Genomic DNA, 870,371 nt, shown 5'->3' on the forward strand with positions numbered 1-870,371 from the left:
AGCCTACAGGCACCTGAAGTCCAAGGTGCAACAAAGAATCCACGATCTGAAGGACAGCACTGGCACAATGGTTAGTAGTGCTGACACAGCACCAGTGACCTGGGTTCAATTCTGGTTTCGGGTCACTGTGTGGCATTTGCACATTCTTCCCATGTTTGCGTGGGTTTCCTCCCACAGTCCAAAGATGTGCGGTTCAGTTGATTAGCCATTAACAATTAAATTGACCCTAATGTCAGGGGAATTAGCAAGGTTAATGAAGGTTACGGGAATAGGACCTGCGTGGGATTGTGGCCGGTACAGACTTGATGGGTCAAATGGCCTCCTTCCATACAGTAGGGATTTTTTGATTCAATGAACAGATAGATGGTGGGTGGAAAAAGCATAGAAGAATCAGTAACTTGCCAACAACCACAATGTGTACAACTTTTTAAGTGCAATTAAAACCATCTACGGTCCAAGTATGCAAGGATTCACCCCACTAAGAGCCAGAAACGGAGAGGTGCTCATTAAAGACAGAGGCAGTCAATGTCTGTCGACGGTCTTTTGCTTTGATTTGATTTATTATTGTCGCATGTATTAACATACAGTGAAAAGTATTGTTTCTTGCACACTATTATACAGTCAAAACATACTGTTCATAGAGAAGGAAACAAGAGAATGCAGAAGATAGTGTTACAGTCATAGCTAGGGTGCAGAGAAAGAGCAACTTAATGCAAGGAATGTCCATTCAGAAGTCTGAAAGCAGCAGGAGAGAAGCTGTTCTTGAGTCGGTTGATATGTGACCTCAGACTTTTTGTTTCTTTTTCCCGATGGAAGAAGGTGGAAGAGAGAATGTCTGGGGTGCGTGGGGTCCTTAATTATTCTGGCTGCTTTGCCGATACAGCGGGAAGTGTAGACGGAGTAAATGGATGGGAGGCTGGTTTGCATGATGGAATGGGCTACATTCAGGATCTTTTGTAATTCCTTGTGATCTTGGGCAGAGCAGGAGCCATACCAAGCTGTGATACAACCAAAAAGAGTGCTTTCTATAATGCATCTGTAAAAGTTGGTGAGAGTCGAAGTGGACATGCCAATTTTTTTAGTTTTCTGAGAAAGTAGGGCTTTCTTAACTTTAGTGTTGGCCTGGGGGGACCAGGACAGGTTGTTGGTGATCTGGGCACCTAAAAACTTGAAGCTTTCAACCCTTTCTACTTTGTCCTCATTGATGTAGACAGGGGTATGTTCTCCTTTTATGCTTCCTGAAGTCGATGACAATCTCTTCTGTATTGATGACATTGAGGGAGAGATTATTGTTGCTGCACCAATTTACCAGGACCACCTCAATGAAGATGCAGTCTTTGCAAGTGCCCTGGAGACCATCCCCCAACCACCATCTCAGCACAACCCCTTAAGGTCATAAAAGCCATTTGTCAACTGAAAAACAAAGCCTCTGGTACAAATGGAATCTACGCTGAAGTATTAAAATGCGGCGGAAAGTCCGCAGCTTCACCTGGAAGAAAGAGCATGCCAGGAAATCACAGAGATGCATTAATTGTGACTATCTTCAAGAAAAGAGAGAGATCCGACAGCGGAAATTACAGAGGGATTTCCCTACTCTCCACCACGCAAAGGTCACCACGAGTATCCTCCTCCCACTGGCTGAAGAGCTGCTCCGAGTCTCAATATGGCTGCTGCCCATCAGAAGACACAATTGACATGATCTTCTGCATGCTACAAATCCAGGAAAAATGCAGGGAGCAGCATCAACAATCTCTGTATGCGGCTTTCTCCAATCTTGCAAAGGCCTTTGACTCTGTCAGTCATGAGGGATTGTGGAACATCTTCCTCGAATTTGGCTGCACGGAGAAATTTGTCACCAACAAAACAACCACAGATATAACACGTGCAAACTGGGATCAGACAGGGCTATGTAATCGCACTAATGCTGTCCCCCATCTTTCTCGCAGCAACACGCCACCCTATCATCATGAAGTCCCTCGCTGGAGTGGAGCTAATCTACTGGACAAGTGGGAACTGTTCACCCTCCGACGCCTCCAGGCCAGAACCAAGACCACTCCAACTTCTGTCATTGAGCTGCAGTATGTCGACGATGCCTGTGTGTACACACACACAGACTGAGCTACAAACATTGTTGATGCAAGGCATATGAGTGAATGGGACTTTGACTGAACAACTGGAAAACAAAAGGTTCTCTACCAGGTTGCTTCTGCCACACAGAACTGCCCCCTCTTCCCCCACCCCAACCATCAAGATCCATGGTGAGCCTCTAGACAATGTGGATCATTTTCTATACTTCGGGAACCTCCTCTTGGTGTGAGCAGACATCAACAATTGAAATCCAGCGTCAACCCCAGTGTGCCAGAGCATTCTTTAGAAGCCTGACGAACAGAGTTTTCAAACCTCAAATCCAGCACTGAACTCATGTCTGTTGAGCGACAATGGCCCCTGCCCTCCTGTATGCAGGAGGAACATGAACATAAATCCCTGAAGAGGTATCACCAGTATTGCCTCCACAAAATCCCGCAAATCCACTGACAGGATAGATGTGCCAATGGATGCATCCTCTTCTAGGCCAATATCTCCAACGTCAAGGCACTGGTAGCGCTCAAATAGTTCCAATGGGTGGGCCACATGGTCTGCATGCCCAACATGACTCCCAAAACACGTACTCTTCTCCGAGCTCTACAAACAATCATGAGGACAGCAGAGGAAAAGCTATAAAAAATCTCTGAAAACCTCCCTAAAATAAATGCAGCAACTCCATTGACATGTGGGGATCATTTGCCTTTGAACACAGTGGAGAAGAAGCAACAATGAAAGCGCCATTCACCTTGAGAGTCCATGAAGGTCAAGAGTAAACAGCACAGAGTGTCCCAAACACCACCTACTAAACCTGTGGCAGAACCTGCGGCTTCGTAATTGGACTATCCAACCAATGCAAAACCCACGTCCCTGGAGTGAAAGCAAGTCATCCTCGATCTTGAGGGACAACCAACAAAGAAGATCAACTGGAAAAATCGAGAAGGACAAGGCAGGATCGTCTGCTAGAGTTGTAGTCATATTTGTAACTTGTGTTTCAGTATTCTAGCAGGGTGGAATTCTGACTGTGTAAAGCCAGATATTTTATTTTACTGCACAGTTCTCAAATCAAATCAACAGCTCCACTGAGCACAGTGAAGCAGATTTCTATGTTAATGAGCATGCAAAGAAGCTTACTAATAGATTTTGTCTGGCTGCCAAACATTTTCTCGTGCTTTCGTGAAATGGTGAAAATGGAGGGTATTTGCAATAAACAAATGTTTCTATCAAACACAGACCTATTTTTGAAATATCATTCTGTTCTGATGATTGATGCATTGTGCACCTGTTGACTGTTACGATTAATGCAATTCCACTGTATTGTTGACTTCTCTATTCCCATCAGCCTCTTCACATGTTTTTCCTATTATTTTGTTGGACACTGTCCATTATAAGGTGGTAACATCATAGGTAACAAACATTCTGTACTGAGAGTTCATGCTGTTCTTGAGTTTTCTGCTTCACAAGTCACATGTCAGTAATATGGTCGGAGTTTCGGGGAGCTATAAATCAATTTTATATTCTGATCTAAGTTGCTTTAACGTTTCAAATTTATTCCTCCTCAAGTTGAGAATTAACACAACCTTTTTTTTTCTTCGCAGGGTTATCCAGTATTGCCTTACTTAATACTGGTCTTAAAACAATTTCTTCTTCAGAGGGATTTGAATGAAGTCTTTACTGGAGGAATTAGTTCTTACAGCCTCATTTTGATGGCTATTAGTTTCCTACAGGTAAAAGCAACATAAGGTTGTTTGTTAAACTTTTTTTCTCGTAACGATAACAAGTAATAACCATATTTTGTAAAGATTAATATCTTCAGATTAAACCCTGATTCTTTTGAATATTTCAGTTGCATCCGAGGATTGACCCTAGAAGGTCTAGTGTAAATCTTGGAGTTCTACTGGTAGAATTTTTTGAACTATATGGGAGACATTTTAATTACTTGAAAACTGGTATCAGGATAAGAAGTGGAGGTGCATATGTTGCCAAAGATGAAATCATGAAAAACATGACCAATGGATATAGACCATCTATGTTATGCATTGAAGATCCTCTGGTTCCAGGTAATTCTTCAAACTGATTTAAAATGAATACATTTTTTGTATACTTTGCAATATTCTGGTTTCTTCTTCTCCCTGCTGCATTTTCTAACCTAAGGATATACATTGGATCAGTGCTGGTTTATGCACTATTATGCTGCTTGCAATGCATTTTTAATAATTAAAAAGAACCAAATTTCCTGTTTTCAGAAAACATATCACATCTAAGACCAGGAGAAAACTAGGGTGGTGCTTTCAAGGGGAGAGTAGATATGTTAATTTGTAAGGAGACAATGTTTCTGCAGTATTTTTCCCTCCTTCAGAATGAATCATTTCTTATAACCTTATTTTGGTCTAGAAAATAAAGTATCTATTGTATTCTTGGGAAACCCAAAAGCCACTCCAGACCAATAAATTATTTTCAAAATGTAGTAATTTGTTGCTTTGGAAATAAATGTGATAGCTGATTGCGCATCGCAAGATTCCCACAGCCAAGTCATAAAGGATTAGTAAATTGGTTTTGGTGATGGTGATTAAAGGATAAATGCTCTCTGAAAAATATCATTGAATCTTTTATGCAAAGGTTGTTATCTATATTGTACAAATGTTTTTAAGTAACAGCCACAAATGCTTGTCCTCCTTTTTTGACCAAACATTTTTCATCTAATAGCGATTGTTATTTTACTGGACAATAATAGATTGACTGCCTCTGGCAGGTAATCCAGCATTACATAATATGGGTTTAATCTTATTTGGAAGAAATCTTGTCTTAATTCAAAGTCTCCCTTTAGTCCATTTCCTCTTTCTGACCAATTATGGTATGGAACTACACTCCAATTTGCAATACTCAAGAGAAATTGATTGATGTTCAAATACATATGTGACTACATATGCTACTGCAACCTCTCCCAAGGAAATTAGCCTGATGATTGCTCAAAATTGATCCTTGGGTCGCAATACCACAAAACGAGAAAGCTGTGTTTGTTACTTGATCTGATGCATTTTGTTGATTTTGATTTTATTTTTATTAATATTACGTATTAGCATGCAGTGAAAAGTATTGTTTCTTGCGCGCCATACAAGGGATATATATAGAGAAGGAAAGGAGAGCATGCAGATCATAGTGTTACAGTCATAGCTAGGGTGTTGAGAAAAATCAATTTACATGAGGTAGGTCCATTCAAAAGTCTAATGGCAGCAGGGAAGAAGCTGTTCTTGAGTTGGTTGGTACGTGTCCTCAGACTTTTGTATCTTTTCACTGACTGAAGAAAGTGGAAGAGAGCATGTCCGAGGTGTGTGGGGTGCTTGATTATGCCACAGCAACGGGAAGTGTCAACAGAGTCAATGGATGGGAGGCTGATTTGCGTGATGGACTGGGCTTTGTTCACAGCCCTTTTTGATCTGATTTATTATTGTCACATGTATTAGCATACAGTGAAAAGTATAGTTTTTCTTGCGTGCTAGACAAAGCATACTGTTCATAGAGAAGGAAATGCGAGAGTGCAGCATGTAGTGTTACAGTCATAGCTAGGGTGTAGAGAAAGATTAACTTAATGTAAGGTAGGCCTATTCAAAAGTCTGATGGCAGCAGGGAAGAAGTTGTTCTTAAGTGGATTGGTACATGACCTCAGACTTTTGTATCTTTTTCTCGATGGAAGAAGGTGGAAGAGAGAATGTCTCTTTGTAGTTTCTTGCAGTTTAGGACAGAGCTGGAGCTATACCAAGCTATGATATAACCAGAAAGAATGCCTTCTATGGTGTATCTGTAAAATTTGCTGAGAGTCGTAGCCGACATGCCAAATTTCCTTAGCTTGCTGAGAAATTAGAGGCGTGGGTGGGCTTTCTTAATATAGTGTCAGCACGTAGGGACCAGGACAGGCAGTTGGTGCTCTGGACACTAGTAACCTGAAGGTCTCGACCATTTCCACTTCGTCTCGTTGATATGGACAGGGTCATGTCCTCCTCCATGTTTCCTGAAGTCAATGACTATCTCCTTCATTTTGTTGTCACGAAGGGAGACATTGCTGTCGTCACGTCAGTTCACTCGATTCTCTCTCTTTCTAGTACTCTGTCTCACTGTTTGAGATCCAACCTACTGCGGTGGTGTCACCAGCAAACTTAAAAATCGAGTTGGAGAAGAATTTGGCGCCACAGTTATAGGTGTATAGGAAGAGACTGAGGACACGGCCTTGTGGGACACTGGTATAGAGGATGATCACGGAGGAGGTGTTGCTGCCTATCCTTGCTGATTGCAGTCTGTGGGTTAGGAAACTTGGAATCCAGTCAGAGGGAGGAGCCGAGCCCCAGGCCACGGAGTTTGGAGATGTGTTTTCTAGGAATAATGGTATTGAAGGTGGAGCTGCATCCAATAAATAGGAATCTGACATTGTTATCTAGGTGTTCCAGCGTTGAGTGAAGGGCCATGGAGATTGCGTCTCCGTTAATCTGAAAGTATTTTACTTGGATTTTCTTAGGCAGTCTCCAGTGTTGTCTTTTAAGGTTCACAGTTCACCATCGTAGCTCAGAAGAACGAATAAGGCCATTTGCATATCTTAGCATCCCAGTCTGCCCAGCTTTTGATCAATTTCAGATTGGAATGTTAAAATATGCATATGCCCTGATTTGCCTCTTCCTATAAATATTCCAGAATTTTCTGTTCACCCCACCTGAGAAATAAATCAGGACATGATGCCCAAAAATTGATATGTTTTACATCTGAATAAATGGATGCAACTTACGCCAATTTAAATCCAGTTACATTTTGTTGATCTTGCTGGACGACTTTTGATGCAGATTACAAGGAAGATTACAAGAAAGATCATACCCTTTTTGGTAAAGGTAACTAAGTTACAGTTTTTAGAAATACTGATGGGAATTTTCTTAATGTTCAATTATCACTCAATCCTCCTGATGGTTTTGTCAGTAAATATTTTTAGTATATGCTTTAGCTGTCTTTCACCCTGTCTGGGATAATTTGTAATGAAATTGAGTCCTTTGACCGTTGTATGCATAGGAAGTATACAGTTGTGATTTGATGAATTTATTCATGTTGTATTTGACAAAATAAATTTCAGTTTGTTGATCAAATGCCAATATTTGCGAAATTTAAGAACTTATCAACATCATTCAGAATTGTAAAAGTTATTTTGTGCTTGTTTATGCTGTCACAGGTTTTTGTGTTCAAAATTTTTGTATTTATTGATGATTAGGTTAGTAAAGTGTTTTGCATGATATTGTCTCCTGATAGGAAATGATGTGGGGAGGAGTTCATATGGAGCCATGCAAGTCAAACAAGTCTTTGACTATGCATACATTGTCCTTAGCCATGCTGTGTCACCACTGGCAAGATCTTATCCAAACCGAGATTCTGAGAGGTATGATATTTCAGCATTCAATTGACTAACGAAGTATTTCTCACTGACTGTAATTTAAATGTAATTAATTTTGTTTCAGCACTCTTGGGCGAATAATCAAAGTGACCCAAGAGGTAATAGACTACAGAGAGTGGATCAGAAAGAAGTGGGGTGCAGGAAAAATCCTCGGCTCGCCTGAATGTGGTGAGTAAATCTCAGTAAACCAAAGTGTAAGTTACTTCTCTGACTGGATAACTGGCAAAGCATATCTTTCTTCTCATTTTGCATGAACTTTGCCTACAGTAGGCTGTCTGTCTACACTGATATAATTTTGTTATTGCTTATCATTTAATACTGATGCAGATTTTTAAAGAAGTTAAACAAGTACAGCTTCATTCATTAAACTTGTGTTTTGTAAGAATTATTCACCTTTTGTGGCTGGCTTTTAATTTCTGTTATTACGAGAACTGAAAACCAGCAAACTTTGGCGTGTCTCTCCTGACTCTGTTAGGAAACCGTAAAATGCTATTCCTTTTCTAAATTAGTAATTTCAACTAGATAACCCAATTAATTAATAGAAACAAAATAATTATTCCATTAATATAACAAATTAACAAACCCAATAAATAGATATGGGCAGGTGGTGTGTCATACTGCAGTATATTGGAGTTTATCATTATATGGAGATCATTATAATCTTGGATGATCATATCTGTGATATCTAGAGCTTGAGGAATTTTGACTCAGTTGTTGGACTGGTCGAGATGCAGACTGGGTGAGATGCCAGCAAGGAGAAGAAGTTTAGAGGATCTTGAGTTGGTTGATGATCAGGGACAGGAGCACAGCAGTCAGGAGGGTGACACTGGTTAGCACTGCTACCTCGTAGTTCCAGGGACTCGGGTTCATTTCTGGCCTTGGATGATTGTGTGGAGTTTGCAGGTTCTCCCTGTGTTTGCGTGGGTTTCCTTTGGGTGCTCCAGTTTCCTCCTACGATCAACGATGTGTAGTTTAGGTGGATTGGCCACAGTAAATGTGAGCGTTTACAGGGTTAGGGCCGGGGTGAGATGCTCTTTCAGAGATTCAGTGCAGACCTGATGGGCCAAATGACCACCTTCTGCACTGTAAGGATTCTATAATTTGGAGGGGTGACTGAGTTAGGCAGGTGTGGGGATCTAGGATGTAGTCTCATGACTACGATTAATTGTTGAGTTACTTGCTACCTGTGTGGATCAAAACAAGGATTATAGAGTGGGTGGACAAACTGACCTTTGAAACATGGTACATGTTTCAAGTGAACAGGAATGTGATAGTGGTGGGGATCAATAAAGTTAGGGGAATAGATGCTGAACTCTGCAATTATGATCAGGTGTTCTGAAGGCTGTGTTGCTTGCATGATGGGAGGACTAAATGCATTCTGCAGCTGAAGAAGATCTTGAGGGGGAGAATCCAGTTGTTATGGTCCAGGTGAGAACCAATGATGTGTAGAACTTGGAGTGATATTGTCTTGAGATTTTGAAGAGATATAGAGTCCAAATTAAAACACGGAACGTTAAAGATAATTATATCTTGATTGTTAGCTCAGCCACTAACCAATTGGCATAGGAATAAACAGATTAGAAGATTAAGTGTGTCGCTGAAGGAGTGGGCCATTAAATAGTTTCACAGGCTATTCTGGATTCAATATGGTGCAATGAGAATGTGCTATTGCTTCTCGGCCTTTTGGCTAAGATCAAGCCCAAGATTGGGTGCAAAGCCTTATCTTGTCAGTTTGCATCTAGTTTGTCTCTCTTCTGGAACCACAAATTGGATTAAATTTGAATTTTTTTTTGAAGCAAGCAAGGAATGAATTTGGCTTTGTAACTTTAACAGTGGAGTAATAAATATAACTTTAAAAATAAATAACCAATCAGTTAAGGGGCTCATCAAGAAATGTGATTACAATGCAAAACAAATTTTCTTGAAATTGAAAATTATTTACTTAATTCTAAAATTGGGTCTCAAGTCTAAATGAACCAATCCACCTAGCTGAGAGGTGAGTTAACTGTGGTAGATTTGCAGACAACATTAATGAATATGAGGGCAGATGAGCAAAAGCTAGCATTTAAAGAATGAATACATCACTTGCAGTAAATATACATCCATTTAAGGCAAAGAGAACCCAAAGCAAGAGTGGCTGAACTGTGGCTAACAAGAGTTAAATGTTGTATTGAATTAAAGAAAGAGACTTATCGTGCTGCTTGGGAATTGAGGATTTTTAGTATTTGGCAAAAGAAAAGCAAGAAATTAAGAGAAAAATAGCTAAAGTAAACCAACAAAAGGAATGGAAGCAGATTGCAAACATTTCTATAGGTATCTAAACCTGAAGAGAGGAGTTCAAGTAAACTTCACCTCATTAGAGGCAGACAATAGGTGAAATAAGGAAATGGCAGAGACATTAAGTAAATACTGACTAGAATTCTCCTATCCCGCCTGCCGCTAGAATTCTAGCAGGCGGGTTGCAGAGAATGTGAAATGCCATTGACAATCAGGCAGGAATTTCCAGCTTTTAGACCAGCGCAGCCAGAGAATTGTCCTCCCGCTTGAAGACACAAAAAAATCTCAAATAATGGATAGTTAAGGATCTTGCAAGAATAAGGAACTTAGAGAAATTAATGCATATTTTTATTTTAAAATTATTGGAGAAATTAACGGATGGGGCGTTGAGCCCGTACATGCTCTGCAAGATCATAGGTGGAGCTCAAGATCCAACAAAATCCAGAAATTGCATATCTCACTAACAAGGTCGTGATTTCCAATTTGATCTTGAAATATAGCAATATATTAGTGATGTTTGAGGATTGGCAATGCACAAAAGGAGCAAGAGTAAATAGGAAATTTTCAGGTTGACAGGTTTTAACAAGCAAGATATTACATGGTTCAGTATCTGTGTGCCTTGGTTCTCAGGCTGGAGGGAGTTACAGATACTGATGAATGGTCCATGGTGGTTACTGAATCAAGAATGAGTTTTGACCAAGGAGGCATTTATAAACAAGGGATGACAATTTCCAAATTGAAGCATTACTGAACCTGGACTCAGTGTTGGTCAGCTAGCATAGGAATGATGAGTAAACAGGATCTGGTGCAAGTTAGAAAATAGGCAGAAGAGTTTTGGATGATCTCAAGCCTTCAGAGGATGAGAAAAGGGTGGCTGACTGCGAGGCCATTAGTATGGTTGTTCTACACATTGCAAAGAGACAGATGTGAAGGTCTCTGCAGGAGTTCAACTGAGCAGGAGTGAAGGTTATAGTATGGAAATGAAAATAGGCAGTCTTTCTGATGGAGAGGATATCCGATTTCACCTGGGGTGAAATAGGATTCTGGTTGCACTTAGCCCTGTTTGGGCGTTGCTTTTTTGGGCGGCAGGGTAGCACAGTGGTTAGCACTGCTGCTTCACAGCTCCAGAGAACTGGGTTCGATTCCTGGCTCGGGTCACTGTCTGTGTGGCGTTTGCACTTTCTCCTTGTGTCTGCATGGGTTTCCTCCGGGTGCTCCGGTTTCCTCCCACAGTCCAAAGGTGTGCGGGTTAGGTTGATTGGCCATGCTAAAATTGCCCCTTAGTGTCCTGAGATGCGTAGGCTAGAGGGATTGGTGGGCAAATATGTAGGGATATGGGGGTAGGGCCTGGGTGAGACTGTGGTCGGTGCAGACTCGATGGGCCAAATGTCCTCTTTCTGCACTGTAGGGTTTCTACGATCTTTCTACAATCTAGCCATGCTCAAGAGAAGGATATAGTTTAGCAAAAATCGGGAATAATGGTTTTGGCCTTCCTAGTGATTAATTGAAAGAAATTTCTATTCATCCATTCAGTAAAGAGGATAAACAATGGCGGTGAGGCAGAGTTGGGTGTTAGCCGCATACATTTGGAATTTAACATTGTGTTTTCGGATAATTGTGCTGAGACAGGGCCGATGATAGATTCTTGGTGGGGATTCCAGGATAATGTAGCAGAAAACAAATTATTGCAGCTGATCCTGTGGCTGCAACCTGCATAGATAGAAAAAAACAAGGCATGCAAATTTCCACCAGCTGTAGTTCATACTCCTTGTACTACAGCCCTGTACTCTGTTCTATTTCAACTTCTAATGGTAAAATACTGATGGTTCAGAATTTTTAGTGGATTACTCTCGTACTTTTTCCCATGACTAACCATTTAGTTAAACAGTTAAGTCCCCAAACGCTTCCCGCTCACCTCAAACACCAAAAAGGCAAATTATTGACCTGGTTAAGAAATCAGTGAGTTATAGGTGAAAATGGGACCTCAATTATTCATCACTGACTTAGATAATACAATAGAGAGCTGTATTACCAATTTTGGAGACCATTATAAGTGGTGAAGATGGAAATGTAAAATTATAAACAGTAATGAAGGGAATGTACAAAACTCTGACAAATGTAGGCAAATATGAGGTCACTCACTGTGGACCTAAAAAGTATAGAACAGGGTGTGTATAGTGTAGAATAGAATAGAGTAGGGCATATATGGGGTGTCAGGGAGGGGTATTATCTTTGGTGGGGGAACATGTCACGTCCTTTCAGGTAGTTTGTCCATCCTTTGTCCCCACCTGGCACTCGGCTCTCACCTGTGGCTCCCCATAGCTGTTTGCATGTGACAGCGGCCACACCGCAGGCAACTGCCTCAACAAGCTGGCCAAACCAGGTGAGGGTAGCTGACGGGTTTCAACCCTCGGTGAGATAGGGAGATGTCCATCCCAGCATTTGAAGACAGTCCGGCGGATTGAGCAGACGAGACCAATGGAAGGTCCAATGGTCAAGAATGCGGTCTCTGCAAGTGTCATGGAATGCAATGAGCAGGACAAAACACAGAAGGCATCCTGGTCATCTCCTGTGCCTAGTCCCACCTCCAGCCGTCTTGACTCTTGTCTTGCCACTGGATCTAGATGGGTATTGGGAAGAGAGAGAGACAGGCTGATGCTGCGCAAGTCTCCCTCACTTTAATCCAAATCAAGTGCTAGTTTTGACGCCACCATCGTCATTGTCATCATCAGTTTCCTATTCAATCCTCGAAATTCTGTGGCGATGGGCGAGCGATGAAGCAGCAGGTGTGGATACACTGGGAGCTGTAGTCACAGACCTGCACGCAGGCGCCTCAGGCCTAATGGTCATTTTCTGCAGTGGAACTCGGCGTCTACCTATGCAACTGAGCAGTTCTCTTCAGGAACGCACTGCTCACCTCTGTAGAATGAGGAAGGGGCTAGAAAAGGTGTCCTAAACATTGCCTGCTTCACTGCACCGTGGCCAGTTTACTGCGGCTGTGGGGATCCCATCTTGTGGTTGAACAAACAAAATAAAACACAAGGTGACACCACTCACCATTGGCACTTGGAACATGCGCGTGCTTTTGGACAACCCTACAGCAGACAGACCAGAGAGAACAGTCTTAGTTGCCAGAAAGCTTGTAAGATACAGCATTGACATTGCAGCTCTGAGCGAAACTCATCTTGCCAATGGAGGTCAGTTGACTGAAACTGGAGGTGGGTACACTTGTTTCTGGAGCAATTGCGGCAGCGACGAGCATTGTGATGCTGGAATTGGATTCGCCGTCAGGAGTCACCTTGTTCGGAATCTTGATAGTCTACCCAAGGGTGTGAACGACTGGCTTATGACATTACAGCTTCCGCTACAGAACAGAAGTCAAGCCACCCTGATCAGCGCCTATGCCCCCACAATGAACAACCCAGACAGGATGAAAGACAAGTTCTACGAAGAACTAGACACCCTACTATTAGTAGTGAGCAGTACCAACAATCTGATCTTGCTTGGCGGTTTCAGTGCAAGAGTAGGGTGTGCTTCTGCAATCTGGCAAGCAGTCATTGGGAGGCATGGAAGGGGCAAGTGTAACAGTAACAGGCTACGCTTAATGAAGACCTGTGCAGCACACAACATCCTAATCACCAACACAACCTTTTGTCTGCCTACCTGTAACAAGACCTCCCTGGATGCACCCACGCTCAAAGCAGTGGCACCTTATCAACTACATCATTGTCAGGAGAAAAGACAGGCAGGATGTCAGAGTAACCAAGACCATGTGTGGTGCTGACTGCTAAACAGATCATAAGCTCATTGTCTCCAAAATGAGGCTCTGCATCGGAACCAAGTGACGACCACAAGGAAGCAAGGTTATGAAAAGAATCAATGCGGCCAAGCTAAAGAACCCCAGCATAGCTTCAGCACTGGCTGAAGACTTAGAAATCAAGCTTGCTGACCTGCACCTTGCAGGCAGTGCTGGGAACGCTTCAGGAATGCTATTCATACATCTGCGCTGAAGATGCTCGAGCCCCCCACCCGTAAGTAGCATGATTGGTTCGATGAGAATGATTGAGAATTAGGCTCTACTTGTTGAAAAGCACAGTCTTCATCGGGCCTGTCAAAATGACCCATCTTAAGCTGCCAAGAAAAATGCTTGTACCAGTGCTCGCAGGACAGTCCAGAATAAACTGCGTAAAATGTAGGATGCCTGACTGAGCGCCAAGGCAGATGAAATACAGGGATACGCTAACAAACGACTTGAAACGGTTCTATGAAGCCCTCAACACTCTCTACGGACCTCAATCTCTCGGGAGCTCCCCCCCTCCCCCGAGTACAGATGGTACAACTCTCATTACAGAGAAGGCTCAGATCCTGCAGAGATGGGCTGAACGTTTTGAAGCCATCCTCAACTGACCGTCATCTATTAACGATGAGGCAATAGACAGGATTCCCCAGGTTGATGTCAACAGCGCCATGGATGACCCACCGGTAGTAGCCGAAGTCACGAAAGCTGTCAGCCAACTATCCAGTGGCAAAGCCCCAGGGGCAGATGCCATCCCCGCAGAGATCTATAAAGCTGCTGGTCCTGCACTTATTGAGAAGCTCATCGAGTTGTTCCAGTCCTTTTGGAAGCAAGGATCCATTCCTCAGGAACTTAAAGATGCTTCCATCGTACACCTCTACAAGAGGAAGGGCAATCGGCAAGTATGCGACAACCACCGAGGAATCTCGCTGCTCTCTATCGCAGGAAAAACCCTTGCAAGAGTCCTGCTAAATCGTCTGTTCATTCATCTGGAGCTGGGCCTGCTTCCAGAGTTACAGTGTGGCTTCCGCAAAGGTCGTGGCACTACTGACTTGACTTTTGCTGCGCGTAACTTCAGGAGAAGTGTCAGGAGCAGAATCGCGAGCTCTACACAACCTTTGATGACCTCGCGAAAGTCTTTGACACTGGCAGCCGACAGGGCCTGTGGAGGATCTGCTGCCCTCCCAAATTCATTCAGATGATAAGTCAGTTCTGTGATGGCCTGATGGCCAGAGTACTGGATGGCAGAGAATCCCCTGAGGCATTCCCAGTCACCAGTGGCATCAAACAGGGCTGTGTGCTCGCACCCACACTGTTCAGCATGATGTTTACTGCCATGCTGAATGATGCCTTCCAGGACAGTTTTGCTGGAATCAGCCTCAGGTACAGAGTGGATGGGAAGCTCTTCAACCTGAGGAGACTTCAAGCAATTACCAAAGTGAAAGAGACTGTTCTGAGAGATTTCCTGTTTGCTGATGACTGTGCCCTGTATGCTGACTCAGAGCCTGTGATGCAAATCAGTATGGACAAATTTTCCATGGCTTGTGACAGCTTTGGACTCAACATCAACATTAAAAAGACAGAAGTCATGCACCAGCCTGCTCCTCATGCACCGTACACAGAACCCATAATCAAAGGGCAGAAATTACAGGCAGTGGACCAGTTCACTTGGCAGCACCCTCTTCCAAGCAGTGACTGTTGATACAGAAGTTAACTGCAGAATAGCAAAGGCAAGTTCTGCTTTCGGTAGACTGCGCTTTTGAGGAATCAGCCCAACAACAAAACAGAAGGTCTACAGCGCCACGGTACTCACTACCCTCCTGTATGCCTGTGAAACGTGGACTGTATATCGAAGGCATGCAAGACAGCTCAATCATTTCCACATGACTTGTCTTCACAGAATATTACGCATACAATGGCAAGACAAAGTACCAGACACTGGAGTTCTCTCTAGAGCAAGTCTACCATCAGTCCATACACTGCTGATGAGAGTGCAGACCCGCTGAGCAAGTCATGTCATCTGAATGTCAGACAAGCGCATGCCCAAGCAGCTTCCTTTTTGGGGAACTCTCCGCTGGAAGACGCTTGCATGGAGGGTAGAAGAAATGTTTCAGAGACACACTCAAGGCCTCCCTGAAGTCACTTGACATTGACACGACCACCTAGGGAACGCTGGCACAAAACCACCCTACCTAGCGCTGCCTCATCCACAAAGGCTGTCAAGCTCACGAAACAAGGTGTATTGCTGAAACGCAACTTAAGCATGAGCTGCGCAAGTCCAGAGCCACCGGCGAAAAACTGCAGCATGCTACGGTGCAGAGGGACCTCGGGGTCCTTGTGCATGAGTCGCAAAAACCCAGCCTGCAGGTGCAGCAGGTGGTCAGGAAGGCAAATGGGATGTTGGCCTTCATAGCGAGGGGGATTGAATATAAAAGTAGGGAGGTCTTGCTGCAGCTGGAGTACTGTGTGCAGTTTTGGGTGCTGCACCTACGCAAGGATATTTTGGCCTTGGAGAGGGGTTTACTAGGCTGATACCAGAGTTGAGGGGGTTGAACAATGAGGAGAGGCTGAATAAACTAGGCTTGTACTCGTTAGAGTTTAGAAGAATGAGGGGAGATCTCATTGAGACATATAAGATGATGAATGGGATGGATAGGATAGAGGTGGAGAGGTTCTTCCCGCTCAGAAAGGACAGTAGGACTAGAGGGCACAGCCTCAAGATAAAGGGGGGGCAGTTTAGAACGGAGTTGAGGAGGAACTTCTTCACTCAAAGGGTGGTGAATCTCTGGAATTCTCTGCCCGTTGAAGTGGTGGAGGCTGCCTCGCTAAATATATTTAAGACGCGGGTTGATAGGTTTTTGATAGGCAAGGGGATTAAGGGTTATGGGGAGAGGGTGGGAATGTGGAACTGAGCCACAACAGGTCAGCCATGATCTTATTGAATGGCGGGGCAGGCTCGAGGGGCTTGATGGCCTACTCCTCCTATTTCTTATGTTCTTAGTGCAACAACCACAGTGTCTACACAAGTCTGTCCAATATGTGCCAGGACATTCCGTGCCTGAATTGTCCCAATCAGTCATCTTCGGACACGCTGCAACCAGCCTCAAAATGACGAATGGTGTCGAGGTCCTCGTCGATGACGATGGATGAACAACATAGAACAGAGTATTTTCTTAAAAACAAGACCGGAATCAGTTGATCTCCAGAGAGACCTGGAGCTCCATGTACCCAAATCACTAAAATGGCATTAACAGCTGCAGAAAACGATCAAAAAGACTAAAACAATTTAGTCTTCGTATCGAGAAGACTGAAATACAGGTGGATCGAAGTAATGATGCACTTCGATGAACAACACCAGGGAAAAATGAAAGGAAGGAGTAGAAGTCAGAAATTGTGCTCGGGTTCAACAAGTAGATGGAAAGTCATTCAATCACTGGATCAAAATGAGAAAGGTGTGGGCAAATCATTAGAGGATAAGAATAAGTGAGGGTGTCTGGCCCGAGTGAATGTTCTTTATGAAAATGCGTGCATTAGGAAGAAGAAATAGAATGATTACCAGTGCAGATTTAGCTTGGAAAATATGATTACTTGTTATTAAAACATTGTTGCAAGAATGAGGAATAAATATTGCAGGTCATAAGATCTGCAGGTAAAGTAGGGAAAATGTGGAGGGAGAATAAATGGAGTGTATTAATCTTAGTGAGTAAGATTGAAAACAGTGCAATGACAAGTATTTATAGGTTTCATTGAAGCTTATTTCAATGTGATGAGGCAGAGACTGTTGACAGTAAACTGGCTAAGCTTGCTGAATAAGTAAAAAGGCAGCTCAGTGGGAACGATTAAGGAAGTAAGAGACAACGTAAAACAAAGAAAAAAGCATATTAAAATAGCACAGACCCTGGAAAATGGGAAAGATACAGCTAAACTTAATCTCCCTCTTTTCTCATTTTCCCTGTCATTCCTATGGACAATGAAGCCTATTATATTGAGTTCCCTGTCTTGACAATTTTGTAGCCATATCCCAGAAATACTTGCATTTGAATTTGTGCCTGCAAATCATTCAGTTTGCTTTTTCAGCTCTGCCAAGTCTGTTTATTTGGGCCAAATGTCCTACATATTAGATTTTAATAATGAGCCAAATTTGGTAACCAATCTGACAGTGTGTACACACTGAACAAACAGATCGTAATATGATTGAGTTGAACATAATTATTGAAAGCGAGGAATGTGAAACAGTTCCTCCCGAGATTCCCAACATCACAGATGCCAGTCTTCAGCCAATTTGATTCACTCTACATGATATCAAGAAATAGCTGAAGATACTAGATACTGCAAAGGCAATGAGCCCTGACAAAATTCCAGCAGTAATACTCAAGACTTGTGCTCCTGAATTTCCTACATCCCTAGCTAAGCTGCTCCTGTACAACTGCAACACTGACACCTACCTGGCAATGTGGAAAATTTCCGCATCACAGTGTGGAAAATCGCCCAGGTATGTCCTGTTCATACAAATCCAAACTCAGCCAATGACCACCCCATTAGTCTACTCTCAATCTTCAGATGGAACAGGTCATCAACAGAACTGTCAAGTGAAACATGCTTAGCAATAACCTCACTGCTTAGTTTGGGTTTCGCCAGCATCACTCATTACAAAAGAGCTAAATTCCAAAGGTGAGGTGATGGTCAAATTTGCCTTGATGTCAAGGACAGTCAACTAGTTTTGCTTGGCCACGTTGATGCCACACTTAAAGTCACTGGGAACCGGGTGAAATTCTCTGCTGTTTGGAGTCATACTTTTCACAAAGAATGATGGATGTGATAGTGAGAGATCAATCATCTCAGCTCCAGGACAGCAGTGCAGGAGTTGCATGGGTTGGTGTCCTAGGCCCAAACACTTTTCAGCTGCTTAATCAGTGACCTTCCTTCCATCTTGTTTAAAGGGTGGGATATTCAATGTGGATGTTCAGCACCATTTGCGACGACTCAGACACTGAAGCAGACTGTGTCCAAAAGCAGCAATACCTGGACAATATCCAGACTTGAGCTAATAAATCGCAACTAACATTTGCGCCATCCATGAGCCAGTCAATGACCATCCCCAACAAGAAGGGATCTAACCATTGTCCTTTGACATTCAGTGCTTTTCACATCACTGAATCCCACTCTAACATTATCCTGGTAATTACCATCGACCAAAAATTGAACTAAGCTAGCCAGGTAAATTTTGTGGCTACAAGAATAGATCAGAGGCTAGGAATCCTGTGGTGAGTAACTTGCTTCCTGACTTTCCAAAGCCTTGCTACCAACTATAAGGTACAAGTAAGGAGTCTGATGGAATACTGTCCACTTAGGTTGAAAAAGTGCAGCTCCAATCATACATGAAACAGTTCACCACCACCTTCTCAAGAGCAGTTAGTGATGGGCAATAAATGCTGGCAACATCTAAATCTTGTAAAATGAATTTTAAAAAAGGGTTTGGGCATGACTGACTAGTGAAACAGAATCTTTCTATGATAAACGAGAAAAGTGTGGTAACCAGTAAAACAACAGTATTTTAATGGGAGGTGCTCAAAAAGCATTTAATGCAATATCAGACCTCGTTTATACCCTGAAGGGACAAGAGATGGCTTAATTTCAGTGAGATTTCCTCATGGTCAGTGAAGAATCTCCTTTTTGCTGCAAGGTCTGGCCCATTAGTTTGGAATGATTAGCCATCTTTCAACAAAAATTTGATTCAAACAAAAACATCTGTTGTGAACATTCTTTTAAATTGTTGCTATTTGGATACATTTCCACATGGTCAACTATTTTTTTTCTTCAAATCAGATAATGGTGTTAAGATTGAATCAGTGGAGCAAACTACCAGTAACATTATTAGAGAACAGCAGCAAAATAGAGATTCAGAATCTCCCTACAGCCAAGCATCGCCAATGTCTCTCTCCAGCCTACAGCAGCTCTCCTCTGCCTCCTCTTCATCAGCTTCATCACTGTCTGGAAGTGATATAGTAAGTACTACCTTCCGCCTAAACTATATTAATAGGGTTTGCAATTAATATTGTACTCAATGTTGCTGCTAAAATACAGCTTAGTATTCACAATGTATCAATTGCTTAGAATAATGGTTCTCTAATGCTCATCTTTGATTCATGATTTAAATCTGATCATGTTGAAACAAATTTGTATAAAAATACTAATATATTGAAATAATTGGTTACAATAGCACTGTGAAAGTGTTTTTAATGGTGCTTTTGACAGGATTCTGATTCTACACCATGCACAACTTCAAACCTTCACCACTTTGGCATCCCAGCATTAGCTCCTTTGATGGCAACTTTAGCACCTACACTACCCATCCCAAGTGGGAAACCACAGACAAATATAAGTGCATTGATAGTGACTTCAAATACTCAGGTGAGAAAGCTGTTGTCCTTTCAAAATAAGCAGGTCTTGCTGTCAAATTTGCAGCCATCTAAACCAGGGGTGGCCAATCTTTGGAGCATGAGCTAGCAAAATAAAACAAAAGTTTTCAATCCCTTGTACATTATAGCTTGGGTTCTGGGAGAACAAGGCTTAAGTGAGTATCCATATCCATCAACTCTAGGCTGCTTCATAATTTAAAACAGTTGTGTGCCACATCCTACACAACTTCACTCCATTTCATGTGGCCATTCCTCTCTCCACTATTCTAAGGGGGTCTCTTGACAGCCGTACTTTGCATTCATACATTTTGCTATTTATTTATTCTACAAAAGGTCTCTTGTTTTTTTTCTCCACAAAAGTTCAATAAAACAGACCAATTGACATATTCAAATTTCTGTAATGTATACTGTTATCCTATCAAGTAGTGTTCTGAGCTTGAAACCTCCATTATGCATTATAAAATGTACAAAACTACTCACAGAAACAGTCCTCTAAGGAAGCATCCAATTTTTTCATTGTAAAAGATTTTGGCCCCTTGATATCCATAATTATAAAGTAGCAGTGTTTCACTGATGCTCTACTTTATGCACTTCTTGACAAGCCTCCCAGACTCCTGTCTGGTGCACCATCAGTGACATTTCTTACTCCTTGTTGAACATCACTCTGTAATGAGCGTTAACTGTTGGGGGTACGCAACTAAGAAGCAGCAGCTAATGAAGGTATTGATTCAACTAATAGTGGAGGGAGTGAAATAGTTGTGCTATAGGTAGTTGACAAGAAAAGAGTAGAAAAATTTACAGTAAAATCAAAATTAAACTTCATGCTATTCATAATGTGTTAATTGGCCACCCCTACCTAAACTATATATTGCTGGGTGCTATAAAGTGGCAATGTATAAGAGAACAAGACATTCCTAACTTACAGAATTCTCAGTAATCCAAAGGTTCATCTGGTGGAATTTGTTTTAACTTTAGACATTTCATGTCTGTGGCAAACCAAGTATTGATTTCAGGAATTTTAATCATAAATTACATACAAGCCAAGAGATGATTTGAGCTACATTCAAAATGTTTAATATAAATTGATGCAATTTGAAACTGCTTAAAACAAATTTCATGAGGTGGCAGCTACCAGGTTGCATTCATGCTATGTCTTAGCTAGGGATTACAGATAAACCTTACTCCAATTTGTAAAACCTCAACTAATTCTTCATTTCAATATCTGATGACTAAGCCATTTATGATGATAAACAACTTTTATTTTTTTTGCAATGTGTGCAAAATTGGGAAGGCAGCATTGAGAGCCAACTACATGGTGTAGAACTGGATTTTCAAGCAGGCCAACTGGAATAGGAGTGGCAGGCTGTCTTCCCTAAAGGACTTGAATCAACATATTGATGACGATCTGAAGTTGGAATACTCCCTTCCTCCCAAAACCTGAGGATGCTGAGGCCAATTATAGCACTTCAATCATATTTCTGCCTGAGAACAGTAAATTCAGCACAAAATAGTGATTGAACATGCCTTTCATTGTTTGTGATTGCAAGGCCAAGGCATTTATTTGCTGACCCATCAGGGGAGCTAAGTGGAGCTATATGAAGTACCTAATGCATGAATGGAATAAACCATTTGACTCATCAAATCCACTCCTTTCACAGTCATGTAATTTTCTTTTGAAAAGTCACAATTATTATTCATCGAGACATCATTCTAATAGTTGTGGAAAAATGTAGTCCAAAGTTAATGTCTCTCAATTGTGTAATTCCATACTTTAAATTGTTATTAATCAAAACTTCTTTCAAATTAATTTTGAGAAGCTTAACTACAGTGAGATTTCAGAATTAGCTGCCTGTTCCCACATCTTCCCTCCAATGTATTTCTGCAACCTTCTGTGACTGTTACCAATTAAAGTCTTTACTTGAATAGTAACTTCTGATCTGTTCTTTTCTGCTGCAGTATTTGCTTTCTTGGATGCAGCTACTTACTTATCCTGTGCATGACTAACTTGAGACTAATGGAACCTGTTCTGTTCCCTTGTTTGATTTTAAAGTGTTTGGAGAATTGATGTGCTTTTATATACTGTTTAAAATGAAGCTGATGAGCAATTAATTTTTATGATGCTTCATTTAACATTTAATATTTTTTGTCCCTTCACTTAAAACTAGGATTTTGAAAGGTATAGGACAGTAAAACAGTTCAAAGATGCTGGTACATACATACTTTGCAATTAAAGCTTCTCTGTACTTTTTGCTCTGTATAAGATTAATCCTTAAAAAGCTAGTTATAGTTAGTTTGTTAATTTTGTATATTTTGCTACCTTCCAAAACAGGCTAGGATTGGTGTCTCACCAGCCAGTATTGGTGTTTCCACACACCCTGCACTTCCTTCCAGGCAGGTTTGTATTAAAGGAGCACCACTGAATCCTGTCACTGCTGTATACCCTATTCCCCCAACTGCATCCCCTAGCCTTCTGCCAAGTCTATATATGCATCACAAGGTAGGAACTAGTGAAGTAAAAACCAAAATTTCAGCTTTGCAGTACCAGTGCTGAACTGAGCGCTTAACTTTTGGAATGCATGATTCTCAAATATTCTAAATTTAGATTGTGACAGTCAGAATTATTTCGACATGGGACACAAGTGTTTTGCAACATAATCGGGGAATATTTTTCTTTCTAACTAAATGGGTGACTTTCACTGAGCCGTAGGGCATTTGGCAATAGTTAGTACTTGTATTTGCTACAAAACAGGTTTCAGATGTGCTGATATATTTGAGAAGCAATGAATGAAGGCCCGATGCTTTCTCCACAGAGTAAATATTAGCTTCTTAACTCGGCTCTCCATACAAGAAAACCCTGGATGTTAACATGCATTCAACACAAACCCAAGATCAGGCTCCTTTTCCTTTAAAACTAGAGAATAGTGTACAAGGCAGGGAAAATAAAAGAAAATACTGAAGCACTTTGTTTTTCCTAAGGCCAGAAGTCCAAGTTTATCATATTTGTGGGCTGCATATGTGCACACCATTCTGCCTTGAGCTGCATAAAATTTATGTCCATTTGTCTATTAATCTCCATGTGCGCCAAATTGGCAAAACTAGCATATTTTGTGATTGAATTTAGGATTTGCCCACAAGTTAGGCAATAGCTTAAAAAAGGAGTGCTTTTCATGGAAAACAACCAGAAAATCCAAACTAGGCATATTAAATCAGGAATAGGCATGAACCACCTGGAGCATCAGGGCTCAGAGTGAAATTCAATTCTGGCAGCAATTTAGACACCCTTGGCCTGCAATCATTAAAATGCTGTTGAATTATTCTGACATAATCGCTGTTTGGACTTTTAAGAGGATTAAAGCTGACTTACTTCACTTGCTGCTCAATCATAAACACCATTTCTCTAAAATTTAAGATATCAGATTTTAGTTAGAAACTCTTAATGCACTTGTCTGAAATTCTCTGATTTGATGTTTATATCTTTTATACAATAGGGAAGAGGAATTTGAGTTATGTATGCTACATATTTGTGTGCTGTTATCCCACAATGTAATCTTGAGACCAGTTTACCAAAAATATACATATTGCAAATGCTCAGATTTGATTCCTAGTCTGCATTATTTAATTTTGGATGACATGACAATTCATTGAAAGTCAGTGCACTTGCGCAAAGAAGAGAAAGATATCTTCCAGGGTTCCCATTCCTGATTACCAGACTCCTGCTGGAGAGTGTACATACATGTTTGGACATCAGATGAGCATATAATCAGACTCAGATATTTCCTTGGATTAATTAATGTCACGATCATGTTATAAACTTGTGCACAATTGGGCAATAATTTTAAAGAAAAACAGTGCTGTGGAAGGTCATTAAAATATCCAATAGCAAGTTTGTTAAATGTAACAATACATCTTTAGGATTGAAATTTGTTTTGAGGGGGCGACTTACAATAATGGAAACAGTGTTGGTAACATTTTAACCATCACTTGAAGTAAATAGTTCTACCTTTAGAAAGGATGGTCTTTCTTTTGTTCTTTCTAACTCTGATATGTAACAACCACATCCACATATATAACAATCACAATAGCAGCATTCTATTCACACATTCAGCAGATTAGTGTACTATCTATTACACCAGAGAGAAACTTATTTAGATTTATTCATTTCCATTTGCTGGCTATCACTTGAGACAGGTGGAGGGGGTATCTTACCTAAGGTTTTGAATACTACCTTATTTTTGGTTATAATCATTTATAGTAGCTTTTTGATATCAAAAGTTATGTTTCAGTGAGCCTCCTACAGGTACTAATTCCTTCAATGAGCACAGAACTGGATTTCACCAATGGCATGTAGAGCCAAGTACAACCAAATTGAATTTACTCTACCTTTTTATTAATGCAAAGCATTCTGGGCACACAAACAATTCTCCAGTATCAGTCATTTGGGTAGGTGAGCAGCACAGCTAAGAGGGGCTGTCCTTTGTGAACATCTTCCCGCAGGGGTCACACAATGGCAATGAGTGGAAAAGTGGTTGATTCTCACTCTCTCTTTTCCAGCACCTTCCTCCACCTTCTACCACCACCTTCCTCCCATCCACCCACAAATAAAAACATTCCATTGCTAAGGGTGCAGCAACCCTCTTTGGTGCAGACTGTAAATCAAACCTGAGCACTTTTTACAATGTAATTTCTGATTAAATGTCAGTGCTATTGTTTCAGCTTTATTTTCTTGGTTTTAAGTAGGATGTTGGACAAAGTTCTTGTTTACTGATTTTTGTCTTTTACAACTGTTTTTAACAGCAGCACAGTGGCCCAAAATATTCAGTGAAGGGACTCCATAATCAAGGCTCCAGCCACAATTCAATGGGCGGCATGAAGCAGCAGGTCATTCACAGAGGGCATAACCAGTATACTCGCAACACAAAAAGGAGAAAACAGACACGGGACCCAATAACTGTTAGTTTAAGTCGATAAGATGTGTGAAATCGTTAGATATCATCTCCAGTCTTCATATAAAAACAGAATGACCTTGACATTAGACTGGAAATAAAGACCAGCATTTAACTGCAGTTAGTGGGTATTGGTTAATATCTACAACTGGCTGCTTGCATGTGTCCGATGTGATGGTTGGACTCCCATCTTACAGAACGTATCATCGTGTGCTAAGTATTTGTGAAGCCTTATTGGATATGGAGGTTTTGCTTTCCTTAGTTCTCAAGTCACTGCTGGAACGGCTCTGATGATAAATCTGCAAGAGCTTGAGCTTTCACCACAACACTCTGCAGATGATGGGCACTTTCTGCAATTCTTTACAAGCAGAGGCAAATTTAGGAATACTTCAATCCAAGGGTCATTCTCGTGGCTGACCTAGATGGACATTTTCATGGCAATTGTTTTTGCCGCTTCTTAGTCATTGTTTCATACATATATCAGAACTTTTTACTCTGTACATATTATATCATTTGTGCAATAACTGTTTTTCAGAAGTTTTTATTTAATTTTCATATGATGTTATTATCACATGTTTAAGTTATATTTAAGTGGAGGAGGGAAACATTTTGAAGTTTACAAATCCTTTCCCAGGTTGCATTATCTAAGTTTATAGAGGATTCTTAGTTTGGCAGGTTTGATATTTAAGCTGAGTGTGCTAACACCCAAAGGGATTTTGTTGAGTAGTTCTGGCTCCTTGATTCACTGTATAATACTCAGTACTAACCAGAAGTTTTAAGGGAATTTAGCGCAACTGGAACCATCTTTTCTTCTGCTTTAGTCATTATTTGTGTTTGGGCTGCGTTTTCTCAGGGTCTGTTTATAGTCACCTTGAATCTTTCACTTCTGATTTGAATAAGAGCCAGAAACGCAAGCCTTGCAACACTGAGGCGTACTCAAACAAAAGAAATTTTGTGTGAACTAGGAGAACTTTGTTCAGTGTGATAGTTCATGCTAGTCATAAAATGTAACCTGTTAATGTTGGGGTCGAGATGGCATTTATGAATGATGTTCCCAGCTAACAGAATGTGGTGGAAGGAATTATGTTGATTCTATTAAGGAATCTGTATACCAGTATGCGTATGTTCTATTAGGAGCAAAAAAGAAAAAGTACTTCATCTGCTGTATGCATTTGTAGAAAGTGTTTTGATGCGGTATTGCAATGGACAACAAAGATTTTAAATCATCTTTGTTGCTGACATTTAATGGAAATTACTGATGCATACAGTTGGACTATGCAAGATTTTTTCATGACAACCACTGTTTTTTGTTACCTTTTTGGAAGAGAGAAAAATTACAGCCTGCCTAGCCCTATGTTTTAACGAATGTACCACAGTTGTCCTAGGGGATTTGTCATGCCTTCTGTATTGCCTGAATTAGGTTAAAATTTAAACGTGACAATGTCTCATGAAGTTCTGACCCAACTAAACAGTAAAGTGGATGATGTCCACTCGTGGAGGTGGTTTTGTTTTGAGATAATGTTGCCATGACATTCAGGAATTTGTAGGAAAACACTTGGAAAATGCTCAAGTTGTTTTGACTTTTTTCAGCAACAGTATACAAGGATATTTCATCTGTAAAATGTTACTACTTTATCAACATGTAATATTGAGAGCTCACTGTTATGATTTTCTGTTGCATGCTATCGACTTGTTTAGCTAGTGTGCTTTATATTCTAGAGCATTCCAGTAAAGTCCACACTTTGTCTTTATACATACTGTAATTTCATGAAAATAATGGGGATCTGCAAAATTATCGCACATGAGGGTCAAATTTGTAAGGACTTGTAGATATAACATTTAAATTAACAAAATAACCCATGAAAATTATATAGTGGAAACATCCTAACGTTCTAAAATAGATTTTAAACTCTCCATAATTGGCATAACAACAAACTGAAGGGTTATGAATTCAGTGCTAATACACATGCTTGTATTCTAAACCTAATGCTGCACCAAGGAATATTTATTTAATCATTAAAAGCTGAACAATAAATTTCTGTTCATTTTGGCTCTGCATAACAGTTGCTGTAAAGCTACAGCAAAAGTTCCATGGCTTAAATTTCCAGTCCAAGAAAGGAACTTTGGGCAACCTTTTGGGTATTATGTTGTCTACTTTAAATATATCTTATCTTTCGACGCATTGCCAAATAAATTTCTCCAAGGAACTCGCCTACAATTTGAATGTCGCTTAGGCCTGCTGATGCTTTGAAACCGTGTATTTCTTTGAAGCAGGTCATGGAGCATTTGGACATAACTGTATCTGGGGAGCTAAGATTTCCAATTGCCTTCAGAATTGTGGATTACAATCCCTATTCTTCAGATACTAGTTATCAATGTAAATGTGACTTAATTTGAACAGAAGGTGAATAGATCTTTGCAAAAATATCCACCCTGAAATAAAGGCAGCCATACAATTAGGGCGATGTATCTTGCACGAAAGCATAACATTGCATTGTTATAAATGGAGCACCATGGGCACTGTTTCCATAAATGCTTTCACCCAAATGCCTACATACCCTTGAACTTTCATTACATCCATAGAAGCGTGTCATGCAGTCTTTAGTTTTACATCATCATCAATGGAGAATATATTCACCATATTACTGCTAGAATTGGTTTAAAATGCTGCAAAATGGACTAGTTGCAATCCTCCTCAGTTGAAAAATCTGTTAAATATTGCCAAATTTGTACTCTTTGGCAACACTACTTTTGCTGAGTTTGCGGCACCTTCTATTTCAAAGAGGCATTTTAACACTAAGTCGCAGATTTTGATTTTATTTTTAAACTTTTTGTTTCTTCTAAGAAGTTTTACTAATATTTTTCTTCATAAAATCTAAGGCTTTTTTCTACAATGGTTATGGTGAGCTAAGCTGTGAGGGCCTATCTTATGTTGGCGATAAGCTTTTGTAATTAAAATCTACCAATAGCAAAGAAAGTGGGGAAGAATTATTTTTATGAAATTACTATACAAGGTTAAGTCATACTGGCAATCCCAGCAAACACTACAGCTCAAACCAAAGCTTAATCGATAAAGGTGAATTTATGCTGAAATGGTTTTCTATTGATGCATAACATCTAGCTATGTAAGCTTCAAAGGCAGAAACACATTACTTTGTAGCGATTTGGTTTATGCAATTAATATCTGAAAGTGTATTTTGTGGTGCTGGGTAACCATCTGTATCATGTTCAAGTTCTGTCATGGTGAACAATGAATTGGCCTGACTACCACTGTGGGGTTGTACGTTCATACGTACAAAAAGAATCGTGTTTAGGACTCTACTGGGGCAAGTAAAAATTCAACATTTTTTATGTATAGTTTTCTATTCTTTGATTATTTTTAATAAACTTACTGAAACAATTGTATTTGATTATATGTAAATGTGCATTGTACAACAGGTGTGAGCTTTTACTACTATTCTGAAGTATTTCTTACTCGGAACTGCTACAAAACTGCAACTGCACAAAAATTCAGTTTTTTTTATCATTCTGCCTTCACCATTGTCTTCCATGCTTTCTTATTGTCTTACTGAACTCCATATTGTCCAAAATTTTTCTGGCTACATCCTACACCGTTAAGTACAACATTTACTGCTCTATTTTCCATTTGCTCTCAGTGGCCAAAATGTCAGATTCAAATTCCATATCTTCTTTTACAATGATCTCTTATCTAACCTTCCTTTTTGTAGCCTTTAATGGTCACAGCTTTTCTACCTTTCTGGCCTGCTGTGAATCTATTCTTTGCTCCACTATTCAGATTATTTGTTATTTCTGTACGTTCTTGCCCTCTCCCCACTTTCAAATGCCTACCTATTGTTGTTTGCTTTTGATCACTTTTTTGTTTTTTAAGCACCTGAGCTGCTTATAACATTCAATACTATTTTAATGGTGGCTGATTCCATATTTTTGCACTTTCTTTCTCAACCATGGTCAGGTTGATATACAAGTGACCAACATGATGCATGCTGTGATACCTTCAATAACACTGACTGTTCTTGTTCAACAACTTGCCTGACAGAAGACCTATTAATCCTGGGGTGAGAATGGAGTGAACGTCAACCTTTGAGGTCATTAGCTTTAATTTTAAATTCATAGCTACTAACACTATGGCCAGAACTTTCAGGCCAATCACGCCAACGGGATCTTCAGTCCTGCCAAAAGCACATCCCTGCTGCAGATTTGCTGGTGGTGAAGAGTGCATTCGATGGAAAGCCCTGTTGACAATGGTGGGGCCAGTAGATGCTACCGCTGGCCAATGGCAGGCAGCTGCCATGGAACACATGGTGGGGATGTGTGGGAATCCCACTCTACTTACAAATGGTGAAGTTATCCCAGATTTATTGCTGATTCATAGGTTTCTAGACTTTCATCTCCTTCCATCTTCTATTGCAGCACAGTAGTACAATGGTTACTACTGCTTCCTCACAGCACCAGGGACCCAGGTTCGATTCCCAGCTTGAGTCACTGTACAGGGTCTGCACATTCTCCCCATGTCAGCACACGATTCTTCCATGTGCTCTGGTTTCCTCCCACAGTCTGAAAAACGCGCTAGTTTAGCCATGCGAAATTCTCCCTCCATGTACCCAAACAAATGTCAAAGTATGGCAACTAGGGAATTTTCACAGTAACTTCATTGCAATGTTAATATAAACCTACTTGTGAACTAATACACTTTAAACTATCAAGTTTTTTAGAATGGAAGAATAATAACTGCTAGACTGGATTGAATCCCCCAAATTTCAGAAATTTCACCTTACTAGTTGATAACGGACTGCTCTGTGACTTGCCTTGATGCAGTTCTTGCTACTTCTAACTTGGGGCAAGTTTCTCTCTGGGGAAATGCAGGTAGATTTCGCTTTCTCTGGTTGACTTGCTGTTGCAGTGAATTTAACATTTGAACAAGGTGCAGGAGTAGGCCACTTGGCCCCTCAAACCTGCTCTGCCATACAATATCATGGCTGATCCTGATTGTAACCACTATCCAACATTCCTGCCTATGCCCTTGTTAATCAAGAACCTATAAAGCTCTGCTTTAACATTCTGCTTCCACTGCCTTCTGAAGAGAGTTTCTGAGACTCCCAACTTTCTGAAAGAAAATAATTTTGTATATTTCTGTCTTAAATAAGCAACCCCGTATTTCTAAACAGTGACCACTAGTGCTAGATTCTCCAACAAGAGGAAAATTCTGTTCCAAATTTTCTGCATCGATATCCTTCAGGATCTTAAAGGTTTTGTTCAAGTTGCCTCTTGTTCTAAACTCTTGTGGACACATAGCCAACCTTTCCTCATAAGACAACCTGCCCATAAATCTATTCCAAACTGCTTTCAACATGTTTACGTCTTTCCATGAATCAGTAGACCAGTACTGTAAACAATACTCTAGATGTGGTATCACCAATACATAAGAACATAAGAAATAGGAGCAGGAGTAAGCCATCCAGCCTTTCGAGCCTGCCCCGCCATTCAATAAGATCATGGCTGATCTGTCACTGCTCAGTTCCACTTTCCCGCTTTCTCCCAATAACCCTTAATCCCCTCTCTTATCAAAAACCCATCAACCCGTGTCTTAAAATATTTAGCGAGGCAGCCTCCACCACTTCAATGGGCAGAGAATTCCAGAGATTCACCACCCTCTGAGTGAAGAAGTTCCTCCTCAACTCTGTTCTAAACCGCCCCCCCTTTTATCTTGAGGCTGTGCCCCCTAGTCCTACTGTCTTTTTTGAGCAGGAAGAGTCTCTCCACCTCTATCCTATCCATCCCATTCATCATCTTATAAGTCTCAATGAGATCTCCCCTCATTCTTCTAAACTCTAACGGGTACAAGCCCAGTTTATTCAGCCTCTCCTCATAGCTCAACCCCGGTATCAGCCTAGTAAACCTCCTCTGCACTCCCTCCAAGGCCAAAATATCTTTGCGCAGGTGCGGCGCCCAAAACTGCACACAGTACTCCAGCTGCAGCCTCACCAATGCCCTATACAGCTGCAGCAAGACCTCCCTACTTTTATATTCAATCCCCCTCGCTAGCCAATCTTCAATCCATACTAATATATTGCCCCCTACAGAATGAATTTTTTTTCGCAATAACCTCTGATGTGGCACCTTATCAGACTCCTTCAAGAGATCCAAGTTCAGCACATCCACCAGTTTTGCTTTATGCACACGTCATATGTGACTCCTTCAAAGAACATTAAGATTGACAAGTCCCTAGGCTAGCTTGGGTCTATCCCAGAATACTGAGGGTCAAGGGAAGTTATTACAGAGGCCTCGGCCAAAATCTTTGCATCCTCTTTAGCCACAGGTGAGGTACCAGAGGATTGGAGAGCAGCTAACATTGTTCCTTTGTTTAAGAGGAGCAGAAGAGACAATCCAGCAAATTACAGGCCTGTAAGCCTTGCATTAGTAGTGGGAAATTACTGGAGAAGATTCTTAGGGACAGGATGTACGCACGTCTGGAAGAGAATAGGCTTATTAGTGATAGGTAGCATGGCTTTGTGAAAGGAAGTGTCTCAAAATTTTTTGAGGAAGTGACACACAATTGGGCAGGGCAGTGGATGTTGTATACATGGACTTTAATAAAGCCTTCAAAAAGGTTTCTCATGGCAGGTTGATACAGAAGATGAAGTCATGTGGGATCCAAGGTGAGCAGGTAAAATGGATACAAAGCTGACTTGGGCATTGAAAGCAGAGTAACAGTGGAAAGGGTATTTTTCTAACTGGAAGTCTGGCAAGTGGTATTCCACAAGGATCAATGCTGGGGCCACTGTTTGTAATCTATATAAATGATTTGGAGAAAAATGTAGGTGGTCTAATTAGTAAATTTGCAGATGATACAAAAATTGGGGGAGTAGCAGATAGGAGGATTGTCAGAGGATACAGCAGGATATAAATTGGTTGGAGACTTGGGCCAAAAGATGGCAGATGGAATTTAACCTGGACAAATGTGGGATGATGCAATTTAGAAGGCCTATTGCAGAAGGAAATATACAGTAAATGGTAGATCCCTTAGAAACATTGGCATATAGAGGGATCTAGGCATGCAGATCCACAGTTCCCTGAATGTGGCAACTCAAGTGGACAAGATGTCAAGAAGGTGTATGGAATGCTGGCCTTCATCAGTTGGGGCATTGAGTAAAGGAATTGGAAAACCATGTTGCAGCTGTCTAAGACTTTGGTTAGACTGCATTTGGAGTACTGTGTACAATTCTGGTTGCCACACTACTGGAAGGATGTTGATGCATTGGAGAGGGTGTAGAAGAGATTTAGCAGGATGTTGCCTGGTTTGGAGGATATGGGCTATGAAGATAGGTTGAACAAATATGGATTCTTTTCATTGGAGCGTCGAAGGATGAAGTGGAACCTGATAGAGGTTTACAAGATTATGATAGGCTTAAATAGGGTGAATAATCAATGTCTTTTTCCCAGGTTTGAAGGATCAATTACTCAGGGGTATGGGTTGAAAGTGAGAGGGGGGAAAGTTTAAAACATGTAAGGGGCAAGTCTTTCTCACAGGATAGCGAATGCCTGGAATGCACTGCAGAGGAGATGATGGAACCAGATTTGTAATGATATTGGAGAGGCATCTGGATGGATACATGAATAGGCAGGGAATAGAGGATATGGACCACATAGAGGCAAGAAAATATTAGAGAGGCGTCTGTGTCGACACAGATTTGGTGGGCTGAAGGGCCTGTTCCTGTGCAGTACTGTTCTTTGTTCCAATAAATTGGTTAAACGATTTTCCTTTCACAAAACCATATTGACACTTTGCCTTGAATTTTTTTGAATGCCCTGATATAATGATTTCTGTGACAGATGTTAGGTTAAGTAAATACCTATTTCTGTCTCCCTTTGTGAATAAAGGAGTTACATTTGCTGTCTTCCAATATAATAGAAACTTCCCCAGTCAAGGGAATTTTGGAAAATTAAAACCAATGCATCAACTATTCCATTAGCTATTCCAGGACTTTGGGGTGAAGTCCATCTGTTCCTGGGGATTGTCAGACCACAGACACAATTTGTTCAGTACCACTTCCCTGATGATTGTAATTCCTGAGTTACCTGAATCCATTTCCAGATTTACAGCTATTTCTGGCATGTTACTTGTACCCTCCTATAGTGAAAACCAATGCAAAATACCTGTTTAGTTCACCTGCCATAGCCCTGCTTTCCATTAACAATTCCTCAGGTACACTTTAACCCTTCTTATTTAAATATCAATAGAAACTCTGACTATTGTCTTTATATTACTGACTAGCTCGCTCTTGTACTTGTTTTTCCTTCCTCAACAGACCTTTTTGGCATTCTTTGATCTTCTATTCTTTCCGATCTTCTAACTTGCTACTCATCTTTGTGCAAGTATATGCTTTCTCTTTAATTCTTCCTATAGCTTTTTTTAATAAACTATAGATGAAAGGTTCTTCCCTTGGAATTTTTCTTTCTCATTGGAATGTGTCAATTATTTGTAATGTGAAATATCCCTTTAAATATCTGCCGCTGAACCTCTATTGATCTATCCCTTCAGCACATTTTGCAGTTTACTTGTGATAGCTCCACTTTCATGCCTTCATAATTGCCCTTTATTTAAGTTTCAAAATGCTAGTTTCAGATTCACTCTTCCACAAACAATGTAAAATTCAGCCGTATTATGGTTGCTACTACCTCGGGGTGCCTTCATTGTGGTTATCAATTCTATCTCATTGCACGATGCCAGGTCTAGTATAGCCTACCCTCTGGTCGTCTCCAGAACATTCTATTCTAAGAAAATATCCTGAAAATATTCTATGAAATTCTTATCTATGCTACCTTTGCAATATGTAGATTAGTATCCTCCTCATTGTACCTTTCTGACAAGCTCCCATTATTTCTTTTTATAACTCTTGTCCTACTGTGTAGTTGCAATTTTGGGACCTATACACCACTCGAGTGAAGTCTTCACTGCTAAAATTGTCAATACTGGAACTATTCACCTGGAGATTCATAATTTACTTTTCCATTCCTAATTGTAGAAACTGCCACAAATCATTTCTGAATTTTGAAAGAAGGCATCATATTACAATGCATTGCTTTCTATGGATTGCTTTTAGGTTTAGTGACTTTTGTAGGAAAATGTGATAGCTGTTTGCAGACAATGAAGTGAGTGGACGTTTGGACTCTTAAGCTGTTACTGAAATAAAAACAAATACTGGAAACACTCAACAGGTCAGGCATCATCTGTGTAAAGCAAAACTGAGTTCACTACTTGAGTTGTTGATTTATTAAAGGTGGTTCCAGATGAAACAATATGGTAATTTGAAGGATCAAGAGCATCAGTTAAATGATGAGTGAGTCAATAGTTGTGCATGAATAGTGGGAATGAATGGGTTGGGAAGTTTCATTGAAAGGATAGCATTAGAATTCCTATAGTGCAGAAACAGGCCAGTTGACCCTTCTGCCTGCACCAACAACAATCCCACTCAGGCTCTATCCCTGTAACCTCTCACATTTATCCTGTTAGCCCCCCGACACAGAGGGACAATTTTTGAGCAATCAATCTAACCTGCACATTTTTGGACTGTGGGAGGAAAATGGAGCACCCTCATGAAAAACGGGGAAAATGCCTGTGGTGGAGTTTGCGTAGTGACCTGAGACTGGAATTGAACTCTGATCCCTGGCACTGAGAGGCAGCAGTGCTAACCACTTTGCCATCACGCTGCCTAGTAGAGGTCATAGTAAATTTTAAGAGCAATTTCCTAAACTAAACGGTAATCACAGCAGGACATAAGCATAATCAAATATTTCAGAATAAGATAGTACAATAAGCAAATAATTGCTAGTATGAGTTTGCAGTGCAGTGTGATATGGAAAGCTGCTGTATAAAATTAAATTACTGGAAGTGATGTGATGGCTCTGATTTCACAGAACAGTTTCAAAGAAACTGAACAAAGTTTGGGGCAGAGTTCTGTGTCTGGCACAGGGTAAACAGTTTCTAAAAAGCATGAGTATTCGCGCTCGTATGTTGAGGATGCAAGGTGGACATGAAGGGTGGTAGGATAAATATTTTGGAAGAAAACTTAAAATTAATGCAGAATGTTCCATGATAGAAAATAATACAAATGCTAATCGAACTGTTGTAGTAGCAGTGGGGCGGGGGGTGGGGGCGCAGTTGGTGTGGTGCAGTTGTGGACAAATCCCATGAGTTACCAGAACAAATGCGCAGAATCTTTGAACTTCAACAAGTTCAAGGCACTAGACTATTGGAAGGTAAAAAACAGGCTGCATTTTATGGAACACAAGGAATCGGATGGTGTATACACCTTGTCTAAGGAAAGCTGAGTAGTCAGTGCTAAATTCAATTCGAAGTTTAGCATAGTGAGTTAACATTTGGAAGCAAGTGAAAACTATTGACCATGCATCATTTAGCTTGAGGACATATTGTGTGCCAAATATAGTAGAAAAGTCAAGTGACAGCACACTTTGTGACATGATAGCAATTGGAGGATACAAGGCTATATAATCAGTACATCAGCTGGAAGAAAAGCTCGTTCCTTGGTGGGAAGTTGCTATAATCGACAGCAGGTCCCCTCTGCCCACTATCAACCAGCTGGAAGTGAATATGCAAGGTAGCTTATTCAAAGAACAAATCATAGTCTGAATTAACTAAGTGACAACAGAATGCATACTGACGAGACCTCCAACAAGTATGAAAGTGCAAGAGGTGAATTAGGAACCATCTAAAGAAGCACATGGATAAAGTTACAAAATTGTGTTTTTTGCATAGAGCTGTGCCTGCCAGGATTATACAATGCATTGCTTGGAATACAGCCTCAGATATTTCATCTGTTTAAAATTAATGGTTAGAAAATTATGGACAGCATCCACTGAAACAAAACATTACCAGAGGGCAAAATTGGAGCACAGTTTTGTAAAGTAACTTGGCATCCTCCAAAGTGTTTTCACTAAAGACTTTCCCTTTTTATTCAAGGCAATCATTCAAAGATGTTGGACAATATATTGAATGTTGTGTTAGTGACACCAAGTAGTCACCTTTGTTGAGTGTAATGTAAGTGAAGAGAGTAAAGAAGGAAAAAAACAAAGCCAAGTTCACTATGCTTCAAATTAGGAAAACATGTATTGATACTTGCGTAATTTAGAACTTTTTTAATTTTAAGAATGTCCGACAAAATTACATATTAGGCTAAAGAAGGGGCTAGAGGGAAGTTTGTCTGAAGATGTGAATCTTGAGAAGAATGCAGAGAGGCTTCAGAGGGAATTCAAGAGCAATTGCTAATATGTGCGGATAAGAGAAGTGAGGGGAGGAGATGAACATGGCTCTGAGGGTATGCTAGGATTGGAGAAAATTATAGCATTGGGGTGAGATGAGCTGATTAAAGCATTTGAAAAAAAAATGAGCATTTTAAATTATATATGTTAAATGGATCAGGAGCCATCCAGCAAGGAATGAGGGGACAGTGGGACCTGGTAGGTACTGTTTGAATGAGCAGAAGTGGGAAGGATTGAAATTATCTGGAAGTAACGGGCATGATTAAGGTTTCAGCAGCAGATGGCTGAAGCAGGTGATGTATGAGCTGCAAGCAGACTGTCTTTAGAACAGAGAAAGTTGGAGTGGGTCAGATCCTCAGCACAGAATTAAATAGGGTATCAAAGCTTCGAACAATATTGTTAAATCTGAGAGCACCAGAATACAGAGCTGGGATTGATGGTGAGGATATGAACTTTGTGGCAGTGAATTAAGATGATGCTTTTGGTAGTCATGCTACTCAAAAAAAATTGTAGCTCTTCCAAGACTGATGTTGGCAACCTGAGCCAGATAGAACGATTTGAATAAATAGTGTAGCAGAAAGCTGACCTCTTGTTTCTGGGTAGTGCCACCAAGTAGATGTGCATACAATGGTTTTCATATTGTTTCTTAGGTAAGGAGACCAAAACAGCACATTATACTCTAGATATGGTGTCACCAAGGCTATGAACAGCTGCAGTAAGGCATCCTTACTCCTGTACTCAAGTTCTCTTGCAATGAAGGCCAACATTCCATTTGCCTTCTTAACTGCTTGCTGTACCTGCATGTTTTCTGTGACTGTTAAATGTCCTAATATAAGTCTTTTTGTGCTTCAGCTTTTCCCAATCTCACCATTTACATAATACTCTGCCAATCTGTTTCTGCATCTAAAGTGGATAACTTCATGTTTATCCATGCTATACTGTACCTGCCATGTATTTGCCCACTCACACGACTCTTCTAAATCACCTTGAAGCTTCTTAACATCGTCCTCACCACTCATGTTCCCCCAAATTTTGTGTCATCAGCAAACTTGCAAATGTTACTTTCAATTCCCTCATCCAAATTGTGAAATATATTGTGAATAGCTGGAGCTCAAGCACTGATCCCTGTGGAACTCTGCTGATCGCTGCCTGCCACTTCAAAAAAGTGGCATTTATTCCTGTCTGTTCTCAATCCACGCCAATATATTAACCCTAATCCCATACTCTTTGATTTTGCACACTAACCTCTTATGCTATCATGTGGGTTTTAACATATGGGAAATATATCAATTTATAAATTACACCCAGCACAGATTTGTTAAAATAAAGGCATATTGTGCATGTCTTAGTTGATGGGGAGAGTTGAAGATGGTATGTATGAACTTCAAAAAGAAGTTTGGTAGACCATAGTTGCCCCTCAACTCAACTGACCACACCCTCCTGGCAGGTGGAGGGGGAGCATGAAATTGTTGGATAAGTACAGCTCCAACAATACGCAAGAAGTTCGATGCCATCCAGGACAAAGCAGCTTGCTTGATTGGCACCCCATCCAAAAATATTCACTCCCTCTACAACCAACAAACAGTGTCAGCAGTGTGTACCATCGACAAGATGTACTACAGGAACTCACCAAGGCTCCTCGGTCAGCACCTTCCAAACCCATGACTGCCACAATCTAGAAATACAAGATCAGCAGACATATGAGAATGCCATCACCTGGAAGTTCATCTCCAAATTGCTCACCATCTGACTTGCAATAATTGCCTTCCTAATTAACTTTTTGTTAACTTCTTGTGATTCACATGTAAGAAGCCCCAAGTCCTCTCTGTACCACAGCATTCTGAAGTCTTTCCATTTAAATGGTACTTTTAAAAAATTTTTCCCACAACATATCTCCATCTGCCAAATTTTTGTACACTCAATCTATCTGTATCCTTTTACTGACTCTGTATTCTCCTCACAACTTGTTTTCCTATCTAATCTTGCATCATTCAGAAAATTTGGCTGCAAAAGTCGGCCCCTTCATCCAAGTCATTAATAGTGATCATCAGTAATTGAAGCACCAACACTGATTCCTGTGGCATTCTACTAGTTATATTTTGCCAACCTGAAAATTACCTAATTATCCTAACTCTTTAGTTAGTCTGTCCTTTATCCATGCTAATGTATCACCCAACACCACTTCCAGCTCCCCAGCCCAATAGTATATATTCTTGAGTAGTAACCACTCATATGGCACTTTCTATCAGATGCCTCTTAGAAATCCAAATATACTGCATCTACTGGTTTCCCTTTATCCACCCTGTTTGTTATATCCTCAAAGGACCCTAAACATTTGTCAAACACTACTTCCCTTTCACAAAACCTTGTTGATTCTGACTGTAGTATAATTTCTTAAATCTCCTGCTATTACCTGGATTCTCACACTTTCCAACGAATGACATTAGATTTGCTGGTTTGTCTTTCCTGCTTTCTGTCTCCCTTCTTTCTTGAATAGAAGTGTTACATTTACAGTTTTCCAATCTGCTAGAACCTTTTCAGAATTTAGGCAATTTCAGAAGATGCATATGTTGGGGGCAATTCTCCCATTGCGACCTGCAACTTTTCTGGCAATTTGGGCTGGAAGATTCGTGTCGTCGGCCTTTTTCCAGGATTGGTGCATGCGCATCTCCCAGAAGATCAGTCAGAATCCAGACCACATTGGAAACCGGTAGGAAGACAGGTAAGCAATTTGAATCTTTTTTTTAATGTATTTTAAGTAGGTTTAGCATTTCATCATCAGGAACTTGCCGGTCTCGATTGAATCTCCCACCCAGCCAGAAGTACTTAATTCTGGCGGGATTTAGAATAGCTCACCATGTTCGAGGAACTAGCGAGAGACCCTGCCAGAATGAAGGGGGAGCAATTGGGGTTGGGCGGTGGGAGATAGTGCCCATGGGCACGGGCACACTGGCAGTGCCAGCCTCTGCCCCTGGCAGTGCCCAAGGGGCAGAGTACTCATGCCCAGGGGCACCTTAGCACTGCTCATCAGGCATTGGACAGTGCCAAGGGAGCGGGGTCTAGGGGCAATCAGTGAGGGTGCTGCCACTCTGCATGTGGATCGGTCTGGGCTGGAGGAAGGCCAGCAATTAGGGTGGACTGGGGGGTGTGGTCTGCCGGGGGGGCTGCCCCTTGGGAAGGGAGGATCAGCAGATCAGCGGGGGTGACGGGGAGATGTCACCACTGCTGGGGGTCAGGGCTGGCCTGAGAATTGTCGTGGTGGCCCATTGGGGGAGGGGGGAGGTGGTTGGTGGAGCTGGAGGGCAGCACTGTGGGAGTCCCAGGCTGGCCAGCAAACAGGGAGACTGACAGACTGGGTCACTGTGCATGTGCAGAGTTCCAGAACTGTCAGACTCTGGTGCAAATAGGCCCTGCCTCCCCTCTCCCGCCCCGCACCGGGTTTTAATGATATGCACAATTATGACCTCTGTATCGCACAGAGTGGGGAGATTCGAGTGTAAAGTTGAACCGAGAAAACAGTCGTGATCTAGAACAGTCTTCTCACCAATTCAGCACTTTTAGGAGAATTATCACCTCCTCACCTCCCCCCATAATCTCTGTACGCACTTCTTTTGGGACCCTAGGATATAAACCATCAATGCCAGGGACCTGGGTTCTACTCCCGGCTTGGATCACTATCTGTGTGGAGTCTGCAGATTTTCCCTGTGTCTGCTTCTGTTTCCGCTTCTGTTTCCTTCCACAGTCCAAAAGACATGTTGGTTACATGCATTGGCCATGCTAAACTCTCTCTTGGTGTACCCGAACAGACATCAGATTTGATTTGGTTCATTATTGTCACATGTATTAACATACAGTGAAAAGTATTGTTTCTTGCGTGCTCTACAGACAAAATGTACCATTCATAGAGAAGATAACAAGGGAATGCAGAATATAGTGTTACAATCATAGCTAGGGTGTAGAAAAATATCAACTTAATGCAAGGAGTGTGATAACTAGGGGATTTTCACAGTAGCTTAATTGCAGTGTTAATATAAGCCTATCTGTGACACAAATAAATAAACTTAAGTACTGGGGACTTGTCAGCCTTTTGTCCCATTAGATTTCTTAGTTCTTTACCTCCACTAATAGCGATGGTTTAAGTTCGTCGTTCCCTTTTGTCTCTTGATTTTCAACTATTCATGGAATATTCTTCATGGGCAGCATTTTCCTCTCCCTCCAAGGTGTATTTCATGGTGGTACTCATGAGATCTCATGGCCTATCATCAGTGGGATTTCCCATTGAATGTGCCCTTTACTGCCAGGAAACCTATGGCAGGGTTGTGCCGTTGGCAGGATCGTAAGATCCTGCTGGCAGCAGGATTTCAGCACATCTTCTACTGTGAAGACAGACACAAAATGTTTATTCAGAGCTTCTTTGATTTGATTTATTATTATCACATGTATTAGTATTGTTTCTCGCAAACTATACAAAGTATATCATACATAGAGAAGGAAAAGAGAGGGTGCAGAATCTAGTGTAAGAGATTGACTTAAAGAATTGTTCAGAGTTTGAAAGAGTTAGAATAGAATTTTAAAAGCATAGAACAAGAATTAGAGACTGGGCACAGCTTGCAAGAAGTCACCACACTCTGGCACCGTCTTGGATTAAATAGCTTCTACTATTTCCTAATTTCTCACTATTAATTCCCCAGCCTCACTTTTGCTCACTTAAGCAACAATTTTCCCTTTACATATCCTGTAGAAACTTTTCTTGTCTATTTTTATATTTCTTGCGAATTTTCTCTTGTATTCCAAACTCTCCCTCCATTTTTTAGTCATCCTTCATCCTTTGTTAGTTTCAGAAAATCTTCCAAACCTCTGGCCTATCAGTAATCTTTGCAATATTTTACAACATAGCTTTCAATTTGATGCTGCCCTTAGCTTCAGTAGTTTCTTAGATGCCGGGATGGTGCATTGTTCTGGTAGAATCTTTCTTCTTTAATCTTTGCTGAGAGTTATGAAGTATCTCCTTAAATGTCTGCCACTGCATTTCTATAATGTATTTAACCTATATCCCCAGACCGTTTTAGCCGACTCTCACTTTGTACCCTTGTAATTGTATTTTTTAGGTTTTCACAAAAAATGGTGCAGCAAGCAGGAAGAATGGCAGGCAAGCCACCAGTCCCAAAAATGTTCCACCACTACGAGGTCAATTTGGATCTCTTGGGCATCTGAAAGGTAAAAGTTATTTTCTGCCTGTCTCCACAGTACATCCTTACCCTTGTAAGAGGTGCATGCTTATGCAATTTGAAGCTTAGAAGTCAGAGTCATAGAGGTTTACAGCATGGGAACGAGCTCTTTGGCCCAACTTGTCTATGCCGCCCTTTTTTTTAACCCCCTAAGCTAATGGGAAGGAACTGTGTGATGAGAGGGAATTATATAGTTGGAAGAAGGATTATGTACTTACCTGGCAGGGGTCAAACCATGATCAGGCAGGGGATGAGATTAGCCCGTTGCATTTGAGGTGTGCTGATGCTTGCGATCCTGATTTGCCTCAAGTGTTAGGCTACAGTAAAGGATCAGGGTAGCCAATGAGGTTAAACCAAGGCTTTACCTGATGCAATCTTTCAAAGTCACCTCAGCCTTTTGGCTAAAATGAAGTGTTAGATCGAGCCCAAGATGGGATGCAATGTCTTGCCTTATCAAATTCGATCTTGTTTGTCTCTCATGAGGATCATGATTGGACTTAATTGAATTGGCTTTTTTGATTAGAATTAAAGTACTGAAAGGTACCAAAAAATCCTTGATAGTTTCATCCCCTCTGCTGGGTACAGAATTCGTGACCTAATAATGGCTAGTGCTGTTTTCTCCATGAGGATTAGAACATGCAGTGACATCTATTCATATCCAATTAGCTCCTGTTGCATCCAGGTCTTCAACAATTGTCCATCAATGTTCTTATGTTCTTATCAAGAGAAAAGAAACTGTGTCAGTCAGTGTCATGCATTCTGTTTGGGTGATGCAGCTGTTACAATTAAACTGGCACTGTGTGTAAGCTGTGAACATAAGAAATAGGAGCAGGAGGAGGCCATTCAGCCATTGAGTCTGCTACGTCATTCAATAAGATCACAGCTAATTGGATTGTGGCTTCAAACCCACTTTACTGCCTGCAACCCCATAGCCCTGGACTTCCTTGGAGATCCAAAATCTGTCTAACACAGCTTTGAATATTTTCAATGACCCAGCCTCCACTGGTCTCTGAGGAAGAGAATTTCAAACATTAGCAACTCTCTGGGAAAATAAACATCTGCTCATTTCCATTTCAAATTGGAGAACCTTTATTCTAAAACTATGTCCTCTATTTCCAGATTCTCTCTCAGTGGGAAACCAGAGTTGTTAATTGGGATTGAATATATTCCTGGAGGTTTCATCACATGACCTGTCCCCCCACATTCCAGCCATTAGTCGCCAACATATTCATCTTTGTGTTGTCTTGCTATGTCAATTGGAAAATAAAAAGACTCATTAGCCAACTGGCAGCTAAAAAAATTATTTTCAATATTTTTATATCTGGTGAAGGGAAATTTTAAAATAAAGGACAAAGAAACTATTTTTTTTAATATCCATGTGGTTTTTTTCCCTTGGGTTGCATGGAGCTGTGGCCTGGAGATTGACCTTCAATTCCTCTCAGCATCCACCCCCACAGAATCTGAGATGTTTCAATAAGACCACTTCTCATTCTTTTAAAGTCCAGTCGGTATAGGCCCAACCTGCTTGACCTTTCCTCATAAGACAATCCCTTCATTGCAGGCATCAACCTAGCGAACATTTTCTGAATTGCCTCTAATACACAAATAAGCAGAGACCAAAACATCACAGTAGCCTATCTGTGGTTTCAGCAATGCCCTGTAACGATGTAACAAGGTCTCTCTACTTTATAGACCACCCACATTGTAATAAAGGCCAAATTTCTATTTGGCTTCATAATAATTTGCACACTAATTTCTTGGGCTATAACTTGTTGGAGTGGCAATCAGAGCTGGATTGCTACTCCATGCCCACTTACCTGCGTCAAATTTCTTCCAAGCCTGTCTCACCTGAACTTCTGACTCAGGTCCCAGTATTCAAGCAGTGTAGCAGTCCAGAAGATTCAGACTGAAGGAGGACATGCCACTTTTTCTACAACACTAGGTGCCGTAACCGGATAAGCTTAAAGATCCAGTGGAATTGAAAGACCAAGCGAAGGTAAGCCCCAAAGGTAAGTGGATAAGATTTGAAGATGGGAATGTTTTAGGTCTGGGAGGAGTGCGTGAAGAATCAAACATGGTTGGGGGGGTGGTATGGATCTAAGGTGGGGGGTGAGTCAGACCTTGTGAGTTGATAGGGAACAGGATCTGTTGGGTCAAGAGGTGTCCTATAGAGTCATGAGGTGTTGGGTTAGGGGGCGTGTTGGACCTGCAAAATGGGCAGGCATCTCAGGTTGCGGGGGGAAAGGGGATGGTGTATTGAAGGGTTGTCAGAACTGCTGGGTGGGAGTTTGGTTTGGGTTTTGGGTCAGGCCAGCAGCATGGCAGGTCCAGTTGGCTAGAGGGGTAGGGCTCAAGTTGGAAATCAGGGTTGGGGGGTGGTGGGGATCAAGGCCTGGGCTTTTGGGTGTGGAGGTTTGCTTTGGGTGTAAGGAACCTAGAGGAGTTTACGGGTTGTAGGAAGGAACTTAAAAAGGAAATTAGGAGAGCCAGAAGGGGTCATGAGAAGGCCTTAGTGGGTAAGATTAAGGAGAACCCTAAGGCATTCTACAAATATGTGAAGAGTAAAAGGATGAGATGTGAAGGAATAGGACCTATAAATTGTGAAGGTGGGAAAGTTTGTACGGAACCGGTAGAAATGGCAGAGGTGCTTAATGAATACTTTACCTCAACATTCACAGTGGAAAATGATCTGGGTGGTTGTACTGCAGGTTTGTGGCGGACTGGAAAGATTGAGTATGTGGATGTTAAGAAAGAGATGTGTTGGAAATTTTGAATAGCATCAAGATAGATAAGTCGCCGGGACTGAATGGGATATACCCCAGGTTAGTGTGGGAGGCGAGGGAAGAGATTGCAGAGCCTCTGGCGATGATCTTTGCATTGTCGATGGAGACGGGAGAGGCTCCGGAGGATTGGAGGATTGCGGATGTGGTTCCTATAATCAAAAAAGGAAATAGAGATAATCCAGGAAATTAGCATCCGGTGAGTCTAACCTCAGTGGTTGGTAAGTTGATGGAGAGGATCCTGAGGGACAGGATTTATAAACATTTAGAGAAGTTTAGTATGCTGAAAAGTAGTCAGCGCAGCTTAGACAAGGGCAGGTCGTGCCTTACGAGCCTAGTTGAGTACTTTGAAAATGTGACTAAAAACATTAGGAAGAGCCGTAGATGTGGTTTATGTGGACTTCAGCAAGGCATTCAATGAGGTCCCCCATGCAAGACTCCTTGAGAAGGTGAGAGGGCATGGGATCCATGGGGCTGTTGTCTTGTGGATCCAGAACTGGCTTGCCCGCAGAAGGCAGAGAGTGGTTGTGGATGGGTCTTTTTCTGCATGGAGGTCGGTCACCGGTGGAGTGCCCCAGGGATCTGTTCTGGGACCCTTGCTGTTTGTCATTTTCATAAATGACCTAGATGAGGAAGTGGAGGGATGGGTTGGTAAGTTTCCTGATGACACAAAGGCTGGTGGTGTTGTGGATAGTCTGGAGGGATGTCAGAAGTTGCAGTGTGACATAGATAGGATGCAAGACTGGGCGTGAAGTGTCAGATGGACTTCAACCCGGATAAATGTGTAGTGGTCTATTTTGGCAGGTCCAACGGGATGAAGGAGTATAATATCAAGGGTAAGACTCTTAGCAGTGTAGACGATCAGAAGGACCCTGGGGTCTGAGTCCATAGGACTTTTAAATCGGCCTCGCAGGTAGAGGATGTGGTCAAGAAGGCGTATGGTGTACTGGCCTTCATCAATCGAGGGATTGAGTTTAGGACTCGGGAGATGATGCTGCAGCTTTACAAGACCCTAGTCAGACCCCACGGAGTACTCTGCGCAGTTCTGGTCGCCTCATTACAGGAAAGATGTGGAAGCTATTGAAAGGGTGCAGAGGAGATTTACAAGGATGTTGCCTGGATTGGGTGGCATGCCTTATGAGGATAGTTTGAGGGAACTCAGTGTTTTCTCCCTGGAGAGACAAAAGATGAGAGGTGACCTGATAGAGGTTTATAAGATGTTGAGAGGTATAGATCGGGTGGATTCTCAGAGGTTATTTCCCAGGGCTAAAATGGTTGCTACGAGAGAATATAGGTTTAAGGTGCTGGGGAGTAGGCACAGAGGAGATGTCAGAGGTAAGTTTTTCCTCAGAGGGTGGTAGGTGAGTGGAATCGGCCGCCGTCGGTTGTGGTGGAGGCGAATTCGTTAGGGTCTTTTAAGAGACTTCTGGATGAGTACATGGGATTTAATAGGATTGAGGGTTATAGGTAGGCCTAGTAGATAGGGATATCATCAGTGCAACTTGTGGGCTGAAGGGCCTGTTTGTGCTGTAATTTTTCTATGTTTCTGATTCTGTGAATCTGATTGGGTCTGGAGGTGAAAGACAAGCCTGCAGAGAAGAAGAGGGTGACTTGTCAATTGCAGGTGGGGGGAGGAATCCCATGGGAATCGAGAAGTTGGGGTAGAAAATGCCATGTGGGGGGTAGTTTGTTGAAACGTTGGGGAGTCCTGTGGCGAGGGCTGGGTCTTTACAATAGTTAATCAGAAATTAGAATTTTAATTGATCTAATATTTCCTGTTAACTATTGGTATAACACAGCTAAGATCATCTGAAGTTTGCAATTTCAATTGCATTTTTAGTTAGTTCACAGTGCAAGCAAATTGCCCAGAAGAAGTTTGCACTTCTGGGCGATAACCATGATTGTTTATGAAGTTCCAAAAGGAATTTCCCAGTGCATATTTGGGGAAACCTCCCATCCAATTCCAGAACTGTGGAGCTTGGCAGTTATGACCCCTTGTGATACATATGAGGATACCCAAATCCCTCTCTCTAACAGCATTCTGCAGTTCCTTATTTTACAGTGCTATTTAAATAATATTCTCCCTTTCTGTTCTTCATACCAAATTAGATAACCTCAAAATTTCTCACATTATACTCCATCTGCCAATTTTTTTGCCTACTCACTGATTCTGTTTTTGTGAGATGTGGGTGAGAGACTTGCGACAGTGCTGAAGGCGTGAGGATGAGAAGGATATAAATGAGGACTGGCTGTCAAAGATTGTTGGCGGCTGAGTACAGCAAGTTCCTGTTTTATGTTCTACTGTTTTAACCCTTTCTACTTTAACATCATGGATATAATGGGGCTGATATACACATTGAGCATTGGGATGTCTATTTTAGCATTATTTCATTATAGGGCCAAAGTAGCATCATGTGACCCAATTGCCGTCATTTTGAAATGGCCTTTTCAGCTCTCAATTCTCCCCCTCACCACCTCTACCAATTCCTAACCTGACCACTCATCACTGCTGTCTGCTTTTCTCCTCCTTGCTTGCTGCTTCCCCCTAACCCTCCCACTCTCATTTTCTCTTGCTTCCTTGTGTTTCTTCCGTCTCATCGCCTGTCTTGTGAGCATTTGCTCATAGTAAAGGTTCAGGAGAGGAGCAGAGCAAATGAAAGGGAAGTGAGTGGGATGGTTGGCGGGTGAGTGAGTTGGTGAATGGGAGAAAGAGATGGAGAGTCAGGCAATTGGAGAACAATAGGTAAGAAGAAAAAATTAAGTATATTTCTTTCATTTTTTATTCCATTTATTCCAACGCCATTCCATTTACAAATATAGGAGTTTAGGAATGAACAGTATTTCAACTTACAGGATTTGATGCTTTTACTGATGAGAAAGGTTGTACAACTTAACTCCAGATGGGCAAATCTGATTTCTTATTGCTTCATTTAAAGTTGCACTTTTCAGGACCATAAATACAATGTTAAGCAAGGATTACCATAATGTGGGTTTGGTGATTTGAGCATTGTTGAAGCTTTTAGTACTGATGGTAGGAATTTGCAGATGTGTTTACTGAACCCCTTTGTTCTTTATACTTCTTGTGGCAGTATATTTAGATTTTGAATCCTGGCATTAATCTCCACAGCTACCTGTTCCCATATCTTTTGACTGTGCATCTTCCACCTGTGGATACAGAAAATCACTCCTCCTTTCCACTCCCTCCATCAAGACCTCCAGTGCAGCATCCACAAACCTTGGAGCCCAGTTTTTTCCAGGTTGTGCCATCCCTCACCCTTTTCCAGATCTGATTTTCCTCTACCATGACTCTCCCAGCAGCTACATAAATTCAGGTCTTTGGCATCTTTAATTCTGACTAGTCACTGATCATTCCAGGTTTGAGACATTTGATATTAACTGTAGTAGGTTTATTAAGTAGAAACACATAGTATAACAAAATGTTACTGAGTAAGGTAATAATCACAAACTATTGTTACGAACACTGTCTTCAGAGTCTCAGGTTGAGTGGAATGCTGTCTCATGCTTTTTTTTGTTTCTGCTGTGTTTTTATTGATCATGGTCTATCTCCGCTTGACTGTGTGTTGACAAGACTCTTCTTCTGTTGTCCTTTTTGAGTCTAGTCTTGTGTTATTTTGGGTAACTGATTCGCTTACCCTTGAATGAATTGAATCCTCATCTCAGCCAACTTGATTAATTTACTGTTATATTTTATTGACCCGATTAGTTTGCCATTATTTCATTGTTGTACTGTATTGTAAACTTACATGTTCCTCATACATGACATTTTTGTTTATTAATCAGGACACTATTTGGCTAACATAGTTAACATAAAATAATTCTCTATCTTTGCTACTGTCTCATTATAGAGTTGAGCAGATCAAAATGCTAATCCAAGTTTCCAATCAGCCAAAGGTCAAGGTATTTCCTGAACTAAGCTTGTATAACATTTCTTTCTACTATCTTCTAAATTGGAATCTTACATTGACTAAACTATTTTTAAGAAATGCTTTGCTTCTCATCATTTTTTTGAATTCATACTTCTATACTAACACACAGTTGCTCCAGTCATAATACACCATCACCTCTGGAGGTGCAGCTAGTTTTTGCAATGAATGTGACCTTTAAGTGATGCTCGCCACTCATGATATTGACCCCTTGTTGATCCACTTAATGAATAGCATGGTCAGCATTGGCTGGATACAAAGATCATTAAACTAAGCAGACAACATGATATTGTCTCTCTCTGCCTACATCGCAATTTGCAGAAACCCAAATTATCGCACATTGTACTTTCTGCACCCAGTTTTGGTGCTATTTGAATTAGCTATGTTATACAACATATAACAACAATGCCAGTGATGGTTTTTGAGAGTGCATTTACTACTGAACGTTCTATCCTTAGTTTGCTGTTTGATATTGGTACCAGTGGAGGGAGCTGCAGTAATGCGTAATGTATCTCAGTAAACCTTTGTGAGCCAAACTAATGTAAATTGAATGATGAATGTGATAACCTCAAAGTGGAATCTATTAAAAAGGATACTGGTATGAATTGTTTCTCTGTGCAGTTTTTGTTGAGCAATTGAAGGCAATCATTGATTTAAAAATTTTAAATTGTGTATTGGAACTTGAGATTTTGTTTCTGTTTGCTTCTTCCAATGTCTTCCAAACAGTCAGCTTCCAGAGGTCACAATCATCAGTGACTATCCCTGAGTTGTGTGTTAATAGACACTTTCTCCATTGCTTGTTTGCAGAAGGCCCTGTAGTGGTGGTATGGGTGTCCAGGAGGTCATGAGCCACTGTCCAGTTCATTTTACCTCAGGTTTACAGCCATCATCCATTGATGAATGTGGCGGAACAATTGGGTCTATGCTGATGAAATTAGCATGTTGGTGACTTGCCCTGTCAAGCGATACCAAGGATACACATGAGACAGCAAAGATGGAAACATTTAAGTCTTTTGCCCTGCCTAGCATATACTGGTCTCGTCACTGTTGTGTGCCCAGGATGCAAGCTTGGTGGATACAAGCTCGGTAGACTTATGCTTTGGTATTCTCAGTCAGGTTGCTGTTGTTCCTCATTCTCTTACTCAGCTTGGCCATAACAGCTGAAACCTTTGTGATTCCTACATTGATTTTAGCATCAAGTGATAGATTTCTGTTTATTGTAGAGCTTAGGTAGATGAAGCTATCAACAATCTCCGGCATGACAAGGTCAGTGGTGATGGATGGTGCTATGGCAACATCCTGGACTAGTATTCAGTGTTTTGTAAAGTATATATAGCCACTCTACACGATATATTGTGTGCTTGCTAAGGAGTATTTACAAATCTTGTTTTTTTGCTCTTGAACTTTGCATAATCCAATCAATCTGTGGATTTATTTGTTGATTGGAACAGGTAGAATCCATCTTTCCCAGCATTGAAATGCTATGATCATGCTGCCAGAATTATGCCCAGGGCCACTGATTTGCGGTAATTAAGTCAAGTTCCATCTTTGTTACATATCTTTTACCCTTCTTTTTGAAATGGGATTCTACAATTCTCACTTCTTAACACCACTCTTTCATGTCAAAATCTGTTATCACATGTAATTTTCTGGAATTGTTACCAGTGTTTTCAGAATTATATAATGTAATTTCAAACATTTTTTGTGAAAATCACTTTTATTATGACAGATGTAGTGGAAGTGTTGTGACTGTAATCAATATTCTGTATCCTGTATTGAAGGATAATTAATATAATTACATATTCAAGACAAAGATGCATAAAGAAATTATAGACTGGCTATTCTAACATTGGCAATGGGGAAATGCTTTTGAACATTTTATAGGATTCCATTGATATTCAAAATATTTGCTGAATACATTTAGAAGGAAATAATGAACTTTTTGTGAGTTTATAAACTGTGGTTATAGTCATACATCTCTGCCCTTGCATGTTAGTGTCAGCCAGAGATGTATGACTAGTATAACTACAATATATAGTAATGATTGTGGACAAAGACCATCATTGTGCAAAATAGTTTCTAAAATCCACACTGGTATTAAATCATAATCTGATTTTCAAGATACCAAATTTCAACAGAAGACAGTTATTTCACCTTCAATTGGTAAAATTAAAAATGTTATTTCTAAAAACTACATAAAATCTATCAGTAGTAGTCATTTTCTGTATTGCTCACTCACTTCAAATGGAACATGGCATTCCTAGCGGGACGGATGTTAGTGAATCCTACACTCAGCTGTTGGAGATGGAGGTTGTGTTTGTCACAATTTTACATATGCTGCTCTTCCCAGTGAATACAACAGCAAAGTTGAAATTGCAATGAGATCAAATGGACAGACAATAGTCTGTTACCACCCATCAGTGGACATCCTGTCTGAACACATCAAACCAATTCTCCTGTGGAGAACAAAGAAGAGACTCATGTCTAGATACTAAAGGTCAGGTTGGTTAAAGAAGTGCCATGTGATAAATAGGCCCCTACAATTAACTAACACAGTAAAATGTTCTATACGATAAAGCACTGCTGGTATCCAGTTGGGCATTACTGCAAGCAGAAGATTAATCCCCCAAAAGACACTTACAGCTCTGGAATTGCCTCTGCTGCTGATGCATCTACTGCACAGGAACAGCTCTGTAACCCGCTCAATTATATGTTATACTTCCATGTTTGAACTGTTTAAGAAGCAGCCCTGTACACAAAAGTGAAGTTCCTTACAAACCGTGGAATATTACAAGCCTATTTAGTCGTTCATTGTTGTCAGTTCATTGTGTTAACATGAGAAATTCAAACTTAAGTGCAAGATACCATTTGTGCCAAGCTAACTGTGGAAAGGCACTAATTAGTCCAATTTATGACAACAATGCAGAGGCTATCTCTTCTTACCTATGAATGCTGTGTGTGCATTCATAATGAGGTGCACCGTTACTTTGTTTACCAAAATGTGGCCCAATTTCTCATTAAAAGGATAATAGCTGAGGGGTAATACTCACTCAGAACTCCAATGATATGTTAGCCTCAATTATGTGTTCAGGTCCTTATTGAGGTTACCGTTGTGGCACAGCTTCTTATCCTATAAATTTATCATTTATCCAGCTATTTGATTAAACTATCTCTAGAATTACTTTTAGATGACTTTTTAACCACATAGTGCATCCAATTAAATGTTTAATGTATAAAATTTATATATTTTAATTTTTCAGTTGTTTTGAAGTCACGAAACAGTTTAACATTCTATTAAAGACTTTACAACTTCTACAGATGACCTCAGGTGTCTTAGATTTGGAAAGTGAGCTGTCACAGCAGAGGTAGTCCAATATATAAAATGATTGGTAAATAACAGTATGATATTCCAGCTACAAGTTGTGATTACAAATCCAATGTTATCAACACTGACACTAAGGGTTGACCATACATCCACGGTTATCAATATGACACTACTAAAGTAGAGTTAGATCATCAGCCGAGTCTGAAACCTTTGCAGGTCAGTTGAACAGGTAAGAGTGAGCAAAATCTGGAAGTAGATATTAATTAGTGAATTTGGTTATTCTACAGAGCGTAGCCTATAGATTCTTCAAAAGGATGAGTTCTTTGGAGCCACTTTGCACTTAACACTTTTTGCTTAACTTATCTGTTGGATTTTTTTAGTCCGTTAGCTTATCTTGAATTTGAAGCATTTTTTGTAACACCCAATAAGGAGCAAAAGGCTGCTATCATGCACTTTATTAGTACAGGTGTGGCCGAACAGATGATGGAAAAACTAGGTACATAAGTATTTTCGTTTGGGTGTGACAAGTGTTCTTAGAGTTCCGTAATATTATCTGCAATGCATACATATGCATTTGGAGGTGAATGGTGCCGAACGTCACATTGGTGAAGTTATCAGCATGCGTTCAGTGCACAGCCACGGATCAATCATAATGTCAATCATACACAATGCCATTAAATGGAGCTCAGGGCTCCAGCTAATATCCTTGCCCTCAAATGGTCCACATGTGTTCAGCAAGAGGCAGGATTGCCTCCACCAGTGCTATTGAAAAGGATCATAGGAAATAGGTGCGGGAGTAGACCATTCAGGCTCTCACGCCTGTCCTGCCATTCAACAAGATCATAGCTGATCTTTTGCCATTATCCCACACTACCCGAGTTTCCCGCAATATCTTTAATATCTGGAAATCTATTGATCTCTGTCCTGAACATACTCAATTGCCGAGGCTCCACAAGTCTCTGGGGTAGAGAGTTCAAAGATTCACTTAGTGAAAACATTCCTCCTCATCTCAGTCCTACCTTCAATTCTGAGACTGTGTCCCCTGGTTCTAGACATGTCCCCAACCAGGGAAAACATCCTTTCTGCATCTATCTGATTGAAACTTCTAAGAATTTTGTCTGTTTCAATGAGATGAGTTACTCAATAAGATGATTGACATCAAGTTACTTATAGACTAGTTCCTGGTTAATTTATTCTGACTGTTGTTATGATTCTGAAAATATTGATGATTTCTACTGCTGTTTAGACTTGAAAAAGTCTGCAGTGAGTGGTGTGGCTGAAGGACATGTTACCAACTTCAAGGCTTCTGCATAAACCAGTTGATTCAGACATAGAGGCACAAGTAGGTATTCTTGTTGGGACACAGCACAAAGTGGTAAATGAACAGAGGTCACACAGAACAGGACAGGACAAGCTGCTAAAAGAGGGATGGGGGGGTCGGGGGGGGCTCTCCGTAGGAGACTGCATCCATCCAGGTGTTTAAGAACCAATGATCCTACCTGTTGGAAGACAGATTCCTGGATTGCTTTGATATAATACAAGCCCTTCTGCATGCTGTATTCCACACATATGATGGCAACAGCTGAACTTCCACTGCAGCATCGAAGTGTAGTGTGGCTACTGCTTGCATTGTAATAGAATCTGCAACATTGACCACTTAATATTAGCATCACGGTTGAATCTGCACATATGCAAACTGAGTTGAACATCACTTGCACACAGGATAGGATGGGTTCAAGCACTGTGCAAAATCCTAATCCCCTTGATATTGAGTGCAGGCATTCTGGCAGGCTTCCTAATGTACCAAGTATTTTATTATATATATCTATTAGTGTTCTTCTGTAAGCCGGTCCATTAATGTCCTCATGTGTGTCCTTTATAGCAGAACTCATGTGCGATCTTGCCATCCGTTGAACTGGCACCTGTGCTATCCTTGTCCCCTACCTTTAGTTGCATGCTTTCTCATCCTGCAGGTGAAAAATACAGTGAGCCTGTGAGTTTTATGCAATCTGTTAGAGTGCTGTAGCTGTCATGATTGAATAACAGGCAGCATGTACAAGTTCTGAGTTGTTGATGTGAGGCTTGCCGCAGTGCTAAATGTGTTAGGATGCAATGAAGCATATGAATGTTCGACATGAGTCCTGACAGAGATTTTTAATAGTTAAGTGATGGGGTGTAATGACTTCAACATTATATCATGCTCATAATTCAGCTGATAGGACATGGCATTTGAAGATGCCTTCACTGATCCTGTGTAAGGTCATTGAAATTCTTGCTGCACTCTATCTTTGTCCTCATTATTTGGCTCTTGACATTAGCTTCCAAGATCATTTGTTTTCATTGCCTTCTGAGCGTGTACCGGCAGGACCTCCACACAAAGATACAGATGAATTTTGCACCTTCCCACCTTCTTTACCAAGGCCTCGAGTATAGCATTCAAAAATCTTGGAGCCCACTGTTCCCAATGTTGTGCCATAGCTGATTGTTTCCCAAGTCGGATTTACATCCTACACGACTGCCAATACCTGTTCCAGAGTTAATGTACCTACTCCTTGGGCGGTCTAAGTTAGCTTTAAGCAGCGCAGGCTGGCTTGAAGTGGTGCAATCACTCATGATATTGCCCTCTTGCTGATATGTTCAGTAAATCAACAATGCTGGCTTAAATTGAAACAAATTAAGTTAGCAGCTAGCATGAATTTGAAATGCTATCTGTATTGCAACAAACAAGCATGGGTTAATTGGGAATCCTGAATTCTTGTTTTTGTCAGCTATCTAATTTACATCTTAACATCTTGCAGAACCTAATGATGAATAATACAAATTAAGCAAGATTTGTAAAAATAATTAAATTGAAAGAGTTGCTACTGTTATTTCAGAAGTATAATGCTGCAGATGATGGAAATCTGAAGTAAAAACAGAAATTGGGAATACTCAGCAGAGCCTGCAACATTTCAGGTTAAGGACCCATCTTCAGAAATGAAGGAAATAGAAATGTGTTGGTTTTCAACAAGTGAAGGGTGTGGGGGGAGGAAGAACAAAAGGGAAGGTCTATGATAAGTTGGAGAGTGGGAGAGGTTAACTGAAAAAAAATTTCATGATACAAATGACAAATTAATTGCAAATTGTTGTAGAAAAGTGACAAAATATTTGTTCACAGTGGATTGAATGGTAAGATAATGAGGAACTGTGTCCAAATGCAAAAATTTGAAGAACAAGATTGAAACCAACGTGTGCTAAATTAAAATAAAAACAAGGGAGACAGCGTTCATAGTCTGAAATTATTGAATTGAATGTCGAGGCCAGAAAATTGCAAAGTGCACAATCGAAAGATGAAGCACTGTTCCTCAAGCTTGCTTTGAACTACAGTAACTTGCTATTCTTCACGTTGTATTTTGTAATAGTTAGACCTATTTAAATTATTTCTGGATAAGCCATGTGATATATTGCCAAAATGCACGAAGACTATTGCAGAAAATGCCAGCTTATACCGGTGGTTCCCTCTAACTCAACAAACGTGTGGTGCCACGGTCAGCAATTTTTATAAACTGAGCTTAACTCATCGAAGTTGCCTCCATGGAGATGAATCACACTTCACCGAAATCTCTGTCCTTTCCCTGGATAATAACATTGTGTTTGGAGTAAGACTGTAAATAGAAAATTAAAAGGCCATATTCAGGGAATACATTCAGGGGAATTGTTACTTTATATATTTATAGTCAACATCAGCATCAATACTACGCCCAAAATTTGCCTTTAATGTGCGGAATTGATTACTGGCTATTGTCACTTTCACATTAGTACTATACAGGGAAAAAATCCACTGCACATTGATGATAATGAAATGGAGAACTTGTATATTTGTTTGTTATGCAGCACAAAGACATAAGGTGTAGGGGGTGATTTTGAGCCCGCACTTCTCCTCCGTAGGATTGGTGGTGGGGGCTATGAACTGTCGAAACCTGGAAATTGCAAATCTCATTGGTGAGATCACAATCTCCGATTTTCACTACCCCTTGCTGGTGACATCATCACGTTCATGTGTAGAAAGGCTGAAAACCTGATTTACATTCATTTAAATAAATTTGAATGTCATTAAACACCCACCTTGTCGCTTGATACCCCCATGTCTTATTCTCAAACCTTGCCAACGTCACATCACTTTGGTGAGGTTTACAATAGGTGTCAAGGGGATCCACCCCCAGGAGAGCAAAGACAAGTACTTCCCCCAGGGGAGGACATGGCCAGGCATGCCAGTGATGATGGTTCTGGGAGGGTGGGGAGCGAGAGACACTGGTGTTGATGAGTGGGAGGAGCGATGATGCTGTTGATTGGTGGGTGGGGGGGAGCGGGGGGTGGTGGTTATATACGGGAGCCCTGAGACCTCTGTTGTGGGGTGGGAGAAATATTAGAGCAAAGAACAAAGAACAAAAACAGCCTGGGAAACAGGCCCTTCGGCCCAACGAGCCCGTGCCACCATCTCAACACCACCAGTCCCCCTCTCCACCCACGACCCTTGTTTAATGTTTTATGGCATCCAGATTGAGGGAAACTGATTTAGGGACAATTTATTACTGCCAATCAACCTATCAGCACATCTTTGGGGTGTGGGAGGAAACCGGAGCACCTGGAGAAAACTCACGCAAGCACGGGGAGAATGCACAAACTCCCACAGACACTGGCCCAAATCCATGTGTCTGCACAGCAATCAGTGATAGTCACTGAGCTGTCGTCTTGCCCAGTATCTGGTCCAGTTTAGGCACACACTAACGACATGAAGCACTAGGCCAATCTTGAACAACCAAGAGCAGCCCAAGTATGACCCATCGCGTGTATGCCCCTCGTTGGACACAAGGAGGACTGATTGGGGCTCCCTTTAAAAATAGCACCCCGATTTCAGAGCAGCCAATTTTTACCAGTTATTAAGGTCCCACCTCTCAAAACGACAGCATAAATCATGTCCGCTTGTTTTTTTTTGACAAAGTGTTGTAAAATCTGACAAGAAACCTGTCTGTGTCTGGAAACACACCAGATTTCAGTCAGATCCTGGTGCTTTGCCATTTTCTAGTAAGATTCCACCCTTTATTTATAATAAAAAATGCCGGAAATACTCAGCAGATCTGGCAGCATCTGTGCACAGAGAACAATTCAGATGGATGACTGTCTGAGATTTCCAGCAGTGTCTTGCTTTAAAATAAGATTTTATTTTTGTCTTTATTTTTGGTCAGCACAAACGCAAATTCACAGGTAGATTACCAAAAAAATTAATTTAGAGATCTTTACAGCATGTATTGTATAAAATTTGTAAATTAGAGCTCATTTTAAAATTGTTCAGAAAGGAAATTAAATAATGCGGACGATCTCTGTCTCTTCCTGGAATGATTATTTATAGAATTACTCAGAAAACAAACTGAACTGAAAGAGTTCAGCCAGTGTATAAACATGCCAAGCAATGGACTGTGATTTGAAGATGCAATCAATCTTCATACTATTCCATTTAAATCATTATAATTTATGATGCTTCTCCCAACCAATCAGATACGTACATTTATGTTAAAGAGAAGAAGTGTATATATTTTTTAAAGCAACAGTAGGATTTATTTGGACATGAATGAATGTTTATTAATGAAAAGATAATTGGTACTGAAGTTATTACTGACTATTGGTGACAAATGTGTATCTTTCTAATGATCTTTTATTTTTGAATTATGTCTCAAATATGCGATCAACTATTCTATAATGGCCTGTCCATCTGTCTATGTGAAACAATCTGTACTATTGGCAGACACAATACATCACAAATATGGGTGAATTTCAGAGAAATGTTATATCAAATACAAATGAGAAGTTAAATTTTATGTTACATTTGATTAACTTCAAAATGCAATATTTTATACATATATTCTAGTTGTAAAACCATAAGAAATAGGAATAGGGAAGGGTGATTTGTTTCTTCCGAACTCTGCATTTCAATGAGATCATGGCTCATCTGACTGTGGTTTAACTCCACTTCCCTGTCTATTTCCCATAACCCTTGACTCCTTTGTCAATGAAAATCTATTTCCTCAGCCTTGAATATATTCAACGATCCAACCTGCACTGCTTACTGGGGGAGAGAATTCCAAAAATAAACAACCCTCTGAGAGAAGAAATTCCTCCACATCTCCAACTAACGGGATACCCTTTATTTTAAAACTTTTATAGATTAAAAGAAAATATACTTTTGGCATCTACTCTGTCAAGCCCCATATAATCTCATATGGTTTCATTAAGATCACTTCTTAACCTTTCCTCATAGACAAACCCCTTACCCTGGGAATAAATCTCATGAACCTTCAATAAATTGCTTCCAATGTAAATATGTCTCCTTAAGTAAGATAATGGAATCTGCACACTGAACTCTAGGTGTGGTCTCACCGATGCTCTGTACAACTGTAGCAAAGGTGTCTCTACTTTTATACTCCATCTTCCTTGAAATGAAGGCCAACATTCAGTTTGTTTTTTTCATTATTTGCTGTGTCTGCACATTGACTTTTTGTGATTCATATGAACATCCAAATCTCTTGGTGATGGAGCATTCTGCCATCTGTCTCCATTTAAATAATATTCTTTTTATCTACTTTTCCTGCCAAAATGGGCAGTCTTACATTTTCCCACATTAAACTTCATTGCCAAGTTTTTGCCCACTGACTTAACCGACCTATATCCACTTGCAGACTGTTTATATCTTATTAATGACTTACTTTTCTACCTATCTCCATACTGTCAGCAAATTTGGCTACTTGCACTTGGTTCCTTCATCCAAGTCATTAATATATGTCCTTCTAGTTTTGGGTCTATATTAAAAAATACTTGGTATCTTTAAATCAGCAGTCCCCAAATAGTTGAACATGATTGACAGGTCAATCCTGGAGTCTCAAAAAGTCTATTGTCATTGGTTTCCAAACTGCTGCTGAAAATGCACGGGAGTCAGGCTTCTCGTGAAACTGAGCGAATCAACTCTTAGGCTGCTGAACCATTGCGAAAAATGCACTGGATTCGGGCTTGTAATGACCAGTGAATCAACTCAATGTCTGCCGAATCGCAGGTGTCAACAGGTGGACTAAGCTGGGTGAAGACAAAAAGACTAGCAAGAAGCCAGGGAGCTCCAAGATGGCAAAAAGCTACACTTCCACCAGGAATGGGAAATTGAATTTGCTGACAGTACAAAGATAGGTAGAAGATTAAGTCGCTGGGCAAAAATTTGACAATGGAGTTTAATGTGGGAAAATGTAACATTGCCTATTTTGGTAGGAAAAGTAGAAAAACAGAATATTATTTAAATGGAGACAGATGGTAGAATGTTCCGCCACCAAAATATTTGGATGCTCACACGAATCACAAAAAGTCAATGAATGTCAAAGGCAAGACCATTTGTTTATTTGTCAATAGAGTAAAAGAGGAAATTTGGAATGGTGTCACCAGACAATATATGCAAAATTTCAAGAAAATTTAATGTTAAACAGCACCATTCAGACAAAGGAAGTTAAAGGAAATGTTGCAAGATCAATAGTCACTTATAAAAAAAACCTGCAGATAAAAGAAGGCTAGCAAAAAGATATCTTTTCACATAAGAAACTGTTCACTGATCGCCACGTTATCAAGGAGGCTATGATAGTTGCTGCCAACACCATGTTCAAAGGCTTTAAAAACAAAAGATGAAACCATGAGAGCCATCAAGAGCACGATGCTTAGTGGCTTAGTAGCCAGAAGTGTGGAATTGTTGTCTGAGGATGTGTCTCAGTAAATACACCAAGACGTACCGGACTGTGAATGTTTGTCACAGCAATTTGATGAGTCAGTATACATGACCGATACGGTCCAGCTGATCATTTTTGCTTGCATGACATTCAAAAATGCAACAGCAAAAGAATGCTTACTCACTCTTTTGCCATTCAAAGAGAGGACAAAAGGTGAGGATGGCAACAAAAATTTAAAAGGTATGTGACTGAAAAAAACATTCTGATGAAGAAACTGACTTCAATCACAACTGATATTGTATCGTCAATGTTGCATGCCAATGCAGGCTTTGTTGCACTTTGCAGAAATGATCCTGAATTTTCCTCCTTTGTCAATTACCATAGCTTATCTATCAAGAAGGGCTTATGAGTCAAGGTTATTGACTTTTCTCATGTAATGACAGTTGTTGTCAAGACCATCAACTCAATTAGTGCCAGAGCTTGTACAAATCATTACTTGATGCCATCTATGGTGAGCTAATGCTTCAGATCCTGCAGATGTGAGGTGGTTAAATCGAGAAAAAGTCCTCCAGAGACTTTTTGGATCTATTCCCTGAAATTGGCACCTTTCATAAATCAAGAGATGAGGTGTACAGCAAGCTCTCAGATAATACATGGTTGCTAAACTTGGTGTTTCTTACAACATGAGTGCAAAATGGAATGAGTGATCTGTGAACTGCAAGGAAGGGGCAATGACTTGTCACACATAATCAGTGCAGTGAACGTGTTCAAGTTGAAACTGAGCCTCTGGCCTTCCCAGTTAAAGAACAAAATTACTGAGCAAATCCAAAATTTGGAGAAAATCCAACAAGTCAAAACAGAAAGAGTACCATGCAAAAAAATTCTGTGACCACCTGAACAAATTGGAAAAGGAATTTAATTGATGATTTCAGGAGTTAGACAAGATAGAACAAATCATTACATTTGTCTCAAATCATTTTTTTCAAGTTAACATTGGAGATCTGACAACAAACTTCCAGCAGTTGTTTGCAGAAAACAGTGAATTTGACATGGAAATAATCACCATGTAAAATAACTTGGACCTGAAAGCTAGGTCACAGGACAAATACTTTTAGGGACTTGTGAACAGAGAGAAGTATCCTCTTCTGACATCGTGTGCACTCAAGGTGAAGGCCTACTCTGGTTCCACATACCTCTGAGAGGTGGCTTTTACCAAATGAAAATTACCAAGTCCAGTATCGCACTGGTCTCACAGATGCCGATCTGATGGACCGGATGAGACTGGCCATTTCAAACTATGACCAAGACTCCACAGCATTCACAAATAGCATGCAAGCACGTGTCACACTAAGAATAGGTTAGTACTAAACTTGCTCACATTTTGGGGGTTTTAGTAAAGTCAATGTTTTAAGAGTAGATCTCGTGCTCCATTTTGAAGCTAAAGGTGATCTGTGCCTAAAAAAAGTTGGAGTTCACTGCTTTAAAGTAATCATGTTAGCAAAGTTATTTTCCTAGTGTTAAGCTTTCATTTTACTCACAGATGAACATATGAATTAGAAGCAGGAGTATGCCATTTGGCCCCTTGAACCTGCTCTGCTATTTTATAAGGTAATTGAGGGCTGTACTTTCCTGTGTACCTCTTATGCCCTTTGGCTCCTTTGTCAGTTAGGAATCTCTTATCCGGCCTTAAAAATGTCCAATGTACCTGCCTGTACTGCTCTCTGAGAAAGAGAATTCCACTGACTATTAGCTCTCTGAGAAAGAAAAGATTCTCCTCAACTCTGTCATGAATGGGAGACTCCTTATTTTTAAATTGTGTTCCCTAGTTCTGACCTCTTCCACAATGCGAAACATCCTTTCAGTAGCCATTCTGTCACATTCTCTCAGGGTCTTTCATATTTCAATAAAATCACCAATCTTTCTCCTGAAATCCAGTGGATTCAGGCTCTGCCTATCCAACCTTTCCTCATAAGACAAAGCTTTAATTTCCAGGAATCAGTCATAAGATCCTACTCTGAACTGTCTGCAATGCAATTATATACATCTTTTCTTAAATAAAAAGACCAATATTATACATGGCAGTCCAGATGTGGTCTAATCAAGTCTGTGTACAACTGTAGCAAACTGCCCTACTTTTATATTACATTCCCCTGGCAACAAATGACACTCCGCATGCCTTCCTAATCACTTGCCGTACCTGCATAATAGCCTTTGTGATTCATGCACTAGGACATCCAGAACCCTTTGTACTGCGGAGTTCTGCAATTTCTTTACATTTAAATAATGTACTGCTCTTTGAATAGGTTTACATTTAGAACATAGAACATTACGGCGCAGAACAGGCCCTTCAGCCCACGATGTTGCGCCGACCAGTTAAAAAAACAATGACCCTCTAACCTAAACCAATCCCTTTTCATCCATTTTTATATTACACTCCATCTGCCAAATTTTTGCCCACTCAATTAATCTATCTATATCCCTTTACAGATGTTTCGGGGGGAATTTTCCTGTCCCACCCGCCTCTGGAATTGTAGTGTGCAGGGGGTGGACCATGCAAAAGTCCGTCGACTTTGGGCGGGATTTTCCATTTTTGGGGCGAGTGCGGCTGGAAAATCCCACCCCTCATGTCCTCTTCACAGCTTACTCTCTTACCTTTCTTTGAGTCACCAACAAAGTTAGCAAACATATTTTTGGTCCTTTCATTCAAGTCATTGATATAAATGGTAAATAATTGAAATCCCAGTATCGATCCCTGTGACGCTCCATATGCCAACCCAGAAATGACCCATTTATCCCTACTTTCTGTTTCGTGTTAGCTAATTAATTCTCTATCCATGCCAATATGTTGTGCCCTACAGCATGAGCTCTTATTTTACACAGTAACCTTTGATGTGGCACCTTATCAAATGTCTTCCTAAAATCCAAATATACCACATCTGTAGGTTCCCCTTTATCCACTTTGCATCTGACTGCCTCGAAGAACTCTAATAAATTAATCAAACATGATTTCCCTTTCAAAAAGCATGTTGATTTTATAGATGAACCTATGAATTAGGAGCAGGAGTAGGCCCCTCAAGCCTGCTCCATCTATGATTAATCTGCTTGCAACTTCAAGCTCACATTTCTGCTGACCAATAACCTTTCACTTCCTTGTTATTCAAGAATCTATCTAGCTCTGCCTTAAGAAAATGCAAAGATTGTGCTTCCACTGCCTTTTGAGGAAAAGAGTTCCAGAGACTAGCGACTCTCTGAGAGAGAAAAGAAGCTTCTCATCTTTGTCTAAATCAGTGACCCTTATTTTTAAAAACTGACCCCTTGTCCTCAATTCTCTGACAAGAGAAAACATCCTTTCCACATCCTCCCTGTCAATACTTCTCAGTTTTGTCTGATTGCACTGTTTTCCAAATGCCTTGTGTAAAACAAAAAGATAGTTTTATTTTAATGTCTTTGGGGTCTACTGTGGTGTTCAATGAAGTAGGCTTGTGGGGCTGTGTGGTTGTGCCTGTGTAAAACTAAGTCAACTAAACTGAAAAAAGCTTGTCTGAAGGGTTGAGGACATCAAAGAAATCTTGCTCTGAAAGGCAGGAAATTTATGTAAATATGGCCAAGTTGAATTGTCTACAAATAAATGAGCCATGGGTAGAGATTTGTTTTAGGAGATAAAGAAGGGTTTTTGTGTTCATTCGTTAAATTTCAAAAGCCATGTGCAATTTGGAGAAGGTCATAAATAGGCAAGGTTAATAAATTTTATTTGACCAACTGGTAGTCTGATCCTGGGCTTAGCAAAATGCATAATTTTTGGAACTGCATCAACATATCTTGGGTTGATTCTGGAATACAAATACATATGCTGGAAGCTGCTTATCAATGATGAGTGCTGGACAATATCAATTTGCTTCATTAAATTGGAACTTGTGTTACAACTCAGACTGTTTCATGTTGACTTTTGATTTCAGATTTCAATTTGGACTAATAAATGGAACCCAAAATTAGTGGTATCCTTAATTAAAAGAGAAAGAAGCTGACTTATGCATGCCACCTCCTTGCCTAATCTCAACCCATGAACCAATAGTTTTGCCAAACAGTATGCATTATTCCTATGCATGTCAAAGTACATCAATCATGTTTACAGTGTTATCAATCATCTTTACAGCAGCATATTCATCAGTTTTACTGATCTGTGACGCTGCACTGGGGATTACCAGCATGATTTTTGGCAAGTAACATTGGCATTATGGCAGTTTTCTATTGAGACTAGAAATGCAATCTTACTCAAAATCCTGACACAAATTATCCAGGCTTTGATAAGACATATGAGAAATATTCTACACCTTGATATAATCATTGGTCTGTTTGGTACATCTTTTGGATTAGTTCAAACCTTTTGCATCTCACCAACTGAGTACTGTGACTGTCAATGGTATCATGAGTGAGAATGCCTTATTATTCAGATTTCTCACAGTGAAGCTTCAAACCTGAACCTTTAACCATACTGAAATATGTATATCTCTTGTAAATCACGTGTATATATTAAACTTGGGTATCATACATTTTCTGTTCAAATTTTGTGCTCATTCAATGACAAATCAAGAAATGTATGAATCAAACAGAAAAAAGGACATATGAAAACAAATTGAGCATGAGCATTCAGCAAGACTTCTTACTAATTTACTTCTGATGTCTTTCAATAGCAGTGCCTGTCAAAACTATAATCCATTGTTGACTGAGAATTTGTGGCATTGTTTCTAAATTGGAAGACTTTCCATAAATTTGACATCCTCTGTATGAAGTGGTACTTTAGCTACGCATTTATATGTTGCCCTGCAGTTTAAATCCACATTCTCGTGTCTTGGAGTTTGTGAGAATATTCAGACAATATTCTGTTTCTGTCCCCACAGTAATGTATAGAAATTACACACCAGAAAGTATCCAAGGCACTACAATGAATGAGGAACTTAATGTCAGCAGAGCAAATTTATTGAAGAAATTTAAGGACGAAAATCCATCAAATTCCCAGAGCCTACATCCTAGGGTTCTAAAAGAAGGATCTGCAGAGGTAGGGGATGCGCTGGTCATACTTTTCCAAAATTCCTTAGATTCTAGTCTCAGCAGGTTGCCAGTTAGGAAATGTAACACCGCTATTCAAGAAAGAGGGAGAGAGGAAACAGGATGCTGCAGCCAACTTAGTCTGACATCAGCCAAATGGTAAGATATATTATTGAGGCATTTTAACAATGCACTTAGAAAATAATAATATAATCAGGCAAAGCAAATATGGTTTTACGAAAGGGGAATTGTGTTGAACAAATTTATTAGAAACATTTTGGGATGTAACTAATAGGATGATAAAAAGGAGGCGGTGGATACTTGCAAAAGGCAACAATAAGGTGTCACAAAAGGTTAATACTTGAGACAAAGGCTTATGGAGTTGAGGATAATATATGGATAGAGGATTGGTTGGAGGTCTGTTTTCTCAGTTGATAAGACAACTAATATTAATGCCTACTGTATAGGATTTGATTTCCTTTAAAGTTGGTGAGATTTTCATGGTGAATTTCACTATCTTGATTGAAAAGCAGAATGGCTGTGTCAATTGCTTTGGGGGTGATTCTTCCAGCCTGCACTGCTCGAGCAGTCTCCACAAGTCTCCCAGCCAAAGACTTCCAGTGTAATCAGCTCCACGCTGGAAATTGGTATGCAGTTGAGTAGCATATGGAAATCTTCTCTTCTATTTCATTAGTGCATGGGACTGAAGTGTCTGGGCCCACCAGCTTCTCCCTCCCCCACCAGGTGTAGTTCACTACAATGGGGCTTACTACTGCTCCCCACTAATGGGAATCTGCGGCTGACCCCACTGGAAGAAATAGAGGCTATTGAGGTCCACCCAGGAAATCAGGGGTTGGAAGGGTGCCAGAGAGGGTGGGGCCTACTAGGGGCACAATCATTAGGGGGTGGGGGTACCCACTGCCTCTCTGCTAGCAGAAGCACAAGCAGATTGAGGGAAGAAGGGAGATCGGGGTTGGGCTGCTGGGTGGTGGGTATTGCCGGGGAGGGGGGGAGTTGAGACTGCTGGGGTTGGAGGGTGCTGTCGGGAGGCGGAAGGGGGCAACGGGAGATCGGAGCTGGTGTCGGGGAGATTGGGACCAGGAGATGGCATTGAGGCTTCCTGGAGAGTTCTGGGAGGCCAGTGATTGGATGATGAGGGATTGATAGGCCAATGATAGGGGATTGCAGAGCTGGTCAGTGATTGGGCAGCTGGCAATGTGGGGTTACTGCGCTTTTTCTGTCGGCCTTCTGGGCAGGAATAGGCCCTGCCCCTTATTTCTAGAGTGATTCCTACTAAGACACTCTGTGGTGCACCCAGTGTCGGAGATTCATTCTGGAAATCATGCTGAAAAAATCAGTGGGACTTACTCCCATGTTCCCAAATCCCAGCCTATGACTTTTTTGGAGAGGGAAAATTTATCCCTGAGTGATTTGCAATCACCCAATCATAACTAACCAATCAGAATTGCTGTGGTACAGAAGGAGGCCATTGGGCCCATTGTGTCTACACTGGCTCTCCAAATGAGGATCTTGACTTAGTGCCATTCCCCTGCTTTTTCAAAGTACCCCTGTACATTCATCTAATGTCTTGAATGCTCCAATTTAACCTACCTCCACTTCCAGGCAGTACATTCCAAGACTAGGTTAATTTCATGAACCAAAGAGTTAGAGTTAGCAGAGACTAAAAATGGATATAATTAAGATACAGCAGCTGGGATTGGAGAAGCAAAAATAATGCAGATAGCAATTCAGTTGAGTTAGCTGGAATCCAGTTACAAATGAAGCAGCTTGAGATGAAAAAAAGGAAAAAGCTTGAGAAAGAAAAAAAGGTGAGCAAAAAAATGGAAATACAAAAGCTTAAGCATGAACCACAGAGAGAGATTAGCAAGGGAGGAAAGGGAAGGAGTTTCAAAGAGAAAAAGAAATCAGACAGCATGAACTGGCTAGAGAAAAGGTCAGGTTATCGGCGAAAGAGAATAGTTCCCTGAGGAATTGAGTCCCATGATACAAGACCATAAAGCATATGAGCAGAAGTAGGCCATTTGGTTCATCGAGACTGCTCTGCCATTCAATGAGATCATGACTGATCTGATAATCCTCAACTCCACTTTCCAGGCTTATCCCCGTAACCCTTGTCTATCTCAGCCTTGAACATAATTGACTCAGCCTCTATAGCCCTCTGCAGTAAAGAATTCCACAGATTCACAATCCTTTCAGAGAATAAATTCCTCCTTCATTTTTATCTCAAATAGGTGACCCCTTACTCTGAGATTATGCCCTCTTGTCCGAAACTCTCCCATAAGAGAAAACAACCACTCAGCATCTACCCTGTCAAACCATTGGAAAATCCTATATGTCTCAATAAAGTTGCCTCTCATTCTTCTAAACTCCAAATAGTACAGGCCCAACATACTCAACCTTTAGCAAGACTTCCCTATTTTTATACTCTAGCCTTTGAAATAAAGGCCAACATTCCATCTTCCTTCCCTATTGCCTGCTGAACTTGCATAATAGTTTTTTGTGATTTATGCACAAGGACCCCAAATCTGTAGCAAAGAGTTTTTAACCACTGACTAAATTCACTGAAGATGGAGTTGAGACTTATTTTATCTCATTTGTAAAGGTGACTACAAAGTTGAAGTGACCAAAGTACTCTCATTTTGTAAAGTGTTTTGTCGGGAAGGCTATGGATGTAGATTTTAGCCTTTTAGAACAGTCCTCATATTACGAGGTAGTTACAAACACGATAATTGATACCTATGAGCCTGTCTTTAAAGCATATCAGTTGAAATTTCAAGCTTTAAAGAAAAGACAGAATGAAATATTTGCAGAATTTGCTAGGGCAAAAGAAATGTTGTGAAAAGAAATGTTGTGGGACTGGTGGTTTTGATCAATTAATGTAGAAAAAAATTTTGAGAATGTAAGAAAATAACACTGGAAGAATTTTGAAACGGTATATCAATTGTTATAAGATCACTGCTGGAAGACTGTAAGATTTATAAGATATGGGAAACAGTTGTTCTGGCAGCAGGTACCCTAAATCACACAGGCAGCTGGGGGTGGGGGGCAGGGATGCAGGGGGTAGTAGATTTCCATTTGTAAACGCACAGGGAAGCTGCAGGAATAGGAAAGATCTAGCTTTTTGGGAATGGTAGTTGTTCCAGTCAAGAAAAAAATGCTAGTGTAGAGAGTAAAAGTGACATAAAATTACCAGAATGCTTTTATTACCATAAAATAGGCAGCTCAAAGCCTGTTGTTGGAAGCTGAATGGTAAACTGGTGGTAGAAATAGAAATGCTTCGGGAGCCTTTAGAAAACGTTGTACCAGAAAATGAAATGGGTGTTAAAATCATAGTAATAGTACAAATGAAAGCTGTTCTCTCAGAACCTGCTGGAAAAGGGGATTATGGCTTAGAATATTCAAAGGAAGTCCTTCTTGACTACTGCTAAGGTGAGTCAGGTGCTGGAGATTTCAGAGGTTTGTCTCAAAGGGAAAAGTGTTCTCTTACTCCTCTAACAAAACAAGTAAACAAATTAATATTTTGAAAGAGACACTGAGACAGATCAGTCAATGGTGGGTGGCTGGTAAGTTTTGTTTTCCAGATGATTTCCGTTTAAAGTTTATTTATTAGTGTCACAAGTAGGCTTAGGTTAATACTGCATTGAAGTTACTGTGAAAATTCCCTAGTCATCACACTCCAGTTCTTGTTCGGGTACACTGAGGGCAAATTTAGCATGGCCAATGCATCTAATCAGACATCTTTCGGACTGTGGGAGGAAACCAGACCACCCGATAGGAAATCCACGCAGACATGGGGGGAATGTGCAGACTCCACATAGACAGTCACCCAAGCCGGGAATCAAAACTGTGAGGCAGCAGCGCTAACCACTGTGCCACCATGCCGCCTATGGTTTGATGAAGGAAAGAGGGATAAAAGGGATATTAAAAGGGATATTAATGAGATTTATGAATCTGTTCCTTTGTATAAAGTCAGTTTATGAAGTGAAATAGTAAAAGGAAATGTTACTATGGCAATTATTCCAATTTATCTATGAAGTGTTAGATTGATATTTGATTATGATTTGGCCAGCATGGGGGTAACATGGTGATTATTGTATTGTAGCAGTTGCTTGACTTATGCTGATCTTGCCATTCTCCCAAAAATTACTGTGGTCAAACATGGGAGGCTTCCTTCTGATAATGAGCAATTGAAGGAAAATCTGATCAGTGCAGAACACCAATTTTCACATATAAAAGATGAGTTTACTGATGGAAAATGGTGAGCATACTTGAGAGCTGGTCACAGGAAGTGGAACATTTGAATCACGACTTGAAATGTATAAATGATTAACGTGTAGCAAGCAAATTCAACAAGAATAGATATTCAAGTAAAACTTGAAGAATTTCTCTAATAGTCTCTATAGTAAAAGAGTAAAATACTAAAAGTCTCTAATAAGTATCATGAAAAATTCTTTAAACTGAAAAATAAACTGTTGATGAATCAAACAGTTCATTGAATGCAGAAGTAAAAACCAAAGTTAATGAATTGTTGGAACTTCATTTTGAAAAGAGCGAAGAGGTTCTTGAACTCTGATACAATCTGGAGGGCGAAAAGCAGATGTGATTTTGAAAGCATACATGGAAAAATTTAAAAAACAGTTTGAGGATCTAATGAGTAAATTGGGAAAGTCTAAGGAACAGGCCTTCTAACCATGGAAGAAAGATTCAGAAATAAACTGAATGAATTTGATTTGATTTATTATTGGCACATGTATTTACAGTGAAAAGTAATGTTTCTTGCATGCTATATACCCATGTGAAGTTGTGAAGCTTGTTTAAAGGTTCTGCAAATGTGTCTGAAACAAAGACAACTGAACTGACCAGACAGTTGCTGAGCTGAATGAAAAGATTAACAAGCTTGAAAAATAATTGAAAAATAATCGAGTAAACCAATTTTTGGCTGAAATTGTAAAATAATTGAAAATTAAGGTTCTATTTTTGAAACAAGAAGAATATGAACATGTGAAAACTGGTTCTTAAAATTTCCCTTGTGTGCTTTCAAAGTTTGCATGCCTCATACTTACCCTGAATATTAGAGTATAAGATAGATAATGTAAATTGTTTTTCAGACTTTATACATTTTTTTGTTTGTACAAAGCCTGTCTAATCTTCTGGTGACTTTAATGTGGTAGCAAGTACCTTGAATCTCAAACTACATCTACTTTAAACAAAATGTCATTGGTCCCTAACCAAATTTTGCAAAAGCTGAGCATCTGGTCAAGATTCATAACAAGGTGTCAAAAATATTGCACTGATTGTGTCTACCACAGAAGCACTTGAGGTATCTTTCAATTCTCTGATTGAAAACTTGAAAAGTAATCAGTGACCAGGATAAAGTCGGTGCGGTGGTTAATGAATAAGTCTGTTGTAATTTTAGACCAAGGGTATGAAGGAATCCCATGAGAGTTTTTTTTGTGTTGATGTGGTTGGTGACTGTGGCATGCTTTACACATCCTCACTGCCTTCTTGATATTTTTGTTGGTCCCTGGCCAATAGTTTCCCCTGCTAGGCACTTTGTTAACTAACTCATTCAACTTTAAGTAAAGTTTCTCCTGTTTGTAAACATTGAATTTTTTAAGAAGATCGATTTTCGAATTGCATGCTCCCTGAGGTATCACTTTTGAAGCATCCTAATGCTTAGGATCTGTCCATGTATATCTGCTGCTGGTCATGGATGAACTCAATATGATTATTTTGATCTCTTCTGCCGCACTTTGTATATTGGTGATGGCACGTATGGTCACAATGTTGAGTTTAGTACATATTGGTATCCCTGCTATTGTTGGTTTGCTTGTGTCCACCTAGTAAAATACTTGTAGTTGTCTTGTTGACTTGCTATAACTTCCTTTCAACATTAATGAATGACCCAGTACAGTTAGTTGGCTATGGTAGGTTGTGTCATTGACTTCCAACGATCCAGATACATATCCTTCAGGATCATGATTGGCATGATGTTCACGCTTGCCTCTGTGTCAACTTAAGTTGTAAAAATATGTTTTCCACTTTTCGGGCATATGATGCTTTAGTAACAAAAGCTTCTAATTGTTTGACTACATTCACACATTGGGCAAAAGTTTTCTGCCTCTCTTGTCCCAAAACTGGAAAATTCCCCCTCTGATTTCAATGATGGGTGGGATGGTAAAGTTCAGCTCATAGTGTCACATTCAGAGTGCGGAAGGCTTGTTCAACTTCCAGCTGAAGATTTTTCTACCTGAATGATCCAACTGCTGCTAACTTCATGTGCTTAAGCAGATTTCTGGTTCATTCCCTGTTGTTACTGCTAGGATGTTGCACATACTATTTGTTTGGCTGTACCTTATTGTAACCTCTGGTCACACTCTGGAACCAGATTTCCTACATAGATGAGTTCAATGTCCTTTTACATTACATACCTTGCAAATATATTTGAATGCGGAACGTATGGTTATTGAGGATTAACCATCTCAATAACCATAAATCTGATTATTCCACAAACCAAGTACTCACTTATTAATAATAAGGAAAATATTATTTATTCATTTACCTCACTGTCTCATGGTGATCTCTTACAAACTTTCATGAGGAATGTTAACCCTGCCCAACTTGCAGCAATCTAACTCTGTCACAATGTGTGAGATCTTCTAGTTTTTAAATATATTTCAGTTCCTGGAAGTATTTTCTGAAGAAAAATTTGTTCACAGACAGTAGTCCTGAAACTATGCACCTACCAGCCACGAGGCTGCCCCCTCCTCCACCAGGCTCTTCTGAATTTTCAATCCTGCAGCAAAGACTGACCCACTTTGTGGTGGGTGCAATAAACTATGCTTCCTACATTGCTTTCTTGCTTTCAGCATCCTGGCTAACATGCCAATAAGGTACACCTAAAGACATTGTTATCCAGCCACAATGAGTTCATATTGTCTGTCATCTTTTAACAGTGGGTCAATATTGTGACCATTCTTTTTCTCCAGAATTTCATTTTGTAAGGCTTTGAAGCTAAAACCAGCTCCATTATCTTTTCAGACAGTTCAACTTCTGAAAAATTGTAGTCCTCATCCTTATCACTGCACCTGCTGATGAACAGATCAATTGATTCTTGTGGCTGCTATCTGTAGGATGTTAGCTCCAAATGATGGATCCTGAAGTTCACTTTTACACAAAGCTGATCCTTGAACATGTCCCACAGCTTAACAGGGTTCTTGTGGTCCTCTTAAGAAGATCCAGAGCTTTGACTCTATGCAACCCCTCATTTTCAATGGCTATATTATTTTTCCTGCTTGTTTATCCTGTTCATTGAACTATACATAGATCTGTATAGTTCATTTGATAAGCTTAAACTCAGGATATCTGTGGCTTTCCAATTCATGCTGGGGAATTCAGTGGTCATCATCTTGACGTTCCCTGCCTTTTACATGTGTTCCCAGCGATTAGGGGATTTATAACAGCTCTGTGCTGTGGAGAAACTTACCAATGTAGCTGCTGTGTTTTGTTTTATTCTCTTTTCTGTGGCGTAAGTCTAGGCTTTCATCCCATTTTCGCATGTTTTTTTGCATGGGAATGGCACTGAAGATTAACCATCTCAATAACCACCAATCTGACTATTCCACAAACCAAGTACTCACTGTTCTGTAAAGCATGATTTGTCGAAGGGCGCTGCTTCCTGAGGATTCAATATACATACAGCCTCTGTATTCTACAAAAATTGTCTGTGGCTCATCCTGCCATCATATTGTTGTGTTTTTCTGCATGCTTTACACAAACTCACCAATCTTACATTAGATCTGGTAAACTATATGTAGGCTCGTTTATTTGAATTTACAGTACAGGTTAGCTTAACAGACTTTATGGATTCGATAATCATTATTCAGAGGGACAGCATATTTGGAATTCCTACACACACTCTGCTGGTTACATGCTGCTCAATATTCTGGCTACTTGGCTATTTGCCTATCCCTTAAAGTGACCACATAAAAATGATGAGGCACCTTCTTTAACTGATGCACTTCATGTGGTGTAAGCATCCTTGCAGTGCTATTATGAAGGGAATTCAAGGTTTTTTGACCCAGCTATGGTGAAGGACCAATAATATAGTTCCAAGTTAAAATGTGCCTTGGAGGGGAACTTGCAAGTCGTGTCCCCATGTATCTGATGTCCCTGTTCTTCTAGCTAGTTAAGGTTACAGGTTTGGAAAGTGTTGTTGAAGGAGCCTTGACAAGTTGCTACGGAGGACAGATTGCTGGACTCTGAGAACATGCTTGGCCCTTTGAGCACTGACTTCAGTCTGAGTTCCAAAGATGTGTGGGTTAGGTTGATTGACCATGCTGAATTGCCCTTAGTGTCAGGGTAAATTAGCAGGGTAAATAGGTGGGGTTACAGAGATAGGGCCTGAATGGGATTCTTGTTGGTAATCTTGATGGTCTGTTCTGCACTGTAGGGATTCTATGATTATCTTACAACACTGAGGTGTTAGTGGGCTTCTGCCTGCATTGCAATGGAAGCCATGATATTAGCCACCAGGTGCTGTTTCATGGATGTATCACAAGTCCATAATTACCATCAGGGAGTTGCCCACCATGTCCACACTGTGAAACGTGGGCTCCACATTCTACATAAAGCCCTGTATCATATTGGAGCTAGGTTCCTCACCATTTTAAAGTGACAACAGGCTCAGTGCCTAGCCTGCCAATGCAGCTCTATGCGCATGCCTGCCAATGCAGCTCTATGCACATGCCTGCCAATGCAGCTCTATGCCTCAGTCACAGATAATGCAGAGCACCATCTACTACAAGGGGCCCAGGAACTGCTGGTGTCTTGTCCTCCACTAATTATCTGCTGTTACCAGCAATATCTTCCATCATACCCTTTGAGAGGGAAGAATGAGCGTGCTGCAATTTGTGTGGGTGATGTGCCTGCCATAGCTGAAAAGCTATGTTGGAACAGCGAGAAGTAAATGTGAGGTTTGCAGTATTGATAAATGTGTGACTGCAGTCCCTGAATGTTAGGCATTAATTCCTAATTACTAGTGGGTGAAGGATGGGTTGCTGTGCATTGAGCAACATGAGAAGGTTCTGATGTGGACAGGAGATAACCCTTGAAGATGCATTTACCGATTTTGACTACCTATATGAGGCCACTGAGTCTTTTCTGGCACTAAAACTGGATCCTTGGGTCCTGAATCTGGCCCTCCCTGACCCCTTGATCCCATGTCTGTGTGTACCGTCGGCGTTTCTTGGCCTTGTGGAAACATTGCATTGCTTCTCCTTTGGACTTTCTTCACTAAGGCTCCAAGTACCGCAAGGAGCAAAAATTTTCAGGCTCTCTCCCTTGTCTGTCAATTTGCTGTTCTCTTACTCCATGAAAAGCTTTCCAGATACTATGGCAGTGGAATTGTAGAATCCCTACAGTTCAGAAGGAGGCCATTTGGTCGATTGAGCATGCACCGACAATCCCACCAAGCTCTGTCCCCTAACCCCAATTACTTACCCTGCTAATTCTTGACACTAAGGGGCAATTTTAGCATGGCCAATCCACCAAATCTGCATATATTTGGAGTGTGGGAGGAAACTGAAGCACCCGGAAGAAACCCAGGCAGACACAGGGAGAAGGTGCAAATTCCACACAGACTTTCACTCCAATGGAATTGAATCTATGTCCCTAATGTTGTGAGCAGCAGTGCTAAACACTGCCACCATGTCACCCAGATGAGATCTCCCAATTGCAAACATGGTTGTGGCCCCTCTCAGATCTTGTTGCTTATGCAGAGTGCAGCTCCCCATTAAAGAGTTCAAACGAGTTGTGTATCACACTAAACATGCATGCACTTGGGGCCATTGCAGGATATGCAGCCAATCAGCAGGGCATTTTTGCATTGGGCTGCACACTGGAATCATGCTGATTAGCAGGCAGCATGAAGTTTTGTGTTTCCTGCCTCAGCAGGTGTGGTGTAATCATGCATTTCAACCCTCAGGCTCAACCTCGGGCTCAATCCAACCTTTTCCCCATAATGTTTACTGATGCAGCGATAATTAGAAAAGGGGGAAATAATTACCCACTTAAATTTTATATATTCCTTGCCTTTCACTTTCTGACTGTTTTAGGTTTGGTCTTTGATAGCAAAGGTAAATAATTGTGCCCCTGTAATGCATGAAGAGTTTTATTTATAGAAGTGTGATATGTGAGAACAGATTGAATTATCTATCTTTAGTGAGGAAGGAAATTATTATTTATTCATTTACCTCACTGTCTCATGGTGATCTCTTACAAACTTTAATGAGAAATGTTAACCCCTCCCAATTTGCAGCAATCTAATTCTGTCACAATCCGTGAGATCTTCTAGTTTTAAATATATTTCAGTTTCTGGAAGTATTTTCTGAAGAAAAATATGTTCACAGATAGTACTTTGAAGCTATGCACCTACCAGCCACCAGGCTGCCCCCTCCTCCTCTATGCTGTTCTGAATTTTCAATCCTGCAGCAAAGACCGATTAAAAATATATTTGCAATACTTTACTTCCAAAGTCAGAATGACCCTAATATCAAACAATCTTCCACTAAGACTTGCTGGATAGGTTTCTTATTGGTGTTGCTCTGCAGTATTATTTTTATAGATAGTCATTATTCTATTTTATTCTCATTGCTAATATAAGTCATAAGAACATATTTGCCAGTTGATTCTGAAATTTATTGCGTTGGTGGAGGAAGTAAGCAACCAGTCAGAAACTCAGCAATGCCAAGGCACTCTTTGTCATCAGGAATTGAGACAGTTACAGTTATGGGGATCAGGGAGGTGGTCAATAGATTGTTCATACCTTTTAGGGAGTATTGGCAATTGTGATCATCTGTGGGGGTGGCTGGGAGATTACAAGGAATACTTCAAATTGAGACTTAAAGGGGGATGTCACCAATTGTGGCAGGGGGTAGGGAGAGTCCATGACTAGCAGAAGGGAGACTGAACATTTGCTTGAGAAGCCGTGTGCACACAGCTTCTTCTGGTCCTCATAGTGCTATGAAAAGCACTTAGCTTCTATGTTTAGCAGCTCCTCCTTTATTTAAACTGGTTTTTCTGAATCCTGGGAAACCTAGCGTGAAACAGTAACATTTAAATAAGGCTCTCAATTGCATTTTTGCAGCCTAATTTTAATACACTTCTTCAAGATGGGTCGCTCATATGGCACACTTTCCAGTCAAACAGATGCACAAGTGTTCAGTTTGAGGATGTGCTTTCTGTTTTTCAGGGTTTAAACTCCCCCTCCCAACCTCACACTGCCTGCTGTGGAGGGGGGGGGGGGGAGCTGGTGAAAGGAGGATGGTGAATATTGAGGCCAGTATATTGAGTGTCCAGCACTTCAGTGAATTCTATAAAATAACTATGTATATTTCAACTTGGTGAAAAGTCTGACAACACCAGGTTTTAGTCCAACCCCCAAATCAAGTTGGACTAAAACTTGGTGTTGTCAGACTTTTCACTGTGTTTACGCCAGTCCAACGCCGGCATACCCACATCCTGACTATTTCAACTTGACCAGAGTATGACAATATATATTGTGACTGGATAATGACATGTGCTCTTCTAATGGTGTCCCTTCTACATTTATGTTTGTTGCTAGAACATGATTTTAAAATATTAATTGTTGTAATGTTTATCAGGTGAACTAACTTATTTTGAACTGCTGCATTCATTTCTTGGTGCCACTTGAAAATCTTCTTGCCTGATATCCAGTTAGGGTGTATGTTGCAGAAGAGGATTACAATTTTTACTGCTGTATTGTTCCTGCAATCGAATTTTTTGCTTCCCCACAGTGTATAATAATTTTCTTGATACAGTGCAGGGCATGTGTAGCCGATACTTTTATCAGCCTGTCACAATCAAACGCAGGGTGATGTGTGTTACTTTTTAACTTTTCTGCACAAAGCTGCTACATGCTGTCATGTTTTTTTAACTCTGTTTTACCTTTCAAGAATTCACTGGTGGTACTGCTGAAACCAATCAAATAGCCAGGAATTACTGTATCCTGTTTCCTTGATTGTCTTTCAGATTTGTGTTCCTGTCATAGCTGTGCATTAAAATGCCTGATACCAGCTTGAGACGAACATTAGAATCCAATAAGTTGTTAGAATTTATTTTCTCTCAGTGTGTTTGAGATTACATTAATCAAAATGGTCCTATGCATTTGCATGTAATGTTTGATGGATCCATCAGCAGTCTGAGTGCATATGACTTGCACAGTGACTTCACTGTAAGCTTCTTCCAAATCAGCAGCACCAGTTTATGCATAGGCTTCACAAAGAAAGTCTGAGACCTGAGTTCTACCACACCACAAGTGTAAGCTGGAAGGGGATGGCTGTAAAATGGGAATGCGCTGCAATTTCCTGGAACATTGTTACTTGAGTTCCGAATTTTACTAGCAGTGGGGGTGGGATTTCTCACATGAAGCCAACGTGACACAATCTGAGTCATTTAAAGGTCAATTAACGGAAATATTATGGTGCGGTTTGAATTTTTATCAGTACAGTAGTGTATGAGGATCACTTGACTTTGGAGCCCAACTTGGTGAAGTGAGGTGGAAGTATAATGGGTGGCTCTCCAAAGAAGCTATTGGAAGAGCCAGTGTACAGTGGCAACAAGGTTGCACAGAGGGAAACGCCAGACATTGGCAGAAGGGAGGAAAACATGCGAGCACTGAAGGGACAGGGGCTGGGGCCACATAGAGGCAGTGACACTTGTCTTGAGGAAAAGATTCAGGAACAGGTTTGATGGGTGGACTGAGGGGGTTGCCTTGGTACAAGATTGAGTATTCATTGAGGAAGAGAGTCAGCAGAGGGAGGCAAGTCCAGAACTGATTGGGAGCACATCACCAAACTCACAACCATCAAGGAGACCATCCTCAGGATGGGCATGGCAAAGAAAGACACAGGAGCATGTCAAAAGCTATGAACATGCACCAGAGCCTATACCAGGAGCCAGTGTACCTGAAGCTGAACTTTCTCCCTCTGAGATGAAGACTGTGGCACTCTAAAGAGACCATTATTGATCTTTGGGCCATGCTACAGGATCAGCTGAGACCCATGGGGTTTGATGGGCACTCAAAGCCAGTGGCCCTGAAGATAACTGTGGCTCTCAACTTCTATGTTTCTGACTCTTTCCAGCTGTCCACTGGGAACATGTGTGGTATTTTCCAATCTGCAGCCCATGTTGCATCAAGGGGATGACCAATGCCCTGTTCAAGAGGGCTGGTGATTATCTGTGTTTACCACACCAATCCTGGCGGCCATACAGACAGCTTCATTGGTTTTGGGATCATTACTAGATTTCCCCTTGGTGAAGGATGTCATTAGGTGCACACAAATGGCTTCCATGAGCCAGCTGACAGCTTTTATCAAAAGGGAGTGCTCCCGTTCCAGCAATGTCAAATAGTCTGCCATGATTGAAAGTAGATCCTTTGGATGCAGGGTTCTGAGGGAGCAGCCAAGTTGCATCAGGTTCTACAGCTTTTCCAACGTCCCCTTCACACTGTCTCCAGCACATCCTGGGCACCTTCAGGGATGAACATTTGAGCTAAAGGCATAGCCACTCACACTTGTGAGCAACCCAGGCCTGAGTGCAAAAAAGGATCTACAACACCTGTCAGAGGTCAACTCAAGTGACCATTGAGCAGGCCACTGGCTTTCTGCAGATGTTATTGAATTGCCTTGATCAGAGCCATTCAGTATGCCCTAGCAAGGGTCTTGTGGGTCATGGTGGTCTGCACTGCAGAAGGGAGGACGCTTTGAATAAAGAGGAAGGACATTGCTGATTATGATGCCTCCTCTTATAATGAGGATGTGGAGGACCCTGCTGACCTCTCCAACAACAGTCAAGGTGCAAGGGAGGCTTGGAACATCCTATTCCAGAGTTGTTTCCTGTGTGCCATGTGCTTTTTCAACATTAAAATAAAGCTTTACATTTAATCAGCTCTGGTTTTGCCTCCTTCATTTGGAACTCCATTGCTGCTTGCCTAGGAGCACAACATTTAGCAGTAAGGCAGGAGCTGAACAGATGCACCTTAATTCATTGCTTCAAGCCTACTGAGTGAAGAAAGGTGTGGATGTGATCTCACAAGGAATAAAGAATTAAAATGAAAGGTAGGACGACTGAGTGAAAGACTGAGGCATAGACCAGAAAGAAAACTTAACATCTCCATTTAAATCACCCTTAAACCCCAAGTGCTGATACGTGCTTTTCTTAACTTTCTTATGAATGCTTCTAGGAGATACTCCACTTACACTTACAGCTCAGGTGGCTGCAGGATGTTAATGTGATGCCCCATAGCCTGAGATGACCTTGTTGACTGCTTTTTGGCTGTCTGAGAATTGGAGGGTCTGGGTATAGGGGCCTGATGTGATGGTGCACCATGGAGATGGAGGAGGTGGATCCCTCCTCCACCTCAGAGGTGACTGACCTAGCCCTGGTGTCTCAACCTCAAACTGCTTAAGAGTATAAATGTATGAGTCAAAGGCATCCCATTTTCTCATCCCAGCCATGCTTGCAGTGGGGTTCCGTGGTCCAACATTGATCACATGGGTGCTATGCCTTCTGCATGCCAGTTTGAACCTTGTGGGCCCACAGTGGTTGATGTATTCTCCTGGGTTAACACTCCTGCAAGGCTGCCCTGCCAACTTCAAGTCGGTGAGGATTTGGAGGCACAGCACCCCTCCAACCGGTCTTACCCTTTTTTTATTATTCTGTGCTGTCCTTTCCTCCAAGCGCAAAAAGGTTCTTAGTTTCCCCAAGGAATCAAGCACAACACCTACGCTGGTGGGAACCTAGGGGCCAATGATAGCATCACATGTATGTCACTTGCATATTGCTTCTCTCCAGAGAACTTGTTGAGGGGGGCTAACAAACAGGTATCTCTCACTGAAAGGCGATTGCATCTGACAGAACATACTCCTGTCTTACCTTGTTTTCACGACTGGACGATCACTGCCTTGGTGCCACACTAACTCTGGTGTTACTATATGTAAGACCCAAAGGGAAATGTATGGAGTATTCAACTCCAGCAGACCAAAGAAGGTCATTTATAAACTTTTGACACCAGGGTGACCCTATGGCTGCTGACTTCCTCTGCAATCTCTGCTCAAGCTTTCTTGGTCAGATGGGGCCTCCTCCCACTGCCATCACTGGGGAAGAGAACCTCCTACCTTGCCTTTGTAGCCTGAAGAGAACCTGCAGGGAGGCATTGCTGAACTGTGGAATTACCTGGGGTCTTCCTTCTCATATTGATGGTGTTGCTTCCAGTGGGCTCCTTGACTGTTCTGAATTTTAAGTTAGAGGAGCAGCAACAGCAACCGCAGGATGTCTGAAAGGCAACAGTAACATTACAGCCCGAGGCAACAGTAAAAGGAAAGAATTATTTGTTCAGGCAACAATGAATACAGCACTGGTAGCTCTTTAATAATGGTGCCAGTATCTGTCACGGCATCAGCTGATGCTAACCTTTCTGCCTACTTTGCCAGCACCTCGAGTTCCTGGATTTCATGGCTCCCATGCCTTGCACACGGCTCCTGTGTCACGCAATCTCTGCCTGGTCAGTTGCTATGAGATCATGTGTAGCCGGTCTCTTGTCAAACTAGTGGAAACAACAATGCTCTCTGTGATCTGCACCATCAAGATAAAATTTAGTCCAGAGTTTCTGCTGCCTCAGATTTCCCCTTTCCCACCTGGGAAACCAAGCCAAAAATTCATGATTTAGTTCAGTGCCAGTGCCTTGTTATTTCAATCAGACTGTCAGCTGCCCAATTTGGGCAGACAGCTGGTGGGTAAGATATAAAAGGAGCCCTGGGGTTAAACCATCTTTGGGCCTTGATAAATTTGATCGGGTACTGTGGTGGATGGATGGTTTAATGAATACCTTAGAGCTCAACCTACTCAAATTCTGCTTCTGGTTCAAATTCTAGCCTGATATTTTCTCCAAATCTTCAATTCACTGCACTAATAATCAAAATTAAAATCTCAGCCATTAGTGGGATAAGGTAAGCATAACAAGCTATGCCAACCCATAAATAATCTAAAACCAGCCTATCAAGCTATACAAATTCTTGCTGAGAGACAGTCAATGATTGTAACAGAAATTATTGCATTAGATTCAGTATAGACTCATAGTCTCATTGGCTATTCTGTCACACCATGTGCAACTTGATGCTATCATGCAATTGCAAAATAACCTCATTAGTTAGTTGGTTAGTGCCAAACCTGATTAACAGTAACATAAGGTTTAACATATCTTTGTATGATTTTTATTGTTAGAATATTATATGATGATATGATAAAATGTGGGGGGGGGAATTCTCCCAAAAAGTTGTAAGTGTCGAATTTGCATAAAAACTGGAGTAAATCACACTCTTTTTTCAGCGGGCATTTGAAACTAAATCTCCCACACTTTGTGTACTACATACTGCCTCAGTGTGTATCACGCCAAAAATCAGGGTGAGGGGCCTATTCCCACTGGAGAGGCCGGCAACATAATGCTGAGTAGGCCATGGTGTATGTGTCAATCTGTCAGCAGCGGGATCGGCGCATGCTCACTGCCCCGTACTGCAGGCCTCCTAATTGCTGGCCAACTCAATCATTCGCCAGCCCCGCGACCCCACATCACAGGCTGTGCGACCTCCCTCATAGCTCGATCATTGGCCCTCCGAACATTCCCGGGGCAGTTCTGAGCCCCTCTCCCCCCATTCCCCGCAGTGCCATCCCCTGGCAGCCCTGACCTCCCCAGCAGGTTGACCCCCAATCTGATCACTGGCCTCCCTCCGTCTGTCCTTCAGCCCAAATGCAGAGTGGCAGCAGGAGCCCCCTCACCTCCACTGATCGCCCCAACCCCATTAAGACCTGCCCCCTTGGTGGGCAGAGTCAGTGTGCCCCCCTGGGCATTTGTACTTTGCCCTTGGGCTGTGCCAGGGGACACAGGCTGGCACTTTCAAGGTGGCAATGCCCAGGAGGCATTCTCTGTGACTGACCCTCTGGGGACACTTGATTGTCCCCTTCTTCACTCCAGCGGGGTCGGGCTGCTAACTTCCTGGAAGTGGAGAGCTATACGAAACTCTGCTGGAGTGAACCACTCCTGGCAAGGGGATATGCTCTCCAGAGATTTCAGTCCTGGGCCTGCTAATGATATTTAAATTGTACTTAAATTCGAATTTGAATAGATTATGCAGATCCATGCTGATTTCTGCTGCAGAGTTGACGGTGCTGGAAATCTGGCACTGGGTCCAGCAGGGAACCCTCGAAACGGCCTCCGCTCGAATCTCCTGACCTGCTGCACTATAAAAGCAACACGGCGGGATTGAGGAATCATCCCCATGGTTTCAAATGGTGCTAATAATGTTCCAAAATTTTGTAATAGCAGCATTCAAAATGATCAATCTTATTTCAATTAAATCAATGTAGAAAATAAAATGATAAACATCAAAGCTCTGATTTAGTATAAAGTAAGAGAAAAGTATTCTGGATTTCCTAATATTTTGTGATTTCAATTGTTGTGAGAAGCCCATTGTGTTCTCCTGGCACACTTCTTTATTCAAGGCAGACCAGAGCTAGATAAATGCTGGAAAGTGCACCAGGAGCTAGAAACTAAATGAAAGAATAGGACTTTTACAAGTTGTGACCGAGGTCTGGAACAAATGATCCAGCTACTTCTCATTCTCCCTTACGTGTCAGAGTGCCTCCAACTTGTATTCCAATTCAGTGACTTGCAGGGAAAGAGATTCTTAGCAAAGATGTCTGCTTGGGATCGACTCACTGTCCACAAACTTCCATGTACAGCAGTTCAGGCACACAACCTGCTCTGCCAAATCTTAGATTAGGTAATTTATATGTACTTTGTAGTTTACGGTCAGCTCTTTTTTCTGTTTCAATTTCTGTTTCTACACTATATATGTTAAACAATTACTCCTTCAAACTTACATATACACAAGTACCAGAAGCAAAAATACAGTATCTTCTTCACCTCTACACTGTATTCTGACTCTCACCAAATTCTCAACTTTTACACTCTGTTTAATATCTTTTCAGTTTACTACCACTATATACAACCACACTCTGTTTCAGCAGATACTAATTGTTAAGCATCATTTTCTCTCCTTGTGACCTCTGGGTGCCTATTTCTTAAGCTATTTTGGCTCCATGCTTTGTAATTCCCATTCTAAAGATACCTAGCTTTTTTTAAAGGCACTCCTTAAAACTTTGATCAAGCTTTTAGTCATTCCCAGGAAATCTGGCAGCTAACAGGAGGTGCAGACTCCAACACAGAAGTACTTTTCCAGCACTACTAGTGGATCAGAAAGAGTAACTGCTCCCTCCATTCTGCCAAATAAATATTTTAACAATGATTGGACCCCTACCACATATGACCCAATTCCAAGGCCCACAATCTCCTTGCACCTCCACCACCCCTCATGCTCCAGGGGCCCGCTGTGATTGCCTCCTATCAATATATCTTCCATGACAGCCAATCTCTTGGGACTCCCCCTTTTCTGTCCTTTTGGACCCCTAATCTCTCTCACCTCCATCCCCACTTCTTCTCTCATTGGTCTCTGCTCCTTGAAAAAGGCCTGGGTCTGCAGACCTCACTGGCTAACGACCAGTCAGCCGACCTCTCAATCTGGCTTTCCTGTGGCTGGGAAATGGAGGCCAAAAATGTTAATTGGGTGCAGCTGGTAAATTCAGCAGGACCTGAAGTAAATATTCTTCCACGTTTCCCCTCTCCAAAACTACACAAACCTTTTCCTTCCCCCCCATTAAATTTGGGGTGATGATATCTGTTGGTCTAACTAAATATTTATATACTTACAATCTTGTGCATCTGTGTTTCGGGAGAGAGTAAATAAAATCTTCATTGCAACAGTTTTCACTCTTACCAGGGTGGCACTGAAGCACGGTAACTTCTTACCAGCTGTGCCCAGCATATCCTCTAATTCTATTTTTACTTTTGTTCTATGCTTTCAAAACTCTTCATTAGATTCAAGCAATTTGTTGCATTTCCATGTGATTCCTGTAATCATAGTGTTTATAAACAAAAAAATGAAATGTTTTCCAAAACACTTTTCCATTAAGCTTGTATCTATTTCTTTAAGAGTTAGCTTCCAGATCGGTACCAAGATAGCTAATACCAACTTTGTCGTTTCCCTAGCACAACTGAACTTCAGTGGTGAAGGGACTGTAGTAAACAGTGGTGAACAATTAATGTTACAAGTGATTATTTAAGCTCCACTATATATACATTGGTGAAGGAACATAAGAATTGTTCGACTTTCACGGAAGAATCATAGACTCCCTACGGGGCAGGAGGAGGCCATTCGGCCCATCGTTTGATAGCTGCGGTTAGAATAAAATCATCCTGACCTGATTCCTACCTCGCTCCAGGAAGAGCAAAAGTCCGGGACGTTTTTTTTGCGGGGGGGGGGGGGGGGGGGAGGTGGCAGATTCCCAAGCACCCACATGCGGGGGTGCAGCCCTGCCGCCGGCTGACTCGCGCTCTCCCATCTCCCGCTCTTTTTAGCCTCGTGCAGACCCGGAGGGTTCTCCCCCCTTTCGCGCGGCCGCCTCATTCCTGAGAGCAAAACAAGAGCAAATAATCTGGCTCGCCAGCTCTGACTGAGCGTTTCCATTTACCGTGGAGGAGGTTAGTGATTTCTTTTTTGCGGGAGGTGGAGCGGGGGGTGGGGGGTTACTTGGCAGCGGCCGACACCCCCATAAACAACTTGGTTATAAAAAAAGGAGCCTCTTTCTGTGAGTGGGACACGCCGCTCTTGAAAGGAGTGAAGACTGTGCATTAACTGCGGATTTTATCCAGCCACAGTTGCTCGCTGGATGAACAACAGGGAGCGAGGGCTTCCTCATCCTTATTGCAAAGTGTTCTGGGGGGTGGATCGCGTTTCACCAGCGAGAGGAGAGAGCCCCCCACCCCCACCTTTCCCAAGGCAACCGGGGAGACAACTGGCTCAGTTTTAAGATTCGTAAGTAATGTTCTTCGAAAACGGGCAACAGTGGGTTTAGTGCAAACTGTCTCGGTTTGTGTAAAGTTCAAGTGAATTGAAAATCACTGCTTTCAGGCTGTTCTATTTCCAGGACGAGCCATAGTTACAGAGGAACTGGATGGCACTCTTTTATTTTCAAAAAAAAGGTCAAATAGTTTGTTCATCTGTCGCATATAGCTGACCGCCCCCCCCAACTTAAATAAAAATCAGGTAAACATTTGGATTTATTTATGATGTGAAGAGTTACGTTTGGTGCAACGTTTATACGCGATGCAAGTGAGGGAAGCGGCCGCTGGCCGGTTTGGCTTCTGCTTGTTGATGTGGGCAGCTCGGCTTCTTGAGTCTGTAGGTTAAGCAGGAATGATCTATCCGCTCCCACCCCCCTCCACCCCCCACCCAAACGCTGGTTGATCGCTGTCTGGAGTGCTGAATGACATCGGCTTCGCTCTAGTTAGTGTGTGATCGACAGTTTCAAAATTCAGCCCATGCACACAAGGATCATGATTCCACGACAGTTCAATCTGTGCTCTAAAAGCACAATGGAACAACTGAATTTAAGATGCATTTAAGTCAGTTCAGGCAAGTTAAATCTCGGAAAGCCTCGATGGGGGAAAAAAAGGTAAGCGGGACCTTATCAATTTTGTGAGGACACTTTATCCTCAAACTAAATGCACCGAAATCTAAAGCTGATAGTTTAGTCGGTCGGCGGAAATCTTAATTTGAAAGCGTCTTTATCGAGTGAATAGATCTCGTGAGCTTGGGCAGTATCAGCTTTAATCTAGTCGCATCAAAGCATTGCACATTTGAGTTGATCGCTACATCGGCGAAACGAAAGATTACCTACAAAATCTTTATGTGGAAAGAGCTTTGCGCACTTTATCAAAACAAAGACGGCTACTTTGTGATTCAGATGGGTTTATTGTGCTGCGCGCGTTCACCATTAAACAGGAGTGAAATGCCACTCAGTTCCACAGTGAAAATGATGGGCTAGAAGTTAATCAGCCACAGCGACACAATTGAGCCTAATGACGTCGCTAGTCTCAACAAAATGTTTATAGATTATAGAAAATTATTACTACTGAGACAAACTAGTCTAACAGACTGTTAATTATTCTTCACCGTGATACTTTGAACTGCTTAGGACATCTTTAGATCAGAAATATGAACAGGAGTGGAGCCTGCTCCACCATTCAATAAAATGATAGTTGATTTACTATAGTTTCACTTTATCCCGTAATCCTTTGATATCGAAGTTGTGCATGCCACATTGTTTATTGGAAAAACTAAATGGAAATGCGTTAAGTGCCCTTAAATTGCCTCACCACAATGGTGGCAAATTGTGTGTGTGGCTTTTATACCGTCGAAGTACGTCATACATTTTCAAAGTACCAAAGTATCTTACCCATGAGTGTGATTTTAAGCATTCCACGTCCCCCTTCATTTGTCCTCATTGTATTTTATCTAAAATACAGCTACATTATTTTTCCTTGCAAGGATTATTGTTATTGTTGGATGTTTGTTCAGTTTGTATTACTAAATTAGATACGTAGTATTCACTATTGTGGAGGGATGATCATTTGTCCATATTTCACTAACATGTAATACCTTTGCAATGCCACATTTTAATTGAGCATTTTAAGCACTAAAATTGGCACTTTTTTTCCTGTAATATTGATGTACTGTTGTGAAATGAACCACAGTTTGCAGAACATAACTTTAAAATGTTGTGTAAAATTTATAATGACCAAAGTTTTGGCTAGAGTTGTGTGGTATGAGCACGATTCACTATGTAATGAGATTTTGGAGCATCCTATTCCCCAAACTGAGCCAACTCAAAAAAACTCCCCAACCTTTAGAAATATTTTTAGATTTAACTTTTCATTGAAAAAACTTTTCAAAGTTGAGACTGATGAATGTCATTACTCATTCACTACAATTTCCTTTCTAGGCAAAATGTCTTTATTTTAAGTGTCACCCAGAAGAACTTTATATTCCGATTCATTTCTATTTTGTTTTATCCGTCTTTCATTCGCTCTCATTTAAACTAGTCATTGCTATATGTCTGTGTCTAAAGGGTATTACCCTTTTTTGTCATTGGATGGAGCGTGGAGTTATTCAAGCCAATGAGCTGATCGATAGTGGTTGTGCGGTATGATGTAGTTAGTTAATTTCCCTAACATTGAAAACCATGCATACACAGTTGGACACCTGTTCTTGAGGATACAGTTTAGATTTACCGGGTAATATCAGGATTTAGGTGATAAATGCTAGCATAGTTGATGTTAGTATCCCATAAACAAATAAAATTGAAAAATTGTACTTACAAGGAGCGACACAAAATACTGTGAATATTTCAACTGAAGCACTGAAAAGTAAAAGGCGATTTAGTAAATACTGTTAATATTTCTAAAGGTTTTTAAGAGTGAATAAGAAAAGCCAATTTTCTCTAGTTAGGAAGTTGGTGACAAGGAGTCATCAATTTGAAATACTCACTGATTGAAATGTAAGGTGGCACAGTAGCACACTGGTTAGCACTGCTGCTTCACAGTGCCAGGGACCCGAGTTTGATTCCTGGCTTGGGCCTCTATCTGTGTGGAATTTGCACATTCTCCCCATGTCTGCATGGGTTTTCTCCTGGTGTTCTGGTTTCCCCTACATTCTGAAAAACATGCTAGTTAAGTTCATTGATCTGAACAGGTGACAACTAGGGGAATTTCACAGTAACTTCATTGCAATGTTAATGTAAGTCTTACTTGTGACTAACTTCTTTAAGGTTATGGCAAGCCTCTTTATGTGGAGGGTTTCTGAAGTTTGAAATCTTTTCCTCTGGAAATGGTTAAGGAAAATATCACTGCATATTTTATAGAAAAAAATAGATCATATCTTCAGCGCATCAGACATTTATCCATTAATGTTTTCTGCAACCATTCCTGCTCACAAAGCATTTCACCACCTGAGGAATTATTTAAATGGAAGGCCCCTTATTTTTCTGTTTTGTGAATATTTCTATTTATTGCATTCCCCCTGTATCTTTGAAAATAAAAAAACCAACTTTTATGCATTAGAACAGTTCTTGATCTAATTATCTGTGGATTTGTCTTCAGCAATAGCCAATACTCACATTACATCTTTTTTTATAAATGATTATTGACAATTTGAGATATTGAAATCTTCTGTCTGGGGGTTTTTAAATATCATTTTTATTAAGTCTTTAAAGGAACCTTTAGCAATTATAACCAAGTTTGTGCAAACTACACATTGGATTACAAGTACCTGATTTGTTTTGAATGATGGAAATATCAAACACAATACCAGAGTAATATCCACAAAAATTTGATATTTATATATGCATTAAGCAATATAAAAGAAGAAAGAGTTAAATACAGACACTTGAGTATAATGATTAATAGTAAATCCATTTTGAATAAGAGAGATCTTGCTGAACAGTGGATAGCAGCCTCTGAGCCCAAAGCTTTTGGTTTTAGTCCCACTTCAGGACTTGATGACCATGAAAGATTTGTCCATAACTTGGTCATACAGGTTGATTATTAGCCTATAAATCCTTTCAATATGCCTGATGGCAGATGGTAAGAGTTGGAGAGTTTCCTGGTCAGCCATATTGCAAAAGGCAGTAGCAAATTCCAGCACTACTTTGCCAACCATAATGATAGACCAATCCAATCCAAACCATGGTTGCCAATGTTCTTTTGGGTGACCTGAAAGAGGAGCACGATCTTGAATAAGACCTTAAATGATCCTTTTCAAAATAACTTTATGCTTGTTCCTTTTTAGCTTTAAAACACACATAAGAACATAAGAAATAGGAGCAGGAGTAGGCCAAATAGCCCCTCGAGCCTGCCCTGCCATTCAATAAGATCATAGCTGATCTGTCGTGTCTCAGTTCCACATTCTCGCCCTCTCCCCATAACCCTTAATCCCCTTGCCTATCAAAAACCTATCAACCCGCGTCTTAAAAATATTTAGCGAGGCAGCCTCCACCACTTCAATGGGCAGAGAATTCCAGAGATTCACCACCCTTTGAGTGAAGAAATTCCTCCTCAACTCCGTTCTAAACCGCCCCCCCTTTATCTTGAGACTGTGCCCTCTAGTCCTACTGTCCTTTGAGTGGGAAGAGCCTCTCCACCTCTATCCTATCCATCCCATTCATCATCTTATACGTCTCAATGAGATCTCCCCTCATTCTTCTAAACTCTAACGAGTACAAGCCTAGTTTATTCAGCCTCTCCTCATAGCTCAACCCCCTCAACTCCAGTATCAGCCTAGTAAACCTCCTCTGCACTCCTTCCAAGGCCAAAGTATCCTTGCGTAAGTGTGGCAACCAAAACTGCACACAGTACTCCAGCTGCGTGCAGTTTTGGTCGCCGCACTATGCAATTAATACTCATATTTACAATATTTCAATATATTAAGTACTAGCTTATGCTACAAAGATCCTTTAACTGACTTTCCAGATTCAAGCAGTACTGATGATTTCTAGGTATTATTCCACCCAGTTTTAAGTTTCCCTTTTTTTTGAAGTGAACTGCTGCAAAAATCTTAAAGGCATTGTAAAAGTCACAGTCATTGAATTCTGTAGTTCAGGGCTTCACACATCATGTAATAATACAGTTAAATACAGTCAGTGCAAATAGTATATCGAGGTATGAAGATACCACTTACAAATGTAAAATAAATCTGTCTGCTGTAAAGAGAGACATCAGATCATGTTGATACATGATGGTTGCCCAGTTACCTTCATTAGCATATCAAACCAAACAAACCTTGTAGTAAACCTAAGATCCCAAGAAAGACGCCTTGTTCTCAAGTCTGTCAGCTATCTCAAAATGAAACAAAGGACAGAATCCATTTTATTCAGGATGCAAACAAATTTTACAAGACATGAAAGTAGCATTAAAATGTTGCTTTTATGACTGAATTATTTAATGAACAAAGTGTTATCTTTTATCCATGCTATTTAGAGGAGGGAATGCCAAGTTGAAAGAAATACATATATTTTGCTCCTTCAGATTGAGACAATTTACACGCACTTCCTCCAACCTACTGCACTGTATTACATTGAACATACAATATTCCATTTCTCAGCTAATGAAAGCTGTCACTTTTTTCCAATGCTGTTGTTATTTTGAGGAAGTAAAGCTGTGCCACCCCTTATTTTCTTCTCTATCTTTTCTAAACATACTGTATACTGTGATGCTTAATTCCCAGTTCTGATCATATATCGCAGTAATCCCTGCCACTCTGGGACCTCACTGTGTGTTACCTCCTGTTCTCTTGTTTTAATATGGATGCTGTTTGCATTGCTGTACAGACAGTTTCACTCATTTTTAATAGAATTTCCTCACTTTATTCTTAACACTTTTGCTGGGGATGATTTTGAGGCCAGACTCATCGTCAGTGGGAATGGTGGTGGGGGCTCAAAATCCAGAGAGTGTGATTTGTGCTGGCGAGATTCTGAGTTCAGGTCTTACTGGTGGAGTCATCTGAGACATGCTGCAGGACCACAAAGTTTATTTCAATACATTAGCATGTTGTTAACGAGCACTGTCTCTGGATATTGCGCCAAATTTTCACTGAATGACTCATCCCATAATCACTATTTTGGGGAGAGGGTTTGAGAGGGGTCTCTTGCAGACCTTCTCTACCCTTCATATTGGAGCACCCCTTGCTCTAAAGGGGCTGTAAAGGCTAGTATGCAAGCAGCACTTCCTGTGCCTTCCATCCTGGGTCCCTGCAAAATCACAGTTGAGGGAGTGTCCTTTCTTATTGGAGGCTAGTAACAGGATGGGAGGAACATAGTGCTGCCAATTCTCACACTCCACAGGGATGAGATGTGAGGTGAGTGCGGTGGTAACCCCAAGCTTAGTGGCATGAACAGACAGTGTGGAGGCTCTATTGTTGAACAAAGTGAAATTTAATAACTTGAATGGTCACCTTAATGCCATTGTGCCTATATTCACCTGTACCCACTAAGTAGATACGGTTTCTTAATCTCCCTCACCCTCCCCCTATGTCTAGGTCTAACCCTAGGATACACAGCCGAGGTTGAGGTGGACTGTTGTGGAAGTTAAAATGTTCAGCTTGAAATTTCATAGTTTGGAAGTTAAATTGTGCGAAAGTTAAAGTGTTCAAATTAAGATTTCATGCTTTCTTGTAAATAGTGGAAAATATTTATCAACTTACAGATCTGTAGATTCCCATCAGTGCCTGTACCATGCGATTGAAACCTTGCACCGTGGAGTTCATGTGCTGAGACATGGTGTGGACATCTTCTGTCATGGAGTGCATATCCTGCACCAGGGTCCCCACTGTGAACCCCACCCTTGCAGTGTTGGTTTCATTACACAGCAGTGATGGCACCATCTCCTCAGAGATAAGATGATGGGACTCCTCCAGTTGGTCTTGCACTCCAAGGAAAGCTGCTGCCATCCCTCCTTGAGTTTCATAACTCTGCCTTTGCAGTTTCAGCATTTACTCACATGAGACTTGAGGAATAACAGCATTAGTGCTGAGGACTTTCATGTTTCTTTGTTGCCCCTACTTCAGCCTGCCTACTAATTGGACCCACCGCAGTGCTAGTATCTGTGCTGCTGCCATGAGTGAGTGACAGTTATGATTCATCTTCCTTGGTGGGGTTGGAGAAGCCTCCCTCTGTACTGCTGGAGTCCAGTGGTTCTAGGGGGCACGAGGATGATCTGGCCTGTTCTGGTCGTTGACCTGCAAAAGAAGACACATGGCATAAGTGCACTGAAGAAGATATAGACAGAACATTGTTTATTCACTTGAGACTTAAGGAATGACAACATTTATGCTGAGGATTCTCAGGTTTATTTGCTGCCCCCACTTCACCAGTAGTACGGGCGTCGCCTTCCATCTCCCTGGCCAGGTCTAGTATCCACTCCTCGAAGCATGTGAGGGTGTGCAATTTGGTCATCACTCTGGCAGGTTGTGCCAGCTGGCACTTGTTGTGTTCCAGTTTGTCCTCCATTAAATGGATAAGGAGAGTGAAGGTGGGAGTGTTGACATTTAACATGGTGATGAGGTGTGGCAGGCATGGGGCTTGGGTGGGAGCTGGAGTGTGAGGAGCATAGCAGCTACTGGGGGGATATGGTGATTGGAGGAGAGGGTAGGGATTTGGTGCCTGGCAGATGCCAAGGTGGCAGAGTGAGAAAAGGGGTTGGGTGTGTGAGGGGATTCCATGGGAGACTGGATGGGGGTTGTTCACTTACCCTGGCTGAACGAAGAAGATCATGCATTTTCTTCTCGCACTGCTTCCCTGTCCTCTTCTGCAGTGAACTCGCACTCACTAAGGCTGCCATTGCATCCCAGGCAGGTATAGGATTTCCAGTCTCTGCATCATTCTGCCAAGCAGTCTGATTAGTGCTCCCTCTGTGAAGCATTGTGCTGGCTTGTGGTATGTCATTCCCTGCAGTAGTTGTGGTATAAATGCTGGAGGGTTTTGGGGAGCCATTTATATGTAGCTGCCCATTGCCTGCAGCTGTTAAGTTATTACACTGCTGACAAATCAGAGGGAAAGCGTCGCCGGTGTGGCATGAAACTCATGGGAATAGAAATTAATACTAATGAGGTCCTATATGCCTGTACCATAACTTTATTCCCTGGCCATTTACATCCTCCTTTAGTTTTGTGTGCCCTGGGATTGTCTTTTCCATTTGTTTATATTCAGACTTGTTTTATTTTTTGCAAGTTCTCCTTGCCCACCTTACCCTCAGTAGTTGCAAGTCTTTGCCAGCTCCCTGTTTATCCTTTCCATTAGGCTACTGACCTCATTCAGTATTTAGGTGCAGCATGTCCTATTGGTCCACCTGCTTCCCGTCTCAGCACTGATGTCAGTGTCCGATGAAAAGGGATCTTCTTCCAACTCCTCTTTTTAGCCATGTGTTAATTTGTCCAATCTATGTTTCCCTCTACCAATTTGCCTGTGGCTTGGGCAATAATCTAGGGATTGTTACTCTTGAGATCTTGCCTTCTAATTTAGCGTATAACCTCTGCTGTTCCCTCAGCAGGATATCCTTCCTGAGATACAGGGAAGCTTAGGTTGTTGCATGCTTGGTTGGCTCCTTGATGCAATCCTTTCGTCTTCATCTATTCTGTGTTTGTGGAGAGATATATGGTGAGACATATAAGATGATGAATGGGATGGATAGGATAGAGGTGGAGAGGCTCTTCCCGCTCAGAAAGGACAGTAGGACTAGAGGGCACAGTCTCAAGATAAAGGGGGGGCAGTTTAGAATGGAGTTGAGGTGGAACTTCTTCACTCAAAGGGTGGTGAATCTCTGGAATTCTCTGCCCATTGAAGTGGTGGAGGCTGCCTCGCTAAATATATTTAAGACGCGGGTTGATAGGTTTTTGATAGGCAAGGGGATTAAGGGTTATGGGGAGAGGGCGGGAATGTGGAACTGAGACACGACAGATCAGCTATGATCTTATTGAATGGCGGGGCAGGCTTGAAGGGCTAGATGGCCTACTCCTGCTCCTATTTCTTATGTTCTTATGTTCTTATGATAGGATCACGGTAGCAGCAATTATCAGCCTGATAGTGGTCGGTATCCAGCGAAGAGTGATTAAAAGACATTGAGTTCATATTTTATGATTGCAGTGAAATCTTACAAATGGTGTGTGGCTGACTGCTATGTCAGTACTCTGCATTTCAGCTGAGGCATCTGCACAACAGGAGGAAGCCATTGTTTAAAGATACTGATATCCAGTTAGCATTCTAAAATGGGGAAACAGCAGAGCTAATTCACTGCTTAGCAAGAGACCTGACATTCAGGAATCTTTGGTCTGAAATGTCTGACCGGATGAGTGTTGGTGGTATAAATTGAGGGTGTCTTGGGCAAAGCACAATGTATCAAATCAACTTGACTGAAGTGGTGGCACAGTGGTTAGTACTGCTGCCTTACAGAGCCAGGGACCTGGGTTCGATTCCTGGCATGGGTCACTGTCTGTGTGGACAGTCTCTTGTGTCTGCATGGGTTTCCTGCAGGTGCTCCAGTTTCCTCCTACCGTCCAAAGATGTGTGGTTAGGTGGATTAGCCATGCTGAATTGCCTCTTGGTGTCAGGGGGACTAGCTGGGGTAAATACATGGGATATAGGGATAGGGCCTGGGTGGGGTTGTGGTTGGTGCAGACTCGGGTGCCGAATGGCTTCCTTCTGCACTGTAGGATTCTATGAACAGAACACACCTTGAGGGCGCATTCAGGCATAGGGCCCATTTATTCTCTAGACAGGCTGACCCTTGTGGCCTCCTGATCCCAAAAGTGTTAGTGAGGATTACAGACGGGGGTTCATGGGTTGTATTGTAATTGGGCTGGTACCATCCAACAAATGAGTTCAAGAAGCAGCCTGCCCCCTCCCAATCTTTTCTCCCTGCTCCTCTGCCGAAAGTCACTTTGAAAGACGTATTGGTCCCATTACTTCTGATTAGCCATTACACTGTTTCAGACTCATTAAAAGGAACAGGTCTCAATGGAATACTGCCCTTTGAATGTGTGGGTTTTTGCACTTATACCTAACAGCTGGATACATTGGCTCTCTTGGCATAGCGTAGGCCATGTACACGAAGGTGTTCACCTGTAATTCTTTGGTCACTTATTTTGGTTCCTCAGGTGCAGGAGACTGGCAGGCTGGGAATAGATAAATGCTTAACATACAAAAAGACAACATAATACTGAATTCATATGTGTTAAAATGTGGTTACATATGCAAGACATAAAGAGATAAATGTCCTTAGGTGGAGCCACTGGGGGATTTTCTCACATGGGATGCGTGTATCCAGACCTCCTTCCCCTGGACCTTCACAGCAGCTTGAGTAGTCAGTGGCACTTGTTATCTTCTTCAGGTGGATCCAGACTCCCGACGCCTGCTGAGAAACAGAAGTAATAACATTTGTCAGGTTTTTACAATATTCTAACAACGTGTTGCTCATCAAGTGGCAATCAGCATTTTACAAATTGAAGGTTCAGGGCAACTATATTGGTCTTCTGGTTATTTCTTCAAATGGACTGAGACCCATGGTCCTATTTGGGTTTGCTCTGATATCACACAGGACTATTGGTGGGGCCTGGGACCATGGTGTCCCTTTTTGGTAGCATTTAGCAAATTGATCTTTCAGAGTTTGGTTCATTCTCTTTGCTTGTCTAGATGATTGTGAGTGATAATGACATTGTAAATTCTAGGTGATGTTTAACAGTCTACAGATCTCCTTACAGACAGCATCTGTGAGATGATCGGTATAAGTCCTGTATGTGCTGTTCTTCCGTGTTGGAGGCTAACGGGATATCATTCACATTTTGGATAACTGTGGAGGCCAATGTAGATAGTTCTCACAAGTGGCTTTGTAAGGCCATGTGAAATTCTGTGGGGCTATTGTGAAACCCCTGTGGTAGCTGGGTCCAGTATACTCTTGCTGCTGGACTGTAAAGGCAAACTATGATTGGACCTCAAGCATTGGTGGCAAAGTCCATTAGCCATGTCAGTGACTAAGAAGTGGATTTACTGGGATAAAGTTAGAGATACTAGCAAAAGCTAGTCCTGACACAGACTCGGTCCAAATTTACACTGCCACATATAGCTTTTGGGAGCATTATAACTTTCCGGTTATCTGTATTATGAAATTACTTGGTATAAGCAGTGTCTCTAACTTTCATAAACAATTTGTGGCTGTGGACATGAAGGCTTTTGTTTATGAAAACTTTGTTTTGTTCATGAAAATGTCATTTCTACTGACATAGTTTTTTCAAAGAATGCAGTCAATTTCTAAGCTAATCCTGGCATCCCAGCTGGGTTTTAAAATGTTGCCATTTAGTTTTAAAGCTTAGCATAGTTAGTTACATAGCATAAATATCTTAAAATGAAGTCTTTTGCATAAACTAAAGCAAACCATACACAGGCTCAACTGTCTCCCCCAAGATAGAGGAGACCACATGTTTGAGCATTGTCATCCAATCTCTGCTGTCTTCTACTATATAGTAAGAAGTCTGACAACACCAGGTTTAAGTCCAACCGATTTATTTGATGGTAAACTCGCTAGCTTTCGGAGCGCTGCTCCTTAGTCAGATGAGTGAGGAGTTCTGATCACAAACAGGGCATGTAAAGGCACGTACTCAATTTACAGAATAATGATTGGAATGCGAGTCATTACAGCTAATCAAGTCTTAAAGGTACAGACAATGTGAGTGGAGATAGCATTAAGCATAGGTTAAAGAGATGTGTATTGTCTCCAAACAGGACTGTAAGTGAGATGTTGCAAGCTCAGGCAAGTCATGGGAGTTACAAATAGTGTGACGCAAACAAATAGTGTGACATTGAGGCCGTCCTCATGTGTGCAGAACTTGGCTATCAGTCTCTGCTCAGCGACTCAGCAGCTGTAAAGATTCGCATTCTAATCAGTACTCCGCAAACTGAGTGTGTGCCTTTATATGCCCTGTTTGTGATCAGAACACCCCACCCACCCGACGAAGGAGCAGCGCTCCAAAATTTAGTGGCGTTTGCTACCAAAGAAACCTGCTGGACTTCAACCTGGTGTTGTAAACCACTTCTTACAGAGTTTTCAGGCAGGATAAAGAGGATAAAAAGGTGAGGATGTATTATTTATTATTGGTTAAAGGATGCACTACAGCTGTGAAGAAGGACGATGCATCAAATGATGCTTCAAATGAGGCCATATGGATTGTGCTCAAAAATAAAAAAAGGCAGCTGTGCTCAGAGTGTACTATGGACCCCCAAATAGTGGAATGGAGTTAGAAGAGGAAATATGTAAGCCAATTTCAGAATGCGTAATAGTATTTGGAGACTTCAACTACCCCGACATTACCCTGACAACTACCCTTCTACTATATCATAGACCTTCCTTTTGTCCTTGTTCCACCCCCGCTTTTGTTTAAAAGTTATTATGTCTCTAATCTGTCCAGTCCTGATGACAGGTCATCAAACTGAAACACGAACTATGTTTCTTTCTCCAAAGATGCTGCCTGACCGATTGGGTTATTTATTCTTTCATGGAAGTGGTTCTCACAGGCAAGGGTAGCATTTGTTGCCATCTCTAAACAATAAAAATGGCAGATTTCCTTTCTGAAAGGTCATTTGTGAACCAGTTGGGTTTTGACAACAATCGGCGATAGTAATGGGGACCATGCAACTATGACTAGCTTTTCATTCCAGATTTAATTAATTGAATTAAAATTCCACTAGTTACCATGTATCTGGGTATCCCCAGACCATTAACCTGAACCTCTGGATTACTAATTTAATAATATTACCAAAATGCCAATATTGCCCCTATTTCCAACATTTCCTGTTTTTGCTCCTGTGTGGGGATGTCTGGTAGCTTGAGGTCACAAACAGATCAGCCATGATCTCCTCGAATAGCCTATTCCTGCTCCTAATTCTTATGTTCACAAATTACAATGAAGGTAGAATTTGACTTTATTGTTCACCATGTCAAATTTTCAGAACTCCAGAGTGAGCTTCATTAATTCATGTTCAGCAAGGGATGGTTCATTGTGTTTACAAGTGTACAAAATAAGGAATAAAATTTCCAGCTTGTCATGTTGAATGGAAATGGATGGGAAGTTAACTTTTATATAATTAAAATCACATACGTAAGTGTGAGTGCAATATTCCCTGAGTTTTCTTGCTAAGAATGAGCCATGCAAAGGCATTTGGCATTTAAAAGGGAACCGCCGTTTGAATTTTAGCGTGCATAAAAGTGGAATTTATCCTTTGATATGAGAGGTAAAGTTTTCAATTCTCATTTACTTGGCTTTCTCTTTCATGATTCCTGTTCAGTTAAATTCCGGAGATGGGTATCCAGTTTTGTTTATTTGGAGGAGTGAGAAGAAGATGAGAGAAAGGTGTGAGTCAGGTTCATTTATTTCAGAGGTGAGGCAGTGCTTGCCTAGGTAGTTGTGCTTTCAAATCCAGGCACACCTGCTTCAGCACATTTACATTTTAGGCTTTGTTTTACAAGGAGGCAGTGAAAAAAAGGCAACTTTGTCAATTTCACAAGAAACTGGCAGCAGAATCAAAGCACTAGATTCATATTTTCCTTGCAAGGTAACTTAAAAGTACATGGTCTTATGGGGCTCCTGCAAAGAGTGCAGTATTCTTCCTGAGCTACAAGAGCTTTATCCAATGAATGGCTAGTGACCATGAAAATGGATTTTACAAATGAATGCTTGCTTCCTGGGTAGCAGTTATGACCCCTTTGTTTTATGGCAGTCCTCTGTGTTGATTTTACTACACAGGAAACAGAAATAATACCTCTTGGGTTCCCTAGGTTTCTTACTTTAACTCCTATTTCTGAAAATATTGAGATAGACAAAGCTGGCAACTGATAGAAGATATAATGATGCTGTTGCAGACAGAGATTATTGACTGTTGTCACAGTTTGAACTGCTGGGACTATGGAAATGTTATGCAAAAAGAGCCAGCAGGTCAAAGATAAATAATACAGAACATGAAAATAAAACAGGCATTCTCGCCCAGCGATTTTCTTAGATTTTGTGTGGGGGTTGTGCATCCAATGACAGATCTTGGGAGCCTCTGTTTTATCTTATGAAAGACAGACCAGCTACCCAAAAAAGCTGGTATTATTGCAGAGAAGGATTTTATGAAATAACATGTTTGTTATCAACAGTGCAAGCGTATGGAAACCTGATTTAGGGCATCCATTAGATTTGGGAAAAATCAGGAAACCTAGGTTTTACAATTTTGCGTAATTGATTTTTGGGAAACGAAAATATAGCAGAATCTTTCAACAGCAGATTAATGGTTGAGAGGTTCTAATAGAGATTGAATTATATGCAATCTATGATAGGGATAGGATAGATCTGTTATTACGATTTGACATTGATAGAGCAGCAGTGTAAGTGCTTGCTAACTTAAATCATCCACTGCATTTTAATTCGGAACTATGAGTAACTAGAAATATATATTTAAATGCTCCCATCATAATTTGCCTCGAGGGTTCAACTTTTGGTATGGTTTTGGGGAATTTGTCCTACAGTGGATATGTCTAAATGAATAAAATAACTTTCATTTGATCAACATGCAAAAATGTTGTAAATGATAAAATATTATTACATCACAAATAACAGGCATTCAAGATGAATTATTCAGAGATGATTGGCAAAAATGGATAGATTCTGTATACTTTTCCATGAATTAATTATTGAAACCATAACAGAAGCCTTAAATTAAATGGAAATATTATATGCAAGGTACATGCAGTACTTCTTTTGAAAAGGTGTCATTACTGTTATTTGCCATAATTTAGTAGAACAATTCATTTTTTGTTTAATAAAGTTGCTTGAATTGGCAATCGAAACCACGTTTTCATTTGAAGGCTTTCCTTACTAATGGCAAAGAGTAATGTACTAATGGTAGAGTAATACCTACCAGCAATACTGGGAATTTACCACAATTATAATACTGGCTGCAAGGTTGCATCCTTTGGGGATTTAGATTGGACTGCATGTTTTGGGTGAGAAAGTGCCAACAAACAAAGGTTCACCGACAACTAAGGTGCTTTTCTGGAATTTATCATTGTTTTGCAACGTACATTTATAAATCTCTCCTTGGGTATTTGAACATTTTATTTTAATTCACTCATGGGATGTGGGCATCACTGACTAGGTCAGTTTTATTGCATGTTTCTAGTTACCCTTGAGAAGGTAGTGGAGAGCCACCTGCTTGAACTGTTGCAGTCAATGTGGTGTGTAGGTGTCTACATGCTGTTTGGGTGGGAGTTTCAGGATTTTGACCCAGCCACAGTAAAGGAGTGGTGCTATATTTCCAACAGGAAGGTGAGTGGTTGGAGGGGAACTTCCAGGTGGTGGTGTCCTCAAGTGCCTGTTGCACTTGCCCTTCTAGATGGTAGCAGTTGTAGGTTTCAGTTTGATGACCTGGTATTGCAAATTTTTGCTGGCTAGCTGGAAGCAAGTCTTTTTTCCTTCTGGGATGAAAATTCTGCTGTTGGTAGTTTGCTATCTAACTAGAGTGTCTTTGTTTCTTAAAGTGGTTTGCTGGGAAAAGCTAGTGGCAGCAGTGGCATTATCTCTACCTTGAGATCTGCTGGAAGTTACAAGACTGGAAAATCAGAGTTTCAATTCTCCAACCAGAGGGCTAAGTTCAGAATCTTGTGAGCATTTTTATTTTCTATGCTAAACCTGTAGCAGGGATATGTTTAAAGGAGGTATGTTTGGTTGGAACATTTCATATAGTTGTTAAGGGTTATACAATACCATGGTTTTTTTTCTCTTTGTAATTGATAAAGGTTATTGCTATATGTTAATTGTATTCTTAAATATTTTTTATTTGATAAAAGCTTCCTACTGTGTCATTTGAATCATACCTGAAGTGAAACATTGCATGCTTACCCTAGCCAAATTCATATTGTAAAAATTATTATCGAGGTGGGCTTCATAAAATACTTCGGAGTTTCTGACCAGGATTATGACACAAGCAGAATGCCATAATCAGATTTACAGTACAAAAGAGGATAGGGTGAAGACTTTTCACTGGTTGATGGGGTTTTCTCCAATGTCTAACAAATAAATGGAAATTATGGGGATCAGAGCTCTTTGTATTTATTTCATTGCCATTATGAATAACAAAGTGGTTAATACTCAGTAGATATTGGAGTAGAGAAATATTATTGTATATCAATAATCATTATCTGGGCTGCAGCAGTCCTCAGTATTCTTATAACTTGAAGGTGTTAGGACACCAACAATAGGTCTTCAGGCATGACAGTGTAATAATTCTATTGCCTAAGTCCATTAGCCAGTGAAGGAATCCCCTTCAATTCTACGTCAGAGAACTGGTTGACAACTTTTAGATGTAGATTTAAGTTCTTAAATGTCTAAAACTTTACGTTGCCTGTACTCTCAACTCAGTGTATTAATGATTACACAAAAGGAATCAACTATTACCTATCAAGATGCAGTCACCTATTGAGTGCAAGGCTTGACCTTTTTGTGCTAAAGTCATAAAAGATTGAATTAGATATTGAGATTTCTGACTTTATAAGTACAGCTGTGAAGACATAATTAATATTTTAAGATTAAATATTCAGGAATACACAAAGTCCTTGGTAGCTTTCATTACCTGCCACAAATTTAAATTACTATGGGCTCAAGCAGAGTTTAAATATATTGCAACAATATAGCATTTGCTGGCATTTAATTAACACAGAAGCAAAGTTGTACTCAAATCGTCAATAGTAAGTCAGAAAGGCTATTTTAAAATTGACTTCTTTGTTTGGCAGACCAATTAGAAACTTTGAATAATTAGTATATTCAAATAAGTATAAAACTATTTAGTGTATTTCTGATAAGCTACCAGCTTTGACATTATTGGGTCTTACTGAAAAAATAATGGTGTTTTAATGATGCTGTTATAAATGTGTAAATTGGCCAGCAGGTTGGGCAATTAAGACATACACTGAGTTGTGAATTCCAGAACTTGCTGGTTGAGTTACACTGGTTGGAATCTCAAGCCCACGCTCTCCATGCACGAGATTATCGGCAGGGCTCACGATCTGACGAAACCCGGAAATTGTGAATTTCATTGGCAAGAGTGCAGTCTCTAATTTTTGCTACCCTCATTGGTGATGTAATTATGGGCATGAACCTGATTTCCATTCATTTAAATAAATTTAAATGTAATTAAAGATCCCCTCCCCAGATATTCCTCCCTCACAGGATTTTCATTCCTCGCAGATATGATGTTACATTGGCGAGGTTCACCAGACGTGATTCTGTTGTGGGGATCCTCTGGGGTGCAAAAGTCAGTACAGTTGCCAGGGAGAGGAACATGGCCCTATTAGTGGCCATGCATTTGTACTGGGGAGGAGGGATCAGACACAGAGCGATGGGGGTGCTGGCAATGATTGGGAATGAGGGGGTGAAGGAGATGGGGTGATGACAGTTGCGGGGGGGTACAAGTGGGGATGTAAGGGGGGTGTTGTGGGAAGGGGAAAGACCACAGATACCTCTGTAGTGGAGTATGGGGAGTTTAATGAGATTACTATTTGTTTTTGTGATCGGGGTGCTCTTTTTAAAAGTGTAACTGGTTCCTGGATCTGAGTCTCTGCCTTGCCAGAGTGACAGTGCAAATCATGGCCACTCTTTTTTTGGCAGTTAAAGGGACAAACTCTGGAGAGAAAATTGGCCAGTGGGGCTGGAGACCTCCATGCCAGTTTTGTCACCAGAACTGACAGTCTTCCGAATCCTGGTAAGATTTTGCCCACCGCTTCTGTGTTTGCTTCATACTAGTACTGCACCTTAGATTCCCATTATTTTTAAGTACTTATTGGTACTGCACATTAATTATCCACTAAACTAGTCTCAAAATTAAGTCTAGCAATGAATAGCTCAAGTATCAATGGAACAACATGCTAATTATTACTGAGTGCCAGTCAATATCTCTGGGCTGAAAAGGAACAGTTTAAATTATGGAGACTCATTCCTTTAGATTGTGCATTGTTGTCTGATTTAAAATAAAAATTCAATTTTTGTTCCTATTTTTCTGTTTCTTTCTTCTCTTTCTTTGAGTCTTTTCTTTTATTTTCTGTAGTGACTTTGACTCTAATTCACCCTGTTTCCTTCAACATTGTTCCTGTGTTTCTTCCTCAAATCTTAAATCCTAACGATTAAGGAGATATACTATAGGCACCACCATTCATTTGGGTTCTGGATGTCCCTTTGCCCTCGCCTATTGTTATCAGCCCACACTTAGTGAGTTACAGCACAATCTTATTTGAGCTGAAGGGTGCAGAGAGCAATTTATCTCCACTTCAAGTTTTGGCCCATTATTTCTTGATTTCATATATCTTAATTTCCTTCATACTGGACATGATGTAGTTGGACAGATCATCATCCTCTGGAACACTTGTTTTCGTCTCTGGATATGGAATGCTAATGCATTTTGTTATGATTCGATTAGGGACTATTAACGTTTAAAGAGAAAACTGAATGCCTCGTTTTAACCAACAGAACCCACATCATAAGATTTAGCTTGTCTAAAACTTGATTGTATATAAAAAAATTAAACAAAGCAAATGTTATTAACACTATAGCTTATAATTACATACAATGCACTCAGTTCTTAATTCCCCCATAACTTCCCTTTTAAGGCACATCAAACTTACTTGTTATTTGTTTCTGTAGGAACCACCTATAAATATTCAACAGTGTTTTGCAGTAATACACTGATGCTCACTGTGGATTATCCCACTAGTTTCAAACTAAGAAATCTTCCACCTTCTGTTCCCTCACAAAATTCAAACTGAGGTTAAGGCCTTCCTATATTTTATATGATGAACAATGTAATACCTGTCATTTACTCTGGCTAATTTGTCTTACTGAACTACAAACTGCTCAAGATTCAAAAAGCAATTAAAATCTCTCAGAAAATGCCCAAATAAATTGAAACCAGAGAATCTTCCTAGGATGCACCTGCCCCCGTGATAAGGTAATTTATTTTGGCTGTGGTCAAACAAACCTTTCGGTTGCTTATTTCTCATTTACAATTTCTTCTTTTATCTGATGATATAAATGGATTTTACAACTTTTCAGGATTTACTGAATGCTTTTAAACTAATTTAGTTCTTAACTCCCAAAACAAGAGCATTTTTCTGGAATGCCTTTATTCTTGCAAGCTTTGCAGACTCTACGGTCGAGATTTTCCGTTATCCCCGCCCTGGCAATATGTTTTGTGGCGGCAGAGGCAGATTGCCATTGGCAGATAAAGGGATCATGTCAATGAGTTTTTTTTGTAACTCGCACCATCTGCCGCCAGGGGTCACCCTTGGCAGGACTGGAAGATCCTGCTGACGATTTTTGGCCTAGATCTACAGCTCTTGAGCTAAGTAAACTCACCTGCTGATTTATATTCTTCTGTACTGACTTTATTAAACAAACCTTTTGAACTGCCATTTCTTGAGGTGTTTCGGCAGGCTTTAAAGTCTAGAATTTTAATTACCTTATCTTTCTCATTGTTAACCTTTTAAGGCAACACAACCCTTAATTTTTAATTGTAATAGACTCCAAGCTAACTTTGTGTTTCTCCCAATTTCTACAGTTAACCTTTAATTCCTAAATCTAAAAGTTATATTCTTAAAAAAAATGAAACACGAGCTAGATATTTCCAACACTATTCCTAACCACATAAATCAATCACTTAGTTGAAGGATTAGAGTTGTATATTCAGGTTTGCAGATGAGACTGTTAGGAGGCACAGTGCATTGAGCAGGAAGCTATAAAGGGATATTGCCAGATTAAACAAATGGATAAAACAAGCAGATGGAGTTTACTGTGTTGAAGCGTGAGATCGTCACTTTGGATCAAACAAAAGACAAATCAGACTATCTTCTTGATTGTGAAAGGCTAGAAACTGTGAAGGAGCTAGTAGTCTTGGATGTTCAGGTACACAAATCACTAAAAGTTAGCGTACAGATGCAAAGTGTAATTAAAAGGCTAATGGATTACTGGTGTTTATTTCTGGCTGGAATACAAATAGGAGAAAGTTATAGTTCATTTTGTACAGTGCCTTGTTCAATTCCCATCTGGAGTACTATGTTTAGTTTTAGGCACTGTGTTTCAGGAAGGATTGATTAATACTGGAAAAGGTAGAATGCAGATTCACCAGACCAGTATCAAGGTTCAAAAGGGCTGGATTTTTGAGGACAGGTTACGTAAATTTGATATGTAATCCTTTGGGATCAGAAGATTGTGGAACAACCTATTAGAAGTCTTCATAATATTGAAAAATGATTTTAGTGGGGTTAATGCAGAATAAACTATTTCCTCTGGAGGAAAATCATGAACCAACGTATCACAATCTTTACATTTTGACTGAATCATTCAGAAGTAAAACTGAGCAGCACTTTTTCACACAGGGCAGTAGAAGTCTAGAGTTGTCTCTCTTAGCCAAATGGCTATACTATCATATAGAATGCAATTTTGGCTTCAGAAGACATTCCTTTTATAGGGATGAGGTATTATTCATTGGTATAATCCATAGGAAATTAGCCTAACTTTCATGGACCTGCTTGCTTTGAGGTTTAAATTGGGTACTCTTAGAAGAGTAATGTTTCAACTGAAAAAGATATATAACTTGCCGACTGAATGCCTTGAAGCAGTAGCCTCAGATATGAAGCCCCCGGTTGCAGAGAAAATATGGCTTTCTTGACTCTTTAATCTGCTGTGTCAGCGTTCGATTTTCCTCCCTTGACAGTCTATAAAGAGGTGTTTATAAAAAGTGGCTCCACTGCAACATGTCCAGAATTGAGGCTCTTGTCTCCCAGAAATAACTCCCTTGGGCAAGGCATGTTGTTTGTGTGCCTGACACCAGACCCCTGAAACAACTGCTCTGCTCAAAACTCGGCCATGGCAAAGACTCCCAGGACAAACAGTTGTTCAAAACATCCCAGAAGAGGTCAAAAATCTGAGTCAATTTGCAGACTCCCTGGCTTGTGATGACCAAAATGGAGAAGGTTCATTTGGGAAGTTACTGAACACATCGAGACCAAAATGGAGAAGGTTCATTTGGGAAGATACCGAACACATTGAGAGACTTTGTTCAGAGCACGTAAAGGTGAAATCGAGGCGTCCAAAAGAGTGCACAAACTTGCCAACAAGTCGTTGACACAATCCTCCATGCACCACCTGCCTCACATGTAACAGAGCCTTCAGATTGCATGTTGGATTTATTTGCCATCTCATTACCCACTAAACTAGGGAAGCAAGTCATCCACTAACCGCCTAAGAAAGAAGAATTATAACTAAATAATGAAGGTTCACTGAGGATAATTGCATGCGTTATTGGTGGACTACCATTAGTGGATTTAAAAGCAATTTCACTGCACTTCTATTGGTAAATCCACCAAGAAGGAAAATCTGGTCCTTGTCAAACGCCAACGTGGCTGTCAAATGTCAACCTTCTTGTATGCTTAGAAGGTAAGATGCTCTTTTTTACTTATTTGGTTACCAGTATTGTCATGTTGATTCACATTTACTTGTGCTTTTGTTTATTACCCCCAGTATATTATCGCTGCTTCTACCCTGCAGGATATTACAGTCCCATAAAAGTAAATAGCATCTTAAACGACCTGCTGCATCCGCCGTGGGGAGATGTGGCAGGGCCGTAAAATCCTGGCCATGAGGAATTTGTCAGGAATAAATTACAAATGGACGATGAAGTTCATTGGAAAGATGATCTTGTTATCATCATACTAATGGTAATGCGAGCAGATTGTGCTCTTTCTTGTGATAAACTGCTAGACATTTCTTATTTCTTCAGAGAACACGGCCCATTCATCGGTAGCCTTGGCAGTTGGAAATTTTTGCTTTACGTACTAATGAGATCTGTGTTCTCTTACTCTGAGCATCATGCAAACTTGCACAGCATTCTAGTTCAAACTTTTCTGATCACAGAATTCTGCAATGTCTTCCAAACAGACTATTTTTTAAAGTCCACTTTCACTGTAATCTTCCTAACAGCAGAGAGCTTAATTCAGTCAGAAGACAAGGCAGTGACTTGCTGTTCTTTAGAAACTTCCACTGGTTATAAAAGTGGATACAGATGCTATAGGAAAGATAGGACAGAAGTTAGGAGAGGAGAGGGAGTTTTATTTTTGATTAGAGAAAATATCACAGCAGTACTGAAAGGGGATATATCTGAGGGTTTGGCTGCTGAGTCTATATGGTTAGAACTGAGAAATAAGAAGGGAGAAATCACTTTGATACGATTGTACTATAGGCCCCCAAATAGGTAACGGGAAATTGAGGAGCAAATATGTAAGGAGATTACGGATAGCTCCAAGAAAAATGGAGTGGTAATACTAGGAGATTTTAACTTGCCCAGCATTGATTGGGACAACCATAATATTAGACGGTTGGATGGAGAGAAATTTGTTGGTATGTGTTCAGGAGGAATTTCTCAGTCAGTATGTGGATGGCCTGACTAGAGAAGGGGTAAAACTTGACCTCCTCTTGGAAAATAAGGCAGGGTAAATGATAGAAGTGTTAGTGAGGGATCACTTTGGGACCAGTGATCATAATTCTATTAGCTTTAAGATTGCTATGAAGAGTGATAGGTCTGGCACAAAAGTTAAAATTCTAATTTGGGGCAAGGCCAATTTTTATGATATCAAGCAGGAACCGTCAGAAGTTAATTGGTGAGTCTGTGGGAAGGCAAAGGGACATCTGGTAATTAGGGGACTTTCAAAAGTGTGTTAACCAAGGTCACGGTAAGCACATTCCCTTATAATGAAGGGCAAAGCTGTAGAAGTAGGGGACCATGGATGACTCAGGATATTGAGGCCCTGGTCAAGAAGAAGAAGGAGGCATATACATAGCCAGCTAGGATCAAATGAATCCCTTGAAGAGTATAGGGGTTGTAGGAGTAGAATTAAGAGAGAAATCAAGAAGGCAAAAAGGGGACACAAGATTGGTTTGGCAGATAAGGCAAAGGAGAATCATTCTACAAATATATAAAGGCCAAAAGAGTAACTAGGAAGAAAATAAGGCCTCTTAAGGATCAATAAGATCATCTATGTGCAGATCCACAAGAGATGGGTGAGATCCTAAATGAATATTTCTCATTAGTCTTTACTGTTGAGAAAAGCATGGATGTTAGGGAACTTGGGGAAATAAATAGTGATGTCTTAAGGAGCAGGAGGTGCTGGAAGTCTTAAAGTGCATCAAGATAGATAAATCCCTGGGACCTGATAAAGTGTATCCCAAGACATTGTGGGAGGCTACGGAGGAAATTGCAGGTCTCCTAGCAGAGATATTTGAATCATCGATAGTCACAGGTGAGGTGCCTGAAAATTAGAGAGTGGCAAATGTGGTGCCTTTGTTTAAAAAGGGCTGCAGGGAAAAGCCTGGGAACAACTGATCGGTGAGCCTAACATCCGTGGTGGGTAAGTTGTTGGAAGGTATTTTGAGAGACAGGATCTACAGGCATTTAGAGACACAAGAACTGATTAGAGACAGTCAGCATGCTTTTGTGAGTGGAAAATCATGTTTCACACATTAATTAAATTTTTTGAAGGGGCAACCAAAAAGGTAGATGAGGGCAGTTCAGTTGATGTTGTCTACATGGACTTTAGCAAGACCTTTGATAAGGTATCACGTGGTAGTTGCCACATCAAGTTCAACCTCACAAGGTCCAGGGTGCGGTAGCTAAATGGATACGCAACTGACTTGATGACAGAAGACAGATGGTGGTTGTGGAGGGTTGTTTTTCAAACTGGAGAACTGTGACCAGCGATGTGTCTCAGGGATCAGTACTGGGTCCACTGTTATTTGTCATTTATATTAATGATTTGGATGAGAATATAGGAGACATGGTTAGTAAGTTTGCAGATTACACCAAGATTGGTGGCATAGTGGACAGTGAAGAAAGTTATCTCCAATTGCAACAGTATCTTGATCAGTTGGGTCAGTGGGCTGATGAATGGTAGAAGGAGTATAATTTAGATAAATGTGAGGTGATGCATTTTGTTAGATTGAACAAGGGCAGGACTTACTCAGTTAATGGTAGGGCGTTGGGGAGAGTTACAGAACAAAGAGATCTAGGTTACAGGCCCATAGCTCCTTGAAAGTGGAGTCACAGGTGGACAGAGTGGTGAAGAAGGCATTCAGCATGCTTGGTTTCATTGGCTAGAACAATGAGTACAGGAGTTGGGATGTCTTGTTGAAGTTGCACAAGACATTGGTAAGGCCACATTTGGAATACTATGCACAGTTCTGGTCATCCTATTATAAAAAGGATATTATTAAGCTAAAAAGAGTGCAGAAGAGATTTACTAGGATGCTACCAGGACTTGATGGTTTGAGTTGTAAGGAGAGGCTGGATAGACTGGGATTTTTTCCACTGGAGCGTAGAAGGCTGAGGGGTGATCTTATAGAAATCTATAGAATAATGAGGGGCATAGATCAGCTAGATAGTCAATATCTTTTCCTAAAGGTAAGGGAGTCTAAAACTAGACGGCATAGGTTTAAGGTGAGAGGGAAGAGATACAAAAGAGCCCAGAGGGACAATTTTTTAACACACAGAGTTGTGACCGTCTGGAACAAGCTGCCAGAGGTAGTAATAGAGGCGGGTACAATTTTGTGTTTTAAAAAGCATTTTAGACAGTTACATGGGTAAATGGGTATAGAGGGATATAGGTCAAATGCAGGCAATTGGGATTAGCTTAGGGGTTTGAAAAAAAGGGTGGCATGGACAAGTTGGGCTGAATTGGGCAGTATCCATGCTGTAAACCTTTATGACTCTAAGTGGATAAAATTTTCTTGCAGGTAGATGTGGCCACTGAGGAACAATAAAATTGTATGCAATAAGTCAAATTTGATTGTTCCAATTATAATTCCCAATATGTTAGGACTTCCAACTTATACTTGGTCATAGTTGATGGGCATCGTCTTCCTGCAAATTATCTACTCAAAACTTAATTAATTTTTTGAGAGGGTAATTAAATTGATAGTCAGTTCATGTGAGCTTCAGATGACATGTTATTAGAATTCACACAAAACACAAGCTAAAATTAAAGCTTCTGGAATTGAAAAACAATTATTGATCTGTTTAGTAGGCTGGTTAGCTGGTAGAAGGCTACTGGATATATTGGAAGTAATTGATCTATTATGTCCCATAAGGATTTGCGCTGGGACCCCAGCTATTCAGAGCATCTATGAATGACTGATAATACAGAGCCTATACACAGATTGCATGTTGCAAGTGGGGATGAGAGCATAAAACGACAAAGAAACTTTGGTCAAGTGAGTGAGCAGGAAAAACTGGTAGACGAATGTCAGTGCAGGTAAATGTAAAATCATCTGTTTTGGATTTTAAATATTCATTACAATTCTAGCCATTAAATATGGGTTAAATGATGAGCCAGGCTGCTCAGTTCCAGACCTAATGAGAGCTTTGGTCCAAATTTGGACAAAAGAGCTGAATTCTAAAGGTGAGGTTAGAGTGATAAGCTTTGACATCAAGGCAGCATTTGATTGAACATTTGAATAGATCTCCAAACTCCTCTTCACATTAAATAGTATTATAATCATCAGAGCCCCCAACATAAAAATCCTGTGGTGGGGGAGAAGGTGGTGATTAACTGGAAACTGAAAATGCCAAATAAATACAAGAGCAGGTGAGGGATTGTATAATCTGTGGTGAATGATCCATCTTCTGACCCACCAAAGCTTTTCACTACCTACATGGTACAAGTCAGAAGCGTGATGAAATACTCTCCACTTGACTGGATGAGTGGAATTCAAACAACATTCAATAAAATCAATCTGTTTGATTGAATTTTTAAGGTGTTGCATAAAATGCCACTTAATCCACAATCTGAACAACATAACTACAGTACATGCCATCGACAAGATGCACTGCAGCAACTCACCAAGGCTTCCTTGACAGCATCCGTCAAACCTGTGATATCTGTCATCTAGAAGGACATATGTAGCACGTGCTTAGGATCACCATCCCCTCCAAGGAGGCAGCACAATGGTTAGCACTGCAGCTTCACAGCCCCAGGACCTGGGTTCAATTCCCAGCTTGAGTTACTGCCAATGCAGAGTCTGCATATTCTCCCTCTGTCTGTGTGGTTTCCTCCAGGGCTCTGGTTTCCTCACACAGTCCAAAAGATGTGCAGATTAAGTGCATTGGCCATGCTAAATTCTCCCTCAGTGTACCCAAACAGGCGTGAAGTATGGCAACTAGAGGATTTTCACAGTAACTTCATTGCACTATTAGTGTAAGCTTACTTGTGACACTAATACATAAATTTAAAAGCATTAAAGTTCCTTTCAAATTCATACACCTTCAGACTTGGAAATATATCACCTCTTTTAATCTATTTTCATGGATGCTGCCTAACCTGATGTATATTTACAACATTTTCTATTGAACTTCCGATTTCTAGCATTCATAACATTTTGCCTTTCCCATTATGGAACCTTTTTTTGCAGAAGTTTTATCCAGAAGAGTACTTCCTCAATTGCAGTCTAACTTTGATGTAGCTGAATTTGTTCTTTGTGGCTTGCTCATTTCCTTATCTCCTGACTCTCTTCATAGCTGAAATAGAACTTAATTCATCCTGAAATCAGCTGAATTCAGTGCTCCTCACGATAAGGGGGCACAGAGTTGTTTCTATAATGGGTTTTGGTACAACAGAACCTGAATTTGTAGCAACTTTTGATGCCAGTTTGGATGCATCATTACATAAATTGTAAACCGAAAGGATGCTATATTTTGGGTAATCTGTGCATACTTTTTACACCCTTCCCAATTATTTTCAGTGTTCTGTGCTCATGCAGCATTTGCCTCAGAGTGCTGAGTAATTTTTAAAATTGTGTGAAGTAATCTTTTTGAATCCCTTTGGGTGTACAAGTGAAATGGAAGTTGCAGACCATCTGTCCATGTTAATTGGATTTTTGAGATTGGATTTCCTTATAAACAAGGGAATCAAAGTAATAGATTAAGAATTGAGACCAGAAAGTAAGAGGTAAATTGAAAGAGAGGAACTTGCATTTTTGTAGTGCTTTTGACAACTATCAGATGTCTCAAAAGATTTAAAGTCAGTGAAGTACTTTTGAAGTGTAGCGATTGTTGTTATGTAGGAAAAAATGGAGATGGAGTGGAGGCAGAGGAGAGAGTTCATGCTCTGAAGTTGTTTAAGTCAGTGTTCAGTTTGGAAGGCTGTAAAGTGCCTAATTGAAAGATGAGATGTGTTTCTTTAGTTTGGACTTTAATGAAATATTCCCAAAAGTAGTGTTTCAGAAGTGCCTAACATGCATCATGGATGGTCAAACTTTTGTGTTGAGGGTTGCATGCTTGTATCAAAATCAACTTTGCAAGTCCTCATTCAAAAGAGTAGCATTGCTTGCAGAAATCTTTGTACACACAATCCCAGGCCTCCATTCACAAAAATGCCAGATCTTGGATTAGATTGTACACCATTATCACTTCCAGGATCAAGTACGAATGTAGATCCTAAGGATTGCAGAAACTAAGTTAAAAATGTGTGACCGGACAGGGGGAGCTTGATTGGGAGTTCCAAGATTTGCTTTGCTGGCAATTTCTTTATAAAGCCATACTGCTTCAATGCCATGACAAATAAGTGAACAATTTTAGTTTTGTTTTGTAAAGCAGGCATTTTAGTATCCACTTTACATTTTAGATGTTCTAAGTGTTTTTTAAACAAAAAGTAGGCCATTCCTAAAATGGATGGGATACAATCCTAAACAGTGTTTCAGCTTGCCAGAAGCAAATCAGTTCTTCACTGACTTCAACAGAAATTTTGTTCATTGTAATTTGTTTCATGTTTTACTTCCTCAAGTAATTGTTTCAACCCAAGTCAGTCTCTACTAAGTCCAAAGTAAGTACAGAATGTTTCTTTGCTTAATGTTGTAGTAGCATTCTTGAAATATGCAATTTTAAAGAAAACAAAATCAAACAAATCAGACTTTCCTATTACAACCAATGTAAAAGCTTTAGTTAGCTACACTGTGAGAAAAAAAGTATAATGTACTCTGTAAATTTAAATACTTCAAATTGCTAAATTATTGCATTATAACTGGAATAGCTTTTAAAATAAATTTAAAAACAGAAAAGAAAAATGATAATTCTTTCAACTTTTTAGCCACTATCCCCCCTACTCACAGCCTCTTCTGCTTCTAGCCTCCTCTTCCCTGCTCCCTATCCCTGTGGCTCGCCACTGATTGTACTCCCTGAACTTCCTACTGGTTGCGTTTTCTACTTGCTGATGCTCCCGCTAGCTGATCTTCATTGTGAGCAAGGGCTCCGAAGGTGAGCGGCAAGAGATAGGGAGCAACCTACACAGTGAGAACAGTTACAAGTTGCAGGGTCATGGAAGCAAGCCGCAAAATGGAATTGCGGCGGGTAGGAGGGTCTGTAGTGGTGAGGGTAAGTCTTTGGGAGGGTCGGTAGTGACTGGGAGGGTTGGAGAGCAGGAGACGCCACTCCAAGATGATGCTGATCAGGTCACATGACACACCCAGTTCAAAATTACATAAATGCAAATCCATAACAATAATTGGAAAATTGGCCCCATCTGAAACATGATAAATCAAAATGATTTGAAATGAGGAACCGTGAAGCATGGACTTGTTGTAGTATTTAAGAGGGCTTTAGTGGTTTCACGTTTGTTTTGTGTTCTTAGACCATCCTTTATAACTATAAAATGGAAACTTCACCAGCTGCCAAGGACTGCTTGTGATCATTTTGTTGTCATTGACAATGAATGGAAGTAAACCTTCCTTTGCTCAGCAAATATTTGCTGTTGTATCTGTCCCTATATAACATCTATTGACAACCAGTGTTGTTTGAATTGGAATTTTGAAATGTAGTAAGTAGTGTAAGTTCTATTGGCAGCACAAGCTTCAAAAATGAGTCATGGATTGAGTTGTTTGATTCGTCATTCAACCATAGGATACAGTATGAGGTGTAGCAGAAAAGTGTTTAGCTTTAATGGTAAGGGGAAGGAGTCCGACACACTGAGTGTATGGTTGTGGAATTTGCATACACGTCAAATGTTGATAAAACTAACTTCAGAAGAAAGGACATTTGGATGCAGTGTGAAACAGCCTGCTGAGTTGGTGCCAGCTGCTCCCTGTTCAATACTTGCTTCAACTGTCATTAAAAATTACGAAAACAATCCCTTTTATTGCATACATATATCTTCCATCCTCACTTGAGCCAACTGTTAGGGTTCATTGTAGAACAGCTCAGGAGATAACAAGAAGACTAACGCTTTATAACCTACAGCAAGGAGCTTTATTACGTAAAATGAAATATTTTAGCCATCTCTTTGACATGGACTGTGTTACTTGTCAGTGTTAATCTTATCCACAGTTCCGTGTTTGAATTTCAAGGCGCTGAAATAACCTTAATCAAAGTTACAATGATATTTTCCTGTGACTATGGCTGGAATTTTCTGGATGTTCCCGCAGCGGGATCTTTTGGTTCTGCTGATGGTGAGGATTCCAAGCAGTGGGGTACCAAACAATGGGAATCTCTGTTGACAGTGGCAGGACCAGAAGATCCTGGTGCCAGCCAATGGTGGGGCACCTCTGCTGCTGTGAGACATGCCATAAGGATGCAAAATATCCTGCCCAGTGATAGGACGCAGATATTATCTGCCCTCTTTGACCTATTTGCAGTTTCTGACATGGTTGACCGCAGTATTCTTCTCCACTGCTTCCTTTTCGTTTCCAACTTAGTGGAATTGCCCTTTCTGGTTTGCTGCCGTCCCTCATGTCCCTGCACCACTGTCGCCGCCACCACCGCCGCTGCACCCCCCACCCCCCATACCAGCTATGTGCTGCCCTGTGAAATATCATTCACAGTCATGGAACTAGCTGCCTTATATACTGAGGATACTTAGTTTTAACTCTCCATCACCTCTCAATTTCTCTGCTGTCTGTGTTGTGAGGTTAGTTGTCTGATTTCCAGTTGTGGATGAGCTGTTTTAGATAACTTCTCATTTGGTATCCATAATCTAATTCAAGCAGAATAAAATCGGTGAGCTTATTGGGTGAGTCTCTGATAGAGAACAGAAGAAAACCTAATCTTATATCTCGGTCATGAGGTAATCGTAGTAGTATGTGTTTTATTTAGCGTTTGGTGGTACTATTCTTGTGCTCCTTGCAACTGTGGGTGATATGCTCAAGATTTCAGCTGGGTCATGTCCAGGTTATCCATGACCTCCTGCAATATTTTGGACATTAAATTTGAACTCTTATCCAACTGAATCTCTGTGAGCAGCCCATACATGGTTAAGAATGAGTGTAGTTCTTCCATCACTGTTTTGGCATATATGGTTTTCAAAGGAACCAAGTCTCTGGGAAGTGGGTGGCCATGTCCATGATGATAAGGATATACTGGTAGCCTTGTTTTGTTTTGGGTAGAAGTCCACACAGCCCGCTAACACCTTGCTGAATTGTTCCTGTGAATGTCAACACAGGAATTTTGGGTGCAGGTTTTATTGCAGGTTGAGGTTTCCCTAAAACCTGGCAGGTAAGGCAGTTTCTGCAAACCTTGCAACATCCTTATGGAGTTGTAGCCAGTAAAATTATTGGCTGATGCGAGCTTGGATTTTTCAGATAACAACATACTTGGGCATTGGAATTTCCTATGCTGGCCATAATGTGGGATTTTTCCCTTTTTGTTTTGAACAGTGGGTCAGTTTGCTGAGCCACAGCCAAGGACAATCTATTTACTATCTCCTTAGAGTTTTCTACACTCCCAAAAATGGGTTCAGATAACCAGACAGCCATCTGTCAGCAGTGTCACTTCAGCCTCCACCTGTCCAGCTATAGACTGGGTTGCTCCCCAGCCAGGGAAAATGCCAAGCACATTTTTTTTGCCACTGTTCTGTCTCAATGACGTTGCACAGTTCCCCTGAGATCACTGAAGATGCTATCACCTTTGATCCCACCAGGTTATTGCTGAGGAGCAAGTCAACTGCATCCGCAGGCAAATGAGGGATGAACCAGTCCTGAAACAAGGTTTCACTGAAGGTGTACCTGGTATGAGGGGATGGGCATATACCCTTCTTCAATACTCTTTACCAATACCTTGGTGTTTACTACAATCTGGTGGAAAGGACATGCTTTGTTCCAGCGGTAGAATTGAACTACTGTAGCCCTCAATATCACAATAGGCTTAGTCACCTCACCCTGGTGAAATGTGGCCATTTTGCCTTTTGATCCTCGCAAGGATTTATTTAACTTCATCTGCACTCAGTAGTATGTCAAAGAGAGCTTGCTGCTGCAGTCAGAGCCATTGCTTAGTTTGCTATGCTACTTGACTGAGTCCCATTCTCTATGGGGTGTACAGGCCCCAGTAAATCGCATGGGTTTTTCCCATACCTCCAGCAGTCAGCATTGTGGTACCCTACCTTTCAGCAATTACACGCTTCTTGGTCTTGCTTTTCTTCTTAACAGTATCCCTTCTGGCCTCAGGAGGGCCCTTACATTTACAGCTGTCTCTTCTCTCCCATGGGTCATCACCTCCTCACCACTCTCAGGTGGGATTTTACAACCTCTTCACGCCGTTTGTGGTGGGAAAAAGTTGTAAAATTGGATGTAAAGCGATTAGCCCAAACTGCGCTGGTTTTCACGCCTGTCGCGATTTTATGACACCCAGATTTATGGCGTGGTTAGCCTCTCTCTGGAAATGGGCAAGAGGCTGATTAATTTATTTAAATTTTATGTATACGTTCATTTCAATGTGTTTAGCGAGGCCAGTGGTCAGTCATCCAGGCTTGCTTATCTTTATGGCCTTGCTTGGAAAGGTTCTCTCGGCGAGGTAAACACCTGCTCCCCATGAATAGGGAACAGTTGCGTTGGTCTCGCTGAAACTGGAGGCTATTGAGGCCAAGTGTAAGGCTGGGGTGCCCCTTGGGCAATGTCAGACTGGCAGTGCCACCCCAGGACCTGGGCAATGCCCACTAGGCAGTGACAGTGGGTGGGCCAAAGTGGGGCAGGGCAAATGGGGGAAAGTGGGCCCACTGCCACACTGCATGTGATCGGCGGGGAGGGAGGGGAGTAGGCCACAATCGGACTGGGCGGAGGCTGCATCTCAGGTTGCAATTGCTGAGGATTGAGGGGGAATGCTAGTTGAGGCTGCTTGTAGTAGCAGGGGCCTGACAGCTCTCTCTCTGTTTGTCAGACCCCTGCTACTGTTAATGCACATGTGCAGCATCAGAGATCTGCACATGGGCCATAGCTCCCTCTACAGAATGTCTGATGGGTTGAGCCCCACCTTTCTGGTTAGAAACTGACTATCCCAACTTTTCAGAGACAGAGTGCGTAAGATTGGGTGTGAAAACCTGCACAAAAAGAAGGATCTGGAACTCTTCCATTTTTAGACTAGCTGAACACTTAGAAAAATGTGGTAAAATTCCACCCTCTGTCTTTCTTCATTGGTGACTAGGGAAAGGTTTCCTTTGGAATCAGTTTATAATTACTAGCCATAGTTGTTGCCTCCTGGCTCTTGTTACTCTCTGTTCCTCCATGTGCATCCTTACTGGCAAAATTATGCAGTTTTAAAGTCCTCATGGAGAATTATTTCATGAAGGTTTTTGTAGGTGACTTCCGTTAGATCCATTGGTCTAAAGCAAGCTTCTTAAGCTGTTCAAATTCCCAGTACGTTTGGTCAAGCCCTTTCTGAGTGCCTCTTGCACTAACTGGTAGGCACTTAAAATAGCCTTTTTATTGCCTCATAACTTGTGGCACTTTCTTTAGTCAAGAGGAAGTAAAGCTTGTGAGCTTTTCTTGAAAGCTTACTTTGCAACAGCAGTTATCAATGTTGAACCCGCCACTTTATCTCTTTCAGTTAGCACAGCAGTTCAAGAAGTTAATCAAACTTGAGGATTAAATCCTTAATCCGGAGTGGCATGGCACAGTGGTTAGCACTGCTGCAACACAGTGCCAGAGAGCCAGGTTCGATTCCGGCCTTGGGTGACTGTGTGGAATTTGCGCATTATCCTCATGTCTGTGTGGGTTTCCTCTGGGTGCTTCAGTTTCCTTCCACAGTTCAAAGATGTGCCAGTTGGGTGGATTGGCCATGCTAAATTGACCCTTAGTGTTCCAAGATGTGTATGTTAGGGGCATTAGTGGAACAAATGCGTGAATTATAGAAACATAGAAACATTAATGATAGGAGCAAGAGGATGCCATTCAACCCTTTGAGCCTGCTCTGCCATTCATCATGATCATGGCTGATCATCCAATTCAATACCTAATCCAGCTTTCTCCCCATAACCTTTGATCCCATTCACCCCAAGTTTTATATCTAGCCGGTTCTTGAATACATTCAATGTTTTGGCAACAACTACTTCCCGTGGTAATGAATTCCACTGGCTCACTCTTTGGGTGAACAAATCATCTTTGTTCTAAATGGTCTACCCTGTATCCTCAGACTGTGACCTCTGGTTCTGGACACCCCCATCATTAGACACATCCTTCCTGCATCAACCCTGTCTAGTCCTGTTAAAATTTTATAAGTCTGTATGAGATCCCTCCTTTTTCGTTTGAACTCCAGTGAAAACAGTTCAAACCTAGTTAATCCCTCCTCATACATCAGTCCTGCCATCCCTAGAATCAGCCTGGATTTAAGGCAAGGGTTGGTAGGCCTGGGTAAGATGCTCTGTCGGAGAGATGGTGCAGACCTGATGGACTGAATGGTCTCTTTCTGCACTGCAGGGATTCTATGAAATGGGCAAGCTTGTTGCCTCAGTCCTAAAGTCTGAGCTAGGGGGTGTTTTCAGGGGACACAATGGAATTCTGCTTCTCAGAATTTTTATTTAAACTCCCTTTTCCAAAATTCTGTCTTTTCTCTCCACTCCCTTTTCTGTTTCTCTGTTTCTTTTTCCCTGTGCTTAAATTTCAGTTCCAATTTCTGCTGTTCCAATCTTAATTTCTCTGCCGTTAAATTTATCTGTTTGTGTCTTCAATTTCTACCTCCAGACATTTGGTCACTTCTAAGATCTTTGATTTTCTGTCTTTTGGGTGAAATTTTGGTCCTAAGTGCCTGGTCTTCGGTGGACAGAACTTTCAAATCCTTCTCTTCTCGAAAAGTGCTGGCATCAAATGTGGACCTTTTTGCACTTTGGTATTAAAGACACAAGAAAACATTTTGCAGTCTTTAAATTGTTTTCAAAGGAACAGTTTACTTTTATTTTCCCCACTCTAATTCTTTCGTTAGGTTATGGGTACCAATCTCAGAAATTAGCACCAGTCTCAGAAATTAGCCCTCAATTTTTCTACGACCAGGTGAGGAGAAGGGGGCTGGCTCCTCTTCTGTTCAACCCCCTTTGTCTTTCTTCATTGGTGACTCGGAAAAGGTTTCCTTTGGAATCAGCTTATAATTACTAGCCCACGTTGTTGCCTCCTGGCTCTTGTTACTCTCTGTTCCTCCATGCGCATCCTTACTGGAAAAGTTACATAGTTGTTTGCATCAAAGATTTAAAAATGCTTTGCCAGTAAATGCCTTTTCCAATCCAAATGTACTTATTTGTTAATAAGAAGCCAATGACAGCAGATTTTCCCGAGTCAAGAAAAGGGTAAGTTTATTTGTTACTAAACCCGAGAGAAAATAATAAAGACATCATGGCGCACACAGATATCAGAAATAAAAAACCTAGAGGCCAAGTTTCCCATTCCATCTGCCTCAGGAATTATAGTGAGCGAGGGGCGGACCATGGAAAGGTCCGTTGACCTTGGGCAGGAATTTTTGGTTTTGGGGTAAGCGCAGCCAGTTAACCCTGCCTCTAGAGTCCAATAAACACCTAAAACAATGAATATAAGAACATAAGAAATAGGAGCAGGAGTAGGCCATCTAGCCCTTCGAACCTGCCTCACCATTCAATAAGATCATGGCTGATCTGAAGTGGATCGGTTCCACTTTCCCGCTTTCTCCCCATAACTCTTAATTTCCTTGTCTATCAAAAACCTATTTACCCATGGCTTAAATATATTTAGCGAGGTAGCCTCCACCACTTCAACGGGCAGAGAATTCCAGAGATTCACCACTCTTTGAGTGAAGAAATTCCTTCTCAACTCTGATCTAAACTGCACCCCCCCTCCCCTTATCTTGAGGCTGTGTCCTCTAGTCCTGCTATCCTTTCTAAGCGGGAAGAATCTTTCTACCTATTCCCTATCCACCTCCTTTGTTATCTTATACGTCTCTATAAGATCCCCCCTCATCCTTCTAAACTCTGAGTACAGACCCAGTCTATTTAGTCTCTCTTCATAGTCCAACCCTCTCATCTCCGGTATCAGCCTAGTGAACCTCCTCTGCACTCCCTCCAAGGCCAATATATCCTTCCGCAAATGCGGCGACCAAAACTGCACACAGTACTCCAGCTACGGCCTCACCAGTACCCTGTACAGTTGCAGCAAGACCTCCCTACTTTTATATTCTATCCCCTTTGCTATAAAGGCCAGCATTCCATTCGCCTTCTTGATCACCTGCTGCACCTGCAGACTGGGTTTTTGTGACTCATGCACAAGGACCCCCAGGTCCCTCTGCACTGTCGCATGCTGCAGTTTTTCGCCTTTTAAATAATAATTATTAATAATAATAAGAAGAATATGTCTTTTGTTTGTCTTGAGGTAGGGATTTTTGAATGTTAGTAGTTTTCCTGTGGAATCCTGGAGTTTACTGGGTTCAGGTCTGGACTTTCTTGAAGACTCACTTTCAGCTTTCGAGAGAGAGGGAGAGATCATCACTGCTCTCTTCCAGCAGTATATTTAGATTACCATATTTCTTATTTCTCCTCCTCCTGATGCCACTTGGCAGAACCAGTTTTTAAATTTCCATAAGATCATAAGAGGCAGGAGTAGGTCATTTGGCACCTCAGGCCTGTTTCAATAAAATAGTGGCTACTCTGATTTTGGCTTTAGGGCCACTTGTCAGCTAGCTGCCCGAAGTCCTTAACTCCTTTGTAGATCAAAAATCTATCTTATTCACCCTTGTATATATTAAATGACCCAGGCTCCACTTTTGTCTAGAGAATTCCAAAGATGAATAACCCTCTGAGAGAAGAAATTCCTCCCTATTATTTTAAATGTGAGAACGCTTACATTTAAACTGCACCGCTGTGTTACGAGGGGAAACATCCTTTCAGAACCTACCCTTCCAAGCCCCAGAGAATTTGCTTCTGTTTCAAGAAGATCATCTTTTATTCTTCCAAACTCTAATGGCTCAACTTGCTCAACTTTTCTTCAACCCAAGACAACCACTTCATCCCAGGAATCATCCTAGTGAACCTTCTCTTAAATGCATGCAATGCAAGTGAGAGGCATCTTGATGGTCACTGCCACTGAATGCCTACCTGGCCTTCTGGGAAGATCTTGTTCCCAGAAGGCTGAAGATGGCCTTTCCTGAAAACCTGAGCCTTCTATGGCACTGATGCTCCCAGGGGTCAAGCGTGTTGATGACTTGCCTGTAGTGCCTTTGTTACAGGTTGCGCCTTCTCAAGGGCAATGAGAGATGAGCAATAAATGTTCACCTCGCCAGCAATGCCTAAGTCCCATAATGAGTTAAGAAAAAGCTGGATCTCAACATTCATCTCTTCTGCTAGGTGGAGCAATATGTAACTGAAGAGAAGGCTGCTTGTGTTACCCTTTCTTGTGCTATTTGTGTTGCTGCTCCTCTTAGTCTTCATCAGAGGTGCAAGGTAAAACCGTACAATCTACTGTGGTGCCATGGCGAAGGCTGGCAGCAGGAAGTGCAGATCAAGGTGGAAGACATATAAAGTGAGTTCCGAGACATTGGTAATCAGCTATCAAGCACTGGAAGTGCTATGTAAGAAGGAGTGCTGTGAGGACAGCTACTCAAATACCTGGTGATGACTGCAGCTCTCCAGTTTTCACTGATCAAAGCCTTCCCTGGCAGTCTTTTTCACTGAAGAAGTGGTTCTCACAGTAGACACAACTTGGGGACACTGGCAAGCTGCTCTCAGCTCACTAATAGGTCTACTGGCTGTTAAAGCTAGAACACAGATTAAAAGAGACATTTAATTAACTACTTATATATACAACTCCAAAGGGGCTACCCATCCATCTGCAAACCTGGCAATGTGAAACCTGGAAGTGGCTGGTATGAAGTAGGTATCCTGACCCAGTGTCACTTATGTGGGATTTAACTTGCTGCATGCACCCAAACCTGCCTCCTTTGCATGTGTCCAAGTATAAAGAACAAGAGTGCCAAAACCTGACAGAATTCCTGCCATCAGAATAATAAAATAACATTCCAAGCTGAGAGAAATATAAAAAGCCAACAATGGCATATTCCCTTACACTTTGGAAAAAAGATTAAACTTGGGGCCACTTGTTTGTAGTGGTTTATTCATCTATTTATTGGAATGACCTGTGTGTATTACAAAATGTCAATCTATTCAGCTACACACAGAAGTGATGACACCGTGTTGTCTTTGGGAGATTAAGGTTTCAGTAATTGCAGGATGTGTGAAAGTGATGATTTTTACACATGTTGTAAATGTTCTTAGATATACAAAGTACAAATTCATGAACATGTATTTGATCAGACATCACAAAGCACTTTAGGTATTGGTAGAACCAATGAATGACAACATTAAATAACATAATCATCCCCAAAACATAATCTCAGCTGGTCCATTTTTATTTATTCCATCATTGTCAGAGAATCACCTTCAGTTGCTTCTCCTCTTGTTCCTGGACCATTGTCTCTGGAGTTTCCCAAGAACCTATCCTAAAGTCCTCAATTATGTGCTGCCCGCCACATTTTCTGAAAGCACACAAACTTCCAAATGTACCTCGCTATCATCTCTCTTGACCACTCCATTGTCAGTAATTTGTCACACAGCTTGCTCAACATTCATTACAGGATAAATAGAAATTTCTTGCAACTAATTATTAGGAAACAGCTGATTACATTGATCTCCCTCGTCAAGGGCTGAGTCTGACTCTTTGGAACTTTGATGTAGTTTGATCCTGAAATGAGTTTCCAACCACATATCTGCTCCAGGACTAAGATATCCTGTGACCACCCTCTATAACATCGGCTGATTCCACCCCTGCCTCAGATCATCTGCAGATCTCGTCCACGGACTGGATTTTTAAATGGGTTAGGATCAGAAGTGTGTGGATGTGCTATTTGGCGTTGAAATCCATGTTGGTTTGTTGCCATGTTCCTGACTCTGAACCATTTTTAATAAGACCAGCTTGAGGATAAATTGCTGATGCTCACTGGCGTGCAGTATTAGCCAGTTAAGGACAATTATTATAAATTACGGGGCTTATTAAGATTTTGTTTCCACACTGACAGGAATTTCCGCTCCTGATCTAAAGGCACCTGGTGTGGAGTGGGGTGGGGAAGGTGGAGCATTTCCTCAGTAACCTGCTCCTGGGCTTGGCTAAACTTGCCATAAACAGGTCCAGGCAGCAGATGATCAAGGGGGTCGTCCGGCTTGAATGTCTGCCCCTCTATCACAGTTACATTCTCTGGAGAGGGAGCATGCAGTATCTGAGGGACTGGGATGTATTATCGATCCCTTTAATCACATTTTAGTTTGATGTTTTAAGTTTCCTTTCTGTTTTGTTCTTTTTGTTTCAAGCAGTTCCCTTCTTTTTGGGGGCTGCCCCTTTTAATTTGTCCCTCAGTTTATTTGATTTAGTTTATTAGTTTGGTCAAAAGAATTGACAGAAGTTCTCATTCAGCAGTGTGGGCAATGCATATTGATGTGGACAATGTCCTGGCTTATGTGGTGGGCTAGAGGTGGGAGACAGATGAAGACACAAAAGGTCAAGTGGACTCTCTGCAGTTGCCTCAGACCCATAACAGCTGCTGGGCTACAGCTGTGGCCTCTGGCTGCACCTTGGAGGGTTACCTTCCAGGACCATGGCCAAGCAGCTATGGCTTTTTAAAATGTGAAACAATTTATCTTAACTTTTCCCTCCCCATCTCCATGTTGCCTGGTGGGGCAGGCAATCATTGAGTGTTGGACCTCCGATTGGCCCTCCAGCATTGGAAGCCTAAAATCCATCCCTGGTTGGATGTTGACCCCACTCATAAGAACATAAGAACATAAGAAATAGGAGCAGGAGTAGGCCATCTGGCCCTTCGAGCCTGCCCCGCCATTCAATAAGATCATGGCTGATCTGTCGTGGCTCAGTTCCACTTTCCCGCCCTCTCCCCATAACCCTTAATCCCCTCTCTTATCAAAAACCCATCAACCCGCTTCTTAAAAATATTTAGCGAGGCAGCCTCCACCACTTCAACGGGCAGAGAATTCCAGAGATTCACCACCCTTTGAGTGAAGAAGTTCCTCCTCAACTCCGTTCTGAACTGCCCCCCCTTTATCTTGAGGCTGTGCCCCCTAGTCCTACTGTCTTTTTTGAGCGGGAAGAGTCTTTCCACCTCTATCCTATCCATCCCATTCATCATCTTATACGTCTCAATGAGATCTCCCCTCATTCTTCTAAACTCTAACGAGTACAAGCCTAGTTTATTCAGCCTCTCCTCATAGCTCAACCCCCTCAACTCCGGTATCAGCCTAGTAAACCTCCTCTGCACTCCCTCCAAGGCCAAAATATCCTTGCGCAGGTGCGGCGCCCAAAACTACACACAGTACTCCAGCTGCGGCCTCACCAATGCCCTATACAGCTGCAGCAAGACCTCCCTACTTTTATATTCAATCCCCCTCGCTATGAAGGCCAGCATCCCATTCGCCTTCCTGACCACCTGCTGGCCACTCCATGGCCTTCAATTGATCAGAGCCATGAATTTGTTTGGAGTGGGGATTGCGAAGGCACATAAAAGGGGCCAGGACCCAGAACTAGCACTTGTATCTAATTGTAGATTCCTGATTGAATATTCAGCTCCAGTGCTTTGTTGTTTCTAAACTTCATAGTTCTATGACTCTCTTGGCAGGCTTCTCATCTTCCACCCTGCATATGCTTGAACTCATCCAAATTTCTATTGCTCCTTTCCAGTCTGACACCAAATCCTGTTTTACTTCTGGACTTGCTAACCTGGATTGGCTCTAGTGCAGGAACACTTCAATTTTAACCCTTGTTTTTGGATTATTTCATGACCTCACCCTTCCATATCTCTGTAATTCTTTCTAATTATATAACTCTCAGATATCTGTGCTTCTCTAATTCCGGCCTCTTAAGAATGTCTGATTTTATTTGCTCCACCATTTATGGTTATGACTCCAGCTGCTTGTGCCCTAAGCTCTGGAATTCCTCCTTAAAACTGTTCACCTATATATTTCACTTGTCTTTTTTAAGACATTGTTTAAACCTGCCTCTTAAACTATAGTTTTGGTCATCTGTCCAAATATCTCCAGATATGGCTCTGCGTTAAATTTTGATTTATAATACAACTGTAAAGCATCTTGGCACATTTTATTACATTAAAAGCACCATAAATACAACAAAAATAAAGTAATTTGCATTTAAGCTTGTGGCAATCTTAAAGTCTGGCCATGATTGCATTACAATAATTGAATCTGAAGATAACAAAAGACCTGGATAAGGGTTTCTGCAGCAGAATAGCCAAAGAGGGGTGCACATGAGCAATATTTCAGCGTGGAAATAGGCAGTCTTAATACGTGACAAGTATGTAGTTGGCTACCTTTAGATAAGAATTGAACCAGGTGAGTTGAGACCCATCCAGCTTGGATGATGGTGGAGAAATTTTGGAGGAGAATAGTGTGAACCACAATGTCAAACGTTGCAGACAAGTTGAGAAGGATAAGGAGGAACAATTTGCCTTTGTCTCACACATAAGATGTCACTTGTGACTTTGGTAAGTGCCATTTTGGTACTGTGATAGGGATGGAAGCCCAACTGATATAATTCACACAGACGGGTACAAATTTGAAATATGACAATGTTTAAGAACTTTTGGAGAGGAAAGGGAGGCTGAAGATGGAACAATAGTTTGCAAGAACTACTGAATGCATTTATAAGAAAAATAGAGAAAATTTTCACTCTTTGCTTATTACTAAATATGTATATTGGAGACTTTGTGGCACAGTGGTAATATCCCTACTGCTGGACCAGAAGCTCTGGGTTAAAGTCCAATGGTTCAAGTCCAACAGTTCAAGTTCAACACCATGACATGTTAGCCATGGTAGGCGTGTTCAACATGGTTTAATAAACTGATAATCATCTTGTGAATAATTTCCCAAAGGGTAAACGACAGTGTGAGTGTGAAGATATGCTTAAAAAAAATCTGTGACAAGTGAGTTGAGATGCCCAATTTAAATAGACAAGTCATATTACTTTGATATCCATCCATTTGTAAATTAATAAGCCAGTTGATTTTTTTTCAGGGAAATAAAACAAAAAAATCATTTTAAGGTAGCTGTTATTTTTCTGTCAGGATAAATTAAATATAACCAGTCCAATATAAAACTGAGGGGACAAGATATTGTCTTATACCCCAGCATTTTGACTCTGCCAAAGTTGGTGGAAAGTAAGATGGAATGATGTGGAAATGGTGACTGACAGTTTCCACTGGGCTGAAACGAAATTATCCCCAATTGTTTGAATGTTCAAATGTGTTTTTCCATATACCAATAATCTGAAACATTCAAGTAGCAGGCGAAATAAATTGTGTGCAAGCTGTGTCCAACAACATTTTTCTTAATCAGAATACTGACAGAGGATTGATAATGGTGCTGCATTCTTCATCCTTTATTTCATATTATGACCTGTACTTAAGCATAATCAAAAATCATTGAATTTTCTTACTTTTATAGTATACTCATTATGTCAAACCGATTCAGCTCATGTTTAAAATGAAGGTATCCTGAACCTATCACTATGCAATATCTCTGCAGTTGTGTTCTGTGTAGTAATTTATCTGGCCAAATTATGGTTTCCTTTATTTGTCCTTTGGTTGCTTTAGAAAACAGATTCAAAACTAAAATACAGCGCTGTAGTGAAATGCCTGTCCAGATACCATGCTAAGTTGCTAAGTTTAGAATGGTGCAATGACCCTGAAGGAGTGAATGATGAAACATGGGGCAAAATCTTACAAAAATGGCAGGGTTGGTTCCAACATGAGAAACGGAGTGTTACCCGCCGATGACGCTGGCATGTTTACAGGCCAAATCTCATGCCTCATTAGTAATAATTTTTTCCAGTAGCGAGTTCCATTTGATTCATCCACCCTGCAATGACTTAACTGCTGCATATAAATGGCTCCACAGATTTTGTTCCACAATGACTGCAAGGGATGCCATGTAAGAAGGAAGTGCCTTGCTTTTCAGAGGGGACCTCACCAGAATGCTGAATGGAGTGGAGCCTCCCACAGCTTAATTACCATCATACTTCTTAATCTGTTTATTGAGTTAATCTCAACCAGTTTTCCCTTCGTATCTGTGTAATTAGCTTATAAATAGATTCTAGTTTTGGACTCCAGTATGTTGCTTTCAATTGTATTATCATTTTCTTTCCTCTGAGGATCGTTTGCTGCAAGATTACCAATTAACCCAGCCTCGTTACACAATACTAGACCTAAAATAGCTTTGTCCTTGGGTGGTTACACAACATGTTATTCTCAGAAGCAGCTGCAAAAACATGCTGCAATACATTTTTCAGATTCCTTGTTGATTTGTCCAGTCTATATCAAGATTAAAGTTCTTCATGATTATTACACTATGTCTATTACAACCCTCAATTATTCCTTGCTTAATATTGCTGTTAAGCAGTATAAATACTGTTAGAGGTATATGAACTACTTCCACCAGTGTTTTTTGACTCTTTGTTATTCCTAAACACTACCCATTCTTTTTCTATTTCCCAATCTTCTGAGACAAGGTCCTTTCTACTGTCCTAAGGGCATCCTAAATTATCAATGTTACTCTGCCTCCTTTTCCATTCCACCTGTCTTTTTGAAATTTTGGGTGCCCTGAGATATCTTTTTCCCAATGTTGGTCGCTGTTAACCATGGACTGAATTTTATCAGCTTAGTGGTGAGCCCGACGCATGGAGAAAAGTGGGTCCTGAGACCATACTTATGGCAGTGGGACCTACTTGGTACTTGTACCACAGATAGCTTCCTGAATGGTCAGCTGTGAGCCCATCATCCAAATAATTATGATAGGTGGGCTGTCTATTTCCATGCTTCTGAATCAAATTACATACCGAGTGTCAGTGTCACCGATTGCTGAAGAATGCAGAAGACATTGGGATCATGGTCAAGCTTTTAAAAATGACGGGGCTGTGGTTTGAGGGGTAAGCCCCTACGAGGAGGTCGTGGTCATGGTCATGACTCCCCCTCTCCTGTGACTGGTGGACACCACAGGGACTGGGGTTTAATTTAATTAGCTAAGTTTCCTTTGGAAGTTCTCTCTTTTTTACAGTGACCCTTTAGTGGGCTGAAAGCTGGTTAATTTGTTAATTGGTTTATTTTTATTTAGTTCAAAAAGAGCACATGAAGATAGTCAGGCTGATGGAGGATAGCGAGGTACTGTTGTGCCTTCAAGTGGTGACTTTCCATCTTCAGTACCTGCAGAGTTACCTTTATGTGGAGCCCCATACCCAACAGTGTGAACCGGCAACATATTTCTTCTGATGTGCTCCATTATGACCTGCAGTTCTTGGGGGTGATTTACTGGGCCTGTTAGGCCCAGGCAGAGATCCTGCTGGGATCTAAAGGGGCTGCAACTTTCATCCACTTCTCTGCCATCCAACACATCTCCGACTCTGGTTGCTCCAGCAGCCTTGGCTGTCTCTTCTGCCGCCTATGGAACCCATACCTAGTGGGTATGTGGATTCCTGAGAAGTGGCTTGCAGATGGTAGCTGTTACTCCTGGTAGGAGACAGTACCAGCATGAGGAAACCATGTTTCAGACTTTGATCAGTTTCCAGTAAAGGGCATGCAACTTCTGCAAAGAAGCACTGAGACTTCTCAGGTTTATAAACAAGGGGTGCGATTTTCCCATTTTTAAATTTTTATGTGTTGTCCCCGCCAGCAAAGGCTGTGTGGCTACTGCTGGTTGGATCGATGCGATCCAGATCTCAGTCCATTCACACTTAGAACATATTTTTGGAGCTTGTGGTGATTCCCACCAGGACCTAAAGATGGCAGCAAGGCCAGCTCCTTAGAGATCGGGGCATTCTTTTTAAAGTAAAGTGACAGGTCTCCCTTCCTCTCATAATTCTCACTCTGAAGATACATTATTGTCTTCAGAGCATATTATTGCTGCAAGTTGGGTCATTATCAAGCTTTCTCAATTGCTTCTAAAAGAACCTGGGTAGGTTTCTGACTGTTTGAACTGCCATCTACCATATTATCTCAGACCTCATGTAATGATGTTGAAAATAGTGCCCAACATGCACTGTGAAGTGGTGAATATTCCCAATCTGGGAGCATTTTATTCAGCCTAATGAGGGGATAACTTCTAAGCTAACTCAGAGGACTGTGAGGAGTTGGTGGATTATGGACCAAGGCTGCAAAATCACAATCAAGCAGCCACAAATAGGTTAGTTGGATAGCCACAAATAAATCCAATAAGGAATTCAATGTGATGAGAATATGGTCTTCACTACTGAATGGATGGATTCAGGCAATAGCATAGAAGCATTTAAGGTGGAACTAGGTAAGTAGAAAGGTTGTATGAAATAAGGCGGACAGACACTGGGCAGACCACAAAATTCTATGCCTACAATTTCCAGGCCTGTTCGCCATGAGCACAAATCCCATTATGGCTGCTAACTCTCATGAGATGTCCATAATGGCATCTGCAGCAGTGAAATCTCAGGTTGAGGTCTTTCTTGTGCCCTGTTGGTGGCATAGTGAGATTCACACCCAGATTATACACCTGTGCTTTCTAGAAAACACTTCAGAGTAAAAAAACCCATAATGAATGAAATATGTTCAAAAAGGACACCTGCTCAAAAGGGGAACCATTTCAGAGTTAATAGACTGTGGACATGCTTGTGTTATAAACAGAACTAATCCTTCCTTTGAAATAGACTGGCATTGTCATTCAAAAGGCATGTAAATGTTAATGGAGCATTAAATTGAATGTTAGCAAAGGATTTCAAAGATTTTCAAGGCAATATAGAGAAGAGATTCCAGTTCAAACCAATAGCTGATTGAAACTGACATGCTGAAAGAGTTCAAAGATTTTTAAAGCAATGGAGACCAGACCAGCCATGTGACCCCCCCCTCAAAGGACCCACCCCCACCTCCCCTCCCCCCCCACCCATTGGCTGCTTTGCTAATGGGCACCCTGGAGCTCAGTGTAGAGAGGGTACTCACCCTCTTGCTCCTCCTTGCAGTCCATGGCACCTGGTCTCCCACAAGACTGCCAGCTGGGGACAAGTGCGAGAATACCGGGAAATGCTTAATTCAAGTTTAATCTCGCTAATGAGGTTAAATTGAATGCAGATCAGTTCTGATCAGGTTTTTGCCCTTTCTGTGTGAGAACCTGATCATGTCAGTTGGAATGAACCAGGAGCTTCACAATCTGTTTAATTCCTCACACTAATCGAATGTGGGACTGCTCCCAAATTCACCAGCCCAACAGGATCTGTGCCTGGGGCTAATGGGGCTGGTGAATCACTCTTAAAAGCTGCAGGTCATAACTGAGGTACAGCAGAAGAGAAGTGTTGCTACTTCACACTGTTGGGAAGGGGGCTCCATGTAAAGGTAGCACTGCAGGACCTGAAGGTGGAAAATCACCACTTGGATGTAAAGGCACAACAGTACCTGACTACCCTCCCTCAGCCTGACCATCTTCATATGTTCTTTTTGAGCTAAATAAAAGTAAACCAACTAACAAATTAACAGGGGTGATATCCCATTAAAGGGGCACTATTAAAAAAGAAAGGAACGTTCAAAGGAAACTTAGCAAATTAAATTAAAACAGTGTTTCTGGGACGCAGGCACATTGGTTGGCACAGTGGTTAGCACAGCTGCCTCACAGTGCCAGGGACCCAGGTTCGATTCCTGGCTTGGGTCACTGTCTGTGTGGAGTTTGCATGTTCTCCATGTGTCTGCGTGGGTTTCCTCCAGGTGCTCTGGCTTCCTCCCACAGTCTGAAAGACATGCTGATTAGGTACAATTGACCTGAACAGGTGCCAGAGTATGGCAACTAGGGGATTTTCACAGTAACTTCATTGCAGTGTTAATGTAAGCCTTATTTGTGACTAACAAATGAACTAAACTTTTTGGTGCTGAATTCCAATTCCTATGGTGCCACTAGTCACAGAAGGCCTGAAACATGTTAGTGGACATTACTTGCTCTCTCTCTATGAGCATGCAGGAAGTGAAGTCAGTCAGGTCTATTTTCATTGAATTTAGCTTCTACCAGATGTTATGGTGGGATTTCAACCCATGACATTATCATTATGCAATTATCTTTCCCTGCTTCTCTGTTTACTCTTTTGAGTATGAACTTAAAACAAGTGAGTAAATTAATGCATTCATAAATCAAAATAATAGCTTCTTAAGAGAGCATTGTAACAGAAACAAACTCCAAAGGAAACTTATCAAGCTGAATCAAAATGCCATTCTGTGCATTGAGAAATTACTGCTGACACTGTGGTGCCCACTGATCACGGAAAGCATTAAGGTAATGACCATTGCATGTTCCCTCACCAAGGACACCAGCCATGAACACAGCCACAGAAGAGAGGGTGACCCCCTTGACTTCCTGCTGCCTGGATCTGGCCCACTTGGTTAGGCCCAGGAGCAAACTGACAAGGAAGTCCTCTCTCTCTGCCTCTCCTTTGTACCCAAAGATAGGTAGCCAAAGATCAAGAGCATGGGGTCAAAGTGCAACTTTTTCCTAAAGCCAGGAGGCTGCAGTCTTGTTCACCCTGTGTAAGCACAGGACACAGACTCGTCTAGATCACAGAAAATACAGATGACCTAGGAGTCCATGAATCACTTTAGTGTATGGTTGTACAGGGCTGTTGCATGCAGCACTTTCCATGCCAGATCCTCAATGGAAAAAGGGAGGACTTTCATACAGGGAGCTGTCTACTGGGGACCTTTCCCAACATTGGACTGTAGGATGGAACCCCACAGTGAGTCTGGAAAGTTGGCAAGGGTGATATTATGAAAGGTGGGCAGCAACAATTTATGCAGGAAAACTATCCATCCTGAATGAAAAGAATGGAGGGAATTTCCACAAGATGGCTTGAATTGTGGGGCCGAGAATCCAGAAGGAGCTTTTGAGGCTTGGGGCCAAGTGAAACTTCACCTGACTGGGGATAAGTGCAGATGAGAGTCCACCTGACATCACAGGTGCAGTTAGGGTTAGGTTTAGGGTCTGACAAGAATTCCTAACAGGAGAGAGTTCCAGTGTGATGCAACCAAGAGGCTATTAGGTTTATAAACAGGAGCTACAGATCATAATTGAGGCTGTGCACCCAGTGGAGGTAATGCATCACCAGTGCACACCATCGGCGAGGGGCCTTGACATGAAGGTATTGCTGCAATGTCTGAAGGTGGAGTTGCCATATGGGTGCGAAGACACAATGGTGGCTGACTATCGTGCTTAAGCCTGACTCTTTTTATACCCTTTCGCTTAACAAAAACCAGGTAGGCAAACTGATGTGCCAGTCCTTTAAAGGTATACTGTAGCAAAGTTAAAAAATCATAGAACCCTACAGTGCAGACAGAGGCCCTGCGGCCCATTGAGTCTGCACCGAACACAATCCCACCCAGGCCCTACCCCCATATCCCTACATATTATACCTGCTAATCCCTCTAACCTACACATTCCTGGACACTAAGAGGCAATTTCTTAGCATGGCCAATCAACCTAACCCGCACATCTTTGGACTGTGGGAGGAAACCGGAGTACCCGGAGGAAACCCATGCAGACACAAGGAGAATGTGCAAACTCCACACAGACAGTGACCCAAGCCAGGAATTGAACCCAGGATCCTGGAGCTGTGAAGCAGCAATGCTAACCACTATGCTACCACCCAGTCATAAAATCATAAAAGGAAGCTTTTAAATTGAATTAAAATGTCTCTTTTGGTGCCAATGATGCACTCCAACCCTTGTAGTGCCCACCAATAACAGTAGGCTCAGAGGCACTGCATGCTCCTTCAAACACACTCAACTGTGAGTAAAGCTGCAGAAGAGATGCAGGCAGCTGGGCTGGACAACCGCATCAAATGCTCACTGCCGTTACCTGTTAATAGCCTGCTTGGCTATACTTACAAGCACACTTCCAAGAAGTCCTCCTCTTTGCTGCTCCCCATCCCCTGCACCAGCTGCCTCAGGAACATCAGCTGAAGTGCATCCAAAACTTAAACAACAACTCCTGTAGAAAACTAAAAAAGAACTGCAGTTTAATCATTAAGGAAGAGGGCCACACAGGTCTATTTTTGCTAACTTTAAATTCCATTTGATATTATGATGGCCTATTTTTGATAAACTTAAAGCCCATTATGGTGGGATTTAAACCGATGTCCTCACAGCATTAGCCCAGTGACAATGTCACTCCACTACTATCTCTTCAGAGATCAGGCTGCCTTTTTTAAAGGAAAGTTATAGGTCTCCTTTTCTCTCATAATTCTCACTCTGAAGACATATTATTGTCTTCAGAGTGTATTATTGCCATGAGTTGGGTCATTAACAAGCTTTCTCAATTGCTATTTGAAGAACTTGGGTCAGTTTCTGACTTTTTGAACCGTCATCTATTGTATTTCCTCAGACCTAATGTAGTGATGTTGAAAGCAGTGCCCAACTGTGAAGTGGTGAATATTCCCAATCTGGGAGCATTTTATTCAGCCTAATGAGGGGATAACTTCTAAGCTAACTCAGAGGACTGTGAGGAGTTGGTGGATTATGGACCAAGGCCACAAAATCACAATCAAGCAGTCACAAATAGTTTGGTTGGATAGCCACAAATAAATCCAATAAGGAATTCAATGTGATGAGAATATGGCCTTTGCTTTGTGCACAGACTGAAGGTGCTCAGCAATCAGGACTCTGACCTTCCCATTGCTTGTCATTTTAACACATGATCCTGCTTCCATGCCCAAATGTCTGTTCTTGGCCTGCTGCAATGTTGCAGTGAAACTCAATGCAAACTGGAGGAACAGCATCTCACCTTCCAGCTAAGCACTTTACAGCCTTCCGGTCTCAACATCGAATTCAACAACTTCAGATGATTAGCTCCACCGCACCTCAACCCCTTTGTTTTTATTTTTATTTTACTTTTAACTGTTCTGTATCTTTTATTTCTTCATTGCCTTTCTTTATTTTTCTTTTTCACCCCGTTCTTCCTCCTATTTTATCCTTCCTTTCCTTACCTTTTCTCCCCCTTTGTTACCCCTTTTCTCCTTTTTTCTCAATTTTACCTCTCCCACCCATTTCCATCTGTCACAGTTTACCCTCTGATTTCAGCTTCTCTGCCAGTCACACCTCCTATTCTCACTATAGACTGCCATTAGCAGCCTTTCTCCTTGTTTCTGTGGCTATGACTCATCTTTCATTCCCTCACCCTACGGTATAAACATCTCCCATTTTCTATACCTTTTAGGTTTAATATAGGGTCATTTGGACTTGAAACATCAGCTGTTTTCTCTCTTTATAGATGTGGCCAGACCTGCTGAGATTTTCCAGCATTTTCTCTTTTGGCCATGGGGAGTGAATCTTTTGCTTTTGTTTAATTGAAAAAGGCACAATAGATGAACATGTTCCTTTTGTCTGCAAAGGATATAGTCGTGTGTGTGTGTGTGTGTGTGTGTGTGTGTGTGTGTGTGTGTGTGTGTGTGTGTGTGTGTGTGTGTGTGTGTGTGTGTGTGTATAAAGGTATATAGAGAGCATACATAAATGAGCTACTCTCTGAGCCTGATTGACAATCTTAAATTGATTTTGTGTGTCATTTTTAGCAGTGTCAGTATTGTTTAGCAGGTGTTTCCAATCATGGAATCATATCCAATGTTAGACACCATATTTTGAGTTTCGCAAGCACGAGCTAGTTGGGTACTGTCAGTACTTTGCTGTTGTGAACAGCCTGTTAAAGCTACAGATGCTCTCTCCATATTTTAGTCAGATTTATGTGAATATTTTTAAACTACTAGCTGAGGCAGAAAGCAGAAGGCTATTTCCAAGATCTATTGAGTCTATCACACGACAGATTGTGGTAATGGTCTTGTAGTGTCACAGCAAGCTTACAGATAAATGCTAATAAGCTGCCTTGTAAGACAACAATTGTTAAACTCTGCTAAGTGTGAACAAATATACCTTTTGACCATCTTGCATAACAGAATAAAAATCTTCCTCACCCCCTTCCAGATTCAGGACAGCTGAAATAGCAGTCTCCATCAAGACTGTTCTGGCAACACTTGTGGCTGGAATGTGCCACTTCATTGTATGAAGCAGCACAGTAGCACCTCCCGAGCTAATGATTCTAATTCTATACCTATACCTTGCTTCTGTCACTTCATAGACTTGCTATCACCTTTATTTAGAAAATAACAGTTAAGGATTGTTGCCACTTTTGACACTGTTGTGTCATAAATTTTATGCCAGGATCAATGCCGATCTAAATAAAACCAGAAAATGCTGGAAACTCTCAGCTGTTCTGCAGCATCTGTGGAGAAGTTTTAGACCAATCATCACTTGATTACCAAGTCACACAGATCTGAAATGTTAATTCTGTTTTTCTCTGTTGATCTGTTGAGTTTCCAGCATTTTATGTTTTCATTTCAGATTTCCAACATCTGCAGATTTTGCTTTTGGCCAATTAAGAGCTGTTTAGCTTGAGTTATCCTTACTTCCCAGTACGAGATCAGTTACTACCAATGCACACAACACCCAAGAGTAAATGTGATCATGTGCCTCTTATTAACCCCTTTGTTTATTATTCAGTGATGTCTCCTAATTATGTTATTGTTTGCAAACCCTCTCCCCTAACTTCAAACATGGTAATGACGCTTGGCTGAAAGTGGTGTGTGTATTGGAAACAATTAAGGAAAATACAGTGGCAGCAATTGAAAAAGACAACTGCAGAACTTGAACCATAAATTTTGAAAGTGAAGAAAAGAAATAGTATTCTCCAAGACAGAAGTGCAACCTGCAAAATTTGGAAGAGCTGAAGAACCGCTCAGAAGAATCTTGACATCTCTAGTAGCAACAAAAACTAATTTACAGCCCTCAACAAAGACCATTGCTTCAGGATGACTGAATAACATTTATTACATTCTTTTACATTGGATTTCAGGCATTCATTAGGATTCTGTAATTCTGTTTGTTTTTCTATGAAAAGTAGAATCAAATTACTTTATAGATATGAGTATAATTAGTTACAATGGGAGTGCAGGAAGCTGCAGGAACTTGTCATCACTTAAGCCAAATTATACTTAATATTTCACTGTTGGATGATAGAGGAAAAAAGTCAAAGTGCAATGTAGCAATGTGTCCTTTGAATTTTTTTAAAGACGTAATTGAATTTTTAACAGTTCAAAATTTATTTCAAGGAGCAGCCCACAGGAAATTTTAACTTTTGACATTTGTTTCAACATTTTGAACGACATGCATTGTAACGCAGCTTTTCAGGAAACTGAAAATTAAACTGGTCACCTTGGGTAACAGTCACCATTGTTCTTTATTCTCATTAATTCATCAGGTGACTGAAGTTTAGTGCACTTCCTGCATCTTTTCTGGTGTTGTGATCTTTCTTACAAAGATTGAAATATGAACCTCCTCTGTCAAAGTACTAAGTTGAAAGGTCTTGGCTTCCCAGGCTACAAGCATTTGCACGAACAAAGAGCACCGATGACTAGTCCTGCAACACTGCAGCCCACAAATAAAAGAAAGATATTTGTAAACACCTTTTGATGCTATTGGATATCTCTAAGTGCTTTTCACACGGTGAATCACTTATTAATTATAGTAACAGTTTGTGTTATAGGAAATGTAGGAGTCAGTGTTGCATACAGTAAACTCCCATAGCCAGCCGTGTGATAATGTTATTTTTTTGATGGTGCTTGAAAAGTAGATATTGATCAGGACATTGGGGATAACTCCCCTGATATCTACAATCCGCTTTTTATACGTGGGACCCTTAAATCATGACAGCAGTATAAGCTAATGAACAGAATTAAAAATGACATAGTCTATTGGACTTCTGTGGTCATACAATGCAGTAACACATAGCAAGTAGTTTATTATATGTACTGTGCACCAAAAGAATAAAATATAATTGATTGAATCTGTGTGTACTCTAAGGCCTTCAAGTTAAAGCCTGAACCGGACCTATGTTAATTTGAGTTCGTTTATTTGGTTGGTGCCTTAAAAGAGCTACCAAATAAGGTTAAGACTCTAAAGATCAGCTGTGTTCTATTGATGGTAAAGGAATCATTCCAAAGATATGGGATGCAATTTTATCACCTCATTGTGCCCGTTCAGCAGTGTGATGAACTAGGAAAATAGTGTCCCGATGCTAAAAATCAAAATCATGCAAGTGCAAAACAACTTGATAACCTCCCAACCACTTCTTAATTAGCATGCATTTGACTAGATTTCAATATCATTAGCAAATTCTGCATGCAGTTGTCCTCCACACGAATGCTTCCCACCTCTCCAGCATGACAGTGCCAGCATGAATCACTACTGTTCTATAAAGTGTGGTTCAGGTACAGCAGTTGTGAAGGAGAGCGAGAAAGTGAGTACCATTGAGCACCAAGCTCCAGGTATAGGGGTGGGGTGGTTGTCAGGTGCTGCCACAATGTGGGATGGGGTAGGGGGCTAGCTTGGGTGCAGGGAATTGGGCTCATGCTGGTTTGAAGGTCCTCAGGTCAGCAATTGCCAGTGGCTTTGGGCCTATACTGCACACATTCCCTCTGTAGCTGGTTGACCTCTGAAGAGTTGCGTATGAGGTTGAGTCCCAACTCCACTAACGTCACTCTGGTTGCCCTTCCAACTGTCTGCTGGGCAGGCTCTCAGGCTTCTGCTAACATTCCATTAAAGGCTGCTGGGATGGATTGTGGAGGACAACGACTATTCACTAGGGTTATGGGTGATAATGCCAGTGTGGAGGACAAAGACTGAGGCAGAGACCTATTATAAAGAGGCCCTCATAGCCATCCAGTCTGTTGTTGAGTGGTGCATCTGGCTCTTGAAGATGTGGTTCCACGGTCCAGACCGCTCTGGCGGTGCTCTGAAATACAGCCCCCTGAGAATCTCCGGCATCATCGTGGTCTGCTGTGCACTCCACAACCTGGCGCAGCAGCTGGGAGACATCCTGGAGGACGAGGAAGGGATGTAGGAGGATGGGGAATAAGCAGCAGTAAGAGTCCAGCAGGGCAGGTTGGTGAGGGAGAGCAAGGTTCAGCAAGGTTCACCAGTTTGGTTGTTCGAGTTCTAGATTTTCTCACTGTGTGATAAAAATGCTTCTTGATTACACTCCCAAGTAACGTAACTGTAAATTTAAGACTATATCCTTATGTTCAGCATTTTGTCACCAGAATAAATAGATATTTTGTGGCACAGTGACACAGTGGTTAGCACTGCTGCTTCAGAGTGCCAGGGACCTAGGTTCAAATCTGGCCTCGGGTGACTGTGTGGAGTTTGCATATTCTCCCGCTGTCTACATGGGTTTCCTCTGAGTCTCTGATTTCCTCCCGCAGTCCAAGGATGTCAGGTTAGGTTGATTGGCCATGACAAATTGCCCTTTTGTGTTAGATGGAATTGTGGTTGGTGCAGGCTCGATGGGCCAAATAGCCTCCTTCACTGCAGGGATGCTACTTAATCCTTTTGCCAGTTTAAACACTTTAATTAGATTCCCCTCCACTCTCCTAAACTGGAGCAGATAAAAGCCTAAATGCATTCTTAAATCTGCAACTTGAAGTGCTGTGAATGATAATGTCTAAAATATCATGGGGACATTTACCTCAAATTTTGCTCCAAGTCACATATTGACTTGGGCATGTACTGTACTTTGTCATTTTAAGATTACCTCATTGATGCTTTTTCTTCATAACTTGTTGTTTATTGACCTATGCATGTATGAAAGATTCCCAATTTGTTCAAATTACGAAGAAACATTTTGGACCTGAGGAGGAGACACTTCACAATATATGTATTTTCACACTCCCAAATTTATTTTTGCGGGCTGTGTTAAATCCTTTGAAGAACTTAGTGAGGAGCTCTATTTTAGAAAACTGCCCTTCGCCGAAGAGGCTTACTGCATCCATAGTAATTTGCTTTTATTTAGGAAACCTGAGCTAGCCACTGGATGAGAACTGAGGCCACGATCATTTGCTTGGAAATCCCAAAATGTTGTTCTGAAAGAGATCATCCATTTTCAGACTAAGGATTAATTTCAAACTGCCATCAAGGATGAGCGATATTAACTAGGGCGATGTCTAGGTATGTTTTTAAGTAACTGGTACACTTTTTAGAAGGTGATGAATCCATCCAGTTTAGGAATGAGAACAGAACAGCATGGCCAAGCAAGACTATTTGGTCATATTATGGGTACCCTAAAATGCATGATGCAGTTGATGTCATCCACAGTTCTCTGGATGCCAACTAGCTTAAATGTCCTAATAGAAAGACGCACCACTTGCTGCGTGTCCAGGTCATGTATGATGACATGCTTCTACACAATCCATCGTCAGATTTGCTGGAAAGCTATCATAATGTATGAAACACCAGAAATACTGTTTTCATTGGCCAAGTCAAGTAAATGAATGGCTGGCTTGTGGGTAGCTAGACATGCCCTTGTTGCCATGGGCAATGACCTGATTCAATGGGAGATATTTGGTCACAAAAGCCTTGCAAGACAGTCATTGCATGTATGATAGCTAGTTATAAAGGTTGCTGTTTAGTCTGCCATCACCAGAGCAACCAGCCCTAGTCCTTGACCATTGCTGAGGAGCAGGATGGGGGGATGCTGTTATAGATTTCAATGCTTCTGCCATACTGCAACTCCATTGATATCTGCAATGCAAAAATACTTTACTGATAATCAATAGACTCCAGAGTTCTAACTTGAAATTGCTATACATGCTCAGTGGCCGACCATGGGAACCTTTGAAGAATTGTTATTTTTCTTGGCCATTCTTTTCAAACAAGTGCTCTCGAAATTTTGAATTGACAATTCTGACACCATGAGCAGTTTCCTGCTTCATTTCTGCTGGCAAGGTGACACATTCTCATCCAACCCCACTCCTTAACTGTTTTATAATCTGTGAGGCTGTCTTGCTTAGATTCCTCCAGGTGATAGTATCTGAACTGCTTCTGAAGGAGTGAGAAAGCAAGTGATTCAGGATGTGATTTGTGGAGGTTGGGTAGCAATACAAAATAAGTAAAGCTTTAACATCTGATGACAGAACAAATACTGATGTAGCAGGGTCTGACATTAATTGCTAAGTTGTTTTTCCTCACAGAATAACAGAACAACTGTATATTTTGTGTAGCAGTTTCACAACTGATGGAGTACTTTCCTAATGTAATGCAGTCATTGCTATAATGTAGGCAAAATGTTTGTGCAAAGCAAGATTCGACAACTAGCAATTGTAAATGAAAACATTGTCTGTTTTACTGATACTGATTGAGGGATAAATGTTAGCCAGTACAATGGGGGAGTTCCTCTGCTCTCCAAGTGTGCTGTGGGATTTTTTACGTTAGACAGGGATTTTATTTCATTAAATGATGACACTTTTGATTAAATGATGACACCTTTGACAGTGCAGAACAGCTCAGTAGTGCTTGCCTAGATTATATGTTCGAGTCTTAATGGAGGTCAAACTCATAACCTTCTGACTTAGAAGTCAGAATTGTCTCTGAGTCAGATTCACTACCCTTTAAGAGAATAAATTCCTCCTCATCTCTGTTTTAAATGGGTGATTCTTTGCGCTGGGATTATGTCCTTTGGTCCTAGACACTCTCACAGTGTCTACCCTGTCAAGTGTCCTGAGAATCCTACATGTATCAATAAGGTTGCCTCTCATTCTTTTAAACTCCAATGTGTACAGGCCTAATTTACTCAACCTCTCCTTATAACAAATGACTCCGTAACCGGAATCAACCTAGTGAAGCTTCTCTGGACTGCCTCCAATGCCAGTATATTTTTTTTAGATAAGGGGACCAAAACTGTTCACAGTATTCTAGGTGTGGTCTTACTAATGTCTTGTATAGTTTTAGCAAGTCTTCTATACTTTTATAGTCCATTTCTTTTGAAATGAAGGCCAACATTGCATTTGCCTTCCCTATTCCCGACTGAACTCACATGTTAGCTTTTTGTGACTTACGCACAAGGACCCCCAAATCCCTCTGTGCTGCAGCTTTCTGCAGGCTTTCTCCATTTAAATTCTGCTTCTTTATTCTGACTACCAATGTGCGTAACTTCACATTTTCTTCATTATATTCCGTCTGCCAAGTTTTGCCCACTCACTTAATCTCCCTGTATCCCTCTGCACACTCTTTGTGACATTATCACTACTCGCCTTCCCACCTAATTTTGTGTCATTGCAAATTTGGAAATAGTATATTCACTTCCCTCATCCAAGTCAATATATACTGTAGATGATTGTGGGTCCAGCACTGATCCCTGTGGCACTGCATTAGTTGCTCGAGAAAACTTAATGCTGGACAGGTGGCCAATGTGCGTGAACATGTATGCACCACCACCCATCTTAACCCCATGGTTCTGCACCCGTGGCTGATTCTACTCATCAAGACTTGCTTTTAAAAGAAAATACACATGCGGCCAAAAGATGATACATAGACAGATACATCTACAGCAGAAATATTTAAAGAAAATTAAGGGGATAAAAAAAAACTGGATTTCCCCCAATATAGTCTCTCCCCCTCTATTCCAGTTCTCTCCATTTTAAACTTCAATCACAAAATAATTGACATAAAATTCATATAATTATGATAAAAGAGGAAGAAAGCCACTGGAAAGGTTCTACCAATTGTTGTTTGATTAGTGTTGTTCTCACAGTAGACTGTAAACTTGAAAGCTTGAAAGGAGGAGTGGGGAAGAAGGCATTTGGCATGCTTGGTTTCATCGGTCAGAACATTGAGTACAGGAGTTGGGACGTCTTGTTGAAGTTGTATAAGACATTGGTAAGGCTACATTGGAATATTATATGCAATTCTGGTCACCCTATTATAGAAAGGATATTATTAAATAGAAAGAGTGCAGAAAGGATTTACTAGGATGCTACCGGGACTTGATAGATTGCGTTATAAGGAGAGGCTGAATAGACTGGGACTTCTTTCTCTGGAGTGTAGGAGGTTGAGGGGTGACCTTTTAGAGGTTTATAAAATAATAAGGGGCATAGACAAGGTAGATAGTCAATGTCTTTTCCCAATGTAGGGGAGTCTAAAACTAGAGTGCATAAGTTTAAGGTGAGAGGGGAGAGATATAAAAGTGTCCAGAGGGACAATTTTTTTCACACAGAGGGTGGTGATTGTCTAGAACAAGCTGCCAGAGGTAGTAGTAGAGCCAGATACAATTTTATCTTTTAAAAATCATTTAGATAGTTACATGGGTACGATGAGTATAGAGGGATATGGGCCAAATGCAGGCAATTAGGATTAGTTAGGGGTGTTAAAAAAAAAGTGAGGCATGGACAATTTGGGCCGAAGGGCCTGTTTCTATGTTGTAAACTCTATGACTCTATGTGCTGAATCTGGGTGCAGTTCAGATCTGACTTGGAAACCTGTTCTCAGGCGCCCCCATACGCACTTTGCTTGAAAAAAAATTGCAAGTCTGAATCACGCTGTGGGCGGAGCTTATCGCACCTGAAATGATCGGAGCTCTGAGCTATGCATATGCAGTGAGAAAAAAAATTGAAAAATGCACCTCTGTCACATCACTCCCAGGCTGCAAAAAGCAGATAAAGTGGCCCAGGAATGAAAAGCGTGTGGGATGGCCCCCACAGACATTGCCCCACCCCCACAGCATAACTGTCCCCTTTATCCACCTACCCCCCAGCTACCCAGATCGATTGTGACCCCCGGCCCTCCTTCCCCCGACCGATTGTCTGCAGAGTGACAGCAGTTCCTATCCCTCTACCAGAGAATGATCGGGCCTCCCTTCTCCTTCTTCCCTCCCCCTCTCCCCCACTAACCAGAGAACAATCTGGCCTCCCTCTATACCAGCCCCCCCCCCAATCTGAGTCCGAGAGCTGTTGGAAGCTCTGAACTTACCTCTTCAAAAGTTGGAGCCCCTGAAACAGACCTTTGCTGAGCATGTCTGTTTCACGCCAAATCTGGAAGTGCAAACGCAATGGTAAAGGAGGAAGTGCTGGTAAAGTTGGGCAGCCTATTAATTCAATTTAAATGCATGCAAATACATTTAAATCGCTGTTGCTCCCATTTCGAGCGTGAATTGGATCGTGACCATTTTCGGGCCTTGGTAAAGTGGGCAGATGTGCGGGCGCGGATCGCATTAATGGCCTCATGCCTCACTTTACCAAGTTTTTGGGCCCGAAAATGGGCATGAAGCAATGGTAAAATCAGGCCCTTAGTCTCTTTCTAATCTCTGTTTCTCCATCTCTCTCCCTCCCCACCCCCTCTCTCACAGATCCAGAGCCACTTTACTTGTCTCCATCCCCATCAGATCTGTCCAGGGCAGTGCCGAGATCCTAATGGTTGTCGTAACTGGAAGAGGGTTTGGGAGGGGACTATTATTCAGAAATTATTTTTAAAAATAGCTACCACAATTCATCCTCCCAGTGGCCTTCTTCTTGAAACAGACCCTTCCCTCCTTAATACAAAACTCATAACTCTAAAAGACACTTTAAAAATAAATAAGTCCTAAGGAAGGACAAAAATGTCAAATATCCATTGATTCATCTGAGGTTCTGCTCTGAAGAGAATTGTTTCTGTCTCTTCTCACTCTTCAAATCTGATTAAAAAAAAAATGTAATTCCATCTCGCCTATGCAGTGCCCTGGCTCCAGTGCCCTCCAGTAATCAGAAATTTCCTCCCCACTGTCCTTTGTGCTCCTCCAACCATATGGTGGATCTTTCCATTTTGGAGACTAAAATGCGGCGGTGGGCAGGAAAATCATTGTGTGTCCCACTGTGTGGCAGGACAGACTCTCACATCTGATCGTCAGATTGAAAGTTCATTAGAAATTGCATTGGATCACTGCTCACTGAATCACTTGGTGAGTTGGGCACTGATTTGACCTCCTGCCTTGCCTCATGGGATTGAAGTTCCTGGTACCATATCAAAGCAGTGCTCAAACACACATTCACCTTGTGCAGCTCAGTTGTGTGACATACCCAATCAAATGTCCATCAGAGGAATTAAGCCTTGTGTACCATGATGCGCTGGTGATTTCTCCCCAGATCATCCGTGAACTCTGAGATGTCCTCTTCCAGAGAGATGGTGTCAGGAGGGCAATCAACCTGATGTTGCTGGCCTGGGAGGATGTCACTGGGGGGGTCTGTGCCCATGGCACTTAAAGATGATATGTCTTGTAGTGCAGAAAGACAATGAATTATCTCATCTGCTCTGCCAAGGTATATTTACCTTCTGCTTGCTCTAGACTCTCACTCTCACACCAGGCATCCTAAGGGTTACCATACACAGGAACCTCAAACACGTTATGCAGAAGGGCCATCTGCACTGAATGTCTCACAGAAGCTCTAACATCACCAGTATCTCCTGCATCATCCTTCACAAACTGCATTACCTGCCGTTACGGGGCAGGGCACAGTAATACAGCAGCTATGCATGCTCCCCAACTTATCTTCCATCTGTTCTTATCACATCCCATTTGTCTTCATGCAGACAAAACTAGCCCACAACAAGAGCGAGAGATCCCAGACAGGTGAAGGAACTCCCAAGATCCAGCAGCTGCCTCTCTTGGAGGAGAAGACAGCTGACTCGGCAGGGGAGAAAAGGGATTGCTTTTGCAGTGAAGGTGAAATCTGCCTCCCTCATCAAAGTAGTATGGATGAACCCTTCGTTAATTGAATACATCATGACCGTCACAGTGAGTTAAATGTAATGTTAGCTTCTCCCTACTTAGGAATTGATTCTATCTTCACTCCCTAACAGCTACCAGCAGGAGAAGGCCAAGACAGTCCAGCCAGTCCCTCAACCCCAACCCCCAGTCCAGCTCGGATCTTGATGTATCAGACCTACTTGATGTTGAGCCCATGCTGCATTCATCTGCAGCCTCCATTCAAATTTTATCAGATTTGAAGAGAGTGAGAAGAGATGGAAACAATTCTCTTCAGAGCAGAACCTCAGATGAATCAATGGATATTTGACACTTTTGTTAGGACTTATTTATTTTTAAAGTATCTTTTAAAGTTATGAGTTTTATATTCAGGAGGGAGGGGTCTGTTTCAAGAAGAAGGCCACAGGGAGGATGAATTGCAGTAGCTATTTTAAAAAATAATTTCTGAATAATAGTCAAACGCTCTCCCAGTTACAACAACCAATGTAGAGGCGTACTACTAGATCTAGATAAGGCTTGGGTTCACTATCTGGACAACACCTCATAGACATGCAAGAATATGGGACAATTGGATAATTGGATTAGCGCACCTTTAGTAGTAGTTATTGTCTGTGCAGACTTGATGGGCCAAAGTACATTTTCTGTGCTGTATGACTTTATAGATTCTTCGAATCCCTACAGTGCAGAAGGAGGCCATTTTCCATCAAGCCTGCACTGACAATGATCCCACCCTGGCTCTATCCCTGTAACCCCATGTATTGACCCTGCTAATGCCCCTGACACTAATGGACAATTTATCATGACTAATCCATGTAACTCGCACGTCTTTGGAGTGTGGGAGGAAACTGGAGCACCCGGAGGGAACTCACGCAGACATGGGAAGAATGTACAAACTCCATACAGACAGTAACCCAAGCTGAGGTCTGCTGGAGAACAGGCCGTGTTACATCTGAGTCAGTTGATGAGCCTTTGCAATTGGCCATTGGCCACTGCACATATGCCTGAGATGCAGAGACAGGAAGGGGGGCATCAAATAGAATTGTCTGCCTGGCAAAAAGGATGGAGGAGTCTGTTCACATTCTCTGTCATGCTAATGCTTCACATGCCAGCCACCTTGGTGTCTCCTTGGGAAAGATGGTGGCTGCCTTGGAGAATGCAATCCAGTGGTTTCTACCAGATTTGTACTTGGCATTGTTCCAGGCATAGGTAAGATCTAATATTAACTAGATGAGAGAGCAACACGACATCTCGACCTCCCTCCCAGTGTCCCTTCTTGAAAAGAGTCAGAAGCTCTATGGCACCCAAAAAGTGGAGGAGCATTTGTTTGACTCCTCTGGCCTATCCACCCAGGAAACTCCAAGGTTGTCCACTTGTTCCCAATAACCTCTGTCTGTGACCCCATCAATTCCAGCTGCTGAGGCCAAGGAGGATATACCTGCCCCACAGCAGGAGAGGTAAAGCAGGTTAGATTGCTCCAGAGCTTAGGCCTCCAAAACCATCTCAGGAAACAGTGCTTAGCAGTCAGTGGGCTGCCTCCACCTGTATTGAGGATGTCTGGGCTGCACTCAGGTGTAGCAGCAGAAATGTAAAGCTAAGAAATTAAGGTTGGATACTGGTGCCAAAGGGTCCGTTTACTGTGTATATAGTGCAGGTTTGTAAATGCAATTTGATTTAATGACCCAATGTCTTAGAATGCGAATGACTCTTGCATATGATTCTGTGTGCTATTCTGTTTCAAGGATGACCTAAGCTCCCACTCCTCAATTGATTATCTTTATGTTCCTTAGATTCATGTTATGTTTAGCAAAATCTAGTTAGTCACTCACTCCTTGTGACATCTAAGGGAGATGTGTTGAGCCAGAGCCTGAGACTCCACGTAGATACAGAAGTGCTCTTTGAAGTCTTGCAGCACATGATTGAATTATGTATGCTCCTGTGTCTTAGAGGGTGACATCTGATGTTTTGGCATCAGCACTAAACTGTGTTCATTTTGAGTGTGAAAGCACTTTTATGTTCACTGTAAGCAAGTCCAAGTCTAGTTGGTCACTGAAAGTGCCCCAAGCTGGTGGCAAAGACTGTACAATGTGCATTGACTCATGTGCATTGCACATGCAGCATTGGATGCTCACCATTCCAATGCTGATCCCTTCATTATCCTTGAGGGTTACTGGCCCCAGGCAGACTGATGAGATTGCTTCAGCTGTCAATATTTGGAAGGGACTTCCTGATCACTTCTATGCCTCTGAGGGGCAGGAGAAATATGCACTTGTCACCTTGTATGGACCTTACTGTTGCTGGAAAATGGTGGCAATCAGCAGGTCATGGGCATGTCTTCCACATCATGACATTGTGATAGCATCCTTATGTGGAACATATCCAATCTGACCCTCTTGGTTTCAGCCCTTCCAAGTTCCCCTTGTCCAACCTCCTCCATGCCTCCCTTTGGCAAATTATCTCCTCTTTGAAGAGCCAGGTTGTGCAGTGCAAGACACTCTCTGTGGAGAGTACTTCTGAGCCACACTTGAATGGTTCAAACATGGAACTGCATTTTGAGGATGCAAATGGTTTGCTTGATTATGGACTTTGTCACAGAATGCAGGCTCAATATGGAATTTATTTCTAAGAAGTTCTTTGTTCTGTCGGATGCTTTTTGAAAATCCATATATAGGAAATCTACAACTGTCCCTTTGTTTATATATTGGGTAATATTCTTGAAAAATCTAATTAGATTAGTCAATAAGATTTAGTTCTAACAAATCCATATTGATTCTCCATGATTAACTCATTAACTGGAGAGCCTAAAATTAAAATAATCATTTGTTCTATCAGATTTCCAGGTTTATATCTTTTAGCAGTCCTCTTAATTAGTTTCACCAGATTGTACTGTTGCCTATTTTCCTCTTATTTACCTGATGTTTGCTCTTATGAACTGTAATTACATTGCAGAATGCTAGCAAATGATCACTTAATGAATTTGTTGGAAATTGCTCTTGGTGTTATTTTAGTTGAGACATTTTTTTAACCCATTCAAGCTCACACAGTCGACAGAGTTAAAATTGGGCCCATTAATTCAATTATTTTGAATAGATTATTATCTTTACGGAAAGTGAGAGATAATAGACAGCAAATTAGGTGCATGTATACTATAATGTCTGGCCAATTTTTCATCACAGAGTAGAAGAAATACTGAATCAAAGAATCAGTTTAATTATGTTGAAGATTTATTAAGTTGTTTCATCAGTGCCAGCAAGTGTAGGAAGCCCTTGAGTAACAGTGAGGTGCAAAAGACAAGGCATTTGCAACCATTTTCAGCCAGAAGTGCCATGTTGATGAATCAGCTCAGCCTCCTCCTGAAGTCCCCGGCATTATAGATGACAATTTTCAGCCGGTTTGATTTACCTGTGTTGATGCCCTATAGTGCAGCCCATTGAGCCTGCCCCAACCACAATCCCACACTGGCCTTTACCCTTTAACCCACGCACTTACCCTGCTAATCTCCCTGACACTAAGGGGCAATTTAGCATGGCCAGTCAACCTAACCTGCACATCTTTGGAGTGTGGGAGGAAACCAGAATACCCAAGTAAACCCACGCAAACACAGGGAGAACATGCAGACTCTGCGTAAACAGTCACCTGAGGGCCAAAATTGAACTCAGATCCCTGGCACTGTGCCACCGTGCTGCCCAAAGGTAATTAGGGATGAACAATTTGCTTCTCTAGCACGCATCCCTTAAAAAAGAACTGGAGTGTGCATCCAGTGGGCAAAGGAGATACTCCCTCCTGGTCTGACACCAGCCTGTGTACCTAAAGCTGGTGTGCTACCTTTCTGGCATGGATCTCCTCCAGCCACTGAAAAAAAACACTTGAGATGACACTTAAATGCCATAATAGGCCAAAGAGCAGTCAAACCATGCAACACCTTTCTGCCATCTGTAAGATGGGAGAGAGATTGAAGATGGGCCAATAGGTAGTGGATGGGCCACATGCTGTATTGTATGAGCGAAATCACCAGTGGGGACCATAAAATTTTGCCCATGCTCTTTTTAAATCTAATCTGCGTGTTTCAGAATTTCCTTTTTCTTTTACCTTTTCTGAGCAGTTTGTACTCTTTTGTTACATGAGACAAATTCATGAGCGTTAGTAACCTTAACGGGATTTGCGCCCTTGGTGATCAGGCCCGGAAAATTACAATAAAGGCCATAGAATTGTATGCATTGGATAGAAATCACCCATTATGCCGGTGTTTCTGTCCACCTTATTTCCTTTAACTTTATAATGTACATATCCAGTTCCACCTTAAGGACCCAATTCTCCCATCCTGATGTGCACGTTTTATGGCATGTCAGGTGGGGAGATGTGCATGCTGGCCATTTCTCACGCGTACCCTACATATGCATGCCTCCTACAGCCGGAGAGAAGGCGCAGTTGGGACCACACTGGAAACCACAGGAAGACAGGTAAATGATTTAAATCTACTTTTTATGTATTTTAAATGTCATAATCAGGCCCAGGACTGAATTCTCCAAGTCCGATAGCATTTTTCACCCCGCCAAGAGTATTTCGCTCCGGCGGTGTTTAGAGTAGCTCCCCACTTGTGGGGAACTAGTGGGAGGCCTGCCAGAGTGAAGGGGCGTCAATCGGGGCCCTCAGGGGCTGGGCGGCAGGGGTGGTGCCCCCTAGGCATTTTGAGAAATTGGGCACTAAATTTTTCCATGCTATTACCTCAATCATCCTATGTGGTAACGAAGACCATATTCTCATCACACAGAATTCCCTATTGGATTTATTTGTAACTATCCAACCAACTTGTTTGTGGCTGCTCAGTTGTGATTTTATGGCATTTGGACATAATCCACCTATTCCTCACAGTCCTCTGGGTTAGCTGGAATTTAGTCCCTCATTGGACTGAATAAAATGCTCCCAGATTGGGAGTATCCGCTTCTTTGTGGAGGATAATATGGGGCGTGATGACATTGGGCGTTGTTTCCGACATCATTACGCTGGTTTGAGGTAATATGGTAGGTAGGACGTCAAGAAGTCAGAAACCTAGCCATGTTATTCAAAAAGCAATTGAGAAAGTAATTAAGCTTGCTAATGACCAACTCACAGCAATAACATGGTCTGAAGCCAATGAAGCTGCATTCAGGCACAGCCCTCTTAACAATTGAAGCAATTGCACTATACAAATACATATATATCAAAAGCCCTTGTGTAGTGTATATTTCTTGGAAAATAGATTTTTGGTCAGTAAGGGCATCAAAGCACGTGTAGAAGAGGTGCCTAAAAGATGACAATGAAATATAGATCAGCCATATTGTAACTGATTGGAAGAACAGGCTTGAGGGTCTTTTGGCCTACTCTTTGCAATGTTTTTCAGCAATTCCTACTGAAATTTTAACATTTATTTTAATGCATGAATTATTTTGAATCTGAACTTCAGGAAGAACTGTGAGCAAAAACCACAAATGAAGTGATGTACTTGTTGACATTGATCTAAAGATGCAGTGTACTGGTTCAAATGGGTAAACTTGACCTTCAATTTCGTTCAGTGTTGTGAAGCCTGAAAATGGAATTTCATACCTAACCAGAAGCATAAACCACGATATGTTCTATGCATTTTTTCTGACTAAGTTAATGTACTGATTCTAATGAAAATTGATTTTAATCTATCTGCATTTCGCAGGAATGTGTGTGCTTGTTTTTTTTCTTTTGAATGCATTCCTAAAACTTAATCCATTGTTAAAGAGGTGTTCATATTGATGCGTAAAGTTTTAACCACATCCTCTTTCACTTTTCTGTTTGGAAGAAGGAGTACATCAACTGTAATGTTTCTGTTCACTCTACAGCTTAATACTGTGCTTCACTCAGTAAATGGTCCTCCTGGTTATGTTAAAAACCCTTGTTCTCTGTTGTAGGAAGCACTGGCAACGCTGCATTTATTGCCCATCTCGTGTATTCCTGAAAAGGTGGCGATTAGCCCTATACTAACTCACTGCAGTTCTAGAGGTGATGTTAATTCAAACTATGAGATATTGCCAAGATAGCAACCTGTTAATATTTACATTAATCACCCTGGGGTGCCTTTCAAAATGTTCATCAGGAGTTTGTAAATTTTTCAGTATGTTACATAACCTCCTTTGAGAAATATATTTGTGCCTGGCTGCGGAAGAGGAGGGTTTCCAACAGTCTGTTGCTGATTAGTATTAATGAGCACTTCATGATCACATTATTACACATTGATTCTGCTGATGGAATTTCGTTTACCAATATGATTTGGTCAATCACATTTATTATAATTTACTCATCAACTTGCATTAAGCAATGATGCCATCTGGAGGTACGTTGACATGATTCATTGGGGTATTATGCCAAGTTTTTGCAGTAATACATGAATACTCTTTATTATCATATCACAGAATTAATTCTCATTTTATGCAAACTATATCAAATGATAGATAAGTAATTAATACAACTGGGAGAATCCTTGCAGAAATTTATCCATAAGAGCCAAGAAAAATAACAACTTATAATTTCTCACTCTATCTTTTTTATTCTGAATGTTACCTTGAGAATTTTGAGCTTGGTGCTTATGTATTACTATTTTTATCAGTGGCTGCATCCAGTTATGTTTATTTTGGCTTGTACATTTGATAGAAGAATCAGTATCACATTAATGTCTTCACTAGAGCAAGGAATAGCCTGAATTAGCTCTATAAGGTGAAAGAAAGGACTTGTGCCCAAAATGGGCGGCGAGCCAGCTGCAAGATTGCTTTGTACCCAATTTGACATTTGGCTTCAGCTGTTTTTAATCAGTGAACTAGGAGTGCCAACAGGCATCCAGCAGCAGCCTACAGTATCTATGACAGGCACAGCCTTCAGGTAGGTCCTGTAAACTGGGGGAAGTAAATGCTGAAAAGGGAGAACCCAGGCCAACAGTAGCCCACAGTTGTTTAGTGAAGTCAGGAGAAACACTTCAATTCCTTCGATTGCACACACTATGAAACTGTTAGGTTAGTTGGTATTTTTAAAATATATTCCAGTGCTTCCTTTCAGGGACTACAGCAATTTCTCACAACATCTTAATTGGGTTCTTGAAATATGTGACTTTAAGTCAAACAGTGTTAAGCAAATCTGATTTTCCCCATAGGAGTTAATGTATAAACTGGGATTAGCTTCTTTCTTATCAGGAAAAAAAAGATATATAATAAATATAAATGTAAGTAGCATTCTCCAGTGATGGTTGTGGAGCTTTCGTTTGCTCAGCTGCCTGATTCCTGGGTGACTGAGCTCCTTGGCTGTTATTGACTCTCCTGTGGGGAGGGGGTGCAACAACAACATAGCTGGTTTGTAGGGTTCCTTTACAGGCATGGATTTCAAGGTTGGTGGGGTAGCTGCTGTGTGGAATAGATGTTGTTATTGCATTGGCAGAAGGATTCCTGTTCAACCATTTGTTGTACTTTTGTTGGGGATGTTTGCAGGTTTTATTCTGTCAGACTGTTACCAGGGATGGCTAATTGGAAGAGGCTGAGGCTCCTGGATTCTAGGGCATAGAGCAGTCTAGCAGCAGTGACTTCGAATCGGAACATTGGTTCTCCTCTGGATAAACAGCAGGTGAAAGAACTCCGTAAGCTGTGGAGGGCAGTAGTGGTGTCTGCTATCTGCACCTTGGTCCAGCTGGTTGGGAGACGTTTGAATTTATCAGGTCAGACAAGTGAAAGCTGGGAACTGAGGATGCCATTTGCAGGCATATTGTGAACTTATAATCAAGATAAAGGGACTCTCTGGCAAATACCATTATGGTGAATGTCAAGACATTAAAACCACAAATATGTCCTATTTTATCAGCGATGCAACATTAAGTGAAGGATTACTGTACTGGTTAAATAATAACTGTAATAAATATATGACTGCTGTGGCAATAGAGTAGATCAGAAGCTGAGAACTCAGTGGGGAGTAACTCACCTCCTTCCTCTTCAAAATCTGTCCACCACCTACAAGGCACAAGTCAGAATTGTGATGGAACATTTTCCACTTGCCTGGATGAGTGCAGCTCCAATAGCATTCAACAAGTTTCACTCTATCCATGACAAATCAGCCCCCTTGATCAACATCCATCCACCACCATTCATTCTGTGGCAGCAGTATGTATCGTCTACAAGATGCTCTGCAGCAAATCACCAGGGTTCCTTTGATAACACGTTCCAAAAGCACAACCTCTCACATCCAGAAGAACAAAGATAGCTGAAGCTTGGGAGCACCACTGATACTTTCCCCTCCAAGTTCCTCTCCTGATATGGCACTGTATGAGTGTTCCTTCAATGACGCTGGATCAAAATTCTGGAACCTTCTCCCTAATAGCACCATGAGTGGACCAATACCAAATGAACTGTAGTAGTTCAAGAAAGTGGCCCACTGTCGTCTTCCCAAGAGCAATTAGAATTGGCAGTAATTATGGGCCTTATTTATTCATGGGATGTGTCACTAATAAAAAAATGTTTGATCCAAAAGATCTAGTTGGGCAAGCTCCATGTAGTTACTGTGTAATTCACAATGGGATATGGCAGCCAATATGTAAACTGGATTTGAATAGCCAAATAAACATTACATGATTCAGGGGCCATCTCTATATGAAGGTTGATAAAGATTCAGTTTTATTCAGGACAGTCCTAGGGTAAATCATGGATTTGATATTGGTTAATTTTAAGTGACAAAACTGGGCAAGTGATTGAGGTATCAGTGGGGATGCATTTTGCAGACAATGATCATAACTCCATTAGATTCAAGATTGTTATGGAAAAGGACAAGGATGAGCCTGAAAACAAAGTTCTAAACTGGGGGAAGGCTGATTTTAATAAGATCAGATATGAATAGCTCAGAGTGGACACTCTTAGGTAAATCTGTGACAGAACAGTCAAATGTATTCAAGAAGGAAAAGGGAAGAGTACAAGACTAACATGTTCCAATAAAGAAATAGGATGGGATTAATAAATCCTGTGATCCCTGGATATTGAGATATGCTGCATTGGATAAAAGAAAAAGGGAAGCCAATGAGAGACATTGAGGGATCAAAACAGCAGAAGCCCTGAAGGAGTAAAGAATATGCAAGAGGAAATTAAAAAGGAAATTAGGAAAGCAGAAAGGGGACATGAAAGGATACTGGTTGGTTAAAAAAAGGGAAAATCCTAAGTTGTTTCACAAGTACATTAAGGGTGAAAGGATAACTAGGGAAAGGGTAGGTCCCATTAAGGACTACAGTTGTAATTTGTGTTTGGAGTTGGAGGACCTAGGTAAGGTTCTAAATGAATACTTTGTGTTGGTATTCGTTTGTGTGAGAGATAATGAGGGTATAAAAATTGAGAAGAACTGTGATACAATTAAAGAAATTAACATAGAATGAGAGAATGTTCTGAGTGGTCTGACAAGCTTAAAAGCAAATACATCGCCAGGGCTGGGTGAAATGTATCCTAGGTTATTGAGTGAGGCAATGGAGGAAATAGCAGGAATGCTGGCAATAATTTTCAATTCCGCTCTGGCCACATGAAAGGTGCTGGAGGACTGGAAGTCAGCCAATGTGGTACAATTATTCAAAAGAGAAGGAAGGGATAAACCAGGAAACTACAGACTAATCAATCTAACCTCAATGGTGGGGAAACAATTGGAAGCAATTCTGAGAAACAGAATTAATCTGCATTTGGAGAGGAAGGGATTAATCATTGGATCAGCTAGAAAAATGGGCTGAAAATGGCAGATGGAGTTTAATGCAGCCAAGTGTGAGGTATTGCACTTTGGAAGGACAAACCAAGGTAGAACATACAAAGTAAATGGCAGGACACTGTAGAGTGTAGTAGAACAGAGAGATTTGGGAATACAGATGCATAATTCCCTAAAAGTGGTGTCACAGGTAGATAGGGTCGTAAAGAGTGCTTTTGGAACATTGGCCTTTATAAATCAAAGTATTGAATATAAGAGAAGGTTTATAAGGATGTTGCAGGGACTTGAGAAACTGAGTTACAGAGAAAGGTTGAATAGTTTAGGACTTTATTCCCTGGAGCATAGAAGAATGAAGGGAGATTTAATAGAGGTGTATAAAATTATGATGGGTATAGATAGAGTGAATGCAAGCAGTCTTTTTCCACTGAGGCTAGTGGAGAAATAAACTAGAGGACATGGGTTAAGAGTGAAGGGGGAAAAGTTTAAAGGGAATATTGGGGGGGGGGGTGGTTCTTCACACAGAGAGTGGTAGGAGTGTGGAATGAGCTGCCAGATGAAGTGGTAAATGCGGGCTCACTTTTAACATTTAAGGAAAACTTGGACATGTACATGATGAGAGGGGTGTGGAGGAATATGGTCCAAGTGCAGGTCAGTGGGACTAGACAGAAAAATGGTTTGGCACAGCCAAGAAGGGCCAGAAGGCCTGTTTCTGTGCTGTAATGTTCTATGGTTCTAAAAGGAATTCGGTGTGTAGATGAGGACAATGTATTTGACGTAGTCAACTTGACTTCAACAAGGCTTTTGATAAGGTCTCATGTGGGAGATTGATAGTGAAAGTAAAAGCCCATGGGATCCAAGGAAATTTGGCAATTCTTTCCAGAATTGGCTATGTGGCAGGAAGCAGAGGGTGATGGTAAAAGTGTGTTTTTTTTGTTTGGAAGACTGTGTCCACTGGGGTCCTGCAGAGAGCAGTGTTTGGAGCCTTGCTGTTTGTTGTCCATGTACAATTTAGGGGGCAATTCTCACCCTATGCTGTGCTGCTTTAGCAGATGAAGCCATACAGCAGGCTTCTTGCTGGGTGCCACGGCCACCACATACCGCTGGCTGTCAGATTTCTGGTGTCAGTCAACTCTGCTCAGAAATAGGCATGGAGCTGAATAAAGTAATGTAGATTGACAGGTCAGGTGGGCTGGTCAGTAGTAAATAGAATTCAATCTTGATGTGTTGCTATAGGCACCCAAATAATAACTTTGAGGTGGGGTGGGCTATAAACAAACAAATAACAGGTGTAAAAACGGAACAGCAATAATCATGGGGGATTTTAACCTCCATATTGATTGGTCAGCTCAATTCGGACGTGGTGGACTTGAGGAAGAGTTCTTAGAATGCTGTTGAGATAGGTTCTGTAACATACTGTTCAAGGAAACTATGAGGGAACGAGCTATCTTGGATCTGGTTCTGTGTAATGAGACAGGTAAAATTAATGATCTTCTTGTGAGGGATCCTCTTGGAATGAGCGATCACAATATGGTTGAATTTCTAGTACAGATGGAGGGTGAGAAAGTAGGGTCCCAAACCAGTGTCCTCTGCTTGAACAAAGGGGAGTACGATAGGATGAGGGCGGAGTTGGCTAATGTAGACTGGGAACACAGACTAGTTGGTGGGAAGTTGAGGAACAGTGGAGGATTTTTAAGGAGATTTTTCTCAGTACTCAGCAAAAATATATTCCAGTGAAAAAGAAGGAATGTAAGAAAAGGGATAATGAACCATGAATAACTAAGGAAAGAAAGGAGCGTATCAAATTAAAAACCAATGCACACAGTTGGCCAAAATTAGTGGGGAACTAGAAGATTGGGAAAGCTTTAAAAACAAAAAAGAACTACTAAGAAAGCAATAAAGAAAGGAAAGATAGCTTATGAAAGTAAACCAGCACAAAATATAAAAACTGATAGTAAAAGTTTTTACAAATATATAAAACAGAAAAGGGTGGCTAAAGTAAATGTTGGACCCTTAGAAGATAAGAAGGGGGATTTAATAATGGGAAATGATGAAATGGCTGAGGCCTTAAACAAGTTTTTTGTTTTGGTCTTCACAGTGGAGGACACAAATAGCATACCGATGATTGACCGTCATGGGACTGTAGGGGGTGAGGACCTTAAAATGATCATTATTACTAAAGAGGTAGTGCTGGATAGGCCAATGGGACTAAAGATAGACAAGTCCCCGGGTCCAGATGGAATGCATCCCAGGGTATTAAAAGAAACGGCAGAAATAATAGCAGATGCATTAGTTGTAATTTATCGAAATTTGCTGGACTCTGGGGAGGTGCCAGCTGATTGGAAAACAGCTAGTCTAATGCCACTGTTTTAAAAAGGAGGTAGACAAAAGGCAGGTAACTACAGGCCGGTTAGATTAACATCTGTAGTTGGGAAAATGCTGGAAACTATCATTAAGGAAGAAATAGCAGGACACCTGGAAAAGAATGGTTCAATCAAGCAGACACAGCATGGATTCATGAAAGGAAAGTCATGTTTGACGAAATTATTGCAATTTTATGAAGATATAACGAGTGCGGTTGACAGAGGAGAACTGGTGGATGTGTTGTATTTAGATTTCCAGAAGGCATTTGATAAGGTGCCTCGCAAAAGTTTGCTCCATAAGATGAAGGTACACGGAGTTGGGGGTAAAGTGTTAGCATGAATTGAGGATTGGCTATCTATCAGAAAGCAGAATGTTGGATAAATGGGTGCTTTTCCGGCTGGCAATTGGTGACAAGTGGCGTGCCACAGGGATCGGTACAGGAGCCTCAACTGTTTACCATATACGTAGACGATCTGGAAGAGGGGACCGAGTGTAGGATAACAAAGTTTGCGGATGACACAAAGATGAGTGGGAAAGCAAATTGCGCGGAGGACACAGAAAGTCTACAGAGAGATTTGGATAGGCTAAGTGAGTGGGCAAGGATCTGGCAGATGGAGTATAATGTTGTTAAGTGTGGAGTTATCTACTTTGGAAGGAATAATAGTAAAATGGACTATTATTTAAATGGTGAAAAGTTACAACATGCTACTGTGCAGAGGGACCTGGGAGTCCTTGTGCATGAATCACAAAAACTCAGTTTGCAGGTGCAGCAGGTGATCAAGAAGGCAAATGGAATGTTGGCCTTTATCGCGAGAGGGGTGGAATATAAAAGCAGGGAGGTCTTGCTGCAATTGTACAAGGTACTGGTGAGGCTGTACCTGGAGTACTGTGTACAACTTTGGTCCCTTTATTTAAGAAAGGATATATTACTTTGGAGGAGGTGCAGAGAAGGTTCACCAGTTTGATTCCAGAGATGAGGGGGTTAGCTTATGAGGAGAGATTGAATAGACTGGGCGTGTACTCATTGGAGTTTAGAAGGTTGAGGGGAGATCTTATAGAGACATATAAGATAATGAAAGGGCTAGACAGGGTAGAAGCAGTGAGGTTATTTCCACTTAGAATGGAAACAAGAACTAGGGGGCATAGCCTCAAAATATGGGGGAGCCAATTTAGAACAGAGTTGAGGAGGAATTTCTTCTCCCAGAAGGTAGTGAATCTTTGGAATTCTCTGCCCATTGAAGCAGTGGAGGCTACCTCGTTAAATGTGTTTAAGTCACAGATGGATAGATTTTTGACCAATAAGGGAATTAAGGGTTATGGGGAGCAGGCGGGTAAGTGGAATTGAACCACTGTCAGATCAGCCATGATCTGATTGAATGGCGGAGCAGGTTCGGGAGGCTTGTTGGCCTGCTCCTGCTCCTATTTCTTATGTTCTTATGTGTGTGAGTTGATGCACTTGGAGTAGGACAAACAATGAAGGGGAATACATGATGAATGGCAGACCCTTGGGAAGTACTAAGGATCAGAGGGACCTTGGTGTGACTGTACACTGGTCCCTTAAGGTAGCGGAACAGGTGGATAAAGTGGTTAAGAAGGCATTTTGTATACATGCCTTTATTAGTCAAGGCATAGAATTTAAAAGCAAGGGGGGTTATGCTGGAACTAAATAAAGCATTGGTTAGGCCACAGCTAGAGTATTGGCTGCAATTTTAGAATGCAGCTTATAGGAGGGATATGATAGAATTAAATAATATAGAGGAAATTTACCAGGATGTTGCCTGGACCAGAGAGTTTTAGTTATGAAGAGAGATTGGATAGACTGGGGTTCTTTTCCTTGGAAAAGAGAAGACTGAGGGATTTGTGTGATTGATATGTATAATATTATGAAGACCACGGACAGACGGGAAAGAACTTTTCCTCCTTTGTGGAGGCATCAATGGCTAAGAGACATAGATTTGAAGTAAGGGGAAGGATGTCTGGAAGGGATGTGAGGAAAATGTTTTCACTCAAAGCATGATGAGTATCTAGAACTCACTGCCTGAAAGGGTGGTGGAGACAGAGACCTTCATAACATTTAAGAAGTATTTAGGAATGCACTTGCGATGGCAAGGCATACAAGGGCCAAGTGCTGGAAAATGGGATCAGAATAGTTAGGTGGTTTGTCTTTGACTGGCGCAGATGTGATGGGCTAATGGGCCTTTTTCTGAGCTGTATATCTTCATGACTTTGTGACAGTTTTACGTCCAGATTCTGTCCCAGTGTCTTTTACTGGAATTTGCAAAAGGATGTCTGAGGTATTTTACCATGTATAACTGACTGGCAACTCAAATTTTCAGAAAAGAAATCAGGTACTAAACAGTCTTAGAAAGCCAGAAACTTTTGAAGTCTGAAGTGGGTTTGGCAGTTCTATATGGTTCTAACTTTAATGCAAATATGTTGAAAATGAGGAATGGGATTTGTGGAGGGAAGGTTTTCGGGAGAGCTGGGTTAGTGAAAAGTTGAACAATACAAAAGTGAACCAGAAATTAAGAAATTTAACCTCCAGTGTAAAGTGGTTAAGCTTATAATGAAATTAATAATTCAGCAGTTTAATTTTTCTTCCAAGAAATTAACCATAAAAGTAATTTGTTTCCAGTATTATCCCAAGTGTGAAAAAGCATTCTCTAATAATGTTCATTTTACTCTAGGGTTACTACCCTAATTGCTATATTCTGTGTGGAGACAATGCAAGATCTTCTAAAACTGCAAAATTCAAAATTAGGTGGTTCATCTCGTATGCTGAAGAATTCTACTGTTAGTTTCAAATTTGAGTGTTTAATTATGTTAACGTTTCCTGTATGGCAATTTGCTGCTCAGTTATTCTAGAGAGGAGTGTTTCTAATTATAACATTATTTACTCTTGTCAAATAACGTGACTTGCTTAATCTTTGTCTTAAATACCAACAGTCACGTATTGCAAATTATTCTATTTCCTAAATTTAGAAGGTTAAGGAGGCTGGAATGACATAAGAAGGTGGTGATGCATAGTAAATGCAAAGGCGTAGAAATAATGTGATAGAAATTGGTCCAAACTGTGCCTGTCTTTTCAGCTTATAATAGGGACAGCATTAAGCAATTTCTGAGGTCTGCGCTGTCAGCATAGGCTGTTCTGTTTTACCATTAGTCAACTTACATATGCACATGTGAACAGACCATAACTTCCAATCTCCTCAGTGTCGGATTTGGGGGTATCCTACAGATGTGGTGGGAATTCCTCTCAGAACTTTACAGATAAGAGTTTGCATAGCAATTTCCCAGAAGTGCTAACGTCCTCTGAACAATTGTCCTATGGTGGGGACCATTCAAAAAAGCAATTTAAATCGGTAACTTCAGATGGTTCCACCAGGGTTACAGTAGTCGCTTCAAAAAAGTTAGAATTAAAGCCTCTTCTAAATTCTGGATAGTTATTACAGACACCCAGACTGACTATCACACCCTCCACAGTTTTCCTTACCATCTTAACATCCTGTCCTCCCTCACCCCCTAGGATTCCTTCAAGCCGTGGCTCCTCCAGCACCACCACACCATTGACTCACAGACTTGACCCAACTCCCTGTCCCCCCCAACCTATCCCCATCCCCAATTTCCTCCCGTCCATGGCATCTAATCTCCCCGACACCCTGATTTTCAACTTTTCCTGACACCCTCACCAGTTCCCCACAACCTCCCCTCACCTCCCTGACCTTCGACCCCGAACTCCTCCCGCGTGTCACTTTGTCTGATACCTCCACCACTCCCCCACAAACTCCTCCCAAGTTTGACATCTGGCTCCTCCCACCTAATGTTACTTCATCCCCCAACCTTCAACCTCACAACCCCTCACCGTCTGACATTCAACCTCCCACCAACCCCCCAACGTCCAACTTCACCCTCACCACTGACCTCCATTCCTCCCAACCACCCAAGTCCTACCCACTCACCATAGAGCAGTGATGGGCAATTTAAGCTAATGAGTGGGTCACATGAGTGGCCTTCCTTCATTTCAATGGGCTGCAAGATTGGAATCAGGCTTGATCATTAACCATGACTCCATGCATTTAAGACTAAATGCATTTAATATATGCTGAATATTTCATAATGAGTTATAGAAAATGCTTAATCACTTACATATTAATAGAACCATCATTAATTTCAAATGGTAAAAACAAAATAATTATCTACACATTGGATGCAGGGAATGTATGGCTTTCACGTTGAACAATCAACATGCATCTCATTTCAATTGCTCTTGTTTTATATGCATATCACTTCAATCATACTGGTGGGAAAAAAGCTACATGGATGTAAATCAGTGGAATGTGGCAACTTTGCAAATGGAAAACAGTCAACAAAATGTGGAACCCACTCAGAACCCAGGAGGGTCACATGCGGCCCCGAGCCACAGATTGCCCACCACTGCCTTAGAGATACCTGTTCCCCGACCTGTCAATTTCAATGAGCCCTTTAAACTTACATGCCTTATGGCAGCTAGAGCAGTTTGAAAAAAGGGACAAGGAGTCCTTGAATCTGCTGGAGTTGGACTGTGCTGGAATCTGTAAAGATTGTTTCAGTGCAGGTCCCAAGCAGCTCTGACAATCTGAAGTTTTAGTGCAGCTTTCAAGGTCAGGTAACTGCACATCGAATTCTTCTAATTTGTGAACAGTCACTTTCTGATGCTGGTCGGAAGTTATGGCCCATGAATTAGGAGTGGAGTAGGCCACTTGACTCCTTGGGCCATTCAATACAATCATGGCTGACCTGACTGTAACTTTAACTCTATATTTCTGCTTGCTCCTGATAACCTTTCAATCCTTTACTAATCAAATAGCTATCTAGCTCTGTCTTAAAAATATTCAAAGACTCTGCTTCTACTGCTTTTTACGGAAAAAAGTTCATTGACCGTGACCCTCTGAGAGAAAAAGTTTCATATAATCTCTGTCTTAAATGAGTGACCCCTTATTTTTAAACAGGGACCCCCCCCCTCAGTTCTAGATTCTCCCACAAGAGGAGACATTCTCTCCACATCCACCCTGTCAATGCCCCTCAGGATCTTAAAGTTTTCAATAGGTTTCATTTTGGCTTTCTTGCCCTATGACAATCAGATCACGTGGGCTTGTCTTCTGGCAGATTTAGTATGAGGACTATCCTCCAACCAGAGCATTCTATTTCACCTTAAACTGAAGGAGACATTTCAAAATATAATTGCCTTATAAAGTTCAATGTTTGTAACAAGATTCTGATGGGATTTGACAGGGCAAACACTGAGAGGTTATTTTCCCAAGGCTGTGGAATGTAAAATGTGGGGGCAGTCTCAGCATCAGGTTTGACCATTTAGAATTGAGCTGAAGAGAAATTTCTTCACTCAGAGCATTGTGAATCTTCATAATTGTCTATTTTGAGAGTTTTTGATGCCTTAATATTTATACTCATTTTATAGATGATCTGGAGGAGGGAACCGAGTGTAGGGTGTCGAAATTTGCTGATGACACCAAGATTGGGGGAACGGCAAATTGTGCGGAGGGTGTGCAGAGTCTGCAGAAGGATCTAGATAGGCTGGGCGAATGGGCCAGGAAATGGCAAATGGAATTTAATGTTGGCAAGTGTGAGGTGGTCCACTTTGGTAGGAAGAATGGTAGGAAGGACTATTACTTACGGGGCGAAAAACTGCAGCAGGCGACGGTGCAGAGGGACCTCGGGGTCCTTGTGCATGAGTCGCAAAAACCCAGCTTGCAGGTGCAGCAGGTGGTCAGGAAGGCGAATGGGATGCTGGCCTTCATAGCGAGGGGGATTGAATATAAAAGTAGGGAGGTCTTGCTGCAGCTGTATAGGGCATTGGTGAGGCCGCAGCTGGAGTACTGTGTGCAGTTTTGGGCGCCGCACCTGCGCAAAGATATTTTGGCCTTGGAGGGAGTGCAGAGGAGGTTTACTAGGCTGATACCGGAGTTGAGGGGGTTGAGCTATGAGGAGAGGCTGAATAAACTAGGCTTGTACTCGTTAGAGTTTAGAAGAATGAGGGGAGATCTCATTGAGACGTATAAGATGATGAATGGGATGGATAGGATAGAGGTGGAGAGACTCTTCCCGCTCAAAAAAGACAGTAGGACTAGGGGGCACAGCCTCAAGATAAAGGGAGGGCGGTTTAGAACGGAGTTGAGGAGGAACTTCTTCACTCAAAGGGTGGTGAATCTCTGGAATTCTCTGCCCGTTGAAGTGGTGGAGGCTACCTCGCTAAATATTTTTAAGACGCAGGTTGATGGGTTTTTGATAAGAGAGGGGATTAAGGGTTATGGGGAGAGGGCGGGAAGGTGGAACTGAGCCGCGACAGATCAGCCATGATCTTATTGAATGGCAGGGCAGGCTCGAAGGGCTAGATGGCCTACTCCTGCTCCTATTTCTTATGTTCTTATGTTCAGATAGATAAATATTTGATCTCTCAGGGAATCAAATGTTAAGGAGAGCGAGCAGAAACATGGAGTTGAAGCAGAAAATCAACCATGATTGTATTGAATGGTGGAGAAAGCTTGAGGAGTTGTATGGTCTATTCTCCCTGTTTCTTATGTTTCTGTGGTAAGTTGATGACACCTCAGAGGTACAGTGAGAAGCAAATTGTAATCACTGTGGGAGACTCTGCTGTAGATGTGGCAAAAAGTGTAGAAATGCAGTTTCTACAGGAGGGACTAGACAGGTTTCTGCTACTACCAAATATAAATCGTTAATGGTGTATTCACTTCTTGGTAACTGAGGAATGGATAACATCAAACAACTTGCTATGACTGCTAAATATTATGAAGTGGTTATGTTTTAAACTCTGTTTAGTTCAAGGTAAAATAGAGACATGAAGAGGAGTCATAGAGGTTTACAGCATAGAACAGGCTCTTCGGTCCAACTTGCCCATGCTGCCTTTTTTTTAAAAACCCCTAGGCTAAGCTAATCCCAATTGCCCGCATTTGGCCCATTTCCCTCTATACCTGTCGTACCCATATAACTATCTAAATGCTTTCTTAAAAGATAAAATTGTACCCACCTCTACTACTACCTCTGGCAGCTTTTTCCAGACACTCACCACTTTCTGGGTGAAAAAATTGCCCCTCTGGACACTTCTGTCTCTCTCCCCTCTCACCTTAAACCTATGCCCTCGAGTTTCAGACTCCCTTATCTTTGGGAAAAGATATTAACTATCTGCCTTATCTATGCCCTTCATTATTTTATAGACCTCTATAAGGTCACCCCTCAGCCTTCTACGCTCCAGAGAAAAAAGTCCCAGTCAAGGATTATTGATCTGCTATTCACACTGCTGATGGTAAGCCTGTGTGGCCTGGTTACCATGGGGACAGGTGGCCCAGTTCAAGTGATATTGAAATCCATGTGCCAGGTCTAACACCTGAAAACAATGGACAGAGCAACTGGCTTTAATATGGACAGACTTACAGACTATCAGGTAGTCTTTAGACACAGAGGGAGAGAGAGATGAACTGATAGCAAAGCAGCAGGTGCGCTAGAGAGCAAGGGTAAAGGCTAGCTACCAGCAGAATGCAGATGGGATCATGTTTTCTGGTTGAAGAGATGGAACCTGTGGAAATTTAAGCACATTAGAAGATTCATCCTGGCATGGCCGGATAAGGAATCACCAGAATGGGCCTTGCTGCTGGAAGTCAATTTAGGGATTCTCAGAAGACTGAGGGAAGCAACTTTTGATGGACTTTAGATGTAACAACTCAAAAAAATGTGAAGTGAGTCCATTGGAAGCTAGAGATAACTTTGGAATAGAACAAAGAACAACCCAGCACGGGAAACAGGCCCTTTGGCCCAATGAGCCCGCGCCGCCGCATCACCCTACACCTATTCTACCCTGCGTGTCTACAAATGGAACCCCTAACTTAGCCAGATTCAGGGGAGAATAGTGTCAATTTGGTAAACCAATCAGCCTAAGAGCACATCTTTGGGGTGTGGGAGGAAACCGGAGCGCCCGGAGGAAACCCATGCAACCACAGGGAGAATGCACAAACTCCCACAGACACAGGCCCAAATCCATGTATCTGCACAGCCAGCAGCGCTAGTCACCGAGCTGTTGCGGCGCCCATCTACCGGTCCAGAATCAAGCACACACACCGACACGAAGTACTAGGCCACTCCCGGAACCTCCAAGAGCAGCCCACGCACGACCCACCGTGTGCATGCCCCTCGTTTGACAACGAGGTGGACCTCCACCTGCGGAATAAAAAGACAAAAAACGTTAACTTACATGTCTGCACTTCCGGTGTCTCCCGAGGATCTGACCTTGTTTCCTGCAAATGTTTCCTGCAAAGCCTGTAATTCTATGCAGGACGTGGTACAACATATAATTATGGCATGGGATTTCCAGACTTGATAAGACACTCAGAAGGGATATCCTTTCTGTAGTTTTCACTATTAATTGCCTACTAAGGAATGTTTAGTTGATGTTGGTTTTAGTTCATTTGTTATAGTAGAAGCCTTAATCTTGAAATAAGAACATAAGAAATAGGAGCAGGAGTAGGCCATCCAGCCCTTCGAGCCTGCCCCGCCATTCAATAAGATCATGGCTGATCTGTCGTGGCTCAGTTCCACATTCCCGCCCTCTCCCCATAACCCTTAATCCCCTCGCTTATCAAAAACCCATCAACCCGCGTCTAAAATTATTTAGCGAGGCAGCCTCCACCACTTCAACGGGCAGAGAATTCCAGAGATTCACCACCCTTTGAGTGAAGAAGTTCCTCCTCAACTCCGTTCTAAACCGCCCCCCCTTTATCTTGAGGCTGTGCCCCCTAGTCCTACTGTCCTTTCTGAGCAGGAAGAGTCTCTCCACCTCTATCCTATCCATCCCATTCATCATCTTATATGTCTCAATGAGATCTCCCCTCATTCTTCTAAGCTCTAACGAGTACAAGCCTAGTTTATTCAGCCTCTCCTCATAGCTCAACCCCCTCAACTCTGGCATCAGCCTAGTAAACCTCCTCTGCACTCCCTCCAAGGCCAAAATATCCTTGCGTAAGTGCGGCGACCAAAACTGCACACAGTACTCCAGCTGCGGCCTCACCAATGCCCTATACAGCTGCAGCAAGACCTCCCTACTTTTATATTCAATCCCCCTCGCTATGAAGGCCAGCATCCCATTCGCCTTCCTGACCACCTGCTGCGCCTGTAGGCTGGGTTTTTGCGACACATGCACAAGGACCCCGAGGACCCTCTGCACCGTCGCCTGCTGCAGTTTTTCGCCACGTAAGTAATAGTCCTTCCTACCATTCTTCCTACCAAAGTGGACCACCTTGCACTTGCCAACATTAAATTCCATTTGCCAGTTTCTGGCCCATTCGCCCAGCCTGTCTAGACCCTTCTGCAGACTCTCCACACCCTCCGCGCAATTTGCCGTTCCACCAATCTTGGTGTCATCAGCAAATTTCGACACCCTGCACTCGGTTCCCTCCTCCAGATCATCTATATACATGGTAAATAGCTGAGGCCCCAGCACCGACCCCTGGGGCACTCCACTAGTCACCAACCGCCAATCCGATTAGCACCCATTAACCCCCACTCTCTGCCTCCTATTTGACAACCAATCCTCTATCCACGCTAACACCCTACCCCCAACTCCATGCCCCCTTACCTTCTGCAATAACCTCTTGTGAGGTACCTTGTCAAACGCCTTCTGAAAATCAAGAAAGACCACATCCACCGGCTCTCCTGTATCCACCGCCCTAGACACATCCTCATAGAACTCCAATAAATTTGTCAGACACGACTTCCCCTTAATCTTGTCATATGTTTCCTTTAAGCCAGATCTCTTTTTAAAAGTTATCAGTCTCTACCAGTATCATAAGGTGCAGGAGTCATTATCCTTCTTGGAAACAATGACGTAAGGAGAAGATTGAGATTTTTACAAACTGTAAAAGTTGAAGGAATAGAATCTCAAAGGTGATCATTCTGACATTCTCAGTGCCATTTGCTTGTCAGTGTTGCAGGTGAATATTTGGTCTGAGTAGTTGTATAAGGTGGAGGGCTTCAGATACCTGGGCCATTGGGACCAATTCTGTGGGAAAAGGAATGCATACAAGTTCGATTGTTGATACTTTATGGGGAGGCGCTCACATAATGGTATTGCCACTGGGCTAGTAGTCCAGAGACCCAGGGTAATGTTTGGCATGTGGTGAAATTTGAATTGAATAAAAATCTGGAATTAAAAGTCTAGTGATGAATATGAAACAGTTGTCGTAAAAACCCATCTGATTCACTAATCTTGTTTTGGAAGGAAAAACTGCCACTCTTACCTTGTCTGGCCTACATGTGATTCCAGACTCATAGCAATGTTGTTGACTCTCTCAAGTATCATCTGAAAATGGCTTCGTAAGCAACTCAGTTTAGGGCAATTAGAGATGGGGAATAAATTCTGGCCCAGTCAGCGATGCTCATATCCCCTGAATGAATAAAATCAAATTTGAATTGGCCTGGGAGCAGTTCCCTTGTGGGGAGATTAACTAGTCTATGTGGAAGAGTTTGAAATAATTTGGAATATGAAGGGGCACTGGGGGACAGCAACGGAGATAAACAGTGGTGGAGAACCCTGAATTTGTGTGAGGCCCAACAGTGCTAAGTGCCCACTAGGCACTTAACTGGCTACCGTCAATGCAACCACAAGACATCCAGGATCAGCAAGGTCCCCGGGTCAAAGGTGAGTGAGGATGGAATAGGGGTTGTAATGAGGGGCCATGAGAGAGGGGGACAGTGGGTCTGAAGCATCAGCTCTGGCTTCCTCTTACCCGATACTGGATAACTCGATCTGAGTACTTCTGAAAGAGGAACTCCTGAGAAGATTGTGCAACAGCTTAAAAATAAGTGATCTCCTATTTAAAGCAGAGTTGAGAAGAAATTTTTTTCTCTCTAAAGGTTGTGAGTCTTTATAACGCTGTTCCTTGGAGGCTAGTGGAGGCACGTTTATTGAATATACTAAAGGCTGAGGCCAGTAAATTCTTGACTAACAAGGGAGTCAAAGATTATCTGGGGTAGGCATAATGTGGAGTTATGGCCACAGTCAGATCAATCATGGTCTTATTGAATGGTAGAACAGGCAAGAGGGACAGAATAGGCTACTCCTGCTCTTAATCCATAAGTTTCTATGTAATCAATTCTAACAGTACAGATGGGATATTCTGTCTTGCACACCCCAAGACAGGGAATTCCCTTCTGAGCTCAATGGACCTTTAAATGGTCCTCCAAATTTTCTGCCTAATTCGTGGAGTGGGTGAGATGGGAAATTTTCAGCCTCGGTGTTTTGTTTTGGATTTTGCAAACACGGGCTGGTTGTGTACGTTCTGCTCTCAGCCCAAAAAGAGGTTCTTCCTGCAACTGTGAAATGCTGTATATAAATTTCAGTGCTGGTGTGATGACAGGCACGTAGGCCATACACCCCAACATTAGTTTATTAAATCAAGTAGAACATTCCTTCAGTTGTTGGTAATTGGCAGAGTACATTTTGTACTCAATATTCCTGTATTTAATTTCTTATTACTAATTTTACCTACTTGAGATCCCCCAGGAACATTTAGTAGAGCAGCTTTATTTTTGTTGTGTTAGCATAAATGCTGAGAAGTATTAGTGCTGACAGAACTGCTGAGTAGTTCAGAGCTCTTGTCAATGCAACCTAAATGGCTTTGGGCTATGTATTATGAGGAAAGAATTCTGTAGATGAAAAGAAAAGTCAGAAAAGCACGATGTTGAACAGCAAAGACAAGCATAGTTGTGAAAAATATTGGGGGAATGTTCACCTCACCATTTGAGTTGGTAAGCTAGTAGAGAAGATTGCCTGCCTACTTATGGAACCATTGGATTTTCATTTTGTTTTAAAATTTAAAAATTCTACCTGGTTTTTCTAACCCTTTGCTTCTCAGTCAAACTGCAGGCATCTAGTGATAGAGTGCAAAAATAAAAATAAGTTTCAATCATTTTTTTAGCTGCAGAAGTTATGAACAAAGATTTGTATACTCTTTTCTGTCTGGTACTCCCCATTGTCCTCCAGTTTATGAGCAGCTGCTGTGTTCCATGCAAACAGATGTAGCTTGCACTGAGTGCAATACTTTCATCTACATTGCCGCTGGCTGATGGAGCAGCCACATGTAATTAAGGCCAATTTTTGGATGCTCTAAGCATTGTTGCATAATAGTATGAAAATTTGATGAAAGATTTCATGGTACTTAAACAGTGGATAAGTGAATTTCTACAGTGTAAATACTTAATCATTCTAGTACAGATTTTGTGAAGGAAAGTTTGAGAAAATATAGCCCTTAGTCATTTGAATACTGTTTTACACAAATCCTGTAATACATTCATCTTTTAATTTATGCTAGTTTTTTATGTACTGTGATTGAAGGTACTACCTTGAAATTAAAAAAAAAAGTGAGGTACTGAACAGTTGAAGAAATACTGAAGTTTTAGAACCAGTTCCTCCCAATAGTTAATAAACTAGGGGGTTTTCACAGTAACTTCATTGCAGTGTGAATGTAAGCCTCCTTGTGACTAATAAATAAAACTTTAACTTATTGGTTGACTCTTATTGTCAATAGACCAGGAATGGGAGTTAAACCTAAAGCATCCATCTTTGTGTTAAAGCTGTCAAAATGAGCCTTACCATTAAGAATCTCATTTCACAGCAGATATTTTACTGAGTGAAAATTGCTGATACTTAGAAAATAGGCACAGTGATGTCTTTTTGTGCTATAGAACAATTTTATATTTGTTCAATTCATACATGATTTTTGAGCACGTACTTTAGTGGAAAGGCACAAGGGGTTGAATGGACTATTCCTTCTGATATTGTTATGAGACTTGTGAATTCAGATAAAGTAGTATAGTTTTCTGAAAATGCTCCAAATGCTCAATATGTTCGAAACTTTGTTAGTTGGTTTGATGCGCAAACTGACTAAAGCCAGTTCAATTAATTAATATATTTAATTTTGCTAGTAAGTTAGACAATGGGATTTATAGTGACATGTAGTAGGGAGAGTAACTGCACTGTTCATCCAATGTCGTTTTCCTGAAGTCTGAATCATTGATGGTTGGCTTATTTAACATTTGATTAGCAAATTGTGAGAGCAATTCCAGGCAACTTTACAATCAGGAAATCTGCTGGGTTTGCTGAAAGGAGGTTTTGTTTGAAAATAGGGACAGGTAATTGTATAGGTAATCATGCAGGTTATGAAGATCTGTGGAGTTCTTGCCTCCCCCAAAAATTCTTTAAAGTTCCAGAAGCAAGCTGGTTTTGGAGCGGCCTGCAGTGGTCTGCTTAAGGACAGCTGGTACTTCCCAATACCAGTGGCTGGAGAGTGTAATATTCCACATTCCATGCATTGATAGGATCCAGTTTGACAAATTAGAATTAGACTCTCACCTGAAACAGGAGGACCCCAAGAAAATGACAGTGGGTGGAAATTTGACCACATTGCAGTTGAAAAGATCAGGTGACTTTTGGTAGCCATTTTCAAGGTTTCTTGTATCCTTTTGAAAGGAAGATTAGATTTTTGACAAAATCTACAATATCACAATTACACATTTGTGATACTTGCCATTTATGACAAACTTGGATGTTGTTCAGGGCTTGCACTATTTCATTACAAAATGAATGCAGCAGATTGAATCATTAGCAAATTTCCCACTTTTGATCTCATGATGGAGATATTGAAACAGCTGAAGATTGTTGGGCCTGGGGTGCTGCGCTGCGATGGTATTTTAAGATTTGGTGATTGCCTTCAAACAGGCTTAACAATCTTCCTTCGTGCTCAGTATGACTTCAGTTAGCTCCCCCTGATCCCCAGTGACTTTAGTTTTGTTAGGCCTTCTTTTTGCTTTGGATGCTGATTTGATGTCAAGGACAGGTTCTTTACCACTGCCTCTGGAATTCAGCTTGTGTCCATGCTGAGCCAAGAACAAAATGGGCTCTGAAGTTGAGGGGTACTGGCAGATTCGGGCTGAGCATTAATAACCGTTACTGGGGAATAAGTGCCTCTTTTGATTCCACTATTTACGACATTTTTCAATCATTTTGCTGGTGATTGGGGTGGGTTTATTGGGCAATAATGGTGTGTTGGATTTTTCAATTGAATTGTGTTATGCCTGATAGATACAAAATCTGTAACTATTTGGGAACAGTTTATTTTGGGATATGGCTATTCTAGAGCACAAGTCTTCAAACCATCGCTGGAGTGATATGGGGACCTGTGGCCCCTGTGTGATCAATACACAGTTGTTTCTTGATGTCATGTAATTTTAATCAAATCGACTAAAAACAGGTGTCTGTGATGGTGGGATCTCAAGAGGAGGCTGCAAGGACCATCATTTAATACATCTGGCTGGAGATGGTTGCAGATGCTATAGTTTTACCTGTTGCATTCACATGTGTTTATATTTATGCAGCAGGCTTCTGATTCCCAAAGAGGAGCAAACCCAAGCCAACTGAAAAATCTCAGTGGCACTAGTACACATCCAGGTGGCTGAACATTTAAAGGGGCATATGATCTAAAGTGGGCAGCAGCAACCTTGACAGAGACATAGACCTACAAGGGTGAAACATATGATTCGAGGGGAGACAATTTTCCATAATTCTCTGTAATGTTTTTGGTCTGCCCTCGGACCCCCTATATCCTTATGCTCTTGAGGAGCCTATGGATGATCCTTGTTCTAACCTTCATTATTGACGTGTCTAATAAACTAAGTAGGAGGGAAGAAAGTCATCCCAAGCTACAGATGCAGGCTCAAGTTATGTTGCAGAAGGTGCATCTGCAAATCCCTACCTAAAATATTTTAGACACAAAAAACTGTTTTCCACAGTTCTCTGAATAGTAATACTGTGAATTTTCATGAATCTCCTAGTTTAATACAAAAGTTGAGACCAAAGAATTGAACTTTTCATTATTATTTCTGAATAAGAAGCAATAAAGAAGCCCCTTTCGCTGTAACTTCATTGCAATTAATGCCTCTTCCAAATCAGATTGTAAGCCTACTTGTGACACTAATAAATAAATTTTAAATTTGAGAATAAAAGCATATCAATGTCAACCATGGCTCAATTGGTGGAACTTTTGCTTTCAAGTAGCAATGTTCTGGGTTCAAATTCAACACCAAGGCTGGGTACAAAAATCAAGGTCAGACGAGAGGCCCCATCTCCCTGATCGGCTGAATAAAGAACCTATGCATTATTTTGAAGACCAATGAGCTGTCCTGGTACTTTGGCCAATGTTTGTCTTCCAAACAACATCAAAGAAACAGATTGTCTGATCATTATCACATTGTTGTTTGTGGGAATTTGCTTTATGCAATTTGCTTGGAATGTTTCCTAAATTACACCTGTGACAGCACTCCAGAAACATTCCATTGACTGTCAAGCACTTGGATAGATTCAATGGTTGTGTTAGAACCAGTTGAGAAGGGGTAAACTAGCACTTAGCGTGGATAGGGGATTGGCTGTCAAATAGGAAGCAGAGAGTGGGTGTCATGGGTGCTATTTGGATTGGCGGTTGGTGACTAGTGGAGTGCCCCAGGGATCGGTGCTGGGGCCTCAGCTATTTACCATTTATATAGATGATCTGGAGGAGGGAGCCGAGTGTAAGGTGTCGAAATTTGCCGATGACACTAAGATAAGTGGAACAGCAAATTGTGCGGAGGGTGTGGAAAGTCTGCAGAGGGATCTAGATAGGCTGAGCGAGTGGGTGAGGACCTGGCAGATGGAATACAATGTTGGCAAGTGTGAGGTTATCCACTTTGGTAGGAATAATAGTAGGAAGGACTACTGCTTACAGGGCGAAAAGCTACAGCATGCTATGGTGCAGAGGGACCTGGGGGTCCTTGTGCATGAGTCGCAAAAACCCAGCCTACAGGTGCAGCAGGTGTTCAGGAAGGCAAATGGGATGCTGGCCTTCATAGCGAGGAGGATTGAATATAAAAGTAGGGAGGTCTTGCTGCAACAGGGTACTGGTGAGGCCGCAGCTGGAGTACTGTGTGCAGTTTTGGTCACTGCACTTGCGCAAGGATATTTTGGCCTTGGAGGGAGTGCAGAGGAGGTTCACTAGGCTGATACTGGAGTTGAGGGGGTTGAGCTATGAGGAGAGGCTGAATAGACTGGGCTTGTACTCGTTAGAGTTTAGAAGGATGAGGGGGGATCTCATTGAGACGTATAAGATGATGAAAGGAATGGATAGGGAAGAGGTGGAGAGATTCTTCCTGCTCAGAAAGGACAGCAGGACTAGAGGGCACAGCCTCAAGATAAGTGGGGGGGGGCAGTTTAGAACGGAGTTGAGGAGGAACTTCTTCACTCAAAGGGTGGTGAATCTCTGGAATTCTCTGCCTGTTGAAGTGGTGGAGGCTACCTCGCTAAATGTATTTAAGACACGGGTAGATAGGTTTTTGGTAGGCAAGGGGATTAAGGGTTATGGGGAGAAAGCAGGAAAGTGGAACTGAGCCACTTCAGATCAGCCATGATCTTATTGAATGGCGGGGCAGGCTCAAAGGGCTAGCTGGCCTACTCCTGCTCCTATTTCTTATGTTCTTATGTTTCTGTTTAACCTTGTTGGTGGTCACAACAAAATGGTAAAGTCTCCTTTTCAAGAGGAAATGCCTTTTCCAAATCAGATTGTATTTAACTACTTGAGTTGTGTGTAATAAGGAGCTAATCAAACAAGATTTTCTTGCGTCAAGGAAAGAGCAAATTTACTGGCCACTAAACCCAAGGAAAACAATAAAAGCGTTCAGCCCTCTTGATATCATTTAGGCTCACATACATATACACACACACATTCACGGACTTGTATCAGAAAAGAAAGGTAAAAGAATATACAATTAAGTGTTCTTTGATTGTCCTTTGGGCAAATAAGAGAGACTAGTATTATCGCTAGACTATTAATCCAGAAACTCGGCTAATGCTCTGGGGACTGGGTTTGAATCCCACCATGGCAGATGGTGGAATTTGAATTCAGTAAAAAATATTTGGAATTAAGAATCTACTGATGACCATGAAACAATTGCCAATTGTTGGAAAAACCCATCCAGTTCACTAATGTCCTTTAGGAAAGGAAATCTGCTGTCCTTACCTGGTCTGGCCTACATGGGACTCCAAAGCCACAGCAATGTGGTTGACTCTTAACTTCCCTCCAAGGGCAGCTAGGGATAGGCAATAAATGCTGGGCAGCCAACGATGCCCATGTCCCAAGAATGAATTAAAAAAATGCTTTAAGTGCTGCAGCCTTTAGGGTTAGCTTGTTTTTTTGGATGTAGTTAGATGTAAAAGGTGTTGCAATTATTGTGAGGTCTCTGTTAACTGGTAGGTTAGCCTATTGCCTCTACTGAAGCTTATCTTCATGCCCCCTTTGTCACTTGCAGTTTCTGTTCAGTGGCTGAAAGCCTTGCCTTGAAATATTTCACTCATTGTGTATTTCCAAGAGCTTTTTAGTACGTCCGTCTGTGTTAGCCATTGGGTGGAATTTTTTCATCCTGTCTGCCTCTGGAATTGTAGTGACCGGGACCGAAGATTTGTCAGACCACTTAAAGGTTGTTGACCTTGGGTGGGAATTTCTGATCCTGAGGCATTTACGGCCAGAAAATACCTCCCGTTGTTTCAAAGCCCAGTGCTTTACATTTTTAATGTCACCTCCTTAGTTCTAAGTTTCAACCTAGTGTTAACAGGCATAGTAGAGTAACATTTGTTCCTGTCTCTTAAGCCTAGAGGGACCTATATGCTAACATTTTATTGTCTACATTGATTTTTACCTAATGTTTGAATTTACAGTTTTTTAGGTTTGTATTTCAAGTTTTAATTTAAAATGACAGTTCACAGTCAAACTTTCCTTCTGTCTCTTACAATGATGAAACTGCAAAATGATTGGTAGCAGCGAAAAATCAGAATACCAGTTTTTCTGTGGTTATGCAACCATTTCAAAGTATTAAACCTCTGAGTTCAGATTTAGTTCAGTGTATACCTGCCATTTTATATTATTTTTCACTTGTTACAGTTCAGTGTACAATGTCAACACTAAGCAGCCACACCTGTCCCTTGAGAGATACCTTTGCTCTGTCCTTTCGCATTTGTTAAGACTAGATATAGATGTTGCATTCAAGAGGAAGAACAGAGTCAAATATTGACAATTTTCTTGCAAGGTCGATTTATGGAACCTTTGGAATTTATGAGAAAAATTTTAAGGCCCCTTGGCGAATTAAAAGTGTGAAGTAGGACCTGAAAGCATTACTAGGTATTACTTAACACCCTATTCCCATGAATGATTAAGTTGCTGCTATGTTGCTAAACATTGTCACTCAGATATAACTGGGAGCTACAATCAGATATCATTGACCAGAAATTGAACTGGACTGGCCATATAAATACTGTGGTTTCTAGATCGGGTCAAAGGCTATGCACCCTTCAGCAAGTAACTCACCAGACTCCCCAGGCCAGTCCATTATCTATAAGGCAGAAATCAGTTGTGTGCTGGAATACTTTCCACCTGCCTGGATAAGTGCAGCTCCAACAACACTCAAGAAGCTTGACATCATCCAGCACTAAGCAGCCCTCTTGATTGTTGCCTTTACATAACCATTCAATTCCTCCACCACTGACGAACAATGGTAGTCTTCTGTACCATCTATAAGAGGCACTACAGGAACTCACCAAAGCTCTTTAGGAAGTGCCTTCCAAACCTACATCCATTGCCATCGGGAAGGATAAGAATAACAGATACCTGGGAACATCAACACCTGGAGGTTCTCCTCCAAGTCATTCACTGTCCAGACATAGGAGTATATTGCTGTTCCTTCACTGTTGGCGGAACTTCCTCCCAGCAGCACTGTGGGTGTTTACCTACACCAGAAGGATTGCAATGGTTCAAGAGTGCAGCTCATCACCACCTTTTCAGGGACAGCTAGGGATGGGCAGTAAATGCTGATCTAACCAATGATGCCCACATCCCATAAATGAATAAAAAAATCTCCCTCCAGTGCTACCCTGAGACATTCCTTAAAATACCCTCTCTCTTCCTTTAGCCTCTTGGTGACTTATTTATGATGTATATCTACACCTGTTTTTATAATCCATTGCCCTCCTGTAATTTGGAAATATTTCTTTCTAATAAAACTCTTGTCCATATCCATGTCTAGCTCTTTGACCTTTTCATTACCTCTCAGCTTTCTAATTTATCCATCAACCAAGTTCTTTGTATGTATGAATTGAGAGTGACAATATTTTTGACAAACAGGAGAATGGAATGGGTATAAGAACATAAGAACGTAAGAAATAGGAGCAGGAGTACGCCATCTGGCCCTTTGAGCCTGCCCCGCCATTCAATAAGATCATGGCTGATCTGTCGTGGCTCAGTTCCACATTCCCGCCCTCTCCCCATAACCCTTAATCCCCTCTCTTATCAAAAACCCATCAACCCGCGTCTTAAAAATATTTAGCGAGGCAGCCTCCACCACTTCAACGGGCAGAGAATTCCAGAGATTCACCACCCTTTGAGTGAAGAAATTCTTCCTCATCTCCGTTCTAAACCGCCCCCCCTTTATCTTGAGGCTGTGCCCCCTAGTCCTACTGTCCTTTCTGAGCGGGAAGAGTCTCTCCACCTCTATCCTATCCATCCCATTCATCATCTTATATGTCTCAATGAGATCTCCCCTCATTCTTCTAAACTCTAACGAGTACAAGCCTAGTTTATTCAGCCTCTCCTCATAGCTCAACACCCTCAACTCTGGCATCAGCCTAGTAAACCTCCTCTGCACTCCCTCCAAGGCCAAAATATCCTTGCGTAAGTGCGGCGACCAAAACTGCACGCAGTACTCCAGCTGTGGCCTCACCAATGCCCTATATAGCCGCAGCAAGACCTCCCTACTTTTATATTCAATCCCCCTCGCTATGAAGGCCAGCATCCCATTCGCCTTCCTGACCACCTGCTGCACCTGCAAGCTGGGTTTTTGCGACTCATGCACAAGGACCCCGAGGTCCCTCTGCACCGTCGCCTGCTGCAGTTTTTCTCCACGTAAGTAATAATCCTTCCTACCATTATTCCTACCAAAGTGGACCACCTTGCACTTGCCAACATTAAATTCCATTTGCCAGTTCCTGGCCCATTTGCCCAGCCTATCTAGATCCTTCTGTAGACTCTCCACACCCTCAGCGCAATTTGCCGTTCCCCCAATCTTGGTGTCATCAGCAAATTTCGACACCCTACACTCGGTTCCCTCCTCCAGATCATCTATATAAATGGTAAAAAGCTGAGGCCCCAGCACTGACCCCTGGGGCACTCCACTAGTTACCAACCGCCAATCCGAATAGCACCCATTGACCCCCACTCTCTGCCTCCTATTTGACAACCAGTCCTCTATCCATGCTAACACCCTACCCCCAACTCCATGCCCCCTTACCTTCTGCAATAACCTCTTGTGAGGTACCTTGTCAAACGCCTTCTGAAAATCTAGAAAGACCACATCCACCGGCTATCCTGTATCCACCGCCCTAGACACATCCTCATAGAACTCTAATAAATTTGTCAGACACGAGTTCCCCTTAACAAAACCGTGCTGCGTCTGCTCTATCAAGCAATTCCCCTCAAGATGCCTCGCTATTTCCTCCTTGATGACGGATTCTAACATTTTACCTACAACAGACGTTAAACTAACTGGCCTATAATTCCCCGCCTTTTGCCTGGCACCCTTCTTAAACAATGGCGTAACATTAGCCGCTTTCCAGTCTTCCGGCACTTCCCCGGAATCCAGCGACGTTTGGAAAATAACCACCAAGGCATCCACTATCACCTCCGCCATTTCTTACAGAACCCTCGGATGCATTCCATCCGGTCCTGGGGACTTGTCCACAATCAGCCCCTCCAGTCTGTCGAGCACCGCCTCTCTCGTAACAGTAATGTCATTGAGACCCTCCAGTCCTACCACCTTTCCATCTCTAACACCCGGCAAATTATTCACATCCTCCTCCGTGAAGACCGAAACAAAAAAGTTATTCAAGACCTCAGCCATTTCCCCATCCCCTACCACTAAGTCCCCCTTCTCATCCTCTAAGGGTCCAACGTTCACCCTAGCCAGCCTCTTCCTTTTTATATACTTATAAAAACTCTTGCTATCCTTTTTTATATTAAGCGCTAGCCCAGCTTCATAGTTTCTCCTACCCTTCTTTATCAATTTCTTTGTCAATCTTTGTTGACATTTAAATCTCTCCCAATCCTCTTCTCGCCCACTACTCTTAGCTACTCTAAACGCCTCCGCTTTTAATTTAACACTTTCCTTCACCTCCTTCGTTATCCACAGCTTATTACCTCTCCTCCTACGGTCCTTTTTGACCATTGGAATAAATTTCTGCTGAGCACCAAGAAAGATCTCCTTAAAGATCCTCCACTGCTCCTCAGCAGACCTACCTTCCAACACGCTCCCCCAGTCCACATTCGCCAATTCCTCTCTCATCCTACCGTACTCCCCTCTGCTCAAACAAAGGACGTGTGTCCGGGAACCCACTTTGTCCTCTTCCACCTGCATCAGAAACTCCACCATACAATGATCATTCTCCCCAAGAGGATCCTTCACCGCAAGGTCCCTTATTCTACCCACCTCATTACATAACACCAGATCCAAGATAGCTCGCTCCCTCGTCAGCTCCAACACACACTGTTCAAGGAAACTATCCCGGCAGCATTCCAAGAACTCCTCTTCGAGCCCACCGCGTCCAACATGGGTCGACCAATCAATATGCAGATTGAAATCCCCCATAATTACGGCTGTCCCATTCCTGCATGTCGCACTTATTTGCGCGTTAACAGCCCGCCCCACCTCCAGATCATTATTCGGGGGCCTATAGACGACACCCACCAGCGTCTTCCTCCCTTTGCTGTTCCTAATCTCTACCCACAACGATTCCACTTTCTGCTCTTTGGCTCCAATATCATCCCTTGCTACCACCCTGATGCTATCCTTAATCAGCAGAGCTACGCCCCCCCCTTTTTCCTCCTGCTTATCCTTCCTAAACGCTTGATACCCCTGGACATTCAGCTCCCAGTCCCTGTCACCTTGCAGCCACATCTCTGTAATGGCCACCAGATCATATCCATTTGTGCTGATCTGCGCCACCAGCTCATCCACTTTATTCCGAATGCTTTGTGCATTCGGATAAAGTGCCTTCATCCCAGCCTTCACCTGGACCCTATTTCCCGGAACGCCACCAACCATACTCACACCCCCCACTCCCTTTATTATTGGGACATCCTCGGCCTCTACCCTTACCTTAACTTTAGGCCTCGTAATGTCACCTACCCTCACACCCTCCCCCCTCCAATTAGTTTAAAGCCCTGTCTCCAGTCCTCTTTACATGATTCGCCAGGACTCTGGTCCCAGCACGGTTCAGACCCACCCCATCCCGCCCGAACAGGTCCTGCCTACCCCAATACTGATGCCAGTGCCCCATAAATTCAAACCCATTCCTCCCACACCAATCCCTGAGCCACCCATTCACTTCCTTAATCCTGTCAACCCTACGCCCGTCTGCACTCGGTTCAGGCAGTAGCCCAGAGATAACTACCTTGTCGGTTCTACTTTTTAATTCCATTCCCAGCTTTTCATACTCCCTCCCCAGATCCTCAGTTCGCATTTTGCCTATGTCGCTGGCACCCACATGTACCACAACGACCGGATTGCACTTTGTAGTAAGAACTAACCTTGTAGAACTGTTTAAATCATTTAAAAGCATTTTTGTGGGCTTTTTGTATTTACCGCTTTAAGAATTCTGAGGGAGTGGTTCGAAGGGAGTTGAGGGGGAGCAGGCTTTAATTATCAAGTGGTCACACAGTGAAGCCTTCCATTGTTTGCTGGAGCAGATGAGTGAAGGAGCAGAGAGACAGATAAGAAACTACCTGTTAAAAACCTGTTTAAATAAGTTTAAAGCACTTTGTAGTAAGAACTAACCTTGTAGAACTGTTTAAATCATTTAAAAGCATTTTTGTGGGCTTTTTGTATTTACCGCTTTAAGAATTCTGAGGGAGTGGTTTGAAGGGAGTTGAGGGGGAGCAGGCTTTAATTATCAAGTGGTCACACAGTGAAGCCTTCCATTGTTTGCTGGAGCAGATGAGTGAAGGAGCAGAGAGACAGATAAGAAACTACCTGTTAAAAACCTGTTTAAATAAGTTTAAAGCACTTTGTAGTAAGAACTAACCTTGTAGAACTGTTTAAATCATTTAAAAGCATTTTTGTGGGCTTTTTGTATTTATCGCTTTAAGAATTCTGAGGGAGTGGTTCGAAGGGAGTTGAGGGGGAGCAGGCTTTAAATCAGCGCCAGGTTTAAAAGGAGGCCTTTCTAGTTTGTATATTTTGGTGGCACACCAGTTAGCTAGCATCAGCTGAGCAGCTGCGGATACTGTGGAGTATTGCTAAAAACTGATGACAAAAGAAACTTTTCATCCTGGGACAGATTCACAGGAATATCACTAGTAAAAGAAACAACAGTGTATGCTGCATGCGAAGAGAGTGCTGATTGGTTGGCATTGTCAAAGAAAATGCACCAGGGAGCAATTGACTGATATTCCTGTGAATCTGTCCCAAGACGAAAAGCTTTTTTCAGCAATTCCGCTCAAATAATTCATTGGCTACAGCAGGTGGCACGAAATGGCAGCGACTTACTGCATCTGCCATGGCATCCCCAGAACCCACGAGAAATTCCTTTTCCCACCTGCCCCCAGGCCCTGCATGGGGGGTCAGTGCTCCCTTGCCTACCACCCATATATGGCCTAGGTGCATGTGGAGCTCAGGTAGTAGTCAGACTAGTTTGCACCAGGGCATCATCACACTGATGCATAGCAAGTCGTCTGGTGCAGACGTGCATGATGTTCAATTGATGGTCACAACCAACTGTACATTTATTGAATAGAAGCCTTTTCTATTCATGAAATTTCCTGGAGTCTTCACTGGGGCCTCGAAGATGTCGTGTTTGCTGTTTCTCGGCTCCTGCCCATTTGGCATCCCTACAATGACCACAAATCCTGCAACCCGGGCTTCCTGCTGGGCCTGATCCGGGACAAATTTAATATCCTGGGCATCTGTGACCTCCTTCACACACTTGTGGACAGATGATTGTGAAATGCCATAAAGGTTTCCACTGGAGATCTTGAAGGACCCAGTGGCATAAAGGTTTGAAGTGGCTATTAATTTGACAGCCACCGGGAGCAGGTAGGATTCCCTCCGTATTCATGAACACACTCCCAGAACCCATGCAGTAATGGCCACAGACAGTACTGCGTCACAAGTCCTGAGGCTGCAGCACTGTCACATCAGACAGTTTCCAGCCCATCCCCCTTCAGCAACAGTGCTTGCAGCTGCCAGCACTAGGACCCAGAGTCAGCGTTAAGACCCGAGGTCAGTGCTCTGACCAGGTCTGTGCTGAGAGACCGAAGTTGGACATCATGAACAACAGCAACCCGTCATCGCCCCACACACTCACAGGCCCCACCACCTCCCCTGACCCGAACCGCAACATGGATGCCATGAAGCAACCCCCTGCACATCACGGGGCAGTTTGAAAGCAGAGACTTATCTCCTCACTCATCCTCACTACTCAAGCACATGAATGTGGCTTTAATACATGAGGTGTTTCCCTGACTGATCTGACTGCAGTGAACGAGGTGTTAAGGCAGGTGAGCTGAGATAGTTGGAAGTGAAGCTCACTAATGACATAGTGATCAATGCAAAAAAAAAGCAAATTCACCTACTTTCGGTATGGTCCTGATGGCATTGATTTTTTTTCTTGGAAAATGGGAATGGTTGTGAAAACAGGCGCCATTCCCGCTAGTTGCATCATGCCCAATTTTATGACTTTTTCCTGCTGCAAAATTGGCGCGCTCAAGTTGTAAAATACTGCCCTAATATATTAATTGTTGTGCTGCCTGCTAAGAGTAGCATGTAGCCCAGTCCTAGGTTTGCTGCTGAGTGACTGCATGTCTCAACAGGGGTGGTACATTTGTGTGAGGTTAGCAACACTTAAATCTTGCCTGCATTATTTAAAGATAACCTGCATCTCGAAGAGAGAAGCTACATTCTGGTTTCAGCAAATACTGGAAATAGCTGGGGAAATGTATCTGCGGCCTAAGAAAATGGAAAATGGTGTAAAACTGCTGAGAGTATGCTCCAGTCATCTCCAACACAGCACTGGAGGCCTTGGTGCAGGAGGTGGTCAGCAGAGGAGATGATCTCTTCCCAAAGGGAGCCAGGAAGCCCCTCAAACAGCCAAAGAAGGCAAAGGGAACATATACCTTTACTGTCAATGCATGCAGTATACCCCCGAGGACCTGAATGCAATGCAAAAGTAATTTTAATGTTCTTACGTGAATGACCAAGAGCAGTGAGTTCATCATCTAATGTTATATTCTTGCAAAGGAATCACAAGCTTTGTTTAGTGCTCAATTCATTACCAATCCCCTTCACTCACCTATCAAAATTCTTCATCAAGCATGACTCATACATAATTTTCACAGCCTCTCTTCACCTTCACACACTTAATACTGCTGCAAGCCTTAGACCCACACCTCTCAGCCTCAGATCCATATCTTTCAGCTTGCACAGGCTGCCAGCTATTTAAGTCTACCAAGCACGTCATCCAAATACATTACTATGCTGCCACAATTTCTTCTCTGTGTACAAGGTAGCACATGATTGCAGACAGCAACATTTTTAATTATGCAGGAGGTGGGTATGACTGCTGGAAGCAGGAATATGATGGTAATAAAATACCATTACTTGACTTCACACACTGGCAGCCACCAGCTCTGCTGGCACTGAATGAACTTTAGAACGAAGCTTAGAAGTGGGATCTGTACATGGGTGGGGGGTGGGGTCATGGGGCACAAGTGACCTGCAGCCAGGGCAATGGCAAAGTATAGCAATAGCACCAACCTGCAGGAGGACAAGATTGTGCATTAATGCTGCTTCAGAAGACTTAGATGAGAACTTTGATGGAATGACATAGAGAAAATGGCTGATTGGCATCCACACCAAAATGCTTGATGTATTGGCAGGCCTGCCAGAAAGCCTGCTGTTATTACGAAGGAGCATTGAAGAGTCTGGGACCAACTTGGCACAGGGAAATGGACAGACCTTGGAGCCTATCCTTCACAGTGTGGAAGTGGTGGCCAACCCTAGGAGAACACTTTTAGGGTCAACCATGATGCATGTGTGATGACTGACATCATAGCTTCCATTGTAACACAAGCAGAAGGGACTGAAAATCTTAAGTACTGCAATCGGAGCAATATGTGCTCCGATTGATTACGAAGATTGCTGACACATCTCCCTGAGGGAGTGGCAGAGGCTCCATGAAGTATGAATCTGCTGACCTCATCCAGGATGACAGCATTTGCCCTTCTACCACTAATGCTCCAGTCATGTCCTTGCTGATGTCTATCAAGTAGCCCAGATTTCTACAGTTAATGGCAAGATGGTGCAGTCCAAAGAAAGGCCATATAGGACCAGGTTTGCTTGAGGGTACCCTATGAGGATGTTTGGTAACTGTATTCAATTGTATGCAGATGGTGGACATTAACTATGAATTCACTTTGCCCCTGTAAATAGATAAAAAAATTAAACCACATGTAACTGAACTATGGGGGTTGGGTATGGTGTACTTTTGTAATGTCTAACTAAATAAATGCTAGTAAAAGCAGGTAAAGGTAGGTAGGCTCTGGTTCACCAACTGGCTTTCTGGATTACAACAAGGACATCTACTGTCTCCCCCACTGAAAGTAAGCTGCCCTCCATCAGTCAATGATGCAGCTGTTGGGGTAGCACTGAATAGAAATACTCGCTCCTACTCAGGCAAAGACACCACAATATAAGCACTAAGGAATCTACAAAGGTAATTGCATAACTTTTGTTTGAATATTGATTGGTTTGTTGGAATAATTTGGTTTGGAATGTGGCGGTTTTTATTCCAGCTTTGAGGCCAAGAGAATATTATGATGATCAACTAGGGCTGATTGTTGTTTAATGGAGACTTGCGGTTGTGTTCAGAGGAACCATAGTCCAATGAGAATATCATGGACAGCCTGGCTGAAAAGAGGATGCGTTGCTTGTGCCTTTCTTCTTCGTCTTCTCTTTGTTGCTCCACTGTATACCTGTTGGAAAAAGCTGCTTACTTGTGATAGCTGGTCAATTGGAATCTACGGCAGACCACAATGAATTGTGACACAAAACTACAATAACTGCAGGGCTCCTCCAGAGCTGTTTGGGCAGTAGAGGGCCTGAATTGCCTGCTTAATGATGTTATGTGCAACATGGCTTTCATTATATGCTAGGCTATGCTCTGGAGTCATGTGCCAGGTGGTCAAGGCAGCAAACATCTTCTGGTTCGATATGGTGACTTAAGGACAAAAAAGGCAGCAGATTGGCAGAGATTACATGCATTACGACTGCTTCCAGAAGGCCAAGTATTCACATAGGTGACGTTCTGAGCATGGTCACACTGCACATTCAGGGAATGGAACCCCATGCAATTACCATACAATCCAGAATTTAGATGCAGTGCCTATAACACCAGTTGATGGCACCCTGCACCACGAGGAAGCCTGCAATCCTGGAAAAGCCATGTGTATGCTCCAGTTGCTCCTCTAGTCTGAAAGAATATACTATGCTCCTCTCTTTTGGTGCAAAGAATTTCAGTCTCCTCTCTTGTGCAGCAGTGGACAGCAAACTGGAAGATATTGTAGAAATAGTGTCCTCTAGATTGAAGGAGCCCAACATGAAGAAATTTGTGGCTGCAGTTCCCTTCACATTCACTGGCAGCGGGGTCCATCCCTGGCACAGCAAATCGGTTTGCAATTTGCAGAAGATTTTTGTGAGCCAGGATGACATTGACATTCCTATTCCACCGCCCGCAATTTTGTTAACCCTTTGTGGTATTTTGTCAAATACTTTCTTAAAGCCGATGCTGAAACATCCACCACATTTCCCTCTCAACCATCTCTCTTACTACATCAAAGAGCTGGCTGTTGGGCTACAATTTCTGGTTCCATGACTGGGTGAGACAAGAAATTCCCACCCAAAGTCAATGGCCCTTCGGCTGCTCTGTCAAATTTTCCATCCTGCCCACACCGTGGGCATGACCGGAACAGCCCAGCCTGTGATTTGCACCCTTTCTGACTTAGGATAAGTTCAGGTCTGGTTTTGATACTTAAGGAACTCTGAAAAATATTGTGTAGAGCCTCACCTAGCGTTTTTGTCTGATTCTTTATAGATTCTGGATGTATAGTACCTCAACAATTGCAGTGTAGTTTATTCTCCTGTGAAGAGAAAAATGTATTATTCATCTTGAAATATGTGTAAACAAATAAACACATTAAGTTTACAATATATCAGGAAGCATTTGATAGTGAAAATGGAGCTCTTAATTAGAATTGTGTTTCTGTCTTTCTTTTCAACTCAACAAATGCTATGGCTTCTTTAGAGATTTGAGATTAGTCTATAATTTTCAGATGTGAAGGGTGATATTTCAGAGATCAAACAACTGAATCTGTTTGTGCCTTCACACATAATTTTCAAATCACTGTATAATTTGTTTTAGAGACTTTTGAATAGCAATACATTGTTGATACAGCGATACCTTTACTGAACTTTGTAGTAAATGTTAAGGAGCCAATTACTAATTCAACATTGCAAGCTGAGTAGATTTGTTCTTTTTACATGTTTCAGAACTGAGTGAATCTGTGTATGAGTTCCACATTAACATTGATAGGAATAGTCCAGTATTATGTTTGAGGTCAGATAGTGGGACTAATAGACCATGTGGACAGTGGTAGTAAACAAGCTGGAACAATTTATTGACGCATCTTAATCCTCGCACAGTCAGCACAAGCTTGGCTAGGCAATCTCCACCCAGGGTGAAGCTCAAGTTCCAGATCACCTGACCCATTCTCTTAAAGGGGCATGCTCCAAAATACATAAGCAGTTGTCTTGCAATAGTTTTTCAATAGGTTTATTATTTGCCGTTTTACCTGTGAAAAAATTGCATATGTACAGAAGTTTATTTTGTTGAAACCTGTCTTTGCATGTGGATAGATTAATAGCACCTACTGTATAGGACACAGATTTAGGCTGAAGCCAGTTTTTATTTTTACTTTCAGAATCTATTTTCAGCATGAAACACCTGTGTATCAGGAAACGTTCTCTTAATTCAATTCCCAACAATGTACTTTAACTTAACTGGAATAAAATATGATTTTTAAATTTTCTATGTCAGCATCTTTGTTCTTCTTGAACAAAGCCGTGGAGTTGAACATGACTTACTTCCAAACTAAAAATTATTTCTCAGGTGACCGAAAAGTCCAATGTGCAACGATCCGTCTCTGTCACAGGAGGGACAAACTGTCCTTGGAGGAGTTGATGGGTAGGCTGCCTGGCTTGCCATGCACTCTTTTCGCTGTCCACACTTTGCTTTAGCTTGCTCACGCTGATGAAATTTGAAGTGTTTAGCTCCTCTTCAGATGCTTTTCTTCCATTTTGGGCCAGGGATTCCCAGGCATCAGTGGGGTTGTTGCACTTTTTCAAAGAGACTTTGTTTCCTGTGCCCTTGGGCTTGCTGTGTCTAAACTCAGAGTTTGTTTTGGGAGTGTCAGGCATGCGGACGATGATATTGAATGTCATTACAAATATAGTATCAATTTAGTATCAGTTATGGACCGTTTTGTATAGGGAGCATCTCATCACGAAGAACTAAATTGAGGCTGACTGAAGGCATTTCATATAGGACAGTGAGAGCCCGGAGAGGGGATGATCAATCCATATGCCATTACTAGATGGCTATACATTTCCCTGCAATGAAAGCATAGTGTCCTAAATTGCACCCTATGCCTCACTGCCTCCAGGCATGTCTTAATTGCTTAGTCAAGTCATTTATCACTTATTAAATCTGTCACTAAAGAGACTTTACATGAATGCTGACATCTTAAATGCAGAGTCTACATTTTGACATTGTTTAAATTTTAACTGCCTTGAATTTAGCCTTCCGTTTTCAACAATACTTATTGCATTTCTCAACTATACCCTTCTAGAAATATAAGAGCAGGAGTAGGCCATTCAGCCCATTGAGCCTACTCCGCCATTCAATATGAACATGGCTGATTGTACACTTCAATTCCTTTTTCCCACACTACCTCCATATTCCTTTATGACAGTGTTACCTAGAAATCTATCAATCCTTGTTTTAAAAACACTCACTCACTGAACTTCCACAGTTCTTTGGGTAGTGAATTCCAAAGATTCACAATTCTCTGTGCAAATAAATTCTCCTTGACTCGGTCCTAAGCGGCTTTCACTTATTTTGAAGTTGTGGCCCCTGGTTCTGGACTCCTCAACCAGAGGAATATCTTACCCGCATTTATCTTGTATATCACTTCAAGCATTTTGTAGTTTTTAATGCTATCTCCTGTCAAATTCTAGAGAATGCAGGCCCAATTCTCTTCATAGGACAGTCTCACCCTCCCTGGAACAAGTCTGGTGAGCCTTCTTTGGGGTTCCTCTATGGGGCAATTATGTCCTTCCTAAAGTGAGGAAGGACACCAAAACTGAAGCAAGTCATGTGTCCTATACAGTAGGCGCTATTAATCTATCCACTCCAGGTGAAATCTTGTTGCGATAAAGGCTAACATTCCATTAGCCTTCCTAATAGTTTGCTGCACCTGCATGTTAGCTTTCAGTGACTTATTGACGAGGATATCCAGGTCTCTTTGTACCTCTGTACTTGCTAATATCTCACCATCTGAGAAATTCTCTGCACATCTGTAAGTGAATAGCCTCATATTTTTCAATATTATATTCCATCCACCATGCCTTTTCACTAAATCTGTCCAAACTCTTTTGAAGCCGCTTTGAATCTTCCTCACAACATACATTCTCAACTAGCTTTGTGTTGTGTGCAAACCTGGAAGTATTATGCTTGTTCCCACATTGAAATAATTAATATATAATGTGATCAGTAATGTAAGCACCTATTATGTATGCATCTTTTGACTTATTATGCCTACAGAACCATGAGGTAGGCTTGGTAGCTTGAATACAGGGAGCTCTTTATTGCAAGTATGCACTGTTCCACAGCCAGATCTAAGACTGCACAACTGGGCCCCATATCGGGAGGAGCTAATTTCCCCAGGGCCAACTGTGCCACATCTGGGGTCTATTGTCACAGACAACTTGTTCGGGAATACCAAACTGGGCAAATATTTCATTGAATAACTTCGAGGTGGGGCGGGCTAAATTAACAAATAACAGATGTGTGTAAAAACGGAACTGCAATAATCATGGGAGATTTTATCCTCCATATTGATTGGACAACTCAAGTCGGACGTGGTGGACTTGAGGAAGAGTTCTTAGAATACTGTCGAGATAGGTTCTGTAACATACTGTTTAACGAAACTATGAGGGAGTGAGCTATCTTGGATCTGGTCCTGTGTAATGAGACAGGTAAAATTAATGATCACCTTGTGAGAGATCCTCTTGGAATGAGTGATCACAATATGGTTGAATTTCTAATACAGATGGAGGGTGAGAAAGTAGGGTCCCAAACCAGTGTCCTCTGCTTGAACAAAGGGGAGTACGATAGGATGAGGGTGGAGTCGGCTAATGTAGACTGGGAACACAGACTAGTTGGTGGGACAGTTAAGGAACAGTGGAGGATTTTTAAGGAGATTTTTCTCAGTACTCAGCAAAAATATATTCCAGTGAAAAAGAAGGAATGTAAGAAAAGGGATAACCAGCCATGGATAACTAAGGAAATAAAGGAGCGTATCAAATTAAAAACCAATGCACATAGTGTCCAAAATTAGTGGGGAGCTAGAAGATTGTGAAAGCTTTAAAAAAAAACAAAGAATACTAAGACAGAAATAAAGGAAAGATAGATTATGAAAGTAAACTAGCACAAAATATAAAAACTGATGGTAAAAGTTTTTACAAATATATGAAACAGAAAAGAGTGGCTAAAGTAAATGTTGGACCCTTAGAAGATGAGAAGGGGGATTTAATAATGGGAAATGATGAAATGGCTGAGGCCTTAAACAAGTTTTTTGTGTTGGTCTTCACAATGGAGGACACAAATAGCATACCGATAATTGACAGTCATGGGACTGTAGGGGGTGAGGACCTTAAAATGATCATTATTACTAAAGAGGTAGTGCTGGGTTAGCTAATGGAACTAAAGGTAGACAAGTCCCTGGGTTTGCATGGAATGCATCCCAGGGCACTAAAAGAAACGGCAGAAGTAATAGCAGGTGCATTAGTGGCAATTTATTAAAATTCAGTGGACTCTGGGGAGGTGCCAACTGATTGGAAAACAGCTAATGTAACGCCACTGTTTAAAAAGGGAGGTAGGCAAAAGGCAGGTAACTACAGGCCGGTTAGCTTAACATCCGTAGTTGGGAAAATGCTGGAATCTATCATTAAGGAAGAAATAGCAGAACATCTGGAAAAGAATTGTTCAATCAAGCAGACGCAGCATGGATTCATGAAGGGAAAGTCATGTTTGATGAATTTACTGGAATTTTATGAAGATATAATGAGTGCGGTTGACAAAGGGGAACTGGTGGATATGGTGTATTTAGATTTCCAGAAGGCATTTGATAAGGTGCCTCACAAAAGATTGCTGCATAAGATAAAGATACACGGAGTTGGGGGTAAAGTGTTAGCGTAGATTGAGGATTGGCTATTTAACAGAAAGCAGAGACTTGGAATAAATGGGTGCCTTTCCGCTTGGCAATTGGTGACTTGTGGCGTGCCGCAGGGATCGGTGCTGGGGCCTCAACTGTTTATCATATACATAGACGATCTGGAGGAGGGGACCGAGTGTAGGGTAGCAAAGTTTGCGGATGACACAAAGATGAGTGGGAAAGCAAATTGTGTGGAGGATACAAAGTCTACAGAGAGATTGGGATAGGCTAAGTGAGTGGGCAGAGATCTGGCAGATGGAGTATAATGTTGTTAAGTGTGAGGTTATCTACTTTGGAAGGAATAATAGTAAAATGGACTATTATTTAAATGGTGAAAAATTACAACATGCTACTGTGCAGAGGAACCTGGGGGTCCTTGTGCATGAACCACAAAAACTCAGTCTGCAGGTGCAGCAGGTGATCAAGAAGGCAAATGGAATGTTGGCCTTTATCTCGAAAGGGATTGAGTATAAAAGCAGGGAGATCTTGCTGCAATTGTACAAGGTACTGATGAGGCTGCACCTAGAGTACTGTGTACAATTTTGGCCCCCTTATTTAAGAAAGGATGTATTAGCTTCGGAGGGGGGTGCAGTGAAGGTTCACCAGGTTGATTCTGGAAATGAGAGAGTTAGCTTATGACGAGAGACTGAGTAGACTGGGCGTGTACTCATTGTAGTCTAGAAGGTTGAGGGGAGATCTTATAGAGACACATAAGATGATGAAGGGACTAGACAGGGTAGAAGCAGTGAGGTTATTTCCACTTAGAATGGAAACAAGAACTAGGGGGCATAGCCTCAAAATATAGGGGAGTCAATTTAGAACAGAGCTGAGGAGGAACTTCTTCTCCCAGAAGGTAGTGAATCTTTGGAATCCTCTGCCCATTGAAGCAGTAGAGGCTGCCTCGTTAAATGTGTTTAAGTCACATTTAGATAGATTTTTGACCAATAAGGGAATTAAGGGTTATGGGGAGCAGGCGGGTAAGTGGAATTGAACCACTATCAGATCAGCCATGATCTTATTGAATGGCGGAGCAGGCTTGAGAGGCTAGATGGCCTACTCCTCTCCTATTTCTTATGTTCTTATGTTCTTATCTTGTCTCGTGTTGACACCACTGATGTTGATTTCATAGCCACAATCTCTGACCATTTGGAAATGGGCATCCACTATCACAGGAGCATCTGCCCTTCCACTACACCAGGAGAGTCCATATGAATTCACTGCCATGGCAACTGGGGCCATTCGCACGGATGAAGAGGCAGCGAGGGCGGCCTTTTGGACCAAGGCGTAGAATGATCCTCCCAGGAGTAGTGCAAATGAAAGAAATAGGAAGAAGCTATTTTGTGGCAGTTTCCTCAGGTCCACCTGTTCCAGCACCTTTCCTCTTAATGATGGGGCAATGACAACTCTCATTCCCCATACTAAACATCTATCCAATACGGACAACTCCTATTTACGGGACATATATGGCTAAAATTCCAGGTGGTTCCTACGACTCGACTTCCCTCTCAGGACTAGGACCACTACCTGGCTCATAATCAGATCGTTCCAAGTAGCAGTCTGCACCTAGTAAATGGTTACCAGAACTTTATCTTCATGTGTGAAGTACATTATCTTCAGATTCCAGCTGAGATTATCTTTATCCTCATGCAAAGGCAGCCTTGAAAGAGCATCCACATTGCTGTGTTTCTCGAACTGGTGGTACCAGATTTTGTACAAGTAGGCTGACAACATCAACACCCACCTTTGGGTGCCATGGATGGTATTTCCATGTAAAGTCCTAAGATGGATATCAAAGGCCTGTGGCCTGTCAGAAATGCCTGCTGTATAGGAAGTGATATAACTTCTTGACGCCAAAGATGATGTCCAAGTCCTCTTTTTCCATAATTTTCCTCAGCCTTTGTCAGTGATCTAGAAGCAAATGCAATAGACCTTTCCTCCCCGTTTGCAGTAATATGGAATAGTTCAGCTCAACTCCATAGGGCGAGGCACGCATCGAAACTTGGGCAGTAACTTTGGATTGAAGTGAACTAACAAAGTCTGCTTTACTGCCAGGTAGGTCTTTTCACATTCTTTGGTTACTTCCATGGCTGGCCTTTTCCCAGAAACTGATGCGTCAGTTACAACACCCTCACCAGATCCGTAACAAACTTGTTGTCATGATGGGTGGCACAGTGATTAGCACTACTGCCTCACAGCATTAGGGACCTGGGTTTGATTCCCAGCTTGGGTCATTGTCTGTGCGGAGTCTGCACGTTCTCCCCATGTCTGCATGGGTTTCCTCTGGATGCTCTAGTTTCCTCTCTGTCTGAAAGACATGCTGGTTAGATGAATTGGCTATGCTAAATTCTTCTTCAGTTTACCCGAACAGGCACCAGAATGTGACGATTTGGGGATTTTCACAGTAACTTCATTGCAGTGTTAATGTAAGCTTATTTGTAATGCTAATAAATAAACTTTTAAACAAAAACGATCTCAATTTGGGACAAATTTTCTGGTCTTGGGGCTTTCATGATGGCCTCCATCTACAACGATGCCTTATGTAACCCATTACCATCAACTATATGGCCCAGATACTCAATTGAGCTGTAAAGAACTTGCATTTCTCTCTCTTGACTTGTAGGTCATGCGCCTGCAAACTCTTCTAGAGGTCCTCCACATCCTTTAAATGCTCCTCCACTGTTGAGCCCCTGACCAAAATGTCATCCAGGTAACACTGGACTTTTGTCAACCCACTCAAGGTTTGGTCCCTGGCCCTCTGGAACAGAGCTGCTTACAGCGGAACAGGCCCATGTGTGTGATTATTGTTAGCAGCGGCTGTGAATCCTTCATGACTCCCAACTGCAAATAGGCCTGCAATAGGACCATTTTGAAGAATTTCGCTCCCCCTGTCAGGCCACAGAAAAGGGTCTTGTGATGAGAGGAAGCCGGCATTGGTCCGCACACAGAGCTGGTTTTACTGTCACTTTAAAATCCCTACAAATTCTCACCAATCCATCTGATCTCAAAACTGGAATACTTGAGGTGGCCCATTCACTGGTGGCCCTGGTTCCAAAGTGCCCAGATCCACCAGTTATTCCAATTCAGCCTCGACCTTAAGCCTAATGGTGTATGGTACTGGATGTGCCTTTAAATGTCTTTGACAAGCATCTGGCTTCAGCAGTAATTTAACTCTGACACCCTTCATCTCTCCAAGGATTCCTTGAAAGACATCTTTAAATTTTTCTAAAATGTCTTGTAAAGATGTATTCCAGTCTACCAGCCTATTAATCAATCCCCAGTTCAATTTCAACTTCTGTATTCAGGAGTGTCTGAATAATGCAGCATAGTGCATTACAGTGATAATTCTGCACATCGGTCTGTCAGCTATACTTTCACCACTACATAACTCTTGAGGGGTACCAGTTGCTCTGTATATGTTCGCAACGTGATCTTGGCAGCCTTTAATGGCAGGGCTTTTAACTTCTCCCTGTATACTGATGTGGGTGTCAAGGGCACTGTCACCCCATATCAACTTCCATTTTCACGGTTTTCCCTTCCAGTTTAGGGAGAACCCAGAAATGATCAGTTTCACCCTGTACCGACAGAATGTTCAGCCTGGACTCTCTGCTTCCCCTGCAGACCCAGCTGACTCCCTATCCGCTCCATGGCTGGTAACATGGACCTTTTGTTTTGCCCTTCTAAAAGCTCCCTTTTGTTTTCCTCTGTTTGTGCTTAGTTGTACCCAGTAATTCCAGGCAATGTGACCAACTCATTTGTATTGGCGTCATGGGGCCTTTCGTGTCCAGCAATTTGACTCCTTGTGGCTTGTCCTGCCATATTGGTGGCATTCCACTTGTAGCACCAAACTCTGCAGGGTTTCTGCCAACTTGTGCACCTGGGCATTGACACCCAATTGTGTTGCTTTGCTGGCAGATAAGAACATAAGAACATAAGAACATAAGAAATAGGAGCAGGAGTAGGCCATCTGGCCCTTCGAGCCTGCCCCGCCATTCAATAAGATCATGGCTGATCTGTCGTGGCTCAGTTCCACTTTCCCGCCCTCTCCCCATAACCCTTAATCCCCTCTCTTATCAAAAACCCATCAACCCGCTTCTTAAAAATATTTAGCGAGGCAGCCTCCACCACTTCAACGGGCAGAGAATTCCAGAGATTCACCACCCTTTGAGTGAAGAAGTTCCTCCTCAACTCCGTTCTGAACCGCCCCCCCTTTATCTTGAGGCTGTGCCCCCTAGTCCTACTGTCTTTTTTGAGCGGGAAGAGTCTTTCCACCTCTATCCTATCCATCCCATTCATCATCTTATACGTCTCAATGAGATCTCCCCTCATTCTTCTAAACTCTAACGAGTACAAGCCTAGTTTATTCAGCCTCTCCTCATAGCTCAACCCCCTCAACTCCGGTATCAGCCTAGTAAACCTCCTCTGCACTCCCTCCAAGGCCAAAATATCCTTGCGCAGGTGCGGCGCCCAAAACTGCACACAGTACTCCAGCTGCGGCCTCACCAATGCCCTATACAGCTGCAGCAAGACCTCCCTACTTTTATATTCAATCCCCCTCGCTATGAAGGCCAGCATCCCATTCGCCTTCCTGACCACCTGCTGCACCTGCAGGCTGGGTTTTTGCGACTCATGCACAAGGACCCCGAGGTCCCTCTGCACCGTCGCCTGCTGCAGTTTTTCGCCACGTAAGTAATAGTCCTTCCTACCATTCTTCCTACCAAAGTGGACCACCTCCATGGAAGTTACAGTCTCAGACTTAAACTTAAATTATTTTCAGCCAATAATTTCCACAGGATGGCTTCATGCCTGAGGCCACAAACCAGCCAATCCCATAAGCATCCTGGTGTACATTTCCAAATGCACAGCGCTCTGCCAGTCTCCTCAGAGTTGTCAGGAACTGAGCAATGAACTCCCCTCTGAGTTGGTCTGCTTATAAAACCTACATGCTCTGCCATTATCAATGGCTTGGGAGCAAAGTGATCTTTTAATACATCGCACAATACTTGGTATGCCTTCTCAGCTGGTTCTTTAGGTTGTACCAAGCATCTTAAAACAGTGAAGGTCTTGCTGTCCATTGTATTTAAGAAAATTGGTACAACCAAGCCATTGCCCACATTATTGGTCATCAGATAAGCACTGAAGTGCTCCGTATAAGGTATCCAACTCTCTGCCTTTTCGCACTGAATCTGGCCGCCACTTTGTTTGGCCACTGGCGGAAACCTTTCCTGCCAAATAAATCTAAGCCTGAAACATCCGTTGCCATCGCCACCAGCAACCCAAGTGCTTTTGGTGCTCGCTTCCCCCAGTGGCTGCTCCCTTGATAACCGTGGTTAGCACTCCTCCTATGCCATTGACTGCAGCTTGAGTCACCCCTGTGACTCCTTCTCGCAACTTTTCTGGCTGGTTCCCAGGCAAGTACTACCTTCCCCTGAATGAACTGTTTAAGTAAAGCAATGGTGATTGGAACACTCCTACCTGTTCTTTGTGGGGTTGCCACACTTCAGGTCCTTCCCAACACCATCCAATGAAGCCTGGAGTGATGCTCGACCTCCCCTTTGCCAGAATGGAATGTCAGCTGAGTGCGAAGGCCATGAAGCAGCCTCATTGCCAGTTGTTACGTATGCACCTATCAACTTACAGTGCTCGAAGAACCATAAGGTAGCTCTTTATTGAAGTCGAGTACTGTTCCACAGTCAAATCTAAGACAGTACAACCAAGTCCCATGCTGGGAGGAGCTAATCCCCCAAGGGTTACCTGACCCACACTCTTAAAGGGTCAGTATGCACCCCAAACCCCAACATGCAATACATACTGTCAAAAAGGTATTAATCACACATATTCTGAAAGATCATCGTCTGAATTGAATGGATCTTTTTGAAAGAAAGAAATTATTTCAAGCATCAAAGTGGATGTCTTAAATCAATGAGATGTTAATCCAGAAACAACAAGGCAGGATGCAGCTCATTAATTTAAAAACATCGCCATATTTGGTAAATAAACCACAATTGTGAGGAGTCACATGATCCATTGGCAATGTTTGTCTCTTTGAATCTTTAATTTAGAAATGCTGTTTGCAGAAAAAGAGAGAAACAGAAAAGGCAGTAACGTTAGTGCTTAATAAATATCTGAAGACTGTAACATTCTAAGATGTCCAAGCTTGTTCCACTTTGGGTCCACCAAAACAGTAAACTACTTCCCTGGTAATAAGGTCACGAGCAACTGACTTCGAGACCTATAAAAGTCCATAGTTTTGAGAAATTCTGGCTAACAACTTTGGCATTTGACTTCAGATGTTGAACTGAGCTAAACTATACTTTAGGTCTGGAAAGTACTTCCAAAACAAGGTAACCACATGAATTATGAACTGTCCCTTTCTTTCATAACTTGTAAAAATGTACTTTGTATGTATGATTGTGTGAATGGGTTTTGCAGCGTTCAATGAGTTCATAAATAAACAAGTATTTTTGTTTAAATCCACAAAAATCCTGCTAGTTAATGAAATCATTCCATAGACTCGGGTTGCAAAACCACGCACCCATCTTCCTGTCAGACATCTACTGATTTGGACAGTTGGGAAGGGCCTAGGCAATTCCTTAGTCTCTCACACCCTATCTGCAATAGCTCCCCCACCCCCAGTATGGTCTCTATCTTTGCTCCCTCAAGCTCAAAGGGGACAGATTTGAACATATGTGCATGACTTTCACCATGAGATTTGGCTGGACTATGTGATGTGCCATTATGTCTCAGTCCTATCTGATAAATCAACCAGAACTCCAGTGTCATCCTGGAAAATAAAAATAATCCTGCCTTCTTTCTCGCATTGACAGCCTTCCTCCCTTGCATCCTTACCCGAAGTAATGGGGTGAGTTGCAAAATGGCGGCGCGGGTTCGTTGGGCCGAAGGGTCTGTTTCCCGTGCTGTGTTGTTCTTTGTTCTTTGACTCATTTTACCCAATTTGCACTCAGAGTTAGTCAAGATCTATCCAATTTTGATTTCTAGATTCATGGCTCTTGAGAAGTCTTGGAGTACCATTACTGCAGACACATAATCATAAATTGTGGTGCTGTGATTGCTGGTAAATTCACAAACATTCATGACCTCTACCATTGCTGCTACATAATATGAAATGAAACAGACAATAACATGCTGTACAACTGTTAAACAAGGAGTTATCTTCGTTTTACACGCACCTCTAGGTTGCCAGTCCCATACATTAACCTTCATACCATATCCTTTAGAAGATTGACACCATGTTGGCAAAGCACAAGATTAATATCATCAAGATGAGGAATAAATTGAATACCTGCTATGTATTGCAGATTATATTTAGATACCCTAATATGCCACAAATATTATTTATTGATATTCCCAGAAGTTTGCAGGTTTAAGCACATTCCTTAATGTTACAATTTAGTCCACTCCTCAGTTGATGCAGATGTTGTTCTTCAGATGAGATACTAAACCAAGATCCTACCTACGTGTTCAGGCATCAGTGAAACATCTCATAACATTACATGAAGAAGAATAGTGACCGAACCAACATCCCTCTATGTTAATCCAAATCAGCTGAAACATTCATGTGTCTCAGGGCTACTATTAGATTTACCAACTTTGGTTGGATGTATTCCTGGAGGTTTGATCATGTGATTTTTGATTACATGAAAGCAGCTTTTTATTGAGTGTGGCATTAGGAAGCCCTAACAGAATTGAAGTCGGTGGGAATCAGGAAGAAACCTCTGTATTAATTGAAGTTACTAAGCGTTCCTCAGGATAGTGTCCAATGCCTAAACATTTTAAGCCGCTTTGTCAATGTCCTTTCCTCCTTCATAAAGTCATAGGTGGGGATTTTTGTTGGTGATTGCAAGTTGTTCAGTTCCACTTCTATTAGATAGTGAAGCAGTCCATCCCCACATGCAGCACGAACTGGATAACATTTAGGCTTGGGCTAGTAAGTGGTAAGTGAAATTTGCTATTTACAAGAGCCAGGCAATATCCATCACCCCATGACATTCAGTGGCATTACCATCGCTGAATTCCCACTACCAATATCCAGGATGCTACCATTAACCAAAAACTGAATTGGACTAGCCAAATAAATGTTCTGACTGCAAGAGCAAGTCACAGGCTGGGAATTCTGAGGTATGTAACTCACATTCTGATTCCCCAAGGCCTGTCCACTATCTACAAGGTATGAAGGAGAAGTGCAATGGGATACGCTTCACATTGCAGCTCCAACAATATTCAGGACACTCAACATAATGTAAGATAAAGCAGCCTGTTTAATTGACTCCCCATCTATCACCTTAAACATTCACAACCTCTTCCACTGGCGCACACTGGTTGCAATGTATATCACCTACATGATTCTCTGGAGTAACTCGGCAAACCACTTTCCAAACGCATGGCCCTTACCACTTGGGAAAGCAAAAGCACCTGATACATTGGAACACCACCACTACCTCCAAATCATTCACTATCCTAACTTGGAACCATATCACCATTGTTTCAGTGCTCCTGGGTCAAAATCCTGGAAATTCTTCTCTAATTGCACTGTGGTCTACCTCTACCAGATTGACTGCAGCAATTCAAGAAGGCAGCTCACCATTGCCTTCACATGGGCAATTAGGGATGGGTAATAAATGTTAGCTTTTCCAGCCTAGCTGGTATCCCAGGAATTAATATATATAAAAATATAAATTCTCTCACAGGTTCCTTATGCACTTAGGAATAAATGCACTGAAAGTGACAGTTGATATTTGGAAAAATAATCCTGTTGGAATAGGTAGGTTACCGAGCAGAATATGCTGAAATGTTACACCTAAAACATGATAAATCTTCCTGCCTATAGTATCATATACAGGAGCCAAACTGATCAGCAACTTGCCCCACGCCCATTATAATTCTCTGACTCCCATCAATGGTGAGCTTGCTTGCAAGAACTTTATTTTCCCATTTCTTCCCAGGTTTCTCACAGTAGTAACCACACGAGATTCATCTCCTGGGCATGGCATCTGCTCAAGAAAAGTGCTGCTGCACTGGCCTAGAAAACACCATCACTAGATCAGTAATTCATTATAAGCAAAGTGCCTTGAGACCTTTGAGAAATGTTATGTTGCATTATACAAATCCAAGTCTTTTTTTAACCTTACTAGCTTGGATTAGGCAATTTATCAAGAACATCAGGAGCAGTAGGAAAGTGGAGGAAAGGAAATTGAAACTGAATTGATTATTGCCATATGCTGTGCTGAACAAATAAAGTTTTTATTCATCTTGGAAGACAGCATATATTTCTCGGTAAGCTATTTCCATCTGTATGTCCTGAGAGACAAGAACATCAATATTTTAAAATATCTGACTGTCTCTCAGAATTTCTATTCTCTTAACTTTTTGATCATTATTTTTGATTGTTATTAATCCTAACATTACTGTTGGTAGCCATGCCTTCAGTTGCTTAGGCCCTAAGCTCTAGGTTACTCTCCTTATATTTTTCTGACCCTCTATCTTGCTTTCTTCCTTTAAAACATTCCTCTTTGCTGAAGCTTTTGGTCATTTCATCTTATATCTCTTCACTCTTCTGTGAAGCACATTGGGACACTATTATTTGAAAGGTGCTATATACAGACTCATAGAGGTTTACAGCATGGAACAAGCCCTTCCGTCCAACTTGTCCATGCTGCCTTTTTTTGTTTAAGACCCCTAAGCTAATCCCAATTGCCCATATCCCTCTATACCCATCGTACCCATGTAACTATCTAAATGCTTTTTAAAAGATAAAATTGTACCTGCCTCTACTACTACCTCTGGCAGCTTGTTCTAGACACTCACCACCCTCTGTGTGAAAAAAATGCCCCTCTGGACACTTTTGTATCTCTCCTCTCTCACCTTAAACCTATGCCCTTTAGTTTTAAACTCCCCTACCTTTGGAAAAAGATATTGACTATCCATCTTGTCTATGCCCCTCATTATTTTATAGACCTCTATAAGGTCACTCTTCAGCCTACTACGCTCCAGAGAAAAAAGTCCCAAGTCTATTCAGCCTCTCCTTCTAACTCAACCCATGAAGTCTTGGTAGCATCTTAATAAATCTTTTCTGCCCTCTTTCTAGTTTAATAATATTCTTTCTATAAGAGGGTGACCAGAATTGCACACACTATTCCAAGGGCCTGATTTTACCAACAATTTACACCCATTTTCAGGCGCAAAATCATGGTAAAGTTCAGATGTTTAGGCCTTTATCGGGATCTGCATCCGAGTCCGCGCAGGTCACCACTTTACCGAGACCCGCGAATTGCATGCATTTAAATTGAATTAATGAACTGCCCGCCCAACTCTATCAGCATTTCCCCCTTTACCACCGCGTTTATCAATCTGGAACCGCGCTTTTAGGGACCTGCTGAACAAAAGTCTGAGTCAGGTGCTCCAGCCTCTGAAGAGCGCATTCAGTGATTCCAACGGCTCTCTGACTCAGATCAGTGGTGGGCGTGGGGGCAGGTCAGGTCATTCTCTGGTTGGAGGAAGGAGGAGGGGAGTGAGGTAAGATCATTGTCTGGTTGGGATGGGGAGGAGGAGGAGGCGGGTCAGATGTATCTCTGGTGGGGGGAGGGCTGATCATTGCCTGGTGGTGGGGGGAAGGGCTGATCATTGCCTGGTGGTGGGGGGGGAGGGCTGATTGTTGTCTGGTGATTGGGGGGGGAGGCAGGTCAGATGTTCTTCTGGAGGGAAGGGGGAGTGAGGCAAGTTTGTTGTTGGGGGGAAACGAGGCAAGTTCATTGTGGGGGGGGGGGAGTGAGGCCAGATCATTGTCTTTGGTGGGGGTTGGGGGGTGGGGGGGATGGTGGGAGGAGGGAGGTTGGTCATTGGTCCTTATCCATCTCCCCCCCGTACCCACACACATTACTGCCCCTCCTTATCCACCCCCTGACTATCCAGACCGATTGCCACCCCTGCCCCCTTCCCCCACTACTGATCGCTTGCAGAATGGCAGCGGGCCCCCCTGCCCCTGCCCCGAGATTCATCTGCACCCCCTCCCCCCACCAAGGGATACACCCTTGCGCTCCTGCTTTTCGCTCCCTGGCCGCTTTCTCTGCTATCTGAAGCTCGGGAGTGATCTGACACGGGTGCACTTTTTCCAATTTTTTTCTAACTGCGCATGCGCAGTTCAGAGCTCCAATTGTTCCAGCAGTGCTAAGCTCCTCCCATAGCGAAAATCGGACTGGAGATGGCTGAGAGCATATGGGGGCACCGGAAAGCGGATTTCTAAGTTGGATCTGTATTACGCCCAGAATTGACACTTAGAATGAAAATGATAAAATCGGGCCCCAAGTGTGGCCTTACCAATGTGTTGTAGAACTTCAACAAGACATCCCAACTCTTTTATTCAATATTCTGACCAATGAAACCAAGCATGCCAAATGCCGCCTTCACCACTCTGTCCACCTGTGACTCCACTTTCAAAGAGCTATGAACACGTACCCCTAGATTTCCCCTAGTTGAGGCAGAGAGTGGGGGTCAACAGGTGCTATTCGGATTGGCAGATGGTGACTAGTGGAGTGCCCCAGGGGTCGGTGCTGGGGCCTCAGCTTTTTACCATTTATATAGATGATCTGGAGGAGGGAACCGAGTGTAGGGTGTCGAAATTTGCTGATGACACCAAGATTGGGGGAACGGCAAATTGTGCTGAGGGTGTGGAGAGTCTGCAGAAGAATCTAGATAGGCTGGGCGAATGGGCCAGGAAATGGCAAATGGAATTTAATGTTGGCAAGTGTGAGGTGGTCCACTTTGGTAGGAAGAATGGTAGGAAGGACTATTACTTACGGGGCGAAAAACTGCAGCAGGCGACGGTGCAGAGGGACCTCGGGGTCCTTGTGCATGAGTCGCAAAAACCCAGCTTGCAGGTGCAGCAGGTGGTCAGGAAGGCGAATGGGATGCTGGCCTTCATAGCGAGGGGGATTGAATATAAAAGTAGGGAGGTCTTGCTGCAGCTGTATAGGGCATTGGTGAGGCCGCAGCTGGAGTACTGTGTGCAGTTTTGGGCGCCGCACCTGCGCAAAGATATTTTGGCCTTGGAGGGAGTGCAGAGGAGGTTTACTAGGCTGACACCGGAGTTGAGGGGGTTGAGCTATGAGGAGAGGCTGAATAAACTAGGCTTGTACTCGTTAGAGTTTAGAAGAATGAGGGGAGATCTCATTGAGACGTATAAGATGATGAATGGGATGGATAGGATAGAGGTGGAGAGACTCTTCCTGCTCAGAAAGGACAGTAGGACTAGGGGGCATAGCCTCAAGATAAAGGGGGGGCGGTTTAGAACGGAGTTGAGGAGGAACTTCTTCACTCAAAGGGTGGTGAATCTCTGGAATTCTCTGCCCGTTGAAGTGGTGGAGGCTGCCTCGCTAAATATTTTTAAGACGCGGGTTGATGGGTTTTTGATAAGAGAGGGGATTAAGGGTATGGGGAGAGGGCGGGAAAGTGGAACTGAGCCGCGACAGATCAGCCATGATCTTATTGAATGGCGGGGCAGACTCGAAGGGCTAGATGGCCTACTCCTGCTCCTATTTCTTATGTTCTTATGTTCTTATTTCTTTGTTCTGTAACTCTCCCCAATGCCCTACCATTAACTGAGTAAGTCCTGCCTTGGTTCAGTCTACCAAAATGCATCACCTCGCATTTGTCTAAATTAAACTCCATCTGCCATTCATCAACCCACTCGCCCAATTGATCAAGATCCATTACAATTGGAGGTAACTTTCTTCACTGTCCCCTATGGCACCAATTTTGGTGTCATATGCAAACTTACTAACCATGCGCCCTATATTCTCATCCCAATCATTAATATAAATGACAAATAACAGCGGGCCCAGCACTGATCCCTGAGGCATACCGCTGGTCACAGGCCTCCAGTTTGGAAAACAACTCTCTACAACCACCCTTTGGCTTCTGTCAAGACACCAATTTTATATCCATTTAGATACCTCACCCTGGACCCTGTGTGATTTAACTTTATGCAACAACCTACCATGTGGTATCTTGTCAAAGGCTTTGCTGAAGTCCATGTAGACAGCATCAACTGCAACTTGACTGTCTCTAATCAGTCCTTGTGTCTCTAAATGCCTGTAGATTCTGTCTCTCAAAATACCTTCCAACAACTTACCCACCGCAGATGTTAGGCTCACCGGCCTGTAGTTCCCAGGCTTTCCCCTGCAGCCCTTTTTAAACAATGGCACAACATTTGCCATTCTCCAATCTTCAGGCACCTCACCCGTGACTATCAATGATTCAGGAGACCTGCAATTTCCTCCCTAGCCTCCCACAACATCCTGGGATATACTTCATCAGGTCCCAGGGATTTATTTATCTTGATGGGCTTTAAGATTTCCAGCACCTCCTTCTCTGTAATATGTCCACTCTTCAAGACATCACTATTTATTTCCCCAGTTCCCTAACATCCATTTCAGATCTCACCAATCTCTTGTGGAAACGGACATAGAAGACCTTGTTGATCCTTAAGAGGCCCTACTCTCTCCCTTGTTACTCTTTTGCCCTTTATGTATTTGTAGAAGCTCTTTGGATTCTCCTTTGCCTTATCTGCCAAAATAATTTTGTGTCCCCTTTTTGCTTGCCTTATTTCTCTCTTAACTCTACTCCTACACCCCCTATACTCTTCAAGTGATCCACTTGATCCCAGCTGCCTGACTTCTGCCAGCCTACCTTCCTGACTTCTGCCAGCCTTGCCCTTCACTGTAAATGTATGTCATATGTAGATGCGTGTGTGTGTGTGTGTGTGTGTGTGTGTATATAGTTGTTGATGTATTGGCCTGGAGTTTTGTCCTAGAACTCGGTAGGGAGAGTTGGAAAAATTCCTGGCTTGCCCCAGTGCCTTGGGAGAAAGTGCTCATCGAGGTAGAATCTTCATTGATAGAGGCTGGGTACAAGCTGGAGATTGCGCCAGCCAATCCAGGAAGAAGTGTGGAGCCAGCCTCGTGTGACAAGCCAGGCTGAAAGGCCCACATTTGTGCCATGGGACTTTATTCCAGTGAAGAAATCATAGGCCCTCCAGTCATCGCATTCCCTTAACCCTCCAAACACTCCCCATGTGCCATCCATGCTACCCATCACCCCTACCCACCCCCTTCAGGCCCCTCATACTCCCTATGTGAAGCTGTGCCCTTCCAGACACCTTCCATATCCCTTGTCTGTTCTGTGCCAAGCTCTGCCCTTCCACCCACCCATGTGCCCTCATGACCCTTTATGCCAAGTTTCAGCCTGTTGAACAACTATGACTTTCTGGAACCAATGTGTATAACCACAGTGTATAATGGGATGTGATTTAAAACATGCTTTAAACATGGCACCCTTTGATTACTTTCTATTATCTTTTTAAGAAATGCCTGGACAAGCTAATAAATGTGCCAATCGCCCAGGTACTTTGAAGTTTTATAAACCACAAACCAAAAACACTTGAAACCACTTGACTTGTGGCAACAAGTAGTGTGAACTTAACTGCAGAGATCATTATGTACGTTTGTCTGAGAGCCCAGACAACTATTAGAATAAAAGAACATCTGTGCCCGGAGGAAATATTATTTGATTGATCGTTCAGGCTCCTGATCTCTGCCTTTAATTTGGCAGTGCCACAGCTCAGTTCCATGGGGGTGGGGGGGGGGGAGGTGGGGGGAGGTGGTGGGGGGGTGGATGTTGGTGTTGGTAGGGTTATCTGGAGATTGGGGCATCCTTTAAAAAGGATTTTTCAGGAGCTGGCCTTGCTGATGTCTTTAGGTCCTATTCAACTCTTTCCAGATGGGAATCAGCCTGAGTTCCAAAAAGAATGTTTAAATGTGGGTGGTTTGTGATCTGGATCGTGCGGGCTTAATTGGTCGGAATCGCATTGGTTCTCCCACTGGAAATAAAATTTTGAATTTTTTTATGAGAATTGAATATGTCTGTTACTCCTAAGCGGCTTGGATATGGTTTTTGTATGTTATTTACTTTCTCTGTTTCTCCTTTGCTGATTCACACATTGGAGCAGACCATCCAATTTGTTATGCGAATAATTTGAATAAAGTCAGTATAATTAATTCAGAGATGAGATTGAGACCTTCGATATTGAATCTGCACCCATTTAATACTGCATCCAGTTTCAAAATCTGTTTTTCCTCTTAGTGGTCTAGGAACTTTGCCAGTGGATGTATGTAAATAAAGTGGTAGTTACATAATTTGTGCAATTTCCTGGCATTCAGAATGGCATATAACAATTAATCTATGTGTCCATTTTAATGCAATTTATAAAGTTAATTAAAAAGCACGAACAAGGGTTACTGGTTGAATTTTGACTTTCTGAACATTTTTACTTCCTTATTTTTTCCTTTTCTATTTTATGGCCAGTAGCCCTTATGCCAGTTTTTATGGCATTGCCATTTATTTTGCAATTCCCATAATTATAACATATTGGGTTTTATCATGTAAATCCCTCAATTTTGAGAAAGATGACGATCAATAGAGGAAGTGCTCTGCAGAGAAAGTGCCCTCAGATCTATACATGTCAGTCAAAGCATAAACGCTTTGGTTTTTCAAAGACTAATTTGGATTTACAATGGAGGCAGAATTCTTCAAATATAACCTGCAGTCAAACTTCCTCAGAAGCATGTCACTGTCAGAAGCTGTAGAAATCACAAGTGCCCTTAACTTATATGGATAATTCCAGGGTACCACTGGGGACATCAGCCACAGCACAACCGTCCAAAGAGAGAATATTAACCTGTGCCCACTGAGCTTTGACAGCATGTGTAATGGTTCATGATTCTGTCAGATTCCCTCAGACCATAGAATGTGGCAGAGGTAGACCACTGTTTAACCAACAGATTATGCTTTCGCAGAAAATATCCTGATTGACCTATATCCTCTGCCATGGAAAATTCTGCTACACTAATAACATTATGAAGACATGTCAATGTGCCATCGATAAGAATAGTAGTATTGTAGACAAATTAAAATGAGCTTTTGATAAAAATTGTATCCCATGCAGTCAACTAAATTTATAGTTAATAAATGGACATTAGCAGAATGTTCAACTTTGTAATGAGCATCATTAAGACACATAGTAAAAAGTTGTGTTCAGAAACCATTGTGAAACGTAAATGATTTACAATATATTTAGCATTCTAGTCACACAGATTTACAGATTTAGCAAAATCAATAATGGGGTAATGAGATTAGGTGAGCTCTATATTAACTTGTTTTGAAGTGAAATCTGAACTTGAAGGCGACAGAGTACTGGAAATGTGGAAGAGCAGGCTTTTGTCATCATTCCTTGTACCATGTAATTGCTTTTGACTGTCACTTCATTTCCCTGTGCACCGTTGGGGACTAGGCTGCAGTAGTTGTTCTATTTTCAGCACTGTTCCTGCTATGCAATTTTGATGGAGCATATTCTGACTGATGGTGTTATTTAAAAGCTACGATTGTTTCCAGTACGATGAGATATGAAGTAATGGTTCTTGCATCTGGTGCAAATTGATTATGCTGCTTTAGCTGAAAGCTGGCATCAGAACAAATCCCAGAGCTCTTCTTAATAAGACAGGGTTTTACAGGCAGTAACAGTGTTAATGTCTCTTAAACTTTAACTTGTTTGGATTTGTATGGCTATTTTAAACTGGCATTGACTCATTGAGGGATTTTATTAGTTATGGGGGTTTATTTGGTCTCTTGCAGTCTGTTTCTTGCAGCAGGAATGAGGTACCATTCGCAGTCAGTGCGAACAGAAGATCCCACTGGTGTGAACATCCAGAAGATTCTGGCCCATCACTGCTGATTTTTTACACAACAACTTTAAAAATTTCTGACCATTAAAATCATTGCCTAATAAAAGAAGCATCAGATAGTTTTAAATATTAGCTTGGAACTTTAATGCAAAGTAACGTATTTCTGAATGCTTTCCCAGAGAAAGACTATCTTAATTCTCCATCTCACTCATGTTCTGACCTGATGCAATAGAGCCCAACACAAGCCCCGGGAACAGCACCTAATCTTTTAATTAGATACTTGCCAGCTTTCTGGGCTGCATGCCAGGCAAGAATGGAAAGGTCAGTACAATACATGAACCTAAATCCTTTTGTGCACATTGGCTCACCATCTTACTCTGCCTTATTAAGCTTATTCCAACATGTCACTCCTCACCATTCAGATGATATGTTATTGACCTGAAACGCTAACTGTGTTTCCCTCCTCAGATATTGCCTCACCTGCTGAGTTGTTCCAGCATCTTTTGTTCTTATTTCAGATTTTTCTTCTATATCACTCCTCCCAACCACTGAGCTTGCAAGTGCACACATCTTTCTCATTCTATGCACTTCCCCACGTCCCATTCAATTCATCCACCACTGCTGCTCATCCTTCTCTGTATGCAATTTCTTGTCTCTTTCTGATCTTCACCAAATGCTTTTCATCCATCAGGTGAAAATATTTTCTTACACTAGATTACACTACATAGATTTGTACTTTGCCTGGTTGTAAGAGAGAGAGAGAGAGAGCACAGAAGGCCAGATCTCTTGGCTCACAACTGCAGAGAAGCAGGCATTGGAGTTTGGTGACATTTTGGTATCCGGCAACACAATAAAATTTCAGTGATCCACATGTCATATGGCATTCAGTTATGTTGAACTGAATTTAACAGCATTTGAAGTATGATCATCTTCATAATGAGAAGTTGTAATATTCTTACTTTACTAGCACAAATTCATATCCATTATCTCTGACAGGGTCTTCTTGTATGCAGCTACAGCCATTAGAGGTCATGGATAACAATTCTGTGTTGCTGAACCTGAGACCACTGACATACCATGTAATAACTCAGACACTTGTACTTCAGTGGGATCAGTTAGTCGGGTATTTATCTGGTGATTCACACTTCACAAGTGAGCAATAGTGAATCATGGCGGACAGCAGTGAATGTCAGAAGCATAGCCCTCCAGTTGCTGCCTAGCTGGACACAGATGCTGTAGCCCAAAGGTTGTTGATGAAGTGGATAATCATTGCTCAACAGTGGAGAATATGTGATGTGTAATGTACTGACAGACCTTCCAAACATGCTACCTATGATTTCAGAGAGAATGGAAGCATTTGCCTCAAGCAAAGTGTGGTTGATGTCATAGGACATTGCAGTGACGTGCTTTTTATGAATAGTGACCACATCTCTGGAACATAAAACTCTACAATTAACTGAGTCAATATATGGCCTGTCCATAGCTGTACAAACTCTGGATAGCAATACTTCAGACATCTTAATTAAGACAGCAGATACCTTGGCCTTGCAGTGCCACACAGATCTCCACCATGTGCTTTCCCATAGAGTTGTAGCAATGAAATATGTCTGTGTTATGAGAAAGATGATGATGAAGTAGGGATGCCACACAAAGCAGTTTAACTTCTCACTATGCATGTCCCTCAGTCAATACTTGTTTTGATTCATTCATGGGATGCACTGGCTAGGCCAACATTCATTGCCCATCCCAGTTGCCCTTGAGAAGGTGTGATGAGCTGTCTTCTTGGACCACTGCAGTCCATATGGTGTAGGTACATCTGTGGTGATGTTGGGAAAGGAATTCCAGGATTTTAATCCGGCAACAGTGTAGGGAACAGCGATAGATTTTCAAGTCAGAATGGTGAGTGGCTTGGGGGAGAACTTCCAGGTGGTGCTGTTCCCATATAGCTTCTTGTTTTTATCCTTCTAGGTGATAGTCTTTGCAGGTTTGGAAGATGTTGTCCGAGGGGCCTTCGTAAGTTCCTGCAGTGTATCTTATAGATTATCCACTTCGTCCTCATCTTGTAAATGCTGCCATTGTGCATCAATGGTGGAGAGAATGGTTGTGGAAGGGAGCTAATCAAGCTGACTGCTTTGGCCTGGTCGGTTCCAAATAATGTTGGATCAACATCCATCTCAGCAAGGGGAGAGTATTCCATCACACTCATGAATTGAGCCTTGTAGATTGTAGACAGGCTTTGGGGAATTAGGAAGTGAGTTAGTTGCCGCAAGATACCTGGCCTCTGACTTGCTTTTGTAGCCACAGTATTTATATGGCTTATCCATTTGAGTTTCTGGTCAATGGTAACCTGCAGGGTGTCGATAGTGTAGGATTCAGTGATGGGATTATCATTTAATGTCAAGATGGTTAGATTCTCTCTTGTTGGAGATGTTCATTGTTTATTACTTGACAACCTAAGCATGGATATTGTCCTGCATTTGGACATGGACTGTTTTAATATCTGAGGAGTTGCAAATGCTGCTGAACATTGTGCAGTCATCAGTGAACATTCCCACTTCTGACTTTATGGTGGGAGGAAGGTCATTTATGAAGCAACTGAAGATGGTTGGACCTAGGACAGTCCCCTGAAGAACTGCAGTGGTATCTTGGAAGTGAGATGATTAACCTCCAACTGTTGCAATAATCTTCCTTTGTGCTAGGCATGATTCCAATCAGCAAAGAGTTCCCCCTGGATTCCTATTGACTTCAGTATTGCTGGAGCTCCTTGATGTCATACTTGATCAAATGCAGCCTTGACATCAAGTACTTGGCATGTTGCTTTTTGTCCTCATGACAAGTATGGGCGCAGGTGGGATAGTCTTTGGCAGAGCCCTCCTTGGCTCCAAAAGCCAGAGGATATCGATCAAGAATGTTGTAGCAGGTAGGTTGGGGATCTTATGCTTCCTGCTTCTAGCTCTGATGAAACCACACGAATTGAACTACGTAGGAATGGAAGTGAAGAAAGTGTAAGGTTTTGTAGTTGCACACCGTTATATATGGATGTATCAGTTGTGTAAAGTTTCTGTTTTTCAGTAAAAACTCATGATCTTAATTCTTTTGCACTGCTTTCACGACTTATCCTTTGCTGAATGTCAAATAACAAGTTAACTTTTAGCTTGTTTGATGATTGTGAATGCATGAGTTGAGAAGGAGTAATGGAGGAAGTGCAAGAGGTTGTTGTTTGTTAGCCAGAGAGCTTTATTTCCGTGGCTATTGTGGGATGAATGGGTAACGATGGGTAGCCATTGTATGCAGGACCGCCACTGGTTCACTGATTCAACCCAAGTGGAATCCTTATATAAGGGAATCCTTATACCTTGTCTGAGTTTTTATGAGATTCTCCTCCTCTTCCTCTGAGAATCATCCGAAGTGGATCTGCACTTTGCACCTTGTTTCTCATGCAGGTTCAAACCATTCTGATGTACGATGTTATGCAGAGCCCAGCATACATGGCCATTCTAGCGATTCTGCGTGGGGCACCATAGAATCATAGAACCCTACAGTGCAGAAAGTGGCCCTTCGGCCCATCGAGTCTGCATCGAACACAATCCCACCCAGGCCCTACCCCCATATCCCTACATATTATGCCCACTAATCACTCTAACCTCCACTACCCTGGACACTAAGGGGCAATTTCTTAGCATGGCCAATCAACCTAACCCGCACATCTTTGGACTGTGGGAGGAAGCCGGAGTACCCGGAAGAAACCCATGCAGACACGAGGAGAATGTGCAGTCTCCACACAGACAGTGACCCGAGCCGGGAATCGAACCCAGGACCCTGGAGCTGTGAAGCAGCAGTGCTAACCACTGTGCTACCACGCCGCCAGCATATTGAAGGGCATTTCCAGACTAAGTTTGATTTATGGGATTCAGGTCATTTACAATAAGTCCCCAATTCTAAATCTAATTATGTTCTACAAGACTTCATCATCCAGTAAAAACGAACACTTTAAATGTGAATTCAAAAGATTTATTAACCATTAAAAGATAGAAAGGTAGCATTTAAGAAAGATAAAAATCAAAGTGTCAATTCACAGTAAATAACAAAAGTTAACAGGAAGAAGGGAAAGGTTAACTTCAACAATTTAACATTACAACCCCTCAGTTGATCAGGCCAAGACGTGAAGTGATAATCCCAAAACATGAATGACGTAAACAAACATAGCTTCTCGAGACCTTTATTTTATACCTAAAGATGTTGTAAACCTACCTCAGTTAGGTTTTTGGAAATAGCCAATTTACCTATAATTTGTCAATAATTAAATAAGCATTAACCTCATTAGTTTTAGCTAATTATGCATGTTGTCTTAACCTTAGGACAATGGCTTCTTTTGAGCTATAGCTCTTATCTTGAGTTAGGCAAAGTGTTGACCAATTATTGGTTAACTGAACTGTCCCTTGATTTATAATTGAGACAGCCTGAAAGAAGCCTATTCATTCAGTCAGTCAAGGTTAAAAATGTCATGAGTACTCCAGTTTATTTTCTCAGGTGCCTCGGAAGACTATCTTACAATTTTTATGATTTATGACTGGCGTACTTAAAGACGAGTGTTAATTATTTGTTAACACAAAATATAAAATCATACTAACTTTGTGTTACTGCATTATAACCGTACTAATACATCTATTGATTAATTGTTTATTTTTTAATTGTCTCACAATTAAAGCTCTTTATTTAACTGATCTGGGTGGTTAATAATTCAGTAATTGGTTTAGTTTTTGAAATGGCTTCTTATCTCAGTGTAAGCACAAAATGGCGCATTAATCTTTCATTACAATTAATATAACTTAGATTAACCTGAATAATAGTTGGGTTGCACTAACACTATTGATTTTGAAACTACAACACTAGGGGGGCTTCATTAGACAGCCAGCGGAAATCCTGATGCCCTGCTGAATGGGGCATTGCTCAAATATTCAAATTCACGATGGGCGTGATGGCTATTGGGATTCACCTGATCCACCCCACCTGTCCCTGTCCATAGTGGGCAGCAATCCAATACTTATGCAATACAATGTAATACAATTAGCGGATTTGATGATTCAGTCACCAGCTTCCTGCCATGCACTTGGCCCCCAGTGGGAACTGTACTGGGCAGGCTTTGGTGCTGGTAATTACCAGTGTGGTCATGGTGGGACCTGAAGCATCCAGGGATGGATCACCAACCACAGATGAGGGCATACTCCACCCACCATTCAAATAAACAGGTCTCCCCTCCATTCTCCCCCACACCACGCAGTAAACAAACATAGCTGACAGAAGCCTAAACATAAATCCATTAAGCTGTCAATGAAAGCCTCTTTTAAAGCACCGCACTTTGAAATTGACAGATATCAAAGGTTTCCAGTGGAATAGAGCGGGTTTCAAAGGTCTAGCTTGCTAATAAGGCCCAGTGACTTCAAATCAAAGCTGTGTGAATGCATGAGAGCTGAGTGCACAGTTGTGCAGAATGGACTCCTCATCTCCTGTCTATCAGAGGACTTCAAATGGGTCTGCTCATACCTGTAGCTTCTGACAAAGAGAAAGGGAAATCTGTGCTGCAGAATGGTGTGCTGCAGAATGGAGTGTTGCAGTGATAGTAAAGGATTTCAGATGACCAGGGGACATGGAGTTTAAAATGACCGGGCTACTGCAAAGTTTTCACTGCTGACAGGCAGGAATGAAGACGTTGATCACAGGCTGCCAGAATTCACCATGCCTAGGGCGATCTTCAGGTCTGCCAGGACTAGAAGCGACAGTGCAGCCAAGAGAACGCCATCCGGAGAGAAGGTGGTGAGGTCAAACCCAGCTCAAGCTCACCCAACCGCAGGACACTTGAGGGACCTTTCCTCTACAGCCTGGGTGGGGTGCCAGTGCCAGGTTGCCAGAGGCAGTGCACCATTGGCATTGCCAAGGCACACTGAAGTTGAGCCTGAGTGGGGAGGAGGATGAGTGAGGGTCAGAGGGGTCTGGCTGGGTTCTTGTCGGATGAAGGGGGCTGAGTGGGGTGGGGGAGAGGGATGACCTATAATTTGAGGGGCTGTGGGAGGATGTTCATTCTAGTGAGGTGGTGGTGGTGCTCTTCTGGTTAACAATTTTTGGGGCAGTGCGGCCTGTCCCCAAGCAGGGAGATTGGGGCGCCCCGACCTTGATTCAGCATGGTTGGCTGGCAAGTTCCACAAGATGAGCTCATTTGCATCCTTCAGTTGGATGAATCCCACCTGACAGATGCTGCCAGTGCGAGTGGGAAACATTTCTGGTGTCCCTCTGGCATGGGCACTTTGACTCAAAGCAGGCGAATTGTGGTCTAGATACTTCAATTTCATCTGCATCTTGCTAATGGCTTGTTCGATTATGTATCTTATAGTCATGTGTCATTTATTGTAATACTGTTGGGCTAAATTGGTTGGCTTTCTGATAGATGTCATTAAGCTTAAAGTGAGTATCCATTCTCACATATTGTCTGGTTGCAAGATGTCCAGGTTCCTGGACTGCAGCAGGATGAAAGCTTTGTTACAGCTCCTTAGGAATGTAGCACACATCAACACAGCTATCTTGGGAGCCAGTGCTGGTAACGAGTGCTCCTGAATGATCTGGATTGCCACAGTGTGCAGTCTATCATACCTCACACCTTTGGAAAGCCAGCCAGAGATTAAAGCCTGTGTGCCTACTTATTCTGATTGGTGTCATTACATTTGTAATTTGTGGACCGTCGACTGGGAGATCCTGGACATGCCTTTGGCTGAGTTCAGGAAGAGTCTGAAGGCAAAAAATGTTGAGATGGTGACTCTCACAGCCATTGATAGTATGTTGTCAACACCTTCTAATAGGCTGCAGGTGTTTGCCACTACCTGAGATGCTTCCTCATGACAGCTGTTCAGACATATCAAGGAAACTCAGTTTCTGCTTATATACTCTGTGTGGTGGGTATTTCCCTCTTTTTTTCAGCTATTGCTGTCTCTAGAACAGCCTGTTGCTACTACAACTACTGGTCATATTCCTTGTTTGAAGTTTAGTCTAAGACAACTAGCGTTTGACCCAGCTTGATATGATTCAGGAAATGCCAAGTGTGTAAAAAGTAAACTCTCAACAAAAACGCTGTGAGCAAATCTTTTCCCACTAGCAGATTAGAAAGCAGCTGAGTGTAATGGATATTGCTGTATTTGAGTTTGATTCAGGCTCACAATGTTCCCACTTTGTTTTCATTGGCAATTTCAGGAAGCCTGAGAAGCTGTGGATGTGCTGATAAATTGGAAAATAGCATGAAATAACTCTTTAATTGAGTGGTTAGCACTTTTCAATAGGCAGACCAATTTTCCAATGGAGACAGCACTGCAGCCTTATGTGTTGGAGTAGGTCATGGTCAAGTTATGGAAGTTGGAGGGTTGTAATTGCTTCCAGCCAGGCTGACTTTTTCCTTATTATTATTCCCTCCCTGTACCCAAATCCGCGCACTGGTCCAGTTAAAATCTAACCCCCACTCATAGCAATCAGTTTCAGTTCTTAGTTTAGTTCTTCCATAATTATGCACAACATTATTAAACACCACATTCACAATAAAGATTGTTGAGGGTTGGGTTTCTCTGGTCTCCCTGCCGCATGTCTCCCATGGTGGAAAGCAGTGCACTGTTTGTAGGCTGTGAGATCTCTGGTCCTGTCATTGTCAATGGAATTTCGCATTGACTGCATCCAGTGCCACCAGGAAGCCCATGGCCGGGGTGTGCCATTGGCAAGACAAGAAGATCCTGCCAGTGTGAACAGTGGAGAATTCCAGCTTACATATTCAACCTACATGGTTTGGAAGTTGAATTAGTTACTTTTAACCCAGATGTCAGTTTTTTGGTATTTTAAAAGAGCCAGTAGCATTTTTAATCATGTTGTAGTCTGTCTATCTGAAGCAATCAGATCATTTAGTGGTGGGAATAAAAGCAGAGTTAAAATTTAAATCATTGGGAAACTGATTTGGTGAGGAAGGAAGAAGTTTTTGCCCCTAACTAGATCAGGCGAGATAAAGTTGCCCACCATTGTCTTTGACAAACAGATGGCAAAGTAGAGCACATCACAGAAAATATTTTCTAGCACCTTTATATTGATTAAAGACTCGTAAAAAAAACTGTTTTGTCAAGACCCATGGATTCTTTTCACTCAGTGCAACACAAATCCTACCTACACATTGAGAGAGATTTTGAGCCCGCGCTCTCCATCTGTGGGAATGGCGGTGTGACTCAAAATATGGAGGGTGCGATTTGCCGCATTCTGGTCTTTACCAGCCCCTCACCAGTGGAATGATGTGAAACGTGTTTCAGGACTGCAGAATGCTCATTTTAATAAATTAGTACGTTATTAGTGAGCATGCTAACTATTTGGTGCCGAAGTGATGTCACATTGATTTGGTTTAAAATGTGTGCTGGTGATCTAAAATATGTCTTCCTGCACAATATTGTTAAAAGCTGATCATTTGTGATAGATTTGTATATTATGAGTTAAAAAAGAATAGTGGATGAACATTTTCAGGTTAGTAACATTTCCTTAGTTTAGCAAAATTACAGGGGTGGGATTATCCAGCCTTTCTCGCCAGTGGGATCCCCCCTTCCCCCCAACACACAAACACGCACACACGAAACCTCATGTGTGCTGGATTGCCTGGTAGCGGGTAACTGAGCCATGCAAAAGGTCATAGACATTGGCAGGATTGGAAGATCCTGCTACCGGCCGGTGGCGGGCCACCCCCACCGCTGGAAAACATGCCACGAGGGGGTTGGAAAATCCCACCCTATGTGTAGAATTAAAATTAATGTATCCAAAAAAAAGCACTACAAGAAAAAAAGGCAATAACTTCAATGAGCAACAGCAAACTTGAGTTTTAGGTTAATGAACCGTAGCAAAGCTTTTAACTCACAATTAATCACATAAATACAAAGGACACTGCATGATTTATTTTGTTGATGCGCACTTCCCCGACTACATAACATTCCCATTTGTCATATCCACAAATCAGTGAACTATAATGTAAAAATAAATAAAGAAACTTCAAAGGTCAATTCTGACCAACAGAGAAGTACAACACATTTTATGGCAGTAGAATTTTTGGAGATGCAGACAGTAATAAATAAAATTCAACAATAAATCCATATGCAAAATGTGAAGTTATGGTTCATTTGCACCCAATCCATATACATTGTATTAAAAATCTCTACGCTGCAATCCCTGAAATTTCCTGCATTATTTTTGTTGGAAGTGAAGATGGTGTCTGTTTTGCTAGACTTTTGCTGGTGTCATGATGGGAAATGGTAAAGCTTTTCCAGGATTTCTGGGCCATTGAACATAATAAGAACATAAGAACGAGGAGCAGGAGTAGGCCATTGAGCTTGGTCCGCCATTCAGTAAGATCGTGGCTGATCTTTCTGTGGACTCAGCACCACTTACCCGCCTGCTCACTCTTAATTCCTTTACTGTTCAAAAATTTATCCTTGCCTTAAAAACATTTAATGAGGTAGCCTCAATTGCTTCACTGGGCAGGGAATTCCACAGATTCACAACCCTTTGTGTGAAGAAGTTCCTCCTCAACTCAGTCCTAAATCTGCTCCCCCTTACTTTGAGGCTATGCCCTCTAGTTCTAGTTTCACATGCCAGTGGAAACAACTTCCTTGCTTCTATCTTATCTATTCCCTTCATAATCTTATATGTTTCTATAAGATCTCCCCTCATTCTTCTGAATTCCAATCAGTATACCCCAGTCTATTCAGTCCCTTCTCTTAAGCCAACCCTTTCAACTCTGGAATCAACCTAGTGAATCTCCTCTGCACCCCCTCCAGTGCCAGTGCCAGTATATCTTTTCTCAAGTAAGGAGACCAAAACTATACAGTACTCCAGGTATAGCCTCACCAGCACCTTATACAGCTGCAACATAATCTCGTCATTTTTAAACTCCATCCCTCTAGCAATGAAGGACAAAATTCCATTTGCCTTCTTAATTACCTGCTGCACCTGCTAACAACTCCTTGAGATTCCTGCACAAGGACATCCAGATCCGTCTGCACAGCAGCAGCATGCTATAATTTTTTACCATTTGAATAATAGTCCATTTTGCTGTTATTCCTACCAAAATGGATGACCTCACATTTACCAACATTATACCCCATCTGCCAGACCCTCTTCCATTCACTTAGATTATCTATATCCCTTTGCAGACTTTCAGCATCCTCTGTGCACTTTGCTCTTCCACCCATCTTAGTGTCATCTGTGAATTTTGACACACTAAACTTGGTCCCCAACTCCAAATCATCTATGTAAATCATAAACAATTGTGTTTGTGCACTTCCTGTTAACTTAATCCTTTGCTTAGATTTATCATAGGAACGGCAGATATTCATGTTTGAATTGCATCCTCAATTGTGGAGATGATACATTGTGGCCACCACTGACCTTTTGTGCTGACACCCACTATTCTCCCTCTCCCTTCCTGCTCCACCATTGGCAGTTGTGCCTTCAGCCATTTAAGCCTATGCTCTGGAATTATCTTGCTTGTTCCTTTTCAGGTCTTCGTTACAAACTGTCTCTTTGACCTATAAGAGCACCTGACCAACATGAAGTCTGGACTGACAAGTCCCATGTAAGATTTGTGTCAAGTGTCTGTTTATAAGAGAAAACCTAACTGTTACCTTCTGAACTTTAGGTGCACCATAACCACAACATCCAATGGGCTATAAATTGGCAAAGTAAACTGGGTTGAATTGGGCACCATGCTTGGAATGCTGGCTCATTGAAAATTGGGATATTGGCCTCATTAATGTAAAATCAGTGAGCTGCGAATGCCATTTGGCATCTCCAAGCAGCCTGCCAGTCAAGAGACTGTGATATGGGCCAGTTTGCAGGAAAGCACTGGGGGCTGTTCCATCTGGTTCCACATTATTGTAATTACTGTCATAATTTCAAATGTATTGAAACATTGAGGATGTTGCTGCTATATCTATCAAAGCTTACTTTTTCATATAGGACATTTATTCAATTTTGGCTCTTCAACTTCTGTGCTCCATGCTGATACATGATGATATTTCATACTGCAGGATGAATGATGGTGATACGGCTACAAGTTTATCAAGAGATAATTTGCAATTCTATACAGCATGTGACTTGCACTTCATAGTAATATTGTCCAAATGGTATTATTGTCTGCCCTGCAGAGTTGATTGTCAGTAATGTGAAATACTGTGACTAAGATTGAAGGTTGTCAAAATGATAATATGTAGCCTAGATAGCAACTGACATCAAGGTTTGCATCACCTGTTGTGCCAACTTTGCATGAGAGGCATCCAATACAGGAGGGAAAAGATGCTAGAGTGAGTGAGTGAATACCAAGCTATGTTGTATGGAATTGAATGGCTAGGAAACAGCTCTAAAGAGGAGTTAGTTGATTTTCACCCTGGGCTTTCAATGAGGACACCAGCGTGGGTTCAGTAGTTCCACTTGCAGAGTTTGGTTTTGGAATTAATTACATTCAGTGAAAGAGATAAATGATCCTAATTTAAAAGAGGACTTTTGAAATTAAACATTTTATCAGTTGTTGTAAAAATTAATAAAATATTTGGTTAAATTCTCAAACATCACCCCATTCACCACCTTAGGCATTCACTCGCTCCACCACCAAAGCACAATAGTGTACCATCGATAAGATGGGGGCAACTTACCAAGGCACCTTCGACAGTGCCTTCCAAACCTGCAACCTTTACCACCTACAAGAACAAAGGCAGCAGATGCAATGGGAGCACCACCACCTGCAAGCTCCCCTTCAAGACATCCTGATTTGGAACTATATCATAATTTATTCACTGTCCTGAAACAAAATCCTGGAACTCCCTTCCTCATAGCACTGTTGATGTAGTTATAACACATAGACTGTAATGGCTGAAGAAGCCAGCTCATCATCACCTTCTCAAGGGCAGCTGGGAATAATTCTTTTTTATTAATTTGTGGGACATGGGCATTGCAGGCTGGCAGCATTTATTGCCCATCCCTAGTTGCCCTTGAGAAGGTGGTGGTGAGCTGCCTTCTTGAAACACTCCATCCACGTGCTGTGAGTTGACTCTTAAGGAGTGAATTCCAGAATTTTGACCCAGTGATTGCGAAGGCTATTTCCAAGACAGGATGGTGAGTGGCTTGGAACTACAAATACTAGCCCAGCCAGCTACACCAACATCCTGTGAATGAATACATTTTAAAAATAGCACAAGTTCCTCCTTAAAAGTGCGTGCCATATGCCAGATAATTATCACCATCTTGTTCAGATAATATTTTCCAGACAGTAAACATATCATCTGTTGGCAACTGATAATTAAATCTATTTTAAGGTTTTGCTTGTTTCCTTATCACAATCATGTCAGCACTAGGGTAGATCAGGGTTAAAATTAGAAATCAGATTTTTGTCCTCATCTGCAAAGCAGGTATTGTCAGGCAGCTCAACTAACAAATCATTTCATCTGTTATCTAAAATCCTGTTGACCACAGTTTGAAATTTAGTAATCACTCCTAATCAGTCAGTTTAAAAGACGCTATTTACAACCAGAACTTCAAAACTTTGAATTGTTTCTGCATTTAGGCCATTATCCTGTGTAGCTGTAACTCAATGGTAGCACTCGAAACATAGAGTCATGTAGGTTAACTCCCACCCTGATAGTGAGTGCAATACTAAGTGCTGCACTCTCACAGGTGCTTGCTTTTTAGGTAAACTAATGCCTTGTCTGTCCTTTCATATGAACATAAAAGGTCCAGTTGTAGCATTTTAAGAGAAACTGTTCTCTACAGTGGCCTGGCCACTATTTATCCCTCAACCAACAATGTTAAAACAGATTAGTCAGTCATTGGTAAATTGCTGGTTGTGGGACTTTGCTCTTTATAAATTGGCTGTTATTTTTCCTACATTAGAACCATAGCTACACTTCAAAAGTACTTAATTGACTCATTAAAGGTGCTATATAAATGTAGGTTATTTTCCTTTAATTAGGCATATATTTCACAAGTTAATGCATGTAGCACAGAACACTTGATGACAAATTAGATAGTTCAGAGAGAGGTCTTAAACCATAATTTTCATTAATTGATACGTAAGGCTGTCAATTGGGCACCCCAACTTGCCTATCTGCTATATTGTCAGCACTAATTTTTACATTCTGATTTGCCTCAGTTTTCTGCTAGCTTATCATCACAACTCTGTTGGGTGACGAGCATAATATTCCAGAAAATAGCAGAGATCTGGTTGCATTGGGTCTGTGCCATTTCTGGCATATTTGAGGATGCCTTGTAAGAGATGGAACCTATGCTGCTCACCTCTTAAAAAAGAAAATATCAGAGGAGTAATTGTGGTGAACTCTTATTCCTTCTATTCAGATGCATTTGGAACCCATACTAATACTGGCAGCTAGTACTCTCGTTGAGATGAGCTGTACCATTCACCAGATGATTGTGTGGGGGATCCTACCAATGTGTGAAAGGACTTGACTGGAATCTGAGGGACTGTTAGACTGGACTATTCCAACTCCTTCCTCCCCAAATGGTGGGGATGCTTTATTGTTTATCCGGTTGTACAGTGTAGAAGGGCATTAGTGATGTGCCCACCGTGACACCAGTGTTTGCCATCTCAGAGCAGCATTAAGTTGATTACACCAGGTTTGTACCCAGTGGATATTTGTGGCACATAACTGTATTTTAGTTTTAGCATCAATTCCATACTAATTATTGATGTAAACTTGGCAAAATTAACAATAGTTAAAAAAAAACAAGATTATTTAAACTGAGCACTTGTGGCGATTTCAATATGTGGTGTTTATATGTTTCAGGCTAGGACTGAGGAAGAAATATTGGGCTATATGGTGTTGATTCTATCAATCGTGATTGGAAGAAAATGAAAACTCGGGGAGTGAGACATATTTATGAAGTCTCCCCTTTGGTGGATTACTGGAAAATCCTTCTTCTACCAAATAATAACAGTGAGGGATGGAGCAACTAGCTGAGTTTCCTAGCTTTCTGCCACTGTGATACCAATACCAGGTACTAGCAAGGAGAGGCAATACCTGCTAGAGTATGGCAGGAATTTATCTGTTGAGTGTCTTGAAGGAGAAGAACCAGGAAGTTTCTACATATGGGTCCTCCACCCCTCTCTGGCAATGAACCCAGAGGGAAAAACGGGACTTTTATTTGACCTTACTCTACACTGAGATACTGAGTGGAATCTTACCAGAAAATGAGCAAGTGTCAGGATCTGACTGAAAACGACATGTTTCTCTCAAGAGAAACATGCCAGCTTTCTCTCCAGATCATAGTGATCAGCAAGTTTGCGGATGACACCAAGATGGCGGGATTGGCGGATACTGAGGTGCAATGTCAGGTGATACAGCAGGATATAGATAGGTTGGTACATTGGGCAGATAGGTGGCAGATGGAATTTAATCCTGACAAATGCGAGGTGTTGCATTTTGGAAGGAATAATGCAGAGAGGAGCTACGTGACAAAAGGTAGACCGATTAGGAGTATAGAAATACAGAGGGACCTGGGAGTGCAGGTTCACAAGTCTGTGAAGGCTGCGGCACAAGTGGAGAAGGTTGTGAGGAAAGCTTATGGAATGCTAGCCTTTATAGGAAGGGGTATAGAGTATAGGAGCTGCCGTCTAATGCTTCAGTTGTACAGAACGTTGGTTAGACCGCATTTGGAGTACTGCGTCCAGTTCTGGTCACCTTACTACCGGAAGGACGTGGAGACTCCGGAGAGGGTGCAGAGGAGGTTTACCAGGATGTTGCCTGGCATGGAAGGACTGAGTTACAAGGAAAGGTTGGAGAAACTGGGACTTTTCTCCTTGGAAAGACGGAGATTAAGGGGAGACATGATAGAGGTATCTAAGATACTGAAGGGAATAGATAGAGTCAATAGTGAGAGGCTGCTCCCTAGATTGGGTACAATTACGAGAGGTCATGATCTAAGGGTGAGGGGGGAGAAGTATAATTTGGATGTGAGAGGAAGGTTCTTCACGCAGAGGGTCGTGGGGGTATGGAACGCACTACCGAGTAGGGTGGTGGAGGCAGGCACGTTGGACTTGTTTAAGGTTTACTTAGATAGACACATGAGCGAAACAAGGATGGAGGGTTATAGTAGGGGGTATTAAATAGGGTCAGAGCCTCGGGAGACACCAGAAATGCAGACTTATATGTTAACGTTTTTGTCTTTTTATTCTGCAGGTGGCGGTCCACCTTGTTGTCAAACGAGGGGCATGCACACGGTGGGTTGTGCGTGGGCTGCTCTTGGAGGTTCCGGGAGTGGCCTAGTACTTCGTGTCGGTGTGTGTGCTTGATCCTGGACCGGTAGATGGGCGCCGCAACAGCTCAGTGACTAGCACTGCTAGCTGTGCAGATACATGGATTTGGGCCTGTGTCTGTGGGAGTTTGTGCATTCTCCCTGTGGTTGCGTGGGTTTCTTCCGGGCGCTCCGGTTTCCTCCCACACCCCAAAGATGTGCTCTTAGGCTGATTCGTATACCAAATTGACACTATTCTCCCCTGAATCTGGCTAAGTTAGGGGTTCCACTCGCATACACGCAGGGCAGGGTAGGTGTAGGAGGATGTGGCGGCGTGGGCTCGTTGGGCCGAAGGGCCTGTTTCCCGTGCTGGGTTGTTCTTTGTTCTTTGTATATGGCACTTCATCACAAAAAGCTAAGTGTGTTCACGCCGTCATTTTGAGGATTGAGGCCAAAACACCCTAGTACAGCTGATTGTACTGAGATTGGGGCACAATTTTTAAAGAGCGCCCCTATCAGAGGGAAGAATAACCCTCCCACTGCACCACAGCGGTCTGAGGGGATCTCCCCTCCCCTGGCAATCAACACCAGCAGTCTCTAAGCTCTCCCCCCTGCACCCGATCAATGGCGACATTACCCCTCCTCCTTCCCCACTGCCAACAGTCACTGTTGATATTGGACCCCTTCCTCCCCCAACAGCCATTGCTGGCATCCCCACCACAACCACGCCATGAGCTCCCACTAGAGTCCACCTTGGCACTGCCCCTTGGCACTCCCATTTTTGCACTGTGCCAACCTGTGCCAGGGGCAGTGCCAGGACACTGTCTGGCTATGTCTCGCTCTCTTGGGGGTTGTACTCACCTTTTACGCCCCCAGGGTTATTGCAAGACAGGTTCACACCTGGACAAACCTGTTGCAAGTCGGCGAGGTTTGAAAACACGGTGAGGGGGTGATCATGTGGTGAAGGAATTTTTAATTACATTCAAATATATTTCAATATATTATAGTGGGCGTGAACCTGATTATGTTGCTGGCGAGGGAAAGCAAAAATTGGAAATCACAAACACGCTGGTGAGATTCATGATTTCCTGGTTTTACCGGACTGTGGGCCCCCATTGCCATTCTCGTGGATGGAGAGTGTGGGCTCAAGATCGTGCCCGCTCTTTCCTCCCTAATAGTGACATCGGTTCTGAGCAAAAAACATTACTGAGGCAAAAAACATAATTTATTCATAGTTAAATAAATTATTTATTTTGCATCATAATAAATTAAACTGCTTCATATTAAAAACTAAAACAAAAATGTCAGCCTTGACATTGTCAAAAATGACAGTATTAGTCTGAACTAAAATTTCATGATTTTTGTGGTGTGTGTGAGTGTGTGTATGTGTGTGTGTGTGTGTGTATGGATCTGTGTGTGAATGGGTGTGTGTGCCTGTGTGTGTGTGTCCTCACATTGAATCCGTGCATTACCAGTGGATACGAATGGGATCTTGACAATTTTTTCAGTTAACTTGATTGGCCAGGTCCCGCCTTAATTTATGGACATCTGGAACATTATAAATATGACACAGGAACAATAAAGGCATATCTTGTTTATCTCATTATTCTTGGTCATGTAAAGGACCTGACCACATCATTTTTAGCACTTTGCTGTCTGGTGAAATAAAATTAAGAGTTGGAGCATTCAAAAGAAAATTGGATTATTATCTGAAAAGGATGAATGCGCAAGGCCATGGGGAGAAGGTGGGGAAGTGGCACAAGATAAATTGTTCTTACAGAGTGTTGGTGCAAACAGAAGGGGCTGAACAGGCTCCTTTCTGTACTGTAATAATTTTGTGATTCTATGACAAGGATATTGTAAGAAATTTAAGAGAAATCCTACAAGATATTTTGCTGTGGTTTATTTCATGAGGTGATTGTATTATTTAAAAAAAATGAACAACTGCACTTTAAAATAATTCAAGGACTATAATCAACGTCATTGTGTATTTACTCTTCCTAGAAAAAAAAATTCATTTGAATTTAATAAGAAAGTAAAATTTAGGTAACTAAAATGAACTCTTTGTTGCGTTAATCATTGACAGTACTCTACCTTTTCCTTCTTTGCAAGCTTTCAGATGATCTCACACTTATTTGTTAGATTGTTATTCAGTACAAGCACAAGGCCATTCACAAAATAAATTCCTGTTTGAAAGTGGTCCCTATGGAGATTTATCTGATGCAAAGAGTCTTGAAAGCTTGATCCTGAAGAGTTATGAAAGATCTATGGAGTTTTATTTTTCGTAGGTTTAGACTGGTGAACAAACCAGTGTGTTTTATGTCTGTGATTCCAGTGTCACATTTTGACACTAAAAAGAATATTCTAGAATAGCACACAATGGTGACTTTTGGAGAATGTTAGAAATTTAAGCATCAGGGGTGAGGTGTGCCTCAATCTTTGCTGTGCTCCCCCCTCCGGGATCTGAAGGCTTCAAACCTCCCCCACACCCCCATCCCTCATTCTGTGATTACCTCTCTTGTGGGCATCCCCTACTCTTTGATCCTGGGACTTATCTCAGGATAAGTCCCAGGGCCACCCGAAACCTAGGATTGTGCCTGACTGGGTTGGAGTGCTGTCAGCCCATCAGCTACACTCCAAGGAGGGACTTCCTTCCAAGAGCTCACGGAAATCCTGCCGACAGCCAATCACTTCTGAGCACTTGTCCTCCTGAAAATTCAGGCCCAGAAGGAGATTTATTGGGTGCAGTTTTACCTGGCAGATAGAGTTGGAATAAATGTTGGGCAGTTTGGGAAAATTGTAGAAATAGAAATAGAGATGGTAACCCAATGTCTTTTTTCTTCCATTTTGTTTTTCCCAGGGACAGATTGACAGGATTGGCAAACCATGCGAGTGAATTAAGACAATTAAGCTTATTAAGGCTATTTAAAAGTAAATTGAGAGCCAGATTATGGGTATAATGATCCTTTCTCATTGTGCATGAGTTTCGTGCCTATGTGACAGAATAAGGAAGGTGAGTGTAAGGAAGGGAAGCCAATATATCAAACTGCCATCATAGGAGAAAATGCAGGTCTGGCGGCATCTGTAAGGAGAGAAAAGAGCTGATGTTTTGAGTTCAGATGACTCTTTGTGAAAGCAATTCTAGCATCCGCAGTAATTTGCTTTTATTAAGCTGCCATCATTGCACAGTGAAAATGGCCAGTAATTGTGCAGCATTCGGGCTAATGGAAGCTACTACTTGAGGCAAGTAATTTTAATGGTTTGTAGTCGGAAGAACTTGCGGTCAATGACCTTTAAGATGGTGCCCTTAAATAGGGAAATGTATTGCATATAATCCAAGATAGGGTGGTCTATTCCAGGGGGAATTTGAGGTGTTCTCAGTTTAGAATCCATTCCACCAGTGGCATCCAACACCTCAGGACCAGCAGCTGTAGCATCAAGCACAGTAAAATGGTATCTGGATTTAGAAGAGTTAATGGCCAAAGGGCTGCATCCAGAAGAAGGTAGTTTCCCTTGGCAAAGGAACTATAGGCCAAGAGTCAGCTTTTTCAGCCTATCAGGGTAGCAGTGCCTCTGAAGACTGCAGCTGTCATGTCAGGTGGTTGCAGACCTGTATGATCCGATGGAGGATGAAGAAACACTATTTAAAACAATAGCATCATAGAATACACAGAGTAGGAGGACGCCATTTGGGCCATCGAGTCTGCATCGAGCACAATCCCAATGAGGCCCTATCCCCATAACCCCATGCATTTATCCTAGCTAGTCCCCCTGATACTTAGGGGCTATTTAGCATGGCCAGTGCACCTAATCTACACATCTTTGGACTGTGGGAGGAAACTGGAGCACCCGGAAGAAACCCACACAGACATGAGAAGAACGTGCAAAGTCCACACACAGTGTTCCAAGCCAGGAATTGAACCTGGGTCCCTAGCACAATGAGGCAGCAGTGCTAACCACTGTGCCACCCATCACTTCAGGCTTGTCACGGATCTAGTAAGGGTGTTGTAACTGATGCATTGGTTTCTGGAAAAAAGGCAGCCATGGAAGTGAACCAAAGAACGTTTGCAAAAAGAGAGCTTGAAAGGATATATGTGCTGGAGCCAGCCACAGAGGCAAGAGAGCGATGATCCCCATCTCAGAGTTCCATGCCGCACTTAGAACATCACTGAAGTGTTTATTGCATTGGATCCACATCGACTCCATCACAATTTGGCTGCTCGTCTCCTGCGTTGCTCCCAGCCAAGCCTGTTTAGTGAGGCTGGCTGGCTTCATCCTGCCATTCTCTGGAAAGATGAGGGCAGAATTCTTTTGCTTTTTTTTTTCAAAATGTTGGTTCAGGCAGTAAATGTAGAGAGTAGCCCAGCAGCTGCCTTGCCGGGCTTTCATCAAATCATAGAATCCCAACAGTGTGGAAGGAGGTCATTAGGCCCATTGAACCTGCATTGACAACAATTCCATCCAGGTCCTATCCCCATAATCCTACATTTATACCCCACTAATCCCCCTGACAGTAAGGGGCAGTTTACCATGGCCAATCCACCTAACCTGCACTTCTTTGGACTATGGGAAGACACTGGAACACTCGGAGGAAATTCAGAGCAGACACGGGGAGAACGTACAAACTTCACACAGCCACCCAAGGTGGAATTAAACTCTGGTCCCCTGGGGCTGTACATATCTGAGCTGCCCTGACTGTTCTGTTCACCAGTTTCCTGTTAGTCAAAATATGTTGTAAACGTGGGAGAATTCCCTATGTGGGGAGAATGGTAAAGTGAGGGGGATCACTAAGTTTTAAATGTATTTAAATAGGAATCCCATCATTGTATGGTGGGCGAAAGCCATTTTTCATTTTAAGAGTCCCCTTAATGCTCTACCAATGTCGCCCTTTCCCCTGCTGAAAATAAGGGTGGAAAATCCTCCCCAATGTACCTCATGCTCTCACAGCTTCTAGCATCACCGTAAATTGTGGAGCCGCCTTTTCCCCTTCCGGCATCCATTTTCCTCCTCCCTTTGCTCTGCAGCCTTGCTGTTCAAAATGCATAGTTCCATTAATGTGATTGCTGCTGTAATATCCCTTTTAATATAGTGCCCTGAATTAGTATTGTAATTGCTCATCCCGCAGGATTGGGTTGTTGCTTGGTACATATGGTCCTGATGTTCCCTCATATTCTAAGTCAATAAGATTCCTAAATTCACATCAGAGCTGCCCATTCCGTTCTGACTCGCCTGCCATTTCCACTTAGTCTGCAATAGATTTGAGCTACAAACGTTTATCTATTTTTCTAAAAGTGCCATGATTGTCTTGGCTTTAAAAATCATGGAAAATAAATTCCAACATGACTAGACAGGGTAGATGCAGGATGTTTCTGATGGTGGGGGATGGTATAAACCTTAGGACTGAGATGAGGAGATTTTTCTTCACGAGTGTGGTAAGGTTCTATCACAGAAAGTACTTGAGGCCAAAACATTGTATCTTTTCAGGAAGGAGTGAGATATAGCTCTTGGGGCGAAAGGGATCAAAGGATATGGGGAGGAAATGAGAACGGGCTGTTGAGTTGAATGATCATAATGAACGATGGAACAGGCAAAAAGACCAAATGGCCTCCTCCTACTCCTATTTTCTATGTTCCTGTGATTCCACATTCCACAGATTCTTCGTATGGAAAAAATGTTACACTATTAGTATAAACTTAAAACTACTCTTACTGACATTGGAGATAACCTTTCCCTATTCACTACCTCAAAACCCTTTAAATATTTTGAGTACTTCTTAAGATTTGTTCTTTAAATTGCTCTATAATTCTAGCTTTCCAACTGGTATCATCCTAAATCTATGTATAGATTTTCAGTTGCTTCAACAGCCTTTTATAATACATGTTGCAAATTGCGTTTAGTACTCTGCTTCATAATCAGGGTTATCTTAACTGTAAAATTACTTCATTATACTTCAAAATGATTTCAGCTAAAACTGATTGGCTTTTGAGAAGTACAATTGTTCACGCTGGTTTTCTGAATAGAATTACCATTACATGGGCCAGAATTTTCTGGCTTTTAACATAACAGTTTTCCTTGGAGGTGGCGAGGACATATTTACTGCTGGTCTGTATATTACCAGCAGTGAATGGCAAATCAAATAGTGGACACTTCTGCAAAACTGGAAATTGTGAGCTTTTTAAGATGATTCACATCCAATTGAAGGTTATTTTTTGGGAGCCTTAAAACTTTACGGCCAGAATTCCCCCCAAAAACTGTGTGTTGAATTCACTTGAAAACTGGAGTAATTCATGCTGACTTTTTCAGTGGGAATTCAGAGAAGAATCTCCCACACTCTGTGTGCTGCAGAGGTCACCAGCATAAATATCATTAAAAACTAGGGGGTGGGACCTATTCTCACTGGAGAGGCTAAAATCAGTGCCCTGAGTGGGCCACTGCGCGTGCGCTGATCTGTCAGTGCTGAGATTGGTACATGTGCAGTATCCCCTCCTGATTGCTGGCCAGCTCAATTGCTGGTCAGCCCCTGCATCACCAGCCCTCCACCCCACCACGGCCCCATGACTGGTCGCCTTGACCATTCCCTGACTCAGCACACCCCCCCGCCGCCTCCCCCAATCAGCAGCCCTGTCCCCTGCCCAATAGTTACCCCCGCTCCCCCTTCCCACAGTCTGTTCCCCCCCCTCCCCACCTCTGATCACTGGCCTCCCTCCTTACCCCCACTGATCCATTAACAGAATGATACTGGGAACCCTCACCCCACTGATTGCCCCATCAGTCTTGGCCCCATAAGCCCTGTCCCGTTGGCACTGCTCCATGTCCAATGAGCTGTGCTAGGATGCCCTTGGGGCACTTCTAAATGTCTCAGCAAAGTTCTCCTGGGTCATGGTGGTCTGGTCCCCTGTGCTCTGCACAATCTCATGTTGTAGAGGAGGGTAGGCCCTAGCTAATTGGGAGCTGAATAGTGGAGAAGAGGAGGATGATGAAGAAGCTGATAATCAGCTGCAGCATCCTGAAATACTTGAGGGTTCACATGGACAGCATCATGACATTGGCATTCGGGGAGGCTCTGGGTATGGTCATGCATGGGTGATTCATATGATTCCTAACACATCATCCTTCCTGCCAAACAAAGTTCCACCATCACCGTCCATGTTGCTATGTGCCTACTTTACAAGTCGAGACTGCCTTATCCAGTGCAACCCCAGTCCTTCTGGTGGCCCTAGTCCCTCCTAAACAGCCCTTGGGGGGAATCATGGTACTGCTGCACTTCCAGAGGACATTAAAGAATATGTGGAAATGTTGAGGTAACAAACAGCGTGCAGTGAGAGTGCAGTTTTGAAAGTTTAGTACCACAACATGAAACACTTCACTCTTCAAAATTCTCTTCTGAATTTAAGCACATAAGCTTAGCAGCTTAAATTTTCATTATGTTCTGGAGTGATTATATACTGTATTGTTGTACCAGAGACTTGTAATCTTGGGCCTGAAGACCAGGAGGGATGCAAAATGGATTGCTATCACCAGTTTTATTACTCTTGCTTACTATGTCTGAGAATGAACTCCCTTTTTGCTCAAAGAGATTTCTTAACAAAAGTTTCAAACAAATCTCTACTTCATTCTAGATTCACTCACCTTGCATCATCCTAGTTAAAATCTAGCAGAAGATGCCACACAGAGGAATAAAATTTCTCTGGGGTAACGATTTTTGATTATCCACTGTCACCTTGGCAAAAAATAATCAATTGGAATCCCAGATAAACAGTGAAATGTATTTTATTATAAAGGCTCTTGATAGAAACCCAATTGTATGACTTAAATGCTTCTCTCAGGATACTACTTGTTTTCACACTTTTTTTTGCTGTTGGAGTTTCTTATTTATTAATTTTTTTTTCTTATTAATCTAAACTCACAGGGTGGAATTTCTCATCTTTTTGTAGAGTATGGCAGCAGTTGGGGAAAGGGCTTTGAAGCTGCCTGCATCAGCAATGGCCTCGTCTGCTGTATTGCGAACAATATAGAAAACAAAATGCGAGGGTGGGTCTGCAAATGATTGAGCCCTCTTCACCAGCAACTTAGGTTTTAAAATATCAGGGTGCCCAATACAAATGGTCAAAAATGGAAAATGCCCCCAAACACCCCACCTCAAATAACCCCCCACCCTGAATACCACAATCCTTGAAATATCACCCCCAATGGAACCCCCCCGTGCCGTCCCACGCAACATGTCCTTGCCAAGCACGATGCATGGCGTTTCCTTGTTCCGATGACGATCTAACAGACGGAAGGATTATCAGGCTTTGAGGCCTGATGTACATTTAAATGTACTTGAAGAGGATCCTGACCTTCAAGGTCAGGATTGCTGTTATGTAATTGACGGGGCGGGGGGGTGGGAAGGAAAAGAATCCACTACTTGAATTAAGGCTACACTAACTTTTGTGCATGTATCATTCTTCTCTGAAAAATTCAGATCAACAATTCAATTTACATTTTTCCAAAGCTGCTGCAGAAGTCTGATTGACAAATCATGAGAATAGTGTCATTAATGTAAAAGGGACAAATGATATTTATTGTAAGTTATGGGTTGGTAAGAAGTCAGAGTGGTAAAGTTGTATTGAATTGTTTTGTAAAGGTCATTATTTCTTTGTAGCCACTTTCCTAACATCAGTCAATTACACAGTAATTAATTATCCAAAGACAATCAGCATTGGGCTCCAACTTTATTACACTACAGATGCTACTTGTTACATGCATGGGTGGCATGGTGGTTAGCACTGCTGTCTCACAGTGCTAGGGACCCAGGTTCGATTCCCAGCTTGGGTCACTGTCTGTGTGGAGTTGCACATTCTCCCTGTGTCTGCATGGGTTTCCTCTTGGTGCTCCGGTTTCCTCCCACAGCCCAAAGTTGGGCAGGTTAGGTGGATTTGCCATACTAAAATGCTCTTTAATGTCAGAAGAAATAGCTAGGGTAAATGCATGGGGCTATGGGGATAGGGCCTGGGTGGGATTGTGGTTGGTGCAGGTTCAATGAGCTGAATGGCCTCCTTCTGCACTAAAGGATTCTATGACTCTTTACAGGTGTAATGAAAGAAAAACAAAACCTACGTTTATACAGCATCTTTCACATTGTCTGAAATTGCTTTACAGCCTATTAAATACTTTAGTGTTGTAGTTGCTCATATAATGTAAACAATGGTATCAAATGGCAGAGCTGGCTTGAGGGCTAAATGCCTTATTCCTGCTCCTAATAATTAAGTTCATATGCCATTCTGGATGGGTGAAATGAGCTGGGCTAGATGGCCTTTATCATCCATAATTATCTTGTGAACAGAGAGTGGAATCATGGCTGGAGATCTATTTATTTTGTTGCTAATGGATGTTTATTGTGGGCAGGCTCTGTGGAATGAAATTGCCAGGATAGGAGTGCATAATGGGCTTATAGAGAATCAGTCAACTCTACACAGACTATCACCTAAAACCGGAATTGAACCCAAGTACCTGACGCTCTGAGGTAGCAGTGCTAACCCCTGTGCCACTATGCTACTCCTGTTTGAATCAAGGCTATGATGAGATCAGGATCTGAAGGACCCTGACAGAACCCAAATTGTGTACCTGTGAGCAGGTTACTGCTGAGTAAGTGCCACTCAATAGTGCTATTGATGACTCCTTCCAACAATTTACTGATGATTGAGAATAGACTGCTAGAACAGTAATTGGCTGGGTTGGATTTATTCTGTTACTTGTGTACAGGACATACTTGGACAATTTTTCAAATTGTTGGATAGTTCCCAGTATTGTAGCTGTACTGGAATTGTTTGGCTAGGAGTGCAACAAGTTCTGTAGCACAAGTCTTCGGTATTATTGCTGGAATATTGTCAGGGACCATAATCTTTGTGGTATCCATGCCTTCAGTCATTGCCTGACATCATGTGGAGTGAATCAAATTGGCTGAAAACTGATATTTTTGATGCTGAGGACCTCTGGAGAAGGCCAAGATGCATCATCCACTTGGCACTTCTGGCTGAAGATTGTTGCAAATGCCTTAGTAGGGAGGTCTTGCTGCAGCTGTATAGGGCATTGGTGAGGCCGCAGCTGGAGTACTGTGTGCAGTTTTGGGCACCGCACCTGCGCAAGGATATTTTGGCCCTGGAGGGAGTGCAGAGGAGGTTTACTAGGCTGATACCGGAGTTGAGGGGATTGAGCTATGAGGAGAGGCTGAATAAACTAGGCTTGTACTCGTTAGAGTTTAGAAGAATGAGGGGAGATCTCATTGAGACGTATAAGATGATGAATGGGATGGATAGGATAGAGGTGGAGAGACTCTTCCCGCTCAAAAAAGACAGTAGGACTAGGGGGCACAGCCTCAAGATAAAGGGGAGGCGGTTTAGAACGGAGTTGAGGAGGAACTTCTTCACTCAAAGGGTGGTGAATCTCTGGAATTCTCTGCCCGTTGAAGTGGTGGAGGCTGCCTCGCTAAATATTTTTAAGAAGCAGGTTGATGGGTTCTTGATAAGAGAGGGGATTAAGGGTTATGGGGAGAGGGCGGGAAAGTGGAACTGAGCCACGACAGATCAGCCATGATCGTACTGAATGGCGGGGCAGGCTCGAAGGGCTAGATGGCCTACTCCTGCTCCTATTTCTTATGTTCTTATGTTCTTATGTTCTTATCTTTTGCACTGATGTGCTGGGCTCATCCATCAATGAGGTTGACGATATTTGTGGAGCCTTCTCAGTGAGTTGCTTAATTGTCCACCCACACTCATGGCTGGATGTGGTAGGACTTAGATTTGATGTGTTGGTTCTGGAATTGCTTAGCTCCATCAATTACTTGTTATTTGTACTTATGCAGGCAAGTAGTCCTGTGTTATTGCTTCACCAGGTTGACACTTCATTTTAAGTATGCCTGGTTTTGCTTTTGGCATGCACTTCTTGCACATTCTTCATTGAACCAGGATTGATCCCCTGACTTGGTGATAATGTTAGAATGAGGGATATGCTGGGCAGCAAGGTTATGGGATTGTGGTTGAGCATGATTCCGCTGCTGCTGATGGCCCATAGCGCTGCATGTATATCCAATTTTGAGCTGCTAGATATGTTCAAAGTCTATCCCATTTAGCCACGGTGGTAGTGCCGCACAGAACCATGGAGGGTATCTTCAGTGTGTTTTTACAGGACTTTGCGGTGGTTACTCCTACGATACTGACATGGACAGATGCATCTATGACAGGCAGTTTGGTGAGGATGGGGTCAAATATGTTTTTCACTCTTGGTTCCCTTACCATCTGCTGCAGCCCCAGTTGAACAATTATGTCCTTTAGGACTTGGCCAGGTGGGTCTGTGATACTCCTACACACTCTTTGTGATAAATGTCATAGAAACATAGATCCCTACACTGCACAAGGAAGCCATTTGGCCCATCAAGCCTGCACTGACAACAATCCCACCCAAACCCTATTCCCATAATCCCACATATTTACCCTGCTTGTCCCCCTGACACTAAGGGGCAATTTACCATGACCAATCAACCTAAACTGCACATCTTTGGAATATGGAAAGAAAGCTGAGCACGAGAGAAACTTACACAGATACTGGGAGAACATGCAAACTCCACACAGATAGTTACCTGAGGCAGCAGTGCTAACCACATTGAAGAATTGCACATGATTCTCAATGGTCTCTTCCAAAGATTTTAATCTTTTCCTTTTGTCTACTTATCTATTATCTCACTCTATCCTGGTGCTTTTATAAGTTATTTGAGGAATTAAATATTGTGATAAAGTGCCTAGTAGATACTGAAAATATATTGCAGTGAGAAGTGGCAATCAGACTTGCTGAAACAAAGATACAGTTGTGAACCATTCAGACTTTTTCTTTAGCTTCTGAAAGATTTTGTCGCACAGAGACACCTGAGGGCGCTAATCTTCTCACTCACAGTGCAGACCTATGTTCATGTTGTTCAGTGGCCTGAGGCAGCCGTTGGAATTGGCATTGACATCTGTTGAATGTTATAAATAATTATTGGGATATTTTCCTGTTGATTTAATAGCATTAAATAATTGTCACAGTGGGATTGCACACAAACTAACACAGCATTATGTCATTGCTGCTCTTAACGTTAGTAGTCCCTGCTGCATGTATATTGGATGGTATTTGTAACCAGATGCCAACAAGGGGCATTATCATTTCTTAGGACCATTCTGTGATTATTTGGTTTTTGATTAGTGAATCTTGAAAGGGTTGAGGGGAAGGGTTAAGTGGAGGGCATGTCTGAGGAATAAAAGACCTGGAAAGAGGAGAAGCTCCAGAACTCGTGATTTCTTTCCCTAGTCCTGCTGAGAGGAGCTGCTGTCTATAGCCTCAATACCCTGAAAGAAGACCCCACGTGTGGAAGTCAGTCGCTTTCTCCTCCTTCTGAATACACTTTAATCTCCTTGATAACCTCAGGTGAATGAGGATCAGGTGGAGATTCCAGGCACCCCATGTCATTCTGCTGCCTTAAGCTCAGGGACAAGGTTATGGCATGCAGATCAATGTGCATTGCCAGCACCTACTGACTGAACTGCATGGCTTGGCCCTCAAGGAGACTTGCCACTCTCTTGAGGGAGGAGGCCACTTGTGCAGATGAGAGGAGATAGGAAAGAGGACTGCCTGCATTGCCTGACAACCTGGAGGAAAATGAGGGTAAGGCCTGGGTGGGATTGTGGTCAGTGCAGACTTGATGGGCTGAAGGGCCTCCTTCTGCACTGTAGGGTTCTATGATTCTGTGATTCTATGAAAATATGCGTAGAGTTGTCACCAAGTTATCATCATCTTTCTGTCATGCTGGCAAGTGCCTCTTCCTCAGGCTCTCACTGTGCTTGACTCACTGACCTCTTGGTTGTCTCCCAATAGCATGTTTGCACTGCTGGGTGGAAGTCTTGAAGGGGAAGGCCTGAAGCAGCTGTGGATGCTGGTGGACAGGCAGATCTAAAACAGCTCTGGAGCAGGTCTGAAGCAGGCTCAGGTTCTGGCAGCCCTTCAAAGGTAGCACCAGCACATCCCCAATTATGTCAACTGAAAATGCTACTACTGCCTGATAAATGATTGGTCTGCCAGTCTGTTAATCAACTAAGTTGGGTGAGATTCTGTGAGAATGAGAATCAGGGTGGAAGCACCAGCTCCATTGACTTCCAGTTCTGTTTCCCCTCTTCATTGACTCACAGAAAATTCTGACCATGATATCTCATCAGAATCAAATATAAACTACTTTTTGTAAGAGTGGGGACTGGTGTAGTAGTATTGTCACAGGACTAGTAATCCAGATACCTCAGGCAGGTGGTGAAATTTGAATTCAATAGAAATCTGGAATTAAAACTCTAATGGTGATCATTGTTGATTGTGGTAAAATCCTAAATGTGACCCTTGGGAGGAAACTGGAGCACTTGGAAGAAACCCATGCATACACAGGGAGGAGCTCCACACAGACAGTCACCCAAAGTCAGAATTGAGCCCGGGTTCCTGGCATTGTGACACAGCTGTGCTAACCACTGTGTCACCATGCTGCCCTTAATATTGAATGTAGAGTGAGGCTTCCTCTGCTCCACTACTCCCCAGCGACTTTGACAAATCCAGAAGAGCACTCCTGTTAAAAGGGCTAATTTTTGGTACTGGAAAAGTCAATTTGGAAGAAGGGGGTTGGGGTGGGGAGGGGTGGGGGGCAGAGTCAGCTTCCATGGTCCTGAAACAATTCCTACTTTCTGTTCTCTTTATCAACCTGGTGTTTCTCCTCTAACCTTAGCCATGCCCATCCTTTTAAGCTTTGGATATGCTCCTCACTTTTTCTTATTGTTGCATGTGCTGTTTCTGCAGTCCCCTGAAACTATTGCCTTGGCAACTGTCCCTGTTTCTGTTTCAAGTTTTTCAGCTACAGGTAGCTCAGATATATCCTAGTTCCGCTCTTCGTAAAATATTCTCAGCTTCATGTACCTTCATCAAGTACTCGAAATTCCTAGTTCTCCTACAGATAAAGTATCTTTATCCAAAATCTTTGTGTCTATCCTTGAAACCCTCAAGACAATTTTGGTTTTCCGGTGCTACATTTAACCTAAACCAAGGAAAGCTTTAGCCTAAAGTGAATAAAATGACTACAAAGTAAGATGTATTACTGAATAATACATTTTGACATCTTCACTGCAAAAACCACAGGGCGAATAATACAGACTTCTTGTGCCAAAGGTTGATGCAGTTTAAAAAAAAAGCAGGTTTTGCGTTTGGTTTCCATACCCCCGGATTTACGGCAAGGCCAGCATTTTTTACCCACCCTTAATTGTCTTTGAACTGAGTGACTTGGTAGGCCATTTCAGGGGGCAGTTGAGAGTCAACCACATTGCTGTGAGTCTGGAGTCACAAGCAGGCCAGACAAGGTAAGGCAGGTTTCCGTCTCTATAGGACATTAGTGATAAAGGATACTCGACTTGTACTTAACAAGTTCAAAGTTGTGAAAGGCTTTGATTGGATAAATAAGGGGCAATTGGCAGTAGGATTGATATTAAACAATACTGACATCGGCCAGACTTCTCTATCCTTGCTTGTGGTTGGGATTCTCCAGTCCGGCTGCAATGAATAGAGTTTTAGCTGAGTGCCAAATTTTCTGTTCCTCCTGGCACTGGTGGTGGGATAACGAGATTGGAGAATCCTAGCCTCAATATCATCTTCAGACTTCCTGTAGCAAGACCATGGAAGCTGCATCCTGACGTGAGCTTTCTGATTGATTCCAGTCATTACTCACCCTCATAGAGAAACAGTTTAAAAGAGAATCAACAGTTATTTAAGAGCTGACATCAAGCTTTTAGCAAAGTGCTGCTAAGGTCCATTATAAAAATAAGTTCTAAAGTTAAGCAAATTGTGATGAACTTAATTAACTTGGCAATCTTTTGAAGAGCAGATAGGTTGCTCCTTGACCCTGGTGCATTCCCAGCCATCATGCCTTGCCTATGGACAGCACTGTTCAATCATAATAAACTGACCTTGTATTAAAAATTACCAGCTCAAGGGATCCAATGCAGCAACTGCAGATGTATGGTTCCATTTGGCACGGTGCCAGGTCTGTATTACCAGCCTTCTAAGGAATTGTTATGAAAACCAAAATTGTTTCTGCTCTGAGCAGTTGAATTATATTTCTGTATATTTTCTGTGAGTTTTACCTACGAGTAATGTTCTGTTACTATGATTTCATCCTGACAATTGTATTGCCCTTTGTGGTGTAAGCAACATCATCGGGAATTTGTCAGAAAAGGCCAATGATCTTCATCTTTTAATCAAATAGATTTTGACAGAAATCCTCAAATGAAATTACATTTTACATACTTTCATGTACTCTGTATACCCTGTTTGACCACTGGGAAACATAAATAATTGCACAGGTTAGATTAGAAGGCTTGAGTTGCCAACCAGATTTAATTATGTATATTTTTCTTCCATCACAGAGAAAAACACTGGCCTCTGTTTTACACAGGTTAGACTTGCTACTTGGTGAGCAGATATTCATTAATAAGTAATGTTTTCTTTGTAATTTTGCCTTAGTACTTGAATGCAAATTAAAAGTTCTCCAGCAGAAGAGTTTGAATTGGCTAATGGATATGTCCACATAATATATGTGTTTTTGCTTACAAATATATTTGTGTATGATACTCATTAGGCCAGGTTAGGATCATGCTGTTGCATTGAAAACCTATATTAAAAAAGTTGCAATTGGCTACCAGTAAAAATGAAATTGTCTAAGCAATCTCTTTTTAGTTTGGCTGGAAATTGTGGCAGGGGATTCTTTTATACGCCAGATGTGTTGCATACAAGTAAATAGAGTAATTGTGAAACACCCCGACATGGAGTATCAGGCAGACTAGCTAGAAACATTGTGACGAATGTGAAGCTGATTGTCACCAAGAAATGAAGTACGGTGGCACAGTGCTTAGCGCTGCTGCCTCACAATGCCGGGTTCAATTCCCGGCTTGGGTCATTGACTGTGTGGAGTTTGCATGTTCTCCCGTGTCTGCGTGAGTTTCCTCCAGGTACTCCAGTTTCCTCCCACAATCCGAAAGACGGGCTGGTTAGGTGTATTGGCCATGCTGAATCCTCCCTCAGTGTAGCACAACAGGTGCTGGAGCGAAGTGGCTAGGGGATTTTCACAGTAACTTCATTGCAGTGTTAATGTAAGCCTATTTATGACACCAATAAGTAACCTTTAATTGGAAATATGAAATTTGAATTGTTTCCTCCATGAAACAGTGGTGCATGGGGACTATCGATTCTATTTACGCATACCATAAAATGTATTAAGGCTTCTTAAACCAGAACATCCAATAAAAACTATTTTATCCTTTGAAATCTGCATTACGAAATCCATTGGCTTTAAAGTTGTAAAATTAAGAATAGTCATAAAATTTAAGTAAACACTCTCGTGGTATTGAAATAAGTTGTTACTATGCAGCATCACTGTTTGTGTTGTCAGCTTTTACTTTTTAAGTAGAGATAGTTGTTCTTTTCACTGACCGAAAATCATGTTTGAAGCATGTAAAATATCTCAAGGACAGTTCACAGAAGCACAGAAAATAATCCTTTATTCTTGCACAGATGGATCATCTTTAATGCACATTGTTTTTTCCGACGGAAATATGGATGCAATTTCCTGAACAGCTCAGCAACCTGGGTGAAATTTGCATGTTAAATATTGATAAATATGAGCTTGTGAGATTTGATAGAATAGAATCAAAACCAAAGAGTACTTAGATTCAAAGCCTTACTTTGGCCCAAGATTTCCTTGAAATATACAGTGTCTTAGGGTACTGGACCGGAACCCCAAGTTATATTAGAAAGCCAGACTAGACCCCAACAATTTTTCTTCCCTGGCCTAAATGTAAGGAAAGGGTATTTTTCTCCAAGAGTGATTCCACTGACAAGTGTGGATCTTTTATAGAAAAACAAACTTTATTTAACTACACTGGTTAATTATACTACCAACTGAAGCAGCTTAACCATTAACAAATTGAACAATATTTAAAAATGAAAAAAAAACCTTTACTTTCAAGCTAATGACTGTCCCAGATCCAAATAAGTCACATTTACGCATAGAACAAACTCACTTTTAAATAAATAGTTAGCACACCCAGGCATACTTGCTTTAAAATTTGTTAACAGTCTAGGAACTTTCCGACTGAGATAAAACTCCAGAAACTTACAAAATCCTTCTAAGTTCAAATAGGCTTTAGCTGCAACTAACTGCTTTCTGCAAAAGTTTTTTTTTCTCTCTGCTACAAGCCCTACTCTGCACCTTAACTACATCACTACATGAATCTGTCAATCACTCTCGTCGGAAATCCCAGAGGAACTTAAATAAACAGTAGTCCATTAGCTCTATATAAAATGAATCTGAGCTGCATTCCCACCAGACATATTGATTGCCTGCAGAATAAAGCTGAATTTTTAAACATTCCCCTCAAACATTAAAAAAAACAATGTCAATTACACTAGTATCATCACAACTAGACAATAACATAATGATGTTTCCAGGACATTAAATTGATGAACAATTTTCACAGATGACTTATGCTGATTTTGATCATTTATGCTAGTTTCCTCAATCTTTTTAGGATAATTTAGTAAAACTACTCCTGAAAACCTTGCCAATCATTGCAACTCTGTTTCATGCAAAAATCCAAGGACTCAAGTTTCCTGCATTCAATCAGTTTTGCATTGGCTGTAATTTTACAGCAGCTGCAGAATGTAAAGTCATATTTCTGAGACTAAAGCAAAATAATGCCAAAGCTACTGGAAAACTGAAATAACAGCAGAAAATTCTAAAAATACTTAGCAGATCAGGACATATCTGTGGAGAGATAACATTGTCAGATCAATGACTTCTCATCAAAATGACTGTATAGGATCTCAGATCAACAACCTGAAACATTGGCCTAGTTTTCATCCTTGAACTGGGTAGTAGGTGGCAGGAAAACTTCTGACTTTGTGTGTCCGGTTCAGGAAAAAGATAGCTCTGGAGACCTGATCCCATAAGGGAGTCATTCAGTGTTGCCAAAGATCCACCACACCGAGCTATATAGACACCTGCATCTGCAGCAGGTCATGGCACTTTGCAGCAAGTAAAATGAGCATGATATATGTGGGGCTGATCTCAGAACTCTGCAGATGGTTCATGTTCTGCCAATATGCTATTTTAAGTGTTACAAATTCAAGTATGTGCCTTGCCCATAACAATGACATCAATACACTGGGGGCGATTTTGAGTCCACGTGCTCCGTCTGTGGGAGTGGTGAGCATGCTCAAAATCTGGTGAGCGCGATTCATGCTGTCGAGTTTCTGAGTTCTGATTTTACTGGCTCTCATTAGTCGAGGGGCATGAAATATGCTGCAGGACCACAGAAAGCTTATTTTAGCATTTTTAAAATGTCACTAGCAAACATTCTCTCTGGCATCCTCTTCCCCTTCCTCACTCTCACTGGATATTCAATGGATACAAAATTTCATTTACAACATGTTCACCTAAATGCTAACCTGTTGTGGGGGACTCCCTGGGGTCGTAAAGGTGAGTACAGCCCCCAGGGGAGAGGGACGTGGCTAGGCAGTGGCCTGGCATTGCTGCCTAACGCTGCCCCTTGGCACAGGTTGCTGTGCCAGGCAACCTAGCAACGCCAATCTGAGCCGAGGGTCGGGCCTCAGTAGGAGCCTTGTGGTGGAGGGGGGAGGAATTCACTCAGATGTGATGGCTGGGAGTGGACAGAGGAATAGGGAATGCCAATGGGGGATGGGGGGGGGTTGAAAGGTGGAGGTGGGTGCTGGCTCAGATTGTGGCTGGGGTGGGAAGGGCTGGAGAAGAAGGTAGGGAGGGGCCGATGGTCTGGGTGGGAGGAAAAGGATTTGATGATCAGAGGGGGTGGGGTAGTGAAGTGCCGACTCTAATCGGGGGTGCTGGGGTTTTGAGACTTCTGTGATAGGCTGCTGGGAAGGGTTAGAACATAGAACATTACAGCGCAGAACAGGCCCTTCGGCCCACGATGTTGCACTGACCAGTTAAAAAGCAATGACCCTCTAACCTAAACCAAACCCTTTCCATCCATAAACCTATCCACGGATCTCTTAAACGCCCCCAAACTAGGCGCATTTACAACTGCAGCAGGCAGGGCATTCCAATCCCTCACCACCCTCTGGGTAAAGAACCTACCCCTGACATCCGTCCTATAACTACCACCCCTTAATTTAAAGGTATGCCCCCTTGTGCTAGCTTTCTCCATCCGAGGAAAAAGGCTATCACTGTCCGCCCTATCTAAACCTCTAATCATATATGTTTCAATAAGGTCCCCTCTTAGCCGCCTTCTTTCTAACGAAAACAACCTCAAATCCCTCAGTCTCTCCTCATAGGACCTCCCCTCCATACCAGGCAACATCCTGGTAAACCTCCTCTGCACCCTCTCCAAAGCCTCCACATCCTTCCTATAATGTGGGGACCAGAACTGCACACAATACTCCAAGTGCGGACGCACCAGAGTCTTGTACAGTTGCATCAGGTGCTGATCAGGCACCCTTTACAGAGTCGCTCCTGATCTTTGTGCATTGGGGTTTTACTGGCGTGTTAAGGCCCTGCCTCCTTGTATGATACAGTAAAAAGTCTGACAACACCAGGTTTTAGTCCAACCTATTTATTTGATAATATACTCACAAGCTTTCGGGGTTAGTCCCTTCGTCAGGTGAATGGAGAGTTCTGGCCTCAGACAGAGCATATAAAGCACAGACAGTTTAGAGATCACTGATTAGAATGCGAATCCTTACACCTAACCTGCTGTTCAAGACCTGAAGTGGCTGATAACGTGAGTGGAAGGAGCACTGATCACAGTTTAAAGAGATGTGTATTGTCTCCAGACAGTACAGTAAGTGAGGTTTTGCAAACCCAGGCAAGTCACGGGGGTTACAGATAGTGCGACATGAACCCAAGATCCCTGTTGAGACCGTCCTCATGTGTGCGGAACTTGGCTATCAGTCTCTGTTCAGCGACTCTGCGCTGTCATGTGTCGTTAAGGCCGCCTTGGAGAATGCTTACCCGAAGGTCAGAGGCTGAATGCCCGTGATCACTGAAGTGTTCGCCAACAGGAAGGGAACAGTCTTGCCTGGTGACTGTCGAGCGATGTTCATTCATCCGTTGTCGTAGCGTCTGCATGGTCTCCCCAATGTACCATGCTTCGGGACATCCTTTCTTGCAACGTATCAGGTAGACAATGTTGGCCGAGTTGCAAGAGTATTTACCATGTACCTGGTGGATGGTATTCTCACGTGTGATGATGGTATCCATGTCGATAGATCGGCAGTTCCGATGCGCCACAGCGAAAAACCGCACTGATCTCCTCAGAAGGCAAACACAGGACACAGTGGACAGAGTACCCTTCGTCGTCCAGTACTTCCCCGGAGCGGAGAAGCTACGACATCTTCTCCGGAGTCTTCAACATATCATTGATGAAGACGAACATCTCGCCAGGGCTATCCCCACACCCCCACTTCTTGCTTTCAGACAACCACACAACCTCAAACAGACCATTGTTCGCAGCAAACTACCCAGTCTTCAGGAGAACAGTGACCACAATACCACACAACCCTGCCACAGCAACCTCTGCAAGACATGCCGGATCATCGACATGGATACCATCATCACACGTGAGAATACCATCCACCAGGTACATGGTACATACTCTTGCAACTCGGCCAACATTGTCTACCTGATACGTTGCAAGAAAGGATGTCCCGAAGCATGGTACATTGGGGAGACCATGCAGACGCTACGACAACGGATGAATGAACATCGCTCGACAGTCACCAGGCAAGACTGTTCCCTTCCTGTTGGCGAACACTTCAGTGGTCACGGGCATTCAGCCTCTGACCTTCGGGTAAGCATTCTCCAAGGCGGCCTTCACGACACACGACAGCGCAGAGTCGCTGAACAGAGACTGATAGCCAAGTTCCGCACACATGAGGACGGTCTCAACAGGGATCTTGGGTTCATGTCGCACTATCTGTAACCCCCGTGACTTGCCTGGGTTTGCAAAACCTCACTTACTGTACTGTCTGGAGACAATACACATCTCTTTAACCTGTGATCAGTGCTCCTTCCACTCACATTATCAGCCACTTCAGGTCTTGAACAGCAGGTTAGGTGTAAGGATTCGCATTCTAATCAGTAATCTCTAAACTGTCTGTGCTTTATATGCTCTGTCTGAGGCCAGAACTCTCCATTCACCTGACGAAGGGACTAACCCCGAAAGCTTGTGAGTATATTATCAAATAAATAGGTTGGACTAAAACCTGGTGTTGTCACACTTTTTACTGTGTTTACGCCCGTCCAACGCCGGCATACCCACATCCTTGTATGATGACATGAAACACATTCCCTTGAATTTTTTTGACCAGAGTGCTGTACGGTCCGGAGAGAAAATGAGGCAGCTTCTCCCAGAGAAAGATGCTGGTTTTCTCACTGGAAACAACACAGCCATTTCTCAATAAGATTTTGCCCACTGTCTTTACTGACATTTGTGCCTCCAAGGAGTAATCTAGCAGGGTGCTATAAGCTCCAGAAAATACAGAGCCATTTAAGGTGCTGACACACAAACACACCCAAAAGGGGTTGCCAACACTCCAGGATTACCCTGGATTCTCCAGTAATGGGCAGTACATTGGCTCTACACTTAACTTTCAAGTGGACTCCCCCAACAAAATTAGTCGATTCACAAATCAGGATTGAAGTTTCAGCAGGAAATTGTACATGGGCATTGAGATGCATCACTCAACAGCAAGAATCCTTACTCATCCATGTGCTTTATTTGTTGCTGGTAGAATGTGTCAGAGAAGCCCTGTAATAACTTCAAAAGCTTAATGGCTCAGTTATAAAGGGTTTATTATCAACGATAAATAAGAATCTAACAACTGAATTCACATCTACTCGCTGCTCCTTCTTGCCTCCAACTGACCCAGGATGCAGGCCCTTGCACTTAATTGACTCAGCTTCCCACGCTGTCTCTCCATAGGTTTTGGCATGACCACGAGGCCCTCAGGGATTACCCCCTTAAAGGGGTCATACTGCAACAAGCCTCGTGGATGTACCTCATAGATTAAGTGCACCCATGTTCTGTGACCAGGACCTGGAAACCTCGGTGCAAAGATTGAAGGCTGAATAGAAATACTGTATCTAGCAGATAAAAGGAAACCTCTTGCCAATACTAAGCATAATGTCTGCTGCAGTTCCCATCAGATGAACAACAAAAATCTTGGATACGACGCTACAAGTGGTTTCATGACCTGCTGCACTTAGGCAAACTGAGTTGTTTGACTGAAATATGCTTTTCCATCCAGCTGGGGTGATTTTGATTTGATTTGATTTGTTATTGTCACATAAATTAGTATACAATGAAAAGTAATGTTTCTAGCGCGCCATACAAAGAATACCGTTCATAGAGAAGGAAATAAGAGAGTGCAGAATGTAGTGTTACAGTCAAAGCTAGGGTGTAGAGAAAGATCAGCTTAATGCCACATGAATGAGACACCAGATGTGAGACAATTCCTGTCTATTACTCCATCATCAAGAATGACCAAATGGACATGACACTCTTGTATGTCCTGGCATTAACCATGTGGCAATTTGACACACTCTCAAATAGAGAAGGCCTGTACCTCATTGTAGAAGTCAATGCTCTTAAATTTGTCTTTACTGATTGCTCGCAGGTGAAGAAAACACATAATGTAAAGGGAATGGTTTGAATAGCAGGTGGTAGTGTGAAGCTGAGAGAATTCATTCAGTGGAGGAGAGGGCCATGCAAATTTCACATGTGGCTTCCCAGACCAGTGTTAGAGATGGTGAATTGTCTATTACAGGTGCCAAAGGCATTGTCACAAGCATCTCTGAGCATAGCTTTATTTGTGGGATTGATGGTTATTCACTACGGAAGACATGGACTTGGGAAGAATGGGCAACTATTGCATGGTAGGACACAAAGGAAGGTTATTGGGCCAATGGTTCTGTACATATGGTTTCAGATATTGTCATGCAATTGCTTGTGCCCTCACACTGAGCAAGGATTAAGCTAATTATATCCTGTTGTATCTCCCACACATTCCAAGTTGTTGTTAATTGAGCAATAACATCTGTCTACCCCAATGTGACGTAAGTTCAATTGAAGTAAGTCATCACTGACTATATTTAAAATAACTATGTGCATTTACATAGTTCTGTACAGAAGAACTATAAAAATAATACAACACTGCATTATTATTGCACTAGTGTGCAATCTTAGGGCTCAATTTTACCATTTTCATTCTAAGTGCTGAATCTGGGCGAAATGCACATCCGACTTAGAAATCTGCTTTCCAGCACTCCCATATGCACTCAGCCATCTCCAGTCCCATTTGCGCTGTGGGTGGGGCTTAGCACACCCGAAACGATCAGAGCTCTGAACTGCACATGCACGGTTGGAAAAAACTTTGAAAAAGTGCATGCGTGTTAGATTGTTCCCGAGCTGCAGAAAGCTGGAGAAAGCAGCCCAGGAGCGAAAAGCGGGAGCGATGGACCCCACACACATCACTATCCCCCTTATCTGCCTGCTCCACTACCCACACACATCACTGTCCCCATTATCAACCCCTCCCACTACAAAGACCAATCACCACCCTTGCCCCCCTCCCATGATCGCCTGCAGAGTGGCAGTGGACACTCTGCTCCCCCACGCCTCCACCAGAGATCCATCTGCACCCCCACCAGAGATCAATCTGCCACCCCCACACCTCTTCCCCCCCCCCCCAACCAGAGGTCCATATGCCTCCTTCCCCCACCAGTGAGTGATCAGGCCTCCCCACCACCCCCAACCAGACAACGATCTTGCCTTACTTACACCCCTCCTCCACACAACGACCTGGCTTCATTCCCCATGCCCCGCACTCTTTCCAGACAATGATTTGGTTTCACTCACCAGCCACCCCTCCAGACTACAATCTGGCTGTACTCATTTCCCCTGTCTCCCCCAAAGAATGGCCTGGCTTCATTCACACCCACCACCACCACCACACCACACCACCACCACCACACCTCCCCCACCTCCCCCCCCCAAACCCCCAAAACATCTGACCCATCTCTTCCTCTTCCCCAGCCAGACAACGATCTGGCCGCACTCTCCTACCCACCACCACATCCCACCCCTCCCACAACCAGAGAGTGATCTGACCCGCCTCCCTCCTTCCCCCCACCACTGATCTGAGTCAGAGAGCCATTGGAAGCATTGAACGTGCCTCTTCAGCAGTTGGGACACCCAATTGAGACTTTTATTTGGCAGGTCCATTATGGTGGTAAAGGGGGAAATGCTGATAAAGTTGGGTGGGCAGTTCATTAATTCAATTTAAATGCATGCAAATGCATTTAAATCGCCATTGCACCCGTTTTGGGCGTGAAGTGATCGCCGCCATTCCTGGGTTTCGGTAAAGTGGCAATCTGCGCGGACGCAGACGCGGATTGCGTTAATGGCCTCACAACCAACTTTACCATGTTTTTGCGCCCGAAAACATGCGCGACGCAATGGTAAAGTCAGGCCCTTAGATTACATGTCCAAGCCCCAGTAAGGGAGCCAAATCCTAAAATGTTCTGACCCAAAGCTGAAAGTGCTATTAACTAAATGCAATTAAGCTGATGCATGTAATACTGATCTAAGTCACGTACTGAAATCCACTGATATTTTCCACAGTAATGCCAGTAGGAAACCATGGCAACACTGTTATCATTGCTTTAGAGTCTGATCTGGCTAAGTGCCATTTGTTTGTGTTCAAGTACGTGTGCATAATGGTTTTTTCCTTTTGACAAGCTCTTTTTTTTAATTAATAGAATGGAAGAAACAGAAGTCATTTACATTTTCAAAATTAATTGGTAAATGCAAAGTTAAAATAAAGCAAGGCAACTCTTGATGCTAGTCCATATTTTTGTATTGTTAATGTATTTTAATATTGGTGCACTAAAAATCTTAGCACAGTTGTTACAGACATGAGAGCAAGGCGGATTGAATTATTGTTACTGTTCCATTCTCCTGTCTGTGACAGCGGTGGTTTAATTTCCAGTTTAACTTGTTTCCCATAGTGTCCTTTCTGTTGTTGAAATGGGCCAAGGTCTGTTTCCCAAACCCCGATTTATGAGGTTCAGTTCTTAACAATAATCCCACAGTAAGTTCTTTAAGTGAAGGATTTATTAACACATTCAAAACCCAAGGGATGGATCGTGACACATATTCACACACTCAAGCATGCAAGGTAGAAAGACAGAGGAAAATAGGGAAAGAGGTTACTTTAAAAAAAAAATCAAAATGTTATTTGCGTTAATTCACATGAATAAGGTCCAGTGAGTCAATGTCTAATGAATGTTTGTTCAGGTAGCTTTGTCTAGCGAAATTCCTGGTCATTTTCCTGGGAACTTGGCTGATCCGAGTTAAGATGAAGCAAAGTATTTATGTATTCTAGGAGTTAGTTCACTCTATAGATAAAATACAGGAACCTTTTTGGAGATCTGACATTGGAAGAGATGGATGTGAGAGGAAGACTGTTAGCCTGGAGTTCTGTTTTCTCTGAGGAGGTTAAACCGCCTATGAAGACAGACTTCAAAGCTTTATATTCAAAGCAATTCAAACGGCTCAAGTTTCAGTCATGTGCCAGGGTGGTTTTGGGTTGAACCATTCAGCTAATGATGTTTGTTCAGGACACTTGTTAAAACCCGTTGTATTATGAAACCATTAACGCAACTTTGGTGATGTGGTGTCATATATAGCCTTTTTCCAAAGCTGGCTGAGGCAGATGTCTCATCTCCTAATCACTTTGGCTCACTTGGCTAGATTGGTCATACAATGCTAAGAGATTATGTTTCAGGAGGATGATGAATTAACCTTTGTCCATTGGAATGGCTCAGAATTTTCCAGAACCACCAGCATGTGACCAGCTTTGGCCACTTCATCAGTCCAGCAATTTGTCAATTTATAAAAATCAGAATATAAATAATATGGAAGAGAAAGAAAATTCTTTTAGATTCTCTTCTTTTCTACCTTCTCAGCACACATAACACAGTAGGATACTATGGATGCAATATCCATTGATGTAAATGCCATTACAGATTTGATGGGTGCATTCCACTAAGATTAGATTCAGCTTTTACATTAGGGAGATAGCAGGAGACATATGTTACCTTTGAGCATCCTTGGATCTCCCTTCATCAGCTTAGAACCCATCAGACCATGCTTTCTCGGGTAAGTGCTCTCTTACTATGTGATTTGAATCAACATGAATTCCTGCCAACAGGGCAGAGGATATTCTGGTGGAGGGAGGAAATGTCCTTGTCTACTGCTGATTTAAATAATATTACTCATGTATATATATATATATATGTATATATACAGATCCAGTTCTTGATGACCTTCAGCAAGATTGGCGACTGCAAATTCCTACTATAATTTCTCACCTTCGGGAAAACAAATTTTTTCCTCTCGTCACATTCTCCAACTCTGCCTATCCATTAACCAATCCTCTATCCATGTTAATATATCACCACCAACTCCATAAGCCCCTCGTTTATCCATTAACTTTTTATGTGGCACTTTATTAAGTGCCTTTTGGAAATCCAAGTATTGGATCCCTTTTACCTTCCCAATTTGTTACATCCTCAAAAAACTGTACTAAGTTTGGCAAATTGGGGCCGCAATTCTCCCATCCCAACCGGCAACTTTTCTGGCAGGTCGGCATGGGAGATATGTGTTGCTGGCCTTGTTCCGGGATTTGTGCAAGCACCGGGAATGCATGTACATCTCTCAGAGCTGGAGAACAGTTGTAGGCCAGACCGAGCTGGAAACCAGCAAGAAGGCAGATAAGTAATTTGAATCTTTTTAAAATATATTTTAAATATGTTTTCAATGTGATTATCAGGAACTTACTAATCCCGATTGAATCTTCCACCCCGCCTGGAGTACTTCATTCCGGCGGGGTTTAGAGTAGCTCCCCATGTTTGGGGAATGAGTGGGAGAACCTGCTGGAATGAATGGGAGCAATCAGGGTCTGCTGGGGATTGGATGGAGGAGGGATGGTGCCTCTTGGGCACTGCCCAAGAGACAAAATGTCCATGCCTGGGGAACCTTGGCACTGCCGATTGGGCATCGGGCAGTGCCGGGGGATGGGGCCTATTGTGGCCGGGGCCTAGGGGTGATTGGTGGGAGTGCCATGGTGAACAGTCTAGGATGGAGAGAGAGTAGTGATTGAGGTGTGCTGGGGGTAGTGGTCTGATGGGGGTGAGGGGGCCTTTTCATGGGGGGACCAAATCCTGGGGAGAGGGGGGATCAGTGGGGCGGGGGGGGGGGGGGGCGGGGGAGGTCTGCCACTGTGAGCAGTGTGGGGGATTGCCACAGTTGGGAGGTTGGGCTGAACACCGGGGCACTCTGGGGCGGGGTCGGGGCTGGCCTGAGAATTGTGGTGGGGCCATGCTCAGGCTACGGGGGGAGGCTGGAGGGGCAGCACTGGTCCCGGGCTGGCCAGCAAACGGGGAGATTGACAGATCGGAACCACTGCGCATATGTAGAGTTCTAGAATGGTCAGACAACGGTATGAATAGCCCCGCCCCCTGGGTTTTTAATGAGATTCATGATTGTGACCTCTGCAGTGCGTGGAGTGGGGAGATTCAGGTCTGAAGCTGCACTGAAAAAACGGTTGTGATCTGGAACCATTTTCCTGCCAATTCAGCATTTCTGGGAGAATCACGGCTAGGATTTCCCTTTAAAAGGTTCTAATAATGCTACACTTTTCTAAGTGCAATAAGTCTTTAATAATAGATTAAGATTTTCCCACCAACTGATGCTAGGTACCTAGCCTGTAGTTCATCGCTTCCTCTCTCCCTTCTTTAATGAAAAGTGGTGTAACATTTGCGAACTGCCAATGTAGTGGTGCCATTGTTATGATATGGCACGTGGTAATTGCTGGGCTGACCAAAGGAAATTTGGTCAAGCTATCACAACAATTTACAATTTGTATTTTTATTATGAGAAGATATGTATATTGAAGACAGAAATAAAGATTCTGATACCAATTTTGGAGATTTAACTGTTAAAACATTCATTAACAAAAGAAAAGAGAACTTAAGGTTACATTTACACAGTTAAATTAGTCTTACAAACATTTTCCAAAGATTTCTGCTTAGTTATAGTCACAAATAAACACGCTTTTCCATGCAACAGTTCCTATAAATTCTTAATCTGTAAATATCCAGTAATATTACCACAAAACAGGGAACAACTGCCAAGTGGTTGTGACTGTTAGTGACTCCTGGGATGGGATATCCACAGTAAACCACGGAGAATTTCCAGCTGAAAGGTGGCAGAGTGGAGGCTGTAACATTAGTGTGATTTGGTCTTGATGTCTGAAGTCCCTCGGGGATCTTTCAGCAGGTGGAGAGAATGCTCGCCACTCAATGCCAACTCAGCGGCATCCCTAACCTGAGGACCCCAGCCTAATACGTTCTCCCCCAAGCCCCTGCGCCCATGGGACCTTCCTGCACCATCACAGCAACTGTCCCACTTTCTTGCATTCTGGACGCTGGTGCACAGTGGTACTCACCTCCTCACTTGCCCCTGCAACTGTTGCACCTCATTTTAATTCACTCTGGTGTGACGTCATGTTGGGCAGGTGGGTGCATTCTGGGTGAGTGGTTGGTCGCATGCCGATTTGGCTAATGAGATTGAAATGCAGTCAGTCTAATGCAAATCAGCCTTGCATCGTTTCTGGGCGAGAATAGGCATGAAATGGTTTGTACCAATAAAAAGGGACCCAGAATTGCAAACTGGTGCTGAGCGCAAAACAGATTTTGGGTTCACACGCTATTCTTCCAGCAACGGCCCTAATAATGGTGCGCCAAAGTCAGAGAGTCGTCCCCATTGTAAATTTTTAAATCTGATACTATCCTTAACTTACCGAGTGAGCCAAAGATGAGTCCTTCTTGCTGATATTTTGTTTTTCAGTGGAATGTATTTTAGTTGAACATTTTGAATTGTCTTTTTAAATGTTTCCCACTGTTTATTCACCTCCATAACCTTTAGTCTATTCACCCAGTTAACTATAGCCAGTTCTCTTATGCCTACATAATTGGCTTTGTTTAGGTTTAAGATTTTTGTTTGCAATTAGGATTTGTCACTATCAAACTTAATATAGAATTAAATGGTACTATCATCACTATTTCTCAGTGGATCTTCATTATACAATACAAGATCTAAGATTGCTTTTTCCCTGGTCAGTTCCACTACGTTTTGCTCCAAGAAACTTACATGAGAGATGTTCAACAAACTAATCTTTTAGATAATTCTTATCAATTTAATTGTGCCAGTCGATCTGAAGATAAATATTCCTCAATTATTACACTTCCTTTGGTATAAAGCTCTAGTAATGTTTTTTAATGCTCTGCCCAACTGTATAATTGCTGTTAGGGGGCCTATACATAACTCCATACTATTTTCTGACTCTTGTTATTCCTAAATTTAACATATAATGATTCCACTTCATGATCTTCAGAATCCAGATCCTTTCTTACTAATGTCCTTGTGTCATCCTTTATTATAAGGCCTACCCCACCTCCTTTGCTATTCTATTTGACTTTATAAAATATTGTGTGCTCTGGAATATTTATTTTCCAGTCTTGATCACCTTGTAACTATGGTATTGGTGATTAGATCTAAATCTGCCTCCTGGAATAAAATGTCCTGGGAATTTTCTCCCTCCTTGATGCATCTCAGTGTCACAGCTCTGCCTCCAGCTCAGTTACTCTGATCCAAAGCTCATCAAGCTGCAGACATGGTTGCTCTCGATCATATGGTGTCCAGGTGTGCTCATTATCCTGTAGCTGCAACACATCGCCTGCCTGCCACCTTTATGATGCATTAGTTAACTTAATATATTTCCTTAATTAATTTAGAATTAATAAACACTACTATTCCCTACTATATCCCTATTACAGTGGGTAAACTGTAATGCTACCAATAAAACCTTACAAATATTAATAAATGCATACTTTTGAAAGATTAAAGGAGCAAAATACTCAACAGCCAGTCATCTATTTCCCTGTGACCTCACACTTTGATTATTACTTGTTCTGGTTCTTGCTATTTTCAGACTCCTCTCACTCCTGACTTTGCTGCTCTTGCATTCTTTCACTGTTAATGGTCTCACTCCTGTCACACTCTCACTGTTTATGGCCTCGCTCCTCTCGCTCTGCCTCTCTGTTAATGCCCTCACTCCTCACTTTTTCTCTCTATTAATGGCTTCACTCCTCTCACACTCCCTCACTGTTGATGGTCTTGCTCCTCCTGTACTTTCTCACTATTAATGGTTCCACTTGATCCCACTTGCTTGAGTGGCTTACTGGTCATTTCAAAGTTAAGAGTTGACCACATTGCTATGGGTCTGGGTTCACTGATATGCCAGACCAGACAAGGATGGCAGATTTCCTTTCCTAGAGGACATTAGTGAACCAAATTGATTTTTACAACTATCAATGATAGTTGCTATAACCATCATTCTGAGGCAGCTATATATCCCAAATATATTAATTGGATTTAAATTCCACCAGCTGCTGTGGTAGGATTTGAACCCATGTCCCCAGAGCAACTGGGCCTCTGAATTATTGGTCCGTAACTATTATTATTATCCGTTACAACCCGCTTTCTTCATCTAAAACAATTTGAGTTTTTTAAAGAAACAACCATGAGGGGAGATGACGGGGAAGCAGTGACGTTTGGCATTTCAGAGGCATTTGATAAACTGTTGCACAAGATTACGGTTCATAGTTTTGGGACTATATATTAGTGTTTATTGAGAATTGTTTAATGCCTGAAAAGCTTTGGTATTGTGGCCTCAGCTATTTACTATCTATGTTAATGATTTAGACAAAGGGTCCAAATTTAATATATCTAAAAGTAGAATACTATAAATGCTGAAAATCTAAAATTAAAAAAAGCTTGAACAAACTTAGTAGATCAAGCAATATCTGTGAAGCGAGAAACAGTTAATGTTTCAAGTTGATGATTTTTGGATGTAAATTCTGATGACAATCATTGACCTGAAACGTGGCAAAATTCTAGTTGCCAAGCCAAGTCAAATGTGGGAATTAATATCCCAAAAAGTGGTGTTATATTAGGAACCCAACAAAATCCTGCTCACTTCTGTGTTTAATTTGGGCGTTTAATTTGTATGCGAGCAGGGAACCCCAGGGGGTGGGTTGTCTAAGTAATTAATCTGTTCAAAGAGACAATTATGTCAGGATTTAACTCAAATATTCTGGTTTAACAGCCTGTGGTCAGGTTTTCTGAGCTACCTGAAACTTGCCAGGGTCAAGTGACAATAGCACAGTGGGGAGTTCTTCTCTCGTGAAACCAACAGGCTGGGAAGCCATGAATAACTGCAGCCCTTATGCTCACAAAACTTATTTTGAAAGGGTGCACTTACTGCTTTCCAACTTCATGGAAGTCAGTTAATCTCTGTTGGACATCAACCACCTTGATCTGATTTCCCTGGTGTCAGCCTTCACAGCAACATGGGAGCAGCTCTGCATTGAACCTCTGATGAACACCATCAGCAGCAGGAACAGCACCAATAGTGGGACCTGCATAGGTCTATGCTGTTCTACAGAATAGAGAGGACAGAAACAGAAATCCAGTACCAGTAAGTCAAAACCCCGAAATACAGAGTCTGTAGGCAGAGGATCAAGTCTCTTGACATTTGTGAGCACCAGTGCCACATGAGACTCAGTTTCCCAAGGGAAGTCAATGCCGCCATCCCTTCCTTCATGTATATCATCCTGCCTGTTCACACTGATTAGCAAGGTAACCTGGAAGTGGCATGCTAATGCCATTGCTGAGTTAAAGAGTCATAACGAAGCACACTTCGGCTAGAAACAGGTTCCTGACATGCCACCAGTCTTCTCATTGCACATTTGTCTGTTCAGTTGCAAATCCATTCATTAACTTTTTATTTATGAATACATTTAAAGAATGTGGGTGCCACTGGCTAGGCCAGCATTAATTGCCATCCCTACTTGCCCTTCAGAAGGTGGTATTGAGCTGCCTTCTTGAGAAGATGATAGTGAGCTGCCTCCTTGAAGTGCTGCAGTCCCTGAGGTATAGGTATATCCACAATATTGTTTGGGAGAGAATTTCAGGAATTTGACCCAGAGACAGTGAAGAAACAGCGATATATTTCCAAGTCATAATGATGGGTGACTTGATGCGCAACCTCCAGATGGTGGTGCTCTCAGCTATCTGCTGCTCTTGTCCTTCTAGATGGTAGTGTTCATGGGTTTGGAAGGTGCTACCTAAGAAACCTTGGTGAGTTCTTGCAATGAATCATGTAGATGCAGTTGCCACTCTTCGACAGTGGTGAAGGGATTGAATCTTTATGGAAAAAAATAGCAGATAAGTAGGCTGCTTTGTCCTGGATGGTATTGAACATCTTGAGAGTGCGCTTATCTAGGCAAGTGGTGAGTATTCCACCACACTCCAGACTTGTGCTTTGTAAATGGTGGACAAGGGGAGTTAGGAGGTGAGTTACTCGCCAAGGATTCCAAGCCATTGACCTGCTCTGGTAGCCACAGTATTTATATGGCAAGTCCAGTTCAATTTCTGGTGAATGGTAATCCCCAGGAGGTTGACAGTGGAGGATTCAACATTTGTAATGCCATTGAATGTCAAGGGGTGATAGATCCACTCTTGTTAGAGATGGTCATTACCTGGCACCTGTGTGGTAACAATTTTACTTGCCACTTGTCAACCCTAGTCTGTGACTAAATCTTACTGCATTTAGACATGGGTTGCTTCAATATCTGATGAATTGTGAATATTATTAAACATTATGTAGTCATCAGCAAACATCCCCACTTCTGATCTTACAATGGAAGGAAATTAACTGATGAAGCAAGTTGGGCCTGAGGAACTCCTGCAGTGATGCTCTGGAGCTGAGATGATTTATCTCCACTTGCCCTTGTGCCAGATATGGACTCTAACCAGCAGAAGGTTCCCCCCTGATTCTTCCAGTTTTGCTAGAGTTCCTTGATACCATACTCGATCAATCAAGTCAAGTTAGTTCCTCTGGCATTCAACTCTTTTGTCTATGTTTGAACCAAGGCTGTAATGAGATCAGGAGCTGGGTGATCCTGACAGAACCCAAACTGTGTGCCCATGAACAGGTTAGTGCTGATTAAGTGCCACTTGATAGAATTATTGATGACCCCTTCCATCATTTTACTGATGATCGAGAGTGGACTAATGGGGTAATTGGCTGGGTTGGATTTGTCCTGTTTCTTATGTACAGGACATACCCGAGCAATTTTCCTCATTGCTGGGTAAATGCCAGTGTTTTAGTTGTATTGGAACAGCTACAGCTGGGCTGCGGGCAAGTTCTGGAGCAAAGATTTTCAGTACAATTACTGGAATATTATCAGGACCCATAACCTTTTTAGTATCCAGTGGTCTTAGCCATTTCTTGACTTCATGTGGAGTGATTTATAGAAACTTAGAAGATAGGAGCAGGAGGAGGCAATTTAACCCTTCGAGCCTGCTCCACCATTCATCACGATCATGAATGATCATCCAACTCAATAGCTTAATCCTCCTTTCTTCCCATAACCTTTGATCCCGTTCAACCCAAGTGCAACATGTAGCCATGTCTTCAATGTTTTGGCATCAACTTCTTCCTGTGATAATGAATTCAACAGGCTCGCCGCTCTTTGGATGAAGAAATGTCTCCTCATCTCCATCGTAAATGGTCTACCCTGAATCCTCAGACTGTGACCTCTGGTTCTGGACTCCCCCACCATCACGAACATCCTCCCTGCATCTACCCTGTCAAATTCACTGAAGACTGACATTTGGAGACCTCCAGAGGAGGCAAAGATGGATCATCCACTTGGCGCTTTTGAACTGTGGGGTAGTCACTCCCACCGATACTTTCATGAACAGATGCATCTGCGGCATGCAGGTTGGTGAGAATGAGGAGAAGTGTGTTTTTCCTTCTTGTTGATTCCCTCACCACCTGCTGCAGTTGCAGTCTAGCAGCCAAGCCCTTTGGGATCTGGCCAGCTCAGTCCATTGTGGTGCAACAAAGCCACTTGTAGTGATGACATTAAAGTCTTCCACTTAGAATACATTCTGTGTTCTTGACACCCTCAGTACTTCATGGGAAGGTATGTGTTAATCAGCAGGAGGCTTCCTTGCCCATGTTTGATCTGGCATAATGAGACTTCATAGGGTCCAGAGTAGATATTTAGGGCGCCCTCCTGTATACCACTGTGCTGCTTCCAATGCTGCATCTGTCCTGCCAGTGACACAGGATATACCCAGGAATAGTGATGGTGATGTCTGGGACGTTATCTGTAACACCACATTTCTGTGCATCCGTGGTCCCATTTAGGCCAAACAGCATAAGGATGGTAGGTTTCCTTCTCTAAAGGACATTAATGAATCAGTTGGGTTTTTATGACAATCAACAATGGTTTCCTGGAGATGATTAGACTTTTAATTCCACGTGTTTTATTGATTTTATCTTTTCATCGATGCTACCTGACCTGCTGAGCATTTAAAATATGAAACATTTTTATTTCAGATTCTCAGTCTCGAGTATTTTGCTTTTGAATTTTTACACTTGGTCCTCTTATCGGCTGAGGATTTCCATCATTTTCCGTAATATATTCAATTTTACTGATTGTGCAAAGCCACATGGGAAGGGAAGCTGCGAAGTGGTGATAAGGAGCTTATGGTTAGGTTATTCAAAAAGATCGTTGGGGGGGTGGGGGGGGTGCGCAGTCTATGAAATTATTCACTTTGGTCAAAATGAACCAAAAAGTGAATATTTTTTAAAAGGCGGGAAACTTGTAACTTTCGAGGGATATGTCATTGTATTAGATTCAAAAGAGGTTAACATGCAGATACAACAAACAGTTAGGCAAGCAAATGGTATATTGGCTTTTATTGCATTGAAAATTCAAGCATAATGGTGAGCAGGTCTTCTGTAATTGTGTAACATCTTGATGAGACTACCCCTGGAGTACCCTTTACAAATTTGAGTCAGGATTTTCCATTCAGGAATCTAAGTTTGGTGGGAGGATGCAAAAGTGCTAGTGTTTTCTGCTGTGAGGGCTTGAGAGCTGACTATACACAATCTTGTACTGTTTAGCTCATTAAATATGTATCGACGCGGAGATTGCTGAATTTCATGGCGGGGGCAGACAGGAGGTTGGCATTTCTACTGTTAACTCATGAGGCCTGTGATCTGGGCACCATATTTGAAAAGCACACGAATAGCCATTCACTCATTGCAAGCCAGGAGGTCCAGATTCTACCAGGACTAGGATATTGTAGACCATACAATGTGCATCCACACGGTTTAGCAAAACCACCCTGCAGGCTGTCCTCTAGGCCTTCCAGAAATGGCGGGTATGGTGGTACAGTGGAAAGCACTGCTGCCTCTCAGCGCAGGGACCTGGGATCGATTCCTGGCTTGGATCACTGTCTGTGTGGAGTTTTCACGTTCTCCCTGTGTCTGAGTAGGTTTTCTTCGGGTGCTCCAGTTTCCTCCCACAGTCCGAAAGATGTGCTGGTCAGGTGAATTGGCCGTGCTAAACTCTCCCTCAGTGTGCTCAAATAGGCGACTAGGGGATTTTCACAGTAACTTCATTGCAGTGCGAGTGTAAGCCTACTTGTGACTAATGAATAAACTTTAGGAAAGTCAGTAGGTGCTGTGTCTCAGGGAGGGAAGCTGAAGATCCTCCAGTCTGACCATGGGTACCTAAGTGGAGTTTGCAGGGGAGGTTAGTGCTTGTGGCCCACCAAAGAACTGCCCAGCAATTCAGTAAGTGGATGAACAGTCTGTTGTGCTCTACCATCTACTCAATGCAAAGTGACACTCATAAGAATGTTAGGCAGTGTAAATGTGTGTGTGCACAGGGTATTGGACATGAGTTTGGATTGCAGGTCTCAGTAGATGGGACGTATGCACTGAATGTATGCCAGCCACTCCATGGTCTCAATCTTCTGGCAATTGCAAGACATTCTGATTGATTACCAACTACTGAGGAGAGCTCAGAAGCTGGCAGGCATGCATGGTCCGAAACTGCTTATGCATCCATTGAAAGGATACTCAATCCTTCAGTTTGTCTGCGGTACAAAATTGCCCACAATAAGAGGGAATGGGCCAAGGTGGCATTCTGGACCTTCAATTCATTCATCCCTTTTGAGGAGTAGACTGCAGAACTATCTGGAAAGGAGCAGGGCTGCGCCTGTGCTCAAGCTAAGATAGGACTTCCCCATGAGGCCAGGAAAGTTGTCTCCAGTATTTATTTGCCCCTTATTCTTCTAATTAAGGACCCATCAGCATCTCCTAAATTTTTCTTTTCTCCATTTCAATTACCAGCAAGGAAAGGGGCAGGCCTACAATGGAGATGAGCCACAACTCCATCTCCAACTGCATTTCTGAGGATGACTCAGAAGCTTTTGAGGATACACGGCATGGCGTGCACCTGCACCTTCCATCAGCAGAAAGGCCTTCACCTCAGTGGGTTCCATTCACCTGAGAAGAGGTTAACCTCGAAAGATTGAGAGTTTACTATCAAATAAGTCGGTTGGACTTAAACCTGGTGTTGTCAGACTTTTTACTGTGTTTACCCCAGTCCAACACTGGCATATCCACATCATCACCATCATTCTAGATATGGGTGCAGTGGATAAACAAGATGGTAAGAAGTCTGACAACACCAGGTTTAAGTCTAATCGATTTATTTGATAGTAAACTCACAAGCTTTCGGGGTTTGTCCCTTCGTCAGGTGAATGGAGAGTTCTGGCCTCAAACAGAGCATATAACAGCACAGTCAGTTTACAGATTTCTGATTAGAATGCGAGTCTTTACAACTAACCTACTATTCAAGTCTTAAAGATGCCGACAATGTGTTAGTTATAAAGCTTGTGAGTTTACTATCAAATAAATCAGTTGGCCTTAAACCTGGTGTTGTCAGGCTTCTTACTGTGTTTACCCCAGTCCAACGCCGGCATCTCCACATCATAAACAAGATGGGACAGGATACCTCAACCTCCTTCCAAGTGGCGCTTTCTCTTGAAGGAGTCAAGGAAGTGCCTTTTGGCACCCGCAGGGAGGTGGGGTGCCTACAGGCAGCTTGGAAGCTTCATCGTAGGGCACATAAGGGTTAAGGGTGCGTTACCACTCCCCCTCCCCTCGCCAGTGATCCCATTCTCTCCAGCAGTTTGGTCCGAGGAGGTAGACTTGTACCTGAACAGCAGACCCTTAGCAAACTGGAGATGATGGAGCCACTAGCAGAGGACACAAGTCAAAAGTCATCACAGTCAATAGAAGGTGGCGGTCACCAGGCTGCATCCACCTCAGTTGTCGATGTTAGGGCTGCACCTAGATGTAGTAATAGAAAAAGAAATATAAATTAATTTTAAAGGCACACAGCAACTTCCTGCTAGTTGCTTCACTGGTCAGAGGCATTTAAAGGTATGGAACTTGATTCCGCATCAGTGTCTGATAATTATTTCCTATAGATTCAGCTCTCTCACATTACCAATATCTAGATGTGATGATGAGAAACTTGCAAATGATGGCTCTGAAAGTACTTGGCACAGTGGAAATGCCCTGAGCAGGCCATGCTGTCTAACAAAATAATGTACATCTTTAGTCACATTTAAAGCAGTATGTTTGGGAGCAAGTGAGTGCTTGAATACCATCACCAGCCATACCCGCATAGATTATTCAATATGCGACAAACACCCTGAATATAAGGACAGGTTAAAGAAAAATGTCATTTCTTTGTCAAGGGCTTACTTTTTTTCTGTGATGTAGGATGAGCATGAAAGCCACCCAGACAGCATTGTTGGTGATAATTCCCCCTTCCTCTCATTCTATTTATCTCTAATTTCAATTAACATCAAGAAGTTGAACATTTTTGATGAAACTGGTGATTTTTCCAAGAGAAGAATGCACTGAATTAAGTTGTTTAAATAATGGGGAAAATAATTAATTTGCTGCAGCAAAAGATAAACCGGCAGATCCGAAGAAGGTGGCACAAACTAATGATGAATTTATGAGGAGCATTCCAAGACAAAGGCAGCTACACTTGTGTGATAACAGTGCATTTAATGCAGATGTGTATATATATTGTTTGTTTATGTTTAAAGGGAATGTTTAAAAAATTCAGCTTTATGCTACTGGGAATCGATATATTCAGAAGGAATACAGCTTAGATGCTGGAAGAGCAGAATAATTACTCATTATAGCCATGCAGTGTTTACTAAAATAAAGCTAATAGATTTCTGTTTACAAAAAAAAGGAAAGTGGGCTTAGGTAAACAGAGTCACATGATGATGTAATTAATTGGAGGAAATGGTCTGTGGCAAAGAAAGAGCCTTTCAGCTCTGGCTCAGGTTTATTTGAAGACAAGGTTCTATAAGCTACGCTGAAACTAATTTTCTCTCTCTGAGTGTTTCTAGGACTGTCTACACTCATTATAGCAAGTATATTCATGAATGCCTCAATTTAAAGTGGCGTTGTAAACCTGTAAGAGGAATGTTGCTTATTGGGAACTGAAATAGTGATAAATTAGAAAATGGTGCTGTTCAACTGTTAATAGCTAAGCTGTTTCATTTGTTAGAATTATATTTAAACTGCGTTATTAAATAAAATTTGTTTTACTATAAAAGATCCCTAATCAGTCAGTGGAATTATTCCTGAACTGATGCATCCTATCCTCACATTTATGCCAAAATAGGAAATTGTTGGGATCTAGTCTGGCTTCGTAATGTAAGTTGATTTTCTGGTCTAGCAACCTAACACTTGGAAAATTAACTGTTGGAGTTTATGTGACGTGAGGGGGAGATGCAATTACGTTGTTCTAAACTCTCATTTTATTAAGTGGAAATATTGTTTAGAGAATTGTGTAAGCGGTTTTTTCAGAATGAATTCATCGCTATGAACTGCAGTTCGTTTCTTGTGGAGCACCTTGGGATGTTTTTGAATGTTAATGTACTATATAAACAAAACTGCAAGCAATACTCTGCTGTAATTTCATCATATCCAATGGTTCAACTTAAGGTTGTTGGAAAATTAGATACAAGTAATGCTGCAATATGTAAATAAATTAATCAAAATGAAGCACCTGCAGTGTAACTTACAAGGAAATTGCGAGAGTGTAAGAAATAGAAGAGGAATGCCCAACAAATGTACTCGAACATTCAATAAAATAAAAACTGAATATTTGCAATAACAATACTTTTCCACCTTATCTCCATACCCCTGAATTTACTTAGGGAGCCACAAAGATTGACAGACATGACGAGCCAGTAAGATCGCGGGATAAACGAGAAACCGGTTTCACGCCCGGTTTCTCATCTCTGGCAAAGATACCGGTACTGAATTCCTAGTGTAATCAGGCAATTTTAATATTTTAAATCTTAATTTTTATATTTAAATTATCTGGGCTTGCTTTGACATGCCAGGATCTTGATAAACAATGTCAGGAAGTCCTTTTGCGTACTTGCTCATTAAAAGAGCACCTTGCTGGAATTAAATTCCACTCCAAATTAAGGCCCCTACCTGAGAAATTTTAGAACATTCGCATTTAAAAGTTTATTTATTAGCCATAAATAAAGCTTACATTAATACTGCAATGAAGTTACTTCGGTATTCCCCTAGTTGCCACACTCTGGCGGGTCAATGTACCTAACCAGCACGTCTTTCAGACTGTGGGAGGAAACCGGAGCACCAGGAGGAAACCTGTGCAGACATGGGGAGAATGTGTAAACTATAGTTACCCAAGCCGGGAATCGAACCTGGGTCCCTAGCGCTGTGAGGCGGCAGTGCTAACCACCGTGCCACCATGGCATCCATAGGATTGTATATAAGTGGCTTGCACCTCGCAAGCTTGACTTCCTCCATGAGATGCTGCTGCAGTCTTCCTTATGGACTGCTTATGAAGTTTAACTTTTTTATTCAGGTCGGGTGCCAGTAGACCAACCACATGAAGGCTGGACATGGGAGGCAGGCTAAAGGCGAAAGGGATGGAGGATGTCCAGGGAAGGAAGAGAGATTGTCCGGGGCAGGGAGGAAGGGAGGCTGTCCAGGCAATGAATACAGGCTGTTCAGCATAGAAAGAGATACAAAATATAATGTAAGGATGCTGGGACATGGGATGGATGGAAGGGCACTTGTGTGGTGATCAGAATTGCAAATATTACAGCGCTGGCAGCAGACTCGCTCAAGGATTTCACAGTTTCCATTCTCCTGTCTCCTGGAAACGATGACATAGGATTCTGTGCATATATGGCCAAGTGTACGTGCACAAAGATTGGTGGCCATCTTGTGTTGGCAGAAGATATAGTGATTATGATATGGGATCAAGAAGCTTAACAGAATTCTACTTAAATTTATTGGGAGGTTAAATTACCATCAGGCGAGTTTCATGGTGCCAACTAGAAATTGTTGTATTCCCACTTCTTTAGCTATTTGTTTTACATGAAGAATTAACCCAGTAAGGGCACTAACAAATGACATCTGAATGCTCAGTCTTTAATATTTAGACATTGCTGAAAGAATTTTAATTCTCAAAACAAAAAAATATTTGACCTGCCTAAAGTTGTCAAAACCATAGGCAGAAATCTCCCATTCCCCATGGTGGGCTTGGGGAAAGAATATGGTGGGAGGACCAGAAATCATTTTCACATCAGTGTGAATTTACAGCAGGACCTTACTGTGGTGCCTACCATGGCGGGTCAGGAAACCTATCAGAGGATGGCTTGAATCTTTTTTTTGCATCCCATTAATGAATGCAGATGAAGGCTCAACCTCCTAACGTTCCCACCCCCCCCCCCATGCCTGATTCTCCACGATGCGGGCAAGCACGTTTGTACAACATGGCATGATGATGTCAGGATTTATCTGAACAGTGCCTGGCGGTGCCTCCAGAGTTTGGGGTCGATGCCGCCCTCAACTCCAGTCCCTGGAACACCAGTAGTCAGTTAGGGATGCATCTGCTGGTGGACCTACCAAATCATATGTCCTGGAGGGGGAGAGGGGGTTGGAGTTGGGGGGGTGGAGGGGGTTTGATGGGGGGGGGATGTTGTGGGAGCATCTTCCAGCCTCAGAATGTCCTGGTAACCCATCTTCATTCTCAGGAGGTCTGACTTCCAGTCTCAGAGTTTTACCTTCATTTTCAGGAGATTGACCTTTTTTCAATGGTGGGTCAGTGAAGTTGGGTGCCTTTTCAACATGGCAGAGGACATGATGGTGGACTACATGCCATTCAGTTCTACACCACCATTGAATATGGTGTGAAACCCTCGGGTGCATAATTAATAAGGTCAGGGCTGGAAGATTTGAGATGTTTGCCTCCTGGTTGCTACAGTGGGAAACACTCCACGTTTCCACTTTCACCATAGAACTTCATCTAAAAATGAGAGAATTCTGCTCCATATTTTTGCAACAGAATATCTTTAGTATTATAGTGCATTTGCCTTACATTAGAAACATAGTAAGCTACAGTTTAAGTTTTGTGATTTGTAAAATTGCTGAAAAAGTCATTCTGTTCTAAAGTAAGAAGGATGTGCATTCAGGTAATTTATTAAATTGAACAAATATAGCTTAAAGTGAAATGAAAATTATATTTTTCTCTTGTAACATGACTGAACCACGTTATCATTTTTAATGATATTTAATGTAGTAACCTTTTGTATCTTGAAGCATCTAATTACAGGTTGATTACTTAAACTTTAAATAGGGGAAAGCTATGAACTTGAACCAATTAAGATCACAGATGATCCTCCAATACCAGTATCTCATGTTTCCTCTATGCCATGAGTGGTATTTTGTGGTCCCACGCTGGCAGGTTTGGAAGCAGGAGCTCAGAAATGCAAGGTGCATTCTGTCCCTGAAGTATCTCCCAAATTCCAGGGGTGGGGACTACAATAGAGCATTGAGCAGTCCACGATTAATGATCACTTAAGTGCCCCATCCTGCTGCTATTTTTCGCACAGCAAGGTAAGGCATGTGTCAAACAGTTTTAATGACTCAGACTTAAGTCAGGTAAGGTGAGGACCTTCTTTATTGATCCCCGTCTGCCCATTGGAGGTAACTCCTCCTCTTCCCAGCCCCTATAACCCGGCACCTCAAAATCCTCACCCTCCCTTCACCACTGCCACCCAACCCAACCTTGCTGAGGCCTGTCCCTCAAACTTGCCTTCAGTCCAACCTTCATTAGCTCTTCTCCAGGGATTTGCACTCAAACATGGAGCTGCCGGTATTACAGAGCTGCTGGCCAGCAGTTCTCTAAGGCAGGACTTCCTTCCCAGATGGGAATGCAAGTCTTGCCTTTATTCAATTAACATCCATCCGAATGTTAAATGGTTGTGGGGCAGCTGGTATTGGTGGGTTGAAAAGTCCTGCTTTATATTTTTTTTTCTGTAATATAATGGTGCTTTTTGTACATTTGTACAAATCCAGAAAAATCATAGAAACAAAGTATGTGGAAGCAAATTTAGTACAAGTTAATGCTATACATCATATTAAAATTGCTGGCTGGGTCACCTAATTATGTTTTACAATTGTTATGTTGAGAGATGGTGCTGTAGGTAATTTCAATAGAGTCATGTTTGCTGCATAGACAATTCCTGTTGAAGTATCTATGAAACTACCAATGTGTTCTGTATAAATCACTGCTATCTCTAACCAGAGACCATGGCGTAGAATTTGCAGTTGCAATCATGGCAAGGCTGTCAACATTTGCTGTTATTACTGTGCAAAACAGAGAGCAACTTTCCCATATACCTGTTTGAACAGGGAAGTCCGGAGATTGCTATTGGGGTTAGGATCCCACAAGATGTGCTGGCGCAGTCTTTGCAGTTGCAATCAATGAAGTAATCAGTGATATGTTGTGGTGTTCAACTATTTATGCATTGTTTTCACTGTGAAAACTTGAAAATGTTAACTTCATTTGACTAAGGTGAAATGGAGTTTTTAGTTTACTAAATCAGAGTTATTGCTGAACAACTTCTTTGGCCCTGAAAAACTAACTTTAGAAGCCTGGAGTGTTATCCCTTACATGTTAATTAAAAAAAAGTTTAAACCACGTATTCCAATCTTTATTTTTCTTTTAGTAAAGGGATTAAAAGTCGAATGATAATCATTGCCTTTCCTTAGTTTGTTGTCTGTGAGAATCCCTTTATTGGATTGGCTGCTCAACATGCTTGATAATTTCACTGTCTCTGGATGGCAGAGTTCCCCTGTATGTTCCCCATAATGAAATTTGCATTGCAGTAGGAGAAATGATGCCGTTGAGCTGATTAAATCATTGTGGATAACTTTCTTTAAGCCAGTGGCAAGAGATCTCTGTATTGTTGACTGCAAAATTGGTGCTGATGAATATTAATCAACATAATGGAAGGAATTCTCCCCAAAAAAATTCCAGGGCCAGAATTTTACTGCCTCATCTGCCCCGGAATTGGGGCAGGCAAGGCTTGCAGTACAGAAATTTCCGTTGGCCTCAGGCGTGATTTTACTATCCCGCTCAAGCGAGGTCTTAAAATCCTGCCCTAAGTGTTGAATTCGCGTAAAAACAGGAGTAAGTCTGCCGGTTTTTTCAGTGGGCATTTCAAAATGAATCTCCCATACTCTGTGCACTGCAGAGTGCCTCAGCTTGAATCACGCTGAAATTCAGTGAGCAGGGCCTACTCCCACTGGAGAAGCCAGCAGCAAAGCGCTGGGCGGGCCACTGTGCATGTGCCAATCTCGAGACTCCCGGCCCTCTGCACTATACAAGCAGCAGAAACCCTCCTCCCCCGCCCCCACCACCACTATATTTCTTTGACAAATCTCTTATGAGATTATTTTTCTTTTAGTCCACTGTACATGCATATTCTGAGAAATGAATGTAAAAATGTTTGCCTTAGCTCAGTAATGTCTCATCATGGCCTCTAAGTTGGACATTATGGGTGGATTTTTCTTGTCCCACCCACCATGGGAATCATAATGGACGTAGGTCATTGATCCCAGGCAAGATTTTCCACTCTTGGGGTGAGTACAGCCGGAAAACCCTGCCTTACATATTCAAGCCTTACACCTGGATTTTTGCAAAAGGATCTAAATTTACACTTCAGTGCAGTACAAAGGGCCTATTGTACTGTCAGAGATGCCATCTGTTGAATGAGACATTGTTTAAAAGCTTATTTATTAGTGACATAAGTAGGCTTACATTAACACTGCAACGAAGTTACCGTGAAAATCCCCTAATCACCACACTCTGGCGATTGTTTGGATACACTGACAGGGAATTTAGCATGGCCAATGCACCAACACAACTTTTAGACTGTGGGAAGAAATCTTTGCACCTGGAGAAAACCTATGCAGACATGGGGGACCACATAGACTCCGCAACATATAGCCTCCGCACCCAAGCCGGGAATCAAACCTAGGTCCCTGACACTGTGAGGCAGCAGTGCTAACCACCATGCCGCCCTATTTGAACTGAGACCTTATTTCTCAGATGGACATAATGATTCCATGATATTATTTCAAAGAGAAAGGGGGGAGTTCTCCCCAGTGTTCTTGTTCCTTATCAAATATGTGTCCCTTAGTTCACAAAACTAAACAAATTAGAAAGTAATTATCAATATTGCTGTTTATGGGAATTTGCTGTGTGTAACTTTGTTGCCTCATTCCTTTTGTTACAACAATGGCCAGAGGGCCTGTTTCCATGCTGTAAACTTCTATGACCAACTTTCAAAGTGCTTCAGTGGCTTTCAAGTACTTTGGGTTGCCCTGAAGTTATGAAACATGCTATAGAAATATTTTGATTTTTATACACACCTCTGTGAGATGAATAGATTTTTGATCTTTTGTGCAACAAGAAAAAGGAACAAAGAAAATTACAGCACAGGAACAGGCTCTTCAGCCCTCCAGCCTGCACAAGCCATGCTGCCCACCTATAGTAAAGCCCCCTACTCTGCTGGGGACCATATCCCCTATTCCCATCTTATTCATGTATTTGTCAAGATGCCTCTTAGAAGTCACTATCATTTGTGTTTCCACTATCTCTCCCGACAGCGAAATCCAGGCACCCACCACCTTCTGTGCAAAAAAACTTGCCTTGTACATCTCCTTTAAACCTTGCCCCTCGCACTTTGAACCTATGCCCCCAAGTAAATGACTCTTCCACCCTGGGAAAAAGCTTCTGACTATCCACTCTATCCATGCCCCTCATAATCATGTAGACTTCCATCAGGTTGCCCCTCAAACTCCATTGTTCCAGTGAGAACAAACCAAGTTTCTCCAACCTCTCCTCATAGCTAATGCCCTCCATACCAGACAGCATCCTCATAAATCTTTTCTGTACCCTCTCCAAAGTCTCCACAAACCTTCTAGTAGTGTGACAACCAAAATTGAACACTGTATTCCAAGTGCAGCCGAATTGAGGTTCTATAAAGCTGCAACATGACTTGCCAATTTTTAAACTCAATGCCACGGCTGATGAAGGCAAGCGTGCCGTATGCCATCTTGGCTACCTTCTGGTTGTGGATGGGTCTTTTTCTGCATGGAGGTCAGTCACCAGTGGAGTGCCCCAGGGATCTGTTCTAGGACCCTTGCAGTTTGTCATTTTCATAAATGACCTAGATGAGGAAGCGGAGGGATGGGTTAGTAAGTTCGCTGATGACACGAAGGTCGGTGGTGTTGTGGATGGTCTGGAAGGATGGCAAAAGTTGCAGCAGGACATAAATAGGATGCAGGACTGGGCGGAGAAGTGACAGATGGACTTCAACGCGGATAAATGTGTAGTCGTCCATTTTGGCAGGACCAATGGGATGAACGAGTACACTATCAAGGGCAGGAGTCTTAGTAGTGTTGAAGAGCAGAAGGATCTTGGGGTCCAGGTCCACAGGACTCTAAATCGGCCTCGCAGGTGGAGGATGTGGTCAAGAAGGCGTATGGTGTACTGGCCTTCATTAATCGAGGGATTGAGTTTAGGAATCGGGAGGTAATGCTGCAACTTTTTAAGACCCCTGTCAGGCCTCACTTGGAGTACTGTGCGCAGTTCTGGTCGCCTCACTATAGGAAGGACGTAGAAGCTATTGAAAGGGTACAGAGGAGATTTACAAGGATGTTGCCTGGACTGGGAGGCATGCCTTATGAAGTTAGGTTGAGGGAGCTGGGACTCTTTTCCCTGGAGAGATGAAGGTTGAGAGGCGACCTGACAGAAGTTTATAAAATGTTGAGAGGAATAGATAGGGTGGATTCTCAGAGGCTATTTCCCCGGGTTGAGATGGCCGCTACGAGAGGACACAGATTTAAGGTGCGGGGAGGCAAGTACAGAAGTGATGTTAGGGGTAAGTTTTTCACTCAGAGGGTGGTGAGTGAATGGAATTGGCTGCCGTCAGTGGTAGGGTGGAGGCGAACTCGCTGGGGTCTTTTAAAAGACTTCTGGATGAGTATATGGGATTTAATGGGATTGGGGGTTATAGATAGGTCTATGGATTGGTAGGTGTTGTTGTGATCGGCGCAACTCGTGGGCCGAAGGGCCTGTTTGTGCTGTAGTGTTCTATGTTCACCTGTGTTGCCACTTTCAGTGACCTGTGTACCTGCACACCCGGATCTCTCTGCCTATCAATACTCTTAAGGATACTGCCATTTACTGTATATTTCCTATCTGTATTAGACCTTCCAAAATGCATTACCTCACATTTATCTGGATTAAACTCCATCTGCTATTTCTCCACCCAAGTCTCCAACTGATCTATATCCTGCTGTATCCTTTGATGGTCCTCATCGTTATCTGCAAATCCACCAACCTTTGTGTCATCCACAAACTTAACAATCAAACCAGTTACATTTTCCTCCAAATCATTTATATATATTACAAACAGCAAAGGTCCCAGCATTGGTCTCTAAGAAACGCCACTTATCACAGCCCTTCATTCAGAAATGCATCCTTCCACTGCTACCCTCCACTGCTATAGAAAGAAAGTTGTATTTTTTGTTTTGCCTTTAATTACCTTAGCAATTCATTCAGAAATGCATCCTTCCACTGCTACCCTCCACTGCTATAGAAAGAAAGTTGTATTTTTTGTTTTGCCTTTAATTACCTTAGCAATTCATAGGAATAAACTGTTTGCTTTTGTAAAAGCTTGAATTAATAAGGAGCTTCTGGTAGGAAGATCAATAGAAGGAGAAGCTGGTCTACAGAAATCTTCTACCTTCCCAACAGAATTTATACCGAACAATGTGCTTGCAGTTCACTAAGGGGCTATGCTTCTCTAAGAAGAGCTGTTTTCTCCTACAAGATCTGCAACCAACTGCCACAGCCAACATTGTGTTGCCTTTGCAGTTAATGGCACTAAAAGCATCAATGTTTTTTGCCACTTTTTCCTTCCAGGTAGCCAGAGGGTAATTGTTAACATCACACCATCTGCACTTCATAATTCTATAAACATATGATTGCTTCCATGTTCCCTAGAGCAAACAATTCAATCATTTTCCCCATGACAACTGGAAACAGTAGAATATCATTCCATGGCTTACACAGATTACAGGCTCACTCTAAAACATCATCGATGGACCTATGTCATTTTGTTGTTGCTTTACACAACTACTCTGCCTTCATGAATGTTGAGGACTTTCATTTACTTACTGTGTGATCATCAGCAGCAGATCTTGTCCATCTGCACCTGATCTTTTGGCTGCCTTGATGTCTTTACATTGATTCAATCTCTCAACATTCCATTATTTGATCCTGCAGCGCTTATGAAACTGTTTGAGGATAAGAGTTATTCCTCTGCATACTTCACCTGAAACTCTGCCTGGATGCCCGTGCTTAGCAGCCAAATTATTCCAAACTTAGATTCATGGGCCACCAGAGCCCCCATCATTGGAAAGCTCCAGCATGATTTTGATTCCTGGACTGGTCTGGTGGATTCCTTGACTACAGCCCACAATAAATGCCTTTTATGATAATGGTTTACTGTGTGGTGTAAACTTTGCTCTGCAATAGGGACAGCACAGGGAGTCATATTGGATGTGGACTGTCAGCTTGTTGAGGGAGATGAAGCGTGATGGTGATGAAGTGGTTGGACTCCCAACAGTTTCTTGCAATGGTAGCAATAAGAGCGTTTCAGCTGGATGTTCTCAATGTCCCTGCATTAACAATTATATCCAACCTCTGACTTGCTGTCTTTTCACTTTCAAATAATCTGCATCTGTCCAATGACCAATGTTGAAACTCACTCATTAATATGCAAAGTCATCGGCTGCTATGGAAACACTGCTGACAAACATTTGAAAAACATTATTGTTTCCTGGTTTCCACAAATGTGTACACAATCATTACCATCCAAATGTGAACCCAAGGAAACCTACTCTAATATAGAGGTGCTCCCTCTTTGTGACATGGAAGCCAAAAGGCTGCTGTGACTCAGCCAAAGGTTCCTGAGATGCATGTTGTCAGTGGCTTCTCGGAGCCCAGGCCTGAGAGATTCTGTTGCGGATAGCTAATACACGGCAGCTGTCTGGGCTGTCCGACTCAGCTCGCTTTCTGGCAGTAGGGCACTTGTTGAATTGGTGAGGGTGCAGTCACATGATCATCCTGATCAAGACGTGCATGATCCATTATCATTGCATGACTATCTCTGCTATTGGATTGCAACTTAGCACTCTCACTGACCTGTGGATTGTAGGACCCAGCAGAGGTTTCTATCGTTTTGATCTCCCAGTTTGTCTAAGGTGGAAGACATGGACATCTGCATGATTCCAATATAGTCACCTTGATTCTTCCTTCAACAGAGGCTCTCAAAAGGTTCTAACTTCCAATTAAGTTAACACAAACTTCACTGCACAATGCACCACAGTCCAGCACAAATTGGTCATGAATCCCTTCACATTCCTCTTGTTGAAAAAGGAGACATGTTATCAAAGCTATTTGTCTTGCACCTATCAGGACAGCTTGCAAGATTTTACTAACAGTAAAGGGAACAACAATTTATATTGCCTGAGAAGAGAGTTGGCAAGTGGACTCTGATTAGTTAAGACATTTCCATGGAGAATGAACCAGCGAATGACTGTCACAGAATCACAGGATTGTTACGGAGGCTATTTGGCCCATTATGCCTCTGCCAACTCTCCAAATAAACATCATGACTTAGTGCCATGCCCCTACCCCAAGCTTTTGTTTATGTCCCTGTCCCCCAAGCTTTTGTTTAATTGAAAAGGAGTTTGGACATGCTGCTTCTGTCTGCAAAAGAAACACATAGGGCCCTGTTCTTTGGGGGTTGTAACAATCTAGTCATACAGCAAAAACATATGACCAGGACAAATATCCAGTTTACTAGATAAGGAAGTAAGACAGTTAGCGTGCACAAAAAGCTATGCTTTTCTTCTGCACACTTACTTGCTTCTTTTCAAACACCCTTTTGCGCAATCCAAGGGTTTTAGATCAAAGGCAGCATGGGTCTACTCTCAGAAACTTCCCCTGTCACCATCCACCACTTCTTCTGCAGTGGTTTTTTCAGAACTTTTCTTTTATGTCATTTTTTTAAGACTGTGAATTCATTACTGATAAAACTTAATATCTTATAATGGTTTTCCTTAATATAAGATAACCAGTGTTATACTATGTTCTTGATTTGAACCACAGGCAAAAGTTTACAGTGCCTTGCGAATGGGTTTGCGAATGGTGTGGCCAGTAAAATGATATGAGTGCTTTTCTTGGCCCATCCCCCCCCTTTCATGCCCTGCTGTCATGTTATGAGCACTGGGTTGGGGGGTGGGGAGTGGATTGGGGGTTGGGTGGATTGCCCACCTTTGTGCCAATTGAGGCCTTAGGTGGCCAATTAATGGCTACTTCAGGGCCATTTGCCATCTTTGTTGCTATTTCATGAGTGGTGGGCTGAGGCTGGCAACAAGGACAGGTAGCTAGGTGGATTGAAAACTGGCTGGGCAATAGGAAACAGAGAGTAGTTGTCGAGGGGACCTTTTCTGGCTGGAGGCCAGTCACCAGTGGTGTGCCGCAGGGCTCAGTACTGGGACCTCTCCTCTTTGTAGTATATATAAACGACTTGGAAGAGGGCGTACGTGGTGTGATCAGCAAGTTTGCGGATGACACCAAGGTGGCAGGATTGGCAGATACCGAGGAGGACTGTCAGGTGACACAGCAGGATATAGACATGTTGGTATATTGGGCAGATAGATGGCAGATGGAATTTAATCCTGACAAATGCGAGGTGATGCATTTTGGAAGGAATAATGCAGGGAGGAGTTACGTGATAAAAGGTAGACCGATTAAGAGTATAGAGATACAGAGGGACCTGGGAGTGCAGGTGCACAAGTCTCTGAAGGTGTCGACACAAGTAGAGAAGGTTGTGAAGAAAGCTTATGGAATGCTAGCCTTTATAGGAAGGGGCATAGAGTATAAGAGCTGCCGTCTAATGCTTCAGTTGTACAGAACATTGGTTAGACCGCATTTGGAGTACTGTGTCCAGTTCTGGTCACCTTACTACCGGAAAGACGTGGAGACCCTGGAGAGGGTGCAGAGGAGGTTTACCAGGATGTTGCCTGGCATGGAAGGACTGAGTTACGAGGAAAGGTTGGAGAAACTGGGGCTCTTCTCCTTAGAAAGACGGAGATTAAGGGGGGATATGATAGAGGTATATAAAATACTGAAGGGAATAGATAGAGTCAACAGTGGTAGGCTTTTCTCTAGATTGGGGACAATTACGAGAGGTCACGATCTAAGGGTGAGGGGGGAGAAGTATAATTTGGATATGAGAGGAAGGTTTTTCACGCAGAGGGTCGTGGGGGTATGGAACGCGCTACTGAGTAGGGTGGTGGAGGCAGGCACGTTGGACTTGTTTAAGGTTTACTTAGATAGACACGTGAGCAAAATAAGGATGGAGGGTTATAGTAGAGGGTATTAAATAGGGTCAGAGCCTTGGGACGACACTGGAAATGTAGAATTACATGTTAACGTTTTGTCTTTTTATTCCACAGGTGTCAGTCCACCTTGTTGTCAAACGAGGGGCATGCACACGATGGGTTGTGCGTGGACTGCTCTTGGAGGTTCCGGGAGTGGCCTAGTACTTCGTGTCGTTGTGTGTGCTTAATCCTGGACCAGCAGACGGGCGCCATAACAGCTCAGTGACTATCACTGCTAGCTGTGCAGATACATGGATTTGGGCCTGTGTCTGTGGGAGTTTGTGCATTCTCCCTGTGGTTGCGTGAGTTTCCTCCGGGCGCTCCGGTTTCCTCCCACACCCCAAAGATGTGCTCTTAGGCTGATTGGTTTACCAAATTGACACTATTCTCCCCTGAATCTGGCTACATTAGGTGTTCCACTCACATACACACAGGGCAGGGCAGGTGTAGGAAGATGCGGCGGCGTGGGCTCGTTGGGCTGAAGGGCCTGTTTCCCATGCTGGGTTGTTCTTTGTTTCTTTGTTTAACAAGTTGAAAGGGGCACCACTACTTAGGCATCAGGCTGGAAAGGGGGAAGTTCCTTCCTTATGGACTCCCTGTTTTGATCGGAGGCCCACCAAACCCTCCAAGCTCCAGATATTCCAAATATCCCTCCCAACCTGCCCTCCCCACCTGATCTCCCTCACCACACTCATTCATTGGAACCTGCTAGTCCACGTCCCCAGTGTTAATTCCTGCATCCCCTCCCACCCCTTTCCCCCAACCTATCCACTTAGCTTGCATCAGATTCCAGTGATGAATGTTGTTGGGACCTGCTGAAGTCCCAGAAGTGACCACTCACCCCATTCATCCGATTGGCCAGCATTTCTTGGAAATTGGACTTCCACAAATGGGGTTGCAAGTGTCACCTCAAGGTAATTAGTAATTGAATGAACGTTAAATTGCTGTGGCCACAGGACTGGGTAAGAGCGGAAGATCCACATCTGCCATGGCACCTGCTTTCTGGGCATTAAATTATCTTTCACCACATGGGAGTCCCTTATAGCCCATTTTTTCAGCAAACTAAAGACTGCTCCCATTTAATTTGCCCTTTCAAAACTCCATCATGACATACTTCAGATTCACTTTCAACAACTACATTGTTCCTGTTCCTTCACTGTCCCTTATTTATGCTTAGAGCATTTCTAATTCCTTATCAAACTACTGAATTATTGGATGATGTGCCTGTCCCCTGTTCTATTTTCACACATACATTCTAGCAAGCAGCTTCATTGAATGAAAATCCAAGCGAAATTTTAAAGTATGGTTAATTCTTTATGCATTTGTTCAGTAACACTCCCTGTACCCCCACCCTGTGCCTTGTTTTTTTGTGATGTTTTGGTCCTGCCACTGTCAGTGAGATTTCCCATCAACTCCACCCACTGCACCGGGGAAATCTGCAGCAGGGGTGCATCTTTGGTGGAGCGGGAAGATCCCGCCATTATTTGACCATGCCTCCTTTAACTAGTTTTGTCTCCAGTGAAATAAAATGTAAGCAATTCCCACTAATACATAATTCACAGAGCTAATCTAATTTTCTACCTATTCCAAGTGCTAACATAATCATCATTTATCTGTATCACAATTTGCTGCAAACCTCTGAATTTTACAGCCCACATAATTCAGAAATCTAAGGTAGGCTTAGCAACATACAAAAGGCATTTGTATTTAAGGTCAGGGCAAATAAAATTAGCATTTCTGGGACTAGGACATTTTGCTTGCCTTGTGGTGACCCCTTTCTTGAGCTGCCTTTCAAATCATAGAATGAGAAAGAGGCCATTTGGACCATCGAGTCTGCACTGACAACAGTCCCACCCAGGTCCCATCCCCACACATTTCCCTGACACTAAGAGGCAATTTAGCATGACCAATCAATTTGTAAAGATTTCTCTCACTGACTACTCATAGACTGTTGATTTTTGGAAGGTAACAGCATCTCCGGGGAGTGTTATCTGCCTCCATCTATGTGGCAAGACTTGTGTCAACTGTAAGATCTATTTAAAGGTCAAAGTGTCAAGAATATATTATTGTTACTGGAAAGACAGAGCTGAGGGGAGACCTGACCAAGGTCTACAAAATTATGAGAGGCATAAACAGGGTGGATAGTCAGGGGTTTTTTCCCAGGGTGGAAGTGTCAATTTCAAGAGGGCAAATGTTCAAGGTGAGGGGAGAAAGTTTAAGGGAGATGTATGGAGGAACTGTTTCACGCTGCGAGTGGTGGGGGCCTGGAATGCGCTGCTTGAGAAGGTGCCCACTTGAGAAGTGGGCACATTAGCAATATTTCAGAGGCACCTGGATGGGTATATCATTAGGGAGGGAATAGAAGGAAATGGACCGAATCATGTTATTGGATGTTATCTAGGGACCTGGCCTAAAACGAGGAAACATGGGCTGAGATTCCTTTATATGAATGTGTAGATTTTAATTCAGTTTACAAAATCTGGTATTAGCCCTGGTATTAAATATCCAACTGATCTACTTATGTTGTTTAGAAACCAAAGCTCGTCATTCTTCTGACTGGGGTATGGCATCAGACTGCGGTCAATGTGATTGACTTAAAAATTTCCCTCTGAAATGATCGAGCAAGTCCATCGTCACCAACCCCATCCCTCCTCCATTCCATAAATGGATAATAAATGCTGTCTTTGCCAGTGCTGCTCATATCTCTTAAAGTACCTACCAAAATATGTAATCCAGCATCATGTGAAGTGCTCATTCTGATTGTAGGAGAAGCAAAGTTTAAAGTTTATTTATTAATGCCACAAGTAGGCTTATATTAACACTGCAAAGAGAATTCTCTAGTCGCCACACTTTGGCACCAGTTCGGATACACTGAGGGAGAATTTTAGCATGGCTGTGCATCTAACCAGCATGTCTTTCGGACTATGGCAGGAAACCAGAACACTCAGAGAAAACCCACGCAGACAGAGGGAGAATGTGCAGACTCCGCACAGTGACCCCATGTCGGGAATCAAACCCGGGTCCCTGGCGCAGTGAGGTAGCAATGCTACCAACTGTGTCATTTGCAAAGACATCAAAGGTTCAAGTTTAAATTTAGGCAATATGGTAAAGGCAAGATTGGGCATATGCAGAAAGTAGGAGAGACATGAAAGTGAACCTTACATTGAAATTGCTGATGAGTTCATTACATTTTTATCTGTACCACAGTCAGATCTTTGTTATGTCAACTCTGTTGCAAATGAACAATTTGTGATTCTCCATTGGAGAGGGAGTGGACCTCCTGGCTGCTGACTAGATCTAAGCCTGTTCCGATCATGATGTCCTAACTAAACCACAAAAACGCTTTCTGCCATTACTCGGTCCCTATCCCTCTATTCCCTTCCTATTGATGTACCCATCCAGATGCCTCTTAAATATTGCTAATGCACCTGCTTCCACCACCTTCTTAAGAAGTGCATTTCAGGCCCCCACAACTCGGTGCTTGAAACATTTCCTCCATACATCTCCCTTAAACTTTTCCCCTCTCACCTTGAACATTTGTCCCTTTGTAATTGACACTTCCACCCTGGGAAAAAGCCCCTGACTATCCACCCTGTCTATGCCTCTCATAATTTTGTAGGCCTTGGTCAGGTCTCCCCTCAGCTCTGTCTTTCCAGTGAAAATAATCCTACTTTATTCAACCTCTTCTCATAAGTCAACACCCTCGAGACCAGACAACATTCTGGTGAACCTTCTTTGCACTCTCTCAAAGCTTCCATGTCCTTCTGGTAGTGTGGCGATCAGAACTTCACACAACCTGACCAAGGTTTTATCTAGCTGCAATATGATTTCCCAACTCTGGTACAGTGCTCTGGCCAATGAAGGCAAGCATGCCATATGCTTCTTAATCACCTTGGCCACCTGTGTTGCCATTTTTAGGGAACTGTGGACTTGCATGCTCAGATCTCTTTCTGTTAATGTTCTTGAGGGTGTAACATAATGTCTAAACTCCTGTACTCGGTGCTCTGACTGATTGAAAGCAAGTGTGCCAAATGCTTTCTTCACGATCCCGTCTATCTGTGACGTCACTTTCAAGGAGCTATGTACCTGTGGCCCTAGGTCTCTCCGTTCGAGGAAACTTCCCAAGGCCCTATCATTAACTGTGTAAGACCTGCTCCGGTTTGTCTTCCAAAATGCAACACCTCGCCTTTATGTGAATCCATCTGCTATTCCTCAGCCTACTGGCCCAGTTGATCAAAGTTCCATTGTACCTTGAGATAACTTTCTTCACTCCTGCTAGCCACCTTGAGGATGAAAATCCAGCACCATGCATCAGTTTTTAAAACTATATATATTACAGCATTGTAACCTTATCCTGCCACTTCCACAGAAATATTCACCCTTGGACATCTCTATTCTTCAGCAACACAGAATGTATTATCGCAGCTAGATCAGGTGACATTTGTACTTTGAGTGCTACTAAGCATTTATGGGCTTCCTCTTTATTTTTTATTCTATCCAATATCTGTGCTATCACCTTCTTTACTATGACATTGTTAGCATTTTTTTTAATGAAGACAGTTGCAAAGTACTTTAATGATCCTGTTGCTAACTTATAAAGAAGAAATTTGAACAACAATCATCCAGCTAAATTCACTACAAGATATATTGTTTTAAACAAAAACAAACTTTCTTGTTCAAAAATATATAAAAAAGAATTAAATGAAATAAGCATTGTTGTTTAACACTACACCTTGGATATAAACTTGACTCTAATTTTTACTGAACGCTGCTCAGCCAGAGTTCCCTTACCTTACAAAATCTTTAGTGTTCATTTGCTTGTCCTGTGACCAATTCATAAGATATACCAAATGTCTCCAGGAATTCACTCTGATATCTCTTTAACATTCCAGCTAATCTCCAAGGTGCAAGATTTCAAGAAAAGTCCTTCCATGAGCTTTAGTATAAATGACCCCCAAATTTAATTTCCTCATTTGCCTCATAGTGCCTTACTTGACTTAAAGAAGAGTTCTTCAAAACAGATTTCAGCATTTTTAACCTTTCTCTCCATGAAAGACTCCATAACTTGACTTATTCCAAACAGCCGTTTACTCCTGGACCCATACTGATTCAAAAACTTTCCTGACCAGGAAATGAGGTCATTTTATTCCTGACACATTTCAGGACCATGCCAACTGACCAGTAGAGTTCCCAGTCAAGCCTGCCTGAACGTAGGTTAACTTTGACATTAGCTCAGTGCACAGTTTAAAAAACATGAAACATTTGAATCATTAAGATGTGGTGGCTGGTTCATTTAATGAGCTTCCACTGCCTGAGGCCATCTAGCCAGATGCTATGTCTGATTTCTGATATATATCCTAAGGCATGGGGGTTATCCAGGGAAATCAGATCTCTAATGCAAGCCTTAAAACATTTTGAAAATAACTTGCATCTAAACCTTTAAATTGGGTCAAAAGTATCCTATCACTTGACGCTTGGCCTGTTGGATGGCATCCTAAAATTTCATCTTAAATTATTATAATTTCATAATATAAGTGGACCATTCCACCGTGTAATTTAGATAATCCGTCTTCACAGCTGTGCCATACAATAAGCCATGAGAAGTAAACACATTTACAAATGTGTGTAACTATAATCCTCACAAAAATTAAGTCATTTAATATCTATTATGAAACGCTTCAGAAAGGGAAAACAAAGTAATCATGAATTTGTTTGACATGACCTGCCTCTGCAGAAATTCATCAGCATTCTATTCCCTTCAGTAGGCACAGATGGTATTTTTTGAATTGATGCCCTGCCGCAGGAAATAACTTGAACAGTTTTAGACAGAGGCAGGCAGATTCTGCCTTCAACTCTGTCACAAAAAATAAGTATCACTCCATTCGTACACTGTTCCTCTTTCAACTTTAGTGGATCAAACTTATTCCTCAGTAAGTTGCTCCAACAAAAACCAGAAAGGAGTAAAAAGATTTAAAAGGGCTTCACTAGCTCTGATACAGTGGCCGTAAATGTCCTCTCAATTGTCAAAATTGTGGTGAGGTGGGCCTTTATGTCTGATATTTTAGTGTGGTGGAGAGGGAGTTTATCAGAATATATTTTCTCTGCTTGCACCAGATAGATGCCAGATGGAGTGGCTGGCTGCCTGCCAGGTGGGGGAAGCTGGCTTTATAGGGCAACAATCAGGGACTACAGGGGTCGGTTCCTGGCAGTTAGCAAGATGGGATTAGTGGGAAGCTTATACTGTGGCAGTGAGGAAATATTGAGATAACACTGGGAATAGATATCTGTGGTGGGGTTGGCTGATTGTGGGGATCGGGTAATGGCAGTGGGGTCAGAGGATGGGTTAGAATATCTGTTTCAGGGACAAGAAGAAAGCCCTACTACTCCTGGCCCACAAACCATGCTAGAAAAGTAATTAGCTGCTGGAACTGACAGTTTTCCCTTTCATCTGTATGCCAGAGGTGTTAATTCCAAATCACTGACAAAATCTGAGCTATAATGACTATTTAATGTTATAATTAATGGCCCATTTCTGCAGAGCAGGTTACTTGGCCAACCCTCAAAACACCGTGATTAGACTGGAGATAGCTTTATTCACAGTGGGCCTATTTTACCACTTTCATTCTATGTGCTGGACGGATTTGAAACTGGGAGTGTTTCAAATCTGACTTTTAGACCTGTTCTCAGGTGCCCCCTTATGCACTCTGCCTCAAAAAATATCAGTGATTCCAAATCGTGCTGCAGAAGCTTGTGGGTGGCGCTTAATGTGCCAGAAACCCTGCAGCTCTGATTGGCTCCTCCAACTGCGCGTGTGCAGACAGAAAATGATAGAATGCTGCTTCTCTGCCACATATCTCCCGGGCCAGATAATGCCTCCCCCTAGCATCCATAGACATTGCCCCACCACCCACAACATTACTGGCCTCCTTATCCCCCCAATGCCCCACCACCCAGACCAATCGCAGGCCCCTCCCTCCCTCCCCCCACCAATTCAGGCAGAGTGGCAGCAGACTCCACCCCCCCCACCCCCACCGATCACAGGCAGAGTGGCAGCAGACCCCTCTCCAACTGATCTCAAGCAGAGAGCCATCGGACGTTCGGCACTTACTTGCTCGCTATCTGGAGCGCCCAAGTTGGACTTTAATGGAGCATGTCTGTTTTGTGCTGATGCTGGATGGGCAAGCAGGTGCCAAAGAGGGAAGTGTGGGTAAAGTTGGGCATGCAGCCCATTGAGTCAGTTTAAATGCAAGCAAACACATTTAAATGGTCGTCATGCTCATTTCGGGCATGGTCCTAATCAGGGTCATTTTCAGACCTTGGTAAAGAGGCAGGCACGGATTGCACTACTCACCTCATGCTTGACTTTACCAAGTTTTCATGCTTGAAGACAGGCGCAATGCAGTGGTAAAATCGAGCCCAGTGTGTTGGGGTCATGTTTCCTAACTTTACGTACCAACAGTCAACCAATCAGTGCGTGAATATACTCACCAATGGAGCATTCACAGATGACTAGTGTAGAAAATTCTGAGATCTCGGATGATGGCAGTGTGCTCCCAGGATTCCTTAAGTGGATTGGATATGACCCAGCAAGTTCCCTCAAACAATAATGATATAAATTTAAAGATAACCTGTTCTGTTGATTTTGGCAATGGATGAACCTTGGACAGTGTACCAAGAAAACATCCTTCCTGTTCTCAGAAATATTGTCAGTGGAATCTCTTACAGCAACGTGGTCAGACAGACAATGATGAAATGCTCCACATCTGAAACAGTAACATCTGTTTTCTCTGTAGATCCCTAACCTGCTGAGCGCTTAGTATTTTTTGCTTTTGTTTCAGGCAGACAGGGCTTAATTTAACAGCCCATCTGAATGGCAACATCTCCAGAATTGCCATGCTCTCTCTGCTGAAATGTGTCTTGAGCCCATGATCTTTTAAATTAGAAACAATGGTATACTTCTTAGCCAAGCTGCCACTTTCATTCATCTTTGCTGGTTTTCCAGGAAACATGCTGGCGAGCATCAGAACTTCAGTTTTATAAATAGCTGAATTTTAGAATCTTTCATGCCAGGTCTAAGTAAAATTAAATTGTTATCCCTGCCAGTTGCACAGTATATCAAAAAATTTTCATCAAAAATTCTGAAGGCTTGTTCCACTGCCCAAAGAGTGGTGGATTGATGTCTGCCTACCCGTTTTGTCTTAACCAATGGGGAGACTCTAGTGGTAATTTAATTGGGCTAGTAACTACAAGCTCAAACTCCCTGTGGAATCAGATTCCAATCCCACCATACTAGATGGTTTAAATTAATTACCGTTTTTAATTTTAAAAATATTTGGAAGCGAACGCTGTTCTCAATCGTTGTGCCATGAAACTATTATTGATTGTTTTAAAAACCCATCCAGTGCACTAATATCATTTAGGAAAGGAAATCTGCTGTTGTTATCTCATCTGGCCCACATGCAACTTCACATTCACAGCAATGTTCTTGACTCTTATTGCCCTCAGAAATGGCCGAGAAAGCCACTCAGTTGTACCGAACTTCTACAGAAAAGTCAAAAAATAATAAATTTGGACCCTCCAGCTTTTATTGATTTAGGCATTGGAATTATAATGGCACACCTTGCCCTGTCATCCTCCCCAGTAACATCTGGAGGATTAGTCTAATAGACTAATCAAGCCTGATATGGTCAAACTCATCAGATCCTACCCTACAGCCAATGTTCCAGACACTATGATCATTATCCCTAGGCATATTCTGTCTCACCAGAAAAAAAATCCAGCAGAGGCGGCATCATAGCGACACATAGTCGAGAGGGAGATGGCCTGGGAGTCCTCAACATTGACTCTGGACCTCAAGAAGTCTTATGGCAATAGGAAAATTCTACTGATTACCCAGTACTTTCCTCCCTCAGCTGATGGGCAGCATGGTGGCACAGTGGTTAGCCCTGATGCCTCACAGCACCAGGGACTGGGGTTCAATTCCAGCCTCAGGTCAGTCTCTGTGTGAAGTTTGCACATTCTTCCCATGTCTGCATAGGTTTTCTCTGGGTGCTCTGGTTTCTCCAACAGTCCAAAGATGTGCGGATTAGGTTGATTGGCCATGCTAAATTAAACTTGGTGTCGGGGATTAGCAGGGTAAATATGAGGGGTTACTGGGATAGGGCCTGGTTGGGATTGTGGTCAGTGCAGACTTGATGGGCTGAATGGCCTCTTTCTACACTGTAGGGATTCTATGAATCATTACTCATCCACTTGAAAGAATCACTGAGAGTAGCAAGGGACCAGAATGAACTCTTGATAGGGGACTTCAATGCTCATCACCAAGAATGGCTCCGTAGCACCACTACTGATGGAGCCATCTAAGTCCTGCTTGCAGACTGAAGAGAGGTGTTTTGCAAAGCATTCACCGACTCTGCATTTGACCTCCTCATAACAGAGGAGACTACATCGTGTGCAGCAAATATAGTACGTCAAGTTGAAAGAAGCGCAAATAAATCATTGCCAGCTTTGGATGGTGAAAAGGCTGCAGGAAAAGTGGCAGGTGTTGCATGTTCTGTGCCAGCATGGAAAAGGAATGGATTTTGGGAATGACTGCGAAGTGAACCAGAGTGTCAAGAAAGGAATAGCACCTTGGAAATGCAGTGAAAGGAAGGCAGATGCATTTAGTGGTGCAATTGTGTTAGAGGTGGTATAAATGGCAGACATTTAATATGTACGCTCATGGGATAGAAGATGATGACAAGGGGAATTCTACCATGGTTCTGGTTGGGAGGGGAAGAGGTGAGAACTGAAGTGTGTGAAATAGAACTGCACAGCCAAGGGCATCTCTTTTACTTTTATGTACTATATTCATTGCACACAAAGTGGTCTCCGCAGCAAAGAGGAATCCTTGAATGAGGAAAAAGAAAGACATAAGAAATGGAAGGTTCTATTTGAACAGAGATTTGATACAGATGGAGGAACTGGGAAAGTGGAATGGAGTATTTACAGGACATGGGGGGTGAGAAATTGTGTTCAAGATAACTGTGGGAGTCTGTGGGCTTATAATAGATATTTGTTGATAGCCTGTCCTCAGAAAAGGAGGCACAAAAGTAAGGTAATAGAGAGTTGGAGATGGTTTGATTTTTTTCTTATCAGAGATAGCCATTGCCTATCATTGACCATTAGTTGCTTGGTGTGTGCAGATAGGGACTATTTCATTATCTGAGAAGTATTAAGTGGAACTGAACACTGAGGAATCATCATCAAATATCCCCATTTCTGTCCTAATAGTGAAGGGATGGATATTGATAAAACAGCTTAATCAAGACACTGCCTGAAGAACTTCTGTAAAATGTTCTGGGGTTGAGGTAATTGGCTTCCAGCCAACCACAACCATCTTCCTTTGTGCTTATATGATTTCAGCCAGTGGAGAGTTTTCCCCTGATTCCCATTATCCACAGTTAGGGCTCCTTGATGCCGCACGCAGTGAACTGCTCCCTTTGGGCAGTATCTCTTACCTGAGTTCAGTGTTTCTGTCAGTCCGTGTTTGGACCAAGGTTGTAATAAGATAAGGTCTGGAACTGAGTGCTCTTGCAGAACCCAAGCCTTTTAGGAAATCTAATCATCCTATTCTGAAATATCTATAAGAATGGGATCTAGGATTCTCTGCTGGACAGTGAAATTGATGTGGTGAATTAGATGCTTGCCTACTGTTTCTGTTGTGGAATACAATAAAATGATATGATAAAATGAAATACATGGATAAAATTTCACCTGTATAATCAATCTCCTGTGGCCTCGGGGATTTCTGGTAGCTGTTCATTATTATGAAGTGCTTAGAAAGGCTAATCATGGCACAAATCAATTCCAACCTCCTGGACTACTTGGATCCACTACAATTTGCCTACTGCCGCAACAGGTCCACAGCAGATGCCATCTCTGGCCCTGTACTCAATTCTGGACATCTACATCAGATTCCTATTGATTGACGACAGCTCAGCCTTCAACACCATTATTCCCACGAAATTCATCTCCAAACTCCATGCCCTGGTCCTCAGCACCCCCCTCTGTGACTGGATCTTGAATTCCTAACTTACAGTCTACAATCAGTAAGGTTAGGCAACAACACCTCCTCCACGATCATCCTCAACACCAGCACCCCATAAGGCTGTGTTCTCAGCCCCCTACTATACTCCTCATACACCTAAAACTGAGTCAAATTCCCCTCCAATTCGATTTTCAAGTTTGCTGACAACACCACTGTAAAGGGTCAGATCTCAAACGATGATGAGACAGAGTACAGGAATGCGATGGAGAGTCTGATGAACTAGTGTGGCAACAATAATCTCTCCCTCAATGTCAGCAAAATGAAGGAGATTGTCATCGACTTCAGGAAGCGTAAAGGAGAACATGCCCCGTCTACACCAACAGGGATGAGGTAGAAAGGATGAAGAGCTTCAAGTTTTTGGGTGTCCAGATCACCAAAAACCTGCCCTGGTCCTCCCATGCCAATACTATAGTTAAGAAAGCCCACCAATGCCTCAATTTCTTAGAAGACTAAGGAAATTTGGCATGTCCACTGTGACTCTCTCCAACATTTACAGATGAACCATAGAAAGCATTCTTTCTGGTTGTATCACAGCTTGGTATGGCTCCTGCTCTGCCCAAGATCGCAAGGAACTATGAAAGGTTGTGAGTGTAGCCCAATCCATTATGCAAACTAGCCTCCCATCCATTGACTCTGTCTATATTTCCCGCTGCCTTGGCAAAGCAGCCATCATAATTAAGGACCCGCACACCCCAGACATTCACTTCCACCTTCTTCCGTTGGGAGAAAGATACAAAAGTCTGAGGTCACGTACAATCAACTCAAGAACTGCTTCTTCCCTGCTGCTGTCAGACTATTGAATGGACTTACTTGCATTAAGTTGATCATTTTCTACACACTAGCTATAACTGTTAACACTACGTTCTGCACTCTCTCGTTTCTTTCTGTATGAATGATATGTTTTGTCTGAGTAATGCGCAAGAAATAGTACTTTTCACTGTATGTCAATACATGTGACAATAATAAATCAAATCAAAATCAAATATTTAAAAAGCAGTCTCGGAAAATAAGAGCATTTTTGGTAGACCTAGAAAAAATACTCCTTAAGCTTCATAGAAACCTCCAGTACAGTGTTCAATATCCTCAATCCTTGAAATTGTGTCCCTAATTTCCTAATACGGTTCTATCACCCACCGCAGCCTCGGAGCAAAATGGGAGACACTCAACTCCATTGGGGTCTGACCTCAGGTTGCCATGAATAGGTGAACAGAGTAACCATTCTGCCATTCACTCCATTGTCTGTTAGCAATGAGAAAGAAATGTTAGGGAATTGGGCCATTCTGATTCTCATGCCACTGGTTTGTAACAAAGGATGATACCCCTGAAAACAGTAAATATGATTTATTCTTGAAATATATTCTTTGTATATTTTTCTGTACAGGGATAATTAAAATAATTATACTTTCTAGCCAGCAACAAAATACAGATAATGACCAGGGATAATTAGAGATATGGGGCGAGATTTTCTGGCTGCGCATGCCTCGAAACTGGAAAATCCCACCTGAGGTCAACAGACCTTTCCATGTTCTGTCCCTTACCTGCTACGATTCCCAAAGCAGATGTAACAGGAAAATTTGCCCCATTTTGTTTCGTTAAAAAAACTTTTTTTAAGAATTCAAATCTAGATGAAGAAGGAAATTATATGAACTTTTCTTTCTCACTTCCTTTGTCTCACAGCTCCCATTAATTAGTATGTTTATACTTTCTAACTGTGGGTAAGATGCTTGATGATAATTGAATAATTAGACTTCTGTTTCCTATAGATAATTAATACAGTCTTAGTTGTCTCTCTTGTTTGCTGACAAACACACACATTGGGCCCGATTTTACCAAAAATTCACACCCATTTTTGGGTGCGAAATTGCGGTAAATTCGGGTGTTGGGCCTGTAATGAGATCTGCATCTGAATCTGAGCAGATCACGCCTTTACTGACACCCAATTTGGGCGTGGATCCGGTTCGCGCCCCAGTCGGGTGGCGCGATGATTTAAATGATTAGCATGCATTTAAATTGATTTAATGAACAGTGCGCCCAACTCTACTGCCAAATCCCATTTTACTGTCTTTGGATCTGTTGCGGATTCGCGCTGTTATCATCCTGCAGAATAAAAATCCGAAGCCGATTCTTATTCTGCAGGGGAATCTCTGAAGCCCATCCTCCTTGAACACCCTTCGCAGATCACCGCCCACCCCCCCCCCCCCCCCCCCCCCCCCCCAAACCACCCCAGCAAACCCCCCCTCCCACATCAGACCACCCTGGGAGGCAGGCCGCCTCAGCAGAACACACCCCCAACCTACCTCGATTGCTGCTCTCCCTCCACCATCCTTGTGTCCTGCAGTCGTTGGACAGCCTGCAGCACCTTCCTGGCCTTCCACTGGCATCTGATGGAGGAGGCGGGGTGGGCTCAGATGGATCTCTGGTTGGGGGGGGCGGACGTTGGTGGAGGCCAGGAAGGTGCTGGAGACTGTCCAATGACTGCAGGTCAGAAGGATGGTGGAGGGAGAGCAGCGATGGGGGTAGGTTGCCTGCCTCCCGGGGTGGCCGATCACGGTTCACACACACACACACACACACACACGCACAGCTCTCTCTGTTTTGTCCTTCGCGCCTGGGCGCATTGTTTCAGATTTATTTTGAACTGCGCGTGCATAGTTCAGAGCTCTGATCATTCTGGCAGTGCTAAGTCCCGCCCACAGCACGGACCAGATCGGAGCTGGCAAAAAGCGTATGGGTGCACTGGAACGAGGATTCCGGGCTTGGATCCGTTTTACGTCCATATCCGGCCCTTAGGGTCCGATTGGTAAAATCAGGCCCAATGTTTAAACTGCAGCAATATAAATTTTACCAATATAAAGCCTTTTGAAATGATTAAAATTACTTATAAATTTATCTTTCGTAACTTTAAGTACACTCATTGAAATCATTGGTATATAGAATTTGAGAGCTGGGATGAGTAGAATTGGTTAGAGGCAATAACAAGCATTGTATTTGACTCTCTTGAATGCTACTGATGAACATTGGGATGCTGTGTATGCTTCTTAGTCTGACTAGAGTCTATCTATATCCAACAGAATCTCAACTCCTCGGCAAAATATTTGAGCTTAGACTTCTTCGAAAATAAAGCTTCAATAAAAATTATAATGAGACCATTAAAAGGCAAAAGATAGATCGATTGATAATTATACTATGTTTATTTGAAGTGTCAGGCTCAGACCGAAAACTGACAAGTAACCCTAATTCTATCTAGATCTTGAGCTTCTCTGAATAAAAACAATTGGAGTGGGATTTACACCGTTACTCTGGCAGAGCCTGATAAAACTGGTCATCTTTAAATGACATCCCAATCAGCATTGAATGAAACTTTCTCCCAACTTGGCAGTGTCACCCTGAGTCCAGGGACAGTGCCCTGTCCCTCTCCCCTTGGAGCTATACTTATCTTTGCACTGCAGGGGGGGGGATTCCATTGACTGATTCTTGTCTTTCAAAACCAGTTGTAAACCTTGCTGTGATGTGACATTACTTCAGTGAAGTTTGAATATTCAGTGAGGGGGAATGAGGGGGCTGGGCAATCATACTTAAATGTATGCAAAACCATTAAAATGAGGTCCTCTCATTTTGTGGGCATGAACCTCATGATGTCACCAGTATGAGGTGAGGAAAATTGGGAAACTTGAGCCGCGATTCTCCCAAAAACGCTGCATTGGCAGGAAAACTGTTCCAGATCCTGACTGTTTTCTCAGTTCAGCTTCTCACCTGAATCTCTGCACTTGTGCACTGCAGAGGAATATTAAACACTTGGGGGGGCAGGGCCTTTTCACATCAAACAGCATGAAATCAGCAGGATGAGTGGGAACTAGTGCTTGTGCACAGCGTTGGGAGATCACTGAAAAGACCCCCCAGCATCCAGATCACTGCCCTCAGACCCCCACAGATGTCTCTGACCTCATCACTGGCTCCCACAAACTCCCCACACAGACATCACTGGCCTCATCGCTGGCCCCTAAATGACCCTCCCTAAAGACATCACTGGCTTCATCACTGCAAACCCCCTCCCTCCCCCGTCTCCCTACCACACACAGACCTGGCTGCCCACTCACCTCATGTCCTCATGGATCCGGATAATGCAGGTACTCAATCCCTCCATCCCTTGAACATACTGTCCTCACTGCTGCCCCGCAGAGAACTAGCGTTGTGCTGACATGCACAACCCCAGCTTGTGATCATTCTCTCTCTTGAATGGGGAGTATTGCCCCCCCCCCCCCACCCCCCCCGCCCGCCCGCCCGCCTGGCCACAGCAACCTATTGAATGGCAGCCAGTCAGCTCTCTGAGGGATAATGACACTGGACTGAATGCAGCCTTTGAAATCTCTCTCAAGTATTTGTTGCCCTTGACTGGCCACACTCAATGCATCTGCATCTCCTAATAAGCCAGAGCTGCATATAAGCTGCAGGAATGGACACACAGCGAGTCACGCCACAAAGATGGCTGTGCAGAAACCTGCTCCAATATTTTCAGAGGCAGACTAGGAGCATCGTGGAGGAGAGGTGTGATTCTCTGTTCTTTGGCCAGGGCCCTAACCCAAGGGGTGCATCTGCCATGGCATTGTGGGAGGAGGTGGCAGAAGTGGTGAATGCCAGAAGCCTGACATCGCACTCTGGCAGACAGTGTTGCAAAAAAAGTACGACCTTCTGCGAGCGGCAAGGGTAAGTGAGCATCCCACTTGGAACCGCGCACCTGCTTGGCACGGATCTCTAACCCTGCTTAGACACCTGAAGGCCATGCAACAAGTGACCCTTTCCTCAGGAACAGAATCGAACCCCTTTCTGTTATCCCTCAACGAGCTCCCTTCAGCGGTGACTGCTTTCCCCAAAATTATCAGCACAATGCCCGAGACACAGGCACACATTGCGTACCATGCACTGCAATGTTCTCAGGAAAAGAAAATCCACAACACATGAGAAACAACACAGACTGGTGGCGGTGTGCCTGACCTGCAGCAGCTGAGTAGCATGGAGGAGCGTGCCATAGAGTTGGCAGGTGATGGGCCATCCTGAATGGTCACCAACAGCCAGGTCTGTGTACAGCATGCGAATGAGCAGAAGCGCACCCTCAACCTTGGTCCTCCTCTAAATAAGTGCGATGCTGCATGGAATGTTTTGTCTCCCTCCCCTTAATGTGTGTTCTTTTTAACAGCCCTGGACCCAGAGGAATTTTGCCCCACTGCTCTGTAGCAAACAGGTTGACACCTCGGAGGGAGGCATTGAGGAATTCTCCAAGGGCAGCACCACTAAAGCGTCACTGGCATGTACTACACAACCCACCAACACAGAGACGAACTGATCCCAAGCCAACTGCTGGGCTTCTGGGTTTCTTCCACCCAAGGCTGGTGGAGATGCATCAGGAAACCTTGGGAGTTGTCGAAGGGCTCTCGGCAACCAGGCTGCAATTGCGAGGCTATTTAGGGGAGTCAAACAGAGCAGGAGGTCGTGCTGACACAGTGTGAGACCCAGGCCAATGTTGGTTGCACCCCCTCACTAAACAGCACCAGCTAGTTGAAGCGGGCTGCAATCAAAGCGTCCCTCTTTGCCCTTCCCTGCCAGATACCTGCCATCGCCGACCATCGTCTTTCCTCCAGTTCTTCATATGGTAGGACGTCCACCTTGCCCCCTTGCTGCTCCTCCTACTCTTCTTGCTCCAGCTGGCCTCCCCAGTGCTGGGCGATGTTGTGAAGAGTACAGCAAATGAAAATGATGCTTGAAGCACGCACAGGATCACACTGGAGGACCCCTCGCAGAGCAGTCCAAGCAGCAGAACTGCATCTTCAGCAGGGCAATGCACTGTTCAATAACAGACCAGGTATCTGCATGGGCCTTATTGTAGCTGGTCTCCACCTCAGTCATGGGCCTCCGCACAGGTGTCATCAGCCATGACCTTAGCTGGTAACCCTAATCATCCAGTAGCCATCCTGGGAGCCTGGGCTGTTCTTCAAAGAGCCCGGAAATGTCTGACTGCCGGAGTACAAAGCTGTCATAGACACTCCCTGGGTGGCGTGCATCGACCTGCATGATATTCATTTGATGGTCGCAGATAATTTGGATGTTCAGGGAGTGTTGAACCCCTTCAAAAATTGCTGTGGCCTGCATGGGGGGCCTGCAAGGCGATGTGTGTCCCACACCCACTGCACATTCAGAATCCTGGCGATGGATGTGAAGCCTAGAGCCTGGGCCACCTGCTGTGCACAGCCCACATCAGAATTAATGAACTGCCCTATCCGGGCATACAGGGCATCTGTGACCTGTCGCACACATCTGTGCACGGAGGCCTGGGAGATCCCAACTAGGTCACCCCTGGGAGCCTGAATGATCTGGAGGCATGGAAATTCAGACCAGCCATCACCTTCACATCCACAGGGAGCGGGTGGCCACCCCTCCCCTGAAGTGCCAGGTCTGAGAGCACTTCGCAAATGTGTTGCACCATGGTCTTGGACAGGCGCAGCCAGCAATGGCACATATTCTCTGAGAGGGCCAAGAAGGAATTTTGGAGCCTGTATCTCTTTGGCCTTGGCACCCACTCTTCTGTGCAGCCTCTCAGGAGGCTGCTCACCCACCTCCTGGCCCTCAGCGTCATAAGAACATAATAAGAACATAAGAACATAAGAAATAGGAGCAGGAGTAGGCCATCTAGCCCTTCGAGCCTGCCCCGCCATTCAATAAGATCATGGCTGATCTGTCGTGGCTCAGTTCCACATTCCCACCCTCTCCCCATAACCTTTAATCCCCTCTCTTATCAAAAACCCATCAACCCGCGTCTTAAAAATATTTAGCGAGGTAGCCTCCACCACTTCAACGGGCAGAGAATTCCAGAGATTCACCACCCTTTGAATGAAAAAGTTCTTCCTCAACTCCGTTCTAAACCGCCCCCCCTTTATCTTGAGGCTATGCCCCCTAGTCCTACTATCCTTTCTGAGCGGGAAGAGTCTCTCCACCTCTATCCTATCCATCCCATTCATCATCTTATACATCTCAATGAGATCTCCCCTCATTCTTCTAAACTCTAACGAGTACAAGCCTAGTTTATTCAGCCTCTCCTCATAGCTCAACCCCCTCAACTCCGGCATCAGCCTAGTAAACCTCCTCTGCACTCCCTCCAAGGCCAAAATATCCTTGCGTAAGTACGGCGCCCAAAACTGCACACAGTACTCCAGCTGCGGCCTCGCCAATGCCCTATACAGCCGCAGCAAGACCTCCCTACTTTTTTATTCAATCCCCCTTGCTATGAAGGCCAGCATCCCATTTGCCTTCCTGACCACCTGCTGCACCTGCAAGCTGGGTTTTTGCGACTCATGCACAAGGACCCCGAGGTCCCTCTGCACCGTCGCCTGCTGCAGTTTTTCGCCAAGTAAGTAATAATCCTTCCTACCATTCTTCCTACCAAAGTGGACCACCTCGCACTTGCCAACATTAAATTCCATTTGCCAGTTCCTGGCCCATTCACCCAGCCTATCTAGATCCTTCTGCAGACTCTCCACACCCTCCGCGCAATTTGCCGTTCCACCAATCTTGGTGTCATCAGCAAATTTCGACACCATACACTTGGTTCCCTCCTCCAGATCATCTATATAAATGGTAAATAGCTGAGGCCCCAGCACCGACCCCTGGTGCACTCCACTAGTCACCAACCGCCAATCTGAATAGCACCCATTGACCCCCACTCTCTGCCTCCTATTTGACATGATGTGGGTATGCCGGCGTTGGACTGGTGTAAACACAGTAAAAAGTCTGACAACACCAGGTTTTAGTCCAACCTATTTATTTGATAATATACTCACAAGCTTTCGCGGGGACTGCCTCTTCGTCAGGTGAATGGAGAGTTCTGGCCTCAGACAGAGCATATAAAGCACAGACAGTTTAGAGATTACTGATTAGAATGCGAATCCTTACACCTAACCTGCTGTTCAAGACCTGAAGTGGCTGATAATGTGAGTGGAAGGAGCACTGATCACAGTTTAAAGAGATGTGTATTGTCTCCAGACAGTACAGTAAGTGAGGTTTTGCAAACCCAGGCAAGTCACGGGGGTTACAGATAGTGCGACATGAACCCAAGATCCCTGTTGAGACCGTCCTCATGTGTGCGGAACTTGGCTATCAGTCTCTGTTCAGCGACTCTGCGCTGTCGTGTGTCGTGAAGGCCGCCTTGGAGAATGCTTACCCGAAGGTCAGAGGCTGAATGCCCGTGACCACTGAAGTGTTCGCCAACAGGAAGGGAACAGTCTTGCCTGGTGACTGTCGAGCGATGTTCATTCATCCGTTGTCGTAGCGTCTGCATGGTCTCCCCAATGTACCATGCTTTGGGACATCCTTTCTTGCAACGTATCAGGTAGACAATGTTGGCCGAGTTGCAAGAGTATTTACCATGTACCTGGTGGATGGTATTCTCACGTGTGATGATGGTATCCGTGTCGATGATCCGGCATGTCTTGCAGAGGTTGCTATTTGACAACCTATTTGACAACCAATCCTCTATCCACGCTAACACCCTACCCCCAACTCCATGTCCCCTGACCTGAGAGACCACCGCAGGAGCAGCCACCTCCTTCCTGAGGGTCAGGTGGTGGCTGCTCCTGCAGTGGTCTCTCCATGCCTGCCACGTCCTGAGCCGCCTCCTCCTCCTCCTCCACCCCTGCTGCCACCAACGTGGCCAGCTGCAGATCGAGCAAACCGAGATCCATCTGCACAGTGAGGTTTGGAAAGAGCATAAAATGATGGATTATTATCATTGGCTGCATAAACCCAGCACCATTCCAAGTCCCCACTTGGGCCAGAACCCTCACTTGTGGGAGCTGGCAATCCCACACAATCCATGATGCCATGTGTGGCCCGATTAGGGTTGCGTGAGATTCCCATCATGACAAATGATGGCACAGATTATGTAGATCAGTGTGCAGACGTGGGCAATGTGCATCCTTGAGCCGTTGCTATGTGTACAACTGCAGCATCTGTTACAGGCATGTGTTGCTGGTCCCTTCACATGGCCAGAGACAGATTGCACATTTCTCAAGCAAGAAACTATAGAAATGACCCCTAAAATACTGCAAATCAGCACCAGATATGTGCCCAGTGACAGCAGATTCCATGCAGTCCATGTCTGAACCTCTGCAATCCTGCCTGGAGCAGCAGCTGCTTCATCTGGTTAGGCCTCAGTCAGCACATGGTACACTCCTCCCTCACCCCGGAATAGCAGCACCTAGACGAGTCCCTGACCACATCCCATGGCAAGACACTGCCACTGCAAAGTGCTGTGGAGGGGGAGGGTGAGCGAGAACCCTCAAAGCTGCTTCCCACAGTGCGCTATGGCACTGCCCAGGAGTGGGGGAGGGGTGGGGGGGGTGCGGAATGTGGGAGCCCTCAAGGCTGCCTCCCACAGTGCTCTATCATGCTGTTCAGGAGGGGGGGGAGGGGAGGGAGGAAGCGGGAGCCCTCAAAGTTGCCTCCCACAGTGTGCTACAGCACTGCCCAGGAAGTTGGGGGAACAAGACTCCTCAAGGCTACTTCCCACACCGTTACAGCAGTGTCTGGGGAGGGGGGATAGGGGGGAATGGGGTGAGCAGGACTCCCTGACAGAACCTCACCCAGAGAGCTGTGAGGAAATAGAAGCCTCCCCAGTGATAGAATGTAACTGGTGACAACTTTGTAACGTGCCCAATGGAAACAAGATGTAAGGGCCAACTGACCCAGTAAACCATGGAACCAATTACAGAGTGATGTAATAGTCAGCTGATTAACTAATTCACCACAATTAAGGAACTATGTAGAATTGTCAGGAGCTTGAAGTGGCCCAGGGCGAGGCCCCAGATTTGAAGTAATGATGTTTCTTTAATAAACCTTTCTTACATTTATAAGTTGGTGTAAGTTTTGTTGTATTTTCATTAGCTGCATTTTGAAGCGTTTCTTCTGAAGAAAAATTGGTAGCAGAGGAAAACCCATGGTAATTTGGTTTTGTTTTTGAAGAACTACTACAACCGTGGCAGAAGGTAGAAGTAAACTGGTGGGATTGGAATTTCCTCCTGTCTTTTCAGATGCCGAACCATAATGGCAATGGAAGGCAGAAGTGGAAATGTGGATTCTTGTCACCACAGCACTGAGAGAAAGCAAGGTATGGCCTTAGCTTTGTTGCTTACAATTAGGAGCAAGACAAGAAGCAAAGTTTTTTTCCGATTAGACAGCAAATGCCCTAAATAGAGAAGGGTTATAGCTCCTGCTCCAATACTTAAATAAGTTTTACCAGAAAGATGAGTAGTTGGACAATTAAGAAGGATGAGTGATGTTTGACAGGATTAGGAGATAAGAGTATATCATGGATTTTGATAGACCCGTAACAGGCTAATGAAATTTAATTTGGAGATTCCAGGTGCAGTATTGTTGTTGGACTGTGCATGTCTGTTGCATATGGATACTCTTTTAATAATGACTGGAATACAATTAAGAAGCCCCTCTTTGATCAAATGGCAGCATCATTAAAAAGGTTTTTCGGGAAATAGTCTGTCCCTGCCACCTTGTTCAATGCAGGCCGGAATGTCATAGCACCCAGAACAGAGGAGTGAATAGTGACTCAACCGTGTGTCAGACTAAATGGCACACGAAGGCCTTTAAACAGAGACAGTTACATTAATAACAGACCTCGTGTTGAAAACAGTTGAAAATGGGGAAAGAAGACGCACATGGAATACTGATAAAAGACATTTAAATTGAAGGAATGTGAGAGGGATTGTGAATCGCTATTTCCAATGCGATTCCCCATACCACTACATTGTAAACTGTCCGAAAAGAAGAAATTTGAAACCACATGTGACACAGAATATGTGGAAACCGACAGCGACGAGGATAAGGACCAGGAAGGTATTGTTTTGGAGGCAGAAAAATTGAGTCCCATTCTGAGCGTCCTGATAGACGCTTTCAACTGTGCTGTTTTAGAAAGTAAAGTTTTAGAAAGAAAGTAACAGAACCTGCTTTAGATTTGGAGATGATAGCACCCTATCATCTCCAAAGGGTGATACTTCTAAGATTGTGGGAATCTGTTTATTTACAAGGACAGATGTAGCTTCCAGTGATATACCTTTGTTGTTAAGCAGGTATGTGATGAAGATAGCTCAGATGACCATTGATTTGAAACAGGATAAAGCTGTGGTATTTGGGAAGACTGTGGACCTATATTTTACAAGATCTGGCCGTTATTGTCTTCCTTTAAGCAAACCGCAATTATCAGACAAAGGATTCATGAGGCATTAAGGTCACTGACGGACAACAGCATGATGGACAAAAAGAAGATTATTCTGAAACTCCATAAGCAATTTGGACATCCAGCATCACAGAGACTGACAGCACTGCTGCAGGTGTGCTGGACAAAGGCTATAATGATTTCATACAACAAATATCAGCCCAGTGTGAAATTTGCATAAAATATAGAAGGACACCCCAATGTCCAGTTGTGTGCCTACCATTAGCACGAGATTTCAATCATGGATCTAAAGATATGGGACAAGGACAAAGCCATCTATCTATTGCACTTTGTGGACATGGTTTAGCATATCCACAGTGATTTGCAGCAAAGATAAAAAGACCATTATAGATAAAATTATGACCTACTGGATTGGAACAGGATTGGGGCCACTGTTTAAACTTTTGACGGACAATGGGGGTGAATTCACAAATGATGAAGTTCAAGATACGTGCAAAAATTTAAATATTGCACACTGTAGCAGAGAGCCCATTCAGCAATGGCCTCTGTGAAAGGAATCACGCTATTATAGGTGACATGGTGCATAAAATTTTGGCAGATCAACCGGGCTGTAAATGGCAGGTTGCATTAGCATGGGCATTGTTACAAATCATGGGGGGCTATAGTCCATACCATTTGGTATATGGGAGGAATCCAAAGTTGCTGTCAGTATTAACAAATGCTCCCCTGGTGCAAGAAGGGACAAGCATTAGCTCCATGTTTCCTGCACACTTAAACACTATACATGCAGGGAGAAAGGCCTTCATTAAGGCTGAGGTTTCGGAACGGATGAGAAGGGCCCTAAGGCCTTGCTTAAGACCATTGGGGGTATACTTTGAGAAAGGGGATAGGGTCTACTATAAAAGCGAGGGCAAAAAAGAGTGGAAAGGGCCTGGGAAAGTGATAGGAATAGATGGCAAGGTAGTTATAGTACAACACGGTAACCACACAGTGCGGGCTCACTCTTCGAGAGGAGTGGCACTTGGGTATGAATTTGGAGCATCTAAGCAAGATGCAGAAGTGTATGAGGCACCTTGTATCTCACTTGCTCATACCCTGAGTTATTATAAGGACCAGTTAAAAATATATGAGAGGGAACCTGATGATCAACAAAGTACCAGAGAAGCAGGGGATGAAGTTGCTACTTCAAATGTTCAGCTATCCAATGTAGGCACAGTGGTATCATACATTCCCAAAGGGTCAAGGGAGTGGAGGAAGGCCATTATAATCGGGAAAGCAGGAAAGGCCTCAAAAAAAGTACAAACAGTGGTTCAACATCTAAGAGCGAGGGCAAGAAGCCAAGGCTATAGATTGGGAAAATGGGTGGACAGATGGAAACAAAAAAAGCAAGACCTAAGTCCTGAGGATGAGACAGTAAGCATTCATGAACCCAGGAAAAAGTCACGAATCTGTGACCAAGGGTGTATCAACAGAGGACAACAGTCTGAGAGTAGCAATCTTGACAGAAACAAATATGGCAGAAAAGGCCAGAGCTTAACAAGGAAGGCTAGGAAGCAAACCAATGATTGGAATAGGAGCAGAAGCCCCCATGATAAGGAAGTATTGATAGTTGCAAACAAAATGGAGCTCACAGAAGTAAGAGAGGCCAAACAAAGGAAGCTGGACAGTTGGAAGGAGTTTGGGGTGTACATCAAGGTACCAGATGAAGGGCAGCTTGCTTTGCCCCATGGGTTTGCACAGAGAAAGTTTTGCAAGATGGAACATATCAGGCTAAAGCCAGGTTACTAGCCTGTGGGTATGAGGAACATTTGGATGGGAGAGACATTGGGGTTGATTCACCCACAGCAGGGAAAGTAACACTGAAATTTTTCTTTTGCTGTTCGAGCATCTCAAAATTGGATGTACAAATCATAAGATATCAAAGCAGCATTTCTGCAGGGTGAAACATTTCAAAGAAAAGTTTTTTTTGAGGCCACCCAAAGAAGCAGCTAACACATGGGGCTATTTGCGGAAATTAAATAAATGTGTCACTGGGATATTTGCAGAAATTAAATAAATGTGTATATGGGTTAAGTGATGCATCAATGGTTTGGTATTTCTCAATATGATCTGTATTACTGAAGACTGACTGTGTCTGGTTAAAAGCAGTTCCAGCAATGTTTTACTGGAAGGCTAAAGGAAAATTAGCTGGAATTTTTATAATGCATGTGGATGATTTCTTATGAGGTGGCACAAAAGAATTTGAAGAAAGGATAACTGAGAAGCTGAAAACAGAATTTAAAGTAGGGAGTCAAGTAGCTGGTGCTTTTTGATATTTTGGTCTTGATATCCGTCAAGGTACATCTGGTGTAACGATGTGTCAACAGGGATATCTAAACAGTATTGATCTCATTCCCATCACCTGAGAGAGGTCAATGGAAAAAGAGGAACGGGCCAACGGAAAAGAAACAGAGTTCTGAGGAGTATGATAGGACAGCTGGATTGGCTATGCACACAGACAAGACCAGATGGGAGCTATAATGTCCTAGAGCTCAGTAATATGTTGAAGTGCGCCACAGTCAGAGAGATCTTGCAGGCTAATAAAACATTAAAAAAGTTAAAATTAGAGGAGTGTGTGATTAAATTCCCAGCACTAAGAGAAGCAGAAGATATGAAATTGATTGTGTTTACTGATGCTTCACATGCCAATCTACCAGATGGTCATTCAAGTGGTGCCGGATTCATAATACATAGTAAGGAAGGAAAATGTTGCCCCTGGGCCTGGGAAGCAAAGAAAATAAAAAAGGTAGTCAAAAGCACATTGGCGGCTGAAACCTTGTCATTAGTGGATGCATTGGGTATAGGGATATATTTGTCTGACACATTAACAGAAATATTTTTTATGGGCACGTTGGGTAAGAAAGTACCAATTGAGTGTTATATGGACAATCGGTCTTTATGGGGCAATGTTCACAATAAGTGTCGTGGAAAAAAGATTAATAATTGATTTGGCTAGCATTAAGCAAATGCAGGAAAACAAGGAAGTTTCCAAACTTAACTGAGTTGGTGCTAATCTACAGGTTTCCAACTGTTATACAAAAAGATACTGGAAGGTTATTAAGAATAGTGGAGGATGATTGTTTAAAATTATTTTGAAAACAATTTTTTTTAAAAACCAAAGGGAATTTGAATGTAACCGGTGACAATTTTGTATTGGGTGTAATGTGACCGATGGGAACAAGATGTAAGGATCAGCTGACCCATTAAACCATGGAACCAGTTACAGAGTGATGTAATAGTCAGCTCACCAACTGATTCAGTATAAGTAAGGAACTATGTAGAATTGTGGGGAGCTTGGCAAGGCCCCAAGTTTGGAGTAACGATGTTTCTTGATTAAACCCTTTCTTTGATTTAGAAGTTGGAGTAAGTTTTGTTATATTTTCATTAGCTATATTTTGAAGAGTTGTTTTCGAAGAAACACCTGATCCCCACCCCTGCACCCATTCCCCCCACTCCAGATATCACTGCTGCATGGGACAACACCTGAATACTGCAGGAGGAAGTCCACCAGGCACCTCCAGGACCTGCCTGCAACATCCTCTGTGCTCCGCTAGCCTCACTTACCTCCTCGCACCAGTTCAAGGCTGCCACGCCAGGTTGAGACTTTTAAATAACTAGTCTGATTTGTGCCAAATTTATTACATCACACCAAAGAGGTAGGAGACACAGACGTGGGCAGAGATTGCCGTGTGGATCCTGATAATAGAATGTAAAGGTATGTATCAGCAGCTCGCTGTTTTCAGTGGGCTCCCAGCAGCATTTTTCTCCAGCTGGGAGATGCACGCAGGTTATAAAAGCTGGCAGGGAACCAACGAAATGGCCGACACGTGCATCTCCCAGCCTGACACGCCAGAAAAGTTGAGGGTCGTGATGGGAGAATTACAGCCTTGATTTCTCTGGAGAGAATCGCGTTTCCAAATTCTCACCAAGTTTTCCACTCATGTCGGCAATCACGTAGACCACTAACGTGGGTTCAAAGTTGCCCACCATATCTTTCTGAAACATAATTTTTTTGTTTAAAAACATAGGTTGGAAATAACCTCACAATTTTTCGGTCAATGCAGAATCTACTGTTTGGGAGAAGGGTGCTGGCTTTGTAAAATGGAATGTTGGCAAAATTAGGGTTTTGTTTTTATTCATTCATGGGACATGGGCATTGCTAGTTGGTCAGCACTTATTGCCCATGAGTGAATATTTGGCTGAATGCAAAAATCTTCACCCATGCTTGCAGCAGCGGTGAGGTGTAAATGGCCTGAAAATTCCTGCTGAAGTGTATTTGTTAAGATTATTGGGAGATAGAGCTCTACAATTGAGAATGACAAAGCAAAGATAGCAGTGAGTAGGACAAAATAAACTATAGAAAGTTTGAAGTTGGAGTGACAAATCTAATAAATTGGCATCTGAAATATTTCCTAAAAAAGTCTGAATCCTTGATTTTGCATACTTGTAAACAGACCACTTGATTTCCAGAGACAAGCAATTAATTCCCACTAAGAGAAGTAGGAAAACACTGGGCTGAATTTTCCTGGAAATTGGCAAAGGCCGACAGTGAGCGGGAAGTGTGGTGTTCAAGTCGCTGACAACAATGGCCTTCTCTGCCATATAGTCCCAGACTTAGAACAAAACCAGTGGGTGGTTCCTATGACCTAACGTTGGCAGGGCGATCTCTGATTGCAGATGATACCAAGATTGGTGGCATAGTAGACAGTGAAGAAAGTTATCTCTGATTGCAATGCAATCTTGATCAATTAGACCACTGGGCTGATGAATGGCAGAGGGAGTTCAATTTAGATAATTGCGAGGTGATATATTTTGGTAGATTGAACGAGGGCAGGGCTTATTCCGTTAATGATAGGACATTAGGGAAAGTTATAGAACAAAGAGATCTTAGGGTACATATTCAAAGCAACTTGAAAGTGGAGTCACAGGTGGACAGAGTGGTGAAGAAGGCATTCAGCATGCTTGGTTTTATCGGTCAGAACATTGAATACAGGAGTTGGGACGTCTTGTTGAAGTTATACAAGATATTGGTAAGGCCACACTTGGAATACTGTATACAGTTCTGGTTACTCTGTTAAAGAAAGGATATTATTAAACTAGAAAGGGTGCAGAAAAGATTTACTAGGATGCTACCCGGACTTGATGGTTTGAGTTATAAGGAGAGGCTGGATAGACTAGAACATTTTTCTCTGGAGCATAGAAGGCTGAGGGGTGATCTTATAGAGGTATCTAAAATAATGAGGGGCACAGATCAGCTTGATAGTCAATATTTTTTTCCCAAAAGTAGGGGAGTCTAAAACTAGAGAGCATAGGTTTAAGGGGAGAAATACAAAAGTGTCCAGAGGGGCAATTTTTTCACACAGAAGGTGGTGAGTGTCTGGAACAAGCTGCCAGAGGTAGTAGTAGAGGCGGGTACAATTTTGTTTTTTTATAAAGTATTTCGACAATTATATGGATAAAATGGGTCTTGAGGGATATAGGCCAAATGCGGGCAATTAGGATTAGCTTAGGGGTTGCGAAAAAAAGGGCGGCATGGACGAATTGGGCTGCAGGTCCTGTTTCCATGTTGTAAACCTCTATGACTCTATGATTGTGCCCATCCCAACTTAGTTTGTAAACAATTCAGACACCCTTTAACAGAAAATAAAAAATATATGCTCCCCTTCCCCCGACCCCCATAGAGCACATCACCCCACCCCACCCGTGATCCTGATGTACTCACATGAAGATGGTGATGTACTCACTTGCATGCCTTTGGCAGGTTCTGCTTGTCAGATACACTTCATGGTGGAGTTATAGTGAGTGATTCACTCTGAACGTCAGCGTGAATGGACAATCTAATGGGGTGGGGGACTATCCTGATAATGATATTTAATACATTCAAAATGGGGATCCCAACTTTCATTGTTGCAATTCCCATGACGTAATTGACAGGGTGAGGGAAATTGGAATAGGAAATCCTGCCTGCGAAAAGCACATTTTGGGTCACTGTAGTATGTTAGCTTGACATGATTTTGTTTTTTCTGATGTTTTGCTGCTTGCTGTGTAGCAATAAAATTTCTGTAGTTTGCCATGTTAACTGAGATAGTGCTATGTATTCGACAGTGTTAATATGTATTTATGTACTAACCCCATAAATGGTGAACCACTGGTTGCCCATTTAAACATAAACATATTTCTGTGCTTTCTATTATATACGACAGATAAGAATATCTTAGAAATGTTTGATGATATTTACTCCAGTATCTCTAAACTTCTGCAAAGCTCTTAACAGTTGTAATACGAAGGTGCATTCTATATAAAGAGAATGTATCATAATTACTGTTATTTATTCAGATCCGTAGCAACTATGTTTTGTGATCTTATTCAGTTACACATAATAGAACATATAATTGTTATTGTGAAACCAGAACTTCAAATAGACATCAAAGTCATGCTTTGTTGCACACCATCCATTGACTTCCTATAATCATACTATAATGATTTAGCATATTCTATTTGTTCAACCATCACAAACAAACATTGACTAAATAGTCATCTTAGGTTTTCATGTATTTCAACTCATGAAAAGCTAAAGTAGACATTTAGCAACGCGGCATGTCACCAATAAATCCAAAAAAATTAAAGAACGAGGTTTTAGAACTAAATATTTCCAATTAAAAGAAAAAGTTTTCTGGGACAATGCACTCCAAGTCCTGGACCTCTACCTCAGTGCTGTAAAATCCCCAATGTTATGCAAATCAAGAAATGCTGGCCATTGCTATTAAAGTATTTGACCATATCCAAGTGTGGCTAAACTCCACCCAAGTACTGCTAAATACCAGGGCCCAGAAATTTAAGGGCTGGAAGGTACAAAGTACTGTCCCTGTACCTTAATGGTAAGGTATACAGCAGCCACCACCACACTACAACCTTGCCCCCTGAGATATTAGGCCTGAGCCCCAATATAATGGTGATGAAGTGGTGAGGAGTTAATGCATAATTGAGGGAGTTTGACAGTCGATACAGAGAATGGAAGTGAACAGTTCCTATATTGTGGAGTCAAGAGGAACACTGACTCCATATTCAGGTATGTTACTTACTTTTCTCGATTAAGTTTAGCAATCAAACTCTCGGCTTGGTTTCCCATCTACAGTCAGCGCTATACCAATTAATGAAGTCACAGTTTTGCTTCAAGAGACAACAAGATGCTGATTTGAATGGTATGCCATACCATTGATAGGAGGTGTTGTAGGCAAAATGCAGTGCAGGGAGAGCTGCACTGGTCATTTAAAAATGCGTAGTGTTGACACTGGGTGTTCAAAATGATAAGTATTTCCAATTAGAAGAATTTCCAAGATTTAACCTTCACTTGTATGGTATAAAATTAGAAAATCCAAAAATTGGTTTTTGAAAAAGTTTGCACTTTCGACCAGCAAGTTGAATGCATACCATAGTTGAAATGTATAACTTCAGCATTTGCTGCCATTGTTGTAATCTTCAGTAATTGACTTTAAAAATTGCTTTGGGAAAAATTGCTGTGGGAACCTTTGCAGCTTATATGATGATGGTAACGTCATTCTTAGACATTCTAACTCTTGACTTTACAAAATGGCCATCACCATAACAACGGAACTATGAGTAGAGTGATTATTCTACTCCATGAAAATGTTCCTTTGACATTTTTCCCGTTGAACGTATTTTTGTCACTTTGATTGCTCAACATCAAAGAGAATTTTAAGGAAAAAGAAAATACACATTACTACCAAGTGCCCTCAGGTAATGTGTTCCAAAAAATTCACCTCATTTCCCCTCTAGTTCTTTTCCCACTTATTTTAAATCCATGAGACCTGAAATTGGGTAGCCCCATTTTCTAGATGCAGGGGATTTGATTTGTACACCTGCCTGAATAATTGTGGCATCAGCTGGTGCATTTTAAGCACTGTTCTCTGCTTTGAATGCTGCCAGCAAGCTATGCACACAGTGGGAGACCATAGCAGTGTTGTTTGCAAGCCATTTGGGGCAAACAGCTTGCTCTTCCTAAAGGCAGGTTGAATTCAAAGGGATGCTGCCCTAAAAGCTGACTGAAATCTAATCACAAATTGATCATCAAAGCAGACCAGAGACACCTGTATTGATGGATGCAGCATTGGAAGCATTACTGCAGGTGGGCAGGAAGAAAATGCTATGGCCCCACAGTGGGGGAAGACCGGGAGACACTCAAAGACCATCCCCAGGAGGGGGCGGGAGAAGATGGTCTGGAGGTTAATAGCCAGATCCAAGGACATTGCAGAGTTCCACAAGATATCCAGTTACCTCATGTGAGTGGTCAATATCAATGAATTCTTCCTAACATCTCCTACACCCCACAATACCTTTCTCCTACGAAGCTCATTATATCACACCCCCATCACTCAGTCACAATGTGGTAGTCAACACACAAATGTAACATCCAGATTAATTTGACACATCGTCACGTACACCTCTTACTGCTTTCATATGCCTCCAGATATTCAGTTATGCCAGGTGTATCACCCAAACTCAGGGATACACAAAACTGTCATTCTGTCCCTTTTCTTTGCAATTCAAGGTGGCACACAATCGAAGGGACCAGAGCAGAGTCATGGGATAAAGGACAAGGATAAGAACTGGCTGCAAGGTGCATGGAAAAACCTGGCTCCAACCTGGCAGAGGGATAACAAAACTTCCTTATTCTACATCAGCTGCTCCCTGTCCTGCTGCGGACCAAAGTCACAGCCACTGCTACTCCAATATTCATTGCACCGTTGTATGAGAATGCAGCAACAACCATTGGCAAATGTAGGAATTAAGCAAAAACACCTCCAAGAAACTCTCCAAGGTATTTTAGACATGTTGTAAAAGAAGCTCAAAAAACTAACTTGCCTGCAGTGTACTTGAACCTTTGAATAATATAACGCAGCTTCATGTATTTTTCAAGAATTGGAAGCAGAGCTACACAACAGTTTCACGCCAATTGTTACCAATCCATCTGCCACTGTTCTCTTTATTTATGCTACCAAAACCTTCTAAGTGAGAAGTAACACTCGTGCCACACAATTACCACCAATGGCCATCTCCAACAAGAGAGAATCTAACTATCTCTTCTTGACATTCAATGGCATTACTGCTGCTGAAATGACAGCCTTCAAAATTCTGCTGGGTTACCACGAATAGAAACTTAATGGGACTTGCCATATAAATACAATGCTACAAAAGCAGGTCAGAGTTTGAGAATTAAATTTTGCCCACTATTTACAAAGCACAAGTCAAGCATGGTTGAAGACTCTCCACTTGTCTGGACGAGCGCAGCTCCAACAATATGCAATGCTTGACACCATCTCGGACAAAGCAGCCCACTTAATCTGCGCCCCATCTTCCACTTTATGTATTTAATCCCTCAATTATACGTACACTGCGGTAGAATGGTATGTAATTTACGTGATAGACTATAAAAACTCACCAGACTTGCTTTAATAGCTCATGCTAAATGCTCCACCACCTAGAAAGACAAGAGCCACTTAGACATGGGAATACCAAAACCTGCATCTTTTCATCTTTCCAAGTCTGGATGTGGCCCCCCGTTCTTGGCACTAACTGCATCCATGTTGCCTAGTAACAGCAAACGCTACCATAATGTCAAAGTAGGCATTCCCACTGACTCACTGCCAAATTGAATAGACATGCGTTCCTGCATCTAGAGGATTATCTATTTTTGTGTCTGGGCAGTGAATGCATCTATTCATTAATGTTGCAAAATACGTACCCTTATAGGAATTCCCAATAACACTACTGCTGACTAGCTGGTTCCCAGATCTTTGGCTTTAAACTATTGACTTTTGCTACCATGCCTTTTGGTAACTTTGACTAAAGTGAACAGTACATTTAAAATACATTTAAAGTATCAGCATACATGTTTTAAAATCATATATACTTGTTCTCTAAAAGCCTGCATTCTGCCTATGTATCCTATTAGCTGGTTAGGAATCTCCTTCTTCACAGTCCTGTTACAAATTGATAGCAAGCTAGCTTCCCTGACAGCCTCTGACTCGGTGCCTTTATTTGCCCACATAGCCAGATGATCTGAACTGCTGTGGCTGATGCTGAGACACAGCAGTCTGGTACATGGCTCTCAAGGTCTCAGAGCTTCTCAGTGTCACCTATCAAATCCGTCTCAGCTGCACTCAGTAGGTGATCAGCAGCATTCTAGCCCAGAGGCTCTGCTTTATAGGGACATGAAACTGGGTCAGTGATCACAGAAGCTAGACACTACAATGAAGACACTACTCTCAATTTGAAGAGACAGAAACTATTGTAAAACACAAAATGGGTACAGTGTTGGTTAATGGCTTTAATTTGCTTGTCCTTGCTGCTGCTCTGCATGCTTAATGTCATGTGGATAGAAAGCCGTTCAGGTTGTGGTCTTGGTGGACCTTCAGTAAGTGGGTGGAAGGTGTAGATAAAATGGTGTGATTATTTTTATGGGTAAAAGCAGGATTTGCTTGTGCGAGTCTCTACTGGGATGAGTTGCTTGCCCAATGAGGAGAGATTGAGTAAACCAGGCTTTATTCACCAGAGTTTAAGAAAATAAATGATTTAATTAAATATATGACATTCTTAAAAGGCATGACAGATGCTAAGAAAATGTTTCCCCTGGCTGGAGAAGCTAGAACATGAGGTTGCAATTTCAGATTAAGGATCAGCCGTATAAATCAGATGAGGAGAAATTTCTTCACTCAAAGAGTTGTGAAGCATAGGAATCCTTCACCCTTGGAATAGTTAATGCTCAGTCAATATGTGTATTCAAGACAGAGTTTGATATATTTTTAGGTATTAAGGGAATGAAGGCACGTGGAGATAGTGCCGAAAGGTAGAGTTGAAGTTGAAGATAAGGCATGACAGAGCAGGCGCAATGGGCTTAAATGACCTACACCTGTTTCTATTTCTGCTGTAAATAATAATTTGTTGCGTTGCAACTCTTACAACTGGTACCAACACTCAGCCTTGCTCTTCTTTACCATCATCTTACTAATTATCACCTGACTGAGACAAGTTTAAAGAATGCCAAGAAAACACAGGCTGGAGGAAATAACAAGAAACTACGAAAGATTGTGAAAGTAGCCCAATCCATCACGCAAACCAACTTCCCATCCATTGACTCTGTCTGCACTTCCTGTTGCCTTGGCAAAGCAGCCAGCATAATTAAGGACCCCACGCATCCCAGACATTGTCTCTTGTACCTTCTTCCTTCAGGAAATAGACACAAAAGTCTGAGGTCATGTACCAACTGACTCAAGAACAGCTTCTTCCCTGCTGCTGTCAGACTTTTGAATGGACCTATCTTGCAATAAGCTGATCTTTCTCTATGTCCGAGCTATGACTGTAACACTACATTCTGCACTCTCTTGTTCCCTTCTCTTTGAATGGTATGCTTTGTCTGTATGGCACACAAGAAGCAATAATAAATCAAATCAAATCAAAATCAAACTACAATCACTACATAGGATTGTCGAATAGCCATAGGTCGATGAGGGGGCGGTTGAAGCCTATACAACCCAAAGCACAAGGATGTCCACTGGAGATGCACAGAACATTAAGTAGCATTTGGATGCAGTTATGATGAACATGGTGGTTGACATGGGTGTGTCAGTCAGTGTGATTCCTGAGTTGTTATACCTTCTAAAGTTAATTCAATATCAGTATGCATAGGGTTATGAAATTATGAAGGAAAGAAATCCACATAATTAGAAATGTTGATTCAGTCATGTACAAGGAGCAATGTGCAAAATTAAGCAAGTGTGACAAGGCATTCTAAATGTATATAAATTAATTGATAGATGGCACAATGCTTGTTTACTACACTAGGTTAAACTAGCATGTGATGGCTCTCCATACAAAGTAGTTGCTGTGATCTCTCGTGCGTGTGATAATGGTGGGGAGAGGCCAGCTGTATTTGCCTCATGCACCCTTAGTGCCAAGGAGAGGAATTATCCTCAGATTGATAATGAAGCAAAGGCTGCTATTCTAAGGGCTTGTTCACCACAGACACAATGGCCATTAAATCTCACAGAAGGGCCATAATGGGATTTGTGGCAGCAAGATCTCAGTTTGACATCTCCCTGTGCCCTGCCAGCCATGAACCTGAATGAATTAAAATATCACATCACTGTAGTTTTTGGCTCCATTAAATGCCTTCCCCCCCCGCCCCCCCCAACCAGCATGATATGCCAGCAGGAATCCTGCTGGGTTTTCATTGATGCTGAGGGTGAGAAGATGAGTATAACCCCTTACATGGCAGGGTAATGTCTTAGCACTGCCCCCTGACAATGCCAATCAGGTTTGCACTGCCAGGTTGACACTGTCATGTTGGCAGGCCTGTGGTTAGCCCCACAGGGGGTGTTCCCCTTATGCATGGAGTAGGGGGAACAATGGTTGATTGAGGGGAGAGGGTGGCAGGGGTTAGAGACTGTGAATTGGGGGTGGGCATGGAGACTGTGAAGCGGTGGGTGTCCCAATGCCGGTTGAAGAGAGAGGTCAGGTCACCCTAGCACGTGGTCAGAAACCACTATCCATACTTTGCAACCGTGGAAATGGCCAGCTGTAGTGTGGTAGTGGCTGTGCACGTATCTCACAGAGTCTGCAGAACAACAGGTAACTATTTGAAACTCCGGCTTGGGTCAATGTCTGTGGGAGTTCGCACATTCTCCCTGTGCTTGCGTGGGTTTTCTCCGGGCGCTCCGGCTTCCTCCCGCATCCCAAAAACGTGCTTTTTAGGCTGATTGGTGTCAATAAATTGTCCCTGAATTGGATCTCCCTTAATCTGGCGCACATATAATTCCCTAAATTTGCACCCCCTTTATTGTGGAGTTCCACTAGAGGTAGACAAAAATGTCAACGATTGGTGAAAGACTTGAATAAGGCACTCACTGAGTGTTAGAATGGGCGGTGTGGGCTTGTAGGGCTGAAGGGCCTGTTTCCTGTGCTGTGCTGTTCTTTGTTCTTTGTAAAACTAGTTGAGAGATTTCTAATGAGTTGCACAACAACTAACAAAACTCTAGCTATTTTGTGTAGTTTGTTTGTTGCTAATGGGTTCAGAGGAAATTGTGTCTGACAATGCACCTCAGTTTTGCTCAGAAGAGTTTTCAAATTTCATGAGAATGAATGGGGTAAAACATCCTAGCATTCTGGCATATCATCCAGGTTCAAATGGAACAGCAAAGTGCACAGTGCAAATTGTTTAGCATGCTGTTAAGAAAATGCCAGATCGAAATTGGAAGAAATGTCAGTTGTCACTGAATCACAAACTGGCAAATATATTGTTTATTTATTGTAACACATCTCATACTACTGCTGACAAAATGCCAGCTGAATTGTTTCTCAGAATACTGCCAAGAACAAGACTGTCAGCGTAGAAGCCACTTTTGGCACAGCCTGTAGAAGAACAACTCAGACAGAAGGAGAGTCGTGATACGGGCAGAGTGAGAGAAATAAAACTGAAGCTGAACCAGAAGGTAAACCTATGGGCTTGAGCAGTTCTGTCCATTTGCCTTTTTATCACCTGCTGAGAAATATGTTCTCCAGCCCCTGTGAAAACTTTTCAGAGCATCTCTTGGAATTTCAACACATTGGGCAGTTTACTCTTCCTGTGTCAAACATCTCTAATAACTCCTGTCTTTGCTCTAAGGAGAATAATTCCACTTCCAATTCACCAGTTACCAGAAAGGGAACATTTTTAAAAATACATTAGTTCATGGGACATGAGCAAGGCTGGCAAGACCTGCATTTTTTGCCCATTTCTCATTGTTCTGTATGGTATGAGTGCAGTTTGCCAGGGACTTGCATGATTTTGACCTAGATACAATGGCAAACCAATGCATTTCCATGTTAAGATGATGTGTGACTTAAGAGGGGAATATGCAGTTGGTGGTGTTGTCATGAATCTGTTGTCTTCTTCTAGATAGTAGACATCGATATTTGGAAGGTGCTGGCGAAGAGTTACTGATGTGCATACTATTGGTTGTACACATTGTAACCATCAAGGTGGCTCCCAGAATGTTGATCATGTGGGATTTAGTAATAGTGAAACTGTTAAATATTAAGGGTGGGTGGTCAGATTCTCTCTTTTTGGAAGTAGTTATTGCTTGGCATCTGTGTGACACAAAAGTTACTTGTCATTTGATAGCTGAAAGCATGGAGACATGGACTTCTCGTTTATTTCAGCATTTGTGAATGGAACAGAACATCTCAACTTTAGAACTTATCTCAACTTCAGGTCATTGATGAAGCAGCTGAAAATAATTGAGCCCAGAATATTGCCCTGAGGAACTCTTACAGAAATCTATAATACACCATCTGAGACCTAAGCACTGTTTTATAGAAGTTAAGTTTCGCACTCTTGCTTTTCTATTCTATTCCATTGTTAAGCCAATTATTTCATTTTCTTAACAACCTTTTCAACTGTTCTGTCACTTTCAACGATTTGTGAACATAGACCTCAACATGGGGGCAATTTTCCCAAAAAATTTCAAAGGCTGGAATTTTACTGCCTTACCTGCTGTCGCACCAGTTTCGGGTGTGGGCCCTATCGCTCCATTTCCGAGCCTTGGTAAGGGGGAACCAGCATGGAGGTAGGCACGGATCGCGCTACTCACCTCACACTCGACTTTACGAAGTTTTCGCTCCCTAAAACGGGCACAACTTGATGATAAAATCGGGCTCGAAGTGTTTAACTTTGCAGCCCATTTCTTGCTTGAGTTGAGTTTCATGAAGTTATGGCACTCTATGCAATACAGAGGCCATTAGGCAATTCATGCCACCGGGGGGATGGGGGGCGGTGGAGCCTAAGCCCGCCAGAGAGGCTGGCAGCAGAGTGCTCAAGGGGTCATTGGGTACACTGGGAGTTTGGTTGACTACTCCCTCCGGACATCATCAGCCTCCCGATCTCCATTGCCTACCACTTGACATCTACAGCCCCGGGCAAGACCAATTAGGTAAAAAAAAAGGGTCTGGGAAAATTGTGACCTGCCAGGAGGGAATCTGATTTTTAGCCTCCCACTACTCGACCAGCGAAGTGGGGTGGGAAATCGCACCCCATATCTTTAATTCTACATCCCTTTTAAAATTTTATCATTAATTTTATATTGTTTGCCTTCATCTTCCCTACAGAATGCATCACTTTTTTTAATTAATGGGATATGGGAGTCACTGGCTGGACCAGTATTTATTCCCCACCTCTGGTGCATGAGAATCTTGTGGCATGAGGTTCCTATTTGTTTAAGATGGTGTGCAACATTTGACTTTGTGCAGTTGAGTGTGAGGTTAGTGGTTTTCCTTGTTGAGCTCTGCGGCCCAAGGTTGGGGAGCAAGAGAATGGCAACTTTCATGGGGGTTGGAAACCATCAAGGACGAGTCAGGGGCATTTTGGGGTATGGGTGGTGTTGGGTGGGTGTTGGCGACATCAGTCAAGGTAAAAATGTCAGGGGCCTAAATGGTGGGGTCAGTACTGTCCATATGAACTTTCATCTAAAGATGTTGGCTGGCAGAGTCCTTACAGGATTTTGAATTCATCTACACCATTCTAGTTACCCCCATTGAGAGTGATTTTGGACAATGATACTTACAATGCAGAGAAGGGAGGACTGGTTGAATCTGCAAGTTCAGTGGTGAGTACAACATTGAACCTATACATGAATATTCAATAAAAAGTGAACACAAAACACAACATTGTTTCTTCCACGATAAAGAAATGTCCCTAACTCTCCATAACTATTAATGTGTGCCAACCCTGAATAGTGCCAGTACGTTTAGCTTTCTGACTAAGCTAGTTTTATCAAATAACAATGACGTACACATGAAGAAAGTGAAATCAATGTAATGTGAAATACTTACAAGTGAAATTTAAATTAAAAAAATACTCATGCCACCTTTGTGCTCTCAATAAGTATCATGTTAATGGTTGTAGTCGTGATGCAGAACCTCACTGCTTGTCCAGGAGGATCTTTTGTAGTTCATCTGTATCTGATGCACTGTCCCACTTAAAAATTTCTCCTGTTGCCTAATTATGTGCGTCTCCTGTCGATGCCAGCAGCACTTTAAATTTTATTTGAAAAGTGCAAGAACGTGGTAGTGGCATCTGCGCCCAGTTAGAAACTGCAAGCCACAGTTAAAATTCTGTCCAATAAGCCTGCTCATTTCACCAGCCTGATTGGCTGACAGCTCTTGCAGTCGCAGGAGTGCCAGGAGAAAGTAGCTGGCAATGATGGGACAGCAAGGAGTTTCCTGAAGACCAAAGACAGACATTGGACTGAGGTTAATGTTTGATTTTTGGGTGGGGTTAGTCAAGGATGTGTTGAAGGATTTGAGAGGAAAGCTGGAGTGTATGATCATCTGTATATGACTATGCCAAGCATTGCTCTTGTAGACTGCAGGACCTCTTTCCCAGTTTTGACACAAGTCCTAGATATCTATGAGGAAGACAATAGAAGCACAATTTGAAGCATCAGTAACTTACTGGTGCGCTCTAAGAATGGAACACAAATCTCATTTGAAAGTACCAGTTCAGGTTGATTGTGTCACTGGCAAAATAAGCTTAGTGAGAAAGTCATTTATTAAACAAATTGCAACTTTGTGTTATTTTTATGTACAGATTGATGTGATGCAACCTGTTTACCTCATCAATGCATCTTGTAATGGGGCAAAGAACACAAGTAAATAAGCAATCACAGGTTATTCAGTATGAATTTCTTAAGGATATCCAGAATGCTAACCTCTTTTACTGTAAATACTGATGTAAAGTAATGATTCAGCATGTCCATCATTTTCTAATTTCATTGACAATATCAGTCTTCATGTATTAAAGGGCTCACATTGATGCTGACCAGCCCCTTTTTCTTAATATAAATGTATTTTCTTTATGTTGATTTTAATATCCCTTGCGAGTTTCCTTTCATACCATTTTTTTGTAGCTCCTTTTAACTGTTTTATCACCAGCAGCTATTCATTGCATCTTGCCTGTTTGCCAGAAATTATGTTTTTTTACCTAAATGCATACATTTTTCTTTAGTGTTGTGTTGCCTCTTACCTCTTTATGTGCCATGATTTTGTTGTTGGCAAGTAGAGCTCTTGTCCCTTATGGGTACAACTGGTTCTGCAGTACATTTTTTTTTAAACACTACCCATTGGTGTTCTGTCATTTGACCATCTTTTTAATCACGTTAATTTCTGCATTTCTACACCAAGACATGGTGCTGGAGTTGGAAAGTTAAGAAATTTTGATGTCACTTTTCGGTCATGGGTGTGCTATCAGTGTATTGAAACTGTGCTTTTGTGAATACATTTGCTGGTTCTGTGAATGCCTTTGTCAGCTGAAAGTATTGTGATTTTATATATTGGAGTCCCCTTATGTTGAAGTTTAGCCATCTTCCCAATTAATAGTAGTATCCCACTGAGATTAACAGTCATGAGATGGCAACCTCACTTGATTATGGAGTGGGATTTTAAGACTTCACTCATCTCGAAACCATAAAATCCCACCCAAGCTCAACAGACTTTTCCATAGTCAACTCCCCGCCCACTCCGATTCCCATTCTGGTCATAATCTCTGCACCTTTGTGTGATGTCAGGGAGATGGGTTTAAATTTTTATTTGATGTCAACATTGCTAACCTTCCTTCCTCAGGGAACATCACTAAGTGAGGGCAGCTATTCAGCATTGATATTGTCGCAGTATTTGTGTTTCCTCAGTGATAATGACAGAAGACAAAATATGCATGGGAGGAGAACTTTTGGCCTGTCCTTGTCTCAGTGGCAGCAGTGTTTACATCATTATATGGCAGAGAAAACGTTAGATTTTCATTTGTATCAGCCTCATTCCTGAGTGGATCCTTATTTCCTAGAGTGAGCACATTTACAGAGCATGCAAATGTGAATGCCGGAATCTTTCTCGATACGAGTGGAAATGAAATGAAAGGGAATGGCACTGGGGATGAGGAGTGATGTGGCCATATGACCACTTTACTGTTCCTGGTACTTGTCAGCAACTAAAGTGTCATGGGCACGTATCTCATATCTTGCATCCTCCATGCTGTCATTGTATTCATACTGTTAGCGCGAGTGGGCTAAATGACCACTACGGACTCAGGGTGAAGTTCAATAATGGCACAGCTTTATTTTCTTTACGTCGACAGAGAAGCACAGTCAGGACATACAATCGGACTGTCCCGAAAGTGCTCTGCCCGTCCCTCACAGCAGGCTATAGTTATACCTGAACTTTGGTGCAGTATGCGATTCAAATGCTAATACTTTATTTACAGTATTCGACCTTAGCCATCCTGTCTGGATGTTTCCAAGTGAGGAAATTGTTTTAGGTGTGTGAAAATTGTTTTGTCTGATTGGTTATTTAATAGTCTAGAATCACCGGGGTTTGAACCATAGGTGTATCATTGATCTCAAAAGAGATTTTGAGGGGCCAGGAATGTTTCCTTAACTACGCTAATTTTAGGTGTCTCCATGGGTTGTTTGACTGTTTTAAAAGTGCTGATTTTGATGGGGTGGAGATTTAGTTCCTGTAGGTGCCATCCTGTCCAGCTCCCCTTATGTGCTAGCCCTCATTTGCATTCTAAAAGCATGCTCTTGCCTATTGATCGATGTCTGTTACTTTGTGATTTTTAGTGGAGAGGCTCTGAGTGTAATTTTAGTCTGCTTCCATTTTGTGTGCCCAATTTCATAAAATTTGTTGTCCGATAACAATACTGATCCTCAACAGCAACCTGAGGTTCCTGGGCTTCTGGATCACCATGCTCTGAGCTCACCCCCTCCATTTCACCCTGTGGCAACTGATCACCAATTTGTATTGTCAGGTTGTGAGGGCTGCAATACACTGCGGGAAACCCTTTTGGGAGTGTTTTGTAATGAGTGACCTGTGCAGTCCAAGCATCTGAAGCATTCCTTCAGAAACCTGATGCTTTGCTTTATAAGGGAGTGTGCGGAGCCGTGAACAGCATTGTACCTCTCCTTGGAACAACCCATAGGGTGACGCACTGGTGGCATTAGCCAATGTTCAGGCTGATCAGGCTGATTCTCAAGCAGCCATCCCTGAAGACGTACAGGCATTTTGAAAATCTTATCCACCTGGAAGTAGAAATCATGGCAACTCCCAGAGTATCGAGCACAAATACACATTATGTGCTTCTGATGATCACACACCAGTTACAATGATAACCTTTGTGGTTTATTATCATTAGAAGTTGCTGCCATGTAGCCCATGGGTGCAGTTTATTGTATCTTGCCTGAGAAAGAAAAATGGCAGCGAAGCCTATGAAACCCGCAGCTTGGCTATCTTCATCTAGAGCAAACTTCTCATAGTAATGTGCCTTTCTGTAAAAGGAATCTTTGATTTCCTTTATGTATCTATGTGTTGGGAACTAAGAGATGCTTCATAGGTTCCCTGTTGATACTTGGAAAGAACCAGCGACAGAGAAATTGAGGTCACTTTTAAAGCCAGCTGGCAGGGGAGAACCCCTAACTCCACTTTGTGTCAGGCCTTCATAAAAAATGGGCGAATTTCATGTACCAGAGCTCAAGACAACTGCAAACATGCTCAGCATTGTTTCTCACTCATTTGTAAATAGGAAACTCTTCCACAGTATACCCTTGTCTGGTGATTTGTCTCTGTTGTCAGGATCTCTCTTCCTGATTCTCCTGTTCTTGCTCAAGCTCTCCTTGACCATGTCCCTCAGGTGGGGCTGCCTGCTAGAGCTATGCTTAGCATCACCTCACCTTCCTTCACCTTTTAAATGCATGAAGACCCTGACCAAGGGAACATTGAGTCCTGGATCTATTTGTGCTTTTGCCTTCTCCCTGGAAGGAAACATTCAAGACGTTGATAGTTAAAGGGTCAAGAAAGTAAAGCTCAGAATCTGAAATGCATATTGTAAGGATCTGTAGTTTTCCCTGCCCTACTTACATGGTGCCTAATGCAGTCCTATCTTTAGACACTGACACACTTATTGAGATGACCAAGGTGTGACATCTGGAGCCCTGCATGTGCTAATAAGGTGTAAATGAGATGAGTGTCCTAAAGTAGCTCTGTGCTCCGGTGTCTGATGTGGCATAGTGATAACATAGTTGCTTGTGGCCAATGAATTGATGCCCTTTAGCCAATTTGTTGATGGAAGGCCTTATATGATGCAGTTGTACTTCCTTCACTATTGCCTGCATTTATAAGTTCTATATTCCTATGTTACTCTTGAGAGGCAATAACTGTGATGTGAAGCCACTGAGTTCTGAGTACTCCTTAACAGCACTCATGAAAGCATTGACTTTCAGTGTCTTTCTTCCCAAGAAGGTCTTTCTCCTTTCTCACGAAACAGACTCCTGCTCACTCTAGCGGCATCAACTAGTTGGAGAGTGGAGAGTGTCTCCTGAAAGGGTCCCTTAGCCCAGCAATGGGCTCCTCTGACACAGCCCCAGACGCCACCAGATTTGCTGGTACTTTTGATGTGAGACAATGCACTTACTATTTCAGTAAGATCGTAGTACTCCACAATCAGGTTGAAACGCAATTTGACTTCCCTGTCTTGTTATCCATGTGCCTGAACTCCCTCCCATTGTTCTCCAACCTCCCCCAATAATATTGGATCTCATAGCTGTTGTGGTGGACATTGACCCTCCCTGCAGATGGGAGTACACTGTGGTCCCAGTGATTTCTCCACTTGTTTGCTACCTACACTCCTGGATTGTCTCCTAACTCTGACTTCTTACTATGAAATCTGCATAACCCCTGGATTATCTGTACTCTGTGACTTCTTTCCACATTCCAACAGAAGTGTCTCTACTCTGTAACTCCTGACTGCAATTCCAGATCAAGGGCTTTCACAGAGTTCCCCATTGCCATGATGACTGAGGACCACAGTGTACCCTCACAAACTATCCCCCTCCACCTTCTGAGTCTCCGTGTGATCCACCCCTCGTGTCACACTAACAACTGCTCCCCTCCCCCCATTCCATATTCTGCATGCGCCCCCTTCTAGTCAGATATATATATTTTTTGACTGTCTTTGTCATTATTTCATTATACCATTGCTGGACTGCAGCTTCCCACCTCTTGGTATTTTCTCTGACTTCCATTTCACCCCATCCTCTTCCATCTCCTTGCCTTCCATTGTGTTCAGTTTCCGCATTCGTCACAGCATGTTCTTCCTTCCCGATTCCTCACAACCGTGTTCACCATTCCCTTTCACAATCCTTACACGGAGTTTCCTTCGCTCCCCCCCTCCCTATTGTCTTTGTCGTCCCCTCCCTCACCTCAAACTCCTCCCTCAGTCAGAATACTTGTTTCTGAAAGCATGAGTACGGCAGCACAATGGTGTCCTTGTGGACAGTGGTGCCAGCCATCATAAAAAAAACCTGCTCCCCTAACCTGGGCTGCCATACTGCTCAGTGTCTGAATGTGGAGGCCTGCAGTGGTGTGTCCTTCTGGACATTTTGGCGAAGAGCAGGATTAGGCCAACCTCCAACCCCAGCTGTTTGGTATACAATCCAACAGTACAGGTGTAGCGCTATGGCAGATAGGTTGTGTATGTTGTACTCACCATAAAGTCACAAGCAATCTGAGGTCCAATGAGTGCATGTCACTCCCTTTCGTAAACGTTTCAAGCCTACGTAATTTTCAGCTAGTTTGTCACAACTTTGGAAGGCAGAACAGAACTCCAGAGAACAGCTGTTTTAATGAGCATTTGCGAAATGTTAATGACAGCAAACGGCGTTTGCACCACTATTTGGTGAGATAACCGATTGGTCATTAACCCACCATTCGGAGAATTGCGAACTGTTTTTATACTGGTGGGTTTCCAGCATTTAATCTGCCACAAAGCTCCTGCCTGCTTTGAAACCCACCATGGGCAGATTGGGAGAATTCTTCCCAGAATTACTGTTTCAAGTCGAAGACTTTCATCAGAACTTTAATTAAAACTGCAATCTTGCTTGGTTGTATAATTGATCTAATGTATAAGTTAACTGAACAATCTGTAGATCATTATTTTGCCTGCCAATGCCAGGAAATAATTTGCAGTACTTCAGACTGATGGAACAATGATTATAATAAATAATTTCATTCAGGCTTACATAATACTGTCAATCCTGTATATGCAGAGCACCATCTCGTGTATTAAATATTCATTGAATTCAAGTGTTCACTCACTATAATGTTGTCTATTTTGAATGAAAAGTGAGCAATGACTTATGACCTTCTTGTGCTTCTGTAATGGCAGAAGAAAATGTAATGAAAGATATCATGAACTCATCCAATCTGATAAATATGCAAAATATTCCTAATATTATTTATTGTTCAAGAAAACCTAGCAAAAAGTAGGTGCCAAGAGCTCCACATGAAAAAACGTGGATGTCCAACTTAACATATCTAATTTCATTGACAAAATAAACAGTTGCAGTTAACTTTGGTAAATGTTTCTCCATTAAGATGATACATCAAAATCATTATTATCTTGATGCCATCCCAACCTACTGCAAATTCACTATTTCCTCACTTTTGGCCATCCATCAATCATGATACTTCTGGTACTATCAACATACATCAACAAAAGCTTGTATCTATACATAACATAGTGAAACCTTCGAAGGTGCTTGGCATTAGCCACATGAGGAGATAGTAGAGCAGGTAACTAATTATTTGATTTGAGGTTTTAAGGAGTGTCTGAAAGAAGGAAATAAAGGTAGAGAAGTAGAGAGGTTTGAGAAAGAAATTCCAGAATTTCGGGGTTTTGACGCCTGAAGGAATGGTGGAGTTACTAAAATAAGCTCAAGAGGTCAGAATTGGACAAACACAAATATCTTAGAGCGTTGTAGGACTGGGGGAGATTACTGAGATAGAGAGGCACAAGACTTAGCAAATTTATTACCCTGTTGTTCCCCCATCTCTACTTCCTCAAGCCAGAAAGATAGAACCAAAAACTTAATCTGATGTATATCTGATCTGTTCATCAATCCCAGATCTGGCTTGACCACATAAAATTTACCATTCATTTCTTCATACTGAGCTCAGCAGGCAGACTCCTAGCTTTCCATAAAGTGAATCAGCTCCATTTGGGTCACCACTTTCCTTGTAGTGTTGAAGTAGAGAGGCATGTTCCTCTTTAAGGCAAGGGAGTGTACACTGTACGATATCCCTGTGGGATGGATTAGCTGGATGTTTTGTAGGTGACTTTGCAGAAGATGCTGTATGCCTGGTCTAAGGGGATATAGCAGGGTAGTATCATTACCATACTTTGTTCCCATGCCTTATGGTAGTTTTCCCAGTTGGATTTGCGTAGATTCCACCGCTTCCTTTTGAGCTGGTGATCTTAGGCAGATGAAGGCCAATGTGAGTCAGAGTTGGTTTGCTGTGTGGGAAGCTATGCAAGATGTGGCATGAAGTTGGAGTGGGTGGTCATGTGTTGAGCTGACCCAGCAAAGATTAGGTGAGTAGCCATATTTTCATCTTTCCAAGTGAAAAGTTCTCAGCTGTTTGGGTAATGGATAAGATTGAGGTCATTCTGTATGGCCCAAGTTACAAATTTTGTGCCACCAGTATCAACCTCATTGTAGCCCCAATCTATGTGACGGCTGTTGAACTCTCTAATATGGACACTGGATGTGATGGGGCAGGGGGAAACATGTTTGTCCGAGCTGGTGTCGGGGACTTGTAGACATTTGCTAAATTCAAGGCTCCAATCTTGATTATATCAATGTGTGCAATGGAAGAGAGGTTGGTTATATCTGTCATGGTAAATTGAACAAATGTGGCCCATCCATGCTTTGGATGTGCAGCATGGCAAAGCCATGCATCAGGTCAAAGCCATACATATACAAATACTTATATCTCCCAGCTTCATCAGATGGGATGTGGGTTTCTTAGATGTAGATCACGTTAATTGTGTGTTGCTGGGCAAGAGTGCTGATTAGTTGCTGCTTGGCAGTAGTTAGCCCCTCAAAATTGAGTTGCAGGATGTGGAGTGTAGACCTGATGACAGGGGTTTAAGCAGTTCATATAGCTGGTGTTCTTAGCTGTGTGATATTGGGATTATTGAAGCCTGAACTTTTTGAATTTGGTTTTCTGACAGATAATTGGCTTCCCTAGGTTTTACCAGGTAAGGACAAGTGGTGGACATGAACAAGGGTTGATAGCTATCCATGTGTCTTGGTAATGGTGCTCCCCATGTATTTGCTAACTTGTCTTTCTAGATGATAGTGGTTGTAGTTTTGGAAAGTTTTGTCTGCCCTGTTGATGTTCCCTCCCATCACTTCATTGATGATCAAAGTTAAACTGATGGGGTAATAATTGGCTGGGTTAGATTTGACCTGCTTTTTGTATACAGGACATACCTGGTCAATTTTCCACATTGCCAAGAAGATGTCAGTAGCTGTAGTGGAACAGCTTCGCTTAGGGGCATGGCAGATTCTGGAGCAAAAGTCTTCAGTACTATTACCAGGGCAAAATCTTTGCAGTAAACTTCAGCCATTCCTTGATGTCACGTGGCGTGAATAGAATCGGCTAAAGACTGAAATCTATGATGCTGGAAACCTCTGGAGGAAGCTGAGATGGATCACTATGTTGTCAAATTCTCCTCCAATTCGATTTTCAAGTTTGCTGACAACACCACTGTAGTGGGTCGGATCTCAAACAATGACGGTCCAGAATGCAGGAATGAAATAGCGAATCTGGTGAACTGGTGTGGTGACAATTAGCTCTCCCTCAATGTCAACAAAATGAAGAAGATTGCCATCGACTTCAGGAAGTGTGGAGGAGAACATGTCCCATGCAGCCAACATAATTAAGGACCCCACACACCCCGGACATTCTCCCTTCCACCTTCTTCTATCAGGAAAAAGATACAAAAGTCTGAGGTCACGTACCAACTGACTCAAGAACAGCTTCTTCCCAGCTTCCATCAGACTTCTGAATAGACCTACCTTGCATTAAGTTGATCTTTCTTTACACCCTAGCTACGACTGTAACACTATATTCTGCACTCTCTCGTTTCCTTCTTTTTGAATGTATGGTGCAAGAAACAGTACTTTTCAATGTATGCTAATACATGTGGCAATAATAAATCAAATCATTCACTTGGCACTTCGGGCTGAAGATGCTTCAACCTTTTCTTTTGCACTGATATTGTGGGTTCCCTCATCATTGAGGAGTTATTTGTGGAGCCTCCTTATCTAGTGAGTTTTTTAATTGTCTATCACCATTTATGACAGAATGTGACAGGAATGTAGAGCTTAGATCTGATCCGTTGGTTGTGGGTTCAAACCTCTGCTCTTTTCCTGATCATTTTGGTGAGGGTATTTGTGTGCATACAAACTGCGTCCATCAGAATAAGAAGTTTGAGACATCAATCAGTGTGTAACATTGTATTGATGTCAGTGCTGCCATTTTAGAGCTGACCTCTTCAACTAACATCCTCTCTTGACATCACATAGCTGAACATGCAATCAGCAGCCGGAAGAACCTGCACCCACACTACTTGATGAGATCATTAACTACTTGATGATTAGTTGGTGATTTAGCTCTGTTTATCGCTTGCTACTTATGCTGTTTGGCATGCAAATAGTCCTATGTTGTATCTTCACAAGGTTAACGTCTCATTTTTAGGTATGCTTGGTGTTACCCCTGTACTCTTCATTGAAATCGTCTGGTGGGTCCCAGAAAGTAAAAGTGCAGGTGGCCTCAAGAAGATGAGAGATCAAATCAGCAAAAGGCTTGGGAACATTAATGATGATGCGAACAACAGTGGGGAGCAGGAATGTCCATGTGAGTAATGATATGGTCAAGTGTAACTCGTAATAGTAATAGGAGGAATGAGAATTAGGAGGCGGTCATTGTAGAGGAGGAAGGGAGGAATATGATGAGTGACAGGTGAGGTTGGAACGTGTTGGTTGCACCCACAAAGATGAGGAGCACCATCTTTGCCTTTATTGAGTAATGACACATTTAAAAAGTGAGCTTGAAAAAAAATGGGTCTGAAGGCATGTAGGACAAGTTCACGATCACTGCCTTGGCCGATTGAAGAAGCACCCTGTTAATTATTTTTTCACACCAAGGGTGAGCTAATTGCTGCTTTTGACAGTCAAATGCCCATTGAGGGGGTATGACCTCTTTACAAATGTTGTGCGTTCATGCGAAAATCCATTTATTTTGGGGGCTGCATTTGAGTTAGTGTGATTGACGCTCCTTATTGAGGCATGTAAAATGGGAAGGAGGATCAAACATTCAAAGGCCTTGGCTGCTGAAGAGAAGCTACATGAGTAGTAAATTTTAATTAATTTAATATTATTGGTTTACAGAGTAGAACACTAACAGCTATGACTTTAGATGCCATGTCTAGACTCAGGGCAGGCCAAAGGCTTCACACTGGCTTCCTGGCTTGGAGATGGAGGGAGAGCATCCAAGGAAAGGTGCAAATATATATGTCTCATATCAATTTAGTAACAGATGCAAGGAGGAGTGGAGAATCTGGGCTGCAGGCATCATTCGTGTCAAAACTATCATCTGCCTTGATTGGCACAGCTCAGGAAAGGCCTACACCCTGAGAAACAAGAGCCAGCAGGCCTCCAGCAAACATCAGATGAAAATGAGGAAGGACAAAATTCACAAAAATATTTTGCCTGACCAAGGGCTACAGAAAACGCAGTTTATACATGGAAAGACAATGCTGCAGATGCCTTTACTTGTCTGGGGGAGTGGTAATTCATATTTGACACATTCTCCATGAGGATCCACATTGCATGGTCTGGGAGGGCATTCTCTGTAAGAAGTCACACAATCGCACCGGCCTCCTCAGAAGACAAACATGGGAAACAGTGAACAGAGTACCCTTTGTCGTCCAGTACTTCCCCAGAGCAGAGAAGCTACGACATATTCTCTGGAGTCTTCAACATGTCATTGATGAAGACGAATATCTCGCCAAGGCCATCCCCACACCCCCACTTTTTGCCTTCAAACAACCGTACAACCTCAAACAGACCATTGTCTGCAGCAAATTACCCAGCCTTCAGGAGAACAGTGACCACGACACCACACAACCCTGCCACAGCAACCTCTGCAAGACATGCCGGACCATCGACACGGATGCCATCATCTCACGTGAGAACACCATCCACCAGGTACATGGTACATACTCTTGCAACTCGGCCAACGTTGTCTACCTGATACACTGCAGGAAAGGATGTCCCGAGGCATATATTGGGGAGACCATGCAGACACTATGACAATGGATGAATGAACACTACTCGACAATCACCAGGCAAGACTGTTCTCTTCCTGTTGGAGAACACTTCAGCGGTCACAGGCATTCAGCCTCTGATCTTCAGGTAAGCGTTCTCCAAGGCGGTCTTCACGACGCACGACAGCGCAGAATTGCTGAGCAGAAACTGATAGTCAAGTTTGGCACACATGAGGATAGCCTCAGCCAGGATCTTGGGTTCATATAACACTATTTGTAACCCCCATGACTTGCCTGGACTTGCAACATCTCACTTACTGTCCTGTCTGGAGACAATACACATCTCTTTAACCTTTGCTTAATGCTATTTCCATTCACATTGTCTGCACCTTTAAGACTTAATTCGCTGTAAAAACTTGCATTTTAATCAGTATTCTGTAAGCTGAGTGCGTGTCTTTACATCCCCTGTTTGTAATCAGAACTCTCCACTCACCTGATGAAGGGTCGGAGGCCCAAAAGCTAATGGCATTTGCTACCAAATAAATCTGTTGGACTTTAACCTGGTGTTGTGAGACGCCTTACTGTGTTTACCCCAGTCCAACACCAGCATCTCTACATCAGCGCATTCACTGCCAGTTGCTCTTAAGTTGCTCCTCACTGCGCCATGACCAACTGAGTATTTGAAGCATCTTTGTTTTTATTTCAGATTTCCAGCATTCAAAGTATTTTTCTTTTCTATTAAATGTATCCTGTCCTGCAATGTTATCGTTCAATCCGGCTGAAGGTCAGTGATCTTTTGCTGTTGCTGCCAAATCTCTAGTGACGGGTCCTACCACAATGGAGCCAAAAAGTCCCAGCCTAAGTCTCACTTACTCATCATCCTTAATCTGGCTGACCTACACTCATTCCTTCTCCCCATGATGTTAAATTGAAAATCTTTCCCTTCTGTGCGTTCTTGCATGATTTGATCACATTAATGCCGGAGTTCTCTGACCTCATACATGTCTTGGATTCTCTGGTCATGCTGTTGTGAATGGACATTTGGCTGAGCGCCAAATTCTCCATTCTTGCTGGCGGTGGGACGTATACTATTGGAGAATTCCAGCCTGTACCTCCATAACCTACTTCCTTCTTGAATCTTCTCTTGAGTCCTCCATTCCTCTGATTGTGGTCTTTCATGCATCTCTTTCTCTCTCCCAGATTTCAGTGAGAACATCTTTACTAAAGTCTAACAGATTGTTCCTTGTTGAGGTTCAGCTAGGGGAATTACACCCTGCACACATTGAACAGATAGTCCTCCTGATGAAAGCTCTTCTGAATCTCTTTTTCCCTCTCCCAACAGATTATCCTCTTTTGCCTGTCTTCATTCTCTCAGTCATGCTGTTGTCCATGGGGGCAAACTTCTGCACCCATGTCTGGAAAGAGCTGGTTTGAGCACAGTCATTGGAGGCGTGATAGGTTTGTGCTATACCACTGCCAGACTTTAGCAATTTTAGACAATTCTGGCAAGTATTAAATGCTTTTATAGTCACAGCAAACGCCAATAAATATCAACCACCAACTAACCTGGAAGTTGATGATTCCTCCAAATAGCATGGGTGCCAGTCCTTCTTGTGCTGATTGCATGTTCAGGCATTTGATGTTAAGAGAGGATGGTAGTTAAAGTGGTCAGCTCAAAAACAGTACTGACATTAATACAATGTTGCACGCTGACTGACATCTCAACCTTCTTATTCTGATGGATTCAGTCTGTACGCACATTTATGCTGTCACCAAAATAGTCAGGAAAAGAGCAGTGGTGTGAACTCACGGCATGGATTACACTTTGAAGGCATACAGGCAGTTATCACATTAAAACACTGGTGCTAAAGAGCAAAGTTTTGTGATTCCAAAAGACAAAATGCTGGAAAATCTCAGCAGATCCAGCAGCACTTGTAAGGAGAGAAAAGAGCTGACGTTTCAAGTCCAGATGACCCTTTGTCAAAGCTAAAATGCTTAGAAAGTGGGAGATAGTTATGCTGTAGGGTGGGGGAATGAAAGATAAGTCATTGCCACAGAAACCAGGGGAAAGGGCTCTAATGGCAGTCCATATAGAGAATAAAGGGTGTGAATTGCCAAACGGCAGAGAAGCTGAAATCAGAGGCAAGCTGTGACAAATGAAAATGTGAAGGGAGGGGAGGGGAATGGGGGGGAGAGAGATAAAATTTAGAAAAAGGGGGAGAAGGGAAGCAAAAGGGGAAAAAGGTAAAGAAAGGGGATAAAGTGGGGGAAAGAGTGAGGGGGAAGAAAAATGAAGACAATAAAAACAGTAAAATATTAAATAAGATGAAAATTAAAGGGTCGAGATGGGGTGAATCTGAAGTTGTTGAACTTGATGTTGAGACAGGAAGGCTGTAAAAGTGCCTAGCCGAAAGATGAGATGCTGTTCCTCCAGTTTGCGTTAACATTCACTCGAACATTACAGCAGGCCAAAGGCAGACGTGTGGATATGGGAGCAGGACTGTGCATTAAAATGGCAAGCATTGGGAATGTCAGGGTCCTGATTGTGCACAGACCAAAGCTGCTCAGCAGAGCGATTACCTAGTGTATGTTTGGTCTCTCATATGTAGAGGAGTCCACATTGGGAGTAGCAAATGCAATAGACTAAATTGAAAGAGGTGCAAGTGAAATGCTGCTTGACCCTGGAATGAGTGTTTTGGACCTTGGATAGTGAGCATAGAAGAGGTGAAGGGGCAGGTGTTACACCTTCTGTCATGAGTGATGGGAGAAGTGTTGGGTATAGTGGAGGAGTGGACCAGGTTATCCCAGAGGGAACAGTCTCTGTGCAATGCTGACAGAGGGAGTGAAGGGAAATTGTGTTTTGCGGTGGCATCACGCTGGAGGTGGTGAAAACGGCAGAGGGTTATGTTTTGCATGTGGAGGCTAGTGCGGTGAAATCTGAGTTCAAGCGGGGTTCTGGGAGGGAGGGGAGGGGATAAAGATTGTGGCGTGGGACATGAAGCCCCTGTCAACAATTGTAGGTGGGAATCCACAGTTGAGGAAAAAGGAGCACATATTAGAAGCACCACTTTGGAAAGTGGCATTATCGGAACAAATGGACAGAGGCGAAGAAGCTGAGAAAAGGGGATGGAGTCCACACAAGATGTAGGGTGTGAAGAGCTGTATTCCAGATAGCTGTGGGAGTCAGTGGGCTTGTAATGGATATTGGTAGATAATCTATTGCCGGAAATGAAGACGAAAGGTCAAGGAAGGGAAGACAAGTGTCTGAGATAAACCAGGTGAAGGCGATGGAGGGGTGGAAACTGAAAGCGAAGTTAATGAATTTTCCAAGGTCTGGACAGAACATGAAGCGGCACCAAAATAGTCATCGATGTACTGGTAAAGGAGTTATGGGAAGGGACCCATGTAGGCCTGAAGCAAGGAATGTTCCACATACCCCATAAAAGAAACAAGCATAGCATTTCCCATGCAGCTACCCATCGCTACTCCTTTGATTTGGAGAAAGTGGGATGAGTTAAAGGAGATGTTGTTGGGTGATAGAATGAGTTCAGCCAGGTGGAGGAGAGTGGTGGTAGATGCACATTGTTCAGGCCTCTTTTCAAGAAAGAAGTGAAGAGCTCTCAAGCTATCCTGATGTGAGATGGGGGTGTAGAGAGATTGCACATCCATGGTGAGTAGGAGGCAGTTAATATGTCAATATGATGCAGGACATCAGAGGAATCTCGGATGTAGGTGGGGACAGAATGGACCAGAGGAGTGAGGATGGAGTCAAGATAAGAGGAAATTAGTTCAATGGGGCCCGAGCATGCTGACACAATGGGCCAATCAGGACAGTCCTTTTCGTCTATTAAAAAAAGATACAAAAGTCTGAGCTCAAGAACTGCTTCTTCCCTGCTGCCATCACTTTTGAATGGACTGACCTCGTACTAAGTTGATTTTTCTCTACACCCTAGCTACGACTATAACACCTCATTCTGCACTCTCTCCTTTCCTTCTCTATGAACAGTATGCCTTGTCTGCATAGCATTAAAGAAACAATATTTTTCACTGTATACTAATACATGCGACTATAATAAATCAAGTCAAAAACGCAATTGCTGCTGCCATTACTATAGTACGCTTACGATGATCACTGCTTTATTAGCCACAGATGAGTGATGGGGGAGAGGGGAGTGATCCAGTAAAGATCATAGTGGAACAGGAAGGGGAGTTAGGGGGACAATCCCTCCTCTCTTCTGGATGCTAACAGGCAGTATTGGATGAGCTTGCTTGTCCTGCTTCCCACATGGCCAGCTCACTACTGGGTTAATCGCAGTGAGGATGGAGTAAGGACCTTACATGGGCAATAATTGGCCATTTCAGGATCTCAGTTGGCAGCAGATCGAGAAGGTGGAGAGGTCCCATCCTTCATCCTTTCACCTGTTGGAAGGTTCCCACCCTTCTCCCCCTAACTCCCCATCACCACCAAATCTGCGCCTAGGAAGGGCAAATAATTCCAGTCAGTGCCTAGAGCAATCCGAGAGAAAATTCATTGTAGTGTTAAAATAAATTGTGTTTCTTTCCTTGGGTTGATGATCAAAGTCACAGATTTAAGACAATTGGTAAAAGAACCAGAAATGATGTAAGAGAATGCCTTTTTATGCAATAAGTGGTCAGGATTTAGAGTGCACTGTCTGATAGAATGTGGGTATAAATCCATTAGTGGTTTTTGAAAGGGAATTAGCAGGAAAAAATGGTAGCAATGTGGGGGAAGAGCAGAGGCATGTAACTAACTGGATTGCTCTTTGAAAAAGCTGGTTCAGACTTGCTGCACTGAATATCCTTCATCTTCACTGTAATATTTTATGATTCTATGGTGATGAAATTGAACTTCTAAGCACAGTTATTTGGTGCTATGATTGCTGTCGTACCCCAAAAATGGCATGTGTGTGTATGCACTTGATGGTATTTTGCTGAGCGTGTTATTATGTGCAAGGTGCGTGGACAGGTATTTTGCAGAATACGCAACTCATGATATCAGTCATTGTGTCACACTGGCTTGATGCCATTGCTGTCTTTATATTGGTGAATATTCCAGCTAATGCCCTTTCCGATACAGAAGAATCTGAATGGCAGCAAGACAGAGCCCCAGCAGTACTAAACATAAAAAAAAGGTGCAGGAGTAGGCCATTCAGCCCTTCGATATGATCATGGTTGATCATGTACTTTCAATCTCCTACTCCCGCTTTCTCTCCATTCTCCTTGACCCCTTTAGCCACAAGGGCCACATCCAGCTCCCTCTTGAACAGATCTAACAAACTGTTTCCAACAGCTTTCTGTGATAGAGAATTCCACATATTCACAACTCTGAGTGAAGAAGTTCGTCCTCATCTCAGTCCTGAATAGTTTATCCCTTATTCTTTGACTGCGACCCTAGGAACATTCTTCCCGCATCTAGCCTGTCTTACCCCATCAAAATTTTGTATGTTTCTATGAGATCCCCTCTCATTCTTTTAAATTCTAGTGAGTACAAGCCCAGTTGATCCAGTCACCCTTCATATGTCAGCCCTGCTATTCCAGGAATCAGTCTGGTGAACCTCCGCTAGATTCCCCCAGTAGCAAGAATGTCCTTCCTCAGACTAGGAGACCAAACTACACACAATACTCAAAGTGTGGCCTCATCAAGGCCCTGTATAACTGCAACAAGACATCCTTACTCCTACAATCAAATTCCCTTGCAATGAAGGCCAACGTCCCATTATCTTTGATTTGATTTATTATTATCACATATATTAACATATAGTGAAAAGTATTGTTTCCTGTATGCTATACAGACAAAACATACTGTTCATAGAGAAGGAAATGAGAGTGCCGAATGTAATGTTACAGTCATAGGGAGTAAAGAAAGATCAACTTAATGCAAGATAAGGCCATTCAAAAGTCTGACAGCAGTAAAGAAGCTGTTCTTGAATCAATTGGTACGTGACCTCAGACTTTTGTATCTTTTTCCTGACGAAAGAAGGTGGAAGATAGAATGTCTGGGGTGTGTGCGGTCCTTAATTATGCTGGCTGCTTTGCCAGGGCAGCGGAGTCAATGGTTGGGAGGCTGGTTTGCGTGATGGATTGGGCAACATTCATGACCTTTTGTAGTTCCTTGCAGTTTTGGGCAGAGCAGGAGCTGTACCAAGCTGTGCTACAACCAGAAAGAATGCTTTCTATGGTGCATCTGTAAAGGTTGATGAGAGTTGTAGCTGACATGCCAAATTTCCTTAGTCTTCTGAGAAATTGAGGCATTAATGTGCTTTCTTAACCATAGTGTTGGCATGGGGGGACCAGGACAGGTTATTGATGATCTGGGCACCTGAAGACTTGAAGTTCTCAACCCTTTGTACTTTGTCCCTGTTGATGTAGATAGGAGCATGTTCTCCTTTACGCTTCCTGAGGTCGATGACAGCCTCCTTCATTTTGTTGACATTGAGGCTGAGATCATTGTTTTTGCACCAGTTCACCAGATTCTCTATCTCAGTCCTGCATTCTGTCTCATCATTGTTTGAGATCCGACCCACTATGGTGGTGTGGTCAGCAAACTTGTAAATTGATTTGGAGGGGAATTTGGCCACACAGTCACAGTCATATACAGTCATACTATATAGAAGGAGCAAAGTAGGGGGCTGAGATTTCAGCCTTGTGGGATACCAGTGTTGACGATGGTTGTGAAGAAGGTGTTGTTGCCTTTCCTCGCTGATTGTGGTCCCTGAGTTAGGAAGTTCAGGATCCAGTCACAGAGGGAGGTGCCAAGGCCCAGTCCATGGAGTTTGGAGATGAGTTTCTTGGGAATAATAGTGTTGAAGGCTGAGCTGTAATCAACAAATAGGAGTCTGATATAGGTGTGCTTGTTATCTAGGTGTTCCGGGTTGAGTGCAGGACCCGGAGATGGCGTCTGCTCTGGACGTGTTGTGGTGGATCCAAGTAGTCCGGGAGGCTGGAATTGATTCATACCATGACTCACCTTTTCGAAGCACTTCACAATGATGGATGTCAGAGCCACTAGCCGATTATCATTAAGTCACGCTACTTGGTTTTTCTTAATTACTGGAATGATGGTCTTCTTCTTGAAGCAAATAGGGACTTCAGATTGTTGTAAAGAGAGGTTGAAGATGTCTGTGAATACCCTCGCCAGCTGATCCGCACAGGATCTGAGGGCTCATCCGGGCATCCCACCTGGGAGCTTTCTGTGGGTTGACCTTCAAGAAACTGCTCTGACATCTGCAATGGTGATCTCAGATACAGATTCATCCAGGGCTTCCAGGGAGGGCATACTGATATCTTGCTGAAAATGGACGTGGAATGCATTGAGCTCATCAGGGAGGGGTGCATTGGAGTAGGTGATTTTACATACCTTCATCCTGTAGCCTGTTGTGTCTTGCAGACCTTGCCATAGTTGGCGGGGGTTGGTGTGGCTAGCCTGGGACTCTAGCTTGGCCTGGTACTGTCTTTTGGCATCTTTGATGGATCTTCTTAGATCGTATCTGGCTTTCTTGTATAGGTCAGTATCGCCTGACTTGAACGTTTCAGACCTGGACTTCAGCAAGCAGTGGATATTCCTGTTCACCCATGGTTTTTGGTTGGGGAACACATGGATTTGCTTCTTTGACACACAATATTCTACACGCTTTTCCTCACCAACCTGTTGAACCTGTATGCCAGCGACTGTTGTACTTGCCCTCTCCTAAACTGCCACCATTCAGATAATAATCTTCCTTCCTGTTTTTGCCACCAAAATGTATAACTTCACATTTATGCGCATTATGTTGCATTTGCTAAGTATTTGCCCACTCAGCTAGTCTGTCCAAGTCACCACATCGTCCAGGCTAATATCCTTCCCTACTATGACATTCATCTCCTCTTAAACGAGCAATGCTACCCCACCTACTTTCCTTTCTGTCTATCTTTCCTGAATATTGAATACTTCTGGATGTTGAGTTTCCATCTCTGGCCACCCTAGAACCAGATCTCTGTGATCCCAATTACATCATATCCATTAATGACTGGCTGCGCAGTTAATTCATCCACCTTATTACAAATGCCCCTTACATTGAGACATAGCCTTCAGGCTTGTTATTGTGGCATATATTGCCCTCTTAGAATTATAATGTAATGTGGCCCATTTTGATTTGTGTCTTTGGTGTCTCCTCTTTCCACTTATTGCCTTTTGTTTCTGCCCCCACTTTACTTCCCTCTGACTTCTTGCATAGGTTCCCATCCCCTGGCTGTATTAGTTTAAACACTCCCCAACAGCACTAACAAACACTCCCTGTAGGACACTGGTTCCAGTCCTGACTAGGTGCAGACTGTCCAATTTGTACTGGTCCCACCTCTCCCAGAACTGGTTCCGGTGTCCTAGGAATTTGAATCTCTCCCTCTTGCACCACCCCTCAAGCCACGTATTCATCTTAACTATCCTGACATTCCTACTCTGACTAGCATGTGGCAGTGGTAGCAATCCTGAGATTGCTATTTTTGAGGTTGTACTTTTTAGTTTAACTCCCAACTGTCTAAATTTATTTTGTAGGACCTCATCCCTTTTTTAAATCTAAATCGTTGGTGCCTGTATGTTATTCACCCTCTCCCGCCAGACCATTGTTAGACATCCTTGACCTTTGTACCAGGGAGGCAACATACCATCCTGGAATATCGTTTGCATCTGCAGAAATGCCTGTCTATCCCCCTTACAATTGAGTCCCCTATCACCATATCTCTGCCACTCTTTTTCCTGCCCTCTTGTGCAGCAGAGCCAGCCATGGTGCCGTGAACCTGGCTGCTGCTACCTTCCCTTGGTGAGCTACCTCCTCCAACAGTATCCAAAATGATACATCTATTTGGAGGGAGATGACTGCAAGGAACCCCTGCACTGCCTTCCTACTCCTCCTCTGTCTGGTGGTCACCCATACCCTATCTCCCTCAGTAATTGCTATCTGCGGCGTGACCACCTTACTGAACGTGCTTTTCGCTACTTCCTCAGCGTCGCAGATGCTCCGAAGCGAATCCATCTACAGCTCCACAGCTGTGAAGTAGTCTAACAGGAACTGCAGCTGGGCACACTTACTGCACGTGAGGGAGCCAGGGACACTAGAAGTGTCCCTGAATTCCCACATTGCACAAGAGGAGCATGAGATGGGTCTGGAATCTCCTGCCATGACTTAACCATTAAGTTAACAACAACAACTAATACGTCAACAAAAAAAATGAATAAAGAAAAGAAAGGCTACTTACCAGTCACCAGCCAATCACTTACCTGTTGTGATGGCACAGTTTGATTTCTTTCTACTTGTCACTTGTCCTCGAGTCTCCCTCGCAGATTCACCTCTCCCAAAGGTGAGCAGCTTTTTCGCCTCAGTACTGAATTCCCACTCAGCTCCAAATTGCTGATACCCTCACGCTGGCTGAATGTCACTCTGGCTGCAGTCTCTCTCTCCCACTGGTGTGCGTAAGCTCATTAAAGACATCATCATCTACTTTTAGCTTGCTGCTGATTGATTTATACTGACCTTTAGTGCAATTCTGGAAGTGTCTAATGATTTCCAGAGTTGTTTAAATTTGCTGACGTGTCAAGAGAGCAGTGCGCCTAGTATTGTAAAATTTTGTCTTGTCTTCAAAAACAGATAGGAACAGAGAATGCTGGAAATACTCAGCAGGTCAGGCAGTATCTGTCAATTGAGAAATGGAGTTGTAAGTCAATGTTTATTGACATGAGTGAAGTCCCACCATCAACACTAAAAGCCGCACGACAGGTGGCAGCCAATGAAGACTGTTGCCAGGACTACCCGTACAAATTAAGGATGTCTGCCTGCCTCTCAGAGCTGCAGGATCAAAGAGCTGATTTAACAGCGCTACCATTAGAGTTGGCTGTTGTTGAGGCCTCCAGGTTGGGGAGCCCTCAAAGGGCAAGCGGGAATTTCCTTAATGCACTTTGCCCTCAGACAGGCCCTGACAGTTGGAGAATTGAACACTCCAGTAGCAGCATCCAAGCTGCAGGGGCAGTTGTTACCTTTGGGCGGGAAGGGTGCTGTGTGAGCCATAGGATAGTCAGAAAGGGAGGACTTCAGCCCTGGGAAGTGACTGGGAGGCTGCTATGTTTTATCTGATGGTCTCCCATCACTATGGGGGTCCATCCTGACATCAGTAACATGCTGACAGCAACAGTAATTGGCCATTAATTAGACACTTCATTATTATTAATTGGCAGTCTGGCCTGTGTCAGCTGGCAGCTTCACTGCTGTCATTCTGACTTTTGGGACTACCCTGTGGTGACAGAAAGGCATGATGTGGGTATGCCGGCGTTGGACTGGCGTAAACACAGTAAAAAGTCTGACAACACCAGGTTTTAGTCCAACCTATTTATTTGATAATATTCTCACAAGCTTTCGAGGGGTTACCCTCTTCGTCAGGTGAATGGAGAGTTCTGGCCTCAGACAGAGCATATAAAGCACAGACAGTTTAGAGATTACTGATTAAAATGCGAATCCTTACACCTAACCTGCTGTTCAAGACCTGAAGTGGCTGACAATGTGAGTGGTAGGAGCACTGATCACAGTTTAAAGAGATGTGTATTGTCTCCAGACAGTACAGTAAGTGAGGTTTTGCAAACCCAGGCAAGTCACGGGGGTTACAGATAGTGCGACATGTCGCACATCTCTTTAAACTGTGATCAGTGCTCCTACCACTCACATTGTCAGCCACTTCAGGTCTTGAACAGCAGGTTAGGTGTAAGGATTCGCATTTTAATCAGTAATCTCTAAACTGTCTGTGCTTTATATGCTCTGTCTGAGGCCAGAACTCTCCATTCACCTGACGAAGAGGGTAACCCCTCGAAAGCTTGTGAGAATATTATCAAATAAATAGGTTGGACTAAAACCTGGTGTTGTCAGACTTTTTACTGTGACAGAAAGGCCACAGGCTTCCTTTCCATTATTTCATGAGGTCTTCTCTTTCCCAGACCATCTTCGAAGGGCTGGTAAAATTCAGCCCTACTTTTCAAGTTGATGACGTTTTTGTCAGAACTGCAACAGTAATAGATTTTAACCAAGTATAGAGGCAGCGAAAAGGGAAGAGAAGTTGAAGAGCAAAAGGGAAGGTCTGCAATACAGTGGAAAGTAGGAAAGATTAAATGACAAAAGGATGATGGTGCAAAGCAGAAAGAGATCATAATGGGGCGATTATAGAAACAAAAGATGGGTCCTAAGATAGTATAAATAAAAGAAACGGAATAATCACCAATAGTTGTCATCCAAAAACAAAATGCGGCAGAGATCACAATCTGAAATTTTTCAGCTCAATATTGAATTAAAAGGGCTTTAAAGCAAGTTGTCCAACCTCTGGTCAGTGGGCCAGATGAGGTCAGCAAGTCATTTGGATCTGGCAAACTATGTTGTTTGGAGTCAGCCATTGACTTGTTTTTGGGGTGACTTTTGAAAAATGCTGTGGGCCTGATTATCCAGTACAGTTTGGTTTCTCCATGCTTTGCCTGTTGGTAGGCTTACCAGTTGGCCTATCAGCAGCCAATGCAGGGGAGACCCAGCTTGTGATTGGGCAAGCAACACATTGTACGTTGCCTGTTAAGTTTTAATTTTCAATTTTACTGTGGGGAGCAATAAGCAGTAGGTAAGTAGGTAAGAGGAGGTTTACTAGGCTGATACCGGAGTTGAGGGGGTTGAGCTATGAGGAGAGGCTGAATAAACTAGGCTTGTACTCGTTAGAGTTTAGAAGAATGAGGGGAGATCTCATTGAGACGTATAAGATGATGAATGGGATGGATAGGATAGAGGTGGAGAGACTCTTCCCGCTCAAAAAAGACAGTAGGACTAGGGGGCACAGCCTCAAGATAAAGGGGGGGCGGTTTAGAACGGAGTTGAGGAGGAACTTCTTCACTCAAAGGGTGGTGAATCTCTGGAATTCTCTGCCCGTTGAAGTGGTGGAGGCTGCCTCGCTAAATATTTTTAAGAAGCGGGTTGATGGGTTTTTGATAAGAGAGGGGATTAAGGGTTATGGGGAGAGGGCGGGAAAGTGGAACTGAGCCACGACAGATCAGCCATGATCTTATTGAATGGCGGGGCAGGCTCGAAGGGCCAGATGGCCTGCTCCTGCTCCTATTTCTTATGTTCTTATGTTCTTATGTAAGTATCTGCAGTGGGACCAGAGGTAGAAATGATCTAATCTAACTGGGCTGGACCTTGGGAGGCCTCAGGCTGCCTCTACTTTAATTTACTGCAAGATCGCTGGAGGAGGTGGAGTCAGACATCAGGAAGGCAAAAAAGGGAAAATGGCAGCTTGCTTTGAGAGGGAGAAATGTTGGTGGACTCCGCATGGGCTAAGTTGTGATGGACTGAGAGCGGGTGGGGGGGAAGGGGTGGTAGAAATGGCTGGAGGACATGGTGAGTATGTGGCAGTGAATGTGTGTGTGATAGTGAGAGTGAGCAAATGTGTGTGTGTGTGTGTGTGTGTGTGAGAGAGAGACAGAGATTGAGTGATTCCTACTCCCAGACTCAGGATGCTCCCTCCCTCTCACCACCCCACATCGATATATACGCATGCACCCATTCATAGTGGGTGACACACACTTAATCCAGGCACTATATGAAGGTTGTGAGATATTAATGAGAGACTTACTGCAATACTGTTAGAGGTCATGGGCTGGAATGTTACAATCATTCACCTAGTGGGATTTTCCCTCCTGCTGCAGTGAACGGATATTTGACTGGACGCCAAATTCTCTGACCTTGCTGCAATGGGAACATAGCATGAATGACCAGTAAGATCACACCATGGTTTTGATTGATGGATGATGTAGATGAGATGTGTTGAACAGTGTGTGAGACTTATGGAACTTGTGATCCAGTTAGTAAGTTGTGGCATTTAAAGACATGTTCACTGATCTTGGCCATTTATTTGCAGTCATTGAACTTCTTGTGACCCCTGTATCCATGTCTTCTGCTCGCAGGTTCGCTCTAGATAGAAACATTGCTCCTTCTCTCCATCTCCTGCACCAAGGCCTTCAGAGTGGAATCAGAAATATTTTTGATCACGCTCTTTGCCATTTTACGCTGTTTAGGTGCCTTTCCGATGTCAGTCCTTTCAGATTGATTTCCAGCACCAGCTTTTGTTGGAATGCATCTCTCTTTTAAGAGGTTTAAACTGGCTTTAACTAGTGCTAGCATCTCTGAATTTTGTAACCCAGCTCAGATGTACAGCTGCTCACTGCACAGTTAGTAGCTAAACAAGCACTATCATTTAAATTATCAGTTAGCAGAGACTTTGTGTGCTGCCTGTGTCGTATACAATCGGCATGTGTTAATTGTGCATCTTTATGTTCATACCCATTTTTCAGGGATTGTTAAATTTCACAGCCTGTGTTTACATTGGTGTTTCACTTGTAGCATTGGCATGTGTGACATCTTCTGATTGTTTACATTCTCACAATGGTAAGGACCCAAGTTTAATTTCGCACTGCATCCTACACCAGTTACATCTGCAATGCATGCACTAGCTCAGATACATCCATTTTCCAGCTACATCAGCAACTATGAAGCATTTAAGATGGTATTCTATTCGTTAGATGCTCCCAAACTTTATGAAATCTCAGATTACTGTAAAAACAACAATCTTAGACCAATGAAATGTGTTTTGTAGGCAAGTCTAGTGAGTAGTTAATACCCTGGGCTCCATTGGAGTCCTTGATCGGAACTTGTTACAGGTTACAACTCACCTTATTGCACTTGTACTTGATATTTTTGATTCATGTTCTGAGTTTCAGTGCAAGTGTATATGTCCCATTATTTCTGGACTGTTCAGTTTGTGGAATCATATGAGAATGATGCCCAGGACGTATTTAACTGTCCTTTACAAGCGTTATTCTAATTGCAGAGGTTTATGATGGCAAGTACATGAATAAGAAGGAACAGATCAATGTTAATGGGAGCAATTTTCTGGTGCAACAGGCTAGAAGAATCTTGCGAGGGATTTGTGCATGCATTCCCACTGTGGTAGTATCTCCCAGCGCTAGATATCCGGTGGCATCTACTTAACGCCATAATTTAAATATAATTTTACATCTGATTTAAATACAATTAGCAGGCCCAAACTGAAGGTTCTGAACCCACTAGCATTTCCCACCCTGCCATAGTATTTCACTCCAGAGGGGTTTACAGTAGCTCCCCACTCTCAGGGAACCAGCGGCCTGAGTGAAGGGGGGTGCAATTGGGGATCCCAGAGATTTGGGAGGTGGGGGTGCCCCCTGGGCACAGGCACTTTGCTCCTTGGGCAGCATTGGGGGCATAGGTTGGCACTATCATGGTGCCAATGCCCCAGGGGGCACCCCCACTGCCAAGGGGCAGCTTGACAATTCCTGTTGGGCATGTGTCAGTGTCAAGGGGGTGATCGGTGAGGTGGTGGGGGAGGGCCCTGCTGACACTCTGCAGTCAGGATCGCTGGGAGAGAGAGGGAGTGAGGCCAATGATCGGGATGGGCTGTGGGTGGTGGGGAAGAAGGGTTGGGGTTAGCTGGCTAGGGGAGTAGGCACCACGAGGAGAAGAGTTAACTGTTGGGAGAGGGCTGGAGATCAGGCTGGGTGACGGGGGAGGGGGCAGGGTTCGGGGTTTGGCCTGGGAATATTTGGGGTGCCAGCGTTTGGCCCGTGGGCAATGGATGGTTGGCAATGTGAGAGTCGTGAGGCTGGCCTGCAACCAGGAGGCTGTCAGTGCAGGGCCACCGTTCCAATCTCAGCACTGATAGATTGGCGCATGTGCAACGGCCTGCTTAGCATGCTGATTTCAGTCTCTTCAGCGGGATGAGGTCCCACTCCCTTGTTCTTAATGATATCCAGACTGGTGACCTCTGCAGTGCTCAGATTCTGGAGGTTCTTCTCTGAAGAACTCTGAAAAAACCAGCATGAGTTACTCCAGTTTTCATGTGAGTTTGACACTTAGAATTTTTTTGGGAGAATTTCAGCCAACTTTTCTGAGTAAATTAGAAATTCTCAGAATTAAAGTTGTGTTTTTGGAACCCACGGATTTGGGGCCCAAATTCAATAACACAGAAAAATCTTAACAGGAAATTTGGGTTAAAATCTAAACAGTTTAACAGATTAAGATAAATTAATTTACTATAGCCTACTGCTTGATTAAAATATCATATGTTAAATTTGCATTTAGAGGTGTAATGACAGGAAAATTAAGTCCAGCAGAAAGATTGTCATCAATGTTTTAACTTTATAGTGTAAGATGTGACTGCATTGATGAAAAATTATCCCAGCATTACATGCTACTTATACTGCACCACACAGGTTTGTTCATGCATTCTCCTGATCCAAATGTAATAATACAGCCAGCCAGCTGTGCTGATGCCATCTTGGGCATGAGGGAAAATGCAAGCAGCTGTAAATTCAATATTTGCTACAACATTATCATTAACCTTTTCGGGTGACTTTGTGAATAAGTTTCTGGCAACAGAAGCAATTGTTAGGCTGATTACTTAATGTCATGATTAATTAAATTGTCATTCCGCTGAGATTATAAACATAATAAAGATTCTTGCAAGGCATTTAACCATAGGTAGCCAGTTTTTTATTAATGAACTGCTAGAGATGATTACATACGAATCAGGTCACAAAAATTGCTTGCCATTTAAATAGCGTGTAACATAAGTCAGCTGAAATTAGTTAAGGCATATTTAAGCAGAAGCTTGTGTAAATTGTACAATAGAGTTAGCAAACAAGTAAATGCCTTATTGACAAGAGGAAAGTAGCAACACATATTTAACCTTGTCTGATGGTTACCAATATAATTTGATAACACGAGCATAAGGGAAGAACAATAAATTCCTCATGCTAAGTAAAAACGATTTAGTAAGGACTAACGTTAATTTGAATAATTCTAGCGAAATTTGTATGAAAGCCAAGAGCATGAATGGTGGCACCACCCCTTATGTGTTAGGAATAATACCTGTTGAGTTTTGATGTTAAATGACTACGTACAACCTGTACTGATGGGAGAATTATTAAAAGATATCAGAGTTGGTAACAACATAGAAATTACAACATAGAAACATGAGCAAACACATATGGTCTGAATTTTTAAGATGGAGGGGATTCTGATAGGCCCACTGCCATTTTACACTCTAATTAGCATTGATTAGCAACAGGCAGGACTTCTGTCCTCATTTGAATGGGCATCCTGCCTTGGAGAACTGTCAGGCATAGCTCTGCAGTGGCTGAAAGAAGCACTTCAGCAATGTGCCTGTGATTAAGTGTTGGGATATAAAGGCCAAGTAACTGAGAGGGGTACAAGAGAGCGGAAGGTAGAGGTTCCTGGTGTATCGTGAACTGGGCACTCAGCAGATAGGATGGGGGAATGGGGGACGAAGGCGGCGAGGGGTCCAGAGGTGTTCAGTCCTTGAGGAGAGGGTGTCTTTTGTCAGAAGTGGGCTTCTGATGGAGGCAACCGTCACCCCAGTTCTCCATCCAAGATTTTGGTTTAAAATTTTTGTATTTCCCACCAATGCACACCAGACCGAAAATTGAGGCTAAGTGGGAATAGGCCTTTAAGTGCCTTTAAATGACATGACAACAGGCTTTTGCCCATGAAGCACCTCCTCAAAAACCACCAGTAGGTGGGGAAACATTTGTTAGTATTTATCTTCCACGTGATGAATACTCCTAATCCATGTACCTATAATCCCATAATCCAAAAAGACAAAAGAACCAGATGGAAGATGAGATTTTTGTAATGCAGTGAAATGTTATGATCTGAAATGCACTATCTTTAAGTATTCTTTGTCCCATATCTCTTACATCTATGTTTCTTCTCATATCCCTTACATCTATGTTTCTTCATTCTACACCCTTCAACCCATTGGGAGCAGTCTGGATGTTCTATGTCCCTTCTCTTTATAATTTTAAAACTTCTATCACACCACCCCATAAGATCCACTGCTCTAATGAAAGCAGCCCCAATTTTTCAAATGTGTCTTTGTATTTATACTTCTTTAAATCAGGCAGTATTGAAGCGAATCTGCATTGTACTTTCACAATTGCTTCAATGCTGAAAACTACATATGATACTCCAATTATGATCACACCAAGGTTTTATATATATTTACATCTTGCATTTTATATTCTATATCATATATTTATCATCATAAACTCCAACAGCATTATTATGGCCTCATTCAATTGTTTCTAATGTTTAAAGTTTATTTATTAGTCTTATAAATAGCCTTACGTTAACACTGCAATGAAGTCACTGTGAAAATCCCCAAGTCGCCACATTCTGGCACATGTTCAGGTGCACTGATGGAGAATTTAGCATGGCCAGTGGACCAAATGAGCACATCTTTTGGACTGTGGGAGGAAACTGGAGCACTTGGAGGAAACCTTCGCAGACGTAGGGAGAACATGCGGATTCCGCACAGACAGTGACCCAAGCTAAAAATCAAACCCGATACTATGAGGAAGCAATGCTAACCACTGTGCCACCACATTGAGGCACTATTTTAGTATCTTGTGAATCTGAGTTGCCATATCCGTCTTTTATAAATCATTCTTGTGATGTAAACATTACTGGCAAAGCCAGCATTTTCTGGTTATCCTGAGAAGACATTTGAATTATTGAACCACAGCAATTCTTGTTATTATTTCCAGCAATTTTATTTAATCCGGTGGCTTTCTAGGGCAGTTAAGCGCTAACAACATTGGTGTAGGCCTGGAATCATAACTAGGCCAGACCAAGTAAGGATGGCTGATTTCCTTTCACAAATCCATTTTTATGGCAATCCAACAGCTAGGTAACAAAGAGAATAATCATGGGTAATGCAGAAGATGTAGTTTATCTGGTGTTCCAAAAGCCCTTTGATAAGGTGGCTAATGAATAAGGTCAGAGCAGGGTGTGGAGTCAGGGGATAAGTTTCAAAATGGAGAGTTAGCTGGCTGCAAGACTGAAAACAAGGAGTACAGGTGGAGAGTAGCTATTCACAGTGGCAGAAGAAGCAGCTTCCCACAAGGATCAGTGCTGGAATCACTGTTGCTTATATTAATGATTTAGACTTTGGAATCAAAAACACAATTTCTATGTTTGTGAATGACACCAAATTTAGGGGGGGGGGGAGGGCGGGGTGGTAGTGGGGTGGGGTGTAAGTAATTAATACTGAGGAGAACTACAACAAATTACAAGAAGACATGAATAAATATGAAGAATCAGCATATAATTGGCAAATGAACTTCAACATAGGTAAGTGCAAGGTATTCTATTTTGATAAGAAAAATAAAGAGATCACATTTAACTTGGAAAATAAGAATCTAAACCAGGTAGAGGAGCAAATGGACCTCAGTGTGCAATATACTAATAACTAATATTAGCGATGCAGCCTAATAGGTCTATAAAATATGCAAATTAAGCACCAAAGTTTATTCAGCCCTCCCCCACATGACCACTGTTCCTTGTTCAGTTTTGCTCCCACAGAGCACTGACCACGGTTCGCCTATTGACATAGTTTTGGGCGCCGCACCTGCGCAAGGATATTTTGGCCCTGGAGGGAGTGCAGAGGAGGTTTACTAGGCTGATACCGGAGTTGAGGGGGTTGAGCTATGAGGAGAGGCTGAATAAACTAGGCTTGTACTCGTTAGAGTTTAGAAGAATGAGGGGAGATCTCATTGAGACGTATAAGATGATGAATGGGATGGATAGGATAGAGGTGGAAAGACTCTTCCCGCTCAAAAAAGACAGTAGGACTAGGGGGCACAGCCTCAAGATAAAGGGGGGGCGGTTCAGAACGGAGTTGAGGAGGAACTTCTTCACTCAAAGGGTGGTGAATCTCTGGAATTCTCTGCCCGTTGAAGTGGTGGAGGCTGCCTCGCTAAATATTTTTAAGAAGCGGGTTGATGGGTTTTTGATAAGAGAGGGGATTAAGGGTTATGGGGAGAGGGCGGGAAAGTGGAACTGAGCCACGACAGATCAGCCATGATCTTATTGAATGGCGGGGCAGGCTCGAAGGGCCAGATGGCCTACTCCTGCTCCTATTTCTTATGTTCTTATGTTCTTATATCCTGTTATCCTACTTTTACCACTATTAACAGTCTTCAGTCCCTAATGGCACCATTAATAGTCCCTTTGTCTCACATCTGTGACATTCTTTGTTAACCCCTCCTTCACACTGACCTATCACTGACCTTCCATTCTGGCCTACCCTACACTCCAAGTATATAATTCATCACATTTCTATCCCTTTTCAATTCTGTAAAAGGGTCATATGGACTCAAAATTTTGTGTTTTTCTCTCTCCACAGATGTTGTCAGAGTTTATCCAGCATTTTCTGTTTTTATTTCTGTAAATTAGTGTTTGTATCACCTAGCACTTTGCCTTTGTAATTCCATCTGGTGAGTGCCTCTTTTATCTGATGTAATGTTCCCCCCAGTTGTTAATGGGAGAAGTTGGTCAGATGACTAGTAGATGGATATAATTGAATCACTTGTGGGTTGATGTGCTTGCCTTTTGTCTGGATCAGGATGGATTATTTAAGTGTAGTATGTTTCTGCCGTGTCCCTGGTCCTGGCCATTCCCTCACCTATGATTTATACGGAGAAAGACTTCAGAGATATAGTGACAATGTTAAATGTCCTATGTCAGGATAATATCCAGTCAATTCCCCAGCATGTAGATCCAGATAGGGCAAGTGAACAGAGGGAAGAATTGTTTTGCAGTTTCCAGTTTCAAAATGGGCAAAACATCCCATTTCACAGGCCAATGTACAGTCCTGCAGGGATGCCTAAAATATATCCAAAGTGATATTAATTCTCATGATATTCAGGCGTCCCCAAGCAGCCACCTTTGGAAGGTGTAAAGCTTTCTATATTTGTTTTTGAGACGTTTGATGCCTGCTTGAAGACTCTGCTCTGAAATGGATTAAAAATTTAGTGACTTTGCACTGCAGAAGCTCCAACTAGTTTTTGGGCTCCCCAGTGGAATTCCCTAGCTAGCATTCCTGAAAGGAACCTTAGAAGTAGACGAAGAAAAGGCAAGTAACATTTTTGTCACTCGCTTTAATTTGATGCAAGATTGGGCTGCTGTCACTATCTGATCTTGCTTTCAGTCTGACAGGTGAGCTGGAGCAGGATAACTGATTGGTGCCTGCAACTTGCCAGTTTCAGCTCACCTTCTCTGGGGCAATTGAATTGTGACCATTAATTTGTGCCTGCACAATTCCTTTCCCACGCTTTTGCGCAATTATTTCTCTATAAAGGAAACATTCCTGTCCCCTGCCATCAACCATGGATGTGCTGTTTCTTTCATGCTTAGCTAGTGAACTATTGCAATTTTTACATTTCAGTTAGCTCTCCTGTAAGGCTCTGTAAATCTCTTATGGTGTTGAATATTAAATGAATAATATTCCCTCTTGGTGAGCTGAATTTTACTAGCTCATAAACATTGAGGGGAGATTGTGAAGTCATGTACCCATCTCCATGTCATCTTATTAGCAGCGGGGAAGGTGGTGGATAGCCATCCCGTCTAAAGGTCAGTTGAGCCACTGCTACTGCTCTTGCTACTGCTGCTGATATTGCATCAGTGAAAAAGGATGAAAGAACATAAGAATATAAGAACTAGGAGCAGGAGTAGGCCATCTGGCCCCTTGAGCCTGCTCCGCCATTCAATAAGATCAAGGCTGATCTTTTTGTGGACTCAGCTCCACTTACCCGCCCGCTCACCATAACCCTTAATTCCTTTACTGCTCAAAAATTTATCTATCCTTGTCTTAAAAACATTCAATGAGATAGCCTCAACTGCTTCACTGGGCAGGGAACTCCATATATTCACAACCCTTTGTGTGAAGAAGTTCCTCCTCAACTTAGTCTTAAATCTGCTTCTCCTTATTTTGAGGCTATGCCCCTAGTTCTAGTTTTACCCGCCAGTGGAAACGACTTCCCTGCTTCTACCTTATCTATTTCCATCATAATTTTATATGTTTCTATAAGATCTCCCTTCATTCTACTGAATTCCAACGAGCATAGCCCCAGTCTACTCAGTCTTGTTCGTAAGCCAACCCTCTCAACTCCGGAATCAACCTAGTGAATCTCCTCTTCACCCCTCCATTGCCAGTAAGGAGACCAAAACAATACACAGTACTCCAGGTATGGCCTCACCAGCACCTTATACAGCTGCAACATAACCTCGCTGTTTTTAGACTCCATCCCTTTAGCAATGAAGGACAAACTTCCATTTGCCTTCTTAATTATCTGCTGCACCTGCAAACCAACTCCTTGAGATTCCTGCACAGGACACTCAGGTCCCTCTGCACAGCAGCATGCTGCAATTTTTTACATTTAAATAATAGTCCATTTTGCTGTTCTTCCTACCAAAATAGATGACCTCACATTTACCAACATTGTACTCCATCTGCCAGACCCTCGCCCACTCAGTTAGACTATCTATACCCCTCTACAGACTTTCAGTATCCTCTGCACACTTTGCTCTGCCACCCTAAGGACTTCTTGCCAATTGTGGAGACTGCTGGGAAAACCCTATTGGCCACCCATGAAAGGGGATTTCTGTTTTGGTGCTCTTCAGCCCACAAAGGAATACTCTGGCATCAGTGGCTGTTCCTCCGTGGCAACACCTACTCTTACCAAACACACTGCCCCTATCACCAGGGCCTAGTACAATGGCCTTGGTATCCCCAAAATCACATTTATGGTCGTGGATGTTGTTATAGTTTGAGGAGAGATGTATTTATCTAAGTACACCCTTTTCCCACCTCTCAACTGACTGCAACAAGATATGTTTTGAAAAGGAAGTGTTTTAATCCCTTGACTAATTTGACTTTCAATAACAGACACGAGATGGGCTTTCTTATAGGTTTACATTAAAAGAAACATTTACTTTCCTCAGCACCCAAAGTGTAATCACAGCAATATCCTATTTTCATTCACACAAGTGTTATGTGATTGTAATCTTCTTTGCAGTTACTTATTTTAGTACAATAAACCAAAGGACAGGAGTTGACTCAAATTCATTGAAACAAAACATTTTTCTTCATTAACACTTTAAGTACCAATACTCATACAAACACATAACAGAAGCAAAACCTTAACTCAGTTAACCTTAACTCTCTGACTCTAACGTTAACCCTAAACTTCAAGTAAAAATGAATACTACTCAGTTTTGAGCAAACTGGCTAGATCTGCTCTCTGATGTAGATGATTCTTTGTCTTCTCTGAAGATGTTCTTTAGGGCACCCTTGCAATGGTGGGTCTCAAGCTGCTGCTACAGCCAAATACACAAATACATCTCTTTATCCTAAACTTCTCACAATCTTCCAGAATGTTCTCTGTGACTCATCATCTGAAACAGATCAGATTACAGCCAATGGAGTTACTTGTAAACAACTCCCAAATGTTTATACCAAATTACATAGCCTCACTATATATGGTAACAATGGCTCCAGTGTGTCTAGCGCAGTCCCAACAACTATCCTTATTTGGTCAACACAGGAAGTGTCAGATCACAGTTCACATGGCAGTTCATGACTTTTTGTAGCCCTCTAACTTGCATTTGATTATAACTTGACCACAGTTCCCAGCACGTTTGATTCTTGTTGTTACTGTTGTCCTCACTGCTAATATTGTGGCCACCTGGCCACACAAGAACCATCCACAAAAAAGTGTGATCACAACTAAAAAGAAGTAGCATGCACTAATATCTTTTGAAAAGTCTGAGAACTCACTATTACTTTAGTTTTTCAAGAAGGTGTTTGGAAACATTGCAGGTCTAAGGGTTCCCTTTTAGTCACAGAAGAAAAAATGGAGGTTGGAAGTTTCTGGTTATGAACTTAGTGGTTAACTAGCTTTTCCAGTTGAAGTTGTGGTCAAGTCCCAGTAGTGAAAAATATAATCTTGCAGGTAAAATTAATTTAGCTTTATTTCTTTGTCTAAGGTGAGATTTCTAGACAGAGTTCTTTTTCTGCATTAGATTCCTTCCTTCTGTGGTCTTTGTTCCAAGCTGGTTGCTTAGGGCTATTCTTATGAATTAATAGGTATTTTTCATCACATGCAAGTTTCTGTCTTGTGGCCACAACATTGATGTTCCCATTGTCCACTCAAATGTTGACCATGTGCATTTTTTGTAATAAAAATGGATTCCTTCATGCAATCTTTGTGGGATTCCAATTTGCAGTCATCTAAGTCTCTGTGATGATTATACTTGAGGTCTATTAGAATGTAGACAATAACTCCATTGTAATCCATTGCATTTTGATTTCTCTTCAATGGAATTTCCCCCAAAAGATTATTTACATTTTAATGACTCCACAGGGATATGCCTAGATATCAGTTAGTTCCTGTTTGTGCAGAAAACACAAAAAAAGGTCACTTAATCCATTGGATTCCGTCTTATCAAGGTAAATTGTCCATAATCAATATTGCGTTTTAAAAGTAAATGATGCCCATCTTATTCTTAAGCCCATGTCACAGGCAGATGAACTTAACGGGGTACACATCCATCGATGCACCCTTTTCCAGGTGCAGCCGCAGAAATGGCTAACATTCCCAATGATGCTGCTGAGCTGCTGGCCTTCTGATTGACCAGCAGCTCTTGGGAACAAGGCCATCCTTAATAGTGATGGTTAGCCAATGATCATGCCGACAAGATACAGCCCTGAGTCCCCTTTGGCTCCTGAAGCAGATTGCCCCCATACATCAGGACTGTTGGTCATCACTACTAAATTCTGGCTGTATTGAGTACTGTGAGTTGTGAATAAAGCTCATGGTCTGAAAAGCTTTTTAGATTTGACATTGAATTTTGCAATTTCAGAACGTAAAATCCTTCCCCCTATTTTGTTTCCCTTTCTTTGCATGTTTTGATATACCTAACATTTTCGCTTTCACACAGTGGCCCCCCTGCTATAGACACATCTTTTGTTTCTTTGCTCCCTTTCTTGCTCCATCTCTACCTCTTTTGGTTCTGTAGACTAATTTCTGTCATTCAACCTCTCCTGTCTTCCACCCTAATATGTGTAAATAGAATCCTTGTGATTGGTGAAGTCAAAAGAAAGACACAGAGCCTTGACATGAGTTTATTGACTTTATTCCTTGCCTATACTGAGTGTCCCAGCTATTCCCTTTCTATTTTTGTTCCAATACCAATCACCTTTTTCCCTTAACAATGTAATTGTCATTAACAAACAATACCAATGTAATTGAAAATACATTGACAGATTCCTCTCTTTTAAAATTCATTTCTTTGAAGTAGGCACAAACAATCTTTCAAATGAATCAAAAAGAAATAAAATTATACATTTATTCATCTTCTCTATTATATTATAGTACAACCAACCATCAATAGATCCCATATTCCCCCTTCTCTAAACAATACTTTTTTTCTTTACTATATAAATAATTACAAAGCAATCAGAAAATATTAATCTTCCATATTTTCATTATAACACAAGGCATCTTTTTAAAGGTACATCCAGTAATTTCTAGGAGCAACCACCTCTTTTCATAAAACAATCTGACAATTGTTGACTTGCATCTATTCATTTTAGTTTGCAAATCTCTCTTGTTTCCAGCATTTTGTTTATGAGAGCAAGATCAGTCTTCAATCTTTTTTCCATGCCACCCTTTGTCGAATGAACATTGTCCCAAAGAGAATGGTTATCCACATAGCATTCTAGGGCCAAACTTTTTCTCAGATTTCCCCTAGTTGTGGGAGTCTCCTCAGTATATTAGATAATTGTACCACCATATTTATTACTTCTAACACCAGTGTTTCAGCAGCTACAGTGTTTTTAAATACTCATTGTATTTGCTTTCTAGGCAGATGGACAACATTTATTATTCTTTCCCACCAAGATTATGATAAATCCTGCTGTGCTAGAATACCCATCTGGTTGATTACCGTGCAAAGCATCCCTAGAAATGACTAACATTATAACTTTTGGATCACCCAAGGTTGGAAACTTGAGTGCACAGCTCTCTGAATTAAATTTCTTTTTAGTTTTATTTGCTCTCCAAACTTCCTTAACTTCAGTATGTTTCATCATAGTATTCAGTTCCAGTGAACCGTATTGGAAATGAGGTCTGGTCTGATGGCACAACCAGTTTAACTGTCCAATCGAACTTCTTAATTGGCCCACTTCTGGATGCAAGATCCTCTTTCTGTGAGCATCTGATCTGATTTATTGGGATGTTATTAGTAAGATTTTTGATTCAGACTCACTCCTGATTTGCTTCGTTTGATATCTATCCCTATGTATTTAAAGGCCCCTGAAATCTGAATTGCAATCTTAAATTCTTTCTTTATTTTATCTATCACTCATTGCTTAAATTATGCAGAACCTGTCCACAGAAACCATCAATATGCATAATGAAGATGCCTGTTAGTTTCTCCTCGGATACCAGTAGAACATTGCCTAGTCTGCCTTTAGCTGAATACACTTGTTAACACCAGAACAGCCTAAGTGAGAAATACCATACCGTCACGGCATCATTCAACCCATAAATACACATCTATAATTTTCAGTTTCTCTTCTATACCACCAGGTGCTTTGAACGGTTTCAAACGCACTTCAATTTAAAATTTCTTACTCTGCAAAAATGCAGCTTTTATATCAATCAATTTACATTACCAGGAATTTGTTACTAAAAGAGCTAAAATAAAACTTCAAGCTCATTTTTCCTATTCTAGGGAAATCCATTCTGACAGCTTGTTCAGCAAGTTTTTGTTCAAAATGACGAGCCACTTACGCATGTTGTCAGAAAGTACCTTTACTGTGCATATTCACCTGTGCAGTAAGGTTGACTATTCCATGTCTGGTGTTTCAGTGAATACACCACTTTCTTTCCAACTTTTTTTTTGCTGGCACCCTTTATCAACTTATCTTCTAATTTGTTAGCAGCCACTAACACTTCTCAGTCATAAAGGCTCTTATTTCTAATTCCTAGCCTGTTCTAGGGCCCTTGTTCTTGACAAACTATGATCTATATTTGTCCTCCTCTTGCTTTCTGGTCTACTGCTACATAGTTTCTCCCTCTTATGATCGAAGTCCTTCACACAAATCTTTGCTAATACCATGATCACATCCCAGTTCACTTTCAGAACTCACACTGTGTTTCTTTGCCTTCCATATCTGTACCTCATTTTGCCAATCCATGGATCTTAACTTCTAACCCTCATCTTGCACATTCAGCCAATGTTTGTATTTGCCAGTGCCTTCACCTGCTCTCCCTATAATGGAGGGTAGCATCCCTCCTTTCACTGGTCCCTACTGACATATATGCTACGCTGGTGCCAATTTGGGAAATTATGTTTGGGGTAAATAGCTTTATACTGCACCTCAGGATCACTGCTCATATTCAGTTATATCTTTATCTGTCATAATCTGTGTCTCTGTAATCATTCAGCACAGGTGTATGTGAAGTGCATGGTGCATTTTCTGTTTCTGTTAGTAATTTTACAACATGGCAATCAAACTGTGAGAGTGCATTCCTTGAGGCCAGTTGGCACAGATACTGAACAGGGAATAGAAAGTGAAGGGACACCATGCACTTCGCAATGGAGGAAGTAAGGAGAGGCTGCTAACCCTGGAGATGTCCTGAAATGAAGTCCTCGGGGAAGTTGATATGCGCCTCACCTCCATTTGGGTGTTCAGTGGCACCATCCTGGCCCCCTGCAGGGAACAGGTTCCTGGAAGGAGGCCCAGGTGTTTGCCTTGTCCCCCTTTCACTTAATCAGTGTTATACTGAGATAGTGATTGAAGTAATGGAATGCAGGTCAGAGTGCATACAGAAGGAATGCTCGACCTGGCTCTCCATGGCAGTCAACATCCTCTATATGGTGAAGCCAAGCACTCAAATGCTGGGACATGTCATGACTCATGGAATGCATGGACTTTTCTATACCCCACTCAAATCTGCACATAAGTCCTGGCATCTCTGCCATATTTTCCCCTAGTAAAAAGTCTGACAACACCAGGTTTAAGTCCAACCGATTTATTTGATAGTAAACTCACAAGCTTTCGAGGTTAAGCTCTTCTTCAGGTGAATGGAGAGTTCTGGCCTCAGACAGAGCATATGAAGCACAGACAGTTTACAAATTACTGATCTACTGATTACTAATCTGTAAACTGTCTGTGCTTTATATGCTCTGTCTGTGGCCAGAACTCTCCATTCACCTGAAGAAATGCTTAACCTCGAAAGCTTGTGAGTTTACTATCAAATAAATCGGTTGGACTTAAACCTGGTGTTGTCAGACTTTTTACTGTGTTTACCCCAGTCCAACGCTGGCATATCCACATCATATTTTCCCCTAGCCTCTGCTACATATCCAACAGATTTCTTGTGGCCATGACAAAAGGCTCATCATCAGCAGGGGCTCAGCAGAGGCCTGGGCCTTAGCATTCCTCTGCTTGTCAGGAGACTCAGATGTCACACATTCCGTCCACACCTGGGATGTGTCTGCAATATGCTTACCAGATTGTGCTGCCAAATCTATTTGTGAACCTTCTGTACACCGATTGGGTGTATATGAGCTGGTATAGGTAGAAGACGAGGCAGATGAGATTGCTTCCTCTGGGGGATTGGCTGCTTTGGCCCGAGAATTTGAGGCTTCAGTCCTGATCCTTCTAATAGCAGAGACAAAAAGAATCATGTTAGGAATCATTGCAGTTGGAGTGCATAACATTTCATTGCATTAATCTTGCCTACTCAGTTGCCATCGCCAGAATGGTTGCCTCAACCTCCTTATGCCTGACTGGTCAAGTCTCCCCATCAGCCATTGATCATGCTCCCTCTTCTCCAGTGATCACCATCACCTCTTCCTCATCTGCTGTGAGGAACTGAAGGTCGGACACACCTCCTCCTGTGCATCTCCTTTTTTGCATGTTGTATGCCTACTTGTCCTATGTGACAAAATGCATCAATGACAAGAGACATGTCAAGTGCTACCTACCCCCTTAACTGCATGCATTCCCATCACGCGTATGAACCCTGGCATTCAAACATTGCAACCAAGCTCACACAAAAGTCAAACTTCCATGTGGCACTAAGGCTGATCATGTATTCAATTTTCTGAAGTAGCAGTCCAATGGTAAAAATACATTATTGTGGCATGATGGGAGACTCCTTTTGAAGATGTCTCGCTTGCACTCACCCTTATGGATCACAGCAGGTCACTTAGCTGCTTCCTGCATCAGACCTATGTTTGCCTGGTCACCCCATGGTGGCTCAGCTACTCTGTCACCTCCTCCATCTTCAGAGAAGAGCAGCTCCCATTTTTGCTGACGGCCTGGAGGAGACCGTGAATTTGTGGAGATGTTCAACTTCAGCAATCACACATATCTCCAAAGAAAATGGCAACTCTAAAACACATGAGCATCCTGACAGTGATGCACATCCTCCTGTATGAGCAGGAGCCTCTTTAAAAGGTTCCATATAGATGTTAGCTGATGGTGGGTTTGACCAATAAAAAGCTTCCTGTACTACTAAATTGCATGTGATTTGCATGCAGGCAGCTGGCACTTTGAGTTTTTAAACTATAATCTTGTGGGCAAATTTGCCCATGTGGTGTTGGGGGAGGCGGGGGGGATCACAGAGCCTGAGTACATCAGGGAAGCCAACTTAGAGTGCTCGGGCATCGCTGCGCAAGGTGCCTCGATGTACCAGTAAATGCCAGTTCAAAGGTGCAGAATGTAGGAATGTGACCCTAAAGATGTGGGGGCTGAAACGATATGGAAAGTGATATTTTAGAATTGTAAAAATAAGAATATAAAGTAATAAAAATGGATGAATGAAATGAAAAGATGAAATGAAATGAATTAAAATGAATGTACACAGACTGGAGGTGGAGGAGAATGTTCATGCCCTGAAATTGACGAACTCAGTGTTCAGTCCGGGAGGTTCTGAAGGGAAGATGTATTGACTTGTGGCAGCGTGCTGGCGTTGCAGATGCAAATCGGAAGATGCGGTGCTATCCCTACAGTTTATGTTGGGCTTCACTGGAACATTGCAACAGGCCAAGGATGGACACGTTGACAGGAAAGCAGGATGGTGTGTTGAAATGGCAAGCGACAAGAAAGATCTGGGATCAAATGTGTTCTGCAAAGTGGTCACCCAGTCTACATTTGGTCTCTCTGATGTAGACTCCGATGTAGGAGCAACAAATGCAATAGACCAGATTAAAGAAAGCGCGTGCTTCTTCACCTGAAAAGAGTATTTGAGCCCTGTGATGATGAGAAGAGAGGAAGTGAAGGGGCAGGTGTTGCACCCTTTATGATTGCACAGCAAGGTGCTGTGGTGTTGGGTGTGATGGAGAAGTGGACCAGGGTGGCCCAGAGGAAACGGTTCCTGTGGAATATTGTCGGGGGGAGGGGGTGAGGGGAAGATGTGTTGAGTAGTAGCATCATGCTGGTGTTGATGGAAATGGCAGAGGATGATCCTTTGAATATGGAGGCTGATGGGGTGAAAAGTGAGGACAAGAGGAACCCTATCCCAATTCTGGGAGGTGGTGAGAGCAGTGGCATGAGAGATGAGTGGGACACAGTTGAGAATCTGGCAACTACAGTGTGTAGAAAACTACCCTATTAGGGCCATCTGCCACATTCCTACATGCTGAACCTTTGTTCTGCCATTTACGCATTCTGATCTCTTAATGGACGCTTTTAATACAATTTCTAGCCTTCACCATTTTTTTTTGGTCTTTGTTTTTTTGGTCTATGCGATTCATATCAGTTGCAGATTCCTTTTGTTTTTTTTGGTCCATGCGATCCATTTCAGTTGCAGATTCCCTCTACCCAACCCCCTTTCCTTACAATATAACTCTTGTCCTATTTTCCTTGTCTTCAGCTCTAATAAATGTTCATCCTGACTTGAAATGTTGGCTCTGTCCTCCCTTCACAGATGTTGTCAGACTTGCTGAGATTTTCCAGCATTTTCTGTTCATGTCCAACATTTCCTAGTTCGCTATGCATCTCTGCATCAGAGATGTGACAAAGGCTCTTTATTCAAGAAAAGGGAACTTAATTGACTTTGCCTATACAAAAGAAAAGCAGAAGGAGCAATGTGATGTCACTGTAATACTGATAATCTGCTCCAATCTTGACCCCAGTAGCTCCAAGAGATGAGGCCGAGGCGATGACCCCAGACCAGTGCAGGAGACCTCAATTAGGCTATGGACCTGAAGACCCCACACCTGCATGGTAATCCAAGGCAACAGGGAATGCTAGTGAGCAGGTTACCTCCACCTCAGCTGCTGTTGTTGATAGTGTATCTTTACGCCAATACTTTTTTTAAACCCTTTGGAAAAAAATGGACGAAAGTGGTGGAAAGATTTTCAGCCCTTTGAACTGTGTTGAATGCTTCTTCCGAGTCGAACAAGTTTTGGCATTGGACTCGAATCTGGAATTTATGGTCCAGTGGAAGGGGCACTACCACTGCACCAGAAAGTCTCCTTACCTCAGCTGGTAATGTCAGAGTAGCTGTTAGGCATGATGATAGGAAAGTAAACTTAAAAGATTGTGAGTACAAAGAGGTCCCATGTAGTGTGTACTTGTAAATATGTGTATGATGTAATTCATTCTTTGAAATTGTTCATTACTGTTGAGATTTGTTTTGGCCCGTTATGATATCAAATAGTCATAGCACACCCCATGTTTCTGACAGTGTGATGGCTAGAGAGGAGATAAGGAAATGGCAATCCTGAAAGACATGTCATCACAGGACTTTCATATGATTTGTTACTTGTGCAATAATCACTCTGTGGAACAAGGCTTTAAATTCAGGCACAGCTGGATCCTAATCTAAGCACTTGTCTAGAGGATATTGGACCATTTAACTCTCAACAGTTGTAAGTAAGATAGGTGCAAAGTACTTGAATGACGGTGCTTTGGGCGTAGCAGGCTTTAACATGGAGACACACGTTCGTCTATGATATCCTTGGTATTAGTATTCAATATCAACTGTGTGTAACAAAACTCCGCTCCCCATACAACTGGAGGTGGTAGAGGAAGAAGGTTTAGAGGTATTTCAGCAAGGGACGATAACAGGGCTGGCTCTAGACTCAGCAAAGGTGATGGAGGATAAGCGATGGAACAATGGTCATGCAGATGCATCATCATTATTATACAAATCTTGTGAAGATCAGGTTACCCCTCGCATTCCCTGCACAGCTGTCCATAGTCATGGGAATCATGAAAGGCTCATTTGGAATCATGAGCTCCTCCTCATTCTCCAAGAAACTCTCCACATCTAAGGAGGGCTGATTTTCCTTGCTGTCTTCCCCTAGTAGCATCTATCTGCATTGCAGCATCAGGTTGTGTAGTGCATTAGATTGCCTCTTTTCAATTAACCTACAACAACAATCTGCATTTATATTAAACCTTTAATGTAATAAAATATCCCAAGGTGATACCTAGAAGTATTACAAAAAAATCCACGCTATTTAGATTTTCACTTGCGCTGCCTATCCTCCAGGGCTATAGACCAAGCATTGGAAAATGGAATTAATATAATCAGATCTTTGTTAACTGCACACGATGGAGTGAATGACCTCCTTCTGTGCTGTAAACATTTATAAGGATTAATTACTGCTGATGACTGAAAGGTTGGTCAGCGAAGTGGATTTTAATCAGTGTCTTAAAAAAGGAAAGTAAGAGAGAGAGATGGGGAGGTATGGGGAGAGAACTTCAGAGCTTATGGCCCAGATGGCTGAAGGCACAAACACCACTGGGGAAGGATTAAAATTGGGGTACACAAGAGGTCAAGTAGTGGAGCACAGGTATCTCAGAGAGTTGTGGGGCTGGAGGAGATTAGTGACAGGGAGTGATGAGATCATGAAGGGATTTGAAATTAAATTGTGAATTTGAAAATTGAGGCATTGCATAACTGGGAGCCAGTGGGATTTGGTGTGATTAGATTAGTACAGTAATGTGGTGAAAGCTCATTTGGATTCAAATGTGGTACCAAGGTGACAAACTATTTGGTTCAACCTCAGTCTGTTGCCAGGTAGGGGGTACTCACAGCTGTGAGTGACCTTTAAATTGTCATGATTTTTTCCAAGGATGGGCATTGTATGATGGACAAATCTTTTGAGGCCTGATTTCCTTTGCAAAAATGCAGTGTTGTAAAAGCCCTGCAGATTTAATACATTCCCACTATGCTCAATTTCACTACGACCACCCAACCCTTCCTCCCATATCACCTCACACAAATTTCTCCTCTCTTTGCTCTTACAAATCTTCACCCCTTCCCCGCAGCATTCTCACAAATCATTCCACCCCTGTTTTCACAGTTCTACCACCCAATCTGTTCTCACCCTGTGATCACAGCAATTTTGAAGGTTCAAAATGGAGTCATAGTGGGAAAAAGTTTGGAAAGCATTGAATTAAAGGGAAAAGCTGTCAAATTTGACATATTACCAGTACCTGGTGGCTTATATCCTAACACATTTTAAGTGGTAGCTGCAGACATAGTGGAAGCATTGGATTTGAAGTCCCAGAAATCTCAAGATTCTCAAACAGTCACCTTAGGGCTTTGTAAATGCAAGAGGAAGAGAGAAATCTGGGAACTCTCAATCATTTAGCCATAACTCTGTCACAGGGAAATGCCACTGGAATCTACGAATAAGGGTGTAACAGGACAACTGAAAAATCAGAATGGCTGGATTCTGCAGTAGTAATGCTGATTTAGGCAGTGTTCACCAGTCTTAAAATCAGCTGCAATTTCTGGAGTCCACACAAGCAGATGCTGGGTATCCAGAAGTTGCTTTCACTAATTCTACACTTCTTCATAGAATATGAAGTTGAAATTTACAATTGACTAGAAATCACTGAATTGATGTGAACGATCCCTTTTATACTATCAGTCTCACTAAAACAACCCTGAAGAAAACCACACCTTGGGCAGGATTTTGTTCTTTTTCCCATCCTTCCACAGAGTGATCTTTGTGGCAGGGGCGGTCAGCCATTTTCCAGCAGCAGGGTCTTCTCATCCCGCTGCTGGAAAATGGCTAGTTGTTCACAGTTGTCTCACTAGTTGTTCACAGTTAGTTCAGTTGAGAGCTAAGAGCTGGAAATGACTTCCTGAGATTTATGAGTTTCTCTGCACACTGCCACTTAAAAATGCTTCTTACAGCCTTGTTTCTACATTTCAAAAATCAAAAAAATGGCACCAAGTTAATTTTTAGTAAGTCATTATTCCAAAGAAGCAAGGAAATTGAGGTCTTTTAATGTTCTTCCTTATCTTCTTCCCTTAGAACCACAGGTATTTTTGCACCTTTTAGAAGACTCTCTGGCCAGCCCTAAATTTTAATGACTCTTTGAAACCAGCTCTAGAGACAAGAGTCTGACAAGTTTTCAACAAACACAGGAAGGTGCCAGGTTGTCTGAAAATACTCCCATTTCAAAAAAGGCTCTTAAACTCAATTCAGGTTTGTAAACAGAATTGTATGTCACTAACAGTTGTCCTGAAAATCTGTAATATCATAATTACACATTCATGTCACTTGTTAAATGAACTATAGCTGGGTTTATAGTGGTGTACTAAGTTCATCATAACTGCTGACAAATCCTTCTAGCACTGAAATAATTTTATATTTGTAGAATGCCACATTATTCCTTTGCAATGAAAATCCATATTTTTAAAAAAAGTTTATTTGTAATATTTCAGCTGCTACTTCAATTCCATCTAGAAAAGGGAAGTGTGCACCACAGAGATCACTCAATCCTGTGAGCAACTTTCTTCAAGGTCAGAGGTAAATGCAATCGCTTCATTGTTGTATGTGAAATCCGGGTCAAGAGGCAGAATGAACATGGTTGTATGGAACAGAAGTTGTAGGCAGAATTTTCCCATCCTGCCTTCTGCAGGAATTGTAGCAGATGGGACAGAAAATTTGTTGGACCATTTTAAGGTCTGTTGACCTCATGTGGGAATCTCCAATCTTGGGGCGTGCACGGCTAGAAAATCTTGCTCGGTGCCTGTCAACTCTATTAAGCTTTCCTAAGAATGTAACTAACGGTGTAAGTACGGGAAACCAATGAGTGTAGGGTATTTGGAATTTCAGAAGGCATTTGATTAGAGATGTCACAAGGAGTTGCTACACAATCTTAGGATTGAGACAATCATATTAGCATGCATTGAGGATTGGTTATCAGATAGAAAACACAAAGGAGGAATAAACAGGTCATACCTGGGTGTGAAATGCTGAAAGGATCATATATTGTTTCTTTTTATTTTGGTGTTGCTTATTTTATATGAAAAGCTTGCTGGTCCTGAGAAAAGGTTGTCTTAAGATGTGATGGTATCTTTGACAATCATACATGCATATCATGATCAAACTTCACCCTGGCTTAGTTTTTATTGTAAAAAGTCTGACAACACCAGGTTTTAGTCCAACCTATTTATTTGATAATATACTCACAAGCTTTCGGGGTTAGCCTCTTCGTCAGGTGAATGGAGAGTTCTGGCCTCAGACAGAGCATATAAAGCACAGACAGTTTAGAGATTACTGATTAGAATGCGAATCCTTACACCTAACCTGCTGTTCAAGACCTGAAGTGGCTGATAATGTGAGTGGAAGGAGCACTGATCACAGTTTAAAGAGATGTGTATTGTCTCCAGACAGTACAGTAAGTGAGGTTTTGCAAACCCAGGCAAGTCACGGGGTTACAGATAGTGCGACATGAACCCAAGATCCCTGTTGAGACCGTCCTCATGTGTGCGGAACTTGGCTATCAGTCTCCGTTCAGCGACTCTGCGCTGTCGTGTGTCGTGTAATATACTCGCAAGCTTTCGGGTTAGCCCCTTCGTCAGGTGAATGGAGAGTTCTGGCCTCAGACAGAGCATATAAAGCACAGACAGTTTAGAGATTACTGATTAGAATGCGAATCCTTACACCTAACCTGCTGTTCAAGACCTGAAGTGGCTGATAATGTGAGTGGAAGGAGCACTCATCACAGTTTAAAGAGATGTGTATTGTCTCCAGACAGTACAGTAAGTGAGGTTTTGCAAACCCAGGCAAGTCACGGGGGTTACAGATAGTGCGACACACTATCTATCAAATAAATAGGTTGGACTAAAACCTGGTGTTGTCAGACTTTTTACTGTGTTTACGCCAGTCCAACGCCGGCATACCCACATCATTAGTTTTTATTGACATCACTGCTGAAGATTCAGTTTCACAAGAGTACTTGCACCAAATGGGTCATTTCCAGTGATTCATTCATCTGAATATTCATACTAAACTGCCTCTAGCAACATTTCACTGAACTTGGTTCAAAGGAGTTTTCTGATGAAATGTTATCGAGCTCTTCTAATAGCTTTGATGGACCAGAGGATGAAGGTTTAGTTTTACTATTCACTCTAAAATGTTTGACTCCCATGGGTGTATAGCAGATTGTTCCATTGTGAGTTCCGGAAAATAAATTTGTTGCATAGATCAGAAAGAAGCAATGTCAGCTGCACTTTGATCATGACAAGGTCAGTTTTTTTTTGAATTAAAGAATGTAAGAGCTCAAACATATCATCCTCCCCACCCAAGATAAGAACTTTCCAGACTTGCAGCTTCGTTTTGAAGGTACCATTTTTTTGAGGCCAGCTAAGAAAATGGAGTTCTCCCACCTTTCCTATTTTTATTCAGCTTGTTAGGGTTTTTTAATTTGCTCGTGGGATGTGAGCAACTCTGTAAAGGTCAGCATTTGTTGGCTATCCTAATTTCCCTTGAAGAGATAGTGGTAATCTGCTTTCTCGAACTGATGAAGTCCATATTGTGTAGGTACATCCAAGCACCGTTAGGAAGGTAGTTCCAAACATTTGACCCAATGAAAGTGAAGGAATGATGCTATAATTCCAGTTCAAGAATATATATGACTTGAAAGGGAATTTGTAGGTGGTGCTGTTCTTCTAGATGACAGAGGTCATGGATTTGGAAGGTGCTGTTGAATGAGTTGATACAGTAAATCTTGGAAATGTTACACACTACTGTGTTGGTGGTGAGAGCGAATGTATAATGTGATGGGTAGTGCACTGCTAATCCAGTGCACTACCTTATTGGATAGCACTGGGTTTCTTCAAGGTACACATCAAATAGGATCAGAATGTGGAATAATGTTAAAAAGACAAAGTTAAGAGCACTCTATCTGAATGCACTCAATATTCACAATAACATTGTTGGAGCTGCACACAACCAGGCAAGTGGATAGTATTCCATCACATTTCCGACTTGTACCTTGGAGATAGTGGACAGGCTTTGGGGAATCAAGAGGTTAGTTACCCGATGCAGAATTCCCAGCTTAAATGCTGATTGTAGCACAGTATTTATATGGCTGGTCCAGTTGCGATTCTAGTCAGTGGCTGAGAGTGACAAATTCAGCAATGGTAATATTCTTGAACTTAGTGGAAGATGGTTAGATTCTCTGATGGTGGAGATGGCTGTTGTCTGACACTTGTGTGTTGTAAATGTTACTTGTCACTTAGCCCAAGCTTTAATGATGTTTAGGTTTTGTTGCATGAGAGCGCAAACTGCTTCTTTAAGTGAGGAGTGAGGGGGTTCGACTATGAAGAGAGACTAAATACACTGGGTCTGTACTCGTTGGAGTTTAGAAGGATGAGGGGGGATCTTATAGAGACGTATAAGATAATGAAAGGGATGGATAGGGTAGAGGTAGAGAGATTCTTCCCGCTCAGAAAGGACAGCAGGACTAGAGGGCACAGCCTCAAGATAAGGGGGGGTGGTTAGTTTAGAAGAGTTGAGGAGGAACTTCTTCACTCAAAGGGTGGTGAATCTCTGGAATTCTCCGCCCGTTGAAGTGGTGGAGGCTACCTCGCTAAATATATTTAAGACACGGGTAGATAGGTTTTTGACAGACAAGGGAATTAAGGGCTATGGGGAGAAAGTGGGAAAGTGGAACTGAGCCACTTCAGATCAGCCATGATCTTATTGAATGGCGGGGCAGGCTCAAAGGGCTAGCTGGCCTACTCCTGCTCCTATTTCTTATGTTCTTATGAGTGGCAGATAGAACTGAACGTTGTTCAGCCATCTGTGCACATGCTTATTTCTAACCTTATGAGGGTGGGAAAGCCGTTGATGAAAAAGTGGAAGATAGTTGGGCTTAGACCATTTTCTTGATAAATTTCTGCAGCCATGGCATGAAGCTGAGATGGCTGGCATTTAGCAACTACGAACGTCTTCCTTTGTGCTGAGTATGAGTTGCACAGTTCCAATCACAAATTCACTAAATAAATATGTCTGCAAAGTAAACTGGTTTAACCAGACAAATGTTGGGCAAGATTCTCTGGCCTCCCAGCCACTTGTTTCCCACCAGCGGGAGGTGGCACGTTGTTTGCCAATGGCAGGATTTTCTGATCCCACAGCTGTCGATGGGAATTCCCATTGATGTCACCCTATGCTGGCAGGAAACCTGCTGGAGGGCTGCGCTGCCAGCAGGACTGGAGAATCAACCAGCGTGAACAACTGGAGAATTATGGCCATTTAGCACAATGGCAATTTCACTTTCTTCATCAGTGACCGTACTAACTAGATTGGTGGGTGTGGTCTCCCTCCAGCCCCCCCACCCCCCACCTCCCATGGCCTGATTGTGGTCCCCACAACTATGTCTGAGCCAGCCCCGATCTCCCTCCAACCATCCTGGAGCACCCCAATATCCAGCACCTCCCTCCCAGCCGTGGTGAATCTCCACCACAGCAAATCCACCTTGACCTTCCCCCCCGCTCCCCCCCTCCCCCCAACCTTCAGGAGACAGACCACTCCTCAAGAGGCAGAACCCCATAGCCCATTCCAATGGCTGGGCTTCCTCCAGTCCTGACCTGAGTGGCAGTGGGAACCTCCCCCAACTTCGCTGCTCGGCCCCTAGGCCCTGCCCACCATTGGTCTAGGCCCTGTCAACAATATGCCCCCTGGGTTCCACCCACTAGAACTTTCCCTCTTGATCGCAACCCCTGGGCTCCGCCCCTTGTCCCTCCAAAGGCCACGCCCCTTGGCTCCACCTCCAGCACTGCCCAATGCCCAATCGGCAGTGCCATGGTGCCCCTTGGTATGGGCACTTTGCCCCTTGGGCTGTGTCAACGGACACAGGCCAGCACTGCCAGGGTGCCCATGCTCAGGGGGCACCAGCCCCCACCGCCTGACACCCTGGGGACCCTGATTACCCCCACCACCACCCCCCCCCCCTTCATTTTGGTGAGGTTTCCTGTAGTTTCCGCAAGTGGGGAGCTTCTGTAAACGCCGTGGAGTGAAATACTCCTGGCATGGTGGGAGATGCTATCGGGCCTGGAAAATTCCATGTCGGTCCCGATAATGAGATTTAAGATACGTTAAAAAAAGTTTTAAATCACTTCCCACGGGTTTCCAGTGCAGTCCCAAATGTGCCTGTTCTCCAGCTGTGGAAGACATGCATGCGTTAGGAACATATGCGCGAATCCCACAAAATGGCCAACATGCAATTCTCCCAATCTGATGCATCAAAAGACATGTGCTTCGGTATGGGAGAATGGCCCATGTGGTTTCCATAACTCTGTTCGCTTTCTGTTCATGTGTCTATCAAGCTACATCTTGAAGGTTGCTAATGTGGCTGCTTCCACCCCCTCCACTGACAGCACATTCCAGGCACCCACTAACCTCTTCGTGAAAATCTTCCCTGCACATCTCCCTTTAACTTACCCCTTTCACCTTTAACTTGTGCCCTCTAGTAGTTGACTTTTTCACCCTGGGAAAATGCCTCTGGCTAGCCATCCTATCTATGCATTTTTTAATTTTGTAGACCTTTATCAGGTTGCACTGCCACCTCCATCTTTCCAGTGAAAACAATCCGAGTTTATCCAACCTCTCTTCATATCTTAAACAGTCCAGACCAGGCATCATCCTGGTAAACCATCTTTGTGCATCCACCTCCTTCTGGTAGTGTGGCAACCAAAACTGCATGCAATATTGTAAAATGCAGCTCAACTAAAGTTTCATACAGCTATTAAGTAACTTGCTAACTTTTATACTCGATACCCCAGCCGATGAAAGCGAGCTTGCTGTATGCCTTCTTGACCACCTTATCCACCCGTGTTGCCACTTCTAAGGATCTATGGACCTGTATGTCCAGATCCCTCTATATGTCAGTGCTCCCAAGGATTCTGTCATTTACTGATAATTCACACCTGAATTTGATCTTTCAAAATGCATCACCTTGCATTTGTCTGGATTAAACCCATCTGCCATTTCTCTGTCAAAATCTGCAATTTATCTATATCTTACTGTACCATTTGACAATCTTCATCACTGTCTGAAACTCTGCCAATTTTTGTGTCATCCACAGATTTACTGATCAGACCACTTAAATTTTCCTCTAGATGATTTATGTACATTCCAAACAACAGAGGTCCCAGCATTGATCCCTTTGGAACACCACTAGTTATTGATCACAATTCTGAAAAGCATCCTTCCACCGCTACTCTCTGTCTTCAATGATCAGATCAGTTCTGTGTCCATCTAGCTAGCACACCCTGGGTCCTATGAGACTTCACCTTTTGTACCAGCCTGCCATGTCAAAAACCTTACTGAAGTCCATGTAGACAAATCTACTGCCTTTCCCTCATCAATCGTTCTTATCACCTCCTCAAAAAACTCAGTCAGTTGACTGACCTCATTGCTGTAAATTCTTTAATGAAACAGACAGCTATCTCTTTTCTCCTTATAATTCCTTCACAAAAGCAGGCATTATCTTAAAGATTACAAGGCTCAGACAGTGCTCCTCATTATCCATCAGAGATACTGTGATAATGCCTTCAACTATTTTATTAATTCAGAGTGAAGGCACTGAAGGAGAGACTCGCACTGGATCCTAATTATTATGGTCTTGCTGCAGCTTCAGAGATTGGCAAGTCTCTTTTTTGATCCCCATTCTACCCCAATTAAAAGTCAAGTGGCATGTGTACCATCACCATTCACAATCTCCTTCCCATCTCAAACACCAGTTCAATCAGGAAGAAACACATTTTCAGCCAGAAGTGGCTGGAAACTGGCACAGGGTGGGCTCTTCATGAAGGGACATTAAGATTTGGAAGGAAGGTTCTTGCTACCTTGGCTCAAGCAACATTGGACTAATGTGCATATTTCCCTGCCATCAACTCAGGCTTGAATTACCCAGGAAAGAAGCTATCACTCCTGCTTTTTAACAATTAAAAAGAGAGAAGTATGTCAATATGGAAACAAACAGGAGTAGCTAAAAAAAAGTTAGAGATTTTTCCATCTCACAAAGAGTGTCCAACTGTAAGAATCTAAATTTATACACATGCAGTATTTTTATTGCTGAAACAAGTCCACTTGTCTCACTATGCAAAGGAGATGGCTGGGGCTGGATTAATTACCTGAAGCCGGAAGGGTGGCGGCCCTTTTACTCACTGTAACTGCAAAGACCACGCCTTGAGATTTTTTGAGTACAGAGTGCCATAATATCTGAAAAGAAACTCGGCTGTGCAGTTGAAGAGTGGCATCCCAATTTTCCTGCTTCGGCACAAAGTGGAAAATGCTGTCCAATGTTTCAGGTTCACAATCTTTCATCACAACTGAAGCAAGCTAGAAATGTAATACATTTTTAACCAGTGGTATGGGGGAGGGGCAGAAAGAACAAAAGAGAATATCAGTATAGGGTTGGGGGGATGGGGTGTGGTGGAGGAGAGATTAAATGACAGTAGTTTTCATGGTTCAAAGCCAAAAACAGTGGTAATTATAATATAAGAGTCTGACACATAGAGGGTTATTATGGGACTGAGTATAGTACTACCCACGCAATAATGTCAAAGAATAAATGACATGCACCTAATGGTCAGTGTGGTGTTGGGCAGAGCCACACACAGATCCAATTATGGAGACAGCTCCTAGCTTGTTTGTACTCTTGATTATAACTTTGTTAATAGTTCTCATAGTTAGTAAAGTCAGGTAAGTGGGAGTTCTGTTCACAAACAGGGCACATAAAGACACAAACTCAATTTACAAAATAATGGTTGGAATGTGAGTCTTTACAGGTAATCAAGTCTTAAAGGTACAGACAATATAAGTGGAGAGAGCATTAAGCACAGGTTAAAGAGATGTATATTACCTGACAAAGGAGCAGCGCTCAGAAAGCTAGTGGCTTTTGCTACCAAACAAATCTTTTGGACTTTAACCTGGTGTTGTGAGACTTCTTACTGTGTTTACCCCAGTCCAACATCAGCATCTTCACATCTTGAAAGTTGAAGACACGGTTTAGCATTCTTTACTGCAGCAGAAGACACCATTACATCTCTTTTGGAAGTCCAGCTTCAAATCCCCGAGTGCAGAGCCAGCAGAGTGAGCTAAATCTTTTAAATCCCCAGGCTACAGCAAGTCCTGAGAAATCTATCAATAATTCAGTCAAATGTGCAATTCAAAAGAACCCATCGCCAAATCCCTTTCCTGAGCTGACATGGCATCTGAGCATGCTCAAGAAAAAGTATTTGAATACTCTTAGAGAATTACAACTTTCTAAACCTAGCTAAAGGTAAACAAAAGCGAGGATTCAACAAATTAATGACTTTAAACTTAGATACTAAGCAAGAAAACTCTAGGCAACTGTTCCAGGCATCCTTTTTGAGAAAAATGTATCTGCAAGCTGAGTGTAATCACCAGTGTAGTGAAGCCTGTCAAAACCAGCAAATGTGGAAACTCCCTTTGTCTCCTAATGAATGGTGATGCCATCTTGAAATTTAAAAAGTTTTGTAAAGCTCTAATATCGAAATATTTAATCATGGATCAGAATTCCATAATTCAAAATCAATCCAAGGCCCATAGTTCTGTTTTACTTAGTAGGCCCAATTATAGATGGCATTATAGTAAGACAGGGAATTAATACATAGAAACATAGAAAAAAGGAGCATGTTTAAGACGTACAACCCTTTGAGCCTGCTCTGCCATTTAATATGATCATGGCTCATCCTCTATTTGAATACCATAGTCCCATGCTCTTCCCATTGCCATTGACATCTTTGGAGTCTAGAAATCTGTAGATTTCCTTCTTAAATATATTCCATAACATGGCCTTTACAGCTTTTGTGGTAGAGGGCTCCACCGGTTCACCACATGCTGAGTGAAGAAATTTCTCCATATCTCAGTCCTAAATGGTACACCCTGTATCCGGACAATGTGAATTCTTATGCTAGAACCCTCAACCAGAGAAAACAACATCGAGTCTATCGAACCCTTTCAGAATTTTATACATTACAATGAGATCGCCTCTCATTCTTTTAAATTCCAGTGAATACAGGCCCAGTTGACAGAATCTCTCCTCATGCAACAATTCCAGGAATCAGTCTTAACTTCACTCCCTATGCATGGCAAGAATATCCTTTTTCAGATAAGGAGGCCAAAACTGCACAGAATACTCCAGGCGTGGTCTCACCACAGCCCTGTGCAGCTGCAGTAAGATATCCTTGCTCCTGCACTCAGGTCATCTTGCAATGAAGGCCAACATATCATATACATTTCTAACTGCTTGCGAAACCTACATGCATGCTTTTATTGACTGGTGTACCAGGACAATCAGGTCCCTTTGAATGTCAACATTTGTTTATTACCATTTAAATAATACCCTGTCATTCTGCTTCTCCATCGAAAGTGGATAACTTCCCATTTATCTGCATTATACTGCATCTGCCATATTTGCCCACTCAGTCAACTTGTCTAAATCACCTTGAATCCTCTTAACATCCTTCTCACCATTCCCACCAAATTTCATGTTGTCAGAAAACTTAGTACATCTGATTCACTCATCCAAATCATTGATGTATATTGTGAATAACTGGGGCCCAAACATTGATCCCTGTGGGATCAAAAACAATACATTTATTCCTAATTTCTGTTTCCTACCCACTAACCAATTCGCTATTTTTGCTAATAGATTACCTTTAATTCCATGCACTTTAATTTTGCACAATAACCTCTTCTGTCTTATCAAATGCTTTCTTAAAGTCCAAATACATCCACTAAATCATACTTATCCATTTCACTAATTACATCTTCAACAACTCCAGTAAGTTTGTCAAACATGACTTCCTTTTCACAAATCCATGTTGATTTTGTATAATCCTGTTGATATTTTCTAAGTGTCATGTTATTGTATTTTTATAGACTCAAGTGTTTTCCCTATTATTGATGTTAGGCTAACTGGTCTGTAATTCCTGATTACTCCCTCCTTTTTTAAATACTGGGGTTACATTTGCCACCCTCCAATCTATCAGGACTGTTCCAGAATCTACAGAATTTTAGAAGATGATAACCAATGCATCCACTATTGCCATGACCATCTCTTTTAGTACACAAAATTCAAAGAAGAACTAATAACATTTAACTTTTATTTTAATCTAAGAAGTAATAAAATGCTGAAAAGAGCTAAATTCATTAAGAGAGTCCAAAAGCCAGGAAACCCTCTTGATGCATTCAACAATGAATGATCTGTATAGGATGGCAGAAGGTTGCACGTATGAGATTTAAAATCTGAATTCATGAGAGGTAGAATAGTGGTACCAGTAGTGGATGATGAATTCTCTAGCCTCCTGCAGCAAAGGAAGATCTAGCCACAGAAAAGGTAATGAAGATGGACAGTCACCTCCATGAGGCCAACCACAGTTCCGCGAGTTAAACAAAAAGACACAGGTAATTCGAGCCAACGAAAGCAACGCCCAAACCAACGAGAAGGACAACCATGCCAACGCTGTGGAGCAAAGTGCCCCCACAGATAAGATCCATGTCCAATTTCAGACCAATGCTTTCAGTGCAATAGGATTGGACACTGTGGCAACAGTGAAGGACAATATTTCTGAAATGCACAAAAGGCCTAAAGATTATTCACAAAGTTGGGAATGCAAACTTGAAAGACACACAATCATACTTCTTGGGTGAGATCAAGGATCTTGGTTATTCATTTTGGAATGCGGATGTTTTGGCCATTTAACAGCAGCTTGCATAATAGTCCTGTTAGGCAAAGAACTGTGGCTAAAAAATCTTACGGCTAGAACAAGACGCATCACTCTACTGGCCCAATGCATCTGACGTAAGTGTGATTCTAGAACTATTGACATATGGCAGCAAATAAAATCTTTGAGCTGTTGTACATCAACCAGCTTTAATCTCTGTGAAGTAGAGATGCCTGCGTAGCCCCAGAACCCCTCAAAAAGGAAGAAGAAAATAACCACTGCCATTAATCATGTAGAGCTGCAAGTTCTGAGTATCCTGACTGGGATTTCATCTGAGCTGTCTTCTGCCTTTGGGGAGCAAGTTGTCCATTGTTGTTACAACTGCTGATAAACCTAACATTGTCACACTACCAATCACTCAGGAAATATCTATAATATCTCCAGAAGAGGATGAAAAACTAGATGTCCCTGTGTTGTGGAGCTCGCGATCAGCAGTGGACCCCGCGCGATTGTGGTCAGCGGTGGGGGGATGGCGAGAAGAGCTTGCAAGGCTGCTTGCAGCAGCAGCGGCCTGACAGCTGTCTGTCTGTCAGATCCCTGCTGCTGAAATTACGCATGTACTAAATCCGAGCTCCCTCTTCAGGCTGGCTGGCGAGTTAAGCCCAGCCCACTGCCTGCAGCTTCTAGAAATAGCTTACACCATTCTTTCAATCTCTAAGTATGTAAGATTGGGCATAAGATTTGGATCACCATCACCCAAAAACCAGGTGAAGTACTCTCCCAATTTCATGCTAGCTGGACACATAGGGAGCAACTCTCCCATCCTGCCATGCTATTTTCTTAGTGCGGCAGGCTGGGAGAGTCGCGTATTGGCCGATCCACAGGATTCACGCATGCATTCCCGATGCGCGCACATCTCCCAGCACCGGATATCCTGCGCAGTCAGGACCATGCTGAAAATCGGTAGGAACAGCAGGTAAGTCATTTAAACCTACTTTTAATCTACTTTAAATGTGATTATCAAGCCCGGGACTGAAGTCTCCAAGCCCGCTCGCATCTCCCACCCCGTCAGTACAATTTCACTCCAGCAGGGTTCAGAATAGCTCACTACTTTCGGGGAAGTAGCGGGAAGACCCTGCTAGAATGAAGGTGGGATAATCAGGACCCTGAGGGCGCCAGACAACAGGGGGCGTTGGACCAGTCTGTGCATCTTGGCACTGTCAAAGGGGCAATATGTCCATGTTCAGGGGGCACCTTGGCGCTGCCCACTGAGCACTGCCAAGGCATGAGACCTAGGGGCGGGGCCTGCTGGGTGGGGACCAGGAGGCAATTGGTGGAGGTGGAGACTCCCGCTGTCACTCTGCATTGGGATCACTGGGGCTGGAGAGGGGCCAGTGATTGGGGCAGGCTGGCGAATGGGTTGGCCTGCCAGGAGGGTGGGTGAGGGAGTGGGGGAGGTGTCTGCATTCTATGGGGAGGTGAGAGGGGGCAGTTGGGAGGATGAAAGTTCAGGGCCCCCCGAGCTGTTAATGATATTCACGATTGTGAACTCTGCGTTGCACAGGGTGTGGGAGATTCTAGCATGAACTCCCACTGGAAAACAATTGTGATATACACCAGTTTTCCCCCAAATTCAGCACTAGAACTTTTTGGGGAAAATCATCCCCATAGAATCATTCTCATACAATTCCGTCCCAAATGTATCTGTACAAGCGTATTTTGCTGTAAAATCAAGGCTGGGATTGAAGAAGCAGCTCAAGTAAGAATCTGGACAATTCTGTCATCCACCTCAATTGGTGAAAGGAAAGCAATGTGGTACCAAAAAGGAAGTTTTATTACAGAGAAAACAAACGTGAGTAGGAAAAGTTGTCGCACAGGAATAGGAGTAGTATTCCAATTTAATTGTGAAATGTTCCTTTTCAGTCAAGATGAAATAGTTGTATGGTTTGGGGAGGAATAATTTTTGTGCTGTTGTGACCTTTAGCTCAGAGAAAATCAGTGTGCAGAACCACCTGACACTAATTTGCATGTCATTAGTTTTACTGTGCCATCTTCAGGGACAGTTAGGTGTAGACATCAGAAAAGTCAGAGAAGAGGTTTGAGTGCAGGTGTTCTCCCAGCACAGATATGGGAAAAAGTAACCGCCATGTTTTCTCTATGCGGCATCAGTTTTTCTGGTTGTATCTGGGATCAGCCCTCCTTTGGTTCTGGATAGTGGAAGGTGTGGGGGATGCAAAATTGTTTTACATGAGTAGTGAGAAATGGGACTCGGTGAACCAGAAGACTGTTTCACACAGCATCTACTTTCCTTTTCCATTGACTTTACATTGATGCAAAATAGGCTGATGACTTGCTATGAGCTCATTTCACAGAACTGCCAGAGTCCAGTCTTACCTGCACCAGTTAAGGAAAAAAATCTGTGATCCTCAAATTAGATTACAAAATGAATTCTCTCCTGTTCCGCTGTGCTTTCCCTTCACCACTTCCTTGCAATTGAATTACATTCCAGGATTGTCCGGATTCTTGTTTGGGCTGCTTCTGCAATCCCACTCTTGATTTTGTAGCACAAATACATTCATACATATGAATATGAAGTTGAGAAATATGTATACTACAGTTTTTTACTGACATGAATAAATTTAAAAACTTGTCATTATTTATCAAAAGTTAAAATAAATATCCTGACTATAAATACTAAATTTCAGATCCTATTTTTGACAAAACACTTCCATTGTGCCTGCTTCTTTATGGTTGCTGCAGCGTTCAGGACCCTAGAAATATTCATGTTTCCTTTCTGCCTGTGTCCAAATAGTGCACTTCTATGTGCACCCAAGATGTACCTGGATCTTTCAGTAAGTCATGGTGCTGAGATTTTGTTCTCAGTGAAGCATTCTGGCGCAAGGTTTTCAAAAATGGTTTCTGGGCAGAACTTTCATGCAGCCAACTATAGAGCTGTACCAGAGAAACCAACTTGAGAGAAACATAGTCCTGATTTCAGTCAACAAAGGGTTACAATTTATCTTCATATACTTGGGATATCAGTGTTGCCCAGCAAAAAAACAGTGACCTACCAGGGCTGTGCCTTCTTTTTCTCTTTAATTTTTTTCAGGGAAATTCTGATCAGTATTAGAACCAAACAGCAAGCCAGTCCAGTGATAGGACCCTAGTGTAGGGTCCGCCTTAATTTAATCATTCCATGACCAACCAGGGCACCTAAAGAGATCATGCACCATGGTTTGCCATTGGATCTTATAGTGGGATTGTAAAAGTCCCAATGGCAGGATAATGGTTCCTGCAGAAAGTGACTGATCTTGTTAAAAACCTACCTTTCCACCTCTTAGCCCACTAAATGATTTTATGGCAGCTTAGTGGCAGTGATCAAAAGCCGAGAGGTCTGCATCCTGTTTGTTCCTTAATTTTCAGGTATAAGTCCTAGCCATTAGAGTGAGTTTCAACCATGCAAACAGCCTGGGGTATGAAAGTTATCTGCTTCTTGCCTCTTAATCATTGTGCAGTGATCCAGCTGTGTGGATTCTGAAAAGAAAAAAATGCACATTTCATTTAGTAGTGAACATTTGCTGTTTGAATTGAAGAATGGCTACTACAGGTAAGAGACCGATACAGCAACTGACACCTCGAGTATTCTACACCTAACTGAGTCACTGCCATCAGAAAAAGAGGGGTAAATGGAGAAATGCAAGGGGGGAAAATGCAAGGGCATCAATAATGCAATATTGGATGCAAAAGTAAAGCAAATTCTCTAAATCAGTACTTTCAGACTATTTAATACAGTTGGGTTTTCTAGATTTTTTCATCTTTTCATCAAACACAAACTGTAACTATAAGTTCCATATTCCAGGCTGGTGGCATTGTAAAAAATGAATACAACATAACTGCCTTTAGATCAAACAATCTTGTGAATTTCCATGAATCACAGACATGAGAACAAACATAATCAAACCATAAAATAATCTATTTGACCAATTTAAAACAAACCACTTAAACTGCCCTGTAATAAATGTAATTAAGTGAAATTTGACAGATTACTCATCTCAAATGGTGCAGCTGGTGTATTTGTCTTTTCAACCCCCAATTCGCATATCCTGTAAATGTGCAAAGTTGTATTCCCCCAGTAGCAGAGGATTGACTATTTGAAAGCACAACAAGCTGTGTTGTTGATGGATGAGTTGCTATTTACTCAGCTTCTTATAGCAGCTGTGGAAATGACACACAATCCCCTGTTATAAGTAATATTTCTCTGGTGCAGATGTCATATTGTTCCTTTGTTATACACATGCAACCTGCATGAAATAAGTTTTTTTGTGATGTATTATGTATATCCGTGTTGCTTCAGATTATGCTGATAAATCCTGAAAATACTAGAGGGAAAACACATAACTGCTATTCATTTTATAGGATTACATTTTAATTATTCTACCAGCTTGGAAAAGAATCTCTCCAAGGTCTATTAGGTTCATGATCTAATTTAGTTTTTCCTTGCATGTAGCTACATGTGATGCAGTAATGAGTTAACTAATTGTAAATATCTTTTTTTTTCCTAGGTTGTACTTTCTGGAAGACAAATGAGGGATTAATCATAAAAGAAAATAGGAATTAAATGTTTTTCATGAAGCCTTCAATCCATTGAAAATCACTTGCTATTGGTGTTTGACATTAATTATTAGAGGGGAAATAGTTCTTTAGGATGATGCGCTTCAATTGAGATGAGTGCACCCTCTGCTCTGCACACCGGTCTAGCTTGCAGTCTGCTTTTATTTCATCACAGCTCAACATGTTGCTTCAGCGATACAGTTTAAGTGTGCTCCCTCGGCTGCACCTTGCTGACTGTGTGCCAGTTAATTGAGAGTTGAAAATCATAATTGCGCATTTCTATGTGGCAAGACACAATGAGGAGAAGAAGATATTTGCTTAATAGAACTGATGATGCCCCCGTCAAACAAAAGTCAACCGACTGGCTGTATGAGTCTTATTACTGCATGAGCCAGCAGCATCCTTTGATTGTTTTCTTGCTTCTGATTGTGATGGGAGCCTGTTTGTCACTACTGGCTGTCTTCTTTGCTTCAGGGCTGGTAAGATCCTTTCTGCTTCAACACTATCTGAAATTATTTGTAAAATAGGTCAACTTCTATTATTTTGAGATTTTATTTGAAAAACTATGATTGTGTTCATATGTTATATTTTTCGTTTTGTGCTTTGTCTATTTTAATGACTTGCACATTTTTTCAGGGTTATGGTTTTTTTATAACTGGCAATGAGAATCGTTGCATACAATTATTTGGCAGTGAAAATGTACTGTCAAATTGTAGAGTTATTTACCTGATCTAAAGCCAGTCAGAATGCACATAGAGAAGTGCCTGTGCACTTCTGTACGTGCAGCATCCTAACATATAATGTGTTCCAAAGTTCTTACAACTTTTGTATCGTGTAGAAAGGGAAAAAACAAAATGCTAACAGTTGAAGAATAACACAAATAGAAATTCCATGTTTTTATATGTATTATTAATCTGATTGAAAGCATTACTGTGCACCTTTGGAGTGTCAGTGCTTGCGTAAAAAAGACCGCTAAGTCCATGTCCTTAAATCCAGTTGACAATTGCCGTCTCACACTGACATCCAAAGACTGTTTAGAGTTCTGTTAATTACAGAAATATTCTAATGGGAAAATTTTAAAAATTTGAATGCTTGAAAATAGTATCAAAATGTTGAAGAGCAAAGAAAGAGTTAACTTCAGAACACAATGAATTATTGTTTTCAAAGGACATGTGGAATAAACAAGTTTATTGCAACCAAACTTTTGTGAATAAAAGATCTTCATCATATTGTCTGTTCTAAAACATCAACTACAACAATAATTTCTGCAGAAAGATGGCTTATTCCTTTTTGAATCTTAATCCAACAGTTGGGCAGGATTGTGTTTATTCGGAATGATGCTAGAAACAATTGTTCCCTCATGTGTAATGACCTAATATTTCTCACGACTAGCAACAGTGTGGATTTGCGTTAATCGCTAGTGGAGGGGGCAGGGATGTAATAATGCATGAAACTTTCCTGTAGCAAGTAGCACTGACACTATACTGCTGGAAACCCATCTTTGCGAAATAGACAGTCACTTTGCACAGTTCATAGTTAGAAAAGCTTAGTTATGCTTTATCGTTGCATTAAACTGAAAGATGAAATGGTCAGAGGGAAAATGTATTCCTGTTGCAGCAGACCTTAGAAATGATAATTTTCACCAAAATGGAATATCCACAAAACTTGTAAATTAAGATTCAAAATCTCCAGATTTATGCATGCCTTCTTCAGCAGCATATTGATTTGATACATGTTACAGTGATCCATCATGGAAGACCATAGCCAGAAAAGCAAGGGGAATTGTCTTTTAAATGACCATTCATATATATACTTGACCACCCATCCCTTTTATTTTTGTTGCCACTGATTTAAAAAAATATTCATCATAGTCACATTCACACCAGGACATCTTAGAGCTCTTCACAATTAACTCATTTTAGAAGTACAGTTTCTGTTATTATCAGTGCAATGTGTTTTGTAATCTGAAATGTACTCAGGATCTCTCCTTTTAAACATACATGAAGCAACTTTCAAAGTACCATACATCAAGAAGTTGTTTTGCAAAGGAACCAAACAAAGGCTATTGAGTCAAAAGTAACACAATACATGTTCAAGGCTCTGAAGAGCCAGAATTGCATAACCAACTGAGACTACACTAGATCAAAACTGAGAAATACAATAATAATTAAAGATTAATGAATTGTGCATGCTACTGGAGCCACAGGGCCTGTTCTGAGCTCTCTGACATCTTTGTTTTACCAAGATTCCAACACTTCATTCATGTTCACAATGGCAAAATTGTTTATGCTGAGCTTCAAGATCAAAAGTAATTTCCACCCAATCTGTGATATTGAACTCCTTTCAAGGTACTGGTATAGTGGAATGGTAGTACATTGGCCTAGTTCTAAAACCTCAAACTCATATAATTTCCTTTAATTCAGTGCATGTTATAAAGTTTGATCATTGTGCACAACAGTATATTTGACCTCTTCTGCTGGTAAACAATGTAAGTAAATATATATGCAGTCAGGTTATATTGACCGTACTGTAGCTCACTCCAATATTTACTACAACCCCTGTGCATACAGAGTCTCATACATGGTGTAATGTAAATGCTGTTGTGAAGTCAAAGTTCAGTTTTCACAGCCTCCCAGTACATAACATTATCCAATGTGAAGATACAAAAATAAACAAAATCAAAAATATGAAATGCTAAAAAGCAAAAAGGTACAGTGAAAATAAAAGACAGAGCATCTTGAGGGGAATTACTTGATAGAGCAGATGCAGCACGGTTTCATTAAGGGGAAGTTGTGTCTGACAAATTTACTGGAGTTCTATGAGGATGTGTCTAGGGCGGTGGATAGAGGAGAGCAGGTGGATGTGGTCTTTCTTGATTTTCAGAAGGCGTTTGACAAGGTACCTCACAAGAGGTTATTGCAGAAGGTCAGGGGACATGGAGTTGGGGGTAGGGTGTTAGCGTGGATAGAGGACTGGTTGTCAAATAGGAGGCAGAGAGTGGGGGTCAATGGGTACTATTCGGATTGGCGGTTGGTGACTAGTGGAGTGCCCCAGGGGTCGGTGCTGGGGCCTCAGCTATTTACCATTTATATAGATGATCTGGAGGAGGGAACCGAGTGTATGGTTTCGAAATTTGCTGATGACACCAAGATTGGTGGAACGGCAAATTGCGCAGAGGGTGTGGAGAGTCTGCAGAAGGATCTAGATAGGCTGGGCGAATGGGCCAGGAACTGGCAAATGGAATTTAATGTTGGCAAGTGTGAGGTGGTCCACTTTGGTAGGAATAATGGTAGGAAGGATTATTACTTACGTGGAGAAAAACTGCAGCAGGCGACTGCAGAGGGACCTCGGGGTCCTTGTGCATGAGTCGCAAAAACCCAGCTTGCAGGTACAGCAGGTGGTCAGGAAGGCAAATGGGATGCTGGCCTTCATAGCGAGGGGGATTGAATATAAAAGTAGGGAAGTCTTGCTGCAGCTGTATAGGGCATTGGTGAGACCGCAGCTGGAGTACTGTGTGCAGTTTTGGTCGCCGTACTTACGCAAGGATATTTTGGCCTTGGAGGGAGTGCAGAGGAGGTTTACTAGGCTGATGCTGGAGTTGAGGGAGTTGAGCTATGAGGAGAGGCTGAATAAACTAGGCTTGTACTCGTTAGAGTTTAGAAGAATGAGGGGAGATCTCATTGAGACGTATAAGATGATGAATGGGATGGATAGGATAGAGGTGGAGAGGCTCTTCCCGCTCAGAAAGGACAGTAGGACTAGGGGGCACAGCCTCAAGATAAAGGGAGGGCGGTTTAGAACGGAGTTGAGGAGGAACTTCTTCACTCAAAGGGTGGTGAATCTCTGGAAATCTCTGCCCGTTGAGGTGGTGGAGGCTGCCTCGCTAAATATTTTTAAGACGCGGGTTGATGGGTTTTTGATAAGAGAGGGGATTAAGGGTTATGGGGAGAGGGCGGGAATGTGGAACTGAGCCACGACAGATCAGCCATAATCTTATTGAATGGCGGGGCAGGCTCGAAGGGCCAGATGGCCTACTCCTGCTCCTATTTCTTATGTTCTTATGTTCTTATGAAATGAAAACAAGAGATCAAATGCATTAATGAGAATAAATGCAAAGGACATTAAGAACCAAAATATGACAAAGAAACAGATATAAAACCCCAAATCTTCCCATATCTGGATTGTTGGAGATTGGATGTAAGTTGGGAGATGTGTCACAACCCTGTAGTAATCCTGGCACACATTCACAGAAATTGCCCAGGAAGAATAAACTTTCAGTTGGCTGGTTTCTGCTGCCTGGAACAATGAGCTCAGAGTCTGGGCCAGAAATGTGGAACTTACCTGCACACTTACCCTGGTTATGTTCCATTGTTGAAAACTGGTTTAACTCAGGCATGGTGGCACAGTAGTTAGCACTGCTGCCTCACAGCACTACAGATCCAGATTCAGTTCTTGGCTTGGGTGACTGACTGTGTGGCGTTTGCTCGTTCTTCTCATGTCTGCATGGGTTTCCTGTGGATGCTCTGGTTTTCTTCCACAGTTAAAGATGTGTAAGTTTGGTTGATTGGCCATGATAAATTGCCCCTTAGTATCAGGGGATTAACAGGGTAAATATGTGAGGTTAGAGGATAGGGCGTGGACAAGCTGAATTGACCCTGAATTATTTATTTAAATATAGTGGGCAAGCTTCAGTTTCAGTGCCTGCCCCACTCCGTGTTATGGGGGTGAGCTGGGGGGTATGGACGGGAAGGTGATGGAATAGGTCCCCAACCTATTCTATGTGCCCTTCCCATAGGAAACATACCCGCCATGGGGGAGGCACGTAGAATTCAGTCTATCCATCACCCATTCATCCATACACGTACCCACACATTTACTGATGACCTGAGAACTTTGTTAAAAACTTACCTGAATATGGCAGCTACTGTCTGAAAATGAGATGTGTCCTCTCTTCATTTATCTTTTGTGCTTAATGGTTGTCCTTGTGGATGTCTGTGCTGACCCATTAATACTTCAGTTGGAATTGAAAGTCCTGGCTGAAAGATCACACAAGGGTCACGGCATAAAATCTTTAGCGGGCAGCATTAATAAGCCAGCATCCATCTGGCTGGCAGATCTGGACCAAAGAATTTGGTAAGGAGAATTAAACCACACAAACATGAAACAGAATTAAAGAATAGTACAAAGGAATGTTAAGAGAATTCCAATTTCCTTTCTGAGCTATGTATAAGAAAATCATAAATGCATTTTGTAGCACAATGCAATTTTCCCCCAAAGAAATTAAACAGACAGACACAGACATTTAACTTGAGCTCAAGAAAATGGATTGTGAAAATTTATTGAGCCTGATTTCAAACTGTAGAGGCAGAATTCTCCCAAAATATTCCTAGGTTTCATAACCTAGTTTGAATAAAGGAGCAATTCGTGCCAGCCTAATTTGTGCACCGCAGTCCACCGGCACTTAGAGCACCGAAAGAGCCACCATGTGAATCATGCTGTATTCGAGTCTCCAGGTGTGTGACTCCCCAAAGTGGTCACAGCTGTGTGCATTAACAAGAGGGAGCTGCATTTAAACATTCCCCTTGCAGTCACAACCAGGAACAGGGCACTGCACAGACTAACCTGACAGTTCATTGAGGGAGAGCTCAGACTGCTGCTGGATGCTTTGGAAGAGAGGTGGGCCATCTTGTACCCCGGGAGGGAAGATGGCCCAGGAGAAGGACTCCATTGTGACCTGGGAAGCAGTGGATATGGCAGTTGTGCCCATGGACTGATACACAGAAACAGCAGCCAATGCCAGAAGAAATGAACAACCTCATTCAGGCTGCAAGGGTGAGTATCCACCCATCTTGTCCTGGCATCAATCCCACTAGCAACACTTGGAATATCCACCTCCACCCACTCCCAGATACCCCATGGCCATCCAGCACCCTGTGCCCCCCTCCACAAATCCCTCTGGCATGCCTGTTACAACCCCTGCCAGTTGAGGCAAGGTGCGGAGCCGCCCCATCTAATCTACACCCCCCCCCCCACCATTTCCAACAATCATCAAGTCCTCAATCGTCCCCTTATATCTCTATTGGGAAAGATGAAACAAAGCTGCAGAGAGCAGGAGAAGACGTGGTAGAATTCCCAAGTTGCATCACCGGACTCCCTTTGAAGGAATAAGCGATGGATTACACAGGGGAACCACCTGAGAGGGGCGTGAGCAACTGTGATGTTGGCGTGCACCACAGATGATCCAAAAAACCTTCATCGATTTGGATCTTTCAGAAGTATGGGCGGAGTTGCCCAGATACTCATCCCTCCCTTGCACTTGCCCATGTGCCTTCTCTTGCAGGAGCATCACCAGATGAAACAGGGTCCTTAGGAGTTGGTGCCCCCACCCCCCCCCAGCCACCCTGTGCCCTTGTAGGCCCACCCCCGTATGATCCCCACAAGCATCTCAGAGGAAAGCACTGAGGAAACAACCCTGACCAGGTGTCAAAGGCATTTCCTGCACCATCCGCTAGCACAGGGACACACTCCTCAGTGAGTGGAATTAGCAGATAGGCTCCAGAGTCAATTTCTGGTGAGCTCCACAGAACTACAGATGCAGATCAGGTGGAGATGGAAACATCCAAGGGATTGGACAGGCAGAAGTCTGTTGGACCCAATGACACAGCTAGCACCCAGCCAGATACCAGGTTACCAGAAAAGGTTCTCACAGAACTGCTGGAGATGCAGAAGCAAAGAAGGTGACTACAGGAGACAGTGTCTCAGACATTCCAGCAGCTGCAAGGCTGTTTGCAGGAGTCCAACAGCCTTCAGGTGAAGGAGATGGTGGCAGCATTGTGCGGTACCCAGGGCAATATTGCACAGCTCGCAACCACTGTAGAAAGCCGGGGGCAGGAAAGATAGCCATGGGTGGCAAGGTCCAAGGCATGGCTGATTCGCTGAGGCCTCAAGAAGTTGACCAGTTTCAAAGGGCAGTTGCCGAGGGGCTTCAGAGCTTGGCCCAGACTCAGAGGGTTATCGCTGAGGGCTCGCACAACATGGTGCAGACGATGTTGGACCTCCTGGACTGGCAGCGCCAGGTGACACAGAGATTTCTGGAGCTTACTCTAGCTGCCTTGTCATCTCATGGAATATCCCAGAGGCCCATGAGCACCCCAGGGATGGAGAAAGTCCTGGAGCCCATGTTCACCAGGAGATGGCAGCCTTCCCCAGGACTTCTGAATCCCCCCGTTCTGACACCGGTGCATCTCTCAGGCAGCAAGCTCAACTGGGTGGCTGAATCCTGAAAGTTGACCAGGGCCCTCCATGTCCCAGCCCTCCATGGAGTACCCTCAAGGGCGTCAAAGGCCACAGGGTGTGGAACACAACTGATCACCTCCACCTCTGATGTGCATCCTGGGGAATCACTTAGACGTAGTGGCAGGCCCTGTAAAATGAAAAAAGTTGCAATGTCGCCAAGAGGGCACAGACACTGTAGTGGATAATTACAACTGTGGATAATAACAATCAGAGATTATTGCACTCCACAGTTGCAACTGCTTTGTCTGTGATCCATCTCCCATGGAGAGGATAGTACTCCCACTTGCACCTGTAGAGGCATGGAGCATCATGCACTGTGGGAGAGCGCATTCGACCTATCAAATCTGAACCGAAAATGACTACCATTGAAGTCACGTGAATACCATCTCCCAGAATCTATGCCTTATCCGTGGGAGCTGTGGTTCTCCCAGGGCTCAGCCGAGTGTGTAGGAATGTTCATAAGGTTAAGGGCCTCTTATACCGTCCCAGGCAGCACATATCACAGAGATTTCCCAACTGAGAAGTGGCAGGATAGAGGGTGCAACATTAGTGGCATTTGACCTCGACCTCTAGAACGTCTTTGGGAGTCTTTCAGCAGGCAGGGAAAATGCTCACTACATGATCTCAACCCACCCCAGCGGCAGTACCCAGCCCAGCCCGAGCCCCCCCCCCCCGCAAAACTCCAGTGGCCATGGGGGCTGCCCTGCCCCATCCCACACCATGGCAGTGGCTGACCCACCCTCTTGTGAAGGTTGGTGTACAATGTTCTCACCTCCTCACTCTCCTTTACAACTGTTGTGCCTGAACCACACCTTATAGCAGCAGTAGTGATTCGCACTGGTGTGGCATCATGCCAGAGAGATGGGTACATTCCAGGGGGTTATGGGTCGCATGATAATTTCACTAATGAGATTGAAATGCAGACAATCTCATGCTAATCAGCTTCGTGTCATTTGTGGGTGAGAATGGGTGTAAAAGAGCCCTGGAGAATTGTAAACTGCATCCCCCTCCCCTCACTGGTGAGAATCGCATTCTACCATAAGATTGCAACCCACAGCTTGCAAAAAACAAACAGTGAGTGCCATTCACTTCTGTTTTCTTGTTCATTTGGCACTTCGAAATTTTTTGTTAAATTGCGCACTGTATTTTTAAGCTTTTCAGCTGCTTCTCAGCTGTATTTTTCCTCTGCACTAAACTCTTCAACCCATGCATTTTATTTATCTGATGAGGTCAACTGACATCTCATGGTTTACTTCAATATTGTCCCCCTCATTTTGTGGCCCATGGTGCTTTTTAGCAGATGTGATGAATTTTCTTTGGGGTCTACGCTCCAACAACTTGGAGTTTATATATCTGTCAAAGCCTTTTAATATCTCACCAAATGCTGTTGAGTATTGATCTATGTATTAGCAAATGAACTAAGAATTAATAAAAACTTTCCAACTTGTACTTCTTCTGGTTCTTTATTTAATCATGTAAGTCTTTTGTAAACTAAAATTAGTCTTCTCCAATAGTTTTTATCCTTTGGCCTGGTTTAGCCAATTCCTTTTCCAAAATTTAACTGGCTCTTTTAATTTTCTGTCCATGGCTTTTTTTTTATAGCTTTAAATGTCATTGCCCCTTTAAGGCTACCACTGAAGTGACCTTTTCTTTACCCATGCTATCTGCAGTTGTTGGTTTCTTCTCTTTGAGTTTCCTATGCTTACACACTCTTGATGGGCTCTTTGGTGATTAGCCACTTCTCTCATTTTTAATTTTTAAAATTTCAAAATACTAATATTTCCTTTTTGGCAATTCATATTTTCTTTGGTCCCTGGAGGTTCTTTTTATTTTGAGCGTGTTAAACTTTGGGAGATGTGGTGGGTGCAGGCTTTATAAAATATTATGAGCTGCAGCATTTTCACTTCTGTATAAAAAAGCAGGGACCTGACTGAAAAGGCTTCTCTTTCTCTTAAACTCTGTGCTGTCTTTTTCTTTTTTTAGCTGTTCTCTGCATGTTTCGCTCTTTAACTCTGCAGTTTTTCTGCATTCTGCCTTTTTTTTATCCAGTTTCTTTAGCTTCCAGCTGTCTTCCTGTTTCTTTTATCTGCTGAGCACCTGAGAATGCCACCTATTTTGTAATGTAAGTATAACTACTTCAAAATTTTCTCACCGTCTTGTAAATTGACCAGGCTCTTGGATTATGCATCATTCAGTGCCTTGCAACCTTTGTATTTTTGCTCACTATTTTATGATCTGACCAGATTTCTTGACTTAGGGTCTTGCAATTTGTTTTATATTTTTTCCTTACTCACCTTTATTACCTGACCAGGTTCTTTTATTCTGCAGCACTCTTGCAATGGACTTCCACTCACTTGGGTAGTTTTCTCAACTTCTAAGTCTGTAACAAAGCTTCTTCAACTTTTCTTCAATTTTTCTTCTTAGACACACGTCTCTCAAGACTGGCTTCAGCTGCTTGTAGTCTTTCATACCTTGGAATTCATTTCTAGGTTTGCAATTTAAAATGCTGATCACTATGTTGTATTACGGTGCCACTGCTGATCACAATGTTGCATTATAGTGTTGGCCATGGACCGTTCCTGCAGTCCTTTTTCAGCTGCTCAGTGCTGGCAGCATAATACAACACTGTATTGTCAGCAAACTTAGTTCAATATGTTACACTCATTCTGCTCATCTAAATTATTCTTTTGGTTCCCTGAAGTTTGAAATAGTCACACTTTTACAGTAAAAGTGTTGGAGCTTCAACAATGTATTTCTTGCAGCCTTCCAAGCGGTTGGTAGACTGATAAATTATTGCTTGGCACCTGACTGCAGTATAGCATTAAATGTGGTACCCTGGATGTAAATTCTCACAATGATTAGTTCCTGGCTCCTTATGAATAATATGACGATACAACATTAAATCATTAATGTAAATTGCAAATAGCTGAAAACCAAATACTAGTCTTGTGGTACTATTCACCATTTATATAGATGATCTGGAGGAGGGAACCGAGCGTATGGTGTCGAAATTTGCTGATGACACCAAGATTGGTGGAACGGCAAATTGTGCGGAGGGTGTGGAGAGTCTGCAGAAGGATCTAGATAGGCTGGGCGAATGGGCCAGGAAATGGCAAATGGAATTTAATGTTGGCAAATGTGAGGTTGTCCACTTTGGTAGAAATAATGGTAGGAAGGACTATTACTTACGTGGCGAAAAACTGCAGCATGCGACGGTGCAGAGGGACCTCGGGGTCCTTGTGCATGAATCGCAAAAACCCAGCCTGCAGGTGCAGCAGGTGGTCAGGAAGGCTAATGGGATGCTGGCCTTCATAGCGAGGGGGATTGAATATAAATGTAGGGAGGTCTTGCTGCAGCTGTATAGGGCACTGGTGAGGCCGCAGCTGGAGTACTGTGTGCAGTTTTGGTCGCCGCACTTACGCAAGGATATTTTGGCCTTGGAGGGAGTGCAGAGGAGGTTTACTAGGCTGATTCTGGAGTTGAGGGGGTTGAACTATGAGGAGAGGCTGAATAAACTAGGCTTGTACTCGTTAGAGTTTAGAAGAATGAGGGGAGATCTCGTTGAGACGTATAAGATGATGAATGGGATGGATAGGATAGAGGTGGAGAGGCTCTTCCTGCTCAGAAAGGACAGTAGGACTAGTGGGCACAGCCTCAGGATAAAGGGGGTGCGGTTTAGAACGGAGTTGAGGAGGAACTTCTTCACTCAAAGGGTGGTGAATCTCTGGAATTCTCTGCCCGTTGAAGTGGTGGAGGCTACCTCGCTCAATATTTTTAAGACGAGGGTTGATAGGTTTTTGATAGGCAAGGGGATTAAGGGTTATGGGGAGAGGGCGGGAATGTGGAACTGAGCCACGACAGATCAGCCATGATCTTATTGAATGGCGGGGCAGGCTCGAGGGGCTAGATGGCCTATTCCTGCTCCTATTTCTTATGTTCTTATGTACTACACTAGTTTTAGCTTGCCAACCCCAAAATGTCTTATTGATTTCCAAATCTCTGTTTCACTTTCAGTAGTCATGATGTGGGTATGCCGACGTTGGACTGGCGTAAACACAGTAAAAAGTCTGACAACACCAGGTTTTAGTCCAACCTATTTATTTGATAATATACTCACTAGCTTTCGGGGTTACCCCCTTCGTCAGGTGAATGGAGAGTTCTCTCCATTCACCTGACGAAGGGGGTAACCCCGAAAGCTAGTGAGTATATTATCAAATAAATAGGTTGGACTAAAACCTGGTGTTGTCAGACTTTTTACTCACTTTCAGTAACCAATTTTCAATCCATGCCTCAAGCTACTTCAAATCCCATAAATCCAAGTTTTGCTTAATAACAGCCTGTTGGCACCTTTTCAAATGCTTTTAGTATATCCAAACTTACTAAATCCACTGGTTCCTCTTATCCATCTTGGTAATTACATTCTCAAACAATTCTAATGGATTAGTCAAATGTGATTTTCCTTTAATAAATTTTTGTTGACTCTATAGTCTGCACTCTTACCATATTCCTAATAGTAGATTTAATCATTTTCCTATGAGTAATGTAGGGACAAGCCTATTATTCCCTGTTGTTTCTCATTCTCCTTTAGATGCTGATGGAGGTAGGAGGGGATGCAGGTGAATGCCTAAAAGTATGGTTCCAGTTAGTGTGCTGGGTTATTGTTGCTGTTTCTGGTTCCAGTAAAATTACTGACAATGCGGGAATGTGGACCCTGGAAACCTGGCCAAATCAAGAATGAGGCCAATTATCTTAGTAACAAGCTGAAAGTCAACTCAATAAGGATCAGTTTGGGATTACAGGGAGGGACACGCACAGGTTGCACACTGGGTCATGTTCAGGCCAGATACATGACGGTGACAATAGATTGGGGAATCAATCGTGAACATACCATGAACATAGGCTGGCCCCTCAAAGGGATCACGACAGAAAGGGACATTCATCCATTAGCATACAGGGGCATTGAATGTGTAGATGCTGCAGGAAAATTGGTCTGAATATGTTCGAGTAATGCATGAAATTGTGATTCTTGGAATTGCAGGAGTTACAAGAGGAGTCCCAGACATTGCTGGGAGCCCTGCTGAGTGCAAGAAAGGCATCAGTTGGCAATAGGACTTTGATTCTCCAGATATAGAGTCTAGTGGCACTGAGGATCTATATCTTCAACAACAGAAGCTGGAGGAGAAGGGTGAGGGCCAGGAAGACAGCGGGGCCATATCTTTAATGTAGGATCTACTGCTAAAGACCTAGCTTCTTGGACATGTCAAGGAACCTGTACTACAGGAAGTTGTGCCTCCCGAGGCAGATGGTCGTAGAGATTTGTTCCCTCACACCACTGCTTGCCAGTAGCCATCAAAGTCACTGTGACTTTCTTTGCTTCTGCCTACTCCTGAGGATTAAGAGTGGATTTTGGTGGTATCTCGCAAACAACTGCATACTACTACATCTAACAGATTGCTTATGATGTACTTGCAAGAGCTGTGCAGTACATAGAGTTTCAGACAGATAAAGTCTCGCAGGCATTAAGGGCTGTGGGTTATGCCTCCATTTCTGGATTCCCCAGGTGTAGGTCATTATTGACAGCACAGAAAGCTCATCCAGTGACCTTCAAGAGAAACTTCCCACTCCTTTGCGTACTTAATTTCCTGGCATCTGCCAAGGTTTCTTCCTCCTTTAGTCCAGGGTACTGCAACTTTTCACTCTACTACCTCCTCCTCCCTCCCCCAGCCATCTCAGCAAACTCAATGGATGGATTCTAGGGAATGAGGCATATTGTTTGAAAAGATGCCACTTGTCCCTTTTCATGACCCCAAGATGGTGTCACAGAGGTGCTACAACTGAAATCATCTATTCATATGGATCACCATAGAGCAGGCTTTCTGGCTGCTGATGTTGTGTTTCTGCTTCCCAGATGGGTCAAGTGACAACCTGCAATACATAAACTTCTGGAAGTGTCTTGCTCATTGTGATGATTTGCTGACTCTCCATAAATGGTCCTCCAGTAGGGAGTGGATCTTGAAGAGGTGAAACGCAAGATCAATCAAGCTTTTTGAAGGGGGAGGAGGATAATGAGGATGAGAGAAAGCTGCAGAACAGAGAGGTGCAGCTTTATAGGAGATTGGCTGGGCCTGCGACAGGACTGAGAGCTTCATCAGATTACCACCAATGTCAATATTCATCTAATCTCAGAACATTTTAGCTGAACCCTTCTAATCAGGCTGATAACGTGCTTTGGAACTCACTCCAAGTTTTTTGCAATTTCACTTTAATTGAAGACAAAGCCTTGAATGGATTCACTCTTAACACTAATGAAGAAAGCAGACATGTCCAGAGGCTTCACTGTCCTCTGACAAAGATCTCTTCTTCCTTTCACTACCTCTTCCCTCTTTTTGAGCCTTTCCATTAAGGATGGAAGACCAGGGGCAAAATCTTATGAAAAAGTGATAGTGTGTAGTTTCTTGCAACAAAACAGGTGTGTTTCTCTCCAGAATCTATCGCTTAAAATATAAAAAAATCAAGTGGGCATGATTCATGCCGTCATAAAGATGGGTGCAGCTTAATCAAGTGGGCAAAACCAGGCTGCTCAGAGATCAGGGTGCCATCTTTTAAGGGCTGATCAAACCTTTGGTCAACTTTGCCCATCCACCACTGAGGTCTCAGGGGCTACCTTCTGCACCCTTGATCAGAGTGAGCTTTCACTCCCTTCAGTGATCATCAGCCCTTTCTCTCTCCTCCCACAGTCACACCATCCAAGCCGGCATCTTCCCCTCAGCATCCTCTCCTCATTGGGCTATTCCCAACCCATACCACAGCAGCATTAACCCTCCCTCCCCTCCCTGACATGGGGCTGCCACTGAGGTATGCCCCATGGCACAGGTTGGTACTGCCAGGGAGGTATGGTGTCAACTTGGCAGTGCCAACCTATGTAAAGGGGCAATGCCAAGGGGCATTGCCAGGGCACTACTTGGCCTTGTCCTTCTCCCCTGGTTGCTATACTGACCTTTGCACACCCAGAGAGACTCCCACAACAGAACTCCACTGATTTGATGTCACGTCAGCATAGTGTCAATATCTGGGAGGGCGGGGGACATGGTAAAGATGCAATAACGGGTAGGTTAATAAGATTAAAATGAGTGCCTATGCATGCAAAGCTGGTTCACCCGCTCAGTGACACAATGGTTAGCATTGCTACCTCACAGCCCCAGTGTTTGATTCCCGGCTTGGGTCACTGTCTGTTTGGAGTCTGCACGTTCTCCCTATAACTGCATGGGTTTCCTCCCACAGTCCAAAAGACATGCTGGGCCACCTAATGTACGTGTATCCAACAGGTGCCAGAGTATGGTAACAAGGGATTTTCACAATAACTTCATTGCAGTGTTAATGTAAACCTACTTGTGATGAATAAATAAACCTTTAACTTACACGGCAAGGAGCATGGAAGATCTGAATTCAGTCCCCACTGGCATTTGCATGGACAGAAAATGTTGGCTCAAGGTTTCTCTCAAATTGTTTGAAGTCAAATGTCCATATTTGCATTCTGTTCAAAAGTGCACATTTACATGGGTGACAAATCCCAATGACCCACTCAATGCTTTTCCAATGTGGTAACTCTGTTGTTGGTCACTTCTACATTGTGCTCCCTGAGAATCTCAAGTGAGGTGAAGTCAGCATGTTTATATGTCAGCTGAGATGCAAATATTGGCTCTCCAATTGGTTGTTACATTGTCTGTGCTGGTGGAAGATGCAGAGTGCACTTACCTGATGCACAGGTGTTTACTTTGATGTCTCTATTCTCTGCAATTGTCCTGATGCCACTACAGGACCTTGTCATGTGAACATACGAATTAGGAGCAGAAGTAAACCATTTGGCCTCTTGAGTCTGCTCTGCCATTCAATAAGATTATGGCTGTTGTTTCGAGTTCCACAGTCCCAGTTATACTTTAATTCCCTGGCCTAACAAATCTATCTCCACCTTAAAAATATTCAGCGATCCTGCTTCCACAAGCTTCTGATGCAGAGAGCCCCAAAGTCGCACAACATTCAGAGAAAAGAAAGCTCTTAATTTCTGTCCGACAAGGGCGATCCCTAATTTTAAATTAGTACTCCCCTGCCCCCCGAGTTCTGGACACAACCACAAGAGGGAACATCATTTTCACATACACCATGAACAGGCCATTCAGGATCTTATATGTTTCAATCAAGTCACCCCTCACTTTCCTAAACTCCAGTGGAAACAGTTCCAGTCTGTCCAACCTATCCTCATAAGACAGCTCACTCATTCCAGCTTTCAATCTAGTAAACCTTCTCTGAAATACCACCAATGCATAAATAACGACATCAGAACTGCACACAGTGTTCAAGATATGGTCTTACCAATACTCCATATAAATGAAGCATAACATCCTTGCTTTTATTTTCAGTTCCTCCTATAATAAAGGACAGCATTCTATTAGCCGTCTTGATTATGAACTGTACCTCCATTCTAACCTTTTGTGACTCATGGACCAGAACACCTAGATCCCTCTGTATCTCAAATTCTGCTGTGTTCTCCATTTAAATAGTGCTGTTTTATAATGCTTTTTGCCCAAGTGAAGAAGTTCACATTTTCCTGCACTGAACTCCATCTGCCAGATTTTTGCCTACTCTCTCAACCTATCTATATCTGTCTGCAAATTTAACGTGTCTTCATGACAAAATATTATCCTGTCTTTGTGTCGTCTGCAAATTTAGCTTCATGCCTTCACTCCCCTCATCTAAGTTGTTGATAATAATTGTAGATGGTTGAGACCCTGGAACTGATCCCTGCAGGAGTTCACTCTTCACATCCAGCCAATCAGACAAAGAACCATTAGTACAAACTCTCTGTTTTCTGCCATCCAGCCAATCTTTTATCCATGCTAATATTAGAACATTACAGCGCAATACTTCCACCCCTGATGTTGCGCCAACCTGTGAAACCAATCTGAAGCCCATCTGAACTACACTATTCCAATATCATCCATATGTTTATCCAAAACATATTATACCAACCCACAATATGACTTTTATTTTCCTCAATAACTTTTGATTTTATCAAATGCCCCTGGAAACCCAAGTGCAAGGTGTCTACAGGGTCCTCTTTATCCACAGTACATGCTATTACTTCAAAGAACTCTAATGAATTGGATAAATATGATTTCCCTTTCACAAAACCATGCTGTCCTTTCCCAGTTACCTTGAGTTTTTTCTAAGTGTCCAGCCTTAATGCCAATTTTAACGCCTTCCCCATGACAGATGTCAAACTTACTGGCCTCTGGTTTCTTGATTTCTTGCGCCCTCCTTGAATACAGGAGTTATATTTGTTGCTTTCCAGTGTGATGGAACTGTTTCAAATTCTTGGGAATTTTGGAAATTAACACCAATTCATCTACTAGGTCATTAGCTAACCTTTGGGATGAAATCCATTTGGACCTGCGGCGCCATCAGTCTGCTCATTACTGCTTCCCTTGTGATTGTGATTTTACCAGGTTCCTCTGAACCTTCACCTCCTGTTTCACAGCTATTACTGGAAGGTTTTTTTGTATCCTCTATTGTGAAGACAGTTGCAAAATATTTGCTCATTTCATCTGCCTTTGTCTTATCTTCTATTAACTCCCTATTCTCATTTGCTAGAGGACCAACACTCTCTTTACTTGCCCTTTTTCTTTTTAAATATCTATAGCAAATATTACGTTTTTACATTCCTGGTCAACTTGCTCTCATTCTCTAATTTATTTCTCCTCATTAAGTCATTCAGTGTCATTATTTATATTCTGACCAATCATCTAACCTGCCACTCATCATTGCACTGTTAGATAATTTTTCCTCAAGTTTGATACTTTCCTTAACTTCTTTAGATAATCATGAATGATGGGTCCTCGCTTTAGAATTTCTCTTTATATAAGGAATATATTTATTCTGAGTATCCTGAAATATTCCCTTAAATGTCCACCATTACTTCACTATTGATCTATCCCCTAGCCTACTTTGCCAATTCACTTCATCTAGCTCAGCTTTCATGGCCACATAGTTGCTTTTTTTTAAGTTACTAGTCATAGGATTCTATGAAGTTCTCATCCAGGCTACTACTGCAATCTGATTTTACCAGTTTATATTAAAGCTACCCACAATTATTGTCATTGCTTTATCACAGGCACTCACTATTTCTTCTTGTATACTTTGTCTACATCATCATTACTGTTCGGTGGCCTTTAGACCATTTCCACTAGTGACTTCTTTTTCCTACCATCCCTCATCTCCACCCAAATTGATTTTACTTCCTGATCTCCAGAACTGGAGTAATATTTAACTATTGCACAATTGCCATCATTGATTAGCAGTGCAACCATCTTTACCTATCCCCCAATTATTTTTGAATATCATATGACCCTCAATATTCAGGACCCAATATTTGTGGAATAGGAGGAGTGGGCACTCTGGCAAGTTCCATGACTTCCTGTTTCAAGACAGTCATTATGCAGCAAAGCATTTTTCCTCCAGTCAGAGCCTCCCTTGCATTGTGTTCCCTTTTCTCCTGCACAGATAAGAGAGCGAAAGATAAGACTTTCTCTGACCAATGCCAAAGTATCTTTCATTTAAGATGCATATTAGTGCTGGCCAGTCCTCAACAGCAATATGGCTCTGAGTCTTTCTGAAGGATCTATGATTGCCCTGGCACTCACTACTCCCATGTTCAAGAGGAGCGTGCACCCTCAGGCTCTGCAATTGGAGCATGAGCTGGAGGTTGAATAGACAGGGGCTAGCATTGTCATCAAGGTCTAGCATTGCGTTCACCATGCCAGGGAGAATAAGGTCACAGAACCTTGTCCGACACTGCACCCAATTCCTCCTGACGACACTGCTGCTGCTAATGGTCTCAGCAACTGTAGCTGTGACAGCTTTGTTTGGCTGTGTGACTACCACCTTCCACCTCTGGAAAGATGATCTCCATCACCGTCTCTATGGCTACCATGTCAGCATTGGAGAAGCAAAGTTCAGCCCTTCTCTGGGTGCCAGCCCTCAGTCTCTATTCCTATCACACTGATCCACCCATTTTCTGCAGAAAATGTCAGTCACTGAAATAGTTCCAATGATATGTTCAAATGGGACCCCCACTTTTCCTGTCTTGCCCCCATTACCCACACCCACGGTTAATGGGCTATCCTACCTGCATCCAGCCTGTTAGCAACCTGACTTTGTGACAACTGTGGGTTGAGTGTGGGAACTTGGAAATGTTTTGGATGTTGGTTTCCCAAGCCCAGGAGGAAAATCCTACCCTTGGTATCTTAAGAAAAATAGGTAAAGCATTGGTACCAGAGATTTCTAAACATCTGTGCAAAGATACAAACAAAATAAATATACTTGCCATTATGTTGTAACTGCTGACAACCCCAGCACACATAAATGCAGAAGTGTAGGTGTTTAAGTCACAAGGGAAGCTTTTCCTAATGTTTTCTCTTTGAAAAGAAGAGGCCCGCAGCATTCAGCTTTCAGAATGTGTTTTATTGCCCTTTTGTCTGTCCTTGTCAATGAAGGGAGCACAGGTAAGTATCGTTTGATAGGGTTAGTAAAGAGCACATTATAAAGGTTGTTGACTGAACCCTGACTTGTCTTCAAGGTAATAAATTTACAATATTGCCGGGAAATTGAGGAGTGGCTGAAACCTCAGTGAGCCAACATTTTGTAATTGAAAATGTTTATTAGCAAAATTATGTGGAAGAAATTCAGTATATAAGAGTTCTCTTAGAAATAGCCAAAAATGCCCCACCCCTCCCCCCACTTCTGGGCCTCAGTCCTATTTCTAGCCATTTAATTAGTTATTCTGGATTGCAGCATTATAAATGTAAATTTTAATTGTACTGGGATTAAGTCAATAACATCTGCTTCACGACATTGCGATAAGCATGACGAAAGTAAATGCAGTAAATGCTGGAAACACTCAATGTATCTGCAAAGCGAAAACTTTTAAACCAATTAACTTTCATTAGAACCGAAGACCAATTTTTATATTGCACCAATTTGTAATGCTTCACTATAAATAAGCGTAATTAATTGAATATGCAGACTTAATTAGATTGTATTAATTGAGTCGACTATTTGAAATGTTGAATGATGGATCAGTATTGCAAACCTCTGAAACTGACCAAAAAACAGCTTGATCAGATGTTTTTGACATATTATTATATGAATAAATAAGCCTGGAGATGTTGTAGCAATGTGCTTAGCCAGCTTTTCATTTCTTTCTCCCCCAGGATATTGAAGATCATGTGGCTTTCCTAATAACTGTTCCAACAGCCTTGGCTATATTCCTCACAATTTTTGTTCTGGTCTGCGTGGAGTCTGTTTTCAGAAAGCTACTGCACGTGTTCTCTCTTGTAGTTTGGGCATGTCTGGTTGCTATGGGTTACCTCTTCATGTGCTTTGGTGGAATCATTTCTCCTTGGGATCAGGTAAGAACTCTACACAGAAACAAAATGCAAGTGTCAGTTAGCAAACCATGCTTAAGTGAAATATTTAATCATTCTTTCTTTAGAAATATTGGGGGCGATTCTCCCAAAAGTGCTGAATTGGAGGGAAAAATGTTCTAGATCACAACTGTTTTTTCAGTACAGCTTCAGACCTGAATCACTCCACTTTGTGCACTGCAGAGGTCACAATCATGAATTTCATTAAAAACCCCGGGGGGCGGGGCCTATTTGCGCTAAAGCCTGACAGCTCTGGAATTCTGTGCAGTGGTCTCAATCTGTCAGACTCTCTGTTTGCTGGTCTGTTCGATCACTGGCCAGCCTGGGACGCCTGCTGTGCTGCCCTTCCAGGCCCCCTCCATGATCTAATTGCGGCCCCCATAACAATTCATGGGCCAGCCCTGATCCACCCCCATGCTCGAGTGCCCCGATGCCCAGTCCACCCACCCAGCAGCAGCGCTTCCCCCACCTCCCTCACCCCGGCAGGCCCTCCCCTGCTCCGCTGATCCTCCCTGCCCCGGAATCAGACCCTCCCACCAGGAGACAGGCCCCCCGGCAGAACAAACTCCCCAGTCCGCCTGATTGCTTCCTCCCTCCAGCCCAGACCAATCCCAATGCAGAATGGCAGCAGGACCCCCATCACCACTGATCACCCCGAGGCTCTGTCCACCATAACCGCGCACCCCCCCCGGCACTGCCCAGTGTCTGATGAGCAGTGCCAAGGGGCACAGGCTGGCACTGTCAGGTTGTCCATGCCCAGGGGGCACCACCCCCCTGCCGCCTGACCACCCCACCAGAAAAGTGACGGGTCCCAGTGGGAGAAATAGGCCCATTAGCTTTAACTGCATGTACTAAACTGAGTAAGCTATGACTGAACATAAAATATTTGAGTAATTTGATTGATTTATTGAATGATGCCTGCTGGTTCCTGATCAGATTGGAAAGAAGCGTTGTGAAATTTGAACTGTTGGTTTGTAAGGCTGCTGGCCTTCAATTATGATCTTTGCTTCCTATCTTTTGCCCATGATTGCTGGCTGTTCCTGTTTGTATTTTTACCCATTCAGAAGTGTAGGTGCAGCTCAGATGGTGGCATACTCTTAGCCATCTGCCAAAGCAATCGCAAACCAACCGCAAGTAAACATAAGAACAAACTGTGATAGTTTTTCTTCTTCCCGTCAATGAGATGTTTTCTTCCCATCTCTATTCTGTAGTGTGAATGAGATTGGAATGCAGCAAAATAAGGATTTGAACCACTCCCATGATAAAATGCATTTGTGCTGAAAAAACTGCACCACTGCACAAAACCTTTTGTTTTATGAAAGATGTGGATGGATCTATATCATTCTAACCACCAAGACTATCAGTCCTAGCTAAAACTATCCAATTGTTGTTGGGAGAACATTCCATCACAGACAGTTTATGTAATGCCATGAAGGTCAATGAAAAAGCTTTAAGACGTTGCATTAGAGGTGATTTACCAGTCAGCAATTGAGGCTTGTATTTTGCTACCAATGCGATAACTCAAATTGGTCAGTTTTTTTTCTGGGGCCCAGTTGGACCCAATCTTCAGTCTAGAAGGCATGGACAGGATAGCGCCAAGCCCACTGATCCCAGAAATAGATAGTAGGTGGCCATTGGGGTGGGCAAGTATTGAGGCAGGCTACTTAGAAGGCCTATTTCTGTTCCCTGAGCTTAGTTCCAGTTGTTTTAGAAGTTGTTAGGCCTTCTAGTCCTCGCCACTCACAGCTCCTAAACTCCAATATACCCCTTCAAAGCTCCTCCATCCTTGCCAACCGATTCTCCCACCACCCTAATGCCCCCATTCCCTTCATGGAGCTTCCATGTCATCTCACGGCACTCACCCACTCTCCATGATCCCTCATACTCTGTTTGAGCCCTCCATGCTACCTGATAGCCCCCATCCACTACCATGTCCCTCACACTCCCATGCCATTAATGTAGCTACTCACCCAGTATCCAACATGGGCAACTTCAGGATTAATATTAAGATGAAAAAATAACATAAGAACATAAGAAATAGGAGCAGGAGTAGGCCATCTAGCCCTTCGAGCCTGCCCCGCCATTCAATAAGATCATGGCTGATCTGTCGTGGCTCAGTTCCACTTTCCCACCCTCTCCCCATAACCCTTAATCCCCTCTCTTATCAAGAACCCATCAACCACACACAGTACTCCAGCTGCAGCCTCACCAATGCCTTATACAGCTGCAGCAAGACCTCCCTACTTTTATATTCAATCCCCCTCGCTATGAAGGCCAGCATCCCATTCGCCTTCCTGACCACCTGCTGCACCTGCAAGCTGGGTTTTTGCGACTCATGCACAAGGACCCCGAGGTCCCTCTGCACCGTCGCCTGCTGCAGTTTTTCACCACGTAAGTAATAGTCCTTCCTACCATTCTTCCTACCAAAGTGGACCACCTCACACTTGCCAACATTAAATTCCATTTGCCAGTTCCTGGCCCATTCGCCCAGCCTATCTAGATCCTTCTGCAGACTCTCCACACCCTCCGCACAATTTGCCTTTCCCCCAATCTTGGTGTCATCAGCAAATTTCGACACCCTACACTCGGTTCCCTCCTCCAGATCATCTATATAAATGGTAAATAGCTGAGGCCCCAGCACCGACCGCTGGGGCACCCCACTAGTCACCAACCGCCAATCCGAATAGCACCCATTGACCCCCACTCTCTGTCTCCTATTTGACAACCAATCCTCTATCCACGCTAACACCCTACCCCCAACTCCATGTCCCCTGACCTTCTGCAATAACCTCTTGTGAGGTACCTTGTCAAACGCCTTCTGAAAATCAAGAAACACCACATCCACCGGCTCTCCTCTATCCACTGCCCTAGACACATCCTCATAGAACGCCAGTAAATTTGTCAGACACGACTTCCCTTTAATGAAACCGTGTTGCGTCTGCCCTATCAAGCAATTCCCTTCAAGATGCCTCGCAATTTCCTCCTTAATGACGGATTCTAACATTTTACCTACCACAGACGTTAAACTAACCGGCCTATAATTCCCCGCCTTTTGCCTGGCACCCTTCTTAAACAACGGCGTAACATTAGCTGTTTTCCAATCTTCCGGCACTTCCCCGGAATCCAGCGACATCTGGAAAATAACCACCAAGGCATCCACTATCACCTCCGCCATTTCTTTCAGAACCCTCGGATGCATTCCATCCGGTCCTGGGGACTTGTCCACAATCAGCCCCTCCAGTCTGTCGAGCACCACCTCTCTAGTAACAGTAATGTCATTAAGACCCTCCAGTCCTACCACCTTTCCATCGCTAACACCCGGCAAATTATTCACGTCCTCCTCCGTGAAGACAGAAACAAAAAAGTTATTCAAGACCTTAGCCATATCCCCATCCCCTACCACTAGGTCCCCTTTCTCATCCTCTAAAGGACCAACGTTCACCCTAGCCAGCCTCTTCCTTTTTATATATTTATAAAAACTCTTGCTATCCTTTTTTATATTAAGTGCTAGCCCAGCTTCATAGTTTCTCCTACCCTCCTTTATCAACTTCTTTGTCAATCTTTGTTGACATTTAAACCTTTCCCAATCCTCTTCTCGCCCACTACTCTTAGCTACTCTAAATTCCTCCGCTTTTAATTTAACACTTTCCTTCACCTCCTTCGTTATCCACGGCTTATTACCTCTACATTCACAGATTTCTCACTCCCACACACTTGAAAAACTACAAAAAGATTTCCATTCATGAAACCCAATTAACACTTTTAATTACCTTAAGTGGTTAATCCTGTTTAAAAAAAATACATTGTGTCGCCACATCAAAGACAGCTGCTCCTATTATAGCCTCTTTAAACCGCCAAACTGTGAACTCAGAATCCCCATTGAGATAATTCTAGCTTTTGAAACTCAGGAAGACATTCATAATAACATAATAAAAATCATTGGGAAATAACAGCAAAGAATTCTATTGAAACTACACAAACATGAAGTAATATTTCTTTCCTAACTTACAGTAGATGGCCTATCAATCAAAGCAGACCAACAGACAGATTTTTTAAACTCTTATTGGCAGTTTTATGTTGTTTTCACGTTTAAAGAGTAGGGATTTAGAAAATCATAGAATCCCTCCCGTACAGAAAGAGGCCATTCGGCACATAGAGTCTGCACCGACCATAATCCCACCCAGGCCCTATCCCCATGTCCCTAACATATTTACCCACCAATCCCTCTAACCTATGCATCTCAGGACACTAAAGGCAATTTTAGTATAGCCAATCAACCTAACTTGCACATCTTTGGACTGTGGGAGGAAACCAGAGCACCCGGACGAAACCCATGCAGACACAAGGAGAATGTGCAAACTCCACTCAGACAGTGACTCAAGCCAGGAATTGAGCCCAGGTCCTTGGAGCTATGAAGCAGCAGTGCTAACCACTGTGCTACTGTACCTCCCATTGTGCTACCGTGCCGCCCATAAAAATCTTCAGATCATTACACTTAAACTGACCTTATCTGCCTTTCAAGGTTATTTACATTTACATATGATTCCCACACTGCAGGTTATGGCCCTTGGAACAACCAAAATGGAGTCTGTTTAAACTTAGTAATTGAGTTTGCTGGGTTAATGTTTCCCACCTATGTGAATCTAACTCCACCCTCTTCCATTTGCCAGCCAAAATTGGATCTGTTGCTAACAGGGCTGGGCTTTGTCATTTGTGCCCCGGCCACATTTTTAAATGTCAGCAATGTTGGGAACACTGCAAAAGTGCAGCCCTTGGTTTCAGTTGTAATCTGTTGTCAAAACATTTGAATTTTAGAAGCTGTCACCTCAAAGTACATATTAAAACTGCTTTAATAATTGATTATTAATGATTTATTAAATAGTAGAAAGCGGAGATCTATAATTGATTTGATATTTAATGTAAAATCATCGCAAGTCAATCGTACACATCAGCTGGAGAGTTTAATCCTCATCAATGGTTGGCATTGTAATACTAATCACTTATGTGGCTGAGAGAGATTTCATCTTCAATTAGTTGAATGTGTTGGTTTGCATGTGGGGGGAGGATCTCAGTGCTTGGGGGCACATGGGGAAATATGCAAATTGCGTAAATGGAATTTAGCATGAGACCTTTCATAGATCATGGAAAATAATATTAATTTACATTCTGCATCACAAAGGGCTGTAAGGATATGATCTAGGCTAATAATTCCGTGCAGTAGTGAAGGATCATATTTTGGACTGAATGTCATGTGCTTGTTCCAGGTAGGTGTAAAATGTCATATGACAGTATTTGAAGAAAAGCAGTCAGTTCATCTGGTGTCCTGTTTAACAGATTATCTAGCCATATATCTAATTTGTTGTTTGTGGTATGTTGTTGTGTGAAAATTGGATACGAGACAATAATGGCTACAGCTGAAAAGTGACTTGAGCTGTAAAACACATTGAAATAGCATGTGGGTACGAAAGACATCATATTAGTGCAGACTTGTTTTTTAAAACTTGTGCTGAATGGTCTTTCATGTGCAATTACTTTGAAGTAAATTCTGCAATGTATATGTGTACCTAAGTTGAAGAGAGTACAAAGTTGTTTATTAGGACAGTTTTTCTTCTGTTTTTCTGAGCAAATGTTATCTTTTAATTAAAGAATTAATTCAAGAGGACTTGTGAGGCAGCTCAAGTGACATTGCCCACAATGTGGCATGATATAACAGCCCCTCTAGACACTTAAAAAACCGGGTCAAGTATTGGCTACTGAGCCCAACCAAGAAAATAAATAATCACTTCTCGGCCTTTTAGCTAGGATCAAATGTCGTTTTTGATTCTGTACTTGATAGAAGTCAATGAGGTTACACTGAGGCTTCATTTGAAGCAATTTTTTAAAGCCGCATCTAGGCCTCTTGGTTAAGATGCAAATGAGATCAAGCACTGGAGGAGGTACAATACCTGCTTGCAACAGCTTGGATCATGTGGATCGAATCCAACACAGAAAGAGGGCAGTCTGTCTTGTCAGCTTGGACCTGTAATGTCTCTCTGATCGGGATGTTGATTGGATATAACTAAAAAAATTAACCTGAATATGGAGTCAGGAGGATCAGCCGTGCTGCACTACCCCAGACCCTTGATGTATCACTCACCCTCAGCCCATTGAGCTCTCACCTACCAGTTCACAGTCTCCCAACTCTACATTTGTCAGATTCCAGCTCCCAACCACACATAGCTGCATGCTTCCTGGGCCTTTGATACCTGATTCCTGTCTTGACTCAGCTCACTTATCCCCACTGTTTGCTCTTACTTCCTGAATTCTTTTAAATTTAATCTCTACAGTTCTCCACCCTATCAGAGACCTTGTTTTTCTTTCCCCCTCCTCACTTCACAGCCTTAAAAGCTGTAACATTTCTATATATCTTCAGTTCCAGTGAAAGATTATCAACCAGAAATATTGGCCGTGATTCCCCCATCGCGACCTGCAACTCTTCTGGTGGGTCGAGGTGGGAGATGCGCGTCGCCGGCCTTGTACCGGGATTTGTGCATGCGCGGGGAATGCATGCACATCTCCCAGAGCCGGCGAACAGTTGCCAGTCAGACCACACTGGAAACTGCTAGGAAGGCAGGTAAGTAATTTGAATCTTTTTAAAAGGTATTTTAAATATATTTAGGAGGTCATTATCAGGAATTTTCAGGTTCTGATCGAATGATGGTTGGGGGGTCCTGCTACCACTCTGCATGGCAATCGGTCTGGGATGGAGGGAGGGCAGTGATACGGCGGGCTGGGGGGTGGTCTGCGGAGGGGCCTGCCTCCCAGGGTGAGGGAGTGGGGAGATCGCCACTGCTGGGGGGATGGGCTGTGCATTGGGGTGCTCTGCGACGGTGGGGTGATGGTCAGGACTGGCCCGGGATTTGTTGTGGGAGCCGTGATTGGGCTGTGGGGGTGGGGGCTGGAAGGGCAGCACTGCGGTGGTTCCAGGCTGGCCAGCAAGTGGATTGGCACAGAGTTCCAGGAACTGTCAACTCCAGCACGAATAGGCCCTGCCCGCCTGGGTTAATAATGATATTCACGACTGGGACTCTGCAATGCACAGAATGTGGAGATTCAGGTGAGAAGCTGAACTGACAAAATAGTTGGGGTTTAGAACAGATTTCCTGCCAATTCAGCACTTTTGGCCATTAACTCTATTTCTCTCCACATATGATGCCTGAACTGCTGAACTTTTCCAACTTTTTTGTACTCTCTCTGACTTGACCACCCATGTTTGTGCAACTTTGATTTTCCCTGTTTGTATCCTTAACACTTGGTAGTAATTTCCCATTCCACATTATGTTGATTATTGATGTAGTAGAGGTGAGTACCTTCAATCACTTTGATATCCAACTGATTAAAGAATTTGCATTCAGACACAATAGACAACAAAACAGACTGAAACTGTCTTTTTGGATTGACTGATCAACATAATGTGGAATGGGAATGGGAAATTACTACCAAGTGTTAAGGATACAAACAGGGAAAATCAAAGTTGCACAAACATGGGTGGTCAAGTCAGAGAGAGCACAAAAAAGTTGGAAAAGTTCAGCAGTTCAGGCAACATATGTGGAGAGAAATAGAGTTAATGGCCAAAAGTGCTGAATTGGCAGGAAAACTGTTCTAAACCCCAACTATTTTGTCAGTTCAGCTTCTCACCTGAATCTCCACATTCTGTGCATTGCAGAGTCCCAGTCATGAATATCATTATTCGTGCTGGAGTTGACAGTTCCTGGAACTCTGTGCCATTCCACTTGCTGGCCAGCCAGGAACCACCGCAGTGCTGCCCTTCCAGCCCCCACCCCCACAGCCCAATCACAGCTCCCACAACAAATCCCGGGCCAGTCCTGCCCAAGATGTGTGTGTGTGTGTGTGTGTGTGTGTGTGGGGGGGGGGGGGGGGGGGGGGCGGTGTGGGGGGGGGAAGGAGGGTCCGCTGCCATTCTGCCTAAGATCAGTGGGGGGAAGGGTATGGGGGGGACTCTGCCACTCTGCCTGTGATCAGTGAAGGGGAAAGGGGATCCGCTTCCGCTGCCACTCTGCGTGAGATAAGTGTGGGGGGGGGAGGGGTCTTCTGCCGCTGTGCCGGTGATCAGTTTGGGGGGGGGAGGGGATTGGCTGCCACTCTGTTTGAAATCATTGGGGGGGAATGGAGGGTCCACTAACAGTCTACGTGAGATCAGTGGGGAGGAGAGGGGGGGTCCACTGTTGCTCTGCCTATGATCAATTGGGGGGTGGGGGAAGGGGTGTCCACTGCCACTCTGCCTGGGATCAGTTGTGGGGGGCGGGGGGGGGGAACAGGGAGTCCTTGGCCACTCTGCCTGAAAACAATTGCGGGGAAGGGGGGGATCAGTTGTCACTCTGCCTGAGATCATTGGAGGGGAATGGGGTCTGCTGCCACTCTGCGTGAGATCAATAGAGGGGAAGGGGGAGAAGGGCCCACTGTGCCTGAGATTGATGGGGGGGAAGGGGGAGAAGGGCCCACAAATGGTCTAGGTGGTGGTGGGGGGCTGAGGGGATAAGGGCATTCATAATGTTGTAGGGGTGGGACAATGCCTGAGGGGGCCAGGGGTATGCATTATCCAGCCGAGGAGCGATGTGGCAGTTTTTCTGCACATGCGCAGTTGGAGGTGCTGATCGGAGCTGCAGGGTTTTGGGCGCTTTAAGCCCCTCCCACAGGCTTGTGCAGCACAATTCAGAATCGCTGATATTTTTGCAGGCGAAGTGCATATGGGGATGTATGAGAATGATCTACAAGTCAGAATAGAAACACTCCCAGTTTCAAGTCTACCCAGCAGTTAGAATTAAATGGTATAATAGGGCCCATAGAGTTGGAAACAGTAGGGGCATTGAAACTCATATGTTGTAACATGGACAAATACAACTAAATGACATTGTTCATGGGCAGCAGTAAGATTTAGATGCTGATCTTTTTCAAAACTGACAGAACCTCTTTGGATCAGGGCTCTCCAGTGAGTTCCATTCCCCAATGAACGTTCCAGCTCATTAAGTTCAATGCCGCACCACTTCAGATTTCCCTTAAGCATGCCTTTGTATTTCTTATATGGCTAATATTAATTTATTTTGCTAGACACTAGCTCTCCATACAGCAATAGTTTCAGAATATGATGGCCCTTCAATATAATTACATGCCTATCCAGCACAGTTGGGCTCTCAGATGCATTGTCCTAATACTGTTGTCTCAGCTCAGTCTAAGATTTTGAGGTTTGTGATCTGGTCTTGCCATAAGATGGACTAATCGGATAACTGTAGTGGGTTTCCAAACTGCTTTCAATCGTAACTCACTCAGATCAATATGTAAAATTACTAATATAATTTGACAAAGTAAACATAAAAATACAATGATAGTAATTTTCAACTTTGGTGGAGATCATGAAAAAGCAGGAGTATGTAAACTGATAAATTTAGATCACTCCTCTGATCACTCACCCATTGATCTCAAGGAAAAATAAAACTAGCCATGTGTAAAATGGGCTACGATTTGCTACAGTTGTTTTGCTCTACTAGTAAAGACAACTTTCACCCTCATTATGTTTAGCTAATTGAAGTCAATGAAAAGATTATCAAATGGGTTAAAAATGCACCGTCAATTCAATATTACTCATTTGCACAGTTGCTGTAAACCAATTTCACCCCGTCAGTGCACTTTCTTATTTTCTTATTTCATGTGCTATTGCAGCCTTGGTAAACCTTTCTGCAATCTTACAAAAAGTTGGATTTACCAAGTGTCATCTGTTTGTTCCTTAGCTTCCAGAAAAAAGTGGTCTGTTCTGAATGACATGACCAAATTTTCAAAAATTTCCTGTTGTAATTTGTGCTTATTGGAGCTAGTATAAAATTAATTTATAGGGAAAATCATTGAATAGGTAAAGCTAATTAATTTGTGAATAATGGCACTCCATTTTCATATGAAAGCACTATCCCTTATATGCAGTACCCATGAGACAGATACCAGTAACTCATGCAAAGGACATGTCAAGAACCCTGTAAGTCTTGGCTACTCCTGCTAGCTGCAACAAAACTAAGTTGAAATATCTAAGGAGCTCTGGTGTGTCATGTCATTATAAGGTAAATCATGTTCCTAAAACAATATTAATATCACCACACATCCTGTCTATGCCTGATTAAATACTTAAATATATTAATCTCCTTGTAAGGAAAGGCTTATTAGATAATCCCTTTCAATATGCCTGTGCAATGTAACCTGTTTCTTATCACTATATTCACCAAAGAGCTGTTTCCTCTCTGTCTTACACTTTTCTAGCACGTCTGTCTATTTTGTTAAACTAACTCCATTCATACTGCTTATCCCTTGCATTCTACTCACAACTTAGTAATACTTTGTAACCTCTTGCAAAGTGACTGATCTCATACTGCTTCAGTTTATTCTTTAATATATTTCTATATCAGAACATAATGTATAAGAACTCACTAATGTATAATTCAAGCCCCCCAATCGAACTTGACCTTCATCTTAAATTCAGACGTTGCACTCCCTTATTCGATTTGATTTGATTTATTATTGTATTGGAATACAGTGAAAAGTATTGTTTCTTGAATAACATTTTTGTTTCGGTCTTCATGGAGGAGGACGTGAATAATTTGCCGGGTGTTAGCGATGGAAAGATGGTAGGAGTGGAGGGCCTGAATGACATTATTGTTACTAGAGAGGCGGTGCTCGACAGACTGGAGGGACTGATTGTGGACAAGTCCCCAGGACCGGATGGAATGCATCCAAGGGTTCTGAAAGAAATGGCGGAGGTGATAGTGGATGCCTTGGTGATTATTTTCCAAACGTCGCTGGATTCCGGGGAAGTGCCGGAAGATTGGAAAACGGCTAATGTTACGCCGTTGTTTAAGAAGGGTGGCAGGCAAAAGGCAGGGAATTATAGGCCGGTTAGTTTAACGTCTGTTGTAGGTAAAATGTTAGAATCTGTGATCAAGGAGAAAATAGCGAGGCATCTTGAGGAGAATTGTTTGATAGAGCAGACGCAGCACGGTTTCGTTAAGGGGAAGTCGTGTCTGACGAATTTATTGGAGTTCTATGAGGATGTGTCTACGGCGGTGGATAGAGGAGAGCCGGTGGATGTGGTGTTTCTTGATTTTCAGAAGGCGTTTGACAAGGTGCCTTGCAAGAGGTTATTACAGAAGGTCAGGGGGCATGGAGTTGGGGGTAGGGTGTTAGCGTGGATAGAGGATTGGCTGTCAAATAGGAGGCAGAGAGTGGGGGTCAATGGGTGCTATTCGGATTGGCGGTTGGTGACAAGTGGAGTGCCCCAGGGGTCGGTGCTGGGGCCTCAGCTATTTACCATTTATATAGATGATCTGCAGGAGGGAACTGAGTGTATGGTGACGAAATTTGCTGATGACACCGAGATTGGTGGAACGGCAAATTGTGCGGAGGGTGTGGAGAGTCTTCAGAAGGATCTAGATAGGCTGGGCGAATGGGCCAGGAACTGGCAAATGAAATTTAATGTTGGCAAATGTGAGGTTGTCCACTTTGGTAGGAAGAATGGTAGGAAGGACTATTACTTACATGGCGAAAAACTGCAGCATGCGACGGTGCAAAGGGACCTCGGGGTCCTTGTGCATGAGTCGCAATAACCCAGCCTACAGGTGCAGCAGGTGGTCAGGAAGGCAAATGGGATGCTGGCCTTCATAGCGAGGGGGATTGAATATAAAAGTAGGGAGGTCTTGCTGCAGCTGTGTAGGGCACTGATGAGGCCACAGCTGGAGTACTGTGTGCAGTTTTGGTCGCCGCACTTACGCAAGGATATTTTGGCCTTGGAGGGAGTGCAGAGGAGGTTTACTGGGCTGATTCTGGAGTTGAGGGGGTTGAACTATGAGGAGAGGCTGAATAAACTAGGCTTGTACTCTTAAAGTTTAGAAGAATGAGGGGAGATCTCATTGAGACGTATAAGATGATGAATGGGATGGATAGGATAGAGGTGGAGAGGCTCTTCCCGCTCAGAAAGGACAGTAGGACTAGAGGGCACAGCCTCAAGATAAAGGGGGGGCAGTTTAGAACGGAGTTGAGGAGGAACTTCTTCACTCAAAGGGTGGTGAATCTCTGGAATTCTCTGACCGTTGAAGTGGTGGAGGCTGCCTCGCTAAATATTTTTAAGACGCGGGTTGATGGGTTTTTGATAAGAGAGGGGATTAAGGGTTATGGGGAGAGGGCGGGAATGTGGAACTGAGACACGACAGATCAGCCATGATCTTATTGAATGGCGGGGCAGGCTCGAGGGGCTAGATGGCCTACTCCTGCTCCTATTTCTTATTTCTTATGTTCTTATGTTCTTGCATGTTATAGAGACAAAACACACTGTTCATAGAGTATATTGTGGATAAGGAAAGGAGAGGTTGCAGGATATAGTGTTACAGTCATAGCTAGGATGTAGAGAAAAATCAATTTAATATATGGTAGTTCCATTCAGAAGTCTGATGACAGTAGGGAAGAAGCTGTTCTTGAGTCAGTTGGTATGTGATTTCAGACTTTCGTATCTTCTTTTCAATGGAAGTAGGTGGAAGAGAATATTTCCAGGATGCATGGGGTTCTTGATTATGCTGGCTGCTTTTCTGTGGTTTTCGGAAGTGTAGATAGAGTCAAAGGATGGGAGACTGGTTTGCATGATGGACTGGACTACATTGACAATCCTTTTGTAGTTTTTTGTAATCTTAGTCAAAGAAGGAGCCATACCAAGCTGAGATACATCTGGAAAAGATGCTTTCCAGATGTAGCTGTAAAACTGGGTGCGAGCCATAATGAACATGCCAAATTTCCTTAGCCTCCTGAGAAAGTAGAGGCATTAGTGGGCTTGCATAGAATCATAAAATCCCACAGTGCAGAAGGATGCTATTTGGCCCATCGAGTCTGCACCAACCACAATCCCACCCAAGCCTTACCCCCATAACCTCATGCATTTACCTAGCTAGCCCCCCTGACACTAAGAGGCAATGTAGCATGGCCAATCCTCATAATCTGCACATCTTTGGACTGTGGCAGGAAACTGGAACATCCGGAGGAAACCCATGCAGACATAGGGAGAATGTGCAAACTCCACACAGAGAGTGACCCAAGCCGGGAAGTGAACCCGGGTCCCTGACGCTGTGAGGCAGCAGTGTTAATCACTGTGCCACCATGCGGCCCTAATACTATTACCCTAAATGAAAATCATACTCCTAGGCCAACGAACCTTCTACAAGATCAATGAACCTACTACTTAACTATATAATTAATTTTCTTAACTATAGCTTCAGCATGGAGGGACCAGGATAGGCTGCTGCTGATCTGGACACGTAGAAACATGAAGCTCTCGACCATTTCCACTTCATCACCATTGATGTAGATAGGGACATGTCCTCCTACACTTCCTGAAGTCGATTTTTATCTCCTTTGGTTTACTATTTATAAGAGCAAACTGCCACAATATTGATGGCTGACTTGCATAGTCTCTTAGCTGCTTAGAAATAATGCAGCAGCAAATAGAAATAAAGTAAACTATCTATTGAAAATCCAGTAAGAGTCTTAAATAATTTATTTATATTTGTTTCCAGTAGGATGAATACCCTATCACAAGTTTGCTTTCTAATTATGAATGTTCAGCCCCTGTACTATTTTGTGTTGTGTATTTGTTCATGGGATGTGAGCACTGCTGGCAGGGCCAGAATTTATTACACACCTCTAAATGCCCTTGAGAAGATGGAAGTGAGCAAACTCTTTGACATGCTGCCCTTTGTGTGGTATAGTTATTCCCACAGTGTTGTTAGCCAGTTAGGGGGTTACAGAATTTTGACTCAGCAATGTTGAAGCAATGGGCGAGATTTTCTGGTTGTCCTCACTGCAAAAATCCTAATGGATGGGACAGAAAAGTTGGCAGACAATTTAAATACCCTGCTCACCACCCCAGGGCCCAAACGTTCCTTTCAGGTGAAGCAGTACTTCACATTCACCTCCTTTAATCTGGTCTATTGCATTCACTCCTTCTGATGCTGTCTTCTCTATATCGGAGAGACCAAATGTAGACTTGATCACTTTTGTGACAATACTGTGCTTTTAAGAAATATATTTTCATCATGTTTCTATTTTATCAGTCTGTTGTAACCAGTGCCATTGGGTCTATATCCTGCAGATCTTTATTGTTGCTGCAGCAGCATAATTGTTCATAATTGCTTGAATATTTGTTTCAATCTGGACTAATGTGGTTCTGCTGTTTTAGTGATTTCCTTTGGGATATTGCAGAGTAGTACTTGATTAGGTTGATTGGCAGTAATATCAGGTGACTGGGTGGAGCTAGGATTATACAGAGAACTCTAGCTTAGGTGCTGCTTGGAGTTGTTAGAGAGCAATGCCTCTCTTCTTTCTAAAGTTGAAGAATGGAATCTTTTTCTCTGAGGTTCTGCTGCACAGGAGTCAGAAGACAGGTGTCTGTCTGGATCTCTGTCCAGAGGTGTTAAAAGGCTGGAAATTTAGCATTCAAATGTGCATGTCTGCTTTTTGGTGCTAACTGGTTCTGAAGAAGGGATTTATGTCTATGGGAATACTGCTAAATTGGAACAATAGAGATGGATAGCAATTAAAAATTATACTTTGTCACATTTAAGTATTTTAATTGGTAAAAATTATGCTCATTCTTTTTGTCATATTCCAACTGTCTTCTTAAATAAAGTTTGTTCCGATAAAAGCTTCCCAGTGAGTCAATTGAATCACATTTGGAGTGAACCACCATATGTTCACCTTAATGCCAAAGTCAAAAGTAAAATTTGAGGTCTAGTCTAACTTCATGATATATCTTGAAGTTTCTGGTTTGGTCCCTAACACTTTGCAGAACACCTTTGGTCTGCCTGCAAGCAGGACACTGACCTTCCTGTTGCTGCCATTTCAGCACACCTTCCTGCTCTCTTGCCTGCACGTTTGTCCTTGGCCTGTTGCAATGTTCCAGTAAAATCCAACGCAAACTGGAGAAATAGCATCTCATTTTCCATTTAGGCCCTTTACCGTCTTCCGGACTGAACACTGAATTTAACAACTTCAAGCATGAACTCTCTCCTCCTCCTCCACCTCCACTTCACTTACATTTATTTAATTTTATTTAATTTATTTTTAATCTTATTAATCCATTACTTTATATGCTAGTATATATTTTAAATTTTAATTTCTGCCATCATTCCATTTGCCCACTTTTAAATCTCACTTTCCATCTTGTTACCCCCCACCCCCCGCCACCTCCCCACAATTTCACTAGGGTAATCTGCCACATTTCTCAGGTTGTTCTTTGATACTGTTCATCCTTGTTCTGCTATTTACATATTCTGATCCCTTAATGGATACTGTAGGCATCATTCTCAGCCTTTATAACCACCATTTACATTTTGTTTGTCCATTTGTCTGAGATCTTGGTCAATTACATAACCACCTTCTACCCCCAACTTACAGTATAAATCTCATCCCTTTTTTGTCTTTAGCTCTGACAAAGGATCATCCAGACTCAAACCATTATCTCTGTTCTCTCTCCACAGATGCTGTCAGACCTGCTGAGATTTTCCAACACTTTGTTTTGGATTTAAAAGTCTGTTGACCTTGGAAGGGGATTTCTGATTTTGGGGCATGCATGACCAGAAAATCCTGCCCTTTGTTTACAAGTCAAGACATATGTTTGCATGCCCCTGCTGCCCTTGTCCTTTTGGCAGTTGAGGTCAAGAGTTTGGAAGGTGCATTTGATCCATGGCATTTTCTGGATAGCCTACACTTAAGTGTGCTGATTTGTCTTGGACGGTTTTCAGGTTCTTGAGTGATATTGGGGCAGGATGTATCCAGGCGTGATGAATAATCATATAGTAGAACCACCTTGGGGAGTCAGGAGGTGAGTCACTCATTGCAGAATCACCAACCACTGACCTTCTTTTGTCATCACAGCATGTATGTGGCTAATATAGTTAGGTTTATGGTCAATAGTGACTCCAGAATGTTGATGGCAGGAGATTCAGTGATGGTAATAAAGTTGAATGTCAAGAATATGTGTTCAGGATCCCATTTGTTGGAGATCATTATTTGTATTCACAAATATTGCTATAATGAGAAGCCCAAGCCTGAATGTTGCCTAGATCTTGTTATATGCAGGCATCTGATTTTTGTGAATTGTGTAATCACCATCAAACATAACCACCTCTAACCTTATAATGGAAGGAAATTCATTGATGAAGCAGCTAAAGATGATGGGCCTAAGAGAAATTACTGTTGCGATTTCCTGGGGCTGAGTTGATTGGCCTCCAACAACCACACCATTTTCCTTTGGCAAGTTTCCAGCCTGTAGAGAGTTTCACCAAATTCTTTTTGCCTTTGGGCTCCTTGATGCCCACTCAGTCAATGCTACCTGTTGTCAAGGGCTGTCACATACGCTTCACCATTGGGATTTAGCTCTTTTATCTGTGCTTGGATCAAAGCTGCATTGAGGTCTGGAATCGAATGGCCCTATTGTAACCTAAACTGAGTATCATTAAGCAGATTATTGGTGAGAAAGTACCATTCGTAGCACTGTCGTTGGTCACCTTCCATCACTTTGCTGATAAATGAGAGTGAAGTGAAGGGCTGGTAATTGGCTTGATTAGATGTGTCATGCTTTTTATGGGCAGGATATATTTAAACAATTTTCTACTTGTTGGGTAGAAGCAACTGTTGTAGCTGTATTCAAACAGCTTGGCTAAAGGTGTGGCTAGTTCAGGAACACAATTTGTCAGCATTATAAGCAGGTTGTTGTTCTGTAATGGAAATATATGAATAAATAGGTAGAATTCACGTGTATTTAGCGTATTATACTTCAGAATTGAGAAAGTATATACATATTCAAGTATAACCATTTTTATCCAGAAGTCTTAAAGCCTATACACAGCTTTGGCTTCAGCAGGTGTTAAACAGACTTCATCTGTTCCATGCCGGAAATAACACCAGGACCTTTCAAGCTCTGTTCACTCTAAGGAAAGATAAGAAAAAGCTCTAAAATCATTTTTAAAAGGAACTTTAAATAGTTTTATGATGGTATTGTCTCTCCTTATTTTTCAAAAGACATTCTTAGGATCTTATCTCAGCAAATTAGAAAGACAAACTTTAAAGATCTATTCTTCTATAAAAGATTTAAAATCATTTTTAAAGTAATAGAAACAGTTGGAGGTAAACAGGAAAGACATTATTATGGAGCATTATCTCTGACCCACAGTTTGAATTATAAAACCACTTAATAACACATAATAAGGATACATATTAGGAGAAGAATTAATCAAAAAGGTAATATCCATTGCTGCTAAAGAACAAAGTGATCTGCTTTAGAAGGGTACAACTATTCAAATTTCCTTTTAGAACATCAGAAATATTATAGAAAGTATTGAAAAATCCTTCAATGTTTGTCTGGTTGTTGTGGGCTGCACATCATAAAATAGACAGCTTTTGTATCTATCTAAAAAGCCTAACAATTGATTTACTTGGGAATGCAGTTAAGACATTACTTTGAATGTTGATGGGTATTGTTAAATCATTGTTAGCTACAACATTGTGTTTTAAAAGTTTTGTTGGATTCTGTATTAGAACTAAGACTGTTTTTATCTTTTATTATCATTAACCTTGCTAAGTACTTATCCACTTTAAAGTGCATTGCATGTTAAATAGTTCCGTAATAAACTTATAAATAAGTTGCTGTAAAGTATAACATTTATTGTAGTCTTCTGCATTCAGTATAAGTTCACACCTTGTATGTATTTTCTGAAAGTGGAAAGATACAAATTTTGAAGAGAGATCCTCAACCCTTAGAATATCCAAGTACTTATAACTTAGCCAACAAATTATTTAAAAGGTTATCTGGCAAAAGATAACTATTTCTTTCATTGGGGAAGACGCGGTTCATTTGCTCAGACTCAAATTAAGTGTGTGAACTAGTTGCCTCAAACTCAGTTGAAGGTGATTGTTGTGGGAGTGCTCCCAATCCAAGTTGGTCTATATTTGGGGTTAGAGTTATAATCCACTTCCGTTCAGACCTGTAATTTTTGCTGTATCCAGGGCATGCAACAGTTTCTTGATATGAATCTGCTGAAAACTGGCGTCTGTGAAGGTGAAGACCCCAGGAAGATCAACCACTTAACACCAATATTTCTTTTAAAAGCCAGTGTGTTATACAGGCTGCTGAATGCCTATGCAGATAAATAAAACATTCCTCAACAACTCTGCAAATCCAATCTTCCATCATCATTAAGGATGGGGTTGCTCAGAGAGCCTCATTCTCCCATTTATTGTTTAATTGCTCATTATGATTCATGACTGGACATGGCAGAACTGCAGAGTTCCAATTTGATTTTTTATAAGTGTTTAGCACTGTCTATATCATACTGTTTTCACTGTTTAGATGCAGGTAGTCCTTTGTTGTAGCTTCATCAGGTTTGCACCCCATTTTTAGGTATGCCTGGTGCTGCGCCTAGTAGGGTGTTTAGCACTACTCATTGAAGCAAGATTGATCCCTTGTCTTGATGGTAATGGCGGAGTGAGGTGTATGGCGGAACGTGTGGTTGGTTACAGAATATAGTTGAATATAATTTTGCTGCTGTTGATGACTCAAAATGCATTATAGGTGCTCAGTTTTGGACTGTTAGGTCCATTCTGGATCTATTCCATTTAGCATGATACTAATGCCACAATGCCATGATGGATGTCCTCAGTGTGAAGGCAAGACTTTGATTCCACAAGACCTGTGCAGTATTCACTCTTACTGACCATGAATAGATGCATCTGTGACAGGTAGATTGTCTTGATGCTCTCACTACCTGTCGCAGATTCAGTCTGGCACTATGCACTTCAGAAATCACTTAATTTGGCCAGTAGTGGTGCTACTGAGGCACTGTTAGTGATGGGCATTGAAGACCCCACAGAGTATACTCTAAGTGTTTCTAAGTACTTTAAGCTTCTTTAAAAATGTGTTCAACATTGAGGATTACTGATTCATAAGAACATAAGAACATAAGAAATAGGAGCAGGAGTAGGCCATCTAGCCCTTCGAGCCTGCCCCGCCATTCAATAAGATCATGGCTGATCTGTCGCTGCTCAGTTCCACTTTCCTGCCCTCTCCCCATAACCCTTAATCCCCTCTCTTTTCAAAAACCCATCAACCCGCGTCTTAAAAATATTTAGCGAGGCAGCTTCCACCACTTCAACGGGCAGAGAATTCCAGAGATTCACCACCCTTTGAGTGAAGAAGTTCCTCCTCAACTCCGTTCTAAACCGCCCTCCCTTTATCTTGAGGCTGTGCCCCCTAGTCCTACTGTCTTTTTTGAGCGGGAAGAGTCTCTCCACCTCTATCCTATCCATCCCATTCATCATCTTATACGTCTCAATGAGATCTCCCCTCATTCTTCTAAACTCTAACGAGTACAAGCCCAGTTTATTCAGCCTCTCCTCATAGCTCAACCCCCTCAACTCCGGTATCAGCCTAGTAAACCTCCTCTGCACTCCCTCCAAGGCCAAAATATCTTTGCGCAGGTGCGGCGCCCAAAACTGCACACAGTACTCCAGCTGCGGCCTCACCAATGCCCTATACAGCTGCAGCAAGACCTCCCTACTTTTATATTCAATCCCCCTCGCTATGAAGACCAGCATCCCATTCGCCTTCCTGACCACCTGCTGCACCTGCAAGCTGGGTTTTTGCGACTCATGCACAAGGACCCCGAGGTCCCTCTGCACCGTCGCCTGCTGCAGTTTTTCTCCACGTAAGTAATAGTCCTTCCTACCATTCTTCCTACCAAAGTGGACCACCTCACACTTGCCAACATTAAATTCCATTTGCCATTTCCTGGCCCATTCGCCCAGCCTATCTAGATCCTTCTGCAGACTCTCCACACCCTCCGCACAATTTGCCGTTCCCCCAATCTTGGTGTCATCAGCAAATTTCGACACTCTACACTCGGTTCCCTCCTCCAGATTCATCAGCTGAGGAAGGACAGTTGGGGGTGGTAATCAACAGATTTTCTTGCCCATGTTTGACTTAATGCCATGAGGTTTCATGGAGTCTTGAGTCAATATTAAGGACTCCTTGGATCACTACTACTCAGGGCTGATGATCAAGTCTGGGAAACATCTTTTCCTGGTCCAGGTAATATATTTAAACTACCTTCACAAAGGTTTCCTGTAGTGCCTTGGCTCTAAAACTTGCTTCTGAAGGGGGTAATAGTTATTTCAAACTCGAGTCAGCTATCTAGATATCTCGAATTATTTCCTCCCAAAGAGCTTAGCATTTCTATAGCCCTGAATCACCCAGTTATTTATGTAAATGATTCCTGCTTGGGGAATTTATCACTTGCATTGCAGTCTTCAAAGTAATTGTTTCTACTGCTAGCGCAGTTCACATCTGATTATCTTTAGATGCTGTCACGCCTTGGAAAGGTCCTCATCATTTTTAGAGGCATGCTTGCCCCTGGAAATGCTGGCTGTTATTGTTGTTAGGCAGATTTCTACTTTTCAGGTCCTTTTTAATTCTTACCATTGCTACAGGGCAAATCCTTAACATGCGGTTTTATTTTTAGTCTGCAAAATACTGCAGATACTGGAAATTTGAAATAAGAACAGATTACTTGTGGAAAGTAAACGTTTTAAATCTGATGACCTTTCACTGGCATTTCATCGCTGAATCCCCCACTATCAACATCCTGGGGGTTACCTTTAACCAGAAACTGAATTAGACTAACCACATAAATACTCTGGCTACAAGAGCAGGTCAAAGGCTAGTAATCCTGCAGTAACTCACCCCTGACTCCCAAAGCTTGTTCATCGTTCACAAGGCACAAGTCAGGAGTGTGATGGAATCCTCTCAACTTGCCTGGCCTAGCCAGCAATGCCTTCATCCCATGAATAATAGTTTGGAAAAGTGACAAATGTAATAGAGTTTAAGCAAGTAAACAAGGGGAATGTTTAAAAAAAAGAATAACAGGGAAGGTTTAATTTAGGGTGGAAGACAGGATACATTGAAAAATAAAAAAGCTGGTGGTGCAAGTCCAAAGGGAATTGTAAAGAAATAAGTAAGAAATAAAATATGTGTCAAGAGGAGGTGCAAATGGCAGAGTGATGCCATTCAAAAACAAAAACCCACAAATAAAAAGGAAACAAAATAAGATGCAGAGATTGATTTGAAATTGTTGAACTCAGTGTTGAGTACAGAGGGCTGTAAGGTGCTGAATTGAAAGAATCATAGAAATCCTACAATGCAGAAAGAGGCCATTTGGCCTATTGAGCCTGCACTGACAACATTCCCACCCAAGCCCTGTCTCCACAACCCCACGTATTTACCCTACTAATCACAAAGGGGCAATTTATCTTAACTAATCAACCTAACCTGCACATCTTTGGAATATGGGAGGAAACCAGAACATCCAGAGGAAACCCATGCAGACTCAGGGAGAACATGCAGATTCCACACAGACAGTCACCCAAGGTCGGAATTGAACCTAGGTTCCTGGTGTTGTGAGGCAGCAGTGCTAACCTCTGTGTCATCATGCCACCTATTCCTTGATATTTTGTTGAATAATTGATTACTTGCAGGAGACCAAAGACAGAGGGGTCAGCATGATTATTAAGTTACAGAAAATGCTGGAAAATCTCAGCAGGTCTGATAGCATCTGTGGAGGGAGAATAGAGCCAACATTTCGAGCCTGGATGACCCTGCATCAGAGCTGTTTATCCTTTTGGGGGTGGGAAAAGTTTTTCCCCATCTATCCTGTCTAGCCCCCTCATGATTTTGAATGCCTCTATCAAATCTCCTCTCAGCCTTCTCCTCTCCAAGCAGAACAGTCCCAACTTCTCCTATTTATCCTCAAAACCGTAGTTTCTTATCCGTGGAACTATTCTTGTAAACCTCTTCTACACTCTGTCCAATATATTCATATCCTTTCTTAAGTGTGGCACCCAGAACTGTACACAATATTCCAGCAGAGGTCTAATGTGTGTCCTGTATAAGTTGTTCTTGCTCATCCACTCTATGTTCCTATTTATAAAGCCCAGGATACTATATGCTTTATCAACTGCTCTCTCCACCTGTCCTGCCAACTTCAATGATCTATGCACATATACAACTGGTTCCCCCTCTTTCTCACCAATATTTAATATTGCCTGTCCATTTTCTCCCTAGCAAAATGCATCACCTCATACCTCTCTATATTGAACTTTATCTGCCACTTATCTGCCCACTCAACCAACTTGTCTATGTACTTTTGAAGTTCTTCACAGTCCACAATACTTGCAAGTTTTACATCATCCACAAACTTTGAAATTGTCCCCTGCACACCAAGATCAAGATCATTTATATCAAAAAATGCAAAGGTCCCAATACCAACCTCCGGGAAACACCACCACAAATCATCTTCTAGCTCTGGGTATTGCTAGCCAGGCCAGCATTTATTGTCCAACTCTAGTTGCCCTCGAGAAGTTGGTGGCAAGTTGCCTTCTTGAACCACTGCAGTCATTGAGGTGTAGGTACACACGTAGTGCTGTTATGGAAGGACTTCCCTGGGATTTTCACCCAGTGACAATGAAGAAACAGCAATATATTTTCAAGTCAAGATGGTGAGTGACTTGGAGGGGAACCTCCAGGTAGTGGTGTTCCCAGGTATCTGCTGTCTTTGTCCTAAAAGGTAATGGTCATGACTTTGGAAGGTGCTCCCAAGAAGCTTTGGTGATTTCTTGTTGTGCATATTGTAGATGGGAAACACTGTTCCTATTATTTGTCAGTGGTGGAGGGAGTAAATGTTTATGAAGATGTAGCAGTCTAGTGGGCTGCTTTGTCCTGGATGATACTGAGTTTCTTGAGGGTTGTTGGAGATGCACTTGTCGAGGCAAGTTGAGTATTCTATCATACTCCTGATTTGTGTCTTGTAGATGGTGGATAGACTCTGAGGAGTCGGAAAGTGAGTTACCTGCTGCAGGATTCCTAGCTTCTGACCTGCTCTTGTTTTCAGGGCCTATTTGGAATATTTATATTTACAGTAAAGTAAACATCTACACTCCAAAAATGTGCGGGTTAGGTTGCTTGGCCATGCTAAATTGCCCCTTAGTGTCTGGGGGATTAGCAAGGTAAATGTGTGGGCTGCGGGGAAAGGGCCTGGGTGGAATTGTTGTCAGCGCAGGCTTGATAGACCAAATGGCCTCCTTCTGCACTATATGGATTCTATATTCTAACAGTATCTGGTGCCTTCAGCTATTCTTTGACATCATTTGGAGTAAACTGAATTGGATGAAAATTGACATCAGTGATGTTTGGCACCTCCAATGGACGCCGCTCAGCACTTTTGGCTGAAGATTGTTGTGAATGTGCTCTCCTTAATCAATACTTCCACCCATCTTCCTTTCCCTTTTTGTATTTTTTCTAAACATGTTGTGCCTGGGAATATTTAACATCCTTCCTTGAACCAGGTCTCTATTCTCGGCACAACATGATATTTTCACTAAGTAACCTGCACCGGTCGCTCCCCAATCTTATTTACTATATTCCATGCATTCACAACCTACGTAATATCCCTGATGTAGAAATACTCCCTTACTCCAACTATATTAACTTACTGTTGTGTATACCAGTGTTGTCTATATCTCCCAGTATCTTGTGCATCCAGGTATCCCTCTCAAATATTTCCTTTGATATAAGAACATAAGAAATAGGAGCAGGAGTAGGCCATCTGGCCCTTCGAGCCTGCCCCACCATTCAATAAGATCATGGCTGATCTGTCGTGGCTCAGTTCCACATTCCCGCCCTCTCCCCATAACCCCTTAATCCCCCTGCCTATCAAAAACCTATCAACCCGCGTCTTAAAAATATTGAGCGAGGCAGCCTCCACCACTTCAACGGGCAGAGAATTCCAGAGATTCACCACCCTTTCAGTGAAGAAGTTCCTCCTCAACTCCGTTTTAAACCGCACCCCCCTTTATCCTGAGGCTGTTCCCACATGCCTGTCAAGGGCTTAGTTTTAAGCCCTACCATCAGCACTGGCAAAATATGCCACTGAGAACTCAGTCCCTGTTGTGTCCAGGTGCAAGCCTTCTGGATTGTACAGGTGCCATTTCCCCCAGAGCCTGTCCTAGTATCCCAAGAATCGAAAGCCCTCCGTCCTGCACCATTTTTCCAGCCACACATTCATCTGCCTTATCTTTCTAATTCTGTATTGACTTTACCTGCACGTCTTTCAGTTTTGTATACTGGGGTTTCCCAAACTGTTCGAGCCATGGAACTGTGGGTGACCTTTCAAGAGCATCAGGGACCCCCAAATATTTTTTATCATGTCCAAGATTCTTTTTGACTGTGAAATAGATGCGAGCACAGAAACGGAATATGCACAATTCTTTTCTAGCTATACGTATAAAACTACATGGCATATTCATAACCCCCCATCAACCTTCCCATCGCCCCCTCACATCAGCCCCTCAAATGATTCCTCTCCCTTGGCTCCCTCACATCAGCCTCTCCGTTGGGCAAATTTTTAGTGCACAATTTCTCTTTAAATTTTCCTTGTCCTCAACTGGCAGCTCCAACCTCCCCTCCATCCACTGCCTCCACCAGTCCTCTCCTTTCCAATCATTTTGTTCTTCACTGCAAAGGGTGCTGTCCCAGTCACTCTGGATCCTGCCTCCCACTTTTATGTTTGGCACTCAGCAACAGAAAAAAAACAAAAGATCACATTGGCAAATCTGAGCTGGATGCCACATGAACTGGCTACTGACGAAGCCAGTGCTCAAAGAGGCCAGTCGTTCATTGGATGATTTGATTTTTGTTGGGTTTTTTTTTCCCCCAATCTGTGGCCATTGTTTTCCTCTCTTTTTTTCAAATCTTTGCTGCACTGTTCCTTTTTAACTGACTCTTGCTCTCATTTCATTTTATGCGTTTTTTTTATTTTTAGAGGAAGTACTTTTTGCTGATTTTCTTTCATGTGGCTCCCCAAGCTTCCGCAGAATCTCTGGAGGCCTCTCGTGGAACCTCCTGGAATTCCACGGAGCCCAGTTTGGAAACTTGTGTAGTATACTATATTCGTTGATCACAATGTATTCTCCTCTCCACTGGGGAGATTGGGTGATCATTTTGTTCAGTTTGTAGACATGACTTTGACTGTCTGGCTGCATGCCATTTTAACTCAGCACATTGCTGTCATGCTCAATTTTCTGTCCACAGCCTGCTGCAATATTCCAGCAGTGCCCACTGTAACCGTGAGGTAGAACACGTCGGGACTAATTCTCCCATCCAACTGCACTGCTGTTTTAGTGCAGCAGGCTGGGCAACTCTGGCTGGGGCCGTACTGCAGGCTTCTTGCAGGCGCAGCAGCCTCCTTGGGTCTCCCAGTGCCGGATTTCTGGCACCATTAGTTCTGTGCCGATTTCTGGTGCGGAGCTGAGTAAATTATTCAAATGTGCATCTTCATGTCCTTTAAGTATCATTAGTGGGCCAGGGACTGAATTCTGCCCCCATTAGGCCCCACCCCGTGGCACTGCCATAGTGGCAAAAGTGTCAATGCCCAGAGGGCATTTGGCACTGCCCATTTGGCATCAGGCAGTGCCAAGGGGTGGGGCCTAATGGGAGCAGGGCCTCTGGGGAAATCAGTACAGGTGGTGGGGGGGGGGGGGCTACTGCCATTCTGTGATTAGGATCATTGAGGGAGGGAGGCCAGCAATCAGGGCTGGCCATCGAGGTGATGGGGAGTGGGTTGAGGCTGCAGTGGTGGATTGACACTGCGGGAAGCGGTGTTCAGAATTGTGCGGGAGCAGTGGAACTGCTGGTGGGAGGGGCAGAAGATTGGGGGGGGGTGGGACATTGGGCTCGGGCATGTTCGAGGGGCCAGTGATCAGGCTGCAGATGGCTGAGAGGACAGGCAATGCAGGGCTGGCCAGTATTCGGGTGACCGACAGATAGGGGCCACTATGCATGCGTCAATCACGGTACTGTCAGATCAACACATGTGCAGTGGCCCACTCAGTGCTATGCTGCTGGCCTCTTCACTGGGAATAGGCTCCACTGTCAGCATTTTAACATGATTCATGCTGAGGAGAGTTGCATTTTTGATTAGGGAGAACATCATGGCAGTACTGAGAGGAGATATTTCTGCGGGTTTACCCACTGAGTGTATATGGGTAGAACTGAGAAATAATAAGAGGGAGATCACTTTGATAGAATTGTACTACAGGCCCCCAGATAGTCAGTGGGAAATTGAGGAGCCAATATGTAAGGAGATTACAGATAGCTGCAAGAAAAATAGGATGGTAAAATAGGGGACTTTAACTTTCCCAACATTGACTGGGACAACCATAATATTAGGGGCTTGGATGGAGAGAAATTTGTCGAGTTATTCAGGAAGAATTTCTCAGTCAGTATGTGGTTGGCCTGACTAGAGAGGGGACAAAACTTGACGTCCTCTTGGGAAATAAGGAAGGACTGGTGACAGAAATGTTAGTGAGGGATCACTTTGGGACCAGTGACCATAATTCAGTTAGTTTTAAGATAGCAATGGAGGATGATAAGTCTGGCCCAGATGTTGAAATTGTAAATTGGGCTAAGGCCAATTTTGATGGTATTAGATAGGGATTTTCAAAAGTTGTTTGGGGGAGTCTGTTGGCAGGCAAAGGGACGTCTGGTAAGCGGGAGGTTTCAAAAGTGTGGCAACCAGGGTCCAGGGTAAACACATTTCCTCACAGATTGAAGGGCAAGGTTGGTAGAAATAGGGGAAGCTGGATGACTCAAGATATTGAGACCCAGGTGAAGAAGAAGAAGGAGGTATATGATATGCATAGGCAGCTGGGATCAAGTGATCCCTTGAAGAGTATAGAGGGGTTAGAGTAGAGTTAAGAAAGAAATCAGGAAGGCAAAAATGGGACATGAGATTATTGTGGCAGATATAGCAAAGGAGAATCCAAAGATCTTCTACAAATTCAAAAAGGGTGAAAGAGTAACAAGGGAGAGAAAAGGGGCCTCTGAAGGATCAAGGTCTTCTCTGTGCAGAGCCACAAGAGATGAATGAGATCCTAAATGAATATTTCTCATTGGTATTTACTGTTGAGAAAGACATGAATATTTGGGAAATAAATGGTGATGTCTTGAGGAGAGTACACATTATTGAGAAGGAGGTGCTGAAATTCTTAAAGTGCATCAAGATAGATAAATCCCTAGGACCTGATGAAGTGTATCCCAGAACGTTGTGGGAGGCTATGGTCTTGTGGATACTGCTGGGTCCTAGAACATTCAGCACTCTTCCAACTGAAGGATGTGCACAAAACCCTTACAAATTGCACTGTTTGCAGCCTCTGAACTTTTCAGAAGCTGTGATTCTGGGGAGCATGTGGGTGGGGGAATGCCAGGTTCCCACATGCCAGAGGCCTCGGACGTTCCCTCCTTCATATGATGTACATCATCGGATATATCGTACTCACCAGAGAGTAACCCGGAAGCCTCACCACTAACTGGACCCACCAACATGTCAATATCTGGGATGGTGAGCGATGAGGTGGAAGCTGATGCCAAAACAGTGCCACCCTTGGTGGTTCCTTCACCCATATCCTCCGACTTGTCCAAACTGAGTGGGGCAGGATGGGTGGGAGCCGCAGTGAGGGCCACAATGCCAGAAGGCCTTGGGGCGTCTGGGTCTATTCCTGGAACATGAGACACAAGGTTAAGTGCAGGGGAGGGAGAGGAATCCGGGATGCAAAAAAACTTGATTCACATTTTTCCATTGAACACAGGACAAAGCACAAAGAAGATTAGATCACAGGAACAGGGCTTTCGACCTTCCAAGCCTGCAGTGACCAGGCTGCCCATGTGATTTGTAACCCCCTACCCTTCTGGGGACCATATGCCTCTATTCCTGTCCCATTCATGTAGCTGTAAAGATGCCCCTTAAAGAAAACTCTGCTTCACAATCTCCCCTGGCAATGAGTTCCAGGCACCCACCACTCTATGGAAATAAACATGTCTCGTACATCTCCTTTAAACCTTATCTCTTGCACTCAAAATCCATGCCCCCTAAAGGTTGTCTCAAATTAAGTGGAGGATTGACAGGTGCTCACATCTTGACAGCAGCCCGGCCATGCTGTCGTTGACAGCCCACATCTCTTTTTCCTTGGACAGCTCCAGCGCCCACTCTTGAAAGGGGTTGAGATCCTGGCAGTCTGGCTGACCACCTCCTGTCTTTGCCCTCTCTCAGGTGTTATGGTCAGTCTTCTGTGGGAACAGAAGGAGCCATGACAGAAATGATGGTGTGACTCCTGCAGAGTATCAGATGATGGCCCTTTAAGGACAAGCGGAGTGCTACACTTTGCGGGGGGGTGGGGGTGAGTAGGAAGGAGGTGCTTAGTGGTCACATGCTGGAAGCATGCAGGGTGCTGGGGGTGGGAGGATCTGGGAGCGATTTGGGGGATGATGATAAATGGGGTTAAGCACCCACTCTTGCTGCCCAGATGAGGTCATTGACCATCTTGCGGCACAGCTTTCCCATTCTGGGGGCAAGTGCCATGGCATTGACAGAAGTGGCAACTACCTCCCAGGCTGCATTGCCGTCAGCCACCCTGGGTCTGCATCCTGCTGGTGGGAAGAAGGTGTCTTTCCTCGCCTCTGTCACATCCAGCAGCCTTCAGTAAATCTGGGGGCTGGTCGCATGCTCACTTTTTTCCTGCAGTGCCTGCCTATCTATCCATCTTGGAGTTTTTCTGGAGCTGCCTCTCATTAAGGCAGATTAGCTGCAGGCAGTTTGGCAGAGCATTCCAGCATGTTCCATGCAGCTTGCTTTTTAGCGTTGAGGGAAAGGCAAATGAGCACTTGCAGGTGCACTGATGGGAGGGGTGGTGGATCAGTGCCTCTATGATTGGGGACGGGGAGAGAGAGGGAGGTGTCACACACCCACCGGAGTCAGGAGGAGTTGGGGGCCTTGTGCAGGAGGATCCATAGAGGGGGGATCACGCTGCCTGAGATCGGTGCAAGGGAAGGGGGTCTACTGCCACTCTGTCTGAGATCCGTTGGGGGGGGGAGGGGACCGAGATCAGTCTGGGTGGTGGGGGCAATGTCGGTGAGGGCCAAGGGGAGTCATTATCCGGCCCAGGAGGGATGTGGCAGGGGAGAAGCATTCTATCTTTCTTTTGCACATGCGCAGTTGAAAGCTCCGATCTGAGCTGCAGGATTTCTGGCGCATTAAGCCCCGCCCACAGGTTCCTGCAGTGCATATGGGCTTAAAAGTCAAATCTGAAACAGTCCCACTTTCAAGTCCGCCCAGCACTCAGAATCAAAATGCAAAAATAGAGCCCTATGACTCTATAACGCTTCCTTTGCCATTTGTTCCATGACATATTTAACCTACTTCTAACCTTTCGTTTTGTTTGTCTGATGTTTTTCAACAGCACAAAACCCACCATCAAATGTAAATAACTATGGATTCTGGAAACCTGAAATAAAAACAGAAGTCAACTCCTCTTCAGTTTTGAAAAAGAGTCAGATAGGATTTGAAACATTAAGTTGCTTTCTCTTGTCACACATGCTGCCAGACCTGCTGAGTTTTCCCAACGCTTTGTTTTTATCAAATGTACTTCCTTCATTGCTAAACTGTGGCTCTATTCCCCATACTGCTGTAGCCACGCAGACTACTCTTCTTCAGTCTTCAAAATCCACTCTCAGCAGACCCACACACTTATATCCCTTATTAGCCACTCAGTCTATTCCCATTGCCTTTTTTAATGATGACACCATGTTGGCTCAATTTAACAGGGGGCACAAGGGAGATTGGAACATCAATAGTAATAAGGGATTTGATAGTTAGGGGAACAGACAGGCAATTCTATAGCCACATACTTGAATCCAAGATGGTTTATTGCCTCTCTGATGCTAGTGTCAAGGATGTCACAAAGCACCTCATTCCCACCAGTGAGGGTGAACATTTAGTGGTTGTGATTTACATCAGTACCAATAGCATATATAGGAAGACGAATATAATCATGCAGTCAGTCAGAGTTTATGAAGCTAAGAAGGAAACAAGTAAGTAGGATCTCAAAGGCAATAATCTCCAGATGCTTGGAGCTTCCTGTTTAAGCAAGCATAAAAATAGGAGGTTAGAATAGATGAATGCGTGGCTCAAGAATTGGTGCAAGAGGAGGCCCTCAGATTCCTGGGACATTGGGAGCAGTTATGGGGTAAGTGGGGCCTGTACAAGCAGCACGGATTGCATCTGAATAGGGTGAGAATTAAATGCCTTGCGGGTCATTTGCAAATGGCTATTGAGGAGAATTAAGACTAACCTGGCAGGACCCAGGAGGTAATATTGGCGATGAACACGAAAGTGCACATACAATTGTGGGAGAGTGAAATTACTAGAGTAAGAAACAGTAGAAAATACCAAGTTATTAGTTGGGATCATGTTGTATACAAGAGTGATCTGCTCACTTTAACAGCAAAGATAAATGAGTGAAGACGTTGTCACACAATGGGATACTTAACTAGTTAGTGGAGCTTTATTATGCAGCTGACGCTTGCCTACAATTCAGGGTGGGAGAGAGGGAAAATCTCCCTAATGCCCCTGATGATGGCACCAGGTAATTATGTGATACACCACATAGAGATATACTGGTTTATAATACATAACGTGCAGAGGAGGTTTACTAGGCTGATACCGGAGTTGAGGGGGTTGAGCTATGAGGAGAGGCTGAATAAACTAGGCTTGTACTCGTTAGAGTTTATAAGAATGAGGGGAGATCTCATTGAGACGTATAAGATGATGAATGGGATGGATAGGATAGAGATGGAGAGACTCTTCCCGCTCAGAAAGGACAGTAGGACTAGGGGGCACAGCCTCAAGATAAAGGGGGAGCGGTTTAGAGCGGAGTTGAGGAGGAACTTCTTCATTCAAAGGGTGGTGAATCTCTGGAATTCTCTGCCCGTTGAAGTGGTGGAGGCTGCCTCGCTAAATATTTTTAGACGCGGGTTGATGGGTTTTTGATAAGCGAGGGGATTAAAGGTTATGCGGAGAGGGCGGGAATGTGGAACTGAGCCACGACAGATCAGCCATGATCTTATTGAATGGCGGGGCAGGCTCGCAGGGCTAGATGGCCTACTCCTGCTCCTATTTCTTATGTTCTTATGTCCCTCCACCTTTACTCTAGTAGTAAGGCAACTAACATTAACTTTAATTCCTGCTCACTATGAACAATAATTATTTTATCAATTATCTAGCTCAACTGGTGTAGAATCTGCATTCAACTCAATCGTGATCATAATGTTTGGAAACCTTGGGTATCAGATATTGGTCTTGCTGATACCAGCTTTGCAAATTCACTTTATGAAGTGAGGATTTGATCTCTGTGATTTCTCCAAACCATCTCTTGTTATCATTTTGTACCATACCTTTTGCAAGTATTGAGGCTGGTGCCACTTTTACTAAAACGCTTTCTCCTTGATCTAAACTTCTGGGTTTAGATGTCTGTTTTCAGTAAGTAACTTGGTTTTGGTGTTGTTGCTGTACTATGGTCGAAGTATCAGATGGTAAGAGCAAATCAGATTTGGTTTCAACTTCCTCTTTAAAACTGCCAATATTACCAGTGAGTTTTGGGTTATCGTATGGGCTGTGTTTCTGTAGGATATGAGAAACTCTTTTGGCTAATAGTCCGTCATCCTTTGATGCTTTAAGGCATTCTTCAATAACTGTACCAACCTCTCCGACAATCCATTTATGAAAGGATGATAAGGTGTGCTGTATGCCATGGCTTCAAAGGTAGTCTGCGAATTACCTTGTCATAAACTGAGTCCTCTTATCATTAACTAATTGCTCCAGATTTTCAAACCTCGCAAATACTGTGGCTGGCTGCACTGATCACAGTAAGATTGCACGCAGAACGAAAAATTGGGATTGCATGCAATTTCTCGCCCAATGCAGAATTACCAGCACTGTTTTGCCAGCAGGATCAGCTTCACGCCAAAAAAGGACGTGAAGCCAATTTAAGTGAGTCCCGCATGGTATCATGCGGCCTTATTTGCCCTTACCTAAGCGCTGGTTGGTACTCACAGCTGGTTTCCACCAACAGACATGATGGTCTTGCTGGGGGGATCGGAGGCCATTAAAGGCCCTTGGTAGTCGGGGGCATGGCCGGACAGTACCCATAACACCCTGGCACTGTCCACTGGGCACCAGAACTGCACCAGAGCAGTGTTATGAGGGTAGGGCCTGAGTGAGAGTGGAGTCTGAATGGGGGTGGGGCTATGATGGGGAGGCAAGGGGAGAGTTCTGCAGTCAAGAGAGGGAACTCTGCAGAGCAGATGGGGGGGGGAAGTGGAGGCAAGAGTTCTGCAGATGGGTGGTGATCGGCAAGGGTGAGAATGCAAGAGAGGAGGGGTGATTGGAAGTGTAAGGGCAGGGTGATTGACAAAGGAGGGGAGAAGACCAGCAAAGGATGGGGTGGCATTCAAGGCCATGACAGAGGTCATTATGGAGGACTCATCAGGAGAGTCCTGATGTCCCAGTTATGGCGACCTGTGTTGCCATGGGGGAGTGTTACACAGCCGTTGATGATGGGGAGTGCGATATTCTTGGGGGCGGGGGGGGTATGGGGGATCTCCCAGTTCACTGGGGGGTCATGGCGCTGGCACAATTGCACCCCAAGTAGTCTGAGCCAGTTTTATCGGAAAGCTTACCTCTGCCCACCTATTCATTCCTTCCAGTCAAGGTTAACAAGTCATGTTTTTTTTCTGTCTGCGAAGGGCAGTAGCATTTTAAGAATCTGTACCACTCAAGTGTTAAGGTGTTTATAATTATAAAAATTATAAACTTTTGTATTCCAAGTTACATTTCCAGTCTTTCTAACATATGTATTAATGAGTTACTTATACTTCAATTGTCTCACAATTAAGGCTGTCTACTGAACTTATCTGGCTGGTTTCCAATAATGCTGGTTTAGTTTTTATTCAAATGGCTTCTATCGACTTTAGCACAAAATGCTTAAGAGCATATTAATTCAAACTACAAAATGACAGTCACACTAAACCAAATGATTTTGAAACTACTGGTGTTCTCCTACATGATGTTCGCCCTGAGCTATCAGATGAAATAGAACCAGACAGCAAGACTTTGCAGAATTGTGACGACAGAGGCAGTTGGCCTTCTAGTTGCTCAAGGTCTGGCAGGCCAGACTTCTCCTCAGATGCAAGAGCCCCCTCAATCTCCACAGCATTGTCAGATGCTGGTGTCACTATCACAGGGGTTGAGGAGCCACTGTTCATGCTAGGAGCACCTCGAAAGGAGGACCCAGTTGTTGCAGACAACCATTGCTCCACCCTTACTGGGCACAACTATCCCTCTCTGCTCAGTTGAGGAGGTCAAAGACCTGGTAATGTCTCCAGGTGTCTCATCCCCTCTACCATTGCTCCAGAAAGCTGAAGGTGGTGGTAGCATGCAGGTCCGCATGGATCACTGACAGTGGTTTGTTGGATATGGCTCTCCTGGGTAACCCCAATGTCTTGGTGGATGAAACAATGCAGGCACAGGTCACGTTTATGGCAGCACTCATTGCCCCTGCTTACCTTAGAAAGGTAATTATTGCGATAGAGGGAGTGCAACACAGGTTCTTCAACTTGTTCCTGGAATGGTAGGACTATCTGACCAAGAAAAATTGAGAAACTGGACCTGTAAACTCCAGAGTTTCGAAAACTGAGAGGCAATCTCATTGAAAGCTACAAAAAACTTAAAGGAATAGGCAGGTTTGATGCAGCTAGGGTATTTCTCTTGGTTAGGAAGTCTATAACCAGTGAACACAATTTCAAACTAAAGGGAACCCATTTGTACTGTGATGAAGGGATTTTCTTTAATTGAGAGGGTTGTGAATCTTTGGAATACTTTGCCCTCGAGGGTTATGGAAATTCAGTCATTGAGTATATTTAAAGCACAGATTGACAGATTCCTAAATACCAATGACATAAATGGATAAGGGGATAGTATGAGAAAAAGGCATTGAAGTTGACCATCAGCCATGATTGTGTTGAATGGTGGAGCAAATTTGATGGGCTGAATGGACTACACTTGCTGCTATGTTTCTATGTTCCTATTTCCACACATGGGTGAGCACAGCCTCTGGAAGCTTCCCCAGATATTCCAAAGCCTAACTCTGCAGCTCCAACTTCTGCCACCTTATTGATGACTCCAGAGCCATGTCATCAGCTTGAGGTTAAGCATTTCCTGGATTTCCCATAGTCTTTGAGGGTGAACGACCTTGACTGTTAATCTCCATCAACTGCTCAATTAGATCTGTGCTGTGCTCGTCAGGACGAGATCCCTGATCAATCACTCAACAACATGACAATGTCTGTGCCATAGGGATGATGTGAAAGTGCACCCTCTGAGCTCTCCTCTTCCTCCTTAGAAGTTGGGGTGCCGACTGTCAGGTTTGGTTTCTAGCCACTCTTGTCCATGGTCCTGCAAACAATATCAGAGGGGAACTTGCAGGTGGCAATGTTCCTAGGTGTCTGCTGCCCTTGTCCTCCTAGACACTAGAGGTTGTAGTTTGGAAAGTGATGTTGATGAGGTTTAATGAGTTGCTACAGGAAATCATGTATATGGTACACACTGCTGCCACTGTGCATCAGTGCTAGAGGAAATGACTACTTATATTGGTGGATGAAACGCCAATCAAACAGGCTCTTTGTCTGATGGTGTTGAATTTATTCAGTGTTGGAGCTTCAATCATTCAGGCAAATGGAGAGTATTCCATTACACTCCTGATCTGTGTCTTGTAGATCGTGGACAGGCTTTGGGAAATTAGGACGTGAGTTACTCACTGCAGAATTCACAGCAGCTGACCTGTCCTTGTATTCATAGTAGTTATCTGGCTGTTCCATTTCAGTTTCTGCTCAATGGTAACCCCAGCAAGTTAATAGTGAGGAGATTCAGTGACGGAATTGCCTTTGAATGTTAAGGGGAGACGATTAGATTCCCTTTTGTTGAAAATGGTCATTAGTTAGCACTTGTGTGGCGCAAGCATTACTTGCTACTTCAGCCCAAGCCTGAACATTATCTTGCTGCGTATGAGTACGGGCTGCATCAGTATATGATTTGCAAGGAATACTAAACATTGTGCAATCATTGATGTCATGATGAAGGGAAGTTATCAATGAAGCAGCTAAAAATGGTTGGGCCAAGGACACTACCCCGAGGAACTCATGTAGTGATGTCCTGGGGCTGAGATGGTTGACCTGCAACAACTACAATCATCTTCTTGTGTGCTGAACACAACTACATAGGAAATAGGAGCAGGAGTAGGCCATCTAGCCCTTCGAGCCTGCCCTGCCATTCAATAAGATCATGGCTGATCTGTCGCTGCTCAGTTCCACTTTCCCGCTTTCTCCCCATAACCCTTAATCCCCTCTCTTATCAAAAACCCATCAACCCGCGTCTTAAAAATATTTAGCGAGGCAGCCTCCACCACTTCAACGGGCAGAGAATTCCAGAGATTCACCACCCTTTGAGTGAAGAAGTTCCTCCTCAACTCCGTTCTAAACCGCCCCCCTTTTATCTTGAGGCTGTGCCCCCTAGTCCTACTGTCTTTTTTGAGCGGGAAGAGTCTCTCCACCTCTATCCTGTCCATCCCATTCATCATCTTATACGTCTCAATGAGATCTCCCCTCATTCTTCTAAACTCTAACGAGTACAAGCCCAGTTTATTCAGCCTCTCTTCATAGCTCAACCCCCTCAACTCCGGTATCAGCCTAGTAAACCTCCTCTGCACTCCCTCCAAGGCCAAAATATCTTTGCGCAGGTGCGGCGCCCAAAACTGCACACAGTACTCCAGCTGCGGCCTCACCAATGCCCTATACAGCTGCAGCAAGACCTCCCTACTTTTATATTCAATCCCCCTCGCTATGAAGGCCAGCATCCCATTTGCCTTCCTGACCACCTGCTGCACCTGCAAGCTGGGTTTTTGCGACTCATGCACAAGGACCCCGAGGTCCCTCTGCACCGTCGCCTGCTGCAGTTTTTCGCCCCGTAAGTAATAGTCCTTCCTACCATTCTTCCTACCAAAGTGGACCACCTCACACTTGCCAACATTAAATTCCATTTGCCATTTCCTGGCCCATTCGCCCAGCCTATCTAGATCCTTCTGCAGACTCTCCACACCCTCCGCACAATTCAAACCAATGGAGAAAGATCTCCCTCTGATTCCCATTGATTTCAGTTTTGCTAGCATTCATTGTTGCCACACTTGATTAGAAGCTGCCTTGATGTCAAGGCCAGTCACTCTCATCTCACATCACATGGATTAATGTTTTGAAGAAGCACTCTTTCACAACCATTATCAAGCCAGTAATCTAATAAAGAGAATGCTCATGGAGACCATCTGAATTATTTCCCCAGAGATTAGATTACAATTAATTTTATAATTTCAACAAATGTCCTTGTGTCTGGAAGTGAGTCAGGTGTCTGGAAAGGCAGTTGGTATCCCTTGGGAATCTGTATGTTGCAGTCTTGTGCTGACAAAAATATATTTCTTAGCACTGATAACAGTGGGTAAAAAAAGTGTTACCAGATGCTGAATTTTTTTAACAGGTTTTTGAGATGATGTATTTTTAGTCCTTTACAATTTTCAGTGATAAGTTCACAGTTCAGAGTGGTGCAATATGACAGTCACAAAGAACTTTGTTGCAGTTACATGGTTAATGAGAAATAAAATCTGCAGTTAATTACAGATAATTTATTGCCCTGTATCTTTTATAAGAAGTTGTATAGTTAAAGCAAATTTGAACATTATTAAAATTAATAGGGAAAACCTCTGCATTCAGTGCAGAACTGCTCTGATAACAGACAATTTTCATTTTAGCTAATACGTAACAGGGAATTAATTTACAAAGTAATTGATTGGCAGGAAGAAACAACACACCTGAGTCTCAGAATCATCTTTTCCATTTCACCCATTCCCCTTTGTCGGCAGCAATATATTTGCTTGCTTTAGATTTGGTGAAAGCTTATGTTTGGAGAGCACTCAGTACTCTCAGCCACACTGCTGTTTGAAGTGACATCTCCTGTTTTCTTGTTGCTTATGTTTTAGTCACACTTACAAAACTGCAGGAGGATCTCATAATGATTAATAATGCATGCAACTGAACACAGCATGTGAAAAATAGTCTTTGATGGTAAAAATCATTAAAGCATAGAGAACGAGACCTCAGATATGTCTTCTTTAGTTGTTAGTAATTCCTATCTCACTCATAAATATACAACATGAAAAAAAATGGTAATGACAAGAGAGGTAATGTAATGTTCTTCAAATGATCCTATCCTTTCTCAAGAGATTAAATGGCTCAGTGGCTACAAGCATTACATGGCGTGATGCTGCATCATGCAGATAAAGTCTGTTGATCCAATTTAACTGATCTTGATGAAACTGCTATAATTGACTTCAGTCTCCCTGGATTAAAGAAGGAAAGATTGACCAAGGTTGCTGGCCTTGATTGCTATTCAGCAATCTTTGTCATGAGTGCATGTAGTTTGAGGACTGGGTCAGGTAAGTAAACAGCTTGTCAATGCTTATTATTCAGTCGTACATGAAGTATGGCCTTAAGCAAAGTACTCAAGGACTCCAGCGTGAAGATAAGGTTAAGAGGAGAAAGCTGGAGGAGAAAATATATTTTAAAATAATTTAACATCTGATACATTCCCTTATAACTATTCACATTGAGGATAATGTAAGAACATTTTTTATGTCTGCACACACAGAGCTGGATAGCAAGGAGACAGTGCGCACTTGTGTCAGGTCTTCGCAGACCTGGCACCTCTGAGACAGGAGGACACTGCTCCTGTGACAGTGAAGGTCATGGCAGCCCTCAACTTCTACGCCATCGGGTCCTCCCAAGCCTCCAGCAGAGTCATCTACAGCGTCTTGCGTTCCTCCATTCACAAGTCCGTCCACGAGGTGATGATGCCCTGTTCGCCTAGGCAGGCAATTAACATTCACTTTGATGTGGGCCAGGCCCAACAGGAAACCCAGGCTGCAGGCCATTGCTGGGATGACCCATGTGGCTGTGGTTCACCAAAAAATCAATGCTAATCACTCCTGTTTTCTTGTTCGTTTGGCACTTGAAATTTGTTTTGTAAAATTGTGCCCTTTCATTATAAGGCACAAGTCAGAAATGTGGTGGAATATCTTTCATTTGCCTGGACAACAGCAACTCCAACAACACTCAAAAAAACTCAACAGCATCCAGGACAAAGAGGCCCACTTAATTGGCGCCCCATCCACCACCTTAGACATTCATTCCCTACACCATTAACAGACAGTGGCTATAGTATTTATCATCTACTTGGTGTACTGCAACAACTCACCACAGCCCCTTTGACAACATCTTCCAAATCTTTGACCTTGACCATCTTTTGCAGTGCTGGCTGCCTAACACAATCACACATATAGGATTGGCAAACTATAGATTGTTTCAATTCATGCATTATATATATTTATAGATTATTGGATGGTTCAACAGCTAGCTTTACCCTAGGGATTCAGCAGCCAACAGTGCTCACAGCAACATCTGAAACCACTCAAATACACCACTAACTGGTTGTTGGTCAAATGCTACTTACGTCCTGGTGCCTTTATGATTTGCTTATTCATCTAAAGTGATATTGCAACAAGGGCAACACATACCTCAGAATGCATAAACCTGCAAATTCCCCTCCAAGCCACACACTGGCCAGGATTCTCCTGGCCCGCTGCGCTGCTCAAATTATCACACATTACCAGTCGTGAGTCTCCAAGCTTTTTTTAGCGCAATCAGCTCCACACTGAAAATCATCTAGTTTCTCCACCACCAACCAGGAATGGTTCCCTCCAGTGCGGTTTACGACTGCTCCCCACTTATAGAAATCAGGCATCCTGACCCTGTTGGTGGGCGCAGTAAGAAGTCTGACAACACCAGGTTCAAGTCCAACTGATTTCTAACAGAAGTCCAACAGGCTTCTTACTGTGTTGACCCCAGTCCAACGCCGGCATCTCCACATCATGACTATTATCGACCCCGTTGGTGGGAACAGAGGACATTGAGGCTCCCCCGGGAGGTCAGAAGCAAAAGGGGTTGCTCCTTGGGCAGTGCCAGACTGGCAGTGCCAATTTGGTCCTGTGGTACTGTCGAAGAGGCAAGCTGGCACCACCCATTGGGCACCTTGGCACTGCCCACCAAGCAAAATCTCAAAATGCCTGTGGTAAGCAAAATTCTGCACTGGTAACTCTGACTAACTGAAATTGTCTATGTTTGAAATATGACCATGCAGACCAATTAGAGCAAAACTTAACTGCGCAAGAGCTGGAAAATAAGGACCATTGGGCAAATCACCACTTGACATTGAGATCACTCTGCGAAAGGACATACAAGACGTACGGACATGGCTAAACCTGTGTCAAAGTTAAAAGTACTGTTGACTGATGAGAAGGTGAAGTTAATACAGCAAATGGAAAACTGTGGCACAAATCAGAAAGTGGATGTGGGCAAAGGATTGGGAAATCCATCATCACGTCTGTCCACCATTATGTTTATGGTCTGACAGAACTACAATACACGGCTACACTCTTATGCCTTCTGGTTTCAAATGAGGTTCCTCCCCGACCCAAGACATATGCCCTTGCACCTGATTGGCTTGGCTTCCTGTGCTGCCTCTCCATAGGGTCTGTCCCAATCATACGGCTCTCAGGGATTGCCCCTTAAGGGGGTCACACTACCATAGCAGGCATGCCACAACAACAATGTCGGTTTTCAGTTATTAACCTGGCAGCTGCACTGTACCACTGAATTTGACCTTTCAGTGTTGCCCTATGAACCTTGTGGCCAGCTGCCGATTGGATGTTGTTGCTTCAGCTTGGAAGCTGCTCCTTCCAGCGTCATGCTTTTGACAGGCACTGTTGTCTTGTTTGCCTCTACAACACGATTGACTAATTTAAGTGAATGCAAGTGATTAAAGATTGTGTTCCAAGAGGCATTGAGAGATAAAATATGGCAATATCAGACTAATGAAGTGTAAGAAGCAGTTTTAGCATTGTGTGGTAGATAATTGCTGTTATTTCATAGTTAGTTTATGGTTAGTTTCCATTTAATTGGAATGCATTGAGAAAGTTTAGCTATATAACTGTTACTCTGGAGAGTAATGAATTCACTGATGCCCTAGGAAAAGTAGGATAAGACCAAATAAACCTTTTCTTGACTGTAAGATATTTTGAAAGATGAAATGAAATGTGACCTTTTCTGTTTGCTATATGAGTAATTTCCTGTGCAGCATGTCAAAAGTAGTTCTTAAAGCAATTTTACTTAAATACTTATAATCAAATTAACCTTCTCAGCATGCAGTTGTTGTGAACTTGGGAACCTTCCATTCCCTTCTCCTACAAAAAAGAAACGTTACCTCATATATGTTACAAACAAAATAAATGCCACAATGCTTATGTTTCAACCTGAACATCTAACTGGCAGCAGGAGAAATCATAAATTTTAGCTCTCAAAGGAGCTAACCATCTGAGGAAGGAACAGTGAATACTTGTCAAATGTGTTTTGAGAAAAGTAATATCAAAATAAATAATCCTTTGTTACAACAATAAGCATTGATGGATGACTACCTTTACTCCTAGCAACAAAATAATTTATAAATGTATGATAGATAAACTGAAACAATTGAACACCTTCATATTCCTCAAAAGTTATGAATGTTAAAAGTTGGTATATTTCCATATATTTTTAAATCAACAAACTACTATCCTACAAATTGCAATCGAATCAAGATCACTCGTAGATAGATGATAAAATAATATGGACAACTTTCAAACTAAAATTTATCAGAGTGCAAAATGACAGGCTAGAACGTGCATTATTATTTTTAAAACTTATTTAGAATATTTGTTATATGTTTAAAATAGTGAGTGGTTTCCAAATTCAAACAACACTGCACCTATAGATGACAACAATAGAAGATTAGCTGGACTTTCTGATCCTTTTCTGGTCAGTGTTGGAGGAAGGAAGGGAGTGAAACATTGCATATGGCATGGTGTCCTGATTTCATCACGCCAGGTCCAGATTTTACTAGTGGTGGATGGCAAGTCAAAGGGGAATGGTGCGAGCTTTCAAAGAAAAGGTAACTACAAGGTAGTTAAGTTGATTAAAAGAAGAATTGAAAAGTATTTTACGGGCCCATTTCAATTTTGCAGACAGTGCACAGGAATCTCAGAACTTCAATGCCCTAACAGGTATATCTGAGTGGCAACAAGGCAGGTCAGGTCATTGCTGCATTTGGCAGACATTGCGTGAGACAATTTCAATAGAAGGTTGGTGCATCACACTTAGATTTGCATTATGGAGAGGAAGTTCAGGTGCCAGTGCTTTGGGGTGTGAGATACTCACCATGAGTGACCCAGAAACCCCTATCTACTTAATGAACCCACCGAGATCAGAGTATCTATGTTGGTACCAGGTGAGGGTGACAGCTTTGGCATCTCTTCCATAGTTGAAGAAGTCTCCCTTCAATCTGCTCATGTCCAGTGGATCTAGAGGACAGGTGGCTGGTCCTGACTGTTGGGCTGGCCAGCCTGCAAGAAAAGGGAAATGTCATCACTGCATTGCAGGGGTGAATGCTCACACCTCAAAGTGCATTATAGGTGATATGGAGGGAACATTGACTACTCACTTGAGACTTGGGGAATGACAGCGTGCCTTGAGGATTCTCACATTTTTCTGCCGCTCTCAGTTTTCATTTGCAGCGTAGGCACGGTCTTTCTCCTCCCTGACCAACTTGGATGCTCGCACCTCAAAATGCATGAGAGTTTTGAGTTGATGAGGTGTGGAGATGAGGCTTAGTGTTTGAGAAGTATAGCGACTACTGGGGAAGGAACATGATGATTGTGGGAGGGGGCAAGGCGGGCCTTATGCTTGGTGTTGGAAACAGCTGGGGGGCTAGGTGGCTGGGTTAGAGGTGAAGTTGGAGGTGTGAGGGGTGTGTGACCGGGTCCGGAGGGAGATGGGGTGGTTCACTTACCCTGGCTGAGTGAAGAAGGTCATTCATCTTCTTCTGACACTGCTATATGGTCTTCTTCTGGAGTGAGCTTGCACTGACCAGACTGCCACTACATCTCAGGTGGAGCTGATGACCTTGCTGGGAGGCCTTCTCCACTTCCCCAACATGATTTGCAGTGAAAAATCGCAGCCCAGGAGCAGTGAGTAACATATTATCCTGAATAGATGATTGATTAATTGACAGAAGCAGAAAATATGCATAAATGAGTCATTTTTAGGTTGGCAAGATGTGATGGGGCCTCAACTATTTGCAATTTATATCAATGATTTAAATGAAGGGATCAAGTAAGTAGTTGCTAAATTTCCTGATGATACTAGATTGTTGGAAAATAAGTTGTGAAGAGGACATAAAGAATCTGCAAAGGAATATAGATAGGTTAGTGAGTAGCCAAAAAGTTGGTAGGTGTAGTATAACATGGGAAAATGTAAACTTGTTCAATTTGACAAGATGAATAGAAAAACTGAATATTATTTAAAAGGAGAGAGATTGCAGTTCTGAGGCACGGAAGGATCTGGTGCCCTCATACATGAATCATGAAAAATTAGTATAAAGGCACTGGAAGTGATGACAAAAACAGAAAATGCTGGAAAATCTCAGCAAGTCTGACAGCATCTCTGGAGAGAGAATAGAGCCGACATTTCGAGTCTGGATGACCCTTCGTTAAAGCTGTGGCAGTAGGCTTTCTGGAATGCCTGCCTCATTGTGTATGCTGATCAGCCTTTTTCTGTTCACTGCCCCTTCAAAATCCTCATCTGAGTCCTGTGTAACAGAGCCCAGAGAAGAGTTGGCACTTCTGCTCACCAGTTCAGATTGAGGGTGTGGTTGGGGAGGGGGGGATGCATATATGCCAATGATCGTTAAGGGAGAGAGAAGGGGCTGATGATTGGGGGGGTGGGAGTAGTGAAGTGCTGACTCTGGGCAGCGGGGATTTACCAGTATGTTGAGGTGCCACTGCACTCCACCACCAATGACAGTGTGAAACAAACCCCCTTCATTTATTTTGGCAGATGTCTTAAGGTCTGGAGAGAAAACCAACCAGTTTCTCTGGAGAGGAACACAACAGTTTTCACACTGGAAACAACACGACCATTTTTTGATAAGATTTCTCCCCATGTGTTGTTGGAACACTCAACATGCTGTCAGGAAGGGAGTTACAGGCTTTTGATGTAGCGGCAGGGAAGGAATCGTGATATAGCTTCAAGTCAGGATCATGTGTGACTTGGAGGGGAACTTGCAGGTGGTGGTGTTCCCATGTGCCCTGATGCCCTTGTTGTTCTAGGTGGTTTGGGTTTGTCAGGTGCTGTCGAAAGAGCCTTGGTGAACTGCTGCAAAGCATCTGGTCGATAGATGGGGTGAATGTTTAATTGATGGATGGATGGCAATCAACTGGGCTATTTTGGCCTGGATACTGCCAGGCTTCCTGAGTGCTATTGGAGCTGCACTCCTCCAGGCAAACAAAGGATAATACATTGCACTCTTGGCTTGTGCCTTGTAGATAGTAGACAGGTTCTGGGGAGTCAAGAGGTGAGTTGCTCTCACAGCATTCCCAGTCTTTGACCTGCCCTTGCCACTACAGCATTTATATGGCTGGTCTAGTTTCATTTCTAATCAGTGGTAATCATCAGGATGTTGATAGTGGGGGATTCAGTGATGGTAATGCCATCAAATATCAAAGGGAGATGGTCATTGCCTGGCATTTGTGTGGTGTAGGTGTTATTTGCCATTTATCAGCTGAAGCCTGAATATTGTCCAAGCATTTGGACATCAGGATCTGAAGAGTCATGGGTGATGCAGTCGTCAGTGAACATCCCCACTTCTGACTTATGATGGAGGGAGGGTCATTGATAAAACAGCAGAAGATGGGTTTGGCCTAGAACACTACCTTGAGGAACTCCTGCACCAATGTCCCAGGGCTGAAATGATTGATCTCCTACAACCATAATCTCCAACAAGTGGAGAATGCATTCCCCCTGTTTCCCATTGACTCCAGTTTTACATAAGAACATAAGAAAAAGGAGCAGGAGTAGGCCATCTAGCCCTTCGAGCCTGCCCCGCCATTCAATAAGATCATGGCTGATCAGTCGTGGCTCAGTTCCACATTCCCGCCCTCTCCCCATAACCCTTAATCCCCTCTCTTATCAAAAACCCATCAACCTGCGTCTCAAAAATATTTAGCGAGGTAGCCTCCACCACTTCAACGGGCAGAGAATTCCAGAGATTCACCACCCTTTGAGTGAAGAAGTTCTTCCTCAACTCTGTTCTAAACCGCCCCCCCTTCATCTTGAGGCTGTGCCCCCTAGTCCTACTGTCCTTTCTGAGCGGGAAGAGTCTCTCCACCTCTATCCTATCCATCCCATTCATCATCTTATATGTCTCAATGAGATCTCCCCTCATTCTTATAAACTCTAACGAGTACAAGCCTAATTTATTCAGCCTCTCCTCATAGCTCAACCCCCTTAACTCCAGCATCAGCCTAGTAAACCTCCTCTGCACTCCCTCCAAGGCCAAAATATCCTTATGCAAGTACGGTGCCCAAAACTGCACACAGTACTCCAGCTGCGGCCTCACCAATGCCCTATGCAGCCGCAGCAAGACCTCCCTACTTTTATATTCAATCCCCCTCACTATGAAGGCCAGCATCCCATTCGCCTTCCTGACCACCTGCTGCACCTGCAAGCTGGGTTTTTGCGACTCATGCACAAGGACCCCGAGGTCCCTCTGCACCGTCGCCTGCTGCAGTTTTTCGCCAAGTAAGTAATAATCCTTCCTACCATTATTCCTACCAAAGTGGACCACCTCGCACTTGCCAACATTAAATTCCATTTGCCAGTTCCTGGCCCATTCACCCAGCCTATCTAGATCCTTCTGCAGACTCTCCACACCCTCCGCGCAATTTGCCGTTCCACCAATCTTGGTGTCATCAGCAAATTTCAACACCATACACTCGGTTCCCTCCTCCAGATCATCTATATAAATGGTAAATAGCTGAGGCCCCAGCACCGACCCCTGGGGCACTCCACTAGTCACCAACCGCCAATCCCCCACTCTCTGCCTCCTATTTGACAACCAATCCTCTATCCACACTAACACCCTACCCCCAACTCCATGTCCCCTAACCTTCTGCAATAACCTCTTGTGAGGTACCTTGTGAAACGCCTTCTGAAAATCAAGAAAGACCACATCCACCGGCTCTCCTCTATCCACTGCCCTAGACACATCCTCATAGAACTCCAGTAAATTTGTCAGACACGACTTCCCCTTAACGAAACCGTGCTGCGTCTGCTCTAGCTAGGCTCCTTCATGCTAATCTTGGTTAACTGCTGTCTTGATGTTATGCATAGTCACTTTCACATCACTTCTTGAGTTCAATTTTTTTATCCACGTTTGGACGAAGGCTGTAATGAAGTAAGGAGCTGAGTTGCTCTGATGGCAAACTGACCTTCAGTAAGCAGGTAATTACTGAGTACTTCATAGCCACTTCATAGCACTGTTGATGACACTTTCCATCACTTTGCTGATGAGCAAGAGTGGACTGATGGGACAGTAATTGGCTGGTTTGGATTGATCCTGGTTTTGTGGACACCATCAATAGCTTTTAAATCAGAAGGAACTGTGAAGAGAGGGGAAAATGTGATATGGGAAAATGGATGAGTTAAAAACATACCTTCATCCTCTATGGTTTCAGCCCCTCCACTTGGAGACAACCATCTCCTCTGTGAGAGTGAAGACATACAATACCGCTTATCATTGCTGGTTAAGTGTTACTGCCTCTGGTAGACCTTGTCCTCCACAAAAGAGGAAAATGTGTCAGTGAGAACAGTGCAATGCATTTGAATCATGAGTTGGTTGAATAGTTAGCATTATCTGTAAGCTGTGAGATGTGGGTGTGCAGTTTTGAACAATGCTAAGTATGTGAAGGTAAAGCAAGGTTGAATGTTGCTTATGACTTCTGTTTGGTAGAGAATGTGAAAGGGGTGTAGTGAATGGAGTATTGTGTAAGTAAAGTGGTTCATTTTGAAGGAAATGGCACTTGATGATGCATTCACTGACCCATGACCATTCACATGAGCTCATTAAACATTTCCCTCATTGCAGACAGGCTTTCAGCTATTTGTTCCAATTGCCTTCTCAGTGACTGGAGAGCCTTGGGGCGGCCTGTGGATACAGATCCTCTGTCCTCTTGCACCAAAGCCTCCTATGCAGAATCAGAGAATCTTGGAGCATACATTATGTGCATTTTTGCTCTTCTTTTCAGACATGCTTTCCCAGCTATTACAGCAGCTGCAGCCAGAGTGCATCTTCCAATTTGGAGGTACAGGCTGGTGCTGAGGAGTACAGGCTAGATTTAGGTGGTGCTATTTTCAAACAAACTTGCCACCCCTCTCAGCTGCATTGGGCACTAAGTTGCAAACTAGATTCTTTTAATTTGGCAAGAATCAGGAAGTTTGCATGCTGCCTGCATCGCAATAAACAGACATGGGCTAATTGCACATATAAATCCCTGCAACTGCCATCAGACCTTATCTGCTATTCTAACACTAAATGATGGAAAATCTCAGAGAGAGGATAGAGTTAAAGTTTTCAGCTGGATGACCCTTTTTAGATCTGGCTCTGACAAAGGGCCATCTAGACTCAAAACATTATCTCTATTCCCTTTTCACAGATACTGTCAGACCTGCTGAGATTTTCCACCATTCTGTTTTTATTTCAGTTTCCAACATTCACAGTAATTTGCTTTTCTCTTATTTGATACTCCCCTCCCGCACTAAACTGCTGAATTCACCACTAATTCAATAGTCGGACAATATTTACTATACCACATAATGTTGAAAGCATTGTTTTGTCATTTAGTTGCACTCTGGTATTTATGTACATCTTGCATTATGTACATATTTCCTCGTTACATAAACATGCACACCTTGTATCTAGCATTGAGGAGGCCTCGGGTCTAATGAACTTCTGAGACTCGAGCACTAACACTATTGGACAGTTCTAATCCAAACCAAATAACAGTTTTACTGAATGATATCTTTAAGCTCTGAGGTGGAGATCATTAGTGTTTCTTCTTCAATTTTACACACCTGTATAAAATCAATATTTTTTTCATTCCAGGTGTCCTTCTTCTTATTCATTATCTTTGTGGTCTACACCATGCTGCCGTTTCGTATGCGAGATGCTGTAGTTGCTAGTGTGCTGACATCATCCTCCCATACCATAGTGCTCAGCGTCTGCCTATCAGCCACACCTATCATAAAGGAGCATTTAGTTTGGCAGGTAAGCATTCAGTAATAGTTCACAGCTATTAGATGTGAAATCTAATTGCATTCACAAACGAATTTCAAAATACAAACAGTAATGAAACTTGGTGGCAAATGCTGAAAATGCTAATTGTGTTGTTTAAATTTTTTTTTCAGTTGCAAATGCTGCTGGGAAAATCTGTGTAAAACCAGTGCATGTTTTAAATGGAAACAATTGTTTGTTTTTGTCAAACCATTTTTGAATATGGCTTCAGTTTTCTGATAGATGGAATTTATTTATTATAAACAAAGAAATTCAGATTTTTGTGGGCTTTGACTATTGGCTGTACAAGATTTGATGAAAAACAGTTCATAAATGATCATTCCTGTTTTGTGATAAAAATATTTTTCTTCCACGATTAAGGTTGGTTACAAAGTAAGAATGAATGATGAACAATGATAATTTCGCATCAGGTATTGCTTCAGATATATCTAAACTTGTAAAATAGGACACAAATCAACTGTAACTTAATATGGCTTATTGACCTAGCCTTCATTACATTTCCTAATAACTCACAAGGGACACTATCAAAATGATGCTAATACTAGTAAAACGATTGGCCGACTGTTGCAGATGTAGTGTCAAAATTCTATTTTTGCTATTTTAAGCATCTTTCCAACATTGTAAGAGCTCTTTAGTTGTTTCTGAGATTATCCTGGTGTAATAGATAGTATCCCAATGTGTGAAACAGCCAAATGTTTTTTTTGTAATTCTATATCTGAGCCTCTGGCATTTCTGGTGATGCAGATAAATTAATAATGACTGTCTCTAAGCAGTTTACATCTGAATAACTTGGTTAATTTGAGCTGTAAATTTGATAAAATGAGAACATTGTTACCAATCCCTGGAAGTACCAGATTGTCAATTGAAATTCATTTAGTTTGGTTAACGTACACTATATGAATGTCTTGTGTCTGACTGTAACATGCACAAGTTGCAGCTACTGAATAGATTTCTATCATTTTAAAAGATACCTGAATAACTGGCTGTTACAACCCTCAGTATGGAAATTTCTTTACTCTACTGGGGTTTTTGTAATGATATTCAAGACTTAAGCTGAAGCCAGTTCAGCTTTTGTTCTTACTGACTTGCAAATGTTGGTTTAACGTCAGATTATTCTCAAACCCCTTCTTAACATATCTGTACCTTTTCCATCTTTTAACTTGGGCATTTTATAACTTTGGGCCCGTACTTTCACGGAGTCTTGGAGATTTTGCACCTTAGCCAAAATGGATCTGAGACCCTGAATCAGGAAGTCCTGCCTCCCCATTTTTTTGAAGATTCTATTTTCAGTCGTGGGGCGGAGAGGGGGAGTGGAGTCGATGTGATTCACAAGTTATGGAAACCAAACCCAGCAGAGCCATTTTAACTCAGTGCTGAGTTCAAACCGACTCATTTTCTTAGGAACAAGTTTTGTTTCCCCATGGTGTGCGCTTGATTATTTTTAAGAGTACATGTGAAAGATGAAGAAAGTCTGTGGAACTGTCAAGTGGTCAAGCTATATAAATTCAAAGTTCTTTAAGTTTAAAAAATGCAAACTGTTCTGTCTCTGAGTTGAAAGAAAATTGGTGCTTGTGATTTCAATAGGTGTTTGTTGACGTAAGTCTGAAGACTACAGTTGTAGCATTCTTACTACCTGGCTGCTTCTGCCATCTATCATTACCACTGTCTGGAGCCTGTAAGTTCCCAGTTTGATTGACAGCTCCAAGAAGTTAATAAAGGATTGGTTGCCGCTATAAATACAAATGTTGCTTTATAAGGGATTAAATACTTAAAGGGATTTAACTGTTATAAATGGGGTTTTATCAATATAGTGTACTTTTTATATAATTAGTCTTTATTAGATAATAAAATTGTATTTCATCTTAGCATGGCTCCTGAGGTCTGTCCATGGTGATTACTGGGTGAGCTGGCACAGCAGCTGTAAGGACAAAGAATGGTGGTTCGGAGTTCATGGGTTGGCATGAGTTGTCACTAAGTTGGCATAGAGGTTACAAGGGGCCATGGGGGATAGAAAAGGGACATAGGTTGGCAGGGTGATATGTGGAGGCATGGAGCTGTTAGAGGAGTATAGATTGGCATGGGGAAAATTGGGGCATGATTTGGTATGGATAAGATATGGGGAGTCAGTTGGGGTTAAGAGTGAATGAAGGGTGAGGGCTAGAGGCCTAACTACTTTTATTGCAACTGAGATGAAGCCCCGAGCACTGAACTGCATCTTTTAAACAGCCCACCTTGATATTCAGCAGCCCTGTGGCATGCCCCCCCCCAACTCAGAACTAAGGTTCAGACGTTTAGAGCCGTTTCCCCTAAGGCTGGTACAGTGAGTCGGTAATTTTCCCGATTTTATGCACTCACTAGGGAATGAAAATCCAGACCTTGCACTGCCTTCTGCAGCATCTATCTTTTCCTCCTAATTAAAATTAAATCTTAAGTGAGCAGAATGTGTGAGGACTACTGAATTAAAGTGATTATGTTGACTATATTTTCAGTGTGTCACAAGATTTAAATACCTGAAATGTTTCAAACTGTTCTGCTTCAGGCTGATGTCCAACACTAAGCATATGTTAAGTAATGTAATAAAAGAAAGCTGCTGGAAGGAATACGTATTTTTGTCTTCAAGGTTTGGTGACTGTTATGTCTGGGTTGCAAAGTGGCAAGCAGTTGTTAGAGCAGCTATGTACCTCCAGTTGGTAAAAGTATCATCTTGTTGTGTTTGATGTCTACATTGCGGTCAGGAGCATGCTGTTAATTCACTAATATTTAATGATGGGCTTCACTGTTCACTATCGCCACACTAGAGTTTTTGGTGTCATGTACCTAGTGAGAAGAAGGGGTCAGGTAAGTTTGTGTTCACCTAAAACTTTGCTACTCGTATCCTATCTCACTCCAAGCCCTGTTCACTCATCATCTCTGGGCTCAGTGAACTACATTGACTACTAGCTGGGCCATACGCTAATCTTAAAATTCCTTTCCTTAACTTCAAATCCCTCAACCCTTAGTTTTGGCATTTTGCTGATGATTGCATAATATTCACAGCATTCGCACCTCTTTGGACACTTCTGAAGAAGAATGATAATGGACCCAAAACATTAACTCAGTCTCCCCACGCAAAATGCCAGATCTGCTGATTTTTGCAAACACTCATCTTTGACAGCCAATGATGGAAATCAGTCTCGCTCTCTATTTTGGTGAATACTTAGTTCTTGCATTCTCTGTCCCCATGTTTCACTGTTTTATTTTCACTTGCTCTTATTTTGTTACTGTTCTCTTTCTCTCTGTCCTCCCAGAAAGAAAACTCATTTTTGTTACCAATAATTTCCAGGTACATTGAAAAACATAAGCCCTTTAACTTGGGTTGAATGATGTATGGCACCAGCAAAGTGTCTATTCAGCACACACGTTCTCATCAAAGTAAGTTCCTGGTCAGTTTAAACCCTGGAGCTCATATAAAAACATTAGACCCAACTTCCACTATTTTCTGACACAAAGGAAGAGGTCAATCATTTCACCTGTAAGACATCATTGCAAGAGTTCCTCAGGGTGGCGGTCTGAGGCCCAACCATCTTCAGCTGCTTCATCAATGACTTCTGTTCATCATAACGTCAGAATTGGGATGTTCGCTGATGACTGCATAAAGTTCAGTATCATTCATGACTCCTCAGATACTGAAGAAGTCCGTGTCCAAATGCAGCAAAACCTGGACTATTCCAGGCTTGGGCTGACAAGTGGCAAGTAATATTCATGCCACACAAGTGCCAAGTAATGACCATCTCCAACAAAAGCGGATGTAACCATTGCCGCTTAACATTCAATGGCATAACTATCGCTGAAGCCTTCACTATCAACATCCTGGAGTTACCATTGACCGGAAACTGAACTGGCCTAGCCATATAAATACTGTGGCTATCAGAGCAGGTTCAAAGGCCAGGAATCCTGTTGCGAGTCACTCACCTCCTGATTCTCCAAAGCCTGCCCACTATCTGCAAGGCACAAGTCAGGAGTATAATGGAATACTCTCCATTTGCCTGGATGGGTACATCTCCAACAACATTCAAGAAGCTTGATACCATCCAGAACAAAGCAGCCCATTTGATTACTATCACTTCCAAAAATATGCAATCCCTCCACTACTGACAAAAAGTGGTAGCCGTTTGAATCATCTACAAGATGCAATGCAGAAACTCACCAGGGTTCTTTAAGCAGCACCTTCTAAACCCACAACGACTACCATCCAGAAGGATCAGAACAGCAGATATCTGGGAACACCACCACCTGGAGATTCCCCTCCAAGTCACTTACCTTCCTGATAAGGAAATATGTTACCGTTCCTTCACTGTCACTGGGTCAAAATCCTGGAACTCCCTCCTTAACAGTATTGTGGATGTACTTGCACATCAGGGACTGCAATGGTTCAAAAGGCTGCTCACCACCACGTTCTCAAGAACAACTATGGTTGAGCAATAAATATGAGTCTAGCCAGCAACACCCACATGCCATAATTCTTCTTAGGCTCAAAAAAAGTTCTCCCCAAAAAATTCTAAGTGCTGAATTGGCAGGGAAAATGGTGTAAATCATGATTTTCTTTTTACAGTGGAGTTCTGACTTGAATCTCCCACACTCTGTGAAATGCAGAGGTCACAATCATGAATTTCATTGAAAGCTTGGGGGCGGGGCTTATTCACACTGGAGTCTGTCAGTTCTGGAACCCTGCACATGCACAGTGGCCCTGAACTGTCAGACTGCGCTTTGCTGGCCAGCTTGAACACCAGCCAGCCCGGGACCCCCCTACAGTGCTGTTCGTCACAACACCACCACGGCTTGATCGTGGCCTGCACAAGCATTCCCAGGCCTGCCCTAATACCCCAGCCCATCCCAGAGCACTGCAATCTCCAGATCCCCCCCCCACAGCCTGCCCCGATCGCTGGGTCCTATCCTTCCACCTATCCTATCTGCAGAGTGGCAGTAGGAACCCTCACCCCCACCCCCAACAATCACCCACAATTGATCCCGCTCCCTTGCACTGCCCCCTAGGCTCCACCCACTTGGCACTGTCCTCTAGGCCCCTTTCTGCTGGTCCCGCCCCTTAGGACCCACCCCATTGGCACTGACCGATGCCCGTTGGGCAGTGCAAAGGTGTCCCCTGGGCATGGGCACTTTGTACCTTGGGCAGTGCCAGAGGAACAGGCTGTCACTGCCAAGGTCCCCATGCTCAGGAGGCACTGGCCCCCACTGCCCCACCCCTGGGATGCCCCGATTGCCCCCACTTCTCTCCAGAAGAGTCTCCTGCTAGTCCTCTCTGCAAGTGGAGAGCTACTCTAAACCCCTGGCAAGATGAAAGATGCTATCGAGCCTGGAGAATTCAGTCCTGGGCCCAATAATTACAGCTAAATAGATTTACATCACTTACCTTGTCTTCCTGTGATACTCAGAAGCTAAATATGTCTGTCCAGTCTGTGAATGCCTTCCCCTTACCAACAAGCTGGGCACTGTCCTCAATGCAGTTTGCTGACTGCTTGGAATCTAGTAAAGTGGATGCTCTGTATCTGCTTGTTGATATTGCTCTGTCCATCAGAAGGAGGCAAATCGTATCAGTCGAATAAGGCCATTAGACCTTGGGGTAGAAGTAGGCCATTCAGCCTTTCAAGTCTACTCCACCATTCAATGAGATCAAGACAGATGATACGATAATCCTAAACTCCATTTTCCCATCTTATCCCCATAACTCTTGATTCCCTTACTGATTAAAAATCGATCCATTCCAACCTTAGGCAGAATGAGCAAAGTAGGACAAGTGAGTCTTATCATCCTATCTTCAAGAGAGAGCCAGCAACAAAGATATTCAAGTTGAAGGGCAGCCTCTGGATTGTAACCCTCATGGCTCCACCTTGCTGATTGGTCAACACATCTAAAGAATTGTCTAATGACCCAGAGGAATCTCTGAAATCAGGACCCTGTGAAATGTGACCCACTTGGTGCAAAGAGTTCATCAAATTCAGTTTGATTCATTCTGGCTATGGCATCATTATAAGGATCTCACTTGGAATCAGATTTAATGCTATTGCTTTCAGGATCATTTCTCAGAACAAATTATCTTCCTATCTACCCATTGAATCACATATTCTTGATGTTCTTTTTGAATGATCTGATCACTTTTGATGCACTAATAACAATGCACGAACAGGACAGCATGCATATCTTTAGAAACATACTACTCTTTATTAAGGTTTCTTTTCCATGAACCATTCACCTATTTGGTTCAAACATGATCCTTGAATGGCTTGTTGAGGCACAAATCCAAAAGTTGAACTGCAAATGTTAGACTACCTGGTATAACTGCAATATAGATATTATTTCTTCACAGGCACCTCTTGGTAATAAGTTAATTAGCTACCTTCTTTGCAAAGACTACTGAGATGCCTTTTCAATATATTATCAATCTGAAACATCAACTCCTCTTTACCAATCCAAATAGTCATGCATATGCAGAAAAATTCCAGCAGAGAACTAGGTATTTGGAATGGTTTTATGTTTAAAAATTACCATAGGCTTTAATTTTGTTCTGCTGGCCACGAAGACTAATACCATCTTATCATTGATCTTGTCACCTCATGTCCTGTCAATTTCATTAGAACTGTTTTTGAATCTTCCCACCCCATAGTTTGACTACTGGGCATATTGAATTTCATGGTGTTTCATCCAAGTTGCCAATTCAACTTAATGGTTACTCATGTTTTTGCAGCTGACTGATAATGAATTGGTGGAAACTGGTCATTTTAGCATCATGGTCTCTGGGTAGTCTCAGTGATTTTTGTGTTCTGTCGTAACACTGGACTGTTGTGATCTTTAAAGTGGGCCACACCAACTAGCTGTTGGTCTGAAATCTTTGCCAGACTCAGGGATGGATCTGACCTAGTTAAGTGTGTTTTTAGGCATTGCATTTCTGGTTATAACCATTCCGACAATTCTCCAGGTCCATTCTGTACCTGCTTCAGTGGACGTGTCTTAAAGTCCCATACGCCTACTTCATAAACAGCCCATAATCACCTGTTTGATTCCATGCAGTAATTTACATTACAGACTAAGTAAACATGCATTTCTGGCATGAAAAATTGAGGCCAACTAGCATTTCGTAGTTGAAAAGGGAGGAATTGACTTACATGCTGAGTGTATGCAAAAGCATGACATATGTCATTCAGAAAATGAGTGTATCTTGTACACCTGGTTGACTTACAAAATAATAACATCAATGCTAAAATAATTTTTGCAAGATAATAGAAAGCCATTCATTCCACTTAGAACATTCCATTGCTGCATGTCAATATTGTTTAATTTTTATTTTTCAAATATATATCAGTTTGTCTTTTAGTAAAGCTATTACAGATTTGCTTGATAGGGCACACTGTGGCAAAACAACTCCATGTTCAAAAGTATTTCTCCCTTTGTTTTTGTGGTACTTCCTCCAGCTCTTCCTTGCCATAGATATTCAATTTTTGCCCCAGGATGTCTGCTTGTGATCAGTTCCATGAGAGCAGAAGAGAGGAATTATGAGAGACAACTGCAAAGAAACACCTTAGGGATGCACTCAAAGCATGCCACTGCACTGTGAAGATGAATTAATTTCCAAGGTCACCTATTCTAATTCATGGAGCTGCAATTTTTGTGATCTCTTTGTTCAGTAGTTTTCAATGTACTCATCAGTGCAGATCACTGAAAAACAATATCATCTATTACCTGACTTTCCATTTTAGTTAAAATTATGCTCAATTGCTCAGCCATCTTCTTCGCCATTCCTACCCCATGCTTTTCATTGGTTGTTTTCCTTTACGGTTTTTATGCTGTTTACACGGGGCAGGATTCTATGCACCCCCGCTAGGCAGTTTTCAAGTGGAAGGGCTCAAAAAATAGGTTGGGTGGCCAGCCAACCACCTTTCCACCCGTCCCTGAGATGGCACCCATACATCCTAGATGGACAGATGCCAAAATCTGCAGCTTGCTGCCATATGCAAATAAAAAATTAAAGATCAATTAGGCTTGTGTGCTAGCCTATTGACTGGAATAATATGCTGCCCATGCCAAAATATGCTGGCAAGGTCAAGTGGGCAGACCATTTTTAATGCCAAGCTGAAGAGGGAGGGAAGGAAGTGCCAGAGTGCCAGAGTGCCAAATCATCCATTCATGAAGTGTCCTGCACTCAGTGGGGACAGCTTCATAACCTGTCACAAAAGCATTTCCATCTGCGCCACCTGCCCTTCAGAATCTGGTCCCCTGGCCTCTTGCAGCCCAACCTGTGTTGTTGAATCCCTCCCCATCCTAAAACCTCAACATTTTCATCCTCCTTCCTGTAGTTCCATCAATGCCCACTACTGTGCTTTGGCACTGCTAGAGCTGCCAGCCAACTGAGGAGCGCAAGTCCCATGCTCAACCAAGTTAGCCTGCCCCTCAGCATGTTACGCTGCAAGGCGGACTTATTCCAGTCATGTTGCCTTCCAGCTGACATTTATTCCTGTGAGGACAGAGGGGAGCAGTTCACTGCCTGTAAAATACAGCCCGTGATCTATTACTCTCATTTCTTTTGTTTGGTTTTTTGTTGTTTAAAGCATTTGATTTTAATTATTTTTAGTAATACCTTATCTTTAGTTTTACTTCACACATTGTCACATTGATATTTTAAATTTCTCCGCAAAAATTACCATATACTCTTGACCCCATCTGTGCTTCATTTTATTAGCACTTCTACATGTGTGCTGGCAGTGTTACTCTCTATTTTAATGTTTTTGGAATGTAACCTATCATGTAACTGTTATTGATGCTGTCTCCATTCAACCGTATTCTAATCTTAGATTGATACCCATTTAACTCAGATAGTCACAAGCTGTGATTTAATGCTGAAAAGTTATTTTACATAGATCTTTTATAAACTTTTATTTTCTTCCTTGCAATCTTTTCTGAGCATAGAAATTTGATAGTCTTTATTTTCTATTCTTTTCAGGTAGGTGCCAGCCCTTCTGATAACAACTCAGTGAACTCAATACAGATTTCTGTGGCTTATTTGTATTCTTCATGACTGACAATAATTACCTGCTATGCATTTAACCAGAGATATGGAGTGAAGCGTAAGGTCATTATAAAGGTGGAAGAGAACACTAGGATTCACGGTGACCTTCTATGCTTGTTCGAAGATAGGCTGATTTCTTCCTTCAAGTCTGTAGTTTGAAAGTCAGTTTCAACTGACCTTACAGCATATGCATCAAAATTAGTTTGATACAGCAATCTGAAATACAATTGCTTTTTGGAGTGACTGGATTAAAGGCAGCCACAAACCAAAACTTAACAAAAACTAAAAATGCAGGGTTTAAATTCTCAGATGGTTAAGTTTTGCAGAAGATTATCATAGAAATGTGTCACAGAGTGTGATGCACTTTTATGCGTTTTTTAAATACACTAGCAGATTCCAATTTGTAATAATTCCACAGGACAAAAATCCCATCACCAAAGTTCCTTTATTTACAAGATCCCACCATACCACACAGAGTGCTTATAATGTGCTATCTGCATCAGGAGTGCAGAGGGACTGACACTCCTGTTTATGTACATGACATGAGGCTCCCTAACGGGGCCATCAATTAGCTCTCAATCAGGGACATCTTTTAATGTCCAACCAAATAAACAAGCTCTCAATCAGGGACACCTTTTTATGCCCAACCAAATAAACAAAATCAAATTAACTTAGGGACAACCACCCAAAGCTCTCAAATTCATACTCCAGTTGGCCAACCTCAATTGCCTGATTAAAGTCATCACACAATTCAACATAATACTGCAGACTATGGAATAACATACTCGGACAACTTTTTTGAATTGTTCCTCCCTGCCTCTCCAACTCCTTTGAATCTCTTTTTTTAGATTCTATTTCAATCTTTTTTGATTTCTTTGTCCACTTCTTTATCTTTCTCTTTCTTCATGACATTTCAGGTCGGAGGTAGTGAGTGCATAATCGAATAAGAACATAAGAACATAAGAAATAGGAGCGGGAGTAGGCCATCTGGCCCCTCGAGCCTGCCCCGCCATTCAATAAGATCATGGCTGATCTGTTGTGGCTCAGTTCCACATTCCCGCCCTCTCCCCATAACCCTTAATCCCCTCTCTTATCAAAAACCCATCAACCCTCATCTTAAAAATATTTAGCAAAGTAGCCTCCACCACTTCAACGGGCAGAGAATTCCAGAGATTCACCACCCTTTGAGTGAAGAAGTTCCTCCTCAACTCCGTTCTAAACCGCCCCCCCCCCCGCCCCTTTATCTTGAGGCTGTGCCCCCTAGTCCTACTGTCCTTTCTGAGCAGGAAGAGTCTCTCCACCTCTATCCTATCCATCCCATTCATCATCTTATACGTCTCAATGAGATCTCCCCTCATTCTTCTGAACTCTAACGAGTACAAGCCTAGTTTATTCAGCCTCTCCTCATAGCTCAACCCCCTCAACTCCGGCATCAGCCTAGTAAACCTCCTCTGCACTCCCTCCAAGGCCAAAATATCCTTGCGTAAGTACGGTGCCCAAAACTGCACACAGTACTCCAGCTGTGGCCTCACCAGTGCCCTATATAGCCGCAGCAAGACCTCCCTACTTTTATATTCAATCCCCCTCGCTATGAAGGCGAGCATCCCATTCGCCTTCCTGACCACCTGCTGCACCTGCAAGCTGGGTTTTTGCGACTCATGCACAAGGACCCCGAGGTCCCTCTGCACCGTCGCCTGCTGCAGTTTTTCTCCACGTAAGTAATAATCCTTCCTACCATTATTCCTACCAAAGTGGACCACCTCACACTTGCCAACATTAAATTCCATTTGCCATTTCCTGGCCCATTCGCCCAGCCTATCTAGATCCTTCTGCAGACTCTCCGCACCCTCCGCGCAATTTGCCGTTCCACCAATCTTGGTGTCATCAGCAAATTTCGACACCATACACTCGGTTCCCTCCTCCAGATCATCTATATAAGTGGTAAATAGCTGAGGCCCCAGCACCGACCCCTGAGGCACTCCACTAGTCACCAACCGCCAATCCGAATAGCACCCATTGACCCCCACTCTCTGTCTCCTATTTGACAACCAGTCCTCTATCCACGCTAACACCCTACCCCCAACTCCATGTCCCCTGACCTTCTGCAATAACCTCTTGTGAGGTACCTTGTCAAACGACTTCTGAAAATCAAGAAAGACCACATGCACCGGCTCTCCTGTATCCACCGCCCTAGACACATCCTCATAGAACTCCAGTAAATTTGTCAGACATGAATTCCCCTTAACAAAACCGTGCTGCATCTGCTCTATCAAGCAATTCCCCTCAAGATGCCGCGCTATTTCCTCCTTGATGACGGATTCTAACATTTTACCTACAACAGACGTTAAACTAACCGGCCTATAATTCCCCGCCTTTTGCCTGGCACCCTTCTTAAACAACGGCGTAACATTAGCCGCTTTCCAATCTTCCGGCACTTCCCCGGAATCCAGCGACGTCTGGAAAATAACCACCAAGGCATCCACTATCACCTCCGCCATTTCTTTCAGAACCCTCGGATGCATTCCATCCGGTCCTGGGGACTTGTCCACAATCAGCCCCTCCAGTCTGTCGAGCACCGCCTCTCTAGTAACAGTAATGTCATTGAGACCCTCCAGTCCTACCACCTTTCCATCTCTAACACCCGGCAAATTATTCATGTCCTCCTCCGTGAAGACCGAAACAAAAAAGTTATTCAAGACCTCAGCCATTTCCCCATCCCCTACCACTAAGTCCCCCTTCTCATCCTCTAAGGGTCCAACGTTCACCCTAGCCAGCCTCTTCCTTTTTATATACTTTTAAAAACTCTTGCTATCCTTTTTTATATTAAGCGCTAGCCCAGCTTCATAGTTTCTCCTACCCTTCTTTATCAATTTCTTTGTCAATCTTTGTTGACATTTAAACCTCTTCCAATCCTCTTCTTGCCCACTACTCGTAGCTACTCTAAACACATCCGCTTTTAATTTAACACTTTCCTTCACCTCCTTCGTTATCCACGGCTTATTACCTCTCCTGCTACGGTCCTTTTTGACCATCGGAATAAATTTCTGCTGAGCACCAAGAAAGATCTCCTTAAAAATCCTCCACTGCTCCTCAGCAGACCTACCTTCCAACGCGCTCCCCCAGTCCACATTCGCCAATTCCTCTCTCATCCTACCGTACTCCCCTCTGTTCAAACAAAGGACACGTGTCCAGGAACCCACTTTGTCCTCCTCCATCTGCACCAGAAACTCCACCATACAATGATCACTCTCCCCAAGAGGATCCTTCACCGCAAGGTCCCTGATTCTACCCGCCTCATTACATAACACCAGATCCAAGATAGCTCGCTCCCTCATTGGCTCCAACACACACTGTTCAAGGAAACTATCCTGGCAGCATTCCAAGAACTCCTCCTCGAGCCCACCGTGTCCAACATGGGTCAACCAATCAATATGCAGATTGAAATCCCCCATAATTACGGCTGTCCCATTCCTGCACGCCGCACTTATTTGCGCGTTAACAGCCCGCCCCACGTCCAGATCATTATTCGGGGGCCTATAGACGACACCCACCAGCGTCCTCCTCCCTTTGCTGTTCCTAATCTCTACCCACAACGATTCCACTTTATGCTCTTTGGCTCCAATATCATCCCTTGCTACCACCCTGATGCTGTCCTTAATCAGCAGAGCTACGCGCCCCCCCCCCCCCCCTTTTTCCTCCCGCCTATCCTTCCTAAACACTTGATACCCCTGGACATTCAGCTCCCAGTCCCTGTCACCTTGCAGCCACGTCTCTGTAATGGCCACCAGATCATATCCATTTGTGCCGATCTGTGCCACCAGCTCATCCACTTTATTCCGAATGCTTCGTGCATTCAGATAAAGTGCCTTCATCCCAGTCTTCACCTGGACCCTTTTTGCCAGAACGCCACCAACCATACTCACGCCCCCTACTCCCTTTATTATTGGGACATCCTCGGCCTCTACCCTTACCTGTACCCTCTCCTTAACTTTAGGCCTCTTAATGTCACCTACCCTCGCACCCTCCCCCCCCCAATTAGTTTAAAGCCCTGTCTACAGGCCTCTTTACACGATTCGCCAGGACTCTAGTCCCAGCACGGTTCAGACCCACCCCATCCCGCCCGAACAGGTCCCACCTACCCCAATACTGATGCCAATGCCCCATAAATTCAAACCCATTCCTCCACCAATCCCTGAGCCACCCATTCACTTCCTTAATCCTGTCAACCCTACGCCCGTCTGCACACGGTTCAGGCAGTAGCCCAGAGATAACCACCTTGTCGGTTCTACTTTTTAATTCCATTCCCAGCTTTTCATACTCCCTCCCCAGATCCTCAGTTCACATTTTGCCTACGTCGCTGGCACCCACATGTACCACAACGACCGGATTCTCACCCTCCCATTCCAGGTTCCTCTGCAGCCCAGATGCGACATCCTGGACCCGAGCACCAGGCAGACAACACACCCCTCTGTGGACTTTGTCATTGTGACAAAGGACAGTGTCAATACCCTTCACCCCACTATCCCCAACTACTACTACGTTCCTTTTCACCTTCTCTTTGCCTATGTCCTGCTGCATCAGTGTACCGTGTGCAGTTTGCTCACCGACCTCACCTCCCTCGTCCTCGTCCAGACTGGAAGCAAGAACCTCAAACCTGTTATGCAGATTGAGAGGCTGAGGCCTCCTCTCCCCACCCCCCTTCCTCCTCTCCCCACCCCCCTTCCTCCTCTCCCCACCCCCCTTCCTCCTCTCCCCACCCCCCTTCCTCCTCTCCCCACCCCCCTTCCTCCTCTCCCCACCCCCCTTCCTCCTCTCCCCACCCCCCTTCCTCCTCTCCCCACCCCCCTTCCTCCTCTCCCCACCCCCCTTCCTCCTCTCCCCACCCCCCTTCCTCCTCTCCCCACCCCCCTTCCTCCTCTCCCCACCCCCCTTCCTCCTCTCAGCAGCCCCGTCTTGTTCCTGACCCTTAGAGTTAGCCAGTCCAGGGGGGGTGGATGTCACCTGCACCCCATTGACAATGGCACCCTCTCTCCCCCTGATGAGCCTCAGTGTCTGTAGCTCAGAGGCCAGCTCGTCTACCTTGAGCTGGAGCTCCTCCAGCAACCTGCACTTACTGCAGACGTGGTCACCGGGAAGTACCCTTGGGTCCACCAGTTCCCACATCATACAGAAACAACACATCACATGCCCCTCCATTATTCACTGTAGTAGTATTGAAAATTTCCACACGAACCTACCTGGCCCTTTTTCCCCCCAGCCCTTTTGATCTTAAGCCCTAATAGCTCACTCTGCTTCCCTCTCACTCTGCTGCCCACTCCGATGCTGCCCGCTGTCTACACCAGGCCTCCTTTTAAACCTGGCGCTGATTTAAAGCTTGCTCCCCCTCAACTCCCTTCGAACCACTCCCTCAGAATTCTTAAAGCGGTAAATACAAAAAGCCCACAAAAATGCTTTTAAATGATTTAAACAGTTCTACAAGGTTAGTTCTTACTACAAAGTGCTTTAAACTTATTTAAACAGGTTTTTAACAGGTAGTTTCTTATCTGTCTCTCTGCTCCTTCACTCGTCTGCTCCAGCAAACAATAGGCAGGTGTCATTAGGCAATAATGACCACAATATAATTTTGGACAATAATTGAGAAGTACATAATAATGCAAAGATCAGAATAATAGTTTGGAGAAAGTTATATTGATTTTGAGGAATTTAGAAAAGTACTTGGCAAAATAAAATGGATAACAGTATTAACAAACAACAAATCAAAAACAAAAATGCTGGAAACACTTAGCAGGTTTGGCAGCATCTGTGGAGAGAGGGAAAGAATTAATGTTTTGCGTCAATGATCTTTCATCAGTTCCAGGCTCACATAGCTGACTAATAATGTCAGAGAGTCTGGATTCAGGGGTATTAGCATAATGGATAGCTATCTGACTATAAGATAGAAATCAGAAATTGTAAAGGACAGCCATTCAGAGTGGCAGAAGTTGGGAAGTGGGGTTCCAAGAAGATCAGCGCTTGGACCACAAGTGTTCACAATTTACATTAGTCATTTAGCCTTCGTAATCATAAGCACAGATTCTAAATTTACAGACAGAAGATAGTGGGGTAATGTGATTGGGAAATAGTTAACCATGAGGAGAACTGCAAAATAGTGTAAAAAAACAATAATTGTTTTGCAAAATGGGCATATTATTGCCAAATTAAATTCAACATGAATAAATAAGAGTTTTTACCTTTTGGTAAGAAAAATATGGACTTCACATTTTAATTGGAAAATAAGAACCAATCTAAATGGGAAAGAAGAACAAATGGATCTGGAAATGTTAATAGATAATTCGCTGAAAATTGTAACACAGGTCAATACAGATGTAAGAAAATTAAGTACGGGAGGAGACAGGAAGGTCAAGTCAAGAAACTTTCCAACTTGGCAGATTGATCTCCTTTAAGTAGGACCCATCATGTCTTTCTATCGAGGTAAGGGTGAGATGGAATTGGACCTTCTGCTTCTGGAGGTGGTAGGTCTAAGGTGGCAGGGACATGGGTAGATGGTGAGGATAGCAAAGTTCAACACCCTCCTCCATTTACTGCCACTATGGTAATGATGAACTGATGAATTTTGAATGATGAATGTTAGGTCTTCAAATTCTTAGTCTTCATACTCTAACCCACCCACATTCATCCTGTGTTCCATCCATCCTGTTCACAACCACAGACTCCCTAGTCCCCCAACCTTTTCATACCCCAGATATTCTTTGCATATAACCATTCCCCTTCCATGACCCTCATAACTCATCTTGTCCTTTCCAAGCTCACCATGTATCCTCTATAACCACTCAATCAGCATCTGCAAAGGGCAGAAATCAGAAACCTTGGAGGGATTTTCCAGCTGCACTCACCCTGTTTTGATGGGATGGGAAGATTCCCCCCTCCCATTCCACCTGACATTTCTTCACCCAAGTCTCCATCCTATCTATATCTTGCTATATCCTCTGGCAATCCTACTTACTATATGCAGCTCTCCCAGTCTTTGTGCCATCCACAAACATACTAATCAGACCACCTACATTCTATTTCAAATCATATACACATATATATTGCAAACAACAGGGGTCCCTGATCCCTGTGGAACACCACTGGTCACAGATCTCCGGTCAGAAAAGCACCATTCCATCGCTTCTCTTTGTCTTCAATGACCAAAGCAGTTCTGTATCTATCTTACCAGCTCACTGTGGATTCCATGTGACTTCATCTTCTGTATTAGGCTGCCATGAGGACCTTTGTCAAAGGCCTTACTGAAGTTTATGTACACAATATCCATCACCTTGCCCTCATCAATCTTTGTCACTTCCTCAAAAAACTCAATCAAGTTTGCGAGACACTACCTCCACTACACAAAACCATGCTGCCTATCGCCAGTAAGTCCATGTTTTTCAAAATGTAAATCCTATCCCTAAAGATCATCTTCAATAATTTCTCTACCACTAATGTAAGGCTCACTAGCCTATAATTTCTCAGATTATCCGTCTTCTCCTTCTTAAACAAATGAACACCATTAGCTATTCTCCAGTCCTCTGGGACCTTTCCTGTGACTAAAGATAATGGAATGATTTTGTGCAAGGCCCCAGCAAATTCCTCTCTTGCCTCCCTCAGTATTCTGGGATAGATCCCATCAGGTCCCGGGGACTTGTCTATCTTAGTGCTTTTCAAAATACCCACCACCTTCTCCTTCGACATGCCCTAGAATATCAACACACCCCTCTCTAGACTCACCAACCACCATGTCCTTCGTCTTTGTGAATACCGATGGAAAGCATTCACGAAGAAGCTCACCCACTTTCTCAGGCTCTACGCATAAATTCCCTCCTTTGACTTTGAGTGGACCTATTCTTCCCCTAGCTACTCTCTTGTTCTTTGTATACAGATAAAATGCCTTGGGATTTTCCTTAATCCTGTTTGCCAAGGACATTTCATGGCCCCTTTTAGCCCTCCTAGTTCCTTGTTTAAGTTTTTTTCAGCTTTCTTTATACCTGAGGGCTCTGCGTGTCTTCAGTTTCTTAAATCTCCCATATGCTTCCTTTTTCTTTTCAACTAAGCTCACAGTTCTTTTGTCATCCAAGGTTCCCAAATCTTGCCATCCTTATCTTCCAGGAACATGCTAGTCCTGAACACTAATCAACTAACCTTTAAAAGATTCCCATATGACAGATGTGGATTTACCCTCAAATTGCTGCCCCCAATCTACATTTCACAGTTCATGCCTAATATTGTTGTAGTTAGTCTTCCCCCAGTTTAATACTTTCACCTGAGGACTAATTTATAGTTAATGAAATTATGAAGGGCATAGATAAGGTGAACACTTAGAAGCTTTTCCCCAGGGCAGAAGTGACAATCACAAGGGAACACAAGTTCAAGGTAGGAGGGGAAAGGTTCAGTAGAGATGTGCAGGAATTTTTTTACACAGAGAGTGGTGGGGGCCTGGGATACACTACCAAGTGAGGTGGTTGAGGCAGATATATTAGCGACATTTAAGACTTATCTGGATATGCCTGTTATATGAACAAGCAGGGTATAGAGGGATACGAGCAGCTGGTCTAGATAGGAAATGTGATTGGCGCAAGCTTGATGGGCTGAAGGGCCTGTTCTTGTGCTGATTTGTTCTTTGTGCCTTGACTACCCTAATCCTTATCCATAAGTAACATAAAACTTATGGAATTATAGTCACTGCACCCCCACTGAAACTTCGATCAACTGGCTGTGCTCCCAATTACAAGTCTGGTACTGTCCCTTCCCTAGTTGGACTACTTATATGTTTCTTCAAGAAACCCTCCTGGATGCTCTTAACAGATTACAACATCACCCCGCCTCCATCCAAACTCCTGGCATTAAGGAAGGCCCAGTCAATTTAGGGGGTACTTAAAATCACTCATCACACAACAACCCTGTTGATTTCACACTTTTCCATAATCTGTCCAAATATCTGTTCCTCTATCTTTCATAGATAGTTGGGAGGCTGTTGGGAGGATTGCAGTACAATCCCATCAAAGTGATTGCACTCTTCCTATTCCTGAGCTCTACCCATATGGCCCATCTGGATGAATCCACCAAGGTGTCCTCCTCAGTTTAGCTGTGATACTCTTCCTAATCAGTAATGCAACTCCCCCACCTCTTTTATATCCACCTCTATCACATCTGATATATCTAAACCCCAGAACATTAAGCTTCCAATCTTGTCCCTCTCTCTAAGTCTCTGTAATAGCTACAACAGTATAGTTATATGTACTAATCCAAGCTCTTAAGTTCAACTGCCTTACCCATCATAGTCCTTGCGTTAAAACAAACATACTTTAGACTACCAGTCCCACTGTGTCCCAGTAACCTCTTCCTGTCTGTTCTTCCTCTTAGCCTTACTGGCCATCGTCTTTAACTTCTCTTCAGTCATTTCACTTGCTGACCAAGTGCCCTGAGTAGTCCTCAGCCTCACAAATGCTCATTCAAGTAGTGATTTGAGTCACCACTTGAATCTTGTCACTTCTGGGATTGGTGACACTTACTGTTGATGTGTTTGTCTCAGAAAATGGTGTGCAATTTCCCTTATTCCACAGGATATACATTCCACTGGGTTGAGTTGACCTGCTGTACTGTAACTTTAAAAACTATTTATTACAATTAGAATAAGTAGCATAACTTACTAATTAGCTTCTTCCCCTGTACTGCAGTAAGAGCCAACTATTGGAGGCTGGAAAAAAAGGCAGAAAGAGGAAGGATGATCTCCCTCATCGAACTTCCTCACTCACCAGACTTACATTTTGCACTCTGTGTACCCAAAGCAGCACTAAGTGCATCTAACTGTTGAAACAGAAAGGACAGTGTTTTTCTATATTTCGAAGCCTGTCACTTAAAGAATTCCAGGACCAGGTGGCTGTTTTATATTTTGGTTTCCTACTTGTACCTGGGACTGATATTCCTTTATTGTTCACAGCTCCTCTGAGACGCCACAAACCATATCTCCAACACAACAGTTGCAGGAATGCGGAGCGACTGATTGAACTAAATGACCTGTTTTTGTGTTGTCTATTCTATGTATATCTATGTTATTTATTAAGTTGGCATAATGCCTGGACATGAAGAGGGGAGTCAGCGGAAATAGTGCTCCCATAATGTCAAATGCCAGGCTTTTACAGTCAGAGGCAATGATCTTTAAGTTTCTTGATTTGCCTTAAAATATTAAAGTTGTTACTGTTTCTAAGAGTGCATAAGAAACATAGGAGCAGCAGTATTTTCCTAACAATATTATGATGTGACAGAAGTGATGCTATCTGGAGACCTATGATATCTTTCATAAGATAAGGTGCAGCAGGTGATCAAGAAGGCGAATGGAATGCTTTATAGCGAGGGGGATAGAATATAAAAGAAGGGAGGTCTTGCTGCAACTGTACAGGGCACTGGTGAGGCTGCAGCTGGAGTACTGTGTGCAGTTTTGGCCGCCGCACTTGCGCAAGGATATTTTGGCCTTGGAGGGAGCGCAGAGGAGGTTCACCAGGCTGATACCGGAGATGAGGGGGTTGGACTATGAAGAGAGACTAACTAGACTGGGTCTGTACTCATTGGAGTTTGGAAGGATGAGGGGGGATCTCATAGAGACGTACAAGATAATGAAAGGGATGAATCGGGTAGAGGTAGAGAGATTCTTCCCGCTCAGAAAGGACAGCAGGACTAGAGGGCACAGCGTCAAGATAAGGGCGGGGGGGGGGGCAGTTTAGAATGGAGTTGAGGAGGAACTTCTTCACTCAAAGGGTGGTGAATCTCTGGAATTCTCTGCCCATTGAAGTGGTGGAGGCTACCTCGCTAAATATATTTAAGTCACGGGTAGATAGGTTTTTGACAGACAAGGGAATTAAGGGTTATGGGGAGAAAGTGGGAAAGTGGAACTGATCCACTTCAGATCAGCCATGATCTTATTGAATGGCGGGGCCATCTCGAAGGGCTAGATGGCCTACTCCTGCTCCTATTTCTTATGTTCTTATGTTCATCTTTAAACTCCCATAACTCATTACTATCTTGAAGGATTGTATATCCATTTGCCCTCAAACTACTCAAGAACTATTGAAATGGCAAGACTAACATTCCAAGAACACAGGACAAATGCAAAATTATTACTGAATCTAACACATCAAAATTAGTTATTATGTAGAATTATAGAATCCCTACAGTGCAGAAGGAGGCCAGTTGGCCCCTTGAGCCTGCACAGACAACAATCCCACCCTGACCCTATTCCTGTGACCTCATATTTTACCCTGCTAATTTCCCTGACTATAAGGGTTAATTTAGCATGGCCAAGCAATCTAACACACACATCTTTGGAATGTGAGAGGAAATTGGAGGAAACCCACGCAGACGCGAGGAGAATGTGCAAACTCCATAAAGGCAGTGTGCCCAGTCCGGAATTGAACTCGGATCCCTGTGCTGTGAAGCAGCAGTGCTAACCACTGTGCAGCCATGCACCCTTAGTTGAAAAGAAAACTTTTAAAAAGTAGGTAAGAGGGAATCAGTCAGAAAGTGTAATATTTTGCAAATTAATTAAAGAAAGCTTATAATTACACAGTGTTTCTTGCCATTATAGGAATGCAGAAAGATTTTTAAAAGATGTTCAGTAACAAGAACGACAATGCCTTGTACTGACATAACACCTTTACAATGATAAAATGTCTCAAAGTTCTTCACAGGGATATTATCAAGTAAATATGACATCAAGCTAGGGAGCTTGTCAGATGACCAAACGTTTGGTCAAAAATGTAAGCTTTAAGGAATGTCTTAAAGGAAGAAAATGGGGTTTATGGATGATGTGGCAGACTTTGTTGAAAATCTTTGTTGGCCAGTTTGTCAGCAACTTAGACATGTAGCTTAAGTTGCTCATTAGACAGTCGATAGGATTACGAGTTTTGAAGCTTTGAATGATTATTGAAAACTTCAATAAGCGACCTTCCTGTCAGACAATGTGATATGCCAATAACAAGTATATGAAAGCAACTTCAGTTTTCAGCTGTTTCTGAAATTAGTAAACATAAAATCCTGAATGGTATTGACAAGGTAGACACTGAAATGTTGTTCCCTCTTGCGGGTGCATCGAGAACTAGTTTTAAAATTAGGAGTTGCCCTTATAGAACATAGATGAAGATTTTTTTCTCTTAGAGGTTAAATGATTTTGTAACTCTGCCTCAGATGGCAGTGGAAATAGAGGTCATCATTTTTTTTCTTACGCAGACATAGATTCTTATTGGATAAGTGAATCAAAGGTTAATGGCGGGGGGGGGCGGTAAATGGAACTGTGGAAATCAAACAGATCAGCCATGATTCCATTCAATGGCAAAGCAGGCTCAAGGAGCTAAATGGCCTACTCCTGCTCCTGTTTCATATGTTCATAAGGACCTAGTCAGTGCAGATTCTTCCTTCATTGAAGCCCACCTGCTTCTTTGTGAGGAGGGGTGGGGGCTCTAAAACTGGCTTTACCTGACTAAGGACAAACCATATGGGGAACATAGACTATAGAATGAAGGGTTTTAGGACAGTAGCTGTTGGGATATTGACTGGTTTTTCTGGCTTTAGGATGGCGACAACTTTTCTATGGGTCTAGACTTTCAGGATTTTATTCTAGCGTTGAGTATCCCAGAAAACTTCTCAGTGCACCAGTCGCCATGACTACTCTACTACAAAATACAGCTGTGTTTTATAATCCTGCAATTATCCCACGAAAGATTTTTGGATATGCAGCTTAGTCATGCCATTAAGCCAATGTCAGAAATGTTTGGGTCTACTATAACTGAGGACTTCTTGTCCCACCAGTTGCTGTGATGCAACCTTGCTCTGCAAGATGCAAAAGTCATTAACACATTGACCTCACAATTCACAGAGCCTTGAAAAAAAAAAGAAAATGCATAAAACCTGTGAGCATTACTGGAAACAAAAGCTAATATTCATGGTGCTAGTATCATCCTGTATTCAAATGATCAGAATTGCTGAAGGCATGCAGAATAAAGAAACAACACTTCATCAGTGACTCAACAGGAATGGTCTCTGACTTGTCTTTGGCTTGAAGATAGTGGACAGACAACGTCGAATCCACCTAGAATAGGTGATCAGACACACCCCATTCTGAAGTTAAATGGCAGTTACCACACAATCAATCTCTGGATTTTTTCTCAAATCCCTCCCTAATGATTATTATATAAATTGAAGTGTTGCAAGCAAGCAGTAATGGTAGCTTCAGATTCAATGAAGCAATAATTCAGAGCTCTACAAAGCATTTTTTACATCCTTGTATACTTTCTCACACTCTATTTCCAGTCGCATGATTGCTTCACACATACAAAATTATGCAAAGACTGCAATAATGTAACTAAGTTCAGAACAAATTTGACATAATTTACTAATCCTGGAAAGAGCCTCAATTACGTCACATTTGTTGGATGTAGTGCTTCTAAAAGATCATCCATCCTTGAGGTGCTTTATGTAAACCTTTACTATCAATAATGTGACCCAAGTACTGACTGAAAAGATCACAGTTTTTCTTTCTTGATACGCAGGTCATGTGCTTGGATACATGCCAATGTTGCTTCTAAATTATTAAAGTGGTCTTGTTCCCTGGACTCTGTAATTAGAGTATCATCCGAGTAACATTGTACACCAGAGAGACCACTTGCAATTTGATCCATTAATCTTTGGAATAGGATTGGTTTGGACATTATTCCAAAAGACAGTCTTTTATAATACAAAAGATCTTTATGAGAAGCAATGGTTAAGATTCAGCAGCTGCATTCATCTATAAATACTCTTATGTAGATCAATCTTGCAGAATTTTTGCCCACCTGATAACTTATCAAACAAATCTTCAATTAAGGGAGGCGGATATTGATCAACACTGGATTTATGGTTGTTTTAAAATCCTGCAAATGCAAACTGAACTATCTGGTTTCATGACAAGCACAATGGAGATAACCCAGTCACTCATTGTAACTGACTCTAACAAACCAGTGTTAACAAGTTGTACTAATTCTTCTTCGGCTTTGGGATGAATTGCATAGGGCACTGCTCTTGCTTTGAGACTTTTTGGTTTACTATTAGGCTTCATCTTGAGCTTCACTTGAACTTCCTTCATTGAGCCAAATGTCTCTTTGATTACACTTTTATATTTAACCAGAAGGTGCTTTGAGTCTGTTTTAGTGTTGACCAATCTGTTTCAACACTCCAGTTAAGCTTTATTTTCCCCAACCATGATCTCCCAAATACAACTGGAAAAATACCACATAAAAGCATAGGAACAGGAATAGGTCATTCAGCCCTTTGAGCCTGCTCCACCATTCATTGTGATCTTGCTGATCATCCACCTCAATAGCATGGTTCTGCCTTCCGCTGCCCCCCTCCTCACCCCCATATACTTTGATCCCCTTCACCCCAAGAAATATATCTAACTCCTTCATAAAAATATACAATGTTTTTGCCTCAACTGCTCCCTGTTGTAACAAATTCCACAGGTATACTACTCTCTGGTGCAGAAATTTCTCAGTCCTAAAAGGTTTACCATGTATCCTTAGATTATGCCCTCTAGCTCTACACATCCCACCTTCAGGAACACCCTCCTTGTACCTTCCCAGTCTAGTTCTGTTAGAATTTTATAGGTTTGTCTGAGGTCCCCCTCATTTTTCTAACCTCCAGCAAATATAATCCTAACTCACTCAATCTCTCCTCCAAGTCAGTCTGGCCATCCCAGCAATCAGTCTGGTAAACCTCCTCTGTACTCATTGTATAGAAAAAACATCCTTCCTCAGATAGGGGGAAAAAAAAACTGCATACAATATTTTGGTGTGGCCTAAACAAGGCCCTGTTTAATTGCAGCAAGAAATCCTTGTTCCTGCACTTGAATCCTCTTGCTATGAAGACCAACATACTATTTGCCTTCTATACCGCCCACTGAACCTGCATTCTTACCTTCAATGATTGGAGTATGAGGACATCCAGGTCTTGTTGCACATTTTCCTCTCAATTTATAGCCATCATGGATGACATAGCGAAGCAACCCCACTGTTTGTCCACTCAACTCTAATTGGCCACAGTGTAACCATTTAATGGCATAATTTCTTCCATGTATATCCTTAAAATCAAATCAACTGGTTTTAACAGAAGATGCTTCAGCTTTTGTTGGATTGTAGCCTCAGGAATTTAACATGCAGCAGCAATTCATTTTCAGTTTTGTTCACTTGTACAAAGTACTGAAAACACGACATTGTAACTCCATGATTCCTTACATTCATTGAAAGGACCCATAGATCCTAATTGATCTTGCAGGTCCCAGTGACTCGAGACTGCTCTATTAAAGCAGGGTGGGAACCAAAGCAAAGGTGATTTCACTGAAGGGGCACCAGAGAGTAGGGCCAGTAAGACTCAGAGGAAGAGCAGACAGGATGTTGGTGCTAATCAGAGAGGGTCTGGTGGACTGAAATGCATTTGTTTCAATGCAAGAAGTGTAACAGGTAAGGCAGATGAACTTAGAGCTTGGATTAATACTTGGAACTCGGATGTTGTTGCTATTACGGAGACTTAGTTAAGGGAAAGTCAGGATTGGCAGTTTAACAATGTAAAATACAGATGTTTCAGGCGGGATAGAGGGAGATGTAAAAGGGGTGGGTGAGTTGCTGGTTAAGGAGAATAAGGGAGGACACCTCAGAGGGCTCATACAGCAAGGCAACATGGGTAGAGCTCAGGAATAGGAAGGGTGTAGTCACAATGTTGAGGCTTTACTGCCAGCGGGTGATGGAGGAACAGATATGCAGATAGATTTTGGTAAGGTGTAAAAGTAACAGGGATATTGTAACAGGAGATTTTAACTTCCCCTATATTGATTGGGAGTCACTTAGTACTAGGGGCAGAGTTTGTAACGAGCACCCAGGAGGGCTTCTTGAAACAGTATGTAAATAGTCTAACTAGGGAAGGGTCCATAATAGATCTGGTATTAGGGAATGAGCCCGACCGAGTGGTCAACGTTTCAGTAGGGGAACAGTTTGGGAACAATGACCACAATTCAGTGAGCTTTAAGGTACTGATAGATAAAGATAAGTGTAGTCCTCAGGTTAAGGTGCTAAACTGGGGGAAGGATAATTGCAACAATATTAGGCAGGAACTGAAGAATGTAGATTGAGGGCAGATGTTTGAGGGCAAATCAACATCTGGCATGTGGGACGCTTTCAAGTGTAAGTTGATAGGGATTCAAGACTGGCACATTCCTATAAAGATGAAGGATAAGTATGGCAAGTTTTGGGAACCTTGGATAACGAGAAATATTGTGAGCCTAGTCAAAGAAAAAAAGGAAGTATTTGTCAAGACTAGGAGGCTGAGAATACACAAAGCAAGTGTGGAATACAAGAAAAGGAGAAAGAAATTTAAGCAAAGAGTAAGGAGGGCTAAAAAGGGTCATGAAAAATCTTGGCTAGCAGGATTAAGAAAAATCCCAAGGCTTTTTATACATATATAAAGAGCAAGAGGGTAGCCAGGAGAAGGTTGGCCCACTCAAGGACAAGGGAGGAAATCTATGCGTGGAGCCAGAGGAAATGGGTGAGGCACTAAATGAGTACTTTGCGTCAGTATTCAACAAAGAGAAGGACCTGGTGGATAATGAGTCTGGGCAAGGGTGTGTAGATAGTTTGAGTCATGTTGAGATCAAAAAGGAGGAGGTACTGGGGGGCCTTGAGAAACATTAAGGTGGACAAGTCCCAGGGCCTGATGGGATATACCCCAAAATACTGAGAGAGGCAAGGGAGGAAATTGCTGGGGCCTTAAGAGAAATCTTTTTATCCTTACTGGCAACAAGGGAGGACCCAGTGGATTGGAGAATAGCGAATGTTGTTCCTTTGTTTAAGAAGGGTAGCAAGAATAATCCAGGTAATTACAGGCCAGTGAGCCTCACATCAGTGGTAGGGAAATTATTGGAGAGGATTCTTCGAGACAGGATTTACTCCCACATGGAATTAAGTGGATGTATTAGGGAGAGGCAACATGATTTTGTGAAGGGGAGGTCGTGTCTCACTAATTTGATCATGTCTTTTGAGGAAGTGACAAAGATGATTGATGAGGGCAGGATGTTGTCTACATGGACTTCAGTAAGGCCTTTGACAAGTGCAGAAGGTGAAGTCGCATGGGATCTGAGATGAACTGGCAAGGTGGATACAGAAATGGCTTGGTTAGAGACTTGGGCGGAGAGATGGCAGATGGAGTTCAATCTGGACAAATGTGAGGTAATGCATTTTGAAAGATCTAATACAAAGAGGAAGTATACAGCAAATGGCAGACCCATAAAAGTACTGATTGACAGAGGGATCTGGATGTGCAGGTACAAAAGTCAGTGAAAGTGGCAATGCAGATGGAGAAGGTAGTCAAGAAAGCACGGGGCATGCTTGCCTTCATTGGTCAGGGCATTGAGTTTAGAAATTGACAAGTCATGTTGCAACTTTATATTTTTAGTTAGGCTGCCCTTGGAATATAGTGTTCAATTCTGGTCGCCACACTACCAGAAGGATGTGGAGGCTTTGGAGAGAGTACAGAAAATATTTACCAGGATGTTACCTGGCATGGAGGACATTAGCTATGAGGAGAGGTTGGAGAAACTTTATTCTCATTGGAATGCTGGCAATTGAGGGAGATCTGACAGAAGTCTGCAACATTATGAGAGGCATGGACAGAGTGGATAGTCAAAAGCTTTTTTCCAAGGTGGAAGAGTCAGTTACTCGGGTTCATAGGTTTAAGGTGTGATGAACAAGTTTTAAAGGAGATGTACAAGGCAAGTTTCTTACACAGAGGGTGGTGGGTGCCTGGAACTCGCTGCCGGGGAAGATTGTGGATGCAGATACAATGGTGACTTTTAAGGGATGTCTTGACAAATACATGAATTGGATGGGGATGGAGGGATATAGTCCCCGGAAGGGGAATGAGCTTTAGTTCAGTCGTGAGCTTGGTCAGTGCAGGCTTGGAAAGCTGAAGAGTCTGTTCCGGTGCTGTAATTTTCTTTGTTCTTTTTATATACATATTTTACAGTCTTTCCAGTACTTTCCTTTTATTCTGGAGGGCAGTGACTGGTGTATTTTTTTTCAAATAATCCTTGCCATTATAGCAAAGCATCCCTTCTTTTCAAATATACCAGATACAGGCTGCAATCTTGCCCTTCTCTGATCAGAAAAAAATGCCTTTTTGAAAACCACACTGAGAGCTTTATTCTTACTTAGTCTTCCTGACATTGCCACTTCAAACTTTAATCCTGTTGTTGCTTTTTCGCCACATTTTTAATATTTGAAATGTGAGGACCAAAAATATTTTTTTCCTCTAGTTAGGATCATTTCTCCATGTCCTCGATGTAACAAAATCCCAACTCATCACCAATTTTCTTTTAGTAATGTCCTAACTATGTTAGGGTTTGTGATTTTAAACAAAAAGCTGTAGCTTGTGCATGTAGATTCAAACAAACAACAATAGACTTATTGAAAGGGAATTTGCCTATACAGAGTACAAACTTAAACTAAAAGAGCAGCCTGTGCAATACCCTAATGACGTTGCCATCAAATCATGTGAACTGCTCTTAAAGCAAGCACGCAACTACATAAATGTGTAACACAGGATTTCCAAGTCGCCTTTCAGTACCCCTCTGCCTTTGGTTGCCATGTGCATTCAAGTTTCCCCACCATCTCTCAGGTAATCAGACATAGCAATAGAACACTACTGCTTCTTTGGCTGTATTAAGATGTCACCAAACTTTGGATGTGCCTCAGATGTTTCCTTCCCTGCTGGTTGCTGCAGCTGTCTCTGACACTTAAATTTCAATGAACAGTACCTTATTCAGATTCTAGTTTCCTTTGACCTATTGACTTCAAACTTCCTGGGACCTTTCTTTTAATTCCCTGGTTTATAGAGCCATCTGTTCTTTTGTTTCTTGCACTTGCTTTCTTCCCATTATCCCATTGTCCTGCTTCTGCTTCTGGGAGCTGTTTTCTTCTCTAGCTGCTTAACTCCTACTTTCTTAAAACTACACTCAAAAGGCCTTTCTAACTTAAAGGTGGCTCCTGGTTGCTAATCAACATCTTAGTCCTTCTCTAAAACCTGTTTGCTTTCATGTCATAAACCCTCAAATCACAATACAGATCACAGCTTCAAGTTAAACTGAAAGCCTCATACGTGCACGCACCTTTATTTAATCTAAATCTAACTAGAGTTTTTAACTTTTCTTATAAGAACACTAGACTTAAGGAATAGGTTTAATTTAATACCCAACAATACAAACATAGATTACTTCAAATTACCTCTGCTTCTTGACAATGCAAAATTATTTGGCTGGAATTTTCCTGACTCGCACGCCCCACTACAATTGCCAATGAGAATGGAGAATTGGCCAACTCTCCATTAACAGCAGCAGGACTGGAAAATCCCAGCCCCATGGGTGAGGTCGGATAATCCAGCCCAGTTATCTGCTAGTAACAACTTGCAGCTTTTAAATTTGTCGAAAATCCACCCATGTTGCATTTGTTTATGTGTAAACTAGTTTGCACTTAAAAATATGTAAATTACTGCCATTAATCTCTGTTATTCAAATATAGAATCTGCATAATTCAATGCATAATTCTAAAAATAGCAAAAGTACCAGTTGCCAACTGCTAATTTCTTTTTTAAAAACACTGCTAAGTGACACGTTAACTACAAGTAGAAAAATAATGGTAAAATTTGTCATAAACATTGGTGCTGAAATCACTGCAGAGTGAACATGTTTGTAACATATATAAATGATTTGGAGGGAAATGTAACTGGTTTGATAAGTAAGTTTGCGGATGACACAAAGATTGGTGGATTTGCGGATAGCGATGAGGACCATCAGAGGATACAGCAGGATATAGATTGGTTGGAGAGATGGTAGATAGAGTTTAATCCTGACAAATGTGAAGTCATGCATTTTGAAAGGTCTACTACAGATAGGAAATACACAGTAAATGGCAGAACCCTTAAGAGTATTGATAGGCAGAAGGATCTGGGTGTACAGGTACACAGGTCACTGAAAGTGGCAAGCAGATCGAGAAGGTAGTCAAGAAAGCATATGGCATCCTGGCCTTCATCAGCCAGGGCTTTGAGTTTAAAAATTGGCAAGTCATGTTGCAACTTTATAGAACCTTAGTTAGGCTGCACTTGGAATATAGTGTTCAATTCTGGTCACCACACTACCAGAAAGATGAGGAGGCTTTGGAGATGGTACAGAAAAGATTTACCAGGATGTTGCCTGGTATGGAGGGCATTAGCTATGAGGAGATTTGGAGAAACTTAGTTTGTTCTCACTGGAACGACTATCGGGGTGACCTGATAAAAGTCTACAAGATTATGAGGGGCATGGACAGAGTGGATAGTCAGAAGCTCTTTCCCAGGGTGGAAGAGTCCATTACTAGGGTGCATAGGTTTAAGGTGCGAGGGGCAAAATTTAAAGGAGATATATGAGGCAAGTTTTTTACACAGAGGGAGGTAGTGGAAACAGATACAATACTGACTTTTAAGGCGCATCTGGACAAATACATGAATAGAATGGAAATAGAGTGATATGGTCCCCAGAAGGGTAGGGGGTTTTAGTTCAATGGTTGGTGCAGGCTTGGAGGACTGAAGGGCCTGTTCCTGTGTGTAATTTTCATTGTTCTTTGTTCATTGAAAATTAACCCATTTAATTTAATTGCCTGTGATTTTGAACAAAGATGATAAAGTGGGGGTGGGAGACAAAATTCATTCCACTGGTGTCCTATCAAAGGACTCATGAAGTGTTGGAAGTACTAATGGAGATTCTATAACCCCACTGTCACAGACATAAATCCTGTTATGGCCAGAGACTCTTGCAAGAGGGGCTATAAAAAGATTTGCCGCTGGGAGATCTCCTCTCCCCTGGCCAGCAAAGTAATTCCTGAATCAGGTTAGCACACATAAGTATTCATTTATATATTCAAAATCAGCTTTAAGCCAAATTCTACAGGATCGTTTAATTCTCCAGCCCACCAGCATGACACAGAGGGTTTGAATCATCACTGTCTCCAAAGGCAGAGATCAGAGATGGTGACCACACTTGGAGGCCTGGAAGCTATTATAGACCCCAGGTCATCTGGGACATGGCTGGACAGTGCCCTGGCATTGCCCCCGGCATCCTCACAGTGCCAACTGAACTGATGGGAATTGTACTGCGTTTCCTGCCGGAGATTACACCCAATCATTTTTTGGGGCAATTCTGTCCAATATCTTTCAGATGAGGTGATAAATTGATGGCCCATTTGCTTTTTTAAGTAGCTATAATGGATCCTGTGGCAAATCTTTTGAGTCTTCCTGGGCTGTAGGCGTCATATCAGGCCAGCATTTGGTACCCTTCATAATCGCCCTTGGGAGCATGCTGGTGAGTTGCCATCTTGAATTGTTGTAGTCTTTGTGGTGTGGGTGCACAAACCAAGTGTCTGGAAAGAAGTTCCAGGATTTTGACCCAGTGCCAGAAAAGGAACGGTGATATAGTTCCAAGTAAGGATGGTCTGTTGCCTGGGGGTGGAATTTGCAGATGATGCTGATTATGCTACTTGGCATGCAAGTAGTCCTGTGTTGTAGCTTCACCTGGTTAACACTTGATTTTTAAGTGTGCCTGCTGCTGTTACTGACATGCTCACCTGCATTTTCCACTGAAAGGTAATAGTAGGATGGGGAAATGCCGGGTCCTGAGATTACCACTTGTAGTTGAATGCAATTTTACTGTTGCTGATGAGGGCCCACAGCACCTTGTGGAATGCCTAGTTTTGAGTTCCTTGATCTGTTTCAGATGTAGCATTGTGGTAGTGCCACACAACGTGAAAACAGGACTTCATCTCCACAAGGATTGTGTGATGGTCACTCCTACTAATATTGTCATGGATAGTTGCATCTGTGACATTGGTGAGGACGTTACATTGGTGAGGATGAGGTAAAGTAGGTTTTTCCCCTTTGCTGATTCCCTTACCATCTGTTGCATATCCAGTTGAGTACCTACCTTGGTTAGTAGTGGTGCTACAAAGCCACGCTTGGAGATGGGCTATGAAGTCCCTCATCCAGAATATATTCTGTCCTCTCACAACCCTCAGGGCTTCTTCCATTTGGTGTTCAATGTGGAAGCGTATTGATTCATCAGCTGAGAATGCATGGGAGGGGATAATCAGTAGGAGGTTTCCTTGTCTATGTTTGTCCTGATGTCATGAGACTTCATAAGATCTGGAGTCTACGCTGAATGAGGCCAATCCCTCCTGACTGTATCCACTGTGCTTTTGCTGAGTCTGGATGGTGATGTCTGACGCATTAGCTGTAAAGTATGATTCGGTGAGTGTGACTGTGTCGGACTATTGCTTGACTAGGCTTTGGGACAGCTCGTCCAATTCTGGCAGAAGCCCCAGATGTTCATAAGGAGGACTTTGCAGTGCTGTGTGTTGTTTTCAGTGCCAAAGTCAATGCCAGATGGTCTATCCTGTTTTATTTAATTTTCCTTTCTCGGAGTTACATAACCAATGTACAGAGTGGACAGCGCTAGCCCTTAATCAGTCCCAGTGCTTTCTCCAAAAACTAATTTATATTCAGATTGAATCAATTCATGGTCCCAACAAGAGTGACATACTGGATCCAAGCCAACATGAACAGAGATTACACCTGATCTCACACTTGATCCAATGCTTTAACTTAGCTAAAAGACTGAGATGCCTGTCCTGCTTTATTATTTTTGATTCTTGTGGAGTGGTTTGGTACAGTTGAGAGACTTGCTATGCTATTTCAAAGAGTAGTTAAGAGTCAACCACTGTTATGAGTCTAGAGATATGCAGGGCAGACAATACAAAGACAGCAAGTTCCTTCCCTAAAGGACATTAGTGAACAAGATGGACTTTAACAATGATCAATAATTCCATGACTCTATTTCTGATAGCTTTTAATTCTACTTTTTCATTAACCAATTGAATTTAGATTCCACCAGCTGCTACGATGGGTTTTGAACTGATGTCCCAAGGGCATTAGCCAGGGCCTCTGCATTACTAATCCAGTGACGTTACGACTATACCACTGTCTCCAAAGAAAAGAGAGTCCCTTGTAGTATCTTTGGCAACATTTATCCCACAGATAGCATCACTAAATGAGATTATCTGGTCATTCATCTCACTGCTATTTTGAAATCTTGCTCTGCATATATTGACTGCTGCAGTATCCTACATGACGGCATGGTGGCACAGTGGTTAGCACTGCTGCTTCACAGCTTCAGGGACCTAGGTTCGATTCCCCACTCGGGTCACTGTCTGTGTGGAGTTTGCACATTCTCCTCGTGTCTGCATGGGTTTCCTCCGGGTGCTCCGGTTTCCTCCCACATTCCAAAGATGTGCAGGTTAGGTTGATTGACCATACTAAAAAATTGCCCCTTAGTGTACTAGGATACCTAGGTTAGAGGGAATAGCGGGTAAAATATGTAGGGATATGGGGGTAGGGCCTGGGTGGGATTTGTGGTTGGCGCAGACCCGATGGGCCGAAGGGCCTCTTTCTGCATTGTAGGGTTCTATGAGAACAGCGGCTGCACTTCCCAAAGTATTTCATTGACTGTAACAAGCTTTTGAATGTCCTGAGGATGTAAAAGTTTTCATGTAAATGCTTGTTGTTTCTTGTTTTCTCATGCCAGCTGATTCTCTGGTCCCACTGGCAGTGCACCACTACCTGTGAGTTTTCCAGCGGCGTAGAGTGGCTTCAATGGGAAATCACATTGACAGTGGTGACACCAGAGAATCCTGCCATCAGCGAATGGTATGCCACTTCCCACCATTGAGAAACACATAGCTGGGGGGCTAGAAATCCCCGTCCATTATGTGTTTCTTTTTATAGTGGAAATCTTACTGTTACACAGCTTTAATTTAAACACCTTCCAAGCATTCCAGTTTAATAAGACAAAAAAAGACAGTAATACAACTATTTCTTTATTTAATAATTATAGTATCAAATCAAACATAAATAGTTGCAACTCATTAACTCTTTATTGAACTTTAACTGAACATCAGCTTTCAACTGAACTTTCACCCTTAAACTGCATATTAACTTTAACTGAACATCAATTTTAATTAAACATCAATTTTAACTATTTAACTGAAAGTAGATTCTACCGAGTTTCAGAAAACTTTGGCCAAGAAATATCCTCGATGTAGAATCTATCTTCTCCTTCTCTAAAGCATCTTTTAGGGCACAAGTCTTTTTGCAATAGTTGGTTTCTTTGAGTTATCACTGCCAAACAAAGGCTCACATTTCTCTTTATCCACAGTTCTCCACTCGCTTCCAGAAAATTCTCTGTCATCCAGCCAATGAATTAATCCAAAACCCCAATTGCATCGTTCGATCAGGCCAATCAAATGCAGGCAGAATGATATCACCAATCATTCCAGATCTCAGCACCTCTAGACCCCTTAAGTGCATATTGTTTACATCTCAATGCCTGGATAAGGAACACTGGCTGCAGAAACCTGTACAGAGCTCACAGCAAGGACAAGCTGTTAAAATCTGACACCTTCTGTCTTTTGACAGATCCTTGGCCACAAGAAATTCCAGCATAGGGAAAAAAACAACTATAAGCAAAAAATCAGGTTTGCTTGATTGAAGATTATTCAGTATATTAAAGATTAAAACTGCAGACTATTCAGCCACATTACATATATTAATACCCCATAACATTGAACTGTCTGCTATTTTGTTGCAAACATATAAAGAAAATAAAAGGCTCCCTTCTTAAATTTCAATTTAAGATGGTATGTGTTTTTCCACTAACCCTCAGGTTATTAAACCAGATCAAAAGAAATATTACTAGAAGCAAAACCTGCAGCTTAACATTCTACTGTAAATATTTCAATGGCTGACCCAGCTGCCATTAAAATGAACACATGAAAGCCCTGGTATTCACTAGATGGAGTCAATTCTTATAATTTATTGCTCTAACTATCATAATTGCCAAGCAGAACCCCAGAGGATCAGCATTAAATGGCACATCCTTTCATGTATATCTCCTCATTTCACCTTGCCTACTGATCATTGATAAGGATACAATTTTTAAAGAACCTGGGTACAAACAATTGCTGTCCTTCCCATTCAAGGAAAATGTCAACAACCTTCTTATTTTTATTTCTTTTTAATTCTATATCATGCAAACTTAACACTATGAAATGGGAACATGCAATTCTGTCTGTGTCACTGTCTGTGTGGAGTTTGCACATTCTCCCCATTTCCTCAGGGTGCTCTAGTTTCCCCCCATACTCCCAGAGAATCCAACCCTATATTTTACAAATGTAAAATACTACTATGGATAACAAATATTTTTTATAATCAGCTTCTTTAGAAATGAACTGCAGTGGTACCAAAACATTAATAACTTTGAGAGGCATGTTACATTTTTGGGTGCATTTCTGGTGTTCAAGGTGTAGGTTAGGTTGATAAGCCATGCTAAACTGCTCCTTAGTGTCGAGGCACTGGGTTGGTTGTTGGTGCAGGCTTGATGAATGGCCTCCTTCTGCACTGTAGGGATTCTAAGATTCTATGAATTCATGACGTATTAAACTACAATAGTCTATATGAATTAAGGATACAGAAAAAAACTACAATTGCAAAGCTTTCAATTTTTCTGCAATTATTGATATGTTGCACACTTAAGTGCATTTGGTAAATGGCAAACAATCTTAAAGAAGACACTACAATGAATAAATATGCTATCATTAAGTGATATCAGTTGATATCAGTATAAATCAAGGAACTTTCCACAACAATCTAATATTTTTTGAGGCGAATAGTTTGAGACTTATTTTGCTTATTGAGTAAATTCAAATAACTTCCTTCAAAACATTTGCCATTTAATTTATCCACTTCCTTCCCCTCATTCCTTGCAGAGATTCTTCTCATTTTGGCAGGTCAAGAAGATCTTGCAGCAAATTTATAGTGCCAGCACTTCATGTAATGCACATTTTCAAAGTTATTGCCACTACATTATGCCAATGTGATCCTTCAGTACTCAAATTGTTGGTGATGTAATCATAAGAAGTTTTTCTGCAATCCAGGAGAGAGAGTGCTTGCAGGAAGTACATTTTGGAAAATAATAAGCATGCAGCCTGTGATTTTTCTGTCCATTTGATTTAATGAATCCTATGATATTCTCTTTGAGAGTACAGTTCTGTGCTTAAAGCTCTGCTTCACCGAATGGACCCTATCGAGGTTAGGCTTTTCTTTTGTGTGTTTTATAAGCCAATTATTCTCAGTATGGTTGATTTTCCAATTTTGCATTCCCCATCCATACGTTCATCACCTGGAACAGAAATCATATATTTGAGCTTGGAAATCAGTGGGAGTAGCTTTTGCACCACGAGCATAAATGAAAGTGCTGTTATGCCTACAATTACAGCAATGCTAGGCTTGACGAGAAAACTTGATGCTTGCTCAAATACATGCACAAAGATTTGCTCACCTATTTCTGTTGTCTGCAAAATTTCTATTGATAGAATAAAGATGACTAGATGGGTAGTTAAACTATAGCTAGAATTCTCTGGCCATTCATACGTCATCGCCTCTGCCAACAAGAATGGAGAACTTGGCGCTCAACCAGTCTCCGTTCTCTGCAGTAGGATCAGAGCATCTCGGCTGCGAATGAGGTCAGAGAATCCAACCTTATATTTTACAAATGTAGAATACTACTATGGATCACAACAGATATGTTTTATAATCAGCTTCTTTAGAAATGAACTACAGTGGTACCAGAACATTAATAATGTTGAGAGGCATGTTACATTTTTGGGTGCATTTCTGGTGTTCAAGGTCTCAGTCAACCTAGACTTACTTAAGAATATAAGAACATAAGAAATAGCAGGAGTAGGCCATCTAGCCCTTTGACCCTGCCCCGCCATTCAATAAGATCATGGCTGATCTGAAAGTGGTTCAGTTCCACTTACCCGCCTGCTCCCCATAACCCTTAATTCCCTTATCGATCAGAAATCTATTGACCTGTGACTTAAACATATTCAACGAGGTAGCCTCCACCACTTCAATGGGCAGAAAATTCCAGAGATTCACTACCCTCTGAGAGAAGAAGTTCCTCCTCAACCCTGTTCTAAACTGACCCCCCCCTTATTTTGAGGTTGTGTCCTCTAGTTCTTGTTTCCTTTCTAAGTGGAAAGAATCTCTCTGCCGCTACCCTACCTAGCCCCTTCATTATCTTATATGTCTCTATAAGATCCCCCCTCAGTCTTCTAAACTCCAACGAGTACAGGCCCAATCTACTCAATCTCTCCTCATAAGCTAACCCCCTCATCTCCAGTATCAACCTGGTGAACCTTCTCTGTACTCCCTCCAAGGCCAATATATCCTTTCGCAAATAAGGGGACCAAAATTGCACACAGCACTCTAGTTGCGGCCTCACCAGTACCTTGTACAATTGCAGCAAGACCTCCCTGCTTTTATATTCCATCCCCCTCGCTATGAAGGCCAACATTCCATTCGCCTTCTTGATCACCTGCTGCACCTGCAGACTGAGTTTTTACGATTCATGCACAAGGACCCCCAGGTCCCTCTGCACAGCAGCATGTTGTAATTTTTCACCGTTTAAATAATTGTCCATTTTACTATTATTCCTTCCGAAGTGGATAACCTCACACTTGCCAACGTTGTACTCCATCTGCCAGATCTTCCTGTTCAAGGACTTTACTGTTGCTCTGTACCTCAGCCTTTTCAATGGAACCTTGCTTTCAAGCTTCCTGACCAATTAGCGAAAGCAGGTGGGATAACTTGCCAAATCTGTCAAAAAAAGCTTTCCAGTGAAAGAGATCTCAGCAGTTGTCGGAGTGACTGAACTCTGCATTGATTCGTGTAACTTCAGCAAACACAGAAATGAAAGAGAGACCTAAAAAGATTGACCCCAGGTTTATAACTCATAGATGGAGTTCCTGCTGCGGAATCTGAGATGATTTTTGCCAAAGTTGGGAGGAAGAGATCAGCCTCTCCAACCAGGCAGGTGTGATTGTAAGTTACCAAGGAAGTGAGCTGGAGGAGTGTGGTCCCTTGAACCTGGACACAGTGTCTCGAGGATCTAGGACTCAGGAAAGCAGGAAAGATAAGCAGCATAATATTTTCCGAGATCAACCACCCACACTTTGACTTTCCCACCGTTCTGCTGTGTAGCACTCCTCGGACCAATGCACCTTTCAACTCAGTTCATTCCTCTCTTGAGATATCTCCTCAAATTGCCATCTGAACAATCAAAACTATCAAATTTGTATTACCTCACACCCGTGCTTCACCCTCTACAAATTTGTCCTTCACTCATCCCTACACAATCCATTTCTCACACTCACAACTCCCTGCTTTCTTTCCTTGCTGGAGAAAAGACTGCAGAACTTCAGGGAGAGGCAGAGAGCTGAGAATGTCCTCCAGTGATAACCACTTTATTATCCATAGGCAGTGAATGCCCACCTGTTCCACTGGAAAGGAGGTCCAATTCCTGGAAGCTGCAATTATTAACAATGAATTGCTGTGAAAACCTGAGCATCCCGAGGGACAGATGTCAGAAGAGTTGATCCCCTGTCTATAAACCATGTAGTGGGGGTATAGACTTTGAGATAGATCTCTGTGCCCATCCCCTTTGTCCAATGGAGCAGCATATGGCTGACAAGAAGGCAGCTACTGCTGCTTCTATTCTTGTTTTCGCTACTATTGGTGTTTTTGATGTTACTATTATTCCTCCTCTTGTTTCTAATCCATGTATGGGCAACATGGTGGCACAATGGTTAGTACAGCTGCCTCACAGCGCCAGGGACCTGTGGAGTTTGCATGTTCTCCCCATGTCTGTGTGGATTTCCTTCGGGTGATCCGGTTTCCTCTCACAGTGCTGGTTAGGTACATTGACCCGAACAGTTGCAGGAGTATGGCAATGAGGGGAATTTCACAGTAACTTTGTTGCAGTATTAATGTAAGCCTTACTTGTGACTAATAAATAAACTTTTGACTTTTTTTATTAGAGCTACATAATCCTGCCCCCCTCAGACGCCACCCCCGTTCACACTACCAAGTGTCAACAGGGGTGGATCTGAGGGGGCAAGACCTGAGGGTGGGGCCTGATGGGGGCAGATCTGACTGGGGCAGAGCCAGACTGGGGGAGGCAGAAGATAAGTCCATAAGAGGGAAAGGAAGGAGAGAACTCTGCACCTTCGAAGGGGGAGATGGGAACTGGTTGGTGGGGCCAGCGGTTGGGCAATCAGGGATCAGGACCTGCAACTGGGGGTTGAGGCCAGCGATCGAGGTCTGGCGATATGGGGGTGGGGGGATTGTGTCCACTTGTACACTGTATACTGGTAGATTGAGGCACCTGCACAATGGTGCCCCCAGCAGTCAGCAGCCAGCTTCCCACCGTGAATAGACTCTGATTCCCCCTACTGGCGGGAAGCAGATTACAGCCTTTGTATTGCACAGAATGCCGTAAACTCAGGTAACTTACCTTGCTGGAAAAACAGGCAAGATAACTTCCCACTTTCTCACCCGTTCTACACTTGGAATTTTTCTGAGAAAATCCTGCCCCTGTATTCTGAAGCCAGGTGACATGGGCACCCATGGATTGGTTCATGATTATGGTGTAGTTGTTTGCCATTGCTTTCTGCAGTGTGGCTGACCAGGAAGTCTTCCCACTCTTACTATTTGCCATATTGGACAGATTTACAGACTGATAATCAACCTTCCATTGTCATCAAATTCTGAAGTAGGACTTGCTCCTAGTGCTTGGGATGCTATCACTGCGTTGCCAAGCCACTCTATTCAGTTTGCTTTACTGTGATTTAACTTTATTTATGTATCCATAGCAAGAAACAATCCATCCCATGATTTGTCATAATAGAACTGCTTAGTTTTTTACACAATTACTTCTTTCCAATATTGATATTAAAATTCAAATTCCTGCATATTCAGCAATTTATCTTACATTTTTAGCAAACGGCACAGCATCAATGTCAAGAATGTATTAATCAGCGATGACAGCTGGTATTTTGTAGCACTGACTGCTGCCTGTGAAATGTAACTGTTCATTTCATGCATTGTTCCATATAGCATGAAGTTGGATTCATGTAACATGATTAGGCTACGTTAGGTAGTATAACAAACAAGTAACGTATTATGTTAAATGTTTACAATAGCAAGTTTCAGTTTTAGATAGCATAATGAGATCTAGCTTTCACATAGGCCAATGGCAAATTTTCACGGTTTGTTTAATGTCTCATTAGTATGTTTACTTCATCAACTTGGACATATGCCAACTACATAAGCCGTTGACTTTAAAGAATCATGGTGGGTTATATGGAGGTAATCTTTAGAATTTTGGCAAATGCAGAACCCTCCTTATTTCTCACCCAACTTATACACAATGGTATGGAATATTCGCTAATATCAAAGTCATACTTTTACTCAGCTGGCAGTATTAGATCACTAAAATCAGGGTTGCCAATGCAAGCCATGTTCCGGATTTTAAGCCTGTAAGCTAGACTTGTCCTCCTCCACATTCAAACTCTTCATTCTTCTGACTATAACATTTGGTGGCTCTCTTTTACTTCAGCATTACTTTTGGTGGCATGTCAATAATCACCTAGGCCCAACGCTAGAAAATTCCCTCTCTAAAGCACTACCTCTCCATCACTCTCTCCTCTTTTACAACCTTCCTTAAAACCTACAAGCTTTTGGTTTTCTTCCTAATATTTCCTTCTGTGGTTCACTGCCCATTTTTTAATTATGCCTCTGCGAAGTATCTTGGGATGTTTCCTAATTTAATTCGACTATGTATGTGCAAGTTATTACTATTCTTTCTTTATAAGCTAAACCTTTAATTACAAAAAAGAAACCTTTTTATAGGCTACTTATGCTTACTCTTTTGTATTCTCCCCTCACTATTTTTCCCATAAGAATTTGAATTTTGTTATCAATGTTGGAAAGAAGCCATTGTGAAACAAACTAAGCAGTTCTATTATAACAAATCATGGGATGGATCGTTTCATGCTGTCTTCTTTGGCTGCAATTCTCTCATCTTGCCTGCGGCTGGCATTCTTTGCTCCCACTGCAGCGAATGGACTTTGGGCTGAGCGCCAAATTCTCTGTTCTCACCAACAGTGATAGCAGGATATACGAGACTGGAGAATTCTGGACGCTATTTTAATTTTGCACTACTTAAAACTAATATTCCATATTACACATTTTTATTGTTTTATATTCTTTTATTCTGTCCTTTCTATGTCCTATTATCCAACTGGAAGACAATTGGCTCCAAATGCAAGGTTTCCAGACAATAGCTCATGGCATTGTAGTTCAACCTGGCTGTCATGAAACGTTAAGTAAAATAGGCGCAGAGTCTCTGAACACTCAAAGTTATCCTGGTTGTGTCCAAAGTGAGTTATCTTGCCAGTAGCAGCCTAAAGATAAATGTACAGTGGGATCCCTCTGCTACATATTTAGGAAACGAGCTTTATGTTCATTAGAAAGTTGGATTTAGGTGAGATATACACTGGCCTAAGATTCATTTGAATCTTTGAAATTCGAATGAGCTCCCTTTCCTTGACGTACTAGGTGAGAAATGTTCCAGGGTGTTTTCTACCATCTACCACAAGTCTGCCTTCACTAATTAATATACATGTTGAAATTCCTACAATTCCAAACACTATAAGATTGGCTTTATTGCCAACTTTGTAAATAGGTTCCAAGCCATTTGATCACCGTGCAAGCTTAATGCTGAAATAGGGCGCATCAAAGCTATCTTGCATCAAGTTTGCACTACTGCACAAATGAGCAATGTAATGTATGAATTTGAGTGCCGCTGTGCCAGGTATGGAGGCCGCATATCCTAAAGACTGACAAAACATATCAAACAGCAGGCCCCTTTGGCTGTTCATAACATTCTTGCAAAATTCAAAGCACAGTGTCAAACATTAGACGTGATCCTGAGATTGAGTGTGTCAAGAATTATGCTGACTTCTAATTGAAGATTATCAGCCAAGCTTGCAGTATTGCATATTTACACAGGCTGGAAGCTACATACATTAATACACAGAGCCCTGTTCTTTGCAGACAGAAAGAACACATACATTGCGCCTGTTGCAACTAAATTGGATGATGACCTAGTGGTATTATTGCTAGACTATTAATCCAGAAACTCAACTAATGTGCTGGGGACCCGGGTTCAAATCCCACCACAGCAGAGGGTGGAAATTGAATTCAATTAAAAAAAATCTGGAATTAAAAATCTACTGATGACCATGAAACCATTGTCAATTGTCATAAAAACCCACCTGATTCACTAATGTCCTTCAGGGAAGGAAATCTACCATCCTTACCTGGTCTGGCCTACATGTGATTCTAGAGCCACAGCAATGTGGTTGTCTCAGAACTGCTGTTGGGCAACTAGGATGGGCAATAAATGTTGGCCAGCCAGTGACACCCATGTCCTATTAATGAATAAAAAAAAATAACAGCCATTCATTGGCTTACTCCCCAGGGCAATGCCTTGACCATTCAGAGACAAACTGTCTGGTTTAAAGTTTTAAACAAAGCCTGGTAGTTACTTGTTAATCATCAGTTAACTGGCACATTCTCCTCAGCAAGCCTCTAAGAATCAGAGTTTCCTTGCCAACCAATCAGCATTCTCTTCTCACAAAGTATAAATTGGTGTTCTTTTATATTTGGTATTCCTGTAAATGTCCTGATGAGTACAAGACAAAAAGATTCAATAATAAACCCCTACTTAAATAATAAAAATGTTCAATGTTCAATGTCAACCACATGTCATTCATAATACTCATTAACACTCTTATAACTAAATAAACATTGTAATAGTGGGGTAATATCTACATTTTTTTTTAATTTTCAGATACCCTAGAATCTTTCATCAAAGAATAACAAAAGTAACATGAAAGTCCTTTGAGCATACTATGGCAGAAATATGGCAGAATTTCACACCATGCCCTGAGGCCAGCTCAGAGGGCATTTGATCAAGTGGGAGGGCTGGGTCAGAAGTGAAATACACTACCAATTTTACAGCTTTATTACACATGCCATCTTGCCTCAAAGCTAGTCAAATTCCAGCTACACATACACATCCATATTCTAAACAGCCAGTACCTCTCTATGTAGTTGTTCAAACAGTCTTTCAATATACTAGGTATTTAATTAAACAGCAACAACAACTTAGATTTAGATACAACCTTTCATGTAATAAGACATGCCAAGGTACTTTACGGAAGAGTTACAAAGCAAAATTAGATACCCAGCCACATAAGAAAATATTAGGGCAGTTGATAGGTTTTGAGGATGTTTTAAAGAAAGAAAGAGAAATGGAGAGATTTTGGGAGAAAGTTCCAGAGCTTAGAGGCTAGTCAGCTGAAAGGAAAGTCACCAGTGGTGGGCTGATTAAAATCAGGAACTTTAAAGAAGACAGAATCATCGGATCACAATATAATGGAAGGTAATGGGGCTGGAGGAGTTTACAGAGATATGGAGGGGTGAGGATGTAGAGAGATTTGAAAACAAGGATGACAATTTTAAAATTGAGGTGTTGCTTAGTTGGGAACTAATGTAGGCCAATGAACAGAGGGGTGATAGCTGAATGGGACTTGGTGCAAGTAAGTGCATGGACAGCACAGTTGTAGAAATTCTCAAGTTCATGGAGAGTAGAATGTGGGAAGCCAGCGAGGAGAACATTTGAATAATCAAATCTAGAGGTAACAAAGGTACTAATGAATGTTTCTGCAATACATGAGCTGAGACAGTGGTGAAATCAAACAATGTTATGGAGGTTAAAACAATGGTCTTACTGATGGTGCATATATGAGTTTGGAACCTCATCTCAGATTTCAAATTGTTAAATAATGGTTTAAAGATAAATATTGTATGGTGTATGTTTTCATTAGACACAGAATGGCATTGATATCATTTGGTGAGAAGTTAGCCACTGAGTTTTGGATGGAATTCTCCAGCCATGCCCGCCTCAAAACCGGAATTTCCTCCGAAGATTATTGGACTTTTGCATTTCCCATATGGATAGGATGGGGGAATTCACCTCCACCCCTCCCCCCTCAACCCTTCTCTTTACTGGAAACCATTGAATTGGATTTACTTAAGGCATTAAATAATGTGGGTGATCTTCCCAGCCAGCTGATGGGTGGGGCAAGCCAGTAAGATCACAAGAGAACCAAGGAATCAGGGTTGTGCCCAACTTCTCACCTCTCACATTCGCACCCGCACCAAATATTCGGCACAGTCAGTCGCGCGTCCATGTCTGGCATGAGGCTGAATAAATTATTTCAATTTAATTTAAATATAATTTAAATGGAATTAATGAGTCTTGGACAGAATTGACCGGGCTTACTTGCCTGTGTGGCCTTACCAAGGGAGATTCTTTCTGGAAAGAATCACATATGGTGCCCCATCAATGGGTGCCAGACGTGATGACCTCGCTGATGGGACTGGAGACCATTGAGGCCATCCTGGGAGGTCAAGAGCAAGGGAGGAGTGTCCCTGATGCAGTGCCAGCTGGCACTGTCCACCAGGCACCAGGCAGTGTCAAGGGGTCAGAAAGTGAGGGGACAGTTCTACTGGGGGAGGCACATGGCGGGGTGCTGTTCAGTGGGGAGGAGATGGAATGCTGCCACTCTGCACAGCAATCGGTTGAGGAAGGAACCACTGTGCATAGTGATCCGGGGTGGAGGGGAGGGGGAAGGATGGGCGTAGTTTGGCGGGATGGCGATCGGTCCAGCCATGGAGAAGGATAGCAGGGGAGGGGGGGCAGAGTGTGCTCATTCTGGGTTGGGGGTTGGTTTCAAATGGTCGTGAGGCCCCACAGTAATGCAGGAGGAAGGGGGCCAGGTTCAGGCCACGGATCGGCTATATCTAACAGAAGCTGTGTAACAGGTCTCACAAAACACTTAAAGCAGAGTCCATAAATTCTTTTATAAGGTACTTAGCTGATTCAAAAATAGGAATATTAAATATTAAAGGAAGCAAATATCAGTGTGTGATTAAAATTAGTTGGCTCCTGTGAAAAAAAACACCAGCACATGCTTGAACGGTCAAATGAGCTAGTATGGGCTAACATTCTACGGTTCCTGAATTGAATCTGTTTCCCTTATCACCACATTGTATTTTCTACTGCTTAGCAGATTTTCAAACGAGATCAATTATCAATAATGCACCAATTTTTTTTATGGGACTTGGGGCGATCTTACCAAAAAAAGTCAAAGTCCAAAATGGGTAGGAAAATGAGAGAGTTTCAGGATGGGAGTGATCCATGAGTTGGACCATGATAATTTGTAGCCATGATGTGTCAGAGCAGAGACTTGCACAGGCACAGAGGCACTCTCTGCTTCTATCAGCCAGCTTTCGGGCAATTTAAGCCCAACCCACTCTCCCTACTGGTGGTATTACAGGGCTGTTATGATGGTTTTCTTGTTGTATTTAAAACTATCATTTCCCTCAAGTATCCAGACAAAGTTACAGGATGAATCAAGATGATTTACTATCGCTATGGGACTCAGAATGAAATCATTCAGACCATTCAAAGTGAAAAATTTAGAAATCCGAAGACAATTAAAGTCTTAGCTTTGATTACATGTAATTAGCACATGCCAATAAAAGAATGGGAGTTATCTCCATCCAATCTGAGAAGGTTACATCATATAAAAACCAATCACAATCACCTTACACTTGCTTCATTATACTATCAAATCAGCGTGAAAATTTAATACATTATGGTACAAATTATCATAGTCCAGCCCACGGATCACTCTCATCCTCCTAGTTACAGGTATCTGATTTAATAAGCTATCTAATTAGCCCAGACTAATGACCTTGGTGCCTGTCTGTGAAGGCTGTTATAAGAATACCTTTGTTTTTTATAGCAGCTTGTATGATTCTTAACCTTGTGTGACTGTTAACCCTTTCAGGCAGAAAACAGATTTAGGGATTATTTTTGCTCAGGAGTGCATAAAATTCGACTTGCGGCCTCGCTAAAATAAATAGATCCAAAATTCTCCCATTTTCCTGTCCATTTTAGACTTTGACTTTTTTTGGTAAGATCCCCAGATCTCTTAAAGAGAATTGGTGCATTACTGGTGATTGATCTGATTTGAAAATCTGCTAAGCAATAGAAAATACAATGTGGTGATAAGGGAAACAGATTCAATTCAGGAATCATAGAACGTTAACCCATACTAGATCATTTGACCCTTCAAGCACATGCTGGTGTTTTTCTTCACAGGAGCCAACTAATTTTAATCACACACTGGTATTTGCTTCCTTTAACCTTCAATGTTCCTCTTTTTGAATCAGCTAACTACCTTATAAAAGAATTTATGGACTCTGCTTTCACAGTGTTTTCTGAAGGCAAATTACACATTGAGCTACTCTCTGAATGAAGAGCTTTTGCTAATCTCCCCCTGAATTCTTTTCATGATTATCTTAAATCTTTGGCCTTTCATTTGTGATCAACCAATGGAAATCATGTCATCCATAATCTCATAATCTCAAACATCTTTATAGGTCACCCTACATGCATTCTCCATAATCTGCAGTGCTTTTTGCCCAAAACTTTACACTGTCTTCAATCCATGGCCCGATGTCTTTATACAAATTCAATATTATTTTGAACGAAAACTGAAATGCTGTAAATTTTCAACAGGATAAGTGGCACCTGTAGAGAAATAAACAAAACTGATGAAGGGTCACTGACCTGAAAAAGTAACTCTGCTTCACTCTCCAAAGACGCTGCAAAGGAAGTCTTGTGGTGTAGTGACAATATCCCCGCCTCTGGGCTGGAAGTTCTAAGTTTAAGTCCTACATTTAGACTTGATAGCCAAAGAATGTGGCTGAAAAAATTGTGTTAACTTGTAAACGCTTCCTTTTGGCAGTGATGAGACTAGAGAGATTTCTGGTCTGGTCAGCTAGGTCAATAGAAAGAAACTGGAGCCCCTACTATCGTTATCCATATTCTGGACTACAACATGTAAAAATGTCATTTGCAAATTTTACAACTGAGATTGATAGGCATGTTTTAGGCAAGGGAATTTATGGTAATTAAAGTTGGTAATTAAATCAACTGGACGGCAGGGTGACATAGTGGTTAGCACTGTTACCTCACGGAGTCAGGGACCCAGGTTCAATGCTGGCCTCAGGTCACTGTCTGCGTGGATTTCCTCCAGGTGGTCAGGTTTCCTGCCACTGTCCAAAGATGTGCGGTTAGGTTGATCAGTCTTGCTAAATTGATCTCGTGTCAGGGAGATTAGCAGGGTAAATGTGTGGCATTGCAGGAATAGGGTCTGGGTGGGATTGTGGTTGGTACAGACTCGAGGGGCTGAATGACCTCCTTCTATACTGTAGGGATTCAATGATTCTATGAAAGCAAGTGGAATTAAGATAGGTTTTTGAATTTTATGGTGAAACAGGTTTGAGGGGCTGAATGGCCAACTCCCATTTCCACGTTCTTTAAATGTAAAAGTTATAGATATTGCAGATTTAAACAGGTTATGAATTTGTGCTGTGTTCACATTATCAGAGAGCATGAGTACAGAATTAAAAAGTTAGAAGAGAATGCAGTTCAGAAGAATGTTGTATTTCCGTTGCTTTGTCAAGCTCTACTCCAGATCTCGAGAACATATTCCAGTGCAGTGATTATGTGTCTTAGCTCTTTACAAAATCTTTTGAATTATTTGGGAAGTGACAACATGCTCAAGTACTTTGGAGAGGAAATGGAGGTTGGAGGTGGCTTAATAATTTGCAAGGACAAAAAGGTCAATAGTGTTATTTTGAAGACGGGGTGTTGACACCAAAATTTGAAGGAAAGTGGAACAGTACCAGAGGCAACAGTTGAGAGTCTGGCTTTAGAACCTAATAATCTCTCTGATCTGCCTTATTTAATCCTGTGATGCTGCCACTGTGAATATTTGTATTCAGGTTATTTTATAAACCAATTCCTCTGATTAATGTTAATCAATTGCTTCAGGATTCTATAGCTTCACATAAAATAGCTCTCTCTAAGCCCTACTTAATTTTACATTCTCAGAACTCCTGTTCATGTTCTCCTTCATAGCTTTTTCTATTCTATTAGTATTGTAAATGCCATGCTTATGGTTGATTTTCCTGTGAATTAGCAAAGAATAAATATTTCCTCATTTTGATCCACATAAACATTACCAAAGCTCTATCCATAAAATATAATTTGAAAATGCAGTATTTTTTTCAGAAAATATGCGATCAGAACTAATAGCATATTGTAAGTTTGCAAATTAAAATAGAAAAGAAAAATGGGCCGTAACATTCAGGCTACCCAAGGATGTATTAGGGAATTCCTCTTGGAACTTTACAGGCAAGGAGTTACGGAGCAAACCTTCCTCTGGGTAAAAAAAAAGCTGTAAATACAATTTAAACCGCAAACTTGAGATCATTCTGTCAACATTTACTCCAGTTACTCCAAAACTTTCTCTCAGATTAGCTGTGTAAAGGGAAGCCAATGAACTGCAAGTGTGCTGATACAATCAAAAGAAGCGGTACCAAATTTTTGGCCCCATTGCAGTTTTGTTGACATACCACTGGGATCATGATGATTGAAAAAGGTATTTTTTTTAATTGCATCTCTTTCTGTGTGTACATGGTGACCTGTGGTAAGTTTTCCAGTTCCAACTTTGATCCTTCCTTTGCATTATATAAATTTGAATTGCATAGTGTTCAGAACATTGAAACAGGCCATTTGGCGCAAGTGGTCTATGTCGGTGTTTATGCTCCACATGATCATCTGTCAATCCTAGTTCATTTAACACTACCAACATGTAAGTGTATTTCCTAGTGCCTCATATACTTGTCCAGCTTCCCCTTAAATGCATTTGTGCCATTTGCCACATTTATGGTCTACATGAATGCCTTTGATAACAATAAGACGCGTTGGCCCGGCTTCAAACAAAATATATAATCTATCTATGAGTGCATGGAAAAGGCAGAAGGAGGGAGGGAGAGTGAGAGAGACAGCCAGCAACGTTATTCAGCTTTGTAATGTAGTGTCCTGCCTCATCTCTATCCGATATAGTAGCTGGAGGCTGACCAACTCTGAGCATTCTCTCCACATGGTGATGCTTTATAGCAGATGCTGTTCACACCAGAGAGTTTGCAGACTGAGGCCGATGTCTCATGTCCCTTCATTTTACTTCATGGCCTTATGTCAGCACCATCCCTTCCTTCACAACACCAATGTAGAACGAGGTAATGATCAGGAGAAGGTGGTGGATATTTGGTGGCCCCATGACCGTCAACCTCATGGCCCTACCTGTGACCAACTCTAGCACTGATTCTTGACTTGGTGTTTCCCTTGTGGGACTGCAGTCTCCTCAAAGATGAAGGACAGGTGTCAAGGATGAAAGGTAGGATGAATAAGACAGGCCACATCTTGGTCTCACAGGCCAGGAGGGATGCCTGGTGAAACCTCTTGTGTGAGCTTCACTGCACCTTATCTGAGGCAGTTTGGGTAACTACCAATGCTACATTAGCTGTACTGTGTTCCCCTTCACCCTCCCTCACCCCTGAAACCCCTGCCTGCACTAAGAGCTGCAGAAGATACAGTACCCTGCACCCTTCAGGGACTTGATGGATGCCCATGGTTTGAAACTCCTCAGTTCTCATAGTTTCACCCTCTCACATAATAAGCATGGGCTCTCCGTTGGAGGTCAGTGAGCATCATTGTGATCCTTTCCCAGTGTCTGCCAAGGAGTCTGAAAGAGGGGCCCTTGATGAGATGCCCTTGTGGATTTTTGTATGGCTGTGGCAGGTGAATATGTGGACCTGGTGTTCATTTTGTGCAACCAAGTACCTCATGAAGAACATAGAACATTACAGTGCAGTACAGGCCCTTTGGCCCTCAATGTTGTGCCGACCTGTGAAACCAATCTAAAGCCCATCTAACCTATACTATTCCAATATTATCCAATGACCATTAATGTTGGTGAGTCCTCTACTGTTGCAGGCAGGGCATTCCATGCCCTTACTACTCTCTGAGTAAAGAACCTACCTCTGACATCTGTCCTATGTCTATCACCCCTCAATTTAAAGCTATGTCCCTTATGCTAGCCATCACCAACCAAGGAAAAAGACTCTCACTGTTCACCCTATCTAATCCTCTGATCATTTTGTATGCCCCTATTAAGTCACTTCTTAACCTTCTCTCTAATGAAAACAACCTCAAGTCCCTCAGCCTTTCCTCATAAGACTTCCCCACCATACCAGACTTCTGCACTCTTTCCAATGCTTCCACACCCTTCCTATAATGTGGCGACCAGAATTGTACGCAGTACCTCAAAAACAGCCGCACCAGAGTTTTGTATTGCTGCAACATAACCTCATGCCTCCGAAACACAATTTCTCTACCTATAAAAGCTAACACACTGTACACCTTCTTAACAACCCAATCAACCTGGACTTTCAGGGATCTATGCACATGGACACCAAGATCTTTCTGCTCATCCACACTACCAAGTATCTTACCATTAGCCCAGTACTCTGTATTCCTGTTACTCCTTCCAAATAGAATCACCTCACACTTTTCCGCATTAAACTCCATTTGCTTCCTCTCAGCCCAGCTCTGCAGCTTATCTATGTCCCTCTGTAACCTGCAAATTTAGTAACCCATCCTTCTATGCCGTCATCCAGGGCATTTATAAAAATGACAAACTGCAGTGGCCCCAAAACAGATCCTTGCAGTACATCACTAGTAACTGAACTCCAGGATGAACATTTCCCATCAACCACCACTCTCTGTCTTCTTACAGCTAGCCAATTTCTGGTCCAAACAGCTAAATCACCCTCAATCCCATGCCTCCATATTTTTTGCAATAGCCTACCAAGGGGAACCTTATCAAGGTTGAGGTTGAGGAAGAGGCTTCAATAATGCCACAGATTGAAGCATCCTTCAGGAAAAGATGTGAATCTGGTGGAAACTGGGCTGCAGTGAGTGATACAGTCACTGTATCATATGCAGGTTCCATTAGAAAGCTTGACTGAGATCAAGCAAGGTTCCCAAAGTGTTAATGGTAGCCAGTAGGATAAGGATGAGAACAGAGGGAAGAGCTGCTAGGCAGAGGCAGAGAGCATCATCCTTCATGATGCGTCCCTTGACTGTCTCAGTGATGTGGGCTACCTGATCCTCTGTACAATAACCTCTCCAGCAACCTCCACACACCTCTACCATCCCTCCTCACCCCCCTGCCATCGGGTGTGGGACTGTCAGTGAGGGAAGATCCATGAGTTGCTGTAATTGGCTGCACTAATGTAGGCTTTCAAGGGAGAGAGGCCCTGGGTCACTGACACTTACTGTGTGGGGTGAGTTATGGAGGTCTGGGCTGAATTTGGGGTTTCTCCATGATGCCAAGACTACACCAGACTGAGTGCATAATTGGTACAAGTGTACAGGAGTGGATACAGACTTGGAACATATGTTTATAACAAGCTTAAAGCTCAAAGCTGAGAGAAGACACAAAGAGAAGTGTACCATTTTAACACAGGTTCCTGAAACTGATGTGGATGAGGTTACCTAGAACTCATCAAAATTCTATAAAAGAAGTCTGCCATGGCTTTTCTGTCCAGAGGATCCACTGCACTGGCAGATTATTACTCAAAATAACAGCTGACATTAATTTTGGCATGCAGACACTTCTGTGACTGTCATTGTGTGACTTTTCCCATGAACCTCCTGAAAATTTTACAAACCCCCAAGGGGTTTGGGAACCAGTGGTTTACATGAGGCAAGTTTTTACATGAGGAGTAACTGCAGAAATTGAACAGTCATGTTAAGAAGGTTTTGGTAAATTAATGTTAGCCAAATTAAAGAGTGCTGGTAATTTGGGCACATTGTAATCCTTCCACGCCCAATAATACAGAACACCCTTATTTAATCATCAGTTTCTATATCCTTGAAAATCAAAGTGGAAGACAAACAGGGTGGCACAATAGAGTGGCATGGTGGCACAATGGTTAGGCCTAGGTTTGATTCCGGCCTTGGTTGGAGTTTTCAAATTCTCTGTGGCAGGAAAGCAGTGCATCCTTCAGATGCACTGCTTTCCTGCCACAGTTCAAAGATGTGCTGATTAGGTGGGTTAGCCATGGTAATTAATTGCCTCTGAGATGGATTAAAAATGCTCAGAGTTATAGGAATAGAGCGAGTGGTGTAGGGGGTGTGGGTCTGGATAAAATGCTATTTCAGAAAGTCAGTACAGATCCAATGGGCTGAATGGCCTCGTTCTGCACTGTAAGTATTCTATGAACAAATGACTTGATTATTTTTTAGATGACGAACTTATTTTGTGCGGAATGATTAAGGAAATGTCAAAATTTATTAGCCCTTGTTTTTTTAAAGTTCGTTGAAGTGTTACTTAGAAGGATGTATTTGGATTTGTAACTTGACATTAGATATTTCACTGATGATCTATCAAGTGCTGGCTTAATGAACACAAAATATCGACGAAATGTAAGTACTCAAAGCTCAGGAGTACAAAGAAAGAAATAATATGCATTTCTTAGAACTGAAGTACTGTAATCCATATATCAAATATAGACATGCATTCTCCACGTTACGTCTGCAAACTGACCCATAAAATAGTTTTCAAAGTGGATTCAACTCAATTCCATTCCAGAATTTGTTGTACACTCACAGATTTATATGGTTTTGTACTTACAATTAAATGATCAAATCTAATATCCATTTAATCTTTAAAACTTTTGGTTTTAGCCTACTTTATTTACAATGTTCTCTGATATATTCTCAGGCATGCCACTTACTAATCAGTTAAGTGAGTTAATGGATGGCAAATTGGGCTCCTTAGTATCGTTGGTGTGAGCAGACGTCCTGTAATCACACTATGGTTCACACTGCATTATTGTGTAATCCATTCAGTACTCCATGCTGGGAAAAACATTGGCGCCAGTGTGTGATGCAGGCACCAGAAGTGGTTGGATTATGACATAGTCAGCCATTCTGCCTGATCTAATACACAATTAAGCAACTTTTCCGTTCAGGTCCAGAGAATGGCTGTACACACAGCTAAGCGTGCATTCAGCTGCCCAAGAACCCCCTCTTCTGCACTCCAGAGGAGCCAATTTAAAAGACCAATCAACTTGGAAGATCAGATGCTTTTGATTTATTTCTTCCGTAGTAATGTTTAAGGACAATTTGTTTTATTTTTGGATGTGTTTTAGTGAGATGATGCTGGCGTTCAGGAAAAGCAAATGATTTAGTCAGCTGTCCATACCAAAAGCAGAATCTTACTGAGGCGCAAGTGCTGCTGGCTAAAGAACTGACGAGACACCCACGCTAAATCCATATGCCAAACTGACAGTGACTAGGTCAGAGGCAGATTTTCCCTCGGAATCAAAACCCTGGGGGCACTTACTGAGAGTTGCTGGCCAAGCGGAGACTGGAAATACATGCCCAGAGGCACCATTGTGGGGGGCCATTCCTGCTGTCAGAAGGACAGGCACCAGACTCCAAGATCACAGAATAACCCAGGCTACAGTGAAGAAATATGGAGGGAGGAGGTGGTGGAGGAGTGAGTTTCACAAGGTCTGGAGTCATGAGGGAATGGTGAAGGGATAGGAAGGACAATGAGTGGCTTTCTGAGGATCCCTTCCCCCCTTGCTTATCTCCTCGTGCAGTCCCTCAATCAGGCACGAGTGCTTATATCAAGGGAAGAACCCCCACACCAGAGGTGACAAACTACCACGCAGTTTTAATTGTCATTCACACAACATCGTAACATGCCCAACTGCAGCTGGGTTAATACTAATGGCAGTGGGATGAGTTCCTTAAGTGGTCTTATTTGGCTAATTATGGGTCGCAGTATGATGGTGAGGTTGGAAGATTTGACCATGACTTAATTCTGGTGGAGATGGAAAGACAGCGGGATTCTAGCGCAGCACCATCCCACTGAAGTAAGTGCCCTTTCTGCATCCAAGATCGTCACTGACTCCAGCCCACGTTTGTAATAGGTAGGGCTGAGGGTTGTGCTTGCAATGCCTGAGTCAGCAACATAGCCAACAAATAGAGGAGAGGCAGCAGAATTGGAAAACTGAAAAGCAAAAACGTAGAGGGCTCTCCACAAGAGGCCTGGCTCGCTATGGATTTTACAAGAGCACTTCTCATAATTCCATCTCAGCCAAATGTAACGCATCAAATTCAACGAAGAGGTGACCACAGAACACTCCCACCTCAAATAAGAGGAACTGCAGCCCCACACTCGGCTGAAGACATTATTGCCAATGGCCATTAAGTTCAGCATTGTATTAAACTTCTACACAATTGGATCACTCCAGGTCGGAACATTTGGCATTGTGAACATCTCCCGGTACATCATTCACCAGTGTTTGTATGTGAGAAATGGCTGTTTTAATGCTCTTTCTAAGCAGAGAGAAGGAGTTTTGCAGAAAAGCGAGATTTCTATTGATCATTGACTGTGCTCAAGTGATTCCACCTCCCGCCCCCCGCCGCACCTGTTTGCTCGCCATGCCAATGTGAAGAGTACATTTTGTACATTGACCCATGCACAAATCATGAATGACCACTACCCTCACAGCAGTCACAGTGCCTTTATCCTGAGACAGTCTGCGTTCTTGTCCTCTTTGTGCTCTCAGATGTCCAGGCATTTGACATGGTGCCATGCAGAAGTCTGAGATAAGGGAGCATGGAATTGCATGTAATATAATGGCTGGCAAGTTTCTACCTCCCAAACTTCAGATTTGAGAGGCATCCAATTGTCCAGAAGTCACTAACTTCCCCTGGACAATTGTGCGACACTGGGAACTATCTGACAAAGTGATTTAAATTGCTAACTTTAGAGGGTTCTGCCAGTTTTGCCCTCATAGTTACCTTGAAAGATTTAGAAGAAATTAAAGCAGATCTAACTTCAGTATTACTATTTTAAATACCCCACCCAAGCCACACATGAGGCACCTCGCATCCCCTAACATCCAACCTCCCTTACCCCCAATGTCAGACTTTCCACCCAAAGCGATGCAACACACTGTAACCCAACCCTCTTTCCCCCGTAGCCCCCAGCTGTTAAGTAATGGCCCATTAGCATCGATGGAGGATTGAAGCGGAGGGCAGGAATCAGCTGAGCATCTTCTAGGCTGTAACTAGTGGCTTGTTGCAAGGATTCATGCTGGGGCCTCAGCTATCTATAATCTAAATTAGTGACCTCAGGAGGAAACAGAGTAACGTATCAAAGTTTGTTGACATAAACTAGGTGGAAATCTAAGCTTTAAGCAAGACGTAAAGATACTACAAAGAAAAATAAACACAAGTTAATTGAATGGGCAACTACGTGAGGGTTGGAGTATAATGTATGGATGTTGAGGCTATTCAGTTCGGTGATAAGAATAGAAAAGCAGAATATTTTTTAGAAGGCGTGAAACTTGTTCAAAGGGACTTGTGTACTCATACCAGGAACAAAGAGTATTAGCGTGCAGTTACACCAAGCAATTAGGAAGACAAGTGGTACATTAGCTTCTTATGTGAAGGTATTGGAGTACAAGAATTAGAAATCTTACTACAGTTGTGCCCGATTTTCAGGGGTCCACATCTGGATTAGTGTGTGCAGTTTTGGTCTCCATATTGACTAATCTTGGAGGTGGTACCGTGAATGCTCAGTAGGTTGGTTCCTGGAATGAAAGGTTTATGCTATGCTGGGTAAATTGACCAAGACTTTCTGGGATTTAAAAGAATGAGAGGTGATCTCATTGAAGCAGACAGGATTTGAAGGAACTTGACAGGGTCAAGATTTACAGGTTGTTTTCCCTAGCTGAGGAGTCTAGAACGGAGTGACAATTTCGGGATAAAGGGATGAGGATTTTTTTTTCACTCAAAGGATTTTGTTGGCTATATTTTAGGCTGAGAAAGACAAATTTTGGTTTCTCGGGGAATCAGTGTATTTGGGAAGTTAGTAGCAAAGTGGAACTGAGGCACAAGATCAACCATGGATTATTGCTATTTATTTTGTTCATTGGGGTGCTCGTCTGCATTTTCCACAACATCACCATCATGAGAATACAGTGCTTGCCACCACACATCTGGAGACTACAGGGGAAGAGGAGAAAACAGGTGAATCCATAAGGTGCTCCAGATGGATTGTATGAGGATATCTGTTTCAGTTCTGCTTCTCTTCATATATCATAACTTTACTATTATGATTAAATCTTCCCAGCCGTCTGGGATGCTATATCACAGTGTTCACATAGTCAAAATATTGCAATAAAAGTCACCCTCAATAAACTTTCCATGAAAACTTTATCCAAATATACATTCAGTTATATAAATATAAATGAACTATTTGCTCTTGTGCCTTCCCTTAGTCTTCCACTTTTAACAGGCACCCTAGCCTGTCCTAGTACTCCTGTACCAAGCTACCCCAGTGACGGCAGCGTGGATGGTGAAAGGTTGCTGACCTTTACTAGGAGAGATTGCAGATGGCCTTGTAGAACAGCTTGGAGTGAACTTTGAACCGTCAGGGCCAGGCTCCACACTGTCCCACTCCAGTATGGATGTCAGCAGTCTGGGCTGGTTGGCTTAGAAACAGTAGCAAGTGCACTGTCAAAGTGATAGCAGTGGAAGCATGTATGCTGCCATTTTGAGGAGAGCAGGTTTGTGATCCATTAAGTCATTGCCAAGGCAGAGGTAAGTAGATTCTTGATGAGCAACAGGGTGAAAAGTTATTGAGAATAGTTAGGAATGTGAAATTAAGGTTAAAAAATTGATTAGCTATGATCTCGTTGAATGGTGGAACAGACTTAGAGGGCTGAGTGGTTTATGTCTGCTCCTAATTCATATGTATATAAGTTTGCAAACCCAAAGGAAGCAACTCCATAGTCCTAGTAATCTCTTCGGAGAACAGGTTGCGCAACTTCCATAACTGCATGTCCCTTTGAGCACTGAGAATAGCAGTCATGATGGCAGCAGTCTGATCCTGCATGCAACAAGCATGGATTTAATAAGCTCTGTCTGATCTCCTAGAGCTGACCTGCACGTTGCAGTGGAAACTGGGACATTGACCACCAGATGTTGCATCACAGCTGGGTTTGCAAGTGTTGTCATGGAGATGGTTAGCACTTCCACACTAGAAAGGAAGGGCCCTAAGATCTCTTCCACATTAGAGCCATAATTCCAATGAGATTGCTCCCTGACAGTGAAAGGAGGCTATCTCGCAGACTTGTGAATGCATTAAGCATATTCGCCAGTGTTCTCCTCTATGCCGCGCCTTTATTGTCCTCATTTGAGTCCCATGTGGCAAAACTCAACTGCAATCTGGCTCTCTAATGAACAGGCTCACAAACTGACTCAGTTCCCTACAGCTCACTCTTGTCTGTGATTGACTCATCATGTAGTTTAGCCTCCAAAGTTTGCACAATGACAGGAGATGAGCTGGAGGCTGAGTGTCAGATGAAGTGATTGTGCTTCTTCATCAGCAATGGGTGATGCTCTTACCCTTCAACTTGAAGCTGCATGGCTTGGCAGGGGGTAGTTTATGGGTGTCTGAAAGTATAAAATCAGAACTGGTGCGCGAAGGTGATTGGGGTGTAAAGCAAGAAACCCACAATCATACCTTTTACAGCTTGCCATATAGCAGGTTAAGGGTGAGTGTATATTGAGGAGGGGCATATGGCAGTAAGATAACATTATCCGCCATGTTTTCAGTAAATCCAAATGCAGTGGGTTGTGTCACAGTCAGCCCCATGACACAGAACACTATCTGTTCCATAAGAGAAGAATGCAGGTATGCCTGTTTCCGCCAGTTCTGGCCTTTTTTCTTCTACTGTACCACCTTGTCCTGCAAGAGAAAAGCAACAATATCAATGATTGAGTTGCACAGTTTTTTGGTACTGTGCCTGTCATAGTTGAATAGGAGGATAATGAGAGTAGAAAAAAAGGTTTGCATATTTCAAATGTGTATGAATTTGAGGTGGAATGTGTGAATATTAGGTTTCAGTGCCAGGGACAGTGGAGGGTAAGAGAGTGATGAGGGTATGCTGCATTAAGCAGTGTAAGAAATTGGTAGTGTGGTAGGTAGGAGGTGTCATGTGAAAATGCTGATCCTGGCAATCTGCATGAAGTTGCTGAATGTTTTACTGACCTCGGTGTCAGATTCTTTGGTTGAAACCTATTGATCTCGGCCTTGGAAATGTACAAGGACTTGGCCTCCACTACTTCCTGGGGCAAAGAATTCCATAGATTCACCAAACTTTGAGAGAAGAAATTCTCCCTCAAATCTGTCTTAATTGAGACCCCTTTATTCTGTGATTATCCCTCTGGTCCTACAATCTTCCATGAGTGGAAACATCCTCCCAACATTTACCCTGTCTAACCCCCTAAGAATCTGTAGGTGCAATCTTAACTTCCATACATGGCAAGCTCCAGCTGCAGCGGTCAGAGAATTTGGTGACCAGCCAAATCTCTGTTCACTGCAGCAGGATTGGAAAATTCCGCCGACATAATCGCTGATAGGATTCTGGCCGAGATGTTTCAATCATAACACCTCTCATTCTTCTGAACTTCAAGGAGTAAAGATTCAATCTGTTTAATGTTTCCTCATATAGCAATCCCTCCATACCTGGCATCCTCCTAATAAACCTCATCTGTGTTGCCTCCAATGATAATGTAGCTTTCCTTAAATAAGAGACCCAAAATTACACAGCATTCTAAATGTGGCCTTGCTGGTACCTTGTATAGTTGCAGCAACAATTTACTTTTATTCTCCAGTCCCGTTGAAATAAAAGCCAGTATTCCATTTGCAGTTCCTATTGCTTTTTGCGCCAGTGTGCTAGCTTTCTGAGTTTCATGAATAAGGACTCCCAAATCCCTTTGTGCTACAACTTTATGCAGCCTCTCGATTTAAATAATAATTTGCCTTCTCATTCTTTCTTCCGAAATTAACAGCTTCTCATTTTCCCATGTTGAATTCCATTTGCCAATTTTCTGCCCACTCACTTAACTTGCCAATATCTCTCAGTGAACTATTTATATCCTCCTAGCATCTTGCCTTCCCTCCCACCTTCATATCATCCATAAATTTAGCTTCAGCACACTCTGTTCCTTCCTCCAAGCGTTAATATATAACGCGATGAGCCACAGTCCTAGAACCGATCCCTGTGGCACTCCACTGGTTACTGCCCTCTAACCTGAGAAAGATCTCCTTAACCCTACTCACTGCTTCCTGTTAGTTAGCCAATCCTCTATCTGTGCCAGAATATTATTTCCAACACTATGAGCATCTTGCTTGGTAGCCTTTTGTGTGGCACCTTATCAAATGCCTTCTTAAAATCCAAATATACACCATTGACTGGTTCTCTATTTACTCGAGTTGATACCTCCTCAAAAGACTCTACTAAATTTGTCAGACATGATTTCCCCTTTATGAATCCATGCTGACCCAGATTGATGATATTATGACTAATATATTCTTAACCTATTATTTTTCAGAAATGTATTTATTCAGGTCCACATTACAATCCTATTTTTGCAATCTTAATGTAATTACACTGGGCTAGGATTCATAGCACAATTTATCCCTGATCTGATGTTAGTTCAGTAAAAAGTCTGACAACACCAGGTTTTAATCCAACCGATTTATTTGATAGTAAACGCACAAGCTTTCGGGGTTAGTCCCTTCGTCAGGTGATGAACTGACGAAGGGACTAACCCCGAAAGCTTGTGCGTTTACTATCAAATAAATCGGTTGGATTAAAACCTGGTGTTGTCAGACTTTTTACTGTGTTTACGCCAGTCCAACGCCGGCATACCCACATCATGACTACTGATGTTAGTTCACAGAGAAACTTTAGAATAACTTGTCTGGAAAAAAAAACTGTTCCATTGCTAAAGTAGAGTCTCAGTCCCAGACTCTCCTAGGGCTGCGTTATAAATTGTAGAATAGAGTGAAAAATATTTTTTTTCTGCATTGACCTTTATTAAATGGACTGGGATTGTTTAAGTGCCCAAAGAGAAAAGTGTCTTTTTTTTTGTAGCTTTCATTCCTCAACTTGATGAATATAATGTTGAAAAAAGAACTTCTTAAATGAATTCCCTTTTTGTATTAAATATACTTTATTATAAGTATTGAAGATAATTACTTTCACTTAATTAATATATTCAGATTAAATGACTTTGTGACATTTGCACAGAATTATAGACATCTTGAGGTGATTGAAAGGCAGTAAATCCATTGAAGAATTCCAATTGAGAATGTTCATGTGAATCATGTCATGTGCACTTGAAAGCACTTCAATTATTTTAAATTTCATGTAGATATGACAGACACCATGGTATAGTTGACACTGATTCAGTATGGAATTCAGGGTTATGTCATATTTTAGATAATAAGCAATCACAGTTTTCATTCATTTTGTAGAAAGTTGTAAGGGGAAATCTGTATTCAATTAAAATAAGTGTTGCAGTCTTTGAAAGGAACTTGAATGGGAAAAAATTACAAGTTGTGCTCAGAACAGGTGCAAGGAGCACCTGTTACACCTCCCCATTGCCAAGATTGGAAAATAGTTGGGGTCTCATTTGCATTTAGTTGACTTGCCAAAGGCATTTTACTGCAGCATTACAGTTTTTGAAAGCAAAAGAATTATTTAGTCCCTTCATAGAGTCTGCCAGGAAATCAGACAGATTTTTAACCAGTGCTGAGGGGAATGGAGGAGGGGCAAGAATGGACCAATAGTGGGACTGGGAGGATGATGAATTTTCCTTCTGACCCCACAAAATCCCAAAACATACTATTTCCTGTGCAGTAATCCCTTTAAGACCACTGCCTAGATTACTCATGACCTGACACAACTGAACCTAGACAGTTTGAACAATCAAATTATTGCTGGCTGTTCATCTGGTGTCTGCTGGTTCCTGGGCTAACATTGTCTCTAAAAGAAATGTCGTTGCCATTGCAAGTATTGCTGCCATGATAATTGTTGCTGCTGATCTGTTGCAGTTGTTGAGGAATGCTTGATCTCTAGGATTGATGGTCATTCAATTCTTTGTTGAACTGTTGAATTCAAATCTGTCTCAATAGCAGTCTGTTGTGAAGGAGCAGCTCCTCCATTTTCCCATAAATTTCTACAGTTTTGACTATAGGTTTGGTCATTCAGTTCCATCATATACAATCGAGGAGACCGTTGCTTAACACTGATCCTAAGTTGCCACATGGACTGACTTTTGTTGAGCACATTGAATATTTGCACTCAGAGCCTCCAGCTCCTAGTTCTAACAAAGATTTGGTAGTTTTATAATGGTAGTTTTATAAAGTGAAATTTGGCTGTCTTTTACCTCACCCCTATCCTGCCATTCATTCCTTCCATCTGCTCCAGCAGCGCTGCAGCTGCTGAAAGCATAGCTTAGGTGTGGCACAACATTAGTTTCTGGACTGGACATTCCTCCATGCCTTCAAAACGCGTGTTTCTCCACTGTGAGATTGCTTTGCACACATCTGCCCTGGATCTAATCATTTTTTGATGATTCCTTTGACAGTTTTCACCACAGCCTCAACCTTTCCATGAAATGATGTGTAGTGCCAAATTTCTCAATCATTCATGAAGTGTCTGAATGTTTAATTCATGAAGTGAGGACCATTGCCACTCATGGCATTGTCAGGAATGTCATGAAAACTGAAATGTGTTTTAAGGTGTTTTATAGTCTCACTGGTAATTGTTGATGTCAACCAATTTAACTCCCAGTAGTATGAATAGTATTCATCAATGACAAGATAATCAGTTCTAGTGAGAGTGAAGAAGTATACTCCAAGCTTCATTCATGACCTGTCTGGGATGTAATGAGTCGTGAGTTGCTCTTTAACTTCCTTAGCTTGATGTTCATTACAAGAACAGAACTGGCTTATATGGTTCTTATATCTATTTATCATTTTTGACCAGAGGATCCCTTCTACTACCTTCCTCTAACCGGAAGCAATTCCTTAATGGCTTGCATGGATGACAACACTTGTGCCTTTGATGGTTTCAGGCCATTTTTTCATTACAACCTCCTGCAGCACTCAAAGAGTTGCATCTTCTTGTTTAATTTGCTTGACCTGATTAAAACAACTGTCTGTCAGGATCTATTCAGCAGTCAATGGTTGAGTGTCACGTGAAATACCACAGTTTTGTTCTGGTATTAGCAAAGATTGAAGAGATTTTACTTAGAGTCCACTATCTGGAACTACAGGTCTTCTTTTCTCTTTTGTATCAGACTGTCACCTTAGTTTGTTTTCTTGGATTGAGCGTCTTGCCATAATAGAACCTTAACTAATCTTCAGTGGCCTAATTTTTGGGACACCAACTTGACCAACTTCACACAACAATGTGAAGCTCATGATGTTGCATATAGCAGTAATTACTAATACTTCTCGTTCACTTTATGCTTGCCTTCTGAAATCATTATTCCAACAGGTGACATGCCAGTTTCTATCTGGAGACTAGAGGGTGCCAATTTATTGTTAGATGCAGAGTCATTCGGCAGAATCATTGTCAGACATTACTCCAGCAATCATCTTTTCTTCTTTCCAGCAGAACAATTGTGTGCAAAGTGGGTCAGCAAATTAGATCACTGCTTTCCCCCTGTTGGACATAATTCCTTTTCTTCTTATGGTGCCTCTCCCACTCCATAGTATCAACATCTGGTACTCTGAGCTTGATCCTTCTGTTGGATCTTCTGTGAAGTGTCTTTTCTTCATTGAGTCGTGCTTGGATGGCCTTTCAGCATTATGCTTAGCCTCATCAGTTATCCCAGAAATATTCTTCAGTTGTTGATTGGCAACCTCAGAGCTTCTGCATATTCCAACAATTTTTCGAGAATAACTTTCTTTTCACTCTGCAGATGAGCCCTCATAACAGAATCTCTTGTTCCTAAGAATCCTATCTCTGATTAGATCATCCATTTACTGAAACTCATTGGATTTGGTTAGCCATCTCAGTGCGGCTGCACACTGATCAAAGTTCTTCCTCGCTCCTTGAGCTCTGGCATTCATAAGTACCATTAGTGGAATGTTTAAAGTGGGCCTTTAAGGCCTCCGTAATTTCACAAGTGTGGCTTTCGTGCTCCCTAGTAAGGGTACAATACAGCATGTCCACTTTTTCCCCAGCAATGTTACCAGTGTGACAACTAATTTTATTCAGGATTCTTGTGGCAGTCTTATGATTTTGCAATTAAGACTGGAAGAATTTCCAATTCATTCTCAAATCTCCCTTCACCTCCATGGCAACAGGTAATATTCAAAGTCATATTGACGCATCCAGCAGTTGATATCATATAAAAAGTTATAGACTAAATTTTTAATTATACCCTGCTGTTTATACAGCTGCTAGATTGCTTACAGCTTTCAAAATTCATTCACCTGCACACTTCTGACACCATGTTCCATGTGGTAGGTAAAATAGCGACTGTCTAAAACCTTTATTAAGTTGACCTCAGAGCTCACATGAGTATGACAAAGCACAGTGTATAAAGGTATCTCTTCAAAAAGGCACTATATAAAAGTAAGTTTTTGGGTTCTTCTTAATTGCCCCAACAGGATTCAGTCATCCAGATCAGACACCCAAAGCAGGCACCAGTATTTCTGAACATCCACATTGGGATTTTATGCCAGTGATACGCCCCTGAATTTAAAATTCAGATACAAATAAGTGGACTTTTAAAATACATGACTCGCTTATTTGCAACAGGTGCCAGGTGGCTTAATCATTGATCCTGAAAGGAACCATTGGAGAGCATTCAAAAAGTAGCAGGGAGCATTTTCTGATGTAAATATATAGCGGGGCAATTATCCTTCAGTGTCCACTCAGGATAATTTATTACTTACATTAATGGAATTGACTTCACCTTAGCAGATTGTTTTAGATCTGCCACCTTCCTTCTTACTTTCTATCAGACATGACAGGTTTGGGAGACAGTGTTGACTGCAGTAATTGATTTTCATCTCTGCTGCACCAGGTGCTTCTGAAGTAAAAAGAGATGGAAAGTCATTCGTATTATTCTCTGGTTCATTTCACATATTTCTTTGAGTTGTGCTTCCAGCTTATGGCCATCCCTGTGACTTATTCTTCTTTCTTTCTCTACATCTTTAAATGTGATTTTCACTAAGTAGATACTTATTTCAGCAATTCGAATGATTGTTCAATGCTGTTAAAACCTTTGCCACAATTATTGATCTTTCTACTCCACTGCAGCAGCACTGTGTATTATTATAGTATAGTAGACAAATAATCCAATAACATTTCATGTTCATGAGCATGCTTAATTATTTTGAAAAAGCTAATGTGATGCTCAATTAACACTTTAATGCTGCATGCAGTAATTTCTAATCTTATGTTCGCAAGATTGCTGGACTAAATTTTATTCTTGCTAGTCTCAGTGAAAACACAATTTGTGTCCAATTGTGAAATGACAGTAATGTAAATGTATTGTTTTAGAGGTATTTCCATCATCACATGATGATGGATTATTGTACAAGTATTGGTTATGCAGGGTGCAGAGTATTTAAATGTGTGCCAGGTGTATTTCAATTGGCTAAATTTCTGTTCCTAAGATCACCCTAACACAAGAAAGACAACTGTTGAAATCCATAGTCTAACTGGATGGGTTGAGTATATAAATTGTAATTTCATGTTATCATAACCTTGTTTTACTAAGTCAAGGGGCAGCAACACACTTCATTTTAAGGTAGTACATTTGCTCCTTAATTCAGTTTTCCACTACTAATCCCCAAGTTATTCTGTACAAACAAGAAAGATTAAATTTTATATCTTCCTATATTTCCATATTTATCAAGTACATAAATAGTACAGTCATGTAGCTCAATGGGGCCTCAGTATGTTAAACATAAACTAGATGTATGCAGATTTTAACCTTTTGCTCTTCAAAGTCTCGGAGCTCAGATAAATGGTTATGGATGAGAAAAACAAGAACAGCAAATTTCAAGGATAAATAATTATCAGTGTTTTTCACAACTATTCTGATTGCCAGTTAAATACCACTTTAAAATAGTTTAATAAAATGTTTCCATTTGGGCAATGCTGGTATTAAGACAATTTTGTCAATTAAGATGGTCAACTTCTTCAAGTAGCTTGGCAATGCAGTAATTCTACAAGCCATTAATTCACTTTTTCTGATCATTATAATCCTGTATTAAGTATTTTAATTAACCTCCTATTCTGCAAAAGTAGGCAAAAAGTTTTCTGTGCAGCGATAACAAAGAATGCTTTGTTATTTTGAGTTTGTATGCAGTTCCAGTATTTTCTTTAATTGAGCTAACCAACAGACTTCTTCTGTCTGCTTGTAACTGTTGGAATACACTTCAGTTTACACAATTCAAGTTCTCCATTCCTGATGCTCATTAACTTGCAGAGATTCTTTTACGAAGAGATTCAATGCTGCTATGCTAACAAGTGCAAAATGATGCAGCATAGTTACCAGTGGGAAAGAAAAGTTGTAGTCATTCCACGCAGGCCATCTATCCTTCAATGCCATTGACAAAGAACTGACAGGATCACTGATTTGTCATTTCAGTTAAGGAACCAAAACTCATTAAATAATTTGCTTTTACATTTAAGAATAGCCTAAAGCACTTAACAGCCATTGAATCATTTTACATTATAACTGAAAGTTTGTTGTTAACCAATTCAGAAACTTGTGCACTGCAAGACCCCATAAAGAACTAAGATATACTAACCAATTAAAGTTGGTGGTGTTAGTGGAAGAATAGCTGTTGATCAGGGCACCATGCTTTTCTTTGAATAATTTTTTATCTTCAGTTGAACCAAAGTTTAAAATGTCATTTAATATAATGGCCATAAAATTGGGCTCTATTCTGCAGCTTGTGTCAGTGCTGTGGGGGTCCAGAGGCGTTGAAAATGTCAGTTGATCCATCTTGGCTGTTTCTTGTGTGGCCTGCCCAGATCACCATACTTGAAAGGGCAATCGGGAGTGTACCACACAAACATTGGAAATATGCAGATTAGGGAGATTGTGATTTAAGTCAATATCTAACATTGATTTGATGCCCAACCTGCCACTTTGGACCTTGTGTGCCCTATTATAAAGTAATAATAAAATGTATTTATTAGTCACAAGTAGACTTATATTGATACTGCTGTGAAGTTACTGTGAAAATTCCCTAGTCACCGCACTCCGGGGCCTGTTCTGGTACAGTGAGGAAATTTAGCATGGCCAATCCACTTAACCAGCACATTTTTCGGATTGTGAGAGGAAACCAGGTCCCTGGTGCTGTGAGGCAGCTGTGCTAATCACTGTGCCACCGAACTGCCCCTCTATTAATACCCACACTTCTGTATTCGTCTGCACAAGGTCTTGTCCCCTCCACCCTGAGCACCATTTAAAAAAATCATAAGAAGTAGGACAAGGAGTCCTTTCAGCCTTTGAGCCTGCTCCACCACTCAATCAGTATGGGACTTCCAGGAAATTTTTGGTTGCTGCTACAGTTAATGGAAATAATAGGTTCTGTGCTGTTGAAGGAGTTCTCAAGTGCTTTGAGCCAAAAGGGACTTTTGTTCCACTTTCGTTGAAGGTGTAATGCCTCTGAATAGAAAACCAGCTATCACTAAATGGGAGCTATAGTAGCAATTCCTCTTGGGCTGCGGCGCAACTTGGAGATGGAGACGGAGCATAGGCAACAGGGAGGGAAAACCATGTACAGAGGGAAGAGGAAGAGGAGGATTTTCAACAGAAGACCACACCCACATGGAGTACTTACAGAGCTCTTCCACTATCGTCACCACAGCCAGGAGCCATTCCTGCCACTATTGAGCTCTATGATGGATCAGAGGCTGGCTGTTCGGTAAAATCTAGTCTACACGTGGCACATACGCCCTCCATCACCATCCAAAGGCAGACAGTGCTTTTATAATGAGAACCATGTGGCAATCTGAAACATCTTGGTATAAACTACTGGCATTCTCAAACAATAGCACCATTTCCTGTACTGCTTTAGGGGTAGCTATCCAATAATTGCTGTAGCGTCATCTAAATTTGTGGTGGTCTTGCTACATTTTATATAATTAGACTCTCACGAGGAAATATTTCCTACCAAGAAGCTTTCAGCATGCATCTCAGGAAGAGAGGAAAAGGAAGAAGAATGCAAGAGCATCTAAGATACCATTGCTTTGGACAGACGGTCCATGAGCAGCTCATCAGACACTGGTTCTCCTAAATCATTGCTGTATTACTTATTGTTCCAAAATTCTCCATTTTTGTCCCATTTTCATTATTATCACAGCATCTTTTGGCCAAAATTCTGAAAATAAGGTACCACTAAAAGCCCATTCAAATAACTTCATCCAACAGCAATTCCAATAATATATACAAAACTGAAATACCCACTCTTGTGTGTTCCATTTGAGTTTGTTTTCCAGGACCCTCTTCCTGTCAACAGTTACTGAAGCATGGCTTGTGTAAGGCTGCTGATTTTGATTAGGGGAAACTGCAGTTGATCTTCAAAGTCACCTCAAACAACTCTGGGACTTGAGGACCTTACTAGTGCTGCACCACCTCAGCGGGGGAAGCAGTTGCATGGGCAGGCTGAGAGGTACCACCTGAAGTAATGGCAGAGTGGTAGTGGTAGGAACACAAATGCTGCCCTCCTATGGTTGGAGAGCTGGTTATGCACCAAGGAGCCACTGCCTCAGCAATCATGGTAATGAGCTAGATAGAGATTGCTGGATTACCATGAAAGCCTGCATGCCCTTAAAGCTCGAGTGTCACAGCCACGATGGCAACAATCTGAGCTTGCATTACACCAATCCAGACGGGATGAATTTTGCAAACCACTCCCTGCCCCTCTGCATCCCCCAGCCCCATCATCCCATTGCATGTTTTGCAGTGGTGTAGGCATCCCACCACTGGGTGGTGGGAACTTTTGGTTTTGCTGCTATCACAGTAAAAAATCTCACAACACTTAAGTTAAAGTCCAAAAGGTTTATTTGGTAGTAAAAGCCACTAGCTTTCAGAGTGCTGCTTCTTCATCAGGTGAGTGGGATTTCAGTTTACAAACAGGGCATATAAAGACACAAATTCAATCTATAAAATAATGGTTGGAATGCCAGTCTTTACAGGTAATCAAGTCTTGAAGGTACGGACAATGTAAATAGAGAGAGAGTTAAGCACAGGTTAAAAAGATGTGTATTGTTTCCAGACAGGAAAGTTAGTGAGATTTTGCAAGTCCAGGCAAGTTGTGGGGGTTAGAGATAGTGTGACATGAACCCAAGATCCCAGTTGAGGCCATCTTCGTGTGCGGAGACCTTCCACCCACAGTCCCCACCACCCGTACCCCCAACCCCACAGACACAGTACTCCCTTCTCCCCCCCCTTTATCAGGGGCCATCAACTCCCACACTGACACCGGTCACTAGCATTGGGGCATCAGTGCCCTCCCAACGTTCTCCTGCTGGACCCCGACATGCCTCCACTCCTTTCATGACCACCTCCTCAATCCACCCCTACAGGACCTGCAGCCTCCAATAGACACTCTGTGCATAGACTGCCCCTGCCCCCATGCATAGCCACGCCCCCCCCATCATTATGCATAGCCCCCTATCAGAGTGCATAGATCCCCACGCATTGCCCTCTGTCAGAATGCATAGCCCCCCATTATGCATAGATCCCCATCAATGTGTATAGTTCTCCCCACCTCCATACAGAAGCCCCCCACCCGCCATAGCTCCCTCACAGCCCTAACCTCACTTAGGCCTTTTGCCACTGCCCTGACACACTTACAGTGCCAAATTGGGCACTGCCCAGGGTGCCAGGTGGGCACTGCAAGGTGGATGCTGCCAGGGAGCCAGATGAGCACTATCCAATGCGTACTGCCCAGCCATGCCCTGACCGTGTCCTCAGTGGCCTCCAGTTCCCCCAATGTGACCGTGTTGCCTGGTCTCTGCTGGTGGAGACCAGTGGTGAATCTTGCTGGCATGATGTCTCACTGGCGAGGTGGGAAGCACCTGGGAGAGAGGAAGCAGCCATGGCGGACTTGGTAATTATATGGAGATGTAGGCAATCTGATGGTAGTGAGCTTTATACCCTTTCTGGGTGTGAAGCCTTTATCACCAGTAAAATGGGGCCAGGAAGATGTGCAGGTTAGGTGGATTGGCCATGCTAAATTGCCGTTACTGTCCCAAGATGTATAGGTTAGGTGAATTAGTGGGGTAAATATGTGGGGTTATTTGTATAGGGATTGGATAAGATGCTCTGTTAGAGAGTGGGTGCAGACTTGATGGGCTGAATGGCCTCCTTCTGCACTGTAGGGATTCTGTTTGAATTACTCTTGTTAAAATATTGGTTAAGATCCTGAACCAGAAAATGGAATCCTAGACCAGATCTGTGTTTAATCAATCAATGTCATATTTTTAAATAAAATCCAGGATAAACAATCACAACTTCAAATCTTACAGTAGGAGTTGATTGATACTATCTGTTTTAAATGCAAAAAATTGAAACTTAATTATCCAACATGTTGTGAATATTCCATGCCAAGCTTATGGTCAAGGCTGGAAAAAAGGTCTGCAAGGATCACACAGCCATTGGGCACCTTGCATTTGAAAATAGTGGGCTGAATGTTTATTTCAGGTTCCTCTCCAAAAATTGGTCTACCTTGAACACTGTTGCTGCTGGGATGACTGCATTCAGGAAAACTGGGTCTATATGCATCCTAATCAAAGGGTCCAATGGAAGCTACCACCAGAAATATATATATATTTTAAAATTCCCTTTATGTGGAGCTCGAGGAAGATTTTCGTTAGCCAAAGATATTGAGCAATATAGAGTTAGGTCACAGATGAAGCATGATCTCATGGAATGGTGAAACAGGCTTCAGGAGTTAAGTGGCCTCCTCTTGTTCTTATGTTCTTGACAATAGACCATCTGTCCCCCTGAATCTGCTTCTGGGATCTTTGGCTAAAATGGTAAAATAATCCCTTTTACCTACCTTTGCTTTGTATTCTATGATATCCTTGCTTTATACAAATCAGCTAATTTCATTCTTGGAAGCTCGAATTGTTCTAACATCCATAGCCTTTTGAGAGGGTGGTTCCAGTTTTCTGATATCTTAACTAGCTATTGTGCTTAGCTTGATGCAGGGATTTTAAATCAGCAGGTACTTTGGATAAAATGTAAATGAAGAGATTAGCAAGAGCAGCTCAAACTGGAAAGTAGCTGGAAGCCTGTATAACCATCAGAAATTAGAAAATGATATCCCCAAATTGTTATGATTCTTGGCCAGAACTGCCAAGTTGTTCATAGGATGCAGTTGTTTAAAATAGTAAGAAGTCTGACAACATAGACAGAGTTTGAGATTCCAGACACTTGCTCAGTGAATAAAACGGTACGATTCGACAGGTTTTGAACAAACAACATAAACTTCACTGTGCAAGGGCAGAAAGATAAAAACAATTTACAATATCAATCTTAAACTCTAACATTCTGGGTAAATATTGCGAATTAAGAAGTCAACTGTGGTCGAACAAACCAAATTACACAATAACGGGAAGGATATTAGTGAACCAGATGTTTTTTATGACAATCAACAATGGTTTCATGGTCATCATTAGATTTTTCATTCCAGGCGTATGATCTTACCGGCCATTCATGCCATGTTCTCGCTGCAGTGAACAGAGATTTGGCTGGGTGCCAAATTCTGACTTCACTGCAATGGGATGGGAAAATCCTGCCAGCCTGAACAGTCATAACGTTCTGGCTTTATTTATTGAGTTCAAATTTCGCCATCTGCACTGGTGGGATTAGAACCTGTTACCCTGGGTATTACCCTGGGTATCTGGACTACTGATTCAATGAAAACACCATTGCTCAATTACCTCCCCCTTTTACTCTAACGGTCAGAAGCATGGAGTCACCAATCTTTGGCCACTGTCTTGGACCTTAAAGGCTTTTCTTTTTGTTACCAGGGCTTCCTTTGAACTGTTTTCACTTGCCTTTTTGTTCACTGCAGCCCTTCATATTCAGAACGACTTTTTCTCTGCTTCCTTCTTTTTAATTGAACTGGGACTAGTCCCTGCTCCTCTCCCTGTCCTCTGCCTGGAACATTTGCCTTTTCGATCATGCTCTGCTCTTGGTTACCTGATCTGGGTTTTCACACTTTTTTTATGCATGAGTGCATTGGGCCTAAAAGAAACATTAAAATGTCAATTTGTGAATGTGCTCCCAGTCTGTCCATATGCAAATATACTGAGGCCATAATGAGTTGAAGTTCCCGACCTCAAGGCTCCCTAATAAAGTAAATTTGGGCTTCAGGACAAAATAATGTTAAAGCTAGATAAAAAAACACATATTCATTTTGCCATTAAAAACCATTTTCTAGAGATACCAATTATGTCACTGGAATATATTCTCATTTCAACATATGGATGGTGATTTGGCAGAGTGCATTCCTGCCCTTTACAAAACCAGTTGATTTTCATTCCATTTTCATTCATGTAGTGAAATTCAGGCAAATTGTTTTAAAGGGTGAATGATTCATTCCAACAGATCTCACCTCCAGGCAGTGAAAACAAAATCTAATTTGATGCTTGTGATTAATTCTTTCCTAAGGGCTTAACTCCAGTTGTTCTTCTAAAGTGAAGCCTTCCATTTCTAATTACCTTACCCAGCTGTGTTAGACTTGTCAGTCTTTGGACAAAACGTTGTGAGTGGCACGGTGGCACAGTGGTTAGCATAGTGCTGCCTCACAGAGTCAGGGACCTGGGTTCGATTCCCAGCTTGGGTCACTGACTGTATGGAGTTTGCACATCCTCCTCGTATCTTCGTAGGTTTCTTCTGGGTGTTCTGGTTTTCTCCCACAGTCCGAAGATGTGCGGGTTAGATGGATTGTCCATGCTAAATTGCCCCTTAGTGTCAGGGAGACTAGCTAGGTTAAGTGTATGGGGTTGTGGGGATAGGGCCTGGGTAAGATTGTGATTGGTGCAGACTTGATGGGCCGAATGGCCTGCTCCTGCTGTAGGGATTCTATGAAATATCCATAAAAGCACATATTGGTTTAAAAAAATACAACTTTTCATCATAAAATTTCATCATGTGAAAAGCAATATAGTTTTCATATAACCTTAACAAAAGACAATGACCATTTAAAATTCGTAACTGAATCAATTTAAAATTAACACTCAAATAAAGGTGATTCACCAGCTCTGTTAGCCCCAGGCAAAAATCCCATTGGGCCACTGAATTCAGTGAGAGGCCCCAAATTTGCACCAGGTGTCAATCAACTCATGATGTTCCCAGCCCATTCCAGCTGGTGTGTTTAGGATCTTGCCCAGAAAGGGCGAATGTCTGATCAGAACTAATTTGCATTCATTTTTAACTCATTAGTGAGATTAAAGTTGAAAGCAGTGGCCTCTCGGCATGTTTCCGACCCCCCCCCAAGCAGGAAAGCAAAGGGTCCCTAAAAATCAGGGATTAGACACCATGGACTCCAAGGGGGAAGCAAGGAGGTGGGTGCCATCTGTACGCACATCTTCAGGGTATGCAGCCACTGCCAGGATGCAGAGGGAGGTCCTTCAAGGGAGGTGAGGGTTGGGGACGGCTTCTAGAAAGTCCAGGTGTGCAGTCTGAGTGCATTTTTCATGGGGACCTTTTTCTAATTCTTCTGCCTGAACAGCATGCCTTTATTGGAGACTGGTTTTAATCTATACAAACAGCTGGCACCAGTGAACTACATTTTGAAATTTTTGTGGGAGATTGCACCCAGTGTTGATAGAAACAGATTTGATCCTCTCACCAGTGTGCTTTGATTTTTCCCTCCTGCCAAGTTTCATATCATCCAACAATTAATGTTCATTTCTGATTGACAGGGCTAGTGATCTCCAATTAAAACTTTCTAGTGCTGGCTTTTATACAGCTTCCTGCCAGCCTCTCAATCTGGCCAGCTTTCAGGTAGAAACCTGAGTGAAAAATGTTGGTTCCCTTTGCATTTGTGGCTGTGATTGCGTCCTTTAACTTGCTGATATTGGCATTAGAGGTAGAGGGACACAGAATCTCCCCACCCTCAGGTAGAGATTACCCAACCCCCAGAACAGAGACTCTTCCTGCCCCTTGGAACACCGAATACATGGAGTCCCAGGCTCAGGCACTGATCGTGGATCTTCATTTGCAATAATTCACTGAGGTGGAAAATCAAAAACAGAAATTCCAACATGTTCATGGCGTGACTGAGCAGTTTGGGGATAAGTGTATGGATAAAACCAGGTCCCTAGCTTGGCAGCAGAATAGTAACCGGCTATGTGAATTCTGGAAGGTTTCATCTCACAGCCAATTCATTCTCAATTGTCTGGAACGGACTCAGAAAAGCAAGATGTCATGACACAGCCTGAGCAATTGAGCAGGCAGGATAGTACTATGGATTGACAAAGGATTTGTCTGAACACATGGCACAGTGCAGAGTGGGCACAGTGCAGGATGGGCACAATATGAGCTGGGTAGCATTGCTCTACTGTTGTGGCACAGCTCTGCAGGCCCTACTATCCCATGGCTGCTCTTAAAAGGACCTTAGCTCAAGCTAACGGAGATTTTTTCTGTCCTGCTGGCTATATGAATCATAGTGGGTGGGGGGCAGACCACACAAAGGACTGTTGACCTTGGGCGGGATTTTCCAGTTTTGAGGTGAGCACGGCCAGAAAATTTTGCCCAACACGTCTTTGATACTGAGTTTCCTATATGAACATCACATCATCAAGAAATAAAGCATAACATAAAATAAAATCTCAAAGTGGAGTCGATCAGCTTTACTCAGATGATTGCTTCAAGACAGTTTTCAAAGATGTTTGGTTTTAGATGACCTGCTTATTTCAGATGAAAAGTCTCTCCCTGTTAATAAATAAATTGGACTGCTATGATGCACATGAGGTCCTAATTACCATTTAGGAGAGAGCTAGTCTTGGCTTGGGCTCTGTCTAGGTAACTGATGGATTATTTTACTTGGGCCCCGAGGAACAGAGAGGTTCGTTTGGGTTCCAGAAAATTATGGTGAGCCACTGCCAGCTTGAACTTGTTCCCTTGGCCTCATCTCTTCATCTCCTGTAGCTACTGCTGGAGCCACTGTCAGCCAATATTTCTGTGGACCCAAACGGGCAAATTAGCTGTCACCCATATTTCATCAGTCAGACTTAAATGGTGCCCAGGCCTGCAAATCAATGCCTTATTTACTGCCAGCTGCATGCTCCACTGGTTGACTGCTCAAAAAGCAACATCTACTTCTTTGTATACAGTGATTCACATCCAAAATTTTAGAGAAGAATTGCTAGCCATTCTCCAAGAATTCATCCATATGGATGTGAAAATGCATGAGTGTGCAACTCTTTTGGAACAGAAAATTAGGCACTTCTGGAATTCAGTTGGACATAAAGGACTGAATTTTAACCTGTCAGGGTGAGGTGGCTGTGTTTCTGTGCAGGCAGCAGTTCAAAAGATCAGAAACTACTGGTATGTCGGGGAGCTGGCAGGACTTGCTGATATCCGTATTTAGGCTGAGTACAATAATTAGTGTGCAGGAATCCTCCATGGCACAGGTGCGAATGTCATTTAGATCGTAAAAGACAAGTAAGTAGAGTTTTAACTCTGGATTCAATCTTTAAATCTGACCGCCTGAGGTCTGTTGGCTTCCTGAAACAAGCTGTAAGAGGTGAGAGGAGAGTAGGGATTAACCCGGATGAACATTGATTGGTAAGAGAGCCTTTATATGTGGAGATATGACAGCAGCTTCCTTGCTTGAGTAAGAGGCTATTGTTCTGAGTATGTGCTTTCATTGTTTTAGAGATGCTTTAGAATACTTTGGAGATTATTTCTGCTTGGAATTTTTGCTTTTGGTTCGCATGTCATTGCTGTCAGCCTTCACAGCAGCATGTTTTTGCAATTCTACCTTGGACTTCAGGTACCAAATAATGAAACAGTGCTAGCTGTAGCAGCCTTTCAGCAACCTGCTGCTCCACAGTATAGTATATGAGAAGACAGCTCAAGATCACAGGAGCCACACAGGGTTCAAGATCAGATTTTTAAAAAATATTGGTCGCAATTCTGCCAAAAGCACTGAATTGGTGGGAAAACTGTTCTAGATCCCGACTGTTTTGTCAGTTCAGTTTCTCACCCGAATCTCTGTACTCTGTGCACTGCAGAAGTCTCGCGAATCTCATTTAAAAACCCGCGGGGTGGGGGGGGGGCACAGGACCTATTCATGCTGGAGTTTAACAACTCTGGAACTCTGGGCATGCGCAGTGGTGCTGATCTGTCAGACTTCCCATTTGCTGGTCAGCTCAGTTGCTGGCCAGCCCATGGCCACCATAGTGCTGCCCCTCCAGCACTCTCTTCGGCCCGATCGTGGTCCCCACAGCAATTTCCAGGCCAGCGCTGACCTCGTGCCCCCAGCAGTGGTGATACCCCCCACCCCCCCTCACCTCAGCAGACCACCCCCTGCCAACACCCGGGGTCAGACCCCGATCCCCACCCCCCAAGACGCAGGCCTCCCCCCCCACCCCAGCAGACCACACCACCACCACCACCCACCCCCACTCCAGCCTGCCCCAATTGCTGTCCTCCCTCCATCCCAGACCAATCCTGTCTGCAGGGTGGCAGCAAGACCCCTCCCACCCCACTGTCCTTAGGCTCCACCCATAATAGCCCCACCCCCTTGGCACTGCCCACGCCCATTGGGCAGTGCAAAGATGCCCTGGGCTTGGGCACATTGCTCCTTGGGCAGTGCTGGGGACACAGGCTGACACTGCCAGGGTGCCCATGCCCAGGGGGCACCACCCCCTGCTGCCCGACTTCCTGGGGGGCCCCAATTGCCCTCCCTTCATTCCGACGGGGTCTCCTGCTAGTTCCCCAAACGTGGGGAGCTACTGTAAACCTCACTGGAATGAAGTACTTCGAGGGGGGCGGTGGGAGATTCAATCGGCACCAGAAAGTTCCTGATAATTAGATTGAAAACATATTTAAAACATATTAAAAACCGATTCAAATGACTTACCTGCCTTCCTGCTGGTTTCCTGCGTGGTCTGACCAGTGACTGCTCATCGGCTCTGGGAGATGCGCATGCATTCCTGGCGCAAGTGCAAATTCTGGAACAAGGCCGGCGATGCACCACAAAAATTGCAGGTCGCAATGGGAGAAGCGTGGCCATTATTTCATAGGAGATATCAAGGTCACTGGAAAAACCAGCATTTGTTGCTCATCCTTAATTTCCTTTGAGAAGATGATATTGAGTTATCTTCTTGAACCACTGCAGTCTGTCTTCTGTCAGATATACCCACATTGCTGTTGGGATGGAAATCTCAGGTTTCTGACCGAGTGACAAGTGAAGGAATGACAATGTAGTTCCAAGCTAGGATGGTTTGTGACTTAGGGGTGAACTTACCAGTCATGCACACACCAGCTGCTCTTGTCACAGAGTCATAGAATCTCTACTGTGCAGAAGGAGGCCATTCGGCCCATTGAATCTGCACAGACCACAATCCCACCGAGGCACTATTTCCATAACCCCTCACATTTATCCTGCTAACCCCCAATATTAATTTAGCATGGCCAATCAACAAACCCACACATAAGAACATAAGAAATCGGAGCAGGAGTAGGCCATCTAGCCCTTCGAGCCTGCCCTGCCATTCAATAAGATCATGGCTGATCTGTCGTGGCTCAGTTCTACATTCCCGCCCTCTCCCCATAACCCTTAATCCCCTCGCTTATCAAAAACCCATCAACCCGCGTCTTAAAAATATTTAGCGAGGCAGCCTCCACCACTTCAACGGGCAGAGAATTCCAGAGATTCACCACCCTTTGAGTGAAGAAGTTCCTCCTCAACTCCATTCTAAACCACCCCCCCTTTATCTTGAGGCTGTGCCCCCTAGTCCTACTGTCCTTCCTGAGCGGGAAGAGTCTTTCCACCTCTATCCTATCCATCCCATTCATCATCTTATATGTCTCGATGAGATCTCCCCTCATTCTTCTAAACTCCAACAAGTATAAGCCTAGTTTATTCAGCCTGTCCTCATAGCTCAACCCCCTCAACTCCGGCATCAGCCTAGTAAACCTCCTCTGCACTCCCTCCAAGGCCAAAATATCCTTGCGTAAGTGCGGCGCCCAAAACTGCACACAGTACTCCAGCTGCGGCCTCACCAATGCCCTATACAGCTGCAGCAAGACCTCCCTAATTCTATATTCAATCCCCCTCGCTATGAAGGCCAGCATCCCATTCGCCTTCCTGACCACCTGCTGCACCTGCAGGCTGGGTTTTTGCGACTCATGCACAAGGACCCCGAGGTCCCTCTGCACCGTTGCCTGCTGCAGTTTTTCGCCACGTAAGTAATAGTCCTTCCTACCATTATTCCTACCAAAGTGGACCACCTCGCGCTTGCCAACATTAAATTCCATTTGCCAGTTCCTGGCCCATTTGCCCAGCCTATCTAGATCCTTCTGTAGACTCTCCACACCCTCCGCGCAATTTGCCGTTCCACCAATCTTGGTGTCATCAGCAAATTTTGACACCATACACTCGGTTCGCTCCTCCAGATCATCTATATAAATGGTAAATAGCTGAGGCCCCAGCACCGACCCCTGGGGCACTCCACTAGTCACCAACCGCCAATCCGAATAGCACCCATTAACCCCCACTCTCTGCCTCCTATTTGACAACCAATCCTCTATCCACGCTAACATGCTAAGAAAGATCTCCTTAAAGATCCTCCACTGCTCCTCAGCAGACCTACCTTCCAACGCGCTCCCCCAGTCAACATTCGCCAATTCTTCTCTCTGGACTGTGGGAGGAAATCGGAGCACTCAGAGGAAACCCACAAATACACGGGGAGGATATGCAAACTCCACACAGATAGTGACCTGAGGCCAAATTGAACCCGGTCCCTGGCGCTATGAGACAGCAGTGCTAACCACTGTGCCACCATGTCCTTCCAGGTGTTAGAGGTTGTGGGTTTGGAAGGCCATTGAAGAGAATTAATGAGTTGCTGCAGTGCTCCTTGTATTTTGATTTGATTTAACTTATTATCATCACATGTATTAGTATACAGTGAAAAGTATTGTTTCTTGCAAGCTATACAGACAAAGCATACCATTCACAGAGAAGGAAACAAGAGAGTACAGAATGTAGTGGTACCATCATAGCTACAATGTAGAGAAAGATCAACTTAATGCAATGTATATGGTGCACACTGTTTCAAGTGCATTAGTGGTGGAGAAATTGAATGTTAAAGGTGGTGGATAGGGCACTGATCAAACAGGATGTTTTGTATTGGATGGTTGACATTCTGAGAGTCCATGTCCACAGATCCCAGATAATAAGGTAGTTAAAAGGCACACATGTTTGTAGAGACCAGTAATGATTACTGCCGACTCTCCTTTTGTGCCAGTAGGTTGGTGAATACCGGAAGTTGGATGAGTCCCGTGCAGGCGTGAACCAGATTACATCACCACAGGGTGACGGGAGAATCCCAAAAGGTGTTCTCCCCAGCGCAAATCACATCTGGTCCGCCTCGCATGATTCTGCGGCCATGATGGACGCACAGGGCCAGAAAACTGTCCCCCACATGTCAAAAGAAGTTAGAACAAAATAACCTGAACCAAATCAAGAATTCACCCAAAGGTCATGGTACTAAGAGCCTACCTGCAGTCTTCATCGAACCAGAATTGATCCTTGACTTGATAATAATGGGGGATATCGCTGACCATGAGGTTACAGATTGTAGTTACAGACAATTCTGCTGCTGCTGCTGATTGCCCACAGCACCTCACAGATGTCCACTTTTGAGTTGTTAAGTCTCTTCGAAATCCCTGTCATTTAGCACAGTGGTAGTGTCCCACAACTTGATGGAGGGTATCCTAAACATGAATGCAGTGTTTCATTTCCACAAGGTCTGAATGGTGATCACTCCTACCAATGCTATCAAGGACAGATGCATCTGAGACAGGTAGAACGAGGTCAAATAGGTTTTTCCCTCTTCCCAGTTCCCTCATCCCTTGCTGCACACCCAACCTAGCAGGTTTGTTTCTTTTGAGACTCATCAGTTCAGTCAGTGGTAGTGCTACCATGTCACCCTTGGTGATGGATATTGGGTGAATCCCGTGCAGGCATAAACCAGATTACATCACCACATGGTGGCGGGAGAATCACAAAAGTGGTTGTCCCTGGCGCCAATTCTCCAGCCATAATGGGCACGCAGGGCCAGAGAACTGCCCCCCACATGGAAAAGAAGCTGATTCAAAACAACCCTGAACCAAATCAAGAAATCACTTCCAGCCTGGAGGGCTATCAAGTGTTTAGGAAGGATAGGCAGGAGGGAAAAGGGGGGGGCGTAGCTCTGCTGATTAAGGATAGCATCAAGGTGGTAGCAAGGGATGATATTGGAGCCAAGGAGCAGAAAGTGGAATCGTTGTGGGTGGAGATTAGGAACAGCAAAGGGAGGAAGACACTGGTGGGTGTCGTCTATAGGCCCCCGAATAATGATCTGGAGGTGGGGCGGGCTGTTAACGCGCAAGTAAGTGCGGCATGCAGGAATGGGACGGCCGTAGTTATGGGGGATTTCAATCTGCATATTGATTGGTCAACCCATGTTGGACGCGGTGGGCTCGAGGAGGAGTTCTTGGAATGCTGCCGGGATAGTTTCCTGGAACAGTGCGTGTTGGAGCTGATGAGGGAGAGAGCTATCTTGGATCTCGTGCTATGTAATGAGGCGGGTAGAATTAGGGACCTTGCGGTGAAGGATTCTCTTGGGGAGAGTGATCATTGTATGGTGGAGTTCCTGGTGCAGATGGAGGAGGAGAAAGTGGGTTCCCGGACACGCGTACTTTGTTTGAATAGAGGGGAGTACGGTAGGATGAGAGAAGAATTGGCGAATGTGGACTGGGGGAGCACGTTGGAGGGAGGGTCTGCTGAGGAGCAGTGGAGGATCTTTAAGGAGATCTTTCTTGGTGCTCAGCGGAAATTTATTCCGATGGTCAAAAAGGACAGTAGGAGGAGAGGTAATAAGCTGTGGATAACGAAGGAGGTGAAGGAAAGTGTTAAATTAAAAGCGGAGGAATTTAGAGTAGCTAAGAGTAGTGGGCGAGAAGAGGATTGGGAGAGGTTTAAATGTCAACAAAGATTGACAAAGAAGTTGATAAAGAAGGGTAGGAGAAACTATGAAGCTGGGCTAGCGCTTAATATAAAAAAGGATAGCAAGAGGTTTTATAAATATATAAAAAGGAAGAGGCTGGCAAAGGTGAACGTTGGTCCTTTAGAGGATGAGAAAGGGGACCTAGTGGTAGGGGATGGGGATATGGCTAAGGTATTGAATAACTTTTTTGTTTCTGTCTTCACGGAGGAGGACGTGAATAATTTGCCGGGTGTTAGTTATGGAAAGGTGGTAGGACTGGAGGGTCTTAATGACATTACTGTTACTAGAGAGGCGGTGCTCGACAGACTGGAGGGGCTGATTGTGGACAAGTCCCCAGGACCGGATGGAATGCATCCGTGGGTTCTGAAAGAAATGGCGGAGGTGATAGTGGATGCCTTGGTGGTTATTTTCCAGACGTCGCTGGATTCCGGGGAAGTGCCGGAAGATTGGAAAACGGCTAATGTTATGCCGTTGTTTAAGAAGGGTGCCAGGCAAAAGGCGGGGAATTATAGGCCGGTTAGTTTAACGTCTGTGGTAGGTAAAATGTTAGAATCCGTCATTAAGGAGGAAATTGCGAGGCATCTTGAAGGCAATTGCTTGATAGAGCGGACGCAGCATGGTTTCATTAAAGGGAAGTCGTGTCTGACAAATTTACTGGAGTTCTATGAGGATGTGTCTAGGGCGGTGGATAGAGGAGAGCCGGTAGATGTGGTCTTTCTTGATTTTCAGAAGGCGTTTGACAAAGTACCTCACAAGAGGTTATTGCAGAAGGTCGAGGGACGTGGAGTTGGGGGTAGGGTGTTAGCGTGGATAGAGGATTGGTTGTCAAATAGGAGGCAGAGTGTGGGGGTCAACGGGTGCTATTCGGATTGGCAGATGGTGACTAGTGGAGTGCCCCAGGGGTCGGTGCTGGGGCCTCAGCTTTTTACCATTTATATAGATGATCTGGAGGAGGGAACTGAGTGTAGGGTGTCGAAATTTGCTGATGACACCAAGATTGGGGGAACAGCAAATTGTGCGGAGGGTGGTGAGAGTCTGCAGAAGGATCTAGATAGGCTGGGCGAATGGGCCAGGAAATGGCAAATGGAATTTAATATTGGCAAGTGTGAGGTGGTCCACTTTGGTAGGAAGAATGGTAGGAAGGACTATTACTTACGTGGCGAAAAACTGCAGCAGGCGACGGTGCAGAGGGACCTCGGGGTCCTTGTGCATGAGTCGCAAAAACCCAGCTTGCAGGTGCAGCAGGTGGTCAGGAAGGCGAATGGGATGCTGGCCTTCATAGCGAGGGGGATTGAATATAAAAGTAGGGAGGTCTTGCTGCAGCTGTATAGGGCATTGGTGAGGCCGCAGCTGGAGTACTGTGTGCAGTTTTGGGCGCCGCACCTGCGCAAAGATATTTTGGCCTTGGAGGGAGTGCAGAGGAAGTTTACTAGGCTGATACCGGAGTTGAGGGGGTTGAGCTATGAGGAGAGGCTGAATAAACTAAGCTTGTACTCGGAGTTTAGAAGAATGAGGGGAGATCTCATTGAGACGTATAAGATGATGAATGGGATGGATAGGATAGAGGTGGAGAGACTCTTCCCACTCAAAAAAGACAGTAGGACTAGGGGGCACAGCCTCAAGATAAAGGGGGGACGGTTTAGAACGGAGTTGAGGAGGAACTTCTTCACTCAAAGGGTGGTGAATCTCTGGAATTCTCTGCCCGTTGAAGTGGTGAAGGCTGCCTCGCTAAATATTTTTAAGACGCAGGTTGATGGGTTTTTGATAAGAGAGGGGATTAAGGGTTATGGGGAGAGGGCGGGAAGGTGGAACTGAGCCACGACAGATCAGCCATGATCTTATTGAATGGCGGGGCAGGCTCGAAGGGCTAGATGGCCTACTCCTGCTCCTATTTCTTATGTTCTTATGTAATGAGAAGTGTGCAGAGCAGCAACTCCAGAGTCCTTATCTCCATGGTAGCAGCTTGGAGATGGATGCGTGGTTACAGGTGGGGTGCTGTGGTGCTTGTCAGGATTATTAAGGGTAATTGGGTGAATTGAAGTAGTTTTGCAGGTGATGAGATAGTTAGAGGTGTAGTGGGCATTCAGGGGATCCAGTGCTAGGTCCAGGGGCTGGTAAGGAGTTCGGTATTATACTTACCCAGGAGTTAGAAGTGATTTCCTGGGTAACTAATCTGCTAGGAGAGTTGGAACCATCCAAATTTTCTGATTTAAATTAGAATAAGGATGGTTCCAGGCACAAGGCAATTGCCCATTGGAAGTTTAAACATCCTGGGTAATTCCTGTGACGTCCTTCCTGGGAACTTCCAGAGAAGCTCCCCACCATATCTTATGTGGTGCATGCTGGGTATGACCCTTCGGGGAAGGGACATTATGGGCCCCTTCCTTCTTCTCATTCCAATCAAGGCAGAGATGAAATTGTCTGCGCAACTACTCAATGATAAAGAGTACAAGACAACTTTTCCAAGCAGGACACACCCTCTAAACTATGAGGGGGAAGTAAGACAACAACTCACTGAGTCACAGGTAGAAGGTCAACATTTCAACAAGTATGCCGGAGTTGTTTAGAAGACAAACTGTACATGTACAGAATCCACTCAAGATAACCTGCAACCTAGGAAAAGTTGTTCGTGTGTCATAAACATCATTGAGACTGAAACCAGTAAGCAAATGAGAAGGAACAGAGTCCATATTCAACCTATAACTGAGCTGGAAAATGGAAAAGGTCATTAATACGCCAAAACATCACTAACCAGCGAGACAACAAAAGCATTACCATCATGCAGTGCAACATCAATAAAAAGCAACAAAACACAATATCAGTAACAACACACACCAAGCACAATACCATCAGTACAGTATGCCAACTTATCAATAAAAATAATAACGTTAAATCCATGAGATTCAGGCACAACATCCCACTATCTAAACATAAATAATGTTTGGAGAAGAAAAAGATATAATGACTCCTAAAGTAATTTTAAAAGTCACTTGTTAATCTTTACACAGAATAAAAAAAAGTTAATGATTGGTTCAGTTATGTTGATATAGAGAGAGACATTATACTTTTGTAAGGAAAGTAGGATGTTGTAGTTTTATGTTATTCAAGGGAGATATTGGCACGCTGATAACATGACTGACCTAGTAATCCAGAGTACGAGGGTAATGAGCTGGGTCATAGGTTCAAATTCCACATTAACAGCTGGTGGAATTTAAATTCAATTAATAAAATCTGGAATTTTAAAAAAATGATAGCTTTAGTTTTGTGAAAGTGAAACCATCGTTGATTGTCATAAAAAAAAACATATGATTCACTATCTGGTCTGGCCTACATGTGACTGCAGATACAGAGCAATGTGTTTGACTCTTAAGTACTTTCTGAAATGGCCAAACAAGGTACTCAGTTCTATCAAACTGCTATGAAGCTTGAAGAAAGGAATGGAACTTGACATAACATGACAATGACACATCCAACCCTGTCAATCCAACAAGGTCCTCTGTATTAACATGTGCTCGTGCCAGAAGTGGGAAACCTGTCCCACATAATAGTCAAGCTATAGCCTGACACATAGTTATACTCAACAAACCATTCCATACAATGTCCAAGGCATGCCCTATTCCACTGATAGGACAGAACCACCAGAGGATGTGGCACAGTGTTATGTAGTCGCAGGGAGTAGTCCTGAGATTCCTCAAGATTGACTTTGAAGTCCCATATGGCATCAAACACTGGCAAAAAAAAGTTCCTGTTAACTAACAATGCCCCTTAAACCAGAAATTCTCTTCTCCATGTTGAAAACCATTTTGAAGAAACACTATGGGCCCGATTTTACCATTTTCATTCTACGTGCTGATTCTGGGCGTCGTACAGATCTGTCTTAGAAATCTGCTTTCAGGCACCCCCATATGCTCTCAGCCATCTCCGGTCTGATTTGTGCTGTTGGTGGGGCTTAATGCTGACGGAACGATCGGAGCTCTGAACTGCACATGCGCAGTTAGAAAAAATGTGGAAAAATGCACCCACGTTGGATCGCTCCCGAGCCGCAGAAAGCAGAGAAAGCGGCCCAGGGGCGAAAAGCGGGAGCGAGAGTTTATTTGGTGGTGGGGGGGGGCGGGGGAGGGTAGGTGGGTAAGATGTACCATGATGGGGAGCAGATGGATCTCTGGGGGTGGGGGGTGGTAGATGGATCTCTGGTGGGGAGGGCAGGGTGGTCGGCTGCCACTCTGCGGGCGATTGGTGGGGGGAGGGGGCAGGAGTAGCGATACGTCTGGGTAGTGGGGGGATGGATAAGGCGGGCAATGATGTGTGTGGGTAGTTGGGAGGATAAGGGACACACACACAGATCACTGCCCCCCCCTTATCCTCCCTCCCCACTACCCAGACCGATCGCCACCCCTTCCCCTCTCCTCCCCACCGATCGCCTGCAGAGTGGCAGTGGACCTCCCTGTCCTCCTATCAGAGCTCCATCTGTCTTGCCTCCTTCCTCCTCCCCCACCACCAGAGATCCATCTGACCTCCCTCCTGTCCTCTCCCCCCCCCCCCCCCCCCCCCCCCCACAACCAGAGAATGACCTGACCTTCCTCTACCCCTCCCCCACTACTGATCTGAGTCAGAGAGCGGTTGAAAACACTGAACGCGCTCTTCAGAGGCTGGAGCACCTGATTCAGATGTTTATTCAACAGGTCCCTAAAAGCTCGGTTCCGGATTGATAAACGCGGAGGTAAAGGGGGAAATGCTGATAGAGTTGGGTGGGCAGTTCATTAATTCAATTTAAATACATGCAAATGCATTTAAATCATCATTGCACCCAATTTGGGCGCAGAATGGACATGTGCCACTTGCAGGTCTCGGTAAAGTCACGATCTGCTCGGACTCAGGTGCAGATCGCGATAAAGGCCTCACACCCAATTCTATGATGATTTCTCATCCGAAAAGGGGCGCAAATTGTTGGTAAAATCGGGCCCTAAGAGTAACAAAGGCAAACAATGTATTCTGGGTGGTTGAATAAAAAGGAGTGAAATGGCAATCCGTGTAAATTCTGGCCCAAGATGTGGATTTTTTTTTGTCTCTTAGCATTTCATGACGGTTCTCATGACCTCTTGGACTTGTCTTTCTATAAAGTCTGTGTTCCATCGAGTGATGTGCTGATGAGACAATGATGTTGAACCCATACTGTTCAGCAAACTCTTCAAACACTCAAGGTGAATTGGTTCCATTATCACATACTACTGCTTCAGCAATCACTTGCTCAACAGACAGATCTCATACTGCTAAGATGATTGTTCTACCTCTCAAATCTTTCACCTTTGTGATGAAAGGGAACTTTGCATCATAGCCTACTACCATAAGATACCACTCTTGATTGTGTGCAGATAATCAGCTCCCCCAGTGTGTCATGCTTTGGGTGACACACTATCATCCCTTTCTTCTGGTGTATAAATCCATACTTGTGACATACATTTTGGTTCCCAGGTCAGGCATGCAGAGTTGGGAGAATTATCTGCAAAATAAATCCGAATCCTGAAAATCTGCCAAGGGTTATCAGATTTTCGTTCTTGGGGGAAGGGGTGTAGGAGGGGGGTGCTGCAGGCAGGGGCAGTGGGTGGAGTGGGGGAGAAGTAATGGAAGTTGTATTTATGCTTTGTACCCTGGAACAAGCTTGGAGGTAGCACATGTATTGATTGGCATAGTGGTGGGCTGGCCAAAATGTTGGCATGAGTGATCTGGCACTTCTGTCCCATTTGCAAGAAAAGCTCCCTAAGACTCACCTTCTCACATACCTTCAACCCATCACATTCGCCATGAGGTGAAGGCAGTAGTAGAGGGTGGCATGAAGGGGCAGGGCGAGAGCTAGATTAATGGGATTGGTTGATTGGATGCACTGATAGTGGATGCAGATGAGGTTAGGTTAGGATGGAGGGCTTGGCTTTAGTATCACAAAATTAAATACTGTACAATTCTTAAAAATCTGTTTTGAATTATAGCAGTTTGAATTATAACAATCTAAATTTTCATTATGCCCTAAAGTAGACACAATTTTGCTGTTTTGATGCACCAGAAGCTTGAAAATCTTGGGCCTCATCAAAATAAATGTAAGAAAATGAAATCTGGAATGATGCAAAAATAGGTGCTGACTTTTGTCTATTTTATTCCTCTTGCAATGTTTGGAAATTAAATTCCTATTTGTCACTGGGAGATTACTTAAAGAAAGGTTTTAGAAATCTCTACTCCATCCCAGGTTCACCCCACGTAGGCTGCACATTCACACTATATAACAAAATTTGTATGACAGCTCTGGGAGGAAAGGGAAACAATCGAGTTCTTCAGTTAATGTCATATTGAATTTTTGTACCTTGTGACATTCTCTGAAAAAGTCAGATCAGCAAATCAATCTATTGTACATTTCCCTAAGCTGCTGGTAGATGTCTGATTGGCAAGTGCTGGGGATAGAGAATTTAAAGTAAAATTGAGATCTAAGGTATGTTGTAGGTTGACACCAGAGATGTCAGAATGATAAAGTTGTACTAGTTATTGAATTGTTCTGTAAATGTAGTGATTTCTTTGTAGCCACTTACCTAACATCAATTGATTGTTTTTTGATTCATTATCCTTAGATAATCAACTTAGGTTTCCAATACTTCACCATTGCTATAGTCACTCTGCATGCTACATGCAGGTGTGATGAAAGAAAGACAACCCATAGAAGATAGGAGCAGGAGGAGGACATTCGGCCATTCAAGCCTGCTCTGCCATTCATTACAATCATGACTGATCGTCCAACTCAATAGCTTAATCCTGCTCTTTCCCCATAATTTTTGATCTATTTGCCCCAAGTGCTATATCCAGCTGCCTCTTGAATACATTTAATGTTTTGGCATCAATTGCTTTGTGTGGTAATGAATTCCACAGGCTCATCACTATTTAGGTAAAGAAATGACTCCTCACCTCCATCCTAAATGGTCCACTCTGAATCCTCAGACTGTGACCCCTGGTTCTGGACACCCACACCATCGGGAATATCCTCCCCGCTCCTACCCTGCCAAGCCCTGTTAGAATTTTATAAGTCTCTATGAGATCCCCCCCCTCATTCATCTGAACTCCAGTGAAATCAATCCTAACCTAGTCAGTCTCTCCTCATACATCAGTCCTGCAATCCCCAGAATCAGCCTGGTAAACCTTCACTGCACTCCCTCAAGAGCAGGAACATCCTTCCTCAGAAAAGGAGACCAAAACTGCACACAATACTCCAGGTGTGGCAGCACCAAGACCCTGTATAATTGCAACAACACATCCCTGGTCCTGTACTCGAAACCTCTCGCAGTGAAGGCCAACATGCCATTTGCCTTCTTTACCACCTGCATTCTTACCTTCAGCAATTGGTACACAAGGACACCCAGATCCTGTTGCACACCCCCCTCTCCAGCCATTCAGGTACTAATCTGGCTTCGTGTTTTTGCTTCCAAAATGATTAACCACACATTTATCCAATTATGTAGTAATTATACTACAACTGCCACTGATTAGCCCACTTACCCAACCTGTCCAGATCATTCTGAAGGATCTCTGCATCCATGTCACAGTTCATCCTCCCACCCAACTTGGTATCATCTGCAAACTTTGAGATGTTACATTTTGTTCCCTCATCCAAATCATTAATATATACTATGAATAGCTGGAGTCCAGCACCGGTCCTTGTGGCACTCCACTAGTTACTTCCTGCCAATTTGAAAAGTGCCAATTAATTCCTGTTCTTTGTTTCCTTTCTGCCAACCAGTTTTCTATCCATCTCGATACACTTCCCCCAATCCCATGCGCTTTAATCTTGCACAATAATCTCTTGTGTGGGACTTTGTCAAACACTTTCTGAAAGTTCAAATATACCACATTGACTGGCTCTCCCTTGTCAACTCTGCTAGCTACATCTTTGAAGAATTCCAACAGATTTGTCAAGCACCATTTCCCCTTCATAAATCCATGCTGACTCTGTCTGACCCTGCCACTGCTTTCAAACTGCAGTGGATTGTTAAAGCCAATATTTATACAGCATCTTTCATGATGTTCCAAATTGTTTTACAGCTAATTAAGTGCTTTTCAGTTAGAGTCACTGGTATAATGCAATGTTACCAAATGACAGAGCAGAATCGAGGGGCCAAGTGGCCCCTAATACTTTTGTTTGTATGTCAATCAGGTGGATATGATGAACTGGGCCAGATGGCCTTTGTCATTCATAATTATCTTGTAACAGAGGGTGGAATGATGGCTGGAGTTCTAGTTATTTTGTTATCATAGAAATCATAGAAACCCTACTGTACAGAAAGAGGCCATTTGGCCTATCGAGTCTGTACTGACCACAATCCCACACAGGCCCTACCTCCATATCCTTACATATTAACCCACTAATCCCTGTAACCTATGTATCTCAGGACGCATAGGGCAATTTTTAGCATAGCCAATCAACCTAACCTGCACATCTTTGGACTGTGGGAGGAAACGGGAGCACCCAGAAGACACCCATGCAGACACGAGGAGAATGTGCAAGCTCCACACAGACAGTGACCCAAGCCGGGAATGGAACCCAGGTCCCTGGAGCTGTAAAGCAGCAGTGCTGACCACTGTACTACCATACTGCCCGTGTTGCTGATAGAAGTTTGCTAAGCAGGCTTTATGGGATTTAATTGCCAGGACATAAGAACATAAGAAATAGGAGCAGGAGTAGGCCATCTAGCCCTTTGAGCCTGCCCCGCCATTCAATAAGATCATGGCTGATCTGTTGTGGCTCAGTTCCACTTTCCCGCCTTCTCCCCATAACCCTTAATCCCCTTGCCTATCAAAAACCTGTCTACCCGCGTCTTAAATATATTTAGCGAGGCAGCCTCCACCACTTCAACGGGCAGAGAATTCCAGAGATTCACCCTTTGAGTGAAGAAGTTCCTCCTCAACTCCGTTCTAAACTGCCCCCCCTTTATCTTGAGGCTGTGCCCTCTAGTCCTACTGTCCTTTCTGAGTGGGAAGAGCCTCTCCACCTCTATCCTATCCATCCCATTCATCATCTTATATGTCTCAATGAGATCTCCCTTCATCCTTCTAAACTCTAACGAGTACAAGCCTAGTTTATTCAGCCTCTCCTCATAGTTCAACCCCCTCAACTCCGGTATCAGCCTAGTAAACCTCCTCTGCACTCCCTCCAAGGCCAAAATATCCTTGCGTAAGTGCGGCGACCAGAACTGCACACAGTACTCCAGCTGCGGCCTCACCAGTGCCTGTACAGTTGCAGCAAGACCACCCTACTTTTACATTCAATCCCCTTCGCTATGAAGGCCAGCATCCCATTCGCCTTCCTGACCACCTGCTGCACCTGCAGGCTGGGCTTTAGCGACTCATGCACAAGGACCCCGAGGTCCCTCTGCACCGTTGCATGCTGCAGTTTTTCACCATGTAAGTAATAGTCCTACCATTATTCCTACTGAAGTGGACAACTTCACACTTGCCAACATTAAATTCCATTTGCCAGTTCCTGGCCCATTTGCCCAGCCTATCTAGATCCTTCTGCAGACTTTCCACAACTTCCGCACAATTTGCCGTTCCACCAATCTTGGTGTCATCAGCAAATTTCGACATCATACACTCGGTTCCCTCCTCCAGATCATCTATATAAATGGTAAATAGCTGAGGCCCCAGCACCGACCCCTGGGGCACTCCACTAGTCACCAACCACCAATCCGAATAGCACCCATTGACCCCCACTCTCTGCCTCCTATTTGACAGCCAATCCCCTATCCACGCTAACACCCTACCCCCAACTCCATGCCCTCTAACCTTCTGTAATAACCTCTTGTGCGGCACCTTATCAAACGCCTTCTGAAAATCAAGAAACACCACATCTACCGGTTCTCCTCTATCCACCGCCCCAGACACATCCTCATAGACCTCCAATAAATTCGTCAGACACGACTTCCCCTTAACGAAACCGTGCTGCGCTATTTTCTCCTTGATCACGGATTCTAGCATTTTACCTACAACAGACGTTAAACGGTCAGACAACTGGTTCAAAGTGAACCAGTAACTTGCTTTACACTGTAGATGATTCTCAAGAGTCTTTTCCGTTGACTTCAATCATGTTCATTTGTCTACTTACCTATTATCGCACTATATGAGTACTTTTATGAATTTTTTGAGCTATTGAAATATCCTGATAAAGCTGTGTTACACAGTAGGCCTTGGAAATATATTGCAGTGAGAAGCAGCAATCAGCACAGTCTTCAGATTTGCTGATCAAGAGAACAGATACAATTCTGAAACATTCAGTTTTTGTCATCTGGTTTCTTAAAAGTTGAGTTGCACAGAAACACCTGAGGGCTCAAATGCTTCTCATTGACAGTGAAGACTTACATTGTTCAATCATTCCAATTTATTGCTTAGGAGTCATTTGATCTTTCTGTACTACTGATAAGAATGTAATTCAATTACCCCGTTGGGCAGGATCTTCCCTTTTTTTTCCCCAGAATGTCAAGCTCTGACTGAAAAGTGGCATGTAGCTCTCCCAACTGTAGAACCGAGTTTTCAGTCTAGACTTTTAGACATTCTGAAAAATCATGAGTGGGTAGGTTTTATACCATCATTCGGCCAGAATGAAGCAAAGCTGGCTCCAGAGAAATTGGGGCCCCATCTTTAAAGGCACCGCAATCAGCATAGAAAATTAACATCCCCAAGCCCAAAACAGTCATATTTATGGAGGTATCCATCCTCCCCTGCCCCACTCCCCCCCAACACGACCACTGGGGTCTCCCTCTATTATCACAGCACAAACAGCAGGTCTTTCCCCATCCACACCACAAAGCCAACATCAGCTCCTGCTTCGCTTGTAATGGGGCTCTCTCTTCTCCCCATTCTACCATTTCGCAGGTATCAGAGTGACACCCCTTAACACCACAGTCACAGGGAGAGTCTCACCCCTATCAGCACAATCTCAGGAACATTCTCCCACTTCACACGCATCAGCCATCCCTAGCACACATAAGGGGAACCCCTCCCATGGGCTGCCTAGAGTGCCCACCTCTGTCACTGCCCTGCACAGGTTGGCATTGCCAGTCTGGCAGTGACAACCTTTGTTGGGGCAATGCCAACCTGTGCCAGGAGCACTGCTAGAGCACCGCCCAGGAATGCCCCTCTCCTACCAGAGGCTATACATACTTTGACACCCCAGGCAGGATCCCTTTTTCCTGTCTTCACAGACCTGTTGTGAACCTTGTGATTATCATCTGTACAGTGTTATAAATAGCTAATGAATATCTTCCTGTCAAATTAACAATTTTGCATGATGATGTTAAAATAAAACTTGTACCCCCTGGTTTGTTTCATAGTCATGATGGGATCATCTATAGAGTGTACACAAACTAACACTGCATTATATTGTTAGTGCTGTCAGTATTAATGACCCAGTCTGCATATATATTCAGATCATATTTGTAACCAGATGCCAACAATGAGTGTTACCATATAACTAGGGCATTTCTATGATTGGTTGGTGAATTGATCGATGAATCTTGAAAGGGGAAAGAAATATCATTCATGATTGAAGGGGAGTTTTAAAGAGGGATCGGTGGAGGAATAAGGGGTCTCGAAACAGGTGAAGCACGAGGGCCTATGGTTTCTCTCCCTGTCCCTGACTTTGGGTGAGGAGCAACTGAAACTGCAACTCACACAACCTTGTTGCTCTCCAGCTGTAGAATCAAGTTTTTAGTCCAGGTTTTCAGACATTCTGAAAAAGAAATGAGTGGGTAGGTTTTATACCATCATTCTGGCAGAAGGCAGCAAGGCTGGCTCCAGAGAAATTGGGGCCCCACCTTTAAAGGGATGAAATGAATGCTATAAAAATTAGGAGTTTTCAGCCCAAAATTTCCCACATACACTCCTTGCAGAACTTTTGCTTCATAGCAGCACCCAACTGGGAAATATCTTTTTTGGTAACTATTTACACAATGGTTGCTGCAGTTCTAACACCCTTTTTCCCTATTAACTTAAAAGTTAGGATTAATAACCAGTTAGATTGAAAAAAGTATTGGTCATGTGAATTGAATCACTATCTTGCTGCTATTCTACCTGTCAAATATATGAATTGCAAATGATTTCCTTAATTTGTGCTGTCAGATTTTAGAATAATCTAAAACCTATTTCTGCACTATGGTAATTTCAATGCTTAAGGCATGTTGAAAAGAACTATGCTCATGATCAACCACTCAAGGACATGAAATTTATTTGTAGTCATTCTAAACTGGGTGAAAATTAAGTATGAAGTGTTCATTTGATGAGTGCCAAATGTTAGTAGAGATCAAAGCTCAGGGGTAATAATTATTAGCCAGTCAAATACATACTATTATTCTCTGGTATGACTCCAATATGGCAGCACAATTTGCAACAAAACCTGTGTTTCCAACCTACCACATTGGAGAGCCCTTTTTTAGGAACCAAAATCACAGGTACAGTACCTTCCAAATTCTAGACCACTGAGCAATGTATGTCTGTGCCCCCAAAGTGATGGTCCCCGCAATTCGTGAACAACAAAGTTGGAAGTGTATTCTGGTTACAGTCATATTCTGTATTCTGTCTTCGGAATTTTGCTTCTGCAATTCAATAGAGAAGTGGTAATAGTAAAAAGTAATTGTCAATGCCCATAACTGGTAAACAGATATTTCTACAAAAAGCCAATTCCAATAGTGAGACCTGCTGCAGGCAGACAAGAATTACATCATTTACAAATGTCGTAGCCCATTGGCATAAATAGGACCCCTAAAAGATTTTAATGTGCAGTTGCACAAGAATAGGCCCAGAAAAGATCTTAGACCTCCCTTGATCTGGGTTGTCCCTCCTCCCCAACCATTGTTCTGAAATCCCACTATCACCCCTCTAAAATTAGCTGGGAAAGCCTTGAGATGAAAGTGAGACAGGAGTTTAAGTTGCCTCGGTCTTGCTCCAGTTTAGCCAAATGATGCTCACCCCTATTGCCACCATGCCAATTGCACATCACAGGTTAAAGTCGGGGCTTAAGCTTTATTCAAATTTTAAAATAGAATGCAAATTACTCCATGTCACAAATAAGGTCAGCTCACTAACCATTGTTACGATCTTTGTAAACACTAATAACTTTTGACAAGAAATTCAAATTTCAAGTTGATAGCTGAATGGATGTCACGACAAGATTTCATGTTTGAAGATGTTTACTGTAACAAAAGGCACATTATTGGCTAAACATTATCCTTGTAGGCAAGTTATACTTGTGTGATGACTTCAGCCAGGCTAATGAGGTTGGCTTGCTAGAATATGAACTACCTGATGAGTCTTCACTGGGATGTATTATAGACCCCGATAATCACATTTTAATTTGATGTTTTAAGTTTCCTTTGTGTTTTGATTTTGATTCGGGCTGTTTCCCCCTCCTTTTGGGGAGTTGCTCCTTTCATTTTATCCCAAAGTTGATTTGAGTTTGTTTATTTGATTGGTATCAAAATAACTACTTGATGAGTCTTGGCTGGAGTGTATTATAGACCCCAATAATTGCTTTTTAATTCAATATTTTAAGTTTCCTTTGTGCTTTGATTTTGGTTCAGGCTGTTTCTCCCTCCTTTTGGGGAGCTCCCCCTTTTATTTTATTCGCGAAGTTAATTTGAGTTTGTTTATTTGATTGGTATCAAAATGAATACCTGATGAGTCTTGGCTGGGGCGTATTGTAGATCCTGATAATCATATTTTGATTCAATGTTTTAAGTTTCCTTTTGACTTTGTTCTTTGTTCTGGCCGTCCCCCCTTCCTTTTTGGGGAGCTGCCCCTTTTAATTTGTCCCTGAGTTAATTTGAGTTAGTTTATTTGGTTGGTACCTCAAAAGAGCTACCTGATGAGTTTTGGCTGGAGTGTATTATAGGCCCCAATGATCACATTTTAATTTGATGTTTTAAGTTTCCGTTGTGCTTTGATTTTTGATTCGGGCTGTTCTCCCGCCTTTTGGGGAGCTGCCCTTTTTGATTTATCCCTGTTAATTTACTTTAGCTTATTTTGTTGGTACTCAAAATGAAGTATCTGCTGAGTCTTAATTGATGGCTAAATCAGGGAGCCTCATGCTCCCTATTTAAAGCATGTATGTCAGGCTTCCAGCCTGCATGGAACTGGCTGTGTACAGATGTATGGTGTATATAAAATAACTTGGTGATGGGGCTTTCACATCCATGGAGTTATTGCAGTGGCGACGTGGATAAAGGAGTGACCTTAAGGAACTTGCTGAATCACGGCACATATTGAGGGTAAGCCATTGTTAAGGAAACATGCCTCTGTTTGGGAAATTGGACTCTTTTAACCCCGCAGTGGAGGACTGGGCCCAATATGAGGAAAAGATGAAGTATTTCTCCAGGGCAAATGACATAACCTCAGATGAGAAGCAAAGGGTTGTCCTGTTGACTGCGTGTGGACCAGCAGCTTTTGCAATTGTGCGCAGTTTCCAGGGGCACCGGACACAAAGTCCTTCCAAGAGTTATCAAACTTAGTTCAAGAATATTATGACCCTAAGCTACCCCTGATCCTGCGGAGGTACTGTTTTTACTCCACATTTAGAGAAGTGGGGAGTCAATCATCTAACAAGGCTAAGACATCTGGCGGAGGCTTGCGAATTCAGTGGGGGACACTAAATGAGATGCTCTGAGACCAAGTGGTAAGCGGAATTAACAATATGACTGTACAGAAACACCTGTTGATGGAGGCCCAGCTCAACTGTAAACAGGCATTACAGCTGGCCTTGTTATTAGAAACAGCGGCAAGTGGAGCGCATGAGCTCCAAGGAATCCCAATGGAGTGCCAACACCAGGGAGACTAGGTTAGGGCACTACCACTACAGGGCAGGCCATTGCATAGCGGCCCTCAGAAAGGATTCAGAAAGGAAGGAGCCCAAGTCCGCCTATAGAATCGCACCTAAATAAGGTCAGGTTAAGCCCAGAGTGACAGCAGTTCCTGTGGAACACTGCCCGACATGATATTGTGATGATTGCCAGTGACAGGATCACAGAGGAAAAGCAAGTCTCCTAAGCCAATATGGCCGAAAGCGACATGTAGGCCGAGGGGCAGGAGGATGCACAACCTGGAAGCTCCACATACCTCTGAGTAACAGCTACTGTGCATAGCGATGACAAAATCAGAACCCATCAAATTGTCTAAATTGGGATTTAGTGGTGGGGGGTGAAGAAATGGCTGAGGGCTTGAATAACTTTTTTGCTTCGGTCTTCACGGAGGAGGACACAAATAGTTTGCCGGGTGTTAATGATGGAAAGATGGTAGGAGTGGAGGGTCTGAATGAGATCATTGTTACTAGAGAGGCAGTGCTCGACAGACTAGAGGGACTGATGGTGGACAAGTCCCCAGGACCGGATGGAATGCATCCAAGGGTTCTGAAGGAAATGGCAGAGGTGATAGTGGATGCCTTGGTGATTATTTTCCAAACCTCGCTGGATTCCGGGGAAGTGCCGGAAGATTGGAAAACGGCTAATGTTACGCCGCTGTTTAAAAAGGGTAGCAGGCAAAAGGCAGGGAATTATAGGCCAGTTAGTTTAACGTCTGTTGTAGGAAAAATGCTTGAATCCGTAATCAAAGAGAAAATAGCGAGGCATCTTGAGAAGAATTGTTTGAAAGAGCAGACGCAGCACAGTTTCGTTAAGGGGAAGTCGTGTCTGATGAATTTATTGGAATTCTATGAGGATGTGTCTAGGGCGGTGGATAGAGGGGAACTGGTGGATGTGGTGTTTCTCGATTTTCAGAAGGCGTTTGATAAGGTGCCGCACAAAAGGTTGTTACAGAAGGTTAGGGGGCATGGAGTTGGGGGTAGGGTGTTAACGTGGATAGGGGATTGGCTGTCAAATAGGAGGCAGAGAGTGGGTGTTAACGGGTGCTATTCGGATTGGCGGTTGGTGACTAGTGGAGTGCCCCAGGGATCGGTGCTGGGGCCTCAGCTATTTACCATTTATATAGATGATCTGGAGGAGGGAGCCGAGTGTAAGGTGTCGAAATTTGCTGATGACACAAAGATAAGTGGAACAGCAAATTGTGCGGAGGGTGTGGAAAGTCTGCAGAGGGATCTAGATAGGCTGAGCGAGTAGGTGAGGACCTGGCAGATGGAATACAATGTTGGCAAGTGTGAGGTTATCCACTTTGATAGGAATAATGGTAGGAAGGACTACTACTTACATGGCGAAAAGCTGCAGCATGCTACGGTGCAGAGGGACCTGGGGGTCCTTGTGCATGAGTTGCAAAAACCCAGCCTACAGGTGCAGCAGGTAGTCAGGAAGGCAAATGGGATGCTGGCCTTCATCGCGAGGGGGATTGAATATAAAAGTAGGGAGGTCTTGCTGCAACTGTACAGGGCACTAGTGAGGCTGCAGCTGGAGTACTGTGTGCAATTTTGGTCACCGCACTTGCACAAGGACATTTTGGCCTTGGAGGGAGTGCAGAAGAAGGTTCACTAGGCTGATACCGGAGTTGAGGGGATTGAGCTATGAGGAGAGGCTGAATAGACTGGGCTTGTACTCGTTGGAGTTTAGAAGGATGAGGGGAGATCTCATTGAGACGTTTAAGATGATGAATGGGATGGATAGGGTAGAGGTGGAGAGATTCTTCCTGCTCAGAAAGGACAGCAGGACTAGAGGACACAGCCTCAAGATAAGGGGGGGGGTGCAGTTTAGAACAGAGTTGAGGAGGAACTTCTTCACTCAAAGGGTGGTGAATCTCTGGAATTCTCTGCCCATTGAAGTGGTGGAGGCTACGTCGCTAAATATATTTAAGATGCGGGTAGATAGGTTTTTGATAGGCAAGGGGATTAAGGGTTATGGGGAGAAGGCGGGAAAGTGGAACTGAGCCACTTCAGATCAGCCATGATCTTATTGAATGGCGGGGCAGGCTCGAAGGGCTAGATGGCCTACTCCTGCTCCTATTTCTTATGTTCTTATGTCAGTGAGATTGAATGGGCGTCCAGTTTTAATGGAGGTCAACACAGGCGCAGCCGTATCGGTCATAGGGGAGACAGTGTTTAAAAAGATAAATACTGAACTCCAACCCTTATCCCTAACCTACACTTCGGCAAGGCTGAGGACCTATATGGGGGAACCACTAAGTGATGGGTACAACCCATGTGCCAGTTGCTTATGGGCACTCCACTAGTCACCAACCACCAATATTCTGATTGGCGGTTGGTGACTAGTGGAGTGCCGCAGGGATCGGTGCTGGGGCCTCAGCTATTTACCATTTATATAGATGACCTAGAGGAGGGGGCTGAGTGTAGGGTGACGAAATTTGCTGATGACACGAAGATGAGTGGAAAAGCAAATTGAGTGGAGGGTGTGGAAAGTCTGCAGCGAGACCTGGATAGGCTGAGCGAGTGGGCGAGGACGTGGCAGATGGAGTGTAATGTTTCCAAGTGTGAGGTTATCTACTTCGGCAGAAATAATAGTAGGAGGGATTACTATTTAAAGGGCGAAAAGCTGCAGCATGCTACAGTGCAGAGGGACCTGGGGGTCCTTGTGCATGAGTTGCAAAAACCCAGTCTGCAGGTGCAGCTGGTCAAGAAGGCAAATGGAATGCTGGCCTTTATAGTAAGGGGGATAGAATATAAAAGTAGGGAGGTCTTGCTGCAACTGTACAGGGTACTGGTGAGGCTGCAGCTGGAGTACTGTGTGCAGTTTTGGTCACCGCACTTGCGCAAGGATATATTGGCCTTGGAGGGAGTGCAGAGGAGGTTCACTAGGCTGATATCAGAGATGAGGGTGTTGGACTATGAAGAGAGACTGAATAGACTGGGTCTGTACTCGTTGGAGTTTAGAAGGATGAGGGGGGATCTTATCGAGACGTATAAGATAATGAAGGGGATGGATAGGGTAGAGATAGAGAGATTCTTCCCGCTTAGAAAAGATAGCAGGACTAGAGGGCACAGCCTCAAGATAAGGGGGGTGCAGTTTAGATCGGAGTTGAGGAGGAACTTCTTCGCTCAAAGGGTGGTGAATCTCTGGAATTCTCTGCCCGTTGAAATGGTGGAGGCTACCTCGCTAAATATATTTAAGTCACGGGTAGATAGGCTTTTGACAGACAAAGGAATTAAGGGTTATGGGGAGAAAGCAGGAAAGTGGAACTGATCCACTTCAGATCAGCCATGATCTTATTGAATGGTGGAGCAGGCTCGAAGGGCTAGATGGCCTACTCCTGCTCCTATTTCTTATGTTCTTATGAAACAATTAGTTAAGCTCCCAGTAATGGTAGTGGAAGGTTCGGGACAAAGCCTATTAGGATGAAATTGGCTAAAAGAGATCCAGCTAGGTTGGATAAATATCTTCCAGCTGGAAAATGGTTGCCTGAGTGAGGCCCTAAGCAAATACCCGGATGTTTTTTGGGAAGGCCAAGGAACAATCAAAGGAGTCAAAGCAAAATTGCATGTTGATGCAGAGACTATCCCAAAGTTTTGCAAAGCCTAATTGGTATCGTTTGTGTTAAGGGAAAAGGTCGATGCGGAAATCAAAAGATTACAGCACGAAGGAATAATAAAAGGGGTTCAGTTCGCGGATTGGGTGGCACTCGTGGTTCCTATCTTAGATCCAGATGGCTTGGTGTGCCTTTGCAGCAATTTCAAACGGATGATAAATCGTTACACTCAGCTGGACAATACCCAATTCCCAGGATTGAGGACCTGTACGCAAAGTTAGCAGGATGGCTCCTATTCACAAAACTGGACATGAGCCACACATACCTGCAACTACAGCTGGATGAGAATTCGCAAAATTTTGCTACAATAAATATGCCGAAAGGCCTCTTCCAGTATATAAGATTGGGGTTTCATCAGCTTGTGCCATTCTCCAAAGGATCATGGAGAATATCCTACAGGGGTTACCACAGCTTGCCATTTACCTAAACGATGTCCTCGTTGTGAGTAAAACAAGGGGGGAACACCTGCAGAACCTGGAGGAAGTTCTCAGGGGATTTGCAGCAGTGGGAGTGCATCTGAAAAAGGGAAAATGCATCTTTTTTGCACCACATGTAACCTACCTCAGGTACAAAGTGGATAAGTCAGGCCTACATTCTCTTGAGGATCAGGTACAAGCAATAAAAGACACCCCGGCTCCCACAACCATCCAGGAGCTAAGGTCGTTTTTAGGACTGGTAACATACTACGGGAAATTCATACAGAATAAGGCCTCCATTCTGGATCCCCTCCACTAGTTGTTAAAAAAGGGACAAACTTAGGAATGGTTGGCCCACTATGACAGGGCCTTCCAAGAAAACTAAACAGCTCGTCTGAAAATGTGTTGGTACATTATGACCCCAAGAAGGAATTGGTACTCACCTGTGACGTGTCCACATGTGAAGTGGGCGCAGTCTTGGCACACACGTGGCAAAATGGACAAGAGCAGTCAATAGCGTATGCCTGCAGGATCCTGGCAATGGTAGAGCGAAGATATGCCCAGGTTGAAAAGGAAGGACTGGCATAATTTTCGCAGTCACAAAATTTCACCAGTATTTATTTGGGCGAAAATTTACAACCGTAACAGATCATAAACCCTTGCTGGGCCTACTGAAGGAAGACAAAGCAGTGCTGCCAATGGCGTCAACCCAGATCCAGTATAGGGTATTAATGCTGGCCGCATATCGATTGGAGCACCAACCAGGGACTAGAATGGCAAATGCCTTAAGCCAGCTACCATTACCAGATACCCCACCATAGGTACCTAGAATGGAGGAGACCGTGATGATGTTAAACTTTATGGATACTCTCCTGGTAGGTGCACATAATATATACCAGTTGACGCAGAAAGACCCTATATCGGCAAAGATAAAGCACCTGGTGCTGACAGGGCAGCTGGAAAGACTGGTCCATCCACAGTTCCACCCATACTGGCGCAGGAGGGAGCAGATCACGGAAGACGGGATACTGCTGTTGGGAGCATGGATCATGGTCCCAAGGCAGGGCTACCAGGACTTACTGACCGAACTACACCATGGGTACCCTGGAGTATCAAAAATGAAGATGCTGGCCAGGAGCCACGTCTGGTGGCCAGGTCTGCATGCAGACATAGCAAAACTGGTAGGACAGTGCCAGAAGTGCCAGCAGGGGCAGAAGTCATCACCAGCAGCCCCGCTGCACCCGTGGGAATGCCCAGGCTGACCAAGGTCACAAACTCCATGTCGATTTTGCAGGCCCGTTCTTGTGTACATGTTTCTGGTGATAGATGCCCATTCTAAGTGGTTAGATGTCTATAAATTTAAACTCAGCAAACATGATGGCAACCATTTGAGAACTGGCGCACTTCGTTCACAATGCACAGGATCCCAAAGTTAGTAGTTTCCGATAATGATTCATTGTTCACCAGCCTAGAGTTCACAAAATTTACAGAATCAAATGGGATCCGGCACATCAAAATGGCACCTTATCACCCGGTGTCAAATGGGCTAGCGGAGACAGCAGTCCAGACATTAAAGGCTGGGTTGAAAAACAGCTAGCAGCCTCATTAGAGACAAAACTCTCAATGTGGTTATTTGACTATAGGATCACTCCACGTGCCACCATGGGAACACCACCAGCAGAGTTAGTGATAGGCTCAGTCTGGTACGTGGCTGCCTGCCGGTTGTTGCCAAACCTGGGATGAAAGGTGGAAAGACAACAGGAAGCCCAATGCAGGGGCCATAACAATACTCACCAAGAGAGGCACTTTGAAGCGGGGAGAGAGTTTGGGTCAGAAATTATGCGAATTGACCCGCCTGGATAACTGAAATTGTCGAGTCCAGGACTGGATCAGTATCCTACCAGGTATGGGTAAGTGAGGCAGTGGTAAGTAAATACCTGGACCAATCCCAGGCCTCAAGCTGTCCACCCATTCCGGAGCTGAGTCCGCTTTGCAGCCCTAGGGATAAGCAGAGTTCCCCTCAACTAAGCCCGTACCGCTTCCCTTGCATCTTGATGTGGATCTCAGGGTCCAAAATGGACACAGGACAAAGTTGCAGTGATTTCCCCAACCACTGGAAGTGAACAAGAAACCAGATCTCTGGCATTCACAGCGGAAGAAACAGGCGCCGACATCAGAGGCCAAGTTGGAGGATCCTGACCTGGCGCTCAAGCGGAGGAAAAGACCCCTGAAGGAAGCAAACCAAGGGGAATCCTCAGACTTTTTGGGGGAGGGGGAGGAGTGTGATGACTTCAGCCAGGCTAATGAGGTTGGCTTGCTAGAGTATGAACCCCTCAGTTAATTTGATTTACTTTAATTAATTGGTACCAGAAAAGAAGTACCTGCTGAGTCTTAATTGATGGTTAAATCAGGGAGCCTCATGCTCCCTATTTAAAGCAGGTATGTCAGACTCCCAGCCTGCATTCAGCAGGGAGCAACTGGAGAGCTGGCTGTGTACAGATGTATGGTGTAAATGAAGTAACTTGGTGATGGGACTTTCGCCTCCGTGGAGTTATTACAACTTTAAACCACAGAACAGAATACCCTATTATTTTTATCACAACTGAAAAAACACACTTCACTGGTATGTTGCACTATCCTTTAATTAGGCTTTCAATTGTCCTAAAGTGCCAGATTCTCAGTTCCTGGAGGTTTACTTCTGTTCTTTTTCTTTATCAGCCTGGTTACTTTTTACCCCAGGATTGTCCTTCATGGTGACAATATTACTGGAGATCCTCCTTCTAGCACAAACTAGACAAATCTTCCAGCTTCCTTTTTAACTCTTCATTAACTTGATCTTTCTGATCTGAGTATGAACTTGCAGCCACACTGTAACACGTGAACCACAGAGACTTTTGACCTTTAGTTATACTGATCTCCCAGACCCTGTCAGACTACACAATTGTCTGTGATATTCAGTGATACGTTGGGGAAAGCCTCTAAAGCAATATCACATTGGCTTCTTCTGCACCCGTCTTTTCTCAAAACCCATCAACATGCGGTGTAGAAATGCTGATTAACTATTTTTAGACCCCCAACTCTATCTTACCCTGGAATTAAATGGACAGTTCAATGTGCATCCCTTTACAAGCTGCTGTTCTTAACAGAAGCTTGGGATTTGAAAACACAAAGGGGACAATTTTATCATTTTTTTTCTAACAGCTGGGCGCTCTTGAAATTGGGAGAGTTTCAAATCTCTTCCCCCCCCCCCACCCGCCCCATACGCACTCAGCATGCAAAATTCTGAGCGAGCCTGTTCCTCCATGTGGGCAGGGCTTAATGAACCTGAAATCCTGCAGAGGGAGGTAGTGCACATGTACACGCCTCTGATGCTGCACGTGCCACATTGCAGTAGCAGGGGTCTGACAGAAAAGAGAGAGCTGTCAGACCCCTGCTAGTGCAGGCAGCCTAAAGCAGCTGCCTTCCCACCCCCCCACCAACCGCAGAGGCCCACGGTTCGAGATACAGCCCCCCAACCCCCCGCCCACCACCACCACCTCACAGATCAATTGCAGACCGTTCCCTCCTCCACTGATCACAGGTCCCATGATCTCCACCCACCAATGATTGCAAAGTGGCAGCGGGCCTCCTCTCCAGCGCCTCCCCCACCAATCACTGCAGAATAACAGTGGGGCCCCTCTCCCTCCCTGTGCCCATCAATTGCTGCAGTAGCAGCAAGTCCCCTCCCCTCCCCCCATGAGGCCTGCCCCCAATGCCCCCCACAGGCCTCACCTGCACTAACCGAGCCCCTCACTGGCACTGCCCAGTGGGCAATGCCCAGGTGCCAGGCTGGCATCGCCCAGGTGCCAGGGTGGCAATCTGGCATAGCCCAAGGCCTGGCCACCCTGGAGGGGCGTCAGTGGCCTTCGGTTCCACCAGCGAGGCCAAGTTGACTGCTCTCCATTGATGGGGAGCATGTCTATTCCTCACCAGCGTGAACCTTTGAGTGCCGGGCTCACTAAGCAGATGTTAAAGAGCAGTTAAATAAGCTTAAATACATTAACCTGCCTCTCCTCCAATTCTGTCAAAAGGCTGATCACGCCAGAAATCCAGTGCTCATAAAATGGAGACAGTTTCACTCGCGCAGTGGTAGAGTAGGCCATAAAGTGCTGAGCGCGATCAGCATTGCTTCTTGTGGCTGCCGCATTTTACAAGTGCCAGATATCCGGCGCGGTCAGCCTCTTGCTGAAAATGGGCGAGAGGCAGGTTAATATATTTAAATCTATTGAAACGAACATTTGCATCTGCTTACTGAGCTTGGCACTTAATTATCCAGGTTCAACCCCCCCTTAACCTCTTCAGGAAAGGTTCATGCCAGCAAGGAATACGCATGTTCCCCATAAACAGGGAGTGGTCAACCTGGCCTCGCTGGTGGAACCGGAGGCCATTGAGGCCTCCCTGGGGAGGCCGAGAGCAAAGCAGGGTGCGCCTTGTGCAGTGCCAGACTTGCAGTGCCCACCCTGGCACCTGGACAATGCCCACAGGGCATTGCCATAGGACGGAGCTAATGGGGAGAGATGCTAACAGGGGTGGGGTCAGTGGAGGTATGGCTAATGGGGAAGGGCTAATGGAGGGAAGGGACCCACTGCCACTCTGCAAGGATTGGTGGGGGAAGGGAGGGAGAGGGGGCCTGCTGCCACTCTGCAGTCCGCGATCGGCAGTGAGGAGGTCCACGACCAATATGGGTGGTGGGGATGGGTCGGCAGGGGCTGTATCTCAGGCCACGGGCCCCCGCGATTGCAGGGAGAGGGTGTTGCTTCAGGTAGCCTGCAGTAGCAGGGGCTTGACAGCTCTCTCTTTTCTGTCAGACCCCTGCTGCTGCTAATGTGCATGTACAGCATCATAGCCTGCACATGTGCACTACCTCCCTCTGTCCCACTGCTGCTTCTGTAGTGCAACTGTGACGCATTCAAACTATTGCAGGCTGAGTGTGTATGGAGGGGACTAAAAAGGGGGCCTAAAAGTTGGATCTGAAACACTTCTGGTTTCAAATCCACCCAGCACTTAGAATGAAAATAGTAAAATTGCCCCCATGATGTTACAATCAGATTAGCCATGATCTTATTAAAGCTCGAGGAGCTGAATGGTCTACTCCCATTCCTTGTTCATATGTAAAGTCACCATAGTCCCAGATGACCATAGGCCGCTCTCCTCTTTGAGGGCGAGAGCTGGCTGGTGGTGATTTAACTTGAGGATCATTACACCTCAGGCAAGGGGCAAGGTTGAGAAGGCAAGCCTTCATGAATAACCTCAGCCCATACAGGAATTTAACCCACACTGTTGGCATTGCTCTGCATTACTAACCACCTTTCCAGCCAACTGAGCTAAACCGACCCCTATATGCATGTAAGTCTTATGTAAGGATGTTGTATGTATATCTTAAGCTCAGGACAAATTGCATTCTTAATTTACTGTTGATCCTTTAACATGTTCAAGCTTGAATACTCTTTTCAGGATTGAATCATGGTACAATTTAAATATAAAGCCTAACATAAAATAAAAATTTAAATATATTCATAATTATGCCTTTGGGAAAAAAGTTACAATCTTACCATTTAAATTATCAGTTATAAGTGTAAGACTACCACTGGTGTAAATCTAAGCCTTCAATTAGATTACTGCCTCACATTTACTTTTTGTATATGTTTTCATTGTCCATTATTATTGGAATTGAAAACAACCAAATGTTTGCAACATTTGAAATGCAGTTTTTTTGTGAAATAGCTTTGTAGTTGGTCTCAATGTAAATCATGAACATAAGCATCAGAGAAGCTAAAAATCAACAGTGAATGCTTGAGCTGGTAGAGAGGTCAGTAGATGAAAAAAAACTTTCTCTGATAGTTGGCAAGAAAGCTTTCTGACAAATGTTCCTTTTGGTGTTAACTTTGTGGATTCAAGTTTCACTCTAGCGAGTTGGAGAAATCTTAAACTGATACCTCAATACTGCATTGTAACTGCCTTTTAGCTGCAATGTTAAATTGGGGCCTTAACTGCCTTCCCAAGATTGTAAGGTTACCATACATTATTTGAGGAAATGTAGCTATGTGCTCTAAGTATTCCATCCAATATTAATCCCAAATCCGGCCCATTATCTTACCATTCATAGTTTGTATCATCGCAGGTTAGTCTGGTCTCACCTGAAGTGAGTCTAACTCTGGGGTTCAGAAGGCGTAGACCTTAAAGATTAGGAGCATGAAAAGTCGTGGGAGCACGTCTGTCCCAGTTTCTAAGAAAGTCATCTACTGCCAGCATTTCCAGAGTCTTCAATGCATTATTGTCCAACACCTACTCCCCTCACACCCCATATACCACCAAGGCCAATGCTAAAAGATCCTGTCCCTGACCTTGAAGATTTTAGCTGGGTCTGCGGGAAATTTCACTAGGTGTTCTCAGTGTAATTGCTGGGAGTGACACCTCATGGATTTTCTAAGCTCGCTTCATATCATGTCAGTCTACAACTGGTTTGTTAGCTTTAAATTACCACTGTATTTTACTATTACACTACTGTTTATCACCTTGTAAAATTGCAATAATCTTTTCTTTTTTGGTAGTTCCTCAGTGTCCATAAAGCCATAAGATATCGGAGCAGAATTAGACCATTCAGCCCATCAAGTTTGCTCCACCATTCAATCATGGCTAATAAGTTTCTCAACCTCATTCTCCTGTCTTTTCCCTGTAACCTTTGATACCTTACCAATCAGAAACCTATCTATCTTTGTCTTAAATACACTCAATGACCTGGCTTCCACAGCCTTCTGTGGCAATGAAGAAATTCCTCCTCATCTTCATTCTTAAGGATCATCTCTTTATATAGAAGCTGTGCTTTTGGATCCTAGTCTCTCCTTCTAATGGAAACATTAGGGTCGAGGATGACTTGCTTCCAGTTCAGGAAGATTGGATTCTGTGGTGGCTAATTAATTCAATCCTGGATCGCAGGCGCCGCCACAGGTGATGCTTGATTGCTGGGGGGATTGGGAGTGGAACACTCTGGATTCTGCACACTCTTTCCACTGTTTGCACTTGGCCTCTAAATATTCCACTTGGTGACACTTGAAGTCATTGGCATCTTCATGGTATTACAATGTAACTGGTGAAAACTTTGTATTGGGTGTAATGTGACTAATGGTAATAAGCTGTAAGAGTCAGCTGACCCAGTAAACCATGGAACCAATTACAGAATGATGTGATGGTCAGCTGACTCAGTATAAATAATAATCTGCTGAGAATTGTGGGGAGCTTGGTGTGGCCCAGGGCATGGCCCCAAGTTTGGAATCATGAAGTTTCTTGATTTAAATCCTTTCTTTGATTTATACATTGCACTAGGTTTTGTTATATTTTCGTTGTCTGCATTTGAAGAGTTCCTTACAAAGAAACACGCAAATGCTTCTTCTCCAGTTTTTGTGATTCAGGGCAAGAGATTCCCAACTATCAGTGAGATGTTGTACTAATTTAGGGAGGCTTTCAGAGTATCCTTCTAGATTCCCTCAACAATACTAGGGCGCTGTTAAATCAGCAATGTCAATATGTTGGTCAAGACAATGGTCACTATGATAGTAAGCTCTTATAGAAGTACTTAATTGTGGGCTCGGGGTCCTTGTGCATGAGTCGCAAAAACCCAGCTTGCAGGTGCAGCAGGTGGTCAGGAAGGCGAATGGGATGCTGGCCTTCATAGCGAGGGGGATTGAATATAAAAGTAGGGAGGTCTTGCTGCAGCTGTATAGGGCATTGGTGAGGCCGCAGCTGGAGTACTGTGTGCAGTTTTGGGCGCCGCACCTGCGCAAGGATATTTTGGCCCTGGAGGGAGTGCAGAGGAGGTTTACTAGGCTGATACCGGAGTTGAGGGGATTGAGCTATGAGGAGAGGCTGAATAAACTAGGCTTGTACTCGTTAGAGTTTAGAAGAATGAGGGGAGATCTCATTGAGACGTATAAGATGATGAATGGGATGGATAGGATAGAGGTGGAGAGACTCTTCCCGCTCAAAAAAGACAGTAGGACTAGGGGGCACAGCCTCAAGATAAAGGGGAGGCGGTTTAGAACGGAGTTGAGGAGGAACTTCTTCACTCAAAGGGTGGTGAATCTCTGGAATTCTCTGCCCGTTGAAGTGGTGGAGGCTGCCTCGCTAAATATTTTTAAGAAGCGGGTTGATGGGTTCTTGATAAGAGAGGGGATTAAGGGTTATGGGGAGAGGGCGGGAAAGTGGAACTGAGCCACAACAGATCAGCCATGATCTTATTGAATGGCGGGGCAGGCTCGAAGGGCTAGATGGCCTACTCCTGCTCCTATTTCTTATGTTCTTATGTGACAATGACATGATCAGTCTTCCGTGTCATCAATGAAATGGATGAATTGTCTGCATACAGTCATGTTATAGGTTTATGTATGATGAATTGCCTCATTGGCAAGGTAATGGGATACATGTGTATTTGAAATCATACCCATCCACAGTCGCTACCTCAAGGAAAAGTAAAATAGATGAAGGAGAGAAAAACAAAAACAAAACAAGGTCAGTGCAGTGCAATAGAAAATGAAAAACACTCCAGGAAGAATGTGAAGCAAACAGAAAGACTAGGAATCAATGCAGCTGCTTTTACTGTGTCGACATGAGAATCTTATTTTAGAAATCTGAACTAAGAATGACCTCAACCAGTTATATAATCCATGTTGTTGTTGCTGAGCTCTAAAAGAAATTAAAAGAATTCAAAGTATTCCTTCAATTCCTATTCATCCCATTCTATACAATACACTTCAAGGGTGAATACAGGCTGTTGCACTTGTTTCCCAACAGTAGACTGTAATGAAGATATTATGTTTATTTTGATTTCTTCATTCATGGTGTGTGTACATTGTTGACAAGGCCAGCTTTTATTGTTATCTTTAATTGCTTTTGAAAAGGTCACAGTAAGTCACTTTCTTGAACTGAAGCAGCAGTTAAAACATATATATCTAGAGTGCTATCTGGGAGAAAGTTCCAGGATTCTGACTCAGTAACAGTGAAGGAACAGTAATATGTTTCCAAGTCATAATGGTCTATGATTCTGAGGTGCTGGCCTAGTGATAAAGTCACTAGTGTAGTAATGCAGAGACCTAGGCATAACAAAATGACAATATAGGTCTAAATGACAGCTCGTGTAATTTAAAATTCAACTAATTAAATCTGGACTTCAAAGCTACTCTCAATTAAGTTGTCATGAAGCTACCATTGATTGTCATAAAAACCAATCTGCCTCACTAATGTTCATTTAAGGAAAGAAATCTGCCATCTTTACCTGATTTGGCCTATGCGTGATTCCAGGTCGATTGCAGCATGGTGACTCGTAATTTCCCACTGAAATGACCTAGCAAGCCACTCAATTCAAGGGAGATTAGTGATGGGTAACAAATGTTGACCTTGCCAGCAGCACCCACATCCCATCAAAGAATAATAATTAAAAGAAGGAAAAGGTGATGGTGTTCCTGCTACCTTTATCCTTCTAGTTGAGAGGTCACAAATTTGGACAGTGCTGTCAAAGAAACCATGATGAACTGCTATAGTGCATCTTATAGATGATATTAATTGCAACAAGTGCATCAGTGGTAGAGAGAATGAATGTTTATGATTGCAGGAAAAATGTCAATCATGAAAGCTGTTTTGCCGTGGATTGTATTGAACTTTGTTGTTGGAGCTGCACACATGTAGACATGCAGAAGACATTTCGTCATATAGCTGATTCATAGCCTTATAGCTTGTAAGTGGCATGAGGGCTTTGAGAAGTCACAAAGGTAACCATTCTCACCTCACCCCTGGAATCCTTATTTGGGAGCTGAGTATCCAAATTGAGCATTAATGAGCAGGTTATTGGTGAATCTTTGGAGTGACATTCTGTATCATGATACACCAACAGCACAAAGTATGGCTCTGTGGTGCTGTTGGAGCTAAATCCACCAAAGCCATGGCATTGTGTGAGAAGTGCAGCACCTCCAGCTGAGGGCTGAATTTGCCTACTTCTGTTCCTAATTTCTATGTTCTTATGTTTCTAGCATGGGCTGCTCAGTGCCCCATATAAGGAATGACGCTCACAGCAACATTTTGTCTGTTTCCGAAAGCATCCCAACTAGCCAGATTGAACATCTGTACTGGCTAATTTGACTCATGATTTGACCATACATAAGAACATAAGAACATAAGAAATAGGAGCAGCAGTAGGCCATCTAGCCCTTCGAGCCTGCCCCGCCATTCAATAAGATCATGGCTGATCTGTCACTGCTCAGTTCCACTTTCCCGCTTTCTCCCCATAACCCTTAATCCCCTCTCTTATCAAAAACCCATCAACCTGCGTCTTAAAAATATTTAGCGAGGCAGCCTCCACCACTTCAACGGGCAGAGAATTCCAGAGATTCACCACCCTTTGAGTGAAGAAATTCCTCCTCAACTCCGTTCTAAACCGCCCCCCCTTTTATCTTGAGGCTGCGCCCCCTAGTCCTACTGTCTTTTTTGAGCGGGAAGAGTCTCTCCACCTCTATCCTATCCATCCCATTCATCATCTTATACGTCTCAATGAGATCTCCCCTCATTCTTCTAAACTCTAACGAGTACAAGCCCAGTTTATTCAGCCTCTCCTCATAGCTCAACCCCCTCAACTCCGGTATCAGCCTAGTAAACCTCCTCTGCACTCTCTCCAAGGCCAAAATATCTTTGCGCAGGTGTGGCGCCCAAAACTGCACACAGTACTCCAGCTGCGGCCTCACCAATGCCCTATACAGCTGCAGCAAGACCTCCCTACTCTTATATTCAATCCCCCTCGCTATGAAGGCCAGCATCCCATTCGCCTTCCTGACCACCTGCTGCACCTGCAAGCTGGGTTTTTGCGACTCATGCACAAGGACCCCGAGGTCCCTCCGCACCGTCGCCTGCTGCAGTTTTTCGCCCCGTAAGTAATAGTCCTTCCAACCATTCTTCCTACCAAAGTGGACCACCTCATACTTGCCAACATTAAATTCCATTTGCCAGTTCCTGGCCCATTCGCCCAGCCTATCTAGATCCTTCTGCAGACTCTCCACACCCTCCGCACAATTTGCCGTTCCCCCAATCTTGGTGTCATCAGCAAATTTCGACACCCTACACTCGGTTCCCTCCTCCAGATCATCTATATAAATGGTAAAAAGCTGAGGCCCCAGCACCGACCCCTGGGGCACTCCACTAGTCACCATCCGCCAATCCGAATAGCACCCGTTGACCCCCACTCTCTGCCTCCTATTTGACAACCAATCCTCTATCCACGCTAACACCCTACCCCCAACTCCATGTCCCTCGACCTTCTGCAATAACCTCTTGTGAGGTACTTTGTCAAACGCCTTCTGAAAATCTAGAAAGACCACATCCACCGGCTCTCCTCTATCCACCGCCCTAGACACATCCTCATTCAACCTGTTAGAATATCACTCACCAAAGGAGATTTGAACAGTTGCAAGTTTACTTAAAGAGTCAGTCACTCATCTTGCAGAGAAGGTGATTTAGGCAAACACACAATATTGCAAAGATTCTGGACAGAAGCTCAAGCAAACTCCGCTGTAGGAATGTAATCTTCCTTGCCTAATTTTGCTCTAGTTGCTGTTTTGAGGTGTTCCTTTACATCCAGGCATACAAGCATAATAAAAAGAAAATCTTTCTCTGCCTTTTGAAAATTACAACTCAGCTCCTTTGATTGTTTACAACCACATCCTGTCTATTAAGAAAGACCAGACCAAAGTGCTTCCTGATTTGTAGTTAGTTAGATGATCCCATCTGAGGCAGCAACTGGGGTCTAGGTTGTGAAGAGTATCAGGGCTCTTCTAATTACTGTACAGTAGCTCTCACCAGAAGTTGCATTTTTGACTTGATTCTTCAAACATGACAAACAATCACTTGAGTGATGTACAAGAGGACATGGGAAGCCAATGAATCCACACCACAGCAAGAGTCTGAAAATTGGTCAACCTTTCTCAGATCTGTGTGACATTTAAGGGATAGTTCTACAAAATCATGATGCCTCAGTTGCCAAGAGATAATATTAAGAATTCAGATGTGCACTCTCCACAAGTTTCCATCCATAATGGAATGTAATTATATAAAATTACTACTTTAATTTCCTCCCTGTAGTACATGAGAGAGACATAACAACTGCAATTTAACAGATTTGTACCACTATTACCCAGGAATTGTCAGGGATATTTTCTCATTGACTGCCTATCTACTTGGTATATCTATACAGATGATGCAGAACTTTGTTTTTAAAACTCTGGAATAAATTCGCGAATTGTTGATCATGGCCACAGAAATTTGCTTGCGAGAAGGTTGCATTTCAGCAAATTGGTTGCATAGGTCAGTCATGATCATACTCAATGTCAGAGCAGGCTCAAAGAGCTAAATAAGAACATTATAAACAAGAGCAAATTCTCAACATCTACCCTGTCAATCCCCTTTAGGATCATCTACGTTTCAATTAGATCACCTCTCATTCTCCTAAACTCCAGAGGGTACAGGCCCAATTTAACCCAGCCTCTCATCAGAGGAACTGCCTCAGTTTCCAAGGATTACTCTGGTGAAACTTTGCACCACCTACAATGCAAGTTATCCTTCCTTTAAATATGAAATTCAAAACTTTACACCAGCAGACCGCCCCGCCCCCTCACCACCATCGGTTCCCCACAGCTGAGGTGGCTCAGCTGTTTGTTGGGTCTTTCACTCTTACTGCAGTCGATGGCAATTTTTATTCCTTATCTGTGCTACCGTTGAGGAATCCACAGTGGGGATTGACTTCAGTGAAACCGGAAGATCCCACTGACGGGAAGGGATGGAGAATTTGCTCAATATTCCTGAAGTAGTTAGAGCAAAGCTTTGTATAATTGTGGCAAGATTTCTTTATTCTTATACTCCAATTCTCTTGCAATAAAGGTCAACGTGCCAATTGCTTTGCTGATTCCTGCCCGAAAGGCCGGCAGCAGAGGCGCTGAGCAGGCCACTCATCACGCATGTGTCAAAACAAAGATTGGCGCATGCCCTGGCTGCCGGCCTCCCAACAGCTGGCCAGCCCAATCGCTGACCAGCCCCATGACCCTGCAATGGTCCTCTCACCCCACCATAGCCTGATCTCTGGTCTCCCGGGATACGTCCAAGCCAGCATTGACTGTCCTCCCCACCCCTGGCAACCTTGCACCCTCTTTAACCTCCAAGCAGGTTGTCCACCCACCCCCCACCCCACCCCAGTGGCCAGCCCTGATCATTGGACTCCTATCCTCCCTACCAGGTCCCAACTGCAGAGTGGCAGCAGGATCCCCCCACCCCCACCAATCGCTCCCCAGAGCCCTGCCCAGGCTTCATCCCATTAGGCCCCATCCCCTTGGCTCTATCCTATGCCCGATGGGCAGTGCCAAGGTGCCCTCTATGCATTGGCACTTTGCCCCTTGGGTAGTGCCAGAAGGCCCAGGCTGGCACTGCCAAGGTGCCAATGCCAAAGGAACACCCCTGGTGCCCACTCTCTGGTGAGCCTCAATCACGCCGCCTTCACTCCAGCAGGGTTTGCCTGTCAGCTCCCCATAAGTTGGAGTGAAATACTCCTGGCAGGAGGGGAGATGCCAGCGGGCCCGGAGATTTCAGTCACTGGCCCACTAATGCTGTTGAAATGATATTTAAATTAAGGAGTTCATATTTTATATAGCTCTGCACTGATTTTTAAAATAAAAGCAAATTATTGTGCATGTTGGAATCAGAAACAAAAGCAGAAAATGCTGGAAAATCATAGCAGAAAAGTTAGCGCTGTTCTCATTCCATAAATGTCAAACCTGTTGAGATTTTCCTGCATTTTCTGTTTTTGTGTTGATGATATGCCTATTCAGGTGAGGGTTCCAGCCAGTAGGACTTAAGAACAAGTGTAGGCCATTCCACCTGTCAGGTGTGCTCCGCCATTCAATTTGATCATGACCAATCATCTACTTCAACTCCACTTTGCAGTATTATCCCCAAATTCCTTGGTGTCATTGCTGTGAGCATTATTACCAAAATAATTTGAGAATTAAAAGTAAAAGGCTAAATCACCTCAAGGTATATCATCATAGACTTGTACCTCAATAGGGAAGGAAAATTTTTTTATATACTTGAAAGGCGTAAAAAATGTCACACTTGACTTTTTATTCAGATTGCTCTCATTTCATAAAGAAGATCAGCTCTGATATTTGAAAAATGCATTATCTTCTTGAAAGAATTTGTTGATTGTTTTCTCTAGGCTTTATGCACCTCGCTCTATGAATTATTCTATAATGAAGTCAAAGTTTGTATTAATTTATGGAAGTATGGATTGAAGATTTTGGACCTCCAAATTAATTATTTTTTTAAATGCAATGGATAATCCGCATGGGAACAGAAGTGTAAAAAAGATAGTTAAAAATTAAGTGAAAAAAGCTGCTATTAAAAATGAATTACTTGACTATTCTGTACAACAATGTACAATGTCTACTAAAATAGTGAATAGGCCTTAATAGGTGAGTGGGATCAAATATATTAGGGATTAGTGTAGTATAATGACAGAAAAGTGAGAACTGGGAATTAAACAGGGTATTACATACAGGGCATAACATATTTGCAAAATAATAGGGAAAAGGTGATGGGGAAGAAGTGGTGGGGTATATGGAGTAAAGGCGATTGTTAGAAAAACATGGCCATCATTTTTAATTAGTTAATTAGTTAATAGAATAAGTTAATTAGTAATAGAAGTTAATTTGTAATAGAATCCAAATGGACAAAGATAAACAATAATAAAGGGTGGGATTTTCTAGCTCTTCTCGCTAGTAGGATCTTTTGGTCCTGCTAAGGTGATCCCCTGCAGCAAGTTCCTTTGCAGCGGGACAGGTGAACCACACAAAATGCAGTAGATATTGCTGAGACCAGAAGATCCTATCGGCAGCCAATGACAAACCTCTTCCACCGCCAGTAAACACGCTGCAGGTGGCGGGGTGAAAAATCCAGCACAAAGGATCAATCATACTAATCGGTTTAGTCTGCAGATTAAGTGGAGGAAGAAATATGCAGACAAATTAAGAGAATAATTAATAAGTATAAAATATTAATCATGGAGTATTTCAACTAAACCAAAATTAATCAGCGAAAAGCGGATATAGGGAAAAAGTGAATTAAATTTCCACAGGACGGGTAGATCTGACATTGGATCCTATAAAGTAAAATGAAATAGAGCAGATACAAGATGGAAGACTGACATCTAGAAACCATTGACCATAGTACCACAGTTTAGGATAGAAGTTGAAAAGGACATAGACATGAAAAATAACACGATAAAATACAGGAGGAAAGCTGACTTTACAGTTTGTCTTTCATCTCCAGTTATACCATCTCTGAACTCTTGTTGTCTATGCAACTTTCCAGCTTCCTTGTTCCTGTTTCCACTAAACTCACTTCCCTTCTTACTCCCGTATTGCTATTGGGTCTTTCTCTCTACAGATACTGAAGCCCTCACATTTAAATCTGTCATCACTGATCACTCCATCTTTAAAAACTACTGCCCCATCTCCAACTTTTTTCTGTCAATCCCCTTGAACATGTTAACCTCCCAGATCTATTCACATCTTTCGCAAAATTCTACATTTAAGATACTCCAACCAGGTTTTGACTCCTGTCACAGTACTAAAATGGTTCTCATCAAAAATCACAAACAACATCAAAAAGTGACAAAGGAAAACTAACATCCTTATCACAGCCCAGGGGCGCAGTGATTAGTACTGCTCCTCACAGCACCAGTGATCCAGGTTCGATTTCCAGCTTTGGTCACTGTTGTGTGCAGTTTGCACATTCTCCCCGTGTCCGTGTGGGTTTCCTCTGGGTGCTCTGGTTTCCTCCCACAGTCCAAAGATGTGCACATTAGGTTGATTGGCCATGCTAAATTGCCCCTTAGTGTCAGGGGGATTAGAAGAGTAATTATGTGGAGTTACGGGGTAGGGCCCAAGTGGGATTGTTGTCAGACTTGATGGATTAAATGGCCTCTTTGTACGCTGGGAAATTCGATTATCTTATTCTTCTCATTCTCTCCATGGTCTTTCCTGTTGGTAAACACACCTTCACTCCTCCTCTCTCCACTGTTCAGTTGGATTGTCCTACACACATTTGGTTCCCTTCCTATCTCATTAATCAGACCCACTGAATCATCTACGGTGTTTTCTTTTCCTCTCCTGAACCATTACCTCTGCTGCCTCCAGAGGATCTATCTTTGATACTCTCCTATTTCTCTCTGGTGGTGGGGTTGGGGGAGCAGGTGCAGGGGGGAAGGAGGCAGATGATTCGTTGCCACTCTGTGTGTGATCACCACCACTCTGCGTGTGATCAGGGGGTCCGCTAACATTCCTTGTGTGATCGGTGGGGGGGTGGGGGCAGGGGGATCCACTGCCACTCTGCGTGTGATCGGTAGGAGGGAAAGGGGTGGTCTGCTGCCATTCTGCATGTGATCAGTGGAGGGGATCCCCTGCCACTCTGCGTGTAATCGGCGAGGTGGAAAGGAGGGTGGTCCACTGCCAGTCTGCATGTGATTGGTAGGGGAAAAGGATAGGAGGGGCTCGCGATCGGTCTGGGTGGCAGGGGGTTGTGGGGTTAAGAGAGTCAGTTATGTTGAAGGGGTGGGGCAATGTCTATGGGGGCCAGGGGGTAATCGTTACTCAACCCTAGAGCAATGTGGCAGAGGAGCGTTTCTCTTTTTTTCTGCACGTGTTCAGTTGGAGGCGCCGATTGGAGCTGCAGTGTTTCGGGCATGTTAAGATCTGCCCACAGTCTTCTGCAGCGCAATTCAGAATCGCTGCTATTTTTTCAGGCAGAGTGCATATGGAGGCACCTGAAAACAGGCCGAAAAGTCAGATCTGAAACACTCCCAGTTTCAAGTCCGTCCAGCACTTAGAATTAGAATGGTGAAATAGGGCAACTGTCTTCAGTCCAAACTCTGTTCTCTAGCCATCAATTCCATCCCTATATCTGGGAACTGTCTGAGGCGGAATCATACGTTTTCAATCTCAATGTCGCAGTTGATTGCCTGATGAATTTCTGATCACATGGCATGTCTCCTTACACTTTTATAACAGTGCCCAATTCTGGGTCTGCTTCTGATAACTTCATCCGTGCCTTTGATTATTCCAATCCACTTCTGATTGGCATCCCACTTTCAATCATCCATAACTCAAGGTCATCCAAAGCTCTGCTGCTCTTGTCCTAACTTACATCAAGTTCCATTTGCTCATTACCTTACTGTGCTACCAGCATATTTCCACCAGGCAAGAGGCCTCAAATTTCTCCCAATTACTGGAAATTTGACAGTTAATTCTCCAAATCTGCGCTGTTATTGAGCAAAACTTTGCACTTTCTCTGTACTCCCAAATCACTAAATATAATTGTACAGATATTAAAACTTGCAGGCATTGCTGTAAATAAATGTTATTGCTTTAATTTTATTTTATCTAGATCATGGCCAATGTCATCATTTTCATCTGTGGAAATCTGGCAGGAGCCTATCACAAGCACCTGATGGACCTGGCCCTACAGCAGACATATCAAGACACATGCAATTGCATTAAGTCACGTATCAAGCTAGAATTTGAAAAGCGTCAACAGGTAAATATTTATATTTCATATATTAATGTTCCATGTTTTGAACCACAGCAGTGCTTTTCAGTTGAGAAATTTAACATGGGAATGGAGCTAACACCAATCCAAGCAAACTGATCTTGATTAGTTTATCGTATCCCTAGAGCCCCTTAGTAATACTTATTTTTAAATATTGTAGGGAATTTGAACTTGACAAGGAATGAACAGAGACTAGTCAACTATTAACAAGTGGGAAGAATTTATTCAGTATGCAAATATAAAGCTTTATAAAACCAGGCTCAGACAAGATTTACTTCCCATTTTAAGCATGGATGTGGTGCACCGTAGGATATGTAATGTTGTCTTCTCTTTCTTGTAGCTTCAGCTTTATCCTTGCTATGAAGCTGTCATTCATAATGGTCTCCTTTTCTGCTGTAGCAATGATTTTTAGCTGCCACTTTTTAAGGGCCAGAGTGCCCTTTCTTACCCAGTGATTGGATTTCAGCTGCATGATCGTCCATGTTTGGTTTCCCACGTGCATGACGATTTGCGATTGGTTCTTAGAGCACATTATTGTATTGTGATGGGCTCTACCGGTTTGTGTCCAAACTTGTCCAGAACCTGTCCAGACAGAGCCCCTCCACTTGGCATTCTGTACATACACATTGGTCACAAAACTTCATTGTTTCAGTTTCAGAGTTATACTGATACAGGGATATGTCCCTAGTCACATACGCGCTTCTCATGTCAGGAGTTCACCAAACCAACACAGCGTCAAGCAAGCGTTAAATTGGAAACATTTATAAAAAATTGAAAAAACATTTATGCAAAACCAATTTTCCTAAGTGCATCAACCTTGATAATCTTGATTCTCAGTTGGAAGATTGTTTGTTCAAACCGCATTAGAGAAATGAGCAGCAACCTAGTTTATTGAAGAATCAAAGAACTTCTGCATGGGGCCAAGCTTCCACTGAAATTCCCCCCGCCTATCTCTGAACTACCACCTACTTTCTTTTCCTAGTCCCCATGTTCTCCAATATCATACATTGTTCTATCTCTTCAAGCGCTGACCACCATCTCCTTTTAACCTTCCCCTGAAAGAAAACAATGCTTGACTCTACTGTTCTTGCAAACCACTATCCCATCTCCAACTTTGTTCGACCAGAGAGGAGCGATTTGTGGCGGGAGTGTTAAGGGTAAGCAATTGACTTTTTTTCTTAGTTTTTCACGGGTTTCTCTTTTATTCCAAGTTTTTTAACGGTAAAGCGGAAGTAGGCCGCGGGGTGACCTGGGAAGGATTCGTCAGCATGCGAGATTTAAAAAGCAGGCCGCACTATACAGCAGGCAGTATCGGTAGCGGGCAGCGAAGTGAGCAGGTAGCAGAGTGAAGGCTGAAAGGCTTTGGCTAAACATTCTTAGGTGGAAATGGGTGAGTCAGGGTAGGTTTAATTCCTAGTTTCTTTTCCTGTAGAATTTGAAGAAAAGGGGAATTATGAGCGTGAGGCCAGTTTGTTGTTCTCGGTGTCGGATGTGGGAGGTCCTGGAGTCTCTTGGCCTCTCAGACATCCATATCTGCGGCAGGTGCAACGAGTTACGGCTCCTAAGGGATCGCGTTAGGGAACTGGAGCTGCAGCTCAATGACTTTTGTCTGGTCAGAGAGAGCGAGGAGGTGATAGATAGGAGCTACAGGCAGTTGGTCACACCGGGGCCACGGGAGGCAGGCAAGTGGGTCATGGTCAGGAAGGGGAAAGGTCAGGAGAGTGCCCCAGTGGCTGTGCCCCTTAACAAAAAGTGTTCCTGTTTGAGTAATATTGAGGGGGTCAGCCTACGTGGTGGAAGCAGCAGTAGCCATGCCTTCGGCACAGAGTCTGGCCCTGTAGCTCAGAAGGGTAGGGAAAGGAGGAGGAGGGCAGTAGTGATAGGAGACTCTGAACTCTACAGTGAGGGGGTCGGACAAGTGATTTTGTGGAGGCAGTTGTGAAACTGGGATGGTAGTTTGCCTCCCTGGTGCTGGGATCCAGGATGTTTCAGATCGCACCCAAGATATCCTGAAGTGGGAGGGAGAGGAGCCAGAGGTCATGATACATATTGGTACCAATGACATAGATAGGAATAGGGAAGGGGTCTTGAAAAGAGAATATAGGGAGTTAGGTAGGTAGTTGAGAAGAAGGACCACAAAGGTAGTAATCTCAGGATTGCTGCCTGTGCCATGCGACAGTGAGAGTAGAAATGGAATGAGGTGGAGGATAAATGCATGGCTGAGGGATTGGAGCAGGGGGCAGGGATTCAGGTCTTTAGATCATTGGGACCTCTTTAGGGGCAGGTGTGACCTGTACAAAAAGGACGGGTTGCACTTGAATCCCGGGGGGACCAATATCCTGGCGGGGAGTTTGCTAAGGCTATGGTGGAGAGTTTAAACTAGAATGGTTGGGGGGTGGGGATCAGATTGAAGTGACTGGGAGAGAGGAGGTTAGCTCACAAATTGTGAAAGCTTGTTGACAGTGTGAGAGGGAAGATAGGCAGGTGATGGAGAAGAGGAGCACTCAGACCGAAGGAGTGTTGTGAAGAAAGTGGATGAGCTTAGAGCATGGATCACTACTTGGAAATATAATGTGGTGGCCATTACAGAGACTTGGATGACTCAAGGACAGGTCTGGATACTTCAAGTGCCAGGTTTCAGATGTTTCAGAAGGGACAGGGAGGGAGGCAAAAGAGGTGGGGGAGTGGCACTGTTGATCAGAGATAGTGTCAAGGCTGCTGAAAAGATGGATGCCATGGAGAGATTGTCTACAGAGTCTCTGTGGATGGAGGTTCGCAACAGGAAGGGGTAATTAACTTTACTGGGTGTTTTCTATAGGTCACCCAATAATGACAAGGATGTTGAAGAGCAGATAGGGAAACAGATCCTGGGAAGGTGTAATAATAACAGAGTTGTTGTGATGGGAGATTTTAATTTCCCAAATATTGATTGGAATCTCCCTAGAGTAAGGGGTTTAGATGGGGGGGAAGCTTGTTCGATGTGTTCAGGAGGGCTTCCTGGCACAATATTGGATAAGCCTACAAGAGGAGAAGCTGCACTTGATTTGGTATTGGGAAATGAACCTGGACAAGTGTCAGATCTCTCAGTGGGAGAGCATTTTAGGATAGTGATCATAACTCTTATCTCCTTTACATTAGCATTGGAGAGAGATAGGATCAAACAAGCTAGAAAAGTGTTTATTTGGAGTAAGGGGAATTATGAGGCTATCAGGCAGGAAATTAGAGGCTTAAATTGGAAAGAGGTTTTCTCAGGGAAATGTACAGAAGAAATGTGGCAAATTTTCAGGGAATATGGAGTTCTGCATAGTAACGTTCCAAAGAGACAGGGAATTTATGATAGGTTACAGAAACTGTGGTGCACAAAAGCTGTAATGAATTTAGTCAAGAAGAAAAGAAAAGCTTACAAAAGGTTCAGGGAGCTAGGTAATGTTAGAGATCTATAAGAGTATATGGCTAGTAGGGAGGATCTTAAGAAGGAAATTAGGAGAGCCAGAAGGGGTCATGAGAAGGCCTTGGCAGGCAGGATTAAGGAAAACCCCAAGGCATTCTAGAAGTACGTGAAGAGCAAGAGGATAATACGCGAAGGAATAGGATCTATCAGATGTGATGATGGGAAAGTTTGTATGGAACCGGTAGAAATAGCAGAGGTACTCAATGAATACTTTACTTCAGTATGCACAGTGGAAAAGGGCCTTGGTAGTTGTACTGCAGACTTGCAGCAGACTGAAAACCTTGAGCATATAGATATTAAGAAAGAGGATGTGCTGGAGCATTTGAAGAGCATCAAGTTGGATAAGTCGCCGGGACCGGATGGGATGTACCCCAGGCTACTGTGGGAGATGAGGGAGGTGATTGCTGAGCCTCTAGCGATGATCTTTGCATCATCAATGGAGACAGGAGAAGTTCCGGAGGATTGGAGGATTGTAGATGTGGTGGTTCCTTTATTCAAGAAAGGGAGTAGAGATAGCCCAGGAAATTATAGACCAGTGGGTCTAACCTCAGTGGTTGGTAAATTGATGGAAAAGGTCCTGAGAGGCAGGATTTATAAACATTTGGAGAGGTATAGTATGATCAAGAATAATCAGCATGGCTTTGTCAAAGGCAGATCATGCCTTACGAGCCTGATTGAATTTTTTGAGGTTGTGTCCAAACACATTGATGAAGGAAGAGTGGGTAGATGTAGTATATATGGACTTCAGCAAGGCATTTGATAAGGTGCCCCATGCAAGGCTTATTGAGAAAGTGAAGGGGCGTGGGATCCAAGGAGACATTGCTTTGTGGATTCAGAACTGGCTTGCCCACAGAAAGCAAAGAGCGGTTGTAGATGGGTTTTCTTCTGCATGGAGGTCGGTCACCAGTGGAGTGCCCCAGGGATCTGTTTTGGGACCCTTGCTCTTTGTGATTTTTATAAATGACCTGGATGAGGAAATGGAGGAATGGGTTGGTAAGTTTTCTGACGACACAAAGATCGGAGGTGTTGTGGATAGTGTGGAGGGATGTCAGAAGTTGCAGCGAGACTTTGATAGGATGCACGACTGGGCGGAGAAGTGGCAGATGGAGTTCAACCCAGATAAGTGTGTGGTGATTCATTTTGGCAGGTCAAATAGGATGACAGAATATATTAAGAGTAAGACTCTTGACAGTGTGGGAGATCAGAAGGATCTTGGGGTCTGGGTTCACAGGACGTTCAAAGCAGCTTCACAGGTTGACGCTGTGGTTAAGAAGGCGTATGGTGTACTGGCATTCATCAATCGAAGAATTGAGTTTAAGAATCGGGAGATAATATTGCAGCTATATAAGATCCTGGTCAGACCCCACTTGGAGTACTGTGCTCAGTTCTGGTCACCTCATTACAGAAAGGATGTGGAAACTGTAGAAAGGGTGCAGAGGAGATTTGCAAGGATGTTGCCTGGATTGGGTGGCATGCCTTATGAGGATAGGTTGAGTAAGCTAGGTCTTTTCTCCCTGCAGAGACGAAGGATGAGGGGTGACCTGATAGAGGTGTTTAAATGTTGAGCGGTATTGATCGAGTGGATGTTCAGAGGCTTTTTCCCAAGGCTGAAATGGTTGCCACAGGAGGACACAGGTTTAAGGTGCTGGGGAGTAGGTACAGAGGAGATGTCAGGGGTAAGTTTTTCACTCAGAGGGTGGTGGGTGCGTGGAATCAGCTGCTGTTGGTGGTGGTGGAGGCGGATTTGATAGGGTCTTTTAAGAGACTTTTGGATAAGTACATGGAACTTGGTAAGTTAGAGGGTTATAGGTATGTCCCTAGTCAGTAGGGACATGCTTGGCACAACTTGCGTGCCGAAAGGCCTGTTTTGTGCTGAAGCTTTTCTATGTCTCTATGTTTCCCTTTCTCCTCCAAAGTCCTTGAACTGTAATTGCCTTTCGAAGCCTTTCTGTGTACTCCCATGTTTGAATACCTGCAACTGTACTGAAAAACCTCTTATCAAAGTCACTAAACACATGATTATGATAAAAGTAACTTGTGTCAATATTTGCATTTATGTAATCAGATATGCAATCCAAGAGAGGCATCAAGACTGCATGAAAACACACAGTGATTTCTACCTTTTGTTTACAAGTAAGATTCAGTAGAATGGAGTAAGTGTTTTAACCCATGGGGTTAAATAGTACAATTTTGGTAAATATTCATTCATTTCCTGGTCTGATCTTGTGTTGCGTTTTAGTGAGGCAAATACCACATTTAACTGAGGAAAGCGTTAGCGTCAATCCAAAATCAGCTTGAACTTCAACAAATTGACCTAGAAGTACAGAAAAGTGTAATTTGATGACTAGAAAATTTACATATCGTGTATGTAATTACATTGAGTGCATCTTCATGAAAATTCTTTGAATGTAGACAGTAAAACTTTGGCAGAAGAAATATCATGATTTCAAGTTTTACTCATGCATTTGTTCTCTTATAATCCATTTAGGGCAATCCTATTTCCCTTATTGTTGCTGAGTAATTAAAGTTGGCATTGGTAAATGAAGATTAATACTGAAGCAAAGGATGTTAATTTGCTTCATTCATATCAATTGGCCAGATGCTGGAGTTGGACATCTCACAGTATACCCTATTAGTTAGATCTGTTTATGCATGTTTAGGATTTTAAATTTTTGCCCATTAATTTGCTGCAAATAAAAACTGATGCATGTTGTCAGGATTTTGGTGAACGATGGTGCAAATTGTACAATTCCTTAACTGATGAGATTAAAGAGTTGAGAAATGACTGTCTTTATTTAAAGTTGTTGACCCTTCATTTAAGTCATTGAGAGAGATTGGATAGGTTTGGGTTGCTTTTGTTGGAGCAGAGAAGACTGAGGGGCAACCTGATTGAGGTGTACAAGATTATGAGGGGCATGGACAGAGTGCATAGAGAACAGCTGTTTCCCATAGTTGAAGGGTCAGTCCAACGTGACATAGCTTCAAGGTGTGGAGCAGGAGGTTTAGGAGGGATATGAGGAAAAGCTTTTTTGCGCAGAAGGTGGTGACAATCTGGAATGTGCTACCCAGGAGGGTGGTAGAGACAGATTGCCTCACATCCTTTAAAAAGTATCTGGATGGGCATCTGGCATGTCATAACATTCAAGGCTATGGACCAAATGCTGCTTGATGGGATTAGGTGGGAGTTCAGGAATTTCTTGCATGTCAGTGCAGACTCGATGTTTTGAAGGGTCTCTTCTGTGCTGTATGATTTTATAAAACAAACAGAGGATGATAATTGTCAAATCAGATGCAGGATCAGAAATAAATTCCACACTTGGTGCCCAATTTTACCATTGCGTCGCACCTGTTTTTATGTGCGAAACATGAGGTCTTTAATGCCCATGTTCGCTCAGATGCCCACTGTACCGAGGCGTAGGAATAGCAACGACTCGATTTGTGTACAAAATGGATGCAATGGCAGTTTAAATGCATTTGCATGCATTAAATTGAATTAATGAACTGCCTGCTCAACTATATCAGCATTTCTCCTTTACCATTGTGTTTGCGCGTCCAGATTCGGCGCAAAATAGACACACTCAGCAAAGATCTGTTTCGGGCATTCCAGCTGCTGAAGAGGTGAGTTCAGCACTTTCCACGCCTCTCTCACTCAGGTTGGTGGTGGGGGTGGGGGATGGGGGCAGGCCAGATCCATCTCGGGTGGATGGGGTGGAGGGGAGGGCAGATCGCTCTTTGGTGGAGTGGGGGAGGGGGGAAGGCGGCCCGATCATTCTCTGGTGGGGAGGGGGAGGCGGGTCAGATGAATCTCTGGTGTTGCCTTGATTACTTTTGGAGCAAATATTTATGCAATGCGGGGGAGTCTAAAAATCAAAAGTTATCCATAGCATTCATGCCAGTACATCAGAAAAATAATTCTGGTCCCACCCAAAGTGGTCTCACAGCCCTGATGACCTCCAGCTTGCTATCCTCCCAATCCCCCCAGGATTCCCTGACCCAAGGATACGACCCAACTCCCACTGACCTGCCAGCATCCTGTGTGCCTGAGCTGCCCCCCCCCCCCCAACATGCAGATCTAACCACAACCACATACACAACACCTCCCCCCCCACCCACCTCCACTCCCCACAGACCTATCCTGACCCACGCAGCCATCGATTCTGCATCCCACCCCCATCTCCATCAACAAGTCTGACCTTTCAGGCAGTGAGTTCCAGATTTCTTCTGAAAATATTTCTCCTCTTTTTCCCTCCACTCCTTTATATCTGTGCCCCAGATTACTAGTTTCTGCTAGGGGAAATGCTCCTTCTCGTGCACTCTATCAAGGCCCCTCAATTAAACCTCTTCAGAGCCTGCTCTGTTCCAAAGGTAACAATCACAATCTTGGCTTATGAAATCTTGCTTCATTCTTAAAATTCTCCATTACTAACAACATGCTGATAAATCATCTCCCATGCAACCACATCCTTCCATAATGTGGTGACAGAACTGTGCACCGTTCTCCAGCTTAAATGTGACCTAATTCATGTTTCATACAGTTCTAGTAGATACCACTTGCTGTATCTTGACAAAACCTCCAATAACTGTTCTTAACCATCTTACCCACTTGCCATGCTCTCTTCAGGAATCTGTGGACATGCATTCCAAGGTCCCTCTGTTGCTCTATACTTCAAAGCATGCCACCATTTATTGTGTGTTCTCTGTCCTGTATATCCCTCGTCCCCCATATTGCTTCACATTTCTGCAGATGGAATTCCACTTACCACTTTTCTGTCCTCTGACCAGTCCATTAATATCTTCCAGCAATCTACAGTTTTATTCCTCACCATGAAACACTGTATCATCTGCAAACTTCTCAATCCTTTCCTCTACCGTTTAATTCTTAGTTATTGATATAGATCACAAAAACAAGTGACCTGGTAGCGAACCCTGTGGAACCCCACAAAAAGTAGTTTTCCAGTTATAAAAACTCTCATTGATCATTATGTTTCACTTCCTGCCATTAGGCCAATTTTGAATCCAACTTGTCTTTGGACTGCTTCATCTCTTAACTTTTTTCTAAACAGTCTGCCATGTGGCAAATTGTCAAAATCCTAGCATTTGCTGATAAAACAAACACATAAAACCCCATTGACTCTTCCTGTTACCTCCTCAGGACAGTTCAGCCATGTTGGTCAGAGATGAACTTCCCTCAATAAATCTGTGCTGACTCTGATTTATTGTTCATTGCCTTTCAAAATGACAATTCATGTTATTGATCAAAAATTTCTCCAACAGTTTTCCCAACATTAAAGTTAAGTTGATTGGCCTGTAATTACTCAGGTTATCCACCTCTCTTTTTTTAAACAATTGGTTAAACTGTTTTTGTCTTCCAGTCCTCTGGCATCACACAAAACGATAGTCTAAACCTCGGCTATTTCCTCTTTTGCTTGCCTTAGCAACGAGGCTTAAAAGCTTAAACAAAGGCTTAAGTGATTTATTCATCTTTAAAGATACTGGATGGAATTTTAAGTGCCCGCTGCTTTTTCAGCGGGATTTTTGAAATGAATCTCCTACACTCTGTGCATCAGCCCTAGCATGAATCATGATAAAAATCAGGGGGTGGGGCCTATTCCCTTGGGCCAGGGGACCAGGCTGATATTGCCAGGCTGGCGATGGCCATGGGGCATTCCTCCCTTACCCCAGCCTTTCGGGGGCATCCATGGCCCACTTTCACTCCAGCAGGGTCGAGCCGCCAATCCCCCCCACTAGTGCGGAGCTACTGTAAACCCCACAGGAGTGAAACACTCCAGGTGGGGTGGGGGGGAGAGGGGAGGTTGGAGGGAGCGGTGAGATGCTAGTGGGCTTGGAGATTCCGGTCGCAGGTCCGCTAATGGGATGCAAATCCCGATTTAAATAATTTATTGAGCTCCATGCCAATTTCTAATGCAGAGCGGATGACGCTGGAAATCCGGCAGCAGAAGACCCTGGTGCCCAGCAGGAAGCTTGCTACACAGCCTTCACTGATGTCTCCACAGTGGGCTGGGAGAATCACTCCCAATAATATTTCTTCTCTCAATGTGTTTATACCATCCAATATTTCACATTCCTCCTCCTTACTAAACGTCATCTGCGTCATCTTTCTCTTTTGTCTTGACTGGTGAAAAGTATCAATTAAGAATCCTGTCCACATCTTTTGTCTTCACGTACAAGTTATTGTTTTGGTTTCTTTGGTCTTACTGTTATACTACCCATAACAATCACTAACTAAAGAAAGGTATTTGAATTGACGAACCTAAAGGAATTGCATTAAAATATTCAAGAGATTCATTTTAATTTGTTTATGGGGTATGGATATCACTGGTTAGGCCAGAACATACTGCTGTTTCTTGTACTGCTGTAGTCCATGTGTTGTAGGAACACACACAGTGCTGTCAGCATTAAGTTTTAAGACTTTTACTGTAACAAACTAAAAGCAACAATAACTAAATACTATTTTAATAGACAATTTATACTCTAAACTACAGAAAAGTTAACCCTTGCTCATGCTTTAATGTGACCGATAACCCCCACACCTTGGATATTTGTTATGGCGCACTCTCCAGGTAATTATGATCCTTATAGGAAACAGCCTACAGTTGCTGTCAGCTTTCAATGGGTTCATATTTTATCAAGAAGTAATTTTGAGCAATCGTCCAAAGATACTTCCCTCAGTTTTTAAAGAATTTCCAAATTCACCAACAGCAGAAAAGCCTGCTCCAATGATTCTTTGCCCTGACAATACAACAATCTCCACACCTCACCATATCCCCAGTCACCAAGCCAAAGTGCCCTGATTCCTTATTTGGCCATGGGGTGCAAATCCTTGACCCAAAATCACCTCTGTCCCATACTCAGCTTAAATAGCTGGCAGAGAACCTGTAGCTTCTTCCCTCTGTTGGCTATACTAACTGCAGTCAATTTCCTCTTTCTCCTTTTCCTCTTCTGTCCAAAAGCTAGAGACTCAAAATCCATTCATTTTTAGCACAACCGCCATTGCTTTATTCCAGGTGTTTTTGCGTGTTGCTCAGCAATTCACTTGAATTGGCTCCTCTTGTCCCCAGAGCAACCATGCCACTCAAACTGATTGTCAGACAAAATCTAGAGCAGGTTACATGATCCCGTTCATTACCCATTTTAATTTTAATTAAACAGACAGTATAGAAGATAATCTCATAAAACCTTTCATTCATCACAACTGGTCTTTCATTAGTTATCCCCTTGCTTAATATATATTTCTAAAAGACTTTTGTTTTCCTTGATCCTAATTGCCAATATTTATGTGTCTTCTCTTTTCTTTTCTGATTTCTTTTTTCTAAATTCACCTCTTCATTTTTGATGCATTTTGGAACAATTGGTGGAATTTTTCCATTTTTGCTCAGAATTCTGGCTAAGACGGGAAAACAAGTGTGCAACTCGCCGTCTGCAGTCGGCTTTTCTCGCCAAATTTCTCCCAGAGCCAGCACTTCACGAAATAAAAGTAGAGGTGTGGCCCACACCATCAGTCTGGCGGGTTGGGGCCGGAAAAAGCTGGTAACACTGAGATCCTGAGAATGGGGCATCATTTTTAAATGGCACCCCCATCCCTGATTTTAAAAAAAGTGGATGTCTCTCCCCCAACATGCACAGAGACACCACCCCCACCTCCCCCCCTGCCGACATATGCACGTGGGCAACCTCAAACACTCCCCCCAGATATGAGGAATTCCACCCCCCCCCCCCCCCCGTGCCTCCTGGCACTGACAGAGGAGTGCCAAGGGGCAGTACCAGGCTAATGCTGGCCTGTTCCTCTCCTCGCAGGGACTTAGCTGTCCGCCCCTGGTGAGTTCCCTTTGCCTGTTTTACATTTTTATACACCAGTCACATAAGCAATGGGGGATTTCCTAATGTGGAGGGATGATGTGATGAGGAAGCTCCTGACAATTATATTTAAGTGCATTAAAATTAAATTTACGACCTTCCAGGTTGTGACACTGGCAGAGGGTATGGAAAATTAAGAACATAAGAACATAAGCAATAGGAGCAGGAGTAGGCCATCTAGCCCTTCGAGCCTGCCCTGCCATTCAATAAGATCATGGCTGATCTGAAGTGGATCAGTTCCACTTTCCCGTTTTCTCCCCATAACCCTTAATTCCCTTGTCTTTCAGAAACCTATCTACCCGTGACTTAAATATATTTAGCGAGGTTGCCTCCACCACTTCAACGGGCAGAGAATTCCAGAGAGTCACCACCCTTTGAGTGAAGAAGTTCCTCCTCAACTCTGATCTAAACTGCCCCCCCCCCTTATCTTGAGGCTGTGTCCTCTAGTCCTGCTATCCTTTCTAAGCGGGAAGAATCTCTCTACCTCTACCCTATCCATCCCCTTCATTATCTTATATGTCTCTATAAGATCCCCCCTCATCCTTCTAAACTCCAACGAGTACAGACCCAGTCTATTTAGTCTCTCTTCATAGGCCAACCCTCTCATCTCCCCTATCAGCCTAGTGAACCTCCTCTGCAATCCCTCCAAGGCCACCCACAGGCTTCTGCAGTGTGATTCAGAATTGCTGCTATTTTTTTCAGACAAAGTGTATGGGGGGGCACCAGAGAACGGGTTTAAAAGTCAAATCTGAAACACTCCTAGATTCAAGTCCGCACAGCACTTCGAATCAAAATGATACAATCGGGTCTCAAGTCTCTGTGAGCAAGACTCCTTTAAAAATGAGGCGTGGAAGCTCCATCTCCAGCTTCTTGAGTGTTAAATGGCTGAGGACAACCAGTATCAGCTGGGATGTGTTTCCCACTGACTCTTTGGGAGGAGTGAGAAAGCCTGTGATTTGAAAAACTCTGCCCTTAGGGTAACTGAAATCTCCTACCACTACTTTCCAATTGTTTCTTACTTCTCAGCAATTTATCTTCATATTTGCTCTTCTATTTCCCTCTGATTGTTTGGGGATCTATAGTACACTCTCAGCAGTGTAATTGCCTCTTTATTATTGCTCAATCCAGTCCGTATGGCCTATTTTGATCTTCCTAATTTAACAGCCTTCCTCACAGCTGTGACTGATTCTTTAACTAATATTATGACACACTCTACATTTTGGTATTCCCTTCCTTATTCCATCAAAAATTCCAGGAACCAGGAATGTTGAGATACTTTGTTGCCCATCTTTATTCTATGTTTCAATAATAAATATAATGTTAGAATTCCAAGTGTCTCTCTGTGCCTTCAACTCATCTGCCTTGTTCTCTACACTACTTGCATTGAAGTATTTGCCACCAATCTCAAAACAACTAATTTATTTTCAATTTTCTAGCCTTTGTTTTTCTCCACTTTCCAAACTGAATAATTTTTTACCTTCCATTTTTAATTTTGCCTCTTTCCCTTTTGAATGTATGTGCAAACCTGAATTTTCATGCAGATGGAGAGGCTGTCTGCCATAACAAAATTGTGTAGGATGTTGGAATCCATAAGTTCCACCCCAAACGCTTCCTCCACCATTTTGGCTTGTGGTGGTGTGGGGTGACAGTTTGGGATGGACAAGGATAAGTTGTACTTTGTGCATCTGTGGTTCATGGTAGCAGATGCACATATTAAAATGCAACTGCCTTTAGCCAGATGAAATTTTCAGCTAGTGGCTGAAACACAATTTATGCACTTTAACCCTATCAGAACAAAGTCTAAATTGAGTGGAGTACTTCAAAGAGGTAGGGTACCTGAGTACCAGTTTGATAGGTCCAGGGACACCTTTGGGAGAAGTAAAGTGCGCTTCGAGAGAAGTAATATTCCCTTTTGGAGAGGTGAGTTGCCATTTGTGATGGTTAAAAGCAGACATGAATGTGTGTAAAAAACGTAAAAACTTAGCATAACTATCAAGCTTATTAAAACTGTCAAAGGAACTGTCAAAAGAACTCTCAATAGGTGAGTCAGGCATTCAAAGGAATTGCCAAGCCAAACAAAAGATTTAAATCTCCTGGACTTTTAAAACATCTTTGGATTTAAAAGATATTATTGCTTGCTATTTGATTCTGTTTATTGACATTACCCCATGGGCTACCAATACAGGATTATTCTGCTTCATTGATTTCACAATCTAGCAGTTTGTTTGGGGTACCTGTCAGTTCACAATCTGATTGAGAACTCCAAGTGTTCAAAAAGTCTTTGTTCTGGGATTGTATATGTAAATACCAGCTATTTTTGGAGGTTAAGAATGAATTTAAATGTTGTGAATGGGGTTTTAACAATTAGAGATTTCTTAAAATCATAAATTAATTAATGGACACGTAGAACTTTAGTTAATTTCTGCTCAGCATGGTCCTGAGTTCTCATGGGGAATACTGAGTGGGTGGTATGGACGGTGTAAGAGCAGTGGGTGGTGGATGGGGGCATGGGTTGGTATGAGTTGGCACTAAGTAGGCATAGGGGCTGTAACAGGTCAAGAGGATGGAGACCATACATTGGCATGGAGGTTATGAGCAGCCATGGTGAAATAGGTTCACATGGATAAGTCATGAGGAGTGTGTGGGAGGTGAGCGGGTGTGAGGTGGTAAGGGCTAGAGGGCTTTTTTTTATTTGTTTAGTTAGCTGGGGCAAAATACCAGATCACTAAGACCAACCTTTCACCAAGTCTGCCTCTGCACCTGGCAGTGGCCATTCTGCCTCTGGAATGTTTCTGGAGTTGGTAGGCCTGAGTCCCCAAAGTCCCCAGAGCTCCACACTTCCAGAACAAAAATCTAATCATTTGGGTGTTTTGCCAGGAATCAGTTCATGGAAATAAGAATTCTCCAAACTGTGAACTCCTGATCTTGGAGTGAAAATTTAGAGCTCTGATTCAAAACCCTTGCCAAGCTTCCAAAAAACAACAGCAAAACCTCCCACTATAATGTTTGTCCCATTCCTGTTGAGTTGCAGCCCAATGTTCTTTCCCTACTAGAATCAGCCCCAGTATCCCAGGAATCTAAAGACCCACATGCTGCAAAATTGTTGTTTGGAGTATTTGTTTCTGCAATGAACTGGTGATGGCAGTAATTCTATGAAGTGAAAAGTCCCAAAAAAGAAAACACCAATATCACACTTTTCAAATTTCTCTGCTGTGTATTTGCATCAACTTCACTTTTGTTTTTTTGTGAATTTAATACGGCTGTGTCTGATAAGGTTTCCTTTTTATCAGCAAAGCTCATTTTCAAAGCCATGATGGTGGTACAAATTCTTTTGACCATCAAATGTTTTCCATTTGCCTGCTCCAAGCACAATTGCAACATATTTCACTGATGCGTGAAAACCGAACAAACTCAAAAATGTACAGCTTTCTCACTGGATTCAGCTGCAGCATTGCAGATTAAATTCGAGGAATGACTGGAGCATGAGATAAATAATGCTAAGTGGCTTGCCTGGTTCATTCTTGCTTTCAGACCTTTATATTTTCCTGTCATATATTCAGCATTATCAACACTCTGCCCATGACAATTTTAGTGTCCAAACCTAAATTTGCAATAATTTCCAAAATAATTGTCTCCAGGCACTCCAAAGTGTGGGATTGTAGCTGGTCTAAAGAAAGAAATCACTCTACAACTTCACTATCACTGGTCACATAGCTTAAAATTAACATTATTTGGTTCATATTATTCATATCTAATGTTGAATCAATTATTATGGAATAATATTTAGCATCTTTTACATCATTAGTGAACTGGTTTCTGAGGCACTCTGCCATTACAGTGATGAGGTCATCCTAGGTTGGATGCGTTAAAAAGTTGGTCTTCCCTCAGCCAAAACATTTGATAGTTGTCAAATGCTCTTTGAGGAGCTCAACAGGTTCACTGAGTTTTCAAAGCAGGCTAAATAATTAACTCTTCCGAGTTGACAGTGATGACAGACCATGTCTTAAAGGTGATCCCAAAGAAGTCAGCAGTTTGACTGTGGCAACAACACATCTTAGCATTTCCTTTCAGTACGAAATTTCCTTTCCAAACTGAGCCAATAACTCAGAATCAATTCTTCCAGATAATTTACATCTTCGAACAAACGCACACACACATGGCTTTAATATGAGCTTTGGAAATTTCATAATCAGTAAGATCTCTTCCAGTATTTCTTCTGTTAGAGAACCCATCAACAAATATTTGTTTCCCTTTACCAAGGTCAGGGAATTTATTTGCAAACATAATTGTAGACTGCCTTAGTGGTTTCTGAAAAAGAAATAACCAATTTCTAATTTATTTCATCCCATTTCTCTTAATCTTCAGAAAATGGGACCTAGAATCATATAGTCCCTACACTGCAGAATGAAAGGCTATTCAATCCATCGAGCCTGCACCGACAACCATCCCACCCAGACTCTACTCAGTTATGCCATGTATTTATTCTGATAATCCCCCTGACACTAAGGGGCAATTAACCATGGCTAATCCACCTAACCTGAACATCTATGGATTGTTGGAGGAAACTGAGTACCCAGAGGAAACCCACGCAGACATGGGGAGAGTGTGCAAACGCCACACAGACAGTCACCCAAGGTTTTCATTGAACCTGGTTCCCTGGTGCTGTGAGGCAACAGTGTTAATTCCTGTGCCCCAAAAAAAGCTTTTAACCTGCTTTCGGTCTTCAACCTCAAACTCTTTTCTCAAATTTTCCCCTTTACTTATGCTTATTGGTTTATTTAGTACGAAATATTCTATTATACCCAGTGAAACAGATTTTGACAACAAGGCAAATCTTCAGGGTAGGTTTCTTCCCTTACTTCAACAGAAGGATCAGCAATAACTTTTAGTTCTATTGCCATTCCAGAGTCCACTTCTTGTTTAACTTTTTCAGGCGATGTGAAAACTCCAGAAACCAGCAAATTGAAATCATCAGATAATTCACCCTTACTTTTGGTGGATGAGGATGAATGTTCAGTTTGTGCGCTGCTCAATACTTCAAACTGTTTAAAGTGAAATGACAAATTGTCGTCTTGCCTAGCTTCGTCCTTTTGCCTCATCTTCCATTTTCTGTGTTTTTGACTGCCAGATTGATACTGTCGCTTCATATTGCTAAAGAAACTGATCTTCATTTTAATGAAGTGTCTGAAAGAGTGGACATTTGAACAGTCAATCATACATTTTTATCAGCTTCAATTCAAGCTCTGCCAAAATTCATCTTTTAACTATGAAGCTGTGATTCTGGATTTTGAACAACCCTTGCTCTATTCTTCTCCAGCCCATTCCCTCTCACAAACTCTCCCTCCTTCCAAAATGTAATCCAGTCCTCACACACAGTCCATCCCTGCAACTCTGCAAAACTTGCTAGTGCCCTCACACATTCTCCGTCCCCCACAACCTCACATTCTTACTTCCTATTCCCCATCCCTCACACTATCCCACTCTCACAGTCTCACTCACTTTGCTCACCTGGGGATTTCAAGGCAGCCTTTTGCCACACTTGTTGTCTTCTCTTGGCTAAGACTTGATTTGGGGCATCTTGTTTCACTGTTGCTGGCCTGCCCTGGGTCGAGTCACAAACCCCTGCTTGTCTCGCCTGCTCGGTGCTGACCTTACCTAATGGTGGCTTTATTTCAGTGCCTCACTGTGGCTGGCTTCTGGCTTTAAGAACATAAGAACATAAGAAATAGGAGCAGGAGTAGGCCATCTAGCCCTTCGAGCCTGCCCCGCCATTCAATAAGATCATGGCTGATCTGTCGCTGCTCAGTTCCGCTTTCCGGCTTTCTCCCCATAACCCTTAATCCCCTCTCTTATCAAAAACCCATCAACCCGCGTCTTAAAAATATTTAGCGAGGCAGCCTCCACCACTTCAACGGGCAGAGAATTCCAGAGATTCACCACCCTTTGAGTGAAGAAGTTCCTCCTCAACTCCGTTCTAAACCGCCCCCCTTTTATCTTGAGGCTGTGCCCCCTAGTCCTACTGTCTTTTTTGAGCGGGAAGAGTCTCTCCACCTCTATCCTATCCATCCCATTCATCATCTTATACGTCTCAATGAGATCTCCCCTCGTTCTTCTAAACTCTAACGAGTACAAGCCCAGTTTATTCAGCCTCTCCTCATAGCTCAACCCCCTCAACTCCGGCATCAGCCTAGTAAACCTCCTCTGCACTCCCTCCAAGGCCAAAATATCTTTGCGCAGGTGCGGCGCCCAAAACTGCACACAGTACTCCAGCTGCGGCCTCACCAATGCCCTATACAGCTGCAGCAAGACCTCCCTACTTTTATATTCAATCCCCCTCGCTATGAAAGCCAGCATCCCATTCGCCTTCCTGACCACCTGCTGCACCTGCAAGCTGGGTTTTTGCGACTCATGCACAAGGACCCCGAGGTCCCTCTGCACCGTCGCCTGCTGCAGTTTTTCGCCACGTAAGTAATAGTCCTTCCTACCATTCTTCCTACCAAAGTGGACCACCTCACACTTGCCAACATTAAATTCCATTTGCCATTTCCTGGCCCATTCGCCCAGCCTATCTAGATCCTTCTGCAGACTCTCCACACCCTCCGCACAATTTGCCGTTCCCCCAATCTTGGTGTCATCAGCAAATTTCGACACCCTACACTCGGTTCCCTCCTCCAGATCATCTATATAAATGGTAAAAAGCTGAGGCCCCAGCACCGACCCCTGGGGCACTCCACTAGTCACCATCCGCCAATCCGAATAGCACCCGTTGACCCCCCCTCTCTGCCTCCTATTTGACAACCAATCCTCTATCCACGCTAACACCCTACCCCCAACTCCATGTCCCTCGACCTTCTGCAATAACCTCTTGTGAGGTACTTTGTCAAACGCCTTCTGAAAATCTAGAAAGACCACATCCATCGGCTCTCCTCTATCCACCGCCCTAGACACATCCTCATAGAATTCCAGTAAATTTGTCAGACACGACTTCCCTTTAATGAAACCGTGCTGCGTCTGCTCTATCAAGCAATTCCCTTCAAGATGCCTCGCAATTTCCTCCTTAATGACAGATTCTAACATTTTACCTACCACAGACGTTAAACTAACCGGCCTATAATTCCCCGCCTTTTGCCTGGCACCCTTCTTAAACAACGGCGTAACATTAGCTGTTTTCCAATCTTCCGGCACTTCCCCGGAATCCAGCGACGTCTGGAAAATAACCACCAAGGCATCCACTATCACCTCCGCCATTTCTTTCAGAACCCTCGGATGCATTCCATCCGGTCCTGGCGACTTGTCCACAATCAGCCCCTCCAGTCTGTCGAGCACCGCCTCTCTAGTAACAGTAATGTCATTAAGACCCTCCAGTCCTACCACCTTTCCATCGCTAACACCCGGCAAATTATTCACGTCCTCCTCCGTGAAGACAGAAACAAAAAAGTTATTCAATACCTTAGCCATATCCTCATCCCCTACCACTAGGTCCCCTTTCTCATCCTCTAAAGGACCAACATTCACCCTAGCCAGCCTCTTCCTTTTTATATATTTATAAAAACTCTTGCTATCCTTTTTTATATTAAGCGCTAGCCCAGCTTCATAGTTTCTCCTACCCTTCTTTATCAACTTCTTTGTCAATCTTTGTTGACATTTAAACCTCTCCCAATCCTCTTCTCGCCCACTACTCTTAGCTACTCTAAATTCCTCCGCTTTTAATTTAACACTTTCCTTCACCTCCTTTGTTATCCACGGCTTATTACCTCTCTTCCTTCTATCCTTTTTGACCATCGGAATAAAAATTTGATTTGGAATGTGTATTTTGTGGCTGTTTTCATTTTTACATTGTGACCAAGTCCAAAGATGTGTGAGTTAGGTTGATTGGCCATGCTAAAAATTGTCCCTTAATGTCCTGAGATGTGTAGGTTAAAGGGATTAGTGAGTAAAATATGTAGGGATATGGGGGTAGGGCCTGAGTGGGATTGTGGTTGGTGCAGACTCGATGGGCCGATTGGCCTTATTCTGTCTGTAGGGTTTCTATGATTTCTGCATACCTTGATGATCCATTATAGCGGCAAGCAAAACTGTTCCCTACTGGAACTAGAATTGTTTTCACTGACATCGCAGTTGGGTGAGTCAGTCACGCACAGTGTGGTCTGAAAATAATATTATTGGTTTACTTCCCTCCCTCTTTCTCCTCTTCATCTGCCTCTTCCTGCTTCTCTTCCTATTCCTTCTCACTGGCCACCATACAGCTGGTGCGAAAAGCTGTGCCCACCTGATGGGTGAGGTTGTGCATCATACAGCAGACTACCATGAGTCTTGACACCTGTACTTATTTTTTGCAGGGTTCTTCTACAGTAGTCTCTACAGTGGACATACTGTTCAAGCACTCCAGCTCTATTACATTTTATGTGGCAGTGTCACTTTTCTCACATGTATGCTGCGCCAGTGATGTCATGATGTCTTGAGCCTCGTCATCAAAGGATAACCCTTATTACTGAGTAGCCACCCTCTGGTTTGTCACACTGACTCAAATGGTACAGGAGACCACTTCCAATGAAATAATTGTGACTGCTGTCAGGATACCAGGCATTGAGCTACACGATACAATGCACATTGTCACACATCAGGTCGATGATCTGTACCTGGTGGATGGTCTTCTCATGTGAGATGATGGCATCCATGTCGATGTTGTTGTACCTGGTGGATGGTCTTCTTAAGTGAGATGATGGCATCCATGTCAATGATCTTGTACCTGATGGATGGTCTTCTCAAGTGAGATGTTCATCAATACGGATGCCATCATCTCATGTGAGAAGACTATCCATCAGGTACACGATACATACACTCGCAACTTGTCCATCGTTCTCTACCTGAAACACTGCAGGAAATGCTGTCCCGAGACATGGTACACTGGGGAGACCATGCAGACACTATGACAACGGATGAACGAATACTGCTCAACAATCACCAGGCAAGAGTGTTCCCTTTCTGTTGGAGAACCCTTCAGCGGTCACGAGCATTCGGCCTCTGATCTTCGGCTAAGTGTTCTCCAAGCCGGCCTTCACGACACACAACAACGCAAAGTCGCTGAGCAGAGACTAATAGCCAAGCCCCACACACATGAGGATGGCCTCAAATGGAACCTTGGGTTTATGTCACACTACCTGTAATCCCCACGACTTGCAAAACCTCATTAACTGCCCTGTCTGGAGACAAAACACATCCCTTCAACCTGTGCTTAACCCTCTCTCCACATACATTGTCTGCACCTTTAAGACCTGATTACCTGAAAAGACTCACATTCCGACCCTTATTTTGTAAATTGAGTTTGTGTCTTTATATGACCTGTTTGTGAACAGAACTCCCACTAACCTGTTGAAGGGGCAGTGCTTGTGCTACCAAATAAACCTGATGGACTTTAACCTGGTGTTATGAGACCTTTTACTGTGTTTAAAAGAAGCCACTATCTGGAATGTTGAGCACAAAAGTTGCAGCACTGGTATCAAATTAGCATTGCATGCTAATTTGTGTAACAATCTACCAACTTTACTTACTCTGTAGACTTCTAGCAGGCAACCCGCTGCACACATGAGGATGCAACTGCCCTCACCTAAATGCTGTCCAGTTCAGATTGCATCATAAGTGCACATGTATGCTCCAAATGCCATTTTTAGAGCAAAACAACATGCATTTCACTGATAAAACTGATGCTAAGGAGTAAATTTTATGGCCTTCATCCGTAGTTTCCTTGCTGAACAGTGACTTTTGCATGTATATGGGTAACTTCTCAAGTCTGTACCAATGGTAGGCAATCTGATTCATTGTCAGTTATAATGGAAAAGCTATTTTCTAATATGCATTGACAAAATGTATCTGTTAATTGTTTTTCAGTTTTGTTTAATAGCATACAGTTGGTGGGGAATTGCCTGTGCCTCAGACTTGATGATGTAGTTCTTGGATTAGGAGGTATATACCTGTAATGCGTAATTCTTCAAACAAATGCATATGAAAGTCTGTAAAGATTGGGTCTTGTTCTATCCTTTTATCAACTGACTTGCGGGAACATAAAATGGCAGCAGAGAATAGTTGTCTAAAGGTGAAAATTGGAAACTTAAGAAAACAAACAGATAATCTTAGTGACCAATGTGGAAAATGACAGACAGCAAGTATAAATTTTCAAGGTATGATTATCCTCCAATTTTTTTTGAAGAACCATTGGAAAAATGAAGTGGATTTTTGCTATGTTGTCTCTCCTTATCAAACCAAAATGTATCACTTCACACTTCTCTGCATTAAATCTCATCTGCAAAGTTTAAAACATGTATACATAAGTCTGCGTCATTGTTTTATGTGTATATATATTATTTTTAGGAATAATGTCCTATACATCGCAAGAGACCCGTCTCTTTCTGGTATCTCCTCAGCTTCTTTCAATGTTTCTTCGCCAGAACATCTGCAAAATACCCAAAAGGCAAACAAAACAAACTTTAAGAATTGCCAGTGAACCAAATTATTTTAATGGGAATGGGATCACAAGTATCACTGCAGCAGTTAGCTTTCTGAGTGTTGGCTCAGTGTTTCTCTGGGCTAGCATAGGGTTGAGAAAACAAAACATTCTGAGGCACTACTTTCCAGAAGGATTCTAAATTCCGGTACAGGTACCCTATATGCATTTTTGTTTCCAATATTCATTTCAGGCAGCCTCGAGGGATGCCTAATGTATATCTGAATCAATATTGTAGTGGTCAGATTTTGTGCACAATTCCAGTGTGTAAGGACCCATTGCAAAATTGGTAAGTAGAATGCTGATTTCCAGCCCAAAAATCTATAAAAGGCTAAGGCATTTCTACCTCAAAACATTTTCATTTTAAAATATGTCCACAGCTGTAACTGCTTTTTTGGTTACTACAGACATTTGCTCATTTCACAGTAGAATGAATGCAGTCTCTGTTTGGTGAGCAGCCTCATTGACTGAACAATGAGAAGCAAGTCTTGGATGCATTGCTGCAGGCTAAAATGTATTCCAGTGTTTCAATTGTGCTTTACAAACATTTGTTCGCCTAATAAAAGTTTGTTTTGTTTTTCTAAATGGGTGTGTTGGGGGTGGAAATTTACAAAGAGTAATTCAAAAAGAAATGGGAATGTCACATTGAGCTCTGTACAATGCATTGATTTCAGGAAAGCTGTTGTAACATGATTTAAAAACCCAACATCAATCAGCTTTATAGAGTCATTAATTCCTAATGCTTGTTCTGTTAGTAAACTCAATCTGTGCTTGAAACTGACTAATATACCAGAGTTCCCTATTTTATTTAGTTTCCTGTGAAGTAATATTTAACGTATCTTTGCTTCCAGCATGGAATGTTGCTCACTGGAAGCTACCTCAGAGATCAACTAACTTCCATCCTTCTTCCATGGCTAAGATTTCTGCCCATCCCTCCCCTGCACACCCAACATTTTTTCTGGTATTTTGTATGTGTTACATATTTAACAGAATTGCGATGCTACTTTAAGGATGAATCATATGATTTGATGGTGATGTCATTAGGGTCTTGCAGAGGCTTGTTTTACTTTCGGTTTTGTATTCTGATGCAGAGCAAAGAATAACCATCAATAAAACCAGTTGTGTGTTTGTTTGAATCCATGCATGCAAACCATGTTATTCCCTTTCTGTTAAAACCCACAACCTCTAATGTAGTTAAGACTTAACAGAAAGAAAATTCATGAGATGGGATTTTGTTTCATCAAGAAACGATCCTAAGAAGAAAAAGGTTGTGGGTCCTCACACTGGGGAAAGCAACAACAGGATTAAAGATTGAAGTGCCAGTGCCAGGACAACTCAAGTAAAAAAAAATGCCCTGAGTGTGAGAGAAGGGTGAGATTTCAGGTATATTTAAAAAGAATGAATGTTTTGCTGTACAGCTGGGGCCATTTGAAAAAAAACACATCAAGTCAGTAGTCTCCAGATTAAAAAGAGGAGTACTGGGAAGACAGTTAATAAAATATATACACAGAGCAGCCTTGAGTCGCTACTGCCTAAGAGAAATGGTGTGTCAGTTAGAATCTATTGAACACTTTCAATTAAGAAAAAGAATAATGGACTTTCTATGCAAAGTAGTTTCAGTACTTTGTACAAGTGAATAAAATTGGAAATTAGTTGTTCACACCAGTTTTACTTAGTACAATGGAAAGGGAAACCTTCCGTTTGTTCTGGTGCTTGATTCATCCAGCAAAGTCTGGAATCAAAATTTATGATGACTTGACAAAGATCCTTGAAGAGCATTAAACTATTGAAACCACTGATCATCGCCTTGCAGTTCAGGTTCCCCTGAAGGAATCAAGTGGAAAATGAAAGCATTGCTCAGTTCGTGGGAGCCTTAAAAAGTCTGGTGCAACATTGTGAGTTTGGTGAGCATTAGAAGATTCTCTTTGTGATTGTCTAGTTTGTGGTCTCCAAAATTAGGCTATCCAAAAAAGATTGCTTATTGAACATGCTATGACTTAAAGATAACAGTAGAAATTGCTTCACAATTTGGTGCAGGAATGAAGATCCACAAGTTGGGAACTGCCCATGAGAAATCTAAACAACAACAAACATGTCACAAATGTGCCAAAATGGGCCATTCAGTATGTAAATACTGGAACAAGGATAGTCAATGCAGGAACTGTGGCAAAATGGATCACATTGCAAAAGCTTGTTTGTCTGCTTCACTTGAGAAGAATATTCAGAAGAGAAATCTGGGTATCTTCAAGAAGAAGAACAAGCTGCATTCTACAAAAAATTATTTACAACATGAAAAGAAAGGATTGCAACTTTGAAGCAGAAAATGTCCAGAAATATGATGACGAGCTCAGGCTAAGTGTCTTATCCATACAGGGTAAATTACATAGATTCTGAGTGATACCACCAACTATCTCTGCTAATATTCTTTATTTTTCACTCGTACATCATTTGCTTGTGACTTCTTAAACTCAGAGACGTACCAGAAATGATACCCTGATGGGAAAGATAATGGATATGGTATTAAAAATGAGAGGGGGAATACATCATACGAATTCTGATTTGAAAGCATATATGTCAAGAAAGCCAGAGTTGATCGTCCATGGTGAGAGTCAGAATATCATTCTTTCTAGTCTGTGTGGAAAATGTTTTGAACAACTACATGAACGACATCCTAGTACAGTCCAGAAGAAGGAATTAGCTTGTAGTTATTTTTGGCGGCTAGGTCTGGATGCTCAAATTGAAGAAAAGTTGGGACGGTGTCAATCCTGTGCACAAACAAGAAATACATCATCGTTGTCTCTTTTATATCCTTGACAATGGCCTAAAATGTCATGACAATGAGTATATATAGATTATTTTGTTTGTTCCTTTGACGGTTACATGTTCTTATTGATGCATACTCAAAGTGGCCAGAAGTTGTTATGAGATTTAATACATCTGAACAAACCATTGAAGAGCTTGATGACATTTTTTGCAAAATTTGGAAAATCAGAACAGATTGTTGCGATAGTTGGTCACAGTTTACTTCACAAGAATTTGAGGATTATCTCAAAGTAAATGATATTCAACATATATAATCCACACCTTACCATCCATCAGCCAATGGATTATCTGAAAGATTCATACAAACCTTGAAACATTTTTCAAAAGCTTCGAGTAAAATTTATTATCACATCATATGAATAGCTTTTTGTCATCTTACAGAAACACCACTCATGAGACTACCCAAAGTTCACCTGCATTATTACGCTTAAAGAGAAAATTGAGAACTAGGTTTGATTTGTTACTACTTCAAGATACTTCAGAGATAGTAGAGCATCAACAGTCTCAAGTTGCTAGACAAGAAATAAAGGCAAACAAAGCTCATTTCAGCAAGCAGTTTAAGTGTTAGTGCATAATTATGACACAAATGAAAAATGGTTACCAGCCATAGTTTTAGCAAAAACCATTCCAGGTTCTTACATGGTTCAAACTGAAGGTGAGCTAGTTTGGCAATGCCATGCTGACCAATCATTTCTCAGAATCTTCTTCAGAAGTACCAACTTCTTTAGCCCTTAGTGTAGTGAGTACTACTGTGGAAGACTTAGTTGAATCTGAGTTGCCTGATGATTATGTCTCTGCTACTATACCAAGTGACAATGATACAGAATTAGTTCCAAGAGAAGAAGTGTCTACTGAAGTTCCAAATCATACTTCGAAGGTCAAGGACAACCAAATTACAGAACATCATATACAACCAAAGAGGAATAGATGTCCTCTGATCGACTTTCTTATTGACTGCGTGCAATGATTAATGATGCAAAGTACTGTGTCCAGAATATTATTGATCTTATGTATAACATCATAGTCATTTGTTGTCATGTCCACGGAAGTAAAGAGAAAGGGATGCTACATGCTTAAAAGGATTGCTGAACTACTTTAAGAGCTGATCACATGATTTGATAGGTGCTGTCATTAAGTGCTTTCATTAAGTCATAGGTGCTTTCAGAGGCTTCTGTTTTACTTTCAGTTTTGTATTCATCTGCAGAACAAAGGGCAATTCTTCAATAAAACCTGTTGTGTATTTGTTTGAATCCACCATGGCATTGATGGGGAGGGCCCTACTTTACCATTTTGATTATAAGTGCTGGGCAGACTTGAAACTGGGAGTGTTTCAGATCTGAGTTTTAGACCTGTTCTCAGGCATCCCCGTACGAACTGTGCCTGAAAAAATATCAGCAATTCTAAATTGTGCTGTACAAGCCTGTGGGCAGGGCTTAACGCACCCAAAATTCTGCAGCTCCGATTAGAGCCTCCAACTGCATATACACAGAAAAAAAAGATAGAATGCAGCACCCCTACCACATCGCTCATGGGCTGGATAATGCTTCCCCCTGACCCCCACAGCCATTGCCCCACCCCCACAACAGTAGTGACCCACTTATCCCCTCGCCCCCCCCCCCCCACCCCTTCCACCACCCAGACCGATCAAAGACCCCACTTCCCCTGCCCCCCATCACCAATCTCAGGCTGAGTGGCAGTGGGCCCCCTTGCCCCTCACTGATCACAGGCAGTGTGGCAGAGCGCCCCCCCCCCCCGCCCAATCTCAAGCAGAGAGCCGTCAGTCACTTGGCACTTACCTCCTTACTAACAAGAGCTCCCAAATCGAATTTTTATGGAGCATGTCTGGTTCGCGCTGATTATTGATGGGCAAATGCGGTAGTAAAGGGGGAAGTGCCAGTAAAATTGGGCATGCAGCTCATTAAATCAATTTAAATGCATACAAATACATCCATAAATGGCCCTCGTGCCCGTTTTGAGAGCGGTCCCGATCACAACCACTTTTGGGCTTGGTAAAGGGGGAACCATCACAGAGGCAGATGCAGGTCACGCTACTGGCCTCACGTCCGTCTTTACCAAGCTTTTGCTCCTGAAAATGGGCGCAACGCGATGGTAAAATCTAGCTCGGAGCATTTTCAGTTGCGGAGGCTGATAGAAAACTATGCCATCTCTTCTGTCTCTGACCTAATTAATTATGAATCTGGGGTATTTGTGCCATTTTCTATCATGGGACCAGCTTGATGGTGCACATCCAAATATGATACCCGGGTGCCATATTGAAAAGGCACCCGACAACGTTGACCCATTGTTGAAGAAAGAAGATGGACCTACTAAGGAAAGGAAACGGATCTCCTGGAACACTCTGAGGCTGGAAGATGGAGCTCTTCGAAGACACTGAAGCTGGAAGAGCCACCTCAAAGATGCTCTGCCAGTGCTTTAGCATTCCAGGGTGCAAGGTCACTGGTGGCCTTCATCGCAAACTCTGGAAGCAGCCCCAGATGTTTTTCAGGAACATCCCAACTTTTGCATATCACATAGGCCCAGCTATGTTTTCCTGCTGACATCACAGAGAATTGGCTATGGGGGAAAGATTCCGGTCGGGCCTTCACCTGCATCCCATTACTGGTGGGTAAATCGGTTTCACACTGGCCTACTGTGGGATTCCCAATCTGCCAAGGTAGGTAGCATCAGAAGATCCAGCTGTAATTTCATCCTGGCCTATAATTGATCTTTGGGCCTCCTGCTGAATTCACCCCTATCTACATTAATCCTGTTGGTGGGGCTTGGGAAAATGGTGAAATCACAATTGGCAGCAAGGCAGTTAGGCCATCCACGATCCTTCTTGCCATAGACTTAATTGGGGTGGAGGTGGGAAAATTGCAGTTGATCCATATCTAATGCTCTCCTGCCTATTTACATGCTAGCATACTGTCAAACTTGTTACAAGAGAGGGCACAAGATTCCACCCCATATTTTAACGCAATTTTATTTCATTCAGTGTTCCATTTAAAATTTGCAGTTATTTATATATTAACTGCAATCTGATTTACAGGGCACCTCTCACACCAAAAATTGTGACATTGAAAAATACAATAGAAATGATTTGTTCCACTAGTATAAACAACTGATTTTTCAGAGTTACCTCATTGTAATCAAGATACGTAATAATTCTTTTAATAAAATCAACTGCTCCAAGAGAAGAAAAAGATGGAAATTACTCAAGAACAGAAAGTCGATAATGTGGAATTGGGAAGGAAGCCTGGAAAGATTGCTGTTTTCCATATTGTTTCGAAATCAGAACAGAAGAAATTTATGCCTGAAATTTTGAACAATGCTGTAGTTAGAGCAGCACTGCCAGATGGCTGTGGATTAACTAATATTATTGTAGTATTATGAAATGAAAAGCTAATACTTAACTTCAGATATATTAGTGTTAAAACAGTCATTTTCAAAGTGGGGGCCACGACCTCAGGTGATTACAGAGTGTTAATAAATGAATCACCAAAATTGATTCAGTAAAGATTCCCTGAATTTCATTCTCTTGATAAATGACAAACATATTCTCTCTGCAGTATACAACATTACCACATGCAGTAATAAACAGGTCAGCATGCCCTGAACATGCAATTGATGCCAATTTTCTTTCTCCTCTGGTAACTTGATTCACTCTTTCTATGCTACACATATAATGACGAGCTCTTTTGAAAAGTTGGTGGAGAACACGTCCCCACCGTTACTGCCTACCCTGCAGCCATTTAATGCTCCAACAGTCTGATGGTGAATGCCACTCCACTGAATCCAGAGAACTTAATGAATTGAAACTGCTCCTTTCCTTTATGTCTTCCATTTCTCAACAGAAATTTAATAATTACTGCTCAGTTATTACAGAACCCCTTCTGCTAAAAACACAATGGGATCTTTCACATGATGGATGGTGAATTGTTAGCGATATAACCCTAGTACCAGAGCATGATAAACACACGCTGTCCTCTTCATTCCACTGTCAGGAGTCAAATCCAATGCGCAAACACAACCAATCAGGTGCATGTACACAGTCCCAAAACAGATGTGCATATACTGAAAGATTGTTTAACAGTCCAAGTTTTGTGAATACTGCCATGGCAGATAGTGGAATTTGAATTCAATAAAAAAAATTGGGAATTAAGAATCTACTGATGACTATGAAACCATTGTTGATTGTCAGGAAAACCCATTTGGTTTACTAATGTCCTTTAGGGATGTAAATCACCGTCCTTACCCTACATGTGATTCCAGGGTCACAGCAATGTCGTTGACTCTCAACTCCCCTCAGGTGAATAGATTTGGGTAATAAATGCTGGCCAGCAAGTGATGCCCATGTCCCATTAATGAATTAAAAAATAAACTTTTAGACACAAACGTTGGAGCTTCCTTCTAATTTATGCAGGCTGATACATTATTTGACACAGACTGTAGTGCACTTTTGAGTAATGTGGCACTCTTTATACCTATGTATATGTGTGCATATAGGGCTGATTCTCTGACCTCACCCACTGCTGGGATTATCTGGTCCCACTGCTGTGAACAGAGATTTGGCTGAGTGCCAAATTTTCCTTTCCCTCTGGCAGCGGCAGCGAGTCGTATGAGACCGGAGAATTCCTGCCATAGTTTCTAAACGACTTTGGAACAGTATAGCAATATAGCATGGTATACTTCCCCTGTAATGAGTGAATACTTCCTGCCCAATTTTGCAGACAGATTGAGAAATTAGTGCATCGGCATCAAATTTTTAATCCATTCTATCAGTTGTTGCAATAAAAGTGGAATTATTTGAATGTGTTCCATATGTTTATTGTTTACTTGTCATTAAAATTAGAATTTATTTCTAGGAAAATTAATTGAAAATGTTAACTAAAATTTCAAAGGACCAACACAGGAGATTGATTTGTGTCAGATCAAACAGCTTTGGATGCATAACAACATTAACAACACCATGAAAAAGATAAACTTGATTTGATGTTAAGTCATAGAGCATAATATATTTCTCAAATCATAAGTATGTTTGGTGCAGTTTCAGTGTTAAGATGAAAGATATCGAAACAAATACTTACCAGTCTTTCTATTTTTTAAATTGCAAGTGCATCAAACATGTTCAAAGTGGAGAGAAACATCAAAAGTTATGTGAAAGCAGAAAGCAAATGTGCTCTTCAAACAAAATATTATAACCCATTCAAAGCTGAGATCCTGAGAATAAAATAGAAAATTTAGATTGCCAAGTCATTCACCATATGGAGGTCTGGTGGTATAGTGGGTGATAGCCCTGCCTCTGAAACTCTGTGTTCAAATCCAATCTGAGGGCTTGACAGCCAAGGAAAATGGGTTCATAATGTGTCTAAACAAGTTGAGTATCAACTTGCAAATCTTTCCAACATGTGTCCAATGGTAGGTGGTGAGAATGGCAGGGATAACTGTTGAGCCACGCTATAGAAAGAATGTTGGAACCGCTTCCATCACCATCTGTAGCTCCAGACTATAACATGCATATCAGAAATTCATGCTGTCACAGCAACTGGGACTCCCAAAATGAACTGTAACTCGCATGCTATTCACAACATTTAAATTGAATGTTACTGTGTACATAGAGGCCAATAACTTTTTAAAAAAGGTATGGATCCCCACTATGTCAACATAAAGAAAAGATTTCACTTTTTTAAACTTTTACAGTAACAAATCAACTAAAATTAATATATATCAAATAATTAACAGTCAAAGGATATTTCAAACAAAGAGGCAAACTTCACTTTAAATAGTTATCACACCAAAGGTATACTTCATGTATTTACAAGCATTCACACCACTTTTCACACAAGTGGGACACGCTATATAATCTCACAGGCTTTTCAACTTGGCCTCCTCCAGTAGAATCTCTCATTTGCCACTCAATCATTTCAGCTCTTGAATTGAATTCACAAGCAATCATATTCCGTCCAAAGTGCAGACATGGTCACCACCATCAAGGTGTATGTTTATGACTCCTCTTTCATTCAGTGCACGACAGTGCTGCTGACACAGAGTCCCCAGACTCCCATCTCTGATCTCTATAAATGGTCTGGTGGACTCTTGCAAAATGAAGCAGCAACAATGATCCTTGTCCTATCCACAATCCCTTGCCCTTCTTGTCCTCACTCTACCTTCTCCAACTGTATAACATATACAATAAAACCAGTCCTGTTCTATTCTCAGAGACCCACTTTAATAAAAGGATCTGAGTAAAAACTGCCAAACAAAGAACTGTTCTATTGAAAGGGAACATCACAGAAAAAGAACATACAGCATTCCCCCCAGCCTCCACTTGAAAGACAAAAGCTTTTACTGACATACAGAATTTTTCATGATCCTTTAAAAATGTAACACATTTTAATATCATTAACACCTGTTCCCATAAATACACTGTACCAATAATGTATTTCCTTTTCACATTTTACTGTTGCACATAAAACAAAACTAACCAAATGTAATAATTAGGTTTTAAAGTTCAATCTGCTGGAGTTCTTAAGAGTCTCTCAGATTTCCCACTAAAATGGCAGCTTCAATTACCTCAATAATTTTTCTCAAAACCATGCTTGCATTAAGACGGGGCATCAGCCAGTATGAGGATCAAACACCTGACCTTGGCATCATTAACAGCATGCTAAAACCATCTGAGCTAACTGACCAACCACTGGAGATGGTAATTGTCACCCCCAGCCAAGGGAAGTTCCACTTCTTCAATAGATAAGTGAGGAATGACCCCCACTGTGGCACGATCACCAATGTAGTCACATTTTAAATTAATACATAAAAAGGAATGATTAAACAATTTTTAACAATACTCTGTATTAATAGTGCCCTTAACTGCTGGCAGAGTGGCAGTTGATTCAGATTATCACTTTTCTCATAGTTACTTACTTTGAAATCCAGCCACTTCAATCTCAACTGACCTTCCAACTCAAGCCAGATGAGATCTGTGTAGCATAGCGGGTTCCCATGGCTTACAGTCAAGGGCAGCTCCGTTGAAGCTAAGTAAGCCATGCCTTCTTCTTTACAGCACCAAATGCCATAAACCAGTTAAGTTTAAAAGTCCAGCCATTTCGACAGGCCACGGAGAGGCTCAGTGTATAAGACAAATAGGTAGGATTTGTGGTCAAGTCGGGCCAAGGGATCACGTCAAGTGGTGGGAGGGGCAGAAATGGTTTTGGCTTGGGTTGGGCTGGCCTGGCCTTTGGTGAGGTGGTGGGGGGGGGGGGGGGGGGGGGAAATGCTGCTATGGTCGGGGCAGCTTGGAGGGAGAGGGTTATTCAAAGGGATAGTTCCACTGAGGAGTTGGTGGACCTATGAATCTAATCAATGAGCTTTTTGTAGAATGTTTAATATCACCTGCCACCATCAGTCGCTGTTTCTGTATCTCTAATAGTAACAATCAACTTGCCTGCCTCAGCAGAAGAAAGTGGGGATATTGCACCCATAAATAAAAAACTATAACTTCCTATGCCCTGATTTACCCCATCAGTAAACACGGGAAAACCAACTCGCTGGTCATTATCACCAGGACAGCATTCTATGGGAGATCATTGCCATTTGTACTAATGCTGCAGGCTTGATTTCCACTTTCAATATATTTAGCCTTTACATGTTCTATTTTTATGAAGAAATTAAGAAATCAGTCCCATGAATCAATATTACCCTCAGGACTTTCACTTTTAATAAGCTAGTTTATTTTTTCTCTTTTTGGCCAACACAGACACAATGGGCTGAATGGCCTCTTTTTGCAGCATAACTTTTTTATTGTTCTATGGTTCTAACCTGAGGAGTGCCTGTCACTTTGCCACCTTCCTCACCAGAACCAGCGCAGTTTTCACTATCAAACCCCTGATCTTTCCAATTCCTCTGTGTATTTATGAATTGGGGTATGTTCCTAATATGCCTGTGAGTCAATTTGTTTTCACCTGCCATATCAACAGCATTCTTTGCTCATGAACTTTACGTTCGTCTATGTGGGATCTACCAAAGGGACACCGTTTTTACATACTTGCACCAGAATCAGTTCCTTTAGTCCCTCAAAATCTTATTCAACCATTATCAATTTGTACCATCTATCAAACAACATTTCATTCTTTCTAGAAAATTCCACAAAAGTTTGATTTTGTTTTCTTTTCTAATTCCTATAATTCTGGTTTCTAGACTTTGATACTAACTCAAAAGTATTGAGAACTGCATTCTTTATTCTGTCATAGTCACTTATCGCTCATACACCTTCAAAGCTTTTCCTATGAAAACACTCCGTGGGAATCCAATGTCTTTAGGTCATTTCAGCTTTGTGCCAACTTTTTAAATGACAGAAAGTACAATTCTGCTCCCTCCTCACTAAATTTAGGTAGAAAGGGAATATTCTTTGCCAAATCAAAAGTACAAAGTGTTGGTTCTGGACCATCGTCACCTAAAATCAGAAACGGTGTGCCCTTGGTGCTGCTGAACACATGCTACCGCTGAAATTACCATTACCAGGGAGCAAAAATTGGCCACCATTGTTACTTTTCAAATTACTTCAGCATTAGTAAGTGATGAGAAAATATAACATGTTAACATTTTAATTTTTTTTTTCCTTTGTCTTTCCAAAGGAACGTCTGTTACTGTCATTGCTTCCTGCACATATTGCCATGGAGATGAAGGCTGAAATCATTCAGCGATTACAAGGGCCTAAATCTGGTCACTGCCAACTGGAAAATACAAATAACTTCCACAACTTGTATGTGAAGAGGCACACAAATGTGAGGTATTTTCATTTTTTTCTTAAAACTGTAAAACAGATGCAAGAAAAACGTATCTTGACAATGTTGTAATCTGTTGTAACTGCAAATATTTCAGAAAATGATTCAGTTGCTGCTGATTATTTTTCATGTGTTTTCTGTCTGTACATTTCATGCATTAAATCATAAATCTTGAAAATAACAAACTTTATAATATCACAATTTAACTATTGGGTGGCACTCTGGTACAGTGATTAGCTGGGTTCAATTCCTGGCTTGGGTCACTGTGTGGAGTCTGCACATTCTCCCTGTGTCTGTGTGGGTTTCCTCTGGCTGCTCTGGTTTCCTCCCACAGTCTGAAAGACGTGCTGGTTAGGGGCAATGGCCATCCATGTACCCAAACAGATGCCAGACGTGGTGACTAGGGGAATTTTCACAGTAACTTCATTGCAGTGCTAATGTAAGCCTACTTGTGTCACTGATAAATAAACAAAATAAACAATTATCAAGATTAAAATATGATACACAGAGAGCATTTTCCTGCTTTGTTATTTTGCAAGATGGCTGGCTAATTTGTCTTAGATTCAATTATGGTTAACAAGTCAGATATCTGTTTCAAACTATCAGTAGCAACTCTTTATAAAATTCTAAATATAATCTGCCTTAATAAAATGATGTTTTCTAATTCCCCCATCTGTGTTAAACAAGCATATTACCAGAAGACACCAATACACGTTTCCCTGTTTGTTCAAGAATGTGGTGCTGCTGTTCCTTCTATTTGCTGGCTTTGTATTTTGCCCTTCCCTCTATCATCACAATCTGTATTCTTCATTCATTAATGCAAACCCCATTCCATTGGTCTTGTTCTGGCTGTTCTTTACATTTATATTTTCTCTCTTCCTGTCTGTATTGTTCTCTGACTTTGATTTTCTCTTTGGTCATGATCTTGCTAATTCAACTTTTGAAATGTCATTGCTTCTGTTCAGTTACTTTAAAACTGATTGCCCCTTCCAAAGTGACTGGTATGGAAGGATAAATTAGGCATTTTATCCGTTAAGGTTTAAGGAGGCTTAGTTATCTCCATGACCAAATTGTCTAATACATTTCAATTAAAGATAGAGGAGAGAGGAAAATCTGAACTCCTTTATTTTTCTCACCATCTATTCATGAATAGAGACATTTTAATTTTTGAATTAGGTTCTCATGTATTCCCCCAAGTGTGAGGTCAATTTTTAATGTGACTTGCCACAAACTCTCTTTCAAGTTGAATTAAAAACATTGTTAATGATACATTTAAACACATGATGATGGTGATACACACACCTCAGTTCAGACGGATTCGGCTATTTGAAGTAGGAGTTGCAGAATTTCTTTAAAGTTGAGGTGATGCAGCGAGATGAGGTTGATATACAGAAGCTTGGCCTATTTAGCAGGTGATGGCAGGAATCTTCCAGAGAAACAGGTTTTGGGGAGGTTAATACTTGATGCAGGGGTTTGATCAGCCTGAAATACTACAGTGGTATTTTTAGTTTGGAGGTTAAATAGCAGACTGAGTTATGCATCTTGAAGTGTAATATTAAAACTGTGCAAAGACCAAGCTTAGGTCATGTGATGTTTCCTAGTAACGAATCAGTTGCGGACTAACAAGCAGCTTCTATGCAGTTGGACAAAATCCAATATTTACACTTGGAACTAGATGGTAGTTATTAGTGCCTCTGCTGGTTTAAATGGCTCTCCCTTTGTTACAGGACCAGGCTGGGGAGTCAGATTGATTGCTCCTCCCTGGTTTTATTAATTATAATGTGTCCTCATAAGGGGAGGTGTGAGATTCCACAAGGGTGAGAATTGTTTTTTTTTGTCCTGTACCTGCTATTGGAAATTTCCAGAAACTGTAGCCAGCTTGTGAAATCTAACAGCCATCTGTTGGTTCAGCAAAGTGCAATTTTTAAATAAGTAAAAAGGTGAGGTAGAATTTAAAAGTTTATGATTACTTTCCTGTCTTAGGTACATGACAATGTTTGTGTTATTATGAAATTTTGCACCATAAATGCTTATACTTAAAGTTGAGATGTTCCTATCAGTTGTGCCACTAGAAATGATTCAGCTGAAGTAGAACACCACCCTGGGCTATGCACTGCACTCTCAGCAGCTTTTGGAGCAACCTGCACAGCACAGCAACTTGGGCATCCCCTGCTAGAGGGAATTGAACTCATCCTTACATCACATAGTCCAACTTGCCGATGTGATGGCCCATTTTCCAAATTTGGACATGAAACCCAATTGGATCAATTCACTTGTCACAAACAAAATATCAAGCGTTCAACTGCAAGGTGAGCTCTGCACTAGTATTATTTAAACAGGGAGGTACCTACCTTGCAGGTATGGTGATTTTGAAGAACTGTGTAATCGTAAAATACCTGGAAGGTTTATGGAGTGTTTCTGAAAGTGCTGTGGTTGGTTCCTGGATTAAGATAGGGCAGAGGAGAAGGTGGCATATCTACACAAAGGCTGCAATGTTCATGGGTGTTGGAGTAGAATTGCTTCTGAGTCTACAGCTTGACAGAGAGATGGGGCAGAACTCCAGAGAGGGCAAGCCTTGCATGGTGCCTTTTAACAATCTGGAATCAGACCGCCACATGCACCATGACTGGAGTATGTCAGACAGGTTACTCAATTCACCCAGCATGCCAAACAGCACTCTTTTGTGTGTTACCGATTGAAGCTCTCATCTTTATCCTCTGCAGCAAAACTCATCTGTAACTTCACCCTCCAGGAAGCTGGCACGTAAATCATCCTTTTCATGTAACATGGATGGATCTATGAGCATGAAGCCATTTTTCTGTTCAGGTGCTATATTTTCCTTGTTGAGAATTGCAGCAAAAGCCTAGTGTGATCTACTGTACATCATTTAACAGGGACAGATTGCCTTTAAGAACAGAAAGCTGTCTGCATCACAAGCTATCACCAAATGATACTCAGCTCACTGCTGAGTGCAATAGTAGCCAGCTGTGTGCTCTGAGCTATAATTATGGAAATTAGATGGCAGCATGCTTTTCATATGTTGCCTACCTCTGCTAGCACTTGTGAGGGCATGTCATGTATTATCACTTCCCCAATATCTGAATAACAGTAGTTTCGTTTTTAGCCCAAAATTTACCCTTATAATATAACTGATGACAAAAGGTATGAATGGAATTTTGAGCTGAATAATCTGTTTAGTTACATCTGTTTTTTTTTTGTGTAAAGTTAAAAACCAATCGTGACCTTTCATGTGATAGTCGGTGTTTAATTGTCTATGTTAGGGGTTGAAATTGTATTTTATAATACTGGAGCTCTTGTGATATTGCACACTGTAAATCCTCATTCTTCTGTTTCTCTTCCTGTGTCTTTTTTTTACTCTTGAGCATATGTCACTGTCTTTTTCTACACTGCCTCCATTCATTCGAGTAGGCGGTGGCGAATGACATGGCACAGTGAGATTTCATGTGCAGAACGACCTCGGGACAAGCAAGATGTGAATTCCTACATGTTAATCATTCAATTTGAGCATTGTTCATGTGGATTTTGTCAATTCATTTTGATTCCACAAGTTTCCCTGGCTTCCTGCAACTCATTAGTGAAAGGAAAGCCAGAAGACAGCAGCAATTGAGGGGGTAAAGTCAGAATAGAAATATACAGTTAAATATTCAGTACCCAAAGCTACCTTCTTCTGTGCTTATGTGAGGGTTTATTCACAGAAATGCCAAGAAGTTAATTTGCATCCTTAGGAGACCTCATTTCAGAGATCAGAACAGTGCAGGTGTTGCTTACACTGCGTTACTGATAACCTCTCTGTCATGCTGTAGACTCAGAAGCAATTCAATTCCAACACCCATGAATTATGAAAATTAGATGGCAGCATTCTTTTCATGTGTTGCCTACCTCTGCCAGGTGATGAGCAGCTGCCCTTCAATAGTAGCAGGAGCAGAAGCACTAACCTACCACTAACAACTGGAGCCCTGCATGAGTGAGGGATTAAACACACAGGAGTAGCTTGCAGGATGCTACAGGTAGCACATAGATTTTACAAGCAGTGAATAAACTTCCTGGCACATCAGAACACCACTACCTGTATGGTCCAGGCAGATACTTATAGCCTGCTGGAACAAGTTCTGCTGCCAAGTCAGCCTGATAGCCATGCTTTACCAGTTGTTGTCCCAAGGTCATTCTGCACATGAAGTTTCACTGTGCCATGTCATTCACCACTGCCTACTCAAGTGAATGGAGACAGTGTAGAAAAAGACAGTGACATATGTTCAAGAGTAAAAAAAAAGACACAGGGAGAGAAACAGAAGAATGAGGACTTACAGTGTGCAATGTCACAGGAGCTCCAGTATTATAAAGTACAATTTCAACCCCTAACATAGACAATTAAATATTGACTATCACATGAAAGGTCATCATTGGTTTTTAACTTTACAAAAAAAATACAGATGTAACTAAGTAAGTAATTCAGCTCAAAATTCCATTTATACCTTTTGTCATCAGTTATGTTAAAAGGATAAATTTTGGGCTAAAAATGGAACTGTATTGCTATTCAGATATTGGGGAAGCGATAATACATGACATGCTCTCACAAGTGCTAGCAGAGGTAGGCAACACATAAAAAGAATGCTGCCAACTAATTTTCATAATTCATGGGCGTTGGAATTGAATTGTTTCTGAGTCTACAACATGACAGAGAGATGGGGCAGAGACTCCAGAGAGGGCAAGCCCTGCACAGTGCCCTTTAACAATCTGGAATCAGATTGCTACATGCACCTTGACTGGAAGATATCAGACAGGTTACTCAATTCATCCAGCATGTCTCAACTATGCTTTGAGGTTTGTGAGAGAAATTTGCCCGATTTTGCAGCAAGTGACACGTAAGTGTGTTAAGAAAAGTGACTGCTCACTTCATTGCCACATTGGACAATTATGAAAAAGAATAAAAGAAAGACTGACGTTTATATAGTGTCATCAATACCCCAGCATGTTCCAATGCACTTTACAACCAATTAATTTCTTTTGAAGTGGAGTCACTGTTGAAATGTATAAAATGTGATAGCCACTGGGCACAATAAGCTCACCACAAAGAGCAATGTGGTAACTACCAGATTGTCTTTTTATGTGACTTTGATTGAGGGTTAAGTATTGTTAGGACACCTGAAATAACTGTCCTGCTCTTCTTTGAAAAAGAACTCCACTGCTCTTCTTCAAAATAATACAGGAGAATCTTTTACACCTATTATGCCAGGTATGGCTTTGTCTAAAAGATGGCACCTTCATCAATGCAGCAGTCCCTCAGTATTCTACTGGAGTGTCAGCTTAGACTTCTGTCCCCAAGTAGGTCTTGAACCCACAACTTTGTGACTTAAGAGGTGAGACTGCTGTCATTTGAGCCATCTTTATGAATTTCATATCTGATGAGACCAGTCACAAAGAGTGACCACTCAGTTTATAGCTGTGGCTGGATTCCCATGAGTGCATGGCATGATTGACTGTACACGTGACACTTAAGATACCCATATATCACCGAGAAACATTCATCAAATGCAAGGGCTTCCAAATCATCAATGTATAACTGGTGTGCAACCATAGAAAAATATTCATGCAGGTGTGCACAAGATTCTCATGCAGACTCCCAATATACTTTTGTCTTGCACCAATGCTCACTCCCTCATCTTTTTTCACAATAAAGCAGTGTTACTAACAGGCTACTTGGAGACAAGAGATACCCACTTAAAACATAGTTGATGACGCTTTTCAGAAACTTGAGGAATGAGGCCAGGAGTGATATGACAACTGCTGTATGAGCACTATATGCATAACTCTATGCAGCTACAAACATTTAGTCCTCTTGTTCCTAACATTTCCACTTGGTACTCACTGTTGTTGTGTGAGTTGCCAGGTGAAATCCTGTCCATCTATCTTACAAATTATCTCTGAGCCTGCATGAGATCTGTGATGGTGTAGTCTCTCCTAAGGGTGACAGCGGTGACCTGGGCCACCTCCTGTAGGATGTGTGAAGGCTCTGTGGGAAGTGAGTGCTGACAAGGTAACAACTTTGAAATTATCATTATGCATATTGTTATGCAGCCTCACTGATATTATGTGTGAGAGTGTTCCAACCTGAAACATTAGTCTCCTGTGGTGTATTTTCTTCTGGATATTAGTGAGAGACATTTGCGGAAACTGTGAGAATTCAGACCACTCTTTAATTAAGCAACAGTAAAAGTATTTATTATTAACTTATTATTATCAGCATTAAAAGTAGAAGAAAGATAATGAACACTACAACAAACAATTTTATACTTCGGCAAATCAACAGTAAGCACTTAATACCTCAAAGACCAAAAGTATCACATACTTAAACTCTGCGAAGACTCCCATTTCCCAAACAACAACCATAAACCTAGCGGTCAAACCTAGCCAGTTATTACTACACTGTACAGCTTAAGTGACAGGACTTGGAAATGGTCTTCAATTCAGCAAAGGAAATGATCATTTGCACAAATTGGCTTTCCTTTGGTACTTCATCTCCAGCTGAGTTGTTTCTTGAAGGTGGTTGCCCATCTCCACTGCTCTTCTGTTGCCTTCAGCCCTTAATCTCTAGTTGCTGCTTCTTAAAATACCTCACCTTTCTCTAAGCTGCTTACTGCCTCACATTGCTCTGACTACTAATTGTATCAACTGCAAAGAATACCCCATTCCCTGTTCTTTCCCTTTTCCGAGTTGTTCAAACACAGTTTACAAAATATATGGCATCCTATATTTCATGATAACATCAGCATGCTTCATTCTTGTTTGATCTCAAGTCAGTATGAGTAAGTGTTATATGCCTTCTAGAGATCTGATATCTAATTGTGTCACAAGGTAGTTGGGAAGCACCGACCTACTTTTCCAACAGCCAGGCAGGCCAAGACTCCGCTGTTTTATAGCTGCTGCTCCTCTGTACATCTTAGCCTTGAGATGGCTGGAGGGCACTTCAGATCTCTGCCTCTCTTCTTTAAGGAAGCAGGAAGAGACTTAGGACCCTATTTTACCATTTTGATTCTAAATGCTGGGTAGACTCGAAACTGGGAGTGTTTCAGATCCGACTTTTAGACCCGTTCACACTTTGCCAGCAAAAATATCAGTGATTCCAAATTGTGCTGCAGAAGCCGGTGGGCCAAAACATGCCCAAACCCTGCAGCTGTGATCAGTGCCTCTAACTGCGCATGTGCAGAAAAAAAAGATAGAATGCTGTTCCCGTCCCACATCCCTCCCAGGCTGGATAATGCCTCCCCATAGCCCCCACAGACATTGCCCCATCCCCACAACATTACTGACCATCTTAACAACACCACCTGCTGCCACCCAGACCAATCATAGGCCCCTCCCTTCTTACCTCCACTGATCTCAGGCAGAGTGGTGGCGGACTCCCTTCCCCCGCACCAATCTCAGGCAGAATGGCAGCAGACACCCCCTTCCCCCCATGATCTCAGGCTGAAGAGCAGCAGACCCCCATTTCCTCCCACCGATCTCAAGCAAAGTGGCACCGGACCCATCTTCCCACCCCCCCCTCAACCACCACCAATCTCAAGCAGAGAGCCGTCAGGTGCTAGGCACCTACTTTTTCATTAACTGGAGTGCCGGAATCGGACTTCTATGGAGCATGTCTGTTCGCATCAATTCTAGATGGGTGAACATGGCAGTAAAGGGGGAAGATTGGGCCATTTTTGGGCTTTGATAAAGGGGAAACTCACAATTCTCACCTCATACCTGACTTTATCAAATTTTCACGCAGCGCATTGGTAAAATCAGGCCCCTAGAGTTTAATGGCATGTGTTGAATGAATGGATGGGGAATATTTGTAGAATGACTACGAAAAAGTATTGTCAGTTCATAAAACGCAGAATAAATGAAAGATCAGGTGAGTATATGCCTTGGGATAAAATCAAAGTCTAGGTTTGTATTGATTAAAAAGATTGAGATTTGACACAGACTAAGAAAGGAGCTCAAAAATGATGCTCGAGAAGAAGAAACAACATTAAGATCAGTCTCTATGTTGATTGCTACTCCAGGCTGCAAAATGCTGTCAGAATAATAAAATAAATACAACCGATCACTGTATGATCAATTTTTTTTAGTGCATGGGTGATTTGTTTAAGTGCATGACCCCTTTAAATATTTTTGCATGAGGAGAAAGAGGCTGACTTGTGTCTAGCCCGTGTGGGAACTTTCAGGTTGTCACATAGTTCAGATGGAACATTGCAAAATGATAATGTAAAACAGTCAGTTGGTTGTACAGAACTTGAATATTGCTAAAAAGAGAGACATGTTGCTCTTTTGTCTTGCACTCATCAGGGAAAAAGCAAGAATGCCAAATTTCAAGTTTTCATGACAATTTATACTATAGAATAAAAGGTTGCTGATTGGTTGGCAAGTTGACTCTGATTGGCTAAGCTGTGCCCATGGAGGAAGCAATAGGAACTGAGAATGAGGGAGTTGGAGTGGGAATCAAGGTATCTGTTCTGATCCATCCATGCAAGACATAGCCTGAAATATCTAATCAATTCCCACCCATTAAGGAAGAATCTCTGTCCAGAGACTTTGCCCTGCCTGTGGAGGATCCTCAATCTCCTTCATCAGCTCATATTTTTTAGTCTCAGCAGCAATTAGAGGAGTCACAGCTGCATGACTTAAAGTGTGAACATATATAAAGTGCAAAGAGAGAAAAGCAGTTAACAGAGTAAGAAGACAACCCAATGATACATTCAGTACTCCACAGTGATACAGCCACTTCCACGCTTAGTCAACCCTAGGGGGTGATTCTCCCAAAATTGACGGGATAACTATTCTAAACCCCGTCTGTTCTGATAGTTCAACTTCTTACCTGAATCTCCGTATTCTGTGCACTGCAGAGGTCCCAGTCATGAATCTCATTAAAACCCAGAGGGCGGGGCCTATTCGTATCAGAATCTGACAGAATCAGGACCTCAGCAGTGCTGCCACTCCAGCAACTACCCCCCCTTCCCCATCCCCCACAGCCTGATCACAACCCCAATAGCAATTCCCAGGCCAGCCCTGACCCCCCCCCCCCAACCCAGAGTGCCCTAATGCCCAGGTCCCACCCCCTAGCAATGGTGATCACCCCATCCCCTCATCTTGGCAGACACCCCCACCCCCCCGCTGACCTCCCCCAGGTCAGATATCCCCGCCCCCCCCCCCCCCCCCCCCCACCACCGAGGCAGGCCCTACCCCTCGGCAGACCACCCCTACCTCCCCCACCCACCCCAATCGCTGCCCTCCTTCCTTCCCAGACCGATCCTGTCTACAAAGTGGCAGTGGGACCCCCCACCCCACTGATCACCGCTAGGCTCTGCCCAAAATAGGCCCCACCTCCTTGGCACTGCTCGATGCCTGGTGGGCAGTGCCAAGGTGTCCCCGGGCATGGGCACTTTGCCCCTTGGGCAGTGCCAGGGAGCACAGACTGGCAATGCCTGGGTGCCCATACCCAGGGGCACCACCCCCCGCCACCTGACCCGTCGGGGGACCCCGATTGCATCTCCCTTCATTCCAACGGGGTCTCCCACTAGTTCCCCAAAGATGGGGAGCTAATCTGAACCCTGCCAGAATGGAATACTCCTGGCAGGGTGGAAGATTCGATCGGAACCTTAGAAGTCCCAATAATTAACAAAAATACATATTTAAAATTTATTAATTACAGATTTAAGTTACTTACCTGCCTTCCCGCAGGTTTCCAGTGTGATCTGGCCAGTGAGTGCTCACCAGATCTGGGAGATGCGCATGTGTTTCCCACGCATGCACAAATCCCCGTTCAAGGGTACAGACACGCATCGCCCAGCCAGACCCACCAGAAAAGTGGTGGGCCGCAATGGGAGAATTGCAGCCCTGTGCACTGGTCCATTTGAAGCCTTAGAAAAGGTGAAGGCAGGTTATTCATAGAATCTCTACAGTGCAGAAGGAGGCCATTCAGCCCATTGAGCCTGTACTGACCACAACCTCACCCAGGCCCTATTCCCGTAACCCCACGTATTTACCTTGCTAATCCGCTGACACTAGGGTCAATTTAGCATGTCCAATCAACCTAACCCACGCATCTTTGGACTGTGGGAGGAAACCAGAGCACTCGGAAGAAACCCATGCAGACAAGAGGAAAACTCCACACAAACAATGACCCGAGGCTGGAACTGAATCCAGCTCCCTGGCGCTGTGAGGCAGCAGTGCTAACCACTGTGTCACCTTGCATCAAGAAGGTGCCTGAGGGGACTGGAAAACAATCCCAACAATTGTTTCCCTCCGCTATTGCAAAATTCAGCCCTTGATCTCTGCCTAGAAGTTACAAGAAGTGATTGTGTAGACATTTACTAAGGACACAAATCATACTCTCTTACAGCTCATATTAAGGCTCATACATGAATATTGCCTTTTTGTGTGTTTGTGTGAGATATTAGAAGGTGACCGGTGCAACTAACATTTAGGCCACACAGATGCCAGCCAATGGCCATTTCCATCATGAGATAACCTTAGCATCGCAACAGTCAACCTAACCATCTTGACATTCAATGGCATTCTCATCATTGAATCCCTGGACATCATCCATCGGGGGATATCATTGACTAAAAGCTTAACTGGATCAGCTGCACAAATATTGTGGCTAGAAGAACAGGTCAGATGTTATGAATTCTGTGGCATGTAACTTATCTCCTGATTCTCCAAAGCCTTTCCACTGACAGAAGCCATAGACCAAGAGTGTGATGGAATATATTCCATTAACCACACAATTGCAGCTCCAGCAACTCTCACGAACAGCGTCCCAAGCAAAACAGCATCTCTACATTGGCATCAAATTCACTACCTTAAAAATGCATACTCTTTACCACCAACACATTGTGGCAACCATCATTGCTTCTTCAGCTGTTCTTTCCAAAATTTGCAATCTTCATCACTGAGAAGAACAAGGACAGTAAGAAGCCTTACAACACCAGGTTAAAGTCCAACCAGTTTATTGGCTAGTAAACCCACAAGCTTTCGGAAACGCTGTTCCTTCGTCAGGTGTGTGGAAAGTTCCACACAACGTTTCCGAAAGCTTGTAGGTTTACTATCAAATAAACTGGTTGGACTTCAACCTGGTGTTGTGAGACTTCTTACTGTATTTTGAGGGGCATCTTGAGGGGAACTGCTTGATAGAGCAGACGCAGCACGGTTTTGTTAAGGGGAAGTCGAGTCTGACAAATTTATTGGAGTTCTATGAGGATGTGTCTAGGGCGGTGGATAGAGGCGAGCCGGTGGATGTGGTCTTTCTTGATTTTCAGAAGGCGTTTGACAAGGTACCTCACAAGAGGTTATTGCAGAAGGTAAGGGGGCATGGAGTTGGGGGTAGGGTGTTAGCGTGGATAGAGGATTGGTTGTCAAATAAGAGGCAGAGAGTGGGAGTCAATGGGTGCTATTCGGATTGGCGGTTGTTGACTAGTGGAGTGCCCCAGGGGTCGGTGCTGGGGCCTCAGCTATTTACCATTTATATAGATGATCTGGAGGAGGGAACCAAGTGTATGGTGTCAAAATTTGCTGGTGACACCAAGATTGGTGGAACGGCAAATTGCGCGGAGGGTGGTGAGAATCTGCAGAAGGATCTAGATAGGCTGGGCGAATGGGCCAGGAACTGGCAAATGGAATTTAATGTTGGCAAGTGCGAGGTGGCCCACTTTGGTAGGAATAATGGTAGGAAGGACTATTACTTAAGTGGCGAAAAACTGCAGCAGGCAACGGTGCAGAGGGACCTCGGGGTCCTTGTGCATGAGTTGCAAAAACCCAGCCTGCAGGTGCAGCAGGTGGTCAGGAAGGCAAATGGGATGCTGGCCTTCATAGCGAGGGGGATTGAATATAAAAGTAGGGAGGTCTTGCTGCAGCTGTATAGGGCACTGGTGAGGCCGCAGCTGGAGTACTGTGTGCAGTTTTGGTCGCCGCACTTATGCAAGGATATTTTGGCCTTGGAGGGAGTGCAGAGGAGGTTTACTAGGCTGATGCCGGAGTTGAGGGGGTTGAGCTATGAGGAGAGACTGAATAAACTAGGCTTGTACTCGTTAGAGTTTAGAAGAATGAGGGGAGATCTCATTGAGACATATAAGATGATGAATGGGATGGATAGGATAGAGGTGGAGAGACTCTTCCCGCTCAGAAAGGACAGTAGGACTAGGGGGCACAGCCTCAAGATAAAGGAGGGGCAGTTTAGAACAGAGTTGAGGGGGAACTTCTTCACTCAAAGGGTGGTGAATCTCTGGAATTCTCTGCCCGTTGAAGTGGTGGAGGCTGCCTCGCTAAATATTTTTAAGACGCGGGTTGATGGGTTTTTGATAAGCAAGGGGATTGAGGGTTATGGGGAGAGGGTGGGAAAGTGGAACTGAGCCACGACAGATCAGCCATGATCTTATTGAATGGCGGGGCAGGCTCGAAGGGCTAGATGGCCTACTCCTGCTCCTACTTCTTATGTTCTTATTTACCCCAGTCCAACGCCGGCATCCCCACATCAAGAACAAGGACCGTAGGCACACAGAAACAGCATGAGCTGCATGTTCCCTTCTATGCCACACACCATCCTAACTTGGAAATACGTCTTCGGTCATTGTCACTGGGCCAAAATTTTGGAACCCTCTATATTACAGCATTGTGGTGTAACTACATAGATGTACCACAGCAGATCAGGAAGGTATCACACAACGACCTTCTCAGGGGTGATTAGGAGTGGACAATAAACCTTCTTTTGCCTCTGGTCTCCACATTCCATGAATATTAAAAATAATAATTTATATTCACTGATGATTGGCAATGGAGATGTTTGAATAGAAATCTTCATGTTCATCTTCATTCTAATAAGATGACCTAGTTTAAAATGCTGCATAGTTTCCACTAGACTTAAGCTCGCATATATCAAAAGGGATGGATAGCAGAAAAGTAATACCTTTAAACAATATAAGTAAGGATAGCAATTACTATGGGTAACACAGTAAGTATCTGTGTGAAAATCAGTTTGGAGTATTCAAAGTTCCTGAAATGGGTAAGGATATCTATTCTGAAAAGTTCAGTCAGACAGAATATCATAAACAATTATGGAAAGGGAAACCTGGGTGCCCACCCACAATTAAGAAGTGCCCCTATTATGGTAAATGTCACATGATGACTGCATTTTACGTGCAGACACATATTCAGATGGCAATTTTAAAGGTCGGTGTTTTTATTATGGGAAATAAAACTACTCCGCTAGATGAGTACAACATGAAATATCTTCTGATGTCTTTTTAGTGAGCTTGTAATTAAACATATATTTTGGAAAAGAAGTGATTAAAAACGTGATGAATAAGACAGGTTCCTATTCTGTTCACCAACATGATAATGTGTCTTTTGTCATTGTTTCTATACAATTATATATCCTCCAACTCGGAGAATAAAAGACAATATCCATTTAGTACCCTTTCAACAACAACTTAAGTTTATATAGTGCCTTTATAAAATATCTTTAGGCACTTTGCAACAGCATTATAAACCAAAACATGCCACGGAATCACATAAGAAGATATTGGGTGGGACTTTCTGGCTGCTTCTGCTGGTAGGATCTTCCAGTCCGATCTGTCATGGATTCTTTGTAGCGGGACCAGAAAATCCCCCCGACATCAATGGTGGGCTATCTTTGCCACAGAAGGTGGAAAATCCTGCCCATGATGCCAAATCACCAAAAGCTTGATCAAAGAGATAGGCTTTAAGGATGGCCTTAAAGAATGGAAGCAAGATAGAGAGGCAGAGAGGTGTGGGGAGTGAATTCCTGAACTTGGAGCCTAAACAACTAAATAAACATGACTTTTAATGGAGTAATTTAAATAGAGATGATTGAGAGGCCAGATTTCGCAGAGATCAGATATCTTGAACAGTTGTGGGGCTGGAGAAGGTAACAAAGACTGGGGGGCTGAGGTCATGGAGATATTTGAATACAAGATTGAGAATTTTGAAATCAAGACATTTCTTGAATGTGAATCAATACAGGTCAGCAAGCACAGGGACTTGAAGTAGTAGAGACCAGGGCGCTATGGCCACACCAGAGGGACCGGAGGACATAGAAGCCCCCAGGAGTTGAAGGCAGGGACCAGCAGTGCAGGTGGTGTCTATCTGGCATCCAGGCAGTGCCTATCTGGCACTATAAGTATGCCAGGGGCAGTGCCAAATGGGTGGAGCTATGATGAGAGTATGCACAATGATGTGGGGACTTATGCAGAAGAGAGTCGGTAAGGGGGATGACTGTGCAGACAGGAGCTCTGTCAGAGAGCTGGTTGTACAGTTGGGGGAGAGGTGGAGGATGCGTAACAGGAAGGACATGTTGAGGGTGTCGGGGGTCCTGATGTTTCATGCCAGTTGTTGTGGGGTAGCAATACACTGATGATGAAGGAAGTGTCCGATGTCCATTGTGGGGGGAAAGGGAGGTGGTATGAGAGAAGGTCTCCTGATTCACTGGGAAATCTGACAAAGTGCCAGAAGATTGAAATTCAGAGCTCCCCCAAAAGACAGGTGTGGAACACACCCATTTTCATATATTATGTCACTTTGGGAGGATTCTATCCAATATGTCTGTCATAACTTGTTAAATAATGCTGAAGCTAGTCTGGGATGAGCCCAACAAATAAAGCTTGAGAGACATATTTCATTGATAATACTAAACAATATCCTAACACACACGAGCCTCACAACGCTGTATCCTCAGCCCCTTACTAGACTCCATATACATCTATGACTGTGTGGTCAAATTCCCCTCCAACTTGATTTCTAAGTTTGTTAATGACACCACTGTAATGGGTCGGATCTCAAAAAATGATGAGACAGAGTACAAGAAAGAGATAGAGAAGCTGGTGAATTGGTGCGACAACAATAATCTCTCCCTCAATGTCAGCAAAACAAAGGAGATAGTCAGCGATTCCGGAAGTGTAGCGGAAGACATGTCCCTGTCTACATCAACAGGGATGAAGTGGAAATCATCAAGTGCTTCAAACTTCTAGGTGTCCAGATGACCTGTCCTGTCCTGGTCCCTCCACTCTGATGCTATAGTTAAGAAAGCCTAAAAATGCCTCTACTTTCTCAGGAAGCTAAGGAAATTTGACATATCGGCTACGACTCTAACCAATTCTTACAGATGCACCATAGAAAGCATTCTTTCTGGATGTGTCACAGCTTGGTATGGCTCTTGCTCTAGTTTCAAGACCACATGAAACTACAAAGGGTCGTGGACAAAGCCCAGTCCATCATACAAACCAGCCTCCCATCCATTGGGTCTGTCTACACTTCCTGCCGCCTTGGAAAAGCAGCCAGCATAATCAAGCACCCCATGCACCACAGACATATGCTCTTCCATTTTCTTCCATGGGGAAAAAGATACAAAAGTCTGAGGTCATGTACCAACTAACTCAAGAACTTCTTTCCTGCTGCCACCAGACTTCAAAGAGTGGACCTACCTCATATTAAGTTGATCTTTCTCTATGACTGTAACACTACATTCTGTAACCTCTTCTTTCCTTCTCTATGCACAATATGTCTGTATAGCATGCAAGAAACAATACTTTTCATAGTATACAAATACATGTGACAATAATAAATCAATCAAATCAGAATTGTCTGGAGAACTTACTGAAGGAGAGGATACAAATCTGCCACTGCGTCATTATTAAATCTAAGCCTCCTTATACATATCTCTATGATCATTATTAGATAGCTTTGTCTGGTGTGGTAGACTTGCGACATAATTCATTTGCAAGACTTGATGGCACAGATTCTTTTCTGCCTGACATCATGCTCAGCATTTTCCTATTCTCATAGCTCTTCCTCGAGCAAATCCAATGCGAAGAAGGCATTTATGCAGTTCCCAGAGTGTGCGAGCACAGGAATATTGGCAGAAAATTTGCAGCACCATCCTTTCAAAGTTACAAATTAGTGCTCTTAGCAAAGGTTTCTTAAAATAGAAATGCATATTTGGAACATTGCCACAGAGGCCAGCATACCTACTTGGTTTTTCTACCCGTGAATTTTAATGTGGAAGCTCTCTGCCATAAGTATAATTTGTGAAAAAAAACCCTCAAAAACATCAATGTTTCCATTTCATCCTCATCTGCAACATCCATTTCATGCAATGGAACAGAATGCATTATTTGATAGTGATATATGTAAGCTGAACGCTTATAGTAATTTCTCAGAAATTAGGCGTTTTTGGAGTTCAAGCAATGTTAGACAATACTGAAGGGTCCACATATTTTTATTTTGTTTTAGTATTTGGAGGAGAGCAGTATATCAATAAGAATATGTAGCTTAAGTATACAAGCAGTTGTACTGAAAATAATGTAGCATATTGACTAACTATCTCTTTGTGTACTTGTTTATAATTTGAACTTAAAATTTGGCACTTACATTGAGAATTTTCTACCAGTAGTAGAAATTGCATTTATGCAATTTAACATAATTAAAATAATTTAACATAATAAAATAATTTAACATAGAATATAGAACACTACAGCACAAACAGGTTCTTCAGCCCACGAGTTGCACTGATCATATCCTTATCTACCAGGCCTATCTATAACCCTCAATCCCATTAAATCCCATGTACTCATCCAGAAATCTCTTAAAAGACCCCAACAAGTTCCCCTCCACCACCACCGACGGCAGCCGATTCCACTCACCCACCACCCTCTGAGTGAAAAACTTACCCCTGACATCTCCTCTGTACCTACTCCCCAGCACCTTAAACCTGTGTCCTCTCGTTATGACCACTTCAGGCCTGGGAAATAGCCTCTGAAAATCTGATCTATACCTCTCAACATCTTATACATATTGACTAACTATCTCTTTGTATATATATGTGTAATTTGAACTTAAAATTTGGCATTTCTATTGACAATTTTCCACCAGTGGTACAAATTGCATTTATGAATTGGCTCAAAAGTGTTGTTATAATTTGGTCAGCAATATAATTCTTGAGTGCAAAAAGTGGCAGAAACGAGACCAGAATGAAAAGAAAATGCAAATTCTGGAAGATTTCTGGATATTCATTAGCAACTGTGCAATGAAATTATGGGCAGAATTTAAAAATCCCTTCCCCAGTGGCAAATTTGAAGGCAAGGGTCATCTAATCAGGTGAAGGATGGGGAATGGGGACCCTGTTGCCTTCCTACCTCTGCTTGATTAAATTTGGGTAGGAAGGCCCATGAATCTCTTCCTGCAAGGATGTAATTGAGGTCATTAGTGGCAATTAATGCCCACTTAAAGACCTTATCCCAACATGGTTGCAGAGTCTCTATGTGGGGAGGTAACAAAATTGCTTGCAGTTTTACAGCATGTGAGGGAGAAGGGGAAGCAATGGTGGTCCTCCTTCAAAGGCACTGATCGAGGGACCTGGTATTAGGAAGGGACTGATCACTGAGAGCCACCCCCCTCCCTTTCTTCTGACCTCATCCACCATCCCTAATGAGAAACCCCCTCCCTGTGATATTCATCCCATCCTGGACTCAGCTATGTGCTGGGAGCCTATGCTGGGAACATTACCGGCAACAACCATGATTTCTAATGGGCGATAAAGTGCGGTAGCTCTCAGGGGGAGTAATTTCTGCCCCAAGGGCCTAAATCCCAGGGATGGCCTGAAGGTGTCTGGTTAAGTGCCTGATCGGAAGGGTTGCTACTGGTTCTGCAGTCAGCAGGTGAGACCCGTGATGCCAACGTTAAGTTCAGCCCCATATATCAGCATGCCAGCTGCAACCCTTTGTCAGAACTAAAAATGGAAAAAATAAGCCAATATTTAAGCAGAATTGAAAAAGGGTGAAGAAGATACACATAGAAGAGGTTAATGGGTTTAATAACCTTGAAACTGCAGGAAAAACAAGAAAGTGTTTTATGTATCATGTCAATGAAGCAATGAAAAGTCAAGGAATTTGCTGATGAAAATACCATGTGAACATCTAAACCATTATTACTGTTCAAATCAGCTTACAACTGTAAAAGATGCTTTGTGATTTGTGAAAATGGCACTTTGTTCTTAACATCCCCATAACAGTCACATAGTTGCTGCATTGGCACATAAATTGTGCAATAATCTCATCAAAGATACTATCTACTAACTAACAGCAGAAGTACAATTTTAACAGTGTTAACATAAATACAATTTTAACAATTGCTACTAATTGCTATTTGCCCAGGAAGAGAACAATTAAAAGCTTTAAATTTTATTCCTTCAGGTTGTGGATTATTATTTGAGATTTGAAAAATGCTAAGTTTTACATTTCTACATGTTTTCTTCATTTTTTTCTCTCAAGATCCAATTTTTATTTCACTCTGTTTATCTTTCTTTGCAGAATTTTACATTGAATTGATCCACATTAATTAACAGTCCACATCTTCTCAGTCCCTCTATTCCTCAGTCTTTGATCTCACTGGCTAACGGAATTCTTTGTCCCAAGATCCAAGATACCCCAATGCCCTTCTTATGCTGCAATCAGTTTGCATTTCCAGCAATTTTGTGCACAAAAACATTTAAAACCTATACATACACAATCCAATCTAATATTGCATTGCTATAAGATGTCCTACTCCAAGACAGTCTTGGCAAATAATAGAACAAAATATGCAAATAGCTAAAATAGAATAAAGACATGAATTTGGTGAACAGAAAGGAAAAGATATAAACATGGTAGGAAATTGAAAAGGGTTGTTTGGAACTGTAGATGCAAGAGATTTGAAATGAAAACAGAACTGATGAGAATATAAAGAGGATCTTCCATGTTCAAAAAGAAAAAAGACAGGTCAACACTAAGCACACCATAACTCCCACCATTGCTACTTCTTAGGCAGAACTAAGATCTGTCAAAAAATCTAAAATTGAAATTACAACTCACCACACTCATTCCCGTTGGAGGTTAGTAGACCCACCCAATATTCCCAGCAGCCCAACTATAACAACGATCAGATCAGAAAACTATCCAGAAAAAGGATTTAGTTGAAATTCGGTTGTTTGGTTGAAACAGTATTGGAGACCAAAGCAAAAGAGAAAGAGAATGAGATGGGACATTAAAACAATGGACAATAAGGAGGTCAGGATGATATTTGGAAGCAGAATGATATTCAGACACGTAATCCACCAAACTCCATTACTCTACAATATAGAGAAGACTGCATAATGAATGGGAATATAATTCACTAGATTAGTGGAAGTCTAAGTGAGTGGCTGTCTCACATGAAAAGAGTTTTTGGGGTCATTGGAAGTGATGTGATTACAGGTGAATAAGAGGGTTTTGTATCTGCTGTTACGGCACTTGGGAAGCAGAGCTCTAAGCATGAATCTAACCTCACACATTGGGCCTGATGTTACTATTTTCATTCTAAGTGCTCAATCTGGGTGTAATTCAGATCCGACTTAGAAATCTGCTTTCAGGCGTCCCCATACGCACTTAGCCTGAAAAAAATCACGGGTCCCATTTGCGCTGTGGGCAGGGCTTAGCATGCCTGAAATGATCAGAGCTCTGAACTGCACATGCGCTGTTCGAAAAACATTTGAAAAAGTGCACCCCTGTCAGATTGCTCCCAGGCCAGAGAAAGCAGCCTGGGAGTATAAACAGGAACAATGGCCCCCACAGACATCACTGTCCCCTTATCTATCTATCCCACCCGCTACCCAGACCGATTGTGACTCCCTGCCGCCTCCTCCCCCCCCCCCCACCACCGATCGCCTGCAGAGTGGCAGCAGACCCCCCTGTCCCCCTCACCCCACCAGGGATTCATCTGCCCCCCCCAACACCAGAGAAAGATCTTACCCGCCTCCCTCCTCCCCACCGCAACCCCACCCAGACGATGATATGGCCTCACTCCTCCCCACCCACCCAAAGAACAATCCGGCCTCACTCACCCCCACCCGAGAACGATCTGGCCTCACTCGCCGCCGCCGCCACCGCCACCCCCCCCCCCACCCCCAAGAGAATGATCTGGCCTCACTCCCACCCCCACCCCCAAGACAACGATCTGGCCTTACTCTCCCCTCCCCCCAGAGAACGATCTGGCCTCACTCATTCCTCCCCCCTGCCCCCGCTGCAGAGAATGGTCTGGCCTCACTCCCTCCCCTCCCCAAAGGAACATCTGACCCATCTCCTGCCACCCATATCCCACACCACCAGACAACTATTGGCCCTCCCTGCACCCCCCACCAGACAACACTTGGGCTTCCCTCTCCTCCTCCTCTCCACCAGAGATACATCTGACCCACCTCCTCCTCTTCTCTCTCTCCTCCCTCCCCCCGCCCCCACACAACCAGACGACGGTCTGGCCTCACTCCCCTCCCCCCACCCCAACCAAAGAATGATCTGACCCCCCACCATCACCACCACCGATCTGAATCAGGGAGCTGTTGGAAGCTCTGAACTCGCTCTTCAACAGCTGGAGTGCCCAATTCAGACTTTTATTCATCAGGTTCATTTCAGCGTGATTCTGGATCGGCGAACATGGTGGTAAAGGGGGAAATGCTGATAAAGTTGGGCGGGCAGTTCATTAATTCAATTGAAATACATGCAAATATATTTAAATCGCTGTTGCGCCCGTTTAGGGCATGAATCGGTTCATTGCCATTCCTGGGTCTCGGTAAAGTGGCCATCTGCACGGACACAGGCACGGATTGCATTAATGGCCTCACACCCGACTTTACCACATTTTTGCGCCTGCAGTGGTAAAATAGGGCCCATTATGTCACCTAGTCCAATATGGGATGCACTCAGCAGCCTTAACTCAAGTCTGCCAGCCTTAGCATTACTTCACTATTACATTTTTCTAGATTTTTCCATCAATGGGTACAGCATGTTGTAGGGTTGCTTTATTAATATGATTGGCAATGAAAGTCAAATGCTTCAAATATTTATGTTTCTGCAGTATATTGTATGCTGACATTGTGGGTTTCACACGCCTGGCCAGTGAATGTTCTCCTGGGGAGCTTGTGCACACACTCAATGAGTTGTTTGGCAAGTTTGATCAAATTGCAAAGGTAAGCAGCTCATATACTAACAAGGAGTACTCTACTATGAATCTGAATATTTGGAGTTGCATCCATTATCATGCATTGTCATTAATCAGTGAGTTTTACTTTTGGTTTTATTCAGGAAAATGATTGTATGAGGATCAAGATTTTAGGGGACTGCTACTACTGTGTTTCTGGTTTACCAATATCCTTGCCAAACCATGCCAAAAACTGTGTCAAAATGGGATTGGACATGTGCGAAGCCATAAAGTAAGTTGCATCTAAACCCTTCCATTTTTAGGAATATAAATAATGTCATACTGATTTTCCAGTTGTCTTACTACTGGATTCCTAAATGTTAATCTTGGCTGCTTGTTCTAAACTTGGATCTATGCAAAATGTCGGTCAGAGATGTGTACTTCTGTTTCAAGGGTGTCATCTTTAAAACCCCATTTTGTATATTGTATTTTGTGACAGTTCTTTGGATAAGTGAACCAAATATATCCACAAAACAGAAGCAAGCATCTTCAAACAACAATTTATAAGTTATTATGAGTTTTGGCATAGATTGATGACAAAATCCATTGGAACACCAACCGGCAACATCTAAACAGTGATGGATCATAAGCTTATTTTCACATGAAACAAGATGACAATTTCAGCTTTGTCTCATGGTAATGCGATGATATTGAGTTTTCCTTTACGGAAGATCACTGTAAGAGTTATCCACATATACTAACAGTGACTTCAGTTGCAGTCTGTCAAGTGGTGTGTAGCCTGTAGCTGATGTGCTGCTTGGAGAGATTTCGAAAGCTGTGAAAATATGGGAATAGCAGCAAAGACCTTCAAGGATTACTTACTTAAATGATTATAAACTTTAAATTTAAAAATTCACCTTCCTATTCATTGATAGTGTTTTCTTCCAGCTAAACCTAACTGATTGACCTTTACTACTTTGTTTTACAAATCACTATTAATAATGTAATAATATTCTTCTGTGCAAATAGAAGTAATACAGCAGAGCATGATTTGACATTTTGGTTAATCAAGTTTCCTTATGAACAATTTGTGAAATTGCACGCTAATAGTTGGGATCAAGTCTGTGAATAATGGTAAATGCGGGACAAGATTTTCCTGGAAATCGGCAAAAGCTGATGGCTGGCATGAAAAGCAATGTTGAGCTTGCTGATAGCAGTGGTAGCTTTTTCCATCTGGTGGCTCTTTGTGCCATCTATCTAAATATCTAAATACTTCTTAAATGCAATGAGATTTCTGACTCAGGTGCCCTTCCAGGCAATGAGTTCTAACTCTCACCATCCTCTGAGTGAAGAAGTTTCTCTTCAACTCCCCTCTTAGCTTTCTACTTGCTTTAAATCTATGCCCCTGGTTATTGGCCCATCTACTAATGTAAAAAGTTCTTCCTGTCACCCTATATATTCATAATCTTTATACATCGATCAAGTCCCCTTCTCAGCCTTCACTACACCAAGGAAAACAGCCCAAGTCTATCCAATCTTCCTTCATAGCTCTGACCCTCCAGCACAGGCAACATTCTGGTAAATTTCCTCCACACCCTGCCCAGTGCAATCACTGCACCCTCTCCAGTGCAATCACATACTTTGTATAACGTGGTTACCAGAACTGCTGTTGTGGCTTAACCAGTGTTCTAAACAGTTCCAGCATGGTGTTCCAGCATGACCTCCCTGCTCTTGTATCCTATGTCTTGGCTAATAAAGACAAGTATCCCATAGACCTTCGTAACCAAGTTATCCACCTGGCCTATTCACCTTCAGAGATCTATGGATATGCACTCTAAGATCCTTCTGAACTTCAGTACTTTCCAGAGCCCTACCATTCATAGTGTAAATCTTTGCTTTGTTAGCTTCCCCATGTGAATTACCTCACATTTTTTCGGTTTGAATTCCATTTGCTCTGTTCTGTTCATCTGACCAGTCCATTGATATCTTCGTGCAGCCCACTGCTATCCTCCTTACTATTCACCACCTTACCAATTTTGTGTGACTCACAAACCCCTTAATCATGCCCCCTATATTTAAGTTGAAATCATTGATGTACACCAAAAATAGCAAGGGCCCCGAGCCCTGCGGGAATCCCACAGGAAACAGACTTCCAGTCACAGAAATATCCCTCCACCATCATCCTCTGCTTCCTGTCTTTCAGTCAATTTTGAATTCCATGTGTCTTTTTTCCTTGGATCCCATGGGCCCTTAGTTTCTTGACCAGTCTGCCATGAGAGACCTTATCAAAAGCCTTGGTAAAGTCAGCATAGAGCACATCAAATGTATTACCCTTATCAACCCTCCTGGGGCTCTTCTCAAAAAATATGATAAATTTGTCAAACTCAACCTCCCCTTAACAAGTCCATGCTAACTATCACTGATTAATCCGTGTCTATTTAATGTTCTCCTCACCTCCGTCTTAAATGTGAGATCCCTCATCTTTAAAATTTCTTTCTCGTCTCTCCCACAAAATGAAGCATCCTGTTACCATCCACGCTGTTAGTTACCCTCAAATCTTATATATATGTTTTAATATGATCGCCTTTCATTCTTCTAAACTCCAAAAGATATGAACCCACTTGTACAACTTTCACTTACAAGACAGCTCCTCATCCTGGGAATCAGTCAAGTGAAACTTCTCCGAACTTTTTCTAATGCAATTATACTGTTTGTGCAGAAAGGAAACCAGTCTCACCAATGCTTGACACATTTGTTGCAAAATTTCCCCACTTTTGTATTCCATTCCTTTAGCAATAAATGACAATATCCCATTTACTGTACCTGCGTTCTGATTTTTTTGTAATTCACGGACCAGGATACCCAGATCCTTTGCACTACCTGCTTTTGCGGTCTTTCTCAGTTTAAGTAATATATTGCTTTTGTTTCTTCCTGCCAAAGTGTGACCCCACATTTTTCCACTTTATACTTCATCTGCCAACTTTTGGCTCACTCATTTAACCTCACAATTTCCTCAAATCTTCCTCACAATTTTTTTTCCTACCTTTATGTCATCCACAAATTTAGCAATCATGCATTTGGGGTGGAATTGTCCCATGGCCCCCTGCAGCAGGTTTAGTGGCAGTTCAGGGGGAGGAATTTAGCAGAGGCCCAAAGGTAATTTTTCCATTGGCATGAATTTCCCATGGGATCTTCCTTTGGTGCCCACAATGGGAAACCTGCTGGATCTAACGTGAAAGTAATTTGCATCCTGCGAATGGTGGCAGAGGAAGGCCCGATCACCCATACCCAATTTTCTGCTGCATCAGTGTGAAAACAGGCTGGTGCAAAACACATCTGAAACAACGAAGCTTGCAGATGACAGGACTGATCTGAACAATGCCTAGGTCTGCCTGCAGGGTTCTGGATGGAGGCCACAGACAACCCTGGGCACTGGAATAATACAGCAGTGGATGTGGGGAGCATCGATTGGTGGACCTTGTAAATTCCGAGACCTGGAGGGGACACATCTTCCAGCCTCAGAGATCCATCTTCATTTTCAGGAGGTCCACCTTTTTCTTCAGTAGTGGGTCACTGATGTTGGGCACCTTTCCAAATGGCATCTGGATGGTCACGGTGATTTAGACAATGAGTGGGTAAGTACATGTCATGTGCAGTATATTGTGGATAAATGTTATCCATCTTGGTAGAAAAATCAGAATGGCAGAGTATGATTTAAATGGTGATAGATTGGAAAATGTTAACATACAAAGGGACCCGGGTGTCCTTGTACACCAGTCACTGAAAGCAGGCACAGCAAACTATTGGGAAGACACTTGGTACATTGTCCTTCATTGCTAGGGGACTTGAGTACAGGAGAAAGGATGTCTTACTGCAGCTGTACAGGACCTTGATGAGACCATGCTCCTTACCTAAGAAAGAATACGCTTACCATGGAGGAAGCGCAGTGAAGGTTTCCCAAATTGATTCTTGGGATCGTAGGATAGGCATGTAAGGAGTGATCACTTTGACATGGCCTGTATTTAATGTAATTTAGAAGAATGAGAGAAGATCTAAGTGAAATTCATTCTTGACAGGGTTGGATAGACTGGCTGCAGGAATGCTGTTTCCTCTGACTGGAGGGTCTAGAACCAGAGGTCACAGTCTCAGGACACTGGATATTCAGAACTGAGTTCATTCAGGACTAGGATGATAGCCGAATTTTACCCTCACACCACAGGAATTGGAGCAGGTGAGGGGAAAAGCATGGAAAGGTTCATTGACTTTGGATAGGATTTCACTGTTTCAGGATATGCGAGGCCATAAAATCCTGCCTGATGAAAAACTTCTTCACTCAGAGGGTCGTGAATCTGTGGAATGCAGTGGAGGCCTAATCACTGAATATATTTAAGAAGGAAATGATATATTTCTGGACTCTAAAGTTGCAAGGGGTGTGAGGCAACCGTGGGTGTACGGCATTTAAATAGAGGATCCCCAAGGAAATTTAAGAGTCAACCATCATCTGCCTGGGTTGGAATTGAACCCAGGTTCCTTCAGCATTGCCCTGGGTTTCTGAATTATTAGTACAAGCAACAATACCACTACGCCACTGCCTCTACCAAGTTGACAATATGTTGTCAAATGTAAATATTGATTTCATAAACATCAATGATCATTGTTTTAAGAACTGATAATGGTGTTCACAAATAAGAAGACAAGATCATAGGAAATAGGAGCAGGAATAGCCTCTCAAGCCAACTTTACCATTCAACGTGATCTTCTGCCTCAACTCCACTTTTCCAACTGCATCCATGTCCCTTGATTCCCTGAGAGTTCAAAAGTCAACCTTAAATATATTCAACAGTGGATTGTTCACAACCCTCAGGAAATAGAGCATGTCAAAGATTCACAACCTTTGGAGTGATTATAGTTCCTCATTTCAGTAAAATTCAGTGCTTTCCAAAGCCCCATTTTAATGCTGAAAAATTGACTCCAAAGTGAGAGGGGAGAGGTGGAAGAGTTGGTGGGGGAGAGGTGGGGCCTGGTGCACCCCTTATGCACATGATGTGACCCAAGTCTGCCATTAGCATATAGAAGTTGTGTCACTGATTTTAACACTGCTGTTTTATACCAGCACTTGCTCAGGTGATGGGTAGGAGTACTGTGTAATCTACACTGCTGTCAGATTGTCATGACAATCATCAGTTCAGTTTCAGGAGGTTTTATTTCATATAGAATAAATCCCATCTGCTTCTCTGTTAAAGAACTTCACATGGTTGCAAGGTGCCAGACAATTATTAGATCTTCTATGGTTTTGACATTTCTTGAAACTTTGTTTTGGTGGTAAGGTGTAGCTTCAGATGAGATTCTCTTTATTTGGCAAAAAAACACTGAAATACACCCTCAAATTATTTATTATTTTGGATGATACCAAATATGTTGGGCAGGAAGTATATGTGCATTCCTGGACAGAATGCGACACTTGCTATATTGGGTAAGGAAATATAATGGGTGATTTTTTTTTACTTTTTTTTCTAAGTGTTGTCTCCAGCAGGAAAAACAGAGAGCAGTTTACCAGCTGCCTTGCTAGGTTTTCCTGCCGTATTTTCAAATACTTTGAAAAAAAGTTAAGGGGTATGTCCTATGATGTCATACTAGTGGGGCAGGCTCAACTTTGGCTCCTGAGCGAATGGGAGTGCCAAGAACCTTCATTCCCACATGGACCTGGGTCCCTGACCCCACTGGATACTTCCCAGGCATGACCTTCTCCCTCCTGGGCTGTACTGAACTGTGCATGTTGTCAATATGATGTCACATCAACTGAGAGAATCCTTATGTTGGGGGGAATAATACAGTGGGAATGTCCAATAATAACATTCAAATGTATAGTAATGGGGTTCCCAAACTTTCATGGTGGAAACCCCATTACAACAATTGGCGGAGGAGGCAGAGACTATCTCAGTGGGAAATCCCTCTAGTGTAAATGCCATTTTGGGACTTCCATTGGATTCTCTGTCCCCTGTCACTTTTTGGTCCACCAAAAATTGAGGCAGAAAATCCTACAGTATGTATCTTTCACACATCTCTGAAACAGGTTGAGAAAATGTTAGGCTCTTTGGATATGCAAGTACGCAGCTTAATGTCTTTTTGAAGTCCTCTTTCTGAAGTTTGGATTGCCTTCATATATTTGGCAGTAGTTCCAGCTTCAATCAGGGAAAAACTTTGATCTCCCAACACAATCTCCCACTCTTGGGACCTCCAATGATGCCAGCCCCACTCCACAAAGCCACCATAAAGGGTCCATATATAAATATGGACCCTGAAGGAATAGAAACAGATCAGCCTTTCCAAAGACCCGTGTCACCGACATTTGAATCTGTTCATTGATCTCCTGACCTTCAACCTCTCTGCCCTGTGACCTCTGATGTCCCTCACTCCTGATTGTTGATCTTCCCTGAACCCTGGTATATAAGATACTGAAGGGAATAGATAGAGTCAATAGTGAGAGACTGCTCCCTAGACTGGGTACAAATACGAGAGGTCATGATTTAAGGGTGAGGGGGGAGAGGTATAATTTGGATGTGAGAGGAAGGTTCTTTACGCAGAGAGTTGTGGGGGTATGGAACGCGCTACCGAGGAGGGTGGTGGAGGCAGGAACGTTGGACTCGTTTAAGGTTCAGTTAGACAGACACATGAGTGAAACGAGGATGGAGGGTTATAGTAGGGGCTATTAAATAAGGTCAGAACCTCGGGAGGCACTGGAAATGCAGACTTGTAAGTTAACGTTTTTGTCTTTTTATTCCGGAGGTGGAGGCCCACCTCGTTGTCAAACGAGGGACATGCACACGGTGGGTCGTGCGTGGGCTGCTCTTGGAGGTTCCGGGAGTGCCCTAGTACTTCGTGTCGGTGTGTGTGCTTGATCGTGGACCGGTAGACGGGCGCCACAACAGCTCGGTGACTAACACTGCTGGCTGTGCAGATACATGGATTTGGGCCTGTGTCTGTGGGAGTTTGTGCATTCTCCCTGTGGTTGCGTGGGTTTCCTCCGGGCACTCCGGTTTCCTCCCACACCCCAAAGATGTGCTGTTAGGCTGATTGGTTTACTAAATTGACACTATTCTCCCCTGAATCTGGCTAAGTTAGGGGTTTCATTCGTAGACACGCAGGGTAGAATAGGTGTAGGGTGATGCGGCAGCGCGGGCTCGTTGGGCCGAAGGGCCTGTTTCCCATGCTGGGTTGTTCTTTGTTCTTTGTTGTTCTTTGTTTAACCCAATGACCCAACCGAACCTTCAATCCGAACCCCAAATTAATCTCCAGAACTGATCCCAGCTTCTTGAACCAGTCAAAGCCCAATGCGTGGTTCCATTCAATGACCCGGCCGACGCACAGAAACGTTTAACCTTGCAGCAGCTAGTTCTTGCACAGCTGGAGGCTCTGATTGCGCTTCCCTATACATAGGCATAAAGCCTAATATCTGGGGGCCTCAGGTCTCACCATGCAAGTGACTTCGTGCACAAAAATTCAGACAGACAACACATTCATGTTGCCCAGGTAGTTACATCACTGTTGTCAATGGCTATCTTAGCTTTGAAGAATACAGCAATACTAGAACATTTAGTAGTTGTTTAATTGTTATATCCTCATACAGTGAGTACCAACAATACCAATCAATGTCTAGTTCGCCGTCTGCCACATGTGGCCAGCACAATAGTTGATACTTCAAGTAAAGAAAAAGCCAGAAGACTTGAAAGGAGTACTGACCCTGATTGCCATTGGTCTTCTTTGTATTGGCTGCGAGTGTTCTTATGGATTACATATAGCTGTGTGAAGTGGTGCTGAATATCTTTGGTCACTGTCAGGTAAATAGACCAGGTCCTGCAGGTTGATGGTATAATAGAGAAGTTTAGCTGTGAAGTCTGCCAATGCATTCCTTCCTTCATCTTGAACTATTTCAGTGATGAAGTAGTGTAAGTTTGGTATGATAAGAGTAACCCAGCATTCATTTTTAGATAAAAGCAAATTACTGCGGATGTGGAATCTGAAACCAAAAGAGAAAATGCTGGAAAATCTCAGCAGGTCTGGCAGCATCTCTAAGGAGAGAAAAGAGCTGACATTTCAAGTCCAGATGACTCTTTGCCAAAGTTAAAAGACATAGAAAGTGGGAGATAGTTATACTGCAGGGGGAGGGAATGAAAGATGAGTCATAGCCATAGAAACCAGGGAAGACTGGGAGAGGAAAGTAAAATGAAGAAAGACAGTAAAGAAATAAAAGGTAGCATACAGTGTATAACTAAATAAAATAGAATGAAAACGGTGGGTGGGCCCGATGTGGGGTAGTTGTTGAATTCAATGTTGAGACCGGAAGGCTGTAAAGTGCCTAGCCGGAAGATGAGATGCTGTTCCTCCAGTTTGCGTTGAGCTTCGCTGGAACATTGCAGCAAACAAAGGACAGACATGTGGACATGGGAGCAGGATCGTGTGTTAAAACGGCAAGCAACCAGAGGGTCAGGGTCCTGATTGCACACAGATCGAAGGTGCTCAGTAAAGCGATCACCCAGTCTATGCTTGGTCTCTACAATATAGAGGAGACCATATTGGGAGTAGCGAATGCAATACACCAAACTGAAAGAGGTACAAGTGAAACACTGCTTAACCTGGAATGAATATTTTGGACCTTGGATGGTGAACATAGAAGAGGTAAAGAGACAGGTGTTACACCTTCTGCGTTTGCATGGGCAGGTGCCATGAGTGGTGGGAGATGTGTTGGGTATAATGGAAGAGTGGACTAGATTATTCCAGAGGAAATGGTCTCTTGCAGAATGCTGACAGAGGGAGTGAAGGGAAGATGCGTTTGTTGGTGGCATCACACTGGAGTTGGTGAAAATGGTGGAGGATTATGCATTGCACATGGAGGCTGGCGGGGTGAAATGTGAGAACAAGGGGGACTCTGTCCTTGTTCTGGGAGGGAGGGCAGGAGGTGAGGGTCGTGGCACGGGAGATGGACTGCGCGCTGTTGAGGGCCCTGTCGACAACTGTAGTTGGGAATCCACGGTTGAGGAAAAAGCAGCACACATTAGAAGCACCATTTTGGAAAATGGCCTCATCGGAACAAGTGCACTGGAGGCGAAGGAGCTGAGAGAAAGCGATGCAGTCCTTACAGGACTTACGATGTGAAGAGCTGTTGTCCAGATACCTGTGGGAGTCAGTGGGCTTGTAATGGATATTGGTAGATAGTCTATTACTGGAAATGGAGACAGAAACGTCAAGGAAGGGAAGGGAAGTGTCTGAGATGGACCAAGGCAATGGAGGGGTGGAAACTGGAAGTGAAGTTGATTCATTTTTAGACAAGACCATAAAGCAGCACCAAAATAGTTTCTTTAGATCTGCAAGAAACAGGAAAGGTTTTTGTTAAGACATTGAATGATGCAGAGGATGAAATGAAACTGGGGACAGGGACATCTTTGAGAGAGAATATGTCGAGTGTCTTCAGGTGGCGATGCATGGAACTGAGTATGGCTTTCAGGATGCGGTGAGAACAACAATTCGAAGAATGTTGTACATCCTGAAGGTACCTATAATCCTGGAGTTACGTGGGGGGTGGAATTTCAGTTGAAATCCTCATGGGGTAAGTTGGAGACGAAGACAGTCACTGAGGAAGGAAATGTTGGCTATGGAAGCGAGTCTTGGTAAATACTAAGAGAGAAATGGAAAGTAGTGAAGATGGATAGAGGGAGAGACATATGGAAATCCTGTCGGAAAGAAAAGTGCGGAAATCCTGTCACGGAGAAGAGACGGAAATCCTGTTGGAGAGGAGAGAAGCACTTTTAGATGACCTACTGCTGACAAACATTAGGTGACTCATCACTTCATGATCTGGTGTATTGTGATGTTCCCTTTTTATGTCTGGTTCAGTTAAAAGTGCACTTAACAGAGATGTTTCAAGCAAATTAGTAGATTGTTTTGCAGGGTGCTCTGATCTCTGCAGTAGAAATCCAAATATGTGTGCAATTATACAAAACTTTCTGTCAGGAACACTAGTTAGTAAAATTAACCTCAATATTCAAATATTATTTGTTTCCAAGGGAACATTCTGACCATTGTGTGATTCCAAAATTGAGCGTAAAACAAAATGAACCAGAGAAACAACAAGGGTTAGGGAAGAAAAGCTTCAGAGAAAAAAAAGCAAATTTATCAGTTTTAGCTTTGATTCATGAAAATCATTTTTTACATGTTTCTAATTGTACTTTGCTGCACTCATTCTATTGCATATGGTATTTATGCTGTCAAAGTTGAAAAGCATTCATTGGATAAAGATGAAAATAATGTTAATGATGATCTTCAATATCAGGAATTAAAGTGTTCCCTTTATTTAACCTATTAACTCAAACATTAAAATACGGAAAAAGGAACAAACATAGTGTGGCCCTTGTTTTATAGAAACTGTAACCTTGTGTGGCAAGAAACTTGGGATTGAAACATTTTGGGCCCATGTCAAAACATTGTTGAATTATAAAACGGTGTCCGAAAGAAGAAAATACATCATGTTGTGGCTTTAAAATATCGAAGCTTGAAGGTTTTATCTATTTGCAACAAAAGTGGATTGGACCAGATTTCCAATTGATAACTTTCAAGGACAAGACTCACCCAATAGTTTTTCTGGAATATGTAATTTGAACCTGTCAGCTGTGGAGTTATTCAATTTTTTCTGCAATGTGTAATTTGTTTCAATCATTGTCAGACAGACAAGCAGGCCTCAGAGCTCACAGAGCTGCCGTAAATCCCCAGTATGACAGAGGAAGGTGCAAATCATGTGTGAGCAATGATATGGTATAATGTACAAAGTGAAGCTGCAGTTAGCATTGTGAAAACCGTCTGTTTTCTAGTGTTTTGTAATTGTAAATTTATTGTTATTGGTTTGTAAAGTAAAAATAATAGAATTCTTTGGAAATTTATGGATTATTTTTCCATCTGGAAGTGATAAATATTCTTTAATTCAGATTGAAGAGACCATGGTCATGGGTGCAATTTTAAATCAGTAACATTAATTAAGATTCAACAAGCTGATGTGGCACGGGTGCAGCCACAGTTGTGAGCGAACCTCCTGGTCAGATATATGTAGCCAGATCTTCCACTGACCTAAACGCAGCTATATGGGCCTTTCTTTCCATTCTGGGAAGAACTTTACTAAGTCAGGTGCCTGCGTAGCCTTGATGAATCCACATGGAGGAGAAGCCCTTTCACTGCAAGAAATGCAACAAATGCTTCCAACACTCCAACCACATGGTGGTCTACAACATGCATGCACATGGTAGGCAGCAAGCAGCTCTTGACTGCAGGCTCTAGATTTGGTAAGGCAATGTGCTTCAACAGGCTTCACTTACGATGTCTTTTCCAGTTGGTTGTTCAGAGTCTAGGCACTCCCAAAGCAATCTTCATGATTACGAGACAGACTTTAAGCTCCCAATTACAGCTGCTCATGATAGGTCTTGCAAACAATTAGTCCCACATTTGAATCTGAAACTGTTTTCCCTCCAGAAGCCTCGGCCAAACTAGTACCCGAGGTCACCATCGCACACGTCAGATCAGCCTTGTTGAAAGTCAACCCATGGGAAGTGACTGGCCCAGATGGAGTAATCAGACAAGCACTCCAATTCTGTGCGGATCAGCTGGCAGTGATATTCGCAGACATCTTCAACCTCTCTTTACAACAATCTGAGGTCCCTACCTGCTTCAAGAAGACAACCATCATCCCAGTATCAAAGAAAAGCCAAGCAGCATGTCTTAATGACTATTGTCCAGTGGCTCAGACATCCATCATTATGAAGTGCTTCGAAAGGTTAGCCTTGGCACAAATCAATTCTGGCCTCCCAAATTGCCTGGTTCGGCCAAACTTTGCCTATTGCTACATCAGATCCACAAATGCCATCTTCCTGGCCATTGACTCAACCCTGGAACACCTGAATAACAAAGATACTTATATCACTCCGATTCATTGTTTACAGCTCAGCCTTCAACACCATTATTCCTACAAAACTCACCTCCAGCCTCCATGGCGTAGAGCTCGGCTCCTTCCTCTGCGACAGGATCTGAAACTTACGAAACTACTGACCACATTCAGCAAGGATAGATAATAACACCTCCTCCATGATTATCCTCAATACTGGTGTCCCACGAGGCTGCGTCCTCAGTCCCTTCCTATACTCCTTATATACTGATGATTGTGAGGCCAAATTCCTCTCCAACTCGATTTTCAAGTTTGCTGATATCAAAACTGTAGTGGGTTAGATCTCAAACAATGATGAGATGGAGTAAGGAAAAAAATCAAAAATCTGGTGAACTCATGCGACAGCAATAATCACACTCTCAATGTCAGTAAAACAAAGGAGATAATCATCAACTTCAGGAAGTGTAGTGGAAGACATGCCCCTGTCTCCATCAACGAGAATGAAGTGGAAATAGTCGAAAGCTTCAAGTTTCTAGGTGTCCAGATCACCAACCTGTCCTGGTCCCTCCACACCGACGATATAATTAAGGAAGCCCACCAATGCCTCTACTTCCTTAGGATGCTACAGAAATTTGGCAAGTCCGCTACGACTCTCACCAACTTTTACAGGTGCACCATAAAAAGCATCTTTTCTGGTTGTATCACAGCTTGGTATGACCCCTGCTCTGTCCAGGACTACAAGAAACTACAAAGGGTCGTGAACAAAACCCAGCCCATCATGCAAACCAGTTTCTCATCCATTGACTCTGTCTACATTTCTCACTGCTTTGGAAAAGCAGCCAGCATAATCAAGGACCCCGCACACCCTGAGCATACTTTCTTCCATCTTCTGTCACGACAAAGATACAAAATTCTGAAATGACACACCAACTGACTTAAGAACAGCTTCTTCCCTGCTGCCATCAGACATTTGAATACACCAACATTATATTAAGTTGATTCTTTTTTTGTACTTTAGCCGTGACCATAAACACAACATTCTGCACCCTCTGCTTCCCTTCTCTACCTACAACATACTTTGTCTGGATAGCACAAGAAACAATACGTTTCACTGCATACTAACAGGTGTGACAATAATAAATCAAATCAAAACAAAAAAAACATAAACCAGTAGTCAAAGGAAGCATAAGGCCAGCTAGGGATCAAAAAGGGGATCTGGTGGAAGCAGTGGCATAGCTGAGGTACTGATCAGTACCTTGCATTTTTTTTTCAATAGAGAAGAGGATTCTGCCAGTGTCTCAGTAAATCAAGACATAGGGGGTGATTTTTTCATTTGATTCTAAGTGCTGAGTCTGGGCGCAATTCAAATCTGACTCGGAAACCTGTTCTCAGGCGCTCCCGTCCATGTTTAGCCTGGAAAAAAAAAATTGCGAATGTGAATTGCGCTGTGCACAGGGCTTATTGCACCCAAAACATGGCTGCTCCAATCGGAGCCTTCAGCTGTGCATGCGCAGTGAAAAAGAAATTGAAAAACGTTCCTGTGTCACATGGCTCCCAGGCCACAAAAAGCAGATAAAGCAGCCCGGGAGCAATGGCCCCACAGACATCGCCCCACCTCTACAACATAATTGTGCCCCTTACCCACCCACCTCCCCACTACCCAGACCAATCACGACCCCTGCCCCCCTTCCCCCCCACCGATTGCCCAAGTGGTGTGGATCCCCCAACATCCACCCACCAGAGATCCATTTGGCCTCCCTCGTTCCCAATCCCCCCCTATCAGACCAGAGAACCATCTGGCCTCCTCCTCCTCTTCCTCCCTGTCTCCCGCAACTAGAGAGCAATCTGGCCTCCCTCCTCCCCCCACCCCTGCCTGAGAACCATCTGGCCTCCCTCCCCCCATCACCCCCACACCAGAGATACATCTGGCCCTCCTTCCCCCAACCAGAGGTACATCTGCCTCCTCACATCTCCCCACCAGAGAATGATCTGGTCCGCCTCCCTCCACCCCACCACCGATCTGAGTTAAAGAACCACTGGAAGCTCTGAACTTATCTTTGCAGAAGCAGGAGTGCCTGAAACAGACCTTTGCCAAATCTGGACAGGTAAATGCGATGGTAAAGGGGGAAATGAGGTAAGATTGGGCATCCATCTCATTAAGTTAACTTAAATGCATGCAAATGCATTTAAATTGATGTCGCACCTGTTTCAGACACAGTTTGGATTGCGGCCATTTTCGGGACTTGGTAAAGTGGACATCTGCACTGACACAGATTGCGTTAATCACTTCATGCCTGACTTTACCAAGTTTTCATGCCCAAAAATGGGTGTGACGTAATGGTAAAATTGGGCCCATTGTAGAGAAACTGGATACCCAATTTGCTATTCACTCAAGACTGAAACATTTGGAAGAATGTGGTGTATCCTGGGGTGCAAGGGTGGAGATAGTGGAGGCTCTGGCAACAATCTTCCAATCCTCCTTAGATATGGGAGCAATTGCCACAGGACTAGGGGATTGCAGATGTTGTCCTCCTGTTTGAAGAAAGGGAAAGTAATAAACCAGGGGAGTACAGGACAGTTAACTTAAAGTGAACGGTGGAGAAAATTTTAATGAAGTGACACTTGGAAAAATATTGATAATAAACAATAATCAGTCTGGATTTGCTATAGTCCAGTTATGTTTGCCAGACCTAATTGAATTCATTGATAAAGTAATGGAGAAGGTTGATGAGGGTAGTGCAATTGATGATGTGCATATGAACTTCGAAAAGGTTGAAGCCTACACAATTAAAGAGGGAGTGGTAACATGATTTAAAATTACCTAAGAGAAAAATAATATTGGTATACAGGGCATCATTTCAAACTCAAAGAGGCAGTAAACAATTGAAGAGATGATAACAGACTTCCAGAGGACATAGGCAGAATGCTGAAATTGTTAGAAATGTGGCAGATGTAATTTAATGCAGACAAGTGTGAAATGTTGGTTTTGGTAGGAGTAATGAACAAAGACCTTGGGTGCAATCATACCGGCCGTTCACACCATGCTTCCGCTGCAGCGAGGTCAGAGAATTTGGCGGCCAGCCAAACTTCCATTCACTGCATCAGGAAGGGAAACTCCTGCCAGTGTAAATGGTAATAAGATTCCAGCAAATAGCCACAATCTTACGACCTTGTGGATTGATGTGGTGAGATGTTAAGATTGTGCGCGAAGCGAAAAGTCAGAAATGCACTCAGTCCAAAATGAGTGAGATGTGCATTAGCATTTGAATGGAATTAAATATCATTAGCAAATGCGGCACGGTGGTTTCCCCCCTCACATTTACCACTTCTTTGGTCAGACACATCAGACTGGTGAAAATTACAGCTGCTTTATCTGAGTTGCTTTATCTAAGTGTAATTTAAGCACAACAGTGACAAAGGCGAGCAAGGATGAGATTTCCACTGAGCACCAATCTTATCAGGCCGGGGGGAGGGAGGGAGGGGTGGGGGGGGGGGCGTGTCAGCCACTGCCATGGTGCCCAGTGATGGGCTTGTATGGTTCCAGGGGTTTGGGGGGTTGCACCTGTCTGGGGGTCCTACAATCGCTGCTAGCTTGGGGCTCATGTTGTGCCCATTCCCCCTGCCCACCGAACGACCCCTGAGTAGTTGCAGATGAGGTAGACTCCCCACTGACATGGCCACGGTTACCCTGCCATCTGTCTGCTGGACAGGCTGTGTGTCTGAAAGCTGACATTCCATCCTAGGCGCCACTAACAGAAACAAACAGCAGCTTTCAGTTGCTGCTCCAATCAAGAGACCGCTGCCGGTGTTAATACAGATCCTCACACTGCATGGACTCCGCCATGCTGCCTTTGATGGAAACCATCTTGCGCCAGTCACGAGAGTGCTTCTCCACCATGGTGCCCCCTCCACCCTTCAACAGAGCAAAGATGGATTTCACATTGGAGCTAATAGGTCTGGTGGTCATTCTTGTGGCTGCTGAGGAGGTGGAGGAGGAGATGTCCCTATACTGCAAGGCCAACCCAGGCTAGTTGTGGGGACAGCAAGTAGACAACCATGGGCCCATGAGGGCTCCAGAGCTCAGAGGAGACAGACACCCTGGCTCTTCAGGACACACATGTCCTATGATGAGCTGTCGGATGTTGTGTACCGCCGCAGGCTGCTGTTCAATAAGGATCCTCATGGATCTGGCACCTTGGGCCACAGGGAGCCTTCCAGGCCAGCAGCAGGGATCGCTATGGGATTTCCTAGTCCTCCGCTCACAAGTGTGTCCATGGAGTTATGGAAGACTGTTCACCCAGGCAGACCAGTACATCAATTTTGACATGGACCAGGGCCAGATGAAAGCCAGACTGCAGGCTTCGCCGCCATCACTGGGATGCCAAACGTGCAGGAGGCTAGCGATTGAATGCATGTCACACTGCAGGCCCCAACCGTCAGGCATCACGGTTCATGAACAAACAGGGATCCCACTTCCTGAATATTTGGGTTGTCTATGACCATAAGATAAACATCATGCATGTGTGTGCATGACACCCAGGCAGCATGCATCATAGTTTCTTGCAGAGCTCTTGACATCCCGAAGTCTTCAAAGACCGGCCCAGGCTGCCGGGATGGCTCATAGGGGATAAGGGCTACCCATTAAAGGCTAGCTGATTTCACAAGTGCAGAGGCCACAGACTGAGACAGAGACCCGATGTAATGAAGTCCACGCTGTCACCTGGTTCATCATTGAGTGGCGCATTGGATTTCTGAAGATGCGTTTCTGCTACCTGTATCGCTCTGGTAGGGCCCTCCAGTATAGCCCCCTGAGTGTCCCTCACATCATCGTGGTCTGCTGTGTGCCTCATACAACCTGTTGCAGCAGTGGGAGATATTCTGGAGGAGAAGGAGGAGTGTGACTAGTTGGATGCCTCTGAAGAGAAGCGGAACCAGAGAGATAGAACATAGAACATAGAACATTACAGCGCAGAACAGGCCCTTCGGCCCACGATGTTGCGCCGACCAGTTACAAAAACAATGACCCACTAGCCTATACCAATCCCTTTTCGTCCATAAACCTATCCAGAGATCTCTTAAACGCCCCCAAACTAGACGCATTTACAACTGCAGCAGGCAGGGCATTCCAATCCCTCACCACCCGCTGGGTAAAGAACCTACCCCTGACATCCGTCCTATAACTACCCCCCCTTAATTTAAAGCCATGCCCCCTCGTGCTAGCTTTCTCCATCCGAGGAAAAAGGCTATCACTATCCACCCTATCTAAACCTCTAATCATCTTATATGTTTCAATAAGATCCCCTCTTAGCCGCCTTCTTTCCAACGAAAACAACCCTAAATCCCTCAGTCTCTCCTCATAGGACCTCCCCACCATACCAGGCAACATCCTAGTAAACCTCCTCTGCACCCTCTCCAACGCCTCCACATCCTTCTTGTAATGCGGGGACCAGAACTGCACACAGTACTCCAAGTGCGGCCGCACTAGAGTAGTGTACAGTTGCAACATTGGAGGAAGAAGCCAAGGAGGAGCTCGAGGAAAGAGGACAGGCAGTGGCAAGGGTCTGGCAGGGTAGGGTGGCGAGGGACGCCCTCATCACTGCAAAGCTTTCCCTCTAGGAGGCATGTGATCCACCACCTCCTACCCCCATCCTGAAGACTGCAACCGGCTCCCCCCACCAACTCAATCCTTGTCCACACTCCCTGCCAAGGGTCCCACTGATATAACATCGGGTGATAGGCCTGGGTTGGCTGTGGTTACGAGTTACTGGTCCAGGTAGGAGGGAGATGACGACTCGCTATGCGGCACAATGTGATGCAGCCCCAGTCCCACAAAAGTCTGACTCCTACCTGTTCTACGTCCACACACTGGCGCCTGGGCTCACTTCTGGTCCGATGCCCCAAACGTTGGGGGCAGGGTGTTCCCAGAGCCTGGCGGGTGTTAGAGATGCCAGGCCAGGCTATGTAACATAGTGGTTCTGCAGGGCACCCACTGCCCACTGTTGGGCAGCTTGGAATGAGCACTTAGAGTCCCATGCCAGTCAGGAGCTTGCCACAGGCATTGTGAAATGGGGATTGCATACTCGGTTGGCCGAAGGGCGTCTTGCACGCAGACTGCCGCTCTGAGTTCCACTGCGTACGGTCAGGATACAGTTATCCCTGGGAGACGCGTCACAAACAGATTAGTCACAGCTGTGAGGGGGGCAATAATATTCATTGGTGAAACTAACAGTGCAATAACGTTATGTGGTGTTAGTTAACAGTGAAATATAACAAGTGCACGAGATTCCAAACAGGACTTAATTTCCTAAGTGCACTCCTTTGTGCACCAATGCCTTTTCGGTGCCCTTATAACTTCTTAACCTGCAGTCTGGCTTTCAGCTGGCCCTGGTCCATGTCAAAATTGATGTACTGGTCTTATGGAGCCTACTGCTATGTTTAGGTGCCCCCATGACGTTCATCAGTGGTGGAGGCAGTCAGCTGCATTCCGCACCGTGTGGCCTGTGATGCCCCTAGTGGGCATCCTGGAAGGCTGGGTTCTCGAGTTCCTGAAGTCACAGATGTAACCATTTCACCCTGTTCATCCAGCTGCCCATGAGATGCACTGGTGGCAGGGAGGGGGGTTTTAGAAGGCCTAGTAATGGCTGAACTCCCCCCCCCCAGGATGAAAGCCCTAGCACAGGCTCTAGCACTTCCTCTCACTCTGAGTATCAATGGGCCCCTGTGTTACTCCATGGAACGGCGGAGCAGCTGGACTGAGCACAAGAAGCACCAGGCCTTGCCAGTCTTGAAGGCCCAATTGTATTCAACTCACAGTATTGGCTCTCTGAATCTGGGCCAAGCCTTTGATACCCGCAGTAAGTGCTCTCTGACATTGGACCAAACTCTGGACTCTGCTACCCATGGCGACCATTTCCTACTGGTTTTCTTCTGCAAATGCCATCCTTGCAGTGTTGACCTGGATATTAAGGCTGCCAATATCTCCTGCATCTACAGTCCGTGGGACTCCCCCCAATAGCCTTGCAGCTCCTGCACTGTTGCTGACAACCTCTCCTGTATTCACTAGCATTGCTGCTGCATCTCCAGCAGCTTAGGGAGAACTAATCCCAGTGACCTGGCATCTGGCCAGGGACCAGCTGATTCCTTACCTCCGGCATCTCAGCCTGCCCAAGACCGCAGACATTCCGGTCTCCATACGATATATATCATTGGCTGTGTTGTGTGCACCAGACAGTGACCCAGAAGCCTTTCCACTAACTTGTCCCACCATGGTGATAGTATCTGCATTGGTGGATTGTGTGGTGGAAACCTGTGTCAATTGACTGGTGCTGGCTTTGGAGGATTCTGTGGGGTCTTCCTCCGATGTTTCCTCTGAGCTGTCATGGGGATCCCAGTGGCAGCATCAAGGAGGCATTGTCAGATGAGTTGAGTGTATCAGGGTAATCTCCTACAACAAAGGTCACAAGGTTCAGTGCAAGGGAGGAACAATTATCTGTCCTCATTCTCCACCAGAGTCAGGGCCGTTTCCTCAAAGGCAGTGAGGAATCACAGGTCAAGGACCCCACCTCGTGTTTTCTCCCATTCCTGGCGGTTATGGGCCATCTTCTCCTGTGGAGACAGAGTGGGGAATTAAAAGTCTAATGGCTGGATTCGCATGGCGTAAACGCAGTAAGAAGTCTCACAACCCCAGGTTAAAGTCCAACGGGTTTATTTGGTAGTAAACACCACAAGCTTTCAGAACGCTGTTCCTTCATCAGGTGAGTGGAGAGTTCTGTTCAGAAACAGGGCACAGTTTACAGAACACTGATTAGAATGCCAGTCTTTACACCTAATCTGCGAATCAAGTCTTAAGGGTGCAGACAATGTGAGCGGAGATAGGATTAAGCACAGGTTGAAGAGATGTGTATTGTCTCCAGACAGGACAGTAAGTAAGATGTTGCAAGTTCAGGCAAGTCATGGGGATTATAGATAGTGTGACATGAACCCAAGATCCCAGTTGAGGCCATCCTCATGTGTACAGAACTTGTAAAGACTCACATTCTAATCAGTATTCTGTAAACTGTGTGTGCCTTTATATGCCCTGTTTGTGATCAGAACTCCCCACTCACCTGATGAAGGAGCAGCGCTCCGAAAGCTAATGGCGTTTACTACCAAATAAACCTGTTGGTCTTTAACCTGGTTTTGTGAGACTTCTTACTGTGTTACCACAGTCCAACTCCGGCATCTCCACATCATTGTTCTAGATACCCACCACTCTCTATGTGAAAACTTTCCCTCGCACATCTCCCTCAAATTTTCCCCCTCTCACCTTGAATGTGTGCCCTCTTGTATTTGATGCTCCCCCACCCCTCCTTGGAAAAAGCCTCTGACTATCCACCCTGCCAACGCCTCTCATAATTTTGTAGACCTCTGTCAGGTCTCCCTTCAGCCTCCATCTTTCCACTGAAAACAGTCCTAGTTTATTCAACCTTTAGGAAGCCATTGTCAAGGCAGACCCATTGATTCCACTAGCAAAGTGGACTTACCAGATGAAAATTACATCCCTTCTGAACTGGGCTTGGTTGGTCCTAGATGTGATGTGAGTCTATTTGCAGCTCTCTGGGTATAACAAGTACTGATGTGCAAGCCTCCTGGCCTTTTGTGATTACAAGCGGTCTGTGCAATGCTGTGTGAGATTCCAGAACTGAGAAGAGAATTCCTGATGGTGGTTCTCAGACGAAGGCTCAACTTTATGTCAAGTGATTAATAGTCGTCATCTTGGTTCAGCAAAAAGTCAATTTTTAAAAGTAGCAATAAGAGTTGAGTTTGGAACATATGGGCCAAGATTCTGTCATTGCGCTCCACTAAAAGATTTGCGCTTGGGCCGGGAAATTCTCACATCAGCCGATTTGCGGGGTTTGCACATGTGTTCCTGCCACAATAGGTCTCCCAGCACCAGATTTCTGGCGACATCAGCTCCACACCGGAAATCAGCGACAAGGCATTTAAATAGCAATTTGAGTCTCATTTAAATGAGATCAATGGGCCCAGGACTGAAATCTCTGGATCTGCTAGTATCACCCCCGCCAGAATGGTCCACTCCAGTGGGGACTATAGTAGCTCACCTCTAACAGGGAACTAGTGGCCTAACCCCATTAGAGTGAACGGGGGGGTCAGTCAAGGCCCCACAGAGGGTTGGGCGTAGGAGTGGCACCCCCAATCATTGGCACACTGACAGTGCCAGCCTGCGCCCCCAGCACTACCCAAAGAGCAAAGTGCCAATGCCCAGGCAGCACCTTGGTACTGCCCGTCGAGCATGGGGCTGTGCCAAGGGGGTGGGGCCGGATGGGAGTAGGGCCTGGGAACAAAGGGCTGGCGATGAGTGGGTTGCAGGGCTGGCCAACGATTGAACTGGCCAACAATCGGGAGGCCAGCAGTGCAGGGCCATAGTGCATGCACCAATATTAGCGCTGACAGCTTCTGCATGTGGAGTGGCCCACTCAGCGCATTGCTGCTGGCTTCTCCAGCTGAAATAGGCCCTGCCTGCAGATTTATAATGATATATGTGATAGTGCCCTCTGCAGTGTACAGAGTGTGGGAGATTCGTCTCTAAATTCCCACTGAAAAAAATTACATCAGTTTTCACGCAAATTCGACACTTACGAATTGTTTTGGGAGTGTTCAGGCCATGATGTTGGAGTTCTTCTTATGTCTTAAGAACCCAACAGCAGACTCTCTTTCAAAGATCCAGTACCAGCACAACAGAACAAATGGATTCCTGTGTTGCATCATTTAATGATTCTATGAATCAGAAAGATGTAATATTAAAAAGGCTTTTTTAATACATGGGGCCCGATTTTATCAACAAAATTGTGGTAAAGTTGGGAGTGAGGCCCTTATTGCAGTCTGCAACCAAGTCAGCGCAGATCGGCACTTTAGTGAGACCCGCGAATGGCAGGGATCTGTTCTGCGTCCAAATCGAGTGTGCATTTATTTTGAATTAATGAACTGTCCGCCCAACTCTTATCAGCATTTCCCCCTTTACCACTACGTTTACCAATCTGGAACCGAGCTTTTAGGGACCTGCTGAATAAAAGTCTGAGTCGGGTGCTCCAGCCTCTGAAGAGTGCGATCAGTGTTTCCAACGGCTCTCTGACTCAGATCAGTGGTGCGGGTGGGGGTGGACATGGGACAGATCATTCTCTGGTTGGAGGGGGGAGGAGGGGAGTGAGGTAAGATCGTTGTCTGGTTGAGGGAGGAAGAGGAGGCGGCTCAGACGTATCTCTGGCAGGTGGGAGGGCTGATTGTTGTTTGGTGGTGGGGGAGAGGGCTGATCATTATCTGGTGGTGGGGGGGAGGAGGTGGGTCAGATGCTCTTCTGGAGGGGAGAGTGAGTGAGGACAGACCATTCTCTGGGGGGAGGGAGTGAGGCAAGTTTGTTGTTGGGAGGCGGAGTGAAGCCAGATCATTGCCTTGGGCGGGGGGGCGCGTAGGACAGAGGCAAGTCAGATGGATTTCTGGTGGGGGGGCAGATGGATCTTTGGTGGGTGGGCAGGAGTGTTGGCTGCCACTCTATGGGAGATCAGTGGGGGGGAAGAAGGCCAGGGATGGCGATCTGTCTGGGTAGTTGGGGGGTGGATAAAGGGGACAGTGATGTATGTGTATCCCCCTTATCCTCCACCCCCACTACCCACACACATCGCTGTCCCCCCTTATCCACCCTCCACTACCCAGACCACTCGCCACCCCTGCCCCCTCCTCTCCCACCGATTGCCCACAGAGTGGCAGCAGACCCCCCTGCCTGCCCCCACCAGAGATCTGTCTGCCCACCCCACCTCAGAGATCCATCCATCTATCCATCTTCACCACCCCCTCCCCCCCACCACCACCCCCCACCCCCCCCACCCCGAAATACATCTTACCCACCCCTCCGAGATACATCCTGGCTCCCGCTTTTTGCTCCCGGGCCGCTTTCTCCGGCTCCAGAGCGACCTGACACGGGCGCACTTTTTCCAATTTTTCTCTAACTGTGCATGCACAGTTCAGAGCTCTGATCGTTCTGGCAGTGCTAAGCCCCGCCTATAGCATGAATTGGACTGGAGGTGGCTGAGTGCGCCTGAAAGCGGATTTCTAAGTCGGATCTGTACTATGCCCAGAATCGGCACTTAGAATGAAAATGGTAAAATTAGACCCATGATGTCACATGGCTTCAGCATACCTTATTTTTTTAAAGTTGAGCACTAATTGTACTACATTCTCTTTAGACTTTTGTCGCTATTAAGAGAGATTTGAAAAAGATGAATGAAAGATCCATAATAATGTTCATTGTTAGTTCTCTAGTCTAAAAGCAGGTGATAACATCAAGCTATTTGTGATGATAATGGATACTGGCTTGACCTCCTATAACTGTCTCCCAGACCATTTTGATGCTCTGCTAGTAGTCTCACATTATGTTGATAATGAAAGTTCTGGCTCCGTGTCTAGCTGTATCATTCTTCTTGATTTATGTTTTAAGCATTTGATCGCTGCCTCCTGAACAGTTGATTAAAAAGCTACTGATCATCAAAGGGGAGAAAATTCCTCTTTTCAGAATCATACAGCTTGTTAAATTAGTTCAATCGGAATGTCAAATTGAAATTCATGGTTTTTGAGATGGGTATAAAATTGGAATGTGACAAATGGTGATATGATGTGATTTACATATGAATAATTATTTAATAAAATCATTACAAACTGTTGATGAGTGACATTTCCATCAGGTCATTAGTTTCCTAAAAACTTGACATTCAGAAGCAATTTGCAAGTGAAAGCAAGGAAGTCATTCTTTCTCAACAATAATTGTTTGATGAACCCATTTGTAGCATTGACTAGTGGAATGAGTAAGTAAAAGCGGCTCTACTTGTGTAGATTGCTGACATTTAGTTCAGGAACATATCGGCTGGGCAACTGGTACCATGCCAACTGAAGCAAAGTGAGCAAATCTAGGACTCAAACTTGAAAATAGAGGCCCAAGGTTCTCTTGTAGTTGATCCTTGACATCATCTATGTACCACCAGCAAGCTGCGATGGCAATCAGTGTGTTCCAATGCAGCTCTGAAAATTGCCTAGCCGGTTAGTCAAACCAACCTACAAGCAAGTGGGCTTGGGGTCATGGAGGTGTAAAAACACATCTACCCATTTTCAAGCCAGCAGTATCTGCCTAACAGTCCTGAAGGTAACTGGGATTTTTGTTTCAATTTATTATCATTCTAGAATAAAAGGTGTTCACTATCATTGTCACCTTTTGTTTTTAAGGAAGGTAAGGGATGCCACAGGAGTTGATATAAACATGCGCGTTGGAGTACATTCTGGAAATGTTCTTTGTGGAGTCATTGGATTACAGAAATGGCAATATGATGTCTGGTCACATGATGTTACCCTTGCAAATCACATGGAAGCTGGAGGTGTTCCAGGGTAAGCAAGTGCACCATTACTTTTCACATTTGAAGTATAAGAGTACTAGATATATTTTCTTACATGTATTTATATCCTTATTTGGGATGAAAGGTAGCAACCAAGGTTTTCTTACACAAGCTTCATATCCTGCACAAGGGTTCCCTCCTGGCCTGAATTCCCTCCTAGTGGAACAACTGCTTCAAAAATGCAACACCACAATGCCAATACATTCTGAACAACTGTTGCTGTCACCAGTTATTCCAAGCTACTCCTTCGGTATCACAATTTTCAAGACGATTTTTTCTCTCAGCTACCAGCTTTGATGCAGGCTTATGCTGCTGGTTTAAAATTGAAGGCAGCAGATAGACACAGCAAGAGAGAATTAACTTTAGCAGCTGAAGTCAGTATCCAAATTGGAAGGCATGTTGCTGCACTGGAAGACTGGAGCTTCAGTTAATAGGATTTACTAGCTGTAAAGAAATGGAAGAGAAAATTACATTTGTGCAAACCTGCCAACATAAAGGTGAAAGCTTTTAAAGAAGACGTGCGTTGGCTCTAGTCCGATAGCAGAGTAATATTTTATGATGGAGTTTCGATCGGCAATCGTTACTAAATATGAGGGCTGCTTGGGTCATTAGGTCATTCAGGAATATCTGTATCTGAATTGTGCACCATTTCTTTTCATGATTGTGAAAAGTTTGGCATTGTGGAATTGATGTAGGCAATATATTAACGCTTAATAAGTTAAATATGTGAATATAAAATTGTTTATTTTACTGGGTACAAATTGTTACATTTCAGCCACATGTACATTATCATTTAACAGAAGCCTTGATATGTATTCCCCCCCCCCCACCCCTCCATCCCCACCCCACCTACAATGAACAGGAGGATTAAAGCAAAGTGGATGCAGCCTCAACAGATAGCAACCTGCCTTTTACAGTGGCAAATATTGGGATGTCAGAGCATCCCATTATAGATCACACAAGTCTATGTTAACATATTTAAATTGAGCTCCTGCAGTGGGGTCGAAATGTTGACTTATGATTAATTGCTCTGATTTCCCCAGGTCTGAGAAACACGGCAGTGAAAGGGGGGCAGAAGCTGCTGGCTCCTACGTTAAATGCCTTTGCCAGCAATTCTTGAGGGCCTAGTGGAGCAAGTGTGCCCTCACCAGATCTGTTTTCATCCTTCTTAATACTGTCAGGGCCAATATTTTGAAAGGTAATCTGATGAAATGAAAACAGTCCCATTCAAATTAGAGATATTTTATTTCTCACCCAACGCCACTCGTTTTTGGAGGTTAAAATATCCTCAAAGTCATATTAAAAAACTCTGCCTTACGGACTTCATCCCTCACCTGCAGATTATGTGAACCGGAGTAACATTTGGAGTAAGAAGCAAAAAGCTACCAATCACAGCTCTCCAGAAACTTAAAAATGTCAGCTTAGAACTTACACTATCCGTACCAATGGAGACAGACGCACCCCCAAAATGCACTACAGAACCATCGGAAGTCCCAACACCATGACACTGTGGGAATTACTTAGGAAGTTCAAACTTCCCCTTCTTCCTGGTACTCTCTGAAAAAGTCTCCGACTCTGTTAGAGTTGAAGACTTTGGACAGTTTTGACTTACCTACCTGGATAGTTAGAATTGTTAGACAAAAATTTCTAGTTAACCACTGGGTAACTAAAGAATTGATCATCACCACCACTCCACCCCCCCCACCCAACTCTTTCCTCGACTCCCTGACCTGTCAACCCTGACATCCCAACTATCCCCTTCAGCCTAAACTGACAAGTCCACACTAGTTAACTGCTCTCTGACTCAGCCTGATCTGATCTAATCCAACCCCAACACCAAACTCTGCCAACTCTTCACTGACAGTCTGACTCGCCCGCCAACACCCATTTCAACCTCAACCTGACTATCCCCCACACCTAACTGTTCTCTTGACTCCATGACTTCTGACCCCCTGACCCAATTTAACATGACCTCACCATTCTACCCATCTGCCAAGATATCTTTACTGACTCTAACCCCTTACCTACTTAGCACCCTTACACCCTTAGCCATCCTACCCTCTTACCCATTTACCATACACACCCTACCTCCTTACTTTTACCAACCCTACCCATTTACCTTATCAGCCCTACACCCGATCCACTCAACCACTTATCCTCCCACCTTACCTCCTTACTCACTTACTTTACCACCCTACCTGCTTAACTACTTAACTTACCAACCCTACTCCCATTACCTCATCCATCCATCCCCTTCTCCACTTACCTTCTCTCCATGGCTTGTCAAAGAAGCTTTGGAACATTTAAACTTTTTAATTTCCCAAATTCGGCAGCTAGTGCTGTGAAAAGAGGGCATGGTTTGTGTGACCCCAATAATTCAGCACAATGAAAAAGCAATTCCATTTTAAGAAGTAGAATTTCTGGAAAAGCCAGAATCGGAAGACTCGACTGGAAATGAGGAGCCCATTGTGATGCAGAAAAGTAGGAATTCAGTGGAAATCCAACAGCAATTGTCATTCTTCGAAAGACTTGTGCCATAGACTGTTAAGGGAAAATAGTAAATATAACTCAATCGCTTCCTAATTATTATTCATTATTTGATTCTCTGTCAAATTCTATGTTATTGCAAGTTTATCTCGTACCTAATTATCTGATTAATGGTTTATCAAAAATTATGCAATATTAAATTTGGAACCCATTTAAACATTCAGCAAAAGAAGCTGTTCCCAATAGTGATTCTAGCTCTTCAGCACATGGACAAGAAATTCCAAGGTATATTATGAAGTTAGCCGAGACTATAATTTTTTATGATTTTAGCATTAGGGTGAGCATAAGATATTCTGCTCCGGGAATGATTCAATTGATCCACTAGCAAACTTTTATCTAAATAAATTTTATCTAAGAACGCAATATGACAAAAACAATTAGCATAACTTTTACTAATTTAAATGCTTAAATGTGACAAGTGTTAATTCTGAACAGCTAGCCCTCTCCTTTGTTCCAATTTAAGCCCTTCAGAGCAAGTTAGCACCAAAAATAGATTTGCTCATGAAGATGTTAGATTTCCAGCCTTTTAACACCTCCAGCCAGAGATCCAAAAAGACACCTGTCTTCTAAATCTCCTACAACAACCTCCAGAAAAGGTCCACCCTCAAATAGCAGAATCTCAGAGAAAGATATTTATTTCCTGGGAGATTCCAGTCTCAAAATCCAGAGAGGGAAAGAGAGGCACTCATCTCTAACAACTCCAAGCAGCGTCTAAGCTTGATTTTTCTGTGTAAGCCTAGCTCCACCCAGTCACATGATTTTCTGTCAATCAACCCAATTAAGCCCCAGTCTACAAAACCCCAGGGGAACACTATAGTAACAGCATTAGTTCAGATTACAGAATCACAGAATACTACAGTGCGTAAGTCTACACCGTAAGTCGGCTCATTGAGTCTGCACCAATGCATCAAATGCCCTGACCTGCCCACCTAATCCCACTTGTCAGCACTTGGCCCATAGTCTTTAATGTTATGGTGTGCCAAGTATTCATCTAGGCACTTTTTAAAGGATGGGAGGCATTCCGCCCCAGCACCATTCCAGGCAGTGCATTCCAAACCATCACCACCCTCTGAGTTTTTCCTCAAATCCCCGCTAAACCTCCTACCTGTCACGTTTAACTTGTGTCCCCTCATAACGGACCATTTCACCAAGGGGAACAGCTGCCCCCTATCCACTCTGTCCATGCCCCTCATAATCTTGAACACTTCAATCAGGTCACCCCTCAGTCTCTGTTCCAATAAAAACAACCCAAGCCTATCCAACCTCTCTTTATAACTTAAATGCTCCATCCCAGGCAGCATCCTGAGGTGGAATCTCCTCACCATCCCCCGTCCCTGTGCATTCAAGTCCTTTCTGTAATGTGACGACCAGAACTGCACAGAGTACTCCAGCTATGTCCTCGCCAAAGTCCTATACAACTCCATCATGACCTCCCTGCTTTTGTAATATATACCTGATTGATAAAGGCGAGTGTGCCATGTGCCTTTTTCACCACCCTATTTACCTGCTTTACTGCTTTTAGAGATCTATGGACAAACACGCCAATGTCCCTTTGTTCTTCGGAACTTCGCAGTGTCAAACCTTTCATAGTATACTTTCTTGCAAATTACTCCTTTCAAAGTGCATCATCTCACACTTTTCTGGGTTAAATTCCATCGGCCATTTATCCATCCATTTGACCATCTCTTATATCTTCCTGTAAGACACTCAACCTCACTGTTAACCACTGGATGAAAGCAAATTATTGTGGATGCGGGAATTTGAAACCAAAAGAGAAAATGCTGGAAAATCAGGATTTTCTGGCGTTTTCTCTTTTGGTCTCACTGTTAATCACCCGGCCAATCTTTGTGTCATTAAAAATAACATTCTAGCAATTAGGAGCAATTACGCTGCTGCAGTAACAATACAGGCCTGCTTCAGCACCAGGTTAAAACAGACCCGGCACAAAAAAAAACCTAACTACATTTTTTAAATGCACAGCACCATCACAAGGGACTGAAACAGAGGTTGGTGGGGCAATCCCAAAACTAATCAGCAGGCCACTCAGTACAAAGGCAGGCTGGGTGCAAGGCCTGTGCCTGTGTCTGGGCACTATGTTTAAATAAAGAAAAAATAATAATGGAACAAAAAAAATCACACAAACCCTCACCCCTAATTGCCCACATACAACCTATGTCCCATACATGCCTTATACCAACCCATGCTGCTCATCCACTCCCCATGGCCCCCTTATCGCTATGCCTCGACCAACACTACATGCTCCTTCACAACTGTATGCTAACATAGTGCTCCTCCACCCACAGCTCATGGCCCACATACCCCATTGCTAACGTAATGCCAACTCAGGCCAACCATGCCCACAGCACCAGCTTTGACACTTTCCAGATAGATTTGACAGCTACACAGCTCCTTGACATGTCCTGGATGCTGACAGTTCCTTGACAGGTGGACACTTCTTTTACAGTTTGACAAGTCCAATGAGTTTGTGTATAAAAAGTGCACAATCGTGATGATGTTTAACAATCCCAAAGGGTGCCTTAACTCTCTCAAATTGTGTCTTACTACTCCCAAAGGTTTACTTATCTCTCCCAAAGGATGTATTTCCTTTCCTAATTGTGTCCCAGAATCCAATCCAAAGAGATAACCTGCCTGTCCAAAGGTGTACATTGACTATTCAAAAAATGAACCCAGTTCCAACCTCCTCTCACCCCTTCAAATCTACACATTCTGGATTCCACTTTTCTGTTTCCTTCCAGGGATGTACAGAAGTCCCACCCACTGCTAATTGACACTCAAGTGAGCATTAATTGGCTGTGGGAGTTTGAGAGTCAGCGGCTGCACATTAGATGCCCGCTCTCAGGATGGTGAGCACTTGTCACTTACGACTCTTAAAAGTCTACAACATGAAGTTTCACTGTTTTCATTTTAACATCTTGTACAGCCATTGTAATAGGCCTCCTCCAAAAATGATTAATTAAACATTTAGGAATCACATGATATTAAGTTTTTGATGGTATTTTATTCAAGAAACGTGCTCGCAGCTTGAGGGCCAAATTGTGACTTACATTGAAAAATTCATACAAAACTAGTATTAATCGTCTAATTTTGTGATATTTTAATCAGTTGCTGAAAAGAAACATTGCCATACATGAAACAAATTGACAATTTAAAAAAGATGACATCCACATTTTTATTGATATGGCATTAATACGTTTTAATACAATAATATTAAAAAATAAGATGAAATATTTTTAGCAGAACTTATTACAGCACCAAAAACATCTTTAACGTTACTATAAATAGGTCACAGATACTGATGAATTTAATAGTGAATAAATATGAATTTACCTACTAATAAGCAGCATCTAAATTATTTATGCTTTTATAATATTTATAAAAGACCGTAGGGTTTATCATTTTTTTAATGCCACAGTTTAGCTTCATACATCATGGAGATATTTAATTTGTCTATAATTTATAACAATGAGATATATTTTGAAAAGAAACAATTATTTATCCTTGAGCTTGCTGAAGGTTCTTTTTGGCTGTCTGTTTTCTTTTCTTTTGAATGCAATTTTAATTGGACATGTATCCATACATGCATCTAATTTCAGTGGGGCAGTTAGCTGTACCTTATTGGGCATATCTCCAGTTCCCACCTAGCGCATGCAATAGAAATATCCTTCTTCTGCCCATTTTGAAGAATAGCTAAATCTTCATCACTCTTATTTAAGAGGGCTCAACCCGATATTTTTTAAAACGCCTCATTAAACAATTACCTGTCCAAGGTTTGCCCGCCTAGCAGCAGTACACCTCATGTCACTCATTCTAATGGATTCTGCACTGTGCTGTGTCCCAAATCACCCTGGTGATCATGGAATGGGAGAATGGAAAGTATGGGGAGCAGCAGAGATCCAATGGAAGTGGGTTGCTGCAATTTTTAACAAGTTGAGTTCTGGCAAAATTTCTATGAACCATTAATGTGATGTTTTGCGGTTTGTTACTGTTTACAAGAAAAAAAGTACTGAAACACCTACCCTGTTGTTTATACCAAACCATCCTGCAATTTTTTTTTTAAAAGAACTTGATAAAATCTTAAGTCAAATGAAACAAAGGGCGAGATTTTCTCCAATATTGGTAAAGGCCAATGTTGATTGGAAAAGCGGCATTGAGCCTGCCAGCAGGAGCAGTGGCTTTTCCTGTCATATAATCTGGGTCTTCGAGGAAAGAAATTGGTTCCACGATGTATCAATGGCGGGCATTCTCTGATTCACCCAACCTGCCATCAAATCAATGACTCAATGATCCGAGCGCCATTTTTGAAGGCTGTGGCAGTGCACAGCTAGGAAACAAGAAAACCCAGCTCCACCTCTGGCATTGGGCTGACATGAAACTGCCACCTCTCGCATTATGCAGGCACCCTCTGACATGTCCCTTGCACCTCCTGACACAACCCTCTCCCCCTCGGGCACCGTACTTACCTCCAAACTCCCCTGCTTGCCAGAAGCACACCTTCTCAGACCAGTCATGCTTCACGGTGTTCTGACATCACACAGATATCGGGGTACGTTTCTGGTGTACGGGCCTGATGATGATATGTTAATTTATTATTATAAGGTCCCCAATGTTGAACGGCAGGAAACAAGGCCTCCACTGAGCTGGGTGGGGATGGGGATGGGATGGGGATGGGGGGTGCGGGTGGTGGAGAGTGGTAGGGACAAGTATTTCATTTAAATTAATCCTTTAACAAATATTACAAAATGAAAGGCCCTGGGAAACAAACAATCAAAGGAAAAATGATCATGGGTTATAGCAACAATTTTTATACATGCATCAAGAGAAAGAAACTGACAAAGCAGGAGGTGGCCGGTGACAACAGATTCATTTGTTTCATTTTGGTAAAAGGTAGAAGACGATATATAATCTTTAAATAACTATGTTGCTTCACACTAGAAGAAAAGATAATAGAGGTATGAACACAAGTAGAGAAGCAAAGGAGCTTCTCAGTTTTGTTAGTTCATCCATTGGAATTTTCCATGCTGGGACGGAATTAATTGTTTATTACTGTAAACTAATGAAGTATGACAAATTTTCAAACCCAAGCTTTCAATTTAGCAATATTATAAGAAATAGGGAAGGAAATTGGAATGGTTTAATTTCCTCAGGGTTTCTTGTACTGTATTAAGTGCTGAATGAATTGATGTGATTAAGAGGGAAGGAAATGGTTACTCATTGGTTTAAAAACAAACAAGATATGACAATACAACATCTAATAATGACATGCATCTTTAAGAGTGTTCCAGATTTCTCAGCAGGGCCTCCCTCATAGGCACAACCTCTCCAAAGGGGTGAGAACCTTTTATGGCTTGCAAAACCCACACTGGCAAATGAAAACATTTGCGAGAGAAAATATAATTTTCCTGTGGTGATCACATAGAGGTGTTTTACACCTAAAGCCTTATCAACCTGCCAAAAGGCCATGCAAAAATGGTGCAGAGTCAGAAAAGCAAAGGAAAAGAGTTTTTTTCCCAACAAGAAAAACTAAGTTTGGTATTTTCTAATCCATTTTACACCTCCTTAGAAGATGAAAATCTGCCCCATTTTCAAAAATTAATGGCTATAATTCGTATCTGCCTGTAGGCTAAGTTCGAATGACATCACAGCCATTTACTAAATCTTTAGTTATGAATATGTACTTCCCCATTACTATGAAATCTTGCACTTAGACTTTCCACCTTTGCTTATTTTTGACCATGCTAGACGCGTGCATATCACCTCTGTCACACTGGAGCATTTAAATGGAGCTTATAAAGTGGAGGATGGCAATGGCCACATTAGAGATCCCTATCTGAAGGAGCACAACATCAGGACCCACTTAGTAATTAACCCAAAGGTAAGTGTTACTTAATTATCTTCCTCTCTTTATCGTATAATTGTTTAAATTGGCCTTTTCAAAAGCAGAGTCGTCAATGGTATATGATCACCAATTTCTAGCAGTGTGGCATTCAAAACCCAGTTCTATTTGCACTTTTAATTCTTATTTGTTGGTTTAATGTGTTTACATTTTGTGAGCTGAGGGGTTTGAGAAGTGCTTTATGTTGCAGCATTGCTTCATTGGTGGATACATCTAGAATCAAAATACCAAGATCTGGTAGCATCAGAAGTTGGAGATTGTTGGAGGTGATGATTTCAGATTTTCATGTGACCCCTAAAGCTCCATGGAGCTCACAAAGAGAAAGGTTGTGCAGATTTGTTCTGAATGTTGTTGCCTGTTGGAATTTTCTTTGACTTAAATGAAACTGCAATTGATAAAATCACTTGTTGTTACAATCATGAGGTTTCTAAGATTGTTATTCATTTAAGGTTAAAGGAAAGTGTTAGACCTGTTCTGAAGTCTGTCTGACAGCACGCTTCAGTAGTTTGATTGTTAGAGATGAAAGGGGGTGATCTGATTGATAGAGATTAGAGATTAAACAATCTCCACAGGGAATGGCGAGCATTGTGAAGGCTGTTGGGAAATTTTGAAAGAACTTCAAAATGGAGACACTTTCTGAAGCTTCCAAAAAGCTTAAAATTGTGGAATGACCACAGATGTCATTCCGTGATTATTTGTGACCACAACTGTGACCTTCTCTTCCCAGCTCCAAGAGATTGAGAAGAGCCATAAATGGACTCCCTACCTCTGGATACCGGCTGAACTTTTCCTGGCCTCAGCAGGATCCAGTCCCACATTGGGAAAAACCTGGCACATCATTAACTTGCTACTAGTTGATCCACAATGCTATCTTCTAATTTTGTTCCCAGTGACACCTCCAACACTGCTTCCACAAGGCTGGAAATATTCCACTCTTACATAAAGCAAACCATTTAAATTAACTTTTGCACAAAGCAAAATAAAGGTTGGGAAATACACATTACACACAAATCCGAAAGCTTAAAAAATGAGGTGGGATTCTCCCAAAAAAATTCCAAAGTACCAAGTTCGCGTAAAAACTAGAGTAAATCCCAGTGTTTTTTTCAGCGGCATTTTCAAAATGAATCTCCCACACTCTGCACTGCAGAGTGCCCTAGCGTGAATCTCATTAAAAATCATTGGCGGGACCTGTTCCCGCTGGAGAGGCTGGCAGCATAGCGCAGAGCGGGTCAATGCACATGCGTAATCTGTCATAGCCCACTACATGGCTTCTGCTTGAGTATCCTGGCTAGGAGAATTGCCCCAATGTAATTTAGCGATTTTTAAAATCTTCAACATTACTTTTCTTCTGATCAAATGCAACTCCATGCCAGGATTTTAAAGGACCTCAGGATACAGGTTGAGATTTGCGAGAGGTGGGAGGTGAAAACAAAAAAATCAGGTAAGAAGACAGAGGTGATATGTCCACTGCCAATCCCACACTTCTGGAATTTTACCAGCAGCAGGAAATGTGGCATAGACTATCCTGCTCAATGGCCAATTGAGACCCTTGAACTGTCAATTAAGGGCAGTTAAAAGTTTCTTCCTGTCGTCGCTGACATTTTATTGTTAGGACCATTGTTCACACATCAATATGAGCAAAGGTACATGGTGAGGGCAAGAGCAACAGCAGACTGTCCCTCTCAGAGGGCTTAAAGTCCTCCAAACGCTGCTCAGCTAGGTGCAAATGCTGGATCGTCACTGAAGAGGACTCTTTTGGAACAGCAGCATAAATTTGCAGAAAAAATTGAAGGAATCTGTCTCCAGCATGAGTGCCATGATGTCTATGTCCATATAAAGAATGCCGGCTCCAAGTGAGAAGGATCTCCAAGAAGATCGCGCGTATCGACACAGACATCAAGTTTCTACAAAATCTCACGTGAGAACACCATCCACCAGGTACACGGTGCAACTCGGCCAAAGTTGTCTACCTGATACACTGCAGGAAAGGATGTCCCAACGCATGGTACACTGGGGAGGCCACGTAGATGCTACGATAACGGATGAATGAATACTGCTCGACAATCACCAGGCAACAGTGTTCTCTTCCTGTTGGGGAATACTTCAGCGGTCACGGGCATTCGGCCTCTGATCTTCAGGTAAGCGTTCTCCAAGGCAGCCTTCATGACACACAACAACACAGTGTCACTGAGCAGAGACTGATAGCCAAGTTCCACACACATGAGGACAGCCTCAATCGGGATCTTGGGTTCATGTCGCACTATCTGTAACCCCCACAACTTGCCTAGGTTTGCAAAATCTCACTAACTGTCTTGTCTGGAGACAGTATACATCCCTTTAACCTGTGCTTAATGCTATGTCCACTCATATTATCTGTACCTTTAAGAATTGATTACCTGTAAAGACTCACGTTCCAATCATTATTTTGTAAATTGAGTTTGTGTCTTTATATGCCCTGTTTGTGAATAGAACTCCCACTCACCTGACGAAGGGGCAGTGCTCTGAAAGCTAGTGGGTTTTACTACCAAATAAACTTGTTGGTCTTTAACCTGGTGTTGTGAGGCTTCTTATCCTGTAAAGAATGACCACGTGCATGGATCGTCAGATGTGGTAAATGATCTACAATGGCCTGCACATTCGGCCTGTCACTTTACTGAGGATTTAGAAAGAAACCTTCTTTAGCTGTTCTGTGTCTAACTGAAATGCAGCAAATGCTCTCCAGCTCTTGGCTAGTAGGGATATGCAGGTAGACTTTGACAGGGAAGTTTGAGATATGTTACACAGAAGTAAGGACTCATGTCTCAGCTATACTTCAGTCTCTCAGAGCTTTGTGACTATGCTGTGACCTGTGCAGCACCCTTGGTATCTCTGTAGACACTAGTGAGGCATGCCTCGCCTGGAGCAGAGACCACTGGATGCCCCTGTGAATCAGGATCCATTTCTGTTGGTTTTCCACAGTAGCATTTCCATCTGCTGTATGGTCTGGACAATTGGTTGTTTCAGAGTCTTGATGCAGACTAATGTCTGCAGACCAGATGACTCTTCTATCAGTTAGTTTTATTAGTGTAGAGATTGGGCCACTTTTGTTGAGAATGACTCCAGGCAGCTAGTGTTGGTTATTGCCAAAATTTCTTGTGTAGACGCAATCATCTGGATTGAAATGTCTTTTCCTAGCATTGTGGTCATGTCTTTCTGCTTCCCATTTTCACTTTGACATTTGAGTGCAGCAGGACCAACAGATATTTTGGCTTCCTGCCCATCGGCATTTCTGCCGTTGAGAGTCCTGTTGTCACTTGTGGAGTGATGCGGTACGGAGACCTTGATTCCAGGGGTTCTTCCTGTCATTCTTTTCAGTCCTTCCATTAGTGTCTGTCAGCTCACTCTGCTAAACTCTTTGAGGAGTGATGAAAAGGAGCAATGCGTACATGACAAATTCCATTTCTCTGCACAAACTCATGGAACAAGTCACTTGTAAACATTGTGTTGTTATGAGAACAAAAGAATCCAGTAAGCCATGAGTTGCAAAAACCTGGCGCAGCTTCTGTACTTCAATGGGAGCTGTAATGTTGCTCATGATATATGCTTCCAGCCACTTAGAGTGTGCAGCCACAATGACTAGAAACACATGATACATGAAGGATCCTGCAAAGTTCACATGAAGCCTGAATCAGGGACGGTCAGGCCATTCCTTTGAATGTAGTGGTGCTGGTAGCACCATCTTTTGGTTGAGCTGATGCTCCGAACAGAATTTCGTCTTGTTTCCCAAGCTCTGATCCATGTTGGGCCACCAGGCCTTGCTAAACTTTTCATTTGTGAGACACCGGGGCGAGCCTTAAGAATTGCATTCAGGATCTGCGGGATGACCACTCTGGACACCCAAAGAATGCAACCATCCTGCTTACTTAGTTAAGCTTTGGGTTTTGCGTTTGGTCTCAGTTCATCATCCCATATAACAGGAGATCAACACAGCAGAAGGAATAGATACACCTGGAAGAGGATCCCAGTCTAAACACTGCTTAATATATTTTGCATTTGCAGGAGTATTTGAAATTCTCTCAAGAAAATAATGCAGGAAATAATGTTTTGGTGGGTATGTTTGGTGAAGGAAGGTGACTCAGTGTGTCTTCATTTGCATTGTCGTTCCCTGCTTTGTTCACAGTGTTAGGATGACAGTGTGAAAGCCCAGTGCTATCCTCGTGTTTAGGTCATGGGACAAATTCTCCTGGGTTTGCTAAAAAGGCTTATCAGTGACTTGTGGTCTATACATTTGGTGAATGGGTGACCATAAAGAAGCTGACAAAACCATTTCACAGCAAGAACAATGGCTAGACCTTCCTTGTCCAACTGTGAATATCACATCTCAGCTGCTGTCAGTGTGCCTGATGAAAATCCAATTGGTTTTTCTGAACTGTCCTCCATCACATGAGACAGAATTGCCCTAAAGCCATAGGACGAGTTCCCACATGACAGAATGAGTTCTCTGCCCTGATCAAAGTGAACCAACAAATGAACTGATTGTAGCAGCACTTCCACATCCTGGAAAGTTTTATTTTGTGCTGGCCACCCTATTCCACTGACTCTTTGTGGAGCAGCAGGTACAGTGACACCAACGCAGTTGAAAGGTCTGGCAGAAATTTCCTGGAGTAAATAACCATGCCCAGAAATGATCTGAGCTCAGACACACTTCTGGGTTTGGAGTTTCTTTGATTGCTCTGATTTTTGTCTTTTGCATTATTGGTGGCCATTTCCATTCATTGTGAAATTCTGAGTGCCTTCATGAAACCCAGTGTGGCTTCTCCCAGCAAGAGACACTGTATGTTGTCCTCATTAATGCCACAGACTAATCCCTTCCAGAGCATTTCCTCTAACATTGTCCCTAATCCACAATGTTCAGAGACTGACATAATTCAGCAACAAAGTTAGCTACAGACTGTCTCATTTTAAGAAAAATTTCTATGGAATTTAAGCCACTAGACAACCACTGAGGGCTTAGGATTGTGATTCTGAACAAGTGCCACTCAATCCGCAAATGAAATGGCGCCCCCCCCCACCCATTTTCCATGGGGTTGCCAAATTCCTCACTAGTTTGTAAGTCTTCGCCCCACGCATGCTCAGGAGAACTGAGTGTTCTTTAGTCTCATTTGTAATTCCATTCACCAAGAAAAAGTGTTCCAACCTTTCCAATTGGCTTTTGTAGTGAGGGGGATAGAATATAAAAGTAGGGAGGTCTTGCTGCAACTGTGCAGGGTAGTGGTGAGACTGCAACTGGAATACTGTGTGCAGTTTTGGTCGCCATATTTGCAAAAGGATATATTGGCCTTGGAGGGAGCGCAGAGAAGGTTCACTAGGCTGATGTTGGAGATGAGGGGGTTAGCTTATGAGGAGAGATTGAATAGACTGGATCTGTACTTGGAGTTTAGAAGGCTAAGGGAGGATCTTATAGAGACATATAAGATAATGAAGGGGATAGATAGGTAGAGGTAGAGAGATTCTTCTCGCTTAGAAAGGATGGCAGAACTAGAGGGCACAGCCTCAAAATAAGGGGCGGGGGGGCAGTTTAGATGGAAGTTGAGGAGGAACTTCTGTCGAAGGGTGGTGAATCTCTGGAATTCTCTGCCCATTGAAGTGGCGGAGGCTACCTCGCTGAATATATTTAAGTCACGGGTAGATAGGTTTCTGATAGACAAGGGAATTAAGGGTTATGGGGAGAAAGCGGGAAAGTGGAACTGATCCACTTCACATCAGCCATGATCTTGCTGAATGGTGGGGCAGGCTCGAAGGGCTAGATGGCCTACTCCTGCTCCTATTTCTTATGTTCTTACATTCCACATATTCAGTCTAGTACTCATTCTCCTCCACAAACTCACTGATCTTCTAGAACATAGCCGTTGTGCTGCTGACTTGCCTGCCATCGGTGTACTCTCAGAGCTGCTGGTTGGAGCCCTCGTCACTTTGTTGAAAATCACTGCTCATGTGCCAAATCAGCTACTCACTGTTCAAATCAGTTGGGTAGCAAAACCTTGTGTCATACATGCTGAAGCTTGGATTTTTGCCTTGTCATCAACAAAATGTAGAGACCTAATAAGGAAGACACATGTATTTGAATGCTTAATTCCTTTACTTGCAGAAATATAAAATAAAATGGTACAGCATGCACAAAGCCTGGCAGCAGCAATGAACAGGTCCCTCGAGACACCCCCAATGATCCATTTAAACCCATGCTATCGGTGACATCCCCCATGCATGCTCGCAGTTGCTAATGACGTCAGTACACAAATTCCATAGGAAGCTGCTTGGTGTACAGTCGATAACAGCTCAGCTCCATCAAACTGACACAGGTTTGAAGTGCTGGGGAGTAGGTACAGAGGAGATATCAGGGGTAAATTTTTCACTCAGAGGGTGGTAGGTGAGTGGAAACGGCTGCCGTCAGTGGTGGTGGAGGCAAATTTGATAGGGTCTTTCAAGAGACTTCTGGATGAGTACATGGGACTTAATAGAATTGAGGGATATAAGTAAGCCTAGTAGGTGTGGATATCATCAGCGCAACTTGTGGGCCGAAGGGCCTGTTTGTGCTGTAGTTTTTTTATGTTCTATGTTCTAAAATCCACCTGTGGTTTCTGACAAGTTCCATGGGAAACATGTGCGCACAGAATTAAAGTCAGAATCCTGGGTGAAAAGAGCAGCTAATGAGCACTTTGTATAATTAACTGACAAATTGCCCGCTTGGGCCACAAGGATTTTCTGTATGCTGAAGAATACATTCAGGATAAAGGTTGAAGTCAGCAGGTTCCTGCTACCTTCCTGACATGGTTACAGTTCTTAAAATCTTCTATATGTTAAGCAAAGGTGACCTGTGGCTTGTATGGAAGAACAAAATATGTTGAAAGTTAACAAGATTTTTTGTAACAGTTTGATTTTGAGAAAGAATACTGTAATGAGATTTCTTTAAGGTGATAATGCTCTTGTAGAGATCACTTTAACTTTATGTGTTAATAATGTGTATTTAAAATGTGAGTTAGTGCAAGCTGTAGAATACCTTGATTATATGCTTTGTAGGGTGTACTGATATTAATGTCTTCATTTTAATCTCTACAGGTGGAGAAACGGAGCCCTCAACACCATTACAGACATCGACATACTGCAGATGGAGCCAAGATGAGAGCTTCTGTCCGTATGACTAGATACCTGGAGTCCTGGGGAGCAGCCAAGCCCTTTGCACATTTACACCATCGAGATAGTATGACAACTGAAAATGGCAAAATCAACACTGTTGTAAGGACAAGCTGGTGTATTTTATTTTGTGGGAAGTTTTTCTCTGAGTCTTACTGTCCTTGAAAGCTTATTCCAGTATAAATTCAGAAAGAATGTTACAAGAAAACCATGAGTTCCATTTGTGAATCTATTATATTCACCATAGCTCCATGAATGTGTTGAACATATATATTTAGTTATATTGTGGAATGAATCTATGCAGAATGGTACTGGTTCTTACATGGTTTGTGGATGCAAGTGTATAGTTAAATATCCACAACATTAAGGGTAACAACTTGAGTCAGAGTTGTATAAGCAGTTCTCCATGGTTACAGCGAATTTATGCAATTACTTGAAAGGGGTTTGGGCTGGAATTTTTTGCGGAGGCAGTGGGCACATTCCACCATCCACCAGCTCAACAGTCAGTCCTTGCAAATAAGTTCAAATTCTTCTCAATACAATTCACATTGATAAAAGGCACAAATTTAAAGCTATCTATAATTCAGCATCACACAGCACCAAAATGACCCACTTGTTTAGAGAAGCCTCAGAATATCGGGAATATCATGTCCAGACAGTAAGTACATGGTGAAAATTAAGGCACATTGTTGGAATGGAACAGAGGACATTTAATTTCATATCTCACTTATGCTGTCTCTTGCCTGTGGCACTTGATGCTGACATTATAAAAAACTTGAATATCATTTCATTTTTCAGCATCAGCAGCTCTCTGGCATTTAATGCTGGACAATTGTGGCATCACATCAGCAGTTTTCCAGATTAATCTGCATTATTTATATGTTGTTTAAAATTATAGTGACAGCTGCGCATTGGTGAGGGTATATGAAGTCTCTAGTGCTTTATGCAAACCTCTTAAGCCACATGAGTGCTTTATGGGTGCTGTTGACTGCTGAATTGCAGAATCCATAATTTGTAGCTGCAGTTATAATAATACTCTGAATTAAATTGGAAAGGCTGAAATCTATGAGAGGTTATTTTGATGTGGCCGCTCTGGAATAAAATTCTATCTCCTTAAATCAGATGTTAGTAACTAAATAGTTGTGCAGCAACTCGTGAATTAAAAGTTTTGCAGAAAATTGTAGAACAAAAGAAGACATCTAACCTTAGTTAGAGGTTAGTTAAAATATCAGGCATGGTATTTTACACTCAAGTGTCAGAACAGGCTAACAGTCATGGGGCCATAAAATCAAATAGCAGAGTAGGGACACTATGCCCAGTGATTGCAGCCTCTGCTCGTATTTTATGAGCAGTGTGGAAGACATGGGGTGGCCTGTCCTTAAGAGTCCACTTAAGGCATCCCTCCCATGGCCACTGAGTGGTGGGGAGGAGCCCAGCCATATGGTGGAATCACCAGGTAAAACCTAAGAAAAATCAGAAAAACCTGGCCAACTTGTTAGGAAGCGAGGTCTCTCTTGTTCAAACAACCTGTACCAGTGGAGCCCAACCCCCACTGCTCACAAGGTACACTTTCCCCATCCATGTATTGTCCACTGCCTGTCCTGCCAATCCCAGCCCCTATCCATCTTGCTAAACCTAACAGCCTAACTCCAATGTAACCCCATCCCCAAACCCCTCCTCCCCTCCAACTTAGATAAGTGTCTGGCTCCAGGCACGCACATTGTTGGGGGCTGACTGCTGTCCTAACAGTGTTCACCCCTCCCAGTAGCCTTATTAAGACCAGAGCACTGCTGACAATTTGATTGGCAGGCAGCTCTTGGATATGGGGCTTGCTCCCAGATGGGGGCAGAAATCTCAACCTGACATCATTAACAGGAAAACAGCTTTAAAATTGTCTTGGCTTCTTGGCCAAGCAGTGGTGGGCTTTCCCAGACTTTTAATTTTAATTCTACTGCCTGTGTGTAAAATTCCACCCCAGGGCTGAATTTTAAATACGAGGACAGGAAACAGAAGTCAGCACCATTTCTAGGTCCCAAATTTGCCCCTGAGTGGAAACAGAAATGGATTCTGAATTTTCCGGGCTGACCACTTAATTGATAAGAATACATGAGAGAGGTATGGTAGCAAATAATAGCCACCAGCGTTTCCATTTCCATGATGTTTCAGAAGAGTCAGAAGCCTGGAACGTGTAGCATGACACCAATTCTCATTCAGATGTCAACCTGAAGCTGATGTTGGAGACCATGTGGGGCAAGGGTAGATTATTTTCCTGAATGCAGACATCAGTGGACATCTCTGCCACTCTTAATATGTTGAGAAGAATCTGGACCCAGTGCATGAAAAGATCCTATGACCTGATAAATTCTGGCAAGCTGCGCAAGACCCTCTCAATCCTCAGGACAGGCCTCTGGGTATGCATCCTCCAGCATATAGACCAGTTGAGGGGTCTCTGGGCACATGTTGCTTCTGAACATTTACTGATCCTTCAAAGTGGTTCAGAACCATTGAATCTGTCATCAAGGAAGAAATAGCAAGACATCTGGATAGAAATTGTGCCATTGGGAAGACAACATGGATTCATGAAAGGCAGATCATGTTTAACTAATTTAGCAGAATTCTTTAAGGACATTACGAGCATGGTGGACAACAGGAAACTGGTAGATGTGGTATATTTGGATTTTCAGAAGGCATTTGCCAAGGTGCCACACAAAAGGCTGCTGATAAGATAAAGGTGCCTGGTGTTAAGGGTAATTCTTTAGCATGGATAGAGGATTGGTTAACTAACACTAATCAAAGAGTGGGGATAAATGAATGTTTTCTGGTTGGCAATCAGTGACTAGTGGTGTGCCTCAAGGATTAGTGTTGCGACCACAGTTGTTTACAATTTACATAGATGATTTAGAGTTGGGGACCATGTCTAATGTGTCAAAGTCCACAGATGACACTAAGATGAGTGGCAGAGCAAAGTGTGCAAAGGACACTCAAAATCTGCAAAGGGATAGAGATAGTCTAAGTGAATGGATAAGTGTCTGGCAGATGGAGTACAACGTTGGTAAATGTGACGTCTTGCATTTTAATAGGAATAACAGCAAAATGGACTACTATTTAAACGGTAAAAAATTGCAGCATGCTGCAGTGCAGAGGGACCTGGGTGTCCTTGTGCATGAATCACAAGTTGGTTTGCAAGTGCAGGAGTTAATTAAGAAGGCAAATGGAATGTTGTCCTTCATTGCAAGTTGGGTGGAGTTTAAAAACAGGGAGATTATGTTGCAGATGCATAAGGTGCTGGTAAGACTACTGTGTACAGTTTTGTTCCCATTACTTGATAAAAGATATGGCACTGGAGGAGGTACAGAGGAGTTGATTCCAGAATTGAGAGGGTTGACCTAGGAGCAGAGACTAAGTAGACTGGGACTATACTCATTAGAATTTAGAAGAATGAGGGGGGATCTTATAGAAACATATAAAATTATGAAGGGAATAGATAAGATAGAAGCAGGGAGGTTGTTTCCACTGGCCATTGAAACCAGAACAAGGGGACATAGCCTTAAAGTACAGGGGAGCAGATTTAGTACTGAGTTGAGGAGGAACTTCTTCACCCAAAGGATTGTGAATCTGTGAAATTCCCTGCCCAGTAAAGCAGTTGAGGCTACCTTGTTGAATATTTTTAAGGCAAAGATAGATAGATTTTTGAACAATGAAGGAATTAAGGGTTGTGGTGAGTGGGTGAGTAAGTGGAGCTGAGTCCATGAAAATATCAGCCATGATCTTATTGAATGGCGAGCAGGCAATGGGTCTACTCCTTCTCCTAGTTCTTATGTTCTTATATTGCTACTAACCACATGCCAGCATTGAGACACACACTCTCTAAAGAAATGGAGAAACTGCCATTGGCCATAGAGGGCAACAATGCTTTATCTCATTCTCTTTTGTCCTTGAAGGAGAAACATCAACATTATGCCTGGAAAAGGGCACATACACACAGAGGAGAACCTTTAGATCTTCAGATTGTCACACCAATGGAGGAGTAAGGGAAGGAAATAGCCTGAATCACAGATCATGAGGAAGTTGACCTTGGTGAAATACATATGGCAATGTGCTCATTAACGCGGTGCATTGCTCCCTACCTCCTCCGATAGCGTATCGAACACTGTATTGCATTATGAAGCCTTGCATTGCAAAGGTTTCTGTTTTTCAAGGCTCACACATATGACTTTGCCTTATGTCATAGCACAGACACCAACCCAGAAAGGCCTTCTCCCCCACTATCACTGGGCCAAGAGGAGCAGCAAAGATCCAAAGAAGCACGATCACACTTTATGAGTGATCATTCTTCTACACTCACCATGGTGGCTCCTCACTTGAAGTTTGATAGAGGGCACTGTGTGAGTAGCATGGAGAAGGAGGTACCAGAGTCAGAAGCAGTTGAGGGTAGTTCCATTTTCTTGTTCCACTTGAAAACAGTTTCTATTTAGAACAGCAGCAACAAATATGTTACAACACCAGAGTTCCTTGAGGTATTTATGAGATAATTGGCACAGAATGGAGGAATCAACCCAACTCATGTGCACCATCATGGTGCAGGGCTTTGGATGCATGAGTTTATTCAGGCAGAACCTCTTATCTAGTGATATCTGAGGCCCTGTAACTTGTCCAGCTGAGCAGCTGTGTCTATCCTGCCTTGTCCAAATGGAACTATTCTCAGCTGCTTCTGACTCTGGTACCTCCTCCTTCACAGAGGGGGTGCCAACCTCATGCAGAGCCAGCACTTGGAGTTGTCACAACCATTAAAAAGACACTTTGTTAAATTGGTTTGTGAGCTAAGAATTTGTATGAGTATGTAGCACTTTTTAAATTTATGAGTGGTTCAATTTAAAAATAACCCAACATACAAGCTTTAGTCTCAAACAAGACAGGTTAGTTTATCACACAAATTAATGCTGCAAGTTATTTAAATAAAAGTGATAAAGTTATGAAGTAAAATGCAGTTAGAAAGAATAGAATGCAGATAAAGATAAAAATATTTAATTTGAGATTTCAAATCGGTCCCTGTGAGATATTGGCTGGAATTCTCCGACCTTGCCTGTGGGTTTCTCTGGTCCCACCGCAATGGAATTTTGGCTGAGTGTCAAATTCTAAAGTAAAAGCTTATTTACTAGTTATAAGTAGGCATACATTAACACCAGAATGAAGTTACTGTGAAAATCCCCTAGTCGCAACACTCTGCATTCTCACTAGTAACAGTGGTGGAGCGTATGAGATCAGAGAATTCTGCTTGTTGTGTGGGCCCATTTCTTGAATTTCTTCTTTCCCAAGTGAAGGTGTTGTTGAAACCTCAGGTTTGATTTAGCAACTGCAATGTATCCTGCAGTCAACCATTTGGAGCTTTTCCTTTTCTTGCAGGTTCAACTGATCAGCAAGATTTTGGGAGAGATAGGTTTCCTATTCCTCATTAATCATGCATTTACAGCACTCACAGTTTGCCTGCACTCTTTCAACACATGAGCAGTTAATTTCTTAATATAGAACAATAGAAAATTACAGCTCAGAAACAGGCCTGTTGGCCCTTCTTGTCTGTGCCGAACCATTTTTTGCCTAGTCCCACTGACCTGCACTTGAACCATATCCCTCCACACCACTCTCATCCATGAACCCGTCCAAGTTTTTCTTAAACGTTAGAAGTGACCCTTTTACCACTTTATCCAGCAGCTCATTCCACACTCCCACCACTCTCTGCCTGAAGAAGCCCCCCACTAATATTCCCTTTAAACTTTTCTCCTTTCACCCTTAACCCATGCCCTCTGGTTTTTTTCTCCTCTAGCCTCAGTGGAAAAAGCCTGCTTGCATTCACTCTATCGACACCCATCTCTTCCCCTTTGTCCTCTCTTGTCCAAGAACACTCTCTTATGATTTTTGCCAGTGTTCTTCCTAGGTTCTCTGTTCCCAGCAAAACTTCTTACAGTTTCCAAACTTAAAATGGCTGTTATCCCAAACTGTTGACTTTTGCTTCCAATTTAAGTATTGGGTTAGCCCCAGTCTGGCACTGTCCTACCCATTGTCAGTCCAACTGAGGTAATTAATCTTTTAAATGTCTTCATCATTAACTTGAATGCTTCCCATTCTCCCAGGTTTGAAGAGGTGGAAAGAGTCATTCGCATCTCCAGGGAAGCTACAAAGTGTTTCTGTTTACCTTGTAGCAATGTAAATTGAATTTCAAATGTCTTCACCCATCTTGATATACCTACCTGCAATCTACTTGGTGCTTTCTAGAACCTAACAGTTGAAAAAGATCAGGTGACTTTTGGCAGCCGTCTTTAAGCTTTCTTTTGTCCACTTAAAAAAAATTTAACTTGAAAAAAAAGTCTAGAATATCCAACTAAATTTTCATGTCAGAGTGTATGCACAAACTACATCCTAAAATACATTGGAATGCATGTGCTGTGCTGGTCAGGCCACCACTCTGTGCAGTCATGGCATTTAAATACTCTGTATATTCTCCCACCACCTCCTCTTGCTCCACCTCAAACATGTCCTGCACCTCCTGTACCTGCAATGAGCTGCCTTTTCCAGGACCTCACGGTCCTCAAGCACCAAACCCCTCTGAAAAGACAGCACAGCAGATCATCACAATAAGCAAGACACATGCAGAAGAGTCCCTTGACCAGTCCAGGCACCAAAACCACATGTTGAGAATCCCAATGGCCTGCTCAAAGGCTGCCCTTCTGAACAGATGTCTTTGGTTGTATTGTCTCTGTACTTCTGCCTGATGGAAGATGAAGGAGTCATGGTAGCTGTCACCTATGGGTGAAGCTCTTGTTGCAGACCTGCTGACCATTGAGGGAGTGAAAGCCCATCTCTTAGATGAGTCCCACTGGCTAGTTACTGAGTGGTTTGCTGGCTACATGAGCTCATAATGATGCCCTGCACCTAGATGAATCCAGCAATAGTGGTAAAATCCACTGCCCTTTCTGCCTGTGAGACTGTGTCAGTTGTGAACTGAATGTTCTGTCTAATTCTCCCAAAAAGGGCATCAGTAACCTCTGAATTGCAATGGTGTTCTGCCATTTTTAAGCTGCCACCAAGGCCTGCAGCTGATCCTTGGAAGGAGTCAGAAGCAAGGAAGTTGAAGGCTGCAGTGACTTTGTTAGCTAATGGAAGGGCACAGTGAGCAGTACATGAGGTACACGATCTTCACAATAAGAGCACACATCTCTATGACTATCTGTTTGGAGAGTCACAGTCTCTTGTGGCACTTATTCTTTGCTATCTGCAGGTAACATCCTCTTCACTGGTTGTTCCTATGCTAGTAGTACGAACTCCATTGCCATTCCCGACCTTGCTCCTCTCTCCTGCCATCCCAATGCCCAAGACTCTGCCTTCCCTGAATTACACTAAGTGCAGTGATTGGCGTGAGAGAAGACATTTTCCTTGCCAGCCTTGGGGTGGATTTTTTGCTCTAGATCATCCACTACTTACCATCTCATTAATTATGCAGATACAGGAAACACACCATTTCAAAAACGGGGAGTCAATGTCACCGGCCACACCATTACCACACTGTTTTCTTACTCCAGGCACCATATCTAATCTGCATCCCTCTTGTAGCCCAGTGAAGACATGGTCCTGAAAGTCCAAAAGTATTCAGTGACCTGTCATTGGCATGCCTATTGGAGGCTTGCCGTGACGTCATGTACCCCTCCTCTGGCTACAGGATGTCCAGCAATCTCATCATTCCAGCTCATGAGGCAATGGCAGTGGTGGTCAGTGCCAACACCGCTCAGAAGAGGTTGGCCATCCAGTGCAGGAAGATGATGAATGGTCTCATCTGTTCTGCTCGGGTTAGGTGACCATCTCATCATTCTAAGCTCACACTCTCATAAACCCATCACACGTTCACTCACTCACTGTCAGCTTAAGCAGCATTACCACTCACTCTCTTATACACATCCTCCCATCTCCACCTGGCCTGATATCCTCTGGAGACTGCCTCCTCAGCCCTCACTATCTTGTGGCCATTTGCACAGAACAATATGTGCTTTCTCCATACACACCCTGGAATATCACCCCTCCCCAGTATACCCCTCGCCTTGCAGTCTCTTCCCTCACCCGGTCATTTCTCCTCATTTCCCAAGCAAGCCCAATCTCTGCAGCTGTTCAAAAGGCCACCCGTGCCTTCCTGCTGGTCCATAGACAGAGGGCTGCCTGTGAACCCCCTAAAAGAGATGTGGTGCTACCAGTGAAGCCGGGCACTGATGACCACAAGTGCTGCCCAAAGCAATATAGGCAAACAAACCTTGAAGTTCTGGGTGAAGTACAGGTCACCAGCTGCACAGTGCTTATGTACCATTGTGAAATACTTTGGCATGATTAAGCTCATGATCCAGAGGGGCACTTGATTCCATTGAGCAGGGCTTATAATGAGATGCTAAAGGGTGCAATTCTTTAAGTGTGATCTTCAGCAGGAAGCGCCGTGTGATCACAATCCACACCGACATTTTTTTGGCGCTTTGGGATGATGAGGTGCGCAGGATCTAAAGACACTGGCAAGGTCAACTCCTCAGAGATCAGAAGAACACAAGAAATAAAAGCAGGAGTAGGTCCACCTGACTCTTTAATCTTGCCCTGCCATTCAATATGATCGTAGCTGATGTAAGCTGGCCTCAACCCCTTTTCTGTGCCATTTCCCTTTAGCTGTCTATTCCTCCAGCTATCAAATATTTATCCACTTTCACTTTGAAACTTCTAATGAACGAGCCTCCATTACACTTTGGGGCAGGGAATTCCAGAGGTTCACCACCTTCTGCTAGAATAAATTTCTAAGTACCTCAATTTTAAATGATTGGCCCTTTATCTTGTAGTTATGTCCCCTTATTCGAGACTCTCACACAAATGAAAACATCTCACCATCTATCCTGTCAATCCCCCTCAGGTCTTACAGCTTGAATAAGTTCACCCTCAGTCTTCTAAGTCCAAGGAATACAGACCCAGTCTATTTAGTCTCTATTTAGTTTTGGGTGCCCTGATAAGACACCCCTCCATTTCTCACCATCAAGAACCACTCCCCTATTGCTGGAATCAGCCTCACCCCACCACCACAAATCACTGGCATCAGTCCCTGCCACCCCTCCAATGCTAGCATTAGGCACCCCCTCCCCCAAGTGATTGACACTCACTATGGGCTCACCAAAGGCAGTGTCCTATTGAGGGCCCCCTTTTGGCCCCGTGTCTTGGCTGTGCCAACCTGGCCATTTCACTTGGCACCCAGACAATGCCAACCAGGTTGGCACTGCTGAGATTGTCAATGCCGAGGGAACTGTCCAGCCATATCACTGATCACCCGAGGCTACAATGGCTTTCAAGCCCCCTGACCTGGTCATGTATATCCATCCAGAGAATTCAACAGTGGCTGCAAGAAGATTCTCATTGAGGAACCTTTGCATTTTAATATCCAAGTGGTGCCAGTTAGAATCATAGAATGCATACAGTGCAGAAGGAGGCCATTCAGCCCATTGGGTCTGTACTGACAACAATCCTACCCAGGCCCTATCCCTGGAACACCACATATTTACCCTGCTAATCCCCTGACACTAAGGGGCAATTTAGCATGCCTATCTTTGGACTGTGGGAGGAAATTGGAGCACCCAGAGGAAACCCACAGAGACTTTTTTTGATTTGATTTGATTTATTATTGGCACATGTATTAATATACAGTGAAAAGTATTTTTTGCGTGCTATAGAGACAAAGTATATCATTCATTGAGAAGGATACGAGAGCATGCAGAATGCAATGTTAGAGTCATAGCTCAGGGATAGTAAAAGATCAACTGAATTCAAGATAAGTCCATTCGAAAGTCTGATGTCAGCAGGGAAGAAGCTGTTCTTGAGTCGGTTGGTATGTGACCTCAGATTTTTGTATCTTTTTCCTGTTCGAAGAAAGTGGAAGAGAGAATGCCCAGGGTGCGTGGGGTCTTAATTATGCTGCTGCTTTGCCGAGCCAGTGGGAAGTGTAGATAGAGTCAATGGATGAGAGGCTAGTTTGCGTGATGGATTGGGCTACATTCATGACCTTTTGTAATTTCTTGCAGTCTTGGGCAGGGGACATGGGGACAATGTGCAAACTCTACATAGAAGGTGACCCAATGCCAAAATTGAACTTAAGTCCCTGGCACTGTGAGACAGCAGTGCTAACCATTGTGTCACGTGCTTGTATTAGTTAAAACCAGCCTCCAGTAAAGGCTATTCAGGCATAAGAGGGAGAAAGATATCCCCTTTAAAAACCGTACATCTGTGCTTTTATAGGAAGCACTTCAGAGAAGAAAATGGATATCAGTGGCACAGTGGTTAGTACTGCTGCCTCACAACACCAGGGATCAGAGTTCAATTCCAACCTGGGGTGAGTGACAGTGTGGAGTTTCCTCCAGGTGCTCTAAGTTGCTCCCACAGTCCAAAGATGTGCAGGTTAGGTGGATTAGCCATGGTAAATGTGCAGAGTTAATGGGTTAGGACAGGGGGGTGGGTCTGAGTAAGACGTTCTGTCAGAGAGTCGGTGCAGAATCAATAGGCCAATTGGTCTTTCGCACTACAGGAATTCTATGGCTCTATGGTTCTAAAACTCCTTTTAAAAATGAGCTCAGACTGAATAGCTGCATTTTTGAGGATGCATTTCAGAGTACATAAACCATGGAGTGCTGTACAAATAAACAATCATAATCCCTGCTTTGTAGAAGCCAGTAACTGCTACTCAAGGGGGTTGTAAAAGCTAATGCAATGTGAAATGGCATATGAACCAAGCACTCCAAAGCTTTTGAAAGCAACAGAGTGATACGAGCCCCTGGAACCAAACAGCTTTTTGAAAATGCTGAGTGATAGTTCAAAGGAACAGAGAGAAGTCATGCCACTGCCATCCCAGAAGAGTCGCCCAACCTGAACCCCTCCAAGTTCAGCCTGGGCTGAACTCCTCCAGCCCAGCCCAAGCTCCCCCCAAATCCTCAGCTCTCTTAAAGGACCTCTTGTGCATCCTGTTAGTGGATGGTTTGCCCATGAGCACCCTGGAGGTGAGTGCTGAGTGGTACGCACCTCTTTCCTCTCCCTTGGAATCTATGGTGCCTGGTATCCGCTTTTAGGGAAGTGTAATAATTGCCACCAGGTGACCTCCCACTGGGAAGGGTTGGGGGGGGGGGGTGGGCGGGGGGGTGCAGTATGCAGGGGGGGCCCTGCATTTGAATTTAATCTGGCTAATAAGGTTGAAATGAATGTAAATGAGTTCAGATCAGGTTTTCACATTTACTGTGAAAAAATGATCCAAAGCACCCCTAGTGGAACAGGCCAGGAGTTTCAGAAACTGCTTAATGCCCAGCCAAATCCCATTTCAGGCATCTTGCCAAATTCACTGTCCCTGTAGGATTTGGACCTGTGGCTAACAGGGACGGGGGGGACAATGGGGGGACAAATCCAGCCCTAGAGTCTGAATTTTAATCTTGCTGTTGCATTCATCAGATTTAACATATCCTTTTCTAAGAGTACAACAGGCGAAATACTCACTTCAAGAAAAATTGATAAGCCTTGTCAGATAGTTACTCATCTTGAAATTAATATTTAAAAAGTGCAGGATGATACTTAAATAAAAAAATCTACCTAGGCCCATTTGTCTTTTCTTATTAATTCTGTTTCTCATCTGGACAACTACAAATAATATAAGATTAATTGACTTCCAAGCTACTGACTAACTGAAATTATATATATATATGAGCTGACTAGTGTGCTCAATTCATTCAGTAGCAGCAGCCTTTTCTATTTGTGCTGTGCCATTAAGTGGTGAGATGTGTGCTTTCACTTATGACAAGAAGCTCCTGTTTTTGTTTGAAGTACTGCAGGGATGTATGGAAAATTAACAGCTTCACATTGTATTGTCTGCCTACCTCTCTCTTAGGAATTAATGCATATCATGAGGTTGTGAGTTTGGGGATGGGAAGAGTATGAAGTCTAAATTTAAAAAGAAGAAGATGGACAAAATAAAGCTGATTCCAGCACGGTTTCGTTAAGGGGAAGTCGTGTCTGACAAATTTACTGGAGTTCTATGAGGATGTGTCTAGGGCGGTGGATAGAGGAGAGCCGGTGGATGTGGTCTTTCTTGATTTTCAGAAGGCGTTTGACAAGGTGCCTCACAAGAGGTTATTGCAGAAGGTCAGGGGACATGGAGTTGGGGGTAGGGTGTTAGCGTGGACAGAGGATTGGTTGTCAAATAAGAGGCAGAGAGTGGGGGTCAATGGGTGCTATTCGGATTGGCGGTTGGTGACCAGTGGAGTGCCCCAGGGGTCGGTGCTGGGGCCTCAGCTATTTACCATTTATATAGATGATCTGGAGGAGGGAACCGAGTGTAGGGTGTCGAAATTTGCTGATGACACCAAGATTGGTGGAACGGCAAATTGCGCGGAGGGTGTGGAGAGTCTACAGAAGGATCTAGATAGGCTGGGCGAATGGGCCAGGAACTGGCAAATGGAATTTAATGTTGGCAAGTGCAAGGTGGTCCACTTTGGTAGGAACAATGGTAGGAAGGATTATTACTTACTTGGCGAAAAACTGCAGCAGGCGACGGTGCAGAGGGACCTCGGGGTCCTTGTGCATGAGTCGCAAAAACCCAGCTTGCAGGTGCAGCAGGTGGTCAGGAAGGCGAATGGGATGCTGGCCTTCATAGCGAGGGGGATTGAATATAAAAGTAGGGAGGTCTTGCTGCAGCTGTATAGGGCATTGGTGAGGCCGCAGCTGGAGTACTGTGTGCAGTTTTGGGCGCCGTACTTATGCAAGGATATTTTGGCCTTGGAGGGAGTGCAGAGGAGGTTTACTAGGCTGATGCCGGAGTTGAGGGGGTTGAGCTATGAGGAGAGGCTGAATAAACTAGGCTTGTACTCATTAGAGTTTAGAAGAATGAGGGGAGATCTCATTGAGACGTATAAGATGATGAATGGGATGGATAGGATAGAGGTGGAGAGACTCTTCCCGCTCAGAAAGGACAGTAGGACTAGGGGGCACAGCCTCAAGATAAAGGGGGGGCGGTTTAGAATGGAGTTGAGGAAGAATTTCTTCACTCAAAGGGTGGTGAATCTCTGGAATTCTCTGCCCGTTGAAGTGGTGGAGGCTGCCTCGCTAAATATTTTTAAGACGCGGGTTGATGGGTTTTTGATAAGAGAGGGGATTAAGGGTTATGGGGAGAGGGCGGGAATGTGGAACTGAGCCACGACAGATCAGCCATGATCTTATTGAATGGCAGGGCAGGCTCGAAGGGCTAGATGGCCTACTCCTGCTCCTATTTCTTATGTTCTTATGTTCAAGTGAATTCAGGACCAAAAGCAGATTTCTGGGTTTGTGGCTGCATGTGGGTATGCCGGCGTTGGGCTGGCGTAAACACAGTAAAAAGTCTGACAACACCAGGTTTTAGTCCAACCTATTTATTTGATAATATACTCACAAGCTTTCGGGTTAGCCCCTTCGTCAGGTGAATGACGAATTCACCTGACGAAGGGGCTAACCCGAAAGCTTGTGAGTATATTATCAAATAAATAGGTTGGACTAAAACCTGGTGTTGTCAGACTTTTTACTGTGTTTGTGGCTGCAGGCAGGAATCATGCTAAATAAAGCAAGACTCTGTGCAAGACTGAGAAATAGAAGCAAAAATTCCTAGAATCCCATTTTGTCAGTAGAAGTACAATGGGATTCCTGTCTGCCACCACAGTGCAAATCCTACCCCAAATCACGAAGATGGGATTGTTTAAATTATCGAGGTTAGTGGTCCAAGATAGTACAGAAGTTGTTTAATGTTTGCCAGCAAATTTGAAGAGGACCTATGCAGGATCATTGGTGAGTGTGAGGTCCAGGAAAGACTAATAGGAAAATGCTCACATTTTTCCCAATGGTTCAAGTGGCTATTTTAAGTAAGTAATCAACCCACTCTGGAATAGTTTACCTTTCTCCAGAACAGTTTTGTCAATCCGAAAATGGAAGTCCTGTCAGATCACATTAGACGAAAGCTCTGTTGGATCAAATGGAATCACAACTGATGAACTTTACAGGTAGTTCTGAATCCCCACAGGTATGCTTTCGAGGCACAGGAGAAGGTATTCAGCTCACCCACCTCTCCTCCAATGGAATTTGAGACTTTGTTTAATTGGATTGATAATTCTGCCCAAAATTTCAGCCCCATGAAATGTTTAAATGCGAATGTTTAAAAATGCAGCGAAAGTGTGTCAAGTGTGTGGCAACACCATGAAATGGTGTGTTTTCTTACTGTTTTGATTTTCTTCCAGATAACAATGATCAAATAATATTCCACTTTTGCAGGACGTACCTATGGTCCAGTACCATTTCCATCGCCGCACGGAAAGGTTAGTGTCAACCATCAATCTTCATGTACAGCTTCTAATTCTTTTTTCCTGATCACTTTGAGAAAGTCTACTCAAGATTGTTGAAGTTTTGCTATGGTGGCTCTATAGGAACAGTTAACACATTTGCTTAACTAGAATTTGGTGGAGGAATTAACCCCAGTTATTCCAAACAGCTGATATCTCCACTAAGCTAATAAGGAAGCATTCCATATGAATGTCTCAATGTAGACAGTGGGCAGAATTTTACCGGCATTTCCACCTGAGGTTTGTACAATCCCACATGAGGCTAATGAGAATGCCATTCTCCAAGCCTTGCAAACCCCAGGAATCGGGGCAGACAAGCCTTTAAAATTCTGGCCAGTGGCTCCGAAAATCCTGAAATTTCAAATCCTGAAATTGATCGTTGATCAATCCAATTATTGGGTACAAGATCTTGTCCAGAAACTGGCCATTTAACCTGAAAAACTGATGAAATGCTTAATAATTCCTGCACATTATCTCTTCAAAGGTCCAAACTATTATCAAGGCCTAGATTCCACAAACACCCACACCTTCCTATGCGCATGCACGAACAAACACACACACACTTCTGGCACAGAAGTGGCCTCATCTCTTTTGGTGAACTGGCATCTGAAAATACCCTCAGCTTCTGTCAGCTCACAGTCACAGAAACTCCCATTGGTTCAAAAAAAGGGGTGTGGACAAGTGGGTTGAAGGGCCTGTTTCCATATTGTAAACTTCTGTGATCTATGGCTGGAATATTACCAGCATGCCTGCCCTGGAATCGGGGCTAGGAGAATGGCATTCTCCAGTGGCCAGAGCGGGATCGTACGAACCTTGGGTGGACATGCAGGTAAAATTCTGCCCTATGACTCTAATTGCCCCTCTTTCCCAGTCCTGGCCTCCACAAGACTCCACATTAACTGCCAGCACAGGCTTAGACTTAGAGTAAGATTTTAGAATTAGTGGGTATTGATTGGCAGTGGGCAGGACTTCTGTCTGCCCTTGGAAGGAGATCCCTCCCAGGAAAGCTGCCAGCCAATCTGGCAGGCTGACATCTCTTCAACCTGACCAGACACAGCACAGTAGTGGTCCAACGCAGTACTGCCTAGAACTAAATCCTAGTACCTTTGGAAAGGTAAATCCTGGGGGCAGACAGGTAGGGGTCGGAGGCAGCCACGTGCCGGCATGGAAGAGAGGAGATCCTAGAGCTGTAATGGCCCACGGGGAGGGGGCCCCTGCTCTGAGTGAACCTTCAGAGTGAGCCCCCCACACCCCCACAACCCTCACATCATCTCGGCCATGCCACCCGTTCCCATCCCAGGTGGAGAAAAGATTGAGGCTGGAATTCTCCGATTTGCTATGTCCTGCCACCACTGCCAGCAAGAATGGAGAATTTGGCACTCAGCCAAATCTCTGTTCACTGCAGTAGGACCAGGGAACCCGAAACATGGGCAAGATCGGAGAATTCCAGCCTTATTGCTTATTTCCCATCCTATCTGCACCTGCTTCAACCAGCCTAAAAACTGAGGCTGGGTAGTGTATGGCTCTTTAGTGTCTATTAAATGGCCACTTAAGGATCTGAATAGATGAATGAGTAGGTTTCCTGTCTGTGGCCCTGCCTGCCCAAGCATGAAACTGGATCTAGATTTGGAAGGGCTGACCCCAGGTTGAACCCCATCTATTCAATTTTATGCTCACTCTGCCACAGAACTCACCTTGGGGGGAACATAAAATTCTGTCCCAGATGTATCTAAGGCCTGCTCCATTTTTTGGAGTTATAACTCTTCATATATCCTGGAGCATAATTTTTAGGCCAGTGTAAGCCAACAAGTATGTCTGCAAGTATTTATGTGCAAGAGTTCTGTGCATATGGTGATGAAGAAAACATGATGGAAATCCTTAGACTTTTTTTCTGAAATACTTGTGTTACATTTGTATCCCATGACGTACATTAATAGATAACCATTCTTACTGTTGCAGAACAAAGTCACAGAAAAGGAGATTTGAGGAGGAATTAAATGAAAGGATGATTAGAGCTATTGATGGAATTAATTCACAGAAGTAAGTTTACATTAAAGAAAATAAGTATCACCTCAAAGCTAGAGGAGGCTTACAAATTAATTATAATTCAAACTTCATAGTCAAGTATTTATTTGACGCAATTTAGCATAAGTTTGCATTTGTGATGGTTAGAATACTATTTACAACCGTGGAGAAATTTAAAGCCTTGCCTGTCTCAATACCTCTGTTGAAATATTATATGGAGAGGCAAAAAATAGCCAAAATTAATGTAAGAAGATGGAACATCAATGTACTGCTGATTCCCAAAGATAAATGCCCAATTGTAGGGCCAGTGCCCTGCCAGAGAGCACACACATACCCCAAATAGCATCTAGTGCAACGGAGATCATCTAAAGTGCAGGTAAACAAATCTAACATTTTGCCTATGCAGCACAAATTAGGAAACGACTGCTGAGACCACCCAGATGAGCAGGGATTGGGTTATCTATTAGCTTGAATGCTTATATTAGCTCATCAAAAAACACACCCTTCTATTGATTTGATGTGTTCACACAAAAACAACACCCCTCTGTTGATTTGATGTAATTTCCCCAGGACCTGCAATGCTCTGCAAATCAACTGCCATGGAAATTATTACAGAATTTTGTGCTCAGTAGTGAATTTTCTTGTTTTCAGTCCCCACCATTTTTCCAATTCTGGTGCACAAATCAAATGGTGCCACATGAAACCATTCATCCAGTTTCCCTGATGCACACTCATTGAGTCTCCTTGTATTTTATTCAGCATGTTTTTTTAATGTAATTTTCTCTATCTCAGCTCCTTGATTGACTGGTTCCACAAATATTCTGCATCTAGTTTAGCAGGTGAAATATGCAAGGTGTGAGATATGTGAGGATTAACGAGCTGTTAATAAATGGAAATTAACAGATTGATTTAATTCAGACTCAGAGCACCACAGGCAGAATTTTCCTAGGTCCAACAGCACCACTGGGATTTTGCTCATGGCAGGAAGCTAATTGGAAAATTATGGCAGTGTTGTCTGAGAATTTCAGGTCATGGAATGCAGCTGGCAGCGTAACTACTACTTTCTGACAAATGAACCATTGCGTGCAATGGCGAGGGGCCTCAGGGAATTCTGCCCAGGTTTTGGTACGTCCAATATTGTTCTTATCTGGCAAGGACAACTAGTTGTTTAGTGGCTGCCATAGTTATTAAAAGCTGAGCAGCACAAGGACCTCAAAGGCTAAGTGCAGTAATGCTTCTAAATCATTTAGAATGCCTCACACAGGCAGCCAATCTAAAATTATTACATTATTAAAATCATAAAGCTCCAACTGAAATATGCTCAAGCCTTGGATAAACTTGGCACAGAATCTATGGCCAAATTTTTCATCCAAAGGAACCAGCAAGAATAGGACAGAGGATCAAAATGATGGCTGAGCATATGCTACTCCATTTCCAAACCCACCATCTCACCTTACCTCCACCTGCTTTGTTACATTACTGGCATTGCATTGCTCTTTCAACTAAAAATCATAAAAGCCTGAATAAGCAGTATTTATCAACATTAACCCAAATTAACCTACCATAATTCCATCAATAAATGGACCCTCCGCCCACTCTGATTCCAAACCAACTTGAGCTTTGATAAGGCTATTGCTGAAGTATGAAAACTCCTAGAGTGTTTTGACCAGCACAAGAGCATGTGGACTTATGAAATTTCAGAGTATGGCATGAAGAAATTTGCTAAAGAGCTAGCATCAGAGCTTATTAAAAAATAAAACCTATCAATAAAGGAAGGAGGATTACCTGCAGATTAGTTAATTACTAATACCTGCCCCATCTTCAATAATGTCAACTCATCATTCCTGCTAACTAGAAATCAATCTCACTCAAATACATTTTTTGTATGATATTAGAGCAGATAATTTCCCACCAATTCATTGTCGATATACAAGAACACTTGAAAACTTATCAGTGTAGATTCTTGAAAGTACACTGTTAAAGTGGTTATTATGTATTACCTTGACCAAGAATCTGGAGCACAAATTGATATGCAAATACTAGACTTTACTCAAGCATTAAATTCTCACCAAAAGATCCTGTATAAAATCAACTATTACTGGAAAGATTTGATTTGCTTTGATTTGTTTGTGTCACATGTATTGTGACACAGTGAAAAGTATTGTTTCTTGCGGGCTATGCAGACAAAACATACCATTCATAGAGTACATAGAGGAGAAGGAAAGGAGAGGGTGCAGAATATAGTGTTACAGTCATAGCTAGGTGTAGACAAAGATCAACTTATAAATGGTAGGTCCATTCAAAAGTTAATGGCAGCAGGGAAGAAGCTGTTCTTGAGTCGGTTTGTATGTGATCTCAGGCTTTTGTATCATTTTCCCAATGGAAGAAGGTGAAAGAGAATATGTCCAGAATGGGTCGGGTACTTAATTATGTTGGCTGCTTTTCTGAGGCAATGGGAAGTGTAGACAGTTTCAGTGGACGGGCGGCTGGCTTGTGTGATGGACTAAGCTACTTTCACAATCCTTTGTAATTTCTTGCGGTCTTGGGCAGAGCAAGAGCCATACAAGTTGTAATACATCTGGAAAGAATGCTTTCTAAAGAGGTGAAACCCTTCAGTGGATAGAAACTTAGCTAATCAAGACAGCTTATGTAGTGTTAACAGGGAGAAGTCACATTTAGTACAAGTTAAATCAGTCCCCTGATTTTGCTGATGTACATAACTTACATAGGTGATAGAACCAATTCTGACACCAAAATCAAGCTCTTTGCAGATAGTTGCCCTATTTGTGGACAAGACAACCAAATACAGAAGGGCTTAGATGTAGTTAGAGAGGTTCCGTAAAGAGCAAATCACTTTCAAACCACAAAAACGCCACAACATGCATGAAACATGATGCAGATAGCCTAAGACCTTCACATACAGCATAATGGGAGTCAGACTTACATCTGTCGAGCAGAACCTCAATATCTTCTTTGCAAATGACATGAGTTGTGTACATAGCATGCTGTATGAAAATTACATTTTCATTTCATTAGTGGGCCCGGGACTGAAGTCTCTGGGCCCAGGAGTGTCTCCCCTCCTCTCCACCCCGTACTGGAAGCAGTTTACAACTGCATCCCACTAATGGGAACAGGCGGCTGACTCTGCTGGAGAGAGTAGAGGCCATTAAGCTCCCCAGAGGTTGGGGAAGTGGTGGGATGGTGTCCTTTGGGCAAAACCAGTCCGGCACCGTGGCTCTGCCCAAAGGTCAAACAGGCAATGCTCAAGAGATACCTTGGCACTACCCACCAGGCATCAGGCAGTGCCAGGAGTTGGAACCAAAAGGGGACAGGCCTATTTGGGGTGGGGCCGATTGGGTTGTGATTGGTGGGGGTGGGGTTACCGCTGCCACTCTGCATTCGCGATCACCGGAAGAAAGACGGTGGATGGCAATCGACGCTGTCCATTCAGGTGGGGGGAGAGCCGGGGATGCCGGGGGGTTGGGACTGATGGGGGGAATTCAGGGGTCAGAAGGCCAGTGACGGGGAGTTGTGGGGCTGGCCAGCGATCGGGCTAGCCAGCAATCGCGAGGCAGTGGGGCCACTGCACATGCTCCGATCTCTGCCCTTACAGATCAGCACATGCATAGTGAACGGTTCAGCGCTATGCTGCCAGCCTCTCAGGTGGAAACAGGCCCCAGCCGCTGATTTTCTGAGAGAATCACACTAGGGCACTCTAATGCACAGAGTTTCAGAGATTCATTCTGGAAATCTGGACTTCATTCTGGACTTACTCCCATTTTCACGACAATTGGGAACTCATTATCAGCAGCAAACATGGGAGATGTTTGATTAGAAGGGCAACAAGCATTGGGGAGTTGATGGTGGTGCTCAGATTCAGATTTCACTGGAGCAGCAGAACTACAGCAATGAGAGAGGCTGTGGGAGGAAAGAGGTGAAGAGGCAGCAAGAACCAGCTGCATTGGGCGTTAGAGGTAGTGAGGGACAGGTTGAAGTGGGGAAAGAAGAGACAACTAGAAAAGTGGCTGCAATGGAGAGTGGTGGTGAAGGAGATTGAAGGGAGAGAGGGAGCGGCTATGGGGAGGGTGTTGTAAAGAGGCAGTGGAGTGTGGGAGAGAAGAAGCAGTGAGGAGGAAATTGTAGCAGGGATGGAAGGCTGAAAAGAGGCAGTTGGCTGCAAAGGAAGGAAGAGGCTGTAAGGTGGGGATGAGGCTGCGAAGAGGGAAGTGGCCTCAAAGGGGAAGAGATTGTGATGGTGGGGGGGCGGGGGGCGGGGGGCGGGGGGGGGAGGGGAGCGGAGAAGCCTCATAGATGAAGAGGCTGTGAAGGACAGGGGAGGCTGCAAAGTCAGGAAAAGGCTGCAAGGTGGGGGAGAGACTGTGAAGAGGAGAGAGGCTGCAGAGAGGAAAGTGTCTGCAAAGTGAGAGAGACTGCGAATTGAAAGAGGCTGCAAAATATGTTGTGTGGGAGGCAGTATTAAACCTGTCAGTAACAAAATGTTCAGCTAACTGGGAGCCAGAAAATCTTGAAGCCGCTGAGGTAACAAATTCTTTACAAATGAAAGTGAAATTACTAGCTTAAGACTGCCTAAGTTTAGAAGGTAATACTACTGAATGGGAAAAAAATATAATGGATGCTATTGTAATGGACATAGCTGAATGGATAATTTAATAAAGAATAGTTTTATTTCACAACAAAGACTATCACATCTCAAAGTATTTTACATTCTGTGAATTGCCTGAGGTACGATGACTGTGTTAGGGGCAGATGTGCACCTCTTTTGCATATGCCAAGATCCCAAGCAATAGTGAACAAATTGCACTTTCATAGTGCTTTCTATGGCCTCAGGATATTCCACAGTGCTTTACAGTCAATGAAATACTCTGGAAATGTAATCACTGTTGTAATGAAGGAAATGCAATAAGATAAATGTTCATTTAGGGGCTTCTAAGACCAAAGAGCTTTGAACCAGATCTTTCAGGAGTGAAATTAAAAAACGTTTCTACATGCGTTAGGGTGGGAAAAGTTTGGAATTCTTTTCTTGCAAGCACCAGTTGATGCTTGAGCAATATCAATGTTAAATTTAAATCTGAGATTGAGTGCTGAGATGCAGCATAAAGTGTAGCATCTGCCTGGTTAAAATCTTTCAGGTTTGTGCACTTGTAGTAAGAACTCATAAGCTGTGTCCTCACCCGTCTAAATTATGGCTTTTTATGTGCAGAAGTATGTGTCAATTACTTTGAAAAGAAAACTTTTGTTGCTAAATTACACCTGCTTTTTGGTACCAGTTTAAATACTGTGGCGTATAGAAAATTAATGCTTTGATTATGTGCTGTAGCTTTAAGTTTAATGGAGGAATAATTATTGAGGATATTGATGGATTCTTCAAATTCTGCTTTGGTGTGAATCCAAATATCCCAAAAGTTAACACAAGTACAGAAAGTGTTGTTACAACGTGACAATATCGCTTAATAAAGAAGTTAGTCAGAATGAAGAAGGAGTCCCTGAAAACAAAAAAATTAGCCCCAAAAATCAAAAAGTAGATCTTGCGAAAATATCAAGACCAACCCTTGGGGTTTTAACTCCTGCTCTGAGCTGCCACAGAATTCCCAACACTAACACATCAGGAAAATTGCAGTGCACATCCAATATTCAGGTAAGAATTTTGTTCAAGGAAATTTAGACTACAAAAATGAATGAACTTCAGTCAGATGAAATTTGGAATTTTTAAAAAATTCTCAAACCCAACCCTAACTCCTTCCTCTTCATCCGCCTCTTCTTTTTTGAGTTCTTTGTCCTTAGCTTTTTACCTGATAATTGGTGGCAAGAGCTGTACCTTTATGATGGTAAGATGGTACAGTACGCAGCATTCCGACACATATACTGATACCGACTCAACCAAGTACTACAAGTCTCCTCCAGAGCGTTCCTGAATCATTGCTTCAGCATGCCAGTAATCTGTTATATCATGTTTCTAGTGTTAGCGTGGCTCTCATTGTATGCGTGTTGTGCACATGTGTGGATTGTACGCCAGTCATCAGCCGTGTCATGAGCAGATAGACTGTGTCGCATGGTAGCTAACCTTTGGTTTTTCGTGATGGCTAAAATAGAGCTGGCACAGCAGACTGCTGCAGAATGAACACACATTGACTGGTGCTAGGAATATTGGGCATTGATCTGCATGATGTGATCACCACCAGCTGCACGTTGAGGAAGTGAAATCTCTTTTGTTCCAGTACATGGAAAAGCTGGCATATGGTGTCCATAAAGCAAAAGTGCAGTGTCTATTCAATTGGAAAGCCTGGAATTCTTGAAACTCTGTTGCTCACCTAAATAAAAGCAAAATACTATGGATGCTGGAAATCTGAAATAAAACAGAAATGCCGGATAAACTCAACAGGTCTGGCAACATCTATGAAGAGAAACAGAGCTAACATTCTGGGTCAATGACCCTCTCACTTTGCTTGCTTCTCTCTGGCAGGAGGCAATGAAGTGAAGTTATCTCTCTTTGAACAGAATGTCTATGGGTGATCCCTTATGCAATAGTGCACTGCAAAGTACAAAATGTGTTTAATATCTCCAGCCAGGTGCATAACATTTCATAGCTGCCTTCGTAATTACAATCAGCAGTCTTTGCCCTGCTCTGAGGTTAGTGTTATGGCATCCGATGGAAGATTTCAGTGAAGATTGCTTTCATGAAACACAGGTAGCTCAAACATTGATCATCACTGAAGTTTAAGTGGGAGGATTGCTTCCTAAAAACCTCGGACAGATACGGTCTTCTGCAGAGCATTTTTCCACCGCCCCATCATCTTCTACCACTTGCCCTGCTCTGAGTGACCTCTGCTGATCCTCCCCATTATGCTTGCTTCCAAGAGGAAAATCTACCATTGCATTCATGTCAAAGAATTATTATGGCACGAGAGGAGGCCATGTTGCCCATCTATTCCACTCCAGTTTTCAGTAGAGAAATCTAGTCAGTCCCATTGATCTGCTGTATCCCCATAGCAATGCAGTTTTATTTCTCTCAAGAACGCAACCAATTTCTTTTGAAAATTTTTAACATCTCCATTTCCAGAACCCTCTTAGGGAGTGAGTTTCAAATCATTAATGTTGTTGGGTAAAAAAAGATATACTGCTTCATTCCCGCTGAATTGTTGCCCAAAACCTTAAATTTATGTCCCCTTGTCCTTGTACCAACAACTAATGGGAATAGCGTATCTTTGTCTACCTTATCCATCCTGTATGTTCTTAGACATCTCTTTCAAATCTCCCCTCAACTTCCTCCACTCCAGCTGGAAGCAACTATTTTATGAACCATAGTGCAAAAGGAAATCATTTGGCCCATTGAGTCTGCGCCGACTCTCTAAAAGAGCATCTTACCCAGTCCCCCCAAGGATAGTTTAAAGGAGGCCTTGTATGACTGGGGCCTCCCTGTAACTGGATGATTTATGATCCTTGACTCTTATCTGGGACTGCTTTGAACCAAGGCCTATGGTTTCTTCATAATTTTCCCTGTCACTGAATTTAGCATCTTGCGGCTTATGTGATTTTAAAATTGGTATGAGTATTAGCCTGTTTAGATGCTTTTGAAGTCATATGGGAAACTTTAGCAGCCAAACAACATGTGTTACCAAACCCAATTTCACACTGCATGGGCTAAAAGTCTGTCTTCCCTGCTTTTTTGACACAGGAGTTTTGTAAATGTGCTATTCCTCCTTCATTGTCATGATTGTGGCATGTAAATAAATGGATTTCTTGCTACTTGCTTCCTCTGCACCACTGATAGCTACCTCTGCTCTCAGCAGAAAGCCAAGCAGTGTTGTACTGAGAGCACTTATTGCGCCTGTCCTAATCTTCTTAAAGACAGTCTATCTGTGTTAAAGGGAAACTACACTGAGAAAAACTGATAGAACTTAAAACCTGGAAAATGAAACAGCAGGATGATGGAAGTATTAGTACTGGAGGTGTACCGGAACAGAGATGTTTTCATCACATGGGGAGTCAGGACACCCTCAAAGGCCGCCACAGCAGAAAACAAGAATGCTTGCAACTCCAAAACACACACCTCCTGGGTCCTAAGGAACGGATTGCCCACGGTATCATGGGATCAAGTGTAATGGAACCTGTGTTATCTGACATCGCTGAGAACATTGAGGGTGGTGGTATGTTCCTGCCTTTTCCTCTTCTTAACTCACAGCACTGATGGCATTATAAGCAAGCAGCAAATGCTGTGACATAGACCTCTTGCTTTGCACACCACCCCACATTGTCCCACTTCCTTCATCGCAACTTTCCCCTTCTACTTTCCTGTTTTCTGACACTCAAGAAATGCCACCTGTTATAAGAGTGTCTCTCATTTTTGTCTGAAAAATGTCATCAGGGAGTGATCCACTTCAACAACTGTGATAGATGGAGCAACATCAGATAGCATTTTGGGTAGGTGGATAGAAGCAGCTGCACAATTGACAAACAGCAGTATTTGGTGAAGAACTATGAAGGTACATAAAAGAACCAGGACAAAGATGATGGCAAGTTAGAGACAATAGCACCAAAACCCAAGGCATCAGAACTCTGGCATGTGGATAATGGTGTTCCATCCCCAGCTCTCATTTCGAACCCAACCTGTTTTTCCTTTTTATCCAGTTTGTGGAACACTGGCTTTTAACAGATTCCACCTGCACAGGTGAGTCAACTGGTATTAAGAGCATCTTTCTTGAAAACAGAAGCTGTGTCTGTGACGCTAGTTTTTATCATTAAATTTGTAAAATTCACTCGAATTGGATGTTTCTGTCAGTGCTTACAGCACGTAGCAATGGCCTAGTTAGAAAGATTTGTTAAAAGTAAGAGGTTCTTTCACCAGATAATGTTAATAGTCTGGGATTTGCCCCCTCCAAGTTTACTACATTAGTGTCTTTTTCAGAACAGATTGTGTATTTATCTAGAATCAATTCCAGATCACAGTACCTGCACTTTAATTAAAAGAATGTGGCATTTGTTTGAGAATTTATTGGACAGTTTATCAAAAATGTATTTGTTTTACAGGCAATGGCTAAAATCTGATGATATTAAAAGAATTTCCCTTTTCTTTCATAATCAAGAATTGGAGAAAGAGGTAAGTGTCCCATTTTATTCAAATATTGATTGAAAAGTGAAAGATATTGGGAGTTAAAATGGATACCCCCAACATATGGGGCATGTAGATTGATGTACACAACTAACTGCCACATGTTAATTGTGTTGAACGCAGCATGTTAAATTCATAATGCCTGCTGTTTCAATTGATTACTGTGTACAGCAAACACTACCTTTGCTGTTTGTTATCTGAACATATCAGTAGGGAACCTGATAATTAGGATGGTGTGTGCAATTTAAAGGCAGGTGCATTGTGGTTGCAAAAAGTGGTGGTAGTACTTTGTGAATTGATCCTGAGCCATTGACCGTGCATGCCAGACAGTTTGCACCAAGGTTTTCGGACTACTGCACTGGAAGCATTTCTGCAAGATGTGGAAAAAGTAAGGAACACCCTGTATCTGTGGAGGAGCACTGGGGCTGAATGTCAGGTGACCCTTGGGACATATAGAAACGTAATATTAAAAAAATTGGAGAAACTCTATCGGTAAATTTAATCAAATCCACCCTTAATCTTGTAAATTCTGGGAAATGCAACCTCAGGCTGTGTAATCCCTCTTCATACTTTAATGCCTGGTGACCAGGCATCATTCTAGTAGAGACATGTTGCACTTCCTTCAAGACTTTTATACCTTTCCTAAGGTTTGGTACCCCAAATTTTACACATTACTCCAGGTGTGGTTTAACCAGGGACTTTATGTAGGTAAAGCCTGACATCTATCTCCCAGTATTCTATCCTCTAAATATAATGGTCAGGACTCCATTTGACTATCTGTACCTGTTACTGATATTTTAATAGTCACTGTACCTGGAACCATACCGCAGGTCCCTTTGGACCTCCTCTTTCTAGCTTTCATTGGAAGCACCGCCACCTGGAAGTTCCCCTCCAAGCTATTGGAAATATAACACCATCCTTTCACTGTCACTGGGTCAAAATCCTGGGATGGGCAACAAATGCTGGTCTAGCCAGCGACACCAACATCCCATGAATGAACAAAAAAAAGAAAATATCTTGTTCAATTCTTTTTTGATCCAAAGAAGATGACCTTACATTTCCCTACTCTGAAATCTATTTGCTATTGTTATATCCATTCATTTAATGTATCAATATTTTGTAATTTTATGCTTCCATCTACACTGCCTACAATGGTACCTATCTTTATGTCATCAGCAAATTTCTGTTTGTTGCTTTCTATTTCATAATCTAATTCATTAATAAATATGGCGAATAGTTGAGGTCTCAATGTAGATTCTTTAAGGACACCACTAATCACACTGTGCCAATTAGCATATCTGTCTGTTATCCATAACCTCTGTCTCCACGTGCTCAACCAATTTCATTATCAGGTGAATAATCTGTCTTTGATTTATCAACTTCAACTTTACCTAACAATATCTTTTGAAGGGCTTTATCCAATGCCTTCTGGAAGATAACATCCATGGATATTCCCCTAGCCATACTGATCATCTCTTGAAAATTTCAATCAGGTATTGAAGTCACTGATCAGCTGAAAATTTTCAAAATATCAGTTGCCCTATCCTTTACACACTTTATGAGTTCTGATGAAAGGTCAGAAACTTGGATCGTTATTGTTCTCTCCACAGATGCTGCCTGACCTGATGAGTATTCATGATGTGGATATGCCAGCGTTGGACTGGGGTAAACACAGTAAAAAGTCTGACAACACCAGGTTTCAGTCCAACCGATTTATTTGATAGTAAATTCACTAGCTTTCAAGTTAGCCCCTTCGTCAGGTGAATGGAGAGTTCTGGCCACAGACAGAGCATATAAAGCACAGACAGTTTACAGATTACTGATTAGAATGTGAATCTTTACACCTAACCTGCTGTTCAAGTCTTAAAGTGGCTAACAATGTGTGTGGAAGGAGCACTGATCATAGGTTAAAGAGATGTGTGTTGTCTCCAGACAGTACAGTGAGTGAGGTTTTGCAAACCCAGGCAAGTCACGGGGGTTACAGATAGTGCGACATGAACCCAAGATCCCTGTTGAGACCGTCCTCATGTGTGCGGAACTTGGCTATCAGTCTGTGCTCAGCGATTCTGCGCTGTCATGTGTCGTGAAGGCTGCCTTGGAGAATGCTTACCCGAAGGCTGAATGCCCACGACCACTGAAGTGTTTGCCAACAGGAAGGGAACAGTTTTGCCTGGTGATTGTCGAGCGGTGTTCATTCATCCGTTGTCGTAGCGTCTGCAATGTACCATGCTTCGGGACATCCTTTCCTGCAACGTATCAGGTAGACAATGTTGGCCGAGTTGCAAGAGTATTTACCGTGTACCTGGTGGATGGTATTCTCACGTGTGATGATGGCATCCATGTCGGTGATCCGGCATGTCTTGCAGAGGTTGCTGTGGCAGGGTTGTGTGGTATTGTGGTCACTGTTCTCCTGAAGGCTGGGTAGGTTGCTGCGAACAATGGTCTAAAGAACAAAGAACAAAGAACAACCCAGCACGGGAAACAGGCCCTTCGGCCCAACGAGCCCGCGCCGCCGCATCGCCCTACACCTATTCTACCCTGCATGTCTACGAATGGGACCCTACTCAGTCAGATTCAGGGAAGAAATAGTGTCAATTTGGTGGAAACCAATTAGCCTAAGAGCACATCTTTGGGGTGTGGGAGGAAACCGGAGCGCCCGGAGGAAACCCACGCAACCACAGGGAGAATGCGCAAACTCCCACAGACACAGGCCCAAATCCATGTATCTGCACAGCTAGCAGTGCTAGTCACTGAGCTGTTGCGGTGCCCGTCTATCGGTCCAGGATCAAGCACACACACCGACATGAAGTACTAGGCCACTCCTGGACTTCCAAGAGCAGCCCACGCACAACCTGCCGTGTGCATGCCCCTCGCTTGACACGAGGTGGACCTCCACCTGTGGAATAAAGACAAAACATATTAGTTATACAGCCTGCCCTTCCGGTGTCTCCCGAGGTTTACCCTATTTAATAGCCCCTACCATATCCCTCCATTCCCGTTTCACTCATATGCCTATCTAACTGCATCTTAAACGAGTCCAACGTGCCTGCCTCCACCACCCTACTCGGTAGCGCATTCCAGACCCCCACAACTCTCTGTGTAAAGAACCTTCCTCTTACCTCCAAATTATACCTCCCCCCCCTCACCCTTAATTGATGACCTCTTGTGTTCGTACCCAGTCTAGGGAGCAGTCTCTCACTATTAACTCTATCTATTCCCTTCAGTATCTTATATACCTCTATCATGTCCCCTCTCAATCTCCTTCTTTCCAAGGAGAATAGCCCCAGTCTCTTCAGTCTCTCCTCGTAACCCAGTCCCCCCATGCCAGGCAACATCCTGGTAAACCTCCTCTGCACCCTTTCCAGAGACTCCACGTCCTTCCGGTAATAAGGTGACCAGAACTGGACGCAGTACTCCAAATGCGGTCTAACCAACGCTCTGTATAACTGAAGCATTAGACGGCAGCTTTTATACTCTAAGCCCCTTCCTATAAAGGCTAACATCCCATAAGCCTTCCTAACAACGTTCTCCACTTGTGACACAACCTTCATGGATTTGTGGACCTGCACTCCCAGGTCTCTCTGTACATCTATACTCCTAATCGGCCTACCTTTTATCACATAACTCCTCTCTGCATTATTCCTTCCAAAATGCATCACCTCGCATTTGTCAGGATTAAATGCCATCTGCCACCTATCTGCCCACTGCACCAACCTATCTATATCCTGTTGTATCACCTGACAATCCAGCTCTGTACCCGCCAACCCTGCCATCTTGGTGTCATCAGCAAACTTGCTGATCACACCACCTACTCCCTCTTCTAAGTCATTTATGTAGACTACAAAGAGGAGAGGTCCCAGTACCGAGCCCTGCGGCACACCACTGGTCACTGGCCTCCAGCCCGACAAGGTACCCTCCACAACTACCCTCTGTCTCCTATTTCCCAACCAGTTCTCAATCCACCTAACTACCTGGCCTCGTATCCCATGCGCCTTAACCTTTTCTACCAGCCTACCGTGAGGGACTTTGTCAAACGCCTTACTGAAATCCATGTAGATGACATCAACGGCTCTCCCATCGTCAACCGTTTTTGTCACCTCCTCAAAGAATTCCACCAGATTCGTAAGGCAAGACCTCCCTCTAACAAAGCCATGTTGCGTATCCCTAATCAGATCGCAACGCTCCAAATGCTCATACATCCTACCCCTAAGTATTTTTTCCATTAACTTCCCTACCACCGACGTCAAACTCACTGGCCTATAATTCCCAGGGTTATCCCTACTACCTTTTTTGAACAACGGGACCACATTTGCTACCCTCCAGTCTTCTGGGACCTCACCTGTGTCCAAAGAAGAGACAAAGATGTGCGCCAGAGGCCCAGCAATTTCATCTTTCGCCTCCCTAAGCAGCCTGGGATAAATACCATCAGGCCCCGGAGCTTTATCCGTCCTTACGCTACCTAAAAGCCCTAGCACTTCCTCTCTCGTAATAACTATATCCTGCAACTGAACCTCCGCTCCCTCCAAGAGACCGCACGATTCCGAACCCCTCTCCTTCGTGAATACCGACGCAAAGTATTCATTCAGGAGCTCCCCCATTCCCTCCGACTCAATACACAACTCTCCACTCTTGTCCCTAAGAGGACCAATTTTCCCTCTAACTACTCTCTTGCCTCTAATATAGGAATAAAATGCCTTAGGATTATCCTTAATCCTACCGGCCAAAGCCATCTCATGCCCTCTCTTCGCCCTTCTAATTCCCCTTTTTAGCTCCCTCCTACTCTCTCTATATTCCTCCAGCGCACACTCCGTACCCATTTGTTTTGACCTATCATACGCCTCCCTCTTCTTCCTAACCAAGTCTTCAATATCCCCCGTAATCCACGGCTCTCTAATCCTACCTTTCCCATCCTTTCGCTTAACCGGAACAAACCTCCCCTGTAACCATTTCATTTTGTCCCTAAAAGCCTCCCACTTGCCAACCGTGGACTTGCCAGCTAACAGTCCCTCCCAGTCAGTTTGCTGCAGCTCCCTCCTAATCCTGCCATAGCTCGCCTTTCCCCAGTTCAGCACACTCCCGCTTGGACGTCTGTTTGAGGTTGCGTGGTTGTCTGAAGGCAAGAAGGGCAGGTGTGGGGATGGCCCTGGCGAGATGTTCGTCTTCATCAATGATATGTTGAAGACTCCGGAGAAGATGTCATAGCTTCTCCGCTCCGGGGAAGTACTGGACGATGAAGAGTACTCTGTCCACTGTGTCCTGTGTTTGTCTTCTGAGGAGATCATGCGGTTTTTCGCTGTGGCGCATCAGAACTGTCGATCTATGAGTCGAGCGCCATATCCTGTTCTTATGAGGGCATCTTTCAGCGTCTGGAGGTGTCTGTCACGATCCTCCTCATCTGAGCAAATCCTGTGTATACGGAGGGCTTGTCCATAGGGGATGGCTTCTTTAATATGTTTTGGGTGGAAGCTGGAGAAGTGGAGCATTGAGAGATTGTCTTCCACACAAATTGTTAGCCACTTAAAGACTTGAACAGCAGGTTAGGTGTAAAGATTCGCATTCTAATCAGTAATCTGTAAACTGTCTGTGCTTTATATGCTCTGTCTGAGGCCAGAACTCTCCATTCACCTGACGAAGGGGCTAACCCGAAAGCTAGTGAATTTACTATCAAATAAATCGGTTGGACTGAAACCTGGTGTTGTCAGACTTTTTACTGATGAGTATTGCCAACACTTTCTTTTTTCTTTCAGATGTCCAGAATCCACAGTACTTTGTTAATGTATTACTGCTTGGAAACATTAAAAATTGTTTTATAGGGACTCTACTTACTCCAGAACGATCTTGCAAGGAGGGCCTCCTCATGCATTTTGGGGCCACTATCTTACTGCCTATACATTAAAAAAGCAGTTTATAGTAATGTAGAGGAGCTTTTCACAATAGCTCATTGATTAACTAATATTTTGTGTATTAAATCCTGTAGTATCGAGCAACTACACTTCCTGCCTTCAAGTACTATGTCACCTGTGCTTGCCTCATATTTTTCTGTATCTTCATCGTTCAGATTCTTGTCTTGCCAAAGTAAGTACATATTCCAATTCATTTCTGTGAATATTAGCTAAGTTTTTAGGTTAATAGCCTACTGATAATACCACTAGGCTGTTATGGCCTGTCCTCTTCAGAACATGGATCTTGGATACTTCCAGGCCTGCCGTGTTTAAATTGGACCAGGGCAGGCTGGAGTCAGGTTTTACTTATACTTGCCAATTTAACCTTCAATTCTCTTATGATAATTGTGGGGAATTACGTTATCCCCAGTTAACTTCAGATCATTCTTTATTGGGAGGTGTCCAGATAAAAGAATTTCCCCAATACCTGTTTAAAAAATACTAAATCATTCTGGCTTTCTCATAAAGCATTAACTGTGTCTTTTCTTTAATGATGCCGGTATCTTTAAAAAGTAGGAAATGCAGACTTCTACTTGATTTCTTCGCTGCAGCCAATTCTATTCTCCCAATAAGTTTAGTAATAAGGATTGATCATGCATCAAACACTCCATATCATTTTAAATGTAAAATTCATTTTAAAATTATGATTGAGCAGCTGGGACGCTGGAGGATTTAATTCTTAACCAGTGATCATTTTATACCATCATTTGCAAGACCATTCTGTACATTGATTTGGCTTTGCTATTTTCAACTGTATCATTAAGAAAAACAAAGACAGCTTGGACTTCCTACCACATCAATCCAGGAAACAGGCTAGCCTGTTGAGATTCTAGGGAAACTCCTAGCAGACTTGACAACTGTCACAATTTTTTTTCTCTCTGTCACGAGGCTTGATTCCAAACCTGGCAGGTGAACTAAATAATTATACTGAAGCTGTCTGCATGAAACATATCTGTGATAAAGGCTGATGGAGCAATAATAATATGAATGGAATAAGGTTGAAATAAAAAAACATTGAAGGAAGCGTGGTAGCTACCAGATGAAGTTTTATTAAGCCTTTCATATTTTAGTACGTAAATGATGAGTATTTAATAAAACTTTAGATGTAGCTATTGCTTGATTATCATGTGTACTTAATTTCTTATGTCTTTGCTTTTCATTTGTTTTTTGTTCAATGATGATATATTCATTTGAAGTAGTACCACATTTGATGCTTTCTTGGTTTGCATGACAATGTGCACCTAATTCTGAAAGGTTACTTGTGAAATTTGATAGGCTTTTAATATAAGGCTGATATGATAAATGGGGTATTTTGCTCGCTGTACACTTGGTTTCATTAAGCGATTCATTTGTAATGAATGTTAGTAAGAGTCAATATGATTACTTTGTTTTTAAACAGGGGTGTACACTTCTGTTATACCTTGTCCATGCCATGTTTGGCAATGGTAGGCATCAGCAACAATTCAGAGAGAAACTTCCAACCATGTCAACATCAACCCATGCACACTTGAATTGGGTGTTAGAATGTGTAAAATGTATTGGGAGCAACTTGGGATGGCTTGTCCACTAAGCTTTCCCTTTTTGGAGGAAGGCTGTACCATTTGCCTCAGTGTCTGTTCTGCGACAATGTCGGTTCTAATGTATTGCCGTTTAAAGATTCAGCAAGCTAGACTATCCCATTACCCATCCATAGGAGTTCTTTAAGTGTTAACTGACTTGTTTAGAATGATTCTCACTCATAATCAGCAGATTGATTACATTACATTGCATAACCTTCAGCTGACTAGATGCTATGCAATTGAAGTTGTGTCTTTCAAAGGTGGAACATTTAGCTAAGGTTTAATGTCTATCTGGTGCAATGGTTCAGGTAGACATTAAAGATTTTATGTCAGTACCAAAGGTTTTTTGGTCAGCATTGTATTCGAACAACATCACCAAAAATCAATGAATTGTATTCATTTCATTGCTTTTGCTATTTGTGGTGCTTTGTAGTGTGCAATGTCATTACATATTCATTTATATAACAAAATTGTTTGCAGTTCAAAACATACTTCAAAAGATCTCTGGCACACATTGGGATATCTTGAGAAATATTTGATGCTGTTCTGAAGGCAGAAAGAAGTTGAGACACACATTGGTTAATTCTGAAACTGTTGATATTATTTGTGTAAGTGACCAAAAATACATTTATTTTAAATTAAATATTTTGATTTGTTGTAGAACTTCTATCCTTGGGATTTCTTTTGGAACTGCTTTCCTTACACTTGTCTTCATTCTTTTCACCTGTTTTGCAGGACAACTCCTGGTGAGTATTCTTTTATTTAGGATAGAGAAAAATAATTTGTGTAAAATAATAAGTTAAAAGACACGTATGTGATTTATGTAATTGATTACATAGAGCATATCTCATGCAATTGTGTTTGACTATGAGGAAGAAACTACCAAAAACAGAAAAACAGGTTAAATTTATTAAAATACAATGCAACGTTGATTCAAGAAACCAAAGCTAAAAATAATGATAATGGGTGTGATCTTACTGGCTTGTCACACTGGCTGATTGGCGTGGCGATAAGATTGTGAGAGAGGGGAGAAACCGCGTTCACACTGGATTGTCGGAGTTTTCAGGCTAATTTAAATATTTAAGTCTAATTTAAAATATTAATGATCCCAGGACAGATTTGGGACATCAATCATCGGGCAGGGTGGGGGGGGTGTGGTTGGGGTGGGTGGGGGTGGTATCAGGGCAGCAATCAGCCTGAGAGGCCAAGGATCGGCCAGGGAGGCCAGTGATTGGCTGGGCAGGCCAGCAATCCGGGGGTGGGGGAGTGAGATATCTCCCAGTGCTTTAGTTGTGGACTTTGTAACAGTTAATGCACTGGGAGATTAGTGCATGCGGATTGGTGCCCTGTAGCTGTCAGCAGTCAGCTTCCCGGAGAGAATAGAGTCTTTACACTCCCCCCACTGATGAGAATCACACTTTGCCACTTAATTGAACTAAGTGGCATAAGATCTTGTCTAAGAGCTCGCCCAAAAGATGGGCGCAATTCCCGTTTTCACACTTGCTTGTCACTTTTTTTTTGGTAAGATTGCCCCAATATCTATATATCTACTATTTACTTTGAAAAAAAATTATATTCCCCTTTCATTCTTTTTCTTAAGGTAGTAACTCAAAATGGGTTACAAATCAATGGATTTGGTCAAACTGGCCATGATCATAGGATGTAGAAGCAGAAGTAGGCCATTGAGTCTGCTCCACCATTCAATGAGATCATGACTGCTCTAATATTTTAATTCTCAGCACCACTTTCCTTCTTTATTCCCATAGACCTGGATTCCTAACTGATTAGAGTCTGTCGCAGACTGACTGTCAGTCACAGCCTTGAATATATTTAACAACCCAGCCTCTACAGCTCTCGACAGTAAATAATCCCACAGATTTACTACCCTCTGAGAAAATAAATTCTTTCTCATCTCTGTCTTAATTGGGCAATCTCATATTTTGAGCTTATACCCCCTCTGATGCTAAACCCTCCCACAAGAGGAAACAGCCTCTCGGCATCTACTCTGTCAAGGCCCCTGAGAATCCTATATATTTCAGTAAGATTGCCTCTCATTCTTCTAAACTCCAATGTGTACAAGACCACTCTACTCAACCTTTCCTCATAAGAAAATACCTCCATATGCATGATCAACCTAGTGAATCTTCTCTGGATTGCCTTCAATGCCAGTATAACTTCCCTTGAACAAGGGGGCCAACACTATTCACAATATTCCAGGTGTGGTCTAACTAGTGCTTAGTATCATTTTAGCAAGACTTCCTGCTTTATATATATCATTCCCTTTTTTAATGAAGGACACCATTCCATTTACTTTCCCTATTACCTGCTGAATGTGCAAGCTGTTTTTCTTCCGAGAAATGGTTGCTGTTCTACCTATAGTCAGTGGAAGAGGAAGGGAGGGTCCGCTGCCACTCTGCCAATTTACATTTATACTCCACCTATGATTAGTGTGGGAGGAAGGGGGGCCCACTGCTGCTCTGCAGCTAAGATCAGTGGGTGGAGGCAGCATTTTCGAACAGTGTGGAGCTTGCGATTGGCCATGGACCCCTGCAATTGCTGGGGGAGGAGGCTTCAGGCTAGCTGCAGCAGCAGAGGCCTGACAGCTCTCTTTCTCTCTCTCTGTCAGGCCTCTGCTGTTGGAACTGCGCATGTGTAGACACAGAGGTCTGCACATGCACAATAGCTCCCTCTGCTGCTGGCTGGTGAATTAAGTCCTGCCTATTGCCTCTAGTAGCTAGAAACAGTCTAGCCCATCTGTTTGTGCACTATGTGCACAAGATTGGGAGTAAAATCTCACCCAAAAACTGATCTGCAACTCTCCCCTTTTCACGTTAGCTGGACACTTAGAATTTCTCTTGTAAAATTTCACCCAATGAATTCTTCCTCTGCCAATTTGATTTTCCCAATCCACATGAAGAGTGATGTCACCCATGATTAATGTATGCCTTTTTTACATGCTTTCAATATCTCCTGATTCATTCTCTGTCCTTCAAAAGAGCTACTGTAAAGTGATTTATAGACTATTCCCACCATTATCTTTTCCCCTTCTTGTGGGCATCACGGTGGCACAGTGGTTAGCACTGTTGCCTCACAGTACCAGGGACCTAGGTTTGATTCCCCTCTTGGGTCATTGTCTTTGCGGGGTCTGCACATTCATCCCATGTCTATGTGGGTTTCCTCTGGCTGCTCCAGTTTCCTCCCACAGTCTGAAAGACGTGCTGGTTACGAGCATTGGCCACGCTAAATTCTCCCTCTGTGTACCTGAACAGGGGCTGGAGTATGGCGACTGGGGGATTTTCACAGTAATTTCATTACAGTGTTAATGTAAGCCTACTTGTGACACTGATAAATAAACATTAAAAAAAACTTTGTTTCTTACTTCCATCAATATGGATTCTACATCTTCTGATCTGTCTTGCCATTGTACTTATTCTATCTCGTACCAACAAAGCTTCCCCACCACCATTTCCTTCTTGCCTATTATTACAAAAAGTTACATATCCCTGAATATCTAGTTTCCAGGTTTGATCTCATTGTACTACATCTCTGTAAGGCTATACAATCATACCAATTAACCATAATTTGTGCCAGTAAATCATTTACTTTATGTTGAATAATGTGAGCAAGTAAAGAATCATTAATTTTGCCTTGTTCCCCCCATTGACCCTATTTACTGCTTTTTTACTTTTGTATACTCTATCCATTCCTGTCACATTCTGGGTACCATTACCTAAATAGCTGCTTTGCAATGCTGCCTTATCCCTTTGTTTTGTAAGCCTACCTATTCCCTCTCTAGAACCACCCCCACCACATTAAGTTTAAAGCCCTCTCTACTTTACTAGTTTTGCAGTTTGAAAGAACATTGGTCCCGGCAAAGTGCAGATGTAGACTATCCCAACAGTACAGCCCCCGCTTTCCACTGTACTGATGCCCATGCCCCACAAACCGAAACCCATTTCTCTCACAATCTTTGAGCCAAACTGAACCATGATTCTTAAATGGGGACTTCATATATCTTAGTCTACATAATGTGTGCCAGCAGGTTTTTTTTTAAACCATAACCAACATCACAGTTGAGCCCAACCAATACAAAGGGAGAGTACAATTCCCTACCAGCTCAATCAAAATGATAGAATTTAGAATTTAAAAGCTGAATGGATTTTTATCACTATGTAGTACTAAGAGTGGAAAAGCCACAGGAGACACATACATTAATCTATTTTAGCACTATGTAGCAAGGGCGATCAAAACTGCAAACCTCCTAGCACAAGGGAGGATGGCTGAGGCTGTCAGAAGCCAATTATCTTGGCCCCAAAGATATCGCTGCAAGAACTCCTCAGAGTAGTGTCCTCAGCATAAGGTCAGAAGTGGGGATCTTCGCTGATGGTTGAAGTGTTCAGTACTATTTGCACTGCCTCAGATACTGATGTAGCCATGCCCACATGCAGCAAGACCTGGACAACACTTAGACTTGGGCAGATAAGTGGGAAGTAACATTTGTTCTACAGAAATGCCAACAATGACCATCTCTAACAAGAGAGAATCAAATCACTTACCCTTGACATTCAATGACATCACTATCACTAATGCCATACTGTCAACATCCTGGGGGTTACTCTTTACCAGAATCTTAACCAAATCAGCATATAAAATATAGGTCTCCAAGAGCAGAGCAGAGATTGTGAATAATGAGGCAGTTAACTCACCTTGTGGCTCCCAAAAGCTTGTCCAACTACTATAAGACACAATTCAAGAGGGTGATGGAATACTGTATGCTTGCTTGGATGAGTGCAACTCCAACAACACTCAAGAGGCTTGACACCATTCAGAACAAAGCAACTCACATCCCATCCACTATCTTGAACATTTAACTCCCCCACTCTGGCAGCAAAGTGTGACATCTATGGGATGTACTGCAGCAAATCACTAAGACTCCTTCAACAGCACCTTCCAAACTTACACCCATATCAGCTAGAAGGACGAGTGGAGCAGATGCATGGGAACACCACTACTTGCATGTTCACCTTCAAGCCACTCACCATCTTGACTTGAAACAATATCACTGTTCCTTCACTGTCATTTAGTCAAAAACCTAGAATAGTTCATTGGTTGCACCTACACAACATGGACCACAGCAGTTCAAGATGTTGGCTCCCCACTAACTTCTTAAGGGCAATTAGGGATGGGCAATAAATGCTGGCTTTGCTAGTGATGCTCATACCACAAGAACAAATAAATGAAATGATAGATACAAGGGTGATGCTAAAAAAACCAGAGGAATGTAACTGTTATACTTTTTCTCAAGATAGGGTTGAAGGGTAAACTTGACAAATACAGACCAGTAATTTTAACATCAGTGATGGGAAGCCGATGGACACAAAAATCTGGAAGGAACTTGAGCAAGCATGGCTGAAAAAGGGAGAGCAATATAAATTTGTTAAGGACAAGTTGTGTTTTCTAACTTTATTGAGCTTGTGGATGACATAACAGAGAGGATTGATGAGGCAAATGTAGTTAATGCTGTGTTGATGGAATTTCAAAAATTTTTAATATAGTATCACATGATAGAAAATTACGGCCCTGGGATCGAAGTGGCTATAGCAGTATGGATACAAAATTGGCTAAGTGTTAGAAAACAGTGTTATGGTGAATTATTATTTTTGGACTATTGACTTGAACTTAGAGGTACAAGACACAATTGTGAAATGTGGATCTAAAGTAAACAGCGAAAAGGATAGTAATAGACTTCAAGAGAACATCGACAGGTTTGTGGAAAGGATAGACATGTGGCAAGTCACATTCAGCACAAAAGTGTGAGGTGGTTAATTCTGGTAGGAATAATGAGGAGTGACAATACATAGTAAATAGTGCAATTTTAAAGAAGAAAGAAACTTTGGGTATTTTGTGCATTGACTTGACAAGGTAACAAAGCATTTGGGATCATCGACTTTATATTTAGAGGTATGGAGTGAAAAAAGCCAGGAAGTTATGGTAAACTTATATAAAGCACAAGTTATATAACTTGTCATCCCCAGCTGTTGGCTGGAATTTTCTGGCCATTTCCACAGTTGGATCCTAATGTCTTGCTAAAAATCTCACCCATTGGCAGGGGTTTTACAACCGCACTTGGGCAAGGCTTGTAAAATCCCGCTCATATACAACGGAAAATTCCATTCTGCTAGCCTCGCCTGCCCTGATTTCAAGGTGGGCGTGCCGTTAATATTCTGGACACTGTGCCTAATTCTGAGCATCACACATAAGGAAAGATGTGAAAGCCTTGGAGAGGGATAGAAAAGATTTACAATGGTTCTTGGGATGAGGATTATACTTTTATGAATGGATTACCGGGGTTGTTCTCCATAGAGCAGAGAAAGCTAAGGGGAGCCAATGATTTAGATAAAGGAAATTAGGGGAAACTGTGTCCGAGGACTTGAGCATCCAAAATAAGAGGGCATAAATTTAAAGTGATTGGCAAAACAACCAGAGTTGAAATGAGGAAAACCAATTTTTATACAACTAATTGTTAAGATTTGCATTGCACTTGCCTGATAGGATGTTGGATTCAAAAGGAAATTGGATAAATACTTTAGGGAGGGATACGCAGAAAGAGCAGGGGACTGAGACAATTGGATTGCTCTTGGATTGAAGAGCTGGTGCAGACCTTTTGGGCCAAATGGCCCCCTTATCTTGCCGTTCCTATTCTAATATTCTATAGTGTTAGGATTCAGCATGGTGAATATTCTTATAAATAGAGTGACAGCAAGAAAATGTGCTCTTCATAAATTACTGTATGAATAAATGATGCTCTTGCCTTTGCATACTTGGGCACATTATCATGGTTTGCATATCTGACAGTGTTGTGTGGGCATGAGTGTGCAGCATGTAGAGGTTACAGTTCAAACTGAAACAGCAGGATCTGACAATCATACACAGATGTAAAAAATAGAATTTCCTGTTTTCTTCACTTTTCAGGAATTAAGTTAACCATAAAATGTTTCCTTCTTGAAAAACACTTTTGTTATAACAAGTGCATTCTAAAATAAATTTGTGCCACAGTTTTAAAGTGACCAAATGTTTTTATACATGAATAGTACTTTCAAATACTTAATTGGTATCCAGTGAAGTTGAGATTCTTCCTGCTATTACTTAACAGAAGTTGGGTCTTTTAAAATATACACTAATTGTTTATTTGACCAAAAAAATTTCTTATTTTCCACATTGGCTGCAAAAAAATCATATCGTCCAATCCAAAAGTCTGTAAGCTAACAAAAATTGTTAACGTGGGTTGTAAGCATGAAATGCAATTTTCTTTTCAAGAATTTTAATTGTACTGTTTCTTTTGCATCCAGCAATGTAGCAAGGAGGCTTCAGCATTCTTGTTGTGGATTTTGAAATCATCTGAGATAATTGCAAACAGACCTTTGCCACGTCTTACACTCACAATGACAACCACCACAGTTATATTAGTTATGGCCATATTTAACATGGTAAGTACTTTATATCATGTAACCTTCATGTCTTTTAACCATTGGAGAATTAATCATTATTAAATTAATTATTGTACTGCTATATTAAATCATCAGTATTTATTTTGTTTTCCCCTTGTATCATGAACCATCCCTTGCTGAGAGTCTGGAAAGATGTTTGCTCCCAGGCTTCTGCCAGAATCAATATTAAGTTGGTCATGTAGGTTTGTGTATGAATGAGCCACAAATGACTTCTTTCTGATTTATTTTCACTGTCAAGCAAAAAAGTATGTTTCATCTGCTTGGTACAACTGATGTTGAAAACATGGAAAATTGTAAACCCATATTCTATTATTTCATGGTGCTTAGGCATTCTAACCTGCTATGCTAACCTGTCACTCTTTGAAATCCAACTCGTTGCTATGCTTTGCAATTATTACCAGTATGAAATTTGAGTTGAACAATTTCAGAGCATAACCTTTGCTTGTCTCTTGTTTTCGCTTCTGGACAGCAGCCATTCACACTTGTTATGTCCTGTGATTTACAGCAGTTCAAAGTAATCACAAGTTTAGACAAATTGGTGCAGCTTTCATCAAATATATGTCATAGATTACATCATTTGATTTGATTTATTATTGTCACATGTATTAGTATACAGTGAAAAGTATTGTTTTTTGCACGCGTACCATACATAGAGAAGGAAAGGAGAAAGTACAGAATGTAGTATTACAGTCATGGCTAGAATGTAGAGAAGATCAACGGAATACGAGGTAGGTCCGATCAAATCTGATAGCAGCTGAGAAGAAGCTGTTCTTAAGATGGTTTGTGTAGTCTGAGCCAGTTCCTCTATTATGGAGAGAAAATGGTGTAGATATCCTTTTCTAAAAAAAACACCCATTTTTAAGCAGTATTAAGGCATCAAATAAAATGAGGCATGTGTAATTTACTACCATACACCCACTCAAAAAAATGCCAGAAAGATCACAAATTGTTATTGGTATCTGCTCACTCCCACAAATATAAGTGGAGCCTGATAAACAATACCAGTGTTCCTACTGATTCGAGGGACAGTTGATGGAACACTAGGTATTGAAATTCCAATGTGAGAACTGCTACATTCTGTAATAGAAAATATTTCTGTTCAATTTCTATTCAATAAACTTCCAGCAACTGTGTGATGCCAATCACCTGCCTAGAAATCTGCCTTGATGCTTTTATCCTGCAACAATCCTTGCACCAGTCTTGATGACTTAGAACTATGGATTGGATTTCACAGCACCCTGCCAGTACATTGGAAGGCGGTTGGCTCATTAAATAAAATGATTGGGCTGCCTGCCGCCTTCCCACCCACCCCCAATCTCTGTCCCATATCGTGGTGGGTGGAGAAGACATCCAGCAGCCCACCTACCTTTGGGCCAATTGCAGCCTTTAAGCAGCCAATTAATGGCACTTAAGCACCTCATTCCACCTTCACCACTGTATTGCATGCACCAGGTGAAAGCAGACACAAAATGGGCTTTCGCTGCACAGGCTGCTGTTGGGCAGGAAAACGATCCGTCCTTTGGGTGATTCACTGTGCCCAATGGAGGAACACTCCCAAGATTGTATTCCCCCTTAGGCCTCAGAACTGCAAAGATGCTTTAGAAGAGCATAATTAGGCCACAAAAAAATACAAGCCAAAGGAGATATTAGGACATTTGAGCAAAAGGCTTGTCAGAGATGTAAGAGTATCAAAGAAAATCTTCAAGAAGCAGGGAGAATTGAAAAATCAAAGTGATTTAGGAAAGGACTTACAAAACGTGGGGCTGGGCATCTATGGTAGAAAGAAAGAAAAGGAGGAATGCATAAGAAACCCAATTTGAAGAAATGCAAAAGTCCATTAAGTTTATGGTGTGGTTACAGAAAAATTAAGGAATAAAGCCATGGAAGGATTGGAAATAAAGGATAAGAATTTTTGAAAAGTATGGGCAGTGACCAGGGAACTTGAGGCTAAGAAATGGAGTTTGGAGGAAACTTAGGCTCAGGCAAGAATTTTACTATAGCAAACTTTTTGAAGTTTTGTTTTAGGTGCAAGGGTACATCTGGTACAATCCTGCAGTATTGCTCTGTAAGAAACTCCAGAATAATTTTAGCTTGTTGTGCCCTTGTTACGATCCTCATAGAGACCAATAATTTTCTTAACAAAAAGGAATCCCCATGACTTCAATGGAAAGAAAACCACTGAACAAGGGGCGCAATTTTCCCAAAAACATTCTAAGTGCCCAATGGGCGGGAAGATGGGAGGTTTTCCCCAGCTTAGTGAAACGAATTTACGGCACTCTGTCAGGCGATTCACACCAGTTGGGGGGAGGGGTAGTTGGGGAGGATTGGGGCCTAAACCCGCTGGAGAGGCTGCGCATGTGCCAGTCTCCCAGTATACTGGGAGATTGGTTGACATGCCATCCCCCCACATCCCTCCGACATTGTCAGCCTTCCGATCGTTGGCCCCGACTCCACCCCCCCTCCAATCCCTGGAATTTACTGGCCTTGATCCCATCATTGCCCTTTTGCCGGCCTCCCACTCACCGGCCCCAGTCTTGCCCTGGTTGGATCTACTAAAATGCATCACTTTGCATTTATCTAAATTAAACTCCATCTCCATTCATCAGCTCACTGGGCCAATTGATCAAGACCCCATTGCAATCCTAGATAACCTCCTTTACTGTCCACTATGCCACCAATCCTGGTGTTAACTGCAAACTTACTAACTATGCCTCCTAAATTCTCATCCAAATTATTAATATAAAATGACAAATGACAGTGAACCCGGCACTGATACCTAGGCACATTGCTAGTCACAGGCCTTCAGTTTGAAAAACAACCCTCTACAACCTCCCACTCTCTTCTGTCATCAAGCCAACATTTGTATCCATTTAGCTACCTCATCTTGGATTCATAGATTTAACTTTATGCAACAATCTACCATGTGGTCAAAGGCTTTGCTACAGTCCATGTAGACAATGTTGACTGCACTGCCCTGTGTAGTCCTGATGGCACAAAATTCTTAGGGATCTCCTATCTCTTTAAATGGTCTGCTGGTTCTGGCAAAAATAAAACAACAGCAATGGGCCATAACCAATCCACAATCTCTTGCTCTTCCTATCTTCAGTTTTCTCTCTTTACCATCCTGACTTTGAAATATATTGACATTCCTTCGCTGTTACTGGGTCAAGATTCTGGAATTCCCTCCCTAACAGCACTGCGCAAACTGTGGGAGATTCATTCTGAAAACCTCGCTGAAAAAAACAGAGCGTTATTACAATGTTTACACAAATTCAGCACTTGGAATTTTTTTGGGAGAATCCCGGTCCATATCTGTGATGGATCATCCATCCACCTATCACTTCTGGCTAAAGGCAGTTGCAAATGCAGCACACCAACATAAATCTCCGGGCTTCAGACTTGAACAGTGACTTTAGCAGAGAGGCTTCATCAAAAGTGATCACAGAACTGCCAGTGGTCATCAAGGTCACTCAGCACTAAATTACTCCATCATCAGATCCTTACACGCTGGAGCCTGCTTTGGCTGCAGCCAGTTAGGAACCAGTAACATTTAAAGATAAATCTGAACACATGTTTCCTTCCAAACTGGGTGGACCTCACCAGCTTGCACCCTTTGATGCTCCATCATGCCCTTTTCTGAACTTTCCACAGCAAGGACAATTTTTAATGTCTTCTTTAGGGTTATTTCTGTTTCATACAGTTTCTTCTGTATAAAGGTATTATTCACTCCACACAATACCTGATCTCTCAGCACTTTTATTAGGGCATACCAAATACACAACATTTATCGGTTTGCCTTAACCTTCTCACAAAAGCCACAATTGCCTCTCCAGGGGACTTTCCAATCCCTACAGTGCAGAAGTAGACCATGTGGCTCATCAAGTCTGCATTGATTCTCTGACAAACCTTCTTACCTAGACCCTATACTTGTTACTCCACATACTTAACCCGCATCTTGATAGACTATTGGGTGATTTAGCATGGCCAATCAACCTAATCTACAGATCTTTGGACTGTTGGAGGAAACCAGATCACCCGGAAACAACTCACACAGACATGGAGAGAATGTGCAAACTCCACAAAGACAGGCACCCAAGGCTTTGAATCCAGTTCCCTGGCACTGTGAGACAGCAGTGTTAACCACTATGCCACCATACTACCCCTGCCAAATTGTCCTCGAGGTTAAACTTGTATCTCAGGATAGTCATTGAGGGCTTTGAGTGATAATGCGCTTTTACTATTTCCATGAGTTCTTTGAAGGCTTTAGTGTCCAAGTGTCCAGAGAAATCAAACCCCTTGTCGATTTATAGGTTTTGGCACTGCAGGCTGTTATCAGAATTACCCTCTGCTTCTCCTCCCACAACCATTTCATTTGCTTTCAAGAAATATCATAGACATTCAATATATTGAATTCAGTTCTCTCAGTTAGAGTCAAATGGCTCAAAGCTTTGCAAACAGAGGCATTATGATAACTCTGACTGCTGAATAGACATGTTTCCAGTGACTTGTACACAAGGTCTGCTCTGCTGCCGTGGCAAATGGAAAGCACTCCATTGAACCTCATCACCGAGTGTGATATTTTGTAAAGAGTGATGACTACCAAGTAGAGTAACTAAAGAACTGTTTATTAACAAGAATAATTATATACAGAGAGTGAGAAAAATGCTACTGATTACTTCAGTCACCAGACTGCCTGGGAGAGCCTGCACTCAGACCCAAAATATGTGTGCTTCTGTCTAATTGGCTGAACGGGTTACATGACCCTCTGAAACCTTGCTTCGTAAAGGGGCTCACTCCTACAATTGTCTTTTATCCAAGCATGGAGAAACAGGAGGAGTCATTGGAGGGCTTCCGAAGAGTCATCCAGTGTATCAGGGTGGCAGTGACCTACATCACAATGTTCCTGGTTACAGCATGGTTATAGGAGTTTTCTCCATGTGTGTTAGATGAGGCAAGTCATCAACCAAATATACAAATGTACATTTGTCCAAAGATGTGCAGTTAGGTTGATTGGCCATATTAAATTGCCCCTTAGTGTCAGGAGAATTAGCAGCGTAAATACATAGGGTTGTGGGTAAGGCTTGGGTGGGACTGTTGTCAGTGAAGGCTTGATGGACCAAATGCCTCTGTCTGCATTGTAGGAATTCTAAGAATGTCACTGAGGAAATGCAGTTACCCAAGCTCACATCGTGCTTCACTGAAAAACTGTAAGATTTCTTTTTCTGAGAGACCTGATGAAAGCTCAGTGACCTGAAATGTTAACTCTTATTTTGTTTCCATAGGTACTGCCTGATTTACTGAGTATTTCAAACATTTTCTGCTTTTATTGTTAACTTTCTGCATTCCCTATACAAGTACATTCAAGTCTTTCTGTACACCGTCATGGAGAAGTTTCTTGCCTTTTAAAAAATATTTTTGCTTTTCCATGTTTACAACAAAAGTGAAAAACCTCACACTTGCCCACATTATATTCCATCTGCCACCTTGTTCCATATTCACTTACATACTCACAGTGCCAAATCAGCATTAGACTGCACCAGTCTGCACACTCTGCATTCCTACAGTGCACACACAGAAATGTCCCTACTATTGCTGATAAATATGGTGCTCAATATGGGCCATGCCTGAAGTTATCAGGAGCAGAACATCATCCGCCATCTCTATCTTCTTGAAACCAGAGCTGCTAACTAGCTGAATTCTGTGACTAACGATTCCTATAAGCTCCCACACCGAACCACGCTCCACTTTCCCCCATCTCATACCCTAAACTAGATCCAGTATACTTTCCTTCCTAGTTGGGCTGGAAACATACTGATCCAGAAAATTCTATTGTACATATTTCAGGAATTAATTACCTTTTTTTCCTTAACACTATTATTTTCCTGGGTCTATGATAGGATAATTGAAGTCACTATGATCAGTACTCTGTAATTCTATAGAATTATTATGAAAGTTTGCTAGAAATATATAATTGCCTGTGCACATTGTACTCCACCAGTAGAAAAAAATCTTAATGTGAACTGATAATTCCGCCTCGTCCTTGCTAACACCAAAGTCTCTTAATATGCCATTGAATTGGTAATGAAAATACCTTTGATAAGCAGCAAGTTGAAAGCACAGGGGATGCTGACATTTTCAAAGCAGCCTCCAGTATATTTTTGTTCCAATGAGCTGAGCAATTAGTGCTTCTTTGAAGATGAGAACATTATGGTTAAAAGTTTTAACAAAGGTACAATTATTAATGATGCCACAGAGAAAGTACATGATGAGGCACCATCTGAATAAGAGTTAGATATTTTGACTCTACTCCTTCACTTTAAAAGAGGATACTGAATTAATTTACTGTTTGGGCAAGTGCATTAAATTCCTTCAGATCTGTTGAGTTTTTTCCATCAAAATGAAACATCAAACTGAATTTCTGAGAAAACATTAGGTCATTTTGAATATCTTCAAGTTTATTTATTGGTGCCACAAGTGGGCTTATATTAACACTGTAATTAAGTTACTGTGAAAATCTCCCAGTTGCCACACTCTAGTGCCTGTTTGGGTACATGGAGGGAGAATTTAGCATGGCCAATGTACCTAAGCAGCATGTTGTTTAGAATTTGGGAGGAAACCAAAACACCCAGAGGAAACCTTCCCAGACATGGGGAGAATGTACAGACTCTGCACTGACAGTTATATAAGCTAGGAATTGAACCCAGGGTTGTGAGGCAGCAGTGCTAACTACTGTGTCACCATGCTGCCCATCTAATCCTAAACCTGGAGGGAAGCTGGTGTAACAGGAACAGCACACACCAATGTCAATGAGTGCAGAATGCAGCTAAGCTTCCAAGTTCATTAATATTAACATAAGTAACATAATTTGGATAAGTTGCAAGAATGAGTTATGCTTGTGATTGACAGCACATGCACGAGGGATTGAGAAATTGTATGATATTGCAAGTCTTGAAAGACTTGGAATTGCAGCTGACAAGGGCCATCCTCTTCCCTGAAGATGTATTACACATAATTGAACCTTGATTGGTCAAGAAAGTCATCCATGTGCATGCCAGGAGCATTGTTCCAAACAATTCAAACACTTGACTAATCCAATGCATTCTTGGCTGGCCTTCCATAATCCAGGTCTATAAACTTGAGATTATTTAAAACTCTGTTGCCTATGTCTTGATTTGTACCAAGTCCTGTTCACCATCATCCTATTAATTGTGTTTCAAGAAGTTCATTGTTTTCATTAGGCATGGAAAGTAGAATATCACATCACAACTCTGTTTCAAGTTTAGGAACTTGCCTTCACATTCGCAAAGAATTGTAACATCTGTTAAAAAATCCCATGCTGGTCCATTATGTAACAACAAAAATGACTTGCAATATATAGTGTTTTTGACATAGTAAAACTTCCCAAAGTGCTTTACGTGAATACTATAAAATAAATGGCATTTAGTCACGTAAAGAAATAGGAGGACTCTGATGATTTGGTCAAAAAGGTATGATTTAAGTTGCACGTTAAAGGGGAAGAATAAGCTGCCAAGCGCTTGAGATATAGAGAGGAAATTCTACAGTTTAGGTCTAAGCCAGCCGAAGGCATGGTCACCATTATTAGACCATTTAAAATATGGGATGCTGAAGAGACCAAAATTGGAAGAAGGAGGATGGTGGCTGGAGGAGGTTACAGAGATAGGGAGGGGTGCAACAATGAAAACTAGAATGGGAAAGCTAAAATTGAATCAGTGCTGGTTGGGAACTAATGTAGGTCAGCAATTAATAGGATGATGGTGAACAGGACTTGGTACAAATCAGGATATAGGCAACAGAATTTTAAATGATCTAAAGTTTATACAGGCTGGATTATGGAAGGCCAGCCAAGAATGCATTGGATTAGTCAAGTCTAGAATACAGTACATTTTGATGTAACAGTTACGATCCTATTATCACATACACCAAAGTAGGCAACATATCATGTGGCAGCCTCACTCCTACTTGCAAAGGTTACTATATGACCCCCTAATTGTTGAATCCCCTTCAACTATGACACTATACTTCTCTTCATTCCCTTACACCTATTAGACATTGCTGCATGGTCCACATCTTTCTATCCTTCCAACAATTTTTATCCTTCTCCTTAAAGCTAGCAAGTTCATTGTACCTTTTGAATAGGTTCAGGTTTCTGTGAATCTCCATTCTCTAATTTACCTGGGTTCCTTTACACTATCAGTCATACCAACCCCATTGTAAACCTGCATCTCTCTACAAGGTGTAATTGAAGCCAGTCAAGATTCTTCTGTCCCTCCCTCCTGTGTTGGGCTCAAAAGAGAATGAGGCCATTATTTGAAAAGAAATAATGTGCAGCATTAGTGAGACAATGAGAGAATGGAAATAGGCAAGTTGCTCATTCAGAGAGCTGGTGCAGCCATGATAGGCCATTGGGTGACAAATATCAAGCTGCACTTCATTGTTCAGCTTTTAAATCCACCAAATTAGTAATTTCCTCAAAAACCTCAATGAATTTGGTGAAACATAAGGGGAAGTTCATTCAGGTTTTAGCTTTATTTGTGATATAATTACTTTGTTCTTAGAAGTAAACAATTGACTAACCTAAGGGTGATTCAATTTGAAGAAGACTATTTGCATATTCAAATCTGTCACAAAATAAAATATATTTTCATCATCAATAACAACATCCCTTATGTAGCAGTCAAATTATCAACAAGCAAAGCATAATGGTTTGTACACATTCGGATGATACATTAAAAAAATCACCACATCAGCTGGAATTTTACTGCCCTGCCTGCCATGGGAATTGGAGCAGGTGAGGGGCAGATCATGGAATGGTCCATTGACCTCAAGCGGGACCTTATGGTTTTGGGACGAGCGAAGCCATAAAATCTCGCCGATCAGTTTCAAACCCGATCGAACTGCAACATGATAGATGTGACGTAGAATAAAATGGGTAGAATGGACATGGAAGGAAAAAATACAACTATATGATATAAGTATGCACACACGTACAATATCATTTAAAAATCTGAGTTTATCACATTGACAAAAGGTTTAACTCTATTCACTGAATTTATAATTGAGGGATAATTGATCAAAAACATCCAGCTGTTTCCTGTTCTGCAACAAAATAACAATATGGACAGCACGGTAGCACAGTGGTTAGCACTGCTGCTTCACAGCTCCAGCAACCTGGGTTTGAATCCCAGCTTGGGTCACTGTCTGTGTGGAGTTTGCACATTCTCCCTGTGTCTGCGTGTGTTTCCTCCGAGTGCTCCGGTTTCCTCCCACAATCCAAAGATGTGCGGGTTAGGTGGATTGGCCATTGTAAATTGCCCCTTAGTGTCCCGGGGTGCATATGTTAGAGAGATTTGTTAGTAAATATGTAGGATAGGGCCAGAATGGGATTGTGGTTAGTGCAGACTCAATGGGCTGAATGGCCTCTTCCTGCACTGTAGGATTCTATGATTCTATGATAATAGAGGTAAGTTGAAAAATTATGTTTTACATAGATAAGTTTCAGAAACTGAAAGTGAAAACTTGTGTTTTTATCTAAAGTTGCTGATGTTTTTGTCATTTTTCCTTCAGTTTTTCTTGAAACATTCGCTGCTACCTTCTGCCTCTGTTAACAGCACGAATGCAAGTTTGCAGTATACTAATGGGAAGGCTTTGTGGTTTGTGCATAATGATTATTTCTTCCTGCCAGTAAGTACAATTATACTTGACAGCTCTTTGCCTTATGAATTACCTTATATATTTGCACGCCAACTATTTAGCTAAAATGCAGTGATCCATTGAAGCTACTTGTGAAGTAGAGCTGGGTGTTGTGCACGTGGAAACTGATGCTGTGTTTTTGGATGATATTCCACAGGTGCAGCATGTAAATGAGAAATAGGAGGAGGTTTGGGGGACACCAGAGGTCATGTGTCCCAGCAAGAAGAGAAGGCACTGTAAATGATTCTCTGATTACAATTTCATAGATAAGAGTGGTACCATGTGACTGCAGCCTCACCTACCTGCATAATGATGGAGAAGCTTGGTTAAGGAGAATGAAGAGGGAGTTTTTTTTACCTTGATCATACTCAGATAGGATGTCATTTGTCTTTGATTAAAAGATGCTTTTGTACTACGGCAAGTGCAAAAACCTGATTGCAGGGACTTAAACACGGAGTTCTGGGAAAGATGGACTCATATTATTTCAGTTGACTTTAAGGACTTTAGAAAGGAAAGGGAGGTTTGAGACGGAGTAATAGTTGAAAGTTTGATGGAGATCAAGGGTACCCCAGATAGAACGGAATGTCCTGGGGTGAACTGCAGAGATGCTGTAGAGAGTTTTAAAAACCTTTCTTTTAACAATCTTCTAGTGATAAATAGGGATTTCACTTCCAGATTTTGCAAGAGTAATAAAATTGGTGATAATGAGTCAACACACCACTTTGCATCAATGTCAGTTTTTAATCTTCTACATTTATTTTAATGAGGGTCATAATTCCCAAACTCCTGGTACATCAATACAACATGTTATCTTAAGTGTGTCTACTTCAGGACATTTACACTTAATTTAATTTACACTTTTTTTCATATGCTGCTTTAAATTCAAAAGCAAATTTTGAGATGTACAGTATTTAGTTTTGTGTTACTGCAGCTTAAAAGTGGCACACTCCCAAAACCCCTCCCCACCCTACGGCTCCACACTGGGATGTTTAAGGCTCCAGCCTTACTTTAATTTTCTCTTTGTACTGGCAATTGCCCCTAAAATAAACCTGCTTTTGTTATTTTGATTCTAGAGGCCCTATTTTACCATTTTGATTCTAAGTGCTGGGTGGACTTGAAACTGGGAGTGTTTCAGATCCGACCTTTAGACCTGTTCTCGGGTGCCCCCATACACACTCTGCCTGCAAAAATATCAGCAAGTCTGAATCGTGCTGCAGAAGCCTTTTGGGGGGGGAGGGGGGTTTAACGTGCCCGAAACCCTGCAGCTCCAATCAGCATCTTCAACTGCGTGTGCGCAGAAAAAAAAAATAGAATGCTGCTCCCCTGTCACATCCCTCCCAGGCTGGATAATGCCTCCCCCAGGAAACAACATACTTGCCCCACCCCACAACATTACTGATCCCTTTATCCCCCCCACCCCCACCACCAACCAGAGCGATTGTGAGCCCCTCCCACCCTTCCCACCACAGATCTCAGGCAGAGTGGCAGCGGATCCTCCTTCCCTCCACTGATCTCAGGCAGAGTAGCAGCAGACCACCCAGCCACATCCCTCCCCCACCACTGATCTCAGGCAGAGTGGCAGCAGACAACCCTTTTCCTCCCCCAACCAATCTCAAGCACAGTGCAGCAGACCCACCTTTGCCACACTCCTGCCCTTCCCCACCCCACCACTCACCAATCTCCAGCAGAGAGCCATCAGATGTTAGGCACCTACCTCCTCATTAACTGAGGCATCCAAATCAGACTTCTATCTGTTTCGCGCCAATTCTGGATGGGCAAACAGTGGTGATAAAGCAGGAAGTGCTGATAAAGTTAGGCATGCAGCCAATTAAGTCAATTTAAATGCATGCGAATGCAACTAAATGGCTGTCACGCCCATTTTGAGCACGATCCCGACCATGGCCATTTTTGGGTCTTGATAAAGGGGGAACTGGCATGGAGGCGGGCACGGATCACACTACTCGCATCACACACCAAGTTTTCGTGCCGGAAAATGGGCACAACATGATGGTAAAACTGGGCCCTGCATGTGCAAACCACATCTTTTTCTTTATGTTTAAAACCCACTTTTCTTGGAACTAATTCTGTATCATTTTCATGTGGTATAGTAGCAAAGGTATTATCATGTCCAACAGGTAGTTAAAAAGGCAAACATCATTTTGGATGATTCAATGGATGGGAGACTGGTTTGCCTGATGGACTGGGCTATGTTTACAATCCTTCATTGTTTCTTGCGGTTTTGGTCAAAACAGGAGCCATACCAAGCTGTGATACGACCAAAAAGGTTACTTTCTATGGTGCATCTGGCCTGAAAGCCACAAGCAGCTGCTCACTGAAATTAAGCTGAAAAAGTGGTGTTTCAAAAATCAGATCTCTCAAACTTACAGTTCTGATTTTAAAAAAAGTTTTTCAGATCTGGCTACTCACTCTGGACACCTCTACAACATATAGCCGACACTGCCCAGCGCCCTTCAGGCCCTGGTGTTTTTCACTATGCGCCTCTCATGAATGCTGGTGAGCAGTTTTGTTAGACAAAAGCAGGACCTGATAGTACTTAAAGTTGTACAGTCAGATCTGGCAATAGATTGTTAAACCAATTGTCCACAATGTCCTTTCAAACTTTTGATTTAAGAGAGCGAAATTGAGGATGACAAGGAAATGGCCAGGGTAACAGAGTAATGATGTTAGTGGAGACAAGACCAAGGGGAGCAAGGATTAAATAGTTAGGATTTTTGAAGTGGTTTAGGAAGTCCCCCAACCTGCACCCTCTACCTGCTAGAAGCTGACATAGAAGTACAATAACAATAGATCAATTACTTATTAATATACAAATAATTAGCATGAATCACAAGAGAATTTAAAATATGCAAATGATAAGCTTTTTCTCTACACTTTTCCTTCACATAGATATACATACTGAACAATTTCATCCCTCCATCTCATGCCATCTCTCCCTTGCTTTGCTAGAGCTTTATGTCCTTCCCATGCCATTCCATTCTTCCTTTGCCAGTCCCTATTGATAGCACCATCCTACAAAACTAAAAATAAAAAAGATAATTTCATTAAAAGTGACCATTAAACAATAAAATATTTGTGAGGAAGTGCAACTGGTTCGCCAGTGTTTCTTGGGGAAGAAAATTTGCAGTCCTTACCTGGTCCAGCTTGTATGTGACTTCAGTAAAACAACAAGGTTGACCCTCTGAAATTATCTTGCAAGCCACTCAGTTGTATCAAGCCACTACAAAATATAACTATAATGGTACACAAAGAACATGCATTAACATCTTCTCTAGGCAACTAGGAATGAGTTGTAAATGCTAGCTTTAGCAGCAATCGCCACATCTTTACCATTAAAATGAAAGTCATTTGTTCACTCACCAGTTTATTTTTTCGTTTTTTTTAAAACTATGATTCTCTGCAGGTCAGATATTTAAAACTAAAAGGGTACTTTCCATCTTCACTACTTGTGTGGAAATGTTTGCCCAGTCTATTAGAATCTGTTTGCTTTTTGTTTTCCTAGATTTCAGTAAAATGAAAATTGAATGACTTGAAAATCCATATCATTGCTTTAGCCCTTAAATGGTGAACATGAAAATTACCCCGAACGATGACCTCACCCCAGATGACTTGTATGCACTTGATTTCATCCTCATGTTAAATAGTAATAATTGTCTAAATGTCCTAGCAAATTGAAAGCATCTTAGTTTAATATTAGAGATTTGCAGTCTCCTTAACTTATTATTAGAGCTGCAAATTCCAATAAAACAACGCATAGTGTTTTGACAGATAGGCTAGAGATGAAACCAATGAAAGGAGTTAGCAATTACGAGAGGGAACAGTTGCAAAATTCAGAAGGATGGATTAATTCATTAGTACTTTTTGCTCCATCAGTTTATTTATTCGATGGTATGCATACTGCCCTATTACTTAAGCACTAATGCCCATGACTTCATTAACGAATATTTGATTTGTCATTGTGCTCACTGCTCCATGAATTTAGTCTGGCATATTGTCAATTTTCTATTAATGCATCAATATAATGCTGTATCTCCACCTCTTTAACTTATTCATAAGTTAATATTCAGCTCCACAATTAAATCATTGATTAGCACTCCATTAATTTAAATATTTGTTATGCACTGGTCCACTGCTGCCTGTTGCTGAATGGATTTTTTGATTTGTTTGTGTTCCAATTATTCATTTGTTCCTGTATTTGTTCCTTCTTCCTTCACACTTTCCTTGATCTGTTGCTGTGCATTCTGCTGCATTAATTCATTATTTCATTTCTGCATCTGCTCCATTACTTTGTTGATTTGTTACTCTAATTGTGTTGCATAAATTCACTGGTGCCCGATTCTGCATTAATTAATTTGCTCATCCCTGTTGTTTAATTGATTTTTGGTATACTCACTGTTCATAAATGTATTGATAGCTAATGCTTCATTTAACCAAATGTGGCCTGGCAAAATTAAAGTCAATGGGAAGTTGTGAGAAAATTTCCCACTGTTTATATCTAGCACAAAGGAAGATGCTTGTGGCTGTTGGAGGTCAAACACCAGGACATTGCTGCAAGAAGTTCCAAAGGATAGCGTCCTAGGCTCGACCACCTTCAGTTGCTTCATCAATGATCTTCCCTCCAACATAGGGTGGGATTTTACGACCTCACTTGACCCAAAACTGGAAATTCCTGCCTGAGATCAACAGATCTTCCCACTGTCTGCCTTTTATCCGCTCCAATTCCTGAGGCAGGCAGTGCAGTAGAATTCCAGTGATAAAGTCAGACGTGGTGATGTTGGCTAATGATTTCAGTGTTCAACACCATTCATAATCTCTTAGATACTGAAGCAGACCATGTCCATAAGCAGCAAGACCCAGAGAACATTCAGGCTTGGACCGATAAGTGGCATGTAACATTCACACCACACAAATTCTGTGCATTGGCCATCTACAAAAAGAAAGAATGTAACAATCTCTCTTTCATATTCAATGAAACTGTGTCTGAATCGCACCAACCTCAGGTTTACCATTGACCAGAAACTGAATAGGACCAGCCATATAACTACTGTGACTACAAGGGCAGGCCGGGATTGGGAATTTTTAGGTGAGTAACTCACCTCCAAACATCCCAAAGTCTCAGCATCATCTACAAGGCACAAGTCAGGAGCATGATAGAACGTTCTCCATTTTCTTGACTAAGTATGGTTCCAGCAACACTCAAGATGCAAGATAGCATCCTGAACAAAGCAGTCTGCTTCATCATCACTCGTTCCACCAACTTAAATATTCCCTTCTTGTCATTGATGCACAGTAGCAGCAGTGTGTAACTTCAGGAAAGTAATTCAGCAAAGTTCTTTTGAGAACTTATCAAACCTACAACCTCTATCACTCAACAGAAGGGTAGCAGACAGATGAGAACACCAGCACCTGCAAGTTCCCCTCCAAGCCACACACCATCTTGACTTGCCATATCTTCACTATTATTGGATCAAAATCCTGGAACTCCTTTTCTGACAGCACCATAAGTGTATCTACACCAGATGGATGCAGAGGTACAAGAAGGTGATTCACCACCATCTTCTCAAGGGCAATTATGGATGAGCAACAAATTTTCGCCTTGCTAGCAATTCACACATCCAATAAAGGTTTTTAAAATCATTAAATGAATGTATTGATTGTTTTATGTACTGCTACTTCATTCAGTTTTGTAATGAGTGAATACTTTCAATAGGTAATATTGTTCTGGAGTTAGAATTATTTTGATAAGGTTGTCACCTTGGTGTTGATTTGACATTTTCTGAACAAAAGCAGAGGTGGCAATTCGATTAGAATTGCACCTTTAATGAAATGCTTCAAGATTAATTGAACCAAAGGATACCTACCACAATTTAAGAGTCGTATCATCCACCGTGGCTGGCAGACCATGTTTGATTTTTATTTTATCATCTTGTTATTAATTTACTAATGTAAGTTAGAAGCATTTCTGGCAAAAAATGGAAAGTAGAAATTCTAATCAAGAAATGAAGAACGAGCTGTCAACAAATAGAAAGATGTAGTTGTATATTTATTTTCTAGCTTCAGTGGAACATCTCTTACACACACCCTGGTTATCTTCCTTCTTGAAGATCCTTCAGATTATTCCTAGCACAAAGCATTTGCACAATACCACACAAACAGCAAAGCATTTACAGCACAAGTAAAACACATTTATATATTTTAAAAAGCACCTTAAAGGGCACATTTTATAATTATTTGAATTGTAAGATAATAACTTAAGGCAAAATGTAAAATCTTCACATGTTTCTAAAAAATGTAAACTTGTATGTTGCATATTCCATAACATTACATGAACATTTGTTCAATTTTACTCAATGTGAAATCAGGGATTCTGAAGAGAGACCACGATAAAGAGAATTATCAAAATTCAAGATACAGGCAAATGGGGCCAAATCTATTTTTCATCTCATGCAGACTTTTAAAAATGGTCATCTGCCAGTTGGATTTTTGATCAGGCAGGAGGTGCAGGCTGAAATAGAAGTCAGAACAGGTGACCCTAGAACCAGTGTAGAGGTTGCCAAGTGCAGGGATGGGCTAGGTGCAAGGCCTGCTCTGTGCTTTGGCACCAGGTTTAAATAAATAAAAAATAAAACAAAAATCCTTACACCAAACCTCACCCTTGACCCCTCCCACCTGATCTTTATGTCTCATCCATGCCAATATATGCCAACTCATGTCCCCACCCACCCATCATGACCTCTCACAATAATTAATTCACTCAAACACAATGTCCTCATTTGTTATTTAAATACCACCATCAAATCTAAAGAGAAAAGGAAGACTTCCACTTATGTGGTGCCTTTTGTGACTGCTAGACACTTCAAAATGTTTCACAGAAAATGAAGTACCTTTCTCTATGGATTGTAGTCAATGTTGTGTAGGATATCTGCTCGAAACCTATGCTTTTCTGGAGTAAAATGGCCCATTCTGTCGAGGCAAATCACAATTAAGAACTCTTAAACTGAATCTTTTTCATGGGTTCTATTACCCACCATGAGAGTGGATCATAACTTGACACAGTATTCTAAGTAAGTTCTAACTCAGGTTTTGTAAAAACACATTCCTTTTTATTTTATGTTGTTTTATATTAGATTGTGTTAGCAATCCATCCAAATATTATTATAATCTTTTAGAGACATCTCCCTTGAAGAGGGCTTTTATTATATCAGAAGCCAACAGTATGATTGCCAACTTCTTTTTAAAGGAAACTATTTAAATACAGTTCATTATCAATGTGTTATCTTTTCTATTGCAGTATTTTCTATACAGCTGTATTTTGGGATTGATGTCGTGTTCTGTGTTCCTGCGAGTAAACTACGAACTGAAGATGGTGATGATGCTGATCGCTGTGGTGGTTTACAATGTAATTCTTCTGCAAACCCATTCTTCACTCTTTGATGAGTACAGCAAAATGCTGTATACAACTGTAAAGATGGAAAGGTACATAACTCTGCAAGTTGTTTACTGAGTTTTACAAGTCTTTGCTGAGTTTTTCCTGTTGATTATCCAATGTATGAATCATTCAACCATAGAAATTTATTGTAAAGAAGGAGGCCATTTAGTCCATTATTTATCTACTAGCAGTTTGCAAGGGAAATCCAAAGCTAATTTCACTATCTTGATTTCTCCCCACAATTCTGTATATCTCTGTGCTTCAAATATTTATCCACTTTTCTATTAAAGATTTTACCTCAAATTCTGCCTTATGACAAGACACTGCATGTTTTTATAACCATCTATTTATAGAATTCCCTCAACCTTTCATCTTACTAATAGTGATTGTTTTTAAATTCTGCTTGCCATTCAATCTTCAACCATCATAAATGTTCTTTTTTTATTCACTTAGTCAAAACTTTAAAAATATGGACTAAATCATTTTTTAGTTTTGCCAACTCCAGCAAGGAATTAAACCTCATGCCATTATTTTGTTTCAGGAACCATGCTATTATGCATATTATTTACATTATTTCATGGAGAGAAAAGGTTGATTTTTTTATGTGTTAAAGAACTGCTTATTTTGAAATTGGGTGGGATTTTCTTGTTGGAAACAAGTTTCTGCCATTTTTGAAGGTCCCACCTACATTTCATAAAGGAAGTCTGTATTTATGTACATTATATTTCTCATATAATTTGAATAAATATTGCTTGAAGATTGATTGATTGTCACTATTTGTAACAGTTATACATTGATCTGATGCCAGAATTTTATTCTCTGAGTAACTTAATGTATTGAGATTCATATTTTCTGTTCCTTTGTTAGACCTGGTGTGCTTAAGGACCTGAAGACAATGGGCGTAATTTCTCTTTTTATTTTCTTCATCACACTTCTTGTTCTGGCTAGACAGGTGAGGAAAACATTCTCTAAACATTTGACTATTTTAACAGTAAAAGCAAACCTGACAGAAAGGGCTAAACAGCAGAGATGTGTAGAAATAAGATTAAATACTATTAAATTAAAACTACAGTAACAAATGAGTTTAATGACATGGACTCTGACTTAGTTGACATTCAAGTAATTAATACAGGGAACAGCTTTTTCCCAAGCAACTTAGCATTCTTTGATGACCTCTTTAACAGTACCCAAATTGCAACTCCTTTAATTTAGCCACACTGTATATTACATAAGTTGGTTTTCATCATTTCTTGCTATCAGGGACATATTGAAGCGACTGTCCTGGGGCTAAGGCAGTGCTATTGGGGAGAGTTCCCTGGGAATGTATGGGCCCTGTTAGAGGACTCTGCATGGTACACAGTCTTCAGCAGGGGAAGGCCGCTCTGGGTAGTGACAGGCAATCACAGTATGGTGTGTACAGCTTGGTCATTCACCTAAGGCATTTGGTCCTGACTTTTTTAGTTGTGGTATTTTGAGGCATAGTAACATTTTGCGGAGGCATCAGGATCCTATACCTAGGTAGGTAAGAAGTCATGAGGCAGTATTGGATGGTCTCTTGGGGAAGTCCTGGAAAGTAAGAGTCTATGGAACCTGGAGAAGGGGAGGGGTCAGGGCAACAATGGTGTGGAGACATCAATACTAAAAGGCTTAGGGGGAGAACAGGAATACTCAAGTGAACAATGATGAGGTCTGGGGTAATGGGAGAGACTGAACCATGACAGGAGCAATGGGAGTGAGTTTAAATAGTAAGTATGGAAGAGAATGAAAGGAACTTGATGGTGATAGAAATGATTGGAAGCTGGTCTCATGTACCAAAGGCAGCAGACTTTTTGCAATCACCTAAGAATGATGACATTTGAAATAAAAGCTGCAAAAATTGATTGGGGAGGGGTTTCTGGCCATGTGGGAGCAATTCAGCACAGTAACTTCTGGCTGATTGAAGGGACACCCTATAAATCTCCTGTTCAAACCATGGGGAGCATGGTGCAGCAGAGTGCTGAACCAAGGGTCTAATGCATAATGAATAAGCTTGGCTTCTTGACCAATGTTTTACATGAGAATCCATTAAGTTGAAGCTATGATGTGTATGATCTTAATTGGCATCTGATCCTTAGAGAAGCATGTGAGAATAGATGTAAGGTCATACAATCAAGGGTCATGACTGCGGTGCCAATGGGTGGCTCACTGCTGATTTTACCTGAGCCAACACATTGGCAAAAAAAGAACATTCCACCCCTAATGCCCTATAACTCACAGTCAGGAGTCTGGTGGTTGGGAGGAGGTGCAGTGCCTTATTCTGTCAACTTGGATCTTGTTTAATTAAGCTCAAGATGGGATGCAGTGTCTTGCGGGGACCATGATTGGACTTAATTTGAATCGGCTTTTAGAATTGATGAGAATTAAAGTACCAAAAGATATCACAAAAGACCACTAGGAATATGGAAGTTTATAGAATCCTTGATGTTTCTGCACCTCCCTGCAGAGGTAGAGGCAGCCTGCTGACTGCTACACCCTATTGCCTGAGATGACTTTAGCAGGTGTACTCTGGTAGCTCAAGACCTGGAGGATCCCGACCTTTAAAAGTCTTCCTCTGAGGGGATGCCTACTTCAACCTGATCTGCTAGCGTTGATGGGGTCACTGAGGGGATTTAAACCAACAGGATGTCCTTGGAATGTCCTGAGTGGATGCCTTTGAGATGTCTGGCTGGTGCTTCTCCTCCAGTTACGTATCCAAGGGCACCTAACCATAACACCCTGACTCTTTGAGGAGAAGGGCACCTGGAGGAAGGGCACCTTGAGGTGCCCCATCCCACTCTCACATAACCACCACTGGAATGCACCTATGGTGTGAGTGTTTGTATGCAAGTCTGAGTGCAAATCCAGCAGAAACTGCTGGACCTGGATCTTCAAGGCAGCCACTATCCTTTGCGTAAGAATGTCAGTACATTTGCCATGACATCAAATAGAACATAGACTCATTCATCAAGTCTGGGATGACCTCAGACAAGTTTTACTGATGTGCCCCTGCCTGTCTCTGCGCCTCTAGCATTTTCCTTAGGACCAATTGCAGAGGTTCATCATTGGATTTTTACTTAACAGTGGCCTGGTCTCCAGCAGCCCTCTGAGTGTTAGAGACCTCAGCTGTCATTTCTTCCATCTGCTATAGACATATGTGCTGAGGTGATCATGAGATTATGAACCAAGATTACTCTAGAACTAGATGGGTTTTTCTGCTATGGTAGAGGGCGAACACTGCTGTACATTCATCAGATGGGTGTTCAGCATCCTCACTTGAGCTGATCTGGGGTTGGGGTGTTTGCTTAATGATGGCCTTCATCTTGCTGGTGGCTGAAATAGAGGGAAGAGATAATTAGTGATCAACTAGGCAGGCCCCAACAATGTAAGTCATTCACAATCATTGTCTGCTTGTGGCTGATATGTACTGGGTGGACCCTCATTGGCTTGTTGTGGGAGACTGACCTTGCTTTCAACACAGGAACAGCTCTGCTGCCTGTACCTAACAGGTGGAGAATGTTTTGGACTCAGTGATCTCCTCTCTGGTCTTCACCCTCTTCCTTCTGTTGTGGATTCTAACCATTAGGCTACCTGATGCCCTAATGAAAGTGAGTTTGGCGTGTGTAGAAGTTTCACTTTCTCTGACAGATCAGAAGATTCAGTATTTTCCTACACTGCAGGGTGGTCCTTTTTTGTTGGCCATAGGTGCTGACATCCCTTGCAAACTCCTCCCAGCCTGATGTGGTCAGGTGAGAGGACCTATAGCTCCCATCCCAAGAAAATAGGACCTCTCACCTTTCCTGGACAGCCCAAGGAGAACACAGAGTTTTGTTCTTTTGGGCACTAATGAGAACCATAACCAAACAACACACCTGGCCTACAGTACATGAATACTTATACAGATGCTAAATGTGATAACAGGACCTTCAACCTAAAGGGTATTGGTGGATGTGGTTAAGTCCCTGCCTTCCCATCACAAGATTCAATGAGCACATCACTGATGCATAACTAATGAGCTGAAAACAGAACATTGCATGGATTTAAGAACATAAGAACATAAGAAGTAGGTACAGGAGTAGGCCATCTAGCCCTTTGAGCCTGCCCCACCATTCAATAAGATCATGGCTGATCTAAAGTGGCTCAGTTTCACTTTCCCGCTTTCTCCCCATAACTCTTAATTCCCTTGCCTACCAAAAACCTATCCACCCGTGTCTTAAATATACTTAGCGAGGTAGCCTCCACCACTTCAACGGGCAGAGAATTCCAGAGATTCACCACCCTTTGAGTGAAGAAGTTCCTCCTCAACTCCGTTCTAAACTGCCCCCCCCTTACCTTGAGGCTGTGCCCCCTAGTCCTGTTGTCCTTTGAGGAAGAATCAGAAGAATCTGATTCTCTCCACCTCTACCCTATCCATCCCCTTCATTATCTTATACATCTCTATAAGATCCCCCCTCATCCTTCTAAACTCCAACGAGTACAGACCTAGTCTATTTAGTCTCTCTTCATAGTCCAACCCCCTCATCTCCGGTATCAGCCTAGTGAACCTCCTCTGCACTCCCTCCAAGGCCAAAATATCCTTGCACAAGTGCGGCGACCAAAACTGCACACAGTACTCCAGTTGCGGCCTCACCAGTGCCCTGTACAGTCGCAGCAAGACCTCCCTGCTTTTGTATTCTATCCCCCTCGCTATAAAGGCCAGCATCCCATTTGCCTCCTTGATCACCTGCAGACTGGGTTTTTGCAACTCATGCACAAGGACCCCCCGGTCCCTCTGCTCTGTAGCATGCTGCAGCTTTTCGCCCTTTAAATAGTAATTCCTCCTACTATTATTCCTGCTAAAGTGGATAACCTCACACTTGCTAACATTGTACTCCATCTGCTAGGTCCTCGCCCACTCGCTCAGCCTATCTAGATCCCTCTGCAGACTTTCCACACCCTCCGCACAATTTGCTGTTCCACTTATCTTAGTGTCATCAGCAAATTTCGACACCCTACACTCAGCCCCCTCCTCCAGATCATCTATATAAATGGTAAATAGCTGAGGCCCCAGCACCGTTCCCTGCGTCACTCCACTAGTTACCAACCGCCAATCCGAATAGCACCCATTAATACCAACTCTCTGCCTCCTATTAGACAACCAATCCTCTATCCACGCTAACACCTTACCCCCAACTCCATGCCCCCTAACCTTCTGAAGCAACCTTTTGTGTGGCACCTTATCAAACACCTTTTGAAAATTGAGAAACACCACATCCACCGGTTTCCCTCTGTCTACCACTCTAGTCACATCCTCATAGAATTCCAATAAATTCGTCAAACTGTGATTTATCCAACTCACTGCCCAGTGGGAATCACAGGAACTTTCCCACCCGCCATTACCAGAATGGAAAACTCCACCCACTTTCTTAATACCAACCCTCATTGATCAGATTGCTTCTGTTGTTGGTTGTGATGCCAGATGGCACACTAGGGGCTGATGCTTTGCCACTGAGGCACAAGCTGCAGAAACATGGTGTAAAAGAAGGATCCAAGAGAATTGGCATTAAGAAATTATAGTTGCAAGCCCCACGGCAGCCCAAAAGAAAGTATTTTTCCATTTAAAGACAGGAATGAGAACATGAAAGTCAGCCTCCATGATTATGTCAGAGTTGATCACCCTCTATCACAATATATTTACATTTTTTAAGTTTCTCCACTCTACCTTGTGTAGACTCCATGGACCCTGCAGACCTCAGCAGTGGCCACAGTCCCTGATGACACTGCTGGGTCTGTTTCTGGCTGTCTGACTGGCCAGCAACTCTGCTGGGTGGTCAGCCATTCTGCACAGGTCAGCAAACCTGCTGACAGCTTATTTGTGAGCTGCTGCTAGTAAAATCAAGGTGAAAGACCTGCCAGCTGACTTGCCAATTGTGCATATTATCAACACACTTTAATCTACTGTTGGGACTCTGACTTGATTGACAAAATTCTGCTCAATTTCACTCTGGGATGCACAACTTGAAAAGTTGATGGCCGCAGACTCAATAGCAACTTTTAAAATAATATTGGATAAATACTTATAGATAAGGGTTATGGGAATGGAGCAGTGGAGTGGGCTTGATTGGATAACTCTACCAAAGAGCCAGCCAGGTTAGGATGGCTAACTCTCCTCCATCTGTGCTGTACCATTCTATGATAACAGTTGAGAGGAAAGGTGGACCTACACTGATTACCTTCTGAGAATGACCGACACAGTGATTACTAAGCAAACATGAAATTGAAAGCAACAAAGGAAAAAAAGGCGGTTTAGAACGGAGTTGAGGAGGAACTTCTTCACTCAAAGGGTGGTGAATCTCTGGAATTCTCTGCCCGTTGAAGTGGTGGAGGCTGCCTCGCTAAATATTTTTAAGAAGCGGGTTGATGGGTTCTTGATAAGAGAGGGGATTAAGGGTTATGGGGAGAGGGCGGGAAAGTGGAACTGAGCCACGACAGATCAGCCATGATCTTATTGAATGGCGGGGCAGGCTCGAAGGGCTAGATGGCCTACTCCTGCTCCTATTTCTTATGTTCTTATGTTCTTAAAGACTGTAATTTGATCAAGGGAGATTCTTTGCAACATAACAACAATGGATGTTGCTATCATGCACTTGTAGCTAGGAGAACTGGATACAGAAGTCCAAGACAGGATTGAATGTGTTGATTGGTTGCTAACTTACTTGCATTAGAGGCATAAGAAAATTATGACAGTGGGCTAGCAATGCATTGAAGATGCTTCTCTCAATATGTCCATTAAAGATTCCAGAAAGCTTGATACAGTGCAACCAGGCTGGTTGTTGGTAAATTCCCCCTGCCCTGTAGCCAGTTACTGACATTAAAAAGCAGCCTAAGTTTAAAATCACATTAAAAAACTCAAGGAGCCCCACTTCCCCGGTAAAGCTGCTTCCTATCAGATGTAATAACATCAAATATTCACTGCATCATTAAGTACTCCATCAATTATAAATCTGCTCCCAACTCCAGAAACATCCTAGAAAACAAAGATAATCCCCTCGTTTCTTTTCCCTGCTAGTAACCATCTTCTTCAACCCCTCTTCCTAGCCTCAACATCCTGGGGGTTACCACTGATCAGGAACTGAACTGGACTAACCATATAAATACTGTGACTGTAAGAGCAGGTCAGAGGCTAGGAATGCTGTGGTGAGTAAGTCATCTCCTGACTTCCCAAAATCTGTCCATAATTTATAAGGCACATACAATAACACTCAAGAAGCTTGATATCATCCAGAACAAAAAAGCCCGCTTGATTGGCATCCTTTCACAAACATTTACTCCCTCAACCATTATCTCACTGTATCATCAGTATGTATCTTCCACAAGATACACTGCAACAACTTATCAAGGCTCCTTAGACAGCACCTTCCAAACCCAGGATAAGACCATAAGACGTAGGAGCAGAATTAGGCCACTCAGCCCATCAGGTCTGCTCCAGTATTCAATCATGGCTGATATTTTTCTCATCCCCATTCTCCTACCTGATCCCCTTAATAATCAAGAACCTATCTATCTCTGCCTTAAAGACACTCAGTGACCTGGCCTCCACAGCCTTCTGCAGCAAAGAGTTCCACAGATTCACCACTCTCTGGCTGAAGAAATTCCTCCTCATCTCCGTTTTAAAGGATCGTCCCTTTGGTCTGAATTTGTGCCCTCTGGTTCTAGTTTTTCCTATTGGTGGAAACACCCTCTCCACGTCCACTCTATCCAGGCCTCATAGTATCCTGTACGTTTCAATAAGATCCCCCTCAACCTTCTAAACAGCAATGAGTACAGACTCAGAGTCCTTTATCATTCCTCATTCAACAAGCTCTTCATTCACTACCATCTAAAAGGACAAGGGGAGCAGGTAAATGGGAACACCACCACCTGGATGTTCTCTTCCAAGCCACTCACCATCCAGACTAGGAAATATATTGCCATTCCTTCATTGTCACTGGGTTAAAATCCTGGAACTTCCTGCCTAATGACACCATGAGTGTATCTACACCACGTAGACTGCAGCTGCTTAAGAAGACAGTTCATCACTACCTTTTCAAGAGCAATTAGGATTGGGCAATGAATGCTGGCCAAACCAGCAATGCCTACATTCATGTATGAGGAAAAAAACATCTTCTGTGTTTCATCAGAAATAACTCTTCAAATGCAGATAATAAAAATAGAACAAAACTCACTCCAATTTCTAAATCAAAGAAAGGGTCTAATAAAGAAACATGATTACTCCAAACTTGGAGCCTCACCCTTGGCCAATCCAAACGCCACACAGTTCTGCACAGGTTCTTATTTATAGTGAGTTAGCTGGTCAGCTGACTATTACATCATTCTGTAATTGGTCCCATGATTTACTGGGTCAGCTGACCCTTACATCTTGTTACCCCTGGTCACATAATGTCCAATACCAAGTTGTCACCGGTTACATTACAACAGATTCCCCTTTTAATTTTTTTTTCAAAATAATTTAAGACAATCATCCTCCAGTCTTCTTAATAACATTCCAGTATCGACACCCCTTTTTGTAAAACAGTCGGATACCTGTAGATTTGTACCAAACCAGTTAAGTTTGGAAACTTCCACGTTTTCCAGCATTTGTTTAATGCTGGCCAAAGCCATTCTGAGTTGTTTTTCTGTTACACCTTTTGTTGAGTGAACATTGTCCATGTAAAACTCAATTGGTACTTTCTTACCCAATGTGCCCATAAAAAATAATTCTGCTAATGTGTCAGACAAATATATCCCCATATCCAACACTTCCAATAAAGCTAGGGTTTCAGCCGCCAATGTACTTTTGATTACCCTTTTTATTTTCTTTGCTTCCCAGACCAAGGGGCAACATTTTCTTTCCTTACCTACCAGGAACATTATGAAACCAGCACTACTTGAATGTCCATCTGGTAGATTGGCATGTGAGGCATCACTGAATACAACCAACTTCACATCTTCCAGTTCTCCTAGTGCTGGGAATTTAATCACACATTTCTCTAACTTTAGCTTTTTTAATGTTTTATTAGCCTACAAGATCTCTGGCATGCCTCAACATATTACTGAGCTCTAGGACATTATATCTCCCATCTGGATTTGTCTGTGTGCATAGCTAATTCAGCTGTCCTATCATTCTCCTTACCAATTCTGTTTCTTTCTCATTGGCCATTCCTCTTTTTCCATTGACCTTTCTCTAATGATGGGAATGAGGTCAATACTGTTTAGATATCCCTGTTGATCCATCAATTCACCAGAGCTGCCTTATTGGATATCAAGACCAAGATATTGAAAGGCACCAGCCGCTTGACTCCCTACTTTAAATTCTGTTTTCTGCTTCTCAATTATCCTTTTTTCAAATTCTTCTGTGCCACCCCAAGGGAAATCATCCACATGCATCACAAAAATTCCAGCTAATTTTCCATTAGTCTTCCAGTAAAACATTGCTGGATCAGCTTTTAACTGGACACAGCCAGTTTTCAGCAATACAGATTGTAAGAGAAATCCCAAACCCTTGATGAATTACTTAACCCATATATGCATTTGTTCAATTTCCATAAATGTCCTTGCGTATTATCAGCGCTTTTGGGTGGCCTCAAAAAAATTTTCTCTGAAATGTTTCGCTGTGCAGGAATGCCGCTTTGATATTAATTGATTTACACGTCCAATTACTAGATGCTAGTACAGCGAAAAAAAAATTCAGCGTCACTTTCCCTGCTGAGGGTGAGTCAACCCTAATGTCTCTCCCATCCAAATGTTCCTCATACACACAGACTATTAATCTGGCTTTAGCTTTATATTTTCCAATTTGCAAAAATTGCTCTGTGCAAACCCACCTATGGACAAAGCAAGTTGCCCTTCATCTGGTACCTCGGTGTATACCCCAAACTCCTTTCAACCGTCCAGCTCTCCTTGTTTGGCCTCTCTTACTTCTGCAATCACCATTTTGTTTGCAGTTATCAATATTTCCTTATCATGGGTGCTTCTACTTCTATTCCTATCACTGGTTTGATTCCTAGCCTTCCTCGTTAAACTCTGGCCTCCACTGCAGTGTCTGTTTCTAGTAGTCATGATGTGGGTATGCCGGCGTTGGACTGGCGTAAACACAGTAAAAAGTCTGACAACACCAGGTTTTAGTCCAACCTATTTATTTGATAATATACTCACAAGCTTTCGGGGTTAGCCCCTTCGTCAGGTGAATGGAGAGTTCTGGCCTCAGACAGAGCATATAAAGCACAGACGGTCTGTGCTTTATATGCTCTGTCTGAGGCCAGAACTCTCCATTCACCTGACGAAGGGGCTAACCCCGAAAGCTTGTGAGTATATTATCAAATAAATAGGTTGGACTAAAACCTGGTGTTGTCAGACTTTTTACTGTGTCTGTTTCTGACAGGGCTGCTACTCTCAGACCACTGTTCTCTGTTGACTCGCCTTTGGGCACAGATTCTTGTTTTTTTCCTGGGTTCACAAATACTTACTATCTCATCCTCAGGACTTAGATCTAGCTTTTATTGTTTCTACCTGTCCACCCCATTTTCTCAATCTATAGCTTTGGCTTCTTGCCCTCGCTCTTGGATGTTGAGCCAGTGTTTGTACTATCCTGAGGTCTTTCCTGCTTTCACAATATAGTGAATCCCCCCATTACCTTTGGGTATGTATGATACCACTGTGCCTACATTGGATAGCTGAACCTTTGAAGTAGCAGCTTCATCCCCTGCTTCATTCGTACTTTGTTGATCATCAGATTCCCTCTCATCAATTGTTAAGTGATCCTCATAATAGCTCAGGGTATGAGATACAAGATACCTCCTACACTTCTGCATCTTGCTCAGATGCTCCAAATTCATACCCAAGTCCCACTACCTTCGAAGAGTGGGCCTGCACTGTGTGGTTACCGTGTTGTACTATCAGTGCCTTGCTGTCTGTTCCTATCACTTTCCCGGGCCCTTTCTATTTTTTTTTGCCCTCTCTTTTATTGTAGACCCTATCCCCTTTCTCAAAATATTCCCTCAATGGTCTTTTGCAATGTCTTAGGACCCTTCTTATCTGTTCTGAAACCTCAGTCTCACTGAAATCTTTTCTCCCTAAATGCATAGCGTTTAAGTGTGCAGAAAACATAGAGCTAATGCTTGTCCCTTCTCATGCCAGGAGAGCATCTGTTAATACTGACGGCAACTTTAGGTTCCTCCCATATACCAACTGGTATGGACTGTAGCTCCCCCTCTCCCCCCATTTGTAACACATTTTTCACATACACTGCACACGCGAATGCAACCTGCAATTTACAGCCCGGTTGATCTGCCAAAGTTTCAACATTCATCTATAACTGTATGATTCCTTACTCAGAGGCCATTGCTGAATGGGCTGTCTGCTGCAATGTGCATTATTACAATATTTAAATTTTCGCACATATCTTGAAACTCATGATTTGCGAATTCAGCTCCATTGTCCAACAAAACTTTAGATGGTGCCCCCAATCCTATTCCAATCCAGTGGATCATAATTATATCTTTATGGTATTTTTATTTTTGCTGTAAATCACTGTGGATATACTAAACCAGGTGGCCATGTCCACAAAATGCAATAGATAGTGCCTTTGTCCAAATGATCCAAATCCAGCAAATAATTACCTCACAGGACATGAAGCTTTCTTTTGGGAACTGTTCTTCTTGTTTAGAGTAAAATTTATGGGTCCCATACAGGCAGATTGCTTTTCCATTCCACACAACAGCTTGATTCTTCTGCCAGAGCTCTGCTTTGCAATTGGGCATGTATATAATCGATGTCCTCAACTGATAGTTTGTTGAGCAAATTGGAGACTATCTGTTTCACCCTGCTACTAGGCTAATCTGCATCTCACAAATCTGCAGCTAAAATGCTTAAAATCCAACTTTTTCCTTTTCATTTCATTCTAACTTCTGAACAGAAGCAATATCCTAACCTATCGGAAGTGCTGTGATGCGCAGTGCCCCCACAAGTGAGATCAATGCCCTGCAATTTCAACTCAATGTTTTTAATGTAAAAGAAATGGATATTTCTACAAACTGTGCAAGGCCAACCCGATGCACAGAAGATCCAAAGATGATTCATTGAGATCAAGACTGCACACCAAGAGGCCACACAGCTATGCTTCTTGGGTGGGTTCAAAGATTCTGGATTTTTATATTGGAATGCAGATATTTCAGTTAACATCCATCTCACAAACCTTAAACTGAACATGAGGACCAGTGTTATGTCCTATTGGACAAAGAAGCATAGAAACAGACACACCACTCTGTGGGCATGCTTCTGGAACCACTAAGGTATGACAACAAACATATGTTATGTCATTTATAACCAAACATTTTCTCTTTTGAGCAGAGATGCCTGTATAGCCCTGATTCTTGACAAAATGACAGAAGATGTTGAGAAACCACAGCCATAATTATACAGAACTACAAGTTCCTGAGAGCTCAAACAAAAAAAAAAAATTTTTGGCTGGGACTTTAGTTCTGAAGTATTTTCTCTCATTGCAAAGCATGTTTGTCCATTGTTGTTAGAGGTGTCAGAAAGATTTCAGTGGTCAGACCAGCTGACCACTCTGATGGTTACCACTATGCCTCCAATGAAGGATATCTAACACTCAACAACCAGAAGAGCCTCAACATCCACCTCTGATGATTGTAGATAAGAGCAATGCTGCAACAACAGAGCAACTGCTGCAACTCCAAGCCAGCAGGAGAATGCCACAGAAACAAGTATCAGACATTATTTACTCACAGTACATCACAAAGCCAAATGCAAAGGTGAGCTTGTTTAAAGAAAAGGAATGATAATTTTCCATTACAGAAGACTTCATGATGACCCACATAATGAAAGATAAAAGGGAAAATTGACATGCAGATGAGCACAAGACTAGTCCACCCCACAAGAACAAGATGGAACAACAATCACCTATCACCACAACTGCCAAATTGAAAAGAGTGGTTCAATACTGAAGAATGGAAAAAGAGGATGAAAAAATACCCAGATGCCAGGACAATCTCCAAATCAACTGAGCTGATCTACACAGACAGAATATATGATTCCTCCAGGCAGTTGAGGATTTGCACTTTGTGGAGCCCTGTGCTCACCTTCATTTCTGGCCCCCTACAATGATGTCACGCCCTTTCCCCAGTGATGTCACGCCCTGCTCCCAATAATGCTGTGTCCCAATAATGTTGACATGTGCATTTCAAATGCTAAATTGTTATTTGTCTTACTTTAGTCAATGTTCACTCCTCAGGAATTAATGTAAGTTGTCTACTCAGATCAGCATTTTATATTTCCAATTAATATTGCTAAAAGTGACAATATAAACATTTAGATATAGTTCGTAAAGCTTCCTAAAAAGTAACTTGTGTTGGTAGACGTTCGCTTGTGTGCAAATTCAAGCTAGATATAAGGTGCAAATAAAAAATCAGAAGGGCGATTCTCCGATCTTGCCATGCTGTTAATAGATTGTGCTGATCTAGGAGAATAGCATGCAGGCCTAAAAATTGGTTTTGCACATTGCGTCAAACAGTTTGCAAGTCTCCTGGCCTTGTGCCCCTCCTGGCACAAACTGGATAGCACCCAGAAAGGGTGGGTGGCCAGTTAGCATATTTAAAGTAGCGTTTAAATATGCATAGCCCATTCAAATGCCAAATCATGGAATTCACAGCCTTTTGGCATGGCACAATAACGTCGCAAATCACTACTGGCCTCCCAGGTGAAGTTCCTGGGTGGTCAGGGGTATGGCCGGAAGGTGCTCATTGGGCAGTGTCCACCTGGCATTGCCCAACTGGCACACTGGTGGTGCCCAACTGGCACACTGGACAGCCTGGCTGTGGCCACTGGACAGCCCAGTGGTGCCATATGGGCATCGCCAGCATGCCAGGGACAGTGCTGAGTGTATGGGGCTTGAGTAGGGGGCCATAAGAGGGTAGAAGCTGTGTGGTCAAGGTTTGATAGGGGTAAGGGTTCGGGCAGTTTAAAGGTTTAGAGTTTATTTATTAGTGGCACAAGTAGGCTTACATTAAAACTGCAGTGAAGTTGCTGTGAAAATCCCCTAGCCACCATACTCCGGTTCTTTCTCGGGTATACTGAGGGAGAATTTAGCATTGCCAATCTACCCACCCAACCTACCTTTCGGATTGTGGGAGAAAACCATAACACCCAAAGGGAACCAATGCAGACACGGGGAGAACTTGCAGACTCCACACAGACAGTGACCCAAGCCAGGAATCAAATCTAGGTCCCTGGCACTGTGAGGCAGCAGTGCTAACTACTGTGCCACCATGTTGCCTTTGATGGGTTGGATCGTGAAGGCAGTCTGGATGAGGGGTCATGTTGGGGGCCTTGATCGGGGGCATGTCAAGGGTCAGGCAGGTGTCCCATTGAGAGGGCCCTGATGCCGGAAACCCATGTTGGGGAGGGTGCAGGGGAACATGCTGCCAATGAAGGGGATCCCAACGTCTGTGGGTGGAGTGAGGTTACCCAGTATGCTCCGAACTTGGGGTGTCCTTGCGGAATGATGCCCATACACTCTGAAGTTAGACTCACCAGCACATGACCACCGCCGCCCCCCCCGGGCTCCGGTACAAAACTCCCAACTCTCCGAAAAAGTGATTGAGTGTAGGAGGATTGCAATGTGGAGGGTGCCTGAGATGCTATCGCAGATCACTCCATTATTTTCACTGTTATAACACTTAGAAATTCTTGTGATGAACTCCAACCACCCCCCCCCAAGCTTTTTGAAAACAATGAAAATCCATTTTATGTTGTGTTAAAAATGTGAAATCTTCAAATGCAAATTCTGTTGTTTCCCGCTTTAAATATTAGTATTTAAATATTTCCAAAAGGAAAGGTAGTTTAAACCTTAATTTTTAGAAGAAGATTTTTACGGAAGAGAGTGCAGTTGCACTGGAATGATTGAGTCTGAGCATTTTGTATCCACATAGTATTAAGGCACAACCCAGTGTTTAGATATCAATAGTGTGAGAAAGCACAAGGTAAGGAAAACTCTGAATAAAGTTGATGTTAAATTTAAAATCTAGTTTACCTGGTGGTTGAAGAGGCTCTCTCGGACCCTGCCCTCTCTGACTGGATTCCTGCTCACCCCTTCCTTTCTAAACAAGCGTGGCCAAAGGCTGGTTTGGGAGCTAGTCACCTTTGAAAAACTCAACATTCAAATAGGAAGCAGGAATATAAACAAATGGAGCACTTAATGTCTGCATTTTTATTCTTTACTCAGAAAGTGACTGAAATTTCATTCAAACCTTTTTCAGTTCAAGTCCATAACAGATGACAGCAGCTATTGTGATTCAGGCTTAAAATTCCCATGATGCCTTGCAGATGCCTTATTTGCCTGCAGAAATCTATCCCAGATCAATTAAAATCTTTCTGGCATTGTGAAGTGAAGACAGTTGGATTACATGTATATTAGTTATCTCGGATGGAATGAAGAACCCCAGTCTGTAAAATAGGCACAAACATTTGCTGCTCCCCAAGAGCAAACTGGTTGCCAAGTTCTGAACAGACTGACTTTAAGAACCATGCTCTCTGGGTCTGGTTTTGAATTTCACCATTTCAAAGGTCTTTTCCATTTCTTTCTCTTTTCTGATCCCTACATGCTTCGCAGAAGCCCCTAGGGGTAGTAATAGAGCATCATTGTAAATCTCTGCTGGTCTTTGTGATTATGTTCTTCTCACATTACCTGATTTGGCTGCAATAAATGCCAAATGGCTTTGATTCTGGCGTTTCTGCAACCACAACGACAGATACTGGTGCTGGAGTTATCTCGTTTCAGGGCCCGACTGTCTTGTCTCCTTCTTTATATAAGATATACAAGATGAGGTGGCATGGTGGCAATCACTGCTGCCTCACAGCACCAGGGACCCGGATTCAATTCTGGCCTCAGATCACTGTCTGTGTGGAGTCTGCATATTCTTCCTGTGTCTGCGTGGGTTTTCTCTGGGTGCTCTGGTTTCCTACCACGTTCCAAAGATGTGCAGGTGAGGTGGATTGGCCATGTTAATTTGCCCCTTAGTATGCAGATTAGGGGTTTAGCTGGGTAAAATGTGTGGAGTTACAGGGATGCAATGCGGGTTGATCCTGGTGAAGATATCGGTGCATATGTAATGGACGGATGGCCTCCTTCTGCTCTGAAGGGGCTCTATGGATTCTCTGCCATCTTCACCCTGATCATCTTTAATTCTTCTCATCATCTTTTTTCTCTCTTTCATCACTGATTTGTAATTGATGGATTCTCTAGCCACTGAATCAACTTCTGGGTGACTCTGGCTGGCTCCCAGTCTTTCCAATGCCACCACGTTGCCCTGAGTCACGGAGCTGGGATGGCTGTGAGTAGCTAGCTTTAGCCCAGCCCCAACACCATATTCGATGAGCTGCTCCAGGTCAACTTCCTTTTGCTCAAGTCAGGCTCCTTCCATTCTTCATCTTCCCTGACCCACTCATGTTGAGGATCATCACACTCGCTCTTGGCACCTGCTTTTTCTCCTCCTTCACTTTCTTGGCCACTCTGGAGACTGATACCACTTCAGCGGGATCTGACACTATCAGCTGAGGGAGATAGTGGTGGCAGGCAGGGTGGGTACGGATGCAGGGCGAGGGAGAGGGTGGGGACCTCAATCAACACCACGGATTTGGTCAACCTAGTGAAGGGCACTGCCATGGCCAATTCGGTTTTGCCTTTCTTCTTTTTGTCACTTTTAGTGAAGAAATTGTCATTCTCTTGCTCTCCCGCTCAGCCATGCTGGGCTAGGAGTCGGGGCTGGGCTGAAGCCAGACGCTCATGGCCGTCCTGACCCGGTGACTCAGGAAGACAAGGCGCTGCAGGAGAAACCGGGAGTCAGCCAGAGCCATCTAGAACAGACTGGACAGGGGCATGAAAACCGGGGACAATATCAGCAATGAATGGTCTGCATCTTTTTACCACCTGCGTTACTGGATTTGCCAACCTGAAATCTCACTGGGAGATTGTGATGGACAGATGGTCTCCTTCTGCTCTGAAGGGGCTCTATGGATTCTCTGCCATCTTCACCCTGATCATCTTTAATTCTTCTCATCGTCTTCTTCCCCTATTTCATCACTGATTTGTAATTGATGGATTCTCTAGTCCATCTGTTGCCAGTGCACAGTATAATGCAAACCCTAGGGTTTTAATTGGGGATTGAGTAAAATGTGACTCACAGAGTTACAAGAGGACTTGGCCAATCAGAGACTGTTTCGTTGTAAGTCCACCTCTGCTTCCAGGAGTAGTCCATACCAGATATGGAAGTATTATAAGGGATCCAGACTGCCTGAACTAATGAACTCCGAGAATTGAAATGACGAGATAGGGCAGGAATGTTAATGTAAATATATGGGGTAACTGCAGTCAACTGAAGTACATTGGTTAAAGACTTGAGTGGGAGATGTAGTAAAAGGGTTTGCCATATAGAGGGTTAAAGTGGTTCAGAGTAGAGTATCACCCACAGACTGATTTACAAGAACACAAGACCTCACCTTTGGGGTCAGTCTAGTTGTAGTGAGCTAATTACAGAAGCAAACATGGAGGCACATCCTAGCTTGACCCCTTTTGCTGCATATTTGTTCATAATTCTTGGAGTTAATAAATACTTTCAGTTAACCTACTTAAGATTATGAAGACTTCATTACAATCTACTGAATGGTATCCAAAACCCTACAACAATAATGAGGCCTGAGAACCTTAGACCAACCTCTTTATGCATGCTTTGTAGTAATGCTATCAATTCATGCTTGTCATGTATTGACTAATTTCTCAATGTGTGCTCCAATCCTTTAGGATTCTTTCCCACCCAATTCCCTCTGCTTCATTTCTTCTTTCTTTTCAAAAAAATACTAGAAACCATATTTGTCTTCTTTTCCTTTCCAAAGGACTATGCTATCATTTTGTTTCTTGTTGTAAAGCATGGTCCAGTTTATATACTATGCAGACATGAGTTTCACTGTGGCATTTACAATTGACCTTATACAAACAGTGCTTTCATATTATTAACTGATGTGTGTTAATATGAATTTATTTTGCCTTAGAAACTTTTTAATATCATATGTAAATTGGTCAGATGTTAAGTTGTCTATTGTTTCTTTACCTTTGTGTCCTCTTGTAACAGAATGAATATTACTGTAGGTTAGATTTCCTGTGGAAGAACAAATTCAAAAGAGAATGCGAGGAGATAGAAACCATGGAAAACCTCAACAGGGTGTTGCTGGAAAATGTGCTTCCTGCTCATGTGGCTGAACATTTCTTGGCTCAAAACTGGAAAAATGAAGTAAGTGTTCCTTCAGACTTACACAAAATACATTTCTGGTATATTTCTAAGAGATAAAATCAAAGATGGCGGGCTCAATGGATAAATATATGAAATGGAACTAAACTATGCAAACCATAGCATCACACTTGGATCTATTGGTTGTGCTGCACTCATGAAGACTTGATCAAGCTTCACGTTGTTAATTACAGCAATTTTTTTTGTGCTGACAATGTGCTGAGTCATATGTGAAGAATTATCACTTTGTATTTTTTTCTGCAGCAAGGCTCAACACCCTAAGAAAATAAGTAGAAAAAAATGTGAGGACACAAAAAAAGTACAGTACAAAATTCAGATGCAGCAGAAGTTGGAGGCCCTCTAAGTGGGTTTGTAGTTCCTTCAACCAACTCTGACATGACCTGCACAGCACCTCCTGCTGGGAAGGGCACACACATGTGCCAGAAGTAGAATTTAACAGCAGCCTTCCACGATTCAGTGCAACTTCCCTTTAAGAGGAATAGACTGTCTTTTGAAAGAGCAGAATGGCTAGACCACATGCTTTCAGTGCACACTGCAGAGCACTCAAGCAGCCAGCAGCATGGGCCCCACTTGGACCAATTTTACAATTAATTAGATGAGTATACTGCACCAAGTCTGCTTGCTACCTACTTCAATACCAAGGAGTGCAGGCAGGTCATGAAGTGCAACCCCCACTTTGTCAATCCAGTTTTATGCACCATTTTGGTTCGCAACACTGTCTTGCAAAGATATCTTAGCAGAAGAACAAGGTGATTATTGCTTTTACCAGCCACAACTTCTGCAGATTTATGTTTCTAAAATTTCTGCATACATAAAATTAACATCATTGTGCTAATTCAGAAGAATTGTGAAATTTTGAATTTTGTGCCATACTAAAGTTAAGTAGCTGCAGCAAAAACCCTACTCCGGCAGAAATACTTTGTTCTGACCAAATTTTTTTTGAGATATTCCCAATCCAAGCTGACAGGACAGGGCTCTCACCTCCTGTCTTGGGCTTGATCTACATGATCCAATCTGATTGGAGCAGGCATAGCTCCTCCTCAAAGGCTTGATCTAATTTGCATCTTAGCCAACAGGCTGAGATGCCACTTTAAAAAATTGCTTCAAATAAAACTGAAATGTAACCTAATGACTTCAATCAAGCACAGCATGTCAATGCTACACTTGATCTTAGCCTTTTTTTCTTGTTTACTTTATTCCAATCCAATCAAGTCAAATTAAAGCCAATTCAGAGTCCCAACAAGTTGGGACATTCCCAATCCAAGCTGACAGGGCAGGGCTTTCACCACCTGTCTTGGGCTTGATCTACATGATCCAAGCTGATTGGAGTAGGTGTAGCTCCTCCTCCAAGGCTTGATCTTATTTGCATCTTAGCCAAAAGGCCAAGATGCCACTTGAAAAAATTGCTTCAAATGAAGCTGAAATGTAACCTAATGACTTCAACCATGTCAATACTACACTTGATCTTAGCCAAAAAGCTGAGTTTTTTTTTCCCAAAAATATACTTTATTCATAAAAATCTCAAATAAACCATTACAAGTCTATATGTCTATGACCAAGTACTACACTTGATCAATGACCTGACTTTTCAGCGCAAGTTGCAATGATATTTGTTAATCTGCAAGTATGTATTATGGTAGTGAACCTCCTTTAAACTCCATATTTCTATGTAACATATATAACCACTAATGATGTTGGGCTGAAGAATTCCCACAGAGAACTTGAATATTTCTTGTAAATTTCTTGCAAATAAAAAATGGCATTTTACAATCAGTCGAGTTAGTGGCCCTGTCAGACATTTTTGCATATTTCTCATTACCTAATTTGCATTTAAAGGATTAATAAATTCTCGGATAATATAACTGTTTTGTAATCCACCATTTTTTGTGCACATTTCTTTAGACATTAACATATGTCTGCAGTAGTGGATTGATTTATGAGTCGAAAGGGCAATAACAATTCAAAAAATAATTTTGGATTGAAAATCCAAGTAAATTTTAAAGTTTTTCAGTGTTATTAAGTTATCACCCACAAAATGCTATAATTGAACCATCCGTCATGTTTCATGCAAAAGTGAGAACATTTTCAGAAAAAAAAACAGTAGAATTTTGGAAAACATCTGGCCTTGCCAGAAAACTAAAACCCAGAAAACAGCCCAGCCAACATGGCACACAAAAGTTGCTCCTGGTTACTATTTTACCTTTACAATTTTCTATCAGCTCCCAGCAACACTTTAGTAACATTAAAATAGCAAAACCAAAATGAAAAGTTTGCTCATGCTTAAACAACTCTCACAGTGCCCAAGGATAACTTGCAGAAATTGCATTGTGCCACGCAGCAGATCTGTCCATCTGTTTATCTAATATGTTATGCTTTAAGGTTTTAACTCAAATGTCACATAAAATTTTTCAGCCACTGACATGAGAAGAATAGCTGGAGTGTTTTGATGTTACCTTCCTCATGGGTCTTCTCTAACTTTAGAAGATTTTTTTTAGATAGGCTGGAACCAATGCTAAAGAGTTGCACATCCTTTAAAACACATGAGAGGGAGCACTGCAACCCAGTGGATGTAAGTCAGACTAGAATAGCATATCAGCGTACAAAGTTTTGGTAACTACTTTAAATATTGAGTGTGGTTATTATTTTCTTCCTCAATCTGTAGAGGATAAGCATTAAAACCTGAGACATATAAGGTCATTTTAAAGACAGTCAGCCAACTTGATTGCCTCAGCAGAACCAGTGACAGTTGTGGGCAGGACTGGAACTACAAGCAGTCTCCAGATTCTAAGTCAGAGTCCATTGGGCACATTTACCTGGCCGGCCCAGAAGCAGGTGTGAAACATGTTCCTGGTCATCGTTGGTCGTGGATTAAAATTTCATGCTGGCCGACCAATTAAAGACCATCGAGCGTGAAATGCACTCTGTGGAAAGCTGAGCATTTCCAGCGAAGGGGAGTGGGGGGTGGGGAGAAGAGGGTGGGTGCTGAGAAAAGGGAGTGTGTGGACACCTGTTTCTGTTGTGTTTCCTCGGGAGAATAGCCACTCTGGAGCTGCCTTAGGGAGCCACAGACCTGTGAAAAATAAATAGCAATGGAAAAACTATGCAAAGCGTGTCTAGGCCACACATTAAAACACAAACCTCCCCAGGCTACTGTTAAAGTTTTATTTCACCCCTGATATTACATTCTGTCCTTTCAGATGAAAAGACTGCTTGGAGGAATCCATTATGTCTGAGGTGATTGTGCTGACACTGCAGCGCAATTAGGTCAATGCAGCTAAGATAGTGGAGACCTTGGTCCAAAACTGTTCTCCTACACTGCTGTAAAAAAATGCACTCTAAGATGCAGGCACTTTCTGTAACTATCAGCCTCAAACCTTCATGAATCTGGCAGCAATGAGCACATCCCAAGCTCATCTGCACATCATTATTGCCTCATGGCTGATATCCTCTCCCTCAATGATCTTCTCACCCTCGTCTGCTTTGATGTCCTCCTCATCAATGAGAACCTGTCACTCCCCCATCTTCTCCTCAGGCAGTTCTTCCCCCTGTTGCAGCAATAGGTTTTGCAGGGTGCATCAAACAATCGCAATGTGTGACACCCTCTGTGGATTGTACTGCAGGTCCACCACACCGGAACCTCATCTTCACTATCCATCTGATCTGTTCCACCTAAGTGCGAGTTATGTCATGAGCCTCATTGTACCTTGTCTCAGCTGCACTCTGTGTCACAGGCATCATCAAACAACTCCTCAGTGAACAGCACTTGTCTAGAAAAGCCAACCCTGTAGCGTCTGTGGACCCTGAAACATGATGTGGAGATGCTGGCATTGGACGAGGGAATAAACAGAAAGAAGCCTCACAACACCAGCTTAAAATCTAACAGGTTTATTTGTAGTAAACGCCACAAGCTTTTGGAACAGGCTGTCCCTTTGTCAGGTTTGTGATCAGAACTCTCACCCACAGGACACAAAGACACAAACTCAATTTATGTGAATAATGTAAATTGAGTTTGTAAGTTTGTGCCCTGCTTGTGCTTAGAACTCCCACCCACCTGACGAAGGGACAGCCTGTTCCAAAAGCTTGTGGTGTTTGCTACAAATAAACCTGTTAGACCCTGAAACATATCAGGGATCTGAGAGTGGCTCAGAATGTCAGAGCACGCACAGTCATTGAGAGTAATGCTCAAAGCTGGGTGATTTGGCATTGTCGGAGACCAACTGAACATTCAGTGAATGGAAGCCCTTGCGGTTCATGTTGTTCACTGCTTGATACCCATAGATCTGAATGCCTCGTGAGCGGAGATGATGGTGCCCTGCACACGTGGAAAGCCAGCGATTTGCATGAAGCCCATTGCTCTTGCATCCTAGCTTGCCTGATCCCACTCAAAATAAACAAAGTTGTGTGCCCTCATGAAGATTGCATCCACCACATCCTGGATGCACTTGTATGTGAATGCTTGTGAAATTCTGCAAAGGCCCCTGGAAGGGGCCCCTGGCATAAAAATTGAGTGCTGCTGTAACTTTCAGCAACACTGGCAGTGGATATCTTCCATCCTCTTGGCACAAAATCCTGCAGCAGATGGCAAATGTGACCAACCAGTTCCTTGGGCCTGTACTTTGACTGATAAAGCAAAGGATAACTTTTCCTTAGTTAGCAGTCATTTTGAAGCTAATGATAGATCAAGCCAGAGAGTTTGTGATAGTGAAGACAGAATTGATCTTTAATGAACAGATTTTTTTGTCATTTTCAAGATTTTGAGGAATGTAATAAAATTTGTGAATACTACGTTTTGTTTGTGTTTACTCCTGTTCATCTTATTATTTATTGCTTAATAAGTTGTCTTAGCAAATTATAGTCTATGATAAACTATGATCTGATAGTATGTATATTTTTCAGTATCTTAAAGTTGACATAGTCTCAGGGTAGCACATATTACCTAGCATACAATGACAAGCAATCTTGTTTGGACCCAAGTGCTCACAGCACTTACCTAGCTGTTAGGCAACAGTCATAGGGATCAAGTACTCGCTTATGGATTGGAAAATGATGCTGAACCAAGTGAAGACACTTAGTGAAAAAATCCAGAAATGTAAATACGTACCTTTTAGAGACTGTATCACTTAATTTATTTAAGCAATTTTTATCCTTTAAGCCTTGTTTCTCTATTTGAGATTTATTATGTCTGATTAAACACTTACTGTTCAGGTTGGTATTAATGAGAATGACTTTAATAAGTTCTGTACTATGGAACAAAGGTGTCATGCATGCACTGGCAGAAAGTTGCATTAAATACCACTCTAGATAAATCTGCAAATTGTGATTTATAAGTACCTCCAAAGTACTTTCACAATGTAGCCACTTACCTAGTATGAAGGGGATTATCACCCACACAACCCATCAATATTTAAAGAGACCATTCATCCTTGTCTGAGTTATTAACCAGTTCAAAAACAGTGCAGAATATATTCACAATCCCTGCCATGTTGGAGAATGACATCTACACAGTTTTTATCAATTCACTGCTGTTGATGTAAATGGGAATTAAATATTACGGGGCAGATCTTACCAGCTCATCACACCAGTCTTATCAGCGTGATGAGTTGGTAAGGCCATGAGAGAGGCAAAAAACTAGATTCACACCCGGTTTCTCGTCTCTTGTAATGATACCGGCCCTGAATTGCTGGCATAATCAGTCTCGCACCGAGCAAGTGTGCGAGGCTGATTTTAATATTTAAATCTAAATTTAAATATAATTATCCCAGACTCAATTGCTTTAACAACCTCACCGGTGAGGATCATGTATGGTCCCCAGCAATCGGGACCACATTTGATGGCGTCGCCAGAGGGACTGGAAGCCATTGCAGTCTCCGAGGTGATTAGAGGCAAGGATGGGCAATGCCCCTTGGGCAGTGCCAACCTGGCACTGTCAGCCTTGGAACTTGGCAGTGCCAGCCTGATATCCATAATGCCCACTAGGCATTATGGAACTCCCCACCAGGCACCGGGCAGTGCAGAAGGGTGGAACCTAAGGGGAGAAAATGGGGCTTAAGGGGAGGGATCAGTGACTGATGGGGAGGCAGCGCATGGGGACTGCGCACTCTGCAATTAGGGATCGCCAGGGCAGTCAGGATAGGGTAGGTGAGGCAGTGTTCAGGGGAATTCGGGGGAGTGACAGTCTTCCAGTGTACTATGTACTATTGTGCAGAAGTGAGTGATGCCCTCCAGAAGTCACACTCAGTCTCCTGGCATGAATAGACTCTGTCCACTCCCCCTACTGGCGTAAGTAGCACAAGATAATGACTGACAGCTCGCCCAAAAATGTGATTCTCTCCCGTATTCATGGTCCATCGGCCCTTAGAATTTTTTCAATAGGATTGCCTCCTAGGGCTTTTTATTACCTAGCTGGTGCATCATCAAAAGCAATCCCTAAATCTTTTTGTCTATACTAGTTTTATTTTCTGGTTGGTGACATTCAGGTAGAACCAATAATGTACTTATAACATGATTAATGTCTAGGTCATGAACAGAATGTATTTGCTGTCTTAGTACTCATAATCAGTATGTTTTGCATGGAAAGAATTGTTTCTTTTCTTATATTTGGAGTGTGTATTTCAATGAAATAATTCAGCAGCATGCATTTGTGAGTTTAAAATAAAGTAATTTATTCTCACATATTTACCCCAAATTAACATAATGTCATACACTTTATCTCATACACACACACACACACACACACACACACACACACACACACGCATGTACAAACAAAGTTGGGACACAGATAAAACTCATGCACTTTGCAGATTATAGTTAATTTGGTTTTTGATTTACAATTTTTAGTCCCAACATGGCAGAGCAGTGGCTTCTTGAACGGATTTGATGATTTAAAATTAAAGTGATGGTCTTGTACAGCAATGCATTCACAGCAGGTTGCAATGTTTACTGCAGTCAAATATCCAGAAGATTGGTTCTTGAGCCTTTGAATATTAAGGCAGAGGTGAATAGATTATTGCTGAGCAAGGAGGTGATAGGTTATCAGAGTAGGCAGAGTTGAGATTTGAGGTTACTATCAGATCAACCATGATCTTATTAAATGGTGGAACAGATTTGAGGGATTTGCTCCTTGTTCGCATGTTCAATAGAGAGAAGAGAAGAGAACCTGACTTTCTGTGGGCATGGGAAGAATATCAGAAATTCACACGAAGAAGCACTTATATCCATTTGCCTCAGATTAGTGACGTGCCCACTCCATCACCCTGTAAACGTGTTATGGTCAGCACTAACAGCATTCATAGGCACACCCTCACTGAACTTCAGGGCATAGATTGTTAAGAGGGATATAGTCATTTTTCATTTTTGTTCGCAAAAGTTAGACACATTTAATCAAATGAAGAGGAGTCCAGTTAGCCAGCATGCAGATTTGGGGAGATGGTGGCATAGTGGTAATGTCACTGGACTAGTAATTCAGAGAGTCTATCTGGAAGTGGGTTTGTTTCCACCACGGCAGCTCATAAAATTTAAATTCAATTTAAATTCAATAAATAAAGCTGGAATTGAAAACTAGTCTCAGTAATAGCAACTATGAAACCATCATCAATGGTTGCAAAACCACTGTGGTTTACTGATGCCCTTTAGGCAAGGAAATCTGCCATTCTTACCTCCCTGGCTGATGTGTGCCTCTAGAACCACAGCAATGTGGTTGACTCTTAACTGCCCTCTGATATGGCTGAGCAAGCTGCTCAGTTCAAGGACAATTAGGGCTGGGCAACAAATGCTGGCCTTACCAGCAATGCCTACATCATGAAAGAATAACAAAGAAAACCTGTTACGTTAGGAAATAATGCATGATTGCAATTAGGCATCACAAATGTTCAGACTAAGTGCTGAATTTAAGCTTTCAGTGAAAAAGAATACGCCTGTGCATTTCTAATGTTACATCTCTCATTTGCTTGGCAGGACCTTTACCATCAATCATATGAGTGTGTCTGTGTCATGTTCGCATCCATCCCAGATTTCAAAGAATTCTATACAGAGTCAGACGTTAATAAAGAAGGCTTAGAATGTCTACGATTACTGAATGAAATTATTGCTGACTTTGATGATGTAAGTATACAACAATATTGTCAGCCTACAGATATAATGGTGTGATCTTTCCAATTGCCAGGAACCCTTTATTAATATTCTGATGAAAACTCTTGATGGAAAAAATGCATTAATCTAGCTTACTACATTGTAAATCTTTTCCCCAAACCATTTTTTGTTCATATTTTCATTTTAAACAAGTACAAAATAAATGATAATTGTAAATTTAGAGACAAGTACAAAATATGGGGGCAGGAAATAAAGCTATTGTGAAGATGCTCTATTAATTATTGGATAAAAAAGAGTAGAGCCAAGTGAAGACTATTCCAATCAACTGTACAATGGAAGAGAAGCGTTAGACAAAATTAATGTGGTCCAAAAGATTGTGGCGAAGACAACTATCTGCAATCCCACCTCAAATTGGATGGAATCACAGAGGAGGATGAAGGAAAATATGGGCAATAAGGTAACTGAAGCTTCGACTAAAATTTCCTTCTCTCCACTCCCACAAAGACCATTCCTACCAGCCTTCACACACCCGAGTCCTCCGTCTTTGCAAACTACTGCTCTATCTTCAATTTCTCTTGCATCTGCAACATGCTGATGCCTACGAAATCCACGCCCACCTTTCCCACAACACAATGGTAGATTCTCTGTAGTCAGGTTTCCAACATTGCCAAGGCACTGAAACAATGACATCCTTTATAACTGTGAGCATAGCGCACTGTCCTCCTCAACCTTTTTGACCTTTCTGCATATGTAACATTTTCAACAACACTATCCTCCTTCAATGTTTCTCTTCCATTACCCGGCTGACTGAGTCAGTGCACTTGGTTCCACCCTTTGTTTTATCTGATTGTTACGAGAGCGTCTCCAATAATGCTTGTTCTTTACACCCAGGGAGTCCCTAAATATCTCTTAGTGGAGTCCACTTAATTTCTCATTTACATGCTGTGCCTCAGTGGCATCATCCAAGACATGGCACCACATTCTAAGTTCACCCAGGTGACATTGAACTTCTCCATAATCTACCTCGCCCTTCCACTGTGTTCTGAGAATAATTATCCAGCACCCAGTCCTGGAAATGCCACAATTTTCTCCAGTTAAATATTGGGAAAACCAAAGCCATTGTTTTCAAATCTGCTGCATTCTGTTTCCTTGCCATTGTTTCTGTCACCATTTCATGCCACTGTCTCAGGTTGAGTCTGATTTATACAATCTCAGTCTCCATCCTGATCCCGGGTTGAGTTTCTGACATCACAAAGTGCTCTGTAATATGGCCAATCTCTTTTTCTGCCTTAGCTTATTTGATCATGCATGCATAACTTTGTCACCTTGAGATTCAACAGCTGGAATTCACACCCCGCCGTCACTGCCAGCAAGAATGGAGAATTTGGCTCACAGCCAAATTTCCATTCATTGTAGCAGGACAGGAGAATCCCAGCTGCAGGTGGGGGTCAGAGAATCCAACCCAACTGTTCCAATGTTCTCCTGGCCAACCTCCCATTCTCCATCTTCCACTAACATCAACTCATTCAAAACTGCTGATTATATCCTAATCTGCACCAAATACTGCTTGCACATCACCCCTTGCTTCTGTGATTACTTCCATTGACTTTTAGTTCCCCAATATCCCCAATTTAACATTATTAACACCATGTTCAAACTTTTTCATAATCTCAATCTGCTCCTTTGCAACCTTTTTTAAAACCTAGCTGTTTGATGAAGCTTTCAATTATCCTAATTTCTCCATTTCTGGTGCAACATCAGTTTGTGTTTCATCAAATTTTTGTACATTGAGATTATTTTCTTCATTAAAGGCACTAATTAATTGCTAGCTACTTTTCAACTTTATTGAACACTCCTGAAAGAGCTCTGATGAAAGGTCATTCAGACTCAAAATGCTGACACAATTCTCCCTCCACAGATGCTGCCAGACCTGCTGAGATTTTCATGCATTTTCTGTTTTCAGATACCAGCATCCACAATAATTTGCTTTGATGAAAGCAAACCCTTGTTTACTTGGATTCCCTATGATCCAGAATGCCTCCTTTTTTTAGCCCATTACCTAGGAAATTGATAATTGGCAGTAAGATGCAGATTGTGTCACACATTCCCAATTAATGGAGTACATCTGCTGCATAATAATCTTCTTCAAAAATGGACTGAATGTGTAGTCCCACAAGACCAAGTCTTTAACCAATAAGCAGTTTTCTTTATTTCAGGCAGATGAATAAACAATGAACACAAAAGCAAAATACTGCAGATGCTAGAAATCTGAAATCAGAAAACATTAGAAACATTCAGTAGGTTTGGCTGGTATTGAGAGTAGTGGGGACGACGACCTATAATCAAAACTGGAAAATCCCCCCCCCCCCCTCCCGCCGCATCCCCTGCCCCGGTATCAGCAAACAAGGCACTTAATACTTGGAGAGGTGTTGATTGCCTTGAGGAGAGATTTCTGCCCCCTTCTGGACAGGACATCCTGAGAATTGTTGCCAATCAAATGGCTGCCAACTATCCAATCCCAACAGCGCCACTGGGAGCAGGGACCACAGCAAAGACTGCACCCAGTCCCCAATACTGAAGAGGTAGAGCCATAGTGGGAGGTAAGTGGCAGGGAGGAAGGAGGGGGCAGAGTTGCAGTGGTGGTGGTGGTGGAGGGCTAGTGGGGGGCAGGGACCTAGAGGGATGAGGAATCAGGGTAGACAGGCCATATGGAGGGAAATTGATGTTGGGACCGGGGTATGGGCCAGGTTGAAAAGACTTGAGGGGATCAAAAGGCCTGCAGGGATCCTCCTATAAATTGTTGCATTGTTGGAAGGGCAATGATTGGCAAAAGAATGGAAAGCAACATGAAGAAAATCTTTTTACACAACGTTGGGGCCTGTAATGTGCTGCCTGAGAGGATAGTAGAGGCTTTCAAAAAAGAATTGAATAAGGATCTAAAGAGAAAATATTCCAGGACTAAAGGAAGGGCAGAGGAGTGAACTCTTGCAGGGAGGTGGAATGGACTAAATGGGCAAAATGGCCTCCTTCTGTGTTGTAACCATTTGACGGCTGGAATTTTACCGGCTTGCAAAAGGAATTCTCCAATGGCCGCGGGAGGAATTTTACAAACCTCACCCGAGCGAGGTCTGTGATTTGGTGCATGGGAAATTCATCATGGATTGTACTTGGTATTAATTTTTGTTTTTCCTTTTGCTGTGCTTTGCTGCTAGATTAGGTGTGCATTTTTTTCAGATGCTTTGTGTTATCTTTTATACATTATGCAACGTTCACTGTGTTTCTGCCAGAGTATTTTGGGGATTTGACAACCCCATAGTTTGGCTTTCAGAATAACCTTGAGCACTGACATTACATACCCTCATCCTGTAATTTTCTGCTTTCAGTTGAAAAAAACATTTCTCCACATGTTGCCACATTTCTCTTTTTTGGAATATATCGGTTTTAAATTGAAATTAATATTTCTAATATACTTGAAATTATGCTTTGTACTATGTCAAAACAATGTTTTGTTTTGTTGTGTTAAAACAATGTTGTTAACGCCTTAAATATATACAAATCTCTGTCATCCAAGACTATTTATATGGACTACTCAAATTACCATTTCGATGTTGATAAAACGATTGTTTTTCTTTCAACAGTTATTGTCCAAGCCTAAATTCAGTGGAGTAGAAAAGATTAAAACTATTGGGAGCACATATATGGCAGCAACTGGCTTAAGTGCTGCAACAGTTCAAGAGTACAGCCAAGTAAGATATATTCTTCTCTCTATCATTAGTTGTTTCTGATGGTCCATTCTCAATGCCAGTCACTTGTCAATTTCAAAAAGGCAAATCATAATTTTAGAAATAATCTTTCACAAGATATTTTGATATTTTTATACACGTTGGATAAGTTCTTTGGAGAGTGGCAGTGAAGGAGGTGATGCAGCATCATGGAAAGTGGGACAGCTGCCAGTGGAAACATTAAAATCTGAGCCATCACATTTCCTGTGACTCAAGCAGGCATCCAATAAACAGCATGGTCACTGCTGCTCAGTGCTTTTATGGGATTGCTGCTCCCCACTCTTTAAAAGGAGGCATTATAATTTTTGGGTTGTTAGGGAGATGGTGCTAGGAGCTCAATATAAGTTCTTTGAAAGTTAAGAATGATACAATTTTTCTTCCACCCATGTGAGGGATTATGGATTCTCTTTGCATAGTTAGGATCACACATCCATTGTTAACAGGAGTAGGCCATTCAGTCCATTGAGCCTGCTCTGCTATTCGCTTGAATCATGCTTGATCTGTGCCTCATGTCCATTTTGCTGATGTTGTTCCATATCCCTGATAAGCCTTACCTAATAAAAGTCTTTCTCAATCATGAATTATCCAATTATTTTGGAACATGCAGCCTTTCTCAAAAGGCCGTTGCAGATTTCTACCACCTTTAAGATGAACGGCCTCTAAATTTAAAGATTAAGGTGATGATTTTCCCAGTACGAATTACCTCATGACGTAGAACTCACTGAAATTCCTGAGATCACCTGCACAGGGTGGGGAGATGCAGCTAGTGGCTTAGCTATGTGGTGCGGGAAGGTTTGAGTGCTCCACTAAATAGCAGCAGCCTGAGAAAATGGCAGGTGTCTAAGATTCCCTGAAGCCAATAAGTCTGGGTCTTTTGGTTTTAAGGAGTTGGCAGTGTTTTATCAGAGTCAATAGGCTTGGCAACAAGCCTATCTGACATGATTATTTACTTGTATATGGTGGGTGGGCTGTCAATTTTGATGCCCATCTATCCCCAGTGTTATTAGGGAGAGCTCATGTCTGGGATAGGAGTCTGAATATTTTATGTGTCCTTCAATGGCAATATGTCTAGAGGGGGCCCATAAAATGTATCCCTAAATCTAAAGAGTAGCAAGTGTGCCCTCCCTCATGAGGAACTAGGTTATTGCCTTAATGCTACAGTGCACTGCTGACTGGGATAAACCAGCCAGGTCTCCTCTTGGGACTGGGAAAGATCCTGAGGCATAGAATTTTGGTATGATAGTTACCTTCACAGCTACTGGCAGGGCATGGGGGTAAAGGGATTGCACCTCCAATTCTCCTGGACCATCTGACAAGTGTCTGTCACAACGTCACAGCTCAACTATTGTCTTCTCCAGCCTTGGTTTTCTGTCATATTAGGGATGATGTCCCAAAACTGTACACCGTACCCACAGGTAGCAGCATTAGTATCATGAGGTGGAAGAGGCGGAGGTCAAATGCTGCAACCTCTTCCTCCTGACCTTTGGCCTTCCGTCTGGGCTCTGGCTGGTCACTGGTTTCTACAGCTTGAGAATGCCATGCTTAACCTTTATGCTTCCTTGGATGAAGTACCATCTACCCGAAAGCACTAAGTTCTTCCTTGAAAGTGTCAGGAATGGAAACAAAACATTGCTCTGGGAGACTGGCAGCCTCACCCTCCCACTCCCTTGGATGACCAGAAGACAGTTGGAGCTAAGTTCTTGGCACTTCTGGGGCAGTAAGTATATAGGTAACTCCATTGGCGTAACAGGCCACGCCAAAGGGATAGTTATCCAAAGAAATGCACAAAGAACAGAACTGCTCCAAGCTGGCCTGTTCAGCATATGCTGGGTTTCACAATGAAAGAATGCCAAAATCTGATTTGAATAGAGGCAGCTGATGATTTATAACTAAAACAGAAAATGCCAGAAGATCTCAGTAGGTCTGACAGCATCTGTGGGGAGAGAATCAAGCCAATGTTTCAAGTCTAGATGACCCTTTGTCAGAGCTCTGACTAGAGTCATCTAGACTTGAAACGTTGGCTCTATTGTCTCCCCACAGATGCTGTCAGACCTGCTGAGATCTTCCGGCATTTTCTATTTATCTTTCAGATTCCAGTATCTGCAGTATTTTGCTTTTATCAGCTGATGAATTAAATGGCTAACTGCCTCCATGAACTGCACATGCGTGAACCCCAACCTGAACACCCACCCTCCCACCCGCTCGCCCCCAAGAAATTTTGGGCCTTGGTGTGGAGGGGGGGTAGAATTGACAGATTTCTGTCAGTCCTCTGAACTTTAGCCCTTGCCTTGCTTCAGCTCTGTCACCTTTCTGGAAGTCTGGACATTTAATAGAAGTTCAATTCATGGCCAACCTCCAAATCTCCCTGTTCTATTCCTTCACTTGTTTCAAAAGGTCTAATAAGGTGAAAATTGAACACAACTGGATATTGCAGCACTTCTGAGTTTGCCATAATTGCACATTTCAACTCTCAGCAGGAATACAGCACTCACACCTCAGTTGTTTTGTGCAAATAGCCAGATTTCAGCTAAACAAAACCAAATTAATATCCACTATCGCACTGGTGTCTGTTTTGATCGCAATGGGCCTGCTAGTTTTCCAAAGGCCAGCCCTGCTTTCACAGCTTCACAGGGCAGTCAGCAAATCTAAATTTAGCAACATTTAGGGGCATCCTGCGAGAAAAGAAATAGAAAAGGTAAAAAAAAAAGATTATTCTTCTTTTTGCATTGAACAAGCGGCCCTTCAGCTTCCAGATCACTTGAAACCAGACAACTGAACTACCCTAGATTCTAATAAACAGAGCTGAGATCTGACTGATATGACTCCTGTCTAATGTGTTTGATTTTTTTCTTGCTCAATTCCAGATGGATGGTCTAGCAAACTCCCATACTCAAGCACATTGCGGCAATTTTAACATTAATCAGTATTGTTTGGCTCAAGAAATAATCAATGGTCAGAATTCTCCCATTTTGACCACAGTTGGGATTCTCTGGTCCTGCTACAGTTTTGGCTGACTGCCAAATTCTCCATTCTCACTGGCAGCCAACATCAGTTCACCACACGTCTGCTAATGTACAAGATATTGTTGAAAGAGATAGAAAAGAAGCAATCTGTCCAATTTCAATCAGCCAAAACATTCACTATCATTTTTTGGGAAGTTCTATCACAGTTCTAAAATGATAGTCTTGAAAAGCATTTTAAGAACATAAGAACATAAGAAATAGGAGCAGGAGTAGGCCATCTGGCCCTTCGAGCCTGCCCCGCCATTCAATAAGATCATGGCTGATCTGTCGTGGCTCAGTTCCACATTCCCGCCCTCTCCCCATAACCCTTAATCCCCTCTCTTATCAAAAACCCATCAACCCGCGTCTTAAAAATATTTAGCGAGGTAGCCTCCACCACTTCAACGGGCAGAGAATTCCAGAGATTCACCACCCTTTGAGTGAAGTTCTTCCTCAACTCCGTTCTAAACCGCCCCCCCTTTATCTTGAGGCTGTGCCCCCTAGTCCTACTGTCCTTTCTGAGCGGGAAGAGTCTCTCCACCTCTATCCTATCCATCCCATTCATCATCTTATATGTCTCAACGAGATCTCCCCTCATTCTTCTAAACTCTAACGAGTACAAGCCTAGTTTATTCAGTTTATTTTGAAACACCTGAACTTTTTGTCAAACATAACAAAGCATCTTTGGCAGGACCTGCTCTTATTTGTGATTTACAGCGCAAACAAGAGCCAATTATAACGATCTGTGTAGTTATTAAACATACTGCTGTGGTTTCACCGGAATTGTTATACCTATGCCCATTTTACGAAATGAGTGACATGCTTCAGCACCTAAACTTTCAAAGTAAAAGAGCTTTATTCGAACCTGTAGATGAGTTTAATTTGATAATTGCAGCAGCAATTTGAATTGCTAATTAGAATTCTAACTATGAAAATTATTCATCTGTTAATGATAGCAACCAATTAAAATCTGTTATTTGTGGTTGCTCAGAATACAAATAATGTGAAGAGCCTTATTTACCCTCTTCATTGTTTAGTATATCTCAGCAGTATTGCTAGTGAGGCTATATAAAAAATATGCTGTAATCTTCCCCATAGTGAACTCTTCATTGCTAAAAGGTACTTGACATTTTGCTTCTCAAACATGTGTCTGTATAACGTGTACTGCAAATACAGATTATTTCCACTAAAATGGTTGTTGTTATACAAATGGAATCATTTGTTTATCCTAGATGTGAATTATGTCAAAAGGAATAAACTGTTGTTTAGTTGAGACCGTGTTACATGAATAATTGCCAACCCAGAAAATAAAGCTAGCACTGATCAGTATTTACTAAAGGGAGAGGAAATTTAAATCTAAAAATTGCGCTTGGGTTAGGTAGGGAATCAAAATTTGAGAAATTTGTGTCACAATCCAAACTCTGTTCCAACTGATCTACTTCTGACTTTAACTGAGCCCGGGGTGGTCAGGCAACCAACTTGTTTGAAGTATGTGATTGTTACTGAGGCCATGAGCTTCATTCCCATGAATTTAATCGCTGCCGGCTAAAGTTTAAGCATCTGAAAACCCAGGAGTTTTGTCAGAATGAGGGCTTGGCAGATTGAGGAGTTGAATGTTTTTAAAACCTACCTCCTAGATCCAGGAGCCTACTTGAGGAGCTTCAGTGACTTTCCAATTCCACCATGAGGCACTCAACCCTCTCCCACACCTCCCCATCCCCCTGCCCACACCGACCTCCAGTCTCTTCACACTTTCTGAATTTCCCTTACCAAATGGCCCTTGATAGGTCATCCTCACTCTCTAGGGAGCGACATGGTGGTAAAGTTGAAGTGTAAAGCGCTTAGCACGATTGGCACTGGTTTTCGCAACTGGTGCCATTTTACGTGCGCCAGATTTCCAGCTCAGTCAGCCTCTCACTGGAAATGGGCGGGAGGCAGGTTAATGTATAGAAATTTATTATAATGCTATTTTACATCTGCTTAGTGAGCTGGGTGCTCAATCGTCTGGGCCCATGCCCCTTCGTGACCCTGCCGGGAAAGGTTCGCGCTGGTGAGCGCAAGGATGAGGTGCCCCTTGGGCAGTGCCAGACTATCAGGGCCATCCTGGCACCTGGGCAATGTCCACTGGGCAGTGCCAGGAGGTGGGGCCAATGGGGAAGGGGCTAATATGAGTGAGGGGCCAATGAAGAGGGGGCTCAATGCCACTCTACAGGGATTGTGGGGGGAGGGAGGGAGAGGTGTCCCACTGCAACCCTGCAGCTATCGGTGGGGGGGAGGGAGAGGGGGCCCACTGCCATTCAGTAGCATCGGTGGAGAGAGGGCAACGGGGCAGGTCCACGATTGGCTGGGGGAGGGGGTGTCCACAATCGGTCTGTGCAGCAGGGAAAGGTAGGCAGGGATTATATCTCAGGTCACGGGGAGCTGCCTCAGGTAACCTGCACTAACAGGGGCCTGACAGCTCTCTTTTCTGTCAGACCCGTGCTAATGTGCGCATGTGCAGCATCAGAGGCCTGCACATGTGCACTACTTCCCTCTACAGACTTTCGGGCACGTTAAGCTTGAAGAGTGCGTATGGGGAGGGGGCTGAAAACGTGCCCAAAGGATGGATCTGAAACTCTTACTTTCAAGTCCACCCTGCACTTAAAAAAAGATGGTAAAATTGCCCCTTAGATTTCTAACCACCAATTTCCTCCACAATCCCAGTGATTCCCCACCTCAATTTCTTCCCAGGCCTGCAGCACCATCCCTAACAACCAGGTCAGCAACTACTGATTTCCAGCCCACCAATTTCATCGCAATGGCACCTAGCCCTTCCACCCCTCCACTCTCCCCCAACTGCCAAGGTCTCCAACCTCCAAACTGGTGCCACCCTCCACACCATCCCACCCAAATTCATCCCATTTCAGCTCCAAATATAAATTAATAAAATCAGGTTGAACAAAGATTGCACTAATCCCAGGTTATGTGAAGGCAGTGACACAAAGACAGTTAAAAGTCCCGATGAACAGAAAGAACCTGGTTGTGAACACTAACCCCTCTCTTCTCTCCAATTCCTTGGAACAATTCATGTTCTTCATTAAGAACTTTGAGCAAAAAAAATGCTTTTGAACTGTCATTGTGCCACATTTAATCCTCACTTATCTTTGTTCTGACCCAAAGTTAGCTTCACAGATGTGTTTTGGCTCACTTCATGTGATGGAGATGAACTTTCAAGCTTGACTTGGGAAGATCATTCATGGAAATGTCAAAATATTGGGAAAGGTCTGGTGACACCCACCTTCTTTTATGAATAGAAAAGTTCAGCCAACTCACTCTTCCTCAAAGATTCCCAGTTCATGTTATTTGCCTCGCTGACCTCAATTTAACTCAGCACTCCCCCCTCCTCATTTTAATGTGACACTTTGCCTTCCTCCTCAATCAAGCCTGATTTCCTCCACTCCAATTCAAGATTATAATTTTGTCCTTCTACCTCCTTTACTTGTGCAGTCTGATTCAAATTGGTGCTTAACATCCATTTATCTTGCAATTAAATTATTTTTAACTAAATCTGTCAGAGCAATTTTATTGGACTGGAAAGCACAACAAGACAAAGTAAAGTAAATTAGCATGAATCAGTAATCCTCTGCAACCCATGAAACAAAGTGGTGGTTCTACAATTGGCACAACATTTTCAGCAACTGATACCACAAGAAGCAGGAAAATGGTAGATACAACATGCAAGACAAAGTAACTAACATCATTGTATCTCTTTGATCTGTGGAGGGTTAGCAACATCATTGCATCAACAATATAAAATATAATCATTTATGATATGTTTCTTAATAAATGCCTGATCATTTTTTTAATAAACTTCTAAATTACAAGTGGAAAATGGTGTCAATTTTGAAGCAGGGTAGTATTTAAAATATTTGAATTTAGATTTATAAGCTATGTGAATCATTGTCCTTTGGTAAACTATTTATTAAATATTATCACTCCATTTATTCATTTTGCAGGCTGTCCAGCACTTAATCTTTAACATGAGTCTTGATCCATGTTTTCCCTCAATAAAACATAATTTGCTTAATAGCATTTTGTGCATTTTTAACTTCATCCTTAAATTTGTTTTTGTTCAGTTCCAAATCAATATAACTATGGGTGGCACAGTGGTTATCACTGCTGCTTCACAGTGCCAGGGAACTGGGTTCAATTCCCTGTTTGGGTCACTGTCTGTGTGGAGTTTGCACATTCTCCCTATACCTGCTTGGGTTTCCTCTAGGTGTTCCATTCCCTCCCACATTCTGAAAGCCATGCTGGTTAAGTGCATTGACCCGACCAAGCACTAGACTGTGGTGACTGGGGGATTTTCACAGTAACTTCATTGCAGTGTTAATGGAAGCCTTACATGTAATAAATAAACTTTAATTTTCATTTGTAAACTGAGTTGTCACCATGTAATTTGATCTGATGCTAAATTTCCTTTGGTTGACAGGAGGCAGACAGACAGTACACACATATTGGAACCATGTTAGAGTTTGCATTTGCACTCATGATAAAACTTGATGTGATCAACAAGCATTCTTTCAATGACTTTAAGTTGCGTATTGGTACGTATGTTTATATTGTCTCCTTTCATAATATGATGATGTACTAAGTACTTTGTTGGTGCTTTCAAGCTACAGTTCTGACTTGAGACCACTGTCTGCTTGAGATGTTGCTATGATGGTGACATTCCGGTCCCATATTCCTTTCTGAAAGACAAATGAATCTGTATCGATGCGTGCTTGCACGCTATTCTTCATTATGGATTTATAGACTAATACTGACTTCAGTTGGTACAGTCAGTACTTGCAGCACCCAGTTTTAAATAATACAGTACAGAAAGGTTTCATTAGAAGTTGTTAGTTTGACAGTCAGATAAACGAAGTGTTGAATCAAGATCTATTCCTAATCTAATTCCTAATCTATTTCTAATCTAATCATCTACTCATTATTATAGATAGATCTATCCATCCCTTGTTCTATGAACCTTAACTTTCAACTGGACATGTCAGTTGTAGGGGTTCTTAAGAGAGGGAGAGGAGGACAAAAATATTTATTTTCCTCCTCCTTTACTGAATCACAGGTTGATTCTGTTACTAAAGTCAGTGTTACCAGTCTGGTAGCAGTCTAGTTATAGGTTAGTGGTTCAGCAGCAGTAAAATCTTGCTTCCACGCCATCTTTTATATTTGGTGGGATGGCCAAAGTCCAGGCAGCCATGATCTCTGCTGATTGCAAGGCAGTAAAGTTTCTGTGACATGATATGGGAATGGGGGTTCACTGATAGATTTCCCTGTACCCATTTTTCCTACACTGATCCAAAACAGCTTGTTGCCAAAAAATATTATGTCGGTAAACGCAGTTACGTTATACTAAATTAACCTGGTGTAAAGTGTTTCTTTACGACTGAAAATATCTAATCAAGTGATTGCATTGTTTTATTTAGTAATTTAAATTTAAATGATTAATCAAAGGACTGGAGTTGCACCTGCCTGCAACAAATGGAGATGGAGGAATTAACACCCCCCCCCCCCCCCCCCCCCCCCCCCCCGCCACCACCACCCCCAAGTCCTGTCTGCCATATTTGTTGTGCACTTAACTGTCACTTCTCTTAATAACAATGAAATCATTTGCAAAGTGACCATCTTTTTTTTTGGCAGGTATTAACCACGGTCCTGTCATTGCTGGAGTGATTGGAGCTCAGAAACCACAGTATGATATCTGGGGAAATAGTGTCAACGTGGCTAGCAGAATGGACAGCACAGGAGTCCTTGGCAAGATACAGGTATTCATATCTGAACCCTTCTATATTGTTCTTCAGATTCAAGTCCCTAATGGATGCTCTTCATATTCTACAAATAACAGTCTTTTTTTATGAACAATTAGCATATCAAATACTTCCAAACTCAAGGTACAGTATAATCTAGTTATTTATAGTGTCCCAGAGTGGAAAAAGGATTTAATCATAGAGAGGAAGAGAGATTGTAACAAGGCTAATTATCACCAAAGACTGTTGATTTTTAAAGCTGTTTTTTGTAATTCTTTTCCAAAGAATAAATTCACCCTCATACTCTTAACGGGAAGCTGTACGCAACAGAAATGCATCAAAATATAAATGCCTGAAAATCAATGGAGCACTGTCTCTGAGCCATGCTTCCTTCAAGCCTAGCTCCCTGCATAGACTAGTAACTTTACTTTTCAGTGTTAACTCATGTAACTTCTACCACATTCAGAATTATCATCATAAATATTAGCAGAAAGTTTTGCGGAGTCATTGCTAAAGACACACCTTTTATAAATCAGGAATTAATAAATAGAAGAATGTAGCTTGCATTACAGTGAGCAAAAGCACTGGCATCCAAAAACAAAGATAATTGAGAATAGCCACCATTTGATATACCATTGGAAAATTCAGTCACTGTGTCATCTGAGATTTCAGGGATGAATTTTACAGTTCTTCACAGCCCTTAAGTGGATGATTAACTGCTACTCAGGGCCTTATTCTGCCTCTGCCACAAGTTTTCAGTCTATGAGGAAAGACAAACAGTCTCGCAGCTTTCACTCTAAGAGCTGATAAGAAGAGGGGCTACTTCTGGCCAGCCCCGTGATTCCACATTGCTGCCACACAGATTGCCATCCTCAACCCACAATCGCTGGTCTCCTGGATGTCTCCACCCAGCCCCAACATGCCGTCCTCATCCCGGCCTGCCTTGATCTTCCTGACCTCCACACCCCCAGCAGTCCCGATATCCTCAACCCCGCCCCCCACAATAGTCCCAACTCCACCTCCCACATTCCCCCACACCCTCACCCGGATGGCCAGCTCCAATTAGGCCCTTCCCTCCCTCTGCCCACAATCTCCACTGCAGAGTGAAAGCGGGACCACCCCACCCCCGCTGATCTACCCCCACATATGCCCCTTCCCTAATAGGCCCCATTCCTTTGACACTTCCCAATGTCCGATGGGCAGTGTCAAGGTATTCCCTGAGCATTACCAATTTGCCCTTTGGGCAATGCCAGGGGCCAGGTTGGCACTGCCAGTCTAGCACTGCCCAGAGGCTTCCGCCATATCCCTGACTTCTGGGGGGGGGGGGGGCGCTTCCATGACCTCCCTTCACTCCAGCAGGGTTGGGCCATCAGCTCCCTGTTCGTGGAGAGCTGTTGTAAACCCCACTGGAGTGAATCTTATGGTGGGGGGGATAGAGGTTAGCAGGCCTGGTGACTTCAGTCCTGGGCCCACTAATGATATGAAAATGCCGATTACAATATTTAAATTAACTCCAAGCCGATTTCTGCCATGGAGCCGACAATGCTGGAAATCCTAGCAATGGAGACGCACGGAAGCCATGGCACCCAGTGTGGGTCCTGTTAAACAGCTTCTGCTGATGTTTCCCAGTCCATTGCGCTGTCCCCTGTGTGTTCAAAATGATATCCTTATTACTACTTTTTAAAATGGATTTTCTGCTGAGAATGGCTGCCACATGTCACATGACTGCAAAGTTAGCCCTTTGTTATGGATATTGCAAGAATAAAAGAATACTTCACTCAGCCTTCGAATTTCATACCTCATTGGAATCAAGGGAAGCAGAGGAAGTGAAGCTGAATTGGCTCCCCCAACCAGAATTATTACAAAAGGGAGGAAGATCAAAACTCATTATACTGGAAACAATTCCTGTAACCACTTTGTCCCTCTTAGAAGGGACCTTGGAACTCTAGAGAGAAGCATGGAAACTGTTTGTTAAGTTACAAATAACCATTAATGCATATGTTACATGACCCAAGCCTCTGGACTTTTTGGACAGTTTAATAATAGGCACATAACAATAACAATAGGCCCTTAGCAATTGTCCATAACAATAGGCCCACCAACGCCTTTCTCAGGAGGCTAAGGAAATTTGGCATTTCTGCTACAATTCTCACCATTTTTACTGGTGCGCCATAGAAAGCATTCTTTCTGGGTGTATCACTGTTTGGTATGGCTCCTGTTCTGTCCAAGGCTGCAAAAAACTACAAAGTGTCGTGAATGAAGATGAGTTCATCTCATAAACCAACCTCTCATCTATTGACTCTGTCTACACTTTCCGCTGCCTTGGAAAAGCAGCCAGCATAACCAAGGACCCCACACACCCCAGACGTATTCTTTTCCACCTTCTTCTGTCAGGAAAAAGATACAAAAGTCTGAGGTCACATATCAACCGACACAAGAACAGCTTCTTCCCTGCCATTCGAGTTTTAAATGGACCTACCGCGTATTAAATTGATTTTTCTCTATCCCTATTATAACTGTAACACTACATTCTGCACTGTCTCCTTTCCTTCTCTCTGAACGGTATCCTTCGTCTATATCACGTGCAAGAAACTATACTTTTCACTGAATGCTAATAGATGTGACAATAATAAATCAAATCAAATCAGTAGTGTGTGAATAACTTGACTCCCTCAGTATGCCACTATCTAATAGGTACTTCAGTGGTTATCTTTTTCCCTTTCTGCTGTCAATTTCTACATTTCTGACATACATGTAGACACCATTCCTTTGATGTTTTTGGAGATGTCTATTCAGTACGCAGCTGATCAGGTTCTGAGCGTACACTTCTGCATTCCCATGTAGCCTTCATGTGTCTTCTGGAAAAGATCTCTCCACATCATTTTGGGTATCATGGTTCTGGATCCAACTAGTAGAACAACATCTTCTCGTGAAATGTTACCTCTGATAGAACAGTACTGGTGTATTGCTGGCTGTGTTTGCTGTATCTTTTTGGGCCATCATTGGATAACTTGCTGAGAAAGCATCTATAACTTTTCATCTTGCTGGTTTCAGTTTCAGTGGTGTTATGTTTAATAGATGATGATGTTTCTAGACTGAAATCTTAACTCTGAAAGCTCAAGAGTGACTTCCACAGGCTTGCTGGTGCTCTACAAATTCTTTTTGTAGACCTGCTCTAGTAGACAGTGGACACTGTCCATATGAACTTTCTCCAATAAAATATCTGAAATTTCTCACTTACATACAGAACTGTCAAAAGGCCTCAGCTGATGTTAAAATTTTTGAGTACGAATGTTTTGGGTTTTCCCTCTTGGGTCTTCCCTCTAGGCTGCTCCTAGTCCTTTTGTAGAGGCATATATTTGAAGATGGCAGGTTTATTTCTGTTGTAGTAAGACAGACTTGTTTCCTTGCATACCACTTGAAAGGGTTAAAAGCACTGAATGCAGTAGAGTTTGCCTATGCATTTAATATAATGCAGTTCTTTGGGAAGCTGCTGTGAAGATGTTTCAATGCACTTCCCACACGTACAGATGGGCAGTACAAACAAGTTGACCAAGGGACAAGAAGGTGAGAACTTTGATAACCACAGGTGGTAGCCGTAACAGCAAGTAGCCATGTAGGCATACATAGTTAGTAATTAATCATTATAATTAGACAAGCATATAGCTATGGCTAACTATATTCACCTGACATAAATTAAGTAATCAGAACTATTAGTTGTAATTGGATATCGATAACTTCAAAACAAAATGAATATTTGTGATCATGCAGTGCTTTTGCATATCTTCCCTTCTACATCTGGTGTGTACTTCTTTTCACCGTTTCGCTGAATTATTTCTGCTACATTTTAATTGTGTTAGCTGAAGGCTAACTGTCTGGGTAGTCAGAGCTACAGAAGCTCTGTAGTGTGTCAACAACCTGCAATATTGTGAGCTTGTCCTTTCCAATAATATCTTTTTGCGCATCAGAATGTGCAGAGTCTCAAATGAGCTAATCTGGCAAACTTTCATCTGTTTCCTTGAATTTGCACTTGCTGGCTACATTTTGCAATCTCATTAAGAAATTATCATCAGACTCACCTAGTTCATGCCTCAGGCATTGAAATTCATACTGGTGTATCTGATGATTTGACTAGCTGGAGATGGTGCTGAGTTTCTCAAATATTTTGTCTGGGTTTTTACTGCTGTCCTCATCCATCTCTCTACTAATAAGCACATCTAAACGTTTCTCTGCTTTACATAAAAGGGATGCAGCTGGACCTTTCCTCTTCATTAATGTCTTTTAAAAGGCTACTAAATGTCAACCAGCACTTTAGTTTAAACTTCTCAACTTCATCCTGATGAGGAGCTGTATATTCATTCATTCGCTGGTGGCCATTTTGCTTTGCGCACAATTCACTCAATTCTTGTCTCTCTCTGGCACGAATTTGGAGGGAGTTTCTCAATCGATTTCAGTATTTATTTTATCTATTTTGGGTTTTACTCACAAATATCTGCTGCCATCATTTTATGCCTTCCTTGCGGTTCTCATAAGTCTAAAATAGCATCTCTTAGACAAAAGTACTGGAGCTTTTCATTGAGTGGATTTCTGGCAATTCCGCATGTGGCTAGTGGATTGATGCATAGATATGAACCTTCCTAATTCTAATATTTTCTCAGCACCTGCATCTGTCAAGGGTCTTAAGAATGTTATGGGGGTGATTCTCCCAGCCTTCTGTGCTGCTGGAGTAGTGCAGCGGGCCAGGAGACATCAGCGGCAATCATTTTGTGGGCTTCCCGTTGGGCGTCACGGCCTCCAGGTGTTTCCAGAGCAAAGTTTTTTTGTGTAATCAGCTCTGCGCCAGAAATTGGCACAGAGCTGCTTACAATACAGAAATTTGAAATTCCATATGATTAGTGGGTCCAGGACTGAATTTTCCAGGCCTGCTAGTGTCTCCCCCCACTATGTCGTCGTTCCACCACCACGCATCCCCCCCCCCCCCCCCCCGCCCATCCGTCAAGAGTGATTCCCTCCAGCGGGATTTACTCCTGCTTCCCGCTGATAGTTCAACCCTTCTAGAGAGAAGAGGCCATTGAAGTTGATTGGAGATAAGGGGGAGTACAATTTGGGCAATGCCAGCCTCACAGTGCCCAGCTGGCACTGCGCAAGGGGCAAACCAGCAATTCCCAAGGGGCACCTTGGCACAGCTCACAGTGCATCAGGGAGTGTCAAGGGGTGGGGCCAGAGGGGGTGGGGTGTCTATAGGCGATTGAGCCTACTGGGGGAGCAATCAATGGGGTGGGGGGATCCATTGCCACTCTGCAATTGGAAGCATTGCGAGAGGGAAGGAAGAAGAAGTTTGGGGCTAGCTATCAGGATTGAGGGGGTGGTGGGTGGGGCTGTTGTTGGGAGGGAGATTGGGCCTGATGGTCAGCAGGATCGGAGGGGATGGCATAATTGTCTGGGAGGGGTTGGGATTGTCGGGGGGATGTAGATCAGGGAAACCAGTGGGGGGAAGTAGAATTTAGGCTGGCCAGGGTTAGGGATGACATAGGGGCTGGCCCAGGGAAGTCCAGGAGGCCAGGAGTGCGGGTGCAGAATCCCAGGGGGATGTAGGACTGGCCGGAGATCGGGCTGGCCAGCAATTGGGAGGCTGGCAACAGAGGGTCACTGCATATGTGCCAATCTGTCAGCGCAGAGATTGGTGCATGCGCAGTGGCCCACTCAGCACTATGTTGCTGGCTTCCCCAGCAGAAATAGGCCCTGTCCCTGGATTCTCAGTGTAAATGTTGCTAGGACGATCTGCAATGTTCAGTGTGGGAGATTCATTCTGAAAATCCTGCTTAAAAAATCAACAGGAATTACTCCCTTTTTACGCAAATACAGCACTTCAAATTTTTTTGGGAGAATCCCAAAAAACTTTTAAGTTCCCAACATGCAGGAAAACGGGAGTAAATCCTGCTGTGTTATTTTTAGTATGTTTCCAGAATGAATCTCCGACACTTGCCCTCTTGGGTAATCTGGAGGGAGTGCAGAGGAGGTTTACTAGGCTGATACCGGAGTTGAGGGGGTTGAGCTATGAGGAGAGGCTGAATAAACTAGGCTTGTACTCGTTAGAGTTTAGAAGAATGAGGGGAGATCTCATTGAGACGTATAAGATGATGAATGGGATGGATAGGATAGAGGTGGAGAGACTCTTCCCGCTCAAAAAAGACAGTAGGACTAGGGGGCACAGCCTCAAGATAAAGGGGAGGCGGTTTAGAACGGAGTTGAGGAGGAACTTCTTCACTCAAAGGGTGGTGAATCTCTGGAATTCTCTGCCCGTTGAAGTGGTGGAGGCTGCCTCGCTAAATATTTTTAAGAAGCGGGTTGATGGGTTCTTGATAAGAGAGGGGATTAAGGGTTATGGGGAGAGGGCGGGAAAGTGGAACTGAGCCACAACAGATCAGCCATGATCTTATTGAATGGCGGGGCAGGCTCGAAGGGCTAGATGGCCTACTCCTGCTCCTATTTCTTATGTTCTTATGTTCTTATGTGATGAGGTGATGATATTGAATCCATACTACATAAGAACATAAGAAATAGGAGCAGGAGTAGGCCATCTGGCCCTTCGAGCCTGCCCAGCCATTCAACAAGATCATGGCTGATCTGTCGTGGCTCAGTTCCACTTTCCCGCCCTCTCCCCATAACCCTTAATCCCCTCTCTTATCAAAAACCCATCAACCCGCGTCTTAAAAATATTTAGCGAGGCAGCCTCCACCACTTCAACGGGCAGAGAATTCCAGAGATTCACCACCCTTTGAGTGAAGAAGTTCCTCCTCAACTCCGTTCTGAACTGCCCCCCCTTTATCTTGAGGCTGTGCCCCCTAGTCCTACTGTCTTTTTTGAGCGGGAAGAGTCTTTCCACCTCTATCCTATCCATCCCATTCCTTAAATTCTTTGGAGGTGAATTGAGTTCTGTTTTTACATATTGGGCAAAATTCTTTGGCCTCCTCTCAGCGTTTTTCTTGGAGACAGCGTGCTGTTCACTGGTGGCAGAATTCAGTTGTCCTGCCATCAACGGGAATCCCCATTGAAACCACCCCATGTCACTGAGAATCTTGCCAGTGTGAACAGCCGGAGGAAGTCCAGGAGGCCAGTAATTGTATGTTTCAATTAGATCGGCATTTTTCTTATATATTGTAGGAAATCTGGACCTAGTCTACTCAATCTCTCGTTATAGATCAATCCTCTCTTTCCAGAAACTTGTCCATTGAATCTTTACTACACACGCAACAGATAAGGAAACCAAAACTGTACTCAGTTCACCAGGCGTGGCCTCACCAATGTCCCAAAGATTGCAAAAATATTTCTTCACTCTTATACACCAACATCTTGGTTTCAAAAGCTAGCATACCGTTTGTCATCCTAATTTCTTGGTACATGTCTGTTGACTTTCCATGATTCATGTGCAAGGATGCTCAGTTTCTGAATGAAAATTAACCCCTCAGGTGAATGTGATTTTGCTTGACATCATGACATTTTAGCAAGTGTTGCATCAAGGAGCAAAACAGAAGTTAATGGGAATCCAGGGCAAAACTTTCCACTGATTGGAGTCATATCTGGTACAAAGCAAGATGGTTGTGGTTGTTGGAAACCAATCATCACTGCTGCACAACATCAGTGCAGACGTTAGTCAGAGTTGTGCCCAACCAGCTACAGCTGGGCCATTTAATGGTCTTCCCTGCAATGTAAGGTCAAATGCTGATGAGTGCAGTGTTCGAGATCATTTGTACCTCTTCAGACACAGAAGCACTAACATACAGCAAAACCTGGGCATCATTCAGGCTTTTGATCATCTAATCTAATGTCTTCTACATGGCTCAGTATCATATTTTGTTTTATAATTTTCCTGAGGAGGGCTTTGGGACTTTTTATTACATTAAAGGCATTATCTGAATGTAAGTTGTTATTGTTGTTGGGAAGATGGCAAAAATATCTAAGGCAGTATTCATTTCAGTAGAGACAGGGCTGTTCCTCAATTGGAAGTGGGTAACAGATCTTCAGTTGCCTCTAAAAGGAAGCAGAACTTCTGAGGAAGTGACATTCTGAAAAATCTAGGTCTGAAAGCTTGAATATTTGTGATACCTCTTCCATGACTTCATCCTTTCTTCAAATTGTAAGAGTAAAGGAATCTCTGTTGGGATATTCATATCCACAGTGTGACAGGGAAGGTGTTGACAGAACCTCCAGAATAACAATGAAATTGCTTTGTGCCTCCACCCTTAAGGTTTTTGCTATGCTTGCTCATTTATTCCTTTTTGTGTCAGATTTGTCAGGAAAGCTGAAGGAAATGGAGTTGGTATATTGATCACACCCATCCACCATTGTTTAATTGTAGTGATAATGTTCAAAGCGTTAGAAGTGAAAGCATACTTTCAGAACAACAATTTTGGTGCAATGCTTTGGAGTGAATTGAGGTAGTTGACTTTACTGTTTTAAGAATCCCATAAACTATCTGAAAATGGTACAAAGGAAAACCAGACCCAAGTATCCATGTGCCATTTAAATTGTAAAATTTTACAACATTAAGTTACAGACTCAAACCAATGGCAATATAGAGCATTATGTCTCTAAGATAAATTACTGTAGTAATGAGTCTTTTTTGTTCATTTTTAATTATCCCTAGATCACTGAAGAAACCAGTAACATTTTACAAACACTTGGCTACAACTGCGCATGCAGGGGAATAATAAATGTCAAAGGGAAAGGAGAGCTGAAAACATACTTTGTAAATACAGAAATGACACGGTCACTGTCGCAAGGAAATCTGATGACCTGAGACACACAAGGTTCAACATCAATGATCACATGTTCAGCGGCAAAGTAAGGACAGCCTCTGAAGGAGTAATCTAAATAAATACAGTTTGTACATAGGTTTGATTCCATCCATAGCTGCACATGCATTGCCTACGTTTTGGATATGTAGAGCTATTTACATCTAAACTCTTAGGTTTAGAAACAATCACACGTGACGTGGACGTCTTATTTGCTTCAATTGAGCAAATTTAAAAGGATCACTTACAAGGACCAGTTTTTACAAATGTGTTCCACATTTAAAGTTGCATTGTTTTGTAATAACTAATTCATTAAAAGTTTGTATGTTCTTTTATTTACAGAAGCTGTCATTTGTTGTTATTCCATGGAAAAATAAAATGTAATATTTTATGCATTAAGGTTGATCTCATTTACCTTGATATGTAGATCCCTGCTTCTATCACCAGGAGTCAATTTTTAACTACTCTCCTCCATTTTCTCCACCAATTAAACCAATTACAAATTATCTTTGCATCTCTAAGCACATTAGAATATCTAGAAAGAAGAACCACTAGCGTAAAACTTGGATCAAGCCAAATTGCTCTTGCCTATTGGGACTGGCAACAAGACCATGAATTGATCTGCCAGAGAGTATCAATGAACTGCAGACGGTAGCTGCAGGGTCAGAGGCAAGTTAGGGGATGGGGGCTGTTGAGGTGGGGGTTGGTGGCTAGTGGTGGGAACCTGTGGCAAGATCAGCCAATTGAAATGCCAGGTGAAGATCTGAGCAGCGTCTGGGGAGGCATTCAGAAAAGGATCAGGCCATGGCTGGAGCACTGCTCTTGGCTGTACATGTGACAAATTTCAATCCTAACCTGTAAGTGGCAGCTTTAGCTGTGTGCTACCAAAAGGCTAACCACAGCATCATAGTCAGTTTCAGGCATGTACCCTGGACATCTATTGAGCAAACCAGACTAATATGCCATTTAATGTTCCAGAGTAGGTTGCGTGAGCCTACTGTATGTGCCATTTCGGACTAAGCACCCTTTTCATGTCTGTAAAATGGACGGAGTAAGAGTAAGGTTTGCCAACCCTCCACAGTTAGCTGGAAGTTTCCAGGAACTGAAGATCCATCTCCAAGATGCTACTGTGTACAACCCTGGAGAAAAATCATAGGGACATTAAAAATTATATTATTTGTCATTTTCTTTGAACATTTCTCTTTATTCCTTCAAAATTTTATTGGTTTTTACAAAAAGGTACATCAAAAAATACAAGCAAAGAAAATGTGCAAAGAAAAGGGGGTGAAAAAGAACAAATGGGAAAAAATTTAGAGGAATAAACAGAATTATGCATCTCGCAGGGGAGAAACAACAACTGTCAGATTAACAAATAAAAGGTTGCCAGTCTGAATCAAATGTTTTAATTGATCCACACATATATAACGTATATTTAACCTTTTCATATTTAAGGAATGTCATCATCCCCTTGACTCATTGAAATTGGGGGGAGAAGTTGCAAACTTCCAATTGAGTAAGTCAACATGCAAGCAATGAGGCTAAGGCCAAGGCATCTGACTGTGAAAATTTACTGTTATCTCATCAAGGATTATGCCAAAAATGCCAATAATAGAGTTAATATCAATAGATTTGCCACACATAAGTTGCGAACATGGAGGACCAGAAAGTAGCAGCCTTGGACCTGACCAAAGCACATGAAACAGTGTTGCCAGAGCCAAATGACACTTTACACTGACAGGATCCAGTCCAGATTACATCCTAGCTAGTCAACCTCTAGAAATATAGAGCCATTGAAGAACATTATATTGAAGCAGACCATCTCTAATACACAGCGATAATGAATCAACTGCCATAGATCACCAGAAAGCTCAGTATTTAAGTCCTGCTCCCAAGATGCCTTAATGTTCACCAAAGACACTCCCAAGATGCCTTTAATTAGGAAACGTTCCCCTTGCCACTTTTTTTCAGAGAGGCTCACAATACAGCAGGGGAAGCTACCTTTGAGCCTGGTGGCTTCCTCAGCCTTTTCCCTACCTGCTCTGCTACACTGCTTTTTTTCAGAAAATTCTGCCCTTTGATTAAACAGTCCCTTTCTACACTGTCAAATGCCTTACAACAGCTAAGGAAATTAGAATTTCTGAAGAGGAGAAGGAGTCTTGTGGTAATAAATATTAGGATGGGGATTTTTTGCTCCTGTGTTTGGACAGTGGGATCAGCAGCAAGAATGAGAAATCTCAAAGTGCAATCTCCATTGAACATCAGGATCCCCATTCGGATACATTTAAATTTAATTATCAGGCCTTCATGTGAATAGTACCCCCACCACCCCTAGGTTGTCCATTCACATCAGAGAGATGCAGACGTGAATCATGAAGATCGCCTTCAGCATGCACCCAGCATGCAGAAGGTTCATGTCTGGGCAATGCAGGGCAGCACCAAGGGTTGGAGCGGTAGGGTGGGAGGTCTTCTGTTGTCTGAAGAAGGTGTATTCCATGGAGTGGAAGAGGATATCCCTTGGGTGGAGGGTTATGTGGGAGGGAATTGGGATGGTTCATTGGGGTGTCCAGATTGCTTGAGGTAGTGGTGTTCGGAGGAGGGATGTTTGTCTTTTTTTTATCGGGGTGTCCTTTAAAAAATATTGGAATTGTCTTTTCTGTGCACCTAACAATACTGTAAAGGAAGCCAGTGTTTTCAGGAGCCTACAGTTTCCAGACTATTTTTTCAGCCTACTGCCACAGTCTTCAAAAGTTCACCCATTAAGTTAGGAAATAACCATCAATCCTTAATAAAGCCAGATTGATCAGGAGCTACAATAGTTGGTAAAGTGGGCTCTAAACAGAGGGCATGAGCTTTGGTTAATATCATGCAATCCATGCTTAGCAGAAAAATAGGCAATAGGATCTGCACTCAAGGGGGTCCTTACCCTTTTCAGCTGCAGTGAAATGTTTGCCTGATTTAAAGCAAAAGGAAGATTAGCACTGAAAGGGCAATTCTAAGAAGACCAAGCTAAGCATCAGCTCCCGGATCCTTATGACTTTGTCACGCCTTGATGGCTTGAACTATTTCGAGGGTTAATGGGATTATCTAGCATGGACCTATTAACATGGCTCAGGGATGGACTCTCAAACTTGTCAAAAAAATGAATGAAACCTAGAATTGCCGGCCTCCTCAGAGGAATATAACGTAGAATAGAAAGTTTTAAATTGATTATTTATTTACTTGGGATCTAATATAGAAGGACCAGATTCAATGTGAATTTCTGTGATCAGGTTAGAGGTCACTGACTTGTGAAAAGAATTTTGATGTTGTTTCATCATGCTCAGAATACTGGCATCTTGATTTCAGAAAAAATTGCTCTTCCTGGTTGGTGGATAAAAGATTAAATTCTGCCTGTAAACAGGGTCTTTCTTTATAAAACTTAGGAGTTGGAGCAGAAACATAGCACCAGTCAATTTGGAGTGGAAGGTCAATGAATTCAGATGGGCAATTTGAGCACTGCTCATTGATCTGACCATATAAGCATTAAGCACTTCCCAAATAGTTCATGCAGTTGTTCAGGGTTCATATTGATGTCTAAAAACAAATCAACTTGGGAAGAGATAAATTTAATAAATTCTTCATCAGGTAAAAGAATGGGATTAAAATCCTAAATACATTGAAATGATACATTTTCAGAAAAGCATAGTTTCAATGATTGTGGGCAAACTAGTGCAGGGTCAATATAACAACACTCTGAAATTCACTGGAGTCTAGTCTAAAATTGAAAAAGCTTACTATCCAAAGGAAAAAAAATCCATTCTTGAATAATAATGATGAACTGGAAAGAAAAAAGAAAAATCTCTTGCAGTAGGAAAAAGAAACACCGGGGATCTGTAAACTTGTAGAGAGGAATTAATGGCAGAAGCTGATCCAGCAAAAAAGCATGAACCTGTTGTACAGCAGTGAAGGGAAGGATCCAAAATGCAATTGAAATCCCTGCCCAGGATCAGATGATGATTGCGTAAGTTAAGCAAAGAGAGAAAAAATTGGTAAAAAAACAAACTGAGCATTATCCCAATTAAGTGCACATGGGTTGGCCAGAATTACATGTTACTGGATAAACTACCAGATGAATCACGTGGCAGCCATTATGATCCGCTATGGTATGTGAAAAGACAAATGGGATATTTTTATGAATCAGAATCGCAACAATGAAATTTGGAGTGAAAGACCTGCCTTCACCGACCCCTTCTTGAGTCTAAAATGATCTAAAATGTGTGAACTGGTCTCTTGAAGAAAAACAAAGAAAAAGAACAACACAGCACGGGAAACTGGCCCTTCGGCCCAATGAGCTCGTGCTGCCATTTTAACATTGTGAGTGTCCTCTTCTACCTATGACCTTTGTCTACACCTATTGGGGAAGATTGAGGGAAACTAATTTAGGGACAATATTTTAACACCAATCAGCCTACGAGCACGTTTTTGGGGTGTGGGAGGAAACCGGATCAATCGGAGAAAACCCACACAAGCACGGGGAGAATATGCAAACTCCCACAGACACTGGCCCAAATCCATGTATCTGCACAGCAGTGATAGTCACTGAACTGTCATATTACCCATCAGATGGTCCAGTTTAAGCGTTCACTAACGACGTGAAGCACTAGGCAACTCTCGAAGCAACATCCAAGAGCAGCCCGCGCACAACCCACCGCGTGTATGCCCCTTGTTGGACAACAAGGCAGACCGAATCACCTGTGGATTAAAAGAAAAGACATCAATAAACATGCACAACTTAAACAGACATTTATGGAATCCCCAGAAGCTCAGAAGTAAGACAAGTGAGCCATAAAATATGTTGGAAGGTCCATAGGAATCAATTGATTCCCAGGGACGTCCCAAGGCTCTTGATCTTTATTTAGAACAGTCTCCTGTATCCCTCCATCTCTAGTCCACTCATGTGCCTATTTAAGTAAACCTTAAACAACTCCAGCGTGCCTGCCTCCACCACCTTACTTGGCAGTGCATTCCAGGCCCCCACAACCCTCTGTGTGAAAAACCTCCCTCTAACATCTGAATTATACCTTGCCCCCCCACCCCTGCTCACCCTAAGCCCGTGGCCTCTCGTAAGTTTTGTATCCAACCTAGGAAAAAGCTTACCACTGTTCACACTATCTAACCCTTCATAATCTTATACACTTCTATTAGATCTCCTCTCATTCTCCGCCTTTCTAAGGAGAACAGCCCCAATTTGCCCAATCTCTCCTCATAGCTCAGTCCTTTCATACCAGGCAGCATCCTGGTAAACCTCCTCTGCACTCTCTCTAGGGTCTCCATGTCCTTCCGGTAGTAAGGCAACCAGAACTGGACGCAGTACGCCAAATGCGGGCGAACCAATGTTCTATACAACTGCAACATTAGATGCCAGCTTTTATACTCTATACCCCTTCCTATAAAGGCAAGTATACCATAAGCCTTCTTCGCCACCTTCTCCACCTGTACTGCCACCTTCAAAGACTTGTGCACTTGCACCCCCAGGTCCCTCTGCGTTTCTATACTCTTAATAGGCCTACCATTTATTGTGTAACTCCCCCCTACATTATTTCTTCCAAAATGCATCACCTCGCATTTATAAGAACAAAGAACAACACAGCACGGGAAACAGGCCCTTCGGCCCAACGAGCCCGTGCCGCCGTCCCATTGTCTCAGTGACCTATTCATGATTTTAGTCTACGCCTAATGTGCGAGGATCAGGGAGGTCCAATATAGGGACAATTTGTTACCCAATCAATCAGCCTAAAAGCACATCTTTGGGATGTGGGAGGAAACCGGAGCACCCGGAGGAAACCCACGCAACCACGGGGAGAATGTGCAAACTCCCACAGACACAGGCCCAAATCCATGTGTCCGCACAGCAACAGAGAGAGTCTCTGAGCTGTCATGTTGCCCTCGAGATGGTCCAGTTTAAGCACACTAACGACATGAAGCAATAGGCAACTCCCGAAGCAACGTCCAAGAGCAGCCCACTACAACCTGCCACATGCATGCCCCTTGCTGGTCAACAAGGTGGACTTAAATGCCTGTGGAGACAAAAAATTCATTATTAAACAGGCAAAGACTGTAACATCCCTGAGGCAAAAACGTAATCCCAAGCCTACAATGTTTAGTAAGGCCTGCTATATCCCCCTATATGTAGACCGCTCATGTGGCTGTCTAAGTGACTCTTAAACAACCCTAGCGTGCCTGCTTCCACCACCTTACTCGGCAGTGCATTCCACACCCCCACTACCCTTTGCGTGAAAAACTGCCCTCTAATATTTGTCTTATACCTAGCCCCCCTCACCCTAAGCCCGTGACCCCTCGTTCTATCCATTTCTAATAGCGGAAAAAGCTGACCACCATTTACTCTATCTATCCCCTTCATAATCTTATAAACCTCTATTAGATCCCCCCTCAGCCGACGTCTCTCAAGGGAAAACAGCCCAAGTTCGTTCAATCTTTCCTCGTAAGACAGCCCTTCCATACCAGGCAGCATCCTGGTAAATCTCCTCTGCACTCTCTCCAGGATCTCTACATCCTTCCGGTAGTATGGCGACCAGAACTGGACGCAGTACTCCAAGTGAGGCCTAACCAACATTCTATACAACTGCAACATCAGACTCCTACTCTTATATTCTATACCCCTTCCTATGAAGGCTAACAGACCATATGCTTTCCTCATCACATTCTGCACCTGCACCGACACCTTCAGGGACTTGTGCACTTGCACCCCCAGGTCTCTCTGCGTATCTATACTCCGGATAGTTCTACCTTCTAACGTATAACTCCCCTCCACATTATTCCGGCCAAAGTGCATCACCTCGCATTTCTCCGGATTAAATTCCATTTGCCATCTATCTGCCCAATCTACCAGCCTGTCTATGTCCTGTTGCATTGCCAGGCACTGCTCCTCAGTACCCGCCAATCCAACCATCTTAGTGACATCAGCAAATTTGCTGATCACACCACCTACCCCCTCTTCCAAGTCATTAATATATACCACAAATAGAAGAGGTCCTAGTACCGAGCCCTGCAGCACACCACTGGTGACAGACCTCCAATTGGAAAAGGAGCCTTCCACTACTACCCGCTGTCTCCTCCTCCCAAGCCAGTTCTCCACCCATCTACATACCTGGCCTTGTATCCCATGAGCCTTCACCTTTTCTATCAGCCTACCATGAGGGACCTTGTCAAACGCCTTACTGAAATCCATATAGACGACATCAACGGCTTGTCCTTCGTCAACCGTTTTTGTCACCTGGATTAAATCTGGATTTATCTGGATTAAATTCCATCTGCCATTTCACCGCCCAAATTACCAGTTTATCTAGATCCTGCTGTATTGTCTGACACTGCTCCTCACTATTAGCAATTCCAGCCATCTTCATGTCATCTGCAAACTTGCTGATCACACCACCTACTCCCTCTTCCAAGTCATTCATGTATATTACAAATAGCAAAGGTCCCAATACTGAACCCTGCGGCACACCACTAGTAAAAAGTCTGACAACACCAGGTTTTAGTCCAACCAATTTATTTGATAGTAAACACAAGCTTTCGAGGGGACTCCCTCTTCGTCAGGTGAATCACTCACCTGACGAAGAGGGAGTCCCCTCGAAAGCTTGTGAGTTTACTATCAAATAAATTGGTTGGACTAAAACCTGGTGTTGTCAGACTTTTTACTGTGTTTACCCCAGTCCAACGCCGGCACATCCACATCATGCACACCACTAGTCACAGACCTCCAGCTAGAAAAGTACCCCTCCACTACTACTCTCTGTCTCCTGTTACCAAGCCAGTTCTCAATCCATTTAGATACCTGGTCTTGTATTCCATGAGCCTTAACCTTTTCCACCAACCTACCATGAGGGACTTTGTCAAACACCTTACTGAAATCCATATAGACGACATCCACAGCTCGTCCTTCGTCGACCGTTTTTGTCACCTCCTCAAAAAATTCTACCAGATACGTAAGGCATGACCTCCCCTTTACAAAGCCATGCTGCCTATCACTAATCAAATTGCCACGCTCTAAATGCAAATACATTCTATCCCTAAGAATCCTTTCCAACGACTTCCCTACCACTGATGTCAAACTCACTGGCCTGTAATTACCAGGGTTATCCCTACTACCCTTTTTAAACAATGGTACCATGTTTACTATCCTCCAGTCCTCTGGGACCTCACCTGTGTCCAAAGAAGAGACAAAGATTTGCATCAGAAGCCCAGCAATTTCATCTCCCGTCTCCCTGAGCAGCCTGGGATAAATACCATCAGGGCCCGGAGATTTATCAGTTTTAATACTACCTAAAAACCCCAACACTTCCTCCCTCGTAATAGATATTTCCTCCAAAGGGTCTACAACTCCCTCCAAGACAATACCGGACAACAAGTCCCTCTCCTTCGTGAATACGGACGCAAAGTATTCATTCAGTATCAGCCTTAAAATTCTGCAGGTGAGAAAATACCTTGCTGCATTTCACCTGGTGAATCAGTGCTTTTATATTCCAACTGAGAAAATTTATAAAAACTTCAGACACATTAGATAAAACATTATTAGCTGCCATTATTATCAATCATCCAAATTGAGGTCACCAAGTTGAAACAAATGACAAACATAGAGCAACAAAAGAAAAAAAAATAGGAGAGAAAAGAGAAAAGGAACAAAAAGAGAAAATGCCCCCAATTCTAGCCTTCCCCCAAATGAAAGGCTAGGTGATGGCTGCCCCATGGTTCACTTCATGACCTCCATGTGTGAGGCCATGGTGCAGGGCTTCAACTATTACATGGTGCAGATACTGGTGGGAATCCATGAGTTCCTGCACCAGTGGAGCTTCTGGACCTCATTCTAGCTGCCCTTCGATCTCATGGAGGACCAACAGGCCTTTTGGACACCTGAAGAAATGAGGATAGTCTCAGTCACAGCTCAGGGCCCTCCATCCAGAAGATCTTGGTGGCGTCTGGTCTATTTGAGTCCCCTTCTTGCAGTGAATGAAACTCCTCCGGCCCCAGACACCGACACGGGCAGATCTGCAATACCTGTGCTTCCTGAAAGCAGGCCAGAGTCCTCAAGGCCCAAAGCCTTGAGGTTTGCAGAGGATGGCTCCTCTCAGATCGGTGGGGGAGGAAGGTAGGTGGGTCAGATGGCACCACTCAGATTGATGGGAGGGTTGGGGGGGCAGGGGGAGTCTGCTGCCACTCTGCTTCTGCTCAATGAGGGGGATGGGGGGTCTGCTGCCATGTGATCTGCATGTGATTGGTGGGGGTAAGGGCATGTCTGCTGCCACTCTATGTGTGACCAGTGGGGGGGGTAAAGGGGAGAGGGGAGTCATGATCAGTCTGGGTGGCAGGGTGGTGGGGGGGGTGGTAAGGGGGTCAGTAATGTTGTGAGGGTGGGGAATGTCTGTGGGGGCCCGGGGGAGACATTATCCAGCCTGAGGGAGATGTGGCAGGGGAATATTTTTCTATCTTTTTTCCCTGCGCATGCACAGTTGGAGGCGCCAATCAGAGCTGCAGGGTTTCGGGCATGTTAAGCCCCACCCACGGGCTTCTGCAGCACGATTCAGGATCGCTGATATTTTTGTAGGCAGAGTGTGTATGGGAGCACTGAGAATAGGCCTTAAAGTTAGGTCTGAAACATTCCCATTTTCAAGTTCTCTCAGCACTTAGAATCAAAATGGTAAAGTAGGGCTCACTGTGTTAAATTATCTATAAGATAAGACTTTGGAGCCAAGGGCATTGATGAACTAGTTATAAATTAAGTTCCAATCTACAATCCAAAGGATATCTTCACAATTTTGGTTTCACCAGCAAAAGTATTTTCACTAATGGACTGTGAATCTGCCAACATTGCCCTGTGTATAAATATCGACTTGAATTTTGTTTGGTCCTTGATAAATGCAAAAAGTGAGATTTATAGCATGATAAGACTTCTTAGAAAATAAGAACTCAATAACGTTCACAAAAGAGAAGAAGCCTGCAAGTTTTCTGTCAAATGCATAAAGCACATTTTTTTTTGATATATAGGGGTAAACTAAATATAAGCATTTGGAAATGTTTTGTCATGACTCTTTTTAAATTGGAGGCACATGGAGGGTTGACTCATCTCCAGAAATAACAGTTCAAAAGTTTGGCAGGGGGGTGGGACTCTGAGAAAAAGACGGGCCAACGAAAAGTCAGGGGAAAATACAGTAGCCAACGAAAGCAAGTTTAGTAGTCAGGGTATCCAGAGGCACAGTAAAGGGAGAAAAAAATCTTCTGGTTTAAACTGCACTTATATTAATGCACAAGGCTTAACAGATGAGATAGACGAGATCAGAGCGTGGAATGGCTTTGGGGATTGGGGCCTTATCGCCATAACAGAAATATGGCTGAGAGAAGCGCTGGACTGGGAGCTCAATGTTCCAGGATACAGATGCTACAGACATGATAGAGGTAGAGGTAAACGAGGAGGGGGAGTTGCCATTTTGATAAGGGAAGGCATAACAACAAACCTTAGAGACAATATTCTTGGGGGTTTAGCAAATGAGGCCATATGGATAGAAATTAGAAATAAGAGAGGGATGGTCACTCTGGTGGGACTGTGTTATAGACACCCCCCCCCACCTCTCCCCCGCAATAGCCAGCGGCAACTAAAGGAGCAGATGTGTCGCGAGATTGCACATAGTTGTAAGGATAAAAGAGTAGTATTAGTGTGAGATTTTAATTTCTCTGGTATTGACTGGGCCACCCAGAGTGCAAAGGGCCTGGATGGTAGAATTTGTTAAATGTGTATAAGAAAATCTGCTGAATCAATGGTGCCACACTGGCCCTCCTCTTAGGAAACAAGGTAGGGCAAGTGACTGAAGTGTCAGCCGGGGAAGGTGCCAAAATGATGTGACAAGGGCAACAGTGTCAGCCAGCAGCATGATGACTGAGCCCGAGCACCAAATTCAATCGATCCTTTTGTCTTTCAATATGGATGTGTAATGATTGATCAGAAAATGGCTTCAGACAAAAATTAATCCGATCATCGTCAGTGCTGCAATCAGATGCATTACACTGTTGCAGGGAAATAAGGAGCTGGTCTTCGTTCCCCAACCCACAAAGCGAAAACCTGAGAATCCTTTGTTTTATGATGCTCAAGAGCAATTGCAGACCCAACTCTATTCCCACAGCAGACTAACGCAGTGGAAACCTGATGAATGTGCTCGGGAAATGGAGCAAAGCAAATGAAAACTGACACGCATTTCCCACGAAAACATGAACAGAACTGATGAGGAATGTTCAAAAGTTATGAAGCAAAGCTATTTTATGGAGCCCAACAAGACTAAACAGCTTTTTGGCTTGCCATGCTGAATATTGTATTTAATAATTCAGTTCAGAAACTGCTCATTGTAATCATGAATATTACTACCATTGATTGAAATTAATTCAAGGGATTAAATATTTGAAGCTTAACTTAAAAGATTTAATAAAGTTAGCCAAAGTCCAATCCCAGACTGATTTAAATGCATTTATACAGCAGGGTATAATCACCAGAAGATCAAATAGACATTTCACAATCTTTTGTAGAAAAATACAAGCCTCACTGATATTAAATTTTTAATGCAAATACAGAGGAAATGTGAATCAGCAAGTGTGTCATCAGTTTCATAATTTTTGAAGTAGTCCTTAGGGGAAGTATTTGTGTATTATGATGCACTAAAAGGGGCTGTTAGTTCTTTATGCCAGAAATTGAATTAGAATTTGGCTAGTTGACAGATCGTACATTCAAAGTATATTTCCTGATATTAAACTGCAAAATAAATGTTATGTTGTATTAGACATATGCACATTTATGGTGCTTGACTTCACATTTACTCAGTTCCTCCTTATTCAAATTGAATTTCAGGTCTTACAGACTGCGAGAGGTGGGATAACTTTTCCCTTTGCCCCTCACCTATTGATTATTCACACCAAGATGTATATTTTTAGAGGGAGCATTTTACATTCCTTTTTGGGTGTTTTGCCATGTAATAATACACATGAACAGGCTTCTTGATAAGTTTGAATCAAGTAAATGATAAATATTTATTCAAACAACACCCCAAAGTGCTAAAGCAATAAAAAGACTCATTCCCTCAGGGACACAGAAACATACAAGAAAAGATGAATTCACAAGATGAAGCAACATTATTCACAATAAGAAGAAGCAAAATCACATGTTTCAGTCAATCCTTTTCGCAATGCAGTGCAGAAGCCTGGATGGGTTCTCTCACCTCATTCTTTAGAAATGAATAGAAGTCTCTGGCAGGAATTCTATCGTCCCACCTGCCATGAGTGCAAATGGGCGAACAGGGAGAGGTGTGGATAGTTCAGAATTGGGCCAGATCCATTTGAGGGCCTTGAACCCGCAGCAGGAGGAAATCTTTGGTTGAGGAAAAAGAATATCAGAAGGTGTGTTTTACACTGTGAGAGTGGGGACTGATAGAGATTCCCCCTGCCCCTCAGTGCAAGGTCTCTCCTTCACTGGCCACTCACCCTGTCACTACCAAGCCCCCTCCTTCAAAGACCTCAGTGCTTTTCCCTCCCTATCTCCCCAGCTACACACAGTGGGAATCCCCAATTAGGTTCCCCAGAAGGCCATCCCAGCACTGCGTTTGGTGCAGATTGACACAGAGTGGAAGTGCCAACTAAGCAGTGCCGACCTATGCACGGGAGTAGTACCCAGGCATGCTGATCTCCCTCTGGGGGCTATAGTGACCATGCACCCCCACCCCGTGGAATCCCCTCGAATGTTTCCCATCTTCATAAAGTTGTTGTGAACCTCGCTGATGTCACATCACATCAGCAATATTCAGTGAGAAAGGATCATGTGGCATGTAGGTCTTTTAATAAATTGTATTTAAATGAGGTTCACCGCCTGTGCAAAATGAAACCTTATTGTATTACTGGCCAGTGGTGGGGCAAATTGGGATATGAAATCTCGCCAGAGAGAATCTTGTTTCCAACTCTCGCAAGATTTTAAGCCCATGTTGCTGTTTTCACTGATGGCAAACAAGGGTACAAAATCGCACCCAATGAAACGGAGAGGACGGATTGGAGTTCTGACTGAAGGCGGGAAATGTAGCTGCTGTACCTGTTAGAATCAGTGAGCTGATAATGAATGTCAGTGAACAGTCTGTCCACTCAAATTGAGACAGAGAACTATGTGGTCAGTGAAGAGGGGAGATTGAAAGCAAAGTTGATAAAGTTTTCCAGGTCCAGGTGAGAGCAGAAAACAATATCGATACAGTCAATGATGTTCTGAAAAGAAGAACTGGGGGGAGGGGGATGGTGCCAGAGAAGAACTGGAACAAGTAATTCAAATATCCCACAAAAAAAGACAGACATAACTGGGATCCAGGTTGACACCAAGAACAATTGCTTTTATTTGGAGGAAGTAAAACAAATTAGAGCAGACATTTTCAAAGAGAGAAAAAGTTCAGTCAGGTAGATGAGGATGGTGGAAGGGAATTTGTTCAAGGAAGAAGCAAAAAGTCCTCAGACCATCATGGTGGGAGATGGAAGTGTAAAGGGGTTAAATGTCCATTGTGAAGAGGAGGTGGTTCGGCAATTGTTGAAATGATGTACGGTACGAAAAGAGTGAGGGATGTAAGTGGAAAGATGCTGAATAAGGCAAGAAAGAAGAGCGTCAAGATTGGAAGAAATATGCTCAGTGGAACAAGAATAGGATGAAACAGGTACAAGTGTTTATGCTCCAAATGAACCTCCACCTATCTTAATTCATCTAATTCTATCCATGTATTCTTCCCTTTCATCTCTGTTCAGTTTTTCATGATGAGGAGTAAATAGTGTGGGAATGCAATAGTTACAGGGAATTTAATTATCAGGGGAATAGATAGGCATTTCCGTGGCCACAAACAAGAGTTTGTGGACATTCCTGGAGTGTATAAGGGATGGTTTTCTGGACCAATTGAGAGACCAACTAGAGAAGAGGCCGTGCTAAACTGGCTATTGTGTAATGAGAAAGGAATAATTGGCAATCTAGTGGGGTGAGACCCCTCGGGGAAGAACAATATGATAGAAGTCTTCATCAAAATGAAGTGTGACGTAGTTGATTCTGAGATGAGTGTCCTGAATCTAAGTAAAGGAAACTGTGATGGTATGGGGCACAAGTTGGCGACGGTGGATTGGGGAACATTCCTTAAAGAGATGATGGTGGATAAGCAATTCAAACATTCAAAGAGTGCAAAGGTGAACTGCAACAATTCCTGTTCAGGGCAAAACTAAAATGGGAAAGGTGACAAAACCATGGTCTACAAGGGAAATTTGATGTATTAAAGCCAAGGTCGAGGCATACAAATTGGTGCAAAAAGACAACAGGCCTGAGGGTTGGAAGCAATTTAGAATTCAGCGAAGGAAGATAGCGGGATTGATTAGAAAGGGAAAAATAGAGTACAAGAGTAAGCTTGCAGGGAACATAAAAACTGACTATAAAAGCTTCTACAGGTATATGAAAAGAAAAATTTTGGTGAAGACAAATGCTTACAGTCAGACACAGGAATTTATAATGGAAAATGAGAAATGGTTGACCAACTTAATAGAATACTTTGGATCTGTCTCCACAAAGGAAACACAAATAACCCGGAAATATTGGGGAAGGCGATTAGTATTAGTAGGGAAATATAGTTGGGGAAATGGATGGATCTGAAGGCTGATAAATCCCCAGGCCCTACTAATCTACATTCCAGAGTACTTAAGGAAGTGGTCCTGAAAATAATGGATGCATTGGTGGTCATGTTCCAAGGTTCTATAAACTCTGGAGCAGTTCCTACAAATTGGAAGGTAGTAAATGTAACCCCACTAGTTACAGAAGGAGATAGAGATATAAACTAGTCAATCTGATATCGGTAGTGCGGAAAATGCTAGAGTCCATTATAGAAGGGTTAATAGCAGAGCACTTGGAAAACAATGGCAGGATTGGACAGAGTCAGCATGGATTTATAAGGGAAATCATGCCAAGATATGTCCAGTCCCAAGATCAAGCTATTCCACTCCCTATAATTCTGGTGTGGAGCAAAGGTTTACCAGGCTAATTCCTGGGATGGTGGGACTGACATATGAGATAGAGTTGGTTATGATTATATTCACTGGAGTTTAGAAGACTGAGAGGGGATCTCATGGAAACCTGTGAAATTCTAATAGGACTAGATATGGTTGCTGCAGAAAGAATGGTCCCAATGGCTGGGGAGTCCAGAACCAGGAGTCACAGTCTAAGGATGCAGGATAAATTATTTAGGACTGAGGAGAAATTTCTTCACAGAGAGAGAAGTTGAAGCCCACGTTGTGGGCGGGCTCTTACCGGCTCTCCACACCCGTCAATCGGCATGATAGGGCGGGAGGTGAAATGTAGGGTTTGCTCCCGATTTCTCAACTCTTGTGATCTTGCCATCCCCTTCTGCCGGTGAAATCGGCCTTAGCCTGGGAAGGGAAGGGGGCAGATTTAAATACTAATGACGACACATCCCCAGTAAGGACCAGGCATGATGGTTTCACTGGTGCAACCGGAAGCCATTGAGGCCCCCAGGTGGCTGGGGGCAGGGCCGGGCTGTGTCCTTGGGGCAGCCATAGTTTGAGCAAAAACGGGTCCAATTTCTTACATGGTTTAAACTGAGAAGGAACTAGTTTGGCAATACCATGCTGACCAGTTGTCATCATCTTGAAATGATTTCTCAGAAATGCTAACGTTTTCAATCTTTAGTGTTGTGGATACTTCGAATGAAGAACCTGAGTTGCTTGATGATTGTTTTCAATTACCATGTGAAAATAATGCAGAATTAGTTCCAAGGGAAGAAGTGTCTACTGAAGTCTTGAATCTTATTTCTAGGGTGAAGGATGCTCAAATTCCAGAACATTGTATACAAGCAAGAGGAGTAGATATCCTCCTAATCAACTTTCTTAGTGATTGTGTATGATGCTTAACAATGCATAGTTGCGTCTACAGTATTATTGATGCTATAATATAAGAGTGATTTGTTATCATAACCACAGAGATAAAGGGGGAGGGATATGATAGATTTAAGTGGTTGATGATGGCTTTAAGAACCAGTCACATGATTTGATGTTGATGTCATTGGGGTGTTTCACAAGCTCCTGTTTTAGTTTTATTTTCTACTCTGTACATGTACATTTATTCTTCAATAAATCTGTTGTTGTTATATTCTCTAACATTGTTAGGACATAACAGTGTCCTAGGCCCAAAAATCTTCAGTTGCTTCATCAATAATCTTCCTTTCGATGTTTGCTGATGATTGCAAAGTGTTCAATACCATTCACGACGCTTCAGATACTGAAGCCATCCATGTCCATGTCCATATCCAGACTTGGACTGACAAGTGGCAAACAACATTTGTGCCACACAAATGCAAGACAATAACTATCTCCAACAAGTGAGGATCTAACCATTGCCTCTTGATGTTCAGTGGCTTTACCATAATTTAACTTCCCACGATCAATATCCGGGGGGTTACTGTTGACCAGAAGCTGAATTGAACTAGCCATATAAACACTGTGGCTACCAGATTGATTTAATGGCTAGGTATCCTCTGGCGCGTAACTAACCTCCTGACTCTCCAAAGTCAGTTCACCAACTCTAAGGCACATGTCAGAAATATAATGGAATATTTCCCACTTCGCTGGATGTGTGTAGCTCCTACAAAGCTCAAGAAGCTTGACATCATCCAGGACAAAGCAGCCTGTTTGATTTCTATCCCTTCAACATACATTCAATCCCTTCACCGCTGATGAACAGTGGCAGCATGTGTGCCATCTCCAAGATGCACATAAAAAATCACCAAGGTTTCTTAGGTAGCATCTTCCAAACTCATAACTACTACGTAGAAGGACAACAGCTGCAGACACCTGGGAAGATACCACCTGAAGGTTCACCTCCAAGTCACCCACTGTCCTAACTTGGAAATATATCACTGTTCTTTCACTGTTGTTGGGTCAAAACCTGGGAATTCCTTCCCTAACAGCACTGTGGATGTACCTATAATTCAGGGTCTGCAATGGTTCAAGAAGGCAGCTCACCACCTTCTCAAGGGCAACTAGGGATGAGCAATAAATGCTGACTTGGTCAGCAATGTCCTCATCCCATAAGAAAGTTGAAAAAAACAATTTAGAAGATTTCCAATTCATCAAGGATGTTGCAGTGAGTACATGTCTCATTATTCAACACTTACCAGCTACTGCAAAGAAGTTGCAGAAGATAAAACAAGCATGGCAGCAAATAACGAATGTGTCCAGATAAGAAAATACTATCTAGAAGGATGGCCAGACTATATGCCTAATAATCCAGTACTACAACAGTATTTCAAATGGAAAACAATCACATATTCATTGATGATCTCCTAGTTTTTAAGGAGTCAATTGTCATTCTAAGAACACATTGCCTTGACATTCTTCAAAGATTTCATTCACGTGACGTAGACATAGCAAAGCGACAAGTGAGAATGTTGGAATTAGTCCATTGGCCAGACGTTACTCGATAGATAGAAGTAATGATTCTATTTTCTTGCATGTGCAGTAAACAGTCAAAAACTACATGAATGGCCATTACCTCCTGTTCCATCAAAGCCATGAGACTGCCTTGGAATGGATATATTTAATTTTACAGAGAAGATATTCCTTATTATTATTGCTTATGACTCAAGGTGAATTGAAGTGAGCAGATTGCATAGCATCACAGTAGAAGCTGTCATTCAATTTATCTAACACATGACATTCCAGGCATCACGGTGTCAAATAATGGCCTGCAATTTGCCAATGAATTATTCAAAGATTTTAAGAACATAAGAACATAAGAAATAGGAGCAGGAGTAGGCCATCTAGCCCTTCGAGACTGCCCTGCCATTCAGTTCCACTTTCCCGCCCTCTCCCCATAACCCTTAATCCCCTCTCTTATCAAAAACCCATCAACCCGCGTCTTAAAAATATTTAGCGAGGCACCCTCCACCACTTCAACGGGCAGAGAATTCCAGAGATTCACCACCCTTTGAGTGAAGAAGTTCCTCCTCAACTCCGTTCTAAACCATCCCCCCTTTATCTTGAGGCTGTGCCCCCTAGTCCTACTGTCTTTTTTGAGCGGGAAGAGTCTCTCCACCTCTATCCTATCCATCCCATTCAACATCTTATACGTCTCAATGAGATCTCCCCTCATTCTTCTAAACTCTAACGAGTACAAGCCTAGTTTATTCAGCCTCTCCTCATAGCTCAACCCCCTCAACTCCGGTATCAGCCTAGTAAACCTCCTCTGCACTCCCTCCAAGGCCAAAATATCTTTGCGCAGGTGCGGCGCCCAAAACTGCACACAGTACTCCAGCTGCGGCCTCACCAATGCCCTATACAGCTGCAGCAAGACCTCCCTACTTTTATATTCAATCCCCCTCGCTATGAAGGCCAGCATCCCATTCGCCTTCCTGACCACCTGCTGCACCTGCAAGCTGGGTTTTTGCGACTCATGCACAAGGACCCCGAGGTCCCTCTGCACCGTCGCCTGCTGCAGTTTTTCGCCACATAAGTAATAGTCCTTCCTACCATTCTTCCTACCAAAGTGGACCACCTCACACTTGCCAACATTAAATTCCATTTGCCATTTCCTGGCCCATTCGCCCAGCCTATCTAGATCCTTCTGGAGACTCTCCACACCCTCCGCACAATTTGCCGTTCCCCCAATCTTGGTGTCATCAGCAAATTTTGCAAAGGAATATGGATTCATTTGTGTAACCAGCTGACGTCATTATCCTCAGGAAAATGGAAAAGCTGAGAGCGGTGTTGGAAGATTAATGAAGGTTTTAATTTAGCCCTTCTGGGTTACAGCACCTCTATGTATCAAATGGTTTCAAACCATGAGAGTTGTTAATGAGAAGTTCCAGCCCAACAACAGAAACTAAAACCTAATGTTATCTCAAAAGGCAATGAGAGGGAAAATCAGAATGAGGAAGAACAGAGTAACAAACAAGCTCGTAATTTTAACTTCAGGCACAGAACTTGTGGCTTACCACTGCTGAAGACTGGGGCGAGATGATGAGACTAACAGAGAGAACTGAAAGAAGTCCATAACTGAGATCATACAGAACTAAGATGGACCACGGAGTTATAAGGAGAAACCATAATGTCTTGATTTCCTTGAAAAGAAAACCAATAGAAACTTGGGCTCACTACTTGGATTCTGATAGGGCTAAAGAAAAATCAAGACAAACTCTATTGCAATCCAGGAGAAGGACAAAAGAGAGAACATGGAATGTGCTCAACCTCAGAAAGATATCACAATAAGATCAGGGAGATTAGTCAAAGCACCTCAGAGACTAACCCTGGTCAACCTGAGACATTGAGAGGAAATGTGGGAAGCTGTATATAATTGGGTTAAAGATTTGTATGGGTGTGTAGAATAAAGGCTTAATATCAGAAGCACATGATGTTGATGTAATGATATCATAGCAGACCTAGAGGGAGCAAAAGTACCAACCTCATGCAGGGGTTCCAATATTAATATAATAGCTTTAAATAAAGTTGCAGCTTTAACAAACTGCAGTCTCAAGCAGCTTACTCTGGGAGAATAGACAAGCCCATATGGCACCATCTAGACCCCAAACACATGACAAAACAGACTCAAATGAGAAGAAACACAAAAAAAACCTAGCAACATCAATCTTTGGATGCTAATTGGAAAGAAAGACCAGTTCTCGCCAGTAGAAAACTTTAAATGAATGCCTCAGGGGACATGGAAAACACTGTACAGTCCTGATGATGCCTAATTCTTCCAGCCGCTTGAGCTCAGGCTCGACATTCTTATGTAAGGCAGAGGGCACAGGTCGGGCTCTGTAAAACTTTGGCGTGGCCTCAAGATCCACATAAACCATTGTTTTAAGGCCCTGTATCTTGCCTAGCTCATTTTAGAACACCTCCCAGTATGATGGAAGTTTCCATCATTGATTTTGAAGATTTCTAGACAATTTAATTTAATTTGGCAAAGCCAATTTCAACCCATCAAACTTGGCCCCAGGCCCCCAACCCCTGCTACTATTAAAGTAAATAACTATTAGAGGCAGTTGAGCTGACTGATGCTGGTGGCTTAGGGGCATTGTTGTTGTTCCTAGAATCCTTAAGGCTTCCCCAGTATATGTTGCTAGCCTGGCCATCATGCTTTTTCACTTTAGGGGCTGAACCCCTCTTTGTAAATAATAATGTGTTTGTTGTCTTACAACTGTAGTGGAGGTACCCATGTCCTGAGTGGCTGATTCTTTACCATCAATACACTCATAATTGGGACCATCTTGTCCATCTGAATGTTGTTTATCCTGCATACGTAAGATTCAGTTTCAGGGTTATTCTCAGCACTATGTACTGAAGTTGGATTTTTATTTGGTGGCCACCAAATCTGTTTGATTCTGCATTTGCTCCTAAAGTGTCCCTCCTTTTGCAGGCACAAGGTGTAGCTTCCCTGAATTTACATCCCTCTTTCTAAAAGACAAAATTGTATCCACCTCTACTATTACCTCTGGCAGCTTGTTTCAGACACTCACCACTCTCTATGTGAAAAAATTGCCCCTTTAGAGACTTTCGTATCTTTCCCCTCTCACCTTAAACCAATGCCCTCTAGTTTTAGACTCCTCTACCTTTGGGAAAAGACATCGACTATCTAGCTGATCTATGCCCCTCATTATTTTACAGATCTCTATAAGATCACCTCTCAGCCTTCTACGCTCCAGAGAAAAAGTCACAGTCTATCCAACATCTCCTTATAACGCAAACCATCAAGTCGCGGTAACATCCTAGTAAATCTCTTCTACATTGTTTTCACTTTAATAATATCCTTTGTATAATAGGGTGACCAGAACTGTGCACAATATTCCAAGTGCGGCCTTGCCAATGTCTTGTCCAACTTCAACAAGACGTCCCAATTCCTGTATTCAATGTTCTGACCAATGAAACCAAGCATGCCGAATGCCTTCTTCACCACTCTGTCCACCTGTGATTCCAATTTCAAGAAGCTATGAACTTGTACCTTTAGATCGCTTTGTTCTCTAACTCTCCCCAATGCCCTACCATTAACTGAGTAAGGCCTGCCCTGGTTCGATCTACCAAAATGCATTACCTCGCATGTATCTAAATTAAACTCCATCTGCCATTTGTCAGCCCACTGGCCCAATTGATCAAAATCCCATTGCAATCTGAGATAAACTTCTTCACTGTCCACTATGCCACCAATCAATGTCATCTGCAAACTTACAAACCATGCCTCCTATATTCTCATCCAAAGCATTAATATAAATAACAAATAACAGTGGAACAGTCTAACATTGGACAGAGTAGCAAGGAGGAGTTTCAGAAGATTTCAGGAGTTTCAGAAGATAGGCAGTGAAGGTTATCTTGGATTGCAACGGGATCTTGATCAATTGGACCAGTGGGCTGACAAATGGCAGATGGAGTTTAATTTAGACAAATGCAAGGTGATGCATTTTGGTAAATTGAAACAGGGCAGGCCTTACTCAGTTAATGGTGGGGCGTTGGGGAGAGTTACAGAATTATTAAAGTGGAAAGAGTGCAGAAGAGATTTACTAGGATGCTACCGGGACTTAATGATTTGAGTTATAAGGAGAGGCAGGATAAACTGGGATTTTTATCTCTGAAGTGTAGAAGGCTGAGAGTTGATCTTATAGAGGTCTATAAAATAATAAGGGGCATAGATCAGTTAGATAGTCAGTATCTTTTCCCAAAGCTGGGGAGTCTAAAACTAGAGGGCATAGATTTAAGGTGAGACGTGAGAGGTACAAAAGTGTCCAGAGGGGCAATTTTTTCACGCAGAGGGCGGTGCGTGTCTGGAACAAGCTGCCAGAGGTAGTAGTAGAAGCAGGTACAATTCTGACTTTTAGAAAGCATTTAGATAGTTACATGGGTAAGATGGGTATAGAGGGATATGGGCCAAATGCGGGCAATTGGGAATGGCTTCAGGGTTTAAAAATAAGGGCGGAATGGACAAGTTGGGCCAAAGGGCGGCATGGACAACTTGGGCCTGCTGTAAACCTCTTCAACTCTACCCAATTTCCTGATTAAGCAGAAGAGGCCAGGAGTTAGCCGAAGAATGTATTACACAAGGCATGTGTGTAGCATCCAAGAGGTATCTACCTCCAAATGGCAGTGTGCTAGTTCTGTAGATGACAGTGACTGTTCACGCAGATAGTTTTGGACATTTAGAATCATAGAATTCCTACAGTTCAAGCCTGCACTGACAGAAATCCCACTCAGGCCCTACCCCTTTACCACACATAGTTACCATGCTAATCTCCTTGATACTAAGGGTCAACTTAACATGGCCAATCAACCTAATCCATGCATCTTTGGCCTGTGGAGGAAACCGGAGCACCTGGAGGGAACCCATGCAGACACAAGGAGAATGCACAAACTCCACCCAAACAGTAGCTCTGATTCACAATGGCCTTATGCTGTACAGCCCACATGGAAGTTCCCTACTAGTAGCTGTCAAGGTTACCAAGTTGATCAATTTTCAAGTCATTCCAAGTATTAATTGTGGACTTGGGTGTTATCCTGCACTTGTCAGCTTACCATTTATTCAGATAGGTGACAGATGTCTTTTTCCACAAGATGGGAGACTCCATTCAATTTGAGAGACATAGGCCATCGCTGGCAGCAAAACTCAATATCTTCATCTGCAATGGATTCCCCCAGATCCAGGGGGTCATCAATTGTACCCATTAAACAGCAAGGCATTGAAACCAGCCAGTTAGATTCCTGAACTGAAAAGGATTCCACTCAATAAATGTCCAGCTGTTCTGTGAGCACTGGGAATGCATCTTGCATCTTTATACTTGATTGCCAGTCATCTGCTAATATTTTTTGAGAATTCCAGGTGCTACACATCTTCAAAACAACATCCAAACTCAGTTGGTGCCTGCTGGGAGATAAGAATTACTTCCTGGAATGAGGGGCTCCTGATACTCAGGCACTATGTTCCAAAGTGATGCAGGCAGGCACTACAAACAAAATCATCTACTGACACATAAATGCATTGAACAAGCCATTGACATTTTGGTGTTGCCATGAAATCTCCTCTAGGTCCAGCTCTCACAAAGCTCTTTGTTGGGTTCCATGAGAAACATGTCTCAATGGAATGACTCCTAGCCTCCTCCCCTTGGCATATTTTAGATATATGAATGATATGTTTGCCATATTTGAATCTGAAGGTTGGCTAGTTGGAAGGTCATCAGAAGTGACAAAAAACAGAAAAGTCAGTTGACTGAGGAGAAGTGTCCAGGGAAAACAGAGACCAACAAATCTTGCACTTTCTCAACCTCCCAGACTCTATCTGCGGAAACTGTGGCGGAAACCATGGCATGTTCAGCTCCTGAGCCACACCAGGTGATGTTTAACACAAACTCAACCACCAAGACACATACGACAGAAGACTTCCAGTGAGTGAGAAACTGTTAACGCTTGTCCATCCCTGTTTAAACACTCACTTCATAGACAAATAGGCTGTCTGGCACTAAAAATGAATCTTCAACAAATGTGGAGTCTCATTTTTTAAGATTTTATCTGTAGTTGAGAAGTTAAAATATTGTTTCATAACGTAAGAACATAAGAAATAGGAGCAGGAGTAGGCCATCTAGCCCTTCGAGCCTGCCCCGCCATTCAATAAGATCATGGCTGATCTGTCGTGGCTCAGTTCCACTTTCCCGCCCTCTCCCCATAACCCTTAATCCCCTCTCTTATCAAGAACCCATCAACCCGCTTCTTAAAAATATTTAGCGAGGCAGCCTCCACCACTTCAACGGGCAGAGAATTCCAGAGATTCACCACCCTTTGAGTGAAGAAGTTCCTCCTCAACTCCGTTCTAAACCGCCTCCCCTTTATCTTGAGGCTGTGCCCCCTAGTCCTACTGTCTTTTTTGAGCGGGAAGAGTCTCTCCACCTCTATCCTATCCATCCCATTCATCATCTTATACGTCTCAATGAGATCTCCCCTCATTCTTCTAAACTCTAACGAGTACAAGCCTAGTTTATTCAGCCTCTCCTCATAGCTCAACCCCCTCAACTCCGGTATCAGCCTAGTAAACCTCCTCTGCACTCCCTCCAAGGCCAAAATATCCTTGCGCAGGTGCGGCGCCCAAAACTGCACACAGTACTCCAGCTGTGGCCTCACCAATGCCCTATACAGCTGCAGCAAGACCTCCCTACTTTTATATTCAATCCCCCTCGCTATGAAGGCCAGCATCCCATTCGCCTTCCTGACCACCTGCTGCACCTGCAAGCTGTAACCTGTTTCACTTTAATAATGAACTATTTTTTTCTCTTTATTTTGCATGCTGACCTGATTGGCAGTGAATTTGATGGAAATTTTTGATCCCAATTCTGTGAAGTTTAATTATGTTCCAATGTGATTAGTTAAGGGGACATTTGTCCTACTCTCAGTCCTGATACCCTGCAGAGAGCGCTAAGATTTTTCAGTAGCTGGCTGACAAGGACATACATATGCGAAAGCCCATAAAAACTGTATGGAAAATGTAAGTAATGAATGACTGACAACATTCCTTTACCACAAAACATGACTCATATTATTTAGAATGAATAGCTCACCACAGATAACATACACAGATGACCTCCCTGTCTGTGAAGAGGTTACCCCATGTGTAAAAAACAGTCTTGAACTGAGTTTCAATTTTTAATCAAGAATTCCATAAAAAAAAAGGTAGATTTAAAAAGGAATATATTAAAATTGCAGGCAGAAGGAGGCCATATCAGTCTGACTTCACTCTTTTTTTCTTATTACTGATCCTCCTCCAAATAATTGGTAATGCCATTTCTTCTGTAAAATTCTGTTTGAACTCGGGCAATTCTGACAAAAGTTCGAAGTGGTGGTTCAAGAGGTGGCCGTTTACCATAGTGTGATGATGACAAGACTGGAACTATTCGAGCTTTTTCCTGAAAGACAGGTAAGTAATCGTTACTTAAAAATTCTGAAAAATGAAACTGAATGCTAATATATCTGAACCAGTGGTTATGTAAAACAAGTTATAAATTTCTTAACTGTCATCATTACATGTAATAAATTTTCAGATTTTACTCCTGAGATCTCTGAAGTTTGAAAACAAAGCCAATTTGGAAATCTCTCTTACTTCTTGCACTAAACTAATTTATCTTAACCCTTGGAAAGTAAGAGCTATTTTGTTGATAGGAGTGAACAATTTGGCTTTGCCCAAGAACAGAAGATACAAGAACACAATTTGCTACACGATCATTCTTGATGAAATTATGATTTAAATTATTCTTGTCAGTTACTTCCTTTTCTGCGCTAAACACACTGGGAATAATTTCCCTGCATGTCAATCTGGCAGAAGAGATCACCTGCCTATTTGCAGGACATGTCTCATTCAATCCATTCTGTCAGATTACTTCCCAGTTAGCGAAGATAAAAATGATGCTCACTGCTACCCTGGAGTATGGTTTCACAAGGACAATGGATGGAATCATCCCAAAATTTGTCAGCTGTCAGTTTCAGACTGAAAATGAGCAGGTAACTCTGTAGCTGCACTCAGTGCACAGAGAATCTGGAGGCAAGGCAAGACCGGCTCCACAAATAAATTACCCCGAGCCGCCCGTGGTCCATGGAGGATCCCCCCTGAGTGCCAAGGCAGTGCCAGGAAACTGTCAGGGCATATCTCTCACCACCCAGGGGCTATAATTACCTGTATGCCCCAGTGCGGTCATCATGGCTGGTTTTCAATTTTGAAAACTATTGGTGATTTTTGCTGATGTGACATCACACCGATTGGGTGGGAAGATACGTTCTAAGCAGAAGTAGCAGCGTCAAGTCCGCTAATGAAACTATAATGTATGCGAATCAGGCTCTCACCCTTCCTGGACATGGACCTAATCATGTCATCAGAAAGGGCGGAGAAGATCCCAAACTAAAATCTCATCGTGCAAATCCCATTTTTGGCCTTTTGTGAGATTTAGCAGCCATGACAGGATTTGCACCTACAGCTAGCATGGTTGCCAAATCGTGGCCTTTAAATTGAGTAAACATTCTTCACACAATAGTCTAGAAGGTTATCACATATTTTGCACATTTTGCCCATATGGACAGTCGAGGTGGAAGGCAGGTAGTAGGGTTGTTGAACAGATCATCATGGAGTAGTAAGTGAAATACAATACAGGTAGTTCCAACCAACTTGAGGGTTTTCGTCAGTTAGCTGATGATTAGCTGAGTGATCTTTCCAAGGACAGGAAATCAGGGAAGGGTGTTCAACAAAGCATTCCATTTATGAGGCACATGCTTGCATTTAGTTGAGTGTCAACAAGATGTGTGTGAAATGAGCTCCATACAGTGTCTTTTGCAGAGTAGAATGGGGCAGTGCTAAGGTCTGAAGTGTTGTGCCAGCAGTAACTCACGTAGATCCAGCAAGTTTGATTAGTAGGCTGATTCTGGTTTTGACCTTTGCTGTTATTTTCTTCAAATGTCCTCAGAAGGACAGACTCCTATATAGAGCCACTCCTGGATATGCTGAGTTGGGATCATGCTTCAGTCTCTGGACATCCATGTAAATACGCAATTTCTTTCTTGCTGCTGGCATTATGAAGATGGAATACACTGGATATGGTTTTAGAGGGATTCAGCATGAGACACCATGCGCTGCAGTAGTCCATCAACTTTGCAACGTCTTTACAAATGATCTGATCCAGAGTGCGGAAGGATGGATCATGATTGACAACAGATGTTATCATCAGAGATAAACTTGTGGGATGTGGATGTTAACAGGGCACTTGTAGATACATTGAGCAGGATCAGAGCAAGCACTGAGCTTTATGGTGTTCTGTTCATTTTTGTTCTCCAGATACTTCCCTCTTGCTAAGGTTGACTTTGAATCAAATCCAAATCATCTGTTGCAAAGGAGTGCTTCAACAACAATCCCAATTCAGGTTGGAAACATTCTAGTCAGACTTAAGAGATTAGTATGCTACATTGTATCATCGGAATCTGTGACGGTCACAGTGGGCCTGTCTTCAGGTTTTTTGGAAGCCATTTTTGACATAGGTGGTGAACGCCAGAACTTGATCATGCTGTGCCCCTAACAGAAGCCAGCTTGATCAACATTAAAGATAGTTTCTACCTCTGGATATGTGTCCGGAAGAATAAGATCCTCAATGATCTTTAAGTACACAGAATGGAAAGAAATCAGCCAATAGCCTACTGACAATCTGAGAACTTCTCCAGAGCTTTTTGCCATATGCCACACATTTGAGAGTGAGTTTGAGCTGATGATTTTTATGTAGAACTAAGTCAACTAGGCAGAAGCACAGGCACTATGTTGTTTCAGAAATTCTGGTGCAATGCCGCCATATTCTGCTATTTTGCCACATGTCATGTCCCTTAATCTTTTCTCCAATTCAGTGATTTTGAAGAGATCAGAACTGTCATGTTGTGGATGTTTCTGTCGTTTTTTTTTTCAGTTTTTTTATAAATAGTGTCTTTCGGTTTCTTTTTCAATGATGTCCTTGCTACTTTTTAATAATTTGTCCATGGGATGGAGGCATCACTGGCTAAGACAGCATTGGTTGCTCACCCTGAATATGGAGCAGATGGTAACTCAGTTTGGGGTGACTGACAGGCAAGTGAATGTAGGTGAATTTTGGGCTGCTCCATGACAGTGGATCAGGCTCCAGCACATCTGAGTGGAATGAGTGAAATTGGGTCCTGCTGTTGTTTCCTCCCAATTTGCAGGTTTGAGAGATTCAATGAAATGATCTACTATAACAGGCACAACAGATGAGCATTATTCCATCAGGAGTGCTACACTCTCTGTATCACAGCATGGGATGAAAGCAGTGCTGTAAATGGCACCACAAAAGTGCTTATATGATTCATATCACGTATATTATGAATAGGTACTGGCCAAAATATTCCGCTCCCATTTGAGTTGGGCGGGTTTGGCGATGAGAGAAAAAATATTGCAGTTAAGGCCAAAGTAATGTTTCTCATCGACAGAGAAACAGGAGGTGTTCATCCCTTCCCCCATCAGTAATGGGCCTCATTTCCTGCCATTCAGCTTCAGGTACCTCATTATAATATATTAGCTTCTCATTATCGGAGCCATACGCTGGAATCATACCTCCACTTCAAAAAATCCATCCACACAGGCCTGCTGTCAGAATGACACAATATATGCCTGGTTTCTAAAGGCTTGCACCTGGCGAACAGAGCTCTAAGAGGAGCTCAAAGTGAGCACAGCACTTACAGAGCGGCTCTATTTCTTTGGTGGGGGATGGGGCAGGGGGGTTGGGGAAATTGGCGTACAAGCATTGAGTCAGGGACACAGGTTGAGCAAGTGGGGAACTGGGGTTGACTTGGGGAAGATAGGGGCTGAGATGGAGGTTGTGGGGGTTGACTTGGGGAAGACAGCGGTGTGCTGGATGAGATGGGGGTGTGAGTAGGGGAATACGGGGAGGCAAATCAGATGGTAATATGTTTAAATCAGGGGAGACGGGGAAGTTAACAGGCAAGTGTGAAAAGCAGGGTTTTGGAGGATGCCCTCTGCTGCAGGGCCACGGGTTTCCTGGAAAGGTCTGTGCAGAAGCAAGTGAAGCCTGGGGCCTGGTGTTCTTGGAAGGGCCGTACAGTGGGAATGGAAATCTGGAGTACGGGCTTCAGTGCAGTTTGTCGGGGGGTGGAGATGGGGTAGTCATTACAGAATGATAGTTATGCTCAATTGTGATATGGGAGCTTCTGGAAGAGGGATGTTAACAAGGGAAGCCCCTTGCTAGAACCACGGTCTAGAGATGATGCCTAACATACACGGAAATGTGCAAGAACCAGTGTCACCCAGGCATGTCCTGGGAACTGGCTGATCACATCTTCCACCTGCTGCAGAATTTGGCACCATTATCTTGGAGGTATCCGCTATCAGTGTCACTGAAAGTTACCACAGCAGACAATATGCTTACGCCAGTGGCTCCTTCTGGGGATCCACAGGTGACCTCTGCAGGATTTTGCAAACTTCTGCACATAAGTGCATCCAGAAGGTAACGGTTGTCATCTTCGCAAGAACACACAACCTTGTTCATTTTGGCCAGCATCAGGCAAGCCAGGATGCAAGAATGATGGGATTTGCTGAAGAAAGTTTGCTGAAGGTTTGTAGCTGTCAGTGTTGGACAGGAGTTCGGATAACGCAGTGTTCTCCACAGTTAAATAATTTGACAGTCACCAACCAGGCTTATTTGATATCTTGCCAAGAACAATCTATTGAGATTATTAGCCTACAGAAGACCCATATTGGAACTGAACAAGCAATTCACTATTACAACAGTGGCTTTAACATTCAGTTCTATTATCTTCATGCTAAACATGGCGATGTCACCGGTGTCCAATCATTGCCGATGCAGTCACCTTGTCATCAGCCATGTTCTGTAACACCATTTGGGTCAGCAGTTTCTATTTGCAAATGTGTACAAAGCATCAAATGCCTGTTGGGAACCACAAGTCCTGCCAATACTGCCCCATCCAGTTACCTATGTCTGAGACTTTAAAAACGATCACATGGACTGCACTTACCCAGTACCAGACACACTGCATCTGATCCATCATTCAAAGAGACCATAAGATCACAAGATCAGAAGTAGACCACTCAGCCCATCGAGCCTGCTCCATTATTCAATGAGATCATGATTGATCTGATATGATAATCCTCAACTCTACTTTCCCACCTTATCCCCATTACCCTTGATTCACTTACTGATTAAGAATCTGTATATCTCAGCTTTGAAAATACTTAGCGACTCAGCTTCTATAGGCTTCTGTGGTCAAGAATCCTACAGGTTTACTAACCTCAGAGAATAAATTTCTCCTCATCTCTGTCTTAAATGGACTACCCCTTCCTGTGAGATTATGCCCTTTGGTCCTAGACTGTCTCACCATCTATCCCGTCAAGCCACTGAGAATTTGAAATATCTCAGTAAGGTCACATTTCATTCTTCTAAACTCCAATGAGTACAGGCCCTACCAACTCAACCTCACCTCATAAGAAAATTCCCCATAGCAGGGATCAACTTAGTGAAGTTTCTCTGGACTGCTTCCAATGCCAGTATATCTTTCCTTACATAAGGGCATTAAAATTGTTTACAGTATTCCAGGTGAGGTTTAATAAGTGCCTTGCACACTTTTAGCAATGTTTCCCTATTTTTATATTCCACTTCTCTTAAATGAAGGCCAACATTTCATTTGACTTCTATATTACCTGCTTAACTTGCATGCTAGCTTTTTGTGATTTGTGCACAAGGACCCCCAAACCTCTCTGTGCTGCAGCTTTCTGCAGTATTTCTCCATTTAAATAATATGCAGCTTCTTTATTCTTCCCACCAAAATTCATATTTTCCTACATTATATTCCATCTGCTCAGATCTTTCCCACTTAACTTGTTTTTTCCATCATCCAACTTGGCAATAGTACATTCACTTCCTTCACCCAAGCCATTAATATATATTATAAATAATCATGGCCCCAGCATTGATCTCTGTGGCATTCTTCTCATTACAAGTTGCCATATTAGTGCCATGTTTCCTATTAGTTAGCCAATCCTCTATCATGTGTGGGAAGTCATCCAGGACTATGCACAGTGCTGGTCAGGGGTGACTATCAAGGGAAATGATACAGCACAGATCAGGTGAGTAATTCCAACCCCATCTGGCTGAATGGAATGTTATTCATGGATTGAAGTCATTTCTCCGCTCGAGGAACAGTTCCCCAATGTGTCTGGTACTGGGTAAGTGCAGTCCATGTGGTGGGTTTTAAAGTCTCAGACATTGGTAACTGGATGGGGCAGTATTGGCAGGACTTGTGGTTCCCAACAGGCATTTGATGCTTTGTACACATTTGCAAATAGAAACTGCTGACCCAAATGGTGTTACAGAACATGGCTGATGACAAGGTGACTGCATCGGCAATGATTGGACACCGGTGACATTGCTGTGTTTAGCATGAAGATAATAGAACTGAATGTTAAAGCCACTGTTGTAATAGTGAATTGCTTTTTCAGTTCCAGTATGGGTCTTCTGTAGACTAATGACCTTAATAGATTGTTCGTGGCAAGATATCAAATAAGCCTGGTTGGTGACTGTCAAATTATTCAACTGTGGAGAACACTGCAGTTATCCGAACTCCTGTCCAAGACTGACAGCTACAAACCATCAGCTTGAACGTTAGAAAAGCGATAAGGTACGGGCTCTCATGCTGAATTTTCCTTTCCCTCTTTAGAAAGTTAATGACGCCAATTGCAGCAATCTGACTGCTTTCTCAGGCAAGTTTAGCTAATTCAGCAGAGACCAGAAATTAACTCCAGAGCCTTGCATTTTGTAAAATTTATAACTGCATCAAGTGTTATGTTCACTCACTAAGCTAGCAGGAAAACCAATGCATGTTTTGTTAACAGAGTTACACATACAGATTTATTTGGCATTTTCAAAAGACTGTAATATTTTTTGACACTTTGTCAGAAATTAGAAAGCTGTCATAAATGCTTTAGTCATAGAAAATGGTTAACCTTCAGGATTAACAACATTCTGGAAGAATGCACCTTTTATAGACACAAAGGAGTTAATGCAAGAATTCTAATTGCTGCTGTTCCTGGAAAAGACAACCTTTTACATGGAAAGGTTATCAAGCAGAAAGAGGCTGGAAAACTCTCCGATGGACTGTTTACAAGAAGTCCCAAGATGGTTTATAGCTTCTGAAGCTCCTACAAAAAGCATCAGAGTACAGGAACAGGCCCTTCAACCTACCCAGTCTGTACTGACACTGATGCCTTACTTTCTTGCCTCTATGTGGTCCATATCCCTCTATTCACTGCCTCTTTATGTATTCATCCAGATGCCTCTTGAATGTTGTTATAGAATCTGCTTCCACACCTCCTTTGGCAGCACATTCCAGGCATTCACTCAATTTGTGTGACAAACTTGCCCCTTACATCTCTTTTAAACTCTCCCCCTCTCACTTTCAACCTATGTCCCAGTAAATGACAACAAAGAACAAAGAACAACACAGCATGGGAAACAGGCCCTTCGGCCCAATGAGCCTGCGCCGCCATTTTAACATTGTGAGTTCCCTCTTCCACCCATGACCTTTGTCTATGCTTATGGTACTCCACATTGGAAACCAGATTGAGGGGAGACTAATTTAGGGACAATTTGTTACACCAGTCAGCCTAAGAGTACATCTTTGGAGTGTGGGAGGAAACCAGAGCACCCGGAGAACCCACGCAAGCACAGGGAGAATGCGCAAACTCCCACAGATACTGACCCAAATCCATATATCAGCACAGCAAACAGTGATAGTCACTGAGCTGTCGTGTTGCCCATCAGCTGGTCCAGTTTAAGTGTACACTAACGACGTGAAGCACTAGGCTACTCTCGAAACATCCAAGAGCAGCCCTCGCATGACCCACCGCATGTATGCCCCTTATTGGACAACAAGGCGGACCGAAAAGAGAAAAACATCAATAACATGTACATCCTTATACAAACATTCAAGGGAATCCCCAGAAGCTCAAAAGTAAAACAAGTGAGCCAGAAAATATGTTGGAAGGTCCACAGGAATCAATTGATTCCCAGGAACGTCCCAAGGCTCTTGATCCTTATTTAAAACAGCCTCCTATATCCCTCCATCTCTATTCCGCTCATGTGCCTATCTAAGTATCCCTTAAACAACTCCAGCGTGCCTGCCTCCACCACCTTACTTGGCAGTGCATTCCATACCCCCACAACCCTCTGTGTGAAAAACCTCCCTCTAACATCCGAATTATACCTCGCCCCCCTCACCCTAAGCCCGTGGCCCCTCGTAATATTTGTTTCCAATCCAGGAAAAAGCTTACCACTGTTTATCTATATCCTTCATAATCTTATACACCTCTATTAGATCTCCCCTCATTCTCTGTCTTTCTAAGGAAAACAGCTCCCATCTGCCCAATCTTCCCTCATAACCCAGTCCTTCCATACCAGGCAGCATCCTGGTAAACCACCTCTGTGCTCTCTCCAGGGTCTCCACGTCCTTCCGGTAGTAAGGCGACCAGAACTGGATGCAGTACTCCAAATGTGGTCTAACCAACGTTCTATACAACTGCAGCATTAGATGCCAGCTCTTGTACTCTAAACACCTTCCTATAAAGGCTAGCGTACCATAAGCTTTCTTCGCAACCTTCTCCACCTGTACTGCCACCTTCAAAGACTTGTGCACTTGCACCCCCAGGTCCCTCTGCATTTCTACACTCTTAATAGGTCTACCCTTTATCATATAACTCCCCCCTACATTATTTCTTCCAAAATGCATCACCTCGCATTTATCAGGATTAAATTCCATCTGCCATTTATCTGCCCAATATACCAGCTTATCTATATCCTGCTGTATTGCCTGACCCTGCTTCTCACTGTCCGCAAGTCCAGCCATCTTCGTGTCATCTGCAAACTTGCTGATCATACCACCTACTCCCTCTTCCAAGTCACTTATGTATATTACGAATAGAAGAGGTCCCAGTACTGAGCCCTGCAGCACACCACTAGTGACAGACCTCCAGCTAGAAAAAGACCCTTCCACTACTACTCTCCGTCTCCTATTACCAAGCCAGTTTATCAATCCACCTAGATACCTGTCCTTTCACCCCTGGGAGAAAGACTCTGACTATCCACTCTATCCAAGCCTGTCATCTTGTAAACCTCTATCAGATCCCCCCCTCATCCTCTGATGCTCCAATGAAAACAATCCAAGTATGTTCAATCTTTCTTTATAGTCCATATCTTCCAAATCAGGCAAAATCCTGGTAAATCTCTTCTGCACCATTTCCAATGCATCAACATCCTTCCAATAGTATGGCCCATCACAAAGCAATGGAAGTTGCTCCTAAGTTGTTCTATCTGTTGAAAATCACCTGACATTCACGAAAAATAATGCCAGGGTCACTAACTGCTTCATGGACCAAACCCAGACACGATTTCAAGCACCTGTCACTATGGGCGACACAGTGGCACTGCTGTCTCATAGTGTCAGGGAGCCGGGTTCAATGCTGTCCTTGGGTGACCATGTGGAATTTGCACATTCTCTTCGTGTCTGTGTGGGTTTCCTCCGGGTGCTCCAGTTCCCTCCACACTCCAAAGATGTGTAAGTTAGGTGGACTGGTCATGCTAAATTGCCCTTCAATATCCAAGGATGTGTATGTTAAGGGGATTAGCCATAGTAATTATGTGGGGGATAAGGTTGGGGTGTGTCTGGGCTGGGTTAGATGCTCTTCAGGAGAATTGGTGCAGATTTGATGAGCCTTCTTCCACACTGTAGGGATTCAATGGACACCAGCATTTATCCTTTTCCAGTGAATTATTACTTTGTGTGTGTGCGCTTCTGTGAGTATTTCAGTGTTTGTGTGTGTATATGTGTGTGTGTGAGTGAGTATATGTGTGTGATGTTTTGTGTGTGTACGTATGTTGTGTTTTTGGATGTGTGTGTATGTGTGAATTTGTATGTATATTTGTGTATGTGTGCATGTGTGCGTACATGTGTGTGTATTTGTATGTATATTTGTGTGTGTATTTGTATGTATATTTGTGTGCGCATGTGTATGTGTACATGTGTATATATTTGTGTGTGTGTGTATGTGTATATGTTTGTGTGTTATATGTGTGTGTGCGTGTATGTGTGTATGTGTGAGCAAGTGTGTGTGTATATATTTATGTCTATGTGTGTGTGTGTATGTATGTGTGTGAGCATATGTGTATATTTGTGTGAGTGTGTGTGTATGTGTATATTTCTGTGTAAGTGTTTCTGTGTATACTTGTGTGTGTGTGTGTGTGTGTGTGTGAGTGTGTGTATTTGTGTGTGTATGTGCATGTGTGTATTTGTATGTATATTTGTGTGTGTGTATATGTGTGTGTATTTGTGTGTGCGTGTATGTTTGTGTGTTATATGTGTGTGTGTGTATGTGTGTGTGTATTTGTGTGATTATGAGCAAGTGTGTGTGTATATATTTGTGTGTGTATATGTGTGTGTGTCTGTGAGCGTGTCTATGTGTATATTTGTGTGTGTGTATATTTGTGTGTGTGTGCATATGTGTGTCTGTGTATATGCGTGTGTATGTGTGTGTATATTTGTGTGTGTGTGTGTATATTTGTGTGTGTGAGTGTATTTGTGTGTATTTGTATGTATATTTGTGTAAATGTGTGTGTGTATTTGTGTGTGTGTGTGTTTGTGTGTGTGTGTGAGAGAAAATGTGTGTATATATTTGTGTTTGTGTATTTGTGTGTGAGTGTATGTGTGTGTGCATTTGTGTGTATTTGTATGTATATTTTTGTGTATGTGTGTGTGTTTGTGTGTGTGTGTATATTTGTGTGTGTATGTGTATATTTGCGTGTTAATGTGTATATTTGTGTGTATGTGTGAGAGAGAGTGTGTGTATTTGTATATGTTTGTGTGTGTGTATATATTTGTGTGTGTATGCGTGTGTGCATTCTTGTGTATGTGTGTGTGCATACTTGTGTGTATTTGTATGTATGTTTGTGTGTATGTGTGTGTGTATGTATGTGTGTGTGAGTGTGTGTATGTGTGTATATTTGTGTGTGAGTGTGTGTGTATATTGTGTGAGTGTATAGTTGTGCGTATTCGAATGTATATTTGTGTGTATGTGTGTTTGTATGTGTATTTGTGTGTATATGTATGTGTGAGTGTGTGTGTGTGTGTGTGTATGGGTGTGTGTATGTATTTGTCTGTGTGTATGTATGTGTGAGTGTGTGTGTATGTATGTATGTGTGTGTGTATGAGTGTGTGTATGTATTTGTGTGTGTGTGAGTGTGTGTGTATATTTGTGTGTGTGACTGTGTGTGTGCGTATATTTGTGTGTATTTGTATGTATATTTGTGTGTATGTGTGTATTTGTATGTGTGTGTAAGTGAGTGTGTGTATATATATTTGTGTTTATGTATTTGTGTGTGTGTGTTTGTGTATTTGTGTGTATGTGTGTGTGTGTGTATGTGTGTGTATATTTGTGTGTATTTGTATGCATGTTTGTGTGTATGTATGTGTGTGTGTATTTGTATGTATATTTGTGTGTGTGCATTTGTGTGTGTACATGTGTGTATATTTGTGTGTATTCGTATGTATGATTGTATGTGTGTGGTGCGTGTGTGGAAGATTAATTCTAATACTTCTATATTTCATACAGTACATTAATAAGCATTGCCTGTCTACTTGACAAATCTAGTTTTATAATTATTTAATCATTTTGTTGTTTATTAAAGAGACCTGGGCATTGAGTGGTCATATTTTTGCACCTATTTGTCTGTAGCTAGCAAGAGGAATCATTTTGACATACTATGTGACCTGTGGAGTAATGGAACTAGAAACAGACAATATGCTTGTCCCATTAGGTCAGAACAATGCATTTAATTGGATGAAAAAATATATCCCATAATATCTATAGTATAACCTGCAAATTTTTAAATTTGCCTTTTAATGTGTGCTTAAATTACAAGGGAATCAGTCCATTCATGAGACTTCTTACCTTTAATGGTGTCGATCACAAAAGCTGAAGGAAAAATTGTACATATCTATCAGCCCCATTCTTTTCATTTTAGTTGCTGTGATAAGAGGAACACCTAGGAGCCTTTATAGAGTTATATTTAAATTCCATCAAATCATTGATGTAAGCAGTGTTTAATGTTAAATCATTTATTTCCCTTTACTCATTCTTGGAGTACTCATTTTCGCTCAGTCTGAAAGAAAAGGTAAAAGGAACGTTTGGAGTCTCCCTTGTAAAGGTTTGGAGTGTGAAATTCATTCCACCTTCCCATTTTGGGTGCAGGTCGATCCATGTCCACTCAAAACAAAGTATGAAGCAACATCAGAGCCTCCAGCCCATTGCTGCACCAGCTGCCTTATTTGGTTGGGTTGACAAGGAACTATTTGGTACATTTTGTTCTTAATGAGCCAAAATAAAGATTTGCCAATCTTTAAAATCATAATAAACCATTCAATACAAGTTTAATTATGGATGAACTCTAACAAGTAATGAAAATTCCCACAGATTTTAACACAAAAACAAATTGCTCCTGCTAGTAGGATATGAAGAACTGAGTTGCTATAACCCAAACAAAATTATATATTCACCCCCATCTTTTAAAGGGATAATGCATCTTTCAATCCCCCCCAAGCCTACAAGCTGGATGGTATCGATTCATCGGAATATAACAATTCAATGAATGGCACTGTCACTTTTATCTGAAAAGGTTAGTAACATACCTCTGCATTCACATTAAGTCCTTGGCTGTAGCTGTGCTCTCGATCGTCACGATGAATCTTATTATTATAACCTTGTTGTACTTTGAAAACTTGATCATAAAGCAGCATGGATACTCCCTAAAAGAAATTAATAGCAAAATTAAAAATCTATTCAACTTGCATTATAGCACTACTTCAGATTATCCAGTTCACCAAAAATATATAGTTATCGATTGATTTTCTACAGCACTTCTCATGGACAAATGTAAACTAAACGTATTTCTTCATTAAAAAAAGTCTTCTAGTTTACCGCTATAACCTTTATGATTCTGTGACCTTGACCTTCCTTGGAGCTGCATCTATTCTATCACTGAGACTTCATTAGAAATGGAGCTCAAGTTCTAAATATGGAGATGGGTGGAGTTTGTGTCATACTTTAGGGAAAATTTGTTGGAAGGATGGAAGCAGTTCCAATGAAAATCCAGACTTTAGTCTTCTTGTTATCATCCAGTCTGCTGACATCTGTCTGTATGGTTCAGACAATTTCAATCAATAAGAAGTTACATTTTATTGCACTTTTCACATAGAAAGTCATTCCAAGTCACTTCAAAGACTGTAAAGAAAATGGATGCTGAGCAAGGCAAAAGGCAAGCCTTCCCATGAAATAGTGAAGTTAAACACCTGGACTGTTCTTGGGGCAACATGTCCCTACCACAATATATTGAAGGAATATATATATATAAACAGTCAAGAGAAATGGCTGCTGCAAGGTGCACATGATAAAATAAAAGATAATCATAGTAAAATGACAGAAATATTTACCACAAAGATTAACATGATGGATGTGACATTAGCAAAGGTCAAAAAAAGATGAAAAGCAGAGATAACTAGAAAGAAATTTCAAACATGGAGAAAATAAAACCCCGATACAATTTCAAAATTTGAATTCAAAAATTAGAATTAAAATGGTAAAATAGGGTCCATCGTAATAAACTTTCAGAATGGCCCTGCAACTGGCAAAGAAATTCAAAGTGTGGTTGCAAGAACAAGCAATAAGGAGACCTTAGACTTCATAGATCTCTTTAAGATTATGAAAGACATGAAATGGTAGACATAGAGATGTTGACACTTGTGTTTATGGTCCTTAGTTCTGCAAGTCACTAATAAATCTATCAGGAAATTTAGGAGAAATTTATTTGCCCAGGGAGTGGTTAGAACGTTGAACACATTACCACAAAATTCATTGAAGCAGATATGTATTTAAGGTGAAGTGAGATGACCACAAGTGAGATATTGGTGCAGTTAGAGGAGGAAGTGGAGCATAAACATCAGTGCAGAGCAGAGGCAGATTTGTGGAGCTCCATGCTCACCCTTCCTTTCTGGGCCCCCATGATGTCACACTTCTCTCAACCCCACCCATAGAGCGCAATTGTGCAAGACACAAAAATACACAAATTGATCACTGCTTTAGTAGGGCTTTCCAACTTGTAAAAACACACCTGTATGAATAATTGCTGAATTGAAATCCAAGCTTACCGCTTGTCAGAGTGACAGCAAAGATAGTCAATATTGTGATCTGTGCGTGACTTGAGGTGAGTAAACATGGAGCTTGCTGATGAGCAATGAATGGAAAATCAGCCAATAATGTCACTGTAGACCAGAATGAGTCAGTCCATTGCAGGAGCAACTACTCCAGTTAACAAGATGCATATGCTGCCATTCAATATATTTCAGTCTTATTCAGTTTCAAAAGTCAGCTTTTGTATTTCCAGTCACAAAATCAAAGAAGTTATTGCCATAAATTCACACAAATCCATGTCCAATATCAGTGGCTCTGTCTGAATAATTCCATTCTTTGTCCTGAAGAGAATTTCTGAAGGCTGGTCTTGAGAGTGATGGTGCTTAGCTCTATCAGTGTGTGGCCAGCGGCAGCCATTATAACAGACCAGCAATGGTCCATTTTAAAAAACAGAATTTAAACAAGAGAATATGGAATACAGACAGATTTTTAAGATTTTCTTGCTTCATTTCCTGTTGGCATAGCAACTTAGGTAGCTTTTTTTAATATTTTACTTCAAAAAATCACCAATGACATTATCGTAGGTAAAATCTTGTGAAGATGCAACAAAATGTGTAACCCAGCCCTCACACACTCTCCCTCCCTGCAAGTCTGCAGTCCTGGATTCTACCCCTTCCCCCACCCTATATTCTTCCCCAAGTCTCCCCATATCCTAACACTCTTCCCCATCCCTCAAACTCTGCCATTTGCAAATTCTCACTAACCTCGCTCACCTGGGGTCTTCGCAACAGCCTTCTCATTTGCCATTTCCTCTTGCTGGTAAGGTTTGATCTGACACCTTGCAATTCATTGTTTGCTGACTTGCCTGTGCTCAGCCCTGGCTATATCGAAGTACCTCTCGCCTGCTCCTGTCGCTCCTCCACAGCTGCTGACCTCAACCGTCTCATCTCATGGCTTTCGCTCAGCGCCTCGTGCCTCCTCTCATTGTTGCTAGCTGACACGTCCTCCTCTACCCTGGGAGTTAGTCACTCATCGCCTGACCCACTCATTACTTGTTGAATACTGACTCCAAGCAGCTGGTTTGCCATCTCGTGGCTTTTGCCGCCGCAACACCGCCCCTCCACCCACTCCCCCCCCCCCCCCCCCCCCAGGTACCTTGCGCTTTGCCGTTGCCTCACTGTTGTTGGTTGGCCTGACCTTCTCAGCCCTGGTCAATTTGTTCCTTGCCTGCTCCCCTCGCTGCTTAATGGCTGCTGACCAGATGGCTCACTTTTGTTCGTGGCTTTTGCCTGGTGCCTCATGCTTCACCTTGCTGTGGCTGGGCTAGCCTGCCCTCAGCCCTGGCTGCACCCTTTTCTCGCAAAAGTAAAACACGAGTCTTCTGCTTCTCTCCCTCCTTGGTTCATCACTTTTTACTCCTTGTGCACTTCAACATTCGGACCATTCTGTCTTCCCACTCAAAGGAAACACGACCAATCAGAGTCTAATGCTGCTCTGCATCGCCTGCTGATAGGCTCTGTTACATTTTCTATCAACAAACACAGAGGTATCAGGCTTTGATTGGTGTCCAGAGTCTCTAACTGGCATGGCAAGGGTGAAGGTGGAGGGAAGGGCATTGGTTGGGGGCCTGTAGCTAGACATGGTGTGATTCATTGTAAATCCCCTCTGGCTTGGAGCTGTTAGATCAGATGTGTCATACTGAGTAACAATGATTACAGCCCCAATTTTCAAGTGTTAACATAATTTGTATAACAATTATATGCATTGTAAATATAGCACTTGTTATTAAGAGTGCTCATACCCTATGAATTTTAAAAAGAGAAATATCAGACAGAACTATGGAATACTTAAACTTAATAGTCCTGGTACTTCTGTGAAGTATCAGATTGTTCAAACAATATAAATAAATCTTTTGTATTGACACAAATGCATATTTTTAACAATAGTTTAAATACTGTAGCATATATTTGTTCATGATAAAGAAGGTTACAGAGAATATTTATAATTAAGTATACAAAATTACGAACAATTATATTGTGTAAATCCATGTAGTCTAGAAGTCTGCAAATTTCTAAGACTTTGCTCTGCAGGCATTAAACGCAGCAGGACCAGATCCCCATCTGTACTTGCTCAACAATCAAAGACCCAGAACCAAATCCCAGGGAATGTGTCATTTTGTGTTAAGACTAGACACTGGTGCCTACAAAAGGACATTAGCAACAGCAAGAATTCCAGCCTTCCAAAATGGAGTACAGTCCTCCTGAGACCCAAAGGGAATAATAGAAATTTGAGCAGTAAGTTATAACTCAATACCCAAAGTTCCAATTATCTTTCATTTAGTTCAGGAACATATGAAAAAGTATCGTCTAATATTTTTGCAGGAGAGAAGCAACTCTCCAGTTGCTGCGATTTACCAGTGGCAGGAGCACTGGATAAACAATAAACTGCAACAACTACAGGCATGATCTTACCAACTGTTCATGCCACCCTCCCGCTGCAATGAAGTCGAAGAATTTGGCGCCCAGTCAAATTTCCGTTCACTGCAGTGGGATGGGAAAATCCCGCTGACGTGAACAGCTGTAATATTCCAGCCTATTTTTGTACATGTGAAAGATGTATCTTTACAAACGTCAGGAGAAACAGTGACAACATCCAATACCAGGGAAATACAATAGGTTGAAATATTTTCTGATTACATATTTTAAAGAACTATTAGAAAATGGAAGCTACTGAAAAGAAGGGATAGTTTAGTTATGTTAATAGAACTACTGCTTTTGATATGCTGTAAGTCTGCTTTGAAAACCCAGCTGGCTTGTTCTACCTCAGAAACAACCCCAAAGCCTGGTGCAGTGACTGTTACTGGATTTTGTTTATAGTTTTTAAAAACCTTTAAGAAGTTTGAGGAGAATTAGCTCTGAAAGTAGTAAAGTAAAGGTCTTTGGAACTGGGTAAATTAGTAGTACTGCGCATCGCTATTGTTTTGGTTAAGTGTACTTCTGTTGACCGGGGCAGTACTGTGGCACAGCGCCAGGGACCTGGGTTCAATTCCAGGGACCCAGTTCAATTCCAGTCTTGGGTGACTGTTGCACATTCGCCCCGTGTCTATGTGGATTTCCTCTGGTTGATCCCGTTTCTTCCCACAGTCCAATGATATGCAGGTTAGGAGGATTGGCCACGCTAAATTGCCGCTTAGTGTCAGGAGGATTATCAGGGTAAATACATGGGGTTACAGGGATAGGGCCTGGGTGGGATTGTTGTCGATACAGGCTAGGTAGGTCAAATGCACTCTTTCTGCACTGTAGGGATTTTATGAATATTGTTGTTTATTAATTAAAATCATCACAAAATATCTGGGACATCATTTTCTAGATTTCAAGTCATTCCTCAAATTACAAAATATAATTGAGGTCAGTTGTTTCAAGTTTCCCTTCTGACATTTGGGATAACCCAGCATTTATCATCAGCCATCCTAACACAAGGCTCAGATAATAAACGTTCAGCTGCCTTGCATAAGTGCAAAGGTCTACTGAAATGTTTCATTCCTTTTATGCAGGAAATTTTGAGCTGTCATCCTCGTCTTATATAAGGAAAAAAAATCTTGAAGTTTGCAGACCTTACATAATTCACAGCTCCACTTACAGAAATGGCTGCATCGCAAATAAAAGAAACAAATCGAAACCCATTTATTTCAATACTTGAGTGAGCTATTCAAACAATAATGCTTTTAGTGGAATTACCATTCCCATGCTATTGTGCATTTTGAATATAATAAAAAGCCAATACTCAGAAATTTAAAATTCAGGACTTAATTACAATTGCAGAAAATTGCATTAGGATAACTGTTTAAGTCAAATTTTAGGTGCTTTTATCTTTGTTAGTGTTGTGATAAATTTCTGGTTATGGATAACCTATTCTTTTATAATTATTTACTTACATTTTCCTTAACCATGAACAATACTTAAGCTCAGAGAGAGTGGACTCATTACCTTGGCCAAAATTGCTAGGTGTCAACTTTGTGGGGGATTTTTACCGAGAAATGAGAAATTTAACTGAGAAACTGAGGGTGGGGTGGGGGATATTGGGCAGGAAAATAGCAGCAAGCTGCACTGGGGCAGCTCCCAGATGAACTTCCACTGCCAGCGATGTTTTCTAGGGGTGGGCCAGCATCTCGATGTTTAAGATTCAAATTAACTGAGCCACAATATTAGCATCTTGCTCCTATGTCTTACAACCAGACTGGGTAGGCATGATCACAGACATATCACAGTATTTAAAAGGACCCCAGAAAGTTGATGATCAGTACCAGGATCTTGACAATTTATAAAACTCAGTGGCTTGGCACTTTGAATTGGTATTTCTAAAAGGTATCATAAATCACACTTGAAGTGTAAGAATGATGCCTCACTAACAATTCTGAATGAGGAAATATTCATCAGAGATGTTAGTGAAGCTCAAATGGTTTACAATTGACATTTTTGATTAGATTACAACACTGAATCTAGATGCTTAAGGGACTGGATCCCCCCCATCTCCCCGGCCAAGCTCCCATGACATGCTTTGTGGTGAAGGCAGTGTACAACTGAGGATTTTCCATTGTTCCTGCTGTCCACTGCCAGGGAACCCATGGTGAGAGAGTTGCTATCAGTGGGACTGGCAGATCTCGTCAGCAGGAATGGCCTGAAAATCCTGCCCCTAATGTTCAACTTTTCTATAGATTTACACCCATGCCGGTTCTCCATAACCCAGAAATTTCTATATTGTTGCATCATCCAGTTGAAATTTGAGGTGAATCTGGTCTTAATTTATTATTGGCAATTTGAAATTGTATTTAGAATGCAAATGAGAAAAAAATGGGACAAAGAAAGAATGGTATCCTGAACTTCTAGTGTGAAAATGAAAGGCTCCCAAATCCCAAAAAATGGACTTTGGGAAAATCTCAAGAGCAGCCCTTGAGAAATAATTATTTTGACCCTTAAGTCTGATAATCTAAATGAGGAAAAACTGCTTCCAGTGGCAAAAGGGTCAATAACTAGATGACAGAGATTAAAGTTAATTGGCAAAAGAACCAGAGGTAGCTTAAGGGGAAAATAAATTATGCAGCGAATTGTTATGATCTAGCATATACTGCCTGGAAGGCTAGTAGAAGCAGACTTAATAACTTTCAAAGGGAATTGGGAGAAATATTTGATGGAAAGTCAGGCTAATTGGATAGCTCTATCAGAGCTGGAACAGGCCTCCTTCTGTTGTGTAGTGTTCTGCGATCTATTATTAGCAATCAATGGAAGGCAGCCATGCCAACTCTCATGAATTGATCCTGGAGACATTTTCTCAATCTTATTCAAATCTTGCAAGAGTGAAAACTCGGGACATTTTGCACGTGCATACCAGTCCTGATTGTAACAAGTGACCACAGCCAAGCATGTAGTTAAACTACGGGGAGCATTCTGCTGAGGAATCGGAACTGGTTGTTCTGCTGAAGCGCATGGCTTTGTTAAGTCTGGAATCCGAGTGAAGCTGCCTCACAAAGCAATATCAATTTTGTCCCATGACTCTTTGTGCTTTTTAATGTGACTACATGAAGTTTCCAGTGTTCACTCAGAGATGTGTCAGCACAAAAGTGCTGACTCTTTCGCTCTGAAAGTTGGGTCACCTTCCTTTCTCTCAGAATGCGGGATGTTAGTTTTAATTTCAGTAATTTACCACAAAAGCAGCGCAGAACAACATTCAGTCTGAGGGTTCCTCCCGCACTCCATCCTTCCTCTGACACTACAGCTTTAAATAACCAAACTCACCAACAGTTAAGTTAAACAACTTTGTGTATTCCCTCTGGGAATCTACTCTGCCCACCCAGTTCTGGTTTGTACAGTGGGCATTAATCCCTCTGCAAGACTGAGTGACTGATTTATTCCCCTTTGTATTTACATATACATACTTGTAAAAAGAGAAGATTGCAACGGGGGGAGGGGGCAAATTAGGATACTCACAATCAGTCTCATATCATAAATAGGGTTTTTAAAAATGCGAATGCAAAATATTCTGACATGTAAAAGATTTAATAAACCACTAATGAAGTTGATAAACCTCGAACTCTATTAATGTTCCACAAAAAGATCATAACTTTTATAACAATCTTTTTCAGGAGTTATTGATTTATGGAATTGGTATGTCTGCAGGGGCACGTTGTGATAAGTAGAAACTTGGATTTACAAATAAGAAGGATGCCGGGCAGAATTTAAGGAGAACTTTCTGTTTGGAAGCGAGCACTCACCTTCTTCTGGTTCCCGAAGTAAGTCAGCTCATTGGGATCTCTCCTCTCTGGGATGAAACTGAAGCTAGATAAGGCAGAGAGCGGCATGTTTTTGCTCAAGCGTTTGGTTAATTCCGTCATGTCCCTTTAGTTTATTGATCTCTCTGCTCACAAAGGGGGAAGAGGGGCAGGCGCCAGCTCTGCGGTCCGGGACTGCTGGCAGCGTCCACTGGTTGCTAAGTTACAAACACACACACCCTGCCGGGGCTGAGGGCCAGCGAGTTCTGGCTCCTGTTCAGCCTGTGACAGACAAGAGCAGCTTGGTCCTGAGCATGGTGATAATGGGCAGCACTCACACTGTCCGCTTGCTGCTCTCTCTCAGCGGCTGCGGCCACTTGCCCCTCAGCTGTCCCAGTGACGCCAGAGACTGCCGTGACCTCACAATGCCCCATTATAGCGTCACAAAGGGGTGCCCGACGTCACTGTATCGCAATAATGTAAAGAAGTCTCTCAACAACAGTTTAAAGTCCAACACGCTTTCGATTGTGGCGTTTGCTACAAATAAACATGTTGGACTTTAAGCTGGTGTTGTGAGACTTCTTTCTGTTTTTACCCCAGTCCAACGCCGGCATCTGCACATCATCCCAATGATGTGACAGTAATATAGCAAATCTACTCGAAGATTACGCCAAAGAATCTCAAACCCGCTCTAATAAATCCTGGCGCAAGCTGGCGGGGAGCAGCATGTGGTAGCCCCCCAGGATTCAATGTTGAGTTTGACAGCTTAAAACTGTGACCTTTCTCCTCCATCGTAAACCTTTTTTTTAATATAAATATCCCCTTCCCCTCCCACAACAGGCTATCTTTCACAGCTGCACTTTAACACCTGACAAAGAGCCAAAAAGACTCAAAACTCCGCCTTCCCTCCTTATAGATGCTGCCAGAACTGAGTTTCTATTGCATCATCTTTTTTTTCAGATTCCAGCAACCACAGTAATTTACTCATTTTTATGAAAGCAGGTCTGTCTACCTGGACAGTCACCAGAAACTGCATGGAGCCTTGGCATTTTACATCAGGTTCTCCACCCTGCTGGACCAACCGCCCAACTGTGCCAATCCATGCTCAGACATCCCATCCAAAGTTCATGAGACATGGAATTTTAAAACCAAAATAGTATTAAATTCAGTCCAGATAATAAATTATTTTCCAACAAATGACACTGAAATATATTTAAACGTACATACACATAGAAATTTATTCCAGTTTTTCTGCACAAATTGTGATCAGCTTTAATTTGGAAATACATTTTCCTAATCCCCACATTCCAGGGTTTCTTTTTTTGCTTACAAATGATGAACACTATGCAAAGACAAACTTGAAGCTGCTGTTCTTTTGCATGATTCACTAGCCTTGTTAGCCCTGTGATTGTAAAACAACACAGAAGGCTCACCAACAGGCAAACTCAGACTTATCACAGATGTGTTAATTGGGAAAGGCAAATTAATCATTGCCACTGTATTGAAAGTGTGCATGGTTGCACAGTAGTTAGCACTGCTGCTTCAGAGCTCCAGGGACCTGGATTCGATTCCTGGCTTATGTCACTGTCTGTGTGGAGTTTGCACATTCTCCTCGCGTCTGCGTGAGTTTCCTCTGGGTGCTCCAGTTTCCTCCCACAGTCCAGAGTCGTATGGGTTTGGTTGATTGGCCATGCTAAAATTGCCCCTTAGTGTCCTGAGATGCATAGGTTAGAGGGATTAGCGGGTAAATATGTAGGAATATGGGGGTAGGGCCTGGGTGGGATTGTGGTCAGTGCAGACTCGATGGGCCAAATGGTCTCTTTCTGCACTGTAGGGTTTCTATGATTCTAGGCTAATGTAGATTGGGGGCGCAGACTTGTTGGTAGGACAGCTGAGGAGCAGTGGAGGATTTTTAAGGAGATCTGTTTCAGTACTCAGCAGAAATATATTCCAGTGATAAAGAAGGACTGTAAGAAAAGGGATAACCAGCCATGGATATCGAAGGAAATAAAGGAGAGTATTAAATTAAAAACCGATGCGTACAGAGCAGCAAAAAACAGTGGGGAATTAGAAGATTGGGAAAGATTTAAAAAACAACAAAGAATGACTAAGAAAGCGATAAAGAAAGGAAAGATAGAGTATGAAACTAAACTAGCTCTAAATATAAAAAATGATAGTAAAAGTTTTTACAAACATATAAAGAAGAAGAGACTGGCTAGAGTGAACTTTGGACCCTTGGAGGATAAGAGGGGGGATTTAATGGTAGGAAATGAGGAAATGGCTGAGACATTAAGTAAGTTTTTTGTGTCAGTCTTCATGGAGGAGGATACAAATAGCTTACCGAATATTAAAGATAGAGAGTTGGTAGGAGATGAGGTCCTTAATACAATTACTTTTACTAGAGAGTTAGTGCTTGGTAGACTAACGAGACTGAAGGTAGACAAGTCCCTGGGACTGGATGGAATGCATCCCAGGGTTTTGAAAGAAATGGCAGAAGTAATAGCAGATGCGTTAGTAATTATTTATCAAAATTCGCTGGACTCTGGGGAGGTGCTGGTGGATTGGAAAACAGCTACTGTTACGCTGCTGTTTAAGAAAGGTAGCAGACAAAAGGCGGGTAACTACAGGCTGGTTAGCTTAACGTCCATAGTTGGAAAATACTAGAATCCATCATTAAAGAAGAAATAGCAGGACACCTAGAAAAGAACAGTTCGATCAAACAGACGCAGCACAGATTCGTGAAGGGGAAGCTGTGTTTAACCAATTTACTGGATTTTTATGAAGATATGATTAGTGCGGAAGACAGAGGGGAACTGGTGGATGTGGTGTTTTTAGATTTCCAGAAAGCATTCGATAAGGTGCCTCACAAAAGGTTGCTGCAGAAGGTTAGGGTACACGGAGTTGGGGGTAAAGTGTTAGCATGGATTGAGGATTGGCTATCTAACAGGAAGCAGAGAGTTGGAATAAATGGGTGCTTTTCTGTTTGGAAGTTGGTGACTAGTGGCGTGCCACAAGGATCAGTGCTGGGGCCTCAACCGTTTACCATATACATAGACGATCTGGAGGAGGGGGCTGAGTGTAGGGTAACAAAATTTGCTGATGACACAAAGATGAGTGGGAAAGTGAATGGTGTGGAGGACGCCGAAAGCCTGCAGAGAGATTTGGATAGGCTGAGTGAGTGGGCGAGGACCTGGCAGATGGAGTATAACATTAGCAAATGTGAGGTTATCCACTTTAGAAGAAATGGAGTAGGATGGAATATTATTTAAATGGTGAAGAGTTGCAGCATGCCACTGTGCAGAGGGACCTGGGGGTCCTTGTGCACGAATCGCAAAAACTCAGTCTGCAGGTGCAGCAGGTGATCAAGAAGGCGAATGGAATGTTGGCCTTTATAGCAAGGGGGATAGAGTATAAAAGCAGGGAGGTCTTGCTGCAACTGTACAAGGCACTGGTGAGGCCACAACTGGAGTACTGTGTGCAGTTTTGGTCCCCTTATTTGCGAAAGGATATATTGGCCTTAGAGGGAGTACAGAGAATGTTCACCAGGCTGATACCGGAGATGAGGGGCTTAGCTTAGGAGGAGAGATTGAATAGACTGGGCCTGTACTCGTTGGAGTTTAGAAGGCTGAGGGGGGATCTTATAGGGATTTACAAGATAATGAAGGGGCTATATAGGGTAGAGGTAGAGAGATTCTTTCCGCTTAGAAGAGAAACCAGAACTAGAGGGTACAGCCTCAAAATAAGGGGGAGGGGTAGTTTGTAACAGAGTTGAGAAGGAACTTCTTCACTCAAAGGGTGGTAAATCTCTGGAATTCTCTGCCCATTGAAGTAGTGGAGGCTATCTCGTTGAATATATTTAAGTCATGGGTAGATAGATTTCTGATAGACAAGGGAATTAAGGGTTATGGGGAGCAGGCGGGAAAGTGGAACTGATCCACTTCAAATCAGCCATGATCTTGTTGAATGGCGGGGCAGGCTTGAAGGGCTAGATGGCCTACTCCTGCTCCTATTTCTTATGTTCTTATGAAGTGATATGTGTATTTTTGTGATTGCTAGCTATATTTAAAGTGGGTTTTAAGTCTGTAAAAAGAATGTTGTTTATTTGGAACTAAAATAAGTTAGAAATTAGAGTTGTTACTTATCTTTAACGATTGTTAACTGTTGAGAGTTAAACTACTTCATTCTGCTAGTTATCCTTAAACTGTGTTTATGAATAAAGCTTGTTTGGATAAAATATTTTTAATTTATCAGTGGAATTAATCCTTTTAAACTTGTTCTACCATTTCATTAGATTATAGCTGTTCTATACTTCATTTATCTGTCTGTTCTACAAACCTCTTGTACCATAATGAAACAAAATCTTACCACCAAATCATAAAATCTACAGCACACATCTGTGATTTGGTCCATAGTGTTTTTCTGCTGGTTGTTTGATACAGCTGTCCAAATACAAACATTCATACAAACATATGAAATAGGAATAGAAGTGGGCCATTTGGCTTCTCAAATCCTCCGCCTTTCAATAATATTATGGTTGATCTGCTAGTATTTTTAATTCCACATTCCTATCCACCCTTGATAACTTAATTAACATTGTCTAACAGGAATCCATTGACTTCTACCTTAAAAATGTTCAACTACCCCATCTCCAGTACATTCTGAGGTAGAGTTCCAAAATTACACAACTCTCTAACAAATAAAAATCCTGATCCCTGCCTTTATTCGGTAGCTCCTTATTTTTGGACAGTTGTTCCTTTAGTACTAAATGCTCCCACAAGAGGAAACATCCTCTCCATATCCACACTGTCAAGATTCCTCAGGATCTTACGTGTTTCAATTAAGTCACATTTCACTCTTCTGAACTCCAGTGGATACAAAGCCTGCCCGTTCAAACTTTCAACAGAAGATTAGCTGCCTCTTTCAGTCTAGTAAACCTTCTCTGAACTGCTTCCAAAGAACTTACACTTCCTTAAGTGAGGAAATCAATACTGTACAAGTAGTCCAGATATAATCTCACCAGACCCCTGTATAACTGTAGTGTAACCTCCCTATTGTTATGTTCAATTCCTGTTGCATCTATCAAAAAGACCAGTAAATCTAATACTACATTGGCAGCATCTGATTCTCTGGTGTAAACAGCTGCTGCTTACTCATTTAGCACCTCAACCATACCCTCTGTGTCCAAAAAAGATTTCCCTTTTGGTACCCAGTTATCCTCAACCTTATTTTGATTGATGTTTTAACACTTATGCATCTATAAAAAAGTCATTGGGCTTTCTTTTATGTTAGCTACTGATCTATTCTCATAACGTTACCCTCTATCCTCTAAAAGCAGGACAGATCTGAAGTGGTCAATTAATGTCCCATCAGATTACTTTCGATCATCAACAAAGGAGTGGAAAGATTCATCGAATCGCAGAGTTTTACAGCACAAAAGAGGCCTTTCAGCCCATCATGTCTTTGTCAACTAACAAGCGCCTATCTTTTCAACTCCAGGATTTAGCTCGTAGCCTTGTACACTATGACATTTCAACCACTCATCTAAATGCTTCTTAAATATTGTGAGGGTTCCCACCTCTGCCACTCTTTCAGGCAGTGAGTTTCAGATTCTCACCACTCCCTGGGTGAAAAGGAATGGTCCATCTGCTGCTCCTTCACAGCTCAGCTCCCAAGTGCCTGAAGTCTGGATAGTCCATCCCACTGCTTCTTCATAGCTCAGCTCCCAAGTACCTGGACTGTGGAATGTTCCATTCTGCTGCTCCCTCACAGCTAAGCTCCCGAGTGTTTGAACTCTGGAGTGCTTTTTTACATCCCATTGCTCCATCACAGGTCACTCTTGAGTGCTGCTTCCTCACAACAGCTGAAATACTCACAAATAACTGCTGCTATAGCAACACAAGACCAATTTCTGAAGATTAAAATGTTAGAAGGCAAAAAAAAACATAGGAGTACCTCTTTCCCTCTGCACCAAATTCCCAAATGTACTTGCTCAGACTGTGTCTCACTCAGGATTTGTTGTCTCCCAACTTTTCAAGTGCCTCTTATCCAGGAGTCAACAGCAGTTCTATCAAGTGACACACCCTAACTAATTGCTGTTATTATCATTCGCTCAAACTGAGGATGATATCTGCCAGGATTTGTGCATCCTCAGGCAATCTTGGAGCCACAGGTATTTGGGAAGAGAGGGCAAGATTTGCTCTGTGAAATGGAGAGTGTGATGGGAGGGGGAATGGATGAGTAAGGAATTTAGGAGCCAAGGTTCTGCTCTCTTTCCTCCAGCTTTCGTCACACCTCTCTACAGCAGGATGTTGCCTGGTATTAGCCATTCGGATAATGGGATAAACTGAGATTGTTCTCTGTGAAAAGACAGAGGCTGAGGGGCATCCTAATAGAAGTTTATAAAATTATGAGGGGCATAGATAAGGTGAACAGTTGGAAGCATTTTCCCAGGGCAGAAATGACAATCACAAAGGGGCACAAGTTAAAGGTAAGGGGGAAAGGTTCAGGAGAGACATGCAGGAGAAGTTTTTTACACAGAGAGTGGTTGGGGGGGTGGCCTCGAATGCACTGCCAACTAAGGTGGTTGAGGCAGATACATTAGCGACATCTAAGACTTATCTGGATAGGTGGGGTGTGGAGGGATACAGGCTGTTGGTCTAGGTAGGACAACATGATCAGCACAGGCTTGGTGGGTCAAAGGTCCTATTCCTGTGCTGTGCTATTCTTTGTTCTTTGATCTTTGAAACCGATTTATATCCTGTCAATGGGATGCAGATGAAGGCCTGATCTGTATCAACCCCATGCCTGATAGTTCATGTTGCCAGCAGCAAATCACGCTGATTCAGAGCTGGGTATGAGACTTACCTGCAGAAAAAAGTTCTGAGGCTGCCTCCAGAGTTCAGACTGGAGGCCTCCAGGACACTGGAACACAGTGTTGCATGGGGAAAGCATCTATCAGCTGGATCTTCCAACTCCAATGTCTGCAAGGAGGACAATCTTCCAGCTTCAGTATGGTGTCAAGGCGCCTTTTTAAATGTTTCCAAATATGACGGAGGCTGTGAGCCATCTATTCTTAATGTGAAATATTAAGAAATCATCCAGCTGCATAATTAATGAGGCTGATCTCATGTGATATGGTGCAAATTCCCAACAGTCTTCGCAGCAGGAAACACTCTCTGTCCCTGTCAACTGCCTTAGGACCTCATGCCGGAAGAATTCCACCCTAAGTTTTGATTGCTTGATGGAGTGTGTGATAAAACACATTATATTAATTTTTGCACTCTCAGTGGGCGTGGCTTAAGATCAATCAGAATCGCTCAGTCATGCTCTAAAACTGAAGTGTAGTCAGATGATGCATTTGTGGACAGCATTGCGGCACAAATATAGTTCAAACACTAACTGCCTGATACAATTCAGCATTAAAAATGCAATTCAATTTTAACTCTTAGACCTGTTTGCCACATTTCCGTCTGATGCTTTTCCCTATTTTCTCATTTACTTTTGTTACTCTGACTTTACTGTCATCAACCAAATGATTTCCTTTTCATTCTTGCCAACTTACTTCCCATTCTTATCTGAAAACGCAAATTTCAATGCCATTATTCATACATGACAGTGTTAATGAATCAGGGCCATTACTATAGTCCATGCCCATATACAGCAAGACCTGGGCATTATTCAGGCTTGGGCTGACAAGTGGCAAGTACCATTCCCACCTCACAAGTGCCAGGTGATGACAATCTCCAACAAGGGAGAATCTAACCAAAACCCCTACACATTCAGTGCCATTATCCCACTATAAACATTCTGAGATTTTACCATTGACCCAGAAACTAAACTGGACCAGTCATATAAATATTGTGGCTACAAGATCAAGTCAGAGGCTGGAATTCTGTAGAGAATAACTCACCTCCTGACTGCCCAGAGCCTGTCCACCATCTATAAAGCACATGTTAGGAGTGTGATGGAATACGCTTCACCTGCTTGGATGAGAGTGGTAGCAACATCACTGATGAAGCTCTCCACCATCCAGGAAAAGCAGCCCACTTGATTAGCACCCCATCCACCATCTTAAATATTCACTCCTCTCACTACAGACACAAAGTAGCAGCACAGTGTACCATCTCAGCAAGTCTTCTTCAATGGTACCTTCCAAACCTGCAACCACCATCACCTTGGAGAAAAAGGCATCAAATGCATACTAACATCACCACCTGCAGGTTCTTCTCCAAATTACAGACCAAAATGATTTGGGGCAGCATTGCCGTCCTGCTGGGTCAAAATACTGGTGCTCCCTTCCTAACAGCAATGTGGAGGTTCCTGCGACACATGGGTAGCAGTGGTTAAAGAAGGCAGCTCACCATTACCTTCTTAAGGGCAATCAGGGATTGATAATAGGTGCTAACCTAGTCGATGATACCCACATCCAAGAAAGAATTTTAAAAATATATGATTTTCACTCACACATTAGCATCGTAGCTATAAATCAATATTAGTAATCCTGACTGAATTTTGTCTGTCTAAGATACATATCAAAGGCCAACTGTAGCATATTAGCTTCTTGGCTAAGAGCTAATAATGCTGCACATACAGTTTCAGAAATGTCCAAAATGGGGAAGGGGCACATTGATTTTTATTTTTAACCACCGTGATTTCAGATTCATGGTACAATCAGTGGGACCAGCACTTCTAACTTTCACAATCCAGCATTTCATATTTCTACTGATATGAAGAATCAGTAGGAATAGGTTCTATCTTCTGAAGTAATCCAGTGTTTGGTACCTTGTAAAAGACTTTCTGGAAGTCAATGTGGATGATGTCCATCCAGATTCCCTCCATCCACAGACCTTCTGATTTACTCAAAAAACCCTTTAAAAATTTATTATATGTGAATTATTTTTTCAGAATAGTGTTGTGGATTTGTAATGGCCCTTTCTCTTTCCCAATGGTCATAGGGAACATAAGAACATAAGAAATAGGAGCAGGAGTAGGCCATCTAGCCCTTCGAGCCTGCCCCGCCATTCAATAAGATCATGGCTGATCTGCAGTGGCTCAGTTCCACTTTCCCGCTTTCTCCCCATAACCCTTAATCCCCTTGCATACCAAAAGCCTATATACCCGCGTCTTAAATATATTTAGCGAGGTAGCCTCCACCACTTCAACGGGCAGAGAATTCCAGAGATTCACCACCCTTTGAGTGAAGAAGTTCCTTCTCAACTCTGTTCTAAACTGCCCCCCCCCTGGCTTATCTTGAGGCTGTGTCCTCTAGTCCTACTGTCCTTTCTGAGCGGGAAGAACCTCTCCACCTCTACCCTATCCATCCCTTTCATCATCTTATATGTCTCAATGAGATCTCCCCTCATCCTTCTAAACTGTAACGAGTACAAGCCCAGTCTATTCAGCCTCTTCTCCTAGCTCAACCCCCTCAACTCCAGTATCAGCCTAGTGAACCTCCTCTGCACTCCCGCCAAGGCCAAAATATCCTTGCGCAAGTGCGGTGACCAAAACTGCACACAATACACCAGCTGCGGCCTCACCAGTGCCCTGTACAGTTGCAGCAAGACCTCCATACTTTTATATTCAATCCCCCTCGCTATGAAGGCCACCATCCCATTTGCCTTCCTGACCACCTGCTGCACCTGTCGGCTGGGTTTTTGCGACTCATGCACAAGGACCCCCAGGTCCCTCTGCACCATAGCATAGAGGTAAAGATAAAAATGTTTGTTGATAATGTACTTGAAAATTAAAATGGGGAAGTTCCTATAATAGAGGCATAGATTTCAATGCCCGTATGACCTCTGCCTCTCAGATGTCCACTTCTGCTTTATGTTTCAATGGCTAATTCAAATGATCATTGAGCTCGCTTACACAGCACTCAGACAATGTCAGTGGTTAAATACTTAAGTATTCTAGATATCGGCTGGAACTCTCTGGCCATTCGTGCCCCAGTGCCGCTGACAGTGCAAATGGAAAATTTGGCATTCAACCAAATTTTTGTTCACTGCAGTGGGACTGGAGAATCCCAGTTGCTGTCAAGGTTGGAGAATCTGGCCAACATCTTTACAATTAGGCAAAATGCATATGAGTTCTAATTCCCCTTGAGAAATTTTGAAGAACACTCAGGGCAGGCACTACACATCCTCCTCCATTCCAAAAGTTACCCCATGATTTCCGCTGCCAGCTCACCTTTAACCACCAATGGGATCTTCCATGCTCACCGATGTCTATAGCGTTTTGCGTGGTTCACATGGGCCACTGCCGGAGAACCCACGGCAGAGGTGACCTTCAGCTGGACTGGAAGATCCCACTAGCAGGAAGGACTGGAAAATTCTACCATCAGTTTTGAGAATATAAAAGAAAAAAATACCATGGTAAAAGAAATAATTGATGTGGGAAAAGTCTGACTATAATATGTGGAATAGGTCACCTTTATATATTGATATATTTGATTTATCACTGCTGGATCAACATCTGGGTGTTGTGATTGTAAGAGAAAATAAAGCTATAGATAGCAACATATACCATGGAACATGGCGCCACTTGATCAGTAGAAAGTGAAGAAATGTTTACTTATCAGCCCGGAAATCTGGATTTCCCTACATGTTGTGCAGTTTTAACTCCACAGTGAGTAACTTTTGGCATTAACAGGTTCCCTGACAGAAGTCAGGTCTTGATTGATAAACTTAGCTTTCAATTGGACAGGGAGCTATCTGAGAAGGGCTGCAGGATCAGGTAGATTGAAGATGGATTGCGTGATCTCCTTCTGTGCTGTATGATTCTGTGTAACTTCTCTGCTATGTAAAAAAAAATCAAGTCCCATTTTAAGTGGCCCATTTTCTTTGGCAGATTATGAAAGCACAACCTGCAATGTTCATTTATCTTACCCCCTTAAATTTCATTCCTCTGAGATCAGTACCAACGAAGAAAAACATTGCTAATCGTTCAAATGTAAAATCCATCCGAATTTGAGCAAAACTCAAAAAGTACAACAATCTTTAAAAGCATCAGAATGAAGCCTGTCAATCTCACTCCCAGAGCAATTTCAAGATAGACTTAATGGCTTCTAAAAATCATGCCACTAAATTGAACCCATCTAGGAATGCATTGAACAACACAGCTGCAGCCGGAGAGAACATAGCAGCCTAGATTTTGCAGTGGTAATGATGGCAAAGCTGTGAGAGTTCACGGTTATTACTGCTCTGAAAGTGACAGCAAAATCTGGAGTCCACACATGCATTCTTCTTGAAAATCATTCAGTGATTCAATTCTTCAGCAGAGGATGTGCTATTGAGATCCCCTCAGAATATAATTAATTAGACATCATTGAATTGATAAGAGTTGTTACTTTACTCTCCTAATTTGGAATCTACACTTTCAGAGATATACAGCTTATAGAGAGAGTGTAAAAAGTCATGTTATCAGGGAAAATGGAAGGCATAAGGAGAATACCTTATGAAGAGCATTTAAGAATTCTTCATTTACAATCTTTGGAGAAGAGAAGACTGATTTTTGATTCAGTTTCAGTTTATAAATTGATATCTAGCCTTACTATCGCTAAGCCTGAAAAGTTATTTACTTGCAATTATAGTATTTTGCTTGGTCATCATTATAAACTACAGAAATTTGGTTCATTCATATCTTGATATTAGCAATTTTACAATTTAGCATAAAATTTTTGATACTTGGAATGCCTTGCCTGATTTTGTTGTCACTGTTGAAAATGTGGTGACTTTTAGGAGACTTATCAGAAATATAATGTGATTTCTATATATGAGTTTTCTGATGTTGTTATTCTGTTTGTTTTAATACTGCACATATGTGTTTTGCACTGTATGGCAATAAAAATAAATAAATAATATCACTGTTAAAACCTTCTGAAAATATTACACCTCATTGAGTGAGGTGTCATTGGATCTTTAATATCGTACGATTGTAGGATCAGAATTAATGCTAAATGGCACAACTTGCCCCGACAAACTAATTTTGTATTTGTTAACTGTCAAAATCCTTAGCGGGTGATCTTTGCTTCTCACCCTGTCCATCAATCAGTGAGGTGAGCCGGTAACATTGCTATCAACTGTGCTCACTTGCTTTTGTGACCTCACCGATGAAGGTCCTCACTGGCGAGGATAATGCATCAACGGGGACCATGGAGACCTGTCATGATGGCTTCGCCAGAAGGACTGGAGGCCATTGAGGTCCCCACGGGAGGTTGGAGGCAGGGGGTGCCCTTTGGGTAATGACAAACTGGTACTGCCAGCCTGGCATCCTGGCACTGCCCATTGGGCAACCTGGCATACTGGCAGTGCCAAGGGACGGGGCTTGAGGCAGACGCAAGCAGGGGAGATGCTGTGTGTTGCAACTGGGATCAGAGGGGAAAGGGAGGGTGCTGCCCACTCTGCAACCAGCCATTGGAAAGTATGTGGAGGGAGCAATTGGCCCATGTGGGGGTGGGGGGATTAGATGCCTGTGCAGGAAAGGGGTGATCTATCCATGTGAGGGGGCATTGGCGGCAGAGGCCAGCAGTAGCTATAACACATAACAGAGAGATCTGTGTAAGCTCAATGGCATCCTGTGCTGCAACCTACTGGCTTTTGATGAGCTTAGGCTCCGCCCTTCCCCATGCTGGCATGAAATAGATCCTGCTTCACTTTTTCCTCAGAGTGAAGTAGGATTTAATTTTTAACTCACCCAAAAAAAGGCATGATTCTCTTTTGTTTTTATGCTCTTTTGGCACTTAGGATTTTTTTTGGTAAGGTCGCTCCACTCAATATATTCTACATATTTTTAAAATAATTTACTTAGTACTTTAGTTATGATATTTTAGTTTCTACTGTAAATCCACTTATATGTTAATCCCAGTCATTCATTTTGCTATATGTCAAATATACAAATTACAAATGAAGGAACTTTTTTTAATTTCCTGGTTTGCTGTCTATGAAGATGCTTTCATGTGATTGGCTTTTTGCCCTGTTTGATGATATCAATTTTGCTGGATGCTTGCAGATCACCTTGACTTGGCACCAGATTCAAGCTTACATCATACAAATGGAAATCCATGCCACAAAGATCACTAGATCTCTGTGGGCAGCTTTCATGAGGTCAGTGATGACTAAATCAGAGTAGAATCATAGCACGCCTACAGTGCAGAAGGAGGCCATTTGGCCTATCGAAACTGCACTGACCACAATCCTACCCAGGCCCTATTCCTGTAACCCCACTTATTTACCCTGCTAATCCCCCTTTCACTAGGGTCAATTTAGCATGGCCAATCACCTAATCTGCACAGCCTTGGACTGTGGGAGAAAACCAGAGCACCTGGAAAAAACCCATGCAGATACGGAGTGAATGTGCAAACTCTGCACAGACACAGAGTGAATGTGCAAACCCCACACAGACAGTGACCCAAGGCCGGAATTGAACCCGAGTCCCTGCTGCTGTGAGGCAGCACTGCTAACAACTGTGACACCCTCTGTTGTTGCAAACTGACTGCTAAAGCCAGCCCCATCAAATTGACTGTTTTCAGAGCGCAATGAGTAGCCTGAAGCCTTTTGATGCTACTGTCAAAATTTTAGAGCCCCTCTCACCAGTGGGATTTTCCAGTCCCACCAGAGTCAATAGTCTTTTAAATGCATTTTCTGACCTCATCCCATTGCGACATGGCCATAAAATTCCACCCTACATATGGGTTGGAAAAGCAAACTCTTGGACAGTCTACTTTGTAGTTTACTCAATTTTTGAAGTCGTTGAGGGTGGCAGTGGAGCAGCAGCAGATCAGGAGTTAATTCAGGTTACACGTGTGACATATGTATGTAACCTACCTACTCTTCATCTTTTCATTGAAAACTATCAATGCGACCGGTCATCTCAATTCTCTGCTCCCCTCACCCACTCCAATCTGTCTCCTTCTAAACTTGTTGTATTCTGTTCTCTTAGGTCCACCCCTAACCTTTTGATTAAGCCTACTGACCACGGTGGTGCCATTGTTATCTGGCATACTGACCTCTGTGTAGAAGCTGAGCGACAACTCACAGACACTTCCTCCAACCTCCCCCTGGACCATGCCCCCACTACCAAACATCAAGCCATTGTTTCCAGGATGGTTACTGACTTCATTGCCACTGGTGATCTTCCCTCCACAGCCTCCAACCTCATTGTCCCCCAGAGCTGCGCAGCCCACTTCTATCTTCTTCTCAGAATCCACAAACAGGGCTGCCCTGGTAGAACCATCCTATCACCCTGTTGCTGCCTCATGGAACTAATTTCTTTTTATCTTGACTCCATTTTCGCGCCCCTTCTCCAGTCTCTTCCCATCAACATTATATCAACTACTTCCTGTTCCCTGACCCTAACCACCTCCTCTTCACTATGAATGTCCAATCCCTCTACACCTCCATCTCCCACCAGGATGGTCTGAAGACTGTCCATTGCTTCCTTGAGTGGAAGCCCGAACAATGGTGTTTCTGACATGTCTGCCATTTTCCTTAACTGAGGCTTCCTCCCCCTGTAGTTAACAGGGCATTCAACCAGGTTTGACCCATTCCCTGTATCTTTGTGTACATGCAAATTGATGATAGCTTTATGGTTAGAGACCAGCTTTCAATTTTAAATTTTATTAAATGAAATTAAACCCCACTACCTGTCATGGTGATATAGGAATCTGTATCCCCAGATTAGGCCTCTGGATCACTAGACCAGTGACATTACCACTACACCACCATCTCCTCCTTGGTTTGGCCACTGATGCAGTGAAACAGAAGTGCTAAAAACAAGTCTTCTGATATGTACTGACTTATGGTAAAAACCGGTACTTAATTGCAATAAACATACCTTATGAGTTGTCATTGGAGATGAAAATATTGGGTAGAAGTTTGCCTTTACTACCTAGGCATTAAGTGATGCTTGGATGGAGCAGGGGGGATCAATTACAGTAACTGAGTCACAAACAAGGGAAAGGTGAGTTGAGATTCTTTTATTCTTTTATCCTTTTACCTGTATGAGGGTAGTATGGCAGTTAGGGTCACCTAATTTACTTTTCACACATTTAGATTTATTTATTCTTCAGGGGCATTCAATCCAGCAGCTTGATATGCATCGCTCTGATACAGTCAGCATACTCTTGATGCCTAAGCAATAAAGTTGAAAATCTATCTCCGTTACGGCCCCACAAATCATGTCTCTTTCAACTCAAGCAATATTTTAAGAAAAGTCAAAAAAGATTTTCATTCTTCCAACTTTGTGAGTGTTAATTATGTATGTATTTATTTCCCAGGATATTAATAAAAGATATCGACTCTTCACCTTTGACGCAAAGACAAAAATCAGACGGAAATAAAAGTATGTAAATTGTTCAGACCACAAGAAAAGAAATGTTCATTGCCAACAAAAATAGAAATCAATAATCAACAAAATAACTAAGACCTGAGTTTTAAGGACTTTCCAAGAAGGGCCAGCCCTATTTTCTGTTATGTGCCCATGTCCATTGTGGAGACAGGGCATTACTCAAAGACATGAAATTCAGTGAGTAGTATGTTCTCCTCGTGATCATGCCATGATAGCAGAACTGAAAGTGGGTGCACTTCAGCGTTCTTTCTTTTAGCCAATTCCCGAGCCCTCTCATTAGTCTGAAGTGCAGAGGCAAGCACAGGAGAATCGTGCCGTCACACACTGGCGGAAGTTTTTCAGTGGTGAAACCAGCCACCAGCTGACATTGCTGCTGTTACTGAGCTTTCTGGACAAACAGGGAGGTTCCGCATCATGGCCACAATCATCATAGCAAGCCTACAGTGCAGAAGGAAGCCATTCAGCCCACCGAGTCTGCACTGACAACAATCCCACCCAGGCTCTATCCCCTTAACCCCATTTATTTACCCTGCTAATCCTCCTGACACTAAGAGGCAATTTTGCATGGCCAATTCACCTAACCTGCACATTTTTGTTGTCAAGTGCCAGTGCCCATCTTCTATGATGTCTTTCCTGAATGACTGCATCCTGGCCAGTCTCTCTGTCTGGTGCTGCCTGCTGCTGGCATTGTGACCTCTGCTGTTGAATACCAAGTGCCCTGCTTTGGTGCATCCTTTCTGCACTCTCGGCCATGAGGTAATAATGATGTCTTGACCAGGCAGGTGAATTTGGGACATGCGCATGACTAATGGATTCATGGAGAGTGACGAGGACATCCAATAAGAACATCCTATTATCTTTGCATTACTTCTCTGAGCATTAGTCTTCCTTCCGACTAATGGCAGCCCACGCACTCCATAATACTGCTCCTGTCAGAGGAAGTGAACAGTGGATCATCCCTACGTTCCAGGAGGATGATGATGCAGTGAGGACAGAGCTTCTACGAACGTCTGACTCATGTCTGGCAGCTTGCTTGCTCTCCATGACTCATGCTTGCTTGCAGTGGGGAAAATTCCACCTCTCCTGATCTTATGTCATCCTCGTGAGTTGTACTTTTGAGGTTCAGTTTCACCAGAGGCTGAGGCAGATGGGATGGGGGATTAGCCACACCTCAAAGATGCAGACAGTACACTTTGACAATGAATGGAATGAGTGACAGCAACCCTGTACATTGTGGGAGACATCCTCATCCCCTATGAGATTCAGGAATGACTGATGCGATTAATCACTGTGAAAGGACACCACCAATGTGCTGGGAACAAAGAACAAAGAAAATTACAGCACAGGAGCAGGCCCCTTGGCCCTCCAAGTTGCACTGAACATGCTGCCTGACTGAACTAAAACCGACTACCCTTCCAGGGACCATATCCATCTAGTCCATCCTGTTCATGTGTTTGTCAAGACGCTCCTTAAATGTCACTAAAGACAGGAAGGTTGCACAAAGCACAGGGAGGAAGCCCTGGACTGAACACTCTGCCTTTTCTGGTGCGGAAATCAAGTTTTCAGGTCAGAACTACAGCTCATCAGAACAAGGAGCCATAGAAAGGTTCATTTACAGAAGAAAATGTTACGCACATGTGATTAGCACCTGTGTGCATGCTGCAACTAGAGCTTCTTAACTTTTCTAACCTTGCAGCTGCATCTTGGTGCATCTCCAACACCCACAACAGAGATGGAGGCAGCCTACTGTCTGCCACATCCTGTCATCTGTGATGCTCTTGGCAGGCACACCCTGTAGGGCTGAGACCTGGACGACCTGCCATGGAGCTGGAACTGAAGTGGTCACAGGAGGAGGGGATTCCAAATGGCGGAACATTCTTGGAGTCAGCTGTGTAGATAGCCCAGGTCTGTGCACAGGGTGCATAAGAGACTCTGGCTTCCACCTGGGGATAGAGAGGCAGCAGAAATGAGCTCGAGAAGCCCTGCCATTCTCTGGCGTTGGCACTTATCGATCCCAGCAAGTGCCGGCAACATGGACTGCATGTCCTGCAGCAGTACAGGACTAATGTCTTACACCAAGTTTTCCATGGTAGCTGCCATCCTAGCTATGTTGGCCCCATTGCATTGCAGTGCTGACACAATCAGCTCAAACATAAGGTGGGCGGACTCCTCCATGAAGACTTTCAGTCCAGGGGTTGTACCTCTGGTAGCGTGGCTCCTTTAAGGGAGTGATCATTGAGGGCTATATGATCTGACCAGACCCTATGAAAAGGCAGTGCGGAAAGCTGAGCCGATCAGAAGCAAGGGTCCGCATCCTGAGACGTGGAGGCAGTTGGAGGCAGGGAGGAGAAAGTATACGTGTATTACAGTTCTGTCAGGTTTGACAATACCAAGGATAATACCTAGCAATAAATATAAATAAATATTGCTCGATATTAAAAAAACCTGCACAGTTCTCTAAATAGGTTGCACCCATAGTGCCTATTCTTAAACCTGATCATACTATAAGAATCTGTGGGGATTATAACTGTAAATTGAGGAGCTCAGACAGACAGATACCCTATTCCTAGAGTTGATGACCTCAACACTAGATTAGCAGGGGGCCTTAAGTACAGCAAGTTAGATCTCAGGTCTAGCTGCTGGATTTGAATGAGGAATCACAAAAGTTAGCTACTATCAACACACACAAGGAGCTATACCAGTACAAGTGTTTACCCTTTGGAGTCTCATCAGCCTGCGCTATTTTTCACTGTACAATTGAAAGCCTTACCTGAGGAAGTTTTGGGAAAATTTAACAAAGTGGGCATCTGTTTGAAACAAAAGAAATGCACTTTCCAGGCAGATGAAGTTACATACTTGGATTTCAGAGTAGACGCTAAAGGCTTATATCCTTTGGAGGATAAAGTCAAAGCCATTAAGGAAGTGTGTCAGGGTTAAGATAATTATTCTGGTGGATTCTTACAAAATGCATTTACAATCTTAGCCCCATTTCACCAGCTAAAGTGTTGGAAATGGGGGAAGCACAAAAAGAGACGTTTGCCTAATTTAAGCTGTCATTGGTACTGCTCATGAATTTTAATCCAACCAAACCAATGGTGGTTACCTGTGATAGTCATCATAAGGAGTGGGAGCAGTTCTGTCTCACAAAATCTCAGACGGAGTGGAAAACCACTTGCATTTGCATCAAGAACGTTATTGGACAGAGAAAAAGTATTCTCAGACAGAGAAGGAAAATCTTGCAGTAGTTTATGCATTGAAGAAGTTTCTTCTATATATATGGTAGAAATATCACCATAATATCAGATTACAAGCCATTGTTGGGTTTATTTCGAGAGGATAAACTTGTGTCACCAATTGCCTCTGCGAGGGTACAGAGATGAATTCTATTGCTAACTCTGCAGATACCCTTCTCAGCACAGCTACGGATGCAAATATTGAATGTGGATCCAATCAGCCACTTACCTCTGCTATGAACAGTATCTTCATCATCGGTACCACAAGAACTTTTGTTGATGCTACACTTGATACAGACTGAGAGAAATCCAGCATTATCAAAAGTTAAGAGGGCGGTGATACAAAGATGGCAAAATGAAAAGTCAGAGCAACTTAAACCATATCAGCAGCTTAGGATAGAGATAACATGTGTGGATGCATGTTATTATGGGGGCCTCATGTTATAATGCCACCCCAAGAGTGATGGCTTTTACTACAGGTATGACATGACACACATCCAGGGCAAAGTAGGATGAAAGCACTGGCCCAAATTTATACTTAATAGCCGGACATCAATAAAGAAATTGAAAGAATGGTTAGTCAGTGCCCGAGTTGGGAAACCCAGCCACTTTTGAACATGAACCCATGGCAGTGGCCGGGTAAGTCATGGTGAAGACTACACTGATTTTGCAGGTCCATTCATGGGACATGTTTCTCATTTTGGTTGATTCGCATTCCAAGTAGTTGGATGTCCAATTAATGAAATCTACAATGGTTGCACCATTGATAAGTTGAAGCAGAATTTGCCATCCATGGCATCCCAGAGGTCTTAGCATCAGATAACGGCACAGCACTCACAGCAGAGGAGTTTTGGAAATTTGTAAAATCAAATGGTTTTCACTATGTTTGGTCAGCACCTTATCACCCAGCTTCCAATGGCTTAGCAGAACGAGCTGTGCTAATGTTCAAATCATTGATGATAAAGCAAGTTCAGAGACCATTACCTTTATGTTGAACAAGTTTCTTGCTATCATACAATACCACACCAAATGAAATTGCAGCGGTTACACCAGTTGAATTATTAATGGGATGCCACATAGGGACCCATTTGGATTTGGTATTGCCAGATTTGGTGTAGAGGGTGGAGGCTAGGCGAGCATCCCAGAAAGAAAACAGTGATTTGAGGAAGAAAGATAGAGTTTTTCAAGTTGATGATCTAGTTCTGGTCAGGAACTTTGCAGCAGGGCTGACATAGGTGGCTGGTACAATTGTGGAAAGAATAGGACTGCTTGCCTACATATTCGAAGTACATTGTCATGTAAAAAAAACATGTAGATCATTTGTGGGAGAGAGTTGGGCCTGGTACAGGTGATCAACATGTGTCTCCTGCAGTACACTCATCTTCATCAGATGCTGATACAGAGATCCTTGTTATAAGTGTGGAGCTGGGGCACCCAGCGTTTTCTGAAACCAAGGAGGCTGTGGCTACTAAGAAGCATCTCGACCCCAGATTGATGAGTTTAACTTTTGCAACAGCCCACTCAGATTTTTTACTCACTAAAGATCATAGTACCAAATTGAAATGCTCCTCCAGAGTTCAGAAGTCTCCTGATAGACTGAACTTGTGATGAATTTTTCCAGAGGTATCCCTTATGTCTTACCAAGCTGTGATTGCCTATGTTTAATGATGTTCCTTTGTTTCATTCCTAGGTGAGCTCAGGAGTGTAGTAGCATCACCTCTTTAAGAAGGCGATTCCCTAAGGGTCACATGATTGGGCTAGACTCTACAGACAGGCTGTGCGGGAAACTGAGCCAATCAGGTCCAAGAGCAGAAGGAGGATCAAATTTAGGTGTGAATGATATTGTAAGTGTCAGAACCCTTAGGAACATTAACATACAGAGGGATCTGGGCGTGCAGATCCACAGCTCCCTAAAGCACAGGAAGCCTAGGTGATTAAGAAGGCATATGGCATGCTTGTCTCCATCAACTAGGGCATTGAGTACAAGAGTTGGGAAATAACATTTGGAGTATTGTGAGCAGTTCTGGTCACCAAGTTACCAGAAGGACATGGAAGCTTTGGAGATAGTGCAAAGAAGGTTGCAACAGGATGTTGCCTGGTCTCGAGGGCATTGACTATGAGGAGAGGCTGAATAAACTAAGATTGTTTTCAGTGGAAAGCAGGAGGCTGAGGGGAGACCTGTCAGAGGTCTACAAAATTATAAGAGGCATAGACAGGATGTATAGTCAGAGGCTTTGACCCAGGGTGGAAAAGTCAATTACAAAGGGGCACAGGTTCAAGGTGAGAGGGGGGCTGTTTAAGAGAAATGTATGGGGGAAGTTTCTCATGCAATGAATAGTGGGAGTCTGGAATACGCTGCCAAAGGACATGGTAGAAGCAGGCACATTTGTAGCTTTTAAGAGACATCTAGGTAAGTACATGAATAGGAAGGGAATACAGGGATACGGTCCAAGTAAGGGCAGAAGGTTTTTTATTAGTTTAATTAGGGCATCATGATTGGCACGAGCTTGGAAGGCCAAAGGGTGTGTTCTGTGCTGCACTTTTCTTTATTTTGTGTCCTGGGTTAGGGAGGAACTTCAGTTGGAGCAAGGGAACAGAAGGATAGACGTATATTGTAGTTCTGTCAGATCATTGTTTGTACATATATAAATATTGTTGGCAATAAACCCTTCTTAGCTTGAAGCCACAACAAGTCACCTTGAAAGTTCTTACAAAATGAAACATCTCTTCCTGATTTTCCAGAATTTGTTTTGAAGCTCCAGCAACTGAGGCTTGACCGAGTCCAGAGGGAAGTCATCTGACTAGGGTCTCCGCAATTCCTGGTTTCCAGCAATCCTCCAAGTGCAAAAACCCTGCGACATCTCTGCCTTGAACTGCAGTGGACCTGAGAGTGTGATGTGTTCACCGGGTGGTGACACTGAGGTTACTCTAGTCCCACTGAGTCTCTGCACTGGTACAGAGTGTGGGTGAACATTATGAAGGTTTTTCAATATCAGGGTATGTGAATCCCTCCTCTGTGGGGCTGTTGGGGCTGGAGTCGGGGATCTAGCAGGTGGACTCACTTGACTGCTTCCCAGATGTGCTGTGAAAGAAAGTAGAGGCCATTAGTGTGTAACAGAGGCTTAAGAAACAGGAGATATCACTCACAGAATGGTTGTCTGATAGATGTTGTGGTGCTGGATCCTCACTTGGTTTATTGCTGCCATTAGCAAAGGAACAGTCAATGTCCTCCCCAACCAGATGGCTCTGTCCTCAAAGTCCCTGAGGACCTTGTGTTCTGGCATCCTCTGCCCATCTAGGCTCTGTTCCTCTTGTGTGCCAGCTTCTCCTGCATGTAAACAGATAGAGTTTAAGCAGGATGCTTGCTAGGGCAGATGTTATGGATGCCTGACATGTGTGGATGGTGAGGGGGATCCGTGAGGTGATGAGGACGGGACCTTCAGGGGAGACGGAGATGTGTGTGGGAGAGTGAGTGACTATGTCCCTTTAGCTGACAGTGACTGAGATCCCTGTGGATGTGTGATGGGTACGTGAGTTGAGAGCGAAGAGAAGAGTGACTTACCCTGACAGAACGGAAGAGATCATTTATCCTCTTGCAACACTGGATGGCTGTTGTCTCATGCAGGGCATTGGCAGTATTGACCACTGCCCCTGCCTCCTATGCTGGGTTGTGATCTTGCTGGCTGGAGCTTCAAAGACAACCACCTCGGGTCTCTGCTGCATCCAGGGGTCTCTCCAGGGAGATGTTTGAAAACTTCTGAGTGGATGTCTTGGCATCCATCACTTCCTGGTGACCTATGAAGTGTGGCTGGTGTACAATGGGGCAGCCTATAAATGTCGTGTCCTGATGATTGCAGCACTGGTGGGACAGGCAAATCAGAGGCTGCCCCGTCAGTGATACGATGTGGAACCCGTGTCTGAAGATCATTTGATGCATCATACAGCAGGATGTTGGCAGGCTCAATGCTGCTTTACCCGCTCACAATTGGCCTTTGCCGATTTCCGGGATAAATCTCAACTCATGTCTTATTTTACCTCATTCTGGGATGTGGGTTTTGATGATCAGGTCATTTATTGTCCATCTGAGTGAACTACTGAGCCACATCCGAAGGCAGTTAAGACTCATTTGCTAGCAGCTAGAACCACATCTGACAATGCAACAAATTCAAGCATTTGCCTGTATTTGGGCTCTCCATTGAGGAGCCTTGCATGAAATAGGACAATATACAGCCACCTTGACAAGAAGCTATCTCAATAAATTAGTGGTATTATAAGTATTATGTGTACTTTTCAAATCCCCGTGCTGCCGAAAACAATAAGGATGTAAAAGTCTACGGCTGACTGAATGCCTCAATACTTTTTCATTATGACATTTATTGGGATTTTCTAGCTCAGTTTTTTCTAGGTGTAAGATTAGCTTATAAATTAAACAATTGTAAAATTTACTATGGCCTACCTGACTCAGTGTGCCCATTGAAAATATTAAATTATAGCACAAACTAGACTGGGAGTGAAATTGATCTGTGCTGGTGCTACAAGATGGGAGTGATAAACCAAAGTGGACACATTTATTTGGAGATTGTTCAATGCTATTGGCATTGATCAATTCACTCCCATTAAATTTGCACATCGTCAATTGAAAAAAAAACACATCATTAATTAATTGAATTTGTAACCATGAGTTACGTGAAACGTGGAGTTTAGTCAATAATTGAAGAGAATCCAATAACTCACAAATGGCATAGTGGCAAAATTTCCTCTGCAATGTATGGTGATCAAAATCCTAAGCCTTTCTCTGTAGATTTAAGTAAGTTGTCTGTGGTGAGTTACAAAATACTTTGTGACTGAACAACTTGCATAATTAGAATATTCCATGAAACAATATCAATGTGGAAGTACTTTCTTAGAATAATAGAATCTCTACAGTACAGAAGAAGGCCATTCTGCCCATCGAGACTGCACTGACTCTCTAACAGAGTATCTTACCCAGGCCATATCCCTGTAACCCCATGTATTTACTCTGCTAATCCCCCTAACCTACACATCATTATACACCACAGGGCAATTTAGCATAGCCCATCCATCTAACCTGCGCATCTATGGGCCCTGGGGTAATATAAAAGGAATGTAACACTGCAGATTAAATGATTTTATTGTGAAATTTACTGCACAGTAACAGGTCATTTAACACAATAAGAATGAATGTGTTAATACCTGACAGAAACTTATTTCTTTCTTTCTTCACCTGATCAAAAATATTCTCCTCTTTCTTTCTCTCTCAAGTACTTATCTAGTTTCCAATTAAATGCATCTGCATTATTTCCATCAAGCATTCTGTTGTGGCAGGGTAAGTACATGGGGTTACAGGGATACGGCCTGGGTAAGATGCTCTCTTGGAGAGTCGGTGCAGTCTCAATGGGCCAAATGGCCCCCTTCTGTACCGTAGAAATTCCATTATTCTCCCCACTCTCTAGGTAAAGACATTTATCCTGAATTCCTTATTGAATTTATTGTTAACTATCTTGTATTTATGGCTGATAATTTTGCAAGCAAAAACATGATGGATGGTTCTGACTGTCTTCCAACAACAAATACACAGGAAAGGTTAGAAGAATTATAACTGATTCCAGTTTCTAGGTAACCGTTGTATTTTCCTCCCCTGACCTCACATGGGTCACCCACCAAATCCCCACTACCACCCCCACCGATTACTTCTGCATGATACTCCCCGCCATCCCACCCACGAATACCCTCCCATGGAATTCCCCCAACTCCCCCCGCCAACCGAATAGGACTTCCTTCACACACTTCTGCCACTCTAAGAATTCCCACTACTACTAAATTCGCGCACCAGCCCAATACAACATCACTGACTCCCACACCCACCACCCAATCTGACCTCCCCTCTACAGGTCCAACCTGACCCCCAACTCCCACAAATCCCATCCACTTCCCTTATAAACTTACTTTCTCCCTAGCTTGCCAATATGGCTAGATCTTTAAATTTACCTGATTTACATCGCTTTTTAAATATTGTTCATGGGATGTGGGCATTGCTGCTTAGCCAGCATTTATTGCCTGTTCCTAATTGCGCTTGAGAAGATGGCGATGAACTGCCTTCTTGAACTACAGTCCATGTTTTGTAAGTCCACCTGCAGTGCTGTTAGGAAGGGAGTTCCTGGATTTTGACCCAGCAACAGTGAAGGAACAATGATAGATTTCCAAATCAGTGTAGCTTAAAGGGAAATTGCAGACGGTGGTACTCACATGCATTGGCTGCTACCCTTGTGCTATTAGATGGTATTAGTCATGGGCTTCAAACATGCTGTCTAGGGAGTCTTGCTGAATACCTGCAGTGACTCTGGTATGGTACACACTGCTGCCTCTGCTGAAGGGAGTGAATGTTTGGGGATGCTGTGTGAAGCAAGGGCTGCTGTGCCCTGAATGGTGTTGAACTTCAGTATTATTGGAGCTGCCCATCCAGACAAGCAGAGGGCATTCTGCAATGCCTTGTAGATGGTGGATTGGCTTTGGGAAGTCAGAAGGTGAATTACTTGCATTATCAGGTAGAAACCAATATTATAGCTTTATTGGAACAGGCTGGTTAGTGACGCGGCTTGGCTTGGAGAACATGTTTTCAGTATTACAGTCAAGAAGTTGAGTCACAATTTTTTTTTGCTGAATGTTTAGGGCCATTCAATGTTCAGTTTTTAGCCCTTGCACCAGATTTTCATTGCTGGGGTTGGATCTGTACAGAAACCAGAAAAAAGATGGCATTGGCATTGTACATGATGATTCACTACCTCCATTCCCATCCCCACCACTCTTTGCAAGATTAGGAGGGGAATGGCCAGTTGGGAAAATGAAATTGTTCATAATGTTAACTGGGAACATTTACGGAATGAAACAGCTCCTTAAGTGTGGCCTTTGGCATAAAGCTGAACAGGCCTGAGGCTCCTACCTGGCTAGTGTTAAAGCTGGAACAGAGAAACAATCATGTAATTAATATTTAAATGGCTCTTAAGAGTGTGTCTAATCTTGGCACAGCCTCCATTAAAATATGAAGCTGGTGTGTTCAATACAGATTGTGTTCAGCAATTAAAAACATTCACTCCCTCCATCACTGGCACTCTTGTGGTTGCAATGTCTTAGATCTACAAAATGCATTGCAGCAACTCATTAAGATTTCTTTGATAACATTTGGCAAATCTTCAGCTTTTCTACCTCCTGTAAGGACAAGAACAAGAGGAAGAGGAAGCAGCATCACCTCCAGATACCTTTCAATTGGTCACATGCCATTCAGGCTTGGGGCTACATCATTGATCATTTATTGTGATGGCAATAAAACCCTGGAACTCACAAACAGCACCAAGGAATACCTTTGTCAGATTGACTGCAGCTGTTCAGGAAGATGGTTCACCCAGCACATTCTCAAGGGCAAAGAGGAATGGTCAACAATGGTTAGCTTTGCCAGCAATGCTTATATCTCATGAATGAATAAAATAGAAGACAATTGAATGTTATTGTTTGAATTCATTTTTACTGGAAGCTGAAACACACATAGCTAAAAAAAGCGGAGTACAAACCAAATGAACTCATAGCTAAATGGATCAGATCACATTGTTGAGAGCAGTGGCTTTTTCCAGTCACCAAGATATAGAGGAGAGCCTCTCACTTCAAAAGTAGTTTAGAGGCAGCTTCAAGGTTTATATTCCACCGCAGAAATCTCAGTTTTGTTCAAAGTCTACAAAAGGTTGTGCACTTTGAAAAACAAGGGGGAATACAACATTGCAAACTGTATGAAGAGTGCAGGAGGCATGCTAGGATTATCACCAAGCATACCTACAAAAAGAAGTGTCAACTTGGTAAAGCTGCAACATAGGACTAATTGTGCACCAAATAGCATAAGCAGTAAGTAATAGACAGAGCTAAGCAACTTCAGAACAATCAGATCAGATTGAAGCTCTGCGGTCCTGCCACATCCAGCCATGAATGGACAATTAAACAACTTAGTGGAGGAAGAGGCTCCGCAAATATCCTCATCCTCAATGATGGAAGAGCTCAGAACATCCATGCAAAAGAAAACCCAGAAGCATTTGCAACAATCCTCAGCCAGAAGTGCTGAGTGGATGATTCAACTTCTCCTCCTTGGCAGGTCCGTAACATCACAGATGTCAGTCGCCAGCCAATTCAATTTACTCCACATGATATCACAAAACAGCTGGATACTGCAAAGGCTATTGACTGAGCAATAGCGCTGAAGACTTGCGCTCCAGAACTTGCTGCACCCCTAGCTAAGCTGTTCCATTGCAGTCACAACATTGGCATCTTCCTGACAATGTGGAAAATTGCTCAGGTGTGTCCTGTACACAAGAAACAGGACAAATCTGACTGAGCAATTACTGCCACATCAGTCTATTCTCAATCATCAATAAAGTGATGGAAAGGCTCATCACCAGCACTATCAAGCAGCACTTACTTACAATAAGCTGCTCATTGACATGTCAGTGGGTTCCATCAGGGTCACTCAGCTCCTGACCTCATTACAGCCTTGGTTCAAACATGGACAAAACAGCTGAACTCCAGGGGTGAGATGAAAGTGACATCAAGGCAGATTTGACAGAGTGTGGCATCAAGGAACTCTAGCAAGACTGGAGTCAATAGGGATCGGGGGAGATCTCTCCACTGGTTGAAGTCATACCTGGTACAAAGAAAGATAGTTATGGTGGTTAGATATCAATCATCTCAGCTCCAGGAATTCCTCAGGCTAATGTCCTGCTTCACAAATAGCCTTCCTTCCCTCATAAAGTCAGAAGTGGGGATGTTCGCTGATGATTGCACAATGTTCAGCATCATTCATAACTGCTCAGTTATTGAAGTAGATTATGTTCAAATCCAGCAAGACCTCAACAATATCCAGGCTTGCGCTAACAAGTGACATTTAACATATATGCCAGACAAATGCCAGGCAACGGCTATCTACAACAAGAAAGGATCTAACCATTGCCACTTGACGTTCAGTGACATTACCATCACTGAATCCCCAATATCAGTGGGGTTACCATTGACCAGAAACTGAATTGGAGTAGCCATATAAATACTGTGGCTGCAAGAGCACATCAAAAGCTAGGAATCCTGCAGTGAGTAACTCACTCTTCCTGGCCCAACAAAGATTTGATGAAGGGTCATCCGGACTCAAAACATTGGATCTATTCTCTCTCCACAGATGCTGTCAAACCTGCTGAGGCTTTCCAGCATTTTCTGTTTTTGTTCCCCAAACAATGTCCACCATGTACAAGGTAGTGTAATGAATACCCTCCACTTGTCTTGATGGGTGCCTCTAACAACACCCAAGAATCTCAATCCAGCACAAAGCAGCGCTCTTGAATGCCAACCCTTCTACAAACTGATACACAGTGGCAGCTGTATGTACCATATACAAGATTCATTGAAGGAACTCACCAAGACTCCCTAAACAACATCTGCCAAACCCATGACTGCTTTCATCTAAAAGGACAAAAACAGCAAATAGCTGGGTACATCACCCCCCCAAAGGTTCCCGTCCAAGTCACTGATCATCCTGATCAGAAATCCTGTTCCTTCACTGTCGCTTGGTCAAAATCCAGGAATTTCCTCCTAACAGTATTGTGGATATACTAACCACAAGGACTGTAGCAATTCGAGAAGGCAGCTCACCACCACCCTCCCAAGGGCAACTAAGGATGGGCAATAAATGCTGGTCTAAGTAGCGATGCCCATATTCTGTAAATTATTAAGTTAAAAAGGTAGCTTCAAGATTAAGTAACAGAAATCTCAGTTTTGTGCAACATCTGCAAAATGTTGTGCACTTTGTTCTTGAAGAACAAGGGATTACACAATATTGCATAAGTAAGAAAGAGGTATATCTAGAATTAAGCTAAAACTAAAATTAAAAAAAACCCCAATCCTCCAACTCACCTCGCCTGCTCGGGGCTCCCCTCCCACACCAACCCACAGGACTCCCCTTCTGACCAGACCCCCAAAACACAGCCCAAACACCTGACCTGGCTGAATCTCCCAACCCCCTCTGACCGGACCCCTACAACGCTCCCCCCGCATCCCCTCCCTGCCCCAGTCTAGCTGGAAACCCCTCTGACCCAATTCCTCAACCCAGAAGTACTTTGGTGCTTGTAAGTGGGTACCAAGTGACAATTCAATGCTAACTGTCACTCGAAGGAAGATACGGCCTAGTCAGTGGTCATGAGAGGGGTACCTGGGAAAATTATGCGCAACTGAATAATCAGTATGCTAATACAAGTTAACTACAAGACTCAGAGAGACAGGTCAATAAATTAGGCCTCTAAGGAACCCCATGCCTGTCAAAGCTTATGTACTGTTGATTGCATTTTCCCAATGTAATGCTATCATATCAGTGTTTCCTACATACTATTAGTTAACACATGGCCACATAGTGCCAAGTGATGCTCTTGATATTTTTCTCTGAGATGTATCTGAGCTATGCCAGCTATCTTTAGTTCAGTATTCTGTTTACATGAAAAACCACGGTTATCAATCACAGCCTTTGTTTTCTTACCTCCTATTATTTTATCTCACAGCTACTTCTATTTATACAGTTGTATTCCCATACTGTGTCCAATCTATCCATCCTATGCCCAATATGCCTGTCATCTATCCCACAAACTGTCAGTGAGCAATGTCTGCTATACACCAGGACTAGTCTCATCCAACATTTGATCTCTTACAACGCCTGCAGAATTAGTTTTACTTTATATATAATTCATTTTAACAGCTGTCAATTCTTTCAAACTGTCAGCAATTTCTGGATGTCCGCATAAGCACAATGAAATGTAGAAATTGCTGTCAGTAATTCCATGCTTCTTCTGAGTTTCCCCGGTCACCAGTTAAAAATAAATCACCAAACCAATCCTTTTACATTATTAGACTTGCTGTAAGAACCCACGAGAAAGGTATACCTTGTTAATGAGGTGCAGTATGGTTTTTGATGGTGTACACAGCTCATAATTATTGCTGAGCCTCAACAGCCCCAAAAGAGTAATTTTATATTTGTGGAATGCCAAATTTCTCTATTATGAAATTGTACATATTTTTAAAACAATAAACTTTATAGAAGCTTATTTTACTTCTAGCTTCTACCTTAATCCCATGTATGCACATCTTAATCATTTATTTTGTTATCTTCAAATTTTAAAAGTAAAAATGAAGATATGCACTGGCTTTTGCTCTCAAGCCTGTAAGAATCCTTCAATATGATTGACTACTTACCCTGTTTGATCACATTATTTCTGACTGATGTCTGAAGATCCCTTTGGCTTGGCAACAAATTCAAACTGACATCAAGAAAGGAAACCCCTATGCCACAAAGTTGCTATATCTGTGTAGGCAACTTTCTTTGAGGCCAACAGTGAGAGCCATTTCTTTATCACTGACTGTGAAATCCAAAGAAGTGCGTTTCACCTGCTGAAATGCTCGGTAGTGTTGTTCAATCTGTCATACCTGTGTTTACGAATTCCTCTGGTCTCCTTCCATTTGTAGCGTGGAATCTTTTAAGTTAATCTGAACATTGGTTTAATATGCCCATTTGAAAGATAACTCTTACAATAATGTAACACTCAAAACTATCAATCTAGGACATGGCCAGAATTTTCTGGCCATTCATGTCCCACTGTTGCGGCCAGCGTGGATGGAGAATTTGGCATTCAGTCAAATCTCCATTCACTGCAGCAGAATCAGAGAACCCGCTGGCGTGAACAGCCAGAGAATTCCGGCCATGTATCCAAGTCCTGAATTGAAAAATGAGTCTAGAAGCTTTGCTTTCAAGTCCAACAGTGCTGCCAATGATCCAAGCTGACATTTAACATAATGATACAGCATCAGTCATTAACTGGAACAATGCACAATTTCACAGTGTAGGGCAATTATAGTGCTGTATGATGGACATTATAATTAGGCAATTAGGAATAATTAAATGAATACATCAATTATAGAATTATTCTATTAACGATACAACATGGTACCAGCAACACAAATGCCTATGAACTATTATATTGGAACAGGTCTTGCATATTTAGGTTTTCAAAACATTTTCGGCCATGTGCTTCTAAAGAGCCCAGTGACAATGTTGTTATGAGGGAAACTGAACATTTGAGATCTGAGTAATGTGGGCAAGCAATCACATTGAAGGATTGTGAAATTAACAGCAGAAGCACTGAGAATAAACTGTAAATGAGATTGGGTGGTTGAATAAGGAGATACCCTTTACCCAAAGATATGAGGCGATCTTACCAAAAAAAAATTGTAAGTGCCAAACAAGTGTGAAAATGGAAGAGAACCATACTAATTTTTGGGTGAGCTCCCAGTTGCAATCGTACGGTACATGGAAAAAAAAAGTGCCAGGGTGTGATTGTCACCAGGAAGGGAGGGACAGAGCCCATTCACACCAGGAACCCAGCTGCTGAGCTCTAAGGGTGCACAGGCACCCTAATCACCCTAAGTACACTAGGAGGATTTCTGTCACTCCCTGCTGCCCCCCACCCCCCAAATGGACATCATTCCATCCTCCATAATTACCCCCCTCTCCCGATCGCCACACCAGCTGAACACCATCCCACCAATCGCCACGCCAGCCAATTCCCAAACCTTCAGATTACAGAGTCCCCTCTTCCCTTCCACGTCCAATGGAGCTCCCCCATCTGCTTCCCCTCACATGGCCCCTCTCCTTCAGACTCCATCCTCCTCGAGCTCTGGCCTCTTGGCAGTGCCCATTGGGCAGTGCCAGAGTACCTAGTGAGCAGTACCAGTGTGTCAGGCTGGCACTGTGCTTCGCCACTATTGGTGGGGATCATATATGTTCCTAGCCAGTGAAGACATCTACCAGTGAGCAGGAAAGGGCATGTTAGTCTAGACGATAACATCTGAGACTCACTAATTATACTTAAATGAACTGATGAATATTGATTTTGCTGGCAAATCTGGGCCAGTAACATTGTGAGAGGTGAAAATCCAGGCTCAAACCCAATTTTTCACCTCTCACCCAATCTTATCGGCTTGCCATGCCAATCAACTGGCGGGACAAGTCAGTAAGATTGCTCCCATGGTTCCACTTGTGCATAAGTACCATTAGGCTCACTGTCAACTTGACTAGAAAATCTGGCTCAATGCAATTAATCAGTTATAATTTTAAACAGCAATTTTGATGCAGTTTAAATAGAATAACAAAACTGAAGGCTATGAAAATAATTTTCAAAATAAATATCACAGATTAATAAAGATTCCAGATGAGTGCAGCCATTCAGCTAAGTTGATGTTAAATTCCACCCACTGTAGAATTCATTCGTTCTACCTAGGAACCTATTCCAACTGATCATTGCCACTGGGAGGTCATTTTAACTTTTGGCAGGGATCTGATTGCTCAGACAATTTAGACTGAAGTTAACAGAAGGCAATTTCAGGTAGAGTATATAGTAGGCAGCTGATTCAAAACTGAACATTTTATGCCAAAAATTAAATTTATCTGCTTTTATTTCAAAAAAAACTTTCTGGTATCAGTCGTAGAGTTGCTTCTCATTAATTATAATTTCTTTCCTCTTGTTCTATTTTCACATTTTAATTTAGTTTTAAATTTTTAATTTAGCTCACTTCCAGATTTACCTTTTCCATACTGTTTGCAATGTTGTATCCTCCCTTATACTTCAAGTAGGCAACATTTTGCAGACTTGCAACCTCACTGAGATTTCTGTAACTGAAGATAAACCTTGAAGTTGCTTTTATTCTACTCTGAGTGTGAGAGGCTCTCTGCTAGACCTTAGTGACTGGAAAATGCCACAGTCATCAACAGTGTGATCTGATTAATTAAGTTTTCAGTTTAGTTGGTTCATACTCTATTATTTTAGCTATGTACAGTTCAGCATTCTGTAAAATTGAATTAAAACAAAAACATTCACTTGTCTTTTACTTTGTTTTATTTATTCATTCATGAGATATGAGCATTGACAGCAAGACCAACATTTATTGACCATTCCTCGTTGCCCTTGAGAAGGTGGTGGGTGAACTATCTTCCTGAACAGCTGCAATCTGACAGAAGGTACTTCCTTGGAGCTGTTAGCGAGTTCCAAGCTTTTACTGCAGTGGCAATAAATTATTGATGATGTTATCCCAAGCCGGAACGGTGTGTGACCATTTGAAAAGTACCTGGAGGTGGTGCTGCGTCCTTTTCCTGTTGATCTTGTCCTTCCAGGGGTAGGAAAGTCAGCATGGAGCTGATGATGCTGGAAATGCAATGGAGGCCCAGGTGCCCCAGTGGGAAGCCCGCAAAGTGGCCTCCACTGATGTCTCCCAGCCTGTTGCGCTGCTAGAGCAGCACAGCGGGCTGAGAGAATTGCTCCTGTGACCTCCACCACCTAGGAGAATAAAGACTGTTGGTGCATGGGACCATCTGCAAGCTCCCCTCCAAGTTACACATCATTCAGACTTGGAAATATATTAACATTTCTTCACTGTTACAAAGTCAAAATCCTGGAAATCCCTCAGTAATAGCGCTGTGGGCGCACTGTCACTAGATGGACGGTACAGTTTCAAGAAGGTGGCTCTCCATCACCTTCGCAGAGGCAAGGAGAGAAAGGCAATAAATGCTGACTAGAGCCAAAATCAATGAAATAATTTTTGAAAATTACTTTTCCAGTGGCAAGAAAGTTAATAGCTGACTATACAAATCAAGAAGATGTCAGATTTAATCCCTAATCTTTTCTGTATTAACTGATGTAAATTAGGATGGTAAATGAAGCCTAAAATTGAGCCCAAGATATGGAGATGACATTTTTCAGGGTTGGTTTTCTAATTGCTAACCAGCAGTCTCTATATGTGGTGTGTGTGTGTATGCCTCAATGCTGGGTGAGGACAGGATCTGATGGGTGCGACCTCACCAGAATTTGGCAATGTATCAGTTCTGGTGACAAAAATGGAGTGAAACCCACCGACAGCTCTGGTGTAATTTCAGACCAAATTTTAAGGCTCATGAACAAAAGTCTTTATGGCCACAATAATCAGGATGCACTCTATCCCCGCTCCAGGAGAAAGCTCCACCCCCCCCCAGGGGATGCAATGGTAGCACAGTCGATTGCCAACTCACTGCCGAAGAGGATGGGGCAGCAATGATCTAAGATGAACAATCTTCAATTTGCCAGGGTAGGTGAGCCTGATGCAGTCCTTTTCTGGACCTCCACTCCCCCCACCTCACACACATGCCTCTCAGTTCCAGCTTTATCTCTCACCCAGTCACTGGACTTTGCCAACACTGTAAGAATGTCCTCCTCCCAAACCCCTCCCCCGCTTCCCCAATCATCATATTTCCCCCCTTGCTGTAATGGCCCTCACACTTCAACTTCTACTCAAGATCCATGCCTGTCACACCTCATCACTATCTTAAATGTCAACACTGCCACCTACACTCTCCCAATCCGTGTCATTGTCAGACAAACTCAAACACAATAAGCGTGAGCAAGCATACCCAGCCAGAATAATGCCAGAGTTCAGAACCTTCACATCGTTTGAGGAGAGAGAGCTTGAGCTGACCAGGGAGGAGGTAGAGTGTGTCTGTGCTGTTGGAGTTGCAGATATATATGAGAATCCTCAAGGCACGTTGTCATTCTCGAAGTCTCAAGTGAGTATTCAATGTTCCCGCTGTATTCCTTGCGATGCACCAATGCCATCCCTCTTCTCTTGCAGGCAAAACAGATCCCTGCATCCAACAGAATTGAGCAGCTCCAAGGGAGACTTCTTGGACCCCACCGTGGAAGAGACATCACAGCTGTCACCCACACCCAGCACCAATGCAGGTACTCACACCTTGGAGGGATCACTAAGTAGACAGGCTTCTGGGTCACTCACTGGTGAGCACCTCACAACTGAAGGTCCACAGCAGCTGGAGGTAGGGATGTCCCAGGGAATGCATGGAAGAAATCTGGAGGCCAGAACTCTTCTGGGCACCTAGCCAATGATGTGCTCCTTGATCCGGTCATCTCAGAGCTAATGGAACAGCAAAGGCAGAATGACGAGCATCAGGAAGGGACAAAAGCATCCCTCCTCAGAGCGCAAGGACTTCTGTCTGAGAAGGTGGTGCTATCACACCAGCCCACAATGAGGTCAACACTGCAGGCGTGGTGTCCACAGTTAAGATCTTGGTGCAGCATTTGCACTCTGTGACAGGAGATGTCCGCACCATGGTTATCCTCATCAGCTCCATGTCTCAGGGCATGAACTGCATAGTGCAAGCCTTCAATTACAAAGTGCAGGCACTGGTGGGAATCCATTGTGCACCATTGGATGGTGGGGCTTCTGGACTTCAATCTATTCTGGACCCCTCCATCCCTTTGAGGATGAGTATGCCCTCTGGGTAGCCAAAGAGATGAGTATTGTCTGGTTCACAGCCCAGGGCATTCCAAGCAGGAGTACCTGGGGGTGCCCAGCCTATCTGAGTCCCCAGTTCCTGTGAGTGACACATCACTATCACTGCACACTGATCAGGTCGAACTGCAATACCTGTGCTTCCTGAACGAAGGCCCTTAAGATCCAAGGCCCCAAGGGGACATATGCCAAGATCATCTCAGGCAACAGGCCATAGAAGTCACTCGGCCACCATAATCTTAGCTGGGGAAGAACCTATATATAGTGGAGGGTGAAGAAGATAGTGTTAAACACCTAGTTGGCACAGGTTAAAATGGACACAATTGTAAAGAGATCATCTCTGTATATAGTTACAATTAATAAACCACTCTGTTCACTCATAGTCTCCACCATGTCATTTTATGCCACTAAGCTCGGTGGACCCACGCTCACACTCAGCATTTCCTGGGTGTGAGAATGGCTGTATTATATTTCTCCCACACTGAGGCCGGAGTAAAGAAGCCTTGTCGCAAGCAACCCTATCCCCCAAACCCAACCACCCTTCCTGAGATCCCATTCATAGAAGGAGCAAACCTTACCCATTCATCAGGAATAGAACATTTTATCCAGCATCTCTTCACCCTGAGCATGAGAGACCAGGGGCAGTTGAGGTGCTGATTATCTGCCCACCTTGGGTGTAAGATGAAAGTGAAAACCTGGCCAAATACTCAGAGGGGCCTGCAGTGCCTGAGACTATCATTTCAGTTTTGATGAACCCCAGAATGTGCCTGTTCACTGGCAGGGCACATGCAGCTCACTGTTAGGCAGGAGTCAGACGTATCACTGAGAATGAGAAAGCATTGGTACATTGTTGAGGCAACCCCAGTCTGCAATCAATGGGAATTCTTCAAACTGAGGAGAACCCCCATTCTTGCATTATGAATCTCTCTGCAAAGCCCACATCATCAAAACCATGCACTTGTTGAATGAAGCATAACTGGGTTTTTAATGGCACATTGACATCAAAATTACTGTTGAATATTCCAGCTAGCCTGGAAACACTCATTTTATATTTTATGGAGTGATGAATTTCTCCATTATGATAAAAAAAAGTCCATATTGACTGATGCCACAATCTGCCTTCTCTGCATACATCTAGCACATGATCCTAGTGCCCGACTAATCCCCTCGTGAAGGTGGCCAGAGTGTGCCCACATTGTGCACATCCATTTAGGTACCAAAGCACCTCTCAGACTATGAGCACTGGAGCCCAATTTTGTGAGCACCGTGTGCTAGCTTTGAATTTATTTATTGCTTCATTTTTAAAAGATGCAGGAAAAATGCCAGAAAGTCTCGAGATTCGTGTCTGCAGTTGTTTAATTGTTGGTCAAATATCATAATGAACTTCTATCAACTTTAAGAAATCCAGAACTGTATATTTGATCATGATCTTCATGTCTTTATCCATGCTGCAACGTCAGAATTCAAAATTTTGAATTTTATTCTGCAGCTTAAAGTTGAGACCTTTCGTTTTTCAAATTGATTTTGAAAGCTGTTAAATCATGAATAAAAAAATCTTATATCAGCGTTCTGATGTGCTGCTAATGGCAAAAGCAATGTGTAGCCTTTTTTTAACAATGAAGTATGGGCTGAATGACATAATTATAGTTCATTATAATCAGGAGCTATTCAAATCTTTCACTGAATATCACTCATATAAGTAGAAGAAAAACAAGTAGTTATAGACCACAAGCTGCTCAGAGCGAAAGCGGCAAATTATCTTGCTCTTTTTCCTCAATGTGGTAGAGATTGCAAGTTTAGATGGCACTGATAAAGGAGGCTTGGCGAATTGCTGCAGTGTACATGGTGGTGCACATGGCAGTCACCAGTACTGTAGGGTATGAAAGTTTAGGGTGGTGGATGGGTTCTGATCAGATGGACTGCTTTGTCCTGGCTGTTGTCAAGCCTCCTTCTGCACCTTGATAATTCTGTGACCCAATGGTAACGATTCCACTACCCGGAATGCTGATGAGGAGCCCTCCAGACCTCACCAGAGTCTGTGTCTTGATTCTTGGCTGTATTATCTACAACCTGATCATCAATCCTTCCTGCCTGGGATACAGCAAGTAGCTCATGAGGTGGAGGAAAAAGAAGAGGAGGTGGAGGAAGAGGAGGAGCAATAGGAAGAAAAACAAGGGAGGGAGCAACCAGCACATCCTCTTTATTGCCAAGCTTTTCATGATTATCTCTTTCACAATAGTTCCACTCAGCTCTATCCTAAATCCTTGATGTACAACAATCATTTGGTTATGATCCTTCTGATACACACCATCGCACTGCTGGAATAATAATCACCACAAAGCAGCCAATCTAAACCAACATAATACAACAACCATCCAATTTTCCACTCAAAAAAGAAATGACCAACACTTGTGCAGTATGTTAGTGCCTGTTTAGTGGCTGCCTTTGCCTTTCCTATTGCCCCTATGGAATGCTACCCCACTGCCTGCTATTTTAGAAGTGCCAAGCCCGACAAATGTGATGCAATTGATGTTCTTTCTAGGATTGGTAAATTAGTAGGGCAAATTTATTCCTAATTTAGCTATATTATTGAAGCCATTGCATAATTTGCTACGTGTGAAACAGTCATGATGCTGGACAACAGAACGTGAGGAAAAATACAAGGATGTCAAAGATACTTTGCAGAATTCTGAAGTATTGATTTAATTTAATCCAAAGCAACAATTATTGCTTGCTTGTGATGCTTCACCTTATGGAGTAAGGGTAATAATTTCACATATTATGCCTTTGGGAGAAGGTCGACCAATAGTTTTTGCTTTGCACACTCTGACTAATGCTGAATCTAACTATGCTCAGCACTGAGTATAATTTTTGGCATAACAAAGGCTTCATCATTATTTACATGGTCGCCATTTCACATTATTGACTGATCATTGACCCTTAGTTATTATTTTTGGGTCATATAAAGGTATACCTTTGTTAGGTACAAGCTGATTCCAAGGATGGTGACTGATCTTATCTGCACACTCCTATGGTATAAAGTATTGTCAATCAGAATGCCATGCTAATGATGTTACATTATCAAGTTGCATGACTAGCTTTGTGGCATCTTATAGAAACACTACTTACGCAACTAATCAAAGTTCACCTTCATTACTCCTCTTAAAGAGAAAGTTGATTTGTTATTACCTCCAGAAGCTTCAGATATAGCAGAGCATCAGCAACAATCTCAAGTTGCTAGACGAGAAGTGTAGGCAAAACAATACACCTCAACAAGGAGATTGGGTGTTAGTGTGTAATTATGCCACAAGTGGGAAAGGGGTCCAAGCCATAGCATTACCAAAAACAGGTCCAATTTCTTACATGGTTCAAACCAAAGCTGAACTAGTTTGGTGATGCCACGTTGACCAATTGTTGTCATCTTGAAATGGCTTTTCAGAATCACCTCCAGAAGTACTAACTTCTTTAGTCCCTACTGTTAAGAATACTACCACGGAAGACCTAGTTGAATCTGAGTTGCCTGATGATTCTGTCTTTGCTACCAATGACCTGAGAATGATACGGATTTAGTTCCAAGAAAAGGAGTGAAGTTCCAAATCATACCTCTCGGGTCAAGGACAGCCAAAGTCCAGAATGTTGTATACAACCAAAGAGGAATAGATGTCCTCCCGATCGACTTTCTTATTGACTGTGTGTAATGATTAATGGTGCATAGTACTGTGTCCAGAGTATTATTGATGTATAGCATCGTAGTAATTTGTTGTCATGGCAACAGGGGGAGGGATCAGAAAGAAAGAATCAGAGAATCCCTCAGTACGTAAGGAGGCCATTCGACCCATTGAGTCTGTACCAACAACAATCCCAGGCCCTATTCCCGTAACCCCACATATAAACCCCCCAACACTAGGCTCAATTTAGCACAGCCAACACACCTAACCCGCACATCTTTCAGACTGTGGGAGGAAACCGGAGCACCTGGAGGAAACCCACGCCGACATGGGGAGAATATGCAAACTCTGCACAGACAGTGACCCAAGGCTGGAATTCAACCCAGTCCCTGGCTCTGTGAAGCAGCAGTGCTAACCACTGTGCCACCCACAATGTTATATAATTAAATAGCTATATTTAATGTTATATATTAAATATATTATTCTGTTATGTGTTTAAATAGTCACACGCTGACTTTAAGAGCTGATCACATGATTTGATAGTGATGTCATTAGCATGTTTGCGTGGCTGCTGTTTTACTTTGACTTTGTAATCTGTGCAGTGCGGAGAACATCTCTTCAAGTAAAACTTGTTGTGTGATGGTTTTAATCTATCATGTTCTTTTCCTTTTATTAAGCCCAACAATCCTTAACGTAGGTGGGACATTACAGAGTTCCAAGATTTTGACCCAGTAATAGTGAAGGAATGGAAATATATTTCCAAGTGAAGGTGGCGGGTGACCTTAAGGTGGTGGAAACCTTAAGGTGGTGGTGTTCCTAGGTATCTGGTGTCCTTGTCCTTTTAGTTGGTAGTGGTCCTGAGTTTGAAAAATGTTACCTAAAGAGCCTTGGTGAGTTCTTGCAGAGCATCTTGTAGATGGTACACACCGTTGCCACTGTTTATCAGTGGTGAAGTGAGTGAATGTTTGTCAATCAAACATATTGTTTTGTCCTGGGTGTTGTTGAGCTTCTTCAGTTTTATTAGAGATGCACTTATCCAAGCAAGTGAAGAGTACCTCATCACACTCCTGACGTGTGCCTTGGCTTTGGGGAGTCAGGAGATGAGAAACTCAGCACTGGATTCCTAGCCTCTGATCTGCTCTTGTAGCCACATCATTTATATGTTAGTCCAATTAAGTTTCTGGTCAATGGTAACGCCTAGAATGTTGATAGTGGGAGATTCAATGATGGTAATGCCATTGAATGTCAAGAGGAGATGGTTAGATTCTCTCTTGCTGGAAATGGTCATTGCCTGGCATTATATGGCATGAATGTTACTTGCCACTTGTCAGCCCAATCCTGAATATTGCCCAGTACTTGCCGTATTTGGACATGGGCTTCCCTTGAGGAGTTGTGAATGGTGCTGAACATTGTGTGAACATTCACCACTTCTGGTCTAATGCTGGAAGGAAGGTCATTAATAAATCAGTTTAAGATGGTTGGGCCTAGGACACTACCCAGAAGAACTGAAATGATTGACGTCCAATCACCACAGCCATCTTCCTTTGTTACAGGAAACACATGTTTCCCCTCCTGACCCCCACTGAGTCAGGTACATAGATAGATTGGACCAGTTGGGATTGCTTTTCTTGGAGAAAAGAAGTTTGAGAGAAGATTTGATCGAGAAGTACAAAATTGTGCGAGGTCTGGACAGAATAGATAGGGAAACACTGTTCCACATCAGTCTTGAGAACAAGAGGACATTGATTTAAGGTAATTGGCAAAAGAAGCCAATGAGGAATGAGGAAATCTTTCTCACACTGGGAGTGATTGCATTACCTGAGAGTGTAGTGGAAGTAGGTTCACTGGAAGCATTAAAGAGGGAATTTGATTATTATCTGAAAAGGAAGAAGTGCAGAACTATGGGGAGAAGACTAGGTAGTGGTAGTAGGTAAATTGTCCCTTTGGAAAGCCAGTGCAGAGGCAATGGTCCAAATGGCTGCTTTCTGTAGTGTAACTATTCCCTGTTACTGTGAGGCAGTGTGAAGATGAGATGAGGCAGTGAATGTTGGATATGAAACATGTTTGCAACAGCGTGTTGGCTGGTGAGTGAAGGAGTGTGTGGTGAATGGAACAGTGTATGATGTTAATGGTTTATTTGTGAGAATATGGCAAATGAAGCTGCATTTACTGACCCTGACCACTTGTGTGGTCACATAAGAACATATTGTGGAATTTCTTCGGTTCTTTGGGACTATTACTGGCACTGGTGGTGATTCTTGCATCAACTGCCTTCTCAATGTTGTCTGATGGGCCCCCTGATGCTTTGTTGGAAAGGGACTATTCTCCTCCTGTCCACCCCTTCCTTCCATTAGGGAAGCTTGGAGCACAATCTCTAACCTGTTATGCCATTTCCACTCACGTCTATGTTTATAGTCTTTTGTAATCAGTTTCAACCACTGCTGCAGCCTGAATGCACCTCTGTTTTAAGAGATATAGACTGGTTTTAAGTAGGGCAGGCCAGTTTAAGTGGAGATAACATTGCCCAAACTTGGGCCATTTGCTGAGCAATTTTCTGGCCTAATCCAATTTTTCTCCCTCTGTATTTTAAAATGTTTTAGTATTAGATTCCCTCCCATAATTCTAACTTTTAACAGGTCTCAGGCCTACTTTTCAGAGTTCAAGTTAATTCCCATTCCCTTTCTCAAGATATAATGAAACAGCATAAAAAGTCAGTTTTCACAATATTCTTGAGTTATACTTTACAAATGGTAATCATCAACAGTAAGATAGTAAGTGGATTAAATTAATAGATGATTGAATTGTGGATGCATGCCAACATGCACTCGATTGAGTGAAGGTCCTTGCTGGTTTGTTAATCTTGGACTCATTCTGGCATGTCATCATTAGTTTTGCACTTGTTTGTCTGCAGTGGCAGTGACACCAAACTGACTTGTGTTCTTAATAACTAACTTTAAAGTAACCGAGATTTTTATTTCTGATTGTTGTTGATTGGATGCCCTCCAGGCACTGATTGAGACAATCCCTTGAAAAGCCTCTCAGAATCCTGTCTTGATCACACTATTACTGGATGGATGCACACTGCCTGTGAACAGAGCTTATTTCCATGCTGTGCTTTCATAACTTCATCAGCTTGCAAAATGGACATAAATCATATTCTGTCTGTTCTGTTTGTCCGTTGGTTATGCAATGCACCATTAGAGGCTTGAATTTGATGGATAATCATACAAATAAATAATTAATTGCAGTTTCTTCACAAAGGCACAGCAAGAACCCTTTGCTGTAATGCTTGTAACTGGCTGTACACTTCTGCATCATGCTTGTGAATTACTGAATTCAACAGCAGCGGTGTAGCTAATCTATCATAGTGTCAGCACTTACGATGACATTTATTTCTATTATTCTTATCATACACATGATGCATGCTTAATCTTTTCCAAGAATTTGAGGCTTGTGATCATTTTAAATGTTGGTTTGCCTAGTGAAAGCTGGTTTTAATTTACTCATGTGCTGCCCCTGCTAACTGATCTTGAATTCCTGATACGCTTGCAGAACTGATTTACCACACTCCATATCCCACTTCTTCCCCATTTCCCAGCCTGGTGTGATTTTTGTATCTACCATTTTGACCTCTGCTGAAACCAGGGACAGGGTTTTCACTATTGAGATGGGCACCTCATGTCAGGAAATTTCAAACTCAACTTCAAACTATTTAATTTCAACGGTATTTTCAAATCATCTCGCAGATTCATGTTTCACATCTGTGCAATTCATGTCTCACCCCCTTTCCCCTGTTGGTGAAAATTGGATCTGCTGGAAATGGGAATAGGACTTCGCATTTGGGTCCCACCTGCCATTTTTATAGTTGTCAGGAATGTCCTGACTGTGAAAATCCATCTAGTCACTACAGCACCTGGGACCCAACTTTGTCCGTTCCCAAAATTTTTTACAAATACCGAATATTCTATCACAAATGTTCCCTCAATTCTTGACAAATCATGGTTCCTTTTCTGGATATACTACTTTGACTACACCCACCCTGCCAATCTGGAATGACCAGGGAGTGATTTCATTATCTTATCACACCCGTTTTTCAGCGAGGTGAGGCCATAAAATCAGGAGTGATTGGATGAACGGGAATGGCGCTCATTTTGCGTCCATTCCCATTTTACAGAAAAAACTGGGTGCTATCTGGAACTCATCCAAAATGGACAAAATGTGCTTTTGCAAGCATCTCAATATAATTAACGTGGTTCAGTCACAACTGTCCCACCTTATTAACCTTAACAACTTCACCTGTGGCAGATGCAACCAGCGAGTAGGACACCTGCTCTATAAAAGTCTGCTGCAGGCACAGCTGTACTGAGAATGAGTGAGGAGGTAGGTCTCTATGTGTACAGGGCCCCATGCTGCAGACTTGGGGGAGGGAGGAATGGAAATGACCATGTTGCATTCTGGGTCGGGGGGGGGGGGTTCTGTGTGTGTGCTGGAGGGTTAGGGGGGGCGGTGCCAAATTGCCACTCCATAGAGTCTGACCTGGGGTCATAGCACTGACCTTAAGTCTTAGCACTGACCTCAGGTCTTAGTGCTGACCTTGAGTCCTAGAACTGCCAGCAATGGTGGGGCTGAGTTCATCTGGATGGTGGGGGATTGGGGAGGCAGCAGCATTGAGGTAGCTCTGCTTCCCTTAAGTCCAGTCAGGCAGTAATACTGAGCCTGTGCGGGGGTGATAAGGTGTGGGGGAATAGGGATGTGTGAGTCGGGGGATGGGTGTGTATGGGAGGGAAGTAGGGTTGTGTGGGGCAGAATGTGGGGGTGTGGGAGGGGAATAGGTGTGTGTGGGGGCAAATGGGGATGTGTGGGAGGTGCAAAGGGGTGTGTGTGGGGACAGAGGTGTGTGGGAGGGATAGGGGGATTTGAGAATGGGGGGGTATGTTGGGGATGGGGGTTTAGGGGGTGTGGGGGGATGGGGCAGCTGGTTGGAAACCCTTTTGACTCTCTTAATGTCTCTCCCCTGCCCCAAACCTCTCCCTTGCCAGATATAGAGTGATGTACCATATGGAGCTTATTGATGTGGTTCTTCTTGTGGCTGCTGGTGCTGATGAAGAGGAGAAGGAATTGCAGGCCCGGAGAGGGCCGCCCAGACCCACAAGCTGCAGCAGGAAGAGAGGAAGATGGCTGCCAATCGGCCCATGGTGAAAACAGGTAAGCGAACAGCCAGAGACCCTGACAGTTCAGGACACGCATGACATTTGAACAGCTGCCAGCGTGTGCCGACGCAGGCTCTGGCTCCACAAGAAGACAGTAATACACCCATTCCATCTCCTACAGGACTTGGCACCTCGGGGCACAGGGGGATACCCACTCTTAGTGGTGGTAAAGGTCATGGCAGCCCTCAACTTTTATGCACCGGGTCCTTCCAGACTGCCAGCGGGATGTCTGTGGCATTTCACAGTCCTCCACCCACAAATGTGCGAGAGAGGTGACAGAGGCCCTATATACCCGGGCTGGGCAGTGCATCAGCTTCGACCTGGGCCAGGCCCAGCAAGGAGATGGGCTGCAGGATTTGCTACCATTGTGGGGATGGCCAAGATGCAGGGAGCCATTGACTGTCGACACATCGCCCTGGATCTCTGACCAGAACACACAGAGCTTCTTCAACAGAAGGGGATTCCACTTGCTCATTGTGCAACTGATGTGTGACCACCGATGCACATCATGCAGGCATTTGCCCATCACCCTGGCAGCATGCATGATAGCTTCAACCTCCAACATCCCCAGGGTCTTTGAGGAACAGCCCAGCCTGCAGGGATGGCTCGTGGGGGCACAGGATATCAGCTGAGGACTTGGCTGCTGATGCCAGTGCAGAGGTCAATGACAGAGGCGGAGCTCCTCAAAATGCAGTTCCCTGCAGTATGACCCCGTCAAAATATCCCCCATAGTGATGGTCTGCTGTGGGCTATACAACCTTGTACAGCGACATGGAGACTTTTTGGAGGAGGAGGAGAAGGTGGAAGGTGAGGGCGACCAGCAGGGCATTTCTGGGAAGGAGGTGACCCAGGAGGATGTGGAGAAGGAGAAGGGGGAGGATGATGATGATGATGATGACCATCCAAGCCATGTAGGAAAGATGGCGGCAAGGATCCGGCAAGCCAGGCTAGACAGGGAGGCCCTCATCGCTACCAGGTTCGCACACTAGATTGCAGCGGTGGAAACCAATCCCCCCTTTTCCCATGCCACAATCAACCTAGTATATCTCCCATGCCATGATACGCCAGGGTGTAGGCCTGAGTAGGCCATGTTAGTGAGTTATTATTGCAGGCAGGAGAGTGATGATGACTTGCTACCTGACACAATGCGATGATGCTCTGCAGAAAATAAATCTGACTCCTCCTGAGCTCTGCATGCACAATTGCACCTGAGCCCACATCTGGGACGGGGGGGTGGTGAAGGGACACAAGCCACCTCTGTAGGGCCTCAGGACAGGTGAGGGAATGGGGTATCCAGTGGCTGCCTGGTTCTGGGGATGCCCTAGCAGCTTCAGTGACTCGATGGCCCTGCATGGCACCCAAAAAGGTCAGGGATGGTTTTGAGTGCCTTGATTTTAAGTGCAGTATCGGGTAAGCAATATGCACCTGGGTTTAGGGATCGCAGTAGCGGTGTGCCAAGGGCACCACCCACCCCCCGCCCATGCACAATAACATTCACATCCACTCTGGCTAAGGTTGGGGTACAGTCATCCCTGCTGGAGGATAATCAGAGACACGTCAGTCACAGCTGCAGGATACAAATACATTTATTTTTCTCATTCAGTGTGCAATAACTATTCTTCATGGGTGCTTGTGAAAATTAACTGTGCCTAATTCCCTCAACTATTTATTTCGATATGCATCTTCTCCATTCAGCCCTCAGATCAATTCTGACAGGAACGGCCCTGAGATTCACATGCTCCTTCCTCATTGGCCAATTGGGTCACATGACCCTGCAGATGGTCACCTCTTCAACAGAAAGAAAGCTAGTTAGAAACATGAAAGGTATTTAAAAAGGAAAATAAGAAGGAAAGTGAGTATTGGTCCTCTAGAGAGTGACAAATGAGGAATTATTAGTAGATGATAATGAAATGGCAGATGAAATGAACAAATGCTTTGCTTCTGTCTTCACTGCATTCCAGTGATAGCCTTAAATCAGGAAGTGGAGGGGAAAGAGGAACTTAGTGAAATTACAATCACTAGGGAACTGGTACTGGGCAAAACTGATGGAGCTGCGGGCTGACAAATCTCTGGGTCCTGATAGATTTCAGCCTAGGGTTTTAAAGTAAGTGGCTGATGAGGTAATAGATGAGCTGGTGTTAATTTTCCAAAATTTACTCCATTCTGGAAAGATTCCATCAGACTGGAAAGTAACAAATGTGACCCCTCTATTCAAGAAGAAAGGGAGCCAGTAAACAGAAAATAATAGGTCAGTTAACTTGACATCCGGAATGTGCTAGAATTGATCATTAAGGATGTTATAGCTGGGCACTTAGAAAAACTCAAGATAGTCTGGAAGATTCAGCATAGTTTTGAAAGGGAAGTCATGTTTAACTAATGTATTGGTTAAATTTGATGGAGTAGTATGCACTGTGGAGAAAGGGGAGCCTGTAGACGCAGTGCACTTGGATTTCCAGAAAGCATTTGATAAGGTGCCACACCAAAGGTTATGTAGAAAATAAAAGTTCATAGTGTAGGGGGTAAAATATTAATATTGATAGAAGATTGGCTAATTGGCAGAGAACAGAATATGCATGAATGGATCTTTTTCTGATTGGCAAATGACAATCAAACATAAACAGATCAGCCATGATCTTATTGAATGACAGAGCAAGCTTGAAGGGCCAAATGGCCTCTCTCTCTTCCTCGTTTGTTTGATTTCCTTTGCTTTTTTAGCAGCCTTTTTGTTTGCCAATTTGCACCTTTTTGTGTTCCTGCGTCTTCTCTGCTTCTTTTGCAGCGTCGAAAGATCTATTTCCTACCACTCTCTGACAGCGTATTTCAATTATAAGGTCAGCAGTCTTCATTAGTGTGTACTCAATGAGAGGTCTTTATTGAATTGATCTTAAGCTGTCTTCTCCCAGAAGCAGAGTGCTTCATGACAGAGTTACGTAACTATGGCAAGACAGTTAATCAATACAGCAATGCGTTTCCAAAACCCAAATAGGGATGAATCTACCTTTTCATCTCTCCCATGTAAATTGTCAAGAAACCCAAGATCAAGAAAGAGATTAGAATCTGATTTATATGCAGTTATAAAACCAAGCCATATAATAAGACAGATGTTTAATATCTATAATTGAGGAAATCATAGAAAAGCTGAATGGTGCTAAACACTTTGCCAAACTTGACCTTAATGCAGGCTATTATCAAATTGAATTTGCAGAAGAATCAAGGAACCCTTCAGTATTCTCCACTCACATCAGACTTTTTCACTATGAGAGGTTCAGCTTTGGAGTCAAGTCAGCAGCTGAGGTATTTCAGTACATGACTCAGTATGCACAGTGAGGATTTGAAGGCATGCTGAAAACATCAGTAATAACGTGTTTACCCACAGTCTGACTGAAAGTGAACTTGAGACATGAATACATGCATGTCTACACAACATAGAGAATGTAACATCACAAAGGCAAGCAGTGACGAGTGAAGTGCCATAGGGACCAGTGCTGGGACCTCTAGATTTTCTAATTCATATAAAGGACGTGGATGAAAGGACTGAATGTATGCTTGCTGAATTTGCTAATGACACAAAGGTAAGTAGGAAAATAAATGGTTAAGAGGACTTAAGGAGGCTACTGAAGGACATAGGTTAAGTAAGTGGCAAAAATCTGGCAAATGGAGTATAATGTGGGCAAATATGACCATTTTGGCAGTAAGAATAAAATAGAAGTTTATTATCCAATTAGAGAGAAATTGCAGAGCACTGAGGTGCAGAGTATTCTTCAGCTATTAATGCAAACTCTTTCCAGCATTCCAGTTTAATGTGACAAACAAGGACAGGAATCGATGCTTAATTCTCTTAATAATCTTCCTTTATTTAACACCTTAAGTACCAACTCAATCTTATAACAGTTGCAACACCTTAATTCCTTTACTAAACTTTAACTCTTAACTGAGCATTAACTCTAATTATTTAATTGAAAATATACCCAGTTAGAGCAAAGTGACCAAGTCTGTTGCCGGTTTAGAATTTGCCCTTGTGGTCTTCTCTGAAGATGTTTCCATGGCACTTCTTCTTGCGATGGCTGACCCCTAATGTTATCGCTACAGACAAAAGACTGCACATGCCTTTTATCGACAAATTGTTTCAACCTTTCCAGAAGATTCTCTTGCACCCAAGTCAATGGTGTAATCATGGCTTGAACAGCCAATGAAATTTTGTATATGACTCCATTATGCTTGGTTCAAATAGCATGTATCTCACATAAAACACATAAAACTTCAGTGTCATCAGGCTGAAATCAAAGGAAACAACTTCCCATATTTGGTTAACACAGGAAGCTTCAGGTCAAAGTCCTCAGACCAGGCTAGGACTCACAGCAACTTTATGACTTGCATCTATTTTTAATCATGAATTGACCAAAAATCCCAGCATGCTTAATTCTCAGTTACACCGTTTCTTTTAAAAGCCAATTTTGCGATTATGGTAGTTAAAATCATTGTTGTAGTCATTCTTTCTCCATCTCCAAGAGAGGTCTAGGTGTCCTAGTGTATGAATCACAAAACGCTGGTCTACAGATACAGCAAGTAATTAGGAAAGCTAATAGAACGTTATCGTTTATTGTGAGGGGAGTTGATTACAGAAGTGGGGAGGCTATGCTTCAGTTGTACAGGGCATTGGTGAGACCACATCCAGAGTATGGTGTACAGTATTAGTCTCCTTATTTAAGAAAGGAAGTAAATGCATCAGAAGCAGTTCAGAGAAGCTTTACCAGGAATGGATGCATTGTCATATGAGGGAAGGTAGAAGAGGTTAGGTTTGTACCAACAAGAGTAAAAGAGTAAGAAAAGACTTGATCGAAACCTTTAAGATCTTGAGGGGTATAGACAAGGTGGATGTGGAGAGGATGGTTCTTCTTGTCAGAGAATCTAGAACTAGGGTCACTGGTTAAAAATAGGGAGTTGTTTATTTAAACAGAGATGAGGAGAATCTCTTGAGGGTTATGAGCCTTTGGAATTCTTTTCCTCAAAAGACCGTGAAAGCAGTGTCCTTGCTAGATAGATTCTTGATTAACAAGGGGGTGAAAGATTATCGGGGGGTAGGCAGGAATGTGGGTTTAAAGTTACAATCTGATCAGCCATGATGTGATTGAATGCTAGAGCAGGCTGAAGGGTTCGAGTGACCTACTCCTGCTCCTAATTTGCATATTCAGTGAAGGAGTGTCACCTTATCCATCTAAAACTGAAGCCAGTGTAAATATTATAGATCCTAAATGTGCAGGAAGTCTGGAGGCTGATGGATTAATCACATTCTGCAGTTGCTTCATTCCTGAGCTCACCATTACTGATTGAGTGTCAACTGACAACTGTATTGCCATTCACTTCATTGAGAGAATGTATTGTCCGTAAAGCACATGAAGGTCACCCAGGAATGAGCAAAAACCCCTAGGGAAGAGGTACAGTATTGATGACATGGCAGAACACAAAATCAAGCAGTGTTTGCCTTGTCACGCAACAACAATGTGAAATTCTCATGACCTTCTAAAGATGCCTGAACTACCTCCAGGAGCATGGATTGGAGTTTGGATTGATTTTGTAGATTTTCCCACAGGCGAACACTAGCTTGTTGTCAATGATGATTACAGCAGATTACCAATCATGGAAATAACTACATCAACTTCAACAAAAGCAGTCACCCCAAAGCTTGACGAGATTTTCACCTTGTTTGGAATCCCTCAAATGATGAGTAGCAACAATGAACAATTTAACAGAAATTAGCTCAATAAATTCTCAAACTACCTACATTCCTCTCATTGAAAAATCACATTCCATTGGCCAAAAGCTAATAGAGAAGTTGAGAAATTTTGATGAACCTTGAGAGACGCGATATGTACAGCTACACCTGAGAGCAAGTAATGGAAGCAAGAAATGCACTGTTATCTTCATCATTCAGAGCAACTCCTCATTCCATTACTGGGAAACCTCCAGCTACATCCACATTTGCACATACTATGAGCACATGATTTTCTGAACAATCCCACGGAACTAATGATTAATATGTAGGTGAACACAATGAAGGACAGAAATGGTGAATGAAAGAATATGCGAACCATAAATTAAATTTAGAGCTACGCCACTAAATCCGCAAGATAAACATAATTTCTTGTGATATTGGAAAGCAATAAAGCCCCTTTGATATCTAACCTTTTGTATTGGCCAACACAAAAAGATCACTGATCATTACTGAATGGAGTTTGCAAAACATCACACAAAAAGAAACGTTCTTCAAAGCACTAAAACACCATTCAGGAGCACTGAATCTGATTCTGACACCAACATCTCAAATTAAGAATTGTTATAATTCAGGTCAGAGACTCCAAGGTGTTTTATGAAGCCCACCCAGATCATAAGTTTTGCAATTTGAATTTGACTGAAGTAAGCATGCGATGCTTCAAATGACACACTAGGGAGCTTTTATCAAACAAAGTTTATTTAAGAATACAGTTTATATATATAAATGCAAACTTATGAATTAATTTAACAATGCATTCAGTCATATACAAAGAGATAAAAAGTAACCATGATACTGTATAACCCTTGACAAATATATGAAATGTTCCAAACAAATAAACTTCCTTAAAACATGCCCTTGCCACAGGTTTAGCACAGAAAGTGTGAATGCTCATGTGATGCTAGAACATAATCCTTTGGTTGGAGAATTGAAAGTCTGACTTCCAGCATTGTAACTGCTAGCAGCCCTTAAGGTAGAGAAAATGACACTGCTGGCCTCTAACTTTTATGTGGAGATGCTGGCATTGGGGTACCCCAGTACTACCCCAGCCCAACGCCAGCATCTCCACATTATGGCTACCATCGACACCACAAACTGTCAGCTCCAAGTGGATAGGATCTCCAAGAAGATCGCACATATCAACACAGATATTAAATCTCTAGCTTTTAGCCAGCAAACCACTGCAAGAGACAGAATTCTCACTCCAGGAAGGCAAGAAGACCTGCTTCCAGCTAGCCAGCAGAATCTATAATACCAGGGGGAAAGAGAGAAAACCTCCTTTCAACTTGACAACCAGGACAGCTTCTGACTCTGAACCAAAACTGAAAGTGAACCCGTGGATTCTTTTGGGGAGGAACCACCTGACTTTGACTTATCAATCAATCTTCTCCCTAACAATTCAAAAGGTCATAAAATCCCAGACACTGCATAAAGCTCAGACTAAAAAAAACAAAATCCCACTTAAACCATTGAAACAGCAATAAAAGGACTTCTAAGCTGGCAGCCGGTGCCACAATGATCCAAAAGACCATGTTACAATCTGCAGAGAACGTGATTTTAAAAATATATTTCTTAAAGGCACGTTAGTGTCACAAAATGGGAATTAAATCAGACTATACCTAATATCATGCTATATCCTATTCATGAGAGGAAACATCCACCATGCTTAAGTGATTCTGTTACAAAGTGAACTATTTTCAGTTGGTGAATAAATCTTTTATCTCTTGGTATATGACTGAATGCATTGTTAAATTAATACATAAGTTTGCATTTGTAATAGTGTTACTAGTGAAATTTAAGTTTAAATTTAAGGTTTACGTTTTTGGAAATGCACCTCTGAAACACACTATGCCTCTTATTTACTAAGAAGGAGAAAGAATGCATTGAAATTGCATTGTGCATTTTGTCCGCTTAAAGTTATTATATACGCATGTACCACGACAGAGAGTTTAGAGTGAAAATAAAGTATTCATGTTTAACAACATGTGCTTCTGGTTCTGACTGCCTCTTAATGTTTATCTTGCTCTTTCTTCTCAAGAACTTCACATAGGCCTTACTATCAACTTGTATCAGTGTACATTGCCAGTGATATTTTACCGGCTGACTACCATCAAAAGGAATAGCCAATTGCCCCTACATCCACAGGGCGTGATCTTGCTGGCCATTTACGCCATGCTTCCGCTGCAGCGAGATCGGAAAATTTGGCGCCCAGCCAAATCTCGGTTCGTTGCATCGAGATGGGAAGCTCCTGCTGGCATGAATGGTGGTAACGTTCCAGCAGTAGTGTAGCACAGAAAAATATAAAATGGATTTACTGATCCAAAGGCACAATCTACCACCTATGGTCATTCTACATACTAAAGTCCCCAGAAGAAGCCATTGTGATATCACATTTGTGTCAATCAAATGGAATTTCTAGTTCTACCTCTATAACTTTGCGCCTCTCCATCCCTGCCTTGAGTTTTCTGTTGCAGAAATCCTCATTAATGCCTTTTCCCCTCTAGATTTGGCTGTTCAAATGGTCTCCTTTATTTAGGAGATTTAGGACTGAATTAAGGAAGAACTTCTTCACACAAAATGTTGTGAATCTATGGAATTCCCTGCTAGTGAAGCAGTTGAGGCTACCTCATTGAACGTTTTTAAGGCAAAGATAGATAAATGTTTGAACAGTAAAGGAATTAAGGGTTATGCTGACCTGGTGGGTAACTGGAGCTGAGTCCACAGAAAGATCAGCCATGATCTTATTGAATAGCAGGGCAAGCTCGAGGAGCCAAATGGCCTACTCCTGCTCCTAGTTCTTATGCTCTCCTAATCTGTCTTCTTTACTCTCTATAAATCTTCCAAAACTCTGCTGCCTCTTCCATCCCTCAACAACTCATCTATCAACTCAGTGCTCACTGACCCATATTGGTTCAGAGTCTCCAAGGCCTCAAATTTAAAATATTCTTCCATATATTTGCAACCTTTCATGTCCTTGACTTGCCTATCTCCCATTTTATAATCTTCTGAGAACTCTGTGTTCTCCAATTCACATCTTTTTGTGAATCTCTTGCCCCCATAATTCTAGCCAGGCCTTTACCGGTCTAGGGTCTATAGTCTGGAATTCTGTCCTCAAGTCCTTTTCCAGATGCCTCTTCTTATTTAAGATCTGCATTAAAATCCAATTCTTTGCAAAGTTTGGTCACACAGTTCCCAATACTTCTTTCTTTTATTTGTCATCCATTTTTATCTGATTTTGTTTCTGTGAAATGGCCTGGGATGTATTTATTTGATAAGTATGCTACAAATGTAATTGTTGGGGATATTTTTGAGATAAGTGCTCTGGTCCCTTTCAGGTGGGAGCTTTTATCTTTACTTTGCATTTGCAGAAAGAGCAGAGACTAGGTGTTACAGAACTATCGCCTTATTTCCTGTCTCTAAAATACTTGGAGTTGGCAAATATGAATTCTGGTCAGGGAAATCAGCCACATGAGCTGATGTTTGCTCTTACACACTTCCCAAAGTTCACTGGTTTTGTGGGAACGCACTGGTGGGAGTGGATGAGATAATTGGAACTTTCTTCTGTGACCAGTGTATAACAGAAAATTGCAAATAAGACACTGCGTGTTTTGATAATGCATTCAAAGGTGACAAGGTGTTTAGAATTACTTCCAATGTGGATAAAAGGGATCTTGTGGATGTGCTACATTTAAATTTCCGGAAGGCATTTGACAAGGTGCCACATCAAAGGCTATTACATATAAGAAAATATTAAGGTATAGGGGGTTACATTAGCATGGATTAGAGGATTGGTTAGCTAACAAGAAGCAGAGACTAGGGATGCATAGGTCATTTTCAGGTTGGCAAGATGTGACAAATGAAGTGCCACAGGGATCAATACAGGGACCTCAACTATTTACAATTCAGAATCAATGACACGCATGAAGAGACCAAATGTATGATCGCTACATTTGCTGATGACACAAAGATAGGTAGGATATTAAGTTGTGAAGAGGACACAAGAATCTGCAAAGGGACATAGATTGAGTAATTGAGTTGAAAAAAATTGGCAGGTAGAGTACAATGTGGGGAAATGTGAAATTGACCACTTTGGCAGGAAGAGTAGAACAGCATATTAATTAAATGGAGAGATTGCACACCTCTGAGGTATAATGGAATCTGAGTGTCTTGGTACATGGTGGCACAGTGATCAGCACTGCTACCACACAGCTCCAAGGACCCAGGTTCAATTCCCAATTCAGGTTACTGTCTGTGTGGAGTCTGCACATTTTCCCCATGTCTGCGTGGGTTTCCTCCGGATGCTCCGGTTTCCTCCCACAGTCTGAAAGACATGCCGGTTAGGTGCATTGACCCGAATAGGTGCTGGAGTGTTGCAGCTAGGGGAATTTCACAGTAACTTCATTACTTACATTCATGTAAGCCATACTGTGACTAATAAATAAACATTCCTTTAACTTTTTAAGTTAGTTCATTGGTATAACAAGTGCTTAGGAAGGCAAAAAGAATATTTTAATTCATTGAAAGGGGAATGGAATATAAAAGTAGAGTTATTTTCCTATATTTGCACAGGACAGTTGTATAGTTGTACCACACCTGGAATAGTTTTGTCTCCTTATTTAAGAAATGATATAAATGCATTAGAAGTAGTTCAGATAAGGTTCATTCAACTGTTACCTGGAATGGAGGGTTATCTTATGAGGAAATGTTGGACAGGTTTGACCTGTATCCAGTGGAATTTAGAAGAGTGAAAAGTGATCTTATTGAAAATATATCATCCTGAATGGATGTGATAGGGTAGATGCTGAAAGAAGATTTTACATTATGGGCAAGACTAGGACAAGGAGGCACAGTTTGATTGTCTTGCGTGGGTAATGCCACTGTCTATTTATTGTCTATTTTACTTTGATTGGGACTGAAATTGGCAGTCTCACTCAGATGGATATCTGACTGCTAGTTTTGACTCTCAGCAATAATAGTAAAATTGATGGTGGCAAATTGCAGTCCAATTCACATCTCTCAAAAATAGGTAAATACTATTTTTCAATTTCTCAAACACCTGGAACATCTAACTCCTCATCATATTTGTTTCCTATTGCAAATCCAAGTTTCAAACCTTCTAACTATTACTTCTTGAATTGTCATCTCAGAGCAAAATACACTGATTTTGGATTTATTGGGAATTGTAAGAGGGGCTTAACCCTCCAGTTCCAATTCTCTAACCGGCACTCACGTTGAAAATGGTTTCTTGTAAGGAGAATAAGTTTGGTGAACTTGTTATTTTTTACCTTGGCAGTGTCTTGGCCCTTCAGTCTGGTTTCTCAATGTCATTTGATTTCATGAACTGAAGTAGGTATTGTCTTCTCAGTCCTGAATCAGTCACAAACATTGAGGTGAAGTAGTTCTGAACTCTTGCCTGAATGTGTTGTGGGGATTTGGGCTTGACAATAATTCAAGTTTTTATTCAAAATAAAAAAAAATGCAATAATCTATTTATCAAGTTGTTCTGATAAAACAACTGAAAATTAAGACAGATTATCCTTAAATTATTCTTATATTCTCCTCTTACCTTGTTGAAGATCTCTTTAGTTTTCTCCTATTCTTTTACATCTAATCTTGCCAAAGTAATACAAGGTCAATCACAGTTGTATTATTCTTTTTAATTGTACCTTTCAAATGTTGTGACTTCTTAGAAGGAGATCCTACCATTTCTCAGTAAATATCGAAACAAACACTTAACCTTTGAAAAAAGTTATTTCTGACCTATCATGTCATGCCATAATCAGCATCAACCTAAAGTATTGTTTAAAGCCAACAAACTAATAAAATGAAAATGGGCTGGGCGGTCTACATATATACAATATTATCCACATTATCTTTGTATCCAGGGAGACACATGAAGCCATCAATTTCTTCCACTAATTTGACATTGGTCTCCAGCTTATTTCCGTGACAAAATCCTTTTCAAGCATGTCGCTATCCACTCTCCTCATCCGAAGGATCAGCTAGATACAATGTGGGCATGAGAGCAGGGGATTTGCCACTCCATTCTCCTGGATGACAACCAGGTATTGAAACTCATGTTAGTTAGGAAGAACCTCTAAACTACTACTAATTAAGGAGCTCATTAATGAGTCTAATTAGTCAGTGGTTGAGTTCCCTGTGTCAGCCTATGTTGCTGTCTTAATGGGAGCTAATGTTACCGTCAGTGGGAATGGGATGTGTGGTCTCCCCCATAGCTATGCCCACCATCAATCCCACTCTGGTGGGCCCATTGACTCCAACAAGAAGTTGGAGAATGACAAGAAGTTAACCAATGGTGTTAGTCTCACTGAGCACTGCAATTTTATGCCTTCACTCAGGTTATTGGTCACATGAAGCATGGGCAATGAATATTTACCTTTAGCATTAATGGGCCACTTATACCAGTCAGATAACTGCAGGTTAATTGAAGTGATTGATGGATAATGGATAAGAGAGCAGGTTATGTGAGTTTCACCTTGCTTTTTGATAAGATGAATGGATCTTTAAGGCTGTTTTTGATTAAGGACTAGACTTTCAAGCTATCTGTATCCCTCTGTTTCTTTCACAATTCATCTATTCTCTTTAAAGCTTTCTGTTTGTAAATGGGAGCTAACAGTCCAGGTGTGGGATATTTGAGGAGAGACAAGGAGACCAAAACCGCACACAGTACCCCCTACCTAACAGCACTGTGAATGTACCTATTCCACAGCCTAAACTGATTGAAGAAGGTAGCTCGGTATCACCTTCTGAAAAGCCATTAGGAATGGGCAATAATTGTTGGCCTAGACAGTGACACCCATGTCCCATGAAATATTAAAAGTGCTAATATTGCTTTATACACTGTTGTTCATTTTATATATAGTATAAATTTTGCCTGTTACCTATTATATGTTCTTCCTTAACTATAAAGAGCACACAGACCAGGAATTTTCTCTTTTCTATAACTGCCATTATTTAGCAGTAAAAGTATTTAGCAGTAAAATTAGAGTTAAACCCAGAATAGCCCAACTGGACAAATACCCAGACTTTGCCCAGTTCGAACAATTGAGTTTCAATCAACTTGTTTCTATTTCCTCTGGGAGTGAATATGTAATAGAACCTGGAAAAAGTAAGAATAAGAACTAGAACTTGAGAATGTGTGAGAACTAGAAGATAGGACTATATATTAAACAGAGTGTCGGATAGATAGTAATTACAGCAGCAGAAAGGTCGCATTGTGGTAATATACTGGACTAGCAATCCAGAGGCTTTGATTAATGCTCAAGCAACATGAGTTCAATCCCAGCACAGCAGCTGGGGGAATTTAAATACAAAGAATTCATAAATCTGGAGTACAAGGTTAGTCTCATTAACAATGGTCACAAAAATATTGGATTACGTGTAAAAACCCATCTGGCTCACCAGTGTTTTTCGGGGAATGGAATGTGCTGTCCTGTGACTTGAGATCCACAGCAATTAAGTGATCTATGCAAACTGCAACAGAAAAACTGAAGAAGAATGAAATTGGCCAGACTACAAGGTGTTGACCAATGCTCTAGAAATGACAAAGGCACACCCTGCCCAGTTGACCCTGTAAAATTCTCCTCACTAACATTGTTCCAAAATTGGAAGGGATATTCTACAGACTAGTCAAGCATCAGCCTGACAGTCACATTCACAGAAACATACATTATAATAAACTGCCCAGCATTCTCCATGACCACCATCCCAGTTACAGAGGTGATGCTATAGTCAGAAAAGAGTGACCCTGAACATGAATTCTGGAACCCCATGCAATTCATGGCTCAGCAAATCCCTCACTCTACCATCAGGTATGTAGGAAGGTAAACCAGTGTGGCACTAGGCATTCAACGCAGCATTCATCCTTGAAATGCACCTGATAAACTGGATTTGATATTTGAGTCTGATCAGTGATCCTTCCTTAAAGATAACCATTTATGGACAAGAAATGATACAAGGAGCATTTCAATCCACAACCTTTGGTCTACTCCAACCTCATCTAAAGATCTAGAGAAGGAAACAGCCTTTCACTGCCAGTCATGTCTGGGTGCACGTTCCTAATGGTAACAATGAGAGATAGACTTCGGCATGTAGTCTTCAGGACCAATTCATTCAGTCTTCTTTCTGTTCACATTCTCATTGAGAGTTTTCATGTATTAAAGCAGAGCAAAACATTTTTGGCAATGGTGACTGGTATTTTCAAAGTGCTAAATTGTGACATTAACAATGTGGTATGAAATGGAACTACGTTGAACCATCACTGATCGAGGGGACAAGGCATTCATGCATGTTCCTATGTAGTGACCACTGTGTTACCTCAGAGGAGGCAGAGGCAGCCTCTTGCGCTATATGGAAATGAGGAGTGTGGAGGGCGGTCTGGTTATGCAGGTAACCTACGTCAGATTGCAGCATCTGCATTTCTACTTGGACACAGGGAGCTCCAGCAGAAGGGCTGGGGAAGCTGACGAGGGTGCCAAGATGTTCGCAGAACCTTCACCCTCCACTAGAATATAATATGGAAAAAAGTCCCTGGCCCTGGTCGCTGAAGCAAGCACAACCCCTCCAGTTTTTTCCCCACTCTTCCTTCTGTGAAACATTCTGGCCTGAGAAATGGGAATAGAAAAGGCATGTATGGTCCATAAAACCATAAATATAGGAGCAGAATTAGGCCATTTAGCCCATTGAGTCTGCTTCACCATTTAATCATGGCTGATATATTTCTCAACCCCATTCTCCTGCCTTTTCCCCTAATCTTTGATCCTCTTACTAATGAAAAACCTATCTATTACTGTCTTAAATCACACACACACGTCTGTTTACATGCACAAACCTCAATGGTTCTTTATGGTTTCTTTATGCCATCTACTTCCCCACTCACTCCTCTACTTGAGCGGGGGGGGGGCGTGGCTTGGTGGGAAAAGAGGTTGACAGCAATGGATCTGGCTGAATGTAGGGTAGTTAGATTTTTGGTGACTACTTGTGCAGAGTCTGCACATTCTCCCCATGTCTGCGTGGGTTTTCTCCAGGTGCTTCAGTTTCGTCCGGGTGCTCCAGTCTGAAATATATGCTGGCTGGGTGCATTGCCCATGCTAAATTCTTCCTCAGTGAACCTGAACAAGCGCCTAGGGAATTTTCATGGTATCTTCATTGCAGTTTTAATGTAAACCTACTTGTGACACAAATAAATAAGCCTTAAAAAACCTTGTGAGAGTCCAGGTCAAGGCACCATTGTATTGTTGCACTGTGAGAGATCAGTGGAAAGAGGGTAGGGTGGAAGGGCAAAGGACTGTGGCAAATGTGGTGTGTATGAGGCATCACCTGAGGCATTACACTAACTTGAGTCAATGGGGAATATTGCCAAAGAGCTGTTATTTCATACCTGTGTCTGGTGAAGGTCTTCCAGTCTGAGCTTGATAGATTGTGCTCCTTCATTAAATGTGAATAGACTGCAGCAATTATTATCTGTTCCTATGGAAAGCTCATGATGAGTTAGCTGTTCCAATGTCAGCTCTCAGTTGGACAACTATTACTGTTAATGCTCATCTGACACTTGATTAACATCTCCTCCAAGTGTCAGCAGCATTTCCATCCACTTTCTGCCTCACAGCAGCAAGGCCTTGCTGGTCTTCTGTTACACCACAGCTGAGCTACTTCCAGAATTGGCGGGCTTGACTCCAGTTAGCATCGCTTCCCTATGGAAACAAAATTTGACTTGACATTTCTCCCAAGTTGAGAGCAAAAATTCAGCCCTAAATTCCACTTTCTGTATCAACATTAATTTGTATCATCCAGCTGGACTTGAATAAAATACATTATTTTTAAAATGTCCAATAATTGAAAGTGGAACGTTGGTCTATATTGTGCCAATATTGTTCATTTGTATTAATGAACTGACTGCTCAACTATAAGAAAACATCAAAAGTCATTACATCAAAAGACCAGAACAAATGTTCATAGATTGTGATGCATATTTGAAATAATAAACTTTTGCAACTGACTTTATTGCTGCTCTTGTTTAGAAACATAAAGTTTATTAAATCACATTGACTGGCAATGTCATTTCAAAAGGCTAATATTTCAGACTGAAATGCAGTGATGCATCTGTTGACCTACCTCTGGGGAAATTGATTCTTCAAAGCTATATGAACCGTGACATTTACTAAAGGTCATTTTGCTTCAATTTCTACTGCCCTGATCATGACTTAAGCATAGTTTTATTCCCTCTATTTTCTTTATGCTTTGAAACAGTAATTTGTGATGCTTTTCAATCTGGAATGTTCTGCGAGCATTTCTGATACTATAGCTATGCTGAGGTCATTGATGCATTGCATTGACACTGTAACCCATTGATAAATTATGTCTTTTGGGAAGACACAAAATTTCAGTCAATTTCTTGGGCCAATAGAACAAGACTTTAATCCACATTACCCTTTAACCTAGAACGTGATAATCACTCCTTACTATTTAATATAGAAATTTACAACATAAGAACATAGGTATAGCAGTTAACCATTCTGCCCAACAAGCCTGTTCTTACATTCAATGAGATTGTGGCTGGTCTGCCCCCTAACTCCATCCACCAACTTTGATCTCCATTCTTTCCTACCATGGTGAAAAAATATACCTTTGACAGATTAGAGTGATGAAGTGAGTTAGGCTCCATGTTTCTACTATTCTTGGCCTGAAAAAGCTATTTCTCATTTCTCGCCTGAATGGCTTGGCTGTGATTTTAAAGTTGTATCCCCTTGTCCACCCACTGTCCTTCCCTTCCCATTTACAGCAGCAATCACTTACTCTATCAAGTCTTTTCACATTCCAAAAATTTCAATGAAATCACTATTTAACATTATACAATCAATGTAATAGAAGCTTTGTTTGTGTATCATTTTCTTATGATCTCTTGTGGTCCTGATAATATTCTAGTAAATCTGCACTGCATGCCCTCATAGGCAGAAAGATACTTTCTATGGCGAGGTGCCCAAATTTGTACGCAGCAGGGGGAATTTGCCCATCCTGCCCGCCATGGGAATTGTAGCAGGTGGGGGGAGGGCAGGGGTGGGGAGTGTAGACCATGTAAAGGTCTGTTGACCTTGGGCAGGATTTTTTGATTTTGAGGCGAGCACATCCTGAAAATCCTGTCCAGTTTTCCAGATATGTTTTAACAGAGTTCTGCAAAGCTTTCTCCCATATATTCTAACCCGCCATAAACTGTTTTGCTTCTATTTGTATCATCTACACCATTTTTGAGATCTGTTAACATGGATCTCTAAATCTCTTTGGACCTCCACCATTCCTAACATTTCACAATTTGGAATATACTTGGATCTGCCCTTTTTTGGTTCAAAGTGGGTGCCATCACAATTGCTTGCGCTGAAATCAGTTTGTTACAGTTCTGAGCACTCACCAACTGTCTCTCTTATCTGCAAGCCTTACCACAATGCCAATCTGTTGCATTATCTGAATCATTACTATATAGTGAATAGTTGAAGCCTCAGCACATATCCTTCTGGGTCGTCTTCTAATTTAACTACATATCCATAATCCCTACGCTACGGACACGATGGGGCATGGAATCAGATGGGAGAAAAATGACAGCTGGAATGCAGATCCAGAAGCCCTGCCCCCAGTTCCATCTCTGGTTATTTTCGGTCTGTGGGAAAATGTCAGGAACTCCACATGCTGCTGTTAAGCAGTTGCTGGCATAATTCTAGAAGTGAACACTTCAGAACTTGTGTAATTTTCAGCAAAAGGGCTGTTTTTTGAAAGCCTTTCTTTTCCATGGTTTTCATTCAGTCTTTAAAGAACAACTTTGACATATGTTTGGCTGGTTCAAAGCATTGACAGATATTTGACTTTTTAGTTGGCTTCAATGGCACTCATGGATTCTGTATGGCAAGCTTTGCTCACACAATTATGTTGGAAATTGTTTGTTTGATACTGTGGCTGTCGTTGAACCCAGTAATGAATTCTGCACTGCAGCAGTTGTTTACTCAGTCATGTTGGAGAATGTCAGCTTGATGGATTGGCTACCTCCCAAAGCACTCATGTAAGAGGTTATAGAATCCCTATAGTGCAGAAGGTTAATGTTCTTTAACTGCCTACTCAAGAAGTGTTTGTTTATTTTGACAGATTTATCAGCTTTCCAAAGACTCCTCAGTGTTTTAATAGGGCTCATGACCAGCATTTTTCAGATGGCGAGAACTCGCCTGGGACATCAAATTCCGACTGCCCTGCATCCAATTTACATTCCAATGAGCATTGATTGGCTGCAGTTGGGACTTCTGCACCCTCTCACTCAGACGGATATTTCACCTTAGAGAGACACCACTGTAGTAGACAGAAGATGAAGTAAACGAACCTGCCTTAGTGCAAGTACCAGATCCAAAGGACCAAGATAAATGTAAGGGGTCCTAGGATGGAGAAGGTAGTGAAGGTATGGGGACATGCGAGGGGGGGTTGGGGGTGACACAGGGTCTCAGGGGAGAGGCCCCAGGGAGGGAGGTCCAGGAGGTCACCAGGTTTTAAGGGGGAGATATCAAAGTCAGAATGGGGCATCTGATGGAGGCATCTCCTGCCCAAATCTAACTTTAATTCCTTCTAGCCAATAGCCCCACTGATGTTCAATGATCCTGCCAGTCTAAAAGTTGGGGTTGGGTGGGAAACAGTCCTTAAGCAGCATATGATTGCCATTTAAAGGCTGGACTTCCAATCTAAGACCTTGCCCACCCCAGTGTAAAATTACTGTGTGGTCAGGGCAGATTGGAATTCAAAGGGAATCCTATCCCTGCAATTTCACACTCCTGCTCACCATCACCCACTCCCGCCCACACTCATATCCCACCCCCACACCACCTAAAGTTGGGGGAGCATAAAGTTCACACCCAAGAGTTCTCCTTATAAACTGGATGCTGGGTGATAGGCTGAAGGGGGTGTTGGGATGCAAAGGGTGAATCGAGGAAGGGAGTGAATGGAGTATAGGATGTGAAGGGGTGTAGGGTGTGAAGATTGAAGAAGGTGAAATTGGTTTACACTGAACTGAAACCCTGAGCCCATGCCTCAGTGATTGGCAATGGATTTTTAAGCTGCCCACTTTGTTACCAACCTGCATCTTTCACCACCTCAGACAGATGAAAATTGGCTAGCACAGTTGGATGGAGGTAGGATCGCCAAATTGTGAGAATTGCCAATCCCGATTCCTGCCTCCATGATAGAAATCTAGCCCTCTGTCTTCAACCAGTTTTCCAATTGTTTAATCCCATCAATAATTTTCATTAATTCCATAAGACTTATTTTAGCTAACAGCTTCTTATGTAGAACCTTATTGAATGTCACCTGGATATCTACATAAGTTTCATCCATAGATAGCTGACAAACCCCCATTCTTCCTCAAACAATCCAATTAGGTTTATTGAACATGATCTTATCTTTACAAATTTATATTGCTTCTCTCTGATCAGCCCAAGTTTCTCTAAGTTCTCAATCATTCCGTGTTTCAATAACTTCCTTGCGGTGGATGTTACACTACCGTCTGTGTAATTTTTCAGTTTATCTCTCTGTCCTCTGGATAACATTGGAATTACTTTTCCAATTTTCCAATCTAAAGAGACAGTTCTCACATTGAGAGAGCTTTGGCAGAATTATAGCTAATGGATTTTACAAAAAATGCAATTTCCTCACATTCTCTCTTTAAAATCCATAGATAAAAAAACACATTATTCTTCAGGGTTTTAATTCTTTGAAACTGTTTTCTTGCTGATGTTAACTCCTCTGGACTCCCAATCCTTGACTGATCTCATTTCTCTGGGTTTTCTTGAACGTTATCCTTTTCTTCTGATGTGAAAATGGATGCAAAGTAATTATTCAACAATCTGAAATTTTCTATTTTAGTTGTTACATTGCCACAATTGTTTTAGAGAATCCAGATAACATTTGAGTGTCCACCTACTTCCAAATGTAATTGTAAAACCTCTTGCTTTAATCTTGATACCAATACCAAATGAAATTTGTGAAGGTATGATCCTAGCCGATACTTCGAGAGAATTCAAATCCCAGGATGGAATCTGGCTTGATAGATCTGAACTTTTGTTTCTTTTGTTTATATGAATGAACAAAATCACGGGACTGCTGAGGAACTTGTAACAAAAGAATAAAACATTTATTAAACAAGAAAAGATTAACTATAATATTCTATTCCTTCACCCCAATTATACCTATATAGATATATAAGATTTATAAGGTAACACAAGTTGCAAAATGTTTCTTAAAATTATTCTAATATTCTCAATAAGTGCACAGTCCGTGTAAATCAAAAGATGAAATGTGGTCAGACACTCTACATTCTGAAACCAAGTGAGAAATGCAGTACAACTTTTACAGATTTTTCATCAAATCCCACCTCTCCATATGCTCATCACATTGTGAGCCAATTGGACTCACTGGAACTCTGTCTTCCATACAATGGTTTCCAATCTCCATTTTTAAAGAATGCACTTTGGAATCTTCTCCTACTCAATGCTCTCTCTTAGATGCCTTCACTAAGGATCCTACTCCAGAATTTTCAACTTCTTTCGGTATCCCTCCTCCCTGAATCATTTTGTGTATTCAGACTTCACCATCCACAGATGCTCTCAAGGATCCAGCCATGCCAATAGAACCCGACTGCTTCACAGACCTGCAATAAGGAGTCAATGACTTTCTGACTACTTCAGATATCTGGCTTCTTGTAAACAGACTTTAAAATCTATTTTGTAAAGTTGTCTGTTTAATTCAGACCCTCTTTTCTGCTCCTTGCTTTAATTTCATTGAACAAGACCTCATTCAGATTCCTGTTCTATGTTTCTTTAACTTAACAGTCTTCCTGAAACAGTCTTTTATCCTCATTCTCTGGCTTTGGAGACTTTCTTTTGTTCTTTTGGGAAATCTGCTCTCTGTACCTCCTTACCCTGTGTTCAGTTCCTTCTGACACCAGCTGACAAACTTAAAAACGCTTGCCATCTGTGTGTGGGCCTTTGGTTGCTAAGCAGCAGCTTAGTCTTCCTTTACGTCCTGTTTGCTTCAACTTCGTAAAACCCTCATTACATTGTAGGCATCTGAACCAAACTGAAGTTATTAACCCTTCCATTACACTAAAATGCAGGAACACTAAAATTAAGTTTGCTTAAAGCTATAGTTTATTCTAATGCCCACAAAATCAAATATAAATTATTTGTACTAAATCTTCTCTCCTCTCTATGTTCTTTCCTTGGGTTTTGAGTTAATTTCGACTGCTTTTGTCAACCATGACTATTCATTTAGTAACCTTGCCACTTAAGAGTATATATTAATGCTGTATTAAGCTAAATTCTCTTTTGAGCACCTTGCACCGTTTATCTGTATTTTTATCTGATATTAGTTTTGACCAGTTAGTTGTTGTCAATGTCTGCCTTGTTTCATTAAGGATGGCATTGTCATATTTTAAAGTTCTAGTACCTGTGTTTCTCCTTTTTAAACCTAGCATTGAATTTGATCACATTATGATAAATATCTGCTTACTGTTGGATTATTAGCTGAGTCTGCCTCATTACTCAGTAGTTAATCATGCCCTGAAGTCTATACCGCACTATGTGCTCTGTCATTACTCAAAAGAACAATTTAATTAAAAACCATTTGCAAAGCCTGTTTATAATGAAATTCATAGCATGATTTAAATTATATTAAAATAAACTGTTTCATCACTTGTAAATGATGTGGTCCCCAAAAGTGCGAAGGTTTCTCGTGGGGAGTAATTTGTTCATATTATCCAGAATCACATCAGCTCACTGGGGTAAGCAGTGCTTCAACAACCTTAGTGAAGAAAGCAGTGAAAGCTGCTGATTGCAGTCTGTGATGCTGCCTGCTTCTGTGGAATTGACAGTGCTGTCACGCAAACAAATTTCTCTCTCCTGATGTTTCTGCTGTGTTGTTTTAGGCATTAGTTAAAGCAGCCAGGCCTCATGCATATATAAAGAGCAGGGCCAGCTTTGGGTGTGCATTCCTATTACCTGCTTAGGAAAACAGTTAAATTCTGCACCCTCGCCTTTCCTTCTCCTCTATGTACAGTATGCTTTGTCTGTATAATGGGCAAGAAACACTACTTCTCACACTATTCCAATACCTGTGGCAATAATAAATCAAATCAAAAAATCATCAATGTTGAACCCTGGTAGCTATCAAATGCGTTATATCCTGGCTAATTTTAACTGCCCACCAGCCCAGGTATAATAGGTGGGTAAGATTAAAATCATCTCAAGTTAGCTCTTTTTTGTGCACTGCAGCATCTGAGAGCTGTTGTTTCACTGTATCCCTCTTGCTTGTTAATTTTTTATGATCATAGGGCTTCTGTCCAATTACTGTTCAAATTGCAGAACTCAGTTGTAACTGACAGTGATTAGTGAGGTGGATGGAGTCTCCACTGTCAATCAGAGAACGTTCCCATAGTATCATTAAACTCACTGCACAACACTAGAATGCTCTTCAACAGCAACCTATTCACTCAGTGCTCCTGCAAGCCAGAAATAGACAGTTCCAGAGCTCATTTTCTCCCAGTCTTTGGGATCCTTACTTGCTTAATTTCTAAATGACAGCTTATTCCTGACAATGAAAGTAACATGTAATGGTAAGATTTCTGGTGACATTCACAGGCATCATGTCTGTTAAATATCTTCATCTCAGTTCCTGTAATGAAGGAGCCAGATTTGTGTTGCAAAAATGGTATCATAGATCTGGATATTATTCAAAGAGTGACAGCCACTTTTTTTTTATTCATTCATGGGATGTGGGCATCGCTGGCTGGCCCAGCATTTATTGACCATCACTAATTGCCCCTTGAACTAAGCGTTTTGCTTAGCCATTTCAGAGGGCAGTTATGAGTCACCCACATTGCTGTGGGTCTGGAGTCACATGTAGACCGGACCAGGTAAGGATAGCAGATTTCCTTCTGTAAAGGACGTTGGCCTGCAAATATTGAAAAAAGCACATTTTTAAACATTATGATCTGATTCATTCTCAGGATTTTCATATTCTTTCCAACTCTGCCTTTTTATTGAATTTGTGATATAATAATGGGGCTCAAAGTTTGTAGGAACAGGGATTGGGAAATGATGCAACTTTTTTTAAGATTTGCTCCTTTATTCTTTTAGCATAAATTAATTCATTGAATTATTGTCTGTTTTAAAGTTATTTCAAGCTGTAACATTTGGTGAAATCAATTTATTTAATATATTAGCTCTAGAGTTCCCTTTTGTTGACACAATTGGTGTAATATTGTTTTTAGTCAAGGTGGCTGAGGATGGAAATTGGCGCAGATCCAATTAAAATTGGAACCTTTCCTCTTTCCACTTGTTGAAATTTCCAACCCATGAGAAGAAAGATGCATTAGCCAACAGCCAGCAAATGGGCATGTAAATGCAAATCCAAGAATTATTATATGACTTATTCCTGTAGCTATGCTGTTAGCTGCACAAAGAGCAATCTGCACATCTCTGATGTAAGTACTCCAGGGTGCTGAAGGCCGACAAGATTGACAAAGCTGGATCTTCCCGAGTGTAATTCATTAGCTTCAAGCCAGCTAACATGGTGAGTAAGCCACAGTACCAGCATTCTCCCCTCAACTGAAGGCAGATGTTCTATTTGCAGCATTAACAGTATTGCAATGCATACAAATATCTTAGATCCTGGAAGGTATAAGAGTCCAGGGTGTAAGTCACCCATGGCGGATCCAACTGTGAGGAAATTTTGAGCTAGACTCTGTAATAAATTGAAAAATGATAAAACAGGTTGAGTCTTTTCAATAAATGCATTTTTTTAAAACAAAGCATCTGAGTCTATACTGTATAGTGGTGCAACATCAAAAATCAAAGCAAAAGGTAACACATTGGCAAGAGAATGCATTTGTGGGACTTATGTTGAACAACCACTCAATTAAAATTTAAAGATGCCCAATCCTAAAGAAGCTATTGAACTTTTGAACTCAGAGTTATTGTTCCTTCCATGCATTATGTTTTTAACAGATTGACATTTCAACTACTCTACTCCATACAATGTTTTTGAGATTCTATAATGTCAATGATTATTAATGAGCTTGCGGTAAAAACATTTAGGCAGAAACCATAATCAAATTTAATTATTGTGATTGTATTAACTATACTGCATGAACTTTGCGGTTTATAGTTAATTTAATAAATTTTAGGTTTGGCTTTTGTACAGCTGGCAATTTCCTGTCATTTCAGTGATATGAATTCAACTTTTCTGTGAAACCTTTCCGATTCTCTCCTGATAATTTCCAGGCAAGCACAGGAAGTGAAAATTACTGTTCTTTGCCTATCACAGAAAAGAAAAAGATGAGCTAGAATATATTAGTGTGCAAAAAGCCTTAAATGAGGAAGAGTTCTGGAAGCACACATATCGTTGGAATTTATAGCTCTAATGTTGACTCCTAAGTTGGATGTGCAGCTGGGAGAATTTCCTTTAAAAATGGTAGTGTGCAGTTCCAATTTTCATTCTGTGGGTTTGGCAGGCAGGCTGGTTATAGGTCAGGCCCACTGCCCCGGAACACCTGCAGAGGCTTTCAGGTGCGGAGGCACTCTGGGCAGAAGATCTGCCTCTGTGTCGTCACTGGATCAAAATCCTGGAACTCAGTCTTTAATAGCACTGTGGGTGTAACTACATGTGGAGATGCCAGCGTTGGACTGGGGTAAACACAGTAAGAAATCTCACAACTCCAGGTTAAAGTCCAACAGGTTTATTTGGTGAGTCTTTTTAATAAATGCATTTTAAAAAAAAACCTATTGGACTTTAACCTGATGCTGAGAGACTTCTTACAGTATAACTACACTCCATGGACTGCAATGGTTCAAGAAGGCAGCTCACTACCACCTTCGCAAGGGCAGTTAGGGATGGGTAATAAAAATAAGAACATAAGAAATAGGAGCAGGAGTAGGCCATCTAGCCCTTCGAGCCTGCCCCGCCATTCAACAAGATCATGGCTGATCTGAAGTGGATCAGTTCCACTTTTCCACTTTCTCCCCATAACCCTTAATTTTCTTGTCTATCAGAAACCTATCTACCCATGACTTAAATATATTCAGCGAGGTAGCCTCCACCACTTCAATGGGCCAGCGCCAGTGATGCCCACATCCCATGAAAGAATTTTTAAAAATTGGTAATAAATAAGAGTGTACATGGAATACATCAATTATCTCACACCTAAATAATTGCAGGATAAGAAATACCTGCAGGAAATGCCACATTGAAAACATAAACACAAATTATTGTCTTGAAACATAAACAAAATAGAAAGAATAGAACTTTGCTCAAGTCATGACCAGGATCGTGTCCTCTGTTTGGATACTGAAGCAAGGTGACCTTCAGAAAATGTCATAACTTTGAAGAGTCAATCCCTGAGGAAATAGGTCAACAGATGTATCAGCGCAGCTGAGTCAGAAATAGTAGCCTTTACAAATGGTATTGCTGGTCAATGAGGTTTGACTAGCTTTATATTTCTAAATGAAAGCAGCACTAAAATGAGTTACAAAGATTTTTTATTTCAAGTTCAAGGACTAGAACTACATACCAACAAAAGCTGAAGCATAACGAACAAAGAAAATTACAGCACAGGAATAGGCCCTTTGGCCCTCCAAGCCTACATCGACCATGCTGCCTGACTTAACTAAAACCCCCTACTCTTCCAGGAACCATATCCCTCTATTCCCATCTTATTCATGTACTTGTCAAGATGCCCTTTAAAAGTCACTACCATATCTGCTTCCACTACCTCCCCCAGCAACAAATTCCAGGCACCTGCTACTCTCTGTAAAATATCAGCCTTGTTCATCTCTTTTAGAAGTTACCCCTCACACCTTAAACCTATGTCCCTTAGTAATTGACTTGTTCACCCTGGGAAAAAGCTTCTGACTATCCACTCTGTCCTTGCCTCTCATAATCTTGAAGACTTTCTATCAGGTCCCCCTCAACCTCTGTTGCTCCAGTGAGAACAAACCAAGTTTCTCCAATCTCTCCTCATTGCTAATGCCCTCCATACCAGGCAACATTCTGGTAAATCTTTTCTGTACCCTCTCCAAAGCCTCCACATCCTTTTGGTAGTGTGGCAACCAGAATTGAATACTATATTCCAAATGCGGCCTCGCTAAGGTTCTTTAAAACATCAACATGACTTGCCAATTTTTAAACTCAAAACTTTTTAAACTCAATTTTTAAACTCAAAACTAAAACTTTAAAAAAAAATTATATCTTCCCTTTAAACCAGCTGATGCAATCTTAAGGACATACACAGAAGAGATTGTGCTGTTAAAGGGTTAAAACATGGTCAACTTAGAGTTGAATGGACAAACAGTAGAGTTGCCTTTCCATGTGGTGCGTGGTGATTTTACAGTTCTATTTGAGAGATCATAGTTGGAGAAGATAAAGTTTAACTGGAGCGCTGTCAACAGACTAATGTCAAAACAGAACCACAACGCCTTCTGGGTAACTACAAGAGTTTATTTGAAGAAACACTTGGTTCAATGAAGGAAGTTAAAGTGATACTCAAAATAAAGTTTAATGGTCAGCCAAAAAGTCTGAAATTAAGAATGGTGCCATATGCAAATCACCCCAAGGTTGAAGATGAATTACTACGACTTGTTAACACATGTTAGGGCCAGTTTCAATTAGTAATTGGGCTACCCCCATTTTACCTGTCAAGAAACCAGATGATTCAGTTCAAAAATTAAATCCAATGTTGTGTGCTGATCAATATCCGCTTCTTTTAATTGAAAATTTGTTTGCTGGGTTATCAAGTGGGCAGAAATTCAGCAAGATTGGTCTTTCACCAACATATTTACAGATGAATGCAGCACTGAATTGCAAGCATTCCTTACCTTTGTTACTGTATGTAGCACAAATTTTGACAAATGTGATGCAATTGAGGTCCTTTCTAGTATTAGTAAATTATGATAAATTTGCTCCTAATTTAGCTACATTATTGAAGTCATTCTATAATTTACTATTTGTTAAACTGTCATGCGACTGGACAACAGACTGAGAAAGTATACAAGAATATTAAAAATGCTTTACAGAAGTCTGAAATATTGGTTCATTTTAATCCAGTTACTGTTACTGCTTGCTGTATGGAACTGGGGCAGTAGTTTTACAAATTATATGAAGAATGACCAATAGCTTTTGCTTTGTGTACTCTGACTAGTGCTGAATCTAACCATATGTATCAAGAAAACTTGAGCTGACTGTCCAAGGTGGCTGTCTATTGTAGGGAATCTGAGCAATCGTTCCCCCTAATCTGTGTAGAAGAGTTATTGAACATAAAGGACATCCTGGGATCATCTGGATAAAAGAATTAGCATGTAGCTGTGTTTGGGTCTGGATGCTCAGATTGAAGAAAATGTGGGACTATGTCAATCCTGTGCACAAATAAGAAATAAACCACCATTATTCCCTTTATGTCACTGGGAGTGGCCTAATATGCCATGGCAATGATTGCATGTAAATTTTGCTGGTCCATTTGAGAGATACATGTTTTTAGTGATTATTGATGCACATTCAAAGTAGCTAGATGTTATCATGAGATCTGATCAAACCATTGACTTGGGCAAACTTGATGAAAGATTTGCAAGATTTGTTAAATTGGAACAGATTGTTAATGATAATCGTTCACAATTTACTTCACAAGAGTTTGAGGATTATCTCAAAGTAAATGGTATTCAAAACATAAAATCCATACCTTACCATCCATCAACCAATAGACTAATTGAAAGATTTGTACAATTCTCAAAACATTCTTTAAAAGCTTCAAAAGAGCAAGGTTCGTTACCATGTCATACGAATAGCTTTATGTCATCTCATTAAAACACTACTCGTGCAACTACCCAGACTTCACCTGCGTTACTACTCTTAAACAGAAAGTTGAGAATATGTTTGATTTGTAACCTCCAGAAACTCCAGAGATAGTAAAGCGTCAACAGCAATTTAAAGTTGCTAGACAAAAAGCGAGAGCAAAACAATGCTCATTTCAACAAGATGATCAGGTGTTAGTGTGCAATTATGCCATGACTGAGAAATGGGTACCAGCCATTGTTTTAGCAAAAAGAGGTCCAATTTCTTACACGGTTCAAACCAAAGATGAACAAGTGATGCCATGCTAACCAATTGTTGTCATTTCAAAATAATTTCTCAGAATCATCTCCAAAAGTACCAACTTCTTTAGTCCCTAATATTGTGAATACTACCACAGAAGGCTTACTTGGATCTGAGTTGTCTGATGACTGTGTCTCTGCTACTATACCACATGAGAATGATGCAGAATTTGTTCCAAGAGAAGTGTCTACTGAAGTTCCAAATAATACTTCTAGGGTCAAGGACAACCAAATTCCAGAACGTCATATGTAACTAAAAATTTCTTCCTGAAAGGTGGCCAAAAGGATCACCCCGATGCCTGGATCACGCAGAACCAATCCTATCAACCTTCTCCACAAGATATGCAGAAAAGACTCCATGCAGATGGAATTTATTTCGTCAGTCAAGAGGCATCCCTCTCCCAAAATTAAGAGGCACCATCAGGGACCCGGTATTCTTAACAAGACACTATAGCGGTGTAAAGAAGTCGAATCCAGGCAACAAAGTGGCTACTAGCTTACTGGTTCAGGCCCAGGGATCCAGTTTTAACAGACAAATAAATTTGTAATAATCAATGCTCCTACTTTACAAAGAATCTAACATTTAAACAGTGTGGAAAGTATTTTGGGTAATTTACAA

At 42.6% G+C, this 870,371-nt stretch overlaps 3 protein-coding genes across 12 annotated transcripts in view; 2 read left to right on the forward strand and 1 right to left on the reverse strand.

Annotated features, from left to right (window-relative positions):
• tent4a (terminal nucleotidyltransferase 4A) overlaps positions 1-28,343 on the forward strand; it is a 131,002-nt gene extending 102,659 nt beyond the window's left edge. For 2 of the 6 annotated variants that reach the window (XM_080205279.1, XM_080205287.1), the window contains exons 6-13: positions 3,681-3,809; positions 3,929-4,142; positions 7,366-7,492; positions 7,572-7,675; positions 19,407-19,585; positions 19,836-19,991; positions 22,329-22,496; positions 24,794-28,343. In XM_080205279.1, coding sequence (XP_080061405.1) covers positions 3,681-3,809; positions 3,929-4,142; positions 7,366-7,492; positions 7,572-7,675; positions 19,407-19,585; positions 19,836-19,991; positions 22,329-22,496; positions 24,794-24,967 — 1,251 coding nt within the window. In that variant the 3' untranslated portion in view covers positions 24,968-28,343. The remainder of the gene's footprint in view (positions 1-3,680; positions 3,810-3,928; positions 4,143-7,365; positions 7,493-7,571; positions 7,676-19,406; positions 19,586-19,835; positions 19,992-22,328; positions 22,497-24,793) is intronic. The other 4 variants (XM_080205294.1, XM_080205301.1, XM_080205306.1 and 1 more) reach the window with 4 other exon arrangements.
• A 56,477-nt stretch (positions 28,344-84,820) lies between these two features.
• adcy2b (adenylate cyclase 2b (brain)) lies at positions 84,821-753,202 on the forward strand. 5 transcript variants are annotated; one of them, XM_080205342.1, is made up of 26 exons: positions 84,821-84,969; positions 369,795-370,322; positions 389,406-389,603; positions 436,823-436,984; positions 552,731-552,880; positions 586,176-586,330; positions 607,260-607,371; positions 607,487-607,614; positions 631,516-631,674; positions 639,990-640,122; positions 647,239-647,415; positions 661,648-661,691; positions 663,675-663,755; positions 672,786-672,855; positions 678,845-678,942; positions 681,030-681,114; positions 687,718-687,855; positions 697,462-697,578; positions 704,897-705,081; positions 705,902-705,986; positions 723,211-723,369; positions 731,344-731,490; positions 735,117-735,224; positions 742,734-742,848; positions 743,942-744,066; positions 752,696-753,202. In XM_080205342.1, the coding sequence occupies exons 2-26, from the start codon at positions 370,125-370,127 to the stop codon at positions 752,846-752,848; spliced, it is 3,282 nt and encodes a 1,093-aa protein (XP_080061468.1). In that variant the 5' UTR covers positions 84,821-84,969; positions 369,795-370,124; the 3' UTR covers positions 752,849-753,202. The 5 variants fall into 5 exon arrangements, 4 of the variants coding, with proteins under 4 accessions (XP_080061468.1, XP_080061458.1, XP_080061450.1 ...); XM_080205332.1 differs by lacking the exon at positions 84,821-84,969 and adding an exon at positions 99,457-99,586; XM_080205324.1 differs by lacking the exon at positions 84,821-84,969 and adding an exon at positions 354,587-354,730.
• Positions 753,203-777,550: 24,348 nt separating this feature from the next.
• cfap90 (cilia and flagella associated protein 90) lies at positions 777,551-798,215 on the reverse strand. The gene is made up of 3 exons (XM_080205361.1): positions 797,933-798,215; positions 790,167-790,283; positions 777,551-777,823 (listed from the first exon to the last, which is right to left on the reverse strand). The coding sequence occupies exons 1-3, from the start codon at positions 798,050-798,052 to the stop codon at positions 777,668-777,670; spliced, it is 393 nt and encodes a 130-aa protein (XP_080061487.1). The 5' UTR covers positions 798,053-798,215; the 3' UTR covers positions 777,551-777,667.
• Between the last annotated feature and the right edge of the window lie 72,156 nt (positions 798,216-870,371).

Source organism: Carcharhinus amblyrhynchos, chromosome 2 (genome assembly GCF_965287045.1).
Source record: "Carcharhinus amblyrhynchos chromosome 2, sCarAmb.v2.hapA, whole genome shotgun sequence".
In the NCBI taxonomy this organism is placed as follows: Eukaryota; Metazoa; Chordata; class Chondrichthyes; order Carcharhiniformes; family Carcharhinidae; genus Carcharhinus; species Carcharhinus amblyrhynchos.

Bases quoted from the DNA above. Each gene is read 5' to 3' on its own strand.
- adcy2b (XM_080205342.1), top strand. From the start codon at position 370,125: ATGTGGCAAGACACAATGAGGAGAAGAAGATATTTGCTTAATAGAACT. The intron at 640,123-647,238 runs GTAAGTGTTACT...TAATCTCTACAG, and splicing joins ACTTAGTAATTAACCCAAAG to GTGGAGAAACGGAGCCCTCA. The intron at 687,856-697,461 runs GTAAGTACTTTA...TTTTTCCTTCAG, and splicing joins TTATGGCCATATTTAACATG to TTTTTCTTGAAACATTCGCT.
- cfap90 (XM_080205361.1), bottom strand. From the start codon at position 798,052: ATGACGGAATTAACCAAACGCTTGAGCAAAAACATGCCGCTCTCTGCC. The intron at 790,284-797,932 runs GTGAGTGCTCGC...AATTTCTTTTAG, and splicing joins ACTTCGGGAACCAGAAGAAG to GGAGTATCCATGCTGCTTTA. The intron at 777,824-790,166 runs GTATGTTACTAA...CCTGTCTTTCAG, and splicing joins GACTTAATGTGAATGCAGAG to GAAAAAGCTCGAATAGTTCC.